The following is a 1,153,433-nucleotide window of genomic DNA, read 5'->3' as shown; positions in this document are numbered from 1 at the left end:
TCAGTGAATAGAGCTGAAAACAACTCACATGGGGACTTCACTCAAATTCTAATCCCTACAGGAGCAGGTAACCAGGTCCAGTCTTTGTGGCTCAGGAAGCAGTGATCTACACAAAGGGCACCAGATGCCTCAGCAGAGCCTTTTGAGTCTCCAGATCTTTTGAGGATTTTATTTTCAAAATGCTGTTGTGAGAGAAACATTTCAGTAACAGAGACACAGGTGACTAATTCACCACTGTGCTGTACAGAGACATCTCAGTCTTCTGGGTTCCACAGGCTGAAACCCCTCTTGAATAGCTGCACTTATAACCTTTCAAATCAAACACTGTGGCATCCCCTAAAACCCTTAAGACATGTTCCCCCACTGTCCCTCCCCACCTCCCAAAACCAAAACCAACCAAAAAAGCCAACTCAAAACCCCAAAGGACAAAAAAACACCAAATCCAAACTCTACAAAACAGAGAGAAAGAGAGGGAGAATTAATGTTTCACATGAGGAACTCCTGGCTGGCACCAGACCATCAAAACTGTTCTGGGGACAACAGTGGGGGACACATTCAGTGTGAGTCAGGAATGCCATGCTGTGAGAAAGGCATACAACAAATTAGGATGCATAAACAAGGCTATTGTATTTAAGGCTTGTCAAAGGCTGTTCCTCCTTTGCTCAGCATAGCGGAGGCTTGGCTGATCCAACTCTGGGCACTGTGCTCAAAGTACAGAGAGTGTGCAAGAAGGGTAACAGGATGATCAGAGTGATTCTTACATTCCTGGTGTGGAAATCCACAGCAATTGTGAGTAGTATTCTCCACTCTGGAAACAACAAGCACTGTCTTAAATTTCCATAAAAAAGATGAAAATAGAGGATGGAGAACTTTGTACCAATAAAGCAAATTGTTTTGGAAAGTCAAGGGAATTCCATCCATGTAGAATTTTAAGAGCAAGGTAGCTATGGTAGAAATTATATATACAGCTTTAGTTTCCTCAGGCAGAAGAGGAAATCTATATAATTCCCATTTTGCATAAGTTTTACTCAACAAACTTCCAGGTGAAAGGGAACAAGTAATGATTTGTGACGTCTACTTCACATGTTCAGCTGAGTCTGGAAAGGGAAGTGGCTGGGACTTTACTGGAGTGAGGTTTCAGTTTTCAGCTAAACACAGTCCAACATAGGGGTTTTTTGAGCATGTTCTCAAGCAGCTTCTATGTTCCTGTGAATAAGTATCCATGAAAGCTCCTAGGTTCAGGTGCTCTCAGAGGTGAGTTGAAAGCAGGCAGGAATTTTGGAGGTATGAACTTTGGATGCTGTTATTTAGCAGAATTTCAGTTTCCCTCCATCCTTTAGAGGAAAGGCTTTATTGGAAAAATTATGGGAAGGAAGGAAGAGCCAGGGAACCACAGGCTGCTCAGCCTGTCCTCAGTCTCTGGGGTACCAATAATTTTGGAAGTCACTTCCAGCCAGCCACATTGAAACATGAAGGTGGATTTCCTAAGGGCAGATTATGCCTGAGTAACCTGATTTGTCATAGTGGATGTTTACCTTGCCTTTAGCAAGACTTTTGTCAGAATCTCCAATATTGTTCTTAAACTGCTGAGTCATAGGTTGGATGGTGAGTTGCAAATTGTCTGGGCTGTTGGGCTAAAGCTGGGATGATCAGCCGGGCAGAGTCCAACCAGCAGCAGGGTAGCATCTGTGCCTCTTGAGGTTCATAATCTCCATCCTTGGAGAGGTTTAAAAGTGCAACAGGACACAGACCAGAGCCACCTGCTGTCACCAGACCTCCTTCAAGCAGCAGGTTGGGCCTCTCGTGGTCCCTTCCAACCCATGGGGCCCTGTGCAAAACCCTGGGCTGGAGTTTCCTCAGGCAGTGTGCCAAACACAGAGAGTTGTTTTGTAGATCAGGATGAGTAAAGAGCGGTTATAGCAATGTAATCCTTCTATTTGAATGAAAACTTAATTTAAATGAATTTAAATGGCCAGGCTATTGGGGTTTGAGATGTTTTCCAGTGTCTAGATTGTGGTCTTGCAGTGTCAGTGAGGAGGGAATCTGCAGTAAATCCTGGTGGTACATCAATCTCACTGGCAGCTCACCCTCCTATCTGCTCCCTAGCTGGGACCTGTGAGAAGAGAGAAAAGATCTCTGACAGTAGTGTTTTCCTTTGATGTTTGATCAGGTCTGCTTGAATTTCTTAGCCTTTTCTCTCCTGGGAGCATGTTGGTGTGCATCCTGTTTTGCAGGAGGCAGTATAAGCCTGCTGAATGTGAGCCTCTCCCTGCTTTCCTTCCCTTATGGAACCAGGAATGTGTGAGTCTATAATTTATTTAATACTATTACATATGTTTCACAAAAAAGTCTGGCAGACTTGTCACAGCTAAACTACTTTTCTTCAGGATTCAGCAGAGATAAAGTGTATCTTGTGCTTGAAAGAAGTTTAAATTTGAATCACAAATTCCTTTGTGCCTGATTTATCAGCAGAGTGTAGTATGGTACAGGTATCTGAGAGTGAATCCCTTGCCAATCCAAGTTCTACAGTATTACTGGCCTATTGAAATTATCTATAGAGTACCCTTTAGGCATTTCAAGTCTACTGCTAAAAATTCAATGGACAGTTCCATATGATGCCATAGTGTTAAGATGAGCTGGTGCTTTATTTGAAGTTCATGCCTATCAGCCAGAAGGCTCTGAATGTAAAAAGGATTTTAAAATAATCTTTTTTTCAAAAGTTTTTGAAGGTTTACAGCTAAGTCCTTTGTATCTGGACATGGCTATGATGCTGCAAACTAACACCTTCATATACACACTGTAGAGCCCAATATCCCAGCTGGGATATCCAAACCTTAAGGAGTCAACACATGCAGGACTTACAAACTGATTAGGACTAATCTAACAGATTCAGGTGAGATCTCAGCTCCTGGCATGTCTTAATTCAAAACTCAAACCAAAGGGAAAAATAACCATCCTTCAAGATACTAGAGCTTGGTTCATTTTTAAAAATTTTCAGCATAAATTCCTAGCCAATGATAGCTTTTGTGAGTTTGCCACCTGTCTGTTATTCCTTCTTAAACATTTTTAAAATTCCAGTAACAGTGACAGACATGTCATGGCCTCAGAGACGTTGTGTTTATGTCCATGGCCCAAGTATGTTATAATTCCAAGCTATTATTTCTGATTGTGTTCATACAGGTTGTGCTCCCTGGGCCAAGAAATGCAAGAGCAGCAATTCTGTGAGAAATGACATTTGAAAAACACCCCCAGCAAGTCCCGCATGCTATTCTCTAAGACTCAGCCTGTTTTAATATATTTCATGCACACACACACAAACAAAAATTTTAGTTGTTTCTCTGTGTTCAGTGAAACCTCAAATACAAGATTTAGTCATTACTGTTCCTGGTTTTAGAAGAGAGCTGCTGTTGGGATTAGATACCAATAAATATAATAATTAAACACTATAAAAAATTCTGCAAAACTCTGGGTAATGTCTCTATTGTCAGACCTCCCCTTCCAATGTCTCTCTTTTCTACTTAAATTGAAATTTTTACAAGAAAGGAACTTTCTCAAAATACATTTTTGCAAAACCCTTGCCAGCTTGGTCCTTTGGGCATGAAAATAATAATGAAAAAACTCCAGTAATAATATTTTTTCAGACTATTATATGGGAAAAACCACAAATCCCTTATATGTGTAGGATTAATGTTCTGTTAGGGTGGTAGACTCACAGCTCTATCTTGTGTGTACCCAACTCTCTTGACTAATATGTTTGTTCTACTGAACATAAACAGACTTCTGTAAAATGAGCAAAACAGAAATCTTAATTTAAACATCAGTGGGAAAAAAAAGTTCATATTCCACACATTGCTCTCCAATCTTATTTCAACTCAAGTCCTTAGGAAAACAAAATAAATCTAGGTAGTCCAGATTAGTTTGCTTCATGCTATTACAAAATAAAAAAAAAATGTAGAAAATAAGAAAATGAGGAGTAAATAATTTAATTAGTATTATTCCTTAGAAATCAAAGGGTTTTAATAAACATTTTAAAAGTCCTTGGTAATTACCTATAAAAGAGGTATAGCCTTTTGCATAATTATGGATTTAATTGTAGCAATGTCAAAAGTTTGACCCAATTATCTTGTGGGTTTTTGTTGTTGTTGTTGTTTTTTAGAAATAAATTGCTCTTAGTCAGCAAATTCTTTGGATGAGAACTCTCTTGGAGGACAGTGTTTGCACAGCCTAGCAATAGGCAGTACAAATAATCATAATTTAGCCTCATTTATGCAGTTATAAATTAGGGTGGTTGTTGGGTCATCCTGCCCCAGAAACATATTCCTTACCAGCACTGATTTGAAGCATTTTTGGCATTTCATTATTAGTTTTTTTCTGGTTTTCTTGTGAGTCATTTGTCTGGGAAAGAATTCTTGAGGGGATTTGGCAGCAGGCTTGACTGCTGGGCATTAGGAATGACTTCTTTTTCCATCAGGGATATAAAGGAACAGGGCAATATGATTTCATGTCATCTCAGTTTTTTGGAACCAGAGCTTGGAAGTGCAATATGCAGGTGAGCTTCCATAACATTACATACAGAAGTTCTGTAATGAAAAACCTGCGTTCTTTTATTCTCTCGAGTATATTATATATGTTCTCTAACTTTGTGTAAGGTATTAAGAAATCCTTGGCAGTTATGATGAGTTAGATGTAGTACCCATGTGCACCTTCTGCCACTGGCCCTTTTTCTTTGGAATGTCACAAGGTGAACCAACTTAAAGTTGTTTAACTTCATCCCTTTTGCCTCCCATGGAAATCTGTAACATGCTCAGTGTAGTCCTGGATTTGAAGGTCTTTCCTGCAGCCTTCTGGAAAAGTCTGTTAAATGACTCCCTGATTTCAAGGTGCACACAGCAGAAACAAGCAGGACAGAAAGAGCCCAGTACCCAGCAAGAGGCACATTTTTATATCTGGCTCCTTCCTGGCAGCACCCCAAAGTAAAGGATGGAGGATCCTTGCACATCCAAAAGGTGCTGGATGTGCCCATGATGCCACTGAGACAGTGGGGTGCATTATTCTGAGATAACACACTGTGTTATCCCCTGTGATGTGTGCTGTCCCCTTTATGATGCACTCTGTGTGTCCTCTTGTCCTTTCTCAACCTGATTGCCATGCTGGCCAGCACAGGCGGGTGGGACAGCGAGTGCATAGGCAGATAGCAGCAAAGCGTACTTGCTAATTTTTCAGTGTGCCCAGTCTTTCTCTGGTGATGAAAATATGGTGATGAAAATATGGTGATGAATTAAAGGTTTTGATTTGGTTGGGCTTTTATTGTTTGTTTTTTTGTTTTGTTTCCTTTTGCTTGTCTAGCTATGTCTTTTTGAACGGTATAGTCAAAGGCAGGACTGAAAGTGCTTCCCTTTTTCCAAGGTCCAAAGCTCTTGAATTCTGTACATGTTTAAAATCAAAGCTGTACGTAAGAGTGAAAGCAATTCAAATTGTACAAATAATAAAAAAAAATAAAGTTTTATGGAAAAAATTCCTTAAGCTGGAACTGTGAACACTACTGAAATGGTGGAGCTGGGGTGAGAAAAGCTGCTTTATGGTATTTGAGGACCTTGATCCCATACTGAAATCCATCAGATTGCAACTTGAAATCCAGATTCAATTTGGTTGCTTGCATCTATCTTCCATTTTCCATGAGCAGAAGTTTTAAACAGTAAGATATTACTTAATTATCTACACCACAAGTTTCTGTAGTTTCTTGCCTGTTATCAAGCTGAACTCCAGTGCTGATTTTGTGAGCTGCAAAGAAGTCCTAATCTTACAATTCCATCCTGAAAGAAGCTGAAGAGAAGCACACACAGACTGTTGGTGTTCTTCATGTCAATAGTTACATATTTTCTGGTGGGTTAATGGTAGCTTCTGAGTGTCTTAGTACTGGAAGAGAAATTACATTAAAGTTAGGTTGTTCCTTCCCTTCCCTTCCCTTCCCTTCCCTTCCCTTCCCTTCCCTTCCCTTCCCTTCCCTTCCCACATTTGAATTTGTTTAAACTGTGAGCGAAATGCAAATTTTAATGCATATTAGCCCATTCTACCACCTATGCTAATATTTTCAGTTTTCACTATCTCCTGCTTCTTACAAGATTAACCAGAAAAAAGTTGATAGAAATACCAAAGCTAAACAGATAACAGCATTAATCCACTGATTTTTTGTTTGCTCTGCTTCACAATTTTTATTCATCTTAAGAGAGGACAAAAATTCAGAGATACAAATATTTAAGGCACTGAGCTAGCCTGTAATTTGTAGGCTCTTTCAGTTGCTTGCTTTGAAACACACTTCTATGACCTGAGGCTCTTGTAAAATGGAAATAATAGCACTCTGTAGCTCACAGAATGTTGTGAGAATGAATACATAAATATTTTGAGATGTTTCAAATGGATAGGGATTAGATGGGTAATAAAGGTAAACCAGCAGGTGAATCTGTATTTTTTTCTAAGGAGTAAATTAACTCTTTTAAAAGCATTGAGGGCATTATTTCAGAAACCCTCAGTTTTACAGTTTTAAGTTCTTGTAAAGAAATCAGGAGCAAAAATTACATAAAAACACAATTATAAGTTTTTAAACTTGTGGAAAAATAACCTCTTTCCCCTCCCTTTTTATATAAAATATGAAAGAGGGCTTTATTGCAATGTAAAAATAATTATCGAGATTGTTGAGGTGCTTAATACAATTTCAGATTTCTCAAGCAAGTTTTTCTGTAACACCACAAGTAATTTAAAATATATTTAGACTTTTGTCTAGGTACACCCTAGGTTGGGTGAATTTGAAGATTGGAGTACAAAGGTCACTTTATTTGTTCCTTCAAGCACTAAACAGCAAAGTTTGGAAGATCACAGGAGACTAACCAACAGAAGATTGCATAAAACTGAGAGTTCAGTGCAGAAGCATAAAACAAATTCCACAATATACTGAAGAATCACAATTTATTTTAGAGACAATTTCATTTGAAGGAGTCCTGTTAGTTCTTGTGATGGATTCAGTAATGGCCTCAGCATATTTGTCAGGGGAAAAATAATAAGCTTGTTTTCATGGTATCTAGGTGAACAAGGTCAAAATGAAGCATGAAATAAGATAATACCAATCGCAGTGTAAATATGTGAACACTGCAGAGGCCAGCCCAAATACTATGATGACTTTTCCAAAATGGAGCTCTCCTAGAGGAGGTCTAAGTGGTATTTCTCTGCTGTCTTCAGGAGTATATGTTATATACTCCTGAAATATATAACTTCATAATAAAGTTATATACTTTATATATAATATATATAATTATATATAATTTTATAGAATTATAAATATAATAATAAATCCCCAAAATGATCCACAATAAAATGAAGAAGTTGTAGTTCCAAGAATAATCAATATTTATGGTTTCAGCAGTCAAACCTAGCTGTTCTCTCTTGCAAAGGAGAAATGCTGTTTATTTCAAACCTTTTGAATTCTTCACCAAGCAAGGCAGCTGAAAGAGTAGCATGATGTGCCTACTCTTAAAAACAAAGGAAATAAGAAAGGAGATGTTGTTCCCTAAAATTCACAGTTGAGTATTGCTAAGATTCACTGTTGGGTATTGCTAAAATTCACAGTTGAGTCTCTTAGGGTGGCAGCTGAGGGAGAGGAGCAAGGCAGGGCAGTGGTCTCCCCATCCTCCCCAGGATGCTCAGCCCACAGTGAGCTTTAGGTGATTCTCCTGTACTTTGTTCTGTAACCTGACTAATATGAGCTCATAATATATCCTGGTGAAAAGACTGAGTTTTTGGATCATGGCACTTATTTTATCCTCCAAATTATTAAGATGAATAATTACTGTAATTGTCATCTCAGCTATGGCAATTGCAAATGCTGTCCTTTGTATGTTGGAGCTCTTTAAAATGTAAGCAATTTACTTCAAGTACATTCTATTTTGGGTTTATTACCTTGTGCTTTCATGGAGGGCCCTCTTGTCCTTCAAAACAGGAAGGCTTGGTTGGCCCCCTCTGTTTTCCTCATTCTGTTGTATAACTGGCCCCTACCTTTTATTTTTTTAAAAACAATCTTATAAGTCTTTTTTTAAAAGGGAAAATCATGCCCACTTCATTTCTGTTCATCATTCCCCACTCTCACTTTTTAATTTATTTTTTTAGCTTAGTTTCTTAAGGCTTGCACATGAACTCACCTTCTTTGCAGATGCCTCTATACCCTCATATGTCAATTTATAATGATGTTCAGTTCATTGACCAATTTTATCTAAATTTGTCAGGGGACAGACATCTCAAAGACAATTAGTTTCCTATAAATAACTTCTGAAGAAGTGTTAAGAGAAGAGAGCAATGTGACCTTACTTTAGCAGACAGCAGAGAATTAACACCTGACAGGGCCTGAGGGTGCTCCTGGGCAAAGCCTCCTTCAGAGGAGCTCTGATGCCCACTATGAGCTACCAGGGCATCACAGAAAAACCTGTTTTCATCAGGGGTCTAATGGAGAAAAGAGGAGAAATTGAGGAGCTTCCAGCATGTACTGGAAAAATACTTGCATTTTCCCTCTTAATTTCAAAGAGCTTTAGAAATTTTGTGCAGTAAGGGGCTAAACCCACCTATCATCCTGCTCCTCATGGGTTCCTTCAATCTTACAGGAGAAGCCAGCTGTAGGAGCCCCACGGGGCCACCCTCCCTGTGAGGGCAGCAAGAGAGCCCAGAGCAGCTCTGGGGGGCTCTGAGTCTGGCATGGGAGGGATGGAGCTGGGAGGGACTCACAGCCCTGCAGCCACCCTGGCTCTTTGTCCTGCTCTGTCAGTGATGGAAACAGGAACCTGCCCCCAAAACCTGCAGGGGGCTGTTCCAGGGAGCAGGAGTGTCACAGACTTCTTTTGGGAAAAGTCCTTTCCATGGGATTTTCCCTCCTGGGGGGCTGGGAGGCCTCAGGAGCAGGGTGTGGACAATGGTTATCTGCTGCTGTGGAATGCAGCAGGTGCATCTGTGATTGGTCTCATGTGGTTGTTTCTAGTTAATGGCCAGTCACAGTCAGCTGGCTTGGACTCTCTGTCCAAGACAGACGCTTTTGTTATCATTCCTTTCTATTCTTATCTAGCCTTCTGACAAAACCTTTTCTTCTATTCTTTTAGTATAGTTTTAATGTAATATATATCATAAAATAATAAATCAAGCCTTCTGAAACATAGAGTCAACATTCTTGTCTCTTCCCTCATCCAAGAACCCCTGTGAACATTGTCACACAGGAGCACTGAGCTGGGAGATCAGGCTGTGTTGGGGTGTGCTGGGAGGTGTCAAACCCCAGAAATGAGCACCACCTCATTAGCATATATTTATTTTAGATCAAACCAGGTCACATTTAATTTTCATACTCAATATAGTCTACTCTGTTAATCCTGTCATAATGGTATTAATTCAGTTTTGGGTGTTCAGAAAGGCAAATAGTGTTTGAATTGGAAATTTATATTGTTCAGCTGCAGCCAAACTGGAAATAGTAGGGGAGGTCAAAGAGGATGATAATGGTCTCTGGTCTAATGGACTCTGTGTTGCTTTTATGCATCCTTAGGGAATATTTGGCTTTTATTTTCCTTTTCAACTTTAGTCTGTTATTATCATTACTATGAAATTTCAGCTTAGGGAATATGCTTGATCATTCCTAGTACTGCTAAATGCTTCTTTGTGTTAATCTCCTACAAGAGATGACTCCAGTGAAAAATAATTCAAGGACAGGGCCTGTGAAACAGAATAATCCTCACTCATGTGAGCAGTGTCAGGGAAGCACATTTTCCTCAGAGCTGACTATTTAAACATTATTTGCTTTGTATAAAAAGAAATTATTTTGTTTTCTTACTCTTTTTCATACTTAAAACCAGTTCTAACTGCATATCCTGGTTGATAAGTAACTTGATGCTTATTGAGAGAGGCTGATCCCCACCATACCAGCTGATCAGAGTAAAAATTCCATTTTCATATAATTGGGAAAAAAGTTGTCTATTTCCCCTTGAACACACAAACTGCTTTCACCTTTCCAGTCACTAATACTCATAAAGTGATGTTATCAGTTACTAAGCATAACAGGGACCAAGAAAACATATTTTCTTATCTTTCAAGGCCAGAAGGTTTTATCATAGTTAGGAGACAATGTTACATGAACCTAAACTTTCTGCTGTAACAGAAAACAATCTGAACTGTGTTTGGAATGTTTACTATTAGTTATACAAAACAATACAGCTTTAATTCTAATGACATCAGCTGTGAGAAAAACTTCTAGCAATTCAGTGTATTTAAAACTATTCCATCCATTTGTAGATATATTAATAATTGATTTTTATTCAACATTAAACATCTTTTAAAAACACATAATTCTTATGTTCATTCAATTCCTATTAATGCAAAATGTGCCAGTGAGCCCCTCCTCAAATGCCAAAGGATGTTTAGGGTTGGTCTGGCAGCCCCTACACATGGGTAGGGTGGAGCTGTCAGCCACAGCACCAGCTGATCCTTTATGCAGGTGATCTGCTGTTTTCAGGGGCTCTGCTGAAATCCCAAAGCCAAACTTACCAGCCTGTTTTACTAGGCAAGATTGGCCCTTCTAGGAAAAAGAAGTCAGACTGACTTCTCTGGCAATAGAACTGAAACTATTTTCATGGTGATTTTTTTATTTTGACAATTCCAATAAATATCTCACCTTGCTTACAGAGATGCTTCTGGAGCCACATGCCCTTGAAGAACCATTAACTAATCCCATCAAAGCACCCTGTAAATCTTCCCAACAGAAAGTAGCATTCAAAGGAATAAATATAATTATCATGTTAACATCTTCATTGGGGTAAAAAAAATCAAAGGCATTTTCTTTGAAAAATAAGATTAGGATCATAGATGCTATTGAAGCAATACTTTCACAATTAGATAAGTTTGAATGTGGGGGTTCTTTTCTATGACTCAATTTAAGGGATTCTGTCCAATCTCCACAGAATTTAATAGAAACACATACAAAATCCATCACACAGCAAAGTTTTCTGTTTCCATAATTTGACATCATTTAGTGCAGTTTTGTAGAGAGAAAGGCCCTGCTGCTGCAAGGCCAGAGCTGTCCTAAAGCCAGTGCTTTTGTAGTTGAGTCCAGTTGAGGAAATCCTTTATAGCATAGAATTCTGAATTAAGCATTAGATTTTTCAGTTTTAGTACGGAAGTCTGGGAAGGAAAAAAACATTCTGTTATGCCTTTGTTAAAATTCTTTTACAGCTGTTGACTTGGGAAGATTTATTGTTTGGGTCTTAGAAGAGTGACTTTAATCAGGGCTGGAGGGCAGCTCTTCTTCCAGAGGTCTGCCTACCATTTAGGCATTCCTGAATCTGGAAAAGTTTAAGCAAAGAAGAAATCACATGTGTATGCGTTTCAAAGGTGTGTTAACCAAACTGGCTTAGTTAGAGATTATCAGTCAGGAAATCAATTTATTTGGAGGTTTCTTTGTACAATGGGACACTTTGCTGTCAGGAGGTTAGAGAAGAGATCTTCCTGATAGTGCTGGTCATTGGCTTCAAGTATTCCTTTTCTCTGCATAAAAAATCTGGAAAGAGGGTGTATACCTCCATTATGCACTCATCCCTCTCCCTGGCAGGCCTCAAACAATACAAAGGAAACAAAGAGGAAGCAGCTTCTCATTTTGCAGTACTTGACTTCGATTTTTACAAACAGTAAAATATCACATTTAAAGTAAGGAGCATTGAAAAGAATTATATTTATGAAAAGGTGTACTAGCACAATTCTTTCTTTTTATTTTTGTCTTTTGCCGGAAAACACCAGGAAAGTTCTTTCTGGCTGATGATATTGCTCATCAATTGCTATTGAAAGTCTGATCAGGTGGTGAAGATACCCTTCAGCCTGCAAGAAGGATTACAGTGACAATGAGTGCTTTTGGGACACAAAGTAAAATTAACTTCTAGGTTATCCCCGTCAAGGACCATTAAGTCCTGAACTATGAGGGACACGGTGAACAAGTCATATTTTAACCTCCTTTGAGCACAAAAGCAGGCAGGTTCTTTTCCTCCCCCAACAAGTCTGACCTTCGCTGAAATTTATGTGAAAATGAAAAAATAAAAGGAAGCTGTAGCCCTGCCAAACTCTGACGATGTGACTCATTTTAATTACTGGTATTTGGAAATTAAATGGCCTGAGTTTCATTCTGTAGTTTGCTGCAGGAAGAATGATTTAAGCAAGCTCCAGACTTGCAGCACCTTTTATAGCAGGTGTGCAACAAGGCATTCATTTTTCTTTTAAGGGCGTCCTTGTAAACATAATAACAATTAGGAAGCCAGGGCTTCACATCAGAATCTCCTGTGCACTCTGGCATTACCTCCTTGGGCTACTTCATCACTTCTAATTTTCTCAACAAGTTCCTCAAATAAGAGCTTTGATAAAATGACATTGAACAACATCAGATGAGGACAATTTCCCTAAAAGCAAAAACGTGAGAGACACAGACAGCCAGAAAACGTGCACTGCTAAAGGAAGCTTCTTGCTTTCCCCTTATCAGCTTCATTAAGCCAGAATATCCACTGCACCCAAGCATGATTCTTCATTCTGTGCCAGAATTGCTGAGGAAACAAGAGCTGTTTTATGGCAGCAGTGACGGGTTTCCTTCCTATTGCTGTGTTTTTCCACATTGTATTCATTTAACAGAAAAGGGAAAGCATCAGAGGTGTTTCATAGCCATGGTGGCACTATCAGCTGTGACTCACAAAAGTCACAATACACCTGTTGTTCATTTTAAATCTAGCTGTATTTTAGCAGTGACTTTTCATATATTTATATTTTAGTATATGATATCTTTGAAAAGCCCAAATTCATTTCAAAGTACACACGGGTTTGCAGTGATGTCTCTAAGAGAGGTGGTGAACTCTCTTAAAGGGAATTTTTCAGTCCTGTTCAATGTTTTGGATAATATTTTTTTAGAAATTTAAATTCACCCTTTTGAGAATGAGCAAATGATGCACAGTTTTCAGATTTTGGGGGTGAAGGGAAGCCTAAAATGTTAATTGATTTGTTATTGTTAAGTTTACTCAGGATCCTGGCCTAATTTAAAATATTTAAAAATATGTTTTGACTTTAATTTACACTGATCATTTTGAATATGACAGTAATTATTTCTACTATTTTTATTAATGAGGAATATCCACTATTTTTATTGATGAGAAAAATGTACCACTTTAAACTATTAAGTACATCTTGTTGTCAGTTTTTGAAACTGTATTCTATACAACATCCCATAACAGTAGGGAATAAGCAAGGTATTTAAATCTGGGCTTTACAATAAGAGACAATGGAATAATTTCAGAAAGATGCTATTAGAGTGTACTAATCTGTATGCTTTTAAACTTACATTTTGAACACCAGTTAGGAATTATTTATTAAATGAAAGCATATATGAAAAATCAAACACATTTTACTGACAATACATAATTATCCCACCATAAAGAAGAATATTTCATCCTCAGTTCCACACACACTAAAATTCTTTTCTTTAAACGTTCCTCAAGTTAAATTCTAAACAAAATTTTATGAGGACCATACTGGCTCAATTAGAAGCCATGAAATAATAAGCATTCCATATAACTGCAATGGACTGCAGAATCCTGAAGAATCTTCTTTTAAGATAGTTTTTGTCCATATATATTAAAAAATACAGTGCCTGGCTGAGATATTTACTGCCTTCCCTGGTGTTTCTTAATGGTTAGCATAATTTCTATCATTATTTTTTCTTTGGGAGGTCCTCCTCATATTACATGTATTTGAAGGCTGATACTATAGGAATACATTTAAAATGTTAGTGCTCCAGTCCCAATAGTTGTGGTACAGAGAGCTCTGGAAGTGAAGTGTACTGTGCCCTATCTCAGTTGTGGAGCTATCTGGTATGTCTACACCCAAATGAAAAATCCAGAATTATTGATGGTCTAGATCATCAGAGCAAAGAATGTCTGAAAACAAATAACCCAGGAAGGGTATGCAGTGTGTACAGATTAAGGGAAGGTGCAAACAGCTGTGCTCTGGAATGAGCAAAGTACATAGTGATCTTTAAAAGGAGGGGGGGATCAATGTCAAATGATCAGCAAATATATAAAATCCCATTTTTCACTGGTGCATTTCTGTCCACTAATATTAAAAAAATGATGAAAGTGAAGATTATAATAGGAAAAGATGACAAAGAGATGGGTACAGCAGTAGTGTTGCAACTAGTAGTTCTGAATATAAATTATTCTAAAACATTACCTTATTTTCAGTGAAGTAGAAGCTGGTAAATGAAGAACCAAAACTATGTTGCAATAGTTTCTAGAGGAGAAAAGATCTCTACTTCTCTGTAGCATGTTTATTTCCACTGTTATAACTACATCCATGTTTCCATCCTTGCATTTTTGGAGGGCTTTTCCTGGTGTACAATATAAATTTTTGGGAAGGCTAGGAGATAAACATAGAGGAATATACAAACAAAATGAGGAGAGTCTGTTGTATCTTATAGTCTGGTAGATTTATGTTGGATTAATGGCTCCCAGCTCTCAATGAGCTCCTGCTCTGCTCCCCATCACTACCAGGATTGGGGGAAAAATGCAGAGGGCATTATTTCATAATCCCTTGGGATGGAGATTGATTAAATAGCAGCTTAATTTCCTTTTCACAAAGGGCAGCTTAATCACTATTCTGATGACTCTGGCAGCTACAGGCTCCATTGATTTATAATTTACTGTATTCTTTGGCAGAAAGAAGTTGATACTCAATTTTGAGCTGAGTCTATAGATTGGAAAAAGAGTACTAAGTCAGATAATTTTGTTGAGATCAAGATTCATTAGTGTCAGGCCTTGTGATGCACACACCTGTCCTCTAAAGCTGTGACTCTGCTCTGAAATCAAATAACTGCATAATTTACAAAAAAACCCCTATATAAGAATTGAAGGAGATGATTTTTCCTTTGGTGACACACAATTTAAGGTTCCTATTAAAAACCTCTCTACCATCTATCCTAGCACTGGGAATGTCCAAAGGCTGACAAATTTAGTTTTTTCCACATTTTCTGTTGACTTTTTAAAAATACCTAATTCAGTTCTTGTTATGCAAATTGTACTGGGAAGAAAAAGTATGTTGGAGGACCCAGGCTGTGTTATTGACAGAGTGCTTTGGTGAGATACAGCCTGTCAATGCTAGGTGCAAAGTTATATGGCCATTCTGATGACATGCACATGAAAAGAATGATTTTGCACATGAGATAATCACCTTAAATTATGCAAAGTGCAGCTTCCTCCTTCCATATCTGTCATATATTACTGCTAGGTCAGATAAGTTGGCGTTGGATGGTGGTGACATATTTCAGTCCAAAGTGGGCTTTTAAAGATGAATTATGAACCCCTAAAAATAAAATAAGAGTTTATCACAGGACCTTCAACTGCAGAATCACTAGTAAGCATAATTAATACTGAGCTCAAAAATGGACAATCTGCTGCAGTCCTCCACTGGAGAAGGAACATTAGATGAATTAGAATGCCTCAGGTAATGAAGAGAAAGAGATCCATTATTACCATAAACTTTCTGGTTTCGTTATCTGGCCTCCAAACCTGTATCCACTACCACAGAGGTACCTGTGGAAGGAATATGATCATTGCACACCTGGTCGTCTCAGGAATTCTGAAATAAATACAATCTGTGCAAAAGTTACAATATGTACTGAGACACCAGACTTTATTTAATGATAAAAAAGGAAACAAGAAGCAGAAATTGATGAAAGGGTAGCATCAATGATGACATTGGGATAATTCTACCTGTGCTATATTTTTATGGAGGACTGAAATTGGACTGGCCTTGTCACTCAAGCTCCAAGGACCCTGATTAGATGAGCTGAGAGCAGGTAACAGGAGAAGTGCTCTTAAGATCAGGCTGAATCATAGCTCTTTGGAAAAAGCCCTTTTAACAAGGATTTATAAAAGGGGAGCATCTTTTGTTTGGCAACAGTGGAACACAATGTCAAACCCACCCTGGTTATCCTCTGTGGATTCCTGAACAGTGGATTCCACTTATACTTGACCCATCCAAACACAGCTCTGAGTTTTTCCACACAACTTGCATTATTCTTGTGTTCATATTTATAGTTCTATATGTACTGTCACATATATTACTCATAAAAAACAGAGGCAACCTTTTGCTGTATTTATGAAGAAATAGAAGCACAACTCAAGTTTCTTGCAAATTTCACTTAAGTTACCTTTAGATCTTTATTACCATTCACAAATATTAGCACTAATATGCTAACTGAAATATCTGTGTGGAATATGAACTTTTTTTCATTGAAAAATAACATTCAAAGAATATAAAATAATTATTTTTAAACACATCTAGATATTTTTCATCATTTTTTAGCTTCTCTTTAATAACTAAGGATGGGGAGAATGGGGGGTAAATTTTACTATTTGGAAAAAAAGATAAGACAAAAAAAATTTATCTATTAAAAAAAAATAGATCTCCACCAGCTGCTTCTTACATCTTCTGCAATGTCCACATTACATAGAGCATGTGGTGTAGGTGTCCCTCACTTTCAAGAATTTATCTGTTTTAAGTGTACTTCAAAATTTTTTTCTGTAATTATTTATATTTTCCCTGGCCAAAACCACCAAGACACTCTCCTATGTTTCAAAAATAAAGTTATTTAATGTAATATACCTGCAGAAAATTTCCTTAGATCATTAAGCTACAACAACATTGCAACTACAAAATTGCAAAGATGGAAGTATAAGAATAGCCATAAAGAACAAAGAATCTCAAAAAAGTATTTGATTTTTGAAGGACATATTTTGTATTTATGATATAGTGATTGGCAGGAAATACCAGTGTTTATTTGTTTTCCCTGAAATCCCAGATGGTTGTAGTAAAAGATTTTTCTTTAGCACTATGCCTTGCTTTTATCCATTGTGTCTGTAGCAGTGCTACTAATTTTTGAATATAGCCTTCACCTTGACTGGGCTCCATTTAATTCCTGTTTTCTCTGTTCTCACTCTCTTATTGTGCTGTGGAATGAGGAGGGTTGAGTAAGCATGGGGAGAACATCCAGTTTGGCAGGAAGTAGGGAAGGGCTTGAAGTGAATTCTTACAAGAGAAGGGAGATAAGGGCTTTTACCTGGACATTTCAGAGGTTGTGGATCTCTGTCCTTGAGGACAGCTCTTCCTTCAAAGATCCACTTGGGCAAAGCCCCTGAAACCCAAAATTCTGTGCTGAACCTAATTTGAGCAGGAGATTGAACCAGATGTGTTTCAAGGGTTCACCCAAACAGAGTGTCTATGAGTCAGTGACAGCTGTATATGTGCAGCAGCTCTGGTGAGAGTTTGGTAGCACCAGTGGGCCAGAAGAGGCAGGGTTGGCTCTGCAGATGGATCTAATTCAGCAGATGAAGTACTACCCTTGCCACAATTATCAGGAAGGCAATGAGATTACCAGCACTGTTAGGAAGGACACTGTTGTGGCACAGGAAATTGAGTATTCAAGATGCTCTCTATGTATGCAAGCCATTTAATCTATAGAGGCAACAGGATACACAGTTTTCCACTTAATCCCACATATTTTATATCATCTGTAGTCTTGGTGAGAGTCTGTCCTTTTGTCTCTGGGTGTGAGAGGCTCTGGGCTGACAGACCACCCTCTGCATCTCTGACTCACAGTCCTTGCTGCAGATGGGCTTTTGTGTATTCCTTCTCCATGGACACAGCTGTGGACCACTTTTCTATTTTCTACTGCTTTCCCCTCCTTTTCCTCTGTGCGTGCACTACTGCTATTCTTTTATTTGTGGCCGTGCTTTTATTTCTTGACACATTTTTCAAGTTCTAGATACTGTTCCATGTAACGCATTCTCCCTTCCACCAGCTGATGTGTTAGTAAGCAAGAACTTTCCTTTCATACTTCCCCCCTCCAAAATACTTTTGCTATTTTGTATAATTAAAAATTTTTAAAGCTTTATTTTAAGGATTTTGTCTTTTTCTTCAAGTTTTTCGCAGTAATTTTTCAGTCATACTCAAATGTCACAATGCCAGTTGTGCATAATTGTTACAAATGCAAGAAAGCAGTTTAGCCTGTCACCCTCCTGAGAGCACATCCCCAGCTGTGGGAACAGATTGTGCTGGCCATATGTGGCTGCAGCACTTCTCAAATCTTATCATATCTCAGGTGAGAAACTGAAGCCACAGCCTTGAGTAGAAAATTCATAATGAAATGTGACAGAGGAGGAGATGGAGAACCCTGCCATCCTTGTGTGCTATATTACACATTGTCAGTCCTGTCAAGTCAAATCTGATACAAGTGAATCACATTAATCAGAAAATGTGAATTTTTATTTGACAAGCTAAAGGAGCATAACATCTTCAATTAAACTAGCTACCTAAAATTAGCTACTGACACAAGCAAGTATACATGGTCAATTTGCCTGCCTGGCACTGAAAATCAAGCAAGACATGTTAGATAATAGATAGTTCCAGACTGAATGCAAGGCTGTAATTCACTCTATGGGCCACTGACGTCACATGAAACCAAAATTAATTCAGCTGTAGATCCAGTTTGGGGTCATCCTCTGGTGTCTGATTTACAGTACATATTTTAACCTTAAATGATTTATACTCTTAATCTGTATTTCAGTTCTTTGGTTAGAAAAGATGGTAGAAGCTGAAGTCCATCTTTCAGACATATTCATAAATTCTTTGCTGCTCTGAGATCCCAGCTATGAAAAAATGATAAGAGGCTGGACAGGTCTTTTATTTTTGTTGGTTCAGTGCACAGTAGAAACTTATTTTCTACAAGTTTATTGGGATGAAATAAAGGGAGGAAAGAAAGTCAGGGAGAATATACTTCAGAGATGCAAGGGCATAAAAAGCTTGTGGAAGGATTGTTTCTAGGTGCCCTCATTCTGAAGCTGAGGCTGGAAATTGCTTAGAACCTCACCAGATAGGGTAGCAGCCCATTAACAGATTGTCCTGTCTTTGCAGAAGTGTAGGGATGTGATCCCTTTGAAAATGGACAATATGAGAGCAGTTCTTGGCCTCCCTGTGCATCTCAGTATCAGTGTTTAGACAATCAGTAGGCAATTATTGACTTAAAGACACACAAATCTGCTTCTTGAGGCTAAGTTACCTCTTGGCAGAAAGAAATTAAACACACAGTAGAATCTTAGCAAAGATTATCAGATATTTCTGACCTTCTTCACGGGGAATCTGAGCTCAATTCAGAGATTAGATTAATTGCTTTCCTTACCAGTTGCCCTGTGGATCTTCAGAAACTTAAACAAAATATATGACGCTAAAAATCTCTAATATTTCCATGTTTTAGAAAGTTTGCCTTCCTTCCATAAAGATCAGGAGTGTAATAATTATGGAAATAATAAGCAGCAATTACAAACAAAATAATAATCCAGGATTTACAACATTAATTTCCTCTTGGCTTGTGCAGCCATAACTGTGTGATTGACACAGAAATGTCTCTAGCACAGTTAAGTGTCTGCTCTCTCAAATTTCTGGTGGGTTGCTGTTTTTCACTTCTCTTTCCTTCTGAGAGGAAATTCTTTCAAGCTATCTAATACGGACCACTCCTATTTCCATAACAACTAAAACTCCTTCATAACCCTAAATTTCAATTAGTCTGGCATCTCAATCACTTCTAGAGAAATACAGTTCCAATAGGGAAGAATAAGCAGACTAAAGCCATGGATTTTGGGAAGGATGGAACATGATCACATGGTTTGATCTGCTGCACAATGTAAAATATTTTCTACTGCTTGCAGCACCTTCATCAAGCTTTAAATCTCTCACTGTAATGATGTGTTATAGAGTGAAGAGTTTTTTCTCTTGTTAGCTTTTCTAATGTGTCAGCTCTTCCTCTTGTGTCAACCTTGTCTTTAAAAGGGAATTAGATAAATATAAAAACTTGTCCTGTGACATTTACAGAATGGTCCTGCTAATATATTAGGAAAAAATAATGACCACAGGCACCATTTACATAAGGTGGAGAGGGAAAACATTGTTTTCCTTATTGTAACTGGACAAAGCCAAAGGAGAACAGATGATCCAGAGAGAGAATTTCAATACATGATGAGGCAGTACATGGTCATTGGGCAGATCCCCTCTCAAAAGTTTGGCTGCATCTGCCACATGACAGAAATGAAGGCATTTTGGACACAGAACAGGGCAGAAGACATAAGGAAATAACTTCATGAGGCAGAAATAATGCATTAAGCCACCTCTGTCCACTTCAATATAATACTGAAGGGACAGGTGGTGAACAGAGCATTAGAGCAGTTGTTTGACAGTTCCTCTGGGGAATTGATCCATTTTTTTAAATTTATCAATTTATCCATCCTACAGGCTGCAGAGCAGTTTGAAGAGCTGCTTCAGGGCTCAGGCCCATGAATGACTTACAGCAGCCCATCAGGAAACTTTCCAGACTGAGTTCATCGTTCTTACCTCAGGACAGCAGTCTAGGATGGGATGAATGATTGCAAAGGGCACCTCTGTCTCTGCACTGACCCTCTGAATTACTAAATTACTTTGATTATTCTGCCTTTGGTTTGAGATGAATTTCACCTCATGAGGTGTGAGCTCATCCCTGTTGTACTGCTCAGCCTAAATATCAAAGGTTTGCCCTGAATAAAGGAAGGGCATCATGCAGCAGCACTGATACAGGTGATGGGCAGTAATGTAATAGGAAGCCACAATCTGATTGTCAGATCTTTACAAAATGGAGTTCTGAGCTCTTACAACCCTTTGAGAATAAATTGGATCTTTTTCTGTTATGTCATCTTTGCTTTGAGAGCAGAAATTCTTTATAGATAACACTTTCAGCCATAATTCATTCAAACACTGTACTAGCAAAATAGCTAATGAAGGCCTTCAAAACTGTATTTGTGATATAAACCCAGAAAGATGCTTTTAATAACAACATCTTTTATCCTTTTCTTGGCACAGGTATGAAATATCTTTGGATAGCTCCAGAAAATCCCACAACTATGGAAAGAGTTTGGCCCAGCTTAGATCCCACAGTTAAATCACTCAGGGAATTTCAGAGGAGACTAAAATCTCACTAGAAAATTTGCTTTAATCACAGGTAATTCTTCTTTCCTCATGATTTTTTTTGTCTTTTCCCCATTCTTTTCCTTGACTGGGAAAGAACAATAAGTTATATACATAAAAAAGGAATGGCATAATTTTCCATTTCAGTACCTTTATGATTTTTAATCAAATACCTCTAGCATCTTTTGACAGTTTTGCTTAGGGTTTTTGACAAGTTAACTGAAAACAGAAACAGCCTTCAAGTAGCTTTTTGTTCATTCCTTTAGACTCTCACTTTTGTATTTTCTTCTCTCGGTATCTTCCATAAATATAGAAATAGAATCCTAAAATGTCCTGTGCTGGAAGGGAACCACGAAAATCATCAAGTTCAACTTGTGGGCCTGCACAGACACACCAAGAGTCACACCATGAGCCTGAGAGTGTCCAAATGCTTCCTGAGCTCTGGCAGGCTTGAACTTGAATAACACTTCTTATTTCTAGTGTTCCTTTGGCAGATTGCTCTTCTCTTATTCTCTCTGAAGTTACAAGAAATCCTATGTGGAAGTGCAGAAGGAGGTGCCAGAAAGTGAGCACAATTTATTTGAAATATTTGTGAGCAATGACATTTACTTGTGAGCCATGCAGCAGATCACATGAAGAGTTCGAGAGTTTTCTGTTGTATTTCATTCTACCACAAAACATCTTTTCTGGTCAAAACTCTGGGACTTTTTCCAAAATCATGTCATTAGCAAATAAAATGAATTTATATTGTTTTTACATTAATTTTTACAAGTAGTAGAAGTTTTTCATGCCTGTTTTCTGAGTGAAAATGTAACACAAACTTCTGAAAATGGGATAATATGTAAATAGGGTAATGTAAATATGGGGTAACATAAAAATGATGTCTTCCAGTTTTGTTACACCCTGCACAAAGCCATTTGATATTTCATTAAAAGAAAATAGACATGATTATTTGTCAAAATGAAGTTTCTAGTTTTGATTTTCATATTTCTTAGACTGATAGTGCATTAAAAATTTATTAAGAAAATGAAGAGTTGACATGGATCAGAGCCCAATGTTATTTGGGGCTCAGTTTTTTGATTTTTATCACAGATAGAAAGGAGAGGATACTATCTATACAATAAATCATGCTATTTGTTAGCATGGATCATTAAAATACACATATATTCATATTCCAGATTTTTTTGATAAAAGAAAGGAGATAATTCTTTGTCACTTATGTTCTCTGGTTTTAATCACAAAGTTCAAAATATGAATGCTCTCCATGGAAAAAAAAATTAAATTCAAATAACACATTAGGAAATAAATATTAAGTATTTTTACTTATTTTAATATTTTTAATAATTTTTAATAATTTTAATTTAATTTTTAAATATGAAGGGGTTTTTTCTCCCACTTAGGTACTGACTATGTTCTAGACTTTCACAGCTGTGCTGGATATCCCTCACCTAAAGAGGGAAACACCTCTGGAGAGTTCTGAGGAGGCTCCCAGATGAGCAATTATTACAGTTTCCTGACTGTTGTAATTCTGTTCGCATTCTTTTTTTACTCCCACCCAATTAGACAACTTATAATTCAATTCCTTTAATTCAAATGCATGACCACTCGGTCTATCTGAGGATTTTCATTTCTCACACAAACTGAATCCAATGACCTCATGGATTAAATAAAGAAAAAAAGGCTGATAATCCAAAAAAGCAAAACAGCAGCAGCCATCAATATCAAAATAAGCTGTCACACAAACAAAGGAATAAAGAGTAGACACAAAAATGTGTCCAAAGTCACCTTTCATTTGTCAAAGTGGAACACTGCACACTGATGAAAGATTTAAAAGTGAACTTCACTAAATGCATCTCAGCCACTGATAATGCAGAAAAGATACTGGGCTTGTTTGCTGAGTAAACATCACAGGAAAATCACAGAAAACCTTGGTTTGATTTATGCAAACATATTTAAATAGTTCACCTCACTCAGGGATTTTCCACTGTAGGTTTGACAGGAAACAGATTAATTTAATGAACTTTCCATGCATTTACTGTGTGATTATTAAGGGCAAATGAATGTTTCATTTTGTCAGATTATGTACTTCAGGTAATAACATCTCACAACAGCTGTCAGCTACACTTAAAATATAATCTTTAATTCATAGGAGAACAAATAATGGACAAAAAATGTAGGTTGCAAATATAAACTTTTTTTGTAACTTACTACTTGTCTGTTCTGTGTACTGTGACTTCTCTAATGTCTTCACCCTCCAAAAATCCATAAATTCTTTGGTCTAGCCTCAATTTTCTCTTGTTGCCTTTCAGAACAGAGGGCTGCTCAATAACATCCCTCCACAGGATGCCAGCTCTTCCTGCTGCTTGCTCAAACTGTGATTTCACTCACCTTTAAAATTTCTAATAAAAACTTCCATGCTGCTCCCAGGATCTCAGCTACAGCAGAAGAAGCCAAACAAAGCTGATTTTGATCTTCACTACTCTGAGGGAATTGCAAAATGCAGATTTGCTGAAGCTCTACTTCTACTTTCACTTTGGAAAAAGCAGTAGGTCAGTGATCTTTCCTTATGGCAAGGCTAGTATTAAAAATCATAAGAGAGGTTTCTATATGAAAGAATTTTATCAACTTGTAAATTATTAGGAAATTCATAGTTCATACAATTTAATCATTCTTGCAAAAACAAAGAAATAAAATTAAAACATATTCATTCCTCTTACCACAACATGTTAGAAAAGGGTAAATTAATGGAGCTTTATTTCTCCTTACTCAGCCTTCTCATTGTTATATCCTGATCAGTTATTCTTATGAGCTGCTGAGGACCCTGGCCCAGAGCCTGTTGATCTGAGACAAGACTGAATGGGAGAAGAAATCACAAAAATTTAGCGATCTTACTGAGACTGTTCCAGCGTCTGTGAAGAAAATGTGCTGTTATGGCATTACTGCTCTTTGCAGGAAGGTTCTGTGAGTAATTTGGAAAGCTTCAAAGAACAGTTTTTCATAGATATATTTTTAGAAATTTTTAATGCTTGGTAAAAGCCTTCAGATCTACCAATGAGGATGGATAAAGATTTTGTGAGCAGCTTTGGGAAAAAGAGCAGTAGTGATCTGGAGATACAACAAGGATTTCATACAATGTCTCTGTATGTAAAGTATGTAAAATGCTGTTCTGCTAATTTTATCCAGTGCCATAATTCTGTATGAAAATTTACAATAAAGGCTTTTTAAGAACTAGATTTGTATTTCACAGAAAGTCTATTCTGAAATGGAATTTTAGCTGTAGAATCACAGAACCTTTTGATATCTCCATATCTTTGCCAGCCATCCTCCTCAGCATATTGAAGGACACCCACTCAATCCCTTTACTTTAAATAGGATGACACACATTATCACCTCTTTTTTCCACCCTCTGCAGAAGTTTGGTCCAGCAGAGACTCAGTTACAGAGGAAGTTACACAAAGAAATTTAAGAAAAACTTTTTTTAAGCTGAAACTCTGACACTATTTTTTGTTTCACACTGATTACTGAAACACTGTTCAGCATTCATTTTCAAAGACCAATCAGGATATTCTCAATCTTTTTATGATTTTTCAACTTGTTTCTAGTATCTATAAAAAAAAAAAAGAACACAAGTGAAAAACCCTTTCACAAATTACTACACTGTTCCTTACATTTTACTTCCCCCCATCATCACATATATGCCATGTTGAGAATACAAGCACTTTAGTGATATCTATTCTGTTGTGATATGAAGTATAAGGAAAAGATCTTAACTTGTTTGTGAACTGATGCACTTCCACTGAAATAATGAAATTATGTTAGCTTCCTATTGTACAGGTTTTTGTAATGCATACACAGTAGAAAGGAATAATCAGGTGCTATTCCTTTCAAATAAATAACATTGCCTATCCTTAAAATTAAAAGTAATCCCTTTTTTTAACCTACCACAGCAGAGAAAGACCTATTTTTAAGATCTTTAAGAATGAGCAGTACCTGATATACCACAAGGCAATCAGGCTGACACCATAGAGATAGTGCCTCCCTGGAAAAATAGAGTTTGTTGATGTTGTATATGGGGGAAACATGAGTAGGAACAGGTGACTTTTGAAGGCATGTGCTACTTGCAGAAATAGTTCATCAGTGCACACATAACCTATTGAAAGATAAGAGTATGCAACCTCCCACAGAAAAATATCAGACCTATATTTGATTAAAGCCTTGGCAAAACAAAATTATTTTGTTATTTACTCATTGAAAGAAAATCAATTGCTGCAACATAATCCTATTGACAAAACCTGCATGAATGCATGGCCTATCAACAACATAAACACTTACAGCACTAAAATAAATAAGCATCCAGTCATTGAAAAATACAAAATAGTAATTTTGAGTTTACCATTTACAGTCACACTCTTATGCCAAACACCCACCAGGTTAACAAGTATTTATCTCAATTATTTCATGAGAATGAAAAGAATTCTGATTCATCTCTGCTGCCCTTCAAGAGCACTCCAAGCTGTAACCAAAGAACTCTGAGCACTGGTTCCTCCTAAAAGGGATATTTAGTTTGTATCACTAGTCTGTAGGACAGAAAGCATCAGATGAGGCCATTTTTCCTGGATTCATGCTGAAATAACCAGCATTTCCACATTAGAGTTTCTGGGGTGGATGATCCAAACGTGCTTGCAGCACATAAATTTCATAAGTCACATAGGGCTTGGACACTACAAGACAGCTCTGTGAGCTTATGCAGAAAAATACTTTAAAGTAGATAAATTTTTACTATAATCCATACAGAGATGTGATGGGGACAGAGATGTATAAAATATCTGCTAGTCATTTATACTGTACTGAACTGTAACTCCACCTGAATTTTAGCTTGTATTTCTAAGGGAAAGAATAATAATTAGGCAATCACCCTAAATCTGCTCAGCAATCTGTGTAGCTGTTCTCCATCTCAGTAACTTTTAAGTCATGAAAGCACTACATTTCTGTAATATGTGAAGTAACTTCATGCAGTGGGAAGGAACTCTAATAATGGTTCTACTTCAAAAAAGGGCTAATTTACATGTTTCTGTCTTTTTAGACATCCAAAAAATCTGTACTGGTACCTCCTCTGAGACCCAAAGGCAGACCTTGTTTTATTTTTAGGTGGCACTGAGAATACTTTGTGGGAAGTGTGTGTGTGCCAGAAACAGGGAGCATTTAAACATTCCTGGGGCTTTTGCCTTCCTGAACATTTGGGAAATTCCTCACTCTCTGATAATCCTGGAAATGCTTTTGCAGTCTCTGGATGTTATCCAAGAAACTTTTCAGGCAGCCTTGGAAGAAGTCATCCTGAATTTAGTTTTGTAAGACAGACTCAGTATGATACTGAACACATTTCTTAATGTGGTAATTTAGCAATTCCCAACAGTATTAGAGAAGACAAGAGATGACACTAGCTTCGTCCCCAGAAGTATAAGGTTATTGCAGTAGCACTTTGTGAGCATCCTCACAGATCCCTGGGACACATTTGCACTGTACAGAACCTGTACAAATGTTGTGGATGGATTTCAAACCTGTCATCAATATAAAATTTTTTTTGAATCCTTGACCATAATTAAAATATTTATTTTAAAAAGATGAAGATTCATGATAAGATTTCACTGTTCTCTTTTTAAAGACTTTTGAAAGGTGGTAACATTAGGTTTGGTTACAAAGAAAGTAAAAGAGTCAGTAGAAGCCCAGCTTTTTGGATAAATGGTGTGAAAATTAAAAACTCAACCATTAAGTGCTATCACAAAGGCAAAATTCTTACAAACAGTAGATTATAAGCATAGTTATATCAAATCACAGAATTTCTTGTGAGTCCAATACTTCATTTCCTTGCACTACCTCTTCAATGACGAGTTCCTGGATAACTCAAGAAAATACTTCTGTATTTTCCACATCATGAAGGGCTTTTGGAACATCAAATATCTGTTCATCATGCAATAAAGAATAACAGCTAAGAGAAAAAACTGTATTTAAATAGAAATAGAGGTTGGTGTTACATCCACAGAAATTTCTACACCATCAATAAGAAACAGAAAGAGATGAATAGCACAGCTGGGAATGCATGAGAACATAGACAGTGTTGGAAACCAGAAACTTCAAAGAGGTTACAGTGTGGGTAGTGTAAGGGTGACTTTGAGAGTTGGCTTTCTTATTAACTTTTAAAATTAAACCCTGATAAAGTGAATAATGAAAAAGTTTTTAATGACTGAAGTTGAACTGAATTACTTTAAAGTACTGCAATACCAATTTAATCTTTTGTGACTTATTTCATGTAAGAAGCTGTTAGTGTCTGTTGATCAATCATTGGAGGAATAATTTTATTTAGGGCAATAATCCATTTAGAGGAAATACTGACATTAAAATGTGTGCCTCAGACTTTTAAGGCTATTTTGAATTTTGAATACAGCTGCAATGCTTTCCTCTGCAGAGCTGAACGTAAGCATGAAGGCACATTTCTGGGGATAATATCTCTGTTGCCATTACAGTGCAAGAGTTCTATACTGCTAGAGTTTGATGCCTCCTTGATGTTTCATGTAGGCATCTCCTCTAGGCACTGACTCTTCCTTCTTCTCACAGCAGCCAGCTGACTCCAGTACCCTCAACCAACCAATCCACTCTTTTATAACACTCTTCTTATTGGCTACAGGTGTGGGCTGTTAAAATCAGGCCTGCTCCTAATCCTTAATAATTGGCTAAGCTGCAACTCTTTAGGGGGTAGGATTACATTCTATACCACCTTTATTCTATTCCCCTACGTATCTCAGTCTAGCTTCAACCAGAAGAATCTTGTTGGCACAATCCAAAACCACTCTGCAATGTAAACAGTCTGCAGGGATGTTGAGCTGAGCTAAAATACTTACTAGACTGCTGTATTAAGATTCCTTTTCCCCCACATTTCTTCATTCACCTGAATTGTGAGTGAAGCAAGCAGAGTGAAGCAAGCCCTCTGAGATAAATAAATAGCGTATTCCCAACAGCAATAGCTTCTGGGATGGTGGAAGCAACAGCTGAGGTAATATTTTCAGCTCTGCTGCACTTTCCTTCTCTTGATTTTCTACTTAATATTTGCAGAAGCAGATAGACAAGTACTGTCTTGAATATTTGTCAAAAAAGTGTCATGCAAAGACATCACAATACTAGAAGAAAACAGCTAAATCATTGTGAAAGAATGCGCACAGGAAAGCAAAATATATTTCAAATACCACCTTTGAATTTGACATTTATTATGCCTATATACTATTTTGGGTGTTTCTGAGCTATTAGAGGTGGCTTGTTCATTGATATCAGAGAGCAAGCTGTTTCTTAAGAAATGTGATCAATAAATTGAACTGGCAGAGCTGTCTTAGTTAAAAAAAAAGGAGACTAGTGAATGCATAACTGTCACCAAAACAATTTGGGGAGGGAAGAAATAGCATCAACTATTAAATGAAGCAAGATTTTTAACTATAAGCAAGACAAATATAGTAAATATTTATTCATAGCATCCTGGACAAGGCAAATGAATCAAAATTTGCATTTTAGCTGATGAACATGGTATATGAAGAAAGTAGAAAAGTAAGTGCAAGTTGAAAATTGTAATTTAAAAGTTCCAGAAAATAAGTATATCAATTAATATATAGACAAAGGTGAATTTTAAAGTTAACAGTCTAAAAACATGTAGGAAAACATATTCCCTTAAAAACAAGACTGATCTGTAGCTTCAGAGAGGGGCCTTGGAGCTGTCCCCTGAATGGGTTTTCTCTTCTCACTGAAGCTACTGCTTTTGCTTTTCACTTCACCTGCAATCAAACACTGATGAACCCAGTGGGGAGAATGATAAAAGAAAATCCCAGAAAACACTAGAAATCGAGTGGCCATTTTAATCTCAAATCACTGCAAGAAATTGTGAACGCACCAATCAATTAAAAATGAATGTGATTACTTTATTCCTTCAAAAATATCACTGTTTTTCTTACAATGCCACAATTTTCTCTTGCTGGTAATGCAATTTATTTGTAAACATCTTTGTAGGAAAAAATATCTGAGTTGAAGCAGTAAGGAAAAACAAAACATTGTGAGGCTGCACTGCAGTAAAGTTCTTTGTTCTGGATATCAAATTTGCCTCTTAATGCCTCCAAAAAAATGAATGTTCAGTGCAAGGCCTCCTTTGGATGATATAGCAGTTGTCAGCAGAGACCCATTATTGAATGCATGCAGGATAAACCTGTATGAAGCCAGTACCTCTTAAGAGTTCAGGAGATTTGGTACTTCCCTTATGATTTCCCTGCTCTCCTTTACTTTTCCTATTTAAATTTCATTGTTTCCAAGCAAAAATTTAGAATATAAAAATTACACAGTATCATGGTTTCAACATATAAAAGAAAATTCATATTTCAAACTTTCAAAAACCTCATTAAAACCCCACACATGAGTTTGCTGCTGTACCTTTCTTGTGTGCATAAAAGGCTGGGATCCCCCACGACAGGCTGTGCTGAAGAAGGAAAGGGATTCAAAGCTCAGCCTTTGGAAAAAGACAAGATCAGATTCACAACACTGCAGTGCACATGCTCTTCTCAAATGATAAAAAGTATAAATTGGCAATAAGTTTTCACAAGAAAGATGAGGTCAGCTTGCCCTTGTGTGCTGTTGGAAGCTCTCAGTCACACAAAGCTGAGGACTCTCTAATAGGTTGAACTTGTTGGTTGAAAAACTTTCTCCCTCAGTGGATCCAAATTAAGATTTTCCTGACCTTGACAGAAAGAAGCAATTAACTTGGAGTTTTCACTCATCTGCAGCCAACTTAAGGTTGGTCAGGCATGCTGTTAGAGTATCTTTGTGAGGAAAACACAGCAAAAATAGACTAACCTCTGAAGAAAAAAAATACTGAATGCTAGGAAATTGTCTGTGTAATTTCAACATCTACGCCTTCCCAAAATTATTTTTTTGTCTCCATACAATTTCACAGTTAAAGCAAAAAAATTTTACAACTCCATTTAGCCCCAATAATATCAAGTTCTTTTTATGTATAAGAATTTGCACTGTAAACCCTGAAAGAAATTAAGATTTTTTTTTCCTGATTTCTAATTACTTTGAAATGGAGCAAATTTAACTAACCACATCGAAGAAAAAATTTAGAAAACATATTCCTAATCTCCAAAAGATGGTGTATTTACTAATTTAATCAACTAGAAAGTTATAAAATAGTAATAAAAATAATTTCCCTCAGCAGTTTATACACATTTTCATTAGCACAGACCTTAAACCATATGTCACTATCTGAGGAAAAAGTGATCATACTCCTCAGAAATTCTAGAGCACAGGAGAATGAAGGGGTATGCACAGATATAAAAATCTGAAATTACTCTTATGAGCTAAAGGCAGTGTGAGATTAAGTTAGTGCTCAGTCCAAATGCACCCAGCACCAAGCTGCTGAGAGCATTTATTTTAATGTAGTCTTTCCTTAGAGCAGGCTTGAGATTTGAACAATGCTCCCTCCAGAAACTCTACTGAACACTTTATGCACACAGTCTAAGGGAAAATACCCCTAAGCTCCACCCAGTCATGTTATCCCAACATTAAACAGTAGAAATTCTCAACATAACCACTTAAATAAAATATTTCAGTCCAACCTCCTCCTATGTCCCACTGACAGCTCATGGCCAATGCAAACCATGGATGTCATGGTGACCCATGGTATCTTTTGCCTCACTACTGGTGTAAGAGAATTGGCCTACAGATAGGAGAAAGATTTACACTACTAAAATTGTAATGAAGAAAGGGATCTGGTGGGCCTCTCCATTGCCAGCTACCTTTAGGTCTGTCTGAAGCATTATCTTTTATGTGTAGCTATTTTAAAATATAAACTCCCCCTAGATTTGCTTGTAATGCTTAAAAAGAAAGGTTAATGAAAACCAAAAGTTTGTAAAGATCAGTAACTGAATTTTCTGTAATTAACAGAAATTAACTGTAATTAACTTTATCCATTAGTGCATAGTTTGGGATCAGAGTTCTGTTTAGAAGGCCACTATGAATCTCATGAATTTCAGCCTTCAGACCAAGTCCCAGCTGCAAACAAGCTATATTAGTCAGAAACCTTTGACAAAAAAGATATTCATCTCTAATGTCAGTGAAGAGGAAACATCTTGCAGAAGTTGCATTTCCTCCTTTCCCTCCTACCTTCCTTCTGCTAGGGGTAATTTCTGACCCATCCTGACAGACCAGCATGTGCTTTGTGTTAGTATTAAGAGATGATTCTTCAACACTGTTTGAGAATTCTTAATCAAGAACAAAAGTATAAACCCTGTAGCTCCTGTTCGGAGTGTACTCTACAAAGACATACTTCTATATTTTGAAGTCCATACCTGAGTTGTTATCACAAGAAGCTGTAAATAGTTGCTCTTCTATGCTCTTTTCAAATACAATGCAAATCCTTATCCTATTTGGGATTATTTTGATGACCAGGAGATAGATAGTAACACAGCCTGAAATAAATTTTGAAATATTATCTATCTCTGCAGTGTGGCATTATTTAGGTTTAAATACATTTTTACAATTGGAACACCTGTTAGACATAGTGTGGTGGCAGCAGAGCCCTTTCTATTATTATTATTATTATAATTTGTATATTATTACAATACCTTATATTTTATACACCACCCCAACTTTCTTATTGCCAACAACAGCATCTCTGATCTTCCGGCAGCTGTTTTTTTTAAAAGATGCTATCCTTGCAAAACACGAAGAAAGCCAAACAGAGCTGCCAGAAGATGGACTCTGCACAGCAGCTAAAAACTGTGGCATGCTTAGGGAACTGCTCTGACAATAAAAGGGAAAACATATGTGTTAAAAAAAGCCATTGTGTTGAGACATCAAAATTGTTGACTAACACCTATTAAAAGGCAGAGGAATTCTTACCTCTGAGTTTATTTTTAGGCACTTTCATTGGCTACCACTGTCTTTACATATTTCAGAAGCTGGGTGTGAAGTAGCACCAAAGCCCAATAGTGTCTGATCAGATTCTTTTAGATATTCCATGGGAAATGTAATATTTTATCAAATGTATTTATTTAAAGGTAATGCTACATGGGATTTCTGATTTGTCAGAGTGATAAAAAATATATTGCACAGCACAAGAAAAAGGTAAACTACACTTGGTCAAGTGCATGTATAGGAACTCCAATATGGAGTTCAATCACAATATCAACGTGGCTCCCATTGCTGGCCTTTAGGAAATGCTCACCACCATGAAAATCAGGAAATTCCCCAGTCACCAGGAAATTGCAGAGCCACCACAAACCTTTTGTTCCCTTCGAAATTCTGTTGTTATTTTTTCAGGTTTTGTACTCTTTCTTGGGTAAGCCAGGTATTCTCCTGGTCTGGCTAACTCAGGGAGACATTCCCACTCTTCTAATGAGCTCAGGGGAAACTTTTACAATGCCTTTTGATCCATTCAGCTGGTAATTGCTGCTTACCTGAAACAAAGGCCACCCTCTGGTCCCCTTGGGGCTGAGTCAGCTTCTGTAGAACAGCTTTGGTCAGTCAAACCCTGCATTTTTCCCAAGCTTCATGGGAATATTTCCTTGCCCATCTCCTCCGCACTTTTTGCCCTTAGGGGCTTTATTGGGGAGTCTCATTTAATCTTAATTTACAAACTTAGAAAATCATGAGGGAGAGTACACTCAAATACAACTGAAAAATATAAAATGAAAGAAAAGAAAGAAAATAAAATAATAGTATGACCATAAAGATGATGGATTTCTGAGATGCTGTGCAGGAGTAACCAATCCTGGCAGGTAGAACCCCCTTTCCCAGGAATCCTATTCATAACCTGCCCCACCTCCTTGCACTGGGGCTGGTGCAACCATCAAGGATCTGTACACACCTCCCTGAGTAACTGCTCCTCTGTCATGAATAAACACTCCTTTCAAAACAGAGCTCTGCAGCAGGAAGATATTCAGTCCCCTTTCACAGGAGGGAAATTGGAGCCTGAGACAGACTGTTTTATCCAAGGTCAGGCTCAGTATCTGCTGTCTGAGCTGGGAATGAGCAGAGACCTGCACCGCCCTGCACCCGCTCCCTGCCAGCATTCCATCCAATTCTATCATTGTGTTTGCATTGAATATGACCTTAATTTAGACTTGCTATCACCTTAAAATAATCTGCTGCCTGCAAGCCTCCTTGCAAGCCTGTAAGGAGTTAACACTGCCAGGCTAAAGCTTTCAGTAAATACGATTTATTTTAATTACAGCCCACTAAAGCATGACATTTTTTTCTCCAAACAACAAGGACATAAGTCTCAATGCAATAACTTTTTCAAATGATTAATGAGAAAAGTAGGTCAATACCAAGGATTGAATGGTACAGCAACACAAAGTTAATCAAAGTTAATATTTAATTCACCAGGAGAATAATCCTATTTTGTTATGTTCCAGACTATATTTTTAAATATAGTGCTAATATGGAAATAGAATTTCTTTTCAACTCTTCACAATTCTAACATGAGCTCTTTGACTGCTTCCATTGCAGTTAAAGCCCATAATATCCCAGGGTCTTTTTTTCTTATAGCATGGTAAAATATGTTAAATCTAACACTGGAAATTAATAGTGTCATATTTATATTATTAAGCCAACTATATAGATCTTTAAAATCAAGGTAACAGTTACAACACTTTCAGTTTGTACATCCATAATTTTCATTTTCTTTGTCTGAAAAAAACATCAGAAACAAAAAATAACCAAAACCTCTTACACCATGCTTTAGCATAGTGATTAGCTAGAGAACCATTAACATGTGGAAGAAATAATTTAGCATCTAATGGTAAGCAGAAGGATGAAACAGGTGGCAAACAGAAACACATAAAGGGTTCTGTTAAGAGAGCACAAGAGACAAATTAAATTAACATATTATTGTGAGTTTCTTGAATTGCTTCACTGCACTGCCAGCACTTTTGTTAAACAATGCCTTTTTCTTTGTCTCTGAGGAACATTATATTTCTATTGCCCTTGGTATCTCATCAAATTTAGTAATTATGAAATAATTTCAGAAGAGTGTTTCTAGTGAAAAGAACACTTGGCTTGTCACTGTTCTTTACTTTCTGAATAATGTAATCATGTTTTTAAAGGTCATAGATGGAACTTTTAGTAAACAAGCTTTTCTTTTTGCCCTTACTTAGGTGTACCAAGTCATAAACATTTTTGGTTTCCATTTCTGTTTACCTGACAATCAAAGCACAAACAATGAGATAGAAGCAGGGCTGTTCTGCTTACGTTTTTGCACTGCCCATGACTCCTTTAAAACTCAGAAGAATAAAGAAATTTCTATACAGTCCCTAAGTCAAGGAAAGCAAGGAAATTCAACAATAAGCAAATACAGGACACTTTTTTTCGTTACTGAGTTATGAGGGAAAAGGCAAATCACAATATTGCAAACCAAGTTCCAGTCTCTGCTGTCACCATGTTATGGTGATATAACTAAAGACAGTCACAGGAACTGCTGTGCACAATGTCCAAGCAAAGCTCCATTCCTGCTAACAGAGCTCAGGGTAACCCAGGACACCTTTAACAAATGCAATAAACTCCTCTGGACAGCAGCCTGCATTTCTACAGTTCTGTGAATTACCCTATAAATTTTTAACCTATGATACCTATCAGTATGATATGTCAAATACAAAATGCCTCTGCTCTGAGTGATTGCTTTTCATTAAAGAAAATGCATCAGTCTATTGTGTCTGGGCCTTTCCTCTTTTCCAAATCCTAAATTCTAAATCCCTAATCTGGGCCTTTGCTCTTTTCTCTCCTGAATCCCTGGACCTTTGCTCCTTTCTGTTCACAGCACAACCCAGTATGAGTGCATGTGACAGAGTGTGCCTGTGTGGTGTGCTTAAAGCCATTACACTGACAGCTACCTGCCATAAACAGCAGCCTGGAAACAGCATTGATAGTGTGCTGAAATGCTGTCTTGTTGAGGTAATTTAGAGCTGTATCACATTTTCCTTCACCTTACCTGTGTCTGTGCTCTGTGATGCAGTTCTCAAGCACTGCATTTCCATTGCCCAATAACCATCACAAAAGGGAGCATAGAGAAAGGTGAATTTCAAGAAAGCAGAATTGAAAAATTCTCGCAAAAAACTATGTCATAAAAACAAAGCATGTGGTGTAGTGGACATGAGTGAACAAGGATGCTGTGAAAGGCAATCAGAAAAAAATGGTGATTTTATGCACAGCTCATGCAGTATCAACAGAAAAAAAATAGAAGAAATGGCTCTAACATGTAATAAGAATTTACTTGCCTACTCTGTTGCTTAAATCCTGATACTAATCTGATGTATAAATTTGGTTTTAATGTCATTATAAAGCAGATGCACTTTTAAATATCAGATACTATTTTCCAAAGTCAAAAGAGTCCATAGTCCTAGCAATGCAGAATTTGGCATGCTTAGGACTTTAATGATCTAGTCTGAAATAGCATTTGTGAGTATGTGGAGGGCCATGCTGAATATTTTTTTCTAAATAGTGCTAGCCTCATCACTAAGACCACAAGCTGCTCATTGCATTTCACAAAACACATCATCCTCCTGTGAATCTGCTGCAGCTTTCTTTGGGGTATGGACAAGTCCTTCACAAATGGAATTTCAACAGATAACTTACAGACAATAGCTGTGGAAGACTGAGTGCTCAGAAAAGGTGCAAAGTCACCTACAGCTGGGTGTATGCTAGCGCCATGCAGGTTGGTAGTGTTGTTTTTGCACTTATGAGCATAGAATTTGCCCTTTCTTTGCTGATGTTTTGACAAAAGTCTCATAGGGCTGTAGGAAAAGCAAGAGAAAGCCAGCACAGTTTCATCATGTGCTGCTGATAAGAGTGTCTGAACTATTACAGTCTATTTGGGAATGTCCTTGGAGTTTTAACTTAAGCTTCTCTAGGGGAAAGAGAAGTCCTAATAGATCATTCTTCTAATGGCAATGATAACAAATAGAACTGATATCAGACAGCTGTTGTATATCAGGAAAAATTGCCTCATGTTTATTTTAAAATGACACAGTTGAACCACATCTGCACTGCCTTATCACACATTTTCTGGACAAAAGGCTTCAGCTTGTTATTTAGTATGGGGATAATAATGAAAATAAAAACAGTCAGTGGAAAATGGGCAGTAGAAGCTTTGCTGAAATAACCTCTGGTTATTCACAGTTTTTCTGCCCGTGACAACACTTGAAGTGTTTGAGACAGCAGGTGAAACAAACACTGTAGTCCTGCTTCACCAGTGATGCATGATGCAGTCTGTATTTCTGTTTATCCAGTAGTGACAGAAACATATTACTGCCTCTTACCTGAAAAATGGCCCAGATGTTTTTGTTTGCTGATGAAAATTTATTTAAGGAATAAAAACCCCCCAAACTTCCCCATATTGTGATAAGACAAATTGCTTTGAGATAGTTTGTGTTAGGCCTGGCTGGACACAGTCTAGTGTCACACAAGTACAGGGAGGGGGAAAGAAACCAAAATTGATTAGGTCTCTAGTTTATCAGTGCTCTTGGATTTTTTCATAAGCAACATAAAGTCCTGTTTCTATGGTCTGAATTGTAAGCCACAGAGTGGTCCAGTATTGTAATGGTTATGTAAATTATTGCAGAATGCTTCTGCTGCATTCTTCTGCTAGAGCTCCTTTTGCTCTGAGCCTCTTTATGCCATTCCCACCCATTTCTAACTACATGAAGCTAGGACAGAAAGACACAAATAAGGCAGATTTTTTTTATTTCATTTTATTTCAGTGAAAAGCACTGACAGCAGAAGTGCAGCCAAGTAGGCAGGAATAAACCAAGCCAAGTATCCAAATCTCTTTGAGTAATTTGGTTTGAATTTAGGTATTACAGAACTAAATTGTAAGGTTATGATAAAGAGGTGAACTGACAGGGAGAGATTTAATTTAATTTATTAGGAGTCAGAAAGGCACATTCTCCAACATTCCAAGATTGCAAATATTATGCTCAGGGCAGATTTCTTGAATTAATGTAAATAATCAGATTTTTTAAAGTTAAAGAACTGAGTTGAAAGTTAAGTACTGAGAGAACTCTCCAAAGGTTCAGGTCTTTTAGTGAGGCTGTTAAAAGCCACGGCAAAACACAGTATTTGAAATGTAAAACTAGGAACTGACTCGACCCTGGAAAGGTAGGATGCAATTTATATGAACACTGGTCAAGCCTCTGCTCCCTCTCGTTACTGGCTGAGCACTGCAAACACTTCTTAGCTCACCTGTGATCTCTTCATACTGTACAGAATCTGAATTAGAGAATAAAAAAATCACCTTAACTAGAGGATTTAGTAGAAACTAACTCAAAACCATAAAATATATTAGTTATAGAAGAAACTAGTAGCTGTAGGGGGAAAAGGATGGATGGATGGATGGATGGATGGATGGATGGATGGATGGGTGATGAATGGCTCCGAGAGTCAAAATAAAATGAGCTAAAGGGCAAATCAAGGGGTTCACAACCTCTGGAACAACTTTCTGGTGAACTATTTGTCTGAATCACATCGTGGGTCATGAATTTTTTTTCAGTCACTCATGGTATCTTGATGCTTTTTTCCATCTCTCAAAAGAATGCATTTTCTTGGACATTTCTGTTTTTTGGTTGTTGTATTTTTTCCCCCTTATCTAATTAATTTTCAAAACAGTGGGTTTACTTAAGTGATCACAAATTTTTAGCCAAAAGATTTAGAGCATCCTCAGACTGGTAAATTGAACATTAAACTACAAGCTTCAAGCATTTCACTTGTTCATTTTCAAAAATACTGGAAAATTGATTTTATTCCTATTACACACTTGTAGGATATAAATGAAAGTAAAAACTAAAGCTGGCAGAGAAGGCTACATTAAAATATGTGTATCTGATTGTGAATCAAATGAATCTGTGTTGCTCTGTGATGGTCTCTCTAGCTGATTAGAATGTTTTAAGGAAGCAATTGACTTTTTAGCAGTCATAAAATCTTGAAACTTTCAGTTCATTAATCTAGCCATGGTCTTCAGAATGCAGCAGCTGCATTGTTTCAGAATGAGTAAAGCACATCCATATAGGAATATGTATGAATAAATATTTCTGAAGCAAATTTAATATCATCCCTGGTCCAAAAATTGCTATAAATTTATTGGTATATAAATTTATGGAAATAGCTTATTTTCTCTTGACACAAACAAAGAAGAGAAGCTGGTTTGTTCCTTGAAGTGGATTTTCTTCATTACCCTGAGTTAAACACTGAAATCTCAGCACCAGAGTAAAGGGCTAGGAGTGTAAGATCATTTGACTATAAAACTATTTAAATTAGAGCACAACTGAACCATTTTACTGAAAAAATCAACAAAAGTATTCAGTCCAAATCACTCATTGAAGGGTGAATTTAATGGAAATAAAAAATCACAGACTTCTTTCTTATAATTTACATTTTATTTTAAAAAATCACATTACTCTTGCATATAATTAAGTATCAAATAAAGCTTTTGATATTAGCAAACAGCCTTACCTAGTGGGAAACTGCAGACATGTTTGGCTCTGTGAATTTTACTCTACCTGTTTCTACCCATCTTGTTTCCATTCCTTTCTGCGTGGCTCTTGTCCTGCAATGGAGCAGCTGAACAGCTGTAAAGCTGCTAAAGCAAAGAGCAATGTTTTCTCTCTACATAACTCCAATATTTATTATTTTTATACTTTTTTTTCATCAGTTTCCCATAGGACCCTTAAGTTGTAGTGTTTCACTGATCAAAATCAGTGGGCTGAGCAGTTAAATGCCCTGATAGTGGATATGGGATATACAGCAAGGCTTTCATGCAGGTACAACTTTTAAAGTTGGGGAAAATAAAGCCTCTCCATTTTCTTTGACCCAAAATTTATGACTGGATTAAAATACTGAAGCTCTCACTCTTTTTTAGCCGTCAAATCAAGATAACAGCATGCAAATTGTGTGTATTAAGTTGGAGTCTCAAAATGTTGGCCTTTTTCTTCCAGATTGCGCCCTTGAGGATATTAATAATATTCTTAATTTCATCATAATGATAGGTTTCAACATCGAAAAATTATCTTTTTCACTTGATCTTCTTCCTGCTTGTTCTCATTTATCACAAAGAACTGAAACACCACTCTGATGGCTTTAGATGATTATGAAGGAACAAGCCCTCCTACCCAGCTTTTCTAAGCATTTTTACTTGTCCCCAGGAGCAGTGAAAGCTTTCAAGAAATGTGGCACAGATGTGTATTGGTATCTTCAATATTTTGGGAAAAACTACTACAGATATGACTGGATCCTGAAGTTAGGGGCCCTGTAAAGCCTACAGAAGCATTTTCAGAGGAAAAACTCAGGATTAATGAAAGTGAAATGGGAAATTTTGCAGAATTGATTCTGCTCTGGAGTATTTACTGGATGGAAAGGGCTCTGGCACATCACCAGTGATGGATATAAAGGTAAATGTTCCCTGTGTTGGTATAGTAGCCAGAAATGCTGACTATTTTTAAGGGCTTTTACAAAAAACCCTTTTATGTTGGTTTCCACTGTTTCTCTGAAAGTGGCAGTCTGACCCAGAACATTTAATAGCCATCATGATTCAGACCTTTGTGAGTACTGCTCACATTTTTCAGTGCTTCATGGTGAGGAAATTGGCTGACCTCTGTTTCAGCTGATCAGAGAACCAAGTTTCCAGTTTGGCTTTGTATCTTCAGTGAAATCAACACACTGTGTTGAACATGGCCTGCAGTATTTTAAAATTAAGGTGTATGCTAGGCCTGGTGTGGAAGGGAGGATAAACTGGGAAATCCATAATATGTGGGATGAACCTTGACCTCACTGAACCCACGGAAAAATTTATTGCTGGCTTAAACAAACCAGCTGATTTGCTTCAGAATTCTGTTTGTGATTATAAATAATCTCAGGCAAAAAAATTAATATCTTTGTTGCTTGTCCTTGAGGTTTTGATCCTCTTCAGCCAATTGATAATCCCTGTGCCAAACTGTTCAGCCTCTTATTACTAGTCAGAGATCCTAAGCACAATACACACATCTCTGTCTTTAGTTGTCATCATTCCACATAAATGGCAATATAAAAGCAGGCTGGATCAGGAAATCCTGAGCACTCCTTATTTTCTCTGGGGCCAGTTGCACAATTGCTGGGGATAATCATGAGTACTTACACATGAACCCTCACTGAGGAATCTTTTGGTGGTTACAGACAATGGTGAACACCTAATACAGAAAACTGAAGTGCTCAGAGACACAGGGCATTGAGAACAGTGTATTGATACAAAGTGCCCATAAACCAGGCAAGGTGAGGGAATTTAGAATAGGCTCTCTCACTGCATTGCACAGATTACATCATCTGTAATCTGTGCTACTGTCCTTGTAGCACAGATTACAGATGATGTGTCTGTTTCTGTGTCACAAAGCCCACTGAATGACAACGCTTACCCAGAGCAGGGCAATTTACTGTTTGAAATATGTCCTTTAACTTTCCTTAATTGTCAGGCTTTAGCAGTTACCTTAAATTTAATTCTGTTGCATTTAAGGTCCAGTTTTATGATGATATAATTTATTTTGGACATTACCGGTGACATTGCTCTGCCTGTCAATGGAAACATGAAAGAACATCATCATAATGAATATCCATGGACTTACATAAATCACTCCAAAGACTTCTGATATGTACAGAGATTTTCCATTGACCCTGTAATGACTTTATTAAAACTGCTTCTACACAAGCTGTGTCAGCAACAGAGACATGAAATGATGGTGCTTCAGCAACATCACCTCAGCTTTTAAATGTTTTGGGAAAACACTGTTAATTTTCTTTTAGTATCATCCTTCCCAAATTACAGTCTCAGAGAATAGCACAGTTTCCATATAATGGGAACATATTGGATTTCTTTTTTCTGTTACTTCACAACTTCAGGAGTCATAGTGATCACTGGGAACAAGTCAAAGTTATTAAGAGTATCTCTACTCATCACAATGATGATGTGAAGCCACTGCAGGTTTAATTTAACCATTAGAATGAAGGTGACACAGCTCACAGCCTAGAGGACTTGGACAGTGACTGCCATTTCCACTGTGTCATTGCTACTCTTCCTAGACTTAATAAAACTACTCTGGTTTAATTTTGTGGAATGGAAAAAACCTTAGAGGAGTTTCTTTGAGCAGTCCAAGACACTACAATTCTACATAGGCCCTAACACTGGTGTAATTCCAGTGATCAGAGAAGAATGCCAGGAGTCAGGCAGGAGTTCAACATCTACTGTGGCACTGGCTCAAATTCTTTATATCCTTTGGTAAGCAGCACCTTGGGAAAAAATCTCAGCCAGTTTCTTTTACATTAAGGTAATTTTTCTTTTTCTCCTTTACACATTTTTAACTGTAGCCTGACCTGCTTCCAAGTTAAACAATCTTTCCTTACCAGGAAAGTCTGTCAAAGATTCAGGCTGGCCATGACTTAAATTTTTAAAAGACCTGAACTGGCAAAGGTTTTGGAGGTGGAGGGGAAGGAGGCTGATGGGGGAAAAACATCTCCAGCACTAACTCTTGCTAAGTTTAGTAAAGGAAAACACAAAAATTTGCTTCAGGAGAATTAAAAAAGAAGCTACAAAATATCAGATTAAATTTTCCATACTTCCTGTGGAAACTTTTATTGCAAGGGTAGAACATAGTTAATAAAAACTAAAAAGTCGTATTTCAAATCAAAAGCAAATATGACAGTTTTACTCAAACTAACCCTCATGTAATTGGTGAAAGTTTTAAATATTAATATCTACAATCAGCAACAGCTTCAATTCTCAGGGCTACTGCAGTTCTAACACATTAAAGGACAAGGTAATGATGTGATTTACTGTGCTACAGGTGTACAGAGAAAACTTGACTGCAAAAAAGTGGAAGATTTAAACTGAGTATGCTTCTGGATGGAAGAGAGAGATAAAGAAGTGTCAATGATGACATTGTGCTTTTTATTTCCTCTGCATGGTGCATAAAAGTAAGCAAAATAAATGAAAAATTGTGATAGAAGGAATTCACAATCTGCCTCTTCTAGGGAACCCAAATTTTCAGAGACAAAACCTAGAAAGACATGCTTTGATATGCTAGAGGTAGTAAAGAAATAGAAAAATAATCATATTCTGGTGAAATTTCACTAAAAAGAGAGATCTATGTAAAGTATGATTTGCATGAGAATTAAGTGAAAAGTATTTATCAATAATTTCTTTTCCTATGGGACCAACTATCTTGATTCTGTCTATTCTTAAAAGGTCTCTGTTTTCTGCACACACTTCTGTACTTTCAGTTCTTTTTAATTTTCCTTTCTTTATTTCTCATCACTTCAAAATTTCTTCTTCCAGTTTTTTTCTCCATGCTCATTTTCTATGTTACATGTTATGGCTACTATAGGACCATCCCGTGTACTTCTTTTATTACTTAATTAGTATTCAAGGCAGAACAAGCTAAACATTATTAATTTGATTGCCTGTTACATCCTTATTGAACAATTAACTCTAAAATAGCATATGAACCTTGATTTGGCTAAGGTTTTCAGTGACATTTATGCTATTGATTTCAGTGTGACTACTGAAATAACAGTATATAGAGGTATATAGATGTATATACCAGTATACCAGTATATAGAGGTTTCAGAATGTTTCAAGAAGTGGACCTAAAAAATGCACTTTTACCACTCAAGTCTTTAGATATTAGAAGCACCAGAAGATTCAAGCTCACAATCTTTTCTCTTCTTTTTTTTTCTTTTTATCATATAATACTATGTGCATTTTTCTAACATAACACATTACATGAAAATTTTCAGTTATGGGGAGCCTAAATAGATTTTTATAGTAGTGCAATATAATCAACTCTGTCTAGGTCAAGCCAAAAGAAACTACTCAGATACAATATTCTTTAGAATTCTGGTAAGACATTTTTCTGAGTGACATGATATGCCATTTAAAACATCAGCACTATGCAATAGCAAAAAGCGACTTAAGAAATTCACAAAATTATAATGAACAAAACCCACTTACTGAGGAAAAAATTTCCATCTCCAACTCAAGAGATGTGTAGGCATTATGGATGAAAATGGGGATCAGTGGTGATGAGGAGAAGTAATTGAAGGCCAGAAAAGCTCTCCCTTTGGATTGTTGAACCTGTTCTCATGGAACACATGGTAATGCAGCCAAACAAATAATTGAGACAAGAAAGACATCCTACCTCTGCTAATAAACAGCTCTGTTCTTGAAAGAAGATCTGAAAGCTATGTAGGATGCCACAGAAGAGGAGCAGTCTGAAGGGAGTTCCCAGTGCAATATGAAATTATGACCCCAAAGACTAATGATTCTTTAATGTAGGAGGGTAGAATAATGAGTGTGAGTTGGGGAGTTACTGTCTCTCTCTGGCACTGGTGGGAACAGCAAAAGTGGCACTTATGTAACTTCTGTAAAGTTCTGATGTCCACACTTCAAAGGCTTTTAGAAAGTGGCAAAAGTGTTGCAATGGGCACAAAGGATATCTAAGAAACAGGTCTAAAGAAAAAAAGAACCTTCAAAGTTTTAGCTCGAAAGTTGTTTATCAGATACAATATGTTTTACTCATTAACAAGGGGGTGAGTATTGACAGGGATTATTCCTGTGACTTTAAATTAATAGGGAAATGTGTATCAGGAGCCTAGCAGTTGTAAGCAGAGTCTGGAAAGTAGTAACACAGTGCTAATTTTATACAAGAACTGCAAAAACCTGGATGAACCACCGGTGGACTGGTGGGATTTAATGTCTTGGGCTGGGTTTGCAGACTCAGAGGGATGCTGCCCTGCCAAGGCACAGGGCTGAGCATGAGCTGCACGCAGTCAGCACAGCTCTAAGTTTAGCAGTGCCCCCAGGAAGGCAGAAAGGGGAGTTGATGGTCCCTCAGCCTCAAATCTGAGCTGTAGCCAGCCAAGGATGCTGTCTGGCTGCAGCTTGGATAGATTAAGGTGTCAGCACTTCCCCCTGTACTTTGGGCTATCAATGGCTGCAAGTGCACTGAATGTACCAGCAGCACTGCTGGGTCACTCCCTAATCCGCCTGCGTTGGAAAGATCTGGGTTAGAAAAAATCCCTCCTTTAAAGAGGGTAAGCTAACGTGATTATTTTGACAAAACTGAAGATACAGTCTGCCTTGTCTGCCAGCAGAACAGAATGCCAAATGATTTCCCTGCTAGCTACAGAATGGGTAGAAAATTTAGAAACCTGGTGAATGGTGATTGAAGCAAAGAGCACAAGGAAGTGCTGAAGATATTTGAAGATCAGAAGTATTTGTGATACAGATTATAGGTGAACCTTTAAATTAAATATGTATCTTTCAAACTCATGTTTGAAGAATAGTAAAGAAGAAAGAAATGCAGCTTTAATACCATAATAAAAATTTGATCTAATGAGAAATTATATCACTGATTCACCAGAGGACAGTATTTTTAAATACCCAACTTGGATGAAATGTGTCTGAATTAAAACCTATAGAAAGATGTATGGATTTTAAAATCCTGCACATTGATATTCAGATAAAATTCATGCCAAATTATAGGCCTATTTGAATGGAAATTTTATTAGCAGAGTATCCTCTGATACTAGTCACAAATGAAAGTGTATCTGTGGACTCACCAGCCTCAGACAATTAGCTGCAGTAACATACAGAACTTTGAACCTAAAAATTGGGGCAATGGATACATAGTATCCTCCTGCCACTGTAGAGCTAGAATGTGTTTTATTCTTTAAGCCACAACCTTGAACAGTATCTAACTTAAATGAGCTTTTTGCCTCTTTCCCATCTGTTGTTCTGTATCAGCAATGTGTTCTTCAAGGTAAGTAACCGAGAGCTATTTTCTACACTAGTATTTTATAACACAAGCTCCTTATTCAAGTGCCATTACCAAGAGCACAGATCAATTTTGCATGATATTTAAAAGAATAATTTAAAACCAAAGCACGTTACAAGCCCTCTCCCATAACACCTATTATTTTAGGGCTTTACCTTCCTGAGGGAGCAGTTCCACTTGGTGGCTGAGTGGAATACAGGTTTGCAGAAGTATTTCCTGCTCCTTCCCCATTCTCCTGGAAGGGTGGTAAAACCACACCTTTCCACCTGCTCTGGCACCCTTTTTAGCCCTAGCTGAATACAGTTCAGCTCAATTAGCAGAATACCACATGTTTTTTCCTTGATGTGTCAGTTTTTTGTTGACTCACCAGGGATAATTCTGCTGTATCACGAGTGTTCCAACTTCTCAGGTGGGGCAGAACCTCCAGAAGTGTCACTGGGTAAAATAAAACATGGAAAGCACATTTCAAGGTACCTCAATTCTCTGCTATTTTTCTTGTAATAGGTATCACAAAAAATGCTACCGGGTTAGAAAGAAGATTTGGTTTACCAAAGGATCAGGTGTGTGCCAGAGCTGGGGCACGGAAAGCAACAGCAATACTTCTGTGGGAGTCACCTCTCAGCTCCAGTGAGATGCTACATTGGCTCCGGAGGGATTAGGGGACTGCACCCTGAAGCATTGCACACTGACAGATGTTTGGGAGACCCATCAACCCACTTTGGGCCAAAATATAAGTTATTATTTATATCTAAACACTGAAACTCCAATAGCATATCTAAATATGCTTATACAGTTTTGGATTGCTGGGGCCCACAGCTCTTTACAGATCCCAAAGATCAATTAATCTTTTTTTAATGGGAAACAACTGAGTGCCTTCCACTGTAAAAGATTTACAAGTTTGCTTCTTTCCCTAATTTTGCCTACCCCAAAACCTAGTTAACACTAACAGAGTAACCTAGCATTAGGTAAGGTGAATTAACGTGTGGGTACAAGGAAAAAAGGCCAGGCCTGGGGTATGTGAGGCCTCCTCAAGTTTTCTATCTGCCAGTGGAAATATGACAGTGGAGTGCATGGTCCAATAAGAGTAAATTGAAATTCAGAATTGCTATTTCTGCATCCAAACTGCCATGGCCACATTTTACAAAGAACTGATCTGATAACAACAACAACAGCAACAACAGCAACAACAAATTATTATTATTATTATTATTATTATTATTATTATTATTATTATTATTATTACCTTTTGAATGTTCTTGTTTCTTTAAGATGTGTTAAAGGGCTGATTTTGTACCATTACAATTTATACCGGATTAGATATCATCTGCTTTCAAGCATCTGGCAGGAAGGTCTAAACCTGGGATAAACTCCTTTTTATATACTCTGGCTAATTCCATAAAAATATCACCACATGCTCATCCTGCTCCAGAACAAGCACATACTGCTAGGTGAGCTGGTGGTGGGATACAGAAACACTGTCAAATCACAGTCTTTGGGAAGCTGAAAAAGTTCTGGAAATTCTGGTCATCATCTCTCTGGACCTGGGTCCACCTCAACCATCTTTGGCCCAAGCTCCCAGGATGCTCCTCCTCAGGAATCCATTGTCCCTCCAGGAAGGGGACAGTGGTGCCATCAGGAGTGTGTGGTACAGCACATAGGTAAAACTACTTTTCCCTTAATCCCCACTTATTTCAAAAAACACCCCAGGAAAAAATAGGGGAAATGTGAGTGATGATCAGTCTAACTAATGGATATTCACAATGAGAAAAGAATGAAAAGCAGCAATATACTTAAACTCCAAAACCTTGTTTTAATAAAGCATTTATTTTTACAAAAGACATATTGCTTATCATATCCTTATAACAATATTCCACATTAAACTTTGTTTTACTGTAGAAAAAAGTTAACTTCTCTTATGCTAATCACCAAATTGAGTCTGCTTTACATCTGACCTTAAAATCAAATATTATTTTTCAGCACTTACACTAAAAGGAATAGTGTGCATTTATAGGACATCAGGATCAAATTCTACACTGGAAAAAAGCTTTTCTCAAGCTAATGGTGCACTGAAGCACTGATGGCATAAAAACAAATGCTTGTTTGGTCTTGTTCTGAAACTGAAGTCTTGCCCTCTGGCCAAGAACCAAATGTGCTACCAGATGAGTGATAGGGAGACACTGAGCAGCAACATGAGAGAGTGAGGCTGCCAAGACTGCACTGTATCACCTCCATATCCAAGGCTTTGTCTGAGTTAAAAAAACCCTGTAACCACAAACCCACACACACAAAACCAACTCAAAACAAAAATAATCCAAAAAAGCCCCAAACAATACAAACAAGTAATCCTTTGTCTGGAAGCTTGTAATCCTAATCATGAATGTACCACAAGGAGCTTGGTAATGCCTGTGTAACACCAGATCTCCCAACAGAAACCAGGCACTTTCCCTTTATTCTAAAAGGGTTTTCCTGCATTTTCCATCAAACAATTTGATTTCTGTAGGGATTTTGGTTTTGCTTGTGAATAGAATGCTTTGTTGTTAATTTAGCTTGAATGCTACGGACAGACAGAACCCAGATTTTTAAATAGAGACTGTACAAATTGCTAAATACCAACGTGAAAAACACAAATAAATATTTATAGGATAAATAAATTAAAACATTCCTAATGTTTTAGCTTGGAAATAGATGATCTACCCTGAATAAAATAAACTTCCATGAATATCAGAGTACATTAAGAATTAGAATGAGAGAAATGAGTGTTTACATGCACTTGTCAGAGAAGGAAGTACACTTGTAACTACAGCAATGTGATTTCTGGCACTGAATAGTAAACCAAGTTTGGTTACAGTGTGAGGTACACATTTTGTTATAATTATCAAAGACAAAGTCTTTTTGTATAAGTTTGTTTAGAAAATGAAGAGTCAGCAAAATCATTATATAACAGGCATATTGCATCTGCATTTGAGACTTATTTGAAAAAGAAATACCTTGAAAAATTAAACACCTGCAACCAATATTGCTACATACTGAAAAAAATCTATTGTAGACTTGGTATAGAAGTTATATTTACAAATATTTCCTATGTCTATAGCCCTGTGTAAGCAGCATCCTCCCATAATAAGCAGAATATTCCCACAGTTGGAGTCCAAGGTCAAAGCTGCAAAGGCAATGATTCCGGTCTCAGCTGCACCATGCTTTCCCAGAGATATTTTCCAAGTTACAAACTCATAAAAAACACATCTAGATTCCATGGTCAGACTAATAATCTGTACCTCATAGGACAAATGCTACTAAAGACAACTAAAAGCTTAGTGATGCTCTTTTTCTAAAAATTGGCAAGATTTACCTCTGAAGTTAGTGAGCAATCCCTTCCCAAAAAAACTAAAAAGGCTGAAAGAAACCATCTAAAATCGTAATGCTGAGGAAACACTGATGACTGTAACAGGAAACAACCTAGAATGGCAAAGAAATATTCTAGACAAATAAATGTCTGTTTTGTCATTAGCAGTGATACTATCCAAATTAAAAATTTGGTAATATTTAGTATTAGTACATTTGTTTTGCAAATCTAGCATCTATTCTTTCTTAAAGAATGTTTGGTGAAACCACTGACCTGTCAGCAAACTTTAGACATCACTTAATTGGTGCAATGTAGCAGTTCTCTTCTACTGCAAAGCCAATAAAGGGCTTTTTCATGTTTGGGTCTGTGGAAAATGTGTTTCACAGGTAAAACTAAAAGTATGATAATCTAGGTTTTGGAAAGCTTGCATTTGTAGAACAAGGTTTATCTGAGAGAGGTAGACCATCAGTGTTCTATATAACTTTATAAAAAAGTGTCTTCCAAAAAGCACAAGTCATTTGTAAAGAATATCCCCTCTGGGTCCAATTGTGAAGAAAGACTTAGAGGGAAAATACTCTATACCTGTGTAAGCTGATAGGGTAGGACTGACTTAATAGGGAAAAGAAATTGCCAAGATCCTGCTCAAAATTGTTTTGTTTCTACAAAATCCAAAGTACTCAATGGTATTTGCTTAAAAAAACAAAACAAAACAAAACAAAAAACAACCAGCCAACCAAACAAAAAACACCAAAAAACCAAACCAAACAAACAAAAAACCCAAAAAACCAAAACAAAAAACCCCAAAACCCAAAAAAACAACAACAAAGAAAAAGATACTTTTATGGAAAGAAAAAGCAGCTTTCCAAGGGTGATTTAGTCTTCTTTTGGTAGCAGATACTGCTGGAAAAGGTATAGAATTTTGCTTAAAACCGGCTACTTTTTCTAACTCTCTGTCAAGGTTCTTCCTGATCACATGAACCAGAAAATGTTTCTGTTTTAGCCCACATGCAGCAGATAGAAGTAACTTTATTTTCTGTAGTGTTTATTAACTCCACTCTGCTGCACCCACTTTTATTTAGCCCAGCTGAGAAGGTGTTTACTTTTCATTCAAGAATCCGTATTTGACAATCACGATTCCCCTGTCCCTCCTGTGCAAACATCAAGGCCTGGAGGGAAGGAAGGCTTGCTCTGGAGTTCATATGACACTTGGAGGACATGAGTCACAGGAAAGTAAATATCTAAGAGAGATTCATGAAGCTGACCCTGAAGGGATAGTGAAAATGGATGGAACAACATGGCATCAGAACGGTGGGCGAGGTGTTGACAGGCAGAGCAAGGGAATTGTTAATGGGAGTGGTTCCATGGGGGATCCCAGTGGGTGCTGCAGCGGCACCATCCCCAGGGCACCCTGACTGAGCCTGGTTTGCAGCCCTCACAGTGCACCCATTTGGGCAGGGACATGCCCGATTATGCCTCCCGCACGGCAGCACTGTGGAGTTCATTTGGCACACAAGGCATCACTCCTTAGGGCAGGCATTGACAAAAGTCCTCGATGTCATTAGTGGTGTCACCTTTTTCCCCTCCGGTGGGAATTTAATAATCTGGCCCAATTCAGCGCTCTTTCTTCGCCAATTCACCCTTTCTCTCTCCTCCCCAGATCCCTCGTGTGCTTGTGAAGACAGCAGGGCCGGTTGTCATTTCTCGGTGGGGTCCTGCAGGGGCGGGAGCTGCTCTCTACAGTGGCAAAACGAGAGAGCGGCGGGAGCTTCCCTGCCCTGCCCTGCCCTGTTCGAAGCGTCCCGGCATAACCCCAGCCGGGATGGGACTCGGGAAGAGGGGCCGGGAAGGGACATCCCGCGGGCCCGCTCTGGGCGAGGAGGCTGCGATTCGCTGGATGTGGTAAACGCCAATCGCTTGTTTTTAAAATTTTAAAAGTTTAATAGTAATACAATGGCTATAAAAATAATAATACAATTAGAGTAATAAAAATGTGGACAGTTTGGATTAGGACAATATGAGACAATAGAGACAAAGAGTTATGGACGTCCGGGTACCTTTTCTAGGCAGCACAAGCCCGAAAAAGGACACATGTTAACAGAGGATTAACCCTTAAAAATAATAACCTCTGCATATTCACACACTTCATACATGATGCATAAATTCCCTTCAAACACAGGATTTTGTCTGGTCATCGTCAACTTCTTCCTCCGAATCCTAACAGCACCTTCGAGGCAGGAAGAAGTTCGTTTCTTCTGATAAGAGGGCAATAAATTCTCTTTCTCTGAAAGATTTAGGTGTCCTGTGGCTGCTATCTCCCTGCGAGTCCTTTCTTTAAAAAAAGTATCCTGCATAGCATAGTTTCTATTGTAACATTTTTTATAACCTAAAACTATATTTAACACACTACTTAAGAGAATTAATACAGCATCACTTTCTCACACAATACATATAATATTCATTTTAATATTTACGAAAAGCCAATCATAAAATACACGCATTTTTCACACCGGATCGCGCCGCAGGCTGAGGGCAGAGGCGGCTCCCTCTGGGTATAGCAGGGAAGGAGGAACAGGGTTTGGTTATGTTTTCCATCTCCCCTCCTTCCCCCCGCCTCTTTTCCAGCCAGTAAAGAGTGTCTGCCCCTTTCAGCGGCCGGCACAGCGCCTGCGGCTGCACACACACACATCCAGACGCGCACACACACACCCAGACACGCACACACACACAGACACGCACACACACACCCCCAGACAGGCACACACACACCCCCAGACACGCACACACACAGACACGCACACACACACCCCCAGACACGCACACACACAGACACGCACACACACACCCCCAGACACGCACACACGCCCGCCGCTATAAATAAGTTTCGGAGCCGGGCAGAGGCGAGCGGAGCGCATCTGCCGGCGGCATCGGGAGGCCGGGACAGCCCCGCCGAGCCTCCCCCGGCTCAGCCCGGCCCCGGCCGGACCCCGGCCCCGCGGGGCCATGGCGTGCCGCTGCTGCTCGGAGGGCCGGCGGCACAGCAGCATCCTCTACAGCATCCTCCGCAGCCAGGAGGAGCGGGCGGTGCCGGCGGCCGGGCCGGCGCCCCGGGGCTGCCCGTGCGGGTCGCGGCGCAGGGTGGCCCTGCGGAGCCCGCAGGTGGCTTGCAAGGCGGCCTCGGCCGTGCTGGTGAAGACGCTGCGCTTCGTGCAGAACGTGCCCTGCTTCCAGGAGCTGCCGCTGGAGGAGCAGCTGCTGCTGGTGCGCAGCTGCTGGGCGCCCCTGCTGCTGCTGGGGCTGGCGCAGGAGCGGGTGCACCTGGAGACGGTGGAGAGCGCGGAGCCCAGCATGCTGCAGCGCATCCTCACCGCCCGGCAGCACGGCGAGCGCCCGCCGGCACCGGCACCAGCACCGGGCCGGCCGCACCACGGCCCGCACCCGCCCTCGGCCGGAGAGATCCAGGCCATCAAGGGCTTCCTGGCCAAGTGCTGGAGCCTGGACATCAGCACCAAAGAGTACGCTTACCTCAAGGGGACGGTGCTCTTCAACCCGGGTGAGTGGCCGGGCGGGGCAGGGGGGTCTCTCTGCCCGCCTGCATCCCCCGGGAAGCTGGGCAGGGCCGGGGCTTTCCTCGGGGGGGGAAAGGTGCTGGGGAGAGGGACGCGGAGCAAGGTTTCACCTTCTGCTCCTTCCTCAAGACCCCGGCCGCAGGCAGGGAGGGGGTGCGGCGGCAGCCCGGTCTGGGGTTCGGAGGGCTGGCGCTTTCCAGAGATGTTTTCCACGAACAAAGCGGATTCCAGGCGCCTGGCAGTCGGTTAGAGAAGGCTGGGACACAGCAGAGGCTCCTTGCTCGTTTCCCTGGAGCTGCGGGATCTCTCCTGCCCGGCCCGAGGGGAGCGGCGCGCCCCGCAGGGCAGGGAAAGCTCAGGGCTTCCAGCCACAAAGTGCTGTGTGGCATTGGGTATAGCACTTATGATCGTGGAGGTTTATAGGGTTTTTTTGGTGGTATTTTTTTTCCCCTCCCATTTCTCTTTGTGGAGAATCCCATAGATGCAGTTCTGCCAAGTCACTTACTATCGCGTCGGTGACTGACCTGAAAGGCAGTCAGGATAGGGCAGGCTGGATGTGGCACTTCCCAAGCACCGCAGTATCCTGTGAAATGGGACAGGGCTCTGCTGGCCCTCCCGCTGCCAAACTGGGAGTTATTGGTGGTTAGGTTCCTGCAGTGGTACTTTGCATTTATCACCCTGCTTCTGTATCTTTGCTTTCTATACAGATAAGAGAGAAAAGTTACAATAGTTAAGGTGAAGCTTATGTTACACAGGTCAAATCTGGAAGCTGGTCTAATGCAAAAAGACAGAGGCATTGTTCTGGAAGGAAAAATTTCTTCTCTGAAAGGGTGGTCAAGCACTGGAACAGGCTGTCCAGGGAAGTGGTTGAATCACCATCCCTGAAAGTTTTCAAAAATGTGTAGATATGTTGCTCAGGAGCATGGTTTAGTGGTGGACCTGGCAATGCTAGGTTAATGGTTGGACTCAGTGATCTTGGAGGTTTTTCCACCCAAAATGATTCTATGGTCCCATATAGCCTTAATTCTGCACCTTCCATCTTTCAGTATCCTTACTGTGGTTCATTGGAAAATTTCGTGTCTCATGCTGGAGCCAGTACTTGCCTCTGATAAACTGGAGTAGAAACAGCAGTCAAAAGAAGCCTTAAGTGTAAACAGCACATTTTTGTAGAAGTGAAAAATTGAAAAAGTTATTTTTGTTGTCTTCGCCTCTGTAATAGTGTTTTGGAGACCATTCTTCAATCAAAGTTTTTATCAACTAATTTGTTTAGCAGCTAAGTGAATGTTGACAAAAAACATGTTTTACGTTTGTGAAAAAGAGTATTAAATATCCAGAACATCACTATGATAAGAATTTGACCTTCCCAATAAAATTTGGCATGTTGGCTTTGCATACAAGAAGCTCTAGCAATTTAAGTTTCTTCTTTCCTTAAGTGATAATTACAGTCTGTGAGCTGTTAGGAGTTGTTCTGTGAGAATAATGTTGTTTTATAAACAAAAATATATAAACAAAATAATTTATTTTTCTTTTCAGATCTACCTGGACTGCAGTGTACACAGTACATTGAAGGATTGCAGAGGGAAGCACAACAAGCTCTAAATGAACACGTCAGACTCATTCACAGAGGTGATGAAGCCAGATTTGCCAAGCTCAATGTTGTTCTCTCCTTGTTGAGATCTATTAATGCTAATGTGGTTGCTGAATTATTCTTCAGGCCCATCATTGGAGCAGTGAACATGGATGACATGCTTTTGGAAATGCTTTGTGCAAAATTATAGTTAAAATTATAAAGGTGTGTAAAATAATGACAAGAAGTCCAGTGCAAAGGAAGCCCCAGAGCAGGATAGTGTAAAGTATTGTAAATAAACTAACTTATTGTTTTTACATAGATAGTATTTTTGTATTCCATAATAAAATATTCTTCAAGTTCTGGAAGTAATTTTTGTTAAACACAATGGTTTTGGAATAAGGTTATCATCATCAAAACAAGCTCTAAGGTTGTAGAGAATATTCATATCTAAAGCTGACTGGCTATTCTTTTACCATGCCTATAGAATAAAAAACATATTTACTATATTTGTACTTTCAAGGTGAGTAATCTTTGGTTTTTCAAAATAAGCACAGTCTTGCTGCTATTCTTATTACTTCTATTGACTTTAACAGAGTCAAATCTGTGAAGGTTATTAAATATTCACCCAAGGTTTTCTTCCATATGGGGAATATGTGTTAGGAGTATTTTGAGGCTTAATGAACCTTAAAGTAGCTTCATCAACTCTAATATTTGCAGTAGAACCTTCCATTCAACAAAATAAATATTTTCCTTAAAACAACAAGCAAATAAAAACTCCTTCCAAAAATATCCAAACAGCAAATGTTAATTAGGGTCAGGAGAACTAGCAGGGTGGACTCCGCACTTTTATTTCATCTAGATAACTGCTAACTGGGACTTCAGTAGTCAGATTCTGCAGACTATTTATTCCTACTGACAAACCAAATTATTATGCTGAAACTTGGTGTTCCACAGGTACTTCCATCACAGTTTGTCACAATTTGACATGTGACAATGCCTTAATTAAGCATAGAGTTTAACATTTTATTTTATTTTATTTTATTTTATTTTATTTTATTTTATTTTATTTTTCTTGGACTCTATCCTTTCTCCTAAAGTAATTTGTGTTTTCATTGGAAAAATACCCTGTTGTAAAAATAAAATCAGAAAGGGAAAATCAGTGATTTAAGGGGGATTTGTCTCATAGTTTTCCTTTCTTTGCATTCAATTTTCTAGCTTTTCCCCAGGGGAATATTGGTAAAGAAATGGAGATTGAAATGTGATGTTTTCCCAAAGTAAAAGGCATCAGTAACTCCCTGTATTGTTCAGACATATATTACCCACTAGCAACAGTTGGTTTTTAAAACACAATTAATAAAGTTGAAGGAGTTGCTCTCCTTAGCAGGAGGAGTGCAGGGAGAGAGGACAGAGATGGAAGAGCTTTCTTTTGCTGCCACCTTGCGCAAAGGACAATCACAGCTCCTGCTGAGGTAAGGAGCAGGGCCACTCTTGTCTTGTACCTCCCCAGATAGAACTTAGTGGAAGCAGAAATTGTTTGAGAAATAGCCAAACATTCCTAAGTGTACAAGTTCATTCAGAAATACCACTGAGATTTGTATTGCCATGGCACTAAGGATCTCCTCATGGGCTTTGGCACTGTCACTGAGGAAAAATAACTGAGCAAGAAACACAACCCCCATCCCAAAAAACTATGGTGGTCCATAAATGAGCAGTGTTCTGGTTCTCACATAGCTCTGTGTACGCTTGAGGAACTTCCCAAAAATTCAAAAGAAGAATAAAAAGTAAGTAAAGTGATCTTTACTACCAGCCCAGACTTCAGATCGGTTCAGACCATAATAGAGCAGGCTTAGATTTTATATTAGGTTGATCCTTTTATATGTACACACATGTATATGCACACCTATAACAAACATCTACATGTGGATAATATTTATTGTGCATGTGTAAATGTTCTGAGTTTACAATAGCTTTTGAACTGACCTGGTATTTCTGTAACATAAATATGTAAATATGTTTTCCTCTTTGTAGGCAGCATATGAGCTTACAATGGTTATCTTTCAAGGATGTCTGACAAAGAAAGCCCTTTCCACAAAAGCAGAAAGCATGATGCTAAAACATTTAAATAGTGGTTAGTGGCTGTCAGGATCCGTCTTAGTGAACAGATGACTTGATGGTTCGTAGGAGGGATCTCAGGGTGCAAAAACCAACACGGTACAAGGGGGTTTGCAGTGATAATCAAAACAAATGCAGTTTTATTGAAATAACCCCAGCAAAAATGCGATAGAGAGATTAAGGGAAAGAAAAAGAGAAAGAGAGAGGGGGAGAGAGAGGGAGGGTATATAGCTACCAACGCAGAGACGAAGTCCTTTGGTCCGGTCCATCGAGGGTTCGCCTGCTATGCGGGGGAGATCTCAAAGGCACAGTTCATTTGCACCCCAATTAGACTTTTTTTGTTGGGGGAAGGGAGAATAAATTTCGCAACTGAAACAAAGGATAGAAAGGGGGATACACAGAGTCCAAGCTAGGCAGCAGGCAAGAACCATTGTTTTCTAGCTCCAGTGGTCACAACCTGCAAGCAAACATCTCGCTTTGTCAGCTTGTCTCCCCCACACACCTGCCCTGGGCTGGGGGTTTCAGTCCCACTCCTTGGAAGGAGCAGAGGGGCATTTTAGGAGTTTTGTCTCAGTCCTTGATGGAGAGGCTCCTTACATCTCAGTCTGTCTGTCATGGTGGTTGTAAAACAGGTGAGGGTCTTCTGTGGGAGATCACCTGAAACTCAGGAGAAGTCCAGCCAGGCCGAGAGATGGGACAGCTTCCAGAGCTGCTATTGTTGCAAACGGGGCATGGTGCCCCTTTCTTAACATACAGCAAACTGACTTGTGAAAACAATAGCTTAACACTGAGCTTTCAGGTCTCAGGGCCCGTGGCGTGTGACTTTTCTCCTTCAGAGCCAGAGATTCTAGACAGGTCTTCTCTTCAGGTCTTCTCTTCAGTGGTCTCCCAATGACAATTGTGAGGCAGATGAGGGAAAATTCGGACAGACTCTCACAGTGGCAGATGGTGTATCTTGGGTAAGGACTAAAGAGAACTCCAACAGCCTCAGACTGAAACAACTTCATTGCCACATGGAATTCATTAATACTCACACTCGTGTTCAGACTTCTCTGCTAAGTGGCAGAAGAGACTTGTTGGCAGTAACGAGTCCTAACAATGAATTTTAATAGCTGAGCCTTGGTCACAGGCCAGTATTTTCAGCTGAACAGTCACCTTGAGACATCTTGGGTCTATTGTGCCACTAAACACTGTAGTTTTTATGACTCAGGGGTACCTGCCTACATCTCTAGGTTTGATGTCTCAACAAATTCTATATTCTGTTCAATTTTCTGAAGTTGTCATGAAAAATGTGCACTGCAAATCCACCTTGAACTGTACTCTATCATAACTGTACTCTATCAAATATACTATTTCTCTTGGAGCAGCAATTCTGTTAGTCATTCAGCTGTTGTCTATTCTAATGGAAGCACCTGGGAACGGCAAGCAGGAAATCTGAATGGAAAAATAATTTTGTCAAGGTTTTTCAAGAGAACTGGCAAAAAAAGTGTCTTTGTAGGCCAGAGTAAGAGGAATGACAAAGCAAGACATTAAAAAGAGATTTGTAGGAGGAACCAAGCTGAAGACTTGGGAGAACTGTGCAAGAATGAAGAGTTGGTGTGGTTCTGGAATGCAGTGGGGAAGGGTCTGATTTCAGTGTGGGGACAATGTGCTAGGAGCTGAGTAGGAGGAGCTGGAAGGTAACTCACAGAACAAGCCAGAGGAAAAGGTCACTGTGGGAGGATTCATCTGTCAAGTCCAGAAGATTTAAATGGGCAGGCAAGAGCCCACCCCAGAAGCTGACAGTGGAGAGGACAAAGGCGCCCCTCTGACCTGCTGGGACAGGTGGCCTGTTCTGTCCCTTTTCTCTCCCTGTTCTCTCCCTACTCTCTCTCTGCTCTCTCCTGCTCTTCCCCTTCTCTCTCCCTTTTCTCTCCCTGCTCTCTCCCTGTTCTCTCCCTGTTCTCTCCCTTTTCTCTCCCTGTTCTGTGCTCTCTCCCTGCTCTCCCCCTGTTCTCTCCCTGCTCTCCCCCTGTTCTCTCCCTGCTCTCTCCCTGTTCTCTCCACTGCTGCTGCTGCAGAAAGGCCCCTGATGGCAGCTGCGCAGGGATGAAGAGTGAGCTTCTTAGCCTTTGACAGCATGCAATGGTCACAGAATTAAGCAGAACTCCTCAGATTTTGGCCCTGGGTGCTCTACAGCAGGTTTTTCTGCTGGGTAGGTGAAGCACTGAGTTAGATCCCTTTCTGTCCTGTGCAGGGTGGGTGAACTCTGGCTCAGATAGTCTCAGATGGCCATGGCCACTGCTGTGGCACAAGGGGTGATCTTTCTGGACATCCTGGGCAGCAGGAATAGGACAAAGCACTGGAGGCCTCAGCGAGGCAGGGTGGGAAGCAAAGTGGCCATTCAAGGATGCTTCTTGGTGATATGGCCTTTACTACAAGAAGTGGAGCAGGTCAAGACCCTCCCACAGCCTCAGGCAGTGTGTGAGGGCTCTGTTTGTCAGCTGCCTGGGACTCCTGAGGAGATAAAAGCCTCCAGCCCTGCCTGTTGCTGAGCAGTGTGTGCTGGGAGCTCTGAAATGTGCTGTGAACACTGTGCTGGGAGCTCTGCCCTGTGCTGGGAGCTCTGCACTGCCACATGCAGCACAGAATTTCTTGTCATGTTCCTAAATGTACCAGTAAAGACTGCTTTCTGTACGAACCCAGAACATCCCTAGTCAAGACCCCTGCCAGGTCACAACAAATTAAGTAGAACAATAGTGAATTTATCACAATGTGGAAAAGTAGGTTTTGGGGTTTCTAGAATGGGGTTCAGGGGACAAGATGGAGGGATCTGGGCACGTCCTGCCTTTCTCCTTCTTCTTCTTGGCCTCCGTCTTCTGCTGTGATGTTGGCACTTTTAGATTGGTTTAGAGTAGAAGGTCACTGCCTAACATAGGTGATAGGTATTGGAAAGTAATTGTAAACATTGTACACGTAGTTTTTAGTATAAAGACATAACACCACCCTGGGGGCAGGCAGAGTGCCTGGAACTGTCCTGCTGGATGGACCTCAGCAGGACAGGAGAAAGAATTTTATAGATAAGGAACAATAAACAACCTTGAGACCGAGAAATGAAGAGCCCTGACTCCTTCTTCAAGTGCCAGGCTGGGAAAAGAGACTTTCTAACATTTCTCAGGGTCATTCTGACCAGAGAGAGATCCAAACAGCTTTTCAGACCAAATACTGACATGGCTTCTGAGGATATTTTAGCATTTTCTCTGCTTGCTCTCTATCCCTGTCATTTCAGGCACCATTTTTTTTCAGCCCTGCAGGGTGTTAGAGACACTTTGATTAAGAGCAGTGTCCCAAGCAATTTAACCCTGCAGTCCCCGTGTCTCAGGCAGAGGCAGTGCTGTGCAAAGAGCCATTCCCACCCAGCTCAGCAGAGATTCCCATTGCTCCTGGCCAGGCCTGCCCCTCCAGCAGCCCAGACTGGCTTCTAATCACAAAGCACCATGTGCCAGAGCAGCCTTGCCATGTCCTTCTCTCTGAAGAGATCTGAGAAAGGATAATTTAAAAACCAAGTTGCATTTTCAGTTGAGTGAGTGCTTCTTTTAGATAAGGAAAAGCATAGCATTTATTTACAATCTCACTTTTCCAAGTTTAATATGCAACCTTTGTTTTGGTAACCTTTCTAATAGTTTGCTTTAAACTTTGCAGCATTTTTCTGTTGTGGGGAGACTGTGAGCATTGTTAATGCCTAATGAGTAGTAACTCTCCTACCAAAAGTGGGATTCTGCAACTTAAATTTTCTTGGTTTGAACTGGCCTCAAAACTGGCTTGAAATTATGGTAGTCAGTCACTTTCATCTCTTTTCAGATAGAATTTATTCCTCTAGTGGACCTTCTGGGCATTGCAATTTATCAGTTTTTAATTCACTGAAAAAAAGTCCTGAACAGTGCAAGCAAATATTATATAAAAAAAAAAAAAAAAAGAAATTTTGAGATGCAGCTTGAGATTTGAACACATATATTGTATTAGGACTCCTAATATTTATTTTAGATTATGGAAGTGTAGTATTTTCAATCTGAAAGTATATGAGTAAAATTCAATAGCTGAGACAAACAGAGACTGTCAGAGGAACTTTGACAAAAATATTCCTAAATCTACAAGCACTGTGAGGTCACAGAGCTATAACTTATTACCTCTATGCAAATCCACAAATCATTCACATTGTTGATATAGATCACATTGTTGATAGGAAGGGGTAGTCATTTCACTGCTTGTGTCAGTATGAGATTGGTCCAGCTTCATTTACATATTCACAACATGCCTAGATGCAGTAAATAACCACACAAGTGTTCTGCAAACATATGTGATACACAGACCCTTTTTCTTCTGTGTGTAGTTATGTTATTTACTTTTTTTGTATAAGGGAAATTATATTCATTCCAGGTTCAGGAAAAAAGAACCTGTTCTTTAATTGTATAGAAGCACTCACTGTTTAGTCAGATGGGATGAATTTCACCTTCCTGAAACTGAGCTGTCTGAAAATTTAACATCCAGTCTTGTTGGGGCATCTGGGCTGTGACTGGAGAGGATGGAGAGACACAAAGATCTCCAGGTTCCTTTTGATCCCAGCATCCCTACTGTAGGGTGGCATCATGGATTTGTACTTTGCAGAATAAGGCTTGATTCAAGTTATACACTGAACTGTCAATCACTACAGTTTGGTAAAGTGAAATTTTAGAGTCTTTACACTTGGGTAAAGTGAAACTTCTGGGAAAACCATCAGCCATCTTCTCCCAGCTGAGACCATAATGAAGCTTCTCATATATGCACATACCCATACACACACACATAGCAAAATGTAGCAGGAAAATTCATATTCTGTTCTTCTAGTGGGGCTGAGTTAATAGAAATAAAAAAAAAAGTCAGTAAAGCCTCCAAACATAGAGAAAAAGTGTTTAGAAAGAAACTTTTCATACATGTAACTACATTTACCCTAGGAGCAGGCTTGCAGTTCCAAGTTTTAAATACACAACTAATATCTGCCATCTCTAAGTAAGAACTAGCTGAAGTAAATTAATCTGTATTTCAAAGAAAGAGACAATCCAGTTTATTTTGTCTCTTTGAAACTGGAATCAGCAGATAGGGTTGACTGATCAAATGACCAAAAAATCAGTACTGGGACTAAGTGGTTTTATCGTTATTATTAGAGGGGCTTTAATTTTTGATTTTTTTTCCTTTTTCCATACTCTGTTTACCAGATCAGGGAGATATAGGAATAGATGTGACTCTGTCTTCAAATGCTGCAACTTAGCCAGCCGCAGCCATTCAGTATACTGGTTCTTGTTGAGTACACTTTGGTGTCCCCAAGAGCAAAAGCTTGAGGAGCTCTTTAAGATTTTCCACAAAGCCGAGGAGCAGTGCTGCATTTCTAATTCTAGAATAATTAAGTGGAAGTCCTGCTTCTCCATCAGCTGACCCTCAAACAAGGTAAAGAGAACAAATCCTATTGCAGGTGGGATCAGAGCTCATCTGAGCTTGGAACTTCAGCTGTTCCCAAACAAGATCACTTGGCTGAGATAACATTTATGACCTGTAATTTATATGTTATTTCTAGCTGATTTCCAGACACGCTAATCTGTGCAGAAATTGAGGGAGGTAAGAATGATGCTTGAATGGGTTTTGATAAAGAAGTCCCAGAACTCAAGAAGTTACCGCCTTTAAACTGATTTTCAACAGGTCCTTCCTATAATTTCTGAGGTTTTGAGTTGTGAACAGAAAGCTTCCACTGGCATTTGCTGTGGTCAAATTATCACAGCCTAGTTAGCACTTTGAATAAAGGTGAGTACATCATACAGCTGAACTCTAAGACTCTTAATGGCCATCAGCTGGAACTAGTTATGTCTAGAAATCCTGCTCAGAAGATTCCAGCTCAATTAGAAGTGTGCCCTACTCTAACCAGAGGCACACCCAAGCTACAGCCCAGCCCAGCCCTGCTCTGGGGTGAAACCAGAGTGTGATGTCTCCAGTCTTCTCTCTCAGATCTTTTCTTCCTTCTTTCCTTCCCTCCCTCCCTCCCTCCCTCACAGTGCTTTGTTTTTTATGGGAAGCACATCAGATATATGGGCTAAAAGGAAGTTTTGGCTCCTTCCAGTTAGGTTGTTGCTCTGGACTACCCCACTCATTTGCTTTCTCCAGATGCATTGGGGAAGTTGTAGACCACTCCTTTCCTCAGTACGGAGCAATTCATGTTTCTGTTATTCATGTCCTTTCCCTCCTTGTCATTACCTCGCATGTTGGAACAAAAATTTGAAGGCATACCTTGTTTATGGGACAAACATAGAGCCCTTGTAAGAGTAAAGCAATTACTGATATCATGAAGGAGGCACGGGTTATTCAGTTTTGCCTGGCTCCTGAAGAGTCCAGTGTTCTTGGAGTTGCTATGGTCTCAATGTTTCCTTAATGCAAACCATATAAGTAATTCAGCAAATAACCCCTTTTCCCATCAGTTATTTTATCACAGAACAGTAAAGGTGACAAGAAAAATATATGAAGAGAAGCAGTAAAGCTGGAACAGGCTATAAATTACAGTGGATGTATACTCTGTTCTTCTCCATAGTCATATGGCTGGAAGGGATTTCATGGTGTCATCTAATCCATCCTGCTGTCCTGACAGGATGAATTGTACACCATGTCATACATGGCAAGAGCTTGTCTAATCTGTCTTTAAACATTTTAGTGATGGGGACTTTATAACACCTCCATTCAGTCTATTTATGTGACAACACTACCCTTAAAATTCTAAAGTTTTCCAGGCATCTGAGCTGGCCCTTCTATATTGTAGCATAATCTCCCTTTTTCTTAACTAGCTCACCAGCCACATGGACAAACTTTGTGGCAGAAGACTCTGGCATATTTGAAGGCTGTTAAACTTACATTTTGTGGAAAGCTTCTTACCAGGATTCTTTCAGTCACTCATGTTCCCTAGAACTTTCTCTACACACCCATTTCGTCAGTCAAAATCTGCAACTCACAGATTTTCCACTGGAATAGAAAAAAAAAAGCAAATTAAGAATTATACTCCTCTATGATCCATTTACACTATCTTATCATCAATTTTTAAGCATCACAATGAACTCTTCCTAAACATTTTTATATGTACTTCTTTTATATCACTCTAGCACTTTCTGACAGTCAATAATCACAGTTAAAACATATTTTCCAGCTTCAGTTCTAAACATTCTGCACAGATTGCATTTATACTTTTCTAACCTCATGGCTGTCGTATTTGCTGTTACATGCTGTTATATTTGAAATATCTCTTGGACTTTCTTTATTCAAGGTGGTCTTGACACTTGTGAAATTTAAAAATAAGACTGTTCAAAACACTTAGAAATTCCCTAGTGGGACTGTTCTTAAACTGTCAGTGTGGGTGGATGAGCTTGGTGGATGGATAGTTTTCAGTGCCTAATTGCCCTGAATCTATGAAATGCAGTTCATTTTGTACCATCAGCATATGCCATTGTCTCAATGACCATTATTTTGTTTTCTTGACACAAATAGGCAGCACTTTATGGTAGATTTTAATTTGCTTATTTAAATTGTCTTAAACACAAAAAGGAAAAGGAACCAAGTGCATGTGTCACATAGCAGTTCCTCTGGAATTAGTATGCAGAGAATATGAAAGGAAAACAGCTAATTTTGTTTGCAACAAGAACAATGATTTACATCAAAAGTGAAACACTATAATTTCTGCAGACCTTTTACTTCACAAACAACAGAGGCTTTCCTACATCAGGAATTTTGCTGGAGAAGAGGAAAAATGAAATAAAATAAAAAGAAGGCAGAAAGATTAAAGGAGCATATGATGGCTGCTATAGAGCCTGGCAAAATCTGCTACACAGCAGGTCTCCTGTGTCTGCTGTGCCATACTCTGTCAAAAGCAGCTCCCAAGTGTGGTGAAAGAAATGTTAACATTTCTAATCTTGGATGTATTCAGTGGTGCCATCTCAGTTTCATCAAAAACCTGCAATAAAATACATCCAGAACATTTTCCCTCATGAAAGCTTGGTGAAACACAGATGTTGCTGTTCCATATTTTCCCAGAGACCCTCAGCGGCTCCTTTCACAGGAAATCTGGGCTTCCCATAACCCCATCATTGCCTCTAACAGCAGCCTGCCATTTCCATCAACATTTTGCTCTGCAGAATTGCTGTTATCGTGCAACACTGTGCTTCCAGCACATTAAACTGGTTAGAACTGAGGCAGCAGAAACCTATCATTGCTATTGCTGGGGAAGAAAGCAGATGCTGTTCATATGCATACTAAGAAATGAGAAGGAAAAAAAATAAACTGAAGACTGTTTTGAAACTTCCTTAGAGAAATGTGAGAAAAAGCACAGTCCAAAAGGCAAGGAAATTACACTAATCAATATTCACCTTAAGCCTGTAGAAGAATGATTGGGATCCATGCTGACATTATCAAAAGCTTTCTTTCTTGCTCATGTACTTTTCAATAACAGGCTTATTTTCTCTCTCTCTCGAGACTGGAATAGCCAATTAAGGTTTTTAAACATCTGTGGTTTTTTTTTTTTTCAATAATCTGCACAATGAATACAAATCATCTGTAACTTACAGTTCTGCTTCATGAAAGTCAGTATTTTTATCTATTATCTATTTTTATCTATTTTATTCTGTGACATCCTGTGGTTTTCCTTAAAATCTGTTTTTTAAAATCTCTATTGATTATTTTTTTCTTAGCTTTAATAGTTTTCTCCCTAAAATATTTTGCATAAGAATATTAGTATGATTCCTGCTGAATACTTTCCAGTACTATCACAGGCACATGCATTCACATAAATTTTGTGTACCTAAGCAAGTTCTTATTAATGTGCCTATTATTAACTTTGAAGAAAAACCACTTCTAGACACAGAGTTTTGAAAATGATACTTGGTAACTTGAAGAACCTTCTTCCATTTGTAACTCAGCTGCCTGACATTTCATGATCTAACACATTTAAGTGGCAGGGTACACTAGGATGCATTCATGTATTTGAATAGTTTAACAGGGATTTTTACGTCTGCACCCTGAGGCTGCCAGCACCAAGTGAGAATCTCATGGCAATCATGGTGACCAGTGGGCTCTCAGGGTAGACATTTTTTCTGACAAGTTAAATAAATCTGTCCTGTCAAAGGAAAAGGCTGCCTTCAGGAAGCTAAGCAGCAGATCTGCTCAGACTTGTTAAAACTGCTGGTCATTCTCTTGGAGGTATTTGGAATTGGAAATTCCAGATATACAAAGATAAAGTGTATCATGCTGGACCTGACAGCTTAAGGAAGACAGAGCTGCTGCCAAATCCAACTGATAACAAGCTGAAAAATTATTGCCAGCAGGCACGGGGCACACGTGTGGCAGTGCAGGTCAGTGACAGAACCCAGGGCATTCCCAAAGCACAGCCAGCACCCCCAGCCCTGTCCTGCTCCCTGACTGGCTGGGCAGGACTGCAGACCAAATGTGGGAGTCCAGGGATCCATGCACTGGGTAGATCCAGCCAGCAGCAGGGCTGCTCTTACAGCTGGGAGATTTTCTCTGTCTCACTGAGGGCACCTGCACATGGGGCTCCCAGGGATGCAGCCCCACTCCAGCTGCTGGCAGCGCAGATTCACAGTCAAGCAGGCAGGGACACACAGAGCATGAAAAGTCTTGCTGGAAAGCACTTGAAGATGAACTTCAATAAGCAGAGAGGCAGACTATGATGATCAAGACAGGGCCAGACAACTGCACTGACCAGACCTTGCTTATGTGTTAATGGACCCTTTTTCTCCCTTCTTCCCCTTCAAGCTCTCCAAATACCTTCCTTTTACTGATCTTTGACTCCTCCCTTAAGAAATCCTGTGCAATCCTAAAACATTCTTCCCCTGCATGCCCTGATGTGCACCACCCCTAGACAGGAGCCATCCTTTATCCAAAAGATGGCTCAGGCAGTTACCCATCCCCTATTCAGCAACAACCAAACTACCCTAACCCTGTGCTTATGCCTAGGAGCCTATCCACACTATTTGCAGCCACATGCGCCCTTACTCAAAACGACATCAAAAAAATCATTGCCTTCTCTACTTCAAGCCAGCTAGGGTTAATAATAGTCACAATTGGACTAAACCTCCCCGAACTAGCCTTCCTCCACATCTCAACCCAAACAAGCACCAGTTTTCACACCTGTACACTGGCACTAAGCCTTTGCTGGGACAGCTGTGGACAGGGCCCAGGCAGGATTCCCTTCCCTCTTGAGTCTTGAATTGGGATTTTCCCCCTGCCTGATGTTGTTCCTCTGTGCTCCACTGGGTTTATGGCTGCAGGGGTGGGCTGGGAACTGGCTGGACAGACTTGTTTGGGGTGTCTGCTCCATTGTCTCTCTGGGCCCTTCCATGGTTGTGCAGGTGAGCTTTTCTCAGATAACCCAACACGTTCATTTTGTCTTGTAACTACAGGGACCAGAAATTCAGTAAGGCTAAGAAAATCTCTCATCTGTAAGAGAATAAAATAGATCTTAAGCTTCTGCCTTCTGAGATATCCCATGTGTTATTTTTTAGTAATATATGATAGCTAGGGCCATTCTACTACAGATATTATTTGCATGTTACTCTGCTTTATCTCCCTTCTTTCAAAATGCACTTCCACCACTACACAAAATATTTTTTTCTGTATTTCTTTGAAGAAGTTCAGGATGATAACATCTCTTGATTAAATTTTGGTAGATCACAGATATTTTCACCAAAATTACATCAGTTATCATCTTGTCTACATTTGTTAGTTTTGGAGGCGAGTTACTGAGATGTGATGATGGCGTGTCAATGGGTGCATTTTGATTCCTAAGTACTTTATAAAAGTAATGTTCCTGCATGTAACTTCACAGTGCCACCTATACTTCCTCCATTATGCCTTGACCAACACACTTAACCTGCAAACAATCTAAAGCAGAAAAAAGTCAAAGATCCATTGGGTAATTACAAAGTAAGGTCATCAGCTTAGCAAATTCAGGCTAAGATGAGGCTCTCAGTTGCTATTCATATATTCATGCAACTTCACTGACTTTTCTACAGGCTGGAGAAGCAACTTGAGCAGAACTTGGCCCGTGGCATGAGTGACATTTCACACAGCCCTGGTGCCACTTCGCCCACCCCTGTCCCCAGCGTATTTCAGCTCAGCTTCTGAGCACCAAACTCACTCCCCAGCTTCCTCGCACAGTTGTGGTGTGAGAGAGCTCAGTAAAAACCTCCTTCAGGTTTGAAGAGCTTAACAGAGTTTCCTAAGTGGCAAATGTGTTAGAAGTGGATCTGAGAGACACCTACCCTGGACTGCAAAGTAGTGTTAAAACCAATGGGTAAGAAATGCTGTTAAGCACCTGAAAAAATGGCCTTTTCTACTTTGCACCAGATAATTCAATATAAATTTTAGTTCAACATTGTGTCCAGTGGGTGAGCAAGTGCTCCATGGAGTACAGAAGTTGTAAGACATGTTATGTTTACCTGCATAGGATGCTGAAATTGTTCCCAGCTGCAGTGCTTGAACTTTTAACCAAATTCCCCTAGCACAACTGAAGGTATAGTGTGAAAACTAAGGCTTGACTTGAACTGCAAGATAAGGAATAACTTGAAGAGATTATATTATCAAAGTAACTGCCCTAAATTTTCTCAACAGGTATGTATGAAAGGGAGTTTTGGCAGTAGGTTTTGCTAGTACTCAGAAAAAAAACCCCCTTTCTTCTTACACAAACAGCCTCAACTAATTCTCTGCAAAATATAGTCATAGCTGTTTTATATTGACAGCAGTCCTAACCTTGCTCCTTTTGAAAATGAAATGGGAAAAAGCAGACAGAATGTAATGGAATTGCTAGAGCTGGAAGCTAGACATAATATCAAGGCTAGTGCTGGAGAATATACAATAGGATTTTCAACTGATAAGGAACTTGATCTTAACTCTTATCTTCAAAGGAAATACCTCTAACAAGCTGGCATTTTCTAACATGGTGAAAGGCAGGAATTTAAGGAGCAGACCCGAGGGAAGCGTGCTGCCTAGTGAGTTACCAACACCTACACACTGCAGCATTTTGATTTTTTTGAAAGCTTCTCACCCAGATACTATCCAGCCCCATCTGTGCTCAGCTTGAGAGCTCTGCTGCAGCCAGAGCTCAAAGCTGCAGGCCAAATTGGAGATGCATGAACTGATCAAAATTTCCTCTAATCCTACCTCAAGAATAAGTGACTGAAATGAATTCCATCAGCTCTATACATTTGCAGCACTGCCCCTGGCACATTTGAGTTGATTGGCTTATTGCCATAATGGTGTCAGAAATATACTGCACTATAAATGCATGAGCTCTTCACAGCAGTGCATTACAATCAAAATTCCTACACATCTACACCTGCTATTATTTAAATTGCTCACTGCAACTTCATTGAACATGGCACTTTATTACAATGGATCCTCAGCAAGAAAATCAAATAGAAGAGGACAAAGGGATAAAATCACAAGAAAATGAGAGCACATAATCAAAGGAAAAAATATGCAACGCTCTGGGATCTCTACTCTTATCCTCACAATATTAAATCATTCTCTTCTTGTCAGTAGGGGAGAATCTAAATGACTAAGAAAGCTAAATTCAAGTTTGCAATGCTGAAATAGACACTAAGGGGTGAAAGAAATCATGAGTATTTAAAAATCATCATCAAGCCTTCCTGCAAAATCAGCATAACTAGGATTTCATTCCAAGTGACTAAAAGTGTCCAAGAAGAACTCCAAATAAGCTTAATACATTTTTCTTTATTTTTTTTTAATGACTAATTTGGAGCACTATGTAAATCATACAGTGCCTCTAGAGAGGGAGAATATATTCAAAAATCTGATGTATATCAACTGCATTTTTCAGGGCTACACAGTCCAATGTCTCCACGGGGCCCATTCAGCAATGCAGCTGCATGAATCTTCTATTTCTATAGGCAGCACAGGCATGTGGCTCAATTGAGGTTTTTGGTTTTTTTCCTAATATGTGGGCCCTAGTGGTTACCTTTCTTTAGATGCAGCTTCTCAGTCAGAAGAGCTAAACCCTCTGAGAATGTGTGATTCTATCAACATTAAAGCTTCAGGAACTGTGTGCATTTGATAGCAATGTTATTTGAAAGGAAATCTATTCCTTTTTTTATAGTCAAATATCCTTCTTAAAGGCACTGAATGCATTTTTTTCAAATTGCTTGTCTCACTTTGTTTTTAGTTTTACATTTGGCTTTGATGGCCATCAGTATAAAGTAGCAAGATGCAGTTTGGTTGACAGACAGCATTCTTCCTCTCCTCCCCTAAGTGAGCTCCTCTGCAGATTGTGTAAAAAAAATTGTGTTTGATTTACAGTCAAAACAAAGAAAAAAAATGAAATTCTCTGTGGAACAGAATTTGCATATTTTGTACAGCTTTGCCATTGGACTTTTCTTTCACTAATGGCAGGTGAAATATTTGGACACACTGGGAAAGTATTTTTATTTGGATATTCTCTTCTGGTTAATAACTTTTCAGTAAACCAATATATTAACTTAATTTTGCCTCTCCCAGGCATTCTCGACTTGGAAGAGTCTCCTCAAAGTCTCAGAGTAAGAGAAATTCTTTAGTTTAAAATCTGTGGTGATAAGAGGGCACATCAACACTTAGACAATAATAATCACCTTTATATTGACTCTCCAAAGTCCATCTGACTGCACTCTTTCCTATTTAACTGCCCAGTTGTTTTCTAAAAACAAAACAAAAAAAAATTTAGTGAAATCTAAATTCTGTAGAATTCTAACTTCAGTGCACTTCTTACACCAGCTAGCAGAGAACTGCATGATTGTGTAATAATCTGATGTATGCCTCTTCCTTTTCTACCTTCACCCCCCTTGTTCATGAATCCATCCATGTTCTCAGATATATAATGGGAACATATCATTCTGTGATATCTGTCACTGTTACACTGTTGTGGCATTTTTGCTGCTGACTGTTCTTGAAGACTCAAATACCAGAGTCACTTTGTGCCCACGTTATAAATCTCAGGCTGAAAGGACTAAAGCTCAAGATTTTTTGCATTAAGAAAAACAATTTGCCCCTATCTGGATATCAAATGCAAATATGTCAACAGAATATGTCAGACTCCTTCTCAATTACTAAAAATAAATTCTTTCTATGCCACATACAAACGTTTTGTATCTCAGCCCTTTTCAAGTCTTTTCTATAGGCAGTAGTCTCATTATTCACAGCTTAAATTGCAGACATTTATGTCTCAGTAATGTTCAAGTAATCAACTTGAAAACTGAAATACTTCTCAGTTTTACTACAAGCCTCTCTCCAGGAGCTGAAGTTGTGCTGATGTTATTTTGCCAAAAAAGAAAAAAAAAACTAACAGTGACAAGTTGCTCTGTTGTCTTTGTATTCCGTAAAATTTTTGCTTCATTTATTTAGTCCCAATCCTGTCCTCCATTTCTAAAGCACTCATGGGCAGATCAAATACTTGACATCTGAATTGTTTAAACTTTGCCATGAAATGAAGTGATATTAATACTTGAACAAATACAGTCTGTGACTTGGCAATAAAAAGGGGCTATAACTGAGATATATGAATTGCTAAACATAATTTGAATTATGCATACAAACTTTATGGATCAGCCTATCAACAGATCATCTCCTGTTTGTCATTTGATGCATATTAACTTTATGCACTACTGCTTCAGCTCCTATTTCATGTGAATGTTTACTGATGTCTAGGGTATATTATTTCACAACAAAAATAAAAGTTCTTACAAGCTCATATTCTTTTCCCTTCAGCATTGTAACTTGTGTAAAATTAATTTCCTTCAAAATTAAATACAAGAAGATAATGACTATAGTGTTGTAACTTTTGTCATTATGTAGGTATATTGTTTTCTTTTCTTCCGAATTTTTTAATTTAAAAATCAAAAATGGAAAAAAAAATGCAGGTTTTATTCTGAATATTAGTTTTTAAAAATGTGTGGTAATGGGAAAATTGGAACCAACAGAATTGACTTGAGCCAGGGGGGAACACATAGACATAATTATTTCAGTCAGAGCTCCTGCATTTTTAGGCCTGAAGGAGAATTCAATTAGATATGTGGAATTCATATATATATATATAAATACCCTACCCACACAAAGTCCACCTCCAATCCATCCTCGGACTAGTGTAAAATATCTACAATTTTGCTTTGCACCTGAAAATCTCTTATTTCTCTCAATATGGTAATAGATGTGAAGTCCTATTTTCAAAAAATGTCTTTATCTGCATGCTTCTGTGCCTTCACACAGAATAAGAGTCACCATCCTTAGCAGCATCACTTGGATTGGGAGCTTAACTTTGAAAGGGGATTTTCCAGTCACCCCCATTTTCCATGCCTTGGCTCAGACCATGGAAAGGTCTTGAAGAGCAGGAGTGGATTCCCTTCAGATGGAACCGAGCTGGGGGGTGAGCTCAGCTGCTTGTGGACATTCATGTGACTGGGCATGAACTAGCTCTGGAGCCTGGAATCCCTCCTGACACTGCTGGGGAATACCAAACAGAACCAAACCTGCTGCTAGTTGGGTAGATTAATGCTTAACTAAATCTGTTTTGGAAAAGCCAACATGTCATATACTCATTGATCACAGAGACTGTTTCCCTCTTTCGGCTCTGATTTTGAGGATATACCAAGGAAAAGGGGAAATTAAAGTTCCTTTGGTGTTTGGTGTGCTTGTTTCATGGGAAAGGGAGGACAGTCTGTGCCCCTGTGTTGTGTTTGCATGGCCAGATTTGGTAATGGGGGGGCTACAGGAGTGGCTTCTGTGAGAAGCTGCTGGAAGCTTCCTCCACGTCCAGCAGAGCCAATGCCGGCTCCAGGATGGACCCATAGCTGGCCAAGACTGAGCCCACCAGGAATGGTGGGAACACCTCTGTGAGAACTTATTTAAGGAAAAGAAAAAAAAAATTGCAGATACAATTGCACCCAGAGAAGAAGAGTGAGAACATGTGAGAGGAGCAGCTGGGCAGACACCAAGGTCAGTGGAGAAGGAGGGGCAGGAGGAACTCCAGGTGCCAGAGCTGAGATTGTTCTGCAGGCCCAGGTGCAGCCCATGGTGAGGCAGCTGTGCCCCTGCAGCCCATGGAGGGCAGGGGATGCTGAGATCCACCCACAGCCCACGGAGGAGACCCAAGCTGGGGCAGGGGGATGCCTGAGGGGAGGCTGTGAACTTGTGGGAGGCTCGTGGTGGAACAGGCTCCTGGCAGGTTTCCTGGTAGGATTTGTGACCCTGTGGGGGACCCACATGGGAGCAATCTGTCCTTGGAGGACTGACCCTGTGGAAGGGCAACCCACATTGCAGCAGTCTGTGGAGAACTGTTCCTGTGAGATGGAGTCATGCTGTAGAAGGTCATGGAGAGCTGTCTCCTGTGGAAGGGACTCCAAGCTGATCAGGGAAAGTACTCCTCTCCTTGAGCAGCAGCAGCACGAGCAACCTGTTATGAGCTGACCATAACCCCCATTCCCATCTCCCTGCACTGCAGGGGGAGGAGTTAGAGCTGGAAAGAAGGGAGGGGTGCAAGGAAGGTGTTTTTAAGGTCTTATTTTACTTCTCATTATCCTGGTCTGCTTTTGTTAGTAACAAATTCAATTAATATACCTAATTTGGGTCTGGTTTACCCATGATGGCATTTGATGAGTGATTTCTCCTGGTCTTTATCTCAGTCCATGAACCCTTCTTTTTATTTTCTCTCCCCTGTCCAGCTGTAAAAGGGAGTGATTGAGAGGCTTTGGTGGGTGACTAAAATCCATCCAGGGCCAACCTACTACATCCTCTCTCTTTTCCTATTGCCTTCTCAGAACGCAGAACTCTCCTTGCAGTTGATATCTTCTATAATCCCCATAACAGTATGGTCCATCTGGCTTAGTGCTCAGGCTGGGCCAAAGCTCTTGTGAATTTTCTCCTTTATTGTGGGTATGATTGGTTATTTCCTTAGCATGATGGATGGAAGATGATGCTCCCAGCTGTAAGATTACATGTCCACAGGGAAACACAATTACAATGTCTACATAATAAGATGACATCCACATTTGCATGATTTCCATAAGTAATTAGAAGAGAGGACTGTTAGCTGCAGCAAATACATAAATAAGGTATGAAATCTGGAAATCTGAGATAACATGGGGAGAGGAGGGAAGGGAATGCAACTTTCTTTAGCTGAGCACCACCAGTTTTGGGGGTTACAGGGCAGGTGCAGATGTGGACCTGGTCAATGGTCACCTACATGTCACCCAAGTTGGCCAGAGTGAACAGGCCACCGTGGTTTCTTCCCTAGGAAATCCACTGAAGGTCACACAGGCTCCCAGATAAACAGAAAGTGACTTTTCTGTGACACATTGATGCTAAAGATCCTAGGAGAGGTAAAAAAAACAAAAACAACAACAACCCCACATGAAAAGCCTTTTGAAAACTGTTTTGTTTTGATTGTTATGCCCAAAGCCAGCAGCTCCCTGTATTGCAAATACTTCTCCTGTAATATTGGGCACATTCCAGTAAGTGAAAGAAGATGCCATCAGAGATACAAAAGATGTGAAGGGCAAGTTGTTAAATACAATCACTCTCCTTGGAGGAAATTTGTGGTATTTTTCTGTCAGGTTTTAAACCAATACAGGGCTTCTCCTCAAGCAGTGCAATTTGTCACAAGGGAATTAAATTTTTTTACTAGGCAGTATTTTGTGACTGCTGTTTCCTGTACTTCAGTGGAACACTAAATTTCATGGAAGTCTGCATTTCCCTTCCACTTGAAATATTAGGAAACAGGCTGTGTAGTCCTTCAGAAAAATAAATAAACCAAAGAGCTATTATTTTTATTTTTTAGTATTTATTTTTAAATATAGTAATTCCCAATTTTGAAATAAAATTTTATGTTTAAATTGTAAAGAAATAGTGTCTGAATTTTCTGTTGTGAAAAAGTAATCTTCTTGAAATATTCCTTTTTATCCCCATAATATTAATACCAATGGTAAGCACAAAAGGCATGAAAGACATAACAAATCAAACTCCATACCTGAACTGGGAATATTTTAGTTTTAGTTGTGTATCCTCCAATGAACAAACCTGACATGAAATAGTTCTGTCATGTGTACTTCTAATACAGAGAAATACCTCAAATATCATTCATTAAGTGACTGTCCTCTGGAGTATTGTTATAAAAATTATTTCGAAAACAAAGTTTTGAAATTTCAGTCATTTCAAGGTGAGCATATATATTTGTTTTGTCACATTTACTTTTTAAAAATACAAGTATTTAATGCATTTATGTAAATATAACTACATTGAATTTATATAAAGTTATACTTTTGCATAGATTTACATTAATAAGATGCTCTTGCAGTAAATTTTTATTATGAATTTAATTTGGATGGTATAACATTTATATAAATAAACATTTATACAATGTAAAAATTGTAAGTGGCAGGAATGATCAAATAGGTGAGCTTCTTATTTTGGCCTTTGCAGCCCAGAACACATGCTGGTGCACTGTGATGAGCAGGTCTGGCCCCTTGCAGGAGCAGAGCTGCAGCACATCCCCCACTCCTCTTTTAATTGCAGAGGATATGCCAGGTCTTGTTCTCTTCACCCTCTTAAGGTCTGAGAGCTCTGCTTTAGTGGCAGAGTAAATTTGGCTTTGTTTTCCTATTGGAGCACCATTTATATTTCACCTCTGTGAAACAGAGATGCAGGATGATCACTAAACTCTCTAAACAAAACTAGGACAGAACTTACCCCCTGATTTGGGAACCTAAAGCCATGCGCTTTATGCACCTACATCTGAAATTTTGGTTCATGTCTTGCTCTGAATAAAGGAGCTATGTCACACAGCCAGCTGGGTCCCTCAAAAATGTAGAAATGAGCTGACTTTAGACATGTTTGCTGTTTATCTGAAGGGTAGAATAATGTGGCCTTATGACAAAAATTTACTACCTAATTCTGGTAAGGTTCTGTCAAATGACACCTCTCTGCAGATGAGTTGCTGAGGAACAGCAGAATTTTGAATCTTTGTGTTCAAGATTAGAGGAGGAGGTTGAGGGATGCCTTTGAAATCTCTGCCTGAGTTGTCTGAGGATTCCTCTGAGTATTCTTGTAAAGCACCCATTTATTATATATTTTATTTTTATCAAAACCTCTCTGCATATGACATTTGGTGCTCTCATGTCCCAGTTATCTATTTCAGTGCCTTGCCCTCTTGCCAGTTTTCAGACACTCTGAAAGCACCTTTAAAACATTAATTTTCTTGTAAGTTGTCTCTAGCCTACAAAGCACAGCGATCTTTGCTGCTCTTGTAATAAAGAAAATAAAAATGCATTAAGAAGATGGCAGAGGGGAGAATGGATCACTGCTTTTGGGAAGCACAGTTAAACAGACTTCTGTGGCAGATGTGACATGTGAAACTGGTGAAGAACAGGTTTTGTACCCTAGGCAGAGCTTTGAAAACTGCAGGTGAAAGAGTCACTGGAACTGGGCTGAAATATTGGAACAGGGAGCAAGAAGCAGGAGGATTTGCAGTATCAACTTTTGACTGAATTTGGAAGCCCTGTAAGAGTAATTTTGAGGTTAAAAACCAAATAAACAAATATATCCTAAACCATAGCATTTACTAAGGACTGACTAGAAATGCTCATTAAATAATTAAAAAATTAATATGCTAATGAGAATTTCACAGATACCTGGGAACAAAATCAGAAGTAGTACACTGTATTGTTAGAAAAATTGTTTACCCATCATCTCATCTGATCTCTTGTTTATCTTCCTTGATATTTTAAATGGCTTACTACAGCAATAAATAGGATTTCTGTATGCTCAGAGCGATAAAAAGCATCTCTTTGTCTTCCCAATATTAAGAATTTTTTTATGAAATAAAATAATATTCAGGTTGTATTGTTTGTCAAGCATCATTGAAATATTTGACTCCTCACAGGCAAGTCCAGATTTTATGCTCATTACTGCCTTTGATCTATTTTGTAAGGTAGGCAGGACAATTTTTGTTTTGTATTAACTTCCTAGATACTGACTTTTTTTTCCCATAATTTTTTACAGACTTTCTAATAATTTTCTACAGACTCATAATTTTTTACAGACTTTTTAAGGAAGAGTTATTGCTAAGTATTACAAGTTATTTTGTTGTCTTATATTATCATCTTCTTTATAAATTATTCAGGGTACTGCATAATATTATTACTTTACCTCAAAGCCATCCTGCTTACACTAGTAAACTCTTCTTCCCCTGAGATAGTACTGCTCCATATCAAATTTTTAAGTCTAAAATTTTTATTTGGAAAATTTTGAGAACTCAGTAAGCAATCATTTCAGAACAGTGTGAAGTGTCAAAAACTATCAGAAACCTAAAACCAGTTTATCATTTAGAAGGAAAGCAATCAACTCAACCTACAAGGCAATCACCTTGCTGGCTGCTAAATTTACCAGGCACCAGTGAGAAAGCACTGTGGGAAAATCAGTGTCAGAATACAAAGCTATACTGAAACATTCAGTGACACCTGCAGGGAACACTAATAAAAGAGATGATACTGGGGCAGAGACAATCTAAGTTTGAGAAATTGTAATATTTGACATGATTATGGCACTTTACAAAATAATTTATTCCATTCTAATTAATTAATCTTTTGTAAATAAAAAAACATATATATAATTTACTATAATTAGGTGACTTAAAAACTTAATTCAATCAATTTTAGTCATGATCCTGGAGATCAACACTAATAAGTCTAAAAATTTTGGAGCACATTTGAAGAAATGTTATGATAAACAAGGAATGTCAATTAAACCAATCTTGTCCGAACAAGTTAATTCTTTTTCAGTAACACAGAATTATAAAGCAAATTAACATTTCTTCTATCATTTAACTCTTTTTTTCCTGAATATTTTATTATTGGTTAATTATGACGGTCTTATTTTTATAGACTGTAATACATAAAAACTTTTATTACCATTATTACGTACATTTAATGAGTTTCCATTTTTATCAACCATAGACCCTCTAACTTTTCAGTTTTATGGGTCTACTACACTTAATTGAATTACTGCCAAATACCTAATCTTCCAGAGAAAAATGTAAACAGTCTGCATGGTATATCATCACAACAAGGCTTCTCTTTGCCAGTTGACCTGAAATGCAAGCTTCTTTCAGATTCCTTGGTAACTCTTTTCATACAGTAAATAAAAAAAAAAGGGAAGATAGGGAAAGATATCAGCAATATATGCTTATTATAGATAGAAAAAGTTATAAATTATAGCCTACTAAGCTAAGTCCAGAAAGATTTCTGTGTAAGAATATGTAAATTGACAAGAAAGATATGCAACAATAAGAATATGTTATAATAAGGAGAAGTGCTGCCTTGCTGACCCTGTATCTTTTTAATTTCATATTCAGCCATTCCCTTATGCACATCTCCTTAGGGCATTGAAACCTCTTCTTGGCTGACAAGGGTTCACTCTTTCTACTCCAGAGTAGTCCAGCCACAATGGCTTCATGAAGCTGCATTCTTCAATCCCCACGGATTTCAGCTTTCAAAGGTTACCCAGGCATGTGCCAGGGAATAATTGCGAGTTGCTCAGGTGCCACCTAAAAAGTACTTTTTCAAGAGCCTTCTTTCCTGAGTTCTGTCATTACAGAGTCGTGTTACCTGAGGTACCACTGCATCCATGTGAGAAGAAGGGATGTTAAAGATAATTATTTTGTGTTCCTGAATGTTTTTAAAAGTGTTTGTGCTAGTTGCAGTTCCCAGCAGTTCCTACTGGGTGCTGTTCCTAAAGATGGCACCTGGTTCCTGGCAGGTGTAGGTAATTACTGATGAGCAACACAGGCTTGTGTAACCCAGTGTGCACAGTCTGCCTTGTGAAATGCTGTTTGCTCAGTCCTTCATAACTTTTAAGACTCCAGAATAAGGAGGGCAAAATCCTGATGCTGTTGAAGCCAAATATCTGTTTTGCTTTTCCAGGGCCAGCTGTTAGGCTCCCTATTTCCCTGAGGAAATAGGCAGCTACATCCCTGCCTGGAACCAAAGCGCAGATTTTCAGCTGAACTTTGAGATGAAATTTCAGAAAGAACATTCATTCACACCCACACCCACAAACCCTGCAAACACCCCCACAGAATGAGTGCATATTAAGCATGATGGTGAGGGTCATTTATTTATGGACAGTGGAAAATATTTTAAAGAAGACGATTTTCTGCTGTAAAAATGGAATTGTAATAATGACCAGGGAATGGAAGTAAAAAAATGATGATTAGTCAGGAACACATTTGGGTGTGGTGAAAAGACATGCCTCTACCATTTATTTCAAGGTTAAACTACCAAATACTCAAATATGTCTGCAACTGGCTCAACAGCATCATAGATGAATAGGCACTATGCAATCAGAATACATTATATCCCTACAGAGGCAGTCCAGGAGAAATGATGCTGATAAACAAGCCCATATTCAGAGGAGTGCCAGAAAGACTAAAAATAAAGATTTTTGACAGTGCAAAATTGCATTTTGCTAAATATTTTATTCGGAGAATGCAATATTGGATCTGCCAGCATAAAAGATTATATAGAAATTTTGGATTTCAGGTTCTGCTTCTTGTTCTGACAAAGTATCTGGCTAAATTACAACATGAAACAAGTTTTCCAGGATAGAAATCAGGCCTCAAACCAGCTTAAATTGTCCTGGAACACTCAGTGTGATTCTTCTCACTCTTCCCCCACTTTTCCACTCCTTCCCCGGGAGGTTCAAGGGAAGTCTGTGCAGGGCTTTTTCAACTGACTGTAGGCTGGCTTCTGTACATTTGGTTTTCTTTCAATCCAAGCTTCCCTGAATGATACTTTGTGCTGCAAAGGCTCAAAATGGGCAGAATCAACTTCTAAATATTCTTGTTTTCTGTGTCAGATTCCATAATGTTATCTCTAGTCTGATAGAGAATATAAAATAAAATAAAGTCTTTATGGGTAGGGTAATTTTGACTAGTTTCCCTGGAAAGTGCAACAGGAGGAAAGCAACTCCTGTAAATTTTTTACTATTTAAAAATATTCACTATACAGTTCACATGTGAAAATTTTGCATAAACCAAAAGGATATTGCATTAAATTGGTAGAAAAGTGGGCTAAAAGAAAGATATTAGACAGATGAGAATGACCAGAGCAAAATCACCAGAACATCACTGAGTTTATAAACTCATATTGGGACCACATTCTTGTTCTTCAACATCTGACCTCTGGGTCCCACATAACAAATACATTTTCCCTAGACCATTTTGAGTTCAGTTGTGGCTCCAGCTGGTTCAGTTTCAGTTCCAGTACAAACCTCTCAGAACTTTGAAATAGGATTTGCTTTTTGTTCTGGTTTAAGCCAAAAATAAAATGGAAAAAAAGGACGATTATTTGTTCAGCTCCTTTGCTCCATTGTTCACTCATCCACTGTTCTGAAATCAGACTTTTCAATACATGCATATTTTGAAGTGGACTAAGTGGGAGGACACTTCACTGCTAATAACCTTACTTTAAAACTTGAGTCTGTGGATTGTGTATATCCAAAGAACACTTTTGGGTAAGAGTCAGTGTGGCCCAGTACAGATGAGATGACTGGATAAGTAAAAACCTCTTCCAAAGAGCAGCTTTTATCATATCTGAAATTGGCTGCATATTTATCAACTTGAAGATAATGGAAGATCTATTTACAGCTCCTGCTTCTATGTCAGATTTTTATTCCTGCACTACACTGAAGCACATCCACAATTCATCAATGAAAAGTCAAGCTTACACTCGACTTACTTACTGTCAGTTCTCATATTAGAGATTTACCTTTGCATAATACTGAATATTTATAGGGGTACAAGTGATATTATGATCTTGAAAGGGCCAAGGTAAAGCACTGAGCTCTACTCAAATCAAATGCAATAGGACTACAATTCAGCTATTTCTGCCCCCAGTCCGATTTCTGAATAGTTGAATCACTAGGATATCTCCATGTTTTAGCTGTTTTCAGTTGGCAATTCCATCCAGAATGGTTGCTATGTTTCCATTCATAGCATCCAGGGAATATGTGAACAGTAGTGAAAACAGCGGCAGGAAATGCAGAAATGATCCTCAGCAGCATATAGGCAGAAAAAGCAGAATTACTTTTCTAAGCAACCAGAAACGTGCATCAAAAATTTAACCAGTCCATATGCAGCAAGCAATGTGGCACATCATCTTTATTGATTATCACTTCCAGAGGAGATATATGCAGTTCACAATAGAAAACATACCCTGCATTAAATTTCAGTTTGTTCTTAATCCCTAGCAGGGATAAAACAGTTAGGGAAAAGAGCATATATATTCTTTGCAATAAAAATGGTCATTCTGTACCCCTACTGTGTGATCTAATGATAATGTTGAGTCAAACATGAGCAGGGGAACAAAATTGGCCTGGCTAAACAGAGATATTTGGCTGAAACTCATGACTAAAAGGAGAGTTTATGACTTTTTGAAGGAGCAGGTTATGTAAAAGGACTACAAGGATGTTTTAAGAAAATGAGAAAAGCCAAACCTTGACCAGAAATTGTCTGAATACTGCTGTAAAAGACAATAAATCCTGTTCTATTAATACATTAAAAACCAAAGGAGGGCCAAAGGGAGTCCTCACCTTTTATTGGATCCACAGAGCGGGGGTAAACAGTGCCAAAGGCTGAGGAAAAGACTGAGGTGCTTCATGCCTTGGTCTGTAGCAGCAAGACCAGTTTTTCTCTGGGTGCTGAGCACCCTGACCTGCAAGAGAGGGAAGGGGAGCAGAATGAAGCCCCTGTGATCCAAGAGTAAATGTTCAGTGGCCTGGTACAGCCCTTAGATACACAAAGGTCTATGAGGCCAGATGGGAGCCACCCAAGGCTACTGAGGGACCCGGTGGAAGTGCTCAGCAAGCCACTTTCCATGATTTACCAGCAGTCCTGGTAAATCCCAGGGAGATCCCAGCTGACTGGAAGGGACCTTATGTCCATCTACAAGAAGGACTGTGAGGAAGATCCAGGGAACTACAGGCCTGTCAGCCTGACCTCAGTGCCAGTGAAGGACATGGAATAGATCATCCTGAGTGCCATCATGTGGCACAAATGGGACAGCCAGGGGATCAGGCCCAGCCAGCACGGGTTTAGGAATGGCAGGTTCTACTTGACAAACCTGATCTGCTTCTGTGACGAGGTGCCCCACTTAGTAGGTGAGAAAGAGGCTGTGACTGTTTACTGGACTTCAGTAAAGCCTTGAATACCATTTCTCGCAGAATTTTCTTGGAGAAACTCTGCACATGGCTTGGACAACTGCACTGTTTGCAGAAAATGACATATTGGGCAGGAGTGTTGATCTGCTGGAGGGCAAGAAGGCTTTAAAGAGGGATCTGGGGTTGGTGGTCCAAAGCCAATCGCATGAGGCTCAGCAAGACCAAGTGCTGCATTCTGCACTTGAGTCACAACTCCAGGCAGAGCTGCAGGCTTGGGGAAGACTGACCTGGAAAGGCCTGGAGGAAAAGGAGCTGGGGGTGCTGGTCAACAGCAGCTGGACATGATCCAGGTGTGCCCAGGGGGCCAGGGAAGCCAATGGCACCTGGCCTGGATCAGCAATAGTGTGGCAGCAGGACCAGGGCAGGGATTGTCCCCCTGTGCTCGGCACTGTTGAGGCCACACCTCAAATCCTGTGTCCAGTTTTGGGCCTCTCACTGCAGGAAAGGCACTGAGGGGCTGGAGTGAGTGCAGAGAAGGGCAGCAGACCTGGGGAAGGGTCTGGGGTCTGATAAGGAGAAGCTGATGGAGCTGGGGATGTTTAGCCTGGAGAAAAGCAAGCTCAGGGGAGACCTTATCACTCTCTACAACTCCCTGACAGGAAGTTGTGGTGAGGTGGGGGTTGGTCTCTTCTCCCAAGTAAAAATGGCAGGAGCAGAGGAAATGGCCTCAAGTTGTGCCAGGCAAGATTTATTTGAGATATTTGGAAAATTTTCTTCAAGGAAAGGACTGTAAAATGCTGGAACAGGCTGCCCAGGAAGTGGTTGAATCACCATCACAGGAGATATTCAAGAGATCTGTAGATGTGACACTTGGGGACCTCTTCTATTGATGGACTTGGCAATACTGGGATAATGGTTAGACTTGATGGATTTAAATACCTTTTCCAATCAAAATGATCCTATAATTCTATTCTATGACTACCACTGATGATGATGATGAGGAAGGGAAATAGGGTAACATCTTACCCACAGCATAAAGCCATAAAATATTTCTGTATTGGAAGAGCAAGCTTAGCATAACCCTTGTCTCTTAGTAGTAATCAGTAGTCCTACTGATGTCAAACTGAGATACGGCAATAAAATTTGCCTTCTTTTGATTAGAGAACTGAGATTAACATTGCAAGTCTCCTCTGATTATATCTGAGAAGATGGGAAGTTGTATGAGAACTCCAGGGGGAATATGATAGCCTTTAAATGAACACAATTTAAATGGAGGGTATCAGGTCTCTCACTCCTTTGAAGGCAGAAAAAAGAATAGCTTCAAACTGGTACCATGTGAATATCATGCAGCCTATCTGATATTCACTAACCACTTCAGGACTGCTGCCATTCCAAAGGCCAAAGAAAAATGTGAGAGCAAGAAGCAAAGGAAAGTGCAAAACACTGGTGGTGGGCAGCACATCTGTCTCTGCTCATAATAGGGAAAAATCATGAACTGAATAAGAGAAAAATAGAAAGTCACTTTTAAGATTAGTTGTACTGATCCATACAATGAGTAACAGCAAGGATTTGCTTTTAGGCATCAAAGGAAATGAAAGAAAACACATATTTCTTAGCCAACAACTTTTGATGAGGTCTAAATTTCTGCCAATTGCAGACTCCTCACAAGTTTAAAGAATTGGGGCAAATGTAGGAAAATGCTTATTTGGGTTCTCCCAAAAAGGGACAATAAGCCTATTTATGTAATCACTTTCATAAATTCCTTTTATCCTTATGTAATATGAGCCCAGAGTGACAATTTAATAATTTTCTCACATCTTCTGTTGCAGCAGGCTTCTCTCCCAGCTTGCTTGTCTAAATTTTGGGCTGCTTGTTTTTTGGAAACAATCTAGCAAGATAACATATGTTTTTCTGATACATTACAGTTTCTGATATGAAAGTTCCAGGTATAGCCCATTATGTAGCTTAGCATGAATTATGGTTTAGACCTTTATTAGCCTTTTAAACAATTCATTTGTATTTGAGATTTTAGTGTTTTATTAGGATTAGTTCCTGCAAGCACAATCAGGTATTTCTATAAATAGAGATGTAACGGATGCACTGAGTGAGGTGAAATTCCTCTGTGCTTGGTTGTCTTCTCCCTATTGGTAGCAAATACAGCTGACAGAGAACAAATACAACAAACAGTGCACAAGAAATCACTCAAAGGAGCTCAGAAATTTAGAGACTTCCTCAAAAAAATGACCCCCAGACTACTCCTTTTCCTAGCACATAAGGACCAGCTGTTCCCATCTGTGCAGGGGTCTAACTCCTTTCTGAACATATATAAATCCTGGTTCCATGGTAACATCTGGCAGTAAATTCAACAATCAGTGTGCTTTTTTGTTTATTTAATATTCTTCATAGTCATTGCTTTGGCACCTAGCAGGGACATTTAATCTTCTGGTAGGACATCATGGATACACATTGCTCATCTGAAATCTCCTCAGCCCTGAAGATTTGTCTGTATAAATTTGTATTATGGAAAGAAGTATTTTCCTTTCAGCACTGAAACCTCTTGCTCTCAGAGCACATTGAAATCCTGCAGATTTCAATTCCAGAATAAAGTACTCTCCCTTCTTCAGAAAGGCTGCCAGATTTTTGGGCATGCTAGAAAGAGATCACAAGCAGAGAAAAAAAATTGAGAACAAAATTTTTTTTTGTGCATTCCCAACAGGTAGCCAAGTACATATGGCAGATTACTCAGAGACCCTGCTTTATTTATTCATGTCAGAGCTTGAAGGAGAGGACCATGATGAGCAGCCCTGCTGAGGGATGCAGGGATGCCGCCCGCAGATGGCACTGCACCCTCACTAGTTCTCTTCTCAAGCCAGTCGTGACTCACAGTTTGCACTGAAGATATTATTTTTTCTCCTAGGGACATGTTTACTTTGTGCATCCTGAGCCACAAACAGAAAAATGAGCTCTTCTTCAATGCAATATTAGCAATGAAAATCCTGTTAAACCTTTAAAGATCGGGATGGGCCATGTTTCACTTGCCTTTTGCACCAGGCTGCTCATACAATTAAATAAAATTGCTCTTGCTGGTTCAGTGGACTAAAGCCCTTGCCTTCTGTCCAATTTAGTATGGAATTCCTTTGTTTCTAGAAAAAAAGGAGAACCACTAAAAACTTACAGACCTTGCAGTGGCATGAAAACCTGGGTGTCTCTTTAAGAAAAACAAAAATATCTGTCAATTGATAAGCAAACAGGTGAATTGATTAAAGTAATACATTTACACAGACACACACACACACACACACACACACACACACACACACACACATACAAAGAGAAAATAAACAAATGTGTCCTACTTCAGGAAGCAGCTTATGTTTGATCAGGCTTTCACTGAAGATACAAAGCTAGCAAGTAAATTGGACAAGGAAGAGTTTTCCTCTCTGTTCTCTGCAGTGGCACCTCAGTAAACAATGCTGGGTAGAATTTAACACCAGACTGTGGCAAGGGAAGCAGCATGCTGTAGTAATTTGGTGACTGCATGCTCTCCTTTTATCTATCTGCAGAGAGAGCAGTAATGCTTGCAGTTAATGTTTCATAGTGTTTTCCAGACTAAAGTTAGAAAAAGAAATGGTTTGCCTAAGTTGCAGCATCACCAGTTGTTTCTTTGAAGAGCACTGTTTTCTTTGGTTTTTTTAGGCAACACATTTCAGTTTTCACAGGGGACTAATCTTGAGGACATTAAGGTGACCACTGCTTCTGCTTGATTGTTTACACTGATTTCACCAGCCTCTAAAGCCTTTCAAAAACCATGTTCTTACATGCTTAGCAGAACTCTTTAGAGACTGGCTGTAAAAATCTTACAGCGTTCAATTTGTGCTAGGCATGCACTCAACTCTACAGAAGGCTCTGCAGGTATCTGTCTCAAGCAAAGCTTAAAAAATAGACTGAATCCTGCTGCTGCAGGTACAGCTCCTAATGCTGCACAGACTTAACTGCAGAGTCTGCCCTGAATGAACACACATGAGAGGGGGTGGATGCCAGGAAGGGATTTCTACACCACAGCAGATCTCAAGGGGTTAATATGAATAGCAGCTTTTAAGGGCTCCTAACAAGGCAGTGACAAATAACCTATCTGATAGGGAGGAAAGATGATGACTCTTTTTGCTCCCCACATGCCAGTACTAAGTACTGAGGTTGTAGCCACTTCTCCTTGTTGCATATCACAAGGAGTTTGCCATGTCTGGGCAAATCCATTTGTTGTTTCTGCTCCTTCAGGTGCACAGAACAAGGGGAAGCCCAAATGACTTGTCACATTTTTTTCAAGTCCAGTAAATTATAATCTGTTAGCAAATTGGGAGGCATGTGTCTAAAGACAGAAACTCTGATGGGTTATTTGCCCAGATCTTAGCTAGATACACCTATCATTGAAGTCAACGAGCAGAATAAAGCTCAAAGCAGATTGAATCTGACATATTCCTGAGGAGCTGCTGAATAATTCCATCCTTTGCCTTTTCTCACACTCCTGCTATGCTTTTTCTGCTTGCAGCTTGATTCTCTTTTTTCTTTGTGTTTGCTTAATGATGGCTGCCATTTCCCCTCTCCATGAACAAACAAGCTCACCATTTTCTTTAATGCTTCTATTTGAATTATCTCTGTAAATTCACCAGAATGATAGAAGTGTTATTTTGCTATCTACCCCAGCTGTGACTCTTGCTGATTTAAACTCAAATATGCTAAAATGAGTTTTAGATGAGGATTCTTTGTTCTATTGTCTCTACAGAATTCACCACTCCAAATGTGTTCCTTTGAGAAGAAAAAAAAATTAATATCCTGTGCTTGAAGAATTCTTGGAAAAAGCCAGTGACCTAAACACATAAGGAAGAGATACTTATCTGAATAAAGATATGTCTGTTGGACATATGAAGACACCCTATATGCATTCTCCTTTGAAAACCTGTCCTAGTCTTACCCACCCCACCTTGTTTCCCTCTGACTCATTCTAATCTGACTCTTCTGAAGTTTCCTTGACCTTTCCTTACTACTCTTTCTTGACTTTTCCATTTCATGCCTTTATGTAAGGTAAATGAGCAGTTTTCCTTGTACCTCTGGCAGCTTTTTCCTTATAGCCACCCCTGTGGGTTTGAACAGCATTTATCTCTGTGTAAAAAGACTTTTAACTGGACTATTTAAAAACAGAAAAAAAAAAACCAACACAATTTATATGATGTTCCAAATGGAGCTTTTTAAGCAAGAAAGAGAAGGAAAATATTTATCAGGGCTTAAAAGTAAGCAGTTCAGGTAATGAAAGCTGATTGACAATTACTGCTGTCTTTTAAAAGAAACAATTGGACTGAGGTACTTGGAACACCTGTTGCATGAATTAATATTACAAGAGAAAAGCTTGAATTGTTGATTCCCTAACAAAGGTATGTGCTAATTCCCTTTAAAAATGAATAGGTTTTAATACTGAGAAAAATAAAGTTGTCAGAGAACTTGAAAAACTATGGCACACACAGAACATTGTTTGGTAAGTGCTGTATCTAGGGCTGGCTTCAAGCATGCTAAGAAAAGGCAGTGGAGCAGATCAGCAGAGTAAAAGTAGGGAAAAGGAAAATTGCAAAGTGGCTGTGCCCCCCTGACTGCTCTGCGCTGGTCGAGGTCCTGCAAAGACAAGGATTTGTCATTTGACATTTGCTGTGACTGTGAGAAACTTTGTGGATGTAGGGCAATAAATGTGTCTGTGAAGAAGTAAAATTCCTCTTAGAAGTACCAGTTATTCCTACATCTCTTGCTCCACCTCTGGTTGCAGCAGGAGCAGCAAACCTGGTTCTCCAGAATCCACTTGATTCTGACAGTTTCAGGGAGTAAAATGTTTTTCTCTCAGCCCTCCTCTGATGCCACCCCCACAGTTTTGCCTCAGCCTCTGGCTTCTTCTGTCCCTGTGGCAAAACAGACCCACCTTGGCTGTGTTGCTTTGCAGAGGCAAACCACCAGTTCAGCTTGACTATGTATATATATCTCTGCAACTACTGTGAATGCATTACACACGGTATAGAAATAGATTATCAAAACCTCGGAGTCAAAGACATAATGAAAATTATTGACAATTTTGGACATAAATCATTTCAGAGCTTTCTGTGGAATGGGATTTGGTTCCTTCTCATTTCAGCTACCACTGTGATGATGTGACCAAAATAGCTGTCAAGCTCTGAGATGCATTAATGCAGATAGCTATAGTAAACCCTCTGAGGAAGTTAATAATACTTTATTTTCATAGCAGGGAATTAATAATGTGCAGTAAAATAAGACACAAGGCCACTGTTAAACAGAAAATATAAATATATAAAAATGCACACAGAACACTGTTACGCATAAATAAATACATAAATATATCTATAAAATCCTTGATTCAGTTAAAGAATTATCTATTGATGTTAGTGCAGTTGGGCTCCTTTGGAAAAAAATTAAATGTAAACTTGTGTGTGACATGTAAATAAAGATAACCATATCTGCAACATCCACAGCTATCGGTAGAAAACTAAAAAAAAATGATACCTAACTCTCACCCAATTTATAAACAATGATCTTTTGCATTTTTAAACTTCTTGGGGTGAAATTGTCAATTTATAGAAAGAAGCAAAACAGAAAAACAATCATCCATTTACTGCAGTCTGTGGCTCCGTTCCAGAGACCATGGCCCTCTGAGCTGACAGAATTTTGGATAGAATAGTTTTCCCCTCCTTGGCAGAGCAACACTCAGCTAGGGGCAAGATGCTCTACAGCAAGTTTCACAGTTATCAGCAGATAGCAGAGAAACCTAAAACTGGAGTCATGTTTTCTGTTCCAGGCTCCAGGCATATGTTCTGCTGGGTATGTCTTCTTCTGCTTGTTTCTCTCTGGTATCATCACCTCTCCTCTGCCTTCAGAATTTCCCTCCCCCAGTCCTGTCTCCTGAGATGTCTCAGCCTCCTTCTCCAGGCAGGGCTCCCCCGTCTCTCATCCCACAGGATCCTTCCTTGGTCCTGTGCTGGACTTCTCCCCCCTTCCTGCATAAGGCCATTCTGCATTTGACTGTGCCACAGTACCCATCAGGAAGGGAATGTTTCTAGGGCAACAAAGTGCAGGTTTTAGAATCATTCTCACACATATTGAGGGAGAGACAAGAGAATAAATTGTCCATATTCAATTTAATTATCTGCAGTACCTCCAGCATCCCTGGGAACTTGGAGGATGCTGGAGGTACTGCAGGATTTCCCTGCAGGAAAGATGTTCCCAAACACTCATAGCCCTTTGTTGCAAGCTACTTCTCTTCCTGCAGAGATCATGCACTCACTGTCTTCTCAACTGTATAGGTTGAGAGAGAAAGAAGTTATTTCCAGCTGAACAACATATCTAATTCTTATTTTCAAATGCTGATTTTAGTCCAGATGTCACAATATTTTCATGAGAAGACCACTCCTGATATTGCCAAGTATGAAACCACAGCACAGCCACAGCATTTCAAATAAAATATCTACATGCTTTTTAACATTTGCTAAATAATGTGTTCGCCTTGGGTGGAATAAGTAAAATTCAGAGAAAATACTGCAAGCACCTGAAAATTGCCTCCTTAGGAGAAACACTGAACAAGTTTAACAGTAGAAGTTTCCACCTCCCCTATGTCTATTAATTAAATTCTCATATATTGATTAATTTTGCTTACAAATCTTTTCATATTTTCTTTGGTTTTGGAAGATGCATTTCTAAACACAACTCTAAAGCCATTGGTGCTGTCCCATAGAAAGAGGAACGTAGCTTTGTAGGTAAAGAACTACAAAGGAAAACAGGAAATTAAGTTTTTAGAGCTCCCCCAAATATAAACCTAAGGATGTCCTTTAATCTTTCCAATCTTTGCCAAAATGCAAACATTTTTATATATACAGCTTATGTCAGTCTTCCCAAATAAAGACCCCAATTGTTAAAGGAAGAAAAGACAAGTGATTAAAAACTGAGCTTGCTATCCACATTTCGATGTTAGGTACCTCATTCCTTTATGTCCTTTTTCAATTTGTAGATCTAACTTGTAAGCTTTTAAGGGGAGTTACTTTCTGTATTTACTTGTGTTTATTTATTTGGTTTTATTGTCCACAGCTTTTTGCATTCGTAGCAGTAGAGAAATGCTAAGCTTAGACCGATTCCTAATGTGAAATAAACAGCAGACAACTTTTAACTGCAACTGTAAATGTTGAAGTATGCTACTTAAAATCTGTCCCAAAATGTGTATTTTCTCATAAGAATATGTTTATCTCAAAAATACTGTCATAATTTTTATAATTCTGCCTGTAGTCCTCAATATCTCAGGATTTTTACTCCTTCATGTTTCAAAATATCTTTCTTTTCTATCTTAAGTTATGGTATGGGAGTCAACTGTACACCATAGTAAGTGGAAAAATTTTCAAAATTAATATAAATCAAATTACAATCTGACAAGGATTTAAACTATTTGAGGATTTAAACTATTTGACTCCCAGATTTATTTGCCTGTCCTTCTGTATGCCCCACTAGGTAATATCTGAATTGCAACAAAAGCAAAATATTTACATCATCCTTTCAGGCAATTATGCAATGTCCAATATTGTGATAGTATCCTTTGTAGTTGTAATTTTGTATTATCTGCAAATTAGTTTCTTTGCTGTGCCTTTAATAAACCCAGTACCAATAATGACACATACTGTTTCCCTGAGACAAGCTGAGGCTGAGAAATATGCAGAGCATGATTAATTAACCAAGTGAAAGAAACTACCCAGCTGACAAAAGTAATCATTGGCCCAAATGACCTTTGATGTCTCAGTGTTTTTGGCCGGAGGGCTTGGCAACTGCATGAGGGGGAATGCTAAAATAATCTACAACTAATGAATTAACATTCTGAAGCTGGTCTATTTTCACTGCAGAAACCACAGGTCTTAAAAGAAGCCATTTCTGTTGTTACAAAGCCTGGTGGATTCACTATTCTGTAATAAAAGATAGAGGCACTGCTGGTGCATTAGTTTTTAATAATATGTTCTCTGTTTCTGCAATAAAAAAGCAACACCTGGCCTTTTTTGTACTGGTCATGTATTTCTTAGTAAAATTTTTTACAGAGTAATCTTCTGAGCGTGCAGTCCAACTATCATCAGGTGATTGGTCATGCAAATGCTGTGTTGGTCTGACTTGGGTCATTCCCTGGTCTGCACATCCCCCTTTGAGTCCTACTGTTTCAGTGGCTGAGAAAACCCCTGAAGGTATCCATACAGGGTTCGTACAGACTCAGTTGTTGCTGTAGTAGTGCCTTCTCTACTCCCCTCACTCAGAAGTTAACCACATGCAGGACTAAATCCTTTTCCACCCAATATCTCACCTCCTTTGTGCCCATTCTCTGTTAAATCACAGTTGTGAGTATGAAGTGCCCTGAGCTGCTGTGAATCTGCATTGCTCACCACTGCATTTAATAAAAGTCTGGGTTTCTGTTGCTCCTGGGCTCTGCCTTTTAGCCTGAATGGTGTAATGGTGAGACATCCTAATTTGTAAACATTTAAAGACGGGGAAATGGTACCACTGGTGACAAGTGAGAGAAAAGTGCATCTAGCTTAGGTTTGGACTGTGAGAAAGAGGTGGCCACTACAGCACCTTCTTGTATATAAAGATGGTCCAGGAAATAATGAACATAAATGTGTATATAGTGACATTCACTAATTTCAACAGAGTTGAACTAATTTCCTAAGAATGGCTGACTTACAAAGTGCAACTCAGCCTCATCCTTCCCTTCAACAACTTAGAAACCATTTTCTTGTGAAAATACAAGCTAATCCAAGCACCTAAACGAAGCCTTAATGAGGCAAAAGGCAGACTTTGATAGAAAAGGTGACATTTTTACTTAAAAACTGTAGCAGGCATCAGCTTTAATCTTTGCTCAGTGTACTGAGGGAGTAGGTCGCTGTCATTCTTCCATTTGAGAGCCCACTGCCAGAGTTGTACACCCTGTGTTATCTTTGTTTTATCATCCCCTGGGATATGGTCACACAGCCTCCAGGCCAGCAGGCCCTGAAGATATGCAATGCAGGAAATGGTGCCCATTAGCATGCAGCAAAGAGAAACAGCTCTTTCACTTTGCTGAAGAAATCACAATTCTTTAAGGCTGAAAACATGATTATTGTATTATTTGTTAATAAACACAACATATTTATTGTTAATAATATCCTGAGTGGAGCGGGAAGTATAAAAATCAAATGGCATGTGGATGTTTTAATAAACCATCACTTGAGAAATGATGTGTTAGTTTAATACCATTAACTGGCATTTGTGCAAGGAGGGTTTTGAATTAGTAAATTGGAGAAATTAAAAATGCAGTGCATCAGCTACTCCTGTCCAACACATCTCTGATCCTTTTTTTGGATGACATATCTCTCATTTGCTACCAGATATGACATAGTGAGATCCTTGGTATTTAGATAAAGGCAAAGCACTTAAGTTTATATGGAGGTGTTCTTCTCAAAGCTACATTTTCATCAATACTTTTGAAACTTGTGGCACAGCTGACAGATAAGCTAAGTTAAACTAACAGAGCTCTTTTCTCTCTGACCTTAGGACCACAGCCCTTTTATGCTACCCAGTTGACCTTGCTCATTTTTATTTTTCTTTTTTAGAAAATACCCGAAGTTCTTTAAATAATGAGGTCAAAGGAAGGCCATTATTTCACTTACTTTAATTGTGCTTCTGAATGTCTATTATTAATTCCTTCCCTAAACAAACTGACCCACACCAACCTACTGCTCAGAATTTTTTTAATTGTCATAAGGTATGGCAGAACACTTAATGTTTTACTGGTTAAGCAGAGCAATACTTCAGACATTCTTCCTAATACACCTACAAAGCACCTACCTTGTGAAGCAAGTGAAAGAGCAGAAGGATAATTAGGATATAGAGAATTCCACTATGCCAATGTAATCCAGACAGCAATGTCTAATGAATGAGAACACAAAGGCATGCAGCAGCTGTCAGTTGAATGCATGCCACAGTGCAGAGCAGCTCTATAAATGCTTCTGAAAGATTTATAGACTTCTATTTCTATTCTGGTATTCTGAGAGCGTATATTATTTGGAGGATAATGTAGGGGGAGATGGGATAAGGATGGAAGAAAATTAGATCCCAAATTAGATCACAGATTAAGATGAGGAGTAAAACTGCTTGTGAATTATCATGGGCCCATAATAGAGCTACTGTATACTCCACACCCGAGAGAAGCACTTAATACCCTCTGCTTAGTGCCAGGGCAATTTTGGCTAAAAAATAGAAATTAAATGGAATTACAGCTTGCCTTAGCTAAGTACACATCAAGTAATTAATGCACATTTGGGAGTGCTGCTGAGGGCTGTGTTGCAGTTGTGAGGCTGTTGGGCTGCAGCTCTGGAAGCCAGAGCACTGGGGCACACGTCTGTGTGTCTGTCTGCGCACGGGGCTGCATCTGCAGGAGGAGTGAGGCAGCCACTACGACTGCAGCATATGGCTGTGGAAGATATATTTGCTGCTTCTGATTTTTTCTTCTCATTTCTGTCTGACATCCTCTGTCAGGTTTCCATGCTTAGCTTTGTCAATCTTCATTTCCCTCTTCAGGCTCTCTGGGAGGAATTCAGCTCGGGAAATCACTCTCTGAAAGTTGCTAAATCAGAACTCAACTAAAACGCCTTCATCTGTGCATCAACTCTTTTTTTGTGACAATCAGTTAGATAATAGCTTAGGAAGGGTTACCATCACTCTGCACTAGGGCAGGATTTACTCTCAGTGTAAAATCTGTGCCTGTTTTATCTAGTCTACTCTGGAGTATTCCTATTCCTAATGGTAGTCCTGCAATTATCCCTCTTGGTAGAACTTTCCATTGTCTAATTGTCCTTGTTTCTAGCATTTTTATTCCTTATGCATAACCTAAATTAATTTTCATTCTTCAAGTTTCAGCCATTGCTTCTTATTATATTGATCTTATAACTTGAAATACTTTCTCCCCATATTTTATGCTACTTCTCCTGAAGTAGTTAGGCACACTTACCATACCTGCTCTTTTCCATTTTTCTCATAGCTGTACAGGTTGCACTCCTTTCCTATCACTTTTTAGATTATGCTTGCTAAACTATTTATTATTTTCTACTATTTTCTCTAATTTATTCCTGGGTTTTATTTAGTCAGGAAGCCCACCATACACATCCCATTAAATAAAGGAAAAATTATCATGGAACCTCATTCTTTAATAGCCATTTTAAGAGTGTTCTGAAGGTTTATCAAGGTGTTACAAACCTAATTAGTCACTTGTATAAGTACAGAAACACTGTGTTCTGTGTCAGCATAATAAGGTTATGTTAATGAGTCTAATAAGTAGTCTGAAAAATCAAACTTCTTAACAGTAAACATATAATTTCAGAAAAAAAAATTGTTTGGTGTCCTGACAGAATGATTCAAGACCGAATTTAATCTCATGAATACTGCTGAATTTGTAATTATTCTGAATTACACAAATAGTCTTGGAAAGAAACAAAATTTCTCTACTAAAAAGGCTGAAGATGACATCCAAGGGGAAGGGAGCAAGTTCACAGGTAACAAAAGCAGTTGATGCCAGTAGAGAGAACTGCACCCCTGGCAGTGAGGAGGCATTTATGTTGAAATTATCTTTCAAGGCACTTCAATCTGAGAAACAGTAACATGTCAGAGAGGTTCTTATTGAAAAATAAATGCTGTATAAAAGTAAAGCTTTTCTAATCTGATTTTGTATGACCTTATTTTGTCCTTGGGCAGCACTTTCAGAAAGCTGCAATATATTTCAAAACTGGTAAAAAAACTTGTGTTTTAGAACCGCAAGAACCAACAAAGTGTCTGACCATCAGCACTTACAGGGCCCACAGCAAAAATGTTCTGAAGACCAGGGGATTTGTTTGAGCAATTCCCTATAATCCACAAGAATTTGGGAAGACCTGATGAGTAAAGTTGCAGCAACTAGAAGCCTGGTGTTATTGTTGGACACCAACATCAGGACATGCCCTTCACCATAAAGTTTGTAACCTAAACATAAGAGGACATTTGGACAAACTGCTGGTTACAGATAAAAATATGTCTCTGTAGGATAAGAAAGACAGGCAGATGCACGTCTCTTCTCTTGTAATCTTGGTTTGTGCTTCCAGAGGGGAACATGGTTTACTTACAGTGTCCTGGTGCTGGAGTGTGACAGAGCCCAGCCAGAGAGGGAGATGTGACCGGTCACCAGCGAGGGTCCACAAGTGTCACTGTGCCAGTGCAGGAGACAGGGGCTCTGCAGACAAGTTTATGAAAGTGACTTCAGGGATTCTTGTATTCCAAGGGCAAGGATGGTAAGAAGTGTGAATCACAGCTTTACCCCTAAAACTGTTAGTTCCAGTGACAGGCTCCAGGAGGCTTCACTGCATGTCTATGATCAGAAGAGTGACTGTGTTTTATATTTTAAAGAAACAAAGCCAGCAAGACATACTGAAGGTCTGGATAAGTGTTATGGATTTGCATTTTCCTAAAAATAAATTTAAATATTTTCATAAAAATCTTTGCCTTCTTACATGCTTTCGGTACTTTAACTTTTGAGTTTGTTTTTTTATATGTCTGTTTGTTTTAATTATTTTTGAGACCTAATGATCATGGAGACTTCCACATTGTCTATCTTTCACCAGAGTCATGCTCTAAATAACATCTCTTAAGCCCATTACAAAAAGATGCAATTGTATGGTCAGTCCTACAGGTCAAAGAATTTGTATATCCTCATTAGGGAATGAATTGTAACTTTAATCTCAGGACCACATAATAGTCCTTTGGTTACACTGCCCAGAAAGGCCAGTGGGCCTTAGAAAGGGCCCAGCTGGATGTGACAATGTGTGATTTCTTCATTGAACTCTAGATTACAGTATTTAGATATAGACTTCAGTATTTAGATATAACTGTGACTGCACAGCAGTCTAAATACTGTAGATATATAATATCTATGATATAGATATTATATACCTACAATATAATAGAATATTATAGAATTGAATATAACTGTGACTGCTGTGCATGGCGTTGTGCCACACTGACCATTCCCCTGCCCGTGGAGACATTAATTTCATTTGTTCCAGACACACATTCCTGTTTGGCTGCTCACTAGAGCCAACCTGATCTGAAGCATATGCTCTGTGGATGAGGGAAATGGGATGAGAGCATGTGGGTGGGAGACCAGACTGATATTTTCCAAGATTCAGGTCCTTAAAAAAGCAGGGAGAGCATTTCATTTAATTTAGTGGCAGAGTACCATGCTGGCAGCTTGCAGTCATTTTGGAAAACACAGTTGAGAGAAGTGAAAAATCAACAAATATTATTGTCCATTTGAAAGCAGCTGTAATTCAGGCAGAGCTCAGCAAATGGATTGTTGTTATTTAGGATCTAGGGAGAGCTGATTGCAATGCAGGGCTGAGCTATACAGGCTGTTATTCCACAATAGCTGATGTGTTTCTCACCTGACCAGATCCAGATTCACTTTCAAGAACAGATAATTCTGTCTATAGCCACCAGGCTGATGCTTGCTTGCATACGCACTGTTAACAAAATAATGTTTTTCATCAAGCCCTTTGGAAAACCATCTGATTGTCTCAGATATTTAGGTCCCAAAAATGCCCTAAGAGCATGACATTTTGCTGACAGACAGAGTGAGCATTCTCAATTAGTCTGAAAGAAAAAAGCTTAAAGAGATGAGCAAGAATTCCAGTGTTCAGCAAATAGCAAAAGTGAAATTTTAATGAGCTGCTGAAATGGGAGGTATGGCTAGAACAAAATCAATATATCATCACACTGTTTAGAATAAAAATCTCTACATGTGCCTTTATATGTAAGTCTAAGGTGGCAAACCTCATGGAAGACCCTGAAGGAAAAATCCATACTGGAAAGGAACAGAACATTTTGTGTGTTTCACCAATAAATGATGAAAACACTTGGCCTCCCCTAGGTTAAAAAGAACTAATTTGGAAAACTGCTTTATAAACTAATTAAACAAGGAAAATTTTATAAAGTTTCCAATAGATTCAAAATTTAGGTAAATAGTTTTACATGAGAGAACAGGCAGTAATTTCTGGATTAAGTGAAAGGAGGGAAAAAGTTCTGCTGGATAATGTTCTAAAACTTCCTTAGTTGTTACTATTAATTCTTCTGTCATTGTGATCTGGTTACATTTTTAACAGAATTTCATTGTTTCATTTCTGGGCACTGGCCAATGTGTATTTCAAACATAGAATATATATTTCCAAACTGTTGTAATTACTAATGATTTTAAAATTACTTTGCTGTTGCTTGTGTCACAATTTTCCCAACATTCATCCTGTTGGGAAATAAAACCTCAATTTAATTTAGATATTTGGAAATTTAGGATTGTGCTATCTTTTCAGTGCTATAAAGCTACACTAGAATTGGTTTCTTCCAAATTTTTATGCATATATTTACCTTGTAGTCAACTGTTGCAGTTCTGATAATTAACTAAATTTAAATTTAAAATAATCTTTGCTGAAGCCCTTGGGTTGGCAAATGCTTTTCTTACAAATAACAACTGTTTCTATTTAGGTTTTCTTTATTTCTGATAGAAAAGAAATACTAATACACTGGAACAGTGATAATGAAAATTGAACAGATGGAATTGGATACAAATGGCATAAATTTTTAAAATTATATCTTTTTTAACATGGAAAGGATTTAGTTGTTTAAATGAAAACAATGAAGAGAATTTTGTAGAAGATAATAAAATATAACCATATTTAATATGAAATAAAGCACTGTAAATTAACTCAGTTGTCATTGAGAATAACTTTGAAGGCAAGTCCTCCACTGTGCTCTCTTTCAAGAATACTGATAGGGTACAAAAGAAGCAGTCTGTATTCTCGAAAAGTTGGTTGATGTTTCCACAATAAATGTTAATGTGTTCATCAGTTTCAAAATGAAGCATCTCATGTTTTCTTTTTCGTGTTCCACAAACTTGAAAACACCAATAAACAAAATCAGATTTAGAGAGCAAAATCTTTCAGAATGATTAAGTCATGATTGTGCTGTCATTTGTGCCTTTATATCAACATATATAAATCCAAATATCCCAGTGTACATTATTCCTAGCTCACATTACAAAAGAAAAATTGAAAGATCATTTGCAGTTTTTCTTTTTCATACTATGCATTAAGTAGAAGCCTTAATAGTCTATTCCACAGAACATTTAGAAGTCTCAGTTGGATAAAATGCTTTTGTGTTAGGTCCTTACAAACATACTGTTGGAAAAAGTCCAACTCCAAAGGAGCTATCACTCAGAAATGCTTGACGATGGAAAAATAATGATTCACTTTTTGTAGCTGCAGACACAAATCACAGAAAGGTGATGTGACTTGCCCAGGGATATACATGCAACTTCTGGCAGGGCTGGGATTTACGCTTTCATCTTGCTGCTCAGTGCCTTAATAAGAAAACCTTTATTCCTCTTGCAGTCTGAAAATGACCAGCTTGGCTGCAAAACATTCCTGGGTCTGAGGAAATAATATTGTCCAGCCCTTCTGAGTCCAAGTGTTCCATGAAATCTGCCTGCAAGAGTTCCCAGTCTCCAAAGCTAAACTGGGCAGAATTTAAGTTTGAGGGTCAATTAGCAGGATTCACAATGCACATTACTAGAGACTGAGGGGATTTAGTACACCTGTGACAATGTATTTCCAGCTCACATCACATACATTAGCTGTAGGTGCTATCTGAAATCTCTCAATCATTACATTTAAAAAAGTGACCCAGTTAATTTTAAAAGCATTTCTTCATTTATACTCATTGGTAATAGCTCTTCCCCTGTGTTCTTTGCATGCTATCCTTGTCTTCTGTAATTAATAAATTTGTGTCCTCTAGAATATAACTGCTATGTTTAGTTCTTGTTATTGCAGTATTTCTGCTGGTTGCCAGCCATACCATACAATGAGGTTTGATATCCTGTAGGGGTGAGGGGGCTGAATTTCTCAATGGGTGACATGCTAAGAGCAAGGTTTGAAAGGGCAGATTTTTAAAACAGTGAGCAAAATTATCCACATGAGACTGAAGGGCAAAGTAATAAAACTTTAAAACCATTAAGTCTGGAGGCCATGTCAGAACATTGTAGTAGAGGCACAGATGGTGCGCATACTGATGAGCAGGAAAACATAAAAGAGTGAGCAAAACTGTATGGGTAAATGGAGAATTATGTAACTCTTACTGGGGCAACAGATGCATTACTTTTAAACCAAAAACCCACTGTAGACAGCAAAGAGAAAATCAGATGGAAAGCTGTAGTAATTTCTCTTCCAAAAGAAAATCGATGAGTAAAGCTGTGCAAAGAACAAATATCATAAATATAACATAAAGATAGTGAAGTGACAATGTGAGATTTTGAGACATAGAAGGGAGTCATGTGGGACTAGCACATCTGGGAGTCTGCCTCTGAGATTTCAGAATCTGCACTGGTGGTATTGAAATTCAAGGTGTCTGGGGTCCCCTTGTTGTGTTGTCTTGGCTGAATGCTGAATTGCTGCATCATCAATTGCCTCATCGGTTGCATCATCAGTCCATGGCCTCTTCTCATCTCCTGAAGCTCTGAAGCTGGTGAGCTTCTTGTCCTCTGCCTTTGGCTCTGAAAAATGGGTGTTGCTCTGAATGATGACACACAGTAATCACTCTGGAGTGAATTTTCTAAGTCATCCCTTTATTTTCAGTTCAACTAAAGGATTGATGACTTCATTCATAACAGTAACAAAATATTCTGCCCTCCTACTCTCCTAACATTGGCATCTTCTGTACTTAAAGGTGATAGCTTTTGCAACCTACAGAGGTAAAGCTGAGTACAGCAGACAAGCTGTAAATTTTCTGCAATTGCCTTGGAGTAGCTGATCCTGAATCTGGGTTTTCATTCTAAAGGTTATGGATATCTGGAACATTTACCATAATAAATACTCCCATAATTAAATGGCAGTAATAAGTGTACTAAATGGGATTAATGGTATTTTTCCTGAATCCATCCTGCCAGAAGGTTCTTCGTGATCCTTGCAGTTCCAAGATGTAGCATGCTTATCTACTTGAAAGGCTCAGGTCTGGATAGGAAAACACCCCTGGGAACATCAGCAAGACATGTGGGAAGAAGAGCAATGAGGAAGATCAGGCAATCACAGAGTTTGCCTATGCAGCATTGCTCTTGTTTCCAACAGGTGTTCTGAAGAACCTTACAAGCCTCTACTCCTTGGTTAAACACTTAAATGGTTACTTTCTCCAGGGAGCACCATCAGCAGATGCTAATTACAACTCTTGGGTTGCTATTACTTAATCTAGCCTATCAAATGTACCAAATGGAAAAAGAAACTGAGAAAGTATTCCCAGTCCTCCTGTACAAAGGCTGCAGTGTGGATTTCTTCACCACCTTTCTTTGACACATCTCATTCTGGTCACCAGCTGTTTTCAGATCCTCAAAATAATTTCCTAAATTTCCTTAATCTTTAACTTTATTGCTATTCTGTCAAAATGTAATCAGTTATTTTATTCCCCTTTTCATTGTTCAGTGTTGACAATTTAGAAAACATTAAGCATTAGCAATATTATCCCTTCTGTTCTCAAGCTGACACATTACTCCTTGACCCTTGGGTATTTTCAAAGTTTCTCAGCTCTGCATCTGAACTCAGCATGAGGAAGTGCCATGAGCAATGGGAGAAGCAAGGAAAGGTGAAATTAATGCCATTTCACAGTTATCCAAAACAATATTGATAGAAATTGAACCATGTCCTTGTGGGTGCTGCACTTGGTATCTGCAACTGGATTGTTACCTTATAAAGACGACTCCTGTTTTATTATCCCTTAACTATCTGTGGTTGAAAAATAAATTGCCTAGTATATACATGTGATAAAGAGTACTGCTGAAATGATGCAAAAGCCTTAGAGATGTCATTGTAGTCTGGGTTAATGGATATGTTTTCAGCAGAATATTTTTATGTGTGCCTTCAAATTTCAGAGCACTTTAAAAAAGATTAACAATGTTAGAAACATGGGTGAAATATACTTAATGAGCCTATTCTCTGCCAAAATTAAATCTCTGCCCTCAATTCAGTGGCTGTAACTTCTGCATCCATTCAGTATTTTAGGCAGGAGGGATGAGACCCAGAGACACGACTTGACCAGTGGCATTTACTGAACTTTTTTCTACTGTGGAGCCATGTGCTAGTGGTGTGTGTGTGGTCTGACTGCACTTTTGGATCCCTTTGTTGACAAAGTCCAGTCAGCTATAGTCCTCTATCTTCCACACACAGTGGATATACAGCTCACTGGGCCATAGCATCACTGTTCCTCTAGATATTGTGTGGAGGACTTCAGCAAAACCAGTTTTTTTCAGCAAGTTAAAGGAGCCTGCAGTGAGATATGGTAGACAGAAATATGAAGTGGGCTTAAATAGCTGAGATACTTATTAAAATATAAACATAACTGTATAACTTGCTTGATCCTTCTACGTGGTGCTTCTGAATTCACTAAACTTTGTTTACAGTGTGCTTTACATTCATAGACAACACATTTCTATTCATAAGCTCTCAGTTCTAATAGGAAATACAGAAAACTTCCTCTGAAAATGAAAGTAGCAGCAGTATATCTGAAAAACTGCCAGGTGAATCACTCCTCTACCATAGCACTGACAGCAGCATCTCCTCGTGTTTCTCCCTTTGCAACAGGCTCTTCGTCACAGGCCTCCCCTCTTCCATTTATAAATCACTCTGTACAAGCTGTGTCAGATGCTCCTAGCACCCAGCAGAGCTTTTGGGCAGTCCTGCTCTGCCAGGGCTCCCTTGCTCAGCTGCTGCAGTGCCCAGTTTAGGGTGAGAGCCTCCTCCCCAGCAGCTGCTGACCCCCTGTCCCCTTGCTGCTGCAAGGACATGAACTCAGGTACAGGGCAGTGAGCAGGACACTCAGAGATGCTGAGAATGTCTTTCTTCCTGCTTCATGTTTTCCCTACAAACTAATTTCTACTCTTTGGGTAGCATATGGCAATTTGAGTTGGCTCATTTGAGAAATCCTGGTGTCCTGGTTTAGAGCAAATTTGGGACAAAACCTCCAAAGGGGCCCCTCCAGAAAGCAAACCCACAGCCCCTCCCCACAACCGGTTCGGGAGGGATTCCTCAGAGAGAAATGGAAAGAACATGTTTATTTAACAGGCACAGCACCCCCCAGCACACAAAATGAACAATACAGGATGACACCACTCTTTCACCACTCTGAAAAAGATGAAAAATTCAGAAAGTCTCTCTTGGGCGTGGTCACTCTGTTCGCAGTCCCTCCGGCGCTGGGGCAGCTGCTGCCCAGAGTAGGCCCCGCTAGGCCACAGGGTGCAAACTCTCGGTGTTCCCAGGGCCCAGTCCAGAGCAGGCTAGAGTAGGTCCAAAAAAAGGGAAAGGAGAAACAGTCCAGGGAAAACTTTGGACTGCTTAGCGACTAAATAATGAGCAGAAGCAAAAAGCAGAGCAAAGCAGAAGGAAGAGCAAAGTGAAAAGCAAAGCAAAAAGCAAAAGCAGCACCATGTACTGCCCTGTCTCTGTGTCCCACCAGCCGTGGGGGAGCGGCTGATAAGAAATCCAAACAAAACCGTCATTCTTCAGAGCCAGTCTTGAAGGCACAGAACATGATATCCAGCATAAACAGAACGGATGAATGGGAGTACAAGCATCATAACGTCACGCTAGGACACTTGGGTTCACCTCCTGTGTGCGCTGATATGTGGGAGGTTCTTGGTGTGCCCCATCACCACCCCTGGCTCAGCTCTGCTCCTCACAGAGGGACAAGGCTGCCAGGAAAGGTCCAAGTCTGTCCCATGGGACCCTTTGCTACCTGCCCTGACAGGAGACTCATGGATTGCAGGCAGAAATCCAGAATGGACATAGGCAGCTCTGTGGTCCTCACAGACATGAAGCTCTGCTCACAGTGATGAATACTCTGTGAGAGACATATGGATTGGATTTACCCTTCCTTTTAGAATTGCTTCTCATGGTGAAAGGATGATCTATGCAGGCTGGAGATCATAAATACCACACAGAAATAAGAGGAAAGGATTGAGGGCATGGATTCTGGTGGATATTTATGGCAAATGAATGGCATTTTAGAGTGGATTTTGCTGCTTAGTTCATCCAGCTAATAACCTTCTTTCCCTGCTTGAGTATCTTTCCCAACAGCTCCTCCAAACCCATCTGCAGGCTTGACAAACTGCTCTGCTGGCAGTGACATCTCATTCTGGTTTTAATTTTTCCTGGGAGCCCTGTGATTGCTCTTGACTGTACAACATGCCCAGACAGGAAGTCATAAATGAGAAAGGAATAAATGACCTTGGGAAAGATAAAATCTAGGAAGGAGCTGCCTCTGTCATTGCCAAAACAGTTATTCTGGGTCTCCCCTGCAGTTCCCAGGCAGAGGGGGTCTTGCAGCAGTTCATTTGGATTTCTCTGCTGGCTGCAGCTCATTATTCTGGCTGCAGCTCCTCTCTTCTCTGGTACACCTCAGACATAGTCAGGAATCAATCCTATGATGAATGGACTTTGCATGGAAGCTCTGGAAATGTTATGGTATCCCTGTGCACAGGGCTCTCCATAGGAAATGGTCAGTAAATGAAAATTGAGCAGTATTTGCCTCCAGCAGCCCCTAAGAGCCACCTCCTCTTTAGGTGCCCACAGTGCTAGGCCCCAAATATGCAGCTCAGTTTCAGCATTTCCTCAGCTTGTCAGGGGTTCAGTAAATACTTGATATTGAATTCCCTGGCTGAAGAGAAACTGCACCATAAAATGCTTGTCTTCTTTAAGTTGTTTCTAATTACTTAACTATTTCCCACTGACTTTTTTCTCTAACAATAACTGGTAGGTTCCCATCAATTTGTGGTGTTCCACTTTTATTGTGCAGTGATGGTTACTAGGCTTTCATTGATTGGCTAAGTGTTGATCTTTACTTGTTAACAATGGTTTTCTTTGGCATTAATAAAGTTAAATTCAATGTTAATACAGTAAAAGCTGTGCCTGTTGATGTGTCTGTGTGTTTTATCATGAGCATGATTTTTAGCTTACAACAGGTAAGTTTAACACACAGATATTTTATAGAGATTTTACTTTCAATTTTTTAAAAGATTAATTAATGAGACAAATAACTTTAACACATACAGCAAAACAACTAAAAAAAAGGTTTCTCATAGCTAGAGATGATGAAGACATGGAACTGTGTTGCTTTGAGGAAAAAAGGAATAAAATAGAAAGCCTTGGAGTGAAAATTATTCTTGGATCAGATAAAAGACACAAGGAACTATGCCGATTAAAAAATGAATTGTGCTTGCCTTGTGATTATTCCAAATTCTTTATGAGCCAAATAAAAATTACATGTCTAATAATTCTAAATATTCAGCATTAGATCACATTGTCCTCTGCAGAACATAACCAGTGCTTGCAGCTGGTTCATACCATGACTTCCTAAATGCTCAGCCTTCCACATCTTCACACTTGATGAAGTATAGGGAGTACATAGGTTTAATACACTAAATAGTTTAGGCTAAATGAACTAATTATTTTTGCTTCATTAGAGTCAAGACATATTTCTATCTATATATCTATATCTGTGTCTATATCTATCTATATATCTATATCTATCTATATATCTATATCTATATCTATAATCTATGTCTATATCTACCTATATCTATATCAGTAACTATATTTATATCTATATTTATATTTATATCTATATTTATATCTATCTAAGTATCTGTCTATCTATCTAAAGTGGTAACTACTGGAAACAATAGGAGTAATGAAGCCAAGTGTTATGTCTTGGAAAGCACTTTCTACAACTTTTTTAGGTAACACTACTGAATTGCTTACTGAATGTTACAATTACATAAATACTCTGCAGCTGTAGGACTGAGACTTCTCAGTTCTGGTGTTCCTTTGAACAATGTATCTCTTCTTAAAATCTAAGATTTTGAAAAAGCAGAATAAAATATTCAGTAGGAAAAATATTGAAAAATATTGGTTTATGATAACAATATTAATAATTCCAATGCTAAACTAAAACTTTTCATCTCTTCATAAAGAATTCATAGGTGAAAGCAACATTTTTAATTATGCAGTAGTTCTTACCCCTGCCAATGAAAATTCAGTTTCTGCTTTCATGTTTTTACGAGGTACATGCAGTGTATCCAAATATTTGAATACATCTATTCATCCTTTATCTGCATCAATATTATCTTGATATTTATTTACCTTCACTTGGCACTTCATTTCTTTCATTTTAAACTGATAAAAAAGGTTAGCTTCTTCTATGTGTATTGTTATTAAATTCATTAATGCAAGTCATAAAATCTTTAGCTTTTTTGCCAAGAAGTTAATTTTTTTAATTAGTTCAGAAGGAACTATGGAAGAGGAGTTGCTTTTCTTTGAGAGATATCGCAGAAAATTCAAGCTTTACTTGCAAAAAGTTCATCACTGTTGTCTAAAATTTTTCTTTGTCCTTGTTTTTAAATCTCATAATTAGAAAAATTAAACTCTTCCCCCATTTCACAAGCCAGGATATTATTATCTTCTATTTTTTTGTTATTGTGAGAAGCATTTTCTAGCTACCACAAAAACATTAAACATAGCCACAGCAGGATTATTGAACAACTCAGATTTCCCCCTGAGAGGAAGAAAATATCATTTATATCAACATGCTTATTGATTTAGATTAGAATGAAGTTGCAGAGGCAACCAACCCTTGTAATATTTGTCAAGCTGTAGAGTGACCTGGTTTGTACTGATTATTGGAGCTGTGGAGTTTGAAGAAGAGGTGTCTTGGCTGCCCTTCCTTGCAGCTGATGGGAGAGACTCAGAGGACCAGCTCAAATCTCTGTGTGCCCTGCACACCACACTGTGGGATACTTGCAGAAGAAAAACAATAAAGGCCTAACAAATTATCCTGTTTGTTTGTAAATATGGGAAAAAATGAAGTAGACCTAAAGAACAGAACACAACAGAAATTCCCCTGGTTTATATTTCCCAGCCCTGCAGTCTCATGCTGCTGAGGAAAGCCAGCGAGAGCTGCTATTCATAAAAGAGATTGAACAAGCTTTGATACCAGCAGCCAATGTCACATAGCTTTACTGATCTTGTCAGGGAATGTTTCTTTGTCCCTGTGTCAAAGCAAAAATAAGTTAACCAATCTGTGAAGTCCCTCCGAAGGTCAGTGGGCTCTCAGAAGTATTTTTCAAAGAGAAATGAGAGTGGAGCAGAGCATGGTGGTGACTGAGGGGTCAGCTGGAGAGTGGCAGGGCTCCATCAGGGATGAGTGATGCCAGGGCAGGGCAGCACAGCTCAGCCCTGAGTGTCCATGACACCAGACCATGCCTCACAAAATCACAGGGCGCATCCAAGCTGGAAGGGATCAGCAGATCATCTAATCCCAGCACCCTGCTCCAAGTGTGCTCCAGGGCTGACCTCCTGCAGGGTGTGACTGCAGTGAAAACAAATTGCATGCTGAGATCCTAAGGGACACCTCCTCCCTTAGTTTGTTATAAACTATGAGTTTCAAAATGAGTATTCTCCTGCCTGTGGGTTTCTTGGATGTGGGAACAGGTGTGGCCCAATGCTAGGGAGTGGACTGAAATAAAATTGCTATGTTTCAATTGAGTCAGAAGTTATTTCTAATTGACAGCAAGACTAGTTGTACCATCTCCCAGATGACACATTTATGATGATCTCAGATTTTGCATGATGTTGGTGGCTGGATTTCCCAAAGGATGTGAATTACAACCCAGTACATTGATTTATGATCTTTTAGCAGGCAGGGTAGGCAAACCAGCATACCTCTTATAGTAATTTTTCCTTTAAAGGTAATCTTATAACTACCTCTGGACTGAGAGTCTGAGTTTTTGTGAGACAAGCCACATAAATCCATGCTGCGGGTTCAAATATTGCTGGATGAACAGCAATTCAGGCTGCAGGGATTGGTAGGAAAACCTGCCTATGGCATTCCCCAGTCAGGGAGGAGCAAATCTTCAGCAATATGCTGACCAAGTCCACAGCTGAAAGATCCAAGTGCAAAACTGTTGGACTGAACAGAGAAGTTATTGTAGTTTTCCCAGCAGTTCTGACAAAATGATCTATACCAGGATGCTACTTTTCAAAATTTTATTTAGCTTTCTCTATATGCCTGTTGTGTTGGTTCTTCCTGACCTATGGAAAAGTGGGTTGAGATTGTCATCTTAAAAGGCAGCAAAAATATATGTTAAATAGTTTTTGTTTTTTTCTTTTTTCCAGATTTCTGTGGCACATCTTCTGCATTCTCACAGTTTAAATCTGAAAAGTTAAAATCTCTGAACATACTGCTCTTCCAGGTGTATAGATGATGCAGAAATAGCTAAATGTCACTTGAAGCAACATCCAGGAGAGAAGTGAGTTTCATAAACCAAATCACCCCAAACTTCTTGCACAGCATACAGAGTTAATATGCTTAGGTCTGCACTTTCAGTTCTAAACTGAGGTCTTTCATCACCTTCTGATGCAGGGAAATCTTTGGTTTATGCTAGGACCTAGCATTTTGAGATCAGTCCATGCAAATCTTTCCCATACAGAGAGCTACTTTAAGGTCCAGCAAGATATTTTCTTTTATGCTGAAATTAGAATGATGAAGTTTCTGAACAGAAAAAGCTAATACTAACTGGTAAGGTAACTGGAAAAGCAGTGAGAGGTATCCTAACCATGATTCTACCTCTATGTCAGTTCTGTCTTGCTGATTGCTCTCTGCACGCAAGTTTGATCTTGTACCAGAAGAATTTGACCTTGAGACCTGCTTGATTTACTCCTTGCTGAGAATTTTATTCTCCTGCCACACTTGGCAGCATCTAGAACCATTTTTTTCCTGAGCAAGTTCACTTACCCTCCAGGGTATACCAGCTGCTGATTTTTTTTTTTTTATTTAAGGGAAGTGAGAGGAAACAATCCTGACTCTGTTCACCCCAAACACATTTCTTTCAAATAAAATTAATTATATTGTGATTGCTGAGTTTATTTGTGTTTCATGATATCCAAGTGACTTCCCAAAAATATTTTTATTCTATTTAAGTCTAAAGCTACCAAAACAAAAGTTAAGCAATTAAAATTTCATTAAATGATCACATTAGGGTTTATCTGTGTGTACTGAAAAGTGATAATAAACTGATAAACACATGACCAGGAGACCAAATAAGGCTCATTTCTTCAAAACCACTTGCAAAGAAGTGCAGAAGAAAGAGCAGATGAAACAAAGCAAAACCTTCATTAAAGCACTCCCAGTCTGAATACATGCATAAAACCCAATCAACCTGCTTTTTAATTCTATAGATTTTGGTATGATGCCAAGATAATTTCCAGCTCATTTTTTCCAACATTAAAATAAAATTGCTCAGCAAGCTTCTTTAGGGTAATCAGGAACACCTCACATCTGCATTATGAAATGGACAATTTAAAATATTTGTCCTAAAGCCACAATGCAGGACAAATGGCAGCCTGTAAAAAACTCATCAAAACAACAGGACACCTAACTACAAAAAAGAGATCATCTCATCAAACAGGACAGCTGGCCATCTTCCTCTAACATTTGAATTCCAGATGTGCTTCCCATCCTCAGCATCATCCTGTAGAGGCCAGGAATGCCTTCTTTTCTTTAACTTTGGAAATGGGATGGTTTTGTCCCAATTTTAGAGGAGAAATATTTCTTGATATCACCTTTAGGCACTGCTTCAGGACATGGTGAGCTTGTGGCTGTGTGGAGGCAGAGGGTGTGTGATTCTACAATAAAGGCTAAGTGTAAGCTCTCAAAATGAGAACATCTCCTCCAGCTTGGCAGTCACCATCCCAAAGTGAGATGAAATCTCTAACATTCTCCTGGCCAGAGGGACACTCCTTGGCACTATCAGACAATGTCTCATTAAGACATTGGTTCTGTTTCTAGGGTTGCACCAGGATGTGTGGGATTTTGTGCTCATCCAGATTCCTTGTCACTGAAGGACAGATGAAAGATCCACCTTCAAAGGGAGGCTATAGGGTCTTAAAATCCTTTGGCCTCTTTCTACCTAAACACTTAAGTATTTCTTGAGTTTGAGAGGAGCTGTCATTTAATTACTCTGCATCCTGATACAAAATATAACCTCTCAAAGCAGATGGGTACAATTTTCATTACAGACAAAAACAGGGTGTTGTGGTGTCACTCACTCGAGGTCACCAATTATTGTGGCATTGTGAGGGTCCCCAGGATGAGGTGAGAGATGAGAATCTGACTCCAATTTCTCATAGGGCTGATTTATTATTATATTAATTATATGATATGATATGATATGATATGATATGATATGATATGATATGATATTATATACTAAAACTATACTAAGGTAAGAGAAAGAAGACATCAGAAGGCTAGATAAGAATGATAATAAAAACCCATGATTGACCAGAGAGTCCGACACAGCTGGACCTGTGATTGGTCATTAATTAAAAACAATTCACATGGAACCAATCAAAGATGCCCCAGTTGGTAACCTACCTCCAGACCACATTCCAAGCAATCAGACAATTATTGTTACATTTCTTTTCTGAGGCTTCTCGGCTTCTCAGGAGAAAAATCCTGGTGAAGGGATTTTTCAGAAAATATGGTGACAACAGGATTTAAATCCCAGCCCCAATCTTCAACACAAATGAGCTCATGGTCAGTCAATTGTCCTTGAGTGCTGGAGCTGACCGAAGACTATTTTGGGAAATGATCATCACACATCTAACTTCCTCATGGAACAATTTAACTGTTAAAAATGTCCATGTCTTAGTGACCATCAGGATGCAGAATTGGTGGGACAGGCAGTGGCAGGGGAGTGGGACAGGGACCTTCTGCAGTGGCCCCATCTCAGCAGAGGTGCTGGGAATGGTGCCCAGGGCTGGTGAGTCAGGGTCTGACAAGGACCTGGGCTGGCAGGAGCACTGCCCAGGCCAGGACCACAAGAGTCTGACCTGGGGCAGCTCCTGGGCAGGGAGGATGAGGGTTTGTGAGAGGAGGACTCTGGTGATGCTGGTCAGGGCCATCAAGAAACATGAGGGCACTCAGGACCCTGGCAGTAAACTTGGTTCAGACGTTTCATTAAAATCAGCAAGAAACAAAATATCCTTTTGTCTCCAACCAAAGAGTGATGTTGGTTGGACAGGAAATAGTGCAGAAGGAAGACCGAAACTTCTTGCCACAAATGCAAATTAAAATATGTTCAAAGGAAAACACGTACATTAATAAAACATATCCTACTGAGATAATTAAGCATATGGAATTATCTGTACAAGAATGCAACTAACTTTTTCATTTTCATGCAAAATGAAATGAAATAAAGTCTTTTCAGATCAGTATGTAAATCAAAACCTAAATAAAATCATGCAATTTTAGACCATCTGCCTTCAGAGAATGTTTTTGACTGTGATAAGCTATTTAATGATGTTGCCCACACTGACAATGCCTATGAATTAGAGGAGTCATGTGCCTTGCAACAATTTGCTCTTATGTGTCTTTTCCTAAATACCTTTTATTGTTGCTGTTACACCCTGCCACTGGATTTTACCCAAAGCAGGGTGTAATTAAAGCTGGCTGAGAGCTCAGTTCTCAGAGCAGAATGTTGAACTTGGTCAGATGAGTGTTGTTTCATGCTTTGCCAATGATCACTGACTGATATTTAAGCAAAAGGCAATATTTAAAATTATATAATGCACCTGGTCATGTTTTTCAATATGTTCTATGGCTTATAAATTCTTGTTTGAACCCAATGTGATTTACTTTATCCTCTGTCACATGAATTTTGATTATCCAGCTTATTATGTGTAACTGCAAACATTGCTCATAAGATTATCCACTCCTTAAACTCAGCTGTAGCACATGAAGGCTTGAGCTTCTCTACCAGTGGATTGTGAAAAGTCTACCTAAAAATCCTATGTTATATCCACTTTAAATACACACGCTTGTTATTAAATACATAGTATGGCTTACATGATTTGCAAGAGAAACTGAATAAGAGATTTTGAGTTTTCATTTCAGGACACAGAATGGAAGAAGGGGATATTGCTGCCAGCACATGACAGCAGCTGAAGTGAGCCCCAGCCTCAGGGACCCAACTTCCTGGGAAAAAGAGGAATATCAGCTCTACATAGCAGGGTTTCTGAACTTGTAGATACTAAGTAGGATTAAATTCTACAGACTTATCTCAAATCTTCCTAGGATAGTTATGCTTGTGCCTATAGAAATCACATTACTGGGTTTTACTAAAGAATGGGTTCAGTCATCACATTACTATCAAAGGCAAAATAAAACAAGATTAAAGGTCCAGGAAAACCAATCTCTGAAAGGATTCTGGTGCCAACACCATCTCATGAATGCTACAGTCAAGTCCTTCTGTTGATAATTACTTGCTTGGCTGCAGTAGAGGTGAAGAAAATGTCCCCAGTAGTACTATAAATGCTGTGAAATATGCTTGTTTCTTATTTTTCATTGCAAATGAAAGAATATCTGTAGCTTTGTTGAGATTCACAAAAAGCTTTTGAATGAAAATGGATCTTTGTCAAGAAGAGAAAAATTGGTATTTATAGCAAAAGCATTGAAAAAAATGCTAGTCTTTGCCATTCTCATGTGAGAGACTGTAAAACTCGCCTGAGCTTCTTTTTGTGCTCTCTAATCCTTAAGATGACTCTCAGGAGTTATAAATATAGATGGAAAAATGAAACATGAGACTCTAAATGATAACTTATCACATTTCACCTTGCTTTATTCCTACAACTTATGGCTAAAATGGTAAGAGAGGAGAATTAACTCATTAAAGGGGAAGAGATAATGCCTTAAAGAACTTGAAAAATCTCTTTACTTTCATGTAAGATAGAGAGAGCCTGATTTGCATTTATGCAAATCCACTGGAAGGGATGCAATTATACTAGCATAACTTAATGTAAAGATGAATCCAATTTGATATCTTTCTTTAGAGCTTCAGGGCAAAAAGCTGAGTTTCACTAAGACCTTTAAGGTGAAATTTAGGGTTTCTAGTTGATGGGTTTTACCAATGCTTTTGCCTCAGGAAAACATTTAAAATCATCTTTATTTTATTTCTTTTTGAAAGGTAAATCTGGGGATTAACTGAGAGTTACTTTTCAGTTGCGTGCATATTGGTCATGTATATGCTGTAACTCAGCCTGCTGGTCAGCAAAGCCCAGATTTTTTTGCTTACTGGGAAGATATTATGTGACGGTCTTAGTAACAGCCAGTTCTCTAGAGAACTTGAGAGATGGGACAGAATTTAAAGAGCTGTCAGTGCTTGAAACAACTTCTTACAGTCAGCGTACCTGGAGCTGTATTATTTTATGCATTTCAGATCAGACCTGTGAGTCAGGGTCTGACAAACTCCATTTCTCAGGACAGCTGTGTTATCACTGTATGTCAGAAGCAAACATTTCAGTAAGTACATTGGGCATACTCTATTCTACAAATAAGGGTCAGGGAAAGGATACATTCTCTACAAAAGATCTGACCTGAACAGATGGTGATGTGTAACTGTTTGATTCCTTTTAAAGACTTTATATATATATGAATATATAAACAGGTATGTCAATATCTATCAGCAATTAAATATATCAACATTTATTTATATACAAATTTTATATATATACTCATATATCAACAGGAAAAAATATGGTAAGTGAGACTAGAATCAGCTTTTTTGAGTTAGATATTTTATACAAAGCAAAATTCCAATTTTAGTGGCAAAAAAAAAAAGCCATTAAATAATCTCCAGCATAACAGAACATTCAGAAGCCACCTGTGAAGCTCTGAAAACATGATTACAGCAAGAAGCCCTAAAAGCCTATGTCTATTCTTCAGTGTCATCAGCTTTATATTAGCTCAAGTACTAGAAGCAATCTCATTGCCACAATTTGGGATTTCTTTAAGGTGTGTGCTGCTGAAGATACCCTATTTTTACAGCCCATACTCTTGTGTTTATAGCTAGCTCAGCTGTCTCTAGGTGAGGGAAGGCATAGGCAGTTCCATCCTTTTATATCCTTTTATATGCTTGGTTTAATGTATTAACCCTAGGAAAAGAAAACTTAGTGGTTACCCTGTCCCAGTTGCCACAGCACTACAACAGAATCCTTGAAGTTGCTGCAAAACTGAACTGGTGGTTTCTTGTCTTTATTACTAATTCAGCCCCATTTTTTTGGCAGAAAAATTTTAACAGGTAGGCAATCATGTACATGATTTATACATAATGTCAGAGACATAATGATGTGTAATGCCAGAGGCATAATAATGGGTATAAACATAACTAGAAGAGTTGTTGAAATCTGGGAACAAAATGGGGATTAAATTAAGTAACAGCATAAAAATCAACACTAGGAATGTACAAGAGCCCTGATCAATTACTATATTAACTCTCAGCATAATCTCATGCACAAAATTTCAGATTTAATTATGTTACACTAGTTTAAAACTTTTTTAATTTTTATATGTCCTCTTGAATTCATTTACCACTCAAATGTAGCAAACATGCTTATGAAATTTTCATAGAATTTCCTGTACTGCCTTGTACAAGTAAACACTGTGTTTAATTGTTTTGACTTGTGAAATAACAAAATGAAATGTGGAAATCATGGTAGGATAATAAGTTCAGTGTCTTACAATGCCATTTTTACTGAGACTGAGGTTTACAAATTCCCTGGTTTTGATTTGTGACAGATAAAACCCAAAAATTTCTTTCCCCAGTGAAATTATTGGTTTTAGGCAATTCTCCTCTGACTACCATGCTGGCTGTCCATATGTAATAGGGGATTAAGGTAACCTAGGAAACCAGCATTAACAGATCTAAAGGTCTACTATTTTTCATATTTTCCCATTTCTTCTCTTATCTCAGAACTGCTGATATGGTCCATAATAAAACTCTTGCTATTCTACCAATATTTATAAAGACGTTATAGTACTCAGGCTACTGGGGCAAAAAGGTCCTTCTGCAGGTGTGCAGAGAAGATATAAAGTGTGTGGGGATTCAGAACACACATGTCTATGGCTGCCTCAGGAATGAATAAGGAATATGTTTTTAGGATAGCTGAAATCATTAACAGTTCCAGCTAAAATAAAATACTGAAAGTAGGGAACAGAGAATGGTTTTATTTTACTTTACTGGAAGAGAAGAGGTATAGGCCGATTAGTTTGCTCATCACACTCTAGTGCATGGGTGACAATACCTTCCTGTTGATGATAAAGACAACATTGTGTGGTGCATGAGATAAAGAGATGACCAGAACATTTGTTAAAATACAGCTTTTCTTTTCTAAATAACTCTGCCAAGTGGCTTTCATCAAAGAAAGAACTTGGAAATTTGAGTGAGGGACTTCTTGCTTTAAGTAAAGGTGGAAGGAAGGGAAATGGACAAATCTAAATGTTCCCTTACTCCTCACAGATGAGTTGTTCAAGAAGGGAATAGATAGCTACAAATTTCCTGACTTGTCCTGTCTTAGTGACAGGATGTGTGCAAAAAAGATGTTGTATGTCCCACAAGGAGACATCTCTGGAGGACACTGCATCTCCATCTGTATGTGCTGGCCAGCTTATCTGTCCTTCTACTTATCATAAACTGTGCCACCAGGAACTGGCAGCTTACAGCTGCATCCCAAGATCACACTGACCAATTTCCTTTGCTTAGGCAGAGTTCAGCATAATTTTCAAACTATCCTAGCACAATGGAGCTGCATGGTCTACTCTAATGTCTCCAGACCCAGAACAGACCCAGAAAAATTAAAGGCCCAAATGGAGATCATGGCTTGGTCTCCTGCTGACTGTGGATTGAAATGTTGCACTTCACAAAGTTTGGATCTTCCCTTAAGCCTGAAACTTGAGAAGGACACCCACCAGCATACTGTTCATATCCCAGAAAAGATCTGAGCTTTCCTTGCATCTCACCAGGAAGCTTCAAAAAACCTGGATTCCCAAGGTTTTCAGTTCACCTTAAGAGAATATACCAATCAAGACGGTGGAAAATAATGAGTTCATGTAGCAGCACAACACAAAACCTCTGCTTTCAAGTTAAAAGTCTGGCCTTAAGCATCTGCCACTCCATACCAACAGAGTTTACCAGTGAGATTTTTTAATATGAATGGGAGATAACACCTGCAGAAAGCTACAACACTCATGGAACATCTTTGCAAGAGGAACAAATAACTGGTACTGGTGTTAATTGTGGGAAAGGAGATTGAAATCCCATTTCTGCTCCTCCAGAAAGCAAATACAGCAGATTCATGCTCAGCTGAGGGTTTCTCTTTTTTGGTAAGCAAGGCAGCTGAACTAAGCAATGAAGTGCTGTTGGTGTGCTTTATTTGACAAGGCAAAAAAAAAAAAAAATCCCAGGGAACATGGGGAACCTTTTAGTACAGTGCCAGAAGAAAAGTGGGGGAATGAGCTTCAGAATAACCTTCTCTGACCTCCATCTCAAAAAAACCCACTTCCCACCCAGTAAGAAGAGACTGTGGGAGGAAAAAAAGGTCTGACTCACAGCAGAAACAAAAAAGTACTGCAAAAAGAACAGCCTGCATATGCCTCAATAAAGAGATCTCATATACCTTTAATTAGCTCATTATAGAAGAGTGTAAAGGGCTAAAGGAAGCCAATATGGAATTATCAAATCAAATGGTATTAAAAAAAGAAAGCAGAGAAGGAAGAAGTTGCTCATGGTACAGGTTTGCTGTTAGTGTGCTGTTCTAAGTAAAAGGGGAAAAGAAGGAAGAAATAGAATAAAAAAGTTTGGACATAATCTGCTGTAATAGAAATGTCCATAGGAGTGAGTGAGGAGATTATACTACTGCCTCCATCATTTTGTGTGTGTGTCTGTATTCCTGAAGAGAGCTTCGATTTGCATATCCATGTTCACTTTCAGCTTTCCAAAAAATCTAATACCCCAGGTTAAAGAAATGTTAAAAATGTAGGTGGCATAGCACAACATATAAAAATGCAGACATCAAGTGCAACGTTATCCTGACACTTAAAGATAAATGACATTAATTTCACACTGTATCTACCTCACCCTCTCTGATCTGCAATTCAGCAGCAAAAGAAATGAGATGAGCATTTCAGGTACGGTAAGTGGTGTTGCTGCAACTCACATCAGTGTAAATTTTACTTTCAGCTCTTTTCTCACAGAAATGACTGCTAGATATTTTGGCACATGTACGCTTTGAGCTTCTTTATGTTCCCTCAAGTTGCCAAAACAGAGCAAAAAGGCAAATAGGCTTTAGAGACCAAACAAGCTCAGCAGCTTTTGCAAAAACGTTCATAGAATAGTGTAAGGAGCACAAAGAACTGTCCTTGAACTTATCTCCCCTCAGTGCTAATGGAGTGGAAGTGTGCTATAGTGACTTTCTCTGTGCCTCTTGATGAGAGCTGTGCTAGAGAGCAGTTGGCATGCCTTGTATCCTTAAATTGTATTTACAGTACTCTCTGCTGTCTTCATTAGCAATCAGAGTGGCTGAAATAATGACTAATACTGTAAAAATTATCTAAAGGGAAGAAGAGAAGATGTAAGTTCTCAGTCAAAGGGGAGGGAAAGCAGGGGGAAAATTACAACTCTCCTGACCTGGCAATACAGCCCTGGTGCAGCACTTCAAGATGGATGAAATGGTGCTCAGCCATTCCTTTATGTACCCTTTACTAGCTAAATTAAAAAGCTGACATCTTTCTTGAAAGAAACATAGAACTTGCTATATTTTGAGTGCACTTTAAAATAAATAAATGCATACTGAAAAGATTAATAATTCAGAAACTGACTTGTATTAAGGACCATCTCTTATGTTTCAGCATGTTTGACCCTGTCCCTCTGATACCTCCCATCTTGGAGAGGGACAATTTCTTGAGAGTTAGCTCTATGTGAGCTAGGTGGTTTCTTATGAATCATCAGCCAGGACAGGTGACCCCAACTGATCAAAAGGATATTCCAGACCACGTGACACCATGATCATTATACAAAGTGGGGAGAAGAAGGAGGAAGGTAGGGAAGTTTGGAGAGATGGAATTTGTCTTCCCCAGTCACCATTACCTGTGATGGAGCCCTGCTCTCCTGGGATGGCTGAACACCTGCCCAGCCATGGGAAGCACTGAATTAATTCTTTGTTTTGCTTTGCTTGGGCACATGGCCTTTGCTTTCCATAGTGTTTAAGAGAAGCTGAGTCATGGTTGAGAGTTTTTGTTATTTTCATATCTAATGACCAGACAGGCCTACCACCCTCCCATTTCCCACACAAAGTCAAAATCACCAATCTCTCTTATATAGAATATTATAAATAATTTCCAAAATTCCTGCAGCTATAGAACCTAATGGAAATATGCATTTATTTTTAGAGGATATGCAAGGACTCAGGTTTGCTGAGGCCAAAGTGTGGGCAGTGAGCCAGCCCCATTTTCAGAGCCCACTGAATGGGGGCACAGCCCCAAACCTGCCTGTCTGAATGGGGTTAACTTGCATCCTCTTCATTTGGTGCCTATACAGAACCTGCTTGAAATTGTCTACACATTTCTTTTGGGAAGAAGCTTGTTTTATCTCAGTGGCTCTGACTCCATATTCTTGGCTTATTCTTTCTTCCTTCTGTCCAAATTCTTACAGATCACAGTGTAGAAGGAGCTGTAGAAAGGTGCCTTGCTCACCCCTCACCTGGCTTAGCCTCTAAGGCAATAGCTCACTTACCTTAAAAAAACCAAACCAAAGCCCAAAAACCAAACCTACGGAGAGAAAAAGAAGTACAACTGCAATTCTCAAAAAAGGAAGAATCCCAGATGCTTTTAGACATTCAGGATAAAAAAAGAATGTAATTTAGTTCATCAGCTTCTAAAAGTCCTCTCTCTAAAACTGAAATGCAAGGAATTTGTAGTGTCTTTTGAAACCATGGCACAGAGTTATCCTATTTAATGACCTGTGGGATTCAGAATAGCAATATGATAAATGTGAGACAAATATCAAGGGCTTGATCCTGCCCCTTGGTACACCAGTAGAGCATTACCTCCAGCTGTTTAAAGTCAGCTTCTGATTGCATATGGCTTCTAAACGTCGTAGGCAAAACACGAAAAACTCCTTTGGCTGTGCATATTAGCACAAAAGGTGATGGTTTTTATTCAGGAATTGCTGCATTATTCTGTTATGTAAGGAATCCAGTGCTGGGTTTTAATTTTCACTGCCATCACAGAGCGATGACACCACAGCTTAAATGTAAGGATAGGCTTTGTAAAGAAAAAAAAACAGCCATCCAAATGAACAGTGCCCACACAACATATTACCCCTAAAAACCACTGGCACTGTTCTGATTTTCTCCCCAACCTTTTTCAGAGATGCTGGTTAGAATTTTTTATCTCAGTGTTTATTTGTGGCACCACAGAGTTTCACAGAGGTACATGTTTTCAGAAAAAACAGTTTTAAAATGACTCATTAAAATAGTTTGGAGGCATAACAGATTTATTCACATGCCTGCATATTTTATTTTTTTCTAACCTTATTGACCCAAAGAACTCAAAACCATCATGCCTTTCCTACATGACCAACATTTCACAATATCTGCTTTAGTGGAAGAAATATAAAAAGAGAGAGGAAAATGAATGATCAAAAGGAGAAGGGAAACAGGACATATTCAGACAAGTAACACTAATAAAATACCTAAAGTAAATAAAGGAGGATGAGATGAACAGTATAGAGAGCAGAACAAATTATGTACTGACACAAGCTAAACAAAGGGTTTTAAAATCTTCTAAGGGACCACAGATGACAAAAAATCAAAAGAGAAAGGAAAGAATTATGTAAACAATATCCCAGAGGAGAAGGAGAAATCCAAGTACAACTTCCTTTATTTGTACTTTATTTATATAAGCATTATTCCCTTATTCTTTTATTTATATAAATACTATTTTTCCATTTACTTGCATGGGAATCAGATAAGACTCTTAATGAAAAGCGGAGAAATGCAAAGCTTTCTTGAAGATGAAGGAATGATAAGAATGTATTCCTAGAGAAAAATAATAAGAATTAATTCACCATTTTGAAGATTAAATGTTCTCCAAACATCATGCAAATTTTTATTGGGAATTGTAAAACTCAAGATATCAGAAAAAAGAATTTATCAGTCTCTTAACAACTAACACAGGTTTTTATTTTTGTTATAGAAAAGAGTCTCTGTAGAAGTGCTGAAATCACAGAATCACAGTTTACAGTTCTGCCTGTTGTAAAAGTTTGGCCTTTTGTCTCTCCTTTCCTCCTGCCATCCCCAATAAAATGAACCTCAAATGAGTCTCACTGTATGGAATTCCCCTGGCACCTTGAGCAGCGGGATATGTGACATTTTCATGCTCCTAAAATGTACTCAGAGGGCACAGAGGAAACGTTTGCCTCTCCACGTCTGTGTAGCAAATCTGGACAGAAGATCAGTGCGTGGCATGGCTGTGGGGCTGAGAGTCCTTTAATGATGCCTCTCCTGCAGGGCAGTGTGGCCTGTGAGCAGGATGAGGGAAAGGCATTTTCTTACTGCCAGGAGCCTGTGCCATTGTGTGGGTGCTCCAGGTCTCAGGAGCCCAAAGAGAATGTTCCAAATGCACCCCAGCATGACCCTCGCACTTACTCATGGATGCATTTGTATCTGTTTATTAATTTATATAATTTATATTTTTATTATTTGTATGCTCTTATATGTATATCAAAATTTTGTCTTCTTCTTCCCATTGCCTCTCCATAATCACAGTTTCCTTTTTTTTTTCCTCTTCTAACTAGTTTCTCTTCTAAAGGTGAGAGGCCACCAAAATAAAGGAAGACATAGAGAACTAACCACACCAGGGAAAATATCAACAATATAGGACGTCCTCCAAGATTCCCTTGTGGGAGGGAAAGCAATGGACATCATCTGAAAAGTTAAATGCACAGAAGGCAGCAGAGCCTGAGTTGCAGAATGAGATAGAGAAAACAAAGATGAATTTGGATCAAGCTCCTTTGCTGAGAGGAATGAATACGAGCTAGGTTTTATGACAACACTATTAAGTGAAATGTTTCTGCTGCAGCAAACAAGCAAAATGTAGTGGGAACACATGTTTTGCTGGTAGGGACAGAGAGGAATCACTGGATTTCTCAGATATATTAGAAATAGCAGCAGGATTTGATGACAATACAAGGGGAAAAGAAAGGAAGGAAGAAGTTAAAAAAAAAAAGAGCACCAACTTTGTGACACTGATGACTACAGGAGATGAGAGAATTGCCAGTGGTGACAAACAAAGCAGAGGATTTTTGTGAAAAATGTGTAAGTTAGCCTCCAGGAAAATTTAAAATACCAGCAAAATTTGGGAAAGATCTGTATTGGATGATTCATCTTGCAGGGTATCTTCTAAATGTTTTGGTAACTAACTTGAAGTCCTCAGTTTCAAAATATTTTGAACACTCTACAGACCTTAGTTTTTGGAACATTCCCTGAGTAGCCAAAAAAAGCTGTAACTTGAGTTGGTTTGGTTTTATCTGGGTGAGTTCCTGGAAGCTGAATAAATTGATAAAAGGAAACCAATATCACATAAGCTTGAACTTGAGCAAGCCTAGTCTGGTACTGAAAGCAATCACTTTAAAATAACTCTCACTGTTTTCAGCACATTTTAATCTAATGCAGAGGTTGGCTAACAGTCACCCCTCCTCAGTGACTCAGTTTGTCTGGGTTTCAAGTTCTCCTTGCTGGCTTCCAGCTGCCATTATTCCTGTATGAACCACTGCCTTGTGACAGGAGAGGAAAGCAGGTATGTGGAATGCCTCAACTTGGCATTTGCTTCTATTCAGGATGCATGCATGAGAGGGAATTTGTGCTGGGTTTGAGTAACTAAATCTCACGTAATGAAAAGTCATTGGATGTGATTGGTGCTTTGGGCTCTGGTTCCTCCCATAGTTTGCAGTTCTGGAGAGGTATGGAAGCAGTGTGAAATATTGCAATCCTTCCTGGAGAAGAGTCCTCTAGAGCAGAAAGTGTGGAAACAGTAATCAGCTCTGTGAAATCGGAAGTTTTAATGACTTCTTCTGCTTCAGTTTTCCATTCAAAAAAAAAAAAGGAATGCTAATTTACCTGCATTTTAGAGATAGTGTGGGAGGTGACCTACTTAAAGTTTACAAATCACACTCCTTTATAATTTTTAAACAGTGTTGTTTAGCTGAAATGAGAGCACTTATGAACAGTCATAACCATGGTCTTGAATTCATAATTGTGAGGCATCTTTTGTTTAATAAATTCACACTGAGAACATTTGTAGCACCTTCAGTGGTTTCAAGGACCTTAGTGAAGTTTCCAGACCAAATATTCGACTTCATCTAAATGAATCTTTTTTTTCTAAATGATGGCTTACAATCTACAGAATAACAAGTCATGGTAGTAGTAGTGACAGCAATAAGAGTAGCAATAAATAACGCCATTATAATGATTAACTCTGGTTTTGGTGACTGAGAATTTTCCCATTTATTTCAATAGATGCTAGATATAAGGCCAACTCATCTAGACATTACCTCCTTGACTGGAACTTCATATAAAACTTTGTGTGGAATGTCAGTGTAGCAGCAGGAATTCACAAAATATACCTTTCAATGTTGAATGACCTCCAAAAATACTAAAAGCCATTGAGTCAATTGAGATATTAGTGTTATGGCATACTGCAGTTTTTCCCAAGCTGTTTCCTGATAACTCAGTGTTCCATAGTTGATAATTACCAATTTCTCTTTTTGTCTCTCAGGAGCTGATTACCTTATCATCTCCTCTTTTTCTAACATCCCCTTTTTCCTGACTGGTGACATCCACATTTTTCTTTCAGATTGTCTAATTGACTAACATAATTAAATTAAATACAGGGCAGGGACTTCCAGTCCAGAACTGCTTTGAAATTGTTAGTTCAGAACTAAAAAATATGTATTACCTTCCTCTGATTTTTTTTTAGAAATAAAGACTGCTGTAGTTCAAAATGAGTTTTCACTTTTCTAAAAATAACCAAAATCTCCCTTACTGAAATCATTATCACTCTAATTGTATAGAACAAGAATATAAAAAAAGACATATTATCTATATTTCAAGCATACTTCTGAGATGTTCTGAAACATTTTCAATAAACCCAGTTGAAGTCTGAGCACTGTTATTTCAGAGAAAAATGGGAGAGCCCTGTTCTGCAAATAGTCACACTTTATATAATGCTGAAAAAAACCCCAGAAAATGGAAATGCCTGAAGGTGGTCGTTCAAGGCATCAATTTTCTGCTGAAACATCAGAAACTCTATAACTGGAGTTTGGGGTTTTTTTTCCTGTACGCTAGTGCAGTTGCAGAAAGAAAATAATTAGAGGATATGTCTAACACAAAAATGCAATCATACCCAATTTAAATCAAAATTCTGATTTAGGTTTACATGTACAAATGTAGGTATCATTTTATTATGCTCTGTTATGATACTCACTGTGACCTGAAACAAATATTTTCAAAACTGTCTTCTCTGGCTAACAGACAGGAAGGAAAGTAGGGAAATATAAAGGAAAAGCATGTTTTTATTTTTTTAACAAGCAACTATTTGCTTGTTTGTTTGTTAATTTTCTACATAGCTTTTTTTTTTTTTTTTTGGTGCTACTATTGTATATCAAATTCTAAGTAAATGATCTGGTTTTCAAGATATGACATTTATATTATCGGTTGTCTTGGTTTCCTGGAAATATTATTTCTCTGCTGCTCCTTGGGGAAGTTAAAGAGCAGCAAAAAGAGAAGGTGCAGTCACATTTTGTCACACCAGAGCTCACCCCTGCAGCTCGGGAAAGTGTCTGGCTTGGAGAAAATCTCTGGGAGCAGCATTGTTCCCAGGGGAGGAATTGCCCAGACCTTGTTTATGCCCTGGGCTTGGTGGCAGCTCATGGCAGCTTGGCAGCATTGCCATCCTGGCAGTTTCTGCTGTCAGCAGATCTCTCAAGACTGAAATACAGCCCTGTGATTACTCTCATTATATCTATTATCCCAGATCCATCCAGCTCAACACAGGAATAGAAAAAAAATTATGTTAATTACTCCCTAGTTATGACTGTTGTGGGGTAACAAATTCTTTCATATAGGAAGTCATATGAGGAAAACTGGTGAAAGTTTGATAATATAAAGTGCTGACTTCCTTAGCAAATAAATTTTGTTTCATTCAGCTTTTTAAAGAGCAAAATTAGCAGGAGCAGACTCTCCCATGTGTGGGATGCCAACTCCATTTGCCTGTTTTTCTGGGGAAATTGAATATCCACTAACCCTGTTTCTGAACTATGTTTTATTTTGGGACAGACTTTAGATGGCAGACCTCATTAATAATTTTTCCAGTGTACCATGAATGACAAATATGGGCTTGATATGATAAAAGGCAATTCAGATACTGGTAAATCCACCTATATCAGCCAGGTAATGGTTCCCTTCTTTAAATTTATTTACATTAATATAAGAAATTGTAATGCAGAGATATGGATGGGTGACAAACATGCTACAGTCTATGTAGTCACAGACAAGCAATTAATCTGTGCTAACTGCCCTGGGCAGACTCCTCTCACACAATGTACTGTGGGGTAGCAAATGTCGTTTTTGCTCAAAGGCAAGCAACTTAACATGAATTTGCATTTTCCAATGAATAATTGTGCAAATGACCTGGCTCTGTAAATTCACTCTCTAGCTTTGTGGTGGGTTGTTCACCACAATTCATATATCAAAGCCTGACTACAAATGAATCTCCACATCTTCATCTCTCTTAGCAGCAAAGTCAATTACACTGGGAAAGTTTGCATGCTACAGTGGGCAAGTTGTACCAGCAGGAAGATCTGGTATAACTGCCTGGGATGCAGCATTATGTTACCAGCCCCTTTCATGTTGCAATCAATGCAAGCTAATGTAAAAATTGTGCATAGATTGGATATAATATATATGCCAATGCACAATAGAAAACTGCCACTCCTCTGCTTAAAATGATGGAGCACTCTGCAGAACAGATCACCTCTTCAAGCAAAACCACTGCCATTTGGCTTTTGAGGGGCCCCATGATTACTAAAATAAAAATGGATCAAAGTTAATTTGCACCCTGCCACCTTGACAGAATTGATTGCTTGTATTTTTCATGTAACAATTTTTTTTTGTCCATTAAATACAGACTAATTTCCTAAAAATGGATGCATACTCTATGACAGTAAATGAACAAACAGCTAATAAGCCAGTCATTTTTTCTCACAGAAAAGCAAAAAATGCAAAATAAATAATTTTCTTTATTGTTTGGAGGGGGAATAATGAACTGGCTCTTTTCAGATTATTTGAAAGGGAAACAAACAGTTTCACTTTACATACTACAAGTACCATCAATTTAGTAGTAGACATAGCCCTGATTTCAGCCCTGGTGTTTTGCCAGTCTAGCACAATGCTCTCAAATGGAGAATGCTAATGTTTTTGGGCACCACAAAAGATGCAAGGAGTTGCAAAATGTAAAAACCCAGTGCTTGTACATTTTCCTAGTGCCTACTATATACCAAGAAGAGTTGAAGTTGCTGCCAATACTTGTTGTAGTGTGTTATTAAGTTTGTGTATTACTCCCCCATTTTATGTATTGTTTCCCCCTATTCAATGTAAGATGGTTCTGCCCTCCCCCAGTTTCCCGCCATAGCCCTACTGTCCGTTGGGTTGCTATGGTAACCCCTGCCCTTGGACTGTGTCACTCAGTTAAGTTATATAATCTCTCCTCCCATTTATGCCCTTATTTGTGGACTTTATCTCCTCCCTGGGCCCAGTCAATCACCCCCCACTCCTCCCAACTTTCCAGAATCTTCTCCTCTCTGGGGGTTGTGGTTGGCTGTGGTCCCGGGGCCCCTCCTTGACTTTGTATTTATTGGTTTCCCCTATATGTCAATTATGTCAAGTTCATCCCCCTATCCTCCGTGATTGGTTCCATGTAAACCCCTCCTTGATACACCCACTCCCTTTATAACCTTGTTACACCCCCATTTCTTGGTCTCTCCCTGGGGAATCTTCCTTCGGTTCCACCTCTGTTCCTGCTCCTTGGTTGCCATCTCGGATGCCTCAATAAACCGAAGTTTACCCCACTGAGAGTCCAGCTCCTTCTTGCACAGCTGCACAGGCGGTGAGTCCGGTCCGCAGTGCGAGCGCAGCCCGTGGCCCTCGGACGCCAGGGGGCTCGCACTGGATTGCAGCAGAGTGTCGGCCTGCCCACTGCTAGCCAGACATTGACCATCTTAGGCCAAATACACCCCCAGCCGCAAGTTGGCGCCCAACGTGGGGCACTGAGTGGACAGCTGGACATCTGGACTCCAGGTCACCGGACCCCACGGACCGGATTTATCAATCCTTTTGGCTGTCAACTACCCCTGGTAGTAGCAGACCCCGTTCTAGGGGAAGCGCTCCCAGGGGATCAGAGGCCACAACTCCAGGCACCTGAGGAAGGCTTCTGCAGCTGTGACCACCTGCCCGGTTTTTGTTCGTCGCGCCTCTGGATCAGGTAAGTCCGGGCCCTGCCCTGGGGACTCTCCGGACTTCCCCCCTGTCTTTTTAATTTTCCCTAGGGGTACATGCCCTGCTTTGGGGACCTACTCCCAACCCTTTTTCCTTGAGGGCTGAAACCCCAGACTTGGGGACAGTCCTCACCCCTTGCGTTTTTTTATTTTCTCTTTCCTGTGGAGCCGGTTTCCCCAGACTTGGGGCCCGGAGCCACCACCCAAATTCCTTCCTTTCCCCTTGTTGAAACCCCAGACTTGGGGACAGCGGGGGGAGGAGGGGTCCGTTGGCGTGACTTCTTGTTTTAGTTTTCCTTTTCCTCGGGTAGGTGGAAGTTTCCATCAAGGGTTTTGCTCCTTCTAAGGTGGTCGTGCTTTGCGATCCCTTAGAAGTTGCTATGGGTGCAAGCTTGAGCAAATCCCAGAAAGGGGTTTTTTATGTTCTTAAAGGTTTGCTGCTTGGGGGAGGGTCTTCTGCCCCCAAGAAAGAGTTAAAGATGTTGGTTAAATGGACTTTCTCGCATTTTCCCGAAGTCACCCCAGAACTTGCGAAAGACCCACAGTTTTGGACTGCCGTTGTAGCCAAATTAGAAAAAGAGGTTAATTCTGGGGAGACTCACCTTTCTACTGTGGCATATTGGGCGAACAAGGTGCTGACTGCGCTGCGCCCACCCGGGAATTTGAGAAAAAGTCCATCCCGTTCTAGTTTGCTCCCCAGTTCTCCCAGTTCATGTGTTCCTACCCCTCGTTCCTCCTCCTCTTCCCTTCGGCAGGAGCCCTCTCGAGGGATCCTAAAGGCCAGCAAGACGCAGGGGGTCCATCCTGCCCCTGCTCCCCCGAGATTGGCTCAGCCTCCCTCTCCGAAGAGCCCTGGCCAAGCTCTTCGGAGTTCTCTTTCCGATCCCCCTGTTCCCATTCCCCCTAAGTCCCCAGTTGCTACCCCCAAAGTTGTAAGGTTTAGTGATGTTTCACAAGATGGCTCCCAAGGAGCTCAAAATGGCGGGGACCACATGGCTTTTCCTGCCTTCACCCCTTCTTCTACCCCTAATCCCTTTCTCCCTAAACCCAACCCCTTCCTTGCCTCTGACCCAACCCCTCCTCCCGTTGCTCCTCCTCCGATTCCCGTAACTCCTCCCGCTGCTCCTCCTCTGATTCCTGTAACTCCTCCCGTTGCTCCTCCTCCGAATTTCGTTGCCCCTCCCGTAGCTCCTCCCTGGTACCCGCCTTGTCCTCCGCCCTCGGCTCCTCCCAAAACTCCTCCCTTTACTCCGCCCACAGTTCCGCCCAAGGTTGACTCCTCCCTTGTTCCTCCTTTCAGTGTAGCTCCGCCCCCGAATACCACCCAGGGGGCGGAGAAGGGTGGTGTGCCGCGCCCATGCCCTCGTCCCACCTCCCTGCCAGACCCCGCCTCAACCTCCTCCTTTTCCGGTTCCCACGCTCCTCCTTCCGGTTCCCACGCTTGGGGTGCTGGGGGGGGGGAGTGGATGACCGGAAGCCGGAGCAGGCGCCTATATTGGAAGCCGCTCCGGTTACATACCACCTAAGCGGAGAAGGGAGCCCTCAGGCTCAGTGGGTGCCACTTGCACAGGCCCGGATCAAGGAACTGTGCAAGGCGCAGAAAGACTACTCCCGGGAGTCCGAGTACTTCCGGGGGTTGCTCCGTAATGCCCTTGCGCAGGGAGATCTGGTGCCAGCTGACCTGAGGGCCCTCTTCTCCAGCCTTACACGACCCATGGAGTTTAGGGTCTGGGTGGGAGAATGGAGGAGGGAGATCTTGGAGGTTCTCCCAATGCTTTGGGGGAATCCTCCAACATCTCACGACGCGGACGGTCAGGTTGTCACGCAAGATCATCTGTTGGGCGAGGGGCAGTGGGCAGAGGGGGCAGCTCAGGCCAGGGCCTTGTTCCCACAGCAGCTTGTAGAGACCGCCAAGGCAGCGGAGCGTGCCTTCTACAAGCTAGCTGTGGTGACCTCCCAATGGGAGGACGACGAGATTCGGCAAGGGCCGCAAGAACCGTACATGGCCTTTATCGAGCGCCTCTACCGTTACGTAGAGTCACTAGCAACCGGGGACTCGGATCGGGAGAACACTCTTCTGAGGATGGCATATAGCAATGCCAACTCAGAGTGTAAAAAAGCTATTCGCAGTCTCCCGAGAAGTCCCCGGCCCACGGTGGAGGCGATGATAGAGGCCGTCGTCGGTAGGGTTTCACTAACATCACGCCAGAAAAGAACATCGATAGCCCTTGCCGAATGCCCTGAGCCTGAGCCGGAGTTTTTCGAAGTAGAAGCTGCCCCCGTCGCCGGACCGTCAACACCAGGGTCCGGCCGAAGAACAGCGGCCACCCACCCTTGCCACCTATGTGGCAAAGTAGGGCATTGGATGCCCCAATGCCCTATGCGACGAGATTATATGGAGTATAGGAGGGAGAGGGAGGAAAAAGAAAAGCATCAAAAAAACTAGAGACAGAGCGCAGCCCCTCCCTGCGCGTTGACAAAAATGTGGCGGGAACGATAACACCTAGCGGGGAGGGAGGAGAGAAGAGAAAGCCGCCACACACGCTACCGGACTTGTCTTACTTACTATCGGATGTGACACGTACCTGTGGAATTCAGCCCCAGCCTGCGCTTAACACCTTGTCCTCTGCTTCCCCATACAGGCTGCAGCTCACTAGGGACTTACATCTCCCTAACAGTAATTTACAGCTGGTGTCTGTCGACCTTCAACATCCCGGTCGCTGGAGGAAGTTGGGACGTTGCAGGTGGACCATCGTCGGAGACACAAAGCACACGCCGCGAGACCTTTACATCGTCCCGGGACTGCTCACTACAGACCGGGACCGTTTCGCGGTAGGGCTGTACTGTGTCCGACCCCCGCTCTTCCTCCCCAAAGGTCAGGTCATCGCCCAGGCCATTCCGGTCCCAGAAAAAGACCATCACAGCGGACCGGCAGGAGATGGAGCACCTCTGACCGTGGCCTGGGCACAAGTAGTGGGGAGGGAGAAGCCCCGCCTGACATGTCAACTCTCGTTGGGCGGGGACCGCAAAATCGTAAGGGGTCTTCTGGACACAGGGGCAGATGTGACGATCATTCTCTCCCGGGAGTGGCCGTCACATTGGGGCTTGCAAAACGCAGCTGGCACGATCTCGGGTGTTGGAGGGCTCCAATTGGCAAAACAATCAAGGAGCGTTGTACAAATTATGGCACCCGACGGGCAATTGGCTTCAGTGCGCCCGTTTGTTCTGGATTACACCGAGCCTCTCTGGGGGAGAGACCTGCTAGCCCAGTGGGGAGCCAAAATTGACCTACCTAAGGCTCCTCAGGTTTTTCGGGCAGTGGCCACTGAGGAGCGCCGGACCTGGAAGCTGGATTGGCTCACAGATGAACCAGTACAGGTCTTACAGTGGCCACTTAATAAACAAAAATTGAAGGCGCTCAACGAGCTCGTTCAGGAGCAGTTACTTAAGGGCAACATCATAGAGACCATGTCTCCCTGGAATTCTCCAGTGTTTGTTATAAAAAAGCCCAATAAAGATAAGTGGCGGCTCCTGACCGACCTCCGCCAAATTAATGAAAAAATTGTGGATATGGGGTCTCTCCAACCAGGGATGCCCTCCCCGGCAATGCTCCCCCGAAATTGGAATCTGGCTGTAGTGGACATCAAAGATTGTTTTTTTCAAATTCCTCTACACCCAGACGATGCCCCGCGGTTTGCATTCACGGTTCCTTCCATCAACCGTGAGTCCCCAGACAAGCGCTACCACTGGCGGGTCCTTCCGCAAGGCATGAAGAACTCTCCAGTGATCTGCCAGTGGTACGTCGCTTCTCTGCTGTCCCCAATTCGTACAGCCCTCGGGGATGCCGTCGTGATCCATCATTATATGGACGACATCCTCGTGTGTGCGCCCAACGATGATCTACTTGCCCATGCGCTTGGCCTGACAACCGATGCGTTGGTTGCTGCAGGGTTCGAGCTCCAAGCAGAAAAAATTAAGAGGATGCCACCTTGGAGGTACCTGGGCCTTGAGATCACTAAGCGGACCATTGTTCCGCAAAAATTGGCTATCCGGACAACAGTCCAGACCCTAGCGGATGTTCACCAACTGTGTGGGTCTTTAAATTGGGTGAGACCCTGGCTAGGCATTCCCACCGAAGACCTAGCCCCCCTTTTCAATTTGTTGAGAGGGGGAGAGGGGCTTAGTTCCCCTAGGGTTCTCACCCCAGAGGCTCAGGTAGCTCTGGAGAAGATCCAAAAAGCTATTTCGGCTAGGCAGGCCCACCGGTACCATCCGGGCCTGCCATTCAAATTCATCGTACTGGGAAAGTTGCCACACCTCCATGGCATCATCCATCAGTGGGATGAAAGTTTAAAGGACCAAGGCTCAGGAGATAAGCTCTTAATCATAGAGTGGGTCTTCCTGAGTCACCATCGGTCCAAAAGAATGACAAGGCCACAAGAGTTGGTAGCCGAACTGATCCTCAAGGCAAGATCGAGGATCAGGGAGCTGGCAGGATGCGATTTCGCATGTATTCACATACCAATTAAATTGGAAGTGGGCCAATTAAAATTGAAGACCTTCAATGAACTGCTGCAAACGAATGAAAGCCTTCAGTTTGCATTAGACAGTTACACCGGGCGCATTGCGGTCGATCGGCCGGCCCACAAATTATTTAATTCGGAGTTCAAATTGTCACTGAAAAAGGTCCAGAGCAGAGAACCACTGGATGCTGTGACAGTTTTTACAGACGCGTCTGGAGCATCCCACAAGTCAGTGATGACTTGGAAAGATCCTCAGACTCAGCGGTGGGAGACCGATGTTACCATTGTGGAGGGTTCTCCGCAAATCGCTGAGTTAGACGCAGTCGTCAGGGCATTCCAGAAATTCCCGGGACCTTTCAATTTGGTCACAGATTCCGCTTACGTTGCCGGTGTGGTGTCCAGAGCTCAATCCGCAGTTCTACAGGAGGTCTCCAACCAAAAATTATTTGATCTACTTACAAGGCTCGTCGACCTAGTCTCCCACCGCGAGCACCCATTTTATGTGATGCATGTGAGATCGCACACCGATCTGCCGGGGTTCATTGCCGAGGGCAACCGGCGTGCCGATTCCTTGGCCGCGGCTGCAGCTGCGATGAGCCCGCTCCCAGATGTGTTCGGCCAGGCTAAGATCAGCCACCAACTCTTTCACCAGAATGCGCCCGGCCTGGTCCGGCAATTCAACCTGACCCAGGACCAGGCTAAGGCGATTGTGGCCACATGCCCACAATGCCAAAAAGATCAAATGCCCGCCATCGCCTCGGGGGCTAATCCCCGAGGTTTGGCGAGCTGTGAGGTGTGGCAGATGGACGTAACACACATCCCTTCCTTTGGTCGATTGTGTTACGTCCATGTCTCAGTGGACACCTTCTCTGGAGCTATTTACGCCTCTGCCCACCCAGGGGAAAAGGCCGCGGATGTCCAGAAACATCTGCTTCAGGCATTCGCGGTCTTGGGCATCCCTAGGGCCATCAAAACCGACAATGGCCCAGCGTACACATCTAAGGAGCTGCGGAGCTTCCTGCAACAATGGGGAATAGTGCATAAAACCGGCATCCCCTATTCCCCGACAGGCCAAGCCATGGTGGAGAGGGCCCACCAGAGCCTTAAAAAGATCTTGGCGCGTCAGCAAGCGGCCGTGAAGGTGGAGACCCCCCACGTCCGGTTGTCAAGAGCACTTTACACTCTCAATTTCTTGAACTGCTCTTTTGACAACCAAAACCCTCCAGTGGTCCGGCATTTCGGCAGCCACCAGCAGCTGCAGCCAAAGGCCAGGCCGCCGGTCCTTATCAAGGATCCGGAGACCTGGCGGACGGAGGGGCCTTTCGACCTGGTGACCTGGGGGAGAGGATATGCTTGCGTATCCACTCCCTCAGGTCCCCGTTGGATTCCATCTAAATGGGTCAGGCCCTTCGTCCCGAAGCAGAGGACCCAGAAAGGGGCTGTGCCACAGGTGCAGGTGGCGTGTTGGCGGCGGCGGAGGAAACTTTCCCTCAGACCATCCTATTCCTCCAGTCTCCTCCCCATTCCAGAGGAGCCTTCACCTCCTTCTTCTCCTCCACCGTTCGACTTTCTGTTAGCTTCCAGACCCTCCTCGCCTGTTTCCTCCCCCACCTCAGGGGATCTAAGCTTTTTATTTAGGGCAGAACCATGTTCGTGAATTCTTTATACTTTTACCATTTCTCTTTTGTTTTAGTACATCTCCCCGATGGCCCCCGCTTGGACATCGCTGGCTCCCAACCTTGGCCTGCTGATGGCAATTTTGACGACCTACAGACTCCTGTTGCCACCTTCGGAGCCGTGGGTCATCCCCCAGCCGAAAGTCAATGTCTGGCGTGCCTTGGCTCAGTCTCTAGGACAGGATCACATCTGCCTCGACACCGGCGCAGCAGAGGACCCGATGTTGTCTTGCCTTGTGGGGATCCCTTTCTCTCCAGGCGAGTTTCCCCCTGCCTTTCAGCCGGCCCTCTCCCCGATTTTGGCCCGGAGCCTCACCATCCTCCCCAGTTTTGATTCTAGCAACGCCTGGAGAGACGGAGTGGGCAGGCTGGCTCCTGCACCCTCTGAGCCCACAGAGCTACACCTTCTCGGTTCAGCCAACTCCTCCATTTGTTTTCAATTTGATGCTAATTTCGCCCCCGTTGAAAAGGGCAGTGAGGTGGTCCAACAGGTCAAGAAACAGTATCAAGCAGACCAGTGGTGCAGGGCTGTGTTAAAGATCAGTGGCCCCACCACCACTGGACGGACCCCTTATGCCCTTCCCAGGGGAATGTTTTTGATTTGTGGCGACCGAGCGTGGGCAGGCATCCCCTCTGGTCTGATCGGAGGACCGTGCACTTTTGGCAAGCTGACGCTGTTTACCCCCAACATCACCCAAATTATTAATTGGAAAAGAACAAACATCACATCTAAATTGGCCAGATCTAAAAGAGATCTTAAAGATCTCACAGAAGATTGTGATGACGAAATTACCCATTGGTCGCACTCAAAATCCGTCGCTTTTACCATCTTGTTGCCGTGGGTATCAGTGGCGAAATCTCTAGGTGAATTGGGCCGCCTAGAGTGTTGGGTGGCTAAACAAGCCAATTTTACCTCAGCTGCTTTATACGACCTCCTCACAGACGAGGAAATTACAAGGAAGGCGACACTCCAGAACAGGGCGGCAATAGATTTTCTATTGCTGCTCCACCACCACAATTGTGAGGAGTTTGAGGGCCTCTGCTGCATGAACCTGTCCTCCCGAGCCGAGGACGCCAGACAATCTGTGAAAAACCTTCAAAGCATGCTGCACAAGATCCAGCAAGAAACATCTGACTGGCTGGGGGACATCTTCAAGGGTTGGGGCCTTAGCGGGTGGGCCAGCTCTGTATTAGAATCCGTTAGCAAAGTCGTTTTGAGTTTGATCGTATTTCTGATTTTAATTGCTGTGATCCGCGGACTGGTCAAAAGACTGATAACGAAGGTGACTTCGCCAAGCGTGAACCATTCCAGCGTCCCAGTAGAGGAGCCTGTCGAGTTGGAGGACCTCTCCTCGGAGGCAAGAGAAGCCGTAGATGAGGAGGGGGCAACCGAGCCGCCCCCTGACCATCTATGGGCGGACGGACTCCAACTGGAAGAAGGCGAAGCTTGGCCGGACCAGCCGCGGGTCCTTGAACTTTAAGTTTTATGTAGATGTCTCTGTTCTTTTCTTTTATTTGGTAAAAAACGGGGAGATGTTGTAGTGTGTTATTAAGTTTGTGTATTACTCCCCCATTTTATGTATTGTTTCCCCCTATTCAATGTAAGATGGTTCTGCCCTCCCCCAGTTTCCCGCCATAGCCCTACTGTCCGTTGGGTTGCTATGGTAACCCCTGCCCTTGGACTGTGTCACTCAGTTAAGTTATATAATCTCTCCTCCCATTTATGCCCTTATTTGTGGACTTTATCTCCTCCCTGGGCCCAGTCAATCACCCCCCACTCCTCCCAACTTTCCAGAATCTTCTCCTCTCTGGGGGTTGTGGTTGGCTGTGGTCCCGGGGCCCCTCCTTGACTTTGTATTTATTGGTTTCCCCTATATGTCAATTATGTCAAGTTCATCCCCCTATCCTCCGTGATTGGTTCCATGTAAACCCCTCCTTGATACACCCACTCCCTTTATAACCTTGTTACACCCCCATTTCTTGGTCTCTCCCTGGGGAATCTTCCTTCGGTTCCACCTCTGTTCCTGCTCCTTGGTTGCCATCTCGGATGCCTCAATAAACCGAAGTTTACCCCACTGAGAGTCCAGCTCCTTCTTGCACAGCTGCACAGGCGGTGAGTCCGGTCCGCAGTGCGAGCGCAGCCCGTGGCCCTCGGACGCCAGGGGGCTCGCACTGGATTGCAGCAGAGTGTCGGCCTGCCCACTGCTAGCCGGACATTGACCATCTTAGGCCAAATACACCCCCAGCCGCAAATACTAGCTACAAATATTTATTATATAGAGATATGTCAAGGGTAAAGTGAAGTGCCTTGGAGTGCTGCTCTTGGTGTACAGTCTTGAGCATTTACAGCCACGCTGAATAACTCTAGAGAGTTCTCACTTTCCTGCCCCAGGTGGAGCTGATCTCCAAATTGCCACAGATAAACTGAGAAGGGGCTGCTCCTGTGAGGAGCCTGAGATGTTTCGCCCCAAGAAGCCAGGCAAACAGAGCAAAAAGTCAATGGCAGTGGCAAGTACTCAGCACCTTTGGCAATCAGGCCAGAAGACATTCTCTTCATCTTCCCACAGGTGGATTGAATGAGAAAGACACCATGAATAGTTCAAAGCTTTAGAATGAACAAGTGCACTTTGTCACATTTTCAGGTCTGTGCTCTCTCTCACCTTGCATTTTTGACATCTTTTCTAACTAAAACAGTAAGAGAAACAGCCTGCCCTGAAGCTGGTCTCTCTGGTTTAATTAAAAGCTTTATTTCAGCTTTGTGTAAACTGTGTGTGCTAAATGCCAGCAATTTCAGCAAAGAAGAATATTGTTTGCCCTCCCACCAGTCATCTCCAGGTCAACTGCAGAGGTATGGTCCAGTGGAGGGACAAGGACAATTGAAATAACTTTCCAGCTCCAGTCACTTTCATCTGTTTCAACACCACAATTCACTTCTTCCTTTTCCCTTTTTTGTAGAGCTCAAAATCTCTATGCTCTGCACTTCTTTTGACACCCACTCCCCCACCAGCATGATCAGTGAGAGAACTGGAACAGTAAAAGTTGGAGGACCCATGAGTTAAGATAAAGGCAGTTTAATTGGAAAAGCAAAAGCCATGCACATAAGCAAAGAAAAACAAAGAATTAATTCACTGCTTCCTGTGGGCTGGCAGATGTTCAGCCATCTCCAGGAAAACCAGGATCCTTCATGAGTAGTGGTGAGTTGGGAAGACAAACCCCATCACTCCAAACACTCCCACCTTCCTCTTTCTTCTCCCCACATCGTGCACTGATCCATGATGTCCCAGGGTCTGGGATATCCCTGTGGTCAGTTGGGGTCCCCTGTCCCAGCTCTGTCTCCTCCCAGGCACCCCCAGTCTCCTCACCAATGGGGCTGCAGGAAAAGCAGAAAAGGCCTTGGCTCTGTGTAAGCCCTGCTCAGCAATAACAAAAATATCCCTAAATTATCATCACTGTGTTCAGCACAAATCCAAAGCCTAGCCCTGTATTAGTCACTGTGAACAAAATTAATTCTACCCCAGCCAAAACAAGAACATCTGCAGAGGTGAATCTTGCTCTTCTGTATCTCTGAAAGTTTAAAAATAAATTTTCCAAAGGGAAAAAAAAAACCAAACAAACAACAAAAAAACAACCCCATAACAAAACAATCAAACAAAAACCAACAAAAAACACCCACCAAAAAAATCCAACAACCAAACCAAAACCATCCACACACATATATATATATATTTCAATTGTCTTCACATGCTAAATCCTGGTCAATCCTAACAGAATCTAACTGGCATGTGACAATACTCCACATGGGCTGTATGTCTTAAGAATATCTGCAATGTTTGCAATGATCACATCACAAATGACATTGACAATTCCCCATTTGAGCCCATCACCCTCAATCCTGTGCTCCACTGCAGCTCCATTTTTTCCTGAGCCAATGCCAAGTTCTCATTCTGCCATTCCTGAAGCTGGATGCCAAGTATCATGGACTATCTTTCTGCTCAGATTTGATATTTTCTCACTCATAAGCATCCAATATTCATAGCTTTGAGTGGTAAGCTCACTATGCAATCATAATTATTTTTGTCCCAAATCTGTTTACTTTAGTTTTAAAAGTCAAAATTTGACCTCAATAGCACGGATTAGTTTGCATAGCATTTATCTTCGGATTAATCTTTTGATATGCAAAAAAATTATTTAAAATATTCTTTTACAATACACAGTAGATTTTATGACAGGTACAAGTGGATTAAATATGGGCATTTTCGGACAGACTAAAAATCAATGATATGTTAGTTTTGCAAGACTTTCTGTTTTGTAATCCAGTCAAAAATTCATTTAGACATGGTCCTGAGCAGAGAGGTTGGACCAGATGGCATCCAAATGTTCCTTTCACCATCAACCATCCTGTGAGTCTGTTGTGTGCCTTGCCCCTAACAACACTGGGGACACAAGAAACTTCAACATATAAATTCAAGAGCTAAAGGCTGCTTCTGGACTTAGCTGGATCAAACAGGCATGGATGCAGGATACCAAGATTCAAGACCCTGGTTTGAATGACAGAATTAATTCGGAATATCAAACTGTAGGTTTCCTCCCTTACCACTAAGTTACTAACTGCTATGGAAATGTCTGCTGGTGAGTGGTTGGGTGGAGGGGAATTACAGGAGATCAAACGCCAAATTAGAAATATTTTTCAACGTTTTTAAACCAGCTAGGTTGTTTTTCACATATCAGCATTTTCTGTTTAAAGATTTACGCAATATTTTCTAATTGCTAGATAGTTGGGGCGTAGGGTACAATCACATTAGGAGATTGTTACAAAGTTAAAAATTAAATGTGCGCAATTACAGTTCAAAACTAAGACAAACAGGACATTTCCTACCATCACATGGTATTTATTTAAGACACCAAACAGGGTAATTTTGGAAGATATTTGAAAATATGTTCTTTCTAGTAACAAGTTCTATGGTAATCAAGAACAAACAAAAATATTCTCTGACAAAAAACATATTTTTAGGCAACTGCAAAATCACTAAAGACGGGGTAGACATGCATTACAAAATTAAACAATTAGTAGTAATTGTTACAATGATTTTGGAGTATCTTTTTCTGATTTCAGATTTCTCTTGTGATTTTTTGCTGGAAAAAACCCAACCCAACAAACATCAAATAAAGAATGAAGAATCTCAACCACTTGCTGCCAAAACAGGAGAGCCACAAAGGTGACATAATGAGCTGCATCTTAGCAGAGTCTTTTTCAATGCAACTGCTGTGGCTGAAAGCTCTAAGTGCCACAGATCAGCAATCCTATTCCATTTAGCCCTGCTGGCAATAGCTGGAAAATAGCCATGGTGAATACCTCAAACAAGAACACTTACAGTGCCTTTGATGAGATGGTTCATCCCAGTCTTACATACACTGAATCATAATTTATTTCAGCTGGTTATTTCAGGAGAAGTCCTGCTGGCCACTGAGGCAGAGCTGGTACATCCAGGGGGATATGGTTGTGTCTGTATGTGCAGCTCCTTGCAGAGCACAGGGGCTGTAATCAAAGATTTTGCTTTCACTAAAAACCAAGTTATTAATAGCTGCAGGTGCAAATGAAAAGCAGATGTCGTTTTTTAGGTAACAGAGTAAAGAGCAAGGCAATGTTAAAATATATTTTTGACTGAGATTGTACCTCACCTCAACAAATTTTGTCCCAGATGTGTAGGTGTCTTCCAGAGAAGTCAGGAAACCAAGACCTGACATTACAGTTTGTCCTGTCTCCCAGTCACCAGCCTGTCCTCAGCACTGTTTCTGCTGCAGCCCCATTCTGCTGCCATCAGGTCCCCATTTTGCCACTCCAGCTGTGAGAATCTGTTCCAGTTCCACATCCAGGACAGTTTTATTTTTTTCAGTTTCATCATCTCCAGGTGAGCACATCCCTATTTCCTTTCCCACACATCTTTTGTCTGTCCACAGCAGTTTTCATCAGGGGACTGGAAAGCATTTCTCACAGCACAGAGTTCTGCGAAAGTGCAACTGTGAGAGCCCTTCACGTCCCGCTGGCTTTTTCTCCTAAATGCTGATAACAGTGATCTGTTGTCCCAGAGCACTGCACATATTTTGTGAGATGGATTGATGGTGAGGAAAATACTTAAGTCCTCTCTCATCTGCATTGCTGGCATAATCAGATGCAAGTTCATTCTCTCCTCCCTGACACTTGGACCCACTATTCCTAAGTTTTCTGGAGGAAAGGTTTAGTAAACCTTAGGAAATCTGCTCCCCCTCAGCCAAACCCATAGAAGGACGAGGGAAGGAGGGTGGCAAGATCAGTGGACTTGATGCACTGTTCCCAGGGAAGTCCAACTGGGAACACTGATTCTGATGTAATCAGTGACAAATGAAGACTGCTAATAACAATTACAATTGCATTCAATGCTATTTTGCTCAGGTGTAGTAGTTTTCATCTTCCTAAAACAATCACAAATTACTCTATTTAAATAAGTGGTTAAAAAGGACCAGGGCGCACCATGAAGGTGTGTACAGCATGTGCTGTGTTGAAAGTGCTGCCTGAAATCACAGAAAGATTCAGTTCAAGACAAATAATACTGAAAAATAGTTCTGACAGCATCAGATACTCCTCAAAGTGTTTGAGGAGATATAAATTACTTTGGACACTGAAATAAACATTGTTCTTTTTCTCTTTGCAATATAATTTGTTACTCTCAGCACATAATCAATCTAAAGGCTTGTTTGAATTCATGGAGATGTGCCTTTGCTCTGCATCAGAAAAGATTTCTCATTTCAAAACATTCCTCATTACTCCTCCCTGCTGGGAGGAAAAAGTGGATAGAAAAGCTGTCTCACTGCCTTCTTTCTGTCTCTCTAGCCAATTATTTCACATAAACCTGAAGACAAATGATCTGTCTCTTTGTCTCCTCTCCTGTCCTCCATTTGCTTTCACTCTGGAGCATATTTGGTACCTGAATGACACAAAAATCCCCAGGATGATAAAGAAAACACACAGGGCTATGAGGCTGCCTCAGACAAAATCCCGAGTCTACTCTCATCATTGGTGCAGAGTCCTTTGCACCATATGTGCAACAAAAGAAAATTAGCTTTGGGAGTGGAAATGCCACAGTTGTGTCAAAAAGGTGCTGTAGTGGGGAGAGGAAGCCATGCTCACTGGGACAGGGATTTTTATCTCATGGTTATGCTCCTCCTCTGATACCAGCTACTGTCTCTGCTTGAGTTCCAAAAAGGCTGCCCCTGCAGGGAATTTCCAGCATAATCTTTGTTGGTATGCAAATGTCCTAAATTGTCACAATCCTGATTATGGCAAAAAAATTTCATATATTTTCATTTGTATATTTATATATTTATATTTCTATATATTTATACATATTTATATATATTTATATATTTTACTATATATATAAAATATGTCTAAATTTGCACACATGTCTGTGTACACTTTTATGTACATACATACGTATTTGCTCACACATTCGCACATGAGCATCTTCATGCATTCTCACGTCCTCCCTGTCAGGTATGGTGGTACAAGTAAACCAACTTTATGACCACTGAGACAATTTAACCATAGATAACATGAACAGAGGCTTAACCTGATAAAGTGGAACAGGGAAAAAAGGTAAATTTGCCAATGTGAGAACATCTTACTGCACTTAGTATATTAGGTAGGCATTTTGTTCCACCATCTCTTCGGTAATGCAGCTAAGTCTCCCATCGATTTGTACTTGGAAATGTCAGAGTTCATTTAAATAATGATATAGAAGGGAGAGAAAACTTTACAGAGAAGGGATTTAAAAGCATTTACAAGATAGAATGAAGGAGAGAATGTCAGTCAACAGGATGTTCTACAGGGAACTGTAATTCCTGTTCAAATGACACCTCCCATAACTGTGAAAAGAGACTTTACAGAGGGAAAGCGCTTCTGCCATGCAGAAAATCAGCTTTTAAAATTGAATCTAAGAAGTTAAATGTCTTGGTCTGGGAGAGTTCTTTGGTAATGTTTGAGGTTTTCCTGACCTTTACTTGCCTAAGGGAAACTGTATCTGGAATAAGTGTCAACTGTGTATATGTGCATCACCATATATTATGAAATAAAAACTTTTTTTTATCCTTTCAGTTGTGCTTGTAGATTAAACATTTATGAAAATTATACTACTTGATCTGAGGTGTGATTTGTGTCTTGTTTCATGAAAGAGACTGCAGCTCAACTCATGCTCCATAAAGCTGCCAGATTTGTTAATAGAATCTGCAAATATAAGACCCTGGTATGTGCCAGCAAATATTTTTTAGTAGCACGGGAATTTGAATGATAAATCCAAAAGAAATCCTCCTGTCCTGCAAATTCAGTAGACTTTACAAACAACCTCATGAAATGTGAAGGCTTTTACTCCCAGGAGAATTTGTGGAATCCCCAGGGCTTTTCCCATGCCAGATGTTATCAGCAATATACTGGAAAAAGTTGTAGGATAGAGAACAAATTTGCATAGATGGGAATAGACTGGTAAACTGAATACTCTTGGACAATTCTGATGAGATATTGTCAAAAACTTCGTGGAGAACACAGGATGGATTTAGAACAAAAATACAATTAAAAAAAAATCAGTGCAGGAAAATTTTGCAATAGATTCCTTTAGTACTGTTGAATTTTTTTTGTCTATAGACAAAAATTCGATGTAAGAAGTGAAAGTTTTACATTAGACAAGAAGTATCAGTGAGAAGAATGTTATGTAGAAAAGAAAAAAGAATGTCAGATTTTATCTTTGATTTGAGGAATTAACCTTTGCATCTAATGACTATTGAAATCTAAAGGAAGATTTTTATCCCATTATTTTTAGGCATTCTGAAGACTGTGTTAAAGTTTTAATATTTTATTCTTATATTTACATATCATATAATTTAATTTCTATGAATTCAGGATAAAAATCTTAATGAAAAACAGAGAAATGGAAAGCTTTCTCAAGATGAAGGAATGACAAGAATATAGTCCTAGAGAAAAATAATAAGAATTAATTCACCATTTTGAAGATTAAATGTTCTCCAAACATCATGCAAATTTTTATTGGGAATTGTAAAACTCAAGATATCAGAAAAAATAATTTATCAGTCTCTTAAAAACGTACACAGGTTTTTATTTTTGTTATAGCAAAGAGTCTCTGTAGAAGTGCTGAAATCACAGAATCACAGTTTACAGTTCTGCCTGTTGTAAAAGTTTGGCCTTTTGTCTCTCCTTTCCTCCTGCCATCCCCAATAAAATGAACCTCAAATGAGTCTCACTGTATGGAATTCCCCTGGCACCTTGAGCAGCAGGATATGTGACATTTTCATGCTCCTAAAATGTACTCAGAGGGCACAGAGGAAACGTTTGCCTCTCCACGTCTGTGTAGCAAATCTGGACAGAAGATCAGTGCGTGGCATGGCTGTGGGGCTGAGAGTCCTTTAATGATGCCTCTCCTGCAGGGCAGTGTGGCCTGTGAGCAGGATGAGGGAAAGGCATTTTCTTCCTGCCAGGAGCCTGTGCCATTGTGTGGGTGCTCCAAAGAGAATGTTCCAAATGCACCCCAGCATGACCCTCGCACTTACTCATGGATGCATTTTGTGTTTATATTTATTTTTAATTAATTTATTTATATATATTATTATATTTATACATTCTATATAAATATATTAAATATATTTATTATTTATATTCTATATAAATATATTTAATATATTTATTATTTATATATTAAAATATAAATTATTTCATTATATAAAATAAATATATTTTATTATATAAAATATAATAATAATAATTATAATAATGAATTTTTAAAAAATTATTATATGTACATAGAATATATTATAAATAATATAATATCATTATATAATAAATACATCAAATATATTTATTATATAATAATAAATTAGATAATAAAAATTATATATTATATTGATTTATGATATATAAATATAATATATAGTATTATATTTGTTATATATATATAATTTTATATGTGTATAATATTTATTTGTATATGCACTTATATGTATATCAAACTTTTGTATTCTTCTTCCCACTGAATTCTTGCCCCACTTGAACTCTGTTCCTAACTCTGTTGAGGTAGGACTTGAAGTCTGTTCCTTCTCCTATCTCCCGCTACTGCCTCATAAATCCTTAATCCTTAATTCTTTCCAAACTCTCCAGACCAGCACCTGCTCCCCACTAGAAGCTGCCCAAATGGCCTGAGTTTGGTGACACTCTCACAGTACCAGATCACCCCTCACACCCCATCCTCATCCTCCCCTCCTCCCAAAATCCCCTGCACATTCTGTGCCACTGTCACCATCTGGGGAGCCCCTCTGTACCTGCTGGCCTGCATCAGACCTCTGTGCCACAGAAATCCTGGTGGATGGGTGGTTTTGGGTGTTTTATAACACACAAACACACACACGGACACCCAGGTACAGCCTGGGGAGCACAGGATGTGTGCTCTGCTCTCACTGATACTGAGAGGCTGCAGATATTTCTGTTTTAGTCTGGTCAGTGCCACAGCTTTAGATATTCTCTTTATGCCTTTGAAAACTTTTGGTCATGAAGGATATTATTCTGCATTTTCAGACTTTGGTGCCAGAGTCCAATGCAACAAGATGGAGAGGAGGGATGGCAGGAGAGGAGGGGCAGTGTGGAGCATTAGACGCAGCCAGTCACTGTCCAATGTGTGACAGTCCCCTGGACAAGAAATAAGAAGTTACAGCTCTGTAAGCACCTCCAAACCTTGCAGTGAGTGTGTGCCCGTTTCCTGATGTACTGGCACCACTGCTTTGGACAAAGCTTGAAAAACCCATGTGACTCACTCACAGGAAATCCTTTTTCCATAATACAAAAGAATTACCATATAAATTCTACTGTAAGGATGCAGCTTGTATCCTCAAGTAATGGCATCCTTTAACTTTGGAATTGTCCTGAATAACTGAAAGTGTGTTAAACATTTTCTAGTAATAATTTTCAAAATAAAAGTAAAAAGGTCTTAAAGGAATAGTTTGGACTGTCAGGCACATGAGGTGATTATTGGCATGCCCAGTGCAGGGCCAGGAACTGGACCTGATGATCCTGAGGGGTCCCTTCAAACCTGGCATATTTTATGATTTGATGATTTTATGATTCTATGAAACTTGCATGGTGATACATTTTGGATCAAAACACTCAGCCAAAAATGGCTATTTTGTTCTCTCTCATAAATCTTCGTACACCGGTTCTTTCAATTCTTCAATTTTTGAAATGAAAGGAAAACAAATGAAATAAATTTATGCAGAAATATATAAGAAAATAAGAAAATAAAAACCAGATAATAATGAGATGGAAAAGTTTGAACTAAACAGTCTGTAAGCATTATTTTTAGTTTGTGTGATTTCTCTTAGGAAACACACATAAAATCTTTCTACTTAAAGGGAAAGTCAATACAAAAAGTAAAATTTTTGATATGTTTGAAGTGTTGCTTTTCAACAAAGTGTTGATTGATGGAAAAATTATAAACAGTTCTTATTCTACTGAAGTCTCTACTGTTTATTTTGAATCACCACATGAATTTTACAGATTAGCTGTAAATTGTCTAAAATAAGCATTTCATCAGTTTAGAATCTGACACTTTGTATTTGTGACAAAGAGAGGAGTTTTACAATTATTTGCTTTATTTACCAACTACATAAGTTTTTATCTTCTTCGGTACATTTATACAAAAGTAGGTTAATCTTCTAATTAATGTCTTTGAACTTTTTTACTTTTATAATGGTTCTTATTACTTTTCATGGAACAGTCACAACTTATGTAACATTATATTTAGTTTGGATAACCAGAGCAATGCTGCAAGTCTGTGGTCACACTCCATCATTACCTATTGAAGTGAAGGGAGACGACCCATCTTATTTGATCAGCATCGAGCTCCGGTTTATTGATTCAACAGTCACTTTTTATAACAGTGTTAATTAAGCTCATACATATTGCAAAATCCGAGCTCATCATAGGTCAGAGATTACACGCTAACCCCTCCTTTTGTTTTCAATACCAAGATTTGTGTTCTCAAAACTTACTTTTACTTTCCCAAAACAGCCAAAGATAGAATGTTCACCTGTTATGAGAAAACTGCCTGAGAACCCTGGTATGAAAGGTTCTCAAGGCCTTCATGTTTGTCACTTTTGCTTTCCCACACCTTATCCAAGGATAAGATATTTACTGTTATTAAAAACAACCTGAGAACTTCTGCTGTTTACATAAACGTGCCTGAGAATCTTGTTGTTTACAGAAACAGGCTTTGAGAATTTGCTCCTCACAGCTGCCTTTTACTTTTCCATCAGCTGTATTTTTTTCATGGCCTTTTTCCTTCAAGCCATGTCTGAGCAAAAATCTCCAACAATTACCCTTTCTCCCTGCTGAAAAATGACTTTTCTCTTCTTACTTAGTTTTATGTCTTTAGCTTTTCTTACTTCCTAACAGCACTTTATCTTTCATATCATGACAACTTATGTTCTTACTAGCATCTTATAATGTACTTTTTCAGAAGTTTTTGAAAATCTGATGAATCACAGATTCAAACTTCTCTCTGAATGTGTAAGGTCCAGGAAACTAAAAGGGAATTTATAGTTTTTTTTGAGGTTGGGATTGGCGGCACTTGAGATGGTAGTTTATGTTTGGACTCAAGTGTTTATTATTTCTTACCAGTGAAACAGTCTCACCACTATAAGTTTGGTAGTTTTTCATTTGTAGTGTACAAAATGGCTAACAATCTCTTGTGACAAAGGTCTTTTAAGACTAAACTATCCAATTAAGAAAGGTCACTTAAATTATTTTCTCTTTTAACCCTATTAACTGATTTCTCGAAGCCTGCAATGGGGACTTTTCTGTCCAATTACAAAACATCACCCAAACTCATGAAGAAGAAGGAAGAGGAAGGTAAAGAAGAACAACTTGCCTCTGCCTTAAAACCTCCATCTTGCTTCATATTTTTTTCTATATTCTAAAACCCCAAACTCTAAATTTTCTACCTTGTGATATTACACACTTTTGACTAACTACATATCTGTAACCCAGTTCTTTAAATTAAGTTTTGAAGTCTTCTCCACAGCTTCAGGTCAAATGCACTGTTCTCTTGTGGGTCTGTGCTTTTAAGCACAGAAAGTTTAAAATTCTCAGCATCCAGGGTTCCAAAAGGAATTAGCAGATAAAAATAACTTTGAGTTACACCAGTAAATCATAAACTGACTAGTTTGCTTACTTAAAGAGATAATTTGCCTTCTGCAGGAAAGACAAGGACTCTGACACATGACATGGAGTCTGAGGATTTTATTTGATGGGAATTGATGCCCCAAATTGCTTATCTCTTTGAAAAAATAAAAAAAGAAAAACATCTCACCTAAATATCTAAGTTGTTTCTCTGCTTTTAAAGTAGCAGACCTTGGTCTGTGTGCCTGAAGAATGGTGGTGGGAAGGGGAGCATGGACCCTAAAGAATGGAGATGAAGCACAGTTCTCCTGCTGTCTAAGGCTTATGTCCACAGATACTCATGACTGAAAGGCTTTGACAGGGGATTTGTAGAACCAGAATGGAAATATAATTACAGCTGTGGGCAGGCTGCACCTGACTGCCATGAGATAAACTGCTGATATTTAGATTATGGCAGTGCTTGGGGGGATCCAGTTGGAGGCTAAGTTGAATTTCACTGTGTGCCTGCACATAGAAAAGAGGTGTCTTGAGGAATGTTTCAGCCACCTTAGATTTGGAACCAAACCCATCATTGCTTCTTCTCTAGCACAGAAGTGGGAGCTATTTTCTATGCTGGGTTCAGGTGGGAGCTGAGTGTCACCAGAAACCTGAGTGACAAATTGAGCTGATTAGGAAACAGTTACCTTCTTTCTTCATCCCCTTCTCTCACATGTCAGAAAAACTATGGCTAAAACCCCAAACATTTAACAAATCCATGAGGAATTATCATGTAGTTTACCACGAGAGGATAACAGTGTCATCTGACAGTTGTAGTTCATGGATGTGAAAGCCTAGGTGACCCTAAAGGAAGCAAATATTAAGCTATCTTTCCCAAATCTACTGCAGTTTCCTTACTGCCATGGCTTCTGATACATTGCTGCCCCCAAGGTCCCACAACCAGTGTGTGAAGGAGAGGGAAACCCAGCACAGAACATTTTGTTCTGGGAATACATTTTTCCTTCTTCTATTTATCCTTCAGGGCAATTTAAAATTTCTTTTAAGCCTTGAAAATTATATTCATATCCCTTCCACTGTTTCTTTTATTTTCAATGTTAATTCAGTAATGAGATCCTTTAATACTCCAATTCTCCTCCTAGATTTTTCCCCTGGCTTCCCTACTGTTTATCAATGCAAACTACTAAATAAGAAAAATACAGAGATGGCTCCCAAAATAACATCTGCAGTGGAGAACCTGTAATAGCTGCAGATTACATAGGAATACACAAAGTAGCTGTAAAATTTGCACGTTTGGATGCAGCTAAGATTTATGGAGCAGCTTTTATAGCAGCTGCAGAGCCCTTTGCTGCTGCTGCAGGCTCACCCTTGTCCAGTGCTAAAACTGCAGTGAGTATTCACCTGGACACTGTGACTGCATTTCAGGAGGTGCAATGGTACCTTTGGCTACAGTGGAGACAAAACCAACAGAGATGATAAATCACTGCAAGCAGCAAACGTGTCTGGAAGTTAAGAATACAGAATGAAGCTGTTCTCACCTGCAAATTTCCATTACAAGGATGAGAGCTTTTCTAAAACATAATATTCTTGAAGGATAAAAAAGACAGTGGTTCCCATGGCGATGAGAGAAAGGATATTGGAATGAAAATGTGGAGGTCTCTTGAAATAACTAGCAAACAAATCTGTAAAGTTGATAATATGGTGAGTAAACACAGAACTATGGTAATGAAAAGAAAACTATTGTATCAAAAGAAAGGCACAAGATATGGGCTGTTCTGAGGGTCAGGAAACACACTGTTTTGTGGTGGTTAGATATATATGACTTTTGCTTGTGGGAAAGCTATATTAAATTTTGAATAAAAACTATGAACCTATTTTTTGTTGCTAGAGACAGTTGTATATTTACCCCAAACTGTTTTGGATTTAAAGAAAAAAACCCCCTTAGTTTTCCATGAAAGTGGTTTACATTACCTTATTAAAGGACTCTTTCAACTTTTCAGAAATTGCCAAAATTATATTGCCTTTTTGTAGGTTGTCAAATATATTTAATCTGAATTTATATATTCAGGATTTCAAGAAATCATAGTGATGGTATAAAGTTTAAGATCAATCTTGTATTCTTGAATGTACTAACATTTTCAATGTAGCACATCCAGACTAAGTATCTTTGAGCAGATATGCTGTTAAAAGAATATTTCTATAACATAATTTCCCCTTTCTCCCAAGAAGTTAGTGCATATTAAAGAATTTATGTGCATGGACTTTTAAAATAATTCTGCAGCATGGTAAATCCCCAGCTAATTTTCAAATTTTCAGACATGTTCAATCATCAAATTTGATGTCCAATCACCAGATTACTTGATCAAATGCCAAATTTTAGGCACAGTGAAAGAATGAAAAATAATTCTATGATTTTGCCAAAGAAATAAGACAAATGAAATATAAGTACAAAACTATTTGGCAGAAGAAATATATGTCCTATAAAAGAAAATGTGAAAATGCTTCCAGTGTGGGAGAGAATGTGACCTGAAAAAGAAAACAAGGAGATTGAAGATAAGAGCAACTTGAGATCATATATCTGTATCACTACCTGGTCAAAGATTTCATGGATTTATCTTGACAACATAAGAAAGTTTTGGTAGAAACACAGATCCCATCTTTAGGTCTCCAACAGCCTGAGAAGAGCACTGCAGGGGGTTGGGTTAGCATGGGTGCTATATTATGCTTTTTAATTGAAGCTGGATCAAAATGTACCCTTTAAGAAATGTTAGCAACTTCCTTACTCGCCTCATGATTCCACTTTGAAAAATCCACTCAAGATTTTTTGTCTCAGAGTCTCTCAGCTGCTGATGGATTTAACCAGGCAGCCTTATTCACATCTTCCTGCTTGTGTGTTCTCCAGCTTTCAGGATCTCATGCAATTCCAGAGAGAGAGCATTTAGAACTAATCTACCAAATGACCTCACACAGGAAATAATCCATTTTATTCAATTTCCTTTGCCATGGATTTAGCTTGCAGACTTGATATACAAAATCCTCATTTTGGTGTACTAAACAAGATCAAAGATGGCTCTGACTATTCCAAATTCCTTTGAAAAGCTAATCTGAGTCATTATGCTTTAGACAACTTCTCTCCTAGGAGGCTCTTCTTTAATGAAGCATTATTCACCATAGCACAGGATCTGCTCAACTAAAATAAGCCCAAGCATCTTAGAATTTTACAGCTGCTGTAATTAAGCAAACACTGTCAGACCAAACTTTTCTAAAACCATGGATCCTAAATTTTCTTTTTGCTATATATATGTATTAAATTTAGTGGATCAGTCAAGAACATTTTCAGAAACATTTTAAAGTGAGTTACAATTATCTGTTGCCAATATGCAAAAAAAATTTAATAGGGAAGCTAACCAAATTCTGTGTTCATTATGATTAAAAGCACTTTTGAGTTCATTGCTTTGTTCAAGCAGAAAGCAAGAAATGGTCTAATGAAATGATAGGGCTTGATCCAGTGGAACAGAATTAAATTGAATTGAAAATGAAAGTGAATTGAAACCTTTAAGGTCTTTGTCTTTCAGCAGGTAATGCTGCAGTTAGAGGTAGCATTAATGGCATTGGATTTCTTCTGAAAATATCTCTTGCCTGAAGAATATCTCTTCAGTACTCCAAACATGGTAGCTGTAGGTATTGAAACATTCAAAGTATTGTCATGAAAATATTCATAAGACTACTGCTTGAAAAGACAAGAATCCATCTTTGTAAGAGAGTCTGATTCCATTATCTGATTTCCTTTAAGAAAACATGTGGGTAAGTTTTCATGTTTATTTATAGCTGCTGCTTTCATTATATCTTGCTTTCTTATGTGCCATTTCATGCATTATGCAGGAGAGATAATGAAACAAGACCAAATGAAAATTAGGCTACAGAACATGCCTGGATTTCACCAACTTAAATCCCCTGAAGTATTTGAAAAAGTGCATATTTAGTGCTGCTGGTGGGACAGGCAGAGGGGTACCCAGGAGCAGGCTGTGCTTCCTGTCTGCTGAGGAGGAGGAGGAGGAGGGCATCAGTGCCCATCCTCAGGGGAATGCACTGAAGGGGCAGCATCCAGGAGATTCACACATAGCCAGTGCCATGCCTGGAATATAATCATTTTTACATCCACAAGGGAACAAAACAGTGACTTTCACTCTCATTATCCAGACAGCCTTAAAATGGTACTGCATCTAGTCAGCTGGACAGAATTTCCAGTTGCAGGTAGTTGGTGTCTCCTTTAGCATGCCTCTGATAAAGTGCAATTGATAGGATGCCTGTGTAGATTAACAGCAGAGTATATGACTGACCAATTCTTACAATTTCTTTTAGAAGTCTAAGGACACCCTTTAAATTTTAACATTGCTTTAAAAGATAATTTTTTTCTCTTTTTGTTTTCTAACTTCTAGGAATTAAAAAAAAAAATTATCCCCCTGAATTCACATGACTCTATCCATCCTTTTTAATCCATCCAGACTTCAAGATAATTTTATTCTTTTAACATTTAGTTTCATCACTCTTCTGTACATTTTCTGTAGGCTGAGAAAGCACCATAAGGCATTTTATTACAGGTATTAATATGACATCTGATTAATGCAGCCACCATTATAATTAAAAAGCTCTTGTTCCAAGAAGATAATTGCATTTCCTCTTTTTTTGATTCAATTATATTAGTATATTACCCTTACATTTCAAATTTCCATTTTTAAGTTGTTACATTATTGTAACAAATTTTGATTGCTTTGCAGTTTTTAATGTTTTTAAAGATTATTATTGGTCCCAAAAATTAGACAATCAAGAGAAAACACATATCTCTATATAGGAAAAGCTGCTGTTACCAGTACTACTACCAGATTTTTTCTCTAACCCTGGACTTCAGCCAAAAATCCACAAGTAGAAATGAAATGCTGAATAGATTTTAAAAATGAATCACTTTCTGCTACGCGGCAACTAATACTGAACTTTCTGAGAGAACCTGTCTGAGGATATGGCAACCTTCACTGTAGCTTCTGTGAACAGAGCAGATCTAAATAATCATTTGGGTCAATTTCTGTTAAATATAAGAACAAAACCATTAGCATTTTAACATGAGCAGAGTGAAAAAGTTACTGAGAATGATTATCTTCTAAGCATGGCTACCACTCTCAGGCAAGAATGGTGCTTCAAAAGGCATCTGCAAACACGTTATTTTGGGAAAATCTGAAATATAAATAACCTGTCATGCAATCACAGAATAATTTAGGTGGAAAATAACTCTAAGATCATTGAATTCAACCCCAGTACTGCTAAGTCTACCATAAAACATGTTCCCAAACGCCACAACTACATGTCTTTTAAATACCTCTGGGGATGGTGGTTCAACTAGTTCCCTGGGCAGTCTGTTCCAACGCCATACAACCCTTTCCCTGAAGAAAATTTTCCTGACATTCACAATCTAAACCTCCCCTGGTGCAACTTGAAGCCATTTCCTCTGCTTTTGTCACTTGTTATGTGGAAGAAGAGTCAGACCCCCACCTCGCCCCAACCTCCTTTTAGGCAGTTGGAGAGAGCAATGAGATCCCCACTGAGCCTCCTTTTCTCCAGGCCAAACACCCCCAGCTCCCTCAGCTGCTCCTCATCAGACCTGTGCTCCAGACCCTTCCCCAGCTCTGCTGCCCTGCTCTGCACTCACTCCAGCCCCTCAGTGCCTTTCCTGCAGTGAGAGGCCCAAAACTGGACACAGGATTTGAGGTGTGGCCTCAACAGTGCCGAGCACAGGGGGACAATCCCTGCCCTGGTCCTGCTGCCACACTATTGCTGATCCAGGCCAGGTGCTTTGGCCTTCCTGGCCCCCTGGGCACACCTGGATCATGTCCAGCTGCTGCTGACCAGCACCCCCAGCTCCTTTTCCTCCAGGCACCTTTCCAGCCACTCTGTCCCAAGCCTGCAGTTCTGCCTGGGGTTGTTTGTAATCCAAGGACACTTTCCCTTCTTGAACCTCATACAATGGGCTTTGGACCATCCACACAGCCTGGTCAGATCTCTCTTTAGAGCATTCCTACCCTCCAGCAGATCAACACTCGTAATCACCTTGGTGTGGTCTACAAAGATCCTCAGGGTACTTCTGCTCCCCCCCTCCAGATTATCAGTAAAGAGGTGGAACAGGACTGGAGCCCTGGGGAGCACCACTGATGCCTGGCCCCAGCTGGATGTAACTCCATCCCCCACCACTCTCTGGGCCTGGTCCCACAGCCAGTTTTTACCCAGGAAACAGAGCACCCATCCAATCCAACAGCCAATTTCCTACAAGAGAATGGTGTGGGAAATAGTGTCAAAGGCTTTACTGAAGTCCAGGTAGACAACATCCAGGAAATTTCCTTCCTCCAGTGAACAGGCAACCTCGTCATAGGAGATTAGGTGGGTCAAGTAGGACCTACCCTCCATAAATCCATACTGGCTTGGCCTGCTCCCCAGATTGTCCTACCCATTATGGCATTCAGGATGATCTGTTCCATGTCCTTCCCTGGCACACAGGCATTCTCCTTCTAGACCTTCTTGTAGATTGGCATCACATTTGCTGAACTCTGATCAACTGGAACCTTCCTGGTTATCCGTGACTACTGGTAAATGACAGAAAGTGGATCAGTGAGTTCTTCCAGCTCCCTCAGTATCCTCTAAAGCCAAAGGAGATCTAAAAGACTGTCCCTTGGAGGACTCTCAAGCAGTCTCCAAAACAAGCCAAAGACTGCCCTACAGTAGTCCGGGGTGGCAGTTGTGCTGACCATTCTTACTTCTCTGAGAATTGAGAATTTCTGATCACGAGATGGCTGCCAAACATCATGTCACCCACCAATCCCTCTCTTATCCCAAACAGCAAGCCCAGAAGAGCACCTTCCTTAGGTGGGTCTCTCACCAGCTGTATCAGGGAGTTATCTTCCAGAGACTCCTGGAAACTTCTACATACTTTCCTTTCTGCTGTGAAAATTTCTGAAGTGTATTTCCAGATGTCTTACCAGGTGTCTATCTGGTAAGCTGAAATCTTCCATGAGAACAAGGACTAGTGAGACTTCTCACAGCTGGTTACTGTGAAGAAGAATATGAAGAATATTTCATCTTCCTCTTCCTCCTGGGTGGGAGCTCTGTAACAGTTGTGTGAGTCATACTACCACATCTTGTGATGACAGCTATATGATCATTTTCATTTTCAGTTGCACAATAGTTTCCAATTTCTCCTGTTTGTTGTCCCTGTGCATTAATATGGGGAGATTTCAACTGGGCTGTGAATCCCAGCATCCTTTTGAATGCTTAATTGCCCTAATTCCTGTGTGAGCTGTCTCAAGCACTTCCACAATTCCTAACCCATCAATAACCCTCGTATCTTTACTGTTTCTTAGATCTCCAGCCCCATGGAGACAGCAGACCAAAGGACATCACCAGCAACCATCCCTCAAACACTGGTGTGGTGAACCCAGGGCTTGAGTGAGTTTGGTTTTATCCCTTTTCCCCTTAAAATCCATTTAAAGTTCTTTAACTGACCCCTAATAACTCCTGTGTAAAGATCCTTTTCTCTCTTTGAGACAGGTATAACCGGTCAAACATGCAACCTGCATTTAAATCTCACTCACTCGTGAGAAACTTCTGACTGTGGCAAAGCTTTGAAAGCTAGAGACCTCCTGAGAGTTAGTCTGGGCAGAATCAATGATATCTAGATTTACTTAAATTAGCACAATAGCTAGATGATTGATGAAATTGAGGTTATAAGCATCACACACAAGTTAGTTATTTTTTCCTTTTACAACTTGAAGGTTTTTCATTTTCCTTCCTGTCCACACAATCATTTTTGTTAAAATTCTTCCACAGGAAGAATTTGTGTTTCTGGAAAAACACAAGACTTACATGTTGGAGACATTATCATCCCTGCATGTGCACAGAAAAAAGATCAGCACACAAACAAAAATACAAGTATCAATGCACTGCCCCAGAAATTAAGTGTCAGTCTGACTCTGAACATTTATAAATCAAAGAAGTATGAGATTATTATCCACTTGGCTCCTTCTCCTTCAGGGTACCCAGAAGCATGCCAATTAGTGCCAGCTGTGCTGTCAGCTATTCATTAAGTCTATCAGGAAAGTGCTCTGAGATTCAGGGGTTTCATTAAATCCTCTAAAATCATCAGAGCAGGTGCTTTACTCGTAGTGGGAAATTCGAATGCTTCCTTTCAAGACAACTCATGTTTCAGTATGGTCAATAATAATGTTTTTGAGGGCTATAAATTGCAGAATGTATTGCTTTCTTTGCTCTTGCCTAATGAAGTAAAGCAGCAGGCACTTACTGGCAGTCATGGCCTGATGGTGACTCCTCTCTGAATCTCACCATGCACATCCTGCACTTGGGCGTGTGCTGCAGTCTGGTCAGGCATAAGTTCAGAACAAATAAGCAAGAAAAGTGAGAGTAAAAAAAATTCCGCTGTCAAGGATTTTCCTATACTGCAAGAAAAAGCAGTTGGGATTTGCCCCCCTTCCTCCTGCCCAGAGGAGTGCCCTCAGCACCAGCCAGCTGATTCTATAGAGCCTCCTCTCCTGAGGTAGCATTTGTCACTGCAAAACCTCAACTATTTTCTGTTCTGGGATCCACCTGGATAGATTCTCTCTTAGCAATAGAAATGACTATGGTTTATTTTCCTCTTTTGTTTAAGACATTAAGGATAGAAATTTAATGCTCAATCCCTTTTCTTGACTGACACAGTATGGATGTTATTATTATCCACGTAAAAGTTTCTTGCATGTCCCAACAACTGCCTTTTTCTCCAGAAAGAAAGAAACTCTTCACATTTTGTTTTATGAAACAGGAATATTTGCAATGGCACCTGTTATTTCATATATTCCTTTCAGTATATTTGCTTTGTATGTATTTCTATCGTATATCCTTTTTCTTGTAAGCACATTAAAAAGGCTTGCCCATTGAAGTCCATCACAAATAATTAAGTTATAAATTTTTTAAGCATTTCTCTTAATTACCTTCTTTAGACAGAATGTCAGAAAATACTACTGAAAATACTACTGGTGCTAGGAAAGCAACAGTAACTGTTATAATCTAAGCATCTCCATCTAAGCTCATCTTTATTTTTCTTATTTTCTTCTTCATATTTGCAGAACCTTAGAGTCAAGACCAGAGACACAGAAAATAGAGTTTGCCTCTGAAAATAATATATGCAGGGGTGATCCTTTTTCTTCCTTTTTCCCCTTTTCTCCTTATTGAAGGCATTTCAATTTGCTTTCATTCATTCAATACCCAGAAGTGTGCATTAAACAAAGTAGTTCCCATATTGTGATTTTGAATGATCACTTTTTTCAAACCTTTCCAAATGTGACAGGCATATTCATTATTATTAACTTTAATTTCAGTCTCCCCACTTGTACATTGCCATGATCTTACATAGTTTTAACTGAAATTTGTGTATACACATATATTGATATCCATTACATGAAATCCAAAACGACCTCATAGTGGTGATGCTTTTTTTTCCCCTGAAATTTTTAAATGTAGATATCTACCAAATTATAGTTTCAAAAGTAATGGTGTAGCTCTTCAGGATTCACAGTGAAATTCCCACTGACACCTACAAGAGTAGAGTCATTTTTTTGAGAGCAACACTTCAAAAGCATTGTGAAGACTCCATGCTGTACAATTGTTTGCAGGAGGAACCCAGGGCTTTTATCTTCCCAATCTGTAATTTGTTAATTGTTAGACTGTGTTAACTCTGATTTTTTTTTCTCTTTTTTGATGTTTAGGACAGATTTTTCTGTCACTTTTCCTCAGCACTAGAAAAATAGACAACTTCAGAAAAATTTTTTTCTATGCAGGCAAGTGTAATTGATTTCTCTTTTTGGCTAGAAGTTACTAAAGCTTTGAGTTTGCCACATGGCAAATGCTTGCAAGGGTTTGGAATGGGACTGTGTCAGTCTTTATCTAAGGATTTGTCTTAGATAAGGATTCTAAGGATTCTGTCTTTATCTAAGGATTCTGTCCATTGCTTGACAATATTTATTCAGCTGTATCTATGTGCTCAGGTGACATCATCTATCCACAAAAGAATTTGTAATTATTAGACAAAACCTCTGTTCCTACTGAGAAATGTAAAACAGAAACTAGCTCTGAGACTGGCAATGTTTTGTTATAACCCTGAACTTTTCCTCTGTAGAACAGTGAGTTTCAGCTGATCAATTTTATCTGTGAAATACTTACTTATGCCATAAAGAACCATAGGGGAGGATGGACACTTTTTAAACAACACATGGATACTGCTGCCAAAATGTCTTTTACTTAAATAGGATTGGAGTCCACATTTAATGATGAAAGTGCTTATATGTGATGAAAAGCCTTCTATAGTTGCACTGCTTTTCTGATTAACACTTCCCACAAAACGAACCAAAAGTAATGAATTTTATTTAACAGCTCCAAAATTATGACAGAAAATAAGATTTACAGTGCTTTAAATCTTTCTTTTTCTTCTAAAAGAATTAAATGCTTTGCCTAAAATACTAAAAAATTAATTTCTTAAGTTCAGTCGATGGGAGGCATGAGAAATGAGGTTTCCAGTCCTTTAGGATCTAAAGCCATGGGTAAAGTGTCTCATCCTGAGGGTCCCTGCCACAAAGGGCAAAGGGCTGAGAAGAGCTGTCCAAGGCAGCTGAAAAGAGAAGAGTAGGTGCCTCATTCTGGCTGTGGTTCTTTCTCTTGAGCCTGATTTGAGATTATGAGCTCATGAGGATCCTCTCTTACACAGAAACACCTGTAGCTTTCCAAGGAGAGAGATAAGCAGGGATGGGCAGAGGAATGAGGATTTTAGAAACCCACACTACCATGGTCCACTTTACTCAGGCAGGGACCCTCTCTGCCTATGCCTGACTTGTATAAAAATATGTATAAGAATAACTGAAGTCTCAGACCCTCCATAGCCTACGAGAGGTTATGTGCTGATTTCAATGGAAATGGGTTTTCAGTTAGATCTAGGGAACTTTTTTCACAAATACATTTATTAGATTGGAATGTAGCTTACCATGGGGAGTGTCAAATGCAATAATAGAAATTCACTTTGAAAGCTTTTTTCCATTCAGCTTCTGCCATCCTATGAATATTTTGTTTTCCATTTCAATCAGAGACTAAGAAATTACATGTGTTAGGTGCCCTATTTGGACAAACTCTGCCTTATTAAATATCATGTATTTCACCAAATGAAGAAACATTTGGTTTAAATGGTTTAAATGATGCAAAATTTTCTTTAACTGTGAAAATAATGAGAAAATAGGCAGTGTATACATTTAAATATATAGCCACAGTTGCATGGTAGACCCAACTGATAGGAGAATGTAGTAAAATCACATTTATATTCTCAGTCTTATAGGAAATCATTGTCACATTTCTAAATAAATGCAATAAATTAAGCATTTCAATTTATATTTTTTTAAAATCAAATTTTTCTGTAGAAGAAGTAATAATTTTTTTTTTAACTAGCACTACTTCTGAAAACTTCATTTATGAAGGCCATTAGTCTGACCTCATTTACCAGCACAGAATTCACTTCAAACTGATTATAGTAGCAACTTATCTGTCATGCTCTTTTGAAATAGAAAGAACAAGAAAAAATGAATCAATGTGGTAATTATATTAAAATATCTACATTTTTCATAATTGGTTTTATATGTTAACAAGAGAGAACAATGTAACCGATGAAGTAATTACTTGCTTCTATCTGATCCCTATTTTTGTAAGAAACAAAGTTAAACCCTGAACTAATCATTTTAAAATTCTTCTTTTACTTACTTTTTATATTCTGGAGCCCCAAATTCATGTTTTCAATGGAATAATTAAGCTAAATGCTCCTTTCTTCTGCATGTATTCATGTAATGAGTGTTGAGGAGAGGAAACAACAAACAGGTCAATGAACAGACTACTGTAGAAATTGAAACCTTTTTACCCTTTCCTGCTTGGATGAGCTGTTCTAGGCTGAAAGGAAATAAAATTCAATGCCTTTACTAACACAGCTTTGGCTGGGGTCTAAAGGAAACACTCTTGCTGCTCCCTTTAGCTGTGGCTAAAGGCAGTACTGAATTTTATTGCCTTCATGGCTGCACATACATGCTAATATCAGAGCCAGGTGGGCCCTGTTTGGCTTCTGAAATGTATGGAAATTGTTTATGTCTCAGGGACACAGAAGGGCTCTCTGAATTCAACTACAAGTCAGTGTTCTGGGAAGTCTGGTGGCTTGGATTCCATTTCCATGCTTAATAACATAGACTGCCTCAAAATTATTTCTTTGTTCAATAATGTAAGGAATTAAGACACCACAGCCAATTATTCAGGTCATTCAGTTTGGAACTGTTACTGAAAACTAACTTAGATTCAGCCCTAAGTCAAAATTCAACTCTGTGAGTACCTACATACATGTATAGATACATATATTTTATACAAATAGATCTTTACATATACACACGTGGGATCATACCCACTCATGTACCACAGAGACTGCTATTACCCCAGAATGACAACAAAATTCAACTTACTGACAACTGCCTTTGCCCAGCCAGGACCAACAATGAATTCAAAGCAATCATTAGTCCCTGCTCCCCTAAAATGAATTCCTGACTCTGAACCAGCGGTCATAACCTTGTGACTTACACGTGTCTCCCTTAAACATTCCTATTGTCACTCATCCTCAGTTTGGTATTTGAATTTAGGATATTTCCTGTGTAGGCATTTGTGGCTGCAATCTACACTGGAGCAAATTACTGCTACAGCAGAGGACCTCAATATTCCCTTGGCTGATGGCAATGCATTGTTACAAACCTTTACTTTTGTCCTGTGGTATTTGAGAAAAAACCTTGGCGTTTCAGGCTCTGCTGAGTCCTAACTCCAAATCTAGCACCAACATCAACATGAAACTTCCAGAGGTGCAGTATGTCCTACCTGCTGTCAGAAAGGTGCCACAACATTTTGCACTTTCAGAGGCCTTGTGTGAGTCCTCCTTCCTTGAGCTTCCCAACAGATGATTTAGGCCTCTTGCCTTTAACTCAGCCAAACCCATAATGCAACTTTAAACATAATTAGTCTACAAAACGCCATGGGTAAATAGCATATCCCTGAAAATCAGATTTTGAATTATTTATTTCTGCCAATGCCTCTGATCCCAGTATTGACTGCTCAAGAGGATACAGAATTTAATGCATCTGATCAGCTGCTGCTTTCAGCTTGAGAACTGATCCATGCTGTACCAAAATCATGGCCTAGTTACACCAATACATGTTAGAGCCATAAATCATAATCTCAATTCCTGCTGACACCCAGGATCTTGAGTCTATATATTTGGAAGGCTACAGACACAAACCTAAGTCTCAAACTGTAATTTACCTCTGAACACCAAGTAACTCTCTGCTCTTCTGAACTCTAACAGCCTTCCTTTTCCTGTTCAGGACTACTCCTCAAGTTAAAACTACACCACTGCAGCTCAGCCCAATCTTACAAGTCTTGTATCTTGCTTCTCTCAAAAAGCAAAAAGTCTGCCCTTAGCCCAGAGATTATCATATTCCTTGTTACTAAATGCAAAACTTTTTCTGACCATAGCAATAATTGTAGCTACTTATTCTTTCCTGCCCTGACCCTGAATTGAAGCTGAGCCACATCTTCTTCATCCAGAATTTACCAAAATACATTAAGATTTTCTGTAAATTTTCATCATCTTAACCACAAGGATATAAGATGATTTAAGCAGTAAAACTATTTATTTAGACATTAAATTTAAACTTTAATATATTTTACTGACAAGTGAACCCATCCTGGTCCAAACTGAAGCATGATACTTATTTCTCTCCACCAGAGCATTCTCACCAGCCTTGTGTGACTCAATTTATCCATTATTCTTCTTTTGTCAAACATTAAATTTACTGCAATATTTTAATTAGTCCTGTGAACTAAATCCTTCTAAAATGTAACCTAGGCTAGTCCTCACTCTGAAACAATTGCACATGTTAGATCAGTAATTGTCTTTCTCATCTGTGAGCACTCTTTCCTCCTGCTTTGGCAAGCAGATGAGCATGGGGTAAGAACAAACAAGGTGTTATATTTGGGACTGGCAAGGTTTGAGTTAGAACTAGAATTTGCTGTACCATTTAAGACAGCAGGGGTTGGGAGGAATGAACTTTAATATATGAAGGCCCTAACCTTCAAGTTAACCAGCATTAGAGGCTATCTTAACAAGTGATGGCTCAGAAGATGAACAGGTATAAACATATAATCATGTATGAATTGGAAAATGTGTAGATACTTGGTCTTGATTATGATTATGTGTCAAAAAGAAAAATTAGAGAATTAGAGTTTTCTTTTTTCCCTTTTTTTTTCTTTTTTTTTCTTTTTTTTTTTTTTTTTTTTTTTTTTTGTGGATGTATTATGGTTAGATTACTGTTCTTATAGCTATTTATATAAATTTCCAGAAGTGGAAAACCAATGGGGAAAACTTTATCTAACTAGAAATACCTGTGGCTTTCTAAAGAATAAGAATAATTCTTCTATATATAAAATAACAGAGTCAAACATTTCTTTGCCCTCTGCAGGAACCAAGGAGGAGCTGGGTGTTTGATGGAAAGAATGGTTCAGTCATTATTTGTGAGACTGTAATTTGACAATCCAAACATTACTTTTGATTCATTAAATAAAGCTTACTACTATTTCTATTAAATATACTTGGTTCCTGCCTTTATGAATGCTGCCTGGGTGTCTTCTGAAACTGAAAATCTGAAAGCACAAGATTTCTGATCCAATGACCTGCTTGATTCTATAATGCCAGTATGACTGCCTCCAGGCCATCTGTGGCCTGTGACCAACATGAAATCCAGGAACTGATAGAGAACTGGAGATATTGATGTTAACAGCAGGATTTTATCCAGCAGAATTTGTATTAGAATTTGTGATTAAGACTGGAGCTCATGACTGCTGCCCTTATGAGGGTGAAAGCTGGTTTTCTCCCTGAAGCCCATCAGAGCAAGGGGGAAAGATATTATATATTATATTATAAGCACATAAAAGTTACATCCTAACTCTGTGGATCTGTCATGATATAGATACATTTTGTTCTTTAAATTCTATTACTTCTAGTCTTAACCCTAATGAAATTACAGTGCCACCACTCATCAATTCCTAACAGTCTTAAAACATTCACTTGTGAAAAACTCCTACCCCAGCCTCACAGGAGTGAGTAATAAATCTCCCAGTGCCTTCTTGCTCTCCAGTCCTCTAACTCTAGTCTTAATCTCTTCCTGACAGTATACAGCCAAATCTGTCACTGGCTCAAGAATTAGCATTAAGCTGCACGTTAGTGCTGTGGCTGACTCCTCTGAAAACGCCCAGCTGGGACACTTTGTCAGACCAGGAGATGTCAGGAGATCTCTACTACCACTGCTACAGCAGCAGCAAAATTTAGAACAGTGAAGACAGCTGTATATCTTGGTACTGCTAAGATCAATAAAGGTTGTTGCTGACATGGGCAAATATCTTACAGGGAATTCAGGAGGAGAATGAATTAGAGCAGTGTTCATTATGGCTGTGATTAGGTGTGGAACAATCCCATGCTTCTGCCTGAAAATGCTGCATGCCTAAAGGTGATGAGCAGTCCTGGAAGAGGGAAGGTGAATCGTGGGGTGTTTGAGGACTTCCAGATCATCCCTGGGAGAGGAGGAAAGGCTGGTTTGATCCTGCAAGATTCAGGGGAGGGATTATTACCCCAGAGTTAGATCTGGATAGCAGAGGTTGAAGGACTATCTCCTGGATTAATTCTACCACATTCAGCCTACAATTTAATCTGAGACTAAATGAGTGAGGGGTGAGTGCTTTGTTGTGATAAGGCTATTTTTAGGCCTGTAGTAGAGTTTGGGACAGCTGAAGTATGAGAATTAATGTCAAGTATTAATTCTGCCTGGCACACAGAGTGGGACTTTTAGATACATTTTGTTCTGGTCCTGGTTAGATGGAGCCAATAAACTCCTATGTTAAATATAGGTTTGGCATTAGGCTTTAGGAAGAAGAATTATTGTATTTTATTGTACTAAGTAGGAGTGAATGCCAACAGAGGGCTGCTGATTGACTTTGTTAAAGGTTGTGTTACATTTGAGTCAGACTTAGTGCCGGTCTTTGGGAAAACTGGTTGAATTTACCAGGAGTTAGCTTAATTGCTTGACTATATGAGAATAAACAAGCGTGAGGTAAAAACCATGCTTTTTCTTTAGATTCAGATACAGTCACTGTAAAGAAGGTATGGCTGGAAAACAACAAATCAAGTGAGCTATTTAGTTGTGATTATCACTTGAGTTAATCAAGGACATTACAGTACCTTGTTTTTATCCCAATGACAGAATGTGGTTTAGAATTAGAATCAAGTCCTACCACTGTGTTTTGCTGAGAGATCCTACAAAGCCTGCAGAGATAAGATGAAGGTCAATGCCAGCAGTGGCATTTGGCATTTGATTGATATCAGGACTGGGGAAGGTCGCTGCACTTGCATTTAATGGTTTTGTTAGGGCAGGCACCTGAAAGAGCAGAGCCAGGTTTATCGATTGAATTTCCGAGATTAGCAGGGCTAGGATGATATCTTAAATAGGTCATACTAAGTGCAGGGACTAACAAGAATTGCTGCTCTTCTGAGTTAAGTTTTTGATTAGAATTTGCTGTGTCAAGAACTAAAGAGCTGAGGCCAGCAGGCTGGAGAGGAGTCGAACTGAGAAGGTAGGCTTGTTGTTTGTTTTGGATGTAATTATCTCTGGGCTGTGACATACCTGATAGGATAACTATGTAGATTAAAACAAAAAAACAAGGGGGATAGCATAGTCCAAGTGATGAAGAATTCTCATAATACCCATGCCTTGAAACTCATTGCATAACCTTGCCTTTATTACAATTTATAAAGCTCAGACTACCATGAGCCCCTTTCATTTTGAAGCTGGAAATGTTGCATAGCTCAAATAAATGTACCAAGAACAGATTTATCCTGCTCAGGTACAGCAGTGGATTTTAGCTAATAAGCATTCTGAAATTTAGAGCACTGGACAGCTCTGGCTGGGCACAGACTCATTCTGCACCTGAGGCACATCAGGACTTATTATTTCAGATATAGATGAGATTGCCCCCAAACACATCACTGTTTTAAAGCAGATCTCAGGAAAAAACAAAACAACACAAATCAAGCATCCCCCTCAAAAAATTAAAGAAGTCCAACCAAAACACACAAATCTGATTATACAAAAGTTGAGAACATAATTACAAGAAAATTTGGAATTGATAATCCTTGTGTTTCTTTTCCAACAGAATATTCTGTGATATGTAAATAAAGTTAAGAATATGCTCCTTTGCAACCATGGTGTGACTATTTTAAATGAAATATGTGGAGTTCAGATTTTTCTACAAATATAGATTTTCCTTTCCTATTTTTTTAATAAAAAACAACTAGAAGAAGTTATAATTATAATTCCACTACTGTAATATTAATAAAATACTAATAAAATATAACTATCTACCTTTGTTTCAAATGGAACTTTCAGTTGAAAAAATAAAACAAGTTTTTCTAAAATCCCAGAAATTTTAATTTTTATTATGACATAAATATTCTATATGTAGCCATATAGCAGCTGAAAGGATCTAAATTAATGTTTAAACTCATATAAAAACTTTGTAAAATGGTTTTGAACACTTGCTTTAAAGAGGGATAGACTGAATTAAAATGAATTTACTAAATTTACTAATTTTCTCCATGAAATAAAATCAATTACTCTCTGTTCAGAAGTCATGTGATGCAATTTTGGGTTTTGAGAAGGATGTACCACCTTTTACATACACAGACTACGTGAAGCCCTATTGCAAAACCAGGAAAATTCAGCTGGCTGACCATGAAGATTTCTTTGCCTTTGGTTCTGTGATGAATGAGAATGTACACTTGTACTAAAGCAGCACAGAAACCTCCATTCCTACCCATGGAAACACTAGGTAAACAAGGTTAAACATTCCAGGTGGGGCAGAAGGATTTAGTGCAGTGCCCCAGCCAGCAGTGGTTACACTGAATTTACCTTTTCATTTTCTCACTGGCACCCGCAGTGCTTCAAAGAGGTTGGTAGAGCAATGAAGGTCAGGAAATGCCCTGAGGTGACAATACTGCACAAGCCACTGCTGCCCAAAACTCTGCTTCTTCTTTGGTCCCATCTGAGCATCAGGGAGCAGCTGATCTGAGCATTTCTGAGCAGTCAGATAATGAAACAGCGCTGACAATTATGTTTAATTAATGGAGTCTGGGCTCATTCTAGACAAGGACAATGCTGGAAAGGAAGAAAAGCTCATGGTTAAGGGTGACCAGCATTGACCTGAGCTCAGAAACCTGATCAATCATCCCTTTGTGTCAATGGAGTGATATCATATGTGTGATCCTAATAAGTTAAAAAGAGGAAAGAAATAGCACTTGAGAACAGAAGCTAGCACCGAGAGAAAGATTTTTAAGGGAATTTTCTCATCCACCACAAAAATTTTAAATGAAGACTGAGAATGGGAATTTTCATACCAAACTATGGTTACCTAAATAGTCAGCATATACTACACATTTTGTTCCCTTTTCAAATTGAGAGAAGCATTTTCACAATGGGAATAATTCCTCCTGTTTTAGCTCTTGAATAATCTCTGGATGGATTACCCTCTGGAGACACCCTAGCCTCCCATGTTTGTTTAAAGTAATAACAGAGCAGGGAAGAAAGTATGTGTTTTTATCTGGAATTACCTGTTTGTCTGTTGAAATTGAACCATAATATTTCAGTTGCAAGCACTTCAATATTAGAATGGTAGCAAGTTTAAAGAGGTCATAAACCTGTCTCTGACATTTGGATAGTTTTAAAATTAAAAAAAAAAACCTGAGCAACAGGAAATATTTTTTTGATCTTTAACTTAGAGACCCAGCTAGATCTTCTGCAGCCTACTTTATTCCTCTCTCACATTATTAGTGCATTCATCATCTTACAAGTGCATGCAAGTACTTTTGAAAATACCATATCAGGGTTCATGAGGTCTGCTGTCTGTAAAATCATTCTGTCTGACATTTTTATAAAACCTTCATCAGAAGTGCTCCCATGAGCCTTTACCCATTTAGATGAGGTCAGTATGTTCCTGTTCCTGTCAGGTAAACCTACTCATCTTTCTGAATATGAAATGATTTTCTAAAAAATGTCAAATATAAAACAATCTTAACTGCTGTAATGTAGCCTACGGTAAGGATGGCTGTTCTACAACCAACTTTGTGTAGTCTTGTCCACTTAAGTGAAAAGTAACATGCATATTCTGCTTTGATCTTGATCTTTCAAAAATATCAGGCCAACAGACATTAAGCAATTCCTTGTCAAACTAATTTTATAAACAGACACTTGCATTTCATTACATATATTTTAGCATAGACTGATTCACATCAAGTTTTTCCAGGGTTCATGTTCTCAGGCATTTACATTTCATAACAACTTTGTTTTGTAAGCAGAGTGAAGGAAAAAGAGGGATTATTTTTCTCTTCCTCCCTCAGCTTTAGCACTGTGAACAGCCCTGGTGGGCAAACCAGATTGAGCACTCCTTGTCCATGGTACACATATTTCAAGCATGGGAGGAAAAGGAGGTTTCAGACCAAGTCTTGTCTGGTTCCATGGCCTGAGCTCCTACTCAGTGAATACCTGGAGAGCTCACTGAAGTTCAGTTCCATCCAAAGGAAGTTCAGATCAAGCATGCTGAGCCAAATCCGTAGTGTGCGCCAAAGCATGGTAAGGAGGGGGCATTGGAGAAACATTTTGACATAGTATTCCTGATCCAAGTAAAGCAGTAATCAATGCTCAGTGAGAATAAGCCTCAGGAAAATATTAATGAAAATAAAATAAATGTTGTTTTCACCTGCTTTGAGCCTTGAAGACACAAGAGTCAATTTACCTCTCACCATCACCAGCTGGCAATGGAGAAGAAGTAAAGACATTCCTTTCTTGTTTGCTTGCAGAAATTGAATTATCTTAAAGTCTGCTTGCTGGCACTATAACAGGAAATTTTGAGACTTGTGCTAACACTGATAATTGCAGACATGATACCAAAACATATCCAGGTGTGGAAATAAAGTCCTTATTAAGTGAACAGCTGTGGAAATAATCCCTTTCTTATTGAACAAATTGCTGATTCAGAGAGTCAGGTTACCCTCTTCTTTCATTAGCAGCAGAAGTGTTATGGGCATCAAGGCACTCTGGGACAAAATTGCCAGGCACCCAAGCAAAAGTTTTTCCTTCGTGAACTGTTGAAAAGCTAATGCTACTTACTCTATCTGTTGTCACAAACCTTTGTTGAAATCACCAAACTGGAAGCAACTAAAGAAATGTATAATATAAGAAGCAGATTGTCCTTTGAGTTTGATATATAATTATGGCCTGAAAAAAATTAAAATATGAGAAGATGAATTAAAAATGACTTAAACAGAATAAATATGGACTATGGAAAATGTCAATGTGAAAAGGCCTTTTACTGATTTAAAATTTAATTGAATTTAAAAATGTTCTGCTTCAGTCAAACGCTGAGGATTCTCTGTTGTGTATTCACAATTTCCTGGATGTCCCAGAACTGATTGATGACAAGTGAGTTATCATTCTGTCACAAGAGACAGTTATATATGAAAAGAAAAAAGAAATGTTTTCTGAGCATGAAAACTGCAAGTGTATTTAGCAAGAGACTTGTTTTTAATATAGTGTCGTTGCACTTTCTTAATAGGTAAGACATCTGTGATCTATCACTTGGGCCTAAACACTCAAATAGATTTTGAAATGCTGGTATTCAGCAGTTTAGCCCAAAATTACACTGGGGATATGAGTTTAAATGCTCTTATTTAGGTCACAGTAACATATTATGTTTTAATCAATACACAGAAGCAATTGTTTACTGTGTGTGATAGTTAATGTTGTTTAATTCTGAGAATTAATGACTTGGATAAAATGAAGAGTAAAAGCCATATTCTAATTTGTGAGAAGGGCAAGTTTCAGTTTCATAGAATTGCAAACTGTTAAAAGAATGAAAGACAAGAAAATATCACTGCAATCACTACAAGTACATAATTTCAGCTTGGAGGGCATTTTTTAAGTACTGCAATAGGGAAAAAATAAAAGAAAATTTGTGGTAGTGAAAGCACAAACCAGATTTTTAATGAGGTGTAGAAAAGTCTCATAAAAACCACTGGAAGGTTGTTTAAAATACCCAGTTTTAGTTCATAAAATTTACAGCTCTCAAGGGCATTAATTTTTAAGGATTTCACATGACTTACAAGTCATGTAGCCAGTCATAGTCCATCATGAAATGTGAAGCATTAGCATATTTACCAGTTAATATTGGAGACAGAATCATGGAGTTTAAAATGAACACACTGTGTTTTGTGTTTGTTTTTTTTTTCTCCCCTTCTGTGGTAAGACATACTGAACAGACCATAACCTCAGATAAAATAGCAAATAGCATTACTGTTTTTCAACTACTGAATCAAACTTGCTACTTCTTCCATTTAAACTTCCATTTTCTCTTCCACAACCTACTGCATTCACTTTTGATTTGCTATGAGCTTGGTTAGCTATCAAAATAAATCAAATGTGATAATGTACTGGTACTGGATTGCCATTGTAAATATAAGTTAGAAGTGCTATTTTTAGTTTTAAAAGCGTAAGTCAATAAAATCAAACTTTATATGCTACAGTGTCCAGAAAAACAGGTTTTTGTTTCTAACACAAAAGAAAAATGTAAGGTGCCACTGTATTTAGGGATCTTCTAATAGACACTAGACCTGTGTTTTTCAGGAACTAAGAGATGCGAATATTTGTGTTATTTTAGATTTAAACTTTAGAAGAATAAAATCTTGAGGAACTTAATCAAACACTGAAATTAAGAGGATCTTGATTTACTTTCTCCTCAACAGAAACATTAATCTTTCTTTAAAAGTGCTTCATTAGAATATTTCAAGTCAGGTTCCTGCTAAGAAAAAGCTGATCAGTGTCATGGTACCAGGGTATGCTCTCAGTGTCATGTGTTTCATTGGATGCTGTGGGTGTCCTTTGAAATGGGAATGGTCATAAATAACAAATTCCACTGGCCCAAGCCATGACTGCCAGCCTTGCTGAGATGCACATAAGGCTTTCTTCAGGATCCACAGCTTTTGCACAATACCCAAAGGCTAGGAAAAAAGGGCTTCTGAAATTCATTTTGTTCCTAGAAACTAAAGCAGATAGCTTTCCAACTTCCCATATATGCCCCAAAGACTTAGGTATGCAAAATCTAGAAATGAGAACATATTTAATTGTTTCAAAGTGTTAAATGTAAACTCTGTGTGCTTACATGCAAAAGTTGTATAATTATTCCCATCAGTTTTGTCTTCAGGAGGAAGGATAAAGTTGTGGAAATGAGTAAGCATTCACAAGCTTACACATTTTCATGATAACCAGATGATTCATGTTTTTAGAGAATATCTGTACTTACAGTGAATGCAAGTCTAAGTTGAGGAGGGCTGCGGGAAAGAGGAGAGGAAGGGAGGGGAAAATTGCACTGCTGCTGCCACTCTTCCCAGCACCTGCCCACATCAGGGAGTGGCAGAAACAGGTCTCTGCCTCCCCAAAACCCTTAGGCAGATGTGCACTGCCTTGGCATGCAGGGAGAGGCCTTCTTCAAGGGCCACAAGGCAATCTATGCAGGCTTCTGAGCTTTTGAACTTGGATCCTTCCACTCTAATTGGTATGGATGAAGGCAATGGGTTAAACACAACCTTACTGTAACTTCTCTAAAGTGAAAGCAAATATTTACCAAAGGATTTTAAATTAAAAAGATTTATCCTTTATTTGTGTCTAAATTCCTCTAAAACTTTAGGAAAGAATTTTCCCCCCATGTATTTAAGAGAAGATAGTCCTGGAGACAAAAATCCAGAGGAGGCAAACTGAAGAGGAAAAAAGAGATTGGTGTGGAGCTGGGTTTTCCATTCTTTGCAATATGTATTTGTGGATCAGCTTATTTTTAGCCACTTTTTCTGTTGCTAATGTAAATATTCCTGTTACTCTCGGTAAACCCAAAAATGTTACCTTTGTCTCAGCTTCATAATTATCATTGGGTGTTCTTGAGGGATAATTCTCTCTCTGAGTTCCCCATACCATCTAAATGGAAGGCTGTTGTCATTGAAGCTGAATTATGTTTTATTAAAAAAGTTATTTATATCTAATCAAATTATATTGATGATAAAATGCATGTCATGTATATTAACCAGCCATATATACAGCCTGATATGCAGAGATATTAAGGAAAGTAGTGATATGTGCCCACACTTGGGTGTGTTCCCAAAAAGCCCTGTCACATTCCATCACTCATTCATGGCACACAGCCCGAGTTCAGTGAGCTCCAGCTGCCGACAGGCCCAATGTTGTGCAGCCAATATCAGGGAGTTTCTAGGAAAGGCTGTGACAGTCTTCTGCATCAGGTGCCATCTCTACAAGGGCATCTGGAGCTTTTACAGAGTGCCAGGAAAATCCATTTAATAAGCATGTGCTGGAAAATATCTCAAGTGACACAATATGCTGGTAAGTTTCTTAAGGAGCCACTAGTATGGATTATTCCAGAACATGGCCCCAAAGAATGTTTGAAGAATATAGAAATTAGGTAAACATGGTAGGTATCCTGTCTGCCAGAAAATGCACAGCTTCTCCAAAATATGACCATGAAAGGAATAATAAAAATCAACTTCCCCCTACACACACTAGAGAGTGCTCTGTTTTAGAGACCATGATACTCCATTTCAACTAACGCAACAGCAATGCCTCCTGAAAAACATAAGCAGACACCATTAAAGTTTAGTCCATGATATTATGTACATGTTTCACCTGAATTTCTGTAGCCATGATCTTTTCTGAAAAATCCTTTCCTTAGGATTTTTTCTCCTGAGAAGCTGAGAGGCCTCAGGAACAAAATATAAACAATGGTTATCTGCTGCTCTGGAATGCAACAGGTGGATCTGTGATTGGTCTCATGTGGTTGTTTCTAATTAATGGCCAATCACAGTCAGCTGGCTCAGAATCTCTGTCCAAGACACAAGCTTTTGTTATCATTGCTTCTTTTTCTATTCCTAGCTAGCTAGCTGATGAAATCCTTTCTTCTATTCTTTTAGTATAGTTTTAATATAATATATATCGTAAAATACTAAATCAAGCCTTCTGAAACATGGAGTCAGATCCTCATCTCTTCCCTCATCCTCGGACTCCTGTGAACATTGTCACAAATCTCATTTTCTGTTACCTGCCTGTTGTGTTGGACCCTGAAAGCCTGCATAAGCAATAATATGGTTAAGAGTGAGACCCACTGTGTTTTACATTTAGCATAATTTTTATTGCTGTATATATGGAACAACAGTTGCATCTAATTCTTGACAGAGAAAGAGCTACTCTGTTAAAACTGTCAGCAATTTCTGTGCAGCTCTTTTAAAGAGCAATCAAGCAAATTAAAAGTAGAAGTTTTCAACGCTTGGGGGTGCATACAGCTTCATGCTGAAGATGATTTTCCATTCCAAGTCCTTTGAATGCTTCTATCATGGCTGCTCAGAGCTCTCATTCTATTCTCCCAAACTGGGACTGTAGTGTTTTAATCTAGGTGGTGACATGGTTTGTGGTAACAGTCTGCCATGATACTCATTGCTTTTCTGGATTTAGGCTCTCATCAAAGTGGAACCCCATCCTGCTCTAGGGAATCCATGTCACCTTCCTAGCAAAGCTCATGTCTGGAGTATGACAGTGACTAAAAGGGAATTTTGGTGAATTCCTACTCTGTTGCCTCGCTCTGGATGCAAACCTAAGTGACAACTGCAAAGCAGGGTTTAGTTTGTTGCTGCTTTTTAAAGGAACAAATGCACATAAATAGTTAATATCTAGTACTCCATGTCATTTAGGGTAATAATTTTGAGAGATATGCTGTGTGAGTAATATTTAAAGTCACTCTGGTTTTAGTTCCACTTTTCTACATTGCTCAACTGAAGTTTGGATTTTTCATTGTTGTTGAAAACAGATATAAACATTGATAGAAAATGATTAAGCTATTTGTCTAGGGTAACTTCACATTTCAGAATTTTAGAAGGTTCATGATTTTAATAAATATAATGACTTCATAAAACTGTATAATTATACATTTAAAATTCTATTACTATTTAAGTTTCAAATTTTGAAAGCAATTAAATTTTCTTAATTTGATAAAAGTAATTAAAGTATCTTTAAAATTAATCTTCTAAACTATAAGAACATGAAGTTTGCTGTTGAAACAAGTGGGACTACTGAAAATCTTAGCTCACATGTGTGTTATAATTGGTAATTGCTGGAAAATTAGTTTGAGACAATCTACTAAAGATGTTGCAGAAACATCGTGTACTGCTCATTCATGTGATCACAAGAATGAACACAGAAGGAACTTATGATATTGTATTGCTTGTGGAGGTGATAATTTAGGTTATGCTCTAAGGTAGCTGGAGAATCACTCTGTTACCAAAATGGATTTTTTCTTACCAGCAAGATGATGATATTGGAAGATACTGATTAGGGAGAGAGAAACAAGGGACAGATCAGTGTTATATGAAAAATCATCCATCTGAAAAATGAATGAACACAATTCTCAACAATAATATCCTATGAATTACCTTCAAAGTACTTTGTTGTGAAATTTCTCTCTGTCCTAGATGGCAGACTCTGATGTCAAGCCTGCCCCCAGAAGGTACATGACATTCCTTATTGCTGAGCAAGAACCATCAGACAGAGGAGGAAATCTGGATACTGAGCCTGAATGTGGACTATGCATATTAGAAAAAAAAGTATGATAATAAAAATATATCTATATTATTATCTTGTATATAATAGTAAATACAATATTTTAGAAAATTAAATATATGTATGCATATTTTTTATTTAGTTTTGCTGATAATTTAATCTAACAAGAAATTATGTACCCATACATAACCTTACCGAGAACTGCCTTTATAAGAGATTTTTATAACATTAGAACTATTACAAAATTACTGTTTCATGCCTATACTGCTTTAGTTTAGTGCCGAATTTGCTCATATCAAGGTTTATTCTTTTATTCTCTTGGGAATTATTTTTTTCATATGAACTTTTCATATGCTTGCTTGTGCTGTTTTTGGCTTGGACAGAGCCACTTTTGGCTTTGGTAGAGCTAATTTTCTCCACAGTAGCTGGTAAGGGACTGTGTTCTGGTTTCATGCTGGACACAGCGCTGATTACACAGGGATGTTTTGGTTATTTCTGAGCTGTGTTTGCACAGTGTCAGGGCCTCCCCTGTTTCTCACCCACCCCACCAGTGAGGAGGTTGGGGTGCACAAGAAGTTGTGTGGTCACAGCAGGGACAGCTGACCCCAGCTGACCACAGGGACATCCCAGACCCTCTGGAATGTGTGGCTCAGCACAGAGAGGGAGAGGGAGGATGTTCAGTGATGGTGTTTGTCACTGCATGGTGGAGCCCAGCTTTCCTGGGATGGCTGAACACCTGCCTGCCCATGGGAAGCACTGAATTAATTCCTTCCTTTTCTCAGCTTTGCTTGTGTGCACAGCTTTTGTTTACTCATTAAATTGTCTTTATCTCAACCCACGAGATTTTCTTACTTTTACTCATTTGTTTCTCTTCTCCTTTTGAACAGGAGCAAGTAAATAAGTGACTACAGGGGGCTTAGTTGCCTGCTGGGGTAAACCATGAGAGTGCCACAACAAATCGTATATTTGAGAGGTATGTCATGTATTCTGCGCCCAATAGATGCCAGAGAGCTCCAGCTGAAAGATGCTCTGCTTGGTGCAGAAAACTTTGCTGACAACACTGTGCCTTTTTCAAACTAGGTATCTGTCAGACCTGAGCTTGCTTGATAGCACAGAGCCTTGTCAGATTGTGTTTAGAAGATTGTATACAAAAGATATGCAAAGCCTAACATGAGAAAATTGAGCCTAAATACAGGCTCTAGTAAATTTTCAGATCTCAGTGGGATTAGTGCAGTAGTTGCCATCAGCATTAGTACAGCACAACCAAGAAAACAAGAAGATAAGAATAGGAAAAATAAAGGTTTTTCTGAAGATGTTAAATCAGAAGGAAGAATTTTTGCCCTGTTTTCACAGTCTGTAGCACTGTCTTCTTTAGTGCACCTGCCATCTGTATCACGGTAGACTTCAACAAATTCAAATTGCTGTGTTTTCTCCATATATCTCAACCCAATAACAATGAAAATCCATTAAAATATGCATCTGACTCATAAAACATTGCAAATTTTATGAAGTCACTTCACCTACTTTAGTACATCAGATATTTTGTTTGTTTGCATAACTACTCCTGTCATATATTTATAAATTACTTGTTCCTGTTGGGCATACCTTTTCTTCTTTAATCTTTCAGGAAATTCAGAAAGGGAAAGAACCAACAACATTAAAATAAACCCATTTAATTCCATCCAAAGAAAAGGGCTAGCAAGAGATTCTGAGACTTAAAGGTAGAAAAAGAGAGAATTGGAAAAAGTTTTTATTAATAGATTTGAATTGTCCTTTAAGGTAGGTAGTCTCAATACAGTTTTCTTTTCATGCCTAAGCAACTATAGAATTTTTCTCAATTTAAGAGCCAGTAAATTAATGAAGAAGTATGTTTTCCAGGTTTTTATAAAAACCTTCAAACTTCACAACAACAAATAAATTAAATTGAAGAAAGCACAATAAAGTAGTATAAGGAAAAGAAAGGACTCTGGGGACTTTCTAACCTTTAATCAAAGCTGTAAGAAATCCCTTCTTCTTGAGACATATTCTCAGATATGCTAAAAATAGCCAAAAATCCTACCTAAGGGATTTTCTGGATACTCACCTCCCACTGAAATCTTTCCATGGTTAAACATCTCTTCTCAGGTATTAGTCTCATGTTCTGTCCCATCCATGCATATGTTTTATGGATTTACAATGAAGTCATGAGGGACTTCTGAAAACTCTGCAATAATCTGGTGTCAAATCCTTGAAGAAATTGTATCCAGCTTTTTTTTTCTCAATCTCCAAGTAGAAATAAACTGTAGAAAAAATCCCCAGTGGTATTTTTATCTTGTCTTAGAAAAATAAAATTTGCTGTTACTACTTTACTTAATTGCTTTGGAAAAGTGTATGAAACAATATGTGACTGAAGAAAAGAGCATTGCAAAAAAATATCCATCTACAAAACAAAAGGAAGGCTGCATCCACTGAAAAAACCCCAGTACGTTCTGAAACCCAATGCCTTTGGCTGCCTCATGTTTGTTGGGAAAATCTAATAGTTAATTTGTTGGAGAGGTTGAAACTGCAAACTTTAGGCAATGTTTGAAAGGAATTATGAGAGGAGGTATATGAATTTGGACATCTTCTTCATAAACAAGCTGCTTACCCACAGGCTACAGTCATTTTTCCTTTGGACTACTGAATATTTAATTACTGTACATGAAGTAGAACGGCTTCAATGGAAGGAATCTACCCAGCCTCAAAAATCCTTACCTGTTAATGCTTAAATCAGTCCCATTGCCCTTGGCAGGAATAGAGGAGGAAAAAGCAAAGCCATCACAAGCCTTGCACCAGTCTGAGTTTGAGAAGGAGTTTTCGTACACACTGAGCTCAGGGGCTGAATTTCTGCTGGGGACAGACAATCTATATTGACCTGAGGGAAGTGTCTAACTCTAGAGAAAGGCACATTTTATTATATATGTTTGTTCTCACAGTTCTGTATCCTCTGGCATAAATGCTCATTAGTCTGTGTGCTATTTTCTGTGGTTTTCCTTCTAAAACACAAGGTTTTATTCCTGTATAGCGCAAAGAACATAAACTCTTAGGAAGGGCTGTGAATGTTGCCAGGTAACTGTGCACTGTAAACCTGGGCATTGAACTGTCAGTCTGTATTTTGAGATTAACTTCTCCTGAGCTGTGCCAAATTCCTCCATAAGGACTCAGCATACACCTGTGTTTTGGCAGGTGCCAGTGACGCTGACACCGAAATACCCAGCGATGGGCAGAGCATGCTGACAAAATGAGACTTTTGTTTTTCCTTCTCCATCCAGCTTGAGGTACCAAAATCAGTCCTTTCCAACCTCCTTCTTCATTCTTTGTTCTCCAGGTCAAATCCTACCCCTGTGTATATTTTTGGAACCCCTCTCATTTCCCCATTCCCTTGGTGACAGCTGTGTGGTCACATTACCTTCATTTAGAGTCAGTTGTGGCACCTAGGCAACCCGAGGGCATCAGTAAATTGGATCATTGCCTCAGATTGCACTCGGTGTTATTTTGTTTATTTCTGGGGAGAAACCTTCAATTGAACACAGCTGTATCTGCCTATAACAGCAGGGGAAACAAAATTTTTAACCACATTTAACAGATAATACTCTGAATAAGTAACAGAAATTATCCTGTTTCATAAGTAAAAATGAAAAATTTTTAATTTAGGTAGTACTGCAGTCCTGTTCTCTGCCCCAGCACCTTTTCAAGAATGTGATTTAAGCTGACAGAAGATGAAAAGATTTAAAATAATGCCTGACATGTCATCCATAATCCTTACTGTTATGCCATCTTCTTGCCCTCTTTTTATTTAGCTCAATACAGTGGCAGGTGGCAAGGACATGTCAGCTGCCTTTATCTCAGATTTCTGGATTCTCTTAGACCACTGGGATAATTTGCATTTAATTGGGGCATTCCATAACTAGAAAGGTACTTCTGTGTGGAAAGACAGTACACACAGGCACAAAGAACCAAGAAAGGAATTCCTAAGAGTGGGATGGGGTTAAACTATGTAGAAGCTGAGATAAATGAAAGATGATTCCCCTGAGTGAAGCAAACCAAAATAATATTGAATCATCCGTGCACAGATTTTACTAGGGAAATATTGAAGGCTCGAAATTCAGTTAAAAGTACCTGAATTGGTATTTATTTGGCTGTGATTATTTGGTTGATATTAAACGTGGATAACCAGCGCTTTCTAGAGAACATCAATCTCCTTTCAACATAATGCTGACTTACATAAGCACTGAACCTCTGTAAACTGTCATTATTTTCTTGGCAAATATACACAATACAACTTAGAAGAGAAACAGGAAAGCTTTCCAGAAAATGATGAGATGATCTCCTTGCAGATCACAGCGCTTCAATGTCATGGGTGTTCCTGTGTCCTAGGGTGACATTATGATGCTTGTATCCCCATTTGTGTGTTCTGTTTATGCTGGATATTATGTTCTGTGCCTTCAAGACTGGCTCTGAAGAGTGAAAGCTTTGTTTTGGTTTCTTATCAGCCGCTCCCCCATGGCTGGTGGGACACAGAGACAGGGCAGTACATGGTGCTGCTTTTGCTTTTCGCTTTTGCATTTTGCTTTGCTCTCTTGCTCTTGCTTTTGCTTTCCTTCTGCTTGCTCTCGCTTTTGCTCATTAGCTAGTTTAGCTAAACATTCCAAATTTCTTCCTGGAGTGTTTCTCCTTTCCCTTTTTTTGGACCTACTTGAACCTGCTCTGGACTGGGCCCTGGGAACACCGAGAGTTTGCACCCTGTGGCCTAGCGGGGCCTACTCTGGGCAGCAGCTGCCCCAGCGCCGGAGGGACTGCGAACAGAGTGACCACCCCCAAGAGAGACTTTCTGAATTTGTCATCTTTGTCAGAGTGGTGACAGAGTGGTGTCATCTGGTATTGTTCATTCTGTGTGCTGGGGGGTGCTGTGCCTTTTAAATAAACAGGTTCTCTGCACTTCTCTCCGAGGAATCCTGTCTGAACTGGTTGGGGGAGGGGCTGTGTGGGTTTGCTTTCTGAAGGGGCCCCTTTTGGAGATTCTCTCCCAAATTTGCCCTAGTCCAGGCAACCTGGCAAAGCTCTGGTGGCAGGGAAGCTGTGATCCCAGAGACCCCATGCTGGACCAGGGCTGCTGGCAGAGCTGTGGCCCCACAGGGGACCCACACTGGAGCAATTAATGAGAAACTGCAGCCTGTGAGAAGGGCTCACTCTGGAGAGGCTTTGGGAGAACGGTCTCCCATGGAAAGGTCTCCATCCTGGAGCAGAGGAAAAGTATGTGGAGAAAGAAATGGCCCCCTGGGCTACTCAGAGAGAGGGGGTACAGAAGTTGGGAGTGAAGCTGAGCCTGTGAAGAACAGAGATGTGTTTATAGATTTTGTTTCCCCTCGGCTCCTCATTCTAGGCCTACTCTCTACTACTCTCATCATGTTCCAATGATGACACGACATTGTATGAGAAAGCACATTCCAAGGCCACCACACTCCCACTGTACAAAAAGGACTATGCTATGGAATAGCCTTAGTCATCACATCAGAAGCCTTCTTTCTAGGCTTCTTCTGGGTTTTTTCCACTCAAGCCTGGCCCCTACACCAGAGCTAGGAGAACAATGACTGCCCGTCAGAATTAAACCCTATAGAAGTCCACTCTTGAACACTGCCATCCTACTAGTGCCAGGGGTTGCTGTCACATTGTTTACATTTCTCATTATTCTACTCTGATTTGATAATTAATAAATTAAACTGATTTCCCCAAATTTAATCTCTTTTGTTCATGACAGTAACTGAGGATTGATCTCTCCCTGTCCTTATTTCAACAAAGAAGCATTCCATTGAATTTTCTCTCCTTCTTGTGTTCAGGAGGGGGAGAGAAAGTTCAGCTTGGGGGTACCCAGCAGTCAGCCAAGATCAGTTCACCAAATGAGAATAGAGAGAAAATCTGAGATTCTACAGGAATAATTTCACAATAAACAACAAACAAACAAACAAACAAAATAAAATCACCATAGGAGTATGGATTGAGATATGTGAAATAAGAGAATCATTCAGCAAACCAGAAAATTCATTTATTATCAAAACAAAATATCTTTAGTGGTCTGTCTTGAAATCTTATCTTGAAAGCTGCTAGTATTAGGAATAGCTGCACAAGATAGCACCTCAATAGTTGCACTACATAGAAATGCCTCATGGGAAAAGAAAACAAAACAATAGCTTCACTTTTTTTTTTTAACTTAATTTTTAGTGCATTGATTCAGATTAGGAACTGAAGGATATTCAAACTTCTTTTTGAGGCCTAAATCACATCTTAAAAAAGCTTGTTCAATAGAATAAAAAAACCCAACAAAACAACAAAACCCCCCAAAAAGCTAAACACTGGCATTTCAAATGCAAAGTGAAAGATTTACTGACATCTATCAGCTTTTTCCCTCTCTTTTTTTCCCCTCATATTGCACTACTAATAATGTATTTTTGTTTCAACTTGTGAATTAGCTGAGTCTCATTTCCAGGTGGCACACAATAAATCTCATGCTTTGCTTTCTAATAGATTTTTTGTGGGTTTTTTTGTGTTTTTGGGTTCTTTTTGTTTTGTTGCTGTTATTAGCTTTGTTTTGTTTTGTTTTTTCTTTTAGTTGGCTGTTCTCTCAAACCCTTGAAAGGCATGTTTCAAGCATTACTTGTGTTGTTATTTTGTGCTTTCAGTTTATCCATAACCTGTCACGGTTTGATACTTCACATCAGAAGTTGCTGCAGCCTTTGAGAAGCAGATGTGCTGATTCATGTTCCAGCTCTGTTTTCTCCAGAAAAACACTCAAGATTACAGTTAAATTAGGTCAGTAGTTGGATTGAAAATGCAGAAGAAATTACTCAAAGCACCTTTCTTATTTCTGGGATAGAAATGAGGAGAAAATAAAAATCAGGGTTCAAAATACCTTTTATTGAAAGTCTGATGTTCAAGTAGTAACTGATATTTTTTCTTTCTCCACTGGTGAATTAAAGCAAACAAATGAACAAACATACAAACTGAAACAACAAAACAAAACCACCAAAAAACCAAACAAAACCCCAACCAACCAACCAACCAACCGTCCAAAAAAAAAAAGAAAGTTAGAATTTTTTTTTCTAGAATGTAAAGTAAAACTATCCCAAAATACTTCTTTTAGAGTATTTGTGCTTTAAGGTATACTCCAAAATATGTGAAACTCATGATAAGATAATGAGAATTAACAACTTTCTGTCCTGGTTTGCAGGAAATGTGCAGGAGGAGCTGGGGCACACAGTGACTCATCTACATGAGTTAATTAAACATTGCCTGTGGTGCTCTATTATCTCACTCTCATGCTGTTAAAAGGGTCTCTGGCACGATTTTACTCTGGGCCACCAAGGGCTCTCCTAGTCAGTGCCCAAGCAAGTCTGGATGATTGCTCCTAATAGACAATTTGGATAAGACACCTCCTTTGGATGCCAGAAGAGTTTTAATTGTATTGATGCAAAAGCTGGCCCCAGGGCTAAAGAATGGGGCAGCCTCCATTTCTTTTGCTACTTTCAAGGTGACCAAAGTGAGGAACCCTTGTGAAAATACATTTGGAAAATCTGTAGGGAAAAGCAGTAGGGTCACTACATAAAGAATAAATAAAGAATAAGCAAAAAACTAACTAAGAAATATAATAAATGAGATACATATTCTTAAAGTGAACTTAGAAGTCTATGGTCAGATAATATCAACAACACCAAAAGTCAAGCTGACTTACAACTTGCAAATTAACTTATACCATAAAAATTGTCATATAAATAATCAATATGAATAAAGGTGTCCCATCTCTACCATGACTCCTGCTATATGGCAAGGATAGAGCACAAATTAAAGGCAGTTTTGGCATGCACCCAAATGTAAATTAAAGCTTTGTCTTTTTTCTGGTATGATTGATGAAAAAGGTTAGTCAACTATCCCCCAAAATAATGGGAGACACAGTAGGGAGGCAGAATTACGAAATCTAAGACTGAAGTAAAACTCAGTTTGGAGATATTTCAATTTGGAGATATCCATTCCAGAGGTCTAAAAAATTTGCACATTTAATCTAAGTCAAATACCAAGAACTTTTAATACATTTATAAGGCTGATAACTGTACCTCTTGACAACAACTGGAATAGTAGAATCTACATTTAATAAATGGAAAAAGAGTAACAGCTGAATTCAGTCCCTTATCTGACTTAAACAGTAGGCAGGGCTTTGGATTATTTAAAGAAACTTCTGAAAGGTATGGAAGCAAATAAAAATGATGATGGGTAGTGTGTGTCTATCATCTGTGCATTGAGCAATACCATCCAGGTAAAGTCTCTTAGAAAATGAAATATAACTAATTGTAAGAACTTAGAAAATAAAATATGAAAATCAAATATATGAAAAAGAAAATGAAAATATATTAAAATGAAAATAAAATATAATTAATTGTAGAGAACTTAGAAAATAAAATATTAAAATAAAATATATTAAAAAGAAAATGAAAATATATGAAAATGAAAATGAAAATAAAATATAACTAATTGTAGAGAACCAGACCAAAGCATGTTTTTTTCTAAAATTCTGACTGTTATGACAGGAAAAATGCTATTGGAGCAGAGGGTCTTGTGGAGGTGAGGCAGTGCTGGTCTCAGCTTTCTGCTTCACCTTCAGTCTCATGCTCAGCTCCTGCCACCCCCAAATCACCTCCTGCAAAAGGGCTAGCTGGGCACACGTGAGCCAAATGCATGAAAAGGCTAATTTTCATAAGAGGTTTGCACCTGGTGAACTAAATAAGGGAGTGGATTGGGCCCTCTCCTGCTCTTTTCCTCTCTTCTCCTTCCCCTCTCCTTTCCTCTCTTTCACTTTGTCTCTCAATTCCAGCTCTGGACCATCCACATGGCAGGACCAATGTGGGATATAAAGGCATAAAGGCTGCTGACATTCTTTGTCTTCTGAGGAAAACATGCATATCTTGTTTTACCCTTTACTCCATACTGAACACTGTTGTGGGAGCTGGGGGATTATGGAGGTGTGGTGTGACATGTGAGCCAGAACAGGTGAATACTGAAGGGTACCATACAAAATTAAGGGCTTGTTTGCCTCCACTTTTGGAGAAATCTGTTATACAAATTTAAGGGCTTGTTAACCAGTGTCCTTCCAGTCTAAACAGTGGGCTGGTTGCCAAAATTATGGTGACTGTACAATAAAGTCTAAGAGTCCCCTGACAATGAGGTCTGGCGTCTTTCTTCAGCCTAATGAGAATTTACCAAACACCACCATTGGGTCGTGACACTTATCAATCCAGATTTCAGTAAAACACACATGGGACATTATTAGACAATACAGAAAAATTGATAAAATAATAGAAAAAGAGGATGATGATATTGAAAGCAAATCTTTTAGTCAGGAGAGGCTGGTAATGAAGCCCTTAGATGAGTATTGAGTCTTTGCATCCTGACCTTGCTTAAATTTGCAAAAGTTCTGATTCACAGCTCTGGGATGCACTGTCAATGAATAAGTCTAAGGATACCACACACAAACAACAGAAGGCTTAAAGAATTAACTAAAGCCTGGAAGCTGATGAGGGATTGTAACAATTGCATCCAAAAAAACAACCACTTAAAATAATGACCAAGCCCAAAACCTTATATATAGAACATTATGTATAGAGCAAGTAGTTCACCATTAGGCAATTCTAAGTCATTGTTAAAAACATTCATAAGAAAAAAAATAATCAAGAAAACTCCATATGAAATAGACATATCAGTGACATTTTACAAAGTCTTGGTGGAAGATTTCTTGTAGATCTTCAACAGAATTCCACACCAGAACCACCACAGAGGAACCTTTTAGATGCTTAAAGATCCATTCTGCATTAGGTGAAGTGTCTAAGAAAGGTGAAAACCCAAGCAAGGAAGGTGATTTTCTTCATTTATAGCTATCCCTTTTCCTACTGAGATTTGGATCAGTGATCGTCCCAGTCTGAGGCAGTTGGATTCTGCTTAAAAGAGGTAGAGAGAGAGAGACCCCCTCTCAGAGCTCAGCAGCAGGCTGTAGGATTTTGAGCATCACTTTTGTGCTGAGTGTTTCAAGCAGCAGAAACCTGATCCCAGTTTCTTCTGAGGCGCTGCAACACTGCAATGAATTTAGGCTCTTCTCTCAGATTTCCCCTTCATTATTTACTTGAGGCTTGGACCTGAAGCTAGGGGCAAGGTGGGTGAGGTTTTGTAGACCAGGAGAGACATTCCTGCTTGCCACACATCTGGGAAATCAGGTGCTTTGGAGGGGGAAGGAGAAGTTAGATTCCCTGAGGTCTCTACATTTCAGAACAAACATCTGCCTCAAATATGACCTAAACCTCTGTCAGATACACTTGTGAAGTGTGTCTGAATTTGCAGTGTGAGCCCCCCTGGCAGGGAGGGATGGTCATGGACAGAAAGCAGTTCCTGTTCCCCATAACAAACATCTAACTGGCATATTAGGGACAAGATTAGGAGTTTTAAATGGAATTGATTCAGAAATACTGGTGAATAAACTGGCCACTGCAGCAGGCAGCCTAACAAAATTGAAGCAGCCTTTATAGTAATCTCTATTGGCATTAGGAACTAGCCAGTGACAGATTTCAAAAGTACTGCCAAAGTAAGGAAGTATGAAAAGGCCGGGGACCAAGACCACAAGTTAATAGTAGAAGCACTTAGTATAGTTCAAGATAAAGTGTCTTTAGCTTTCAGTTGTATACAAGCACAGTTATGGATACAAGCAACAGCAGCTCTGATCATATGGGAAAGGGGTGAAGGTAATTTTCCAGCTGAAATTCAAGAAATTGTGTGGGATAATGCAATTGATATTGAAAGGAAGTTTCAATCCTGGCGGACTATGGTGAATTTCACCTATGATCCTGTTTCTAATGTGGCAATTGCCTTTGTGTTTACCATACATAATGCCACTGTTTATGTTATCTGTTATGAACAAAATTCGGGTAATATTTTTTGTGAGAAAAAGTTACAAAAAAAAGCAGCCAGACCACGGGTAGCTGCTGAAGTTCTTCGTGTTTTGTTATTGTAATCACGAGTCGTTGTAGCTAATCGCTCCTTTTGTATCAGCAGAGCCTCGCCCGAGGCTAAGTTGTACCTTTCCCAGAAGGGTGGGAACCTTCCCGAACAGTAGAAGAGACCTGAGAAGGTGAGGGGGGCTATGCAAAGTGACTCCAAGACCACAATGCAGCATGGGTCCCCCCGCTGTACGGAGAAAACCCCAAAACAACGAGCCACCTAAGAATTGAGAGACTGGAGTGATGTCTGGACGTGAGGAGCCGAATGCTGAGCCTGCAGAGACGCAGAACACCTTCGGAGCCTCTCGCCCTGACCACGAGAGACGACCCCGGCGGTAGACCGGGCCGACTGAGTGGGTGGGGCACCATCTAACGGGATCAGCAGGCCCTAAAGGCTCCCACGAGGACGTGATTCCCAGCTCTGCCCCTTGTGGACAGAGCTGCGCATATCTTCCTCCTCTGAGTCGCTTTGGGAGAGACGACGGGAACTGCAGACCTGTCGAGCCACCCAATCCTGAGCTGATCACTTTTAATAAAGGCATTGAAAAAGGAGAAGAAGTCTCCTAGCCCTTTTGTTTATTTCATTATCCATCCCATCGTTTCCCTAGGATTAAACCATGAAAAAACAATACTCTATCCTTCAGAACATAGAGTGTGGGCACGAAAGATGAATGGAAAGTGGCAGACAGTAAACTTGGAATCCTGCATTACTAGAGAACAGATGGGATTCATTTGTGAAAGCAGTACTATTAATGTGCAGGATGTGTGTGTTTGGACACTGAACAGAGTATTTGTCACTTTGAAATTCATCCAGTCACTGACCAGAAAACTGTGCTTGTATATACTGGAAAAGGGTGTATGCTTGAGAACTGCTTGTGCTGCTGCACAAATTGATAGCAATGATGTTATTCTGTCTAGTAGAAACCATTCTAATCTCTGTATTTGTAATTTTGTTAGGATTATTTATTACATTGTTAATTTGGAACTGTAGAATGCTACAACGAATAGCTGTACTGACCTCTTTGTCAAACGTACATGGTGAAGCGTTAAAAGACACTTATTGTCGTGGGGGTTTTCCTTAAGTAAAAGAATTTACTTATTTCCTAGGAAAGGGGGGAATGAGACAGAGTAAAGATCCATTCTGAATTAGGTGAAGTGTCTAAGAAAGGTGAAAAGTCTGTGAGGACAAAGCTGAAGGAAAAGCTCGAATGCGAGACAGCAAGGAGACAGCAAGGAGACAGAGAAAGAAAAACAGAAAGACCACAAGGTCGATTTGCCCCTGACTTAGAAATTCCTTTGATAAAGAAGAACTGGTGCTAAATGTCACGCAGAATGAATATGTATGAACTTATTGTGAAACTGTATGCATATGCATTTGGAAGGGGGATAAAAGAAGACCCGAGGTCTTCAGAGGTATGCATGCCTTTTTGGGAGACTTGCGTCCGGCGCGAGTCGTAATAAAAGCATACCAGGCTTTACAACTTTTACAAAGTTGTGAGGTTTCTTCTTTTCTCCGCAAAACAAGGGGGAAGACAATTATGGGAAGACCAGACTATCTTGTCATGTTTATCATAATTTAAAAAAGGCCAAGATGAATGAATGATACATAATACCTAATATATTGTCAGTAAATGCAAAGAATGAGAGAATTAATTAATTATGCATAGAAACAAAATTGGCACAGAAAAAATAAATTCAGGGTAAATATATAGTGACTTGAGAATGGTAGAAATTGATGGCCTGGAACAATAAATACAAGAGAGTAATAATAAAAAACGACTTGGATTTTAGTTTAAGAAATGTACCACATTGGATACTTAAGGCACTTATAGTAAGGACTGGACTTGACAGCCAGTAGCATTTCTCCTAACACAATATTTGTACAACTGTACTTTATTTCTCCTCTCTGACACCTTCAAATTATTTTAAAACAACACGATTCTCAAGGGAGGAAAGTTTTCCCAGAAATAATTTCACAATTGAGTAATAGGTGGGGAAATTAATTCACCATAACCACTTATTCACAACCACCAATTATTCATTCATAGTTCTGGAGAGGGGGTGAAAGTCTCTCCCTCATATGATTAAGTGACCTACAAGTAGTAGTTAGAAGGAAAATCAACTTGTTTCCTGTTGTTTCTGCATGCGTTTTTTTAAATCAAGACTAATATAGGGATGAACAGTGACAAAAATTCCTGACCTGTGAGAGTAATCTCTTCAGGAACAAAGCTGTCTCTTTCCACACTGAAATAAAAATCTTTGTAACTCTGTCCTGTGTTCTCCAGATTCTGCTGATGTACAGAACATATTGGACATCAAATCTTAAAAATTGTCTGCTCAAAGTTAAGCTGGCTTTAAACCACAATAGTTTCTGTAAAATGGTCCATACAGATTTGAACCCTTGTTTTCAGACCTTGTTTTTCAGTCCCACATTACAAGCTCTGAAGGGAACTGTCAGCAGCTGGCATTTTATTTTATTGAGAAAACAGAAATCTAGGATAGAATATTCTTTTGGTTTTTTATATCTGATGTTTTTTGTCACTTTTGAATCAAATCCTTGATGGTATTTAGTGTTTGTTTAAAATGATCTCACTTCTCCCATTTTAATTAAAAGTTATAAAATCTGTTATTTACCCAGGAGATTAGATCAGAGCCATTTCATCCTATTTACAACAAAGAGAGTCTGTAATAAGTCCTTGAAACCCCTTCTAATCTCTAATATAAATATTTATTTAATCAGTTTAAAAATTATAATTATTTACCAGAGAGACTGAGACAACTTCTACAAAGTTATTATGGATGAAAACATAGTTTTTGAGGATTTTTAAAAAACTTAATAGCTTGAAACAGTTTCTTTAGAAGATGCTCGAATCTTTTTTGGCATATGATTTGTTTAGGTTGTTACCTTTTGTGACAGTGTTCACAGGGGTCCAAGGGAAGAGACGAGGATCTGACTCCATATTTCAGAAGGCTTGATTTATTATTTTATGATATATATTATATTAAAACTATACTAAAAGAATAGAAAAAAGGATTTCATCAGAAGGCTTGCTAAGAATAGAAAAATAAGGAATGATAACAAAGGCTTGTGTCTTGGACTCTCCGTCTGAGTCAGCTGACTCTGATTGCCATTAATTAGAAACAACCAACATGAGCCAATCACAGATCCACCTGTTGCATTCCAGAGCAGCAGATAATCATTGTTTACATTTTGTTCCTGAGGCCTGTCAGCTTCTCAGGAGAAAAAATCCTAAGGAAAGGATTTTTCAGAAAATATCATGGCTACGACCTTTTGTATTTCACTTACATATAACCTAAGGAGATTTTTTTCCCCAATCATCTATTGATTACATAAATTGCTAATTAACTATTTACTTGGAAGAATATTTTCTGTCATTTAAATCATTAGAATAAATGCTGCACTAATATCCTGGTTTCAGCCTTAAAATCATTGCATCTTATGTTACTATGATTACAAACTCCTACCACTTGGGTTTGCATAACAAGGTTTTGTTAGCACAGGAGCCATAGGGATAACTTTTGGGAACTACAGGGCTAACTTCTCTGAGAAGCTGCCAGAAGCTTCTCTCATGTCTGACAGAGCCAAAGGCAGCTGCCTACAAGAGACACCTGCCACCGTCCAAGGCTGAGCCCACCAGGGATGGTGGCAGTGCCACCGGGATAGCAAAGCAGGAAAAAATCCAAAATGTGCAACAAACAGCCAGAGAAGAGAAGAAAAGAGTGAGAATATTTGAGCAACAGACCTGCAGACACCCAGGGCCAGTGAAGCAGAAGTGGAAAGAGGTGCTCCAGGTGTCAGAGCAGACAATGAAGACCATGGTGAGGCAGCTGTGCCCCTGCTGCCCATGGAGCTCCACGGTGGAGCAGGTATCCACCTGAAGTCCATGGAGGATCCTGTTCCACAGCAGGTGGATGTTCAAAGGAGGCTGTAATACCACAGGAATCCTGTGCTAGAGCAAGCTCCTGGCAGGATCTGTGGATCCATGGGGAACCCATGCTGGAGCAGTCCATTCCTGAAGGGCTGCACCCCACAGGAGGAATCCATGCTGAAGCTTGTGAAGGGCTGTAGCCTAAGGGAAGGATTGATGTTGAAGAAGTTCATGGAGGACTATCCTCTAGAAGGCAACCCAGACTGGAACAGAATGAATGTGAAGAGTCCTCCCCTTGAGAAGGAAGGAGCAGCAGAGACAATGTGTGACAAAATTACTACAGCCCCCATTCCCTGTGGCCTTGCATGGGAGGAGGAGGAATGATGAGTGATCTCTCCTTGTCCTTATCTCAACACATGAGCCTTTTGTTATATTTTCCCTCCCCTATCCAGATGAGGAGTGCAGTGACAGTGGCTGGGGTGGGCATCTGTTGTCCAATCAAGGTCAGACCACCACATAACAAGATCCCCTTTTGTTTCATTCAAACAAATTTATACCTTTTAGCTTTACAACCAATTCTTCATAACAAAAATGTCCTCTTAGACATATTAAAAAGCAGGATATCAAAATCAAAAACCAAAGACAGAAATGTAGTGTGCTGATAGCACACAAAATTCTGTGGCCAAACAGAACTTTTAATAATTAGTTACAGTTAAGGGAGTTTTGGAAGTTAACTTGGAGGAAGCCATCTCTTGCAGTGGGGAGTGTAAAGGTGGCTGAGCTGGTACTGCCTGGAGGTTCAAATGTTGTGGTTCAGCCTTAGGCATTTGTGCCTATGAATCTCATTCATTTGGTGCCAGAAATCAGGACCGAGAAAGAGCTGGAGGAGGCAACAAGGAATTTATCTATTATGTGGGATGAGAAGTCAACCAGCATAGGAGCAATAGTCCTTTTTCTTGCATTTCTTTCATAGTATATTCTTCCTTTAATGCTTTTTTGTATTCTTTCCGTTCTCTCCAGTAGATGTGGGGCTACCATCAGGTGCAAGATGATGCTCACAGGAGAACAAAAATCTTGTGCTTGTTGTTGGCAGTGTATCCAGTGCTGCTGACAGAAAAGCCACAGTATATTCCCACATCAAATATTTAGGCTGTGTTGCTTCTGACAGCTGTCTCCACCACAGCCAGTACTAAATCTGAAGACAGTCAACGCCTAATTCCTCAAGACAGAAATGAGAGTGCTATATGAAGTAATCATAAGGGGCCCAGGCTTTGTCCTAGCTTTACCTTGCTCAGTGCTTATTTCCCTGCAGTATAAGCAGAGAAAACATGCTGACCTGGGTAAGGTTCATCAGCATTCGGAGAAGAAGAGCTATTTGATTTTGTGGTTTGCATATTGATTTAAAAGAATGAACCCATTCTGCATGCAACTGGAAAGTAAAACACTTTAAAGATCTCTGACTAATTTTCTGGAGCCTATTTTTCAATCTCTAGACAATGCATTTGGACGTCACTTCTACATTACTGTTTTATCTCCTCTGTTCACATTATTCTCAATACTGCAGTTCCTCTTCTGCAGAAAAATATGTTTCCTGTTCATTTTACTTTTGACATTTGTTTTCACCGAGCTTTGAAACTAACCTGTGTACAGTCTATGAGTCCATTTGAAGTGAGGATGTATTTCCCAGACCTTTTGGGGCAATTTTGAAAACTTAAGCTACAATTACAGATCTATCCTGTATCATAATGTCTCTTTTTCTCAGCATCACCTTTTATAGTATATGACTGTCAGGGTGTCTTTTATGTTTCTTGTTTAACAGAAGACCTTTTTTTAAGATTCTCCAGTTGAAATAAACCAGCTTTTTACTTGCAAACAAGAGTTTTATTTGCACTTCAATGGATTCTGTAAATACCTGAGCATTTAATGTTCAGTTATGTATGTATTTCTTCAAATGACATTCTGATCTCCCTGATCCAGTAGTTAACATGTAGGCTCCCAGTGTGGGAACAGTTGCATTTCACAGGTCTGTTCATAAACCCATGTTTTAATTACAGATGCAACACTAAATTCCTAACAACACAAATTTAGTACTTAAATGATACTTTTTTCCCATTAAATACAAAATGCAATTATCTTTGCAAAATAAAATAAATATTAAGAAAACCTGCTCCCAAATAAAAACAACATAGGTTGGATGTCCTGGTTTGGGACAAATTTGGAAGGGTATGATGGGGATATCAGGGTACAACATCATAAAATCACCCCAGGACCTTGGGAAAAATAAAAAGTGAAAATAAGTACTTGTAAATAGAGGGAAAAGTGAATTTAATCACTCAATGCAAATGATTATAAGTGGAACATGTCAGAAGAATCCAAGAAAGATGTCCAGAGGTATTCTAAATGTTTTGATCAATATTAATGCTTGTTGGTGCTTTTATTCTTTCTGTTTATTTGTCTCTTTATTTTTATTTATTTAATTTTTCAAACCAAGACTCCATCACTCTTCAAGCAACATCTTGTGTACTTACTTTTTTCCTGTGATTGTCCCTCTTCAAGCTTGCAACCCTATGTGGCTTCCCAGCCTGCTCACACATACATGATTTTGGGAGAGAATACCAGCAATTAATAAAGTTTTTGCTCTTGTACTTGTTTCAGTCATGTGTCTAAGAATTGCAAGGAATGCAGAGTAATGCAGTAAAGAATAGAGAATGATGTTCTTCAATTTTTTTATTAATGTCTGTTAAATAGCAATATTTAAAAAATGTAACTAAATATACATAAATATTTTTTAATTTACAGTGGATACCATATTTCTGTGCACGTCACATGCTGGTTGTTGAGTAATCATAACTCTTATGATGTCTAATCAAATGCTAAATGCATTTCCTGCCACCATACCAGGCCAATGAATCATGTTAATACTGGTGAAACCATGATCATTTATTCAAATGATCTTGCTAATATTTTGTATAGCAAAGATAAAAATCTCATGAGAAGTAGATGAAGCAGACAAAGTTCAAAAGGGTGACTGCCTGTAGAAACAATATTTTTTAATATAGTTCACCTTGACTTCAGATTGCAGGTGCAAAAATACAGTAATATTAAAAATGTATTTAAATATGAGTTGCTCCAGGTGAACCAATTCATTTGTCACATCTTAAAAGTCTTGTGATACTCATGAGCTGCAGAGACACAGGCCTGGCACTGGTCTGCACTTCTGGAGCCAGGAGACCACCAGCCCTTCTGAAAATTTAAGCTCTAGCTATGACATAAAATAGAACTTTGTAAGAGCTGCTGTGCACTGGTGCCTGTCTCTTATTGCAAGGCCCCAAATTCTTGTGTTACAGAGGTTCAAATTTGGAGCAATTCCCCGGCATCTGAGGAGAATCACGGCTTTAAAAAATAATAAAAGATGCAGTGTTTCTTGCATCTTTCAGGACTTCTGAAGGTGAGGGTCTTGATAGGAAGGCAAAAAAAGAAGCTGATTGCAATTCATTCATGTGGTGTAACATGAGTATAAACACATTGCTTTGGATAATGATTTATGCCGCTGCACTTTAGAAGAGAGCCACAAAGCTTACAGTCTGTTCAGAAACCCAAGGATGGAATTTGTCCTGACCCAGGCATGACGTCATATTCAACAAACTTCAAAAAAGAAAAGCATTCTTCCAGGTTTTCAGTAATGCCCTTTTTGACATTTTCCTATTAGCTTTCATTGCTACAATGACAACATTGCTGTGATTTGAGCTCCTTCTGCTCCACTACAGTTTCTGTATCAGTCGTGGCCTTCCATGATGCTCATACAAACACACCACACACACACATGGAGTGCTAAAAATTATTCCCTACCATGTTACTCTGCTCCCCACCATGTTGTTCTATTCCCCTGCCACTCTGTGGTTCCGGTGGAGCTAAACTGTCACAAAACTTGAGCAGTGCTGTAACAAATCAAACAAGTTTGCGCCACCCACACACAAAGTCTTTGCCCCAGAGAGTTGTGAGACTGCATTTCTTGCTTTACAATGATCAGAACCATAACCCTTAGAGTTTTTAAGAAAAAAAGAGTACACAGGGAAAAAAACCCCAAAACATATCCTAAACAAAATATCCTTAAGAAATAAAACAGCAGAACAAGAGGAAACAACAAGAAAGAAAATATTAGAGGTCAGATTTTGAGCTGGTGTAAGCTGGAGCAGCTCCATTGCCTCCAGGGGACCTGTGCCAGCTTATCCAATACATATGTTCTGGCCCAGTATGCCCTTCTAGTCGAATCACTGAACTGGTACCTTCAAAGCTTTCCCTATGATGCTGTTAAATTTGTATTGCTACCAGCAAAAATTTATTAAAAAAAAATAATTTTGCATACGCAAATTATTCACATTGCTTTATTTTTTCTTTGTCAGTTCACAAAAGAAAGTATTTCAAGTTGTCATAACCTTGCATTTAGTCAGTGAAAGAGTAATCTTGAAAGGAGGACATTGTTTTACAAATTGGACACATACCCTGTTTACTTTCCTCTAAAATTTGCACACTATAAAGCAAGTGGGGTTTTTTTGTTTTGTTTTAAAACTTTCTTCGTATATTATCATACAAAAATATTCATATGCAAGTAATAAAGATTTTTTTTTAAACATCCAACTTTTTTAAACCTAAATCAAAGTCACACCAAAAGGTTTTTTTTTTGTTTGGTTTTGTGTTATTTTGTTGGGTTTTTTTTCATCTAGACAAAGTACACCTTGTGCTTTAACAAACTTATGGCATCATGTGCTCTTTACAAGGATTCCATTGAAAAAGGTCATGTGTTGTTATTCAGTAAATAATGTAAAACTTGCCTACTTTTGTGGGTTTTACTTCTCTTAATCATCTTTTCCCCGCTCTATGTGTTATTTGTGTTTGTATATATGTGTGGAAAAGTTAAGGCAAGTGCAATCAAAGTTACAAAAATCAATGTTTCTATTGCTAACATGTGCAGCATTCATATTTAGTGAGTGATGTCTTTTCTCTTGTAAGAATAAAATTGATGAAAATATAAAATGCTTAATATGTTATAGCTATTACAATAAGGTCTTAATTTTTTTTATACCAGGCTTGGTGAATTTTCCAAAAGTTAGGATAACATAAACCGTGTTCATTTTAAAGCAACATACATTGAAACTAGGTAACATTTTGATCATGACTCTCTTGCTTCTCAGCAATAAGTATAGTGTTACTACAAAAATGCAGATCCTTTTAGCTATGACCCATCTAATTTTTTTTTAAAAAAAGTAAATCTCTTTAGGTAAAGTTTTTAATATACAGTAGGCATAAATATAGGTTGATGTATTTCTACTTAACTTTAGTGCTTATACTTTTAACTTTAATCATTTTGAACAAAGTGTATAAAGGAAGAGACATATTTTCCAATTTATAGTCATACCTGTAGCCTTAAAGAAAACCTTGAAAAAAATGCATATGTTAATTTATGGTTTGTATGGCAGTAGTTATGGACATTTAGAAAAGGCAATGATGCTAAAACTTCAATTAAATTGTAGAATAAACAGAAATTCATGTTTACAAATACAGGGCCTGATTCTGCTCTTTATTTTTGCACTATTTATACCAACCTACAGTTAATTCTGGTGACTCCAGCAGAAGTATTTTTTTTATTTTAATCAACTACAAACAGAATTAAGATAAAAGGTGCCAAAGCCTAGCATGGCACTTCCTTGCTCCATTCCATCAGTGCAAAATTAAAGATGGTAAGTACACATTTATCTCTTCAATGTATGTGCATGTATTCAACAGGAGATGCAAAGCAATTCCACTCTGCTGCCTCCTCAGATTATGGGCGTCCAGCTGAGAGCTTTATTAATAAAATGCTTTATCAAGATGCTTATCCAGGTGATAACTTTGAACAGTGGGCTCCCAAGAAGGGAATATCACTGCTTGAGTTGAGTTGTGCATTCTGCTTGTGGACAGTCAGCTCCTTCTGAGATGAGTAAAGGAACTAAATAAAGAAACTAAATCCTCTAGAAAAATTGTTTTATTTGTATTACTTTTGCAGCTTTTTTTAGGAAAGAGCAGGTGATGAAATTTTTCTTCTAGTATTTTAAATACACATATGTTCTTTCCATTAAAGATCTTTTTGGTCATTTTGTTTACTTGTCATCTGAAGAAGGTGCAGAACGCACAATATGCCAATAAAAAGATTTACTTATGAAATGGTGCATATGCTTAATTTTATATATTATCAAAGGTTTCATGACACTGGTAACTGCACGGACTTTAATAATGTGCTTTTCTTGAAAATTCAGAGGTGGCTCAAAACTGCCATGAGTGACAGCAGGGGATATTTAGCTGCATTGTTGGGAGATAATCCCTTTTACTCCAAAAGCTAAGTTTAGTTTTCTTTTAGTATACTCCACTCATTGCTTGTTGCTGCTTCACCAGTGCCCAGGACTGGGCAGCTGCCTTCTTTAACTTTATTGGCATGCTGAACATGTATCATTAACAAATCTTCAAACCTTTATAATGAAGCTGTCACAAATTATTTATGAGTTTTCTGAATAACGTAAAAATATCTTAGGCCATACTTTTACAGGACATGTAAAATAAATTACAGCAAATTACCTAGACCAGAAGAACCATAAGAGTTACAGAAAGAAGGGGAAGATAGCTGTGTTCTAGTAAAGTATTTGAAATAACCAATGATAATTTTGTAAGTTCCTATGGATTCAACTTGACTTTGAAATATTTTATTTATTTATTTTTCAAGACTTTGGAGAGCCTTAGAAAACCAACAGATAGCAATCAGAAGGCTGGAAAAACCTCAGCTTTTCAAAGGAAGCTCATTTCTCAGTGAGCAGAGGGAATCAGACTCACTGTGCCTGAGACTCCAAGTATAATAGCACCTGAAAGTACAATTTTCCCTTAAAATACCTATTTTTTGGATTGGCTATGAAGTAGAGAACTGACTGAAGTGGGAGCTAAGGAAATCCAACAGCTCTTTGAACAGTTGCCATGTGCACATTTGTGCTGAAAGTCTCCTGACTTTCAGACTCGTTTATGACTATTTTACTCCAGTTCTCTGGACTTCCACTCCATTCTTTCTAATAAACTCATGTAGTGCAATGGTATCTCAGTCCTGATGTGTCCTTATGAAAACAAATCAGAACAAAACAAAGCAGGTCCAAACAAACAAAAACACAATTCAAGGAGCTACAAGGAATGAAAATTTGAAAATTCATTATCTCAGTCTCTGTCCAACTTCTTATGCTCTAGATTCCTGTCTGAGGGGATCTTGAAAGTTGCATATCCGGTAAGGTGCCCAGGATGACTAAAAGGGAATTTTTCTTCAACATTCCCTAAAGAACATTTTGACAAGTGTCATTTCAAGCAGAGAGCATCTTTGCTGATGCTTCTCACTCTTCAAACAACTAAAAACATTTTTAAAAATGTAGGAATAGTATTTTCTGTGTGGTATTGAAAGCTATTCACAAGCTCTTTTGTTTAGAAGACTGAAGAGGTAATTGGAGAAAATAAGAGATGAACTGTACTGACACCATTATTTACAACAGGAAATTTGGCAGATATTCAGGTAGGTCCTTTTAACTAGGAAAAAAAAAAATCCTACATCTAACAAGGTTATATAAATGGCTTCAGATAGCAAACAGTTGGTGAAGGAAGCATCTTCTAAATTTGGGTTTCCAGCCAAAGATATCTGTAATTTCCTGTGGCAGCAGGACTAGATGAATGCTAATTGTGTTAACCTACCTGGTCATGACATGACCAACAAAAATCTCCCCTGTACCTCTCCCAGCCCATGTCACACCAGCAATACATCTCTGTCACAGCAACCCTAGCAATGCCTTGGTTACAAGTTTGTCATCTCCTTGCCGCACATGGGAAATACCTTGCTATGAAAAAACCCAGATTTTCGGGATTTCCTTGCCTTTTTTGGAGTGCTACTTATTTTATTTTGTTGTACAGTTCTATGATTAAATAACCATTTAACCAACAAGTTAAAATACCTATGTACAGGAATAAAATTGCATAAAGTGCTTTCTGTGATGTAAGTAAGATTTGAGAGTGATTATTGCAACAATTTTGTCCCAGATATCTGCACAGTTTGCAGATTCATGTGTTTTGCTGAGGTAGGCATAGGTTAGTGGTGTCAAAGAAGGAGCCTGGTGTCATTGAAATATTTTGCTAAGATAGATGGAGAGACAGTTGTGTCACTGTTCTCCTCACTGCTTTGTATTTACATAATTGTTCCACATGAAGTTGCCTAGATGTTAAGATGAAAAATGTACAGTGTTCTAATGTGATGCTGAAAGTAAACATATAATACTCATTGTTTAAATTTTCTGCTGAAACATTCCTAAGAACTCAATTAGGGCTGCAGTGAGCTGTTCGCCACAGAATATTAACTATGGCAAAAAACTTGTATGTCTGTAAATTCATTGCCACTTGTGTTTTAAATTTACAATGAATAATGGGATTTTCTAAACAAATATCTCTATGATTTACCTGTCATGCAAAGAATGTAGAGAAAATTCAGAAAACCCTCTTACTTAACTTCCTACAAAACATCAGGAGAAAACAACCTTCCTTTGAAAAAGAATCCTATAAACCCAGGTTAAAAAAGATTAAGTAATTGCATTGCTAATTTGCTTTTCTTTCTTTATGCTTGTTTTTCAAGTGTGTGTGTGCAGACTGCAACTTAAAGGAATATCTTGAGCCCATAACTGACATTTTAAAGATTTTTTATCTCAGAGAAGATCAGAATAGTATCAGGATGTTGCTTCACATGAGCATTCTATGTGGATGTGAAAAATGGTATACTGAGAACAAAAAATACAGCCTTTTTTCAGCTCAAAGTTTTACTCCTGCAAGTCACAGGAAAGAAGACATCTACTCATCCTAAACACCACTGCAAAAGTTTTTGGGTGGACCCCAGCCTGAGGCCTTACAGAAAGCTTTGAGTGCTTGTACTTCAGTCTGCAAGGTAAACAGATATGAGAGGAGGGGATGGGACCGGATAGGATGGGAGGGACAGGATGGGGTGGAAATTCCTGCAAGAGTGCTCAGGTGTGGTGTTACCTGACTGAGATGGCAATTTCCTGTAGCTGCCATTTAGTGCATTGCACACTAACCAAGCAAGCTGACCTCTTCCTATGCTCGGTGCTGGTGTTTGCTTTGAACATGGAGCAAATGGGAAATATTGCCAGCTGTTCCTGCTCTTCCAGCTGCTTTGCCCCAGGGTATCTGTCCCTCAACATCTGATAATTCTCATGTTTATTTTCACTAACATCGGTAGCTATTTTCTGCCCACCTTCCCTGGGTGCTGCCTACAGCAGGTAGGACAGTGGTGATGCCAGAGGCTCCTTCTGCACCCACCTGACGCAGGAGCAGCTAAACACGAGTCCAGAGGAGTCTGTGCTGTCCTCCTCCATGCACAGGAACACTCTTTCCTCTCTGTGGAGCTTCTCAGTCATAGACATACAGTGCAGCTTCCTGCTCTGGCTTGCACTTTGTCACAAAATGAGTTTGAGTATGGGCTCAGTAGATATTAATCGATCCTGGATGACTTTGTATTTTTGAGGAGGGCAGAGGGAGAGCTAGTATTTGATTAACAGAGAAAGAGAAGGTTAAAAAACAGATCAAATTTATTTTTTCATAATTTGTCTCTTCCTTTTGGCATGTTCTGATGGTTAAGAGAATTCTTTATAAAAGATATCAATAACTCCCTCAAATTCTTAGCTCTCACATTTTTCTTCAAATTATTTTCCTTAGACTAGTGATCAAGAAAAATGTTTGTACTCTCTATAACCTCAATACTAGATAAACTATTTAACATTTAGATCCTAGATAATCATGAAACTCTTAATCCCCCCCCAATAACAATACTTGAATTGACTGTTGAATGATTCTGAAATTATGTTATTTAAGGTATTAGCTATTTAATGTTAAGAATGCTGATAAGCTTTTGGGATGAGTCTGGTTGTAATTACAGGTTGAATATGTCCCTTGAAAAAGCCTCAATAAAAATATACTCATTTTTCAATAACCTGAACAGCTTCAGAATTGACGTGTTTCCCACATAAGATATCAGACCTGCCTTTGTAATTTCTTCTCTAACTACTTCATGACCCTATGGACTCTAAACATACACCAGAGCTTATTAGTCCAGAGCAAAAGTCAAACTTGGTTATAATCAGAATTTTAAAAAAATTAAAAAAAAAAAAAACAAACATAAGAAAACTTTTAATAGATGAAACATTTTTATCATTTTTGCTCCCTAGGGCAACAACTCTGAGTTTTGGAACATCAAGTCAAGGCTCTTTGGTGAAGTGTGATGCTGCCAACGTATTGGAGGATAGGGACAGAGTCAACGGAAAATGGACCAGCAGAATTACATCACAAACAACAGCTCAATGTCCAAGCTAAATTCAGTGAATCTGAAATTAAAGACACAATGGTGTTCTTCAACCTCCACTCAGAGGGCTATTTAGGAGGTGAAGAGATGTGCCTATGAAAAAAAAAAAAAAAAAAAAAGCCAGGGAACTTTCAACCCTCATAATACAAGGAAACATTCTTATGAAGTTGCTTACATTTTTTCTGTTGCCAGCCACTTTAACCTATTTCTCAGCTGGGTTAGAAAATGTGTCCCAATAACAACAAACCAGGTAGGGGGTAGGAGTGAAGGAATTTAGTTATTTTAGTTAATAAACTAAGTCTGTTACAGAGATTTTTTTTTAGTGCTGACAGATTTTTGCCTTCCTCTTTATAACAACAATGGAAGGACTGTGCTGGACTATCAACAAGTACAAAATCGTTCGGAAGTTTATTAGACATACAGGGACATATTTGTGTTGCTGATCTGTCTGGATGGCCTCCAAAAAAGCCAGTTGCTTGATGTAGGTCAGCCAGAGTACAGAGCTTTGCATGACAAAAGAAACCACAACGCAGTCAAAAAGCAAGTGGGTATTTTACCCTTTATTCTCCATTGACCATTGTTCTATTTTTGAGCTTACTTTACTACTGTGGTTTTCTTCCTTCTTTGGATTTTAGTTAAATTCTCCTTAGGCTTACTAGCTTGACATTTTCTTCTTTTTTTTTTTTTTCTTTTTTTTTGGGGGGGGGGGGTAAAAATGAAGGAATCCTTTTTACTAGGTCACTTTTCCCAAATCTCACTGCTCTATCTATAATTTAAATGAGTCATTAATGCACAATATCCAAATAAAGCCTTGTGAATTTGGATCAGGCGGGTATAACAAGGTTTCTGACTGTTATGGAACTGATTATCACCCATTATGTAAAATACACATGGTTTTCACAGCTGTGCAGAAATAGAAAAATCTTAGTTTGCGTCTTAGCCTAACAATGCTAAATTCTGAAACAGATCATATAGAAAGCGTTTGATGTTGGCTGCCAGGTGAGAACTGGGTCCCCACTAAAATCCAGAAGGCATTTTGCTCTTCCTTTCCTTGCAGCCAAGATTGCAGCTTGTCACAGACTGCAAATATGAATTCCTTTTGCTCTTTTTTTTTCCAATTTTCTTCTCCCACACAAATCAATCCTGCACTCATTCAGTTTTATTAGATTTACTCTCAAATCATCGTGCTGTAACTGAGAACAGAATCAGACCCAGCAATGCATTTTGTCTTCAAAATAATTAGCTGCATTCTATACAGTCTCCCATTTCTTTCCAGCTATGTATCCTCTCTGAAGAACCTATATACTGAATTTACACAAGCTGTGTAACAAGAGTCCTTTTATAACATGGACTACCATGATTGGAGAGAGCCTTATAAAGACAGAGCACCACACTTGAATAATTCACGTGCATAGAATCCACATACAGACCCAAAGTTATTGACCAGGCAGAGTAAGTTTTTCTGATCATCACACTGTGCCTTTTTTAAAATAAAGTGCTATTTGCTTATGGCTAAACCTTATATGTGGCTATTGCATGCACATTTCAGGCTGCATTGTCAAAAACCAAAACACCTTCACCAAAAATGATGGAGCCTAAGCACTAGGGCAATGACAATTTTTGTTGGTTTTGGTTTGTTTGCTTGTTTGTTTGTTTCCATTTTATTTTGCATTCCAACAGAATTTTTGTCAAACATAGAGCACGTGAACACACAACACTTTCCTTCACTGTTCCCCACACAGAGCTGTTCACAGAAGAGGGAATACTAAGGAGGAATGTTTCTAAAGCCACAGACAACTTCTCCACTTATTTCAGGTTTTGTGGTTTCTCTTTTTTTGTTTGCTTGTTTTTCTTATATTTAATATTATGACAAAACATTATAAGAAAAGCTTCCTTTAAGTAGTGTGAATATCAAATAGTATTTGTCAATCCCTGAATCATGCTATTCAAAGTGCTTAAATCTACACTAAAAATAGAAGAACAGAAAATTACTTCCCATGTGGCTAAGGAAAGACCTACCCATTGTCAAATAATTACATCCTACATTAATTCCACATCCCAGTCTTTACACCAGGGCATGTAAAGGGGAAAAGAATAATGCATTGCTTTCAGAGGATCCTGGGGTATTTGGGACTGTTGTGATTTAAGCCCAGATGGAAATTAAGCACCCCACTGCCACTCACTCAACCCCTCCCCTTCTCCTCCCCTCAGCCCAGTGAAAACCAGGACAGGCATCCAAATGAATGAAGGAAAATGCCATCAGTGCCTGACAGGTGTCTGTAAGAGCAAATAAATAATAGCTTTCTTAAAGCAAACGTGCAAAGTTCTCTTAAAATTGTATGTGACCTGGCAGCCTAATTTCCATTTTGTGGATGTTTGGCACATGTCCAGAGACACTATAATAAAGAACAGGTTGTAGAAAAGGACTTGAGCTTAATCTCAGAGAAATAAACATTTTAAGCAAATAAAAGTGTACACCTCAAAGGTCTGTTAGCTTCTTATGCAGATGCTGAGATTTCTTGACTTTCACAACAGAAGCACAGTCATTTGCTCCCACACTGTCAGTTCTGGATTGCTCCCACAAATATCCCCCAAACTGCAGCTTCTCCACTCACTTCTCATTAAGACCAAAATATTATAAGCTCTACTTTTCTTGTTGTGACAATCATGATGAGCAAACCCCACAACATCCATTATATTGGCCGATATCATTCAGCTGCCACAAAAGCACCTAAAGCTAATTAATTACATAAATAGACTCTGAGGCCTGTGTGCCAGGACACCAGTTACACTTCTGCCAGGGTAAATCAAACCCAAGGCTCTATGACAGTGTGCTGCAACCAGTAACTCTACTCCAGCTCCTCTGCTTCTGCCAGCAGAGAGCTTGGCCTGAATTTGTTGTAGAGCTGCACCACTCCTCTCTCCTTCTAAAACCAGAAAGGACTTCCTGATTTAAAACATAAGTATGAGCAAGGTGCTTATTTAATTTGTCTCAAAGATGTCTGGATGTAAACACAGTGGTGGGCTTTTATTCTTCCCTGTCAGCCATGGTACATGCATTATTTGCAACTCCTCAAAGATGGAATCATACATAAAAATAAAACTAATTTATTTATTCATTAAAGTGAATATTTTTTTTAATACTTCCAGGTCTGATTTAAATATTAATTTTGTATAAATAAAGTTTATTCTGAAAACAGTTATATTTCTGGTAATCACGTCATTTTTTCTGCCTGAGTTCTTACTGAAATCATGTTGAAATTAATAAAGTTTTATTTATCGTTACAAGCTAAAACCAAATGAAAGAAGATTTCTTAATCTTGAATATATAATTTTAAAGCAAATACAGTTTCTGGAACATTAAAATACAAGGGACTCTGAAATCCACAGGAAAATAATGTTTTGCTCTTACTTTTTTTTTTTTTAAAATAACACTTTCTATAATACAAAGTGACAAACCATCTACAATACTGTCTTTTTTATTCCCCTTTGGTTTGGAAGTCATCACTGTACATATCAGCAGGACTCTGCACTTCAGTGTCTATTGCCTTACTTGTCTTACTCGCCTGACATTTGCAAATGTTATTTGCAAGATTTTGAAAGTTGAGAAAGGAAAAAAAATAAAAGAGTGCTTAAAAAACAAAATCCACAACCACATTAATACTTTTCCAGGACGTGTTAAAAATAGGGTTGCTTTTATATTTATAAAAGGGATACAACCAACTCATTCTTAAAATAAGAATTAAGAAAGAAACCAAACCCAAGAAAGCAAAAAACCGGCTATAGTTTCTACACACTCTAGTGACTACTGTGAAGCAACTGATACAGATTGGGTATTTTCTCTTGTTTGACAGGTATCTACTAAGTTACATGTTAGATGGTCAGACTGTAGTGTTACCCCAAATGGGGGTCTTTGTAAGGGCAGGGAAGGAGCAGTGCACATTATGGGAGTAGAAATGAAACTGGAGCTCTCAGTGAGCAGTGGGGTCCTTCTAAGAACAAAAACTCTCCAAAAGAGGTGAGCTGCAGCAGGCATGGCTAGGCAGGCCAACAAAATGGATGGTGCTTCTGATATCAACATAGCTTTGTCCAAGCATTCCCAAGAGAGGTTATAAACAAACAAACAAAAAAGTCTAAAACTATACTAATGAAGCAAAAAAGTTTCCTATCTATACAGCAGTCTCTTCATTTAAAAAAAATGTAAATATACAAATTCCAATGACATATAAAACAAAGTCAAAAATGTGAATGGGAAGAGACATGGGTAAAACAGGAAGACTGATGCTACAAAGAAATTGCAAAAACATATGTACAAGACCCTGTTTTTCCTCGTTTGTTATCGATTGTAATGCATGTTTAACAGCAGCAGTCGAGGATGTAGTTCCAGGCACCAGACTGCAGACTCTGCTCCTACTCAAGGGGGTTGGCAGCCCCTTGCATGTCGGTCACCAAATGACACTGGATATACTGGTCTCCCGTGGCAGGAGGGGCAGTATGGCACTGTTTGTGTGAGCCTCTTCGGGGTTCTGCTCCCTGTTAGTTTTTGTCTGTGGCCGCTGCCCGTTTATAAGTGTCATGGGGATGTTGCAGTAGGTGTGCTGGTTACCTATTGAGGTAAGAGGCAGGGTGCCAGCAGGAGGTACATCGTACTCATAGCTCCGGTAATAGTGTTTCTGGCGCATCTGTGAATGATATGTGTTATGAAAGGTGGAGCGCAGGTCTGGATGGGCAGTGGCAAGAGCGGTGGAGGTGGCAGCAGCCATGGAAATTGCGGAGACTGTCTGCAGTTCCCCAAAGGGCCCCTGCTCACTGACATCTAAAACCTGCTCGTTTGTCATGGGTTCAATCCTCTTAAAAGGCATTTCGTACTGTAAACGTTTCCAGAACTTGGAATTCAACTTGTTGCATTTTGGTCCGTGCCATTTAATGACAGTGAGGAGCTTGATGGTATGTTTTAGGGCCTCAACCTCCTGGTAGTTCATAACTCCTCGTAGTTCACTGCATTCAATCAGTATCACTTTGATTTCTCCCGTGACTAACATATTTCGAAGCCTTGTTTCCAGTTCAAAGATGCTCCAACCTCTTCTTACCACGTAACTTGGAGTCATGACGATGATCAGTCGCTTGCTTTGGTCTACACATCTTGCCACGTCTTCAATGTAGGCTACAAAACAAAACAATTGCTCAAAAAGCAATCTAAGAAAACAGTCTGCTCTCATAAACTGGTGAGAAAGAACAGAGGCAAATCCCTGCTCCCAGATGATCTCACTGAAATATGCAAAAACATCATTTATAAATGTGCCGGGCTGGCCTGGCAGAGCATGATCTTGAGCAACCTGCTGTATGTGGACCTGCTTGAGCAAGGAGGTTGGAAAAGATGACATCTACAGGCCCCTTCCAACCTCAGCCATTCTGTGATCCTGCAAAACATCTACTCTCACATGTGCTATGGATTGTGAGTGTTTCTTCATGAGCTGTGGCTTTGTATCATCTACATTGATATTGGAACAAATAAGCCCATCATGATTTTTACCTTTTAAAAGGCAAGGTCACGCAGCTAGACAACAGAGCAGCAGCCATGTGCTTCAGGACCTCAGTCTCAAATGCAAATGATACTCTAAGTTGTTTTGGTAGGCTAAGATTCTGTTTTTCCTACATGCCCCTTCCGCACGCATTCATAAAAATTGTTATTTCCTCCAAATTAGTGTTTAGTGTGCTGTAGATTTAAAAAATATCCATTAGATTGCTTGATGTTCTATGTTGTTTGTCTATACCAAGCATCCTTTCTTTTATCTTTCATTAAAGGTATTGAACTTAGTCACTGTCTATATGGTTACACTGAAGTCGCGAACAATATTACAACAACTAACAAAATATTACTGCACTTATGTTGGAATATGTGAGAGGAACATGAAAAAGATCTACTTGTACCAGCTGGAATCAATTCTAGTATTCAGTCTCTGAGAATGATCAAGTACATCCACTATAGAATTGGCTACAGTGGACACTGACAGAATTTACTCCTTTTTTTCTGGTGTATTTCTCAACCATTATCTTAGTCCGAACACAGTTTTTTCCTTCCTGTGTGAATTTCTGTAATATTTAGAATCATGGATATATTTCCAAACAAAATCTAAGGAACTGAAAACACAGAACTTGGTATTCATTCCTAGATGTGCAAGTTCTCAAAAAATCTGAAAAATGTTAGTTTCTTTCATTTCCTTTACTTATGCATCCCCTTTCTGCACTGTTTTACCTTCAATTAAAACAATAACAATTACTAAATAATGATCCTCTTATCTGGGAAATGCACATTAAGGTTTGGTGGCTTATCCTCACAGTTCTCGAAAACAGATCACATTCTGAAGGAGTAGATTTAGAAGCAAGACTAAAACAATCCCTGCAATCACTCATTTTCTCATTCAATATCACATGAAAATAAAGATATTACTTACTTCCTGTGGGAATCAAATCTCTGTCTGGTATGAACAACTTGTATCCATAATGCTTTTCCAGCATATCTGGTAGAATCTCAAGAGCAAATCTTTCTTCTTCTCCAGTTTCTTGATTCCACTGGTCAGGATCCACTTTGGTATAAGATAGATATGCATCATAATCTTTGTTGTCTAAGGAAAGAGGGAAATTAAGTTAGTTTATTCCTTATTTTAGCAGTTTTCCCAGATATTTCCCCAGGTATTATTTCTGGGAGAATTTTCTGGGAAGAGGAAATAGTTTAGATAAAATGGCAAGCTTTCACCCAGTCTCCAGATATGCATCCATTCAGCTTTTCTGTTTCCCCTGGTAGGGATAATCCTGAGTTACACAGACACAAAGAAGAAAGGCTCCATATCCATAGACAGAAGTCAGCTTATATAAGGATCTGAATGAAGGAAATCCAGTCAACAGCAGGGTCACAGCTCATGAGCACAAAAGTCAAAAGTCACTGAGAATTTTCATTCTTCTCTAGCATAAAAGGAGGATGAAGAACATGGAAATAACTGGGCTAATATAAATGTCTCTGCTGCATAGTAAAAGTATTTCAGTCTTGCCAGAATTTTACTATAAATTTAGGACCTGAGGCTGAAATGCTCTAAGTGTACATATAGCATTTCTTGTAAAACTCTTTAATTCTCCAGGTCTGAAATTATTGCCAAGCTTAAATCTTTCCAGCATCTGCTCCTGATAATGTAATTTAAATTTCTTGAATTCTATGCATTTAAATTTGCAAATTTAATGTTGTATTAATGTAAATTTCATCACTTAACAGTGTGCTACTTCAATGTGAGAAATAACCATGCCTGTGTTTTAAATGTGCTTGGTGTGCCTACTTGAAAGACTGAATCAAAAGAGCTGCCATTAATTTTCATTAGGAGGTCAATAATGCCAAGTGTTCTGGAACTAATTCAGTGGAATAAGAGGTCACGTTTTGACTTTTGTTGTGAAGAAAGCAGAGGAAAATCAATGACAAGAGTAATGAAATGTTAACATCCTTCTAACTCTCTTGACAACATTATGAACAGACTATCCAGAATATCAATTGCTTATAAAACAGATCTGATTGAATATTCTAAATACTGTGTGTCATAAGTAATGTTATATTCAGTCAGTGCTGACTTCATTTATTTATTGAGCAGCTTCTTTCTTCATTTTACACCTTTTTGTAGTCTGGTAGCATTATTTTGAAAAATCTGCCAGCTGTAGGGTGGATGGAAAGAGTGTAAATGAAATTAATGGAGCGGTGCTAATCTTGAGCAGTCCTCTCTCCCTTCTGAGGAACCATGTTCACTATGCTAATTAACATTTGCAGATGACAGAGCAAATGTGGTTGCACTGTTACTACTTTTAAACTTTCTAAACCCATGAAATGGCCATTCTGAGCTCATTCTGTGCCCTGCACATCTTTCGTGCAGTATTATCTATTGCATTGTTATAGCCACAGGGAAAAAAAAACAACAAACAAAACAAGCGAAAGAAAAAACAAACCCAACCAAAACAACAGCAAAAAAAAATAGAAACTAAGAAAAAGAGAAGCACTGCCTTTCATGGGTCACACTTTCCAGGATTTTTTGGAGTATTTATAAAAACATGTCCTGTAACAACAGAAAAGCATCTCCTGTCTTTGATAATGCCTTAAAATAAGATGGATTTGATCAAGTATGATGTAGAAGGACATACACTGCAGGTTTTTGTTTCTGCAGTTGGACAGTGATAACCCAGCAAAAGAGTTACCACACAGTGAGGTCAACAAATATATGGGGAAATTATTACAACTGAAAAAATGCTGGTGCTGCAGAGACATATTCTATTGTCATCCATTAATGGTCATGACCATGGTACATGCTTGAGACAAGTGCTGCTCTGTTCAGTCTTTGAGTAAAGATGAGAATACATCATTTTTCAAAGAGATAAATAGGAAATAATGTAGAATTCAAACTGTTTTAAAGGCTGAGTAATGCCTGCTAAGATACAAACACACATTCTTACTTGGAGGGGATTATTTGTGCTGTGACATTGTTTTACTGCATATGCAAATATCGCACTTATGCATTTAGTCAAAGTACACATTTTTTCATATCATGGAGGCTCCAGCATCTCAGCATCTCCCCTAACTACAGCTGCATCATCCTGCATTGCAGGAAAAATATCTTTCCCTCCTAGTTTTACTAGTATTTGTAGGGCAAAGAATGGTTGGGGTCTAGGGTATATCTGCAGAGATGTTTTTGGGCATCAGGCACGGGGCAGCTCTGGATTAATTCATCAGAATGAGGTCAAATGCAGCTTGTGCTCAAGGTGTGATGCGTTCAGTCCACAAATGTTTCAGTCAGCCCCAAACCACGAGTACTGCAAGACTCCTGGCAAAACAGACTGAGTTACAAACTGTCTTATCAACTCAACCATTCAATGGAGCTGAAAAGGAGAAGATTTTAAGTGAGCAATGGTCATGGAGCCACACTCAGCCACAGGTTTCTATAGACCTTAGGGGTAAACACTGAGGGTCAAACCTCATCTCTATTAATAACACATGGAAAGATTACTTCACTTAGTGGCTCAGGTTTCTAGGCAAAGCACCCATTGCATCATTGGAGCATGCATTCTTTAATCCTGCCCATTCCTTTTGGTACTCATCTAAATGCAGAGTATGCTGTCATGCTCCCTGTAACTTTCTACAATGTTAATCCAACAGAAGTGATATAAATTTTTAGGGGACGACGCTGTAAATGTTTCTTGTTATTCCGAGGATGTGCTCAGCAGCAGTCACTTAAACGCTCCGGTGTAAGCATAAAATGAAACCCAGACTCTATATGCATCTACTTTTTCACATGCAAATGGGATCTTTGGGTAAGTAAATTGCTATCAGACATCTAAGAACTCATCTGTATGCATGCTCTCTTAACAGCTACACATGAAGAAATGATAAGCTGGTGCCTACAGAAAGAAAGATAAAACTCCCTCTTCTACAGGGACCATCAAGCACATTTAACATCAAATTTGCATTATAGATGTATGTGTTTTCTAATGATTTCCATGTTACACTGCAAGAAGTCAGCAGTTTGGGCCTTTGAGGGTTTATTAAACTTAAACATTGAAGATATTCCTGCTAATATGGGACAGAAAAATCATAATGAAAAATTAAAAAAAACCCCAAAACTTTCTAGAGTATTTTTTTTCTTATCAGCCATATTCAAGCCAGTGACAAATTCTGACTTTTAGCTGGCATGATAGATTTTAGCACATGACAGATTAAGAGATCAAAACAAGGAGAAATCCCACAATGTTGTCTTTTATAATGAACCTTATTTCAATTAAGCTCTAAGACCTAGAGGATGGAGTCAGTTTATGTGTCTGTGCATCCTGAACTCCTCAGATTATTTTGCAGTGCCTTCAGACCTATTCAGTGCAATGGAGGCAGCTGACCATGCACAGGATTTCAAGGGGAAACAGGAGATTGGATCCTTCCACATGCTGCAGGGAGCTGGAGTCAAACTGATACGGGAAACTTTTGTCTTCAAAACACATGATCTGTTCAGGAAAGGTTACAAAGAACCTGTCAAAATTTCTCAGAGACTGTAGTTGCTTAAAAATTATGGCATTTCTTAATCTGTATTTGCTTCACTATTTTAGGGGCTACATTTAATATATACATTGGGATAGTGGTTATCCTTAATATAATGAAAAAATGTCATTTAATGCTGAGTTGAATAAACCACTCAAATCCTAGGTCTTTCAAAAATACTTCTACTTTTCTTCACACTATTTACTGTTGCTGATGTAACATTTTCTATTATTTTTAAATGTCAAGCCCTTTTAATGTTAATAAAAATTAAGAACTACCCACACAATTTTTCCATAGCATAGTATATTTTAAATGTAGCATTCCTCATGATAGTTCACATTCTTGTGCAAGTGAGTGATGTTGAATTGTATGGGAATATCCTTTTTTTCTACTTTGCATCTGAACTTTTTAACCTATAACAATCTCTTAGTTTGAAATTCAAAGATGATCTTGGTAATATTTTATTTTTATATATATATATATATATATATATATATATAATAAATTGCACAATTCTGTGAAATAGGAAGAGAGAAAAAATAAGGAATTTTCCTTAGAATTAGGACATTTCATGTACAGAATCTAGAAAAATCTCATATTCAGTAGAGACATAAATTCAGTTTTTATTGTTTGAATTGCATTTTCGATGTAAATAAATAGCATAAACAAGAAGAGTTAAAGGAAACAGCTTTCCAGCAATAAAATTGTAATTAAATAAGAGAAAAATCCCTTTTTGCGACCAGTAATGTTTAGAAAGAAGAGAGCTGCATTTTTCTAAGGTGATTTTAATAGAATTTTAAATTGATATTCATAGAGCAGGACTTCTTATCGTCACAATTTGCCAATAGCCAATAAGAATATATAAACGAGTGGTGAGACTGCTATTGCAAACTTATTTTGTGCATCCCCAGGGAAGATTCAGTAATTGCAAAGTCACTAACTTCAGCAGTAATTTCAGTCTAGCTATACCTGCATAGCATAATCATTAACACAAGTGCTTTGGTGGTGCTTAAACCAATGGTAAAAGTTATATTTGAAAGTTAATAACTTTGTCACACAGAAACCTGAAGAATCTTAAAGCACTGCCAATACTTGCTGCTTAAGAGTTTCACTGGGATGAAACCCAGGACACCACCAAGAAGTATCTCTTATCTGCTCTTGTCCTGGACAATTAATAAGACGTTATCTGGGCATTCCCATAGGTTCACCCATGAACCCTGCTAGTCTTTTGCAGCTAAATAATAGCAAGGACAAAATCATGATTACATAAGGACACCCAGGTGCAACAGGAACTACAAGGAAGAGCCAGTTTCATCAGTCTCCTAATTTGAGCATTGATTTGCTTTCCCTCAGCACGAAGCAGAAATTCATCTCTCATGAAAGGGCAAACAGCCCAGCCAAGAAACATTACAGATGTCACGTACCAAACCCAAACAAGATTTCCGGAACTGGGAGAGCTCAGCAGTGGCACGTTTTGATCTTATTGGGAGCACTTTGCTTTATTTCTTTATTTCAGAAATATGGTGGAAAACAAACAAACAAACAAGCAAGCAGCCACTTTTCCAGAACTGAAACTCCCCAGGCCTGGGCCCAGTGGCCTCCCCTGTAACAGAGCTGCACAGAGGCTGTGGCTTCCTTCAGTTCAACAAGGTTTCCATGGCACAGAGAGCTGAGCAGAAGACTGAGGACACCACAATGAGCCCTTGACCAATACTTTAGAAACATCTGGTGGAACTTAAAAGCACCAAGGGTCATTGTGAAGGTCATAATTTCAGCTCTCAAACAAAACTCTCGCTTTTTAGCTATCAGTGGCCTACAGTCTTTTTTATTCCTTGAGCCTAAAGTTTGACTTCTTCTGTTTAAAACACGTTTAGTCAGGTTTGCCTTCAATTACTTCTTGTTTTTGCCAGCTTCTTAGTGTAAAATATCTTCTTTTCTCTTTTTTTTCAAGATTGTGTTCACCTTTGCTTAGCAAATCCTTGATAAAAAACTTTCACCATTTTAAAAGGTTAAAAATCTACCCAGATAATGGAGCAGCAGATATCAGCGAACTGTTTCTATTAGCTGCACCGTATGGTCTTGCCTCTGAAACTAGAATCTAAAACACAAACACATGTAGAAGTTTTTTGAGTATGTTTGCCTATCTGACCATGTCCAATGGTTTTTAGCTTGTCACCCATAGATTTCTGGATTTATCCATAATGTAAATTAAAACTGTCATACAGTCATTCACGTATGTGCTGGAACCTCTCAGATCTTGAAATGGCAAACAAAAAAAGTCAAAACCAGCTGTTTTGATCACTTTGAGCCTCCTATCCACTCTGAGGCAGGATCATAACTGCGCTACTGAGAGAAATTATTCTCCTCTCCACCCTCACTGTGGCTGATGTGGCTGTCATGCCTGGGGACTGCTCCTTGCGCAATTTGATGAGCAGGAAAAGTAAAAGGAGAAAGTTGTCCAGGTAAAATAATGGGAAAATTTCCCTGACTTTAGGGTGTCTAGAAATCAGCTTATATTTAGATAAAAAGCAAATTTCTGTGTAGTAGTAATATCTCTTCTGATACAATTAGCATTTGAAGTCATAGAGCGCAAGCTAGAAAGAAGTCAGGGCATGTGTTGATCACTGGTACTTGTAAATGGCTATTTACATTTTCACTCTGTCAGTTAAAGTACAATACTTCTTTCCATAAAGTAATTTAAAAACTGGGAACAACAGCAAGAGAAGGTCCTTAAAGTAAAAATACATGAAAAGCCACTGCTAAAAATCTACACAGAGAATGAACGTGGTATAAAATATGTTTTGTTGGAGCACAATGTGCAACAAAACAAAAGAAATCATCACATCTAAGAGTGGCTTTCAGTAATATCATTTTAGTCCCTGGAGTGTGCTTTATAGACAATGCTTTTTAAAACAAGCTTTTAAGTTTAAAGCTGCAAAGCTATAAAGGTTACCTGACATTTGACAAAGATTAGCCCTTAGAAGTTCCCAGTGAAGTATCTATTTGTGAAAATGTTGTTGTTTTCAGAACAGTCAGGACATTGCTTTGTTTGCAGGGCATTTCAAACTATCATCTTTACTGTGTATGCAGAAAGATCTTAAAGTGGATTTTTCCTCCTAAACAGATTTGGGAGTTTCTGGCCACCAAACCAGTAGTGGTGAGTTATGGCTCAGAGATGCAAGGTCACACCAAACACCTGCAGGTAAAAAAGCTACTGCTTTGTCAAGGGTCAGAGTGTTTCTCTTTTCCCTGTGCTCCAGTGACTGGGGAGCTGTCAGACACCCACAGTGAGGTCCCTGAGTGGACAGGGGCGCCTTGTGCTCCTCTGCACTGAGGGACACATTGTGGTGTCCAGCACCCCATCCCCTGGTGTGGAGACAGCTCCCATGCAATTGGGGAGCGCAGGCATGGAGTGAGAGGAGAAGCAGCAATATTACTGTATTCCAAATTAGTAGGAAAGGCAGGGAATCAACCGTAAAAACATTAAAGGAGGCTTCAATTCCCATTCTCAGGACTGAGCAGGAGCGTCTGAAGGAGAGAGAAAAACAGGAGAGCCTTGTCCTTAAGCTGAGAAAAAACACTGGGAAATTCAACAGTGTAAGTTAGAGAAATGAGGAATTGACAGCTGCAGCCACTTCTTTAATCTGCAGTATCCCTACAGAAAGTAATAAATTGAGTTGCATTAGCTGTAAGGGTTAAATACTTTGTTTTCAAATACTTCTCACAATTTACCCATGTCTCCCACAAAAATGCGTATTTTAGTTAGCCTCAGAAAAACTGATGTGTCTAAGGCTTGGAAAGGAAATAGGAATTGTGATGAGATTTGACATCCTGAAGGGCTTGTTCTCTGATCAGGGAAGAAATGAAGCATTGAATTTTAAAAGAGATTTTCAACTGAAAATTTTAATTGGACCTCACCTTTAAAGCATTTCAAATCCTCTCTGGATACAATACAGTGCATACAAAAAAAAAAAAGACTGTGATATTTTGATGTTTGCTTATCTCCATGCTGTCCTGAAGTATGACAGAACATGGTGTAAATTATGAATAGAACGTGGGCGCTCTGCTGCTGCACTGCAGGAGATGTGGTTAGAATAGGATTTTAGAGTTCAGCATTTTGTGTCTGTTAGTAACCAACTAAGCCCAAGGAAGGGATCTCGGTCTATGTCTGCAATTTATTTCTGCACAAGCCATGTCTTGGGCTTCTGTGGAACATTTTCTCTCCATCTTCCTTCTTTTGCACGAGTTTAAGTGAAAGAGACAAAGTGAAATGTGCAGCTACAGTCACTTCATTAGCACAATGGGTTTTATCCATGTTGCCAGCATATTGAACATGATAGAAGCTACAGGTTTTCATTAGGAATTTTTAAGGAGTATTTTTCTTTCTTTATTGCTGTGGTTAAGCACCCAAGCGATCAGTGTTTACCCTGATCTTCTAAGGAAAATCCATGCTTGACCTTCTTTAACAGTGACCTTTGCTCAGAAGGATAAACTGAATGGATATTGGCTTTCCTCCTTTTGAATCATAGAATCTTTTAGAGGTAACTTTTTTTGATGTTTCAAATCTGTTATTCAAGTATTGCTGTTCCCAAGTGACCAATGTTTGGGATGGGACAAGACAAAGAGGCAAGAATATAACACCTGGCAGTGTAATTCCTCAAATTGATTTGAATTATTTGAGAAAATGATAAATGACAACTATAAAAGCAAGAACTACTGATACTAAGAGAGGAAAAAAATAAATTACATCTATCTAAAGAATTTTTAAGTGTCTATTTCTGCATATTCTAATATGACTATTATTAAATTCACATAATTTATGGAAGTAAGCATGCACATTTAAACTGGCAGCTGCTTTGTGGATAGGAGAGGATCTCAGCTTCCGTAAAAAAAGGTATCTGTCAAAATCCTCCATGACTCACAGTCCCTCTGGGCCTCAGTTTCTTCCTCAGTAAAATAAATAGAATAACCTGGCTTTTTTCCTCACTGAGCAGCTACATTAATGCATCTTTTTGTAAATCCCGTAGAAGGTTACAAAATGTTCTGATGTTCTTTGACTTGTTGTTCTGAGCATTTTCTATTTTGAATCCTTGTGCATTTTTAGATGGGAGGCAGAAATGGGTCATTCCCTAGTGATTTTATTATGGAAGTCTTATATAAGGACCTGTAATTCTGCAACTGCTCTTTTCCTTATCAGTGACAGATTTAGCTATCACTTGTTTATCAGTACATATTTATTTTAATATATCACAGATATCACAGTGGGTTCTGTCTACAGGCTATTATCTTGACCTGTAAAAAAACCTTTTATTAGTATTTCTGTAGGGAAAAAAGGTCCTGTCACCAAAGACATAGTGGTAGCCCAAAACATCAGGAAATCTGACCCAAGAAACCAAATCTAATTAATCAGAGCCTTCAGCTCAACCCAGTTTGCTGTTCAACAAGAATTTTGATTAGTAAGGCTAGAGGCAAAGATTACCTTTTCCTTCAGTCCTTAAAAAGGTAAAGATGGAAATTTGTGTATATGTTTGACAGAGCTGATGCCTATAATGTGGATTACTTTTGTTTAGGCTAGACGTCCTTGAACCACAGAACAACTTTAATGACCATTTGCAGCCTGCTCAGTGATTAAGTAAATGAACTCAAGCAAATGAACTATTGGGTACATTCCCAAACACTCAGTACAGTTTATTGAAACTGATCAGTTTAAACAAGTAGTAAATTGAGATATACTTCAACCTCTACCTATTTGTTCAATACAATTAGGGAAAACACCCCCTTGCTCGCAGAGAAGTAAAGCTGGCTTTCAGTGCTGGCAGGAAGTGAAAATCTTTCATGCACAGATGTTGGCAATTTACATTCAGTGTTGGGAATAAAAATACAAAAGACATGGATGTGATCTGGAGCTCCAGAGAGCAGCACATACATCAGCTCAGCAGTGACTGTGCTTATGTGCTCCATGAGGAATGTATATTCAAGTCAGCACCTAAAATTGCAGTTGTTAATACATCTTGAACTGAAATGAAATTTGGGCTTTGGTGGAAAGAAATAAAAGACAGATATTCTTAGAAAGTAGGTAATGTGCTAAGAATCTGCCTTACCTCCATCTAGTTCTTCAGCTCCAAAATGATTTCTGTAGAAGAGCATAATCTCTATCTTGTAACACTTGTAGATAGTCACTAAACAAACAAGCAGCAGCAGAATAGCACCAAGCCCACCAGCAAGCTCAACTGTGTACATCAGCTCTGCAAAGAATTACAAAATGCAGTAACAACCACATTCCAAACCACAGAAAGATTAGCAGCAGACCTTGCATTTCTGTTAAACATTAAAATAAAATAATGAATGATGGGTTATTTTATGTATTTATTTCATTTTAAAGCCCTTGAATGAATACCTGATTGATGGGTTTTTTATTCTTCAATCAGATGTTTTTTCCCTCTGATACACCATATGAATTGCTCATTTAAAAACTAAATTTTGCTGGAGATGTGTGTATGTGTGTTTGTCTATGAGTATGTGCATATATGTGGTATATTTTGTAATTCTCTTCCTTTTTTCTTTTTGTTGATGGATCACAGTTTGCTTTACCTAGATAAATGTTGTCATTTGACTTAGAGTGAAAGCAAAGGCGAATGTTTCCTTCTTGAGGACTATATACAAACAGAATGTGGGCAAACTGGACAAGATTAAGAATTTCATTATTTTTTGCAAAATAAAAATAAAAATAAAAATAATTTTAAAAACCCCACAAAACACTTGAGAGATGTGAAGACACGTTATCCAAGGAACCCTACAACCTCCCATCTCAGTTATATTTATGTTAATATTTTTAACAGTTTCCTAGAGGTCTGCATTTTATTCTCACTTTTCCCCAGTGGGCTTAGCTGATGTGCATACACAGCAAACAGTCCTGATTAGTCTGTTGTGACGTTCCCATTCAGACCCTTGGTGTCTCTGCTGCATCTGCTGACAGGATGGACTGGGGCCACCACCATGGAGCTCCATTCCTGAGGGCAGGGACTGGTCAGTTGTGGCCACCACAGGTGTCCAGCACCAGCACTGGAGCCACTTTTCAAATCAAAGGAAATATACCACCATGGAATCTTTCCTTTTTGCCTCCCCCAGTTTGTATGAAGATCACAGAGCTTCGTAACTTTTCATTTGCTCATTGACTGAAAACTGGTAGTGTCAAAAAAGGAGGGTAGTAAGAGAGTTGTTAACAATTTTGTAATTGGAAATCACTAGACGGCAAGTCTGAAGATCTTCCATGCTTCCATGCTTCAAGCTCCATGAAGAGCTTCCAAATCACTCAGTTTTGAGGACTGATGAAATACCAAATCTTGGACATCTGAGGTACAGAGTTTGTTTCGTAAAACATCTGTGCTGGAACAAGTGTTATTTTCACAGTGTCTTCTTCAGGGGGGCAGCTTCTGTCTGAGTGAAGTAGTGTGGACTTGGAGTAACCTTTTCTGTGTCTAGTTGTGTAGATTTGATAATCCAGCACAATACAATTCAATTAGAGAAATAAAAGTTTGGAGGAAAAATTGAAAATTGCATTTATTTGACAGCATCTACTGAGAATCACACACCTTTTTTATATTATTATGAGGCAACTGTAAGAAGATTTCATTGCTCTCTAGAAGACACTAAAAGTGTAATAAAATAAAATAAAAAGGCATTTATATTCCATGTCATTCGTTCCAAAACTGTGCTGGAAACTCTTTTGTGTTAGATATTTTTAAGACTGGCATGGTTATTTCAAACTCCCAATACTTTTCTGGTCCAGAGAGGGAAATGTTATTAAAAATATTTGATAAAATATGGTTTGCAGAGACAAGTAATGCACTATTTTAGAATATAAATGGAAATGGAAATTACTCTGCACTGGCTTACTATACCCTGTTTATCATTTTGTAATACAGGTGATGCAGCTGTTCAATGGTAACTAGAAGAAAGGCTTTAATATTTCAGGTTGCTAGGCACAAAGTACTCTATTTATGTGCCTGCTGTTATGACTCACTAAAGGCAAAGAAAAACTTTGGAACTGGAAAACAGAAGTTTTTTCTCAACTAATGATTTTTATATTAAATGGAAAGAAATAACTGCAGATATTCATCTGTTTTCTGTCATTGTGCATGAAATCAGGCTAATACACTGCATCACTTTTGCCATCAGAGTCCCCCTTAGTTATATGTTTCCCCATAAAGTAAGATTATGCCTTTATGTTTGCTTCAGTAAAATCTATCTGAAAGCACATGAAAGTGTCCTTAATTAGGCCATCAAAGCAAACAACAAAATTCTCTAGTCAGCCTGAAACATATAAGCAATTACCTTTTCATGTGTTGCTGCTGAGCCATCGTGATGGTACACAGACAAAGTGGCTCTTTCTTAAACAGATTTGTTTGCAAAGGAAGTTTCATGGCCTATTGATCTAGCAGAGCCAGCTTGTGCTTTCCTCTGTGCTGGACAGCATCTACCAGCACATGTTCACTCTGTGTTTTGGGTGCAGTTTGTCAGGGTTCAGAGGCAGTGAGGGGCAGTGATCAGCCCAGCAGATTGCTGCATCCTTACACCCAGCCCACGAGGCGCCTGAGCTCGCCCCAAAGTGCTGGAAGTTGGAAGAGCTGGAACTGGGAAGTGCTGGAAGTGGGACAGCCACATCCATGCAGCACCATGGAGGGCAGGAGGACTGGCCTGAGCCCAGCACTACACCAGGTTGATTGTTTTCTCTTTGTTTTTCTTCAGGATGCTGAATTGTGCCGTAAAAGGTCGCTGGCTGGCTCTGAGATGCCTCAGGGGTTTTAGGAACAGTGTTACTCTGTGTTGAGCTGAACTGAAGGTGGAAGAAGCAGAAGGCTCAGTCCTGCCTCTGCTGAGGGCCCCTCAAGTGACTGAAGCCATTTCACATTTCTGTGCCTTGGTTTTCCCAATTGAACTGGGGAAGGTGCTCTGGCTCCTCCCAGGCAGAGCTTACTCCTGAAAAATGCTCTGTGGGTGCCAAGGGTGTTGGTGATGTGTCTATCAGCAGTTTCAACAACGATGTAGTGACTTTTAAAGACAAGGTAAAGAGTAACAGCAAGGTTGCAGCTCATGGCTACCTTCACAGTAGCATTTTTTTCTGCTGCTTTATTCTGCCTTTTACAGCGTGATTTGAGCACAGTTGCTGCAGCAGGCATTACACTCCTTTTGAAGTGTGATCTGTTTTTTCTGCTGAAATTCAAGTTTTCTGTACAGGCTACATACTAAAAAGATTCCATTTCTTCACAATTCCACATCAGAAGCAAGATATGAGAAGTGCAAACCTTTTAAAATCTAGTTAGCCCCAGTGTTGCGTTGCTCAAATTACAGACCTGTCTCTCCTTAAGGAGCTGAGACTGAATGTAGAAAATAGTAAAGGAAAATTACTCGGCTAACCCTTAGGGTGACAGGCATTCTGTTAAACACAACAAACGAGCAAGTGCCAGAGAGTTACATCCAGAAGCACAGCAATCATTTAGTTACAGGCAATTAACAAGAGTCTTCCAGTAGCTCAGGAGTAGTTCTACTCCAAGGAAAACACATTGATTGCTGCAGCAGGAGTAGATTGGTTTCTGAATAAATAGGTTCAATTTAAAACAAGATTTGTTACAAGCATTTTGACCAATGGCTACAATTTTTTTTCCTTATCAGGAGGCTTTGGCCAAGCAACTCAGTGAGAGACAGCTAATTAAAACAAAGCACGTGTCCTCCCGAAATATCAAGCATATATGGCTTGTAATAAATGCACTCATTTTATACCTTTTCCTTCATAATTATTGGACACAGTTGTTGGTTATATATTTGATCTTCACCTAGATCTAATATTTTATTAACTTCCTTTCATTGTGCCATACAGGTAATTCACTTATCATAACTGAAGTTGTAAGAAGAAAGTAAATAAAAGTGTTCTGTCAAAGATTCATATCTTTTGACTTATATGACATGCTTCAGGGGCTTTACATTTAATCATCTGTAAAAATTTAAAATTAATTTTTTTTCACTAATTAGCCCTCATACAGCTGAACTGCTAAGAAAAAGAATTATATTTCAAACTTTTTTTTTGTGATTTATAACACTTTGAGCACATGTGATTTATAGCTGTGTATTCAGTTTCTGAGCCTTTTTCAAAATCCAATTACAGTCTATCTAAGGTTTCAATTTTGCAATCACTTACGCAGATTGCTCAACTTCATGGACTATAAGTAATCCCTCTGAAGTCAACAGGACTATTCACAGAGCTTCAGGTTAGTACATAAATAAATCTTTGCCACTTTGTGGCCTAAACTGATTTCCATTCTCTGCTTGTCTTGGATAATTTAACTCACAAAGAGATAGGGCTTGATTAGAGGCAGTTCTCAATTTGTTTGGGTATACTTTCACAGACTTCAATTATTAAAGGAACCACAAAGATAATAAATATAATTTGGAAGGGGAGCAGGTACTGCAGTGTTGTAACATGCAGGTTTGGTTACAAACAGGTGTCTTTCTTCCAAAGGAAGAAGAAAGCTGCCTAACACAGGAACACTTGTCTGAGTCTCATTTCAGAGATCAGCCGTAAACAGTAGGCAGACTTTAAGCTAGCAGCAAAGAAACCCATACTCACAGTTTTAAAATTAAGAAGCATGTATTTTTTTCTTCTTTTTTATTTTTTTGGGGTTTTTTTTGTTTGTTTTTTTTTTTTTTTGTTTTTTGTTTGCTTGCTTTCTTTTTCCCCTGCTTAGTACAGTATTTGTTATGGCATAGCTGTAAAACAAATAATCTTCCCAAAGTATGTGGAACCACAGCTTTATACAGCATACACATATCCAATACATGTATGTATAAAATATATTCTCTACTTTTAAGGACTTTTGTTTGCTTGTTTTAAAATGCAAAAAAAAAAAAAAAAATCTGGTTGTGCTAAAGGTACCTAGATGGGTATGTGTGAATATCCTATATGGATATCTTACATGGATACTGCTATGAATAATTACTTATTGATTCTGTAGGACAATAGTACTTCTGATTGCAGTAGAAGCAGATTTGAGCTACTTATTACCTTGATTATGAAATAATTTCTTAGCACAAAGTATATGCTTTCTGCCAGCATGGGCCACCCATGCCTGTGGATGTCTGCAGAGCTGACTGAAGCTGGCTGAATTTAGTTACACTTTTCAATATGGTTTTCAGTGCAGTAATTTCATTTTATTCATTAGAACTATTGGGACCTCATTTTCTTTATTTTTTATAACAATAAATAATATATATTCCTAATTCCCTTATGAAAAAGAACTAGTCATGTTTGGGATTATATATACATAAACATGTATGTGTGCAAATGCAACACAGGGATCTTGTTAATCTATTCATTAGTAGGGCAGAAAACATATCTGAGCCTTGGTGCTGATGGATTTCCAGTGTTATTAGAAGAGAGATTGTAAATCATTATAATAGAAATATATTCTTACTGATGGCATTTTTACTTCTGCTGAGAAGTTCCCAGTAGCAGAGCAATTACACTGATTATCCCAACAGTATGTTAGCTCAAAAGAGGATAAGGTTGGGAAAATATGAATGCTGCAATGTTACTGAAGCTTACTACATTTAAATATATAAAAATGCACTTTAAAGGCACTTTATGGTACAGATTGAAGGGGAAAAGTGTCATAGTGTGGAGCTGCAGTAATCTTTGGTTATCTTCCCCAAATTAATGAATTGTGTATGACCTGAAATTTTCCTCATTAGGAGAACTTCTTGTCCTTTATGATGATCGCATCCCCATTCATCTGTTTAGCCTAAAAATAAGTTTTGCACCTTTAAGACTAGTTCCAAGAGCAAAAGAAGGGAGATGAGAAGTGCTGAGTTTGTTATCAGAAACTGCATCCTTCTCCTGGGCTGTGTTGTCTCCCACATGGACAGACAGCAGGACAGAGCTCTCCTTTGCTTTTAGTTAATTTTTAGCTAGCTAAGGTAGAGATCTTCCCTACACTGTGGTTTTTCTTTTTCTTAGAATTGTTCAAACCTTCTCTAGACTAAAAGCCCAGAAGAGCACCAGGAGCTCACACCTCTGGCCACCAGAGCCTGGCCTGGGCCGTGGCATTTCCAGCACTGGAAGGACTGACAAGAGACTGGGAGAGCCAAGCTACAGCCCACTGAGGGACTTGGTGAGTTTGTCATCTCTTCTGGGTGACAAGAAGTTTTATTGTTTGATATTGTTCATTGTTTTATGGTTTAATTTTCATTTTTTGTTCTAGTGAATATTTTGCCTGTTAAATAAACATTTTTTTCCACTTGTCTCCAAAGAAATCTTTTCCCGAATCAGTTGGAGGAGGGGCTGATTAAATTTGCTTTCTAAAAGAACCCCTTTGAAAATTTTCTCCCAAATTTACCCTAAACCAAGACACTTCTATTTGTTAATTGTACTACAGAAATCAGACAAGCCCACACTATTACTCCACTTAGAATTTCTGAAAGAAATGAATGTAAGAGGCACCGAGGAGTGCTAAAAATGTGGGGAAAAAATTGCGTACTGAGTTCCAAGGATGTAAGATCATAAAACATACCGTTTGCATTTTTTTTCTGAGGATAACAGTAAAGAATAATTTAGCAAGGAATGGATTATGTGAGAAAATTTGCGACATTTTATTTGAAAATATTTTCATCCTTGCCATTCAAGGTTAGACTTGCACTTAGACATTACATAAAAGGAAGTACTGTGACAAAAGTAGTACAAAAGTTGTTTTAAAAAGTAATCTGTTAAACAAACCAACTTGTTTTACACATTGTCAGCATGAAGAATTGTGAGATGAAAGTTACACGTAGGCATATGCTGAGTAATCTTAGAAACTGTTTTACTGGAGTTCTCTTAGTCCAATTTTCTAAAGGATGAGAAAAACCTGACTGATTAAAAGAGTGGTCTTATGAAGAGTTTCTTTCAGGCAGAGGTCTTTAGTATTCTATTCCTTGACTGATTTTAGATGACGTTGACTGTGAAAGGACAGTCACATTTAGTTAGGTTTGGGACAAGAAGGGAGCTGATATTTGACCTTTGGGCCTGTGTCCTGAACCTCTTGGGAGAATGAACATTTGCACTGCTGAGCACAGTGACAACGTGAAGGCTTCTTCAGTGGCCATAGGTGAATGAAAAATCAATTTCCATCCAATCCAATTTCAATTCCAGTTCTAAAACCTGATGAAGGTCTTGGAAAAGCCTTTCCTGCAGTGCAAAATAAAAACTGAATACTTTATGCAGTGGAAGATTGATTCATGTAAGGTTGGAACTGACCAAGTGGGTTGGAGTTCTTCCAGTTAAGCTTCCACTGAGACTCAGAGATTCACTGCAGTGAACAAATACTCAGGTCCAGCTAGCAGAAGGTGAAATATAACTCGTTGTTCTCATATTTCATATGATGAGTTTCCTTTCAGAAATTTCAGAAGCATTGTGAAGCTTTTTGGTGAAAGGAGATATAACACCTGGGGTTTCTTCGCAGAGGTTAGAAAAGAACTAGTTTCTTTTCTCTTTTAAGTCTTAATTGTCACTCATCACTACCACTGTGTGAAATTGTGTCTAACTGACTGAAAATGCATATAACACATTCAAGTCTGTAAGTAATAAACCAGATATTCTCTATTATGTGAATGAATGCAATTTAAGGTGCTTGTCAGCCATTCTGTTATCATTAATAACCATATGAAGATAATTTGGAATTAATTTCTATTCAAAATTTTCTATTACATTGTACAGGAAATATTAATATAGTGTTTATGAATTAAGAAATGACGAGTTTAAAAAAAGGTAGTATTCCTCAAGATGCATTCCATCCAGGAAATATTACCTTGCATATTTTTGAAACATATATTTTCATGGGCAATTTAAACATATTTTTTCTCTAAACAATATATTTCAGTGAAAATATTTATTTTTCTTGACAGGAAAAAACCCCAAACTTGTTTTTACTACCCCTCATTAACTTACAGTCAACAAGATTCATATATGCCCACTGAGAACACCTATGACAGAGAAAAACAAACTGAAACCATAAAAGAGGTAAGGGTAGGAAATTAGATGATAATGCTGTGTTGATGACAATGAGAAGAAAGGGAACTAGATACTTTTAAAAATGCATGAAAGCATGTTACCTTAGTTCTGGTGTCTGTCCCAGGAAAAATGCCAGTAATATTATTAAGCCTTTAAAATAATATCCATACTACTTAAAGAATAATGCCAAGATGGAATTTGAGATTATTTCTGATGTAGAGTTCTACTTGAAGACATATAGAGAGGACTTTCAAAAAAATAATCACATAATTAGATAATAAACTGTATTTACAACACAGCCTATGATAAAATAAGATTATGAAGACTTTGATCCTGCATGAAAGTCATACTTGTCAATACATAACATTGCAGAAAAGTATTCTTTTACCTTATGCATTGAATTTTTATCTACGACATTGATAGACTATAAGTTTGTCTTCTTTAATTAAAAAACTTATGAAAAAATGGACTTGTAATCTGTGATCCACCTGTTATATCATCTGCAATCTGGTCCGTCATTAATAAATTTCTGCTTAGCTGCTGTCAGTACCACTTTCAAAATTGATTTCTAGAAGGTTCGTCTACCTAGCTGAAGATTAATTGCTGTAATTGCTCTGGATGATCAATGCCACCTATCACCAGCAAGCAACAAAATTAACCTTAGATTATAACAAGTAGGTTGTTTTTTTCCCCACATAAAAGAGAAAAACCCTTGATTATTGTAAGAGTGACAGGGATTTGGTCAGAAGGTGCAGGAAGGGATGAAAGTTATATCTTTTGGGTTCTGATTGATTTTTCCTATTTTTTACAAATTTTGTTGGAATGAATTAGAGAAAGGAAACAGCATTGTCATTGTCATACTTAAAATACTCTACTGCCTTTAGTTTTGAGTTAAATGCTCCCTATGCACAGCACCTGAGGAAATTTAGGACTCTAAAAATGGTTAGCTGGCAGCAGAAAAAACATAGATCATAGGGTTTCTCCACTGATGTCAAAAAGTAGAAGTTGAGGAGAAAATGAGAGCAGGGTTACCTGAGATACAGAGCACTGGGGCTTGCACCAGAGGGAGGTACCAGGCCCCCAGCTTTTCCCAGTGCTGAATGCTGAAATTGGGTTCACTTTTCCTGCACAGGTGGTGGTGGAATCCAGGGGCACTGAGCTCTGCTCCCCTCCTGAAATGAGCTCAAGGACAGGAGAGGCTCTGGCTTCCCATTCCAGTGCCACATCAGGGGAAGAGCAGCAGCCCCTTGTCCCTGGGGAATGTGCCAGGCTCTGGTTTGGCCAGGACCAGCCTCTGGTGGAGCCTGCTCAGGGATTCTGTGAGGTGAGAGTGTGTCCCTGTGGGGCTGACCAGGGGCAATGTGAAGGAAGAGGTATCCAGGCTTTTTGTGGTGATTTAGACTGTCGGCTTCTTATGCTTTCAGGGCCTAAGTGTAGGTGTGTCTAAAATCTCCACCTGGACTTTTAAGTGTACAGAGGCTCTACTGACCAGGGTGAAGCAGCAGTTGCAAGGGTGTTAGAAATGCTTAAACTTTGTACCTGAATACCCGCTGCAGCATTTAGCCCTAAAAACCTATTTTCTCAGGAGCTCTCTTTGTTCAGTAGCAGAGTTTTCTGCTTTGCTATCCCTTCTGATCCTGGTGATAATGTTCCACACAGGAATTTGAATTAGGATTATAATTTCTTTCTCAGGTATGCAATGAACATTCCAGATTCATCATTTTTGTACTCTTATACTGCTGGAAAAAAGGATCACTAGCTAGAAAACCAGCCAAAACTACTACATCTGCAAATACTTTGTTGTTCAGGAAGCAAATTTACCTAATTGTTAGGTCCCAATTGGTCTAAGTCAGCCAAAAAATCAGAAATTAATAAACAGCTAACTCATTCCTAGCAGAGGCTAAATATGGATCTAAACAAGGAAACCTAAACTGAAAGGTTGTCATGGTGATATACAGGAGACTAAGAAAGCAGTGCAAAACTCCTCTTCCTAGGAGACCTGAGAGACTAGCTCAAATTTTTATCTGCCATGCTTAATTTATCATTTCACTGAAACACTTGTCAACATGCAAAATGTGCAGAGGGCTTGTATCTGGCACCTTTTGTCTTTTGAGGGCAAAAGAGATTTTGCTTCCTGATCTATTTTCAGATTCAGCCTTACTTAAAGAGGAAAAAAATATTTTTGGGAGTTTTTCTGCTATTTTTGTCCTTTTACTATTTATAAGGGCAATTAAATATTGAGATTACTTCCTCTTAAGCATGTTATCATGAGGCCACATACTTTAGTATGTCTGACTTACTGAGTTCTCTAAGAAAGGGAGCAAGGAAAGTAGATTCTTGCAAAATTCATGTGTGCACAAAGTTAAATTAGAGACCTGGTTGTCACAGAACAGAGAAGACTTACATGTTTTCAGTCCTGGAGCTACTATTTGTATGGAAGAGTAAATAAGGACTAAGCATCAGCATGTGACTTTATAGGTGTCAGCTAAATAAGTATTGGTTTTAAAGTAATTTGAGCTTTAATTTTTTTTCAGTATTCCATCAAGTAATCTGATTATTTCAAGTAAACTGTTGGATTTCAGTTTTTTTGGGTTAAGTTCTTGCTCTGGGTTCAAATGTCTCTGAACCAGAGTATATGACTACTAGCTGGTATATTGTTGAGGTTCAACTACTTAAGAAGTTAATTCCTCATCTCAGAAAATTCAAGAAAATATGACAAATGCCAGGCTAAGCTGAACATCTGGAATTCACATCTGCATCTTTTTAAGAAGCAACTACAACAGTTTAGAAAAATGACTACAAATGAAGTTCTATTCAAGCAATTGGAGGTAACTAACAATACTTTTAAATAAATTGGTCACAGTCTCTTGATTTATGGTTTCTTTCTAAGCTTAGACAGACTTTGCATGCTACAAATTAAATTTAGGGAAGATATGACTGCTTTGATATAAATTGAGATGCCACAAGTACTTCAGCACCACAGTAAGATTCTGGTTTGCTCACTTTTACAAACCATCTAAAAAAAGCACAGGAATGTCAGCAAAATGCAGACACTGCTCCTGCTTATTCCCTGCTTTCTGAAGTCAACAGGAAGATTCATGAGAGTAAGGAGTGTCAGTCCCAGGGATGTGGAGCCCCCTCTGGGAGGTAAAGTGGACAAAATGGGTCTGGGAGCTTTGATTTGCAGGAGATTTTCCATCTCCCTGTAATTATCTCGGTGGGAGATCCCATTAGGCAGGCTGGGATCATGGGATGTGAGTGGTGAGGGGAAACAGGGGGGTTCTTAGAAGCTTCTCTCATGATGTTTCACTTCAGAAATGTTGATGTAAAACAAAAGTGTTGGAAGGAAAATGTCCATGTCAGGCTATGTGGGAACCCCCCTGGCTTGGGGTTGAGGTGGCATTTCTCAGAGATGTGGAAGGGTTATTTTTGTTTTTCCTAAAAGCTGATTTCTTTTTCTTACAGAAAAGTATTACAGTTGTATCACCTGTGGTTTCCTACTATTCTTTCTCTCATGAGCCTTCATAAATTTTAAAGTGAATGAATTATTAAATGAATCTTTTATAGACATCTAGTTAAAAGGGGTTACTGTGTTTTTTTCCAATTACAGCCATAATTAACAACATCCTTCCTCTTTTATTTTGCAAGTTGGACAAATTCCTTCGGGAAAAATAACCATTGACTATTAATTCTTAGGGAGCTAAAATTCCTGCTTGCAACAGAGGGAATCTCTACAAAGTGACCACCGCTACACTTTACCCTTTATGGAGAAAAGCTGCATATTTACCCCTTTTGTGTAGAAGAATACTGGCATGGCGGCGTCCATTCCCATTCTCGACGTAGCAGGAATAATTTCCCAGGTCTGCCTCTTCAACTGAGTCAAGAATCAACGAGATGGAAACCTCCTGTTCCCCGAGATGTTCCTTGAGAACCCTGAGGAAAAAACAACCATTGCTGCTGTTCTGCTTGTACCACAGTGAAGCTTTAGATAATCATGACATAACAATGCTACTTATAACTCACAACTCTCTGGCTTCAAATTTGGTTATGGTTTGATGCAATCTTAATTTAATTATATCATGCCCTTTTCTTCCTCACTTCTAATGAGGAGGTTTGGCTTTGTAAATGTTAATGAGAGCTGCAGTTCATTGTCTTTTTAAAGAAGAATGATATGCACATGGATAATATATCATTGCACACTTTGATGGAGACTCTGATCCATGAAGTCTTGGAATGGTAGAAGGGAGAAAACTGAAAACAGTTATTCTGGGCTTTTAGACTCACACCAGGAGTCTGGGCCAAACACAATATTTGTCCTTTTTCTGAGGCTTTTCAACATGCCACTCAGGAACAATGTGTTCATGCCATGGTTGGAGAGATAATTTCTGGAATACATGACAAAATTTTATAATGTTTTATCAAACAGTAGGAAGAACTGGTACACCAGGTGCTGCTAGCTCATAGAGATTATAAATAAAAAGCTTTCTATGTAAGACTCCACCTGTCTTCCCATTACTTTCTTTCCCTCTTAACAAGACCATCAGTGGTTTCATGAACTCAGGAAAGGAAATGACAAATGATTGCAGATCTGACAAATGAAATGGAAATGAGCTTTTCTGCTCCTCCCTCCACAAAACAAGAAAGTTGTAACAGGTTTATTGTCACATTTTTGTCAGTCATCAGCTAGCCAAGTCACTGGATGAAGGACTTGGGAAAGTTTTAAACACAAAATATAGCTGAATTTATTGTCACAAGCCATTTAATGTATTGATCTTGACTTTTGAAGAATAAACTTGAAGTACTCTGGGATAAAATACACTTCCTTTTTGCCTATGTCTGGGGATCATGACCTTGAAGGTCACTGAGGTCTACTTGATTTTGCTAATTGTGATTATATTGTACATAATTTCTTTTTCTTGTGTTCTATTCCTCTATGTCTCATTTTCATTACAATTATTATTAATATATATTTACTATTATAATTAATATTATTGCTGCAATTATAATATCTTATTTTGTCTTGATTATTAAACTGTTTTTATCTCAACCCACAAGTTCTATTCTGGTACTTCTCCCCACCTGAGGGGGTTAACAGGGGAGTGAGTCAGTGGCTGCGAGGAACTTGCTGGCTGAGGTTAAACCATGACACGCACACTGAGATTTGCCTGAATTTCCGAGTTTTAATTTCTGTGATACATAGAAACAGTGATATTCACACATACAGAGTTATAAATGAATAAGGAATCTCTTCAGATCCAAGCAGATATTTCATATTGGATAGGATTTAGTATGCTATGTCAAGCATGTAATTCTCAATACGAATGCACATTTGTCCTTAATTTCTAAATGAGGCAGCACTTTTAGGAGCAGTAGAAGTATATGGCATGAATTGCCAGATCCTCTCCAAAACAAGTATTTCAGCAGATATAAGCAGCCCACATAACAGGATGTTTGGCTCTCACAAGCCAGATAACATCCCAGGAAACTCAGGTTTTTTTAAAGAAGAAATCAAAACATTCCAAAAGGGAAGTCAAATTTCACCATTTATTTAAGGTTTAATGTTTGAAAATACTTTTTAAGCTGATTTTCTGAAGATATTAATTTTTCTTTATTTCATCTTACTACATCTTACAACCTCGTGATTGTTTTTGTAGATTGCCACATTTGGAAAAAGTCATGAGGTAAATTCCAGCTGGCCAACATTACAGCTCTTTTAGGGGTAGCTATTCTGCTTTTGCAAGTCTCTAACATCAGATTTGGTTGAGGAGGGCATTTTTCTATTCTCTATTGGTGGAGTCAAAAAGCAAAAGTACGATGTTGCAAAAAAAAAAAAAAAAAAAAAGATCAGACTCAATATTCTCTTTGGTTAGTCTGTGATAAAAAGTATAACATTAACTATAAAAAAATATAGAGAAAAAAAGAAAAAAACCTTTTTATTTTACCTAATGTCACTTTCCCACACTCGATTATCATCCAAATCTTCAATAAACTTTTCCCCTTTCATCCAGTAGATTAAAGGACTGACATCTCCACTGTATCCAAAGAAAGCTCTGCAGGTTAGATTAGCAGAACCACCTGTTGCAAAAAATGTAAGAAAATATGTTTATATCAAAACTTAAAATCAGTTGCTTTTTAAAAAACATAATATTCAGAGGGCTCCTCAATTTCCAGCTGCTGTTGAAAGCTTCCAAGACTATCTGCTTCTCTTGACACAATACATTTTCTGAAAATAAATACAATAAAAATGAAATTAAGTTATATGTAAAAACAGGATTAATGTTTTTCAATACATTTTCTGTTTGGTAAGGATATCAGAGATTATGTCTTTTCAAAAGGAGCTAACTTAACAAATTCTTTTTTTCCTCTGAAAAAGATAAAAGTTAGGTAAAATAGACGTGCAATTACATCTTCGTTAGTTCAGCCTTGCAATGGTTTCTGCAAAGAGGCTGGTATATTCCTGTAGAGCTTCATTCCCTTCCCAAGGGATTTCTGGTAGAAGGATGTGTGCTCATTGCTATACTTTAGCAGGAAAGTTTGAAAAAGCTCCTGTGTACTAATTCTGAACATTATAAGCCATTAGAATGGGAAGAACCATTAGCAGAGCATGCAGCAGGAAGCAGAAATTTCATATATATGCATAGCATTACTTATTTAAACATTATAATGAGGATTTAAAAAACTAATATGTCTTCAATTTGTTTATTTTCATACAGAACCTTACACTGTGTTTGTACCACTTGGCTTTGGGCTTTACCTTGAGCACATGCAGGGGTTGAAATGGCAACTTGCACTTTTTGTGTGTGACAACACTGGATAAAGCAAGAGGACAGATACAGCTGAAGATCTCCCATTGGTTGCTGCAAAGAGATTTGTGTCAACATGCACCAACTCTTCCAAACTGCCCCATGTATTCCTTTAGGGGATAATTGCACAGTAACTTAAGGAAGTGTTGGGATTTAAGAAGAGGTCTCTTCCCCTCATGAAGAGAATATTTCCATGGAGTTTATATTACTGCTAAGACCAAATTAACATTTTATTGACACTTTCAGTTTTTAATTTTTGGACTTTAAAGCCGACAGACCACAGCTCCTGGACAAAAAATAAGAAAAAAGCATTTTTACCACTACTGCATCTGTACCAAGATGCCTTAAGCCCATCTAGGTTCAATTAATTTCCTCAAAAATACACTGTTCTGGGTCAGGACCTGGTCTTTCTCAAACATACAACATTAATATTTGAATTTCATATTTACTTTTTAGCATGAAAACAAATGCAGGATTCTGTGTAACAAGACAAGTAATTATTAAATAAATGTCTTATAAATGACTAATAAATAAACATTTCTAAGACAATAAATGTCTTATAAATGACTGGCTTGAACTCTCACATCCATGGCACGAAAGGTACAGAATCAAATGTTTTTGTTCCAAATGTGCAGCATCAAGGCAAATACCATTTGTGGTACTCTCACAATGTGTTTTGGAGCTTTAGGATCTCATTTTCTTTTAGTCATTTCAGGAAGGTTTGGTTGCTACCATACCTTTTGCAAGCAATGCTTGCTAAAGAGGCAGGAGTATTCCAGTACTTGAAAGTAGGATGGAGAGAAGCATCTCCTTTATAATCAAAAAGTATGAAATGGAATCTCTGAATAATGAGAAATTTTAATAATCTCACTTATTCTAGAACAAAGGTGCCAAATATAAGATGAGTCTCTTGAGGGAAGGCAAAACCTCTCTTTCTAAAGACAAGCATAGCTCCTGTTTTCAAACCCCAGGGAGCCATGGTCAGGACACCTCCTTGGAAACTCAATTTCTCAATCTCTTCATGGCTCAAGAAGTGCAATTTGGAACCACTGGGAGAAAGATTTTTGGGATCTTGAAGCCATTTGAAGGGAATGAGATGAGCATGGGGACATATTGTGGGTCACGTACGTTAAAATCTGTAGTGGAACACGATGAATTTCTTGGTTCCTTGCCATGCAAACCTGGTTTCTTATAACAATTGCATGCAGATATACACCAAGTGGAAGGTGGGGTCGTTTGGTTTTGGAGTTTGCTTTTGTTTTGGTTTCGCATCATAATTATGATGCTTGAACTTGTGAAAATGAAAATATAAAACCTTAAAGGATTATGAAAGTCTTGGCCACAGTGGAATCCGTGCAGTCTTGAAATGGGAGAAGGTACCTGCACATGTAAAGCCAAAGAAGGTTTCTGTGATAATTGGACAACCCCTATGGCATTATCCACCAGACTCAGAGTGCTACCTAATGCATCACTGCCACTTCTTGGGCTTTTTCCAGGGCTTTCCTATCAAGCCAAGGCTTGGTTGAAACTTTATAGCTTTTAAGAGCTGGCAAGATCACAGTTAGAGAGGCTTTAACTTCTGGCCAATTTATCCACGATTCACAGAGATTACACACCACAGGTGCTGAACCATCAAAGCTCTCCAGGCTCCTGCAGCTAACAGGTACCCCTGAGAGATGATTTTTGCTCTGGCTGGGCTTCTGAGCCTTTTATAGATGAATGTTATGAGCATAGATTTGTTTTTTAAAAATAAACATCTTCTGATAAGGACAAAACTTAACAAAACCAGAGAGTTTTTAAGATTAAGGTTGTTTTCTTTATTAAATTCTTAAAGACGCTTTCCCCCTAAATAAAACATGAAAACATATCTTTAAGTGTAGAATCTGAAGTGTCCATTCAATGTGAAATAGTTGCAAGTGAGAAATAAATTAGGAAGAATGTAATGCCACTTAGCAGCACTGTGTTCATTGCAGGTACTCAGGGAAGGCCATTAGCATGCTGGGGCTTCAGCTATAAATTACCTGTTCTGTCTATCTCGACCAATCTTCACAATAAGCCAGTGGGAAGTTCATTAGCTGGCCATCAAGGAAGATTCAGTGACCAGCTAATGACCGACTGTGACCATTAATAAGGGGCTCTGTTATCCAGAACTCACAGCTCTGGGCAGAGGGCAGGGAGCTCCCTTGGAGAAGCAAAGAGGTTTCCAGCTGCAGGCCCATGTAAATAAAACCTGACTGCAGGGCCATGCTAGGAATGGACAGAGTATTTTGGGACCACATCTTGATCTCTACTCCAGAGCTTCCATCATGAGAGTGATTGAGTGCTGTAGGAGGGGCTGGGGCTGTAGGAGGGACTCTGTTTTTCCCTCAAAGTTCAGCTTTGAAGTGAGCAGACACAATCTCTATTGTGGCACCAAGCAGCTGCTCTGCATGGACATCCTGCTTTTAAAAGTCTGCAGATTTGTAGAAACATGAAACATATAATAAATACAAGAGCTGCTGCGCTTCATCTTTAAGCTAAGGTATAAAAAAACCTGTCAATCAATTAATAGAAATCACTCACAGTTAACCTTAGGCAACTGTTTCTCTCCATGTCTTTTCTGTACTGAGTAAAACTAGAGGACAGATCTGAAAGCCATACAAGTTTCATGAAAGGATATATAATGCTTTCTATGCCATGACTTTAAATTTTTCTGTAAATGCTGGATTACTACAATTTCCTAGCCTGTTTTTGAAGGATTTTAATTTCACGTTTGAAATTTACTAAACGTTTTCAATTAAATTACTAGGGAAATTCATCTATTTCTGTCCCCTTTGCTGTAAGATGTAAATTCAAGTTATATCCTGAGTTAAATGCTTTGTTTTGGTTTGTTTGTGGTGGTTTTTTTGCTTCATATTTTTTTAATGGACCCTGGAAAAATCCAAAGGCATCAGAATAGAATTATTAAGTGAAACTTACAGTGTTGCTAATTTTATTGGCATCCCCTCAAAACAACAAACAGAAAAGCAAAGCAACTTAAAGAAAGCATAAAGAGAAAAATAACACTTTTGACTTCTCAGTATAATTATAAATTTTTAAATCTGTGAAATAATGCACCAAAGACATGCAAGAGAACACATAAGAAGTAAATTCAACTGTGTTTTTCTCTACACAGAAAAACAGGACCTTTTTTTCTGATCAATATGCTCTTACAGTATTGAGTTTATTTTTGTAAAAATTTGAATGTATAGCACTACATGCTCCTTCTGCTCCCTATGATAAAATCACAGTCAGCTCAAGCCAACTGGGTTCAAATTTAATTAGCAAAAAGCTCTTTGCCATCCAAACTCAGACCCGTTTTTGTTGCACAGTATGCTTCCAAGTAGAGCAGAATGTAAGAAGAGGCCACAAAAAGGTGTTTTTCCTTGAAACCAGCAAATATCTCGAGCAGAACAATACAGATTTTGTGTTCATGTTCACAAATTTGCTCTTGGCAAAGTACTGCTGGACAGCCTGTGCCCAGCAGAGGGCACTGTCTCACTTCCAAACATTATTAAAAAAAAAATAAAAAAGGAAATTCCTAGTGAATAACTTCTCATTAAAAACATCAGCCTGCTGAGAACGGGCTAGCTGTAATTAGAAATTATTGAATGTTTTGTGATTGCTGAAATGCCATCTTGTGTGGTCAGCTGAGATTCCACTCACACTGCTGCTCACACAAGTTACCATAGAGCAGGACAGCACCTTCCTCTCCTTTGATTTGACAGATTCCACAGTGAAGGGCAACCATTGTTTCGTTGGCAGCAACTGTAATAATAAAAAATGCTCTGCAACCTCCTTTTAGAAGATCTCTCAAAAACAAATTATAGAAGTGTTTGAGAGCCATGTTCAACATCTAGTAATATTGAGGGCCAAAAGACTGAAAATGTTAAGTGCACTGAAATGTGGGACTTTCTTTTACTGTACAATGTAAAGCATTTGTACAACTTATATACAGGAAATGTCTAGGCAATACCTACACACTTACAAGTATGCCATTTATTTGTAATGTTAACTTCTCAAAATGAAATTGTAAAAGGTCAAGAGAGATGCAATCAAAATCTTGCACACAGGAATTAAATACTATTATTTCCATTCACATTTGAGGAAAAAAATACTGCCAAATTATCAGTCTTCCAAGAATAGGGCTGTGAAAGCTGGTAACTTCCCAGGTGTGACAGATCAGCAGTGACAGAAACAAGTCAATGACCCACTTGTTTTGCCAATGTCATCTGACAAGGCCAGCAGGCAGGTAAGTAGAAGCTGCTCTCATTTTCAGAGAAGTCTTGGGTCCTAAAACAATTCAACAGTATTTGAAAGCCTCCATGCAAATGTGATTAAGAAACAAAAAAAAAAAAAAAAGAGGTACCATAGGTACCATATAGTTTTCAGCTGTGTGACTTGATCAAATCATCATCTACCCTTGATCTGTAAGGATCCTCTTAGAAGAGGGTGAACTGCCGAGATTCTTTTGGGTTCCTTCCTTGCATACACAAAGCACCCTCCATTGCTGTGTGCTCTCCAGTTTCCATTCTTGCATCTTGATATCTTGTGCTCCCTTAACATAATGCAGATGTCCTGCTGCATGTTTCCCATAGTGAGTTAGGAAAAATTTAACAACCAACCAAAACAAAACCAAGCAAAACCAAATATTATTTTCTGAAACATAACTGTAACCTGGGAATTGCTATATTCTAATCTCAGCACGGAGCAGTAGTTTTTTTGGCAAGTCATCAGGTCTTGCCTTCATACAGTTATGAAGATAAAAATTGCAAATGCTGTCTATTTTGAATTCAGTGTATGTAAGTTTGAGAGGGTTGGACATAATCATTCACTAAGTGTTATCATGCAAGCATCATACAAAGTGCTGAGTGTGATTACACAGCTATATTTCTTCATTAATAGGCCTGTCCATATTTTGCTGTGCTGCAGAGTGTAATTTTGATTACATTGGAATCTAAATAACATTTTGAATATGTCCTTCAGGCCACAATAGTGTAAACTTAGAGTACACACTACATTCCTCTACAATAAAAAAAAAAAATCGGGACAAATCAGGAGAAGGTGCTCAACAAGACCAGAGATTGCAGTTTTTGAAATTCTAGAGTTTGTAAATATCACTGCTTAGGGAAGAGGTTAAACAAATCCCTTCTTTCCATTTCTGGAGGGTTTTTTTTATTGGAAAGAAAAAACCCAAAAACCTAATTCTTATTCATTAGATTTTTCTGTGTTGTTTTTTTTTCACCAAGCAGATAGTCCTGGTTCACCATAGAGCTGAAGTCATTCCCCTGTTCACAGTTGCCCATTACCACATGAAAAGCCCTTTGCCTTCCAGGGCGTCCATCTGCTGAATTCCAACTCAGCAGCAGGACCCCTGAAGGAAAGGTCTGCATGTTCCTCTCTGTGTGTTCCTGCTGATCAGGAACACACCCTGAGATAGTTCAGCACTTTTATAAGGTGCTGAACTCAAACGCATACGATGAGATCTAAGATTAACCTACGCGTACAAAAAATTTTTAGTGGGTTTCTTCATAGCTTGTGAAGGAGAAGAAACCCAAATCCTTTCTGTTTTGAATGGGTCAGAAAGATTCAGAAAGAGTCAATGAAGACAGCAACCACCAGAGCAGACTGCAGAAGCTGCAGTGATGTATGGGACTTGGGGCTCAGGATGTCCAGAACATCTCTCAGGTGCATAGATTGTCAAACTTGCCCTCGTTTCACAAGAGGTAACAAAACTCCTGAACCAATAATCTTGATTTTCCTAACAGCAGGCCTCTCCTCTTGATAGATGGTAATGTCAGGCTGATAAATTAGCTGTTCAGCAAGTATTTTTCACTCCTTCCTCTTCAGAAGTAGAGGCTGCAGTGGAAGACAACTATCACAAGCATAATGCAAGAATTGCTAAAGAAAAGGAAAGCCACTGCAATTGTTTAACAAGCTTGACTTAAATTTTACTCTAGACATTTTTATTTTACTTTTTTCAAAATGCATTTATAAACACTTTTTTACTGTGCCCTCTCTGTGAGATCTAAAGATAATTTGTTTTTTAAAAGCTAAGCTGTTTTTAGATAAAAGTCACAAGAAAATATCCTAGGTAACAAAATATCTCTAATTGAAAAAAAAAGAAAAGAGGAAGTGGTAGCTCTAAATGTCAAACTTCACATGTTTGTTGCCACTTACAGACTTGTGTCTTGGGAGCTTTAAATCTGTTCATGCCATGCACAGCTTAATATGCTTCAGTGTTTTGTTTCTGGATTCTCTTTAAACCCCGCTGCCTTTGATTATGGTGTCGTGGTATTTTCATTTGAATGATGTTACATGGTAAAACAAACAACATTTGTGCTGACAGCCCAAAGTTCCCACTGCACAAAGGAGTCCAAAAGGGCTCCCATAAGGGACCTTGTGGTTCCTTCCTGTGCCTGGAGAGTCCCCAAGTCCCACACCTGGGGCTGCCGCTGCCCCTCAGCAGTGACTGACCTCCAGAAAGGCCTTGTGTCTTTGGCTTTGTGGAGTACTGCTCTGAGTGATGTTTTTATGCAAGACAGGTTTCTTGCTTAAGGCCTTCATGTTTTGGAGAGTAAAAAAAAAAAATAAAAATCAATGTGTGTCCCTCTGGTAAAGAATATTTACTGGCAAGAAATGCAATAGGACCTATAAGCTCCTGCAGTTCTGTTAGTGACTCTGGGCTTCAAGAAACTACAAAGTTAGAATAAGTTCTCTCACTGCATATTTCTCCATCCCAAACAGAATCCAGAGGTAAAGCAGAAGCAGGCTCAAAGAGGGACTTGAGTGGCTCTCTTGCTCAGAACACAGCTGTTGCTGGACTTGTTTTCTGAGGAACTACTTGAATAACACATAACAGCACAGCTCCCTTTCTGCTTTATTTTGCTTGTGAAAACTGTTGATACAATTGCCTTTCTTTTTTTTTTTTTAACCTGAACAGTGTTGTTCCAGCCACAAAAGCATTCAAATGTCTTGCTGTGGAGGTTTTTTTATAAATCCTGTTTTCCTCTTCTCTCTGAACAGATTATAGTGGGTTTGCTTAGGCCTCTGGTGGGTGCTAGTCCATGTCAAAAACTCTGCTCATAAATCATCACAAGCAGTACCTTCTCCCAGCCTCCCTCTCAGGTGCACTGCACAATATGTTCTGTACAAAGAATAGCAGATGATGCTCTAGATTCTAGATAGTGATGAATGACATACTTCTTTTCCCAAACTTTGCAAGCAACCTAATGTCAGATCACACTTAAATGTAAATATCAACAATCTTAAGGATCAGCTTTATCAATTCAGGCTAAATACAAATTCAACTTCTTGTGGCTCTTTCATCTCCTACCTGTTCATCCTGTTGATGTCTTTGGACACAGAATTTAATAAGAAGCATTAGAAAATATGTTTTACTGGAATGTCTTATAATAGCTGCTCTTTAGCTACTTTGAAGAGAGGGACTGCAGTGTTTATATCATCATTAGGCAATTTGAGTGCATACATCAAATTCTCAACTTTGGAGTCATGCATATATACTAAATAATAAATTGTGTGTTTATTTTCCATTGGTCAGCCTGACTATTCTTTTCCTCTCTTTGCTCTTTCTTCATAAGCAATTTTACCACTGAGTAGGACTGAGCAGGCTGCAGGGAATTATTTGGGCAAGGAGGTATCTGAAAAAAATGCTGTAGACATGGGCTGCATATTGAAGATATAAAAAAGAAAATAAAATTAGAGTCTTTGAAAGTAGCATGCACAGCGTCACATACACCTGGGCTCTTATAAAGGGACTCCTGGGACTCCAAGCAACAAGTAAACACTCTGTCTTTCTCTGGTGATCTTTCTCTTCAGCATACACTGTGAACATCACCAGTTCTAAGATTTTAATGAATTAATCTGTTCTTTCAGATCAACTCACGACAGAAAATGTCATTTGGAAAAGACCTAGACTAGTTTGGCAAATATTTAATGGGGAAAACTACTGCTCCCATGAAGCAATGTGGCACAGCAGGATAAATATAATTGAAATAAACCACATCTATTATGTAAATCAAAATACTTCAATTTGGTTCTAAAATATGTGACAGCACTACTCTGTTCAAATTTTCACCAGGAAAGCCATTAAGAACCTCTGAAAGTTGGAGCCCTGATGAAATGAACCTACTGATTACTAATAAAACAGATAAATAAAATCAGCACCAACTTTCAGTTTACTGCAGTAAAGCCTCTTATGGTAGAAAGGGATTTTATGTTTATTCATACTGGATTTTCCTACTTGAAGAAAAGAATGAAAAGGGTGTAGTTTAAAAGTGCTTCTGCTTTAAATCAAGAAGGTGTAAAGCAATGGACAGAGAAAATACTAATTCTTAGCATAACTTTAGAAACAATTTGTCATTTAATTAAATATCATATGGACTAGTATCATCTCAAAAATGTTAAAATCCTAGCACATCAAATGTTTCTATTGCATAAAATGGAAATGCATGCTGTTCCTAGGAGCACTAGGCTTTCTGCTTTTACACTGGAGTCATTACATTATGTAGTCTTTCTATTTCTCTTACACATGTTAAGAAATTAACCTTTAGTTAATAAGTGCTTTGCCAAGAAAACACTGAAACAAAATCTATTAGAACAAAACCCTCTGGTTCACAAAGATGCAAATGGAGAAACTCATTTACTTACCAGTGACAAATGTGTCATACTCTTGGACCATACACATGCTGGAATAATCCAATGCTATTGATTGAATCCCTTTCCACATGAAAAGCACCCAGGCAGTTTTTGATTATACCTCAAGAAATTGCAGATTGATAGAAAATGCTTGGTGAAGGCAGCGGCACAAATACCACAAATGGAATAAAAAAATCCAGCTAGCACTGCATATGTGCTACCTGAAGTTTAAAGAACACCTAAAGAAGTTTATAAATAGGAGCAAGGGTGAATTCTTGATGCTGTACTCTGCTTTCCTCTGGGGAGCAGAGGACCTGAGTTACAAGAATTCCCACAGGGGAAAATACGTGTCTGGCCAAAGGGAAGATTCCTGCCACATATTCCTGAGCCATAGAGCTCCACCCTCCAGGTCCTCACTCTGTATGGAAGTTCCTTTTCTATGGCAGAGCCTGCCCACTGCTCCCAACCCTTGATCTCACTTTGGTTTTGATGTGAGTGAATACCAGAGAACTTCATTCCCCTCTGCAAAGAATAGCTATTCTTCTACCTCTCAGGACAGAGGGGGAGAGTTTCTTGTACTCCTAAATAACACCTGATCGAGGGCTGGCTTCACATCAGCTTTTCCTCTTTAACAGAAAGAGACCTGGCCAGACTGGTGGCTCTGTAAGAGGAAGCAGAGCCTCGTGTCCCCATCTGTGTTTGAACTAGGTGCAGTTCTGGGCATCATAAAATGTGATTCTCTCAAAACAACTTCCTTCTTCTCAAGAACAATTAGTCATTAAATTATTTTGGTTCATTGAATATTTTTGTCAAGAGGAGATGCTCTTCAATGCTGGAAAGTCTGAATAGCAGCAAGGCTGAAATTTATCTTCTTGCAGCAGCCATGTGGGCCCTGTTTCTCTAGTCCATCTTCATTCTCCTTTAGTTGTAATTTCCACGGTTGCACAGCACAGGGTCCTGCCAGCAAAACTTCTGTGAGGTTTAGAAGCCAAATGCTTGAGGTCAGCAAGCAGGATATTAACCCTCTTTATTTGCATAATTGTGAATTTCCAGAACTATCTACACAACCCACCCTCCTCGTGCTGGATGTCCACAAATGTTGTAATTTCTCCTTGTTGTGTTTTTTTTTGTTTTGGTTGGGTTTTTTTCTCCTCTTTTTCCTTTTTTTTTTTTTTTTTTTTTTTTTGGTTTGGGGTTTTTGTGTGTTTTTATTTTTGTTTTGTGTTTGGTTTTGTTGTTGATGTTTGGGTGATTTTTTTGTTTTGGTTTTTGTTTGTTCTTGTTTTGTTTTTATATTTTCTAAGTGTTCTGAGAGTCTTCGGAGTTATGGCATTTCTAAAAAGTGGAGGAAAATGAAGGAAAAATTCACCTTGTTCCATTCAAGCTCTGGGAATACAGAACACTGTCTCTACAATGCTGTTTGTGCTTTTAACAGTTTCTGGAGGTCTCAAAGCAAGGGCTGAAAGCAGGGTTTGAGTGACAATGGAAATATCAGGTACGACAGCTGCTGGTTACAGGAACAGAGACAAATATTCATGATGCAATATTTATGGCACAAAATGTCCAAGGAGAGAGGTGGCAGGCTGGTGTCTGTGCAGCACAGGTCTCTGCAGAGCTGGGTGTGCCACCACTCACCCAGTCCCTGTCCCCCAGAGCTGAGGCTGACACTCACCCCAAGCTGTGTGGTGGCTTTTTGATGGCGACTCCTGTCCACAGGGGACCAGAGTAACTTTGCAAAACCCATTTGCACTTCTGGCTCAGAGCTAGAAATTTAGTCCAAGTCTGGGGAAGAAGAAGAGGGTGTGTTAACCCTTGCACTACGTAGCCCGTCACTAGCTGAAAAGAATACCACTGCAGCTACAGGCTTTGATTTTTATTGATGCAATTACTTGCAAGTGCTGTTGCAAACTATTGGATGGTAAAACATTGATGGATTTTTAGAAAGTGTTTAGTACAGTGTTTGCTTTCAGTCTTTTGCCATCTAAATGACACCCATCCCTTTAAAAATGTCATAAATGGAGACATGAAAATTATTTATAAAACCGTCCAAAATGGATGGCATTAAGCATTAAGTACTACATGATCACATATCCAGCAAGTTTCCTGCATATGTATAGTGTGCACTCTCAAAAATCCATACTTAAAGGAAGTCATATGAATCATCTGAGGTGAGAATAATGAGGTAAAAAAACCTCTTTAAAACACTGTAATGGTAATTTAGGATCACTGATCTACAAAGACAAGAAGTGGGAAAGAAAACAGTCATCCATACTGAATTAGAGCAAAGATTTACTACCCCAGCATCCTGTACCTGTACCATTGAATAGCATGAGAGGCAAATATCTAGGTATGAGTGTCACAGTCCCTGAAAGCAACCCAAGTTTTATGATGAAAATTTTGACAGACTTTAACTACAGCAATGCAAATAATAAAAAAAGCAAGGTCATATATCTGTCCTTTGTAAACAGTTTGTCTGTTCTAACAGGATGTGCATATAAAATAGGACCAGAAATAAGTTTCATTAGCACTGGGATGCAAAAAGAAAAAGAAAAAAAATAGGTCTTCTGATGGAAGTTCAACAATGTGCTTTTTAAAGAAAGCATGCATTTATAAGAGAATTTAAAAGATTTAAATTTATTGGTATAAGAAGCAGCTAAGTGATTTTATCCAATTGAGTGCTTTGCATCCAACTTGTTATCATTTATTTTCTCCATGTTTCAGTATAATCAAAGATAGCTAAAACTCAAGTTTGGAGAGAACAGTTAAGGATTTTTTTTTCTAAATGCATTAGATTTTGGATAGCAAGTATGCTAAACTATACATAAATTGTTGTTCTAAAACATTTTGTAGTGTGAGATGCTAAAGTTCAACTGATAAATAATGAACTCATTTAAGAATCATGAAAAAAACAGAGGAGAATAATAAAAGGCAGGGGGAAAAGAGGCAAAATTGTTCCTGTACTAGGTCATCATTTAAAGATGAAGTGAGGATTTTTTTTCAATACTGAGATGTCAGGCAGCAGTTCCTTGGTGTCAGAGGCAGGTAATAGGATGACGAAGGGTGTTTGGTCCTGTATGTTTTCTATTTCATTTCAGCCAGTCTCTGAAACGAATACCTGTCCTGATGAGTGTGAGGAAAAATCTAATTCAATAGGAACAGCAATAACTTTTCAATGTCCTGCTCGTTTTTCCCCTCTTATACTGCAATAAGGAATTCTTCTAAAAGCTATTTCCATCTTGAATGTTTAGGTTAGTACTGTGTGGAAGGAGTAGCTGAGAAGCAGAAAATGATTGCTTTTAGGTTAGGACTGACCTCTTCAGGACATGGAAAGCTGGATGGTGGGAATAAGGAACCTCAGAGATGGGCTACTGGTGCCTACCCTGTGACAATGCAATAGCCTAAAACCAGGTTCTGAAAAAGGCCGAGCTGAAAGAGGAAGATTTTGCTGTTTCTCCTCAAAACAAAAGCCCCCAACACTCCTGTGATCCTGTTCCCACAGCCAGCCTGTCTCATCCCATCCCTCCTCCCCATCCTAAAAGTGTCCAGCAACCTCCACCATCTCCCTGCCTGGAGACAACTCCAGGCCTTGATCTCCAGCACCCAGGACAGGCAAGAGGCAGCCTGAACCCCGCCAACATGGAAATTCACCTTACACCTCTGGCTTCACACATAAAGTGAGGGAGTCTGGAACCTGCCAGACCTCTAACATAAGAGATCATTAAATATTATGAAATTACTTTGAGGTGTGATCATAAAAGACAACAAAGTCAACAAAATAAGACACCTTAGAAGACGTGTGGGAGAAGTGGCTGAGAACAACCACTTTCCTTCATCCTTGAGAAAGATTCTTGTGCTGCAACTTTAGGAATGACATTACTAATAAGAACTAGCTAAGAGCAGCAGTTTGCCATTCTGAATAAAATGAATCATTCCTAATATGATTAGCACATGTTACATATTAGAATGAATATGAAATTTAAGTTTGAAAAGAGCATTTGTCGAAAAGGCAGAAGAAAAAGGTTGACATGACATTTTCTTCATAAATGAAGACTTACAAGGAAAAAACCCCTCTGCTTTCTATGTTCATTGTAGAGGTATTTCTATTAAGAAGCTATTAGTTACTCAAATGTCACTTTTATGAATAAAAACTTGTCTTGGTGCCATAGGAGATGTTGCAGATGAGCTCTTGTTTATGTAAAGAACTGAAAACTCATAGATTTTCACTAAGAAAGGAAAAAATGCAGAGCTACTAGCTCACCCTTTCACTAAGTGAGAACATGAAAAGCTCCAATAGATTATTTAAAATTACAAAGGCAAATTGTTAAATAAGTTAGACAGGAATAAATTAATCTTTGATATGATTTTTTACAGTTTTATTTATCAACTGCTCACAAATGAATAATTCATAGAGTGGACGCACTGGGTTCAACAGAATTAATTTTCTGTGGCTTAGACAGTGGTATGAAAAGCAGAGATTTCCAGGAGACAAGATTTCTGATAAAAAAGATTTGCCATTTTATTTTATTGATTTCCCCCCTCCCCTGTCTGCTAGTTTATTTAATTTGAATAGATCAGCACCTTAGAGCTGTTAGACCAGGATAGTCACAAAGGCAGGGCTGGCCTGTTAAACAAGACTGTGGGATCTCTCCCAGGACTTTCAGAATTTGTATTCAAGTGATGCAGGAAGAAGTTTGGCAACCCACTTGGACCTTGACCACCTATTTTCTTGGAGTTTTAAAATTCTTTTAAGGAAAGTAAATTACCTGGGGCTAGGGATCTCAAGGTTTTCCTGCTAGCAAGCTCCATATCAATTATCTTGGAAAATCTTATTTGTTTTTCTGCCTGGAAATACAGTCCTTGAAAGTCCATCTTGAGCTTCTCAAAGCTGTAGCTTCTAGATTGCCTTCCTGTTGATCACCTCAAGACCCAGGATGAACCAAGACCACAGTGGTCATGTTGGACAGGAAGGCATCTTCCAAAGTGACATTTGTAGCCCACAGAAAATTCTGACTTCCAGCTCTATTGGTCAGGTAGGAAACATCCCTCACAACTATCAGTATTCACGACCAGGGCTTTGTAACCTTGGTGATCTTTACTGACTTGCCATGGATCTAAGATGTTTGATTTATCAAAATGCTGTGAAGCCCATTTGTTCTCTCTGAGACTATCTTTTCCCAAAAATTACTGACCTTGACATTTAGGTGTAGTTTCATCTCTACTTTGTGTGTTCTGTAGGACTTTGGGATACTTTCTGTCACTTGCTGTTCCAATTTACCTGCCACCAGGGCTCAGAGAAATTTGTCCTCTAATCCTCTGTTTAGTTTAATTCAACTACAAGGGCAGCAAGGCGATGAGATTCCACAACAGAGACCCTCAGGATCATGATAGGCCTGAGTATGTCCCACAGTAAAACAATACTCAGAAAATAATAGCTAAAATCCTGAAGTGAATACACCTGTAAAATGCTGTATTGGATCATCTGCACTGCTTCTGTACCAGAGTTTATTTATTTATTCTGGACCCCATTGGTGTTATAAGAGTAGCATGCATTGCTTGCTGTAGGTCTATGAGCGCTGTTTCTTCTGTGCAAATTGGATTTAAATTGCAATGGAACCTCCTTCTGGTGGAGGCCAGTAAATGTCACTGTGATAACAAGCACTGCTAGTTACATTTGTGATTGCTCATTTTTTCCTTCACTATTTCTTCATCTGTTCCTCAAAGAGGTCATTTGTTTTTGGCAGGCTTCTTGAAGAAGTGTGAAGAAAGGAGAATATTTATTAATGCATTTACATAAAGGGTGTCAAGTTAAATTCAGTGTCATCTGTAGGGCAATATTACTTTCAACTTATTAGGAAAAGAATAAATAAAATCAGAGTGTCTAGGCACTGGAAAGGGTTCTAAACAAATTGGTAGTGAAACCTTAGCAAAGCACCCTTGTTATCACTCTTGTCTAGGCTACACTTCTGCAAAGAGGAAACTGCTTAACACTCTGTAAGCTCTGAGATGACTCATATGCTTCAAATTAAGCATTTACATAACTGTTTATAGGCTGGGGGCATTGCATCATAACCTCCATGGGGGAAGAGAATAATCTCTAACATATTCATTACACACCAAAAATTTAATTTTTTCTAGAAGTCTTCCTGCTTCTAGTAGGAATATCTTTGCAGTTTGAGTAATAGGATCCCAGGTGTCTTTTTACTTTTTTTTCTTTTCACTACTGAGTTGCAGTAAACATAGTGCTTTTGGGATTTTTGGGATACTTTTGTACCAGAAAGACAGAGGTAAAGTGAAAAAAAATATGCAAAGTAGTAAAGATGAAAATCAGGGAAAACATTTTGCAAGGGAAGGAAATATATGTGGAATAAAAATGGATGTTGGTCATTGCTCCATCTTATATCGATATTGCATGTCATTAACCTACAATTTAGATGAAAAATATCACATAGAAATAGGTAGATTCTCCTACATGGATGTTCATGTGCTGTTTAATGCCTCAGGTATTATTTGAATACATCTTTTAAAATACAACCTGTAAGCATAATTCATCTTTTGGTTGGTATTGTAATAGTGATAAATTTGGACCCTAACACTATGACCTGATGGGGTTTTATTGGTTAGAGACAATATTTGCTAGAAGATGATGATGTGAAGGACTAGAAACATTCATCTCAAAGTTAGGACAAGCACTTGTCCTGTTCACCTCTAATTAAAATCATTCTGACTTCCATGCTATAAAGCTGGTGTGTCTCCCATATTTTATTAATTCATAGAATCATAGGGCATTTTGTATTGGAAGAGCCCTCCCAAAACCATGAAGTCCAACCTCACTACAATGGTGAAGCAGGGTCCTATTTTTTTTCCTGTTTTTCCTATTTCTGCAGTCCACTGGGAAAATTTGGGTTCCCAAATTACATAAAAACATATATTTTTATGTTTACAAATATATTCATTTCACATCTTATATGGATAGCATTTTGTATCTCTAGAGTGCCTTTATATAGATCACCTAAATTGTTCTGCAGTGTTGTTAAAAAGTACAACAAATTTTCTGATACAAATGGCTGGGTTTGTATTTTCTGTTCAGTTGAGCACAGATAATACATTTCTATGGTGGCTAATATTGTGAGAAGCCAACTGCAGAAGAACTCTCTGGGCTGCCAGCAGAACTCCCATCCTGGTCTGGAATTTCACCCACTGTCCTCCCAGCACCACAGCATTTTGCACAGTAATGCTCCATCTGTTTATGGCTGGCAAAATAACCCTCATCATTAGCACTGCCCAGCTCAGCAGCTGTAATAGTGTAATGAAATATAAAACCATTTAAAGCTCCTATTGCTGTGAGATAAATGCAGGAGTTCAATCCACATAACTTGTTCTATGCAAAGGTGCATCACTTTGGAGTCTTTTGCAGTGGGTGAACAGCAGAGAAATGGAATCTGGGTGTTTTTGTGGACTAAGAACAAGGGGTTTAGTCAATCACTCCTCCATGGGTCTCTGAATAATTTTCACTGCTCACAACAATTACTGATGTGCTTCTTGTATTTCTGGCTCATGTTACCAAGTAGAGTCCTGTCCAGTGCTGCCTGTCTTCCCCACCAAATGCCATTGTGATGACCCCAGACAAAAGAAGAGCATGCTGAAGTGGGAAAAGAAATATGACATTAGCTCCTTTGGGAGCCAAGATGGATGATTAAGTCTTGGCCTAATTGCGAAGAGAGAGAAACAAAATCAACTCATACCTTGCAAGAGAGGATTTTATTCCTGGTGTTAGGGGATGAACATTTCCTGCTAATTTGAAACTCATACCTTGCAAGAGAGGATTTTATTCCTGGTGTTAGGGGATGAACATTTCCTGCTAATTTGAAAGAAAGTCATAGAAACACGGTGGCTGCAGCAAAGGCTTTTCAGATCACCGAGTCCACATCCTTCATGAAGGATATACTTTTCATACTTCTAATATACTCAGTGTATTTTACTGGAGCCTAGCCAAAAGACCAGCAAGAAAGTTGTATAATTTGGAAAGAAGCCAAGACTAATGCTTTTTGATTAAATGCTATATAATTAGTTTTAATTCACTTTAACATTCTCAAGAATTTATCCCCTTTATTGGTAGATTGAAATATACTCCCTTTGGGAGAGTTTTAGTAGGAATATTTGCCCTCATGAAGTAAATATGTATTCCCATTCTCTTTCCAGCTGCCTGATAAAATAGCTGGGGCAATGGTTCCTTTGCCAGCTTTGCCAGTAATCTCTGTGGCTTGCTTGGATACAATCTATATCTCTTTGTGGATGTATGAATAATAACTCAATTTAAATAATAATTCTCTCTTCCTCTTCTGATTTCATGGAAAACATAAGGTTTCTACACACTAAAGATACGGTAAGAAAAGCCTTTGCTTTTTTATGCATAAAATGGAGGACTAACCAGAGACTATAACATCGTGGGAATTGACCCATTTAGTAATGCTTCATAACTAATTCTTATCCTCCTAAGAAAGCCATGTTAAGTCAATTAAAACGTTCATGCATATAAATTGCTTGCAGCTATTCAAGGATGATAAAAATATAGTGAAATTTGTAATCCTGTTGGTAAAGAGGGAAACAAACAGAAGAAACAAACAGAAGAAACTGGAGTCAGTAAAAGGCAGAAATACCCACTATAGACTCTTTTGCAGAGACACAGCATAAACAGGGTTCATTTGCTCCCATTTAGAATTGTGATAGTCCCAGTTACTTATGAGATGGCAAGGAACAGAATTCCCAGTAAAATATTATATAGACCATGACTGTGCCTGCTTCCTCAGATGTGCACAAAGCTTTTACACAATGCACTTTCCCTTGACAAAGATTTTTTTTTTCAGTGAATGTCTAGTTACAGAAAGGAAGAAAGATGCAAAATTATTTGTGAATTAAGATGAATTTTGGCTAAAGAAGGGTAGAAAATATCAAGAGAGGTGTTTCTTATATTTTCAAAAAAAGTTTTTCAATATTTCTTACTTTAATTTGGGAAATGATCTACCCTGACAAAGGAAGGATTTTTCAAAGGGGATTGAAAAACTGGAAAGGAAGTGCCACTTGTTATTTTGTGCTGAAAGACATAGTTGGCTTCTCCAAAATGAGACACTGTATGACATCATTGTTACATTTAATATTCCTGAAAAGGTTATCTAATTTCAACCCTAAAAAGTGCACTCATTTCTTAGCCAAGTATTGATCCTTGTCAGACTCAAATCACAAAGGCTGAACTGTGCAAATTATTGTGACAACAGACTTCTTTAATGTTTGAAGTTCCCGTGTCTAAATTGTCCTTTCCTACCCTCATGCAAATGGCATTTTTTTACAGCAGGGAGGAAGGGAGGGGTGTTGCATCTCCAGGTGAGATGAGTTCTGAGCTCTGTCAAGAGGTGAGATGTGTAAACACTATTTAACACTTTCTGTTCCTTCAAGCCCCTTAGACTCGGATTAAGCAATCTCCTGTGAGCTCAAATTTCCTTTGAGCTATGCCATCTGAGTGACAGTGACAGTTTGCATGTTTGTATGGTCACTGTCACCTTGTGTCAATGAAAAGCAGTGTGGACATTGAATTACACAGAGCCTAAAATAATGGAGGAGCCTGAATGGATTTTACTTGACTTCCCACTATTCCAAAAACAACAGAGTGAACCCAAGTACTTGGAAAGACCACATGTCAAGAAATTTTCTGTATGTCCTTCCTGATGTTTTTTTCACAAAACATCTCCCCAGATGAAACAATTTTTACAGTAAACAGGAGCTTACTGTAAAAAATTTAACAGAGCAAAATAAGTTTATCTGCTACCATCTATAACACAAAATACTCCATAAAAATTTTTTTGGTGATGTATCAAAACTAAAACGGAATATGAATCCTTTGGCCTGGAACAAAATATGCCATACCAGAACATTTTCTATCCAGGTTACTGAGCTTTCAACATCTTAAGTTAAGGTCATTTTGACATTTGTTTTAGTACTTCTATTCTATACAAAGCCTGGAGAATTACTTATAAGTGTCATAAGAATATACAAAATGTGTTAAAATCTCCTGATCCATGGAGACAATGCTTTGTTTGGAGTTTGACTTGAATTCCAAATTAAAAATTATTTTCTGCCATATTCCATCTACCTCTGGCATTCAGATGTAATCTTCTCAAATAGGAGACTAACTCTCGTAAATAACCAATGCCTGCTCTACCCCCACTAGATGAGCTGGATTGAATTATAGTTTATGTAAAGGTTTGTTTAGGTGGTTTTGGTTTTATTGGTGTTTTGTGTTTTGTTTGGCTGCTTTGTTTGTTTGTGGCTTTTTTTTTGTTGGGTTTTTGTTTGTTTGGTTGGCTTTTTTGTGTGGGTTTTTTTTTCCTTTTTGGTCTTTTTTTTTTTTTTTTTTTTTTTTTTTTTTTTTTTTTTTTTTATGTGAGGAGTGCTTTGGATTCATATTACAGAAGCTGGGTTGAAGAAATGTCCCAGGCACTTGGAGGGCCATGCTGGGAATTCTACCCTGTAATTCATCAGAAAAGTCTTAACCAGAAAGCAAATTTACAAAGAAGCTGTCAGTGTAACCATACAAGTAACCAAGGACATATCAGAACTTTCACATATTCTCACATTAAACAGAGGTAATTTACTGAAACAAATGGGCAGCTGATGTTTCCCCATTCCAAGGTGCTGTGAGGATAACCCCAGGGTCTGGTAAAACTCTCAAACAGCCACAATTAACCACGGATGTAGGATAACACTCTTTCACATTGGCCAAGTCTAAATGCTCTGGAGATGAACTCTGGTTTTATATCTGATTGTGGTTTTGATTCAGCACTATGGTGAAGAACATGGATTACCTTTAAACATTCCTCTCCTCTCTCTGCTGCACTCACACAAAATAAATTAAGTAAAAATCACAGGTTACAATAGAAAGTGAATAATTACGAGCTAAATTGAACTAGTATCAAACTGCCTAGGGGGAAAAGATAATATCCATCCACATCTCAGTGATGGTGTAATAAACAATATAACAACATCACAGAATTACTGAAAATCCATAGCACAGTTTTAGCCTTTCTTTTAATGGTCCTTATTACAGGCATTAAACTCATTCATCAAAAGATTTGACATAAATTATTGAAATAGATTAAAGATGTACACAGGTGTATGTGTTTGCTTAAATTTAAGCTGCTCTTACTGCCTTATTAAGATTATTTAGGTTGAACAAAGTTTTGATTTGGATTTTTTTTTTGTTGGACAGCTATCTCACAGTTTTGAATTGTCCCAGTAGGGATTCTCTGTAATTGACTTCATCAGACTTTTCAAATTCAATCATTTTTAACTTCTGGGGAAAAAAAATTCATTTGTATCTAAAATTTTTCCAAGAGCGGTCTCAGTGTCACTCATTACCATTACCATTGCTTAATTAAGAATAAATGAACTGTATACACAAAACAAAAAAAAGTTAATCAAACAGAATAGTATACTTGAGAAAAAAATTACAGATTATTTCCAGCTCAGTGACAAAAAAAAAAAAAAATGAAGCCCCTATTTTTAAATCCAACTCAAAAGTTTTTATTCATGAGCATTTTCATAATTTTTCTTTATAGTTTGAATTCCTGTAGTGGGAACATATTTGTAAAAAAAAAAAAAAAATTAATCATAATTTACCATGTTTGACATACCATATATCTGAATATTGAAAAGTAGCACAATTTTTCCAAAAAGAATGAATGATAAGTATTTGGTAAAATTAATTTTTATGATGATAAGATTAATTAAAAGAATTTCAGGTAATAAAAATATATGGAATTAAATATGTAATCTAAAGTAGACCACACTGTTCTTTCATTAACCATATTTAAGTTGTGCAAGTCAAGAAAATAGTGAGAAATACAGTTTCATATTTTAAGCATGGGCTTACTTAATACAGAATTTCATAATAAAAGGGGACTGTCCTTGCCAATCACCAAGTCACTCCAAACCTGTAAGCTAATCTTTTTTCTTGATTGCAGAGTAATTATCAGCAAAATAATGAATTACATAATACAGTAAGTCTTCTTTAAAAATATTAGGTTTACAGGGTGTACGCAAATGGAATTTGTACATGCAAAGAGAAAGACAATCTGCTTACATGCAGTTTACTCTGAAATATAAATTTGTACAGTTTTGGCTTTCAGTGACTACTGGATAAATCTTCAGATTATAAGTATGTCTGCATTTAATGTGCCCTTTATTAAAGTGTGAAACATTTCAAATGACTGAGAAAAATGTTATAAAAAGCCTATTTAAACCTCCTGTATCTTCCCATCCCACCCTGAAAGACAAGAGTCTATTCAAATACTATTCACATATGACAAAATTTCTGAAAACAGGCACCATTAGTCTTGAGACCTACTGTCATTAATAAAACTCAAAGCAGAATGTGATATCTATCCTACAAATAGGGGATTTGAGGGAAATAGATCTAAAAAAATCAGTTCCTTGAAAGTTATTACTTTTGTTGTTGTCCTTTAAAAAAAGAATTCTTTATAATCACAATCTGGATCTTCTTTTGCTTTTCTATTATTATGACAGGAAGTTTGAAATAGATTGACATAATATGATAAATAGTTACCACAATCTCTCTGGGTGTAAACACTTGCAGAAATGTTCCTGTACATGCCACAGTTTCATCTGAACACCAGGTACATTTTAAGCAGGCACAACTCACGGGTCCCTTCTCTTTGGGCTCTGCATCTCTTGGCTCCCTCCCTGCTGTTTCTGAGCAACTTGTAATGGAGTGTTCCATGGAAGAAAGACTTCAGGCAGAAGCCCAGAGAAAGAGGAAAGAAAAATGTGGCTGCTATCTCTCAGCAGGCTCTGGAGTGTGAAATGACAGTGACTAACTGCTGTGGCCACATCGCTCATGGGGAGAAACAAAAATGAAATCTCCTGGTACGGAAAAGGGTTTTATTCAAAGTAAATTCTATATGGTCACAGCTTCAACAGTCTTCATTAAAACCATGCTACTGAAACCTCTAAACACAGAGTAAAAACCCATGGATTTAGAGCGCACTAACTCTTTTTCAAAGCAGTCTGCACAATCACTGTCAACTAAAGAGAGACTCCACAGTAATCTGAAATCAATTTACATTACAAGAGTCATTGGACATCAGTGTCTCATCATTTGTCACTATATGAAACAATCTAATATTCTGCCTTAGCAGGTGCTCCACTGCAATTATTGAACATAAAGTGCAAATCCTTTCCTATTTCTGAACTTCCTTTGAAGTACGAATTCAGAAAAATAGTGATCTCAGCTATTCCAGGATCCAATCCCTTTGATTTAAAATGTTGTAAACACACAGCTCATAAAAAATGAAAAATAAAAATAAAAAAAAAAGGCTCCACAGAATTTAGATGAGGGGGAGAGTAAAAGGGGCAATTACATTAAAGAAATCAAAAGAAAATTGCCTTATGTCTTCAAAGATTTGGCTGTTTAGACACTTTTTAAAATGAGGAAATCAGAAATAGAAGAAATTGATGAAAATACCACTTGTTTTCTGCACCCACACATGGAGAAAAACACTTTGACTGATGAAAATTGTGTGTGAAAGAAGGAAAGCAACTCTGAACATATCCAGATCTTGTTCTTCCTCATGCATGAATGTGCCTAAATCTTGTTATTTTCTTCAATAGCATTTGTGATATCTGCCCTTTCTGGACATCCCTAACCTCTCAAGAGCCACATCTCATGTAATTTCTACATCAGCCTTCTCTCTAGCAGTCCTGTAAAGTTTTCTCACCCATTGCCATAAAACTTGATTACTAAGATCTGCTTCTTTTAAAGCAGTTTTGACTATCAAAATCCTTCATGTCTCTACCTTCAAGGCTATCCAAAATAATTTTATTCTCTCATTTTTCAATCTTTTTTCATTTGTTTGTTTAGTTATCTAAACATTTTGCCACTCCTGAATAAGTCCAAATAAAAAAGTCCAATACAACATTTTAAAAGTGAACCTTTTGCTGGAAAAATAAATGGAAGTTTTGTTTAAAAAAGGAAACAAAACTTAAAAAAATTCACTCAGAAACTATGGTGAAAAGTTTTGGTAGATCTGATTTACCCTCAGGTTTTAGTTCTTGAAAGCTTTTGTGATTTTGATGTTTTTTAATTCCAATTGAATAATATGGGGGAAAAGTCATTGTAGGACATGAAAACTGCCTCTCAATAGTTATAGCTCCTTGTATAGATATTTGATTCTAAGTGAGTATGTACATTGCCACTAGACAGAAAGTGCTTTTAGGACTTTCCTTTCATCTTAATCCTTTCTATTGACTAATTTAGGAGGGGTTTCATTGGCAGCACAGAAATTATTGATGTATTGCCATGGTTTCAATAGATTCAGGATAAAAGCATAAATATCTAGTTCATAGCTTTAACTTCCTCCCTCCTACCTCATGCTGCCAATCTAAGGATTTGGAGTGTCAAGTAACTTGTAGTTCTGGATAAAAAATTTCTTAGTGTAATTGTGATAAGTAAAGTTTAAAAAGGTTCAAGTTTTCAGCGAAGGAAATTCTGAACCAGAGATTTGAAGAAAAAAAATAGAAGCATAATTCCAGCAATAATTTAATTGCCTACTCCTAATCTTCATCAGCATACGGATGAATGGGTACAATTTTCACCTATTCATTTACCTGTGCAGAAGAAGTATTTCGGGACATTTGTACTAGCTTTGAAATTTGGGAAGTGTTGGGAAGGATGAAAGTTTGACAAGAGAGTCTCAAAGACAGGTATGTTAGCAGAAAGATTTTTGAATGCAAAATCTGAAGAAGCAATAGAGATGGAAGCAAGTTTTGATATAGAAGAAAAGAGTTGCTGAGCCAGTCTTATAGGCTAACCAAGGAGGCAAAGGGTGTGTTAGTTAGAAAGGGTTTTAATGGCTTAGAGCAAAGGATAAACCCACCTCAAACAAGAAGATGTTTCTACCAAGCAGAAAGATAGCACAGGCAAACAAGCCTGCCGATGTTGCAAGTAGAAAAAAGTCTCAGAATTTCCCATTGCAAGAAAACAGAAAAGCAATTTCTAGCTTAAACTGTAATGTACTAACCTTTAGAGATTGGAGAATACGAACAGGGATATGGCAATTCTAGTTGTTATGATAGGCTATAGATAAAAGTTAAGGTATAGATTTGTTCTGCTGTATGAAGACGCTCAGCAAAGAGAAGTATATAATGCATTTGTAAACTAAACTCAGGGTCTCCAGGCCTGCCTGCAGCTGGAGTTGACAGCTGTCACAGGCTCTGTCACCCATGTCCCTGGACTGCTGTAATGACTTGGATGGAATAAACTGCATTTTGGAGAGCCCCTGGAGTCCCACATTTTGGCTCTTACAGGATGTTTGCAACAGCTCTTCCATAACACAATCCTTTCTGCAAAGGTGCACACAAGGAGATGTGTGGCAGGCAGAACTAACACAGGAACAGACAGAAGGTGGGATATTTGGGGCAGCACTCAGAGCCAGCCAAGACAAACCATTCATCTCCATCCTGGGTTATCAGTAGACTGTTGCTCAGCTATTGGTACCATAGGAGAAACCAGACACCAGATCCTTGCTAACTAGGGAAGGATTTGTAGTCATTAGGTCACCACGTGGTTGTTTGCAGAACTCATTTACCATCTAAGCCTTTGACAGAGAAGAGATCATAACCCATGAGTTAAGATAACATGACCATGTTGAAAACAACCCAAGGAAAAGTGGCATAGCCTGATTAGCCCTGATGAATGGAAGTGCCTTTGTCTCAGACTGTGCTCTGTGCTTATTGTACCTTCCACTGTTTAGGTCACACATACTTGGAAAACTAAGACATGGATTTTACCTGAGCTCCTCGTCCTCCAAACCCACAGTGACATTCCCTGCACCGTTTTCACATGCTCACTGTTCAAAATAGAACAGTATTTTGAAGGTTGTCTCATGAACTTAAAAACTGGTATGTTAGGAAAACTTCAGCATAAGCCCCCAGCTGGATGGTGTTTATCTCTGTCACACCAAATATGTGATATCTCAGTATCCACTTTCATGCCAGCAACTCTTCACCCACCACTGCCCTCTTAAATGAGAATTAGTATTTGAACTACTTAACTGCATTGGTACATGTGCAGAAATAGATGACATTTTCACTTTTTCCTTCAAAGGATACCTGCATTGGCTCACTATGGAGTTGATCTCACACAAGTTTATCAAACATAAGATGAAATGTGAATCACAGACCAGAAGTTTTAAAACTGCACTGCTTTAGTTATCCTGAAGTATTGATTTTCCTTCATATCAAAACTCATTCAAGGAATATTAATATTGCCAACTTTTTTTGAACATAAACTTGCAGTTTGAATAAGATGCAAATAGCTTCTACCCTTAGAAATGAAGAAAACTAGGCTACCCACATATTTTGCAGCACAAAGTTGAAACTAAACATGCCATTTTCCACCAAAATATTGTTTCCCATTACTGAAGAGAAGTGTTGGGCCTGAGGGCCTCATGCATTACAAATCTCATGTGCTTTAAATTGCTAGTAAATCACTTGCAGTTTTGCCTCTAGTAGTTTCTGCCGAGCTCAGCATTTATTGCTTACAGCTGAATACAGCCACCTAAATCATCCATCACAATTTTATAACCTACTGTCACTTTCCATTTCATACACCAAAGAACTGGCACATCTTCAGAATGGCAATGGGTGAGCACACTCTAGGCACACTGAATAGTTCTGTGTGTGCAGCTTGATGCAGTGTTTTTAGCAGCACAGGGGGAAGCACCCATGAGTTTCAGCCTTTGACCTCACTTGAGGGGACAGAGATCCAGAGCAGAGCCTTGCCCACAGGATGGAGTTCAGAGCTCTTGCTGCCATCATGTTGCTCACAGTGACATTTACATTTCTGCTCTTCATTGACTCCACACAAGAAATGAGGTGCAATTTCACTCAGGGGTGCCAGACACACCAATGACCATGGAGCAAACGTGCCTGGAGCTGGTTTGAATGACAGACCATGATTTTGCCATGTTTAAACTTCTGATTTCCTAGGCAGAACGCACATATGAGCCAAAGTCTCTCCCTAGATGCAAAGTATGTACAGCTGGAAATAGCAATATGTCTGGTTTTGGCATTTAAGTCCCTAAGGAGGTAATACCAAAATGACTACATTTAGAAAGGGGTTAAAATTCAGCCTGTGAGCAGGCTGACTCCTCTTTATTCCTCTGGGGGTACTGAACAGATCATGGTCACAGAGGAGTTGAGAGTTTCAGTGGTCTGGGGTTCTGGAGGCTGATGGAGTGGTAAATAGCAAAAATTCAAAAGTTTCAGTGAAGCCAGTGTTGAACCAGGTCCAAATTTGATGGCACTATGTAGTACTTGTAATTCAGCCTCACCACTTGTTGTTGAAGGTTCTCTTGCCATATACATATTTTCTTGGTACTCAGCCATATTGACTCTAAACCATCTAGTTTATGCGTTTATTTCAAAAGGATCTAATCCAAATTCCTAAAATGGATCCTTTTCCCTTCTCAAATTTCACATTGTCCTTGCATAACAGCAGCTGAGTTCAAAACTCTGAAGTTACACCTTATTACTCCAACTCTGGGTTTTATGATGAACAACTCAATCTGTAGAATTTTTCCTGAAAAAGTTCTACAAGCTTCATTTTACTGTCTCATCTGTTACCCTGTTAATAGCTGTAATTTCATTTCAACTGTGTTGAATTGCCTTTTTTTCCTTGAATGGCAAACTAAATGCATAACATAAAGGACATTTCCACACGTCTGCTATAAAGTAGCATTTTAGATTATTACAAGCACATTACCTCAACAGCAGAGTTATGTCCTGTTGGCATAGGGTTGGTAAAAAAAAATCCAACAGGAACTATAGATATTGAATCCAAATGGATATTACAGACAAACCAAAGGCTCCATCCATTTACCCAACAGTTGTAAAGTCACTTAGATGCATTCTTAAAGAGAACAATGAACTCATTTCCCTGTAATGTGATTGATCTGCACTTTAGATGCTGTGGGAATGGATGCTTAGGGAAAGGGATGAATAATTTTACTGCAGAAACACAAGAAGTTAAATTTATAATTATAATCAATAATAATGATCACCATTAATCATTAGTCAGTCAACAATTATTTAGCAACTAATCACATCCACATAAATATTAATTATTCATTAAATGATCAGTTTTAATCAACTAATAGTTTATAACCTATTATTATTAATTACCTAAAGGCAATAAACCTCACAAAGAGATGCTTTTCATTTTTTTCAGAACTTCTTTCATATTTATTTTCTTCCTCATACTTTTAAAGAAGGAACCCCTGCTCCCAATGATGTGTCCTTGGAGCCTCTCATTTGGGCCAGCTCCAGCCTGTCACAAATTAGACTCTTATCCTTAGTTTGTCTTGGCTAATTAACTTGTTCCAATGGAAGAAGATGCATCTAAAAGAAGCAAAAATTAAAGGTAAAAAAAAAAAAGGCCAATCACTGAAGTTGTACTTCAGTATTTGAGTACAGCTTTTGCCTATTCCAAAGAACTGAGTGTCACTTCAGGAAATTTCAAGCCTTCAATCAAAGCCTTTCAGAAACCTTCTTTTTTCAATGTTCTGATGTACACTTTTAGCTTTCTTAGTTTTGAGTACCAAAGAATGGGATGTGTCACCCAGAAATTAGGAGCCTCTTTTCACCGTGCTGAGGGTCTATCCAGGCAGAGGCAGCCTGATGCATAACAGATCCCACAGATTAATTTGTGGAGAAGCCAAGAATAGAGCTGCTGTTCTAAGTATATCTACAGCTTTGAAGATATATGTCAGAGTGCAGAGAGTATATCAGGAAATGCTATCTTATTTTCTCTGGGCATAATACACAAATCTTAAATTTGAGTGAGTCACGCTGAACTTTCAGGCTGTAAAGTGCATTCATAAGTCCAGGAGTCTTCATCATAAAGGCTTTACTGAGGAAAAATAATACAGAATTTTTGTTAAGGGAAAATAATAGCAATATTCATTTCCATTTTTTAGTTTAAGATGCTCTTTTTCACTAAATTAATATGAAACAGGATACAAACAAAAGGAGAGTGGATGAAATAAAACTGGGAACTCTGATTTTAGAAGCCAATATGTATTACCCAAGATTAGACTGTGTTCATAAACACACGCCATACACATTTAATTATGACTAATTATAAAACTATGACCTTGAGTTTCAAAAATCAACACAGAAATTCAGAAAGCTATATGATGATTCATTGATTTAGGGAAAAAAACCCCAATAGAACAAAAAAACCAAACCAAAACCACAAAACCAAACACACAAGAACTAAATGTGCTCAGAACAAATTCACATTTTCATTTGGTTTTCTACCAATAAAATGAAGTTTTAAATGAATGTGCCTGTATGTGTGATAGGTAATTAGTGAGGGAGGGAGGTCTCTAAATGAGGGAGGTCTCTGAATGTCCAATTAACTGACTTCCAGTTGTAGTTTGGGTCTTCTCTTTTTATTCAAACAATGGAAATGTTACAGCCATGCTGGATATGCTTCCAGCTATGTTTATTCATCTGCTGTTGAGACCATAGTAGCTTTTCTGGCTACACCTTCATTCAAATAGTGGGAAAAAATAGAAGGAATAAACATGCCTGGTCCACAGCTGGTATAAATCAGTGCAGCTTCTCTGTCTTCAGTGGAATGACACCAATTTATAGCAGCTGAGGATCTGGCTCTTGAAGCCAAGTTATGAGCCAGATGAGCACAATGGGATGCAAAAAGAAGGCATAATGTGGCCATAAATTTGCTCAAAGGCTCTTCACATTTCAATGATAGTCTCTTTGTAGAATTCAATTAGCATTGCTGTTTCTACTCATAAAATATATGCTCTTCCTGAATAATTTTTTCTTCTTTTACACTGTCCAGAGGCCAAATCTTACAGCTGCTGCTGAGGCTAAATTCTATTGATTTCACAACATGCCTTCAGTATGTAAGCTGGACTATTTCACAGAATTTCTGAGTTAAATAATATGAACTTGGATCGCAATCCGGATATATTCTTTAGAATGCAGAATGTAACATTTTTCAGATGTCTCAGTTCCTCAAAGGTTCAACCTCTTCTGTCATTTCATTTTTGCAATTTATTAATTATGTTTTATGTCATGTTAGGTTTTTTGATATTGAAAAAGGGTATTTGTGTGTGTGAAGCATATGCTATAAATCAACAAATAATAAAGAGTCAGAACCAAGTATTTTATTTACTCTATGGTAATAGCGAAAAAATAAAAAGAGAAAATTACAGGAATAGCTTTTTCAATCTTTGTTGTAAAGCAAGGGAGAAAATAATTTAAGAGAAAATAATTTAAAAGAACTTTTGCGATGGTATGCCATTTGCCTTCACAGGTTTATTAGAATTTTTAGTATGTGAAAAGTTCAAAACTAAGAAAAACAGATGCAAACCCCAGCAATAGATCACCATTGTATTCATGAATTTTCCTGCCAATTTAATCCTAATAGCTAGTTTGAGCCTTTTTACTGAGTCAACAGCTTAGGAGGAGCAGCAGTTGTGACAATCCCTTCTCTGTTCTTCCTGGGCTGAAAAGTCATGGCAAGCACAAAGGTCAGATCATTATTTTCCTTACACTCTGCTGCCACTAGCTGCTTTATTTAGGTGCTAAATCACAACTCCTTGTTCTTTCTACCAGAGTAATATCTGCATCCCAGGAGGGGCTGACTTTCTCTAGCCTCTTCTATGTACCATCCAAAAAGTTTTTAAAAAAAATATTGCAGCAAAAGGAGAAAACCAGAACTCCTTGTGCCACTCTAATATTCCATGAAGTATCTATGTTTGGCATTTTTGCAATTTAAATATCAAATTTAATCTTTCACTTTGCCTGTACAACTTCCTCTTTCAGTTATATATATTTTTTTACACAGATGTTAATGCAACATGTGCTCCATCTCTTCCCTTTCCTTTCAGATTCCTCCTTGACATCCCTCCTTAAAGAACATCCACAAACTCTAACCAGATGGATTAATGGTATTACAAAGTACAGGAGCTTAAAAGTAGTAGACTAGCATAGTCATCTGGATATGAACCTTTTTAAGAGCATCAGAAAATAAAGTTTATTGTCATTTTTGTGTCTAACATATCTGTTCAGTCATTGCCCATCTACTTTGTCTTAAGTTTTTGGGCAAGACCTATGCATTTTACATTCTATAGCATGTGGAGCTGGATGTAAGTGCTACCCAAAAATGGATCATCAAAATAAATGACAAATAGTGGTCAGAGTCCTCAGCAGCTCTTGAGCTGGGAACACAAAAAACTTCAGAACATTTCAAAGGAAACTGCAAGATCTGGAGGATGTGATTGCACTGCTACAACATAGGCCTCTGAATTGCTGGAGAGAATAAATCATGAGGTGAAACATTTAGGAAAAGTAAATCCTTTAAAATAAAAATCTGTACTATGTTGATAAATACTTGTTCAACACAGAAGGCTTCATAAAGCTAATTTTATAATCAAAATTAAAAACTATGAAAACTATCTTTGAAAAAACCCAACTATTTAACCATAATAGAATTAAAAGTATTCCAACAGGAAATATAATGAAAAAATTAATAGTGCAAAAATTCTTTATTAAAGTCATAGTGAGTTTTGAGATGATCTGTACAAGATTTTCTGTTTTATTTTAAATGAGCACCAAAACTTTCTCAGAAAAATTTTAATCAATGAATATAAATTTCCCTTTAAAACACTTCCTCTGATTTAAAATAATAAATCTGTCGTTTGCTTTTTTGGTTTGCAATTTTTCATTATGACTGATTTTATTTTTTCTCTTCCAGTCTTATAATTGTGCAAAACCAGAAAAAATACTTACAAATTTTGCATGTTAATTTAGGCTAAACCAGTATTCAAAGTGAACTGCTTGTTTTGTCTGCTGCTGTTGACTTTGGATGTGGCCAGGCAGCTCAAAATGAATTGCAGGAAATTTTGGATGATTTTATGTGGTCAGATAAACTTCCATTTGATTCCTTTTCCATACATCAGAAATGGGATTTTTTTTTCTCTTCTCTTACAATATCTGTAGCATACATGAACAAATGTCTATTTTAGCAAACAAAATTGGTTACATATACATGATCTTACTCTGGTCTTCATTCTTTGTTTTCTGAGGCCATTAATGTCTGTAAAAAATTAGCATAATGAATCTGTTTCATTTTGGCAGGACTCTGTTCCTCAGTAAGCAGTCTGTCTATAAGAAACCAAGGTTCAAGAAAATTCCTTCCTCTCAACCCTTCTGTGCAGATAGATTGCTAACCTAAGGATTTTTCCTCTTCAACAAACACAAGGACAATACTTTTAAAAAACTTCCAAAACTCTGAAAATAAAGGTGAAAATTTAGTTTCCAGTTATTTTTATTTTATTTTCAATGATAACTGTTAGGCTTAGAAAACCCAAACAAAAAATGCTTTAGTTCAGTTTCACAATTTAAAAAAAGCTTTAATCCTGTTCCAGTTTCCAAGGGAATTTGTTCTAATGTACTGCCTAAATGCCTAAGAGAAATCATAGGAGAAACAAAATATCTTCTCTTCATCAGGCAGAAAAAGTAAATTATCTTCTTTCCTCTCATCACAACATGAACTTCCTCAACTTCAACGTTTGCCAAAGACTGTCCTCTAATCCCATTTGATTTTTTTAATCCAATTTTCCTAGGTAATAGTTTGAAGACATTAAAAGCAGAAAAATTATTCACCTAAAACATCAAAGTCAGATTTTTCTTCTATATGTCACTGGAGGCTAATGAAGTCTGCAAATAACATGCAGTTAAAAAACTTCCAAATGACCATAGTAAATCATTGGGATTCAATACTAATATGTTCTTATCGCAGTTTTCTGTGGGTTTGGATTTTGATCATATGGCAATTTAAAAACAAGAATTTATATTACTTTAACAATTAACTTCCCATAGCAAAGTTATAAATTATTATGAATTAAGATTTTAAGTGAAGCTGTCAGTTTTAATGCTCAATTATTAATATTTTATTAAGAGGGAATTTCAATATGTAGTTGTGGCTGTGTAGTTACATAGTTGTGTTCATGACTTGTTCCTTTTCTGTCATTTGAGTGATATTATTCCATGATTTTTCACAATCATTAAATGCCTAATATAACTAATTTCTTCTTATTTGTCAAGGGAAGTTGCTTTGAGCCAGAAGTGCCTTGCTTATGAGGGATACAACATTTTGTATTTTGTGAGATGTGAATGCTGTAGGTTATGTGAATTCTTAATTGAGATGCTCTGCTAAATGGCATCTGAAATTCCTATGGCTATGGTAGCATGGTATTAACATATATAAAGGGATAGCTAAAGAGTATTGGCAAATATTTTGTCTTTAGAGAGTTTCAAACTTTCAAACAAGAATGAAGGAGGAATGAAACACTGAATTTATCCAGTGTATTTCAGATCATTAGAATATTTTAAGTATTATTTTCATGTAAATATAGATACTGATTAAGCAATAGTTGGCAAAATTAAAGTTCAAAGACCTTACCAGATTAAAAACTGCTTAAGAGAATTTTATTAATTTTTTACTTGGTAATCTTATATTTTCATAGTTTTTGTACCCAATTTTCATAAAACAATGTTAATGTCGCAAGCCAGCTGCTAAGAATACGTACAAGTGTTTTCTTCATCAGAGCTCTTCATACACTGCTACAATCACACAACCTTGTACTTTCTGTGCTTCTTTTGTGCCTTTTTCTTTTCTGTTTTTACTCTCAGATCTGTGATGTACCCTGAGAACTGCAGTTGGAAAGAGAGAGCTCAGTGGCAAAGCTCCCTGTGTGTGCTTCTTGTTCTATATTACAAAATAAGCTTTCCTGGCAAATGGCAATATCTCTATAAGGTACTTGCCTATTGCCCAGTGCAATTATTCCAGGGCACTAACACAATACAAAGAAATGCATAAATAAATAAACAAACAAGAAATCTGACACTGCAAGTCTGTTCAGATGTTTTAATATGCCTCATTTTTTGAAATCTTGTAGGAAATTTGGATTAATAATCTGTTACTAAAGTTTTGGTTTAGAAATTCAGAGAAATATTCTTGTCCACTGAATTATGTATAAATATGATTTATTATTCTTGGGTTTGAGTCTTGTTGCTTGTGTCATCCTGTCTTTGCTCTTCAGACAGCTTGCAAGGATGGGAACACTTCTTCTGCATGTGTCAGTATGATTATTGCCCGTCACAAGTGCCACAAAAATGATGTCATCTTGGTGCATTGGACTCACCAAATCTTTAGGAATTCGGTGTTGAAAATCTGCCTCATAACAGCTGGATTCTATCCCCAGGCCACTGATTTAAAACTGGTGTCAGACAAATTCTGCTTCTTCATAGTTTTTCTTTTTGTGACACTTATCTGCATGAAACACTAGGGACTTTTCCATACAAGCTATTTCATAACTTTGTCTACTTTAAGTATGAATGATGTTCTAGCACTAGCTTTCAGCTATAAAAGTAGCCTAATTAACAGACATATGAATTTTTTCTCTTAATAACTGAAATTTTAAGAGGCAATTTAAGGTAAAAGGATATTCTCTGATGATTAGGAACAGCTTGATATTTTCTTGGTTTCTTTCATTTTCCTACCTAAATTATTCTATTATTCTGTTATGCTGCTGAAATTTTTAATTTCAGGGAATTGAAAATTTGGAACCATACTATTCTTGATATGGGACTGATGGGTGAGTTTTTGTCTATAAAAAGCCAAGAAGTTTTTAAGGAGGTATAGGGTAGTAATACAGACATTTATTTGATAAATGTTTATGATTCTAATGCATAAAGCTGTTAATGGATTCTCAAGTGATGTGAGCTGTCTGATCTTTATAGCAGAGACCATTTGGTGAAGATAGGACATGACTGAGCAATCCCCAATAGTAAGGGCAGAAAAAAATTATGTTAATAAGGTATAAAATGCTGGTGTTCCATGAATAATGCCTAAGAGTCTCTATATTTTATCATGGTTTGTTTGTTTGTTTATTTAATTGATAGTTTTGATAATTTAATAAGAGATATTGTTTCTCACTACTAACCTTATCAGTGCTTGATCAGGGCACTGTGAACACCCTCACATGGGGCCCTGTATTCTGAAGAATTCTGCATTCTGGCTTACTGAAAAGAGCAAAAAATCTACTTTGGAGCCTGAGTGGTGGGCTAGTGTAGAAGGATGATATTGAACTCTTCTTGCCTAAGCAGAAAGCTTCTGCCTGGCTTTTCCTGGGGAAAAGCTGGTTACCACAGCTGGGGAACTGTGGTAACCAGCTTGATGTAGCTAAAGTTAATGCTGCTGCAAGAAAGAAACTCATCCATATCCCAGAACAAATTAATCCAAATTTTTGTGGAGCTCTGTTGAAGGTAAAAATCTGTAATTCTTATCACAGCTGTCTCTGTGGCCTGTCCTGGGAGGTGCTGTTGGCAGCACGCTGGTTTATTTTCCATGTGGCTGGGAAACATATCTTGTCTGCTTCTCAAATGTCTCATCATGAAAAGTTTCATTTCAGTTCATCTTTTAAAGCTATTATCATAACACACAAACAACTTGAGGTAGTCATTAAAGGTGCAGTTTTGCACCTTTTCTGCTAGTAGGAAAGAACAGGTTGGTATTTTACCTCAACAATTTCAAAACTGCTAGTTCTCATTTGGAAGATGTCTTTACTTCACTCTATAAAATCTCTGATAATTGAGGCTTTAAATGCAACACTCACTGTGGATGATTGATAAGTGGAATGAGTATGCAGAACAGAAGGATTATGGAGAAAAATACTGAAACATATAAGGGGTCTGAAGGGATTGACATACAAGAATAGATTAAAATTTTAATATGTGTAGCGTAGCTAAACAAAAACTGAGAAGGGATTGATAGTCATGCAGGGAGTAAACACAATAACTTGAGGCAACTGAAGGAAATTAATCAGAAGAAAAATTAGTCTGAAAAAAATTAGGAAAAGTAGAATCGATTAATTTCCCAGAACAAAAGGGGAATTCCCAGCACTTCAAGCCTTAAATCCAATATAGAGGAAAAACATAAGAGGGTGTTCTCTTGGGAGAATTCCCTCATTGCAAAGAAATATTATTTTCTGACCTACTAGGTCCTTTTTATCACCAATTTTTCTGTATATGTAATTAACAGCAACAACACTGCAGCAAATCCTTAGGATACTGTCTTACATTCACATGAGCAAAGGTGGTAACTATTAACCATGTCATACTACAGGAAAATTTTCCTTATCCTGTGTTGTGTTTTCTAAAAAAAAAATGTGTTAGACTGTAAGCTAGGCTAGAAGCTTCATGAATATTGAGATTAAGTTATCTTTTTTCCTTATTGTCCCTCGTTTGCCACCTGTACATTGTAGTATATATTGCTCAAGAACTTCTCCAGAAACAGGCTTTGAGAATATATTGTCCCTTGAAAAATGTAATTAATTACTATTGTTTCAGCTAACAGATTTCAATTTCAGGTCATTTATTTTCTAGAGTCACTGATGAGTTGACTGGGAAAATGAAACACTTGAGTTTAATTACCAGTCAAAATTACAACTTTCTAAGCAGGTACTTCATCTCATACCCGTTTTCTAATTGTTTCTTCTTATGATATAATATGTATTTATATCTGCTGCCTTTCACATTGTTAACATCTTACTACCACTTTCAAGCCAAAAAGAATATAAGATGATTGTAAGATGACTTAAGTGTGGCTTTAGAGTGCACTAAACAGCACAGTTTAATCTCTCACAGGTGCTTACTTATTTTCCCATGACCATTGCAGAAATGAAAAAATGAAATTGCCTAAAAATAACACACTGACATTAAATTTTTTAGATATTTTCAAGCATAAGTTTATAAAATATAATGCAAGTGAGACAATGGATATAAACTACATTATTAATGTCAGTGATACACGACCCTGACCGCTGAAAGTAGAACTTGAAGCCAGATTCCCAGTGGAGAGACCATGCCCTCAAGGACCAGAGCTCTGCTCCAGTGTGAGCATCTTCAAGGTAGGGCCATTGTAAAAAACCACATATCAACACTGTCAACGTCAAAAAAACTAAAACTATTGAGAAGTAATATTTTAATCACCACCAGCTTTATAAAAACAGATTCTGTTCCTGAAAAAGAATAGCTTTCTTCTTCTTCACTGGCTTGTCCAGTTATTTACATATATTTTATTCTTTACATTACTTATTCTGCATAATTAAATAGAGTTGCATCTGTTTAATTAACTGAACTAATAATTCTTTATATTTGACCTCCATCTTCTATGTTTCTGCTCTCATATTCTCTGGTTTGATTTTTGAAGCATTATTCTTTCTCCTAGGAGATGACAGAGATGAATTCAGTGTAGATGAAAAGGTGAAAATCAAATTTAGGAATTGACTACATCACAAGTCCAGCTCAAAATGCAATATTTGGTATATTCCATGTAGGAAAATGTTTATTTCTATGATCTGTACCTTGTAAATCATCATTAATTCTCATATGTATCTAAATATATGTCAGGAGTCTTTACCAGCAATTTTATTTTTGTAGTTATGAATTACAATTACTGGAGCTAAGCAAGCTGTTAATGGGGTTGAGGAGCCATAAAGCCAATAACTGCATATCTTTGAAGATGATCAATATTTTATTTTTTGGAATGGAAACAAGTTATTCTTATTAATTGCAGATGTGAATCAATAAGACAAATGCTATGATTTGAAACCATGTTGTATTTCCATTTGTGTTGTGTTGCCTAGTAAGAGTGACAGAGAGATGTAAGACCAGACAAGTATCAGGTGAATTCTTAGGATGTTGACAAGCCATTTGATTATGTACAGTTCTAACAAATGCATGCATAATTTAGAACCAAAGTTCTTCAGTACTGTTGCTGTTCATCTAACTATAAACAACACTCATTTCAAGTTATTGTAATAAGAAAAATCTGATGCTCAGTTGTTTGCTTATGTGTCACTGACCACACATCACTTTACTCTTGTCTCCAACCTGAAAATTTTCTGTGCTTTGATTCAGTTAGAATTCTCTCTCTCACCCACAAAAAAAAATCACTAACACAAATCCACCAAAGGTGAAAATGTCTATCCACATACTGTCCACATACTTTCTTATTTTCTACTTCTGGTTAATATATGTGGCCACAAAACCACACATAAACAAAAATTGTCTCAGTTATCTCTTGGGTTTTACTTTTATTGGTTTTGGACCAGTAGGAAAAAACTCCACAAAATGACAACCCAAAAAAAGGGCGAAAAAAACAATTGCTGAAATCAACTTTAGAGGTGAGCCAAGGGAAAAGTAACAAACACATAAACACACACACACATACACACACACACACACATACTCTCTTATATCCTCTGTCTCTGTGTTTCTGGGGTTCTTATTCCTTTTATTTTGATGGAGATTATCAGGGGATTCTTTCAGTTTTGTTTGTTTTGGCTTTGGGTAGGTTTATTTTTTTTTGGGGGGGGGGGTGTGCGTCTCATACACAAGATATTTTTTTAAGTTTCCCACATATAAAATTTAGGTTCTTGTACCTATTTATTTGACTTTCTAGATTTGAGACTAGGTACAGGTGTTTCAAGTGAACAAATGTTCAGAATAGGAAATTTCTCATGATGAATCAGGGATGTTCTGGGTAGTTTTGTTCTCATCTCTTCCTGCCTCCCCAGTCTTCCTTTTGGTCTTTATTACTTTATGCTTTCAAGTTTCTGAAGTTTTATTTTTTCTGACTGCTAATATTTTTGAAGGCAAAAGTAAATTTTTCATTAGCATTTATATAATTTTATTTTTAGAAGACGGAAGAGATAACGTTATCCTAGTACTCAAGTAGGTTAATAAAATCTTAAAAATACAGGGATTCAAATTAAGGTGACAAGAAGAAGCACATTACATGTGAATGTATTGAATTAAACAGAATCCTCTGAAACATAAGGTCACAGCATATAATATATGTTATAAAATATTTTGCACAAGGAATGGATTATGTGTCTATCCTTCAAGATCTTTATAGATTTCAGATGCAATGGTGAGGACTTCAGGAGTGAAAGCACTGGAGAGAAGACTGCTTAAGATTTTGATCAGGAGTAATTAATGAAAAGAAGAAAAGAAATGGTTTAGGTAATCAGATTTAATTCTCTCACATTGTCAGCAAATAGAGACAATACCCATAAGGTAGCACCCTTTCCTTAGGATGTGCAACACCTTCAGGTTAAGAGTAACAGTTTCACTAAAAACAGAGACTCAAGAATTCACAGTAACTTTTAACTAAGAGATGGAAATGAAAGAACTGGGTATGTGTTTTCCATGTGTTTCTAGGCAAACCAAAAAACTGGTTTGTCTCAATAGATCATTACTGACCCTTGCAAAGTGGCATATTCCTCCTTCAGAAGGCAAGATTTCTATACAACATTTAGAAAGCAAAATTTCCAAAGCAGCTTCTCCCCTTTTCCCACTTCCATTTCGCCTACAGTGAATTAGTACTAACCTTTAGAATAGGTTAAAAAATTTAAAAAAAAAACCCCCAAACAGTTCTGGTCATTGTGCACACAGAATGCTGGGAAATTTGTCATCCAATTTTGTATTAAGATGCACCAATGTCAACCGTTAGGCAAGCTAGAATTAGACAGTTCACATTAAACAAAGTGTGAGGATTTTGATCTGCCTCAGGCATTTTCCAGTGTTTGCTTAAAACTCTGTGTTATTTTTCTTAGTCATAAAACAGGCCATATAGGAATTCAGCCATATATATATATTAAAAAAAATATAAAATATGTGTTTTCTCATTTTCCCAACATAATAAGGGAAAACAGGGTAGCACCAATTTTATCATTATTATTTTTGCTGTGTTAGCTAGGCAGGATGATGGCTACATTTCTGTTGGCAATGCATCAGCACTGGGACAGCATATTCCCTACCCTTCAACATCAAAAGTCACTAAGCAGGAATCAGATCCAGCAGCTTCCTATATTGCCAGAATTTCAAATCTGAGGTAAGAGATTCTTTGGCAAAGCTTAGGTCTAAAAAGCTTTCCTCTGCCTCCTATTTAAGGAAGGAAAACTTACCTGCTCCAATGTATTTCTGACCTAACTCATTTCCTGTGTGGGTCACAGAGAAATGAATCATCTTTATCACAACCTACTTCATTTGAATGTGCTGTTGGTGTGAAAATATGCCATTTTCATTAATTATAAATGAGGTGCATGAGTGTGCTGGTTTTGACTTGGGTAGAGTTAACTTTCTTCCCAGTGGCTGGTGTGGTGCTGTGGTTTGGATTTGTGCTGAACACAGGGTTGATCATACAGAGATGTTTTCGTTACTGCTGAGCAGGGCTTACACAGAGCCAAGGCCTTTTCTGCTTTTCTTGAGGCCACACTGGTGAGGAGACTGGTGTGGTTGGGAAGAGATAGAGCTGGGACAGGGGACCCCAACTGACCACAGGGATATCCCAGACCCTGGGACATCATGGATCAGAGTATAAAGTGGGGGGGAGAAGGAGCAAGAGGAGGATGTTGGAAGTGATGGGGTTTGTCCTCCCAAGTCACCATTACCTGTGATGGGGCCCTGCTCTCCTGGGATGGCTGAACACCTGCTCAGCCATGGGGAGCACTGAATTAATTCCTTGTTTTGCTTTTCCACATGCAGCTTTTGCTTTCCATATTAAACTGCCTTTATCTCAACCCATGATTTTTCCAGCTTTTACGCTTCTGATTCTCTCCCCAGTTCTCTGGTGGGGAGTGAGCCAGCAGCTGCCTAGGGCTTAGCTGCTGGCTGAGGTTAAACCATGGCAGTGAGTCAGCAGCTTTTCTGTCTTCCTCCAGCTCAGATCCTACCCTGCAGAGGCAGCTATTGAGCCATCAAAGGCTGGAAGATGCTACCAGACCTGTAATGCCCCATAACTTTGATAAGCAGCTCACCCAGACGCCTCATTCAAGCAATAAATATTTCAGAAGGGCAGCAGACAGATCAGTGAGTAAGTGAATTAATTCATGCCTTCTTATTTATGAAATGCTTGCTCCCAGGTTCTGTTAAGATTTTACGCATTGGAGAAATGGAAATTTACTTTCATTAAATGACCATCAGCTTCTCTCTACTGCAGAACTGGCACTGCAAGCAGCACACAGGGGAGGGCACGACCTCCTTTTGAAGATCAAAAGCCCTGACAAAATTGTCACACCATTTCTGTGAGCAAGATATGCCTATCATTTAAGAACAAAATAAAAGTAATTTATTCCATTTATGGCTCGTTTTCCTTGAACTTTAATTAACTTATAGAGGGTCAGAAATCCTGTTTATGCTTCAATCAAATCTGCTTTTCCCCTTTGAGATATTTGGTCTCTTTCAACTTGTTCCCTGATAAAAATATGGTTGTGTTGAGGCCACCCTGATATGAAATTCTTTCTTTCTTCTTTCTCTGTCCATCTGAGACTTCTCTTACTTGAAATATATGTTTAATATATATTTTTTTCCTGCAAAATATTTATCTATCATTTCATTGTTGGTTTTGATCTCTTATAGAAACTGAACATATTTTCATTTTTCAATATATTTACTGGTGAGGCCTAATAAAAGATCCTTAATAGAAACCAAAATAATGCATTTTACACCATTCTGTTACATTAATTGAGGAGAGCAGGCTGACTAAAGAAGCCTTCCCCTGCCCCCAAAGCAACAGGTGTGCCTGCACCATGCAATCCAGGAATTTTGTGTCACTTCCCAACAGGAGGCATCAGTGTGACACAGCTGTGTAAGGCTGGCAGCTCGTGTCCTAAATGTGTCATAGGCATGTTAGCAGCATGCATTTGAGGTCTTCAACCCTGAATGCAGTTAGTAATGCTGACACCAGTTCTTGGGCTGGTCCAGGTCAGTTCATGCAGATCTTGTAACACGTGCTCTAACCCGTGCACTTGTGCTCTGAGAAATGCCCTTCCTCCCAGCCCAGGCCATTGCCTGAGTGAGAAGTGATGATAATACACATGACAAGTTTGAACTTTTGATTGGTTGTGGTAGGCTGACCCTGGCTGGGCTCCAGGTGCCCACCAAGGCATCTCTGTCACTCCCACCTCAGCTGGACAGGAGAGAGAAAATATAACTAAAGGCTCATGGGTTGACATAAAGGTGGGGAGATCACTCACCAGTTACCATCATGGGCAAAAAAAAATTGGCTTGGAGAAATTAACTCATCAACAATAAAATCAGAGTAGAGTAAGTAGAAATAAAGCCAAACTATATAATACATTCCCTCCCTCTTCCCAGGCTCAACTTCATTCCAGATTTCTCTGCCTCCTCCTCACAGCAGTGCAGGGGGACTGCAAAAGGGGACTATGGTCAGTTCCTCACATGTTTCTGCCACTCTGTCTCCCTCAGGGAAGGATTCCTCACTCCTCATTCTGCTCTCTAGCATTGTTCAGTACATGTTTTGCCTGTTGCCTCTCCCAGTTACTATCCTTATATCAAACTCCTCGTGCCCCATGTTGGGCACCAAACGGAGACTGTGGTGGGTTAACCTTGGATGAACATCAGGTGCCCACCAAGCTCTTATTTTCCCCATCAGCCAGACAGTAGGGGAAGAAAATAAGATGGTAAAAGCTTGTGTGTCAAGGCAGCTAATAAAAGCAAAAGCAAAGACATATGTAGTAGCAATGGAAGCCAGAAGATTTGTTCTTTACTCCCAATCAGATGGTGGTGTCCAGCCTTTTAACATTTTACACAGCATTATGTTTAAGTAGAAAGAGATGCATTATTTCTGTAAGCAAAAGTCTCAAATTAGAATTTGCTCAACAAGACATCTGGTCCTACAAGGCAGAGGATATTAAGTCCATGACACATCTTTTGTAGCAAATCTTCAAAATAGAATAACTCTGAACAAAGATCCTGGAGCTGAAAAAGCCAAAATTCTGAAAAAATTAGGATTTGGGGTTTGTCACATTCTCCAAGTGGGTATTTCAACTTTGCTTTTGGCAAGGGAATTGACAAATTTCATAACAGCTGTTAGTTTTCAGTCCTTTTTAGTAAGCCAGTAACACTGAGAAATGCTAGTTCATTTTAGCCATCAGTCCTTCATCAGTCAAAACTTTTTATACTTTGTCTGTAACTTGTATTCTTCTTAGATTCCTTTCAATTCCCAGCATGGGCAACAAACCCACATCTTATATCTGAATTTTGTGGTTGAGAATTTCTTTTTCTGAACTCATTCAGGAACTCTCACAATGATACAGTGAAGATTTATGATATTTCCTCCATCATGCTCAAGGTGTTTTTTTCATATCACATGGGGTATAAACCAATATAGTAATTTAAGAAGAAAATAGCATCTCAGATTAAAATCTGTCAGCAGGAAGAAGAAGAAAGCACTGCATGTTTTTAAAGTTTGGGCAGGACAGGGATCTTTGCTTCAGTGATATATCAAGTCCTCAGCTGGACCTATATTTTAAGAGAGAATAAATAAAAGGATTTTTAGCCAGCTGAAATTATCTGATTTAATTTGAAAAGCAAAGCCTTGAATTTATAGCTACTATGACCAAAAGAGAAGAAAATTGACTGTTTTTTGGAATAAGTTCTTATTCCTTTTAGCAATACATTGTGTATATTTAGGCATATGATAGTCAAATCAGACAGGCACTATTCTGGGTTACACTGAATCTGGGGACAATAAATATTCTATAGCAAGAGTTGAGCTTTTGGGCTTCCGCTTCCCTTTACCTATCTTCGTAAATCTCCATTAGTAACAGCAACAATCTCATCACACATTTTGCATAAAATAAATAAATAAGTTATGCAGATGCCAAATGTATAATGTATAGGTACTCCAAAATCTTGCACGCCAGCTGAATTTTTAGTGCAAACTCTCTATACTTGTAAAATAAATCTTTGGATAAAAGCTCTGCTTCCCTTTCACTGTAATACTGCAAAGAAAAATAGGCAAGACATTGTAAAATGCCAAAAAAAAAAGAAGTGTCACCCAAGAGCATATTAAAGGCAGCAAATAAATTGTTGTGAATTCACAGCAATATTTCATTTCAAACAACTTTCCATTCTTGAGTGCTAGAAGTGACCCATTGTTGAAAAGCAATGTGATTTGTGACAGTGGTGGTGTGAGAGTTCAATGCAGGAATCTGTAAACACACTTTGGTTCTATTTCAGCAATTGCAGAAGCAGGCATAAAAGACCAATCTAAATCTAAGGATTGAGGTTTTAATATTTTTTAAATGTTTCTTAAATCTGTATTTAAGTGGGTCACACCCCCCCCTTACCCTCATATCGAACTCCTTATAAATGACACAACACTTCAGGAGAGAATGATATTGACAACTAAAGCTTCCTAAAAGTAAACATGCTGCATTTTATTCAGGGCTACAAGCATGTCTCACCTTGTCAGCTTTCAGACTGTTGAGCTGAGAAAAATAGGTGCAACTTTCCATTAAAGGTCTGCTTTAAGCCTGGTAGCTAAGAACATAAAAATGATACCTTTAAGAAGATTCCTAAATTCTAGCTGTGAACCACTTAGAGCATTGATTTTCCAAAGTGGTGGGCACTCTGCAGCTCAGGACAAGTGGTGTCTGTGTTCACCTTTAGGTGTCCTTATTTTTGGGTGCTTTGGGTATTCAGGCTACATGAATAAGTGCTTAAATAGATTTTATTAAAACTGCTCTACAGGGATTTGTGAGCTAAACACTGGCTTTACCCAGATTTCAAGGTGTCAGATGGTGTGGTCTGCTAAAAAGCCCTGTTAAAAATTTTCAGATGTGAATTCTGGGAATGTAATCAAGATGAAAACAGGCAATAGAAGCATAATGGAGAATGACTGCAATTTGTTTCTCTGGTTTACTTTATGTTCTTGAGCCTTGACTTGATATTCACATCAGACCAAGCTGTTTATATGCACTTATTCTGAGTTGAAATAGCTCTGTACTGTGCTTGGTTGGTTACACAATGTTGTACAAATGTATTTAAAGGCATTTTATTAAAGAGCTTCCCGTGACAGCCAACTCCAGGCACTGGGCAGTACTGGGTGGGATGGTTATTCATGACAACAAGAAATGACTGGCTGAAGGAAGCTTGGGAGTGGTCTGTGAATGATGGAAAAGAGCAGCAGAAAAAGGATGCCTGATTTTACTGGGGGATGAGAATGTGATAGGAAGCTAAGTCAAGAGAAGAAGAAATAAAAGAAATAATAGGGAAAAGGAGAAGTAAAATATGTGCAGATGAAAAGAAACTAGAAATAGAGATATCGGTGCAATTGCACAGGGTTTTGTCATCAAAAATTAATAGTTTTACCATGACAGAAAGGAGACAAACAGCCAATAATGGGATTGAGAACAAGTGATGTGATCAGAGCAAGAGATAGGAGAGGAAGTTTTCTTTGGTAAGGACACTCAAATTAAAATGGAACAGAGTAGTATACAGTGGGGGTACATAATTTCAAGAAATCAAATCAAGATATGCTTAACTCATAAACATACTTGGATTTCAGCAATGTAGTACTCTGAAACCAGTGACTCCCAGAAACATTAAATGGGAAAACAATTGCATATTCTATCTGAGTATATTTTTGTTTTAAAAACAAAGTAAAGACATACCACAAGTGTGTCTGTACCTCACTAGAAGACACATTCACAGTGTAAAATTAAATTTCTTTCAAGAATCCTGAATCAAGGACATACTTCAGGTCATCATACTGAACTCTAGCCCTCTAAGTTAAATCCATTACCTTAATGGATTTAACTTAGACCCTTGATCACATGCAATATTGTCCATGGTGCAATGATATTCTTCAGCCATAGAAGGAGAACAGGTAATTGGCAGCCTGCTCACAGCACCACTGCCCACAACAGGCTGCTTTGGCTGCTCTGAGTTTCTCTGCCATGAGGTCAGGGGGACCGGGCCACCAGCCACAAGTCCTGATATTCAGCAAGGATGGTCACAAGGAAGCTACACTCTTTTGGGTGGGCTGGTACCTCATTTTTCTATCTGTTAATTGCAACTGAACTAGGGAAGGTGTGCAAGAGCTGCAGCTCTTATCTGCAGGAGGTGCTGCTGCTGCTGCTCTGTGCTCCTGTTTGTCAACTGAGTGAGTTCCAGGGAACTGCTACTGGTCTTTGCACCCCAGATAAGATACCTGCAGGCTTGTATTGATACCACAGAGAGATTTTCCAAAAAGGAAAAAGGCATCAGAGAGGTTAATTAGGCAAAGAATTCTAAACACTGAAGCAAGTGCCATAATGAAAGCCAATCTATTGAGGCAAGTGGGATGGACTTTGACACAGTGACCACATCAGGCAGATAAAATTAACTTGCATGGCTTGAAAAATTGCAAAATTCTTTTTTAACTAACACAAGTCTTAGGTCAATAGAAACTTTCACAGGCATAGATAAAAAGTTGTTCTTATTGTTGATAAAACTGTCTTTCCTGTGCTCTGAGAAAAGGTTCCACAGGTGAAAGGAGGATTGTCATTGACTCACGAGCATGAGTCACTTGGAAAAAGACTTGGCTGTTAGAGCTGGTGTACAGCTCTTTCTCTTTAGGTGTCTATATAAGACATCTCAGTGAAATTTTAACATGTAACGTAGCTGTATTTCTGAATTCAGACTCTTTTCCATCACAGAAAGATTGCAGTTCTCCTATGATAAATGTTACTATTCAAGTACTCAAAAAGAAATCCAGTGAATTGTGTAAGTATGTTATTATTTATTTTGTTAAAACACACCCTCTAACTTTTGAGAGCAAAATTGAGAGCAAAAACAACCGAATTCCATCCTCTTTTCAAAACAAATTAAAGGAGTCATTTTAGTGGAAAAGTAAAGAGTGGGAAAAAAGCCTATCTTAAATACCTGAGGGAACTGGCCATAAAATCAGCTACAGCAAAAGAATCAAACCAAAGTCTCAGAAGAATCTGGCCTTCACATCTCTAAGTCAATTCAGGACATCACAGAACTTGCAGTGACAAAGCACTCATAGGACATGACAGCTTCATATCTGAAACCCAGTCAGGTTTCAAGGTTAAAGTCATATTTATGTTTTCAGAGGTTTTCTTCCCAATTTTTAAGGTTATATCTATGAATATTATAATATCAAATCTGAAAATTTCTAATAGGTTAAAAGGCAATCTATCATCATCTTTGAAATGTGATGTTAACAGCTTTATAGTTAAATTAGGCCATGAAAAATGGCTAAAGGTTGTCTATGAAAAAGCTGTTTTTTATGACAGAGATAATTGAACCCATAGAGGGGAAAGTATAAGCTGAAAATGATTTAGAAAATTCATCATGAAAGTGTGTCATTATATTAATTTAGAGAGAAAATAACTTTTTTTTATTATTTACCTATCTCTAATGAATTCATCTTTCTCTGAACAGACAGGCTAAGTGAATGTCAAAATGTTAATGATGAGCAAGTTGAAAGTTAGACTTTAACCTCAGCATGATGCTGAGCAGTTAAAAGAATATTTCTGATGTCCTTGTAATGCAACATGAGATGGATCTTTATGAGCCTTTTTTTCTCTTTCATTAAAGGATAAAAAGAAAGATGTTGGGGAAAAAATGAATTCAATCAATTTGTTGGCATTTTTTTTCTCTTCTCATATCAGTGTATTATGCAAAGAAAGTGTCCTAAGAGAAGTGAAAATTTCACTTCAGCCTGCATATAAAATGATTTACATTATTCTCAAAAGCTCATTTTTTATCACCTCAAGATAATGAAGGTGACAGAATGAAATATGAAGAAGGAAATATCAAGTCCGGTTACTGATTTTTAGCTCTGCATATTAGCTGGAGTGCACACTGACTCTAAACTTTCCCATTTTATCTGTGTTTGTTGAGTAATTTATAGTCAGTACCATTAATTGCCAAAGTAATGAAACCAATGAGAGCAGCACTGTAGTGAACAATAATGAGGGAGAATATCCAAAGTACTGGGTGATAACTAAGCTGTGTCAGACCCCACAACATGTAACTTCTTTTTAAAATGAGTGTTCAAATATAGTTTAATTGTTCATTTAGACATTTTTCATAATGAAGCTTTATAGTATTTTCATATAGAAGCTTTTATTTTCATTTAATTGGTGTCCGAATTAAAAAAAAAACAACACTTAGCATCTCTATTTAGTGTTAGGACCCCCCATAATTTTGTGAATTCTCATAAGGAAAAGGTATTTTCTTTTAGTGAGTTTTAAGTATGGAAAATATTAAGAGAGAATGAAATTTTGTTGAACCTACTTAATATTTTAGTGGTGTTCACCATTCCTTAAATAAATATTTTGTTATTATTTCTATTTTAGTGAAGTATAGATTCAGTGAGGGAAGAAGTTCTTGTAAAAAAGGAGTTGAAAGATTTCTCTGGACAGATTTTGTAAAAAAGGGTCATGTATGGGGATGTTTAAGTTTGAACTTGTGTGTCTTGAAAATCTCCTAAGTGTTGCAACAAATTATGGGGAACTAATGGCATTTAAAAGTAGAAAACTGGGGCTGTTTCTGCTCCCATTTACAAGGGTTTCATATAGGTATATGCTGTTTTCTTCTGTTAAGTCCATTTTAATTTACATAAGTGTATTGGAATGGAAAAAAAGGGGTCCATTTGGGTTATTTATTTGCCCATTATGTGCATATTTCTACACATTTCATTATAACCAAATCACAGCTGAAGAGCTGTTATAATGGTCTTGGTCAAAGTTCAGGGCTGTTGCTCTGCACCCTTCTTCCCAGTTTGCTAAATAGAACAGAACAAAAAATATCTGTTCAAAAAAGGACAGGAAAATACAATATGTTGTTCTGCCTATGCTTCTCTGTCAGTAGCTGAATGCAGTGTAAAGGAATAACTGTGGTGATTCTGTAGCAAGTTAGTGTTCCCTCATGGAGAGAAAATCAATATTTCGATCAAACCAGCTATTAGAACAGCAGAGAACAAGCTCCCAAGATACAAGGAGGAAATTTTTTACAATGAGGGTGGTGAAACACAGGGGCAGATTGCCCAGGGAGGTGAAAGATGGTCCAGCCCTGGCAGCACTAAAAGCCAGGATGTGCAGACCTCTGGGCAGCCTGACCGAGCTGGGGATGTCTTTGCTCACTGCAGGGGGGTTTGACTACATGACCTTTAAAGGTCCCTTCAAACCCAAAGTATTCTGTGACTCTATGAGTCCATGAAAAGAAATTGGTCTGAAAAAATGACTACACTTTTCATTGCATTGTTTTGGTATGGATGGCATTACAGAAGGACAAAAATAAAAGTACACATCTTCCATGCACAGTGGATTTAAACCCAGTGCTTGTCACTGAGGTACCTAATCAAAAATAAATTTTTAATCAATTTAAGCAGAAAGTATACAGAAAAACACATGGAAATCTCAAAATCTCCTGTATATGAGAGTATAAAATGTGTGTACTTGCTTACAGGAAATAAGAAATAGGTTAATAAAAGATTCATTAACTTTTTTTCATAGATGATATTTTGCAAAAAATGGAGGGTCAAATGAGCAAAATATATTATAATGAGTATAATTTGGAAACACCTGTGACTTATTTCCATAACAAAGGACTATGTATTAAAGATAAATGAGATGTTTATGCTACCTGTAAAGGAGAGCTAGCTGCAGATACTGAATCAATAGCTCACTGCTTTATGAAGCTGAATTTTAAGTTAATACATTTATTCACATACCTATTCTCAGATCTCTACATAAACACAAGAGAACACAGTTCAATATGCTTGTCATTATCAGATAAAACCAAAAATATTACTATCAAAAACATACTACATGTGAAGTACCAGTAACAAAAAGGGACCCATCCCCCATGTATTTAAATCCATGAGAAATGGTATAAACCAAGAGAAAAGAAAATCGAGGAGTTTACAATAATTCTCTTGAATATGTTGTCCTTTTAAACCTTATTAGAAAAATGTTCTTCAATCATTCAAACTAGTTTTCTCCAGGGAACAAAATTATTAAATTCTCTGCATGGATATTGTCACAGTTCCACCAATGAAGAAGAAAAGGAAAGGTTGTCTTTTATGTTTGATATTAGGCATACTTTGTCAGTGCTGTTAAATTACATTTCTGTGGATTAGATTCCTGTTAACTGATTGATCTTTGCCAGTCATTACCTCAGAACATTATTGATGTCATGATAAGCACTAGTGAAACAGAATGTTTTTCATCAATATATTGTCTTGTGATGCTCAGATGTATCTTTTCCTTGGTAATGCCTCTCTCTGTCTCAATAAGCAAGCCTTAGATGAAGAACAGCTAAACCAACATGAACATGCTCAAATAATTGGAATGTATCCCTTATATCTATGCCTTCTTTCATAAAGATCAATAGGGAAGTTGAATCTTCATCTGTCCTCGAGAGAGGGATGAGGGTGCACAACCTCTCCTCCCTGGGTACAATTTTGCTGCTAACAGGGAATGAATGTGCTTCAGTCTGCAAGTGATTTTTCCAAAGATGCTTTTAGGTAGGTAAAATACACGTTTTGGAGTGTGAAGAAACCATACAGGTCATTATGACTCAGAAGGTCTGTACAACAAGCCTTTATGTGTATTTTGGGTATCTGAAAGGGAACAATGAACCAGATGTACATTGACATTCTATATGAGATTTAGTCTTGTTAGCATAACTACTAGGAGTGATCCCATATCTAAATAATTTTTTTTTTAAGATTTTCTCAAACCATTCAGCCATGAAACGTTTTTTTAGTTTTCTTTACATCTGAGTGTAATTGCCAGAGGCTGCACCAAATATCCCAGAAGAATGTATTGATGGAAAAATGGCTATAAATGCTTAGCATGAAATGTGCCATTGTGGGTAAGCTTCTAGTGAGCCCCCAAAATGGCAGTGCAGAATAAGGGTCCTCTAATGGCACATTTCACCTTTCAGAGAAAAAGGAACACTGATCATCTAATTTTTTTTTTTTCTGAGTCATGAAAAAGGCAGTAGGTATGACTAGTTTGTCCTGGTGTCTAATTAACAATGAGATTAATTTTGTATTGGAGTCTACTGTGTTGTCTGCACCTGCATTGACAACAATAGCGAGAAGCCTGGCTCATGTCTAGACATGCACAGGTAGATATCTTAATTTATAGATTCAATATCAGTAACAAAATTGCAATACCTGAGGAAATATAAGGAGAGATTTTACAATTTATGAGGAGATACTGAGCAAAATTATCAAGCTGTGTAAGTGTTTAGAAAATCAGATATTAGGTGCAGCATCAGAACTTGAGCAGAATATTAATTTCTGAACCTCTTATATACCAGGTATCTTGTCACAAAAATCAGAGAAATGCAACACTTGTACATCCTCCATTTTATCTGCTTTTATCTAAACAAACTCCATGTGTATTTTATGTTGTTTGATTTTCCCAGGAAGACAAACTAGGTTCATGACCAGGTTAGTCTGAAGAAACTTATGGAAAAAATCACAGTGTGCAGCATTTTGAGAAGCCTCTTGAGAAGCACTGCATGTTTATTACAACCTAAGCATTGACAGGGAAAAATAATAGCAAAAGCTAACTCATGTTTTGTCTAATAATTGCATGTATCCAGTGCACTTTCAAATTAAATCTGCTTTTCAGAGGAAGTGTTTGGACATTTTCCTTATGAAGGTACCTAGAAACTCCCAGATTTTAAAGAGAGGTAGTTGCAAGATGTGTTTTTCAAAAGCAAGGTAGCATTAAAAAAGCAAAGTGTTTCTTTTTGTTTACTCCATCCTCCCCTAGATTCTTCAGTATGCAAAAAAAATGCAGAGATGTTGATGATGATGTCCAGTGCAAGTACCAGTTTTTCTCAAACAACTTATTATTTTAACTTTTTGTATCACATTTAGGATTTGAAATCCTAATAATTACAATTCTTCACAGTGCCCTGCTTTTTTGTCTTCTTTGATTAAGATTTTATTGTTACATTATAGATAGAGGAAACATTTTGGAGCATTCATTTGAGATTTTTCTTTATTTATCTCCTGCTGCTCAAAAGGCAGCTTTACTATTCCCCTGCATCACAAATGAGAATGTTTTTCCTGGATTTAGTACAGTCTTTCTATTTATTTGAGATTCTTCTTCCCTGATCTTACTAAATCTTAGTGTTCCATTTTATTGGTTGCATTTCACATTTCAGACCCATGGTTCTGTTGTTTCAATCGAAGATCAGTCACAAAGGTTTCTATACAAACAAATAAAAAAAAATGCAAATCCTGCTAATTGGGATAAATTAACAGGAATTGGAGTGAAGTACTGTAGATCTAGGCCAAAGTGGCTTTTGTTTTCCATTTGAAATTTAAAAAAAACAGTTGTCCTTTTCAGTTCTCTATGACTATATCAGCAAAGACTTTCACTTTAACTGTTACACACAAAATTTTTAGGATAAGAATATTTAAGTTAAAATATATTTTAAATAAGGGGTTATTGCAACAGTTATTCTGTTATTATGTTCATGTGGTTCATGCTTAGAAACAGTTGAGAGCCCTAAGCATAACCTTGTGCCTGCTTAAATGAAATTATCTTTCTTGAATCACTAGCTAAACCACTTCGTGACTTAAGTGACACTTTGCTCTTTTTCACATTCATGTCTTACATTTCTGCTGCATGATCAGCACTTGACCTTAGTTCATTTGCTGCCTGACTGCAGAGGAGTGTTAAATCAAATAAAGGATCTGGGTGTTACTTGCTGATGAAAGTATCAGTGCACAACAATTTGTACTTGGCTCTTTTCAGCATTTGACCGCTCCACAATGGCAGGAGGTGGTGCCTGTTACTCAGTGCAGAGAGCACTGCATATGCATCAAGTGCCATTCCAGTTCCACAGGGTGCTTTGTGGGATGGGTTTGGGAGACTTGTGGCCTTGCAACTGCAGAAAGGATGATCATAAATGCTAGTGAATCCTTCCCTATCTATCTGACAGGTTCAATTCAAAATCCGCAATTTCCTCCTAGTCAAGAGTTGGAATTTGAAGCTGATTCTTCTGTTTATATTGCAGTAATACTTGCTCCCTTATAAAAATATTGCTGATGCTTACATTCTCTTTTAGTGAGGCTTCAAAACTCACCATCAGTTAACTCTCCATGGAGCAGGTTCTGCACAATTAACTAGAAAGGTTTTTTTGGCTGGTTGGTTGGTTGATTTGTTGGTTGGTTGTGGAAGGGGCTAGCAGCGGGCCTGCTGGCTAAAGGAGCGAGAAGTAAAAAAAAGAAGAAGCTGATAAGGAGCTTTCTCCAAGGCCGTAACCAAGGAGATCGAGAGAAGGAAGATAAGAGCATTCTGCAGCTGGATGAAGCGTTTTTAGAAAGTTAGGTGGAGTCAGAGTAACTTTTCACCAATGGCATGGTATTGAATTATTGTGGCCAATAGCTAAGGTAGAGGAAGGGTAAACAACTGGAAAGTGTATAAAAGATCAGCCATTTTAATTAATAAACTGTTGCCAAGTGTTACCAACTGAGACTGCTTGTGGTCTCTGCTTTGTGTCGTGACCGCCTCGACTGCGACAGTTGGTTGGTTGGTTGGTTTGTTGGTTTGTTGTTTGGTTGGTTGGTTAGTTGGTTGGTTAGTTTGTTGGTTGGTTATGTTTTTGGGGTTTTTTGTGAGACACATGAATTTAAATATGCTGGAAAAGAAATCAGTCAGTTCTGGAACTTTAGTCAAAACACAAGCACTAAGAAAATAGTTTGACTGTCTTCACAGTAATGGGTTACTCAGTTGGAACAGAGTTCAGGATGCCAAATATATAAATACAAATAAATATAAAAATACATATGTATATGCACTCTTGCGAATTTTGGCACTTCTGATAAGTTCCAGGCTGACAGGAAACTGCAATAATAGTCTTTCAGTGGTAACTGGCACTCTCCACACACATTTTAAAAACTTCTGTTTTAAAGGTTACCATGATTGACTGGGGCTGAGACTGCTCATACCGGGTCAGTTCAAAGCTCTCTCTAGCCCAGTGCCCAGGCTTCATGGTGGACAAATAGAGGGCCACAGATGTTAAAACTGGAGGAGAAACCATGCATGTTCTGCAATTAAGAAAATATTGCAGTGTATGTTAGGGCATGTAGATTCTTTCTTGACCATGGTCTCAAAGCTTGTGAAAGTCTCCTCTTCCCCTAGCATTTAAATCTGCTTGTTCTCAGTTATTTTCTTAGAGTGAATAAATACAATCAGGACTGTATTGAGAAACCATGAATCTACAGCCCAATAAGAAGTTCTTCCTGTGCATTTCATCAAGCTGTTCAGAGTTGCCGCGCAGTTTTACAGGCTATTTTCTCTATTTACCATGTACAGACAGAGTTTACAGAGAAGGCTTGAATTGCACTCTTTCCAAAGAGAACCCCACGTGTGCTCCAGATCTGCTCCCTGTGGGCAGTTTTGAGCCACACATGGAGGTGGAATGCAGCCACAGGGATGGGCCTGAATCTATTCTGAATAAAACCCCAAAATGTAAAAAGATGCAAAATTCAGGCCTTGACACAAACCAGCTCAGTCTATTTGACTGCTGATATTGCACCAAATTATTTGTTAAGGTAGAGATACTCACTGCCTCCAAGCTTCTGATTTCAGTTTATAAACTCCAGTATGAAAGTGATTTTCGGCTTCTTAAATCTCAGAATTCCCCACACTGGAAGGAAAACATTAGGATTGTGTATGTTGCATCTATCTTTCAACTGTCAGTATTATTAAACCATTCAGGGGCACAAATACAGCTTTTCATTTTAGATCAAAAGCCAAAGCAGATAAGTGGGACTCTTGACAGCAAGTTATATGCTAATAGGAAACCAAAAGATGTTTATGAGTTGAAGTCTTTCCCAATCCTCTTTCTGATTATTGAATTCACTCTCCATTATTCAGCTTTGATTTGAGCATAAAACACTGTATAATTGTATGGAGGCTGGTAAATTTGTACTTGAACAGAACATTAACTGCAGATATAGCATCTCTTATGGAAACCAGTTAAAGGTGAAATGGATACATAGGAGACACAAGGGCACTTCATAAAAGCAGGAAAGCCATCAATTTAAAAGGCTACACAAGAACACATGAGTGTTGAAAGAAAAAAAGGAATTAGCATTTCTTCTGGGATGGGCAATATTCTTCTTGGGAAAGGATGGAAATAAAAGTATAACAGACTTCAGATCTTTAGAAAACATACAAAAACATTGGCAAGAATGGTAGATTACAGGAGGTAATTATTCTTTGCTTTTTAAAATTTGCTAATTCTTACAAGGAAAATGGAAGGTATGGATAGTTATGGATACATTTGTTGCCAGCTTGCCTAGTGGCATGCTGTATATTCTCTTTCATAAAATTAATTAAGACTTCTATAAACCTAAAGTATTTTAATTCAGGAAAAGGCACATGGTATTCTTCTGAAACAAATCCACGCAGATACTGGAGGAACTGCAATGGTGAACAATTATAAACATTATTTTAAAATAGACTGTCAGTATCCTGTGGGTACTCTTAGATAGCATGAAGAGGTTTGCATTCCCACTGTTTTGGCTGGTGTTATTTCACAGGGCAATAAAGCAAGAGGAATTGCAAGAGAAACTTCGCACGCCAGGAGGTAAAGGTCACCAAGCAGTGAGAGTTATACAATAGCTTTTGAATCAAAAATAGGAGAGAAAAACAGGCTGTTGCAGTCCTCAGACTCAAATTCCTCCAGTAACAGATAAAAAGAGAATGTTAGTAAACTTGAAAAAATGAACAGCAGTTTTCTTGGCATCATTGAAATTGACTGAAATGGTATCAAAGCAAAGCTTTCTGCCTTTTTTTTTTTTTTTTTTTTTGTGCTTTGGAGAAGCAACTCATCCTCCTGTTAAAAATTTGAAATTAATATTAATTGTGTAATGTAACCAGTGATAAAATAGTTTATATCTTGAACATGTGAAAGCTTAGAAATATTTTTCAGGCATTTTTTTTTCTCAGAAGAACTCATTATTTTTTCTCTACCCTTCTTTTTCTTTATGCTTTAGGCTAGGTCTTATACTGTATTTGGAAAAAAAAGAGCATGTTATAAAGTTCTTCAAAGGCAAAAGTTGGAGTCAGTTGTCATAAATGTGACCATCACTTCAGAGACATTAATCTACAATCACATCTGGTCTCAGTTATGAGCTCATAATGAAAAAAATATTGGCCTCCTTTATTTGTATGAATGAAGTTTGCAACAATCATAACTGTTGTTTTATATAATTTGATAAAGTATAATTTTTGATAAATGGAAATAAATGCAAATTAAAATATCTGTATTTCTGTACTAGGTAAGAAAGAACATTTTACTCAGAAGTTAATGACCTGCTGGTCTGAGAAAGAGAGAGATGTCTGCACTGATCCTGTCCCAACTACATTAGCATTTAGAGAGAACTAAGAGCCACTGGTGATCCAGGAAAGAAACTTCTCCAAGGTAAGCTGTCATTATTTTCAATAACAAGAAGAGATTTTTTGAAGTTAAATAAAAATGGCATAAACATGCAAGTTAGCATTCTGTCCAAAACATCTTATGAACATAATCTGAAGATGCATAGCTGGCAGGAGATATAAGTTCCTGAAATTCAGAGTAAGAATGTGTCAATTTGGTACAATATCTAGAGAGATCTTCATCCAGCTTTAAAGGGATTTGATTTTGAAATAATCCAAATTTTTCTTTTCTGATGCTTCTGTCTTTATAACTTTGGCTGCTCATTTTTTTGGTTTTGTAAATTAATTTGTTTTCAAAATGGCATAGCATTTATTTAGAATGATTTAAAGATACATGGATCACACACACTTCAGGGATATACTTCCAAGATATTCTTACAGCACATCAAATTTCAGCAGATAATCCACATCATGCTTCTGCACAGATGAGTTTGAGAGACACCACTGTGATGTATAAATGGGTCCGACATGAACTGGCAACTGTTCTCAGCTGAGAAATTTCTCTTTTCTAAAGGAAGTTACACTTAATGAGTACACTTAAATCTTGATAGGTCTCAATGACTATATGATATAAGAACACAAAAAGAAACTTAGATGAATGAATATCATAAAGACTATAAATTTCAAACATGTTGGTTATTCTCCAGTTAAGTGAGAGGACAAGGATGTCATGATTCTGAAATTACATATTGCTAGAGAAGATGTAACAGCTACTTTTCAGCTATGTAAAATTATGAATCTACAATACTGATATAAGTGTTTTCTTCTGCAAAGATTTTGTGGGGGTTTTTTATGAATCGTGGTGTTAAAGATGACATAGTAAAACTTATAGTTCTGGGGAAAATTATTAGAGATAAAAGTTATCTCACTTTTTTATATTTTATATGAGCTAAATATGGGCAAAGTACAGTTTTGGCATTCAGAAGCTATAAATTAGGCTGTATTGCAGATCTGTCTCTGATGATCTAGTGCATGGAATGTGAGTGGGTTTTTCACAATTGCTTTCAGAAAAATGACTAAGTATTAAATCACTTTTAGTTAGGAAAACCTGTGCATTGTCTCCCTAGATATTTGTAGGCTTTTGATCTTTGATACAAAGGGAAGTGCGGAATGTATATGGGATGAGGCAGATCCATTATCAGAAACACTGATCCTTAAAAGCACTAAATCGTTTGAGTGCCTACACATTTGCACACTCAACTTGCTATCACTTTTCCTAAAGTGCATCTTGTCAAGACTTTCTATAAGCAGCCCTACCATTCCCTCAAGGTACCTTTGTAACCCCTAAGTGTAGACAAAGAACACATAAATAGATGATTTTGAACATCCAGGTCATAATTTATATGAACACTGAAGCATGGTGTGAATAGGGATGATAGCTCTAAATGTGCCAATCTAATTCTATGAAATCACATGTCCTTTTCTTTCTTTTTTCTCAAGAACTGCCAGTCTTTCACTGGGAGAGACAACAGAAAATAATAGGTAACTTCTAGTCCCAATGAACAGGGATGAACACAGACAAAATTTCATGTAATAATTTTTTTTTTAAAAGTAGTAATACTAAATTAGTAGTGGCTTCCAATTGTATCCTGTTACTTTCAGTCTCAGCAAAACTGCTACTGGGAGAAGTAACCACAAAAGAATGAGAAAAAATGAGGATGAGGAGGTAAAATTGTACCAGTCCTAGAGCAAAAACTTACACTATATGTGAGGATCAACAGCTCAATCAACAGAAATAAGCACTGTTATTTGCTACAGGTTTCCCAACAGCATCAGACTCTAAAGCAGATGAATTTGGAACAATGACAGTAGCAAATGGCCTGCAAAAATGCTAGTGACAGGAGGCCTTTAAGGGTGGTGTCATGAGGTTGGCTGATGCTACATCAAAATAAACCATATCCAACAGTAATTCTATCTGAGCACTCCCACCTCAGAAAGCAAATCAAATCCAGGGCTGCATCACAAGCAGCACAGGCAGCATGTCAAAGGAAGGGATTCTGTCCCTCTGCTCTGCTCTTGTGAGACCCCACCTGGAGTAGTGCGTACAGTTTTGGTGTCCTCAATGTGAGAAAGACATGGAACTGCTGGGGTAAATCCAGAGAAGGCCATAACATTGATAAGAGGATGCAATCACCTCCTTTATGAAGCTGGTGGAGAAATTTAGGGCTGCTCAGCCTGGAGAAGAGAAGGTTGTAGGGAGATCATTGCACTGGGATTAAATCACAATGGAACTGTACTCTAACCCATAGAACAGGGAGAACAAGCCCAACAAAACAGGAACAAATGTTAAGTTGTCAATGTTGATGCATGTGTTGTATGGGAAAAACAAGGATTTATTTGTGAAAGCAATACCATCAGGGCCTGAGACATTAGTCTTTGACACTGAAAAAATGCTATTTTGAAATACATCCTGAAAAAACTCCTGAAACTGTACTTGTATATGTTGGAAATAGATGTGTCTGTATGAGAACTATTTGTGGCACTCTCCTTACAGACAACACCACTGTAGAGATGAGCAATCATTCAAATATCTGTAATTTTACCAGAATTGTGGGAAGTGACTTTAGTTATTCAGCTCATGTCACAACCTACCAACTGTTGTAATCTAACTGCACATCGTATAAAGATTTACTGCCTACCCTCCACTGAAATGAACCTTACATTTGTGAAGAAACTACTGCAACATGATAGCTTGTGCCAGAGCAGCTATCCAGCTCCGCTAGAACATACTTGAAACAATGGACAGAAATGTTCACCGTGACACAGAGAAGGCATGCTATATCCTGGAAAGACTGAAGAATGAAATCAGTGCTGTTGGGGCACCTTATTCATATGGTTACCAACAGTAACAGAAACTCTAAATCAGTTGCTGCACCCGATAATCACTTGCTTAATTTCCATTGTATTATAATTGTTATTGAATACCATTTTGTATGTTGAAATATGGAGAAAAGCTAGGGGGTGACACTGTTCCGAAGATTACCTTGCATATGCAATACTACTTATTCCCATTTATACTCACATTTAACAAAACCTTGATAATTATGTAATCAAACAAAAAATAAAAATCCCTCAAATTACAATTCAATAGGACTTTAATCTGTTTAAAGGCACAGAGGAAATCACACTGCCACTCTGTGGAGCACGACGGACTGGGGAGTTTTTGCAGGTATGCCTTTATGCAATTAAATGTATAGAGCTCTGTGTCCATGTGTAAGTATATATTGATTTAAATACCCTCTAGCTAGTACAGTATGAACGTTGCTGCTCAGATCTATAATTAAGTCACTGTTGCAATTGTAGTAAACTCTATCAAAACACTTTGTAAATGTTGAATTAGTCAATGATTGAGTGCTGTTAAACCGTTTTGCACCTTTACCCTTTTGCCACCCTGGTTTCCATGTAAGTAATTCTAAATTGCTTCTAACTTGATTTTCCTTTGCATGTTTCACTATATAGTAAGTAATAGAGTGAACCTTGCTGTTGACTCTGTTAAAGTCACAAATTTATGGTAAAATCTGCTTTGACCAGTACCTTTGACAATGATTCTTTAAGTGGCCTAGAACACTCCTTCATGACAAGAGAGGAGAGATCATTGATGGAGCCCAGCATTAGTCGCACTTGTGATTCCTTAATGAGAAACGTGAGAAGAGCCAGGGAATTTAAATTCTTTTCATAAAAAAGGAAGAGCTAGGACTGGATCTTACTTTAACTTCTTCAAATTCTACATTTGCACAGTCTACCTCAAAGCTAACTGGCCCTTGGTCAATGGAATTAAATTGGCACTTGTGAGATGCAATACATCTGGCATGTTTTGGACACTAATTGTGTTTATTCAAAAGGACATCCAGGTCAATAGATCAGAAGAAAATACCTATGTTGAAGATTAGTTAATTTTTAAGACGACTTTCACTCCTTTCTTTGGATTGTGTAGAACTTGACTTCACTGTATGGCAGAGAATTCTGGGCACTGGTGTGTAGCCACAGATGTGTCTGGTAATGAAAACAAATAACTGCTCTCAAATAAAGCTGAGGCTTCCTGCTAGAGGTGGCAATGAAGTGCTACTTCAAATATCACAATTCCTCCTATAGAAGGCCTGAAGATCCCCTATACCTTTCAGTGCCTCGCTTCTTGTAACAGACCCTATTTTAGGAGGAAGAACAAGATTTTTAAGATGGTTCTTAATTTTTTTTTTTTTTTGTTTGGTTTGGTTTTGTTTTGATTTATGGCACCTTATTTTCAATGTGGTATCATGAATACTCAGAGGTTAATGAGTTGAGCGTCCCAAATTGTCTTCTGATAAAATTCTACAAGCATGGGTTTTGTTACTTAACACACTTCTACAAATTATATTTTTTAGTTTTAAGAGCTGAGCTGAAGAAGAACTATAAAAATCCGTCAGCCACCTGTGTATTTCCTGCTATTATGAAAAATTCTATTTTTTATTGTTTTAATTTTAATATATAATAAAGATTAGGAAATCATATTCCCACAGAAATGAGTGTACTCTAAAATCGGCACATTTAGGATTTGCTGTAGATTCTAAAGAAGACAGAGCTGACTCATTTGGTTTTAAAATGGACACATTGAATATAGCACATATAGAGAAGAATTAGTAGCAAAATGTTTTTCACAACTGTTTCTCTCTGCTGGAAATCCCACAATCATACTTAAAATCTAAGATAATGAGAAAGCCTCTAAGCTGAAAAAACACTCCCTTTAATAATTTAAATTCCAGTTTAAGGTATAATTTTCTAAACAGAACAGAAATTTCTACATTTTTAAAACCAGAAATTTTCTAAAATATCTTTTTCCCAAATTAAAATTGAAATTTTTTTCACTTGCTAAGATATTATTTTGCTGCAGTTCCTTATAACTCACTGCTACCTGCACTGGTGTCTAAGGGCAAAGAGTCTCTTAGTCCACTTGGGACAACAGCATTGACCCCAAAGGTACAACAGCTCACTAAAAAAGCTGGAGGGATAGGATGTGGAGTGTCCACTGAGGTGGGACTAAAAAGGGCACAGCATTCCAGCAAAAGTCAGAGAAGAGATCACAGGGATGGACACAGCAGCAGGATCTAATCTGAGACAGGTGTAGTAAGAAATATGGCCACCTCCCTCAAGAGCTCTGCTGAGCTGGGAGGAATTTCATTCAGATGCAAGCACCTGGTACTCCAGTATTGAAGTTGTGGCGAGATTCCTCTTCTGCTTATTTCGCCATGGGGCACTATGGACAAATACAGATGGTATTTTTAGGACTATTTGTAGTACAGGACTTTTCATGTGCTTCTCATAGTTCCTGACAGACATCTGAAAACTGTGTATCTGGTTCAAAACAATTCTGGGTTATTTCTGGTATTATTAGCAAACATCTGCTTTAGGATGAGACAGTTTTCCAGGTAGGTGAAAATGGTAAACCCCAGACATGCTTTCCTTCATTAATGGACTCAAAGGATATAGCTTTCAATGCTTGATGGCATAATTTTTTTTAAAAAATCAAATTTTTTGTCACCAAAGGGCCAGGGTCTATAAAAGTCAGATTTGACATTGTATTTGCAGAGTTTGCATTATTAAACTTAATTATTCCATTATTTTAAACTTAGGCACAACTATATTTTCTCATTGTTTTGGTTGGGAGAGAGTTGACTTTCTTTTTAGCAACCCATAAGTTGCTGTGGTTTTCAATGGTGCTGAAATCAGAGTTGATAACACAGTCTTGTTTCAGTTGTTTAGATGCTGAGCTGAGCTCACAGTGTCAGGACCTCCTCTGTCTCTTGCCCCATTCCCCTGGGAGCAGGCCTGTACTGCAGAGGAAATGTGAGGAGACACAGCTGAGACATAAATGACCCAAATGACCACAGGGATATCCCAGACCATTTGGAGCTCATGCCCAGCAATAAAATCTGGAGAGCCAAGAAGGAAGAGGAGCACTCAGAGTTAAGATATTTATCTCTCTGAGCCACCACTGTGTTGATGGAGCCCAGGTTTCCTGCAGATGACTGAACCCCTGCCTGCCCACTGGAAGTGGTGAATGAATTCCTTGTTTTGTTTGCTCGTGTGTGTGGCTTTTGTTTTACCTGTCAAACTGCCTTTATCTCAGTCCATGAGATCTCTCACTTCTGTCCTTCCACCCCACTGCAGAAGAAGTGACTGAGGTGCTGTGTGCTGCTTGTCTGCCCACAGGACTTTAACCACAACACTGCTGACCATCTCAGGACCACCTTTACAGAGACAAAAATTTTAAATCCAAACATTCCTTATGGAGTGCAATTTATGCTATGAAGGTATGCAAGATTTTGATGGGTAGATTTCTGCAGACACTTGTTTGTGAAACATTTTAACATGAGTTCATGTAATTTCAAATAATTACGTAATAATATCAGAATCTGAGGGTATTATTGTTGAATTGCACAATAAATGTTTAATAGGATTGGATCTTTATGCAATTATGTTTTTTGCATTTAGAAAATAAATTAAGGAAATATTAAGTAAACATAAAATTTAAAATAGTTTCTTAAATTAAGAATAAAATATACAATCTGAATACCTGCCTATATTCTATGTGTATGACTTGGGCTATGTGCTGGTTTTTGCATAACATGCTTTAGATAGAGCAGCATTATCATGCAAATATAAAATAGAGAGGCAAGTTAATAACATTTGTGCAGAACAGTTTTTTACAAGAAAGTATATGAGCTATTTCAAAAGCATGTTGTCAGTTTGCTAGTTATGCCTTCAGGAAATAGTCCCATAAAATGAGTGCAAGCTGCCCTCTAAATTACAAAGCAATTTTCTTATTTTAGTGGAAGGTAAGCATTTGGAATACCATCTTTTTTATCACAAATAGGGAACACCACATTTGCTCAATGGAAAATTTTAATCAGTTAAGTGACATTTGTGGATTCAATTTAACCTTTTTTAGGAGTCTGTTTTAAATACGTAGCTACAGAATATGCTGCAGTTTAGGTGATGAAAATGACCTGTCTGTAGAATTACCATTATTGCACGTGTAAAGTTATGTACTGGAAGAGAATTTTTGTACACTGCAATATCAATTGGATTTATTTTAGTCAGTTAAAAGAGGACATACCAGAGCATTAAAAAAATGGCTCTCATAAAGGATAAATATTGTCCTCTGACCCAACTCATCTTCCACCAAGTTTGGGTTATTTTACCTGAGTGGGGGGTGAATCAGGGTTTTATGTATCCATTCCTTCAGTTAGTGTACATTTGAATATTTACTTCTTTAAGAAGTCTCTAAGATCTATTTGGTCTACTGTACTTATATAACACAGATCAATTATTGTGAATAATTTTTCAGTTGCAGTTAACCTAATATATTTACCAAGGAAAACTTCATGAGTATGCTAAAATCACTTTGAGCATGCTATAAATCCCACCAGGTATGTCAGAGCCCTATTCACGATGGAGCCCTCTTTATTTTATGCATGTTTTATATTTAAGTAGGTCTTTTGTGTCCTAGCAAAAAAGCTCATTATAAATGTGCAATTCTATTTATATATATATGATCAAGGCAGAAATGTGGCATTCCTATCTGGAGAAGATGAGTCACTGCTCTGGAAGTCATGTTCAGGTCCATTGTAAATTGACCAGAAAAAGTGTCACTAGCCAGCTCTTGTGGCGCTGAAGTGCAGAGCGTAGAAAAGGTTACCCTGCAAAAAGCAGGTTCCAGTGGCTTCACTGAGTAGAACTCAGGATGCTTCCATGGATTGAGGAATCCTGGGTAATCAGGCTTAAAAATTCTCCAAGGGCTTTCTCGTCAGTGAGCAGAGGTCACTCATGACCCTGCACATCGACGTGCCAGGGTGGAATGGAGGTGGGAAAATAATGAACACTGCACAATGATTTCTGTCACAATCATAATAAATTTAGGGACTATATGTCTTACAAATTCAAATGTTATTTTTCTTACTGGTGCTAAAATAGAACAAAGTTGCAGAGCAGTATTCCTGAGAGCCAGATTCTGTTACACACATTGGACATGAAGTGCCAATGGCTTCAAAAGAGGTTAATTGCAAAGGAAAATAATGTTTACTATGAGAAAGTACAACAGAATATAAGCCTCAGAAGTTTCATAGGATTTTATCCAGAGGGAACCATTATAATCATCCAAATCTGATTTCCTGCAAAACAGCTCCAAAAACTTCAACTACTAATTTCTTCACTTTGCCCACCATGCTGGTGTTTGAGCACGTCTTTTAAAATGACAGCTAACCTTAATTTACAGAGTTTAAATGCTGTAAGATGCACTACAAACTCCAGCATGTTTTGCACTGTTTAATTAAATTTTATTGCTGAAAAGTCTGCCTCATTTTGACTTTGAATTTATTAAGCTTCTGATTCAAGCCACTGGGTCTCATTCTCCATTCATCTGCAAGATTAAAGACCTTTCTACCAGCAGAATACTTTCCTCATGTGGGCAGCTGCAGACTACAAACAATTCACCTTCTAACCTTCTTTTTGTTTAGTTAAATAGATTAACTTTTTTTTAGTCTTTTACAGTTGAGACAGGTTTTTCAAACTTATATCATTCTTTTTTTTATAAATCATTTCCAAACTGCTGACGTTCTTTTTATACTCTTTAAATGAAAACTGTACAAAGAACTTCAGTAAGTTCTTGCTATCATGGATAGCACTAACCACCTCCTTGTTAGTCTCACTTTTATTAAAGGTGAGACACAAAGTCCATGCTTGGCTTCAGAGCCACAAAATCACTTTGTAACCTCAGGTTCAGATGGGTGTGCCCTGTGACCTCCAGCTGCTCTATGGGATCTGGTAAAGGCCCTTTTGAAATCTTTTACTTTAACTAGAGATTCCTTTAAGCTGTACTTCTAAATAACTTTCAAATAGAACCAGGTTAAGGAATTTTTGTACATATGGAAAAAGTCAAAAAGCCACCTTCTATTATGCATGTATTATTCTGGGAATAGAACAATTCATTGGCTGAATAGACAATAATTCAGTCCTAGATAGAATTAATATTTTTATTGATGATAAAATTTTAATTAATTATCAGAAAAAGATAAAGTGACTATAAGTTATTGCTTAATTGTTTAATAAACAATTTCCTCTTGGGTAAGTCAGGGGGTTTAACTATCAGCCATTAAATGTATAAACAACTCTATGCTTACTAAGCTGACATTGAAGGATATGATGAATAGCTCTGACAAAAAGAGTTTTTAAATTAAAAATGCCAGTCCAAGAAATCAGTTTGAAGTATTAAATGTCTTCTCTGTATCTAAAACCTTTTTGTTTGCAGTCAAACTGAAAGGAAAGTGTTACTTTTCCTCCAAGTAAGTAGGCAAGCTAAAAAGAGATATTTTCAGATTTTCACTTATAATATTTTTACCACCCATGTTTTGGTACCCAAGAAGCAGAAAGATACTAGTTATGGGGGTTACTCCTGTCAGGGCTTTTTTAGAGCATAATTACCGTCTTCAGAGCATATTGATGTATTCTGCTACATGACAACTGCTTGAACATGAATTAAAGTTTGTGGCTGAACTGGTTTTGTTCCAAATCAATTTTGAACATGATTTTACAATTCGTAGTCTAGTGGTAAAGAAACATTTTTCTTGGCATCTGCTGTAATGATTGTCCATTTTATTGAGGGCTAGACTGATCCTCTCAGCACAATAAAGGTTTCCTTCTTGTGAATGAGGATTCTGGGGAACATATTTTCCTTTGTACCATACTTCTTCCTACCTTCTTCTCACTTTGCTGCTCTATGTGTTTTGCGCAATGGACAAAGGACAGTAGTTAGTTCCTTACACAGGTTTGTAGTCTACATATTCTGCTTCTGTGGGACTTTAAACTTGTCAAGACCTTGGACAGAGAACCATCTACCTTTCTTCAGATTCCTTATGAACAGACAGCCACACAAAAGAGCTGCTGGGAACGACCATTATCACTTTCCTATTTCTGCTTTCTCTCTTATATTAGACATCCAAGGAGAGTGCACAGACTTGTCCTGATCCATCCTTCACATGTTCAGATTGCTCCTTAGAAAGAGGTGGCTATTCAGCAGCTGGTGTTTCTTCAATATAACTGCTGCCTTTTTGATATTCTGAAACAGCCTCTAATTTTCACACAGGTAAGAGAAGCTGCTGCACATCTATGGACTAGTGACATTTGGTAGGTGAACTGTATGTTTTATATTATTTTTCTAAAGAAATTACTAGAAATTGCTTCAGTGACACAAAACTGGGTGTATTTTCCTTACTTTCCTCATGATGTTTGGCAATTATTTATAAAAAATGATTAGCTGCTTTCTCATTAGTAAAGCACTGTGAAACTGAAATCCTCACTTGCTGGAAAGCATGCCTTAAGTTCTTGTTTCTTTGACTTTTTCTCATTGCTGTTCTGCTTGTGCATGCTGAGGAAGTTCTGTGAGAGCCAGATTATGACAGATTGGCAAATTCTGGTTCACTTTTACGTAGGAAACTATGCAAAGCCATGAACTCCTTACAGAATTGCAAATAGCTTCTTAGTACACGACTCACATGTTTTTTAGAGCAGAGTCAAATCTGGATGAATTCCCAGGGGCTGTGCAGCCCTCCAGCTCCTCTGTTCTCTTACACTGGGTTTAAAGTTTTGCATGGTGCTAACATATAACCATTTTCATAGACAAAGGTAAATTTGAAGCCCTGTAGAGTTTTAAGGTGATCCATGTGGGATCCTTTTTGGAAGTATTGATTGTAGTCAATGATGTAAATCACACTTATAAGCATTGCTGTAGTTAGGTATCTTGATCATGGGTCTAGTCATAGAAAACAAAACATTTCTAGGAAACCTACAAAGTCACACAATGAATTCCAAGTACAAATATTTGCTGCTATTTGTATGGATTTCTTATCCAAACATCACAGGATGTTCATCTCTTTCGTTTTCCCAGAGAGGTATTCTAGACGGAATGCGAGTTCTGCCCTGCTCCATGCTGAGATATAAATAATTCCTGTCAGACTCAGAATAGTTTTGTAAGCCTTCTGAGCACCTGTATTACATGGAAGGTTGGCTTCACCTGCTGTCCATCATTATGGTCCCTGGAATACATTTTAGGATGTTGCTAGACCTTGTTTCATGTCTTGAACTGAAAGTATGCTATTTTGCTGGAAGTGCATTTGTTCACATTTTATTTTTCAAGCTAATATTTTTAGGCTAAATTTCTAATCTTCCCATAGATACTGTATCTCATTATAAATTTTATTATTTCTTTGTAGCAATATTACCACATATTAATTCTCTCTCCAGTTTTATGTATCATCAGTAAAAGCCATTCATGTGAGAATAATTCCAGCTTCCACAGCAAAAATTAAGATATTAATCAAGATGGATAATAAAGTCATGTCCTGTGGAAAGCCACTAGATACATGCAGTCAACAAAATGCTATTTATTATCATTATTAACTTAGGATAAATTAAGCTATAATAAAGGTTAATTATATAAATAAATCAGCTTGGACTTCTGAATAACATAAAGCAATTTGTTAATATTTCCTGCACAGACTCTTGCCCTCCATAAAACAACCAGCAGGCATTGTTAGGAAAGAAAAAGGCAAAAATATTTGTAAGAGTACTACAATTAGCTATTTATAGTTACTATGGAAACAAAGCAGAATCAAATAAGCATCAGAGCTTGTGTGATTATACATGTGTTCATTTGATAGGCTATTGAATGATACATTTGCTCTTAATAGCATTTTCTTTCAAATAATAATAAAATTTGGTATTATGGATTTTACATTCAGGTGTACCCTGTTGATGACATTAAGTAAAGACATAGGAAAACTTAAATTTTACTTAATTTTATTTAAATTTAACCTATAAGCACAAACAATATGCAATGTAGGAAGTTTTGTTTGTCTAAAAGAACAATTTTCAAAGTAGGCTGTAGAACAGAAAATGTTGCTACTTATTGTCAGATGTTCTTTGCTGCAAAAAATAACCAAACTTTGTGCTTTAACTTTTAGTTATGGTACAGGTGAAAATATGGGCTTATGTGTAGGATTACACACCCAGTCCTTTCAAATAGCTAAAGATGAAGCAACAAGCAGATCAAAGGGAAGAGGTACTTAATGACATTTATGAAACTTTAAATAAAATGTACCAAGCTATTTATTATGTAAGAAAGCACTTGTGGTGTTTTACACAGCCTTTAGATGCAAGTAATTAAAAATGTATGAATTAATTTGGAAATAATCTCAATTTAAATTTATTCAAATGCAAAAAATGCATTATGATCAGCTTACTGCATTTCATGTCCAGGCAGGTACAGGACACCTGTCCCTGACATTCAGCACAGGTTCAGATTTACCCCATGGGTTTGCTGTTTCGACTGTTGCTGCTGCTCGTGGGCACCCAGGAACTTCGCTGTCTCACACACAGGATATCTATCAGCCTGCTTTCCTGAGACTCATTCTGTGATCATCAGTGGCTTCTGATTTTATCTTTTCTCCCTTTCTTGCAGTGAGATGGATTTCATCTTCACACTGCTGACAGAACCACAAGGCTGCTGCCGCCCCACTGCTCCAATGCTCCTTCCACAGAAGCTCACAGGAGTAAAACACTCCAATGGAAAGACCAAGCTAGGGGTGAAACCTGATGGCTCCACATACAGAGGACACAAATTGTAATTATAATGGTAGCTTTATGGAAAGAAGAAACAAAATGTCTTGGTTACTAGAGTCTCACTTGCTTTCATAACCAGAAAGATTCTGACTAAAACCTGTGCTGTGTTTCAATTAATCATGAGTTAAAAGATCCATTTCAGACATGGAAAGACAATTACAATGATGGCAGCACATAATTTTTCTAATGACAAAGAAGTCACAGGTACTAGGACTGCCATCAAAGTTTTAAAAATATTCTGACAGCATATACATACAGCATATACATTACTGTGGTATGGGATAATCAGCTTTTACTGGTAGCACTTTGGAGAGCACCCTGTTTCCCTTGCTTCCCTTCATGCTGATAAAAACATCAAAACTCAGATTGCTTTTCCTTCATGCAGCTCTTGACTCTAGTTCTTCTACTGGGATTGTTGTAAGTTCCATATTTAAGTCAGCTTTTCTGCTAAGGAGGAAATTACTTTATGGATGACATCCTGGTTCAATTTACATCAATAGCAATATTTCTGTGGAGACAGAATTTCATAACACAAGCTCAAATTCTTTTTAAAATTATTACTGTAGGAAATTCAGCTTTCAGAGGCAGAATTTGTCTTGTTTCCTGATGCTTTTAATAACATAATAGTGAACAATTTTTCTCACTTTCCTAAAAGTAAAGTGTCCTCTTTATGCAGAAGAAAGAAAAGGACAATGAAAGTAAAAAAAAAATTCCTATGGTGATACAAACAAAAGGGAAAAAATAATTTAAAGAATAAATTAAACATAATTGTGTACTACAATGCTATACACTAATCCACCTGATATTTTTTCAATGCTATTTCAGAAGAATGCTATTCTTTAAGGCTATTTTAAAATAATGTTTTAATTCATTACATATTTCTCTGTGTCCTGCTTTCTATATTTGAAAATATTGGCTTTATTTTCAGTACAATGAGAACTGCTGAATTTTCTCACTTTAGATGTATCAAAAAGTCCTTGTGATGTACTTAGATAGGTTTCCAAAGAATAACAGCTTCTTGAATCTGTAATTTTAACTTGGACTTGAAACAAATATGTTATTATGCTGCTAATTGTTGTCATCAGTCAAATCCATTCTTGAAAAATATGTCTATCATTTTGGTGATTAACTTGCTTTGGGAGGGTTGTTAATATCTTAATAAATAAGTCAATATCAGATTTTTTTTCTGAGCTGAGACACTTATATAAAGGTCTTTGAAGTCTTGAAATTTAATAAAGATAGATGCATTTTTAGCATCTCTTTCAGGTCTTTTTCACATTTGATTTTCATTTTGCTGCCATCTTTCACTATTTCTGACAATATCATGCTGGGTGAAATACAGTGAGTCAGTAAGAGAGAATGTGTTGCAGACTTCTGTTTATAACCTAACATCTGACTGATTCATATTAGAACATCTTGTCAGCCACACAAGAGAGTACAATGTGTTTGTTAGCTGGATTCTTCATTTAGGATGTTTCTGGGTTTGTTGATACAAATTCTGTATCATCAGAGAAAGAGGAATGTTTCCTCTTCCTATTACAATTAAAGGATGCCTTCTGCTGCCAACAAATGCACTTGTGTTGGCTTCTAAAGACACAGTCCTCATGAAAGAATTGCAATAAATACATTTTAGTTGGGTTAAACAACAGATGGCTGACATCTTCTACAGTTTCATTTCTCCAGTGGCATTTTGCCACCCTCTGAAAAGCTTGAATTGTAGCACTTGTGTTATTGTTGGTTTTGGAATAGGAACCAATCTGGAAAGCAGTAATGACATCTCCAAGAAGGGTAAATGTTCTGCTCATAAAGTCTGAGACAGTGAAAAAGAATAGGTAATCTGAAGAGTTCACCTTTAGTTATGTAGCTCATCTGGTGAGAGATTGTAGCAAACAAAAACTATGCTGGCAATAAATTTCTATAAATGGCAGTATGCCTCTTTCCTCCTTATTGAAAAATGTGAGAATTTGTTGTAAACTTCCAGTTCTTATTTTTATGCCAAGACCTTTGACTTTGGACATAATTGACATTGTAAAAGCTTCTGTTTTCTTCTCTAAGCAATTTGGGAATTGGAAGCTGTAATGGAAAGTTGAATATGGCTGGTAACATTGGAAGGTTTCTAGATGAAACAGAAACATTTGGTCTGAACTCAGAAACACCTTAGGCATGGATTCCCCAGTGAAAACATTCGGAGCAGCCAGTAGAAGTAAAAATCTAAAAGTTTCTCTTTGCAAACAAACGTTACCATGACTGACCTTCCTGTGAAAGGAAGAGGGTCATGCTGCACAGCTCCTTTCATCTCCTGCTTGGGGTCAAACAGAGCTGTCCTCAGCAAGCAAAGCTCTCTGTCACCCTCACACATGAGCAGCAGAGACACACTGGGACAGGCACTGTCCTTCCTTTACCTCCTCTGTGCTCTGCACCACACCCAAAACACCTTCTACACTTCTGTAAGATTTAATCTGTCATGATTAATTCAAATGGATCCTTGGGAGCCTTATACAGACCATATTATTTGCAACAGGAGGATAAGTTGCTTTAAAGCACAGTTAGGCAAATATCAAAATAGTTTTTGCAAAGATGAAAAACTGCCCGTAGATATGTCAGTTTAGATAAAGATGATTTTTTTTAAAAGAAGAAGTGTGTGAAGAGAGAGAGAGAGAGAAAGAATTTAGGGTACAGGCATAAAGATACCCACTTTCTCATCCAAAATGTTCAACCAGCATAGTCCTGATATTCAAAAATGTTTAAGGGTTTTGTTCACCTTCCAAAAACAAATTTCAAAAGAAAAAAACCTAACAAAACTGAAAGTCCCAACACTTTCATATTACCCTTTCCCTTTCCCTTTCCCTTTCCCTTACCACATTTCTTGAGCAGCATTCCTTATCAAAGTACATCATATCATCTGAGCTAAAGAACAAGCTGAAAAAGAGCTACATACTTATCATACCCTGTATAAGTTTTCTTCGGGGGAAAGAACACAAGATCAAAGCACTCTTCAGTATCCAACACATCCATATTGATTCAATGTAAAGATGTGCTGTGCTAGGAACTATGTTATATGAATTTTCAACTTGGTCAGCAAAGGAAGAAGTATCTTGGAGTCTAAAACTTCCAGTGCTCATTTTTTCCACTGCTCTCAGATATAGTGCCATTTTTAAATGAAAACCATTTGGCTTTAAGGACATGGGATAAAGGAGAGCAATACAGTGCACTAATCTCTGAGACAGAAAGCATTTTGAAAAAGCTTTCAGGAATAGCAGTCAGTCATATTGATTTGGAAGGCAAAGAAAGGAACTTATGGATCAGAGAAAAGGCTACAGAAGGTGTGCATGGCTCTTAATGACCAGAGCAGAATGTTGGCTGCCCTGTGTATTTTTTTTTAATATTGTTTTTCAGGGGGAATTCAAGGCAGATCCTAATGTTTAGTTAAAATAGAGATACTCTTTCAGCATTTGGGTTTGGGCTATTTTGTGTAAAGTTGACTTGCCTCTCTTTTTGACAGAAATTAAGAGAATGAAAACAGCACTGGTTGTAGAATTCCCCTAGAGGGCATCCTGAGTGACAGTGGGCAGAGCGGGAACTTGGAGAGATATAAGGAGATCACGAGGAAATTCCCGTTTCATACCAGATGATCTGTACCAGTGTGAATTGGAGAAATGAAATGGAATGGGACACAGCCTCTCTCTTTCCATGGCATACAGAGCACAGGCCACTTTGGGAGGTCCTGCCTGGAGCCCCAGAGCACCCCTTTTCCTCTTTTCCTCAGCAGTTGGATACTACTCCAGATGCACTCACTGATGTCCAGTGAAGGAAAGGATCCTTTCCACAGACATGCTGGCTCCACCCCTGCCAACACAGCCCAGGGTGCTGGGGCTGCCTTCGCCACAGGCCCCACTGCTGGCTCGTTTTAAACTGGGTTCTCTGGACCTCTTCTGCAGAGCTTTCCCCAGCAGTTCTCCCCCACCTTGGGTTGCTTCATTGTCCTAGGATGACGTTATGATGCTTGTATCCCCAGTCATCTGTTCTGTTTATGCTGGATATTATGTTCTGTGCCTTCAAGACTGGCTCTGAAAAGCGAAGTTTTGTTATCAGCTGCTCACTCCCCCACAGTCAGCGGGACACAGACGGGGCAGTACATAGTGCTGCTTTTGGCTTTTTGCTCTTGCTCCTGCTTTGCTTTTTGCTTTTGCTTGTTAGTTAGTGTAGCTAGGCATTACAAATTTTCCCTGGACTGTTTCTCCTTTTCCTTTTTTTGGAACCACTCGAGCCTGCTCAGGACTGGGAGCTGGGAACACCGAGAGTTTGCACCCTGTGGCCTAGCGGGGCCTACTCTGGGCAGCAGCTGCCCCAGCGCCGGAGGGACTGAGAACAGAGTGACCACCCCCAGAGAGACTTTCTGAATTTGTCATCTTTTTCAGAGCGGTGAAAGAGTGGTGTCATCCAAAATTATTCATTTTGTGTGCTGGGGGGTGTTTTGCCTGTTAAATAAACAGGTTCTTTCCACTTCTCTCCAAGGAATCCTTCCCGAACCAGTTGTGGGGAGGGGCTGTGTGGGTTTGCTTTCTGGAGGGGCGCCTTTGGAGTTTTTCTCCCAAATTTGCCCTAAACCAGGACATTTATGCCATTCCAAAACAAGAGGATTCACCCCTTGCCCACGCAGAGCATCTTTCAGTGCAACACCTTCAGCTTTTCCTTCTCATCTTGAGAAGGGCCCACGGGTTACATGAAGAGAGGATATGAGACAAAGCAGCAAGAAATGTTACACCAGCCCCTTTCTGAAGATAGAACTGATTTTATTTTTTAAACACTGATAAATTAAAGAGATCAATATGTTAGGCATACAGCCTCATCAATACACAGAGCAGAGAGGGGATTTAGCAAACAGATGAAGGGCTGGCTGCTGGTACTTCTCACCTTATATCTTTCTACATGGCTGTGGAAATGGTTTTTCCTGAAAAACAACCTGCGGCACAGAGGTGAACTTGTCTCCACAGCCACAGATCCAAACTTTTTATCCCTGGAGTCAGTGAGCAGTAAACAAGGGTTTGAATTCACTGCATTGCTACCTGGGCATGAAACTGGGAGTCGGTGAGAGAATGAGAATGAAAAAAGTAATTTCTTTCCTTCCTGTTTAAGCTCAGAACTATTTCTGTCTCTCATAAAAAGACACTGGATAGAAATTCATAACGCAAATGCTCTCTCTTGGTAGAATAAATGAGTCATAAAGATGCAGCCATTCTATAGCCACTTTTTCATATTAGGACAATATTCTTGTAAATGTTTGTTCTTAAGTATGAGAAGCAATGAAAAACTTTTTTAATTAAGTGGCTGGGTTATTAATTAAAAATACACAAACTAATAATATAACCAAGAAACAATACTTGTCTATAATGCAAAGAAATATTTTGATTTAGGACTTAAAAATGAACTAAATCTAGTGTACAGAATTTATTAAAAAAGATTAATAATGACATGGAATTGCTATTTTAACTGCTTTGCTAATCATAGGGGCATTATTCAAAGTTCTTTAAGATGAACAACTTCATTTGCATGTGTGCTGTTCCTAATTAGTTTGATGCTTTGTGCTAATAGAATGGTCTCACAGTGAGAATGTATCTTTAGAGTATTTGTAGCAAGTAATTTATTAAAGCAGAATCTTCTACATTTGGTTATGGTGGAAGAGTTGGTGACCTTGTTCAACACTGAATGCTATTACTGCCTTTTCATGACTATGATAAAGGAGGGAAATGCATTGTCCTCAGAGATGGATGCAAAGAGGTGACAAGAGCCATTTATGTAGTTAGGAGAAAATAACCAGTAGCACTTTGTGAAAATGACATTTAGCAAAAAATATTTAAAACAATGACAGCTACAGGCTGTTAAAATTCATACCAATAACACCCTTGTTTTCCCTAGCAACTAAGAAAAAATGAAAAATACAGTAAGTTGGATTACACAAAAAGTCCTTTTAAGGCTTTGGTTCCAGGGATGAATAATCAGGAGGGTGAAGCAGAGCTGGTAAATTCAAGGCCAGGTTGGATGGGGCTCTGGGCTACATGGTGCAGCTGAAATCATCCCTGCCAGGGGGGTTTAAACTGGATGATCTTCACGGCCTCATTCTAACCCAAACCATTCTATGATTCTACTCTATGAGGACACTCCTCCAGAGGAGTATTTGAAAATACTAAGAAGATAAACAAAAACACCATGGTGCCATTAAAGAGTTTTCAATCTACTTTCAGTTTAACAGAAAGCATGTTAACATTGAATTAAATATATATGCCTATTATTACTTTGAATAAGGATTTTATTGTTATTGCATTGAATATTTTAATAAACTTCATGCAGTAAAAACTGAAAAGAACATTATAAAAAACTCATTCATTTTAATTAGTCCTGTTATAAATTATATAAATGACACTGCTCAGCTGCCTAGCAGTAAGTAAAATGCCATTTCTGAATTCAGATGTAAATAACTGTGAGTGACAAGAATAGGTTGATAAAGGAGTGTATAATTACTGCCATTAGCATTATACCTGAAAAACAATTGAGGAATGAGTTATACCTATTAAAATAGAAAGCTCTTTTGAAGTGAAACCCCAAAATATTTTTCTACATGCTCATATCTATCCAGTTTATTATATGTTTAATGAATGCACAACACAATTCAGTATAGAAAACAAAGCAATAAGAAAGAAAGAAAAATATAATCATTTTTCTGATGATTACATGCAATGAACTCTAACTTATGGTGATACAGATTTTAATTATGTTGTGTTTGATGAAAGATGAGAATTAGAGGCAACAGCTATTATTTAAGTTTTGCTTTTTTGTTGATGTGTTTCATTTGGTAATTGTTGGAGTTTGTGAGCAAAAAAGGACTAAAATTCTGTAAATATGAAATAATTTCTTAATTTTGCAATGGAAAACTGCTTAGATTTAAAAATGCATGTGCTTAAAAAGTAAAAATATTTTAAAACATTTTAAACTAGTATAATTTGGATTGATTTGCAGTTTCTTCAAATCTTATTTAAATAAATGTAAGCAGAATTTATTAAAATAGTATAATTGTTATACAGCTATCTTGTTTTTTTGTTAATTTGATCCAAAAGTAGTGGTTTTCAGTTTTCAGCAAATTGAAGGATGTTGTCAGCAAATTGAAGGATGTTAGCAAATTGAAGGATGTTAAACATACTAATTTATATATTAAGAGCTCCAAACTTTTACTGCTGTTTACATAAAGACATGGGACTGCCTGTGTCACTGTTATACAATTGTTACTAATTAAAATGTCATCACATGTGTTGGTGATATATTGACAAAGTTATAAAGTATTAAATAATTATTTCCTTCATGTACCGCCCAGGAAACAAACACCAGTAATTGTGTCAACCAGTTTTAGTTTGGTTGTTTTATTGTGTTTTTTTTCAATTGTAACATAAGTTAATTTTCATTGGTCACATCACTGACATGTTTATTTATTCTAGATAATGGAATGAATTAACCATATTTGCTCAGAAGTGTAAAATAAATAGATATACAATGGTATCAGGTTCTGCCTATAGTGGCCTCCCCTGGTCATTTCTGTAGAGTGTCCATGGAAGAAGACACATGTGTTCTACTGATTTTCCTCTCCTTTTCCTCTCCTAAGAAGTCAAAATAGCATGAAGCCATTGTCCTTTCCAAAGTACTCCAAGCCCTTCTGCATTAGGGAGGTTCTAATTGCTTCTCACCATGCCAGAAATACCATCATGACTCACAGGTTCTTTATACTGCTACACTTCTGCCCCTAAATTCTGCCAATTTTCACCATCACATCAGGTCATGAAAATACACTGAGGTATTTGTCTGGCTGTGCAGCAAGGATAGATTCAGCTGGGTTGTACATGGAGCTCTGTGTGCCAATAATGCCCTTCACTCATCTCTGAGCCCATTATATCCTGAACCAGCTTTGTTAGTGTGCATCCACTCTCACTTATGGGCCATAAAGCCGTGCCCAGTCACCACATTAAACCTGATCTATAACTGTTCCCGAATACCTAGGGTGTTCTGTCTGAAAAAATTTTAGAAACGGAGTAATTCAGTCATTTTCAAATTGCTCTATGCTGATTTACTTGTCCTTAAAACCTGACATCAAATCACCATTGCTGATAAAAGTGGAGAGGAAGAAAATCTGTGCATAGCAGTTCCAAATGGAAGCACTTCAAGTAAAAAGATATGAATGCTGCTGGGAGCACTTGCAGCAGTGACTGATCTGGCTGTAGATTGATCTCTTTTGTTCAAGCCAAGCCTGCTGTCAGCAATAGCTTGTCTCTCTTTCAGCTGATTTTAAAAGCATCACCCAGAAAATTAGCAAAATGAAAAGGGATGCTTCTCCTTTCTGAATCCCACACCATGCATGTGCAGAACTTTGTATGGTCTGGCAAAAGAAAGCAAAGCAATGAACTCGCAGGTAAAATTTAAGAATGCACAATGACTTCCAGCTGGGGAGTACTGTTAAAATTTAAAGTGTTTGTAGAGATAAAACATGGTTACCTATGGCCCCTGGAAATGGGGGAGGGAACAGCTCAGGAAGAGCTACTGTTGCTGTTGGTGAAATGAATGATTACCAAGTAAAAATAAATGCAGGAAAGGCCGTCTAATATTCACTTTTGAGGACAGAGTGGCAATGACAGTGTCCCTGTGCATCATTAAGCTCCCAATCCGAATACTGATGGCAGTGGCAGAATTTTGTTATCTTGCTTTTTGACACATAAAAGCCAAGTTTGATGGAAGATTTTGTCTGAAAATTATTTATCTTAGCTGTTCCATCAGATTCCTTCATTTTGGTAGAATTCAAAGCTTTTTGGAGTGGGCATGAATAACAAGTAAACAAGGAATTTAGTTGATAATGATCATTTGCCTTTTTCTCTCTTAGGTAACAAATGGTACAAACAGCAACACCAAGATATATATTGCTGCAGTATGCCATCAAATTTCATTTTGGATTCAAATGAAAGGCAAAGGAAAACCAGAATATATTCTACTTGTAAACTTTCTGTAAAAAACAGATGAGATGCCATCCTAAGAACTATAATTTCCATGTTCTTTCTTTTCTACAGAGATGGAAAGGGATCATTAGGAATATATATAGCCCAGCAAGCAAGGGACTGTTGGATATCTCTGCAAATAATGCATAATAAATCAGTGAACAAAAGCCATGAAGATTCCACTGTTCAAAATTTTGTTTTTAAAGCCCCATGATGGGTGGTCTAGCTTAAAAAGAAAAAAAAAATCCCCCCCAAAAAAAGGTTTCTTCCCAGCAGCAGAGCCCTCTCATTATTTCAAATCTCAGGTTTAAGGCTTGAAGAAGCAGCAGTAGGGTTATTATCCTCTGTAAGATTCAGTCTCCTGTGACAATTTTTTGACACACTCTAACAGGATAACAAGGCATGGAAGGCTGACACAGGAGGATGATAATGCACTTGAGATTGCCTTTTGAGTAATTATATGATCCCAATTAAATTAGTTTAGAATGTCTTAAAAGGCAGGTTAAAATTCAGTATTCATTGTCCATCTTTCTCTATGAGCTGAAGTCCTGCTCAGTACACTGCATAATTGCCATGAAAGCAATGATCAGAGCCTCATTGCCAGGATTCATTACTGAGCTTCCTTCCAGTGCTCACAGCTAAGGTTGCTCCCTGTTTTTCTTGCATTTGAATGCATGAGGTTCTGGTAATAAATGTCATTTAGGATATATGTAGAGGTACAGTCACCCCAGAGACAACTTCAATTCTAATTAAGCATTTGAAGTATTTCTAGAAAAGAAAAGGTTACTTATGCTTGTTCTTTTAATGACATATGGATCTGGACTCTCTGCAGTCAAACACACCTTCTGATCATACCAGAATATTGGTGTACTTTGGGAAAAGCTATCCTTTGGTTAAAAATGAACTGCTTCACCAATTTTGTCTCAGAAGAGTTTTTGCACTAGTATTCCAAAAGTACTTTTTCAAGGAAGAATTATGCAGGCATTTTTGATTATTTTTCTGCATGAAGTACATGGGTTATTTGTCCTAAAGGATGGCAACTGACAGCAAAGAGACTGTTTAATTTAAAGAAAAGCATTAACATATAGCTGGTCTCCCTTTTTATTGAGACAGTAAATAACTTGTGTTTGAATATATGCATAACTGCAATTTAATTATTTTGATCACTGAGAAATAACTAACTCAGGCAGGTTAGCAAGAAATGTAGGCCATAATCAGTCAGCTAATTTGTCTTTGTAATTAACTGTACCCTCCTATGGTTCTCTCTCCTTGGTTCTATAACCCCAAAGTACCCTGTAGTTAGCATCAGTAATATAGTTTCTCATTCAAGTAGAAGCAATTGGCCCATTGGTCCAGCAGTGCATTTTCAGCCCAGATATCAGAGGATGAGAGGGCACTCAGCTATTCAATAGAAAATTAGATGCAACTGCCTCTAGGCAGGGTCAAATTGGTCAAGACCCACAATTATTACTTAAATTAAATTATATCTTTATATGGTTTGAATAAAAGAATATCAAGGCTCCATCAGCCTGCCTGTACACATGAGGGTGAACAAGCCTTTAGAAACCCCTCAAACCATGCCCTAGATTATGAGACAACTTCTCTTCATGGGCGTTGGGTGTTTCTGCTCAGTTCATCGAATCAAAACTGCCAGAGAGGGAAATGTAAAAAGATCAGTGACAAAAGAAAAAAGCATGATTATATAGTAATATTTGAGTACTTATTTAAATTTTGCATTAAATAATAAATTCATGAGATTTGATTTTGATTCTTTCTTTAATGCAAATCGCTGCAAAATTATTTGGTTGATGAAGGAAGCCATTGATAAACTGTATGTGCCTTTTGGCCTGAGATGGTCAATGCCTTCTTCTGGAAAGAAGGGTGCAAACTTTTTCTTTGAATAACACAGTACAACTGACTATTTAAATATACTAAGTTCTCACAAAATTGACTTCAGCAGTTTCTTTTCTGCTTCTATATACGTGTATAAAGATAATCCTACATTACAAACATGATATGGCAATGCGAGATACTGTTCAAGCAATTGCTATCTACAGTGGTTCACACTTCTTAAAAAGATTTCATAATCCCAAATATCCCTTTAGAGCAAACAAAATAATCACAAAAGCATATGACCAAAAGCTATTCAGAGTATAAGTATTTGGGTTGCACAAGTAGAAACTTACTCAGACTCAGACTCAGTGAAAGGAAAAGGCTCCAGAGGCTCAATGACTTGCTATAATCCTTGATAATGAATTGCTACCATTAATTTAATAAGTCAGTTGTGAGTTGAAATCCAGAGGAGAAGCCAAGAGCATCTTGACATCTTCAAAAACGTTAAGAGTTAGAAAGGCAAATTTGGTCAGCTTGTTTCCATAAATAAATTTTCAATTCTATTAAAAACAAATTAAATCCATCATTTTAGGAGCACATCCAGTGTGTGCAGCTGGAATTTTGTGAAGGAAAAAACATGGTGTAAAATTTGAGTTGATATAAGATTGGCCTTACACCAAGAGAAAATTATAGATTTTTCTACCAATCACAAAGTAACACAGAGTTTGCCAGACTTAAAGTGCTTAGCAATATTCTTGGCAAAGGCTGATATATAATCATCTGTCAATTACACTACTGCTGTGTGTTGGAAAAAGAAATAATTTTGACTCCATTAAAACTTGATCTCCTTAAACCAGGCCTTGATATCTTTTTTTCTAGAGGAATGCATTTTTCTATGCAGCTTAAGGCAGAGATTTCAAGCTTTTCAGATTATTCCCATCATACATTACCTGGAGTAAAAACTAAAGGGGAATAATTTGCAATTTAAGTTAAAAAAAAAAAAGGACAGCTGCTAGAAGCATAATGTGAATTTTCTTTCAACAGAAAAATGCATGTTTTAGTCCCAGCCTGTCTCAAATACGGAAATCCAAGATCATCCAAAGCTTAAGGGAAAAGAGATGTTTTACTTCACAGGCAGCAGAAGGTTTTCTATTGCAACAATAAAACACATTTGTGATAGAAACAGAGTTTTGGTCCTTCTAGAATTAAAAAATATTTCCATAATATTATTTATGTCTCTTGTTAGCTGTGGAAAGCTTTTTGTTTTTTCTGATTTTTTGTCCATACATGTGAGCATCCTGCTGTACTCATCTCTAATATACTAAACTTTTTTTCTACTTTAAGCTTGAGCTCCATGTAGTTGAATAGTTTTTGATTCAGTCACGATGGTTCCTTTTTAAAATTCTGATCCAATTTTCTACATTGCAAAATATTAATATGTCCTCAATAAGGCGTCATTAAGGAATTCAGATCTCTCCCCAGTTTCCCTTTTTTCAAAATTTAGTATTTCCTCTAATAGTCTAACATTCCAGTCCTTGGAGTTTTAAATTTTTTCTTTAGGCTTCTTCTCTCTGTTGTGATGTTTTTTCTCCTCTTTTCCTTGAGAACCATGGGGCCTCATGAGTCAGAATCAACTAATTCATTTCAGTGATCAGAGTCAAACTGAAAAGGTGTATTTGTCCCTCCCTTTTGCAAGGAAAAGAAAAAAAACAACAAAAACAACTTCAAGCAGTGTCTGACACTTTGTGCTTTGCTGCATTCTTCATCTAGTGGCTGCCTGAGTACATCAAGTTCCCACTTACTACAAATCATGGATTTCTTTAATCAATAGGAAATCTCATCTTCATCTGGAAGATTCCTCCCTTTATGTGGTTCTCCATTTTACCATAAACATCTTTCTTCTATTGTAATAAAATGAGATTTCACTGTTACTTCTGGTGGGGTTTTTTCGACACACAAAAACTCCCAGTAGCTAACTAGAATATAAAAATATTTAAAGTAAATTTTAAATGGAAATCTGAGTCTTTGTTTTAGAAATGAAAAGAAAAAAAAAAGTTGAAAAGTTCTTGCTCTCTCAGTACACTGAAATAGTTTGCTTAACAGTCTATTTAATGTTAATCTCACAGACTATTAGTGGTCTTACATAAATATGACTTTAAATCCTAGAATTTTATTTGTTTGAACACTGTTCTATATGGTACAGACTTCCACAGATTATTTACATGTTATATAAAGTAGGACCTCTTGTTTTGAGTCTGTTGCATTTTCCTTTTAAATTATGTCTTCTCCATCTGGTATTGAAAAGGGCTATAGGTATTAATCTGTATGATTCATGATCTCATATATCGCATGATGTAAAGTTTTGCTTTTCTTCCCACAGTATATAGGATTAGTCTACATAGTCTTAAAATAAAAGCTTCTGCTGTTCCTGTCTCAAAATACAGTTTTGCAGTACTTTACTGGATTTTTTGAATTCAATATATTTGTGATATTAGCTAAAATAGACTTCTATGTCTAAATCCCATTGCAAACCGCTGAGACCAGCTATTATCAAAACTTCCACCTCACCTGTTCCTCTCCTTGCAAGATATCATCTAGCATCTTTTGCCATAGATTATAAACTTAATTGCACCAATAATATGCTATTTTAAACCGCCTTCTTACTATTAGCCTAAGTCTTTTGAAAGGAATGAAAATTTAAGACATTTGGGAAAACTGGGAAGAAGGATTTTTCCCTTCCTTTTCCCTAAGCTTTCTTTCTGTCCTTCTAGAAGGCAGTGGCTCTTTGAAATCTCAGCTGCATCTCAGGTCTCGCTGTGCTGTGCCACACAGGAGTGTTGGCCCCTGAGGATCTGCAGGACACTGATGTATCCAAACACAAACATGCAGGTGCTGTTTCCATGGTGTGGCATAATGTTTATGGTTGTACTGGATCTCAGATGGCTTTTCCAACATAATGTTTCTGTCTCTGCACACAAAGGATGCACCACTGAGGCTGGTGCCTGTTAAGGAAGCAGCTGAGGGAGCTGGAGGTGTTTAGCCTGGGGAAAAGGAGGCGATAGGAGATGTCATTGCTCTCTAAAGTTGCCTGAAAGGACTTGAAGGAGCTGAGGCATTGGTCTCTTCACCAAGGGCCAGCTGATAGGCTGAAGGGAAATGGCCTCAAGCCACACCAAGGGAGGCTATACTGGATATTGGGGAAAATCTCTTCACTGAAGTGGTAGTCACACATCACAAGAGGCTGCCCAGGGAGGTGGTGGAGTCAGCATCCCAGGAAGTGTTCAAAAAAGCATGCGGATGTGGCACCTGGGAACCTGGTTTAGTGGTGAACTTGGAAATGCTGGGTTAATGGTTGGACCTGATGATCTTAGAGGTCTTTGCCAACCTAAGTGCTTCTGGGATTCAATGAAATTTTTTTCTTCTTCTAGGTGGGTCATTAGGCTTTTGGTGAACCTCACCTAGTTTCAGGAAGTTATCTGATTCTACTCTTCACAATTTGCTGTAATTTATACTAGCTGTGTGTAGCTGCATTTGTCTCTTTTTGTTCCCTGAAAAAGTTAAACTTAAGGATTCAAGTCCCTGATTTGCAAGTAATGAAGTTGAGAATATACTGGGGAGCTAATATGTATTTGCTGTCCTCCATGCTTTTGTTACAGTCTGTCTTTAGATAAGAACAAAGAACCAAAGATCTTTGTTTTGGTGTGGTTCGCTGCTGACATCCTTTTATTTTTCACCTTGAAGTGTTCTTCAAATGTGCTTGTTAGCTATGCCCAAGAACAAGTTAACTGTATGATAAAGGATGAGAAATACACAACATTTGACTACAACAAATGGAAAAGAAACAACAGATTGAGAGACCCATTCTTTCACACACCTGAGCACAAACATACACAAACTGCAGTGAAAATCTTGGTTTCCCCTTGCAAGTGAATTCCCCATGAACTCTGCAGGATGGCTTCCTGGATGAATGTCTGCATATGTTTTACCTATGCACTTTGTTGGAATATAATAAAAAAACCCCTCATTATGTGAATTTGAGTAACTCAAAAGATCTGTTTATTATTTAATATTGTCATCACTAATTTTATACCATATTTTCTCATGCTATATGAGAAAGCTATTTGTACAAAGCCATCTTTTTAAAATTCATTTCATTTCATTTTCCTTTCTGAAAAAGGCCATCTGCATGAACAGGCTGAGAAAATGAAAGGAAAAACTTCACATCTTTAATTTTATAAATCAGAATTATTCATATGATTAAGCTTTGTAGAGTTTAAATAACAAACTGACTTGACATGCCCCTAACTTTCATAACCATTGTCTCAGGAAAGAAACTTAGATACAGACTGCCTGACTGCATATGGAATTAAGCACAGAAAGCCTTGCCAGAGGTGGGTAGAGGGGGTAGGAGATGGCCTTGCATTCTTTCTCACTGCACAGGGTCTTATTTTTCCAAGGTGGGTGGTTGCCAGGAAACAGTAAATACAACTGAAGAAATGGATTTATTTGACGTGAATCCTTTAAGCAAGGCGAGGGAACAGAACAAAATGCAAAGACTGAGCTGAGGATCAGTTTGAGAAATCCACATTTGTTCAGGTGATTGCTGAGAAAGCTACACACAATATTTTATTTTTGTATCCCTTCCTGCCCTGTTTCCATCTCCTGCAAGAAAGAAAGATTGTGATGGTGTTCACAGGGGGTCTCAGGTTGAGGGAAGAGACTAGAATTTGATTCCATGTTTCAGAAGGCTTGATTTATTTTTTTATGATATATATTACATTAAAACGATACTAAAATAATAGAAGAAAGGATTTCCTGAGAAGGCTAGGTAAGAATAGAAAAAGAAGGAATGATCACAAAGGCTTGTGGCTCGGACTCTCTGGTTGAGCCAGCTGGGTTGTGATTTGCCATTAATTAGAAACAACCAACACGGGCCAATCACAGATCCACCTGTTGCATTCCACAGCAGTGGATAATCAATGCTTACATTTTGTTCCTGAGGCCTCTCAGCTTCTCAGGAGGAAAAATCCTAAGGAAAGGATTTTTCATAAAAGATGTTTGCGACAGAAGATGAGTATAGTGCTGGCAGCACCATGACCTTTGAAGGCAGCTTTTCTGGGGTGATGCCTGCCACCCAAGAAACCCCTGTTGCTCTCACATGGTGTCAGGGAGTCTGGAGGAGAGAACCTGCTTGACTGTGCCAGTCAGGTACCAGGGTGCTCCCCACAGCCCCAGCTCCGCTCCCATCTCTCTGACTCCTTTCCTTCCCCTCCTGTTCTTGCCTTCTCCCTTTTCCTCCTCCTCCTGCTTACAGCCATGGAATTAATGTCAATTTTCTTCTAGCTCTGCTTACACAACATTCTGTGAAGTATTCATTTCCCATGCATGTATTTCATCCAGACTGAAATTTGCTGGATGCAAAGCACATATCCTTCTTGGTATTTGGTTTTTTTTTCTTTTTGCTTTGTTTCTGTCTGGTACAATCAGGCGCTATTCTTGTTTGTTTCCATGCATCATCACAGCAATAAATATAAATAATAACAGTATGTGCAAATTATCCATGATTAACTGTTTCTGGGGTAAGATTATCACTTCTCTGGGATTCACCCCTCCCATAAGAAGTCTATAATCTTATAGACATATTAAATCATTGAAATGATTCAGAAATGTTAAAGCAGGAAGATTTCAACAAGGGAAGTTGAAATCTGCAGCTCCCTAATAACTGCTCTGACATTATGTGAAGATATTTTTCAAAATACATTTTAATTGATAAATTTTGTTATAAAACTTGAGGCTATCCTACCCCAGTAATTATGTGTACTATTAATTTGGAAGTGTGCTGGAGAAAAGAATTAGTGCAATTACCTTCACTGTAAAAACAGGTATCTGTGGACACATAATTTAAGACACCATTCAAAAATATCACACTTTCTTTTTTATCTATTTGTTTTTGAAGATAGTAATTGGTGATAAATTCTTGTGTCATGGCTCATATTTCTGTTTTATGTTTGTTGTAAATTTACAGACGCATAATATTATAGGAAAGATGTTCTGAGCTGGGTAAAAAGATATGTCTACCTAAGCAGCTAAAGTTATTTGAACTCTGTTGTTCCCATAGTTATCATATTTTATTCAAAGGTTCTCTAAAGCTTAGACAGAAATTTTGATCTAAGTAGGGGTAATATCATTTATCTATTCAAAAACTGCCTATAATTTATAAAGATTTGAGGAAAGTAGGATATTCTTGACCTTGAATTATTTAAACTCAGAAATATCAGGCTTAAGGATGAGTAAAAGATAAATTTCTTCCCCAGTCAAAAAGAAAAGCCACATTAGGCCTATAAGAAATCAAGTTTTTCAGAGAGATTGGGAATTCAAAAGTGTAAACATTTGTTGTACTTTGTACACATCTAGCAGTTCTGACATGAGTGCATGCCCTGTTTTACTGCACACATTTTGCACGAGCAAGAAAGATGAAAGCATAAAACCTAGCCAGTACACTTGCACAGCCCAGGCTCCTAGAAAAGCAGGGGAAAAGCCAAACTTCTCATGGAGTCTGGCTAAGAACTGGAGCTGAAAAAGACACCATTTCCTGAAGGGGTACCTGCCCTGCTGCTGCAGGAGTTTGTGCTACGGAACTCTGGCAGATGCTTGCCCTGAGTAAAGTAGATGTCCACCAAAATAAAGAGATGTCATGGAGGTATAACTTACCCCAGTGACTTATCCTGTGTCAGGGCACATACTGTCAGGGGCACAGTGACCAGAAATCAAAATTTCCTGAATTGCAGCCCTGTATTACTACTCTAAAATCCCATTGCCTAAAATGTTTACAACCTTTGCAGTGAGATTTGCCATAGGGAAATGCTATGGAGCAACTTCAAGCCTACCAATTCTGACGGTATCCCTTCCGTGCATTCCTGTTTCAAAGGATCAGCGTGAGTAGCTGCCACTTCTTATCGTGTAAGAACACTCGCTGATCTTACTACTGCCAACTTCTTCACTGCACTGCTCACTGAAAATGTGGTGACAAGCTGGAGCTGTCAGGAAATCATGTCCTCTACGAATACCTGACTTCAGCAAAGCACTAGCTCGCACCAAATCCATACTATATTTGCATCATATAAATATATATGTTCCAATACATACCTAATAAACTATTATTTATACAATACAAACAGCCACGGAAAATCTGCTATTTTCATGATGCATATGAACAGTTGCAGAAAATAAACTTTTATAGCATTTTTTTATTGTTATTTTTTGGGGTTTTCTGCTTTTGTTGTCTTGTTATAAAATATTACTTTGAATTAAAACAACACAGCAAATTGCCTATTTTGTGTATGCACATGTGTGAATACACACAAATCCCTGAAATGAAAACAATAAGAACCTAAAAATAATGCTTGTTTCAGTTCCTTTGATGTTCTCACTTTATTATGGTGTTCATCATGCTTTTCAGAATATCACCCATATTTTAATTATGTTTTTATTTTATTTTCAATCCTTAAACATCAATCTTTAAACTTTCAAAAACAGATCAGTTATTATTTCTGTTTTCTTAATAGGAAAATGAGGCAAACGAAGATGGTGACCAGCCTACTGATGGTCACACAATGTCAGTCATAGTATTTGTCATGACAGAAGTTCACTTTTAGTTTCCAACGCATGGCAAAGTGTTGCTCTTCTCCCTAGCTCTGACTTCAAGGAACTCAGCATTTCTCGGTACTCTCCAGTGAAATAATTTCTTAAAAAATATTTAGGACAAGAATCACACAGAAAATTACGGTCTAAAAAAATTCAGTGGGCATTTTACTGTGTATTCAGAGGTATTGGTGAATTACATTTTTTTTACCTGTTTATAATGTCTTAATTACTTCTAAAAATAATATTTAACCTCTATTTAGATCAGAGAAGGCATTTATTTCCAGGGAAGATAATTCGTTCATATTTGTGTTTCCTTATTTGGAGAGGAGGTTTTATGAAGCCTGCAGGCATCAGGCATCCAGAACAGAATTCATTCCCTGCTTCTGATATTGCTCTTTCCCTAGTGTGTTATGAGAACAAGGCTGTGCATTCTTGCACTCATTTTCCTATCCCTGAAATATGGGAAATACAATGCCAGAGCTGTTCAAAAGAATTCCTCAGTCTGCCTGTGATGGAAAAGCCTGTGTGGATTATTGACTTCAATAATCTGGAAATGTGGGTGTGCAGAAATGAGTCAGATGTGGGATGGTGGAAATGCATTGAAGGGAATATGACAGGAGAGAAGGAGAAAGAACAGGGATTCCTGTTTACTCTGGCATTTGATTCTACCTGCTAATCCCAAACCTACAGATCCCAATAGGATTCTTGATCAGTCCATAACCAAGAAATCTATTATTTGCTGCCATGCCACATCCATTTAGATCCCAGACAATCTGTTCCTATAGTTATTCCCATTTGTAATTAAAATCTTAGCTATATCTATACAAGCAGCCACATGCCATAAAATAAATTATGATGGTAGCTTTATTCCCTAGTGGCATTTTATAAGGCTTAATTTATAAAATAAGAATAACATTTGCAATTGTGTTATGAAAAAGTATGATTTGAAAATACATGTTGAGAAAAATATACTTCTACTTGAGAAGAAATTAAACACAACTACATAAAACTTAATAAAGGAATATTTTACCCACAAATTTCTTTTACAAATTCCTGAATATCTTTGTAATTTGGAAAACATATGTCAAATCAGGAGTCTCTCCAGGTCAGGACTGACAAGAGTGTTGCAGTTCAGTGTGCTTAGTTATCTAGCATAAAGAGGAGAAAACTTCATGTTCATACACCTTTTCTATGGTTAAACTATGACACTTGCTCTTATTTCAAAGATTTTTTTTAATAGAAAAGCCAGTTAGTGTCATCCTCCACTGACTTTTGGCACAAATATCAAATGTTTCTGACAGCACATGTTGACCTTGCATGATACTTTTACTTCTTCTTATCTAGTATATAGCAAATGGCTTTAGCATGGTTCCAAAGCAATTTAAACTACAATCTAATTTTAATTTATCAGGGGGAAACACCTCAACAAAGCCAACAACCAAATAAAATCAACTCTTAACTTTTTTTTTGATGAAATCATCAGTTTCCATCTCAGTTATTTGGAATAGGAACTTAATTTAATTATTTTAAATACTTATGGGAAACTAATATTTTTTTCAGAAAATTGCAGAATAAATTAAAACATCTCTAGACTAAATATAAATATACAGATAAATGTATTTGCTTGTATCTCAAAACATCTGCAAAAGCAGCAGTAAATGTGTATTTTTAGGTTTTCAGAAACAAATGTAGTAAAAAACCAAACCCATTTACAACCAACTTTCCTCTTTATTGTAGGCTTAAAGTGATATGATGGTGTGCAGTGAAAGCAGAGAAAGTATAAGCCAGCAAGAATAGCAGAAAAGATGTATTTGTCTTCTGAGCTCTGCTGAGAACTGATTCTGGACATTGCAGGCTGCCCTCATGCAGTGCCACACCACCAGCCCATGTGGGGCAGGTCCAGTTTGTGGCCTCACTGCCAATGTTTGTGCCTTGCTCATTGACACTGGTATTGGAGAAACTCAAAAAACACTCTGATGTAAAACTGTGTAGTCCTACTGGCTTAATTGATATCAATATGGTGTAAAATAGGGAATGCAATGTCAATTTGCAATTCTATTTGTTTGATAACAGTTGAATTTAAAGGCTTGGCTTGTGCAGTGAATTGATGACAGCCAGCAGCTAATCATCATTTGTATAACTGCTCACTCACTCCTTCCCTACAGAGGGATGGGGGAGACAATGGGAAGGCAAAAAGAAAAAAAGTTGTGAGTTGAGAAAGTTTTATAAGTGAAGAGAAAAACCTAAAATCAGTGTAAACTACAAAAGCAGAAAGCAGTGACAAACAATCCCTGGAATTTAATGTACAGTAAGCAAAAGAGTGAGCAACTCTAAGAGACTGAAAGATCACAACTGCATTAAACACTGCCAGGGCCACAGAAGGAACTTGCCATAAGCCACCACAGCAGCAACTTGAGATCTACAAAGAGAGGGACTTTTAACAGGAAAGCCCTAATTCCAGACCTGGCAGAGGTGGGCATACCCAAGTTAATACATCCAGACAGAAATTCCCACTGTGGTAGACTGCAAGGAAGGAAGCAATGCTCCAGGATCCATGAGGTGGTAATTATCTTCTGCTTGATCTCTGTCTCCCCTCTCTGTCTCTCTTCACTCTTCTGCCACTCCCTGTTTATTTCTATCTCTCTACCTCACATTTACTGTTAAAAAACCCTGTACTTTAACACATGATCTCATTTGCACCTTTATTCAGGCAGTGGCATCTTTCAGTAAATTGGATCATGACAGCAAAAGGTCAGGTGAAGGAGCAAGTAAGTCAACACTGTGACCAACAAGAGAAAGTAGTAGCCCTCCAAGTCAGAGCAAAACTCATATAACAGGTTTAAATTCAGTCTAGAACACTTTGATCAGACCTGCCATTATCTGGAATCCCTAGAGCCAGATAGATCTGTGTCAGGTTGTCACTACCAGCAGCCAAACATCTACACCAGGGCTCACTCAGTCCCTGCTCCAGAGGGACAGGGCCAAGAATAGGAAGAAAAAACGCTAAGAAAAGTTTTGGGTCAAGTAAAGACAATTTTTCAAGTGAAAGAAACAGAAAAATAATTTAAAAATAAGCAACGCAAAGAAGATCCCTCACACCCTCCTACAAGTAAACTGATGCCCAACCAGTTCTGAGCAAAGGCCACCTTGGAAACCAAAATGAAAATGCCTTTCTTTACTTCAGTTTTTGTTGCTTTTTTGTATGATAATAACACAACATCAAATATCCCATTGTCCAGTCTGGATCAGCTGCTCAGGCTGTGCCCCTTCCTACCTTCTTACCCATTCCCAGCCTGCCTGCTTGCTTGGCAGGAAGGAGACAGAATGGGAAAAAGAGAAAGCCTCACTGCTCTGCTAGCACAGTTCAGTGAAAGCCAAAATATTACCAACCAACGCTGTTTTAGACGCAAATCCAAAACATAACATATGGGCTGCTATAAGGAAAGTTAACTCCATCCCATCCAGAGTGAGAACAACTTGCTACAGAAGATACTTGACCACTTTTTTGCAACATTAGACGCAAGATTAGCCATTAGGCAAAGCAACTTATGTCCTTGCTTAGGCTACTTATACCCTTTAATGCGACAGGATTTGTAAGAGGGCCAAACCAAGCCCTGCCTAGTCCCTGGGCAGGTCCCAGGAGTTTCCTGGACAAACCCTGAAGCTTCTGAAGGAGGAGGTCATTTGAAGGAAATTCTTCTCCACATGGGAGGGGTTAGGACGATTACAGTATTGGTTAAGTAGATCTCACATCCTGCTACACAAATGCCTGACTTGATACAGAAGCTGTATTCTGGGCTTCCTGTAATTTGCAGGAATTACACTGGTCCATTTAGATGGGATATGCAGTGCTAACAGCACCTGACTTTTAAATGCCAAAGTTGGCCAATCAAGGATGTCTCAGCAGTCATTGAAGGGTATAATATATTTCCTTAGGGAATTCAGCCAATTACTTTACAGCAGTGTCAGGAAGGGATAAATCATCCACTTTAGGTACTTACTGCTCTTCAGGTATTAATGTACTTGTCTAGGTGCCAAAATTCAGTGTCAGAAAGAAAACCTGAATATCACTAATTGAAGAACTAACTTGAAACAAAGCTCAAAAGTATTACATTTAGCAAATCTGCCTAATATAGTCACAGTTCATAGAATCATAGAATAATAGAATCATCAAGGCTGAAAGGGACCTTTAAGATCTTCCAGTCCCACTGCCACCCCAACACTACCTACTGTACCCTTAAACCACGTCACCCAGCACCAGATACAGACACCTCTTGAGCACTTCCAGGGATGGTGACTCCACTCCTCCCTAGGCAGCTCATTCCAATGCCTGACCACCCTAAAAGGGATTTTTTTTTTCTAATATCTAGTCCAAATCTCCCCTGTGTCTGATTAAAGCCATTTCCTCTGGTGCCCTCACTGCAGGCATGGTAAAAGAGATCTTCCCCCACCTCAATATCTCCTTTCAGGTGGATATAGAGAAATTAGGTACATGACTGATAATGGGTTCATTTGATGTTACTGACTGCAATGTTTCTTCTCCAAAGAGGAAATAAGACCAAAACACAACCAATCAAACAGAACTAAAACCATCATCAACAAAGATATATACAAAACCAGATCACTCTTGGACGTTTTCAACTCTAAAATGAATTTTGGGCAAAATTTTCTGCTACTTGAAAGTGGTTCTCCAACACTAGCAAAATGGAGACAAGTCTTTCATATAAAGTGAATTTACTTCAAACAAGCTGAATTGAGAAACTACACAAAACAAATAGCTATAAAAACCAGGGCAAGGGGAATTATTTTAGGTTTATTACACAAGCCTTAATATTCTTAAAAATTCATTAAACATTTCTAAAAAATAAATAACTAATTTTAGTTAGGTTGAATAAGTAAATAGATGACAAATAAGCACTTTGATGGTTCTTATCAGATACCTTCACTCCTGACTCTCCAGTGCATTTATTGCCATTAATCAGTATGCTCCAGTATTGTCAGAATAATTAACTTACACAGAATATAAGCAAGTCTGGTAAATAAAATCACCCACTCTGACAGTCTTATATGCTATAGTCAGTAATAATTAAAGTCAAGAAGGCAGAAAAAATTACATAATTTTCATCCCTGTAAATAACACATACTCACCCATGCCTGGAGGAGAGTGAGGTTCAACAACACACCTAGGACATACTGTTCTTTCCTAAGGCTTAGGAGATATTTAACTTTCACTACATTAAACCTTTGTTCTGTTTGAAACCATATTCAAGACCATAGAAGTATCACGTGGTTGTAAAAATAATTGAAATTTTTCTAGGGGATCTAGCATGGGGTGGCACTGAACAACAGTAAGGAGTAACTATTAAAAGTTTATAAATACTACTTCAGTGACCACTCCTTTAATGTGGACACCTTTAACATGACTCCAAATCCCTTTCTTAAGTAGGGAAAGTATGGAAATGCTCACAGGAATAAACACTGAGAGGATCCTGGCCCTCACACCAAAGCCATCAGCCTTTACTCCCCTCCTTAGAGGAGAGCACCTCTCTGAAAGCTGTGAGGCAGAAACCCTGCAGAGTCCCTTTCCAGCCTTCCCTGTTCTACTTTAAGTGTTGGTAACCTGAATCAGGTGTGCCAAATGGAAAAACAGCTATGGGCAAGCTTCTTCTGGTTTTCATTACAACAATATTAAAATACTCCTTGATAATTAACCTGGATGGCTTTTCTAGTAATTTTTTGGTGTCGAAGAAAATGAATAATTCATCTCTGCAATTATAGCTAATAAAACTGCATTAAAAAGGAGATAAAATTTTTTACAAATTAGAGCTGAATTTTTTCTAGACGATAGTGACACCACAGAGATGCTTTACTCCTTGCAAACATAAAAATACACCACAGCATAGAACTAAGAGATTTTAGATTTTTTCTTAAGTGAGATATAGTTAATATTTTTATGCTTTTAATTATAGACTCAACACTTTTATTTTAATTTATTTGTTCCCTGTTGGCGGGAAAAGGGAATATTCAGTAACAAATGCATGTAAAAAAAACAGCAAATTATGATTTCATGTGTATGTAATGTTGTCAATACCAGCTCTGGAAAATGGCCCACAGTCTCTAACATAAGATACAATGGGGAAAGTAGAAAAAAATACAATCTTTACTGTTTCTGTAACATTTTACACACTTCTTCCAGAAATGTTACACGGTTTTTGAGAGCCTGCAAAAGTTACAGACAAAATATAAATTCTCAAGTGCCTAGGCTCAAATATAAGCAATACAAGGCAAGAATTCCATTGCAGAGGGTGTTTTGGAGTGTTGGGTTTGTAGTTTGTGTTTTTTTTTTTTTTTTTTGAAAGGTGATATTTTACCTCTCTCTTTTTATTTTCTCTGATTAAATTGTGTAAAAATTGAATGCCTTTTCCATGATGCAGCCCCTTTCCAATTTTCCATAAAGTGGTTAGTATTATATCTAAAATTAACATTCCTCTTCTATGCAAATACACAAATAATGTTTTATAATGAGTGTGAAAGATAACAAAAAACACTTAAACACTTAAAAATTATGTGTGTGAGAAAGTATTCAAGGCTCTTTAGACTCCCAGAGAAGCTGTTCAGAAACCAATAAAATAAAAATCAATCCTCTCCATCCTGAAATTTATGGCCCACTGCTTCTGCTGTCTTTGAAGATACTATCCTCAAGGGCCAACACATTCCCAATGTCAGCTCTCTCATCTGAGAATCAGCTATAGTTTAATTCCTAAAAGAGTCATCTATCCCATGTGAGGTCCAATCTTTCTTGTGCTCTTCACTTTTCACTACCAGGAAAATTTGAATAAAATTTAGAATTTTAATGGCTATTTGATAATTATATTTGACAAAATAGATAAGTTTTGCCAACCAACTCTATTTTCAATAGTGGGCTTCTGAAAGATATTATGGACATTCTTCATTTTTGTCCAGTTTGTAGACAAAAAAAATTAATATGCAAATGAAGACTATATTTAAATTGTTTGGCTCACACCTTAACTCCTGAGATTTAATGGACATGATTGCATCTAAACCCCTAAAAATGAAAGCAATTAGTATTTCAGTGACTATTAATTCCCTTCCAATGAAAGATGCAGCTCAATCAGAGCCAGTCTAGGTGAAATATTAAGTGGATGGCACATGAACAAAATGCCTTTGTTCCAAGTCAGTCAGGATGTAAGCTTCCCAATTAACAAACCGCTACCATTTCAGCTAAGAATAGTAGTGTCTTCTGCATGGAATTTCTGAAAACTTCAGCATATTTCACTATTATTTATATGCTTTTATATATTTTTCTTTTAATTTTTCTTTATATATTTATTTTCATATGAATTTATAAGATAGGGTTTATTGCATATTTTCTGGATTGCATGTATGTCTCCGTGGTTTTTCCCTCTTTTATCAAATACACTAATTGATGTAAAATCTTAGCATTCACCAGCAATTAAGGATATTCACACAGTTCGTGATAAAGCAATATTATCTCCATTTCCGGAAGGGATAGAAGGCCAGGTTGGACAGGTCTTTGAGCAGCATTTCCTGGTGCAATTCAAGATGTCCCTGCCCATTGCAGGAAAGTTGGAATTAGGTGATTGTTAAGATCTCTTCAAACCCAAACCATTCAGTGATTTTATGATTCTACATCTCTGGCATCTCAAGCAGTGGTCATAGATAAGCATACAAAAATGTATTAAAACAACTTACACACATAGAAATATGGAATGTTTCAATTAGTTGAGGAATTTCTGAGAAAGATCAATCCAGTTATCGAAAATGAGACTCCACATCATTCTGACCACTCCAAGTTGATCTGAAGGATGCCAACATATTTTCTCTACAAATTGTTTACTTTTGGAATATGAATAGTAACCCTTTTTTAATTCACAGGAGTCCTAGAAGCCTTCAGTGCAGAGAAAACATTGAGTTTCTTGGGTAAGTAGTAAGACAGCAGTGTAAAGCATTTTTCCTAACCAGGCCAATGTGACAAATGAGCTACTCTTTAGAGTATTTTAACAGCTTCAGTGAACTGCAACAGGAGGTGAAGAGACACCCCATTGTCCAACCTGTATATCCTAGGGATAGGCATCAGCATGATTTATTACAAGAGCTTGAACCCAGCCTACAGCAAAGGAGAAGCAGTTTCAGATCACTAGGGAGGGCTGGGCTGGGCTAACTACTTCACTGGAGTCAATCACTCTTACACAAAGCATCTGCCAGAACTCTGCTACGAGACATTTACAAATCAGGGATCATGACAAGTACAGAATGTTCTGTGCTGCTTCTTCTGGTTTTTTTTTCCCTTGAAGTTAGCAGTAAGATGATTTGTATTCAGTGCTCTTGTTTTTCACCATGTTACAGCCTATTTTGCTTTAAGTTCAGTTCAAAATTTCTCACTATAGCATGGCCAAATTAACTCAAGTTTTTCGCTGATTTTGCTTATGTAAAGGAGCTCTATAAGAGATCACTGGAAACAGGCACACTGCACTTGGTTAACAGTGCACAGACAAAAAGTTTTCCTCTGCCCTCACTGCCCTTTAAAGTTATTTCAGCATATGTCCTGAAGTCAAGCTCTGCCACAGAGCTGAATTTATAGGCTGTGGTTAGAGGAAAATCATGCTATAGGGAAGCCAGTTACTTGGCTTCACACTAAATAGATATCACCATTTTGGCAACCACATTTTCCAAACCCTCTGTGTTCCTCCATGCTTTTGCAAAGTATTTTTTTTATGTCAGCAACTTGTGAATGTGATAAAATATAATTATCCATAATGGGATACAAAGTACAGCACTATTACTTTACAATGATTGTCAAAGTTGCATTTAGAAAAGTGTATGGGCTGCATCTGTGACTGCACTTCCACTGCTGCCCCAGTGAATTTGGCAGTAAATTTTGCTAGCCGTGCTTCAACAGAAAAACAGGAAATTAGGCATCAGAATATAAGAAATTGTAGAATCCCCAAGTGGTTTTGAATGAAAGATGGTGAGCATGCTAGACATTTTCATGCCTAAAGTCTTTATATCATTCATGTATTTTATTGAAGTATTTTATATCATTCATGGATTCCTAAATAGGTGTAAAAAAGTAAACAAGTCTGAGCCAGCCTGAATTACAGAATAGAGCACAGTTCCTTCAGTGTGTATGATAGCAGCTTTACTCATTCTGACTTTGTAGGAAGGGAAAAGGCGACAATTGTCAGTACTTATGCAACACTTTGTCGAACATGAAATGTGCTCCCTGCCAGGAAGTGTCTTTTCAGTTTAACCTCAAAATGTCAAAATATCTCTGTTTCCTAAGTTTCCTTATCAGTTCTTTTCCCAATGAAGCCTGTTCACAGCAAAAGAAAGAGGAGTTTTAGTTTGCTGCAGAATGTGTCTAAGAATAAATATCCTAACACTGATTTCAAAAGCTTAGTTATTGGCTGCTTTGCACTGATTTTATGGTAACATGTTATGTTCAGCAGTGATCTTTGGGACACTAAGTATAAAAGCTTCTGAACTTAAAATACATATAGATGCCAAAAAGTAAGCTTATGGTTGGCATGCACTATATATCTCACCCAAGAGCTGACAAAGAAGAGCCAAAGGATTTGATGGCTTTGTGTTCTAATTGGCAAAAGCACAAAGGGTGCCCTCCAATTTCAGGAGCTGCATCCTTATTCCAGCTAAGACATCACAGTAGCTCCAGACAATTACCTAATCAGCCTTCTCCTACTGCATCCAGCAGATGGGATATTCATCCCAAACTTAGAGAAAAACATAACTGACAGCCAATAATGCTGTTTAACGGTTTTCCTAATGTATGTTTTTGCTTTGTAATGGGAGTAGTTTTCCTTCTCTTCAATCTTTAGTACACTGGTTATATTGCACTTAATCTTCTCTGCTGATAGATTGAGAGAGTGAGAACTACAAGAAATATCCTCTCAGTGTGATCCCAGAAGTCATTCTGCATATGATTTTATTTAGAAATAAATAAAACTTATGGACATTTCAACTGCTGAAACAGCTTTTATGAGTAGTTTTGCTTTATCTATATTAAACAAAGACACAGTATATTATTCCTTGTGAAAATGGAATACATTGAAAGAATTTGCCTCTATTAATCTCTCATATACAAGCTTCAGAATGAATAGAGCAGAAAGAGACATAATTTTAGAGAGGAGATTCGGATTTTTCTCTTGCAAACCTAATGCCAGTAGGGACACAGAAATACCTAACTAGGATATCAATAATCAGTTTTTTACACTGGAGCCAAAAAATTTTGCTTCTCACTAGAAACCAGGCTGCAGACAAAGTAAACTGAAGTCCCTCTGGTGCACAGATTTATACCAGATGGGAATTTCTACCAGTTTTTTAGGCTGGCAATATTAGAGTTCCCTGTATGCCTCTTTTAGGCTTGGATACGGGCCTTAAAAACATTTCCTTAAACTGCTCCTAAACTGATTTTTCTTTTATATAGCACCTTTTAAAGACTTTTGAATGGGTGAAACATTATGTGAATTATTCCCAATAGGACATTTATTTTTGTACTTATATTTAGTAATGCATCATATAGCATTAATAGTACTAGCAGTAGGATCATTATTGCTATCATTATTGATTTGTACCACTATTAATGCATATTTTTAAACATTTGTGTCTTTATATATACATAACTTAGATGTATGTATATACATGCATGTAAAAATATATATATATGTGTGATTTTATATTAAGTGTATATATATGTGTATGTGCACATATAAATATCTCTTTAGAAAAACAACTATATATAACTATGTATTACAGACAGATATTAGGGCTCTCAAAATGGTTAATCTCAGAAAGTGTGTAAAAGCAGATGCATCATTCCTGTGGCAGCCTAAATTATACCCAGTGCATGGTGAGAGAGTCGATATTACATGCATCTGTGATGTGACAAATCACAGCTTTCTGGGACTCTCAGAGGAAAAATACCATCCTTTTTTTCTGTTTTATCTATTCATGGTATTTAGGTGTAACGACATGGAATTTCTGAAAAAAGTCAACACTGGAAGATCACCTGCTGACTTTTACAGAAGAAAGTTATTTATAACAATAAGATGCTTCATTTTCTTCCATTTTCATTTCTAAATGACTAATGCCATAAAAAAGTAGTAAATTTCAATATGATCATAAAACTAACACACAATGTAAACCCTCTTGAAGAAAATACATATTATTGATAAAATTTGCCATGAGAGACTTTCAATTTGATATAAGTGAGCAGTTTTATATCGTACTTATATGTGATTTATGAAAAAGTTTTTTACAGAAATAAGAAGATGCTAGAAATTGAAAATGAATGTATGATAACAAACACTGGTTTGAGTAAATGTTCTGCCTCTATCATTTGCACATATGTGTTTATCTGAGAATTTAATTTAAAAATATTTTGTAACTAATAATTGAAATATTACAAAACCAGATAACTCCATGGTAAAAAACAAATGAATGAAAATATTATATGAATCCTTATTTAAAATGTTTCTTGAAGAATAAGAATATATTAGACACTCTGTCCAGTTTCCTCATAAGTTGACTTTCATGTCCAAGAAGATGGAAGCTATACCACAGTGAGAAAAAAATCCAATAGAATGAGAAAGGGATACATCTGCAAACATAATGTCCTCACGTTCAGTTCCAAAGGGGATCTCTTTTCCCACCACTTCATAAACTCTATTAAGACCAGAGAACTGCCATGTAACACTGGCAGTAAATAGGTTAATCAGTCTCATGACCTGTTCACAGTGTGACAAGACTTGTTTGGCTCAAACCAGACAATCAATGACATCAGCTCTGTTTCCATGGTTGGGGGGGGCACATCCTTGTGCGCATCCTTAAGGGAATAAAGAAAAATCTCTGATCTTTGGGGACGCAAAGAAAGCTTGGTTGCTACTCTGGTTATTCCACCTGTTGTTAAACATAAAACACTGCTAAATTCAATATCTGTCCTAAGGCTTCCTCAGTTTTCCAGTGGTTTCTTTTCCTCCTAACAAGCAAGATCTCCTTTGTGGGAAACTGCTGCTGAAGGAGCTTCACTTGCTGTCTTATAAAAGAGGACATCTGGGTAAAGAGCTAATCCTGGACTCCATCAAGTCTCTGGGGGACTGAGGACCTGTCAGTAGTGAGCAAGGAGGAAAATATGTTATCAGTGTCTGATAGCAGTCATATGCTGAGCAGAAAATGTTTGATGTACTGTCAGAACACTGTTACGGGCTGCGGGGCTGCAATCTGCAGTATCACCTCAGGATTGCGTGACAAAGGGGAAATGGAAAGAGGATTGCCAGGACTTCAAAGGAAGTTACTTTTGGCTTGGGCAAATATCTTGGTCTTGCATAATTGATAAGCTATTTTCTTCCAGTCTGACAAACTTTAAGTAATGGCTTTTAGTTTTAAAGGAGTATTTTTGTTCTCTGAAGAAGCACAGAGTTTACAAAATACAAATTGTGCGACATGTAGTTCTCTACTTCTGTTCAGAGATAGTTATTTTCATTTCAGAAGAGTACGAGACAGAAGTCAATAAATAAAATTTTCCTTCACATACAATAATAGTCACTTCTGGAGAGATTAGGTGCCTGAGGTCCAAACTACTTAGAGATATTCCTTATTTTACCCCAGGAAGAAGCCTAACATTCCCATTGTACAGCTGAGCACTTTGTCTGGGGATGCTGAGGTGGAGATTTTATGTGCTTCAGACTTACATTCCTCAAGGCTATGATTTCAGATTTAAGAATAATCACGAGCACTAATAAATACATTCTGAATCCTTGAGAATCAGGAGTGTCTCAGAGGATACTCCATGACAAAGGTGAAAAGGGTTAGTCCTCTGGGAAGCAAGAGTAGGGAAATTAGAGGATTGTATGACTTAGAGGAGATACAACTTTTCTTGTCTAATCCTAAGACTGACTCTTTTCCTCCAGGAGATGTTATAGCATTGTCATATACCTTTAATACTTTTTCTTGTGGAGCAGCAATGCAAGGAGGCCTTGATTCCTGGATGATGGTTCCAACAGGAATGCAAACAGGGATACTGTGATTATTATGAGACTGACTTATCTTTCAAAAAGGATAAAAGTTTGGAGGTGTTTTGTTTAATCTTTTTGACATGATTCAGAAATACATGGTTGTTTTTTTGAAAAAAAAAAAAAATCATTACTGACCAGTAAATATTAGCCTGCTCCAAGTGCTTCAAGGAAAGATGACCCTGAAATGTTAGTTATATCAGAGATCATCTGCCTTATATCTATTTTGTATCTTTTCTTTGAATAAGTGGCTTGATGACTAAAGAGGAAGACATTTTCTAAAATCCAACTTCTCTAAAATTCCAATTATCATTTAACTACAGCAAGTAGGGATATTTTTTTCGTATAAACATTTCCCATTGTTTTTCAGTTGCACAGCATTAATTTTTGCAGATATTGCCATTATTCTAACCCACACATTTTATTAACCTGTATTTCATTTTGTGAATTTTCTCAAGTGCCTAATTCTCTTACTGCTTATTTCACTTGCTTCAGATCTTGTTGATTATCTGAATTAGTATGTTTATATTCCTCTTCCTGATCAGAGCTGCTGGTTGCTATGCAACTGTTATTCAACCATCGATATTCAACTATTACTGCCCAAAAAAAGTAAGGATTTAGGCAACAGATAAAACTGGTCATTGTATTTATCTGGAAGTGGAGGTTTCTTCACTGTGGGAAAGGTGTCAAGAACCATGAGTGGAGTGTGAGTGTGAGGGTATCCTGAAGCTCAGGAGAGCTCATTCCCTGGTGCCCTTCAGAACACTTATAGATCCCAGCCTTTGCTCCTTGGAGGGCCAAGCACCTCCCAGGCACAGGGAAAGCATCACCAACACTGTTAGGACTTCCTAAACTATAATTTCTTTCATAGATTTTGTCTTTTAGCAGCTTGTAACATGTAGCTGATTGAGAACTGATAGTGAAAAGCCAGAATTACTGATCTGATTGCAAACCTTTTTAAACAACTGAGAGCAAAATATAGATGATTTAATAGATTTTACAAATATTTTCTAAACACTCAGTTATCTGTGCACAGCCATTAGAGAATCTATTATGCAACAATTACTTGAAAGAAAACCAGCATAATCTATAAAAGAAAGATTTCAGATAACAAGAAAAATACCAGTTAAAGTATTTAGTGGGTTTTAACATGAGTTCATGCCTTTTATATTTTTTTCTAAATATTCATTAAAATCTGCTGGCAAGCTTTAGAAAATCTTAAATAAATGTAAAAAGAAAAAACCCAATTCCTCTACACAACTCACACCTCCCAAGATTTTGTATACTCACTTAGATTTCTGTGCACCCTGTAAAAGCAGGGTCTTCTGTCGATCATTTTAAATTCTGAACTTTTCAAAACAGAATGGAATATTTCCTTACTGCTGGCTTGCAAAATTCATTCATTCATTCATTCATTGCTTCATTCATTCATTCATTCATTCATTCATTCATTCATTCATTCATTCTCTATATATGTACTAATAATAAATTCACATAGCCATGAAAATGATAATAAAATCATAAAAATCTAAAATATTTTCCAATTATCAAAATAATTTATTGCTAAGGATATGTATTTTAAAAAGGTTGAGTGCAGGTGATTTTGATATATTCTGCCTGAGGGTCTGAAAGTGTTTTTGGGACATCATTGCTGCCTCACAAGACAGCAACAGAGAAAGTAAATTATTTTCCTAATTTTATCACAGAGTAAACACTTTGAAAAAGATATCATCTATTACATGACAGAACTATTGCATTACTTTTTGATTAAAGATTTCTCCACCACAATTTTTAAATTTTTTTGTTTTCCCTTCACCTGAGAGGGTGTCATTTTGGCCACTCCTTGTACTCTAGGTTTGCATGCAGAAATAGCATGAATAGAGCTTCATGGTTCTGTTTGATTCAATCTCCTAAGTCATGTCTCTTTTAAAGACATCTTACTGTCTACGAATAAAAATAGACATATTGTGGGATTTTTTTAAAAGCAGCAATAGGACCCCCTTTCACATAAGGTTTTTCATAATGAAACATTTCTGGGTTGACATGAGCTTTCCTTGTTGCTGTCTTTGCAGCAATGTTATAAACAGCTATCCTCTTTAATATATGAAAAATAGTCTATAAAATGGAATTATAATTTTGCATTTTCTAGCTTTTAGCTGTAAGTACAGGGGAAAGAAATCATAACGTCTGGGCTCTGACAAATTATGATAATTGACATTATTATAATGCCTAAGAATTTCAGGAATGTAACAGACCATTATCCTTGCAAACTACAACACTCAAAGTTGACCTTTATCTTGATGTTCCTAAATCTATAATATACATTTAAGATGAAAGGCAACAGGAAGAACATTATAGGCAGATGCAAAAACGCAAGAGAAAATGAGATGATGGCATTAAAAACAGCAGTATTCTCATAGTAGTTATCTATTTTCAAAATTTCATCACATTATCACAGCAAAGGATTTTGGATTTTGAAGGAGAATGTTAGCATAGCTTTGTAGAAATTCTTTCTAGCAGCAAGTACACCACAAAAGAAAGCTGAAAATTCTTTCTTGATAACTTGCACCTTATAAGTGAAGCATTTGTCTGACAGAAGAAGAAAAGACCGGAAATAGGCCAAATGGATTAGTCTATAAGTCTAGATGGGGCCAGCTATCCATAGATGAGCATGGGGTATAAGACTTTCAAAAGAAATCAAAGGAAATAAGTAATGATATGGATTTAAAGGGCAGCACTACAGGATCAGATTCCAAATGAGAAAACAGAGAATCTTGTGCCTGGTGGATCCCATCCTACTCCAGAGTCTAAAAATGATGATTCCATCTCAGATTAGTCTCACCATTTCCCAGATTTTAAATGTCTTAAATTTGCAGGCAGATGGAGACTTGCTTTGCTCTTAGGCTTCACCAGGCAGATGAAATTCTACTCTGGATTGAAAGGGAAGATATTTGAGTTTCTCACTTACACTGGCACATGTGGCTGCGTTTCTGCTGACATGAGCTCGCACCCAAGTAACCAATGCTGAAATCCATTTAAAGAGGGGGGGAAGTGGTATTATGCTTCTTCTGAAAAGACTTTCAAGACCCACCATAAAGGTTTTGACTATCTAATGTCCAGCTTATATTGTGCTTGGTATTTGACTTTGCTTGCAAAATAGTTGGCTGGTACTATCAGCACTCCATCAAAAGCATGCATATTACTTCCCCCCTCCAATGGCAGGTAATAAAAAATGCTATTCTCACCTCTTGTCAGAGGGGAAGGGTTTGATTTGACTTGGAGATAGAAAGATGGACCACTGCAGTTGAATCATTTCCACTTCTTAGCAGGTAGCAAGGAGCTTCCTTGACTCCCTATGGACTTATTAGTTTGGTATAAAGACAGGAGGAACTATCTGCCAAAAGGTAATTAGAGGTTTTATAGGGGTGTGACCTACTTGACAGCTGAGAAAGAATTTAGCTTTTCTTTTCGCAACACTAATTAATACACTTTGCAAATGTTTCTCTTGCTCATTCTTTTTCACTGATTTCCTCAAGCTACTTAGTTTGACAAACTAGAAAATGTCATTTGGTGTTCTCTGAGGTCCCTCTAAAGGGAATGGAAGAACATTTGGGCAACTTGAGAATATTACCAAGAGCAAGACCACCCTTGTGTTGGAAGCAGAGCAGAAGCTGCCTTGAGTCCTAAGCATTGTGCTCCAAGAGCAGGTGCTGCCATGAAGCCACCCACAAGGGAACACCAGGCTGGATGAAGATGTAGAGGTTTATGGAGAGAGGATGAGAAGAATAAGTGCAGAGCTGTAAAGGACGCAACCACATTAACCAGCAAAGTTGACCTACAAGTAATTAGACTGCTTAGGATGTTTACTCAATTCTGTTCTTGAGAAAAAAAAAAACAATCCAAGGAAACTCTATGAAGCAACACAAATTCAGATTTAAAGATATGTGCACACAGGAACACACAGAGACAGCAAGTGAGGGTGCAGAGTTCATAAAGGTACAGAGTTTTCACAATATTTGTTGGCTGACTGCGTAATACATCGTTGTGTGTGAGAATAAAGACGCCTGGTCAGCAGCACAAAGTTTATGTGTATTGTTTTTCAAATATTGATAATATAATTTAATTTAATTACCAAGTACATATTTGGTAGAAATATCAATAGAATTGAATTACAACAGAAAACATGAAGCAAAGTTTAAAGAAATGTATAATTTATGATCATCATGCCACTGAAATCCTTATTTACATTGGCATTTATCATTTTACTTGAATGATTTCTAATAGAAAGCAAAGGATATATATGCAATACTAAGCATTCATGTTACTGCTAATACTTAAAAGGCCTCACCAACCAAAATGTTTAACTAACTTCCAATTTTGATTGCTTTTAATGGAAACTCTATTAGATGCTATTGAATACAAAAGTATAATCCATTATGCTCACATTATGTAGTAACATAGTACTCACACTATGGTACTCTGAATAATTCAGAGAACATAAAAAATGTCCATGATTTTTGCATCTAGTTCCACTTGTATCTTAAAACTGTGGAATTGTTGTTGTACTCAAGAAGGTCATGGATGCTAAAAAATGCTTTCTTGTTTTTTTTCTTTATTGAAACTTTTAGTCAGAAAGCTTTTACAGAATTGATGATTTTACAGATTTACTTATGAAAATTTCACTTCTGAAAGGAAAATTCCATGCTTTGTTACTTTATTGTTCTTTGGACACCATACCAGGGATCCCTGAATTTTTTTTTAAAGTGGCAAATTTGAATATTTAAGAGCCTGATGGAGTTTATTACTACCTTGCTCTGCAAATGAAGGTTCTGTAAACATGAGCTTGGGTTGTGCATGTTACATAGTGGGAACAGATTCTTCTTATGTTTGGAGTGATTAAGCAAATTGAATGCCATCTTGTTTCAATACTAATAGGAAAAATGTACAAAAGGTATAAATTGAAGTTGAATGCAAAGCTGCATAAATCAAATTAACTCAAAGGTGCAATTTATGTGAACAGCTTGGTTTTGATACTAAAAATGAGAGTTTGTCAACCACTCCAATGGACTCCTTCTAAGATAGCTGGATCAATTCAAGCTTTAGTCTCTATTCCGACACACTGCACTTTAATTTCCTTTTTTAGCATTTAAAGATGACATTAGTAAAAGAAGCATTGCTGGATTCTTACACACATTTTCCGCCCTTTTCCACCCTGTGCTCCTTACCTTCTTTCACAGTATGAGGCTGGTGTGAGACCTTTTAAGAGAAGTTAATTTATCTTGAGTTAGTCTTTTTTGCTATAAAGGGATGGTAAACCTTGCTCTAAGGCTTTTTTTTGGGCAGCTACAGTCCACTGTACAGGGCCAAAATTCAGTCCTAGGTTTCCCTTCCCTTTGGCACCTTGCTCAGCTGCTCCTTCAGGAGGCCACCTGAAGGAGGAGGCATCTCTGTGAGTTCTGTGCAGGAGTGATAAACTCAGGTTATACTTCATTCTGCATCACCAAGGGGCTTTTCCAGAGTGGATAGGTATCCTGGAAAGGAGTAGTTCTTCAGATTATTAACATAAATAGATCTGAAATTTAAGGGCAAATTACCTAAATAAGGAGTGAAGAGAAACAGGTATTTTCAGAGACAGATGGAGAGTGAGAAATTATTCAAAACACTCTGCGCTGCCTCTGGGAAGTTTTTGACTCACGAAGGAGAGGAGGCACCTTAACAGCTGCACAAAGGAGGAATGAAGAGATACCCAAAATCTTTCTGAGCTTTGAAGAAACAGCCCACAGCACATCCATTGGTAAGAGGGATGAGGGAAAGGTCATGTGCAAAGTAGTGTGTGAAAGAGTTTTGAGTTTTTCTTGCAATAATACAATGAGTTACTGACCAAGGGTAAACAGTGCTTTGCCATCCTCCCTGAGGGCCACACACTAATCTGGGACATTATTCTGTACATCATGAGAAGAAGGCAGACAGACAGCCAGGGCTCCTCTGCTGTGCTAATGTTTCCAGCTTTCTTTCTGAACTGTGAATAAAGAGACAATCCTCCTTGCAGTGACAGCATGTCCCATAAAACTCATTACAAAAAGCTTATGTGCTTGAGCATTAACCATGAATAATCATTTAAATGCTAAACAAAAATGGAGTTTGACCTCAAATTTGGGAAAAAAAAAAAGCTTTGAAGTGCATTATTTATGAGATGTCAAGAAACTGCACATTCTCAGTGATAAAACTATGTTATTATCTAGTCAATGTAAGTGAAGAATAAATACTTCCATTGATTACTGAAATTTATAAACCAAAATCCCATGAAAAGAAAATTTCAGACCCTAATTGACATAATGAAATATGAAAGCTAAAGTGTGTTATCAGAGTAGCAAGCAGAGATTTTTCTTTTCTCATCCTGTGTTTTGTTGCACCACTTGGACACACATCAGTGCCAGGGGGATCATGGAGCAGCTCCTCTTGAGTGCCATCCCATGGTCCATGCAGGATCAGGTGATATGCAAATGGAGCACGTGGGGATGTGTTTTAATGGTGGATTTGGCACTGCAGGGGTAATGGTTGGACTCAGTGATTTTAAAGGTTTTTTTTCTGTTCTAAAGGATTTCATGATTCTAAGGAATCTGGCCTGTGGTTGAGAAAAGAACAACAAAATGAGGAACTGTGTTTTGTTTCAAACTTGTTCTCTTTATGTCTCTTCAAGCTTCATGATTTGCTTCCAGAGTACAAGCCATGCTTATTCTTCCTCTTTGAGAGTTAACATCTAATTTGACACTATAACAAATGTACTCTCATAAAATCTATTTCAGTTTTGCTGGCCTTCTTGCCAGCCTTTAATACTACAGTTTATCAACTCTTTCCAATCCCCTTGCATGAAACAGAGAAAGGGTGATACCAACCCTTTTTGTCCTTTTAAGAGAAAAAAAGTCTTAAGCATTCCCAGGTGTTCAGGCAGACCTATTCATTGATCAAATGTTTTTTGAAATGCAGAGGCAGCACAGGACCAAGATTCAAGCAGATATTGATCTTGTTCCATTGCTCCCCAGCTCCAATAACCCTGGACCAGAATAAACACAGGGATGATTTTAACAGACACTTCCATTTACATCTTCTGCCTCTCAAATTCAGCAGTAGGGTATTCATATGAGGCCAGAATGTGTACATTGAAATCCACAGCACTGTGTGAAGAACAGTGGATTTGTGCCTATAAATTGTTTTAGGCTTTGCTGCTTAAAGAGATTGTCATCTGCTGAGTGACTCCTCTGGTCTGCAGCTCTGCTGCTGTGGGGGAACACATCAATTGTCCTGGGATATTTGTTTGGGAACATGGTAAAAGGTTTGCTTTTATCAGTGAAGATAAAGTCACCAATACTAGAAAGGGTGCAGCTACAGTGTGAACACATATACATATGTGTTTCAAAGATTACCCTGTCCTAAAATACTTAAATGGAATTAATAGAACACAAAATCTGCTCAGGTTTTCACATGTCTGCCTGCACTTGAACTACATTTATAATTAGCACATTTTCTGCTAGTTTCATTTATAAAATTAATATATTAATACTGAAATAACAGTATAACCTCTTACTCAACAAGAGAACATCTGAACTTTGAAAATCCTGTTCCTATTAGCCAAGAGACAGTACTTCAGTCTCAAAAACAGGGGAAAATAAGGCTGTGTATGGAGGCCATTGGCCACAAAAGTGTGTTTACATAAAAGTGTTTTGCATATGTCTATACCTTAGACAACTGAAACCTATTCTTTCTATTACTGCTATTCAGGTAATATAACTGTGCCTATCTCATGGTTGTGTGGTTAAGCAAATAATAATTAATCAAAGAAATATAATCTTTCAAAAAGTGTAAAGAAACCACTTTCAATTTTTCTGCAAAATAGACTTAAATATTGTTATCTAAGATTTCAAATTTACTGACTCAAGCAGGAAAGATTCATTAATAATGCATTCTAACTTCATAGATTTTATACTAATTTTTCAGTTATCTCCATACATCAAGAGCATGGGATGAGCTTACAAGAAAAGAAGACCCCACAGGAAAATAAACCTTACAAACTTAGCAAATGTATCTGAGAGCTACACTTTGAATTCATGCTTGTGATATGTGTTATTACATCTGCTTAGGCAGCAGTTAAAGTCTAATTAATTTAATTAAAAAACTAATTTAATTACAATTATACGAAGTAGAAAATTTAACCTCTTTGGCAAGGGTGGGTTTCTGTCAGCTTTAGGTAATTTCTGTTTTTAATGGGTTTGTTGTTTTATATTTGATCTGTTCTATTATTTCTGTTGAAAAATTAACTCGCTGACCCATTAATTTGACATATTCTTTTCTTTCCTTTGACTTTTCGTTGGACTGGTATTGCTAGCAAATATGTAAGCATTGTGTGCACATAAGAACTTTCTCTGCTGTTGTAAAAGATTCTTAGCACACAGAAATAGGAAACAAGCAGTTATCCAGAAGAAACTTTATTTTCCTTTTATTCACTTAAACAATGTATTTCATGACATCCTCTATTTCAAGTAAAACTTGTTATATTAGTATCCTTTTTTTTTTCCTTTTTTAACCAGGTTTAAAATCAAATGGATTTTGAGAAGTACAATGTACTTGATATTTGTTAAATGATGGGTGTTTTGTTGTTGTTTACATTTTAAAAATCATATTTTATTGAATGTAATGGAACATGAAATCACTCTCATATAAAGTAATGGCGTGTAGTCACAATGCATTGGATATTTATTTCATTGATCTTCAAACCTTGGTCTGGGTGTATAGTGAATTTCCAAAAATGTAACTACAATGGGAAAATGTGGAGCATAGTTGTTCATAATTTAAAGTCAATAATTGAATAGCTCCTTTAGAAGGTCTATGGTATTTTCTTCTACCCACAATCTTGTTTCTTACTTATAAATACAATAATTTTACCTCTGTGAAAGTTCACAAGAACAACTTGGTAGCACCTGTAAAATATCAGCCAGTACTGCAACTGTAAGTGAATTTTAAGTGAATTGTGAGTGAATTGTGAGTGAACTGTAGGGTAACACACACACAGGAGCCATGCTTGTACTGCTGTGCAAAGACAAGCTATTACAGCACAGGAAAGAGACACACAAGAAAGTTATACAAATGGGAACACAGAGAACCTGTTTTGAAATAGGTTCTTTTTTTCAACTGTTCAGAATAACAACTGCAAAAGCATGACATCCTCTAAACCTAGTTCATGTCAGTAAGCAGCAATATAAAAATGTAATTTAAATACTTACCTCTTTTAAATAAATGTATTAGGCAAAATTTAAAAAAAACTCAGGTGTCTTGTAGCCTAAAAAGTGTTGAAAATTAATTGCCTTGGTGTATCTCAATATACAGATAAACAAAAAAAGGCAATAAAAGGACAGTTAACTACACTCATAAATGGGACTCTTCATAATACAGCTCAGTAATGGTTTCAAGGATGTGAAAGAACTTCTGAAAAGAATCCCATCTGAGTTTATTTTAAAGCCACTGGAAATTAGTCTTGAAAAAGGAAATGAACAATTACAATTATCTTCTTTTTTATTTGAGGGTAGTGGTGTTGGGGATGTATTTTAGGTCTTCATAACACAGCACAAAAGAAAAAGAGCCCAAATATTCAGTGAGAAACCTGAAACCTGACTGTTCCCTTACAGAAATATATTTTCAAGTGTGTACTTATATATTTTTTAAATTCAGGAATTAATATGTTCTAAAATATACAGCTCAGCTTTTGTCAACCTGCTAGCACTTTTGATTTAGCTTTTGATTTTCTTTGAGTAATACCAGACAGGGAAAGTTCACGACAGTCACTGCCAACAGGTGGATGAAGATGTTCCTACCCATGGTTGATGCTGGCTCTCTTCTCATCCCATTTGACATTTAACAACACCACAGTGGTACCACTAGGCATTCCTGTTCCCTGCTCAGCCCAGGACTACACAGGCCAGTAATTGCAGTGGCTTTTCCGTGACCAATATATGGATTACTGAGGATACAGTCCCTGGGAGCACCTTTGTGAATCTTTCACAAGGTAAGGCTGAGCACTCTGCCTCTGGACTGGGCGAGAGGAGGAGATTTGACTTTGCCTTCTGGCCCTGAAAAATGTATGGTTTTTAGACAGATTCCACAAGAGAGATGTCTTTAAAGCAGCTTTTCTTGAGATGGAATTCAGGACCCTGGGGGAAAATAAAAATAGCCAAAGTATAACCTAGAAATGTAAGACCTGATTTTTAGAATTTTGGTGAGTTTGCTGTAAATCACAAAGTTCTACCTGTCTGACAGAGCTGTCCAGTGCCAAGGGCAAAAGCCTCCAAACCTGGGCTTTAGGGCTGACTGGACAGTACAGGATAGAGCCTGGCATGAGCAAAAAACCCAAAACCTCAGCAGTCACTAGACCATTGTAAAGTCCTTTTTCAGTTTTTATGGGCAGTCTGAGGTACACACATACACTAAGTAAGGCACAAGCACGTGTCTTTATTTTAGTTGTGCTCAGGGTAGTGGTAGAATTTTACCAATGAGAAGTTTCACGACTTGCATGCCCACCCAAACACCCACTCACCAACACCAACATTTCAGCATCATTTATTATCACCTTCCTGCACAAAGGACTAAGGCAGGTCAGAAAATGACTGTGTGACCAAGACCATGGCTCTCTCATCCTTAATGTCCTTAAGAGCAGAAGATTCTCCAGAGGTAAAATTCTGTCACAACCTATGACAGCACTGGGATTTTCTCCTTCCCTTCTCTTTGTTCAAGTTATTGCACTCCAGCAAACCATCCAAGGGCCCAGAATCTCACCCTTTGTGCTGCCGATGAGCAACTTTATTGCAGCAATAGGGAAAGAACAAACCTAGCTTTTGTGATCCCAGCTCCTGGTAGGGTGGGAAAGACAGGATTTTTACTCTAGACATAGGGGAAGTGAAGAGGCACAGGAAAAGGGAAGCCTGCAGGTAGAGTAGGATATACAAGATGGTTGGGTCACAAAATTGCTTCAGCCATGAGCAAATCTGGTATCTTTCAGCTAATGCAAATTTAAAATTGCTGTGCTATCACCCTAATGATAGATTGCTTGTCACTAGTTTAACAGCTTTCTGAGACAAACTATAAAACAAATACTGAAAGAACATCTTCAGAAACAGCCATATAGGCAGAGTAAGCAATAGGAGTGGAAATAGGATAAGAAAATAAATCTCTTCAGGATGATGAAAAAACACAGTGAACAGCATCATGAAAGCATCCACCCCTCACTGCTACTGAGCAGCTCATATACACAGCAAAGTTCATGGAAGGAAATAGCAACTCATCTGACACAGATATTACGAGATGAAAAGGAGGTGGGGCAAAAAATGTAAGTACCTTTGAAGGAAAAATGGACCACAGTGCTGTTGATTCTAATAATTTACAATATGAAATTGTTGAATACTTTGTAAGCATAGCTCCTCTATTAAAACTGAAATACAGTATTACAGTGTTAACTACTGAGTTATGATTTGTGGATTCTTTTAGAGTGACAGGCAGTTCCTGTAGCTTTTATTCATGAACGGCCATGTTGGAGCTCTCTTCCCAGGTCACTGTAAGAGATAACACTACATACAGACGGTCTGGCCTTTACAAAGCAGGTGGATATATTGGCTATTAAAAGAGAAACTTTGGCATGAGGTTCTGTGAGAGTTCCAGCAGGCAGACTCTCCTGGGTGGAGATGGAATGCTTTAACAAAATGCCTCCGTTACCCCCAGGGGCACAGATGGAGATGTCACCATCCTGTGTGTGGTGACTGAAATGAGGTGATGTGACCGTGTTCGCAGGGGTCTGAGGATGAGGGAAGAGACGAGAATGTTGACTCCATGTTTCAGAAGGCTTGATGTATTATTTTATGATATATATTATATTAAAACTATACTAAAAGAATAGAAGAAAGGATTTCATCAGAAGGCTAGCTAAGAATAGAAAAGGAATGAATAACAAGGGCTTGTGACCGAGACAGTCCGGACAGCTGGGCTGTGATTGGCCATTAATTAGAAACAACCACATGAGACCAATCACAGATCCACCTGTTGCACCAGGGCGTAAAGAAAATTCTTGTGCACATATCACATGGAATTGGTGCTTTAAATCAAATTCTTTTATCTGGATTGTGAAGAGAATTTTTTTTTCAAAAACATGGAAGACCTTAAGGTTTCACTTAACATTAAAACCTAGAGTCTCATATAAAAGAGTTACCTTTGCTGCTCAAATAGGTGCAAAGTAATTTATATCCCCACGATTCAGGACATAGGAATTAGAAAATCCCTAAAGTGTTCTTATATAAGGGAAGGAATTTTGTCAATGCATTGGAGAAGCCCTATTTCAAATGCTGGGGACAAAAGTGAACAGTAAGTTATTTTCCATAGGGAGGCAGGATGCCCACAGCATCTCTAATGTCCTTCCTTGCTGCATGACCAACAGAGCTTCACGTACCAAGTTTTCCCAGCACCAGCATGGTAAGTGAGCTTTTTATCTTCCTTGGACTCAGATTTTTATTCTGCCTAAAGGAGAACACATCTTTCACATACTGTGACTCAATAGAAAATTGCTGTCCTCTCTGCATTTCTTTTTTTGTCCTGAGATCATATTTTAAGTACCCATTGCTCATGCTATGAAAATAATGAAACATCATGGAAAATATAGATTATGGACAAATTATAGGATATCTGTTCTACCTATAGACCTGAACAAGAAACCACAAAGGGTATGTGTTAAAAATTAAAATAATTTATGAATATTTAATTAAAGCTTACTTTCTAACAGCTTTTTTAAAATAACTTTTTACTGTTGGAGAACATTCCACAATAAGTAGCCACACTGAAATAACCAAGGATTCCCACTGTGCTTTTGCACTATGCTGCTCTGATATTAGCCCTTTATCCCTGTAAAGGTGCTTTCCTGACAACTCAGTGATTAATGGAAAAGAGGTGAGTTGTTAAATATTCAGCTTTCATGTCTTGTATTCCCTTGACAGAGATCTGTAAGAGTCACACATACATAAAAATCCTTTGAAATGTTGCACTCATTAAAAGATTTCCTAAAACTTTTCAGAAATTAAAAATGAAAAAAAAAAAAACTCCAGTGGTTTTATATACAGTGAAAATGTCAGAAAAGCTGAGAACCCATTATTATATACTCCATTATGTCTGAAGCAGGAAGAGTGTTACCAGTAAATATAATATTCTCAGCACTAACTCCCACAGCTTTTAATGGAAAAATATTTCTCATTTTTCAAACCTTGCAGGCATAAGAGGAAATGACTACTTAACCAGGATTATCTTGTTTCCTCCCCTTTAAAGATATGTACTTTGATTTTGAAAATATGGCTTTATCACGGTTGTACTTTTCTATTTTAGACACTTAGACATAAGCAGCGTTCGTGTTTCTCATTCTGACATGACTTTGACATTGTGCCTGTGCTGCAACCAAACCTCAAGCTGTGGGGCACTTTTTCATCAGCATTTTTCAAAATAAGTTGTTACAGGGACACTGAAGAAACTCCTCCTGACCAATGACACCCCTAACCTGAAAGAGATAGCTCTGTGCAAGGAATTGATCAGTTTTTGGTAATTCTGCAATGGCTCTTTCTGCTCTTTTCTGACAAGGGATAGCCCTGAGTGTGTACAATGGAAGAAGGGAAGGGAAGGGAAGGGAAGGGAAGGGAAGGGAAGGGAAGGGAAGGGAAGGGAAGGGAAGGGAAGGGAAGGGAAGGTCACTTGACTACAAAAGACCACCAGGATCACTGAGGAAGTGCCCACAGCTCCTGGCCCAATCTGGGAGGTGACAGTAATTCCTTTTCTGCAACTAACCTAAGCCTTTGCCTCTCTGTGAGGACTACAAAATGAATATTGGTGGCCTACAGTTAGACCCTATGTAAAAGCCTTGCCTTGTTGGATGAGCTAATGAGTTGGATTCACACAAATTACTTCTGGGGGAAAAAATTACACATTTCTCAGCCGTTCTGACCAACTGAGCCAAAACTTTAATGAGGAATTAGCTCCTGGAAGTTCCAGGACTCAGGTTATCAAAGCTTTGTCAACATTGCAAATTGCCTGACAAAATCTCTCTTTATCAAAGAACTGTTAGTGGATATCAGTGGGTAAATGAATATATGTAAAGGGGCAGGGGTGGACACTGAAATGTCAGGAACAGACACTCTATTTGATGATAATTTCTAAACTACTTCTGGCCCCTAAAGACATTCCTGTTCTAGTTGGATTTGATGATTGCACAGATTTTACTAGCAAGCACAGAAAAAAATGTGAGCAATAGAGAGAATTTGGCACAGACTATCACAGACCAATACAGAAACAAATGCAATGGTCCATGAGAGTACAGAGAAACAAGAAGGCAAGCACACCCTTGTCAAAGGTAGTGCACAGCTCTCCCTCAGGCAGGATCTACATCATCCTCTATAGCTGATTTTAGTCATGAGCAGTCATTCTCACAAATCTTATGTGACAGTAATAAGTTTTAAACTGAAAAACAATAGTTAAGATAAATGGATATTGAAATGCCAAAGCTTCAAAGGCCAAGTGAAGAGTGCCCCATCAATGATTCTCAAAAGACAGAGCACTTGCTGACCACCTTTTTTCTTCATTTTATCTATTTTTTCTTTGTTTTTCTCCTATTTTCTTATACGTGCATCCTATTTTATGATACCTACTAATTGAAACCTGCTTTTATGTATAAGTATTCAACAGAAACACAACTAGATAATTATATACCCATCATGGTCTAATATAATTCAAACATTAATATATTTCCTGCAACAGAATTTATTTGTATTTCTTTTAGTTTTTATCTAAGAAACAGATGAAATCAATATTAGCTTTGCAGGCTGACCTTAACCTAAGAAGAATGTTATTAAGGAATCTCTCACAAAATATGTGTTGTAATCCGGGCTTCATGAACATGACAGATTCTTTCTGCCCTTTCATTAGAGTCATAACTCAACCACACAATGTACATCCTCCTTCTTTTCTGCATTTAGCTGCTGCTTGTATCATGTTCCAGTACCCCAAAGAGAGAGTCTGTGTATTTCCCTTTCCTCTGCCACAGCACAGGCACCATGTGCTGTCCTAATGATGTTCTCTGTAAAGGACTGAAGTGGTTATGCTTCACCCCAAGATTTCCTCCTCCTTTCCTGCTCTCTGCCAGTATTTACTTGTTTTAACTCAACCCCTGTAGAGATTTTGTGAGCTTCCTGCATTCCAACTGCCTGATGCCTGAACTTCTGGTTTTGAACAGGCTGGATTTTTCATTTTGCTGGAGGCTCTCAGTTTATGCCCGTTACACCTACACCTAATCTACTTCTTATTTACTGCACTAATTGCCACATGATTTTTTCAGCTTTCTCAGAGCCAGTTGTCTGACTAGAGGTCTTTCAAGGACACTTCAAATTCCTCTGAAGTTATTTCTACAGTTTAGGTTGTTCACTGAAACTTGGCCAGAACACTAGATCTGACATATTGGACTATTTCTAAATATCACAGTTATCATTAAAATGAGGTGGGCTAAACTCCATAGTATGCATTTTACTATCAGTCATATCAGACTAATTGCTTATCATCTAATCCCTTCCAGAAGTAAGGTAGTGTTTTCTATGTTGCTAAAACATAAGGAGGCTTCAGCCTGCAAATAATGGGATCATTTGGGATCAGTGTAAAGCAGAGTACTAATAAATAGTGCTTTGAAATCTGTAATCCCTGCACAGAGATTACAGGTTCTACTGCACATTTGCATGTGGAAGATTTTCTCTGTTTTGTTTCCCATTAAAATTGGCAGTGTGGCAGATAGTGGATGCACCCAAACCCATGGTCTGATTCTTTGAAAATTTGCTGAAACATCAAATGGAAGCTATGCTAAGCAGTATGTAATTGGATCTTAGTGCAAGGACTCATGCTGAGATTACTCCGTAACCTGAAAGAGTTTTCAGTATCCAGAGATGCCAATCAAATGAAAACAACAAAGGCTCACTGGTAGCTTCCATCTTTGTAGAGTTCCTGTGGGAGGCCTGGCAGGTGTAAAATGTCCTCTAATAAGAAAGGCATTGAATAGATTGTATAGAACTTTTTATTTAGCCAGTTTAATTTTTAGTGGCATTTTCAGTGTATGGAATAAGTTTACTCATTGCCTTTCTTTCTCTTCTTGTCTGGGAAGAGTGTGGTAAGGGAATGAGGAAGAAGGCAATGTCCTTTACAGGGTTTAGACCAATATAGGGTTCATGGTGTGCACTGAAGAAGGAAGACCTGAGGAGCAATAACTGTAATCTAAAGCTCTTTCAAAGGAAACAGCAAAACAATTATTGCTCTTGTGGTAGCAGCTCCCATGACCAGATATGACTAGTTGGTGTGGCTCTACAGAGCCTGTACATAGTGGAATAGAAGGATTTCCTCAAGAAATTTGCAGTCTCTGGGGTGAGCTAACATATAGAAATTCATGGGGAGACTGTGAATCAATCAATAATTTCAGTTACATTTCATCCCGTCCGGCCATCATCAATAAATGTATTTAATTAATAAGTGGTCTGAAAGAGGATGATACTTGTCTTAGCTATATCTGCCATGTATGAAATGCACAAGTGAGTGTTAGAGGACTCTTGATGTTCAGAGGTACATTCTTGATGTTCAGGGTTCTTGAATTTCTGATGAGTTAAGGTAAGGATGTGGGAGAATGAAGATGTTTCTGAGATAATGACTTTCTTTTGTTCAATGACTGTCACTTTTATGGAAGATACTGGGGAAGGAGAAGTCTCTTCTACTCTCAGAGTATTTGGGTGAAACTTCAGCAGGAGAAGAAGTCCCTTTCATTACCAGAACTACCACTTGTGAAGACTCTGATGTTCCAGACTATGCCCTTTCACAGAAATCTTTCTTGCTTTACTGATACTAGAAGTGTCTGTCCCACCTCTGCTAGCAGTACAACCAGAGGCTAATTGGAAACTGAATTCTTTAAAATGCTTCTCAGATAGAAAAGTGGAGAACAGTCCATTGCTGGCAGGTATTGTAGCTCTGCAAAAGGCACAGTGTTTGAATTCCAGGTAATTCTTTCCATTAGTTATATTAGAATAACTCTCAAGAATAGTAGCAGTAAAAGAAGGCAGAACCCACACTAGAAAATCATAATTATTCAGGATAAGAGACAAATATTTATCATATGAATGGTAGACACTGTCTAAATAGAGAAAGCTAGCTAAGTTTAAAAGTAAGAAACAGAACTGGAATCTACAAAACCACAAAAAAGGGCTATGCCCTTTATGGGAAGGAAATAAGTGGTAGCAGTATTGGGGGTAAGTCTCTATCTCCAGCAGGCAAGGAAAATTACTAAAAGGGAAAGTGTACAGCCCTCTGGTCAGTGAAGCCTGGGAAGGAGAGAAGGTACATTTCACATGCAGTTAGCATAAAATATTGAGAGTGCTTTTTAAGTCTTTAAAGAATCAATTATATTGTTTTTCTAATTCACAATTGTTTTACTTGCCCTCAGGCTTGTGAAACATTTATATCCATACAGAGATCACAATCTTGAATCTCATCTTATGTACTAGAAAGGGTTTGAATTGCAGATAATTGAAGATGATTGACTTTAGAGAACCAGAAGAGGTTTGAGATGTGAGAGACTCTTACAATGCCCTCTAATACCACGCTTCTGAAATAAGTTTATCATTACCTAAATATGCCAAACTTCTACCTCATGATATTTTTAACTTATGACTCCAAGCAGTTTGTTTTGAAAAGTGAAATTTTAAGAAAAACATGTCTAATTTAAACATACTTAGTAGTATCTTCTACTTAAATCAAAATTAATGTATAGGTTTTGACAGTCACCTTTTCCCAGGATTAGTCATTAAAGGAAAAAATCCTAACATTTAAACAACATAAGTTATTTAATTTAGCTACACATCAGAGATGCTCTCTCAAGCCACCTATTTCTGTTATCATCAATGTTTTTAAGGAGGCAGCACAGATCTTTACAAGTCTTGACCTTTATTTATTATTGACTGATTCCTTTTATTTTTTCCTTCTCCAGTCTTAGAGCAAAATAAATATTTTTTAGATCAATGTTTTAAGTAGACAGAACTGAGTAGCACAGGTGCATGAGGAAGGATGAAGCCTATTGAAAAAAACCTGTCTTTTTATGGTCTTTCCCTTGTTAAGTTTAAAGACAAAATTTAACAACTGTTTAAAAATGTTTTTTCTTATCTATTAAAAAACACTCAAGTGGTAAAATCCAACTTTTCCTTGTCTTTTAAAACACATTTATGGCTTACTACCATAAGGAAAATGATGCAGGACATGGGTTTTAATCTCTGCATGAGAAAATGTTTGGATTTTTAGTTTAGTGTTATTCTATAAAGCCTGTAAAATCTACAGCTACACTAATCTGGTCCCATTTATGCCTATAATATACATAAGTTATATGTGAATGCCAATCAAATATTTTCCCTTTAAAAAAAGCTACTTTTAAAGGTAGACTGCTGGCTTTAAAATAATTTATCCTTTTATATACTTCATTAAAAAAATTATGTATAGAATTTACTAGGGAATAAAACTGATGATACATATCATTGGATTTTCATTCTATAGACTCTCTAGTTCCACTTTTTTTTCTAGTTGAGATTATAAAAAAGCTTTACTTTTTTTTTTTCTTTTACTTTTATAAAAAAATAGCTTTACTTTTGCTCAGATTTTAATACTTTTGTCTTTTAACCTATTTGCATGTATTACTGTGCCGCAAAAGATGAACCGCAGGAACAGCTGGTAATAATTTTTAGTTTATTGTCTGTGCTGGGTTTCCTAATTAATTTTCAAATAATCCCCGAATTTTAATTCAAATATAATATAATGTTGTATCTTCATAAGCAAGGCAAATTTATCTATACATTTGTCTATATGTTAGATAATGTATTTGGGGGTAGGTAAATTTCTGATCATAAATAAAGAAACTAATCATTAATAACTGCAAAGAAGCTGTTATATATTGAATAGACAAACATGATATTAGATTGTTTAGTAAGGATTGTATATTGTTCTTTAAATCATAAATGTGGTACCACTGTTCAAAGAATTGCAAAGCATTTGTGCCACAGCAAGTGATAACAAGTACGGTGAGCCTTTTGGAAAGCAAAGAAAACCCCACAGCCTTAAGCTCCAGCAATGATTTACCTTCCATGACTCAGGAAATGCTGCTGGGGTCAAGAACTGAGACTCAGCTCATCCACAAGTCAGTCCCACTTGAGACCCAAATTAAGTGGCTTTGAAGCAACCAGAAATACCTGCACCAGCTTCCCTCTTCAGACATCTCAAACTACTGAAATCCTTATTTTCCCGTCTGTGGGCTGCTTGTAAATTCCTACTGGCAGTTCAACACTTTGGGTCTCCTCTTCCATTAGGTTAATTCAGAATGAATCATGCTGAATTCAGGACACAGATCCTCATGAATTACATTTCATGCCTTGGGATATTATGACAGCTCAGAGGAGTTGGTCCACACCCACACTTGTTAACAGATTGCCACAAAGCAAAACCAGAGATTGGGGCAGGGGTACTGCAGAGGGGTGGGCGATGGATCAGGCAGTGACACCATCTTGCCATAATAAAGATAACACTTCTAAATGACAAGCAAAGTTCAGCAGAGGGGATCCTCAAACTCAGAGAGATACTGACTTGGTAGAGTCTTCTCTTTTGGTTTGCTTCAGGCTGGAACTCTATTTTCTGATTACAGGAAGATGGAGTTGAGAAAAAGGATGTGTGCAAAGACTCACTGAACACAGTGAGAGTGGGGCTTTTGGTAGTTTGGCATGAGCAGTGAGGACACACCAGCTCAATTTTCCTGAAGAAAAATGCAGCTTTGACTGAAAGGGAAAGAACTTCAAAATATTACTAATTAAAAATGACTAATTTGGAACCATTTTCACTGATAATTGCCTGCAACATAAAGTCAGACAAAAGTAAAAATAAGATATCACTCAATCCTAGCATTAACCAGAACAATGTATTGTATGCATTGTACTTTTTCAATATATTGTACAGATAAGGTTGAGTCAACAACCTTACTGTTGCAGTTGAATTCAAATCAATGCATTTTTCATAACAAAGCAATGTTTCAAATGCAGAAACAATATTTTTGTGCCACTAAGAGGAAAAACTAAAAAAATGCCTGAAAGTCTTCTGACATGATAGCATTAAGAGACTGAAAATGTACCAAATAAAATATCACCTTCCTAAATTAAAATTATCTTTCAATTTTTCCGAGCTGTGGAAGTATGAAAATTATTTGTTATGTTGTTCTCAGTGTCATTAATCTATCATGTGCACTTCTGCAGAAAAACAAGAACCATCATCCAATGTGCTTGTTACTCATATTGATGAGTAAAAAGGAGATGGAGCAAGAACAATGGCTAAACAAAGTTAACTTAACATTTAATTAAAAAGTTGTTATGAGTAATACCTTTTTTCCTTTTATCACAATTAAATGTCTGCTTTGCTCTCAAGCCCCTTTAACTGGATACAAGATAGTCAATTAAGTAGCGGTGTGATTGAATATATCTTTAAATAATATCAAAATAATGATGTCTGCATCATGGTCATGGCAAATCATTAACACATTATCTTAATAAATGGAGCTACACTTCAACAAATTTAGCAGTCAAAAATGTAAACATATTAGAAAACCTGGGCTATAAATTTCTGTGATATACCACACCTTTTCAATTTCCTCTTCTAAAATTCTTCTTGCTAAATAGCTCAATGTAAAATGTTTCTGAAAGCCATATTTTAATATATCTTTGGAATTTGGTGTTCATTCACCTGTTATGTAGAGGTATCATGACAGAAGACATTCACACTCCAAGTTCAGGTATGTCATCTCAGATGTCTGAAAAAAATACTCTAAAATCCTGTACAGGGAATGGAACAAGTTGAAGGTTTGCCAAAGTCCAGGCAAAGCCACCTTGATGGGAAGATGCAGGTAGCTGTAAAGCAGTTCCGCTCTGGTGTGATATGATTTATGTCATGCAGGTGCCTCCTGATCTAAATTGACATTTTTTGGGAAGTTACTGTGACCAAGTCTAGATTTAGAGTGATGTTTTATAATCAGTTTGAGCCAAAACATCTTCTTCCACCTTTTCTCCCTGGCTGCAGTTCTCACTCTGACCATGTATTGGCATGAGGGTTTGCCACACTCATGTCACCATCAGTACAGAAAGTTATCCAGCTTAAATTGGTTTCCTTTCCTTTAAATTGCTTTTCAGCCTTGCAAGGAAGAGTGCTGAAGCTGGATGAAATAAGAGGAGTGTTAGGGGAGGCAGGTGTCAGAGCAGCACAGATTCGCACCTCTTTAAAGCAGTCATGAAACATCACACCATTAATGGCTGGCATGGCTGCCAGGTGAAACTCTGTGTCCTCTCAAGAGGCTCTACTGACTAATTCAGGAGCCTATTTGAGCCAGAGGTCTCAACTGAAATAAGTGAACACTCTTCATAGTGTAGAAATAGCAGGAACGCAAAGGTGTGACAGCAGCAGAAGTTCGGTGTCTTAATGGGTTTTGAGCATCTTACTCTAAAAGGACGTCTATGTAGGGGGGTTTTGGGTAATTTTTTCTTTCAGTGTAACTGTGTCAGAATAATTTTAAACAGAAAACAACTAGACCAATGGGTTTGCATGTCCAGAAATTGCAGGAAACAGTAGCAAAATTTTTGTCCTCCCCAGGCCTCTTTCTGCTGTAAAAGTAGGAGCCTGAACAGTCACCTTCCCCTTGAGCTGCTGGCTCAGTCAGCCCTCGAAACCACACTCCATTTTCTACCTCCCTTTTCCTCCTTTCCTCAAGGACAGACTGATATAAGGGACTCCCCAAATAAAACCACTCTGAGAAAAGATGTGAGTATTTGTAAAACTAAAATGCAGGCAGTGAATTGTAATGGGTATCAGCTCAGAAAAGTCTTTAAATACACTGAGTTATGCCTTGTCTGTGTCCCTCCAGTAACTACTACAATAACATTTTAGTACTCATTTTAGTTTTTGATATAAAATAAGTTGAGCTATTATTGTTGGTAACACATTTGCATGTGTGTCCACTATAGTAAGTATTCTGAATGTTCTAAAAAATTTCTTAACATAATTTATTCCCCAACAGCAGTTCCAAAATATTTTGTCTTGGATTCTGCCTTTTAAGTGTAACTTCTGTTTGTTTGTTTTTGCTAAGAAGAATAATCTTACTGATTTGAGTATCTCATAATAGAAAATATTTGCATTTATAAGTTATTTTAAGTGCCTGACCTTTCCAAAGCATTGGGAGACTGTAAATGGCACTTTGGAAAATGTTGCTATGATAAGATATCAGCTGTGTTAACTGCCACTTGACAAAGGTTAAAAAAATGAAATATTGGTTGCTGTATTTTTAAGTTGTCTTCCTTTATATGAGTATTGAGTATCTTTATCAAAAGTTGAAAAGGTCTTCCAAATAGAAATCCTCTAATTTTCATTTAAGTGGGATGAATTCTCTGTTTATTATAAATTTATGGGAGATTAAAACCACACACAAGAAACACACAAAAATTCTCTACTATAAACCCATAGGTATCTGTGTATCAATCCCTAAACATATAAACCAGCACCAAGAAGCTAGTCCTCCTTTGATTTTTAATGAGGAGAAATGTACTATGCATGCTCTTAGATATCTCATGAAAATCTGACCGTGAATGAATGATTAAAAATTACAAGCATTTATTACTTCAAATTAATTGCTTTGAAAGCTGTGAAAGAAACTCAATTTATAACCCTACAGTCTCACATCTCCAATCTATTCATTACATTATTGTACAGAGAAGTAATTCTGCAATGGTTGTTATAAATTTTTCTAAATATGCCTAATGTGGTTAACTGAAGTATGTGCTTCATTTATTTCTGTAGTGAACACGAATAGTTGCTTGATAGGGTTTTTTTTTATGATAAATATAAAATTTGTCTACTATTTATTTTCCAATATTTTCAATTGTTGTAAACTTGCTGTTGGAATGACACCAGCATACTGGTAATTTAACACATAACTAGGTGAAGGACACTTGAAGCAGCTGAAATTATTGATTCAATAGAAGGTGACATTTGCCACAGAGCTCCAGGTAAAAGCTCAGACCTCACAAACACAAAAAAAATCCTGTAAATTTAAATTTGGGGTCTACTGAACTGAATACCTTCTCTCTCCTCTGACTTCCTAGCTCCATGGTTCTCAAGAGTTACCTCTGAGCAGCGAAACAAGTGTTTAACATCAGGGATTTTTTGCATTTGGTCTTTTCTTTGCGTATATTTTCAGATTGACATGAAACCTAAGTATTCAATAAACTTCTTGTTTCAGGTGATATTTTACTGTCTTGTGTGGAAAAGAACAAAAGTACCTAAGTAGTCCATTGTCCCAATTTTACCTCAGACAAAAGAATAAAAAATTAAAAGAGGAAAGATTGTGGAAAATACTGCTGAATTACCTTTTGTTTATAACTCTTTAAAACATTCTCAGACAGGTACAGGACACCAGCTCTGGTTGGCATGTGAACGTTGAACATGCTGTCAGTCTTATTTGTCAATATGAAATTTATACTAATAACCATGTTTATCCTAATAATTCTCAAGCCTATCCCAAAACAAAGGGCTGCATTGATCTATAGTTCATCATGCATTCATCACTAAAAAAATACTATATGAAGTTTTATAATACATGCCGTACATAAACTGTTGGAATTATTTTCATTTTTTAATATCAATTAAGCTGTGTGGCATCACGTTTAATTTCTATGAGTATTTTTTTTCATTTTCAAGTTCCTCAGATATTAAATATGTAAAGTTACATAGGTAACAAATTGAATATTTATCAAAAATATGTGTTAATTATATCTTGAGATGATATAGCCTGTGTATTCATGCATAATATCTTATGAAAACAGACAAGAATAGCACTTCAGACTGCACAATCTGGAGTCTCTGTGTTACTCATATGTTAACAAATGTAAAAAAAGATCCTGTTCAGCTGATTGCTTCAAAATATTCACACTACTATGTTCTAAAGTATAAGAGTTTATCAAAAGCATTTAAACCTTAAACCCTTCAGACCCTCAGTGTTCCTTCAAACAACCTTGTATTTTCCAATGACCTGACAAGCTCTCAAATCCCTGATAATTTTTGCTATTAAGAATGCATGCAGATTTAGATGGATTTTTCAGAATGAAACCTATGTGCAGCACCAAATCTAAATACAAATCCACAGTATGTCTGAGACAAAACCAGTGTTCAATGCAGCTTCATTCTGCTTCTTTGAACTGCATGAGCACATGCTGACTTAACCTATAGGGCTGGAAAGCATTTATCCTAGAGCTGGGAAACAGAATAATTTCTGTAAAAACTGTAAATTCCTGGGTAAAAACTGTGCTAATGTTTGTCATTTCTCCAATACATTATTCTTGAAATGAGCTTTATGTATGATTAACTTTGCTGCACACAAGAGAACTGTATCCCTATGGCAAGATATTCTGGAGGAGTTAGTCAATTTAAATACAGTTATAAATTATGGTGCACAGTATTCAACTTTTGAATTTGACATTTGCTGTTTAATATTTTAATGCTTGTGCATAGCACCATTGTATGATGATTTGGTTTTTTGGTTTTTTTTTTTAACACAAATAAGCACTTGTTTGTTTTTCAGCATCATATATGATGAAGTCCCTACATATAATTCAGAAACATTAAGTACAGCTTGAAGCAAAAAATCTGGTACAAATTATTACAGAACAATATGATTCCTAATTTTTTAAATGTATAAAATTAAATTTTTTCTAGGGCTACAATGTCACATGAAATAATGTACTATATGTGCCTAAATTGCATTTATTGCTGTGTGTACTTAATATGATCTTGGTTACAATAATTTCAATCCTGCAGTCTGCCACAGTGCATTCCTAAAAAGGTTTTGCTGTATCTGAGTCTATTTCACTCCAAGAATAAGGAGCATATAAGTTTTGATTGTTTAAGTCATAAATGATCCAGTATTATCCAACTGATATGCAAAGCCTTCTCTCATATTATCAAAATAAATCGGGTTGTATTGCACAAGCAATATGAAATAGAATATTCTCATATATCTAGTCTGTACATAAAGAATCAAGTTGACGTAGTTGCAGAGATACTAAACAGACATTTTTGATTTCATTAAATCCTGTTTAGATGTTTAGCACAGATAAGTATGCTATACAGCATCTAGAGCAGACATTTCTCAATGGATTATAACCCAGCACAAATAAAAAAGTTTTATTCTTCCACCATTACATCAGATACATGTGTCCCAGAAAAAGCATTGATAAAGTGCTATAAAACTTGAACAAATGCATTCTCAAATTATGTCTATACGTAAATAAATAAATATAATATATAGGGAGAGATTAGGTATACATGTATATGTATTTAATCTCAGACACACACAAATGCATAAAGAGAGAAAAAGAAGGCTTTAAAATATATATGCTATTTTTAATATCTTAACCATGACCTTTTAGGATTTGATTAAATTAGGAAAAAAAGTGGAAGGAAAATCAGTTGACACATTGCCACTGAGCTGTAACCACAAACTTTTCCTGCAGTTGAATGTTTCTGACTCACTCACTGTCCCTTCAGTAAACTCTATTGGGCCCTTTATGGACAGCCTCAGCTACAGAATGGTCGGATTAATGCAATCTGAAGGTTAAAAATTTTAAGATGGAAGTGTAGGCTACCTTGAAAACAATTTTTTTTTCTCCAAAAAGTTAGATTTAGTGATTAAAACTTCTGTTATCACCCTCTTTACTAGATTTTTTATTTTTCCTAAGTTAAGACCCTTGTTCAGAGCCCACTTTCATGTTTTGCTTCTGCCTTTGTAACTTCAAAGCTGAAAATGCCAAGAATAAAATTAAAAGTTATTTTCCCTGTTTAAAGTAGAACATGTAAAAGAATCTGTGTGCAATTTTGGTCAGGTTGCATCTGGTTTGTCTGAAAAAAACTGTACATACATACTCAAGTATGTATTTTGATGTTCTGAACTTCCTAATAGCACTGCTTCAGAGAAATAAAGAGAACTTTTTTTAATAATTTCTTCCCTTCCAACCAAATGATCCTGTTTGAGCACATTTATAAAAAAGCAAACAATAAGACACGTATTAAATTTGCTTAAACTTAGTAAAAACCCCTCACTGGTGTTATTATTGCTGCTTTTGACACTTCACAGGCTCTCCATTTTCAATGTGTCTCTCCCATAATGGTCCTCAGAGCCTACAACAACAGGGCTTGAGCTGCTTGGCATATCCAACTATTATCATTGACAAAGAGACAGCAAAATCAACAGCAAAATGCAAACTTCTGCTCCAATTAGATAAATATTTCCCTGTGTAAGATTTTTCTGAATGGTTGGTTTATATTTTAATTTATATCCTGGTAGGGAAAATTGTCAAAAAAACTTTTAGTTTTGTTTCTTTGTTTGTTTTTGTTTGTTTACTTGAGGTTTTGTTGTGGTTTTATTTGGTTTTTTCCATATGCTGATAGCATATATATTCTTCATCCATTTACACTAGATTTAAAACATTTCACTTTTTATTAACCAGTTTGCACTTAAGTCATGAACTATGTGAGTTTTTCAGCAAAGCTTTTTCCTAATGTTTCACTAGGTGAGTATTGTCCAAGAACTGATATAAAATGAAACCAAAATATTTCAGAATAGTGAGGCTATAAAATTCTACACACATCCCTGTAAGGTAAGTGTGTGTAAGACCTCCCAGAACATTCTTTGACACACACACATACCCTCTTTCATTTCCAACTCCAGCTGGAGGACTGTGAGTGAGAAGGACAGAAATGAGGCAGGAGAGCAGGGATTGCCCCAGCTCCTCAGCATATGGTTATCTGCTAAAGAAATCCTGGACTGCCCCAAGCTCCTAGTTCCTTGCTCTGTCTTCACTTTGGGAATGGGAATACCACCCATTCCACTTCTCCAGCATCCACCAACACTTTTATTTTCCAAGTAAGGGACAAACACACCATCCCAAATACATTCTGGAGGATTAACATTTTCTGGCAGTGTCTAGACCAGTCACAAGATGTGGCCACCTCAAGTCTCAGCTGAGTAGGATTCTCCTGGCTTCGACAGCCATCTGAGTGAACCTTGGCATTATTCCAACATTAAAATATTCTGCACCTCTGCAAGGTATGAACTGACCCCCAGAAATGAACATTGGCTTTCCTCAGGGAAACATAGACCTTTTAAAGGTTATCCAGCAGGACTAAGGCATTAAATCTAAGAGCAGAAAAACACAGTTTTATGTTAGGGAACCATCAGTTTTTTTCACTTGTTCCAGTTCTTACAGGTTTTTTACAGGCTTTTAAACAACAAATTAATATATTCTTGTAGCTTCTTGATATAAGGCTAAGTACTGTAACATCACATTAATTTATGGTCAGGCTTTCCCATCCGTGTCTGAAGTGATGTTTTCAAGTTAACTCTTTTATATTTACCAACATCTATTTAGTTTTCTGAAAAGTGTCTTTTTAAAACCCAGTTCTTTTCAAATTATTTGATTTTTTTAGAACCATGAAAATCAAAACTGAGATTAATTCTAAAACTCATGGACAGAAAGCCTCTAGCTGGCCATTAATAATTACGCTCTTCTTGAAATAGTCTCACCATAAAGTATATTTAGCAGGACAACATCAAAACCCAGAAAGGTTCTGCCTTTTGGTTTTGTTTTTTCTTTTTTTTTTTCATCAAAAAATATCTCAGTCAGCCACATTAGTTAAAAAACAAATGTACAGTCACTTTGCTCTCTGTTCCCTAGTCTTGTGTTCAAACAACCTAAAATAATTTAGGACTGGCATCCAGGAAAGATTTTCTGAATCAGTGTATCAGAAACAATACCTTCAGAACAATAGAAAGCTCTAGAAGGAAACATGCTACACGTCTCTTTTTCTATACAATAGTTTCTAAAAAAACAGTATATCAGCATATCAGAAATTTATCTGGATAGCCTGAATCATTCAAAGTAATAGTTTACTAAATCAAAGAAAATATGAGTTATTTTCTGGCCACTATTAGCCATAAGCTGGTAATCACCATAAAATGCTCTGCCAATGACTGTCAAAATTAATTTGCAAGCCTTCTGCTTTTTCTGATGTTGTGTTGCAGAATGTACTGAGCTTCACTTGCAATATTTTTTTCTGTGAGATTTATATATATTTTTTCCTACGAGATTTGTTTCCACCAGATTGGTTTCCATTTTCTCCTGTAGCCAACATGCCAGAAAATCTATCAATAGGTTACTGTTCTGACACCAAAGCATAATTCCAGTGGAACCTACTGTTTGTTTCTTACAAGTTGTCCTCATTGCCAATCCACAAGAGAGAGAAATTACTATATCCTGCAAAGTCTAGTAACACATGCACTCAGTTTTGAGCCTTCATTACCTCTTCAGCAGTAGGACATGAAAATGACCAATCATACCCACCATCCACTAGGCTAGAAAAAGTGAAACAAAATGCTTTCTTCATGCATCAATTTCTCTTCATTCACCTATGCATAAATATTCATACATTCAGAATTATCAGATGCAATTATGATAACACTACGGTTTGCTGGATGATTTGCCCAGCACAACCTTTGTAATTACAGAATATCTTTGCTGCCAACAAAGTACAGAAGTCTTCTGAGAAGAACTTAAATCACAAAATCCCAATGAATCCTAGAGTAAGTAAGTAAAAATAAACAGAGAAGGGAAAGTTTAGGAAGAAAAGTTCAGATACTCTGGTCACTGTTTGACTTTCAGCAAGATAAAACCTAGTACCAGTAACCAAAAGCTTAGCATTCAGTATTAATTATTAAGATTTTTTTGTCAACAACAATCTTGTCAATGATATAGCATACATCTCTGCATGGAATCAACATGTGTCTAATGTCTTTTAATGAAATTATTGATGTCAACATGCCATCACATTACCATTAACATATCAAATTCCTTCATACAATTTGAACAGAGGTTATGTTTGCTACTTACCTAACTGTGTCTCCTGAATTGTTAGCTTACTCTCCAAGGGATGTAAAAGCTTTGGTGGTTTATCTGTTAGTGGCGCTAGAAAAGAAAGAAATTCACATATGTAGTGTTCTGATTATTATTGGGTAGACTAAGACTTGGTTTTATACCTATTATTTCAAGAAGGCTTTGGTTTTCTTTTGTTTTAATAATGTTCATGCCTTCAGTAGATGTAAATGCTTTTGCTTAGGCAGTAAATATAGCACCAAAATTAAAGGTCCTTGTATTAAGAAAGCAATTTCTTTGAACCCCCACAAAAACAAACAAAGAAAAAAAAAAAAACACCAAAAAAGCAACCAAGCAATAAAACAAAACCAACAAAAAACCCCAAACCAACCAACCAACAAAACCCCAAACCAAAAATGCACTGACATTGCACTTTTCTCTTTCGGTAAATATTATCCAGAATTTCAGTTTGCTGTGATATTTAATTGCTTTTCTATAAGGTATAGTCATTAAAAGATAAATAACATAAGTTACTGTAAAATAATTTAGAATATTTGATGACAATTTTATTTGAAAGGTATTCCCAACACTGAAACTTCATAAAGTGGAGTACTAGATAAGTTTTCAAAATCCAAGGAAAGGATACAGTGAAATAATGTCAAGATTCCTAATAAAATGGCTTCTCTTTTACCTTTTAGTCTACCTTGAGATAATATTAGTAGACTTTATGCAACAATGGAATAGAATGAGTTTTGTAGTGGTAAAAAACCTTCTGAAGGTTGTTGAAATGTGTTCAAACCATGCATGTATATAAATCCTCCTATTCTACTAAATATAACATCTCCTTACTTGATTCATAGAAGTGACATTGATTATTACTACTTTTGTTGTTGCTAGCAAGTGTACTTTTTACTGTGTCTGAGAGATGAGTGCATGCCATGTGAAACAAAAAGAATAATTTTTCCCCTTTAATTCTGGTAGTAAACATTCATGGGAAGTTTCCAACTTTTCTAGTCACCTGCAACATTTTGATATTCTGCTTTTCAACATCAATTCATACTTCAGTTTTTAACACAGATTATGGGCTGTCGCAGATTTAAAATACATTTGACATTTTGATATAGCTCTAGAATATTTGTTCCCTTCAACTTGTCAAAATCAATGCTCCTTTTCTTACTGACACACACACATACCCATATGTGTATGGGCTTAATCTACTAAACACACTTGTCTCCTGTCAGTGGAATAGCAGGAGAAGTTTCTTTGCATTCTCTTCATTACGTTTCCTCTGGTCTTTTAGTAAATTATCAACGTTCTTTAAAAGGTACAGCATTAATTTCAACTTTGCAACAATTAGAGAATGGACCATTATCAACTTGTGTTTCTGCTTTACAGACATTATCCTTTATGTGATAAAAGTATAAACCCACTCAGTGGGTATCAGAGGTGTTAACCCATAAGACCTAGCAATGAATCAAAATTCAGGGGAGTGGTAAAACACGTGTGCTTGGTCCAAAAATCTTCTCTCAGTTCATTCTTCTTACAGCTCCTAGTCTCCATGGGAAATCATTCTGCACTAGAGGATTTGGAGAGAGCTGAAAGATTTTTGGCATCATCTCTGGCTTGCTACTTTTCTTTACACCAATGCTAATTCTTTTTATCTGTTTTTCTCTCTCTATTTTCTTTTCCTTAAAGGCTAACGTGGGTGGAAGGGAAAAGGATTCAAAATATATTTTCTTCTTAAACTGTAAAATTAGTCATTCCCATTTCTTAACTTCTCTGTAAAGGCTCATAATTCGTCAGCACATTGCCATTTTTTAAACATCCACTATGAATTTAAATTTAATTTTGCATTTCTGTCATTCTCAACTCAATTATTATTCATCAGATAATGTCTTCTGAGTCACTGTTTTTCTAAATCTGTTTTGAAACCGTGAGTAAAGTTCCCTCATTGTAAGTAAAGATATAGTAACTGGTGGAGTTAATATGAATGCAATGAATAAGTAGATTAAAAAGCAGCATTTTTTCAGTTTAAGCAAAGACCAACATTACTTTTATGATCCTGTATCTCAGGTCTCTAAGAAGCTTTCTAATTTTAAATGAAAAGGCCCAGGATGTGGAGGTAAGTTATCCTTCAACAGAAGTATGAAGTTGTTATAAAATTAATGTCCAGTTTAATTTATGAGATTCAATACATAATTAAACAAATAAAATGCTACTGAAAACAATAAGTTAGACACATAACTGATGCATCAGAATCACAGGAGCATGTAGGTGGAAGGATCCTTTGGAAGCTGAGTGACCCAACCTCCTGCTGGAAGCAAGTCCAATACAGGAGGTTGTCAGGACCTCATCCAGACACGTTTTGAAGATCTCTGTGGGTGCAGATTTCACCACCTTGGGTGTTCCAGCTGCCAACAATCCAGTGGCCCTGCACTGAACTTGGTTCACTACATCTGCCTTTTTTGAACAGCAAAAAGCTGAAAACTTCTCAGTGTCCCAGGTGTGGCCCCAGGATGGGGAAGGATCACCCTCCTGGACTGAAATCTTGCCAAGAGCTGTGCAGTTGGGATTCACCAACTCATGCTCAATTTATTGTCCACCTAGGCTGACAGGACCATTCCTGCAAAGCTTTCTCCTACTCAGTCAGTCCCAGTTTCTGCTCTGCTGCACGGGATTATTCCATTTCTAGACCAAGATGCTGCTTTTGCCTTTAATGGACTCTCAAGGCTTCTTGAAGGAGCATCTCTGCTCTCTATTATTTCACCCATTCCTCCCATTTTACTGAGTGCACTCTGTCCCATCCCCCAGGAGTACAAACCTCCCTAATCAATAGTAAAACAAAGATTCAACAGAAGTTTACTGCATCATATGCTTATTTTAAAGGAATAGTTGCCAATGTTTGTAACCATAAGACTTTATATTTAGTAAGAAATGTAACTAAAAATTCTAAATTGGGGAAAGTATCCCAGCATTGTATTCCTTTAGATGTCTACCAATCTCACACTTTTGTATGTCTGTTCTATAAGCAATCACATTTTCCAGGGCCAACTCCTTCACCTGTCTAGAAAAGTAAAAATATCTTTGGGTACTCTTCATTCTGGAGCTTTAGGCTGTAGGGAATTACTGTGAATAGGAGTTATATAAGCAAGGAAAAGAATTTAAATAACTATAAGTGCTTAAATATCTGAAACTTTTTCTGAGTCAAACAGGGCTTTTTAGTGTCTGTTATTTGATCCATTTCTTAGCCTGAAAATGTATGTAAGTTTGTTCTGGCATATTAATTCCAGTGGTCTGAGGAGGAGGTGAGAATTTCTCTAGCTGCCTCTACACCTCTCAAGTGTACACTCTCCATTATGGAGAGTCAACATTAATGGACAACACAGAGTTATTGCAATCTTAGTTTAGTTTAGAATCTCTGGAGTAGACCTATGTATCTCCTATAAACTTTTTCATATCCTTAAAATCATACAGAATGACTTAACTAAGCCATATGAGAGTCTGATGAAAATCAATATTAGTTTCAGACAGATATATTGAGCCACAGTTATCTACTAAATTGAACAGCAAAAGCATAATTTAATACTTTCTTACTAAAATTTCACTAAATAGCAAGAACCCAAGAAAATTTATAAAACTCACAACTATGTCTGGTCTCTTAAATAAGTTAAATAACTTTTATTCTCTTTTTTTTAAATAGACACACAAAGGCAATAATTTTCATGTCCTACAAAAATATCCACGATTTGAAAGTACTTCCTGTTCTGTACTGTATGCAGAGAACAAAAATCCTTTGAATACGTTTAAAAATATAAAGAGAAGATCCTCTTCCCACCAGGTAGTGCTTATCAACATGGCTGTCACACAGGAGGAACAGAGCGCTCGGGTTCCTATTCTTGCATGAGGGAATTCTCAAGTCTCTTGGCAAGAATCTTAGTTCCTGGATATTATTATCTACTCATGCATGAATTCACTTCTCCCTTCCTCCCTCTTGGTTTTTTCTTTCTCTTTCCTTCTCACTTCTTTTTTTTCCTTTGTTTTTCACCACCCTCGCACCACCCCTCCCCCCTCCACTGTCCACCCCCACCACTTTAGAATCAAGGAGTCATTTTAATCAAAATTGGTATATTCCTCTTTAAAAACAATGGGGATTGATAGGTCAGTGCCTTTTAAAGGAAAGCTGTTTGATCATAAATCAAGTTTACAGCTCATCTTATGTTTGACTTCTGAACCATCATTGATGAATGGTTTGAAAACAAATATGTGTCAAACTTGAAGTAAACTAAAGCTAAAAAATAAAAAAGGTGAAGTAACCAGTTCTGAAGATTTATTAAAAATTAATATACAACTTCAGAAATACCAGTCAGCTGCAGACATATTGATCCTGCTCAGAGAAAAAGTGGCTAAATTCACATTCCGTGTCTATCAGATTGGATGTACATTTAAAATATATTGAACAATTTTTCTGGCGGTAATGAAAGTGAGAGCCACCACAATCAGTCACCCTGCTGGAAACCAGCCAGAAGATAATATTTTTACATCAGCCACTGACTTCCATGCTCCTCTTCCTACGCTGCTGCTTTAGCTTTAGATGAATGTGGTCACATGATAGGTGCATACACTTGCTCTGTGCAAAACACCATCATTTGGAGAGACCAGCCAACTGTTAGATTTTAACACATGCAATGAAGAAATCTTAATTCAACCTGTATATCAAAACAGCACTAATCTGGACATCAAAATGCAGCTGCCTCAAAATGAACAAATCTAATAATAGAAAAAAAATATAATTCCAAAGATCTAGGTTTATGTGTGTTTTATGAAGTGCTCTCAGATTCTCCCTTGAAAATAACTACAAAAGGTTTTAATTTCTTAGAGGAAGACAGGGTTTTGTGGAAATGTCTGAAAATCAGAAAGCCAGTTTATTGTCTGGACATTTCTTTCATTCCAGGCAAAAATTCACAGGATTAGTTGCCTAACTTGTCCAGTCTGACTTATATATATTTTAGAACGTCTCTGGTTCAAAAGTTTTATTGAAGTAAAAACTACATTTTGAGGATGAAAATCCTTCTGATGTTTCTGGGATTTTAGATAATGCAATGAGATTAAACATCTTATGTTTATGAACTTAGACCATTTTAGAAAAAATGACTGACATGTCCCTGGAAGATATTGTAACTATAGCACAGGATTAAATAGGGGGAAGAATTCATTGCTATGCAAAGGGAAAATATTCCTACACTTTGAAATCAAAGGACATCAGAGACATGGAGTCCTTTTCATGAAGTCTGCGCTGTTTCTTTGAATTCAACCCACAGTTCAAAAAGACTCCATCTCTTGGTTTGTGTTTAGAAACTTAAGAGAATTCCTCACTTCCATGTACTTTCTTGCTAATTTTCTGAGCTTGTGTTTCTTTTTCTCCTATATTTGTTGTGCCAATTTTGTCATAGACTGATAATTGTGAAGACAAGGTACTTCTGTCAGGGCGGGGATATCTGAGGAGGATATAGAGGAGGTCTGACTGTAAAGCTGAACAAGTTGCCCATAGAATCCATGGCTTCCCCAACCCTGGAAATGTTCAAGAACAGGCTGGATGGGGCCCTGAGCAGCCTGGTCTAGTGGAAGGTGGCCCTGTCCATGGCAGAAGGACTGAAACCAGAAAACGTCTGAAGTCTCTTCCAGCCCAAACCATTCTACAATTCTGCAGCAGAGGCAGCACTGCTGCCTGCTCCACACGCTCCCAGAGCTGTCCTAAGCATGCACTCACCCTTCCAACTATCTCATCTGAACATTTATTCAAGCATTGTCAAGCATGATTATCTTATGCCAACATCAGTGGAGAAGGTTTGAATCTAGAGTAAAACAATGGACTTGGGTTTAGATTGCTATGTTAAAGTGTCATGAGAGGGCTCTGAAAATAATGCACTGTCATTGGAAAGCCCTTGGTTATGAAAAGTTGATATTGATGGCCATATTCAGGAATTATAAATAATTATAATAACAGATGGAAAAACTATAGCATTCCAGCTGATAATTGCAGTGCCTTGAAAAACTCTGATGTATACTTTTATGTTTGGTTTCTTTGTTTAAATAGAAATGTCTGAAAAAGAAAATGCAGTAATGCCATAGCAGTAGTCTACAGTTGATTGCAATAAAATTATGTCCAGCCTGAAGCTACAGTCTTGAAACATTAATCTACACAGTCACTGTCCAGATGAGTGTTAATACTGAGAACTCTGAGATTCCTGAGAGTAAATGTGAGCTGAGAAAAAAAAAAATAATGCAATGCAACGATGCTGGTATTTCTTTTCTTATTTCTCCATACATAGCTATAGTGCTATGTATTTGGACCTACCAATAGAGACATCAATACCTTTTAAAAACTAAATATATGGCAAGGTCTTTCATAAGAAGGGAATACTTTATACCTGCTCGAGACTTAACAGCCTTAAATGTCTCCTCTCAGTTACATTCAGATTGGTTTCATTCACAAGGGCATAATTTAAAGTCACATATGCCATGAATTGCACAGCAGCCCTGTAAGAATATTCTGCCTCGCTGTGTGCATGCTGAATCAAGCAGTTCAAACTGGGGGCAGATACTTATAAGGACACTCAAGTTATGTGTGCAAAGCCATAGGCATATAACTGTAAATGAGCTGTCTAATGTGACTTCGTTTCCACTACGACTGACTCAAGATCAGCTTTTATCATCTGAAATGTTCCCATAAATCTTGCATTGCAAGACAAAAATGTCTCTCCTTTCAGTTTATGTCTTTCTCATTGTCTTCTCCTTACCACACATTAAAAACCCACAAAAACAACAAAACATTTCCCCACCCCTACTGCTTTGGGCATATAAATGAAAATGGTTTTTATTGTTTCCACCTAATCATTTCTTCTGATGTTTTTTGCAAACTGGCCATAATCTTTAATTTTTTCAATAAGCATTTTTTTCAAAAATAAAAACCTTTATAGTCCTTTGAATAGAATATCAGCCCTTCCTAAAAGAAAGTGCAGAAACAGCTAAACTTGTTTTCAATAAAAAGGTTGCAAAGTTTTCATGATGCATATGGAGAAGAGGCATTACTAAAATGAAATATAAAAGGTGGGAAGAATATTTGCAAGAAGCCTTTTAAAAGGTTTTAAGCCTGTGAGTCCCCTGAGATTAAAAACTAAATACTGGAAAAGAGTAAATGAAGCCAGATGTTGGAGTTTTCATTATCTGCTCATCTCTAATTGAATCTGATGTGACACTTGTGCTATCCCTATGACTTCAGAGGAGATGTTAGTTTTCTTGAACACACAGTGACATTTCCCGGAGATCATCTCCATGGAAAAAATACAAATAATCAAAAGGTTGCCATGGCAGATGTTAATGCAGTCTTGAAATACAAAAGAACAAAAGAATATATGTAGTTAAACAACTGAGTGAAATATCAGCCTAATATCTTGAGATGCTCTTCTTGGTCTCTTTCTGTGTGGCAGATTTGGGATTGATATATTGATTTCATGAAGAAAAAGGGAAGGAATAAAGCAAAACTTTAATTTTAAGAGAGTTTTTTAAATTACAGTGACAGGATTCCCCATCTCCAACAAAAAAACCCCAAACAAAAAAGAGATCCATAGTACAGAAAGCCAAATATAAATATTAAAGTATCTAAAAATATCCAAAATATTTTTTTCTCCTTTGCCTGTAGTTTCTCTACACCACACCACTGTTTTTTGTACAAAACTGATTCCTAAAGCAAGATAATGGAAATGAGATTTCCTATGTAGGGTTATTAAAAGGATGTCATGCTACAGCCTGGTCTACCTCCATGGTCTGTTAAATTTTTCCCTGCACTTGGGTATTAGAGGTATCCGATCATCTGGGGAAAAAAAAGAATCTTGTTTTTACAAAAAGTCAGATTATATATTTTCAGTGCATTTTTTTAAAATAAAATCTCTTGTTAGAAAAATAATTGAATGATATATCAAGGAGCATTTCCACCAGCAACTCCTCTGATGTTTCAGCTTGATGAAGCACCTCACCAGCATGTCATTCAGCAGTGATGCAGTGACAGCCTGTAAGGGAATCTGCTCCTGCACCCACATGTTAGCTCAGGCCTTTGTTTTGAAGGGTCTTTAGGGAAGTGGTGTGTTTATAACTCTTGTATAAGGGTTGTGAAACAAATAGAAACACACAGTAGCCCCCAATGAGGCTACCTGAAAAGATGTCATATTCACCAAGCAAAACATATTTAAATAAATAATAATGATTTAGGCAAACTTATTAGAAAAACCAGACTAAAAATTATCATCAAGCAAGCATTCTGCATCACACTATTAAAATTTCTCTGCATATCATGCTAGATTCTAGCATGATTCATTCCAGGATGAATGAAGGATTCATCCTCCTCATATCATTAACCTGTTTTCCTTCCTTTTATCTCTAGGTTAAAACACAGAAAATATGGGGATGGAAGTACCATAAGGTTATAGCTCCTGTGACTAGAAAAAAACACATATTTTTAACAATTATTCCATAATTCTTTCCAGATGACCCCAAGAATGTCTCATTTATATAGTCCAATTATCAGTGATGCTTACATTATCTTGTTCAGCCCTACCTCCACACTTGTCATTGAATATAAGTATTTACTATTATTTCTTGTCCTCAATATTTTCCACAATCATTAAAACTTCCCCCTGAAATTTAGCAATAATTTCCTTTTTTTTTTTTTTGCGTATTATTTGTGTACCCTGTCTCAGATTTAGAGTTCAAACCCAAAAATGGAGTGTGTTTTAGAATCATTTGAATCATAAAGAAACCTGGAGAAGATCTTAAAGATCATCAAGTCCAGCTGCCAACCCAGCACTGTGCAATCCAACAAACCATGCCCCCAGGTGCCACATCTACAGGACTTTTAACTACCTCCTGTTCCAATGCCTGTTCTGTGGACCCTCTCCAGCCCCTCAGTGCCTTTCCCGCAGTGAGAGGCCCAAAACTGGACACAGGATTTGAGGTGTGGCCTCACCAGTGCCGAGCACAGGGGACAATCCCTGCCCTGGTCCTGCTGCCACACTATTGCTGATCCAGGCCAGGTGCCATTGGCCTCACTGGCCCCCTGGGCACACCTGGATCACGTCCAGCTGCTGCTGACCAACATCCCCAGGGTTTTTTCCACCAGGAAGATTTTTCAACCACAATTTAAAGTACCCCATTGAAGGTAGCATCAGTAGAAGAAGGATTTTAGGAAATGAATGGTAATATTGGGAAACTTGTTCTTGCCTTGATTTTATTATTTCTTCTTTTTTTTGGAGTTAGGGCAGATAGTTCTTGGATATACACTAGCTCATGACCTTTGAAGACAAATTCTAGATACTCTATTTTTTTTTAATAATTAAATCTGATATAAATCTGCTGATAATGTTGACATTTCAAAGTAAGATTTCTCAGCCTCTGAGGAGGCCTTTTAAAGAGAAGAGGACCCTATGCATCCTGACCATTTCAAATCTTCCAGTGAGCTGACATTTAAATGTCTTACAATTAAAGATTTTACATATTTCATAGAGTTTTGTCTTTCAGAATTTGTATTCAACCTTTTAATTCTGTTGCTCTATTTAAAAATCATCTGATTTAAAAGGTGACCTGCTCTCATTCTCTGTTCAAATTCTGTCTTAGACCTGTAAGATTAGAACAATTACTTTGTTCTCCAAGTAATTGCAGTGATTTAGTCCTCTGATTCTGTCTTTGGTCTGCTAGGAATTTGGACATGCTGTCATTTCTTGTGACCTAAAAACTGAAAAAAAAATCCACTTTCATGAACAATAAGAAGATTTTTATTTTCTTTTTGTACTTCTTATTTGGTGCACATGTTTTTTTCTATCCTCTCAGGCAGCTTTTTTTAATCTACTCCATTGAGACAAGGGTTTTGCTTCTAAGTTGGGAGATTTTGGACTGTAAGAAAGCAAATATCACTCCTAATCTTCAAGAAAGGCTAGAAGGAGCATCTTGGCAACATAGGCTGGCCAGCCTTTCCTTGATCCTTAAGAAGATGATGGAATAAACAGTCCTGAAAACCATTACCAAGATTATTAAGAACAAGATGATGATTGAAAACAGTCAGCATGGATTTACAAAAGTAAAATTGTGCTTAACCCACCTGGAAGCCTTTGATGATGAGATGATGGGCTCAGGGGGCCTGCAGACAGCAGCTGATACTGTTTATCTTGGCTTAAGGAAGGCTTGAAGGGCTTCTGTCTCACTGGCAAGCTCAATGGATTTTGTATGTGGAGAGGGAGATGGGTTGACAACTGAGTGAATTGATGGACTCAGAGGGCTGCAATGAGCAGCACAAAGATTATGGGGCAGCCTGTACCACTGGGATCAGTGCTGGTGCAGCACTTCTTTAGTCATCTGGGTAATGGAGCACAAAACTAGGAAGAGTGGTCGATGACCAACAGGGCTGCTGCCACTCAGGGGGCCCTTGACAGGCTGGAGAAATGGTCTGGCTGACAGGAACCCCATGAAGATAACAAGGTGAATTGCCAAGTCCTGTCCCAGCGGAACAATATTCCCAAACTTCAATACAGGCCTGGAGCCGAGCAGCTGAAAATCAGATGGTCATGGAAGGGCCTTGGATCCATGGAACACAGGTTAGCTGTGGGCCAGCACTGAGCTCTTGCAGCAGTGAGCACCAGCAGCACCCTGGGCTGCATCAAGCAGAGCATGGCCTGCCGGCTGAAGGGGATCCTTCCCCTTTTCTCAGCTGTGAGGAGTGTTGGGCCTGGCTCTGGACTCTCCCACACGAGAGAGATATCAACATTCAGGGATCAGGGCAGTGAAGGGCCACAGTGATGACAGGGATTGGAGCATTTCAGACAAGGAGAGACCAGGAGAACTGAGACTGCTCAGCCTGAAGAAGAGATTCCTCAAAGGGATCTTGTCCATGTCTAAAAAACCATGATGGCTGAAGTCAAGATAACAGAATCATGCTCTTCTCAGGGTAAGGGACAGGAGAAGAGGCAATGACACAGGAAAAAAAAAACCCAAGGGAAATTCCACTTAAACATGAGAAAAATATTGTTCACTTCATAGATAGTGACCCACAGGAACAGGTTGCCCAGAGATACTTCATTGTCTCCATTATTGGAGATTTAAAACCAACTGGACATAACCCTCAGCAGCCTGCCCTCTCTGTCCCTATTCTGAGCAGATGATTGGAACAAAATATCTCTAGCAGGTCTCCACTTGTCGTATAATTTTCAGCAAATATTAGCACTGTACAATCAGGTTTGGAAAGCCTGGAGAATTCCCCGGGTATCCTGAGTACTCAGTGTCTGTGCAGCAGGTGGGATGGGGGATGTGCCATGCAAATTCCACTGTAGAGCTCCAAATTTGATCATACAGATGTTGTGCCTGGTTTTATACTGTGTGTACAGATCCTTCCATTGTAGCAGCAGACACCCTGGCACAGAGGACTTCAGGTTTGCATCATCTCTGTACAAATCTTGTCTGAAGTCTCAGCTGTGCAGTTTTTGTTTCCATACATTTTCTGGTTCTCAACATGGTAGGAAATCAAGGTCTACCACAGGACATGAAAACCAAAAAGTTACACAGTCCATGTAAGGAGAGGGAGAAGAACATGCCTGAGAACAATAATATCTGACACATATTGTCCATTTAATGTGCCAAGCTTTAAATAAAGCTCTGTCTACAAGCCCAGTGTGGCAGATGTTATATTAGCACATATCATACAGTTACTTGGCAACAAACAGAGATTAGACATCATAAACATTTGGTCTGCAGAAATGTTACCAGAGCTGGTGATTATACAACCATATTTAATGCTTGGTGCATAAAAATATCCACCCTAGTTGTGTATATACTAACTGTGTGTAAAGCAAACTTCAAACTTTTTCAGCAAAGGGCCTAGTGAAATATCTTAGAATTTTCTAATCTCTTTCAGAGTTTGTCTACAAGGCACTATTCAGGGTCATACAGAGGATCCCTATTAGAAAGGACATGTCTGTGCTAAAATACTCTATTTCAGAAGTTCAGTAACGTGTGCTGGTGAGCAAGGGAAAGGTTCATTGCTAACAAATCCATGCTGCTTCTAGTGTTTGAGCTCCATGCCACTGCACATGCTACAGCATGTCACCAGGGATTCAGGAGCCTTCATCCAGTTTCCAAAAATGGTGTAGATACTTAGGAGCCCAACTGTCATGTCAGTCCTCAAAAACTTGTTATGGATCTCCTTTGTTTAATTCTTGTGCTTTTGTAAATCCTACTTGGTGCCATAATCCTTGTGTAAGTCAAGGAGCAGGAATATAAATTCCCATAAAAAAAGTGACTTGCATGTAAAGTTGTTTTTTTTTTTTTTGGAAAATGCAATTTTCTATAAAGTTAAACTCTTTACAAATGGATAAGAAACCTGGGATGCAGAGTCTGTGTACAAAGTAGCACCACAACACATTTTGCATACAAATACTCTTGGCTTCTGTTTATATGGCTGACTTTTCTCTGAATTCTCAAAGTACATTATATGCCATGCTAGTGAAAAGAGAAAATTAGCTGTCACTTCAAATGCAAGATAACAAAACCCCCAAACCTGTATGGAACCTTAAAATGTATATCTGTAGCTCTCCTACAAGAAATGAAGTTGTTTTTACAAGTAACTAGAGAAAGAAAAAGATCAAATCAGAAGTACATCAATTTTTGCAGATGACAAATAAAAATTACAGGGAGAATAGGAAAACTTTGTATCCATGAGGAAATACTCATTCTTATATTGATTGAGGGATTGTTCCGCAGAAATATTTCATCCTTGTGTTCCGTTTTGATAGCAAAGAACAAATTTTCTTTCCACAAACAGCTGAGTGTAGTAGCTATTATGTTACATGGCTCTGGGTCTTTTAAGGAGAGAAAAGGCAAGTAAAAGTTATTTCCCAGCAGTGAGAGCCATATCTTTTCTATGTAGTGCACTGACTGAGAATAGTCTGTCCAAAAGTTTGATACCTCCATTTAACATTTTTAAATTCTTAGTAACAAAAAAAGTCCCATTAAAGTTTAGGCAACAAAGATTAGTACACAAGATCTCCACAGACAGGACAGCAAGAAGGAGGAAGAGGTAGAAAAAATCATCTATTTCCACCACCCCTTCAACACAGCAGGACACCTTCCACTAGACCTAGCTGCTCAGAGCTGCATCCAACTCAACTTGGAGCACTTCTGGGAACAGGGCATCCACAACTCCTCTGGGCAACCTGCTCCAGTGTCCTACCACTCCCACAGCAAACATAACGAGCTCTGTATTTTAATTACTAAAATATGCAGATGGATTTTCATGATTAGATGGAACTTCAAAATCACTGGATATCATATTACCATTGTACCCCACAGATATCTGGCATTTAGGAAAACTAGACAGGCTTATCTTATGTGTAAAGAGTCAAAAGACTTGTCAAAGTCTTGTCAGCCATAATGAAAGTTCTAACATTTTCTTTCTGACTGAGTTACATCTCTGCTACATATAATTACAATATTTATTGTTTTCTTCTATGCAACTTCTTCCAGAGAGGATCCAGAAATTATTGCCTCTATCAGAGTTTTAATTTATCTGTAACATTTGTTAGTGGCTCACTTGGAATATGTCTCTGGTATTGTATCATACACAGTACAGGTAAGATGTCATAGGTTTTACTATTGCAAATGGGTTTCACCAGGACTTCAAAAGGACTACCATAAGTCCTTTTCATGCCTGATTCATAATATATAATCCTGGGCAGAAACACTGAAAGTAGCAAATCAGCGCAGAAAAATAAAAAATGACACTATTTTTCAAAAAACCAAAAAAAGGTAACTACTATCCCCCCCCCCTTTTTTTTTTAAGCTTTTTGAGAAACGCCATGTTTATGGTGTTCTCTGCTTTCTTCCCTTCTGTTCAGTTTTCCTTTTCATCTAATAAATTCAGGTGAATCTCACTGCAGTTGTTCAGAGGTGACTACTGGGGAACATGCAGTAAAAGGTATAATGGGGAATGGTACCTCAGCTAGGATGGTGGCAAGCTTAGTAGGCTCTAGGGCACTGATTTAAATTAGTTATTGAGTGGAATAATCACAGATTGCTAATCTAGAGCCCACCACAATGGAGGTTTAAAAGATTGAAAAAACATTCCAAAAAAAGGAAACTCGAGGGTACCTTCTGTGTTAAGACTATGCATCATGTGTATTCAGAGCTAAAAATTAAGAGAAAGGAAAGAAAATCACTCCCAAATTCACTTTGCATTAGAAAGAGTGGAGGAAAACATGAAAGCATCACACATTTCTAGTGAAATTATGTACTTGATGTATAAGTGCAACTTGCAGCACTTAGAGCTTTTCCCTCTATTGTTGCTTCACTACTTATTCTGATAGAAGTGAATTTATCAAGTGTTGGTGGGGTCCCAAACCAATTCCATATGTATATCTTTACCCTTCATGCATATTGAAAAAAATATTTATCAATATGCTACAGATTAGGTATTTTTCATCCAGATTAGTGATAAATTTGAATTTAAGTATATTTTACTTGTGACAGCAACAGAAATATAAATAATGAAAATCATAAAAACTATGCTGAGCCAGGTACATTTTTTCTGGGATTTCTTTCTGAGAGTAGAATTCACTTTATAGTATCAGGTAGATTCAAACTATCAGAAATCAACAAGAAAGAAACTGAAGGAATTTTTGGGGTGGAAGAACTCTGGAGCCATGACATAGTCAAATTCCAGGGGAAGACCTCATACTAGGAAGCAAATGGGGAAAGCAAAAGGAGTCAGTGAATGTGTGTTCCTTGATATATTCACATCTTTTTTGCTCCTGCTTTCTTATTTTTTAAAGGGAAAGGCAGGAAAGGAAAAGATTTACCCTTGGTACATATTTCAAATTAAACTAAACCATATTCACCAGAGAACAAAAAAAGCAATGCAAGGAAAAGCAAAAAAATAAATAGTATATAGAAAATCATGATAGAAAATTGTCAAGTGTAATATTGGACAGATTTCAAAAAACATATTTCATGAACAAATACTGTAAATATATTAAAAACAGGCTGCATGAAATAAATATTTTTGAAAAGAGTCACTGAAAAATTGTAAATTTTTCAATACCAGGAGCCCTATTCAAATATTAATCAGAATACCTCATTAACATGTGGATATTTCAAAGAGTTTCTAAGTGTGCAGTTATTGTGTCAATATCAGAATCACAGCTAGGCGAGGCTGCAAAGAACTGCAACCTGGAGGTCATCTAGCCTAAAATTCCTGCTCAAAACAGGGCAAAATTGCCAGCTCTGTTCTAGGAACCTTCAAGAAAAATGTTTGTTATATTAATAAATTTTAATCTTCCTTTTCATCTTGCTTCTTTTCTTTGATAAAGATGTTTTGAATGAAGAAAGGAAGCTCTTAAGTTCCAATCCACTTCTGCTTTGCCCATGAGAAAACAGCCTCATGCTGGAGTTCTGACATAGGAACTCACGAGAGTGTGAAACTCTTCCAGACTCTTCTGAAACAGGTTTTTCACTGCTAAACTTTTTGCAAAGAAAATAAGGGCCAATTTCTCTGCCAAGTGTTGTCATTTTTTGAAAAAAAACCAGACTTACTAAAAGCTGCCTGCAAGTGATAGCCAAGTTATTAATAGATGAGCATTGGCAGCAGACCTAGGAACATTTAAAATATGTTTTTAATCTCAATAATTATTTCATACTATAGATTTTATTAATCAGCCTTAGAAAATGTTACTTTGATGTCATGAAAAATCAGATATTCTGAAATAATTTCTAGTGCATGCTAGAATTCTTATTATTGTAAATGCACCTTAAGATGCACTTAGTAAAATGATTTTTACCTCCTTAATAAGCATTGTACTCTTGTACTCTTCTGTATAAACTGTTTTCTGTATAGTCTGCAGATATGGTTTAGCTTCTGCATCTCCCATCCTTCCCAGATATTTAAGTAAGTTAAATGTGCATTTCTTGTTGTGTTTTGAACATATGCAAATGAAAAAAGACACGAATTGAATACAGAAAACATAGATGGATGGCTATATAGTTATTTCAAAATAAGTAAGAAATTTTTGATGGTCAGATGGGGTTAATAATGACAATGCCACATTTCTGTAACTCTGGGATGGCTAAAAGTTGGAACAATAAGTAGAGATATAAACATTTTCCTCTAAAGTAAGTAGCACTTGCTTGTTAATATAATAGACTCTCTATTATCTTCTGTCTATAAGCAGAAAAAAATGCTAGTTTTGAAAATTATAATGAGCAAAACCCACACTGTCCTTCTTCTGTTGACAATTATTTCGTTCTAAATAATTAAACTAATTATGTCAATAAAGTAATATCTCAAATTATTCATTTTTCTTAAAGATTTTCCTGCTGCTCAGCACTCTTGTCCATATTTTACATTCAACGTCTCAGCAGAAATAATTTCCACAGATTTTTAAATTGTATGAGTATTCAGGACCCACAGCTCTTTAGAGATGTGGATGGCTTGCACTAAAGTCATGAGCAGTGCTAACAACTTCCCCAAAGGTTTAGAGAGAGCAAGTTCTGCCCCTGAGCCAGTTGGTCCAGTCTGAGACCAGACTCACAATGTGCCATCTGGTGCAAAACCAACAGCCTGTTCTTCTGTTTTATCTGTAGTTAACAGGTCCACTGAGCAAACTAATTCATCATCATGGAGCTCCTCTAAAATTGGTTGTTTCTCTAGAAATAGAAGCTGGTTTTTTAAAATTTTATTTGGTAGGCACCACTGGCTTAGATAGTTTGAAAAAAAAATCCTTGCATAATAAATGAAAAATAAATACATAATTCTATATTAGAATGAAGAAAAACCATTAAGAGATCCCTGTTTCTCCAAACTGTGAACAATACAGGATATAAAATTTAAAGAAAAAAGAAAAAGCTCGCAGTGTGGAAAGTGAGAACATAGGAAACACTATAGGTTTTATCCACAAATTTCTGTATCTTTTCATTCAAGTAATTAACACGATTAAGCACAGTTTTCCCATCTGATTTAATTAGCTGTAATCATACCAAACTATTGTAAGTGGGCCTTCAAGATATATGACACATCTTTTCAAATACGTGTACAGTTATTGTGAAAATGAATGTAATAGTAGCGCTCACTAGCCCAAGGCAATTACAATTACAAGAACTGCTTGTTTAGTAAAAGGTCACAATCTGATGTCTTGCATTTGCCTGAAATAGCCTTGTCACTCCACAAATTCTAACAGTGAAAGCATATTTTCAACAATCATGATTTATTAATTTAACTTTAGAACTGATTCCATGTTCTTCTGAATATTTTAATAACAAAAATTTAAAATATATATTCTTGACAGAAATGATGGATTAAACCTTTAAACTGCTTTTTTTTTTTTTTATTCAAACCATTTATACATTTACCTATAGGCATACTGCTGAATAAAATACACCAGTTTTATGAAACACCAACGCTCTGACCATGGTAATTCCTTAATGCTGTGTGAATCACTGAGAACTTTTTTAATGACCCTTTCCAAATTACATTAATCCTCAAGTTTCTTCCCACTGTCTCCTGATTAATTCACTTGCATTTTGCTGGAGGCAGCATGCATAAAGTCTTTGCCTTCAGCTGGATGGCTGGGGAGGATGCTTTTGGAAAAGTTCACATCACATCAATCAAGGACGAGTGCTCTTCCTCTGTCTGGCCATTCTGTGTCACTGACCTGGCTCCTGAAGCCACAACTCTTTTCCAGAAACTCTTTTTCTTTCCCTTTTTCTTACTTATTTTCTTACCTGCGCTGCAACACTCTAGAGCTTCAGAGAATGCAATGTAATTAGTCACTTTAATTTTTGCTGCTAGCAGTTCATCAAGCAGTATTTGGGAGAGGGAGAGGAATAATATAGAAATGAAGAGAAATCTTAGGATAAATTTTTAGGAAAATTAATACTTTTTGAACATCCTATGTCTTAAGAAGAGGAAATGGAATGACAATGAAGCCAACTCTTTGAAAAGCATGTGGAAAATGAAAATGCAAAATGTTCTTGGTTCACATAATGAATCAACCAGAAAAAACCTACCAAACCTATGAAATATGCAAAATCTACTTGTGGGGGAGAAAAGAAGGAAAAAAGAAGAAAGTATTATGAAATTAATAATGCATCCATACTAAAGAATGGCTTTTTGTGACAGATTTTTCCAACTCCGTAGTAACCATCAAATTTCTTAGGAGATGGTTATATTTCTTGGTTTTTTTCCTTTCAATTTATTAATAAAAAGCAAAATAATACATAAAATGTAAAACTGCTGGCAAAAAATGCTGTGATGCAGGTTTTTATCGAAAAAATGTGTTTCTCTCTTGTTGACTACATGTAGAAGTGAAATATAATAAAAAAGTGCTGTCTTTAGACTAGGTATTCTGTACCAAAGCACTGTAGGGATATTCACAATGACAAACTATCCTTGCAAATAAGCAGAACTAAAGAAAGTTAATACAACTAGACAATTTACAAATCAGATTAGAAAATCCACAATTTACTGGATTATAATTCTATTGCCTTGAATAACCTTTCAGACAGTGAACTGTGTCATTGTTTCATCTGTGTCATCTCCTACTTCATCTCTCTTTCCAGGCATATAATGAATATATTGAACATCACGCGCTTTCATATGAAATCCTGTATCCTTTATTTTTATGAAAACACAAGATTTATTTTCCTTTTAAAAAACAATTCCTTACAAACTGAAACACCTCTCTAGCTTGAAACCTAAATTTATTTAGCATTCAATGCATAAAATTGTTTATCTCATGAACCAGACAAACAGCAAAATATATTAAACCACACAATTTAAAGTTTCCCAGCTATTGACCAAATATGTCCCCTAGGAATTTTCATACAAAGGTATAGGGCTTTTCAGAAGCAAAATCAAACTGTTTTTTTTTTTTTTTTTACATTTATGTTTTTTGACACAGGACCTATTTGCCATTAAACTAATATAAGTATCTAGTTTTCTTTTTTCTTTATGATTGAAGTATTTATTGATTCACAGGCAGACACATTGAAACTAATAATAGCCTTCTACCTCCCTCTATACTTTCCTCCAAATAAAATTACAATCAGGAAAGTTATTCAATCTTCTTATAAAAATTGTCAATGTCATCTGAATGCATTATTACTCCCACAAAAAGAAAAACCAAACCAAACAACTTTTTTTCACAACATATATTCTTCTGCATAAGAATCTATGATCTCTCTTTTACCTAAAAAAAAGTACTCAATTCATGCATGACTTATAAAACCTTAGTTGTATTTTGAAAGTATTTATCTGGTTCAGACACCTGGGACAAACAGTGATTGGTGTCAATGTGCTTCTCATTCTTAAATATGTGTAGCAAATATTATAGGGCTGTGTAAGCAAGAGCAAGTTTGTGAGCAATACAGGAACAGGAGTTACATCAAGTAACTTATTTGTTCAAATTCTTGATGTGATATTCAAAGATCTAGTCTCATCTGGAATTGCTGCAAGGGAAACTAGTCAAAACTTTATTTATTTTAATTAAAATCAGTTGCAGTCTATCTATATTTGCAACCTTTCCTTAGTCATGTATACTTTACTAATCTAAACATTCACAAGAATGTACATAAAGCTTGCATGTTTATTTACTCTTTCAAGTTAGGCAGGAATTGAAGACGTGATTTCTCTAACTTCATGAAGCAATTAATCTAAGCACAAAGAAATACTCTCCAAACAAATTTTGGTACAACAAATATTATCAGATAAACCTCTCCTTCTAAGTAGAGAGGTTACAATCTTGAATATGGGGTTTGCTTTCTTCTGTTGCTCAGAGAAGCAAGACAGAACTGCCACTTTTGACCTTTGTCTTTTCTCCTTGGAGGGGGAAGGGGGCAAGGCAGCACCCTCCTGTCTAATAATGTTATCTTTTTCACTGAAATGCAAAAGCTTATCTGAGTGCTGCTTGTCGGTATTAAAACTTCAAACTTAATTTCATAGGTATTGTGGATAGAAATGTCAAATGCAAATGTAAAAGTAAGTCAGAGCAAGTAAAGAACAGAACAACAAACAAAGGAGATCAAAATCCTAATGCGCTTCCTGTTTGACATAAAATCTCATTCCATATTAACATTGATATTCATACTATGGCAGTGATAGAAAATGTCACCAACACATCCACAAAAAATATTCTTGGGGCACTCAGCTGTAGATACTTTCATCTGCTTAGTAATAACTAAATGGTTACATAAGAGAAAGGACTTGGGAATTGTTAACATCAGCAACTATCCCTACTTGGTGCGCAGCCAAAGGGGTTTAAAAAATTATAGAAAATTAAAAACTAGAAAAATATATTTTAAAACCAAAATATATTAGGTAGACTTCAGGAGATCTGTTGCTTGGATGTAAGCCCTGCTTTTTCTTTAAAGAGACCCTATCTGAGGTTAGAGGTCAGACCAAACCAAACCAATAATTTTTGTATCTGTTCTGGTAGCACTCTTTCACTGGAGTAATGGGGAAGCACAGACCAGAAATCACAGTAAAGAGGTGTGCAGGCACACAGACACAGCAGCTTTTTAATCAGACATTTTAAGGAAGGGTTATCACAAATAGGTCCCTGCCTGGTTCTGAAAGATGGTCAAATATGAATTCTAATGCATGGATTTCTACCACTGGCCACAGATCTTCAAAACCAGTCAATATAGAGAGGAAGTCTCTGTCAGAAGGCTTAACAGGAGTCTATAAAGATTATTCTACTGCACACTATATATGATCATGTGTATATTTAGACGTGTATATATGTATATTCAAAAACACATTTGCAAAGGCAGTTTGTGAATGTGCTTCTCATTCATAAATGCAGCTAACTCAACTAATCAATTTTCTGAAGAACTGAGGAACAGAGAGATTTGGGAGCACTGCAACCACTCTGGATTAAGTCCCAAACAAGGGTTATGCTAACCTCCCAGGCTTGTGAAAGACACAAAGCAAATTTTTAAAATGTAAATTTTTTTTCCAAAGAAGATTACAGAATTAAGGTTGAGATACACATGCTTCAACACTTTTCTTTACAAATTTTCCTCTCTGAGTCACCAGCCCATGAAATAAATATGCTCCTTAAGAGTAAGAGTTCTTTTAGAAGAAAAGAAAGAACTTTCTCTCTCTTGTAATACTCAAATAATATATGAAATTAATCAGAAGTAAGCAAAGCAACAAATGGAGTCACGCCTCTACCAGCCTGAAATCATAAATGCTGAAAGTATTATGTGTTCTGATTCATCACAGTGAATTTCCCAGGAATCTGAAAAAGGTCATTCAAATATTAAACAACCCACTATTTCACCCAGCTAAAAGCACACTGTAGCTCTGTGCTGTAATCCTAAAATGGCATCTCAGCTGCCAAGTGCCCCTGATGTGAGCAGTTGCAGCCTAACTACTGGTAAGCTGGTGACAGAGTTTTCTTCTCTACTGCCTGAACTACAGCTAACAGTTATGAGAATGTCAGTGGTAAAAAGTCCTGACAGGAATACCTTAGACATTTAAATGTGGGGAGTTATTTGCAATTACGAGCTACTAACTCTTAGGCTGAGGTGCACCTGGATCCCCAAGGCCAGGAGAGCAAAGCCTCTAAAGCAGCAATCTCTTACAGGGTTTACTCCCCACAACCCGCCCCCAGTCACCCTGCATAAAGAGGAATTAAACATGCTCTGGGCTAAGGGAGCTTGTTCCAAATTTGGTAGGATTACCAAAACTGACAATAGATGTCTGGGGCAGGAGCTGTACCCTGGTGTCCAGCCTGAGTCCCACTGCCCTTTCTGGCCAGGGGCTGCACATGGGGGTGTGAAAGCATCAGCTCCTTTCCAGCTTCTGTCTTAGATATAAGATTAATTTCTTATCACATTCACACCGTATCAAACTTTTAGAAGGTTACAGAGAGGAGATTGAGTATTTTTAACTTGATGAGATGTTCTTCAGATCATTGTGTCCTCATCAAAAAGCCAGGAAAAATTATACTGTCATTGGCTCATCAACAGATTGGGATAAAAACAATAGCAAATATCTTGATTTTAACTTTGCTACTTTCAAATTTGCTGCCATATACTATATAGAGATCACATTCATTTAATCAGCTAATTAGTTGCAAACAACCTCTGATCTTTGCTAAAGATTAAAAATATGTTTGTTAATGAAATCTGTCTTGAATACAGCCTTTTGGAGAGATTCAGAATATCTAAAAGAAGAGCATTATGTTTTTATTAAGTTTACCGTGGAGACCGAATTTACGCACTTGTAGCACTACTATGACCTATATTAAAGACAAACTGATAATCATTGCCATGGTAACCAAAGAGATCCAGAGATCTTATAAGAGTTTTCATGTAAGAATTTAAAAAATAACAACTCTACTTTCCTTTTTATTCCAAAAAGTCAATAAGCTCTAAGCAAACAATTATTTTACATGCCTACATATATTTATAAATATAGAAAAAAACATGAAAGTGTCTTGCAAAATTAATTATATTCATGTGTAATACTAAAAAGCAGGTAGCTAGGTAAATTCTTGTTCGCAAGAAATCTACATTTTGCAATAAAATTAGAAAATTTATTCTCTCAGTCCAATACAAAGGTATTTATAATTAACCCAAAGCCTTCACCCACCACTGGTCTCACTTTTTTGATAACACATACATTATACATGACTTAAATGGTTGTACTTTTTGCCAACAATTATATCAGCTGGTTGCTTTTGTGGGGTTTTTTTTTTGGTTTTTTGTTTGTTTGGTTGGTTTGGGTTTTTTTGTTTTTTTGGTTTTTTTTTAAATCACAAATAATCTAGGCACTCAGTACCAAACCGAACTGGGTGAAGATGTATGTCTTCGCTGCAACCACTTGGTTTCCAATACTTAATGTGACGCCAGTTGTGAAGAAGAAAACTTCAATAATTTGATGTAAAGTTGGTTAGCTCTATAAATCATGAAATTCATTATTTAACATTTCCTCTTGAAGCAACTTCAGACTGTCAGCTATGATAAATAAAGGAATAGACTGGTTGCAGCCTCTATTTAACTTCAGACAATATGTAAGCCATAAATATATTTTCAAAAATTCTTTTCTCTTCTGTACGCTGTTCAAATATATATTCTGGAATCCAAAAAGGTAATCTTTTTATAAAATCAGCAAAGAAACACATATTATTTATGAATCTGAGTATTTTTGCTAAAACCAACACTGTATTTGTTATCTATCATACTTACAGTTGTAATAATACACCTCCTGAAAAGTATCTGGAATGTATTGTATGCATTATATTTATATCCCATATAAAATTATCTATACTTACAAGTAAATGTGAAATATTCAGTTTCAATATTTTAAGCATCAAAGCATAATAATTTATGTTAAAGCCCAAATGGATACATTCAATAAAAATTTCAGTGTCATGCAGTTGTTATAGGTTATCTTGTCAAATAACCATTAAATACTTTGTTATTTTGTTTAGGTAAGCAAGTTGAATTGAAGAACTGGTGGAAGTTCTCTTGAATGCCCACCTAATGTTACAAATACTTGAATAGAATTAGAAAAGAATTCTTTATATTTTCAGGTTTTGCCCATTGCTCTTCTTGTTCCCATATAGTGAAAAGTTAGGGGAAAATCGTTCATCGAGTATTTCCTCAGCTACGATGGAAAAGTGGTGGTTTAGAATAGCATCCAATAAACATTCAACATCCAACTAATATTTTAGATTTCTATTGAATCAGAATGATATCTGAAGTCTGTGAAAAGCATCATAGTGGTGACTTCTATATACACGATGACTTATGGAATGCAGATGAGTACATATGCTTTACTTTCTTTTTATTCCATGGTCAACGGTATTAAAAGTGTTGATAAAGGGAAAAAATCATTTAACAACTCTGTTCCTGTACTTCAAGTTCTTCATGCAGGTTAAAAATAAGAGCTGTTGCATTGATGTGGGCTTGATGATATTTTAGATAATCATGCTGTAGAATGATATGGTGAAAAGCGCAATGAAATGCTGAAGTATTAAGAAATTATGAGTCATTAAAAGAATAATAGGCTGAAGTCACATTATCATATGTGGCAATTATATCTAGAGGTTTCCTGCATTCTGCTTATGAAAAACTATTGCTGCATAACATCAGGAGTCTAATATAAATAGGCTCCTTAAGTATTCATTACTCTCATATAGGGAAGTAGAAATGAGAGGCTTTTAAAAACATGACCATCCATCATTTTCTGTTAGAAACCCAAAGAGATTTCTCTCCATAGTAGTCAGTGATGATTAACCAGTTTGTGGCCTCATGGACCCCCAGTAAAAAGTCTTCCAGCCACCAAATCATGATTGCCAAAGAAACCCTGGTCCACCTCAGAGTACAATTTTCCAGGGCCCGTTTTCACTTTTGACAAGACTTAAAGAACATTTTTTTTCTTCTAAATTTGTCCCATCCATTTGTCTTGTATGCATCTGGCAGTGCAAGAAGGGTCAGTGCTTGGCATGGACACTCAATCATGATGTCAGTGCTTAGCGCTTACTTTTAGGTGTAGGAACACCTGAACCAGCTGCTCAAATCAGCTATAGTCTGAACAGAACTGTCAGTGCAAAGCCCAAAGTTAGTAAGGTGCCTTCTTCTCAACACCTCTGCTTACAGAAATGAAACCTGGCCCCTTAGAGTCCTTCTTTCTCATTCAAATTTTGTGTCCACGGTCCATACAGGCAAACTAACAAAGGTACACATGAAAGATGAAGGTTAACAAAAACACTTCCCTTCAGTCTGGGGAAGTGTTACAAATACACAAACAAAAGATAACTTATTTTCAGAAATTGATGGACTCCAGTAAAAGTACTAAACATTCATTTTAAGAATGAGAGGATTTATCAGAGCATATATTCTGAAGTAGAGATATACTTGTGCTGGAAAGCAAAATATCCCTGAGTGGCTCAACACACTCTCAATGTGTTCATGTACTATGGCTCTTTGGAAGTACTATACTAATTACCTAATGATTCTGAAGTATTTTAAAGTGCTATAAAAGAGCCAAGTACTAGCAAAGTTGTATTATTATGTTATGGGACAATTAAAACACAGATCTATGCATGTTTTCCTCTGTATAAAATTGCTTAGTGGGTTTATTTTCTGATTTGCAATAGAAGAATGACAGAAAGTTGAAGTTCCTCCTAAAACCAGTGAAACCAGTTCTGTTCACAAACCTAATGATCCTTTTCCCAGGATATTCGTTTAATCAATTTGTTGTAACAGACACATTTGAAGGAGAGTGATATTCTTCTCTACTATGTGCTCTATAGGGCTGAAATTACTACTACATTTGAAATTTTATTTGAATATAGTGCTTATAATAAGTACAAAGATACATAGTTAGACCTATTTTCAGAGTAATACATTCAGTAAATCATATCATGTCTAAAATGTGATTACAAAGGAGATAAAAGAGGGCATCCTGATTCTAATTTCAGTCTTGCTAGAAGCAAGTTTCACACATGCTACAATCATCATAAAAACATGAGTTATTAATTATTTTTTGCTATAATTCTCAATGAAATCAATGTCAATTCACTGGCATCTTTCCTATTAGCATAATATCTCAGCTGTTACACTCCTGAAAGTGTGAAACCATCTTTGACCACATGATTTGTGTTATCTGATCTAAGACAAATGTACTGAAGTATTTGAAAAACCAATGTTTTGCATTTATTGGGATTCTACTGTCAGAGTTGTCTAACCCAGGTAAGGGCACAGGGCTGAATTGACTGGACAGAGTGTACAAAGATGTGTCTGTATGCAAGCTTTTGTCCAACCCAAACCAAACAGGATGTTTTTTGACTGTCATCAGATGCACCAAACACTTGTAGTCTATAAAGTTCCTGTCATTGTGGGACTGTCATTGTGTAGAGGTCAAGCTACAAAAATCTCCCAAATTCCCCCACCAAACCAAAACGTACTTTTACTATATTGATTTTAAATTTTAACCCTATTTTGAAACTAGTTCTACTCATGAGCATTGCCCTCAGAGTTCAACTGAACAGCATCAGTATTAGAAGGCTTAATCCTATTTTAAACTATCATAAAGGTTATCAATCCACATATACTGCTATGACAAATTAATATTTTGTTTCTTACTGCTTACAGTGACAGGGGCTTGTGTCATGAACCATGTATTGTTCTGGCTAAAAGCCTATAAATTGTCAGTTTATGTCTCATAGAGGCAACTGCCTCCCGTACCAAATTCTCAACAAATCAGACAAAGTATTTTTAAATTGCAGTATTTGTCTTTTGGAAATTTTGTAAAAAACAACTCAGTAATTTCTAAATTGTATTTCTAGCTGTCTGGTGCTTTTGCTGCTCCACTTGGATTGGAGCTATTGATTCTAAATGTGAAATTATAGAGTCTGGAGACACAGGATAGCTACTTGTGACGTTCATCACAAGGCAGGTATTTCAGCAGTACCAGTGTCCCCTTGGCTGTTCATCAGTGGCAGCTGTTCTTTCGTAAATGTAACTCTGCAAGATCATTAAAAAAAGTAACAGAAGAAAATCTATATAGCAATTTCACTGATGGAAGCAATGATGTCTGCCTGAGAGACAGATATAATGGCAATATTACTTTTATCTGCCATTTGTGTTTGATAGCTTTTTTTTTTAAATCCAGGAACTTGTTGAATGCTGGTGTTTGTTTTGTTTACACCCCTTAGCAAATGCAGTTAATTCCAATATTTGAGTAATTGAAGACAAGTGATAATAATTTAAAAAATTGCATTGACTTTACAGTGGACAAATTTACCAACAAAAGTCTCTCTAATATTGTTCTGGCCAAGATTATGTTGTTAATTTTACTATTTTACTCACCATGAATCAATGAAGACAAGGGAAATTCAAAGTCAGAAACATAAGAGACTTCTCCCATCACCACAAAACCTAAGACTGAATCAGCTGCATGACTAAAGTGAGTGGTGGAAACATTAAAGACGAACAATAAGCAAGCAGAAAACACGGTGAGATTGCAGAAAATGTTTTTGTTTTTGAAGGACTCCTAAAACTGAATTCTCTCTCTGAGATTCATGTAAAGAACATTAATTCATGTCATAATTTTAAAAATTCAAATAAACCTTACAAATGTAGGCTGGATTTAGGAATCCAATTTTACTTTATGCATGACCCTATCATACTTGGACTTTGTTACAATCTGTTTGCAGACCTACAGCATATCTACAGTGCAGGAGAGGAACCAGGGAAGATGCAAGTCATGACTTGTTCAGCAACTATGACACATTTTTTAGAATTTTGCCCATGATGATCCCACTGAATTTTGTACCATCTCACTATTTTTAAAACATTTTTTCCTCATCTCTATGCCAGTGAGTAAAAGAATGAGCCTGCCTAGAACAACTTTTATGATAGCTGCAGAAAAATCTCTCAAGTACGATGGTACATTGGAAATTCAGCAAGAAGTAATCACTGTGTGTGCATGTCTATATATTTATGGATGTTATATTGCCCCATGGACTTACTTTTCATTTTGCAAACTGAACCTAACTCTAATTTTAATTTCTGAATTCACTGCAGTATAACAAATTATTACAGAAACTTGGTAATGGAATTTTATAAATGCTATTAGTTCTCACCAGACTTTTTTGCATCTGTAGCTTGTTCCTACAATCCTCTCCTGCTGAAGTCTTGCTGAGGAATTCAGGGGAAAAGAGTGACTAATTTCAAAAGTGGAAGTGATAAACTCAGGACATCATGCTCATACAGCTCTCTTCTCCTGCTGCAGCTAAACAATAAAATTTTATGCTAGTAATTGATGGTGGTAGTATGGCAAAAGTTTACCACATAATGAGCTATTTTCATAGTAAATTTTTTAATTGTAGTTTATCTATATTAAAACTATGTTGTAAAGCTCCCCAGCTCGTTTACCATAAAACAACCTTCAGCAAGGGTTGCAGGATATAATCTCTGGATAATCTTTTCTGGAGAATGCATAAAACCCCCCATCCATTTCAAGTTATATTACCACTTCATTTATAAAATCCCACAGCCATGATGAACCGTAATCCATTTTACTGTGAAGTGCTGCTATTAAACACAGCCAGCATTGCCTGCCTTCTCTGCCTCATCCCTGATGTCACCTACACCATCAGGATACTTGAGTGCAGCTCACAGCTCATCACAGCTCTCCAATCAGGAGCTGCAAGATCTGAGTGTGACCAGAATGGAAATATGTGGAGAAAAATCCTTTGTAGTTAATAGTGTTTTCTTGGCTACAGCTAACGAACTTGTTACCAAGAAGGGTCATATTGCACACATAACAGGTGTATTTTGGTGGGTATCATTTTCTGGGGTGTTTCAAAATAACTTTATTGCAAATTTAAAGAACCTACTGCAGTACAGAGAGGAGCAGAGGAGGTTGAAAAGAAGTGTGGAGAGAGAAAACCAAAAACTGAAAGATCTCCTCCTCAGTCTGTAGAACCTGCTAAACCCTATTGCAGTACAGCTGAGGACATAGAAGGAAAAATGTCAGGTGAGGACAGACAGAGGAGTTCTCCTACACAGTAAAGAAGATGTACTTAATTTCTAATCAGTGTAATATTTACTTAGCCAGTATTAACCCATTTAGAGAAATAATGTTTATGAAGTCCTGGGAAAGCAGGGAGCGTATGAAAATGTAAAAGAAAGGTTTGTTTTCAAACAAAATTATTTCACAGAGCAAAATTCACCTCTTGGTGACAGATTATGGCACTCATCTGCTGGAACAGCACCTCAGGACAGTTTGTTTAACTGTGAAAAATTAAACTTTAGTCGGAATTTTCTGTTCCAATGGACTGACTGAAATCACAAGAACTCATGTTTTCTGTTTCTGCAGATGATGGAAGTTGACGGAAATCTCCATCTGTATATTTCCAAAATAATCTATCTTAAATTAGGCTTATTTTCAGAATGTAGGCATACACTATGAGACTGACAGCACCAGATGGGTGATCCTCCACTATTTATTAGCTCCTAAAAGGAGGCAAAATTTAAAGCTATGTTAACCCATATTATTCACTGGCACCTAGAGGTGCAGTGGCACTTTGATTACATTCTGTGTTGTAGTTTCCAACTAGAAAAAGCAGAGAGTGAGTGCCAAAGCCAGCAGTGTGGTGTGTCCTGCAGGGTCCTTCATTAAGGTATTGGTAGAAATATGTTGAGATAATGAGTAGGCAACCCTCACAGCAGTATCAAGGACTACCCACATTCTAGCTTCTGTGCTAATCATCCATGCAGAAAACTGAATCCAAATAAAGTGCTGCACCTTCTCTTTGTAATGGCAATAAGCTATTAATTAATTTTTAGATGAGAAATGCATTGTACTAGTACAAACTATCTGATAAAATTGAAATAATCAAACAGAGTATCACGATTTATATAAACTCCAGTGAAATGAAAAAGCAAACAAAAAGCACTATTTTCCTCTCAGGAATCAACACAAAATACAGTTTTATATGATTTGTTAGTTTGTTTTTCGGGTTTTTTTAAAGGACATGAGATGCCCTGAATTCTGCATTTTGCAAGTACTTCAGTTAAAAAAAAAAACCAAACAACAACAACAAAAATCACCTCTGCTCTTAACAAAAATTACTTTTTGTAATTTGCAAAGTATCTTAGCATAGTCCATGACATTATGGACAACAGGAATGACTCTCCACTTAGATACCAATTCATTCTGTGTATGTTTGAGGCTCTGATTCCATAAATAAACAAACATGTAATACAATCAGTGTATCCTAAGATACAGCATATGAGGTTGACAGCTGCATCACCTCCTCTTTTAATGGCAACAGGGACTAAATACACAATTATGATGAGTGCATAAACTAATGTCCCAGAATAACTAAATTTATTTTTATCAGAAAATTTCCTAATTTTCCTTTCTGATGATATCACTGCTGCCAGAATTTAAACACATCTCCATTCCTTCACATACCTTAGATCTTTTCCCCATTAAATCTAAGCCATGTCTTTTCTGAATTTTCGAGTATAATTCTACTAGGAAGTGCTTTATGGCTTTCCCTTTTAGTTCCTGAGCAGTTCCATCCATGAAATGAAGGAGATGGAGAAGCTGTAAATGAAATGAAATTAAATGAAGGTGATGGGGATGCTGTGCAGTCCAATATTCATATTAGTCATGAAGAAAGTGGGAGTATGAAAATATTCCAGGCACTGTGACTGGAACATCTGATGTGGGCTGGAGCATAACAGGATCCCAAACCCTGTCAGGGTAATTACTGGACATCAGTTGGAGCAGTCACTCTACATCTGAGAGACAGGGAGACTAATTTTAGTTTAAAGTGAAGGAAGTTTTGTCCCTCCATCCTGGGGAAATTGATATTGACAAAGTTTTTAATGTGTACTGTAACTCTTCTTTGATAACTGTAAAATATAGACTTTTAGGAATACCTAAATAACATTTAATAGCTTAAAACCAATTGAGAGACCATTGGTCTTTGCTTTTTTTGCTATTTTATTGATTTTTTTTAAACAATCAATATTTATACATAAATAAGGAGCTAAACAAAGATTCTACCTGGCAGAATTTTTTCTCACACAAGTTTCTTTTAAATGCTTGGTTTAAAAAGGCCTGAAACTACAGATACGTGATTTTAAAACAAATTCTATCTTAATATATTTGTTTTTCTTTAAATATAACGTAAAACTACTGAGTATATTTGCAATCCATGTGAAGTGGAAACAAATATTATCTCTCCCTTCAGAAGCCATCATGCATTGAATGGGTTTTTATGAACGATATAGTCATTAGTCAATTATTTTAAAATTACTCAAATGTATGTTCAAAATTCCCTAATTTCTTTGTTTTGGAGACCTATTTCTAGCTGTCTGAACTGATGGATTTGTATCTTCTGTCTAAATGTAGAGTTATATTTATTATTCAATAAACATGAATTTTCAGGTGAATGTGAAGAAAATTGCCATGTGGAAGAGTAGTGTACTTCTGTAGCTCTGCAATGTAAAAGTGATGAGCATCAGTTGTTTTAGTCTGTTTATAACCAGTTTCCATTGTAGTACTGCACCATTCTCACCTGTTGCCTACATAAAATATTCATTGAAACGCACACATCAGGGCATGCATCTCAGGAGTGACAGAAGTGTGAAAATTGAAACAAAAGATTCATGTTGATGTTTTAGAAAAGAGCAAATCCTTCCAGGAGACTTAATCAATATGAATAATGATATGGAAGTCATAACAGATGAGAGTAATTGATTGAAGGATACAGCAGGATAAAAGAATATTTCTCTTTCAGTATGAGCTGCAGGTATGGAATACATTCAGCTGCAGCAAATAATAACATTGATTTACATTTGTTTGGATGAACTAATGGAAATTCCCATCGAGGCACTGACATTACCATCTCCTCTTTGACAATACAGCTTTATGAGTTTTGAGAAGGCCTGGAAAAAGGCCAATAAAAATGATTGCATATTCAGAGCCAGAGATAAATTGTAAAATCTTTGTAGTTATATAATTAAATGGGAAAGTTTCCTTTGTTAGACTAATGGATGAAAAACTCATCATGTGTGTTTTAATCTCTAAATTCTAACAAATAAAACTGGCAAACTCCTCTTTTCCTGCAGTATTCACAGCAAATCAATCCCTATAGGAATTGGGAAAAACACTTGCCAGTCAGGTTCTCTGACACAAGGAAATTAAGATATTAAATACAAGATTAGTTAAGCAAAAAAAAAAAACCAACAAAAACCAAAAAACCCCACAATAAGACCAACACCCAAAACAAAACAAAACAAAACAAAACAAACAAAAAAACCAAAACTCCAAAATCGCAATGTTTTGAAGATGATTATGGTTAAAAATTGAGCAAAAATTATTCATTGTTTGGTACAACTTGTTTAGGACACATCATCTTTTCACAAAAATGCTGTAGTTCACTTAACAGTACACAGAAAAGTTGAACACAAAGACTGGCATGCCAATGGGACAAGAAAGATGAAGAATGAAGCTGACATATTACATATCATCAGTTATGACATCCTTTCAACTTTTTAATTTGTGTTTGAACAAATGTCTTGATGCAGCCTAGTTAGAAAAACGAAATTAGAAAGAACAGAAACCACTTAATTCTCAATGAAAATTCTGACCCAATCGATTAAGCCAAATCATGACCTTCTGCTTTAATCATGGAGCCCTTTTGTGGACCTGACCAAAGCAAATGTAATGTAACAGACAAAAAGAGAAAACTGCAAAAAGTAAAGTTAAAATAAAAAATAAAATCTATGTACAAAATAAATTATTTTTGCCTTTACTAAAACAATATTTTAATCCTAATATAGGTTTACTGACAAAAGCTCAACTAATTCATTGGACCCACCAAACAAGTGTTTGCTTCATTTTAGTCAGGATGGAAGTGCTTGGAAGCTGTTACGTGCATTTGCACAAAATTTTCTTAAATTAGTCCAAGAAGATAGATTGCTCTGCACTTCAGAAGAGATTATACTGTTATAAATTCACACACACAAACTCAACTGCCCCTATTACACTGTCACAATTTTACGATGATTAAGAGGTCAGAGAGCTCATCTGCATATATTTCTGATTTGTTTTTTACAACCAAACATTCCTCTGTGGTATTGTCCTACACTGCAACACACCAAAACAGCATGGAAATAACTAGCAGCAAGAAAGCATTGACATTTGGACGAATCTATATTTCCAGAATGTTTCTCTCAATGTTTACCAGATTTGAGCATTCACCAGACATTACTGGGTTTTGTCCTGTCCTGTATACAATATATGGATATTCTGCCACGATTTCATAACCTGGGAAGGTATATTTTGCACAGAAAACATGTTGATGTCTTTCAGCTTACAAACACTACTATCAGAACTCAGTACTACTAAGTATTCCTATATTTTATTACACACCTTGTTCCTATAAGATAACCAGGATAAAAACTCTGAGTTACCACAAAAGGTGGAGATTGTATTAACATATTTATGACAGCCTGCAAGAAAATTAAAAAGGGATGGCATTTTTTTCCTGTATGAAAAAACCACAAGCCAACCTAAAGAGATAAAGAATAATGGAGACACAGTCACATGAAACTAGAACAAAATTAAAACCATGAAACCACTTTTTTTACCCTCTCAGGTTTAAAGATAATTGCAAAAACAATATCCAGGATCAACCCAAATAGATCTCAAATTGCATAATAAGTTTTCTAAAAAATAACAGGAAAATCAAGAGTAAGAACAAAATCAAGAATATTTTCTTCGTACTTAGAGCCAGATTCAAGTAGGCAGTAGTTTAACAGCATCAAATGGCACTCCTATGAAATTTGATACCAAATACGTTTTGATAGTGGATATATAATGCTTTCTAAAGAAAGAAGCAATATGAAAATTCTGATTTAAATAATTAGTTTTTCACCAGGATAAAACCATTATTTTTATATATATGTATATTATATACAATATATATATATACAATTTTATATATATATAACATGTAACACTGTATTTGAATGCAACATGTTTATTCCATTTTCTTAATCAAGAACTCACACTGGACCTATAGAAATAATTATGCAATATTTTAGATTTCTCTTATGGAAATTTTTTTTTCCACACATATGTGGATGATATATTAGAAATGTGATTTATGATATCATTAGACTGGCATTGGAATTAGAAAGATATGGATATCATCACATACATATAATTTATAGAGCTTATACATCATATTCTCTGATATTCTCATGAACACAATTATATGACAAAAAAATACCTCTGAAGAATAATATGTGGTGCTCACATCCCCATACAGAGTGTCTAGCAAGACCAAATTTCTGCCTTAGCAGAGTAGAAAGACCAGTGTGTGCTACAGGACTCTGCTAATCCTTGTGGAGGAGCCAATTTTGCATGTTTTAGAACTTTTAATAATTTTTACTTTGCAGCTGTGGAGCTTGGGGAGCTGCATTGTCAAAGAAAACTGATAACAAAATAGAAATTAAAAACAGAAATTTAAAAAAACCACAAGTGATACATTTTAAGCAGAATTACTAGAGCACTGATAAATCCATATTGTCTAAATAACTCTCCTTTAAGAAAAGTTTTGGTTACTTGTTTGTTGGTTTGGGCTTTTTCCTTCCTTTAATTTGATAGCTATTGATAAACAGTCTCAAGGTGTTTGTATAATTAGATTGATTTCTCCAGTTTAATACCTGGATTTTGGAGTCATGTCTTGGAGTTATCTTAATGTATAACTTTTTAAACCTATCTCATTTATTGCAGCTGGAGCAATGCAGATTAGACAGGCCCTGGATATAAGAATTCTTCTGAGAATTCTCTCGGCACTATTTTTCATGGGCAGAACCCTAAGCCACTACATTTAAGCATTGTTTTAGTACTCTGAATTTCTGAAGTATCTTGTCTTAGTAGAGGCAAGTCTAAAGTGGCATGAAAATAGGATTGTCATTCAGTAACAGCTGGAACATGTCTGTTTCTCTTCCTCAGGTCTGCGATCACAGGACACAAAATTTAAACGTGCTGATCCCTAACTAATCAGAACAAAATAAATAGAAACAGATTATTTTTTCCAATTTCATGATTTAGTCTCTGAAAATAAAATTGTTTGTACATAATGCAAAAGTCATGGAAAACAAAACCAAAGTATTTGTCTGACATAAATGTAAAGGAAAGTGATAAATGAAAGACAAGATTTAACACAGGAAAGACAGGAAGAACAGCATATGTCTTATATGGACTTAATTTCTTCACTTCAAATGTTGCGTTTATCAAATATCTGCTGTGCACAAATACTTAAATTAATATTTTTCAATTTAACTGCAGGATGACTGTCTCTAAATAATAATTTATTTGGAAACATATTAAAATGGAATTAGGTTTTAATGGGGTTTATACAAAATGCTCCAAACAAAGATTTCTGGCTAATTAAAGATAATAGAAATGTAACTGAAGGATTTTTGCACTATGTAACAGTGAAATTTTTCCAATTCATAAATATCAGAATTTTTTTACAGGAACTGAAATTTCTCACGTTCTAGTTTAATTTATCTCATGATAATTATACATTGTTCTTGGTAAATAACAACCATGAAATTCTCCTATAAAGCAGTAACATTGATATGTCCTCAGTGGAATCCCACAATACTTTGAGACACTTTGATTTTATGGATTTTTCTGATTAGTTAAATCCCTGTAGATAACTATGGCAACAATGAATATGTTTATCTAGCTAACAGGTTCAAAGTTAGAAAACTGTCTTCAGAAGAGAAAATTTTAAACCTTAAACCACTAGATTGATGTTTTATAGGAATAAACTCATTAGGAAAATGTTTACATTGAAATGAGAACAACATATGAATGTGCATTCAAAAGATAAAAATACCCAGAAAAGCAATTGTATAGGGTGTTAAAAAATAATTGTAAAGTCTCTAATGTTGTTTTTATAGGAAGTAAAGCTGAAACACAAAACAGAAGAAAATACACAATGTTATATTTGCAGTTCACAGCTTTCAGAAATAAACTTTAAAAGACTGCCAGTGTTTCTGCTCCTCAGTCCCCCAGTTTCCTTTTAGCAAACACAGTGGAATGAATGGCTCGTCTATCCTTCACATTTCTTATCGATTCATTAGCATTGAACCTGAATGGTTGTGACACAGCAGCAGTTAAAGACTAATTTACAAGGACACAAACAGCATTTTATGTAGTAGAAAGACACTAATAGAATAGATGCTGGTTTGCTCAAGTCATTTCCTTATTACTGTACTTACATACAACATGACCATACTATACAAAATTTACATAATTGCTACAATGGGTTCCTAAGTTAAGAAATTATTTTCCCAGGTCTCTTGTCTGTACAGTCTAAATTTCATTATATTTTTTGGCTTTCCTTGGGCAAGTTCCTCTTCTAGTAAATACAACAACAACAACAACAACAAAAATAAATTTAAAAAAATAAACAAAAAAAACCCCAAGACATAAATCCCACCAAACTAACTACACAAGACATACAAGATATACAAAATTAATTTCCACACTGTGAACTTAACCATACAGGTATTAAAGATACAAGAGATAGAGCCAAAGAAGGAAAGTATCACCACTTTTTATTACAGGACACTCCTGATCTACAGGATCTGATACACTGTCCAGGCAGACCATCACAACATCCCACTGACACAGACAAAAGAAGACACTGAACATTTTCTTATCCCTGTGCATATTCAGAGGAAACTGGGAAAGGAATGAGAAAAAGGGACAAATTTCATATAGATATGCTGCAGGGTGTTGAAAGAGGGAAGGGCGATGGGGGAAGAGCTGTGGTAGCACTGGCTCATTATTTCCTTCCTGAAGTGTTCTTCTGCCACACAAAGTTCATTTTAAATGGAGAAAGGTTATCAAAGGCCTATTTAGGATAAGCAGCAATCACTGTTTTCACACAACGCAATTATCCCTGTTAATACTTTGTAAAAATTACTTGCTGCTCTTTCATTTCTTAAAGGAAAAAAAAAAACAAACAAAAACCACAAAGGCCCTTTTTTTTTTTTGGTGATTTTTAAGAATATTTCCATTTTGAGCAGGTTCATAACCAGGAGATTAATTCTACTCAGAGGGATATACAGAGTTCTGTTCACATTTTTTTCCTGGTAATTAAAAGCAACAACCAAACAACACAGAATTATTCCACTAAAAGAATGATCTACAAAGATACCAATCCTCTCCTAAGCATAAAAAATCTACAACCCTAATTAGAAAAATAAATCTCAACATTCTGTATACATTCACACAATACAGTTGACTGAAAAAATTCAGGCCTTGTCCAGCCATCCAAAGATCTGTGAAATTTCTCTTTGTTTAGCAGAGATTTGTATACATAGATGGAATGGAATGGAATGGAATGGAATGGAATAATTTTTTCTAGATAATTGAAAATGTGAGAATAGCAAGTGGTGAACTGAGAGGAAATTTCCTATCAGCCCCAAGTGATAAAAAGCAAAAGCAGCTCTTTATGGTGCTGCATGCCCAGGAAAGGCTCCCAGGCTGCACTCTCCAAGCACAGAGCAGTGAGAAGGCTGCATTTGTTTATGTTCCCTGCCATTACAGAGGATCAAAAGAAGGGCATGAGACATCTGTGAAAGCATATGGGGTTGGCAGGAGGGCAGCAGCACACCAACATGTATGTTTGCAAGGCTGGGAGAAGGGAAATAAACCCATTTGGGGGCACTCACAGAGCACCCAGAGCTGAGGACAGGTGGGACTGGGCTGGCAGAGGTGAAGAGTGAGGTACCCACGGGGGCTCAAAACCACTGTGAGATGCTGTGAAAGAGATGTTCAGGAGGGATTAGGGGTGAACGGAGAGAACAAGCAACCTAAAAAATGGAAAAGGAGGAGGCAGAGATAATTTAAAAATGAGAGTTCTGCTCTGTGGGCAGGTTTAGTGCTGCCTATTTGCACAACCCACAGCTATGGATGGTTAAACAGAGTGACAGCACAGGGCAGTCACCAGTGTTTCTCCATGTGGATCTCTGTGCTGAGCTATCACTACAGCACTTTGAGCCCATCAGAATCAGAAAAGGGATTAATAGCTCATATTTAAAACAGAATCAGATAAGTTATCCTGTGGCCAGGGAACTTAACAAATCAATATTCCCTTATCTCACACATGAAGTATGACATAAGTGCTTCGTAGGTAAAGTGCAGAAACTTTAATTCATGCACCCAAGGTGATACAGTATGTCTTTGGTAATACTGGAAACCAAGATATGTCACATGTCTAGGCTCATGTCCTAACAAACCTTCAGAACAACTGCACCACAAATTCAGTTAAGTGCTCACTTATGTACTTGAGGTTTTCCCTCCATGATGTAGATATATACACTGTAATTTATTAAAGTCATAATTCCATGGAAAGTATGCATAAATGAAAATCTTAAATGGAAATTTGTCAAGAAAATTTTGATGTAAGAAAAACAAAAATAAAAGAATATTATGCACTCTTATGCTTGCACTTATGCTGACCTTATTGTTTTTATGCCAGAAAAAAATCAGTAACTAGGAATTTTCTGACAACATATTTTATAATGAAGCCCTTGTTGGAAAACACTTTTCCTATCAAATGCCTGGTAATGAGTTCTGCAGCCAGAAACAAGCACAAATTTGGCACCAACCAAAGATATCAGACATGTTGTTTGGATGCCCAGTAGATTTTGTCAGCAGATGAGCTGGAAAAAAAAAATTATACACAAAAAATCAAAAAAGACAGCATTACAAAATAACTAAACAATTCTCATGGTCTCCAGAATTCATTACCATGTCCTTCTGTCCCAGAGAGGGGTAGAAAGGACCTGTACCTTCCTCCAGCTGCAGGGCTGGATGCCAGCAGTGCCCTGTACCTGCACAGCTCAGGGAGTGCTGGGAAAGAAAGGTGGAATGGGGATACAGAGTGACATCAGCAGGCAGAATACCATGACAGAAGGAAAAGGATCTTGCTGTCACATTGAATCAGGATTAAACTGCGGCATATGGTAGCTGCACCAGAGATGTTATACCCTTTTGGCATGGACCCTGGATACAGAAGTGGAAAGGGAGAGTCTGTTTAGTCATTAGTCCCTGCTCTGTATAAGGGTAAGACAACTGGGTTGGAAAATAATAACTAGAATAAGTAATAATATTGAAATACATTTTTGATCACTTGTAAGGAAAGCCTAAAGAACTTTTTTTTTTAAAAAAAAAAGTCTATTTCTTTTTTGTTTCACCTCAGAAATATTTTACTATTGGATTCTCCCAGATATTCCACCTCATTAGAGCTTGCAAAGAGAAAGGCAAATAAAAAGTAATCTTTTGCTCTGTTTTCCCCAGGGGAGCGTCCATACCAACACAGCTCTTGCAGGCAGAGCATCACTCCACCTGAGACTCTTGAAATGAGGCAGAGCTGGGTGGCTGAAACCAGCTTTCCAGAAGTGCTGGCAGAGTGGATCTCAGGCTAAGGCAGGAAAGAGCAAGTGAGATGAGAAGCGAACTCAGCCAAAATTTCACTGGAAATCCTGGTTCCTCCATCTGTCTTCTGCTTAGCTGCAGCTCTGCTTTCATGTTCACTTAAGTAGTTATGGACATTCCTTTAAGAAGTAACTCCAGTCATTTTAATGGCACTAACTTTCTAGCAAGCTTATTTCCTATGGCCTGTGTGCTGCTCTGTTTCAGCAAGTGTTTAATACAGCATAGACAAGATTCACATTTACAAAGTCATTTATTAAAAAAAAAAGTGAGAAAAAACATCTTAGTAATGTAAAATGTCTGAGGATAAAAGACATAAAGAAATGTAGATAATGAGAATATAATTAGTACTATGTGACATGTGGTGAGATTTCTTCTTTTGATCATTAGCATTCCTACAGCTTTGTCTGCCCAGGAATAATGAGGATAATGGGGTGCTTTTCTCTAACTGCAATCATAAGGTATGGAAATTAAAGAAATCTCTACAGAGTCTGAAATCTGAAACTATAAATAATAATGAAGGTTCTCTTGTACCCTGGAATTAACTAATGACGCATTTTCTGAGAGGAAAAAAAAGCAGTTCCCAGCACCATGTCAAGTGTCTCGCTGATGGTGAGTAACTCTCCAGCTCCTACTCTTATTCTGATCATGCAATGAGCAAAAGCACTTTGATGCACAAGGGCCTAAGATGTTATGTAGCAGCACTATGCAGTTCCTATTTTCTGCCCCACAATCATTTTTTTTCCATGCAGATTTTGTGCAGGTCATTAGCACTAAGTTTCACAGAAAGACAGACACAAAAGAGCGGGATAGACACTCCAGGTAGTACTGAACATGCCATAAATGAGAGAAAAGGGTTCTACTGAGCCCTCTCCTTTATTCCCTGAGTTGGGATGACTCAAGGAATTGTTTCGAGATTAGGGTGAAATCAAGGAAAAACCACCTGTGTCTCAGGGGCAGGGAATGGAGGGATGATATAGGGCCTTGGGTTGGAGGCCTTGACAAGAAAAATCTTTCTGATGTACAGTGTAATTTTTCTATTTCTTTTATAGGAATTATAACAGCTGATGGTTTTTTTCCAGATATGTTATATACCATTTATTTTATAACATTCTTTTCATTCCTGAAGTGCTTTATTCACTATAGAAGACTTTGCAATGGCATTTTTTGTTCTCGCAGTAAGAAATAAGGCAAACATATTATGACATTCAAGATATATAAAATTTTATACTCACTGGACATGAAAAGTGACTTCATTTGTGTATTAACAATTTTTTCTATGAACAGCAGCAGAAAAGTTAACATTTTCTCACCAAGATACTTATGCAACCGATTTTTAAAAATTCTATCTTAGCAAATAAACTGGAGGTTACCTGTGTATTTTGAAAGATAAAAGAAAAGGAAATTTTAAAGTGCATGTATGTGAAAACAATTATAAACTCCTCTTTTTAGACAACAGTAAAAGAAAATAAGTGGATTCTAAATCAGTGACATAAATAAGTTTTCTATTTTTAACTTAACAAGGAGGTAGAATAAAAATATTCTCTTAATTCAATAGTAAGGTGGTGTTTTTATAAAAGGTTTTTTTTGTGAATAGCTTTAGCTGGATGGAGAAAGTTTAAGGATGGAAAGGAGGCATATCACTGAATGTACTTTTTGCTTTCTGAAATCTAGAAAATGCTTTTAAAGTCAAATGAACATCATACTTGGTCATCTAAGAATATTTTAAAATCTGAATATTGTCACAATTCACATCTATTTCACAAGACTCAGCTCACTTTTACCCCACTATGCTGTCATATGAAAACCTTATAAGCAGCAATTGGAAGCAACTTTTCAATTAGTAAAATTAGGTTAAATAGATAACTCCCCAAGATTATTTGAGGAAACAATCCCTTGTTTTCATAACTATTTTACAGCTTTGAGTTTGGGCAATGGCAGAAGGGATTCCCACATTACCCTCAAGGTTCTTGTTGCCAGATCAGCTCTAAGTATAAGAATATGCCTATGCTTAGGAAAAAATCTCCAGTGTAACAGAAGAGAATATGAGAAAACGGCATAAATGGCATCAGAAAACCATGTGCTCTCTGGGAACCCTGTGCAAACCACTGACCTCGTTACCTGCATTGCTAATTCATCTCTGCAAAGGTTCTTCAAACTAATTGGTGTGAGGGCATCTTGATTGCAAATATACTTGTCAGCAACCTGGATTTCAACAGAGGTTCTGTTAAAACAGTTCTCAAATAGAGAGCATGTAATTTGTCCATTTTTAATAACTTTCATTGAAACAGATCATATCAACAGTGAAGAGAGTGCAAAGAGCAAGTGAAATAATGAGGTAATCTAGGAAAGCCCTGTAAGAATCACAAGACAAAAAACCCCCTCTAAAATAGCTCTAATGAATGACTATGTCCTCAAAAGATGAGTTATATTTTAGAGCAATGCATGATTTCAATCAACAGCTGCAATGTAAAACATGAAATAAAAGCAAATATTTATGTGTAACTGATACATAACTATGTCTATACATAATTAAGTAAATACCTATGAGCTCAATTCTGACATGCAGAGTCACACTGATAATTTTATTCTTCTGACTTTACTCTCATCATAAATCAACTTATATTATTGGAATCTGACATATTAAGCATGTACCTCAAAAAAATTAATCAAAGGCATTCCATTTAAGATGTCACCGCTTTAGTTTATGTTTCTATACTTACATCCTTAAAAGAGCTAAACAGATCTCAATATTAAGATTTTTGAAAAGTGCAATAAATAATGGCATTTCAGTACAGAAAATAAATAAGAGAATAACAGAATTGCTTTAACTGGACATGCTTTATGTGAAAATTGCAGAAGGTGTAGATGAAATTGAATTTTCTTTACAACTTTATTTTTACTTAGCACTTATTATTGTTTATTCCTTGCCCTGTCTTCCTTTTTCAACTTCTGGAGTATTCAGATACTAATAATTTATTTCACAAGTCTGGACACTTTGGTAACATTTAGGCTGATTTCCTAAATTTATGGGCAAAAAACACCACCAGCATATTCTGGAAATACTTAATCTAAAAAGTATTTTTATATTGCCGTTGAAAATTCACAAATTAGTATGAATTATTGGAAAGTATTGTTCGATACTGAATAATAGGGAATGGAAAGCAGAGTTGGCCAAGCATTTATAACAGTGCTAATGGAAGGAAAGTTTTCCACTTAATTTCTGGCTTGATAAGGAATGGAAATAAAGATAGTGATTTTGAATATATTATAGATGAATCAAATTTAACAGATAGTAAAAGAATTTGAAGTTTTGTCTTAGTTTGACCTTTCTCTTGTCTGTCTTCATGGTATTATCTTTGTGAGTAAAATAATTCAGTGAAGTTCAGGAAGATTACTTTTGTAAAACAAGGATTTAACAATGTAATTTTTCTGAATCATAACTCAGTCAAAAAAGATATATAACACAGAGAAACAGAAGGAAGACAGAATGAAAGAACAAATTAATCTTTTTTTTGTGAAGGCCATGTAAAACATTATAATAAATACAAAAAGTAAGGATTTGCTGCACTAATAATTCCTATTACTAGTCTGATAAGCATTTAGGAAGGTCAGGATTTTCTATATACCATCCAAATTACCCTCTACTTATACAAAACATGAAAATATTATTTGGCATGCTCTTTTGCCAACATTTTTAACCATTTTTATTAATTTAGAATACAATATTTTGTCTATGGGATCTTCACGGAGACTTCACTTTTAAAGTCGAGTGCAGAAATGACCAAAAAAGAGATACTGCACTATGGACATGAAATTATTACTAAAATTTTAATAGCAAGAAAAACTTCACTTCAAACCTTACATCCAGATATTTTTGAATAAATGGATAAATCCCTTAACTAAAAGCAATTAGCAACGACTGAACAGAAAAAAAATCTTTTCTCAAGCAAGCCGAGCAGCTCTGCCAGAAGTTCTTGCTGTATGTTTTGAAAAGTGTGCTGGCCTCATTTAAATTTATAAAATAAGCTCAAAAATGATATAAAAGATCATTGCAAGTAATTCAGTTCAACAGTTCACTCCGTGTAGGATTCTAAAAAATACTTTAATTAGTTCATTTTATTATGTTTCTGGGTTTTATTTGATTTTTTTAAAAAATTATTCATATTGTTGATAATTTTAGCATGACAAAGCATGCCCCAAGTATTTTTTGCCTTCTCTCAGTGAAGGGACCAGAAGTGTGTTTCAGAAAGTGGAGGAATTAGTTGAAGTTGGTGGCTTCAGTGATTGAGCACTCTGAAAACATCTTTGGAGAACTGAGTAAGGCCATTAAAATTTGCCTTCTAAATTAAGTGCAGAAATACAAAGATTTTTTAGCTGGGCTGAGAACAGTTTACCTTTGCTTGAACATATAAATGGAAATTCCTGAAGGTTCATGGCTTTGTCTTTAGATGCCTAAATGTGTTAAGAATTAAATTCTGTCAGACTATTTCAGGAAATCTGTCAGAAAACTTGTGGTAGACCATGGCATTGTGCCCAAACCCCTGACACAGCTTTGTTACCTCTGTCTAGCAGACCAAAATTCTTCATGAAGTTATGGGATTTGTATGTTTTACCGAAACTGTTGAAGAAGGTAACAGTCATCTAGACACGTGGGTCTTCACAGTCATATAAATATAGTTGTCTGTGAGCAAATATAGAAAATTCTTCATATTCAGACTCTTGATTGACTATATGAATCAGTGCTAAAAATAGTTAATCACTTTCTACTCTTGTGCAACTGACAGACCAAATGTGACAAAGATTCGCCGTCATAATGTGTTCAACATGCTTTAAAGTTCCCCCTGAAATGTATGATTCAGCTGCTTTGATATGCACATTTTGCTGAAGCAGCACAATTATTTATCTTCAGAAAAGTGTACAATTGAAAGAGCAAAGTCTGCTTTTGATCACCGCTTTGAAATCTTCATTAGCACAATTTTATTCAGAGCTGCAGCTGCTTCTCTTTGCTGGTGGAAACTAATCAATCAAACTGCAAACTTACTTCTGAAAGAGTACAAAGCAGCAGCCAAGTATCAGTGTATTTTTGGTGTGGCTTTAAAGCACACTAATAAGGAACAGAATATGTAATTCTCTTTATACTAAATACACTATTCACAGCAATGACAGTTAATTAGCAAGTAAAATGCAAAAGTAAATATTTGGCAAGATTACAACTTTTAAGCAAAGGAGTGTAAATGAACTACTGGGGCAAGTAACAGATGTTTCCATAACGTGTACCTATCAGGAGGGCTTTTAAAATGAGACCAGCAACAAATTCTTTCAATTACATTTTTATTTTCATTCCAGTTAGAAAGGATTAGTTAGTAGCTCATCCTCTGTGATAACCTGCAATTTATTAACTGGAAGCTTCTCTAAAGTTGTTTGTTTTTTTTTTTTTTTTTTTTTATCTCTTGACTGCCTCAGGCTACAGGCATAATTGAGACTGCCAAGCACCAGAATTGATTGAAAGGAAGTTTTGAAGAACTTTGTCTGGTTTTCCATCAGCAAATGCACTAGCATGGCCAAAAAATTCAATGTGAATTTTGGCTGGACAATGTTGTCTTTCATCACTTTTAAGGAAGATGATAACCCTTTGTACAATTTTTATGAGAATTTATGAATATGTAGCAAGCAGAAAATTCTATCTTGCTTAGTCCTTTGCATGAAAATGTTATATAATCTCAATTAGTTCAATGGAACAGAGCAGATGTCGACCCTGGGTATATATATATTGGTTAAAATAAATATGGGACAAGTACAGATGCTTCTCCCTGGCCATGTGGTACACAGTGAAATGACACTCTAGAGAGAATAAGGCTGGAAGTAAGGACACATCTGGGGATGTGTCAGTAAAGACATACTTCACATTCCCAGAAAAGGAAATTATAAGTTATTAATGGCAGGAAGTACATAATTTTGAATAATTAAGAGGGGCAGAATTAGCTTGATCAGCCAGGATTGCCTTAACTCTTCTGCAGCACTCAACTGACACTATTTTGCCAATAGAAAGGCAAACATGGCCACAAAGGTGACTTGTTTGATGTAGATCCCAAGCTGCACCAAGCTGTGCACAGACCAAGCTCACATGGGCCTGCCATGTGTCCCTCAATCACCCAGGGCCCTTCAGGAGAAAAGGAATCCCAGTGGGATCCACCCTGGCTCCAGGATGTCCTGCTCGGGATGCTGCCACATTACAGCTGCCCATTCCATTTGGGGTCTCAGCCCTGTGACTCCATGCAGACACATTTGAAGCAGTGAGAAAAAGCAATAGGAAGGACATTTTGCAATGCTAACAAAGTATCAAACACAGTAGATAATCAGGGCAAAACCACTGCTGCATGGAAACTCAAAATAAGGTATATCGTTCCTTGTTTATTAGATGCATTCCGAATAGGTACAAGAGGACTGAGGACAGCAGAGATATGACTTAGTCTTTTCTTCTAGAGAATCTTTAAAGATGTAAAAGAAGCTGGTATATAAATTGATAATTTTTAGTGGGGGGACTGAAGAGTTGCAATGTTTTTAGCAAAATCCTTAACATCCTGCAATCATTGATTTAGACGACAGTGTCATTGCCCAGTGAAATAATGCAAAATGACAGTAAATTATATTTTAGTTGTTCAGGACAAAACCCTGTGTATCCTTGATTCTATTCTCTGAAAAAAAACCTGTAAACTGATGAAATTTTCCTTATGGTAATCTATTTTATAGTACCAAGCCCACAAACTGGTGAGGTTTTTGTGGAATTCTTTTCTCAGACTCAACAAAAAAGCCATAAGAAATCACCTGAACTTAAAAAATCTGCTTGGCACATATCAGGAAGTTACAAGCCACTGAAAAATGTCTTTCAAAAAGAAAACAATCAACACAAAATTCAACAATACTTTTTGAGAAGAACATATGCAAGTGAATAATCCTTGTTCTGATATGTAGTTTGGCAAGCCTCTAGGAAAAGTAAATGGTATGTGAAAGAAGAAAAATTTTTAGGTTCTCAGAGAGTGATAGTTATAAATATAAGAAGTATATGAACAGAGGTAAAGTCCTCCCTTTTATTTCCCTCTACAAGATTGTTTTCAAACAGTTATTTAGTTCTGCCACAGACAATCTAATAAAAGAAGATATATTTTTCTTCAGACACTATTAAAGTTGCCTGTATAATTTTTTAAAAGCAATTTGCAACAGACATTTTATTGCTCCAGAATTTTCATAGATGTCAGCTACTATAAAATAATGGGCACATTACTCACAAACACAGGCTGCAGAAAAACAGTTTTTCCAGAAATCCTGATCTCATTCTGCCATTCAGAAAAAAATCCCATTTTTCTAATATGTAGAAATCTTCAAAGTTAGCACAACATGTACACCTGTGATCAGAAGATGCGTTAATTTAAATTAACAGCAAGAGGTCCAGCAGACTTTGACCCTTTCACTGATATTCCTTTGAGGGTAACATAAGTAATGAATGGGTGGTGATTTAATTAAAAAAAGGAACTCTTCCTGGTTATGCATGAGTACGTTCACAGACCAATAAAGATTAACACTTAACATTTGCTTGTTTTAACAATGCTCCATGGGCCAGTAGAACTGCATGAGGAGAGCATTTTCTCCTGTAAAAGCTTACAGTATTACAGTGGTAGATCCAGAATGACTCTGAAAATGGCTGGTGTGTAGAGAAGATTTTTAGGTGAAAAATAATCACAGGCATTAAAAATCACTCTAAGAATTTCAAGTCAGAAAACCTAAACCAAAACAAAACCAGTCAGGTTTTTAGTGTCATCCTTCCCCTAATGCCTCTCACCACCAAAGTTACAGCACACAAAACTGAGTTAACAGGGTAAGAGTTTTTAACGTTTTCTATTTATTTCTGATTTCATATGTACCCTAGCATATGTGTACATATATGTACCCTACATATGGTACATACCCTACATATGGTACATATATGTACCATAGCAAGTCTGGATAAAGAAATTAAACCTCCTTTTTTTCCATATATATTCAGTATACAGATGACTCAGAGAGAAATTAGGTTTCCCCTAGTGCTGAAAATTAGTAAACAGAAATATATTATCATGGTTTAGTTTTTTAAATATATATATGAACAGGTAATGATGTTCTCAAGATATGCAAACAAGAAAGAAAGAAAAAGGAAGGAAGGAAGGAAGGAAGGAAGGAAGGAAGGAAGGAAGGAAGGAAGGAAGGAAGGAAGGAAGGAAGGAAGGAAGGAAGGAAGGAAGGAAGGAAGGCATTATCCAGTTGAAATAAAAATGTTATTAACCTCATAAACCACAACATTGACACAGAACTCTAAAACTGCAGCAAAAAGCCCTAAAGTTAATGCAGCACTTGTGCCATTCTTCTTCAGAGATGTAAAAGTTAAGGAAATAACTATTGTAACCAGCTGATTTTCTCCTGGAGCTCATACCATCTTAGCATCCTATCATCCTAGCATGCTAGTACAACAGTTAGATGTGATTAAGTCCTTGTAGAGATTCTTATCTGCCTTTCATAAATATTGCAGCATTTGGCCACTAGATTTTTGTTCAATTGACATCACAAAAAAATAGTCCCTGGACTCCTCAAGTATAATAAAACAAGATTGAAAAAAGCCTTTAAGGATCATCTGGTCCAAACTCTCTTGGTTAAACCACAGATATTCATTGATGAAATGGGAGGGGGGACAGGAAGGGAACTGGATAAAGAATAAAGCAAGTTTTGATGGAGACTTTAGAACTTTAAAGACAGATTTCATCAGAGTTCTCACTTCCTCGTAAGAAGAAACTCTACAGCAAGAGCAGAATAAAGTTTTGATGATGAGTCAGGAAATGCTGGAAAACATTTTGCTGAAACAGAACCAATAGTTGTGACAGGCAAGCTGACAAGCCCACTTACACAAACAGCCTCCCTCTATCTTATGTGTTGAGGCAATGAGAGGAATTATACCTTCCAAGGAAACTAGTAGTTTACTAAATGTTACAACATTAAGTTACAACATTAAAACAGAAGTTTCACTTCTCCAACTTTGACTTATTTACAAATAGAAATATATAAAAATTGGTGCAAAGTTGCTTATAAAAGGTTTAGATGTGGACAAGAGAACAAATACTAAGATTTTCTATTTTATTTTCTGTCTGGTTTGGGGATGTAAAATAGCTGCTATAATTTTAATTTACTCTAAAATATTTATTTCAAAGAAATATGTCACTTATTTGATCAAGTCCAAACAAATTGCTGAAAGCATAAATTATTCATTACCCATCTGAAATCAATTTTAAAAAGCCCAAACTCCTCCCCATAAAATAACTAACAGGGTTGACTGATGTTTATCTCCAGAGGATATCCTTCTGTGAATTAATTTAAGAACTATTCCTGTGGTGAAGGAAGATGGTTTGTTCATGTATGTACAGATTTTACATACCCAACAAGGTAAATTTCTCTTTTAGCTTGCTCTTTTCCCTGGGAATATTCAAGCTGATGGGAAAAAAAGTGCTGTGGAAAAAGAAATCCCTGCATGAAAATGAATGTTTCACTGACTGCAATATTTAACAACTGAAGGCTGAAGGCACAATACTTAATGCTCCAACCAAAGTAACCCTTTCTATAGGTGGTTTGAATCTTGTATTCCTTTAAATAAGTATCTCTTTACTAAAAAAAAAAAAAAGTCCAGTTCAACCCAGAGTTCAGAAAGGTGGTCAGACAAACAAGCTGGCATGTCGTGGATGAGATCCCATAGAGTTTTATTGACTTAGTATCTTACAAAATGTTATACTTTTGGCTTCCTCTCAGCTTCTAAGGAGGCTGTAGGAAATAATTGACCTCAAAAAAAACTTGTTATAAGTCAATCAAGCTGTGACTGCATTGACATTTTTGGAAAGAATGGGAGATGTTTTCTCTGACTATGGTGATGGCCTATGATGGTTATGACTCCATCTGCCCATTGAAATCTTAAGGATAAGTCAAAGGGTTTCCTTCTTGATTCTGCAGTAGTAAAAGCTACTCAGGTACCAACAGCCCAGGCCTGGTCAAGACTTCACTCCTCTTCATACAAAAGTCTTGAGCAGACCAGATATTTTGCACTATGAGCCTTGATTACCCCAGCTCAGGTACAAAAACCCCCATCTAGAAGAGCAGCCATAATTAGCACAAAATGCAAAAGGCCATCTGCCAAGCAGCCATGGAACACAGTGCCCCTCCTTGGGCAGGCTTTGGCCCAGATGAACTGAGGGATCAGCTCAATCCCTCTGCTCTGATCTCTGAAGCCACCTGCAGCAGTTGCCTTCCCCTGGCAGGCATCGTCTCTCCCCTGGAAATTTTCTGCTGCATTCTCCCCTAGAATCCATCTGTGACCCCCAGAGAGCCCCCTGAGTGCAGGGGGCAACCTCTGCATTTCAGAGAGAGTGGAGAAAGACATTTCTGATCCTAAGGCACAAGGACACTGATTAGCACAACTTCCAGAACTGAAAAGTTGTTTTTTCCAAAATGCAACAGTCCTTTCAAGAACCATATATAGAATAAAACCCAGTCTCATCTTCCCTGATATAAGTGATCAATCCATGAACTATTAAAGCTAATTATATAGGCTAGAGCTATTTCTAATTTAAATCCAGACTGCAGAATTTTGCATAATATAATCTGACCTTTTGCACAACACAGGGCAGATTTCTGCCTTGATTCTGATTGTGTTTCCTCACACTTAAAATAAAATTATCTTCTCCCTATATTATAAAAGCAAAACCTCATTTAAATGGTATTAAAAACAAACAAACCAACAAACAAACAAACAGACAAATTTGTTTTTTACTGTTTCAAGTAAAAAATTGTTACATTTGCAGAAATTCAACGCTCTGATAGAGCTTCGGTTCACTTTATTCCCCACAACACTTCTCTTACTTAAAATATTCTCTGCCAATTAAGAGAAGTATTAAAAAATGATTACTTTGTAATATCAATTTTGTATATGCTAGGCTTCTAATCCAAATCCATTCTGAACCGGTGGTTCAGAAATTATGTGGAAACAATACTAAATTAGTGGCAACAGAAGTTTACTTCTTTATCAGACAGAGAACATAATTTTTAATTATATATGCCTGTACAAATGTAATGATGTAGCCATTTATAATGAGGTACTACCAGCAAATTCGAAAACATTTTAATTAAAAAGCATAATGGTGAGAATTATGTCTGTCTTAACTAAAACATTTAGGTTATAAACAAAATGTTGTAGTAAATGTCTAGACCAAATACATTAAGCTCCCAAAAACACTTACATCCACCCATTCCTCTCCAGCTCCCCTATTTTTAGACTCAGAAGTGCTTTGCTTTATTAGATTAACACTAGAAGCTTTAGATTTTTTCAATGAACAACTTAAAGTCATTAGAGAAGACAGAGGTGCAATAGCAGTGGCAGTTTTCATCCTTCTGTGCCTTTCTGCTCTGTATTTCCCTGTCCTGGTCCAAGGCAATCCCTCCAGTGAGGGGATGCTCTGCTCCCCATGGCTGAGGCTCAGCTCCTTCCTCTGCCCAGCCTGCAGCAAGGACCTCAGCAAAGCCACCAGAAACTCTCTAGATCTTCTATACAAAAGGGAAAATACACACCCATGCACTGTCACTTACCTGATAAATGAAAACTCTGAGCTTATATTTCACACTGGTCTTTTTGCCTGATTTTTAAAAAATGTATGGTATTGCCAATTGAAAAAATGCTTCATCTTCTCTATTTCTCTGTAGATAAAACTTTCCGGATTTTCATTGTGAGGACTTTAATCTATGGAAAATTTTGTTCAAGAAAAGAAGCCATATAACCTTAGTATCTTTATTTATATTGATACTGTGTTCTTGTTGTACAAACACATTAACTATAAACACAAATGAGCCATGTTTTACTGATTTACTGAAGATGTTTTTTCTTATATCTCTGCTTCTATTTTGAAGAGTTTCATGAATCATTAAATCATCCAACAGTGCATATACAATAGAATGTCAAGTAAAAAGAAATAATTTAAAAGACATTTAGTTTTATTAATAACAGCAACAACAATGGAAAACTCACTATAAATGTTGACTTCTCATTAAAAATTGATTTTATCTCTATGCTGTTTTATATTTCCCCTGTGCATTGCAGAGTCACATACCCATATTGACAGAGGATGCTGTTCTGATTGTTGGCCCATTTACAATCCATGATATACTAAATGTACTCAAATCATCAGTAATAAGGATGCAGTTTTTACACAAATTCAGAAATATAGTTCAAACCTTATAATATTCTTATTTAATTCCTTAGGTAATTAAGCCACACAGTATGATTCAATTTAAGTACTAGCAAATGGGATGCAATAAAGACTGCAAATGCAAACTGTTTAGATTAATGTAATACCAAGGGTGTTGGTTAAGCAATTCTTTTTTGCAATCAATTGTCACTTGTTTCATTTGAGATAAGTAAAACATCTAATAACTTTACATACAAAATACAAAATTTTGGGAGAAAAGAAAAATGGACAAAGACATATAGCAAAATACAGAGATAAAACTTGTATGGTGGTGGTTATTTCTTTTATTAAAAATTCTGGCAACACATATCATTTAAAATATTGATACTGATATATGAATATCAGATGCCAATATTTTGGTTCCTTAATAAAATATACATTTTAAATATGAAAAGGAAAAAGAATTAAATTAGCTATAATATGATCAGAGGGATACACTTCTAAAAAAGTGATATTTCTAAGTAGGCAACTGTGTGATTACTACAATATAGAAGTATTGGAGGGTCCTTGCAAAATTTTCTGTAGGATATGTTAAAAACTCCTTGTGATTTTGTAATTAATTTTTTAGGTAATTACTATAAGTCATTCTTTTGTATAAAAAACAAGAGTTTGGCAAGCATACCTTGATGTAAAAACATGAGAGGTGAGTCCTAGTAGGAATTTAGGCAGAGGCCTAAGTGAAATTTAGGCTTGGGGGAAAATTTGCAGTGTAAGAGATAAGACCAGAGAGAGATTCAGCAAAGACTAAAGCCATTTTATATGTAAGGAAGTGCTTGCAATTAATGCAGCCTTGAAGAAATGTGTGTTAAATAGAAGCACACTCATCTAAATTAGCTTAGGAAAAATGTTTTGTATGCAGGAGATGACTTGTGAGAAAGTATGTTGTACTTCCAGACTGATGCTGTGACTGGAATTTAGAAAAGGGAGTAAATGATGCTATGAGAGATTACTTAAGTGCCTTTTCAAGTGTTCCTCAAGAAAGTACCTTCACCAAAAAAAAAAAAAAAGAAAGAAAGAAGTAAAATGAAGTGTTATATATAATAATTACATTTGTCAGGCAATTGGTGTTGGAGTGGGTTCATTTATAATAGATTAATTTAAATGGTAAATGGAGGTGTTTGTGTAAATCGTGGCCCAGTTGAAACTTTTTTTAACAGAAAACTCTGCATTGATGTAGACGGGAATATCTGAGACATAACCAAATACTCCATAACCATTTTCAGTCTGCATCAGATTGTCTAAATATTGGTACATTAATCACATCAAACAAAATCTTAGAGACTATAGATATTTTTATAGAATCGTAGCATCACAGAATGCTTTGGGTTGGAAGGAGCCTTAAAGATCATCTCCCTCCAACCCTGCTGCTGTGGACAGGGACAGCTCTCACTGCACCACGCTACTCAGAGCCCATCCAGCTTGGTCTTGAGCACTTCTAGGGATATAACATTCACAACTTCTCTGGGCAAACAGTGCCAGTGTCTCCTTCACAGTAAAGACTTTATTCCTAATATGTCATCTAAACCCACTCTGTTTCACCTTGAAGACATTCCCCTTGTCCTGTCACTCCCAGCCCTTGCAAAAGTCTTTCTCCATTTTTTGTAGACTCCTTTCAGATACTGGAATGCCACAAGTAGGTCATCCCTAAGCCTTCTCTTTTCCAAGCTGAAGAATCTAAATTTTACCAGCTTTTCCTCATGGGAGAGGTGCTCCATACTTTTAATTATCTTGGTGGCTCTCCTCCTACATGTATTTACATGCATTTTTCCTGTTGCATTTACCTTATCATTAAAATAATCAAAGTATAGTTTATATTTGAATGCAGCTGGACAAAAATAACAGGAGCAGTAATTACAATTAGCCCTATTCTGATCCCAGAGATCTGCAAGTGACCATTTACAGCTTTTACAGCTGGTGTGTATTAACATGTGCAATGTAATGTGAGAACTGATGTTTATGGGTTGGTAGACTCATACTTTACATCACAGCTCCTCAAGGTTTATTTTAAGCCTTTTCTCATCAGTGTAGCATTTAAACTAAGTAAGCGGCATTTAGAAGTCATTTTGTTGGTTTCCTTTGGACTAAAATGCTTTGGAAATTTTTAGCATAATTCTTTGTGGTGTCTCAGACTTGTAAGTTACTGCTTGATCAAACACAGCTCAATCACCTTAGCATAAAAACACTAATGGCAATCTATTTTGTAGTGGAGCAGATCAGGGTCTCTTCTATTTCACACCTTTAAAAACCATAAAGAATTATGAAAACCTTTATGGTACTGTAGTCTAAATACAGAAAACTACTGTGAAATTTGTATTTACATGACACATTTAGTTCAGTGCCTGCTTAGTGAATTTTCTATTTTATATTCAGAAAACAAGTAAATAACTTTATTATAGTTTTGCATAACTTCACATTTCATCAAAATAAACTTAAATAAATAAATTTTATAACTATAAATCCTAAAATAAATAGCACTAAATAACTTTTATTCACTGTGTTTATTGTGTAATAATCATTGCATTGATATTTCTGTTTAAAAACAAAAATCAAATTTATAAGCTAATTTGAGAAAAAAGAGCAGAGAATAATATACACAAATTGTTACAGAATGAAAGAAGAGAATAAAGAGAAACAGAACCACTTGCTTATAAATAGCAGCTATTTAAATGTGAGATGATTGATAGCTGAAAAATGTAGAAGAATTATCCCTCATTAACACCTTAAACATAGTTTTAGGGAAAATTTCCCCTGAACCTGCTCCTTTAATCATAATATACTTGAACTGCAGAACATGTTAATTAATGTCCACAGTCCACTGCAAACATAACATTTTTGTAAATTAAGAAAAAATGGGAAAAGCTTTAATGTCATTTTGAAAATTTTTCATTACACCTGTATTCATTAAAGCTTTTTGTGCATACTGGATTATATAGAGCAAAATAATAAGTAACATTGATCTAAAAGCCAGCATATAATACTTGAAACTACTTTCCCTTATTTCCAGAGAGACTACTTTACTGTAGTGTCTAAATCTTCCCTCCATCTCATCTAGGTTAATCTAGCAGTTATTTTGAAGCTGATAGTGTATTCTGCTCTGGGTTTACAGGTCTTGAATAGTCCATTGTGTTGAACAGGAAGAAAAAAGAGAGATTTATCAAGTGTGATATTTTGAGATGGAGCTGATTGCTTGTTCAATAAGCACTGCACTAAAGGCATGACTATTGTAACTCGCACATAGCATCAGCTCCCAAAACCAAATAGTTTTCTGAATACATAAATTAAACTGCTGGACTGATGCAGACAAGTTTAAGGCAAGATATATATGAGGAAAAGGGGAAAAACCTCTAACTTTTAAGAGAAAACATCTCCTGTACATCAGTGTAAAATATTCTGCTGACAAGCAGGATTTCTCCCATCTCCAGCTCGGTTTCCCAGCAGCCCTCTTTGGCTCTCACCACACTCCTATTCAAGTGGTTGTGACTGTCCACAGCTCCTATCAGACCTGTATCAGACTGTCAGTGATTTCAGAATTTTAAATTATTCTGCTTTAAATGAATTGCAATACTTTTGCTGAACAGTGAGTGGATGGGTCCCATGCACTCTGGTGTTCCATTGAAAATATGAGCAGGAATACACACATTAAACAAGAAAAAGGTATTTGAAAACATTATTTTAAAACAGTGAAATATTTCCAAAAGCTATGGAAAGATGGTAGTTGACACAATGTTCTGTCTTCCAACATGTCTTTAGACTTCAAGTTTTAAAATGTAATTATTTGCACTGGCCTAATCAGTCCATATTCTTGTTTTCACTAGCTCTGGCTATTATTAGCACTAAATATCACCAAAATATTATTGTTTCAGAAAGCTTATTTAAAATAAATAAAATCAAGATAATTTATCATTTAGGGAATAGTGTGGACTAGATTTTTTGTTATATTGACTATATATAATAAATAATTTATGCCAAAATGCAAATATGTCTTGATCTTGTCTCATAACAAGCTGTATCATTGCAGAAGTGACTGCTTACAACTAGTTTCAAGTTGAATCTATTCAGCAAATTACATCTCAAGAATCACAATATTTAGAAGCACACAACAAAAACTTTTCTTGCTGCAACTTCTGAAGATTGTTGCAGCCATCTACAACTTTAACCTGGATTCTTGACAAATGCTGTGCATCAGTTCATAGGAAAGTCACAAAAGCCATGATAATTGTCTTTTAAAAATAAGGAGTTTTTAAAATTAATAAATGTTTATACTTAATGTTAACTTCAGCTATTTAACTGTAATTGTACCCATAAGGTATGAAAAACTATAAACTTAGCTTTGCAAAAATGGAATCAAAATTCAAATGTACCTTTTAAGATTCTTCTTTATGACTATTGAAGCTACCCTTCAAACTTTATGAACCTGGATAAGTTTTTTTTCACAGTTTCCTGACTGAGTTAAATAAAGCACTCAGCCAAGAGCAGATGTGTAATTCTGCAATGGAAGAGGGGGCAGGGGAAATGAGAAGTAACATTATTTAGTTTGTTTTCTCGTTCATAGTCTGAAGAATAAAGTCTTTCATTGACTGCAGTACTCATGACTCTTTCTGAATTTTCAAGGCTCATTATTTAACAAATGATTTAATAAGTAGTTCAGACATTAGGCTGTACAATGCATGCAAAACTCAAGGATGGAAGAAACTAAATATTTTATAAGCTAGAGAAATTTCTAAGTAACATCAGTTGCATTGTGATTTCATAAAAATTTGCTTTTTTGTGTACATTTAGAAATAGGTATCCTGAAAAACAGCCATCCTCATTAAAAAGTAAAAAAAATCTGCACATATTGCAAATTATATTCTTGATACAGCAGCTTACCAAAACATTGCACAGAAATCATTCTAGAGAAAAAAAAAATAAAGCATTCTTGGCTTAAGTATGCCTTAAGAACATTAAAAGTGTATCTTTAAAGACTCCATTCAGGGTTACAATAGTTCATGCACCAGCAAATGTTTTCCCTTTGACAGGATGCTTATACTCCAAATACGACTGCTAGAGAGAGTGAAAGAATACACAGTGCTTTAGTGCTCAATACTGAAACCCAAATGAAATTTATATGGGATCATGCCCTGTTTAGGAGATGTATTTTTTAAAGAGGACTTGGAAATAACTAAAAGAATCTTGAAAGACAACAACATTCTCTGTGTGCCACCACTGAATAATGAATTATTCAGTAGCAGGATACTCTAAAAGACCACAATATAAATAGGCTGGATGAAGCCTGAGCTGGCAGGGTGCTGTAGGGCTGCCCTGTGTGGTGTGGGTGTGTGCATGTGGGAGACAATGTGGGAGATCCCAGCAAAGGCTCACACCAAAAGCATAATGTGTCAAATTATATGAGGCTTTCCAGGAAGAATTCACCTTTCCATTTTGGTGCTTCTGGTGAAAGCCAGAAAGAGACATGATTAAAAAAAGTATTGGAAAGACAAAGTTGATTTAAGATTGGTTTTCCTGAGGTGAGGGAAAGAAAGCTCCCAACAACCACAAATGAAGCATAGAAGACTTTAAATCTCACATTATATTGCTCTACCTGGGTCTGCCAAAGGAAAAATCCTTGCTGTTCCCCATACAGTTCATTGCTGGACTTTGAGGAACACTCATGGTTGCCCTCTCCCAGGTGCCACATCCTGCATCTGGGACAGGGCAACTCTGAATGTACACACAAACGAGAGGCTGGAGAGCAATGCTGTGGGAAGGGACCTGGAGGTTCTGGTTGATGGAAAGTTGGGTGTGAGCCAGCAGGGCCCTGGCAGCCAGGAGGGACATCCCTGTCCTGGGGCATCAGGGACAGCATGGCCAGCTGGGCAAGGGACGGGATTGTCCTGCTCTGCTCTGGGGGAGGCCTCACCTTGAGTGCTGGGGACAATTTTGGGTGCCACAGTACAGAAAAGATACTGATGTCTTTTCTCTTTGACCAGTGACAGGACCCAAGGGAATGGTCTGAAGCTGTGTCAGGGGAGGTTTAGTCTGGATGTTGGAAAAGGGTTCTTCACCCAGAGGGTGGCTGGGCACTGGAACAGGCTCTCCAGGGAAGTGGTCACAACACCAAGCCTGACAGAGCTCAAGAAACATTTCAACAATACTCTTGGGTATGGTGTCATTCATGGGGTTATGTTGTGCAGGGCCAGGAGCTGGACATGGTCCTTCTGGGTCCCTTCTAGATGAGGATTTCTATGTTTCTATGAGATTTTGAGGATTATGGGGGTTTTCTTAATTTTTAAGAACTGTTTGTATCAATAAATTTACTGGAAAATCAAAAGAGAGAGTCCTGTTTTGTTAGCTAAGATGCCTCATTAAAGAAGACAAAATATCAGCTGATTGCCTTATTTTGCCAAATATATATATATATATATATATTAGCATTTAAGAAGGAATGAAACATACCTATTCCAGAACAGCAAATCCCTTGTGTTTATATAGGAAGCTGAAGTTCCTGATTTGAATTTCGAACACATCTTTTAGTCATTTTCTTTCAGTAAATCTTGTCCTGCCCTTAGGGTCCTCTAGCACAGTAACTTTCCAGGGACTGAACATTTTCAGTCTTCCCCAAGTGTAATTTTCTAATCCTCTCCATGTATGCTGGATATGTTCCAAGTTTCCAGTTTATCTTGAAACATAGACTCCTAGAATTTCTCTGTTCTGTTTTCTTCTCCATCTACTTTTAAAAGGACTCAAAGGAAACAGACAGTAATACTTTAATTATCTGCCCATATTCTTGTGCTCCTTGGAAAGTTTTTCTGGTTCCCATTAACCTTTCCTCTCTCTGTGTGGAGATTAAGCACTCAATCCCTTTCTCTAACACATATTTCTTCTTTCTTCCACTCTGACAAAAGAAAATGTAGCAACTTTACTATTTTTTTTAAATAATTGCTAAGAGCTAAATCAGTAAAAATGGCCATGGAAAAGACTGTAAAATAGCTCAGTTTAAACAAATTTGTACATACCATTTTTATCTGTTGGAGTTGTAAAGCCTATAATCAAATATTATGGCAGAATGGTAAAATGTTGATATTATATACTGTTTATGAGGGAAAATTGTAATACAAAATGCATTTTGCCATCATCTTTTGTTAACAGCTACCACGCTGATTCACTGGTCTTTTTGTCTAAATTTCATATCAGCAAAAAAACATTTCAGTAATCATATGTTCTCTGGGGTGATTTCCAGAATAAATGTGCTCTGTTGAATTAAGAATCTGTTGGAAGATCGGTGGACTGGAGTAAAGGAATAGGGAATAAAGCAAGCTTGACTAAATGTGTTTGCTTGTCAGATTCTCATGTCCTTTCTAGAAACTTGACTGGAAAATAAGATAAGTGCACACTTTAATCGCAACATATCTGTACAGTGAAGATAGCCGCATATTTTCTACACTTAAATGGGCCTCCTATAAATTATTCAAATATGTTCTTTCCACTCAAACTTTTCCAAAATAAATCTTTGTAGAAACTGAGTACTACAGACTAGATTGCAATACAGCCAGACCGAGTCAGGCGGAATTTCTGGGTCCATCAACTATATCAAATTGCTAATTCTCATCCTTCTAATTTTGATAATCAATTACATAAGGATATTTTTAGGTGGTTTTTAATAATAATAATAATAATAATAATAATAATAATAAATAGTAGTAGTAGTAGTAGTAGTAGTAGTAGTAGTAGTAGTAGTAGTAGTAGTAGATATTTAAATGAAATTAGAAGGCAGTGGAGACAAGCTAATAGCTTGGTGCTCACCATGTCCCTGACAGATCCATAGATCCCTGAGACCAAGGCAGACCAAGGCAGTGAACCCAGGTACGGAGCATCCACACCATTTCAAGACCACTGTGTGCATACAGGTCTACACTGCATCATGTGTGCATCAGCTGTCGTTATGTTTGCCAGTCATGTCCATCAGAATCTCTCCTTTCCTATGATTCTGCTAGAATCTCTGAACTTCTTTCCCTTTCCCACTTTTCATCATTACTTCTGATTCATATTTACTGCATATTTTTTGTCCTCAATATGTGTTTCAGTTATCCCCCTATCTGCCACCAGAACCTTAATAAAACTAGATTTTACCACTAATTTTTCTGTAGCTTCAAAGACCTCACTCTAGAAAAAAATCTTCCTGATTTTCTTCCCTGCTTCATGGCTAAGGTGGATTTTCCCAAGTCTCAGCTTTGTCTGTCCTTTCTCTTAATCTTAGTTTTTTCTCTTAGAAGAATTTGATTCCTTTACATTCAATTCACACACTTTCCTAGCAATGCATTTAATTTTTTCAAGTTTAAATCCATTCTCTTATACCTTTTAGCACCTGTCAAATCCAATTCTGTTCATAAGGTGCTATCATTTTTTGTAGCAATAACATTTTTTTCCCCTATAAACAGGATCACTCTGTTTTGTAGATGAAATGAAAGAACACATAACATTACCCTTTTATTGCTTTCTTCCACTCTACTTCTCATTGAGACACAGAATTATCTGTTTATGTCACGCTTGCCTCAATCACCGTTTGTATTTTATTAAAAAATAAATTATATTAAATAATAAATAATATTAAGCCTCTTAATGATGATATTGGGGGAGAAAAGTTTATAGCTGTTTAAGGAACAAAAAATGTTTATACATGAAGCATATATGCATTTAATTCCAACAGCTTACATAGAATGCACTGAGCAAGCAGAACTATAAAGGTTAAAAGTTATATCAGCTACTTTTCCTTAAATTTCACAATCTGTGATTGAAATAACTCTGAATTGACAGAGTATAACTCTAATAAACCCAGTGGCACACAATCATGATGAGTGTTAGTATTGTAGTGTTGTGGTTACTGTAAGCACGATCAGATCCTTTAGGATGAGCAGTTTGAGTTTCCCGAGTTCACCTCAGCCTGCAAAGGACTGCAAGATCTCTTGGTCAGCCCTGCAAGCCCACAGGTGTCCTGCTGGTGTGCAGAGGCTGCCAGGAGAAGGTGCTCTCCTCCCTGGTACCAGGTGATGCTCACAGCCTGGCTCTGCAAGGGTGGCCTCACCAGCTTCCCTCCCTCTCTCTGGGACCTGCAGCTTCATGTCCTGCCCCAGCTTCTCCTGACAGATGGCTCACTGCTCCCAGTGAGACAGCGAGATACCTCTTACAGTGATCCATCTCCCAGTCCTTGGCGGCATTCTTCATCTGGGGGTTGCAGCTCCAGGAGTGATCTCCATAGATGATGAGTTCTGAGGCTGTTTTAGCCACGATGGTGTCATGCTATTAATGTGTAACCCAATGAATTGGTATCTATGTTCATTCAGGAATTCAACAAACAATGGCTGGACTCCATCTTGCCACGAGCAATTGTAAGTTTGTGCTGGGTTGACAATTTGTTTCCAGACCCTCCTCACCTCAGCACCTGCCATTCCTCCAGATATGGTCAGATGCCTTTCCTGACATGAAAAAAGATTTAATTTTTCTACTGCAGCTTATCATGCCAAATCTAAATTACACACCACATTTCTCTTTTAGTTTTCACTCTCCTCAATTGCATTTTACTCTAAGAGCATAACAAATATCCAACTGTGTCGGAAAATATTGCTTCTAGCTCTGAAATCTGGTTTCATCTAGCTGAGAAACATCAATAGGAAATGTTATTAAAAGACTTGACACTTTCTGCAAACCATTCTCCCACAGAGTTGATCATTCTTTGTCCCCTTTCATTTAGTACAAACATGGTCAAGTCACCTCCATTCTGTTTAAAAAAAGACATTCAATGTTCCTCTCCAGCAACATTTTCTTTTTGTCCTTTCTCTTCAATTACTATGGGCACAGATATTACAATAGTTATCCCTAGCTGAGTTTCCATATATTTTCCAGAAACCACTAAAACAAAGTCCTTAGTATACTCTGCAGATTACATGAAAAGAAATGCCCCATTTTATTCATTTATTTTTTTTATTTAATAGCTTCCTTAAGCCAATTTTTTTTCCCCGTCTTTGTCTTCTGCTATTTGATCCTTTCTCATATTTCTTTTTACCTCACCTGAATCACTATTTCAGTCCATTATAAACATAAAAATATGATCTCAAATCCTGTCATAATTTTCTCCATGGTTACCAGAGTTCCCTTGACTTTGTGCATTTTCCTTTTAAATTATTTATTTCATGAAGCCTCTTCTCAGAAAACAAATTTACTTTCTATTACTTTCTTTACTTTCTATATACATGGCAACACATCCCAGAACTGTATTTTTGCCCAAAAATTTGCCACATGTAACTTTCAGATTTTATAACTGTAGTAGAAAATCTCATCTCTCCTAATATTTATTGCAGAAAAAAAAAAAACAAACCCAAATAAACCCAGTGTTGGCATTGATCTGTTTCAGATGACTATTTTAGAAATAATGGCTTCCTCATTACGTCTTATTTCAGCTATGAAAGAGTTTGGGTGGTTACCCATTAGAGTCACGTATCCCCATTCAGGATATCAAAGCTAAGATCTCCATTTGACTTTAGATTAATATTGTACTGGATTCTCAACTGTAAATTTCATTTCAGTTGCCTAAACCACGTTTTTTCACACTATTCTTTTTTGCTGCCTTGCTCTTGTCATCAATGTCTATCCATCTCCATCCATCCAGACTTTTTTCTTGGATGTCAACTTCAAATCATATTTCGTACTCTAGTCTTCATATCTAGGTTATCTATATCTTGACAAGTTTTATTTTTACAACTGAGACAATGAATGTCTATCATTTTAACCTTTATTAGCTCAGTCCTTTCTTTGCTCCATCTCAAATGAAAAGCTATTCAAGATGCACAGGACTAATTCATAATTCACTCCTATTACTTTGATGATACAAATTCCCTCTTTATTTCTCTGTTGGATTCCCCTCTTTATCATATCATAAATGAAAGTACAGAAAAAAAAAGGCTTCGCAGTATGTCAACAGTATTTCCATTTATCCTTCAATATCAAAGTTTCACCTTGCAATTGCCACTCACAAAGTGCTCACAAAGTAATTCCCTCTCCATGTCCTCACAGGCAGTTCCCTATTTATATTTAACAATGAATTATTGTTTCCTTGTGATTGTTTATGTATTAATCATAATACCATTATGAGTTCTTTTTCACACTTGCAAACTATTTAGGGAAGGAAGAGCTTTTCTTCATTGTACAAACCCCTCTCAAGTGGGGTCTGGACAAGACCTTTTTCTATTGTGCAAATAGAATTATAAAATGAAAACTATATATTTTTATGCACAATTTTAGGTGCATGCTTTGTATAACAGGAAAGTTTCATACCATAATGTCATGACAAAACACGGGGAGAGATTATTTCTCTTCATCAATGGATGTCCTGTGACCCACAATTAAATTAATTAGTTCAGTAAATTCATATCTCTGAATCCTTGTTATTAAATTCTCAATTGCTCTCTAAAAATTACTTTAATTGAAGTAACACTAGCAAAGTACAGTCCATTGGTATTCTGTGACCTGTACTGTCATATTATGACAATTACTTTGATATAAATATTAGATATTAATATAGCCATGAAAAGTACAACTATTTTCTGCCATGAATGCAGCATTTTTACTTTCTAGGGTTCTTCTCATTCAAATGGATTGAAATAATTCCAATATTCTGACAATAAAGTGAAATGTAAGTTCTTTTTTGGTTTTTTTTGCTAATAGTTGTGATCTAGTTTCAAACATTAATGCAAATGGTAAAATGAGGAAAAAACACATAATTACTTGATTGATTTAATGAAATCAAAGGAAACAGTCCAGAAGCAAGAAAACTACTTCAGAGTGATGAAAGTTGTTATCATCTAGGGGTTTTTAATGTCATCAGAGGGTACCATAAAGGTGGATTCTTATCAATGGACTGAAATAATGGAAAATTTGAGTGTTGCACAAGAAGTTCATCTGAACATATTTAGGATCAGGAATTAATCTACCACTCTACCATGGTATGATGCAGTACATGAGATTTCCATGTAAAGCCGCAGAAAGGGCAAGTGAATGGACACTTAGCTCACCTCTGACCTGTTGTAGTGTGTTTTTAAGTTTCTTGTTTTGTTCCCCCATTTTATGTATTATTCCCCCCCTGTTCTTTGTAAGATGGTTCTTCCTCCTCCAGTTTTCCCGCCACAGAGTCTTTGGCAGTTATGTTACCACGGTTACCCCTGCCCCCGTTATTTGTCAATCTCCTAAGTTCCATAACTGCTCCTCCCTTATCCCACCATATAAGTAAAGTTTTCCTCCTCCCTGAGCCCAGTCAATCACCCCCCACTCCTCCTTGCTTTCTAGAACATTCTTCTCTCTGGGGGTGGTGGTTGGCTGGCGTTCCGGGGCCCCTCCTTTGTTCTATGGTTATTGGATAAGTTCTTGTGTCAGTTTTCTTATGTACCTCCCCACATGTTCCCCTATTGGTTAGCTGGGCTTCCCCTCCCGTCTCCACCCCTTCCCTGTAAAACTTTGTCTCCCCCCGTGTTCGGGGCCATTTTGCTGTGGGTTTTTCCACCTGTTGGTTTGCCCTGTGCTGCATGTGGGCTCTTCAATAAACCGACGTTTTACCCCCAGCGAGTGGTCGCCTCCTCTCTCGTCTCGTCCAGCGCGAACCCAAGTCCACAACCAGCCCAGCCCCAGGCCAGGACGCCAAGGGGGGCTTGCCTCAGATGCGCAGGGGCGTCAGCCGCTTCACCCCTTCAGCTAGCCGGACTTAGGGCCGTGTACGCCCTCACGCAGTTTGGTGCCCAACGTGGGGCCGACGAAGTGGACTTTTGACCACGGACTAGACCCTGCGGAGTTGGGATTTACTTACCCTCTGGACGCCAGACTACCCCGGGTAGTAGCAGGCTTCGTTTTAGAAGCAGCGCTCCCCGGCGGAAGGGAGTCGGGACTCCTCGCACCCTCAGAGGACGACTCCCCGAGACGAGTGACCTTCGCCTGGTTTTTTCTTTGTCGCCGCAGCAGGATTGGTGAGTTCGGGCCCCGTCCTGGGGACTCTCCGGCTTCCCCTCTGCCTTTTTAACTATCCCTAGGGGTATATGCCCTGCGTTGGGGACCTACCCCCCGCCTTCTCTCCTTGAGGTTTTTCCTCGCCCCCGCGCCGTTTTTGTTTTCTCTTCCCTTTGGGTGCCGGATTTCCCCAGACGTGGTGCCGGACCCATCACCCAATCTCTTTTTCCCTCCGGCTGTTTACCCAGACTTTGGGGCAGTGGGGGGGGGGCAGGGGCCGGCGGCGGGCGGCTCATTGTTTAAGTTCTTGTTGTTTCCCGGGCGTGCGGTTGCCTCATCAGAGGATTTTCCCCCTTTCTAGCGGTATCAGTTTCTGCTCTAGAAAGGCGCCATGGGTGCCAGCTTGGGAAAATCCCAGAAGGAGGTTTATTATGTTGTGAAGGGTTTGTTGCTTGGGGGTGGTCAAAAAGCCCGCGAGCAGGAGTTAAAATGTTTAGTTAAGTGGGTATTTTCTAGGTTTCCCGAGGTCTCCCCGGAACGCGTAAAAGAGCCGCGGTTTTGGGCAGCCGTTGTGGCAAAATTAGAAGAGGCCATAAATTCCGGGGAGACAAAACTGGCTACCGTGGCGTATTGCGCGCGCAGAGTGCATGCGACGCTTGGCGCGCCTGTAGAGCCTAAGAAATGTCCCGCGGTTTCTGGTTTGTCCCCTCGTTCTCCTCGTTCAGTTGCCCTTGTCCCCCAAACCTTTCCCTCGTCCTGTAGGCAAGAGCCCTCGAGGGGGATTTTGAGGGCCGACCAGAGGCAGGGGGTCCATCCTGCCCCTGCTCCCCCTCGACCGGCTCGGCCTCCCCCTTCGAGGAGCCCTGGCCAGGCTCCTTCTCTTCCCTTACCCTCTACCCCGGTCCCCAAGTCCCCGATTTCAAACCCCAAAGTTGTTCAGTTTTGCGGAGACCCTCAAAAGGGGTCCCTTGGTGCCCGAGATGGCGGCGGCCACGCGGCCGCTCCCGCCAGGGCTCTTTCTTCTCCTCCTAACCCTTTCCTCCCTGATGCCAACCCCTTCCTTCCCTTGGACCCAACCTCTTTTTCGGTCGTCCCTCCCCCATCTCTTCCCTCTGCTCCTTCCATTTCTCCGCCCTCCGATCCTCCGTCGGCTCCTCCCCAGGTTCCTCCCCCAGTTCAGCCCCCTGTTTACTCCTTCCCTGCTCCACCTTCATACTCTGCTCCGCCTCCGAACTTCACCCAGGGGGTGGAGAGGGGCGGTGTGCCGCGCCCACTCCCTCGCCCTGCCCCATTGCCAGACCCCGCCTCAACCTCCTCCAACTCCGGTTCCCACGCTCCCCCTTCCGGTTCTCACGCCTTGTGTTCGGGGTGGGGGGGGATGGATGACTGGAAGCCGGGGCAGGCGCCTTTATTGGAAGCTGCTCCGGTTACGTACCACCTCAGCGGGGAGGGGAGCTCTCAGGCCCAGTGGGTGCCTTTAGCACAGGCCCGGATTAAGGAACTGTGCAAGGCGCAGAAGGACTACTCCCGCGGGTCTGAATACTTCCGGGGTATGCTCCGGAATGCCCTTGCACAGGGAGATCTGGTGCCGGCGGACCTGAGGGCCCTTTTCTCTAGTTTAACAAGACCCATGGAGTTTAGGGTCTGGGTGGGGGAATGGAGGAGGGAGATAGTGGAGATTCTCCCGATTCTTTGGGGGAATCCTTCAGTGTCTCATGACGCGGACGGTTTGACAATTTCCCAAGAACATCTTTTAGGCGAGGGACAGTGGGCAGAGGGGATAGCTCAAGCAAAGGCCTTGTTCCCGCCTCAGCTTGTAGAGACCGCTAAGGCAGCAGAGCGGGCCTTTTATAAGCTAGAGGTGGTGACCTCCCAATGGGAGGACGATGAAGTCCGGCAGGGGCCGCAAAAGCCTTACATGGTTTTTATCGAGCGCCTCTACAGATACGTGGAGGCGCAGGCGACCGGGGACGACGACAGGGAGAAGATGCTCTGGAGAATGGCGTATAGCAACGCCAACCTAGAGTGTCGGAAGGCCATCAGGAGGCTCCCTCGAAGTCCCCGGCCCACGGTGGAAGCCATGATAGAGGCCGTGGTAGGCCAGGTATCCTTACCATCGTGGCCTAAAAGAGCCTCAGTAGCTTTTGCGGAGGACCCCGAACCAGACTTCTTTGATATAGAAGCTGCCCCCGTTGCCGGGCCCCCAACACCCGGGTCCAGCAGAAGATCAACAGCCACCCACCCCTGCCACCTCTGTGGCAAGACAGGGCATTGGATGCCTCAATGCCAGATGCGATTAGATTATTTGGAGTATAGAAGGAAGCGGGAAAAGGAGGAGAGTAAGGGCACAAAAAACTAGGCCTGGAGCGCAGCCCCTCCCTGCGCGAAGACAAAAATGCGGCAGGCCACTTAACAACAAGCGGGGAGGGAGGAGACGAGAGAGAGCTGCCGTACACACTGCCAGATTTGTCTTACTTAGTACCAGACTTGACACACATACCTGTGGTATTCAGCCTACCCCTGCACTTAACACCATGTCCTCTGTTTCTCCCTACAGGCTGCAGCTAACTAGAGACTTTTATCTCCCTAGTAGTAACATCCAGCTGGTGTCTGTCGACCTGCAACACCCGAGTCGCTGGAGGAAACTTAGACGTTGCAGGTGGACAGTCGTCGGGGACACAAAGCACACACCGCAAGACATTCACATCATCCCTGGTCTGGTAACTACCGACCGGGACCGTTTCGCGGTAGGGCTGTACTGTGTCCGACCCCCACTCTTCCTCCCTAAGGGACAGATCATTGCCCAGGCTATTCCGGTTCCAGATAAAGATCATTGGAAGAACTCCGTAGAGAGGACATCGCCTCTGACAGTAGCCTGGGCACAGCTGGTGGGGAGGGAGAAGCCCCGCCTGACTTGTCAGCTCTCGTTGGGAGGGGACAAAAAGATCGTGAGGGGTCTTTTGGACACAGGTGCGGATGTGACGATCATTCCCTCTCGGGAGTGGCCGTCACACTGGGACTTGCAAAGCGCTGCAGGCACAATCTCAGGTGTTGGGGGCCTTCAATTGGCCAATCAATCTAAGAGCATTGTGCAAATTAAGGGGCCCGACAGGCAATTGGCCTCTATACGCCCGTTCGTTTTAGATTACACCGAGCCTCTCTGGGGAAGAGACCTACTAGCCCAGTGGGGAGCCAGAATTGACCTCCCAAAGGCTCCCCAGGTTTTCGGGCAGTGGCCATTGAGGAGCGCCAGACCTGGAAGCTGAATTGGCTGTCAGATAAACCAGTACAGGTCTTGCAGTGGCCACTCAACAAGCAAAAATTAAAAGCGCTCAATGAGCTCGTTCAGGAGCAGTTACTGAAAGGCCACCTGGTGGAGACAATGTCACCTTGGAACTCCCCAGTGTTTGTCATTAAGAAGCCTAATAAGGACAAGTGGGGGCTTCCGACCGACCTCCGCAAAATTAACGAACAAATAATGGACATGGGTCCTCTTCAGCCAGGGAATGCCCTCCCCAGCAATGCTCCCCCAAAACTGGAATTTGGCAGTTATAGATATAAAAGATTGTTTTTTCCAGATTCCCCTGCACCCAGACGATGCCCCGCGCTTTGCATTCACAGTTCCGTCCATCAACTGTGAGTCCCCAGCCAAGCGCTATCATTGGCGAATGCTTCCGCAAGGCCTAAAGAACAGCCCTGTGATCTGCCAATGGTATGTCGCTTCGCTGCTGTCACCCATACATACAGCCCTCGGGGATGCCGTCATCATCCACCATTACATGGACGACATCCTCGTGTGTGCACCCGACCACAGTCTGCTTGCCCATGCGCTTGACCTGACAACCAATGCGTTGGTTGCTGCAGGGTTCGAGCTCCAGCAGGACAAAATTCAGCGGATGCCACCTTGGAAATACCTGGGCCTCGAAATCACAAAGCGGACCATTGTTCCGCAGAAATTGGCTATTAGGACCAAAGTCCAGACCCTAGCGGATGTCCATCAGCTGTGTGGGTCTTTAAATTGGGTGAGACCCTGGCTAGGCATTTCAACTGAGGACCTAGCCCCCCTTTTCAATTTGTTGAAAGGGGGAGAGGGGCTGAGTTCCCCTAGGGCTCTCACCCCAGAGGCAGGGGTGGCCTTGGAGAAGATACAGAAAGTTATTTCGGCCAGGCAGGCCCACCGTTACCATCCGAGCCTGCCCTTCAAATTTATTATACTGGGAAAATTGCCACATCTCCATGGCATGATACACCAGTGGGACACCAGTGTAAAGGACCAGGGGCTGGGTGACCCCCTCTTAATTATAGAGTGGGTGTTCCTCAGCCACCATCGGTCCAAAAGAATGACACGGCCACAGGAGTTGGTAGCCGAACTGATCCTCAAAGCAAGATCGAGGATCAGGGAGCTGGCGGGGTGTGATTTCGCATGAATACATATCCCAATTAAATTAGAATCAGGACAACTCAAATTAAAGACTTTTGAAGAACTGCTGCAAACTAATGAATGTCTTCAGTTTGCACTCGACAGCTACACCGGGCGCATCGCAGTAGATCAGCCGGCCCACAAATTATTCAATTCGGAGTTTAAATTATCGCTGAAAAAGGTTCAGAGCAGGAAGCCGCTGGATGCCTTGACAGTTTTCACCGACGCGTCTGGAGCATCCCACAAGTCAGTGACGACTTGGAAGGATCCTCAGACTCAGCAGTGGGAGACTGATGTTGTTGCTGTGGAGGGCTCTCCACAAGTTGCTGAGTTGGACGCAGTCGTCAGGGCATTCCAGAGGTTCCCTGGGCCTTTTAATTTGGTTACAGATTCTGCATATGTCGCAGGTGTAGTGTCTCAAGCTGAGTCTGCGGTTCTTCAAGAGGTCACCAACAAAAGATTATTTGAGTTGCTTAACAGGCTCGTCGAGCTAGTCTCCCACCGCGAGCACCCTTTTTATGTTATGCATGTGAGATCACATACTGATCTGCCCGGGTTTATTGCAGAAGGCAACCGGCGTGCCGACTCTCTGGCCACGGCTGCTGTTACGCAGGCTCCTCTCCCAGATGTGTTCGGCCAGGCTAAGATCAGTCACCAACTTTTCCATCAGAATGCGCCTGGCCTGGTCCGGCAATTCAATCTGACGCAGGATCAGGCCAAGGCGATAGTGGCCACATGTCCCCAATGCCAACGTGATCAGATGCCTACTGTGGCCTCGGGGGCCAATCCCCGAGGTTTGGCGAGCTGCGAGGTGTGGCAGATGGACGTGACGCATATCCCATCTTTTGGTCGATTGTGTTACGTCCATGTCTCAGTTGATACCTTCTCTGGGGCTATTTATGCTTCTGCCCACACAGGTGAAAAGGCAGCAGATGTCCAGAAGCACCTGCTTCAGGCATTCGCTGTCTTGGGCATCCCTAGGGCCCTAAAAACAGATAACGGCCCTGCGTGTACCTCCAAGGAGCTGCGGAGCTTCCTGCAGCAATGGGGAATAGTCCATAAGACCGGCATCCCCTATTCCCCAACAGGCCAAGCCATGGTAGAGAGGGCCCACCAGGGCCTTAAGAAGATCTTATCCTGGCAACAACCGGCGATGAAGGTGGAGACCCCCCACGTCCGGCTGTCAAGAGCATTGTACACACTTAACTTTCTAAATTGCTCTTTTGACAGCCAAAATCCTCCAGTGGTCCGGCACTTCGGCAGTCACCAGCAGCTGCAGCCTAAAGCCAGGCCACCGGTTCTTGTAAAAGATCCGGAGACCTGGCGGACGGAGGGCCCCTTTGACCTGGTAACCTGGGGGAGGGGATGTGCCTGCGTGTCCACTCCCTCAGGCCCCAGGTGGATTCCATCTAAGCGGGTCAGGCCCTTCGTCCCGAAACAGAGGACCAAGAAGGAGGCAGTACCACAAGTCCGGCAAGCTTGTTGGCGTCGGCGGAGGAAACCACACCATCAATCTTTGTCTTTCTCTCCGGATCTTCCCCCAGTTACAGAAGAGCCCTCTCCTCCAGCTTCTCCTCCACCCCTTGACCTCCTATGTCACGTTTCCTCCCATTCACCCCCTGCTCCAGCTCTTACCCCCCGTATGTTTTACTTAAACTGGTTGTTTGGAGAAGAACGATTTTTGTGAATTCGTCATACTTTTACTATCTTATCTCATTTCAGTTACATCTCCCCCATGGCCCCCGTTTCAACATCGCTGACTTCCAACCCTAGCCTGCTAATGGCGATCATGACGACCTGCGGACTCCTTTTGCCACCTTCGGAGCCGTGGGTCATCCCCCAGCTAAAAGTCAACGTCTGGCGTGCCTTGGCTCAATGGTTAGGACAGGACAGTATATGCCTAGACACCGGCGCAGCAGAGGACCCGATGTCGTCTGGCCTTGTGGGGATCCCTTTCTCTCCAGGCGAGTTTCCCCCTGCCTTCCAAAGTGCCTTTAATGCTATCCTAGCCCAGAGCCTCACTATCCTCCCCAGTTTTGATTCCTCCAACGCCTGGAGAGACGGAGTGAGCAGGCTGGATCCTGCACCCTCCGAGCCCACAGAGTTACATCTCCTTGGCTCGACCAATGCATCAATTTGCTTTCAGTTTGATTATACAATCACCCCCGTCGAGAGGGGTAGTGAGGTAGTGCTACAGTCCAAGTTAGAATACCAAGCTAAGCAGTGGTGTAAGGCTGTCCTAAAGATCCTCGGCCCCACCACTACCAGACGGACCCCTTACTCCCTTCCCCGAGGCGTGTTTTTAATTTGTGGCGACCGAGCGTGGGCAGGCATCCCCTCTGGCCTGGTCAGAGGGCCGTGCACTTTTGGCCGGCTGACACTGTTTACCCCCAACGTCACTCAAATTATCAATTGGAAGAAGACAAACATCACATCCAAATTGGCTAGACCTAAAAGAGATCTCAAGGATCTCACTGAGGATTGTGAGGATGAAATTACTCATTGGTCACACTCAAAATCTGTCGCCTTTACCATCTTGTTGCCTTGGGTATCGGTGGCGAAGGCTCTAGGTGAATTGGGCCGCCTAGAGTGTTGGGTGGCTAAACAAGCAAATTTTACTTCAGCCGCACTCTACGACCTCCTCACAGACGAGGAAATAACAAGGAAGGCGACACTCCAAAACAGAGCAGCAATAGATTTTCTATTGCTGCTCCATCATCATCACTGTGAGGAGTTTGAGGGCCTCTGCTGCCTGAACCTGTCCTCTCGAGCCGAGGACGCCAGACATTCCATCAAGAGGCTGCAAGACCTTGTCCATCAGGTCAAGCAAGAGACCTCTGACTGGCTGGGGGACATTTTTAAGGGTTGGGGCCTCAGTGGGTGGGCCGGTTCCATAATAGAATCTGTTTGCAAGGTTGTTCTGAGCTTAATAATACTTTTAGTTTTCATTATTTTGATCCGCGGTTTGGTCCGGAGACTAATGGCCAGAGAAACCTCAGCATCTGTCAACCATGCCGCAGTCCCGTCGGACAAGCCCATCGAGCTGGAAGACCTCTCCTCGGAGGCCGAAGAAGCTACAGATGAGGAAGGGGCGACCGCACCGTCCTTCGACCACCCAGGGGCGGGCGGATTCCAGATCGAAGAAAGCGAGGCCTGGCCGGACCAGCCGCGAGATCCTGAATTTTAAGTTTCTGTGGACTTCCCGTTCATTTAATTTTATTTGTTAAGAAACGGGGAGATGTTGTAGTGTGTTTTTAAGTTTCTTGTTTTGTTCCCCCATTTTATGTATTATTCCCCCCCTGTTCTTTGTAAGATGGTTCTTCCTCCTCCAGTTTTCCCGCCACAGAGTCTTTGGCAGTTATGTTACCACGGTTACCCCTGCCCCCGTTATTTGTCAATCTCCCAAGTTACGTAACTGCTCCTCCCTTATCCCACCATATAAGTAAAGTTTTCCTCCTCCCTGAGCCCAGTCAATCACCCCCCACTCCTCCTTGCTTTCTAGAACATTCTTCTCTCTGGGGGTGGTGGTTGGCTGGCGTTCCAGGGCCCCTCCTTTGTTCTATGGTTATTGGATAAGTTCTTGTGTCAGTTTTCTTATGTACCTCCCCACATGTTCCCCTATTGGTTAGCTGGGCTTCCCCTCCCGTCTCCACCCCTTCCCTGTAAAACTTTGTCTCCCCCCATGTTCGGGGCCATTTTGCTGTGGGTTTTTCCACCTGTTGGTTTGCCCTGTGCTGCATGTGGGCTCTTCAATAAACCGACGTTTTACCCCCAGCGAGTGGTCGCCTCCTCTCTCGTCTCGTCCAGCGCGAACCCAAGTCCGCAATCCAGCCCAGCCCGAGGCCAGGACGCCAAGGGGGGCTTGCCTCAGATGCGCAGGGGCGTCGGCCGCTTCACCCCTTCAGCTAGCCGGACTTAGGGCCGTGTACGCCCTCGCGCACTGACCAAATTCACAACTGCACCTAGCGTCAAGGCACCCAATGCAGCCTCTGAGAAAACATCCACAAGATTATCAGCCTAGACATAAATAAAGCAGAGGAATCATTCACAAAGAGCTGACATCACACAGCTGGTGCTGGAAGCACATATACAGGAGGCACATCCATGTTTCACAGCAACAGAGCAGGAAAAGAAATTTTAACTAAGAACCCCAGGTATCATTCTTGAAGGACATTTTCATGAATCTTTCTATTTTCTAAATTCTACTCAGCTGCTACAAGCTAAGCAAGAGTCCACCTGTGCAAATCAGATCAATTTCTAAACTGAGGTAATGTGGGGCATATAATTAGTGAATCAATTGATATTTTGCCCAACAATTTTTTGAGTAGTTTGCATAGCATACGAAATCATCTTCTGGGGTAGAGCACAGAGGCAGGAGGTGTGTGAAACCTAACCTGCAAGTCTGAGTTTTCAGGAAAAATGAATACAAAACCAACTACTGATTACAGAGGTTTCTTTGCAAGTTCCAGGCTGAAACATCTTAGTGTAGTAAAACAATGAGGGCATTCCTTAAAACTACACTTACTATCATTCTAAGGTTGAAATGAAAAAAAATATTGCTTCCTTTAAAATGTTTTTTGCTGTACATATAAATTAACTTTTATCTCCATGACAGCTTGTTTTCACAGCTGGTCTTTTAAGTTTTAATCCTCAATTTGGCTCCTGAACAGAATCCACACTTCAGGTTTTTTATTTAATATTCAATCCCCTTCCTAACGCTTGTCAGAAACCAACTTTTGAACAGGAAAACATAAAGAAGTGCACTTTAATTGTTCATTAAAAGACTTCTGTGCAATTTTTAAGTGTTAGGAGATCAGTAAAAAACTCTGACAGTCATACCTTCTTCCATAATTTCTGGATTTGCGCAGAAAAATATTTTCACAAACTTTTCTACCTCAGTTTTCAGAAACATTTGTCAAGGCTAATACACTATATTTAAGAACACATATAAACAAAAAAGTGTTCTTTTCAAGTATTTAATTTATATAAAGTGTGTCTATGTCTTTCAAGATGAATTAACATGGGTAGAATAATGAGACAATAAAATATGCTCAACAACAGTCATAGCCAAAGTTCACAAAACAAAGAATGATTAATCCCTAGTAATTACCATTTGTAAAAACCTGTTGAGGCATTGTAAGACAAAGGACTTGAAAATTTATTATTTCAAAATAAAAATTAAACTAATTCTTAAAAATATATTATGGCTTTTGTTAGTGGCAAACCCAGAATCAAGAGAAATAACAACATGTGAACCTCACCAAATCTTGCTTTTACTTATATAGAATATACCAATACATATATAGACACAAGCTACAGCATTCTTATACTAATAAGCTCTTATAATAATCAATTTTGATAGGATACATGAGCATCAGCTCTGTCTTGTTTCAAATTGTTATTTCTTCCTTTACATCATCAGTTGTCAAACTAGAGCAATAATAAAAATGTATCATGTTACTTTATATGAAATACGTTAAGTGTATAAATTGACAACTTCTTTCAGATCATGAAGAGAGATCCAGAAGAATCAAGTATTGCCCTTACTTATTTTAATGCTTTGTTTTAATGAACTCAAAACCAGCTGCTTTAATTTTAATGATTCAATGCTTATTCACATTTTGTTTGAGCCACAAACTGGGACTTCAACAACAATCGCCCATTCTTTTAGCTTCAACATCTGAACAACTTAAAAAATTATATCACATAGAGGGAAAAATTTGATTTTTAAGAATATTTTCTTTCATAATTATTTTTCTGGTTTTTTTAGGTTGTTGAATTTTGCTTGCTTCCTTCATTTTGGGTGGGTTTTTCAGTTGTTTGGGTTCTTTGCTTTGGTTTGTTGGGGTTTTTTTTAAGTGTAGCTGCTCTAGTTTCCGGTCATCCACCCCCCCCCCCCCCCCCCCAGGAACACAAAGCGTGGGAACTGGAAGAGGGAGTGTGGGAACCGAAACAGGAGGAGGTTGAGGCGGGGTCTGGCAAAGAGGCGGGACGAGGGCGTGGGCGCAGCACACCACCCCACTCCGCCCCCTGGGTGGAGTTTGGAGGCGGAGCAGCATACAAGGGAGGAGCAGGGGAGGAGTCAATAGGTGGCTGAACTGTAGATGGGGCAAAGGGAGGAGTCTTGGGAGGAGTTGAGGGCGGAGGAACGTTTGGGAAAGTGGGAGGAACCAAGGGAGGGGCAACGGAAACCGGAGGGGGGGCAACAGGAGGTGGGGTTGGGTCGGGGGGAAGGAAGGGGTTGGCACTGGGCCGGAGAGGGATGGGGGAAGAAGGAGGAGCCTTGGCGGGAACGACCACGCAGTCGCCGCCGTCATGGGCTCCTTGGGAGCCATTTGGCAAACCTTCCATAAACCGTACGAACTTCGGGACACTAACCGGGGACTTGGGGACTGGGTCAGAGACTGAGGGAAGAGAAGGAGCCTGGCCAGGGCTCCTCGAAGGGGGAGGCCGAGCGGGTTGAGGGGGAGCAGGGGCAGGATGGACCCCCTGCATCTTGTCGGCCCTCAAAATCCCCCTCGAGGGCTCCTGCCTTTGGGAAGAGGGTAAGGGTTGAGGGGTAAGGGCAACCAAACCGGGAGAACGGGGAGACAAACATGAACTAGAAAGGCTTTTCCTCAGCTCCCCTGACGGGCGGAGTGTGGCATGCACTCTGCCCGCCCAATATGCCACGGTAACCAACTTAGTTTCCCCGGATTTAATGGCTTCATTTAATTTGGCTACAACGGCTACCCAAAACCGTGGCTTTTTTGCAAGTTCCGGGGAAGCTTCGGGGAACTTAGAAAAAACCCATTTAACTAAAAGTTTCAGCTCCTGCTTGGGGGCCTGATAGCCATCCTGAAGCAGAGAGCCTTTAACAACATAATAAACTCCCTTCTGGGATTTTCCCAAGCCCGCACCCATGGCACCTTCTAGGTCAGGAACTGCTGGCTATAGAAGGGGGAAAATCCACTGATGGAAAAACCACCTGCCCGGAAATAAAGAAACTAAAACACTGAGCCGCCCACCGCCAGCCCCTGCTCCCCCCACTGTCCCCAAGTCTGGGGGTTCAGATAGAAGGAAAAAAAGATGTTGGGCGGTGAGTCCGGGCCCCAAGTCTGGGGAAGCTGGCACTCACAGGGAACTGAAAACAAAAAATGCAAGGGAGCAAGGACTGTCCAGCCCTCAAGGGAAAAGGGTAGGGAGTAGGTCCCCAGAGCAGGGCATGTACTCCTAGGGAAAATTTAAAAAGGCAGGGGGGAAGCCCGGAGAGTCCCCAGTTCCAGGGCCCGGACTTGCCAATCTGACGGTGGCGGAAATGAAAAGCCGGGTCGGCGGTTCTCGTCTCCGGAGTCCTCCTCTTCGGGTGCTGGGAGCTGTGACTCCGATCCCCAGGGAGCGCTGCCCCTAAAACGGAGCCTGCTACCACCCGGGGTAGTCTGGCGTCCAAAGGATAATTATAATCCAACTCCGCGGGGTCTGGTCGGTGGTCAAATGTCCACTTCGCGCCCCACGCTGGGCGCAAAATTGCGCGGGGGCGTATGCAGCCCCAAGTCCGGCTAGCTAGAGGGGAAACGGCCAACGCCTCCACTGCATCTGAGATCAGCCCCCCTTGGTGTCGTGGCCTCGGGCTGGGCTGAATCGCGTACTGGATTATATGCGCTGGACGAGACGAGGAAAGGGAGTGACCACTTGCTGGGGGTTAACGTCAGTTTATTGAAGGATGGCAGGTACCAACGGAGGGAGGGCACTGCCCAGCAAAATGGCCTCGAGCAAGGGGAGAGGTGAGGTTTTAAAGGCAAGGGGCGGAGAAAGGAGGGAAACCCTGCTAGCGAATAGGAAAACATATAGGGAGATGTACAACATAACTGACATGCAAACATATCCAATAAACACAAGGTTAGAGAGGAGCCCCGGGACCCCAGCCAATTACATCCCCCAAAGAGAAGAAGGTTCTCGAAAGCTGGGAGGAGTGGGGGGGGTGATTGACTGAGCCCAGGGAGGAGGAAAAGCTTACTTATATGGTAAAATAAGGGAGGGGAAGTTACATAACTTGAACGATTGACAACTGAAGGGGGCAGGGGTAACCATAGTAACATAACTGTCAGGAGAGCTGTGGCGGGAAAACTGGGGAGGGAAGAACCAATTTACACAAAATGGGGGTAGCAGATACATAAAATGGGGGAGGAATTAAATGAACTTAATGAACACACTACAACATGTAGCTATTGAATAAACATAAATCTACAGCTTTGTTCTTTGCTCCTCCAAATGAAGTGTAAGACCTGAAACTCATTAATCATGAAGGGGCTGTGCTTTACCTGGTGACATTGATCATGCCAGCCCCTAATCGATCAAAAGCACTGTCGGGGCATTTAACTCAGTTTGAGGTCTACGAAGAAAACCATACATTATTCAGAGATGTCTGGAACTCAAGGGCCAGGAAGACAGATTGCATAAAGAACTGCAAAACTAAAGGAGTTATAGGTTCTGACATGGATGCAATACCTTCAAAGATGAAAAGTGTGGAATAACAGTAATGGAAACTTTATTTACTAAAACTACTGTGGTACAAGTTTCTTATCTCAGCAAGATATCAAATAATAATGATCTTCAGATACAGTTGACGTGTGTGAATTTAAACTCATGACCTGAACATGACAGATCATATATCCCCCTATGACTTCTTGAAGATAGCAATTTGGCATTTGGAATTACTTTTTTGAAATAGATAAAAGCATAGTGATCTTTGCATGGCATAAACATGGATCAGACAATATATACTAAAACCTTTATGAAATTACATTTATTTTCAGCAACTCTTGATAAAAAGATTAAGATATTGATAAATGGCCATCATGTCATGGAGCTATTAGATATCTGGCTTTGTAAGCTATGAAGAAGATCCAAGTTGACAAGCATACATAAATGCAACAGCTAAATTCCAATTCCAATTCTACCACTGAGGTATGCAGAAATATATTAGAAAATTAAAGAAAATAATTTTTTAAAAAAAGTAATACAATGCAGACATTTTGAAGGAGATACATTTTGATTGACCATCATTCCAGACTAATAATATAGACTTCTGGTAGTTTTAAAATAGATTCATTGAAGATTGCTGGCTCCTCCCTGGTTTTATCTCTGTTTTTTATCTTTTCGTAAACCCACAGAATTGTTAAGTTTGGAAAATGCTACTAAGACTATTGAGTCCAGCTGTTAACCCAACAAACTGTTTTCACCATTGAACCTATGTGCCACACCTACAAATCTTTTAAATGTCTCCAGGGATGGTAATTCCACCAGTTTCTTGGGAACCTGTCCCAGTGTTTGATGCTTCCTTTCCCATGAAGAATTTTTTTCCTGATATTCAATATAAACTTCCCTTGGTGTAACTTGAGACCTTTTCTTCTTGTCCTATTACCTTGAGCTTGGGAGAGAGACCGACCCCTGCCTTGCTACAATCATCTTTCAGGTGCTTGTAGAGAGTGATAAGGTCTCCCCTGAACCCTCTTTTCTCCATACTAAACAAGCCCAGCTCCCTCAGGTGACCTTCCTAGCATCTGTGCTTCAAACTCTTCCCCAGCTCTGGACCCTCTCCAGCCCCTCAGAGCCTTTCCTGCAGTGAGAGGCCTAAAACTGGACACAGGATTTGAGGTGTGGCCTCACCAGTGCCGAGCACAGGGGGACAATCCCTGCCCTGGTCCTGCTGCCACACTATTGCTGATCCAGGCCAGGTGCCATTGGCCTCCCTGGCCCCTGGGCACACCTGGATCATGTCCAGCTGCTGTTGACCAAGGTCTTTTTCCTTTGGGCAGCTTTTCAGCCTCTCTACCTCCAAACCTGGAGCATTGTCTGAGATTGTTGAGATCCAAGCACAGGATCCAGCATTTGACCTTGTTGAAACTCATGCAATTTTGCTTCAATCCATCCATCCAGCCTATTCAGATCCCTCTGCAGAGCCTTCCCACATTCCTGCCCAGTTTGTGGTCATCTGCAAACTGACTGTGGGTGCCCTGGATCTCCTCATCCAGATCATCAAAAATGAATCAACAGGATTGGCCCCAGTGCTGAGTCCTGGGGAACACCCCGGTGTTCATCTCCAGCTGGATGTAACTCCATGTCCCCCCAGTTTCTGGGCTCAGTCATCCAGTCAGTTTATCTAGGAAAATGGGCACCTGTGCAAGCTATGAGCAGACAATTTCTCCAGCAGATGCTGTTGGAAATGATGTCAAATGCTTTTCTAAAGCCAGGGAAGCAATATCCACAGCCTCTTCTTTACCTACTAAGTGGGTCATGTCATAGAAAGAGATCCGGTGAGTCAAGTGGGACTTGCATTAAACACCTCAGCCTTTTCCTACTACTTTGTCACTATGTTTCTCTCCACACATGAAGGATGAAGAGTCTCCTTAGCTCTCCTTTAGCTGTTAATGTATTTATAGAAATATTTTTACTACCTTTTACGACAATAGCCAAATTAACTTCTAGTTGGCCTCAGCCTTTCTGATTTTAGGCCTCCATAACCTCTTGACATTCTTGTAATACTCCTGAGTGGCCTCCCACCTCTTCCAATGGTGGTAAACTTTGCATCCTGATTTCTAGCTGGTTTCCAGACAATTCTTTCTGTTCAGCCAAGCCAGTCTTCCCTGTCAGCTCACCTTTCAGCACATAGACACTCCTGTCCCTTGAAATCTTCCATCTTGATGAATGTCCAGCCTTCCTGGACTCCTCTCTCCTTCAGTACTACCTCCAAAGGGACTTTGTCAAATAGTCTTTTACACAGACTCCAAAAGTCAAAATAGCAGTTCTGCTGACCCCCCTCCTTTTTTTCACCAATCATTTGTCTGATTATATTGAATTGTTTTACTTCAGCATGAACAACCATTCTGTACTGCCAGTTATTATGTTCCTACATCCAATTTATTTAATTGACTAAAATGGGCAGAAATTGGCTTTTTCAGCCTCCAGAGAGCATTCAACTTCCAAATGACTTAGTCTGGCTTCTGAGTGAAAAATTGATGTTGCCAGCTGACCAGTCATCTCTGATCAGGTAGCTCACATCTAAACAAACAACCAGAGAAGAGTTCTTCAGGAATATTTACACAAACAACAAATAACAATTCTCTTTATGATTACTGTCACATTATTGTGTTTTACAAACCACTAATGTAAGCTGGCATACAGAGAGGGGAAGACGTGTTCCTTTATTCATTACTACAGAAAGCCTAAATGAAATGCATGACCAAGTCATTGTTTGCATGGGACTGAAGAATATGAGATGCATTTCTCCATTTCTTTTAATGGGCACCTTATAATGCCTTTGTTTAAAAGATTTATTCCCTCTTTGTTCAAAAAAATCAAATTCTTCTTAAAAAAGACATTATATGATATTTTATTATTTAAAGAGTTCTAGTTCAGAGAACATGAATGGCACTAAATTCATCAGTGCCTCCCTATCATCTTTAAGCAGAAGGATTATAGCAAAGAAATATCTTTTTCTGCCCCTTATCTTCAGTCTCAGAGGGAGAAGACTATGGCAGACCTAATTATATTCACAATGAACTCAGAGGAAAGTGGTTCTGAGGTAAAATTTTCATTAAAACAATTACTCATGTCTCCATACGTTAATTCATAAACAGATGCTGAACTGTAGGATGAAGAGTTTCTCCTACGTATCAACTATATTAAGTGGTAATGAGCTTTTCAAATAGTTGTCAGGAGAAGTCATGTACCCGGAGCTTTGATAAATTCCAGTGACAGAAAGGAATAGACCCATTCAGACAGTGAGCCTTCCAACTATATCCAAAGTATGACATTTTCCTCCATGCTGTATCTGAATTGCCCATTAACCAAGATAAGTGGAAACAATCTGACACCAAATGTCATCAGCAAGATACATAAAGGTCATTAACTTATTAATGCTACACTCAGCACTTGTGCAACATTGGATGGCATCACTTTCTTTAAGTGACACAAGAAGGGCAATGACACAGAACAATAAAACATCATTTGAGAAGACTTGCAGGTAAGTATTCAGTAGTAGAAAATAGAATGACTACAACTGTCTTATGTTCAGAAGTCAAAATTTAGGGCATCATTTTTAACATTAATCTAAAGGTAAAACATTTTTAGCAGCTTCTTCATGGTTATCTTGGACAGTATGCAGTAATATCTAATACTGCATGGCAACTTTTATATTTTTTATTACCTTTGAAGCTCAGCTCTAAAAGTTATTTCTCATTGACATGACTAGGACACTGCAAACCTTAACATCTCTCTTCAAATCAAGTAATCCCTTCAGCCTAGTTGATATTGCAAAATGTGCTCCAGGCATTTTCTTTTTAGCACCATAAATGAGATAGCATTCAGCTCTCTTGCATACTTATGCTGCATATGAAAGTAAGGAACATTTATAACTATTGCTGAAATAGAGTGATGCTAAAAATCTAAATTTAACCTTCAGAAATGTGAAAAAATGATGCATCTATTTCTATATTTTCACTCAGATTAAAAATGCTTACAAAATACAGAGGATCTGCAAATGTCTGAGTTCACAAAGAATTAAAGTGTTCTGATGTCCTTAGCTGTACATCTATGACAAAAATCATAAATGAGATTAGGTTACCAAGGAGGCAGAAAAATAATTTGCCCCTACTTTTGGTTACTGTCAAATGCATATTAGATTACTGGAAAATATGCCATTTCTTTTAAAATAAAGTAATGATTCCTAAGTTTTTTTCCACAACCATTAATGCTCACATACTCAAATGTAATAGATATCTAATATTAAACTCAGTCCAAGCAACTGTCTCAGTAAATACAGATTGAATTGAAAGTCAGGCATCTCAATATCATTAGGGATTTGACTCATGGTAAACAATGAAAAAGCAAAGTAAATGAGGTTTCTGATGTCAGTGTTATTTCAAAGGAATAGGAAAAAAAAACAACACAAGATTGTGAATTTTGACATATTAGTTTTTTTTCAGTAAAATCAGTATTCTTACTTTAGAGACTCTATTGTGAACACCTAATGAGAAGCTCAAGCCAAGACGTGGTTTCAGGGAGTGAATTATATCTTTGGGAGTAAAACAGAGGCAAATTTCAGAACAGACCTGCAGTTTCAAGCTATACAGTAAATTTTCTTTATATTTATCTGTGTTGGAGGCTTCAGTCTCATTGAAAATGACAGATTAATTTTCCCCACCAGCCTCCCCTACATTTACCCCTGTAAATCAGCCACTGACATGTATGTCCTCTCTGCTATTTTGATTTTATTTTATCTTACATTAAAAATATAATCTGTACATCTATAGATGTACATAGGTTTTCTAGATTACTGCAGTATTGCTAAGGTAGTGCCCTTTAAATATCAGTTTCATCAGCAGAGCCTTAAAAGACTTTGAAGTGGCTGGTGAGATAGAGAGGTGACAAAACACACAATTTGCATTTTCCACAAAAATGCTGTAACTGTGACACAGCTATAGTATACTTCTATCACTGAATGTAGGGGAAAAATTCCATGCCTTCCTGTACTGGAGATCTGAGACATCAGCTATTCTACTTTCTGCTCTCTCATTCTCTTTGAAATACTTAGGAAAGCAGTGAATCTGAAAATTATTAAACTACATACCATAAATAACTGATAAGCTATATTGCAATTTTTATTTAGCAGGAGCTTGTAATAAGAGGAGCCAATTGTGTTAATAAATACACACACATATATGCAGAGAGGAGGAGGGAAAGGGAGGAAGAGGGGAAGAGTAATTTCATTTTCTACTGAAATACAGCATTCTCTGGTATAAAATGAAGCAATTAACAACAGTTCACAGAACTGCATAAAACCGGAAGTGATTATTACAGCCAATTAAAAGTGCAGAGGATAATTACATTTGGCAGACTGCAAACCCTTGCTGGAATCTGTCCAGAACACAGGTCCAGACCAGCAGCTCAGTTAGTCTGGAAGCTGGTTCCAAAGAGCAAGTGCCCAGGGTGAGTGTGCTGAGCATTGGCTTTCACACAAGCAGCTGCTTACTCATGAGCTGGCCAACGAAGCTGTCACAAGAATGGTGCAGCAAAAAGAGACTGTCAGCATCTACCAGGCCATAATTAAACCTCATCTCTGTACTTTTTTTCCAGGCATGTACTTCCTTTCTGTGTATCAGCTGAATAAATAATTGTCACAATTAAAGGTGCTTCAGTGAATAGACATTTCAACTGATTGGTAATTTCAATGAAGCTTCAAAAAGCCACCACTGACATAACTTTATCTTTTTCCATCTGGCATCACCAAAATTCCAGAAGCTATTATATAGACAGTCAAGTTAACTCAACATTTTCTGAATGAGCCTGTCAGACACCTATTTTTTTATGACATTGACATCCTATTTGTCCTACATATGGCTACTAATGCTGGTAAAGAATTCACCAAGTAAAAAAGGAATATAAAACTTTAAGGTATAACCTAAACTCAGAACTCTTGTGCTTTTTCTACCTCCTTTTGTATTTGCTTGCAATCACCTCAGCATCCTCTCAGTAAATAAATGAAATGGATGGGGCAAGAAGCATGGGACACAGCAATATTCAACAGAGGCATTCACTCTTATCCACATCTATTCATGTTACCATGTTTGGTTCGCTGATATATTCTCAAAGATACAGAATCTGGAGGAGCCTGGCAGGCATCTCTGGGGATTGCCTGGCCCAAGTTCTGCTTAGAGCAGGGTACATGACAGCACGTTGCTCAAGCTGAGTTTTGAACATCTCCAAGGATGGAGACTCCACAACATCTCTGGGCAACCTGTTCTTGTGTGCGACGACCCTCATAGTGAACACTTTATTTTTATTTTTTTTTTTTAATTATTAAGTGGAATTTGCTGTGTTTCCATTTATGTCTCTTGCCTCTCATCTGCCTCTGGGCACCACTGAGAAGAACCTGCCTCTGCTGTTTTTACTGCTCAATCACATATTTATGGGCATGTATAAGTCCCCCCTGAGCTCTCTCTTCTCCAGCCTGAGCAGTCCCAACTCCCTCAGCCTCTCCTCATTTGTCAGATGCTGAAGATCCTTAATTTGGATCCTTAATTTAAGGATCCTGATTTAATAGTTAGGATCCCTAATTTGAATCCTTCATTTAATTCCCTTCCCTGGGCTTACTCTACTAAGAAATGTCTCACTTTAATTCATAAGCCCATTTTTTTAGCTAATTTTCTGAGATTTATTTTCTAAGAAAAGAAGTACAGCTGTGCTGTCACATCCATTTGAGAAGTAGCTACAATTTAATTTTATGGTCCAAAAACAGCAGCAACATACCTAAAATACAGATCCTGAAATTTATTATCATCATCAATAAAAACACCACATTTACAAAGGAGTTTTCTAAATAAATGAACATATTTTGTACATAACTAAGTTCTTTAATTCAGTTTCTATTTTTGTTATCCATAATTACTCATTTTACTGTGAATCTCCCATAATTTTATAGCTTAATTTCAGTTTGCTTCTCAATGGAAGCACTTCTTTTGATACTGCTGATTTCTATGTGCTATTATATACGTAATAAGTTATTCAAACCTATCTAATTAATTTTTTGCAAGTAAAAAAACTTTACAAATCAAAAGGCTTAAAGAGTATTGAGTCTCAGGATATATTAAACTGTTTATGTGTTTTTCTCCAGCTTGTTGCTGAGGTAAAAGAATATTTGTAATGAATGATGAATGGGTTTGTCCCTGGAAAAAATATGGATAATATCATACCTTAGGGTTTATTACTCTATTTAATGCTTATGTATTTACTAGTTAATGCATAAAATCATGAAAATACTTCTATCATTTTCTCATGTAAGTCCAGAGTTTGTTTGCATTTAAGCCCAGAAGTTTCAGCATTTCCAGAAAAAAACAAATAGATTTGAAGATGAATGATAAAGGGATGAAAATGCTTCTTATAAAGTAATAGTACTGATGTATTCTAAAGTATCTAAGAAAAATATTATATACATGCCTCTTTCATCATGTTTATCCAAAAAATATTGTTGGGATTAATTACCATAAAACCATTAAGTACTGTAAATGCATTTAGGAAATTAGGTGGTTAATTGAATTAGCTATGCGAAGTTTTCTTTCTGGTTCAGGGTGGATCCAGCAGAGAATATTTTGGAAGACACAGCAGGTGAAAGGGTGCTGCCCTATCTGAACCCCATTGACCACAATGGGAATGTATTTATGTGAAGATGTAGAGTCACAGAAGTAGAGCAATGTCCTTCTGAGTGTTATCATCAGTTTGAAAAAAGATGAAGAAAGTTCCACTGAAGGATTTCAAGCAGTCATCAGCCTCAGGTGCTGCACACTGGACTCTCTGTGTGTGGGAGTTAAATGAGAAAGAGGAAAAAGAAATTAAGAGTAGGGAAAATGAACACACAATGGAAAAATTGACGAACCATTTGAAAACCATCAGTAGAAAAATTGCTGCTAAACATTTCTATAATGTTTATGGAAAATTTATTCTCTTCGGTAAAAAATATTTCACTTGGCAAATTCAAGAACAACTACTGATGACTTAATATAATGTTTCAAAAGGGCATGCAAACAGTTTAGAAATAAGCAGGAGAGCTAAGTGTTTTATGACTCTCTGGGACCTATTGCTGCTTTTTCCCAAGCCATCACACCAATTACAAACCCTTTCTGGAGACGGCATGCTCTCTCTATAACAGGAATAGATATATTGGCCTCTATAAAAAAAATAACTAATTTTCTGTAGATGGTGTCATCAAAAAAGAGTCACAACTCCCATCTCCAAATGATAATACAGCCATGTTGGATGGATCAACAATGGATCCATATAAATTTGTTGCTACATACACTGAATATCTCCAAAATTCACATACAGTTCCATTTGGCACTACTAATTTGATCCTATTTTCAGTCACTGGAAAATTTCAGCTTTCCTGTAGAGCTTAAAAAGGACATAAACAGTAATCATAATGATAAATAAACTCTTAGGAAAAATATTTAAATTATATTTAAGATAGCACAAGATATTATAATGGAAATACTTTGTAATTCATTTGACTTCTAGTTAAAATAGTATCACAATTTCATTTGAATAATCAATGAGAATTTTATCATAGGAGTTTAAGAATATTAAATATATTTTACACTGAAGAGAACAATAGAATCCCTCACATCTCATTTTATTGTATTTTATGTTGGGGAATGACTTTCAACCCCAAACTACCTCTGCACTTTTGTAAAATTATATGAGAAAGAGGGCCATTTTGACATCATTCAAATCCCAAACAGACCTTATATTCTGATAACTTACTCTTTGCTGAGTTATTTACAGCTCAGCCAGAAGATGCTCCTCCTACCAATTAAACAGTAAAATCACTGGAAAAACATCTTTTCTATTCCTTTTAATGTGGAACTAGATCCTCAAGAAATCCTATTAATCTCACATCAGGACCTATACAAACAGAGAGGAGAGTTTGGAAATCTGGGCTGCTTATGTTGGAGTGCAAGGAGCTGAAGGCTGCTGCATGTTAATGGGCACAGTGAATTTCAAAAGATGGAATCCTGTGTGGGGAACCAGTGAGGAGTTACTGGGATTCTGCTGCTGGTGTGTTATTGCTTTACAAGTTATGAGCACTTAAGCTAAATATTTTGTGTCAGGGAGACCAGCTGAGGATATCCACTTTGGCTTGAAAGAGAGACAATGGAGGCACCAAAGGAGACACCTCAAAATCTTTTTTTCCTGGCAATGTTTTATGCTTCATTGGGTGAAAAGAAAATATGTATATGGGTTAACTAATCTCATTACATAAGAGTTCAATTGAATTCAGCGATTGATTAACTGTTGTTAAAAACCTTCAAAACAGTCTTTTCCTTATCAGGATGAGACTCTCAAACACTCCTCCTGGTATCCAAACTCAGTCTTTGCAATTTTATTGAACTCACTAAAAGACTTCCACTGTTTAGTGTTTCAGGTGGTAGATTTACAGAGGACAGCAGATGGAAGTATGAAGTAGGAGTTCAGTGGTTAACCACAGAAACCAAAGACAAATTGACAAACTTAAATTTCTTGTGCTCCAGATGACTATTGTCCTACCATTGTCTCTAGATGACTATTAAGAAAAAAAAGTTCACACTCTGTCAACTATCTTTAGTTTACTAAATTCTTTTCTTTCATTCTACTGAAAAATCAAAGTTTTTACAAATCAACCAGTTGTTGCAAAAGAGGATGAACTAGATTTAAACAAAAGATAGAACAAAGCGGTAAACTCTAAACATTTTTAAGACTGATAATGGTAAATGTAAAGATCTTTAAGACTGATAATGGTAAATGTAAAGGTTCACAAGGAAGATACTTTGAAACTTTCATCTATAGTTGATTTTCTGCTCCCATCAAGTCTTCAAAACTGCTCCTCTATCACCTTCTTTATGGATCAAATATTACATCCCATGCAAATAAGCAGAGCACAGGAAAGTGGTGAAGATAGAGATGAATTTGAGCACCATTCTTAACACCACCTTTGATTTTTAGACCTTCCGAGCTTCTGAGAACTCTGCATGTTTTGGTACTATTTACAATTTTGTAGCCAGAAAACACTGAGAGATGTGGTGCAACAGTAAAAAAATATGATCAATTCAACCTGATGAGAAAATATGAATTCTCTCATTGCAGCCATATTAATTCAGCAGCAAAACTAATAAAAGAAATTTATAAGCAGTGTCAAAAAGTAAAATATGTCAGATTTTTAATCCTTGAAACTCTTTCTATTGCCTCAAAAATTTATTTAGAACAGATTTAATGTTTCCATTATAGAAATTCTCCAATATTAGCTGCATCAAGAAGCATATTTTACAGGCATCAGTGTTTAATTTTCAGACATAAGCCTAACTCTATTCACTGAGTGTTTAATGAGGTTAAAATACATATTACCAGAAGGGAGTATTTCTTATTAGCATTCTCCTCATCCTAATTGTGCTGTACAACAGACACAGGAAATTGCTGATCAGTTTCAAATCCTGGCCTAACACATTCTTTCTGAGTAGTCATTTTATATGACAAGATCTTTGTAATTATGTGATCAGGTTTTAATTCTTGTGTACTGTGGCACCTCTACATGAGAAGTGCATGTCCTTCATCTCTCCAGGGTGACACTACAATTATTTTACACTGGTATAGATTCAAGTATGACACCAAGGGTAGAGTGGAAGAATCTGATCAAATAGAAAAACTTGTTCTAGTTTTACCAGATGCTGGGACTCTTTTATCTTGCTTAATGACAACTATGCACTGGTCATTTTTATTAAATTAAAAAAAAAAAAAGGTGCTTTAATTTTCTTCATTTGATGACAAATAATGTGAAATCCTTACATGCGAGCAATTGAAAGCTTATTTGGTGGATTTGGATATTTAGGTATCTGTAATTTGCTATGAGTAACTAGGTATTGAATTTGCTATCCTACTAATTTCTGGATTGGGAGTGACAAGGAAAAAGGGTTAGATGAGAAAGTGATGATTTTTTTAAAAGATTATGGGTCTTAAATCTGGCATATCTGATAGGGAATATTGTCACTTGCAAGAGACTTCAACACACAGTAAAAAAGGAAAGGACAATCTAAAGAGATATATTGTTCAAAAAGCAAGAAAAGGAAAGTACAATTGTGTCCTCTTTTCAAAGGAAGATGAAGGTACACATAAGGTAAGTGTCAGAATGAAAAACAGTGTTGAAAAGCTGAGAGCACCTGAGCACATCAGCCACGGGTCTGCTCTTTGTGTCGTCTGTAACTGTTCAGCTGCCTTCAGTTCTGAGACTGGTGGTCTCTGCTGACCCAGAATGGATATAACCTCACCAACACAGTCTGCTCTAATGAAGTAAGCAAGAAACAGACACATCTGTGCGAATCAGCCAGTCCCTGATAGTGGCAGGAGCCCAGATGGGCAGCTCAGATCAATCACTGGTGGCTTTCTGGCCCAATGGATATAAACAGGTGAGACAAAGCTATGTACTGACCACCACCACATACATTATGTGTGTTTGTCTGTGCTTTTGCGAAATTTATTTCTTGTGAGGGACTTCAAGATAACTTCACACTTTGGGAGTACATCTAGGTGAGTGCCTTACACAATTAGTATTTTAAATTGATCACTGTTTTATCTGTATGCTTAAACTTCTGGAGCTGCAAAATAAAAAAAACACTCTAAGTAAAGCTGGGAATAAATAGTGACAGGTTGAAGAACTCCAAAGCAGCCAAAGTCTGACTTTACATCCTTCTTGAGCAACTTAAAATCCCAGGGTGCAGAATTTTTGAGACCTATTGGTAACTCTGAGAATTATGAAGTATTTTTAGTGGTTTGAGTTACTAATGCATTACATTACATTACATTACATTACATTACATTACATTACATTACATTAAGTCATCAGTAGTTGTTCTTGAATTTGCCAAGTGAAATATTTTTTACTGAAGAGAATAATTTTTCCATAAACATTATAGAAATGTTTAGCGGCAATTTTTCTACTGATGGTTTTCAAATGGTTCATCAATTTTTGCATTGTGTGTTCATTTTCCCTACTCTTAATTTCTTCTTCCTCTTTCTCATTTAACTCCCACACACAGAGAGTCCAGTGTGCAGCACCTGAGGCTGATGATTGCTCCAAATCCTTTGGTGGAACTTTCTTTCTTTATATTTTTTCATACTGATGATAATACTCAGAAGGACACAAAATGAACACTGGACATTGTTGCTCTACTTCTATGATTCTACATCTTCACATAAATATATTCCCACGGTGGTCAAATGGGTTCAGATAGGCAGCACCCTTTCATCTATTATTTTCATTGGTTTGAGTTGCCAATGCATTACCTTTGCATTACCATTGAGTTGGAAAATTTGAAATAATATACTTTTATATTTGAGAACCAGAATATTCAACAGCAAAACAACTGCGTCTATTTTTTAACTGTCTCTGTAAAACTTTAAAAGCAGCTTTGTTCTTGGTATTCAGCAATGTAACTTAGAATAGAATCAGTCACTAACTACTACCAGAAAAAAGTTTCAAACCAAGAAAAAAATACCATTTTTCACACAGTGCTTGATTGCAAGAGTTGAATTCCTTCCTGCAAGATCTTGTAGAGGCTTTAAAGGACATAGAACTGTAAAAAATTGTGAAATGGAGTTTGGAAAAAGACTATTATTGCAGACAGCAGTGGAAAAATTCCCTGAACTCCAAGTAAGAGAAGACTGAAAGTTATTCTTGGGAAATGTCATGGTCATGACATTCAGTTCTTTCATTTCTCCTTATGTAACTACTATAGACCAAATGGTGATGGACCCTTTCAGGGTAGAATTAGTACCTTTAACAAGAGCTTCTGAAAAGTTCTGTAATTAAATCCCAGAATCCTCTAACTAAAAACCATTTCCCAAGACTAAAAATAAGAGGAAAGCTTATTTCCATGAGCTACAGTACATCATAAAAGGGCTTTTAAATATTAAATGATATATGCAACCAATAATAAACATATTTTGTATGAATGTGTGTCCTATTTAAATTTTTCAGTATTTGCCTTCTGTGCAGAATTCAGTAGCTATTTCATTTGTCTTAGAGAAAACATAAATACATACAGTAACTCTTATTACTTCAATGAAAAATTCATGTCTTAGACTACAAATCTATGTTTTGTTCACTAGGTTTGCAATCTATTGGGAAATCAGTTGCAATTCTGCTTTTTGAAATTATTTGGGTGTTCAGGGAGTGAGAGAGAACATGAAGGAAAGCTAATTATTCATCTTGTTTTACATACATTTAATCCAAAACTACTTGTATATGCTATTTGTTTATAGCTCTAAGAGCAGTACCCCTGGTCAATAGTATCAGTTATAAGATGAAATCACACCATATTTAGTTACTACTGCAACACAAGACTTCTATTTCCTTTTTCTTTTTGCATTTCAATTCAAAGTATTCAGAATTCCTCAAATACTCTTAACTGTTCTAAAAGCATAGAAAGCAGGATATCTGTCTGCTAAGAAAGTGATAAATGTGCTTATAAAAGGTTAAAAAATAAATTATATTCATTGAAACACTCTTAAGTTTGAGTGATGAATATGCCAGGAAAACTTTACAAAGATAAAATCTTCAAGAAGTTTGGGGCATTACTAAATTAGTATCTCAGTAATAATTGTATATTTGGGTATGTAAAAGAATATATTGGGTCTGTAAGTCATGTCACACCTACTCTTCTGGAAATACTAATTTAATAAAGATATTCAGTATTAAGATATATCCATTTTTATCCTATAAATTCATTATTTAAAAGCAAGAGCTGGGCTAATTTTGTTGGATTTCTTCTTTCACTATTTAATGCACTCCTACCATTTCAAAAGCAGAGCACATATCCATGTTTTCTCTACAATAAATCTAAATGCACCCTTTGGTTCTGATTTAACTAAGAGACAAGACTGTATGACAACAGGAAAAATGAGGAATGCCAGAAAAGATTAATATAGAAAGCACATAATAAATAGAAATATCATGCCCCATTAAAAGTTACTCAAGAACTAAAATTAAGATACAGCCCAAAGTGATGTCAGCTACTGGCAGCAGACTCTGTGATAACAGGGACTTCCAGGCAGCTGGATCACTGGATCATGGATGTGTTTCCCTAGAGAGGATCAAATATGCTCTAAGTCCCTGATAGATGCAAACATAAGGCGGTTCCAGTGCCAACTAAAACAGTCTCACCTCAATACAAGCCTTTAAATACTCTTTTGCATGAATAATATCTTTTTCTTAGGGAAGTTTATTGGAGAGTGGAGTTTTTGATGGACAGAAATGCCTCATGAAGGAAGCTGGAAATAGTTGCATGGATATCAAAATGAAAAAGCAATTTATGAGAATTTTTTCTACCTTCTTACAGCTAAACCTGATCTAAAATCACAATTAGGCCTAGGGCTCATTATGGTTTGGACCATAAATCTGACACATACTGGGCAGTAATGTCAGTGCTTATAAGAAGACAATTAATTGTGTCAGTGAGGTTTGACTTGCCAAACCACAGCCCTACTGCCCAAAATTGGCTTTTGTTCCATAAACTCTGATACTAACACCAATGCACATTCATCTGAGAGGCAGCATCTTTCAATTCTTTTCAGAGAGGAAACACTCTACTGCCCTCATCTCTCACTATGAAGAAAGAACCATAATTTCTCATGTCCTGTGAAACAGTAATACAGAAGAAGCTGCTGTCAGAGGAACCTGTAATGCCATCCTGTATTTGTCAGTGTACATTTCTCTTCTTTGAGAATACAGCTAAGATTGCACACAAATTCATGTTCCTTTTTAATTTCTTGGTCCCTGTCATTATTACTTAATCTATATGGAAGAATCTATATCAAAGATATCTCAAAGAAAGAAATTAGAAATGAGACTGCTTGGAAAATATGCTGAATAGTTTTCCAATAAAAGTATTAGCTCAAATTCAAATAGATTTATTTTTTTAAATAACAAATCAACATAAAAAACCCAAGCAACCAAACAAAAAATCCCTGAACAAAAAAGCCAACAAAGTTTCTTGGAATTTCTGTCATAATAATTATTTTTAGAAAAAATTTCAGCAATAGATAATATCTATATATCAGCTGCAGCCTATCAGACTAAAAAAGCTTTTGCCAATCCGAGACCTGTTTTAAATTCCAAATGGAGAGGAAATATCTCTCCTACCTCCTAGCAGTTGCTTCTGTTTCATATTTCCACAGTTAATGACATTTATTACAATGTTTGCATGGGGACCAGAAATAGAAATATTTTTCCTTTAAAGAACAGAAGTGTTGAAGAAAATGTATTTACTCCAATTTCATATTTTATTTCTCTGTATTCTATTTTTTTCTATCTTGAAAAATTTTTGACAAAGAATGAGAAGCTTGCAAATGGCTAAAAAGCTGTTTTGAAAGGAATCTCATTCTAAGGCCATTGTTCTGCATAGTCTCTTTCCAAAGTAATTTTTTTGGTTAATCAGCTCATGTCATGTTTTAAAAAGCTTATTTATTTAACTAGGTATTAAGAAGCAAAGTAAAAAAGATCAGTCTCTTTTTAAAGGCAATAGAGTGCTACTCTAGTTTGATTATATTCTGGTCCTTCAGGTAAACACAGTTCTAATCTGATAAATGCAAATTTATTTCAGTGAAAACATAAGAGAACAGAGCGAAACAATTTTACTTTCGTAATTCTTATTTTTCCGGAAGCTCACTCTAAACAAGGCAGCAGCGCTGTAGTGAAAGGAATTACTGGAAAGAACTGGATGTTTATAGTTTATTTGCTGAAGATGAGAATTGTTGACAATTAAAAATTGTAAAAAGTGCCTGATGTACCATAACTAGCACCAGAGATGACCAGGAAAGACATAGTCTTCATTTCTAATCACAATCAGGGGGAAAATTGGGTTCATAGGAATTATGTTTCAGGTTCGAACAATCTATTATTATTCTTACTTCTTCCTATCATGCATAAACCTGCGTATGCACACATGGTTCTATGAATGTCATGCCTATTTTTCACTCCATAAGGCATCTAACTCCTTGATAAGCAAGAGTCAGAGAGGAAGAGTTCACCTGGGGAAAAGCCAGGGTTTCAAGACAGCTGAGTCCTGCTCCATGAATACTTTTTGGTTATGAAGCAGCACTAATGGCAGATAGAGACATCTTCTAACACTCAGTCTTGACCTCCTGGGGAAGCAGAATGACAGTCCCATTTGACCCAACTTTTCACTGCCATGTGAGGGGAAGGGAATGCAATTCTTAAAATGGTCTGAGGGTCAGTGAGGGGCTAATGAAAGTTTTCCACGAAAGATGATAATTCAGGAAGGAACTTTAGCCTGCTTTATTATCCAGACAATACCTATTGGGTAAATAAAGTTGCATCTACCTACTGTGTAGCTCTACGTTTTGCAGGTATGCTCTTCTATATGTTCAATTATGAAACTCAGAGCAGTATTAATTCAAAACATTTTATTTTTAAATAGCTAGTTTAAAAAAAAGTCTTTCTATAAATCATTCAGGGTGACTGATGCATTCCTCTGATGTCCAAAGGCTGTTTGGCACATAATAAAATTATGAACCAAGCTGGAATTACAGAATCTGAAGGGAATATGTGAAGACTTTTCTGTCTCTCAGAATGTGATCAGAAGAGTTTGTGACCGGGAAGGCAAGCATACTAAGTGTTGCATGCCTCTATTTGTAATAAAGAAACTGGAAAATGTGTTTGAGAACATTTTCTGCATTTTACTGAGTATGAAGCTAAAGATTGGTCCCAGCAGTGCCACATCCAACCTGTCTTTTTCTGCTTACTAGAAAAATCTAGATTAGCTGGAAATGAGCAGCTCTTACCTGCCAACACCACTCCAAGAGTTTTGACAGTCACAGGCAACCAAGTATTGCGCAGTTTTCACTGCCAGTTTGATATTTGTCTGGTTTAGAAGCACTGGAAGCTTTAGACAGAAAAACAATTACCAAGTGGGTGCTGCTGCAAAGCATTTTGCACAGCTCCCCTTCAAGGAGCAGGGTTGTGGGCCACCTGAGACCCTGCAGGGAGGGAGACTGGCAGCAGCAAGGGAAAATTTCAGCTGACCATCATGGAAAATTCCAGTGTCTGCCTTGGCTCCCAGAGCAAAGTTCAGTGTTTAATTCTGCAGCAGGTTTGATGAGATAGGAGCTTTAGAAGTGCAATGCTGCCATGAACTTAAAAGCAATGGCTTGAAATTTGGTCAGGATACTGACAGCAGAGTGCGTGTCCTTTCCTTTCACATTTTGGGACAGGCAGAACAGGCAACACTGATTTCTGCTGTTAGCTGGTGGGGTTCTGTTTCTTTGTTTTGAAGTAATACTGCCTTTGTGAGTGCAAATACTGATTTTTACCCTATCATTTGCTATTTGAAAAAAATTATCTATGATTGAAGCAAAAAGTACTTGGTTTCATGACAACTGTCTCCAATTCAATTTTAAATGTCCAAAATACTATTTGAAATTAGAAAAATATTCAGAGAATAGTAAGTGAAATCTGGGATCCTGATAGAGCAATGATGAACTTCAAATGCAAAGAGCAAAGAATCACCTTCTATTTGGGACATTGTCAAGAGTTAGAGCACACACTAATACTGATACCTGCTGCTGGACTGTGTGGTTGCAAAATATGGTTGGGCTGAAGGAATCTTGTAGTGACATAAGAGAATATCACAGCTCTTTTCATAGAATCATACTATCACAGAATTGCTTAGGTTGAAAAAGATGTTTAAGTTGGACTTGATGCTTAAGTTCATAAAGCCCAACAGCTAAAAATGCTGTTAAACAAATATTAAATCTGACACAGGGCACAAGCTGAGCAGAGTACATCACAGTCCTTGAACATAAAAGTTTGCAGTTTAGCCTAACTCTGCCTGATCCCCAGGCAGATCACCATCTAGGAGTAATTTGGGTATCTCCCGAAGTAGGGATCAATACATTTAAATTAAATTCTAATTCAGGTAATCCAATTTTCTTCTTTTCTATGTGAAAAACAAACAAACAAACCAACCAAATTTGAATCTAGGCAACACTTCAGTAAAGACCTTGATTTGCCATTCAAGAGTTATTTTTTTCCATTTCTAAATCAGCCACAGGCAAACTATTGAAAGATGTGTAGAAACCAGACAGAGACCATTTAATTTCAAATGAAGTTTTTTATCCTGAGTAGCAAAGAATCATGATGTCATGAACCAAATTCTTTATCTACAAACCAGAGCAGAGAGGTTTCTTCATCCTCCCTGCACTCTAATGTATTTTTGGGACTCTGCCCAATAGTGAGGCTGGTAGAGCAACCTCCAAAACCATCCAAGTGTCATCTTCTCTGAGATGACCCAAGATGGTGCCAGTTATTGGTGACTGTAATGGCATTTTGTGTGATGTAGACATGGTCAGACACGAATCACAATGAGATATGCCTGTTAATTTATTAACAGGAATTTTGTGTGGTTTTGTCCCTCTTCTCATGAATCTAGTACAGATGACTGAGAGATTAAGAGAGATTTTGAGTTCCAAGACTTTGAATTCATCGGCAGTGAAACTATTATTACTTTTTTTAAAATATCTCCAAACCTGGAACTGTCTAAACACACCCAGAAAGCTCCTGCCTATGACTGCTCTTGTAATGCAGTATTGCAGTAGCTGTTTAGAATGTGGTTTTATTTATTTTGTTGGTAAGCCTGTTTTTCAAGAATGACTGCCAGACAGGGGTGACATTTCAGACTCCAGCAGTGTCACAAAAATCATCATTTGATGGAACTACTATGCAAGTAACAAAATTATGTCATTCAGAAAAAAAGACTTTGTGAACATTGTGGTCTTTCAGGCAGCACATCCTAATAGTTAATTCCCACAAGTACTACTTAGAGTTTTTGAGCCTCATTTGCTGCAATATCTGCCTTCTCTAACATTTCCTCCTCCCACATTTCTTTACTTCCACACAGTCTAAGTTCTTAATTATATTTTTTCATTTACTTATGCATTCATATTTCATTGAACATCATGATTTTGCTCTGAAAAAAAAAGAGATTCTAAATAATTGTATTCAATTTTTCCTGCATTAGGCACAGATACATTTTCCAGAAAGAAATCTGGGGAATAGCAAGCAATTTTTATAGGCTTGATTTCTAATGTAACCATTCACTTCTTTACAGATGACATATGAAAAAAAGATTAGAAGAATTCTAAATGCTTGTCTAGTTGTCAAGCTGCCTCAGACTCACAATTTCAATATTTACAGCCTGCTCTCTAACCTGTTTAACAGTGCTTGGTAAAGTTCCAAGCATGTGGATCAAGTCTCAAAGGACAATCAAGGTTATTTAAAAGCAATTTGGTATGTGGATGCAAAAGTCCCACCTTAAATTTAGCAGACAAAACTAAAGGTATTTCTGATTTTTCCTAGCTAAGGTGTTCTGCTTTTACTCAGTGCAGCAGGAAGAGGAGGATTTACAGGCTGTGACAGATTATTTGTATAATAAAGACATATTAAACATTAATTTAGTTTTTTACAAACCTATTCCAATATTCTTCATGCATTTATATTTCAATATTGTTTACCATTTGTGCATAAGATGCAAAGATATCTCTCAAATGTCTGTATAGGTAGCTAACATAACCTTAGGGAGGGAGAAAAAACAGGTTTATATATTTGACAGTGTTGTTTACTTTGCTATAATGCCATTTCTAGAATAAAAGCAACAAAGCAAGTAAAGGAACATCATGCAGTGGATTATGTAGTAATAGCTTCAAAGGCAATTTGGAGCCTCTCACTTTCTATATTCCCTAGAATGAGCACAACAGTTTTAAAGGTTTTCAAACAGGAAAGGCTGCATGCTGCAGTTGAAGTATTTCATGATGACAGGTAAAGGCAAAGCTGACAGGTAAAGGCAAAGCTCTTCAACATATTTCATCTAAATTCTAAAATGATTTTGAGAGCTACCCTTTGGAGAAGGAGAGGGAAATCATGATTTTTTTAAACAAGTAAAGGATGTCTATATTTGTTTTTGCCCGATGTTTTCACTGTATCATTCTATACAAACTTGGGCAGCAAACTTTCATGAAAGCATCATTTCAGTGAGATTCAGGTACAGTACATTCATCACCAGCTAATTTAAACAAAAATGTATAATGCAAAAGTTTAACTAAAAATCTATCACCTTTGAACTTCTCAGCAGTTAGCATCTAAATACTTATAACTTAAACTGAACAAATCTTGTATAACAGGTGTACAGCCCACTGGTACATAAATGATAAATTAAAAACCTTACATAACCTCATTTTTTAACAGAAATTAGAAACAAAATTCAGTGTGATAGCTATTACAATCCTAATGAAAATAAAAATATACAATTTTTAAAAATCCATTTCATAGTTTAAATAATGACAAATATTCTCTATCATAGCTGTTGCTGTATTTTATTCTTCACAATTATTCATATCTTTAATTACTTTTCACAGTGGTTTGTCTTGTTTTTCTCTCCCTCTGCTATTTCTTTTTATAAATCAGTTGTACAGAGTAAAAAGAAATCTAAGCATATTCATTCCACTTCTATTGTTTTCTTTAATGTAATGTCAACAACTATTCCAGTTCTGAAGAGCTCCATTGTACCATGGAGTGTTGAAGCCAACAGTGGGTTTTAAAAGCTGTGATTATAGCAGCCATTCATGATGACAGATACAACTGTATTCATTTAAATATATTCAGAACTTCTGACTACCTCACCAGCCTTTAGTGTCAATACTATCTTGTGAAAATCCCACAGCAGGGAAAATCATAGTTGCCTTTACATTGGGCTTCCTGTAGAAAAAAATAAATCACTGTCTTTTCTACATGTACTTTTCCTATCTCTACTGGTGGAAGCCTCTTACTCCTTCTATATTTACATATTCATTTTCTCCTGTACACCACAAATGTGTTGCAGTCTTCCCAGGCTCCCATTGCACAGTAGAAAGAAATATATGTTTGTCTTAAATAAATATTCTATCCACAGCTATTCTGCTGCCTTGGTTTTAATTCACAGCTACTCTTCTCCTGCACCCAGCAAAACCATCATGTTATTTAGGAAAAAGAGTTGGTGTATTAATTACTATAGGAATTAATAGTATGCCTCTTATTTCATAGAAGAACTTCCTAAAAACACAGCAGGATTTAAAATCATCTTTCTTTTGTTAAAAGTGTATTTTCCTTCCAGGGCAGAAAGTTCCATATATTTCTAAAACGATGTGTTACTCAAAATTTGGTAAAGGTCACATGCAGCTAAGCAGTACTAAAAGTTGTTTTTCTTTTTCTCCTCACAAAACAAACAAAAAACCACAAAAGCAGCCTGTGTATTCCTCTCCTCTCTTCTTGAGATTTCTTTCTGTCGGTAGTCAGCAAACTCCATTCAAATTTAATGAATGGGTGTGTGCATGTGTTTAATTAAAATACTTGAATATTTATAATTAAAAGTAGAAGAGGTAAAACTGATTTTAATATAATATGACTATTGTTTTTATTAGAGGTAAAATAGGTAAAAAAAAATCACCAAATGTCTCTTAGCTGTAGAGGAGTACACTTTTCACCCTCTTTCAAATTTTTAACATAACAGCCCACCAATCCAGTACAAGCGATTTTTTTCTTTTCTCAAAATCCCTTACAGATTAGAGGTTTAGCACTTGGTTAGCTTCTCTTTTAATGTCTGAAATGGCAGAAAAAAAATTTTTCTGTCCTAACTTGCTGACAATGCTAAAAGGCCTCTAAAAGAATAAATACCCTTTTTCTACGCGTGTTGAAGGTACAATCCACATCCTGAAAATGTAACAGTAGTTCAGTTAATTTAACTAGATGTTATCAATTGCCATAAAGAAACAATAATTAAGACCACTTCCAATTCAGTTTTTGAATCAGAATTGCATTTCTTACTCTACTAATTTTATTTCCTCTTCCACAATATACATGAGCAGGAGTTATAAGGACCCTCCACACATGTAGTTATTCATTCTGCAACAATTAACTTATTAAAAAAACCTCCTTTCAGCCCACAAAATCCTTTTAAAATTATAGAAGTAAATTTTTCATTTTTCTGTTGACTCTGTATAGTATTTTTAATCAAGTTAATGCAAGTTTTCTGCCCTTTGGTACTCTGAAGCACTCAGTTTAATAAGGAAACCAGATCAGCTCATGTTTTCTTAGAAGAGTGACTTTGCCATACATTCAGAAGGGGAAGGAAAACTTTCAAGTCGTGAAAGTCTTTTAATTTGGCCTGTAATGCCCAAACCTCCCATAATTTATCTTGATTGGATTAGTTTTCTTTTTTAATACAGTAGCATTTTTAAGGACTGCTGTTTTCAAAGGACAGATTATAAAAAACCAATACTGACTGTTATCACGTGTCTTATGGAACCATTAAGTAAAAATAGAACCCTGAACTTGTATTTATAATATTTTATTCCAATTTATTTATACTATAGTCTAAAGTAAGACACCTTCAGTGCTTTATGCTCTCTGCCCAGCCCCTAGCAGGCAGTTCTACCTGTATGTCTTTCGAGTAGAGTTTGTAAATCCTTGTTCTCTCAGCTTTATGTGCATATCAAAACTACTCTGACAGATCACAAAGATGTTTTTGAACCAAATAGACAAGAAGACATCTAGAGCAGAACAGTACATACATTAGCTTTTGAAAATACGAGATGTAATCTGCCAACTACCATTTATAATATATTAGTACAAGACATTACAGAATGTGTGCAAAAGCATTTTGAAATGTCCTTGACTTTTCAAAAGCCAGACTAGATCTTTCAAGCATTTTTCTTCAGTCTTTGGAGCTTCTCTTAGTAAGAGAAATAGCTGCAAAGGGCTATTTCCTATATAAGTGTTCAGCTTTTTATTTGTGGATGAGAATAGGAAAAACAATAAATGCTTTTCCTCATGTGATCACAAAATCTCTAATAAATGTCACATTATCCACATTTTGCAAGTGTCTTCTCTTCCTAAATTTCTATTCCTGCCCTTCCATTCATCCTAATAAACTGTCACTGCTCATATGTAAGTAAAAATCTAGACAGGGCTAGCTGTATGAAAATGACAAACAGCTCACCTAGCCTTAATTTTTCGTTTTTCCTGATGGTGTCAGAGTAGCTCCTCAGAAAACTGAATTTACTCATAAAAATCTAGATATTAAATTAAAAGAATAAAAAAGCATATGCAATCCACACAAAGGAGTGAACCTATTTCTATTTAAATGAGCTTATCACAATGCATTTTTTGCCCTTTGCTTCTTTATTCATGAGTGACTTCTTGAATTCTGAACGCTAGCTCAAAAACTCCGAAAAACCAATGGAATTGTTTTGAAGGAACAAAACACCTGAAAATTCAATACAGGATGTCATCAAGGCTCTGCTGCTGCATGGAGGGGTGGCTGCTGGGCTGGAGGCTGTGGCCAGGTGGGAAGGTGCTTGATTTGGTCCCACAGGAGCAGTGGCCCTTGCTCCCTCCATCTCAGGGGATTATTTTTGTGCTGCCTTTCTTCCCAAGATTTGGCTCTTTTGCTGTCGCTACCCACAATTTGCCCAGGGCAGGATGGGCAGATGGGAGGTTTTCTGGAGGGCAGGAGCAATCAGAGCAGTGTTTGTGGGGAGGCAGAGTGGCCCCTCAAAGGTTCCTCCTGATGCTGCACCTCAGATGTGACACCAAGACCCAAAAGGTGTCGCTGGGGCAGGCTGGGCAAAGAGGCTTTGAGAGAGAATGGCTTGGGCCACTGAAATCACAAACTGAGAGGCAATTACCAAAGATATGGGCATTTTCATTTCAGCGAAGATGCAAGGAGTCAGAGGGTCTGACCAGTTCATGTTAGAACAGGTCCAGCACAGGATGCCATAAGGCAGCTGCTGCTGGGGCTCTAGTGCCAGGCTCAAAGCTCTGGAGGAACCAGATACTCATGGCGAGTTGCATTTCTCACTTGGATGTGCAAGGAAGACACAAGGTTTCCTGGCAGGGCTATACCACAAGAAAACAAAAATCACCTCTCTCCTCCCTTCTTTACTCAGCTGGGCATTAGAGACTATTGACAGGAACATTAAAAATGGCCTGTTAGAAGATGCGGGTAAGTACTGAACAGAAATAGGAGCTTAAAATAAATTTTCCATCTCTCCATTGAAGTGTCATAACCCACCTACTTTATAATAAAACATTTATTCTGTTTACTGCAGCTCTCAAGCCAAAACCATTGTTTTCAAAGAGGACTCATTTTTCTTTATATTTAGTTTGCATTGAATTGAGAATAGTGAAGTATAAAAGGAAAGCTTCCAGTTGTCTTGTAGTCACAATCATCACTTTCAAATAAAACACAAAATGAAAAAGGGAAACTTGTTGTAACACAAGTAACACACTGCAGCACAGTTTATTCTAACTGCCAAAATTAATCAAAACAGAAATATTTTTAATAAAAACCCTATATTTATTTTTCACACTGCAGCTAGCTTAAAGAAATGCATGCTGTGATTCCATCCTAAGAAAACTTAAATACCATGAAAAATAATAACAGTAATGTTTCTTTAGGCATATCAAGGTAAAAGCAATAGATTTCATTAGACCAACTAGTACATTAAGCCCCTGAGATTTAAAGACAGCCTTGTACATCCAAAAGCTTGTGCTTTTTTTTTCCTCAGCTGTACATCTTGTTTAAAAAACAAATAATGTTTCTACTACAGATTTGTACTTGTCTGCTTTGAAAAGCTGACATGAAATTTTACACTTATTTTGTAACAAGAAAATATAATATAGAGGCAGCTTGCCATTTCCAAAGGTTATAACCATAACAACCATGAAACCTTGGAGTAGTATTCATGTGATTTAGATGCCTATGTTATAAATTTACATTTAAGTTTGTCAACTAAAGCCTTGGATAGTCAAGAGATGGAAGTGGAATTCTATAAAACTCAGCTCATCTGATGTTCCACGCATTGGCATAAAGAGGATATCAGTCACATCACAGAATTGCCAGGAGGAGCAGCAGCTCATATGCCAGTGGGTATAAATATTAAACTTAGGTGAGAGGAGTCTTACCTCTAGGGGAAAAGAGCACACAACAAGTCATGTATGCACCATAAATAAACCTTCCACAACTTGAGTAAAATTATGCTGTGGGACTAGTAGCTCCACAAAGGGCTTGTTAAGGGCTGGAAATGTTCGTTGTCGTATCAAGTGTCTGGAGAAATATAATCCTCTTGTTGAACATGGGAAGAATGCAGTGAGGTGAAACAGAATGATTTAGAAAGGGGGAAAACTCATGGGCATCTTTCTACTCTAGTTCTTCCATCTTCACTTTGTTTAAAGAATGTGGAGGAAATTCACTGATTTATATCACTCCTCAGTCATATTTCTATAAAGTTATATCTAATATTTTTAAATTAATCCTGTTCTAGGTGTGAATATAATACTCCAAAGCAAAAGGAAAAACTGCATTATAGAAATGGAAAAATGAAATTGCTGCATTCAATTTCTTTTTCACACTCAAACAATTATTATGTGTTATCACATTCACACAGAGAAAAAAAAAAGCTGGTGAAATTGTTTTCCTACATTAAGCTCTCACATAGATAAGTAAAGCATCAGAAGTTAAATTCTTACACAATTTTGATGTAGTAATTTCTATTCCCTTTAACATATATTTAAGTTTTAAACTTTTCAGATAAAGTACCCTAGAGTTATTTCTCTTGACTGCTTAATTTTAGTTCTATTTCTACAGTAAGTCAGTAGGCGTTTTACCCAAATTTATTCCAGTAAGGATTGAAACAAACTGTTTACGAAAGTGAGTACACTAGGAAGAACTATAGTTTCAGACATTCAGAATTAAAATTTGTAGTACATTACATTTATAGTAATGTAGAAATAGATGGGTAGGTTTTTCCTTTTTATTACAGTAAAAAAAAAAAAAATCTCTTGTTCATCCAGTTTTGGAGGATCACTATGCAGCTACCATGCATTTTGTCTGTTCCTAAAGCATGAAGAAAGAATACTTAAATTACCTTTATAAAATTTTTTCATTCATTAATTGAAAAAATTGGCAGAATACCCAATAAAACATCAAGGTGATTTGCAGAGCTGGATTTTTTTTTAAATTTATTTCAATTTTAAAAATTAAAATAAATTCTGATCTTTCATAACCAGAAAGTCAAAAGACAAAATATTGACTCTTTAAGTCAATGGGCAAATGGACACCAACCTCGGAGAAACTAAGATTTCAGTCTTGATTCACATTTGTAATAATAGAATTCTGTCACATTCACATTTTTTGAAAAATCCCTTCACCCAGGATTTTTCTCCTGGGAAGCTGAGAAGTCTCAGAGAAAAATGAAAACAATTCTTATCTCATTTTCTTCTCCTCTGTTTTGCTCATGGAGATTGTTTATCCAACAGGTGATTGTTTCATTGGTTTCTGGTGTGAGTGTTTTCACTCGTTGGCCAATCAGTGCCAAGCTGTGTCAGGACTCTGGAGAGAGCCACGAATTTTTATCATTATCGTTTTAGCCTTCTGTAAGTATCCTTTCTGTATTCTTTAGTATAGTTTAGTATAGCATTCTTTAATATAATATAGTATCATAAAATAATAAATTAGCCTTCTGAGAAAATAGCGTCAGATTCATCATTCCTTCCTTCCTGCCACAGGAGTCCTTGTAAATACAATAGAATTCCAAGCAAAACTTGTTTCTTAAATTTGGTATGCACTGTTTTTCTAGTGTTTATATGCTATGATGTTTTGGATAATTTATTAATACTTTGAGACAACAGCATGAAAAAAACCCTTTTCTTCCCTTGGGGGGGTTGGTGAATGGGAGATTACAATATTTCAGAGGATGTCAATACTCTTTAAGACAAGTTACTCTTCATATAGTGGAACATATATTAGATACCTTCCAGATGATTTTGAGGCTACTATTCTATTAACACACATGTCTCCATGGGATATTGCTGCAGTCAAAATGAGGTGTCTTTCCTTTTCTTTTGTAAACAAAAATTTTCTACTTCTAAAAACCATTGCAATGGTTTCAGGTACATGTATTGTCTGGAATTTCTCTTTGAACTTATGTATTACAAACATAACTTTGCTTAGCAGCTCTGAGTTTAGAACTTGCCTAAGCCATTTGAAAGACACTGAAAGCATTGGAAAAATTGTCTCCACTTTAAACCTAAATATTCCGTCAGTCTAATTGTGTATAGAATGTTTTTAAGAATGTGTACAGATTGTTTTTAGGATGGGGACAACACAAGGTCCTTATGCTATTGTACGGGTACATTTTATACTCTGGTTTATCAAAGTACCATCCTGGAAGACTCTACTGTACATATAAATTATCTAAAGCAGTATAAGAAAAGCTTTGGAAATGACAAATGCTCAGTTAGGACAGTATAGGTGGATTTAACGTACTCTAGGGGAATGTAAAAGTAAAATGAAGTCTTCAGATTCCATAGCAATAATGTGAAATATTAACATTCAGTGTAATCTACTTTTTCAAAGGTTGTTTAACAAGCATCTTGGGTGCCTTAACAACAGATTTATTTAATTTTGTGAGATATTATTGAACTACAAGTTTATAAGTGTTTTATATTTTTAGTAGTCACTAGCACTTTTTGTTATAAACTTTTGTCTGCAAATTCTTTCTCTCTGTAGAATTCATCTTAACAATTTCACTACACTAAACTGAAACAATGATCCTGGTAACAACATACATTCACATTGTTTTTATTTCAGTATTCTCCTATGACTCATGAAGAAAGGAAAATTGACTCACACAAACAAACTTCTATTTTGGAAATGTCATTTCCTTATTTTTTCCCCTCACCTGATGTAGAAAACCAGCTTTTTTTGACTTATTATTTTATATTAGTCTTTAGCCTTACATACAAAGCCAAAATTGAAGAAAAAAATATTCAGGAAAAAGTAGTATAAATTTAAAAATATATCAGGTTTATAATAACACTTAGAAATAAAGAAAATTGTTGTAAATTTAACAACAGTATGCACGGCAATGCACTGCACCTCTTGCATAATATCTAATTTGCTAATTTAAGTGGAATTCTTCATTGAGATGATGGACTAAGATTTCTTCTATTTCTTACCAATTACTGAAACATCCCCCTCACTTTTACTGTCACTGTATTGTCCACAGGGAGTACAGTGCTCCAGCAGAAATCATGACAGCATCATCAACTACTATTGGCCACATCCTGGAGGACTTTTGGTATATAACAGAAAGATTTATTTAGAGTTATTCATCCTGTGCATGAAATTGGACATTGTCCAGAATGATGAGCACACAAACATATCACCCAAAGGGAACAAACTATTCATCAGGTCTTTATTCATCTGACCACCCTGCTTTGCCTACTTCTTTGAATTACTTTCTAGAGGATCTTCTCTCTACCCTAACCATGATAGGAATAAATTCTAATAATTAAATCTGGTCTTTGTGAGCAGCATATGACAAAGGGAGGAATGTCAAAAGGTCACCAGAAGCAAGTTGAAAATCTGGAATTGTTTCTCACTTTAACTTTTGCATCTCTTTGCCAAAGTGCTGAAGCTGCTTTTCTAATTCATAATTGCAGTTTATAACATGAAGTACATGACATCATCTTCACTTCCTTTGAAGTAAAATACATAAAGCTTTGCTCATTGCTGTTTTCATAAGCCTTATTTTGAATGACCCTCTAAACCCATTTACAATAAATATGTAAAATAAACATTTATAGAGAACATTTTATCCAACATCAACATAATGTTTTGATTATTATTACTCAAATACACACAGAAAATTAATTTAGATCCTTGTTTTCAGGTGCATTAAAATGATTGCACATAAAATGATTGCAAATCACTCATTTCTAATTTACAAAAAAAAAAAAATCATCCTATTGTTCAGCCATAACTGTGTTAAACCTACATTATTTTATGCATTTAAAATGCCAGGTTAGTATTTTGAACATGCTGCTTTCATAATGAGTCTATTGTTTGCTTTATATTTTATTAGTCTTTGCACAGAATAATGGTAAATAGAACTTCTATCTGAGTATGTTCTGGAATTGAATAAAATTAATGATGAGCCAAAGGAATGAACATCAGCTCTGATAATTATTGGGATCAGCTGAATCAAGTAGTCACTGGGTGCATTCAATATGGTTCATACCAGTCATTAACTTCACAAACCAAGCAGAGTCTGTGCTAAAGCTCTAAATGCTTGGAAAACAACTCTCTTTGTTCTTTAATACTTTTCTCACCTAGCACCTGCTAAAAATAAAGAGGAATATACTTATGGCAGCACCTCTCTGCATTCTGATGTATTGAATGTGAAAGAGCAGCACACCTGGAAGGAATTGAAGCCAACTTTTTTGGGGGGAAAAATGGTGAACATTTTGTCTTACACAGTTAAAATATAGATCACTTAAAGCAGGCTATAACCTTCAAAGCATGTGTGCATGTGTGTCGTCTTTCAGGATTTTTTTTTGTTTTGTTTTTTATTCACAATATATGGTGGCTAGCTGTATGTAAAAGATTCACATGTTTTGAGCTGTGAGGCTAGGTATATAATTTAATTATAATTATTTCTTCCTACTATTTATTTCTACAGTGATCTTTTCATCTCTAAAAATACATACATACATGTAGTAATTTAAGATTTCCCATTATGCTAATGAGGACTAAATCTGTCAGAAAGCAAAAGAGACAAAGCTTATTCGATATGACCCAAACTTTTAACAGCACTAAGAGTTGACTACAGTATTAGTGAATGAGAAAGAATGCGTTCCTTTTTTATTGCCTAAAAAAACCTAAAGATGAAAACAGTCATGGGTTGAAGACAGAAAAGAGTAAACAGGCACTTTCAAGATTATTGCAGAAATTTGATAAACCAAGCAGACTGAATTTAAATAATAAAAAAAATTACTCTGACAATTTATTATTCCTATAGCTTGATTGTAAACATGCTGGAATCTGTAAATCTAAAACTGTGCTCATTCCAGCAGGAATTGTTTCCAAGGGAACTTTGAGGGTCTAATCACTGAATAAAGAAAACAAAGGGTATCTCTGAGGAAAGGCTTCAGGATTAAGGATCTACTGATTAGCTCTGGTTCCATCTGCAAGGCATAAGGTTTTCTTACTTCTGACAGAATGGAAAAAAGTATTCTAATATTTAAAACTAAAACAGAATAAGTAAAGTCTCAACTGCAAGGCTGATAGGGTCTGTTTGTTTTATGATGTTCATGATGGAGAACTATATGCTATTGCAGTGGGAATGGGTACAGTCTCTCTGACACAGGCTGAACATCATTTGACCTGAAGGAAATCCTTCAAAAGCAGAGTTTGCAAATGACTTAGTACTATAGGTAAAAAAAAAACCCCAATAGTTGTTAAACCTAAAATTTAAATAAAATAAATCACCAAAAGTATTTTTGACCCATGTTATGCACTATGACTAAATTAACACTGTACTTTTCTAATAGGATTCTTTCTCAATACTGAAAACATTCTTAATTAATTATGTCAGAGACAGCAGGAATGCCTTAATTAAAATTCCACATATAAAAGAAAACCTGCTAATCTGAACTATAAAAGCCTACAAATGACTTTGTACATTGCAGGACATTGTAGAATGTGGAATTGCATAACCAAAACCCAAAAAAGCTACCAATTATGCTTTTTATGTGAATATTTTGATTAGTTACAAGTTAAGATAATCAGTATATAGTTTTTGTTTTGAAAAACAGGGAATTTATAGTTCCTATCTCAGAACAATAAAGAAATTTATTCAAATCACTCATATGTTTTCAGCATGAGACACAGATCTTCAAAATATTTAAAAACGTTTTCATTAAGACCAAAGAAAAAAAAAACCAAAAAACCCCCAAAACAACAACAACAATAAGTAACCCATGAAATAGTTGTTACCCATGAAATACTCTAAAGGTGTATTATAAAGGTGTACCCAAGGTGACATTGAGTGCTTATAATTTAAGCTAAGAAGCAGCAATTTCTTTTCTCATTTTTTTAAACAGAAAGGAAATTATCTTTCTCCATGGCTTAGGGGTTTTCAACTGCTATACTTAGATGAGATGGATACTGCCTATTAAGTGAGTTTTATCTTTTTCTAAATGTGTGGATTCCCTTCTTATTTTTCAACTTCAATGATAAATCAGAATACGAGCCATTCCATGTTTCACTATGAGGCACACAGACATTTAAGGTCTAAAGCAGGGAGGTTATAACATTAATATACAACACCAGTATTGAAAAGAACATGTTTATAATTGCATCCATAGTTAATGGTCTGTAAGAGCAGCAGGTTTCCCTAAAGGAGACAGCAATTCTGACAAAACACATTGTGTGGGAGAAAGGAAGGGAATCCTTAAGTGGTGACTGTCCACAGTTGCCCAGAGAGAAGAGGTGGTGAGGAACAGGTGTAAAAAAATGAGTACTATGACCAAATCTATCTGCTTTTTCTGTTTATTCACATAATATTATAAAGATTATATGGGGTTTACTGATTAGGAGGTTGTCCTTAAATCTGCCGGGGTTTGCAGAGGTGGAAATTGAATGGTTCCCTCCCTATGAATTCATTCATTTTAGCACATCAAAATCAGCCAAGTCTCTTTCTGTCTTTGTCTAGTTAAACATTAAATACTGAACTCCTGCCTACACTACAAGTAATGAATTACATTTTTTAAAACTATTCCTACAAATAGTAACATGAATCAGATTGAAATGCTTTTTTTCTTTTTCTTTTCTGTCAGTCTGAGCTTGTTGAAATACAGCTGTGCAGTGGAGCACCAACCAAAAGGACAGCAGGCATCACTTAAAAATACAGTAAATATGTACTTTTGAAATCCAGGTACCAAGTATTGCAAAAGATAATTGACATTATTCTGGTATAAATCACACACTTGAAGAATAATGTCAATTATCTTTTGCAATACTTTCTCTGCTTTCTTTATATCAGAGTCAATCAAACAGAATATATGGGTGTTTATTGTGAGGTTAATCACTTGACAGTAATTGCCTATCTGTACTGACGAAACAAATCAATGTTGTACAACAACAAAGAGATCCTGGTTATTGAGTTTAAATAAATATGATTGATTACTTGAATCTCCCAAAACAACATAAACAGTATGATTTCCAGACACATCTAACAGTGGAAAATTGCATTCCTTAATTGACCATAATTTCTGTTAATGTCGAGGGAAAATGGGTTACAGTGAATGAGAAAACAAACTTTTTACCATTAAAGAAAACTGTTGCAATTCAACCTAATGCTTAACATAGGTGTGTTACAAGTTACTGCTGTGCCTCATATTTATATATTAGATACAAAAAAAGGATTAAGAACAATGCACATAATTATTCTGGAAGACTTTTCTTGGTTTACCTGATATTTTGAATGTGCTTGAACTTATACACACAATCCTCTTTGTCAACAAATTCACACAATTTTGAACTTATACACACAATCCTCTTTGTCAACCATATGGATCTATTTCACCTCTAATTTGCCAGAAAAATCCTCCTTCTGCCTTCTTTTAGGAAATATATCGTGAAACTACAGAGCATTACACATATCATGATGCACCCTGCCTAACATTGTAATCCTATAATTGTAAAAGCCCATAGTTACTTTACATGTATGTTCAGCTATATGTTTTACATAATTGTAAAATGGAGTTAAAGGTCTGGTGAGGAATTGAAAATTCAATGGACCATTCTTCACATTCTTCTGCTGCTGTGGATGCTACTATTACAGCATATATTTTGCTTTAATTCATAATGGATTTTAAATATTGATGTGGTAGTTTTAAAAGCAGGTTATATTAAATGCATCTTATGCAATTGCTGTTTGCTGAATTATAGAGTTTATTCATGTTACATAATTACTATGTGGAACTTAATACTTCAAAATGTTTTCGAAGCCAAGACTAAATGGATTAAAAAAAATAATCATAAGAATGAAAAATAGATTAATTGGTAACTACAGTGCATGATGACTGAGATCAGGAAATTCTTGAACTATAAACTAGAGAAAGTGGGGAGAGAATAACAGAGGAAAAATGCTCCTGTCCCTCATCATGCACTGCTCAACACTTGAAATGGTCTCACTGGGACAGAGCTACTGCTCTTGGATTGTGGCTACAGCTGTTCTCATGTCCAAAGACAATTAGAGGTTGTACCATGCAGTTATAGCTACAGCTTTTTTTATGTCCCAAGTAATTTAATAGCATGACAGAATATGATAGACTTTTTTTTTTCTGTAAGAGGACATGCTTTCTGAATTTACCCGTTCCTTGACCACACGTTGCACTCAAAAAAAAAACAAACATAAAAAAAAAAAAAGCTGACCACAAGCTTTTCAAACAGAGCTAAACTTACGCTTGCCAAGGTATTACAGATACCACTCTGAAGTATCCAGAACGGTTTTAATGTATCAACCATTCATACCTAGGCACACAGCAAAGATGTGTGCAAATGGTATGACTCAAAACCACGCAACTTGAACCACAATATTCAGTGGGCATTTTTTCAAAATAGAAGAGATAGAAAGAACCTGTAATTACCTGTAACTGTCAACTCCGTAGTTCTTCTGACAACAAAGAATCCATATTTTAGCTCACAAGTGTAATTTCCAATGTCATCCTCTCTAACTTCCCGAATGACAAGAGTGTCCTTTTTAAACACAATACTTGATCTCCATGTCTTTGACTTGCATTCCTGTTTAAACAGAATATAAAACTTCAGGGATTTTGTTCTTACACTTAAAATGAATCACAGTGGACAATGCTGTCCAAAGTAAAGGTGGCTAGGTATAAACGTATATAAACTAAATATGTAAAAATCCAGCCCATTTAGATGTTGGTTAAAACTAATTTTATCACCAGACTTGATATTTATACCTCTGGCTAGAAAAGGGAGTTGATTCCTTTGGTGGTTTTTTTTTTGACATTGGTTTGCTGACTCTCATATTTAATTGACTTATTTAGCATTACACTTATGTCTGCAATCTATGACTTTTATATTACGAGTAGCTCAAGCTGCAGGGAATAATTTTTTTTTTTATTCCTTTTTTAAAAAACATAATTACAAAATGTAGAGAAACAGAAGATGAGAACGAGGAGAAATAAGGATGCTATATATCTCTCTCTAAAAAATCTTAGAATCAAAGCTCTCTGTACCTAGAAAAGATGCATTCTTAATATAAAAAAGTATTTTATTAAAGACACAAAATACAAGATGAGAATAAGAAAATAGTTTGCTACACTTCTTCTATCTTAGATATGCTATCAGTCAATTTGGACATTATCTTTCCAGGCCACAAATTTTAATTTTTAGGTAGCACAGTCTTGTATACCATAATTAATTCTACTGCACTGCCCACAGGCAACACTACTTGCAAGAACTTGGCCCTTAAGTAATGATCTAGAAATCATAACACAATATTGAAGTAAACGTATTGATAAAAACAATGAAACTATATTTGCAAATGTAACTTTAAGTATACATGTAAAACCAAAAATTTTGGTAGTGTTTGCTGAATTTTGTGCTGCAAAATTAAGCTGTTTATTCAGGTAAAGCAGACATAGATTTCCCATGCAGTTTAGTAAAGGAAGCATTTTAATTTCTCAATTAGTTAATTCTTTTCTACCATTGGTTCTGTTGTCTTTTCTTGACAAGATTAAAAACAACCCAAGCTTCATAACACATTTAGATCAAGAGAATCATAAGAACATTGCATAATATATATTTGAAGGTACAAATCTCTTGCATTCCTTACCTTATACCACAGAATTTCAGGCTCCCTAAATGGAAATAAAAAATCCTCAATTTCAGGACATGAGATTTCCTTGCTTTTGCTAAGTTCAGCTTTTTCAAAATATTTCATCTTTGAATTGTAGCAGAGTCCGGTGTCGTTTTCACCCACCGTCAGCGAAATGGACACTTTCATACAGTAAGTTGAGTTTCTGTAATGCAATGAAAATAGAAAGAAAAGTCTAATAAATTGGAAATTGAGCAACACACCAAGAACCACATATTCATCAGCACTGAGTATACCTTAAACCTGAAGTGGCAACATTTTACAGATGGTGATTAAAACTAATCTTGTGATTAATTATAGAATGAAGGATGTTTCTATCTAAGGCACTGCCAGTTTGACCATAGCCTACAATGCCCATAATCTACTCCCAGGACAAAATGTTCTGCATTACCTACAGGCTTCATGAGCCTGTGTTCTCTCCTGAAACTTGTTGCTACATCTGCTTCTGGATGTTGATAAGCAAGGCAGGTAGAGTTTAGGGAACATTGTCTGTCTTCCCACATTCCACTGTGTGATTCAATCAGGCAAAAAGACAAAACTGCTTGAATTTTGGTTTTTTTTTTTCATTTGAGTTTCCAGGTGGGGAGCAAATGAGTGAATAAAGTTGAGTACTCCCCAGGAGCACACTGTGATAGTGTAAGATTTCTCCCCTACTGTTCTGTAAATGCATTTTACCCCTGGCCTGCTGACAGAGGATCCTGCAGAGAGCACTGAGGAAAGATTCACCTCCTTATCACCATTCTCATCCTCTATGACCTAATTTCCTATTTATAATGGACTTGTGTGTATGAAACATGGCAGAATCTCAAAGATCAAATTCTTGATATCTGTTTCCTTTTTCTGTTCAGTAAGAGGGAATAGAAATACTTTGGGATAAAGAATAAGAAAACTTAATTTACAAAACACTAGAGTCCAGTTTTCTACAGAAAATGCAACCCTGTAAGTAACTATCAAATTAGAGAATAGTGTTAGAAACATAAATTTTTGAACAGAATGACCCTAAGCTGTTGATCTAATTCATGGACTTGTAAGGCAATCAAACACAAAATTATTTCCTTATAATGAAGAAGTAAGTATAATTTGTTACCATGTTTGAGAAACTGGCTGTATAAAGCAAATAAGGGTGATGCAACTCAAAGGTAGGATCCACCGAATATGGATCACTCTTGCTGCATTTAAGCTGGTAAAGAGCCAATTCCCATTCTTACCTGTACATGCAATTGAAAATCACTCACCTTTTGAGGAATATTTTTTATTGGTGTAAATTATGTAATTTCTCCATTAAGGTGTTACTTGGAATATTTTATTTATTTGGGTTTTTATCATGTGTCTTGAAAATATCATAAAAAGTCACTTAAATTTGTTTTTCCAAATTGGTAAAATGCTTTTTTTTTTTTTTTTTTGTTCTTGGAAGACTCATGCCCTGGGAACAGGTTCTGAAAAACTCATCAAACTCTGAGGTTTAAGTGTAAACTAACTAGATGGGAGTGTCCTCTTATCAGATGACAGGGAGCAGTATATAGGGAGCTGTTTGCCTATACAATTTTCCCATTTAAATATTCTCTTTAATTCCTTCCTGTATGTTTAAGCATCATGTTTAGTTCATGTTACTGAATCTCATCATTTAAATATTCATAGGAAGACATGGCAGGGGGAAAAAAAAGGGAGGACAATTTACTGTTTTCCCAGTCTCTGAAAAAGCAAGGTTAGTATAATTTTTGCATAGGCATCCTTCAGTATCAGAGTGAATTTTGCAAAAATTATGATTAAATGTTTTGATCCACTAAAGAACTCTGTTCTGCAACAGTGACAGTGTCAATTGCTAGAGACAGAATTTTGTCTGAGGCACATCCAAGTTTCCATCGCAACAGCAGATCCTTTAGCAGATGCAGCTAAGGCTTCCTGCTCCATAAGAGAAGCATTCTGGAAAAATTTCAGAATGTTTAAATTCATTGTTTGAAGTGGATACTTCTAAACTGTCAGATACAAGGTACTCAAAAATTTTGGGTGGATTTTTGTCAGCTGAGCTCCCCAACCGAATTTTCTTTCAAAAGCTCAAAACATTATCAAAAAAATCATAGAATTCCAGATACCCACTGGTGACTTCCTTATTTCAATTCTAAATACCAACTGCACAGTCAGTCTGACTCATCTCACGCTCTTTGTCACAAACCAAGGCTGTTGGGATGAAACAAAACTCAAAGAGGCAGGTACAGGTAGTAGAGTAACACAAACAGTATGAGGTAAGACAACCAAGACAATGGGCTCACAGTACAGAAAGAGAAAAAGAAAATTAAAAAGTCCCCAGGGAGGAATAATGAAGAAGAGGAAGAGGAAGAGGAAGACGAGGAAGAAGAAGAAGAAGAAGAAGAAGAAGAAGAAGAAGAAGAAGAAGAAGAAGGGGCTGAGTTTGCTGGTTACAGCTTCAGCATGATGGATACAGTAGAAGTCAAACCTCTCAGGCACAGAAAATGTGGCAGCAGAGCCCTCTGGCGCATGCACATATGGCAGAGGGTAAAACATGCTCATGTGTTAGAAGTAAAAGAGTTTTCTCTATGTCTCTCACTTGAGGGACCAGATAAGTAGCAAATAAAACAAAAGAAAAACCCTACAGCAAGAGTTTAAGGAAGTTTAAAAATTGGTGTAGGCCAGTTGGCCCAGCAGGTCACTGCTCCCCCAGTGGCTTCTGGAGCATTCCTTCAGGACAGCCGTTCAAAAACTTCATATGCAGGATTCCCTTTAAATGGATTTGGGGTTTTTTATGTTATTTGGGGATTCTTTTTCCCAAAAATTATTTCCTTAAACTGTGCTTTAACTCACTTATCACATGATACTTTTTGGGAGTTTCTTTTGTTTGTTTGCCTTTATTTTTTCCTGAATATGGTGATAAGAAGAGGTGACAAAATATTGAATTAATTTATCCCTAATCTGACCAGTCCCAAATGTCCACAAATATAAATTTAGCAAGAACCTTTTTGCATATATAAGGTTTTAATTTTCATCTGTTATTCAATAGATTTTCAAGTGTGAAAATAATGAGATCTTAAAATACAAAATACAATAAGAGAAAGAAAAAAGCTGTTTGGTGGTTTTTATTTAAGACACCAAACCCATTTAAATCAAATTTACCTTAAAACAAAGTTAAATGAACAGGTAACTTGTTAGAGAGAAAAGGAGGAGACACAAGGGGTAAAGCTGACAAGAGAACACACACAGACTAAGAGTCTCTTCCCTAAGCTTGGGCTTTTACAATATTCCCATCTACATTTAAAGGACTTGCTTTGAGAATTAAGGACTTAAAGCATGGTTTCTTTATAAATACATCTCTAAAATGGGCCAGATGGGTTTGCACTTACAAAACTGCATTTTTTTTCCTCAGAAAAAGACCTCTGATAATTGTCAGTCTCCAGCCTCACCAGAGAGAGCTCAGTGATGGATTCACACAGCTCAGTACTGTCCAGGCAGCATCCCTCATCATCCCTATTCATGACAGAAGGGAAAGTGGGACTCTTCCTGTTCCTTGTCCACTCCAGTGCTTTGCCATTATGCTATTTACAGAGTAAACAAACTGGAGAGCAAACAGGAAGCCAGAAAATCTCTCTTATGTTTCTCTTCCTCATACAAAGTTGAAAAGTAACTTTATTTCTAATTCCTTCAGAACTGGACATTTAAAAGAAAAGTCTGAGCAAAATATTTTATTTGCAGTTTTATTTAAAATTCTAATAAGAGAACTTAGCCAGTGATGTCCATACCCACTTTCTATAAATGGTTCACCACATTTCTGGGGAAAACTTTTGTTGACATCATTAATTAGTTTTTTTCTTGATTTTTCAGACACAATTTTGTCCTTTTTCAGTCCAAGTAACTTGTGCTACAGTTATTTGGATGCCTGAAAGCTGGAGAGCAAAGAATTCATTCAAGACAGAAACAAAACCACGTTATTGATAATCTACTCGTGCTCCTGGCCCGTGGCTCCAAAGGCTCTTTGTGAGCTTTTAAACTTTCACACAAAAATTTTTAAAGCCTCTACATAGCAGCAGGGTTTTCTGAGGACACCCCTGAGGCCTTGGGCACGTGGTGAGGGAGGAAGGCCAGGGCACCTTGGGGCAGCCAGGATTGCTCTCCTGCTCTCAGGTCCCCTTGGTGGCAGGATCCGATGGCCCCAGCAGGTCACTGCCGCCCCAGGGGCCTCTGGAGCATTCAGGCAGGACAGCAGCTCACAAACTTTATAAGCAGGATTCCCTTTTATTGGATTTGGGTTTTGTTTGCTATTTGGGTTTGAATTTTTCCCCTCTAGGCTCTGGAATGACTGACTCCCACTCTCACTGGTTCTGATATCTGGGATCACAGATTGACTTTTGCACAAAGCTTCCAGAGCCAGCAGAGCTGCAAGTGCTGGGGCAGTGCTTCAGGCTTGGGGAAAAGAGAAGAAAAGTGGAGGGAGATGGACAGAAGCCAGCTGGAATTTTCCTCAGTGCCTTAGAAATTATCTCCTGCTTCCATACCCTGGGGGGCCAACCCAGTTTGGAAACTGCTTTTGACCTCAATTGAATTACATAAGCACTGATTTCTTCCCTCAAGGGTCACCTAATTATGTGCATGATACTCTGAAATAACCCAGTGCACACGAGCCTCCAGGACTATTTGAATATCAATACTCTACAAGATACTTGCTCCAATGGGTTTGAATTAGACACACCAGGAAATATTGTTTAGTTTTAATGCCTGCTTCTATCCTTGGAAGCCAAACCTTCACATTTTGTCTTTTACTGACACAAGTGGTACACATTGCCATCCTGAGCTTCCCCTTCACTCCAAACCTGTCAAAAGAGAATGTCAAAATGCAAAGTCTAAATGCATTAGAATAATGCTTTCCTTGTGTAAGAGGAAGCTAGTGACTGATGTGAAAGGCCTTTTATTGATGTTCTGAACCATAAAAACTAAATTAAATTAGCCTTTACAAAGGGAATTCAATTTTCTCATCCTTATAATACCTTAAGCCTTCATTTTTTTTGAGTAAACTAGAGAAAAAGGTGTAAATGTTTATGTTACTGATTTTTCTGTATGATCTCTGTCTTTTTTAAAGTCAAAGTGAAACATGTCTTTATAAGAATGGGAATCAATCTGATATTGATTTCTACATTTTAATAAGACTTCACTTTATTAGTAAAAAATACTCAAAAACATTATCACAATAACCTTAATTATGAATTTGTACTGGCAATTACATGGAAGGCAAAATTGCATAAAATTAACTCATTTCCCTAATTTTCCATCAAACATTGTCTTTCACATTAAAGCTTCCTTTCAAATACATTTTAAAAAAAATCCATAATCTTACTTTACAGGTATACAAAAATATTCCTGTAATGTAACTCTGTCTTCATTCCTACAGCATATGAATTTAAATATAAATAAAATTTATTTGAAGTTAAAGATTTCTTACAAAGAAAATGTGTCTATATGTGTATACATACGTGTCTATAAATCAGTCATATGGGTATGTTTGGGATTCCACTGATTGTAAAAATAATACTAGAGGTATGTGATTCAAGAAAGACACTATAAAATTTTGAAAGCATATTTATAGTATACCTATATGTTATTTAGTATGAGAAAATTTTGATTTTAAAAATAACTTTCTATTAAAATATTTGGTATCAAAAATTCAGAGAATAGCAGTTATGGATTGCAGGTAGAAATGTTAGAGATAGTTACAAAGAATAGTAGTAAATCAAAAAAGCATTGTACTGCACAGGGCATATAGGGTGAGTAAAATATGGATTGCCACTAGTCTGAATTTAATTGCACATTTGATATTTTAGTGCTAGTTACAAATTTAGTGCTAAATTAGCTCCTCATTTCAGTAAGGCTTCCCAGGATCATTAGTGAAGGAATTTTGGGCCAGTGAGTCATAAAGCGCTACAATGGAGATGTGTCAGAATGATACTAAACGTTTTCAGTGCAGCAGATCAATGTATATTCCCAGAGGAGACAGAAGTATGAAGAGCTGTGCAAAAGTGTACCCTTACAGATGAAAATCCCTTTAGCTTTCAACAAACTGCACTGGGGAGATAATACCAGAGCATGAAATGCCTCTAGGTATGCTCTGTCCTCAATACAGGAGGCGATGGCACTTGCTTTTTCTTGGGAAGCAAGGATCCTGAAGAAGAGTAATTTTTGTACCCTTACTTAGCACCATATGCCAGAATAGCAGAAATGCTTCTTTTGAAAATTGCAAGGTAACAGAGTTATGCTAGTCTTCCCATTTCTTTTATTTATAATCATAGAATCAAAAATATTTGAGTTCAGAAGGGAACTCTGGATGCCATCTTGTCCAACCCCCTGATCAAGGAGAGCCACTTAGATCTGCTTGCCCAGGAGTGTGTTCAGACAGCTGTTAAATATTGCCAAGGATGGAGACTCCACAACCTTCCTGGGCAACCTGCTCCAGGGTTCAGTTACTCTCATGGTAAAAAGTGTTTCCTGATGCTCAAATGGAATATTCTGTGTTCCAGTTTGTGCCCATTGTCTCTGGTCCTGTAACCAGGCAACACTGAAAAGAGCCTGGCTGTATTCTGTTGGTACCCATCCTTCAGAAACATATCTGTCAGTGAGATTCTCTGTGCCTTCTCCAGGGTAGAGAGTCCCAGCTCTCCCAGCCTGTGCTCACAGCAGAGATGCTCCAGTTCCTTTATCATCTTCATGCTTCTTCACTGGAAGAAGCTCTTTCCATGTTTGTCTTGCCCCAGTGAATCTGGAACTGGGCATTGAACTCCAGTGGCCTCACCAGTGCTGAGTGAAGAGGAAGGGTCACCTCCCTTGGTGCGCTCACAATATTAATACAGCACAGCTCATCATCCACCTTTTTTGTTGCAAGGGTACATGGCTTCCTCATGTTCAGCTTGCTTTTCACCAGAACCCCCAAGTCCTTTTCTTCAAAGTTGTATATATTTTTGTTCATGAAACATCTGTTTTCTCAGGGGGTTTTTCACCCACAGGGGATGGAGGGGAATCGTTAAACAAAAAAAAACCAAAACAAAAAAAAAAAAAAAACAAAACAAAAAAAAAACCAAAAAAAACCCAAAAAAAACCACAACCAAAACTTTGCCCAAGTAAAAAGGACAAAAAATAATAGGGCTGAAAAAATGCAGACTTTTTGGAGCCTGCTCCAGCAGCTGTGCTTCTGTGCTCAGGAGCAATTGAGTATTACTACATCCTGATGACTCAGAAGGTCAACAAATACTGGAATGTCTTTATCACAAAATCATCCCTTTTGCAAATGCCTTCTTTTATAGCACTAAAACTGAAAACATTGAAAATGCAGTGCTGCAAAAGGCTTCTCCCTTGTTCCCTCTCTTTGCTTGATGAACTCACACAGTTCTCAGATAAAGACAGATCCTGTCATTCAGTCTCAAATGCTGTTAGTTTTCTGTTCTGCTGTCAAGCACATGCATAAAGAATATCCCATGAAGGTATCTGTCTTGTTTCCAAATGATTAGATATTTATCTGTTGCTAACTCTGCATGAGTCTGTTATTTTCTGAATAGAAAAATTACTCATTAATAGTAGATATGGACCGAGATATTGAACAATTACAACATTTATTATAGATATTAGAAGAATGACATTTGCACATGAATAAGATTCCCTTGAAAATCTCTCCATAACTCTTTCCTATATCTACCCAGTAAAAATGGGAATACATAAAAAAATAATGACATTTAGTAGGTTCAAGGCTGTTTCCTAACATACTGATGATGCTTTTCCAGACTCCTGAAAATTCTCTAATGGGATTTAATGACAAATCTGAATTAAAAAACCTAAATAATTCCTAGAATTATTACTCCTATATTTGTTAAAATAAACAAAACAAAACAAAGAAACAAAAAACCCCAAACCCCTCCCCTCAAAAAACTGAAACAACCCCCTCCCAAAAAAACCCAAACCCCTACAGTTTTAATTATACTTGTTTTACACCTACTTTCCTAAGAAACAATTCAGATACCAGTCAGTCTTCCTTAGCAGTCACAGAATTAAAAGGAAGACAGTAATATGACATCTCAGTAAGAACATTGCTGTGTGCAGATTGAGCCAGAACTCAAAAGAAGGCAGCAACTTTCTGCAGAAAAGTCAGTCTTTGGAAAAGTTGCTACTGCTCTCACTAAAGCAGAAATTTAGAAATGTGCAAGAATTCGTATGAAATTTATATTTGTATGACTGAAGACCTCAGAGCAAGTCCTGAATTTCCAAAGGCAGCAGGATTTGAAGGAACAAATCAATAAACAAAAGGATATACACAATTTGGATTTGTCCTTCATTTGAGCACCACAAAGAATACAGGAAACTTAGCTTTTAACCATTTTTGACTGTGTTCATATGAACAGCTTTACCTCAAAACAGTTTCCAAAATTGTCTCAATGTGATCAGTAACGACATAATAAATATTTTTATTTCACTCTAATTTTAAGCTCTAAAATGTGCTCCTGATACCCTTCAGGCAGTATCTGAAGATGAGGGTTATGGAAGATCAAGCAATATAAACCAGTATTTGCACTATGTTCATACCAACATCATCCCTGAACACAAACATGGGCAAGCAATGACTTCACCCACTCGAGCGACCAACTCTGCCCAGCTCTGAAAGTGTTCTCAGTTCAGCCTCCAGAGCTTCTATCCAGTTTGCATTTATGCCTTTAAATGTGCTAAACACCATCATTATGTCAACGTAGTGAAGGGAAATTGTAGAAAAATAATCATCTTTACAGAGAAGATAAAAGAACTCGGTGAGCCATTTCAGGTTAACATTATTTGAGGATCTTTGGAAATATTTCATTGAGGAGCCTGGGACAGCCAGAAGAATGCACTCTGTTGTAAGGCTTTCAAAGCATGAGTTGAGACTCCATGCTAAAGAATTATTAATTCCTTTCTTATACAGAATCCCCAAATAAATTATTTTCTTTTCCTCAGCATAAAACCAACACCTATGGAATTTCACTCCTAATGTCACATTTCCATCTCCAGTGACTGAGCCTAAGTACAGCACAACACATTTGAGAATCCAGCAGAGACAGAAGTCAGTATATATTCAGCAAGTATATGAAATTATACTATTATTTGTTATTGTCTACCACCAAAGTAAACAACTCTGATGTGACAAATGAAAAGGTTGTGGCTGCCCAAACAAAGAGTGTGAGGATAAGGCACAGGCAGGTGCCAGACACTATTGCTATATATTTTCATTTCTTGATTTAGCTTTCAAGCTTGCTGCTACGTGTCATCCTCAGAAGCATGAATCACCCAGAACATCCAGACATGAAAATCCAAAGTCATATGAACTGCAGCAAAATGAATGTATGACAACTTTCTACACAGGAGCCTTGAATAATTTCACCTAAATCCAGTGTGCTTGTGTAAGCTATTTTCATTTCACAAAAATGAGGTTTGCTTTACACATTTTAATTCATACCTCAAACATGAGAGGTAAGCTGAACAAGTTTCAATACATTTCAGATAATTGAAAGTCACTTCTTTTTCAGTTGGACTATGATGTAACATTAACATGCCAGAGTCTTTATTCAGCACCTTTCACTACAGGTGCAGGGACAGTAGGAGACACCTCTCTCTCAGATATATTTTTCTTGTTGGTGGTCTCACAGAAAAGTCCACTCCATTTGTCAGAAATGCAGAATCTCCACTTGCGCTTGTCTGCCTGCTTCATCCTATAGCAGGACACAGCTTCCACCTGGGCTGGTGCTGGTTCCTTAATCATCTGCTGTTCTTTATCACCTAGCTTCACCCACAAATTCCCCACTATCTAAATATAGGAATAGCTATATAAAACAGTTCAGTTCCATTTATAAATACACATTGGCTCAAAACCCTGCTACCAGTTTTACAATACGTAGAGAATGAATGAATATATAAACTATTTATGAGTAGAAAAAACCTATATTGTCATTTATGTACCACATTTTCTGGTTTCTATTTTTGCTCCTGCAATCTATTTCAGTCACATTTTTTTCCTCCATATCGGGAAAGAACAAAGAGAATCTGTGAATTCCTGTATTGATTAAACACTTTGTCACATTTTTCGTGATGTGGATGAATTAATTTGCAAGCATTTAATATTCAGAGCAGTTTGAATTAAATAGCTATTTTCTTGACATTTGTTCAGAAACATGACTTCTGCTTATGCTCTTGATGTCTTTGTTAGAGTCAGGTGAAGCTAAAACCAGAGGGATGAGGAGAGAGGCTGAAGGTTCATCCAGCAGCTGGGCTAAGCACAGGTACCCACAGGTGGGCACACTCACACAGACACACACTCGTACACAGAGGGGCTCACAGGGCTGCTCACACACACACCTATGTCACACACACACCTATGTCATAGACATCTCTTATGAAAAATCCTTTCCTTAGGATTTTTCCTCCTGAGAAGCTGACAGGCCTCAGGAACAAAATGTAAACAATGATTATCTGCTGCTGTGGAATGCAACAGGTGGATCTGTGATTGGTCTCATGTGGTTGTTTCTAATTAATGGCCAATCACTGTCAGCTGGCTCAGACAGAGTCCAAGACACAAGTTTTTGTTATCATTCCTTCTTTTTCTATTCTTAGCAAGTCTTCCGATGAAATCCTTTCTTCTATTCTTTTAGTACAGTTTTAATGTACTATATATCATAAAATAATAAATCAAGCCTTCTGAAACATGGAGTCAGATCCTCATCTCTTCCCTCACCCTCAGACCCCTGTGAACACGGTCACACACCTACACAGATGCCCTGTGCCTGCTGAAATAATGAGCTGCAGAGCTGTCCCAGCCCAGTGCCTCCCCTCCAGCTATCAAGTAGAAGCCAGCCGTGGAATGCACACATACACAAACAGTGTGAGTGCTTCAGCCACTGCCTTTAGCCTCTCACCCCAGGAGCTGCCCCAGGAGCTCTGCTTGCCCCAGATGCTGGCACTGGCACAGCAGGTTTGCAGTTCCCATCAGCTGCTGGTCCTCAGACAGCTTACCCTGCTCCGCAGCCAGGCCAGCTCAGAGCTCACCAGCATGAACCAAGCCCTGCTTAGTGGAGGCAACACACCCACAGGGAGAAATGAACTGAACTGCCATTTAATGAGAAGATGGGAGAAATTATATAGCTCAAAGTAGAGTACCTATCATCAGTGTATTTACACTGAACAGCATTTTATCTCCTTTCCCTAGTATCCTCTTGCCTTTTATATTCTACTCCATTTCTTTCCTGCACATTGGTCTCTCTGTACCTCTGGTCCTTCCCCTAAATAAGATTCATGCATCCTCAGAATCACTTCAAAAGATCATTTAGCAGTATTTTTTTATATAAACAAAAAATGCTTTTCCTCCCTGCATCCCATAGGAAGCCCCACATACTCTTCAGTCTGAAGGCCTTTCCAGGAGGGAACATCTCCAAGTGATTGGGTGGTTTTCTGCTTACAGGTCATGGGGATTTGTTGCCCATCTCTGCTTCTCCAACCCCTCACTGAGCCTCTGTGTTTTCCACAATCATCTTTAGGCACTAGAGTGTGATTAACTTGGCACTACATGTGTGATAGCAGACAAGGTGTCAGTATATTCATTTTAAAACAAAGACCATCAGCCAGTTCTCAAAGACCGTACAGGGTAACATTCTTGACAAGCTACTGATTCTTCTCAGTATCCCTTGTTTTCCTATCTGGGTCTTTCCTTGCCTCTATTTATAAATGCTCTCCTCTGCTCATTTAGTCACTCTCTTGGTAAAATACCGTCAGGTTTCTCTCTAAGATTATTTTTTAATAAATTGTTCACCGTCCTTTCTTTCCTACTTAATCCAAAGACTCCAAAATCACAACATGTTGTGGCAAAAGTAGTCAGTGTGTGAGTGTAATCATAACTACTTTTGAATGCTTCATATTCTGGTAATACTGTTTTCTAAGGATTTTCTGAAACTTTCTATAATCCAAAGCAAATGCACACAAAATATCTTATCAGTTTCTGAATCTTCCTAAAAATTTGAAATACAACTTCTATTTTCTTAAATTTCAGGTTTACAGCAGTATTTCTTCTACAAGATTTTCTCTGAAGTTTAAATTTCCTTTTACCTACCATTTTTACCCTCGTTTTAATATATTTCACCCACAATTTTGTCTACACCATGTAAGCATTATATTTACAGCAGTATATACATAATTTTAAACATATAGATAATGTCCCAACATAAATTCCTTAAATCCTAGATATTCTCAAAACTGTTTTTGTGTGTTTTCAAGAAAAAAAAATCCAGAAATATTTATCTCCTAAGCTAACCCATTTTGGAGCTACTACAAACAAAAGAAATATTAAAAACTATCAAAAATGCCAGATAAAATTTCAGGATAGAGTAATTACAAGTGTCACCAAAAAACCTGTACTGTGAGGAGGGACTGAAAGCACACAAAAATCAGAAAAGTCTTTTTCTTTCTGAGCCACTTAGGAGTTGTTTGTTTTTTAACAGTATTTGTTATAGGAAATCTTTCATTGTAATTATGCATCAGCAACTGCTACTCCAAAATACTGATGCTTTCTATATAATTTTTTTCCCTTTCCTCTTTTATTTTGAGGATAAAAATAACTCATAAATATTTCAATTTCCAGTGTCTGAAAGATGAAGAGCAACATTGAAATGTTGAGGTCTTTAAGAGCACAAACCATAGTAAACCAAAGAAAATACCCAAGTAAAGTGGTTTTTTTTAAACTGTACAAGATACTCAAGTGACACAAATGTTTGAGAGACATGACTTTGAAACCCTCATATTATATTCTGCTTCCTTCCTCTACAGATTGAAATATATGAGATAATCCTGATACTATAAAGAACAACAGCAGAAGCTCTAAAGACTTCAATCTACAGAGGCAGATTTTTCTATGTTACAATTTCCTGCTCATTGGTGTTAGTGACAACATTGTCATTGTTACTATAAAATGTGTTGACAACAGAATATTTGGCCCTTAAGAATTTATTTGCACCATCTTTAATGGTTCACATTAAGTTACCAAGTTTTTTGTTATTTTATTAAATCATTTTATAAATAGATAATTTTTGAACATGTCATAAAATACCAATGATTCTAGTACAGTGAAGTGCATACATATATGTATCTTGAAATGTAAATTGCCTCAGAAATGAAAGCTATGCTATCAAAAGTGGAATAATAAATAGAAGTTTTATGTTTTATATATGTTTGAATCAGAAAATGAATTAGCTCATTTCTCCTAAAGTCAAAATATCTGAAACATGGGAGTTTTATGTAGAAGGCCAGGACTCAAAAATATGTTCAAATATATTGCAACAAAAAGGTAAGCAGCAATTTTGATGTATGATAGCCCTGATAAGCATCAGGGTTACTCCAGGATCCCTTTACCATGGAAAAAACTCAGTCTATTAGTTTTTAAAATAAAATAGTTATAAAACCAGTTGCCTTCACACAGTATAAACACTCATAGGAAAACAATATCAGAATAGCTTTCCTGGATTCATATGTGTTTTTTTTTTAGTTTTTCAGCTATTTCACAATGCATACTAATGATATTACTCTTTCACAGTAAACATAGGAACTGCAAAAGACCATAACAAACCAAAATCAAACTTGCACTGAAAAGTACTACCAGCACATGAATCTTTTCTGGGACAGCAAGATAAAGGTTCAGTAGAAATAAAATTTTTGGTTCCTTATTCCTGCTCAGACCTAAACCAAACCAGTAGGATGACTTAATTGCACAAATTGTGGGGTTTGTGTGCATTCTTCCTTCAGAGCATCAGCATACACAATTATCCAAACAAGATGTGCACTTGAAGGAAAAGCAATATCCAGTGGTTATACTGGTTTAGAAATAATTGGGGCTGTGTCACTATCTACAAGATAGTCCCAGAAAGCTCTTGAATTTTGGGGGAATGTCCCTCCTTTAAAAGTTTCTTGTAAGCTATCATTTCCAGAGAAGCAAGATTAGACACATAAGAGCAAATCTGATTTGGGAAGATTTTACTTATTTGAGCAGATTTTCTCAATTTTTGTGCAAGCTAATACAGCTTCATGTCAGGAATTATGAATCTCCCTGCAGAGAGCAGAATTGAATTTTTTGGTTTTGGTGGGGAAAAGCTGTGCAACAGAGTTCTGTTCCTGTATCAGCTCAGTGACAGCTCATCATTACTTTGTGACTGAAGGCTGTGCTGAACACTTGGCAGAACTGGGCTTATTCTGTTGACAAAGCAGAATTTTGGCACAATCTGCAGTAATGCCCAACCAGAGGAGGGATAGGCTGCCTGTTCCAGCACACAGATTCCTCCAAGACACTTCCCTGGTGTAGCTCCCTGCACAGCTAGACTCAAGTCTCAAGTAAAAATATTAGTGGTGGTTTCAGCCAGCAAGATGTTTTTTGATATTCAAAAGCAGAGGGAAGTCCCTACAACAGCATGCAGCATATGCACATTTATGTATAGATACTTAGTGCTTTAAAACTAGGAGAATTTTTACAAATTTCTTATAAAGAAATTGATTATTTCTTTGCCTTGATTATGTCATTAAAACAAAAAGTAGCAAGTCCTTGACTTTAATGATTACTACATGTCTTTCACTCTACCTTTCTGTGTACTTGCATTACAAGTAAGTTATTAGCTATATGATTATACTTTACTTTTCATTTTGAATTTAACTCATTTACAAGCCCAGTATAGACTAGTGTTTCCCAACACTTGACATTTCAGACTATGAAACATGGCTTCAATACTTTCAAACATTGTTCTCAATTACAAAATCTCATTGGATGGGTTGAAATTCAGAGATGTTGCTATGAGGCATGCCATGGAGAGCCCCTACATGCAGCATGGTGTAATCTGACACAGGAAAGAAAAAGGTAAAAAAGAAAAAAAAGGAAAAAGAGAAAAAAGGAAGGTACTTCAGGGCAGAGAGAAAGTCACATCATTTTCCTCAATGTCCCCAAGGGTACTGAGGCCCTCAAGTTAAAATACAGGCATGAAGAGATCCTGTATGTCAAGTGTAGCTCAGAACAGAAGAGTTGTTATATAATCCTTATATCCTCTCTCCTCACAAAAAAAATCCCTGAATAAGATTGTTTTTGTGGAGAAAGTGTCAGATCTGACTGCAGCACCACTAAAATATCATTCTTTTATCACTTGCCCTCATTTCAGTTTTAATAAGCTCTCCCTGCTCTCTTATCTTTTTATGTTCACTCCAGAGCAATTAAACAGAAATGCAAATGTCATACTCATTTTTATAACAGTGTCTCTTATAAAACTGCAATGAAGACAGCAAATTATATATCTGCTGAATGATCTATCTTCTCTTTGTCAACAAAATCTAGCCAATATGAAGAAAATGCCTCTATATGTACCATATGTGTGTTTGCATGTTTTATGAACATGGGAAGATTATTGGTTACAATTCTAGTACAACTTCTAAGGAAACATTAGACCTCGGAAGCTCAAATCAGTTAAATCAGGCAGGGAGAGAGTTTATGAATATTCAGTTTGGATTTCAAAACAGCTGCTCTATTTGACCATTACAAAAATTACCAACTTTTTTATTCACTAAATAGAAACATCCAGTAAGGTGATATTGTATTCACAAAAATATCTGATAACCACCTTAATCCAGATGTATTTCATAGAGCCATCTTCCCTCTTTAGAGAGAAATCTCAGCAAAGAGGAAAATAAAAAAGGAAGAAAATTCAGATTTATTTTTCCCTGTTTGTCTCTGAAACCAATCCAGCAATCCAATGGAGACACAGAGAGTATAGCACACAAAATAATTCAGTAAGCATCCATCTTGAACAATGAACAATATGCTGTCAGAATGGCAGCATCTTGATCATTACCACCAGTAGAAAAAAATCCCCCCCAAATTAAGTGGGGTACACTTTGCGACTAGAGGTTTTCTGACACAGAATGCCATTCATCTTCTGCTCAGGTATTTGCCTGTGACCTCAGACAAAGGCAGCCAAGTGTTTCACACTCTGCAATACATTTACCTCATCATCTGTGAAGTGTAGAAGTGTTATTTTGCAGAGGAGGAACTGAAACAGAAAGACTACTTTCCCACTCCTCACAAATAGCAATATGACAAAATATCACAAAAATAATTTCAATCCAGGCCTAAACATTTCCCCTCCAAAATCAACCTTATTTCTAAATTAACACATCACAGGATGAAAAAGCCAGAAAGAATATATGAAAGAAAAAGCTATCATCTTCCTACTTTATTTGCAGTGTCCTTGTGACTGTACCATTTTTTCCTCCACTTGTTCCACCTTTATACAAACTATTCACAGCCATGTGTAAAAACAGGCTGGTAACATCAGGAAAATAGAAGGAGAGAAATCAAGGTGCAGACAGACTAAATAGCAGGGCCTGTGGCAAACAGCAGATAGTTTAGGAGAAAGGCAGGTTGATTAGGAGAAGGGCAGGTAGATTAGAAGAACCAGACAAAATAAAGGGCTCTGTTGGGTTTGTGTGGTGAGGTGTCAGCAGCAGAGGGCTGCAGAGGTGTCCTGTGTGAGAAGACACCAGGGCTGAGCCACATCAGACAGACCCTGCTCCAGCCACCTCCCGTAGATCTGCCTCAGGACACAGCTGAGCTCAGCTGCCAAGCAGGCCACGTTCCTAGGAAAGCTTCTTTAAGAATGAATTTCAGAAAAAACCACACTGAAACTGCTGTTAGATAGGTCTTAGAGCAAACTGGAAGAAACAGCCTTGCAGACTGTAAACATGGTGAAAAAGGGAGGGGTGACTAGTGGGTTAGCTGATGTAAAGTTTTCTGGGTCTCCTAGGAGGCTGGGGGAGAACAGGGCCAGGGAGACGAGTAGGGAAAGTATTAGTATGAATCCTAGAATGTCTTTAATAGTATAGTATGGGTGGAAAGGGATTTTGTCACAGTCTGAGGGGATGCCTAGTGGGTTATTTGAGGCTGTTCCGTGGAGAAAGGTGAGATGGACGAGTGTGAGGCCTACGATGACGAATGGGAGGAGGAAATGAAGGGCAAAGAATCGAGTTAGTGTGGGGTTATCGACAGAGAACCCACCTCAGGCTCATTCAACTAGTGTTTGTCCAATGTAGGGGATAGCTGAGAATAGGTTTGTGATTACAGTAGCCCCTCAGAATGACATTTGACCTCTTGGTATCCATAGATGTATTTGATAGAGCCATCTTCCCTGGAGCAGAGAATCCCCTGCAGATGGCCATGGTGGCACAGGCGGTCTCCCTGCTGTCACAGAGGATCGTGTTGGAGCACATATCCACCTGCAGCCCATGAAGGGCCCCATGCTGGAGCACAATCCATGAAGGAATCTGCAGCCTGGGGAGATCCTGTGCAGAGGCAGGCTTTCTGTCACGAGCAGCATTTCATGGGCTGTTGGGAAGGATGAAAGTTTGACAAGAAAGTCTCACAGATATGTATACTTAGCAGAAAGATTTTTAAATGTAGAGTCTGATGAAGGAATAGAGATGGAAGCAAGTTTTGATATAGAAGAAAAGAATTGCTGAGCCAGTCTTACTGGACAACCAAGGGTGTGTTAGTTATAAGGGGATTTTATGACTTAGAGTAAATGATAAACCCACCTTAAAAAAGAAGATGTTTTTACCAAGCAGAAAGATAGCACAGGCAAACAAATCAGCAAAGTTGCAAGTAGAAAAAAGGTCTCAGAATTTTCCACTGCAAGAAAACTGTAAAACAACTTCTAGCTTAAACTGTAATGTACTAACTTTTAGAGATTGGAGAATAGTAACATGAATATGGTAATTACAGTAGTTATGATAGGCTATAGATAATAGTTAAGGTTTAGATTGGTTCCACTGTATTAAGATGCTAAGCAAAAAAAAGTATGTAATGCATTGTAAACTAAACTAAGGGTCTCCAGGCCTGCCTGCAGCTGGAGCTGACAGCTGTAGGCACAGGCTCTGTCACCCACGACCCTGGACTGCTGTAACCTCTTGGATGTGATAAACTGCATTTTGGAGAGCCCCTGGAGTCCCACATCTCTCATTTAGGCTTTTACAATGGGGGACCCAAGCTAAAGCAATCTGTTCCTGTGTACCCTGAGGAAAACACCCACGGGGAGTAAATCCTTAAGAACCACAGCCCACAGAAGAAGCCACACTGGGTATCCTCATGAAAGACTGCATCGCATGGAAGGGCCCCACACTGGAGCAGGGTAAAGGTGTAAGGAAGGAGTGGCAAAGATGAACTGCTATGGACTGACAGCAACCCTCATTTCCCATTCCCCTGTGCCATATTGGATTGGTTCAGATGAGAGAGGGGACTTGAGAAAGAGGAATGAAGTTGATGCTGGAGAAAAAGAGGAAACTGGGGGAAGCTGTTCTTAGTTTTGCCTTTTTTTCTCACAATCCTACATTTAATTTTCCCCCAGTCAACTCTGATTTTCCCATGAAGGTAACTGGTAAATGATTTTCCTGTTTTTATCTTGACACACAAGCTTTTTCATCCTTTTTTCCCCCCATCCCATTGAAAGAGGGGAGTGTGAGAGCAGTTGGGTGGGCATATGGCAGCCAGCCAAGTTTAACACAACACAAGGGCAAATCATTAACTTCCTAATGGCACTGAAAGTAATTTTGAATCCCAAAGCTATGATAAAATATTTGAGTTTAATTTTCACTGTCGTTTAATTCTCTCATGATATTTTATTAGTTATACCATCCTCCTCAGCAATTCCCTCATATATTAAAAAATGACTTTGTTTTACATAGGCTATTTTATATTGTCAGCTTGAAAAATTAGACATGAGTTGCATGATTTTCTGCAGGGTTACAGAATGAACACAAAGATGACATGGTAGGCAAGAGCAATACTTGTTTGAGCATCACTTTTGCAGACTAGACAAGAACATCACTTTGATGTACAATATCAAGTTTTTTTCAATAATAAAAGCAGAAAAAGACCATAAAATGTAGCATGACTGAAAATCTGTCTTTAGGAAGACCAGAATAAAAATGCATTGCAAAAGAAATGGTCTGAACAAACTTGGGGGGTTGTATAGGAAGGATTGTAAAAGGACTATATCTACAGCTGGGTGAAGCCAGAGATCTTTTCTAAATTTGAACTAATTTATCTTGTCTATTAATTTTTAAAGATTTGTTTCCTGCTTTCTCTTTATCTAGCTATTACTGATATTTTACCTTTGTCTTCCTGTTTTTTTAAAAAACTAGACTGCAGCAATAGCAAAACCACATTGAATATTATCTTAATCTGTCATATAAAGCGATGAACAAACAAATAAATGCAGACTCACACAAGTTTTCAATTCTCAGATGCTTTCCAAAACATTAGTAGTACTGGCTCAAAGGTGATGTGTCTTGAGATAGAGGAGTAGGTGCAGGTACAGTACAGAGTCAGCAGTCCAGTATGCAACAATATATAGTTAGAGAATGTATTTTTTTATAGCATACTTGGTGCTTTTCAAAATCACTTTCAGCCATCGCTGCTGTCAGTATAGTATTAATAATGATAACAGCAAGAACAACAATAAACAACTAAAAGTGACAAAAATAATTTTAATTGATGGATCATTCAAAATAAATCACTCCCAAAGACATGGAGCAATCCTGCTTAGCCATACTTTGATGTTGTTATTCAAACACATTGCATCTCTCTGTGAAACTTCTATCTCATTTAATCTTATATTCTAATTAGCACACAGGAGTAACAGGAAAGGAGGCCAAGCAGCATTAGAGCACAGCAGAGCCAGCACAGTTACTGCTCCAGGTCCCAAGAGGGAGCGGTGTTACACTGCATGCAAACAATCTGGCCTGCTCCCCAGGGAAGAACACTGAGTGGGACATAGCATTCTGTATTTCTGAAAGGTTGAACCAGGATTTTGGATGCTTTCATTTCCTAGCCAGCTGAAGCAACTTGGATGCAGCTGCTATTTACTAAGCAGGCTGGCCTCTGTGATCACTTTAATGGGTCAGAGATACTCAACATTAAAGGCATAAATTTAACAGAGCATACATTTTACAAAATCTGTCTCTCTCTCTAAACACCAGTTTTAAACCCAATCTTACAAACTCCTTTATACTGGAAATTAAGAGAAATCCCTTGTGTTTTTCCCATAGCTCAAGTCTTAGAATTGTAATGTATTATTTGTATTCTAGTAGTATCAAATTCACCAGTCAAAATGAATGCCTCCCTATTTTAGGTGTTGTGTATAAACACTTGAGAAGAAAACACATGACTGAAGGTCTTATACAAAAGAAGAATAGACCTTTCATAAAGAGAAGGAAGAGTGCTCAGGACAAAAAGTTACATGGTTTGTTTTATTTCTTGTTTCAGAATATTTTTTTATTCTAAAATTGAAAAAAATAAGTAAGATGAGTGTGCTTAGACTGCAACTGGTGACTGGTAGATCACCAATATAAAGAAAAACCTGGACTTTTAAGGAAGTTTTTGAAAGCATTTGTACCTTAAGGAGAAGCAGAATGTAGGCAGAGAGGGTAGAAAGCCTGACAGGAGGAGAGACCTAGAGGAAGGCCAGCTCTGAGATGATCTCTGAAGTGCCACAGAAAAGTTCCTGATTTAAAGAAGTTACAATGAACAAGATTTTTTACACTTAACTCTATAAGTTAGTAGCGCTGCTGGGGTTCTTTTTTTGTTTCTTTTCTGTCTGAGGAGGAAGAAAAGGTGGATTAAATTCTTTAAAAAATCAATCAGCTTCATGCCATGTCGCTTCAAAAGGGCTTAATTAGACTCCAGGTGTCCTCTGCTCACCCCACAAGAGCTGATACTGGAAACAGGAGTATAAAATCTCCTGAGTGATCTCTGTGCAGCACTGGGAATGCCATGGCTTTGGTGAGCTGGAGATGCTCCACAAGCAGGGTTATCCAGCACTGCCCCATGGAAACAAAACCCAGCACTGCTCTCTGACTGCTTTTCTGAGGCCTTCAATACCCCAAAGAGAAAAAGAAAATGTTGTTACAATTGATACAGGGTTAGGGAATTGCATTCTCCAGGAAACTTTTGCAGGTAGTCAGAAGTTGGTGCATAATATCCTAATTTCCAACAGCATTTTTGTCTGAAGTGCTGAGGATAGAAAAAGAAACCCCTTAAAATAATATAAGTGTACAAATTAAATCCATAAAGAGCTGCTGCTCTATGGCACTTACATCTTTTAAGAAATTAGGAATGGGATAAGCTTTCAATGTGAAGTGGACACTGTGCTTCAGAAGCAATCAGTAAAATTTTTTTGGGTCTTTAAGTTGCAATTAAGTCAGCATCTCATGAGATATAGGTTAAAGAGAGATTTGCACTTCCAGGTAGAATATTTATAAAATGGGAAAGATAATACAGAGAAGATGTGGCAAAGACACCCAAAACCAGCCCACTTCGCCGGAATGCATTTTTAAATACCTTCCTTATCACACTTATCACACTGGAGAAAATGCTGTGATACTACAATTTCTTGTTTTCAGAGAAATGAAAAAAAATAGCCTTGAGAGCAGAGAGAAAAAAAAAATCTCACTTTAAGAATTATTGCTTTTGTCAGCAAATGTTATTCAAATTTCTTTTCAAGAAAAAATATGCTTCTTCAGATATAGTACAGTATAATGTGTAATTTTGATGGTCATATATTTATTACTGGAATTCTGTTCAGAATACTGATACTAAAACTGAGTAGAACTTTAAGTTACTTAAAAGAGTCAAAGCTAACAGAGTAAAAACCCATATGTCAACATAAAACCCACCCAAAATAGTAACAGTTCTGTACACAGAAACAAAATCACACAGGATGTACTATAATAAACAATCTCTGGTGACTGCAAGCAGACACTCTTTCAAAGAAAATCAAGGATTGAAAACAAAACTATTTTCCATGTAAAAAAAATCTGCAATTACTTTGAGGAAAATTAAAAATTTACATTAGTAAAAAAAAATCAGCCAAACAAAAAACATCCCCGACCAACTGTCCAGGAGTCCACCCACGTACACCCTATTTACCTGTGGAAAGACCAATTTTTCCATGATTTGCCACAGAAGGTATCCTCTCAAGGGAAAGTGGATAATTTCAGTGACCTGGGATTACAGGAACATCAGGAACATGAATCTCAGCTATGGAACTAATCAGATATGAATGAAGATTATGGAGCAAAAATTCAAAGTTGTGACCAAGTAGACAAGGTTCAGGAAGCACAATGGCCTCAGCCATCCAGTCACCAAGGGTGCTCCCAGGGCTAAGCCTTGGGTCTGGTCCCGTTTAATACCTATAATATCTGGATGTGGGAATTCAATGTGCATTATTTCACTGTATTCATTCCTTGGATTTGGAAAGCTTAGGCTTTTTCTCCTACTCCACTTTACAAAGTTTCAGTGTTCGTAATATCTCTTCAAATAAAATTTTCATCAAAATTTTATTGATTTTATTTATTTTATCACTCCATTTACAGTAATGTAGTTATGTTATTTATGCTTCATGATTAGTTTTCACATGATCAAATACTAGATCTGTACATTACTGCATTAAATTTCCTGCTCTTCAACTTAATAAACAGCAGTTTATACCTGTAGATGCAAGGTTGTCTTCTCATCCTGGCTTTAAAAGTCAGCACATTTTCATGTGATAATGTGCAATTATTAATTGGTCAGAGAATAGTAAGGATAAATTCCATAGCTAGGGGACTATTGAAAATCATTAAAGAGATAAGACTGACATTGTCAGAAGAGCAATATTAAAAACTCACTCTGAAACCTTTCAAAATTTAATTTGATATTTTACATAAAGAAGGAAACTGACATTTTATAAGCATAAAAATTGCATTAATGTCCATAGATAATTTATATAAAATATAATAAATTCAGTAAAATGAGTAAGAATCTGAGAGGTGAGGGCCTTGAATAAGTTTAACCAGGATGAGTTAAAAGTAAGGTTTTTTTGTCCCTTCCTGAGTATTTCCATGAGTGTGCATTTTTCACTGTTACAACTACAGCAGCTGAGCCATGAATACAATTTTGCACCATGAAATCCATATTCCACTCCCAAAAAGCAACTAAATCAAAAGATTGCCTATAAAGCAAAATCCTCAGTCTTTTAAAGTCTATGTTGGGGATTTCATACCCTCTTTGGCAGCTTTTTGAGTGTTGCTATTATTAGATGGAAACATTTCAGAAGGAATGATACATTAGGAAATCTCAAAGATAATTGAAACAAATTCTTTTCCTAACTACTAATGTTCCTCATTGGCTTGTGAATTCCTTCCAGGAGAAATTTGCTACATGGATGATGGTGCATGTACTTCACTACAACAGTCTGAATTTTACATTTTGTTTGGATATCTGTGTCCTCCTCAGATGAGGGATTCACCTATCTAATCCGCAGGCATATACGTGCAGTGTAGCTCTTAAAGATGTCTTGCATGGAGAGGACATGTGTTTGTATGAATAAAACTTTGGAAATATATTGTATTTTAAATTTAAATGTAGGCTGCCTAGAAAATAAGCAACAAAATCTGCATCATTTTGGTCCACTACTTAATTATTTTTATCTTTTTTTTTTTTACTTTTTCATAAATAATAAGCATTACAAGATCCTGAGGACTACATGCTGGTTCTTTCTATTGAAACAGAAGAAAGTAATAGGCTCAAATAAACCCTGAAAGATATCCTGCAAAGCAACAGAATGTCATCTGCCTTAGAAAAGCTTGTGCTGACTGAGCTGCTGTCTACCTTTGCAGACGTCATCAATATATATATCAAATTTACTACATACATCAAGTAATGTGCTCGTGTATTGTGCTCCATGAAAACTGTTTCTTCTGTTATTATTCTTCTCTGAGCATACACTTGTGGCTGTAACTCCTATTGATTTTCTCAGAAAGGGATAGCAACCAGGCTGTATAAAGAAGTGCTCTATTATTACTGGTGGGAAATGAACTGTTTCCTGCTCCATCTTTTATATAACCATCCACTGAAACATCCATCCCCAGGTACCCCTGCACATACTTCTCAGGACAGTCATATTCTGGATAATTTTTTAGCTCCTTACAGTAATTTTAGTCACACAGGAGCAAGAAAGAATCAAAGGTGAAAGGCTCTAAGTGTCCATAGGAAACCTGAATTCCCAGCTGAGCTGGTTTTCTATATTGTGTGTCCCTTTGGAGCTGCTGTGTCTTTTGGCTCTACATTAGATGTCTTATATAAGAAACCAACTCAGACCAAAATAAGTCTTTTTTCTGACCATTTTATAAATAAATATTCTTATGTAATCAGACTACCTAAAGCATTGTCTGCACTGCCAGACACAGGACAGACATTCTTGAAATTTGTGTTGTGTTCTTGTCCAATTTATGATATGTATTAACTGATTCTATATTTAGTACATTTTGCGGTATTTTTACATTACTAAAGTCATCTTTAAGATTCCCACTGAGCTTTCTACTTACCCATTACATTGAAGATAGTTTTAAAATCACAGTGGGTTTTTTGACATGAGACCAAATGCCAAATGTTTAACTTTTTTTAAGTTAATATAAAGCCTCTTTGGTAACCCCTATCAGGAGTATACTTTTAATTTTGTTAATATCATCTGGCTATGGCTACCCTAGTATAGTAAATATAGGAGAACAGAATATGGCATCGAATAATTGAGCACATACACTAACAGATGTATGCTATTTATTTGATTTTCAAAACGAGAAATTTTCATTAATTATTAAAACATTAATAATTAAGAGGAATTTTATCTCTCTGCTGCTGTATAGGTAAGCAGATCATTGATAGTAAACAATGATAAAATTGTTTTTCACACACAGAGGCAATTGTACTCTATAAAGCTGCTTCTATACTGAAATAAAGATCAGAGTTCTCTCATATGATTGTATTTAGGAAATGTATTGAGTGAGAATAATTGACTGATAAACTCAGAAGCTCTTTTTGATTATATGAAAAATTTTCTGTAGGTTAACAAGTGACTCACAGAATTATCCCTTCCATGGGGTTCCTGGTCATAAAAGAAAAACATATATATTAAAAAATAACCAAGTAGGGTACTAAAGGTGCTCTGTCCAGACAGCCACTGCTGTACTGATTGGCACTTTAGGTGTGCATTGCATGTGGATAAAAAACAATGAGTGTGTTCATTGCAATGAGAAATTCACAATAAAAGATAGATAGGAGATAAAAATCTTGATGTGGCACCTAAGGAATGGTATACAAATAATAGAAAATGGGATTCCAGGTTTGCATCTCAGCTGTTTGGAGGTTTGACTTCACTGAGCACTAAAAATTTCAGCAGGAGAAAAAAATAGCAATTTTGCTTGCTATTAGCCATTGTAGTTGAATAAGGTGTCCTGCAGGACAAGCTCAGATTTAAACCTCTATTTAGGGTTTACCAAGTAAGTTAAAGGTCTTTTTTTTTTTTTTTTTTTTTTTTTTTTTTTTTTTTTTTTTTTTGTGACAGAGAAGAATACTGGAGTAATTAGTATTAATAGTCAATATTTTTCAAATGGCTGATCATGAAATACCCCAGAATAGCACAGTTCTTCACTATGATGAGTAAAATAACAACCAAAATCTAAAAGCGCGATCCTATAAAAGGACTGCTGAGATAAGCTTGAAGATAGATAGATAGATAGATAAAAAAATCATAATTTAAATTAATTATGATGAAAAAAGTTTCCTTAAAATATTAAGTCAAATCCTGTCAAAACCTTACTACTGCTTGTGCCAGGCGAGACAGTAGCTAGGCCCTGTGTGGCTTCCACCATTACTGGAAAAAAAAGACTGTTAAGGAATATTTCCCAAAACTGAACCTTCATTTTCCAAAACCTCATAAAACTGCTTTTAATCTTCATTTTTTCTAAGTTTCCCTCAAGATCAATAAATTCTTAAGGCTGTTGTATGATGAATTAAAGATGAAATTTCTGCTATCTGATCCAAAATCATAAAAATGCATGCCATTTGCAAGTAGATATACATCAAAATGGTTGTGAAAAAAATCTGAAAACTTCAAAAAGCCACTTTATACAATTGATCTAAATGCCTCTGTTGACCATACAGGCAATGTCATTGCAAAACTATGGAGACATCATTATTTGCATGTCTTTTAGAGCCATTTTCATGTAGTGCTATGACTGGAAAACAATTAAAATTCAGTTCTTTAGAGACCCAATGGCAATGCTGTCACAATACAATTTTAGACAATTTAATTTAGATGCTGCAGCAGCTGCTTTTCAATGAGATTTTGATGTTTACCCAATTTTGCTGCTGGGTTAATTTAGTCATATTGAGGTCAAGTGGCTTGTCTGCAATCATCCAGATGTAGGCTCACTGAGAATTACAGCTCAGGACTATCACATCTATAAACCTCTGTTTCCCCCAATAGGGCAAAAATAGAAACAGAAATAAACTAATCAATGAAACTCTCTCAGTAGGAAATTATGTCAGCAGCCACAGCAGCAGATTCCTTGGGTTACTTGTGTTAATGAAGAATAACTATTAAGTAAAATGGAAGAAAATACATAACATGAAAATGCAAATATTCTTATAATATGAAGAGCAAAATATTTTAGAATTGATCTCATCTTAACAAACTGACTTATTTTAAAAATATTAACAAGTTAAAATTGAATAATAACTCAAACAGTAAAGTTTAAATAAAACTTCTTGCTTTTGCTGCAGGACAAAATAATTTCTTACTGAACTCATTACATCAACTGACTGCTTCTGTGTCTGAAAGCCATATCCAGAATTGTAGGCAATGTGGAAAAAACACTTGCCCAAAGAATAGCCTGAGTTGTCAAACCATTTCAGCTCAGCTGAAACTTTTCTGGGGAAAGGTGTCATGGAAAGTGGCCCTAAAATAAAATCTGCAATCTCAACTGCAGCAATAAATAATTTAATAATTGCAACTGTCCAGGAGCACACATAAATAATTAAATTTAGTGTATTTTTACTTTGAATATCACATTCCTCTCTCAAAACCATATTTCAAACTGTTAGGCAATCCTAGTTTGGAACATATGTATCCAAGATTAAACTGCAAGTTACAGTAGGAATTACTAGAGCATAACTCTGCCTTTAGACTCCTTTGTAAATACTGTCTCAAAGGTGATGTAGGGAATTAAAATTTACACCATACAGGACTAGGTAAAAAACAATAGAGTTTTTGTATGTGACTAAAAGAAAAAAAAAATACCACTAGTTTAGGTTTGGCTCATGTTGTTGTGAGGGGAACATATTTTAGAAGTTGTTCTCTCTTCTCCATTTTAAAGATGGTCTCTCTCCACAGCTGGTATTTCAGCTGATCCAGCAAATTCCTTCTCTGGAGTTATTTTGAACCAGAGACACAATCCTCTGATTTCCAAATATAGTTTTAAAATTGACATCTCATCTTCATATTTAATTGTTAAACGGAAATTTGATAAATGCCATCTTGTAGTTGTGTTAAAAATCTCCATTTAATACAACACATTTTTTACCATTTAGATTTTGGCAAAGAAAAATGATGGCAAGAGGACAGATAAATGACAGCTAGAAAATAAAGCAATTCATTCTGATAATATTAAAGTCAAAGAGGGAATATAAGGCTAAAAATTTATTAATCTGACACAAAGCTTCATTAGTGAAATAAATGTTTCTCTTTTTTTTTTATCATTTAGAATGTTTTATCAGTTGAAATATTCATAACCAAAATTTTTAACATCTACTGGCAAGTATGAATAATAAAGAGAAACAGATAAGAAACCATTATATTTTCCTGCTTTTTTCTACTTTTTTTAGAAGATACTTTAAGAGTTATTACAATGATTTTTTAGGGTGGAAATGTAACTGGCAACTGACAAAACCAAGTTCAACTACTTCCTAATTGTCAAAAAACCACCATGTGTCTCGAAACTTGTTATTGAACTATGCTTTGAACTAATTCACCTTCTCAACATTTTCTAGAATTTTAGCAATTATAAACATCTGAATGAGTAAACTCTAAAATGCTTCTATCACAGAAAGAGATGCCATAATATCATAGAAGTTTGAAATATCACATAGAGCAAGAATATCACAACTGTATATTATGTGGAGGAAAAACTTTCAAAAACTTTTACTTTTCTCCATTTACACATCCTTTGGTTAGTATTAGTTTTAGTAATTTAGAGATGATTTTTCTTGAACCACTGAAATAGAAGTTGTCTGAAATAATCCTAAATTTTTTAGCGTTTCTTTGAACACAAAATTTCTCTTTTTCATGTTTTCTACTTTTAAAACACCAGCCAAAAATCTTTATGGCAAGGTACTGAATGTTTCTATTGGGAAACACAGACCAAAAATTAGAGAAGGAAGCAGACCAGAGACGTTACAGACTTCAGATCAGAGACTGATGATGCACAAGCAGATTTGTTAGTGTGATAATTATTTCACCAGGACTTTGTGATTGTATGTTAATCAAGCTTTCAAACATTGTATGGCCCTTTTGTTTTTCCAAAGCCTTCTGTGATTCTCCAGTGATTTTAGTTACTGAACGAAGAGAGCTTGAAACTTAGTTGTTAATAAACATCGGGAAAAAATTTCAAGTATTTGCACAAGAAGGCCTTATTGATTGATGGCGTGCTATTTATTGCATTCTTTGGCACAGAGTTCAGATTTCATGACAGAGAGAAAGGAATAGAAAGAACTGAGCCCCTCTCAGTGAATCAGTCTCTAAAGAAAATATTAGGAAACTCAGACTAAAATAACAGTGAGTTGATAGAAGACCAATTATAAGCTTTTGGTTATTTTGTTTAACAAATGGGCAATCTGCAGGAATACCTTATTATTCATATCAGGTCTCTTACCTAGCTCAACGAGAATAAGCCCTGCATCTGGGAAGGAGCAAAGCTGGGTACAAAATTGTGCTGGGAGACACCCAGCAGCTTTGGGGCAAAGGGCCAGAGGGTCCTGGGGAACATCGATTTGAACATGAACCAGCAATGTGCCCTTGCAGAAAAACAGGCCAATGACATCCTTGAGTGCCTGAGATGGAGCAGTGCCAGCAGATGCAGGTGGTGCCACACCTGGAGCAGTGTCCAGCTCTGCCTTCCCCGGGTCAGGAGAGACAGGGACACTCTGGAAGGGCCACTGGATTGAGGGGACTGGAGCACCTCTTCATTAAGGAAAGGCAAAGAGAGCTGGCGCTTTCTAGCCAGAAGAAAAGTGCCAGGGGGATCTCACTGATGTATACAAATACCTGATGGCGGGGTGTGAACAAGAAGGCGCCTGGATTTTTTTCAGTGATGCCTTGACACAGGAAAAGAAACAGAGAAACTTCTCTCTGAATGTCAAGAAGCACCTTTATCTATTTCATTTTTATGTCCTATGCTCTTGAGATCAAGGCTGCCATTATGAGACAAGTGTTTGGGGAAACACAGCAGATGCCACAAGGATTAGTTATAGTGGATTAAAATCTTCTTCTTGCAAACAGTTCCATGTCAGCAGTTTATAAATGTAACTGCAAGAAAAATGAAGGCTAACATTAACTGTTTGTTCTAAGAATATCACATGCACTAATTTCCATGATACATGCATTATATATTTTTAGGGGCACTCTGGGATCAAGGAAGAAATTCAGCTTTTCTAGATGAGTCAGGATAAGATGCTATTTTATTTAGTTTTTGCCCTTCTAACTCACAGGGCTGATGCCTCAAGACTTGGATGGGTGCCCCTTCTTTTGTCATCAAAATTAAGTCATTTATTCCTGTGTCAGATTAATCCAGTTTCAACAAGGAGATGCAATTGATCACAATTTTAAAAAATGTAATAGGAAATGGTGTGGAAAGCTTATCATTCTGACCTTGCAAGGGAATCATTAAAATAATGTTTAAAAGGATCTACAAGTACTGTGTTATATAGTGCATACCGTGATTTTTTAAAATTGTATTATTTATATTTGAATTTAAATTTTCAACTACCATTTTTGAGCTTTTATAATGATAAATATGTTAACAGTAGGAAACAATTCCTCAAGGAGGGTAGTTGCCTTTATTAATGTATCATGATAGCCCAATCTTATCCTGACTTTTATGTGCACATATATGAACACAGAAGCACTGTATGTATATATTAAAACACCTCAGATTTTTAGTTTGCCGATTCCAAGAACATTTGCATTTGCTGTATCTATATTAGCAGGATGAATAGATAATATTCATGGTGCTTGCGTTTGCTAAGCAATAAATTTTTCTGGCAGTTCAATAAATACTAGACCAAAGCAAATAAACTAAATCATATGCAATCAATGCATGAAAACCTTGAATGTTGTCTGAACATTTCACTGTCATGGATGCTAGTGATACTCTGACAAAAATAAAAAACTTATGGACAGCATGATCTTCTAAACTCCCCCTATTCGTACAGTCCTTTTCTTATTTTCCAAGATTTAAATGTGTGGTGGCAGTTACACAATTCTGCAATGTAATCTGCAATGTTCTTCACAATCCAATCTTACCTACATACAAAAATAAGATTTATTAATTGGTTTCACATTATTTTTATTTCTCATACATACTCTCTCTTGCAGAAAAAAGAAATAAAGTTCATTTTCTGATAAAATCACAATTAATCAACATTATTCATCTTATTTACAGTCTTTGTTGCATTTCACAAAAAAATTCACAGGCCACCTTAGCTGCCTATCAACTTCAGTGAAGCATCTTGTCAAAATCACCCATGCAGTCTTGTCTTTTCATATATAATATTAATTAGGTAACCATCAAACTAACATAGAAGACTAGACAAGTGATTATAAATTCAAAATCTGATAAACATTTACAATAATCTGCCTTAGAATTCCTGTAGTTGTTCAAAGCACATAAAGACGTATATCCTTTGACCTGGAATTCTTTGGAACCTTTTTTTTTTTGCTGTTCATAATTTCTTTTTCTTTTTTTTTATCTTGTATGACTGGACATTTACATTTTATCATGCACACATCATGTCCTCTTTCACTACAATATTAAAAAAATTGAATGAAAGAAAAGTGAAAAATTAATATGTATGAATGAATAGCAAGGCTATGGGTCAGATACAAACACTTATTTAGCACAATGCAAACCCCAACTATTTCACAATGATTTTCTTCAAGCCTACCAAGGCCTCTTGTTAAGATTCCTGGATAACTATTTTAGGCTCCTTCTAAGGGAAGGATCTATTTCTAAATAACAATATTATGGGGCATCCTGAGGAACAAAAGCTGTGGTTCCATTTTCAATTCTTTTTTTCCTTACATCTAAAGGAGTCATGCTATAATCCTGTAGTCTAACCACCTATCTGAAGTACACTATGAACTGCGCGATTTTAGTACTGGAATGTTTGAGGTATAGCATGTATTTTACAAAGACGATTTTATTCAGATTAAATGTTCCTGCAAATGAAGAATTCACCAAACCAAAGGCTCTGACTACACTAGCCAGAAGTCAATAATTTTTTCTAGCCTGAGTGCATGTTGCTTTACTTGCTGGCCACAAAACCTCATTCTGCCTTTCACAGAGCCATCCTACTTGATGTTCCTGTCCTCTGTCACATATTTAGGATAATAGATGCAGAAATAAAACATGAGTTCAAGTCTGAGCATTATTTAAAATGACTACATAGACCTTTTCTCAGTCATTTAATTTCTGGGCAGAGTTCCTCATCCTGTGCATATGAAGCATTCTCTGTTCTAGAAATTTTAATGCATATACGATGGGATTAAATGGTCACATTTTGCAATAGGCTTACATTATGAAAATTAAAATCAGTGTTTACACTAATCTAATTTATCATCTGCCAAATGTCTCACGTGTACAAATCTGCCAGGAGTAGTTGTATATTTTCTCCAGAAAAAGGAGGTCTGTAATAGCCAGAGAAGGGATTGAAATGTCTAAACAAATGTACAGTGCTAACACAGTAGGGCTGTCTCTGGCTGTTGTCTATCAAGATTCTCAACCTTATCTCATATCATCCTGGATGCCATTTAGCTCATTAATTACCTCTGCTGGACATGGCATAACTGATGCAGTGGTGCACATATTTCAACTAACTCCTAATATTTCCTCATTTAAAAAAATGCATATATAATAATAATCAAGTAGCTACATATTTATAGACCCGGCTACACACTTAAACTTTTCAAGCTGAAACAAAATTTTCAGGTACTGGCAAAATGCTTGTCTGCCAGTGTTTTGTGTTTATAACAGTAGCAACTACAATAGTGTTTGCACATCAAAGAAAGCAGAAAAACATGGATCACAGTATGGTTTGGTTAAATAGCTGGTTTTATACTACACTTCTTTACACTTAATATATTGCATTCTTAATTTTATTTGGATTCAAGACAGCATTGCATTGATCAGACTGTTTTTCATAATATTTTACTACATTTAGCCAGATATGTTTGTTTTGCTTCCTTTACTGAAATTAAAAATATTTTGAAAGCATAATTAAGTTAGTTAAAATATGGTTTTAGGTTTCCTAATGCTCAAAATTCTTACAATTAGATAAACCAATGATCTCTAACTGTGTCAATCCGCTTAAACTTTCTTCACTGAGGGTACTAAATAATAGAAGAACTAATGGGCTATGAACTGGAAGAGAATACCTTTAATTGCCTCTATTTCACTGTGTTAAGAATATATTTTTTATAGAAAATATATGCTTATATTTTCTAGAGAAAGAAAATATATTTCTTATATCTTCTATTTCTATTCTTATATTTTCTAGAGAAAGTTCTAAACACGTATCTCCCCCTCTTCCTCCTTTCTTATGCATACCACAGAGAACTGGAAACATATTGCATTACTTTTGGAAATGTTGGGCATTTCTCCAGGTGAAGCCTTTTATCCCTATCAATCAGCTCACCTGTCAGATTGACGGAAGATAACCATGCCTGTCCATGCTGCTTGCTCTCTAAGCTGTAAAAGTTTAAATAGGGAACACATCATTTTCATTGTCTGTGTAGAGAAATACATCTCTTCAAGACTATAAGAACAAAATTCCATGGTGATCATAATATCATGGATTATCTAAAATTGGAGAGGACAAATAATGATTGAGTCCAACTCTGTGTTTCTCACAGGGCTACCCAAAACTAAATTTTGTAGGGATACAGTGCTAAACACAGAAATTTTAAGTAAATATAAATAATGTGAATCATGATATCCTTGTTAATTTGTCATCTTTGGAGGTTTGACTCATTTTAAACAAGACGGAGAAATTTTTTGCATAATTTCCAGTTCTGTTTCTTTTCTAAATCCACTAATTCATATGAAGTTAATGACCTCGTTAGGATCATAAAGATTTTTGATATGATCTGCATGTCAACCTCTAACTTTTAACTGAAGTGGTAATTTGCCAATTAATGAAGCTGAAATAACTGAAATAAATGCATCTTTTATGCACTTAAAAAGAGTATAAAAAAAAACCTGCAAAAATTCTGTGTATTACATGATAAGCAAATCAGCCACATTTCATTGTGATTTTTATTTATATTGTGACACCAAATTTACTCTAAACATATAAAAATTACTTCCTTCCCAATTTTTATTTAATGATTATTTAGTGCCTTGAACTAAATATTTTATCCTTTTTTTTTTTATTTTTGATGACAGAAAATCAAACTCATCATACAATTCTCAGTGACTATTTGTACACTTTCAAGAAATATCATATCCACTGTATGATTAAGATTTATACAAAGATATATAATTTATGCATTATAACTTGCAGAATCTGCAAATTTGATATACAGTGCTTCAGGAAACATAACTTTGACTCTCACATGTCTTCCAAATAGAACTATTGAAGAATCAGAAGGAGCTAGATACTGATTCATGTAAAATGTTCAAAACTCTATTAATCATGTAGCTCTTCACTCAAAAACATTACTTCCCCTTTAGCACTCTTCACTGTTGAGAGTCTATAATAGTTATTCTGTCACTCAAATTAAATTTCTTTGCTGCATTTTCTAAACACCAAAGAGCAAAACACGATGGTCAAAGTACTGCATGTCAATGAGATTCTCAGTGGCAGCAAAGGACTGAAACACAAGCAGATTGCTCATTTAAAGCCACATTTAAATGAGACTTTGAGAGGAGGGACTTGGATTTGCTGCAGTTTCCCAGAGTTAAGGTTTTAATGCAGTATCTGCTGTTCTGTGTCATACACAAACATTACACTGCAGTCTGCTACAGAGCCCCATCCATATATTTATTCCCCCTCCCATCACTGTAGAGGGAAGACACACACTGCTGGGTACCCTCCACATCCCACATAACACACCCACTGTCCTGTGTAAATGACTTTATGCCAAGTCTTTTCTATGAGATACAGTAGGAACCCACTGTCCAGCCCAGCTTATCTTATCTGCCAGCCAGCCATGCCTGTTCTGCCCTGCTGGGACTGAGGGACTCTGATTTTCAGTGCTTGAAGAACACATTCCAAAAATCCGGACCATAACATATCTTCCTCATAAGTAATTGCATTTTATCTCTTTCACTGACACAACATAGCTGTCATTAAACCTGGCAAAATTCATGTCTTCAGACCATATCATGTCCACAGAAATGGCATTTCCTGATTAATCTTGTTGATCATATTATTTTGACTATAAACACATTAATCCAAACTCTTCTATTTTAGCTGATTTGATTTCATTTGGCCTTTCCTGATTTTCCACATGTGCTAAACACCCACACAATTTGAAGGTGTGGCTGTATTTTTCTCATAAAGAATAGGAAAGCACAGCTTAAAAGCAGCACTCTAACAAATTGTACATTATTGCATACACTTCAAGTTTATTGCCCTAATTAACAACTGGGTATTTTCTCTCTGGTGAGCAATATGAGAGGTTAACAGAGTCCTTGTTTTCATTCATTCCCTATTGAACACTTCCTGCAAGAAACACGTTTAATGCTAGTACCTTAGACTGATTTTAGAATGATTCCCTAAATAGAGTTCCCAAAAAAAACCCCCAAAAAACAAAAAAAAAACCACCCCAAAAACTAAAACGACAAAACAACCTGCTATGATAAGGAAAACTATTTGTAGTGGGAAAGCCGAACATGCTTTTTTTAAATAGTTGAAAATATTTCCAGCCAGACAACTTTTCTAGTATAACTCCTCTTGAATAATGAATGGGCTTGAGTTTGAGAGAGGGCTCCTGAGGTCCATAAAGAGTCTGCATGCTGTTTTGGCTTCAGCACTTGAGAGCCAAATGGAAAAATTAACAATTTCAATAAGCACAAATGGAGCATTTACTGTCAGTGTCCCATAACAGTCCAGTAGATCTCACATTGTTTGAGGCCATTCTTCTTCTCAGTTTGAGTGATGAACGGATCAATACAACATTGCTGCTGCAGAAAAAGGAACTGTCACTTACCAAGAATAAAAGCAGTGCTACTGTGAAGGAAACCTTTTGGGGAGAGGGTATTTTGGCCTGTAGCAGCAAGTGTTCTGCAGCAGGGAGATTGGACACACACTCAGTGTTCCCTCCAGCATCACCTCTGCCTGCCTGGGGGCACTTGGCCCTCTCATTCCTTACCTGGGACAATAAGAATGGTACAGCCTAAAAAAGTGAAATCTGAGTGTGTCCCTACTAAGTCTCACTACCGTCTTAGAGGTGTTTTTAACAGGGACAAGGACTCAATATAATTTTGCATAGCAGTAAAGCCATACAATTTATTAATAACTTTTCTACCTATAGTGTTACAGAGCCTAGGGTAAAATTCATAGGAGAGAAGAATGGGAGATAATATATTAATTTTAGCAAGGTATGCACACCTCATTGAAATTAAAATCATATAACTTTGCTGCCATGTAATCTGTATATTTTAAATACCTGAACAAAAATGTGAAGTAAAAAACTTAGATGTAAGGGAATGCAGTAATTAAAGGTTCCTTAATCCTGCCACCCTGTGTGCCTATATTACAATGTTATCTTTAAATAGCATGAGAACTTATTTTTCCCCAGTCTTTCCTCCCTTCAGCCACTTTCTTTTCAGATTTGGTACTCTGGATGTGAAAGCCCGAGCAAATGTTCTCTGATCTCATCTTTCTTCCTATCTGACTGCTCAGTATGCAGGTCCTGGTTTGACTTGCTGCATATCCTGAGCTGAATACAAAGGATTTCATTTCCTTATAAACTCGTATATAGTTTTATCACTTCACTATCAAGGTTTTTCATTAAACTTTCACCTTTCAAACTGGAATATTTGGCTGCAATCTCACAAGGAAAATATTTTCCATTTTTCTGCCCAACCTGAAAACTTAGGCCAAACAATTCTTAAAGAGATAATTTTATGCACTACAAAATTAACTGAAATTTTTGATCCTTGGATTAACTCCTCTCAAATAAGCCTTGACTGAATGAAAATGACTATTAAATTACATGTACTTGGAATGACTGCATGAGCAGCTGAAAAAGCTTACTCCATGGGTATATAATGTAGACTCAATTCCTGAGTTCCAGCTGCTTTACTGTGTACTCAGTGAGTGCTGTGAGGACTCTCACATTCATGTTTAGACTCTAAATGGTTATGAAGGACATTTCCAGCAGCCCTTGAATTTTACCTCAAATGAAAACACATTAGTGTGATAGAAGGAAAGAAAGTGTTTGTAGTTTTTAAGAGCTCTGAAGCTTTTAATACAAATGGGTAACTGCAAATCCAGGTCCCACTGGATTTATCAGCCATTTTCCAGGGCTAAGAAGTCAGAATCTCAGTCAAAAACTCAGACGCTTTGAGAGGGAAGAGTTTTATATTGCAAAGTACTTGTATTTTCTGCACTTTGGTAGCAGCGTAAGTCCTTTCCTGCTGGGGAAAGAACTGATTCTAAAGCAAATGAGATTCAGGTGCCTTGAAGCCAGAACAGTGGCTCAGTTAAAGCCTTTTTTTTTTTTTTTCCCAGTATTAGTTTAAGTGCTTATTCTCCAGATACTCTTTTCCAGCTCAGCTGAGAATAGTGACAAATCCAATGCCTGTCAGTCCTGGAATATTGCCTATCCAGGGGTCCTGAAGCAAATTCAACAAAGATGCTGGTTTAGAAACCTCATCTTTTGGTTTTTACACCTTGTTATTAGCATTATGCAGAACCATACTGCAGGACAGTGTATCACTCATATGCCTTGTCTGTATTCTGGTAGAAACATCTGGGGGTTTCTGAGGCTGAGAATCTTCTCTGTTCTGCTGCTGAAGAGATACAAGGCCTGAGGGTCTATATGCACCTTATCCTTCCTTCCTCAGCATTGAGAGAAAAGGGATTCTGGAAGCATACTTTCATTAGAAGATGAGATCAAGGCTTTTATTTTTCATTTGCCTCAATATAAAATGTTATGCTGAAATAAATGTAGTTTTTATTAAGCCTTGTCTTTTTCCAAGGATCCCCAAACAGAGAAATAGTACAAGAAAACTATAGCCATAAGCAAGGATGTTACTAGCAAAGTTAATTTTAGTATGTAACACTGATAATGAGCACACAAATTTGAATGCATTTTGATTAAACTTTTCCTGTAAAGTACCATATTAATAGCCATGCTTTAAACAGCACTAATGATAACATGAACAAAAACTATTTCAGTAGATATGATGTCACACATAGAGAAATTGCCTGTGAGTGTCATTACTGATTATCAACCACCACAAGGGTGTATTTGACTATGTGCTCTTTATTTTATAACATACCACATCTGGGGGTTACTGACTGCTATTTGAAACACTAAGAATTACATTCATGGTATCTAGATTGAGAATAGCTCTGAACCTGAACCTGAAAGTCATTAATCCTATTATATCCTGTATCTACAGAAACATGTATGTCTGGGGCCTCCAGCACAAGAGAGATGTGAGAGGTTAGAGAGGGTAGGAGAGGGTCCAGAAAAAGGCCATGAAGGTGATCTGTGGCACCTCTGCTATGGACAGGCTGAGAGAGCTTTGTTAGTTCAGCCTGGAAATGAGAAGACTCTGAGGAGACTTTCCAGTCTCCTTGAAGGGAGCTTCAAAAAAGATGGGAGAGGGAGTTTTCCCATGGGTAGAGAGCGATATGACAAGGAGGAATGGTTTTAAGCTAAAAGAGGGGAAGTTTAATTTATGTGTTAGAAAGAAATTCTTTATCCAGGGGGTAGTGAGGCACTGGCACAGGTTGCCCAAAGAAGCTGTGGATGCCCCATCCCTGGAAGTGTTCAAGACCAGGCTGGAGGGTGCTCTGAACAACCTGCTCTTGTGGAAGGTGTCCCTGCCCATGGCAAAGGGCTGGAAATAGATAATCTTTAAGGTTCCTTCCAACCCCCGTGATTTTATTATTATATATATTATATTATTATATATATTATTATATCTTCAAATATTGCACATATTTTCATATTCAAATCTATATGCATGCTGAGCATAGTTGAGCAACTATGGATATATGTGTGTATTTACATGCACAAACTAACTCTTGCAATGAATGAACAAAGGAGCCCTTCTCACTGTCTAATCTTATATATTATCTTCAAATATTGCACATATTTTCATATTCAAATCTATATGTATGCTGAGCATAGTTGAGCAACTATGGATATATGTGTGTATTTACATGCACAAACTAACTCTTGCAATGAATGAACAAAGGAGCCCTTCTCACTGTCTAATCTTATATATTATCTTCAAATATTGCACATATTTTCATATTCAAATCTATATGTATGCTGAGCATAGTTGAGCAACTATGGATATATGTGTGTATTTACATGCACAAACTAACTCTTGCAATGAATGAACAAAGGAGCCCTTCTCACTGTCTAATCTTGATTAATTTTCTAAATGAAGACCAAATTTAGTACTCAAATGCTAAATGCTGTATCATAATGCTTGCTACATTAAAAGGCTGAATGAAGATTACAGAGATATCCTTGACCTTTAATCTTCTCAGCTTTTGCAATTAAATACCACAAGATTTGTTTGGTCACTCTCATCACCTTTGAAATTAGCACCACCAAGCTACACTACTTTGACAGATGGTAACACTAAACATGCACCAAATATGCAAATTTCATTACTTTCTCTCTATAGTGGGAATATCTGAACAATACTTTTTCAGTGTTACACATAAGTTCTTTCTGTTAAGTCTGCCTGTAGGCTTTAAAAGATAACATTAAAAAACTCAAGCAAATTTTTTTTTCCATACTACCATCAATTCAGGATATATTTACTAAAATATGTTACTCTTTAGTCATTCTATAGACACCATTGGAACTGAAGAAACAATTCATTATGAAATAGAATCTTTGCAAGCATGGGTTGTTATTTACCTCTTCCTTATGTGTGAACTCTGATTTTATTATAATAGAACAAGGAAGTGAAATATTTTAATCCAAATTATTTAGGTGTTACAGGATGTCATTTTATTACTTCTTGCACATCAAATCTGGAGTCATTTTGAGATCTCACATGACTTCTCCAAGCACTCTACTCTCTTCACATTGAACTATTGAATCATGTGCATCAGCAATCCTTTGAAAAACCTGCTATTTTGACATTGCCAGACTCAGCAAGTAACTTGCTTCTTTCATGCCCTACACTTCCAAGGCAATATTTCTTTACCCTCAGTATCAGTATTTTTTTCCTCCAGTTCCCTCCATACGCTCTCTTACTTGTGCTTTTGACTAGGAGACAGAATTCATATAAAATTATTTACTAGACAGGCAAAAATAAAAAGAATCTCTTAGATATATTGGAAAACTTCAATGAAATTAATTAATTAATTAATTAAATTCTGTTAAATTGCTGTGTACTTATTTTTCACTGCTAATCTTTCCATTGTTTTTTCCTTTATTGATTTTTTTATGACTATAAGTTTCCAAATGTCCACCTGATTTGCATCTGAATTTTCCTGAACACTTTTCCTCACACGTATAAAATAAAAAACCCTCCAAACAATTTTTAAAATATTTTTCTCACCATGACATCCTCTTACATTTACTCAATTTTCCATAGCATACACAAACAAGTCCTAGACAAATAATTAATCTTTAGATTGAAGACTTGTGATTAAGATGTTTCTTCTTTCTTTCTATGTCAGATAAAGATGACATCCCAGCTTTTTTTTAATTTTTTCTTTTTAATAGAGGACAAGATTGAAGAGAAGGGAAAGAGGAATGGAAGCCTTTACCTTTCCACTCTTCTTTATGCTGGGAACTACACAACCTTTTCTTCATTATTGGGAATACTGGCTGCCTGTCTCTGCTTTGTGAAGGAAGAGGAGAGACAAGGAAGGGTCAGAAAAAAGACCATGGAAGAACTTCTCCCTGCTGCTAGGACTGCTTTCACTCAGTACTGGCCTGGGGGGAATAGTTTAATTGCTGTGGGAAGCAGATGTTAATGGAACTGTTCCAAAGACATCCTGAAAACACAGCACCTCCTTCCCAGCTTTATGTACTCTTACCATGGTGGTAGCAGAAAGGAGTCAGTAGGCAAATTCCCTGCAGTGTCTCTGCTGTATTAGTAACCTTTCTGGGTCATGGCACACGCCCCCTTTTCAGACTGAACCCTTCTGGAAAAGTCATGAAAACATCATCTCTCTTCACCAGAGATCATCTGGTATTTGATACTTCTGGGAGTTCTGGGACTAAAGACTCACAACTGCTGCTTTTCTTTCCACTTTCTAAAGTGTTATTTGTAACAACTTTTGGTCAGAAATCTTGGAAATATCAAACTAATTACTAAAAGACTTAATTGTTGTACTGATGGCTTTTAAGTCAGTTTTATAAATTTTGTGAGTATCAATCACTATTTTACATTTGTACTTCAGAAAAAAAAAGATCATAAATTAATTCAATTCCATTACTTTCTTGTATTATAAACTCATCCAGCAAGCTTAATATTTTAAAATGCCAGCTTCATGTCCCAGCACTCAAGTACTACATTGACTTTTAAATCAGCCACTGCATTTCAATGTATGTGATGGAAACACACAAAGATAATTTATTTTAGAATGCAGTTTAAGACATTTCAGTTCTGTCATCCACTTGCATTCATACACCTGTGTGCTCCATCTAAACTCCTACTGTAGCTGTCAGTCTGCGTGATGGAGCCTAGAAAATGGTTTAGCTTAAAAGCCACAAAAAGCTCATTTTATTTACCTTAGAGTGGGTGAGTAGTGGCATGTGGCTTACCCAAATGTATCCCACATTCAGCCTCCTCCAGATCTAGTGTCAATATGTCATTCCCTTGGAAGTGTCCTGGAAATGCTCCTAGAGCCTCCAAAACAGCATCAGACACCTATCCCCGTGTAATGGAATCAAATCTTAGCTATATTTTAGCATCGCTTAAATTGCATCGCTTCTGTCCTGAGAACAAGGAGAATTAAAAAAGGAAACAACTGACATGCAACTTTTTAGAACCTAGATACTTAAACTGAATTTGATGTCCACAGATAGCTTATATACAAAGAGGTAAGCACTTGCAGGGCAGATTAAAAATACAATATTTGATATTAAGAGCAAACTCAAATGACCAAGTAGGTGGCCCATATTACTACTAGCAATACAACTTGGTTGTTTTTAATTCTATGAGAGGAAACAAAAATATCTATAAAAATTTGAAAAAATTAAAAGCCACTGTTTTGAAAATGAGTGAAAATAATTTTAGTTCTTTGCCTTTATCTTCCATTTTTTGTAGCATTGTGAAGAAAACAATTGATACTTTGCTTAAATATCTATTATATGGAATTAACTTTATTTGTGTTTTCTCTTTCTCCTGCATTTGCTTAAGAGGCAGCTGTAAAGCCACTTCTTCCATTCTGTGGCATTTTTTTTTTATTTTTTCTAAGATGAATGCAGTTAGAAGCAAAGTGTAAAACAGAAAAAATACTACTTACTCTTTAAAAAAATAGAAACTATGTTTTTTTACTACAAAAAATGCATAGTAATACAACCCAAATACCTGTTAGGACTTTCTTCTCTTAAATTACCCATGCAAAACCAAACATCACAGTCATATTTTATTATTTTGTTGAAATGAGATCTGAAGTGTTACTTTTTTTGGTCAGAATTATTAATTTAGTTGTGAGCAGAAGAACCTTGACAATCAAAGGGCAAATCTAGTTTGCTGAAAGTGTTCTTAAGGAGAAACTAACAAACCTCTAATAAAACAGTGGAAGAATTAGTCAAATTTCTATTTGTTACACTGCTGTATTTAAGCAAGTATCTCAACAACAAAAGAATTAGCAGTAAAAGGACCTGGATTTAACATAAAAGGCTTTTTAAAAAATCTTTTTTCAAGTACTATTTACAGCACTCCTATAAGTTGAGAAATGTTAAAATGCAATATTAACAATGCCTTCTGCTCAGTTCAAATACATGAATTTCTTCTTCTTCTTTTCCAATATCAAAATTCTTCCCCTATTCTGTGAAAGTATAGGCATTGCTTTTTTGCCCTCATAAAAATTAATATGAATCTTTATAGAAAACCTTGAAGTCCTACATAAAAGAATTATCTGGACTAACCTGTTCAGTTCTAGCCCATCAAGGCTTCTCACATATTCATGATTCCACCCACTGACCCTAAGGGTCATACTGCTCCTTTCTCTACTCATCATCATGCTTGCTTTTCATTGAGTTCTCATTCAGCCAAGCAAATAGCAAACGCACAATGGAATTTAGCTTTTTGCATAAGTTAAACCAACTCCACAATGAGAAGATGTACCCTGCACTCACCTGCTCCTGTCCTCAATATTAGGTATTTGTTTTGCCCTAACACACATGGAAGGTGTTTATCTTGCACAATGAAGATGCTAATGTCAGACAGCTGACCTCCTGCAGTGTCAGGACAGGGGAGTGGAGAATAAGTATATTTCAATCTCCTGACTTTCAACAAGCATTAACTTCAAGAAAACCCCACATTTATTTCTAGGAGCAACTGCTTTTGCCATCTGTACAGAGCACTTAATGTAAGCTCCAGCTACCCAACCTGTATAAATTCCTAATGTTAGCCCGAAAGCTTTTTCAACTCACCATGCCTCTCTAAGTGACAGTCAAAAATTACATGGATATTTGACTAGCCTACCAAACTTGCATTTGAAAAGGAGATGGAGCAAACATAAGAAAATAAGAGCCAGATAGCTTGTGATGGTTACCATCCTCACAAAAAGAAAAGACCTTAGGAAAAAAACTCACAAAACTCACAAGCTTACAAATGGAGTGTAAAAATAACAAAGACACAGCTAATTGCCCCCCAATGCTCTCTATAAACCAAATGGCCACAAAGGCAGGGACTAAGGAAAGTCCATCTCGTGTGTTGAACAAGGTTCTCCTGAACTTGCACACCACTTCAAGAGGCTGCCAGAGTTGTTGTTTCCTTAGAGCCATAGGATTGCTAACATTGGCAAAGACCTCTAAGATGCTGGAGTCCAACTGTTGACACAGCACTTCCACAGTCAGCACTGTGCAGCCGTGTCCTGTCTCTTGTTATCCAGGACAGTGAGTGGTGTTAGTGTCGTAAAGGAATTAAAATAACAGGCTCTTCTGAAACTTCCTTCTTTCTGAGTATTGCTAGCTCATTTGGTTGTATTCCTTTGAAAAAGCTTATTTTTCTTACCCATTGTCAGATTCCTTTGTCAGTAATACACATCAACCTAACCAAAGATCTCATGCAGATCTAGGGAACAACATGATTATGAAGACAAACTGATTTAAGCCTTACTTTCAGATTTTTCAGATACTTCCTCCATTTTTTTTGGGGGGGGGGGTGTTTGTTTTGTTGTTGTGTTTTGGGGTGGTTTTTTTTTGTTTTTTTTAAATTGAGATTTGATATGCAGTTTTTATATGAATGTTTACTCTTTTATTAAGGTAATAATTTTTAAAAACTCTTTAAAGAAATAAAAATTTTTATAGGCATATATAGCCAGGATAAAAAGGCCCACATTGGGCAAGACAAATTTCAAAAATGGTTGGTACCCAGAAGTAGCAATTCCCGTTTGTAAATGTGTTTTACATTATTCAAGATGATGAAGAAATGATGCTTCCACCAGGTTTATGAAAAATTTATTCTATTTCTTTTCTTGCTCACCATTTCCTTCAGAACAGCAAAGATTTCCTTACACATTGTGCGTTCACAAGATTTCTGACAATTAATTAAACAATTGTGAATACATGAAATATGTAAAAATATATGTTCTTCTGAATGGAATTGGTAATTTAGCATGTTCCTACTGTGGATGGTTAGCCTTCATGGAAAAGAAAGCAAGAAAGAGAGAAAATGAGAAAGCAAGAGAAAAAGAGAGAGAGGGAGGAAGGGAGGGAGGGAGGAAGGGAGGGAGGAAGGGAGGAAGGAAGGGAGGGAGGAAGGAAGGGAGAGAGGAAGGGAGAACGGAAGGAAGGACGGAAGGAAGGAAGAAAGAAAGAAAGAAAGAAAGAAAGAAAGAAAGAAAGAAAGAAAGAAAGAAAGAAAGAAAGAAAGAAAGAAAGAAGAAAGAAAGAAAGAAAGAAAGAAAGAAAGAAAGAAAGAAAGAAAGAAAGAAAGAAAGAAAGAAAGAAAGAAAGAAAGAAAGAAAGAAAGAAAGAAAGAAAGAAAGAAAGAAAAAGAAAGAAAGAAAGAAAGAAAGAAAGAAAGAAAGAAAGAAAGAAAGAAAGAAAGAAAGAAAGAAAAAGAAAGAAAGAAAGAAAGAAAGAAAGAAAGAAAGAAAGAAAGAAAGAAAGAAAGAAAGAAAGAAAGAAAGAAAGAAAAAGAAAGAGAGAGAGAAAGACTAAGGGAGTTTTCACTAAAAATAATTACACATGTTATTTTAAAATTCCCATTTATTATTTCAGATTTATTTAAAGAATAACTATGTGTTGACAACAGTGCATCATTCATAGAGCTGTGATTATTTTAGCTAACTATACAGAAATTAACAGTTAAATAGTAATATTAATTAGGCCAAAATAATTGACATGATTTGACAAAATTAGATCTTTAAAATTACAGAAAAACAATACTTTATATTTTAAAATGATGCATCCTATCTAAAAAGATAAATTTATGCTATCTAAACCTAAAATTGACTTTCAGATGATGAAGATAGAGAACTACTTCTCATAAATTCAACTATCTCACATTTCTCAGGGAAAAAAAAAAGGTATTCTATATTGTGATAGTGATGCTTTTTAAACATAATTTGTAAGCAGTTTTAACTGAAATTTTTTTTGAGAATATTAATAGTCTGTTATTTAAAATATCTCTATGGCATTATATTTTATTTGTCAAATAAATATATATAGCAGGGAAGTTATGTGATTCAATAATGTAATATCTGTATGTGTGGATGCATGTACTTATCTATGAGTAAATATAAAAACAGAAAATACAACTGCTATGAATTTGAATAGTGATATTTTAAACATGGCTAAACAGCAAAAATAAAAGCTGACCTTAGAAATTAGTTAGAAATACTGCTACATTTGAAGCCTTTACCTTCAGACATGCAAGACTATAGGAAGGGGAATGAAGCTAAATGCAAGAGTAGACAATAATCTGATTTCCTTCCTTCCTTCCTTCCTTCCTTCCTTCCTTCCTTCCTTCCTTCCTTCCTTCCTTCCATCCATCCATCCAAAAATTCACACTATTTCAGACTTCACCTCTTTGTCTAAATTCCTGTACTGTGTGTTACTAATGGAAACAGTTAAGCATAGTGAAGCAGGTACTCAGGTTTTTTTACCAACTGGGGATGAAAATAGATTTGAACAATCTCCATAGATGCTGTTATTCCCTGTCTGAACCTTGCTGTCATCTGAATTTGAATCTTCAAAGCTGAATGTCACTAAATCAATTATAGACAGTATTTTTATGGCTAATAAGCACCTAATTAATTTAAGTATGTTAAAGATGGAGAAGGTTTTTCATCTATAATATAATCTGTAATGCTTTATTTAAACTTCTATTGTTATCTCTCTTTGTCTGTATGCCCAGGGAAGGAAAAGAATACTTGAAGGAAGTATTCTCTTGATAGGAACAGTATTTCAGCTATTTTTGAAACTTTAAAGGCAGATTTTTTGACAGAAGCTACTTATTATTTACTACTATACCAGGTGTATGTAACATATACATAATTTCTGGGAGCTGCACTTGAATATTTACTTTAACTTTTAGTGCAGCTTATCTAGCTATATTCACTGTCCATACATGATAAATGACAAGCAACCTTGTGATGTGACATCCCTCTGTTCATGACGAGGGGGTGTCTAGAATTGACCCCATCTTCTCTATCACCATCACCAATCCCTTCCCATTCCTCAGGTGTGGCTCTGGGATATGGTTCTGACCAGCAGGAAATGCAGCCTGCACCCCAGTGGAGCAGAGTGGTCAAAAGTGACAGTACTGGTGTGGGAAGCAGCTGCAGGGAACAAAACAGCAGCTGAACCGAGCCAAGAGGAGCAGAGCCCAGAGCAACAGAGTGGCAGCACAGTGAGACATGAACAATTTAGCTGTCAGAGGTTTGTTCATTCCATTGTCTTGGGCTTAGAGGCAGGGAAAGCCATCTGTGGGAAGCTCGTACCATCTTGTCTTTGTCTAGGAAAATGCACATGATGCTGGGCACAGGAACAGCTGCCATCTTACCTTTGTGCAGGGAAAGCCACAGGGTGCACCCTAAGGGGAGCGCCAGCATCTTGTCTTTGTCCTGGTGGACATGCAGAACTGGGTCAAGGTGATGAACACCCTTTGAGGGTAAACACTGTCTTCGGTTGCAAGATGTGGCTGGAGGTCTGTATTCTATTGCCATCTGATAGAGGTGGGGCAGTTATCTTCTGTTAATTGGGCCACCTTTTAAAAGCAGGTGGGGCAGTTTTCTTTATCTCTTCCACAACCAATCCTCCCTCTAGGAAATATCCTCTGTTAATGGGCCATTGACTTTCACTGCATGGCTGATAAAATGGCATCATCCCATTTCGAGATGCTTCACCCAGGGGGAGGAGCCAGGCATTCCTGCCTGGATATAATCTGAGATTTGAACACCACAGGCAGCCTTTTCCACTGGATTCCCAGAGGAAGATCAGGCCCATCTACATCACCACTGGACCTTCAGAGGAAAACTACACCCTTGTACAGGATCACTGCCTCAGCAGAACCACACCTGACACTCCAGGAGAACTGCAACCACCATTTCAATGGGACTGCTACCAATATCCTGACCCCAAGGGTGTCAAGTTGTATTCTGACTCTGTCAGTGTTGTTTTGTATTACTTTATTTTTATTTTTATCTTATTTTTTTCTTTTTTTTTTCTATTAAGAACTGTCATTCCTACTCCCGTATCTTTGCCTGAGAGCCCCTTAATTTCAAAATTATAATAATTCAGAGAGGGTTTACATTTTTCATTCCAAGAGAGGCTCCTGCCTTTCTTAGCAGACATTGTCTTTTCAAACCAAGACAAGCACCTCTTTATTTGTTATTAATATTGCTGCTATTACTGAGCATTTCTTATTCCACTGCTGTTTGCTTTCAGTAAACTGTTATCTCAACCAATGGTCTCTGCCTTTGCCCCTCTCTTGCCAAAGGAGGTGGTGGGAAGAGGAGTGGTTTGTTTTTAGGTCTAATTTCTGACTGGCAGAAAACCACCATTGTAGTTAAAAGCAGATTACATGGTCCTACATACCTCTGGATTAAATAAAAATTAATGTAAAAAAAGCCATGAATACAGGTTGAGATGATAAACATAAAAGTATGTCTGAGTAGCTAAATTAAGCATTTATCTATACTTGCTGGAAACTGCAACATCAGATAATTAAGGTTTTCTTTATATAAACAGAAGAAATTAATTATGGTATTTTAAATAAAATTACGGAATAATTGACAAAACTGTTTTCATTTTCATGGCTACTGTTACACATTTATCAGAAAATATTAATCCAAATATAACCAAAAATTCTCCCAAATGAGCTTAAGTTGTAGGTTTTTGTGGTTTTCTTTTAAAGAAAACTGTCATAATCAGAAAAACCATGTTGAATATGCTACTGGACAAACAATGTGATATGAAATGTTTCACAGGATATATAAAGAGTTCATAGAACAATGGTTTTATAAACACATTATTTAGTAAAAATCTCCTTCAGCACACACAAGCCAGGCATCAATCTGTGCTCCCCCTCCCTCCATCCAAGACAAAAAACCAAAACCAAACAACCAAAAAAACCCCATTAGAAAAAAAAAGGCAGACAGTAAACCTTTCCAATTGCTGATAAAACAATTTCCACATTTTCCTTGCATCACTGTGCTAGCTGCATTTTGCATTCCTTTTCTAGCCACTCAGTTGCTCTACATTTTGCTTTTTGACTCTTTCTATCATGTATTAGTAGCAAGACCACGTTTATAGTTACCCAGATAGAGAGGAATACTGTAAAGGGCTGGAAAAATATCTCTGTGTAAACCGTATCAAAGATGCAAAAAGAAGCTGAAACCTGTTGCAGAAAGCAGAAGCAGAATCCAGTTTCTGGTGATAAAACTTGATGAATCAGGAGGTTAAATTTTTTGGAAGACATCTGGCACCCAGCCTCTATTATCAGGTTTAGCCAGATGTAATTCTAAAGGATGTATGCAAAAATGCTGGAATTTCACCTTCTGTTTTTTCTTGATTTCTACTTTACATCAAATAGCAAATTTTTTTTTACAGAAGAAAAGTCAATTCAGTTAAATCACTTAATGAAATCTACGTAAAATTAAATCTGAATGTAAAAAAAAGGATTCTTTTTTACTCTGGGATAGTGATTCCAAGAGTAAAACCAGAATCAGAGAAAGGAACAGATGACTTATTCATCCAGTCCCAACCACCTTATAAATTTTAGATTTTGTTATAAATGACTAAATTTATACAAAAGCAAGTTTAATATGTTCAAGACATTCAATAGCAATTTCCAGTCAGGCATAAAAACCTTCAGGCAAGGGAATGCCGGGAGAAGAAGAAACAAGAACACAGTCAGAAAAATTTTCTTTGGCATTAAAGTCTCACTATTAAGAGCCTTGTTTCATGTTTGGTCAATTGAAATGCAGTATATTAAAATATAGTACCTTATAACACATGCATAGAGCCCGCTGTCTTGTACCACTGTTGGTCTGAACCAAATGGAGTCTTCTTCCTTGCTCATTCTGGTTCCATCAAAAGCTATAGGTTCCTCAAAATCTCCAGGTCCAGAGCTTTTGTACCACATCAAACTAAGTCCAGCACTTTGGGCTAGGGAGTAATTAGCTCTAATATATCCATAAAAGAGTGCACATTTTATACGAACAGGTTCTCCCACTAGAACTTGATATTTCTTGTAATCCACAGACCAGTCAGTGCATCCATCAGCTACAAGAGAAGAGAAAATGACAAGAGATTGTCAAAGGCTTTGGAAAGCACTATACACAAAGCAGTCTTTATTGTGGGAAAGTATTGTATTTGGAAAAAAAAGTCCTTTGAGGGACTAGCAGTATGCTTTTTGTCCCTGAAAAATTAACTCCATTTTCATGATGCTTATGTCTTGTACTTGTCTACAGTGGACAGAGCTGTTAGGATATATATTCCTAAATGTTGATAATCTCTGAGCAGTAACTGAAAAATTGCTCTTTTATATTTTGTGGAACTCCAGCATGACCAGTTATAAAATGCTGAAGTGAAATTATCGCAACACAGAGGGCATGTGGTTCACAGTGTGTCACCATCTAAATTGCATCACTCAAATATCTTCAGTGTTACCATGTAAGTGAAAGCCTCAGAAGATATTAGGACAATGAGTTGTGATCTGAACCAAATTGTATGAAAGTTTGGGATAGATTTGAAGGAAGAGAAAAAACTGTCTTTACAATAAGACCAGATGCACAAAAAGTTACTTTTAGGAAAATTACTATCAGTAATATAAATGGATTATTCAAAAACATGTTAAACAGATCTTAGTTGGAATTCCTGACTTTCCAGAACTAAATTACAAATTAGGGTTATTAATATTTTCTTTTTTTTTTCCAGTTGAATAACATCATCCCTTACCAATACTGTCCCACAATAATTGCTTATCAGAAAGCAAAACTAAATTTATTTGACATGCCAAACCCCAGTAACATAACTAAACCCCAAGGCCAAAAAAAAACCAAACTCACACCCTTGTCCCCTGTATTTTTAGTTAAGAATACCAAAACAACAACAGGAAAAGAGCTATTTTCTACAATTCCTTCCTTAACAAAACTTTGTATTTTTTAAAGAAATTTCAACCATGAAAATTCACCATTAGGTTCATACACTAAAAAACTCAGAGTCCAGTCTCAGCTAGTTAACCAGGCCCCAATCCAGTCAGTAGAAAGCAATCAGTGCATCCAAAGGACAATTTATTTCTTCTCAATACTATGCATCATATAAATATTTTGGTTTTGAATTTGACTTTGAAAGAGCTGAGATAGCTAGATAGCCATCTTAGAAAATCAACTTTTGAAAAGCTCTATTTTCATCCTGGATTGTTCTGACTTTAACAGAGAATTCTAGCTACCGTGCAAGGTAAAGAACTTAAAACTTAGACAATATTCTGATCTGCTACTTGAGAGAAAAATATACTATTTAGTGATTTTTTGAGTTCTGTATTTAGGTAATGCCACAGTACTTATTATATATTGCAAAATAAGAAAGACTCAGACATTTTCACACATCCCTGTGTAAGAAATACCCTAAGTTGATCCACCATAGAAAGTTGGGGCAAAAGTGAGTGAATTGAGTGAAAAATTAGAGTGAATTTGCATTGTGAACAGAATTCACACAAACAGATATTTCATATATCTTTGGACCGTCTCCTCCTGCATTAACTTTTATGACCAGAAAGGGAAAATAATATGTCCCTGTTCTAACTTTCCTACACAACAGTTCCTAAAGATTACTAAGTGTTGTTACAAGGCCCTAATAAGACTTGTACTCATGCATAAATTGAAGGGAATGGAAACAAAGCTACACTATTACCTTCCCCTTAGGACCAAAGAAACTAACTTTCATGTAGTCCAGGATTCAATTACATCTTTCATCATTTCATTTTTACCTCTCTGAAAGAGCATTCTCTCTCACCTGATTTTATTTCTCTCTGCTTCTAAATCCCAATGCCAAAAATGAATTAACAGCCAGCTCTAAGCAGTGTTAATTTCATTATATAAGTTACCAGGTAATAACTTCTTCATTATACTTTATCATCCGATTGTAATCTTGCTTTTCACTGCTTAATTTAGCTAGTACAGGATGGTTTACATTATTAGTTTGTAAGTTATGTCTTCTCTTTCAGGATATTCAGTTCTAATTGCTCCCAGTTCCTTTAACTTGCAGAATCCATGAGAATGTATTGCTGAATAACACCATCTCGAGTTCTATGTATTGGAGTAAGGATTAAATATGCAGGGTGGATGACACTGGCTTTGTTTCAGCATATTTTTCATAAGGGACCTGGGGGTCCTGGTTGATGAGCCAGCAGGGCCCTGGCAGCCAGGAGGGACATCCCTGTCCTGGGGCATCAGGGACAGCATGGCCAGCTGGGCAAGGGAGGGGATTGTCCTGATCTGCTTTGCACTGGAGGGGCCTCACCTCAAGTACTGGGGGCAGTTTTGGGTGCCACAATACAGGAAAGATATTAAGCTTTTAGAGAATATCCAAAGGAGGGCCATGAGGATGGTGACAGGACTGGAGGGGAGACTGTATGAGGTCACTTGTCTGGCTTAGCCTGGAGAAGAGAACAAGGGGAGACATCATTGGGATCTTCAACATCCTCATGAAGGGAAACAGAAGAGCAGGTCCCAATTTTTTAACTCTCATGACCCATGACAGGACTTGAGGCATGAAGTTGTGTCAGTGGAGTTTAAGTTGGATATCAGAAACTGCTTTTCGGCCAGTGGCTGGGCACTGGAACAGGCTCCCCAGAAAAGTGGTCACAGTACCAAGCATGACAGAGTTCAAGAAGTGTTTGGACAGTGCTCTCAGGCACTTGGTGTGATTCTTGGGGTGTCCTGTGCAGGGCCAGGAGTTGGACTCCATGATCTGGTAGGTGCCTTCTAACTCAGCATATTCTATGATTCGAGAAAACTCTTCTAGGGATCATCTGAATTATCTATATATTCACAGAACTATTTGTTCATTTTTTGGCACAAACCACATCAAAATGTCCCACCAGATATTTGAAGAGAATGTCTACTTGTCCTGGATTCAGCTGGGAAGAGTTAATTTCTTTTCAGCAACTGTTACAAGTGCTGTGTTTTGGATTCAGAACTAATGAGCCCACACCTGGAGTGCTGTGTCCAGCTCTGGGCTCCTGAATGCAAATGATATGTACAGACTGCAGCATCCAGCAAAGGCCGACAAAGCTGATTAAGGGACTGCAGCATCCCTGCTGTGAGCACAGGCTGAGAGCTGAGACTGTTCTGCTTGGAGAAGGCTTAGGGGGGATCTTAGTAATGAGTACAAAAACCTAAAGGGTAGGTGCAAAGAGCCAGGCTCTTTCCACTGGTGCCCAGTAATAGGACAAGAGGCAATGGGCACATATTGAAACACAGCAGGCTCTTTCTGAACACCAGGAAATATTTTTTTCTGTAAGGTTTACTGAAAATTCAGACAGGAGGTTGTGAACCCTCCATTCTTGGAGATATTTAGAAGCCAGAGAGACGTGGTGCTGAAAAACCATTTCTGGTTGGATGGTATGACCTACAGAGGTGTCTTCAACCTCAATCATTCTGTAATTCTGTGCTTGATTACAGTTACACTCAGTGATAACCTTAAAGAAACATATGTCCTCTTCTCAAAGTGGTCTTTGAATGAAGTGAACATGAGAGTGTTTCTCTTCCTGCTTTCAGAAATATTATACCACTTAAACTGCCAACACTGACATTCAAGTCACTTAGAACTGTGTTAACCTTATTACAGCTGGAAGGCTTAATGCCTTAAGAATCTTCCAGGAAAATCCTCACACTCAGCCAATGTGCTAATCTATGTGAAGGTGCTAATTCAGTTTTGTCAGATATAATAGAAAATCTTCATTCCCATCATAAGGCACACTGTGATATTTTCTGATAGCTGATATTTCAGGAGATAACTGTCGATCTCTGCATAAAATGCTCCCTGTTCCACACTAACTGAGAAACATAAACAGAAGCTTAAAACCCCATAATGAAAAGGAAAACAGACTGTCATGTCCTTGAAAATAATACTGTGAACATTCAGATGATGATGATAGCATGCTTGCACCATAGCCAGCCCTTTCTGCATGTGGTGTGTAGAGCACACCTGATTACTTCAGTCTAGAAAAACTTGGATGTATCAAAAACTAATTAAAAACCCAATTTCTAGATTCCTTGGGGAACATAAAGATACACTTTAAAAGACCCAAACATATATTCAGAGAATTCTTTTGATTTTTATATTGACATTGCTACCTTAAAAATGTTACATATATATGTTAAATGTGTGCCGCTGGCTTTGTAAATATGGTCAGAAAACAACAAAAGTTTAATGTTCAGTCAGATTTTTTAATGCTAAATAGATTGAATATTTCTAGTCAGTTTCATATTGTAACTGTGTCCATTTCTATCTGGATTGGAGTTTTTTTTGTTTGTGGAAAAGTAGGGCATTGACCATATAAATTGTCTAATGTGTGTTCTCTTATGGCTATTACTGACACAAAATCAACACCTTCAATTACGATGATTCAAAACAACCATGGGGAAAAAAAAAACTCCATACTTTTCAATGTTTTTATTAATACCGTCACATCATCAAGCAGTCACTCATGTTTTATAAATTGAAATATACTTGAATAATTCAACAGCTTTGAAATTTGAGAACTGTCTTCAAAAGAATGGTTGTAGTCTCTAATCTCTGTTTTAATATGCTGTCTGTTATTGCTACACATAATAGCACAATACAGAGTCCAAGATAAATATAATCCACTCAGTTATTTCCATGAGTAATTTCAGGGTATGAAATAAACCACACTGCATCACTCCCCTAATAATGAGATCGTTCTGCTCAATACACAAGTGTCGTGCAGGCTGTATCTGCTGGATAGCAACCAACACACAGAATATCTAACATTACTAAAAAGGCCTTCCCCTTAATTTTTGGTATAATATGTATCATTTTCAAGGTAAAATTCAGTGCTGAAAAAGACAAAAATATAAAGTCAATAACTCCTGGGTCTGCTGCTGCAGTCTGATCTCATTTAAAAGCTCCAATTAAATATATAGGTTTCAGGGCTAGTAAAGGTCTTCACTTTTTCAATACATTGGTTAAAATCTGATTTCCAGATAGAAAATAGGTCTGACAGTTAAAATCAGTTCTCCTAAAACATTTTTAAAAGAAATAGCAAATTATCCTAATTGTTTTTCACGTGATGATATTTAATGAAATAAAAATTAGCAACAGATGTACTTTTTCCTGCTCACCTGTGTTTGTAATTCTGCTCTGAATTTTAAATACAAAGGATTATGCAATATCATCGTCTCTTCTATTTATTTGTCAGCTACTTTGGGTTTTTTTAATAAGGCATTTGCAAGCCTGACAAAGAAGTGATATCATAAATCACAAAAAATTCTGAAAAGAGGGCATGTAAAGGAAAAAGCATCAGATCTTGCTCCTAAAGCTGAAAAATTGTCAAGGAGGGCACTAAGGGATGCAGAAATAAGATGGCATCTTATTTATAAGTATGTAGGGAGAGTAAATATAATGGGTAGAGAAATCAAAGGATGCTGTATACGTGCTGTAGGATTTTTGGGTAGGGTGGCAAATAGCAAGGTCAAGAAAGCAGGCTTTCCTTAATTGGCTGCTCATAAAACAGCATTTTAAAAGTTCATTAAGTGATGCATAAGACCCGGGATTACTTTCTTTAAAACAATTTCCACAACAATATTTTACCATCAAAATCACAGTCTGTTCTGGATTACTTATCACTTTATCATTCTTGTAACTTCTGATTTTTGCTTAGACTAGCAAGCATTAAAATAGAAAAATAAAAATTAAGATTTTATAGTTTATAGCACACTCATTACAGTGCCTGAGCCAATTAACTCTACCCAGCATAACACATGGTATTCTGGTGTGGGTTCTCATTATGAAGACATGCAAAGATTGTCTATTTTTGGTGTGCGTATGCTTTTATTTGATACAAAAATAAGCTCTGACAGGAATGAAGAAGCAGAGCTTAGAAACAACACATTATGGAGATGAGAGAGAACATGGTCAGTTCTATTCTTAGACTCCTTCGATTTTATTTTTTCAAAGCACTACCAGTATGAAATTGGGAAAATGAAAAAAAAATATATTAATATTAATGTTATCAAATGACCACATCAGGTATTTTATATCAATTAAATTTCTTTTTGCACTGACTGCTGTTACAGCTTTACATATTGCTGTACTGCACTTCTGGTGGATACAGCATTTTCATTTTGAAAAGGCATTTTTCATTCTCTTGAAAACTCATGTAAAATTATGGTTTAGGATAAAAACACATATTTGTTCTCAGTCTAAAACTGTGTAGTGGCTGTCAGGAAAGGATGCCAGTATAGGAAAAGATGTTGAATGACATTTCAGGGAAACAGAAAAATTACTTTGGATATCATCATCTATTAAAGAAGTTAGTTCCTAAAAATTGTACTTTTCACAACCCCAGACAAGTTGTGAAAGGGGTAGTTGTGGTGGTTGAGGAATTCTGGCAAATGCATTAGCTCATAGGAAGAAGAATAATGAAAAAAGAAATCTATGTCTTACCATAAATTAATTAAAAATACTGCTTTTCAGCTCCAGAATACTGCACTAACAAGAAACAGGGTATATATGTCTAGGTACTGGGCTACTTAGAGACATAATAAGCATGAAAATAGCTTTATGTCAATCTGGTGGGAAGTTTTTTTTTATGTCATTCTCTCTTTTACCTAATCCAAGCCAAATCAAATAGAATTTTTGTCTGAATTATTACTATTCCTTTAATTACCACAAGTATTTTGTAGAAAATGTTAAATCACAAAAGCTATTTTAAGAGGAAAAAAACCAAACTGTTCAAGACAGACCAATGCAGGCGCACATGCTGCACTTCCTAAGTTTCTACTCTAAACCAAGAGTTTTTCCCAGTTGCTTATTCAGTCCCTTTTGCACATTTCCAACCCTCCTATTCTGTTTTGCCATGTATTATAAATTAGGAGGCTCTGTAAACACACACTTTAAAGGTGTCCTGGCTGGACTGGACTGACCAGGTTCTGCTGGATTGACCCCAGGCCAGCAGCAAGAACTCACACAGCTTCTCAATTACCAAGCCACACGCGCAACAAACAAAACAGGAGAGAATAGGAAAAGCAAAAGAAAAGTAATTGGTCAAGATAAGAGCAGAAGAGGAAAGACCCACAAGTGATGTATAAGCACTTCCTCATTATCTCCCACAAGCAGACCAGTGCCCAGCTGGTGTCTGAACAATGGTTCCCTCAAAAGCCAAAACCGCACAAATTTATTTCTGATCATGATGTTATTTGGCATGGAACCTCCCTTTGGCCAATTTGGGTGAGTTGTCCCAGCAGTGTCCCCTCTCAGTCCCTTGTCCCTCACCCTTGGGGAGTAGAATGGGAAAAAGAGAATTCTTGTGATGCAAGCACTGCTCAGCAATAGTCAGAACACTGGTGTGTTACCAACACCTCTTTAGTCACAAATCCAAAACATAGCACCATAAAGGCTGCTGTGAATAAACAAAACTCCATCTTGCCCAGACCTGGTGCACAGATTCTTAATCTGTTTGTTTCTATCTGCTACCTTTTTTCAATTATTCATTTCCAGCTCAGGGACTGTCTGTACATTTACAGCTACAGCATAGGGATGGAGGCATAATTTAATCAACGGCCACAAAACACAAGTTTGTTTATTAGATTAATTTCCAAAGCCTGATATTAAACTGCATTAATTTCTGTGCCCATCTGAAATGAATTAGTTCTTCTTTGTTATATCTACTATAAAACTTTATTTGAGGGTGGTTCTACATTCTCTGTTTCTTTCACAGAATGACAGAATAGTCTGAGATGGAAGGGGCCCAAAAGGATAATCGAGTTCAGCTCTTAAGTAAATGGCCCATATTGAGATCAAACCCACAATTTTGGTGTTGTTAGCAGCAAATCCTTATGTGGCTATACCAGATTATCTGCAGTCCTTTCTGAACTTTAAGAGTTCAAGTTTCTTTCCTCCCTGCTCCCCAAACATACTGTCCTGCTAGACTGATTTATTTTGAAAGACAACTTCCATCCAGTCTCACTATCACACCATTTCTACATAATGCATAACTTTTTTATGTAATCTTATATATATTACACATATATGTTTAGATATAGAATCTCAACATAAGGATGTGAACTCAAGTCTGGTACATGCTGGTCTTAAAACTCCTTCTGGAATGACTAAACGAAGTCACTGAAACAAAACAGTAGCTCAGCCTGAAGAGAACTGGGGAGAGGTTGAACTAATTTCTAAAAATTGAACAAGCACATGTAAGGGTAGGGTTTTTTCCCTTTGGGAAGGCGATTTCCCAGAAAAAAGAATCTCTGGGCCATACTGGGGTATCATGTTGCATAGCAGATGGCAAATTATTTCATCTCTTCCATAATCTCTCAATTATTGAAACTGCCTCTGAAAATACATTCTGTTCACCAGCAGCTTCATTTTGGAGATTATGAGGAAGATCAAGGATTTTTTCATGTTGGAATTTCAGTAGCACTCGAGTAACAGCTGCACTGCATACCACTAAACTATTTCCATGAAGAACTCAATCACTTAAATCATAACATTGCTGTATATCAGATGAAGTGTGAAAACTAAATATGTGAGAACTGTCCACTTGCAGTAAATATAAGAAAATACAGCAGATTAGTTCATAACACAAGAGGATTAAAATTAATCAAATGACAACATGTGCATAGGAGAGTACAATTTCCTTGTTGCTGGGACTTATCTAGTGGAAATTTCTTAAACTGCATTATCATGACTATGTGCAGAAATGCAAAGGATTGCAATGAAATCTTCAGAAAGAGCTAAAACCCAAAGAAACACTTGTTACTTTAAAGTTTCAAAGATTAAAAGTCCTAACCATATAATCATTAAGTATAAACAGGCCATGATGTTACAAGGAATATACATATTTTTAAAAATTAAATGTTTCTGTTTATTATTCTGTTCTACTTTACTTTAACTCCTAAAATATTGGGAGAAACTTAATATATGGAAACTGGGATCTAGGATTTTAAATATCAATATTCTTTGTGAAAGAATATGTTAACTGCATACAACTCACAGTGGTTTTGATGGCTGTTTCTTGCCTACAGTTATCCTGCTAGACTGAAACTGCAGATATGGATTTATTTAAAGACATATATGTGTCAGACAGCTATTTGTGTTTAGAACTGCAATTAAATAGAAGCTAGAATGCAGTATAGCATTAGAGAGCACAAAGAAGCTCTAGGAAGTTTTTATTTTTCTTTACTCAATATGACAAAGTAATTGTTTTTTCCCAAAGCTGGGAAGAATTTTTTTAATAATCTGTAGCATATATCACTGTTTCAATTTTATTTACTCTGTGTGTGCATGCGAAAATAATTGACCTAGTAATTGCAGTGTTCTTGATATGGATGATAAGGCTATCATGTCAATATTTATATCAATATGTTAATACAAATGTATGGTGCCATTAGGAACCTGCTAAGCAAGGCTTTAGTAATCATTAGCAGTTTTGAGACAGTCCAGAAACATTTAAACACCTGAAGAGAGAATAGTGTCCTCTTCCCACAGATGTTTTGGGGCAGGTTGGTGGAGCAGAGCTGGACGGAAAGGCTGAGTCAGGGAGGAGGGAAGGAGGCCCAGGGCAGAGAGGTCTGGCAGGGCAGTGGCTCTGTGCCCTGGCTATGGCTGTCAGGGCACCCTGGTGGCTTGGGAATGACCAAAAAAATCTCTGGGAGACCAGAGGGATTCTGCTCAGCACAGGTCAGCACTGCGCTGCCACCAGACTGCGGCAAATAATGATTAAAGATGGAGGAAAATCCCCACAAACTGCTCGCTCCACGAGGCTGTATCTTCAGCAGGTGGCAATTTAAAAAATTACTGCCCTTGTAACAGCCTATTCTGTTCTGTCATTACCTATATTAACCAGTTTCAAAAAATCTGGTAATGCAGTATCTATTACACTGGTAATAGGTACTGGTACTCTGGTTTGTGTACATGTGGACAAGCATCCAACTTCTGGGAAGGACACATTTTCCTTCTCTTTTGCATTTCTTTTTAGTCCCAAGAGCCTTTAACATTTTCTGTGTGAATGACTGAAAGGAAAAAAGAATTTTTGACATTACCCTGAACCTCACTACCAGCCCACAACACGGCACCAACTACCATGATGATTAGGAAATATGTATTAACCAAATATAAGAAATGTAGTCATTGTCAGTTTGTAGATCCTCTTTTATGCAAAAACAAACAAACCATTATTTAATGGCTACCAAAGACTCTGGGACTACTAACTGATTCGGGAACAAGAAAAAAATTATTCTCATTTCCCAAAACCACAAGAAAATTTTCTATTAATGTATACCAGTGGGTTAATTTATCATCAAATGCCTAAAGAAAGGACATATTTTCTTATGAAACAGAAACTAATTTTTAATTGAAGATGCTTTTATGATGTATTCTCCTTTACTGCAGATGTTACTAAGTACAAGCATGATAGTTTAAGCCAAAAGGAACTTCATGAAAGACTTAGCAAAAAACAACAATATTAACTGAACTTTAAAGAGAAAATATTAACTATAGTAAATCTGCACTCCAGGATTACAAAAAGTCATTATAAATCTATTTGTACACTTCTTCTCTGTTTTAGAAGAACGCATATTATTACAGCATCTGGCATTTTCCTTCCTTTTCTTTGGGTCCATATTAAGCCAAGAAGCTAAAGCTTAAGAAATTTATTAAATTTTGTAAATCTTTGCTCCTGTCTTTGACATTTTCTCTGTTCCCACACTCACATGCCACATGTTTGCCACACTTGAGACAGCTTACCAAAGAGAAAGAGGTCACCAGAGTAATACAGTAGTTCACTACCTTAATCTCATTAGGCAAAGGAAATTTAAATCACTAATATTTGAGTTTGAGCAGAAAACTTTACACTTTTCACCAAAGTTTACTTTAATGCTTAGTATGAATGTTTTGGTTGAAGCAAATCTAAAGAAAGAGAAAGGACTTAATTGAGTTAGGAATCCAAATCCCACAAGACTCAGATAAAAGCTTCCTCAGTTACCTTTGTGGATCAGGTAAGCACACTGATGTGCTTAGCTGCATTGAATTCCAAAGACAAAAATCAAAACATTAGAGCACTTCCTTTTCTCTACTTATGCTATATTCTAGAATTCAAAATTAAAACTCATTAGATAAAGCAAACAAAATACATTATTATACCGAAATACATTTTTGCATCCTGATTCTATGAATACCATAGAAATACTTTTTGACTGAAATTTTGAAAACATTTTAAATGAGAAAAATATGTCGTCTTCAACTGAAAGACAATTTTTTTGATATATTATAAAGCAAACTTCTCATTCTGGTTAAACAAACAGAGGCAAGATTGATTGTGGAATTGCTTTTTCCTACAGTTACATTGGGACTCATGATCAGGTTGGATGGCTCAAATTTGCCCTAGCTAGAGCTGTCCCAATGGGAAATGGAGTACCCAAAAGCTGGGCACATGGGATAGATGGGAAGATGAGATACCAGGAGCTGTCCCAGTGGGAAAATGAGAGACAGCAAGGGTTGTCCCAAAGGGAAGACAATGGCAGAAAGAAATTCATAAACTCAACTCCCCAGCAGGATAACAGGAGCTACTGGCAGAGTTGTCCATGGCTCCTGGCTCACCAATCCAAGAAACCCACTGACCCTAGGGAAGAGGAAGACTGAGCAAGCAGACTAATTTGCATAAAATACAAGGGAATTTTTTTAAAGAATAGAAGATAGAATATTAAATACTTAGAGAGCCACACAACTGGTTTGTTAATATATGTAAATAATGAAAAGCATTGATAGTCCTGATGCTGGCTTTGTGGATTTGCCATCCAGCACTCCAGCACCCCTTTCTGTGCAGAACTGAAAATAAATCAAATACTTCCACTCTGTGAGGGGTTATACTTCTACTCTCTGGGGGACTGGGTTTCATGTACACCATGGGAAAGAAAAAATTTTGGGATAACAGCTTTGCCATGGACACATCAATAAAGTATGATGGTTTTCCAACCATGCTAGCCTGTGCTTAGTCCATATTGGGTGCAAGAAAGGTGCAAACAAGAAAACTGAGATTTCAAATTTAATTGCTGCATGGTTGCTGTGGCCAAGATGGTCACCATTCACCACTTCACCCACAGGAGCCTCTCTGGGAACAAGAGACAAATCACAGAGGTCACCTCTCTGAGTCAGCTCCCTGAGTCCTGCACCAAAAAGCTGTCATCCAGCTGTATTGGGAATCTCCTGGACCTGTTTCCACCAGTTTTCTGGTGTTCTCAATTAACACCCACAAGCTTAATTCCCCCATAAAGACAAGGGGGGTTGATTTGGAGGCATCTCTTGGTTCCATAAACAAGAATTTTTTTGGTGCCACTGTCTTGGCTGGGTGTCCAAGCACAGCTTCCCCTGATGACAGTCACATCATTTGTTTGTCCCTCAGTCCTTACACAGAGGCTTGGACATTGCAGCCCCTCCATTACATCCGACGCTCACAACAGTGCCCTGCACACTCACACACTGCAGCAGTGCCCTGCACAATCCCAGTGGTGCCCTACACACTCATACACGGCAGCAGTCCTTGCACACTCACCGCAGCAATCATTGCACACTCACATGCTATAGCAGTGCCCTGCACTCATGCACTGCAGCAGTGCCATGCACACTCTCACACTGCAGCAGTCCTTGCATGCTCACATGCTGTAGCAGTGCCTTGCACACTCACACACTGCAGCCCTTGCACACTCACACACTGCAGCCCTTGCACACTCACACACTTCAGTGGCGCCTTGCACACTCACACGCTGCAGCCCTTGCACACTCACACACTGCAGCAGTGCCTTGCACACTCACACACTTCAGTGATGCCTTGCACACTCACACCCTGCAGCAGTGCCCTGCACACTCACACTCTGCAGCAGTGCCTTGCACATTCACACTGCAGCAGTCCTTGCACACTTGCACACTCACATGCTGCAGCAGATTTCACCCACTCATGCTGTAGCAGTGCCCTGCACTCACGCCCTGCAGCACTGCACCAGACAATCACAAGGGAGCCTTGCACACTCCTCTGCTGCCACTGTGCCCTTCACACCACGCTGCAGCAGTGCACTGGTGCTCAGAGCAGTGAGCTGTGCACACTCACACTCAGTGGGGCTGTGCCTCCTTGCACACTCACAGGGCTGCCCTGCTTGCACACCACCCTCGTGCTCACAATCCTGCTCTGCACCTTTCTGAAGGAGCCTGGCCTGCAAACCCATACTGCACCTTTCCAGCCTCTGAAGAAATGAACATTTGTACAAAGGAATTCAATGAAATTAGAAATGGCTGTAAGAGCACCTTATAACCTAAATATTCCTCTGAGACTCACTTTTATTGAGTGATGCTTCACTCTGTTTGATCTCTGTACAGTCTTTTTGCTACCTCTAATGCACGGAGGTAAAGAAAACTCTTGTATATTTTTCAAGATAAGGTCACAGAGCTGAAATAGATTTTGATCTGTGAATATTTAAAACTTCTTCAGGGATTTTTCAATTTTAGAAGTGATTCACCTTCTATGTATCTTCACTGTCCTCCTCTACACATATAGGCACCCTTAAATATACAATTCAATTATTAATGATGATGATATTATTTTCTTGCATGGTATAAGAAATGCCAATGAGAATAAAATCTAAGCTCAATCTGGAGCAGTGCAATTTGAGGGTCACTGGTGTCACAGCCTTCTGCTAATACTGTAGGAAGGCAACACATGGAATGTGTACAAATATAGGATCAGATCTATGTCAGAAGAAAGGAGATGTGACTGAAGTAGACAAATAGAAATAGATACTTTCATCTGTACAAACAAACATGAATTTCTGGGTTTATGTACAGATGGAGCAGACTAAAAAGACCAGAGACTTTTTCTATTAGGAAAAAAAAAAAAGAAACTACTTCTACCTTTCCTCTTCTGAACTAAAAGAAATAAAATTAGGGGTAATGAAGTAGAAAAAAAAGGGTATATGGGTATATCAAAAAAATGAGAAAGAACCAAGACTGGACCATCCTGAAAGGTGGAGAAAACACATGAAAAACAACATATTTGATAAATTTTCATATACTTTTCACTAACAGGAGTGCTTATATCGCTCCTTGTTTAGTCTTGTTTTGTTATTTTCCTCCTCAGAATTCAAGTTTTTTCATGTGAATACAATAGCAAACAAGTGAATTCCTGTAATAGTTCATATTATCCCCCCATACATTCCTTCTGGGGTAAATAATACATATCAATTTAGAATATTTTCCATCATAAAGTTCATGCATGAACACGTTTGACTGTTTTGGGATGTGTTAAACTTAAGGTCTGTCCCTTTTTGGAGAGGACTGCAATTCCTGGTAGACAGATAGAAGAAGATACAGAAAAGCCTAAAACTGCAACACTGAGTTCTGAATTTCTAAGCAATTGAAGCAGTGGGGAAGAATTTTAGCCCAAATACAAGTTTCCTTGTGATAAACAAATTATTTATTTTGCTTGGACTTCCTACAGCCTTTATGCCTCTGGATAAAAGTTCTTGGGTCATTCCAGTGTCTTCAATCTGTGTTTAGACACCAGGTTAACTGCCTGAAATAGAGATATAGCAGGAGAACAACAGCCTACCAGGACTCTCTAAGAAACCAGGAGAGAAAAACAAAACAACATACACAGGTATACACATATACTTTTTTTTCTTTTTTTGTTTGGCTCTTTTAGGGGGTTTTGTCTGGTTTAAATTTTTTTTTGTTTTGGTCTTCCTTGGTTTTTTTTTCCTGTCTTAAGTAAGAAAAATATATATATACCTAAAGTATACGTATACACAGCTTACATATATTTACAAGGTAGGATAAATTTGGCTCACTTTACCTGGCCTGCACTGACTGGGCATGAAACAGCCCAATATTAGCAGAGTAGTGCACAAGCTGTTAAGTTTTGTACTTCAGGTTGGGAGCAGCTCTGTGCTAATGAGACTGCACAGCTTCCAGCCTGGAAAGCTGCACAGCTCACAGCTGTCAGTGTGGGCATCCACAAGTAACACAGAACTTCTACTTCCCCTTTCCAGACGAGCCCAGCCTCTCAAAGCAGTCAGAGCAGTTACAGCAACCCCTCATTCATTCTCTCACACACCTTCCCCGGGGTTTCCTGCGTGCTGCCATTCATTGTCCCATTTTACAGCAATAAATTAGTGCCACTCCAGCAGCCAGGGCTGGCTGCTCACATGGTATTTCTCAGCATATTAGCCAGACAGCAGGAGAAGCCACACGTGTCTCTCATTTGACACTTGAGTCTCATTTCACACTTGGGTTTGCCAACAGAGTAAGAAATAGTATTTATCAAGCTTCTTCTCAACAGGGTCTTCTTGATTTCAAGGGAAAATGTCTTTGAGAGTACAATTGTCTCCAGCTGAGAAATGCTTTCTGCAATGCCATGTTGAGAGTGTAAGTAAACTTAGTTCTCACACTGGTCATCAGCAGCTTAATTAGAACTGTCCTCTAACAAGGTTTGATCTTTAATGACAAAAATAATGTACCAAATGAAAAGGTTTAATTCTTTTGGTAGCTTAACCATAGCAAACAACCAACATGAATAAAAAGATCGTAGCTTTACAGAAAAGGCTGATTAATACAAATGACCCTGACATGTAGAATTTTGAAATAAATCTCTTTTTCTTTCAGCTAACCTTTGAAATTGAGGCCAACACTTTTCTAGAGGATTTTTTTATTTAGAATAAAATCATATCATGATACACAGACCTACTAGCAGCAAGACAGAAAAAAGAAAATTTAAGGTAAGATTTTATGCCTACTTAAATGGCAATTGCAAATCTGTTCTTTAATGTGCCACTAACCCAGAGGGGCAGGTAAGGAAATAAAATCAAAACAAAAATACAGCCACTGTATAGCATGTGTGAAATTTGATGTGATTAAACCTTACTGTATGGCACATTCTGTATTATTTCACACATAATAAAGGAAATAAACAGGATAAGGTAAGTAAATATTAATCCCAAAATTCTCACAGCCTTCATCCTCAGGAAGCTGTTTATCTGTTTTCTCAGAAGAGATTTTTAAAATGATGATTAAAAGAAGAAATAAAGAAATTGAGAGACTATTTTTAGTTATAGGAATTGAGTGATCAAAATTAAAATCAAGGTCTCCTATTTAACTTGGCCTGCTTTAGATGATTATTTATGAACTCCAGGTGATATGACATTTTCATTATTATAAAAATATTATTAGTAACTCCATAGTTAAGGATACACTGAGATTTTTTCTGAAAGTGATTAAAATTCTTCCATTTCACACTTCACTAGTTTAATCTTTGGTTTAGAGTTAACACAGTATCTTCGTAGCAGAACTGATTTTCTTTTTTTCAAAAATATCTCACAGAGAAAAAAAAACGCAAACATTAAATCAATTCCTTCTGGATTTTTCTTTTATCTTCTAAATGCTTCCTATGTTCCTTCTCAAAATCATGAAAATCACACAGTTCAAACTTACATTATACAGCTTTGTATCCACATTTTAGACAGGTTACATGTCAAAACATTTTATTCTATTCATGCATTATATCCCCATCACAAAAGTTGAATTAGAAACCTAAACCTTCTTTTCTCTTTTCTAAAATTCAGCATCTCACCCTATCTCTATCATTACCTTTTATCCAGTTTTTTTGAAGAAGAGATAACTAGAGAAACCAGCAAAATTATCTGTTCAATTCACTGAAATCAGGGTGCCTTCAAAATTGGGTCAGTCTTAATAAAAAATGCTTTTTAGAATGGAAGCTGGAAAATAGAACAAATGGATAACATTAAACTCAAAAATATATTCACTTTTTCCTGTCAAATAATTATATTTTATATTCATACTACTACACAACAACATAGAACTTAATGCAAAATCTCAGTACTTGAAATATAACATATACTAGTCTTCAGTTTTTTTTATCTTTTGTTTATGATAAAAAGGTCTAACATTGCTATTCATGGGAAGTCCAGATTTTAAAATGAACACTCCTCAGCAAAATTATATTACCAGCTTCTGGACTTGCCTTACATAGGAAAAATCCCTGTTTTCTTTTTGTTGGAAAGCTCCTCTCCTATACAGAAGTTCCCTGAGCTGTTGCTCAGTCAGCAGTCCCTCAAGTGCCTGCACATGCACTGCTGTGATGGGTTCACCCCAGCCAGATGCCAGGTGCCCACAGAGCTGCTCTACAACTCCCTACTCAGCTGGACAGGGAAAAGAAAATAAATACAACAAAAGGCTCATGAGCTGAGGTAAGGACAGGGAGAGATCCCTCAACAAATACTGCCACAGGCAAAACAGACTCAGTGTGGGAAAAATAATTTATTACCAATCAAAATCAGAGTAGGATTATGAGATGCAAAACAAATTTTAAAAATACCGTGAGCTTAATTTTACTCCCAATTCCCTACCTCCATCCCCACAGTGGCACATGGAGATGGGCAGTGGGAATTGTTGTGGTCAGTTCATCACATGTTGATCTCATCTCCTGCTGCTTCCTCCTCAGGGAAAGGAATCCTGCCCCTGCTCCAGCGTGGGGTCCCTCCCACAGGAGACAACCCTCCCCAAACTTCTTCAATGTGAACCCCATGGAATAAAGCTCTTCATGAACAAGAAACCTGTTGGTCGCTGAAGAAATATCTTTTTCCTTCCCTCTCATCACTTTCCTGTCTGTATAGGAGTGTGTTTTCTCATTAGTGGGAAAAAGGCCATTCAAATTTTGTGTCTAGTCCATTACAGAGATGCCAGGTATACATCTCTTCTTGGTTATCTTAATATTTCCCTGTTCTAATGTTGCTGGAGGGGGCCAGAACAACAGATGAACTGCACCCCAGCTAACTGACAAAGGTATTAAAAGACGTATTTATCTAAAAAAGAGCAGAATTCATTCCACTGCAGCCAAGTACAGTAAAACTCTCTGAAAGGATCAAATTAGTAAGTGCCCAAAACACTCATAAGAGAGTGGGTGTTTCACTCTGGCAAAAAGACTTTAGAAATACAGTATATTTTTGCTGTTCTCTGATTTCCAAGCATTTTGGAAATTTTCAGCCTCAATAGAAAATGAAATAATTTATAAGGTTTTTAATTCATCTTTGATTTGGCTGCTTTCTATTCAAAGTATTCTGTCTGGGTTTTTTGTTTGGTTTGTTTTTTTTTTGTTCCTTTGGTTGTTTTTTTCTTTTTTCGTTTTTGTTTATTTGGCTTTGATTTTGTTTTTGTTGTCGGTTGTGGTTTTTTGCTTTCGTTTTGTTTCATTTTTTTTATTTTGCCACATGTATCCAACATCACACAACGGTGTTAATAAATAGTCTGCTATGGAAAACTTTCAGTATAATACAAAATTCTTCCTATTATGATACAAATAAACCTTTTAACAAGAAAAGAGAAAAAGAAGTTTTCAGAACGAACTCATAGTGTTTTGTGACAGATATTTTGTTTCCAGTGTGAAATATCCTGCAGATCTATTGTGAAAAGCATGTTTTAAAGACCATTAGAATATCAGATTACATCAAGGCACTCAATGATGTAGAATTATTAACTTCTTTGTGAATCAAGCCCTATTGAAAAGGTGGCTACATAATGTAATAGTAAAAGAATTAACCACTGTGAATAAAAGACATTGAAATTAAATTCTAAAATGTTAAAATCAAAAAAGTTACATAGTAAATATAAGGTAATGAAAAACCATCCAAAAGTAAATAAGGAACTGAAGATTTCATGAGTTAGTATTTTGATCTATCTGCATATAAATGCATTCTATCTTTTATTAGAAAAATCATAAGAACTATTTCACTGAAATAAACATGTAGAGATTCTGGAGGTTAATGAAAATAACCTTTCATGGAGAAATATGTGATATATACTTGAATATTAAAGAAAATCAATTATGCACAAACAAAATGAAATTCATCGAGTTTTATCACAATAACACTACTCCTAAACACTATTGTACATTGCACCTATACAGACTTTGAAAGAATTTAAAAATGCCCATTTTTCTCTTCCATTATAAAGTAATCTAATATTTTTAATGGCAAAGCAAGCCCAGGTCTTCTGAGTTAATGTTTCTTGTTGTCTATCAGATCTATCAAAGGAGGAAATAGAGATTCTTATAGCAATTCTTATGTTAAGACTACTTTGGTTTTTTTTTTTCCTGAAAATCCTACTGGAAATTGCTGCAGAGTCTCCATCGTTGATTGTTTAGAAACTCTCTTGTATTTCACAGCCCATATTTAATTTATACCTTATGTTTATCTGTGGTCAGTTTATATCTACTCTTTTTTGTTCAAGTGTACTTAATTTATCATCTCCTATTTGTGACTAGCAATTTGGGAAAGCCCTACAGCCACCTTATGGTCATCTGAAAGGAAGAGGAGAGAAAAACCAGTTTGACTCATCAATGTGTATCTTGATCACTGCAGTACAAGGAACACTCCTCTTTGAACATGTGAAACATTCATAGTAGTACTAAGAAGTTTCTTTGTAGCATCAAATTATACTAACAAAAAATGTTTTATTTTTTGAAGATACATTAAAAATATTGGAACCAGTGGACTTAAAAGGCAGAATTAAAAAACAGCAGCACTGGAAAACATTGCTTCAGCTTCTGATGCTATAAGTTGCCACCAGATGGGTCTAGCATTGTCAAAAAAATGCAAATTTATTACTTTCAATAAAAGTTTCAAGAAAACTTTATCAACACCTTTATCAATATTTCATATGATCACATCAGACTATAGTCAGTTATTTCCTTCAGGTTTTCTCCAGTTTGATTAAAACAAGTATATGCTGCCTGGCAAAATTTGAGATCACTCCAAGGGAACCATTACATTCTATTTTCATTACCCATTTCCTCATTATAATTTATTATTGACATTTTACATCTGTTGCTAAAGTACACACACAGAAGTAGTGAATCTCAATACAACAATATCAAAGATTGGAGACATGCTCTTGTAAGAGAAAAAAATATATATAAACATTCTATTTTCTTCATTTTACCACAAGGTGATTATTAAGAATTATTTAATTCATATATTTTAAAACATATGGAAAATTGAGAGTTTAGGTGCTGATTACTCTGAATGTGTACTTTAGGTATCTGATTTGAGTGCCCAACAGAAACTTGGTTTCCTGACTACTTCATAGAGAAAGGTTAGCAAGGAGGCAAGCTGGAATGTGAAAATTAAACAGTTAAAATTAGGTGATGACTAAATTTGCCATGTTTGCAGATGGAGACCTTGAGCACTGAATCCTGGGAGGAGAGACCTGCCCACAGGGTTGCAACAGCAGCACCTGCACTTCCTGTCCTCTGCATCTCTGCTGATGGGACAGGTCATCTCAATGGACAAGGACAAATAACAGCACAAGAGATGAACTGAAACCAAGATTGTTTCCAGTTTATCCAATGATATGAGATCGTGAACAGCGGTGGGGCCTGTGACATGGGTGGGAAAACAGAAAGGAATGTTTTGCTACGTAGCCACAGGTAAGACCCCCTACAATTTCTAAGACAGAGGGTCACCACTTGTACAGCAGAGCACACACCCATGCTTGCTAAAGGACTTTTTGCTGTAAGGACACAGTAATCTCCAGTTTGCCAGTGAAAGAAAATCATATCTCCATACCTTGGTTTTGTAGTCTGTACATAGTCACAAACAATATCCTTCATCCTGCCTTTCCCCACACCCCTGACAAGAGTGAGACTAGGGAGGAAGAGATAATACCAAAGTGGCATTGCTTCTGAACACCACTGGTTAAGCATATTTCCCCTCCTTTCAGCAAAACAGAAAAGGAGTTTTCCCACCTCCTTTTCCCACTTCCAGTGAGTGTGAGTTGCTGAAAATCAGCTCTCAACAGCTCTAAAGCTGGGGCCAAGCAAGCTAGCCTATGTGAAGAAATCAGACAACTGAACAAACCCATGGGCTGAAATCAACCCCCGGTGCTTCACAGATATTCTGCTCAAAACCAGTTCAAAATATACACACAGATACATTACAGCAGATCAGTTTCACCCAGTGAGAAACAAATTAACATCTGTCTAGAAAATGATGCTGTGTTGTACACTTTGTCTTCCTCTGCAAGTCCCCCTCCAGTTTTCATTCAATTTTAATTCCTCCTCAATTCTGTTTTTCTGAAGAGTGAACAACTCGGGGATTGCAACTCTGAACTGCATGTTTTCTAGCTAGTGAAAAATGTATGTGTTCTTGTAGGCAATCTTGCCAAGACAAATAAAATTTAAAAACATAGTGATTTTTATTATTAAGCCTGCTTTTTCAGATATGGGAATTTCAGAGTCCCTGAATTCAGTAATAATATCTGCTGTAAGAGATTAGGCAGGCAAGTACTAATTAAACTGCTGGGCAATAGCCACGTTATCATTGCTAAACAAGAAATAACTGAACAGATGGGTCTCAAACAAAGGAAGGAGATGCTGCTTTAAATAATTCTATGGTTCTTCAGTTCACCAGACCTTTTGATAGAGTCTGAAGCTTACAAAGATAATGGCTTTTGTCTTTTGGTTTTGGAAGAAAATAAGAAAAGATTTGAACTTCAAAGAAAAAAGAACAAAAAAACAAACCACAAAGCATACTCTAAGTGGCATAAAAACTGCAACACAACATACATGTGTTTTCTATTAATTTCGTAAGTTTCTGCAAGATAATCCCAATACCTTGCCCCTTTCCCTTGCAGGAAGAGTTTATCTTTCACCCACCTGTAGATCAATGTAATATTAAGAGAGACTGATGATGTTAGCTGCTAATTTTGATTAACAGTAATGGTAGTATTAAAACTTAACAGTAGTAGTAGTAGAAGTAGTAGTAATAGTAATGGTATTAATAATAATTTTTTTTAGAAAGAAAACTATAGGATAGCAAAAGCAAAAAAATGAGTTTGACAGACATAGAAACTACCTCACTGTCTCTCAATAACCATTTTCCAGGGGTTATTTGGTCAAACGGATTCAGAATCTAAATTCTGATTAAAGTGAGTGAAGTGTCATAGACAGTTTCCTGATAGCCATTGTGAAAATCAGAAATAGAATTTCACCACTATGATCAAGTCTTTTAAAGGCCATTACAATTTCCAGCTGGATATTCCCTTTGATAACTAGACCTGTTCAGCACTTTTTTCATCCTTTTTATAGATGTGATGCAGTGCTTGTATTGTTGAAAAGGAGTATTTCAAACGTATGTTAACTCTCTTCTCAAAGAGTAAAGTTGTTACATATATTTTTAAAGAGAAGTCACTCAGCATCATTAGTTTATAATTAATTAGTTTGCAATCAAAGGAATAACTGGAAATAAATAAAATCTTTATGAGCATTGATGTTTACTGTTTTGCACAGAAGACATAGCCATGTCCATACATATTTTGGTATAAAATTAATTTTTCCAGTTGGTCTCCTGATGGCATGCAGTTCAGAAGAAATCAGATTTACTGTTGACTAAGAAAACAAAATTTTTAGTAGCATTTACAAAGCAACAGCACTCCAACATATGTGATTATTGCAATAATAATTAACAATATTAATAATTAAATATTAAAAACTGCATTATATTAAATATATGGCAGAATAAACATCAAAAAAGAGTGATAATAACAAACCATATTTTCTCTCCTTTGACAGAGAGTTTGAATTTTACAGGTATGGTATTTTAAGTGAGCTGATGAAAAAACTCAAAACCTCATAACTTTTCCTTATTACCTACTCTTAGCACACAATTACATTTTGTTTTCTGAGTATTCAGAAGTCCCTTAAGTGAGCATTCCTCACTCTTCAGTTTCAACACCTGTTTTGCTTAAAGATAAGTGACCACTTATAGCTTGGGGTACTTACTTGGCTATTAAACAAAAAATAACAGTGCAGGTAAACAAGCTTTTATCTGTATTGTGTTTCATTTTTAAACAGGAATGATTAGCTCAATTTTCATAATTTCAGATGACAAGTTGTCAAAAATATGCTTTTCCCCTTCCTGATGTGTCTTCAAAAAGCACTACCTCTCTCTTGCTAAATTATTCAAAATCTCTTACCAGAATATTTAGTGCTCTTAAAAAAAAAACAAAAACAAAAACAAAAACAAAAAACCAGAAAATCTGCAGTTGTGCATTGTGCAAGACAAAGCTGTGCATAATGTACATGTATTGGAATTCATTGAAAGTGCCACTTCTCTCACACATCAGATGAAGTACTCCAGATTTGTATGTCAGGATTCCCAAAGAGCAGTAAGAGAATATCTATAGAGATAAGGTCAATTAATGTTTTAAAGCCCCAAGCACTGATTTATAAATCCAGTAAAAAACAAATCAGTGAAACATCTTTTTCTTGAAATAATTCAGATCATGCTTTTTTTGCCCCTACATACTAAAAAGACATTTTAGATATTGGATGAGGCACTGTGCCATTAATGTATTCGTGTAGGGAAAAAAAACCCCAGTCTACTCCCACTACCTCCCTGTCTGACCATCCAGGTGCCACTCTCAGCAATTCTGTCACCACCTGGCGTGGCACCAAGGACCCTTCCCAGTGACACAGGCCACACTCCCAGCCAGACAAAGTTTCCTTGCTAGCTCAACCCCAGATTTCCCAGATCAGAGTCTCAGACACCTCAATCCTTAAAACAATTTAATCATGTGCAGGAATAAAATGACAGCTCAAGATGGGTGCCTCTGAGGAGGGACCTTGACCAGAGGAAATTCCAAGGTTCTAAACCCTCACAGTCTAAATGCTGGAAAGTCTGGGGCTCGGTGGCTCCTGACATGTCTCTGGGTGTCCCTCACCTGGCCACATGTCCTGGGCCATTTATTTGTTAAACAAAGGGTCATCACCCCTTCATAGCCCCCCTTTCCTCATGCTCCTGACCCTCAAAGCTCAGCCTGCTGCTCTCTCTGCAGCTGCACTCTGAGCTACCTGCCCTGAATATATTCATTGGCACCACTTTCACTGTACTGTGCTGGTAGTTAAAGTTCAGGAGACATAAAAAATACTTGGTTTTCACTTTTATTTTCCTTTCCAAATTTCTTTCCATTCACTTGAAAGTGTGGTTTTTCTTACTAAGTTCTATTCTTAGTTATAAACATTTTTATTAATGTTTATAGTCTAGCTTTGCCACATTGGTGGCTTGCCAAGGGGTCCTCCAGGGAGAACTGAACCTGACAAGGAAAAATCATAGAATCAATAAAGATTGGAAAAACCTGCATTATCATGGAGCCCAAACCTTGACCAATCAACTAGACTCTGTAAACCTTGTAAATTAGGCCACAGCAGTTAAGTGCCACATCCAGTCATTTCTAGAACACCTCCAATGGCAGTGACTCCACTACTTTCCTGAACGGTCCATCCCAATGCTCAACTACCCTTTCTGTGAAGGAATTTTTCCTCATGTCCAGCCTGAACCTCCCCTGGTGCAACTTGAGGCCATTTTGTCTTGTCCTGTCTCTAGTTACTGGGAAGAAAAGGCTGATTCCTGTCTTTGCTATAATCTCCTTTCAGGCAGAGGGCAATGAGGCCTACCCTGAGCCTTTCTCCAGGTTAAGCACCCCCAGCTCCCTCAGCTGCTCCTCATGGGACTGACTCTCCCGGCCCTTCCCCAGCTCTGCTGCCCTTCTTTGCACTCACTCCAGCCCCTCAATGCCTTTCCTACAGTGAGAGGCCCAAAACTGGACACAGGATTTGAGGTGTGGCCTCAACAGTGCCGAGCACAGGGGGACAATCCCTGCCCTGGTCCTGCTGCCACACTATTGCTGATCCAGGCCAGGTGCCATTGGCCTCTCTGGCCTCTGGGCACGTTTGTATTCATGGCATATTACAACCTCGATTCTAAAATACATACACACAAGTTTATATTAAAGAATTTGATGATGAAAATTAATAAGTCCTCCCTCATGCTGAGGGTTTTTCAGATGTCAAATGTCAGCAAAACTGAGACCAAATTGTCTCTTTTTAACTTCTATCTATTTGCTGCTTTTTTTTTTTTTTTTTTTCCCTTCAACCATTTCAAGCAGGTAAGAAGCTGTGAGGCAGATTTTTGTATGGCAAAGCACACGAAGGCAGGGACAGGTTTTTGAATTGTATTTGCAGTTTTAATTTGCTAGGCAGAAGCTAATCTTCCTCTGTTGTATCCTTGGCTTACAGAAACCCACAGTGGGATTAGTGTGCCTTCCCAAGTGCCAATGAGAAGTCCCATTTTCTGAAGCTTTTGTCAGAGAAGGTAGAAATGAGCCAGCATCTTGCAGCACAGAGGCTCTCAAAATCTTTCAATGCCTTAGACATCAGTAATTATTTAGGCAGGAAGCATACAGAGGAATTAATCCCTACCTGAGAACCATTTGTTGTTGCGGCAATAAAACCCCTTATATCAGCATGAGTCGTCCATACTTTCATAATAGAGCTCTTTTTCCTCCCTCTAAGCTTCATGTAATTACATATTCAGAAAAATTCAGTGCAGCAGACTTCAGATTTACCTATCACATGTCTTACAGACCTCATTAGGGGAAAAAAGGAATTGTGTAAGAAAACCAATTCATGTTATGCTTTCAAACACATTAAATTTGCAGGTGAAAGTTAGAATTTTAAATCATTTTTCTCTGGCATATAATTCATTGTGTCTATATAAGCATAAGTGTAAGTATATGTATGACTGAGTGTTATGGATGCTTCTAATCTGGTAACAACAAACATTAAAGATAGCAGATTTTTCTATTTTCCTCATTTCAAGATGGCCTCCTTTCCCCCTTGTTCAAAAATGAACAAGAAAAACACTTGCCAGAAAAACAAACACATCCATGCATAGACAAAAATAAAAAAGCCAAACCAGAAATTGTTTAAAAAAGCAAACCTTGGTCTGAGACTCAAGAAAAACAAGCAAAAACAAACCACAAAAGAAAATAAAATAAAACAAAACCAACAAAAATTAGTTTCAACCAAAGAAAAAACCCTTATGAAAATAACCAATCAACCACCCAACAACCCCCTCCAAAAAAAAAAAAAAAACCAAAAAAAAAAAAAAAAAAAGAAACAAAAAAACCATGAAAAACAGCTCAAGATCATGAAATGGAAAACACCAAGTCATACATAACCTTTTACTTTCTTGGTACTGTTTCACACACATATGTTGAGTTAATTACTTTTTCATCCTCTTATTATATTTACACCATGACCCATTTTCTACTATTCATTTTAACCTAAGTCATGAAAAATCCACAGGATTCTCGTGAAGTATAAGAAAAGATGGCTGGAAGAAAAAAGTTCATTGAGTTTGAAGCAATGATTGATCCAACTTGTCCGGGCTGTTTTTGTCAGATATATTACAGAGGTATCAGTAGCAACACTACAGTTAATGCTGCATTGAAATGAGCACTTAAAGCAGGATTAAAATTCTCCCATTTCATCCTTCAGTGATTAAAATTAGACTCCAAATGATGTAGCAACTCTTCTAAAGATAAGTACATACCAGGCAAATTACAGATGAACATTTGAAAATAATGCCTTATTAAACATTCTCCCCAAGAGCCTTAGCATGCTGGCATCACCTTAATATCAGAAATGGAGAGATATTTCAGAAATTTACCCTACCCTTAGATACTTTCAAATTCAAAATGCTTTTTAGATAAGCATTTAAACATTGCTATTACCCTCATTTCTCTTTTTTCTTGTAAGTCAAACAAGATCATGTGCTGAACCTTTCAGCAGTGCCTGGGCCATGAAATCACTTCTGTGCTTTCTTTGCCCTAGTGCCTGCTCAGCTCCAGAGGTCTGACTATTATTTTTACTATAATCTTTCTTCAGATTGACTATAAAAATAAAAAAGTCATGCTAAACCTGAAAACTTCTTCTTTTTATTTTTTACTGGAAAACAGAAAATTCGTGCAATTCTTTAACTCAGAAGAAAAAAATAAATTCATAATAAATTGCTTTCAATTAAAAGTAATAATAGTTTTATATTTATATTTTATATTGCCTTCCTCAGGTACCTCTTCCCCTCTCAGGTGAGGGATGTTCTGAGATGGTTACATGTGAGCACAAAAGGTCTGTGATAGCCCAAGGGGAGCTGCAGGCAGCCAAAAGAAACCAGAGCAATTGCAGTTCACCTCAGCCACCAGGTCATATATTTCCCAGGAAACAGATAAAACAATATCTTGAAAATCAGTTCTGACACGTTTAAAGAAACAAATGAATGCAGTATTTCATAATAATGTTTAAATCTTTTAACTTGTTACAGTGTTTTTCACATGAAGGTATTGTGTTCAAGTAAAGAAGGAAGAAACACTGGATAAAAAAAAAAGCCAAGTTCTTATATTAACAACATTTACACAAATTAGAGGCATTGAATAGATCTTTGTGAATAACTTCCGCAAATCTGTGAAGTGCTGGTAAAATAGCTACAAATAACACAAGGTATTTTCTAAAATATTTTTGTGTCCTATGGCAGAAGCGCTTTTTCCCTCAGAAGGACCTTATTAGTTTTATCAACTTACTGTGAAGCACATTTTTATGTGATTATAGTTTTAATTTATGGACACCAAGATCATTCAAAAGACACAAACGTGGTATTGGATTTTTACTGTCATTTATGTTGAAGCCCTATGGTGTTTGCCAAAAATATTTTAAAAATATATATCTAAGTAATATATTCTTGCAGAATGTTATCTAGTTGAGCTACCAACAGCTCCTTGAATATAAAACCTACATTCAGTTATGCTGTACAAACTGTTATTTTAAACACCTTAGTTTCTTTTAACAACTTACCATGACTATATTATTTGTTGAAACCTCAACTAGTTTTTCTCTGCGTGTTGTGCAAGATTGCATAATAAAATCTTCACAATGGCACCTTACTGTCTAAAATATGAATTTTTATCATAGAAAGCAGTATTTTTTTTCCCCAATATTCATTGCCTTGCATGCAAGCGTTAAAGTCAATAAAAACTCTATGACTTTTCCATTTTTCTTTTGTCATAAAATAAAAATTATTTAGTTTAGACTGTCTTGTGAAAGTTACAAGTAGAATGCAAAAAAAAACCAACCTAAATATTTGCAAGACCAGTGTATGCAGCAGGTTAAAGAGAAAAATGGTGGGAAAAATGGCAGAAAAGAGACATTGTAGGTTCTGAATATTGGTTCTGAATCTCTAAGATCTCCAGTTATTTAAAGGTCATTTCTTGTCTGACGGCTCTGCTGGGCAAGCCCACCAAAAGGACTGAAAATCTAATTGGTGAATACCTGATTGTTATCAGAGGCAGCTTTTCGTTTGCATGGGAAGTGACAAATTCAGTTTTGGACTTCTCACAGTGGTATCATTCATGGCTTTCCCCCAAAAAAATTGTTCTGAAGCAAAATAACATAAACTGAGAGAGCGTTAATTTTATTCACTTTATTTTATTTGCGTTTGATTTGCGACCTGCAGAGGTACTTGGATCATCTCTTTCTCTGAGATAAAGTTCTCTGAGTAGAACTTAATTGGAAGTTTTGCCATGCCATTCTTTCAAAGGGTTTTTGAACCTTTTCATCTTGTTTTAGATCTGCTGAAGCTTTGCATTACTCCCAGGCACCTACAAAGTCTAGTGGTAAGCAACCTAACATCAAGGCAAATAAGGACGTACTTTACTCAAAGAGTACTCTAAGGTGTATTTCCTCAGTGTATTTCCTCTAGCTCTTCCACAACAGGGAAGCCAGACAGTTCTCTGATGAGTCATTCATGAAACTTTCCAGTTATCCCAGTCTTGCTCCCAACTCATTCAAGTGCCACTGAATTTGAGTATAGCGAAAAAACTCCACTCTGAAATATGATCAGGAATTAGACACACATGATTACTAAAGCTCTTAGACACCAAAAAAAAAGTAAAAATAAAAAAAGGTTTTGGTTTATTTTGCTGTTTTCAGGAAATCCTGAAGCCAAAAATCAAATGACACAGCTGGAAATCATAATGCTCCATAGAGATGGCAGGCTTTTTTTTTTCATTTCATTTAGAGAGAAGTAATTGTGGAGGCTGCTCTGCTTTCTAAAAATAGATAACTGCAAAACAAATTAATTTTACATTTGCATTTTATAGGCTCTTCACTTTCCCTCAAAATATATGAATTCAAGAAAAGGAACACACTATTAGTCACTTTTTAAAGACACCAAATACACAATTTATATTGTCTAAAAGCCTCTACTTTATTTTACAGTTTCAAGTTTCTTCTTTGAAATGTTTTACATGAAATACATGATAGAATTGTCACCTTATTTTGGAGTTTGTGATATAAACAAGGTCACTGTATAATTCAGACCACAAAAACCTTTTCTGGTGGCGAAAAAATTGAGTCTTAGTACCACGCTATAAGGATAATTGGGCCACTGGGAAAAGATATTTCAGGTAAGTAGCTACAGCAGATATTTCTTTGCCACCCTGTAGAGATATTTTTCTCTGACTCCATCAGTTTACTTGCATTTTCTCTAAGAGAGTAACTAAAATTATGGATAAAGCTTCTCTCTAACCTATTTTATACTAATATCAATACACCATTCAATCTTCAGCAAAATGCTCTTGCTGGAAAATGAAATTCACTGTAACAGGCTCCTAGCAAGGAGTTTTGCAGGCCTGCTTCTTGTTTTCTGGACCTGTTCTCAGCACTGATCACTTGAATTTTGTTTTCGCCATTCTGGACAGGAAAACTGCTATAGCATGACTTGAAGTGCATTGCAGTTATCCTAAACAGAAGCACAGAGGTCACAACCAGATTAAGTCCAGACCAATTGTTCCTCATTATTACTTTCAGTACTAATGTGTTCCAATTGTTCCTCATTATTGCTTTCAATACTAATGTGTTCCACTTAAGGCAGAACAATTGATTATTGGTCAGGTCTTTTGGTAAAGTTGAAAACCATGGAAGAAATAATTCAAGCTAAGACAGGTGATGGAATCCTTATAGGGATGATTTATCCATGGATAATGGTATATGGTATTTCAGTCACTCTATGATGGAATGACTGGAACAGCTGATGAGGAAAGACTGACTGATATCATCTACCCAGACCTCTTCAATGCCTTTGACATGGTCCCACATGACATCCACATCTCTAAACTGGAGAGAAGTGGATTTGAAGGATGGACTATTTGGTGCATAAGGAATTGTTTGGATAGGTGAAGAGAGCTGTGATCAATCTTTGTCCAGGTAGAGGCCAGAGACCAGGGCTTTCCCTGAGGGCTCTTCTTGGAATGGATGTTCTTTAATATCTTTGTCAACGACACAGAGAATGAGATTGAGTGCCCCCTCAGTAGGTTTCTGGATGATGTAAAGCTAGGCAGTGCACCTGGCACACCAGAAGGACAGGATGCCATCCAGAGGCCCCTGAACAAGCTCAATAAGTGGGCCCAGGTTGTCTTCATGAGGTTCAACAAGGCCAAGTGCTGCTCCTGAGTCGGGGCAATCCCAGACATGAGTACAGACTGGGAGAACAAGTCACTGAGAGCACCTTGTGCAGGTGGACTTGGGGTTCAGGTGGACAAGGAGCGGGACATGAGCCAACAGTGAACAACCAGAGCCAAGAAAGACAATTGTGTCCTGGGCTGCATCCAAAACCACTTGGGCAGCAGATCCTGGGAGGGGATTTGTCCCTCTACTCTGCTCTAATGAGACCCAACCTGGAGCACTGTGTCCAGCTCTGGGGTCCTCATCTTAGGAAGGGCATGGTCCTTTTGGAGCAATGCAGAGGTAGACCACAAAGGTGATCAGAGGGCTGGAGAACCTCTCCTAGGAAGACAGGTGAGGGAGTTGGGGTTGTTCAGCCTGGAGAAGAGAAGGCTCCAGGCAGATCTCATAAAAACTTTGCAGTTGGGGCCTAAAAAAGAGAGACTTTTTACATGGGCATGTGTTGATAGGACAAGTAGGAATGGATTTAAACTGAAAGAGAAAAGATTTGAGTTAGATGTTAGGAGGAAACTCTTTCTTTACACAGGAGGTGGTGAGGAACTGGAAGAGGTTGCCCAGAGAAGTTAATGCATCATCCCTGAAAGTGTTCAAGGCAGGTTGGGTGGAGCCCTGAGCAATCTGGTGAACTGGAAGATGACACTGCCCACAGCAGAGGGTTGGAACTAGATGGTGTTTGAAGGCTCCTTTGGTGCCAAACCATTTTATGATTCATTCTGTCATTCAGTGACTCTTGTGACTAGGATTAAAGTTTACAGTGATGGGTGACTCTGATACTGTGATGCATAGTTAAACCAGCAATGCTAGCTTAGGCTGAGGCCATGTGGTCAAGCTTTAAATTTCCTTTAGATCTGCCTTTTGATCTGACTTTAGCCTTTGCTTACTTGCTTAACTTGTCAGATGTAAATAAGTTCTTGAAGATTGAAAAGTACAAGTTTTAAGATTTTAGTAAAGAAGGAGATGGAAATGAGGATAAGAGAACAGGATGGATTGATTACTTTTTTTTTTTTCCCAAAGCACTGCCATACCTCTTTATTGAAAGCCCATATTTGGGCAGAGTTAAAAATATTTCTGTTCTCCTTTAAGAAGTTATGCCACAATCTGTACCAATACAAGCACATATTACACATGAAGCATTTCTGATGCTAATTGTTTCCATTAGATTTTTCAATTATAATGTTGGTATAACATTATGAGGTACAATCTGGAATAAAAAGAATGACTGCAAGAGTGAATAGTAAGTTACATTAAAATGTACTTCCAGCTGGCAATGTTTTGCTTTAAGTGACTCCTTGAAAATACAATGCAAATTAAAGACCAGCTTGTGTAACAGAACTTGATACCAGTTCATTGATATTATTTAATGCAAAAAAAAAAAATCCTGTCTATGAGAGCAAGCATTTATTTTTAGGCAAACATTATCGTGCATCCTCACAGCCACAAAAAATAGACAGGAAAACAAAATGTCATAAAGATTTAATTTACATTCCATTGTCTGCACATATATGGGAAAACCACAGTTTGCTCTATATAGGACAGTCCTTTTTATACGTGTTTACAGGTTTTTAACATCTTTCCAGATGTTGTTCACTTCACAAAAATGACACAAAAATGACATCTTTAAACATTAGGACTGAACTATCAGGCAGTGAAGGTCTAGCTGGCTTGCTAAAACCATGATGCATGAATCCCATGGATAGGCTGCAAATATCTGCACAAGGAACATTTGTTCTGCACTTTTGAGCTTCTCATCTGCATTATAATCATTAATATATCTTCCCCTCTCTCAATTGTTTTAATAACACCAACCTCTGCATGTGTTCAGAAGCATGCTATTACCAAACTATCTGGCTTTTTCTCCTACAAATGCTGATTTTTTCCCCCCAACCAGTTTACATTATTGTGAGATCTAGGACAGGCACTACTCAGTCCTAAGCCTGAAAAAAACAGATCTTTGGATACTGCTGAGTCAGAAAGGGTTTCTTTATGCAACAGGAAGGCAGTAAATGACAGTTTCATAATAGAATTCACTACAGGAGGTAAACACAAAGTAGAGGAATTATTTCATGCTAGGTATACTAGTTTGCTAATTTTGATTATATAATGTTATTGGCACATAAAGAAAGAAACTCAAAGGTAAAAAAAAATCTTTTTAAGATTATCAGAAGATATATTTGTAATTAACTACATTCTCATAAGGGAAATTCACCATTAGTGTCTTGCTGTGAGACAACAATAAATTAAATCAGGAAGCTCAAGGTTTGAACAGAGAACAAAAAAATCACATTTTATGTTAGATGGTAAGTACAATGAATAGCAGAGATACTTTTGATCTGATTACCTTCAGAAGGATGTCACTGGTGTCACTCAGTATAGTCCAACTATTACAAACTTACATTGCAGCCCTTAGCAAATCCTGCCCTTCACCAGTTCTTCATATTGAAAATTGTTCTCTCATAGCTTTCTTTCAATTTGTTCCATGGAATTTTCAAGGTATTTAGGGCTGGGATAGAGCTTTAATGGACATGCACCCACAGTGCTGACCACTGCCAGACTCTGGCCTGTAGCAGAAACCATTGTGATTCTATGATTATGACTTATCACACTCCTTTCATCCATGAAGAGTCTTACAAAACAACTTCAAATTGGTATTGCTTTTGATACATATTTTTTTATTATGACAAATATGAGAAGACACTTTTAACTTGGTAACAGTCTCTTGAGATTTAAAAAAGAGCTAAAAACCTCAAAAGGCACAATTAAATGCTGCTTTATGATAAGAACGCAGGTGGAGAATTATTATAGAACACTCTTTTTATATCTCTGTCAAACCTGAGAATTTTTAATAATTATTTAGGGAATAGAGATGAGAACTATTACTAAACCAAGGATGAAATGCCTATTAACTGATATTTCTGTGAAAAGAAAGACTAGGCTAAAAAATAGTGCTGAGAATTGTTGTGTAACATGCAAAATTTTTAAAAAATCAATTTTATTTTCACACTCCTTAGTTCCAGTAATGTAAGAAATCAGTCTACATCTCTCAATAGGATTGGAAAATTTTATCAAGGACTGATTTGCAACTAAAAAATAATATTGTTTAAGGGCCTCCTTAGTGCTCTCTTATTACCCACAAAGATGATCTATTTCTCAAGTCAAGCCGTACATAATTTGTGCTCTGTCAGAAAACAGACTCATGTACTCACACTATACCACATAAGTAACCAAGATTAATTATAATAACAATCCTGGAAACACCCCCACTTATTAGTATTTCAGTTTCTCCCTAGATTTGCCTTAAAGGAAGTGAAAAAACCCACAATAGTTCTTGGTTTTACTGTGATTTTATTCTGATTTTGCTGTTACTTTCCCATTATCAAGAGCATCAGTACTGTAAAAAATTCTGCTTATCACATAACATACTTCTCTAATCTCTGACCTCTTTGTGCTCTGAGCCCAGAACAGTCCCATAACCCTCAGCAGTAATTCTGAATTTACTTTCACTACGTATGACTGGGATGAACCTTCCTGGCAGCCTCTGACAGACTGCTCAGTCGCAATTTTTACTTGAACAATTAATCTTTCTTTAAAAAGGTATTTGTTTAGCTTATGTACTCAATAAGTTGCTGGAGTTTGGTTTATTTGTTTGTTTGTTTTCTTTTTCCCTCCCCTCCAAAAGAGAGAAAGTCTGGAATATGTTAGCTGTAAAGTCTGTCAACCTTATTGACAGATATGTAACACTATGAATTTACCTTCACTGTCATATGTCATATTGACCAGACTTGTTAACTTTTTCTTGGCTCTCCTTATAGCTTGTTTTTTTTCAATAATGTCCTGCTTTCCTATTTTGGACTTTCAACTCCGTGAGTATGACCATCTCTCCATGTACACATTCATGCCACTGTCCCCTTCAACCGTGCATGTACTAACACAATATAAATACCAAAATGTAACAGCAATATTTAAACAGCTTTTAACACCTTTGTCTCCCAATTTTTTTTCTATTTGTCTATCCAAATTCAGTAAAGCTGATGGTTTATAAACTATTTCGGTTATCAGCTTTATCACTAGCAGTTGTTCACAAGTACAATCAAAAGAACTGATTAAATAAATATAATTTCATAATTTCATATTAGCAACCTTTTAGGAAATTAATTTTAATTTCCTGAAAAGGGGAACTTTCCCTGTTTCTCCCTATATTTTTTCAAGAATTTTTTCCATTTCCAGATAGTGCAAAAAACTTACTAAATCTTTCTTCTATAGCTTGAAAGAGACACCGACTTGGACTGAAATTTGACTGGGTATTTTAGGGCAAATTTGGAATTTTCTCATCATTGCGTTTGTAACTGGGTTGCTGATGCAAATCTGAGTATGCAAATCTAATTTGAAAGGCAAAACATTTGTCAGTCCAAAGTTCATTTTATCAGCACATAAATTAAGGTCAAAAGGAAACTGCCGTTCCTCCTCAAGTCTCAGACTGCCAGAAAACATAATGTTAATAGTGCTTCTCCAGCTGACTACAAACCATTACAAATCCCATATTTTTACCAGGATGCTAACCCTGCAAAACATAAAGTCACACAGGCCAGGAACTGTAGTACAGTTCTGAAGTACTACAATTACCAAGATTCCCAATTCTCCTTGTTACCAGAGGCTAAGCAGCAATTTTACAATAATTTTCCTATGTAACTTCTTAGAGACCCATTAGACTCAATGCTCATTTATCTTTCTATGTAAGAATAATATGTACTGGGGTGAAAAAAAATGGCAAGTTCGGGATTTTGATATGTGGCCCAACCAGAACTTGTTACCTACTTGCAAAGGATCCTTCTCAAGCCAACAGTCTGGTTGGGTTTATTCATTTCTCATACTTTCCTTTTTCTTCTTGATCAACTGTACTTTCTTAGCCAGCATACATTACAATTTATCTGTTGCTCTTATTTTTGCCTGTATACAATTCCTCCCTTTCCTAAGCTGCCTTCACAAGACAACAATAATTTTCTAATGCCACATACTATACTACCTCTTATCTCAGAATCTTGGCTACAAGTTTCAAAAATTAATACCCTGCAGAAAAAGAGACTGGAGATTGATGCAAAACATATTTGTAGCAATAGAGAAATACCTGTAGAGTCCACTTAAGGCCCATCTATCACTCCATCATAATTTTATTAAAAATTCAGAAAGATAAAATGATTGCCTGACATCCTCTTACATAAATCTTCATCTCCTGATAACATATTTTAGTTACCAAGATTTTTCACATGGTCTAAACCTCAATAATTGAATTTTTCCACACTATATCCATAAACTAAATACCTAATCACTCTTTAAAAATCAAAATGAGTAAATTAAATACTTGATGATAAAAACATGGCTTTATTTTCTACAATCATGTGAAATCATTAGATATATGCCTAGAAATGATCCAGATAATCTCTTAGGTAGATTAGTCTGAGTAAGAGGGTACTTTTTATCATTAGTGTAAATGTGCTACAGGAGAGCACCTCCACCATGTTTGGATTTCTTGTATAAATTTCTTGCAGGCATACTTAAAAAAAAAGAAGTCCTTATTCTCAAACCTAGACTGCATATAGGAGGACAACTTTTTATCTAAAAAAAAAAAAATTAATACAGAGATCTAAAAAAATCTGATAAACAGCTGTTGAGATGACAGTTGTAGCAACCAGGAGGTTTCTTCATTGCAAACAGCAGAGGACTGAATGTAATGTTCTCTAAAGAAAAACCAGGAAAATTAAATGCTTTGAGTAGAAGAGTGGGAAAATATCTACTGCAGCTTTAGGGGGCTCATTTTTTTCCCTTTTCTCTTGAGAGAGAAAAAAATAGAAAGGTCTAGGAAACAATGTACCATTCTGCATGCATAGAGGTATTCAATGGGATGCTCATAAAAGAACTGATAAAGAACAACTTGTCCTACGCAGCAAAATAAAAGAGCATAAATAGGCTCACACGATGAATCACAGCATTTGTGCAGGCCAATCTACACAGAATTAAAAGGAGCTATTATAATATTCCATCTTGAATCTAGGGGGGAAAAAAGGAAGTGACCTAGGTCAGTCTCTAACTAGGTAGATTCAATAGTTTTGTCCATGAAAAAAATGGAAAAAAATTAAAGACGTTAAAATTACTACTTGATAAATATTTTCTGGTTTATATTTTTTAAGATTATGAACAAAGAAGCATGCTTGCTTCCCTCCATCTCTGTAAGCCTGGATTCTTGCAACTTTGACCTAGTCTTTTTAATACACTCACAGAAAATCTTTCAGCCTGTGTGTTTCTGCATAGCTTTAACCTTAGACTACCCTGTCCTGTCCAGAAAAAAGCATGAATGCTTTGAAGAAAATATGTAACTTGTATTTATGTTTATTTAACTATGTCATTGCTTTTCCTCATGTATACTGGTCTGAGACAAAATTATATTCTTTCCTGTTGGGGAAAAAAATACAGCCTTTTTTTTTTTTCTTTACAGTAAAATACATAAGTTCTGGTAGGCTGTGTGGCTGTCATGAGAAGATACATGAGGATGGCAGGCAGATCATAAATTTGACTCAGAAATGAGCTAGGATTTCTTAATTTCAAGCACCTGTTTATAGCTCAAGCATACCAGCACTATTTTGGGGTCCATCTTCCTTTTTCTTGTAATAGAGCTCTTCTAATTCAAGCTCTTCAATGCTCAGAAGTCTCCACATGATGGCACCATAAATACCTTAAACTGTTTTTCTTGACTCTGAAACAAGGTGGAAAAATTTTTATCTGCACTGAGGACCATGTCTGCACTGTGCCAGTGCAATGAGATGTTGACATCATTGCCACACTACACGTGTACTCCACAACACTTTATCAGCTAATTGTTAGTTCCTATTAATAATAATATTAAACAGTTTCTAGTATCTCTCTGTAGCCAAGAAACTGAATATTATCTTGTTCAAATAATTTTGTTCTTCGAGCAAAATATTTGACAAGTAAAAATATTTCCTCTTCAAAGACAAATAATTCTGTTGTTAATATGAAGATTTTTTTAATAGCTGTTACTAGCTCCAAGATTTTTGATCAAATGTACCAGGAGGAATAGCTTACATGTAATTTGAATTATGCAATAATATGGTTTTATCTTTTTCGAGAAAGAAAAGTTGTTAAAAATTTAGTTTCATCCAAAGCACCAAAGCCAGCTGTAAGCTGAATAATAACTTTGTACCTTTTACAAGCAATAAAGAAGAGCTACTTACCCTTCTATCTGACAGTTAGGAAGACTCATTAGTATTTGCTTGTTAAGTTGCTTCTGATAGCAAATTTTGCCTTCCTGAAACTATTTTAGAAGTTCCATGAATCAGACCTTATCCAAAAAAGATTTTTTTTTTCATGCAAAGTCTGAGAATTTCAATTTTGGAAAAACAAGAGGAAAGATTTTGAAAATGAAGTATGGAATATTCATATACTTACAACAGGCTCCAGGCAACTTCAGGGAACTTTCATCAATGTTATGGAAGAGGATAACTTTCACTGAATTTTCTTAGTCACTTTCCCTTCCTTCATTTTCACAAATAGATCCCACCTTCCACACTTATAGAAGTTAAGGGTGATTAAGTAAACCAATTTTAAGATGGAACCAGAAAAATGCCATCAATGGCTTGGAGAATTTATATTATACTACTCTAACAATGCTGACAGCATCAGCAATATAAAGCATAGAACTTACTTTAATGAAATTAGAAAGTGGTTTGAAAGAAATCCAGCAGTCTGTTTTAATCCAATGACAGAGCAATGGGTCTTCTGATGCTCAGTCATTTTAGGATGTAGAATGAACAGTTGGTCTTCTCTTTTCCTTCTGTGTTATTTATTACTGTCATACAGTCCTTCAAGAATATCTACTTGTGTGAACTCCAACATCAAACTACCTTGCCCTCTCTCCCAAGGCTGAGGGCATAATTTTCCTGTTGACTTTAAATCTCAAATCTTAGAGCCCTTTCAATTGTTGAGTTATGCAGGTATTGTACACACACCTTACAGAACAAAGTACATTATCATTTTTATCTGTACTGAGGACTATGTCAAAATTAAGAGAAAAGTTCTGTGTATTCAGCTGGTTTCTGAAAAGTAACATGCAGTTGTTTTCATCAGAGGAGCTGTTCGAGAATGCTCTGGTCCTGATATAAAGCACTATTCTACCTCTCAGTTATGGCATAATTTTGAGAGCCTTTAAACACAGCCTACAAACAAGATCCACTGGAATTTCCACCGTGAAAATATTTATAAAGATTTCTAACAGCCACATCTAAACCAAGATCTGACATTTACTGCTTCATAGATCTGAAATGAGCTCCCAGGCCCAAACCACAAAGAGCAGTAACTCTGTCTCTTTGCTAATAATCTGTATGTCTTTCCCTACTGAGAGCCATGTGTGAAAGCAGCAAAAATGTTCAAACTGCTCCAAGAAACTATTCAATTCTTTTACTTGCCTCTGGTGTGTCTGCAGGGCAGCAATCTCTTTAAATGCCTGTGATGATTTGGAATATAAGAGTAACAGCCAAAATGGGGAAATAGGATATTTATTAACTTGTTTAATATATTTTCATTATTGTCAATTGGAACCCATTCTAAGTGTAGTCCTCTACCTCAATATACAATGTTTTATCACAATATGTCAGCACAGAAAGCACAGTAAAAAGAAATTACTGTCAGTTAAAACCAGTGCAGCTTATTATAAGCTCAGAGGCAATTTGGAACAAGTTTAAAATAGATGCTTTCAAATACAGTTGGTCTTGAGTGACTTATTTTATTTTTGCTAATGGAACAAGGTTAAAATGACATGATGATAAGGAGTTTCAACTTTTTAATTATGAATCTCCTTTCATTTTAAGCCTTCATTCTAATATAATTTCTCTTCCCTGACAGAGGCTCTGGCACAACTGGTGAAAGCAGCCTCCACCTGCTGGAACCCATCAGCTGCACAGTCTCTGCCTGTGCCTGGGCATGGGAAACCTGCTGCCACAGGGATATGAGAGTGTGGCTCTCTCCTGGAGATACAGCCTTGTTCCAGTCATGCCAGGGCTTCTCTAGGGACACCATCATCATCTTCCTTCTCCTCTTCCTCATCCTTTTCCTCTTTCTCCTCCTTACTGGACCTGAAACTAAGAACTAATGTGCTCCTTTAGGTTGAAACCTCATACATTCCTCCTTGCTGGAGGGTATATATAAAATTATCACGCATTAAAAATAGAAAGAGTTAAAGCAGTGTTACTTTTATGTACATTGTGGGAATCTACAGAATTAGAGGGTTTTGGGAAAGCTGCAAAAGGCAGGCTTTAGAAACAGTAAAAGTGTGATTAGAGCTATGTAGCAGCTATGAGATTGGTCAGCAGAAAAGTTATTTAAAAAGTAGAAAAGCAAGGACAAATAGAACAATGGTCTGTGTATTACCACTTGTCTAGAATAACTCCCTAAGCTACAGGAAAGTTTATCTAGCAAGATATTAGGAAGCTTGAAGCTTAAAAATGGAGCTCTGTACATTGTGTTTTAAAGCTTGCAAGTATTGTATTTGAAATAAGCAAGCATTGTTTTAACTAAAGCTACGTGCACTTATAGTGGTTGGAGACAACGGCTGTCAATGTGTTTTTGCTTTGTGTGATTGGTCAAAAAACTTATAAAGTAAGTTATAGCATTAGGTTCTTTGTCTGCTGCCTGGGACGTGAGCTAGTGGCATCTTCCCACTGTCATAACCATGTAATGAGACTGATGCTGGAAAATAAAACAGCTCAAGGCATGTTCCACAGCAGCCCCGTCCCGTTTGTGATTTGAACATAGCTCCCAGTCAGTGATAAACAACACAAGCACCAAACCTTATATTTAATGACAGAACACCCCTGATTTGGTATTTCAGTGAATTAGCATATTTCCAAATAATTTTTATTCATATTCTTGAATGTTTATGATTTATAGACTTCCTCATTTACTAACAATTATCACTGAAATACTTCCCTTGCTAAGTGGCAAACGGCATATTTAAGTTGAAAAATTATAAATTCCCACATATTTCTGAGTTTCCCTTCAAGAAGCTGAAGGAGAAAGGGACATCAAAGGTGTCTTTGCATTCCACATTTTTCTTCTTACATTTTGGGTCCCCTGGTACCCTTGCAGGGACAGAACAGATTCTTAAGTCATCCTTAGGAAAGTCCCCAAGTGTGGGAATGTAGAAATGCCTGTAAGAGGTAGTGGGACTCAAGTGCTTTACTTTGCAGTTGCTGGGGTAACACAAGGGAACTTCATTCTAACACAGGACATGAAGCAGCTGAGTGATGGCATGTGGAAATCCTCAGCTTTGTCTCTTCCTGCCCCACGGGCTCTGTGCTGATTGTGACAGGCCAAACCACGGAGCAGTTTGTCAAGTCAGTCTGTCAAGGTGTCTCCTAGGATGCTGTTCTAAACTTACTTAAATGGGAACAATTGTGACCCAGAAATAGCAAAACTGACTGCTGTCCTCCCACCCAAGACAACTGTGATCTTGCAAAGTACTACTGATATATTAGCTGTTAGAATATATGTTTCAGTAGTGAATTCCTTGAAGTAATATCTGCTGTCTCACGTGTCACTCTTCTGTTACAAATGCATTCAGCATGGCTTCTCTAGAAATCAATCCATATCTGAGAAAGCCAGAGGAACTAAACACAATACAACCTTCATGACTGGAATCCCTATCTCCTTTCTCTACAATATGATGAAATAAGTCAGTTATTAGTGCTTGTCAAAGGATAATTCCACACCTTTTTTATCTGCTCCAGAGAAAATGTATTCTTTTCTGTGAATGAAGGGAAAACCAGAAGCACTGGGTATATGATGTTATTGCTATGGTTCATGGGAGCTGCAGCTCAGAAAACAGCCACAGAGCTGTGAACAGCTGTTCCCAGGTGAGCAAACATCCCTTGATTTACAATGAGCTATGGGAGATAGACAGGATTCTACTCAGAATAAAACTGAAATAGTTGTATAAGATGGCATGAAGATCAGCATCAATACATATGTTACATTTGCTTATGTATATATAAACATTATTTTTCCACAATCAGCAAAATTCGCATTTGATATTGTGAAACTCTGGGGATCTGTATTGATAATTTGAGTTTCTTTTTAAGCTCATGATGTCCTTTAAAAAAAAAAGCGTAGCTCTGAATCTACTTTTTCAAATATCACTATAAATTAATAATATAAAATATCAGCTCTACTTTAGAATACTTTAGAATAATTTCATAATTTGTTAAGACTTTTTATTCATCTATGCATTTCTAAATATCATAGAATCATAGAAACACATAATACTTTCTGTTAGAAGGGAACTTTAGAAGTAATCTCAGGTCCAACCCATCTGCAATGAACAGGGACATCCCCAAAGACATCAGGTTGCTAAGAGCCCAGTCCAACCTGACCTTGGAGCATTTACTACTTTTTTGGACAATTTCTTCCAGAGTTTTACCAGCCTCATAGCAAAAACTCCTCCTCTTCCTTATATCTAGTTAAACCTAACCTATTTGGGTTTATAACTTTTATCCCTTCTCCTTTAGCACTACCCCTGCTAAAAAGTTGCTCCCCTTTTAAGCCTCCTTTAAATACTAAAAGCTGCAATGTGGTTTCTCTGCAGCCTTATCCAGGCTGAACAATCCCACAGCAGAGATGCTCCATCCCTCTGATCATCTTTGTGTCCTCCTCTGGATTCACTCCAACAGCTCCAGGTCCTTCCTGTGCAGGGACCCCAGGGTTGGATGCAGCCCTGCAGGTGGGGTCTGAGCAGAGCAGAGCAGAGCAGAGCAGAGCAGAGGGGCAGAATCCACTCCCTCCCCTGCTGCCCATGCTGCTTTGGATCCAGCCCAGGACATGTTTGTTTTTCTGGGCTGCAAGGACACAATGCTGGCTCATTGTGTCCTTGACACAATGCAGCCTCTCACCCACCAACACCCCCAAAGCCTTCTCAGAAGAGATGCCCTCCCTCTGCTCACCCCCAACCAGGATGGAAACCAGGGCTTGCCCAGACCCAGGCTCAGGTCTTGTTGAACCTCATGAAGTTCCCATGGGCCACTCCTGGAGCTTGTCCAGGTCCCTGTGGATGGCATTGTTTCCCTCAGACATGTCACCCACACCACTCAGCTCAGTGTCAGCTGCAGACTGACTGAGGGTGCACTCAATCCCACTGTCTACAGCATTGCTGAAAATATTAAACACTACTGATCCCAATAGCAGTGCCAGGAGGTCATAACAATTTGATGATTTAATTATGATGCTTATGAGATGTCAGTGACTTCAGTGTGAAAAACCCAGCATGTCATATCAAATCGTTTCTGGTTCGTAAAAAATGAACTCCATTTGTCATGGAGTTTAAATTCATATAAATTCATTTAACTCCAATCAATATATTTACAGCTTTTAGGAAAATTTACTATTTTAAAATTTTTATCCCATGAAACACTAATCTTAATCTTGACAGGGGCAGAAATATCCCTACCAATAGCAGTAATAGCAGTTCCACTGATGTCAACAGTCATTTTTCATTATTAGCTGCATATATAATTTCAGTTATTTAAATTTAGATGTTCTTGACCTAGTTTCCTTTTATTTTTAACCTAAATAGCTCAAATATCTAGGAAAAGACTAAAATGTTTCTGTAGAGATTGACAGCTTTGAGCACATGATGATATGAATGCTGCATACATGTATTTACTTAAATGTTACCACCCTGGTTCAATATAAAAAGCTGAATCAAATGAGGAAGGTAAGAGAAAGGCAAAGCCTATTTCTTAAAAAAAAAAGTCAAGGATGACATTGCTGTGCTGTTTCATGAGGGACATGAAGTAAACCTCAGCCTGACACCTGCTCAAGGCTGAGTTGCAAGCAGTCCATTGAAAGGCAAAGTCAGCCTAATCAAGGAAAATGGGGTAAATTGGTGTAAAAGGAATTGTCAAAAGCACACAAGGAAGTATCTCAGTTTAGGCATGAGATGCAAGTATTCTGTATTTTTTGGTTTTAATTTTCTCTATGTTATATAACTTGGGATGGATGAATGAACTATATGTGGGAAAATCTTATGGTTGGTTCTCTGATGAAGAAGTTGTTTAATCACACATTTATTTTTTGAAGGCTCGTGGGCCTTTGATTTGGCCTCAGGCTAATGGATTTTAGAACCAGCAAGATTTCAGCCTAATGATGCATTTTAAAGTGGCTAGGTGGTATGGCTTCTACTCAGAATGAGGAGCAGAAAACAAGATTTGTCATTAGAAGGTGCACTCAAGAGTAATTAAAACAAATTTGAAGTACAGTCCTCCCTGGTACTATAACATCTGTTTTGAATTACCACATATTTGGAGTAACAGTTGGTCTTTGCTCTTTATGGCTTCATAATGAACTGAACCTTAAGAACTAATTCCTAAACATCACTAGTTTGGATTCCTAAGCATGCTCAATTATATGCTTTCTCATGCCCAGAAAGGATTACTGTCTTTGTATCATGGATAAAATATAAATATGGAGGGGACTGCTGCTTTTTTGCCAAGACAGAATGTTTCAAAAGAGAGCATCATACATAATTTTTACTGCATTCTACAGCTGCAACTGCAAAGCATCAATAAGCACTTAAATCTTAACCACCCTGTGTTTTGTTAATATGAGATGGGAATAAGCTGTCAGTTAATCACACAAGTTAGAGTGGAGTATGTTCTGGTAAAGCCTAATATTATTAAATAATGCAAGTTCTTGGGTCTAAATTGTTGCATATTTTAAATCTAGTTTATGCAGCATTTGATTTGTGTCTTTTGTATCTTTTGTCTCACTTGAATGGATTTTCTTAAACTATGGAAACCTGCTGAATTCATGGTTCTTTGTAGAAAGCCTTTTGTTTTTAGAATATACTGGGCATCCATCCATATAAATTGAGTACAATGTTTCATACAACTTTTTTGAATACTAATGAATTGCAAAGGTGACCTCTGGAAATACAAGAATATGGTGCTTCTGCTAAGGAACCATAGTTCAGCTTTCAGAACACAAAATATTTAAAGAACATTAAAGAAAATAAAGAGAAGATGAGGTTATAATTTTAAACTGATTTAGTTAGAACTTTATTTTAAATTCATTGAACTTCACGGCAAACTCCCACTGGCATCAGTTTTATTGGATTAGATATTAAGTGACAGCTCTACACTGCAGTTAGACTGCCAAAGCCAATGTGGTTTCCTACATTGCTTTTAATCTTTATTCCATTATTTCTGACCACTTCATTTTTGTATTCATTGACTACCAATAATAGTTTCCCAGCTTTTTAATTGCTGTGGTCCCAGGGGTTTAGTTTTAAATATTATTACTCTGCATCAGTTACCAGCTCATCTGTTCCTCTTTGTTACATTCAGGTGAAAGTTCTGGAGGAAAAGTCTTATGGGAACTGGGGTTGTTTAATCTGGAGAGAAATAAACTCAAGGGAGGCCTTAGCACTGTACAAGTGCCTGAAAGGAGGTGGTAGCAAGGAAGGCATTGGTCTCTTCCGCCAGGTAACAAGTGACAGGATGAAAGGGAATGGCCTCAAGCTGCACCAGAGGAGGTTAAATTTAATTATTAATTAAATTATTCTTTGAAAGGCTGATTGAGCATTCGAACATGATGTCTTGGGAAGTGGTGGAGTCACCACCCCTGGAGTTACCTGAAGGATGTGTAGAGTGGACATGGTTTAGTGGTGAACTTGGCAGTGCTACATTAATGGCTGGACTCAATGATCTTAAAGGTATTTTTTAATCTAAACAATTCCACAATTCTATGTTATCATCACACATTTTAAGGTACTTCAGACAAATATTTGTTTCTTGCATTGCTTTGATTTTTTAATTCAGATTTGAAATTTATTGGATGCAATTTGAAATTGTTTGGATGCAATTTCACAATGATAAATTTAACTAAAGATTTCTTGGTTTTGCTCTTCTTCCTCTCAAATGAAGAATTATATCCAGAGTGGAAAAGATTTTTACTCTCACAGACTGCCTTGGTGAGACTTGTTATAGTCTTATAAAATAGAAAAAAAGACAAAAAAGAGAACTGCAGACCAGTGTGAATCGCTTTGGAGCCCTGCAAAAGATCCTCCTGGAAACTATGCTAAGACACATGGAAAAGAGAGAGGGAATCTGTGACAGCTCTGATGGCTTCACTGAGGGCAAATTGTGCCTCTCAAATCTGGTTGTTTTCTCTGTTGGGTTCACAGTATTGGTGGATAGGGGAGACCCACTGGTGTCATCTACCTGGACTTGTGCAAAGCCTTTCCTCTGTGCAACACAAAATCCTTCTCTCCAAACTCCAGAGACATGGGTTTGGTGGGTGGAGTTCTCAGTGGATAAGAAGTTATCTGGATGGTCATACTCAAAGATTTCAGTCAGTGGCTTGATGTCTAGAGAATAGCAAAAATAAAGCAAAGAGTGAAATGCCCCAGTGATTCATACTGGAATCAGTATTATTGTCAGAAAACAAACAGTGGGATTGAGTGCACACTCAGGTGTGGCATTCATATTTTCTGGCAAAATCCCTTTGCCCAGGATTTTTCTCCTGCGAAAATGAGAAGCCTCAGAGAAAAATGAAAACAATAATTATTTGATTTGCTTCTCCCATGTTTGGCTTCTTTGGAATGAGTTTGGAGATTGTTTATCCAAAAGGTGATTGTTTCATTGGTTTTCTGTGAATTGTTTTGACTTATTGGCCAATCAGGGTCAAGCTGTATTGGGGCTCTACAAAGAGTCATGAGTTTTAGTATAGTTTAGTAAACCATTCTTTAATATGCTATCATAAAATAATAAATTGGCCTTCTGAGAACATGGAGTCAGATTCATCATTCCTTCCTGCCATGGGGGCACCCTGGAAACACAATACTCAGGAAGGCTGCAGATGATGCCAAACTGAATACTGTGGGTAATACTCTAGAGGAAAAACATGCCAGAGGAACCTTGATGGGCTAGAAAGATGGGGCCATGATCACTGGGACACTGGTCATTATCATAAAAGCCTAAAATTTTTAAAAGTCTTGGAACGTTAAGTCTCCTTGGACAGTAAATCCTGAGATATTTTTGTATTAGCTTTCTTGGTTGCCACCTTTACCACTAAAGACTAATACAAAATGTTTCTTTCCCCCACCATCATAGAAAGTACTTCTATAACAAAAGTATAAACCAAACTCTTTCTGCTGTCAGCTAATCAGTGCTTCAAAATGTTGTCTGCATAAGATATCTGCACTCCAAGGAAATCAAAATCCTAACATTTTGTGATGAAAATTAAAAAACAGTTGTCCAAGAACTACAAAGTTTGCAGCATGCACTATTTTTACATGCATGCTTCAATTAGCTGCCAAATGCATTGATTGAAGTTCTGAGAGGTTTTTTTTGCTGTTTGTTTCTAGTATATTCTACAAAAATATCCCTACTGGCAAGACTTCAAGTGAGCAGATCTATAGAGTCATGAGTAAATACCCTGTATTATAGAAACTGAAAATTCTGTGTTACAGTAGGGAAAGACGTCTGGATGTGTGTGCTATGACGTTAGAGATTTGCAGAGGAGTTATGTAGGACTGCACTGAACTTAACATATTTGTTGGAAGACACAAAATTGGTACATGGCTTTCAGGGGAATTTTAAAAATGGGCAATAAATATGAATAGCAACTTTCTACTGATGTAGACAGCCAGAAATTACTTAATGGAGTGTCATGTGGTTTTCTGTTCTAACTCAGCAGAAAAAAAATCTCTGAACTCAGGATGCACATCAGAAGCACTCAGTTTCCTCAGCAATGAAAGACATCACTTTCCAATCTCTATCTCATCTTCCACTACAATGTGACAAAGATGGAGTTTACTTGTTTATATGTTTTTATCCACCATATATTTATTTTTATGAAAACTTCAATGGCAGAAAAAACCTCATTTTTTTCCCTCTCATTTATTTTGTACTCTTACATCACTGTATTGTTTTATAGTTTATTCTAGTCTAAGCTTCTGCAGACACAGTTATTTCCTCTATGTTTTCTTATTGTGGATTTTTTTTCCTAATTATAACTTACTTGAGTCCAAATTTCTTTGTTTTATTTTCAAAGCATTAAAGCATGCTAACACAGAGTTAAAACAAACAGAGTCAACCCCCATCCCCCCATCCTACATAATGCCATGATGCCCAGGACATTTGCAGAATTATTTTAAAAAATTCAGTTTCTATGTATTCTGCTAAATTCTGTGGGTAGGTTTTAAAAGGAAAAGCTTCTCTGATGCATGCCATTTTAATTCAGCAATGGTTTACAGCTATAAGTCTATCCGCCACTTGCTTGGATCTCCCTTGCCTCTCCGAAGTTTCAGAAAGAATACCACATCATATACATCCTCAGCTAACTGCAAGTCCAGAGCTTTTGCCAGGACAAGTCTTCAAAAATCTCAAGGAAAAAAAAATCCTCATATTTTTAAAAGTACTGGTAGAAATCACACAAATTGAAATAGATTTTCACAAAAAAATATGGCAGTTAGCAGGTTAAAGAGCAATGGTTTAAAAGATTTGCTCACATCATCCTGTGTTAGTAATATCTTGTTCCAAAACTGTTGCATAACTGAAGTTAAATGCTTTTATTTTCTGGCACCAAAACACAGTATTAACAAAATGTTTTTTGAAATCTCAACCTGAAATCAGTGTTAGAAAAGTGCGAGGGGAAAAAATTCAAATATACATTTTAAAATTACTGTGCCACAACATTTTTTTCACCCCAATATTTTTATACCTAAACACCCTGTAATTCTGGAGATAAAAACACTTTGAACAACCTTCTCTGAAGAGCTGAGTTTCAAACTTGACATGATTGCTCAGTCTTTCCTGGGGTCACTAACATCAGCATAAGAGTTCCTCAGATAGTCTTAGTAACACTTTTGTCCTTTTCTGGGGCAAAATTTTATATTGTGTTCTGTGTGTCAGGAATGCTCGTACTAGTGGTGTTCAGTTTGGAAAGAAAAAAATCTCTTAAAATTAAAAATTAAAACACATGATTGATCAATCACTGAGTTTGGAGTAAAGGGATATTAGGGAATATTATGATGAAAACAGATTTAAAAAGTTTTAGAAATGTCTTTTGTGAAAAAATTATTGATTGCTTTTTGACTTCTTGTCTCTCAACCACAGTGTTTTTAATGTCCCGAAACATTTAGCTTTTTATTAGAGAAGTCATAGTGAGATCAAATTTGGCTTTTAAATCAATGGATTGTTTTTAAATCCTAATTTGATATAACTTTCAGAAAAAAGGAGAATGCAAATGTTATACTTTTTAGTGTTTTGAACATGGAAAAAAATGGCATATGTCTTATTTTAAAAAGGATCATTAAACATATCCATAAAGCAAAATAACCAATCTCTAAACCCCTGTTGTTACACAAATAGGAACAACAATGAAAGTAGCAGCAAACCTCTTTCTGCTTTAATTGTTTCACTTAAAGGTACAGGCAAATAAGAAAATTAATTACACATCATAAGTGGGTGTGAAAAACTTCTCAAAAAATTCCTTTCAGGATAGTCCTTCAAAAGAAACTGAGGAGATGAGTACAAAGCTTCAGTGATATTAAGATGGATATTTAATATATCTGTGTCTGACTTGTATTTTAAACTGTAGAATAAATGAGGAACTTAAGCATTGTAGCAAAATTTATGGCCCAAGATGTACAAGCTTTTAAATACTCCTGAGGCATGTGCATAATGACATACAGGATTTTCCCTTACAGAGCAGAACACCTGAATTCAGTAGAGTGATAGCTAGCATTTTGAGGAAAGCACAAACTTCTCTTAAAAATAAACCAGATAATTCTTTCTGATATGACAGACAAGTGACCAATATTTATAGCCAAAAAAATTATGTCTCAAAATAACACTACAGGAAAACATACCCAGAGCATTACTGCTCCAAAAACTTCATCTGACTACTTTTATGTTTAAGAATTTACAGAAGACTGTTATTTTAAACGCTCTTGCTAAGTTTTAGTAAACACCAAAAACATTTTTCTTCTGCATTATCAATTGAACTATCTTCTACATTTTCTCCAGGATGAGTATAGACTGATCACACACTCAAAATCAAATTCTAAGGAAGTGATAGTGGAAATAAACCCCATTTATTTTAGAAAGAAGATTTAAAGAAAGATAGTTTCATTTTTCTCAAATCATAATGGATTGATCAAAGAAATCCTAAAAAGAGTTTCATTATTAAGGAGTTTATAAGTAGGAGTGAGTTTATAAATAGGAGTGAATCTTTGCTGACAGAAAGAAAGGGTTTTGGTAAAAGCTTCACTGAACTGGTTTTTTTAGCAGCTTTCTGCAGGTTTTACTGTAAAAATATGTGTTCAAAATGTAAGTATTACTTTACATTTTATTTTCACACCAAACCCCCACCAAAACAGATATCTCACTGTTTTTTCCTGAAATAAGTAGCTCAGAGACCTCAGTGAGTGCTGCAAACATACAGCCTGATGGAGCCAGCCAGCTCTGGAGTCACACAGTCCTTCAGGGAGCTGCTGCTTTGAGCTGGCTGGGGCTGCAGCTGGGTGTGCCTGGGGACCCTCAGCCCCTGCAATGCTGGGAGCAGAGGCAGCTCAGAGATTTGCTTCCTGAGCTGAACTCAGCGTTTCCTATGGAAATGTCTTGTGTTAGGTTTGGGCCGTGCACTTCCCTGCCCAAGATCAAGTGGATTGGGCTGGAACCAGACTTATGGATGCTACACAAACCTGGATGGAGGTTTGTGTGCCAGAAGACCTGGTGGTATTAGTGACTTCTCTGTAGGGGGAATCTTTTCTTTCTCCTGGTATTCTGATTACTTCTTTATCAAGTAAATCCAGATACTCAACATTTCACATGTGATCATGCCTTCTGCTTTAACTCCAGGAACTGACACAGTCACTACTGGGTTGGTACCACCCATAGCAGTTCAAGATCTTCTCTAGGTATGACTGTGCTGTCATTGTACTGCAAGGGTTCCATATTGCTAGAGTTTCACACCTCGTTTATGTTTCTTGTAGGCAGCTCCTCTAGGTACTGACTCATCCTTGCAGTAGCCAACTGACTCCAGTTCCCACCAATCCACTCTTTTATAACACTCTTCTGATTGGCTTCTTATTGATGTTAACAGGTGTGGCCTGTTAACATCAGGCCTGCTCCTAATCTTTATTAATTGGTTCAGCCGCAACTCTTTAGGGGATAAGATTACATTCTGTACCACCTTCATTTACCCATACTGTAACCCCCTACATGACTGCAGAGCCCCCATTAAATCACACAATGTGCCTCATGCCACACAGTTTATGTATTAATTTCTTCCCTTGCCACGTTGTGCAAAGGTGACAGCATATTATGACACCTGAAAGAGAATCCAAACTGTAAACATGAATTTCACAGGACTGTACAAATAGGCAGATTGAGTGCTCTGATATATGTGTACCTCTGCTTTTGAAATCAGAGAAGATAACATTTTCAATGGGCAGTTGGGCAAATCTTATGTTCTGAATACCAGAAGTATACCTTGAATGAGATTCTTTGAGCTAGGAAAAGGAATAAAACCTGCAGGCGAGGAAACAGTTGAATAAGTCCAACTGAAAACTCAGAATGTCCAGTTTGCTGGAAAAAAAAATTTAAAAAGAAGTGGCTTAAGACTAGTGCTTTGATACAATCTCACTATCTTACTATGATTTTAGTATGAATAAGTGACTCAGTATTAAATTCAGAAAAAAAAGGCAGTCATGATAAATGACGAAAAAATGTGTACTTAAAAAAAGGTCTTTGTTTTCATGGATTCTTTTAATGGAAATTTTCCATATTTGCAATGCCATATTATGAAGTAGATGAGATTCATTTGTCCTGATAAATTAATTTGCTTGCAGTGAGAAGTATGTAAGCTTTCCTTACATCTACAAATTCTGTGGCAGAGAAAAGACTAAATGTAAAATGAGAGCCTGTATTGTATCACATCTCTAGGAGCAATTTCAAACAAATGAAAGTACAAGACTACATTGCTCTAGTTCTAATTTTAAAGCTAGAACTACACTTTTAATACAGCTGAAGTCACAGAAATTACAAAATTCATCCTTTTAATATATTCTAAGGAAAGAAGAGTAGCAAATGTGTTAATGTTAAATTAAGAACATTATTAACCTTTTAAAAGAGAGAAAAGCTATCTGTGAAGGTTAACATCGGTGTATAAAAAATTGTAGCCTCTCTTTTACTTTTTAATAAATTTGAGTAATAGGTTAATTGCTTATGATTGGTTTTTTTGCAGCTCTCTAATTTCTGAGCCTCCTTCTCAAATGTGTGCTACTAGTACTGATGCCTTGTAAAGGCTGACCTAGAACAGAGACTAGATGGTGATAAAAAAGAAAGTAGGGATTTATTAGAAGGCCTCAACAGATCCACCTTGGGCAGCACAAGAACCCAACCAGGGCTACACCCAAGATGAACCAAAATGGTCACAAAATGGACAAGTGTTTGCAGGGTCTCTCGTAACCAGTTGTCCATTGGGTCTCCTATAACCAGAACTTTTGTAAGTTTTGGTCCATTGGCATATTGGAGTTAATTGTCCAATTATAGCTTTAGGTTATGAAGTCCCATACTGCTTGTTTTTCTCTCTTCATTCCACCATTGTTTTTGCTCCTGGGCCTGAGATATGGATCGATTGTCCCCAGCTGGAGAAGGAATTGTTTTGTCTTCCTACTCTATAAAAAGAGCTTACTATCCCCTAATATGGAGCTAGACTTACACATTAAAGCAGAGCAGAATCTGAAAAATATAAAAACTAAAACCTGAGGCATCAGTACCACTGACAATAAAAACTAAAATTCTTGTTTTAGTAACAAAGTTAGAGACTTTCTATGTTCATAATTTCCAAAATAGTATTAGAAGTCTATGACATGAAAAAAATTCAGAAAACTATAGCATAATTTTTCACTTCTAGACATTGCTGCCTAGATGAAATCTGTTTGCTTACCAGCCACCCATTAGTCACAACTTTATTACTTTTCAAGGGTTCAGGACCTTCCTCCCCAGGATACCAGAAAGATGATATACAAACCATGCTACTGACATGCCCCCCCAAAAAAATAAAATCACTTCACTGAGAAACAGAAGATTCAGACAAGTTGTTCATTTTATCATTACCAGCATAACAGAAAATTAAATTGCCTTGATTTTCAATTTTCTTGCAATTTTCCTTTAAAAGGCACATGCATTGATTAGCAAAAGAAAAAAGAAAGAGGAAAAACATAAAGACTGGAGAACTTTATTGCCTCAGTGATTTTTAAGAAAACTGAACAGAAGAACCCTACAGACAAAACTCCTACCTGAACACACATGTAAATTCATCCCATATCTTAGTTACTGATGTCCAAGTCTTTAATTTAACAACAAATTCTCTTACCTATAGAAAGTAGTATGCTTATAATATAAAAAGTATTCTTTTAGACACACATTTTTACATGCTAAAAGTCTTTAGAAACTGACAGAAATATTTTCCAGTAATGCTTGAAACATGGGGACTCAATCTAGGTTTTAGACATAACATAAAAATACAGTAGGAGTTAAGTGTTCCAAAGCCAAGCAAAAAAACATAATCCAAACCTTAAACTATTATGTTTAATAACAGAAACTTTATGGAAATAGAATCTATAATAGAATCTAACTAGAGTCCATGTCAGCAGATTAAAATACTTTAAATGCAAATTGAATTTACAATAAATCTGTCTGATAATAAAATTATAATTAAAAATGCAACCTTAGCAATAGTTGAAAATAATCTGTGTGTACATTATTCACTTCCCAAGCACACTTAATTGACTAAAAGTAGAGGGCTTTTTAAATTAAATGTGTGTGTATATTTATGTTTTTGTGTGGACACATAAAATTCTCTTAATTGAAATATGCCAGTAAAGAGTATATGAAAATTTGTAATTAAACCAGTCTAATATTAGAAATATAATTATGAAATGCATCCTTAGAAGTAATGTTATATAGTATTTTATTAAAGTAATATTATCATTAAATAAGAATCACTAACTACATGATAGAGAGAGTAGCTATAGTGCAAGGTTGTCATATATTTTTTAATTATTCTTATAGGGAAGAAAAAAAATTACATATAGCTCTTTAGGACAGAAACAAAACAAAGTTATTAAATTGCCTATGCTATATTCTTCCCCATTCATGTATCAGATCTTGCTTCTTTCAATATTCTAGCCAATGCTCTAAGATTAAGACCCCTATGCAATTACAAGCAGTGTCAACTGGCAGTGATCTGAGTGAAGAACATAATCCTGGTTCTCTCCTATTAGAGCTAAAAATCTACTTTTTTTTCATTTTCTTTTCTTCAATCAGATGCTCTGTGTCATCTCAAGAAAACAATTTGATCACACAGGAATGGAAATCACTATGAAACATAAGGCATGGCAAATGAAACAGACAAGTTCCTCTTTTATGAATATTTTATAACAGCTTGACTATCCAAGCAATGTCTTTCACTATTTTCTCAACTTTTCATATTTCTCACTTTTCCTTTTTCACCTCATTTATGTTTTCTTCTCTTCATGTCTTTATTGCTAAAACAAGACCACTCAGAAAAAAAAAAAAAAAAACCAACAAAACCAAACCAAAAAAAAACCACACAAAAAAATTCCCACCAAAACCTCAAATCCAGAATCAAAACAGTATCTTTGTAAGAATTGCTCTTTAAACCCAGTTCTATATTCTGCTTAGTAGTACTGGGTGCTTTTTGGTGAGTTGTTTCATAAGACAATGTTTTATATAGCAAACACAGATAAGAGAACTTGCACAATTTATAATTCTCTGAAATGAAGCCTCTGTAAGCCAGATGTAAATTATTTAGATATTGACCAAATAAGTGCATTTTGTAGAGATACCTGAAACAAAAGCTTGCAGGGGTGATGAAGTCAGTCCCAAATGAATTCCTAACATTAGGACAGACACTCTATCCTGCTGCTTTTGAATGGGTTGAAGATGCTGACAAAAAGTTTAATTCTATTGAATTCTCAATAGGTTTCTAATATTGAATGCCAATAATTTCCCCATTCTAGTTTTACCTGCTGTCTTTGAAAAGGTTTTTAAGACAGAGGATGGTTGGACACTGGAACAGGCTCCCCAGGGAAGTGGTCACAGCACTAAGCCTGACAGAGCTCAAGAAATGTGGTCAGGGACATGGTGTGGCCTTTTGAGGTGTCCTGAACAGGGCCAGGAGTTGGACTTGATGACCCTGATGGGTCCATTCTGATTCTCTTTATTCTATATTCACTATGACTTTATGATAGAGAGGCTTTGCTTGCTTAATTCAATATCATTTAAGGGAATCTCCAGTAATACAGACTTTCAAAAGAGAGAAAAAAAATTTCTTCCCCTCCTGCCATCATATCTGAGGAAATGCTAGGATCTAGGAATATAAATTTAACGTTAAATTTTAAATCCTGTGCATTTGCTCTTTGTCACTGTCAAAATATACCAAGATAATGTTTATCTACAGGGCAGATATAAATGTAGGTTAAGCACAATGTGTTTCAGAAGTAAACCTGAAGTTCATAAAAAGAATAATAAATTTAGAAGTATATTTAAAAATCCTAAGACAAATTGATGAAACAATTTAAGATTTACATAATCCTTAAGTACCAACATAGTTAAAAATTTTCAGTGTTCTTCTAAATAATATTTTCAATTGGGTCTGCTTATTATGTGAAATAAGCACTATTACTAATGAGTTGGTTGATCATAAAATTAGGTCTAAGTTCACAAAAACTTTACCATCTTAGGAGCCTTTTTGGTTTTTCTTTAATTATATAATCATCTCTAGGTATGAAGTTGTAGCGGGCACTAATTCCCTAGGATGTCACAGATATCAGTTTTCCAGAATGAGACTTTAAAACAAAGCAGCACCTAAATCTATAAGACTAGAATAGAACAGAAATTATACTCTTAGATCTACATACTTTTTCATCCAAAATCCAGTATTCAGAAACTTGCTTCTAAACACAGCTACAGTAGAGGCTAAAAGCAACATTTCAAAAAACCTAATTTATCATGCATCATACAGTATTTTTTATTAAAGTATGTTCAGAAGTCCTGTAGGCTCCTTTCAAAATTATTAGGTTAAATTTCCCCTGTTACAGGTGTCTCATTAAACCAGTACAGACACTTTCTTCTATATGTCATTCACCAAATATTGGAACAAGATGTTCAAGAAATCTTTATAATCAATAATGCTTCACTTCCACTGAGTCTTGCAAAAGCTGGGGCTTCAGTGAGTAACCACTGACAAAACCCAGTTAAAAACTCTGCCTTTCTGACAGCTCTGAAGAAACTTCTGATGTAAAGGAGTAGTCAGTCACCATTAGAATCATTATTACAAATCTTAGGTTACTAATTTAAAGATATGCATTATTACTATTATTATTATTATTATTATTATTATTATTATTATACTACAACCCTGCCAAATATTTACTCTGCATCAGAATCTTGAGAAGGTTAACATGCCACTTACAGTTATCACTTAATGGATCTCTGCTTTGTAGGACTTGTGACTACTGAGGTCTTAAAATATTCAGGGAAACACCTTAGTTTCCCTGCCAATAGCCAGGACATAATGTATATAAGTAGAGCTTTTCCTTCCATAAGTATAAGTGGTTAATAATAATTATAAGGAAAACAAACCAACCAACCAAACAAACAAATAAACCAACAAAATCTTAGTACACAGCCTGTAGTGCAATATTAGGCTCTGTGAATTAAAATAGTTTGGTTGATGCTTCCTACCTTAAAACTAATTGTTTAAAATTATATCTTCAACGCAGATTGATTTGTGGATACCTGAGGTTTGTGATAAATATCTAATGAGAATAAATACACCAAGATAAATCCTGCTGAGATCATTGTATTTACTCCAGTTTCTGTCAAGATCTGAAACCTAAATGCAGATACACTTCACATATTTCATGCCACAAGTGTTAAAATATAATGACTTCAATTGATGTTGTTTAATTAATGAAAACTATTTTTGGTGAAGCTATAAGAAAACCCTTAAAAAAAATTTATCAATGTTTATATTTTACAAATAATCATCATGCACTGTCTGTAGTTTTCCATAGAACCTCATATTTTTAATTGACTAAAACAACAGTAAACATCTTTTTTAGTATTGCACATGAAAAGAAATTAAATTTTTTGTTTTATTTGGAATTAGTTGATTTACCATTATTGTAAAATATTAGCATATTATTTATTATGTAGATGTCAATGAGCTGAGCTAAACAATTAAAAAAATATCCTCCACCAATTGTAACATAAGGCAATTATAACTGAAATTTAAAACCTACTTGCATTATGGAGCTTTTTGTTTTAATTTTTTTATTTGTTTGATTGCTGGTTTTCTTTTTTTCCTGTTTCTTTCTTAATTAAAGTTTTACCAAAGAAAACACTCCTCACATGTAGAATGAAAGGACTGTATCTTCTTAGCACCTCACGGCACTTCAAAGGGGCTACACACTCACGACCTTTATTACAAAAGCTATACTAACACAAATGATCCACATAAACAAATAGCTGAATAAATATTTGTACTAATTCTGCTGAAAAATCTGGAGTAAAGCTCTATCCTGGCAGGAAGCTTGCCATGAAGCTTAATATAACTCATAGTTTCATCTGTTTTCATAGTTTTAGGAATTTCAGATAATAAAAAAAATACAGAAAGGTTTTTTTTAAGTGTCATAAACAGTGCCATTATTTCATAACTCTAAAAGTGAAAAAAGAACCATTTCTTTAATTTGATAACTAGCTTTGAAATGCAAATTTCTGAGTCCTATTTTCCTGAGAAGCAGGGTTTTAAGGACAAACATGAACAGAACTTGTAGAAAAGAGCCATAAAGTGACCAATATCCATTTTTAGGTATCACATCAAAACTGGTGTACCTCCTATGGAATTCAGCTTAAAGATCTGAGAGATTACCTTTATACAGTTTTAGGAACAAAGCTCTCCTTTATCCTTTCAGTTGTCTTTGAGAAAATCCCTACCTTGTTAGCTCTAGCCAGGTACACAAAACCCAAGATCAACACTACTCTCAAAGATTATTCAATTACACCCTTGAAAAAAACATGAAAAATAAACCTTTGTCATGACACAGTTCTCTTCAGAATGAGCAAAAGAAATAAATAGAATATGGGAAGAAATGAAATATATGCTCTTCCATGCAGGGCGAGGCCTACAGGTATTTTTGACATGAAAGTGCAAATGGGAGGTAGGCAAAACAAAAAAAAGGAGCTTCCTACTGTACATCGTCACATGCATGTGATTATTGCACATGCACATTTGGCCAATAAAAAGGGTTTGCACTTTGAATTTGAATTCTGGCTGTTCAAATGTCCCTCAAACCTTTCTGACAGATTTCCATTGCTCAGGGTATTGGCCAGGGCTCTATTATTTTTTTCCCTGTGGCTTTTATTATCTAACTTAAATTTATTAAGCCGATAGCAGGATTCCTGGCACCCCCACCTGGACTGACCCACAAAGAGTAAAAGTGAGCTCAGGGAGCTGCCAGTCGTAATGAAGGGTTATGAAAGGAGATGATCATGGCAAATTTCTGTAGATGCAGAGAGTAGATTAACTTTTTTTACATAATAAAATTTTACACTTATTTATAAAAAGTTGAACACAGTTCTGGGTGTTTTTGTTGATTTACTCTTCCGTCAATTCATTGATATGAATTAAAAAAATAGTTTGATGTCATACAAAAACTTACTAATTACTCTCTTATTGAAGTTCTAAATTCTCAATGGGGTGCTATTCATCCCCCCATTAATACAGGAGTAGGATGTAATATACATTTTAACTACTCAGACCAGTTAGACTGTGAAAGCCAGATCCAAAAATCATACTAAAGCTGTAAAGCAGAGATGTAAATGAAAAATGACTGTACATCCTGTACAAAGTAATCTGGAAATTGTTAAAAACAGGTTCTCATCTAACTGAATTCACTGTAAATTTCCTAATTGATTTCAGTTTGAGTGGGTTTTAGAACCAGGTATTTAATGGCTGGTCATGCTTTCAGTTTGGGAATATAAACAATAAAGGAAATATTCAATTTTATTTTAAATTATGCAATGATTTCTATTGAAAATTGGCAGCTGCCAGCATTCCAGAAAATGAGACTGCTAATTTATATGCCAAAATAGAAGCCTTTAGCTTCTGAGAGACTTGATAAAACTATCTCTAAATGACTATTTGCAAAATCAAGTGCATATTTATAATTGTGTAAGATTATATTATTTCTTCCAGCTTGAATCTTGGAATATGAAGTTTTCTGCATAAAAACTGATCCACTGGATTTACTCTTCCCCCTTAATAGATACTATACTGCTAAAAATGTTTTAAGATCCAGCCTGAAGTTACCCAGATCTTATTTGCCTGTCAAAATAATCAAGGAACACTTTATTATAACAAACAAGAATGTCATTTAATTGGGAAATATTCAACTTAGAGATCATACTAAGGAATAATACTAAAAATATTAGTTTACTGTCCAACTGTAATACCCAAGAATGCACCAAAGGAAATTAGAATGCATTTACCATATAAGATACAATAAAATTTATCTGGATTTTTCAAGGCTGAGCTTTCATTTGCTAACAAATACAAATAAAAGAACCTGAGTTACTCTGGCACTCACAAAAAGTGACAGAAAAAATGTATTGTACCACATTAAAATTGCTAAATTTAAACCTTTTATTTGCTATTATGCTTCCAGTGATTCATGTTTGCATCATAAACTGAAATTAACGGGATAAATATACAAAACCCAATTTAGTTTTCATACATGTAATAATTTCACATCAAATTATGACACTACTCATGAATGGTAAAATTCTAATCAACTTAAGTTAGCTTTTATAAATCAAATATGTTTAAGTTTTCAAAAAATAACACTGAAAGATTTTCTCTCACAGTTTGAGATGAGGGAGTATTTTGCTTGTTTTCTCTAGTCATATTTTTAAGTGACATCTGATTTAAATGGTAGTTACAGGAACCTTAAGACAAACTCTTCAATAAGCTGGAACTGACTAATTTTCATCTGCACTTAAGTTACAATACCTTTTTATTGCTTTTCTTTTCATGGCTTTATTATGGTCCTTGAAAGTTCCTAAGTTCTTAGTTTCACCAAACTTCTTTCACCTCAGATCATTCCATACTTATAAGAATGGAATTAATATTAAATATGAGAAGGTAGGCTTATAGTAAAGCCAAAGTTCCTATGAAATTATTTCGATGAAGTCAGAGATAATACCTTTACAGCCATTTTTCTGGGAAAACTATTTTTTGTCACCAAGCTTGACTACAGCAGTAGTTTTCATAAGTGTGAGAAAACACAGATGGTATAGTAGAGTGACTTGATATAAATAAGCTACCTTGTCTCTATGTATTGATTTTGACAAGCTTCCCCTATTTCAGTTCTTCTGAGAGAGTCAAAAATAAGTGGTGATCCTATGATTTCACTTGTTTGCATAACTAAAGATACAGCCAAGTCTGATAATCATGACTGGGAGTTGATACATTGATATCCTTTCTTGCAATAATTATTGACACAGAAAACAAGAAAAGCCCTGCACGTTGTCACCTCTCTCTTTCCAAATGGATCTCTCATTGGCTCATCAATTGTACTCCAGTTTGTAAGATCACAGCTTTTATTGTACAGCAGCATAATTTCACTAGCAAACATGTAACACCTTCGATAAATATATACACAAACATATTCAAGCAGACAAAACACAGCTTCAGAAGAGACTGCAAGAAAATGCAAAAAGAATGCTGCATGTGTATACAAGTGAGTTTCACCCTTCTACTAAGGATTTATGGAACCTTTCTTCTTCAGGCTTGATGGCATAAATGAGCTTGATAATAATTTGTTGAACATCTTAGTGAACACAAAGCTTTGAAAGAAATGGATTGACAGTACTGAACTTGCTGGTTTGATATTTTGATGAATTTATACAATGGTTTAAGTAAGAATATTACAAGACCTCATTAAATTAATAATTACGGACTGAGGAAGATTTACTTCTCATAAATGCTTCAGAATTCATACTAGAAATTTGGAATTCACAGTTCTTGTCACTGCAGCAAATATAATGGCAATTCCAAAAGTCACTCAGTGCATGACACAGCATCACAGAACATCCTGAGTTGGAAGGGACCCACACAGATCATCAACTCCAACTTCTGGTTTTGCACAAGACAACCCCGTGAGTCACCCCATGTGCCTGGGAGCATCCAAAAACTTCTTGAGCTCTCTCAGCTTGGTGCTGTGACCACATCCCTGGGGAGCCCATTTCAGTGCCCAGCCATCCCTCTGTGAAAAACTTTTTCCTAGTAAATAAAAACTTCATTCTATTCGGTTTCAGAGAAATTTTAGCTTTGCTTGTTTGTTTGTTTTGACTGATCATTTTCCCTAAAATTTAATAAAATACAGTTTTACAAGTTTTATATATTTTTAAAAAATTTTATTTGGAATACTTACTCTACTTCTAACACACAACACAATATTTCTTCTTCCGTTTTCTTTATCTATAACTTCACAGGATTTTTCACCTTCTTATTGGCTGTTTGCAGTACCAAATTTTTTCTTAAAAATCTTCCTCTTTTCAGTCTCCATAACCCTTGGAACCCACTGAAAGATATCTTACAAATATAGTCTTGAGTGTCTGACTTATTCATCTCACATGTTTTCTCAGTCTTATCTAGCAGCGTCTTTTTTCATGTTCTTACTTACCACATTCCTACATTTTATGCTTTCAAAGCTTTTAACCCAAGATTTCAAAAGAAAAAACTTTTAATTTGTCAGCTTATGAAAATCACTAAAATTTATAATTTCTCCAAGAATTTAGTGCTCTTTTAATTGAGCTGACCTAATTATGACAAAAAGCTAATGAGAAAATACTTCTTTTTTTGAAGTGTCTTTAAGGCATTTCAGCATGAAGCTGGTATTTAACTAAGGTATTACTGATGAATTCAGGTATTTAAGCCCACCCTAACCATTCAGGAAGTTTTAGGAGCTTAACACCTAGGCTCAAGATAGTTAATTCTCACAGAATTAATCCTTTTATGAAAGCCCTTTAGCTAACATTGTTTTAGTTTAGGGTTTTAAGGAACGTCTTTTGATTTAAATTAAATGAGTTCTTGAGTATTTAAAGTAGTTTATCTGTTATTTTTCTGCTTCTGGGAATTCCAAATTGAGTCTCTTTAAATAACAGTTACTATAAGTTACAGAAAAGATTTGATATATAGGTCAGGTTACTTACATCTCAAGTTCTATCAGCATCAAATAGAAGGAAAATAAATTCACCCTGCCCCTTCCTACTATTAACTTTATCTTTACCCACAAAGACACAGTCTGTTAATGAGCAGTGCCCTCTACACCTGTGGAACCATAGAAAAACATTTCAGCAACACCATATGGGGACAACATGCAAATAAAGAATCTTTAACAATGCTAACAGGAACTGGGTGATTCATAAGCTGAAAGAAAATTCTTCTGAGCATCCCTGAGCTGCGCTAGATCTATAAAGTTGTTTAACTGACAAATAATAATAACATTTTATTTCTTTCCCAAAGAAACAAGATGTGATAGACACTATACAAGGAGAAGATCTGATACTGCTTATGTAGGACATTCTTAATTAGGTCCTGCACTGTGTATCTGCTTAGTTTAACATGGTGAAACTCAATTAAGCTGCTTTAACTCAGACAAGCCCTTGAACCAGTTGATGTCCTTAAAACAGTATACAATTTGCTCTAAAAGTTAAACGAGTTGTAAAGCAGTGATTCAACTTCTAAAATGTGTCTATTGACATTTGACATTGTTCTTCTGAATGAGAGTGACAAATATAGAATTATAATTTACCCACTCAGTTTAATGACTAAGCTAGTTTTACTTTTTTTCTTCCCTGTTGGTTTCTAATGGCCCTGCATAGCCAATTTGCTGATGTGAAAGACAGCTGGAACCTCTCATGTTTTATGAATGGTAAAGCAAAACTCTGACCTCAGTTTAAACTGCAGGATTATTGACAGCAACAAGAAAAGTGGGAACATAATTTAAAGAAAAATGTTCTGAATTTGAAAGAGAATGGTTAATTTGGCTTTTTATCTATTTCTGTCACACGGTTTTGCAGTTTTCCATGCAAAAAGAGTAATACCACAATTTATTTTGAACCAAGCTTCCCTTCTCCAAGAGAACACCCAGATAAAAAGTTAAACTGTTGGAAGGGAACACAAGCTACTTTGAACAAAAAATGTGTGTTTGCTTCTGTAGCTAGTCATTAAACACGATACCAGTTGTTCTAGGTTAGTACAACAAACTGCATTGCAAAACAAGTCAGAACACAGCAGGACTTTCTCTTGGTTTTTCTGCAGGAAAAACAGTTTAAAAACTTCATAATATCAACTGCTAATTCAAACAGCTTTGAGCTGAAAGTCAATGATATGCAGCAAAAATGCAAACCCAAAAATACCGAATTAGGAAACACTTTTGGATAAGAGTCACTTGTGAGCAGGAAATGCTGTCTTAGGAGCTAAAAAATAGTACAGCTTGTATTGAAAATTATTAGCTTCTTCTGAGGACCTAATAAAATTTGAGACCACAGGACTGAAAGATACAATTCAAAATACCCATGCACAAAATGATTGAAAATAATTTCTTCAGCCTTCTCTTTTTTGTTTTCCCTTTGATAACTCAGATTTTCTGGTTTACGTTTTTCTTTCAAATTTTATCACTTATAGACCTCAGGTGTGTTACACACCTGTTAATACCTGAAGACTATGAAGCTTACACTCATTAAATAATAATTTCTGCTGTCTCTCTCTGTCTTCCTCTCCTGCTGTCTTCTGAGCCTACTGAGAACCTTCGACCCAACTGTGGAGAGAGAGCAGTGGGAAGGCAAGTGAAGGGACGCGCACAGTTCTTCCAGTCCCCTTAAGAAATTCCTGTGGCTGCCACAGCTCACATCAGCTGCATTCACAGCTGAAGAAGTGCAGCAGCCAAGTCTCTCACAGGACTGTTTCTCTGGAGCTGCAGCACTGAGGACCTGTCACATCCAACCTGGCACATTTACCAGGCTCATGAAGCGATAAGGCATCCCTGCAAACATCACACTCAGCACAGCTCTGTAGGAAACAATAGCAAGGCTTCTTAACCATTCATTGTCACAATTCAAGTTCAAACTAGAAAGTTTCACTAATTTTCTGAGCTAAAGGCTAAATATATCAGACAGAGAGTGGCTGGGCTCTGGAACAGGCTCCCCAGGGGACTGATCATGACCAAGCTTGACAGACAGCAAGAAATTCTCTGATAACACTTTCAGCACATGGTGTTATTTTTGGAGCCATCTTGAGCAGGGCCAGGAGGTGGATTCAGTGATCCTTGAGGGTCCCTTTCAACCCCAGGATATTCTATGATTCTATGGGCTGAGGATTTGCAGTATGAACAAGTAAAGCATGTTTTAATTAAGACTTACAGTGGTGACAGTTTTAAGTCACAAAACTTAGACAGGTTCTTGAGCTTTAAATAAATTTTTCATCTCATTTTGAGTTAGAACACGACACTGAGTGTACCTAATGTCTTACAAAATCTACCCACCTACAGCAAGTTCCAAATTTATAGGACTTCTTCAATTGTGAAAAAAATTCTTACTGAATATGCTGTATAGCTGCATACTATGTGCTCTGAGGGAAATTAATGAGTTTAGAAGGATATTTTTCCAGAAACAGAAATAGAAGGAAAGATGAAAGATTGCATTAGAAGAGTCCAATAAAAATAAATCTTTTATTTGTATAATCTCTTTACTTTGTAGAAGGATCATGGGAGAGAAAAAAATATCCTCAGGACTTTACAGCATTCAGAATTCTTCATTAGTTTGCTTTAGTAATTAGTGACATCACAATGTTGACAAATTCCTTATACATAAAAATCCCATGTCTTCTTAATGCAGTAAGAAATTACAGACAGAGCTATATTTTTATCATACTAATATCATATTAATAACATACTAATATCATACTAATAACCTACTATGTTCCTTGAAAAATAGGAGTGGAGAATGAGTATTATGCTATTTTAAAACCTATAAGAAATTAATGGAACTCTTATAGGTTGTACAGACTTGTGACTTTTACCCGGCATTTTAACCACCAACTTTACATGACAAAAGTGTCAAGTAAGATGTTTGTGTTTCATATAGTTGGAGTCAGTATGTAACTTGTGTGACTACATTAATTCCAATAGTAAAATGACTAACCTGAGGAGAAAGACCCAAAATCACACTCAATGTGAGCCCTCAGTTCTTTTATCATAACATGCTTCCTCTCCTGAGCTTTAGATTTTATTTTTAATAGCTACAAGAAGTAAAGCTCTGAAAACAGTCTCATTTTGAAGTCTTATCTCATATTCTGGGATGGTTAAAACATCTTCAGGGAGGTTAAAGGGGGTTTAGGAGTCCTTTTTACAGATAAGAACCAAGACACAATGTAGCCTTCACTTTAGCTGCCATAAGGATGAAGAAATTGAGATTTTTGAGGTTTTTTGATCCCTTGGCAACACTTTGAAGAACACTGGATGATTAGACTGCTTCAAAGAGCTGCAAAAGGCTAATAAAGATAGATAAAGTTTAGTTTATGCACACACGTACATGCATACTTATATGTATACACATACACACACACATATACACATACAGAAGGAGATTGTAGGCAAAATACGGGAAAAAAGACAAATAAGTCTACTAAGGGCTAAATATACATATTTAGATCTATAAAATCAGCGTTTGCATCTCTACCTCTGGTTAGAAAGGTTTAGAGCAAGTAGGCAGCATACGTTCTGTTTTATTAATTACCTGACTTTGCCTTTTTATCTTCTGTTTGCTCACATCACTTTGTTAGATCCATCTACAAAATGTCAAGGCATTGAATCTCAGATCACGGAACCACAACAACATGAAATTCCTCCCAGCTGGAATAAAACATTTGAACTGCTTTACAGATGGTCAGTCAGGCCCCTATTAAAAGTTCTTGTGCTGGGGAGGAGGGAAATGATCTGACGAGAGCGAGAACCTCCAAGGGACATGAACAAAGATTTCAGAGAACAAGAAGTCAGCACTCTGTTTAACACGTTGTTCTACTGTTGACAAATAAAAAGGTAAGCATCCACTGGACCTTGAAAAAAGGTCCATTATCTCCAGGATACTGGAGATATTTCTTTTTGTCCAGTATCTCCAGGCCTCCAAATGTCATTTTAGACCAAAACTGACAGGAGTAGGGCAGCTCTCTTCCTCCTCTGGACAACTCTCTTGTTCATTATTTGTAACTGCACAAACTAATTTCCCCCTTTACTCACACTTCCAAATGGCTTTTACATGTGAATTACATGTTTCCCCGTATTTATTCTTTCCTTTGTCATGGGAAAAATTATGGGATTGAATATATTCATAATGGAATAGCCTGACAATGGAACATCTAAATATGCATAGATGATAAACAGAACTTCTGTCTGATGAAATATAAGTGTAAATTTATTAAATGTCTGCCTCTGCAACAAAATGAGTTTAAAAGTGAAGCTCATTTTACTGAAAATTCCTTCAAAAGGGCAAAGAAAATAATGGAACTTGGCGAATGTTCAGCATATATTGGACTTCTGTTATTAAAACAATTACATATATTGTAATGTAAATCACAAACTCAAATCTCAAATCATAAACCTCTTTTAAATAAAATAACATGTACGGAAGCAATTTAAAGCAGAGGTTTGTTTATCTCTTGAAATCTTCAATATTTTAACTGTGTTTTTCTTGAGCAAATACTGTGAACCACCTGTCTTGAACTTTTTCTCTTTTTCAGTATGTCATGCTACAACAAGGCTACTTTAGTAATCATTTTTACAATACAATAGAGTCTTCAGATTGTGTTTAAGATCAATAAAATTCTACATCCTTATAAAAAATTAAATAATCTTGCTTCTATAAAATTTGAGCATTTTTGCAGGCCTTCCCATACATTTAAGTTCTTGATGGTCACAAAGGGACAATCTAGTAACCTCAAAGCAAAAAATATTGTTATTTACTTAGTTTAAGAAGGACCTGCTTAATGAAAGCCAAGAAGAGATTCAGACTGCTCTAAAGGGAAAAATTAGGAGAGCATTGAAAAGAGAATGTGTGGGTTTTTTGCTTTATCACACCAGAGCCAATTCTCAGTGTGAAGCCCTAAAAGCAGTGGTTGTTGAACAACTGACTAGCTGTGGTAGTTCAGACCAACTCCAGGGAAGCAGAAGCAATTACTTGTCTGACATAGGAGTTTTTATCTGAATTACTATTTAAATCTAGACATAATACTTAAAAGAAATAACAGTAAGAACAATCACAATGTTTTACCAGTTTTATGAGGCACAATTTGCAATGCATCTCACTTTAGTCATTCTAACAGAGAAGAACTTTTCCTCCCCTGCCCATAAAATAATAGATACTTAATTTCTAGCATTTTCCTCTAGCAACACTTACTCAGAAATGCTTAAGAAGATGCACATTTCTAGATCACCACTCTGTGTGGTGTCACCTTCAAGATCTACCATAGTTTGGAAGGTCCCACCAGACCTTTCCAATTGCAGATTAAGCACAGCTATAGCAAAGAAAGGTAATAAATTTCCAGTCAGTCTTCAGTTGTCTAAAAACTGTCAAATGCATGAGTAGAAGGAGCAATTTTCCCAAGGGGAGTTTGAACTTCTGTTGCTGCTCATAACCTTCTTTATCATGTCACATTAACTCCTCTGTGAGGGAACCGAATGAATGCTCTGCCTGTGGCATTACAGGCCCCATTTTGTTGTCAATGGTCAAGGTCCTTAGTACAGTCAAAATACACAAAAATACACTGTAGGATTAAAAAGAAGTTGAATTAATAAGTGAAGAGGCACTGCAGATGTTATGTGTGTGCATCATAATATACATCATTTTAGAAATAGTGTTCTGTTTAAAAGAGTACAGTCCGGTTTTACTGCTTTCCCAGATGACAAAATTTCCTGCACACATTTTTTATGTACAAAAGAGAAAATTATTGCATGGTAAATTCTCAAAAAACAGCCTACAAATCGAATTCTAGGGATGTAAGATTTGTCATCACAAATATCTACGTGATGTTTATATGTAATTATTGCTTGTTAACATCTTATAAATATTTAGTGATTTGATTTGCATGCTTCCATAGACATCCTGAGATGACCTGACTGTAAATCTGGAGGGAAGCTATAACATTTGTTTTCCCAAAATATAGATGAGTTTTCTTCTCTTCCATCTTTTCAACTTTTTGACAGCAAAGAATGCTTAAAAATGTGGTTCTATTATTATCCACCAGCTCTATTAGTCTATCTCTTTGGAAAGTACTTTCACTCAGACTTGGTATAAATCAGGAAAAATTATTCTCTTCTATCAGAATAAAAAAAATTTTCCCCCTTCAGTGAAAATTTGCATTAAAATTATTTAAAAAGCAACTGCATTGCCATCACTCAATTTCTTTTGTTTCTATTTTGAAGATATTTGGAGGCAAGCATTATTTTATTAGCATCTATCTATGCAGTTATTACATTTTAAATGATAATTTCTTGATCACATACCTATATATTTGTATGCATGGAATGGAGAAGTAATGATTAAAGAAAACAGACAAATTAGGATGGAGAAATAGCATTCTAGGAGCAAAAGTCTGTGTGTCTTCTAATGTGCCAACTTTGCTATAAATCTACATGGCAGCTGGACTGTAAATGGTGTATGGTCACACCATTGACAAATTAAACCTGCCAACAGCTACAAAGAGAGGAAAATGGAGGGAACTTCACTGCAGAACAAAAAGGCAGACTTTCTTCTTTGATTTCAATTTGCATAAAAATATAGCATGTTTTTTAAAACAATCACATACAAATAAAGTAGGTCAGAGAAAACGGTCCTCAGACAGGAGCCCTCAACACAACAGCCTAGTGAATGGAACACTGAATCAGCCCACGGACAAAGAGGTTACCACCAATCTCTCTTTCTTTTCCTCCAATCCACTGAAGCAGAATAATACCTCATTGCCTGTACAGTCTTTCCTGTACATTCTAGGCCAGGAAAAACATATACTACCTGACAGAGCCTGAGATTCCCTGGTGCCAGCTTTCAATTTAATTATCCAGACAGAAAGGATTCTGAAAAGACTGATGTGTCAGTAGCTATAAAGATCATTAAATCCAATTCCTGTGGACAAAATCTTGAGTCATTTTCAAGAGGCTAAATTGGAATGGCTCCTGGCTTTTATAAACTAGTTTTGAATCAATACCAAGGCTAACTCTGCTTATTGCATACAGAATATGCTTTCATAAAATCTGGGTTGAGGAAATTTGGGCCCATGTGAGGAACAGGCTCCAGGGCTGTAGACTGCACGCTGACAAGCTGTTCACCAGGTTTGCTCTATTTGCATCCCACACTTAGATGAGCTCATTTGGTAGCAGAGCTCCCAGGTGTACATTACTTTGATTTCTGGACCCTGTGACTAACTCACATGCATCTACTAAAATAAATTAGTCTGATACCATTTCCTCACTTTAACATTTCCAAAACTAATGCAAATTCATTATTGATTAGGTCACAGTCATGAAGGAATTTTGAATCCTGATTCTAGTCTCATTCTGGGGTTTCTCCAGTACATGGCCCTTAAGACTATTAGAGTCACTCCTGATTTATACATAGACATATAAGAAGATTACTGATGCTGTGTTAAGAGCATATGGGAGCATTGGCCAGAAAAAAACTATTTTCATGCACTAAATTTAATTGAAAGCATCCAAGAACCTATTGGCTTTTAAGCATTGATTCATTTATATGCATCCAGAAGTCTGAGAATATATAGGTTTTTATTTAAGTGAAAAACTGAGTACCTCACAGCATCACAGAATTCAGTAGACCGTGTCTTTATTTCAAAGCTTTGAAATGCTTTAACTAAACACATCAATAGGGAAAGACAGTGTAAGGAAGAGTATGGGCATGTTTTCTGAAACGTGAGAAAGAAGGCAGTCAGTTAAATTTTAAAGTTTTTACATCTTGTCATGCTCAGTTGCTGAAATTTCTTTTCAAACATGTTTTTAAAAAATGACCTTGAATATATTTGAATGCATAGCTTCCCATATTCCCATCACAATTATCCTACCCAAGATTTCAGTTCTCAGCTTGAAGAAGATTTAAATGAAGTTGTGGTCTAATTTGAATGAGAATCTCCAGAATTCCTGAGAAGATCCAGAGCTGAGTCTGGTAGGTATTCTTAGTCTATGGTATCTTCATACTCCATATGGGAAATTCTAATATGGGTTATTCTAGTAGAATAAGACAAATTTTTGAACTCTAATGTGCCCATAAAAGTAAGTAAAACAAATACTGATAATGATCATGGCAATATTTCTGTGATGTGTTTTTGTCCCAAACCTTTGCTCTAGTATTCATGAATGAAAGCATAAGAATATTTTTCTATTTTATAAAGACTATAAGAGGTTATAGAGAAAGCATCTGAGCTACAGGATTTGGAAGTTTGCAGCCACATTCTGTTTTCACTTTGGACTAAGCCCCAAGTTCATCAACCTCTCAGCCGAACTGTGGTTTTGATAGAAAGGAAATGCAAATGTGTGCCTTGGATAGAAATCTCAGCACGTACATGCAGTTCCAGTTAAAGATGTTAAATAAAAAATCATAAGCGTCTGGAGATACTGAAAAAGGAAGCTGGTATCATGTAAACCAAGTTCAAAGTATATTCTTTGGTATGGATGAAGAGCAACTTGAAGCAAGTGGAATTTCTCCAGAATTAAAAATGTGTGAGAGTACAGTTAGTCTTCCTTTGTTCTCTGTAGTGATTTGCCAAAATAAAAGCTATTAAATAACTTTCACTTTAAATGCAGACAGCTGAGTTTACAAAGTGTGCCATTCTGTAAAGCACCATCACACATTAATGAAAATTAAGTGAAGAAAGAACTTCGTATATCTGGTCAGATCTCACTTCAATAATTTATTTATTTCCTAAATTTAATAACTTTTAGGAAGTTTCTTGAGTAGATAGATACACTCAGTATTGGTTTCTTGAGGTCCGGATTGCAGGCACTTCAGACAGTATTTCATGTTCAGACTCAGGCGCTTATTATTTCTTGTCAGTGAAACAGTCTCAGAACCATGAGTTTGGCAGCCTTTCATTATCAAGGCACAAAACGGCTAACTATCTCTTGTTACAAAGCCTTTTAAGACTAAAATATCCAATTAAGAAATTATACTGAGATTATTTTCCCTTTTAACCTAATAACTGATCCCTCAAAGCCCGCAATGGGGACTTTTCTGTCCAATTACAAAACATCACCCACACCCATAAAGAAGAAGGAAGAAGAAGGAAAAGAAGAATAACCGGCCTCCACCCTAAAACTCCCATCTTGCTTCATATTTATTTCTACATTCTAAAGACCCAAACTCTAAGTGTTCCACCCTGTGATATTACACACTTCTAAATAACTACGCACCCATAATCCCAGTCCTATCAATCAATTTTGGAAGCCAGTTCCATGGCCCCAGGTCAAATGCAGTGTTCTCTTGTGGGTCTGTGCCCTTAAGCACAGAAAGTTTAAAATTCTCAGCATCCAGGATTCCAACAACTCAGTATTGAAAAATACAGGCCTTATTCACTGTTTGAATTTGGCACTAGCTTGTAGGTGTTGACTCTTTTTATAGCTTTCTCTCTTACATTTTTTTCTATATTACTTTTCTCCATAAATGGCTATTGGTGAAAAAAGGTCTTCATTCATTTCTATAAAAACAAAAAGAAAAAACTGGATGAGAAGTGCTCTTTCTTAATGACATTTTCACCAGGTTTGCTGACCTCTTAGGTGGGTTTGTTTCTACAACAGATTTTCTATTAATTTTAGTTCACAAATACTGTGTCCCTTTTATCTTTCAATTAAATAAAAATGTGCTGTGGGAAACAAGAAGTAAAAAAGAATTTTTCAGTGGTCCAGAAAATAATCTACATTAATATAGGCATATTCACAAAATTTTCTCTCCTAGCTGTGTATTTGGTGATTCTGTTTCACTGTAAAGGTGTCAATATGCCAGAACAATTCCACACCCTGTTCCAGAAGACAAACTCTTGCATTTCCTGTGTGTCCCTCCATTCTTGCATGTACTTCCTCCAGATGCTCCTGGTCCTCACCTCTCCCCATCAGAAGCTCATATCAATGAGTCCTCTTTGGATTTCTTTCAGACTGGTGGAAATAGGGTGATACACCTTGGCTTCGCTATGGAAAGGAAGATCCTAATACGCAGAATTTGAATATTACCATCTGCCTATCATCCTTCTATCTCATTTTTTTCTCAACTGATAAGTCTTTATGAAACTAAAATATGATACCAGGCTATTTTAAAAGTGACGGTTAAAGTCTATTTTGTGATATGGACTCTTGTACTGGCCCCTCAGAGGCCTTCTCTCATCCAGGTTTCAAGAATTTGTAACTTGCTTTACACTCATGATTGTAAAATAAAAGTTCATTTCCTACTTCATCTCGTTGAAAATTATCTTTTAGGTCTAGAGAATTTGCATTTCATTAAATTGGAATCTTAGAATAAAAGTTTCAATAAATTGTCTTTCCTAAACCAAGATAAATGGGAAGATTAAGTAAATAGGAAGCTTCTAAAAATAAAAGGCAAAACTGAGGATATTTCCATTGCTGTAAAGTTTGGGAATGATTCTGTTATAAAGAGGAAAAGACTAGTGCAATCTCTTGAAAAAACATAATTAAAAAGAGGTAAGGCTTCTGTCTCTGAAACATGGAAGAACTTGTGATATTCCTTTTGTTATTTAGGTATTAATGATCCAATTTCTGAAACAAAATTCTGAATTGATGTAATGACTGCTGCAGAATGAGTATTCATTCTGTATTATGTTCTCTTTCTTTCTACTGAAACAATTCTATATAGTGCCAAATTAAGACTTTTGAGCTACCTTACATAACCTGACTAGAATATTAGAGTTTCTCATGCAAGATAAAGCACGTAAATGTCTTTTGCTTTTTATCCACTAAATCTTTCTGCTTAAGTATAGATCTACTTGAATTTCAACACACATCTCTTTTCCAAACATGGTGAAGATAAATCATGTTTATTTTTATGCCTTTTATGTTTTGGGTAAAAGTATCTATTTATTCCATGATTTCCCCCTTACCCCCCACACAGGTAGAATTTGGTGTGAGGCTCCAAATCCTGAGATGAGGCCAGTCTGAAGAACTCTCCCTTTTTTGAGATTAATTGGAACAACTAAGAATAGCACTTTTTCATTTCTTTTCTCCTGGAAAGTGTTTTTTGTTATCTGTGTCTATAACAAAAAGTATTTTCACACTGATCCATTTGATAAACCAAAGCAAAATGGAAGCTATTTAACAACTATATATATATTTATAAACTAGTTTGCACTGATAGGCTGTATCATTATAGCTGTGAAAACAGTACATTCATATTTTCTGTCTTGTAAATGACATCTCAGGTTTGAAGCTCACCATGTTATTTTAAAATGTACTAAGCTTTTGCTATTATTTCATATGAGTTACTTATCTGCTGTGCCAATCTTATATAACATTGCTGTTTAATGAACAGAAAGAAATGCTCAAAAGCACTGGGAAAACCAGCTTGCTAAACAAATGTGATTTAATTACAGTATCAGTAGCTATTTGTGATATGCTAAAAAGAAACTGTTCTGGAAGAATCTCCATTTTAAGTCATTTTGAGATTACTGCACATTCTCCAATGAAAGTCTCATATTAACTATAATACAAATAAATGCAAGTTTTAACCAACTCATAAGTTACCAACAGCAAGGTTTTAATTTTTGTTTTAATTTTTTTTTCTTAATGTATTAATTTCTTGCTCTTTTTCATAAATAAAAATTATAACATTTTAGAGGCATAAGTCCTTCTAAAATTTTGGTTTTCTTAAAATATGAGTGCCTTCTTCATTGTAGTACAAATATTTCAGCATCTCAAGGACTAATTTTGCTGTCTAATAAATGTACTGCCACACACTCCCAAATCAAGGGAATTCATCTAATTTACTCTGCCATTCAAGTTTCTCGTGAGGTCTGATGCATTTTACACAGATGGCAAATTACTCAATGATTCTGATTATGACAAACTCTTGCATCTAAAAAAGTAATTTTCTGCCTACAAATTTTCTGCTAATAACAAAAGTATTCATTTGAATAAGTTCAGTGAATGAGGAATGATCTTTTTCTTTTGCAGCATGAACGGTGCATCTGCATTAACAGGAAGTTCCTTCATGACTTTTGGCTTTTATATTGACTGTGTTCTTTTGATCCACCCCCTCCAAGCAGCTGAGGGAGTGGGTCATGAACTCCCCTGTACTGTTAGAACTTGCTATGTATTTTACAAACTATTTTCAGCAATACTTGTTTCTGTTACTAGTCCTTTATGTGATTTTTTTTTTTTCAATTAAGCCTTGCTGAAGATACTTGCCTTAATCTTTTTCTGTCTCCACAAAGCCATCTGAGAGCCGAAGAAAAAAATAGCTCATTCTGAGAAATACCTAGTTCTGGGTTTTTGCTTGCATTCTGCTTTCCTCTTACTGATCTTCTTTCCATTAAACCTATTCATCCTTCTTGTTTCTCTATAGGGGACATTTTGTTACCATCTCCCCTTAAAAGTCCTTTATCAGATAGAAGGGGTCAAGTCACAAGGACAAATGGACCAACACACAACTCTAATTTGAGACCAGAGCTTTGCTGACCCTCGTTATTTTTCAGACATAAATGTTTTGCTTTCCTTCACTCTTTCATTCTCTTCTATCTGCCCCTTAGTGTCCAGAGGAGGATGTTCTCTTATCTGTCTCATTAATCATCTCTGACTGCTAGAAGCCTTATCCACAGCAATGTTTCTGTAGGATGCTACAAGCTGAGTTCACCTCACCGTCGAAGAGGACTGGGCCTTTGACACTGTGATCTGCAGGCACAGCCTGGGTGCACTGTTCAGCCTTTTCAGTGGTTTTTATGGGGATTCTTCATCATACAGGGGCTTGTCAACCTACATTACTTAAGTGTGACAAGATGAAAGGACACCAGCCTTGAGTATGACGGACAGGAACTTTCATGCTCTTGTGGGATGACACTGACTGATAAAACTGATATAATGAAAATTATCAAGTGTTGTCAAAGTAATTTAAAGACAATTTAAATTTAAAGGTGTGCTGCACCTTCTAGTGTCCTTGCATATTTTTCATTTTACAACTAGGTAAATAAGATGCAAAAAGAATGCTCACAGTTAAAGGTCAGGAACTGTTTACACCAATCTCTTGCACAGGCACTGGAGAAAAGCAGCAGTGCTTACCCAGTCCACTAATCAGACTTTCTGGTGGGACTGGCAGGAATGGAGCTACAACAGAGATAACTTTTAGACACAGTATTGTGATTTTTCATGTCATGAGGAAAATTGCAAATTTATTATTAGTCCCAAGAGGCAGAGGAAGTTTAAGGATCACCTGGCTTTGGTAATCATGAGTCAATGCATCTCCTGGACATTATGAAAACTAATAATTTTCTTATTTGTGCAAATAATTTCTAATGGAAAACACCAATTGCTGCACCCAGCATTCTATTAGAATGTGCTGAATACAAGGTAGTTTTGTACACACCTCAATGTAATAGGATTGTATTGACAATATTCTTAAAAATATACACCAGCAAAGTTTAGAGGGGTTTTTATTTTGTAAGTATAGATTCCATCAAGTATCTTTAGATTGATAAATTAGTAATTTTTTAATGTAGTTCATAATAATCCTTCAGGATACATAAGGCAGATGAAAATAAATAACAAATGGCTATCTGTGGCAGCATTTACAGTGACTGAAAGATTGAATTTTTGATGTGTCTTGAAAAAGACATAATTTTCTTTTGCATACAAAAAAAATCTTCCATTAAAATTTTCCTTTCACTTTTCCTCAGGACCCTCATATAGTCTATGAAAAGTTTCAAAAATTGCTGTATTTAGAAAAAAAAAAGGCAGAAAAAAAGAGTACTGGTTATCAGTCACTTAATGATAACACAAGTCATAATCTTTGTGTAAACAATCATCCAAAACTGACCTAAATATCTTCTTCTCTCAGGTCCTGAAACCTCAAATTAATATGACAAGTGGCCCACACTGAAAGCAAGCAAGACAACCAGACACAACAACAAAAACATGAGACTCTGTGTTGGCAAAGGGAAGGAAGAGAAGGGACTGTAACTCACTGGGATATTAGGACTGTTTATTTCTAAAATATATCATGTCAGAGCAGCCAGACAACCACATTTATCCCTTTGAAAGAAGAAAATACATAGGGCATAAAAAAAAAAATCTGACTCATTATGGACTGATCAAAATGTCATTTAGAGTTGCAACGCAAATAAAAAATATGGCCTAAAAGTGAGAAGAGCTCCTCATGGACCATATTAAATGCAAAAATAATGCTAAACGGTGATAGAGAATCTGAAAATCTCCTTTCCCACCAAGGATATGACAAAAGAAATATATACTCCCTAAACCCCATAACTCATCATTCAAAGAATTTCTGAAGTCTTTGTGTTTTTGCAAAGTAGATGTGTTGTCAGTTCCTTAAATATATTACAGAACTAGGCATCATTTTGGAAATATGCAGTCATTTCAAAATGTAGTGACCTATGGCATATTGAATCATGAACATTTTGGCCTTTGGTCTATTAAATAATGCATCCTCTGTGTAATGCTTTTGGACAGTGTCTCCAAAAACTCTGTATACAAGGGCATATGTTTAACACTAGAAAACAGAGACTTTTAAAATTTAGACTTAATATTATGGAATTTACCAATTAAGAAAAGAATAGGGGTAAGTATCATGTAACAGAAAAATAGCAAAGATTTTATTGCCTGTAATATTGATATATTACATTATAAGCCTTTCACCTAATGTGTGTTGAGCATAATAAGTGACAACAATATAGGATTCAGACTTCACTTTTGAACTCTTGCAATATGTGCCTGAGCTACAGAGTCCAAAAGTCTTTAGTTTTAGTAGGTCAAAGCTTTGTGTCCTGTTAATACTTTGACAAAGCACCTGTTCAGATTGTTATCTGAACCATCCTTATAGAGGATAAATTCCTGTATAATATTAGCAGCCATTCCAAAATGCCCCAGTCTCCCACAAAATGCCCCAGGATCTGACAGAACATTTATATAATCCATCATCAAAACCCGATGACTGAGATATTGCCCAGAAAAATATTGTTTTGGTGGGACACATCTCTGGTAATGCCTTAGCACAGCCTTGTGAGCATCATCACTCCCACACAGCCATGCTCCTAGCGACTGTGGCTCTCAGGAGTTCTTATAAGAAAAAAAATTACTCTCACAATCACTCTCAGCCTGGCCCCAGGCTTTATCCACTTCAGTTTCCTTGGTTTCTCATGTGAAGTTGTTCTATGGGAAAATCAATAGGAAGTCCAAAGATATGATGCAGTAGGATCAACAAATTTGGCCCTCTTTACCGGAAAAAACTGTGTGCCGTATTTCCTCTGTATAGCTGTGCAAATGGAACTGCAATCTGGTCTAACACTTGCAGGGGACTCATAAATGACTCAACAGAAATACATTTTTGTGCATTGTTTTTTCCTGCGGTAAACTGATTTTGCTCCTTTAAAGAGGTCAATGTAAAGTGTTTGCATTGCTGGATCTTAATATTTCCCATGTGCTTCTCCTAAGAGGATGAAGGAAGTAAAAAAGTGTCACCTGTGTTGCAGACTTCAGTAAGATGTTATTTCAGTTTTGTTTTTTTTTTTTTTTTAAACAGGAGAGAGTTTTATTTCCCAGGAAATGGAGGCAGAAGTAAAATTCAATGATGTTAGGTTTAATGCATGAGTCATCTAAGCAAATTAACTATTTCTCCTGTATATAAAACATTACTCACTTCAAGCCATAAATATATAATTAAAAATATACCAGTCTACAAATAGAAATGCAAGCACATACTTAAAGTTTTCTCAGATAGCTACAATGTCTTACCCTCAGCACTTCAACAAGTCAGTCCAGTAATTTAAAAGTCTAGTTTTTCATCTGAGTATTATAATTACTGTAAGGAAATCTATTCAGGGTGTTGCATGGCCAGTAGCTAACCATTAGTGTGAACAGCCCTAGTCATTTGTCAGAAAGCAAACCCCAGAGCACACCTGTGTTTCAGTACAAAAATGCAATCCTGCAGCAACAAAGCTAAGCCTCTATTATATTCAATGAGTTTTGAAACCACAAAAAGGGGCTAGAATACTTGAGCCTTTGCCTTTTCAAGAACCATGCAACCAAACTGCATCAGTGCCTATCTGTCAACTACGGAGTTTTAAAATTAAAATTCCCCTGGGGTAGAGTGCCCTGCAGCCATGGGGCATGACATTGTCCAGGCAAAGAGAGCCAAACTCAGGACCAGATAACCCAGGTGTGAGCAGAGTGGCACTGTGCATGGAGGCAGTTATGTTTCTTCATCCCAAAGTCTCTGCACTGCTCCCTGTTTTCAAGCAGTGAACGTGAAGGGTGGGATAGGAGTCAGCACCTTTCTCTGCTGTCCCATCTCTCCCTTGGCCAGCAGAGGTGCCAGACAGGTGACAGGGCACACTGCACCGTACTAAAAGGTTAATGATTCCTCCTCATGTACCCTGAGCAGCTCAGGGTGATGTTATCATCTTCCAAAAGCAGTAACTCCCAGAGGCTCCACAAGGCAAGCTGAGATCTGCATGACCCTGACTGGATCCATCCTGAAACAGTCTGGCACCGCAACAGCCTAGAAAGTGACCTCCAGAAACTGACACTAGCACTTCACTTCAGAGAAAGTAACAGATTTGTGCAATTCATAAAGAAAAAATGAGGTGAGAAATTCCCACAAAAGAGGGTTTCATTCCAAAAAGCACTAGTAACCCATGTTCTCTCAAAGCCAATCCACACCAGGAAAATTATGTCTGACTCTTGTTAAAGAAACTAGATTTCTGAACAGCTTGATTGCTATTATGAACCTTGCAGTGGGAGTTTGGCTTTTAGCATATGTGAAAGTATGGTGTGCTCTGCTTCATGTATATAAACAATTTCCCCATAGTAACATAGTAAACATTGTAAAGAATAGATATAGCCATGAAGCCCAAGCACCTCCTTTCAGTGCCTAGCACTTTCAAATGATTCTCCTTGTTGATTGAGTTTTGAAACAAACATACAAACAAATAAAAAATCTTTCCATAAATCTTAAAAAAAAAAATCTTTCAATGTTACTAAATTTATTGTGATTTTAGAAAAGGAGGATATATTTGGGATGAAAAAGTGGAAGACAAGAAAACATGAGGCAGATTTCTAATGTTGTTGTGACTTAAGCAACAGACCAACTGCAGAGAAGAGGAATAAACAGCCCATGCTGTAGGATCCAGCACATTTAGAGGGTCTGGGTATGTAAGTGGTACAGAAGGCCTTTTATGCTGGTAAAGAGGCAAACCCATGTGCATGGTATGCTGCTGGCTCTGCAACACGAACAGAGAGTACTGTACAGGGTCCTGAAGGAGGCTGCACTTCTTTTCTAAAAGTATTTAGAACCTCAAAATTTTTAGAGAAACGTAGGACACCCTGATATAGACAGTGTTCATTAAAAAAAAACCCACAAAACAAAACAAAAAAAAACAACCAACAGAAGAAACAAAACCAAACCCTAAATGAGATTCTTTTAAGCACTTATTGTGCCACCCTACATATTTCAGTAGTAATGGAACACTGTCTTAAAGGTCAAGAGTCCTGTTCGGCTTTACTGCACTGCCCTCACAAAAGGGCAAGGAGAGTGATCTCAGTGGCACTGTCAAAGGGGGCAGGAGCAGATCACAGTTTAAGGCTCTGAGGACAAGAATGCACCTCCAAGACTGCACATAATTTTGAAGTGAGGTAGGAAGATCTTTCTTTAATAATCTGATAGGCATCTATTCAACTTGTGAATGTATATTCAATCTATTCTGATTACAAGATGTTTTGTGATAAAATCCCAAACCAGGAAACTTCTGTGAATTTCATAATTGCAACAACAAAAAAAAAGAAAAATAAAAGGAAAAGGTTTTTTCATCTCAGAGCAAAAAATTGCTCTAAGATAATGGAAACCTTTATACTCTTGACACAGAGGCCTTCTGGGCCTTGCCAGCTGCCTACAAAGCCCTCTTCAAAAAGGCTGCTTACAAAGGATTGGGACTTAAACATTGTGAAAACAAGATACCATTACTCTTTGACTTGTAAAATCAATCATTCACTGTTAAATATTGTGGCCTCTCTATTACCTTTCCCTCTTCCATGACTTTTATTTACCACACAAGCTTCTTTTCTTTTTCTTTTATTTTCTTTTTTTTTTTTTTCCTTCTTCCATAGGCTCAAACAGCTGTAAAGGATTTAAACATGTCACCTAATCCACCCTGTTGGGACAGTGTCAATGAACCCAACCCTGTGGGCCACATTTTCTTCTTTTAACTGCTTCTTTTACAATTTGTTTTATCCTCCTCTAGATTGACCAGGAAATTTTACCGCTTTCCAAAACTTAATAAAGCTTTTCAATCACTTGTCTGCATATTGCAAAAAAAAAAAAAAAATAAAGTAAAACCCAAAACAAAACACAAAAATTTAGGTTGTCAGAAATTCAGCATCCAAAGATTCACATGACTTGTATTTTATCAAACCAATCAAAACAAAAAACCTCTGAAATAGGAATTAATGCATTTCATGCATCTTCCACACACCTTTCCTGTAACACAGATATTCATTAATGTGGACCTATCTGGTTTCTAAGGAAATATTCTACAGACCTTGCATGAATAGACTTTGAATGTGTTATGCTGCCCCAGTATCTTCAAGCAGTAGAATAACCAATGATTTATGGACTGAGAGAGTCTGAAGGGCTTCCACAGAAAACAGAAAGGAATAAATAATGGCAGAAAATGTTGACAGTGATGTATCAGTCAAGGCATTTTTCTTCTCCGTAGACAAGGAACAACCCTTTTTTTGTAAATAGGAATTTCATCATGTCTCTGGTCAGCCTGGTGATATCACCCTAGCCTTGATGAGAATTCCAGAACAAGCCTGAAGAATATGTATCAGACACTAAATCAAGGCCCTTTTGTGAGTACATTGTAAGGCAATAAAGTATAATTAGAGCAGAATTTCTGATTTTCTTTTCATATTTCTAGTTCTTTGAAACAGAATAATTTAGATTTGTTGGTTTTTTTTGGTTTTTTTTTTTTTTGGTTTTTTTAATCTATCTGTACAATATTTGAATGTTTCCAGCAACTGTAAATAAGACAAAAATGAATATCTTTTCTATATTTTGTGGAAGATCCAACTTTTCAAAATTTTATATAAGTACAGAAAAATTCAGAAAACTCACTTTAAACTTTACTCAGACATTTTTCCTTTCTAAAAAAAAACCCACTTGTGTGAACTCATGTCCACATGCTTAAAATCTTGATGAATGCATAAGCTTTATGATGGATTAAGGCTGTGATTAATTAGAGCTGCAGGTTTAGCTAATCATCTCAAAATTTAATTTTCTTCAAAATCCCTCAAACTTTAATATTAATATTGGAAAGAAAAGTAGAAGCGGCGTCTTTTCATTCATTTCCCAGTCAGCGAGAATGAGGGCCTTTTATCAGCACTTTTCAGGCAGGGAAAATTGATGAAATGGAGAAAGTTTGGAGCAATTAGAAAAGTAAGTCAGTCAGATTTTTTTTTTTTAGACAAGTCCACAGAGATTATGTTAGCCCAAGATGCAAAGAGGCAGATAAATTGGGTTGTCTATGGCCACTAGGGTTCTCGGGGCAATGCCTTGTTCTTCACTCATGTGAGCAGCAAAATTCCCTCTAATCTGCCTGTGGTCAGCCTTAGCCTCAATGGTCAGGTGGACAGGGTTCTTGAAACAGGATTTGGAACAGTTCAGCTCCTCAGAATAAAAGAAAAAGTAATTTCTCTAGAAATTACATTCATTCGACATCTACAAGAGTCTGGAAGCAATGCGGAGCTTCCTTATGTGTTTTTTACATCACACATAGGTCTGTATTCTATACTAGGTTAGACATGCATTAAAATGATAGCATGAATTCTGATAGGCCAGTGATCATTACAGCAGTAGAACATCATGCAAAGTTACATTTCTTTTTTAAAAGAAGGCAAAAAGTTGCATAAAACATTAAATTAGATTTTGCATTGGATTTAATGAAAGTTTTCATTGTATAGAATTAAAAGGTACTAATTTGTTCTAATTATGAAGACTATTTGTACAAATCAAAAATTGTGTGAGCTTTCCAGCTAACATGAAAAATAAAGGAAAGCAGAGTTAGTGACAATCTAACATAGTAACATTAGGATTAGTAGGATAAACTAGAACTGACTATTTTTTCAATCTAATAAGGTAGTTGTGAGATCAAAGTAGTTCTAGAGAGATATATTTTTGACCTAAAATTTTAATTCATTTTGATCAGTTCAGAAGAAAATCTTTGTTTTTTTGATATGCAGAAAATGACAAGAGAATGTACTGGCACTAAAGAAAAAAACTAAACCCATTCAGTTTCTGCTGCATTCTTTACTTTCTGAACCCAACGTGACTATAATTTAGGTGTCAAGCAAAATTTTGTCAGAAACATTTTCCTTGTCCTTGTTTTTACACAACATTGGCATGTTTTTACAGTTCAGCTGGAAAGAAACAAGGGATTTGAACTAAGGGACTCAGGTTTGAAATGACAGTAACAGAAGGAAAAGCCTAAGCAGAATTTTTCTGCACCGTAGTTATCTGTAAGTATATTGCAGAAATATATATTTTATGGACAAAGGGCAAGTTCAGAATGACCAGTAATTACATCCTGGGTCCTTGAATGAGAGGAAAAACATGACCTAAATACTTACTTTGACCCTATAGCAAAGGCAAGGGTTTTTATTCTCCCCTCTCCTCCCCATCCCAGAGCTGTGTAGCAGAAAGCACACAGGGCTTGGCAGTAGCTCAATACAACATATTGTTTCTCATCCCACCTCCAAGCTGGATTTGAAGGAAGGTTTTCTGTTTTAGACATACATAGGGTAGCTGTGAGGAAAGATTCATCTTAAATCTGTAAAATCAGAGAAAGTCTGCCTTATGTCCTATAGCTTGTTTTACCCATTTCAATATCAATAGTATAAGTTTTAATACCTAAAAGGTTTGCATTCTATATCAATTCTTACCATTTTTTCTAAATCCCTGATAGGACACAGTGACCACGAATTGCACATTTTGTGATGAAGATGCTTTAGAAAGTATTTCTTTTTTCAATTGCTATGATCACAGAATCACAGAATTATTCTGGCTGGAAGGAAGCTCTGGAGGTGAAGGTCAACCAGTCCAACCCCCCTGCAAAGGCAGGGTCAGCTGGAGCAGGTGACACAGGAGCATCCAGGTGGGTTTTGAATATCTACAGACAAGGAGGCTCCATAACCTCCCTGGGCAGCTGTTCCAGTGCTCTGCCATCCTCAATGGAAAGAAGTTTTTCCTCATCTTGAGGTGGAACTTCTTTTGGTTTAGTTCATGGCCATTACTCCTTCACCTCCTGCTGTTAATATGGGAAATTTATTCTTTATCCTTCTATTTTGTCTTTCTTTCTAATGAAAAATAGTACCTTCCCAAAGTTTATTTAATATCTTCTTTTCCTCCTGATAATTTTATTCTGATTCTCTGATTCTTCTACACATATCTAAAGATCTAATAACTGCAAAACATTTGAAGTGTGGATTATGAGGACTATTGATTTATTGGTTATTAACTCCACAACCCCAGATGATCTTTATGTCACTCATGTAGTCTATCTTGGGAATGACTGTAACATTAATTAATTTATTTTAGCCTCATGGTGGTTCTTTCCCTGTCATCTAGCTAGACCCTATTTTACAGGGGAATTTTCTGTGTTTGCTTCACAGATTGTACATTTTCAAAAAATTATTACCATGTAACAGAAACATTTTAAGTATATTTTTACTAGGAGGAAGCTGAAATGACAGGAAGAAAAGAGTAGATTTGCACTGAAACATCATATCTGAAAGACACCATAGATATTTGGAGCTACATAGAAGTTGAGGATATAGAGATAAGTATTGGAGATGGAAATGAAAGTTTTAAGTGAAATATTTGAAATCTATTTTTTTTGTTTGATTGTTGCTATTTTTATAACTTGAAAAGAGAAATCTTTAAATTCTAATATAAAATTGTGCAATGTTCCTGTACACTTTTCATCTGTCAGAAGTGATGTTTTCCCTCAGCATTGCCAATGATTTCATAATTCCAAGTCCTTTCATTGGAGGATCTGTGCATTAAAGATATATTTTGGAGGGTGTGGATACAACTGTGACTCAGACAAGACCTGAGGAGGAGGTATAAAGGAAACTGCTGCTCCCAGAGATGTTCTGAGCTGTCACCCTTCTTAGACAAGTCTGTAGGCCATGATTCTTCCATTTTTTTGCCAGATTTAAATTATGATGTGCAAATTTGGATTCATCTCTTTGAAATATGTATATAGTTGGTTAAAGTCAAACATTCTCTGTGTGAACACTCTAAAGTGGACCTCTTAGGGCACATGCCTGAGATGCACAGCTCAACTTGCAATCTAGACCTTTGAATGCATCAGAAATAGTGAACCAAAGCAGAGACAAAACTTTGCTTCTAGTTCTTTCAATCAGCCTCTTCAGTGGCTTAATACACAGGCTTTTGCACATATTTTAACTTTCTGCAATTTACTTTCCTTATCTGCAACACAGAGGTAGCAGCAGATGTATCACAGTCTGAATGCAAAACAAATTCTTCTGAAAAACTTTTTGAGATTCTAAGGTAGAAGGCATATTGTAAATGCTAAACATAATTATACGTACTAATACATCTTTTTGTCACTATGAAATTACCTTAATAGAGCAGAATTTTCTTAATTGCAATATCCCCCTGTGGAATCAGGAATGTGCCATTTGACCAGTTGTCCTAATTATCTGAGATCCTGAGAAATACATCACACTGGGAGATTTTTTAAATTACTGCAGAAACAGGCTTAGGTGATGGAACAAATCTCTCCCTATGTACATACTTGATAACACTATTAAAAAAATCACATCCAAAAATGACATTAGAAACAGTAATGCATTATGGAACCCTAAATATGTTATTCAATTATCTTCTTGACAGGGTGAGAAAAAGCTGAAGTAAGAGGCCAGCAAAGCAGGGTATTTGTGTAGAAAGTTGTTCCTGTTAACCTCAATGAATTAAATTTTGCCAGGCCAACTGTTCTGCCATTTAATCAGACCAACCACCACTTTCATCTATCGCTTTTAATTAAAATACCCACTGCACTGTTACTTCATTTTGCCACTTCACTTTCACTTATTTCTCCAAAGTGTTTTGCCTGGCCTAGGAGTTTTCTCATTTAGATATCTTTAAAGCATTGGCCATTGCAAACCCCTGATACATTATGGATAAGCAGCTGTAACACAAATAAAAACAATTCTGGAGTATCTTAATCTCTTCTAAATAGTTCCTTTTATGAGAGTATTGCATCACCTTAATTATTTTATACCAAAGGACCCAGATATTACTCTAAATAAAAATAATATAATTTTGTATTATTACCAACTTCTGCTATACTGGTAGCAGTCCCCATGGCTCTCTCATCTCTCTCTCCCCAATTACTCCCTTCATTACTACTACTACTACTACTACTACTACTACTACTACTACTACTACTATTAATAATAATAATAATAATAATATCATCATTACTACTACTAATAATAATAACCATTATATCATAATTTCTACTACTACTACTATTTTAAAGCAGTAAAGTAATTTTAAAGCAAGGAAACTCATTTGTGTGTCATATCCTAAATTAGACAATTTCCTAAATTCCACTTGGCGTGACCTAACCCTTTCATAGCAGGTTGAATAAATGATCCTCTACTAGTTGTAGACAGCAGTATAATCCAGAAGTGAAGGCCTGGATTCGACTGCTATAAGTATTTCAAAAATTATAGTTAGACATTTCACTAAGAATGAGTAAGCATCTGTGTTAACAATAAAAGCAAGTTAAAAACCACACAAGTTACAGACAGTATCACAAACTCCTTCCCATCCTGCTTTACATATGAAAGGATGGGTATCAAAGAAAGCAGGCAAGGGGTCATCTAGGAATGAGTCTTCATACTGCTGCTCGGTGATGGGGCTTCTCCTTCCAAACACAGGACACGGTGTTATTTATTCTTATTTCCCTTTTAAGAGTCACGATGCAGTCTTGGTCACAAATTTGCATAATGTGTTATGGTATCTGCTCTCACAGATTAAAAAAGGAATACCATTATGATAACTATAAAAAAAAAGAAAAAAAGAAAACAAGCAAACAAAAAAGTGGCAATCACATATGTCCATGAGCTCCACAATCTAATTCTTTAAGCTCCCAGTTTACAGAGGACCAACCCAGAGGCCTGAGGTCAACATAAAGCACAATAAAATATTCAAGAGTCACACTTGTCCCTGTGATGAGAAGAAAAATACCCTGGCAGCTTCCTAAGCCAGCAGTTTCCTGAAAAGGGAAAACCTTTCCCCAGGCAGTTTGATTTCTGCTGTGTCAGGGGAAGCTCAAAATGAACATTAGGAAAAGGTTTTCCGCTGGAACAGACTCCCCAGGGAAGTGGTCATGTCCCCAAGCCTCTTGCAGTTCAAGGAATGTCTAAACCATGCACTTTGTCATATGGTTTAGTTTTAAGTGGTCCTGCAATGACTACTTGATGATCTTCATGGGTTCCTTTTACCTTGAGATATTTTAAGATTCTATAAAATCATGTGATTTCAGTCACACCTCAGTGTGAAATTACACCCCTTTTCCTGGCTTTAAAAATGCATTACTTTTGAGCCCATAGGTATAAAATGAGCTTTATTTGTTTTGGCAGTTTTTTTGAGAACAAGAATGTCTAATGCCTGCAAAGAAAATTTTAAGTTCCGTTCCATCAGATATTTGCTGTTTCTTACCAGCCACACAAACCAGGCAAGCCCCGTATCAGCATATCTCTGGCAACTGGAAATATGGGTTTTAATGCTAGTTAGTTAGAAAAAAAGACAAATAACTTCTGATGTGCATAGAAAGTTTATCATTATCACTTCAATCTAAAAATATACAAAAATAATGAACATAAGCAAGCCTAAAGAAATCACCTGTTGTCTGTAGAATACAAGAACAAGAATCCCTGAAGCTACGTACAAGCCACTTGTGCATATCTAGCTGAAGACCTTTTCATCCTCTGCATATCATTTATTACATTCTTTTTCTTCTGGTAATTTTGAATTTTAGCTCAATTCCTCTCTGTTTGCCTAAAGCTTACATTAAGGATTAAGTAGATCTTCCAAACTGTTGCACAAAATAATTGCTTTTCATTAGGAAGTATCTTGTGAATTAGCTAGTTATATTCCTTCAATTCCAAACATTAGCTAAAATATGCAACTAGTTAGTTAATTCTAATCTACTATTTCACACAGTTAATGAATTATTCATAGGTTCATGCAGCTGCTGGAGTACTGCAAAAGCTTAAATTTAGCACTCAGATGGCACACGTGGCAACTTGGCAATTATTATTTTTTGGAATGTGGCTTTAATTTAAATTCATATGTGATTGATGTGATATGACATGCTGAGAGTACAACAGATAGTTTAATCAACAAATGGTCCTTATGAATAATGTCGATGGCAAAAGTTCTATTCAATTTCATGTCTCTTTCCTTATCCTTAAAATGGATTTCAGTTCTTGTTTAGCTCTTGATATTCAATGTGTATTCTTGCATTAGAAATACTGAAGAGGGATGGACAGAAATGCAAATAGGAAATAGCTTATGATAATATTAAATATTTTCTGTGAGTTTCATTTCCATTTCTACCTATTTATCTTCACTGCCTTGGACTTGGTCCAACATTTTCTACCAATACTAGTAAAGTTTTAGATCAGAACAATGATCTACTAATATATATAAAAGAATACAGAACAGTGTTGCCCTAATTGGCATGAATATTTTTTATTTATAAGAAGAAATTCTAATGACAATAAATAAAGTTTCTTAATTCATAATGATTGAAATATTATGAAGACGAAGAGCAATAATTGTCATGGCACTTGAGAGAACTTTCCTTTAAAGATTCTATGGCAACAAGAAACAAATTTGTAGTAAGCTAGATACTTCCATGGGAGCATGGAAGTGTCAAATATCTTTCACAATAAATTTTATAAACTTTTGTTTTGTAACAACTGAAATTCAAGTAGCTATTTTTTGGAAAAGTAAGGGAGGAAAAAAAATGCATCATTATGGGTATTAGCTTGGTCTACAAAAGGGAGATGTATGACCTCACACATGCAGGTTGCTGGAGATGCAAAATGTTGCCTCCAGCATAAATGTTATGCTGCCATTCATAACTCAGTAAATAACTGCCAATCCTCAAAAACATGGCTCCAAAAATGAAGATGAATTCAGGAAGAAATATCACAGAAAGTGATTTCCAAGCACTATTACCATGATTTTGCTCACTGCTCCTGTGTAAAGACATTGGGGCTCACTTTGCTCCTTGGATCACGCCCTGACCAGTGCCCATTCCTCCTTAACCCTTCCCCAGTGGGAAGGCAGCTTCCCACAAGCACACACCTGTGCATCCTCTCAAACACTGCTGCAGGCAGCATCTTGCAGCCCTGCTGGCTGATGGTGCTGGATGCGCTTCCAATATCTTTATTTCTGTTATCTGCACTCTTACCCCCCTCCCATTGTGCACTTGTAGGGGGATAGAATATAAGACAATAAAGGTAGCATAGAAAGTAATCTTACCCCTAAGAAGCTGCAGCTGGGCTAATTATTAATAAAGATTAGGAGCAGGCCTGACTTTAACAGGCCACGATTGTAGCCAGTGAGAAGAAGAGTGCTATATAAGAGTGGGGTGGCTGGGTGAGGGGGACCTGGAGTCTGTCGGCTGCTATTAGAAGGAAGAGTCGATGCTTAGAGGAGCTGCCTACGAGAAACATCAAGGAGGTATGAAACTCTTGCAATAAGGAAACAACAATGTGGAACCCTTGCAATACAATGACAACGAGCACTAAGGCATGTGACCTGCATCTTTCTCCAAGGATGAGATCTAGGATTGAAATATGTCTTTGTGTTGTTGCTTTATGTTCCAAGTGTCCTGTTAAAAGCCATCTTATGTTTCCAGCATTAATGGAGAATAACACAGACCGCTTTCTGAGTTACAATGGATAAAAGGAAGTAATGGGATTTAAGGACATTACAGTGAAGATAAAACCATTGCTGAGGGTAGATAAAGGCTGACAGCCTTTTAGGTATTATTTCTTTCAGTAAATGTCTAGGAAAATATTTTTAGTCAGCCATCTCATTGTTTTGCTCCTCCATAAAATTTAACAGTTCAAGGAAGATTCTATTCAAATCATTGATGTTGACTAGGAAAAATATTCGGTGATTTTCCATATAACTAAATTTAATAAATATAGAACCTAACCTTCAACAACCCAATTTTTCTTTGCTCGTTCCAGGTCATCTAGTATTCGTTCCTTTGGAGCAAGCACTTAAAGCATGGATGCTCTTCTTATATGCCTTAGAAAAAAGTTCCTATTTGAGACATTGAAAAAATACATGCTGTTTAAATTGACTTGTTGAGAATTCACATATGACTAGAATAAATAAATGTTCCACATGGGGAGTACCTCTGAGACTCAGAAATTCCCCAAGTGCACGAGCAGATGGCACAAGGGCTGCATGCTCTGCTGAAAAACATTAAAGTGTAATTGTTATGTTCAAAATATTTATTTCAATAAAAAAAAAATCCCCACCTTTTTATACAGTATCATTAATTTATTTATCTGTGTGATAGAAATTAAAAGAAAAAAAAAACAGAGAAAAGTATTTTAGAGGAAAATCTCAAAAATAATACTGTTATAATTTTTATGCAGAAACTTCTTGGATTTTGTACTCTTTTCTGTGGGGTTATTCTTCCCTCTCCATTGCTTCTATAGGTCTTAGAGTCTGCAGCATCATAGCAGGAGGGGAACACTGTAGCATGGCATCAGCAATTCATGCCCTTCTCTCAGGTGCATCATGTTGATGTCAAAAGCTTCTTGCTCCTCATTTCAGGTCAAATGTATGTTTCTAACAGTTTCTCCTCCTCATTTGGTTGCGGGGTTATATTTCTTGTTTTTGTTTTGGGTGTTTGTTTATTTGTTTTATTTTTGTTTTGGGTTTGTTGTTGTTTTGGGTTTGTTTTGTTTTATTTTTGGGATTTTTGTTTTTTGTTTGGGTTTTATTTTGTTGGATTTTTGTGGTGGTTTATTTGTCCCTAATATATCTTAATTTCCCATATGTGAAACAAACATCTTTCCCATCTCGCATACTTGCTCTCTGTTTTCCTGTTACTTCTCAAAAAACTGGTTTTACACAGGTATGAAGGCAATATTTCTCTATCAATAAATAAGTGACCACTCATGAGTTTTTTATAGCCCTCAAGGTCCTCATATCACCAGGTGCCCCCTCTGTCACCATCCCATCCATGTATGCCCCCTACACTGCACGATCTTCCCCCACATTCCCAGGGGGCTCTGCTTCACTCCCAGTCTTTTATTCCATTACATTCTGCATCATTATCATAAACACCTCATTCTACACCAAAAAAATTACTTAGTAGTACTGTCTATACAAAAATTGTACTACTTGGTTGCAAAACACTCAGCAAAAGTAAAACAAATTAGGAAATAGCCATTAGAAAATAGGTCATTAGAATATTGCTTTTACAGCTGAACATTGTGAAGCATAGCTCTGAGCAAGCCAAGAGAAATCCAATCAAAGCCTAAAAAGTCCTGAGGATTTGCAGAGCTACTGTGAAGCCTGAAATCTGTCACTAGCAAGGTCAATAATGTATTTATTGAGTTACAGGGCTTAACGCTTAGATTGTCTCATAAACATGCAGAATAGCAAGACTTGCCTAGAACATATGATGGATTTTTGCAGAATAATATAAATACATATTAATTAATTTGACAATGCAATGGAAAAATACACAACAAAGTTGCTGGAGGTTTACAATTTATGTTAAGCTACTGAAGGAAGAGAGATAACTGAATGGCTCATCTAAAATATAAACTGAATAACGATAAATTGATATTTTTTCCACAGAAGATGATTTTGATTAAGGGCCAGGCTTTGCACAAGTTACATATGCACAGTTGCCATTGATGCCAATTGTAGTTCGGTGGTGTCTATCTGGGTAAAGGATCTGTTTATGAACAGGGATGGAAATTGTATTATTATTTGCTTTCAAGAAATAATAGGACTCTGGAACCTCATATTTTTCATATATATATAAGAAAAGAAATTTCTTGATAGGGCTAAAAATCAATTGGAACGGATTCTATGACTTCTGTGGAGTAGTGCCTACTTGTCTATCTGATAAACAAGCTTCTTGATTCAGTAGAATTATATCCTATATAAGAAGTATTTAACATAAAAGAAAGAAAAAAAAAAGTGTCTTACAATCTATAAACATTTCCCAAAGTTCAAGATAAAATATTCTACAGAAAAAGCAGAATACTTTAGGAGAACTCTTTTTTGCAACTCTTTTTGTGAATGACATTCTTTTTATAAATGCAAGTTCTATTATTTAAATTGATGGAGGTTGCACTCCCATCAATTTAAAGAATTTCAGACTGGAAACAATATCACTTTGCCACCCTCATTATGAAAAATTGCCAACACATATGTGAGATTCCTATGGAAAAACTATTAATCAGAAACTCAGATGACCAAAAGGACAAGAGCACAAAACTCAAAAGATCTTTCAATTAAATCCACATGAACTTTTTATGACTTGCATTTCTGGAGTCTAAATAATACCACATGTATATGCCTTTCTTTCAAGATCTACTTCCTTTCTCCTTAATATGTTCCAAAACTCTGGACTTTTCAAATTCCACCTGAAAAGTGGAAAACAAATTATTATTCATCCACTCATGCAATTTCATAGGAATAGACACAGTCTAATGTGCAGCCTATGTCTTTATTTTCTTGTAAGTTAACCCCAAATGTCAGCAGCACAAGAATACCTATTTGTAGATATTATTGCAGCACATTGTAGTAAAATCAGTTTAGTAAAAAACAATCAAATACTCATTTTTTAGATATAGAAAATATTTACAACTTCATGCATCACCACCTAAATGATTTGAATCTAAGCATTTTAGAGAACACTATCACGATTTTCCTGATTATACAAGGTTTAGGCAAAACAGCAATTTATTTCAGTCAGTGACCATGAAGTTGCCCACAGATGAACTATATAGTCAGTGGGCTGCTTCTGAAATTCTCCTTAATATTAATTTGTCCTCTTACTCTCCTGAGATAGCTAAAAGTAAGAAGTTTTAAGAGTTTTAAAGCACAATTTGTGCTTTATTACCTTTCTAAGATATACTTACACTGCTTTTACATGCACTTTTGGCACAGAAGCATGGGGCCCCACATTTCCTGTAAATATTCCAATAATATTGAGAAGGTAAATGTGGAAAGGTAGAGTGTGAGGTTCAGGTGAACACGTTGTCCTTATCCCTCTCCTGTGTAATATTTTTGTGCTCATCATTAAAAAAATAGATATATATTTTTAATTTATTTTTAAGGTGGTTATGAGAATGAGAAAGACCTCTCTGTATTCTCAGTGTAGAAAAGTGCAGGATTGTCACATGAAAACAGGCAGGCTGCTGCCCTCTCCCTTCAGTTCCATAAGACTATGACAGAAGTGAATGCAGAACTGTTTTCTGCTCTTTGCCTGGCTCTTTGTTGCAATCTCAAGTTATTTTTACCTCCTGTCTTTCTGAGTGGAAATTTGTTTTAACGGTGGTGTCAAATTGGTAGAAATGAAGCAGGACTTTGGGGCTGATACCAGTGAAGACAGAAGGAGCAACAGGATTTCAATAGCAGCAGTGAGTTATTGCAGCAGCTCAGTTTGTGCAGCCAAGTTCTTAGTCAGCAACATGCCCGGGTTGACATGAAATTTGATGGAAATTAAAAAAAAAAAAAACCCTGTGAGTAGTGGTCAAGCTGACTGACACAGCTCATTCCAGGACTATTGGCTTTATGTCCCACAAGAAAAGGAAAAGAAAAAAGAAAAGGAATAAAGAAAACAAAATAGTTTAAAGGAGTGTGACAGTGAAAGGGGGATAAAAAGAACAGTCAAAACATGTTTTCCTTTTTCCATGTTGTCACGAAAATCTTGACCTGCAGCAGCACTAGGGCTCACAGACAGTTCATAACCAAGGACAGGTCACTCCACTGACACCCAGCAATGCTTTAGCTTGTCTCTGCTTCCTCTGTGTTTTCAGACGTGCTTTCACTCAGGAATAACCTAAATAATTTCAAGCCTGTCAACAGACAATCCCTAAAACAAAAGTTCCAATTTCAGCGAGTCCCTCAGCAGAAGTTTGTATCAGCCAGAGCTGGTACAGTTTTTCAAGGCATTATGACCATTAAATAAGAGAATCTAAATTGGGGATTTGGTGGTTACATTTTTCTGTCGGTTTCAGCCATCTAGATTTAAGGATTATATATCCTATTTTGAAGAAAATAAAAAAATCTGTGGTGATACCCACAGGAATAAAATAATAATTATGAGAAGAGGAAAAGAAAAAAGAAAAGAAGAAGAAAAAATAATAAAAAAGAGTAGACATTAGACTCCAACTAAGTTTCTGGGTTTACTATCACCCACGTTTAAAGCAAATGAATGTGTATATAACCTCAGAATTGGGAGCTGCACAGCTCTCTACTGGCACAGCATTTTGAAAGCAATTAATTTGTTCTAGGTTTTACTACTCTGTGCCAAAAAAATGGCATTGCTCTTCCATGACCTACTTCTGACTTCCCATTAGGCTGATGGGAATGTTTGCTGAACTCTGTCAAGAACTTAAAAATATATAATGATTAGGAAAACTTATAATTTTTGACTGAAAATGGAAATAGATTTTAAAAAAGAGAAGGGATATTTACTACTCAGAATAAAGTCAGTGGGCTGCTTTTAAAATTTTCCCTAATACTAATTTGTCCTCTTACTGTCCTGAGATAGCTAAAAGTAAAACTCAGATTTCTTGTTAAGTTTTGCTTGGTTTTATAGCCTGCCATACCTTCCTGTAGGTTTTCAAGCAAATAATTTCAAAGCTAAAGTGAGATCTTGTATATAATTCTAATTCTTTAAAGCATTGATGGTAATAAATTCACAATAGAAAAGACTTCGATGTTATAAAACAAGCTGCTATTGCTGTAATCTGAAACACACACACACACAAAAGATTACCATATGTATTTCTAAAGCTGAAAATCTAAAGCTCCAAAATTGCATTGTAGTCCCTTGTTTAGAAAATTGAACAGATACATATCAAGATGAGTGTTCTTTAGAAAAATTTTTTTTTTCTCTGATCCTAATATGATAAGGCTATGCAAAAGAGCAAACAGGTATTATTAAATATTCATGGTAGATGATTATGGGGGGGCATTGTGCTATTAAGGGTTAAGAACAGAAAATTTGTGTCAGGAAATCTTATGCTCTGGAGAGAGCTGTGTCATTCTATTAAACAGTAGAGAATAATCAGGCTAACATCCCACTTGGTAGTAAGCCACTTATAGATGTCAGAAAATATATTTATCTTGTTAGGGAGATTGCCTCGAACAACAGTGATCCTGAGATACAGAGCACAAAATCCCTGGACTCAGCTGCTTTTAGAAATCCTGGAATCATCTACACACCAGCACATCCCAGTGAAGAGTGAGTAAAGACATATTGGACACACTTCTTGTGTATTTAGCAGTATAGCTTTATTAAAAAGATACTGAAGGAGAAACAACAACTGCTGGTTTTGGGGATGGAAACTAAAATGCTCTAAGCTGCAGACACAGAAATATGTGGTGCCGTTCTGTCCTTCTCCCATTTGCATCCAGAAAATAGTCTCCATGTCTATCCTGTGATGATTTGTATCAATAGGCATAGAAGCACATACTTTTTATGTATGTGCAAAGGTTGTATGGACCAATCTCAATCAAAATGTAAAACCTCAAAAAATGGCACTGAAAATTCAAGTCTGGGTGTAGTTTAATATTCTTAGGGGTTTTTTCTGTGCTTAAAAGCATCTCTTACGAAAAAAATAAATCTAAAACCAGCCCAATACTGAGTTCTGTTCCATACATTAAAAAGTCAGAAAGGAGTGGCAATGAGGAAATAAATATTTAACCAAAACAGAAGGTTCTCACTCTGAGAAAAAACCAGAGGAAATAGTGAAAAAATGTTTCCAAACCATTGCTTTGTAAGAGTTTAAAAAAGTCGAGTTCTTTACAAAGGTTCATACACAAAAAGTGATAAATATGCAATTCTGAAATTTTTTGTAAATTTCCCATATAAGATTGACAAAATTCCTTTCATAGTGGAGAAAGAGCATCAGAAAACTACACTGAATTACTTTTTAAATTTTTTTTCAGATTTGAACAGCTAACCACTGCAATGATACCAGTATTAATACACAGGCTGACTTTCTCCCTTGGAGAGACAAGACTGAGGACTAAGATGTATCTAAACCACCATAATAATGCATAAACCTAATCCAGGTCTTTAAGGTATTTAGGCACAATGATCTTGGATGACCTTACAATGCAAAAAAAGCTTATCAATGTTTAACAGGCCTTAGTACAATATTTAATATGGGATTAGAGACAAACAGGAACACACATCACAAGATCCTTGGGGTTTCTGGACACCAGAAGTTAAATTTGTTTGCAATTGGTGCATATGGAACAAAACAGAATCATAAATCATGTTTATTCTGCTTCTGTTTGCTTCTGTTCACTTTAACCAAAAAGCTAATTTTATCTAGAAGTTATTTTATCCTCCACTAATTTTTCACACTTTTCCCCAGAAGGATTTTCAGGCAAGAGTGGACAGTGGTGGAACAGCTGATCACTTATTTTTTTAAACAAAAAAAAAAAAAGTAACTTTAAGATTAATCACTCTTCAGGCTCAGTTTCAAAGTAGCATTTATTGAAGGCTCTCTTTAACAGGGGTATTTCAGCATAGCTGGATAGCAGAATGCAATATATTTTACCTTTTACCACTAAAAATATATTTTCAAAGGATATAGGACTCTTTAAAATAATAATAAAGCTGAATAAAACTATTTTCTCTGCAATTAAGTAAAAAAAGAAGGTTGTAAAACAGTTTTCAGTTTATTTAAAGCATTTTCTAAATGTTCTATGGTAGGCTGTACCTCTCTTAACTGTGCCAAAACTAGGTTTTATTTTTGCATTTGAAATGCAAAGTTTTGTGTTTCTTTCATTAACTACAACCAGTCTATGTAGATTTTTCTAAATGCTTGGTATTTGACACTCACAAAAGGACACAGTCCCAAAGTAAAAAGAGTTAAATATGTAAAAAGGTTGAAATTACAGCAGAATTATTTCAAATTAAATTATATCTTTAGGGCAATATGATAATAAATTAAATGTCTGACCACATAAGAGGGGACTGAAGTTCCAGGAAATTTGCTGAATTCTCCTAATATGCATCTCTTTTCTCTTCAGGCTTTATACACTTCCCACTTTTGGCAGGAGGCAAAAGTGCTGCCATTGCTGTAAAGGACATTTCCACAGTGTTTTAAGTTTGACCCTAATGTTATACATCACTTGAATTAATCCACCTAACTTTTTAGCCTAGTTTTGAAAACTTTATCAACCTGTGATCTTTGGGTATAATTAGCTGAAACTGCAAGCTTTGGATCAATACTTTAAATTGACATGCCTTTGAGATTTGTTAAATCATTGCCTTAAAATACCATAAAAACCGTGAAGTTCTTGGTGAATAATTTATCCAAAGTGACTTCACTAAGTCACTCTATAACAATTTCTATTGATCTTGATAGCATTGCATGAGGCATGACTTGGCTGATCTGAAGGATACCTCAGAAGCAGGAATGTTTCCTCTTCCCATTCTTCCCTATTTGAGAAAGAGATGATCCTTGCCAGAATCTGCGCTAGACTTAATTTTGATAGCAGTCAAGTATTCAATTTTTCATACTTTAAAACAGAAAGTCAGTGTTAATGGAAAAGCTAAATGTTGATTTGACTACTTCAATATATATGAGTGAAGGAATGTAGGGAGTATATTATAAGGGCTTATCCTTTTTTCTCTTCAAGAAGGATTACCATTATCAAACTGCAATCTACAGAAGAAAACAGATATTACACATAAAACCATAAAAGAAGACAGAATTAAAATGAATGCTATCATTATTATGTGGACTTTTCCCCTAAGAACTTGAATAAGTTTCCTTTCTATAACTCAATATAATCCTTCAGATAAATACAGGACTAGAGTGAAGAAGTCCAAGAGAATGTATTTTAGACATTTGAGATTGAGGGTAAAGGGAAGGAGTCAGCCAGAATACTTATTAATGTCTCATAGGTATAATGTTGTCTCATGAACTTCTGCAATTTTTCTTTTTCCAAACCTACAATCCAATTAGAATTGCAAACATAGAATCCTTTCTTAAATTTGAAAAAATTAGCTCTTTGGGGTAAAGTTTGTTTGTCACCTGCCTATCAATGAGGAAAAAAATATTGGTCATAATGCCTGTCAATGTGATTCAAGTCTGGCACAAAAACTTGGGAATGCAGGAATACCTTTAGTTCTAACTTTCTAAAAGGAAAAATCAAGAATGAGCACAGTGCCTGGAAGGGCATCCTCTCACATCCACTGTCATTCATGAGAATCATTACTTTTGAACTAGTTCTTGACCTGCTGGAAAGGAATGGTGAGGGCTCAGACAAGCTGCATGACTTCCTCAGCATTGATATTGCTGGTGGCATGCACAGCTCTTGGCTTTCTTCATTACTGCACTTGCCTGCTGTGATAGAGATAGAAGGAATAATTAGGAACAACTGCTTTGGTTTTCACACTCTTCAAATTTGCAGGATACCTTGTCAAAATATGGAAACATACAAACACAGAAATATAGTATATGCATGCACAAGCACACACATGCAAACAAACACAAAAAATCCACCCATAATATGAAATAACGCCAAAACAAATTCAATTACTGCTGAACAGAATGTAGGTTACATTTTCAACATTCCTGTATTTTTTCCACATCAGAAAAAAAAGATATTTTGCTGCACTCCTTCTGAATGCCTCAGAACACCCATTGATCCAGAAATCACAGCCTGATAAACTTTGCTGTACACAGTGTCATGGAAGCAGCTCATTATTTTTCCTATATGAAGCCAGTACACTGCCCTATTTATGTACATCCTTTAGAACTGTGACAGATCTTTCAGCTGACATTGCTGACTGGTATTCCTGAGGTTTCACCCAAAAACAATCTTATCAAACTACTTGGAAACACAATTGTTGTGCAAGCCCTGCAGGGTTTTCTGATTGCACAGACTATCATAAAGACCAGTTTTTCAGGCACAAGGGAAGGAAAGGAAATTAACTAGAGATTAGAGGAAAAGTGCAATTTTGAATATTTTGTCTTTTGAAAATTTCTTTTAAACTTCGCATAAAAAATGCTGAGTGACTGCCACTTAGTTTACGGGAAAAGGCAAGACATGCAGGAACAATGTCCATGAAAATAGAGCTACATTACTACAGTAGACTGTGCTGTAATTAACTGGTATTTCATTTAATTACAAATTTTTAAAAACTGCAGTTACTCTGAGAAAAGATAGTAGTGAAATTTACGAGCTTGAGCTTTTTCCTCTCTCCTCTTTCCTTTTATTCATTTTCTTTTTAGATCAGGAAGATAACGGCCTACAAGTATTTTTAAGAACTTAAATATACAAAAATTAATATAGCAATGATACTGCAGTGTCTGTACTTCTCTGTCTGCACATTTCCCATGTGCACAGCCACTGGAACGCTCCAAGGGAGGTCTCGTAGATATATTTATGAAACAGAAACAGTTATCAAATGGAAGGAGGATGATAATATGTCTGGAAGACTAATATGTGGCATAATAAGGCTACAAAACCAATGAGAGAAGATGGCTTGTAATATTTCCTTCTGGTAAGGAGTGGGAAGGACAGGGGTCAGAGAAAGAAGGAAGAACATAAAGTGAAAACTCCTCTGTAAACTAAAGAACTAGACTGATACAAAAATAAATGGATGCAAGTAGCCAGAAACACAGAAGTGTGATTTTATAGGACAGATGGACAACAAAACTAAGGTGGGCTTTTGCCAATTGCTGAAGGTCTGATATCCCAGAGTTAAAAAGAATTAGACTTGATTATCCTGAATGTCCTCTTGTTCTAAGAAGTACAATTATCAGAGTATATCTTTTAGATGCCAACAGAATCATAAATATTATCTGGTTAATGGTTGAACTCAATGACCTTTGAGGTCTTTTCCAGTCTTAATAATTCTGGTTCTATTATTTTATGATCTATATGCTGATTCAAGTATGTTTGCAGATCTATACTTATCAAGTATATGTGAAGCATTACAGTGGCAATTTCCTAATATGTTTTGCTACCTTTCATGGTTGGATCCTATCTGGCCATAAGTAATGGATACAAGAAAATAGCAACACATTGTGCACTTGGATAATACATGCCTATGAAATAACAATTTCTGGGGAAAAAAAAGGTTAATGTGGAAATCAGAGGAGCTGGGCTTACTTGTAGCTTGGTACTAAAATATTTTCTGATGTAGTTTTAGCAGTATTTACAGACAAACAAACACTTCCTTTTATGTTTGCCATCCCTTTCCTTTTTATCACCTTATGGTCTAACACATTGTCACTCCTGATGGAGAAATCTTTGCTAATGTTCGATTTCCAAGGACACAACATGAACAAGAGTAATAAAAGTCATTCAAGAAGACAGCAGCTGAATTTTAGTCTAGTGCAAAAGCTCTAGCAGGAAGCATAATGAAGTTTAATTACTGAAATATCATTGAACTTCTTGAAGAACTAAACAAAGTAAATACAAAAGTCTTCTGAACTAAAAAATAGAGTGACCACAAAGGTTTGAAAAGGAAGACTCACATAAATTATAATAACTTATCTCTTTATCATTGGACAATGATGTACCTTTTACATGACCATCTACTGAAAACTTCAGTTCTGAAAACTGAAATTAGGTTAATCAAAACAAAGTCCAACACAAAGAGATGAACAATATTATTCAAGGTTTTCATAGCTTAAGATCAATCTCATGATAGTTTAAACAATGTTAGGCTTTGTTTTATAAACATTACTTTTTTCATCAATAAAGAAGAACTTTCTTAAAAATAGAAGAAGTGAAAACGACAACTCAAAAAACTAATGGAAACATTTTGATCTGGTAGTCAAGATGGCAGAAAAGCTGTTGAATGTCTGAAATGTCTGAATATAACTTTTTTCATCAGCAATGAATGTCAGTTCTACAACATCACACAGATTCTCCCTTGGGTAATTGTAATAGTGCCAATACTGTTCAGCATTATATTTAATGATCCAGATGATGGAATACAGCACACCCTCAGTGACTTTGCAGATGAAACAATACTTGAAAGAGTGGCTGATGCACCAGATTTGTGTCCTATTATTCAGGAAGACCTCAAGTGTCACAGACATGTTTTATGAAAAATCCTTTCCTTAGGATTTTTCCTCCTGAGAAGCTGAGAGGCCTCAGGAACAAAATGTAAACATTGATTAGCTGCTGCTGTGGAATGCAAGAGGTGCATCTGTGATTGGTCTATGTTGGTTTCTAATTAATGGCCAATCATAGTCGAGCTGCCTCAGACTCTCGGTCAGACACAAGCTTTTGTTATCATTCCATTTCTTTTCTTTGCTTGCCAACCTTCTGATGAAATCCTTTCTTCTATTCTTTTTAGTACAGTTTAAATATAATATATATCATAAAATAATAAATCAAGCCTTCTGAAACATGGAGTCAGATCCTCATCTCTTCCCTCATCCTGGGACCCCTGTGAACACCACCACAACTGGTGACCCTGAGTGAAGAAAAATTTGCTCACTCAAGAGGCTGGAGAAATGGGCCAAAAGTTTTAGAGATCAAGAACAGTAAAGGCCATGTCCTGACCATGGAGAGGAATAATCCAAGTACCAGTGTATGCCCATCTGGAAAGCATTTGCAGGGAATGTCCTGGGTGTCCTAGTGGACACAAAGTCTGGACATAAGTTTGCAGTTTGCCTTTGCAGCCAAGAAGGCTAAAGGAGCCCTGGGCTGCGTTATGCAAAAGTGTTGATAGCAGATGGATGGAAGTGATTCTTTTTCTCTACTCTGGCAAGTCAAATCTGAAGTGCTGGGCCCATTACTGGGCTTCCCAGTATGAGAGAGATGTGAGCGTACTGGAGTGAGTCCAACAAAGGGGCTCAAGGACTGGAGCATCTGGCATAAGAGGCTGAAAGAGCTGTGACTTGTCGGTCTGGAAAAGAGAAGGCTCAGAGGGATCATACTCCCTGATGAGGGACTAAAGGAGACAAACATTTCTCAGGCATAGGACACCAAATGAGACTTAAACATAAGTAAAATCCTCTTTGAGAGGAGGAAGGTCACACCCAGAAAGGTTGTCCAGAGAAGCTGTGGAGTCTCTATACTCAGAGATATTAAAAACCCAGCTGGACACACTCCTGGCTACCCTGCTCTTGCTGACCCTGCTCTGAGCAGAGGCTTGGACCAGGTGATCTCCAGAGGTGCCTTCCTGCCCCAACCAGTGTGTGAGTTGGTCATTCCGTGTTTCCACGAAGAAGTTATACGACTCAAACTTTTTTTCCAGAGATCTAATTGCATCTCTAGATTGCAATCTTTTCTTCCATGCCTCCCTCTCATTAAACTTGACAGCATGACAGATGTTTTTATACTGCTGATAACAAATTTCTACCTGCCTAATGCACACTGCATTGTGCAAGTCCAGAAAGCCAATTCCGGTAAACAGAGGCAGCTCCACAGCCACTAAATGCTTTATGTCTTCAGTCATAAAAATGAATTCTGATGACTTATTGCCTAGAGGGACACAAAGTAAAACTTTTCAACCATCTTTATGCCTGGCAGTGTGTGTGCACATAGAAGAGGGAGTGCTCTAGTTGGCTGTTAGGGAGATTTATATGAACATAACTTGAATGTTTCTCAACAGATTTAGTTGCCAGTGTAATTTGAGTGCCCAATGAGTTACTGTCCCTCTAATGAGTCACAAGACAAACAAAGGCTTTGAAAAAGATCCATTGTTTCAGACATTTTTTTGAATACCTAAAAAATGTTTTTTTAAAAAATACCATTGATCCATAGATTCAGAGTTAGGGATTATATATATGTGCGCACGTGTGTGTGTGTGTGTGTGTGTATGTGTGTGTGTATGTATGTGTGTAAAATATATCAAAGTCATGGTAAAATCCTAGAAATGTAACTGGGAATTTCAGTACTACAGCAGTTTGAAGACTAGAAAGAGACTTTTAATGTAATACCATGCTCTGCTTTAGTGGGTTTTTTGCTTTGTTTTGTTTTGTTTTTTATCTGAATAGTGTATACTCAAGAAGCACTTTGCTAAAGATTCAGGATTAGGTTGTTTTGTGTCCATGTGACTTTGTCACATTGTCTTGAGGCTGTTATTTCCAGAGGAACAGAACTCAGCTTGATCTGACTAGAGACTTCGTGCTGGCTTGGACAAGGGCAAGGTAAGTTTCTCATGTGGACATAGTCCAAGTCTCAGATCAATGTAAATTATGTTGTGCATGCACCTGCTAAAATAAAATCACCTTGTCCAACACTTGGAAACAGCTGTTGCAAGGGAACAAGTGAGGTTTGGATGCCTGTCTTCTGCAACAAGCTCTAAAAATTGAGAAAGGAAAAGGACAACCTCAACTGTGTATGAGGCAAACATAGAGACAAGTTGTGAGAAATCCAGGTTAGTCAGGACAAGATGATTCCAACTATTAGGAAGCTGTTCATAAGTTTACCTGATAGAAGAACTGCTCACAGCTTGTCAGAACTTCAGAGCTCTGTAACAGAATTGAAATGAATATGTAGCAGCTTTCATTACACAGAAGCAAAAAAAAATTGACATCGACCACCTGCTGAGAGAACATCAGCACTAATGCAATGAACTTCAATTTGCAGAAGACAAAAAGTGCTTTGTCACAGCGATGCACAGATACTCCTGTACACTAGACTTCTGAAAGTGTCATGAAGAGCTGGAGTCCTTAGAAAGAGCACCAAAGGAAAATCATGTTTTGTGATAGTTTTATAGAACTAGCCACTCTGGCAGCTAGGGGCTGTGTGCCTCCTATATGCCTAAATATGCCAATATGAATATCCATATATATATAAATTCTATATATTTTATGCATCCCCATATGAGTGTGTATTCACATTTGTTCATATGCCTATGCCCATATACAGGTGCATATACAAACACACATTTGTATATCTTCACACAAACTTGTGTATTTGCAGTATATATTCATCCAAGATGGCAAACTGGAAAGCACAATGATTGATGATGAAGAATCATAAGAGAAGGGCTCACAGTTCCTAGAAAATCCTTGAAAAAGAACTAAAATAGGTACAAAAAATATAGTAACCCTCAAACGAGATGAGAACAATTATGTGAAGCTTTTCAAAGACTCCAAGCACATTAAGAGTTCCAGTAACAAATACAAAAAGAGTAAAATAGCATCAATGTTTGAAAATTTGGCATGCTCTGATAAAAGAAGGATCAGGAGGACAAGTGCATTCTGCATAGCTTCCCAGAGCTATCATGCAAGTGCAAAATTAACAAATCTACAAATTAGTCTGTGGATGATATTGAGAGAAATGAATCCAGGGCATAAAAGGTCAATAAAGCTCTTTAAAAGCCAGTAATTTCTTACACTAATGGCAATCAGAGAGAGAAAGTGTTTCAGTATTTATCTACACAAGCCTATGAGCTGAATTTTTTGAGAAATTTAGATGATGATGAGAAATAAATTTATGTCACAGGGGCACCGACTTCAAAACAAACAAGGATTTGACCTGCTAATGCTGAAAATGTTTCACTGTGGATGAAACTGAAGAATGATATTTGCTAGAAAGTCAGAAATTTTAGAAAATAACAAATTATAGTTTGAGTCTTTCACAGCACGCTGTCACGAAAATCATTCCTGCACTTAGTACTGTAGACTTTGATGCAATAGTTGCTAAAAGTCATCACCATTCTGGTGAGCACTTCCAGAAAAGGACTGAAGAAACATGACAAAATGTAATTTTTATTTTCTTATCCACCAGTGTTTTTCTTCCTTATCTGATGTGTGTTTCTTACTCAAGCTGTGCTGCTTATTCTGCTTTATACAGATGAAAACATCACATCAGGGACCTCCTTTTCTTTTCAGAAATATCATGTACACACACGTTTTGTCCTTAAACACATGCAAAAGAGGTTTAAATAATATTTTTATATTCTGTGCTTACTGCTGGTTGAAAAGGCTTGACTAAGTCTGATAGTTGGGATACCTTTTTTGGTGGAAGACAGTGAGAATGTATTTGAGTTGAATATGCTTTTTTCTGTGCACTCGGTATAAGAAACCAAAGTTCCTGGGATTTATATCTTCAGCAGAATCTCAAAAAACTCTGAAAACCAGCAAATAGAAATAAAGCTAGGATGTTATATAAAAATATACAATTAAAAATATACAATTAAGATAATAATTAATATAGTGAGTATACAGGGCTTTATAGCCAAAAAAATCACAGAATTACATGAGCACTGATATGTCAACTGACAGCATGATCAAGACACACCTTATTTACTGGAGACTAGTACTGCCCTTCTCAGGGATATCTAAGTCTCTATAGCAATGATATCTCTAATTGGCACTGATTCCATTACCCTATTATCTAATATTTGGGATACTTTTCAAAATTTTAAATCAGTCATGTGGCAATTAGTGGAAAATCTATGTACAAATATGGTTGATCATCTCTGTGAGTCCACACTGCATTAAAAAAGGGGTCAGTAGTTTCAGAAGTTCAGTGTAGAAATGGACTGCTCCAAATGTCCTTAAATGTCTTCTAAATTATTTTCTACTTTCATAATTATAAAAAAATTAAAATTGAATCTACAACAGGCATAAAGATATTTTTTGGAGTTAATGAATAGTAAATTTTGAAATATATATATATATATATATATATATATATATATATAAACAATAAATATCTGAATTGTTGTATGGAATAGGAACAAAATAACTTCTTCAGGTACATGTTATCTGAATTTTTTCAATTCAAACTGAAGGTATTCCGGTTGGGAAGTTATGAGTTACATTTATTTCTAGAGTAAGAGAAACTGAACTGATAGACTGAATCCATTTAAAAAAAAAAAGAAACAATTCTTAAAAATATAACTCATATAACCCTAAGTTTCTCATTCTGTTTTTAATGTAGACAATGTATAGACATTTAAGGCTAAGACTGCATTCTGCCTCTTATTCATTGGCCATACTGGAAATTTTATGAAATTCGATGGTATCCATGTGAGCCACCCATTCCTCCTGCAAAATTTTCAGTTTGTCTGTTTGATGTGTTGCTCTACATTGTGTTGGGGGAAAAAAATTAAAAAATCCTCCCTTTATTCCTGCAATTGAGAGAAATTCCATGGAAAATAGCATATCCTCTTCATATGGCTTAAATTCCAAACTAGAGTATGTTTGAAAAATGTGTGCTAGCCAATCTACAAGTCCTCCTCTAGTCAGACAAAATTAAAAGCATTTCCTGAAGGAGTATCTTGATATATGGCTTCTAGACAGTTACATGAAATGACCTAATGGTTTTAGCTCTTGAAAAATGAAAACTATACAAAAATTTTAAAAATTAACAGATAACTCAAGAACACGTCAAACACTCTGCATCCTATTCAAAATAAAGCCCCTAAAACATGCATACTATCAACACATATTTGATTTTCCTGGTGAATCAATGTCTCTTTTTGTGAAGCAGTTTAACTGAGGGACAGTTGAGGATTTTAATTGAGAAAACGGCTAGATTAGTATTATCACTGGTCTCAGATCTTTAATCAGATAACCACTTAGTGTGATTTGTGGTTTTAGTCCATCACACTTCTGTGAGTTAGAAAGATATTATTGTTCCCATTTTCAGTTGTCAAGAAGGTGCCAAATGATTTACTGAACTAAGAATGGAGATTTACTAAGGATGGTGCAGGAAATCTAACTGTCCCAATTTTTATTTGGCTGTTGAAAATATTTTGTAGAAAAAGAACAGTAATTATTTTCCCTTATCAGGCCAGCACTTTTAAATTAAAGAAAAGGTGACAGCAATCTGCAATTCCAGTCTGCTGGAGTTGTCTTGTCCATTCCACAGAGACAAGAAAAATATTTATAAAAACAATTATAATTGCTTATGTCATAAAAAAAAAAAAGCTTTTTTGAAAAATTAAAGAAATTATAACCTTCCCTTCCAGGGAAAAAAAAAAAAAAAGCATGAATACTTGCACAATTTGACTCCAAGTAATGAAATCCAGTATTGTATATACTGAATTTCATACCAGCACATATATTTACAAAGGATAAGGTATAAAATGACCTACAAATACAGTCAATTGGCTTTTTTGACATGCATTACTACGTGTTTTCAGATGGAATTGTGTACTATTGACAGGAAATTCTGTACTCATTGTGGATCATCTGTTGTTTTCCAGGATGTGCTGTGCTGGAGCAGACCTGTGATTAGCTCAGCACTCTGTCTCTAACATGGGCCAGGGCCACATACATCAGAGAAAGATGCAACGTACTCGTGTGGAAAATGATGGAGCAACCTGCCTCCCTAAAATGTGGCTTTGTGCCCTTGTCAGCTAAAGATTACCTTGTGGCCTGAAGAGAAATGGAAATTACCTAAAAGATGAAGGATTGAAGCTTCTTGTTTCAAGCTGTAAAGTCAGATAAACACAAAAAGAAATACACTCTCCAAATGGGTTGTTGCAAATATGTCTGCTACAGCACTCTTCAAAACATACTATCTGCAACAGCACCAGAAAGAAAATACTGGATTAGATGGGCTGCAGATTGGTCATATCTGCTTTCTATTTCCTTTACAATAAGTAGAATTTATTACTATCCTTCAGCTATTTTACTATACAAATTTATACCTATAAGGCTAGCCAATTGTAAGGATAATTATTTTGTAAACAACTGTGTTCTAGGAATGGGTACAAGTTGCATCATACTCTGTGGTACAAATGTGTCAATGTCAGAGTTAAAACATTAAATATTTTCACTTGTCCCAACCTCAAATGAACATTTTTTTCTATTAAATGAGCAGAGTGTTGGCAAAAATGTCAAGAGATGAAGAAGAATAACATGATGGTACTTGGTAGTACAATGCATAAACCAATACTGAACACATTGAAATTGTGCACACTAAAGAAAGCAATCCTGATTTTTTTTTTTTTCCATGGAAATAGTGAAAAGGGATTAACACTGGTAGTCAGAAAACACCAGTTTTACCTTACTACTTAGTCAAAGATTTGCAATTAATAATGAAGAGTTCTATGAAAGTATTATCTAAAGAGGAAAGAGCAAAAAGGGCAAAGAGTGAAAAACAAAACCAAAACATATAAAAATGATAAGGAAAGGAAGAGAGTATAAAATACTTATGATCCACATATCCCAAAAGGATAATAAGATTTGAAAAGAAATGAAAGGCAGAAAGAATTCTCAAAGATATACAAACACTTCTGAATGAGATCTGACCTTTAAACCTCAGGCATGCAACAGAAGTCTCTGAAATGGTGGGTGCTGAGAAAAAGATGAATAAGGAATAAGTGCTTAGTTCTTGTCAAAAAACAAAAATGGAATCAAAGGACTGAAATCATCAGACTAGAGTTTCAAAACAGGAATTTGGCATGCTATCTCTTTCCTCAAAGTTGAACTCTGTGCATGCTGGTAAATGATTGCCTCAGCTTGCATAGGCTCAAAACATTTCTCCTAATTAGTGGGAGAAAAAAACTTTAAGGAATGAGTCAAGACAGTAATAGCTGACTAACAGAGCATATGAGTACACCTAAAAAATATAATAATATGGTTGTCCCTTGCTGCTTCTCTGTCTGCTACAGACTGGGATCAAAACTGAGGTACTGAAATAGATGTAACTGTTTTTTCACTTGGTATTGCCAATTTCATACAACCAAATAGCAAATTCAAACTATTACAATGTTTTCCCAATCTCACCATAATTGCTTCCTGTATCTTGCCATCTACTATTATACCATCATCCTCGCTTTATTTGCTTCTTATTAAGGGACTAGTTTTAATTTCATCCTTATCCATGTCTCATTTTCAAATGCTCCTATACATTTAAAAACACATATGTTGTGTTTATGTATAGATATATCTCACATCTTAAATACATATATTGTATATATCATATATATATATACAATATATATATATGTATATATATATATATTGTATATATCATATATATATAGTTATATATATATGATACCTACACACAAAATTTTACATACAGCTTTAATATAGTTATTCTTAGTACTTTTCTGCTTGGCTCATGGGATATTAGGAACTCCTAGATAATTTCACGATAGTGGGTGGTGTGGTTCTAGAATTAATTTCTGAATTTTAATGAGGAATTTGCATCCTTTTAATACTTTCTACTGAATTCCAAGCTCAAGAAACTAACTGAGAAAAACAAAAAAACTTTAGTCATAAGAAAGTTTTGGATTCAGCTGCAAAATTTGACACTGATTTGAGGCAAAGCATTTTCCCTCCTGGCAAAATATTACTGCTCCAAAATAACAACCATGAATGTCTTCCAGCTTCCTGCAACAGATTTTGTCCTAAATTCTGACAAGACATGAGACAGAGCTGATTTATGACTTTCCTTTTTTATTATATAGTCATGTCTGTGATTGATATTCTAGGCCAATATTTTAAAATATAAACACTTATTTTTAAGTCTCTAAGTGTTTTAATAGAATCAGTAAGTAGAATGAAAGGTAATATATTTATTCTGTTGTCTGGCCTTCAAGACCAAGAAAAAAATTATTGTGAACTTTCCCCTTTTGGGTAGGACACCCCAGTTTTTTCCATTGTTCTCTTGGAATAAGAGCCCATTTTTTAAATAGAAAAAACCACATAGTTATAATCAGATTATACAAATATCTCATTTTCCTTCTTATTTCTCTGGTTTATGTTTTTAAATGACTGTGGAACTTATCGAAGTTCCAAACACATTGCTCTGGAGGTAGTGTTTGAAGGTACAATTTCAGTGTGCTCTTATCCTATTTATGGTAATCCAAGACATACTGTTCCTTACTGCCTTAACACTTTGAAGAAGCAACAATACCTATTTAAAAAGCCACCAATGCAAACTTTTCATTATAGGCAGTGAAATGATGATCTTTAGAGAACCTCTAGAGGACCCCACATATGCAGGATAATGCTGCTTGTTTCATTTACATAAAAATAGAAAGATATGTGTTTTAGTCACTGTTAAATTATAATGATGTCTGGCAATCTGATTTCACCTAAAGTTTTATGGAAACAAACCCTTTGGCATTCTCAAGACACCATTCTCAAACATACTTCGAAGCACAACTTCGATTAGGTGAGCAAAACACACACTCATCCCTAAGTGGCAAATTATACATTAAAAGAATGTTTTCAACTAAGAGTTCAATTTTGATCCAAACACAAATATGGAAAACTATGATAAACAAAATGAACAAAAGGTGAGGAGATAACTTGAATTCCATTTTGTTCTTACTGGAATGTAACAGGACATAAGTAACATAACCATATTTTTCCACACCAATAATTCAATTATGTAATATGTTTGTTATATGGATAGTCTGAGCTCAGCTCTATCCCACCACCTTTATCAGGAACACCCAACTCTAGGAACAAACCCAGGCAGATCATAAAAACCCAGCCCAGCAGGGTCTACACTTCAGTGTAAAAAAATCCTTCCTTATTCTCCTCTTTCCATCTCTCCCACTTCCATCCTCAGAGAATACCCATTAATTCCAATCAAACCCATTAAATTCTTGTCCTTAATTCAGCAGCAGAGCAGGAGTGGACCAGTGGTGGCCATGTCCCTCCAAACGTTCCTCCAGTCCCAGCCCAGCCCCAGAACGACACTCTGCATCCCCAGACCTCTGTCACCTGTGTGTGGGTGAGCACACCCAGAAGAAGGGCATGTGGGACGTTTCTCACATGTTCTGCTTGCCACTCCTTGCCTTGATTTTGCCCTTGAATGTACTGATTCCTTGCAACCCTTTTCTGTGGCACAGCAGAAATGTTTTGGTTTGATTGGTTTGGTTTTCTTTCCAATCTTATCGAAACTGGGCAAAATTATAAAAAGTTATTTTTCCCTGTTCTCACTGAATATATGCAAGAAGATACGAAGGGTCCACAGCAGGAGTGTTTTTCCCTGTAGATATATACATGAAACATTGCCAAAAGTAAACAAAACAAAAGTACAAAACAAATAGCAAGGAAAGAAGATACCCAGAACCATCCTAAAGAATTTTGTTTTTTCAACATGGTTATATTTATGGAATGGCTCCTTTATTACTGTTTTGTTTTGATTACTTTCAAAAATAAAATTGAGAAGTCCATCTGCTTAGTTACCTGGATTGTCTCTTCCTGGTTTCGATTCAGCTAAAGATCATTTTCCAAGGAAATTTGTATTACCTTTTATCCTCAGTAAAGACTGAATGATGTTTTTTTCCTCAGCCCTGACAACACAACATGACATCTAAGTGCTTGCTGCGGGAAAATAAATGACCATTGTTTCTCTGCCAGGTGTCCTGTAGCTTCCCAGTTCTATTTACCAGTTCCAGCTTTGCAGTGAGGCTGCTCAAGCTGCACGTCATAAATGGGTTTGTAGAAACTCCTTCCAAATCAATTGAGCTCTTTTTCCCTAAGAAATATCAGTCACAGACTGGTGGACACGGTCTCACAAAAGACATCCTAGACTAGATGTTATGGTCAGCTACCATGGGTTTTGAATTGGTTTATGCTGGATAGGGGAAAGTGATTAAAGAAACACAGTAGAGACGAAATAAAACCCAATGTTTATTTTCTAGCTCTAAAGGTTTCTTTTTAAATGGTTGTTTATTGCTTTGCCAACTTGGAGGCTTTACATTTCAATGGAATACAGGAGAAAAGGTAAGCATTTCAGCAGTGCTATGTTTGATAATACCAGATCTCATATTCCCTAACATGATTTTACAAGTTTTTCTCCAGTTAAAAACCAGAATTATCCTTAGAATTAAATAGCTTATATTTGAAGCTGTTAATAAAGCAGCTGTTTTATCCTGCAGTAACATATATCAACAGCATTTCCAATACTATAGCATTGCAGTCTCACAAGGTAACTCCAAGAAAACAACCAATAATACCCTAAAACATAGTGAATGATTAAGGTCAAAAAATCATGTATAGAAATGCAATGTAAGGGATTTAATGATGGTAAAGTGAGAAGGTAAACGATTAAGAAAATGTAATCCCTTCCTCTTCCACTACTACTACAAATTGTAGCATATAAACCTTAATATTTACTGTTATAGTCTATACCACCCATGATTTACATAAATAAATATGTGAAGTTATATAAATAAGGTCATCATATAACAAACATTATTGTATAACAAATTTTACCTTACATTTAACTCTGCTCATCTTTAACTTTTCTGGGAAGCTGGGGACATCAGCATTCCCAGGACAATACAAGCTTTCCCTCCAGAAGCCTTGATCAGCACAAAATCAGCTGCCACAATGGCCATTGGCTGTTGTTTGACAGATTGAATTTTTTGTTCAATCACTTGCACAGCACAGAGTGGCAAAAGATTTTATGATTGCAAGTCCTATTTCCAGGACTGACACAAAACCAAAATGTGTTTTTCATCATCACAAAGCTAACAGTAGGAGAAAAAGCACTATTAAGCAGAGAAATGTACTGATTAAATGTGAAGGTTAGATTAGAGCCATCTGTGTTCTGTCAGTACAGCAGTTTCCAGCACACGAATTTCTTATATTTAATACCTGTAAGGATTTGCTGTTAAGTGTCTAATAAAAGTCACTGATTAGCATGTCATGAAGGAAAAGATTTGACACCATTTCTTTGATTTCTCACTTCTAACATCATTTCAGCATTTAGATTTCAATGTTCCTTTCTAAAACTTAACTTATGGCTCAGAATGAAAGTCATGGTGAATGCATTTGTATCTACTGTCTGTATGAAAGTAATTGTTGGTCTGTCATTCTATAATTCAGCCCTTTAAACCTCAATAGTCACTAAACTACTCTACTACTACTACTACTACTACTACTACTACTACTACTACTACTATTATTATTACTATTATTATGACTATTATTATTATTATTATTATTATTATATTGGAAGGTGAAAGGATATGTGCACATAGATTGGTACCTTAGCACAAACAAAGAAGAAACTGTAGCTGCGGAGCTTATTAAAAAACTCTCAAAAATGTACAAAAGAAGAGACAATCACTTAAGTATGCACTTATAGTAAATGATTTCTAGGAAATTAGTATAAGCAACTCATGTCAAAGATTCATAATCCTTGTTTTTGTAGTTTAATCTGCAAGTTTTTTTCATTTGAAACAGGCACTCAAAGATCAGGTTGGGATTTCCACATTGGAAAGTGCTCACTATTTTTTGCATTCTGGTCTATGCGGTATTGCTTAATTTAAAACCCACCTTCAAAAAAACACAAATCTGCAAATAAAAAACATAAACTCCTGTTTCCTCATCACACTCAAAAAAAGTCAGCAATCTATGGTTTTTCCTTCAGATGATGCACCCCGATCTCTGCCCTCCCTGCTGGGGACAGGCACTGCTGCTGCTGGGATCCAGGAGACAAAGTGGAACTTTGTCACTCTCCATTCACAGGGCAGATCATGTACAGGACTGGGGCAGTTAATGACAAGCTCATCATAATGAGATGATAACTAATTAGAAAAGTGGATTACTTGACCTTCTGGAAGACCCTTTTAAGAATAGTCTTAAAAAGGTCTTGTGGAAGCAGAAGCAAGTTCTAGGCCACTAACAGGCTGCTTTATTATAAGAAATGTTGCATTTATACATTAATAAATCATTAGAATTCTATGAACTATCTTAAGAGAAAGATAAGCAACTTTTTTACAAATATTCAAAAAAAATTAATTAAAATATCCCCAAAATAACAGTCATATCTGAAAGTAACTTTTCTTCCCAGTACTGATATTTTCATCTTAACTGAGCTAAGCATTGCCACATCTATTTATGTTGATTAGCTATATTAAAGCAAACACAAATAATCCAACCTTTGAAGGAGCAATTGGTGAAATTCTAATGATGCTAAAATATATTAACATTTATGCATTTCATTCTTTATTTTAAAGCAGAAAAATTCTCTAGTCATTTAGAAATATTGCAGCATGGCAAATTATCATTCCTGCAGATAACATTTTTCCAGCATCTTATATTTTAAAGAACATATTACTAGACCACATTGTATTTCAGAGTTATTTATTAAAATAATTTAATTTATTCTTGGGTTTAAAAACTTTGATTTGGGAAATGTTATTTCTTTTCATGAACAAGTTCTTCATTCTGCTTTAGTGACTTGTGACTAAAACCAGTTATAGACAAATCTGATAGAATTAACATCACTGTATTTTGATGTAAAATAGGCAGGCATTTATATTCCACAGATCTACTACTGTAAAAGGAAGTCATAACTTTTTTTCCTATTAAGTTTTCTTTTGTGGCTTTTTGCAAGAAAGTCTTTGTATGTTCTGAAAGTTGAAAAAGACTCTTTTGCTTCATATTTTTATCATTCCATCAGAGACAGGAAATGAATTGACCTCAGGCAATCCTAAATCTTCTTTCTAGAATTTTTGAGATACATACTGCTGTTACAATTCCATTCAGTGAACCAAACCCAGTTCCACACAAACAGAGGCTATGTTTAGAAGAAAATATTTCATTTTCCAACATTAATTGTAAGGATCTTTAAGACCATGGACAAATGGTCAACAATAGATATTCTGCCTACTGTCAAAATATACAAATACAATTTGAAGAAAAGAAGGACAGCAACTAGGAATCTAACAAAAATTCTACACATTGCATAGTAAGTCTCTCATGATACTGGAGATAGCACCTAAGCTCTGCATGAAACACAAACCAAAGAAAATATCCATGGCAAGCACCCCTAATGCATTACCCATTTTGCATGAGAGCTTTTGGGGCTGAGTACAGTGCCAGAAATTTCTTCCCTCATCTTCACCACTTTATTGCTAATATGGTCAAATTGCAAAGGCAAAAGTCTCACAGTCCTCTGAGGGTCTTCAACTTGCAGATGGGGTAAGAAAGCAAGGAAGCAAGAGAGAATATAAGATTCCCTTTTTGCTGTCTTGATTTTCAGATTTTGGAGTTATAACACATTAATGTTTTCCTTATTGGTGCGTGTTTTTCTTTAGGACTCCCTAGAGTCTTACTAGGTATTCCCAAGACACGGCATCTCTGTCTGATGCAATCCTGCAGGAGTCATAACATGGATTCAAATTGTCATATTTGTACTTAAGATTCTGGCATTGTTTAATATCATAATCACCCAAAAATGGATTATATTTTATTTCAGGATCTCATGTTTAAAATTTTTTCATCAATACCCAGCAAAAATTCTTGTCTTTTAACAAACACACTGTCAACAACTTAAAAGTCCAATTTTTTGAAGGGTTACTGCTATCGCACTGGTATTCATGTGAGAGCTCAGTGGTTTTAGAAGTGAAAGAAGAGAAAGAAAAAAGACTGACCAGCAAAATAAATAAAAAGAATTTCTTCTTTCATCTACCAAATTTCCTACCTTTCAATGCTTATTTGCATATTCTTTCCCTCTCTCCTTGTATGCACTATGCCACTTGAATTGCACACTTTCTGATTTCTGGATTGCTCCCTCACTTTCTGTAAGGAAATGTGTAATCATGCTCCAGGTTAACCATGTCCATGCTGAAGTCAGCACATAATAGCTCAAAGAGTGGAGAATCTGAGATAATATGCCATGACTAAATCAGGATTATCTTGATGATGCTTCCAATTCTTTGATAAAAACTCTCCTGTGCTTGGCCAAGTAATTGTTTTGTTGCATATTTCCATGTCTGTCTGATGCTTTATTTTAGAACGTAATGCACTATAAAAATTTGTGAGATTTTGAAGACTGTGTTTATTGCATCTTTCTCTAGGTAGTAGGGAAATCATAACTAAATCCTAACATAAGGTATGCAGCCTGGCCTCTCCTTTTTTTTTTTTTTTTTATTATTATTGTTAGTAGTTGTCAAAAATACAGCAGAGTAAAATATGAAATCATGATTCCTTTCTACTTTGCACACCAGGAACTGCAATGCTTAACAATTCTACCACAGAATTTCACGTACACTGAATTTCACATCAATATATATCATCAGGATCAAGTTTAACAATATAGGCAATGCCTCCCCCTGAGCACAGGAAGGAACAGATCTGCAAATAAAGCAATATTCATTATTCTCCAGTCACTCTAGACTCAGGAAATCTCCTTCTAAACTTTAGTCTTGCCTTCATATGAGCAACACTTTCCTCTGATGTCACCCCCTGCTACATTATGCCTGATTTCTAAAATAATGTCCTTCTGCATAGATTTTTTCCCCAGAGGGAATAAAACCAACTCCTTATAAGAACTATAATCTAACATCTTTCCTAATCGAGATAAGAACAACTTTTTCCTTACTTATGCACTAGATTTTTCAAATATATACAGGTCTTGTTGACGTTCTTCTATAAAAATTGTTACCATGTGGGATCCAGCACTTTTTTATTTGAAGTATAATAACCCTGAAAGTGCATCCTGTGTTTTAGTAGACAAAATGTCATTTATTTACTTTGGAGAATAAACCATACTAGCCTATCCTTCTGACAAGCAGATAGAAATTCAGTAGATTTAACAATACATTGATTGAAGTGTCCTTCTTATGAAAAAGTTGTGATGTAATATATCACAAAAACACACCAAATTTTTATATACCCAAATGTCTCAGGGAAAGCTCAGTTTCTATCACAGTTTTGCATTGGGTACATTTTTTTGTAGGAAGTGGATGCTGAAAAAATCCAGTGATGAAAATGATCAATAAATGACATTAATTCCTCCTAAACCTCCCTCTCCTGTCATTCAAAGATGGGAGAACAGATGCACTTTTCTTTAGAGATAATGCACAGACAGTAAAAAAAAAAAAAAAACAAACCTATTTTTTCAAATATTATTTATATTCATAAAACTCTCAAGGAAAGGAATTCTTATTATTTTACATCACATATAAATGTGATAAACTGAAATGGGAAATTTCAACCACATTTAAGTCTAAAAATTTCCCCCTGAAGATAATTAAGCAATGATTCAGGTCATCCAAAGGAGCTGTGGAATATTCATTCTTGGTGGTTTTCCAAGGGCCGACACAACAAAGCCCTGAGGACCTGACTTGAATTCAGTATTGTAGGGAGCTCCTGGCTGAGCAAAGGTTGTGTGAGCAACTTCTGTGGTCTCTTCTCTCCTGAGTGACCCCAAGGCTTGTCAGTGCTGCAAAATGCTCAGATCAGGATTCAGATCAGGATTTGGAAATCATTCCATAGTTCAGCATGGCATCGGGGGTGAGCTGCTGTGTTTGGATTGTACAAAAGAAAGCTTTCCTCCACCTGTAAAGTGAGGATGATTTTAAAGATGTGTATTTTCTGGGACCAGATAGTTATTTGCACATGACTTGCTAACTCATAAAATTGATACTCATGTTTTTAAAGATTTCACAAAAAACCCACACGCTTCAAAATAAAAGGCAAATAGAAATGCATTAAGTACTCATTTAGTGTGCTGATCTTTGTAATGATTTAAAATAAGTTGGAAAGATTCCTGAGATCTGAAAGTCATATTTTTGCATAGACTTAGATGACTACAACATAGTTAGATACTGGGCTGTTTTCCAAAGTGCCTAGTTACTAAGCTTTAATGAGAATTATTTGCTCACCCTATTTCACTTCATCTGAAAAACCCAGCTATCCACTTACCTTAATTTTAGTGAATGCATATGCATTTCAAATTAGCCTTAAATTGACTACTCTTTGAATTGAAGGCTTAAATTTTTATTACTCAGTCTAAAATCTATTTCAGAATATGTATATTTTTAATCACCTGCTGTAAAATGTAGCCTTTCTTCTGCCTAGCATTCACTGTTTAATATGAGTCATCAAAAATACTACTTTTCAAAGAAAATAGTAATTATCTTGACCTTTTAAATTAGGTTTACCTGAAACACAAGTGACCAAAGATCATGATTAACCTGCATTTTATTGTCCTAAAATAAGCAAAATATGGTCCTATAAGCCAGCCACGGTAAATCTTGTTATATTTAATATCTTGTTATAAATATCTGTGTCTTGTTAACACAGACACAAGGCTGAATCTGATGGAGGGGGTTCAGCTGCTCACACACAGATTAGGCATGTTTGATGCTGTTTCAGTTTGCTGAGCTGTTTGGCAGGCATGGATCTTAGAAAGAGTATTTCACCTTCTGGGCAGGCAACTGGAGACCAGAAAAAGCACTGTGGAGTGTCTAATAGAATGCTAAATATTTACATTACAGAATTGCTTCCTAGTAGCCCTTATGCAAGATTAACTCACTAAATAGTAGAATGTTAGCTGACAGACTTCGTCTGTGTATTCACAACTCTTTTTTTTGTAAAAAAACTCTAACTTTTTATACCACCAGGTACATTCACTACAAAACAAATAATATATCATAATAAAATATTTCTCTTTGGTTTGTATCATAACTTACATATTGAATATGTATAATATTTAATATTATTAATAATTATTAAAAATATTAACTATTAATAATATTATCAATAATTAATGATTATTACTATTATTAACAATAATTATTAAATAATATTATTTATTAATAATTAATATCATATTCATATTAAATATGCACTTAGGACATTCTAGAAAGAAGTTATACAGTGACTTTTCAACTGATGCTAGATATTCTATACACTATTCTCCCTTGTAGGCATCTTTTGTTACTCTGGTGAGTTTGTAAGGGATTGATTAGATATGGTCCCTTAAGGATAACATTATTTCTAAAATTCCTGTTGTTACACAGAATTACATTGCAGTCCACAATTGCTCCAAGGAGCTGTTATATTCAATTCTGTCAGTCATACCAGCAGATTTTGTTCTTCGGCCAACATTTTGTCCACAAAATCTTTACCACCAATTGCAACCCCCATGGGTGCATCCAGGGGATAGCACATGAAACCCCAGCTTTCATGAGGTGGAAGGGACAGCAAAGTTCTCTTTCCTGAATAATTCCTTCCAGGCTTCAGGGGCGTGTAGTATATGAACAGCACCTAATTGGCACCTCCCATATGAGTTTGATGTCACATAATTATGTGGGTCCAGCCCACAGAACAGAATATTACCTGAAATGTTGCCTCCTTGTAAAGCACACAGAGGCACTGAGTGAGTGAGGTTCATCTCCCCTGCAAGAAACCATCCAGGGCTGAGCTTTATAAGAGGTGGAGAGAAACAGTCAGTGACTCTGCTCTCCTTTGTTTCTTTATCTCCCTACCTTCAATATTGACACGACTGGACTACTAAACATATTACTCGTTTCACATTCATTCAACTGATGACAAACAATGACTGTTAAAAAAAATTCCAGCCAGTTTCATGCAGGGTCCACACTCCTCACACACTCATTATTGAGGCGTGTATGTTTGTTTGATATTCATGGTTACAAGCAATGATGGATCCATGTCAGAATGGGTTATGCCAATTATGTCTGCTAAAGTTTTTACTTGAGCTTTTTCAACTAAGTTATCTTCCCAAATCAATTAATCTTGATGCTCTTATTTATAATAAATATATCATGTCTTAATTTATTGTTCCACATGCTACAGTTCTCTACAAAACCTAGCAAAACAATTATTGGCAATAACAGACATTTTTCAAAGTCCCTTTTGTGTGTCTTGTTCCAGGAAGCACCACCAATTAATAAAGTTGTTAAGGGAAAGTAAATTTCTTCTGTCCCCAATGAAGTATACACGTGACTGAAATTATACAGGCTTAATAAATGTAATGTAACTATGTCCATCCAAATAAGAAATTATATAACCCCAACAACTGAACAAGATACTGCTTAAGCAAATGTTTAATGATTTCTATCAGGATTTGGAAATGTTTTAGCTATTTAAAAAAATATATAAATTATTTCAATTATGTAATTTACCTGATTTTGGTGGTGGTGTTTCTAAGTGATAGTGGTTTCTTTCCTACCAAATTAACATGCTCTTTTTTTCTAAATGATGATTTTCACATTAGAATCTGTAAATAGGAACAATATTGATTTTTCTTTTCAGTGATGTCTTTTTGCATTGTATTTTAATTGCTATCACTTTCCTTTAAATAATATATTTATTATTGCATATAATAAAATTAACATAAAATAACATAACATAAAATATTGCATATAAACTGTAATAATTTTAAATGGAATCTGAATGCAAATCTATTTTATCATTTGCTTAGATGTCAGAACCTTAATTTATGGCAACATTGAGGTCTGACCTTTAGTTCTTTGAGCTGGAAAAATTGTATTTCACTGAAAAGTTTTGTAAGTTCCTAAATATTTCTAAAAAGAAAGTGGACTTGAAGAATATAAACTCCTTAATGTTAGTGTTCACTGCTGAAAAGGATAAGGTCATTTTTTTCCAGTGATCTACTTATCTGATAAAATACTAATAATTATTTGCTCAAATGTGACATATCCATTTGAATCTGAATATTCTTTTTAAGCTTTAGAGAAAATCATAAAATAAAATGAGGAAAAATGTGTTAATAAACATTTTTAATCACAAAATCATTACATTAGCATAAGGTGAAATGAAATTTCTGTGTTTAATAGAGAAGTAATCATTTCACAACTCAACCTACCTAATACATTAGATATTTTGTAGGCATTGGATAAGGTTAGGTATGACACTGCACCTTTGAATACACATGAAAATATTTAGGAACAAATCTGTGATTTTAGAAAGAGACTGTAAGTGAATCTATAGTTTATTAAAATAAATAATTCATAAATTGACATGTTCTCCCAATTTTTATAATTTCTCATTCCCACAAGTTACAGAGACACACCATATACTCTACGCCATTTTCTGGGAAAGTAAGGAAAAGGTGCTTTCAGAAATTAATTTTCTAGCTCACCTTTGGCACAAAGCCAAGTTATTCTACAGAAAGCAAATGCATTAGTGTGCAGTTTCAGAGAAAACCATCAAACTCAGGTTTACCCTAAGCCTCTGACAGATACTGGAAGAACTTTACAGAGGTGATTATATGGGTATCTTACTACCATATTCTGAACAATAGCAAATCCTTCTTTCTACAGAAACTGCAATGGGCAGAGAATATTTTTTAATTTCTTTGCTTTACTTGCTTACTCAATTGCTCAAATAAACCAAATAGCAAGAAAATTACTTTATGTCGAGGCAAAATATAACTTGGAATCTGTATTTTCAAATTTTTGAATCAGGAGAAGAACAGAAAATTTTGGAACTGATTACAATATGAAATTATAAGGAGACATTTCAAATCAAGACAACACTTCCAGTATATTCATCATTTTAAAGATTAATTTGGACCAATATAAAGTTTTGTTGTAGAGTAGATAAGGATGACTGGTAATATGCATGATCCAGAATGAGTCACAGAAGCAGTGGACTCTGCACATACATGCAAATGCCATGAACTGAAACAAATGCCCCAATTTTTACAAATTCCCTCTCCAAATTCCTCTTCAAAGAGGAATAGGTTTGATTGTAGCGTGCAAAGAGTACTGAAAGTACAGCTCTAAACATGTAATTTCAATTGCCACCATTGATATGGGAGCTGGGCGCTTCCACATCAATGGTGGCAATTGAAATTACATGTTTAGAGCTGCACTTTCAGTACTCTTTGCACGCTACAATCAATACTGCCACAATACTATTGAAGGAAGTTGGGGATTTTTTTCCCCCTAAATGTGCAGATTGTTTATGCACCAGAGAGTCTGCCAGGTGTACTGGTGGCAATATGAAATGAAAGAAGCCAGAAAAACCATTTTAACAGGAGAGGGAGTCCTGAAGTTGCCTGGCTGGAAACAAAGCTGCATCTGCGCACCTGATTTCAAGCGCCTCTGCTGCACAAAGCTTTGTAGAATCTGTGAGTACTTATGTTGTACTCTATCTTACTGCTTCTCCTGGAAAAATACACATTGTTCAAGCTAATTTACAAGGAGTTCTGGCCTTTCCACATAGGATAACAAATTAGACATGCTCTACACATATGATCACTACAGATTGGTGCTTTTCCAGCTGGGTAGTTGCTATAGCAGAGTACCAATTAATCAATTAACTTTAATTAACTTGGAGAGAAAAGAAAAGACAACAGAATAATGAAAACACACTTCAGCAAAATCAAACAGAAGATCGTGAGGGCTTAGCAGAGGATTTTTAGGTTCTTTGTGTGTGCCTGCCTAGAGTACATGGGAGGCTGAGGGGGGCTGTGAACCCAAACCAGGCAGATTTCCCCACAGAACACACCAGCCACAGAATATTAAGATTTGAGATAGAGGTGAAAGTTGGAGTGAAGGAGCTCTTTGCAATGCATACATTTTCTGCCACAGTGGTGGAAAATGGGAAAGAAGATGGAGACGAATAAAAGAGACAGGTGATGAAGGCTAGTGGGACGGAGCGAGATACAAGGGTGGGGAATGAGAGCAGATGCTCAAAAGAGTATCTGAAAACTCCTTTGGCTAGGACTGCTCCTATTGCTTTTTCTCTTACATCATGGGCAATAAATTTTGTTACTCTGTGAAAACCAAGAGGATTTATCCCATTGAAGCCTTTCCGTAAAGCTTATGGGAAAATGAACATCCAGGATTCTCTTCCTGATATCAGAATTTCTATGCATTCCTGCTCATAAGCCTTGTATTTCATACAAGCTGCAGGAACAGTAATTTGTTTAGATACTCTAAAGAAGAAAAAAATCTTCAATAAAATCTCTATAGAAGGAATTTCTTAGACGAAGGCAGACTTTTGCATTCTGTAAGGTCTGGATCGCACATCTAAGAAACATTATTTCTCGGTTTCATGTAAACTCATTAAGATTTGATGAAGTTGTACTATTTTTCTCTTTCACAGACAGCAAAAGTACATGATCAAGTAATTAAAGGTTACATTATAATTCATCTATTACAGAAAAGCATTTCTCAAGAAATGCTTTACTTTTTACTTCTCTTTGCCACTATATTATCTTAACCTTTTTTCCACTCATCCTAAACCAACTCACTGTGCTCTCCATCCCTGTACTACCTCTTCATAACTTGATCTGGAGCTGCTTCTGTCACAGAAAAACATCTTGCTGTTTCTCAACTGGGATAAGAGAGTTGCAGTGGGCAAATCAACAACAACAACAACAACAACAAAATAGAAAAGAGAAAGCCTGCAAATATACTAGAGGAGAAATGTGAAGTCTTTTAGCACTGGATCAAAGACTATGACACTTGAAATATGGAGAGCCATTTGTTCATTCATAAATATCAATTCTAAGACTAAGGATAGCAACTTAAATTCAACTGTTTAAAAGCATGGTGTCGATATTGTTTATTTTCTTCTTCTCTAAATAACTTTGTGGAGAATTTTTTATACATGCTCACAGACACACACAAAGTGTGTGTAAAAGCCACTATTGCAAACCGGTACTTTAATTTTTAGATTCCTGAGATAAAAGATCCTTGGTCTATTCTTCCACAACTTCTCTTAGTTCACTTACAGCAGGAGTACTGGTGTTTTTTCTTGTATAAAATGATAGTGTTCTATGTAACAGCTGGGAGGTTTTTTCATATTTACTAAGAATAGGGATGAAGGAGTGTCAGTGTCCCTGATTTTAGTCACGAAGATGAGGGAGAATTTTGTGAACTGTGTTCATAAAAATCCGTATCCTTCTAAGAGACCTCACTCTAGTTTGTGTTGTGACAAGCAAAAAGCAGTGTTCACTAAAATAGTTGTACATTACTCACAAGAAAGAAAGTGAGGGAAAGTGCACTGTAGGGCAGAACTCAAGTAGAGATCTACAGCGTAAAGCTGACAGATAGAGTGGAACTGAGAGAAGACGTATTTTGACAAATGAGAATTTTTCCACATTAAGATGGTCTTGGATAAAGATTTCTCTGCAGTCCTGTTGCCAAAATTGGCAAATATGCAATGAAATTTTGTGACAGTTCATATATGTTAATGACAAGCAAACACAATTTTGTGCTGAAGAAATGTCAGTACCTACATTTGGCCCACTCTCCAAAAAAGAGATTGAGTAGCTATTTTAAAATACAGCGTGCACTGGCAGTGATCTGATCCTTTCAAATATTTTACTTTCCAAAATGTATACAGTCCTAAAGCATTTATATTTGGTGAAGATGTTTTTTAAATAGTATAGAAATAGTAGATATTGAAGCATAACAAAAATGACCAGATTTTATTCAACACAGTCTTGTCTTAACAAGGTGTTTTTAAGACCTTGTATAATGATGTAACCATAATAGCAATCAAATGAAAATATTTTTACTACACTTCAACTCAGTTGAATTTGTAATAAATTCAACTGAATGAATGAATGAAATTGAGGTGATCCCCTGATTCCTTCTGTACAATCTTTTTCTGAAAATAAAAGTTTATAGCAAGGCAAGATAAAATTTCTGTTTATTTTGTCTAATATTTCTTTAGTAGTACTCTGTGGAGAACACCCCTACTTTCTTAAATTTCAACACTCATCTGACACACTGATGAGTAAGTCCTGTACATAATTCATGACCATATTAGGACAAAATTCTAAAATTCAGGCTTCTTCCTGACTGCATTTGGCTTATTCAAGCCTAATGTTAATACTCCTCCAGTGGTGTACTAAAGCTGCTTCTGGGTTTTTGTCTTCTAAACACACATATACGCATATTTATATTTTTTCAGTGCTCACTAAATAATGAAAAATAGCAATCTAAGGCAAAACCCTTATATCTATAGGAGCCAGAAGCAAAATAGACACATGTAGTTCCCTAATGTATGTTTGTTCCAAACGCATGAAAACATCTTGAATTCTCTCTCAAGAAAGCCCATGAATCAGTGTGGTTGCACCTCTGGATAATAACATCTATAATACATGTTATTATCAGTTTAAACAAAATTGCCTTTTCCTTGTATTTCCTTGTATCTTTTCCACATTTCTCCATAAGTTTTTCTAGCCAGAAAACATAACTAATTCATGCTATCCCTTAGCAGAGGCTGTTAAATTATTACTGCTTTTATGTGTTAAATTTACCACATTCTGACAGCCTGGATTCCCAAAAAAACATGAAGAAGCTGCCATCAGCTGGAAGCTTGTGAACCTTTGAACCTCTTCTTGCTCTCAGTATTGTTTCCAGAGGACACAGAGGAAGGAACAGTGTTTTCTCTGACCCCATCTTCTCAGAGATCTCTTGCCTAAACTGAGGTACCAATGGTGCCCAGGGAAAGAGAGAATAGTGAAGCAGTTTGGCCATGAAGGTATTTCACAGTGTGCAGGAAACAGCATAAGTAATTGAACAATACTAATAGTGGGGAAAGATGTCCATCTATATATCAAGTCTTACAGAATAAATCTGTGGCTTGCCTTAATATTTCATATTCTGGTTTTTAGAAGTTTAATTTCAATGACTTCTTGCTCTAAAAGTGGGCAAGACATGATTGAGCAATTTCAATTGTGTCAACAGCATTTTACAGAGCATTTTATAATAATAATTAAAATTACAGAGTTTTATAAGGCTTTAAGGCTTTTTAAAAACTTTAAAAAGTTTTAAAAGGTCTGCAAAGTTTTTTGCATAACAATATGCTGCAAAAATGATTAAACAGGAATGTTATGAAGCTAGTATTACTATTTCTTCATATGGCAAGAGTTAATATTTTTTGAAGGTGCTGCAGAGCACCTGATTACATGATCAAAATTAATGGTTGTGATACTGTCCCTTATAACCAAGCAAACTACTGAACTGAGTCCTCAGATGCACCTGAGAAAATGTAATTTTGTACTGTGATATATGGAATGAGAGTAAGTGGGAAATAACAAAATGCTCATCATCCAGGAAAAGGATAAAAATAGCTCCCAGTTCCTTGCTAGCATGATGGCAAGAAGCAGGCACTGCTTTTTTCCTTTGGAGGTTAAAAGTGACCTTGTCAAATATATATGGATGGGAACAATTTCAGACATGGGAAACACCTGTAGAGCTGAATGAAGGATCAGCTATGCTGCAGAAGAGCAGCTAGAAGGGGGTTAATAAAGAGCAGAGAAGGGAATTAATGTATCAGGAATAAGAATTAGCCACTTCTGTTTCTAGGAGATTCTTGAACATTATTATTTTCATGTTTTGGTATGATTTGGAACAGTTCAACTCAAGTTTTCTGAAAATGTGATTCTCCTTTTTAACTTGCCATCTTTTTGTAATCTCCTAATGGTTCAAATTTGTAGAATGTCACTGTCAAACAACTAATGGAGGATAACTTCAGGGAATGACATATATATAGTGCATTTATAGACACTGATCATATTGATATTAAAATTTCTATTTTTTTTCCTTAAAAATATATTTTCCAAATATTTGCAAACACTTTTGAATCCTTTTATGACCTTGTCAAAGAAACACTTTGGTGGAGTCATTTCTCTGAAACCACCACTGCAGTCCTGCAGGGGAACCAATCAAGGTATTTCAGACTCGGCAGGTAAAGCAAAAATATAACACACCAAATATACAGAGGAGGGAATGCATTCTACTCAAATGTGAGTTGACTCTATGTGTCTTCTGCTGTCTCCTGGCAGGTTGTTTTTTCCCCTAACAAATGTGTTGGGAGCATTCCATGAGAAGTCAAAGGCTGACTTTGATGGGATAAAACCTTGGGGTTTTTTTAGCTTCCTAGGGCATAATACACCAGGAACAACATTCTCAGAACATGTGAACACTGCTTTAGCATGATTCACTGTGACAAACTTGCTTAAACACAGTATTTCTCTAATATTACCATAAGAAAAATCTTAACATACAGAATTTAATCCAAACTTTTCTGAAAAATGCAATTTTTCAAACTTTTTTCATAAACTCTATCAAGTTTCACAGAAACTTATGCAGACAAAAAATATTTCATTATCTTAGTTATTTTATAATGTTCTGAACACAGAGATTGCTCATAAAAATTTGACTGATTATTTTCTCTTGTTTGCTTTTCTTTTGTCTCTCAGATTTATAGTGCCCAAAACAAAAAGGCTGGGAAAGTTGTCTGTCCCAAAAGAGTATGAGATCAGCTATGGCAAAGTGCAAACTGAAAAAGAAAAAACAAATAGCAATTTATAATTATATGGTACTTGACTTCAAAAATATTTCATATAAATAATTATCCTTTTACTTCTCTTTATTCAAGCATGCAGTAACTATGCTGCCAAGTTAAATGTGATGTGGAGGAAAATTAGTTTTTCATTCTGAAAAAGAAAGGGCCTAATTTTCATAAATTTAGGACTTAAAAATTGTGATTTGAATTGAGTAAGTTAAATAAAAAATGGCTGTTTGAATGACTACTATCTCTTATCCAATTAAAAATTTACTTGAAAAATTTCTACATATCTTTCATCCAATGATCTCTTCCTTGCCCTGTTAATTTGTAACACTTTTTTCCCCACGATATTAAACTTCTATGAGATGGTAATGGATTTCAGATTATAGAGGAGGACAAATGGCATAACTCTACCCATAATGTTGATAAAAGAATACATGGTTCAAAGAGGAAGAAGGCAACTTTCCATCACAAATTCCTAGACTTCACTCCAACTCCTCCATGGTATGCATCTATGTTACACTTAAATGCTGTATTTAATCTCACATAAATGGAAAACAGAAATATGAAGCAATAGAAAAGTATAAGTTGCTAATTTCAACAGTTCTTGTCATTTTCTCTCATCTTTTTTCTTTTTCTGCAGATGCACTTTACATATGACATAAATGCAATTAGTCTTAGCAAGAGGTACTTTCTGAGAGGTATTTCAAATGTACCAGAGGCACTTATGAAAGAATTCATTTGATTTCATTGGAAAGGGGCAATAGATATTTGTGGTCTTACTATGCGTGAGAATTCTGCTCTAAACAGAGGTTTCTAGCTTATTTTCAGCCCATGAACTCCCACTGATGGAATATGTTTTATTAAAATTCTTACTGGGAGTCTAATATGTTCACCGTCCTCAAAAATCACCTTTTTGCAGTGGAGGTATTTTTCAAAATGCAAGCAAGACCCAAGACATCACTTTAGAACTCCAAAACACCAGGTCTCTTGTCAGCTTCTTTTCTCTTAGGTTGCACCACTTTTGACTCTCAGCTTGTTCCTTAGACAGCATGCTTTTTGAGAATATTTTGGCATAAAATACAGCTCACAAGGAAATAATGTATATTAAAAATAGCAGGGATTTCACATACATGAAAGGCTTGCACTCACTTGTGTTTAGGTGTAATTAATTTTAGTCTTCACTCCGAGATATAGAAGCTTTTATGAAATGCAGAATAAAGAAATCACAGCATATGAACTTACCAGCCACCTTTCACTGCATGTACCCTCACTATGTTTCATACTTTGCTTTTTCCTATAGACACTAACTGGGTTTTTTCCTTTTATATTTTCCTTAATACATCCTTTCAACCCACCATGGGAAAACTGAAGAATGCTGTGTTAGTACCTCAAAGTCATTAGATCAGAGTCTGTGACAGCAAAACAGTGAATTCCTAAATCTAGGGTACCTCACAGAAAAATACAAATCGTCCTGAAAAGCAAATTAATGTCATGCTACTTGTGTTTCCTGTTGAGTGCAGAAAGGAAATAATGATAAATTTATTCAGTAAATAGAACAGTTGGCCTTAAAGGGGATTTCAGCATGTGAGGATCATAAAATAATCTTTTCCATTTGACATTTTGTGTTCTTTGTGAGTCCAAAAGGATTTGTTTGTCTTCTCTTTAATTTTTTCCTTTGCTCTAATATATCTTTGGATGAATTTTTTTTCTTTTCTGATGGGCAATAGTTATTGATTTTGTGATTACTACTGGCCACAAGAATTGGTGGATGGTCACAAAGTAAGTCCCAGGATTGTGTGTAGGTCTGGACGTACCACTGAAGTTTAACTTTGTCTTTCTGAAACTTTTTCAGAATTACTTATACGGAAAGACTACTGCAGATGCCTATCCTTTTCAAAGAATATTGAGAAATAAAAACGTATTTAAAATCTTATCAGGATATTTACAAAACAAGAAAAAAAAAAGGAAGATTGAATTGCAAGATAGTGTATAAAGGCAAAAAAATAAACTCCATTGGTAACAAAAAAATGCTGGGCTACATTTAATATTAATCAAGATTCAATGAAATATTTTGACTTGTCCAACATATTTTAAAACACATTCGATTAAAACAAAACTTTTATGTCCCTGATATATTTAAAAACATTGATTTTTTTTCAAATGTAATCCTGAATTCTATATGTTGTCACTGAGTTTTTCTAACATAGCAACACAATGTTTTTAGATATAAGGTTCTTGGAAAGACATTTTTATTACAAAAGCTTGTGGTTCTGGAGGTCATGGTAGAGTGAAGTAGTCCCAGCATCCTCTTGTCTTTTCTTCCCAGTGGGGGAAAAAAAAAAGACTAAAACTGTAAATTTCAATATGATGGTCACAGATAGCATTTAGCCAGGCCCTGCTGACAGCTTTTAGGGAGCATGGCACTGCTGAAAAGGCTCAGCTAACCTAACAGAGTATGGCTTCAGGCAGTTGGTGCTCTCAGCAGACACTGAAATGGAGTAAAACAGATTCTCTAAACCCAGATTTAACCTTCCTTTCTCTTTCAATCACTTTGATCCATATGAGCTCTTGATCCCTCCTGCCCTGTGCCTTGCAGAGTGCACCTGGTGCCACAGCCCCCAAAGAACAAGGTAGACACAGCGGTGAACCACCAGCAACAACACCTGGGAAACAAATCTGTCACCTGGGCACCTTCTGACACTTCCTGAGCATTCCCCTCTTCCTCAGCATGCCAGCATGCTCTGTTCCTCTCTGAATCATTGACTGAACTGTCCTAGTACCTATCCTTACTAGCCAAGATTTATCAATTTTAAAATAAAGAAATTAAATTATTATTAATACAAATCACTTACTTTCCTCTAATTTAAACAGGTTAAACAGTTTATTCTGTTTATGCCTATTTCCCCTGTTTTAACTTGGTCACTCAGCCATGCTGACAAGGCATTTCTGATTATGCATCCCACATTGCCTCTGAATACTTCCTTCTTTGCCCTTTCTTGCTCTGCAAGTTTGCCCAGCATCTTAGGAAATGTTGCACCTGACCTTTTCAAAAGGGCAAGGGTATATCTTTGTTTATACTACAGATAATCACAGACTTCAGACTGAATGTCCACCTCTGTTTCAACATTGCTAGACATAAATATCCTACAAGTTTTATCAACACTGTTCTTCCAGCAGGCAATCAAACTGTGTCAGGGTGTTGAGGTGAAGTCAGACTTTGTTTCTCCAACCACAGAACGTGCTTAGCACAAATTACATTCTTCCACAACATATGAATCTCTTCAACTTTGTCAAATAAATTTTACCCTGCAGTTCTTCCTGTCAGTTCTGGTATTTTTGCAGGTTCAACTGTTTGCATTGCATGTGCAAAACTTCTGCATTTGCAGTTTTAAGGCGTTTGAATTTTCAGGGTGTGTTCCAAAACACAAAGTTTAGTGAGGAACAGCCCTTCAGTCGAACAACTGAAAATTGTCGAAAATTGTCGAACAACAGTCGAAAATGTTCACAGATCAGGTGAGCTTTCTTTTTTGTCCTTCAGATGCCAAGAGTGACAATGCATAATTTGAAAACTGTTATTATTCAACTGGAGTTGAAATATATATATATGTGTGTGTGTGTGTACATGTGCATGTATGCATGCATGTGAATAGATAAGCATCTCATTTGAGAAAAAAACACATTTATCCTCATAGAAGTATACAGCTAATTATCTACTAACAATAATGAGGAGGAAGTCAGTTCAGAAACCCATGACCTGTAAGGTTAGGTCAAATATACAACATTAAAATTGACCTAAATGTACATCTAATCTTGATATTTAAGATTTAAATAGGTCACTATCTTCTCTACTTTTTTTCATTTTCTCACTTGATAAATAATATGAAATGCAAAAACCCAAGGTCATTGCAAATTCTACTCAATTAAATTAACCCTCATACTTGGGCTTGCTTATTATATATTTCTTAAACATGCTACTTCACCAAAGGGACAAGACCTTGTGTTCATATACAATGATATGACCTTTAAGCCTCAAGAAACTTTCTTATCTATTGAAAAATATGATACCTAAAAAAAAAGAAGTCAACTATATGTGGTACCAAAGAAGTTGCTCTATTTGTTTAAAAAAAAAAAAGACTTGAAAAAATGGATTAGTCTTCATTTGCATGAATAAATGAAGTTACAGTCCAATTACCATGTTAATCTAATTACTACTGGACAGATTTCTGAGTACATCTGCAGACTTTTTTTATCAGAACTAAAAGAGAAAAACAGGGAAAAATGTGATGATATTTGTATTGTCTAAATCCCTTTGGCAGCTGCAGTCTAATTTGTTTTGTAAGACAGAGCAACCACAAAACTGCTTCAAATGGTTTTGCCTAATGATTGTCTCACAGGACCCATTACATTGTCCTCACCTATTAAAGCACACAAGATATTAGCTGCAATGCCTTTATTTGAGCCTAGTACTCTATGACCTCTCAGGAATCCTTTGTTTTCCTGTTTAGGAAAATTTCTGGCTCCATATGCCATCAAGTTTTGATATAATTTTGGCCTATTTGACATAATCTCTCTTATAAACTTTCATTTCATTTCTCTTTGTGAAAATGGAAATAGGGCAAAAGAGAAAACTAATTCTTCTGTGTCATACTGAACAATATAATTTTAAGTGCTTAACCTTTCCTAATATGCTTAAAGCATCAAAAAATAAATAGCTGCTGTCCTTGTTTTAACCGTTCTTTAATGAGATAGAGTGCTGTACACAAACCCATACTTTATATGAGATGACATCACATTAAATGACTCTCCAGAATAATGTATATATATTTTAAAAATATTTATTTTTTCCTAAAGTGAAGAATTTGCCAAAAATTTCAACACATAGAAGATTCAGAGCACATATTTAAACCCAGATTGTACTAAACCTTTTGGATAAAATCCATTTGCAGTCTCCAAAACTGATTTCTAACGTGATAACTCAAAAACTTGGATGTCACATTTCTTTGTGTGTCTTGGCTTTGGCCCACCATAATTTGCAATCTTGCCTTTTGAAACCCCAATCACCCACCAGAGCTGAATTAGAGCCCCTAGCTCAGAACAAAGAGGGGCAGGCATGGGCATCAGCCTCCTGTAGTGCAGAGGGCAGAGCACAGGGGTCCCACAGTGTGGGTTACTGCAATGCACCAAGGAGGTTTGAGATGATAGCAGGGGCACAGGGGTCTGCAGAAAAGCAGTACTAAATTCCCAATGAGGTTAAGAATAGAGATATAATCTCTATTCCGTTTTTTAAATAGAAAACTTAGGTGCCTAAACGGAGACAACCCAACACAGGGTATTTCACCACTCACAAGTTCTATACTGAAGACACTCAAAGAGCAAAAGGCACTAAGATGTACCTCTGTAATCTGTATTCAGTATTTCCTATTGACTGAAAACAGCATACAACTTATTATGACTTTCTCCCTGAAATGAGACTACTCAGACCTCGTACAAGAAGGATTCTAGTCAGCCTAGCCAGTTCATAGATACAGAGACCAGTTTCCCAGAGCTTTTAAAACAGTCTGACCAAAAACATACTAAATGTCTTCTTCTGAAGGCAGGAAGGGTTTCTTGAACTTGTAGAGCAAATACAGATCTGTTGTTGTCCCAAAGTTTTGAACTCTTCCATGAGCTGTGGACCACTTTGGACTACAAATCTCCATGTCCTTTCCACAGAAATCAGGGCAAAGAGGGAACGCTGCACGTTATCCAGTCTTGCCTGCGTGGGGGCAGGATGCAACTCAAACATTATTTCCAGAGATAGAAGATGGCAATTGTTCCAATATACAGAGTCAAAATATAAGCTGAGGGAGTTGGATTTTCAAGAAATGTTATAAAAATTATTTGGCTACAATGGCCAAAATTTCATTATTCTAAACTGACAGGTGAAACTTCAGAATTTCATTTTAGCTTAATAGTTCTCTTATAAAGTATATATAATATAATTCTAAAGCAAATGTACTTCAGAGGCTAAAAGCTAGAAATTGATTTGTATGCTATCAGATTCTGTTAAAAAGGAAAGTATTAACAAATTTCTCACTTTTATCTAACTGGCATTTTAGCCCTGAAATGTGAGATTACAGTTCTCTTAAGAAGTCTAAGTATGATCTAATACCCAGTGAGGAACTTGGCAAATACAGAAAGAAAAACTGGGACCAGTCATAAAATCAATATAAAAACAGATTTTACCATTACAGTTCCTACAAACCCTTCCAGGCAATGATAAACTCAGTAATTAGACATCTGACCTTTTCCATTGTTCACACTACTGAGTGTTAAACTTTCCACATTACATATAACTGTTATTTTTTTTTAATGATTAAGTGACATTACATATTACTGTTATTTTTAATGATTAAGTGATCTAGATGTTCAGCATATTAACATTCTGCCTAAGAATCAGTGTTCCTTCTTTCACACACCCTATTCTCAGTAGTTTATCAATTTGCATATGACAATATTCCATTTTTACATGAAATAGCCCATATTTTTGGCTCAAATTTGCAATCATTGAGAATAAATTTCTTGTGTGCATTGTTTCATTGCTGCAAGGTGTTGATTCAGAGAAGAATAATGAATTGAAGATTAGCAGAAAATATTATAAAAATAGAAATTATTCATTCCACTCTAAACCCCACACATTATGACTAGTTTAACGGTGTAGCATATAAAGTTTCCTTCCCCAGTAATTTCTTTTCAGCTGAAAAAGTTTTCCGAACAAACAGGTAATAATTGTCATGAATAATAATTAATACTATTCAGAAGGTAGAAACTGCAGTAACAAATGTTGTGTATGTCACCACATTAGTATGAAGGACCATTTACAGCCAGGAAATGCAAGAGTCCTTCCAGCTGGGCTGGAAACGTGACTTACAATCTGCACAATGAGGAAACTTTTTCAGCAATAGAAGACAGAAGGGGAATATATATTGCAAATTAAATGGGAAATTAAAAATAAACAAGCTGTGAAGAGTCTTTCAATCTATTTTGTCCTTAAACCTCAAGTCCTTATCCCCTTCTATTTTCCCCAGTTTGTGTCGCTGCAGCACTGAGGACAGGCTGTGCCTTGTGAAGGGAACAGAGAGTGTATGATGTTCAAGTTCGTCTGGTTTCTTCTATTGTCTGCATTGCTACCATGTTTAAGGTTTTCTGTATGTACAATTATTTATGTTGCCTCTGTATACTGACATATTTATTAAAGGGAGCAGGAGGCTTAATATGATTGATCCACACACAAAAGTGAATAAAGTTTACCTACATACAGTTTGACCTGAAAAGTTCATTATTTTTGAAACCTAATATTGCTGGAAACACTGAACTCTTTTATCTTGACCACATCTACAATTTTGAATTTTTAATCAACATACTTTCTGAAATGGAAAATGTAAATGAACAAAGTTGTATTTTGTAATTTGATTATACTTCTTTGAGTTTCTGTATGAGTTCACCCACACATACAGATATCCACCTTCATATGCCTCATTTTCATGGACACCCATTAAGATCAATCAGAATTATCTTTAAAAATGGATTAGTTAAACTATATTAAACTCCTGCCTGGACACTCTCATTCAGAATTAAGGAGGGCTTGCATTTGGTTTAATTTAATTTATTCAGGATGTGAATCCACTAATCTACTTTAATTAATGATGCTCTGAATTCACGACTTTAGTCAATTTGGGTTAACTTTCACAATTGCATTAATGTAGACAAGTCCTAATGCAATTCCAAACATACAGCAGTATTACCCTAACCAATCTATATGTTGTGACTCTACATCCAAAGTCAAGATAAATTTAATGACTTCCTGGATGAATTTCATGGGTTTGTGCCGCTAGAAGGGCCAAGATGCAATCAAAATTCACAGAAGACACACAAATATCCCAAACCTGTTCCAACAACTGGATGGAGGTAAACGCTTCTAGATGGAAGATAGGTGACAGACACTTTAAGTGTGCGGGTCACTAAGTATCCCACAACACTTTTCACAGGATTAAAAGTGTTATTCCCAAGACATCCTGAGTAAATACCTCCTGTCTTTCTAGCTCCACTTGCAATTTAAGTTGGCAGCAGAATTCTCTGCTTGGCAGTGAGAGAAAGGGAATTCTGCTCAGCGCTCCTGAGCAGCTGCCACTTTGCACTTCAGTGGTGGACCAACAGGTATAACCTGCAATGGTTAGCAATCTCAGATTCTTCAGAAACAAAAAATATATAATTTTTTATGCTCAGCATGTTTTTGCTGGCATTTGCTATTTTCCCTGAACTGAAGGGCGCCACATATTGGCATTTCAGTAATGGCAGACTTGACAGAGACTCTGCTTTATAATATACCAAACACTTGCATGAAAAGAAGCCTTAAGGAAGTCACATTAAGGAAACCACAATTAGAATGATACTAACTAACTGGAAATTTAGATAACATTTTAGTTAACATTTTAATTCTGTAAGTATCAATGTCTAAATGTGTTAAATACTTACTTTAAGAAACTTGAAATGTTTAATAAATTATTTTAAATTCCACAAGCCTAAAAGTAACCAAGGTCTTCTACTGAAAATGAACTATTTTCTTTCATGCTTGCATTTTTCTGTCTGTCACTGTAACAACAGATTTTTATGTTTTCTTAGGACAAAGCTTAGCCATTACTACACCTCTTACAAATAAATAGTAGGTGCAATTGTTTCTAAGTCAAAAGATATTTTTATTCTTTCAGCTAATAATTTCCATTGATAACAGAAATATGATGCTATCTAGCTAAGTATAATGGTTAAATGACTGGACAAAATTGTTAAAAAATTACCTTTTTCTACTGAAAATGTGATTTAAAAAGTAAATTACTGCACACATCCTCAGACACTCAGGATGATACCCTTCCCTTCCCCCCACCTCATATACACATACACAGTTTTGGCTTTGTTTTCTAAAAGAGCGTTTTCAAAAGAGTAGGAAATCTGCTTTCTCATTTGAAATATAGTGCAACAATTGTAGTGTACTGTCTTAGAGTGCAGTGTTAAGTTTGTAAATTTATAAGTTTCTAAGTTGAGAGACAACTTAATACACAACAAATTTCATATATATATTTTTAGATTAAAAAAAGTAAAAAGCACACTTTAAAATTATATTTGATGAAAAGCAGATTTTGAATTCATACTTGCAAAAGACTCTTGCATGTTGCCTATGAAATCACCTTTCTGGTGATTTTTCTCTTTTCTTTCTTCCTAAGTATTTACTTACTGCCACTAGAGTAGCTTTTCTGATTTTCATCCAAGAAGCAGTCAGGAAGTTTCTGAATTGCAGCTAAAAGTATGAATAACATTAAGTACAGCTCTTTTTTTTTTTTTTTTTTCTCCATAATAGATGATGACATGGACATCACAGTATGGTGGCATTTAGAAAATCAGTTGGGTAGCAGGAAAATGGAAACCCTAAAAGCATAATAAATGCACCTCCTTCCTTTGAAATTGCTGCTCAGGATGTCTTTCCTCCCTACATGCAGTGATGGTGAATCCATTACACGTGCACTGAGAGTGGATGTAACGCTCCAACTTGTACAGCACATTCTGGTCCAGAGTTCTGAATACAATGTACAAAAATATGTAATCTGTATTCTCTTTTTAAATACAGAACTACTGCTGCATGGAGACATTTTACATTTCTCCCATGGTCACTGAATGGCTTATTCTCCATCACAGCAGGGCTCAGGGGTGGTGACAGAATGGGGCTCATTAGTCCATACACCAAGAATGTTCATTTTCACATGTAAGTTGTTATCATCTACCTGTCACAAAAAGTTGCTACCAGGAAAACTCTTCCAATTTGAAAAACTCAGGATGTAAACATTATTCAGTTGGAAACTTGTGGAAAATGCTCTATCAGCAGAAGCTCAGAAAGATTATTTAGAATTGCACTTGAGCAGGTCAGGTCTGCTAAGGACCTGAAAATCCTGTGCAGAACAACTAAATAGGTCCCTTATGAGAGATCAGGAGGAATCCATGAACATAGTGCAGGGATAACTGAGGATTTGTAATTGGGCCACTTGAAGGATTATGAATTTACAAAAGTATTGTTTCAGGTGTAGGGTCTAAATGCAGGACTCGCTGAAAAAGCCAAGAGACATAACAAGAGCTGATACTTTGAGTATAAATTCCTGAGGTGGATGATATTGATCCTGTATTTCAAAAAATAACTGGGGGATTTTTTCATATTCTTGTCACTCTACTACTTATTTACCTCTTCCTGTAGCACTTGAAAGATTTACAAGGAGGTTCTGCTAAACACTTCTGCTTTTGTCAGTCTGAAGTTTCCATGCTCTGAGGCATCTCCAGGCATTGTGTGGTGATTGATTAGTCTTTTTTGGAGAAGGACCGTGAACAGCTGGAACAGTTAACAAAGTGAAAAATCCTTAAAGTGCAAACTAAATAGGGAAATATGTTTCTATAGCAATCATATATTTGTAGTGACTCTTTGAATAGGACATTGAGTTTGTATTACAAACTCAGACATATCTATATGCAATAAGGACAATCAACCCATTCAAAGTATCAAAAAACATAGATGACTCTGCTGATAAAAGTTAGAGCCACTCAAGGTGGTTTTAAAATTGTTAAAATTACCAAGACGCAGCTGAAGCAAGCTTTTGAGCAATTATCTGGGATACCTCAACACTATTGTTAAAGTGTCAAATCTAACAACATTCCATTCATGATTCTAAAAAAGCCTATTACTGAAGCCATCCAAAATTGACCACAAGGGTTTTTCGGGGGAAATACAATTTCATGCAACTCTGTTAAGAACACTTTTTATTAGAGCAGCAGGCAGGAGGAACTGGTTGCTTAGCAATAGTAACTTGGAAGGAAAAGTGCCTGGTCCTGTAAACATATGTAGGGGTTCATTTGTATTTCTGCAGGTGCCTCCATCCATCCATCCATCCATCCATCCATCTATCTATCTACACACACACATATATACCCTGATTAATTGTGTATGATTCGCATTTTTAAAGAGAAGAAGGAAAAAAAGAAAAAGAAATAAACAATCTTAGTTCAGACATGATTTAAAGTAGTTTTCTGAAAAGTAATTTAGGATGTTCATCTACAGCAATGTCATAGACTATGACAGGAAACCCAGTAGGTTTACAAAAACAGAAAAGTAAAAGCTGAACTGAAATACAAGGGTGATGGGTTTTACCAGCCACAACAACCTCAGGGAAGACACTTACTTATCTGTCACAAAGAGTTCTATCAATATTGAATGCTACAAAGTTATAGATAACACAGATGGCTCTCCCAAACAGTGATTGTACAAATCCAAGTTTTTAGTGATGGGCTGGAAAAAATGAGGTTGTTTTAATTTTTTCCGTCAGGCTGTTTATTGCTATGTACTAGGAAAAGTTAAAGATGAACCCTTCCTTAGTATCTTCCCTAAATTTTAGTATTTCAGAACAGAAATTATATCTAAGGTTAGCATCCTCAATTAAATTACTTTGTTTCTCATTTTACAAAATGGGTTTGCCTAGTCAGCATTCATATTCAAATTTGTATTTGCTTATTTCTTTCAGACAGTCACTCATTAGGAGTCGATACAGAAGGCTAGACATAATGATGCTGCCTAATCTCACAGATTTTATTACAAACTATTAAATGTTTACCAGCTTGCTGTAGTTGTATCTGCAGATAACAGACTTTACAGCTTTGTTATTTAAATCCAGAGCTGATTTTCAGGCATAATTTTGAGAATCAAGTCTGCAAAGAAGTTCCAAGTACTTCTGCTAAAACTAACCTGCAATGAATACTTTTTCTTCCAGATCCATGAGTACATGACATTAAAGCAGATACTGAAAACCCTTTAAAACAAAGAAGCAAGCTACTATCTTATTGCCACATGACTCACTGATGAGGCTCAGAAATTTGAGATTCAACTAAATAATCAAATCCATTCTTCCAGTTTGTCCTAACATTGTTGTGTCCAGTTCTTCTACAGAAATGGCTTTTGGTTGAAACTGGAAGACCAAGACTTAGAGAAGTGTCTAGTAATAGAGTAATTTTTTCTGCCATGTCCCATGGGTTTTGTCTTGACATGAGTGTACATAATTAGAAAGCAATTAGAAACATATGTGGAAAGCAGCAGTAGAGACTCTACCATGCCTAGAAAAAGGAAGGCTTTGGGGTGGTCTAACTACAGCCTTCCAGTACCTGAAGGGAGCTTGCAGGAAAGATGGAGCAAGAGAATTTACCTGCACATAGTGGCAGGACAAGGCAGAAGGGCTTCAAACTGAACGAGATTGGGTTTAGATTAGATATATGAAGGTGTGCACTGAAATATAGAAACTGTGGATGCCCCATCGCTGGAAGTGTTCAAGGCCAGGCTGGATTGAGGTCTGAGCAACCTGCTCTAGTGGAAGGTGCCCCATGGCAGAGGGTTTAGAACTACGTGACCTCCAATGTCTGCTTCCAACCCAGACCATTCTATGGTTCTGCGTCTCTTGGAAAGTTGTTGATTGTTCCTGCTGCAAAAATTTCTTTCTTACGTTGAGCTAGTCTGCCCCAGTGCAACTTGTACCTGCTGCCTTTACCTTGTTCATGTGACTACTTGTGAAGAGATAGTGTTCTTTTCCAGCATAAGAGACCAGAATATAAACAGTTCTATAAGTGAGGCCTTATGAGTGACTAAAATCAGGACAGACTTTCCCAGAGGTATATAATATTTACAGTTTGGTCATCCATAAGAGACTGATTCAAGGAGAGATATTTCCTGAATTGCCATCTCTAACCGATGTGCTTTTGGGTTGTATCATTACTAGCTATGAACTGCCCCAGTTCTTTTCAGTATCACCAAAGCTCCCTTTGGCATATTTGTCATTCTTCCTGTAATGTCATTAATCAACATTCTAATGAATGAACATGAAAAATTATTCTTGAAAAATTTCATTACTAATCCTTCTTTAGAGAACTCTTAACATAAACATTTTGCATTCTCTTGGTTAGCCAGTGCTTTATCTTTCTTACAGCTCTTCACTTTATTTCTGTGAGGTACACTTTAAGTCACTCTATTGTAGCAATTGAGTAAATTCTTGATTTAAATCTAAGTAAGTCAGAAAACACTTTTTTTTTTTGTTTTATAAGTTTGAATTTGAGTTTTTATTTGCTATAAAAGCATGTTTAATAATTAATAATAATAATAATATACTAAATAATAATTATTACTAAATAATAATTATAACATTTTAAATAAAAAGCCTTTCATATAATCTTGTATATTTTATCACTATTTGTTTCCTTGTGCTAATTTGATGTTCTTGAGAATATATTGAAACACTTTTGAAATTTGGTCATCAAAGTTAATGCCAGTCAATTTTTTCCTCAGTTATAGAGGCTGAGGTGAAGAGTTGCAGAAGGGCTTGAAGAAGCAGAAAAAAATTTTTGCATATTATTGCCTCAATACCTTATACTCAAATACTGGACAAAGTAAATTGAATATTAAGTAATAATGCATAATTACACATCGAGAGAGATGATAATGAAGAGTAAAGTACAACAAACTGTAATCCAATCACAAAGGCAAAGCATGCAAATGAAACAATCAGGTTAAAGATGCTGAATTGGCAGCGTTTAATAAAGATTTATAAAGAAAGAATATAATTTAGCATAGCAGAAAAAAAAAATCTATTAGCAAATATAATCTCCCTGATGCAATTCCTTTTTGGTACATGTTAATTCTTCTATTAACAAATGTCCAATGATTTTGCATTGAATATTCAAGGGAACTGAGTCAATATTAGGGAATCATGTAATTCCCTGCCAGAAAGAAAAAGATTCATTACAGCTACTGAGAATTAATTTGAACAGATGAAATAAAATATTGCCAAGTATTAAGTGATACAGGATCCAAGTGCTTGAGACCTATGGAGTTTTCATGGTAACTACTGCTCTTGAATCTAGAACATATGATGTCTGATCTGGAAGCAGTCTGCCCCATTGTTCCCATCTTAATTTAGATTTTTTGGTTTCATTCAAATATTATGTTACAAAGTACAATAATTTGTACAAAGATTCACGTATGCAATAAAACAAGAAATCACAATATTTTATATTTATCCTAATGAAGAACCACCTTAGTCAGCAGTCGTGTGAGGGGCAGTACCATGCCCTGTTTCTGGTCTGAAAAGCTTCAAAAGAGCCTTACCAACTGCAAAATTACTGCCTACTTCCTAAAATGAATGCAACTAAAGCACTTTGTTGAATAGATATTGAATAGATGGAATAGATATACTTATTGATTGTCTTTGTGCACACATAAGATGAGCATAAGTTTACCTTTAAATTAACTTTGCTTTTTTATTTAATGAAATACAAATGTAGGAGTTCAATATACATCCGTTGACTATTGACACTGCAGAAAATCTAGCAGAAAATCTTTCCTCTTTAGTGGGATTCTGTGACTAGATTTTGACTCATCACAATTAAAACATACTAAGCATCAGCACAAAGAGTATAATACAGGTAAATTTGATTTTTAATTAGCAAAAATTACCAGAAAACATTTCGATTTTTTTGATGATGTCTGAATTATTCATACACACTGCAGTACACTTCTCACCATGAATGATTCCTACACAAAATAATCAGTAATTACATTCTGAAAGCATTCCCTATACAGCTTCTTTGATTCTCTGCTAATAAGTAATATACACAGTCTACTCCTTTAAAAATGCTTTGCAATCTGAGTTGGGGAAGGGGCCTGCTCTGTAAAGTGTTGGCATTTGAGGTCTGAGCCAGTAACCACAACTGATTTCCTAATGTCATCTGTGTCACAGTTACAGAGGGAAGACGATTTTAGCTAGAACCCCAGCATTTGGATCCAGAACACAAAGTGGTTTATAGCCAGCACAGATCTGCAAGCATTTAATCTTCCTGAGGGACCAGAAATTATATTAGCTGTTCACATAGTAAAACATTGCCAGACTGCAATTACTGCTGAGGGCTCAACACAGGACCTGAGCCCCTTGAAACCCAAGGGCACCATTGGGCACCAATTGTGCTTTGGGACTCCCCAGATGGGCCTTTCCCTCCCTGGTGTTTTCAGCATGTTTTCATTCCTCTCATTTCCTACCCACACTTAAACAAGAGACCTCACTTCACCACTTAATGACTAGGGAAAGGGCTGTGTGAGGAGCAGAGAACAAAATTATTATGCCCCTCTGCAAATTTAATAATTAAAAAATTTCCCTCTACAACCTTGTTCAGAGCAGCACTTAAGTTTCTCTGAAATCTGTGGCTTTATTCACACTTTAAAGTTAAGTGCTTTGTTAGACAAGTGTATTCATTCAGACAATAAATGTACTTTTCCTATTCCCATCCAGGAGTTCAAGAACATTCTTTTTGCAATAACTAGGAAAAAATTTTTAGAAAGCCTTTTTACTATAACAACAAAAAAGTTATTTTGACTGAAATAGGATAGAAAATTTCTTCCTCCAGTGGAAAGGCTAAGCATTTCATTAGGAAATTGAAAACCAAAACCCAGATACTTTTGCTTCTGTTGCTTTTAGATGCCTGTTTTCTGTACATCAGAAAAAATAAAATGTGTTTAAAGACATTTTTTTAATAATCAGCCAAAATTTACATTTCCTGGGAAGGAGGTGACAAAATGATCCAATAAAGAACCTGCATCAATCAATTAAAAATTCTAGATAGTGTTTTGTTTTGTGAGAAGGATTTTTCATTCAGCGAGTTTCCTTATAAAAACAGTCTTAGCTCCTGTAAGAGCTGCTGCGTTGCTGCCATGGTGCATGTGTTTGATATTCTGCACGTGCTTCCTGCTTTTCTTTCTTGGTGGGAAACAGAAAAATTCTGTTCTGTGACAGCTCAACTATTTACAGTCACCCTGGTGTCACACACACACAGAGGAACAGTGTCCAGGTACCATCAGGAACAACTTTTGTTTCCAGCTACTGAGTTGCAAAAACCAGAGTAGTAATGTGCAATCACAGAGATAGAGGATGAGTGAACAGTAAGATATTGTGATATTGAAGTCATTTTTCACACCTGTAGTAAAGTGAATTCATTGCATTCATTCATCAATGTCGAACATTAACTGTCAAACTGAGTTTATGGACTCACAGGACTTTTAAAAATACTTGTCATCAGAACATGTGCACTATTACAAATTTCATTAAAAGCATATTCAATGCATGCCAAACTGTGTTTTTCGTCACCAAAACTTAATGATCCATTGCATATTTATTTTTGCAGCCAGCTAATGAAATGCAAAGAAAAGTGACACAGCAATGCCTAGTTGCTGACAAGTGCATATTTTTTTCAGGATGAATAAAGTTCTTACAAAGCTGACGACTGTCAGACTTAGCCAGTGATCAGAATTTTAAAAAATTCATTTCTCCTTACTGGTGGGGAGTTTTAGTCACATTCATACATATGTGTTTTAATAACCTGAGATCTCTATTTCATCTTAGATGTAATTAAATCATAGTAAGCTGGGGATCTTTAAGGTGCCCTTCACAGAAATATGTACTATTTCTTCAAATAGAGAGGGATCTCCTAACTGGTACATTTTTTGCCCTGTGTACCCTGTTCAGTGTGCTGTGATAGTACCAATTCTGTACTGTAGTGCAGTGTACAGTGTATTACATAACTTTATATACTGTCCTAGTGCAAGACAAAAAATAAGAACAAAAGAGAAATATTTTCCTGAGTTAGAAACCATAAAATCATTAATAAGTGTCAGTACATTTCACTCTCACAGGTATGATAGCATTCTTCTATAATTGGATCTGGGCTAAAAACTCCATGGAGGAACCTCTCCATCAGTGAAACTCTTTTGACCTGATATTCAATCAGTGCTGTGGGAACAAGCCTTGGCAGTGTGCAGTCTTTGGGCTCAGTTGTGAAAAAAGTAACACAGATGCAATTTTCTGTATGTTTTTGTAGGCAACCCTAGTCTAGCTGTAGGGCAGATTTCAAGTCACTCAACTTCAAGGCAAATCAAAGCAGAGAGGAATAATTTCCTGCCTCTATGACAGGGACACAAACTCTGAGCAGAGTACAGTCGCATTCTGCTTGGAAACTGTAACAGCTGCAGCAAACATATGGAGCTGCCATGGAAGAAAAGCTGTTTGGTTTGTGGAGTGAGACCCTAATCAAAGTGATTGATGCTGGGTATGATGCAGAAATGCAGCAGATATCCCTTTTGAAAGAAGGTACTTGAGAGAAAAATACAAAATGCTCTGATAAATGAAACAGGCTGAAACACCTGTAATACCTCTAGGATAGATGTTAAAATCACTTAGACTTATATTGGCAATGAGTCATTTCCCTTAATACAAAATATAGAAGATAGAGTAAAAATGGATCAGTGGTTCAATATTAACCCTGACATATCTGATTTTTTACACTGTGTGTTTTAATAGGATAAAAAAGAAGGGTATAGCCAATGAATCTCTTGTCAAATCTTCTTCTATTAAACTTGCTTGCAATGAACATTAACACCAAAGAGCAAGTATTTTTAAGTCATTGGATCTTTGCCATTGTTATTGAGGGAACTGTCTTTTTAAGTAATTAGCACAGGATATTCTGAAGGCAGACATAATTTCCTGCTAATGAATCAACAATATACAAGTATGAGAAGTCATGCTATTTTCACCTTTGCTACAAAACAGTGGTATGGGCAATAGTTGTTGAAGTTTCTGAAATTCTTTTGAGTCTAAGAGAAAAGCTGAGAAAAGTTACTTTGAACTCACTATTTTCATGAAGAGCTGGTACATACTTGTTCCAAACATGTAAACTGAAAACAGTCATTTTGGGGATGAAAATGGCACAGGCTTGTTTTTAAAAAGAGTTTTGATTGCCTTTCATGCTCCTTTTCTTTCCTGACATCTTTTATTTATTCTCATATGCAAGGAAAATGGTAAATCATTCTTATTAGATGCTCATTTGAGTGGGTAGCATGATACTTAAAAGAATATTTGGGAAATATTCTTTTTCTATATTCAAGCAACATGTTTTTTTTAGTTTCCAATATTATTTAGAATACTTCTGAGCTGTAAGTGGTGGACCTTAATCTAAAAATAAAAAAATTATGTTTGTTCAAGTAAATGATTAAATAAAATCTCAAGGGCAACAGAAGCATTCTGCATGTTTGAAATTGATGGATGGGTCTGGATCCAAGCTAACAATGTTCTGTACATCCTCAGACTCTAGAAAATGACATCTAGACAATATACCCATTGCTGTGCTAGCAATAACATGTGAAGAAAAAAATACACATAAAAACTTTGGGGTAACTAAAATGAGGGAAATACCTTAGAAAGGACAACTAACTTATAAATATTTCAATTCACACGAGATTTTTCCCAGTTACTATGTCAGAGTTTTCAGCTGTCTGCAGACAGTTTCTATACGGATGAACATGTTTTCTGTTAGAATAGTCCAGGTGGTAAAGTGACTGGCAATAAAAACTTGTGCTTCCATATACAGTAGATCTCTTTTATATATTTATGACATTTGGCAAATGTCCTGCTCTTAAAATCATGAGTGCATTTACCTCCCACTGAAGTAATTGAAAGCCAACAATTCTCTGGATCAATACAGCCAGGATCAGTAACTACAGGACTATAAAATTATTTCAGTCAAGTCCTTTCTTGTACAAGCAGGCTTTGCGATAGATGAAATGAATTTTCTTTCAGAAATATATTAATTGCATAGCAATCTGTTTGATATCAAGACTTCTTTGCCATGAAAAGCAGCAAAGGCTTTTTGGACAATCACCAAAGGCTCAAATTTTTCCTTGCAATAACTTTACTGTATACTCCCAGCAATTACATATAATTTAACACATATTACATTGTGAAAGTCAATAACTTGCCTATCATCCTAACCTTTAAAATCTCATGAAAAATATCCATGACAGTGGAAATAATCCTGTATTTGTCCAACCATGTATTTAGGGACAAAATTACAAAAAGGTTTATGTTGTTATTTTCCCCCACTCCATTGCTCTAGAGAGAATGATTCATTTAGTTTGGGTAAATGCAGTAGCTGGTGCCCTCTCTGCTCACACACTGTCCTCACCTGAGCAGAGAGCAGGGACACCAGCTTACATCCAGCTCCTCCCTTCACATTCTGACAGCAAATTCAGTGTCCACACAACAGCTGGAACTGACCCATGTACCCTAGTACATTGTAGTATTTCAATTAAAATTGTATATATACAAAGAAAAGCCCTATTACACTAAAGGGTAGTTCTGCAAAGATTTCTTTTATCCTTCATGTGATTTATCACTTTCAAAAACTGTGAAGACTGTCTTAGAGATGAATGCTGTGTTAAAAGTTTGTCTTCCATACATTTATTCTAGATACTCTTTAGACATATTAGAAGTCTTGAAATACTTCACTCTATATCAAGATAGAAGCAAATTCTGAGGAATAGTCATGAGCAGGCTGGAAACTCATGGGTAAGAGTCAGAGACCAAGGCAACAAAGGGAAACCAGTGTTTGGAGTTTGCTGCACGCTGCTCAGTCAAGGGGGGTCTGTTGCCAAAGCCTTTTTGGGTCTTGTCCTGCTGGGGGACATCAAACACCTCAACATCTGCTGGACAAGTAGCCCAGCAAGCTGTAGGCATTCCAGAAGACTCTTGGGATGCATGGAGAATAACTTCCTAAGCCAGGTAATGGGCCTACCAGAGGGGATGCAATACTTAATGTAATTTAGTAATTTAGTAATATGAGGGAAACTCATAATTCAAAACTTTCTTTGTGCACTATGTTTTCCAGTTCTTGCTACTCTCGAGGCAACAAAGAATGAAGCAAACATCACAAGAACATCAGAAAGAAAAGAAAAAAACCAAAATAAAACCAAACAAAAAAAATAAAAAACAAAAAACAAAAAAAAAAAAAAAAAAAAAAAAAAAAAACAAAAAAAAAAACAAAAAAAAAAAAAACCCAACTATATTGTATGAATGGGTACAATACCTACCAGGATCAAAAACTGGGATCAGAAACACAATGCCCTCTGCAAATCACTAGAGTCTTTAACAAACTCAGTTATAAAACACTAACTTTGGAATAAATAGAGAGTATAAAAGAAGTTGCATGGGTCACAAGAGTTACAATGTGAAGAATGAAAATACTTGGTTTGATTTCACTCCAAAATATCCATTTCCTCTGCCAACATATAGTATACAGATGTTTTTCCAATGTTTTACAAAATCTCCATGCCCAAGTTCAAATTGGTCTTAAAAAAGACAGCCAACCAGTACTTATTAGATTCAATACTAATTAGATTCGATATGACACTCACAGATTGATATATCTTGATTGTCCTTAAGAATATGAATTAACTTTACAGTGAAAACATAACCATAGAGAAATATACCTTTTTTAAAGGGAGATGCATTTTCAAATTACATATCTCACAAAATACTTCACTATATTCTGACTGTATTTAGACATGACCACTAAAATGATAATATGTCTACCACCAGATAACTAAGGTGGTGATGGACATAACTCTGAAATGAAAGTTTCATCTTTGCTTATTCAAAAAAGAGATAAAAAAAAATTTGTTTAATCAAAATTCCACTTAAAAACACAACTTTGAAACTATGCAGTTCAGGTTTCAGAGAACTAAGAGCAGCATGTGCAATAACTAAGTATGTACTGGAAGGAGTACTGGTATTAGCAGGATGCATAGTAGGTGACTGGAATTCTTCCCATAAAAGATAAATACTCACAGTTGATAAACTAACCAAGTCTTGTTTAATCTTTCTTTCCAAAGGAAAAGCAAAGATTAGGAAAACCTTTCTTTCTTTTCTGGCTTTCTCATAGAGGCAACAGTTGCTACTAAAATCCATTTCTCAGTTTTGTTGTCTTTCCACTATCTGAACATTGAATCTTTCTACTCTTACAAGTCCCCTAACTCAAGGTGCAATTGCTGCTGTATAATTATGTTGAAGAAAGTTGTTTCCTTCATCTTCTACAGGATGCAGATTTTAAAAAATTTATTTTGCTTCATTTTAGCAAATAAAACTACTGTATTACTGATTTAGTGAAAGGTCTCAATAAATCAAGAGAATTCTTCAAGAAGAAAGAAGAATAATCTAACTTTCAGACATTGAATTTTATATTTAAAAGTCCTTATTCCTCTCAGGGTAATATGTCTGTAATAAGACAAATGAACTTTTAGGGAGCTGCATCAAATTCATTGACAGGTAGAAATTACAGTTCTGGCCCTATCTAAAGCCTAATCCTTTGCTAAGTCAGTTCCTTCTCTTCCTCCTCTTATCTTTCAGTTTCTTATTCAGGCTCCTGTAGCTTGCATTCGATTGATTTCCTACATACAAGGTCTTCCAGTTTTCAATACAGCTTTTTATCCCCAAATTTCTTTAGGCTTGCCATCTTGACTTGTCCTCATTGCCCTCTAAATGTTATTCATCATATTCCTTAGTAAAGTTCCCAACTTCAGTTGGACTTTTAGTTTCTTCAATTTTTATCAATCCTCATCTCTCAAATATCATTTACTCTCCCAAATCTGCACTGTGCCAAAACATTGCAACATTGCAATAAGATCTTGTCAACTCCTCCTCTTTCCATCTTGAGTGGTCTTGGGATTATTCTCCTCTAAAGTTACATGAAGTTTAAAGACAGACAAGCCTGGACTCAGAGAACTTTAGAATACTGGTCTCCTTTCTTAAGTACTGCCATATGACAAATATAATTCTCAGACATTAATCAGTATCTCAAAGCTCGAGAATATTCTGATGCTAAAGTTTCACTGAGTATATTTAAAATTTGCCAATAATGACTGTTTGAGCAACAGGTGAATACAGCTGGCATTTGATTCTCCTTTATTCTTTGACTGGAGAGATGTAAATTCCAAGGAAAGCCTAAACCTGAAGTGAGTCTTTTCCTCTCTATTTCTATTAGAACAGCTTCCTATTCCATCACTTTCTCCTAAATCTTTATATTTTCCTCTTAAGTGGAGTTTTTATTTTGAGTGATTAAATATCAGATACATAATTGTATTTTTGAATTAACATTTGTTTGCCTCCCATGACTCATTTGTGTTCTAGAAAATTAGAAATCTGAAGAACTATACCAAGTATTGAAATGCATTATTTCTCTCGAAGGAAAGAATGTAATATTATTATAGTTTTTATTGATATGATATATTATCATATCATGATCATAGTTTTATGTATCTACTTTATGTATGATTATTATGTACATTTAAAAAGATGCTCGTGTTCACTATTTAAAAAACAATAATAAAAAAATGTAATTATTCCTTGGCTAATTTCCTTTTGTAGAAAACAAATGTATTGGTGACTTTTCAATGGAGTTAGTACCAGAAAAATGGAATGTGAAACTCATAACCAGCACAATGAATGAAGATATTTATATTAATTTCAGCAGGAAAAGAGCTGGACCTAAGTTTGATAAACAAGTAAATACAAGATATAATCAGATAGAGAATTCTCAAAGAACATTAAATCAAATGTCGACTTGTTTCCATCTACTTTATTTACTTCATTTCACTTATCCTCTCTTGAAACAGAAAGCAAAATCAGTACAAAATTTTCTAATCCTGATCAAGAAACTCATGTGAAAATAAACATATGAAAATAGCCACACTTTGATTTGGAACAAGTTTTCTGCACACATAACTGAGAAGACAATAATTTTTTCTGGGAATTACAGCTGCATTTATTTCTCCTTCAAGATTTTGCACAAAAGAGTCTTTACATTTATAACGATTTTTGACAATGCAGTATCTGTATTTTAACACCACACAGATCATTAGCATTCATTTTTAGCCACAAACACAAGTCATACTGCTGAATATATCAAACCCTGTAAATCCTACTAATTAGTAACATTGGCAGTTGTGTGATATTTTATTGTCATTCATCAGACAGCTTTATTTTGGTTTTAAAATGATAAAACTAAATGGCTTTTATCCTCTGTCATTCTTCATTTACAATCTGATGTGGGGACAAACCCACACAGAAAAACCCACACATAATATGGTCATATTAACTGAAAGCAAATGCAACTGAAACAATCTCTGCTGATAAAATTATGTTTTTGCAATTTCTGACAACACAAAATACAAACTGGCAATCCAGTAATTCAAGACAATGCACATCCTAGGAAAGAAAAGTGAATTTATCTGATAACATTATAAATCTTATATTTCTTTTGAAGTAACATTTACAGAAGTTCTTATTATCTTTACATAAACTCAAACATCACAGCCTGACTTCATTGTAACTGTAATAAAATCAGATATTTCTTTCTGTATCCATTAGAAAAGTTTGCAGCTGTTTCATTTACTTGGCTTTGTTAGTAATTTATCATCTTACCTTTAGAAATAGATAAAGAGTAAAATAAAACAACAGACAGAACAAGAGGACACAGTCTCAAGTTGTGCCAAGGGAGACACAGGCTAGAATTAAGGAGGAAGTTTTTCACAGAAAGAGTGGTCAAATACTGGAATCATCCACCCAGGGAGGTGGTGGAGTCACCATCCCTCGATGTGTTTAAAAAAAGACTGGACGTGGCACTTGGTGCCATGATCTAGTTGAGGTGTTAGAACATGGGTTGGACTCGATGATCTTAAAGGTCTCTTCCAACCTAGAAATTCTGTGATTCTGATTCTGTGATTCTGTAAAATACAAAGTATTCTAGATCTAGTCAAGTACCTCAATGTTTGTGCTAAAAGAAAAACTAAAAAGACAAAAAAGTCAGTCCCTCAGTTTGAACATGAAGTTGGGAATATAAATCTATGCAAACATAAGAAAGCAGCATTTACAGATGCTTCAGCAGGTGCTTCTCTCAAGTACTCAAACAACTCTCCAGTCACAAACATCTTTCACTTGGAGAAGAATCAACTTGTTTAACAAGAGAAGATTCTACCTCAGAATAGTAAAATACCTTTAACCAGATGTATTAGGCAGCAATATCGAGCAGTGTGTCCAGCACTGCACCAGAAGCCTGGTTCAGGAGCCTGGGCAGATGCACAAATTGCCAGGTGGAAGGTGGCTGAGCAGGTGCCCAAATTGCCTCTCTCACACCACTCAGAGAGCTGCAAGTCTCTGCAGGCTGTGCCACACAGCATCATTGGGGTCCCTCAGCTACCCCAGCACACCCCAAATGCCAACAGGGACCACCTGGAAATCCCAACCCTAACCAATACAGGCATTGGCCTGAAGCAAGAGATTCATTTCACTGCTCAGTGTGACCACTTCAGAAGGAGAGCAATTGCTCTGTAAATATTCAATTTAGCAGGTGCCCGTTTATGATAATGGAATTCTGAACACAGGGCAGAGCTGTGGTTATTCCTGTGGATACCTGAAGACAGATAACTCATTCCAGAATGGCATCCCTGCCTCAGACATTCAGTGTCACAGAGCCCCCAAAATAAATACTAGTGCCAGCCAATTGATCATAAATGTAGTAAAGACTATTGAAATGTCTTTTCAAAGAGGCGTCAAAAAGTGAAATTGTACCAATTGTAATCTCCATTAAAATCAAGTATGAGTATGAAAATCTAAGTGAAATTGTAAGAAAGTAAAAAGAGCCAAGAACAAATGATTTCCTGAGTATGGGAAAAAACCTGCTGAAAATTACCAATTATTATTACCAATTATTTACCAATGTAATAGCTGAGTTCTGAAGGAGCTGGGAAAATGTATTCTTTTGAGGGGCAAGAAATGTTATTTTCCTCTATTTATCTTCAGAAGTCCTAAAAAATATAAGCATTTAGAGTTTGAAAGGTCAAAAGTAGACTCCCCAGGGCCTTTATTTTCCTCATGAAGAAGGCAAAAATTTGATTTACCATTTTAAGTCTAAAAGAAAACTTAATTTTGAAATATCACATCAGAAGTTCATAAGAGAAGCTTGATTTCAGAAAAGTCATCTTGCTGCAATGTATCACTATCATTTCACAAAAAATGCTTTCAAAATTTAAAAAAAAAGCTTTATTCTAAGAAGTAGAAGCACATAAACCATGCATAAAATCCAAATGGTGGATAAATGTCATTGTGACACAAAATGTAGATATTTTGGTGAGAACAATCAGCACTTAAAACAGGCACATCCATATTGAGCTTGAACTTGCAAGAGCTATTCCTCTGTAGTGTGAAGAAAAGAAAAACATTTCTGCTAGAAATAAAATATTTGTATTTACACGGTAGTTAAAATACCATGGCAGAAGGAGACTTATATTGTTTAAAAATGTGTTCTTACACATTGCCAAAAAAAAAAAAAATCAGTCCTAGTTTAATAGTTCTCTGTGTTTTTTTTAACAGTTCAGCAACTACCAAAGTGATATTTGAGGTTTCATTTCATAAAAACTGTTTACTCTCAGGTGGCTGTTTTATTTTATAGAACGTAAGAAATTAACGGAATAATGCCTTGTGAACGTCTGCTTCACTGGGACTTGTCATAGGAAAGACTGAATGTCTAATCTTGCATAGTGACATTATACTGGCTTGTTTTCAAAGATGAAAATCTTGAATTCTATTTAAAGTGAGATGATGTTCCATGGCAATATATAACAACCAGTCTACTGGACAGGTGGAAGAAAACAAAGGCATTCATCACAAAGAGACCTGACTGCTTAAAGAGAAAAAGGAAAGCAGCACAGCTACATGGATTTATGTCTGTCAGGCCAGAAGCAGCAGCATTTTTGCTCATGTCACAGACTTTGAATTTGAGTTATTCCTATAATCAAATGATGAAGTGGAATCACGATCCAAGGCTTTCTAAGCTTAACGTACTTCACTGTTCCTAACTACCAGCATTTTTTTCAGTCTGTCTCTTTATTTATGATAGAGGAAAGGAGAGAGAAAGAAAGACATTATTCTTTCAAAAACTAATCCTTGTCTTTCTACTAGAAATCACTTCAGTTGACTGAAATTACAAATGTTAAAAAAGGGCAGGCCAAGCCTATATTCTGCTGCAATTCTACAGAGAAAAAACCTAGTGAAGAGGAGCAGAGGCACTGTCATGATAGGCCATAGCATGAATTCAGAATTGATTTTCTTTACTTGCTGGACAAGAGCACATTTTTATACAAAGCTCTGTTCATGTCCCAAAGCTATTTAGGGTCTGTAGGAGGAAATGTTGACAGTCTCTTTCTTAAGCCTTCTTGTAGCTAATACTGCAGCCTCTGCCAACTTGGCATTGCAAGGCTTCTATTGGACTCTGTGTGGGATTTGTAAAGCCCAACAAATCGAGAAAAATACTTTCCTCAGAGAAACCTCAGGATTTTCTCTTAGGAGATTAGTATTATGAAATGAATGTTGCTTTAATGATTAGAATTTTCGAGCATTTAGATGGGACAAAAACCTATGGACCTACCGTATTTAAAAATCTATACTTTAAAACATATATTTTTGTTTGAAAGTACAATTTTATATCTCATAATATCTCTGAAATGAAAATATGTGAAGATTTGCAGTGACTCTCCAGAGGAAAAAACAGGTATCATTTCAAGATGCTAAACTATGTATTGTTTTAATTAAGTTTACAATTAATATTATAATACAATTTATAGAGTTTTAACTCTTTCCTCTTGTCACTAACACTAATCAAATGGACCCTTCCAACAAAGAGTAGATGCAGTTTACATCCTGCCACTAACAGGCAGTGTGCTGCAGACATCACTGAGCTTCAGAATGGTTAAGAATTTTGCATTTTGAATAGACATAAGGTTCATGAACAAGCAGAAAGTGGGAAGAAATTACTGATATTTTTGCTGCAGACTTTTTTTAAATATTTCTGGGCTTTCATTTCATGAAAGAGCTGTTCATACTGTATTTGGCACATGCTGTATTCTGAAGGTATAAAAGAACACAGAAATGGCTTCTGTCAGATCAGAATCACATCAGGCCCAGTTTCCTTCCCCAAGTGGCCAGCAGGAGATGACTAAATAAGAAAAACAACACCCCAGAATGGTGTGTGCAGCACTGTCCCTGTTCCCAGCTCTGCTATTCTACAAGGAAACTTTTGGTTCAGGTTCCATGAGATAAAAAGAAATTGCTATATAAGTATATTAAGCCACTTAAGTATTCATTGCCACAAAGCAATTACTGTCCTCTTTAACTAACTCTAAGATGGAATTGAACATCAATAGGTCACAAGAACAACATTGTTTATTGTAAAGTGGAAGGAAAACAGTCTTGGAAAAAGACAGCTGTGTTTAGACTTTGTGAGCTGCAGCAGATTCATGTGCACAGGTTTTTTATTTACCTGGAAGAAATCAGGGGGAGAAGCCACGGCACCAAAGGGAGGAGAACTGGTGATGGTGGGTGTAAAAAATGTGAAGTCTGTGCCTTTCCAGGCACTGCATTTTCATTGAGGTGAACTTTTAATGTAGCACAGTACTACTGCTAATATTGTTTAGAACAAACTAAAATCAAATCACTGAGAACCGTGGCACATAGTTAGAACTAAAGCTAATCCTATACAGTATTTTCAGATACAAAATTGTCATTTTAAAGTACTGGTCTATTGTCATTCACAGAGCAAAGCCATTTTCTGAAATTTTTACAACTTCACAGTATGTTTTCAGTCACACTATATTAAAAGATTTCTCAGATCAAAAATTCCTGTGCTGTTGATTCTCCTGTTAGTGTTAACAATGGAGCTTTTTTCCTCATTTTTGTTAAAATTGCTGCTGGTATAAAAATGAGATCAAACTTTAGGCACATTAGGCACTGTATTTTGGATAGAAAATCAGCTGCTGCTTTTTCTTACCCTTGTCTCTTTCTTCAGAGTGAAAATCATTAGAGGCAAGAATTCACCTTGACATGTACCTCTATTTTCTTCACAACAGAGTTGTTTAAAAATTTAAAATGGCAATGATTGGTGAATTGCAACAGCAAGTGAAATCGATAATGAAAACAGCTTTATCAGCTCTCTCACTGCTCCTGTCCATGTATCTTCTGCAAACTTGTTACTCTTTCTTTCAGGTTCTAGAAGGATATTTCACTTTGGGGGCAGGAGGGGACACAGCTTTTCATCCTGAACTAGGGGCCTGAATCAGAAAGTGTTTCCATTTTCATTGTGGAAGTGATTCTGGTTTTCCATTGTCCACAGAGAGACTGAAATTACATTAGACTCATGGTTCCATTACCAGGAGTTGGGCAGTGGGAATATGTAACACTTTGAAACCGGCCTAAACAACCCTGAGGATGACAAAGAAACTCATTAAAGTTCCATACATCTTAGAGCCCATTACAGTTTCTGGGCACCCAGCAGTCTTGTTCAATTGTGCATATGCATGTTTACAGAAGATGAGAGCCATAAAAAATGGGAAGGAGAGATTTAGTGTCTGCAGTAGTTTAAAATGGAAGGTATGACTCAGGGCCAGAAGTTTACTTATATATGTAAGAAGATTTGACTACAGATATATAGAAATCTATGTGATATTTATGTTCAAGCATACCCCAAAAAAATTATTCAATGAAATTGTAATTTCAGTCTTTTCAATCCAAGCTTTTATGTTGAATCTGCTCTCCAAAGACTGTAAGTACATTATTGAATGTTTGCTTCATCACCTTGTCTAATAACTAAAGCTAATTTAAGAATTCATAAGTTCCAAAGACATTGTAGAGTGTCAATAATGCATCAGAGATTTGCCTTAATAATATCTAACTAATGCAATAATTGCATTTACTCCTTTGCTGCTTGTGTGGACAGGAACAGATTTAATTATAAAAGCAAAAGTATGCAGATTTTAGCAAATTGCTAGTTTCGTTCATCAAAGAATACAAAAAATACAATGTAAGCCAACCCCTCTTGACATCACAAATTCCTGGTTTCTAAATGCTATAAAAAATAAATACAGTATTTAGTATACATCCATATGTAGCACCAAAATTGATGTGGACAGCAAAAGTGTACTTTATCTCTGTTATTCATTTTTCCAGGTTTTACTTTAGACTGTTTTCTTCTACCTTCACAGACTGAACACAAAAATCACAACTGGAGATTTGGTTGTAGTTTCATGCAAAAGAAGCCAACTATTCCTTCCAAGAATGTCCAAAGACACAAATCAAAGTACAATGAATGGGGAAAATAAGGACATTGACTTAACAAGGTAACATTTATTGCTGCTTTAGCACTACTGTAAAATGAGATGTGCTCACTGAGTTATTTAATTTAGCTTTGGTATCCATAATGGAAGGGGAATATTCTATTCAATTAAAGCACACAGCATTGGTTAAACAGCACTTGGCTATTTTCATCTCTTTGAATGCTGTTATCAGAAGCTCAAAGCCACCACACAAAAGTAAGCATCATCTATGTCTAGAATATGCTATGTATCTGTGGTGTCTGAAGAGTTGCAAATTTGAAAAGAAAAACTTTAGAACCATTTTGAAAAAAAATGTTGAATTTTATTCGTAATTGGAATCAACTAGCTAAAGGTGAGAGTAAAGGAAGACAGTATATTAGAAGAGTATTTCTTCTTTCACAGGTTAAGAAAAGCTGTAAATTTACAACAATTACTGAAACCATTTACCTATTTTCAAACCTACATACAAAAAAAAAAACCAAAAAAAAAACCCATTAAACAAAAAACAAAAAAAACCCAAACCTGGTATGTTCATCTTGCCCTGAAAAGATCACTAAATTTTCTGGAATAGTTTCTTCTATTCAGGCACGTGCCCCAATTCCTAGAGCACATTCCCAAGACGTGCCAGCCTCCCCAGAGTGCCCCCATGCTGGCAGTTAAGCCGTGGGGCCTGAAATTGTGCACATGCTCTTATAATTGGAGAGTAATGTGATGTTCCCTCTTGTATTTCATTGCCAATAAGGCTCCAACACACAATATTCTTTTAAATGAAAGGTATACTTAAGCTGAACAAAATCACACAAATCTCTGCTTTAGTAAGACAAAAGCAAATGAAATTCCAAACATTTAGCGAAATGAGTCATCATTATCTGCATCAAAAAACATATCAAAGACTGAGGAAAATGTTTACACTTTAATTTTGCTATTTCTACATACTAGGATATGATAATTTAAGCAATTTTAGCTTGTGTGAGTTTATTTGGGTAAAGGGACAACACCACAACTTCCTATTTAATAACACTCTGCTGAACAGACAGAACCTGTTGGTAGCACTGGGAGAGACAAGTTTTTCCTTTTTCACAGGAAATAGTAGGGTCCTGATCTCCTCCATGCCCAGGAAACTTGATATGGCATGTAATTAAATGTCATTTACAAAGACAGAGAACTGAGATCAGTTATTTTTGTCTGAACATGAACATTTCAATTGCTTACACATCAGAACATCATTTGGGGCAACTGATCCAGAGAAAAGAAATTATTGAATATAATCACTTTAATGATGACACAAAGTTGTGCAACTCACAGAGAGAGGAGACTTTCTAATGAAAAAAACCCAGAAGCTGGAAGCTACAGAGGCCTCAGTGACTTACAAGCCTTGACATAGGATGTTTAGGACCTGTGCAATGAAGTTATGCTCAGACAAGCCTCTAAAACTAAAATTCTAGACAGACAAATTTGCCTTTTTATTTTGACGCACCCTGTAGTGCAGCTGTGTTGATTTCCACACCCCATGCTCTGAGCTGGAAGATCTCCCTCTCAGCCCAAGAAGTTGACATTGAAACCAAAACACTGAAAGTTCTGAATGCTTATCTAGTCCCCACAGACCTTGGAAAGCCCTGACATGCATGTTCTCTTGGCATTTTAGCCTTTTACAGTGGATTCCTTGCTCTATCCTTCCTCTCTCATCCTCAGCTGTGGCAAAAAAGTACAATCAGGTATTTTTATTACCCATTTTCCCCTTCAGAGCTATGACAATCAGTTCACATATTCAAATAAAGGAGAAAAGGTAGCATGAAACTACTTCTGCACAATTAATTTAAAAATTCCAGATTTTTTTTTCATAAAATAGTATAGGTTTTGTAAAAGAAACCGATTGCATTCATATTGCTTTCTATAGCTTTGGAGTACAATAGATTAAGACTGCAATATTAAGCACCTGTTTTGTTCACTTCTCTTTTTCAGATGAACATACTAATACTATATACAAATAAGATGCAATAAATATACAAAGCCACTATAAAGTTAATGCACACTGTAAAACATACATAAATAACATTTTCCATGAAAGTTACACATTCCAGTTTCTAGTAATACAAATCTGCAACACCAATTTCTTCCAGAATATAAATACATCATTCATATACACACATACGTGCTTTAATAATATTGGCTTCCTTTTATTTAGCCAATTTTCCTGGCAGAAGACTTCTATATGTGAGTCATAGTTAATGGTTAAAAAATACTAAATATTACTCCATGTAATAGTCAGATTATAGCTAGGGTGAAATTAACATATATTAATGTCAGAATAAAATGTAACAAATTAGCAACTGGAAATTTTATTTTTGTACAATGCTGAATCACTATTTTTGCTGGTTATTATCTGTATTCCAGACAAGATATTCTACCCCTACATTAGATTGCACTTCAAAAGAGGGAGAAAACATATATGAAGAACAATGCAAAGATTTGAAAGATGTTATACAGATACAATTATGAAAATGTTTTCTGATTTTTTGTTGAAAAATTCTATTAAAAATCTAACATGACATGCAGAAAATTTCTATGAAATAAATGAAAAAAAGTATAGTGCCATCTCAAGGTTAGCTACCCAAGTATTTAATTTTTATTTCTAGAGAAAAAACTAAAAAGTTATTTTATCTGGCCTGAAAATGAATTAATTATAATCTTTACAATCAGATATTATTTTACTGCTTTTTGAAGTGTCATTACTCTCTGACATTTCTTTTGCACAAGTACTTAACTTCCTTGTGAAAGACAGTTATCTTACATATCTTTTGGATTAATACCTTCTTTATTCTCCTGCTGTTTCCTTCTTTTCATTTTGTCCAAGACCTATCTAGACATGCAACTTTTGAGTAGCCTGATTTTATTTTTTTTTATTTGTTACTTTATGAAAAGAGTAGTATCTCTGTATTTGTAGAATATAACTTAAAAGCTCCAATCATGGCATGTAATACTTTCTGACAAAAAGAATTCTGAAGAGTTAAGTCTACATTAAGCATTCATGACCACACACTATATTTTCATTACTCATTTCGATACCCACAAAAGCTGACTTAGAAGCAGGAAATGTGCAGAAGGACAATTTTTTTATGCTTATCTTTCAAGTACACACCTAAAACTATCTTGGATAGTTTGAAAAGTCAATTGCTAGAAAGGCTACTCCTGCCTTTAAACTCAATCACCTTATGGCTAACAGCAATTGATATGCAACCTAGTGATCCTGTTGCATTCCAGTCAGTAGAATTATTATTAGTGACTTGAAGTGGAAATGGATCGAATCTGGATGGATCTCAAAATGGATCGAATAAATATACTGTAGAAACAGTTTTTACATGCACTACTGAAACTCAAGGAACATTTTAGCCTCATACAATCACTAATGGAGAAGTTTACAGAATGGTACAATCCAGTGATTTGCACTCCAACATTTGTGGAGAAGTAAAAAGCCAAACAGTTATTTTTTTATGCAGGTGCAAAACCCCAAAATCCTCCATCATCTCCCCCTTTTCTGAGAGTTGTACTCTGTTTTATAAGTAAAAAAAAACCCAATATTTCTTTGAAGATTTAAATCAAGACATTCACTATTCAGTTTTTATATGTGTAGGAAAAACTAGGAGTTTGCTGCTCTATTTCTTTCCATTTGCAGATGCATAAAGCAGTTGCTTTAGAAAATGAACCCTGTTAAATTTATAGCAAGTGTGTTCTCATTTAGTCTAATCTCTGCTGGCTCAGCGTAACATGCAGCCTTTACAGAGAGCCTACCAGAAAAGGAACCTAACAAGTTTTTTAACAGCTGAGGAAGAAAAGTAAAATCCTTGCTTTAAATGTGAGTATATTTTATAGAAATATATTGGTGTAATATTTGCATAATAAAAGCATCATAAAATAAATAAAGGTATAATGCACTTTTCATTCAGTAGCTGAGCACCTGAACACAGAATTGCTTCTTCCATAGCAGATTGATGACCATGTTTACCTTTCTATATTAAAAAGGAAGTAATTAATTTTGAGAAAATCATTAAATACCCAGATAGTGTACTGTCAATTGCCTCTTGATCTCAGATAAAATACCTGCAAGCTTACATCAGCTATAATCCCTGGAAGTACCTTTCATAGCTCTACACTGCAGTGCTGGAAAATTATCTCAATGCATTGATTACACTGAATCAATTCAAGATGCCAGACTGAACTGCAAAACAAAATCTTCTTCCAACCTCGGAACATGAAGAATGTTCACATCTAAATGGTTTTAATCCCAGTGCACTGAACCCCCACCTGGAGTGGTGCATTCAGGTCTTGGATTATCAACACAAAAGGGACAGGGCCCTGTTGGAGTGAGCCCAGAGGAGGCACAAAGAGGATCAGAGGGATTGAGCACCTCTGCTATGAGGAAAGACTGAGAGAATTGAGGAATTTGGGTATTGCACCTTCCAGTGCCTAAAGGGAGATACAAAACAGCCACCGATGCTTTTCACAGGGGCATGAAGTGACAGGACAAAGGGAAATGGCTTCAAATTGAAAGAGGGTAGGTATAGATCAAATACTAGGAAGAAATTCTCTTTCAGGGTGCTGAGGTACTGGCACAGGTTGCCCAGAGAAGCCCTATCCCTGTCACTGTTCAAAGCCAGGCTGGACAGAACTTCAAGCTGCCCAGTCTAGTGGAAGCAGTCCCTGCCAGAGTTGAAACTAGATAGACTTTAACTAGATAATCTTAATTCTTAATGCAGTGACTGCTGAAAAACTTTGTATTTTAGCTATTTTTTTTGCGCACTTGAATGTTCACCTTGCCCGAATACATGTTTAAATAAGCTCATGAGGCAGCTTGAAAACAATGTCACTGGTTGGATTAAAAGCAGGTATTAGTAAAAAGATCATTGTTGCATGAAGATAAAAAGCTCAGCAAATGTTAAGCATGGAATTGGCTTGAACTTGAAAGTTTTCTGACTGCTGCCCATGTGTTTCAGACCATACAATTCTGAACTCACATTACTACAAATCCCCTTCTGCTATAGAAATTGCTGTGAGCATCTTGGACTCAAGCCCTAGCTAAAATCATATTTCTTTCTTTATGCCCCAAGCACCAGTTTTGAAATCTTCCTCTTATTTTCTTCATTAAAAAAACTCAACTCTAAGATCTGTTGGAGAAATCAGACCTTATAAGGTGCAAATCTCTTATCACTAAAAAAATGACAATCGCAGGAAAATGTGGTGCTCAGTATGACAAAAGTGTCTGTACATAAATTTCAACATTGATGATCCTTTTACAGTTCTGATTTTCTTATAGGAATCAGAAAATATAGGTAAGTTATTAATGTACTTTACATTAAAATTGTTGAAAAATCATATTCTAGATTCTGTGCATGATTGTAGAGGAAAAGTCTGAATCTCTTTATCTGAAGAAGTCGTAGCTTTAAAAAAAATATGAAAAGAAAGAACAAATAAATTAACTACTTTAGCTTGAAGAGAAAATGCCTTTTATTTTTTCCTGTCAGAGAACATAGACTATGAAACAAACCTTTTCATTTTTTCTCATATGTAATATTGAGGGTAAGGAGGGTAACTGTGAAGTTCTAGGTCTATGAGTAGGTTAAGCAAAAAATCTATAGCAACAAGAGCAAAATCCACCTTTCTGCACTATAGGATTTTGACCTTGTAAATAAAATTTCTCAGGCATGAATTCCTGTTACTTTGCACATTTCTGTATTGAAACTGCACCATAAAAATACAAACAGTTTTTGTAAACCTATGGAAGGGATGCTTGACTGGCAATGGGAACACTTTGTGTCACTTCTCCATTTCTTTCAATAGAAAGCAAAGGAAGGCAGGAAGTTTCTGTAAGGAAATTCAATAACTGTAAACTAAAAAATTAAAATAATTCTCTAATTTTGGAGACTATCCATACTAACCAATGCATGGACACTTCAATCAGTTCATGTTTTCTCCTTTAGTTTTCTATTTTTGAAATCTGTAACAATCATACAATGTTTGATTAAAAATACAGTATTTAATAGATTTATTATCACTATATCTTTGTTCTTACATAATTGCAATTATTTAAGCCTAGTAAAAATGCAAGATAAATAGTAGCCTACTATTCTTAGTAGTGGCATAAAAATTAAATTAAATTTTCAATGAAGTATTATAAATCTAGGAGAAAATACATGCAGTTGCAGCAAACGGAACTTGAGTATGCCTTTAAGAGAAGTTTGATATCAATTTCAGGGTTTTTTGTCCTCATATACTTCTCCTTCAAAGGGTTAGTTAAAAGTATCATAGCAAAAATGCACTAGAGGTTCAGGGTGACATCAAGAGATGACAGAAAAGAAAATCCTTGTCATTTGCCAATTCTCTGGTCCGGACCTAGAAAAATATTGTCTTATTGGTGTTGTAGGATTTTCTATTGGGTTCAACAGCCAGGCAATTACAGGGAAAGAAAGGGCAGAACATCAAGGTTGAAGGAAGAAAGAGAGACCCCACAGGCACATGCACACCCACATTTCCCCCAAGCTCCCAGGCAAAGCAGACATGAAGAAAAGAAAATGTTGAGTAATTGTAATTTCTTTCCCTAATTTGCTTGTCCATTGATGGTAAAAACTCCAGCATGTTTTGTTAACTTCTCCTTAAAACACCTTCCCCTTTTCCCCAATAAAAAAAATTGACAAATCAGAATTCTCATTTACTTAATTCAAACTTAAGAGATTGAGTTTTAAATGGTATCTCAACTTGTTTTTTTAAGAGAAGCACTACAGGTGTGCACTTTTAGGTTGAGGTAAGTTCTACTATTAAACAGATACATTTGGATATAAGTGATGCAGAAAGACTATCTCACTCTTGCTATAGGTAGGAGGGTTTAATTTTGGCAATGCTTTTGGATTACATAATGAATAACTTCTGGAATAAAAATGTCTCAAAGAAGAACTTCATCTATGTATGATGTTTTACACCACATTCTAGCTCCTCAGACTTGTGAATAAAGAAAAATTGAATAGTGATATGGATTGCCATAGTGATAACAATAGCAGCAGTATAACAATCTTATGTGGTTCTTATCTTCCAAATAGGAATTAGGAAGAGGAAAGGGAAGAAGGAAAGGTAAGAAGAACAGAAGAAACAAAGTTCAACATATGGAAAATATATTTTTACCTCAGTAATTTGTCTCTCAAAATAGTTTGACCTTTATTCAATGTTTTTAAAAAGGTCTGCATACCAATATATTGTGACTGCTTTTCTCTTGTTCAATAGAACCATCTGCATTGTTTTAGGCAGCTTTTTGCTATGTCTTTTTAGTGTTAGGTTACTGAAATAGCTGAAACAGAAAAATCAAAAAACACTAGATATTTCTGTGATAGCAAACAAAAAACACAAAGCCTTTTTTTTTTTTTCTTTCAGGAGAGATGCTAATCTCATCTTATTTACCTAAATTAGATGAAATAAGCCCTTTGAATCTGAAAAACTGAGTCACAAACCTGAGTTTCCATAGTGATCATAACTACAGTTCAAATAATGAGACTGGTGATATTATTAAAATGTTTAACAATTGAGAAAAAACAATCTTATTATTTTGATCAATACACTTTGGAAAGTAAGACATTTCAGAAATATTTTCCAGCATAAGTAACCATACATTTTGAACTAGGGATCTTTCAGATCTATAATACTTGCTCTGTGAAAACCCTCAGTGGCACATATATCTCCAATCACTAATAACCACTAGTATATTTCATTTACATACAGCAGCTAGACCTTAGTAGATGAGAATTCTGTAGAATATGTATGCTCAAGAAAAAAACAAAAACAGAAAAAAGCAAAAAAATTACCCTGACCTGGGAATGTAAATTCTCATTATTTATCCCAGTTTTATAGTATATATTTCTTCTCACTGATAGCATTACACTGAGAGAGGTTTTATAAAAGAAAAAATGGAAATAGAACCTGAATACAATGAGGCCTTTAGAAGGACAACAAGATGTGAAAAACCCTCAGGGTTGGAAAGGAACATCTTGTTGCTACTAAATTTTGATACCACTGACGTGTGAGACAAAGCTTGAATCTAACTCATATGGCAGGATAATTCTTTTAATTTGATTGCAAAATTCAGTGCTGGAAATCAAATTTCTGAAGAGTGAGCAGTTCTGGGTTGCCTAAAGTGGTCTCATTATTAATATTTTAATTCCAGATCTACTTGCTTATGATAACTTTAGCTTGGAGGGAATTATGTAGCTTCCAGAAACTAAGTGTACTATTTAAATCTGCAGCAATTCTAGTAGAAGCTTTCATTATTTAAATTCTATTCTGTATTGTCTTTTAGAAGTTGTAATTTAAACTGAAATCTCTGGTTGGTTTTGTTGTTGTTTTAGGGTTTTTGTTTGTTTGTTTTTTAAAAAAGCTGGTATTTTCATGATGCTAGCAGAACACAATTGTGTCTTTTCACTTACATCATCTGGTTTTCTCACCTGGAGGCTTGCAGATAGCCTTACCAAGTGAAACACCTAAGCCTTATACAGTTCTGCTTTGTGGCATCTTCTTTCCTTAAGGGCTGGAGTAAAAAAAAAAACCAAACAAAAACTAGCAGCTAAAACCTGAACCAGATGATTTATGAATCCAGGATGTTATGGCTGTTAATGGCCTTCAACAGGACTTTTTTTCAGCTTTGGCATTGCTGCAGGGGTCACAAATGATTTACTTGTATCATAACTCATCTTGGAAAGGCACGTTCTGAGTTTGGCTGCAAGAAAGAGAGAAATGCATAGACACTGTACTCCTTGGAATATGTTGGAATATAGTTTCTACAAAGAAGGATTGGGAAACCTGCCATCAGTTTGAGCAATATGGATACTAGACCTAGCAAAATCAGAGAGTAGTCCAACAAACTGAGACCGAAATTAGCAATAAAACAAAGAAATAATACGAAACATTCAATCAGTTTCTAGGAAGTTTGCTCTCAAGCAAGCATCATGACAACATGATCCCTGAAAGAGAGGCATTAAATACATCACAAAATGCCACAGAATATTCTGAGTTGGAAGGGACCCACAAGGATCATCAAATCCAGCTCTTAAGTGAATGGCCTGTGCAGGGACTAAACCCACAAATCCAGAATTATTTAGCACCATGCTCTGAGCAGCTGAGCTGATCTTGGGGACAAGGAAGCCTTTATGTCACCAGAAGCAACAAAGATGGACAAAAGAACTTTGAAATAATGCATTTCCTTCTAAGAAGAAGGAAATGCATTATTTTAAAGTTCTAAGCTAAGAAGAAAGGACATTTTCTAGCTACCACAAAATACGAAAAAGAATGGGAAGAGCCATAAAGTCAAATTGGAAATGTAGAATTTGGCTGGACCTGTTTTAAAAGGGGTTATGGCTTTAAACTAAAAGAGGGCAGATACAGACAAGATATGAGGATGAAATCCTTTACAGTAAAGTGTGTGAAACAATGGAACAGATTGTTCAGATAACCCAGAGAGGAAGATGGTAGGTGCCCCATCTCTGGAAACATTCAAGGCCAGGCTGGAGGGGCTCTGAGCAACCAGATCCAGTTGAAGATGTCCCTGCTCATTGCAGGGAGGTTGGACTAGATGCCTTTTAAAGGAACCTTCCAATCCAAAATATTCTGGGTTTTTCTATGAACACAGTATTAATTGCATAGCAATTTTTAAAAAATCCTGTTGGTTATCAAAAATGAGACACAAGAAGTATGAAGTTTTCCTAAAGCTGAAGAGCAGATAAGTTAGGATCTCAGACTTGCACCTATAACCAAATTTCCCAGCTGCTTCCTACATTGACCTCCTCCTTTCAGCACTGTGTATGAGAAAAAGAAAAAATTTAATAAACAAACCGGTGTCTGTTTACTTGATTAAAGAAAAAGCCTTATATTTTACACCCTTACTTTTAGCACATAAATACATTTATAGCAACATTGGCTATTACAGCTCTTTCTCACAAAGATATTTAATGTCAAAAGAAAAGTATTACAGAATTATCCCAAAACATTTATCTTTCTTTTTTTTTTTTTAGGTCTTGGTTAAGTCTGACAGACTATGAAATATTGCAGATGGAAGGCTGTTAATGTTCTTAACACTTTACTCTAAAGAAAAGAAGGATGTTCTCATTTGAAAAGTTGGAAAGTCTGTGAAGGTTATCTGAAATAATCAAATGAGAAGAAAGAGAAGCAGGCAATTAATGATATCTTCCATGTCGACTGAGAAAGCTTCACTAAAGGGAGAAAGCTATCTTTCCCTTTATCATTTTGTGGAAAGATAATTTTAATACATAAAACTACAATTAATTTTCTCTGGTTGATGTAGTACTAAACAAAAACAAAATAATAATTTTTTTACTAGGTAAACACCTATTTCTTCCATGGAACTATACACCATCCCAAAAATACTCAAACTGAAGCTCTGGAGCTATAATAATGGATTAAATTTTAAAAAATACAATATATTAAAAAAATCTTGGAAACCTAACCAGACCAAAATGGCTTAGAGGAAAATAAAAATCCAGTATATTTCAGGAAATAAAATTAATCATCATTGGAAGATTTTATCAGGATAAGCCTAGCTTTTAGTTCAAGTCTTTCAGTGTAAATTAGGGATGTATAAATAAAATAGAGAAAACTTAATAATGTGAATCTGTTGAACATTATTCTCTTAGCTATGAAGCAGAAAGTCAGAGAGTTCAATGCACAAACTCTAATAAGCAATATCAATATGACCCTGTTGATATCCTTCCCTCCACTTCTCAGAACAAACTTTTACATTTCAAAACCTGAAAATCTACCAAATTATTTACTGAGATATTATGGTGGTTCCAACTCTCTCTACAATGCACAAGAACTGCCTGCTAACACAGCTGAAATCCACGGGCAGACTCTCCCCTGCAGGTAACAAAGGCTGGTTTTATGGTAACATTTTATGGTAACTAATTATATGGTAAAAAGAAAGCCATGCTCTGATTGCTACATGATGAGAACACTCTCAGGTGTCTTTCTAAAGTCACACCTTAACAGGTATTATTCTGAGATATTTAACTTATCTTCTGAAACTTTGCACTTAGTAATTAATATCATTACTATTACCAGAGGAACTTCAAAGTGGCTTCTTGTTCTGATGCTCCTTCTACATTTGAACTTGTTCAGAAATACTATGATCCCAGATCAGGAAGAAAATAGAACATGACCCAGGAACATGAATTTTTAATCCTAAGAGAACACAGTCTGGTGCTATTACAGTTTGCAGTATCCAACAGAATTGTATTTTAAATCAAAGCTGTAGGAAATGTTTGTAACCACTAATTATGATTGTCCTATAGAGGAAGTCAGAATTACTCATCTGCTTGAAATGAGAAAGGTGGGTCAGCTTGCTGAAGAAGGGAACTCCAGTATCAGGTTTACAAACAGCAGAAAAACAGGAACTTGACATTCGTTTTCAGTGGTATATCTCTTTATCTGGGAGGACGGAGGTGTGGGATCTGATTCCTGGCCCAAATTACTTAATTTGTACAAATACATTGCTGCCTATGGAAGAAAGAGGTAAAACTGACAATTCCAAACACTTTGATTGTCTACTGGGAAAATGAATGTCTTTCATGTTCTTTTCCACACCCAATGAAACTTCCCTTCTTCTCCAATACAGGAAAGCTGCACAGAGGAAGTGCAGAACCTTTTTGCACAGGTGTGGGATAAAAGCCCTCTCAAAAATTCAGACTCATAAATGAGAGCTCAAGCCATACAAAGGAGTTATCTAGATAAAAGAAATGATATAGAAAAGATATAGAAATGATATAGGAAAAAAAAGAAAATTATAAAAAGAAAAAGAAATGATATAGAAAGAAATGATCTAGAAAAAAGAATGATAAAATAAATGTGGCATTTCTGTCTTACTGGATATTTCTAATAAACACACTCATTTGGGACTGTTCTCAGTTGGCTTTTTGGTGGTTTATAATGCTACTCCAACATTCACAGAACTCCCAGAATTCACAGAATCACAAGACCTTAAAGACCATCGAGTCCAACTCATTCCCTAACACCTCAACTAAACCATGCTCAGCTAAAACTTGCTCAACCATTCCTGTGTGATGTATGACAGAGTTAATTAAAAGAGAACTCTGAATTGTGCTCAAGTGATCAGACTCTGTATGTGCTATCACTAGCCTTCACAAGTACAGAATACATTATCTTCAGTGGACATAGTCCTGATTATTCCTGCACTGAATGGCATTAGAATGGCATTACAGCAGCCCAGACAGCAGTCACAGGGACACCGCATCCCAGTGGGATGGTGTGTCACCATTCTGTTGTTATTCAGCTACATGAAAAAAAAAAAAAAAGATGGAAACCCCAAGAGCTGAGTATCTTCCTTATCCCTGATATTTATCACTGTATTCATGTAGACCTAAGCTGAATGTTCTTGCTGAATAGACTGGACCTCCCAATAACAGGCTAAAGGATGATCATGTACTCTCTGAAGGTACTGACTCTTTCTCCAGCAAAAATTAAACAATTTTTGTATGATTTTGTCCCTGCATCCTGCTGCACTACAGATGGAAATACAATGAATATTGAAAACATCCTGGTCATTTGCATTCTTTGCTTGCTTAGGACGTCTGGAAAATTTATAAGGTCTTTCCATGCACTTAGGCTTAAAAGTATGAATTTATGTGAAGAAATTATTTTCTTTTCCAGTCTTAATGTTTTTTTAAGATATTTAGGGGTTTTGAAGTTAATTCCCAAGTTTACAGTGTGCTGTTAAGAGAGTGCTTGGAATAGCACAGGCTTTGTCTTCCAGACTGTAAATCTTAACAGGGCAGAGCACTCCATGTTTCACAGACAACGTAAAAGATACATCACAGCCATTAACCTTCCCCTCAGCTGCTGATAAAGTAAAATAGGCCCATTCTTTACAGTAACAGTAATGTATCTGTTCAGATAAATATTCCTCTTGCTGCAATAAAGTGCAGCATTTTACAGCTGCACACCATCTTTGCAAACTATAACGCGGCAATTAAAACTGAGTATGAACAGAATACTAAGTGAAGATTTGAAGGCAAAAGGGGATGAAAGACCTTTCCCTAAAACCTTCCTCAGCAAAATCTGAAGTTCAACATATAAATCAATGTTTTCTTTTGTGAATTTTTAAGTCTACAGCAAAGATATAATATTAAATTAATTTCTGCTAATTACTTCTTGACAGTTATTAATTTGATATAGTTAGGCATATGTTTATATGCCTGGCATTTTTTAATTGCACAGCTAGTAACATCAGGAGGCTGCAGCTAAAGGACTCATGTAACTTAAAATTTAAGAAGCTATTTTATAAATATATAAACAGAATTATACTTAAAATATCAATGATTTAATAAAATTTATTATGATTTCATAATAAGACATTCAGAAGCTCTAGCCTTGTCTCATTTACTATGTAGCCTTGTGCAAATCACTTACAGTCATTTTCTCTCCTTTTCTCACATCCACAAGACAGAGTTTTGTATTTCCCAACCAAGAAGAATATTTAGGATTAGATGAGCACTGACTGGGAGGATTGGTTCATCACATTTATGTGAAAGAGTTTCTTACTGGTCTAAAACAGTGAGCTCCACTTACCCAGTGCCTTGTACATTTATGTGGACATTTATCCTTGACTGATTCCAGATAAGGACTTGTGTTGCTATTACACTTGAGGAGATAGTCAGGATTTGCACTTTACAGTAATATTAATACTTCTGAAAAATAAATCCATTGATGGATCTTATCATATAATCTTATAACCACATCAATTTTTTTACTGGGCGGGGCAGGAAAACAATACTTGCACAGTTTTCTTCATGCTTATAACTCAGAAAGAATTTTTTTTATTTACTTCTGTGAGAGAAAACAATAGCTTCAGAAACATAGCAGCATAGGAACACATGCCATCTTATCAGGTTTTGAAACTACTGGAAAATAAATGTCCAAATACTGTTTTCAGATATCACTCTTAGCATCATTTTAATCTCATGTATCAAAATCCACTTCAACTGGCCACATTTTTCAAAACAGTAATTTATCATAAATGTCACGATCAACAAAGTAAGAAGACAAAGTAATTTTTTCTATGACTCTCTAGCTGCTTATCCCACAGGACCACAGACTTCATCCCACCCAGAAACTCCTAGGAACACAATTTTTGCCTAAATAATTGCACCAAGAGAAATTTATAGAATTAGAACCTAACAGTCCAACCATTTTTTCAAGTGTATAGACATGAGATGATATATTAAATAGAAGGCACAACAAAAAGTAAATTAATGCAGTGAGTTTGACATATTCTTGGGTTCAAAGATCAAAAAATAACTTAAGTTTCAGCATATACCCATGTGTTTCAGAAAAGTTGTGAATTTTAAAGCCATGCTGAGCTAAGTGCAAAACATTTCTCATCCCTTTTGTGCTCTGAAATTTGTAATGCCCAAAATAAAAGAACAAAAAAACATAAAGTGAAATGAGCTATACATAGGTCACTGGCAAGGTTTTAATTTTAAAAAAGAAAAAATATGAAAAGATCTATTTTTGTCAGTGGAAAGTAATTCAATAGCAATGGTGTTATGCTTCTTCCCACACTACCAGATGAAGCGTGAGAAAGCAAAATAAAAATCTTTACCTGCTCAATCCCCTCAATTTTTAAATATTACAATAATCTGAACTGGAATTAAAATTATCAATATAAATTTCAGCATTATTAAATGATTCAATCTACAAATATTGGGGTAAAATAAGATGAAGTTTCCCAAAATGACACTGATTTTTAGGCTTACAGCTGCTGAACACTTAAATAGTGAAATACACTTTAGTCAAATTCCACCTTGCAGACAAATACTTTCTAATAAGAAGTAAGACATAGGCAAGTATCATGTGTCTGAAGGAAGATTAAATCCTCATGAGCACAGGTAAATGGACATGCAATATGAGGTACATACTTATTAATCATGCATGAGATAGATATGAACATGGTGTTCACATGAATGGCACCCATGAGATTTTTGTGTATGATGAACAAATATGCAGGAGTAGCTCAGGCAGCCTGTACAGTTTTAAATTGCCCCTAAATCCTGGTATGCTGATTCACAGAGGTGAATGTGGCAGAGCACTGGGGCTGAACACAAACCAACACAGGGGTCATGTTTATTTTTACTGTTATTTTACCTTTGTTGCAGTTATGAAGTGCTGCACATAAAGCTGAATTCTAGGAGGGGATGTAGATTTTACTAATGTCCATAAAGGTACTCTCAAGCCTTGGTGTAGAAGTAAACTTAAGTTTACTAAAGTCTACTAAACTGTCGAACTTGAAATACTCAAAGTGTTTGAAGCACTTATTTACTGCTTTACTCATGATTTTACCTGATATTTTTCCATTGCTGAGCTTTTAGGTTCCATGAATACTTTTCTGCTTTAACCATATGTAAATGCATATCTTAAAAAACAACAAAACAATCTAACAAAACAAAACAAAAAAAAAAACCCTCAAAAAAAACCCTTCAAACAAAACCCAAATAAAAATAAATCAAACCTCCAAAACCCAAATCCAAGTCAACGAACTGCATATCAACCACAAAAAATGACCACATATTTTATTTTTAAAATACATATCCATGGTCCTGACTGCCAGAATTTTCACTGTGCACCTCTCCTACTCATTTTCCTGCATCATGTGTGAGGGCTCTGGGAACAGCTTCTCTTTTTTCCCTCTTTATTGTCTAGCTCTGAGTTCGGTTTGTTACTAATCTTGCAATTTCAGAAACAAGACAAAATACTGAGTAAAACCTGCAGATTTAACAGTAAATGCTAGTGGAACAACTAGGAGCAAATGTCAGCTTCTGTGGATCAGCTGTCACCTTTTCCTTAAACCTTCAACTAATACTATTAAACTACTACACTAAGAGTTTTCTGTTGATCATCTCCCAGCCCTGCTGTGGAGGCTGGAATGTTTAGCTGTTAGCTTTTATGAATTTTAATAATGCCAAGTATTGTAATATCTGTAATTATAAATTTTATGCTTGATTTATACTAATTTCAGCTGTGAGTGACACTTTGCTTGCAGACACTTACTGATGGTGGCTGCCCTATTGTTTGAAGTTTATCTACCCCTACAGCTCTGACCCAAAGGTAAAATTTCACTTATTCCCTGGCACAAGCACTTGCACACCAGCTCACTGAGTCAGATTAGAGACCTGACATGGTATCAAACAAATCTTCTATTCCGTTCCATTTCTTATTTAGTTTCCAATTTAGTTTTTCTAATAAGGTCTCATCAGATTAATTAAAGTTAAAATGATTCCCATTAATAATACAAAATTCAGCTATAAATTCCATGCTGTTTTTCCTTCCTAATTTGCAAAATGTTGTATGTGGTAATCCCAGACAAAACTGCACCCCAAAGATTTGGAGAGGATCACTATTAATGTTCCTATGAAAGCAGACAAAGACAATGAAAAAGTTGCACAAGCTGGTAAAGTACTTTGGGATATATTGTATTATATAATTACTGTGGAAACCCTGAACATTTGATTGGTAAAAAAGCCCCCAAACTTTTACAAGGTGAAAACTGTGGCAAGCACGGAAGGGAAGAGAAGAAAACAATAGTATGCACTGAAATGGGAAACAAAAGAGTAATTTCTGTGGTTTGTACAGCGGTTTTGATGAATGCTGCCAGCACCTGGAAAGCCTTTCTTGCTTCGAAAAAAAGAGGATCAATACAGAAACATCATCCAGAAGGTTTTCAGGGACACTGCTCTTTAGATGCTGCTACAGACTTGTGCAAGGAAAGTCTGATTAAAGGCAACTGTATCTCAGTTTAAATATTATATACAGATACATACTTGACTGTTTTACAACATCTGTATTAAAAGTTAGATCTAACTTAGTTCCTCAATTCCACTAATGTCTCATTTTTGGCTTGCAAAAGGCAGGGTCTTGATGTAAAATTACTTAATAAAAATTCTACTTTGAGGTGGCCTCGAGAATTTCACACTTAGAAAGACAGATATTTGTATGAACAAAGAATTTTTGCTCTGGAATTTCACATTCCATACTCTTACATGGGAAATTCAACTGTCTACCAAGCTACTTGAACAATCTTCCAGCTTCTTTGAACTCTTTATTTTAAAAATTTCTCATAGCATATTCCATGTTAATTTATTGAAAGTCATTTTGTTGAGGACCAAGCAGAGAATCCAACCAAATATTGTTTTAATGCTCAGAAAAACAGGAAATTACAAGTTATTTTACACCTATGTTAATTCCATATCAAACTTTTCAGAAATAAACATTTAAAAGATTTCAATGGATCTGTAATAATATTCTAATTTATTATGTAAATGTAAGGTTTTAGCATTCATTGTGTTAGTCACACTTTATCTCTCAAAGCACAAAGAGAACTGAGGTAAGTATTTAGAAAAGAATCTGATTCTTTCTGAGTCTTTACTTCCATGAAAAAAAATTTGCCTCCAAGTGATCCTTTTACTGACAGTGATTAATTGTACATGCTATTAGAAGGAAATTTGGGGAAAACAGTTAGAAAGAATCCTCATTTATAAAGATTTACATAACTTTGTATCCTTAGTCACGATGTGTGGAAAAATACTGAATTGTAAAGAATGGCTTTTAATATGAATTAAATGTTTAGTCATAGTTTGTAGGCAGTACTCACAATCTTTCAGCACCTTGGATGCTTAGTAATCTTCCTCATTTAACAAGATATTTTCATATATTTCAAAACAAAATAATAAAGTGAATTAAAAAAAAATTAAAAAAAATAAACATAAGCTCTTCAATTTTCTTTTATTCCTCTTGCCTTTACCTGTAAATATCCTAAATGTTCTGGAAGCATTTCTATCACTGTACAACAGACATGCTGAATGGAGGCAGGACAAATGGCCAGTGACTGAGCTACCTAGTAAAGGATCTGCTCTCTGCACATCTGCTGAAGAAAGCAAAGTTTTTAATTTAACAAAGTCCAGATTAGATTTGCAGAAAAGGGAAATGAAAAAAATGGCAGAGAGATCATCTGCTCCCATGGAGATGGGAAGAAGCTTCGTACTTGTACTGCTTTGTCAGAGTTTATGGAGTTCACATGAATAAGGACTCTATTCTATGTTCAGTTGTGAAAGTAGTATCATTAGCAGCATGTTGAATTATTTTAAAGAACACTTTCAATATCAAACACAGAAATTTTCTTATTGTTAGGTATGTTTTCTTATGTTTTATAGGCATTTAAGTGGTTTTTTACTTATCTTGAAAAACAATTATTCTGATTCTGATTGTAAAAGCCACTACAGAGATAATGAATTTCAGCAAATACTAAACATCAAAGTACACAAAATGCCATTAGCTAGGAATGTCACCTCACTCTGTGATATTTCTATCATTGGTTATCTCTGAATTACCATTTTTCATTCTAAATAATCCTAATATTTATTTCCTATGACCAAAATCTGATTTTAGTTACAGTGTTCAATAGTAATGGCTATTTGCTTCAGTTTTTGCTGATTGCTCCCCTTTTGCTTCTCTAGTTGTTGAAAAACGGGTTTGTTTGCTGTTAAAAAATCTGCTACCATAATTGTTAGTTTACTTATTGCAGAAGATAGGGAATGACATAACTCTTCCAAGTAATGACTTTTTCAAGGAAAAAAATCTTCAGCCAAGATTGACTGCTCATGTAGTGTTTGCTAAGAATGAAAGAAAAATATTAAGATATCAGTGGCCTATACCAGGATACAAAGCTAAGGGTAAGGGAACCATCATGATGCACAAGACATAAGAGTGGGCTGTAAATTATTTGTGATGCAGAGCCCTTGCCATTCAAAAGAAGTATAACAATTTTTTCTTCAAATAGAAACTTGAATTCTGAAAAAATAATATAGTCTAACCAACATTTTTTCATGAGGCGTGAAAAATAAGCATTCCAAAAGTATTCAACATATGTGGGGAATGGTAGAAATGTTGTAACAAAAGAAAAGTATCTGTGATGGTATTCAAATCTAATTTATAAATCAAAACTGAAGTACCTGCAGGGAAGGCTCCATTTAATGTCTAATATTGAAGCACTGTAATTTACATAATGCTAGGAGAAATCTAGACCTGAGGTCATACAGTCAAGAAATGTAAATGAAGAATATACCTGAAGGAGTAACTGGTCGAGCTGAGGTGTTACCCCCCAAGGGTCTGAAGTTTTGCCACTGCAAAGCAAAAGTCCTGTTGAAATTTTTTCCAAAGAAAACCATGCAATTCTCTCAGTACTGGCAATAATTTACATATTTTTATTAAATTATTAGAATTATTTCACTTCAATTACTTAGAATCATAAAATGGTATGTGGCTAAGAATAACACAGAGATTGAAAACTTAAAATGCAAAACTTCGAATTTTATCACCACAGAAAACAGAAACTAGTTAAAGGAGCAATATCATACCTGATTTGTGAATAATGGGAACATTTGCATTATATTTATTGTTCTTGTGTGCCTTTATCACTTTTATTGTTATGCTGCAGTGTAGCCCTTTGAAGGTCTGCCAAACCACTGCGGCTTACTCAAATGCAGGGCTGAATTTTAATTAAGCTTAGCAAAATACTCATTGAATTTGCTGAGCCTGATTAGGCCAGTCATCCTGATAGACGTGCAGAGGGCATCTTGCTTACTTATTTTAACAACTGACAGAGGCAATTAATAGATTCTTGTAAAATAGTTAAATGTGAAAAAACCAGAATGTCATCGCCTCTTTTCATTGTCAGTCTTGTTGTTTCATGTATTCAACATGGTTAGAAAAGATTTCTTGGTATTGTAATAATGAAGTACAGAAGAGTAATTCAGTATTCATATTCATCAAGATTAAATCACCAAGATATGAATTTTGTTCCACTAAAGTATTCCCCCATAAAATCACAGCCCAGTGAAGAGAAGTTTCCGTGGTCTCTGCAGGGTAACATTAAATAGGTATGCAAGTGGATGCCTTCTTACAGATGACTTTTTGCTTTTTCATAGAAAAGATACTGGGACCTCTCTCCTGTTTATGACGTTAGAATATCCTCTCTCTCTATATATGCATAAATATACATATATCCTATATCTTCAATCTTTCCTGTGAAGCGTGACTATGAATTGCAAACCCAAATATTCTTTATCTCCTTTCTCTGTGAGAGCGGCAGTTTCATTTTTTAGAATTTTAATAGTCAGGTGGATTTTGCCTTAGTAGCATGGTCCTTAGTACACTCCTGTGCATTCCTTATGCTTAGGAGTGCTGGTTTTGCTGTTTTCTCTTACCTATTAACACAAGTTCAGGGGAAAAAAAAAAAGCTTGTAATGTATAATGAAGAAATGTATAATACCTGTCACGTCAACCTACCTCTAATCCCTAGAGAAAAGGAATAGTACTAACAAAAAAGGCAAACAAGGTGAATAAAGCCCTTGATATTCTTTGGATGTAACTTGAATTTTTTGTCATGAAAGGATATGTAAAGTTCAACAAAATTAATAGAATCTGCATTCACTTCAAGTTGTTTAGTATCAAGCTAGTAAGTAAACAAAATTTTAACTACAAAGATAAAAATTCCTTGTACAGTGACTGAACTTCAATGATCAAAAAATCCCAGTGTAAACAAGAGTGACTTGCAGCAGAAGCAAGAATAGTGAATAAATTACCACAAACCACAACATTTAAAGACTGAATTGCAAAGAGCAAAGAGTTGTCTTCCCTCTAAATGAAAAGGTGTGGAAAACAGAAGTGGGGAAGATGTACTGTGTGAAAATGGAATATGTATAGTTAAAAGAAGGGTAACAAATCTGTAATTTAGCATCCTTCAGTACAACTAATGCATAAAAGCAAAGGGTAGGAAAGATGGTGTAATATTTGATTTCACTGCAAAACAGCAGTTTTTGTAGGTTTTGGTGACCTAATTCTAGGCTGAGGATAGCAAAAATACAGAATTCCTGGGACAAAAATTGTCTCAGGGGACATCATCTACAGGCAAAAGACAAGGAAACAGACTAATTCAACACAGAGCTTTATAAAATATTGTTGATTACACCCTTCCCTCAGTCTCTTGTAATTACTCTTCTTTGTTATTAATCAAGTTAAGAAGACAACCCCTATGTTATCCTTACTATTTCCTTATTAATTGGGGATATTTGTCTAAGAAAAGGATTTACTCTTAATAAGCATATCAGAATTGGATAAAAACAACATCAAAAACAAACAAATAAAAAATTAAAAAAAAAAAAAAGAACCAAATAACACAAAGCCCTTTTACTGCTTACTTAATCTAACTACAAAGAAAAATCATGTGCATTATACAGAAAATTTCAGAAATATTAGCTATCAAACATTTTGCTGGGAGTAGAAGTATTTAAACTTCTTTTCTGGAGTGTTACTGACACACAAAAGGGGCAAAGAACACTTGGAAGCACTGTCATCACTGTGGTCACTGCTGCTATCCACAGCATTTTCACATGTCACTTGTACAAAGGTCAGTCATATCCCCCAGGTGGTGTCTTATTTAGGATGAAGTGTTTATTTTTCAAACAACTGATGAAGTGTAGAAAATAATTAGGCTATTCCAAAATCTGACTTTATGATGCTGTTTAGAGGAATTTACCTTGGACTGCTGTACCTTTGTTATGCAAATTCTTTCCTGAGTAACTGCCTAGCTTCACCCATTTCAATCCATATTTATAAAGCAAATCCCACTATTAGTGTGGTTTTCTTAATCAAGAAATATAAGGGTCATTGAGCTTAAGGCAACTCATTATTCTAATTTTTCATCCTATATCTTTTTGCCACAGAGATAGTATGTATATTTATATTTTAAAAAACTTACAGACTTAGGATCAATATTACATTAGATTGTCCAGTAGACAGATCAAGGTCACAAAAGAAGTAAAAAAGAGAATAAATAATATTCAAATATATAATAATTGTTTAACTTTATGGATTTTTTTTTCCAAAATTATCTGAAAATTGCTAGCATATAGGGTCTATGTCTAGAAGAAAATGATGGGCATGAAAGCATTAATAAAACTATTTATAATAAAGTTAAAGAGGGCTTTAATTTGATACAATTATAGCTACCTCTATCAACAGTAAGGATTTATCATTTGTTTTTCTACAATTACAAATAAACATTTTTGAAGAGATTTTGTAGGTTCTATTTCAACATCAAAATAGTTGCCTTTAAATTTTTTTTTTAGTCCTAAAAGAGCACTGTTAATGGCAATTTTTTTGAAACCTAGGCAGCTATCAAGGTATTTGTTCTCAGCAGGCCCCTGCCCATCACTACCATTATGATTTTGGCAGCTTTCCAAGAGAGATACCTTCCATCTGTTGCTGTTTTACAGAAATGGTACCTTGAGGTCCACTTGACCTATGAGCCCTCAGGCTCTCCAGCAATTTAATAAATTTTTCTCAGTCAATTAGTTTGACAGAAATTGCTGCATGGAAACATTTCAGGTTCTACACTTTTTTCCATGCAGTTCTCTAATCTTGTTACTTTCACAACTTCACTTTCAAGCTAAGACTTTTAGGCTCTCCCTTGTGGCAAGATTAGGGGAAAGCCTCATGAAAAGAAGGAGCTGAAATGATCCCTGAAACCTAGGGAAAAAAAATTAAATTTGAAGTGTTGTAAAGGCTGTGGCTCTCATGATCCAGGTCTGTGATCTCCAGTGAGTGAACGTGGTAATGCTGAGGGTGAGAGACTGAGGCTTAGAGCCCTCATTCACAGACCAGGGTTTGAAGATCACCTTTGACAAGGGGAATAAATGTTGTAGTTTCAAACCCCAAGCAATTTTTGGGACCACTCGAGGGTCACAAAGCTAGAGAAACCAACACAAAAAATTCTGCTACCGCAAGCATAAATAATTCACAAGCGTGATGTCATGGTCTACTTTCCAGCAGATAACAAGGCATAAAAATTAATTTTTATTCAAAATATTTTATTCAGAGTATTAATAATTAAAATAGTAATTATTATTTAATTCAATAACAATAAAGAGATTTAACGTGGGAAACCACAGAAAAGATGTTTTTATTACTCTGATAATTTATTTAATAAGGTTTTTGCATGGATGATAGATTTTCTGGTCATCATTTATTTTGCATTTATAACAGAGAAGCTATTGATAAAGATATACTGCAGAATTCTTCCTATTTTCAGCAGAATCACTATGCCACAGGTCCAACAAACAAACTCTAAACAGCTGACACTTCGACTTGGGACATCCCTATGTTAGATCTGTGATTTGTTGGCAAAGACAAATTGTTTGATTGAGGCATTTTTCAAAGACTATGTCTTGAGTTGTCTGGTTATCTAATGTTTTAAGTGGTATATCTAACATATAATGCATATGTTAAAAGTTCCAATTACCCAGAGACAAATACTAGGGAGAAAAAGCAGACAGTAGGAGTGAAGGTTGGTTATTTAATTCTTGTCTTTGCTCAACTCTGGAGCTTGGACAAACACATTGGATGGGGAAATGAATAAAAAGGGAAGGGAAAAAATGGCAGAGTGGAAATAAGATAGCCATTTCATCTCATAATTCAGAAATTCTCTACATTTCCACCACTAGAGACAAGTTCTGAAAATATCATGTGCAGTTTTTACCACGTCCAGTTTGTGTCTTGAGAGTATCTGTTGTAACCCCCTTCCAATTGTATTAATAAGAAGCAGTCACTGACATCCTGATATATCTTGATATCACCAAACTTATTGGCAAACAAACTAAGAGAATTTGCATTGTTTCAGAATAGCAAGAAACCTTAAGGAGGGAAAAGCTCACCTACACATGCACACACAGATGGAGACAGTGATCTTCTGCAGTTAGAAACTGTATTAACAGAACATTTGCTTTCACAAGTAATTAAAGCACATCTTCATGGACAGTACAATATCTACTGTTTGTCCAAAAAGGGAAGACTTAAATCTATGAAATGAACATTTCCTTCAAGTCACTTATCTTATAAAGTCATGTGGAAAGAATAAAAGATATTCACAAATATTTAAAAGTGTTTTTTAACTAATGAAAATAGTTTTTTACTTATGAAATAATATGCAAAAATCAAGCTGAAGTACATACAACAAGCACAAGTCCAGCTGAAGCAAAAATTAGAGTAGAGAGATTTTTGGGTCATCTATTTTTATACATGTACTTGCATGGGTGTGCATGTCTTTGTGCACAGAGAAAGAAAAAGAAATTTTCTGGTTACATTGCAGCAGAAGCTTGTTCTGAGGAGGCATGTGGGAAATCATCACTTAAATCGCAACAGCCATGTAAGAACTGCTCTGGATCTACAAATTATGTCCACAGGTCTGACATAAATAGAAGCTAGTCTACTTTCTCTGGATTATTAGGGTTTTCTTGAAAACACCAAGGAAGTACACTGACATTTAGAAAGTTTACACGACAAAGTAATAAAACTTATAGCTTCATTTTCAAGAAACACAGGAGTTTTTGTTATATCAAGTCCTTTTACTTTAGCTCTTAAAATCAAATATCTTGTTGATCTGGCAAATACATGAGTACTACAGAAACAAGCTGAGGAATCTAACTTCATTTAATGAGAATGGCTGGTTTTGGACTTTATAAACCAAATAACGTGCTTCTGAAATTATATTTAAGTCCACTACAAGATGTTATATGAATTCCTTGTCATCTTCATACCCAAGACCCTTTTCTAAAAGCATTATGACTGACCAATAGATCCCTACAATGGAAGGAGGTGTAGAGGAGATGGGCAAGGAGATATTCCACAAAGCTCAGAGAAAAATGCAGGGTTTGGCTGACCAAAGCTGTTCTACAGAAGCTGATTCAGCCCCAAAGGGGACCAGAGGGTGGCCTTTGTTTCAGGTAAGCAGCAATCAACAGTTGGGTGGATCAACAGGCATTGCAAAAGTTCATTAGAAGAAGGGGGATATCTCCCTGAGTTGGCCAATTTAGCACAGGTGAGACTGAGTATCTAAGGAAGAGAAGCTGTGGATTAGTCCAGCAAAGAGTATAAAACTCACAAAATTAACAAAGGAATTTTGAAGAGCTCCAGAGGCTTGAGTTGACTTAACCTACCCATAGGCCTTCCTGACGAGGGGGGATGCTCAGCATGGTGATGGTGAGAGTACAGACTTGTGACTGGACTGTAGATATTGCTGTGTTTCTCTAAGGTAACAGATTTGTATTGTGTTATATGGTATATTTTGTACTGTCCTGCTAGATCAGAAATCCCATGGAACATCAACTGCCTTCATACAAGTGAATTAGATATCCCTCCACATGTGGAATATCTGAAAGAACCTGGTTGGAGAGTACAGAACTCTTACAAACACGCAAAAAGAAGGTAATTCCTAAATGAGAAAGACAATTATTTACAAAACATGCACCCCCAATTTTTCATGCAGAACAGTTACAGCACATCCAGGTTTTTTTAGTAAAATGTCATGGACAAGACAAACTCATTCCTTGAAGGACAATATAAAGAAGAGCAAGCATTTCTATTCTGAATGACAGAAACTGATGTTAGTTAATGGGTAATGCTCACATATTATACAGCAAAGGTTTGTTCATGTTGTCTTTGCAGAGATAAAAGTGGAGGGCATGAAACAATTCTACCATGTTGGAAAATCTGTAGTAAACACTGATGGTTGTTATTAGCTTGAGAAACAAGGAAACAAAACTTAGTGTACTGTTTAAGTGCCTATATAGAAACAGGGTTTTTTTTTCTTTTCTCTGACCTCTAGTCATTGCTGCCTGGTTATAGCAGAGTGGAAAACCAGGTCTTTGAGATCTTTCAAAATGAGGGTTCCATTCTATTTCAACTGAAATCAGATTAGAATATTATACTTGACATTAATATGAACAGCATCAATTCCTCAGAGAAGGAGTTTGATGTGTAATCAGAATAGTTGTGTATCACTATAGACTTCCTCATTTCTATTCAAGTTTCACTTCTAGTTATAATAGTTTAAATTAAACATAAACAAATCACAAAGAAATTGTGGTTGTGAATAAATTATAAGAATAATGCCGATTGAATCAAAAAGACATGGCTCCTTTTTTATCTATCCTGTGTCCTCTTTATCTCCTTGGAATAAATGTTATGCTATATAAAATATTACTAAATATGTTTTTTAATGACTTCATAAAGAATAATTTTCAGGTAAATATTCATGCTTACACTTAGCAAATTAGAAAAAAATCTTGCAAAAGTGGCAGTGTCCTATAATTCAAAATCTTACACAACATAGCAGAAAGGAAAACTAAATCTCCGAATAGCCTATCATTTTTCTAACACAAACTAATTACTGATTTTTTTAAACAAGAAAATTAGTAAGATGTTAATAACTTGAATTTTCACTGTATGTATATTTCATCTGATCTTTTCTGATTACTGCTCCTCAGCCTTTTATTATTGTCAAGAATCCTGAAAGTATCAATTATGGTGGATTTTTCTAACAATTTAAGCACTACATTATTTGAAATACTACTGCTATTTCCTATTTTAGCTACTGAGAAATACTGCAAGTATGATTCTGGGGTAATTGATAGTAAATGTTGACATTTTAATGGCAGCTACAAAAACATGTGATATTAAGGCCAGAATGGATGGCCTACTACCCCTGAAGCCCAAGTATAAATTATATTTCTAAGATTTATGAGTAAATTTAATAGCTTTCCTCTTTACTGTGCTTGACAAGTAAGCAGAAAGTGAAAATAGAAAAAAAAAGCAAAATTCACACCAATGCTTTCAAAAAATCTAAAGCTAGAATATTCTCATGTCCTTTTAAGAATACAAAGAGAGTTGAGTGTAGTGTAGGTTAGAAGAATGATTTCAAATTATTTATGACAGATAATTGGGCAAAATTTTCCTTGAATTTGTTTTTTCTAAAAATAAGACATAATGAATATATTCCATTAACTGTTTAGTACCTGGTCTGAAAACCTTTTGATTGCTCCTTCTTTAAATACAAAACATTCTTAGAAAATCTCTCAGGAAAACTGCTTAAAAATGAAGAAGTGATGCACAGTGTCATACTTGCCTGCACACTCAGTTTCTGTCCCAATGCTTGTATAAATGCACACTCAGCACATGACTGCGAATGCACAGAGATTTTGGCTTTTTCTGCCTGTGGCATTCACATTCTCTGAAAAAATTCCCTCACCCACGGTTTTCTCCTGGGAAGCTGAAAGGCAGCGACAGAGGCCACAGAGAAAAGGAAAACAATTCTTATCTCATTTGCTTCTCCTGTGTTGTGCTTGTCTGGAATATGTTTGGAGATTGTTTACCCAAAGGTGATTGCTTGATTGGACTCTGTGAGTTGTTTTGACTCTTTGGCCAAGCTGTGTCAGGAGTCTGGAAAGAGTCATGAGTTCTGATTATTATCTTTTTAGCATTCTGTAAGTACCTTTTCTGTATTATTTAGTATAGTATTCTTTAATATAATATAGTATTAGAAAAGTAATAAATTAGCCTTGTGATAAGATGGAGCCAGATGCATCACTCTCTCCCCTCGTCGGTGGACCTGCATTTTACAATACTGCCTCCACTATTTTTTTCTGTGCCTGAAGCTTCTGATTTGATAATGAAAGTAAAGAAAATTCACAGCATACCCTTCTTTACTTTTCAAAACAGTCATGGTACATACATGGTGCACATACCAACTCAAAGGCAAATAAAAATTAAATCCATTGTCTTCACCACGTAGTCCCTAGTAGAGAGATGAACTAACTGGAAGTGAAGCAACATTTGGTCTCCAAACACAATAATTTCATTAGGTCTCCTGTCATTTCAAAATTTGTGACCATTTTTTTCTCTGACAAGCAACAAGAACATGACAAGAAAAACAAGAAAAAAAAGAGCACACCAGTGTAATCTTCCCAAAGTACAGAAAACTAAGCAACGTGGGTAAGAAGACAAAGACATTTTTAACAGGGACAAAATACTGCCTCAGTTCTGATCAGTCTTTCACAGAGACATAACACAAGCCTTATCTGAAGTCCATGTCACGGACTCACAGAGAAAATGAGGCAAATCCATGGATGTTTTAGCCCTGTCTCATGCCCAGAGCAGCATCCAGGCTGTGTCCAGGGTTTTAAATATCTCCAGGGATGGGGACTTCACACTGCCTCTCTGGGAAACCAGTCCCAATGTTTATCCTCACAGCATAAATCACCTCTTGTGCTCCCAAGGAATCTCAGGAGTTTTGTTTTGTGCCCACTGGCACCTGCCCTGCCAGAGGGCACCACTGAGAAGAGTTTGGTTTCCTCTGGATTCTTTCCCATTAAATATTTCCTGAGCTGCCTTTCAGCCATCCCTGGTCTGCACTGGTGGCTGGGGCTGTTCCACCCCATGGGCAGGACTTGGCGCTTCCTTTTTCTGAATATCATACCACTCTTCACAAAACTCTGGGCACAGATCTCCAGCTGGATTTCAGTCCACCTCACTGTCCCCTTGTTTAAGCCAAAGTTCATCAGCCTGTCTGTGATGATGCTGAGAGGCAGCCTCAAAAGTCTTGCTAAAGTCAAGACAAATATTACTCACTCCTCTACCCTCATCCACCAAACCTGTCATCCCATTGCTGAAAGCTGTCAGACTATGTAAATGGAAGGAAGAATTTATTTCAGGTCTTTGGTTTCTAGGTGAAAGGAAATGAATGGATGAAGTAAGGACAAGAAAAAGAAGATTTAAACCAATTGCATATTTTGCGAACAGAATTTTGTATTGTTAGATTACTGATTACTATTTTGCACTCAAGGCAGTGAAGAAATTGGCATTCTCTTAGCTCCATTCCTTCTTCCTCTTTTTCTCCCCTAAATAAATAACCAGAACATTGAAGTGCTCAATACATATAATTCCCCAAATCAGTACTGTTTCTGACACGCTCTGCTCAATTTCATGTGCTATGAAAAGTGATAGAAAAAATGTCTCCCTATAAATTAATGTGATTTATTTATGTTTTCAGTGGCATTTCATGTCTTAAGTCGCATAGGTAACTGTTTTGCCTTATTTCAATAAATTCAAACCATTTTCCTGGAAAAACAGTAGCACTCTCTGTACTTTTTTAAAAAGAAGAAATAGTGAAATATCACTTTCAAACATCTTTGAAACAGTAAAAGAAAATATAAAACTTCAATATTCAGAGGAAAAAAAAAACCACCAAAAATCCCCCTAGAATTTCCAGAATCAGGCTTGAAATATCTATTATTCTTTTTTTTTAGTGCACATACAGTTCAAATATTCACAGTATATTCCACTGATTTTTAACTTCCTGTGCTTTCTACAGTGTAGGTAACCAAGAGAAAAAATCCCCATCTATCTGTATTGTAAAGATATAGATATAGATATAGATATAGATATAGATATATAGATATAGATATATAAGGTAGCTATTTTTCTTACTGGAATTAGAAATTATTAAAAATGGAAAAACTTAAAACATAAAATACTTTAAAAAGATTTTTTACCTGAGCAGCATCCAAGACTCAATCTTGTTTATTTATTTAAAACATAAAATGTTTAATTCCTGTGTCTAAAATCAGTAAAGAAATATGAATAAAAATCTCTTGGAGTAAAATCCTTTCACTACTAACTTGCTTCAAGTTTTTCATGGTTATCAATGGACTCAGAACATATAAGTGAAGTATTAGCAGTTCCCTCTGTTGCAGATGTATCTGCTTAACTGTGCCTTTAGTTGTGCCTGCATAAAGAAGAAATTAATTTTTTCTCGATTGAACTCAAACTATGAGCAAAGATTCACTTATTAGAAACTAACCAACTATTCTAAAAAAAACCCCAGAGTACTGCTAAACTAACTGAGACCTGAATATTCTTACTCCTTTGCCCATGCACGTTTTATTGACATGGTAATACATAATTTTTTCCCCTAGAGACCTGCTGCATTCAATCTTATAATGGGTGGTACTTGCTTAATGACAAATCACTCGATATCCTCTTTCCTCTGCATTGTTAGATGCTTCAAATAATTTTCTGCAATCAAATTGCAATATCTCCTCAGATTTTTTGACTCCACATACCTATTGATAAATTAATTTCTGCACCGTTATGAGACAGGAGTTCATTACTATCCCATTCTACAGAAGAGAAATAGAACCACAGAAAGAAAATTAGAAGTGTCTTCTAATTTCAGGTGTCTAAATTTACAACAAGCACTCAATTTTTTCAGTGATATGCTCCCATTGGTTAATAACCAGACTTCAAATCTGAAGTTCAAAATTTGAAAAAAAAAAATCATTGATTATTACACAGAAAAATGGTGGTTCTGAAGTTCTGAGAAGCTTTTCACATAGAAACTCTGCCAGAGAGACAGAATCTAGCTCTGCAGAGCAATATTTGATTTAACCACCTCTGTTGTAATTTTTTTCTTGAGACTACTTTTTCAGCACCAATATAAACCCCAAAACTTGTAACTATTTCCTTTTCTTTCTTCTTTTTTTTTTTCCTAGATGAAGAAGGACCTCCTATTTTAGGAATTGTTTACTGACATGCTCTTACTCCAACAATCACTAAAGTCAGGTACTATATAAATGCCTCCTCCTAATATATTTATTCTTGCTCCTGTATGCAGGAGCTCAAATTAGACCAAACTGACCACTCAGATCTGTACAGATTTAGTGCTTTTATTAAATATTTATAGTAAGTATGCAAATGCAGCAGCACCAAAGCTGTGAACTTCCTAATGACTTCTTGTATTTCTACAATATTAACTAAACCAACATTTAATCTGGTTTTTTAGTGCATGTTATACATTGAATTTCTATTATTTTAATAGCAAATAGTTGGACAAAATATATCAAATCAATCCTGACTAAAGATACAAATTATTATTGACAGATATATGAAACAGAGAAACTGACAAGACTAGCAATTTACTTCTCCAAACTACGTAATGAGACATTGTTTGAAAAATATGTCTATTTTCTAACATCAGAGGAATGCTTAAATGTGGACTTGCCTTCAAATAGAAATAGATTTTTTCTACCTATTGTGACTTTTCACTGAAGTGTCCACTCCTTGCCTCAGACTCAGGCCTTTTGCTTTACATGCTTCATCCAAACACCACCATCCAAGCAGTTCATGATGAACTGTTTCATAGTTTCTCCCCTTTCCTTTTACAGTCATTGCCCTGGTTTAGTCCCAGATTCCTTGACCCATGTTCACTGGACAGATGCCCCATTTCTGCACCTGATTTCCCAAAACCAGCTCCAACAGCTGTGCTGCTGCTCACATCCCCCCTTCCATGCCCATCCACTAACACCAGTCTCAGTCCTTTCAGTCCCATTGTCTGCTTGGGTCTCCCCCTCAGACCCACCCTCCTGTTTGCCATCTCCACTCTTTTTCCTCCTTTTGCTCAAGTTTCTCTCTCAGCCTCCCAGTGGGATTTGAAGGATGCCTCCCATATCTACCTGCTCCAATTCGCTTCCCATGAAAAGGGTCAAGGTTACTCCCTGAGCTTTTCACTCCCTTAAACATTGTGCACTCCCTCACACCACTCCTCCCCTCCTTGGGGCCTCTCTCCTGGTACCCACAGACTCCCAGTCACATTTCAGAGGGATGTATTAGTGGATGCAAGAGACAGGAAAGAAGTCAGGACTCTCATATAACCTTACTCTCCTGTGGGAAAGGAGATCCATGGTAACCCTACAGAGCCTGGTTGTGTTTTCTTTGGATAACAGGGAGACAATGCAGCAAAAATACAGAATTGTTGAAATCAGGCCTGGGAAAGTAGAGCAAGAGACCAAGATGACTGCAATTTATAATATTTCATTATTGATAGTGTTGATATCTAATGCACCAGATTGTCATTAGCATTACGTACACACAGGGTGAGCATATGAACACATTGGCTGCATGATGCTTCTCTTTACTTAGGGTAGGAGGCTCTTATTTACAGCACAGAAGAGTCTGTTTCCTCCTTTCACTTGCTTTGGTTCAGGTGCTTGAATCTAGACTTAGTCTGACCCAAGGAAAGTCTCTTCCCTCCCCACAAGGTCACACTCCAGCCATCCAGGGCTCCCACTGCAACAGCACCTCTGTCACGGCTTCATCAGCTGGGCTGTGACATCCTGGGAAAGGCAAGAGAGACGCCCTGAACAAAAGCCCTGCCAAGGCTCAAGTGCCTGTAACATGTGCCAGACCTTTCCAACCAACAGCTGCTGGAATGGTTACTTTTAAGAGGGGTAAATCTGCATCTTTTTCCCGTTATTTGTCTTGAAATCTGTTCACAAGTTGGGTCTCAAATGAGTGGAATCTGCCTTGAGGTGAATCAGCAGTTAGGCATTAATCCCTGTGCCAGAGAGTGAGAAGGAAGAAGGTGAGGAGAGAACGTTCTGCTTAATTAAAGAGCAAATTGAATTTTCCTCAGATATTTACTCTGTACGTTACCCCTGCACCCCTGTCAAACCTGTGCACCCATCTGAACAGTCCTGGCTGCATGCTGGATCAATAACTGCTGATCCGAAGGGTCTCAAGAGGTTTGCTTCACATCAGCTTTACACAGAGACAAAATGTTAAGCTTTATTTCTTTGTTTTCACCTAAATCTCTCAATTTCATAATCAGGGGGATGCACAGACTGGAAAGAAAGGGTTTTGCTTCTTTATTTATATATTTGGAGTACTCAGCAGAGTAAGAGAAATTCCATGGTTTTACTTCCTTGGCTAAAGTAAAAATTATGAAACATAAAGCATATTCACTTCAAGTCTAGAAGACTGTTCATCCTCACAGCATTAACATTAATCACCAAAACTGACCTAAATCCCATAACCACCCTGCCATAGGCATTTTGATTTGCCTAAATGCTCATGAAAAAGTTAGAACTTTCCAGATATTTCCATTATTGTCAGTAAATTCCAAGTTGCCATAGAAAAGAAATTAGGTTTCTCTCTACTCCTACCATTATTTTGATAGTCTGTATTTTTTTAATTTAATATTTGCAGGTTGAAAAATTTCAAGTAGACATGTCCTATGACTCACTAATTGTTAACAATTCAAAAAGCAGTAATTAATATTCTGCAAATGCCGCTGACAATTCCTATTATATAGCACTATATTCTCCTTGGAACACATTTCAGATTATGAAGTGGAAGAAAAATATGTACTCCTTATTCTCACATTGTTTTGAGCTTAGGAGGAATGAAAAGGTGGCTACATATTTATACCATTGTGATGCCATAATTTATAAATCTCTGTCTGGAATGTAAATGATCAAATTTCTAATTTCAGACTTTCTATATTCTTGTTTATCTTGTCAGAATAAGAAAGGCACTTTGGGACCTTCATATAATTTGATATTGTTGGCCTATTTTCTCAGCTAACAGGTCTTTAATGTTATTTCCACTATCAGTAGAATCTGTTGAGATTAGTCAAAAAGAAAAAGGAATTGTGGCTTTAAAATGAAATTCAAAACACACTAACATGTAATAAAAACAGATATCCTGACAATCAAATAACACTTTTAAAAAATATGTGTTTTCAGTATTTGTTTTTTGTGCATCAAATATCAAATTATCACTATGAATCGAGATTTTTTTCTAAAAAATACTGTCTTTGTAGGCTATTAGTGCATACAGTGAGCAAAAAGCAGGTACTCCACTGTGTGTGTGTGTGTTTGAGCTTAATGATGATGATGTCTTGTGGACTTTGTGAATATTTCTTCTGCATTACACTAAGTTTTACTCCGCTGCTTGTCTGGCTCAGGCTTTTATTGTTCTGTTAAGATTGATAAAGCAAAAAAAGTTCTCTTTCAGTATTTGAGCATAATTTCAGGGAAGCTGGTACAATTTAGGATGAGAGAACAAAGCTGCAAAATCTTCAATTATGAAAAGTGCTGCACATTATTTCATTCAATACTTCAGAATAATTACAAGCAAAATGTACATAATATATATTTAGCTATAAATACTAAAAAAAAAATTGTCACTAAAGTGAAAATTAGTATAAGTTTAAAAACTCATCGGTCACTTTTTAATCTTGTTAATGGTTACAAACATTAAAATCACCAGTGAGGTCAGCAAAGTAGGCCCAACTTATATTAGTCACTGCTTTGCCTATGAGAAGAACCATTTTCTTACATAAAATCTCAGAAATCCCATGGAAATTTGCCATAATTATAAATGAGTCTTACCGTTACTTTCATAATTATTAAAAGGAAAATTGTACATAATATTGCCTAAAGTTCAGGAAAAATGCCAATGTTTTGTGGAATTTTCTGGTACTTTGTTTAAATCCAGTGACACCTTTGGCTGGTTCTCAAAATATTTTCATAAAGTTCTTATATTTCCATTAAATCCTAAAGCAACACAAAAAGATACAAAAAAACCCCAAATAATTTTTAAGTCATATAATTTTTTGGCTGTAATTATATTTCACTGAAACACTAACCAAAAAGATTCATGCAAGATAAAATATCTAGCCAGCATTTACATACCCTGAAATACTGGTGCTCTTTTTTTATTCTGTTTCTACTGGCAAATGATTTAACACATCTACATTTAAATTAGGAGGGTAAAAAGTCAGAAGTGTATGAGTGTGTTCTGCGTATCTCATCACAGTAGTTTACATGTAAATGCAGTGGTGATGAACAAAATTTCTCCTCCAGAAGGTACTGGTTTCACTGGTTTCACCTCATAGTACAGATACCAGCACTGTTCTATCCTTCTCACATTAATTTTTTTCTTAAGATGTTGTCTCAGAGTAGCATAGGCACTCGAAAAAACATTGCAATTGGCTTCTGAGGTATTTCATTGCATTTCTGATACATTTCCTTAAAGGTCAGAGGTTGAAAATGCCATGGACACACATCAACTTGTACTGAGGACTGGTATTCCCAGCGAGGTTAAGTATCCTTAAGCTTGACTGTAGATATTTGGTGTTTGGAGCTTTTTGCCTGAATTTTATTAAGTGTAAGTTTTACTTTGTGATGCTTGGTTGCATAGTTTATAAAAAACTACAGAAGAGTTAGACAAAATGCAAAGAACAGCAACTAAAAAGGATAAAGAGGATAAAAAAGATTAAATGTGCAAGGAAAACTGAGAGATAAAGAAAAAGAGTAGTCTCTACAAAACCTGAAAACTCCAGGGAATGGATCATATCTTCAAGGTAAGAATAGAAATGAAATTGCTCTTTTTCTGAAACAGTGAAATGAAGAACAATCAGCATGGAAGAAAAAGTGTGGATTGGGATAAATTAAAAAATCATAAATGAGAGGGCATCATGAGATGCATGATGAGAAGCATCATACAGAAATATTTGCAAGCAACATGGATGTAGCTGCTTAACTGATGATGTTGGTGGTCCTGCAGTGGCCAGGACAAATCACATTATCTATTATGCTCCAGATAATCCTCTGTAGATGCAACAACCTTGAAACTATGACAGTTCCCACTATGAACAACAGCATCTCTAGGGAACAGGAGTCTACAGCTGTGTCACAAATACTTGCCTGTTACTTGAATCAGTTCAAACAGAAAATATGAAATCTCAAAATGTAATGACAGTTCATAACCTTTCTCAGAAAATCAACTGAAAGCACTTTAACATAATTGAACAAAATTCAGCACCTTTTGGAGACTAGAAAAAGACTAATTTCCATTTCATAGTTTAATAATTCTGGAAGAATAAGTCTTCTAATGGATGCTTTCAAAACTGAACACTTAAATATACTCCTGAACCCCTCTCTTATTTCGTCACTAGATGTTTATCACACTAATGTTTCAACAAATCTGATACACAAAATGTGCCGTTCTGGACTGTGTGTTCACTTATCATTATATCAGTATTTCTATTATGAGGGTTACAGGGAAGAAAGAAAAACCCCAAACAACTCAAATTTTGCACGCCTGTCTTTTCTGGAATTAAACTTCCTCAAAGTGATACATCAAAAGCAGTTCGGTTCTAAAAAACCATGTGATCCTGAAAATCCCTGACAGTGTAGATTTATCTGCTTATATTTTCACTTCAACTTCATACTGACTTTTACCTGTGGAAAAGATATTGAGCTTTTCAGGCATTTAAATAATATGGTAAGCAGAAAAGAACCACAATACTACTTTCGACAAGAAATAAAGTTTTAAATTAAATCATGCCTCTCATGCATGCAATCTTATTCTATCCACTTCACCTGCATAATCTTTCACAACATCTGAAAGGAGTACTAATGACTAAGACATAAAAAATCAGTTTTAAGGAAAAATCTTATGAATGTTAAGAAATATTCTCAGTTTAACTTAGAGCTAGTTGATAGTTACCTGTCAAGATGCAGAAATAACTTCCTTCAGCCTCACCACACAGCTAGGCTGTGCAGGCAGGACACTGGAGAATAAAGTGTGAAGAAGTATCCTGAGAGTTCTGCCCTGCTTCCTTCAGCTCCTTCCACATCCACATCAGCACCACAATCTCTACTCATGAATACAAGATATTTATTATTTAAAGCAGCTGCCCAGTTGCAGCTCACTCTGTTGAAAAATGAACTAGAGCCTTTGTAAAGTAATTTTAATTCTGCATGAGATAGTCTGCATATGTTTAAATACGCTTAAATTTATGTATGTTTACTTCATATCTTGAGCATTTAAAATAATTTTAATCAGATTTTACCTGTGAAGGTGATCCGTCTGATTTGTCTGAATCTTGGTCTTAGTAAGACCAAGCAGCAATGTGTGTTAACATTTACTCTCCTCACAAGAGAATAAGGGCTAAAATAGTGAATCCTATAATTAGCCTCATAGGTGATGAATTATACAGCAAATGTGGAGGACTGGATCTGCAGAAGTGTCATGACACACAGTTTAAACCAGTATCAATAGAAATATATTTATAGAAAGAAAAGAGCACAATTAAAAGGAAAAGATCAAGTGTGCTTTTTCTTTTATGCCTCAAAAATCTTGCTATTCAGAAAGGAGATTTTCTTCCCAGATTTTTGAATGAATTGCTAATTATTACTTGTTCAAGTTGCAATTACTATATTCACCAGCTATATTGAGGAAAAGAGAAAATCTGTTTGCTTGAGATTAAACTAATATAACTTTCTATCATTTTATACTTAGAATTTATTTTGAAAATAACACAAAACATAAGAAATCTTCTCCCTGTGTCAACTGTTTAGGCTTAAGAATTCCTCTGATAATATAAACTTCCAGGTGGGTATTTTAAGACATGGCATAAAAACAGCTCAGTGTAGATGTTCTCACCATATTTTCTGTTGAAAGAATAAGAATGTCCCTGAAGTGAGTAACATCTCAAAAAAGCCCTAACATTTTACTGGCTAGGGGAAAACCACTCAATTGTATGAAAGCTATGAGGGTTTGAAATACATTAATATCCCAACCACAGTAGAGGAGGGGGAAAAAAAGGAAGAGTGAACCATCTCCCAAGCCCATCTTTCAACCACCACAGTGAAGGATTATGAATATTGTGACTCACTCTCAATCAACTCCTCAGTCTTTTTCACTCTTAGGTTACAAAATTCCATATTGGACCCAAGAAATGATCCTAGCATATGCAGAAATACATTTATGTAAAGCAAGTTGTTTGGTAAAATGGAAGTTTGTAATTCCTGTCTGAATTCCTTTCTTAATTCTTAATTTCACTCCTTGGCTTCCATTCTCATATAACACCATCAGAACCACTCAGTGAGGTTTAAATAAATGCTAAATCAATTGATGGTTTTTCTCTTAAAAATTTTACAGTTTAATGATTTATATATAACGTCTGATTTGTATATGCTTTCCTATACAACAATGGAGGGTTGTATGAGTTTTTACTTAATCTACAAAGAGAACAGGATGTGAGAAATGAAGATTAGGAATAATTTATATATGACTTCTGATTTGTATACGCTTTCTTATACAACTATGGAGGGTTGCATGAATTTTTACCCAATCTACAAAGAGAACAGGTTGTGAGAAATGAAGATTAATAAAACAACTGATTAAAAAATGAACAACCTATCAGTGATTCTGTCCATCTACTTCACAGACTGAAATGCAGATCAATGGGTAGTCCATGGCTCCCGACAACTTTCAGTACAAGATTTCCAATTATTCATGTCTAAACATCTGAATGAAAGGAGAGGTTGAGCTTGGTAGTTTGTTATAACTATACAGGTATTACGTATCACTCCCTTCTGAATTTTCTTTTTGTGTAGGAATCATAAAGAAGCTCTAAAGTCCTTGTGAGTAAATAGATGAAATGTCAAAATTCCTAAATTGAGATTTGCAAGGCCCATTGAAGTAAACCTTTAAAATTTTTAAAGGATTTGCAAGCAAAATTGGACTCAAAGATAGGAACATTCTATTTATTTTGTAAGAAGCATAGCATGTTACTAATAAATCTGGCAAGAAAATTATGCCAATTGACCTTTTGTTTACGATAAATTTAAACATAAAATATGTTGTTGCATATTCTTTGCTGGCATTTTGATCCATTTATTAAATATCAATATTTTAATCTGTGAGGCATTTTTTATGCAGCAGAGTGCACATATTGCATCAAGGACAGATATTCTAATTCTGTTAACACCAACACTGCAGCTCATTTAGCTGTGCAAAAAACGTCCTTTCATATGTTGCTCCTTCCTTATAATTTACCCAGTAGCCCACCATCAGCAACAAAAAACAGAAATTCATTTTTCAATTAAACACTAGGTAACAAAATATTGCTTGGGATTTATCCTAAGGTTTGAATACCTTGCAAATCTAGTCTTTGATCTTATTCTTCAGAATAAGTCCATAATTACAGGAATTTGTGTACTCTGTCTACCATAATTCCAGTATTTCAAGTATTTGAGCTTTCTGAATTTACATGGAATTTCCAACCACTGCGAAATTATTTTCTGTGATTATAACCACAGTATTTGAATACTTTACCCAAAACGATGCAAAGCTAAAGAAAAAACTTTTAAAAAGAGTATATTTGATCATAATTTCATTATGGAAACTCACCCCCTGAGAAGTAAAAAATGTATAATTTTCCATTTTCGTGCTTTTTTAAAACCAGGCTTTGAATTATGTTGGTTCAATTCCCAGACATACGTTAAAAGGTCTTTTAACCTATATAGTGTTGTAAAAAAATACACTACTCTATGTCCCAGAGAAGACATATTCTAAAAGAGTAAGTTTTGAGGGAATCTTTATTAGCTACTCTTAGTTGTGTCATCAATCCATTCTTTGGCTTTGGGCATGTAAAACCTGTCTAATTACCCACACATAAACTAGACTGCAAGCAATCAGGAGTTTTGTCGGTTTCTTCATTTTTTTTTTTTTGTTTTGTTTTGTTTTGGTTTGGTGCTTTGGTTTGGTTTGATTTTTGTTTTGTTTTGGTTTGGTTTTTTCTTGTATATTTTGGGGGGGGGGGGTGTTTGGGTTTGGTTTGTTTTGTTTTTTGGGGGGTTTTTTTCTGCTATTTTAGACATGAGAGATCAATTTCTGTATCTCTTTTCTACAGCTCTTTAATTTTAAAGTGCACATAACACTCTAACACAATAACAGCTCTAATTCTACCTTCAGTGAAGTCTTTCTGGACCCTTCAAAAATGGATTATCTGGGGTTTTGTTCTTCTTTTTAATTAAAGACAGAGAAAGAAACTTACAGTCTGTGTTTTCAGCACAGAAGATTTATCACAAAGTTACTGGTATTTAATATTTTCATTTTTCAAGCTAGACCAATATGGAAACAAAGGAGCCACAGGCACTCATAAGTGATCCAGGAATATGTCTCTGGCCCCTCTGGACTGAAGGGATCTGCAGCCCCCTACATGGTAATCACAGTAAAACCTGAAGAGAAAACAGATACAGGGCAAAATCAGCGTGAGGGGGAGAGCCCAATGCTAGAACTTCTGGATTTGGCTTTGCTTTCTCAATCTTTTATCCTTGGAAAACAGCAACAAAAAACCAGAGAATTAAAAAGCATCAGAGTGATTCAAAATTAATTTTCTATCTTCACCATAAGAGTTCATATTCTGTTTTCAGTCTAGGGCTACAAATAGCTGCAGTCACTCTATGTTCTACTATTGATGTCAATGGGGGGGTGTCATTATATTAATGCATTTGAATGTTCCTTACTAGCACCAAGACACCTGCACATTACAAAGAAATCACTCATAAAATATGGCTCTTCAATATATCAGCAGAGGCTGCCAGAACCAAGTTCTGACAGAATACTTGACATATAAGAGTCTAAACATTGCTGATTCTTCTTTGTTTCACCAGGGCAATGAAGATCTGTGTAAAAGTAGCAGATAAATTATAGGCAAATCCTTAGAGGAAAGAAGAACATGCCCACTTGACAGTTCCACAGGGAATTACTTTCCTTAACTCAGTATTTTCCAAACTGGCTTGATGTTTTTTGTTGGGTTGAGTTGTTTTGTTTGTTTTTTCTGGTTTTTTTTCTTTTTTTCAAAATGCGATAAGGTTCAAATATTAGGGATTTAATCTGAATCTGGGATTCTCAAGTAACTATCAATTGGTTTTTCACTTTAATGTGCATGTAATATCAAAGTGCTCTTATACTTAACTTGAATTCCTAATTTCTTATTAAAGGTTGTTTGTGTTGGTTGGAACAGCACTAGAACTGCTCATTGGGCCGTGCATTTCTTTGTTGTTGTTGTTTTGCTTTGGTTTTTTGGGTTTTTCTGTTTTTTGTTTATTTTTTTCTTTTTTGTTTGATTAGTTGGCTATGTGGACTTTTTAAGGGCTTTGGATTTTTTTTAATGACTCATACTCCAGCTCCCTTCTTAAAGTTAAATTTCCAGAAATTCACCATTCATTAAAAACTTTACAACTATACAATATTGATTAAACATAATTTGAAGTTTAAACACACTATGCAATGACTAGAGGTAACAAAACTTAGTGCTTTTAAATGTCATTTTGACATTCACTGCATATATTTTGAGCAATGTGTATACTTACAAAGGAAAAGAAAAATAAGTTCTTATTAAAGGTTTTTAAATGAGAAGGCTTAAATGTAAGTTTCTTTATGTAAACCTTTTTTAAAATACACTTCTATTTACCTAATGAAGAATGAATACACTAATAACCTAAGAAAAACACAACATATGTTTTTCTTTTAACTTCTCTCTCTTCCATTTAATTTCAACTTTGTTGGGTCAAGGTTGATTTAGTTTTATTGTTTTTTGCCTATGTAATATATGGGAGCACCCAAGTGTGTTTATGTTTGTTTCTCCAGAATGGTTCTGAAGTGCCCAGCTGTACATTTACTTTCTGTTTGACCTCATGCCTAGCTTGTTAATTCACTTTCCTTCAAGGGATTTCTTCTGCTTTTGCTTCTAGTTTATCCTAAAGTAATTGAAAAGTAAACTACATCAAGGATATGAAGTCTGAAAAATCATTCTGCCTCAGAAATAATAAAACATTCATGTGCAATCAATAATCTGCATACACAGAGAGCAAAATTTACGGCCAGAAGTATTCTTTCCCATCTGCCCATTCCTGTATAAACAGTTCACTTTAAAGAGATCTTAGAAAGACCAATCCAGAAAAGGCAGAGGGATAAACATATTAATGAAATATATGTGATTCTCACAATAACTCTCTCTGAAAAACATGATACTGAAATTATGTTGCAATATTTAACAACTGAAATTTAATGCACATACAAATTAAGCAAGGGATTCTGAAATAGATAATTTAAAAAAAAAACAGGCAGGACAAGGAATAGGCTTCAACACACAAGTTAGAGAGAATTTCTCAGTTTTCAAAAAAGATTTTGAAGAAGAGTTAGCACCATCTCTGAATCTGGAAAAATATATCAGAAAAAAGTAATGTATGAACTGTAGATATTCCTTTAAAGTTTTATATGTAAACTTGCTGATAAAAATAAATCACCACTTCTACAACAAAGTTCATGGGATGTGTGTCTTGAGCTTTGACGTCTTTGCAAACTTGTTAGGATTCAAAACTTAGGAAAAGCCTTCTGCAATTGAAACATGTAAAGTTTTCAGCTGGATTCCACAAGAGCATTGCTCATGGCTACAACCTGTGATGTGGCAAGCAATATGAACAAATACTCTTGCATCTCAAAAAGCATTCTAAAGCTCCCCAGCATTAAACTGCTTTGCAAAAGTTTTCAAGCTTCAGCAAATTCTGTGTATTGCTGGTAGAATGTGGCAAGTGTGCTTCTGGGTTAAAGATCTCTTCACACAGAGAATGGACAAAGCTTTGGGAAAGGACACCAACCTTCTGGAAACCAACCACGCCTATCCCATTAGGGAAAAGGTGACAGGTACTGTACAAAATCTCTATGTAGCTAATAATGTGGTGATATTAATACCAAGAAAAAAACAAACAAAACAAAACCCCAGTGAAAGGTAATGGGGTTAAACATTATAGGGGTGTCAGGAAAAATACACTGGGAGGTTGCAGTAACACATAACAAGTATGGATTATTGGGATAACATTACGTCATAATTCTTTGTTTCACTAAAAGAATGGTTTCTTTTTTAAATGTGTTACAAAATTCATGAGACAGGAGGAGATATTTCCAGATATCACTTGGAAAACCAGGAAATTTCATTATTATGCAGAAATGGAAAGGTCCACCTACCTGAAGTCTAATATTGCTTTCCTTCCAATACTAACGCTGTCTGGTTCTATTGCTAAATAGATGTCATGTTTAAGTATATATGAATTACTTGGCACTATTGCTAGAAAGCAGAGCAGTCAGCCTCCTCCCAGGCTGGAGACAAATATTTCTTTGGAACTACAGAATTTGAGAGCTAGGCTTCAGACACTTGCAACACAAAGGAAACAATAAAATCTCTTTGCTTTGACTGTTATTGCCTGTAATACCAGTTATGATGGAACACTAAAGAAAATAAGTAGGGGGTAGCAATAAAGAATGCCCCAGACACTGTGCTTGCAACCCTTTCATCAATTTAAAAGACACACAACAAAATAAAAGATAGATTTTTACTTAAAGGCACTATGTTATTGTCTTAAAATGCTGTAGGAAAAAAAAAGTTAAAAATCTATGGAATTCACTTGAATAGGGAGAAATAAAATGGTGAGATAACATTTCATACTGGCCTCAGAAAAAGTAGTGTTTTGAAGAAAAGTACTTGTTTAGTGCAAGCAGAATTCAAACTACATTAATGCCATGTTCCTGGCATGCAGCTGTTGAGGTTATACAAGACTGTTCCTTCACAGCAACCTCTCCTGACTGACATAGGGCAACTGAAGATTAGTGTCCTTTTTCACTTCTGGTCTTAATCATTTATTATAAAGCTACCATTCGGTTAATAGACAATCTGAAAACTCCATTGTACATACAATTCCCAAAGATTAGTAGAGTTTTTAGCCTTCAAATCAAAGTTTTCTATTTTTTAAATACTGTTACATACAAGTTGAGGTTTCAAAAAAAACTAACAGTACTTAAGCTGAAACCTTCAATGAAAGTCAGCCATCAGCATTCCATGACTCAGAAACATCCCCCAGATAGAGTTTTGAATGGATCTGATTAGTTAAAAATGCATGCTATAGCAGTATTTAATTTCCAACATCAGAAACTGCTTCCTAGAGAGTAACTCGTATAAGAATGCTAAAATGACAGTCTTTTTCCCAGATAGATTCCTCTCTCCTAATGAACACTGCAGGACTTCAAACGGGTAATGTGCAATAAACAAATATGTTTAATAGATAGGGCATGGAGAAAAGGCAGAGTCTGAGCCTACAGTTCGAACTGAGCAAAGATTTACTCCCTGCCAGGCAATAAATGCATTGCAGGATCTAATGAAATTGATAACAAAACACCTAAACTTGAGGCTTCCCACATAAACCAACATGAGGCTTCTGGTTTATTTTTTGGGGTTTTTTTTAGGACTGCTATGTTAACTCATAACTTACATACAGTCTTAAAGTAATTTCTTGTAAACTCAGGTAAATATTACATTTAATGACCAGGTTGGTGAAGACTCTTGGCTATTAATGAACTTGAGGGGCTGTTGTTGTCATTATACTGCAAGAGTTCTAGTGTCATTATATTGCAAGGGCTTCATATTACTAGAGTTTTCTACCTCCTTGATGTTTCTTGTAGGCAGCTCCTCTAGGCACTGACTTTTCCTTGTCCTCACAGCAGCCAGCTGACTCCAGTTCCCTCAACCAACCCATCCACTCTTTTATAACACTCTTCTTATTGGCTACAGCTGTGGCCTGTTAACATCAGGCCTGCTCCTAATCCTTAATAATTGGCTCAGCTGCAACTCTTTAGGGGGTAAGATTACATTCTATACTACCTTATTTACTTTTCTATCCCTCTACAGACTGCGACCCTCAGAATAAAGATGAAGAAAACCTACACTAAATATTCACAAACTGTGAATATTGAAAAGACAAGTCTGCTTCTCCACTTGACTCTGAAACATTGCCTCTCTGAGAGACTGTTTTGTTTTCACAGTACAATATTATTTTCCTATGAATTCCTCACTGTGATTGTACTAATCTCTGTTGAAACTTCCAGAACAGGGAAAAGAGAATAAGGAAGAGAAGTTTATTTTTTGGAAAATCTTGCTTTAGGCAGAATTGAGACTATTTTGCTGAAATGGCAAGAATCAAGCTAGAACCTGAAACATTCCAATTTCTAAAGGTAGGTGCTTACCAGCAGCTACCAGTTACTAAAGTTGGAAATAATATCCTCTTTACCACTATGTCAAGAGATATGCCTCATCTGATGAGCAGCTGAGATGTTATGATATCTGCAGCCAAATAACCTATTGAATTAGTCTAAAGTATCTGCTTATTAAACATCTTGTCATCTTTTAATTTTTAGGATTCTCTCAAAATTATTTGGTGAAGAATTGAAACCTGATGCCCAGTCATGTTTCTGGTTTAATTGTGCAGGTAAAAATCAACAAATAACAGGCATCTCTAGAGGATGTAGAACATTGAACAGCAGAGAATATGGGTGATAATTCTGGATGTCCTGGAAACATCTTAACTTTGACTGAATGCCAAACAAATTTATACACATTGCTATGCAGAAAATGTGATATTGCCAAATATTCTTCCACTTTTTGACTTAGCCAGCAGTGCTTATTTCTGACCAAACATACTATGGTGTATTCTCACACCTCACATCTCATTTGTTTCTTCAAACTGAAAATCAAATATCTCACACCAAAACCTCTGAGTGCTCCTCTGGCTTGAAAAAATTCAGCACCACATCCTATCCTCCATCTCCCATGAGGAACTAGAAGTTCAGGCCCCAGAAAGACATATTAAAGGGCAAAAGTACATCCATGCAAATGAAATGCAAAATGAAAGGACCAAAGTTGTGCAATTTGCCATCTTCTGCTGATTTTCCTCACAGATGCAATTATGAATGTCTGTCTTCTTTTTCCCTGGCTAAACTTTTCTAGGGACTAAACATTTCTAATTTTCTTTTCCGAAAATGTGAATAAAAAAGCTATATAAAATCAGTCTTCTTAATTTATATAATTTGTAATAGATTATAGTGTCTGTATTCTCCCCCACTTTAATTTTTAAAAGGCAAAATATGTATTCCAGACCAGATAAATGCTTCCTTTAATAGATTTTCTCAATCATTTTAGAGTACATAAGCTCGTTTTACCCTAATCAATGCACACAATTGCACCCTTCAAATGCCTCGAGGAGAAAAAAGTCTGACCTCGTGTTGCAAATCCATGATGAAAGTGAATGATTATCATCACACTCTGAACCGAGTGATTGCTGATTGCAGCCATGTTTTGAGGACAGGATGTTCCCTGACCTCACAGAAGGAAGATTCTCAGCTGTCAGAAATCAGGAGTCCCAACAGCCAGGCACAGGATCAGTAGGGAGCTGAGAGCTGGGCTTGATCCTGATACCAAGGCTGAGCAGGTGGAGTGCCCACTGCAGGAACAATCCCACCCCAGCACATCCCAGCCAGCCCCTCCAGCCCCTGGGGGCCCAAGGACTCCCCAGGACAGGGATTATAAACTCTGCTTTCAATATCCCTTAATGGACCCTTAATTAGCACTCTTTCATGTGCTAATCATCTTGCCCCCAATCTAGCAATGATCTCTAATGAACTGCTACCTGTACCTTTGTTCTGTGATAAAAGATTTCTAATGATCTTCGAGAAATCAAAGAATATAGCATTTTGGAATTGAGAATCCAAACATAACATTTATAAAAGCATAAATTTTAAATTTGTTAGGTTAGGAATGCAGTATGAAATGAACAAAAACCCAAAGAACATTCAGACATCCAATTCAATTATTATGAGGTTGTGAAATTTTAAGAGTAGGTTTTCAGTTTTATAAAGGTGCACTTTCTATGATGTGGGAGTTACAGAGAAAATATTTATACTGAGGGAAACTATTACATGAGTTAAAAAATATTTCTCTTTCAATGCATTAATGGAGAAACTCCATGCTTTATTCTGAGACAAAAATTTAGAAAGCAATTTGATTATTCTTTTCTCAATAAATGTAGTTTCATGATGTACCAGTCAGCATTTAGAAGCAATCTTAAGAATTTTTAATACAAAAATAATTTTGAATTATTTAAAATATGACAGGGATTTTTAGCTATCATTTATAGTAATGAAAAACATTGCTCTCCTTCTTTAAGACTAATGTTGATGATTTTGATTACTAAGACTTTCTAAGCTAGGTTTAACATGAGTGATACAATATAACAACACACATTTTAAAAACTAACATGTCTGGATCAATGAATTAATTTTACTTCTCTAAATCTTTATTAAGTAAGTAATGCAGTATATAACTTTATGACATACTAAAACATGTGCAAAGGAAAGATTCAATTTCTGTTCCAGCCTCCAAAGACAGATAAATCAATGAATAAAAGAAGGTAAAGATGAGGTTAAAAATGAAATACCAGTGCAAAGTCTGCCTTGAATAGCAATATATTTACTAAAGGGCTCTTCTGTCTTTTGATGGGACAGCTTCAAGGACAGGTGCATTTATTAAAATCAAACAAGAGTCTCAGTTTTAACTTGGTATTTCACAGCATCTAATCAGAGCTGACTGACAGAACGTGTCTCATGTTGGAATTCTGAGAGTGCACAGGATATTCATAAGAAGGTGCTACCAAAGCAATTAGAGAGTCACAGAATGTCTGAGGTCAGAAGCTGCCTCAGGAGATCAAGCAGGGACACACAGAGCTGATTGCCCAGGACCATGTTCAGACAGCTTTTAAATATCTGAGTTATACAGATGACAAAATTCAACAAACTAAGAGGGTGCAAGTTAAAAAATGCATTTCAAAAGTATTTTTTTCATCAATATTTTTTATTTCAAAAGGAAATAGTAATAAAGTGTGGGCATTTGGTTTCTTAGGGTTTGCATGGCTTTGACTTCTTTGATGACTGGAAAAACCAAAAGTATGAAAGGATTTGAGCAGATGTGCAGGATAGTTTAGCTCATAGTGTCATCAAAGTTGAAATCCTATGGTGGCACTGATGCAATGAACTAAATAGAAGGTTTTTTTCTCACTGATTTTGAGCAGAAACTGTGCCCCGAGAATCTGAGAAAATTCATCCCAGAAATCACAAAATTCTCTCTTAGAAAATGTTTATTTTATTAAAATAAATTCTCTGGTGAAAATTCCTAATGTAAAGAACAAACCAAGAAAACTGAAGCCAAGTCCTCCAGCATAGTCTATGAAATAGTTTAATGGAGTAACCCCCAACAGCTGCTATTTCCTCATCTGCCACAAATTATCAAAACACAAATGTATATAAATATAAGATGATTAAGATAATTTAAATAGAAAGTACCAAATAGAAGCATAAATAATGGTAGAGAGGGCTTTGGGCAAAACAAATTTAATATTGTATACTTTATCAGAGCTTCAATTGTCTTCTCTCATGGACAGTGAAATATGGCAGATACGACATCTTCTAATTACTTCTTGGGCTTAGATAGGTTATTTTATTATGCAAAGGGTTATATTGTTAAGGTGTGTTTCATACAGATTTACGGATCATTAGCTAATTATATCTAATATGAAACATGGTGATTAAATTCTCATTAATGACATTTAATTGGATGTTATTAAAAAGTGATAATTTTATTCTACTTAATTTTAATGCAGAAATGAAGTGCACTATAGCTTAATTACAGCTATGCAAATAATTTAAATAAACTAAGTTAGAAGTATTCTAATAATAGCATTTTTCTCCTTTTAAAGGTACATTCATTTACTTTGGTCTTGGTCTGAAATTCAATAATTTGCATTATGCTTCCTTAATTAATGAATACTTCAAGAAATCACAGAGCAAGTACTACTGAAAGCATTAGAGATGAAGCATTCTGGTTTAATGCATTGCTTTAAACATTTCCATATGGTAGGGAACAGAACAGATACATCAGTTCTATAGTCTGTGACTTGGAAAATATTTTTTCAAGCAATATTCATCTCTAAAATGAACAAGTATATCATAGTAATAAATACAGAAAACAATGTAGATAGCTCTTAAGAATTCTACATCATCATAGCCATTGATTATTCCAGAAAACTTGTCAATGGGCTCTAAAAATTTGTATTTATTTGTTTAGGATTTGATTCTGTACTCTTCTAGCGAGCAGTGACGTGCTCCTCTACTTATCTTCCTAATTTCCAATTTAAAACTCTCCCTTAATCTGAATGTGCATATCAACTTTACCAAAATAAAACAAGCCAATCTCTTAAATTTAAATTTTGACAGGAAAATACACTTTAAGCTTTAAGGATGCAATGTTTCCCTTTACAGCAAGGGATTTTTCCCAATCTAAGAATACAAATATTTCAGTGCTCATAATTAAATAAAATATTTGATCTTGCAATTTTTTTCCCATGCCTCTAAATTACCAGTGGAGATTTTCAGACAATTAAATAGCCAAGGCTTGGTAAGACTGCTCATCCCAAACCAGAATGCTCAGGCTGGGGTCTAACAGAGGGGGGAAGTTTTCTGCCTGAACCAGTAAAGGAAAATCTTTTCAGAGTTCAGGACCAGTGGGCTGTGGTTTTTCTTTCATAATACAACTCAAACACCTCATTATTTTCTACAGAACAACTGCAAGCCATGAGGAGAGTAGTACTGCAAACTTATCAACAAATCAAGTGTGAAGAGTTCCTCCAGTTAAAGAAGTTGGTGATCATGACACCTGAAACTGGAGAATAAACTTTATACTGTTGCAACAGTATTATGTTGAAAAATTTTAGAAAGCAGAACCATATGCAATTTCTGGAAACTTAATTGGCAAAGCAGTTGTAGTTTGGTTAATTTTGCAACTCTGTTGAGAGGTCTCTACTATGAAAGCAAAAACATTTTCAAACACAAAAAGAATCCCACTTGTTAGGTAGAAATGTGAATGTTGGGTACACAGTGCTCTTTGCAGCTAATTCACAGAAGGAAAAAAATGCATATTAATAATGTGGCAAAAAAGAAGAAAATAAAGGCACCTTTACTTTCTTCAATTTTTACCGATTTCTTTCCCCATATAATTTGAATCAAAGGTGGCTTGGCGAGATCCTCATTCATTTCAAAAATCAACTACAAAAATCTGTGCTACAGACAGATCCTCCTTCCTTACTATGACCTAGCAAGAAAAACAAAGACACAAATGGTGCCTTGTCTTACACATTCCACCCAGTGAGACACCCCTGTGCAGGGCTGGGAAAGCTTAAATTGCAGGCACTGCAAGGATGCAGTGGGAAAAGAACTGTGCCAAATTCATGGGGCTTGATAGGGCTGAGCTACATGATCTGTACTTTAAATATTGCAGAAATATGGAGATAACTCATTGGAGAAAAATAAAAGCTACCTACACAAGGATTTTTTATTTCCTGGACTGAATTATCTCTACTTTGTGACTACTGGCAGAAAAGGGAGGAGGAAAAAAAGGTCACCAATAAATGGATGTGTTCTCATTCCTTTTTTTCCCACAGGAACAAAAAAAATTCCGTAAGAGATTTTTGCATGCAAATCTTGGCAGCACAGTTTAGGAGTATGATTACGGAGTGCACCTAGACTCCAAATTATAAGAATATGCAATATATTTTTTAAATGCTCTGTTCATCTTGCTATGATATTTACTTTTATAGTTACTACTTCAGAGAAATGTATTTTAAATACTTAAGACTAAATTAATGTTTTTATCACGCTATTGTAACTTTTTTGTGCAGTATTGGTGTTAATTTAGCAAGTTAAAAGACAACTTCATTACTTTATCATAATATGAAAACTAAATTTGTCAAAGTGTAATATTTTCTAAAGTTAGTTATGCACTCATGAAATATACTAATGAAGGTCATCTAACGAGAGCCTAGGAGTGTTTTCAAAGTTTTGGAAACTTCACCTTACATGCCATAATATTTTTATCCTCACATTAACAGAGGGATCATGCACCCCTCCAATAAATATATGCACCTTTATATGATTTTTGAACACATTACAGATACTTTTTTCTTGAGTAATTTCACCACAACTATTTCTTTCATTAGATAATATCTGGAATAACAAGACCAAGACCATTGCAGACATTTAGGCATTTCATGATGCAGCTCAGCCCTTGCTGGGTTTTTGAGGGTGTGCAAGTCAGACATGCAGACCTTATAGCACAGCATTCCAAAAGCTGCACTGTATTCAGAGATACGCAGTGCCAAGGGCAGGCTCTGACACATGGCACTTCTCTCTCATTTCTAGTTTTTCATTTTAAGTAAAGAAAAATCTAATATCTTGTTGTAATGGCATCATAAGCTTCAGCCAGGTATTACCTGAGTGTGGAGGTCTAAACCAAACAGAAACTTTTTAAAGAAAGTTGGAGTAGTTGACAGAAATGAAAAGAAACGCTGATAGAAAGCAAGAGATACTGCCCATAGCTACATGTAAGTAGTAAAAGTTTATCTGAGATGTAAATAGATTTTTGCAATGAAATTAACTCTCTTGAAACCCTATTGTCACAATTAAGCAACAAATAAAACACAAAATATGGTGCAAAACATCTCAGGTGGGAAGATTTTGGTTTGAATGGGGTGTACTGGAGTCTACTGATATTCACTGGTTCCTAGAAGTTCACAACTGCTCACCAAGATTTGGCCAAAGGAAGATCTGTCATGATGCATGTATTTTCTACTTCCCACAGTCTTAAAATTAGGAATATAAATGAAATATTTTGCAAATATTTAGTGTACTAATTTTGTACTGATATTCTTCAAATGGTTTCTTAAGCAAAGATTGAAGGGCAAAAATTCACTAATAATCATAAAGCACAGTAAGTGAGGGTAGGATAGAAGAGAGAATAATGAAAAGAGAAAATTGGTAAGAATCAAATTTTACTAATGATCAGCTCATTTTTTTTTTTTTTTATTTCTGTATGAGTCCATTTGATTAGCTGACCAAGACAAATCCCTAAAAAAACAAATCCACCTATCTCTACTGACACCAGTTACACTTTACAGAAATCATAATCAGAACCTCATAAATCTTATAGCAATTTCAAGTTGGTGCTTTTATTAGTCTAAATTGAAAAAAAATAAAGATTATTCACATTTTTAATGTCCTATATATGAGAAAAAAAAGACTGAGTATGTAAGAACTGGTCAGTTTTCAACACTCTAAACTGTCCTGATGGAAATATATGCCCTGTATCTGCTGTGAAAACACAGATATGCAAACACACAAACCAGGGCTTTTACCTAACTGACTGACCACTAATCATAAATCAACTTGACCACTAATCATAAATCAACTTACCTAAAAGGTTTTACAGGTCAGTAGAATAAAGAGTTATCAACTCAAGGTAAATGGCTTTGTTTAATAGAAACAAATACTGAAGATTCAGATGAAGTTGAGCTGTTTTCAGTAAAAATCCCAAATCAAGGTAATTTATTAGGAAATATTGTAATTTGCTTATTCAGCAGTCACTGATGGAACCATTGGGGCAAAATGAAGAAGCAATATATATGATACAAATATTATATAAAAGACTGCTTTGAAACGGTACATTATATAGAAAACAGATATTGGGCATTATGATTACATGAGTATATTTTTTGTTTTCATATTAAAAATCTGTATAATTCATTTTATCCTGTTTTTCTGCTAAAGTGTTCATTTTATTTTTCAAACTATAGTCAGGAACGTATATATGGTAAGTAATTTTTACATGGTTTCTCATGCATTTTTTTCATTTACTTAATTAAATTTCAAATGTAGAGGAATTTAAAAGAAACATAACTGAAGTTTAGGAGATACAGAGAGTAAATTGAAGAACTATACTTCATTTCTGGAGGATTTTTCTAAAATTGTTTCAGACTTTTACCAAGTATCCATGGTTAATTTCCCTTGTATACATTTGTCATTAAAACACAAAATTTTAGAAGATATGTCTATTCTTTAAAGGAATCATTCCTCAGAGACAGAATTGCTGGAACTTGTAGCACAATCCTTGGCATGATTCCTTAGAGTTCTGATGGTTTAGCGTGTTACATGATTTGATGTGTGTGGAAAGAGCCCAGGTGTTCCTTAGGTACTGGTTTGTTTGGGTTTGATTCAGAATTAATTGTGACTTATGAAAATTATGAACAGGAGAATGATATCTTCTTTTAAGCTAAATATTTTCAAAAAGCTCCACCAAACATAAAAGATTTCTCATTCAATTAATGGGAATTCCTGTATATTTGTTCATGTATCAGTCATTCTTCTATTTTCACGCACATAATTTCATTCTGATTAGGTAAAACCTTGGCTATATGGAAAAAATGTAATGATGCTCATTTTTCAGGAAACTTCTTTTGAATTTATGCAGTTCTCAGAAATAAATTGTGTTTGTCTTGAGTTTTATCATCTTTTTGCAGGTTAATGCTGGTCTGTGTTACTGACAGAACTTCCACATCTTACTAATAGGATGAAATTTTATTCTTTGCAATAGCCTTTTCAAAGACCAAAAATGGGAGATGTTCAGAGAGTTAAAAAAAGTTATTGTTTGAAAAATTAATAAATCATACATCAGCAAGGTTACATGCACCGATAGTCCTTGTCCCTGATAGCAGAAATTAATTAATTCATCTAATTTATTGATCAATTTAGATGTAAAAACACTTAAGAGCTAAAATTAGTCTTTCAGTCATCCTGAGTTATGAAATATAATTTATTACATAACTTCCATAAGAGGGAAATTAAAAAAGAAACACCTATCAGTCACCTAAAAGGTGCTACATGCTGCTAAATTTGTTTCTAAAAGCTGTACCAGTCTGGAATTTATAGTGGTTTTATTTCATGTCAATTTGTAACAGAAAGAAATGTGTAAGATTAATTATTTTCTATACCTTCTAAAATGTATGGATAACAGGGATCTGAAGTTTTTTTTTCATGTTTTCCAGTTAGGACAGGAGGTTAAACTCATAGGATTATAAAAGGAAAATCCCTGAGTTATCTAAAATTTTAAATCATACAGTGACAAAAGTGGTTTATTTCAGCTATTTCCTCTTATACTCAGAAATTCTCAAGAGAAACAACGAAACCATCTGTTCCAAGACGCCCTGACACCTTAATAGAACAGAGGTTGTAGTTTAAGAGAATTCAAGTCACAGCAATTTCATGTACAAATAAGTCAAATAAATTGCTATATCATGGTTCATTACCATATATAAGATACTTTCAAAAGATGTCTTTTATCCTGAACTCTGATTCAGCTCCAAAGTCTATTTCACCAACAAAAAGACTGCTTAAAGTACCATAAGTGATCTTGACATATACGAAGATGTGATATACTTACCACACACAGAGAGCTTTGTATATTAGATTAACACAAAAATAGATCCACTAGCAGAAACCCAAGTCTGAATTGAAATTTGTCACTTTTTGTCTTTGTGTGCTAAAATAGCAAAAGGATTAATGTTATTTTCTTCTCTCACAGGTATCCTCTAAAAAATACACAAATACTTATTAAGCAGGATTTTACTGGGTGTCAGTAGATGACTCTAGCACCAGTAAGGACTCAGTCCTTTAAAACACAGCTCATCTTTCATATGTAGAAAGAAAGCAACTTTTAAAGCATGTGATATTTCAGTGAGGTTAGTAAAGAAATGCAGATCTGTAGATGCATTCTTCTTCATTTGATGCAAAAGATTGCTAAGATTTCTTCTGTACTAAGACTACTCAACTGGAAGAAAATGGTTGGAATTCTAGCACAGTATAGAAAAAAAATAATCTCTCTCCATATGTTCCCTTAATTACTTAATTATTCTTTTCAAGGTCTATGAACAGAAATGAAATTGAAATTTTGCAGGTTTGAAAATGTCATGATAATGTATGCCGTAAACAGAAAGTGAAAGACTGGTGGGATGGTACTTGGTAAAAATGAAGAATATCCAAGTCAGGAATATGTCTGCTATACCCAGGAAATTGAGGATAAAAGTATGAATGCATAAAAGCACAACTTTGCTTTGGGTCTTCAAAGAACCAATCAGCAAGATCTGTCTACATATTCAAGCTCTGACAACGTTATTACATGAAAAAATGCAAAATTATGATGAGACTAACAGAAAACTAACAAAGCCCCAAATACATCAATACATACATGTATGTATATATAAATATATATATATATAAGTACTGTATACTTACAAGTATGCATACATATTTTCCTTTAAGACAACTGGAAGAAGGAGAATGCTCCTCCCTTTATAGAATAACATAAACCAAATATAATTTTGCATGCATAGTGAGGAATTTTTTTTGAAAATCAAAATTTATAGCAAGTTTAATTGTATATGAAAGATAGATTTCCTTGATTTATAATCACCTGAATTTGGAGATTATGAAAGTGGGAAAAGCATGGGCGAGTAATCATTTAAATAATGTACCTTTTACTTGACTGAACATAAAGTAGAGCCCTGAATCTTAAGTTTTTCCATCTGCCCCTCTTTTCTTCAGCGACCATATGAAATGACCAACTGGATTTATATAATACTTAAAATAAGAAAGAAAATAATTTTATTTTCTTTTTCTTAATAACTATGCCCTGACACACAATTTCGGTCCAAGCAAGATAAGTAATCTCTTTGATTCACTCCTTAGCGCTCCACACAGAGAGAGGCCTGTAGCGCTTGCAGGTTATTAAAGGATTTCCTCTGGTCCAGGAGAGTTGCAGTTAAATGACAGAAAGTAAATGCCAGAGGTAGTTTCCAAAGGCACCCCTAAAAGAATTAGAGGACTTTGTACTTCTACTTATATAATAGATTTACTTAACAGCCTTGGGCATGTACGATTGGAAAAATTCAGCTTTCTTTGAGGCATTTTCTTGCACAGAATTGCTTCCACAGAAGCTAGGAAGAAACTGTGGGATGCGTTTTTTTTGAAAGGAAGCCCACAAGGTAAAAAGGTAAATTCAATAGAAAAAGTGGGCAGGAAAGTTGAAGGAGCTTTATCTTCTGAAGGCAGGTCTTGCTCAGAGCACAGCCGGAGGAGTGCCAGCCTGGCTCTGCACAGCCAGGCCCCAGCTGTGCCAGCTGTGGGCTCCAGGCTGCCTCCATTTGTACCAGCTGTGGATTAACAGTGCCAGAACCCTGGACTTAAGGTCTTTCAAACTTCAGTTTGTGTGTATCCTACTACATACCAATAGCATAAACACTCAGGTCAGCAAAACACTGCTGGGCCTGTGGGGAAAAGAGAAACTCAGAGCAGGATGTCAGAGGCTGAGTTTCAGGTTTGTATAAAGCAAGATGAAGGTGGATTTCCATCTGAAACCTTGCCATTGTAGGTGAAACTTATAATCCCTTATCTTTTTAATGGACTATGTTTTTATTTTCTTTTAGACTGTGCTTTTCTTTCTTTAGCCTTCAGCTTCCAATTGCTGTTAAGTATTTGTTCAAAATGTGTGCATTCCTATATGAATTATCAGGAAAAGCAAAACTTGCCTACAGAAGTTGGTCAATAAAACATTCTAAATCAGTTACTGAAGCTAAATAATAATAAGAGATATCAGGCACAGCTGCACTCCACCATAAAACCTATTTTGTCTGGTAAAATTTTTTTGATAGCCTTGAAGTCAGAGCAAACCACTACAACTGTGTCCTTTTATACTATATATGAAGATTAACACAGCCCATTAAAAAGGGAATTCTGCAGTAAAAGATGGAGCAAAAAAAAAAGAGCTCAATCTTACCATATTTTATAAACAATAAATAGTAGACTAATAAATGTGATTTAGAGTTAAAATACTTCATATTAAATAATATGTGCCTTTCAGAATGCAATTACTCAAGTCCCTGATTACTTTTGCACTTTTGTTGACATAATTTATACACTCAAACAGTAACTTTAAAAATTCTTGACTATGGAGCAGCACCATGAGTATTAAACAGAGCTACACCCCACTTTAAAGAAAATACAGTCAAGGGAATCATGAAGACAAGCAAAGGAATTCTTTCATGACGGCAGACAACCACAGCAGCCTACAGGTCAGGATTAGGACAGCTGATGTCCATGGAGAAACTGGGCTGACACATTGAGAACAGAGCAGAAAGTGATAAACCTTATGCAGCTTACACAAAAATCTAATGGGAAAGAAAAATTATTTGGTCAAGAAACCTGATCTTTTCTTTATTCATTTTTTCATGTTTCACTTACCAATGGGATCCTCTTTCGTAGGACATTACCTGAGATATTTACATAAATGTAAAACCACAAACACATATATAACACATATGAATTTACACAAAACTTAATGTATGTCATGTATTGTATATAACACATATAGATTTTTATTTCATTATTGCTTTATTCCCCCATGATAGCTTCTGAATTCCAAAGCTGCTTATGACAAGGTGCAAATATTTACTTGAAAAAAGAAGATAAAATTTTACAATTTTAAAGTTTTCCAGGGAAGTTCTGGATGCTCCATCCCCTGAAGTGTTCAAGGCCAGGTTGGATGGGGCTTTGAGAGACCTGGCCTAGGGAAGGTTACCATGCCCATGGCAGGGGGTGGAACCAGGATGATCTTTAAGGTCCCTTCAAATGCAAAATATTCTATGATTCTATATACAGTGTAATAGGTATCTAGCCATTCCCTGAATGTAATTAATTGTATTACCAGATTAAATGACAATTCCTTCTTCAGAATACAATACCTTTAGTTACATGGATTCTTGTGTTTTACCATGCTTTTGGGGACCTACTTACGTAAAGAAGGATTTACAATTAAATTGCAAACTAATAGTCCAGAAAATTTGTTATTATAAAAAATAAACTCCTAAACATTAGAAGGTAAATCTAATAGCCAAACTCTTTCTCATAAATTTGTATCTATTTTTCTTCAGAACAGATATAAAATGCATTAGTAATTTCTGTATTGGACAATGGACATTGAGTATGCTGAAAACACAGGCCAAAACACAGGCCTTCTTCAGTATTTCTATGAAGAAGAATTTTTTCACAGTAAAGTGATTATTTGAGGAAAGATGGGACCATAATAGTGAAATGAGATAACAGAAATGCAAGATTTACTGAAAAAATGAAATAACAACACATAAAAAGCCTGATAGTCTGATTTTCATAGATTCAGAAAGAATATGTGCCTGTGCTAAATATGATTGAAATGGAAAAGGTATGGAGAAATGAAAGTGTATCACATCTTTTTAAAAGGCCATTTATCTTATTTAAAAACAAAATTTATTTTATTTTATTTTATTTTATTTTATTTTATTTTATTTTATTTTATTTTATTTTATCTTTCCAGTGAGGAAAACTTCCGAAAAATTTTTTTTCGTTTTTTTAGGGTTTTTTTGGGTTTTTTTTAAACTGTTATGGAATAACATTATGACATGAATTTGACATACAAGCACACCAAAGTTCTGAACTTATCTGCCCTTTTTATCTTGAACATTAATTGGAATGACTAACTTATATAAATAATTGTTAGTAAAGATCTGAAAGCAAATTTCATCTTCACAAATGTTCAAGGAGATAATTTTTGTTGTCCTACACTATTTGGAATAAAACATGCTTATCATAAGTAACAAAGCTGCTTTGAAGCATCCTCTGCAGAGGCAGCGCACCAAACATTTTGCTGAACTGTGGCTGCCATTGCAGGACACTGCCACAGAACATCCTCACTAACATTCCTGGAAAGGCTTCTGTTGACTGTCCATGAAAAACAAATTAATAGAAGCAAAATGACAAGTGGCAACTAAAGTGTACTGATCACTGAAAAGTGAGATTTTGTTTGTGTGCTTCCCTGGCTGATAACAGACAGACAACTTATAACATCTATCAATATTTTGGAGGAATATAAAATTAATTCTAAGCATGTTCTTAAGCTATTTGTTTTTTCCTAACATTGTGAATTCATGTACCACAATGTCAGAGATATCATCTAACCTGCACAAAACAGCAAAGGTGGCTGCAATGAAAGATTCTCTTGCCATGATTCAGTACAGGGTAAGAAATTATTGGTGTTTGATAGGCCTGCTCCCTAAAATAGAGTTCACTCCAGATATTCTTTTGCCACTGTACCTCAGCCCATAACTGCCCAAACAGAAATCACTTCAGATGAGATATCGGCAGCAGTGATGGATCCCCAGAGCTCTGATTCTTGTATCACAAATCAAGCCATCAGTTCTTCTGTACAGGTGTAGCTGACTACAGGAATCATTTCCCCACATCAAGGGACTACTGTACATCCCATTCTCTTCGTAATGCAGTCCTCTCAATACCTTTGTTCCCCAACATAAACCTGAAATAGAATCTTTTCCTGCAGATAATTTCTACTAGCATAGTTGCACATAAGATTATTTCTTTTTATATATATATATATACCTTAGCACAATGAAGTTCATACACTTGAGAGCACTACAATATCATTTCCCCAATATATATTATCCCATGAGAAAACTGTAAAATCAAAACAAATTTGTAGAATCCATTAACAATTTAAGCATTTTATTAGTTCCCATGAAAGCCTTTCCTTTCATGTCGGTTTGAATATCACACATTTTTCTCTCTCATTATTTCCTCTAATTCAAAATCTATTTAGAATGATATTTAATAACTGTAGGGAAATACTAGTAATATTGTCCTCTGCTATGCTTCTAGGGGTTTTATAAGCAACTGTAGATGCTTGGATACAGGTACAAGAATGGTTCCATTATGTAGCTTTGTAGTCCAAAATACACAAAAAACAAGTTAATTTTTTGTTGTATTCTTGACATTAAATGTCAAAATAAATTTTAAAAAGCAGCTGAATCTGCCTTATAGTTTTCCATTGCTACATTGTAAGGTGAACCCTGGGATTTCATTAAAAAAATTAAAATTACGTGTTAAATACAGGAATTTTAAGAAACTGAAGTAATCTAAATCATGAAAATTAAACCAATATTCAGGACCACCAGAAAACACAACCTTGTCATAGAGGATCTTGCATGAACAATAATGACCTTCTTCTTTATGTTGGCGGGCTTTGCTACACAGCAGAATGCAGCACTGTGGTATTCCAGTTTTGGAAATTTCATATTTCATTTTCCAGATCAAGGCCATTCATTTGGCCTGTTGGTGATGTACTAGGGTAGGAGTTCTGCACTCAGTGAATCTCAGCAGTTATTCAGCCTTGTCCTACATCTCTGGAATTTTCTTTTTGGTTTTTTCCCTTCTACAAAATGAGTGAGAGTTTAATTTCAGGAAAGGATAATAGCCAGAGAAATAAAAAATGTCTGTCATTAGAGAAGAGATAAAGCCAAAAGGCCTATTGGCAAGGAAGAAAGGAAAGCCTGAATAAAAAGAAATAAAAGTGCAGGACCTAAGGACATTTTCTGATCACTCAAGAAAAATGGGAAGAGAAGCTTCTAGATTTTCACTTTTAAGTGAATTAAAATGTTATGGAGAAAAAAAGGAAAAGGTATGCCTTACCTCAAATTCTTTGCAGAATACATAGAATTTAACATTTCAATTAACAAAAAAAGCCTAAGCACCACATGAAATTTTGAATTATCTGTTTAGAGCACTAGCAATTGTTCTGCAAAAAGGCTTTCAAAAGCAAACAAAAAAGAGTTTGTAAAAAACATAGAATCTCTTGACACCAAGAGAATACAAGGATGAACAGAGCATTTTTTGTTCATTAGCTTGTTTTTTGTTTAGGACATCTGTGTCTGGTATAATAAGCTGCACTGAAGAGACTCCTTACTGTAGGAGAAATTTTAGAGATATTAATGAAATCCCAGGCTTGTGTGTTATGTATATACTTACACAAGGTACTAATCTGCTAGCAGCCCACCCACATACATCACACACAAGCTTGTCAGCAAGATGGTGATTAATTGAGTGCTTCTTATTAGCATTGGGCTGCTAACTTCTTCTGACTCATGTTGGCAGGTGCGCCTCTGTTGCTGGAGGCAACGGTGATAAAGACAGGGAGATCTGGAAGAAATCATTGAAACAGCCAGGTTTGGGAATTAAATAAGAGATTTGAAATCTGTTATTATGATTTCAGTCATGAGGAAAAGAAATCCAACCAAGTGAGTTTGAACTTTGGCACCGTTCACAGCTCTTATCGGTATGAGAAAGCAACCCCCTCAGAGTGTGGTATTTTCACACACAGGCATTGTGAAGCTTTATTGTTGTGTTTGATAGCACAGTGATTGTGAGACTCCATGTGGCTCTGCCCCAGAGGCAGCTCTCAAAAGCCCTACTGTCTCAGCTCTGAGTCACTCAGACTGCCTCTGGCACTCAAAAATCAGCAGTGCTGATGATGCCACGACTCTCTGCCATCCAGATGAGATCAGTCCTCCAGACTGATGCAAAATGGAAAGAATGAAAAGTGTTTTCACTAGAATCCTCCTTATGTCTCACTGCACACACTATGCTCCTAGGCAGGAAAAGCCAGAAAATGTCCTGGACAAGCAAATGAAAAAGAGGAGTACTTTTAACATAAAGAATTAAATCACAGTAAGCAACATATCATCTACAAAATGTAACATAATGTATCAGCTATTCATGCTATTCTACTCTTATAATTACATAGGAAGGGGACTTCTGATGCACAGAGAGAGAGAATATTTCTGAATAATTCAAGAAAGACTTTTTAAATGCCAAGTAGACACACAGTTGCCCTAGCTGGGCACTGGAACCACTCATTTTATTACCAAGAACAAAATGGCTTGAGCAACAGCTGGAATTAACATGGGGTGTTAATCCTACAAATAGTAACAGATACCACCAGTCTGGTGGTTTTTCCTGAGAGATGCAGCAGGCTGCTGGCACATCAGACAGAGACAATCACACTTCTCTCCCATGCTCAAGCTGTGCTTCATAAGACATATTGCCACTTCACAATAAAAAATAAACTGAGGTTATATTCAGTGCTGTGTACCAAAGATATCACTTATTGTTTTTCTCCGTTTAAATTTTAGGGTTTATGTGGGAACATACAGTGACAAAGGCATATATTTTCTTAGATATCTGAGGAAGTGCCATGGCATCTTTAGGAATGTTAATCCAATCAATAAACTCAAAATGTCAGAGAACTAAAGGAAAATTGTGAATCTTTAGTATAACAGTGCCCATACAGAAAAAAATAGACTTTTAAGTACATGATAAAAGGTGATTGTGATTGAAAGATTACCATTTAACATACATTGCTGGTAAGCTGTTATAATCTCATATTAAAAGGGCTTTTTTTACTGCTCAGAACAACTGCAGGATTCAATGTGCCAAATATATCCAACAGAAAGTTTACACACGCATACAAAGATCATAGAGGTATATTTTAACTGTATGCCCATGTAATTGTAACCCATGAAAAACCTGAATGTACTTCAATTTTTAAATTAATTCATATTTCCTATCATAAAGGAATTATAAGATTGAATTATTTTTCTTTGTCCTTGCCCAAAGACAAGGAAATAACCAGGAACACTGAATGGATAGACTTCTATTTACAACCATCAAATAAAAACCACACACAGTTGCCTGCAGGCATGAAAGACACCTTTGGGATTAGCACTTTGTGAAATTCTTTTGGCTTAATAGACCCATGACTGTTTATATATGATATAGATAAGGTCCTATTCCTCAGACACTTAAGTTATCTACTCAGAGAAAAGGTACACAATTTGTGATTACATATCCATTGGCACAATCACCAAGCAAATGATCATAAATAAGAGTAGGAGAGAAGCAAGGCTGTGTTTCGGGCTTGCAGATGTTACCCAAATTTAGGGCTTGATTTGAGCCAGTTGCAGTTTTTTTTTTTTTTCCCTCAAAATATCTATTTGTTTTTACAGAAATTGATTGCACGCCCTATATTTAGCCCTGAAAATTTTTGCCAATGTTCTTTGCAAAACTATAGCAAAGCTAAAACACCAAAAATACCAAAAGCTCGAACCATTTATCAGACCCTGAATTCCTGAAGTCAAATGCTTTGAAAAGAAGAGGAAAGGAAAAAAAGAAGACAGACCTTTAATCTGTCTGAGATAGGGAGAAAGAAGGGAGTGACAGGGAAGAGGATAAATTCTTAGCCCAAGTCTAACAATGCATTTAGTCTCTTGCATTTGGAAATACAGAGGGATGTCGGGATTAAGATGAAAAAAGGAGAGACAGATCAAATGAATCCAGATAAAAAATCCAATAGAATAAATAGCAAAAGGCAGATTTATTTTAAGCCGAATATTTCTAATCAAAACTTTAATTTCCACAGGTTGATAAGATAATCACAGAGCTTTAAAAAAGTACTGAGACTATCAGGGTAGTATTTATGATGTATCTTAAATATAAGTATACTTTTTAAAAAGATTAAAAGACTGAATTGAGACATAAGAAATGTTCTTTGACAATTAGAAATATTCGCACTGAAAATTCACAAATAGAATAAGTGTTTTGTCAGATCAGCTGAAACTCTTCTATGCTTCTCAGGCAGAGTAGACAAAACAATGTCATATTCATTTTATCTTTAAAAAACCAACATAATGTTAAAAATATTCAATGGGAAGATATACATAAATGTAGTTTTGTAATACCATGCAGTACTTTCTTCAGCTTTAAGAACTGAAATCTGTCAGTGTACTTTTGTGCTGTGTTTATCAACAGTTCAAAAATCCCAAAACAAAAAAGGTCCATTAATATCACAAAACATATGTAAAAGTAGTTAGAAGACAGTTTTAAAATTATTTTTATTCAAACTGGAAAATATTTTCAGGAGGAACAAACTCCTTGTGGTGGGTTGACCTTGGCTGCCTGAAACCCACACAGCAATCTTTGTTATAAAAAAGAACCCACCACAATCATTCTTCCAAAGGTTAAACAATCACTCTATAAAAATGTTTGCCTGACAGCTAATCCTGTTTTCTAGCTCCCACTTCCAGCCATCTTGGAACTCCCAGTATTCATGATTTTTCCTCCTACATCATGGATATTTGCATTAATGTCAGTGGGTATTAGAAAGAATGATGACTTTAAGCATTCATTTGCATAATTTCATTTTCTATTCGCTGCAATAATAGTAGTTGAATTTTTTTTTTTTGTAGTAATGCGGATGCCATGCCTATTTCCAAAAAAACTTTCTTCTAATCTACACTGGTTTACTACTGAAATTAGGTGCCACCACACAATTTATTAAACATTTGTATTGTAGACATGCAGACAAGCTTAGCAAATAATTGCCTGATTATTCATTAAAAAATGACTCCATAGAGGCTGTGTAGATCATCCCAAAACTCACCATCACCAGGAAGATTTAACTGATTAAATTCTGGAATAATATCCTGTAATAAATAAATAAACTGCAGCACTCAAAAATCCATCCCTGACTGTTCAGCTTCTGCCTAACAAATCTCTAACTACATATAGAATTATCAGTTGGTCAGTTTTGAAATACTAAAATGCAGGACACCTTTTTCTCTGAGAATGTAATGAACACCAAGAATCCCTTCTCACAACAATCATATCCACTATAATGGAAAAAGTAATCTTTTGCCACAAAAAACCCTTTGTGTTTATGTTGTTTAAAGCACAACAAAACAATAAGATAGAAAACTAAAAATAAAATTTGTTTAAGAAAAAAAGTTATTGAAAATGAAGGAGTAAGGATAACTATACCACTTGTGTTATAGGATTTTTTTTAATATCATATGAAAGTGCTGACAGATTTCTGACATGAATTTTGGAGACTTTCTAGTCTTGAAATTTCTCCCAGCATTTCAACATACCTTTTAAACTTTGCCATTTAAAAAAAAGTGAAGAATGATTAAATACCAGCAGAATAGTAGGTCTTGTTTGTTGGCTTGTTTTGTGGGGTTTTTTTTAATACATAATTATCAGTTCTTCAGAATTATTTAAATGTCAGTGTCATACTTGTTTCAGCTAACTCTTTCACCATCATGCAGTAAGTGAAGGAGGAATCAGTTTGCAAAATAAATGAGGATAAAACTGCCCTCTAACAGCTGTTTTGGTGATTCACTGATTAAAGGTTTTTAAAAACAGAGTAAACCAGAATTTCATGCCAGATTGCTCAGGTTAATTAGTCTCTCTGAAGAGTCTAGCAGTATAACCTGAGTGACAGCATTTAGAAAGAGAAAACTGTCTCTTTACCACGGTAAATCATCAGGACACAAAAATATATAAACATTATGCATGAATTAAGACTGACAGGAAGTGACACTAATTTCACAAAAGCACAGATCAGTTCTGCATGTCCATGCAAGAACCAGCCCAGCAGACAAACCCTAATGTACTTCAGAGACAAACACTCACTGAGATCAGCTCTTGGGGGTAGGGGAAGGAACAGAGCAACAACTAAAAAATTCTCACATTCAGGATGTGACTAGAAGAGAATTTTTACAACGGTGAGGTTGTGGATCTGCTTTCCTGGAAGGTTTCCAAAGATGAGAATGCCTCCACTGAGCAGGAAATCTACTGCAATAAGATGGAAACAGAGCTTCATCCAACAGCCTCCAGGAACACTTCTTTTACTCCAATTTTCTGTGAAGATTTTTGGTTGACTGAACATCTGCATCTCTGAGGACTTTTTTTTCCCCCCTTGGAATTCATGGAAATAAGCAGGGTTAACTAAAGATTTTGCTAACCAAGCAACTTGACTGTGTCTCAGGAGGATCTATTCGTACTTAGGAACACCATGTGTAATTACAGAATTCAGATTTAATACTGCTTGTGTGCCAGAAGTTTTTAATAGCCAATGAACTTAAATGTCTAAAATTTGAGTTTCATAATTTTAACATTAAATGTCCACTGTTCAAGTGTCTTAGCTGTGCATTGCCAGTCAATAGTTTTGTAAGAAATCCATTAGCTGCTGAAAGGATGAAATCTAGACTTGAGAGACCAGAATAAACAGGTTTTTTTTGTTGTCTTAGACATGCTGATGATTTAGGCTTTCTGTTAATGGCAAAAGCATCAGAACTCCCACACCAAGCACTGCCAAGGCATGACAAATGATAAAATTAGATGTTCTGAATACTGACATACCCCATGTCCCAGAGATCACAGAGCAGTACTGTTACCCCTCAGGAACATCTTTTTAAAAGTCATGGTGTGCTTATTGCAAGAGCTCAAGGCTTTGAGTCTCAACTTTGAGTTGAATACCTGTTTTTACAGATGAATCTTATTATAATGGTTTGTGGGGTTTTTTTGGGTTTGTTTTTTTTTTTGTTGGTTGGTTTTGGGGGTTTTTGTTTGTTTGGTTGTTGTTGTTGGGGTTTGTTTGGTTTGGTTTTTTGTTTGTTTGTTTGTTTGTCTGTGGCTTTTATTTTCCATAAGCAGTCACCTGGACATAGAGAAACTTTCTCCTTCATGGTACATGAGATGCAATGCCAAACTGTTAAGATGTGCAAGGAAAAAGGACTTGGACAGGACAGCTGTCAGAGTTTCCATAAAATGAAAAATAATAGCAAATTAAAATATTACTGGCTTAGCAGAAAATATTGAAACCAGACTACATTAATAGTAGTAATAGGCAAGACATTAAGCAATAAAAAATTGTAAATAAATTTATGGTACTCCTGGTTTAGATTTATTAGGACTCTGTATGTCATTATGAAAAGTACATACAGAATACAAAATATATTATCTTTAATGAAGATAAATGCTGTTGGGCTAAAATATAATTTTATGGGAAGACAATCTAATTGACATGTACAGGCATTTCAGATTTTCAGTAGAACTCTAAGTAGTATAATTTCTTTTGTTTCACAACTAACAAGGAACAAAGAAGCCAATATTTATTGTATAAACTGTTCATTTGGATCATTGTCTCTTGTCATTTCTGCAAAGAAACCTATAAAATTCCATACATAATTATTCCTCAAGGAAAATTAAGTCAAAACCCCCTAAATTTAGACATCCCTCTCTTTTTTTGAAAGGAATTCTAGTGTTAAAGACAAATGGAGGTGTTGAATAAAAAGATGTTTGCCTAATTTTCTTTAGGAATGAAGGACTTACTAATGAACTTATTACAGAAGGGAGAACTTATAACAGATAAGGTGACAATTATTTGAATACAGGATAGTTTCAACAAATCTATCTAGATTTTCTTTTCTTTATCCTTGTATTTTGTTTCTCGTCTGATAAAAATTAATTTCCATGACAGAATCAATTTTTATAAGCCAAGCTATCTTTCATAGGTGACAAAAGCCTCACTCAAACTCACATACACACAGTTTCAGTATGAAAGCCTTATGCTTAAAAATCCCTAAACAGTGATGTTTTCAGTTTGCCTGAGTAAGTGCAGAAATTTCATCACACACAAATGAAACCTGACCAGAAGATGTGTCAAGCCTTGATGCATTTGTCAGAGAGAGTGCATGATTTGGCTTCATAACTGAGACCTTATAGTGATCCGTTAAAAAATCAAAGGAAAAGTTAAAAAAAATGGAATCTGATCACATTTTCTCTTTGCTCTCTGCTTTTCTTCCAATGGAAGTTAACATTTGATAGAGAGCTATCACCTTTTGGTGATAAATGAACACAGAAATGCTGTCTCTAGTTAGGTGAGATGCCTCAAAATGGACTTTTACTATTTTTCCTTCTATAATTTTTACTGCTGCTGACAGTGTTCTATCTCTCATCAGGTATTTTTTGTAAAATGCCTTTTCACCACCTCAGTGATGATAAAAAAATGGTAATTAAAAAAAAAAACTAACGTAAACAAGCTAAGAGTATGTTGGAGGAAGAAAGCTGTAGTTCCATTTAGGGTTTCCTCCTTAACTTTGGAGAGGAAATCCAGTAAAAGAGGGAGGCATGAGCTAGCCACCAGGTTGGTTGGCACTACTCAAATAACAGGTGAAGCTGTGGGATTTTAACAGGTTAAGCAAGAAAAAATAAGAGAAATTTGGGGCATAGGAAAAGTACCTAGGCTGTCTTAAGGATATTTATTTTGAAGAATGAGAAGAATGGATGCTAGAAACAGATGTGAATATGGTTTGGGTTTATCACACTAGGTTTATTTTAAAATATGCATACTTGGTGTAATCAAATACAACCTACCAAACAGACACAGCAAAGGTTTAATTGCATTAAAATGTGAATGGACTTTAAGAGTGTGAACTGAAGCACAGATCCACAGGGAAAATAAGTGATTATGAGCAGTCTGATGACATCTCAATAACTAGTCCTCCTGCTTGTCACAATTGATTCCTCCCATGGTGTTTAGCATGAGTTATACTGAAAAATACTCATTAAGTTAGCAACAATGCTGAAAAGTTGATATGAACCTTTTGAAGAGGTTCCCATAATTATTTTTAATTTACTCTCAAGAGATATACTGCTATCACACTTACAAAATCTGTCTTGTATTTAATGGGCTTCAGTATATTTCAGAGGAAAAGAAAAAAAATGTCTATGATTTGTTCAGGTTTTCAGGATAAATACTTCTCTGTAAACTGCCATTGCATTGATAAACTCTATGCAGTTATTGCTTGGAACTAGGTTATCCAAAAATCAGACTAATACACTTTGCTTTCAGTTCAGGTGTTCCTGGGAAGAAAGCTTTAGAGAGGATGCTTGTGGGTTTTTTTGGTTTTTTAATGCTTTAATGTATGAAAAACAAATAACAGTGTGTAACGCCCCATTGCCATGGGAGGAGGAGAGGGGATTGGAGGGTTAGAAGGGATCTCTGCTCCACTACTGATTGTATTACAGTAATCAGTTCTGTGGCATGATCCAGCAAACATACTCAGAGAGTTTGCCAGTTCTCTGATGACAATGATATGGAAAATAACTTTGTCAGAAAGCAGTGAGAGTTAGAGGCTAAACATTTCAGTGTACTGAAGACTTCTCTCTTCCTCAACCCTTTAACTCAAAATAAAGAGAAGGGATTGTGGCATGAATATGCCTTATGTTTTTTGGGGGAATTCAATTACCTATTATTTCTGAGAGTACCTAGACAGCCAATCTACAGCATCAAGTCTGAAAATAAACACTATTCAGGAAGGAAAAATGGGTCCTAAGTAAGAGGAGTTAATAATATTTGTATCTAGATAAACTACAGGCTGTGGATCCCAACTTCCCTCCCAACTTTGTAGTCCAAGAAAGATCCCTTTCCCAAAGAACCTACACTCCAATCTGTGTTTTTTATAGCAATATTTTATATTTCCCTGCATTAGCTTTCATTGCAAGCTGATAATAGTTCTGTTCAAAGACTAAGGTTTTCACTAAGGTAGGACTTGTTCTGTCATTTATATAGATACCTCTGGAAGTTCCATCTTCCCAGCTGCAATTTGATGCATGGGTAATGGTATCAATATTCACAAGAGAAAATCACTGATACAAAAACCAGCACTCTACACATGCACACATTATTTTGCAAAACATAATGAGATACTAGACAAGAAAGTGAATACCAGAAAAAAAATAGGCAAAAAAAAAAAAGCTAAAGATGCAGATTTCCATTTGACTGGAGTTCTACAGAAAGTCTAAATAAGAAATGACGGTTATGTAACTGCTTAGCAAAAGCAATTTTTTGGCCCATTGGCTCTGTATATTTTATTTTAGAGTTCACAACTAAAGAACATAAATTTTTCCTCTTTTTCAGGCTGCCTTAATTTAATTTTATTTTGTCTTGGTTTTTATGTCTAAGTAAAATGGGTAGGTAATTATTAGTAATGGAAGAAATAATTACATGTTCACAATTACTTCAGTGAATAAACTGTAATCATTGAGCTTTCTATGAGAACACATTGGACATTAAATTCTTCAAGTGTAAGTTATACCATGTACTCTTAAACTCATGATTATATTTCTTTTGGAACAAGTAAAGGGAAGTGTTGATTGTATTTACAGTCTATCTCTTTTATTATTACAGTGTATTTCCTATATTTACAATGAAGGAAAGCTCACTGTTCAGACATTTAGTGATATAAATTGCAAATGTTTATTGCAGTCAATAAGGACAGTGAATTTATACCTACTAAAGATGCATTCTACCTTTTTTAAAGGGTGACTTGTAAGGTGTAAAGGAATGAAGGTAAGCTAGTTGTAAATTTGGTTTAATGTTTTAAAAATAAACTAGGATCCTCTCTGAGAAAAGAGTAGTGAAAATTAACAGAAAACCCAAATACAACTAGTGATGCACTTCATCAGCTGAACCATAATACAGTAAAACCCAGGTACCCTTTTGGGAACAGAGTTTTTTAGTAAATAGTTTCCTTTAAAACAGGTGGATGCAAAGGAACATATTTTTAATCAGTTACTTTTGTTTCCTATGCTCTCCTTACTTCAAAAGTACTATGTAGATGAGCTAATATCTTAGATACTGTCTGCAAGCCTGTTCTTTTTCTGTTCTGAAAAAGGAAGAGAAACAATCAACTTGAATGCATTCATTTCACAAAGACATCCTCTACTACCACGTAGGGAATGGTACTTTTTGAGTAAATTTTCGTAAAGCTTGGGCTCTGATAAATTTCTTTAGAAAAGAGAAAATATTATGAATACAAAAAGTGGATATTTTAACACTTTGGTCTAATAAAAATAACCTTATTGAAATGTTTAAATTGTGGTAACCTTATTTAAATGCTTAAATTATGGCAAACATGTCAGCAGCAAACATGGCTGCATTAAGAAGAAGGTTTTAACACTAGGTTGTAATGGCATTACAACAGTACATTGTATGCATTATTATTTAAATAAAGCAGGTTTTCTTTGATCCTTACCATAGAAAAGCCTTAAAATCCAAATACTCTGATCATGTTCATATTTAACCCAGCCATTAAACCTTGCAAGCTCTTCCTCCTTCTCTGACCTTTTCTTAACTTTCAAACAGAAAAAAATAAAAATAAAAAAATTGCAGGAAGCAGAAATTTTGACCTCCAGAAATAATTTGCTTCACATATAGAAAGCTTTTGTGTCACACAAGAGGGTGGAAAGGGGAGAATGCATAACCTAGCCTGGGGGTTTTCTCTGAAGTATATTCCTTCATTGTATGTGCATAGGGTGCACTTGGCAAGTTTTTGGTAGCTGGGGAGCCACAAGGCTGGATTCTGTGAGATGCCAGAAGCTTCCCCCATGTCCGACAGAGCCATTCCACACAGCCCCAGGACTGATCCATCACTGGCCAAGGCTGAGCTCATGGGCTACACTGAGAGTGCCCATGGGAGAACATGTTTAAAAACGGGAAACAATGATACACAAATGTAGCTGGGAAAGAGGTGTTAAGATACCTGAGAGAAGTGGTCCTGCAGACACCAGTGAAGAAGGAGGGGCAGGAGATGCTACAGGCACCCAGGAGCAGAGATTCCCTGCAGTCCATGGTGAGGAAAGATGTTCTCCTGAAGCCCACAGAAGTACTCAGAGGAGGAGTTATCCACATGCAGCCTAGGGAGGACCCCACGACAGGGCAGGCAGATGTGCCCTGCAGGAAGCTGTGGCCCTGTGGAGAGCCCACACTGGAGCAGTTCTCCTGGGATACCTGTGGCCCTGTAGAGAGGAGCCCACACTGGAATAGGTTTGCTGACACGGCTTGTGATGCCATGGGGGATCCAGGCTAAAGCAGCCTCTTCCAGAAGGAATTCACCCTGTGGAAAATTTTCCTGTTGGGGCAGTTTGGGAAGGATTGCGTCCCATGGGAAGGAAACTATACTGGAGTGGGCAGTTTGAGGAGGAGAGTGACAATGTGTGATGAACTGACTACAACCCCCATTCCCTGTGCACCTGCACTGCCTGGGCAGAAAAGGCGGAGGAATCAAGAGTGAAGTTGAGTCTGGTAAGAAGGGAATGAGGGAGGAAGGTGCTTTTTAGACTGGTTTTTATTATCCTATTCTTTTACTAATTATCAATGAATTCCATTAATTTTTTTACATTGAATCTGTTTTACCCATGACAGTTACTGATAAGAGATCTCTTTCAGTCCTTTATCCTGATTCACGAGCTTTTCACCATATTTTCTCACCCTATCCACTTGAGAAGTGGTAAAGCAGCTTGGTGGCATCCAGTCAAGGTTAATCCACCACAATATCATATTAATTTTTTGATTGTTCCTGTTCTATTTTATCCATTGTTATGAGATGCTTTTCACATTAAACACACATTCCTTTACCACCACTTTTCACCATGCAAGCTATCATCTCTGAGAAAGCATTCAAAAGTCTGATTCTGTGTCTGGTGCCCTGAGTTTGAATTTTTATTTTTTTTTCTTGAAACAAAGAGGAGTTTTCCACAAACCTCAAAGTGAACACTTTAAATACAGGACACACACCTCACCCTGGAAAATAAATTCCTCAAGCCCCACAGCTGAAAGATGGGGAGGGAGCCAATTACTCTGGAGTATAAATACTAAACACTAGTCAAGAAGAAATGAAAAATGGACATAAAACTAGTCATGTTTACAATGAATTACCAATTATTCTATTTCAGCTCATGCTGCACTGGGCCTTAGTTAATAAGTAGTGCCACCAAGATGAATTCACTAAACACTTAGAAAGACTATTAATAAGACTGAATTTTCTTGGCAGTAGAAAAAAGCTTGGCTTACATTCCTCTGCTTTTCCAGAACCAAATGGAATGGAAAGTAATGCTTTTCTCACCACCAATCTCTCAATGTATTTTATAAGCCATTTGCACATATTGAGAAAGATAGGAAAAGCAAAAGAATCACCCCTTCCTTCCCTAGGTAATATTTATGATGAAATCCTAGGATGCCTTCTTAGCTTCAGAATTGCAGTGACTGAGAAATGTTCACAGCATTTCTGCATAAAATATTGAGAATAAAAAATGTAGAGAAGTCATGTTGCCTCTCTGATCAGCAGTGAAGGAATGGTGGATAGAAAAGTCATAATAATATTCCTTCAATCCATCAAATTATATAAAAGTCAAACCCACAGCAGGAATTGATGATTTTGATTTTTAAAAATCTCAACAAAATTATGCAGATCAAACTCTAAAACACAAAATGCAAAATTTCCACATTATGGATGAATTGATTACCATTCTGCACTAGTGAAACACCCTTAAGTGGAATTGTATCTCACTGCCAGGTCATTGAGCTGAAACATGGATTTTTATTTGTTTGTTTAACATGCATTGTATAATTTGGCATTACTTTTAGATGTGAGACAGGATACCCAGAAAGGTCATCTGCTTTATCCTGACTGCTGCACTGTGGGTCAAATGGGGATGCTTCTGGAGTAAAAAGGCACAGTTCTCATCTTGAGAGTAAAGGTGTGGGCTCAGAAAAAATCTCTGAGTGCAAATGCACAGCTCAGAACAAGACAATCAAGGGATCATCAACAAAGCTCTGCAGCTGACAGTGGAGGCCAGAAGTCCCTGAAGTTTCAAAAGTATATCAAGAATGCAAAATTTTCTTAGAGATACAAAGAAGACTACAAAATTTTTGCAAACCAAGGAGCCACTGAAAACTACTGGAATGAGGACCTATCCTGACAGAACGCCTAGCAGAATGGGAAGACCGATTTTAGAACATTTTGTATTAATCTGCCAGATCCAGAATATCTAGGATTTGTTGCTGGACAAAATTGCCTTCAGAAATTGAATTCCACCACAGATGTACCTCTGGCCATTAGCTCCTTTAACACTGCTATTGGATGGGGCTCTTCCCTGTCACTGGTGATTCATTATTCCATCCACAGTAATATTAGTAGGACAAGAACTTTCTTAACGAACTGGAAAATTTGGTAACAGTTAACAGGTGCTCACGCTGGTAAAAGAAGCCTGTCCAGAAAATGGCTGTGAGAAATTAAGTGGAAGAATCTGTACTTCTAAAAAAAGAAATTTTCCCCGTATTATTCTCAATTTTTATATCCTTAGTTAAACAAAATTAAAAGTTTTTGTTTTGGTTTTTTTTTTCCATGAAAAACAACACCAGTTTATGCCTTTATACTATACACAAGAAGATCACTATTTTGTAATGAAGGAGTTGCAGAGAGCTTTGATGTCAAGCTGCAGACAATAAGGAAAATGTGTCAAAATTACAGGATGCCACGTCAAAGTATAATCAGTTTGAAAGCTGGGAACTCACAGAAGGAAAGTAGAAAATTGATTGAGAAGGAAAGTTAGGGAAAGCAATAACCTCTATGAATACTGCCATTGGTAAAGGCTCTCATTATTTGCTTCATCGCAGTACTTACGTAGCCCTTTTTACTAAACATCTCTGTAATTTTATTAAATGAACTCCTATTCTATATCCAAATGAAAATAACCTGAAACACTACTCAATTATAGACCTTCTGCATATGTAAGTATTGAATGCTGACTTTTTCCTAATCTAAAGCCAAAAGCAGTTCTGTCCACAGGAGTTCTACCATATCAAAATTGTATGGAGAACAAGTCAAAGGTTCTCATGAGGCAGATACACTTTTATTTCATTACATTTGTTTGTCCACAGCAGTCATTAGAAAGCCAGACACACTGTCATGCAACAGGGAGGAACAGCAAGTTGGTACCTCATTGTACTACCACACAAATCTACCACATTGGCCTTCTCTGCAATAAAGGAAATAGATTTTAGAATAGATTTCTTCCAATGGGTTTAAAATTTCTCACAAAATAATATTCTGCATCAAATTTTTCATACAAATATTTCACACTATAAAAGTGGTCACATCCATGAAGCACCAATATGCTGCAATATGTATCAGCTGAAGCCAAACATGGGCAAGATCTTGAACCTTTGCAAGCCTAACACCTTCTTAGATACCAATGCTGTAGCTGATACATATTAGCAAACAATGTGATCTGTACTGGAAGATCATGAAATTAACAACATGATCAGAGAAACAGTTTACAGGAATAATCACCACTGGTTGTATTCTTCAACATGGCATCCAACCTGAAAAGCCTAAGGCTGAAGATTCCTTGCAGTTTATTATATGGGCATAATAGTTCACATGCAAGCCTTACATGGAGTGATCTATGGCTGTGTTAACAGGATTTGACTGTTTCCACTTTTGTTGGGACTCCTGTTTTCCTAGTCTGTATTTTCCATGTATTCATCTGCACCTAATGTGACCTGCAAGTAGAATAATGAAAAAAGGCTCTAACAAAAGACTCACTTCATCCTGAGAGTATCCACCTCTGGATAGAATTCTCTCTCCCCCAGACTTCAAACAGGAAGATGGAAGGACTAGAACAAACCAAAATCAGGAAAGATCAATACAGAATCACAGAATCATAGATCACTAAGTTGGAAAAGACCTCCAAGATCATCGAGTACAGCCATTAACTCAGCACATTGGAATTCACCACTAAACCATGTGTCCAAGCCCATAATCACATTTTGAACACTTCCTGGGATGGCCACGACCCTGAGTATCACCACTCAGAAACACCTGTTTACATGGACAGAACAAGTCAGTCATGAGACATCCTGATTAAGGTATGGTTTCAAATAAATGTACACAATTTCAAATACACACTTTAGACATGATGCCTCTGTAGCTGGAATATTTCTTTTACATTTTTATTTTAATTTCAGGCTATTCTGGGATGTCTGCAAAAGAACCTTCCTGAGCAAACTCTCAGTTCACTAAACTTAACCTGAAAAAGAAAAAATAATAAAAAAAACCTGCTTCTCTGCCTTACTGATAAGCCTTAGGGTTCATTCCTATCATCCGTATCTGAAGGGGATGGGTGCATCAGTGCACTGGGTAGAAGATTCCTGGCACCTCTTAAAGGCTACTTTTAGAGTCCCTGTTTGCTGGGAAGTGAGCTCTCATCTGTACATGACAGTAAACAAATGCCACTTCTGAGTCATCAATAACCCAGCAATGTAGGGAGTTCAACTTTTCTGTGAAAGGTATAATATATGATTATGATATTTAGGTAGATCAACAATACTTGAAATATTTTTTTAGGCAACCTGAAAGGGAAAGAAAAAAGTTTTTGAGCATTATGCCATGCTTTTCACTGACACAGGCAAACTTATTGAGAAGTAAATATTCATGGCTAACTCCCACATATTCCTCATGCCAAGACAGTGAGAAAAAAATATGCGTACAGGTCTTAGGTTGCAAGATGCGGCTGGGGGTGTGTATTCTCTTGCCGACTGTTAGAGGTGGGCAGTTTTCTGCTGTTAATTGAGCCACCTATTAAAACCAGGTGGGGCAGTGATCTTTAACTCTTCCACAACCAATTCCCCCTCCAGGAGATATCTGCTGTAAATGGGCCATTGAGTGCCACAGCATGACTGATAAAATTACCTCATCCCATTGTGAGATGTTCCACCCAGGGGGAGGAGCCAAGCATTCCTACCTGGATATAATCGGAGATTTGGAAAACCACAGGCAGCCTTTTCCACTGGATTTCCAGGGGAAGATCAGACCCCTCTATGCCACCACTGGACCTTCAGAGGAAGACTACACCCCTGTACGGGATCACTGCTCCAACAGAACCCCACCTGGCACTGCAGGAGGACTGCAGCCACCATTTAATGGGAGTGCTACCAACACCCTGGCCAACAGGGTGTCAGGTTGTATTCTGACTCTGCCAGTGTTGTTTTGTATTACTGCATTTTTACTTCTATTTTTCCTAATAAAGAGCTGTTATTCCCACTCCCATATCTTTGCCTGAGAGCCCTTTAATTTCTAAATGATAATAATTCAGAGGGTGGGGATTTACATTTTCCATTTCAAGAGAGGCTCCTGCCTTCCGTAGCAAAAACCTGTCTTGCCAAGCCAAGAGAGTACATTACTGCCACAGAAGGATTGTTTGAGAATTGAGTAATGGATGATTGAAGAAGAAAATATAAGAGATCAAAAAAACTGCTGAGAATTAAGATAACACTTCAAGCACTATTATCTCATTACCTTTTCAATAGATGTACAACGTTCTTGCACCTTTCCTAGTACAAAATGAATAAAAATTCTCTTAAATACTTAGATCACACAAACAAGCAACTTAAGCAGTGTGCATTATTGAAAATCTAAATAGTTTGCTTTATTTTCTTTCTTCAGCCACACAGATATTTGATCTCAGCAAGTTGTACATTTGCATCATGCCCAGCATAAAAAAAAATACAATAGATACCATTTACATGTGTCTTCTCAGCATTTACTTGCGATAAAAAGCTGCACAAGCCACACTTAAAACTGTTATTGACATTAAATGAATAGTCTGTTGGAGATCAAAATAATTAAATTGCACTTTGTAACTCAAGCTGACAAGATATTTATTCAGTATTGTGAATAAACACAAAGAGTTCCCTTTGGTAAACAGAAGTGTTGTTATTTTTCTTCCTCCAACATTTTCACACATCTCATTTACCATCTACACAATCTTCCTGATATGGCAAAATGTTCTGAAGTACAAGACACATTTCCTCTTACAAATCATTTTGGCACAAGGAACCTTACTTCAGGCTTCAAAGCTGCATTGTGTCTTAATAAAAGAAGACAAATATGTTGTATTTACTCCTCAATATAACAAAGTAAGAAGCTGCTTAGCAGGGGATACCTGTATGTATGGAAAGAGATACCACCTGATGGTGAAATTCCATGACATATCCAATTCTTTTGTTAAATGCTGTGCTTTTCTCAATGTTGGTAAAGACACTAGAGTAAACATTTTGACAGGCATCACTAAATACAGCCCTCAGAAGTATTACAAAATCTTGGAGGCTCTTTAAAGTCTAGAAATCTTCTAAGAGGCCTCTATTATATTTTGGATCCTTAGCTAAATGCTTTTTGGAACAGTGACTGCCAGCTGCCAATATCCAGATGGTGAAAACCAAGAAAACTAAGAAAAAAATAACAATTCAAGTACTTAGGTTTTAAAAATACCAAAAAATGTACAATCAAACAAAATAAAAACGCCCAAGCAAATCTAAAGGAAAAGAAATCTCTACTTGTTTAATGAATACACTCCACAGGACTTCACTTAGCTGGTAATCCTGAACCTTGAATTACCATTGAGTAGTCATGTTAGACATACTGATTTTGTACAAGTCTGTGTCAGTATTAGTTTAAATTACAGTGCATATTGACATCAAAGCAGGATGCAGAAAACAACTTACAAAGGAAAAGAAATTACACAAATCCTGGATATTTTAACTGTTGGCAAATCCATCAGTGCCTGATATTTTTTCCTTTTTTTCCTTATTGATCTTTAATGACTCTTTCTTTCATGGGTTTGATGGTGTTATTTTCAATGACTGAAATCAATAAAAATGGTAATTCTTTCACAAATATCTATAAAGATGCATAAAGATAGAAAATTTATTTTCACTGAGATATTTTCACCAGTAAAATTACTGCTTATATTTACCATATTTGACTTTGAAGGCTCTGAACAAGCACCCATTGAAATATATTATATAGATGTTCAACAGACTTGACTTTAGCCTTTGGGAAATTGTCAACTTTTACTCAGAAAAATGAGTGCATGGTTGAAATTACATTAGAGGCTGTTGCACTTCTCAGCATACAGGTTCACACCACCATTATTTGTTGCCCAAATGCAATCAGGAGAGAGTGGCCCTGTGATTCCAGTGGCCACTGTGGAGCAGGCAGCAGGTGACAATGCACAGCTCCTTGGAATACACCTTAACTCTGTGAAGTAAACAAGGAAGTAGAGGGGTAGCCCTATCCTAATTTAGGGGACAAATTGTAGAAATAGTCCTTGAAACCAGAAGGAATGTCAACAACATAGGCACAGATACAAAATTATATAAAAGTATCTTGACAGAATTCTTTCCAAAATCAGGATCTTCATTATTTAAAAAAATTGAGTTCATCTATATAATCCAGTTCCATAGGTAGCTCAACAAAGTCCAGGAGCACCTTTTAATTGACTCCAGAGTATAGTGAAAGAAATATTTACAATAGATGGATTTTAATATTTGTCTTAAATATTCAAGGCATGTAAATATCAGGAAGTTCTTTAATCATCGTGCAAGGTATTCAATTTGAAAAAATCTAAATTAGACAACTGGAAAGTCTTAATGATTAGGCTTGAACAAGACATTAAACTGAAATATTTCAGTGAAAATACGTCTGTTAAATGATTAAATTCTATTTCTTGTAAAATATTCTATTATAACAATATTCTACTATGTGTTAAAATATAAAAGTACCATGAATATGATATTAGATATTTCATTATCTACATTATATGCTCTTATATAAAATTCATTTAGAATTTTTTTCCCCCTAATAATTTCTTCAGCAGTTATTTCATTGGACAACGGAATTTATAGCAGCCTCCTTAATGATCAATGTAAAAGAAATCCCTAAATTCCTGGCTTCATGGGAATTTCTGCTGAGACCACATTCACTCTAGGGACTGCCAGACAGTCTGGCAACTCTGTTCTCTTATGAACAATTTCTTGTGATCACTCTATCATGACTGATCTGTAAAACATGTATGCTTATAGGGTACAAGGAGATGAAAAAAAAATAACAGAAAACTAAAAATTGTAATTAAAATAAATTCATAAACATTAAATAATCTTCTGAAAAACAAAAATAAGATCACAATCAGAGAGTAGTCAAAAACTGAACAGCAATCATCAACTAATTACAAGGAATGATAGGGATTTTGGGATTATACTTCTTAATATCTAATAAAGTCATCTTAGTTTTTCTCAGTAGTCTTCACAGACTTTCCTCCCAAATTCTTTTGTTGGCTAAATATAATTAAGATTTTTTTTTCCTCCAACTTTCATACAAATGATATCTTTGCTTTCGTCAATCTCTTAACTTTTGTAAAATGTTCTCAGAGGTGGAAAAATGTCATCACAGAGATGAAATGTGATTTGACTAATTTGATATAATTGGCATCATAGATCTTACATAACAACAACTAGCAATTACCACTTATCCTTAAAAATGCATTGTTTTATTGGCTTGCAACAGGTAGCATCCTAAAAGGGTTGAGTATTCAGTCATCTGTAAATGATACTGCTGCAGCAAAATGCACCAAAAATTATTCAGGTACTTGTTTCAGCACATAAATCTTGCATTTCCTTGCTGATATTTTCTTGTTGAGTTGGTTTTTATTTTCTTCTCCTATATATAAATATTGCGACTATAATTTACAGTAAGGCTAAGTATGACAGTCCTCAGAAAGAAAATGTCACCAGTCACCAAATGTTACCACTCTGGCATGTCTACCTTCTTATATTGACTTATTTAGATTCAGGTGCCAGAACTTCAGGTCAAAGGGGAGACCTTGAGGCTTCTCAACTTCAGTGTGTTATTTAAGGGCTGACCACAGGCCATGCACTGCTGTCCCCTTTCTCAAGAAAGGAGGAAAAGGGAGGTAGGGAGGCAGTAACGCACTAAATGTAACCTTGTTTTATGGGGGAAAACTATTCTGAATTTGTGTGGTGTAGTGAGAGAAATAACATATGGGAGTGATCATAAGGGAGTGATCTATCTATATTAATTAATTAATCTACATTAATCAGACAACATTTTTATCATTACATGATTCCACTTAAGACAGAAATTACTTATGCTCAGAGATAAAGGTTAACCAGCAAAAGAAATACTTTTCACTAGTTCTAAAGAAAAGGTTTTTACAGCGATCTATATTAATGTAAGACAGCAACTATTAACAGCTGTGAACAATTCTATTGCTCTTATAAATGTAATTCTTTGCATTTAAGTCATCTGGACCAAGAAGAAGGCTCCTAAAGTTCTACTGTTGTTCATTAAAGCAGGGATTACTAGATTACATGTATTCCTTCATCCACTCAAATGTGTCAGAATCTTAGAGATAACTTTCTGTAGTTTTAATAGAATTTTTATTGAAGTAATTTATCCTCACTGCACCAAGTCTGAAGAGCTCAACTCTGCCTACAAAACAATTATGTAGAAAAACAGAATGTAGCATACTCAGTCTAGTGGTCATAAGTGATTTTTTACCTGCTTTGTTTAGGATCTTAGGACCGCATCAAAAGGAGTTTGCCCCTGCTCCACATTCCCCAGTTCTTCCCTAGTTACTCAACAAAATTACCTGACAACTGAATTACCAAGCGTGCATTCAACATGTAATGTGTTGCTTCCTCACAGGAAATATATTATTGATATCAGAACTGTATTTTATTCCTTGATTCTCAGCCATTTCTTGATAATGTGATATGTTCATTTAATTTCTGCTGAGAATACACAGTGAAATTACAATGCAGGAGCTTTTAATATTAATGTTTCCATCAAGGGCCACATTTACATGGAGTTACACATAATAGAGGTATTCACAAATATTTTGTAGTATTATAATAAAGGAAGGAGAATGTTTTCTAATGGATTCATATTAAGCATAATCTACCAAAGAAAAGAGAAGCAAGATAAATTAGTGGCAAAAATCAAGGCAATGAGAAGGAAAATTAGGTCAAGAAGTAGAAAGGGAGGGAAAAATCTTGGTATTTAAATTAAGTTGAAGAAACAGTATGAAATGAGTGAGAGACATCAACAAGTAAGTTTTTTAAGTCCACAGTGTGTATAAAATCAGATGGTTATTTTAGTAAGGTTTCCAGCAGAGCTTGCCTATTTGATATATGGACCAGAAGAGGAATTGAAGTAGTGTCAAAACAGTTTACTAAAAAGAACACGAAGGAATGGAAATTTGCCAGAATGCTTTTTACTTCAGTATGTTAGAAATTTGAGAATTTTGTTATGATGCAAAACTGCAAAATTTTCCAACAGAATATGTAGCTATTTCACACTATTTTTCCCCCAGATATTTCAGTTGCTTCAATAGTCCAAATACCATAATGCTGCATTTTTATCTAACTGAAAGACCTCATTTTTTGCTGGTTGGATTCTGCTTATTCTTGTGATGACAGGAAAACCACACATTCCCAGTCCCTCCCCAATAATATTATAAAGTCTCAGTTTTCACCAAGAGGAAGAAAAAAAGAAAAAAAAATGTTTAGGAAATTATGTAATTATGTTCTATTTATAGAGATAATAAATTGTTAGGAGCAACACCTACAACAACAGCACACAACACAGAACAGATCAACAAAGCTAGTGAGACATTCAAAGGATCCTTGCCTCATAAAGAATTTAAAGGAAAGTAATTCAAATAATTTTAATTTGGTATAAGTTTCAGTTTAACAGTTTAACAGGACGTGAAAGACCTATCAACACTTGCAATGTTTTGCCTTTATCAGATGTGCTAAGATAACACTATTATGTTCAGTACGTTTTCCTAATCTTTATTTTGGTATTTCATTAGAGGTTAGTGTAAGGATAGCTGAGTTTCTTGGTTTTTTTAAATATAATTAGACACTTGCCTAGATTTAGCAACCTGCCACACCTGCAGAATAAACAAAATTAATTTTCACACCTTTTATCCATCAAAGTTGGCAAACATTATTAGGTATTATGGTTAAACTTTTGATTTTAGCAGAAAACCTCTGCTTTTGGATGAGTTCATCAACAACCTCAAACTTATCCAGATTTATTTGTTTTGCGAACAATCTGTGACTTCAATTCCATCTACTTTTTCGGGACTGGAGACACTGACTCACTTACCAGCTCTGTTGCAAGTAATTAGATCATCCTCCTTATCTTCTTTATTTGAGAACTTCACATATTACAGAGTTCTTCAGGGATATTATCCTGAGCCCTTATAGAATGCTCTGGAAATCCAATCTTTAACACGAAAACCAATCCATTGCCAAGTTATTGAGTGTCCTATTATCAACATAGATTTTTTAAAAATATACAAATTCTATTCATTTGACCCAAATATGTAGACTTGTTTTCACTTAATGATATGTAAATTTTAAAACATCTATTTAAATAGCTTAGGTCTTAGTAAACTACAAGTTAAATGGGTTTTTAAGCACTTCCCTGAGTTAAAACTCTTAATATTTATCTCTGAGAATGATTCTACCCTTCTGGTGCAGGTGAAAGGAGAACCAAAAAATTTAATAATTTTACTGAAATGAGAATATATGCCAGCAACAGTAACAATTTCCATTTCAATCATTTTATGCAGTCTTCCTAAAATGAAAAGATAATCTGAGGGCATGCTTCGTTAAGATTTTGGTGTGGGGTTTTTTTCTATCTACAAGGCTGTTACACAAGTCATAAGCTTGACAATGTTCTCATTTTTTATAATGCAGAACAACCTATATTTTCTTCTATCTTTAAAAATCATGAATATGGCCTTGCTTTCTTTATTCCCAACATGATCACAGCAAAGGTAAAATGAGTAATCAAGAATGATGTGAAGATAATTGCAAAACTGAAAGTAAAACTACAGCTGCTTTGAGGAAACAAAAGACACCATATGCTCATTAATTTATCCTCTATTCTCATGGGAAATTGGTTTTGCTACCTTTTTTGCCATAAGAAAAGACTTCAACTGGAAAAGTTACAAAAAAATCACATCCAAATTGTAGCTTATGCAACTTACATTATAGTCAAAAGAAAAGTTTTACTCAAGTGTTCAACTGAATATTAAAAATATTTATAATGACTTCAGGTAATCAGTAGGAGAGTTTAATTGAAGTGGAAGTTATTTCTGTACAGTAGTTTTAGGATCTTAGCCTCTTGGGTCAATGACTACTGAAGTGTCCTAGATAACAATGATAAAAATTATAACAATGGTAACAACAATAATAATGATTATCATCATCATCGTCATCATCATCATCATCTTTTCAGAGCATAGAATTGTCAGCATAATATCTCACTACTTGTCACTTACACAGACGTAAAACATATGCTCAAGTTAATTCAGAATACAGTGCCAGAAAGTAGGTTTTGCATTCTTGTACTGAAGGGCTCTTTCCCATTTTGTGATAGAGATTGCCAGCCATATTTATTAGGTAGATAGATCTACTAGTGTAGCTGAACTTAAAGAAAATGTGTACACACATTTCTGATTCCCAGTTGGAACTTAGCAATGAATGCAGGAAAGTATTCAGCAGTTAACATTTATTTCCTTTCAGGAAAGATAGTCCAGTAGAAATTAAACATGTGTCCCCTTAAACCAATTCTTTTAAAAAAACAGCCTAATAATGAAGGCTTTGCAAACATTCTAGAGACCTGTGACCTAAAGGAATGGAAAAAGATGTTCAAGGAAAAACCTAATTAGGAAAAACCTAATTTTTAAATTACGCCCTCCACCACTCTTGAAAGCATTGTGGAGTTTTTATGGGCACAGATATCATTCCACTGGAAAGAAATAAAAGAAACATATTCTCAAAGTGTGAATATCTTCAACATCCTTCCTTTTCCAGTTTTTTTCTTTTTAAGTTTTAATCTAGCAAGATCTTTCACAAAGATAAAACAAAAGGGATTTCTAATTCACAGACACCATCAAAGATTGCATACTCATATCACACAGCTAAATTATTAGAATTTCTCTGATAATCATTGGCTCCTTATTTCATTGCTTTGTCTGAAACTATGTAGCATTTCCTGTCTTTTGGGAATAAAAGTCAAACAAAAAAAATCATTAATTCCTACTTAGTTCCTACAGCAACAGGAAAACCACTTGGAAACACTCAGGGTGCAGTAATTCCTGTCATGCCCTTATTTACAACAGTTTTGAAAATCTTCTCTATTTGAATAGCATGCCTATGATTTAAATGTTTTATGTAAATTAGACACAAATTAGCCAATCCCAAGATCTCTCTTATCACACATTTCAGAACGCAACTGATTCTTTTTTTTTTTTTTACTACTCTTGTTAACTCCTTCTTTCCCCTAATTCAAGAATGGGTGATGATAAAAAAGAAAATACAAACCACTGAGGCTACAATTTGGCATAAATGTAGTTTTTCACTGTCCTTGGAGGTCCTTGTGAATAAAACCAGTGAAAAGTGTGAGAACCGAAGTACATAATATTTGCTGGAACTATCTATATCCATAAGAGTTACTAAGATTGAGGAGAGAAGTTTAATTATTTTCTTGTAAAAAATAAATTCTAATTTCCACAGTCCTAAGAGTAAGAACATGTTGTCTGTCTCAAATACCATACATTTCCATAGAACACCACTTATAAAATTTAGAAACTCAGTCTTTTACACAGAATATCAAACACGTCTCCTACTAACGACACTGAATCTTCACTTTGTTTCAATATCAATAAATTGATTGAAATAACTTTGTTACAAGAATTTTGTAACATAGGAAGCTTTCTAAATGTTTGTTTCTAAAATTGCTAAAAAATTTCTAAAATCAGAAATACACATAAATATCAACTGTCACTTAGCATGATCTTAATCACTTGGTAATCAACATATGACTGTCCACTGTTTCATTTATATTCATTTCTGCTGACCTCCACCAACACACAGTCACACAGGGAATACTCCAATGGTTTGAGCAGATGGAATTTTTCTTTAAAATTCCAGTTTGCTTTTAGGCATAAAGTGGGCTAAGTCACACAGAGGTTGCAATATTGATGTCATACAAAATACTCAGAGAGAATGAATGTCATAATATTTTCAATGTATATTATTAATATATTAAATATCTATATTATATTCAAAATTAAGTATAGTTAAAATATCAAAGGGCAACAAATAAGTGTAAACAGGACAGAAGTTGAAAGCATAAGTCATTTTTATATATTTTTCTTTTTTAAAGGTTGCAAATCCAGAAAAAAGTAATAATATTCAGCATCATGAATAGTGAATTACCATGCAAAAGAGATTCAAACGGTTCCCGATGAAGACTTTTGAGATTACCTAATTTCATTCCTTGCATTATTCACTGGCTCTGCAGCTTATCTATAGGTACAGCAGAACTTAGAATTTCAATCATTCTACATTATTTTAGTTTGTGGATTTAAAAAGGAATTATTAATATTAAAATAATATTTAGTCAACATTAGGGATGTCTGAGTAAGAATAAATCACTGTCTCCATATGGAGTCAGCAGTTCTATTACCCTGAAGAAAGCTGCAAGTAAATTTTTTCTAATACAGCCATGAGTAATCTATGGATCTAATGTGTCTTTTCAAAGGACATAATATTTTTTTCTAATTTTAGTGCCTGCACAGTACCTGTTGCTGTAATCTCTAGGTTCTGACAGTAAAATTACTGATTGCAGATTGGTATTCTCTGGAGTGATTCATGCTCACATTAAATTTTTCACTATTTCCTCAAGCTCCCATTAAACGTTGTTGCAAGCCAACTGTGACTTTTTCAGTTTGCCTTCTAAGAAAGTTAACTGGGTTTTACAGAGGCTTCTCTGTAAATATTTATGTATGGAATACCTATACTTCTTTAGATCTTACTGTAAACAACTGACATAAAAAACCCAATAATTTTTGGCAAGAGAAATAGCAGATAGATCCCCATAGGACAGTGCTGGACTAAGGAAAGCATTACATGCTACACCACTGCAGGGTCACACCCACACAAGTGAAGCTGGAAATTGATTTTAACTACACAAATCCTTCAGAAGTAAGACAGAGCATGGATGAATGGTTCACTGCAACTCATAACCATCCTAACTGATGCAGAAGGAAAGCAGTTGTTTTACTTCATTTACTCCATCCTTGTTTATTCTTCTCTTAAACTCCCAGTCTGGTGCCTCCTTTCCCCATTAACCAGTGGTCTGGGCAGCTCCAATCTTCCTCTGAGGCTGGTAAAAGCCAAGGTCAGAATTTGCTTCTGAAATCAGGAACTGCAGCAAGCATTTTCTCTTAAGGTAAAATACGCTTAGTGCTTAAATCCTACAGTGGAGCATGGTAGCATAAAGGTTCCTCAGTCATCAACTTCAAAAAATGCCCAAGGGTGACTTGAGTAACTGTAAGTGTGTTGGCTCTGTAGTCTACTGGAATATTAGCCATCACATACAACAGATACAATAGATGCTGAAAAAAGGAGATTTTGGGGTTAAAAACAAAAAGGGAAAAAAATGAAGGTCCTTCTACTCAGAAGCTTGAAGCATCAAAAATAATAAAATCATCATACTTCAGACAACACTCCAAACACTATTTTTCATATTATTGAAAAGTTATCCTTTCCCTAAATATTTCTAATATTTTTCTCACATGTCACAAGCAACATAAGAAACACAATGGAAAAAGAAAATAATTTGGTACAACAATATGACAGCACATGCAACATGAAAACATGCCTGAAATACACAAGCCTCTGACACAAAGTGCATAAATAACATGCAATAAAAAAAAGGGAATTAATCACATTTGTTTGCACATATAGGCAGTTTTAATCTAACTCATCAATATTCCTTTTAATAATGGCAGCATTATTGCTGGGTAAGTGGTGGCTATGAATAAATCATGTATGAAGGGTTCTTTATTGTAGGAAAATTAATTTCATCTTTGTAATTGGAATGAAGAACAACAAATTCTACTTATGCCTTCTATTTTTAAATGCTTTTGTGTCAATTTCTAGTAGAACTGAAATCTTATCCATTTGTTACAGAGTAGTTTCCTTTCATAGTGAAAGAATATGGTGCAGTTATTTTAGATAATGTGTGTCCTATCCAGCCAGAATCCTCCAGCTCCTTCTTCAACCCTGGGAAGTAAAAAATTCTCTGAATAGAGGTTTCTAAACAGATATGATAAAAAATAAAAAAAAATGGCTAATCTCTTCCCCACTAGGTTTCTAATTATTTCCTTTAATGGGAAAAATATTTAGTTATGGTAGAAATATCCAAGATATTTTGTTTCCTAAATATTTCTGGTTTAATACTTTGCTGTAGAGTTTCAGCCATATATTTGCTGTTTCATTCTTATATTCTGTTTTATACAGTAAGCTTCCCAGGTATTCCACATTTTATCCCTCCATGAATTCTGGAGATGCACAGTTTGACATTTTGAAAAAAAGAAGATGATTGGATTCAGAGTAAAATACAGGGACTGTGTGCATGATTAATATAGAAGCACAGATCCTATAAACTTGCAAACATCAACAAGGAAATCTTTTTATGCTTTGACTGTCATATTCTAGGAGAGGAACATTTGAAACCAAATATGCCTATATATGCAGATGTACAGATACATGGTTTAGCAGAAACTTAGATCTCACAAGCTTCACTGGGAATATGCAAATTTAAAAAAATATAGAATCAATATTCTGTCTCACAAATATCAAAGCTTCAGAACTTGTTATAAATTGTTAGTAAGAGAAAACCATGCCTTGATTTGAATTCATCCTTCTGTAGAATGACTACTGCCTACTACCTCAACCCTGTACATCAAACATAAGAGACTCAGATTTAAAAAAAAGAAAAAAACCAAAGAGATAAAGTATTCCTGACTTCTATGATTCTGTTCAACTACCTTAATCTGAAATCATAAAATATATTAATATGCATCATATTTATGGTGATGCAGGTTTCACAGCAATTAAATACTTGAATTTTTTCTTCTGATTGCCTCTTTCTGATATAAAGAATGCCCAGTGGGGATTGTTTTTGTAACTGAACAGTACAGTGTTAATTTTAAGTGGTTTTCTTTTTTCTTTTTTCTTTAATAATTTTTTAATAGTTATGTTTTCTGAGAAAGTTATTTCTCATATTCCTGTTCAATTACATGTAATTTGATTATCTATTTACCAATTTTTAAACTAGGATACCCAAGATTTGGTAACTATTTTGTCTTAAATTCATAGTTAGTGTATATAAAACCAATTATTGCTTTTTGCAATGGAATTTGCAAGTAGAGACCAGAGGATGCAGAAGTTCATGTAGCTAATATTATTTCTTTCCCTAGTAAGTTACATGGATCTAGACTTGTGCAGATATTTACTTACGTATTTCTCATCTGTTTATGATTTTTTAAATCCAAATATTAATAAACTTGATTAAATGATACTAGTAGTAGAGGGCAATGGATTATTCTTTGATGTCTACTTGCTCTCTATCACAATAGTGCTCTTCTGTAGCACTTCATATTCTCAAAGACCTTTACATCTTTCATCCTTCCTACAACGTTACTTTTAAGACTGTGTTGTGCATTTCTGTTTTAAATTCAAGTTTGAATTTGAACTTTAAATCCACACATAAAAGTAAAAAAGAAATATTTTTCTGAATAATTTCTTTCGAAGACCATAGCTCTTAGGTGAAAAATTGTCTTCCTTTCTGTGTTTCCTATATAACAAAAGTTAACTAAGGGAATCAAAAATATACACAAATTTAGAATAATGTAGCTGGATAATGTCTTGATGATGTGAGTATATCTATGGATGAAAAGGCTAAAAGTGAGTATTAGACTAAATGACAGGACTGTAGACTTTTAGTGAAAATTATTTGCGACAGTGGTCACAAGGGTTTTCAGGTGAAGAGAAGAGACGAGAATGTTGATTCTATCATCAGAAGGCTTGATTTATTATTTTATGATATATATATTACATTATGACTATACTAAAAGGAATAGAAGGAAAAGTTCTCAGAAGGCTAGCTAAGTTAAGAATATAAAAGAATGACAACAAAGGAGCTCTCTCCGACTGTCCCAGAGAGAGCTCGGCCTTTGATTGCCATTAATTGTAAACATCTAAGATGGGCCAATCACAGGTGCACCTGTTGCATTCCACAGCAGCAGATAACCATGGTTTACATTCTTTTTCTGGGGCCTCAGCTTCTCAGAAGGGAAAATCCTAAAGAAAAGATTTTTATGAAAAGATGTCTGTGACAATTTTTCAGGAGAAATACACTTAAATTATCATTAAGTAAATTAATTGGGAAATATGTGCTGATTTAAGAGTATTGTACAACCACAAGAATCACTAAATGGTTTAGTCACAGGCTCTGCAGAGACTACTGTATTGGGTTTGCATGGTAAGGTTTGGTAGCAGGGGACTGCAGTGGAGGCTTCTCTGAGAAGCTGCCAGAAGCTGTCCAAGAGAGAAACTGGCCCAAGATGGACCTGCTGCAGGCCAAGCAAAGCCCATCAGCAGTGCTGGTAGTGCCTCTGGGATAATATGCCAAGGAAAAGGGAAACAGCCAAGCTGCTGAAGAGAGGAGTGCGGGAACGTGGGAGCAGCAGCCCTGCAGACATCAAGGCCAGCAGAAGGAGGGCCAGGAGGTGCTCCAGGCACCAGAGCAGAGACTCCCCTGCAGCCCGTGCTGCAGATCAGGGTGACACAGCTGTGTCCCTGCAGCCCATGGATTCCCACAGCAAAGCAGAGATGGAACTGCAGCCCCTGGATGACCCCACACTGGAGCAGGCAGTTGGGCCTGAAGGAGGCTGTGACTCGTGGGAAGCCCACACTGGAGCAGGCAGTTGGGCCTGAAGGAGGCTGTGACTTGGGGAAAGCCCACACTGGAGCAGGCAGTTGGGCCTGAAGGAGGCTGTGACTCGTGGGAAGCCCACACTGGAGCAGGCAGTTGGGCCTGAAGGAGGCTGTGACTCGTGGGAAGCCCACACTGGAGCAGGCAGTTGGGCCTGAAGGAGGCTGTGACTTGGGGAAAGCCCACACTGGAGCAGGTTCCAGGCAGGACCTGTGTCCCTGTGGAGTGGGGAGCTCACAATGGAGCAGGTTTCCTGGTAGGACTTGTGACCCAAGGGAGACCCACACTGGAGCAGTTTGTGAAGAGCTGCAGCCTGTAGGAAGAAGTCTGTAGGAGAAATGGAGAACTGGCTCCTGTGGGAAAGACCCGCACTTGAGCAGGTGGAGAGTGGGAGCAGTCCTCCCCCTGCAGAGGCAGGAGTGGCACAGACAAATGTGGGATGCACTGACTGCGAGCCCTGAGTCTGTCCTGCCTGTGATGGCAACTGGTGAGTGATCTCAGGGTGTTTATGTTCACTCACAAGCCATTTGCTACATTTTCTCTCCCCCAACTAGCTGAGGTGTGGAGGGACAGAGCAGCTCTGGTGTCTGCCATCCAGCCAGGGTCAACCACCACAGTCCCTTACACAGAATCATAGACTCACAGGATTATAGAACTGTTTGGGTTGGAAGGGACCTTAAAGACCATATAGATACAATGACCCTGCCATGGACAGGGGCACCTTTTATTAGATCAGGTTGCTTAAAGTGCCATCCAGCCCAGCCTCGAATACCTCCAGGGACACAGCATTCACAACTTCTCTGGGAACCTCTTCCAGTGCCTCACAACTCTTGCAGTAAAGAATTTCTTCCTAATATTTAATCTACACCTGTCTTCTTTCATTTCAAGCCATTATCCCTTGTCTTGTGAATAGTTGCCCTTGTAAAAAGTCTCACTCCATCTGTCTTGAGGGCTCCTTTCAGGTACTGGAAGGTGTTCTGAAGTCACCCCAAATGTCATGGACATATTTTCTGAAAAATATTTTTGCTAGGATTTTTCTCCTGAGAAGCTGAGAGGCCTCAGAAATGAAATGTCAAGAATAATTATCTGGTGCTGTGGAATGCAACAGGTGCATCTTTGATTGGTCTCGTGTGGATTGTTTCTACTTGATGACCAATCACAGTCCAGCTGTCTCAGACTTGCTGGTCTGTCACAAGATTTTATTATCACAAGATTTTATTCTTTTTCTTTTCTATCCTTTTGATGAAATCCTTTCTTTTATTCTTTTAGCATAGTTTTAAAATAGCATTTTCTTTTAATATAATATATATTATAAAAAAATAAATCAGCCGTCTGAAACATGGAGTCAGATTCTCGTCTCTTCCCTCATCCTGAGGACCCTGCAAATACCACCACACCCAAACCCTTCTTTTCTCCTGGCTGAACAAACCTAACCATTCTCAGCCTTTCCTCATAGGACAGGTGCTCCATTTTTCTAGTCATCTTGGTATCCCTCCTCTGGACTTTCTCATGAGTAGCGAGAATAATGAAAAGCCAAATATTTGTCCTGTTTTTATTAGTTGCATCAAGATTTTTTAGAAAATAAAAATATCAGAATTGTTACATCTCCCAAGTATTCATTTTTGTGCTATAAAACTACAAAAAAAAGTCCTACTGGAAACACACCCTGAGTTTCAAACATTCTATCTGTACTTAGATTAATTTCTGGCTTCACGTGTAAAATATAGAAATAATTAGAAAAAAGTACATACTCTTCATTCTGATTTGTAGGAGCACATTTTTGAGATGTGCTCCTGCAAATAAGGATGTAAGGCTAGATGCCTTGCTCTAGCCTTGCATCTCCCATCATTTAACCAAAGATGCAAGCTTTCAGACAACAGAAAAGTACAGCAATATTCGTCTGTGACACTACACGTTAAAATTCTGTTTTACTAAAGTATGGCCAGTACTAAGAAGATAATTTTGTTTCTGTGTATTTGGAGACAAAGTTTTACAAATTGATTGATATTATCTACCTGCAATATTTCTACTCCTTATTCCCAGTCCTTTACCATTTATTCCCACCTTTAGCTCATTTTGGACATTTCCCCTCTGTCAGATTTGTCACCCTATGTGACTCTCTGCATGGACATGTAATTGCCAGGGGTGATACCAGAGTTGTCAGGTGGGGCAGAATCTCCTTTGTCACCAGCAGATTTACACCAAAGCCACTCCAGCTTTAGCTGTGGCATCAGGGACAAAAGCATAAGGCAGAAAAAACATTGAATTCTCTCGGGCATTTGTAAAATCCCCCTCAGGGTAGTATGACTGATGGTCATTACAATGTGTTTGCTATGCAACAAAATAATGAATCAATCTACGAGTTATATTTTCTGCATTAAAAAGAGGCATAGTTCAGAGAAAAATTATAAACTACTCTCTTATAAGCAAATCATTGCATAATCCTAAACTCTGAAAAGTTTATACACACAAACAAAAATATAAAATTAAAGTTACACACACACACACACATGCCAGCTCCTTATATAAATACAATGGTAACTTTCCTACCAGATGTATTTGATACTTGGAGACTAGTTAAAATTTTAATACAACATAATACAGAAAATATCAGACTTATCCTCTTTTCCAACTTTTTTTTTTTTAGTACCTCATGCCAGATGGTCAGGCAGAAGCTCACACATTTAGAGGCTAAAATTTCCCACTTGCATGTGGTTGACAGATGTGATGCTGAGTGGAGGAAGGCTCTGCATGGGCAGCTAGAGGCCAAGCTGGATTCCTCACAGCATCTTAAACAGTGCTACACACTCATATTTAGGCACCTGAGTACAGCCCAGAAAAACTATTCCACCACTAACAAAAGAAAATAATTTCTTAACTATATATAAATAAGAAAGGTCTCACCTTTTGGTTCACCAGTTTAAACACTGAAACTTAATTTTCTTCATGGAGCACCATTATTCCTAATATCACAATACCCACGGGAAAAATGGAAATGAACAACACATTCTTCTAACAGATATTTTACCACCACTAATTACAACTAGCTTGAGGTGTTTAAACAGCTTTGAAAAATGACATTTAGATTTCCAGGTATGCCATAATTCACACAAGCAGCCTAGCAAAAGGAAGAGACAATCAGCTCCAAGTCTCCTTATAAGCCAGGCTGGTTCTCAGATACTGATTTCCTCATTCCATTCCAACAATTATTGCAGTAAATTGTCACTCTTAGCTCTGCAGTGCTGGTTCACAGAATCACAGAATCATAAGAGTGGTTGGGTTGGAAGGGACCCATGAGATCACATAGTTCCAAAGCCCTGCTGTGCACAGGGGTACCTCTCACTAGACAAGGCTGCTCGGAGTCACACCCAACCTGGCCTTGAACACTTCCAGGGATGAGAAACCCACAACTTCTCTGGGCAACCTGTGCCAGTGCCTCAGCACACCCACAGTAGAGAATTTATTCCCAACAGCTCATCTAAACCTACTCTGTTTCAGTCTGAAGCCAGTCCCCCTTGTCCTGTCACTACACACTCTCATAAAAAGTCTGTCTCCATGTTTCTTGTAGTCTCCCTTCAGGTACTGGAAGGCCACAATATGTCCCCTTGAAGCCTTCTCCAAGCTGAGTAATTCTAATTCTCTCAGTCTTTCCTCATAGGAGAGGTTCACCATCTCTAAGTATCTTGGCCCTCCTCTAGCAGTGACCGAAGGTGACAGCAAAAATGTCAGAAAATGGAAACTTATCCCTAACAACTTCTCTTTTGGTAAGTGGCTGACAATGAAGTTGTTTGTTTTGTTTAAGGAGAGAATTTCCTCAGGAGAGCATTCTTGTCACTTTTAATATCAGGAGGTATAAAAATAGCATGTGCAGAACTATGAGTCGCTTCTATGCCACACTAGGTAAATTTCAGTTTATCCTTCTCCCTATCTTACTATTTCTCCAGTTACACATACAGGTTCAGAAGTTTGCCTTTTTTTTCATATTGTATCTTTTAAATTATTCATTTCCCTGATAATAAATTCAGATATGCATTTGTATACAGTGTTTACAGCAGTGAGTGAATTATTCCGCTTATGTACTTAAATGGCAACTAATACTAATACTTACAAATGTACACACATATTAATAGAAATACTGAATAATAGGAAAAATCTGCAAGTGATACAGCATCTCTACTACAAGAGAAAGGGTTAAAAACTAGGAAATCAGAAGAAAGTTTTTGGCATACTTTCTGGCAGCCTCTTGTAATGACTATACTCATTCTGAATTGCCTTTACCACACTCATGTAAGGGTTACATTGAGATTCCTGGATTCTCTTTAATCCAGCTGAAATAATGTATGTGCTTGTATTTGTTACCTTCACAGTAGCATTTCTAGAAGAAAACTATTTGTTTCAGGGTGTTCTTAAAAGACTTCCTTATCTGAAAGTTCTGCTGCTAAGAGTATGTCCCAATTTTTATCTTGTTACATCATCATATAATGTTTAAAATTAGGTTGTGAAAGGTCAAGAGAATATCTGACATGTTTAACTAAAGAGTTATTAAAGTGGATGACACGAAACTCATATTTTACCTAGGAGCTTGTCAGTGCACCATTTGTCATTGCTCTCCTGAACTGGCTCCAATCCCATGGGATGCCTCTATCACAAGAAAGAGCTCAAGAGATGATTGCAGCAATGAGACATTAAGAAATAATACAGTGAAAAGCAGAAAAATCTATATAAGACAGAATCTATATAAACAACCTTTTCTATTAAATTATCTAACATTTATATTTGATATGGCTATTGATAGCAGATGAAAACATTTCTAAAACACGCTCTTTAGTGACCTGAGTGTTTTTTGCTGTAAAACTGCAATACAAACACTAAGTCATAAATATTTTTTGAAAAAATAGTTGCTGGGTGAAACCAATATTTATGATAAAATACCTGCCCATAATGTGTTTATTTTTTTCTAGACAGGCCATATGGAGCATATTCATGCCTTTTGTTAAAACCTATGATTGTTCTGACTCACTGTTATTACTGAAAATAATATTTAAATGTATATGCTGTCTACCTAGACAAAAAAAAAAACCCCTAAACCTGGGATTATTTCAAGGCATTTAATATGCATGGCGGATCTTTTTATTTCTCTAGAAAACTCTTGTACAACATACCTTAATGTTAGAATTTTCAATATGTCAACCTACAGCAAGTTTCACCTACATGAATCAAGGTCAAATAGTTAAATATAAAGGAGAAAAAGTTATATATAAAATCAGATGGTAGTTTGTACAGGTAATCCACCGGAATAATTGATTTGCTTCAGCCCACAAAGTTTTGATTCCTTCCTTTTATTTTATTTGTCAGTGAGTTCTATTTGGTTTTTGTTTGTGTGGTTCAGAAGAAGCTCTTATTTGTGCCCTCTCTGAGAGGACAGAGTCCCTGCTCTGTTTGGGCCCCCAGCTCCAGGGCCAACACCTCCGGCTCCTGCCTGGGGCTCTCTGTCATCCCAGTGCCCCCTGCTCTGGCTCTGCCATTTAACTGTGTCAATGAGGGAGCAAAGAAAGGACTCGGGCAGCGTGGAAAATCAAGAGCATGGAAATCAGGCAGCACAGGCCTTTGGCAAAGCCCTCTTTCATCAGCTCAGCACAAGGAGAGGGTTGAAAGAAATACAGTTGTGCGTCCATCTCTGCTAGGGCTTTGTACACTAAAATGTTTCCTTGCTTTGCCTTTGCCAGTTACACTTCCTAGGGGGCGATTAATTCATGTTAATAAATACTGCTTTATGGGAGCACAGGTATTTTCATGTGGGACCAGGAATTACAATGGTACACAAAAAAATTTTACTTAGGAAAATCGTTCCATATCGAGGCTCCTTCAGCATGAAGGAAAAATAAATTACATTACAGTTTAAATTAAACAGCAGCACTTCAAGTATAGACACTTCATTTAACACAAGAAAAGGAAAGGGAGAGGAGTTGGTAAGTGAACTAAGCACTGAGTTTGTTAATAGGACCTACGGGACAGTAAAAAATTTTTACGAGGTCATTTGATTATCAAATTATATTATCTTCATAAATGTGTAATTCTATTAACTGAGACCCACCATAAATAAAAAATGAAACAATAAATCTTTGATTTCTATTTTAAGAAATACATAAAATATCCCTCCTTAGCAAAAAATAGTATTAAGGCTTTAGAAAAGAAACATTTATAACATTTATATGGTAAAAAACTGTTTTTGGCTGTGGTAAATCTGTTGAAGGCACAGATTACTTCAGCTCTACAATTTTACAAGACTATTTAAAATATCCTCAAAATGATTGTTAATCCTTCCAGTCATTGAGTTGCATTCACAGAGGGCTATTTCTCATTGACCTAACCCACCTAATCCTCTTGGCAGGAAAAGTAAGAAATCAAATTTAGTTTTGAGGACCCTAAGCAAAAATTGAAAAAAAAAATATAATTAGGAAAAAAATTATAGCAATATATTAACAAATAATGTCAATATGCATGCATTTGGTACTAAGTTAGGTAGGCTCTTAAATTCCTTCTTGAACCATTCAGAGTTTATTCCTCCTTATGGCACTGGCAACCTTTCAGATGAAAACTTCCACAAAACATGCTGCAAAACATCCACAAGAACCCAAAAGTTTTTGAGTAACAAGTCCATCATTTGGCCCAGGCAATCCTCAAATACCTTTATGAGTACAATAAATGTACAGTTTATTGACCAGTTAAATCACAGGCATAGTAGGCATAAAATTAATCCAACTATCTTTAATAAAATTTCTTCACACAAAAGCTTTCACTTTGTGCAACTTTTGAGTAAGACCACTTCTGCTGATCCTAGGGCTTATAATTTTTGTCATCTTCCATTAAAAAAAAACAACAACAAAAACAAAAACAAACCACTAAAAAAAACCAAACACAAAACCAGAGCATACTTAACCAGCATATTTTATGCTTTCTGGGTTGATTCAAACACTGTCATAATCTGAGTTGTTCTGTTTTACAAAAAACAAACAATTATTACCTAACCAAGACCACAATTGCAGCACATACTAAGGACAGAAAAAAATATCAGTTCTCAACCAAAAGAATTATTTGTAGAAGTGAGTTCTAAACAAAATTCAGTCTGAATTCTTTCACAAAAACTATTGCTTATTTACTTTGTCCTCTTATGGTACCTCAGTTACACTCACAGCTTGTTACTTCAAGAAGCTATAACAAAAATAATTCATTACAACCTTTGTGAGTGAAGCAATGCATGTTTCATGAAAAGGAATACATAAATTAAACAAGCTCAGTTACATTACCTAATTTAACTCAACCCAAAATATCACCACATGTCAGATTTTAAAAGTTTTGAGAGCCTCAGAAGGGGAGCATGGAGGATGTCCCACAGTTTCCAAGAACTACCACAAGCATAAGCACGTGTGGGGAAAGATCCAGGTAAAGAATACTCCATCTATTCTCAGCAGGTGCCTCAAAACACAAGGCTTGGAGGAAAGCACAATCCGGAATTAAACATGAAACATACTAATACAATGTTGTCTAATTGGAGTGAGAGAAAAGTCATTCAGTCTGGTTGAAGAGAATGAGAACTGATGCAAAGGTGACTGCTAGAGAAACCTCAGTAGTTTCTGGGGAATGTTTCAAGTTGTTTTCTGTAACAACTCCTTCTTCTTTGGTGGTACAAGCATGTATGCATGCGATTTGGCTCCAGAAGCCACATCCCAACACACACAGGTACCCTCTGACAGTGCATCCGAATCAGCTGGACTAAAATGTTTACAGAACTGCCCTGAGTAATTACAGAGAAGTTAAACAATTCTCTTTGTCTCTCATTTGGTAAGGGTTTGTGAACCACCAGTGAATTTGGGGGATTTAAAACCAGTAAATTTCAGCTCCTTAGCTAAATTGAATTGGTTAAACTTTATTGATAGACTTATTTCAGTGTATAATAGCATCATACACTGTTCTCTAAAGCTGTGTTTACACCAACAAAAAACACAAAGGAAGGCAGAGTTTACCTTTAAGTAATTAAATTTGCACCACTACAGCAGTGTCTTGGTCCCAGTTACATGCTTTGGAGGTTTTTTAAGTTAAAATAATTAGACTAAAAGCCAATCCTTCATGTGTGCTAAGAATATATTTTGACCCTTTCTATGTTTGAAAAAAAAAGTAACTGCTACTGCTAAAAAAACTGTATTTGAGAAGCTGCTGAGTATATTGCTTTACTTGATTTCATAATTAAAGAAGTTGGTTTGGAGTTGTGGATGTAGCAGGTTGAACCAGACACTGGTTAAAACGTGACAGTAAAGAACTAGAAGTAAGGGAGGTTTTTCAGGTTTCTTAAGTGACAAGTATGAAAACCCTATTGAATTTGTAAGAAAAAAACCCCCAAAAACAACAATCTTCCTGTAAGAAAAATAGGGCAAAACAATAGAAGTGCCTAAATAGACCCATTAACAGCTCTACAATTAATCAAATCCTCACATATTGACAAATGTAGAGATAAATATATTCCAATTTAAAATGCAATGCTTTTGTTTTTCAAATGTGAAAAAGCAGCAGCTTATTAGTTGAAACGCTTACTGACTAAAGTATTCATAAAGAAGCAACATAATGTACTTTAACTTTCTGCTACTATTTATCCAAGACGGCACCAAGATCTGCAGATCTGTCCTCTCAAGAAAATAAATCAAACTGAAAACCCCCTTTTGTTTGCATGTGCTGTGACTTTCCAAATTGTTTTGCTCCTTTTTAAATTGTTAGTGGAGCATTAGAAGATAAAGATCATACTTTCTTTGTCCCTTCATTCATCAGTTCATTCTTTTTCTTTTCCTCAAAGATCAGAAATTTTAAGATAGGAAGTCTTTTTCTTTCCTTAAAATAAAAGAAACCACAAAGGAAAGCAAACAAAACAACCTGAACATCTACTTCTGTTAAGTTTAAACATTCAAATCTGAAACTTCAGAACCAGAAGATGAAAACCCAGTAGTTATAATTCTGAAAAATACATTCTCTTTACGCAAGTACGCAACTGAGAGCAGAAAGTGACTATGTGGAATTTTACAGTTTGTGCCATAAAAGATTAGATAATGCAATATTCCCCCCTTCAGGCTTTAATTTAATAGATTTTACTAAAATAAATCTATTACTACCAAATTTTGTCTGGTCTCATAGTAATTATTGGGATTTCATACAGTTATTTAGAGCAGGTTATTCTTAAATTATTCCATTTAGAAATTTATTATTAAAATAAAAGTATCAGATGAGGGCTTCTAAGTTGGACTGAATCTGTTGCCTCTGCTCCAGTAGATGAAAAAAAATCAGTAAATGTATTTTGATTGTCATGAAAGATGACAGCACTCTAATTAGAATGAAAAGATGGGAAAAAGTGACACCACGAGAATATTTTTTTTCACATTTAAAAAGAGAAACCACTCCATGGTCATTACTGGATTTATTAGTACTTAATGAAATGTCAATTACTGCATCTGACAAACAGTGATTAAGCAAGTTACTTTTACTAAAACTAGGAAAAAAAAGAGAGAAAATATGCTAAAATGCTAACTCGATTTAATAATTGTAGTAGGAGATGATAGAGTCTGCATTGTACTCACTTTTCTAACTTTATCCTAGCTGCACTTATCGATAAGTAAGTCTTTTCAATACTGCTGACAGGTAGATTTCATTAAATGCATGTATAACTAGGGCATAATATAAAATGTTTTCAAAGACCTTGCCAGTAAATGTAAAGTGATGGGACTTTTTTATTCCAGATTTCAGGGAAACAATGAAAAAAGATGAAGATGTCTTCATATCCTTTGATTTTAACAAATGTTTGAATAATTTAATTAGGTCACACAAGCTCTCTGCATGCCATATTGAGTCTGCTGTTACTACACATTAAATTCTGAAACAGAGCTCTTAAAATATAAGTAAACACTCTTTATTTATTAATTGCATGTGGGTTGTCAATTTTATATTGTAGTGGCAAGGTCAGAAAGGACAGAAAAGGCTAATTTACTGCTGCACAGATCTCACGCAATCCAAGCTACTTTGAGACTGCCAAATTGTGAATTCAGTCTCAATGAGAAGTTTAAAAACTGATTCTGATGCCAATCCTGACAAAAAGTCAAAAGTAAGTGTTAAAAATTGCATTATGTTATCAAGATTCAGTTTGTACTAGAATAACTTTTGTTATGAAAAGATGCTGTGATATAGTACTGAAGTATTTCTGGACAAACTTGTTTATCTTCCAGATAAACTGACTGTATTTAAAACTCTGGATTTCAACAAGTATTGGCTGTAACTTTATTTATAAACTAGTACAGGGTATCAGGCTGTATATAGGAATTTTCAGTCCATGAAAATGTATTCATAGAATGAGAGGTACAATCTTAGACAATACTTGACCTTCTTAAAGCAAATCTTGCTGAGCTATTAATTTTCCAACTGAGCTAAAATGCATTGTCTGTTTCCTGGCAGAACAAAGAGCCTTTTACATTAGTGAGGGTTTGGAGTGCAAAACTCCTAAGATATATTCTTTAAAAATCAGGAGAGGTTATGAGGATCATGTAGCAACAGCAAATTGGCTACATATCATTTGAGAGGCTGCTAAAGAGGTGTGGATTTCAATTTTTCTAAGAAATATTTTCTTAGTTTCCCCTACCTTCAAGTTACCTAACATTTTAAAAAACTCTGGTGTTAGTGTTCAAAACCACATAATCACATAAGTGATTATATGCAGGTGCTTTTTATTAAGAGCTCTGGAAATGAGGGGTAGTTTCCACCCTAATCAGACTCCAACCATACATTCAAGATGATTGTGTTTTTATATTCTATCGTTATATAACTTTCATGTTAATTATTAAACTTATATTGTTCTATTATATACATAGATTTCAGATAAACATAGCCCCCCTTAAATTTCCAACATAGTTTCTCATGATTCTTCTTATGATTATATAATAATTATATTTAATTACTAAACAATCATCACATCTAACAATTATATCTTTTATCATACTGCTTACGCGGGTGCAGTGATCTGAGAAAACACAAAGCCTAACATTTTCAAAGACTATCTTTAACATTTTCCAGGGTTCCACTATCACTGGCACTATTCATTGAGCATAAAAAATAAAATATTTTAAGACATGATAAAACAGCAACTTTTTATTTTTATTTCCATTGAATATAGAAAGAAATATCTGAAATATTTCCACTCTCAGAAAAGTGTATACCAAGTAATTTACACAACAACACTATGGATAACATCCATGTCATCAACACTGTAAGTTAAAAGAATCTTTTTTCTTGAGAATCAGCTAAAGAATATCATATTACCCATCTGAAAATCTTCCTTATCATTTTGGAGTGGCCTGGGGTTCTAATGAAAAGAATCATCTTATCTGCCCCCAAAATCCACAACACAAACAGTAGTGCCACAAGTTGCTTGTATTTCACCTTTTCCTCTCTCATGTGAAGTGCTGAGATCCACAAAGACTCCCTGTAACCAGATCTCACCCTATTGTTCTACTTGTTCAAAAGTTGAAAAAAAAAGCCCAAGCCTCGCTTTTTTACAGGAAATTATTTCCTGATTACTGATGCTCATAAATCTTGGAAAACTAGGGTCTAAGAGGTACACAGAGCATAAACATTTTTATTGCAGCACCTCCAGTAGTTCCTTAGGAGTTAGAGGATACTTTGTGAAATATCTCTTATTGCTATAATTGCATTTTCACTGTGCTTTACTGCGACCTGATGAAAATTGATACAGTACATGGAAAAACAAAAATAAAAAAAATTATCCTCCAGTTATTTTCCACAGTTTTATCTCACCAACCTCTTGGAAAGTGCAGGTACACTGTTATGATACAACCAGGAGAACTGAGATTGTGAGCACACTGTGCCCTTGATCAAAGCAATGGAACAGTAGAGGAGGGATTTTGTAAGCTATAAAAAATGCATTCTGCATCTATTTCCAAATTTTATACGGAAAACTGCTATAAATTTTTTAATAAGCAAAGATTACCATTTTTTAATTATAAGAGCTAGAATAGAATTTGGAAATCAGAACAATCCAAATTCCAGGTTTTTTTCTGATATTTAATTTTACCCTAAACCTGAGAGCACCACCATCTACCAAAAATTAATCTCAAAAACATAATAAATCAGTTAAATGAATAAAATAATTAATTATGCATTCATAGCCCAAATAATCTAATTTTGTTTTACAGTAATGATAAATACTCATGTAAATATATTCTAGCGTTTTGTTTCACAGTCTGAAAGACAAGATGGATAACTAGTATACTTTCATTTAGTGACTGTTTTTTAATGACTTTGATACAAGACATACAATTTGTTGTGAGGTTTTTATCTTCAGAAGTCACGTATGTGTGTATTGCTTTTTCTGGCCCACTAAATCTTCTCTACCTTAATAGAAATCCTTCCCTTCCCTTCCCTTCCCTTCCCTTCCCTTCCCTTCCCTTCCCTTCCCTTCCCTGATATTTATCATTAAGAAGATAAACCTGAAACTGCTAGCTTTGTACTGGCAAAATGGCACCTCCAGGTCAGGTACAAAGGCTCATATTAAACTGTATTTACTCTAATATTCCATTTCCTTCCTTTTCTGAAATGCTTTCATTTTCACAGAGACAAAAAGACAAAATTGGCTTAGAAATATGAGCACTCTTTGCTGACAAAACCAAAGACATGTTTCCATTCAAACATATTCAGCCAAGTCCTGAATTGCCCTATTACTATTGAAAAGTTTTATATTTATAGCCAAGAAAATAAGAAATTCTAATTCTAAAAAAGAAAGCATTATTTTGACACAAAATTATTAATATGCTTTTTTAGAGGTACAGTATTACATTATTTGTTTCTAGGGATTCCCTGTGAAAACAATAATGCTGAAAAAACCTAGGAATTGCTTCACTGTCTTTTTCCCCTTAACTTTTTCTTTAAATTTAATCCTTGAGAGAAAGCATTCCTATGAAACAATCCTTCATTTAGACAAATAGAACAGTGACAAGCTCAACTTTATTGATCTCTAAAAGCATAAAAAAACCTGCTCCAGAGATAAAGAGTCTTGATTTGTCCTCAGATTCTTTAAATTCTGCAAAATCTTCTGCTTCTCTCAGGTGACTTCAGCACCTTTCATGCTAACAGGTATATGAAGATTCAGTTGTGAAGACCAAAATCAGAATTAATTATCACAGAAAAAAAAAAATCTGATGCACACATTAGTGGACAGGTTACATAGTACCAGTTGTGTGACTAACTGCATTTCTAGAAGAGGAACTTTGAAATAAGATTAATAATCTTAACACATAACAACCTCAGAAAAAGGAACTAAATGAAGAAAAAATTGGAGCAAAATGTGATTTATTCTTCCTGTAAATTTAAATTAGTCTTTGTCTTAATGAATAACATGCAGAGATGCTACAGTATTCCATTTTCCCATTTCTATTATCTTTGAAAGACTTTGTAAAAAGGAGTAGTTCTATTGTTTAAAAAAAAGTTATTTGTCTTTCCTGTAGCATCTCTTATTTCACTACAACATGAACAGCTAAAGAGCTAAGAATTGTTTTGTTTCTAGAGTTACACAAAGATCTTACATTACTTAAATCTGTCGGAAACAACAAACATCACACTGCAAGACTTCTTTGCTTGAAGATTAAGGAAGTATTTATATTAAAGTATCCTTTACACAATTTTCTTATTTTTTCTAACTACTCTAACAGATACACAGATTACTTTTATCATTAATGTGTGGGCAAAATGACACGGGAATGCAGCTTTTGTAAATGTTTATGAACACCTCAATGCTCATTTCAAAAACGTTTTAAAGTAAAAAGTAGCTTACTGAATTTGGTGTAAATTGTCAAATTAAATGAAAAATATTAATATTCCATTTCACTATTCTATGTCTTGTATCATTTGTTTCTCTGAATCTCAGACAAACCCCTGAAATGCCCTATGGAATGCTGAAATTACTGAACACCATTGGATTGCACATCATTCTAATTCATTAAAAACTCTATGGATTCTGGTGATTCTTATTTTTTTCACTGAATCACTGTATCACAGTAATTTCCATTGACTTGTCTCTAGCACTTATTAAAATACATAATATAACAATTTAGTTTCTGATTAGCATTGCCATGTCAGACCTTTGTCTGAGGGTCTGACTCACAAGTAATCAGGAGATAATGACTCTTTGAGAGTAAGAAAGACCTTGTTAAATTGGTTCAAATGAGAAGAATCAATCTACACAAGACTGGTCATTTAAAACAAGCTTGATTTATTTTTCTTTTCAATTCTCTGAAGCTCCAAGGAGAGCAGAAATCAGAAGGATAAGTCTAGTTTCCATTACAGGATAATAAACACGAAAAATCTCCATGTGTTGAATGAAACAAAAACATTGGAAATCAAAAATTGCCAGAAATAAGAGCTTAAACTATTGAAACTTACTTGAGTACATTTAGAAACATAAGTAATCTGTGTAGCTGAAAAAATGTTCCATTATTTTAAGGGAATGTATCTATGTGAAAGGGTGTGCTAATACTGACTCAGTCCAGAAGATGGAATCAAATGCCATAGCTTGTAGAATCAGACATCACATAAAGTAAAACTCAATTTCCATAATGTCAGCATAGTCAAGGGAAAAAATCTAGAGAAATCATAATTCTGTGATTTTTTGTATACTTATTTTGACATCAGTGAGAAAAAAATGTTTATCATATCCTCTTCAGCATTTATTTTAGAACTTAGGTGTTTTTCCAAGAAGACTGAAAGGATATTTCCTTTGAATTGAATTTTTCAGTGTCTACAAATTTTTCAGTGTCTACAAAATTAAACAGGAAGAACAGGGTTAATCTATTGATTAACAGTTAAACCAAGAAACATCCTGCTTTCTATGGGCTAGTAGCTAATGAATGCCTAATTATCTGTAAAATATCATCCCCACAGGACTGATCCAGATGAACATTGCTCTTCGGATGAAGCTAAATTGGCTAAAGAGAATTTTGAAGAATTAAATAAGATTCACAATAAATTAATGGAAACTAGAGTGGTGACGTTCTGCATTCAACAACTGAATAGGTTTCTATAGAGGATGTGACAGAATGCGTCAAAATTGAATAAATTGCATTTTTTTTTTTTTTTTTTACTTCTGACTAAAATAATGTGTCAAGTGGTTCTCTGATGAATCCCTGTGGCTTCAAGTATTTGTATATTTTATTTACATCAGTGCTCAGATGTTGATTTTTGTCTTTGGTTTAACTTCCACCAAATTCTTTGAGAAAGATACAAAATGTCTGTGAATGTTCAAGTATATGCTCCATTCTTGCACGTAAAACATGCATCATCCTATTGAAAATAACCTTTTTGCTTTCATTCAAATATATGGGTAAATATACAACCACAGACAGCTATATTCTTCTGGAAACTTCAAGGTAAATATCTACATTAGTATGGTTAAATAAAAACCAAAACATTTTTTTTTCCCAGAATTTGATTCCCTTTGAGATGCTATTAAGACTTGTGCTGGGAACATAAACACACACTTCCCTTTCTAAAGGACAGGACTAAACTGAAGGCATCCTTGTTCTTCATGAAGAAGTGAGAAAAGACTGGGCAGTTACTCCCAGAATACACCAAAATATACATGATCAGCCAACATAATACTAAAGATGAAAATGGGACAGAAATGTGGATGGACTGTAAACCTAAGCATCAAATTTTCAAAAAAGAAAATATTCTTTTTCTAGGTGTTTTGTTTCCTATTTCATATGTGGAATATAAAACCTGACATTTTTAAATAGATGTACAGAGAGACTCCCTGTGCTGATTCAACTACCTGATTATTACCCACTGCTGATAACCCAGGCTGGCAGTGATGAGATTGAAAAGAGGAGCATCAGGGCAATTAAAACCGGCTTTAGGACACTGAGTCAAGCAGTTGATAGGCCAGGAGCACAGGTAGTATTCTACTCACTCACTTTGGTGGCAGAGAAAAATGATGAAAGGAAAAGGAGAGCCCCCATTATCAACAAGTGGCTAAAGAGTTGGTGCCATGGGCAGAATTTTGGGTTCTTTGATCACAGGGCAACTTTTCTGGCACCTGGCCTGCTGGAACTGGATGGGCTCCATCTCTCTGCTAAGAGCAGAAAGGTTTTAGCTCATGAACTGGCAGAACTCATTTAGAAGGTTTTAAAACTAGGGAAGGTCATGTTTGACCAACCTGGTCTCCTTTTATGACCAAGTTACCCACCTGGTGGATGTGAGACCCACCTATGGATGTTGTCTACCTGTACTTCAGCAAGGCCTTTGGCACTGTCTCCCACAGCACACTCCTGGAAAAGCTGCAGCCCATGGCTGGGACAGGAGCACTCTGTGCTGGGCTCAGAACTGGCTGGATGACCAGGCCAGAGAGTGGTGGTGAGCAGTGCTGCATGCAGCTGGGGCCAGTCACCAGGGGTGTCCCTCAGGGCTCTGTGCTGGGGCCTGATATGTTCAATATTTTTATTGATGACATGGATGAGGGTATTGAGTCTTTCATTAGTAAATTTGCAGATGACACTAAGCTGGGAGTGTGTGTTGATCTGTTGGAAGGTAGGAGGGTTCTGCAGAAAGACCTGGAACAGTTGGATGCATAGACAGAGTCCAGTAAGATGAAGTTTAATAAGTCCAAGTGCTGAGTCCTGGATTTTGGCCACAATAACCCCTGCAGTGTCACAGGCTGAGGATGGTGTGGCTGGACAGTGCCCAGGAGGAAAGGGACCTGGGGGTGCTGGTGACAGCCAGCTGAACATGAGCCAGCAGTGTGCCCTGGTGGCCAAGAAGGCCAATGGCTCCTGGCCTGTGCCAGGAACAGTGTGGCCAGCAGGAGCAGGGAGGTCATTCTGCCCCTGTACTCAGCACTGGTGAGGGCACACCCTGAGTGCTGTGTCCAGTTCTGGCCCCCTCAGTTTGGGAAGGACATTGGGACACTTGAGCGAGTCCAGAGGGGGCAACGAGGCTGGAGAGGGGCTGGGAACACAAACCCTGTGAGGAATGACTGAGGGAGCTGGGCGTGTCTAGGCTGAAGAAAAGGAGACTCAGGGGTGACCTTATCACTCTCTACAGCTCCCTGAAAGGTGACTGTAGCCAGGTGGGGTTGGTCTCTTTCTCCAGGCAGCAACTGATGGAATCAGAGGACATAGTCTTAAGATGCACCAAGGGAAATGTGGGTTGGATATTAGGAGAAGTTTTTTATGGAAAGAGTGATAAAGTACTGGAATTGTCTGCCCAGGCAGGTGGTGGAGTCACCATCCCTGGATGTGTTTAAAAAAGACCAGATGTGGCACTCAGTGCCATGGTTTAGTTGAGGTGTTAGGGCATGGGTTGGACTCAATGATCTTGAAGGTCTCTTCCTACCTTGTGATTCTGTGATTCTGTGATGTAGCTTTTAAAGACAGTTTTGTAGGTCTGCTTACTTCAAAGATAGATTAATTCAGTAATCAAAGAAATTAAAATATTGACTTAATTCTCAACCTTTTGAAGATGTTTGAATATGAAGGTAATTATATGAATTTCATAAATTTAAATTCAACTTCTGAGTATTTGAAAAACTGATAGGGAAAATAAGATACTTTCAGCAATTTATATCTTCACTCTGCATAGTTCATTTAAGCAAGTAGGAATGGATGCATTATTAGAGTTATATATTATTATACAATTAGAGTCAAGAAAAATATTTTAAAATAATAAAGTAAGCAAACTCTGATAACTGTAGCTGGACAAAGGTACATAAATATATTTAATGGTCAGTTTCTGCCTGCAGAAAATAAATGTGAAGCAATGTGCAATGCAGTCAGGAGCTCAGAGGAGAAGAACAAAACTATTCTTTTCCTTGGAACACTGAGATTAAATACTACATCATATTACTCAGCAGAATGTTACCTTCATTAGACCACTCTGGGTTCTTAAGGGCAATGAGAAAAATGTTAGATGCTTTAGAAAATTCTAGTAGGGATACAGTTCCTGAAAAGACGAAAAACAAGCTTGAATAAAGACCATTCTTTCCTGCTCTGCACATACATCAAGGAAGAAATGTGTCTCCTTCACAGACTACCAGACAGTTTTATCAGCTGACTGGATATTGGAGGAAAGGAAGGGAGGGAAGTGCTTCAAACCATTCATGGAAGTCCATGGTACTGGCATCAGTGAGGCTTAGATGTCCTAGGGGACGTTGAGAAGCCTCTAAGGCTAAAGATCCATGGAGGTGTTCTCTCATGTTCCCTTGCAAAGAGGGCTCCTCTTCTACAGCTTCTCTTCTGTTTTGTGGAACTGAATGTCAGTGTATGAACTAGTCCTATGCTCTTGATGCTACAAATAAAGAGCTTGCACAAAACCACCATTGCTGAGACCTCAGTCATATTTCTCTGCAACTTTCTCTGTCTAAATAAAGACAAAATTTCGAAACGTGTGCAAACATTTTCACATAAATGGTAGCCACATGTATTAAAAAATAGTTAACCACACTCAGACCTAAAAACAGGGTCATTGCCTTTATGCCAAGTAATTTTTAACTCTGTTCTCAAAATATAAATTGTTTAGGTAAATAGGAAGACTTTACTTATGTTATGCTGGCTTACTACAACTTCATGAAAGAAAATCTACTTGAACACTATCTGCTTAACTTTTTTAAATTAGAAATTATGAAATTCATCTCCAGAATAAAAATAGTCCACATCCCCAAATCCTGAAAATAACCCACAGAGAAGTAAGATAATTCTGAATTATGTTAAAAATGGAGTTGAACAAGATTTTTTCCTCAATGCATTAATTAACTCAATACTATAACATCTGTTGGGTTTAGGATAGTTTTTACCATTTCAGTTAAAATCCATGTTTCCAACTTTCTTTTTCTGCTCTGTTGAATGCAAAATCTGAATTGACTGCCACATCTATTTTTAAAAATTACTACAAGTCAACTTTTTAGCTGGTGACAGCATCGCTACCATATGAGCTCCCATGGCAGAAAAGGTTCAAAAATAGTTGAGACATGTTCTATCTGAGATAATTAAATCAAGAAGTACCTGAGTCCAAAATGCTATGTGACAAGTAACTTTTAATATCTAAATTTTGTCTCAGAGTATTTTGTGAAACCTGAAATCAGCTAAAAGGTCTTTGCTTAACTTCATTCCTGAGTAATATAACACTACACTGTCACGGCTTTGAATTATGGTACATTTATAAAAGTCAAACATCAGAAAAGAAAATTAGTCCTCCCTGTAATCATAACATAAATTTAAAAGTGGAGCCAAGTTTTATGGGATTGAAAATGATGTGGCTATTAATTTAACACAATGATTTTGTAGAAATGCCAAATATACCATGCAGTCTGCCTGACTGCTGCCCTGCCAGTCCTCTCCATCATCTATCACAGGGTATCCCATTGTGTTATTTTTGATCTACTAACCTATTTCAGACTAGATTGCACAAGCATACACTCCACAGAACAGAAATAAATGTGATGTCGTATAATAGAATCTCTCCTAGAACCAAAATATTTCAGGAAATGTTATATTACTTTACAAAACGTTCTCAGTCAGCATATCAGGGATGTGCAGTAGAGCACAGTAAAAGAAATTAAAAGGTGTAGAGCCATGCATAGAGAAACAAACAATTAGAAAAATCCTCTTTGATGGTCAAACTGAGAATTCTGGAAGTCAAATTCTGACTTCTGACATTTGATATTTATTTTTTTAAAAGCAATCCATAGTGTCACTGATTTTCTGCTGTTGTTGTTTTGAAGACACTGAAGGAAAGCTGGCTGCCACCAAAAGATTAGAAATTGTCTTTAAAACATTAAGTAAACACATGAAAAGTGTACATGAAAAGCTGAACTACCAGCAAAACTCATTTAACATCACTGCTCTATTGTTTGTTGCTTTCTAATACGTACTCATAAATGTCAAAACACAACAGAGCTCCTACAGGAGAGAGACGAAAATTGAAGGGCTCAGCTGCTCCTGAAGAAGGCACTTTCTCACCACTAATGCAATGCAACATCTCCCTTCATTCCTTGTTCAGTCTGTCAAAAACTTGAATCAGTGAGCTTTTCCTGGCCAGAGAAGTGAAGCTACACAGACAGGAAGAGAAGGTAGGGAGAAACAGGAAACTTTGAGCTAGTAACATTAGGCCAGCAGCAAATTGCTACCTCCTTGCCCAGAGCAAGAACGACACTGTGACTCAGACAGGTGTCTGAATTTTGATGGCTTTAGGGCATCTCATGAAGTAAAGTAGTTTAACTGCTGCACTTTCTATGCTTAATAAAGGCAATGCAATGCTAGAATCAGTTATTGGGAGAAGTTATAAAAAAGCTTAGGTTATTTTAAAATATATAGGGGGCCATATCAATATAAGAATCTGAAGGTAATTCTACCACAAGTCAGCTGAGGGGGCCTCAGCCTCCTGGGCAAAAAGATTCTATGATCTTTCATTCTTGGGGAAAAAAAAGACTGGCCCATTGGTAACCAAAGCCAAGCACCCACAGGTGACAATAACAGGGTTATTTATCACATGAAAAGATGTGGGGCTGTTCACATAACTCTTTTCAGCTGCTGCTTAGTGTGCAAACAGCACCACTCTGTAACACTGAGGGAAGGGGAAACCTTTTGTTCTATGAAAACCAACAAAACCTCTGAGTTTGACACTGGTGTCATTGGTGGGCTGAAGAAGAACACCTCTCCTGCTCCACTCTCCCTAAGGAAAGTTCCCCTTTTTGCCCATCCTTGGAAGCACTCTCCTTGGTCTGTTCTGCCTATTCTGGATGGTAGGGCAGAGTGTACCTTCAGTGAGTTTGCTGCTGACACAAATCTGTGTTTCCCACCAGGTGTCTCCAGCTACACCAGGAGCTAATGTTTACTCATGTCCATTTGTGTTCTCTGTATCTTCTGGCTATTCCCAACCTGTAAATGCTGAATGGGATTGCAACACCTGCACAGGGTCCCTTCCAGCTGCAAGCATTCCATGATTCTGTCAGCTCCTTGCTTCCCTTTTCTTCTTCCCTCTGCTTCAAGCTGGGAATGTGCTTGAAAATGTCAAGCAAACAAACATTTGCTATCTGCTCTGGGAGGCCTCACAGCTTCAGGACCTTGTCACCTGCGCCAGCACATCTCCCTTGGGAGCCAAGGCAGAAACAGCACCCCGGGCACCTTAGTAATTCCCCTCTGTGATCCATGGCACACACTGCAATGGTCTGGAATTCCAGTTTCCAGCAAGGAAAAGATGTTCCTGACCTCTAAGGCAAAGCTCTGAAAGGGCCAAAACCCAAGGGGAGAAAGATCTTACAATGACATTTCACAACCAGTCTTCGTAACTTAATCAAGCATTGTTTTAACATGTGAATTGTGAAAAATGATGAGGGCCTTTGGCTGGAGCTGCCATGGGTACAGATAGACACTAGGAAAGAAACAGAGAAGACAAAGGAAGGAAGAAGAGGGGCAAAAAAAAGACACAAAGAGCACTAAGCTGAGAAGGTGACACTCTGAAAACCAAAGCAGAACTTACTGAAAAGGAATGGGACAGAAAGAAAGAATTCTGAAACTTTTATTTACTATCACAATACAATTTCCTTCCTTGATCACAAATCTCCTCCTGATAAGAACAGCCATCCAGCATGGTTTTCAGAAAGTCCTTAGCTCTGAATGGATGTTGCAGGCTGCAGACACAATGAAACACGGAAAGGTATTTTTGTACCTTTATACCTTTTTATACCTTATTCTCCTCAGCAGGGGACATGATGAGGAACCTGGAAGAAAAGGGCAGCTTGCATTGGCCCTTCAATGGGATACAGGGGGGGAAAAAAGGTCTCATAATCTCTGCAGCTGTTCCTACAGTCAGGTGAAGCCTGATCCCAGATCCCCAAGGGTCACTTTAATGGGTGCCTTAATGCAATGCTCACTTGGTATGGAGGGGCAGCATGGCAATTTTATTCACTGGCTCTTCTCAGAGGTGCCAAGCAATAGACAAGAGGCAGAAACTGATGCACAGGGAGCTCTCCCTGAACACGAAGAAGAACTTCTTCACTGTGCACTGACTCTGCAGAGAGGTTGTGGAGTCTCTCTCACTGGAGATACTCAAGAGCCAACTGAATGCAATTCTGTGCCCTGTGCCCTGGGATGGCCCTGCTAGAGCAGGGAGGTCGACCAGATAGCCAGATGTGGTCCCTTCCAACCTTATCCATTCTGTGATCCCTAAGGACTATAATTGAGTGATTTGCCATTTTGTTTCTTCTGCTGGTTTCAAAGATCAAAGTGATGTACAATTCACCAGAAATCCACTGAGTTTCTGTAAGATGAAATATTTTACATCTGTTCTAAACATATTCTGAGGATTTTTGAGGAGTTTTATTGTCAAGGGCAGTGATCTTGAAATGCATCTAGAGGAAGTACTTTCTAATCACAGAGACTGTCAATGCCAGAAGCTAAATAACAGCTTAAAAGTGAAGATGGAAACTTGCCAAAAAATTGGATTGTTGGGTGGAAAGAAGGGAGGGTATCCAGAAAGAAGAAAATAATGCACTCAAAAAGGTAAAGAATACCAGACTGCATTTAGTTAAAAGCTATAAAATTATCTTGGTAGACTAAAGACTGAGAATTTTATATTTTTATTTATATTTTTATAAATATACCATTCTCACGGAAGCTAACATTTTTCCTATAAAATATTTCATGTGGGAATATATTTGCCATGCTCAACTATATTAAATTCAGTATTTAGGTTATATCTTTTACTTGCTCAGGGTAAATATGTTTCCCAGTTCTTCCAATATTTGAAATAAACTGTTGGCTTTAAAAAAGGAGGATTTGACTGTTATATGCAACTGACTGTAAGATTCCAAATGATCATGTTTTGAGATCTCTTCAGACTGATGCTGCACTTTCATTTCTCCAGTTGCAGCTAGTTCATTGTGTAGATCTTTCACATACATGAATCAGATTCCTGCCGCTCTGTAGAACTTGCAATTCATTGCAAGGGTAATTTAAAGTTCCTCATCCAGATTTTGTTTAAAACAAATTAGCTCTCCCTTCATCTCAGAGTGCTTCACCTCTTTATAATCCCATGTTAGCTGCAGGCAGACAAGACTAAGAGAAATTCAGTAACTGAACACTGGTGAAATCCAGTTTAAAGTCTCGGTGTTAAACATGAACCACAATGCTTTAGAATTATATTTGTATTTTATTTTAATTATTCATTCAGATACAGCTATCTAATGGTGTTGGGAACTGAAGAAAATAGAATATTACATAAAACAAAATGAATTCTGAACTTGTTTTTTTTTTCATTTTGTTTGGGTTTTTTTGGTTATTAAATTGCCTCCTCTCCTACCTCTGGCCAGGGCTCTATCTCCTTCTTTAAGACTCGGAGTTCAGCTGCATACGAATCCATTTAATTACCTGTGATTAGCTTCTGACATGACACACTAAATCCATTTGGATGCCAACATCAGAAGGGAAAGAAAACAAACAAAGAAAACCCTACATAATCTGACCACTGTTTGAAGGGTTCATCCTTGAGCATGATAGATACCCGGCAGAGTCCTGAGGAGAGTATTAGATACTGTAATATCCAGTTCAGAAGATTTTAAAAAGGCTCTTTCAGCTTTAAAATAAAAAAAAAAGTTTAAACTACAGACTACAATGGTATTGAAAAGTCAATTGTAGTCAAGGAGATTCATCTGCAAATGTTTTAGTGCTTACCATGAAAACATTATCCATTGATGCAAGCTGAAACAGACAACATCACTAACTATGCTGGAATTTCTTGAATGCTTAAAATTGTGTGAGTTAGAATTGTTGTGCCTATATCCCAATTAAAAGGAGTAATATGAATTAAAACCATACAAAAAGTTGTTTTGATTTTGTGGTTATTTTAGATAGGGTTTTTGGTTTTGTTTTTTTTTTTTTTTTTCCTAAGGAGCAAAGTATAACAAGTATTATTGCCCTCTTTCAGAAAGTCACAAGCTGCCTAATGAAAATTTGTGTCATTCATTGTTTCAGTGGTGTATTCCAGTGGACTCAATACACATAATTTGAACAGTTTTCTGATAGTAGAAGTTTTATTGACAGGGTTAGCTATGCTTCATAGAATTCTTCCCAATTAGACAGTTTGTTTCAAAGGTCTTACTCTAACCACTGATATATTAGAGAAATCAGAGTTGCAATTTATTTTAAAAACCCTTCATTTCATATAACAAATTTTGGAGTTATTGCAATGAATTTAAATAACTTTATATGTAAACAAAATAAAAAATGGATGGGTCTATCACATTTCCATTTACATCTGGAACTTAATCTCCACTAGCCTTTAACAGAAGCAGTAAATTGCCTTAAGGAAAAAGAAAAAAAAAACTAGATTAAAGAAAAGCATACACATGGAAATAAGTTATGCAGAAAGTTGAATTAATTGAATATTAAATTATCTCTTTTTATTTCACAGTAAAGCCTTTTCTAAGATTTTTGAAGGATTTTTTTATTTAGATGAATTATTTTTCATAATTTTGCCGCAGATAACCAAGCCTGTTATCAATTTTGTCTTTTTTTCTCCATTCTCAGATTTTCTTAGGATATTGGGTCTACCAGGTTTGGTTTTTTAATTATTATTAATTAAATGCATTAGGTCATTCTGAACTATAAGAATATTTTGAGACCCCTAGCAGAAGGCAAGAGTCAGTCAATTTCCCAGAGAATTTGTGCAAGTTCTGTCCCTGGAGGTTACAAAAGACTCACATGGATAAAGTCCTGAGCAATCCAGCCTGATGTCAGAGCTGACCCTACTTTAAACCTGACACATCCAAAGATCTCTTCCAACTTGAATTATGCTACAAAAAGAAAGCTGAAAAAAATCAAAACTGTTACCTGGCTCAGCCATCTTCAGTTCAATACTAAATCTTTGTGTCAACAAAACCACATAAATATGAAAAACATCTTCAGTTGTGGTCAAAAAACACTTCAATATTATTCTACTAACAACTGTAGTAATGGTAATCCACACCAGTTATTGGAATGGTAGATTCCAGGCAATGGAATTTGCCTCCATACTTGTTTATGGAGGCAAATAAATAAAGTTGCATATTTACAGGCAACTTTAATTATTCATATTTCGATTATGTCATTATGCTACTGCAAGTCAAATAGAGACTTATTCAGCAGGTATTCTCATTTCACACAAAATTTAAGAAAATATACAGCATTGTACTACTTAAAAAATCAAAAGCAATCCACAAACATAACATAACTCAGCAAAAGAGGTCTTCAAGAAGGGGGGGAAAGGCAAGAAATAAATGTAAGCAAAAATTACTCTCGTATGTGACTGGTCATTCAGAATTGCTTAAAGCACTGAAATACTGTGAAGAAAGCATAACATAGCACATTATTCTTCTCTCTAGAGCGTGATGGACCTTGATGCTTGACCTTTTCCCTAAGCAAGAGATGAGTTTTAAGGCCTTTATTAATATTAAATTTGGCATAGAAATTAAGATCAGAGCAATGGGAGAGAAAATAAAGAGATATTTTACTGGGCATATTAATTGAATCAACCTAATAAAATATAAATTAAATTAAATTATTTTAATAGCTGCAGGTAGAAAAAATAAAGGAACTAGGAAGTTCTCAGAGTATAACAAAGCATCTTCCATGCAAGTAAATAATTAGAGAATCAGATTTAAAATTACATAGAATAATAGAATCATTAAAGTTGGAAAAGACCCCTAAGAACATTGAGTCCAGTCTTGGACCAAACATTATCATGTCAACTAAACATTTGCATTAAGTGCCAGGTCCAGTTACTTCCAGTCACTTGAAAACCTCCAGAGATGGTGACTCCACCACTTCCCTGGGCATCTTTTCATTGAAGAAATTGCTCCTTATGTCCAGCCTGAACCTTGGGGCAGCTTGACCCCCACATGTCAACCCCTCCTTTCAGAGGGTTGCAGAGAGCAAAAAGGTCCCCCCAGAGCCTCCTTTTCTCCAGGCCAAACACCCCCAGCTCCCTCAGCTGCTCCTCATCAGACCTGTGCTCCAGACCCTTCCCCAGCTCTGCTGCCCTGCTCTGCACTCACTCCAGCCCCTCAGTGCCTTTCCTGCAGTGAGAGGCCCAAAACTGGACACAGGATTTGAGGTGTGGCCTCACCAGTGCCGAGCACAGGGGACAATCCCTGCCCTGGTCCTGCTGCCACACTATTGCTGATCCAGGCCAGGTGCCAGGGTATCCTGCTTCATCCATTAATAGTCCCATCTTGCTAAAAAATCACAGAAAGTAGTACACAAAAAAATGAAATTGTGCATATTTGTAAATTTATCAGCATTTCTGCTGAATAATTGTTTCAAAAAATGTTTATTACTGAACTAGAATACCTTGTTACTGACTTATTAAATTTCCTAGAAAAATATGAAGTTTAAAATATTGTTTTTTCTCTCAAATAACAAAAATATAAATTGCATTTAAAATGTATGGGCAAAAGTAAACATATGATACAAAAAAGTCTTTTTTTTCTTTCAGAGTGTGTGAAGTGCCTGGCACAATCATCAGAAGGAAAGCAATGAACTGACTGGCCTCCATGCTGGCCCGACCCTTGTGAACCCATGAGCTATGCATTAGACACTTCTAGAAAAGGCAGCTTGACTCCTTCTCGTACCTGGCTCAGATTGTTTGATTAGAAAGAGCTCAGAGGTTAACACTATTGTTCCATGTTTTCCCTCCTTTGCTGTGCTGCTCCCCAGCAATCATGTGTGAGAGTTTAACAGCCTCCCCGTGGGCTCCATGGTCTGCAGGAAGGAGCTGAGCTTTACCTCAGACCACAGATATTCTATGTACATGTACAGGGATTTTCCATTCTTCTTCCCTGTCTCTCTGTTTTGGCCTCAGAGTTCACTCTGGGTTATACCACCAATGGCATTCAGCAGAAATTTTGGAATTTAAGACAAATCTACTTTGTACTATTTTTTTACAATAGTATTAACAACAGCTTTACTGCTGGCTGCTCTCTTTCGGTCTGACCAAGCCGTGTATGTTGCTGTTATTTTCAAGAGAGTAAACAATGCTCCTTTTTGTCAGGGATGAAAAAGAGTCATTTGTGGAAGTGAGCTAATCCGTTACATGATTTTTCAGATCACTTCAGCACAATTGTCTGCTTTGCATCTGTACAACCAACAGTTTGCTGAAATGAGTTATGCCTTCAGAGCAAGGAGATGAACACAACTGTCTTGTAATTTACCATTGCTGCAGTCGGATAATTCTCCTCATAATAGCAAAAAAAAAAAGCTTTGAAAAAAAAAGAATTAAAAATACAAGTCTTACAAGACCTTGTGTATTCTGCTTTTGAACTAAAGACCATAACAGCTGAAACAAGTCTGAGCAAGAATGTCTGAAGAATTCAGAATTGCAATTTAGAGGACAACCTCTTCTTTTCATGTTAAGTTGGTTCCCATATATCTGTGTATATAGCATCTACAACACTTTCTCCCTCCAACCTTCAGGAAGAGCAAGTCAGGAAGTATTTTAATAGGACAGATTTCATCAATTTTAATGTCCTTTAAGTATGACAACAAATTATATTCTAATGGGCAGAATTTATTTTCATTTTTATATTTTAACAATTTTCACTACTGAGTACATTTAAATAAAAAAAGATAAATATATCAGATGGTCATTACTTGTCCTTGAGGGTTTTTTGCCTTTTTATTTTCCACAGTCATTATTCTACATAAAATTGACAAGAAAATATTCAAATAAATAAATCTTCTACAACAGTGATTTCTGATCAAAGGTCACTAGCTCTTTTAAATCTTTTGGGCTGTTTACCAACAGATGCCAATCAGTAAAACAATCCCTAATGGCTCCCCAGGGAACACAGGGACTGGAAGAAAGAGTCATCTTTCCTAAGCAGCTACTAAAACTCAGTGACCGAACTATGTAAGAATATCTATTACTGTCCTTTTGGCTTCCAATTTTGTTTTGTCTCCTTTCCTACCATTAGTCATTTCTTAATATGTATTGCACACTCTAAAACATTGACCCTTTGCCAAAACACAGACAGTCCTTTCACATACTGTGGTATTATTCACAATCTCCCAGGACTCTGAAAAGTACCGGGATGGATCCTAGAAACAACAAAAGGTCAAATAACTATTTTTAAAATGCCAGCCATCCTGTTCATAAATGCTCACAGAACAAGTAACAGTTACTGCTTTCACAGTGTTTCCAAAATAAGTAATGTGTCACCAAGGATTTATGCTTGAGATGCAATCATTCCTTACTGCCCAAATCCTCCAGTGGACAAGATCTATCTATCTTTCCTTTCTTTCTTTCCTTTCTTTCTTTCTTTCTTTCTTTCTTTCTTTCTTTCTTTCTTTCTTTCTTTCTTTCTTTCTTTCTTTCTTTCTTTCTTTCTTTCTTTCTTTCTTTCTTTCCTTCCTTCCTTCCTTCCTTCCTTCCTTCCTTCCTCCTTTCCTTTCCTTTCCTTTCCTTTCCTTTCCTTTCCTTTCCTTTCCTTTCCTTTCCTTTCCTTTCCTTTCCTTTCCTTTCCTTTCCTTTCCTTTCCTTTCCTTTCCCTTCCTTTCCCTTCCTTTCCTTTCCTTTCCTTTCCTTTCCTTTCCTTTCCTTTCCTTTCCTTTCCTTTCCTTTCCTTTCCTTTCCTTTCCTTTCCTTTCCTTTCCTTTCCTTTCCTTTCCTTTCCTTTCCTTTCCTTTCCTTTCCTTTCCTTTCCTTTCCTTCCTCCCTTTCCTCTCTTTCTTTCTCTCTTTCTTTCTCTCTTTCTCTCTTTCTTTCTTTCTCTCTTTCTTTCTCTCTTTCTTCTTTTTCTTTACAGTATAGTCTCTCTGCCACCCCTTGGTATACAATCCTCATACTTGCTGTTCATCTGACATATGGAATAGCATCCTTCACTTATAAAAGCAGAGTAGAGACCATTGAGCCAAACCATCCCCTTGCCCAAGCACAGGTAACTAGCAAAACTTGGTGTTCTTTCTAGCAACACTATTATTCAGCATTTTTTCAAATGAAAACTGGACATTGAAAATTACTTCATAGTAATGCAACACATACAACATTCTGTAGCTAAATAAATATGCAGTATTGTAAAAGATCATTCTTTTGAAAAAATCTAATGTTTCCCATACACGGTTGGCATAAACAAGCAAACAGAAAAGAACCAAAACCTCTGTCTCAAAATCATACTCCAAAGGAACCCTCTAACTTCCTGAATATGCAGAAATTTACTAAATAAGTTGATTCTTCACTCCTGCTTTCTTCCAGGATCTCTTGATACACAAACAAGAGACGGGATACACAAACAGCAAGTCATGCCTTTTAACCTACCAATAACCAAATGAAGATTTACCTCTATAAACGAAGAAAGAAGTTGAGGATCAAACAAAAATTGGTGTAAATGGCTTTGTCAGAATTGCTGCAGGATGGGAATATGGATACTTTTGATGTCTAAATAAGGTGCTAAAGGACATTAATTGCTCTTCTGACATCCCAGTGCCATGTAGTAATAGCAAGATGCAAAAATTTTCTGAGGGTTATATTAATTACGGAAGGCCTCTCAATTCCCTCCAGAATTAGAAAGATAGCAGAAGTTCAGGACAAAGAGTGCAAGTGTTGAAGAAGGAGGCAGAGCACTTACACAGTCTCTGCATTTCTAGATCATCTAGGCTTTCCTCCCAGCAGGCACAAGAAATCATTCATCTCAGCTGACCCCATTACTGTATTGCTTTTGAAGGTTTTATCATTAAAAAAAATGTGCAAGTAGGAAAGCAAGAAACTCCCTCCTCCACTGACATACAACTGGATCTTGCAGAGTAATTAGAAAAAATCCAAGAAACTGGATACACTCAGTTAATTAATTCTTCAACTATGAAGATGAAGTTGTAGCATTAAAAATTAAACAGTGATTTCTACTACACATTTAAATGGGGAGGAATAAACATCTTTAAATAAAACAGAAAGAAAAGAAAACTAAAACATATTTTATTCTTAGGATGAAAACCTGAAGAATATTAGTGTTAATAAAAACAATGCGGAATTAATTAATAGATCATAATATAAGAAAGTTGCTGAAGAATAAAACAAGGATTTCTGTTTATCTCTATTTTAACTGTAAAGATTCACCCTCATCTTTTTGTCTCTTCTACCTCAAAAAGAAAAATATTTCACAGTTTTCCCCATTGAGCCCCACAGCTACAACCATAAACTAGGTTGCATATTTATATGCCAATTCAAAATGAGTTTTTTGAAACAATCCTCATAAGAAGCAAGGTTCACTTCTTAATCAGGTCATGATGCAAAAATAATTCCATTCCCCAGTGCAATTAGAAAGGTACACACATATTTGCTTAGGACTGATATTCACTATACTTTTTCTTCCTGTCACCAAACAGAGAGATAGAAAAAACATTTTCATAGTAATAACAGTAGCCTTGATTGTTCCAGTTTAAAAGTCATTGCTCGTGGAAGTTAATCTTGTACATCAAATAGAAACTAAATATTATTTCAGTTTCTACATAACCACACAACAAGCCACAAGTCTCATCAATTAATAATGGGAAATTAACATTCTGTAACAGAGTGAAAACAACAGCTAGGAGCCATTAATATCAATTGACATAAACTCCACTGGTTTACGAGAAGCATATCCTTTATTTATATACATATTGCTTTGCTCCAAGCTCACAGTACCTGGAATATAGCAAATATGAGTGTTCTGCTCATAAATTGTATAAGAAAAAAGAACAACAGGTATATTAATTTATTTTTGAACCTTCGTACCAGATCCAATACGACATCCATCAACTAATTACCTTTTGACAAGAAGCCAAAAGGAAAATACTTAGGCAACCAAAACACAAGCAGAATTAAAAACAGAATGGAATTACTGAAACGGAGATACTAAGAAAAATAGGACTATTTATGTAGTACTACTCAATTAGGACACCAAATCTCACCTGGAAGGGTTACAAAAAATAAATTAAAAGTACAGATGTTCAAATACTGGGTACCAGATCTCTGCTAAGGCTTAGCACTTAATTATGTGCAATTTCTCAAAGTGTTTTTATAAACTGGATTATATATCTATGTTCTATAAAAGAGTGACAGTTCCATTATTAAGTAGAGATGAGTAAAGTCAATTCAAAAACTCTTCCTAGATGCAAAATGTTCTCATACTGTCTTGACTGACTTCTATTCCTCACTCTTTTTTTAACCACATTGTTGAGTTCTCATTGACATTCCTCATTAGGTGCAAAACCTTGGCTTTGTTGCTGTGGTATTGCACAGATATTTTCCTTTTCCAGTTAAAAAAAAAGTCAGAAAACAGCAACTGTCTTTTTATTCAGAGATATTTTTTTAAGCAACTGCTATAATTATCTAAAATATACTTATTATTTCATGAGCAATAAATCCTAAAAAATCATGGATGGCAATAACTTGGAAAAATATAACCTTATATTTCTTAAAGCATAACAACTTGAAATTTTATTATGTATTTCCAGTCTGTTCCTCACAGTTACACTATTTTTAGGAAAAAAAAATCTGGAATAATTTTTCCCTCATTAAAATTAATATTTTGCTCATACAAAAAAAAATTTCAAAAATAGCATCTCAGTGTCGAAGTCTTCACTACCTTATTTTCATAATATTGATCTTTCATCCAAGTACGACAAGAACCACCCATATTGAGTAATAATAGCTAAGGCAAAAAATACTAGACTTTAAAAAGAGAAGCAATCTACTGCTACACAACAAAATACATATCTAGACTTTAATCTCATCATAATGATGCGAAGGTTCATATGCATATCCCAAAAACCCATCACTGGAAATATTTTCCTTCCTGTTAAATCATTCTATCGTAGAATAAATTTGATCTAGAAAAGAAATTTTCTATTCACAACAGCAGAACTGAACACAGAATATTAATTAACCCATAATGCAGAATAATCTGCGGAAAAGCAGAAAACTAGAGGCAGTAATAGCAACTCTCACTTCTTTGATACAAGGCAGCCAGATTGTTATTAAGCCATCAAAGCGTGAAAAAAGAGACTACAATAATACTGTCTGAATAAACTGATCAGCTCATAATTGTTTTATGTAACAAGATCTCTTTTCATACTTTTTTCCACATTTTCCCTTTTACCACATTTGTAGGTTTTGGGTTTTTTTCTAAAAGAAAAAAATCCCAAACCTTTCTTTCTTTTGTCTACTCAGCATCCTTGGAAAAAACCACCAGATGGCAATGCAGTGTTCGAGTATTTCATTTAACATATAGGGATAAAAGTCTATATGCATCAGCATGAGGCTCTCTCTCCTAACCTACTTCCTCTTTGATGAATATTAAATAATTCATAAGCCAAAATTCTGTTCAGCAGAAGTAAGTGATTAAATACCATTCAACCTGTAAAGAAGAGACTTTTAGAAATCTAAGTTCTATGAATGTAAAACCACATGACAAAAAAAAAAAAAAAAAAAAAGAAAAAAAAAGAAAAGCAACAATTTGGTTCAAACTATGAAACTGGATAATTTCAGGAAAAGTCACTGAAAGGAAAACATTTAGAAATGCATTACCATAAATACTATCAAGGACAGAACTAATTTGCACAGAAAGTAAATCTACACACTTAGGCACAGCACAAATTTATTTGTAGTTTGGTTTCATGCTAAGAAACAGGCATTTTCTTCTACATTTTTTAAGTTTAATTCAATTCCTGTAAAACTCAAATCCTGTCAAACTATGTGCTGAATGAATCAAAATATGCAGACTTTAAGTATTTATTCTTCCTTTGCATCCAACAGATCACTGTGATCAGACAGGAACTGTTTCATGAAGGAAGATGCTTTAAGATATGTAAAGCAGCTGAGAAGTAGTGCAAGAATCAGCTTCCCATTTAGCAAATCTTTTCTGAGATCTATTACTTGACAAAAGAAAGCTCCTCTTTGCAGTTTCTGTTGCAGGCTCTGAAGCCTCTACAGTTCAGGGAGACTTCACTGAACACCTGAAACACCCAATTAATAACCATGGTGTCCATGTGAAGTTATTGGTTGGAGCAGGGAAGCTTACAGCAAAGAATCCTTTCTTTCTTTCTTGAGAAGGCATTACAGTCTGTAGGTGTTGTATGGTCAACTCTACTTGACAGGAAAAGTTAAGGTGTGCTTACAAGTCTTTTGCATACATGGGTTAGGAAGAAGTTTCTTGTATCATCTATATTAAGTAATGGAATTTTTACTACAACTGCTCACCCATCCATTCTCATGTAACAGGCACAGTCATCATATGCTCTTAATGTAAAAGAAATCCAACACATATTAAAAAGTAACTTGAAACTGTTCAGAACTTATTTAAATTAGTAACTCCAAAAAAAAGTCTCTTCTGTCAGATAGAGACAATCATACAAGATAAATTGTTAAACGGGTAAGTTGAAATCTGTGACCAAACTAATTTAAATTATGCCTTTTGTATAATGTAATAAATATCTGATTAACACTGTTCCCCTTATTCCCTATAATATTATATTTATTTGATTCATAGCACACTGTGGTAGAAAGATTCAAAGACTACTTTGAAGTAATTTAAAAGTTTTGTATAAGGACTGCTCTCATGACCAGAGATTAAATCCAATGCAGCACAACCTAAGATTTCTTCTGTTGTAAAGTCTTTTTAACCCTCTTCTCAAACAAACAAAACAAAGAATACTATACTGGTTATAATTGTTTCCACATATAGCTAATTGCTTGGTATAACTTCAGTCCTGAAAGCCAATAGATGGCCAGAATTTCTATGGATTTTTAGAAAGTGACTTTCTGAAATTCTTAAAAAATCAGAGAAGTTGTTGGAAATGTATCTCCACCAGATTGACAAACTCATTATTTTATTAATCATTATCTTTATAGCAGAACTGATAAATAAACATAGAAAACAGGTCAAGTACTCTGACCATATTGACGTATTTTCAAGGAGAGATCTCTTTTTTATATTAAATACTGAAAATATAAAATAAACATAAACTAAACCATATTATATATTTAATAAATATGTTAAATATCTAATATATATGAAAATATATACATTAAATAAATAAATAAATAAATAAAGAACACAAGTTCTGTGTTTTTAGGTTTGGTCATCAGAAACAGGTTCAACAAAAGTGAATTAGAAGGAATAAATCCCAAATAAAACAATTATTTAGCATAGCGATTTCAACTTTTTAACTTTATTGCATTCCTGTAGTTTATGACAGAGAAGGAGGTAAATTAAAGCAGTACATCTCAAAAAGGTGGATACTGCAACTCCATATTTATAACAACTCATAAGTACAAAATATTACTTTTTAATTTTTTTCTTTGCTTTCATTGTGACATTTCAAGAACAAAATGCACTCACAAGTGGAACTGACTGAAGAGATTTAAACCATGCCCTCACCACACTCTGCCTCTGGCTAACATTTTCACATAAAACTCAAGTTCTACTTTCTAAGTCAATATTTTTTCCTACTCACAATTATGAATTGCACTAATATTAGGAAACCATGTATATTTTCACAGTACACGTAAGTCAATCTTATTTTGTTAAAACTCCTGTTAAATAAAGTTTTCTTTCTTTGAAACACTTCAGCATTGCAAAAATAACGCTCCTGAGCACCCAAGGTATGTAAAAACTAAACCAATCCAAACCAAATCAAACAAACAACAACAAAAGCAAACCAAGAACCATCACACACTACTACATTCCACCTAGCACGGAAGAAGTTCTTCAAATCTTAAATCACAAAGCAGCACGGCCAAAGGTAGAAGGATCTGAGATTTCAGTAAATCAGAGATTTTTTTGCTTTGCACACAGAGTATGACAAACTGCCCCCTTGGTGATACGTCTAATTGAAGCTTTACACAGGAGAAGTATGCAAAAATCTCAAGACCCCATGTTACAGTAAGATATGATACAAAGATTTCCATTATAGTTTTTCCTTTTTCTTACAGCATCAGCATGAGAACAAATTCTATATATTTGAAAAACTTTGCATGTTTTTTCATTTGCTGGACAGCAATTATACTACTTTCCCAAAAATACATTTCATTGTACATTTACCATTTTTTCCTTGCATTGGTTAATCAGATGAAGAGGATATAGGCAAAAAGTTATGGAATAAAATGCAAAGATAACCCAATTTATCATTGTCACTTTCAAGTAACAAGTGATAGCTGGACTTCTTTTAGTTCCTTAAGAATGGATGTCTTTGTAAAATTTACTTTAAGATCAATAATGTTTTTACTATATTTGAATTAAGGGGCCTTGACTTCAAGCTTAAAAGTATAAAATCCTAATCAAACAGGACAATCTTAGCCAGACATATTCAAAGGATATCTACATTATCTATCAAGGCTACAGCAGCTTATAAACACTTCAACTTATTGCTAGATCCTTTGCTCTGCACACAGTCTGTGTATTTCATTTTTCTTGAGTTTAAATAACCCCAAATATACTTTATTCTCAAGTTTTCATTAAAGAATACCTTACTTTGTAGTAGTACTCCATGTTTGCCTTTCCTACATCAATATTTCCAGCTACCGAAATATTGGAGTCATAATCTATTTCATTCTGCTGTTACAAATATAATCCATTGAAAAGGCAAGGTATAATTTAAGATGTTGCCAAAAATGTATAAAGAGCTGTGTTCTCCCCAAGCACCAGTTTACAACTACTACCAACCAGAAGATAAAAATAAATCAGAGACAGACTTCTGGAAAAGCACAACAAAAGCTACCCAAAACACTCCAATGCCAAAAGGAAACTTACAACTAACAACAAACCCAATTAAGACTTTCATTAATCCACCAACAAGGAATTAGGGCTTTCATTAATGATTTAATTTTCTTTAGTGCAGTATAGCAAGATAGGTTGTAGAAGTAGAATTCCATATTTTCATTACTCAGTGAAAAGCCAAAGAGAGTAAAATTAGAATTTCTGGGTGACAGAAAAAATTTGATCCAAAAGTACCCAACTGCCCGAATACTGACTTTTTTCTTTGCTGAATTAGACTCTTCAACCACGTATTAGGTATCCCTTTCAAAACAACATTTTGCAGTTCACTTTTCATGGTTATTAAATTTAATGTGTTTGGTCTATTTGTTGTTGTTAAATCCAAACTCTATGATCTTAGTTTTCCAAATTATATAGTTAAACAGATAAATCCAGTAACCCAACAACACTGACTGCAACGTAGTCTTTTAAGTAAGTTAAAAAGTTCTGGGAAAACCTTTCCTTCAGCAGGTGAAAGGTTATATTCATTTCACATTACACATCTGATTTTTTTCATTAAGTCCACATAAAACAACAGTGAAACAATATATAGAAGCTGCCAACTCTTCTTGCTGCAGTATTTGAGATCCTCTTAACTGTATTCCAAACCACCACAACAACATCCTGGTGTATGCTTGCAAGCATTAAGCACTTCTTTCCAAGCCACACTGTAACCACACAGATAAAGATTTACTTACCTGATCCCCTTTTGGTTACAACCTTCAGGCTCTGAGTCAGAGTAGCATACAAGAGAATCAAGTTGGGAATAGGAGCTTTCATCTTCTGTCTTTCCGAGGCTGCTTCCTGGAGTACCAAAAAAATAGAAAGAAACATTGGTTGTACACTGGTGCTGAAATAACGTTGAAGTAAATAATCATAATAGTGGCGTTGTGGAAAAGCTAAATACAGGTTTTTTGAGCAATTTAAAGCACTAAAAATGTTTTATTCTTTCTTTTAAAAAGTATGCAAACCAAAATCATTATAAAGCAAACACATGCACACACTACATTTAACCTTGGAACTTGAGCTGCAACTTTGTCTACATATTGAAAATCCATGAGGTCCCTGCTAAAACTTTATAACAGACCTCCTGAAACATCTATTTATTTCTTTTTATCATACAACCTTTTCCACCCACCAACATGAAGAAGAAAATAATGTCTTTCTTCATTAGTTTTGCTCTCATTTATTAATATCACAAATTGAGCAGAAGATTCACAATAAAATGAACATTTGATTTTTAAAAAAATATGATCATCTTCTTGAGAACAGAGAAAGGGGGGAAATAAGACAACATCAAAGCATAGACATTTGCAACTTCCTTTTAGGTGAGCAAGTTTCCATGCACGTTCAAACTAACATATTCACTGCACTAAATCAGAAGTGAATGTTAATTAGAATGGAGATAAGCAGAGCACAGACTGTGCTTTAGCCTTCACCTCCAACATGTGAATAAAAGATTTGCATTTTTATTTATTTACTCTGGGTATTAAGTGGTGTGAACTGCTGGTGAAAGCAGGGACTAAACATTTTGTCAATTCCTTATATAAGTAAGAGGAACTAATGTCATCTACTCATGATGATTATCAGCTTTCTTCAGGATAAGTTCATAGGGCTAATATCTTGTATTTCAGTGTGTTGAAAGAGGAAAGGAGGACAAATCTGCCTATTCAAGCTCGACAGCAGCCTATCTATGCTATCTATATTCATTAGAGTAGCTTACGCAAAAAAAATCTTGTCTAATGGGGACGAGAAAGGCCTGCGATCAATGGTTCTTTAATATTATAACTAAGACCCAGACTAAACCAATGTGGTTTTGATATTCACCTCCATTAATCATAGCACTGGACAGCAACTGAAAAAAATTCTCAGAAGGGGCCACATAGTACAAGTTTTGATTTCTAAAGAGACTGTGAATCTTTTGCACTTCCATTGATAATCAGGTTACTGAGTACCCAAGACATTTTTTGAAAACAGTATCTTAAAATATCTTCATCTTAGAAGAGAACAGGTTAGAAATATGAAATATCAGGGGTATAAAAAAGGACATTATGGGAAGAATTGCTTAAAAAATTATGACTTCATATATAATTCATATTAAAGCTTTACATGTCATGACATTTCAAAACTAAGCAGAAATCTACTACATTCATTACTATGTATTAAATAAAGATGAGGAAGTGAGATAATATATTTTGACAAGTTTGTATATCTTATTTTTTACAACAATACTTGTACTCAGACAAATACACAAATGTTTGTTCTTTCATGGTCTTTAACGAGCTTCAGCATTCTAGAATCAGTGAAAGACCCACCTACATTCACACGCTACTTCACAAAATTTAGGCAAATTAGAAATTAAATATGAAATATGGGATTGCTAGGAGGTAAATTATGTGTAATACTAACATTTTTAGTTAACTTTAAAATTTAACAAAGTAGCATGACCACTGGCAGTTATAAATAATATAGATCTTCAGAAATTTAGAAGCTAGCAATAAAGGTTAATTTTCCAGGAGCACAGTGAGTAGATACCAAAATGTGCTATGCCACATTTTACTGCAGACCTTAGTCAAGCTTTCTGAAATAAAAATCTCATTTCTCAGTCACTGCACTAACTGATGCCACAGGAAATCCTGAAGCTGATATCTTCAGCCTCCAGGGAACTAGCAAGAGTCAGCTCCTTGCTCTGTGTGAGCCTAATAAATATTGCCCAAAGAACCACAGGATCTTACTACGCAATTACAAATCCAGTAAATAGGTTCTGACTGTGAAAGCATATCCAAAGACATCCTTTTTGACCACACATCAAAAGATAATATTGCTGATCACTGTGAATAAATGCAAATATATACATATATTTGCATATGTATGTGTATGCATGCATTTATTTGTATTTACAGATATTTGTGTAGGGAAGCCATGGAGCGGCTATAAAGATTGATTCTATCAAAGCAAGCCTCAGTAAATACAATAATATCAACAAGAAACTGTTCAGTAAGTGAAAATCTTTTCTTGGTCCTTATATCACTAATTTAGGTTGTCAAGCCAATAAGGGGAATATTATTATAATAATATAGCAGGAATTGCATTTTAAACATATCACCACGGAAGACATTCTCATGTGCATTTATTCTCAGAGATTCAGGTCTAACTTAAAGGCATAAGCTGAACTGGCTGCTGCCTACATGACTTGTGATAAATCCCTAGAAAGTAAAGTCTGTCTTTGGAAATACCAGAAAGAACTTACTGCCAAAGGGAAAAAAGAAGGGAGGGATGACTCCCAACAGCAGCCACTGCCTCCTTACAGCAATATAAGCAACACATCAGATCTTGCATAGGCTCTCCCCGGAGCCTTCCAACCCTTCTCTTCTGTTTACACTCCCTTTCGTGAAGGAGGAGAACTATTTCTGGTCCTCTCTACATTTTAAAAACCAAATGCTCAACCAAAGAAAATGCAAAAAAGTAAAGATCAGTTTGCTGGAGCTGGCGCCTCACAGCTCTGGAAGTTGTCTGGGTGGTTGGGAAATGTGCCTCAGGTTATTCAGATGAGTGATTCAAAACAGATATTTAACATCTCTTGTCCCTTGTTCCGGGTGAATGCCTCAGAAATTGACTATTCTAGAAAATGTCACCCTTGTGAAATTGGTTGTGAAAACAAAATCAGCAAGTCAGAAGAAAATATAAAAGGAACATCCCAAGGGGAATCTCACAACAAGTCAACAAAGTCAACAGGAAATGCCTTTACTGCTGCAATGAGTATGCCTGAGGCCTAGACACTGTAACATATTCAGGTAGCTTTTAAAATAGAAAACAAAATAAAACGCATAATTCTGAGAAGTCAAATTCTTAACACTAAGTGGAGTGTGATATCTCATGCATTGGAAATAGCCTTCTTTCAGCAATGAATTTTTTAAGGAAGATACTATTTTACTAGTTGTTTAGCTGGAATTTATTTCTTTCTTTAAAATAACATTAAGAAATTCTGATGTTAACAAGCAGAACAAGTCTGCTGTTTCTTTAAGCAATAGTTAGATAGACAGTTTACATATACATCTACAAAAGTCATTTTTATGGTTGCCCTTTTTTCTGATTTTCAGTTACTTCCACTAAAAAGCCAAGACAATGTATGGTAGTTATAAACGTAATTGCTGTTTTTTAAGCTGAATCTATTTTAACATATTTTACACACCCTTTGGGTATAAGACTGCTATACTCCAAGGGTGAATAGTAGACTAAGAAAGTCTTTTAGAACCAGGGATTTTTGGCTGCCTTTTCTTTGTACAATACCAAGGATGAAATGTTTTTTCATCTTTAAGCAGTATTTACAACTTCAGATTTTCAGTAGGGGGTTGTTTGTTTGTGTGAACCAAAGCACTGAAAAAATGTTAAATATTTCTGCAGAAATATATTGCTCAAAAATTTTAGCTGGGTATATGAATAACTTTTTTTAAAAAATTCTTTTCTGTTGAAGGTGTCACTGCTTGACACAAAAATGCCATAGCATAGCATTTGCATCAGAAAGTATCTAATTTTCCAGTTGAGACAGAAATAGAAATATAGCTGTATATCAAGACTAACATTCTTTGGGGAAATGCCAAGAATGCTTTTTCTCTTCAATTGTCATAAATACTCACTGTGAGGAAAATGCATACACATAGACACATGCTTCCCAAAACAGCTCAGCAGACATTAAATTAACTATAGTAAGGCAGTTCCTGATAAGGCAGGAAAGTAGAAAAAATTTATTTCCTTATTGTACTTACTATGGGCCTTTCCCACCACTTGAATAAAACTTAACTGAAGTAAGAAATTTTCCATGGGCTCAGTCCCTTAAAATAACTTTAAGGGGATGATTCTCAGTTAGCCTATAACTGCTAGCTGATGTTTGTTGACTACTTAGTTGAAAATAAGTTTTCTTCCCATACTGCTATTGTAACTTTGAAGAATGGTTTTTTATACATGTTAAAAACTGATGCATTATCTTTCTCCATGATATGCCCTTCAAAGAAAAAGAAAAAAGTAAAAGAATATTGCAACATCCTCTGATATCTTCAAGATATTTCATGACTGTTCTGCAGTAATGACAAAAATGCCTGTTCAGTAATATTCTCTTTCTATGTGGTAGTTCTTTACAAACACCTGAACAGAATGATATTAGATCTCACAAGGTGGAAAGGACAGTTTGGTATGTCTGGAACACAATTCAAGCATCTTGGGGGAAAAGAAAAAAAAAAATTTTAAATTCCTAAAGTGCAAGGAAAAACTTAAATGAGAATCAATGTGATTTCATAAACGTGTCAATTCATTGTCATGAATTGATCTAGAACAGTAAGACAACCCCAGCAATTCTTAAAATGGTAGCTAAAAGAAAATATACCTGTTTCAAATACAAAACTCCATAAAATTAGTCCTTTCCAGAGTCCCAATGAACTAAAGGATTTAGCAATCAAATTATGAAGAACTCATGAAAAACCAGCCAAAAGCAAGAGGAAGCCAATAACTACTGTATCCAAATCATCCCTGTTTGTCTATGCTAAGCAGCATTCCTAAGTTCAAGCATGTTGTGGTAGATGACAAAAAAAAACCAAAAAAAGGAAAGAAGAAGTTTAAGCAAGGAGAAAGGGTTGAAGGAATGGTGACAGTATTTTAAACTGACACAAGTAAAAGCCAATATGCCACCTGTCCTGCAGGGCACATTGTGAACAGGAACTCAATGGAGCCTTTGGAGAGGTTTCCAACCAACAGCGTTGTGACTTTCCCTATTAAACCTGGTACTCTTTATGGCCTTTTTTTAAAGATACTTTTTATTGACTCCATCCATCATACAAGGTATAGTAAACCAGGCAATTTATCTGGAGAAATTTAGGATTATTCCATGTATCTGTATATGAAAATATAATCTACTTTTCCCAAAAGTTTTCATTAAGAAACATGTATCACTTAAGCATATAAAAGAATTTAAAATGATTATGCAATGAAAAAGAATCCTGATATGGGCTGAATATTTATTTTCTTAGTCTTATGTAAAAAAGTAATGTCAACAATAGTGTTTGAACAGAACATAGACTAGCAAACATTCATATTTTGTATACTTTTTAGATTGTTTAACGTGTTTCTAAATATTTCATTCATTAAGTGTTTTTTTCTGTACTATGTAATGAATAAGATTTATGGATTGTGCTTTTTCCATTATGAGACAAATAAATTGTAGCAGATTGCAGATATCTGAAATTTAACATGTCATTTGCTTGAGGAACCTCTTTTGAAGAAACAGTTGGACATCTTGTCCTTCTGAACCACAGACTGAAATAGTCACATAGCTGAAAACTATGCAACACATATTTTGGAGAACTGCAGGGGTAAGAAGAGGAAGTATGGATTTAGGAAAGACATACAAAAGAGAGATGATGGTCTCTTTCCAATGGTCTCATAGGACCTTGTGGGATCCAGGTCAGCAGGGCACCCTTGACAGCCCCAGATAATTCACCAAGGTGGCTCAGTCAGTCAGAAGTACTGATGCCAACAGAGCAAGAAAGAAAATCCTTGGAGAGTGAGGCAGTGACTTATTTACTATTAGGGTAAGGGAAAAAAGGATGGAGAGAAGTCTCTGTTCATTTCTAGAAGCCTTAACTTGAGATAAAAAATACATCAGTCTAAGTTTAAAACAATCTTGGATTGTTATTAGAAGTGAGTAATAGTTCACAACTCATGATCATAAAGAAATAAGAATTTGAAACTAAGGAAAGGTTTTTTTCAACAAAAAATATAACCAAACTGGACTAACATACTTGATGTTTCCAACATATCTAGTAGGATATATAAGAAATGTGTTCTCATGATGCAAATTAGGTCAATGGATCAATGAAAAGTCTGAAACCATAATTTCTTTTTCTGGACAGCAAAGAAAAAACATTACAACAACCTGGCAGCAACCTGTCAGGCAATAATCAAAAAGTTTAGCTCAACAGCAATGTTTAAGCAAAGATACTTGGAAGATGATTGCTGTGTTACATAACTTCTAAAGGGAGATGTAGAAGATAATAAACAAAAGAGTTATCCCTTTTTATAGTCTTAAAAACATAAAGTCAGATAAAGATGAAAAATTCAAAGATATCCATGTGATTTTGAAATGCTGCCCTTCCAAATAAAGAAAAAGGCCTTCCTTTCAAATCTGTGTGCATTGGTGACCATCACTCAACTTATGGCATCATTTTGGGATGCAAGATATCTAACACCACTTATCTGCTCTTGTGTTCGTTCCTTGACCACTCTGTATCTTCACCTTTTGAGAGTTAGTGGCCTTGTTCTTGCATAGAAATGAAATTCCACTTCTGCCTAAACTGACAAGGTTTTAATACTGCAAGTAAAATTTTGTTGGATAAATATGTTTGTGTTTTCAGGCACCTAAATGAGCTCCTGAAATATTTACAGTAGCAGTAGAATAAGAGAAACATAAAATCACACAATGGTTGAAACTTGCTGACATGTCCATGTCACCGATGAAGATGTCAAACAATGCTGGTTCCAGTAGAAACACCCCAAGGAATGACACCTGTCACTGATCCCCACTTGGACATCAAGCCACTGACCACAGCTCTTTCAGTGAGACCATGCAGACAATTCTTTATCCACTGACTGACCCACCCATCAAATTAATGTCTCTCCACTTTATAGACGAGGACATCATGTGGGACAGTGTCAAATGCTTTGCACAGCTCCAGGTAGAGGACATCAACTGCTCTTCCCCCATCCAACACCTCTGTAAACCTGCCACAGAAGACTCTCAAATTTGTTCGGCAGGATTTGCCCTTAGTGAAGCCATGTTGGCTGTCAGCAATCACCTCCTTATATTCCATGTGCCTTAGCACAGACTCCAGGTGGATCTGCTCCATGATCTTGCCAGGCATCAGGGTAAGAATGACCACCCTATAGTTTCTGAGGCCTTCTCTATTTCCCTTTTTAAAAATTGAGGCTATATTACCTCTTCTCTAATCTAAGTTTATTCACTTTATGGGTTTGTGGAATTCAAACTCCTTTTTATGGCAAGTTTTCAAAGACTAGCCATTTGCAGCAAAACCACGGCAGAACTATCTAGTTTCCTATATAAGTACTTTCCTTGCATTTTCTAATTTATGAATAGTAGCAGTTATATAACAACATAATATGTTTGAAAAAAAAAATTTCAAGATGTAACTTAAATTAACTCTAATTTCAAGCTTATGTTACCATGAAAGCATTTTTGAAAATGTTCAGTCTTCCTAAAATTTTCTGAATAATTACTTGATAAAATAAGCAAGTTCTTTTCCAGACAGTAACAGCAGTTTTTAAGTATTTTGCTTATCAATAAACATTAAAAGAATTATTTATTTCCAAAAAATCCCTGAATAGTATTGATGCCTAAAGAGGTTGTCTAGAACAGAGGCTAGACAGTGTTAAAGGATTAAAGTAGGTATTTATTTAAAAGGTTTTCAAAGGATACACCTTAGGCAGTACAAGAGCCTGGCCATGGTTCCACCCAAGATGGACTCCATGTCACAAGCTTTCATACTTTTGTAAGTTTTGTTCCATTTACATGTTGGGGTTAATTGTCCAATTACAGCTTCAGGTTATGATGTCTCATCCTTCCAGATTGCTCTCTTCAGTTCTCCATTGTTTACAGTTTTTTGGGCTCAAAGCTACAATGGTTTCCTTGGTTTTCAGGCTGGAAAAGGATTGTTTTGTCTGACTAAACTGTGAAGAGAACTTACTAAACTTTATATGAAGCTCCGGGTTGCACACTAATGTAGTACAGAATCTAGAAAATATGAAAGCTACAACTTAAGGCATCAGTATCTACCAGTATCCATCTGAGTTACTAATGAGAAAGATATTATCCCTCAAGATGAAGGACAGAAGGATGTGGAGGATGAAGCTCCACTGTGGATATTCTGACAGAATGTTTATATACAAAATAATAACCCCCCACCCTTACCATCACTCAGGTTATCAGTTTACATCACACCAACATCAATGGTTTTCCACAGCTGATACTTGAAACACAATTTTGCTAACACAAGGTAATCTGAGAGCCTGACACATGACCTGTTTCTAATTTAATGCTTGCCCTATCCTGCCATTTGAGATGTTAGGGAAGTTGTGTAATTTTACATCACACTTCATACTATGTGAGCTCCCTGTGCACTTTAGAGCTGTGAAAAGGGAGAAACAAGTGTTTCATTTATCCCCTCTCTCTCACAGACTAACTGACAAGCCCTTTACACTTCTTCAAACCCGATTTTGACAACCTGCTGTCAGGTCCTGGGATCAGCAGTGGGCCTGGGTGTCCCTGCCCGGCCTACCCTGAATCCTCCCCGGCTGGGCCAGGGACAAGCTCATTCAGGGACGTCAGTCCTGCCTCGGTGACACTGCAGGACTGCTGGGCTCCAGCCCCACCTCTGGCCCCACCTGGATGCTGCCAGCATTCAGGCAGCCCATCTCAGCATGGATTCCTCACACACGTGCTACCCCCAGCCCTCTCTCATGTCATCTTCTGCTCCAGGCCAGAGCCCCTGGCCATGGCTCACCATGCCATGCCAGAGGCTGTTGACAGACCCCATAACCACCCCACAATGTTCAAAGAGTGTGAAACTGCACCCCATGGGTGAGGGCATGGACTACCCCAGTGTCACTCTGGGAGCTGGACAGTCCACCTTCACCACACCCTGACAGCTTGCTCCTCAAAAGGGTCTGAAATCCAGAACAACTATTGACCAATGTCTGTCTCAAACCTGCTCATTTCAAAGGGGAGAAAATTTCTCACATTTTAATGCTGTAAAAAACCTGAGAAAAGTTGCCTTGAAAATGCATAGATTGAAAACAGTTTTGTGTTTACAGAAATAATGATAAAACACTTTAGAAGTTCACTATTTTATCAATCATCTATGATATAATTCTTTTAAGATGTCAGCAGACTATAAGCAAGATCACATATAAAAAAACCATTTGAATAGTAGTAATTCAGTATGTGAGTGAGATTGCACAGGAAAGTTACTGCCTGACAAAGACAAGAGTCCAGATGATGAATTTGCCATTTGAATGTGAATAAGGACCTGAAGAGATATATGCATACAAAGGATAAGGCAGCTTTACCAATTTGATGCATCTTGTGTACCATAATTTAAAGCAGAGCAATTTCTCCAAATATTCTCACCATTTAATTGGTTTGTACATAATTCAAGCATTGATGATATGCAGCTATACCAGTGGTCGGTATTGCAGAGCAGCTCTTTCTGCTCTGTTCTGCATCCCATCAATGTAAGTCAGCTTTCCTGCAGTACTGGCAATCACATCACAATTTCATAAGTCCTGATCTATTACTATGTAGAAGAGTAGAAGTGTAAAAAAGAAGAAAGGATTGCAAATGGGACTAAAACTTCTCCTGTTAAAATTGTAGTGCATTTAGCCACAATGAACGAGGTAACTTTGAAACTGCCCAGACCCATCATTCCATCTGGGATGGCATTCCTTAGCCCTGCTTCATTTTTAGTGTTGATCTTGCTGCTTTGTTTAGCTGGTTTTTGATAAACACATCTCAATGCCTTTAATTTCTAGACAAACTCTGCTTGCTATTTCACTGCCCTAGCACCAACCAACCACCTAATAATCCCAACACAGGAGAAGCTTTCACTGCTTCAGTGGAAAGTAGCAGATCTATGACTATTGCTTACCTTCAGCTTCAATCTCAGCCTGTACTGAGATCCAAGGTCACAAAGCAGTGTGGCTGGCCTAAATAACTACTGCATTTAACTTCCTCACAGACATTTACAGTTTTAAGCTGCTGAACAGTACTGTTTATTAATAGCTGCATTTTATGGTTTGACACTAAGAGGAAGCTCTTAGATGGTTTCAGAAGAGGCAGAGCTTCCAGTTTACCAATTATGTATTACTAATAAGAACTCATTAAATACATAATATCTGACCTTAATGCCACAACATCCTGATAATTAACAATAGCTGTTCCAAAATTAAAATTTCAGACTATATCAGTGGAACATATAAATCAAGTTAAGATTTACATATATTCAGGTCATAAGCTAAGTATCACAAGTATCAGGTCACAAACTAAGTTGCAATATATTTAGTATGCTGCTAGCAATTTCCACAGCTGAGAGATATTATAAGACATTCTTCAAAATCTTGATTTGAGAATAATGATTAAAAATAAAAAACCTTCTCAAAAATAACTTCTCTGGAAAACAGTAATATTTTCTCCCACCATGACAAATATTTATGTAGCCTTTCAAAACTAGAATTTCACATACACATGGACTGAGAATCACTCTGGTCTTACCTGTGGTAGATCAGGCTTGGGATTCCAAGCCACTAATTCAAAACCTTCTGTCTTAAAATGGATGAAATGCACATCAGAAATAACAGGAGAAAATACCATAACCCTGGGACTCTTTCTTTTCTATGGAAGTGTTAAAACTATTAAGCCAGAACTTGTCTCCTTTTGCTTCTTTTTCCAGGCCCCTGGATTTAGCATGCACAGCTGCACAGCACCTTGTTTTATCCAGAAATTATAGAGATTGCTGTCATCAAAATAATTGGATGAGGCATTTGGGACATGTGAGTTCAACTCCTTCAAATCAAGAAGACTTACAAAATAATGCTTCCATTTCCTGGGCATGTGCTGTACTTCCATAATACATACACACACATTGTGTGCTTTCAGAGGAACAGTTTGTGATGAGCAAAATGTTAACTTGTAAAATAAATGCAGCAAATGTTTATGGGTAGCTCATTCAAAACTATTCTGTTAATTTCTGCCCTGTTGTACTGGGTAGAATGATTCCCATCATACTCTAAACATAAAAGTGGAGCATTCCATAAAATTTTATCAGCTCCTATTGTGAAAGCCCCCAGGAAGCTTTAAAAGCTCACCAGAAATGCATCTAGTTTCTGCAGAATTCAAAACTTAGCATAAGTGTATTTGCCCATGAATCTATGCTATTGACTGACTACTATTATGCCAATAAATCATAAATACAAAATCTATCTTAGAATAACACTCCTGAGGTTTTACTTCTTTGAGAAATGATGTCTAAAATAAATTCTCGGTACATTCTAAAGATACATGCAACAACAGTTGATGCTTATATTATTTACGCAGGGTTTTGGATTCTAGTACATACTCCTCACAGGCACTCTGAAAAAGAACCCTCTCCAATAGCAGCCAGCCCAGCCTCTGTAAATGAGCTGGGAACACAGTATTTTTTTTGATTACTCCTGACCCACAAGAAGTGACAGTCACCTCTCTGTTCCTGCCTCCCAGTTGCTTGGGGCTCTTGTGCTCACACATCGATTGAGGGATTAGAAGGGGATGCAGATGCAAGGTAAATTTATTTCACAGGCAGTGAATTTCATAGCACACACACAAATCTTATTCACTCTTCATTGATTATAACACCAGGAGATTAATAAGAGCTATAAGAGGTATTAAGTAAACCTGAAGTAAAAGTTTATGGGGGTTGCATAACTTTCTCTTTTTTTTTAAATTTTATTTTTACATTTACTTAAAGGAGATTATTCTCATGAAGAATTGTGAACTAGAGCTTCCAAAATCAATTCTATAATGAAAGTCTCCCATTGTTTCGCCAGGATAACCAAAGGCCAATACTCTGGAAGGCCAGATACCAAATGGACTTCTATACTTTCTGCTGTTAGCTTAGCATTATTTAATAATGGTTTACATGATGGGAAAAATATTTTGATTGTTACATTTCCAGATTAAACAAGGTGGGATGAAATGCATAACTCTTTGAAGTCAGTGACAGCATTGAAAATTATGCTGACAGACTATAGAAATCATATGAAAAAAAATCCAAAAAGCTCTAGAGAAACAAATGTAAATTGACAAATTAAGAAGATCTAATCAACCAAATGCAGGGAGGGTGAATAACAGCTGGCCAGGTATTGGTTCTGTAGGAAAGGATCTATCAATTATAGTAGATTAGAAGCTGAATACCAGGCAGCCTACATTTCCTAAAATAAAGTTGACATCCTGAGATGTGCACAGAGCAGAGTAATTGTAGAACCTTTATCTTTAGGATCTAGAAATCTTTTAAAAAGTACATTTAACATTTATACACAATGACTGAGTACAGCTGGAATAGTTTCATTCCATACTTTTGATTGCATGAAACCTCCTCTAAGAGCTGGATGTATATGAAGTCCACACATTCTGGAAAACACTTCAAAATAAGAAAACAAACAAGGAACATAAGAGTTGTTTAAGAGAGAGAGCAAGAGTGTAAAGCATGGACAGTTCACCAGTACTGGCAGCAGCCTCTGCCCAGAATGTGTCATTTTGAAACAAATGATGGTACTATGAGGATTCATTCAGCAGCCAGTGCAGTCATAACAGGTAGAAATACTGATTTTGTTTCACCTGTTCAAAATTATTTGGAGACAATAACATTCCTAGAACAAATACTGCCAGTGCTGATGTTTGCCCACTATTCTGGGATGAGAAATTCTGATGTGGATCTAAAAGACACGTGTGCTTCATTTGCTATGGCATTATGGCTCATGATGGTGTGTAGAGATTAAAAAAAGAAGGGAAGGGAAGGGAAGGGAAGGGAAGGGAAGGGAAGGGAAGGGAAGGGAAGGGTTTAGAGGAGATGAAAACACACTCATTACATCAGTGTCATTGGTTTATGATAAAATGTGATTTAAGAGAGTAAAAAAAAATCAGAATTAAATCGGTATTGTGTCAGGCAGAGACAATCATGCTTGAAATGCCTCCATAGTAACTTCCATCCTTAGTCTCACTGGAGACAATATAAGAAGAATGTAAAAAATCAGAGTGAGGTGCCTCAGATATCTGCATTAGATCCCATTTAAACTGAAGATACAGGTATAACATCCTTGCTCCAGCCATTGATCATTATTCATTGCCTTACACATCCTGCTCCCAGTTGTGCAGACTTTACTGCTTTGTGAAGCCTAATAGCTGCAATCATTGCATACAATGGGGCCCCAGCTAAAGGAGTCAGGACATTCTTTACTGAGGTTTGTCCATTTAGGACAGAAGCCTATTTCTGTTTAATGTGCATGCATTGTCAGTAATTATGTGCAAATGAACAGTTAATGAAAACAAGTGTAGTCAGAAAATCCTGGGGTTTTAACAATTGAGGATCTTAGCACAGCTCTAATGGAACAAGTATTAGCTGTTCATGGAGAAGCTTTTATTATATACAAGCCATTGGATACTGACAGAGTTTTGACTATTATCTTGTCTCAATCAACTAACTTGAAGCGCTTCATTGTAAGAGTGCTGAGGCACCTCAGCCCAGAGAAGCTGTCTGTGCCCACCCCTGGAACTGCTGCAGGCCAGGTTGGACAGGGCTTGGAGCATCCTGGGCCAGTCTAAAATGTCCTTGCCCAAGGTAGGGCTGGATTAACTTTAAGGTCCTTTCCAACGCAAACCATTCAATGGCTCTATGAACTTCAATTTGTAATATAAATGTATTTTTAAAATGTGCTCTGGTCCCATATCAATTAATTTCCAGCTTTTAAGTTAGAAGCCATGATAAGCATTTAGCATTCTCTGATATACTCTGGGTTTTGTATTTGCTGTCAGATAGTCACTGAAACTTTTTTTAATGAAATCTTATAAGCATATGCAGTATTTCAAGATATTTCAGTCTACAATATCTAAAAACTAATTTGCTACAAGGATAGGGGATTTTTTTAGGTATGTATAATTGGACAGGCAAGGTAATTCCCTTAGTTTAACTATGTGTACAAGTTTTAGTCTTTCTTGCAAACTTAAAGAACAGAATATCCAAAAAACTTTGCTGAAACATATAGAAACTTAAGTAGAGGACAATTTCCAGAGAAATGGAGATGCTGTTTACCCTGAAAAAAACCCCCAAAGTAATGTTATTTTTAAGCAAATATTAGGTCTATGCATGTTCGGTGTGACCAGGGCAGAATAAATCCCTTTCAACACTACTGATTTGAGGGCTTGTCAATGCAAACTACTTTGTCCAGAGAGTGCAGAGGTAGATGAGGAGATTACCAAGAGAGAGGAAAGCTTATTCTTAGCACTGCTACTAAATCTTATGCCCACACAGATTCATGAAAGCAATTTAATTAGATATGAATTATCAAGAGTTCTCAATTGTTTACTTATTGCAGGTCAGGCAATTAGTAAAATGGCTCCTTCCTGCACAAAAACACCTTGCCTTTTTTTTTTTTTTTTTTAAACAGGATTATGTAGGCCCCCAGATGGGTAATAATTAGCATTGACTCTATGATTCTAGGAGGCTGATCAATTACTTGGTTATACTATACTTATTTACAAACTCATTGCCCTTACTGACAGTCACAATACAGGTGGACCCAAGTGGTCCTTCAACCTCAACACCATCTCTATTGGTGAATTAAGAAACCACCCTTTGGTAAACAAATCTCCACAACACATTCCACATGTTCACAACCACAGGTGCAGCAAATGAAGATAAGAATTATTTATTATTTTTTTCTCTGATCTTCTCAGAGTCTTCCCCAGGACAATGCCTGGGAAAGTTGTGCCTGCTGCTCTCTGTGGCCAGAGAGCTGCTGCCACAGGATTCATTTTACTTTTTTTTATAATTTGTTTATTATATAGCTAATACAGGGTGAAGCTATGGTTTCAATGATGAACAGAGAACCCCAGCTTGCATTATGACAGAAATCCTCATTGCCTCCTTCTTAGTTTTATGACACAAAGCCTAGAGGAACATATATGACAGTAAGGGCTAAGGAACATCAAAATAATATTTAAATTTCTTACTGCACTGCATTTATTTTTTTTCTTTAAAACCATTAAACAAATCACAGAATAATGAGGTTGGAAGAGACCTCTAAGATCATTGAGTCCAACCTATGCCCTAACACCTCCATTAGACTATTGCACCCAGTGCCATGTCCAGTCTTTTTTTTAAACACATCCAGAGATGGTGATTCTACCACTTCCCTGGGAAGAACATTCCAGTACATTATTATTCTTTTGGTGAAAATTTTTTTCCTAATATCCAACCTATACCTTCCCTAACGTAGCTTGAGACTGTGTCCTCTGGTTCTGTCTGTTGCTGCCTGGTGGAAGAGACTGCCCCAATCCCACTGTCTGTGTTCAACTAAGGTGTTGAACAGCTGTAGACCCCCACCTGTCTACAACCTCCCTTCAGGAAGTTGTAGAGAGCAATAAGGTCACCTCTAAGCCTCCTCTTCTCCAGGCTGAACAATTGTGTGAAGCAGTGTCTTGTGCTCTGACAGGCTCACTGGGGGCACCATGAGGGCTGCAGGTCCCCATGGGCTGGGGCTGTTGCAGGGCTCCCCATGTCCCACACCCCAGCCAGGAGCAGCTGTGGCACCAGGGCAGTCCCAGGCACTGGGCAGCTCCTGTGGGGCCACTCTCAGGGTCAGGTAGAGGAGCCTGAACCCCTGGCTCAATTCCTCCACAAACCTGCCCACATGGCACTGCACAGGCCTGTGAACAGAGCACCTGCACACGTGTTAATGAAGGCTCTTTAGAACAGCACCAAAGTATCATGGAAGTTTACAATCCACTACACTCTTCTACAGGATTAATCTTTTCAAACCACATAAAAACAGGAACTTTTCATTACTTCTGATAAAAATCCAATATAAAAGGTAGATGAGTGTATGCACTGAGGAAAATATATTTCCAAATTTCAGTTTGATCTACTGAATCAATAGGGTCTTTATTTCTAACACTATTCTTACTCTGTCCTCCATCATGCTTCATAAGCTGAGACAAGACTTGTACCGAGGGTATTCTGAAGGACTATCCTGACAGAAATATCAGTATATTCTCATGCACTGGAGATCTGAAACACCACTCAGATGGTGCTAGGAGCTAGGGGAATTAAAGTATTTACCACATTTGAGAAAAAAATATACTTTCTCCACTCTATGTCTGGAAGTACAGCGAATTGTTCCAAGGACAGCAGTTCCCAAAGTAGAGTTAAAAAAATCCACTTGTTTGAAGAAAAAGACAAAGACATCCCCTCCTCATAAAAAAAAGCAAACTATAAGACTTGAAAAGGCTGAGAGAAAGAACTCTAACAGCACAGGGACAAATACAGCAGAATCAGAGGAGGAGCAGATGGAGGCTTGAGGCACTGCTGCAGACATTGCACAGTCAAACAGGAGTCTTAAAACCTTGTCTTGCTCCATCACACCCTGCTTGTGGTTCCCTTAATCTTTTATATGCATTTTGTACTAGTTAAGAAATTCTAAATGTTGTATTTTATTTGCTGGTGCATCTCCCAAGACAGGACAACTGGGATCAAGGTGGTGGTGTGGTAACTTAGAAGCTTTGCAGAGAGTTCTAAAGAGAAGGTGAAAGGCAGGAAAGCCAGGTTATAATACCTCACTGTAAATGAAGTGGCTAATCAGCACTGCATGAAACAGAAGGTATGGTAGAAGTCAATGCAAGATGCCATTCAGACTCATCAAATTTTAAACACAGGGACTTAAAATAATGAAACTCTACAGCAGTTTGACAGGTGTCCACCAAAAGAAATTTAACTTCAATTGTCACAGGTAGATGAAAAGATTGATTTGGTAAAGTAAAACGAGTCAGATCCATCATGAAGATTATAGTGTAGGTAAATCCTTATGCTTACTTAATTAAATATTTGTCTTTCAAACACATTGAAGGCACATAAATCTTCCCTAGATTTTAACTCCTAATGTTTTCCTGGTTTGATTCTACAGTTGAAAAACATCTAATGAGTTTTTCATCTACTTCCACTTTTGCCTCTACCTGACTTTGGGCCAGCACTGAGCATACATTTATCTCCCTGAACTGTGTGGGCGTGCTACTCGCTTTTGCTGTAAACGAGGAATCTTCAATGAAGCATGAGATGATGTGGGAGAGAAAGAAGAGATGAAAGCAGAGCTACAGACATCATCACTTAGGTCTCTAGGACTCACTGAACCTTTGCTTTAACTTGCTTACGAAGTTCACGATGCCATCCTTTTATCTTGCTGACTAACCTGACTTACTGCAATGTCTGAGTGTAGCTTTGCATCAGCAAAGCAAATTAGGGGACTGGGCAATGCATTTGGTAATTCTGGGTTAATATTCTGGGATATCAGGCAGCAATGAACTGTCTGTATAGTTCACAAACAATTAGTTCTCTTCAGATAAAACCATCACCTCAAAAGGGAATTACATTTTTAGCTTGCCGAGAGGTCCTGACTCCATACATACAAAAAGAGCTCTCCTCAAATATCCCGTGTTTGTGAAACAGTTTCTGAATTTAAAAGATTGCATCTGAACCAACAGAGCAAAGACCTTGAATTTAAGGGTATGCTTAATAAGACTTTTACTAAACAAACTAAATCCTAGTTTGATTAGTCTACAGTATTTTCATCTTGTAAGTAGATGAGGGAAAATATTTTTCAATAAACATGGCCTAAAGATATTTTGTAGTAGTATGAACCTGACCAAATCAGAATGCTGTCAAAATCATGGTTTTTTTCCATTTAAAAAGTAAAAATAAAGAGATAGAAACACCTTCTCTGACCTGCTGGTCACACTTTTTCTTGATACAGCCCCGGACAGATGGGTTCCTGGGCTGCAAGCACACAGTCACAGCTCATGTTGAGATTCTCAGCAAGCAACAACGCCAAGTCCTTCTCCTCAGGGAAGCTTTCAATCCATTCTCTGCCCAGCCTGTGCTTGGGATGTATCTGTGCTGCTCTGACCCAGGGGCCTTGCTGAGCTTCAGTAGGTTTGCACAGACCCACCCCTCGAGCCTGTCGAGGTTTCTCTGGATGGCATCCCTGTCCTTCAGCACACTGACCACACAACACAGTTTGGTGTCATGGGCTGACAAACCTGCTGAGGGTGCCCTCAATCCCACTGTCTGTGTTTAACTGAGGTGTTGAACAGTTTGGTTATTCCCAGTTCCCACCCCTGAGGATGCCACTTGTCACTGGGTTACACCTGGACATCAAGCTGCCAACCACAACCCTTTGAGTGTGGCCATCCAGTTAAGTCCTTATTCACCAACTGGTCCATCTATCAAATCCATGTCTCTCAATATAAACATGTATGTAGAGAGGGAACAGAGATTGTGACATGTACCTAAAGCTGTTGCTGTTATAAGAAGCTTTGGCACATGTCAATATTTTCAATGAAAATAAGCTACAAAAACTTTACTGTAATAATTTAGTAATCCTTTACCAACATATTTCCTACTGAATTTTTAAAAAATATATTGTCAAAATTAAATATGCAAGATTTTTTTTTGGTTGTGTTTTCCTTAGCTAGAATGTTTCATGCATCTTTTCCTCCAAACTGTACATTAAATGGCAGCTTTGCAATGATGTCCACATATTATCTTCTCTGGTTCATCATCCACACCAATTTGCTAATAATTTTGTCTCCCCACTGTGGAAAATATCAGTATTACAGCCAAGAAAGTCCTTCCTCTGACTGTTGCTAGTTTAGAACTATTTGGTTTACAGTTTTCTCAACAGGGCTAATTCTCCATTAGTTGAGAACATATGTAATTCCCAATGGGAGTTTTTTAGATAACAGGAATTACATCCTTCAAGTTGTAGTCCCTGTTCATCCCAAGTAGTTGAAAGTTTGGACTGAAGAAGAGCAGATTGTAGGTCTCATTTAAATTCATTAATGTTGTTTTGAAATAATTTAGCTGGTTTATGTATTACAGCATCTGCTAGTGTAGCTTAAAATAAAATGGGAAGGGACCATTCTGCTTTCAATAGAACAGCCTTTATGGGCTTGAATTTGGTAGAGACATCATGCTATCTTTGATGACTGTTCCCTGGATGACTATCTCCCTAACAACAGATGATGCTTGTGTGATATTGTCTGAAACAAAAGGGCTTCAGTTTGTAATCCTGCTTTCAGCACAGTTTGAGTACCAAAACAGGCAAGACAAGGAGCCAGATCACTGAAAAGAGTTATCCTCTCACCACCACTCCAAAACCAAATCTGAGGACCTTAGTCAGAAGAACTCTCATAAAAGACCAGTTTTAGGATTAATAGTTCTCTCTTGTTTTCCTTTACCCGTTTTTACAAGGCAAATTGTTTCCAAGAAGATGAGAATTCCTGTTTTGTTCCTACAGGTTGAAGTGCTGACCAAAGTCTCTGAAGATAATCATCTGCATAAACTCCACCAGAATAAACTCTCACTTTGGATGAGAGCACAGATATAAAAACTCAAGAACTTCTTCATAATTAATTTTCTTGTCATGATGACCTTTTGGAATTAATTGTTCTCAAAAGTATTTGTTTTCCAGGTTTGCTACCCTTCACTAAAATCAAGAATCTGATAAAGAAACAAACCTTTAAACATATCAACAGTACAAATTAATGTTTTTATGGACATCTAACTATTTCCTTCACTCATTACAGCTCATATAGGTCCAAAGATGTAATCTCAAGCCACTAGCTCATAGGTCTGTTGCTGAGTACTGTTCTAGATAAATATAACATAATGTTTGTTATTCAACAAATAAAAAACCACATCATTTGTTGATTTGTATAAGAACAGACTCTATCCAGTACGTGAAGGGCAGACTTGGAAAGAGAGTGGAAATACTCTTTGATAGATAAACAAAAAAGGGTAAATTAAAACCAAAAAGAATGAAAAATAGAAAAAAAACCAAAACCCCACTAACAAAAAACCCTGAACAAAAATATTTGCCAGTGTCACGCCTATTAAAAGGTTGAAAAATAGAATCAAAGCTTATTTGAATATATTCTGAAATTACAGGGCTTTCTGAAAGCCCTTGTGAGGGTCTGAAAGGAGTTCATGAAATTTAATAATTAACCTTCACAAGGGATGTGACACCATGCCTTCAGATTTTTATAGTTTAGGCAAAAAAATCAAAAGAAGGTACTGATCTCTCTGAAAACCTGTCTAGAGATTCCATTTTCATAGAAAAACACATTTGTCAAACAGCATCACTTATTTTCAAGCAAAGAATAATGAGTCACTTAGGAATCTGAACCAGAAAAGATCACAGTAATAAAAAATTTTCAAGCTCTCACAAGCTTCAGTGTTTGGGCATATGACTTCTAGGAAGGTAAACTTGGAAAATCCTGAATAATTCTGCTAAAATGCTGTTTTGAACAATCTCTGACCTTTCAAACAAATCAATTAGTTACAAAAGTGTGAATGTTTTGCTTACAATTGCATCTATATTTTTAGGAAATGCTAGAGTAAACATAATTTTGGTGTTTAATACCAGCCTAATAAATTCTGAGTGATACAGCAGAGTGGACAAGAGAATAAATTCACCAAAATTGTAATTTAGCACTAATGTGTTTTAGATTCTAGAAGTTAGGAAGTGTGTGTGGAAAGAAGAGATATCAAATTGCAAAAGGGCCCAAGAGGAGGGATATGCTGAGCCTTGCAGGGAATACCCATTACAGTGCATCATTCCTTGCAGCCTGTGCTATGGAATCAGCAAAAATGCACTCTGATCTTATCTTTAATATGTGGCATAATTCTTCTCTGCTACAAATGGAAGAGAATTTTTAGATTAATGTTTGATTGACAAATTTTGACCTAAATTTAGGATTTTTGCATTTAGAATAATAACAATAAAAAGGCAAGTTTATTTTCTTTTTATTGTCTTAACTTACTAACTTCTTAACATCTTAATCTTTTATTCCCTATATCTGCTTGCTAAGATGCAAATGAATAAATGCTGAATTGTTTCATGTTTAGGATGGCAGAAAGATTTAGTTTTACTTACTGGTAAAATTGTTCATATACACTCATCACTTATTCATTTTAGCATTGAGTGTTTCCCTTTTTTCCCATGCTTTAGGATTTATTGAACATCTCTTCAATTAAAAACTACAAATTACACATATTCTGAGTTTTTCTAGAAAGAAAATACTTCCTATGCATGTGTAAAATAAAAAAAAGTACAAGAGTTAAGTGCTAGTCTCTTTAATTTGCTGATACTCAGCAGTAAAAGCCACAGTAAAAAATAAAAACTGGAGTGAACAGAAAAACTCTGTAGTCAGAATTTGTTTGATCTTTTCCTTCACCACTACAAAGGGTGAAACAATGGGCTGGCAAAGTATAAATCTGTCAGCTCACAGCAACTGGGAATCAGGGGAATTAAGAATGACCTCCAAAGCATGCCTTATTCCTAGACAGTCCCTGCTAAATTGAAATAATGTTATATGCCATTTGGGTTTTAACAACCCAAATCACATTTTGCATTTCTTCTCCGACATAGCAATAAAAAGAATATGAAAATTACTGGGCTGAGCTTTCAGGAAATCAGCAGTGACCCACTTTATAAAAGAATGCTGCCACATTGTCTTGAAATGATTGTTAGGCTTAGAACTTCGAGTAACTGTGGTGATTTTTCTAAGGAAGTGCTCGTTTAAATTGCTAAGCCCACTGCATAGTCACAAATCATTAAAGGGTTTTTTTCAGTTTAATGACATTATTTATCTTCACACTACGAACTCTCCTTGGCAGCAGATTTCAAATGTTTAAAAGATGCACATCTTCTCATAAAAGTAAAGAATAATCTTCTAACACAGAAAATGTCTGACTTTCATACTAGCAGCTGCATACTCTTTCAAGGGCTATTGCAGAAGGTTGAGACTGGAGAAATCTAATCTAATAACAGAACTAATAACAGAAACAAAGGAGATCAGTTGGAATCATGACATTCCACAGACTTTTTCAAAATGCTTCTTTTCACAGGATTATAAAATAAAATAAAATAAATGCAATGCAGAAACAAAGCACTAGTCTTTTTAAAGTATAATCTCTATGGCAGCACCAACAATAGCTGTTCATTTCAAAGAACAAATAGTTTGTAGGCAATCTGATTTTGTTAATTATTCTTTTTTTCTTTCTCAAAGAAGATCATTATGTCTTTACATCCCTGCAGCAGATTAAAAGTCGCAAAACACCATGCCCTTAGTATACTGAGGTTGGTGTGGCACAGCAGGTGAGATGTTTCACCAATGACACCTCTGGATAGTACATTCTTCTAGGTAAGGCACCAATAGAAATATATTCCTCTACAGAATGCCATAGAGCAAATTTCTTGAGTGTTTTCCTTTTTCCTTCATTTACATGGGAATTCAGTGAGAAATATTTGCTTTCTCCTCTCCCTGTGTATTGTCCCAAGGAGACAAGAAAATTAAAATGATGTTGACATAGTTAGACCTCCCTGCCTGCTTTTAAAAAACTGAAACTTTTTTGTTGAGTATTTTGGAAGGCCAGTAGAATATGAGATTTTCCAGTAACTTTGTTGGTTCCTAACCTAGAGGAATAAAACATACACATTTCCAGTGGATCTTTGCAAATGAAGAGCTGCTTCCCAGTTCCTGGGCTAGCAGCTGTCTTCTTCATTTCTGGCTATGTTACTTAGAACTTGTTTCTATGAAATACAATTGTTCCTGTACTCCCCAAATATTTCCATTCCCAGACTGACTTCCCTGGTAATATATGTACCATAGGTTAGTGTAAAATATTCATGCTGCTCCATGAAACACTGATGAAATAGAAATGGACCAAAAGAGTAAAATCCCTTCAGAAGGGATACACTTTTCATAGAGGTAGAAGGCTTATAAATTGTATTTAACTGTCTGGTATTTAGTTGAGAAAAGCTTCATCAGGAACAGAATCCAGAATTTAAGCTATTTCAGCCCTTTGCCCAGTGCCACGTGTCTCTGTCCAACATGTCAGACATTCACAAGTTAACATCCTGTCCATACAGAAGCCCAGTTTGGAAAATGTAACATTTTCTTTCAGTTACTTCTCATCAAATACGCTGATATTCTGAGATCTCTAATGAGATGCTATTTTTTCTTAGTAGAAACATGGAAAATTACATTATTTTCAAAGTTACATTACTTTCTTTTCTATCCATGCCTTCTGAAAGCACCGAGAAGGACTATTTAGTAGCCCTACCTATCTTCTTTTAAAAAATACAAATAGAGAAAGAATAATAGGGTAAAGGTAAATAATCTTTCTCAATTATTCCTTCAGGCCTATGGCATTTACTGAAGTTTTAAAGGCAAAGAGAACTCAATCTCACAACCATTACAAAAACAAGACTACTATTTAGGTGAAGTTTGTGGCTGGCTTTTATTTTAAAAGAAATATGCTAAGACTGCTTAAGAAATTCTGCTGGCCACAGTGCTCTGCAAATTATGTTTTACAAGCTGTCTAATGCAGATGAGACAGAAAAGTTGTGTCAAATTATTTTTAATGCATATAAAGGATTCATATTGAACAAATAAATTAATGCAGGTGAATGAGACCTGAAGTGTGTAAACAATGTCACTGAACTATCTCCATACAGTATTTCATCCCATGTTATAGTCAATTTTCTGACTATTATAATGAACTCTTCATGAAGTAAATAAGCAGCTAGAAGGTTTTCATTTATTTGTCAATTTATTTTCAAAAAAAGTGTTTGGAGCAATAAAACATGTCTAAATTACAGAGGAAAGTACATTGCAACTATAGTAATTCAGATGGGCTTTATCACACCAAGAATGCTAAGTTAGTTTTGTGGGTAGAACTGCAAAAGAGAAGAGAAGATGGGCAGTGTAACACGTGACATGGAGGAGGGCAATTTTTTCACCATTGCCCTTATTTGTAAACTGGCAATTTCACCTTGGGAAGGTTGTTGCAAATGTGCACCACTGTAAAAGAAGTAACACCAAGTTGTTCTTTTGTTTTCCTTGTATGGGAAATGGAGTAGGGGAACAAAATCTTATCACCTTAGAACAAGATCTTATCACCTGTCTTTACACATATGGCAGGAATTATACAGCCTGCTAAACAGACACATGGGCTAAACAGCTGGAAAAATGCTGCAGCCAGCTGATATTAAAAATCCACAGTAGCAAGTTTGCATCTAATGAGGTGACACGTACAAGCTTAGCTAGCATTTGGGTCACAGTGTTACTGGTATAAATTTGCCCTATTTTGCTCACTTGCACGGAGCTCTGGAAACTCCTGTGGCAGAGTGTGAGCAGAGGTACATGCTCATTTTACTGTGAAAAAATACACATTTGATTCAAATGGCCATGCAAATACCACAAATCTTTTATAGGCTGACTTTACAGAATATAAATAGATAGTATACTTAATTATTCTGCTTCTACAACATTTTGACTGATGTACTTCAGTGTTGCCCTTTTGGACCTGATTAAACCAGGAATGATGTTCCGATACCCCAACATAATTCCCATGCATGATAACATATCTTTACAAGGTAAGGGCACAAAGGTTTTATCCATCAGCAGTAGATCTCTGTCTAATACTGAGATCCCATATGCTACTTGCAACTCCTGCCAAAAATCCCACTGTACCGTGGAGAGAAATTCGGCATGGAGAATTGGAGCTCCCGAAGGACAATGCTTATTACAGTAATACTCTGAGGGGAAGTGCTTTGTAGAGCTGGGTATTTGCAGGAAAACACTCATTAACTCAGTTTGTTCAAATCACAACGAAGACACCCCCACTCCCAGCATCACTCCCTTTTTGCTTCACACACACATGCACTCACTCATTCACAAGTGTAACTGTTTTCCAAAGACTCCTTGACTTAATATTTTCTAAGAATCATTTAATTACATTCAGTGGAAGATAAGGATATGGTTATGTAGTTAAGTAATTCAAAGAAAGGGAACTAAAAAAGGAAATTGCATTCCTTCTTCAACTGGCAGCTTTGTTTAAATGTAAGGCTGCAAGTGAAGCACATCCAAAAGCCAGATTATGCAATTAGCTAATAGCCACTATTGACATGTAAAATCAATTTATGACAGCTATCATAGCAAAGCCAAGCCAGATAATGCACTAGATTGTGCACCATTCACTTTGAAAGTTTTATCATTATTAGTATCATAGGGAAGACAAATTCTGTGTACAGCCTGTTTGTATATGTGCAGTGGGTACCCAGCAGCCACGACACAATATAACCCAGAATGCAGCCAGCCTACTATTGTCCTTGAGAGACTAGAAAATTCAGCTTTGGCACTGCTGTTTTGCAAATAGTTGCCTCCAGTTTTGAGAGCAGAATTCTTTGGTAAGGTCTACTCTGGGACAGAGCACTGTTGCAGAACAGTCTGGGGCTAAGTGCCAAATATGACCTCAGTTCTTGCCCCAACAACGAAAGTCATTGTTAAGACTGTTATTGAAAATGTTCACATCTTCTTTCTTCCTTCTCCTGCCATCAGCAAGAAATCTAGAATCAGACATTTCTTTCTTGAGAAAAAATGCTGTAAAGTGAGGTAAACAGCAAAGCTCAACAGCATTGAAAAGACAGTTATAATATTAAAAGCTAGATAGACTTGTTTTTTCATAAAAAATGTGTGGCAGTTAATAATTGGTTCTCTACTTCTTAAGCCACAGACTTGCCAGCTTTCAGAATGTATATTCACAGCAGGGAGCACTCAGCTAGAAGGCTTTATCAGATGAAGCTAAGGCAAACCTTTAGCTGGAGGGCAGAATACGATTGTCAAGATCCATGCAACCTTAAAGCATGTGAGTAATTGTGTTGTATCTGGGAGTTTTAGCTTCAACAGGACTGTTTGTGCAAGTAAAGATTATACGAGTGGATAAGCATCGGTAAGTCAGCCCCAGTATGTGCATTCTTTGAAGTGTACACATTTCTAGAACAGAACTGGGACCATGTCTCTTGCATACAGAAGCTGACTATAGGTTTTTATTTTGCAGCACTGAGAGTGTGCTATAGACAAAAGGAAATTATCACAAAATTGTAATAAAGTATCATGTTATCAAAAACTGTATCACTGAGAATTATTTTCAAGCATGTTATAAATATTCTCTAAGACTTCAGTGATACAAAAGTTATTGATACAAATTTAATATCTCCAGAATTCCACCTATTTCAGTGAGAATGCAGAGTATATAAACCAGCACAAAACATGTTCTTCTGCATCCTGTAGGCATGAAATGATAGTATCAAGGAGACAGGAATAAAGTTTTTGAAAGGAAACAGGAGAAAGAAATAGATATAGATCTGCTTTGTATGTTAGAATCTTTACATGACTGATAAGATTGAACAAGCACTGAATAAATCATTTCATTTTCTGTGTACATTGATTTTACTCAGCTTTCAGATTAATGTAGATAACACAACGAACAATTTCAATGAAAATTAAACTAAAGAGACAATATCTCCCTAGTGTGAAATAAATTAATGCCTTCACTGGGAAAAGCTATATAGCATTCAACAGAAAGTAAATCACTCACCTTGAAACAGCAATACAAGGTGAGTATACAGAAAGGTGAAAAATAAGAATCAATTTAGACAGACAGAAGAATAAGAACTAAAAGGTATCATGTGCTGTGGTAGAACTCTCATATTTTCCAGTGTTTTCCCAAAATTCTCATTTTCTCTGTTGTGTTGAGAAATAAAGTTTGCCTTTGCTACTTTTTAAGATTCATGATGAACAATTTGCATCTTTCCTCCGAGGTAAATATTTTTCATGAAGCAATTCTACAAAGGCAAAGGAAGAAAAATATTTTTCTATTCATGACAGCTGTTGCTTCCTGTGACCAGGAACATCACAAAGAACAAAAGTACTTACCCCAATTCTCCCTGACAGGCACAAAAAGCAAATAAAAAATATCTCCTGCATGAATTCTGACAAACACTGGAGAAAATCTATCTCCAGACAACTACAAGAGTTTAAAATTCATATTCTATGCTTCATGTCTGTATGATCCATCATTTCCCAAGACCTCCTCCACTCTCATATCCCCTCAGAAAACATGCCTCCACAGCACCTCCTGCAACAGCTTGGAGCAGCTGAGAAACAAAACCACCCACAGTGTTGTGATGTCCCTTAATCTTGCAGGTGAGCGTGTGTGATGGGGGGACTTTAGTTCAAACTTAGCACTCTCTAAATTTGCCAGAGATGATCTATGGCTGCCTGAGAAATCCAGTAAAGCCTAATTACTTTTTCTGTGTCCTAAGGATACACCTTCAGCAGCAGCACTTGCAGCTCTCTGGCCTCCCAACAGTTCCCTGCCAGCTCTCACCAGAGCTCCTGTGAGTGCTCCCTGCAAAGCTCTGGGGCAGGGAGGCAGGTTAGTGACTCCACACACAACACTTGGCCCTCTTACCTCAGCAGCAAGGCTCTCCAAATCTGTGTCAATGGAACTTGCAAAACCAATGCTAGCTCTTATTCAAAAAATCATTTGGAAACAGGTGACAGAATTAGTTTTTCATGATGAATATAGGTACTAGAGATAAGTGAAGATTGAACATTTGGCTATATTCTTGAGCAGTGTAAGATTTTAGTTATTCATGGTAAAAAAAAAAAAAAACCAAAAACCCTAATCTTGTTTAAAAAGACTCAGGGACATAGAACTTACATTCCTATTTCTCCGTTTTAGGCGAAATGAAGAAGAAATGTTGACTTTGTTAACACAGAAACATCCTAACCTTGAATAATCAGGTCAGTGGACTTTTTGTCAAAAAGGCAGTAGTAGATAGCAGTACAGAGTTGCTGACTTCTCTAATAGAGATTTACTGGAGTGGCAACATGAGATTTACCAGTATTTATGACAGCACTTTAATGAAACAATTCACAACTCCACATTTCCATTACTTGCAAGGATCAGTGCTTTATTATTTATAGAATAGTTTCCTTCTCCTCTAACCTTTTCTGACATCCATAGTTCCTGCTTAGTCTGTGTCATCTGTGCTCCTTAATCTTCTTTACTTTTGACCATCTTCCCAAAACCACTTGCTGCAGGTCTTATTTCCTTCTCCATCCACCATACTGTTCATATCTCTTCCCTTCCCTCTGGCACTACACAATTACAGGATTTCTGTGTGACCATAAATGTCTTTGCCTATACCTTCAAGCATTGCAAAACCTCCTGGGGGGAAGATCTGCAAGGAATTCCTGTTCAGTTCCTGCAGTCAGAAGCCATGTGAGGTCAGAATAAAAATGCTCTATAAACATGAGCAGATTTGCAGCATATGCAGACTGATTAAACCTAATCTGCATTTTCACATAGGATATGCTATATATAAGAAAAAGCACACACTGAACCACAGATTCATCTTGCAAAGCATGGAGATACTATAAAATTTAAAAACATAGGCAATTCTTAGCTCTTTTCTTTTAACTGACTGTTGCACAGCCTTACTGAAGGTGATGTTCATTGCCAAGATAATCTAAGGAATTTTATAACTATTTGTATCCAGGCTCTCAGATATGACTCTCTAGGAGAAACTGGAGATAAAAGTTTCACTAACTAAGCAACCATATTCAGCAGCAACATGCAAAGTATCAGCAATTCCTTAATGTTTTACATTGTGCACCATTTCCAAACATAGTCTTGTAATATATAGTAAACCTACAGAGCTTCCTCTCCTTTAATATGAGAATGAGCAGCATCAGAGAGATCAAAGCAATACAAAGTATTATGATTTTACTCAGTGTCTGGAAGCAAAACCAATTTTTGTAGAGGTAGAGGTGCATGAGCTCTAAGCATTTTCTTTAGCATCTTTTATGCCACAGCTCAAAATATAGAATCATAGGATCTGAAAGCATTGACCTGCAGTGGTTGATGGAAACAGAAATAATTGAATTCACATATGTATAAAACACATTTCTTATGGACATAAAATCTGTTTTCTATATAAGAAGCCATCCACATACAGATTGGTAACACTTTAAGGATGAGTTTATTGAAAAGAAAATGAGTTTTCTTTCCTTACAGCTTAAGAGCTATTATCACATTTTCATACACACCGTTTGACTTCCATTTAGACTTTACAAATCCTGTCCCTTTGAGTATGATGTCTACTCTCTCCAGACTGTTTTCTCCTTCCAGAGCCTCTAAATATTTTAAGTGTCAGAGGTCCAACTGAAGCTAAATCAGTGAACTCTGAAATTACATTTTGACTGTTTTGCCTTTTCTTTTCAGTTCCACATACTTGGTTGGGAGTGTAAGAGCTAGATGGGAGAGGAGAAGAAGAAGGAAGAAAGTGTAAAGCAGATGATTTAAAAGCAATGCCTTCTGTCCAGGTCATTCAGGAATCATGAATTTTCTCAGTCACCAGTTCATAATTCACCAATGGTTTTCTAGACAGCTTTATTCCCTGAAGGAGAGCATATTGTCTCCTTATTTTACTGCTATTTCAATGCTTTCTTTTTTCTTTTTTTTTTTTTTTTTTTGTTTAACTAAGCCTGCAGGTTATTACAGTCTGCCCTGCTCCTCATTGACAACCAAAGGGCATAGGGCCAACCATAAGGCTTCAAGTCAGGCCTTTTGCACTGTTCACTAACTTACACTGATATTAACACACAACCAGATAGATTTGCAGCTCAATTCTTACAGATTAGGCTTGTTTAAAACAATTTCTCCTTGTGCATTTTCCTGCTGTACAGTGTCACTCTCATTTCAGTGATTTAGAATAATAGAGCTTTATCTTAAACCGTGGCAGCTCAGCACACACTGCAGGAGGATGACAAGGATCAGCAGACAGTGACAGCAGCGGTGCAGCCTTTGTTCATCACTAAATCATTCCTGTGACTGAATACAAAATGGTTATGAGAGGGGGAGCTTACACAGAGATATGCTAAAGACAAGCAGGGAGAAGGCTTGTTATTATCTGTCAGATTTTTTTTCATCCAGCAAATATTCATAAAGGTGAAGAAATGCATTCTTTCCTTACCCTACCTCTGAAAGGCCTGAGTCATTGCACTTCCTAAACCTTTACCTTCTCTCCCATTGATTTCCACCTGCCTGATATCTTCTTTGTTTCTGATATTCAGAAAGAAGAGCAGGAGCCCAGAAAGTCTCTAAACATATTATTCAACATAATAGAGCAAGAGCAGAGCACACAATTCCCACTGAAACACTAATTTTTGAAGTACCTTCTCATAATTTAAGACACACACCCCAGTAGGAATATAAAAAATTAAGTTCCACACGTTCTCCAAGCAATTTATGCAGGGAAACCTGGTAAGCTCACAATGGAGCCTGGTAAATGCTGCAGTGCTGTCAGCTTCTGGACCTGCCCACTCTGAGAAAGGTGAAGTCAGACCTGCACAGTGTCATGGACATTTCAGGTCTTGTAAGATGCAGTGGGAAGGTCAAATTCAGAAGTGATTTATCAACCAGCATTACTGAGCTGGTCATTTAATCTAGATCAGCTGGTACAGCGACTGCTGTAACAACCTGCCTGCTTACAGCTCATTGTACCTCTACTGCATGTTTAATTCTACACAAAAAGATGCAAATAGCAGCACAGCCAAGGACTGGCTGTTGGTTTGCTCCTTCCACTCTGCTCCAGCACCAGAGAGGAGAGTTTGCTTCACTGAGAGCAACTTTGCTTCCTCCCTTTGGAGAAATCTGCTTGGAAGGTACAATGAGCAGGTGGCCTGCACTGAAGATTTAGACAGTACTGAAGGGCTTTAGGATCTGAAGTAAAACCTTGTGTGCACTGCTGCTTCCCTTTCCCTGGGACACTTTTGAGGGAAACAGAGCACTGCTTGCAGCTGGGAGCAAGTCCACAGCAAATGTTCAGAGGCAATGGAAGGACTGCAGGATCCTTATGGATTTCACCAGCGTTTGATGAAACTAGAAACTCTCAGCAGGTTTTCAGGCTGACACCCAGCCTGAAGGAATGGATTTTCCTTGCAATGACAAAGCTGGCATGGGACAGGCTTGTTTACAAACTTGCTATTATTATACACAACAAAAGGAGAAGGACATCCTTCAATGAACTTGCTCAACCAAAATTTTAAAGCTAAAGTGAATGGAATGTGTTCATTGATGGGGTACCATCCACCCCACTGCTATTTAGGTAGCAACAGTGCTGAAGAAATAGAAGAAATAGAAGAAATAGAAACATACACTATTTTTCTTCCCAGAGATTGAAAAAAACAATCAGTTATTTAATTATGGAAGTGGCATTATGACTCATAGTAGAGAAAAAAAAAAACAATCATTGTTTTTTGTTAATGACAGTAAAATTTTCACTGTGTCCTGATTATAAACAGGTAAAAAAACTAAACTCTTCTGTTCTTCTAATTAAATTGCAGCTATTTCAGCTAATAGTTTTGAATAAAAAGAGAGGCTGCACTCCTTTATATAATTCTAAATCTCAGTTCTGTAACAGCACATCTAACTTTTTAGTTGGCTTCGGAAAAGGCAAAGGAAGACAAATTAACTCATATTTAACTCTCAATGATGTAAAATGTTTCCCAGGAAAGTGTGACATCTGTGGAATATGGTAAAAAGCACTGTGGTGCTTTCACACTATTTTATACATTATTATTTAATACCATTATGTTAATTAATTGCAGGTTCATTAATCATTCTTGCAGCTGGAGTGTTGAACTTAAATTATGCCGAAAGTGAAAATGAAGTAATTAAAGTAAACAGTTGCAGTGCTTTTGTGAAGTCAACAAGTTTAAAAAGGTGCTATGCATATATACAGTGAATTGGGTATTTTGTTAATTCAGTGACGTGTTCCACTCTGTGAACTGTGGTTTACAGTTCTGTGAACTGTTTTACTGTTACATCCAATGGGCAACTACAGCCCACTGCTAAATCCCTTCAGTACCCCTGTGAGACATCATGATGTTTATTAACCAATGATGCTGTGCAGGAGCAGTATTCTTTTATTTCTTTTATGTATTCAATTTCTGCTTTTTTTTTTCTTTTTCTTTTTTTTTTTTTTTTTTTAATCCCCAATATATCTCCTGTTCCCCTAGTTCTCTTCCTGGGTAACCATATCACCTGGATCTTGCCAGCTCTTCTATGAAAAATGCACTGTGTTTTCCTTATTAAGAGATATCAAATGTTTGAAAACACTTGCTCAGAGATAATGATAATTACTTGAGTAATGTTATCAGTATATGACACACGTAGAGAAAGTCTTCACAGAGGCAGAACAGATTAATTCATATTTCTTGGAGACACTTCCAGAAGTGCTACATTGTTATTCCCTATTGTTATAGGGAAAAGAAAAGAAAAAAAAAAGTAACCTTGTCCAACCTTGAATTTTGAAATGCAAACCAGGCTTAATCCTGACAGGTACTGAGCTCATCTGTCTCTTGACCGGAGCTACTGTTAATATTGAATTCTCAGAACCTCCCAGAAGCTTAAGGACTGGAAAATTTTTTTGCTGAGAAGTAAAGCATTCTCCAAATAGCATCGTGCCAGTCAGTCCAAAACCATTATTATGCTGTTTTTACAAAACAGCACATTCATCAGTGATGTTTTATGATTGTATACGAATGTCAAAATCTTTTAATAATGATTATGTATCTGATTTCATAAACATGGAATTGCCAGGGTGCCATCAGCTGAAACCAAAGAATGAGGGAATTATTCACAGCCAGTCAGTTGCAGCAGTAGACATGTTTGGTTTTCTTATAAAACAATTTGAGCTACATGTAGCTATTAATGGGCTTTTTATTCCTGTGCAATAATTTCTTGTCTAAACTTTCTACCAATAGGAGATCTATGAACTTTAGGCTTATTTTTTTTCTCTTGTCTACAGCTATATGTTCTTATAAATCTCCATTTATTGCTTCAAACATTTCTTTAATGTTTTGTTTACATAAAAAAAACAAAATTCCAATGAACCAAAAAAAAAAAAAAAATCCATAAAGCAAACTAATCACTGTAGCTTTCATTTGAATCCAACTCCAATGGTTAGAAATGCTGCAATTCATCTTGCTGTTGAAATGTGTGCTGTCCACAACAGTTCACTCCCTTTCTCTCCCCATGTAGGCTTATTTGTTATATTAATTATTCTTCTATATACACCTCTTTTACCACCTCCTTGCCCTGTGACATACCTATCGCTTTCCCTCCCAACTTCTCCTTCTCCATCCATTACATTTTTGAACAGTCTATGACAAAACTGCTCCAGAGACAATTTCATTCATACCCATTGCTGTGTGAGAAGAATTGCAATATATAATTAATAGCTTATAGTGACAATGGAAATTCAGTTTTGTTTTTTATAATCTGCTGAAGACATATGCATGGGTAAGAAGCTTAAATTACACTCAAATCCTGGAACATACAAATCCTTTGAAAGAATAACTCTAAGACTCACTTTCTTTTTCTTAGTTGTGATCCCACTGGGGACAAGCCTGAAACCCAGAAATGAGCCCTCCATATCCATATGAGTTAAGATGTGAATATAACCAAGCCTAACCTGTATTTCAGTTGCTGACTATTCTTGTTTACCCATTCTCAAGTACAAAGTTTTCCTGCTGAAAGATACATGTCACTGAAGGACACGAAAGAATGCAAGCCACTGTTCTCAAGGTGAAAGGAAAAAAGGGAAGTTTATTTTCTGACTCTAACATTTATAGTTTTCCAAAGGTGACAGCGGATTGGAGGGTGACAGTGACACCTCTCCAATGACACTGGACAAACCAACAGTCTATCAACTCTCTCCTCTTCTATAAAAAAATGCAAAACAATGAGTTATTTACAAAAAGTGTGTGAGAAAGTTCACTACAAGAATGTCAACAGCAGAAAGCTTAGAAAATCTTAAAAAACCAAGGTAACAGATACATCTTTCCTTGCCTTTCTTATAAAGGGTAAATGATAACTCTAATATTCATTCTTCTGCCATTTCACCAGCCACTCTGCATTTCTTTTCATGTGCAATGCATCAAAGTTTTTATTCAGAACTATGAATGAAATATATCTCCATTAAGTTATCCTAGGTATGTAACATCCTTGATATAATACCTGGCACACAAGCCTTTTGGGCAGAATTGTATCAGTGCTTTTTAAAGTCCACATTCATTCTGCCTATGGTCTCCTGTGCCTTTGGTAACTTTTCATATGCACATGGAATCATTTGGGTTAGAACTGACCTCTAAGATCATGGAGGCCAATTGGTAACACAGCACTGCCAAATCCACCACTAACACATCCCTAAGGCCTCATTAACACATCTTTTAAATACCTCCAGGGATGGTGATGCAACCACTTCCCAGGGAAGCCTCTTTTCAATGTTTGGTAACACTTTCTCTGAAGAGGCTTTTCCCAATACCCACTCCTGACCTCTCCTGGCTCAATAGGCTCCTGGCCTTTCCTCCTGTCCTACTGCTTGTTGGGAGATGAGATCTCCCTGCACCTCTCTACAGCTTCCCTTTGTGCAGTTGAAGGGAGTGATAAGGAGTGGTAATGAACCTCCTTTTGTCCAGGTTAAACAACCCCAGCCCCCTCAGCCCTTGTGCTCCAGACCCCTCACATCCACACACACACACAAAAGCTTTGTTAAACAGGAGTCTCTCCCTTAATTTTGCACCTCTTCACCTCAATTATATCCTGCCTTTGGGAGAGGGGCGGAACACTGTGGTCCATGGATGCTTATTCCTTCCACTCTACTGCACTTAAGGGTAACCCTGCAAATGTTTCATTCCAGTGAAATTCTGTATACATGGGTGACTCCCAAAGCAGTTGCTGCAAATTTTTCACATTCTGAATGTGCCTCATCTATCTTTGTCAATCATTAGACATTTCTTGATCACCATTTTTCTTCCATGAACCTGATTGCTGTAATTATTTCCCCATACTTTTCTCGAGTCAGGTATTATCTCTTTTTAGTGTACACCATTCATCACAAAAATGTTCAAATACCACAGCAAAGAACTTTCTATTTTTATTCCAATAAGTAGTTGTTATGTTTACATAAGAATCCCAGAGCAACTAATCTGTAAAACAAACCATAAGTCTGCAAACAGGCAAGAATTCTTTTCACAGTGAACAAAACATCCAGAGAAAACTATGAATCTGCTGTTCATTCTCCTTTTCCTCAAAGACTCAGGTTTTATTGCAAAAATCAGTTATTTTAACATAAGATCACTGCATAGTCATGACCATTACTCATGATTCCTATACAGTAATATTTTAGAGTCGTCTGCCTAAGACAGTTGCTTTTCTCCTCCTTTCCATGCTGCATCCAGATGTGCAATATTTGTTCCATGTGCTTAATTTTAAACCCTGAATTAAGATCCACATGAGCACAATTTAGTTCACAAGTATAACAGCTTGGTAAAATATCATCCTTCATAAATTTCTGAGAAAATTTGAAAACTGAAAACCTGAATTCAAATTCTCTAGTAGTTTTACAATGCATGATATCAGAAATTCACCAGAATTCTGAAGATCATTTTTTCTGGCTTGTTTTTTGTGACAATGCAATTTAACTCAATCTGTTGTTCTTAGCTGATATGTACCTTAAGGAACAGAGGAAAGAAATTAACTTCGTCAAGAGAAAAAACACTAAATGACTGAAACCAGGAGACAATTTAACAAGGCTGAATGTAATTAACAGGGTGACTAGGAACATCTTTGAAAACTGCCTGGAGATGTCTACTAGCTTGTGTCAAGTAACCTTTTCTTCATTATGCTGTATTAACTCTAAATACTATTTCTGTTGGGAATTCCACTGATTTATTGCAGTAACATAAACTGTAGAATTTGAATAGCTCAAAATTATTATAGATGAACATGGTTTTTTAAACATACTTGCTTAAATGTATGTTGAACACTGACTATCTTGAATTGCAGTTTCAAATAATACTTTCCCTTCCATCTCTTGCATGACAGTCATGGGAATTGAAGTAATGGTCGATTTTTTTTTGGATGTGCAAAAGTTAAGTTTGATACTCTATTTACATACACTTTACTGTGACTGACTCTGCAAGGTGAATTACTTGACATCTACAACAAAAGGGGTCCAAACTCCCTACATGTGCCTACCTCCTGTGAAGTCACTCTTTGCTGGTGTGGCAGGTTAACCTTGGCTAACTCACAGGGGTCCACCAAGCTAAAAGATCACACCACACCCAACAAAACCAAGGGAGAAAATTCAGCAGTAAGCTTGTGAGTTAATACAGGGACTGGGCTATTACTTATCAAGTACCACCATGGGCAAAACTCAGCTGGGAGAAATTAATAGAAAGAATTGCTGATTGATAAGGCAGTAGGTTACTCCCTTATTAATCAGTAATTCATTGATAATGATGTAATTCATTGATAATGATGTAATTCATTGATAATAAGAATCAAGGTAAAAACACCTCCTTTTTTTCTAGGGCTCAGCTTCACTCCCAATGTCTTTATCTCCTTCCCCAAGAAGCAGTGCAGGGGCAAAGGGAACGGGGGCTGAGGTCAGTCCATTGTATATTGTCTCTCCTGCTCCTTCTTTCTCACTCTTCCCTGCTCCAGCATGAGGTTCCACTAATGGAAGGCAGATCTTCTGGCACGGCCCCAAGGTGGGTCCATCCCACAGGCTGCAGTTCTTCAGAAACTGCTCTAAGAGAGCTCATACTCCTTCAGGAAGAGGCTGCTCCAGTGGGGACCCCTGCCAGGTCACAAGCCCTGCCAGCAAACCTGCTCCAGCATGAGCTCCTTTCTGCCCAGGTATACAGGTACTAACAGGAGCCTCACTGTATTTTAAGTACTTCATCTGTTAACATTTACTGCTCTGAAACATCAAGAGAGGTCTGCTTTCAATTACTCTTACTTATTCTTGAGCTGAATAACACATTAAAGAATTGTTGAAAATGTTTCTATCCAGGGAGGATGTCTGTTTTACAGAAGTCTATGAGGCATATATTATAAAGATTCTATATACCAAATACCATAAGTACACTTTTTGATAATTAAGTTACAGCTATAAGATGTGTAGAATATATACTAAACATTTATTAAAATCTTGAAAGAAGAGGTGTAGAAGGTACACCCAATGATTCAAGTAATTACTTGGAAATCACTCATTAAGTTACGTCACAAATCTATGTTGCTTTAATAAGGAAAGCTTTCCTTCCTTGAATTTCTTAGAACCTGTATCTGTACCTTTTCCTTTATTTTATCTTCTTTTCTTTAACGTTTTCAGAGAGAAGAGAAATTTTTTTATCAAAGATGCTCTTCTCGCTGAAGTGCTTTAGAATGATGCTTTATTGTCATGAGATATATTCATTTAATTTGAGGGAAAACTGTTCAGGAAGATTTCAGAATATGTAATATGGATCCCCATCCTGAATGGGAACATAGTAACTAAGGACACACAAAGAACATATAATTCCTATGGGTAATCCTATATTTCCTCTGGTTATTCTGCTCTTTCAGGAGCAGCTGTCACGATGCTCATGTTCTGAGCTGGGAAAATATAATGTGTTGTGGCCATCCCTTGAGAGGTTTTTATATTGAGTAGACCTAAGAAAACATTTTTACAATGATTCCTATTTTCCCTATCTGCTGTAGGATGTCTTCTACAGATGGACTTGATATTTATAATGTCCTTCCCTACTTAAGTCTTCCTTTCTTTGTAGGCTTTCTTTCCCATAGAAGGTGGGACCAGGTGAACTTTTGAGGACTTTCTGGCCTGGGCTGATCTATGGTTTTGAGGGTCTAAGTCTCTAAGAAGAAGAGCAATAACCTGAACAAGAAGTTGAACTGACAGTGCCACTACCTGGAGATCAGATGCAGTATTTGATAGAGCCTAGTACAGAAATGCCTTTGAGGAGAAGGTGAAAGGAAGCTCTTTGAAGTCCATCAGCTGATCTTTAGGACCCTCCATGGGGTTGCATTTGCAGAAGTGTTAGATCTAAAGTTAGCAGTATGAAAACAAACTGGTCAAGATACTGGATCAGGAGGTATTTGACCACAGAGAAGAAAGGTGGGCTAAAAAGACAGAATTTCAATGGGGCATAACAAAAGAAGTGTACAGCAGGAAGACACTGATTCAGCAATACCATTCCTAGAGAATGCATGTTTTAAAGGCCAATGCTCAGTTAATCTGATTTTCTGAATTGGCCATCCTACAGATGTAGGAGGCTTACTTGTATCCAAATACCTTTGGTAATTTTTCCTCTCAGCAGATAATCCGAGCACTGTGTGTAGAAACTGGAAGATGGGGAGAGGTAGCAAGACAGCTTATGACTTCTGCTGTTTGGGTGCCTGCCTGCCCACTCCTTTCACAAGCATTTCCCTGTGGCAAGCAGCTCCCTGAAAACTGGTAAAAGGCTTTGAACTGTTTTACAAAATGCAGTTGGCAGAGGAAAAGTGCTTTCCATCAAGAAAGCTGGAGCACCGTGTTTTCCCAGCTGCTCTGAGGCACCATATGTTTGCAGCACGGCTACTAATGCTAGTTTTATTTCTTTAGGAGATGTTACAGATGTAAGCCTCTGTAGTGATAATTGCAAGAGGATAAGCAAACTGTTGGTATGTGGCAGTATTTCACTGGGGTTAATGTCAGGGTCAGCCCTGTCACAGCAGCTGACAGCACAGTGCCTTGAGGAATATGGAGATCATGACCATCAGTAGGACCAGTTTCATTTGACACTGTAAGACCTTGGGAGCAAGACTTTCAGATCTCTCTGGCTTGGTCAGCACAGTAACTGAGATTCAGCTGACCAGGATACTAGAAGGATGTTTTTCCAATGTCAGTTTAAAAGTTGCCATTGTGATTTTTGTTGTCAACAATTAGAATTTAGCACAGTGAAATCACATGGCGTATAACCAACCATATTTTCCTCACCTATGTTTCCAAACCTTTACTGGGATGGCTATTTGTCAAGCAGTCAAATCACACCTCCTCAGGGTGTGAAGGTACACTTTTCTGTCCCAACCAGCAGGCCAGAAAATAAACAGTAATTCACAACACCAGATGGGGAATAAGGTGCTGAGCAAAGCCAGGTAGGGATCTGGTTCAGAGCTCTCCCTGGGTGCTGGCAGGATGACAATCACCAAGAAGAAAAAAGTGACTAGCCAAGCATGTGGAGGGTCAGGGTGAATTGCAGTTGCTTAGGATTTGAAAAGGGAAAACAGCCAGAAGAATAAAAGACAAATACAATAATGTGTTGCAAGAAGAGTTGACAAAAATCTCTTTAAAATTTGCCATAAAACCAGACACATGAATCCTCTCTACTGGCAGGCTTTGAGACATTCTTCTATAGTGTAACATGAAGAGACCAGATGTCATATTATGATTAGAGATTTGCAGTCAATGGAAGGGCTAAAAATAAATAAATAGGACACAGAGAGAGTATGGGGAGAGTTACCTACAGGAAGGGAAATTGGCCAACATCTTAAAGCTGCAAGGCTCTGTTTTCCAGAATGATATGGTCAGGGGAGTCCACATCCATTTCTTACTTCTATAGATCCTCAGTAAATTATGTCAATTATTCAAAACTGCTTTAGACTATTGCTCATCTTTCATTGACTTGGTTGCAGTTACAATCAGGAATTGGGGTTTGGTGACTCCAATTGGGTTTTGGTGATCCCAGAGCACTGATGTTCTGTTCTGCTTCCTACGCCACTCAAACACAGTTCTGGCCTTTAATCTGTTTCTATGTCAGATCTCCAGTAAGCATCCAGGGAGAAGGGCTGGGCTTGCTGCTGCAGTCAGAGTACTTCTGGAGGAGGAGAAAGTAAAATAGGAAAGACGAAGTCAACTTTGAGGAGCCAGCACAGCAGCACTTATGCAGGAACAGGCTCACATTGCTCAGTGGATAAACTCCACCTCCTTCATGATGCAAATTAAACACCTGATTTTCAAGGTGGAAAGCAGTTAGGAAACTCTTCACCACCACCCACACTAGTGCCTGGTAGTGCTACCTCACTAGGGCAGTCCCTGCAGAATACAGCTGTTGCACAAACATACGCTGTCACCTCAGAGTGACCAGAGCTATGAATGATGATAACAAGAAAACACGAGCCAATATAGTAGTGCTATCATAAAATAATAGTATTTTGTGTAATAGAAGTCAGACTTGAGTGAGGAATGTGGAATTTCAGGTCATGCTGGACTAAATTTCTAAAAATCAATGATCTTCTCATAAAAGGCCAACAGTAAGCAAAGTGAATGAGAGATGTTTTTCTCCATTTATCAGGAGGGTTTCCTTGGTATGAAGAACTGAACTGAAAACAGAAAACAAACAAGCAAACAAACCAATCTCCACACCTTTTTCCTTTAACCTAAGTAGTGATGTGGCTATGTGGCTGGTAGGATCACTCCTTCATCAGATGATGGGACCAACATCAGTATTTGCGGCCTACAATTGACACAGATATTCCATGGATTGAGGAAAACTTAAAAGCTTACTAGAATGGAATTCCAAATTCTTTGACAAAAACAATAACAGTTTCAAGATGTAAATGCCTGCATTTTCCAGCTGCACTGGGTCCCAGCTGAGGCAGGGAGCAGGACTGGGTGCTCTCTCCTGTTGTCATTATAGTGCAAGAGTTCTATTGTCATTACATTGCAAGGGTTCCGTATTGCTAGAGTTTCACACCCCCTTGATGTTTCTTGTAGGCAGCTCCTCTAGGCACTGACCCTTCCTTATCCTCACAGCAGCCAACTGACTCAGGTTCCCTCAACCAACCCATCCACTCTTTTATAAAACTCTTCTGATTTGCTACAGGTGAGGCCTGTTAACATCAGGCCTGCTCCTGATCCTTAATAATTGGCTCAGTGGCAACTCTTTAGGGGGTAAGATTACATTCTATACTACCTTTATTTACTCATATGGTATCCCCCTACACTCTCCCACATGGAGTCTGCCCAAGGGCTTGGCCCCTCAGGGCTGGAAGCTCAAGCACATGTGTGGCTTTGATGGCATCCTTGAGGCATCCCTGCATCTGCCCTTTGACAGAATAATTAAATCCCAGGATGGTTTGGGTTGGAATGGACCTTAAAGATCATCCATCCCCCTGACATGGGCAGGGGCACCTTCCACTTGACCAGGTTGCTCCAAGCCCCATCCATCCTGCCTGGGACACTTCCAGGGATGGGGCAGCCACAGCTTCTCTGGGCAACCTGTGCCAGTGCCTCCCCAGCCTCACAGGGAAGAATTTGGAATTAAGTGGAATGGAAAAGAAAGTTTCTGGATTGCTCTGGACGGATTATATTGGTGCCATAGTATCTAACCTAGTCAGCAATCCAGTTGAGCAAGGTAGGTACTGTGCTTTGTGACAAGGATTCATCAGGAGAATGTGCCAAGCACTCAATGAATAGATTGTAAATATGTCTGGAAGTACTAAACTAGTGTGCCAAAATTGGAAAATACTGTGGCTGAGTAAATATAGTAAATGAACTTCATCTTTCAGATATGGATTAAGAAAAAAAACTCAAAAAAGAAAACCAACTCTTCAAAATGTGTATTGAACAATTGAACTTACTAAACACAAGGAAATAAAAAATTAATGTTATCCAAGCACAATGTCTGTCTATGCATACAGTACATTTCAGATAAATGGCAAATGGTCAGCCCACACAAGTAAGAGATCCAGTGATAGATTTATGAGCTGAGACACAATAGAATAAAATGTTGAAAAATTGAGCAGTGGATTTGCTGGCTGAAAGTAGAGGAGAGGAAACAAATCTGCAGAGACACATGGCCCAGCTTTTCAGCTCTATTAATCATTTATGGTCATTCCATGAGACACATGACTGCTTGGCTACATGCATATGATCATAAAGTTCCTGACTGCAACAGTCACACCTTAGTTTGTGTCATTCAATGTTTGATTGTCTGACTCAATGGCTGTGAAGACTTAAAGCTAGTCATTTAGAAATGTGGATTTTCCTCAATCTTCTAATCAGATGTTTATTTGCTCGTCCTTTCAGACTGGCTAAACTAAATATTTTGAAACTGTTCCTCTTTATTACATATATTAACTGACCAGGAAAAACAAACAAACAACTAATCAAACATAAATCCATGTATTTACAATGAATTACGATTGAGAGGTATCCATGCTTACCAGAAAGACTTAATTACAGTGCTGAAGCAATTAGACCCTTCATCTTTACTTCTGCTTAAAAAGCTAAAATTCAGTGTGAAAATCATGGGCTTCCATTGCATCTGCACAAGAACAAAGCACTGAAAAACCAAACACCAATATTTACCTATCACATACATTAAAAAACTCCAAAAGGAATACCAAACATGCTGAGCACAGCCATCAATAAATATAACCTCTTGCCAGGATGAAAATCTTACTATGTTGCCTCTTCATATGCAAATTATCTTTACGTCAGCTTGGGGGAAAGTAGAGTAAGAGTAGGAGCTATTTTAACATAAAAGTATAATTAATTTGAACTTGAACAACATCCTCCAGGCAATGAGGGGTGTGGAGTAAGTTTCAGTGAAACACTTAGGAGTTCAGCTGTTTCTATGCCAGCATTTTAAACATTCTGAAAGTAACAAGGTTTAAGCACTTGCAAGCAGAAAGTGGTAGGGAAATACCTTCTCCAAATTAAGTCTTTCAGAAAACTAACAGCTGCAAATTGTTCATGAAGAAATTGAGACTAAATTGTTCCAGAGACCTCTGCAAGCTGTACTTTGAGCTCAAAAGAAATGAGATATACCTTGCCTATTTAAAAAGTTATAATATCCTTAAAAACTACAGTTACTGTTCTTGCAAACAGAGTCTTTGAAGGCCTATTTCCAAAAATGAGTCTCCTAAGTATAAAGAAATGAAAGGATGTAAAAAAAAATACCTTTTCCTCCCTAGCTCCTCTTTAATTTACGTTCATAGCTCAAGGATTAGGGATATCATTTTCTTTTCCAGCCCAATTTCAGGCGACTATTGCTATAGGAGGGATTGTGAAGGAGCTTCTCCCTGTGCTTTTCTCACCTCTTAGATTCTCTGCTGGAATAAAATTGATTGAACATAGAAGAAAGTACACAATAAACCTTTAAACCTTAAGCAGTTGAAATAAGGCTGCATGTATGTTTTAGAATTTTCTTCTCTTTTAAACTAAATGCTTTGTGTGATGCTGATTTTGTACTGCAGTTTTTGAAGTGCCCTTCAGCAGCACTGTGGCTACATGGATATATCCACAGTCGGTAGGGGGAAGGTTATCAAAATACTCCTTCAATTTATTATAGCAAATGAACTTAATATATTTAATTTTTTTAGTAAATGAACTTAAAACACTACACAGGGATTCTTTGGTAATGTTCAAGAAGTTCAACATGAGCCAGCAATGTGGCCTTGCAGCCCAGGCCAGACTGGATGGGGCTCAGAGCAAACTGGTCCAGTGGAAGTGTTTGAAAGTGAGGGGGAGTGGAACCAGATGATCTTTAAAGGTCCCTTCCAACCCAAACTACTCTATTATTCTATGACTTCAGAACTTTGCATTTCAACAGTTTTAATTAGCACACTCAAATATATTTGGAGACAACCATAGCCCATTTTGGTTTCAAAACCAGAGGCTTAATGAAAACAGTTCACATTGCATTCTACAAACACAGAGATCCAAATTATGTAGAACTACAAGGTGAAAAACGAAATTAAGAATAAGACCTGCAGAAAATATAATTTGCTTTACAAATATAGGAAGGATAGCTTTCAGGTAACAGTGACATGCTAGTGACAACAATGAGTAATAGCGTGAACCTAGTAGAGATCTTGAGAAGTGAATTGTCAGTGAAGAGCGGCAGTGCTATAAAAGCCCAGGGCAGCAGCTTTCAGTGAGCAGGTTCACTGTGCTGACTCTCAGCTGTTAGAACTCCACAGGTACCTTACAGAAATTTGATGAATTGTTACAGAAGGGTATTTTAGGCCATGTATTATTCTTTACATTGTGTCCCTGCTGCCCAGATGTAAAGGAACATGCAGATAAGCCATGTAATATGCAATATGTAACTGGGTAGATCTTCTGATAATATGTAAAAACACAGGAAATATAAAAAATCAGCTAGTAGATCAATCCCAACGAAAAAGCAAAGTACTATAACTTGATTATTTTAAAGCAAAGAAAAGATAAGTAATGCTCAAAGCTTTACTCAGAAAAATTTGAATTATTTTACATGATCTGGTATGAATATGCTTTTATTGGTGAAGTTTTGGCATTTAGGTAAGATGAGTTTCAACTTTACAATCAGGTTTTTAAAAAAAGGTAATAAAAATACAACAGAAAAAGGAAATAAAGAAAGAATAAATAAAGAAAATTTTAAAAATACAGATCTAGTTGACATTATCTTCCAGAATGAGAAAATTAACTAATATAAAAAAGTGTTCTTTATGATGCAAAGCCTCAGTTTTCAAAAGCTGGAGAGTGCTCTCTCCTGTCCCTGAGACAAGGTGAAAAGAAATCATAAAATCTTTACTGGGCAAACTGTTTTGTTACTTCATGCTGACACTGCTCCATTGAAGCTTTCTTTTTTTCAGTGTAGGGTGACCATGTACTGACGTTGCTTCGTGCTGCTGCAGTCTGTGCAGCTTTTCAGCTTCTATTTGAAGTATCATCTGATGTCTCTTTTCCTCTTCTCACTTATGTCATTTTACTACTATTCTCCTCAAAGAGACACTTGTCTCTTGATCACTCCTTTAGGCACATGTCAGAAAAGTGAAGAAGAGAAGGCCTGTGAGAAGTGACATGCTGGATATTTGCTTAAATCCCTGCTACTGAAGAGCATGCTCTCTGAATCAATTTTGTTATCCAAATGCTTTGCTCCACAGCTAAGTCAGAGACATGGAAATGCACCTGTATTTGTGCATGCATGTTTGCATATAACCAGTTCAGGCTGGCAGATGACACTGACCCACTTTGAGGATAAAAATCCAGTTAAAAGCAGATATAACCATTTGACTGGTAAAGTGTTAAAGCAGGAAGCTGCAGAAATTCTTTTAGGTGCTAATCTGGAACACAGGCTAAGGGGCAATGTTTGCAGCAATACTTAGAATTAGGTCAAAAAAAGGGTCATTTGGCAAATAGAAGTATCACTATGAGTTAATTACTGGAACAACAAATACACAGGAAGAAGAATGAACTTATCCTAATAAAAAGCAAAGCACTAATAACTCTGACTTTGAGCAGATAGACACACTAATGCTTGCCATGCCCCATCAGCGCTCATCAGCTCTGACCTGCTAATGTCTTAACACTCTCAACACTGAACCTCTGTCGAGGAGATACTGCCAGAGAGTCAAGCTGAGTCACATTATGTTCCAGTCTTCTGGAAGGGAGCACACAGGAAGGAAGCGGAGATAAAGTGACCTAAATTAAAAGCTGAATTTGTGTTTTCTGAAGTGAAACCTCTGTGTGCTAATTTCTACATTTAACTTCAAAACCAACTGACTAAAGAATACTCAGATATTAGAAGGATTAATTAAAAAAAAGAATACTAAGTGCTCTTTCTTATCAAGTATCCCATCTGGAATAGTTTGTCACTTCTTGCACAATATCTCAATTTATATAAACCAGAATAATTCACTCTTTCATGCAGGAATATTGAAAATTCTGAATTTAAAGTAAGTTATATTTTTAAGTTTTAAATAATATTTAGCTCCTGACATAAGTAGCTGCAGAAAGGGAAATCTTAGCTAGCTCTCATGTAGATTTGTTATACATGGATAACTTGAAGCATGAACAAAATATGGATTAGTGCACTTTAAGCAGTAGTCTGGATTCTGATTTTCAGATTTGGCCTTTTTGTTGTTTTGTTTTTCTAGTTAAAAAACTCTAGTAACTCAGAACTCCCCAAACTCTGTGTCTCCTCTGGTCTGCTGCCAACTACTCAAGAGAGCTTCTCAGTGACTTGGCTGCACTGCTGATCAGCTCCTCAGTGAGCCTGGAAATCTTAGTGATGACACAGAACTTTGCTGATTCCAAATGAAAGGTTGCTTTCTTTGCTATCTGTTTGACTGATGTGAAGCAAAATACCTCAGACACAGACCAAGTTGTTTTTTTTTCTTTCCAGCTGGTGGCATGATATGTCAGATGTTTGACACATCACATCTTCATTTCATAACAATTTCTCTATTTTCTCCAGGTTCAAACATATGTACCCTTGAATACCTGTTCAGATCAAACAGATTCAAGCAGGCGCTCATTTGAGGTGTCAGGGGTAATAGCAGAAGTCAAGGTTAAGTTTCTGTCAAATCTAACATAAGACAACTATTCAACATTGTTGGCACTTGTGGTGCTGTGCAGGTAGATTGTAAAATAGTGAGTGTTAAATGAATGCACAGTGAATGCAAGGAAAGCAGACTTGACTATAACCAGCTTCTCTGTATCACTGGGGCAGTTTTAAGAAGTGTGAAATGCTTCACATACTACTTCATTCCCAAGGAATCTACAATTTCAAACCTTTGAAACATCTACAGAAAGAATGAGGTAAGTCCAGCTTTCGTTTTACTGTGACAAACAGAAGTATTCAATAATAACCCAGCTATTCCTCATGACAAACTCAAAGACCAATGTTCTGAAGGCAATGAATTGAAATCTCTTTTAAGAGCAAACACAGACAGTGCTCTGATGCTTGATCTTGGTTAATTCCCATTTATGAAACTCCTAGGTAAAAGAAATATTTTTATCATGTATTAAAAAATTGAGGGGTAAACGAAACACCATCATATTTTTGGAATCTAAACATTTCATAAGCATTGAAAATTGGAATCTAAACATTTTATAGGAATGTATTTTTACTTGGGAAGTGTGATACTAACTGTTAGAATTCTATATTCCTATTACTTGTCACCTGCTTAGCCTTATGTACTATCTCATGTTTTTCTACTTATGGATTTGAAGGTTGAGAATGCCAGCAAAAGGAGCATTTATGGGAACAGAAAGCAAAGGGTCCTGTGGTGCAAAACTTTATATGGATTCTTATTTCTTATTGGGTCATTTTGAATTCAACATTTATTCCTACCTGAGTAAACCATCTGTGTGAATATCCAGTGACTGGACAGCATCACACACAGCACAGAAGTCAAGTCAATTTTTTTTCCCAAAATAAATAAATGTGCTATCTGTATTTTTACCCATCTTTGTTGTATTTCAAAACTCGTAACAGACGAGTGATAATCAACATGTCAACTTGCCCGATTTAAGTTTTCTTCCTTACCCTCAAAAAATAACGATTAACAAATAAAGATAACTTGACACCAACTTACCCTTTCTTAAGGGGAAATAATTTCAGCTGTGATTGCACCACTAATCCAGACCCTAAATCATATCAGGTTCTGTAGGCCAAGGTCAGCACCCCAGCCTCTATCCAGAATGTAATCATCCATCAGAGAAAGCTCCACAGTATTCTATGAAGCAGACCTTAGAAACTGGCCAGTTGTATTCCTGACTTTTTCTATTTCCCAGACAGTGCCAAGATGGTATCTAATCACTTTGTACAGAAAAGAGAGAAAGGCACTACAAGTATATTGAACTGAATTCTTACAGCATGAAAGCAACTATTTTCCTTCAGTACCTCACTGACCATATAGTGGGTATTTTCTGCTAGTAAAACAACTGCTAGGAGTGAAAACAGACTACATTTACTCAATTCATTAATCCTTCACTTCTCTTAAACCTTCATATGAAGGGAAGAAAATAGGTCTTAAAATGGAAATTTAGTTAAGTAAGACTAATTGTATAAGAGAAGGAATAAATCTCACTTTGAAGCACATTGTCTCTGGAAAATTAGCCTGAACAAAAGTGTGCATTTGCCCTTGAAATAAAACTATAAGACTGCAAATCATAGTAATGAGAAGACATTTTCCAAATATGAATTTTAAAAAAAAGTGCTCTTCAATAGAGAAATTATGTCAATGCCTAGAGGAGTAAAAGAGAAGTGTCTGTATAATAAATCTCATTCTCACTCCAGCACTATTAGTATTGGAGTTGTAATTCAGTTAAGCCACAAGAACACCAAAAGGGAATGAAATGGCAAATCTGCAAAAAGATTTGTCATGGATGGATAAGCCCAACAGCCACATTTTGTCTGTGAATGCTACCAGCTACCCGAAGAGCTAGACTGGGAGTTACACAAGAGCCATGCTGGAAACTTGATCATGGTTTGTACTGACATTTCATCCACCTTGGGACCTCTTTCTGGGCTCCTCCTAGAGCACTCCACCTCATCCCAGTGTGCACCAGTGCAGGAAAGCTGCATGTTTCTTGTTTCTTACAGCACCAGTAAATACATGACAAGTAAAACAACTGAGATGAACAGACAAGAGAAAACAAAATGTAATGGGCAGTATTTCAAAGCTGTATGTGTGTAAATGTGCATTCATTTCTGAGAACACATGCATCAGCACTAAAGTTTTGTGTCTTTGATTTGACCAGTCCCAAGCATCTTCTGTTTATTATACCCATACAGTCTTTTACAGCTTGTCTAGTTAAATAAAAATACAACTGTCTACCAAGTGTTCAGGTCTGTGAAAAAGGCCTGAATTTTTGATAGTTTTGAGAAGTGTTTGTCAGCTCTTAAATGTCAGATCATTTTGATTACTTTGAGGTAAACACAATGTTTTCCTAAGAAAATGTGATTTTTTTTTTTCCTAAGAAAAGGTGAATCTAGGTTGTTCAAGTCCTATCCAGGCAAAAAAAACCACTGAGCTTTTGTAATCCACTCATTCTTCAGTGATACTAAAAAACAACCAATACATGACTATAGTGTTACAAGGACCTGCATTTTCTTAAATTCCCTGCAATAACTGTTGAGAGAGAATGCCATATTTTTCAAGAAGTACAATGATTCTCCATATTTTGGAAAAGGAACCATAACCAACTGACACAACTGAGGAAATGGAAGTCAATAGAGTATAATTTTATGATATAATAATTGTTTAGGGCAAGCATGGTTTGTCTAAAGCCTCCTATCCAACATAGAACAACCACTTGAGGGCACATCTTTATTGTAAGGTCGTTTTAAAAGGTATCAGCTTTAAAAAGCAACTTAAAGAGATTTTGGTGCTGAAAATATCCAAAGGAAAGAGTGCCACCTACTGAACCTTTCTGTCCCTATTCCTCTAAGCCCCAAGAACCTTACGCATCCTTTAGGCACTGGAAAGTACAATCTTTTCTTTGCTAAGCTTATTCATCCAGTAAGATAATATCAACAGAAAAAGAAAAAAGTTTTTTTTTATCCTAATGAAACTTCTATAGTACTCAAATTTAAATATTGGACATGAATATGGTTTTCAATGGTTTCTCTTGGTTTTCAATCAGTTTCTCTTTCATGACTTCTTTTTTTTTAAAAAACACTACTTCAGGACGTAGATACATTATGTGCTAAACACAAGTACTCTTAGTTATTTGAAGCAAAAACAAAAAAGCCTTTCAAAACCATAGCACTTCTAGAATAACTTCAAAGACTACCTTACAAAAAAATCCCATTTAGAATCTGTATTTGTTTTCCAGGTTTCCAAAATTAGGCCAGGACCATTTTTAAATAGCAGCTTGGAATATTCTTCACTTTAAATTCTTAAAAGAACCCTCATAGTTTCAATAGAAATTATTACATTATGGCTCCTTAGCAGTAGAGACAACAGCAAGATCATCAGATGCCACTACATAAATAGTGCCACTATTTTTTTTTGCCACTACATCAATAGTGCTTATCAAAGGCAACTGAAAGTACAAAATGCATTATATGCTTGTAAAATGTTAGATAATGCCCCCAACCTAGAGATTACTGATCATTCCTCAGGATCATACAGTTATAAAAAAATATCCAGGGCTGTTACTGGGTTGATTGAATACACCTTGACCTACAAACTGGGGGAGTATTTTTATATTTCAGACTGTTAGCCCTCAGGTAGATGTGCTGAAATGTTAAGTCCTCCATTAATTACAACCATTTATTTATTATCTAACATAAACCACATAGCTACAAAATTGCTTGAAACTGGTTCACATTTAACTGTATTAAAACATTTTCACAGGAAAGGCATGATTAATCCCAACAAATTTGTAAAGCAGGATCTTTGTTTCCACCCCCTGTGTTCCACCTCTGATATATCCATATTTAAAGGAAGAAGATGCTTCCTTACTGTCTAATCTGAACTGAAACATTATGAAGCTTTTCTTAGCATGTTTTGTTTCCACTAGTGCTCAAACAGCTTGGATGAAATTAAATAATTTAAAGAACTGTTTTCAGTCAAAACAAATTAAATAGCTTTCTTGTTACTCAGTTTTTCTCTAGTTTGCAGCCTTGACATTATTGAGAAGACCACAGAGTAGGCTTCATAGCTAAGGAATAACGAAGACTAGTTCTACTTTTTTGTTTCACCTTGTACTTATATTTCTCATGATTTCATAGCTCCTTTACTTAAGTATAGGCTGCATGAGGCAATGTCTATACAGAAAAAAAGATACCATCATTTTCTATGGAAGTTACATCTCTTGAATAGATGGTAAGACAATTTTCATTTTTGTCATTAGGAAAATGTTCTCTTCCAAATGTTAAATAGTGTCAAGGAAAGAGTAGGCAGTGTTGCCAAAGAAAGTTGTAAGAATGAATAAGTATGGAAGACCAGAGAGAACAATGCTCCACTTAATTTCTAAATTCAGTAATGGTCTAGCAGCATTTCTACTGGGACATTAATTGGAGAAGAGCTTTGTATGTAGTATTTAAATCTAAGTTTGGAGTTGAATCCCATCCCCATTGCCTTTTTTTTTGCTGGCTTCTAACAGGTCTTATATTGATGGGGGTGGTGTAAGGAGGGGAAGGGAAGGGCTCTGACATCGCAACTATCCGTGACCATGAAGGTCACAAGATTTTTTGAAACTTTTCAAAAAGTTAGCCCATTAATAAATATTTCCTGTCATTACAATATAAGTTGTTTAACCTCAAAACACTCATATCTCGTAAATATAAATTTAAATGCAGGTGCCTCTAAAATTTGACATTGTAATACTGTAGGTGATTTGTAGATAAAGGAATGTGTTTCCATTAATTTCTAGATCCAGCACATACCTCTACACAACTACACCAACATATCACCAATAACCATGCCAACTCTGACAAAAGACCATAAAGGTAACATAAAGTAGAAACAAAACCCTACAAGACACTCTATAAACATCTCTGGGACCAGCTCATAAGAACATTGCTCTTATCAAACCCTACATCTAAGGGGGACTAAGCAAGGTACACATTGCATTGTTGGCAAATGCTTTGTTCAGGAGGTTGGAGCTGGTATCTAGAATGTTGGGCTGGTATGACCTGGAAGGTGTTAAGAGCTGGAAAGGCTTTTAGCACTGTGTATTTGGAGAGAAGGTAGATGGTGCCATACCAAAAGGCAGAACCAAATAGGATAAAAAGGCCCAGTCAACAAAGAAATTCAGTCACTGCAAACCAAGTTTTATAGAGTTTCCTACCTGGCCACCTCTGGCCTAGCAGTGTCTGCACACCTGATTTAACTGAACAGGTTCCTCATGAATGCAAGAAGATACTTCCTGAATCTTAAGCCTTGCAGGCAGGATAAGGTAAGAGGATATTACTCTTAGTCTGCTCTTGGATTTAGGACCACAACTAAGATAAGATTTTAAAGCTGAAATATGGAAGCTGCAGTTAAAAACTGGCAAGAACCAGGCTTTGACCCCATCTCTGCATAAGCTGGAGAACAGACTGAATTTACATCCCTGTCCTGCTAGATGATTGGTTTAATCACCAAACTGTGGTGTTTCTTGACAATTTTCCCCTACAATATTCTCATACTGTTTAAAATATACTATATACAACACACTGGGAAGGATGGATAATACTTTTAACCACGGTACATATCTACAAGTCCAGAATTTCAGGTTTTGTTACAAGGAATATGTCAGTATTTTATCCAGTGGAGATTAAATTCAAGAGGTACTACTAAGGAATTATTACTCAGAATACCCGGAATGCAGGAAACCATTCAGGATATGAGTGATCAAGTTCAGCCACTGGCTCCACAGTACCTGCTCCTTTATCTATGCAGAAGGAACATGAAATGTTAGTTCTGTATGAATGCCTGAAGCACAGCATGAAGAAACTCAGCATATATATCTCCTGAATGCTGGTGTCTGGGTGAGTCATGTTCTCCTTAAGGGGCATGCAACAGGAGCAAGATGAAACACAGGAGGTTCTCCCAAACCCTTTCACTCTGAGGGTGACTAAGCTCTGGCACAGCCTGCCCAGGGAGGCTGTGGCATCTTCAGCCTTGGAGGTACTAAACAGGCATCTGGAAATGGCTCCAACTCACCCTGCTGGAGCAAAGATCCAGCAGTTGACATCCACCAGTCTCTTCCAAACAGCATTCTGTGCTTCTGTGATTTCTTACCATCAAATTTGCTTTCTCTGCAGCTGAGGTGAAGTGTCTGTATTGTGAATTTTGACACCAGGTTTCCATGGCAGGAACGTAAGCTTCAAGATCATTTGTTTTTTCCAAAGTATTGCGCTATTTTCAATTTCTCACAACTAGGTTAATGTTTTGAAAAATCTTAGAAATATGCAATGCTGCAATAAGAGGTTTAATATGGTAGTTTTATACATATGAGTTTAGTGTATTTATTCCAAAATGAATGACAAAGAAATCAGATATATTTATTAGAACTCAGTCTCCACAACTGAAGTACAGATGAGAAAATTTATTTTAAAAAATCCATGGAAAATGGATTTTACCTTCAAAGATCCTTTCTGAGACATAACACAAAACCAAGGGCTATTAAACATATTGCAGTGGTCAGAGAGATGATGTCCCTATTACATTTATCTATTCTCTGCTCTGCTGTGCTCAGTCCAGAAGAGATTTGTGTTTGATGACAACAGCCAGTGCTAATGATGTCATACTAGAGTATTGCATTTCTGTATTAAACAGCACCTTAAAATTACAATGGGGATTTAAGATGAGTTTTCTAGCAAGATTACTGTAAGGAATAAAGGCACCATTGCTTTGGTCATTCCCCAGGCAGTGAAAGGGCATGGCACCCCCAGGGCCATGGAAGGCTGCTGCAGACCTGACTGTGATCCTTCCTCCAGTCAGCTTTTCAGCCTTAGAAATCCTTTCACATATCAGTTAACTTGTTAACTGGCAGAAGCTGGAATTCCCAAGGATTGAATGTAATTGCCTGCTGTTGTTTTCTGCTCCCCTCTCATTACAAGATACAAAAATTATGTCTGAAACTCAAGGATACATGACATGAGTGCAAGAGAGTGACAATGTTTCAATTGGTACTTCACCTAACTTATGTTTTCGTTCGTGCTTGCTTTTCATTCTTTCTTTCATTGCCTCCTTTTATTTATTTCTTAATTCCCTTGTATCTTGACACCTTGATTACTTAAGAGATATGCAAAATTAAAGCCTTGAGCACTAAGTGATGCATGAAAAACAAATTAAAATACACTTGCCTTCTGTGTGGTGTGCAATAACTGCTCTGCTCTTAGGGCTCTTAGTTCTTTAGTTCTCACACTACTTCATGAGTGTATCTGCAATATTAAGCTCAGATCCAAGCAGAAAGAAAATAACTGTGAATAGTTTATCCCCTATCACAAGCAGCCAATCTCAGAGCCCACTCTGAAGCGCTCCAGGCAACACAGCAGTGTGTAAGACCAGAATGCCTCCAGTTTGGTGGGAATAAGTACAGAAATCTGAGACCTTTCTACAAGTAAAGAAGACAGTGACACTTCATTCTTTCTGGTTAAACATTATAAAAAGTACTTTTCATGCTCATATTTTGTATTTGGTTCCTTTCCTAGCAAATACTACAAACATTCACACGTCCTTCCAAGTGAACAGTGACACAGACAAGTTGTTTGGCTACTCTGCAAAAAGGGACCTTTCACACCTCTGTCTGTTGTTGCATCCATCCATGACTGTCTGACCTGTTTGATGAGCACGGAAGAATAAAGGACTAGGATTCTTTTTTTTTTTTTTTTTTGAAATGCTATTAGCATACCAGCATTTACTTGTCTTGATTCTGACTGCAGTCAGAACTATATAATTATATGTTATTACAGCTCTAATGACTTCTATAAATTCTCTAACAGATGTGGAAATCTATATTTCTCCCTGTCTTCCTTAGTTTAATGTGATGGCATTTTTTGTACTAAAGCTGAATTTAATCCAGGATAGTAAGAATAATGAGTAAACATTTAGAAGTTTATGTGTGACACCACAAAAAATTTTTGATTGAATAGAAAAAAAAGAAAAAAAATATTATATCTTTATTCAAACAATAACTTTTCAACCCATGTGTTTGCTTCTTAGCATTCAGAAGAGCACAGCCTATTTTTTAGAACATGTTCATTCTGTACTTCTTGCTTTAGCTTCAAGATGAAGTACAAAGTACCAGAAGTTTATTACATTTCTCATTTGCTGACTAGACCCGCAGAAGCAGAATGCATTAGTAATCTGCTGATATTCCCACACCCATCAGCAGGTCTGAAAGGCTTTGATAAACTTTTACAATAGACTTCCCAAAGATGTAATAAACATGACCTTTAGAAATCCAACTATACCCAGATACGCAACATCCATTACAGGCACTTGATAAATTACAGTCGATTTGTAACAGGTACTTAGAGAAAGATAATAACATATGTGTGAGGGAAAACAGTACACTTTGTTTGTAAACACAGAGAAAGCACAGAAATCACCTCTCAGGGGTGATGTTCAGGTAGTGTTATTTGTGTTCATACAGAGAGACATGGGGGATGATGGAGTATAAAAGCAGTAATCAGGTAATATATTATTGTCATGAGAGAAGAAGGTGTGGAGGGGGTGTTGTTGTTTGTTTGTTTTTGCTGTTGTTGGTGGTTTTCCCCAGAATTACCTCTTAAAACAAATGCTGAGAGTTTGGTACCTTCGTAAAGAACATGTCTATGTAGCACAGCCTGTATTTCTGAAGGTCTTGACAGGAATTTATTTAAATATGCAATAGAGCATTCATTTCTGGAATTATAGGCACTGAAAAATCCTTCTGGGAGAAAAAGAAAACAGTGGTCCATAATGCTCCTCTTGCTATGTGAAAATAAAAGCATCTGGTAGTATAATGAGTGTGTTGTTGACTCAGTGCAGTCGATCATCTCTGTTTTCACAAGCTCATGTACTCCAGTCAATGGAAATCACTGCAGGAAGTACCTGGGGATGCAATGACAATTTTTCCACTCAAAATGTGTATTTTATTCAATAAAAGGTAAATGTTATGAGAAAATACTGGAACCCTGGCTAGCAAGTTCCTCTAAAACTCAGGTTCTAAAACACTCTGCAAGTGGGAATAACTGATATCATCACTACTATTGCTACTATCAGAGAAGTTGAGCTTTGAATGTTTTAAAGATAAGTCAGCTAATGAATGGAAAAGTAAAATAATGAAGGCTATAAGTCAGATGAGTCACCTTTAAACCAAACCTTGGAACTCTGCATGGAAAGGTGTAGCCATGGGAATAGAGGAACATCTCTATCAGCCGAAATGCAGTTTACCTTTTTTTCTAATTTTTTGTAACTAGGTATCAGCTGCTTGTATGCACGACTGAAAAGATATCTCTAGTCCAAAAAGTTATTTAAATATTGTGATATGATTATAATTTTCTTATTATGGGCTCAGGTCAAAGCCTCTTGGATTTAAACTAGAAATAAGATTTTTTTGAATTGCCAGCTATGCAGATACATTCCTGATTATGCAAGTCAGTCTGTTCCTCTCCTCCTCATCTCTTTATGATCATCAAAATATAGATACATTTTTCCTTCCCTTACTTACTATCTTTTGCAGTAACAGTACCTTATCCTGAAGTTAATTTGCAGGGCTTAGAATGGAACCACGTGGCTTAGCCTGAATTGTACTGAACCTTTAGTGCCAGCAGAAGTGGTAAGTAGCCAAAATTATCTCAGAAAACTCATCAGAGGTGACACACATAAACACAAAGGTCAGGCCTGTTGCAGAAGATTCACTTTTTTGCAGTGTATAAGGAAGCAGAATCTGATTTAGCAAGAGCTTGGACCAGATGACCTCCAGAACTCTCTTCCAACCTCGACTATTTTGTATTTCTTGGAACAAAGGATGCAAAGGGCAAAAACTTTAAACCAAAAGTGAGTACATTTAGATTGCAAGGATGATTTGGTGGATTTTTTTGGTTTTTTTTTTTTTTTTTCACAATAAGAGTAGTGAGACATTGACAGTTTTCCCAGAGAAATTGTGGATGCTCTATGACTTTGTCCTGGGGTGACGTTATGATGCTTGTATCCCCATTCATCCGTTCTGTGCCTTTAAGACTGGCTCTGAAAGTGGAAGTTTTGTTTGGGTTTCCCTTATCAGGACACAGAGACAAGGCAGTACATAGGGCTGTTTTCACTTCTAGCTCGCAGCTCGCTGCTTTTGCTTGCTTGCTTTTCTGCTCTTGCTTCTGCTCTCGCTTTTGCTTCTGCTTATTAGCTAGTTTAGCTAAACAGTCCAAATTCCTTCCCGGACTGTTTCTCCTCTCCTGTTCCTGTGACCATCTCGAACCTGCTCCGGACTGGGACCCGGGAACACCGAAGGTTTGGCTGCAGCAGCTGGCCCAGCGCCGGAGGGACTGAGAACAGAGCAACCACCCCGAAAGAGACTTTCTGATTTTGTCATCTTTCTCAGAGCGGTGTCAGCTGGTATTGTTCATTTTGTGTGCGGGGGGTGCTGTGCCAGTCAAATAAACAGGTTCTTTCCACTTCTCTCCGAGGAATTTTTTCCCGAACCGGTTGGGGGGAGGGGCCGTGTGGGTTTTGCTTTCTGGAGGGGCCCTCCTTTGCAGATTCTTTAACAAATTTGCCCTAAACCAGGACAGACTTGAAGTGAGGCTGGGTGGGCTTTGAGCAACCTGGTCAGGTTAAAGATGTCCCTGCCTATGACATTGCCCTAGAAAACCCCAGAAGTTCTCTTACAACACACACCACTCTATAACTCTGTGCTAAAATGGAGTTTGTAAGGATTTTACCTGTCTCCCAAATGTTGTCTCTGCAAACACTAAGCATATATATTGATTTTTACATAATTTTAGTTTTACCATCTATCTACACCCACATTTACTCTCACATATATGCCAGTGTTGATTCAGAATGCAAAGAAAGCTAAGCATAAACTTTTCTGGATCCTAGCCATGACTCTTCTAGATGGAAATAAGCCTTTCTGATAAAAGCTCTTTGATCAATAGAGGGGAAAAAAAATGTTCTCCTTGCCAGGTCTCAAAGTGGAGTTTTTACCGACAGTTGTAATAAATATTTTTATAAGTTCAAGCCCTAATGGCTGTGAGGATGACAGTGCCGAACTCTGGGGACCCTGTCCTTGGAGAGTTGCTGTTCCCTACAGGAGTGTGTGGTCCACTGGCTCTTCCACACCCACAAAGAGTCAGGTCTGATATTTATATGAAGCCTCAGACCTTAAAGCAAACAATAGAAATTGTACTGAAATCCTGATGTCCCCACATTAAAAAATCATATTTGCCCTGTGTAAAACATCAAGTAGGGCATTTCAATATGTTGAAACCAAAATGAGCCATAGAGAACGGCAGACAGGAAAATTTTAACATATGCTGAAATAGAAGTTTTATCTGGAAGAAGATAGTTCAATATTTGCAATTGTCATGTTCTGGCATGGAAAAGTACATATTTTTCATAAGGGAAATAATTAGAAAGCCCAAAATAAACAGCAAGCTGATTAAAAAAGTGGTGAGAGATGGAAACAAACATCAAAAATCAACCCCTACATGCACAAGGTGTAAGCAAATAATAAAATTTACATTATCTCCTAGAAAAACCAATCTACAAATGTTTGCATTTGGGAGAGGTTAATTCCCACCTTACCTAAGCATCTCTCAGCATGGGGAAAAACATCTCAGGGTTCTGTGTTATTTCAAGTTTTATGTGATCTGTGTAACTACAGCACTTTGAGAATCCACTTTTCTTTCTGAAATTTCTAAAACCTGGAAGAAAGCCTTATCTTGCTACTGTGGGGAACAAATCTCTGCTATTAATTGTACTTTTTCTATAAATATAATATCAGTCAGTATCAAGGAGTGCCAGCTTCATTTTCTGACATTTTCTAGGCAGATGTGGGAAACCCTCTTTGACCCCAGAGCCGATTCAAAAATGTACATCATGGTAAAAGAACAGCAAAGGATATCTAAATTCTGATAAACTACATGCCATAAATTCCAGCTGAAGTACCACTCTAGGAGCTAGGTCACTTACAGAAGACACATCTCCCTCTTTCCAAACCTTTGCATCATCAGTTTCATTATGCTTTGGCTGGGTATGTAAGATCCCTCTACATTAAAATGAACTCTGGCCTGTAATATTTCACAGAATCATTTAGGTTGGAAAAGACTTAAAATCTATCAAACCTAATTGATAACTCAGCACTGCCAAATCCATCACTAAATCATGTCCCTGAGTGTCACATCCAGATACCTCTTGAACACACTCTTGAAGTGTCTCAGCCACTTCCCTGGACACCTGTTCCAATGCTAGACAACCCTTTCCGAGAAGTATTTCCTATAACCCAATCTAAAATTCACTGGTGCAGTTTGAGGCCATTTCCTCTTGTCCTGTCCCTTGTTATGTGGGAGGAGACAAGTCCTACTTCACTACAACCACTTTTCAGGTAGTTGTACAGAGTGATAAGGTCCCCCCTGAGCCTCCTTTTCTCCTGGCTAAACCCCTCCAAGTCCTTCAGCTGCTCCTCATCAGTCCTGTGCTCCAGACCCTACCCCTGCTCTGCTGCCCTGCTCTGGACCCACTCTGGAACCTTCATGTCCTCCTTGTAGAGAAGGGCCCAAAACTGAACACAGGATTTGATGTGCAGCCTCAAGAGTGCTGAGTACAAGGAGATGGTCCCTGCCCTGGTGCTGCTGGCCAGACTGTTTCAGGCCAGGATGCCACTGCCCTTCTTGGCCCCTGGGCAGCCTTCCAGCTCACAATCAGTCAGCTCCTGACCAGCCTCTCCAGGTTATTTTCCACTGGGCAGTTTTTCAGCCACTCTTCCCCAAACCTGGAATATTTCATGGGTTTGTCATCCAAGTGCAGTTCAAGTGTTGAACCTCATGCAATTGGCCTTGGCCAATCAATCCAGCCCGTGCAGATCCCTCTTCAGAGCCTTCCTGCCCTCCACAGATCCACATTCCTGCCCAATGTGGGGTTACCTGCAAACTGACTGAGGGTGGTCCCAATCCCCTTGTCCAGATCATTGATAAAGATGTTAATCAGGAGTGGCCCCAGTGCCGAGCCCTGGGGAACCGACCCCAGCTGGATGTAATTCCATTCCCCACCTGTCTCTGGGATCGGCCATCCAACTCTTTAATTACGCAACAATGAACACAACCAAGCCATGAACAACCAGATTCTCCAGGACAATGCTGTGGGACCCACTTTTAAATGCTTTACTGAAGTTTAGTTAGGCTAGACTAGACAGGCTAGGCTAGACATCCACAGCCTTTCCCTCATTCTCCAAGCATCACCATATCATAGAAGGAGACCTGTTAGTCATGAAGGACCAGCCTTTCATAAACTTTCATAAATTTCACACTGATGCTTTGAAAACTTAAGCATTAATATCCAAGTGTGGGAATAATAAAGAGGTTTATCTAAACATCAATAAACATCAAGGAAAATAGTATGAGGTTGCTTACTTCAAAATTGTCTGTATGGTACCCTATAGAAGTTACATGATTGCATGCCTTTTAAAGCTGAAGCCCCTCATTGTGCATGAAACCCTGCACATATTTTAAATCAGTTGCTAAATATTGATCAAATTTTACATTAACTTGTAGATAAGGTAGGATAAATATGCATATTCCTGGACAACAAAAATTACTAAGCAAAATTACTTAACAATAAATTTGGAACCAATGAAGCATAATGATTCGTTAATATTTTAGTGCATGTTACTAGAATTTCTCTGTTGCAGCATAGATATCTTGACCTGTTCTCCTTTTTTTTTTTTATAAATTTTCATTAAAAAACTGTAAACACATGCTGTAAAATAAAATAATGAGAAAATTTTGAAGACCCCCTCCATCTTCTTGTTTGAAATTTTAAATTAGCATATTTGAGTGCTTGAGCATCTCAAATGTTTGATTTTTTAAAAATATATTTTCCTATTTTCCAAAATACCAATAATAAAACATTAGTAAAAACATACATGAAAACATCCTCTTTCTTTAAATATTATTATTTGCATTGTTAGTGTACATGCACCATCATGACAGGCTCTCTACAATGTGTCCTCATCCTCAGATACCTCTCAGTCTGAGCATTACCAACTTAGGCGCACACAAAAGAAACCAAACTTGCACTGAATTTCAATTAATCCGTTTTGTGAACCTAGCCTACAATAAAAACAAACAAACAAACAAACTCTCTGCCATATTGTTGCACTAATTCTTGTAACCCAGTTAAATGACTAGGAGGAAGGAACAGCTATCTTTTTTGTTTCTTTTCTTTATATTTTTTCTTTTACCACTGATGAAAGGTAAACAGAAACTCACTGAATACAAAAACTGAATATTATATTCTTTCTGCATGAAAAAAAAGGGAATCTCTCACTCACTAAGTGTCATTAATTACCAAATATTATCAGCCACACCAATAACTGATAAAGCAGTCAGGCTGGAGGCACTGTCAGAGAGTTCTGCCATTGAGCCTCTTTTCCTTGACCCTATAACCACTTATCCACATGAATAACCTCAGCTACATGAGAGAACCTTATAAACTTGGCAGCATCATTAAAAACTCACAGAACTGGCTCCAAGCCAACACATGAAAGCCAAGCTGATATTCATATGTTAATAGTAACGATCCTTACAGTTCTTCAACGTCGTCAATGAAAAGATGAACATATTTACCTAATCTATAAATAGATGCATCTGACAGACACTCTCTTTTGTTTTAATTAAAGCTGTCTTTTCCTACATCATCTGTCATGCTACAAGCGAGCTCTGGGGATTCCTGGGGATGCTCCTGCCTGGGTGGGAGGAGGAGTGAGCCTGGTCTCCTTCCAGCTCAGATCACAGCACTGCTTTGCCCTTAGCCCTTCCTCTCTCACACTGTCAAGTGGAGTGAAGGAGGCACACACAGCACGGTCCCCACTTCTTCACCTCCTGTTTGCTGTTTGGCTTTCCATTACCTTGTTTCCCTGCCTCGCTATCTCTGGAAAGAGACAGATCTACATTGAAAAAGCAATAGCAAATGTAGATACTTATATATGTGTATTTGTATATACACACACACACACACATATATATATATATATATATATATATAGACATACATATATATATATATATACACACACATATATATACACACATATATATATACACATATATATATACACATACATACATATATATATATATACACATCTGTCAGACTTAAGTGTATGGCAAACTATTGTAGCACAGAGATCATAAAACCACCAAGAACAACTAATTGCAGGTGTCATTCAAGATTTTTAATAACAGGATAATGGGGGCTATTTCAAGGCATAGAGGAAAAAAAAATCATAGCAGATTAAATCAGGAAAATTGTACCTTTTTGAGGTCTGGAAACAAAATTTAAAATAGACTTGGTAGTTTTGTAGAACTTAAGTGTCCACTAGTTTTCATATCTATCATAAGGGAGATGTATTGCATTTCCCATAAGCTATACAAATAAAAAAACCTTGTAAAATAATATATTTAAAAAATTTTTGATAATAAATGCAACTTGAGTAAGAAATACTTGAGAATGTCTTCTACAAGCTCTTTCCAATCTGAATACTGAAAAAAAATAATACTCTCCAGGATCAGATATTGCAAATCACTTGCTCTGTTTTGTGATAGTAACACAGAACCACCAAAAATATCCCCACCCCTGATAAATCAAAATCAAAGGAGCTACAGTGGTTCTGTCAAATGGCTCACCCTAAGGCAACAAAGTAAATAAAACAAGCTTAATCCAGCACACTAATTTACAGAGAAACATGCTAGGATGATTTATTTATATCTCCAGCAAAAATGTTCTTCATCTGCCTAACTCAAACCAGCAAGAACAACTGAAGGCTTGAGTGAAGGCATTTAAGGACTTGAGCATGTGCTTTGTTGCATGAGTGCCAGAGCACTTGGCAACCTGTTGAATCATTTCACATGCAAGAACAACAACAAAATCCCTTGTTCTACTCAACAGTTACAATCAACCTCAGTTACAGCTAAAAATCAAAAAGAGTTGACTAGGCATTATGAACCCAGACAGGCTGGCGAAGTTCAGACTGCTACAGTGTTATCTTGTGTTCCAGGATTGCAAACTGATTCATCACCTCTTTCTAGATTGCTCATTGTGAAGCACAATGAATATTAATCAACCTTCGTCTGGAGTATTGATCAAGTGCAGAGTTCTCTGAATGGCTATTAAATAGTTAAGCACAGATGATATATTTTTCATTTGTGAACAAGACTAAAAAACCTATTCATTAGAACTATTTTGAATATTTTGTGTAATACTCAAATATGTTTTCACTCTTATTTTACAAGACTTTCATGAGGTTAAATTTTGTTCCTTACTTTTGTACAAATTATGGGGTTTTTTAAAATATTTCTTTTTGTTTACCATGAATTTGCATTCTTTAAGTAATTAAAATAGTTGTCATGGTTAAAATTCCTCTTTGGAAATACATCATACCAGGGTGTCAAGATTCTGACAGTACTAAGCAATATATCAAGACAATATAAAAAAGGTGAAGAGTTTATGATACAGGTAAATTTACTTATTTTTTTGGGTAACGAAAACACAGTTTAGCTAATGCAAAATCTTCTTTAGAAACTAGATAAAAAGAAATACATGAAGAACCAATCTTGCAGACTTTTTAGCTCCTGGAGCTATTCCATGGGGGTGCAAATGTCACTTCCAATAAGAGGCCATGGAGCGTTAAACCTCACAGAAGCTCCTGCCAGCTCCCTCACCAGGCTGGGTGCCCCTTTCCTGCTGCACTGCAAGCCAATCGAATGGAGCAGCACCCTCCTCCTGGATGGTTTTTATATTTTGGAAGAGTTTTATTGTAGTTGCTTGGGAACTTGTTTAGTGAGAGTAGAGGATGGCTGGAAAGCAATGGGAAACGGGCTGGAGAAATGAAGGGTAACTGAGCAGACCACTTAGTGGGAGCCCTGCACACTGGGAAGGAGGTGCCAGGAGCTGCTCTGTCCTCAGGGCTCAATAGCTGTTATTAAGGCAATGATAGAGCAAGCCTTGTTTGTCTATGCAGCTGGTGAAGTCTCCTCAAGTCGCCATCCTCCAGCTCCTAATCAAACATCTCCTCCCTTCAGTAAAGGAATGACCACAAACTAACCTCATTAGGACAAATTACAGTTCAGAGCTAAGCAGTGAACAGAATTTATGTCAATAAATTCCTAGCATTAAATTATAGTCCTCTATCTGGACTCTACTTTGCAATTACTGCAATTAAAATAACAGGGACAAGTGCCACTTGAAAAAGTAATGTAATACACATTTACAGAAGAAAATGTAAAATTTAATATCTGCATTGTATTTTTACTATTAAGACACCATTTGCTAATAAGACAGCATTGACTCTCAACTAGTTCTTAAATTCTACAGACCAATTTAGAACTCCAAATTTAGATTTGGGTATGAAATGTATAATGCAATAAATGCAAATTCATTATAATAATGATGTACACATCTCCAAAATTTCTTAGGTCTAATAAATGGTGCTACTTTAAAAACAGTCAGAAACAAAAAAAAAAGCAGATACAATTTTGCCAGCAACATATTATTGCAAATATCATAGTTCACCTGTACAGAAATTACAGCTGCCAAAATCTGTTGTCTTTGTAGTGCCATAACTCCAATGTTGCAGGTCAAATCCAACAAACAGCTGTTCAATATCTGAGGATTTTACTAAATAATGCAATACTACACAAACAATGGGATATGTACTGAACCAGCCTCAGAGGAAAGCAGAACATGGGAAAACAATTACTTTTAATCTTGTTATGGATTAAAGGGCTGAATTATATAATGCATTTCTTACAAAACCTGACAAAATAGTGCTATGAAATGTGTAAATCTCCTCTTCCTATTTTCAGGTTTTTTTTTTCCTTTCTTTTCTTCTTGAGCCAAAATGTCATTTCAGCTCTTTTAAGACTATTTGCAAAACTGGGTCAAATTCCTAAACCAAATTCTGCTTAAGAAAATTGGGTTGTCAGATTTACAGATCATCTGAAGAAGCAGAAACCTCCTTTAACCTGGAAGGGCTGGATGGGGAGGCTGGAACATGCATGCCCACAGCTGATGTTCCTGTTTTAACAGGAGCAATGGCAGCTCTAGGAAAAAAAAAAAAAATTGGGCTGAGCACTTAAAAAAGATTAGCCCACATGGCAGTATCTTGTTGAAATTTACTTATTTACTCATTTTCATTTTTTATTAGGAAGGCAATTTCTTCCAGAAAGGTAAAGGTGCTTCTTATTCAACTCAATTCACTTTATTTTACTGGTCTGCATGTGATACCCTTCATGCATTTACCAGTACCCACATAAAATACTTTTTCTTCATCTATTCTGGTTTCATATCATTGGGCTTTTCCCCCTCTTTTTAACAGCAACAACTAAAAATAACCCAAAAAACCAAAAAACCAAACCAAACCCCTTCCATATTATCTGCTAATTAAATTCCTGGTGAAGAGCGTGAAACAATAATTAGATCACGTGCCATGAAAGCCCTGATTTCTGCACTGTGCAGTTGAGTGCACTTCAGAATAGGTTTTATCTTGTCCCTGGAACCAGTTCCAGGCTGGTTGGAAGTTCAGCCTGGGGCTTTTACCCACACATGCTGATGGGGATCAGAACTCTGCTGCTGCAGAGGAAGGAGGGAGCTGCCCACAGTGCTCTGCTCTACAGGCCCAACCTGCTTCACATCATACAAAAGCTGCCCTGGAAACTGAACTGACACGTGGGAAGTGGGAACAACCAAGGGATTTCCTTCAAGACTGTGCTGCTGCTTCAAACCAAAGTGCTAAGGCAGACAGAGCCCACTGCAATTCATGTAATTGAGAACATTCTCCAACACTCAGCTTAATTACCATTCAGCCCAGAGCAACATTCACTCTGACCCAGATGTACTGGGTTTAATGGCATGGTTTTGGTAGTGGGGGGGACACAGGGGTGGCTTCTCTGACAAGCTGCCAGGGGCAAAGCCAGCCGGCTACAAGGCAGACAGACCCACTGCTGGCCAAGGCCAAGGCAACCAGTGACAGCAGCAGCACCTCTGGGATAACATATTTAAGAAAAGGAAAAAAATTATGCTGCGTAACAACAGCCAAAGAGAGGAATGAGAATATGTGACAGCAATATCCCTGCAGGCACCAAGGTCAGTGAAGAAGAAGGGGCAGGAGGTGCTCCAGGTGCTGGAGCAGTGATTCCCTGCAGCCTGTGGGGAAGAACACGGTGAGGCAGCTGTGTCCCTGCAGCCCATGGAGGTCCCTGATGGAGCCAAGATCCACCTGCAGCCCACTGAGGGACCCCACACCAGAACAGGGGGATGCCCCAGGGAGATTGTGACCCTCAGGGAAGCCCATGCTGGAGCAGGCCCCTGGCAGGACCCAGCCCACACTGGAGCAGCCGCTTCCTGAAGGAATGCGCCCCTTGGAACAGACCAGCACTGGAGTGGTTTGTGAAGAACTCAGCCCATGGGAAGGACTCACATTGCAGAAGTTTATTAAGGATTGCCTCTTGTGGGAGGGACCCCACACTGGAATAGGGTCAGAGTTTGAGGAGGAAGGACCAACAGAGACCGTGGCTCCCACTCTCTGTCCCCTCCTGCCACTGGCAAAAGGAGGCAGAGAAATCAGGAATGAAGTTGAGCCCAGGAAGAAGAGGGGGTGAGGGGAAGGTGTTTTCTAGGATTTGGTTTTATTGCTCAACATCCTACTCTGATCCACCTAGTAATAAATCCAATTAATTTCCACAAGTTGAGTCTGTTTTGCCCATGACAGTAATGTGTGAGTGATCTCTCCCTGTCCTTATCTCTCAAGCCATGTGCCTTTCATTTTATTTTCCCTGTCCAGCTCAGGAGGGCAGTGAGAGAGCAGCTTTAGCATCAAGCCAGGGCCAACCCAGCACAAAACTAAATAGGTTTGGGGTTTTTTGTCAGGTTTTTTTAGTTGTTCTTCAGATATTTTTCAGTTGTTCTTCTGTTCTTTGTTTTTATGAATTTTGGAGAAATTATTTGAGAGAAAAGTGCATGAATTCTCTTTGGAATCTTATGTAGAAAGAACATCATACTTCATCAAAAATTTAACATTTCACTTTTTTTTGTATACAAGAGTGGTTTAAACTTTACTTCATGGAGCAATATAAATCCTCTCTTTTTAGAAACTGGAAAAGAAATATTGTAAAATTACTGCTTGGGGAAACATACTAATTTCCTGTGTTCTACTTGTAGTTTGTTTCCTCTAGTGATACAGAAATGTGTACTCTGTTTACCTTGAAAATATTCAAAATTATGTGTAAATGTTTTGAATACATCAACCTCACATTTATTAACTTCACTAAATGCATGAGACTAATTTTTGTAATGCAAAGTAAAATCAAACCAAAATAAAATTTAACAAGCATCTGTTTCTTTCCTTCTTTTTCCACATTTTTCTTCAGGTGGTGTCTGGAGAGACTCATTTGATGTGGGTGTATTACTACTGGCAAGTGCCAAGCAGTTTTACCTGAAGTGATGGGGAGAAGACACAAGCCTGAACAATCAGTGGCCTTGCTCTTCTGGAAATACTCTTTCACCCCTGGCTAGTTCCTCCAGACTTCTGCAACTGCCTTAAAGCAATCCTTCCTCCTCTGCTGCTACCTGGGGCAATCATTACATCTTGTGCCAGGGTGAATACACCTTTGCCTAGCTGATTAAATATACCTCAGATTAGTAGGAAAAGCAATTTTCACTACATGCCCAGTGGTGAGGCAGAAGAGCCTGTGAAGCTGCGCCCCACCTAGATGTGCCTCATTTGGCTCTCCTTTGTCTGATGTAGCTAATAACATATTGTTTCTGCACTGCTTTTTCCTATCTGTCCTTTCCCATCTTACACAGTAATGAAGAAAAATTATACCATTTTTATGCAACATGGGACTTGTTCCTATATTATAGCTTTAGTAATTTCTTCTTTTAAACTTCTTAATTTACTTTAATAAAGGATTTTATGTCCGTACTCTCACCATTGCACCATATATATACTAGGACACCCTTAATGCCCTTGATTTCTCTTGCTCTCTTTCTGTGGCATATCATAATTTCTAGGGCTTTTTTTATTCTAATTAATTATAGGATGTTGGGAGTTATTAGCTTGGAACTTTTGGTGTGTAAGTGGTGTGGGGTTGGTGCTCTGAAGTCCTTTTTAAACTCACTGTATATTACATGTTTGCAGTCAGTTAGACTCCCTGGCTGCACCAGTAAAAAAGAAAATAAAGCCAGGAAGAAAGCTCAGATGCTGGATCTGCAGCCATTCCCCTGCTCCCCTGCTAGTGCTCTCCCTGGCACAGCTATATGTTGAGCGGGGGACTGAAGTGGTCCATGGATCTGCTGTATTCACCACTGCAGGCATGGCTGCTGATCCAGATGGTTTCTGGCATCTTAATCCTACAATTTAAAATTATCTGGTGCCCCCTCCTAGCCTCACTCCTGTGCTTAAAGGCCATTCTGAAATGCTAAGTGCCTAACATAACTGGATTTTTTAACACTGGTTATGCAAATGAGATGATACAATCATGGCTGGGGGTTCATAATGCAGTTTTATTCTTGTGTCTGACAGATGTCACCATCATTGATGATCCCATTTCACTCTGGCTATACTGTAATTTTACGTCCTCAGTAAAGCTTAATTGCATGTAAGTTGAAGTGTTTTTTCACAAAAATTTGGTATATGATGAGGCCATAAGGCTGAGGAGCCACAAACAAAGTATTTAGGACATTAAACACAGGGTTTGCTCTACCATTGCTCTAAACATGCAATTGCTCTACAAAGGCTCATTTACATTACTCCCAAATAAACTTAGCCAAATCCTGGGGGTTTATTACTTGAAATTATGCTGATATTACACTTTACCATCACTTGACTTTCCTAGAATCCCTTTCTTTTGGAGACTAGTACTCCTCCTATGCCAAGTGGATTTTTCTTCCCTTTCTTGACTTTTTAATAATGAAGTATCTGAGTACTGCATCTCTAAACATATGCCATGTGAAGTTCCTGTAGGTCTGAAGTAAAAAAAGGAATACATTTTTTTCTTAGCTGAATTTGTGACTTGCATTAAAACGCCAGATTCTCTGGCATGGGTTTGGAGCTAAGAGGAGGGGATTTTTAAATAGTATCTGATAACAATAGGAACCAATGAGAAATATAGTGTCTTGTTATGGAAAATAAGATCCATTCAATGAGGTCTGAGCTTCACACATACCACTACTTCTGGCGATCCAGTGAATGTACTCAGATTCCATGAGCAAGAATGACCTGTTCAATCTTACCCACCTTTAGGCTAGAGGCTACCATGATATCCTACACAATATATGCTATGAAATAGCACTGAAATATGCCATCCTTCTGGTATTAGGATGAATTTTTAAGCCAATTTATGAACAATTAATTGCATTCCTCACATTGCCAGAAGAAAGCCCACCCTTAAGGACACTCACCAGAGCAGAGAGGGCAATACTTTTTGCTACTGTTCAGATTCTAGGTAGGTTCTCAGCACTAAGTGGTAAAGCATCACAAGCTGGGGCAGCCACAGACTGAGAGCAAAGCACGGCTGACAGAAAACGTGCCTGCATGAGTACAGTACCTTAAGTGACAAATCAGAATGACATAGTACTGAAAAGCTGCAAATTTAGCATGTGCCTTTGAAGACAGGTGTGTGGCAGAGCTACTGCAAACGGCACCAGCACCAGCCAGACCTCATCTAGCACAATGTAGAGGCTTCTGGTCAGTGTTTTCCAAAAGAACTCAGACCACAAGTGCAAAGGCAGCTGTTAAAGCACGTAAGGGGAACAGAAGTCTAATTGGAGTAGAATATTTTAGCTTTCTTATTGTGATAAATATCAGAGAAGTTATGATTTCCTTCTGTGTACCATCAGAGAACAGACATGAGGCAGAGGAAAAGTCATGTCAATTAAAGGGCATTGAATCTGAGCTGTCCAGCAACGATTTTGGCCTTGAAAGCAGAAAACAGATTAGAAGGACAAACCTAAAAGGAAGCTGTTTTAACGGAGAGTAGGCACTGCATAACAATAAGCCCCTGTCCTCTATTCCTCTAAGAATGGGTGTATATAATAAAAACTGGAGTATATTCCGAGAAACAAATGATAAACAGTTGGAAATTAAAGTTTATGGCTCACTGTAAAATAAACCTTTAAAAATAAATACAAAGATAAGCTGTTGCAGGAATTATCTGCTGAACAATTTTACTGTATTTGGGTAAAACTTAATGTGGCACCAGGAACATGTAGCTATAAATTCATATGGTGGTTAGTATTATGTTCCAACTGTGTCCCGTCTTACATGGAAATAACTAGACAGAAATAAAAAAATTAAATATATCTCAGATGTGATTTATGTTAATTCATGCTAGAAATAGAAAACTGTATTTTTTAAAAAAGGATCTAACAGGAAACCTTTAAAAAGAGGCTCTGAATAGCTGCCTTCTTACTCAGCTTTACTGTGCAAACACCCATCATTCAGAAGACATCTTTCTACAAATTTCTTCTGGCAACTCCTGTCTAGTCTGGGGAGGGCTACTGGAGGACAATTTACAGGTCAATGCATTTTTCAGAAGCAGACATCATGATCTATGAGCAATACACACTATTCAATTAATTATTTCTGACTGATAAAGGTAATAACGATGATATAATCAATTTAGATTGTCATAAGGTGTTTCATTTGGTACCATGTGACCTTCTGATTATTAAGGAAGTAAAATGACACAAACTACATTAAAAATTAAAAACCCTTCAAATTAAATCTTGCTTATTAATATGAGGTCAGAAGTCTGACTCAGAGCCCAAATATTTTAAATACGCTCAATACTGTGCAGTATAAAATTATGTTTAACTCCTCATTAGTGATAGCTTAGTTTTCTACTTTCTGAACTGAGATTTCACTGATGGGGGTGTAATTTATGATACAGAATTCTGAAAGGCTCATAGGGATTTTTGTAGAAATTTATTCTTCTGTAGCTAAAATCAAGTCACAGAACCATCATGATTTTGAGCAAGTCAGTTGTTTTGATAGGCCAAATGAAAACTGGGCTGTGTTCTTCTTAAGTGAAATCTGCAGGTGGCCTGGCATTGCTGAAGCTTTGTGCTCTTCCTACAGACAGACAATTTGTGAGAACAGGCTACTACGAAATTAGGCCTGAGGTGGCTTTTTATAGCCTTCCTCAATCATTTGAGCAGACTAAAAAGACAATGAACTCCATTCTCTGTTCCTTCAAATCACTTCTCCACTCTGATGCCAATGAAAAATTGAGAAGGAAGGAAGCTGATGGCTTCTGTCAAGAGTGCTGCCAATATGGTTTTGTTATTAGCCCGTGCTCCCCAGCTGCCCCGATCCAATTTCTCTCCCTTGTAAGCCCTATGGCATGGGTTCTGAGCATGCACAACCCACAGAGAAATGGAAACTGGGTGATTATGGGCAATCCTTTAATAGAAAGAAGTCACAGTAATTCTTTCACCAACATTAAGATCCCTATTCCCATCCAAATCCAAACTACAATGTCTGCTTCCTCCCACATGCAGACACTATTTCCAATTCAGACAGGGCAAGGTAAAAGAATTTCTTCCACAATTTAATCACAAAAGCTTTCTAAGGGTATAGGCAGATGCACATTTTGTCTCTACAAAGACTTTTTATGGAGCTGTGTATGGAGTGGAAAGTAAAAAATCTGCTCTGGAAGAAGTCCAGCTCGGCCTCTAAAAGCACTAACACCTTTAATTGAAATCTGCTGAACAAACATGATCTGCTGAGTGCTGCATGCAGTGCATTTCTCCTACAAATGGAAAGTATGGCTGTGTCAAATGGGATTATTTCACCAAACCTTTGTTTCACCAGCCCTTTTCTGGCAGGGCAGTTTGTGGAAAGGAGTGTACAAGACCAAGAAGCTTTGTAGCTTACTTCTGAAGAGTATCTGTGTTACAGAGTGATGCCCCACATGGGACCTGCATTGGAGACCCATTTGCCTTCTCAGTCCTGACTCAGAGAGCAGCAGGCACACACCAACCAACCTGATGGAGAGAAACAGGCAGGGGGAATGGTACTCAGCTCTGCACAGACCTGTCTCCACAGCATGTCAGTGATGACAGCCATGTTCTGGGCTTTTCAAAGGGCAGTAATAAAAAAGATGCATAGTTATCTCATAAAATCAGATATATAGCCAGACTGAGCTTCAGGACGTAAGGCCGAGAGTGAGCTGATTTATCTCAGGGGAAAAAAAATCTGTTTATAAAAATGCTTTTCTTATTCAGTAAGATTACCCCTCTCCATTTCACTATTCCCTTTCATGTGTGCGTGAGTCTTAAAATGTGATAATCAGAAAGTACCATCTGCATAACAAAATCCCCAGGAACAACTGCAGAGCCTGTGAAAACCAGCTCACATTTCAGAGCATACAGCACATATTAATGCTTTACTGAAGGGAACTCATCCATCTTCTCAGACAGGAGTCTGTCATTTGCGCCCTCATCACACCACAAAACACCACATCTTACCATATCTTCACATCTCACAGTCTCTAATGTGTCTGTTCCCTCAGTGTGCCAGGGAGGTGAGAAATGCTATCACCCCGTTCTGCTCCTGGGAATCCACGTCAGGCAACACGTCTGCACTGCCAAGCAGCTCAGCCCTTGAGTAAACTCCTCACAGGGAGCATCCACACTGCAGGGTGTGAGTTCACTGGAGCCAACAGGTGAGGGAAGGCAGCTCACTCCACAGATTGCCTCTAACACCAAGGTAACAAGTAGGTTTGGTCTGTACTGAACATTCAGTCCTCTGATTCCATCCTATCCCTAAGTTTATCACTGCACGTAGCCTAGGACACACAACAGCTACCAGTTTTGTGTCTGAAAAAACTACAAGGCAGGGGAGGCTGCACTTCACACAAACAAAACTAAAAATAACTCCATAAACCTACATTAAAAAACCAACTCTAAGAGTAATAACTAAGACAAGGAGTCCATCACAGGTGGCTGAGAAGGAACCCAAAGCCAAATGACAAATACTGTAGTCCCGGGCAATCTGTTTGAGAGAGTATGGGCATCAGGCAGTGTGGCTATCAACTGCTCTCCACCACTTGCAGAAAATTATCTGTATTGCAGCCAAAACCAGAACAAGCTGGTCTCCCTTCCTGCCCCCTTGCCAGCTGGCCCCAGACTACAGCAATGGGGGGACAGCCTCCCAGTCCAGCTCTCCTTCACTTGGGAGCTGATGTTAAACCAAGCCGTGACACTGGCCAAGGAGGCAGCAGAATCTCTCCTTAGGGATGATGGATGCAAAAGAAAAGATGTGATCAAACCAAAGTCATGGCAGAGGACACTGACCAACACCAAGCATTTCTCTGTCTTCACTATTCATAGCTTTTCTTTAGCGCCCATCCTAGGAGCAGCCTTCCCCATGCCTGTGAGCTGCTGTACGGGACGTGTGGTACCACAGGGCTGCACAAATGGGGAGGCAGCGCTCTGCTGACCATTGCTGTGCCCTTCCAAGCCCCCTGCCTGCTGCACTGCTGCACACCCTGTGCCTGCTCACCTGGGGCACCCCACATGCTTTAATACCCATCCTAGGAGCTGCCTTCCCCATGCCTGTGAGCTGCTCCTACCACAGGACATGTGGTACCACAGGGCTGCACAAATGGGGAGGCAGCGCTCTGCTGACCATTGCTGTGCCCTTCCAAGCCCCCTGCCTGCTGCACACCCTGTGCCTGCTCACCTGGGGCACCCCACACCCTCCCTGCCAGCTCACAACCTGCCTCTGGAACGAGGCAGAACTTCATCAAAACCTGTCACACAATCTAATTGCAGAGCTCAGTTATCTTAACTGGCAGGTATGCAGCTAATTGTTCACCTGTGGTATGAAATCTCAGGAACAACGTGCTACATAAATAGAGAATTTTTGTACAGTGTAAGCAATGTGTGCAGCAGGGTGTCACAATCACTGTCAGTGACTGGTGACAGCCAGAACGTCTCATCTGATAAATAAATTCCGCATTGCTGAAGGTAACTCATGGATTTATTTGTGTATCACAGCATATAAAATAAAGGACCATTTAAGGATATTTTCTCCTCTATGTCTTTGTTTTCAAATGCAATTCAGTTTTCCCTAATAAAAGAGGTATGCAGAGCCATTCACCATGGGAACTGATAAATTAGTTCCTGTTTCATGTGTGTATTCACCATGTTCCATGTATTCACCAAGTGTATGTTACACACACCATGTAACATAAAAAGTGAGCTAGAATTCCTAGCATCAACAAAACACAACCACCTGCTAAAATCAGTTATTCCATATGTAAAACTCCCATAACTCTTGTTATAAAACCTTTGAGTTCCATAAGCTAAATTTTATGGAAACCCCCAGGAGAATAGTATATCAAAATATACTGTTTTGATACTGAGATCAGTGATGGTTCTCTGCTTATTTTCTGACCATCTACAGGAAAGTGAGTGTTGATTGACAGCGTATTTTGTTTAATTTTACTCTTTGAAAAGGACTGAGCAAAAATTGTGCTCCATCATAATGAAGCTATTTTTAAAATAAGCTTTAAATAGTAAGAGGGTCCGTCTGTCCTCTAAGATAAGCAGAAAGACAATTTGTACTTTAAAACAAATTATGGACTTAAATAAATGGGTATCTAAATTTAATTTAAAAAATTTATTTTTCTTTCTGGTGTGTCCTTTCTCTTTTTTCTGGGGGGAAGTTATATGAGTTATTTTTTTTCTTTTGAATTAGAGCCTTAGTAGATTATCCTCAAAACAAACTATAAAGTTTATGGGTGCAAAAAATTGCTGTTATATGAACACAGTCTTACTGTATTATATTTTTACTGTATTTTTCTTCTATCCTACAATATATAGTATAAATATATAGTATAAATTTCCAGTAAAAGAATAATAAAGAAAAAAACTTTTTTTTAAGCTAAGAATATTGTGCCAATCTTGGTAGAAAAAAATACAAGATAATTCTATAGTAAACTGTCTCTAGTTGAACATTCATTCATCAAAACAAAGCATAAGGTTGAAAGCTTATTTAAGAGCATTCTGAGAGGTCAATAAAAATGACAGTAAAAGTGAGGACTGTAGAACCACAGTCCCTGCCAAATAAGCAATAAAGTCTCTTATTTACATATTTCAGGTGGCACTGATACAGCCTGGTACACTTTGGGCTACATTATACATTTACATTCCTGCATTCAGGTTTCATTATTAGATAAACTAGAGCCTGGCTTATATTTATACACATACATATTGCTTTCAAGCAATGGTTTTCATACTCTGTCTCAGTGTGGGATTAAACATACCAAATATATGTTGAAATCTTGACACCAACAGTAATCTAAAGCCATCTACACAGCAAGCAGCTGCTGCCAAACTATGAGACGCAGTGCCCACAGCTTCCCCTATTACGAAACACAGACTCCCTCTGAGTTATGGATTCAGGACTAGCACAGAGACAAGATACTGCCATTCACATGACAAAGTACTGCCATTCAGGTGGCTGGTGGCTCCTTGACTCCTTGACTTCCAGAAACATTGAGCCAGCTCCTGTGGCAATGCAGGAGGGAGCTTGGATAGAAGAACGTGTGTAGGTCTGAACCAGACGTGCAGGTGGGACTGCGCAGCGGGTCTTGGTGGAGGAGGCAAACCTCCAATAGAGTGCTCTTGAATTCCCTAAGAACAAATTAAAGGAGCATTTCCTATGTAGTTGGACCAGGCAGGAAAGTACAAGAAAGGTAAAACTCTAGTGGTCAAACAGTCCTCAACAAATAAAATGATAAAAAGAATGGAAAAAATAACATATGCAAATTGACATAATAGTTGTGTTTTCAATATTAACACCTATGATTTCATAACAAAAGTTATGCATGTACATGCATACCTCTACTTATATTTATATATATGCTTGTATATATACACTAGTATTATCTGAAACCCATCTAAATGAACACAAAGCTAAAAGATTAATTTCAACACGAGGCATTCGAGATGGCTGGCAAGCTTTATTTTACACATTTCCTGTATTTTTATATATTTAAAGAAACATCAAAGGTCTTTAACAAGAAAATTATATTCTCATAGCCATAAAGTATACTCTTGTGATTGCATTAGAGTGGCTGTGCAGTATAAATTCTTTGCTTGTTGACAATGGTTTTTGCTATGTTAATTAAATAAGTCTGTGATGTTTATTCATTAAAATTAATGCAATAATATCTATGTTGAAGGTTCACATTGGACTCAATCTGGCAAGCCGAATGAAACAGCTTCACTGGAGTTACTCTAACATTATTCTTGACGAAACAGAGCTCTGACAGGAGATTCTGTGTGAAATCGGTTTACCCTTGCTTCACTTAATATTATTCCAAACCAGCGAGCACGAGCATCTTCAGAGTAGACAAAAATGTCTTCTGTTAAACAGGGCTATGGAAACCACAAGTCTCCAGGCACAAGTTGCGGCGGGCCGGGGCATTCCTGCCGGGATGGGGAAATGCCGCCGGCGCCACCGCGGAGCGCTGCGCTCCGGCCCCGCTCCGGAGCCGGGAATCGGCTGGAATCAGCCCAAAGGATGGCACCGAGCACGGCTCGTCCATTCCAGTAACAAGACCTGAAAGAAACAGCAGAGGTTTCATGTACGAAACCCGAGATGCCCTCACCGCGGGGATTTGCTCCCGGAGGAGCAGGAGCGGCCCCGCTCCGGCGGTCCCGTTATTCCGTATGTAAAACGCTCTGCGGTACCTGCGGGCATGCAGCAGGTGATGGCTCCGCGCCGCCAGCCGAGCTGCGGGCAGCAACAGAACCTCGCTGCTAGGACTGAAAATTCCCAAATCTAATTCACTCCACACTGAGACCAAGCAGCCCTTCCCACAGCACCCCGGGCACTGGATTAAGACTTGATGAGTAAGAGCCAACACAGACCCGAAGTTCAGCATCAGAAAGCCCCATCAACATCAACATTTTTGTTCTGTTAACCAGGTGGGTTACACCTGAACCTTGGCAGAAAGGAAAGCCACGAGCTGCATTTGATTCGTGACCATCCATATTTTATATATAATTAATTCAGGCAACAGGGGAAAAATTAGAAGATGAATAGTGAAGTAATCTCAAATTAAAAAAGATTGATTAATATTTAGGAAACAGGCAGCTGACCCAGCCACCCCCAGTAGTATGACTCACAATACTATTTTCATATTTGTATTATTTAGCATGTAAAGACCTTAGCTGAGAGTCCTGTTCTGCTAAGAACTTGCATTAAGTACTCTGAAAATATCTTTCCTGATTAATTTTCTACTGGGAAAAAAATGTTTTCATTAAATTTTTGTGTCTAAAATGGCATCTTTTGATTCAATCCTCCCAAAATCGAAGTGCTATATAAATAAAAAATATTAAAAAATCCACCCTCCAACCAAAATGGAAATTACTTATTTTCTGGAGGCCGGAAGAATGGAAATACTTTCTATGATTTCCAAGGGCTGGCAAAAAATTTAATTTCCACTGAGGCAGGAAGAAGAAATTGGCATCACCTTTTCCTCTAGCCCTACTTCATAGATAATAAAATAGAAATATTAAGCAAAGAGTTTATATTATAAATAGATGAAACACTTAAAAAGACATGAAGGCAGAATGTGTTTATGTCTTTCAGTCTTCAGAGACAAGAAATTGAAGTATGGACAAATTTAGCAAAATTTTACAGAGAAGCAATATTTGGAACTAGTGAAAGGGCCTGATTTCAGACACCGAAGAAATAAAAGACATACACTGCATTAGCTAATATGGAAGTCTTGAGCATTAAGTGATACTACAAATGGACAAAATCCAGAGAAAACAGTAATTAAGGAAGGTCCCTTGTAACTGAACAGTCAGGTGTAGTGTCTGTCCATTGAGCCATGTGACTGTCCTTTGACAGAATTTACATTATTATATATAAGAAATATATTATACATCATTATACATATAAAGTAGTGAAGAATCAATACGAAGGAGGATAAGTTAAACTAACTAAAGGCTGAAACCTACTTGTATTTTGATTAACCTGACAATTTTTCAAAAAGAACTAGCTCAGGATGTACACTAACACTGCATATATTTTTAGGGATTGATTTTAAAGATCTGAGTTTTCCATCACAGCAACTGAAAGTACCAGAGACCAGGGATGGTGTAACAACCTTTAAAGAAATGAGACATTCCTTTCAGTGACTGACCAAAATATGGGGGTTGCATATCCCTTAATGATGGAAATTACTAAGACCGTTTATACTGTCAATAATATAGCTTTAATATAAGCTTTATTGGATTCTGTTAAAGTTTACAGGATTTTCTTTTTTAATCAATGTTAACCTACTAAACATAAGCAGTATGAGGGGTTTTTCCCACAGAATATAACAAAAATTAGGAAAATAGACGATAAAGCTGGAGATTGATCCAATACCTGCAGAGTGCAGTAGGCCTCGTTCCATTTCCATCACTGTGTTTTGGACCAGGACTTTAGTAATGAGGACTTAAACAGCAAAATTAGGCTGTTCAGTCAACATTAATAAATCTTTATTAAGCAGTAGTACAATTGCTGGGTTTGTAAAATGAACAGAGTGAAGAACTGTGGTCTCCAGAACACACAGTCCATCTCACACAGGACATCTCCAAGGGAAGCCAATATGAAATCCTTTGGAAGAAGCATCCTTTAACACTTCAGAAATGACAGACAAATACATTCACTGGCTACACCACTGGGGCACACAAGGTGAGAGCCCACTGCTACATAGCCTGATAATCTTCTTACCTAGGTATCTATTGCAATGCAACATTTCAAAATTCTGTCTTTATCTAGCTGTTCTATTCTACTAGAGCTTTCTCTTCACTGTATCCTTGTGCATATGAGACAAAGGATTTGAATGAACTATGTAAAGGAGTGTTTTCCTTAACTCATTTTGCATTTTCCACAATTAAATTTTACTGGTCATCAGGAAAACAATATATAAGACAAGCCAAAGTATCTTTCCATAGTCTTCAATATTCCCTGCATCATCTGTTCTTCCATATTGCATCTTCTTTTTTCTTAATAAATGAAACCTTCACCTCTTTCTTCGCATGGGAATCTTTTCATATGGAAGACTTCTTTGTTTTTTGGGTTTTTTTGGCTGTGATTCTCTGGTTTTTTCTTCCTTCTTAATAGGTTTCTGGATAAGAAGTTACCAAAGGCAGATGGATTATTCATACTGAGTATGACAGTGAAGAGTTTCTAAGTGTTACATAAGAAATACTACACAAAGTCTTACATTTCTTTTATAATACATATGAAACTTTCTTCTGCTATGAACTGAGAAAATACCCTGGTTGAGCTTCTTCACAACAATGGGCAGGATTTTTGATGGTATCCTGATCTGTTAGGAGAGATCTACAGGAAACATTTAGATTGTATCTTTCAAAGTTTTACCATGTAGATTTCTAAAATTACACTTGATACCATATAGCCCTTCGATCGTCCTTTCAAAGTATGTTTCTGCTTTGACATTCCAAAATACATTTGTGTTGTCTTCAAATATGCCGCATTTACAGATCATTAAAAAATAAATACTAAATCAACCCTAAAAAACAGCTACTGCCTCATGGCTTGTTTGAATGATGTTTGTTTTCCTTTATAAGGAATAACTACAGCATCTTCTGTTCATGGCTTGCTCTCAGTCTTCCTTTGGGTGTATGAGTGAGCGCACAGGTAAAGGCATGTGCATGCACAGGCACACATAGGTACCTGCATCTGCGCATGTGTACATGTACATAAGTCTCATCTAGTGACCAGCTACAGAAATGATCTCTTAAAGTGTACATTAAGATATTAGAGAACCTCCAAAGTAGGGCTACAAGGATGGGGAAAGGTCAGGAGGGGAATACTTATGAGGAGCAGCTGAGGGCACTGGGTCTGTTCAGCCAGGAGCAGACTGAGGGGAGACCTCACTGCAGTGACAAATTCCCCCTGAGGAGAAGTGGAGGTGACAATGATGATCTCTTCACTCTCATGACCAGTGACAGGACTCGGGAAATGGCCTAGAGCTGTGTAAAAGGAAGTTTAGGTTGGATATCAGGAAAATATTTCTCACCCAGAAGGTTGTCAGTCACTGGAACGCGCTCCTCAGGGAAGTGGTCACAGCACCAAGCCTGACTGAGACCAAAAAGCATTTGGACAATGTTCTCAGATACATGGCGTGACTCTTGGGGTGTCCTGCGCAGGGCCAGTGAGTTGGACTGAATGATCCTGATGGGTCTCTTTCAATTCAGCATATTCTATTGATTCTATGATAAATAAATATACATGTATGTGCAGAGAGACAGTGCCAATCAGCCAGCCTGATTTAACGTTGGTGCAAGCACACCACTTTCAGCTATGGGATCCCCCAAAGAAATGTCTAAGAGGAAATTCACAGGCCTTGTCTGTTCTGTAAGAGATGTTGAATTAAAAAAACTGTGCATACTGAACACACATCTTATTGACAGATAGGTACACAAGCATATGTATCTCCATCACAGCCACAACTTGCTGAAAAGGAAATTCCATGCATCTCCAGTTATATTACTCTAAAATAAGGAAAAGAGTTTGGGTGGTGGGGGGAGGGGAGGGAGGTGGAAGGGGGAGAGAGAATAAAGTTTTAATGTGGGAAGAGACAGAAAGCATTAAAGGAAAATCGAAGATGCAGAATGCCAAGGTGCTGTATGGTAACAGCTGTGCTCTGCTGCCATCCTGAAAGTCTGTGCACTGAGCAGCAACCTGACAGACACAGGGCTAAAATTGCTGCCAGGGATCAGTGCCACACAAAAGCATCCTGGCCAAACACATTCCTGTGCAGACATTGTGGCTCTATCCCAAGGTTTCCATCATACCAACAGATCTTGGTGTAGGAATTATCCCTGAGGCATATGATCGGAGCTCAGAGTCAAATCCAGCAAAGGTGCACTGCCAAATGGATGTAGGCAGGGCACAGACATACTCTCAGGTTCCTTGCACCATTCAGGCTCAGCAATTCTCAGTCAGATGCAAATGGTCTGGGAACTCAGGTCAGAGCTGGTTAAGCCCACTGGGAACTCAGAGTGGTTAAGCCCACCCCTAACCAGCAGCCGAAGCCTTTCCCTGCACATGACAATGGATGCACAACACTATGACTTCATTTTCCCTGAAACAGTCTAAACTTTTGGTTGGGATTGAAAAGAAATTGCTACTGACACTCCAAGCACAGCAGCTGCACTACCTTGGTGTCAGTCTTGTAAGAGCATTGTGAAATCCTAGTTGGAAATTCAAAGGTTTGTACTTTGTCAGAACAAAGTCTGATTTCTGCAAATTATCAGCCGTTTCTAAAATTTTAGGCCTTTTCAATCTTTTCATCTAACAGAAAACATTATTTCTCTCATATTCCTGACATTAATTTTTTATTTTATGGTGAAAGACCTCAAGTTACCTCAACTGAGAGATCACCGTCTCATTGCGTGACTGGAAACAGGCATGAAAACATGAAACAAAAAAGTTGATGGCCCTTGCACTGAAGATTTTAGGGATTTTCCAAAAAAAAGCAGTGGGAGTTGGGAACTGCAATAACTTTAAGCAGCTGGGTATCCCTAGTAAAGAAAAGACAAGAGGAATACAGAAATATATTCAATCTCAGAAGACAGAAGATACCTCACCACTGTCTGTACATTTACAAGCTTTTCTGCCCCCCTTTTATTAACCCATTCTGCAGTCTCCATCTTCTTCCTCTTTCACAATGCTCTATTCACCATGGTCAGCTGTAAAGGACCAGAGAACAGAAAACTTTGTGACACCACTACCCCTTGTCTGCCTGCTGATTGTATAGATTTGTATAGATGGTATTGGTCTTCTCAGCACATGAATTAGCTTTCTGTAGTTCTTTTCATAAGCTACACTAAGCATTTCCTAAATTATTCCCAGAAGTAAAAAATAAAATGGAAACAATATCTACTGCAGTGGCAAAAATCTAAATGTTTTCATGTTCTTCCTTTCTTTTCCTTGATTCCCAATTGAAAAGTCTTTGTGAGTAATGCTGCAGTTGATGCTACAACTGTTTAAGGATTATCCTTATGCCTGTGTGCTGCTCCTACAAACATGAAACTTTAAAGCACATACAGCAGTAAGACTGAGAGATGCCCTTGGTTCGTTTGTTCAGACCCAGTTATTGAGGCATAAATAGTGTTCTGTGTAACACCATGAACTGACCTAGGAGTGCCTATAGCACACAGGTACACTGAGACCTAGAAAAACTGAGTGCTCAATGTTAAAACAGAGAGCCAGCACTACCTGATTTCCTTGCCCAGGTCTTACAGAGCTGTGGCAAATGACACAGTACTTTCCCCTTCTGCAGGATGGAGTTCCATATGTGACTACCTCAGGGGAATATGCAAAGCTTTAATATTAACATTCAAAACCCACAAATTTTCATCTTCATCATTTTCTCCTTCCTCCTCCCCCCCCAAAAGAGTTTTCACCTAAATGCAAATTAATTTTAAGCTGTCACAAAAAGAATTAATTGCTGCATTTAATCTGTTTTTGTTTTAGGAGTATGAAAACTACATGAAAGTGCATTAAAATTGATATGTTAAATGTTCCCTCCTGAGTCACTAAGTCACTGTGGTCCATCACTGCATATTTAATTACATTTTAAAATAGAAGCATATACTTGAATTGATAAAGCATAATGGCTGCTTTGGTGCTGCTGAAGATATTCATACAAGGCTTAAAGAAACACATGGATTACTGACCTGATGGGCCATGTCAGTAACCTAAACAGCCATCATGGTCTCTGCTGTGAATTCTTATTTCATAGACCCCGACACAACGGATGGAAACAGGATAGAGTTTTATAACAGAAATGCTGACACAACCTTACCTATAGCTGTGCAAATGGTGCTTCTATAATTAAATTTACAACTTCAGCACCACTAGTTGCTACTTTTTAATCACATTAATCAGAGCTTCATGTTTCAATTGCCATATATTATCATGCAGTGTGAACTATAAAAATAAAAAGATTCCCAGCCGCTAAATATCACAGCTGTTATGAAACACAGAAGTATATTCAAACACTTCTCTGTAAGTGCAAATACACTGAAGGAAAGCCTCAGTTGATTATCCATTTTTTTTTTGTTTTTTTCCTAATACATGAGTTCAACATAATGGCCACAGAAAGTACTCTGAATACATTACAAGAATATCACTGAATAGTAAAAAAAGTTTCATTAAGATCTGCCCTGTTTCAAATTTTCCTCTCAGCACTAAAACAAGTCTGCTGTTTTCTATGACAATGACAGCCAGAAGCCTGCTCTTTCAGAGGAAGGCACTGAGATTATTCTTCATTCACTGCTGTTTTCTTTAAAAGCCAGTTCTCCAGCAATAGCGAGGAGTGGGTGGCCAAAATCTCACTGCTTTCAGTGGTCTGAGATTTGGAGCCTGGGAATGTTTTATGTAAATATTTCTCTTCACATTTTCTCTTCATTTGTCCGAGTGATTTACAGCTTTACTTCAGCAAGGAAAGTTTCCTCTCAAAAAAGCTACATTTGGTGCAAACTGAAGAGATGTTGCATTGGAGCTGAAACCCTCTATTTTTACCAAGTGGGCATGGCTAACTACAACAATAAAATTAATCTATAAATAAAACTCGGTTGCTTACCATTCTCTATTGTCCTGAATTTGCAAATCCTTGCATGCTGCATGCCACTTTACATGTACCATGTGATGCATTCCCACACTGTCAGTGCCTACTCCTCTACAGCAGCAGTTTTGTAACACCTTCAGGAGACAACTGTGCTCTCCTTTGAGATGGGTGGTACAGGTGTGTGGCCTGTGTGTGTCAGAAGGGGTCCTGTAAGTAATCAGTGGAAAGAGCATGCCTGTAATTTTGTGTGGGGGAGAGAATGCAATGGACATTTCTGAAAATTATAAGAGCTGTAGCAATGCATAGGAGTTGCCATAGTGTTATTCTGACCCCTGAAGGATGGAAACAGAGTTAACTTCATATCCTTTTTTTCCCAATTTACTCAGTATACTCTATGAATGTCAAACTCTAAACTGCATTAGCAGGATATTTTAGTGCTTGCCCAGACCTATCCTCCAGAAATATGAATATAGTCATGAACTAATGGTGAATCTACTTTAAAATACTGATGTTTTCAGGGAAGCAGGAAAAAATGATTTTTCAGGCTGCTGTAGGGTAAAATTACTGTGAGTTTGATAGTGCATAAAATCTAGTAGGTATGGGAAGATCATGTTTATCAAGAGATGTAAAACCCACTCTGCCCTCACCTCTTCTTAACTGAAAAGTATTTCAGTGACATTTTGCTGGAATGGATTCAGAGAGAAGTGGGGAAGGACACAGGTCAGTGACGATAAGATCACTCATTTCAGCTGAGTTAAGATTTCATCAGGCTTACATTTTTCAGAAAATGCATGTGTTAGAGGCATGGGCCCTCAGCAGTGCCTTTGTGAGCTTATCTGTCTTCAAGGAGTGCTCTTCCCCCTCCTCTCCCTGAACAGATAGGAAAAGTGATTGAGGATTCTAAAAGGGGCATTAAGGCATATCCTGATACTGCTATCTTTGAGGACAATTTGCTAAAAAAGCCTGAGTTAAACCAATGGGACTCCTGTTACCCCTTTGCTCTTCCACTCACTTCTATGGTATTTGAAATGCAATAAGAGACCACCTTTTGGGCTCCTGAAAATGTAACAGGTGCATGAAGCTGTTGGATCTGACAATACTCTTTCCCCCGTCAGTCAGGCTGTATTGTAACACCGTGCAGCAGCGCCCTGCCAAAGCTGAGAGCAGTGGCTGCTCGCACCGAGAGAGGCTCAGCTCTCAGCTCTCAGCTCTCAGCTCTCAGCCCACAGCGCCCCACACACCCGGGCAAAGCGGCTCCGGCTCTGCCCGGAGCACAGGGGTCAGCAGAACGCCGAGCTCGGAGCCAGCCGATGGCCAGGGGCAGGAGGAGGAGGAGGATCAATTTTAATTTCGGTATTGTTCCTCCTCCTCCGCTCAGCTATTGCCATGCACCCGAGCCCAGGTTGCGGTGTGACCTTGCGAAGGAGCCGGGGCCGCTCAATGGGAGCATTGTGCAGCCCGGCCGGGGCTCCTCGGGAGCCTCTCCCGGGTGTGGCTGAGCCAGCCCTCGGCAGCCTCCCCCTCCTCCTCCTCCTCCTCCTCCTCCTCCTCGTCCTCCGTGAACTCCCTGTCCCGGGGAAACTCCGCCAGCAGCACGCTGATGCAAAGGCAGCCTGCAAGAGGCAAACCCCGCGTCGGGAGCTGAGCAAGGATCTCCCCTCCTCTGCCCAGGTCTCCATCCCTCGCTGCCGGGAGCGCTACAAAGTTAAGCCAAGTGATCGATACGCTATAGGAGAATATTATTCCACTATCGGCGACTGATGCCACTGATGTAATCAAGTTACATAATCGCCGTCTTTGCACAAATACATCCATCTTCCTACAGACAGATCTGCATATCTTCTTGCATCCATTATGCATGAACTCACCAGCAGTACATGAGGGTACATATTTTCGCACACACTGTGTAACTTTAGCATTGCAGTGCATTGCACTGCACAACGTCATCACTATCGATTCCCTCAACCTTCCCCCATTCCCTCTTATCAGAACTGATTTTGCAGAGAGAGATTACCAATGTGCATTGCTCGGATCCCTTTAAATCTTTAAAGGCTGAAGTGCTTCCCTCACTCGCTTCTGTTCTTAAGAAGATGATCTTTCCTTTTTCTCTCGTCTCGTTTCACACCACAAGTAACAGGAATGAATTCCCACACAGTCCCTCAGCCAGATGCATGTATGTATGAAATACCGAAGATAGCATCTCTGTTTGCACATCTTCCAACTCCCATACACGTGGTCCGAGGTTTCAGTAGGTAAGTTATTGGGTAAAAAAGATATTTTGTAAGAGCAGCTGGATGAGATATTTTCAGGCTAGTGACATTTATGGTCTTTCTCCAGAATGAAGCTGAGGGGATTCTGTCCTTAGCACCTCTCAGTTTATAATTTCCTTGCAGGATTTACAGGAACAGTTGTAATCCCAAATTACCAATGGCATTTAACCCCTTTAGCACCAGTGCACTGTACCACGATCAATAAGGATCACCACCTTAAAGTTTAACAACTTGAAAAGCAGATTTTCTCTACCTCCATTGCAGCTATGAAATGCAGCAGAACGCTGCACAGAGTTGGAAAGATCTATTTAACCAGAGGATGGGATCCGACCTCATATTAATTAGATTCCATCACAGAGAGCTTCTTTGCTGTCACATAACCTTTCTAGTCAAATATATTACAACCAAGGAAATAAAAAATAAAACTAGGTAAAATTAAAGACTCCTTGCTCTGACAGTACTCTCCCAAATCCAGACGGTGCATAAATACAGAGGGGGGAGATTTTTTTTTTTTCAATTTATCGCAAAAAGCACTCACCAGAAGACCCACTGCAGTTATTCCACTCAACTGCCAATAGCGGCTGGAGCCCCTCGCATCAGGGTAATGCAGCAATCCCGAAAGTGCCCATTTCAGTCACCCTCCACCAAGTTTAGCAATGCCGGGCTTTTGCCTGGATAAAATGACCTTACCCACAGGAGTCTCCCGAAATATTCCTCCGGTGCGATCAGTCAGCGAGGCGAGTGCCGGTCACCACACTGCGCACTCGGCCGGAGGAGCCCCGTGTTTACTCCTGGGGCTCAGCTGGCCGCGAGTGCCGCGGACGCGGCGCCCATCCATCCACCGCTGCCAGCTCCGCCGGGGGCGCAGGTAATTCCATACAGACTTCGGCGCCCCCCACCCCCCCCGAGTCGCCCCTTCCTTCCTAGTTCAGAAAGTGCCCGCGTCGCCGGCGGGAGGTACCATCCAGGTGCGGCGAGGGGGGGCGGGGGGAAGGGGGCGGCCGGCCTGGGGCCCCCGCGCCGCCCGCGGGCAGCTCCGCGCCCAGCGCGCCCGATCCCGGCTGCCCGCACAAGTATCCGGCGAGCGACGATCCGGAGGGGGGGTTCCTTTCCTGGCGCTGGGCGAATGTGGGGAAAACGCTCCGGGGGGGGCCGGGGGAGGGTGCCTGACGGGTCCTAGCACCCGCACCGCAGCGCCAAAAAAAAAAAAAAAGGAACGAAAAAAAAAAGGAGGGGGGGAGGTTTGGGGGGAAATTCTCCAAATGGAAAAGAAGAAAGGAAAAAAAAATCAAAAAAATCAGTTGTCCGCTTGCCCCGAACGATACTAATCCCCGGTGAAAATGACAAGTGATCAGCAAAGAAGAAGAGGAGGTCTTGATTGATAACCACAATCCACCCAAAATATCCTCGGGAGTAGAGGAAGAGAGGGAGGGAGAGAGGCGAGAGAAACTGCACTGCATAAACGATCCCTGTGTTCCTACGAGACGGGCTCGCTCGCTCTCTCGCTCGCTCGCTCGGCGGAACGCGCCCTCCGCCGGGCCGGCAGGAAGGGGCCGGCACTGCCCCCCGATGGACAGCGCCGCACTCGCTCGCCGCGCTGCTGCGGGGGGAGCCGCCGGGGAGGGCCCTGCCGAAGGGATCCTGGAGAAACTCCTGGCGAGCGGGGCCTCCCTCCTGCTCTGCTCTGCTCTGCTCTTCTCGGCTCTCCCTCCGCCCCGGCGCCGCCCGCCTCCCCGCGCCGCCTCGGTCCGCAGCGCCGGGGCCGCTCCGCTCGGTTCGGCTCCGCTCCGCTCCGCTCCGCCGGGGCAGCGGCGGGGGCACGGCCGGACGCGCAACACGCGCGGGGGTCAGCCGGCTTCTCTTCACCTCCTGTGCTCCGTTTTATTTTTCTCTCCCCCTCTTCCCCTCCGGTTTCCCAAGCGAAGTGTTTTAGGAGAGATGATACATTATCTATTCTTGGATTTTTATAAGGCAAACTGTGGGCCTCGCTGTTGCCATGGGATCTTCTTTGTGCGAACTCTCTGAACTGTGTGGGAACAGTTTTATTTCCTTCTCTTCAGATTTTTGTCTTTATTTTTTTTCCCCCCTTCTCTTCTGCAACTCTTCTGAAGATATGTATCAAAATGTAACTGCATTATTGCCAATTAAGATTAACAGCAGCTGCAAGGTGCATCTAATTAGGAATGTTAATTACTTCATGAAATAAATAGTCATTTGCGGATGTTTATTATACTAAACAAATGTTCTATAAAACATAACTCAATTTCTGACACTCCCCTCAATCCATTTGTTCCCATTCCTGCGCAAAGGTGCACGGGAGTAGGCACCCTTCTTCCATTGCATTTACCTTCCAGGTGCACACACACAGGGAAGAGATGGAGTTGCCTGTGCATAGGTACAGGGTTGGATGGGAGGCATTTTGAACTCTTACAACCCATTGTATGGGGTGGGAGTGTGGAGGAGCAGGAAATAGCTGAGCAATGTGAAGTAAATGTGTACAGTTACATATCTGTTTATTTCATTGTAAATAACACTCTCCAAAACCGGGACAAAGAGACTAGGCAGTGTTGACTTACCTCTTCATCCATCCTGGCTCCTTGTAGGGTCACAGAGAGGAATCCAAACTGCTGCAGTTATTAAACCCCCAATATCTTACAAGAGAAGGGAGAAAAGATAAAGCAGCCCATGGAAGAATATGATTATGTAATAGAATATGATAAAGGATTATCAATAGCAGATAACATGCCATGTAGAGTCAGTGGGTTGCAGGAGGGGTGGGAGCTGTTGCAGAATTTGTGGAACTTGCTCACACCCCACCCCACCTCGCCTTATAACAGAATGGCGTTCTTCGTGTCAGATTAAAAAATAGATGAAACTAGAAATGAGTGCAGCGACCAGTAGTCAAAATCCAATGTTAAAACAAAAAAATTAATGTGACTGGTTAAACCAGGCATTCAGATACTACTATGATGAGTGATCCATATGCGTGGGCAGGTAAAAGACACATGAGAAACTTTATGGGATTCTCTTTGTGGATCAGTATAGGGCATTTTATGTTAGCTAAGTGACTCATACCATATACTTTAGAGAGCAGGTTTGGGTGCTTGATTTAGAAGCCCGGGCATCCTAGCTGTTTGACAGAGTGAGAGGGAAAGACAGAGGGGTTCCCAACTCTGGTTCTCACCATTATCCTTTGGGAGAGCTGCTTTCTCACCATGGGGATGTGACAACAGACTCCCAGCACAGGCACCTCCATCACGGGAATTCCAAGAGTCTTCCTTGTACCTTGACAGAGCGACAGATGCTTGAGGCTGCTCATAGTCTGCAAAGGGCAGAGAGTAGGAAGGAGATGCTTGGGCTAGCCCTAACCCAATTTGCCTTCAGTTCCTGATGCTTTACAGATTTCTCTTCCACTGATAACTAAGCCATTTAATGTCTCCGTCCTTTTGTTCCTTCTCTGTATAATGTGAATTAACTCTGTTCTTACTCATAAGGGTGCAGTGAAGATAAAAAGGCATTAATGTTTGTTAGGTGTTCTTACACAGTGGTCATGGGAGCTGTATAAGTTCCCAGAGAGGCTGATTAAGTGTCTGGCAGAAGAAACGGAAAATGAAAAAGGGTGGAAGCCAAAAGCTGTGAACAAAATACAATGGAATTGCTAAAATGGCTGAAACCAGACTAATAACACAGAAAACTGTAGACCATTCACATGTGCAGAATACAAACCACCTGTGTTCTTGAGTTAAATTTATCCCAGGGTTAAATAAACTAGATTCTGTTCATTTCTCAGTTACTGAATTGCTATGAAGAGCAATGTAGGTGTATGGATACAAGCATAAGAGATTTTATTTTTTTTTCTCAGCCAAATACTTAATCTCTAATTGGCTTCATCCTCCCCTTAATAAGTATGGTTTTTAGGATATAGAAGGGGATCTCCTTTGTCCTCATCATGACTTGTGTTTTCAAGAAATTTCACCAAAGAGAAGAGCGTAATCTTGTCTGTTTTAATTCCATGGCATTCAGTGCATGCTGAAATGTTTAATACGAATGGGTAGTGAGTGTATCTTGTACCTGAACCATGTGTGTGATCTTGATGCCTTGTGTCCCTTGAAAGAAGGAAGAGGCACAAACCACATCCTCATATATACCTCAGAGTGTGTCCTTGAAAGGATCATCACATTTAGTGTGTGTTAAGTGAAACAGTGCAGTCAAAGTAAGCTTCCTTTTCTAAAAGTAATACAAATCTAAAATGAAAGGGCTGACAGGGTGTTGAAAGCGAAGGGAGAACGACCCATCTTGTTGTTGTTTGATCAGCATCGACTCCGATTTATTGACCAAATCAGCCACTTTATATAACAGTGTTAATTAACTTCATGCATATTGCAAAATCCAAGCTCACGATAGGTTAACAGAGAAAACTCTAACCCCTCCTTTTGTTTTACAATACCTATGATTTGTTTATTGAAAACAGGACAGCGTTCTCACTGTGATATGAAAAGTTCCCAAAACCTCCTTATCTGTTCCCTGAGTAGCTATCTTTTCCCAGAGAGCCCAAGGACAGAGTGTTTTGCCTGTTATGGGAAGACTGTCTGAGAATCTTATTGTTTATAGAAAAGGTGTCTGAGAACCTAGTTATTTACAAAATCAAGCCTGGGAACTGAACCAGGCTCTCCACAACAGGGTGTGTGGGTCTGAAGAACGTTGACTTCATGCAGAATGCTCTTGGTTGGTAAATCCAATTTGCTTGAATGGGTACTGCACAAGAGCTGATATCCACAACCCCCTTAGCTGCCAGGGGTTCTACAAAACTTCATGGCCTCATGCTTACCCTGCCAGCAAATCTGTCCTGAGGGTCCAGAGACTGGCAGGTCTTGATTTCTTGTTACCTGCCTGTGGATTTTAGGTAGTAAATATTGTTTCCATTTGAGTATTTATTTTCCACTTCTTAGCAAATGCAGGGAGAAACAGGGTAACACAAAACACCAGCACTTGCACATTCTCTTGCTGAGTGTGCATATACAATAGAACTATGACATTATATGAATCTGACAGCATGGAAAACAAGCATAGATTTTTAGATTTAAAAAGTAATGAAATCACAGTTTCCAAAATATGCCTTCACTCCCCCAATAAAAACACCAAACAGAACCCCTGCTCATGTAAAAATCTGCTTCCAAGCCCTTTGATCATGTAAACTGCATTTTCAATCTAATCACTAAACAGTTTCAGCAAAGAAAAAAGATCAGCATTTTGTCTAGCTTTTTTCTTTTCCCCTTTTCAAAACACAATTGCATTGATCTTATTAGAAACAGGTTCCCTTTTGTCCACTTTTGGCAGACTAAGTGGCCTTGAATGCTTCAGAGAGAACAAAGGAAAACATGAAATCTGCTATGTGATTAACTTCCTAGTTCTTGGGTTCTTGTGTATATTTTATATTTTTAAATTTTGTATATTTTATGTTATATACAATTGCATTTTATTTGTTGAGTGTTTTATATATTGTACCTTACATATTACCATACATATCCTTTTCATAAGTATAGGCAAGAGTGTTCAAGAAAGAAGATATTTTAGAAAGAATAATCCCTAATTCTGTGTCATGTGAAAATTTCAAAAGCAATTTCCTTTACAGAGGAGCCTGATTCTAACGAGTACATATCTAGTCAGGGAATAATACTCATCTAATAATGAGGAGATTTAATCACAAAAATTCTTGCTTATAGTTTTAATTGCAATTATATTTTTCTTTTCCTGAGCCACTGTTGGGTTTGCATGGTCAGATTTTGGTAGCAGGGGAAAGAGCTGCAGGGGTGAGAAGCTGCTGGAAGCTTCCTCCATGTCCATCAGAGCCAGTGCCAGCTCCAGGATGGACCCACAGCTGGCCAAGGCTGAGCCCATCGGGAATGGTGGGAACATCTCTATCTCATATCTATATGTATACATATATAAAAATAAATATAATATTTAAAAAAAAAATACATAATAGCTTTGTTGTCCTTCAGCTTATTGCTTTAACCTAATATAGCAAAGGATAATGTCAAGGTAATTAAATGTTCATCTCTTTCCCATTTTTAATTTTTCAGAATAAATGGTTACTTGTTATTCCCCTAGTCTCTCATTAGAGTATCTCAAATGAAGATAATACCCATCCATAAGCTGCTTAGAACATATACCTCATCTATTTAATTAAACAGTACTCTATCACAGGATGAGAAAAGTAAAATGATAGGGTGCATTCATGCATTTAAAAAAATCTGTATGTTTCAGTTAAGAGTTGCTTTATTTTTTTTCCCCCTAAGGAACTAACAGAAGGCAGCAATAAGGGATTATTTTTCTTTGCGGATCTGTTTAGTTTTAAAGTATTCAGTATTATAAATATCATCCAATTCCTATAAAGTCTATGGAAAGACTCCTATTGCTTTAGTAGGTGTTACAGCAGTCTTGCACTACTGTTGTCTAACCAAAAATCATAAATTGGAGATTTTAAATAAAAGCATTATTCAGAAAAAGTTGCACAAGAACAAGTGACCCAAATTATCAGAGTATTGCTTTAGGCAGTGATGTGTCCCAGCAGTGGCCAGGGCTGGATGGCTGCTGGTGAAAAAGGCAGGGCTGGTGACAACCAAAAGCAATTCTCATGTAATGCCCCTCCCAGCTTCTGACAGCTGCCAGTACAGGGATTTTCACTTTTCATCATGAGAAAATGCTAGTCACAAATGTGAAAAGTGTTAGTACTTAAGAGACAAATTGATCTGAAAAAAACCCCAGACAACCCAACACTCAAACCCTAAAGGAAAAAGCAAGACCACAAGCAAAACTTTGTTGAGTCATACAGCTGCTTTGTGAAAAAAAAAAAAATCTATTAATTTTTATTTATTTTTTTCATTCTAAAATTGCCAGAAGGTGGGAAAAGAGCAGCTGTGACGGTGTTCACAGGGGTTTTCGGATTGGGGAAGAGAGGAGGATCTGACTCCATGATTCAAAAAGCTTGATTTATTATTTTATGATATATATTACATTAAAACTATACTAAAAGAATAGAAGAAAGGATTTCATCAGAAGGCTGGCTAAGAATAGAAAAAGAAAGAATGATAAGAAAAGCTTGTGTCTCAGACAGAGAGTCCAAGCCAGCTGACTGTGATTGGCCATTAATTACAAACAATTCTATAAGACCAATCACAGATGCACCTGTTGCACTCCACAGCAGCAGATAATCATTGTTTACATTTTGTTCCTGAGACTTCTCAGCTTCTCAGGAGGAAAAATCCTAAGGAAAGGATTTTTCATAAAAGATGTCTGTGACAAGCAGCTCCCATGGGCTGCTGCCCCCTCCCTGCTGTGCTGCTCCCCCTGCCCAGCTCCTCCTTCCCAGCCCACTCCAGCCACTGAACCCTTCTGTTGCTGAAAGCTTTTCTCAGCAGGACAGGGATATTTCCATGGCCTCCTGGCTACCTGTGGGATGGCCATGGCTGGCAGTGGCAGGGCCAGGCATCAGGGACCTTCCCCAGCATCCCTGTCCTGTCCATCCATGTGGATACTGTACACAATTTAATAAATATCATTTATCCTAAATCAATTTAATAAATACAATTTGTGTGCGCTCCTGGACGTCTGTCAACACCTGCCCATTCTTGCCCTGATATGTGGTATCAGTCCTGTTTGCATAAATGGGGTGCATGGGGTCATCATGTCATTAATGGGTGCATAATACAATTTTTTTTTCCTTTGACTGCAAAGTCATTTGTTGAAGCATTCACTCCCTCACCACTGAAATTACTTCTGCAGCCTTGGTGCACGTTGGCCAGCCAAAATGTGGAGTCATGCAGGCCAGGGGAGCAGTGGGACTGCCAGGAGCAATAATGTGCTCACTCAGATACAGCTCCATATGAGCAAGCTCCCAAACAACCATGGGTACTTTCATCGTGATGTACATTAAGTACTAAACTTTCATATATCAAAGAGCATGACTGACAAAAACAAAATGAAGTCCAGAAATTGCCTGTGTAGATGTAAACCACTTTGACAGGAACAGACTAAAATTTAACTGGTTTAATGTTCCTGAGTAAAAATATCATTTAGAAAGTTATGAAGCAGAATAAGAGATTGCTGAAATCAAAGATGTGTGAATTATCTACCTCACAGAGCTCGTGAATCAATTACATATAACTCTATACATGTCAAAATTAATTAACCTAAGAAATGTTTATTATTCAGTGTTGTTGATTTTCTGCCTCCCCACTACACACGCACACGTGTGCATAGCAAGGAACTTGATTTTGTGCTTACCAATGCATCAATTTAGCAGCTGCAAAGGTTCGTCCCAGTTATTAATTTAAGTGATTAGAGTGATCTGCAGTCAATGTTTTGCAGATTCATTTTGCTGTTTGGATGCCATGGGGAGATCAAGGCCTCTACACACAGACCTGGGCTGCACATGGGGAATGACTTACTGAAGGCAGGCAGGAGAAAGGGGGAGGGAAAAATCAACATCTTTATTACGTCTATGACAGGTCTTGATTGCAAAACCTGGCTGAGAAGAATGTATCAATACAGGTGTACTGCGGATCCCCTAACTAAGGTGGGGAAAATGACTGTAAAGGAGATTAGAAAGATTTTGCAGGCAAGCAAAAAAAAATTAAAGATGATAGTGATACAAAACTTTACCTTGGGTATTATGGTGGAACATGGTGATTAAAGTTTAGGACATAATAAACACTTACTCTTTGGAACAACTAAGCAGAGAACTCACGAGAAGAGAAGCAGCTCTTTACCTTTTAACATTGCACAAGACCCAATTCAAGAGCCAATTATTTAAGTACCACTCTACAATAATCATTGTAAAATATACAGATTCCTGAATCAAATCAAAATAATCTCACCTTCTCTTAATGAAATATTGTTTTACTGTAAAGAGAGGCAATACATAAATATAATGGAAGTTGCTTAAAATTAACTTTAAAAAATACACTCCAAACAGCAAAATATTTATTGGTGCAAAGGATGCTGTTCAAAGACATCATGTTACAGGCTTGGTGAAAGAGCCCATCAGATCCTTATAAAAGGGCTAGCTTGATCCTGAAAAACAGTAAAGGGTCTTTTGGAGACTAAAATAAACCCCTTCTTTCCAAAATGAAAATCACAGCCAAATAATTGGAAGTTATATATAGTAAATTAAATGTAAAGCTATAGCAACTCAACCCTGACAAAAATGTTGAGAATCAACCCACAAATAGCATATAACATAGAGAAAAAATATTTTGAAACTCATTAGAAGATGGAGTTTGCCATCATTGATAATAGCAGATGATTCAGTAGAATGAGAATTAGCAGAAAAAAACCTCCAGTCAATAGAGAAGTAGCAAGTCAAAAAATAGTCAATTTATAGATATTGTTCTAGTACATACGAGATTTTTTAGCATCTAAGGGTGTTAAAATGATTATTGCTACCACAGTTTAAAGTATTTTTGGTTTCACAAAAATCTTGTAGTGCTCACAAAAGAAACTATCAATATCACTATCAAAATTTCTTCAAAAATGTCAGATTAATATTAAACTATTTCCAATAATCAATCAAAACATCAAGAATGATTTGGACTAGAAATGAAAACAAAATTGAAAAGAAGCATTATACCACAGTATAAATCCATAGTGAACTTTGTTCTGTAATATGGCACAGGACTGGGTCACCCTGTCTCAAAAACAAAGTCTTGATTGGTCATTAGTATTAAGCAAAGTAACAAGAAAGGGAGTAGTCAAATGGAACATGTTTGCTCAGAGAGGTGGAGGATGACTGAATAGAGCAGGCCTATTTCTTTTGCAAAAGATGATACAAGGAGAAATATGTGAGATCTGTAAATTTACAGTATAAGGACCACTGTTTTCAGTACACAAGAAAGAGGAGGCAGCCAGTGAAATTATGCTATGACATTTTCAAAACAGATGCATAACAAATAAGTAAATTGTATAATTCATTCATTGCCTCAGGACATGTTGAAGGCCAAAGTATAAATCAGTTTTGAAAGATTAAGTACATTCTTGTTGGAGAGGCCTCTCTTTTGTATTAAACAATAATCTGACTACAAGTTTCCAGTCAGAAAATGCCAAACTGTGTGCAGCCAAGGCAGAAGGGCACACCAGAGAAAGACAGTCTGCTTCACTTGTTTCTTTCACCCTTTGCCTAGGTTTCTTTTGCCAGTCATTTTTAGAGATGTCACATTGGGCTAACTGGGTCTTTGTGCTGAATCTCCATGGATATGTTTTTTGGGTTTTTTTTTGTTTTTTGTTTTCTCTTTTATGGTATATGGAACTGGAAAGTGTGCATTATTGAAAGAGTTAGTGCATGTTATGCACAGTTAACACAACACAGAATCTGGAAACAAATGACAAGGAATGTCATTTGCCTGGGTTAATGTACAGAAATGTCATTTTCCATAGATGTTTACTTCTACATAAAAAGGGAGTAAAATCTGCTACCAGGTAAGAATTCCTAAATTCATTCAATGCTCATGTTACAGGTATAAGTAAGCAGACATTATGATGCAATAGGAAGGAAGATGAGAGATCCTGATAAAGCAGGAAATTCAGGCTCAATTTTTCTTCTGCCTGTGAAGCACTGTTAATAAAGATATTAAGCCACATTAATTATACCACTCCTTTCAAAATGGTACAAACCCTCTCACTTTTACATATTTTGAGGTTTGTTTTTTTTTTTAAATCAATTTATTCATAGCCTACAACCTGTAACTTTACTGATAGAACTTCTAGTATTTGAGGAAGGTTAAAAAAACAGTTCAGAAACCTTCCTAACCTCTCCTAAGATCTGAAGTGACTAAAAATGTGTTTGGGTGATGGCAGCATGGCAGGACCTTTGTATTATTGGCAGCAAAGGGGTTAAAGGAAATGGGCTTTATTATGGCTGTGTGGGGGTTCTGTTTCTCTCTGAATCTTTCTTCCAGTCCATACAAGAAGAGAGCCTTGGTAGGAGAATATTGTACCCTCCTGAAATGCTGTGTAGTTACAGGAAAACTTTACAGCACAAACAGATTTGAGGTCTCACACAGTCCAGTAAGAGTGGCAGCCTTTCCTGATGTGGATCTGTAAACAATTCTAACTTTTGTTATCCATAGTGTAAAATTCATATTTCCCACGTCCAACATTTTCATCTTCTGGCTTTATTTTTTGTATTAAATATTCTCTTGAAATAAACAGCAAAAATAAATGCTACAATGTTAGCATGATTGTTACAGGAGGTCTGTGACAGCACAGAAAGCAAGCTGCAGACAATGAAAAATGAAGGATTGGCAATTACTAAGATTTAAAAGAACAATCCAGTATTACTTTTTTCAAGAGACCTTGAAAAAATGTAACTTCCATTTCAATGTGTAGTTTTGCCTTGCTTGATCTTAAAATGCTATTTTTTTCCTAAGACCAGGATTCTTTCTTCTAATGGGACAACAAGTTGTTCCTTATGAGACCAACAGTGACAGCATAGCATTTTGTGAAAGAAGAGAGACAACTGTCAAAGCAAAGGAGAAAGTTTTGTTTTCAGCCATGAAGAGAGAGGAATCCGAATAAGGACAAAGAATGAAGGCAGAGGATAGTGGCGAGGTCTGAAATGAAGGCAATGTGATCTGAATGTTGATGAAGAGGCATTGACAAGATGAAAGATCTCTCTCTGTCGCGCTCTCGCTCTCTCATTTCCAGTGTGTAAAATCTGCCCTGTTGACATGCTCCTGCACCCTTTTTATATCACAAAACTGGAACAAACAGGATTCACAATCAGTGGTGGTGACACAGCCCTGTGAAATATAGTTGCCAAGGGAAGGGCTCAACACTCTCCCCCACTTTTTGTGAGCCTTCAGTCCATGTAACTGGACTATATCAAGGTTTGAGGATGCTTCTCTGTGTAATTTAGGCTGATTACAAATATAGGAGGTCCTTGAGTACTCACAATTCACACCCACTCTCCAGGGCATACAGTATAGTTAAATATTCAGGTATTTTACTTATATGTAATTTAAGTGTATTCATAATGTAACATAGTTCTGTGTTGGATATCTGTACTCACAGGAAATCCTGGTTTTTAAAACAAAACAACGAAAAAAAAGCAGACATATTATGTTTGAAAATAGAAGCTTGCCAAACTTTAAAAATCAAAAAACCCTCACTTTTAATAGTAGACTGTCTTGGTTTGAAAAGACAGGTGTCTTCTAAAGAAGGCAGGAAAATGTAAAACCCCTCCCTCTGAATTATTATAATTTTGATATTTTGAATTAAAGGGCTCTCAGGCAAAGATATAGGAGTAGGAATAACAGTTCTTTATTAGGAAAAATAAAAATAAAGATGCAGTGATATAAAACACTGACAGAGTCAGAATATGACCTGATACCCTGTTGGTCAGGGAGTTGGTAGCAGTCCCATTAAATGGTGGCTGCAGCCCTCCTGCAGTGCCAGGTGTGGCTCTGTTGGAGCAGTGATCCTGTAGAAGGGTGGAGTTTTTCTCTGAAGGTCCAGTGGTGGTGTAGATGGGCCTGGTCTTCCTCTGGGAATCCAGTGGAGAAGAAAGCTGCTTCTCTGGGAATCCAGCAGGAAAAGGCTGGCTGTGCTGTTCCAAACCTCAGATTATATCCAGGTAGGAATGCTTGGCTCCTCCCCCTGGGTGGAGCATCTCACAATGGGATGATGAAATTTTATGTGACAGTGACAGTCAATGGTCCATTAACAGAAAATATTTCCCAGAGGGAGGATTGATTGAGGAAGAGATGAAGAAAACCTCCCCACCTGGTTTTAATGGGTGGCTCAATTAGCAGAAGAAAATTGCCTCACTTCTAACAAATGGGAATAGAATTCACACCCCCATCCACATCTTGCATTAGCAACCTAAGACGGAGATACAGGAGGTCAGCTTAAATTCTTGCTTCCACACATGCATTGGGGAAAATGTCACTCTCCAGCCATCAAGCCATTGGTTTCGATGGCAGTTCCTTTCAAAGAATCAGCTGCTGCTGAGGCTCAGAACAGTGTGTACTCTCCCAGAAAATACTTTTTTGCAGTGTAGAACAGCCTATAGTGGCAGATATCAGTATATGTATAACATGGACCTAAATGTGTTGTCATACTGTGAAGTATGCAATATGCAATACACAGACAACAAAATTGTGCCTTGAGATTAAAAAAAAAAATCTAAATTTTATGTTGTATCTGAGGTAGACCTGGCTTTATTGTCCTTCTGTATAATGACTTTTTAAAACCAGTGCATAAGAAGCTTTGTAGTTTTTCCCTCTTTATAGTACAGCTGGAGGGAAATTATGATTTCTCTGGGATCAGTGTAGAAAATCAAGGAAGCCAAGGTCCTTTCTCAAATCCTTCACTCTTTAGTAAAAGGCTTGTTCACTATTGTAGCTAATTTGACTAAGAGGAGTAAAATTAAATTATACATTTATCTGAATTATATATAGGAGTCATGAGGTTTAGTTAGTTAATACTTCTGTAGCTCTTCATAAAGGTAAAGCGCATTTTATTCTTGTTGAATATTTAACAGCAAGTAGTATGCAGAACAGTTTTATTAGAATTTTTAAAGGCACTCCTGGAAGGCTTCCTTGAAATTCAGTAGGTCTTGAATCCACTGTGATTTATTGAGATGCTTGAATCAAAGCAGGTTTGTTACCCTTATGTATATCTGTGTGTATACTGTTATTTCACCACTAAAAAGAAAAGGTTGTTTAAATTTGCCCATGTGCAGTTACAGAAAATAAATATGACTGCTGAGGATGCAAAATTGCTAGGACATCTCAAACAAAATTGTTAGCTGGTAGGCAGTTGCCAGGAACATCAGACTTGTGGGTACTATAAAATGGCTGTAAATTTGCTTCCTGCTTTGCCATGTTAGAGCCTCAGAAATCCAGGTTTGCTGCTGACCGTGTGGTAACATGGATTTGTGGAACTGCATTGAATCTGGACCTCTCATCTTCTGAGGAATAAAATTCAAAATTAAATATTCCACTGAGAAGCACAAATTTGCTCTAGAAGAAATGATAACTGCCCAACCTCACCTTCATCTGTTTCCATGCAAAGATCAGCATGCCTTGGTACTGTCACTGCTATCACATCTTAATCTGATCACACCCAGGCTGAGCAAAAGGCAAACATTGCAAAAGAGGCTGATAATGTTAATTCAACACTAACCTGTTAGGATAATTAGGAAATTACAATCTTTGTTGCCAACCATGTTATGAAGATAGGGGAAGTGCAGAGAAAAAGCAAGCAAAATCTAAGTTAGATCAAGTTTATTTGAAAATTCACATTTTCAGTTCTGAACAGAATACCTGACAGGTAGAAGGACAAATTCAAATATTAGTGTTCAAAAGCAGAATGTCTTTGAATTATTTGCTGTTATGTTTCCTACCTCAATGTAGGAATTAAAATTCCAAACCAGGCTGAAAACACTTACTAGCAATACCCCATTAAAAAAAAAAAAAGGTGCATAAATCACATATGAAAAAATGTACAACTCTTTTATAACTGCATGTATTATTAGGGTTTGGTGTTACAAGCTGTTAATAAGCAATGTATTTTCTCAGGAGACAGGGGTTTGGAATTCATGGGTCAATGAATACTCTGTAAATTTGCAATAATTTTACTATCTCTGGTCACTAGTTTTGCACTATATCGCACACATGTTCATGCTTTGTAGTAGGGGCATCTTCCTGCTGATACAGACAGATAAAACAGTGGCAGATTTAAACTTAATTGAAGGATTACAGATTGAGAGGTTTTTTTAGGTAATTTGTTTCCTCTCTCCTGTTTCATTTCCCTGCATTTCTTCCCCACAATGGCCTCTCTCTTACATATTTATTTTGTGTGGATTGACATTAAATTTAAAATATCCCACTGAAATAAATGACCAGTATGTAACTGTCAGATTATTCTAGATCTGTGGCTTATGTCTGACTGCATATTTATGAATTTTTTAAATGGAAATACTTATAGTAAAATTCCCAGATAAAGATTGGAAAAAAAAGCCGAAAACCTCCTGAAAACCAAACACCTAACCAAGCCAAACTTTAACTTCTATACAAATCAAAATCTGATTTAGTGATATCATCAATTATGGAAACAGTTTCAGGTGTTTCAACAAGGGCACATATACATACATATATATATATATATATATATATATATACAAAAGACAGTCGCTTAAGAGAAAAAATAAAACATTCTTAAGCTAGTCTTTGGTTTTAAATAGAGGCCTGACTGCCTGTCATTAATGACTGTGAAAACATTGATCTCTGTCAAAGGGTCACAAATTGAATACTTATATTGGGTTTCAAAGATTTGTCAGAATCAATACCAAGACAACTTTGCAACGTATTGTAACAAATTAAAACAAATTTTCTGCCACTGCAATTTGTGATGCTAACTCTGGTAATTAGGGCAGAACTAATCTTCCATAACTTTAGGCTCTCATCATCATCATCAGAGTATCATCATCATCCTGAGCTCCAGAGTCCCTTTATAGGCATGGGGGAGAAACAGAAACTGCATTAGAATGATTCAGCTCATTCTAGTGTAGACATCTTAAGTGATTCTCACCTTTGAAGGATCTGTTCCATTCTCTCAACTAGACAGGAAAGTGGATTAAAAGCTTGGAAATAGAAGGTATATGACAGATGCCTAAGTCTGCATGAGGTTATTCCTGTCATTAATATGTAAAGAGGATATAAAATAATAAGCAGAAGTGAGTTTCTAAATTTAGAAAGTACAACATTGCACAAAAAAAGTGATTTTTCAATGGTTACAATAGTGTTTGCAAGTAAAATTTTGAGTAAAATTTCTGCAGATTAATAAAAAAAAATTACCCTATCTTTGTTGCCATGAATGAAATACAAGGATTCCAAGGGGTTTCTAGAAAATCCTGCTCACTTGCAGCAATAGCTATTTACATACCTAGGAACACAGAAAAAGAAAACCATGTTTTTTGTTGGGTTTTTGTGATGCTTCATAATAGAGTACTTATACAAATACTCAATGACTCTTTCAGAATAGGAACTCAGTGCTAATATCCTGAAATCTCTAAACACCTGAAGAGCAATTATGGAATTCTGACTAATAGCCATCAGCTCTAAAAATAAACCTAAAGGCACTTCTTTGTAACCCACAAATAGATCCCTTCTTGTACATGCTGCTTGCATCTGACTTGGTGATCAAAGCCTTATAGAAGGAACCTATTTATTTCTTTAAAAATGAGAATAAAGTGAAGGCTATGATAAAGTTTCTAAGGAAAGTCACTGTTGAAATGTGCTCCAGCATCCATTGTGCTGTGTCAGTGATCATCAGTAAAACTCAGGTAAACGATGTCACTTTTCTTTTTCAGTGAATACTGCATCTCCAAATGGAGGGAAACAAGTGAAGTCCCTCTCTTTTCAAGAACAAGCTTTTTGATATTGTTTCACTGGTTTCTGCTAGCTGCCTGTGGCCAAGGATGATAAAGCACATAATGGATGGTTGACATCAGAAAGTAGGTATTAAATATTACATATTTCTGGTTTTGCATGGGATTATTCCTTGGAGACTTCAATTCATTTCCTCTAAATTTACAACTTGTTATTTTAACTTTTATGAGTGATTTTAAGCCAGAGAGGATAGAAAATAGACCCAGAACTGGAGAAAAACTTATGCATCTCCTATGCTTGCTTCCCAGGACATAATCCAAAAAAAAACTCCAAAAAGTATTACTTTTCCCCAGGGTTATGCCACTTTAACTAGTTTTTTTTTTTAATCATTCATAACCAGATTAAATTTCTTTCTCTCTTCTAACTGGAAAGGTGCTGCAGTTTTCAATTGCTCAAGAGAACAAATTTGGAAAGTTTCAAAAATATGGAATATTTATCAAGTCACTTTTCCCTCTTTTCCAGACTGGACTTTGGCTTGCACTCATAACATTTATTTAGCCTCAAAGATTAACACTGCTTGATGTTATCAGGCAATAAGGGTGTGACAGGTTTATACAAATCTACCCATATAAACAAGGAATGATACAGGAGATTTTACTTCCATAAGATGGCATCTAAAGGCATATATGGCGACTATTTAATTGTGAAAAAAGCAGCAATCTTTGAAGCAGTTTTATTGCTTGAGGTTATTGATTTTGACACTTTTACCCGTAATTTTTCCCTGCTGCCATACTTTTGGATGTTTTTACAGGTAAATATAAGAGAAAATAGCTCCATTTTTAGGGGGAATGTCACCTTTGTCCATTAAAGCCAAAAGGAGAAAAATCCCCAAACTTAATTAAAAATCTTTCCCCAAATTTCTCTCCTTGCCAAAAGGACAGCATGGCATAGCATGAATAAATTCTTAACTAAGCTATAGTTTGCCAATAAAATTCCAATTTAATGGACACTGAAGCAAAAAAACATCAGAGCTAAGGTTGTAGCTCATTTGTTTTGTCAAGCAGTGCTTGAAAGTGCTTAAGATATCTTTGAATTGTAATCAATGTCCTTTTCTCTTACAAATACACTTCTTTTTTTCATGTGGTTACAACTATTTGATCATTAATTGATTTTTTCAAAGGTTGGTTAATTATAATTTGACTGTAAATGGAGCAAGTTTAGCCTAAAACAGAGAGAGGCTCTTCAGTTTTACTTGAGACAGCAGAGAAACAATGACTTTTTGGAAAAGATATGTGCTCATTATCAGGAGAAGGTGTTTAGAAAGACAGAAAGAAATTAAGGAAATTCCCAGTTCACATTTGAAATTTTTATAAATTAGAACTTCCTCCTTACAGCTGGGACTCTGAACAAACAAATACACACACACACACACACATACATACATACAAACATTCTTTCTCCATATTAATCCAATCTGATTTTTCACCAATTAGTGGTAGAAAGGACACTTTTAGGAGGACCTGCACTTTTTTTTTTTGGTGGGAGAAGCTGATAGAAAATTAGAGGTGAAACAGGACAATGAGACAGGGTTATGGTAAGGGTACAGGTCATCTGCTTGCAATGTCTATCAATTATTTCTTAGAGCACCTGGTCATAAAGAAAGTTAACAGGAATCATGCTGAAAAAAGTAAAAGGTCTATTTCAGAAAATGGTTTGTAAGGTCTTCTTCCAACTTGTTGAGTGAAGAAAGGACACGACAACAGAGACAAAGTTACCACAGTTTTGCAATTTGGTCTTCCCCATTAATTGTATTTAGAGTAGATATATTTGTGTCCATTCCCTTCTCAGGCTGCTGAACCTTCAAATTGCTATGATATCTAAATTTCCAGCTGACTTTGGGAGTCCTGAGAATGCTGAAATTTTCATATCCTTAAGGACATATCATATGATTTGGCCTCTCCTGCTTTGGTATTTTTTCATAATTACTGTGTGCTGTTCAGAAACTCCCATGTTTGGCTCTCTGTATTTAAAATGGAGCTGAAATTTGTTCAGAGACCTCTTATGTTTCACTCAATTTGCTTACAACTCCCTTGGCAGCTTCTGAATAGGAGGAGGGCTGGGGGATGACACCGGTATCCGGTATCCCTATATGTACACCCAAAATAATGAAAGAATTTGATGTCACCAATGTAGAACCAAGTATTCCCCATGTCAGGTAAGCTCTGAGTAGGCAATCTCTGCTTACAAGAAAAGGATTCAGCCAAATCCTTATCACTCTTCAGCCAGCACAGGGTAACTTCAGATATTCTTGGCCCAGTTAAGCAGTCATGCCTGCCCTAGATCTGGGGGAAGGCTGAAGCCAGAATGGGTCTTCTCATTCTTGAGATATTTAAAATAAACTACATTTTGAAAAGAGGAGTTGTAACATTTGTTAAAAGGCTGTATTTGAACTGCTGAGCAGCAAAGGCCTTTTAATACTTTTTTCCTCATTTTTCCCTTGGAATTGTTAGCTAAGAACACACAACAAAGAGGAGATATAAAAAATCGTTCAACTTTTCTGTGAAGCAGCAGGGTTGCCAAAAATTCATGCTCAATCCACCCCCAAATAATCCTCAGCAGAGCAGTCTTATTATCACTGATCCCTGAGGACAGCAGAGCTGAGAGTAAGGCAGCTACACAGAAACTCCCCCTCCCTCAAGGTGTCTTTGGAAATTTCTCATCACAGGAACCAGGTCTGTGTGACCAGAGGATGAAGACAAAATGCATGGCTTCATTTGGCTCCATGCTATGGATCTTCCTGGCCCCAGGATTTGTTCCTCAGCCATTCCAATTAACATAGCATTAAAATATGGCAGGATTGTGTTCTATGGACTCATCAACACATTCCTCTGGTGCATTGGGAGACAAGGGATGCTTGAACGTTCAACCACCCGAGGCATGTATTAATGTGGCTGACACCCCCTGCAATGTCTCAATACGTTGAAATAAGACTCCTACTGAATACAACTTTGCAATTTACATGCATTTTTTCAAATGTACCACGAAAGTATTTATCTTTTCATTCCACCAAGTAATTTTCAGGTTTGTGATGGGAGAAGTTTTCTCTATAAATCTACAATTAGATTGTAATAGTTTCCTAATTCATTTGCTCTTCCTTTCTGTCATAATTTTATTGCCTAACTCCATGAATTTAGCAAAGCAAACTAGAACACTTCAGGATTTTCATTTTTTTTTCCCCATGATGACTTTGCCTCACTGCTGCACTCAAAAACCTTTCAAAGGCAGGTTGAGATGCTTTCAAGCTTGTTTATTGTTAGAAAGCCAAATGGAAAGCTGCTCACTGTTCCCCATTCAGTTTTTTTTTAATTCAAGCAGCTCCACAGTTGCATTTGCAAATACAACCAACCATAAAAGTGACTGTCCACCCCTGGATGTCTATTAAGCCCACCAGCAGTGGAGGATGCAAAAACTTGGAACCAAAAGTTACCGGCTGCAACCTGCACTCACCTACAGATCATTAGGTGGCAGTCTTCCCTCTGGCTTAGCACTGAAACCAGAAGAGCAGAAAATGAAGTTTGGTTTTGGAGCAGCCATTGTTTTAAAGCTGATAAGATACAGAAACTGAGATTATTGGGATGCGTATTCATTAAAAATGTGCAAAAATTTTTGAAAAAATAATGTTGTTGGGCACACTAACTTCACCACATTCAATTATAAATGTTCTTTATGTTTAGACTTATTATTCTGGCTTCAGCTCTTGTGGATGCTACAAGTCATCATGTAACAGACAAACACAAAACATAGGGAGTGTAAAAAATCATGGCTGTACCTTAAAGCTTAAGTAGCAATTGTTATGTATGCCTACTGTGACATTCATGTTCAATTTCTCTGGTTATAAACAAGAGAAATGAGAGAATTTTGACCCACAAAAAACCATAAAAACAAAACAAAATAAAACAAAAAAAAAGGAGTTTCTTTCTAAAGGCCCAAAGATATTAGAAAACCAAAAAGTTGGATAAATTTCAGAAGTTAGTTTAATACACTTGTGCATGTATTTTTCTCTATACACACATGTACATACAGAGCAATCAATTACTGTGGGTCAAAATTTTCTTTCAGTATGGCATATTTTAAAGCCTAAGTAATGCAAGAGCCTAAATTCTCCTAGTCCTTAGGAGGTAAAATGTATTGTACATTTTGTACAATGTTTAAGCATTTTACCTGTGGTCAGAGTGTTTGTAGCAAGGCCAGGAATGGAGGCGGATCCAGGTCTTCACATCTCTTCTTTCCTTATCTGTGATTCCTTATGACAAGAAAGCCTGCAGAGTCCACTCTAAGATGTTATTTAGGTAGAATTTTATATCACTTGAACTTTAAACCTATGTTTGACACCGTAGGTATCGACTGAGCAGTTTTATTCAAGACTGAGAAGGAGAGCTCACTTGCTGTCTTTTGCTATAAATGCTGAAATTTACAGCTGTCTGAAGTGTAAAATTCAGTGGAAGCTGAGAAGTTTGTGGGTTTTTTTGGTTTTTTTTTTTTTGACTAGGTCTTGGACCTTTACCTGTGAATGCAAAAGGCAGGGGTTCTTGAGTCTTCTGGTAAATTCTAGTGCTGTGTTTCTGTGTGAAGAAAGATTTTCAATAATTTGTCTTCCATAATCACCTCTTATCCTGCTTTGCAGCACAGTCTGTTTGCATCTGGAAGACTGCATGGCCCACAGCATCACACTTTAGTGTTCCTTTGGGTTCATTTTGGCCTTTTTAACTTTGTGGGGATGTCAATTACACTGGAGGGTTCGTGGACTGAGCATTGTCACCTGATAGAAACAAAGTACCTGTAAGATCTCTTTTCAGCACAGATGGAAAGCTGCAAGTTCAGCTTCCGGGGAAAATGGGATAGGACAGCAAAAATGAATTGGGCCCTGTAATTTGAGTGAATAAAAAGCTGAAAGACATCCCAAGTCCAGTGACATTTTTGCACTTGGCTTCCCTCATGCTGCATTGTTACTTGTGATACAAATGCACAAAGAACCATAAAACCTGTGATAGAATTAATGACTTGATTTGCTTTTAAATGTTTTTATTCCACCATGAGTCTGTGCACGAAGTCAAAAAGCTGTGGCAATGTTTGCACGTTTGAGGAAAATGCAGAACTTAAAGATTTATGGCTTTCATTGCACACTGAAAACGTTTAGCCATGTCTCTCTACATTTCAAAACAATGAAGGTGAGAACCTACCCTTTTGCCATTAGCAGGTGCTCATTTTGCAAACAGCTGCTTCAGTTAAAGTCTTTAACACCATCCATATGCCTATCACCTTCAGCTGCGATGGGAGAAGGATCACAGGAGCAGTTTATAACCTCATTTACATGAAGCCAGGCAGCTAAGCTTTTTATACCAAATAGCTATTTTGATTCTTTTGCTTGATTTTGTCTGAACTACTTACAAAAATTTTTATGCCACCAAAGGTATTGAAGAACAACATCCTATAGTCCATGGTGTCCACAAATCCAAGCAATAGCTTTACTCAGCTCTGTATCTTCAATAAAATATCTGTTTGCTGAATTATTTATCTTTTGTTATTATTCATCCGACTGAAAATAGGGAAAGTAACAACTTATCCTGACTGAAAAATTGCAATTTTTACTTCAGGGTAAAGTATTAAGTAAATGTTAAGAAATGTGAATACATTGCTTTAATCTATATGAAATTGTCAAAGACCTTTGCTTGGGTTTTAATTCATTACTCTGTTATATTGCCTAATGATTTTAATTTGTTTTTAATGGAGAAATTTTAATAATTTTTAAAGTACTGTAAATAAACCTTTATGTAACAATGAAAGTTTGGTATGCTGGACTGTCTACCCATTATCTCAGGGCTCTTCTATGATAACACATCTTCCCCCAGTTTTATAAAAGTATTTAAGATAAAGAAAACATCAAAGCAATCCTATACAGACTTAGCTGTTCTTTTAAAGGTTTTCTTACTTTGGGTTTTGGTTTGATTTTTGTGGTTTTTTGGAGTTTTTTTGGCATATGTATTTGTTGTTTTGTTGGGTTTTTTTAATCAAATATTGAATCCTTGAAGTTCCAGGACACCCAATATCCAAGGGCAAACCTAGTTCTAATGCTTCTTGAAATGAAATTATATGGGCTTAATGTTAAAGGGCTGAAGTAAAGTCTGAAAATAGGCCAAAAAATGCATAGAATGGAATACTAGATGCCTTTATTTTTTTGTTTCATGTTAGACATTGAGCTGTTTTCCAAAATGACATAACACTGAATTTATGCATGTCAGTTGTGCTTCCTGCCAGCGATGTAAAACAGTAACCAAAAAATGTCTTTTTTCTGACTGGTCAAATTAATTAGAATTAGCCCAATTAAAATGTCTGTTTGTCACTGCATGTACATACACACCTTGAACAATGCACTGTTGGGAATTATACATGATTACAAATCTTGGCTGTGGTGCTCTTAAATTCAGTACTACGAGACCCTGGTTATTTGTGTACACCAGTGGTTTTAGTGGTTTCCTCTAAAAAAAAATCTGAGTTTATTTTTTGCTAATAGCAGAAGAAAACAATATTGAGGGAAAAATGTTTGTGGTTGGGGAAATACCACTGAATTTGTTCATATGTGGTTAATATTTCACTATTTTTTTTCTTAAGAACATAATAAAATATATTTTTGTATTTCTGCACTATCTTTTTCTTAAAGATATTTGAAGTTATATTCTAAATGAAATTAGGCTGCAATCTGACTGGAGATATTAAATCCCTGAAGTTTAATCCATGGATATAAAGGCTTTTCCTCACTCACATTAGGAAGAAATTTTTTTAAAAAATCATGGAAAGTTTTCAGAAATAGTCACAAAGAGATGTTCTTTACTAAAATTATTATTACATAAGCACTAAAGATTTAAAAAATTGTCTTTTTAGGGTTATATGTATATATGTTTGTATATATACACAAGCTTATCCCCTCCTTTTGTAAGCAAGGAAAGTAAAAGAAAAAAGGGGGGGAAAAATCAGAAGTATTATTGCTTGCCTGTCATGTCATATTTTCTCCCAGCTAAAGTAGTAGGAACCTTCCTGTATTTGCTGTACGTTTTTAAATACAATAAATCACATTCTCAAGCTTTTAGGAAGAAAAATAAAACATTTAGTGAGTATAAGATAAATAGTTTTTAGCAGAAAGGTAGATAAACTTTGCCCTCACTAACCTGGATTTTTAATTGGTATGTTTAACTATATTTAGTAGAAGTGTATCGCACAAAGTATCCTGACAAGCAATAGATCATTTAGTCATTCTAGTGCTTTTATCAACTTGAAAACAATGCTGCTCTAGTTATGAAAAAAATTGCATCTCTGGTTCTTTATTCATCAGATTGTTTCTTCAAGAATGGTTGGAACCCCTATTCTCTCAAAATTTCCATAAAACATTTATATTGATAATGTTCAAAATAGCCTCTCAAATATATGCGCTGAAAGGAAGCTACAAAAGGCAAGATTTGGCTGTCTTCACGTGACTGAATATTTACTCGAAAAACCATTTTTGTAAATTTGGTTTATATATATATATATATATATATAATTTTATATAATTATATATATATGTATATGTGTATATATATGTCTATATATATATATAATTTTTGAAATTATATAATGGCCAACATTATTTCAGGGAATAGAGGTTTTAGAAACTCAAAGTGCAGAAGAAGGTATGCAACTTTAGGTGCAAAATATCACAGTGTTCACAAGTGGTATTTTTCATCTTTCTTATTTAACTTGAAAGAGAGTAAACATAAAATAATTCCATAGAAATATAGAAAGAAAGTTTTGATTACTTAATCAAAGGCAATTGTTATATGTTTTCATTTTTCAGAAATGCAATATTTTCTGTGGCCTGATATTCCACCCCCTTGCCCCATAAACAACATTCAGCTTCCAGCTTGAAGTTAATGAAATTCCTGTGCTTTTTGTTTGTATCAAGGCATAAATGAACAAGAGAAAACAGAAATATAGTTATTTCCTTATATACATATATGTTTAGCATAAAAATATGATACTTCTGTTTTTCTGAAAGATTTCTTGGAGCAATTTTCAGATCTGTCATTATATAATATTTCTCATTTAGTCAAGTTAGCCCTCCATATTTCCCATTCCTTCCATGTTTAAAGAATAATATGCCAGAATGTTTCATTACACAGCATCGTTTCTTAAAGCAATCATGGTAAATTATGGACCTCTTCAATCTTCCACCAAAGGAAAAAAAATTAGAAAGGAAAGATTACAGTTCCTGCCAGGGATCTGACTAAGTCTCCAGCTGTTAGGACAGATGGAAAATTCTGTAAGTCTTTACATGGTAGCCCAAAGAATTGTAAATTTGTAGTCAACTTTTCATATTTCCTTATTCAGCTATCCTTGAATGAAAAAAATGAGAAAGGCAAAAAGAGGGAGATTTGGTATTGTTTTCCTCATACCATTGTGACAGATGGAGGAGAATACTAAAAACTGCATATAAATCCTTTACTTTAGGACGTCTACTGTTAGTTTCTAAATTAAATTTTTTCTAAGAAAGCTCATTTTGGTCTATACATAGAGCTAGAAGAAATTAGCTTTAATTGAGCCATACAAATATTTACCTGATGAGGGTATGTTCCATTGGAAAAAATTTCTGGTCTTGTGCATCAGCAATGTGTTTCTAGAAACTATTTCTACTGGAAAACAAAAAATAACAGAAACATAACAGGAGATAAAACAAAAAAAATGGAACAGATTCTACATTCCAGCTCACTATGAAATATTGGTCTGCAAGTCACATTGTATAAACATCCAACTATGCTCAAAATCTAATATCAGCTTTTGTTTATAATTCTCATTCCATGTTCTTTATTCTAAAAAGACTCTTGATTTAGTAAAGCAGAAAATAAAAGAAAGAGGATGCATATTGTTGTCAGATAAAATGCAGAAAATCTTGCAGTTAGTGGATTGTGACATGCTAGTAAGGATTCTGTTCTGCTGCTTTCTGTGTGTTTTTATTGGAACAGTGTGATTTAGGTTGGGGGTTGTGGAAAAAAGAGAAAAAATGTCATGACTACAATTTTTTTAACAGACCAAGTACTTAAAATATTATTTCTGCTTCGTACATAAACATATTTTTGATGGGTGAGCTTATTAATGCTCTTTTCTGGTCCTTGCATTCTCAAGTATTTTACTGAATATCCAAAATAACTTGAACAAACGTTGGACAAAGAAGGTTTGCTTTTAGACCATATTTTTAGTCTAACTGGTAGATTTTTATGGTATGAAATTGTGTCAGGAGAGGTTTAGGTTGGGCATCAGGAAAAGGTTCTTCATCCTGAGGGTGGCTGGGCCCTGGAACAGGCTCCCCAGGGCAGTGATCACAGCACCAAGCCTGAGTTCAGGACGTGTTTGGACCAGGGTGTGACCCTTGGGGTGTCTGTGCAGGGCCAGGAGCTGGACTTGGATCCTCGCGGGGTCAATTCCAGCTTAGCATGTTCTGTGATTTTTTTTAATTTTAGTCCGCCTGTTCATATACCGAGCACTTAAATTTTATTTCTGAATACAGAAATTCACAGAAATTCCTAGATGCTTCTTTATTGGACAATTTACTGGACATGCAGTTTCCTTGTCTCTTTAAATGCAATCTTAGGTCATTAGTTTAGACTTTGGTATCCAGTTTCATTGGCCATTCTGCCCACTCTGATAAAGGAAACAACCACCCCTAAGTGATTTTCCTTAAAAAATCTCAATGTTGCCCCCATGTTCTTAAGAACTTTTAACCAAGGCTCATTTCTACCTTTTTTTTTTTTTTTTTGTTGCGTTTCACTTCTTTGTTTCATTGGAAATTGTTGCCAGATCAACTCTAAACCCAAGAATTAGTAATACCATTAAGTAATACCATTATAATCCAAGAAATAGTAACACCCTTAAAGTGTTCAAGGCCAGGTTGGATGGGAATCAGAGTAGCCTGGTCTAGTGACAGTTCTTCCTGCTCATGGCAGGGAGGTTGGAGCTAGATGATCTTTAAAGTTTCTTCCAACCCAAACCATTCTATGACTCTGCCATTGTATAATAGCTGCAAAATTTGTCAGCCTAGTCTGGAACTCCAGATTTATTGCAAAAGCATTATTGTGGGTATGCAGTATCTCTGCTGCTTTGTGGTAGTGCAGACTCTTTCTGTAAATTACTTTGCCTTCATGATTTTTCTCCTCCCTTTTATAATATGTGCTGTATCTACCCTCCTCATCTTTCCCCATTTTTCACCACAACAGAATTTCTTCATGTAAGGGAGCAAGAAGTGCTCTGCTACAGAAATCCATTAACTAACTTGAACGTCTTTCATTGTGAATTATCCAATCATAATTTTCCTCAGGTCAAATATATAAACTTCAAATTCTTTAACTCTTTAAAAAAACAATACAGTTTAAAAACTTTGGTTAAAATAATGAGCAAATCTAAGTACAAAATTGGCTCCTGGAGGTTACATTCTCCTGCACCTGCTCAAGCAGGGCCACTTAGAGCTGGTTACCCAGGACAGTGCTGAGAGAATTTTGAATATTTCCAATGATAGAGACTCCACAACCTCTGCTGAGCAGCCTGTTCCAGGGCCCAGTCACCCTCACAGGGTGACAGGATGATTTCTACATGTCTAGAATGCTGAAGATTTGAATGTAATCAATTAAAAATGTATAGAGAATATAATCAATTTAGACACATAGAATGGAATCATAACTACAAAACAACAACAACATCGTCATCATCATCATCATCAGCAGCAGCAGCAACAACAACAACAACAACAACAACAATAATAATAATAACAATAATAACAATAATAATGCCAATCCAATACATACTTTAAGAAATTAAACTTTATTCAAGATCAGTCATCGCTGGGATCTCATTGAGTGTTTATGTCATAAATAGCACTGTGCAAAAGTAACCATATTTGCCCTTATAAATGGAATAATTTAAGAAAAAAATAGAGTGAAAGGAAAAAATAATAAAGTTAGTGCAACATCTTTGTATATGTGTTCGGGAAATCTACCTCACTGTCAGGTTTAGCAGGCTGCAATTCAAATCATAACATATTGAAATAAATTTATTTGCAAATATCAAGCTTGAACATGTCACTAAAAAATCCTTCAGCCTATCTGCAGGAAGCTGAAAACCTCTAGCCCTTAAGTATTCTTATTGCACCTCAGTTTGGTACCTCTTAAAAGTTTATACACCTTCATTGTTTGTGTGAATAAGTCACACAAAATATTTTTTTGAGGCTATAAAATGGAAACAGAGGAAATATTTTAAAATTAAAATCTTATATTTCTTTTCATAATCACACAATTTACAAATGTTTTTCATATACCTTCTCTATTATTACAAAATATTAAGAAATTTGTTTCTTGAAACATCAAAATCTACTCTATTAAATGACAGCAGGATTTCTGTATTTAATTAATTATTGTAGACAAGAAAACGAGGTTCCATGGAAATGCACTGCAGTCTCATCTTCAGCAGCACAACTGAAGTCCCAGCAAGGCTCAGAATCAGGAAGATGCTGGAATGTGCCTGTTTTATTCTCTCCTTTTACTTTGTTTCTTGCTGACCAGTGAATACAATGAGTTGTAAAAAATAGAAGAAGGAAGGCTTCTTGTTAAATTTAGAGTTTTTATGGCATCTTCCCAATCCATTTGTCTTTTAAATGGGAGAAAGAAAGGTACACCAGTGTCATACTAGAATTGCTGCAGAATTATCTTTTTTCACTCTCTTGTTGTCTCAACACCTTCTTAAGGTTAACATTTTGCCTGTAGCATGTGCACATTTTCAGGAAACACTGTAAATGTGAGAATGGGAAAAAAATAGTTCTCTTTAGTTCTAATAACATCCCCAGTACATGAGTGAATGGGTAGCTTGCATAATTTTGTTTTACTTGATTTTTAGTAGACATTGTTCTTGAAAAAATTTTCAGGGTATCTCAAAAGTGAAAGAAAAGGAAAAAAATCACATCTTTATTAGCCATTTCTTACTCTCAAGACTTCACTAGGAATGGGAAATCTATTTCCAACCTTACTTTTATATAGAACCTTTTATCTTTGGAGAAAACAAGTCCTTGAGAGTGAAGGACAATGCAAAACTTTAAACACTTCTTTAAAGTATCCTTCTTCATGTTATTTGAAGGTGATTGAAATTTTTCTGAAGGGAGGAAGAGACTGAAGTGTTGTCAATTTTTTTAACCAATTGGAAATAATAATAATGTGGTTTTCTACCTAAATGTCCCCATAAACTCCCTTGTCATGTTTGCATGTAGGTCTACATAAGCCAATTTTTTCTTTATTACAGATGAGGAGAAAATTAATAATTGTTCTACTTAAATATGTTTAATGGAATTAATCGCTCTAGTGCTTGATATAGTTTTGGAGGGATCTATTGTGTACGCTATTTAGCATGGTACGGCGTTAATATTTGCAAAAAAAACCCAAAAAAAGTCCAATGTATCAAGACCATATCTATTGCATTTCCCTTGGAAGTACAGTATTGAGAAATTGTGAAAGTGTCAAGGACAGGGAAACAATATTAAAAAAAAAAAAAAAAAAGACACAAAAAGCCCTGGGAGCACAAATGAAGAGGAAATCAAGAATCAAATTTTCTCTTGTTAATGCTCAATATTCCAAACAATCTGAAATACCTGTTTTGATGGTATAAGCAAAACCATCTGAAGTGCTAAGTCAGAGAGGGACTTAATTCCTGTAGACAGAAAAAGCTATTCTAATTTTAAAAGAGTGAGAATTGACTAAATGACAAATAATTATAATGCTAAAAAAGCCTTGCACACAGGTTTAGTAGACCTGAAAAAAAGAGCTTTCTGTCCAAAGGAGTGTTTTGGGGTTTCTTTTACAATTGTCTCAGCTAAATTTATAAAAACATTACTAACATTTCAGTGTTTAGTTTAATGAGTTCCCTTGACACTAGGTACAGTTAATCAGGGTGAGGATACTTAAGTATTTTTTAGATTGAAACCTAATATGCAAGCAAGGGGCCAGCATAAAAAATAGTTTCAAATGAATTTCAAAGAGCCATATTAAATTTTCTGCAGTTCCATTGCAGAGACTAATACAAAGAAGTAAGAAGTTAAAATAAAAAATACAAGTTTTTGAATCCTTTAGTGAAATTACTTTCCCCCTCAGGTTTGAGATCATTAAAGCTACTAGAATTATTATTTTTTTTTTTTTTAAGAGTTCAGATTTGGGCAATACTGCTCCACTGCCCAGGAGGTCTTTGTTATGACAGTGTGGAATTCTACTGCGGGTAAAGGATGCAGAACTGCACTGGGAAGAAATTTTATGTGGCTCTCCGTGGCTCTATTCTGCATCTCTAGTACACACTGGTATACAATAAGGCAGAATATTACTTGACTAAGAAAGCACATTTACTGGGAGTAGATTAGAAAGCGACGTTAAACCAAGAAGAAGAGAGCTGTGTAGAGAAATAGTCACATAAGAGATTACAAAGCACTAACTGCACAATTTTTGAAAAGCAGTCTTATGCTTGAAAATGTGTTGCTGAATTTTCATAATGGTTGGAAAAGATGTTAAATGCTTTTTTAAATCCATGACATAATAGCTGTAACAGGATGCTATTTCTAATACCAATATGTCTGTTTGAATCCATTATTGCCACCGTGTATCAGTGCTCCAAAAGCTACACAACAAAATTGCAAATAGTTTGACTGAAGCAAATAATTTAAAGTATTAAATCATGATCTAATTGAAATGTTATGTCCTTTCAAACAATGTCAAGATATGATCATAGAGTCAAGACTGCTGTGTCTCTGCTGAACAGGTACTCAGCAATGGTAAGCAAAGGTGTTACACCCTCCCTAGACAGATGTGTGTAGGCATTTGCCATTGGCTAACTCCCACATAAAAGGCAGATTAAAAACCCCATTTCTTCCCTTTTGTGCACTCAGCCCTTTAGAGCTTAATTTGAGCTTGTTTAATAAGGACCACCTCCACATTCAGGGGTTCTAATCCTCTCATAGGGAAGTCTGCCTTTAATTCACAGTTTCTCTCACCCACCTTTGTGTGGCTTAAGCAGCAAAGGATGCTTGTGGAAAGATGCAGACATCCAAAGTGGATTACTTGAGACAGAGGACCTGAATTAATAATTCATATAATTTTGTGTCTTACTGATATTGAATCTTCAGACTTCTAATGAAGTCTAAGTTGTTATCCAGAAACAAATACAACAACAAAACCCCAAGAGATTTCTTCTTCTATGTTTAAAAACCCACAAACCCACAAAAACCCCCTTTAATTCAATTTCATGTTCTATGGGGCCAAAAGTCTTGGTTAAACAATTTTTAATGTAATTTATATGCAAATAAGGAAATCATCTGTGTCTCAATTTCCTAAGCTAAGAAAAAATATTAGCTATATTCCGTCTAAATGTCATTAACCTAATCACCTTTGCAATACTGAAATATGGTTTTTGTGTTTAGCTTTCAAACAGCCACACTGACTTTTTTCCCCCAGAGGATTTCCCTTAATAGGTTTGTATTTACTGTTTTTTGAAGGACTTTCACTTGGTGGAAGTATGAGACACAAGCCTGTGTTTTAATCCTCACTAATATATTTTACAGCCTTATTTACTTGTGTTTTGGAGAAGGTCTGGATCAGAAATGTTCTCTTTCCACAAGAGGTGAACCCCGAATCACAAAGTGCAATTACACTTGTAGTTACCCTTGCAGTTACTCTTTTCTTGTACCACCAGCTTTGCTTAAAGGCTTTCACAAATGGCAGTCCTAACTGCACCCACCCTTCCTTGCTTCTGTGCTTTGGCCTCTTGTTATCCCAACAGTTCCAGAGAAATTGTAAATGAACTCTTTCAGGTTCATTCTTTCTATAGCAAATAAAAGTGGATCATTCTGTACTGATCACACATGTACCTCCTGATCCCTTCATTACTGTGTTTGTCCTTACATTTCTGGACAAGAATTTAAGAGAAATAGCTACCCTGAACATTTTTTTGGATGGCATTAAAAAATAGAAGAAAAATAAATCCCTGCCTTTCAAGAGGATGTTCCAGGTTCTGAACCTGGCAACTGCATTTGAGTCAACCTGAATTATGGTGATTGAATGCAGCAGAGCATTCACTGGCAGATGAGAGACACTGCAACATGATATTAGAAACAATCACTGAAGGCTTTGGGTGAATAAGTCAATGAAACTGGCCCAATTTTATTTTAAGAACACCTCCTTTCTGATCCTCTGAAAGGCATCATCTTGTCTCTAGTTCCTTGTAGAAAGCAGACATTTTCATGCTAAGATTTGCAGTTACCTGCTAATGTTTTCAAAACATTATTTTTGCAACTTTTTACACCCCCAGATTTTAAGGCAGAAAAAGGTTTAATTGGGATATAAGAAATAATGCTCCTGGTTTTAATTAAACGGAAAACAGAATGTTGAATCCCTTACAATATCTATTTTCAGGAAGGTAGTTTCTGAACAGAATTTGGCTTTGTTCCTGTTTGTTGAAATGCTGAGCTCATAAACCATGAAACAATTAGTTGGACTACAAATTAAGTAAGATTCTCTTTGTGTTATTGCAGATAATTTGTGAATGCCAGCCCAACAGGAATGGCAGTGGCTGGAAGCACACCTGTTGCAGACTGTGATAAAATATCTTTCAGCCTTTTGCCTTGCACAGTTAAGATTTAAGAAGCTGATTTGGCCAAGGCTGTTTAAAGCAATGACATCTTTTTTGCAGGTAAAACAGTACTTCATTCCACATTAGCAACAGACTGTTTCACTGATTGTGAGGAGGAGAATACCAATGAGTTTTAAAAATACATTAGAAATGTTTTACTAGACCTTAAAATGAAACATTAAACTCAAGAGTTGCAGTCTGCTCCCTTTCCAGCATTCATTGGGTTAGATGTTAAGAGGCTGCTATTGGATGTAAAATGCTAATTTATGTGAATAAAGACAATATACACAGGGTCTTTGTACAATACCATCCCTAACAAACATTAATAATTTGTGCAGCATTTGGCAGGAACAGGAGCCTCTTCTGTCCATAAAGTGTCAATATTAATGTGTTTTCTTACTTAGATAATAAAATCCAGCAATAGATACAACTGTTGGGTGGTCTGATACTTACAGTGACATGCTAAAATGTTTACTTAAAAATCCAAAATCATTCCCTCTAATCCCCAGCCCCCTTTGTATTTTATCTCAAACCACATTACTCACTGTGTGATTCACTGTAAAAGGTGCAATGTTTAAATTTATTATTATGCACCTCTTCGCAAAATAAATTTCTGCAATATTTGACAGAGAAAAAGACAAAGAAGACACAGAATATTAATTTCTGAGTTACTTCAAGCAATTTGTACCTAGGATCCATGAGGCTGGATAGAAAAGGGTAGAAACCCTTTTTTCATGGTAGCTTTGGGAGTCATGCTATCTGTAAATTAAAAGCTCAGGTATGAATTTGATTTGTACCAAAAGAGCCATATTGAGGATGGTCAGTGTACTGGATCTCAGAAATAAATATCAGACCTAATCTAGCTCATAAATGTGAATGGAAAGCTTCCACTTTATTTTAGGAGGAGATCTATCAGGCCCATGCTGCTAATTTCATTTTTGCCTCAAGCAATATTGGCCTGAAAGTTTCCCCTGGGCACTGCAGAACTCCATTGTGTAACTGCAGGAGCTCTGAGACTTGGATGCACATATTTTTATCCATTTTGACACAGATAAATTTATGATTAGTCTCATACAGAAAACAGATTATCTGTAGGCCTTAGAATTCTGAATTCTTTGCTATTCAGGGTTATATCCCTTGGCAGGGAAATTTACTCCCCTTGTCTTTGGCATTTGTCACCTCTTGGTCATGGTTTTACCTCCATTTTTATCTCTGTTCTAGTGATTTTTAACCTCTCTTCATCTATGTGTCTGACTTTGTCTCAGTCCAGATGTCATTTTTTGTGACTCGGTAATGAAAGCTCAGCTGCCAGCTTTTATTACAAGAAAATGCTCTCTGATATGTATTCTAGTATCCTGCAGCAAAGCAGACTTTTATTTCAGAATCACAGTAAGATGCACCTATTTTTTAATCCATCTCTCTAAGTCAAGGAAGTATCCTATACTCCTTTCTGACAAAAAAGGGCAGAACTACATGTACACCTTTAAGCAATGGCTGCTGCTTTAAGAAAGTCTAAGCTATCATTCAGTGAGGGCAAATTATGCAAAGTCTTAGTTTTTGAGCATGTATTAATTAAATATGAGCTCAGACGAAGAGGAAAAAATATCTCAAATTACTTGATTTAAAAACCTTAATATTAAACCAATAGGAAAAAATCCAAAGAAGCCTAAAAAGAGAAAAAAAGAGGAAAGGAGACCCCCTCCACAGGTGCTACATCAAGGGAACTACCTCTTCAAAAATTATGTGATTAAGTCTCCTCTCAATCTAATCCGCACTCTTCTCAATCAGTGTATAATTATTTTTTCACCTCATTTAACCTGCTGTGAACTGGGGAAAAATCAGGTCCATCTGTCAGCACAAAAAGGTTTTGATTGAAGACTAAAATATTTATTCAAAATGAAAAAAAGAAAAATAAAAAAATTGCAGAACAAAGTTCCTATATGTCTCACATCACTAGCTGTTCTGCCATTAATATAGAATGTCAAGATTTTTTTTTCTGTGACAGAGAGGTGATCAAATGAAGCTTAACAGCCAGGTAAATAGACATACTTTCTGCTTTTTCTGCTTTTGTAAGAAGAACAAGTGGAAGAATCTTCCTGAACTGAGCTCTGAAGGGGCTGCAGAGGGAAAACTTAATTTAGCAAACCCAAAATGAATTGAGAATGAACTAGACTGGGACATGTCATCATCTGTAAAGGCTGAATCATATTTCCAGGCTCGTGCAGAAGCAGAAACTGATATATCTAGAAATTTTGCTGAAAGCTTGAATGCATCAGGATGGCTGCCAAAAGTCACTTCCTCCCTTGTGGTACCAAAGTGTTGCACGTCACGCCGATGCCTGTCGGTGCCACAGATTCACGTTTCTGTTCTCCAGATGTAAAGGATCTGTAAACTCAGCCTAGCTTGCATTACCACTCTTCTGTAACAGCTTCTGCACCACAGATTTGTGATAGCATAGTTTAGCAAATGTAGTCCTTTTGCAAGCAAAAGAAACAGTTTGGGGCAATATAGGGCACCTTCTGAGTGATAAATTTGCGAAGCTGAGTTTCTCTGGTCTGCCGCCATGGAGCTTTAATTAAGTCAATTTGCTACTTAAAGAGAGGAAGGGTCCTTGTCCCCTGCACTCAAGAGTAACTCTGACTGAGCAGTACAAAGATCTTATAATCTATACTTTTCCTACTCCAGTCTTAATGTCTAATGCCCCTGCTTAAAGAGCAAAAAAATTCCCATTTTCCATATTCATTTTTGCACTTGATGATTTGCTTTCTCATTTTAGCAAAGCACAGAGAGCTCTCCTGATGAAAATCAGCCTAAATAAGACTGAATAAGTATAGTTGCCTGACAAACTGATGAAGTTAGTTTAGTTTTTGTCAAAACTAAACTCAAAAATCTATTCTGGCTGTCTGACTCAACAAATGACAGAAGTACATACTCAGATTTCTAAAATATCCATTGCAGTAGGCAGTGGTTACTACACGCCAACAAAAAGCATTGGTGTGTTCAGCTAGGATACAGAAGGCTAGATTCTTTTTCCATTTTTCCTTAATTATTCATTTGTGGTTTTTTCTAATGAACAGGAGTAACCTTAAAAGACTGTGTAAAAGGCTATGGCCCCACAGAGCTCTCCACAGCTACTCTGTTTTGTACGGATTTAAAGCGTTTATTGAAAAGATGTTTTTTCTGTTGTCAGCATGCCTAGTATACTGTAATTAAACTGGGAATTCAAGAGGAAGAGAATACCTTATGCCCCATAGTTTCAAAAATCTAATTCCAGTAAAATTTTTCAGCTGAGCCTTTTTGGCTCACTGAAGCCAGACTTACTAATAGATTCCAAGGAAGAATTCCTGGTTTTAATAGCAGAAAACTGGAAACGAGTCAGCTGATACATGTTGTCCTGTGTTAATGTGACAACAAAAAATCGATCCCTGGCAGTCAGAAATGTTAGATTCTTGTAAAAGGGATGAGGTTGTGCACTGCTTCTTCTTTCTGTCTTTTTATTACTCTGTATTCATGCCATTGATCACTTTTGATGGTGCTCACAGTTACGTTTACAGGAGGTGGCAGAGCAGCAACTCCACTGCAGGCTCTGTGTAAAAGAATGCAGTTCAAGTCAGATATTGTTCCTTTTGTTCCCATCAGCTGTGGTAGTGGCTGAGACTAGGAAACCCTCCTCACTATGGACACTGCTTGAAGGATCATACATAATGAGTTTCAAAGCTGAAGTAGTCTTCAGCTGTTTTTTACTTCTGACTGGAATTCTAAGATTTAATCTACTGCCTTTTGGGTGCACTGGTCTACATGTGCTAACATTGACTGAACAACCTTTTGTCATGTATTGGTTCATCTAGAAATCTCAGAACAGTGCAGCAGCAGAGAGAAAAGGGTCCTTTTAGCAGATTTTATTTGAGGCATACACAGCCTCCTAAGAGTGAACTTGGCAGCTTGCATCTAATGGAAAATAATTGCATTCAACTATTACACTTAGAGCAACTGAAGTCTTTGAAAATTTCTACTTCACATTGAATCAGAGTTGATTACAACCATAAAAAATTTGATCTGTAGATATCCTGTGTTCATTCTTAAAGCAAACATCTAAGCCCTACATCATGTTGGGTTACAAAGTAGAGATTTATAAGAGGAAGGAATCATTCACCTTTTTAAAGCTCAAAGTTTTTAAAAAGAGTATTATTTACATTTAATGGTAAATGCAGTTTTAAAAAAAATGCAATGTAGGCATACAAACCAGGAAAAAAATGTGCTAATAAAAATACCTAAACAACCTTACTGGGGTAAACTTGTACATGTGCACACACACGCTACTGAACAAAGGATAAATTATCAGTTCTGGTAAATGTTCAAAACACTTTTTTTTTTCTACTAACAAACTGTTGCAAAAAAAAAAAAAAAATCCTTCCAGGATAGATTGTCACAACTTGAAGTAGTTCTCAGTAAGCCCAAGTCAGGTTCTTCCAGTCTATGAAGCTGTGCAGGTTGAACTGAAAACCTAGCCCTTGTATGGATGACCCTTTAAAGTTTATAAAGGTAAACCTGGTGCTCTAATGCTCATAAATTCAAAGGACTATTGCATGACAGAATAGTTATCCCATAGCTTAATGCTGCACTGTCAACCCTTCCTCACCTCTTGAATCTGATTATGTTATTGCTGATGTTTTTTGTTATTGCTGATGTTTTTTTCGTGGCTTTCAGCTGCTCTCTGCATCACAGCAGCTTGCAGTGATTCTGTTGCCTTAGTTTCTCAAATATCTTCCTGTTATATTAGTAACTGCAGGGGGAAAGAGGTCTCAATAAGAGCCAGCACAGCATTGGTTATCATTAGAATTGCATTGGAATATCATTAGCATTGTAGTCTGTGACTTTCAGGTTGTATTTAAAAAGTGCTTAAAAGCCACAGTTTTCTTTTGTAGATCTGGTTTTCCCTGCAGTCCAACAGCTCTCAGTTTCTAAGGTCTTACCCATGCAAATATGGAGACAAAACCAGTGCAGACCCAGTGCTTTTCCCTTATATGTCTATGCAGCACATTCTCTATTGCTTAAAAAAATAAAATCTAAAAGAATATAATTTAATCCTCTGCAGAATTACAAGTGGAAGCTTTAAAAATGCTCTAGTGTATCTTATCCAGTGAAAAAATCCTTTGTATTTCTATCACACAACAGATCTCTTCAAATATTCTCCTTAAATGCTTCTAGAGCATTTTTTTCACTGGTAGCACTGTGATGCTGCTACCATCTCAAAGTGAAATGGAATATATTTCTTAACATTCTAGGTCAGTGAGAATATTTTTGTTTTCTACAGTTGCAGCACCAGCCCAGTAGGTTGGTGGCTGACAAAAGAAGCTGTCGTTGTATGCTTTTCTCCCTAGAGCAAAATTTATTCATTTTTCTTGGCTGCTTTAAATTATCCACAGACAATACTGTGAGGATTAACATATTATCAATAGACAATACCACAAGGATTAACATGACTTTTCTTCCAAAAGTACATTAATCTCTGACCTAAATCCTTCCTGAAGTTCACAAGTAGTGCGCACAATATGTGTGCCCAGATTGAGGGTATATAGGAAATGTAACTGATGTCAGACAGAAGCCAAAATATGTGATATTAGGCAAGGCCAGCAACCAAAAATTGCTATTCTTGTACAGCTATTTGTTTTTCTCAGATTCCTGTATCTTTTATTGAAGTTTTCTAGTTCTGGGAGTAAGTACATGTGCACTACTAACTCTGTTGCCTGACACGGGTTCCTAAAACACTTCCTACATACAGTGGACAGAGCAAACCATGCCTCCAGCTACAAAAGGCAGAACATAAAGATCAGCTAAGGAGTATCTTCACCTTTAAGCAGCATGAGGTTGTCGCAGACATCTTTTATGAAAAATCCTTTCCTTAGGATTTTTCCTCCTGAGAAGCTGAGAGGCCTCAAGAACAAAATATAAACATTGATAATCTGCTGCTGTGGAATGCAACAGGTGCATCTGGGATTGGTCTCATGTGGTTGTTTCTAATTAATGGCCAATCACAGTCAGCTGGCTCAAGCAGAGAGTCCGAGACACAAGCCTTTGTTATCATTCTTTGCTATTCTATTCTTAGCTAGCCTTCTGATGAAATCCTTTCTTCTATTCTTTTAGTATAGTTTTAATGTAATATATATCGTAAAATAATAAATCAAGCCTTCTGAAACATGGTGTCCAATCCTCATCTCTTCCCTCAACCTGACGCCCCTGTGAACACCATCACATGAAGTTATCTTCTGAGGTCACCTCCTTCCACTCACCCCATAAAATCTTTTAGAAATCATAGTCCTGACTGTAACACGCGGGTGAAAGTAGGAAGTGCAAATGTTTGCCTGTGGTACAAGAGTCCTTCCCCCACCACGCCCAAAACTGAAGGAAAGGAAAGGAAACTGAAGGGAAGGACCATGACTCCTAGGTTTTCTAATGAAAAACTGTGCAGATCAGAGAGACCCCACAAGGACCACGGGAGGAGTGACAGGTGGAGGACTTGTAGTAGCCTCATCAGTGAAAATCTAATGGTAAAAATTACAGAACACTGAACCAGCTGTCTTTAAAACTATCAAGGAAGGACAGGACTGCTGAATCTGGTTTATAACCTAAAAATATTAATTAGAGAAAAAAATCTCTTTGCACTATCATGTAAACTAAAGTAGACTCCTGCCTATGGGATCCAGGATGCAAGAGCATTTTGGCATTGCGTAAAACCTTTTGTGGCAGGTTTTAAAGATTGTTTGGGGGAAGGAGCTAAGCAGGTACAAGAGGCACAAATGCGAGAAAATAAAAGGAAAAGGAGATTAAAAAGAGCTAGTGATGCCCAACAGGATACTGCAGCATAGTTTATCCTATCCTCTCACTAAATCTCATTTCTAATTGCTTTAACTGTGTGTGCACTCTGTGTTAGTGATCTACACCACTAACAACAACAGATGAACAGCAAGGCAGCTCGGCTGAGGGGTCTGAGGTTATGCCAAGTGCCAGTCTACAAGAGAAGCACAAGGTTGAAGGGACTGTGAGGCCCAGGCCAGCTGCTGCAGATGTGCAGCTCCAGGGGCAGCAACTGGTTGTGGTGCAGGTGAGAGACCACAGAGTCCTCTGTGTGAGTGTGCACTTGATTTAGAGTGAAGCAGAAAGCTTCAAAGACTTCATTTTCTCTCAGAGTAACAGTTAAAGGCAGTCATTTGCTATCAGATCCAGCATCCAAATTTACTCTTAGATGCTACATGTCCATCAAAACTGCTAGAAGGGACATTTTCTCTCAGCTACTCTTTTGGGAATCTTATATGAACAATCAGATGGGGGTGGGAAATACCTGCTATGTCCTGAAATCCCCTGGGTCTGGGTACCTCTAGCAGTAACAAGCCTGTACAACTGCTTCAAAGGGTGGTATTGGGGAAAACTGAACCTCCAGGCTTCCAGCTGATCCAATGCCATCAATGTAATTATTCTACTTGAGGCAGTGATTCAGCAATGTACTTAAATACACTGCAAAAATTAAGCAAAGGTTAAGCTGGGATGTGCATCGAATCACAAAGGAAATATTAATCTTATAATGGTTTATGCATATATTTGTACTTGGGGTGGACATTCAGTAAACCTTCATCTGGTGTGTTATCTGTCCTTAAATCCTTTAGGGTGTTAAATCTGGGATATTTTTCCCAGTGTAGTGATCTCTTTTCATCATAAAAAATAGTGTATTGCACCTGAGTGATTGTTAGGCACTACAGTTAAAACATCTGAGACTGTTCTAAACTGCCAGGTCTATTTTCCTGTCTTGCTGTACTTTAGAATCTTGCTGATATTTTTTAACACTCACTTTCATTTTATATTTTAAAAGGGATTTTTTCCAGTCCTTACAACTAAAAAAATACTACAATATAAGTAAAGATAAGGCTTGGTAGAGCACCTGCGGCTTTCAAATACTAGCCTGATAAGATTACTTACTTTCAGAGCATTTTTGAGTTTTGAATCTAAATGTACAACTCAGAGATTCCAGTGCAGTCATTAAGACTGTGTGTTCTCAAAGATGTGACGCTTAATACTTTGCCAAGGGAAATATTCCTTTTCTCCAAGGACCTTTCTGTGAAAGGAGTCTTGGTTTTGAGATATGATATGTTAATATACAAAGATATTAAAATCCAATGTTGATGTGGTTGTTATTCAGTTTTTGGGGGAAAAATTGGTATCTGAAACTAGAAGTAAGATCTCTGCCATTTTTCAATGACCAGATCTAAAGTGTAGGTATTGCCCCTCTCCAAAACATAACATACTACCGGTGTATTGTGTCCTTTCCTGGGTGACACAGGTTAACCACGATGTTCTCACTCAACTCCTCTCCACCTGCACACACATTATTTATATATATATGCATATATGTGTATATACACACACACCCCCCAAAAAAACCCTAAAATTGGACTATGTTTAAATAAAGACAAATAATACCTCTGCTAGTTCTTCTGCAAAATGCTCACATTCCATTTCTATATTTCATTTAGAGTCTGCTCCGATTGAAATAGGATGCTCTTTAACTTTGCACAAAGCTAACAAATAGACACAGCTTGAAGTACATATCAATATAAAGAACATCTCATACACTGATTACAAGATAAAATATCATCATTAAGAGGTAGGAGACCTGCATAGGAGTCGACTGATTAAAGCAAAAAGACAAAACAGTTCTAAGACATAATTGCTTTCAATTAATTTCCCAAAATGAGCAGAAGTCAGAAAGGTGGACATTTAATGGAAACAATTCAGTAGCCTGGAGGATAGCCTTAATTAAATGTTTTTTATTCAATATTTTGTACTAGGGGGCAGGAGGAAAAAGATATTGCTTCTTACTCAACATCAAATAATTTCCAGGCATCTAATCTGTAGTAACAGAATTGTTCAATTTGAGATCATGATATGGCCTTGGCCTTTTGCAATTACCTCGTTTTTTCAGACACAGTGAATACTTTCCATTCACATTAATACAGAAAATAAAAATAAACAGAAAAATAAAACTTGCCAGAGTATTTAATAACATAATCTCTTCATTAAACAATAAAAGCCATTCATGTCCATTTGGTCAGCTGAGAAACAGTTCACTGGTGCAATTGCTCTGCACAGCACTCAGGACACTCACCCAGGACTGTCCTTAGCTGATGTGCTAGAGCCTGACAAACACATTACTATCAAATCCATCTGCAGCAAGGCAGCTCCTAAGAGAATTATTGTAACAGTTTATGTTGTCACCTTCCACTGTCACTTTTAAAGCTGCTCAGGGCAGAGTGGAAACACCCAGGCTCCTTTAGGTTAAAAGCAGTGTGATTTCAAGGGCAGAGAAAAATTTATTTATTCTCCCAGAAAAAATTATTTATTCTCCTGTCCTTTCTTATTTAATGCAGTGAAACTGTTTACAGACAAGAAGCAGGATGGAGACATATAGGCATCCTAATGCAGAAATAACACTTAACAAAAACTAAGGTGATAAGTTTATCTTTTCCTCTGAAATTGTAGAGTAACATATGCAGAATGCAATAACAATTTCCAGAGTGAAACTTTCACACAGAATGGCTTATCTGCTGAACATAAATAAAAAAGCACTGCCTGGGTGTTTTTAAAATGCTGCTCATTTTCAACTTGAGTGTGAATAGAGAAAGAAGTAGCACAAACTTTTTTTTTTTTTGCTTAATTTTTTTCACAGAAAAAAAATTAAGAAGGAATTTCACAGAAAAAGAAGGTGAGAAGGAATTTGCTTTCTTTAAATACAGGCTGTGCAGCTATCTTGTTATCAGAGGGTGAAACCAGGGGGTTTGTTACTTACCAACCCACTTTTCTGTTAGATATCTCTTGCCCTTTGCTTACAGTAGTAATATCTGGCATTTAAAGATTGGTATCTTTAAATTATTTCATAGTTATTCATCTGTGACACTAATATTCTTTGTTATGTAGTACTGATGATGTGTAGCAATGAAGACTGAAGAAACAATTTTGTCTGACAGAAACTGCCACAACAGCTAATGGCTTAGTTAAAATTAGAGCTTAAAGGAAGTTGGAAGACAAAACCAGGTATATTTCCAGATTGTATTTAGGTCAAGACATATACTTCTTTACTGTAAAATTTTCAATTAAATTTGGAGATCTAGTTTCTGCAAATACAACTACAGATGAACACTCCTCAACACTTCAGAGATTTTTGTTCCAGTTCCTCATTTTGCCTGTGATGTTTTCCACATTTAAAAATCTAATTCCATTTCCAGGTTAATTATTTTAATTGTGTTCTTTTAAACTTTAAAAAAGTTGAAGTTTTACAATATTCTATTCTTGCAAATAGAGCTATACTCAGCAGTATATATCCATCCTCTAATATCATTGTATATCTTGTTCTATTTAATTTAATTTCTTTGTTTCTTCTGTACAAGAAGCTCCAATGGCTCTTTCATAACTTATTATCTGATTGAGATATTTGACTGACCCTATTCTATAACTTTTACCATCATATTGATGATTCTTAGACTTCCTGTAAGTCAAAATATTTGTCATCTTTATCATCTGAATTCTGAAAATGTTGGGTGTTTCTAACACCATCCTTTGTGTCATTCAAGCCTGTAATTGACTTTGTTTTTACCTGAACTTTGCCTTTGAAATGCATGTCTCTGTGATCTTTAAGTATTTTTGATCCATTTCCCCTAAGACCTCCAACATATGAAATTTCTTCTTTATGTAATAACTTTTGCTCTATTAGAACTGTTTTAAGTAAGTGTTTCTGGGATCACACAATCTCCTATCCTTAACTTGTCTTTAGGAAGTTTTTTTTTTTTTATAAGATGTTGAAACAGCCTCCATGAGGCACCTGTTGAACATCCATTTCTCTCCTCTCTCAGCACACATTACTCGAACTAGAGTTCCCATGGCAGCTTTAGCAGATGTTTCTGGCTTCACTCAGTATACAGTGGAGACTGAATTTTGCCTGAATTACAGGCAAGCAGGAACTTCTTGAACACTCTTTCCTAGCACACTGAGTGCCCATTATAGCCCAAAAAGCAACCCAAAGCTGCAATTCTCCCCAGGGCTGGTATGTGCCACATCAGCCTTTGTCAAGTGCCAGGAGACACACCTTGTCACTCACCTTATCTTGCTACAATCCTGACTAACGATTTGCCTCTAAAGGCATCTGAAAAGACAAGAATGTGTTTTTCCATTGATGACTGCTAGGACCCATGAGATTAAGGAAGGAGAGGAGTTGTATCATTGCTTTTGTTTTTTCCTATTCAGTTGTGACCTTTAGTTCTGCCTCTCTTCTTTCAGATAAACTCTGTGGATAATATAAAAAAACAAAAACCAAAAAACAAATCCCCAAACCAAGCAGCAAAAGCTGTGCACTTGTCCTTAGAGGATATAGTTAGTGCTGTAGAAGCCTCTTTCAAGGAAGGAGGAGAAGAACTGCAGATGTGTATGCACCCAGTTATTATTTTATTAACATATCACGTCCCGCTCTGCTCTGCACTGGTGTGGCTCACCTCGAGTCTTGTGTGCACTTTTGGTTACCACAATACCAAAAAGACATTCAGCTCTCAGAGACCATCCAAAGGAGGCCATGAGGATGGTGAAGGGTCTGGAGGGGAAGCTGTGTGAGGAGGGGCTGAGAGCGCTTGGTCTGTTCAGCCTGGAGGAGACTGAGGGGAGACCTCACTGCAGTTACAATTCCTTGTGAGGGGAACAGGAGGGGCAGGCACTGAGCTCTGCTCTGCGGTGACAGGGACAGGACCCGAGGGAATGGCCTGAAGCTGTGTCAGGGGAGGTTTAGGTTGCGTATCAGGAAAAGGTTCTTCCCCAAAGGGGGGTTGGGCACTGAACAGGCTCCGCAGGGCAGTGGTCACAGCACCAAGCCTGACTGGGTTCAGGAAGCATTTGAAGAATGCTCTTGGGCACATGGTATGGTTCTTGAGGTGCCCTGTGCAGGGCCAAGAGTTGGACTCAATGATCCTGATGATTCCCCTCTAATTCAGCATGTTCTGTCATTCTGTGGTCACTGCACTGGTAGCATTGTTTTACTATTTCATAAAATAATTGCAACAAATTTCTGCGTCTTTGAATCAACTGAAAAAGAAGTCTTGGCACCTGTAATAACTGGTTTTAACTGGTTTCCTTGCTAGCAGAAGGCATTAGGCAGGTTCATATCAGAGGAACTGTCTGACAGGAGAGTCCTGTCCAGCATCTTCATACTTATTTGACACAGGTCCTTTCTGCTCTTTTTGTCTTTTTAGTGAGACAGAGATGTAGAGCAGAAATACTGATCCTTGAGGCAAATCTAAGCTCAAAGATCTGCTGAAACATTTTTAGAAAAACTTGGGCATAGCAAAGCTGGTGGTAGGCCTGGTTCAGTCAGGTTCATGCCAGCCAAAAGGATAGTGAACTAGTCCCTCCACCATGTGCAGGTTCCTCTACCAAGAGAATTTAAAGCAGAGGCCAAGCACAATGTTAGACAGATAGTGTGCATGACTGGACAATCATGATACAGCTGCTTTGAGGAGAAAAGTAATACTATATTTTTTATCCTGAAAGATGCAATCTGTATTTCATTTAACCAGATAATAAAGTGATTTGTACCTAAAAACATGAGCTTCAATATTTTGTTGTTATGGCAAAGAGTCTCCAAATCTTTAGTGTGTTTCACTCCTTACAGTCTTAAGGAGTTCTTAAAGATTCAGGTGTGTCTTTAATCCCAGAGAATTTTTTGAAATTGAAGGTGATCTTTGAGTTGAAGGCAATCTCTGCCCCATAATTCAAAATGGGCTTTCAGTGGTCTCTTCTGTTCTCCAACCTTTCTGTACTTGCCCACTTTAATTGTCATATTTTTTTAATGTAATGCACCAAGTGCATTCTGACACTTACTTGATGAAACACAGAACTCCTAAATTATATTTTACTCTATTTCATAGCTATTTGCATGGCAATTGGCATTGTATAATGCATGAAAACACAGTTCACTGAGCTGAAGTCTAGTATGGTTCTGACATATATTTTATTATTAAAATGATTTTAAAATGCCCTCTGTGTATTTATCTAACAGCTTTTTCACAGTGACAATCTGAGCTTCAGCACTGCAGTGGAAGCTGTGGCCTTGTGGAATCCTGCAGGATTTTTTTCTCCTTGACCTCATCTTTCCTCATGGTTGCACTTAATACAGCACGACAAAGGAATTCCAAATTTCAACACAGCATAACACATATTGTTGCTGTCCTCACAGGCCTTTTTTTCCTCTTGAGATCTGAATAAAGAAGAGCCATATAATGGCTGACTTCAAGAAAGATTTCTTAGCTTCTGAATGCTGAATGTGGTGCATGAATAACTGATTTTTTTTTCTGTATTGGGATTTGAAAGATGGAGTGTGCTGACATGGGTATAATGTTAAGCTTCTGCAACAATTTTTATATTTTGAAAGTATATCCAGTATACTGGGCATATATATATGTATATATCAAGTCTAAGAAGGGTAATTTATTTTCCCAGGCTTCTGACTTATCACGAAAATGAACACAATTGCTATATTTTCAGGAGAGATATGCCAGTAAGGAAAAGGAATTGAGAATTTTCTGTGTGTTAAAGGAAATGGCCTCTCAGCCTTTTCCTTATACCTCAGCTTCCATTCCATACAAAACACTAAAGAAGATCCTATTTGAATATCAGATGGTGAGAGGAAAAAGTTTTTCTCACCTTTCCCTGTTGCTACTAGTTCTGCTGGGGGGAAGCTGTACAACCCTTAGACATCTGCCTTTCTGAGTAGGAAGCTCTCTTAAACTGAGGAGCTGCCTTACTGCCCCTCTTTTGGAAAATACTGCGACAGTTTTACTATGGGACTGGCCAATGTTGAGATTCCAGACTCAGGGAAGAATTCTATGAAAGCAGCATGTATAAGATTTCCAGTGGTTTTATTTAAATATTTATTTGTATTGCCTGTTCTCCTCAAAGCCTATGCCCAGTTATTCAGCAGCAGGAATTGAACTGAAAGTTTGTAATCTGGTAAAAGCTGTTGGATTTTTAACAATCTGATGAATCAGGCCCTTATACACTGAATCTCAGTGTGTTTGCCTAGATCAGTAAGCAGTTCCTCTGGCTCCATTCCTAGATGTGAACTTTATTTTTCTGATCCCTTTATGACAATGGGACTCCAGGGCTGACTCCTCAGGCTTTTGTGGAGCATGCTGCCTTGCTGTACTCAGCTCACTGTAGTTAATGTTGCTTATGTAGATTCCATGCATGAGGATTTTCTGATTTATGGTTTAGGAACAGGCTCACAACCTAAAAAGAATCTTCAATCATAATCACTTTCCCAGCATTAACTCTGCTGAGAGCTAGAAGATCTGAATCATTGGATGGAGTTGTACCCTTAAATAAAGGGATTCTGCTCTTTTCTGAGATGAATGATAACACATGGTAATACATGTCCACAGTGCATGGTGTTCAACTGTAAGGCAATGCCCCACACGCTGCTCCATGGCTCTAATATATAAATAATTTGTGTGAGTAATTTGTTCAGTCCAAAATACCTGCAATAATGTGAGCATAATGTCACAGCTTAGCAGAGTTGAAACAAAAGGAGGGAATGCAGTTGTGTGCTGAGATACCAGATACAATTAGAGGACCTCATATAGCAAAAAGAAACAAAGCTGGTGCACATTTTTCCCTGTGCCTATGGAGTTCACTGGCCCCTAATGGTGCATGCTCTTGTCTGGATCATGGCCAGGAATTGTCCAGCAGAAATGTCACAGACATCTTTTCATTAAAATTCTTTCTTTAGGATTTTTCTCCCTTCTGTGGCCTCAGCAACAAAATATAAACAATGGTTATCTGCTGCTGTGGAATGCAACCGGTACATCCATGATTGGTCTCCTCGTGGATGTTTGGATTTACTGACCACTCACGGCCGAGCTGGGTCTCACTCTCTGCTGAGACACAGACCTTTGTTATTCATTCTTTTCTATTCTTAGCTTAGCTAGCCTTCTGAGAACTTTTCCTTCTATTTCTTTTTAGTATAGTTATAATGTAATATATATATATATCATAAAATAATAAATCAAGCCTTCTGAACATGAGGTCAACATTCTCGCCTCTCTCTTCATCCTGAAAACCCTTGTGACCACTATCACAGAAATCTAGTTTGCTTCAGCCACAATTGTGCCTTGTGTATGTGCTAGAAATTAGGCTGTAAGGATGATCAGCCCACAGCATTCAGCTTGGTTTTGTTTCCAATGTAATCACTGAGCCTGCAGCCTGTCTCAGTGCTGCACCATCTTCTCCTGGCAGGTGGCTCCTCAGGCATTGCCTGGATGTGAGAGTCACTGCTCAGCCTGGGATCCTGGGCTCCACTGCCCCTGACAGCACCCTGTGGCCACTGCAGGCCTGCAGGAAGAGAGGAGTTCCCTTATGCAGGGCAGAGTGTGAAGAGAGGAGGCAAGGTGCTAGACTTTGTCCCTGCTGTGGGAGCAGACACAGACAGGGTTTGTCCCTGGGACCAACAACAGAAAAACACATCCAAGCCCAGAGGTGAAGGCACTGTCGCAGTTAATCACTGTAAACTTGTGCAGACTCCTTCACTGCCCAAAGCTTCCTTTCTTACTCTGCCAGGCCCTTGGGTCTCTGACCTGTCACGCACATTTCTTTCCTTTTTTGCCCTTTCGCATTTTCTAGTGTCATTTCCTTTCCCTGTAGAGAAATCAGGGAACAGCATCTCCTAGATTAAGCTGACTCATTACTTCAGAGTCTTTCTACTGAACAATGTTGCATTATTCATTTATTGCTATTCACACCTGTGACACACAAAATCTGAAAATCCTCAGAGATCTTCTGAGTTGCAGCATTATCTCTAACATCAGTAAGTCTCTGTAAGTCGCTAAAAGGTGTGTTTTCAAAAACCTTAAAATTTCAAAAATTATTAAAATTATTTCTCCACAGGTTGTGCTGTGTGCTTAGTCTAACTATAAATGCCACAAGGTTCTATATAAATCTTGGCAGGATGAGCCACTCTGATTTTCTCTAATAAAATGAAAAGTTAAATACTGAAACATTGCACTTTTAAATAAATCCCTGTGCCTGTGTTTCAATTTCCTTCACATTTGTTGGAATAATTGTTTTGTTTACTTAAAACAATGTGAGCATGGTTCAGTGTCCCTCCCCACCTCTGGCACTCAGACACCACTGGCATATGACTCCTCCCAGGGGCTCAGGGACATCCTTGAGAGCAGCCTTTCCTTGGCATCACCACACCATTCCTTCTGGGTGAATTGCCATCAGTGCTGAACTGTGAGTGGATACTTTCAGAAGGGCTTATTTGCAAAATTGTGGAACATTTTGAGCTTTCAAATTTCTCCATCATTTCATTTCACCAAAACCAGCTTAAGGATAGTTTCTGACTGTACAACTGCTGAGCAGGAATTTTTAGAGGATCGACACTTTGTGTTTTCTGATCGCAAAGTGTGCTGCTGTTGAAGTGCACACTGTCTCCAGACAAGGATTTGTCTTCATTGCTTTGGGAATTTTTTCATGTGAATAATATTTTTGGCTTAGTTGAGCACAATCTTTGTTTCCCGAGTCCCAGGATGGCTGTCATTCTGTGCTAACATAACCCTCTGATGTATCTCTCTGAAGATAAAAATTATAGTCGTGCGATATGAGAAAATCTAAAGATATGGCAAAGGTTTTTTAGAATGTTTATTGATGACAACCAAACAATATTTTCTGTAGTGGTGTAGTTTTCTTTCTTTGTTGGATCATATAACAAAATTTTCCCCAGAGATAATAATCCATAAAACGTTCTTTTTTTTACTGATTAAAAAGAAGAGCAGCAGTTACATGAAATCTTGAAATCAGTTAGTATAGGCTATTTATTAAATTATATTCTTAGTTCTAGAGTTTGCTTTTTCTTAATATCTGTCAGGAAAAAGAGAAAAGATTTTAAGGTGAGTCATTCTAAGCATCCTTTTTTTTCCTGGATTGTTTTACACTGCCATGATGAATTTTGATGTGCAGTTAATAAACTAGAAATTGTGTTTGACCAGATCTATGTCCAGCCAAAACAGTTCCCAGTGGGTAATGCATTTGCCTGAAAAAGACAAGAAGTACATCTATTTATTTAGAAGTGCATCTATTTATTCACATTAACTAGAAAATTGCTAGGTATTCAGTTACCTGTGTAGAGAGAACATGGAAGTAGTAACTCTGTCCCAATGAAAAATTGCAATTTTGAGAAGTAAACTCTGGGTGGTATGGTTACTACTGGTAAATTAATTGACCGATATTTAGATTGTGCAATCAGCAAATTCTTGTTAATATTTTTTATGTGTCTGAGAGGCCAGGCAAAGTGAGGCAGCGACAGACTGAGAAATTAATGAATGAATATTTTTAAAGTTTTCTCTGACTGGAAATTAAATGCTAAGTAAGTGAATGGAAATGTATGATGAAGAGAATTAAGAAGTGAAATTTATAAACAATTTGGCTGTGTTTACCCTTGTCATTCTAAATACATTTCTCAGCATAGTTGTAACAGTACTAGAGGTGTAGAGAAAATGTTCAAATAAAGAAAAAATCCCGACACACCTGCAGAAATTTAGGGAAGAGATGCAAGTGTCTAAGAAATTGAAAGGCTTTTATGTCTGAATGTTTCATGAGAAGCAATTAAATTATTTTGGTTTAAATTTGGAGTTTTTATATATATAGAAATATATTACTGAGCTTGTTATCTATTTTTTAGAGGGGGAAAATAAAAGAAAGCTCTTAAAACCATTTGAGAAAGAAGGTAGAAACTTTCAAAAATGAAGGAATTTTGGAGTATAAACAGAATATCTAAATTTTAGACTTCTAATTCCTGTATGCTGGGCTATATTCTTAGCTGCCATATTTCAGTGAGACAATACTCTTGGCTTATAAAGGTCCTAGAATCCAAATTATTGAAAGATAAAGGTGCAAATAATTTCAAATAAAAGCCTGTTTTGGCTGTGTGGTATCCCAAGGGCACTGCTGAAGCTCCTGATTCCAAACAGAACATGTTGCAGCATCTGTTGAGCATCAGCTGCTTCAGCATCCATTTGATCCAGGCACCGTGAACTTCTCCAGCTCAGAGGCAGGAACTCAGAGCTTTGCTTTGGTGTGAATTTCTTCATCTTCCATCAGCAAAGTTATGGATGGTAGTCTTGCACAGGTAATGCAACCAACTCTCATTAACATTTCAGCCATACCCAAGGCCAGAGCATTTTTACAGCCATTTCTTCACCAACTGGAGGAAGCATGGCATCTCCATTTCTCCTTTTCTTTAATTTTATGGCCTATTTATTACCTGTTTTCTGTAAGTACATTTTTTTGAGGTAGGCTAATCGCCATAACAGTGTTATAACAGAATACAAATATGAGTTTTATGTGTTTTTGAGTTTTATGTGTCAACAGTGTCTTCATTCTATTTTCTGTATTATTAATCAACTATTATTGTTTACATAGAAGAACGGATTGCATAGCTCTAAAATTCTGTCTGATCCTTCCACATAGTCTTCATATACTTTCATGCTGTGTCTTCAAACATATTGTACTGTTGTTATTTATTCTTTTTACTTGTATTTTCCTGATTGAAAAAATTTATTATATTTTTTTCTTTAGATTTTCTAATCTGAACAATGTTGGGTAGGTGGAAATGCTTGACTTCTGTTCAGTGACTGGGTAGGTAGGTACCAAACTGGGTTTTGAAGCAGACAGTACAGATGGAAGAGCTATCATGTAGGGATATATTGACAAGCTGAAAGATCTGCAAACCATTCTATGCATGATGTTCAACAAAGAGAAATGGAAACCTGGGCTGAAATAATCCCAAGCAGCAATAACAGCTGGGGGATGGATGTCTGGCATGTAGATATTTTGGAAGAGACCTAGAGGGCTGTGAGGAACAAGTGGAACCCTTGAAGAAAACTCTGGTTTTGCTGCATGGATCAGTAAGAATATATTCAGCAGGTGATAAGGTGTGTTTATTTAGGCCAGACATGAAATAGAGTGCTCAGTTTTGGTCCACCCTCCATTCAAAAGAAAAAAAAACAAAACAGAGTCCCCAAGATGAGTGAAGCACACAAAGTTTGAAAAAGTTGTGACCATCCAGCCTAGGGAAGAGGAAACTCAGGAGGGGGATGTAATCACAGCCTTTCAATACCTCAAAAGTAGCAACAGAGAAGGAGAAGCTACTTCCTGCACAAGGAAACAAGGGACAAGATGCTGTGGGCACAGGGGCAAATTCTGTCTTGGTACATGAAATAAATCTTCGTGATGGGAACAATTAAACATTTGAAGAAATTACACAGAGAACTGGTGTGGTCTCCTTCACCAGAAATACTTGTTCTTGTCTTGTCAGGGTCACAGATAATCTGATCTAAGTCCCTGCTTTCACCAAACAACCAGACCAGGTGTTTTTCAGGTATCCCCACTGTCCTGTTCTGTGATTCCAGAGCTCAAAGTAAAGCTGTGGCAGAGAAAAGGTTTAAAGAATCCTTTTAGGGCTTTTATCTATCAGGGGAGGTGTCAGATAATCAGGATTAATGAATTTTTTAAACGCTCAGAAACTTTTCCAGTCTGAATCATTCGGGTCTTTCTTGAGGCACCAATCCTGGAAAAGCGAAAGTTGCTGTGTTTATTGGCAGCACAGTTTAAATGTAATTTTCTCTTGTCACACTGAGATAAAATAATTGCTTGCACATTCCCTGGTTGCAAAAGGTTTAGTAACATTCTTGCCTGGCTAATTGTTTGATTCTATGCTAATTCTTTGGCAATGACAACAGGACCATATCCCCAATCTGTACAGTGTGTAAAGCAATTTTCATCCAACAAATATATCAAGGGTATTTCATTAGTCAGATTATGATTTTCTGTCTTTATCACAATCATTGATTCAGAGTAGTTATATCCAGTTCTTCTGGATGTGGCTGGTTCCTTGCTCAATTTAATCAACTCTGTGTAAGTATAAACCTAGCATTTTTAAAATTGTGTCATTTAAATGCAGTTTTCAGAGGGGGATGTTGTTTTGGAAGAAATAAGAATAGTAATTTAAAAATTATTTTTAAAAAGCAAAATCTATATTCTATTTTGCAAGGTTTCTTCTCCTATCAACTTGTATTTCACATTGTAAATATTTTGGGAAATAACCTTGATTTTTCAAGTCAAGATTTTCTTTTTAGGGTTTTTTCCCCCTTTTACCATGTATTCTAATTTTCACCTTTTACTACAAATGAAAAAAAAATGGAAAAAAAATTAACCAAAAAAAAGGCTAAAACCCCATAAACATTGTAAGGGTGAAAATTAGTCTTTTTTCCCCTCATTTAAATATTTAAGGAAACACTTTTCAAAAAGTGCAATAAAAAAGCAAGGAACAAGAATGGTTCTGTCTGGCTTAATATTTCTGTCAACAATCTTGATGGTGGCTTAAAGGACACACGTCAGATTTGCAGATGACATCCAACAGGAGCAAGCAGTAGAAAGAGTGGATAAATTCAAGGGCAGGATTTCTGTTCAGAGAAAGCTTCAGGTCAGAGGGATGAGAATACAAAGGCCTTATGCAATTCAACCAGGAATGCCAAGTCCTGCCCCAGGGGTGAAGGACCTGCAGGCTTGGAGCTGCTCTGTGGGAAAGGCTCTGGGTTTCCAGCTGGCACCAGTGGGACACTGGGCATGACATGGCAGCTCCCTGGGCTGCTTTAGCAGCACCACCACCCTCAGACTGAGGGAAGGGACCAACCTATTGGAATTTAATACCAATATAACCAGAGGGAATGTGCCTGGGCTCGTCTGGGCCTTGCTGCTTGACCAAAGGCAGCAGCTGTGGTGGTTTCACCTCAGAGACACCTTTGGCTGGCTGGGTGCTGCAGCTGGCACCTGGAACAAGTCCAGGCAAGCAGGAGCTCAGGTTTACCTCTGGTGGAGAGGCTTTAGGTGAAGTGAAGGAAAAATAGTTGGGTTCTGCGGGAGGGTTTTGATCCAGAGCTTCATTCCTGGCCCACAGGCCTCTGAATGCAGCAACAGCTCCAACAGAACCACAAACCGTGTGGTTGCCATAACTTTTAACCCCGAGGAGAGGGGGAGGGCAGGGGTAGGGATCCCACCAACCAGGTAAGGGGGGAGAGTCTCAGGGGACAAATGACATGTGGATGGCCCAATGTCCCCAGGGCTGGGAGGCATCTTTTGAACTCTGCCAATCACAGGACGCCCTTGCTGGAATGCCAGGGCTGACAGACAGCCCTCAGCAGGGGGCAAGGAGAGGGGAAAGGAGAGGGCATTGGCACACCTGGGGAAAGAACCAGGATGACTGAAATTGCATCACGCCGCAACACCATCCCATCCCTCCACCTGGAGTGCTGCATCCAGTTGGCTCTGCCAGTAAAAAGCAGACTTTGATCAACCAAGACAAGTCCAGGAGGACCCTCAGGATGGTCAGGATGGGAGCAGTGGCTGTGCGAGAAGCTGCCAGGGAAGCTGGGCTTGTTGCAGGGTCCCAGCAGCCACCTGCCTTTATCCAGGCCAAGGACATCAGCATTTCTCATCAGGAACAGTGGGCAGGAAACACTGGAGGTCTGTGGAGGGATAGAATGTAAGAAAATAAAGATAGTGCAGAAGGTAGTCTCACACCTGAGGAGTTGCAACTGTGCTTATCAGGAAAGATTAGAAACAAGCCTGCCCTTAATAGGCCACAGCTATGTCGAATAAGACAAGTGCTAAGTGCTATAAAAGAGTGAGTTAGCTGGCTGGGGAGAGTTGGAGTTTGTTGGCTGTGCTGTGAGGGAGAAGGAGTCAGTGTTGTGAGAAGCTGCACATGAGAAATCACCAAGAAGGTATGGAACCTTTGCAATAAGATAACAACAGATGTCCAGGTTGGTCCAAGTAGTTAAGAAGTAAACCATGATCCAGGGAATTTGGGCAGTCACCATTCTTGTAGGTCTTTCAAGAAAAAGTCCAGGAGGTCTGGTCTGATCTCATGCCTAACAATGCTGTGAACACAGGCCTGGACTAGAAAGCTCTTGAAGCCTCTTCCCATCTGATTTATTACATAACTTTAAGATGTGCCATATAAAGGGACCACATTAAAAGTGAAAAATGGAAGAGAAGATATTTAAAACGTACTTATATGCACATATGTCCCCACCCCATAAAGGAAATAGAAATTAATTTTGGCTTTAATCTCTAAAAAACTTCAACAAAGTTTTATATTCTAATAAAAAATGGAATAAAATTTTGCTTTTTTTTTAATTAACACAATGCTGAAGAAAAAAATTGTTTTGTTCAGTTCTAGTTTCTGACTGCTTACTAAAACCTCTGAACATCTTATTGGATTCTTGTTTTGCAGTTAGATTAATACACGCTGAGCTGATCATGAACAATCTGAGACAGGATCAGACTCTTACAATTTGGTGCCTCTGCATCTTCTGGCTGTTTACCAGCTTCTTATTTTACTAAAAATATAAGTGCCTTCATTGAGAATTTGTGCTGCAACATATGCATTTGCACAAAATAAAATTTTGAATTTCTTTTTTTTTGAAAGCAGTTGAATTCATAAATCTCAGTGAACCAAACATTCTTAGTGAAGTGGAACAAGCCTCAGCTTTCCAATGTAAGTATACTGAATCTTTGAATGAAGATAAGTGTTTTTTCTTTTAATCTTTTTTGTTTGCTTGTTTGTTTGCACAATAGCATTCAGCTGCCCAGTAGAAATTTAAAATTATTTGATAGATTTCATAGACTTTGTCACAGTTGGAAAACAAAAAAATATCAAATTGAACAAAGCGTGCAGAAAATGCTCAAATTTTTGAGATGATAAACCTTGAGCTCATTCATACCGGGCATGCATCAGGTATTGGAAAGTTAGACAGATGGCACTGAAATGATATCTTGATGATTACTTCTTGCAAGTCTTTTAGAAATTTTAAGTTTGCTGAGGTTTTTTGGGAGGATTGGTGTGGTGGGCTTTTTTTACAGAGTATGATTTTTATGGAAACCTCCCTGCCTGAGTCATTTGCAAGTAAATATCTAATTTTCACACCAGAATTGTGGTGCTCCTAAGACAATTGCCTGCAGATGTGATAGTGCTTCCAGTTTGTGCAGGGATTTCACACAGATTTCTACAGACATTTGAGCTCCTTCTTCTCTTTTGTATGAAAATGCCTTCCAAACATATCTCCTATATCATTAGTAAACAAGAATCTTCTAAAATCACTACCTACAGTCAAAAGCCAGAGAAAACAGAACAGTGAATTTCCCAGTGGAATTACTTAGATGTATTATTTCATATTGTTGCAATTTGTCATACAAAGTCTTGGCATAAAACTTCACAAGATGATGTGAACTGACACTAGATTTCATTTAATAAGGGCCAATTTAGACTTATTGAAACTGTCCAGAGGCTTCTTGTAAATACATGCATCCTCTTGTAAGTATTATGATTTACACTTTCACTCTGAAAAAATCTATAATGAAAAATTTTGAAAGAAAATATCTATTTTTTTCTGTGAGGACAGAATTTAAATTAATTTTCCAGCTCTGGCATTTGATTTAGGGAGGAATTGATCTTAATGCATAAAATAGAATATTGAAGTTTTTTAACACCACATGTCTCATGTTGTGTCTGTGGGTAAACATGTATCTTTGCCAAAATCTGATGGATTGTTTTTACCTTCACAAAAGTCAGTATCTCCTATGAAAAATTCTCAAAAACCTTTTAAGGGAAAGTAGTGTAAATTTAGCTTATGCATCCGACACCATGTTTTGAAGAAGAAATAAAGAGGTATAAATGAATATTTATGCCATTAAGAAAGTATTTTTTAAATCTTCAATTTTTCATAGAATCATTTGGATTGGAAAACACCTTTGAGATCGAGTCCAACCTTTGGACTTGTCAACCAGACCATGGCACCAAGTGACACATCCCGTAGTTTCTTGAGCACCTCCAGGGGTGGTGACTCCACCACCTCCCCGGGAAGCCCATTCCAGTGTTTAACAACCCTTTCCTTAACAAGCCCTTCCAAGAAGCAATTCCTCCTGATGTCCAGCCTGAACCACCCCTAGCACAGCTTGAGGCAGTTCTAGAGATCAATAAGGTCCCTCTGGAGCCTCCTTTTCTCCAGGCCAAACACCCCCAGCTCCCTCAGCTGCTCCTCATCAGACCTGTGCTCCAGACCCTTCCCCAGCTCTGCTGCCCTGCTCTGCACTCACTTCAGCCCCTCAGTGCCTTTCCTGCAGTGAGAGGCCCAAAACTGGACACAGGATTTGAGGTGTGGCCTCACCAGTGCCGAGCACAGGGGACAATCCCTGCCCTGGTCCTGCTGCCACACTATTGCTGATCCAGGCCAGGTGCCATTGGCCTTCCTGGCCCCCTGGGCACACCTGGATCATGTCCAGCTGTCACCTAGCATCCCAGCTCCTTTTCCTCTTTGTAGTTTTCCAGCCCCTCTTCTCCCAGCCTGTAGCACTGTAGGTGTTTATTGTGGCCAAAGTGTAGGACTCAGCACCTGGTCTTCTTGAACACCACAGAGGTCTCATTTCCTCTGTTCAGCCTGTCCAGGTTCCTCTGCAGAGCCTTCCGACCCTCCAGCAAATCAACACTCCCACCAAGCTGTGTGTCATCTGTGAATTTACTGAGGGTTTACTCAATCCTCTTATCCAGATCATCAATAAAATTACTGAGCAGCCCTGGACCCAATACTGAGCACCACTGAGGACTGGCCACTGACTGGATGCAACACAAATTCCCACCACTCCCTGGATCTGGTCATCCAGAGAGCTCTCATCCCAGTGAAGGGTCCACCTATCCAAGCTGTGGGCTGACAGCCTTTTCAGGACAATGCTGTGGGAGACAGCACCAAAGGCTTTGATGAGACCTGGCTAGACAAAACTCATAGTCTTTCATCCACCAGGAAGGTCATCTGGTCATAAAAGGAGATCAGGCTGTTCAGGCAGGACCTACCTTTCCTGAATCCATGTGACTGGGCTTGATGACTTGGTGGTCCTGTATGTGCTGTGTGATCACACTCAAGATGATCTGATCCGTAACCTTGCTGGACACTGAGGTCAGGCTGACTGGCATCTGTGTTCTTCAGATCTTCCTTCTGGCAGGTTTTGCAAGGTCTTTTTGTAAGTTTTCCTGTGGCCAGTAGAAATTTTTTGAATGCTTTCTGATAGACAAAGGGAAAAACTCTTCGTTTTACGAAGTCTAAATTAAATCAAAGAATCAAAGCAGTTTATTATTTCTGAACAACGTGTAAATAATTGTCATTGGACAAACAATACATCCAGGAGTCATGTCTGATACAGTAGATAATCTGCAATATTACACATTTTCAAAAGAAATAACAAATACTGACAATAATGATAATAATAAAACAAACATCCTAAACATTCTTCTGTAACTAGTCCCCAAATATTGATACACACATGCACACATGCAATATGCTCACACCCCTCACCAAGACAGGGGTGTAACCAGTAACGCCCATCCACCCAGGCATGGGGGCTGCCCTGCCTGCATTCTCCTCCTGTGGTGAGGTGGAAGCCCCAGGAACCTGACACTGATGGGAAAGGCTCAAAGAGGTTGTTGGCACACACCAGAAATGGGTCCCACCTGCAGGAGCAGCTGCTCACCAGGTCAGGACACTCCCAGCATGGGACAGGGACATCCCTCTGGGCTGGACAGGGGCTGTGATGCCCCAGGGCAACTTCTATCACTGCCAAACCAGGTTTCATTTCTGTCCTTTTCACTGCAGTCTTTCCCTCTGGTTATGAATTTTTATGCTTCTTTTATACTATTTCCAGTGACTGCATCTTTGTGTCAAATCCTCTTTATAATTCCCCCATTACTATTTAATCCAGCTGACAATCATTTTCTTCTTGAGCATGATCAGCTTTGGGTGAATATTCTAAGAAACAGGTTTCTGTATTCAACACATATACAAACACACACATCCCCAGTACTCACACTCTCAAGTTCTCACCAGAACAGATAATTTGCCAAAAGTGAGTTGTACAGGCAACCCTGCATTGATCACCACAGGAACAGGGTGTGACTTCTCACACTGTGCTGAGGTTACCAGCATGGACACTCGTGGCCATAAGTAAAGTAGCTAAAATTGTGAATTAGCTAAAATATTTCTTTTGAAACCAAAGTTTTCATCTCTATTTTTTACTGCTGGCTGTTTCTCTTCTTTTCACTAAGTCACCCCAAATTTCAGCAAAAGATTCAAGAATATATATATATATATATATATATATATATTTAATTTCAAGAAAATTCAGGGGGGAAAATTTTGTGACTGGCTCTCAAGTCAATTTTAGCATGGAGCCAGAACAAGAGTTTGCAGGAAGACCAGCAATACCTGGTTGCAACCTGGTCAGTATGTGTTCCACAGGAAGGGGACAGGGGGCAGCTGAGACTCCTGAAGGGGCTGCAGAGACTCTCTGGAGTCTGAATGCCTCAGCTGTTAGTGAAGCCTGTATTGGTTTGTGCTCACCCCTAGCAGTTCTGGGCCAGGTTATTTAAATAACCACTGTGGGTAGTTGATATATACCTGACTTGCTGCTCTTTTCCTGCATTCAGAACAGACAAATCTAGGGCAATTTCATTGCAGAAAGGAGGTCAAATGCAGCAGCTGGATGGAGTAATTTATACTGCCTGGTGGGCTCTTTAGGTAGCTGGTAGGAAAACCACATGAATCTGTTCATCTGTCCATAACATTTTGTTTCAGATCCTAGTGGTAACTGGCATCACATAAAAATCAGTTCTTAAAATTCTTGTGGTTATCTACATATCAAGAACTGAGCGGTGAGGCAGCTACAACACTTGACTGGAAGGCATAGATTTTTTAAAAATCTTCTTCTGTAGGACTTCAAAGTACATTGTAATGACTCACCAATTTCTTTCTATCACAGATCAAACAACATTTAAAACCCCTTTCTGTGTGCAGTGCTGAAGTGAGAGGCTTTCCATCACTTTCCCCAGGAGAACATTCTACTGTCTTAAAGTTCTTATTGTTAAGAAGATTATTTTCTTCATGTTTAGCTTAAATTTGACACTGTATTTTACCTTTAAATCCTAGTTCTATTTGCTCCATCTAATTTATTCCAAAATGTGATAGTCCTCTTCCCTCTTTGGATTTTTAGTGATGCCAGAGGTAAAACTTGAGTACTAACACATTTACCCATAGTCTTTCGTAATTCAACTAGAGTCATGACCAATTGTGAACCAGTGCTTGCCTTATTCCAGTTTAAGAGGTATCATGGTGTTTTATATGTGTTTTATATGTGTTTTATCTGTTTTATATCTATTTTTCTCAAGATCATCTTTGTTTCTTCCTAGGAAATTCCCTGTTCATAGTAATGGGTAACTATCCATCTCTAAACCAAGAGCTAGAGCCTCCTGGGTCTGAATAACAGAATGGTTTGGGTTGGAAAGGACCTTAAAAATCATTTAGTTCTAACCTCCCTGACATGGGCATGGACACGTTCCACTAGACCAGGTTGCTCAAAGCCCCACCTGGCCTTCAACATTTCCAAGGATAGGGAACTGACAACTTCTCTGGCTAATGTGTGCCAGGGCCTCACCTTCCCCACAGAAAAAAATATCTTCCTTATATCCACCATCTTATACCATTTTAGCTACTCTTTTTTAGTCTAATCCCATTAATCTTTGTACTGTTACTACAGGCCTTGGTAAAAACCTTCTCTCCACCTTTCTTGTGTATTGAAATATATCTTTATATATTGAAAGGCCACAATAAGGTCTCCCCAAAGCCTTTTCCATGCTGAACAACCACAGCTCTCTCTGCCTGTCTCCAAACGAGAGATTCCCATCAAAAATCAATTTCCAAAATCAATTTTGTGGCCCTCCTCTGGCCTCCACCTTACAGATTAGTGATATTATTTTACTGGGAGCCCCTGTATTGGAGTCAGTACTCTGGATGCTGGTTTTGAGAGGAGAGGAGGTAAATTATTTCTCTTGACTCTGGTCACACTTCTTTTTATGCAGTCTGGGATGGGCTGCCAGCACTTACTGCTAGTTCATATCCAGTTTTCCACCCACCAGAATCCCCCAAGTCCTTCTCTGCAGGGCTGCTCTAAACCCATTTTTCCCCAGTCTGTGTTGGTATCAGGGACTGCCCTGGCCCAGAAGCAGGACCTTGAGTTTGGCCTTCATGGGCCCACACCTCAAGCTTGTCAAGGTTTGATCTGAAGGTTAGAGTCTTTCACATGTTTTGACACTTTCACTCTCTCATATATTCCAGGGGAGAAGGGAGTTTGACTGAGATACAGGAAAAAGGTGGTTTGAGTCTTACTCTGCATATTAATTGCCATGCTGGAGTATGGAGACTGGGGTTGAAGTGGGGGAAGCACATTGAAGAGGTAGGGCATAAACAGTGGTGTGCATTTTATAGAGCTTGATTGTACATCTAAATCTGCTTTTAAAATTACAGAGACTAAAGAACAAAGGAATATGTTAATTAGATAACATGCTGATTGAAGTGAAAGATATGCAGCTACTTTGTTTTTCTTTTGGTAAATAACTATTCTCTGGAATCTTTTTTTTCATTCATTTTCATCACAGTAACCAGATTCAAAACATATTTAATTTCCTGAGGCCTAAATCTCATCATATTTTGATGTTTATAAAAGTATCACTAAAATTTGACAAAATATCAGAGCCACAATTCTTCACAAGAGTAAAGGACAAATGATTCCACAGTAAAAACATCACAAGAATATAAAATCAAACTTAGTGCCCCAAAGAGCAAAACACTGATGTACAAATAAGATTTGTCTGGTTGCTTCCAAATCTGAAGCCACAGGGGACTGGTTGAAATACCAGCTGATGTTTGCTGCACCTGCTAATTGCCATACATACTGTTGAATCTGTGCTGTTTCATCTGCAGTAGCAGGCTTTATTCTCAGCAGGGATCAGGGTGCTCCTGGTTTTTTAGTGAACATGGCTGGATCCTGCAACAGGCTGTGTCCCCCATCAAGCTTTGTTTAGCATTTAAGTGCCATTTGTTACAGTATTTCTGAAATTTCTATAAACACACAAACTGCTCTGGACATGCTGCTTTAATTTCTCCACTTGTCTGAAGCTGGGAAATGGGGACAGCGGAGGCAGAATCCAGGGTCTGGGGCTGGGAGCTGAGTCACAGTGACCTTGCAAGGGTGTCTCAGCCCTGGTGAGACACATCTGGAGATCTGTATTCAGTGCTGGGCTCCCAGTACAAGAGATAGATGTATTGGAGTGAGGTAATATTGGATATTATTGGATATTGGGGTCTTGTTTGTTTTTCTTTTTTTTTAATTACAAAATCCCTTGAGTAGAATACAAACAAAAAATGGTTAAAAACTTATTAAAAGGCCTTAAAGTGGAAGCAAACATTTGATCACTCAGCTGTGTTCAAGAAAAGAACATTCATATGAATAAAACTTATACACCTTATGCTTATTGTAATTTCTAAACATATTTTATCATCCATTCATGTTGATTTTCATTGTGGTTAACATCCACAAAAAACATGATGAATGCTATTTATTTTTCTGTGTAAAAGAAGGAGCACAGTGTCAGCCCCATTCAATTTATTTTATGCAAAGAAACAAACTTTATTATCACACTAGCATAGAAATATCAAATATTTAAATTGGTGGGCTATGGCCTAGTCCATAATACCCTCTTGTAAAACAATACTGTGTTGCACATGCTGCTCTTACATTGCTTCTCTCATATTCCCGTTAATTTAATCAAAATGTAAGAGCTACTTTGTTGGAATTATCAAAGAAAGCAAATAAGCTAAAGAAAGTTATGATACAGGTAGTTGTGTGATAATACAGGTTAATCCACTTGCCTTGGCCTTACCTTGGAAATAGCTGGGGAAAAGAATAGAATTTACATACATTTTGCAGAAGAGAAATTAATAGCTGATGTGACGTTCAATATGTGTAGTGCAATTAGAATTTTCCAGGAGATTCAGACAAAAGTGGTTCAAGAGATAGTTTTTTGTTTGGCCCATGTACATATTTCCCACAGTAGAGTAGCTATCTTTTTTCTTTTTTTCTTCCTTCTGTGCATTGAATGTGTCACATGTAATAATCTCTCCATCGCAAGCTTGTAACTTCTGTCACGATGACTTGGCTTACAGGGAACATGTTTCTATCTGTTCTTTTGACCAGAAGTTGCTAGAAATTTATCTTTTTAACCCAGATGCGCTTTGATTTCAGCAGTAGGTGGCTTCAAATTAATCAAGGATAAAATTTTCCCAGAATGGGTCTGTAGAGATGGTTCCCCAAACACCTTTCAGTGTTCCACAGTTACTGTTGAGGGCTAAGTATGGAAAAGGAATGTACAGGTGCACATGGATTCCCAAGAACTGGAATGGAGGTCACACAACTTTTGGTAACAAAGGAAAGGTGGTGTCAGAGTAGGGTCATGGAATACCCTGTTCTCAGTGACTGAGATCTGAAAGGCAGTTAAACAGGGTTGGGAATTTAGTAGACCCAAGCACAAAGATACCATAAAAATTAAAGAGCATAGCTTTAACATTTTCACCCCTCCTTCATGAGTGTGTACCTACTTCTGCCCTTACTAAGAGAGAAATAATTTTTGTGCCGTAGGAAGTCACTTAAGATGTCCTAGGATGCCAGTTCAGCAGTCTCGTGTGCTCCCAGTAAAGGAATTATGGCCTTCCTCCCTGTCTCCCTGTCTGTCTCATTTTCTTTGTGCTCATTCTCAAAAGGAATTGTATTGCTGCATTGAATATGAAACAGCAAGGTAAAAAGGATGATTCCCCCACATGTAAGATAAAGGACTGTATGACCTAGAATATGCTTCCTATTTTTCTTGCCGGAGGCAAAAATATATAAAGACACCTTCCACTGTTTCTCCTTTAAAAAGACACCAAAATTCTTGACTTTCCCTGTTGAATATATTTATTTAACACATTTTACTGTGTTTTTTTCCAAGATGTTACATAGATATGAATATTCATGCAAACATGACATGTTTGTCTCTAGTCATTAACACAGGTGAATCACCCTTTTATGAACTCAACCTCCTCTTTAATGGTTTTCTTTTGCTGTTTTCCAATTTGATTTCATATAGTGGAAAGACCAAAGAGTAACAGAAATTAAAACAAGTAATGTAATGCTGCACATTTCCCCTACTCTGTAGAAATACTCTACTATCTTGAAGGTTTAGAGAAAATATGAAATTATGCATGAAAAAAATCTCTTGTGTAAGCTATTCATATTCACTGTGCTCTGTGAATGCACCTCCGATGCTGCAAGCTCCAATGTTATACACAGAAGGATTCAACTTCCTGCTGACAATATGGAGCTCATCACATCTTTTTAAATGAGTCTGGAAAAATTCCCCAGTTACACATATGTCTGCTTTTCTAACGCATGCACCAGAGGGTTAGGCTGGCTCCATGTATTCCTTGAGAATTGACTTCTCTCCCTCTCTTTCCCTCTTCCCGCTGAAACATCTGCATTTGATTTCTGTTTGTCAGCTGGCAAAAGGAAGCTAAAATACCTCTGTGACACTTATTCACAGATGCACAGTTTATATGATCCATCTGCAAAAAGTACTGTGTGGTATCTGCTTTCCACCATGGGCCAAAGGATCAGATTTACAAAATTATGTGGGTATTGAATTCACACTGTGATCAACGATTTCTGGGGTTACAAATAACTGCCCCAGATATCTTGAGTTTATACTTGATTACTACTTAGACTTCTACTGACACTGCTGTGTAAATATTGCAGGATTTGTATTTCTTCATGTCAAAGAAGAAAACAGAGCAAGGGATGCAGAAAGGGTGGAAGAACATATCTGATAAGAAGTGACACTCATGACAACTACCATGTGTTGATGGTCTCAGAGTGTAAGTAGTTGTGAAGTAAATCCATGATTTTCAAAACAAGGCTCAGGTTCTATATTTGTCTTGAGTAGTGTTAAGGTGAGCAAAGTTTCCATAGGGACTGAATTTTCTTGACAAGAAGCTTTGTTACACTTTCTATGACCTTGTGCTCACAGGGTAGAGTGAATGCAAAACTTTTTTGTGATGCTCACTACATCCCCAGTGAGGACAAAATTCTACCAAAAATGACAATGAACAGGATCTTTCCCTCATAGAATTTTAATTACATACAATTCCTATTTCAAATCCTAAACTGGGCTCAACAATTTTGGGTGATACATAAGTGTGAATAATAATTCAAAATAGGGTAAAATGAGTGTATGTAGGAATGTAGAGTTCTCTATCTTGCAAAGTTTGACTGGATTGAGATGGGGAAATTGAGAGTGAAAGGATGCATATATGAATGTCAGAGCAAAGAATTTAGAACAATGCATGGAAGGGAAATGTCCTTGGTGTTGGTGATGGTGAAGCAGCAGCCACCCAGTGACAAGGCTGCAAGCTGATCATTGCCAGGTTCTGTTCTGACTGGTATGTTGGTATAAATCTGAAATAAAAGCGATAATATGTTGTCCTAAAGGATGTTATCTCTGAAATAAATATTAAGCTGTCTTCTAACTTAGGTGCAGGTTCATTATTTCACCGAAACAGATTGTACTGATGTCGATTCTCAGTGGACAGAGAAATTATCACAGTTTTACTCCTTGGCTCATGCTGTGGGAAAGGCTTGCAAGCGGCAACAATAAACAAAACACTGAACAATAAACACAGAACTGAATATTGACTCAGTCATCCCATTTTCTAACTGGGTGTTTCCAAGGCTTTAAAATTACCTAGCTAAAGGAAACACTACCAAAAGTGTCTATATGCCGTTTAAACTGTATTAAGTTGGACTAGATACTTGACCTCCAGTTGCTACATATCCTTGATTTTATGTTAGCTGATTTTATGTTTAGTTGACAATCTGGGTGTATGAAACATTTGGTCCAAGCCTGGTGTTTTAGTTTTTTGACTGCTAGTTTCTTTTCTTGAATGATGAGCACAGTTGGTATTTTTGTTGCATCAAAAATGTAAAAGGGAAAGGAATGCTTCAAGCAAGCCTATCTGCTGTGAAATAAAGTTCTAAATTGCTTTTCTAAGTATAACTTATTTACCATGATTCATAAATATATACATTCATTAATATATCCTGTCAGAATTTTGATTTGTGCACATTTACTTTCAGAATCAGATATATTGTGCTGATTTATGTATGCTGCATATAAATCTTATTTAAAAATCTTAAATTTTAGAGTTCTGATTTAGTATGTGAGTATATAAATCTTTCTGTTAAACTTCCAGTTTAGTTTCCTGATTTATATACACAAAATTTCATGGATCATAATGTTGAAATTCTAATTTAATACTCTAGTTACAGTAAGAAGTACAATAAAATATGCAACAGTTAAGGTGGTAGGATGAAAGTAATCAATGATTTTTGCAAATTGCACCTCTGGCCCAACTTAAGCTGGTGTAAATCAAAATAACTTCTTCACTTCAGGAACTTTCTCTGACTCATTATATTTATGAATCTTGCTCTTTAGTCATAATATGCAAATATAATTAGAAGCATTACACTTGGAATGGTTTAATGAAAGGGGAAGTTATATCATACAAATAACTTTTCTTTTTGATCTCAACTCTCTGCAGTCTTCATTTGCTTGTCATCAAGAACAATATACCTAGCAGAGATATGCTGTTACAGATGTTCTCATGAATGTTTTGGTGCATTAGCATATACTTCATTTCAGATAAATCAGGTGGTTTGATATTCATCAACTCTTAAAAATAAAATCATAATACAGCTCAAGATCACAATTCATTGTAATGTTCCATTTTCCCATGAGTTCAACTGCTATATTGTTGTCTTTCCTACATAATATAATGCAGTATAATATAATAAACTATCACATTTTGTTTTAAATAGGCAATACGAGGTAGTCAAAACACGAAACATGAAATCATCTTTCTAGGTAAAGAGAGTTATTAAAAGAGTTTAAGTTGAAATGCTGGTAAGATTTATTCCCAAAAAGCAGCTACCTCTTTTTACAAACCCATTTCCCAGCCTGAGAACCCAAATAGCTGAGTGTGTGAAGAGCAGCTGTGAGGTCCCCAGGCTAGAAGGACCCTCCTTTCTCTAGCAATAATCTGTTCAGAGACTGATGCAGAAGCAAAATATCTTCCATTTCCAAACAACCATGTGTTATGCAAAATTATGATTAGGTTGATGTGGCAAGGCTTTGGAGTTTGGTGGTGGGTGGGAGCAGGGGAAGAGTGTGAGGAGCTCTCCCCCTGAGGAGGAAGAAGAGACAGGGACAATGTGTGGTGAGCTCACCAAAGAAATAGGGAATAAAGTTAAGCCTGGGGAAGAGGGAGGGAGAGAGGGATGGGAGGAAGGTGTTTTTAAGATTTGGGTTTATTTCTCATTATCCTACTCTGATTTCATTTGATATAAATTAAATTAGTTTTCCCAAGCTGGGTTTGTTTTGCCTATGATGGTATGTGCTGAGTGATCTCTCCCTGTTCTTATGTTGACCCCCAAACGTGTTGTTTTGTTTTCTCCTCCCCATCCAGCTGAGACAGAGAGTGACAGAGTGGCTTTGGTGGGCACCTGGCTGCACCTGGCCAGGGTCAACCTAGCAAAAAATGGTCAAGAAAACTTAGTTATATTCCTGACCCATAAAGGATCATAAAACTCAACTTAGTCCCACTCTCTTTTTGTGTGATAAGACTATTTCCTCTGTATTCTGCTGAATAAAATCACAGAACTGGGGGGAAGATATGTTTCAACAAATTAACACTTCAGAGGTGTACATAGATTAAATTTTCCTGTGTCAGTTAATTTCAATTAAAAAAAAAAAAAGAGCAAAACTGTCAAAACAACATATTCTTTAAGTCCAATATTCCATTTTAATGTATTTTCTACTTAGGATCTTCTTCCTGATTCCATGGAAACTTCCTGTATACCAATACATTCCTATCTTTTCAGTAGGAATCTGAATTGCTTTGTCTATTTCTAACCCCTGGAACAGATCATCTGGCAGGGATATCCATAAACATTATGTTTCTTGCTGCATGAATAAACTCTTCCAATGTGGGAGTTGAAGGCTTCCTACAATGACCAAGTGTGAAAGTTCCTCTCCTTCATGAGTGGAAGTGCAAGTGACAGAAAATCTTTACAGCCCTTCCCCAGTGAGGGTGTAGGTCTGTAAGCATCAGGAAATCTTGTCTATTAGATTAAAACTGAGGTCCTGGAAAAATATTTTTAAATCCAAAAAGAAATTAGCTGCCCAAATGTGTATGTCTTGTGCAGTTTTAACCAGCAAGGATAACTGTAAGTGGCTATGATACCACTGGGTTTTTCAATGTTAAATCTTTGCTGTAAACAGTCCATGAGTGATGTGAAGGATGGTCATTATCAAGGGTGCACTTATGAGGAAAAATACAGCCAGCAGAGAGTATTGATACCTTGTGCAAACTTCCTGACATTTTTCCACAAACCAGTGTTTAAGTCATCCTTTGAATAGTAGATTTGAATGTCTTCTGCATTAAAGTCAGAACTTCATGCGAAAGTCATAAATCATACAATAATAGTGCTTTGCTGTGGTTAACAACACCTCAGAACACCTCCATTGCATGAAGTCTTTTCAGACAGTACTATGCACAATTTTAGGACCAATAATTTTGCCATTTAACAAAAGCCTTATTTAAGTGGAGAAAAGTCCCCAAAGCTCACAAAGTAACCCAGATTATAGTAAATACGTGGGTTTAAAACACTTTCTTTGTAAGCATGATCTGATGATGCAAGTAATGACGTGGACACAAAGCAGAATTTCTGAGAAATATGATATAGATGTATAAGATTCCAGTAGAAAGTGTAATAAGTCTGCCCTGCCAATATCTAATGGATTTAGTAATGCATATGCAAATGTAATCTGAGATTTAAGACCAGATTCCAAGTCTTCCTTTGAGGGATAGTTTTAGAAAGCCAGCACACTGCCTTTGGTGTTAGAGCTCATTTTCAGCACTTATCACTGATTCAGAGCTCCAGGCTTCAGGAAAGCCAAGTGTCAAAGCCTCAGAAACCTGGTCATGCAGAAACCCTGATCCTCTGGATCTGTAAATATCTGCAGGTGCTTGAGCCAGGAAGCTCCTTTCCTATTGTCCATCCAGAGACAATACTGGATAGTGTGATTCCAGGAATTGGTTGGTTCTGGAAGGAGAAAAAACACACAAAATTTGGCCATTGACAAGGAAAAACAAGAGAGCTTCCAGAAAACCACAAACTGAAGGATATGAGATTGATGTAAGAATGTGCAATGAGGAGAGGAGAGGAGAGGAGAGGAGAGGAGAGGAGAGGAGAGGAGCATATGCTCACTTTATTATTAACTTGCATTACTTTCATTCCTAGTAATTAAAACTTACAAATTTTATCAAGAACAGGAATTTGTGAATAAGGTTTAAACAAAAACAGTATTTTTGCAAAATTTGGAAATGTTTTTTATTGAATTGTTTTGTCAAATTCTGAAGAATTCTTTTAATAAAGCTGTCAGTCCAAAAGCAGCCCAACAGTTTTTAGGTAACTCTAAGCAAGTAAATATGTGTGATGATTTGATGGGGGGAGGTGGGAAGGTCATGTGTAAAATCAGTATCTGAAATAATGAATAAAGTAATTCTTATAATTTTTTTTGGTTTCACTTACATATCTCCTACACAAGGTAATTCAAGATAGTTAATTCCAGTTAACATACTGAGTAAATAACGGGTGGTTTAGTTAAACTGCATAAAATCCCTGTGTGAAAGCTATAATGAAAATTAACTATGGTTTAATTCAATGAGTTCAAATTGCTTCCAAAGTAAATCAAGCCAAATCAAATTAAGGCCATTACAGTTTTCTGTGAGACAGTCCAATCAGGGGTTCAGCACAAATTACTCATATGACTTAAATAATGATTCAGAATGATGCTTCTGAGCGTCTTTCCCCATTCAGTCCAGCCCTTAGACTCAGTCAGTGACACCACCTGCAGAGCACTCCCATGGGGCTGCCCAAGAAGGCAACAGCCTGCACTGGCAGAAATGTCCTCTGCTTGCCAGGTCCCCAGCACAGGAGGGGATGCCACAGGAGACAATGTTCTTCTGGCAGCTGAGTAAAGTTCACTCAGAATATTGACAGATTATTTACATGAGTGCATGCCAAACTCACCTACAGTTAGTTCCCCTTTCAAAGCTGGGCATTGCCTGAAAAAAAGGCTTAAAAATTAATCTAAGATGATAGAAATGTATTTATAATAGCAGAGTTATTTAGAATCAGAGTGTTGCATTAGGAGAGCTTTTTACTGAATACAAAACAGAATATCAGTAATATCCCACTAAATACAAAAAAGAATATTTAATTTTTCACTACATACAAAAAAGAATATTTCTTCCCTCCTCTAAAAAATAAACATTTCATTAGTTATCTTTTATTAATTTCATGCAGGTTTATCCCTGGTAAATGTTACCAAAAAGAAAAAAATACAGTCACTGGTTGCAATCAGCACAACTTCATGTGAGGGGAGACCTGCTTGTTGAATGTGATTTTCTTCTCCAACATGGTAACCCACCTAGCTGATCTAGGAAAGCCAGTAGATATGATTTTTTTTGGACTTCAGCAGAGCTTTTGGTACTGTCTCTCACAGGATCCTTCTGGAACAAATGTCCTGCACACAGCTGGATAACTTTGCTATGTGATGGGTGAGCAACTGACTCATGGATCAGGCACAGAGAGTGGCAGTCAATGACATCAGGCTGGTGTCAAGTCACTTGTGGGGCTCTGCAGAGCTCCATCCTTGGCCCATTTCTGTTCAATAGTTTCATTAATGACCTGGACACACGACTTGAAAAAATATTAAATTTGCCAACAACACTAAATTGGGAGAAGCTGTCCTTGAGGGCAGAGAGGCCCTGCAGAGAGACCTTGACAAACAGGAGAGATGGGCAATCAGTAACCATGTAAAGTTTAACAGGGGCAAGTGCTGAATTTTGTACCTTGGATGGGGCAGCCCTGGATATGTGTGAGGATGGGGAATGAGAGGCTGGAAAGTGGAAAGGTACCAAGGGATTCTGGTCGATGGCAAGCTAAACATGAGTCAGCAATGCCCTGGCAGCCAGGAGGGCCAACCATGTCCTCCTCATGAGGAGCATCTGAGGTCACTTGGCTTGTTCAGCCTGAGGAAGAGGAGACTGAGGCGAGACCTCATTGTGGTCTTCAACATCCTCATGAGGAGAAGCAGAAGGGTGGATACTGATCTCATCACTCTCGTGGCCAGTGACAGGACTTGAGCCAATGGCCTCCAGGGCAGATTTAGGTTAGATATCAGGAAAAGTTTCTCACCCAAATGAGGATCAGGCACTGGAGCAGGCTCCCCAGTGCAGTGGTCACAGCACCAAGTCTGAGTTCAAGAACTGTTTGGACAGTGCTCTTGGGCACATGGTGGGACTCTCGGGATGTCCTGTGCAGGGCCAGGAGTGGGACTCAATGATCCCTTCCCACTCAGCATATTCTGAGTCTATGATTCTTTTGCCTGAGATATTTCATCTGTCAAAGACACATACCAGATATACACTTTGACCTTGAGGATTTTCCAGTCTGATTTTAATCTAGCTGAACAATTTACTTTTGCAAGGGGGAAAAAGGGTCTGTTCCAACAATCTGCTGAATTTGAACAGAATTTCAGTGAAACTTGTACTGCTGTTTATTCACACACTTTACTAGTCATAGAAATCATGTACAATTTTATTCCAAAAAGCTAGCATCTACTGAGCCTAAGTAAACAGAAGGATGTCAGATAAATGGAATTCTAAGACAAATTTAGAGCAGAATAAAATGTGTCATTATACTACATTTATGACAGCCAATCATTTCTGCTTTTGCCTAAACTGGTCACAAGTAACAGTCACCAACATTGCAGATGGTTAGAAACTACTTATTTGATATCAACACCTATCTATGGTGAAATAACTCAAGCTTATAATACATAATATAATTATATAGAAATCAAAATTTGTGTTTAAGAACTGTATCAAGGAATCATTGAGACATATGGGCAGATCTGGCACTTGGCTAATTTTGTTTGGAGCTTCTGAAAGAAATTCTGTGGACTGCCTTGGCCAGTATATTAAAGTTCTTAAATTTTTACTCGTAAAAACATTTTGTTATGTTACATTCAAAATCTTTCTTGGCTTAAATATGGCTGCTACTTCTTGCCCTATTCAGAAGGGCTCATGGGCAGTGGTTTCTTTCTTTTGTCTTTACAAGTGTTTTTATCATTTCCATGTTGTAATTCCTCTTCTCCAGACTGAACTACCACAGTTTCTTTCTTTACAGATTTTTTTTTGTTAGATCCTGCACTAATTAGACCACACTGAATGATTAGGATGCCCAGATTTGCAACTATTTTCAGTTTACATGACCTTTTTCCAGCAGCATATCCTAAACAAGAGTAATGTAGAAAGGCACAGCAATATTAGAATTCAGATATGTATATTTCAACTGTAATTCATTTTTTATAGAGCATTGTGGGTTTTTTGCTTACTGGACATTCTTCAACCTGCTAGTTTTTTGATTTTACTCTAATCCATATCTTGACTTGATGTCACTGTGATGGAGTCTCATCAAGCTGACACAAGACAACTATTCCTTGTGTGATGCTCTTTGGCACAATTTGATATGTTCCTCTTCTTTGACCACTGAATCAGGGGAAAGCAAACCAGCATGTCAAATAGCATTGAGTAAACTATTACAATACATGGATGCATTCTTTATTTTATGCTTCCTATAATGAATGGTTTGTACACATGACAGCCAGTACAATCCACATTTGAAAGAAGTCTGTCAATCATTAAAGAGAGACAAATCAGAAACTAAGATCTGAATAATGTGTTTGCAAAACAGCTTGTGCCAATCTTGTTTTGATTTTGAGCTTTCTATTCCCTAGCAACTGTAAGTCACAACATTATACCAAAGAACAAAACAAGAAGTTCTGTATATTCAATGCGTGCAGGCTTACATGACTGTATCAAAGCCATGCTTTCAAATGCATTTTGAAAATTTCCCAATATCTTCTTTTTTTCCAAAGGCAACTGCAGAAATAAAAAATTATTATCCAGTTTTCACGTTTGAGCATACAAGAGATGCTAATGATTATGCAATTCTTCAGGAAATATGGGTTTATTTATAACTAAAGGATATTTTTCAGTAATATGCTTCCAAAAGTCTTTATCATGTTGTCATATATTCTATTTCCTTTAAATGTATTATATACTATATAAATAAAAATTGCAGTTACGCATTCCAGGATAATCCTTTTTATTGCTACTATTATTATCATCATCATCATCATTAATTATGTTGATTACATTTACAGATCGACCTCTCTCTTAAATAAGTTCTCAGTTAGAGGCCATATGATGGCCACATTCTGACATCTCTGAGCTTTTCCCTCTTTACACTGATTCGTTTTGCTTGATTTTCTCTGTATTTCTTTGAGCTGTGCACTCTTTCCAACATACCTACATCACATTTAGTGCTGCAATTAAAGATGGATTATACTACAAAAAGAACTATGAAGGAACCCCGAATGATAGAAAGCAGTTTCCCAAAACATTTAAGCAGTCTAAGTCTCCAGTTTTGCAGTTAGATCCTGAGAAGTTTTTATGAAATAGGAACAAGAAATTAAAGAGTCACAGATGGATACAGCAAACTCTTTTTTTCCATCTCATTTTGTGCACTTTTTTGGCCAAACTATATTCTAGGTTGTTATTTATGTTGATGGATTCATTTATTGATATGCTGTTTAGCAGTTTCTCTGCTTTTTTGCCCAAGTGTGAGCCAAAACTACATCAGAGGAACAATTGCAACTGTTCCATTTTTTGTAGTGATCATAAGACAGAAATAACAATAATAATAATAATAATAAACTCTAGTATCTTTTGATAGTGATGATGGTGGAAACTGGTTACAGATTAGTGTCTTGATTCAGAGGAAACACCAAATATTCAACAAATTTTAGATTATTTAAGTCCCTTGGCATAATTTATGTTGTTTTCTTACACACTGTAATTTTGTTTCCCTTACCATAAATTCTTCTCCTGTAATAAGATCTGCAATGTTTTACTTGGGACATTTAATCATTATGAAAGTTCCTGCAGAAAGAGGAGTAGATAATTGAAAATGGGATAGTATAAAATTAATGATACAAGCACAAGAGATACAAAACTTTGCTTTTAGTCAACTAAATATCCAGTACCTTGAAACTGCAGCTCTTGGATGATATTCTCAAAAGCACCTAATGATCCTCATAAAAATCAATGATAGTTTTACAGTACAGACAGCATGACAATCTTCCATAGATTATACACCTTTAAAGGAAGTTATTTAGATTTTATATATCTTTTCTAAAGCATAAATATACTGATGGTTTTGTATGTAAATAAACAGTACGAGTAGTCTAAAAGATTCAATGTTTCCCTGTGTCAAGCAAGAGAATTATCTTACAAGTACTATAATAAAAAGGCAATTAAAGTACAAGTCCAAACACCTGGTAACAAAATATTGAACAATTCCAGAAAATCTCATTGCATATGTCTCATTAATTTTTGGGAAATCATTATGAAAGAAGCATCTATGACTATGCATATTTTCTAAGTCAGACATAGTTTTGCTTACTAACTGAAATTTTATTACAAAAATCTTTATTTTTGTGGTTGATGAAAGATGGATAAGCTGTGGCTCACAAGTTCAACTTGGAAAAATACCAGAAACATATGTTTTTATTAAGAATTTTTTCTTAATGATAAAGTCTTGAAGGACATTCAGATATATCAAGACAATATAGTAGCTAGTTCTGCACCAGAAAATTTTGAAAATGTGCCTTTTTTATAATTAAAAATAGCAAACAAGCAACATCAAAACAATCAAAAAACACCAAAAAACCCCCACAAATATAAACTTCAAGCAAAACCTAACAACTCTAAATTACTTTCTATGTATGGCAAGACAAATGCACTGGATTGTTCAAAACCTATAACAATAATCATAAATTCACTTTAATAACACAAAATAACTCCTCCAATTCCTATAAAAAACACCCATAAATATCACCAAATTCCCATTACTCAACGAAAATACATTAAAAATCACAATAACAGTGGATGAGGGAAAAAATGTGACAAATCCTTTCTAAGACCAATTTCAGAAAGATGTATGTGTATCTAAGTAATTATACAGCTAGCAGCATTAAAAAATACAAAAAAGAAAAAAAGAAAAGTTCCCATTAGAAGTATAAGAACAGTCTAAAACTTAGAGAATCTTTAAATCCTTACTTTTTCATTAGTTTATTGGGTGATGCTAGGCAAGTTCTTTAGGATTAAGAGACTACCTAGGTAACCCAGTCAGTATTTCATTTAAACTACTTTAGGAGGGTAATAACCAGACTTTGAGGGAACAATTAACTGATTAAAAAACTTAGGCCAGATGGAAAACCTTCAAAAAGCTGGCTTAAATGAGTTTGCATTCAGGATTAATCAACAGTTGAGTTCCAGAGTCGATGTTCACAATTTATCATTCTAACCTGAAAATTAAAGATTTTATTTAGAGATCCTTAATATTACAATCTTAATGTTCTAGGCAAAACCATCTTGTCTGATTTCAAGGTTTATAGGCAGATGTGACTTTTGACATAAGTGTGAATGGCTACTTAGGTTTATGTAATAAAATCTGAACATTTAATTTAAAACCACAAACAACTAAACCCCCAACCCCAAAACATGTCTTCTCTCCCTGTTTCTTAAGCCAAAATTATGAATTTTAATCTTTTAGTCTACATTTGATAGCACCCATTTTTTAAATTCAGGTACTTCCTAAGCAAATTCACACACAAAACCTAGTATAAGTTGCTGATATATTTGTATGTAATTGTTTAATATGAGTAGGTTTACTGTGTGTTCCAGTTTTTCATCACCTAATAAGCTTTTATTTTCTGACATTTTGTGCAACCAACTTCTCACATTCCTGGGTTAATGGAAAAATTCAACAGCAGAATTGTCACCTGTGCATTGTCCTTTCCAATAATGCATATTCATGTGCACTAGATTAAAGTATACTCTTGCAATGAATGATAATCCTTTGCAGTGATTATGTAGCATAAAGACAGAATGACTCATCAGATAGAAGTATAACAACAAACTCACCAGACTCATCTATTTACTGTTTTGATTCCCAAGCTCTCAAAAATCAAGATCCACCAAGAAGTATATATAGAGCTATGTTAGTGTGTAAATCCTTGAAATTGTCTCCATGCTCCAACCTCCAAAACCTGCCTTTCAAAAAACATGTCCCCACTCTCCAGAGAGTCAGTATCCTGAAGCAGACATTGGTGAAACTAGAAAATTCCTGATGAAAACTGAGAGAAAAAAATCACTTCAGATTACCACTTTAAATACAATACAATGCTTTTGGGGTTTTTTTCACTCGGGGCAAAAAGACCCCCAGAAAATCAAACCAAAAACCAAACAAAAAAACTACACCAAGGGAAAAAAAAAAAACCCCTAAAAACTTAGTTTATTGTTTCTTATCCCCACAAAAGAAGGAAAAAAGAGATGGATTTTCTCTCCCTGTGCTCTTTAATTTTTAGGTAGTGTCAAGTTCTTCCCTTCTAACCCTTGTTTATAGCTCACTCCTTTGATAGTCATGATGAAACATCATTCCAATGCTGCTATGCTCCTTCATTCAGGAATAAAAAGCTGGAAAAGGTATACACAAGAGACTACACTTGTAGAATACCATTGAATTAATTAGAATATGCCTGACCAATCATTCTAAAGAAAAAATTCCAAATTATGAGCAACTTAAACCCATTTAACTACATTAATTTGCTGCTCTTGAGGCCCATTTCATTACAACATTAAATTTCCAAATTTTTCCCATAGATTAAACCAATCTGCGGATATAAAATATATATATAAAAATATAACAGCAGTACAACTTGCAGGGAGCTGACTTAAAAGTATCTCAGGTAGAGAAATATACACACCAAAGTCAAGAGATATCTAAAAAAACAAAAAGTATTCTTAAAGCTGCTGCAAAACATTTGGTAGAAATTTATTCCCTGCTAATGCAATCTCTGCAGGGTTAGAAACTGTAACATTTTCATCCTTTTTGTTGCTTTGTCCACAGGGTTAATTTATATGTTACTTAGCTGGTGAGGAATAAAGAGGAATAATACAAAAAATTGTTTCAGAATATTGAGAGCAAGGTTCAAATCTTATTCTATCTCTCTCAAAACTTAGTTACAGTTTGCAATCAAAATTTTCAGTATTGATAAACTTGACACAGTTACCTTGGGGCAGTGAAGTGCATGTTAGAATATCAACTCTCTTACTGTGCTGCATGCGTAACCAGGCAAACCCCCAATTCTGTCTGTCAATCATAAAAGGAATAAGAAAAATAAACTCTGTAGTGCCCAGGAATAAAATAATCTTCCTAGAGGTTACTTTTCATAATCCCTATCAATTATTAGAATTTTTAAAGTGTAAATCCTGTCTTAAGAAAAAGAAAATTAATACATGTGAAATAACAGTGAATGTTCTTATTATCCATGTGTCTAATCCTTCACTGAATCTTGCTAAGCTCTTGGCCTCAATTATATCTCAAGACAATGAGTTTTTAATGTATCAATTTCCATTTACACTAATTTTTTTTCATTGTATAATGACAAAGGTCAAAAGAACTAGATTCATATTTACCTGCAATTTTTGAATCTCTATAGCTTTATAGGCATCTCTACATTAACAATTTAAAATGAGGCAATACTAGGGTTTTGAAGATAATCCTGCCCTTATGCCCCTTTTCTGCATTTGGTTTGCAGACTGTTTTTGCAGAGCAGCTTTTCTCTTTTGCACATATTCCCTTGTGAGGAAGCCTAGCAGGAATCTCACCACAAGACCCAAATATTCTCTCCTGTTCCAAGGGGGCATCAAGCTGTGAATTGGGTCATGGTCACACAGCCAATGGGTACCATGACGCAGACTCTGTTCACATGCCAGCAACAAGGCTCTTGAGCTGCTCTGACCACCTGAAGTGGTGCCTGCGTGTCATAAAAGGGGCAAGTACTGCACTCAGCATCTTCTAGCCTTCTGCTCATAAGCCTGGAACTGCTCTTCCATCTCAGAGACCTTGGTCATCACTTGAACTGAGAGAATTTTGCCCACTCAGATAAGTCATGGGTTGCAAAATTCGCCTGAAGAGCAGCTCTCCCCCACTCTCAATTCGGAGATGAATGTAGGCTCTGAAACTTGGAAGGGAGGAGGCCAAAAAACAGCTCACGGCAGGGCGCCTGAGCTGTTCCCTCACCACCAAACATTTCTGCATAAACTGGGACAGTTCTTCAATAAACTCACTAGAAAGGAAGAACTGGCACATACTGTTTTACTTTTCAAACTGGACTATAACAGAACAGGCAATCCAGTGTACTGCATTTCTTGCTGCAGTCAAATGATGAACACTCCACTCTGACACTTTCTGCGGACATTGAGAAAACAAAAAGGACAGTTGGTTGGGCAGCAGCCACCACACAATGGAATTTTGAAATATAGTTTAGCAGCAGCAACATCATGAATATAAATTATATTTTATTCTTATATGGATATAAAGGTAAAGGCCTTTATATGGATATAAAGGTAAAGGTAGGAACACACAAATGCAATCTGCTAATTATCTACATAACATAAGATAGATGAAACGAAACTGTGATTCCTAAGCAGATATGTGGAAGTGTGTGTAGTCAAAGAAACAAAGGTTTACTGAGTAAGTTTTCATCAGAGAACTTGAAACCATATGTATATAGGCACATTTCACCCAAGTATCCAGATTTATCTAATGTAAACTCCATGAACCACGTACAACAGAAATATATGGAGCAACAGAACCGTCTGTTTTACCTAATGATCTGCTCCTGTTTAATCAGGAGGAAAAGATTTTAGTGAACAGCTAATTCAAACATAACCGGCATCAGCACCTCTCTGTGGTCAAAATATCAGTCTTCCCATTTTCTGGAGATCCTCTGTGCCTTTATTCATGGCTCAAAATCCTAAAACATTTTCATTTCATCTACCTCTTTTCCATAAATAGAATGAGAACCAAGCAATCAATTTCAGATACAGATGTCTCATAATGGAAAAACTTGTACTACTATTAATATTAGTTTATATTTTCTTCCACATCTGTCTTATTTTATTATGACAGTACTGTCATATTTTGTTCTAGATATGCAGAGTAATTTTAAACAAACTTCTAGATCCATGCTGAAGACTCTTATGTTTCTCCAGTTTATGTTAACTGACAGTTTTCAGTAAAGTATTCTTTCCAATATGAATCATCTGGCATGTCTATGCTAGTTTTACTTGCCATGATGATATTCATGCAATTTGTGTGGGCCACTCAATTATGCTGATTATGACTTGGAGCAGTGGTTTTTACACAGTGCCCAGTATGGGGCAGTGGTTTGGATTTTTTCTGAAAACAGTGTTGATAACAGGTGTATTTCTGTTCTTGCTGGGCACTACTTGCACAGAAGCAAGGCCTCTTCTGCTCCTTGTGCCACACCACCATTGAGGAGGCTGCAGGTACACAAAAAGCTGGGAGAGGACACACGTCCAGTGACCCCAAGGGACAAAGGGGATATCCCAAATCATGTGCCACGATGCTCAGTATGAGGAGGGACGAAGGAGGAAGAGCAAACATTCAGAGTGTGGTGCTCTTCTTCCCAAATCACCATTACCAGGTGGGGCCCTGTTCTCCCGGCAATGGCTGAACACCTCCCTTCCCTTGGGAAGAGGTGAGTGCACTCCTTGTTTTGCTTTGCTCGTGTGCTCAGTTTTTGTTTTCCCCATTAAATTGCCTTTGCACAACCCACAGGTTTCCTCCCTTTCACTGCTCTGGTTCTCTCCCCCAGCCTGTGGGTGTGGAGCTTGGCAGCAGGTGTTTAACCACAGAGGTTACCCATCCAGTCTGACTTTTCCTTTTGTTTCATTGACTGTGTCACTGATCACTTGCTTTTGCACATTACTCACAAATGGCAAGCAGCTTTACTGCTATGGAATCAAAAGGTATGTTTCATTTTTCACAGGTAGAATGGTTCTTCTTCTTTATTTTCTGTCTGCTGCAATTGTGTCTTATACCTCTACATTGTACTGTATTGCATTTTATTTTCTTTAATCTATTATTTTGCAGTACATCAAAGTCAAAGAAAAAAAAAAAAGAATTGTCATCTTTTCTGAGCACACTTGAGTGATTTGTCAAATACTGCTGGTTCAAAACCTTATTTTACTTCCATCAGAGACTACATTTTACCCCACTATTTTTTTTTTCCTTTTTTTTTTCTCTGTGTATGGCTTCAGTTGAATTCCCACCTTTTCACAGAAGCTGGACTAACCTGACCTCTTAAAGCCTTTGTCAAGCCTTACAGATGCCATTGGTGACATCCAGAAGTCGCAATTATATTTTGTAAGTGTAAAGAATAACCTTTCTTTTAGACATAGTCTGTAGTCATGCACCAATCTGGATTCATACTTTTTCATGTTTAAAGAAAATGTCAGATTAACACAGTTTAAAGCATTTATACTAGCGTGACTAAGGAGATATCTAAGTATTTAATATATGTACTTAACCCTTATGTGTTGTTGAAAGTGATATGTTTTAAATTACAGCAATTTTGTGCTGGCAGTGAGGTACTCTCTTACAGGACATTACATAAATTGTAGATGTCTTCCCAAAGCATGATCATCAATCAAAACTAGCAATGATAATGTTGCCAGCGAAATTAGAAACAAGCTGTCATGAAGCAAATACAAAAATCATTATGGAAGAAACTCAAATTTATGTTTATCTCTGAAAATTATTTTTCTCCAGCAAAGGAAGATAATACTTTTTTGTATTTTCTGTCACATTTAGGGACATTTCCTAATAAAAATTTAATATTAAAAAATTAGTGAAATTGTTACTGCATTTACTACATAGATCTATTATTAACCAATGGAAACCTGGTTAAAAAAAAGGCAAGAAGAAAAGGAATGACTATGGGGTATCACTTGTCATCAAACTCTTCAGATAATTCTAAAAAGAATATAGAAACATTATTTGCAATTTAAAAAAAGAAAGAAAATGAAAAGACATTGATTCATTCTCTTCTCCCACCAACTGTAAAAAGAGTTTTGATTAAAAAGATCAAATTTTCAAAATTCAGTGAAAGAAAGAATGCAAACTGATCCTCTGCTATTAATAAAACAATAATTTTGGAGGCTCAAACTACTGTCCATCAAATTGGCATTGAGAAATGATTAAGCATTAAATATGAGAGGTGTAAATTTTTTTCTTGCTTCAAAATGTCTTTTGTCTTACAACTTTACTGCTACGTATACTATAGAATGTCATTTCAACTAAAAAAAGGGGAAAGAAAAAGGAAAAGTTAAAAGAAAAAAATAGAAGGCTAATTATTATACTTGTTACACCTATCACTTGAAAAACAGTTTATGGGGCTTGACATTTTTCATGGCCTTAAATAATTAACTGCAGACTAAAAGGCTGAGCAAATATGATTAGTCAATTAATAAATGTTATTGATTTAAAAACAAAACATTACACAGTGCTAGAACCATCTATTTTACATGACATAATTGTATACATTCTAAGTAAACATTGCTCCCAAAAATTCCTTTCTCCCTTAAAAATTAAAATAAATTGCAATGATAATTTCTTAATGAAGCATGTACAAATATTCAGTTTCTTTTTGGATTACTAGCTAGCTAGCATACTCCATGCCTAATGGGTTGTTCAATCATAATAAAATCAATTTCACCTTTCCAATGTGATATGCAAAATTATGACTTCTTTTTAAATTTGCAACCTTCTCTGTAGTGCTTTATTTAAATAAAAATCTATTAAGAACCTGAAACATTTTGCAAACTTGTACCTATACAAACTTGTACCTAATTAAAATAAGTAATAAAGTAAGCATGTAAAATAAGTTCAGTGAACTCAGTTTTGGAAGCCCTGTTAGCATCAGCTTTAAAAAAGATGAAAACAAAAAAAGAAAAAAAAAGCAAAACCTAAAAGAAAACAATTTAAAGAAAAAAGTAAGCTAAGACAAATTACCCTGTTACCATTGCTGCAGTTTGTATCTCAGTTTCAGAGATGTAACTTTTGAACTCATGTCAGTTTTACATATTGAGGAAGATTAAATATCTTCTCACTTCTTCCCAAAGTAAAAAGTGTAGTAGTTACACTACACTGCCAGTGAAAGATGAGAGGAATGATAGTATCTGACTTTCATTATAATGCTGCCTTTGTGATAACAGCTCTTTACCAAACATTCATGCAGTAACCTTATATCTAGAAATCTGAAATTGAATGGCTATGGAGTGATGTTGCACACTGACAACTACTATAGCATGATTCAGCTAACCACCATCAATTTCCTCCTGGCCCATAAAGCAAAATTCATCCAGACTTTATGTTGTGGCATCTGCAAGCAGCAGCCCAAGATAATACAAAACCAATGAAAAAAAATCCCAAAACACTCTCTACAGAACCAATAAATAAATACACAAAAAATAACCAATGAATAAATAGAATTACTTAAAAAGGTGAAATCAAAGAAATCACCCTCCAATCAGATTCTTAAAGATATTCTTTCCACCTAAATCTTCTTATTAATAGTGCCATTATATTCTGATGTCTGGAGTTACAATTGCATCATTGATGCAAATTTCCCATTTTCTAAGTAATAGCTTTTCAAGTAATATTGTCTGGTTCTTGCCTTTTTGACACATCAACTGCATAAGTTTAGACTCAGACTAAGGGGTGTGGCATATTGTTTCATTTACTTGCCCTGTACAGATGATTTAGACTCGTATACATAATAAACCACTAATATTTAGTTGAATTCTTGATCTACTTCTTCTCAACAATTTGTACCCTTCTTGAAGTGCCTAGTCTTATATTCCAGAGCACAGGCAGTGTTCACCTTGTTTTGTAGAGGGACGACTACAGAAGGGCTGTGCTCTTGAGAGAATGTCTGAGCACTTTGGCGTTGAAGATTTTTCACTTCCATACTCCTCCTAGGGTATTTCTTCCCCTAACAAGTTCTTTTTCATCTCACCTCATTTGCAGCCAATGGAAGTGATTTCTTTGTGTTTATCTGTAGAACACGGTGAGCACTAATATTTCTTGTAAGTGCACCAATTGCCAACACCATCATTATGAGGTGCAAAAATAACTGTTTCATTTCTATTTGATAGTTTTCTTTTTGTTCTGTTAAACATGTTTTAAAAACCAGTATTATGTATTTGTTCCTACAGTGCAGTTATGTAATGCATGTAACCTAATGCTTTAAACACCTCTTTCAAATCAAAGCACAGTAACTTTGGAAAATATGTACTTTCATGGACTGTTGATGACATTTTTAGCATTTCTTTATGAAATTGTGATTCCTATTTTGCTCCCTAAGTTCTGAGATAGATGGTCAGTGAGGTTTGTAATGGTTTAGGTTCCACTCTTTCCAACCCTAAATAGGGTTATTAGCATAATTTTTTTTCTCCAAAGGGCATGAAAAAGTAAGATAGGAGAGTAAGACCTTCACCAGAATTGTGAAACCGAAGGAACTACTGAAAGGTGATTTAATGACACAGACAGTAAAAGGAATCTATAAAGCACAGATACTGTGATTGTTCTATTCTAAAAGGTAGGGGTTGTGGAGTTTGGCACCTGGAAAAATGGATTTTTTTAATACCTGGAGAGATAATCACTGAAAGACTGAATAATACGTAATGGCTAATAGATACAACCCATGAGAAAAAGTGCAGTGGTTCTGTGAAGTGTAACAGTATCTGAAAGTTAAAACCTCCCATGCAGTCATCCAGAAGCTCCTGATAAACCATCTAAACAATATTTTTGGTATGTATAAATTCTATAGTAAAAAATCTGCTTCCACAGCAACTGGTGACTGCAGAGTATTTCCACAACTTTAAAGGGAGTAAAAAGGGAAAATATTTTGAATTTATGGTGGAATTGAATAAATTGACAGTGTCCTGTCAGATTTATACAAGGTTCTGGTGAGGTCAAAAATTTATACTACTCATGGTGGAATCTGTTCATGGGCAGTAAATAGAATGGACCTATCCAAAATCTTTCACCCAGTGAATCTGGTCTGGTGAGAAAATACATTGCAACATTGGTGCTTTGGGGTGTCTTAATACTGAAGAGGCCAAATTGTTGCCCAGTAACCCACAAAAGATGAATTCAGGTGTTGCAGCAGAGATGATAGCAAAAGTAGCAGGAAATTCCATGTTTATCCCACCCGATATCTCCTCCCTCTGAACTTAATAAAATATTTTTCTTGTTCATTAGACATATGTTGTTATCACAATTATTTTCTCAGAATAGGGTGTTGCTTGACTTCCTAGTATCTCTTTACCTGTCACAACCATAGCCATCATCATCATCATCATCGTCATCATCATATTTCCCTGCACTTAATCTCTTTAGAATAGTTCAGAATCTTCTCATTCTTTCTTCTGTTTCCCAGATGCATTCTCTGGGACTAAAACCTCTCCTCAGACTTTGCCCAAAAGCTTCTCAGCTTGCCAAGCGACACAATAAAAGGTAGACAATTAAGAACTGAAAATATACCCAGTGACAAATGCTGCAGGCCACAGAGTCCAAGCTAACACTGAGCATATGAGGGCCACAGATCAACTGGCAGAAACCTCAACAATTTAGACAAAATGTTTGACAACAGTAGAAAAAGGAAAAATTAAGAAGAAAGATGAACAGTGAAACAGAACCTTGTGATAAGTTTAAGTGAAAAAGCAGGTGAAAAAAGAAACTGAACTTTCAGCTAGGTCAAGGAGAGGGATATACTCAGAATATCATCAAAGTCAAAGCAAGTCTAAAAATCATTGAACAACATTTAACAAAATATCACCAGCAGAAAAATGCAAAGATTCAAGCAGAGCTGCACTCCCCATGAAGCCATGATATCAAACAGGGCATGAGGACAACAAAGGAAAGACATCAATAGTGTGGAGCACTTGTTAGATCAGATGCACAACTCACCCACTGCAAGGTTAGCACAGAGCTAAGGGAAATACCAGATAAAAAGTGAGTGTATTAGCTCTGCTAATCTCAGAACAACACTGTAAACTTTGTGTAAGGGTAAAAGTATAAAAAATGGAATCAACTGGATGTGGAACAATGAGGAAAAGAAGAGAAGAGGAGGGAAGAGAGACAAATAAGGAAAAATTTAGGGGAAAGGAGAAAGGAAAAGGGAAAAGGGAAAAGGGAAAAGGGAAAAGGGAGGGAGGGAGGGAGAATTTCTGTAATGCAAAAAATAACAACACTATGCTTAATTTGGTGATTTTAGAATTGTTTTCCATGAGAACAATGCAAATATTTAGAATAACATTGGTATTTATCCCAGGAGCTAGGCAAATTCTTCCTAAACATGATCATGCTTCTTGCTTAAAGATCTCATTTATTTCTTGCCCCCTCTTTTCACCAGGCTGAGTTTTCTGGCTGACTTAGGAAAAAAGGACATAACCAGATGATGACATGAGAGGAACTAATGTTGTGTTTCCAGTGATATGTCTCAGTAAATCTTATTCTTCTAAAAATCTGTGCAATGATTGTTAAAAAAACCAAAATTTAAGTTCAGATGTGAAGACAATGAGAGAAAGAAACAATATGACAATGAAGAATGAAAAAGGTTTGCTGGAGAAACAGAAAAGGGCAAGAAATAAGAAAATAAATAGAAACAGAAGTGGGAAAATAAGGACAATTTTGGAGAGCTCTGCATGGTCTATACCAGTATCTTTAACAAGATATGAGACATTTCTACAAATAACCCATAGGGCTATGTTTTCTGTGTTTGCAGTAGGAACACTTTGGGCACAGAAGATCTCATGTGCAATATCAGATTTTCAATAGCCAGTCCAGGAATCTTGCTGAACATTTGCATCAGCCAGCAGCAGCGTTTCCATGAAGGCAGCAGGCAGAGTCCATCTGGACTTCTAAATGGGATCATTTCATGTTTAAGGACTATGATTTGAATTCAGGCCATTTCTGGCAAATGAAAAATACACGGTAGTTCATGGCATCAGTAAGATGATTTGCCCTGAATTCCTGTATCATGCCATTGACAATGGGAAGAGTAAAGACAAATCTTCTAATAAATACCTTCTTTAAATGTTGTCTTTCTAATGAAATAATCTATACACTGGACTCCACAAATTTTATATAAGCACACTTCTTCTCAGCCATTAATGTAATGCTAATCACATTTTTTATCTGTCACCATCTAGACTATTGCAAATAAGAAACAATACAAGGAAATGAGACTATATGTGAAGGGGAGAGAAATAAATTTTGTTAAAGCTCTTCAAGCTAATAATAAACAGTGTAGCAAAAAAACTAAATGGAAGGAAAATGGAAGAACAAAAGAGAGGGTGACATGAAAAAATAGAACAATAGAGAAAGCAGTAAGAGGTGAAAATGATACCCTGAAGCATGATTAAATATAAGACAGGATGTCAATAATTCATAAAAAGAAATGGCTACTTAGAAATGCAAAGCTTACCTCAGCTTGGTTTGGAGATATTGTCAGTATACAGGTGTGAAAGGGGTCTGTGATCTGGCAGTAATCAATCAGTGTTTTGTATTTAAAAAAAAAAAAGAACTTGAATGATTTATACTGAATTTTTCATTCTGCCTCTAAGAATTGAACATAGTACGTGGAAACAGCTGGGCCAATGGTCTCATGACTAATAAGGAAGGTGCAGACCTGAATGATGTCAATCTGATTCATAAGACTACCTGTCTATAGCCAGGAGCATGGATGGTTGTGACAGTAATTGAAGATAAGAAGATGGAAATAAATGTCTACCCTGGACTGAGCAAAATCTGAAGGCTGTCAAAAGAGATGTTGGCAGCGTGCCCTATCTGTGTGGGGATATATTACCAGTTATGGATCTAGACTCTCTAAACTCTCAAATTAGGGCCAATATTTTCGTTTAAACTTTCCCTTCTCATCAGGTAAGGCATTATGCTGTTCAGAGAGAAACAAAATGGAATATTGTTTTCAGAAAGGTAATGGTGTAATCACTTGTCATTCTCTAAGAGAGCACTGGCAGGCTGGATGCAGAGTAAATCACAAAATGTTACCAACAGTCTAAAAAAGATATTCTCATTTAGCTTGTATTCTGAAAATAGCTTGCTACTGAGACAGCTGCTTTTATGTATTTGTCCTGGGAAAAAAAAAAAAAAAAAAAAAAAAAACAAAAAACCCCAACAAAAAACCAAAAACCAAAGATAACCAAAACAGCTTTCAAGGGTTACCAGAGCACATAAATCCCAGTCAGCAGAATGTGAAAAGAGGTATCCTGACAATGACTCGAGTTGCAATAGAGGACATGAAGACACTAGCACTTCATGATGAAGGTCTCAGACTTCAGGAGCCTCCTCTTGTTACAGTTCCAGGAATGGCTGAGACATCAGTCGGCCAAGAGAAGTGAAACCAAGGAAAGCGATGCTGTCCCCTCTCCTGGTTTCCCCTGGAACTCTCCCGGGGTGTTTTCTGGACTCAGTGCAATCACTTTGACCTCACTCTTTACAATAAATGTTTCCATTCTTATGGTTATAAATATCTCTCACACACCTAATGTAGCTGTAAAGAAGAAAAGCATGAACATTATCAATACATGTATTTAGCATTTGCTGTTGTGCTTCACCTAATTAAAGAGGTGTTTTAAAATAATTGATTTAACTCATTATTTATGTTGTAGTTTTTGACAAAAATTAATTGTTCTGAGGGAGCAACTCAGAGTCCTAGAGAAAGTATTATGGTGACACAGTAAGTACATTTAATATTTTATTGCACATATTCCTGAGAAAATGTTTCTTTCAGATTTCTCTTTGATTTCTCTCTGGTTTTGGTGTTATATTAACAATTCCACAATGTATCTCTGAGCAGCAGTTTTGTGGGTGTCTTCATTTTTCTTGTCAATTCTTCTGCTTATCACATGTGAAACAAATGAAGAGCACCATGAAATTTGATAGCATGATATTTGTGCAGTGCTCATCTTAGAATAGTCTTTACTGCTCCTTGTTAGTGCCCCCATTCTGCATCAAGCTAAGTAGACTATTAAAACTTTCCATTTTCCCAATATTAAGCTATGTGACAAAAGTCCTCAAAATGAACCCTTTGAAAAAAATGCATTCCACCAGCTTTTATAACTTTGCTGCTTGAGACTCATACTGACAGTCTCCTATCCCTCCAAGCTGCACTCTAAATTCATAAGCAGTTAGATTTTGCTTTCGATCCCTGAGCAGATTTCAAGTTAAATATTGCTCTCAAACCATCTAATCACAACAACCACTTGGTCTATTTCCTTCCATGCTGAGGCAGATTTTTAAATTTCATTTGGTATTTAAGTTTATCATGGGACAAATCTCTTCCATTGGTGCTCAAGCAGTGTAAATGTTGGCCTGCTAGATCATTTTAGCACCTATTGAGCCATACTTGTTTTCTGAGAGATAAAAAGTTAAATAAATAAATAAAACAGGTGAACAGAATGCTTCAGATGATTTATAAACATGTGAGTTATAGTTTCTGGGTTGTTTTAGGTTGGTTGGTTTGCTTGTGGGTTGTTTTTATGTTCTCAAAAACTGTCTCAAAGTCTTTTCCTGAAATCAGGTTTGCCAGTCACTTTCAGACGAGTCATGTTGATGCGCATGTTAGGAAAAATTCTAACTGGCATTTTGAAAGAGACTGCTTTTTTCTCAACAGGAAAGTCGATTTGGAATTAACTCTTTCTAAGTCAATATTTATCCTCCAAACCATTAGAAAGAAAGGCTTCTTTTTACAAGGTGCAAGATCATCTACAGACTATATTGGCTTTTTTAACATATTATCAGAAAGAAGGATATTGTCAGAAATCTATTTAATAGATAAATCATGGATTTGGTGATGGTTTGCATAAATCGCAATTAAAATTTTAAGAGACTCAAAGTGTTATTTATTAAATTCAAAGCAAAAGGTATTCTGATTAAGCTGAGATGGGACATGAGTATCCATGAGTGTCCAACATTAATCATTCTGCTTATAGAGAAGAAAAAAAAATTTCTTTCAGACAATTTATGACTTACCAGAGAAACTATGGGTATAGGGAAATATTTATTAGTGTTATTCATCATATTTTGAATTAATTTCTTGCTTTTCCTGAACTGTAACACCTTCTTGTGAATAGTATGTACTAGAAATGTACATAAAAAAAACTCCACTTAATCTCATTATAAAAAACCCTGTGGTTTCTCTCATATTGCTGACCTAAGGTCTAATGGCTTAACCTGATCTACAATTTTATTGTGTATACGGCCTTAGTTAAAAAAATTATTATTTATCTTCTATTACTACTCATATCTCTGCAAATGCGTCCTCCTGCATTTTCTCCTTTCACTTCCTGTCTTGTTCTCCAAAAATGCAGTTAGACACTTTGAGTTTACAATTCAAATGCATCTATAATAATCTGAAGACTTTACTAAGAATCATCATACACAGCTATAATCAATGTGTAACAATTACTCTATGTTAAGTCCTTTATAACCAGCTCTCAGGGCAGGACCAGTAGCTGTAACTCATGGATTCTTACTTTATCTTTATCATAAAAATGTCTATAATATCTATATCTATATCTATATCTATATCTATATCTATATCTATATCTAATCTATATCTATATCTATATCTATATCTATATCTATCATCTATATCATAATCTATATCTATATCTATAAAAAAATCTCAATCTTATCTATAAAGGACTTTTATTTTTTTCTCCTTTAAATCTTTGTGAATTACTTATTTTCCCATCTACAACAATGGAAAACTTTTCTCACAGCTAAACTTTTGTGTGTGACTAATTCTTTTGTGTTTGCACTTAGCCATGTGCATGTGTTCAACATGATTTAAAATCTTCAGTTCTCCTAAAAGCAGGAAATAAAAATTTCCTTGTTTCTGCAACATGTATAGTGTTTTGCCTTTTTTTCCATACAGATTCTAATCCGTAACTGGGGATTATAGAAATATAAAAGCTTAATAAGCATCAGTCTATCCAATGTCAGAATTAATTTAATTCATAATAAAATCCTGCAGCAGGACAATTGCTATCTAGAGGAACTAAAGCCTGGGAAAATCAAACTGCCTTATCACTTGACTGGTTTTTTGTCAGTCAAATTTGTCCTCAGAACACTATAGTTCATTGAGAGCTCAGACTAACTCTTAAATTTCTAATATTCTGCCATTTTTTAAAATGGGGTCAAGAATACTGCTCAGTTCTTATGGGCCTTAAATAGTCATTGTATGCTAACTTCAGGCACTAACATGAAATGGTTCGGAAACCAAGATATCAGAGAAGCTCCGTTTTGTTGATGATCCCTTGAGTCATCAAAATGCTTTAGAACACCACTTTTCTGAGATAATAAATCCACTGGAGAATTATCTAAACCCACCCAATTCTCATTAGGATTTTTTATTAATTTTATGTCTGCTGCATTGATAATAACAGCATATTAAATTTTTAAAAAAATATTCAACGCATCCTATGGGACCATGTATTAAACATAATATCTGAGGCTTATCCTTTTGACTGTCAAGTTTAATATCAATAAATAATATTTAAGCTCAATTACCCGTTGATAGCATATTGCAGCACGTTATAGATTTCCAACATTGACTACTAGGATTGCAGGTCCCCAGCAGCAAATAACATCAGAATGAAAAAGGTTTTGTGTCTGTTCTCTGGTTTGTACACTTCTAGGAATTGACAGGAAACTTTTTGTCCCATAGATTTACCTCCCTTGGTACAGGACATGCAGAATCCCTACTGAAGGCACTGGAACTCCTCTAATCAGTACATACAAGATCACTCCCATGTTATCACTTCAAATTACTGAAAAACTTGGGAAATACAGAACTAAACTTATTCTAGTAGTCCTGGGAATTTGTCTCTTCCTGTGTTTCTGATTGCCTATTAGACAACGGCAGTCTTAATTTCCATTTAATTTTTATTCATGTAATTTTAAAATGCCATTACTTTTAATCTAAGATGTTTGCTGGCAACTAAATTCTAATTGCTTGAAAAACAGGTTCCAGGGCAATTATTAAAGAAATCTTTGATTGCCTGAGGTAGATAGATATAATTTCCTAGACTGTACAAATTAATTATCATTGATCTGCTTGACATTCTGTGCCTATCTCTATATATGTGCATGTATATGCAAGATATATATATATATATGTGAGATATATATTTATATATACACACACACGTATATATATAACTTTAAATCTTGCTTAATAGCTGGATGTTGTTAGAATAGTTTCTGATCACGATGATTCATGGTACACATTGATAAGTTTTCTTGGTAAAAACTGACACTGATTAATAGATATGCTAAGTTCTTGCTATTATAAATGTGTCATACAAGCAGCAAATGCCTTTTGAAAGTAAAATAAAGTTGGGAATTCAAGGTCCTGAAACAGAAGCAGACTGGATAACTTAGTAGTTCTTCCTACTTCTCTACAATTTCACTTTGAAAATGCCTTTAACTTTTGATGTCATTTCTGATAATGTGTTGGCATAAAGACCACTATCACCAAACCATTTTTCTGTGCTGTATGTGAATTGTCTTCAGAGGTGAGAGGTGAGGTACAGCATATGTACCTCATTTATTTTTCTAGACAAATATTAACTACTTAATGCTATTGTACATACTGACTTCTCATGTTTATCTGCTGAATGGGTAGCATAAATTAAAGGCTACATTGCTCAAGCATGAATTTCATGTAATGTAATGCTTTTTTAATAAAAGTCTCAGTGTCTGCCATATTGCATTATTGCTCATTCCTAGCACTTCATAAGCCCCCTTTTTGTTTGTATTGTCATCCTTAGAATTTTTTTATTCCAGCAGGAAATATTTTAACTACCTGAAATATCTCAAATATTCTCCAAGCTAAAACACTTTGGAGTGTAGCCAGAGGTAAAAGGGAACAGCTTTGATATTCAAGCATATTTTATGTTAATTTCTTGTGTCTTTGGCCATCAAATAAACAGAATTTTTGAGAATTTAAACTTTTGATGCCAAAGTTCTACCCATAGCCTTGCATGGATTTGGTCTGAATGAGTTTGGTAGGGTCACAAAAGGAAACCAAGCAGGTCAGGAATTCTTTCCACTCCTAGACTGGTGACCCAAACACAAAAATGCTTTCTCTTAGTTCAGTTGAACTCGGTTTTTTATAAACTCTGTTTTGAATTTGCCAATTATGGCTACTTGCAATGGTGAATTTGAGGGGCCTATCCATTGATCAAACCTGTGATTAAACACTTTTCTACAAAACCCTCTGACAATCATCAAAACACTACAAGCTTTTAGATGCTTCCAGTCTATTGTAGAATCAATGCAAATGGTTTCCAGTCCATTGCAAGAGTGACATTTTGTAACTTGCCTCATTTAATGCTCACTTGGAGGCAGAAAAAGTGTTTCCCATCAGTTTTTGTCAAATTCCTTGTGCCAGCTGTCTTTTACAAGGTTTCTAATCTGTCTCCATTCTGTATATCCCCTTTCAAGATCTGAAAAGGTCTTCTGAACAATTTCTGATATTACCTGGGTTACACACACAGAGATCCCAGATAAGCTTTGTAGTTTCTGTTTTCTCAGTGACAGTCTGAACATTAAACAAATGCATTTTACTGTTTCAACTGCTTAGTTTCCTAGCTCATTGGTTGCTTTCTATATTAAAAAAGAAAAGCCTTAAGAGATTTTCAGAGTCAGATACACTATTTTTTTTTCTAAGTTTGGTTTCATGCAAGCTTTTAATTTGGGTTCTGTATACAGATTATGATGGGCAGTCTTACTTGATATATGCCATAATCAAATTTCAGTCTGACTATAACCCAATGGCTGTAGTTTGTTGGTTTGTTGTTTTTTTTCTTTTTCAGATTTATCAGACAAGTTCTTCTGTTTATATGTCCTGTCTTTATTTGCTCTCATATGATGTTGTGGAGGTCTTTGTCTTGCTCTAATGGTTTTTCTTTCTTTGGCTGTCACAAATTCCATTTTGGGAAAAATGTCAGGCTTTACTCAAGCTTTTCATGCCATTGTAATCTTTCTTGTCTTGAGTCAGGCTGTTTGAGTGATTTATGTCAAAACTTTTACTAGGTGTTTTATTGCAAAGTATTAATTTATTTTTCAATGAGAAATAATGCAAAGATGACCTGTAACTTTATTTATATAATTTATATTTATTCTCTATTATCAATGTAACCGTGGAAAATTCAATTTTGGAAAAAAACCAAAAAACCAAACAGATTTTGTTTCCTATTTATTCTGGGTTCATGTCCAAGTGTTTTGTCTTTTTTGTGGGGGGGTGAACAAAACAATCTAAAGGTATGTGAAAGAAATTTCTAACTGAGATAAATTGACCTATTTCCATGTATACAGGCTATATAAATGAAAATGTAGAGTTTGCAGTAGTCCAAAGAGGGGCCCCAATTTTTTTTTAAATGACAATTGAAATTTTCATTGATAATGAATTATACACAATGAAATGCTATTTAACAAGTTGATTGCTTCTATTTAGTTGCCAGTCATAAGGATAGTGTTAACTTGAACTAGCAGGACTATTTCATCAACACAAGCTCTATGATTTTTCTCTGTATTTTTTATTTCTTTTCTCTTTCATTTCCTCTTTCATTTTCTACTGGCATAGTATTTTGTAGTAAGTGAAGCATGAACACTCATTTTCACTTACAAAGCAGACCATTTACCTTGGAATATAAAGACATTTAGTACATTTGCCACTGTGTTTTTCATGTAGCAGACATAAAATACAGTGTGATTACAAAGAAAAGATGTGGGCTACATACTTAACACTTAATGTCTTAAATATTTTTTATGGAAATATATATTCTGTTCTGCCTTCTCTCCTCTTTATGACTATAGCATTGCAGAATAGCTACAAATTGTTGTCTTTAACCCTTTGAGAATATTTTTAAATGATGGAATTTCTAACAGCAGATTATCAACATATATTCTAGCTTTGAATCAATACTGGAAGAAAAGAAGCGTAATAAGGCTTCTATTTTTGCTTTGTATAGTCAAGTATATTGTTTCTTAGATAGTAATTTGGCATAGCTATGAACAGGAGGTTCTTGTGCAGTTTGTGATACTGGAAGTATTTATTTTTATCATTGTAAGTATCCTTATATGCATTTTCTATTTATTTTCCACAGTGAAGAGGGTCTGCCCACAATACATATAGATAATTTTATAAAGATCAATTCCAGTGAAGGGCAGTCAGGATCACTATTATCTATATTATTATAATAAGCTTTTTCTCCCAAGGCCTTGCCTGAGAACTCTGTACCAAAAGGCCTTTAGCAAGGTTTCAACATGATCTTCACTAGCATTCACACAGGGTGACAAATGGGTGCAAAACTGGCTAAACTCTCAGACTGAAAGCTTATTTTCATCATTGGTTCAATGTCCAAATGGCAGCCATTCATGGATATGCATTGCAGCAAATACTGTTTGTTAGCAACCTAGGCGATAGAATGGTGTGCACCCTCACCCAGCTCACAGATCATATCAAAATGGGGGAAGTAGTTCGTTGCTACCTGAAGTGACATCAACAAAATAAATAAAAAAATAAAATTAAAAAAAAAAAAGGCATAAAAAAATACAAGCAAAGGAGAATGCAAAGCTCAATAGGATAAATATCCTCATTCACCAGTACAAGCCAAGGCACACTGACTAAGAATTAGTTTTGCCAAAAAAAGACCAGGTAAACATTCACCTACGCCAAAGAGGGCCAATTTCATTGTTGGTTTAACCCCACCCAGCAACTAGATACCACTCAGTCACTCCCCGTCCTGAGTGGAAATAAAAGTAAATACTCATGGCTTGAATTAAGAGCAGTTTAATAGTTGAAATGAACTAAAATATAATAATTATAATTATCATTTTATGTTAAGTTATAATTGTAATGGAAAAGATAAAGAGAAAGGAATAAAACTCATATAAAACCCATGAAAAACGTGGTGAACAATGCAATTGCTCACCACTGACTGATGCTCAGCCAATTCCCTAGCAGCCATCAACCCCTCCCGGCCAACTTCCCCTTGTTGATTGATTTGGCATCATGTTCTGTGGTGTGGAATATTTCTTTGGCCAGTTTGGGTCAGCTGCCCTGCTCCTGCTCCTTCCCCCCAGCTGCTCATGCAGTTTCTCACTGGCTGAGCATGAGGCGTGGAAAAGTTCTTGGCTTAGAGAGAACTGCTAAACCCCCAGTGAATTATCAATGGTTCTCACATGTCCCAGCAAGGCAATCCCATAGACCTGCCCGGCACAAATCTCTGCAAGCTCATTTATTCTGCTCCTCAGTGCCTCCTCATAAGGTGTTTATGGGCAGGAACACAGAACAGCCATTCTCAGTTTCGCATTATGCAGTCATGGGTTTCCATGGGGTTATAAGAACAGAGTAAGGATCAAACACAATCTTTGGCTTTCACCTATACCCTTGTAAGAAACCTATAAGTTTAAAGAGCATGCAACTAAAAGGTATTTGAAATCTTTCTGAATTCAAAATGTGTTCAAAAAATGTGATTCTTGGATTTCTCTCTGTATCTTGACTATGTAAAGCTTTGTACAGAGTCTGCATGGGCAGGATGCCCAAACAAAAGGTTTCAAAGACTTTGTTGAATTTCTGCCCATCAAGTGACCTTACACACCACTGTTTTACAGTTCTGTGCTGTAAATGGTGTCTTTATTTCATGGGACTATTTTCTATGCTTTTTACTTGATGTTTCAAAGCACTTTGAATATGAGTAAGTGGTAAATACACTTAAGCCTGTGTAAGTAGCCACTTTGATTATATAAACTCCCATCTTAAGAGATTTCTAAGTATCTCCATAAATAGAAAACAATTTGCTTCTAAGAAAAAACACTTTGTGTTAGTCCCTGGAATGCTATAGTTGAATGTTACTTGTTATCTTAATTGTCTGCTTGCATATCTAGTTCTCACTTCTCAATAATTCAAAATGAGATGAATTATATGAGCCAGAACTAATAAACTTTAGAGATAGCTCCTTGTTCCCAGAAAGAAGTAGACATTTGTTCACCAGAAGTTCTAAGCAATTTGACAGAGAAAATACTACTTGCAAAAAAAAAATATTCTACTGTAAGAACTGATAGTTTTGACTGCAGAACATTTTTATCCATAATGGCAGAGAGGTTTTATAAGAAGCACTTTGTGGTGTTTGTTGTAGTTTAACCCCAACCAGCAGCCAAGTCCCAGGCAGCTGCTCACTCACTCCCCTCCAGCAGGATCAGGGAGAGAAGCAGAAGCGTAAAAGCTGGAAATCTTGTGGGTTGAGATAAAGACAGTTTAATAGAGAAAGGAACACCCGTGCTCACTAGCAAAGCAAAACAAGGAATTCATTCACTGCTTCCCAAGGGCAGGCAGGGATTTGGCCATCCTGGGAGAGCAGGGTCCCATCACCCCAGTTACCTGGGAAGACAAACCCCATCACTCCAAGCATTATCCCCTTCCTCCTTCTTCTCACCACTTTAAATATTGAGCATGATGTCACACAGTCTGGAATATCCCTGTGGTCAGTTGGGGTCACCTGTTCCAGCTGTGTCCCCTCCCAGTCTCCCAGGCACCCCAATTCTCCTCACCAGTGTGGCTGTAGGAAAAGCAGAAAAGGCCTTGGCTCTGTGTAAGCCCTGCTCAGCAATAACAAAAACATCTCTGTATTATCAGCCCTGTGTTCAACACAAATCCAAATCACAGCCCCACACCAGCCACTGGGAAGAGAATTAACTCTACCCCAGCCAAAAGTAGCACAGAGCTGAATCTTTAACCTCATGAGAAACTTGGCAAAATTCTTGTCTAGACATGAATACTGTTTAGAAAACCCTGCAAGCCTATTTCCAGAAAATTAAATGCTTTTCCTTTTTTAAGTGTAGACTTGTCCACAAAATATCAACTAGAACCCAAGGAAATTTTAAATTGTGCATAAAACAGAAATTCTATGACATATCACGCTTCCAAGTTCAAGAAAAATAGTGAAAATGTACTCACTCTTATTATCCCCATGCAGAATATAGTGCTATTAAAAATCTGCCATATTTACTTCTTGACTTTTTAGAACATCCCAAAGAAAACTAAATTTACCAGAACAAGACATTTGGCCTATTTTTCACCTTCACTATTCAAAACGGTCATCACAACTTTCCAAAATTTAGTACTATTACAATACATCTGGGAAAAAAAATTTAGAAAAGGAAATTAAATTAGGAAAGTATTTTTGTAACTACAAGTTTCTAGTTCTCTTAGAGCAGCTGTATGTCCTGGCTAAAAAAATACCTAAGAAAGAGCAATATTTTCCTTCTCTATGTAAGGATCCTATTATGGTTTTAGAAAAGAAAAATTCATTGGATAGCTGTATTGTTTTTTTCAATAACGTGCCTTCTTAGAAGACATTGCTGGCATGAAATATGCATGGTTGTCTTCCTTCATATAAACTGTCATAGAAATCAAATAGTTGATAAACTGCAGGTAAGTGATGGTATTAGTTTGCTAGTTGTTTTGAGGATTATTTTACATGCTATACCTGTTGCCACAGAAGTGCCTGTATTATACCTTTTTGTTTCACTTGCAGATTTGTCCAGTTCAGTACAGGTTGGGAAGATTTTAGATGTTAGTGATCTGAGTAGAGTTTCATCCTGATGTCCTTAAACTACTCACTGCTGAGGTTACAGTTCCCCAAAGCAGTTTCATTTGCTGATATCATCATCTTCACAGTATCTCAAGAACTGTATACTATGTTTAATTTACTTATTATTTTAGTACCAGAAAGATTCCCATTACCATTGGAAAAGCTTTCATTTTCTTGTCCTCTAACTTTCACTCCCACAAGTATGCATATTTGCTGAAAGTAAACTTTATATGTAAACTTTCCTGTAACAATGTGTATCCCTAGACCGTGATGGAGTTAGGGTTTGGATTTAGCACTTTTATCATCTTCTGAATCATTCCCATCTGCAGTGCAAAGTCCCTCACCATCTGTACCGTGCCTGATAACTTATGCAGGCAATACAAATACTCTTCTCTTATTTCCATCAAGGGCATTTTTTTAAACATGAGCCATTTCTCTTGAAGGCCCTAATTCAGCAAAATACAGAACCTATACATAACAATCAACCATTTTTCATCAAACTGAGTGACTTATGACAAATTATCTCAGTTTCTTTTGGGAAATGTTTCTCTCTAGGAATGAGACTAGCTAGATCTTGCATCCTCAGACACTGCAGTGGTGGCCCACCACACACAGCCCTCATGAGCTCGGGCACTACTCTGGCTGCTTTCACTCAGAAATTCCCATGGTCTTGTGCACACAGGAAGAGACCCTGTATTATCCAGAAAAATAGTCAGAAATTAAGTTTAATGGGAAGAAATGACAGACTGAAATGTCAGGAGAAGTCCTTTTTTAATATTTAATGGAAGAAATGGCAGATCTGGCACAGGGCACAGCCATTCAAGCACTGTAACCAGCTGCTGCTTACACAGCTAACCTCTTTCATCCCCTTATCTTTCTATTTCCCTTGTTCCTTCTCCAGCCACTCTAAATCCCAAAGGTATCTGCAAGTCTTCCTCAGGCCTCATGGTAATGGGCATCCATCCTGGCCATGGGGCTGATCACTTTCTGCAGCTGAGACGGGTTACACTCAAACCTCTGCCTGTTTTGTTTGTATGGCAATTCTTTATCACATAACAGAATTCTTTATCCCATAACAGTGCTATCCATGATAATTTAGGTTAAATCAAAGCCTTTGAGAAGATAAAAATTTTATCTTCTGAAGCACAGATGAGAATAAAGTCTTGCAATCATAAAAGGCACCAGAACAGAGAAGGAAGAAATGAGATAAGGTGTGCACGGATTATTCCGGTTGGTGATCTGCACAGATCATGTCTGTGCTGCTCATGGAGAGAAAGCCTTCCAAGGTAGCCAGCAACAAAGTTACTACCTTCTTCTTGTCCAAACATCAGTTTTATTCTTACACTGTGCCTTGGGTTTGTGTGGCAGGTTTTTGGTAGCAGGAGGGGGACTACAGGGGTGGCTTCTGTAAGCAGCTGCCAAAATCTTCCTCTGTGTTGGACAAAGCCAATGACAAATCCAGGATGGACCAGCCTGCTGCTGCCAATGCTGGACCAGTCAGAAATGGTGGTAACACCTCTGCAATAATATATTTAAGAAGGTGAAAAAATTATTGTGCAGAAGTAATTGTATCCAGAGAAGAGTGGAGTGAGAATATACGAGAGAATCAACTCTGCAGGCACCAAGATCAGTCACCAAGGAGGGCCCAGGCCCAGGAGAGAGATTCGCCTGCAGGCCGTGGAGCAGGATAGGGTGAAGCAGCTGTCCCTGCAGCCCATGGAGTTCCACAGGGAAGCAGACATCCATAGGCAGCCCATGGAGGAGATCCATGCAGGAGCACATGAGTGCCTGCAGGAAGGCTATGAATCCATGGGAAACTCATGCTGGAGCAGGCTCCTGAGAGGGATCCATAGACCTGTGGAGAGAGAAGACCATGCTGGAGCAGGTTTCCTGGTAGGACTTGTGACCCTGTGGAAGGGACCCAGGCTGGAGCTGCTCATGAAGAACTGTAGACCATGGGAAGGATTAATGCTGGAAAAGTTCCAGGAGAACCCTGGGAGGGACCTCATGCTGGGAAAGAGGAAGAACCCCTCTCCTTGGGCAGCGTCAGGAACAACCTGTGATGAACCAACCATGATCCCCATTCCCATCTCCCTGTGCTGCTGGGGGACGAGATAGAGCTGGGAAAGAGGGAGAGGTGGGAGGAAATTGTTGTAAGATTTGTTTTAATTCTCATTATCTTGCTCCGATTTTGGTTGGTAACAAACTCATTTTGTATCTCTAAGTGAGGCCTGTTCTGCCTGTGACAGTAACTGTTAAGTGATCTCTCCGTGTCCTTATCTCAACCTATGATTCTTTCAATATATTTTCTTATCCATGTCCAGCTGAGGAGGGGAGTGACAGAGCAGCTTTATATGTAGTAATTTATTATATAACAAATATAGAATTGACAAAATGAGTACATGTGCTAAAGATCAGGATATTGCTGATGGTGAACTGAAGATAAATATCTCACTGCTGGGCTGAATCACATATGTATATACTGGAAAGATGTAGTTAAAAAAAAACCTTGCCAACTTAAATTGTCATAATTAAAAGACACTCTAATAACATGGCTGTAAAGAAAATTTCCCATGCTAAGAAGATAATAAGCCTTATTTTCAAGACCAATTAATCTAATTTCAGTGTTCAGATATTTCTATGCATTTGTCAGAAAGGTTGAATATTTTTCTCTAAGTAGGTGTAATTTTCACAAAGAAATCACCTTCAAATATTCTCTCAAATAGTCAGAATAAGTTGATTTTCTTAAATCTGACATCTCAAGCTTTATATTCTTAGCTTTTCAACCTCTATTTTCAAAATTTTCTGATTGTTTTATAAAATTTTTCCTATGTACTAAAAACATTTGACATATAGTTGTACAGATCTGCCATTACAAAAGCTAAAAACCCCTAGACTATGCAACATATCTACATAGGTTTAGATAATACAATACTTTATTAGTTTAGCTATGTTTAAATTGGAATTAATTAATATTAATTCTAAATATTTTCAATAATTATAATATTAAGTCTTTAAAAAATTGCAATAAATTTTGGAAAAATACTGCCTCATTTGGGACAGAACCTCTTTCTTAATCTTAATGGAGAAGAGATGTTTAACATTTTCCTAAGGAGATTTCCATCATGTAATGTAATTCATTATGTCATCCGTAATGGATGTATACTCATATTTTCATTCAACTACAAGTGAGGGATTTTTGCTTTACTTCTTTCAATTTTATGATCTACAATTTGCTAGTTCTCTAACAGGACCAAATCTCCATTTGATTTTATTCCCTCTGAAAATGCATTTTGGTTTTTCTTAACTCCATTAAGCATTGGTTTTCTTTCACTTTTGTTTTCCCCCCCCTCCTCTGCCTCAGGAATTTTTACATTATGTCTATTGATTTTTATTTTTTGCATTTGCTGAACAATGCTTGAGTATGTCAGCGCTTGCTTGTTTCTTTAAATTTCATTTATTTATGGAAAAGTTACTTTAAACTCTATTAAAACTGTTTAAAGTTCAGAAAATATATATTCAATGAGTGTAATGAACTTCAGATCCAAGTCAGTATGAGTAAACCATAGCTAGTATAAAAACTTCACTGCTGTGGAAAATTCCCTTTTCTCTTCTTTCATACTTTTGCCAGTGCAAATTCTTATTTCTTTGATCAGATTTCAGGTCAGCTTGGCATTTTTTTTTAAGTCTGTTTATTCTGAAATTATGACCATTTTTATCTTTTCACCTCCATGCATAAGTTTTTTTGTTATTTAGTTTTCAGGTTTTTTGTTTGTTTATCTCTTGGTTGGTTCGTTTTCTTTTCAATTTCAATCTCTCACTTTGCTAGGCAAAAGTTTCTCACCAAAATTTCCACTTCTTCCTTTATTCAGCCTACTGAAATACTGTTGATTTAAGCACAGATAGGAAACTACAGCTCTCAAGGAGTTAAGATTAAAATATAGTTTAGACCCATTCGAAAATACATATGTTGATATGCTGTACTGTGTTTACCAGTGGATTAAAAAAACAAGTGCAGTAAATACATGGGAATTTGCATATCTAGTTGGACTCCTGCAAACTCTAGGGTCCTATTGATCCCTTGCTATATTTGGCTAATATGACTGGAATTACCAACATAAGAAGGATGTGGCATTACTCCAGCAAGTCCAGAGAAGGGCCATGAAGACATTCTGGGGGCTGGAGCACCTCTCCTGTAAATTTGGGACACTTGGGCTTGCTCAGCCTGGAAAAGAGAAGGCTCCAGGGAGATTTCTTAGCAGCCTTACAGTAACAAGGGATCTTCCAAAAAGGCTGGAGAGGGACTGTCACTACTACTTGCAAGAGCATGTAGTGACAGGACAAGGGGGAATGGCTCTGAACTGGGAGGGGACAGGTTAATGTTAAATGTTAGAAAGGAAATCTTAATTTATAAGGGTGGTGAGACGCTGGCACAGGTTGCCCAGAGAAGCGGCTGATGCCCCATGCCTGGAAGTGTTCAAGGCCAGGTTACAGGGGCTTGAGCAACCTGGTTTAGTGAAAGGTGGCCTTGCCCATAGCAGGGAGGTTGGAATAAATGATCTTTAAGGCTCCAGTAAGCCCAAACCATTCTATGAGTCTGTGATTATTCAACAGCACCATTTGGATTCTGAAATTGCTTTTCTGCAAGTCTTTGTGTGAGTGTATGAAGTGCTGTCATTTCTCAGATCAAGATGTGTTGTTTGTTCATAAATTACACTTACTCTTACAAACATAACATTTTAAATAGTCAGACACCATCTTGGCAGGGTTTAGAAATACTGCTTGAAGAAATACTGAATGTCTGATGTCTTTCAAACACTACTTAGCATCTCATGAGTTTTAATTGTCTAAAAAAGACAATATCAATCTCTGACAGTTTCAAGAATTCATGTAGAAAGTGCCAAGATCTTTTCAATGGCATTTTTTCCTAAACAAAGTTTGATTTAATTTCAATTGTTTTTCCAGAATACTTTGTTCATTCAGAAATTACTGTTTTCAGCTGTTTCTTGAATTCTAACATTGTCAGAACTAACTTTCCTGTGCCATTAAATAATAAAAAAAATTAAAAAGGCATATGGAATAGGCTTTTTCCCATGAGTGCTCAGATATACCTGGGATTTATTTTGAACTAGATAGCTTCTTTTTACCTCACTCATACACAGTGCATAAGTTTCTTCTTTACCAGAAGTACTTTGTGAAGAAGCATTTGATCGTTAATCTGTGTACAGCCAGAAAAAAGGAAAGCTCATTCCTGCATTAGCAACCTCATTTCCAAAGAGGATTACTCTCATATGCAAAGATCAATGAAAGTGTTATTAAATCTCCCAGCCCTCTTGCCTTCCTGTGCAAAGCTGATATTACCAATTATTTTAAATATGTCTGACTCTAATTATAGTGAAATATTTTTGGCATGAAGTGGACGGATGTTGAATATTTTATATCAGCCTGATCTCAGAAGGAGTTCTAAACTATTTAATACCTTAGAAGATGTCATTGGGCTAAAAGGGATCACTTTAATAACAATCCATCTCACTATCATTTTTGTCAACTGTATGTACATTCAATTTTTCTTCCTAACAAATGATTTACCCTCTTTCTGTCTGATAAAACAATGGATCAGTTGACCCTGGGTTACTAAATTTCCATACTTATTTCAATTCTGGAGCTTTTGAATGGTTTAATTTATCTGTTACCTCAGAAGGTGCCTTAAACTATTTTCCTCTACTATGTAAAAAAAGTGCTTGTGTCAAATGTGCTTGAGCAAAAACATCAAAATACTTATGGCAGCAGAGCTTTTGGCCAAATATTTAAATAATTGTATAATCTGTGGCATACTTGGAATAAACTAATGCTATAAAAACAATTCTAAAGTCAGGGAAATCTAATAAAAAATGACACTTGGATGCAATAAACTAAGAACAGTAGCTTTAATGAAATGTATCCAAAATATACAGTTGTGCATAAAGAAATAATTTTGAATTTATACTTTGCAAATAGTCACATCTCAAATGTTGGAGGATAGCAGGAAACAAACAAGCAAGCAAATGACATCCAACCATCTCATTCAGATAAATGAAAAAAAAAGCCAAAATAAAACAAATCCTGCGAATCTTGACAATTATACTTTCATCGTATTTCTCTGATTCTATTCTACTGTATTGCCTTCCTATTTATTTGACCTGGCATGTCCTCCCTGGCAAAATACATTGCAATGCCTGTAGAAATGGTAACAATTTCCCACAGGACATTTAACATTTTCACCATTTCAGGACTGCATTTTAAATTTACATTTCCCTGGGGTTGTAAGTATTGAGACAATTGCCCAGATGCAGAACTGCAGACAATGTCTGTGGTGTGCAGCTTGAGACGAGGTGTCCTCAATCAAGATTTAGCATAGCTCTGGTTTATTAGAGGAAATGGGACCAGCTTTGCAACTGAAAATAGGTTCAGTGGAAAGCCAGTGGCACCCTTCTTGATTTACAGCACATATCTTGCAGAAGACTCTGTGGCATGGTGCCCACTCCAATCACCTTTTGTTAGCTGGGAATTTATGTTAGGAGAAACTCTGCTGGAGAAAAAACAAGTTAATGGATCATCTGAGAATCACAAAATAAATAGAACAAAACTGAACTGTGCTCTATTCTAAATTTTATTCTTAAGTCTGCACATTTAGAATACAATTCAATTATTAATTTTTTTGAGTAATTTGGGCTGGAAATTTTCATCATTGTCTGCAACATAGTGATTGTTGAAGAAGGAAGAAAATTAAGTACTACTAAAATAAAAGTCTGATCATGCTTATAGTCATCTAGTTCTTTTTTTTTAATTTTTTTTTTTCAAGAAAATGAGAAAATATGCTATTATTCCAAATGTAGCAGGTTTGGTATCCTGGGCTGTATCAGTAATTGTATTGTCAGCAGGACCTGGGAAGTGATTCACCCCTCTGTACTCAGTACTGCTGAGGCAACACCTGGAGCCCTGTGTCCAGTTCTGGGTCCCTGAATTCTGGAGGGATATTGAAGGGCTGGAGTGAGTCCAGAGAAGGATGATGAGGCTGATGAAGATTCTTGAACACAACTCCTTTGAGGAGTGACTGTAGAGGCTGGGTTTGTTTAGCTTGGGAAAAAAGAGGCTCCAGGGAGACATTATCACTCTCTGCAGCTCCCTAAGAGGAGGCTCCAGCCAGGTGGGGGTTGGTTTGTATTCCCAGACAAGCCGAAACAGAACATAACCTCCAACTGGACCAGAGGAGGTTTAGGTTGGATGTTAGAAAAATTTCTTTCACAGAAAGGGTGGTTTAGACACTGGATTGGGCTGCCAGGGAGGTGATGGAGTCACCATCCCTGGAGGTGTTTAAGGAAAGGTTGGATGGAGCACTCAGAGCCATGGTCTAGTTAACAGGTTGGTATCTGATCATGGGCTGGACTTGATGCTCTCTAAAGTGTTTTCCAAGGATTCCATGATTCTGGGTGAAGTTAATTAATAACTTAATTTGTGTTTTCAGGAAGGAACCTTTCAATTCCATTGACCTATGCTAACCAACAGCTCTTCTTACACCAATAAAATGTTTCAAAGGAGAGTTGCGGACCGAGACAAAATAACTTGCCCTAGTAAGAACACGAGTCTTAAAATGTGTCTTTCAAGAGATGGATTCTCATAATTTCTTTTTTCTTTTTTTTTTCATAAAGAAGAGGTCAGTTGCTCCATTCTTGAGATGAAAAACCATGACCTTCTCAGGAAGAAGAGGAAAGGTAAGATCCTTGCCTGATAAGAGCAACATATACTTCCAAGGGATAGGGAGATGAAAGCAGTAAAGCATCCAGAGGATTGTGTTCTCTTGGATCTGAATATTTGTGTCCCAATTAATTCACAGAGTAATTTGGTTTAGAACCACTCATAAGCTACAATTTATTTCCTTTTTCTACGACATGTTGCTAAAGGTATTATTATAAAATGATACTAAAAATAAAGGAGTATCATAGTATTTAACTATACACTTATAACAGTATGTGGATTGTAGCCATTCTACTTTATGGTGTCAGGGTTTTACCATAGATGGACAATCCTCTGCAGGTTTCTTTTAGTGCTGTACTTAGGCTGTAGTCAATCTTTGAGTAGAGCACATCTTGCAAAAGAATGTTGCCTACATGATATTAAACATGAAAAATAAGGAGTTGTTGCAGGTTATTCAGCTTTGTAGGTTTTTCTAAACTTGACTGACATTCCCAGTTCATCTCTGGTAAAAGCCCACACACAATATAAGCTGTTTTGTGGATTAGCTGAAATATTAGTGGTTTAGAGCAGTTAATTAATGATTATTAAATTGAATGAATAGTAAAGTATGGTTTTCCTGTGATAGCCTAAATTAGGGAGTAATTTGAGATTGAAAGCTCCTAAGCAGGAGTCTTGAATAATTCTATTCACTCAAAATATGCATGGGGCATTTAGAAAATGTTTCAGTGTTTATCACAACACTGTTATAAATTTTTAAGCTTCATTAGAGCCAAGGTCATTGAAGTTACCACATAGCAAAGCTGTTGCCAAACTTATTCTATAAAATAACATGAAGGGAGTTTTTATTCTTTCTAGAGGATTATGTAAAAGGAAATTTTTGGTGCCAATGGTCATCAAAAGAATTGCATTTTTTTGTGCAGAAGATCAGTTCATACTCTGAAAAAGCCTCTTGTTGCATTTAACATGATAATCTACATTAACAATGGATGCACAGCACTTACAGACAGATGAATGAAAGTAGTATGGCTTAAAAGCTATTTATTTAGCTGCACAATGTTCCCTGTTGCCCTGGCCACCCAAATCAAAGCTCTCACTGAAAGCCAGATACTCTTTGACTTAGTTAATGGTCATATACAGGACAGGCTTCAAGAGAAGTTTAAAAAAACCTCCAAAATTATCAAAACCACCAAATCCCAAACCTTCCCCAAAAGACAGAGATACCTAAAATACCACATCAAAAGGCTCATTTTAGCAATTATCATCAAAGGGTATTAAAATCCTCATGAGAAAAAGGGTGAGGGAGAATATTTTTCATCATTGAGGGAAAATAAAATTTTAGGATGCGATTTAGCTACTTTGCAGTACATTTGGTCTGTGTCATGGATTTTGGCCGGGTCTTTTTAATTCTCCATGCTTCAGGTCCTGCCAGATATGTGTCACACTCATGAGACAGGAAGACTCATTATTTCAAAAATAATATATATATGTGTAGCTTCTGTCCTGCGTTGCTTAGACTTCTTCAGAGCAGTCTCAATTATTTATGGAGTTTACACTTTGTCTAGAAGCAGAGCTATTGTTTATGTAGCCTGCAGAGTATTTATCTTAGTATTTCTCTTAGTATTTCTCTCATGAATGGATACCTCAGACTGTTTAGCATTCCATGCTCTGCTGCGTCCTACCTCATTAGTCCTGGAGGAGTGTTGGCAGAATGAATAGGAAAGACTCCAGGAATTCCCACTGTTGCACAGCCACTTCTGCACATCATGCAGGATGTGTCCAAATATCTGCAGTGCAGCTTCATGGATTTGGATAACCCTTTCTTTTCTTTTTTCCTAGCTAGAGAATTGAAATGAAGTCAATATTTTATTTTGGTTGCCTTTTGGTTTTGTGCTTATTTGTTTCTCTCTTAAGTAGCTAAATGGAAAAATGTAACTCAATACCAGTGGAATTCTGTCTGCCATTTAGCGAGTAGTACAGAGACCTTCTGCTCCACAGCAGAATTTTCTGCATACTAGACTGTCCCACTCACAGATTACCTCAAAAGCATTTCTCCTCTGCTTCTTGTAGGAAAGGATCACACTAGTGTTTTCACATGATTTGTAAAAGGAGACCTTAAATATTCTTCTATAAATCTAATATTCAAAATATAGAATTTAATCTTTTACACTTTCATGGAAGTCTCTCAAACATGTCTGAGAGTCTTAGCCATTCAAATTTTTTATTATTAGTTAATGCACTGATTTTGGCTGAAAATGCATGGGAGATGAACATTTCAGTTCAGCATAGAAACCAAGATGAGATTCATAAATCTGTTCAGGTTTCTATCTCTAGAGCTCAGACTCTGCAGAGAGGTCAGCTGCTGTCAGCTGCAATTATGCAGCCAGGAACATGCATCAGCCAGTTCAGGACAGAGAAATCAACAACTTGGGAATGAGCCAGTCTATGTTGTTTAGGAAAAAAGTTGAAAAAGAATACGGGTATGTGTGACAGTGGTCACAAGGGTTGCAGGATGAAGAGAGAGGCGAGAATGTTGACCTCATGTTCAGAAGGCTTGATTTATTATTTTATGATATATATTACCTTATAACTATACTAAAAGAAATAGAAAGGAAAAGTTCTCAGAAGGCTAGCTAAGCTAAGAATAGAAAAGAATGAATAACAAAGATGTGTCTCAGCAGAAAGCGAGACCCAGCTCTGCCGTGAGTGGTCAGTAAATCCAAACACCCACAGGAGACCAATCACAGACCCACCTGTTGCATTCCACAGCAGCAGATAACCATTGTTTACACTTTGTTGTTGAAACTTCTCAGCTTCAGCAGGAAAAAATCCTAAGAAAGGATTTTAATGAAAACATGTCTGTGACAGGTATGTACTTGAAGGGACTTCTAGCAGGCTGTAAGTGCATACTTGAAGAGTGTTTGCACGCTGTACTTATTGACTTCTTCTGAAAAACTGAGAAAATATTTCGAAATGTCTCTTTGGTCATTTTTGGAAAAAAATGAACCTAGATAACAGGAAGAATTAAAAAGCAACAGTGTTTTGGGTTTTTTTTTGTATACATATTTAATGTGAAGGAGACTCTCCAGCAAGTTATTCTTTCAGAAGCAGTTCAACCACATTATAGGAAAGGAGAAAATAAAGAGAACCTGGTGCTACAATCTAGACAGGGAATCAGCCCACACTGTATGTGCACACAGGCATGGACAACAAGGATCTGATCCTGCCTGGAGGGAGGTTTTGGAGTGCATGTGGAAATAAGGTGGGAGAATCTAAGGCATCTAGAGTGGTACTGGAAGGCACAGCTTAGGTTTAGCAGATCTCAAATCAAGGTGTCTGCATGTGCTTCCTTGCATGTGTGGGCTTCATGTGCCTGGTGGCCTTTTTCACACATCCTAATTCAGCTACCCCCAGAGCAGAGTACAATTCATTCAGTGTCTGAGTCATACCAGTCAGGGTCACATTAAGTTCTTGGACTCCCAAGGGTCTTTCAGAAAACATTAAATTCTTCTGGGCAGCTAATTTGCAATCTGAGAGTCTTCATGAGGTCTAGATCCTTTAGAGTTCAATGGAGATATTTTTGATGCAGTAAACAGATAATTTTATTGTAGACCAGACCCAGCTATCTCCTTTAGTGTGAGCTGAAATGTGCTGCAGACTATAAAACCACCGTCTATCTCTTCACGACTTTATCAAGAGCTCAGAGCTGTGGAGGCACCTATGACTCCAACATGAGGTCTCAGAGTTTTTACCAACTTCATATATTTCTGAAATGGTGACAGAGTTAATAAGTAATAATGACAATAAAAAAAAAAGAAAAAAGAAAAAAGAAAAAAGAAAAAAGAAAAAAGAAAAAAGAAAAAAGAAAAAAGAAAAAAGCCAAGACCAAAGGTCAAAGAACACATTCCCAGACATTTGCTGCTTACAAAAATTAGCACCATGGGACTTGATGTGGCAACTGCTTCTCAATTTGTATTTCCAAGAAAGGATATCTCTGCTTGTCAGAAGACTAACAAAATATTCAGTCTCATAGACATGACAGTGTCAAAGCTGTAACTCACTTTTAAGACTTGTACGTGTCTTCCATATACCATTTATATTTCCAGGAAAATCTATCACCCTTCATCCTTTGGAGCATGTGACATTTAGTTCAGCATTTTTTGGCAGATAAGTTCTATGAAAAAAAAAACAAAATACATTTCAATCACATAGCCTGGTAAGGAATACATACTTAGCAACTGCATTACATGCCATAGAACTGTAAGTTTTTAGTAGAAGAAATGAGTCTGTGGCTTTATAAAACGTTTTTTTTCTTTAACAAAATAAAATAAAAAAAGCAATAAAAATTTAAAACCTAGTGGTGCTGATGAAAAAATCATGGGGTTGGTTTTGTCTATTTCATTCATAAGTAGATAAATTTAGTTGAAAATAATTAGATTGCAGAGCAGAGTCCTTCATACAATAATATAATCAGTATAACAACTTGCTCAATTTTGGATTCTACTGCTACCACCAAAATATTATTGTGATGTGTCAATGGCCATTCAGATTTAAGAAGAATGCCCTAATTAGCTTGTGATTATGTAAACATGTTTTTTTAAAATAGCAAATAAGTTATCATGTGATGAGTTAAAGGCAGTTTAACTTTCCTCACTTCTAATAATTTTATTAAGTATTCACAGCTTGCATATTATGGATTCAGACTACTTATAGCTTTGATATACAATTCAGCATGAGGTGGTTAGAGTACTATCTTTGAATTTATCAGATGAATTGCTTGAATTTAATTTGGGCAGAAAGACACCTATTGAGAGAAACTATTTTCAGTTAGGCAATGAGCTGTTTACAGTAATGTTTGGAATAAATACATTTTATCAGCATTTACAAAGGCACCCTACTAGGTAGCAAGCAGAATAGTACATTTCATGGTGCAATGTAATTTCTTTGCCCTAAAAATAGCATATTTTTCCTCTTTCAAATTCAAGAATCTTGTAGGGACAGTGTTACATTTGTTTTGCCTCCAAGCACAGTTGCAAATACTTTAAAGGGATGACATTTTGCAAACAAAATGTATTTCTTTACCTTACAGAAACAAATGTATAAAGCAGTTCTCTTTTAAAAATGTGTATTTGGTAATGTATATTTTGGGACATATAGATTTTTTGTAGGTGTTCAGAAAGAAAGGGGAAAAGTATGGTATTGTAAGGCACTACAAAATGTAGATCTTCATGAATAGCTTCTGAAGGCACTTGAACTTCATGGCATTGCAAAAGACATGCTTGTTTTTCTCTTAGAAGATAAAAGCTTTGACACAGATGCAGCCTTGGAAACATGAACGGCAAGGAATGTCAGAAGACTGAATGCTTGAGACAGGAGGTTCAAATAGTGCAGTATTTAAATTGTGATATTTAAATATATCTTGGTATGAAAGAGTCAGAAGAAGCTAACCAAGTGTCACAAAGACTGAGGAGATAAAGACAGGCCAGCATCAGCTGCTGTATGAACTGCTGGAGACTCAGACTTTGTCACTTTTTTTTTAACAGTAATCCAAATACTTTTGTATGCAAGTACATGAAACAGTGTGGTCAAACATTTTGTCCTGCACTGTGGACCCCAGCAAAAATAATGCAATCGAAATAAATAAACATAATTAAAATAATATCTTGAAAAAATTAAGGAATATAGAAATGAAGACTTTGAATTCAATGTTTTTTCCAACTCTTGAAAGCGCAGTCTAATAAAATTGCTGAAGATTTTTAAGTAATAAAGTACCAACACAAACAATGCTAAAATCCTGTAAAACTCATGTTTCATATTTCTAATTTTGAAAATGCCGAATAACTTGGTAAGATAAGACACTGTAGATGTCATATTCAGAGGCCTGCAATTCTTTAAACTTCCTATATATTTTTTCATATATACATAAGTAGGAACTAGGACACAGAGCTCAATCTCAGTTCAGCAGTCTTTCAGATCTGAGTATGTGAGTGCTTCATCTTAAAGCTATGTTATGTTTTATTTTAGGTTAATTTTGTTGAAATTAAAATATTATTTCACATTGTCTCCAAATTTTGTATGCATAATGCATATTATTGCCTGTGATCTTCTCAGGGAATGTAACAAAGTCACAGAAAAAGTCTAGAAAAAGAAGTAGATTACTGCTTTTATTACTTTTGTGAGAATCTTTGATTGCTGTTTGTTCTTTGTCTATGTTTCAGTTACTGTACTGAATTTATTGAATTACAAGCAAGACTAGGATGCTTCCCAGATGAATGATTCAATGCCATATTTACATGAAAAATGTATTAAAAAATAAAATTTTCATGTAAATGAAGCTATCACAATGGCAGTATACAAATGGATATTTGAAAATATGTATAATGTTGTTACAAGGATCTTTGGGGTCTTTCTCTGAACCCTCTGCAGCCTGTCCACATCTCCTTTGTATAGTGTGGACCAAAACTGTGCACTGCATTCCAGATGTGGCATGACAAGCACTACGTTAAGGAATTTATGAGACACAGCATCCTGTGTGGGCTGGGACTACGGTGTGGGAGCAGTTTATATCTTTCTATTCTGGCTTTGTTTTCATCCTTGTGGGTGTTTGTCTTTTCTAACATGTCTGTTCTTTGCTTTCTGTAAGCTTTTTTTCTCCTTTGTTTTGCTTGTATTGAATCAACACTCAATTTTTACTTTTTTTTTACTTATTTATTTACGTATTATTTACTTATTTACTTACATATTATTTATATGCCTTGGAAGTTAATAATTAGCAAAAAGCTAACCTGAGAAAATACCATCATGTATTCAGTATATGTATATGAATAAAGAGGTTAAAAGCAGGGGTAAAAAAATGAAATGCAAGAACATGTTAAAAAACAGTAGGCTTGTAAAGCTGAAGAAAGTAGAACAAGCAGCCAGAAGGATCAAATTCTAGTGAAATAAAATTCTGGTATTCTTATACACTCCTGTATAAGAATTTTATTCTAAAATTTTATTTCTTCTTGAAAAAAAATTTTTATAAATGACACCAAAAAGCTGTCATGCCCGAACAAATTTGAGAAAGAACATTTGAAAATACAAAGGCTTATTTAAGCAAAAGAAACTGGATACAAATATTGTAACCGTAACTTAACTCTAAAATGTATTTTATTAAAACAGGGAAAATGAGACTTTTGAAACATTATGTCCTAGGAAAATATTTAACCCCTATAATAATGTATTCAATGAAATTCCAATACCAAAACCAAGAAGTCTTCCAAGATTCTGTATGGCCATAGATTGATATAAAGGATTTTTGAGTAAAAAGAAGCCATAGGACAAAACTAAAATGAATTAATCTCTTTGCTGTACAAAAGTTTAGGAACATCACACATTAAAGTTTACTGTAGCAAAAGTCACTGCTCAGAAACCATCTCATATGAAATGTTAATAAAAAGAGTTTTCAAATAAATTAATAAAATTAATACCAGCAAACTTCCAGAACCAGATGGTATTCACATAGAGTTCTAAGGAAAATGAAATATGAAAGTGCTGAGTTATTAACTATAGAGTGTAATTTATCACTTAAAATGTCCTTTTTACTGGAGGAGTAGAAAATGGCAAATGTGATACAAATTTTTTAAAAGGACTTTGGAGAACTATAAAATGGAAAGTCTATATCTGCACTCAGCAAACTGTTGAACTTGCAATAGAGAATAAATGACTAAATATGATGTAGCAGAAAATCAACACAGATTCTGTAGTTGTGCGGCACAAATATAGTGCAAATTTAGATAATCAAGGTGATAAAGTAGATAGAGATAACTGTTGATATATCTACTTGGTTTTCAAAAATAATTTTGAAAAAGCACCTCTGTAAAAGAGGGTGTTGTGGTAGAAGAGATAAAGTCTTCCTGTAGTCATTAATATGTGGTTAAAGAAGAAAAATAAGCTGTTGGAAAAGATGGTTGCTTTACTATTATTGAGAGATCCTTGGGAATTGATGCTATTCAACCTATCCCTGAGTGATCTGGGAAAAAGTATCATGGTTGCCCAGTTAATTGACACAGTGTTTTTCAAGGAAGCAGGAACAATAATTTAGTATGAAAGTTTATTAAAGATATTATAATAATGATTGAGTGAGGGATGAAATGCCTGAAGTAATTAAAACAAAATAATGTGAAATCAGAGGTTCTATACTAGCTACTGGCATTGGGAAAGATTTGAACAGTTGTGCTGAGATTTGCAAAATAACAGATAGATGCTCAAAAATGAATAGGAAATGAAAGAATAAAAGCCACCATGATATGTCTCACTGTATAAATCCATTCATCACATTCCTTGTGCAGTTCTTCTTCAGGCATTTATTATTCTTCTATATCAGGAAGGATATAGTACAGCTAGACACAGTACGGGAAAGAGAATCAAGTGTGAAATGGGTTTTGACTGAGAAGAGACAAAACAGATAAGAGCTCTTTAGTTTACAAAATAAAGGACTATCACAGGATAGAGCTACATATAAAATCATGAAAACCAGGGAAAATGTAGTCAGGCTTTCTTATGCTGTAGTACAAGAAGGACAATAACATTTCCATCTTCTTTTTCTAAACAGTTGCTTCAGCTCTTTGTAGTTTTAAATGAACTTTCTGACCAGTTTAGTATGGCAGCTTTTGTGTTGAGATATGAGGATCTGACAAGATGAAGGTACTGTTTGATTTCAGAGTGCTTTATAGTTTCTGAAAGATTTCCTGGTGTTAATTCCATATCTTTCTAAGCTTTCCCAGTCCAGTATGCCTGACCTGAAGAACCATGTCTTTTGGTGCAGTGATCTGACTATACTGTGCACATACACTCCATCTTCCCTTAAGGCAATCAATAGACTACCCTCAGTGCAGTGGGATTATTTTTAAACCACAAAGGCCACTAATTCCAGATAAGGCTTCTTTTTAAATTTGGAGCTTATTAAGCAACATGAAGGGGAAAAAGCTAGCAGAACTTTAAATGCAAACCTCATCTGAACTTTCTATCCTGACAACAAACTGATTGAATTATTAACCAAAAGTGATGTTAGATAATCAGAATTAGCTTATTTGCTTAGTTTTTACACATACAGGTTAAGAAGATACAAACCTATTAAGATAAGAAGAACTAAATTTTTCCAGTTTGCAAAAGGGATGTGTGGGTGCTGTTTGACAGCTGGCTCAAAAGAGGAGATCATTCTGCTGTATTCAGCATTGGTGTGGCCTCACCTTGAGTGCTTTTTGTGTGCAATTCTGGGCCCCACCACTTAAAAAGGATGTAAAGGTCCTCCCCAGCCAGGGAGGGAAGGAATTAAGCTGCTGAAGACGTAGCTAAGGACTTTGGGGTTGCCTAGTTTGGGGAAAAAGAGGCTGAGAGGGAACCTCATTGCTCTCTACAGCTTTCTGAGGAGGGGAAGTGGAGAGTGAGATGCTGATTTATTCCCCCTGGGCTCCAGAGATGGAATATTTGGGAACAGTTCACAGCTGCATCATCAGAGGATGTTTAGACTGGACATTAGGAAGGATTTCTTTACCAAGAAGAGAGTGGTCAAATAGTGACAGGCTTCCTGGTGAAGGTGTTTGATGCCCCAGGGTTCTCAGTGATTAAGAGACATTTGGACATTGCCTTCATCAACATGCATCAACTTTTGGTCTGCCCTGATGCACTTGGATAGTTAGAATAGATGTTCCTGTTAGGCCCCTTCCAGCTGAGTTATTCTATTCTATTCTATTCTATTCTATTCTATTCTATTCTATTCTATTCTATTCTATTCCATTCCGTTCCATTCCATTCCATTTCACTCCATTCCACATGCAAGTGTGTCTATAAAATTCCTAATTAACACCAACATAAAAAAGCTTTCTACATTTTGGACATGCTTTGAAATCATACTGTTTGACTGTGTCATTCAAGGCACTGCAAATGGGAGAAAGCATAGAGGATTTTATGAAGGAAATGTTGATTTTGCTAGAGGAATACAATGGAATTTCTGATGCTCTTTGTTCACCATCTTTATTTTAGGCCTGAAAAAACCTTTCTATTTCTTCCATTGGAAGTAAATGCATAATGTTAGAAGAATTTCTAGGATTCTAACTCCTACAAGCACATTAATAATTTTTTACCTGCCTAAACATATCTACTGTTTAAGCTAAAGATCTCCTGGGTGAATACCAGCATGTTGGCATCCTACCATTGAAATACTTTCTCCTACTGAGTAATAAATTATTCATTTGGATATGTCAGCATATGAGCCACTTTGCAGTCCCATCTCAAATTAAATTGAAAGCTTTTATGCAATAACTATTGATGCTAACGTGGTAGGTTCTCAGCACTCTGTGAAGCTTTACATTCTCAGCCATATAACTAACTTTCTTGGGAAAAAAAAAAAAAAAGCTTTTGCTCCTAAATATGGAATTAGAAGGAAAAAAGTAAGATGATAGGTTCAAAATTGAGTGTTTTGTTTATTTGTACTGTATAGCTCATGGTATGTTTTTGATACAACATTCTTGGCAGTAAAAATAGCTGAAGCATGCACAAGTACATTCTAGAACCAGCAGTTAGGTAAAATAGCCAATATAGGACAAAAATACCCCACATCTAAAAAAGGCACAAGTGTCATTGAAAAGATGAAAACCTAAAAACTTCCACATATATATTTTCTAGGAGAAAGGTAATTTTTAATGCCCAAAGGATGGGGAAAACCTGATATATGACAACAATATGAGAAGAGGAAAAAAGTCCACCTCAACTCTACAAATTTGGTATTAGCTTCCAATTCAAACTTGTGAGCAGGATGGAAGTAATCTAATGAGAATTACCCCCTTTAGAATTAACTGTTCACAGCTTATATAAATGTAGTCAATAGTGAATGCCTAAGAAGAGTTTAAAAAAAAAAAGAAGAGTTTAAAAAAAAGAAAAAAAAATCAAGAGAAACCTCACCATGTATTGAGAATAGGAGGATTCCTTCTTTGTCAGAAGGCAACAAAAAAAAACATCTGAGGAACAGAGTAATTTGAGTAATTTATGAAATCAATGGAGACCACTTAAGGAATAGTCCAAGGTAACAACACAGTAGAAATATCACACCTTCAGACAATCTCTTTTAAAGCATATGCACTGTTCTCCCTGACTTTGCCAAGCTACATCTTAAAATGTATTTAATGCCTTGCTCCTACCATTTTAATTAAAAGACTATTCCAGTACTTGAATGATTAAAATCCCATTTTTCTAATGCCAAAATACTTCTATACCTTTTGGTTGAAAGGAGGTAAAATACAGCATAATCTCCCTTCTAGGCTTGTTTGGTGAGGCTTAGCTGAGGTGTTGCCAATGCAAAATGTAATTACAATTCTCTGCCTTTTTTGAGAACAGGTGTGTTTTAATCAACACCAGAAGTGTAGCCATACAATTTAAATAAACAATCAAAAATTTTAAAATGTATTGTTAGATAAGATTAGTAGTAATGTATAAAATTAGTAGTATTTATGTGAAGCAAGGCAGTATGAAAACATTGTGGGCAGCGTGTATTATTCTCAGGAAGAAAGAAAATGCATGTGTGAGTGCAGCAAAAGGCAGACAGTGTTTTACCAATCAGACAGAAACCCATGTTTATGTCAGCCATTAAGGAAAGGGCCTGTTGCACTTCAGTAAGAGCAGAGTTGTGGAAAAAAGGTGTACACAATCAAAATTAGCTTCAAAGATCATTTCCACAGATTGGGGGAAAATGACCTGGTTGTATCATCTGCTAATATCTCATATTCTGTCTGGCCTTTCTAGCTTTTTTTTCCCTCTGATTGCCTAAAATAAATTGAGATTTCTTCTGAATATTTTTCCTGGGTAAACTAACCATTTAAAATTATACACTGGGGAGTAAATGGACCTCATACTCAGTTCCACAGAGAACTCAGCTAGTGGGTGGGACAAAATGTAATGGCTAAAGAAAATTATATTCATAATCTCACAGGAACCTTTAGGAGATTAGGCACTTGCTTTTCTCTCACACTGTGTATATACTGGTTAACACTTGTGGAATTATCCTTGACTTGCCTGAGGAAGACAGAAAATAGACCTTTCATCTTGTCAAAATTTGTTCTCTTAAGCATTAGAACTAATTTAAGACTATACTTTATTTTCTCATTTCAAAATAAACTCAGAGTCAGGTTTGTTTTTTTTTAATTATTATTTGTTTGGTTTTGTTGTGTTTAATTTTTTTAAATCCAGTTAGAACTTAGATGAATGCTTTAGGAGAATGGGAAAAATATGGCAAGAAACTGCAAAATATGTGGTAGTGAAAAGTACTAGTTTTTAGTGCTAGTCAAGAATTTGTTGACCTCTTTCCACTTAGCATCTCAGTATCCTCTTTTCTCTCCTGAACTGACTATGCAATATGTTTCTGCTAAATTATGCTAATCTCGTCTATAAGATAAGCAACATCACAGAAAAATAAAAACATATTTTGAAAGTCTCATCTCACTTGCAAATATGCCCTTTGTGTTGGCAAGTGGACATATAATTGAGAATCAATTTGTTATGAATTTGAGAGCCACTTTGCAGCTTAATAGATTTGTAATTTAATATGCCACAGGGAATAAGATTGGGTCTCTGCCTATCACCTAAAATGTCCTGAATATTTTTATAGACTTGGATATAAACAATAGAAATTTTTGTATAGATTTCAACTTAGAAAAAATCTCAAACTTTACTTGACTTTTTGGATGTCCAGGAATATTAATAATAAACAGGAGATTTGTATAATTGTAAATATTTAATTTTTAAAAGCATAAATTTAATTAATATAAGGGCATAAATTGAAAAAAATGTGTAATACCTACAGCAGCAAGTAGTCTAGATCATCCAGTAGACAGAAAATTTATCAGTATTTTACCAGGGTATCTCTCTTAATTTCCTCTGTAAGTTGGAAGAAAATTGAGAACTTTGTTAGAATAAGTAATTATTATTCAAGAAAAAGACCAAAGAGTGATCTTTGGTGTCTTTTTTACCTTTTACCACTTGCTATAATTATTTCTAAATGTAACTATTGGCACAAAGATCTCAAATACACATGCATGAATATGATTTGCAACCCTTATATTTTCAGTCTAGTCACAGCATGTCCAAATGGAACCATTCATGAAATTTTTGCTTTGATTGATGGTTATCTTGAGCAGGTCAAATTTATTTAAATAAAATCAAACTATATTATAGTATCTACCTATTAAGTCCTGAAAGTATTATAATGTGGACATACAGTACAAAAAATATTAAAATATTATAAAGAAATGAAAGTTGACTGTATCTTTAATGAAAAGAAAACAGAACTCATCTGGAGATCAAATACTGGAAGAATCTTATCTTCATTATCCACACACTCACTCTGTTCACTGCACTTCTAGACCTGTTCACATTTTAATCATTTGCTGTAATTTTTTTGTTACTTAAGGTCCTCGCTCACCAAAGTAATCCCTAAACCTGACACAAACACCAAATAAAAGCATAGGAACATCTGCACTTTTATCTCCAACTGGCATCCTGCATTAAATCTCACAAGGCAGTTCTTACTAAATCATGGAAACACCCCATTATTTTATTATCAAAAGATCCAACTTTTTAACAACTGGCAGAATAAATACAAGTGTTTTAATCTTCTCATTCCTCTTAGAACTGTAGAAACAAAACAAGTCTCACAGAATAACCAGGTCTCTGCCTATCTCATTTGCCAGTGCAGAATTATTAAATCATGCTAACAATGGCCCCAGCTTACTTCTCTGCATTGCAGCCAAGGGCAGGATTTGCAAAGGTTACACACAGAGTCATAGGGTGGTGGGAGCATTAAAATTGTCTTTCTCATCATAGTGAATAATGTAGAAGGATGTAATTAGACTCTAATTTGCAAAGCAAAAACAAAGGCAACATGATCACCAACAGAACTTGATTTTTCTCAGATCACAAAAATCACTAAGAATTCAATAGTGAAATTTCTTCGGTAATTTTTTTCTAAAAAGCAAAAATCAGAGAACTTCAATGAACTGTGATCAAGGGCAGTATTCCATAACTGATGTTCTAAGCCTTTACAGTTTCATCGTCTGTAAGTTGTATTAGAACTCCCTCTCATTTCACAAAGGAGCAGCAAGTAACAACTGCAACTGATACAAAGCAACATAAAACACAAGAATGGAGATGAAACTGCATTCGGCTTTACCTGCAGAACATGTGAATATCAAACCAAGGCAAAACAAAAGCCCAGATGCTTCTGGCAAGAATTTCTGACCCCTTTTTTGAACCCTGTAATTTCTTTCTGAGCTCATTTCCAACTACTTATAAGTTGCAAATATGCATATCAATAAAATTTTTTGCAGAAATGGTATAATATTAGCTGGAAATAATTCAGACACACTAAGATAGGATAAGGAAGTATCTGATGAACATTATACCCTTTTTGCTTATCTGCAAGGTTCTGTGATTTCTAACAAGGTGACAAACATCTGAAGCCAGAGGAGATGTAAAACACTTCAAAGTTCAGGCATAAAAATAATTGAATATCTTGTAGTTGAACTTTTTCAGAGGTGTCACAGGCTTCTTTTACTCAAATCCCCACACTCAGAAAGCCTTGTTTCCCTGTGGGGAAAATAGGAAACGACAACTATATTTCCCCAGTTTTGTCTGGATCATGTTTCAGTGTTTGCATTCTGGCTTTTGCACTAGGCCAGACAGAGGAATAAACAACAGTTTTGCTAACATCAGTCACATTCCTCTCTGCTATTCTGAATTATCTGTCTCAGACCACTACCTGATGTAGGTTAGGCATTCAAACAGTGTCTGAGCCTTCACTGGTGTCCTGGGTTGACTACTTTTATCCCCAATCGTCTCGTTCTGTTATGCTGAATAATAAGTTTTTCACCTTTAAGACTTATTCCAGAGAGTGAAGGGGGGAGAGAAGTGCACAGTTTGTTTTCAGACACTGCTCTCGCTCCCCCACATTCCTGCTCCTGGACTGTGTTGTCTGTGGATGGACAGACAACAGGACAGAGCTCTCCTTTGCTTTTAGTTAGTGTTAGCTAGCTGAGACAAAGAAGTTCCCTGGACTGTTTCTTCCCTTTTCTTTGGACCTGTTTAAACCTGCTCTGGACTGAACACCCAGGGGAGCACTGGCAGCTGCACCTGAGGCCCACCGGGCCAGGCCTGGCCTGCGACATTTGCAGCACTGAGGGACTGACCAGAGACTGAGTGAGCTGAACTGCAACCTGGGGACGGAGTTTTCTCTGTTTGTCATCTCTTTTGGAGCGGCAAGGGGTTTTATTGTGTAATATTGTTTAGGTTTTATTGTTTGTTTAGGTTTTATTGTTTAATAAACAGTTTTTTCCACTTTTCTCCAAGGAGGTATTTTCTCCTGGACAGGTTGCGGGGAGGGGTCTATTGAATTTGCTTTCCTAGAGGAGCCCTTTGGGGATTCTCTCCCAAATTTGCTCTAAACCAGGACAACTGGGCTATTGCCTGCTCTTCCCTTTCTTTTTTTACTGCCTGTGAGTGGCTTCTCTCTCACTTCAGTCTGGGATGCAGCTGGCAAAGTTGCAGAAGGGGATGATGTTTGCCACCTCTCACCTCTCTAGCCAGGTACATGTAGAGGACTGAATTCTCACCATCAGACTGAGCAATCAATGTAATATTACTGTGCATTTACGTAGTGCTTACTGCCAGGAGACAGAATCTCAATAGAATCTCTAAAGTACATGTATAATGAATAAGAAATCAAGATGCTAGTTGTCAGGGAATTCTGATGTATTAAGAAATCATATTCATGAATATTGGTCTTTTTTGTCAGATGACTTTTATTTTATATTTCTTAAAACTATTTATTTTTCAATTTTCACTTGCTTGTTTTTATTTCTCCTTAAAACTTAACACTAAATATAACTCGATACTTATTAAAATGTGTTATTTACATCACTTGAGTTGTAGACTATTGGGAGATTGAAGACAATTATAAAATTATTCTCATTTTTTCTGTGTCTCAGAACATACACCATTCTCCTTTGATCCTCTTCCCCTGAAGGCCTTTACTTTCAGATTGAAAAAAGGGGAAAACAGAGAAAGGCAATCAAAACCTCAAAAGTGATTAGAAAACACAATAGTTATTATTCTCTTGTCGCCCTTTGTAAACATACAGCATTGTGCAGTAAAAGACAAAGCATGCAGGTTGGGTTGGTTTCACATTACTGACAAGAATACTGCTGAAGAACAGGCACCTCTTTTTAATACAGATTTAACTGATAAATATTTTTTAACTTAGATTTAATTCTACTATTTTTTCTACTGCACTCCTTTCCTTACAATGAAATGCTAAAAAAACCCAAAAAACCACCACACAAAAAAACTCTCCAAAATGCATTTTAAAAAATCCCTCCTCACAATAATAATTTAGAAAAATCCAAGAAACCATGCACAAAAATCCTTGAAGCCACAAACCCTATGCCTAGATATAATTCTAATCTCATAGTCAGGCAGGACCACATTTTTACTTGTCTCCACATATCCTCCACAGATCATTTATATATACACATTATTTACCTGCTACCCAAAACTCTTTCCTATCATTTTTTTTTCCTAAGCCCTTCCCAAATCCATGTACCAAGTCAATAGCAGTACAAAAAATAATGATGTGAAATAAGACTCAAACTGTAAATTTAAAAGCAAAGGCAGAAGTTATAGTTGGTAAAATCAAATGAAGATTATGTTTCATTTTTTCAGTCAGAAAAGATCTAGAACCTTGCAGATATATTTTATTGTGTACTTAATTAGTTATGAAAATGCAAAGACATTGAGTTCTACTGAATGAGACAAATACGGGAATAAAAAGTATATAGAATAAATGAAATAATTCCCTTATGAGAAATAATCCCTTGATCACGTTCATAATTCCCAAGAATCCCTATGTACCAGGAGAACCCTGATTTAGTGTAGTCTACAAAATCGGGGATATGTAATATGCAGTGAATTAGTCAGAGGTATATTATCATTTTTGAGTGCTGTGTTACTTTGTGCCACTTAACAATGTGTGCACCAGGAGAGGATCCCTACCCTGTGCAGGTTCTGGTCATTCAAGTAAAAGACAATTTGCAAATTGTGTACATTTTTAAAGTTTGTGGTTAAATGAACAATACGTTTCCTAAAGAAAGTTTTCCAACAGAAATATCAATGTAAAGAAAACTATATTTTTAATGAGAGAATGTTAATTTCAGAAAAAAATAAAACCAAAAGGCATTCCCATATAAAACAGTAAAGTACATATTTCATGTCAGGGTGTGGGCAAGACTATTTTGAATGGACTTGAACTAAACGTTTCAACCAAAGACTCAATAAATCTAAAACAGATACAGTTACATGGAGGTATGTAGCTGGATTATTTCATTCTAATAGAGCATAAATTCATGTTGGACATTTATCAGCAGGTATAATCACAGTTGCCATCAAAAGAACAAAATAATTAGAGTACTGCAGATAAGCCAAGGCAGATTTTCTGGGCCTTCATTATTCAAAATGCACAGATAAGTTGTTTTTTTCTGAGCATTGAGAAAACATAGCCTGATCCAGGAATGAAAATAGAAGAATGAAGTAGAGAAGGAAGACAAGGAAGTATTTGGATGGAGTAGTTTTTTCTATTACCTGAGTTTATATAATATCTGAAGAAGAGCCAAAAACTATGCAAAATTTAGACGTATATATGAATATGCATGGATATGCTTCTCTGTGTAACAAAATATTTGTTTATGCATATACAAATATATACTCACACATATATGTTCATCTACATGTGTATAAAACAAAAACAAAGCTCAAAACAAACCAAAACGAAAAGAAAACAAACAAAAACCAAAAGAAAACAAAAAACTCAAAACCAAAAATAAAAAGAGACAATGGTGCAGAAGAAATTCATATCCTACTTGAAGAAAATAGTTTTTCCTGAGAGTGAACAGGTAATTTGGGTGTGTAACCAGAAACAACAAAAATCCAAACAGGATACTAAAATATCCTGGATGAGCTGTAGGAATCAAATGGAACTGAGCTGTGGGAATCAAGCTGTGGGGGCTAAAGTATGTATCTGGGTTATCCAGGTCAGGTGCCTTATCCTCATCTGACTGCACCATGAAGGATGTGTTTACAATCAAATACTGATGTATTTCCTCTTTTGCAGCCACCACTGAATTTGCAAAGATGGCAAAACTGACAGGCACTGTCTTTTAAGGAAATTCCAATTACTAGCAGGTACAACAAATGCATAATTATGAAAAAAACCTAGAAGAGTAAATTACATGTGTGTCAGGATAAATCATTAATTTTCCAGCTATTTTTTCTGCTTTGACACAGCTTATTTTTTAAAAATCGTGACATATGAAAGCGTGAAGAAAAGCCATACAGGATTTTTTTTTAATTTAAAAAGATAGTCCATAGATAGAAAAATGACAAGCTGTGTAATAAAATGCTATTCTAACAAAATATCAGACTGATTAAAAATACCAGGGGAACAGAACATTGTTTCATAAGGCCCTCTTTTCCATGTGGATCGTTAGTGTGGGAGAAAATCCTTGTAATTCTTTGCACTGCTCCCACACATACGCCTACACATATCATCACTTGACTTTCAAACTAACAATAGAAGTGTTAGTAGAGCTATCACCATCTGCAGAATGAACTGTGCATTTTTAAGGCTGCAACAGTCTCAGACATTAACAGTAGTAGTCATATAGATGGTAAGTAATACCTCCTTTCCACAAAAACCATGTGGGGGTCAGTTGATGTATTTCCCCATAAAATCACGAAATAAGGGCCTTTTACGTGAAAAAATTAGTAACTTGGAAAATCTCTTTCTATTTCTTGGGTTTACTGTGAGATAAAGGGCATTCTTCTAATAATGGTGGGAGCAATGCGATACTCCACTGTAGTCACACATGTAAATTATTTTTGTCAGTGTTTTAATGACCTTGGAGAAAACCTCACAAGGATCAACTAGAAATTATTGCAGATAATATTTATGGGGAGTAGAAGTTCAAATCAATAAAGAATTCCTCTATTTATCTTCCCCCCCCCCCCCCCCCCTTTTCTTTCTACCTAAGAATTCTGACCAAAATTATAATGCTACACCCAAAAATAAATTCTGTGGTCATCATTCTTTCACTTAGTGTCCATATCCTTTGATGACTTAGAAGGAAAACTTAGGACTGCACATTTGAGTTTTCTAATGGTACAATTATTGCAGGAGCTTTATGGTGCAGATTGCAAGACTACTGGTGTGGTAACATAGGCTACTTTTTTTCCTTGCTATAGTGAAACCATCAAGAAATCCTCAGAGGAAACAAATATTGTCAAAATATTGGAGTCATGCAGGAAAGGATTGCTCAGAAGTTTGCAAAGATGATTACACAGGGAAAAAAGATCAAGAAACAGAGGACAAAGCTAAAAATCAGGTGACAGAATAACAGAACTGAAACATAAACTCAGTTACCAAATGCTAAATCAGTCCAAAAGAGCATCAAGACTGAAAGGCAGCAGGATAACTGACAGCAGACAGGATGGGCAATCTCAGACCTAAATCTGATTCTTCCTCAGCCAACTCTTGCTTGTGTCACTCAAGGTGCATCCTTTAAAAACACCTGCACAGTTTCTTTCCAGCAACCTGAGATTTCAGTCTATTTAAGATATTTCTGGAAGAAAAAGAAATGCAAGACAGCCTTAGAAAACAGTGTAATGGCTAAAATATTAGCCCATTATCCTCAATGTCAATTAACAGTAAATCTGAGGAATAGCTGAAAGGTTTCACATACACATCTTTCAGCTTCAAGTTTAATATTCAGGGACTTCATGGTTTGCTCCTCAGAGTTTTGCATTTCTTTAATATGGAATGTTAAGGCTCTTTTATGTTGGGGAATGTGTTCTACTAGGGACATTTCTATATAAGCATTATCTTAGTTGCTTCCATATAGAAGCAGTGCAAATATTTGAGATTGCTCTGTCTGGATCCAAACTGGACTTGGTTTGAAAATTTTGCAGCAGGAAAAAGCAGGGCATGAGTATTTGGCAGAACACACTAATGTAGGCATATGATTTCTGGGTTACAAAAATATGTATCTAACACTGAAACTTTACCACAAAGCATTCCCATGTACTTCATTTGCAGACTAACACTGCAGGATGATGAATGTGGCTGTCAGGATTACTTGAATTTAACTGAAAGTATAAAAAGATTGAAATCCACCGATTTCTAATCACGCACCCCGAAACATCCTTGAGGATCTGTGTGTAGCTATAATTTATCAAATATGAAGTTCTTTTATCCTAACTGAAAAGCAAAAGCAAAACTTTTTTTTTTTTGAAAGTACGAAGGTGAAAAAAAATGTGGCTTTCGGGATCTTCAAAAGTAGGAGATATGGCACAAGGTATTTTCAAGACAATCAGTTTGAACTTGCTGTCCACTTCCTGAAATATCTAAATTTAAGTATCTCCTCTCCTCTCCTCTCCTCTCCTCTCCTCTCCTCTCCTCTCCTCTCCTCTCCTCTCCTCTCCTCTCCTCTTTCTTAACAGTTTTTCTATATTATATATAATCAAGGAATGAAAACACTTCACTGTGTCCTTAAGCATATTTACTGAGAACAAAAAAATCTGTAATATATGTGAAGAGCTTAGCAACAACACTGTTTTGAGAGATGTGTGTATGGAAACTTACACTGCCTAGAGAGGTCTTTCTTACAGCTGGCATTACTTTGAAAAATTGTGTTTCATTTAGCTGCTTCAATGTGGTGTACTTGATAAAGTAGACATACAAATGCCATCAAGGTTATCTTGAGTTCACCAATCTGCAGTTCCTCTTTCAGTTGACCTCCCTCTTCACTGCAACACAATCTTTCCTCTAGACCTGTTTTTGTTTAGGTTTCTGAAAGAAGTCAGCCAAATAATCACTAAACATTCTAATCACGCAGAATCTATTTATAAAAGCATACAACAATTCAAAGATATTTAAAAAATAAGAATGAATAATAGAACTTAACTAAATCATCAATTTAAAAAATAAAATTTAACATCATATTTTAAAAAGTATCTTAGAAGTTTATATATTTTAGTCATTATAGTAGTAGTGCTAATAATATTACCTTGTTCACTTTAGTATATACAACAAATAATTAACAAATCTATTAATAGAATTTTTAGTCCAAAGAGAAAGGGGAGATGTAGAAAACAGAAAGATAGAAACTATGTGTTGAGTGAACATTACAGCAATGCAATACATACATAAATTCATACATTTATATATGGGGGGTAGGTTTTATAAAATTAAAATGTGAAACTTTTATTCTTAAAGCTCAATAGCTGTAATAGCCACATATTGTTTACTACTCATCTCCATTGACACCAACTTTTTTTATGCAAAACGAATAATTTTATTTATTTTCCAATATAGGGCTATTATTTACCAAATAAAGCCATTTTGAAAATTACTACCTATCAGTTTCTTAATATCTGTATATGACTGAAAGTTAGGAAGGAGAGCAATAAATGCTATGCTGAGCAAGCAAAAGGGAAAACATATTCTGAGAAGCTATAAGGAAAATTTGACTGAAGAGAGATGCTGAAATGCTAGTTTTGGGCATATTCCGATTATGTACCTTACCCTATGTTATTATTTCACATCTCCAGCAGTAACTGTCACAGTAATATTTTCATTAGTAAGTATGACTGATTTTCTCCACTGAGTGTCTGGAAGCAACATTTAATCCAGAGACTTCAAGAGTCAATGAGGGCTCAAGCTGTGCAGAACGCAGCCTGCCAGTGTCCTTACAAAGACAGGCACCCTGACTACAAGTCATCTGTGAGGTCCCAGTGGAAAGTTGATTTCTGAGACCCATAGCTGTCACAGTCAGAAGAGTGAGGTCTATCTGCTACAGTGATGTTTAACAGAATTTTCCATTGGTAGCCTTTTAGAACAGGGCTCAACAATTTTACTGACATTCTGTTCTCAGTCTCCACTGCAACACTCACATTTGTTTTGACCATGACATAACTGACTTTTGCCAGCTGGATGTTGTGTGATAAGCCACCACCTTCTGCCCCCTGCATAAGCTGATAGAAAAGAAATAAGAGCTAAGCAAATGCAGTCATTATTGTGGATAGGAGGATGGTTTTGTCATTAGTAACCTTATTAAACTTAGATTCAATACCCAAACCATGTGCAAATCTCTTAACTCTAAGTAAGCCAAAAGGTTGTCAAGGAGTGCTACAGGAGATTCAGGTGGGATATCAGGGACAATTTCTTCACTAAAAGAGGAGTTAAGCAGGGGAACAGACTGCCCAGAGAAGTGGTTGGGTCACCATTCCTGAAAGTGTTCAAAAAATGTTTGAATATGGCACTTGGGAACATGATTTAGTGGTGAAGATGTCAGTGATACTGCATTGATGGCTGGATTTGATGTTCCTAGATGGGTTTTCAGACCTTAATGGTTCTATGATTATACTGACTCTTTCCCAGAGAGAGATCATTGGGAGGAAAGGGACTAGGAGCATCCTGATGAAAGGGAGTTTCACAGATGAAAGTGCTTCTCATCACTGTAAAATGCTTAAAACAGAGACAAATCAACTCAGACCTGCTGGATGGGGCAAGAGCTGGATGCACCCAGCTGAGAGAGCCTCAGCTCCTTCACTCCTTGCATCGGTTTCTGTTCAAATGAGCTCAGTGTTGAAAAAAGGCTATAAAAAAATTCCACTGGGTTAGAATCACAGAATGGTTTGGATTGGAAGGGACCTTCCAGATCATCTAATTTCAGCTGCCCTGACGTGGACAGAGGAATTCTCCATTAGTCCAGCTTGCTCAGAGCCCCATCCAACCTGGCCTCAAACACTTCCAGGAATGGGGCGTTCACAGCTTCTCTGGGAAAACTGTTCCAGAGCCTCACCAACCTCACAGTAAGAAAATCTTCCTAACATCAAGTCTATTCCTATTCTCAGAGCTATATCAGCTAGAGCTGTGTGAAAAAGTAACCTACTGCCTTATGCATTTATTTTAGAAGTATAATTGGATGGAAGTACAGACAAGTGATATAAGTTTGAAACAGAAGCTTATGGCTTTGTAAAACCAAGAGCAAATACTTGGTATAAACTTGCAGTCGTATTTTTATCTCAAGGAAAACATAATTAGAAAGAAAGATACAGTATAACTTGTTTTAATAAACTATATTTCACATATGCTTTATAATTTGAAATGTTACACCATATTTGAGTGACTCAAGTGGGATCAACTTTCATAATTATCTAAATCAGCTTGACATGTCTAGGGATCTGAATTTACATAACTAACTGAGGGAGTTTAGGTTTTATTTTTTTCTTTCATATCCGTGATCAGTACAAAGGGCAATAGGCTATTTTCAAAGTGCTTGGTAGATCTGCAACAGCTTGCTGAAAAAAGAGAAAAACATGTAGTTTAAACAAGATACAAGTGGTATTTAGATTTAAAATATTGACTGTATACCCATGTCTTAAGAATTTAGATTAAAGAAAATATTCAGACAGGTTTATGAAAACAGTTAACTCCAGCAGAAATATAAATAGTTAAGAAGTAGTTTATAGAGAAGATTTATGTTAATAATCTGTTGATTAGGAAGGAGACACATGATTTTTTTGTTAAACAGAGAATTTTACAATGCAAATTTAATATTTCTGTTTAGAAAATAAACTCCCATTTGCACAGGATGGTGAAGGAAAAGTCAATATAGTCAACGAAGTATAACCAAAGTAGTTTGTATTGCATCTGAATATCTTCCAGTGGTGAATAAGAAAAGGTGTTAACTTCAGTCAGGCACCAAAATATTGCCTTAAAAGCCTGGTCATCTGGGTGAGGTATGTCATCAGGGAAAAGAAATGTATTATATCCTCCTCTATCTGAAACCATATTACAATAAGAATATGTAATACAGAAATTTCAAAAATTCAGTAGACTTATGCATAAATATGAGGTATTCAAGAGCAAAAACTGGCATGCATTCTGTTTAATAAAAGTAGAAATAAAAATGTATATTTCTTCTAATATATATGTATATTACTTATTATTTTCTGGTGTAGAACAGAAATGCTTGCAATTTAGTACTTACTGAAAAGACAGATATCTCAAGGTGATGTCTTTTCAATTTAAGTATTAACAGAAGCCCTTTCTACCATGTACTAGCCCTAAAATTAATTGAAAATCCCAACATATTTTGTCTTTTAACACTTACCTTTAGTTTTAAGTAGAATATTAAAATAATCTCACACACACACAAGATGCATAACAGTTTCAGGTAAATATTACATTTCCTTCTAATATTGGTCATGAGATTAAATTATTTGCAGGACAACATAGTACATATTCTTCTGGCCCGTGCACATGGAAACCTAAGTTTATGATTTTCATAAGGCAAATGTGAAATGAAGCAAAACAGACTTAAAGCACCTTTGTATGAACAATGGATTCTCTCAATGCACAAAACAAGTGAAAAACAAATAAGATTCTGACAAAACCAGCTATAAATTACTGTCAAAATTTTCACATCTTCATGGCTAAATAAGGCTGATCAGGAATGGCATTTTCAGAATATGGTCAAAGGTAATACTTTGAATGTTCTAAAATACATATTAACACATGTACATGAGAATACTTTTCCTTCATTTTTTTAAGTTACACATGCATTGCTACTAAAAATGGAACTCATGTATTGACTATATAAGGTGTCAAAGCAAGATGTTCCCCAGATATGTGCCAATATAGTAATTCTCCATTTCTTTTGTGTCCTTAATTTGAAAATAATGAGGTTTGCAGAGAATTAAAGAGGAGAGCCGCATGACATATGAAACTTAAATTGATTAGATATAGAAAGGAATCCGTCTGTGTAACTTTTAAAGTGAAGCCAGCAGATTATTTTGATATCTACTTTTAAAAACCTGTTGAAACCATATTTTAAGAAAAACCTTGGATATTCAAAGCTGTTGATAAATACAGGCAAGAAAACCCTCTATAATAACTTTATGAAATTATTAAATTTTTTTTTCTTTTCCTCATGTACACATCAAATGCAGAGTTAACATAAATTACTTCTATGATCTCCTCTACTATTCCAGGATTACACATAATTTATATGAACAGAATTCTTTTTTTTTCTGGACAAAAGTTTTCAAGTCTTAAAACAGTTCTTCAGGAAATTGTATTCCAGCCTGATCTCAACTTCATATTGAAGATTTTTTGAAAATAGATTTAAATAAATCTTTATTTGAAAATAAAGATTTATTTGTTCCACATCAGCATCAAAAAATCGGTGACTTTTTCTTTGACTACAACCTTTCCAAGATCCTTTCAATTTATTATTAAGAATAACAAAGATATACTAGGTAAATATACATCAATTTTCATTAAAATGCTTACACTTGTATCAAAGCAATAGATGCACTTGTATAATAAACAATCTCTAGTACTTGCTCTGAAATTCTGGGAAAAAACCTAACTATTAAATATCTCCTCTGTTGAAGCTACATCTGTGAAGAACACATATTAACTAGCAGTTTATCTATAAATGTTTACATTTTTAGTCCTAAATTACTTGATTTAAAAGTATCAGACCAAACTGTGTGTTAGATCATTATCACTTGCCAAAACAGAATTTTGAATGCTGAAATTTAGATTGAAAGTTTATTGCAGCCAAAGTAAAGAAATTATCTAAATGGAAGTCAGCATAATCCATTTGAATGAAAATATGTATGGGAATTAACCACCTAGACTATAAAGATAATTACTACCATGTATTAAAACATAAAAAGAAATACATATCTTTTACAGTAAATAAAAGATCCTTGACTATGACAGATGTGAAACATGGATCATGTAGTAAGTGTTTTCATCTTCAAATACTTTTAGTTTTTTTAACAGTGAATGACACACTGATAAATGTTTTAAATAATTTGCTGTGTGTTGAGTGTAATACCTTATTGCATAATAATACATTCTAGATACATGTAGCAAATAAAATTTTGTTTTAAATTGCTTCTGCAGGGCTTAATGTTGTAAATGCCACTGAAAACTGAAGTATCATCCTAACTGCCACCATCACTAGAATAGTGATGAGGAAACTTTGTGGATGTTCAGGTGTTCCACTGAGGAAGGGTTTGTCTGATTAGAGAGTTGCTTCATCTTTGACTTTCACCCTCACTTGTGGAAAGTTGGATTTAGGTGTCATCACTGTGGGGGTGGGTACAGGGGGCTGCAGTCTTTATGCCTCTGATACTGTCAGTGAAAGAGGTACTCACCTTATCCAAAAGGCTTTTGGTTCAGTGGCTTTTCAGGTATCTACCTGTATATAGATGAATATTTTCCTCTAGGATCTATTGAAAACCATGATTAGTTCTTCACTGGGAGTAAGGAGAGGATAGATATGCAGGACATTTCCACCCAGAAACCTAAACTCAGGGTGCAGAAACTTAGTTAAACTGATTGAGAAGGAAATTATTGTAGTCTGCTCAATCCTGGCTGTGCAAAGTTTATTAACCTCCCTCCTGAATAAAACCGACCAACCAACCATAAAAACAAAAAACCAAAACCAACAACCCCCAAAAACCAACACAACAAAAACAAACCAACAAATAAAAACAACAAAAAATCCCCACCCACCAAATGTGCAATGACCCTTTATGTCAATAAAATGCACCTGGTCCCAGCATCAGAGAAGAAAATCTAAAAATAAATTAATTGTCCTTCATTACCTTGTTCCAAGTCATAGTGTGACCATGACTTTGTTGGATTCTCATCACCAAACTACACTTTGGGAAAGAGCCACTTTAAACAAATCTATTGTTATCTAAACCAGAATGTTGAACAATTTCAACAAAATAATAGCTAAATGGCTTGCTCCCAGTTTGAAAAGTGCACTATCACAGTCACAGTTTTATTCCCCCAATGATGGAGAGAAGGTTTAAAGAGAAGAGCTTTAATATCTGTAAGGATCTGGAGATAAAAATCATTATTGAAGTAATTCAATATCACTGGATACAACATGTCATAACTATCTAGGAGCTTTATTTGCAGATTAAGTGACAACTACTGAATAAATTTCATCTGGAAAGGGTGATTGTTTTATTAGCCAAACCATTTGTTTTCAGTGATTGCAGAATTGCTCAGACATAAATAGATGAACCTTTTATGTAATTGAAGGAATAGAGATCTGGTGTTTTCATAGGACATTCATTAAAAATATTCCCTTGGATTTATTTTTCTAATGTAATTTCATTTTATTTATTTTTTTTTCCCACCATAGAGATAATTTTCTTGTCACTCTTCACAACTTCACATACTGAGCTACAGGAAGAATTGCTGTCAACAGCATTTTCTTTTAATGTGGCATATTTAAAGAGGCTGGTATTTTAGTTCTTGTCTGAGTGAATATGAATCTCAGTTGCTTAGAGAATACACAATCTTGTATGTAAATTGTGCATTTATTAGAAGACAGCTATAAATCTGTGTATACTGGATCCTAATTTTTTAATGCTGTTATTTTAACCATGCTCAAATCAAATAAATAAGACAATTCATAGCTAGCTTCAACAAAGTAATACTCTAACAGCTGATTATTTCTCTCACAAGCTACTTAAGAATACACAAGAAAAAAAAAGGGAATTTATTTTTTAATGGCCTGATGTTAAAACACATTTTGATTTATGTGGTTCTTCATAGCTTTATATGGCCCCTTATACTGCCAGGAGTAGCAAGCCACAGCAAATGTCCCCAAGTTTTAGTGATTGGACACTGGGCAGAAAAATGCAAAGCTCATTATGCATAATAGGTAATCAGGCTTCCAGAAGCAATTATTGTCTTCTAAAAAATAATTTAATATAATTAAGTATGCTACTGGAAGCCTCACAGAATTTGGAAATGGTCTTTTATCTTATCCTGCTCTTATTCCTGTAATCCTGATGATTTTTTCCTCTCCCATAATTCTTTCCCATAGAAAACAAAATGTGACTGATTCAACTACAGGAGTCATTTGGAAGGTAGGTGTTTAGAAGTAAGTAAGTTTGGCAAATTGCTTTGTTTCTATAAATGTGAAATATTGGAAGCAAGTCATGAATATTCTTCAACTTTTCAATTAGGTTTACAAAGATGATGTTCATGATCTATGCTATCTTTCACAAAAAACTGGCCACCTCACAGAAAAGGTATGTTTAAAGTAGTGAAAATTTAAAAATACCCAGGTAGAACTGCCTTTAGGAATGTAAATATGCATATTTATATTAGAAAATTATTTGTTATAAACAACTCAATCTTTCTAAGTAATTAATTTTTTGCAAAATCTCTCTGCCATCATTAATAAGTCACGTGACAATAGCTTAACACTGATTTATTTTGCTCCATGTGATAAGAACTGTCCTCAAATTTTGTCTAAATCAAAAGTCACTAAGTTAAACAATTTATACTATGAAATATTATATAATAATAATAATATAATGATTATATGAAGCAGAGGAAAAGACAGGAAAATTTTGTTCCTATGTTGGGTCTTGGAGACTTGCTTAAGTCTCCAAGGTCTTAAGGAAATAAGCCATAAAATTTTGCTTTTCTAAAGCTAAATATTCCTGAAAATGAAACCAATTTTTTTTCAGATATCTTTTGTAAACATTTGAAAATTGCAATATTCAAACTCACTATCTGTACTGAAAATTAATTCTGGCACATGGAAATACCTGATTTTGTGAGATCCAGTGACAAACCAGGACAAGAAATCTGTCATAATGAACCTTGCTTTTTAAAATTACCTGCAGATTTGCATTTTGAAGAGAGCATGTGTGCCAGAAGGATTGCAGGCTGCGTGGTGTGAGCAGATGTTGGACAGCTGCAATGGCAGGTACCCATGACAGCCTGTGCACCTCTTACTCACATTTCGATACAGGCAATCAATTTTACCTTTTCTCTAAATTTACTGTCTAAATCTAAAATGTACCCTTTGCTGTTTAATTGCAATAATAAGGGAAAGGAACACTTTTGAAGACTCAGAGATACCATGAGACTCTGTAAAAGCAGGAATAACCTTAAAGGCAATGTTCAAATGACTATATCTCTCTCAATGCAATTTTCTCTGCTAGGGCTACCTGAACACAGACATTAAAAGAGTCTTTTGGGAGGTGCTCTTCTTGAGTTAATGTCTAAATATAACACATTTGAATTACAGTTTTTTGTTTTCTCCCCTGCCAAGCAGAGTTCAAGAGCATTGGCTACCTCTTACAAGACCTGCAAGCACTAAATCATTTTCAAACTGAACAAGTATGATATGTAATGTCTCTGAATTGCTGTTCTGCTCAACAATATATTTAAAAATTTAAGCTGCATACACACAATCAAACTTAAGCAATCAATGGGCTTAGTAAGTGTTGTAACAAAGATATGTGGTTTCTCTGAAATTCCTTTTTAGTTCTCTAGCAAACACCAATTTTGGAACAGCAATAAAGCACAGCACATTCATTATTCAGCCTGCAGTCCAACACACAGGTGAAAAGAGACACTAACTCTTCAATGAGCCTAGAGTTGTTTACATGCACCTGCATTCTTCACATAACTGACAGAGCTGGAAACACTCAAATTGCACAGTGCTAATCATGCATTTTGTGCAAGAAAAAGAATTGAGAGTATATAAGATTAATTTTAATGTTGTTTTTACAATACAAACCATGCCAAAATAATATGAAAAGAAACAAAAAAACCTCAAACCCACCACCAACAAATAAAAACACACAAAACAATGCAACTGTAAAACAATAATAAAGTGGGCAAGTGTATTCCCTTGAGATTTATTTTTGATGAATGAAATACATTCTAACTCACACCAACCTGTAAAATATACTTGTGAAAAAATATTTTTTTAGATAGCATTGTGGAAATTACATTGAATAAAACATATTTTCTTTTCTTCTTGCAGGTAGGATACAAAGAAAGAATGCAATTATGTCTCCAATAGCCAATTTTTGAACAGCAAAAATCCTGTAGAATGTTCTGATTTTCCTCCTGTTTCCGTTTCTCCTACAGATCCTCTTCCATTTCATCCCATCCTTAAGCCAACTTATAAATTAGCAGTTATAAAGTAAGCAATTTTTGTTTAATTCAATTTAATGAAACTGAATTAAATCTAAATAAGGCAGCAGAAATGCAGGGTATATGCAAAGCACTTTTCATGTCTGTATGTACGATGCCTGTCTGTAAGATAGCCAGAAGTTACTGGGGCATTTGGCACTGTGAGATTTAACACAATGCATTCCCTCTCAGTTTGTGGTCACAAAGCAGTAGGAAGGCATTCCTAAGTACCCCTCAAAGTCTCAGTCTGGAAATATTTTGAATATTATGATGTGCCCCATTTGTATAATTTCATTTATACTCCTTTAAGTGTATGTATTGATACAAGTCATAATTTATACTATTTTAAGAGCATAGCTCAAGGCATCCTGAAGATTAGTTTTGAAACAGAAATTGATGGAAGAATAACTTTTTATGAGAAAGTGGTATAATTCCAGCTGGCATAGGTACTAAAGCTCTTCTTTGCATTATGTAATTTTCTGTTTGTTTTCCATCATCTTTTGGGTTATAGGATGGTAAAAAAACCCCTCCCAAAAAACTAGTATTAAAAGAAATTTCTAAAGCAAAGAACAAATGCTTTGACTATAAAACTCTATGCATTTGAAAGAACATTTCTAGAAAAGTGGTGGAGAGCAGTTCATTATTATTCCTTACTTTGACAAATCAGATCTGGTTGTTCAATTGTAATTTTCAGGAGCCCCATTTCCTTCTCTACTGGTTCTGATTCTTGTCATTGTGGAAGTCATAGTCTTCTTAAAATTCCCCTGGGGTATTTCAATGAGTTGTCCTTGTGACTGTCCACTTGTTGCTGAAATGCAATTCTATGCAGGAGGGAAACAGCAAGAGGGAACAAACTCCTCCTTCAGATCATTTACTCACATAACCTGGAAGGCAAAACACACAGACCCACATGGTAACTATTTCCTGCTTCTCTTATCTCACCACTTGCTACTGATTTAGAAGCTGTAAAGATACTTTTTATATTACTTTTTATACTTTTTATTACTTTTTTGTTTCTCATTTTTTAGTGAAGTGAAGAACAGTTTCTACTTTGGCATTATTCCACCTATATATCCCAAAGTTACTTTATTATGTGGTTTTCTTGTTTGTTTGTTTATTTACCCAGCAGTGCACATAACTTTATATTTTTATTTAGGTAACATGGAACATAGAAGTGATCTTTTTTTTCTTGTCTTTGTTTTTTTTTCTTGGTTTTGGTTTGTTGGGGTTTTTTAGGGGAGGTGAGGATTTTTTTTTTGAAAAGTAGAACACAAAACTCCAGGGAAAAGCATTTGAAATAAAGCAAAGTTAATTGGAATTAAGCAGAAGAACTTTGCTGGAAGAGACCAGAAATGTCTAGATAGGTGATGAAATAACAGGAAGTGTCCCATAAGTTCATTTAACCTGTTTAGGAAACTATAATTGTGGACAGGTTTGTCTAAATGTTGTTTAAATGTTCATGTGCTGCTTAGAATTGAACAATCAGAATTAAAAGTAGAAGAGATCATAAATCTAATCATAATATGGAATGTGATGGAATTTAATGGATTTAAAATACATTAGTAAAATGTAACAATGGAGGAAAAGATTGGAAATTGTAAAAGTTTTCTATCAGGGAGAAAGAAATTGCAGCTACAGAAAAACATTGACTTTTTTTCAATTTTTTCTTGCTAAAGTGCTCCAAATTTATGTGGTAAGCTTTTGAGAGATGGAGAAGCTACTGCTTAGAGAGAAGAGTGGGAAATTAGTGAGTTTTTCTTGTAATTTGAGTCAAAAAAACAAAAAGTATAACAAAAGTAAATTTATTTTTTAAGAAAATATTGTTTTCAGCAAAAATCCGTTTTCTGGATGTCTAAAAAACCTTGATGCAATCTGTATCCCCATAATTCAAATTCTGGTGGTTAAAGGTTTTGTTTGTTGCCACATAGCTCTTTGTCCTTGGCTAAGTTTTGGTGATAACATTATATTTGCAGTGTGAGATGTGCAGGCTGAAGCCTGGCATAATAGAAAAACACAAAAACATACAGTTGCTGAGAAGGTATTTAATCCTTGCAGATTTGAAGGGAAAAATACAGACATAAAATATATTGTGGGAAAAATAGGCAGAATTCAAAGTTGGCAGTTCAGCATCACCAAGTCTCTGCACTCAAGGGGAATTCTTTCCCACCCAGCTGACTTCCTGCCTGTCAGAGGCTCCATGGCAATCTCACTGGCAGTGGGACACAATATTAATCCTTAGCTTTGTGTCTTGTTAGCTCTGTGTATTTTTATGCGCTCTTACTTAGGTATTCTCTGCTTGGGAAGCTTCTCTCTGCACGCTTGAACGAAAGGGACCTGGTGGGTGAATGCTGCAGTGCATCTACTGTGCTCTTCTAAATATTTTACAAGGCCTAGAATACTTAACTGGCAAGAAATGACATCTTCCATAAATAATTTTTGACTGATACAGCTGTCTGAAGATTTTCATGCCAAGTGGAATGGGAAACTACCAATTACAATCGTTTCATGTGTTCAGTTTTGGACTAGGATGTGCAGATGTAAAAGTAATTGAATAAATTTTTTACAGCCAGGTCATGTCTGAAGTATTATTAAACAAAATAAAATTAGAATTATCTCAGTTAATTTCAACCAGTCAGCTGTAAATGCCAATGCATGCATTCTAACTCTTAAATTTGAGTGGAAAAGTATTGATGGGATCACTAAAGAAGCACACATGCCTGTGTGCATTCTTGGATACACAGACAAGGTAGCCTTAACCTTTGTTCTCATAGCAGACAATTTCATACAGTCTGCATCAGAAGTAGTTTCTGCCTTAATGCAACTGTACGTCATAATTCTATTTTCATTAATAAAAGGAAAGTCCTTATTAATTAATATATGTGCCTCATTTGCATGTCTGACATAAGTCGTCCCTCCAGTCTTTCTCTCTGAGTCTAGGAGAATGGTGATATTGTCATGATCATTATTTTCAATATTGTTTCTACAGCTTTTGAATCCTCCCAACCCTCTAGCTTGCTAACCTCAAACCTCCCAACCATCCTCTCACTTTTCATACCTACTCCTGGAGACTTCTTCAGGAAGTTAAATTGAGAAAAAGAAACCACGGATGATATTTATTAGAAAAATGTTATCAGTTTAAAATTTTGCACAGTACCTTTTGTCTTTATTGACATCATCATTTTCCTTGATAATCCATCTCTTTGGCTCCTGCTCCATTGGTTCACACACACTCTTCAGAAGTCCTGAATTCTATGAAGACAGTAATTCTACAGGCTGAATTTTTTTATTTGGAGTAAACAATAATAGCCATGTGAACAATTCCCAACTGTCCACACAGAATTACTGAGACTGGAAAAGACCTCCAAGATCATTAAGTTAAACTTTTGATTGAATACCACCATACTCACTAAATCATATAATGAAGTGTCATGTCTACTCATTTTTTTAACACTTCCAGTGATGGTGGCTCCACCACCACCATGGGCAGCCTGTTCCAAAACTTAACTGCTCTTTCAGGGTAGAATGTTTTCCATTTATCCAACCTCCACTGGCTTACCATGAGGCCATTTCTCCTTGTTCTATCTCTGGAAGGAGAAGCCAATCTCTCCACAGCCTCTTTTCAGGCAGTTGTAGAGGGCAATAAGGTCTCCCCCGAGTCTCCTTTTCTCCACGATGAACACCCCCAGCTCCCTCAGCTGCTCCTCATCAGTCCAAACCCTTCCTCAGCTCTGCTGCCCTGCTCTGGACATGTTCCAGCCCCTCAGTGCCTTTCCTGCAGTGGAGAGCCCAGAACTGGACACAGTACTCTTAACTTATATCTTCCATTTTCCTCCGAACCTTAGATATAGGTTTACTCAAACTTGATTTCTGTTATTTTATTGTTGAGTATTATCTACCATAATTCTATTTCTAATGTTAGTTTATGTGGTCTACTAAATGTATTTATTACAATTGGTGTTCTGGTGAACACTGGCAGCCTGAATCACTTGATCTTACCTCCTCAGTCCAAAGTGAATTTTGCATGAAACGCTGTTCGCAGAGAGATCTCCACTCATTATTCTGCTCATGTTTGACCCTTATGAATGATATGTAATTATAGTTGCCACAAAAAAAGAGTGAAATATGTACATATACCTACATATATATATATATGTATTTATGTATATACATACATAAGGACACATATATAGGTATATATATGTATGTATGGACGTGTGTTTAAGTAGCCAACAAAAATCCACATGATTACACAGCCAGTGCAATTCCCTGTTCATACCTGCTCTTATTTTATTCCTTTCCGTTCTTCCAACATATGTTGCTGTGCCCTTTGAAGCAGAAAAAATATTTTCTTTTTATTGTTACAAAACCAAATCTGGAAGAGTCTTCAATTTTGTGTCAATCTCTGGATGCTATAAAGACAATAATAAGTAAATCGAGATGCCACTTGAGGGTGGGAAGTTCATCATTTGCATATGTAAATTTTGGAAAGGGAAGTCTTTCGCCATATGAGTAGTTAAATCAATTTGCAAGAAGGGAAGGTATCAAACAGCTGGTGTAGAAGTAGCTATCATAATTTTCCCAGGAAAAAAAAAACCCAACAAACTGTTTTATAATATGTGTTGTGGTTTTGCAGGTGATTTGGCAATGAAGAAAATGTAATTTTCTCCAATGAACTGTGCTTTATGTGTTTGTCTGTTGTTACATCTGTTGAAAGATAATCTCATTTTTATTTACTCTAACCATTTCTGTTGCAGTGATTGTTAAGTATATTTATTAGCAAGCAATACCATTTTTCCTTTACTTTAGAAAAGCAATAAAATATCAGCAATATCATATCAGAGTTAAATCTTTTGAGTTACTGTTGCAATATCAACCTTAAATGTCTGCTACAGAGATGAAACCATCACAGTGCAATTGTCTCTAGCACTATGCTTATTTATTTCTAAAGGTCTGAAAGACAAAGGAAATGTAGCCATCCTTTGTGTTTAGAGTCTGTTATTCAGCTTTACTCTGCTGTATTTTTTTGGACAGCTGTAGGCTCTGGTTTTCTCCTAAAACTTTTTTTTTTAATGTGAAGGATGGCTGATTTTAAGGAGCAGAATAACAAATGATAGCAATCTAAACTGATCCAATGGTCTAATCCTCATATGGAAATTTCATTTGTGGATCAAAAACAATATTAAATAAATTACATATATTAGAATTGGCAAGAGAATGAAAACTCTGTTTCCTTTCACCATTCTAAGGAAGTGAGAAGCTTTTGTGGTTTGAAGCTTTTTTATATTTTGTTTTGTTTTGATCCCTGCTCTCCCCACAAAATAAACTAAACCAACACAAACTAACTTTGCTAAATTTCATAAAATGGAATATATTTGAAGTGTACACCTCCAGATTAATAAAAGCAAACAACCAAACCCCCAGTGTTTTCACTCAGTTCTTTCATGAGAAGTGACATAGGGGGTTTGATGTGGCCCTCAGACACTTTCTCTCTTAAACCTTTTTGAGGATCATGTTTTCAAACTTCAATATTTTATCAGCATATTTTGATGAAAAGACAATTCTTCAAGCATTCTTCCATTTGTGCTAGTAATCTGCTACTGCTTCTCTTCTATTGAGAAGAAAACCTCATTCTCTGAGTGATGAAAAACCTGAGAAAGACTTTTCCATGTTTCACTCTTGATTTTGAAAAACACAAAGAGGATTTTGACTGGATTAAGTACAGCCTCAAAAAAAGGGCCCAGATTACTGCAAGGTGTCAAGTGGGCCAAACGCTTACAATTATCTTTCTGTCAAACACTTCAAAGTCAGTTCTGTGTGAATAGCATTTGATTGCTGAAAAATAGACCTCTAGTTCTTGTAAGTAATAACAAAATAGATATTTTGGAAAACGTAATTTCTTAAGGATAACAAACTGTTTCAAGTGTCATTCTACAAAAGAAGTAAACACTATTATTTTTGCAACTTGAGAAGGTTAGGTTTAGCACTAGAAGACACATTATAGGATTAGCCAGGCTTTGTATGAAACTGTGTGAGTGATAAAAGGTTTGCACAAAAGGATGGATGCATTTGTGCTCAGCAGTATAAAGGACTCAGAAATAGTATTTTTTAAAATAAAGACATGCCAGTTTTTGACAGTGGCTAGTGACTTCAGGTATATTTTCATAACAAAAGAGAGAACAGAATATTCATGGAGCAATCAGAATAAAAATCAAGAAACTAGAAATTACAAAAAAGAGAAAGGCAAACAAAAAACCCAGACCAACTCAATCCAACAAAACCCTTTCCCTTCTCCAAAATAAGAAAAAAAACAAAAAAAGAAATGCTTATACATATAATCAGCATGGAATTTCAGGAATTTGGCCAGTACATGAACATCTTTGAATAATGAATAAGGAAGCAAAAATAATTTCTTCCAGCAATAGCAATACCACTATTCTTGTTGGCTTGTTTTTTCTGGTTTGGATTTTTCTTGGGAAATAATGTTGCTTCATTATATGAAAGGGGGTTAGTCCACTGGAGTGATCCTGGGGAGTTATTTCAAAGTACTCTATCATTCAAATATACAAATTTCTGATAAAGAGAAAAAAAAAGTTATGAGTATTTCCCATTGTGTTGCTGGGAGATGGTCATAGCTAAAACTTACATGTATTCATATGAAAGACACAATTCTTCCCTTGAAGTTAGACTGGTCCATTAAGAAGTTGCATGTCTGCTTTACTTCTGATCTGGCAATGAGGAAAATTAGTGCCAACCAATAAAACTGTCTGGGGAACAAAATGTTCATGCTAATGACATGACATTCATGTTATCAAAGTTACGGTGTTTTACTGCTGCTGTTTCTAGTCTTCTTTTGATAGATAGGAGTAGTGGAGTTGCTTTATGTGGGCTGTTGGAAAACATCTGATTTACTTGCATCCCAAGGAAATCCAAATAGTGCATTCTGAGTCTACTCTGTGATGTGTACTAAAATGAGTGTAAAATCCAGGTGATTTGCTTTAAATAGTACATTTGATACAAGACAAAGTACTAATATAGATAAACTTTTCTCATTTAGAGCATTTCCAGCTCCTATTAAAAACATCTAGTTTTCAGAAATGTTGTCTAAATTGATAGAAATAGCTTTTAAAAACATCACCCATAAAAAAGCAATTTGTTGTAGCCATAATTACATGGCAGATGCAACAAATATGCCCTTCTCAGTCTTCTTCCTGGGTACAATCAACTGTAAGGGAACAAAATTTGTAATTATCCCTAACTATATCATGAAATAACACATCTAATGGTCTCACTGTCATCTTCAGCCATTTTGGAATTCATGCTCTAATGAAACAAAGATCAACTACAGAAATAAAATTTTAAAGTTTTTCTTACCTTTTACTCAGGTAACTCTAAAGGGCAAAATATCAGAGAAAGTGTTCATTGGTCTTTCATGCTACTCCCACTGCAAACTTTTGCTTTCTTTATCTTTTTCTTTCTGCAAATGCAAGAATATTTTTCATAATTTTTGTGGGAATTTCCAATATATATATTTTTATGAATGAGATAGGAAATGTGGGAGGTTTTTATCTCTTAAGAAAAGAAAGAGACTGATAAGAATCAGGTTATGACCTTATTATTTACTTCATAGCAGGCAGAAATCAAAGCTTGCAAAATTCTCCATCAGTGGGCTAACTGAAGTTTCTCAGTGTAAAGTTCACATGTGAAAATTTCAGAGAGGAAAATGTGTTATAGAAAAGAAGAATAAATAAACCTGTTTAGCTCAGACTGCCAATGTGTAGCATAAAGAGGCTAATTCTGTGTGAACACTCTTTCTTGACACCTAGCTATACCATGCTGGATCAATAGCTTGTAAAATGTTGCTTGAGTGCAATTAAAATGTGCTGAATTACTGCAGATAGGATTCTGATCCAAGTGACCGAGAGTTAAATTTCTGCATAGGCTCTGGGACAGAGAACAACATGCTATTGACTTCTTAGGCCACTACAGAGTGTAAGAAAACTTGCCCAGAGAGGACATGCAGAGTAACAGTCTTCTTCATCATCCCTAGAATACAAGATTAGGGCCAGACTCAGCAGTAAAAAGATTAGTTAGTGGTCTTAAATCCTGAAAGAAATGTCTACTCACAGGTTTATGTCAAATTCTAGCTGGATAATTTCAGTTCCAAGGTACCTTCTGTTCAACAGGGACACTAATGAAAACATTAACTTTTTTTTTCCATTGATTCAGTAGTTTGATATGAGACTTTTGAATCAAAAATGAACTTCCTCATTCTTCTGCTGTGTTGCTGCTGTCACTGACAGTCCTTGGATTTATTTCTGTGGACTAATAAGGATGAAGCATAACAGGAGATAAATAATTGAAATAATAGTATTTTTAAATAAATGCTAGTACTCTGCAAGACAAGAAATGTGCTTTTCACATGAATAATGCAATACCATTTGTGTGTACTGTTATGGATGCAGTATAATTATCAGGTAGACCTTGTGAGAAATATGTTCCACATCATTCTCGGTGACTACTGGGGGAAAAATTCTTCAGAAAAGAAAACCACACTGCCATCTTGAGCATTCATTCCCTGTTATTTTGCATTCTCCTTTTTGTTTCGGGCAAAGTTGTGGGGAGTTTATTGATATTTGAAAACAGAAATGTCTCTTTTTAAGATTGTGTTGTCTTTTCAAAAGAGAAGCTGCTGACAAAAACCATGTCTGCTTGACACAGCTAATAGGAGTGTTTCCTTTACATGAAGAGGATTTCTGGTCAAACCTGGACAGGAATTCCAGAGAGCAATATCTTAAAATTGTAAAATCACTCCTTTATGGGAGCTGAATTCAAGTTCTTGTTCTTTCTAATTCACAGGATTGATTAATTGTCACTAATTGTGGTGTCTTCTTCTTCCTGTCCTTGTCTGACTTTACATTGTCCCAGTTCGTGGACTTTGAGGTGAACCTGGTGCAGGTGTATCCGTAGACAGCAGTAGATATTCCAGCATCTTTCTTGACTTCATAATTCAAAACCCTTGAGCATGGATACTCTGGCAGCCTGTTTCTCTGAGCTCTCTTCATAACAGAAGCATTTCAACCATTCATGCTGTTTGGAGACAAGCCATCACGTACTGGTACAAACAGTCCTCATAAAACCTCTGAAAGGTGTAGACATTTAAAAGTAGAGGCTTTCCCTCATCCTAACTCTACTGCTAATCCAGATAGATTTTTCTCCATGTCCCAAATGCAGATTTTTTTCTGGCTGTGGCTATAATCCCAACCTAGTTTTTCTGCCATCTAATTAAAAATAGAAGGGTAACATTTTGTGTTGGTACTTATTACATTTCTTATCATTAATACATGTTAGAGGAGAATATAAAACAATCATTGGTATGAGTCATTGTTCCACCAAAATTTGAAGTTATAAACTGTCATGCGCATATATGAGAATATAGAATATAGCAAACTTATTATTCAGGTATTCTGAGGAACCTTTTCACTCACATTCAGTGAAAGACATTTTACTTTTAATATGCTACAGACTGTATATACTCAATAATTCCTGTTTATTCAGAATTTTGTTGAAAGGAACGGGGAGGAGGTGTACGCAGAACAAGCACTAGATGCGTTTGAAAGACATTAATATAGCAACAAACTGAACATGTCTTCAAGTTTTCTATGCAGAATGATTGAAGATCCATTAAACAAGTAATCAACCTCCTACCCTTCAAATACCAGGAAGGAATACACTGAATGAATCACATTACTCTTTTGCACAACAAGGTATTAAAACTTCTTAGAATGTGTTTTCAAATGCTTTATTTTAAAAATTAGATTTCAGTACCAAAAAAAAGCCATAAATTATACTGCTTAGAAACTAAATTTGGGTCTACATTTTCAAATAATAGGTTTTTGCAATATTTGCCAAGACTTTCTAAGGTTGTATGTTAGGTCATGGAAGAGAAAAATGCTAATTAAAATGTTGAACTGAAGGTCAATGATGTATTTATAGGAAGGTGTCACTAAATATGTAAAATAAGATGGATGTAAATAGCCTTAAATTTGGCCTGTTAGAAGGACAAATGTACCGGACAGAAGGAACTGTAAACTGAGAAACAGTGACAGAGAAGGGATTTCCAGCCTGGAAGCTGTGAGCCCAGGCCTAGGCCTGAGAGCTGGAAACTTGAAAAGTACAGCTGGCCTCTCTGAAGTACAGCTGGGTAACCTAGAAACCAGAGATTCCCTCAGATACCACTGAAAGTGCAAAATCAAGGAATTGTAATGACAACTTGCTTTCTGAAAAGGTGGAAATAATCTGGAAATATAAAATGGGCCTGAAAGAATAAAAAACATCATGACAGGTGTAAAGTAAAAATTAGCAGCATATATTGACTGTTCAAAGCGATGATGTCCTATGCCATGTTGTATATCAACGATTTGAAAAGAACTAAATTTTTATCCAAAGTTGAGCCTCTGGCTCTGGGAACTTCCTATCTGCACACACATGAGGATATGTGTGATAAAGTGGATTCACAAATTATAAGTTTGTAGTAACCTGTGATATACCTTCTGGGTTTTACTGTCGTAGAAATGTCCACACCTCCTTGATTTTGTTGTTGTTCATTACTAAATAATATTGATTGAGACTATATAATTGATTGCCATATTAATTTGTAATAGCTTGATATAGATCAATATAATCACAGAAGTACTTGTTAGTGATGGTTTTGTCCTGGCCTGCTTGCTAAAGTGCAGGACAGACACATACATGCTATTTTACAATTTTCCTGTGGTTGGTATTAAAAGAATTGGAGGGACGAGAGATCACAAACATGGAATACAGGTGTTATGATGTTTTACTACAAACCTAAAATTTGAAAATGATGCGTTAAGTTTTTAGCTTTTTACTTTTCAGATCCTGTACTGCATTAGTGTATAGCTCTGAACTCCATAGAGTGTTAGTAAGGTCTCTTCACAGTTTGTTCAGACTAAACAACCCTTCTAAGCCTGAGAACCAAGGACATTCTTGGCCTCAGGCCCTGAAAAGTATAAACAAAAGTGAATGGGGGGTAGAGCAAACTGTGAGAATGTGACTGCATTACCTGAAGCTGTAGTTGGACAATTAACCCCTGATATGCAAAGAGACCAAACTTGTATCTGTCTGGAAAAATTCGTGACTGTCCCCCACTTTGGGTGTAGCCCTTGTGAGGCTTTTGCACTGCCCAGGTGAATCTATGGAAGGCCTTTAATAAATGTCTACTTTATTCTCTGTCTAGCCTCTGTTCTAGGTACCCATTCCAAGGCATCAATTAAACCAAATTGAAAGTCTTTGAACTACTCAATAAACTAGAGAAATTTTAGGGAAACAGGTGAGGTGCACGTTGGCTACAGTAACAATAATGGAAGCATTTTATTTTCTTTTTATGCCTATTAAGAAAAAAGGATTACGTTTTCACAGTACAGAGAGGATTGTAATGCTCCATAGTATCCCAAATTAAATTTGAATATGGAAAAAAGGAGACATTTTCTTGACATGAAAACATGGAACAAAGCTAGAAAAAAATCCTCCTATTGTTTAGAAATTTAAATTATTATTTTTTATGTGCAAGAAGAATGTGTACACAAGTCATTCTTGGTCAAGGAATTATCATGAAGGGTGGTGGCTGACCTACCACTCCTGGAAATCACTGGTGTGTTTCCACTTGTAGAATGGATTTTAGAGGTCACTATGTGACAACATGAACTCCTGTGGAAATTACTTGTGAAATATCAGCCTTCTGGAAATAACATTTTAAAAATTCTATTATTCATACTAGTCAGCTATAACACCATTACATTACTTGGTGGCGTTTTGATTTATCAGAAGTCACTTCTTGATAGGACCAACACAAAATGAAAACAGACTTTTCTTCTTTCCAGTTTTTTTACGTAAATGGATGAATCATCAATCTTGAAATAACTAAAGGCATAAGTAAGTGTCCTGCTTTCTGGCTTCAGCCAGATATATGTGGTAGCCCTAGGCTAAAAAATGGAACTTTCACACATTGGCTCAAAAATAACCACTTTAAGTGAACAATCCTACCATGAGTATTTCAATTGATTCTTAATCAAATTTTAAAATTACTTTCATATTAAAATTTGTAAAGATTATGCAGTATTAATAAAAGTTTTTCTCAGTTGTTCTGACTTTGCAAGTAGAATTTATAAGGACAAATGAGAATAACTCCAGCAGTGACAGTAACACACCAGGAAATACAATAATATCTTGTGTGATTATAAAATATTTATTGTGACAGAAAAAGAGAGAAAGTGACAGAGAGGGAGCATGACATTTGTTTTCAAAATATGCAAATGTTTTTAAAAATGTCATTTTGAAATAGAAAGAGGAAATAAACCACAACTAACCTATTATGTGATCCATATTAAGAGAAAAATAGTTTCAAATTTACTGAGCAATTGTTTTATGACAGAACCAAAACTGTTCTAAATGACCATTAAATTCGAAACCTTTCAGCTTGAATTCCTTAGTAATCAAAGTTTGTGTTTGCTATTTTGTCCCTCTGCTCTTGATTTTTAATTGAAGTTCTTTATCCCATAAGAGTGATCACTAGGAAAGAACGTTACAGCTTTCACAAGTGAGGTCAGCAGAGATTGTAATTGACTCAGTCACTCAGAAGGAAATGCAGAGATGTGCTATGTATTTTCATAAAGCATAAAAGAGATTAAAATGCTGGGAAAGTAATAAAGCATAATAAATTGGCATAAAATTGGAATGGCTTTTCTTTATTTTTAGTAAAAGAATGTGTTTTATTCCTTTTTGGTTTTTTGTTGTGTTTTTCTTTTTTCCAAAGCAAATAAATTAAGTGGTATTAAATGATTCTACCAATCATTTAAAAAATCTATACAAGTAACCTGAGGCAGGGAATAAGAAGAAACCTTTCAACCTTAACTGAAGGAAAATGGCAGAAGTCAAGAAAAAGGTGATTTTTAATTTGTCAAATATTAAACATTCAAATGCAAATTCTGCATTTCATCTTTCTTCTCTTACTTTCTCTTTTTTCTTCTTATCTGAAGAAGAAATCTGTCTTCTGCTTCTAATAGTTTGTCTTCCTCTGACAATACATGGCAGGACTAAAGTCAACATAAACTGTCAGAGATGTGGAATGTTAAAATGCTGAAAGCAAGCAAACAAAACCAGAAATGTCTTTCAATAAGGTGTGTCATATGTCCTTTTTAAGAGTGTAAGGCTTTCACTTCTGGAAAAAACCACTTGAAACTGATGCCAAGAGTAACTCTCATTCTTACTGAGGTCAACATTCAGAATTAAAACCAGTAGCAAAATAAAGTTTCCATTCAGATTTAACTGGAAATTAATTTTGCTGTTACCAGAACTTCTTCTGTGACTTTGAGCAAAAGTGAAAGGAGAATCAACCTAGACCCAGTTGGGATTTTTTTCCTGTTTGATTAATTTTAAGCCTTTTTGATTTCATACATATATATTTTTTTTTTTTTTTTTTTTTTTTGGGATATGTGTGAAGAATCTGAAGTCTGAAAGTGTTTTCTTTTGCGGCTTTTATTTTCAAGAAAAAATATTTACCAATTGTTTTAAATAAACAATTTTTTTTTCAAAATACATTTTAGAAATTTTTTTTTAATGGGAAATTTCCTTGATTTTCAAGATTTTCATTGAAAGTAGTAATTGTTATATCTGTTATTAAATGTGATAGAGTCAGATACTATGGTAGTTACTACCACAGAGATTCCTGTAGAGACATGAAACAACCAAAAAATATTTACATATTTATATACATAAGCATAAAGCTTTCTGCATTAAAAACAATAACAGTGACCATTTCAGAGGAACTGATGAAAGTAAAATTCTATTATTTCATTATTTGTTAATTCTGTAACTATAACTCTATTAGTGTCTCCATATATATGAAGGACAATATAGTCTGTTATTTTGTGTGGGACAGGTGTCTTCACAGGAGGCCCAAGCTCATCACAGAGTGATGGAAAATCTTTAGTATACAGAAATTTTCAAAGGAATCTTCAGATTTCCCTTTTCCACCTCAAATAAACATAATTACTTGATTTTATGTGCAAGGCATTCTTATCTGTCTTGTTATTTGAATATATAACCACAATTTCAGTGAATATATAGCTTTTCCTTTTTTTGCCATTTAAAAGCTTCTAGACAGACCCACAGGATTTTGTGATGATTTAGTGAAGATTTACTGCTCTTCAGTGGTAACAAAAGAGAGGTTTGGAAAACATTTCCACAATTTCATGTACATGGTACCTTATGGCACCAGAAGCATCAGCTATACAAGAACTTTCAGGAGAGAATTTTTGGCTCTTGACTCCACATGTCTACATCTTCCAGCCCCTGAAGGCATGCACAAACTGTGCTCCAGAGCTTATCACAACATCAAGTACTGGCACATGTTGGTGTTGTAGACATCTTTTTATGAAAAATCCTTTCCTTAGGCTTTTCCTCCTGAGAAGCTGGGAGGCCTCAGGAACAAAATGTAAACAATGGTTATCTGCTGCTGTGGAATGCAACAGGTGCATCTGTGATTGGTCTCATGTGGTTGTTTCTAATTAATGGCCAATCACAGTGAGCTGGCTCGGACAGGGAGCCGAGACACAAACCTTTGTTATTCTTCTTTCCTTTCTAATCTTAGCTTAGCTACCCTTCTGATGAAACCTTTTCTTCTATTCTTTTAGTATAGTTTTAATGTAATACATATCATAAAATAATAAATCAAGCCTTTTGAAATATGGAGTCAGATCCTCATCTCTTCCTTCATCCTAAGACCCCTGTGAACACCATCACACATTGCAGCTCTACTGCAGTCTGAAATAGGAATGCAATCAGAGCAGGTAGAAAAACAGGTTTTCTCTATCCAAGGTGTAAAGCCATGGGGGTATAGTCTACATGAAAACAACTGTAGAAATGTGTCATAAGATAACAGTACCTGACTATTTCTAAGGGGGCAATCAACAATAACAGCTAATTGTTTAACATAAGCGCTGCAAACCCAAAATAACCTGCTGTGCTCTCCTCTGTTTTATCTCAAATAGGAGACCACAGAAGGTAATTATTCTAAAATAATGGGTTTGTTTGAACACTACTGGCTCTACTGACATCTTAAAACATGTGAAGCTTAAATTAAACTCTAACACCAATTAACACATATTCTTGTCATTATAACCAGGGAAAAAAGGGAGCTAATACTGCTGCAGCTCTTATGTCAAATGATGTGCCTGACTAATAAGGTATAAAGGCTCCAAGGGAGTAAATGAATGTTGTATGGGTAGTCTAAGTCTCAAGTTGGACAAAACTGAATTCAGAGATTTCACTCAGTGATTTTACTCAGTTCTAAAGGACCACTACATGCTAATTCAACACTTCTTTTTTCCTTAAACCTATGGGTTTAATATTATTTCATATTAGCACATCATCTGAAATAGTTGTCTGTGCTACTTTTTTTTCATGGAGTCTATGATTAGCAGGAAATTCTGATTAGTTTCCCCCCTTGTGGAGATTTCCCATTGTTCCCACTGATGGAGACTCAATCTTTGTCAATGCCTTTTCTTTAAACAGAATTCTGTTAATAACACTGTCTCCTCCCATTGCTTCAAAAAACTTGCTGTCCTCTGTCATGCACTGGAATTTCTACTTAGTTTCTCAACTTTTCTTGCAGTTTTTTACAGACCGTTTTGTTCACATCTCATATAAGCATGAAAAGGCCAACTTAACAGCTTACTGTGTCACCCAGTCCTTAGTATAACAAAAAGCTGAATAAAAGATGTGCAAAAATGTGTAGGATTGAACCTCTACAGAATGACTCCAGATCCATTGTCTGGCAGGTATGTTGGACCCTACATCATACTCTTTTTCCTGAAAACTTTTGTTTGAGGAAAACTTCATTCCTTTCAAAGGTTTTTGAATGTATATATTAAAAAAAAATAAAAAGCCAAAGTATCACTTTTGCCTGGAAAATGTAAATTACATAAACTGTATGTTTTGGAGAAAGACAAGAAATTACAGCAATATGTTTGCATTGTTAGCAGGAAATTTCTGACAAGGAAAGAGAGCAAGAGGAAGCAGTAAAGCTAGGATGATGAATAATAAAGCAAAAGCAAGTGGATAAGTACCTGGAAGCACTGAGACATTTGGGATATGTCAGCTGATGGATGGTTTTAAGAACTACTTCAGTTTGCAAAGTGCTGAAGGACAGAAAGTCAAGTAAGTGGCTGTGACTAATTCATCCTAGCCCCCTCCTTACTGAGTTGCTCACAGAAACATGGAACTGATTTTTAGGCTAAGAATTTATGACGCATCCTATACCTTCAAAAAACCTTCAAGTCCCTTGGCTATGTAACAAACTATTGAAACCTTTGGCTTTACCATAGGAGGAAAAGGAAGGGACAAAAAAGAAAGCAAAGCTAGACACTCAAAGTTTTTGCCTTAATATTAGTATTAAGTGGTTTTTTGTCAGTACTAGTTTAGTCTTTTTGAAATGCAGGTTTTAACAGAGATGTAGCACACTGCAGGTAGAAGAAGCCACCTGGCTTTTACCTTACCCTTTTCTGTCCTTAACACTGATGACAGACACAATGACTTCTTAAATTAGACTTGTACATTACAAATTACTTCTACTCAGTTTGTCTCTTTTAGAAAAATATTTGAGGCAATTTTAGAGTAAGAAAAGTAGGATCTGAGGGCACCAATCTCCAAATTCAAGCTAATGCTGCATCTCACTTGAAGAAAATGTCCTGTGAACATACATATTCACAGGAGAGCTGAGTTTGAAAGGCGTCCCTGGAGGTCATGGTGTGCAACCACCCAGCCCAAGCAAGGCTACCTAACAGCAGGTCACAGTCATGTCCAGATACCTTTGATACCCCAAAATCTTTGGGTATCTACAACTTTCACAGTCTTCTTGGGCAATCTGTGCCAGGGCTTGGTCACTCTCACAATCAAAAAGAGTTTCCTGATGTTCAGGTGGAGCCTCCTGTGTTTATTTCAATTTATTTATTTTGCTTATATTCAGGTTTGTTTTCTTTTTTTTTTTTTTTGTTTCAGTCTATTTCCTCTCATTCTGTCACAGGGCAACACTGAACTTGGCTCCATTCTCCACAAATAGTGGTTGGTTCAGTCACCAGATCTCAGTAACATTTGTATTTAGTATTTCTGTTCTACTGGTTGGATAATATTGCCTTATTAGGAATTCAGCCGGCATGTCTAAGTCATGGGAAAAAATAAGCAAAAGACGTCAAATTGAGTCAAATTAAAAGCTTTCAAGACCTTAAATGTAAAAATAAGTTACAGTATTATTTTAATGCTATCATTTTAGTTTCTTAAATGTAAAAATATTTAATCACTTAAATTAGAAAAAAATGTTGCCTTTTCCATGATTCATCAAATCATTAACTGCAAATTAATAAATAGTATACTAAATATTATACTAATATTTTATATTAAACTTCCATCCTTCTAAAACTTGAAATTTATTATGCTATTCAATTTATTAATATTGGTTTTAGTATTCTAGGAAAATTACATTGAAATAGCTCTATGAGTGTGAATGTTAGAAAATTGTAACTGTTTTTGTACAAATACTTGTGCATTGTCTACAGCTTTTTCTTGAATTAATTCTATACTTTATGGCACAGATATAAAGTGGAAATGGATGCTGCTAGCTTAAATCACATTCCTGCCAAGAAATTAATGGGGGAAGCTACAATTAACATATATCAAATTATGAAATTGTGCTATATTGGAAAATAAATACTTTTGTGGGAAAAGCTGTTGAAAGGCAAAAATGTTATACTTAAAACGGATTAATAAAATTTCTATTGACTCAATTGAGGCAGCATGGTGGAAAATGTATATCTACGTCAACACAGGAAGAGTAAAATTAAACCTTTGTATAAGAGAAAAAATCTGGTTAAATGAGTCAAGGGAAGATATTAAAAAATATATCATCTCTTAAGCTACAGGATCCTCCTTTGTGGAGCATTTAAATAAAAGGTTGGTAAGTATGTCCTATTTCTAATACCTTTGAATACTTTTTACCATATCATGCTATTATTTTATGAGATCTTTTCATAGAAACTTATTTTAGTTCTGCTGATACATGCATTGTCTGTTATAGGCATTGCATAAGAAAATATGTTAAATCTCATGTTAATTGCATACATACAGAAATAAAAGTACTAATGCTAACATGACGAAGAAAGAAAATATTCCCAGACTTTATCACACCTTAAAAAAATCAGCAACCAATATACATAAAAAGCATGGAAACACATTAAACCAAGTTCTAAATAAATGATGAATGCTGTGTTGCAATTAACTCAGAATATGGGAAACACCTTTATAAAAAGAATGCATTAAAAAAAATAATATATGTATGGCATCTGGTAGCACAAAGGACTCAAGAAATATATAGAACAGGCTGTTCAGATATTGTGGCAGTGTGGGCAAGTAGAATTTCTTATTCATAGCTTGTGAAACTGTCAGCTTTTAGCAAATTTAATTGCCTAATATCACAGACTATAGCTTTAGAAATCTCATGATCTTATCTGTGTGCTCCATAAAATTGCTTCCTCATGCTGGAGCATTCAGAAATGTCCACAAGAGGCTTTCCCACTGCCTTAGCTGAGCTGGAAGATTTACTTGACAGAATTCTTATTTCATTTATGCTTTTAGCTTTGACACACAGTCCTTCAAAATGGGTCCCATATGTCAGTGTCCTTGAAAAACCTCACAAGGTTGAGAAAATAGGAAGATGGGGAAAAGGGACACTGGAGAAGAAAGTAAATCTGGCAAATAGAGCCTTCTAATTAATTTTTTGCCTTGCTCATCATGCTCTTCTACCAATTGTCACTAGTATTGCCATAATAAAAAGCAGCAGTTCTCTATTCTTCAACATTTTAGTGGGTTCTTTGCCAAGTTGTGGGATGCTGCTGACACTCAGCTTAGACTGACATGCCTTCACAGTTCAGGTCATGAATAACAGCTTGTACTTGTTTTTGACCAAGGTGAGATGAGCCACAGCCTACAACTAATTTCAGGGTGTAGAAGGACAGATGAAGTCAGGTGTGAGAGGTAGAACTGGCTCAGGCAAGGCAGTACACTTCTTTCTGTTACCTTATTGTAGCCTTGGAAAGAACAATCACTGTCTTCTGAAAACCAGATTCATTAGACATTTACAGGTTTGTGAGACAAAGGTTTAGCCTCAGTAAACCCACTTTAAAACCATCAATATATTATATGCAGGAGGAGGCCAGCAATTTTTTTATTTTAAATGGCTTTACAGGCTGCACTCTACTGGGTTTCAGTATCTTGTCAGTCAGTAGTGTCCATTTGTTCTTTCCAAGGCTAGCTAAAATGTCTTTTGGATTGACAGTGGTTTCAAAGATAAGGTGTTAATGTTTGAGGTCAATATCCTACAAAATTTTATCAAAATCTGAGATCATGAGATGTTTAATTACTTGCAGTATTGGTGATAATGCTTTATCCTATTGTCCTTGCTATTCTCAAAAGTAGATATTATCATCAGTTGCTGAAATAAAATTAATAATTGGACATATAAGAGTCAGCTGCAGATTCTCAGTGTTAGGAGCTGCTAGATCTGGCAGCCTAGCTGAGGTGAGGTTGCTGATGATCCATAATCCCACATGTGACTGGGGCTACCCTTTATGCCCTGGTGTGTGCAGGGATCAGACTTTCATCACATTACCTAACACCTAGGTACCAGTTTTCTGATCAACATAAATGCACATACTGGGCTGCGGCAAGGTGAATTTGGCCTTCTAGAGCAGAGAAGGTCAGAGTCCGGCTAGCTAAGGTTAAGGCCGACACCTCGCTGCATGGTCTGCTAGCACCCTCGGCGTCGTAAGGCCTCGGGCTCTGCTGGTTGCGGACGGGATCGCTGCTAAACGACGAGAAGGAAGGAGCTGGACACTCGCTGGGGGCCAAACAGGTTTATTGGAAAACCCACGATGCCAACCAGGGAGGGATGCCCTGATGTGCCAGCGAATGACCCAACACAAAATGTGCATCAGGGTTATAAAGGGAAGGGGGTAGATCCAGGAGGGGTTTACAAAAGACCAATAGGGGGAGAAGAGGGGATGAGCTTAACACAAATGACATAGTGGAGAGCACAATAGGTACCAGGTATGGGAGGGGTCCCGGGACCACAGCCAACCACAACCCCCAAAGAGGAGAAGCTTCTGGAATACTAGGTGGAGTGGGGGGGTGATTGACTGGCCCAGGGAGGAGAAAAAGCATACATATAAGGGAAAAAGGGGAGGAGGAATTATATAACCTAACAGATTGACAATATAACTGGCAGGGCTGTGGCGGGAAAACTGAGGAGGGCAGAACCATTTTACACAAAATGGGGGGGAGCAGATACATAAAATGGGGGAGGAATTAAATGAACTTAATGAACACACTACAACACTGAGCAGAATCACTGCATGAAGCTGTGCAAGAAAGGACCTCTGAACTCTCCCAAAATAAATTTGCAGGGATTGTTACTGTGACTTCTATGAAGTGACAGATCTATCTGACACCATCCACATAGACTCTGCGAAGTCCATCCCACTTGGTTTTTTTCACACTTTTTCTGTCTTCAAGTCATTCCATGGCACAGCTCTCCATGAGCCTATGCCCACAAAGCCTCTTCATCTCTCTCTCACATTTCTTCATCTCTCACTGCCTTCTTGCACATAGAGGGGTTTCTCTCCATCATATTCATGAAAACCACCCCACCATGGTGTCTGGGACATTCAGTTCTGTAAAAATTTCCTTGTATCTTGAGTAGAGCTATTTACAGAGATCTTTATAGAAAAAGATCTGCAAATTTCTCTGATCATCTTTACACTCAAACAAAGTGCCTATTCCTCTTCCACAGACTGCAGGTTGACCTAGGTAAGAACTGGGAGAGCTAAGCCTAGTGCTCAAATGGGAATAAAATTATTATCTGGTTTTTATATTCTACAAAACACTTCCCCTTTGTTCTTCCTGCTACTATTATTTTCTGGATTTTAGTTATAAGCCTCACTGGCTCCAGGCCAGCATCTCAGTGATATTATTTCATTATTCTCATTGTCCATAGGTGAGTATAGAAAAGATGTAAGGTAATTCTGCAATGAGGGGATAAAAAACCCCACATGCATTTCTCTCAGGTGTCCTATGGAGCTCCAAAACCAGTGAGGGCTCTTTCCTGATCCACTATTATTTGCGTTTTTTCAATTCCAGTATAATGGTTTTCAGACATTGTATATCATCCCTTTCAGTCAGAACTTCCAGCTCTTGACCAATCTTCCATTGAGACAGTCTGGAAATTAACTCCTATATGTTTACAGGACACAGTGGGGCTTCAACATCCTGAGCCACACAGGGGAGGAAGAACAGATATATATTTATATATACAGACATGCTGATGGACTCAGACATCACAGGTAACATACAGAAGGTCCCTCATTGAGCCTATATGTGAGAACTTTGGTGAGTATTGCCCGCTGGTGATAGCTGTCCCATATCAAGGACTTCAAGGACAGCTCCCATATCAATGAAGAAGTATGGATGCTTTGTTCTTGAGGCACTAGACACTTACAGTAGATAGACAGATAGCTCTGATAAGAATAATTATGGTTAAAAGACTGATATCCAGGAAAGATTTTAACAGCTGTCTTATTTATGAAATTATTAATATTTCTTTCTTTTTTATTATTATTACGTATAGACTTGTTTTATGTGGAAGAGTTCTCACCTAAGCCAGTTCTGATTGACAAAGCCTTGTTTAAAAATGCCAAAAGCTAACTTTTGCAGTCTTTAAAGCTAGATGTAATTGTTGCTTAAATAACTGTGATTTATCATGGAAATAAGGGAATCAATTTTTTCCCACCTATGTCACAAAAGAATCTTGCAATATTTAGACGACATGAAGCTGGAGGAGGTGGTTCAGAAACTCTGTGAATGTCTTTGCATCAATATCTGCTGGTGTTTGGAGAAAGCAGACATTATTGGTATTTTTTAGCCCTCAAAGGAAGATCTGCAAGTGAAAGATATGACTAATAAAGGTCTCCCTCAGTCTAGAATTTCTGTTAATCTGATTAAAAGTATGCTAATATATGTTTTAGACTGACAGGCGTCTGTGGGTAAGAATTAGTGCAAAACTCTTCAGCCATAAAACAAGATGAGAACCAACATGTGCAAGATAACTCATTTTCAATGTTTGTCAGTCACAGACTTGCAGCCTGGATTAGCCTTGGCTCATGTCTTGTGCTGTGTTGTGGCTGTGCATAGAAAGAGAACAGGAAGAGAATAAAAAAAAAAGGTTAATAGAAAACTAGACTTCATTAATCTATTGAATATCAAGAAATTTGTTTCATATAACAAATGTCAAAAAAATTTAGGGGGGCAGAGTGGCTTTGAACAACCTCACAAAACAGCGAGAAAATATGCAGTGAAGAAAAATATTTTTAAAATTGTGTATATTTATACTATTTTCAAGAATAAACTTCTCCTGCTTAAGCATTGAGAGTGCCAGATGCGTGAGAGAGAGAACATGCTCCCTACCCACAAAACCAACTCAAATGAGGAGACCAGCTGAAGTGGATAATGTATACAAAACCAGCAAAACGAAGGTAATTTTAGCCATTAAAAGGATAAGTGAACAGTAGAGATATTTTGAGTGGTACTGAAATGGGATTGTATACATGCAATCAATGAGCAGCAAGTCAATGTCAGCCTGTAGCAGAGTAGGGTGGCTTTGTTTTTATTAACTGCAACATACCTATTTGCCAATTTCATTTTCACCTTCCAAAAAGCTCTTTACTGAAGGATATCAGAACTAAACATAATACTGTGCATACAAAATAGGGGAGACTGTGTGTTTATTTGGGGTTTTCCATTATTGCTTGTTTTTAGGTGGGGTTTTTTCCTAGAAGGGCTATACTGAAGCAAATAATATCCGAAAAGAGCAGAAAAGATGAGAATTTCAGTTTCAAGCATTTTGCAAACAAGTACGGATTAAGACATGTACCGACTTGTCACTGTCGTATTCAATTCAATGAGTTGGGAGGAAACAATGTGAGTATGAAAAATATTTTTAAAAAAATAAATTAAAACTCTGTGGAGTTAGGTATATATTTCATAGAATTACACACTCATACCAGCAAAGCAAGGCTAGGAATTTTAAAATTTGTATTACTGAAGATGAAATTGTGTGTAACCATACTTAAAAAGAAATTGGGAATTTCAAGGGGTCCATAAAGACCAATTCCATGAGTGAGATCCCTTGCCATGTCATGAGTATGACTCATTGGGCAGTATCTTGTTCCCTAAATACACACATCAATAGATATTTTGAAAGCTACAAAATGCCTGGGACATGTGCATGTAGCTGCTGTTTGGGACACAGAACACCCACAAAATACTATTTTCTAGATAGTATAATATTTCTAGACCATACATGAAGGTCATAGGACACCTAAAATGGCACCTGATGCTTTTTGTTAGGAAACTGAATCTAATTACAAGTGTCTAACAGAAACTGATAGCACAACATAGAGAAAGGCAGCTACCCTTGCTGTATGATGAAATGAATTTGTTGTCACTCTAGGCAGACACGAGTGACACCATAGCTAGAATGAGGGGAAAGGGGGAAAAAAGGACAGTGCTTTTCCTCTCTTACAGTAAAATGTCTTAGTTCTAGGGTAAAAATCCTAGTTTTGATTTAAAACAAAAGAAAAAAAAAAAAAAAATTGCTGCCTCTAGGAAGACATAAGTTATGCCAAGCATTGAAAAACATTCATAAACTGAATTAGAGTAGATGTGTTACAATTTTCAGATTGCAGTTACATGAAAGTTGTTAAGTGCAAAGCTTAACTGAAGAGGAAGATTGTGATAAAATTTCTTGGAAGTAGCAGTTATCAAAAACTCGGCTTTTGAAAACTGGAAGCTTGGGGGAGGTTGCACACAGAGGCAGTGAGAGCATTTCAGTGCAGATTTGCCTGTGGGTCTGGAATCACTGGCACATTTTCCCACGGCTCTTCACAGTGTAACCACCAAAGTGGTGAGGGTAGCTGAACGGTGACACCTGTCCCCAGAAATCCCAGAGCCCACCCTGAATAATTACAGCAATTCTATAACTGTGAGTACGCAGAAATGAATCATAAAGAAGGATCTGTATGAGATTTCTGCAGAGAAATTCAGCAATCAGATACTACATTTGCAAGTGCTGTACTGAAGACACAGCCCACAGTGATAGAGATTTACTTACTCAGACATAGGAACGAGGTCCAAAGGGTATCAGATCTCTTTCTTAGGTCAAAGAATCAGAGATACAGTAATGTTTCCTGTCTGTGTATTGTCTTCATGCTCATCTGTTACTGACAGAGATAGAACAGGCAGAAGAGATCCTGGCAGGTCACACTTTCAAGATCATCGATGGAGCTTCTCATTTAGATTTGGGTTATCCAACCATGACAACTGAGTGCTGACAGCACTCAGATAGAAGAAAGTAGTATGTATAGTTCTATAGAAATTCTGCAAGTCAGTTCTCAAGCCTACAAGCTTGTTTCTCAAATACTGAACAATAACAAAATTTTGCATTACAAATAATCACAGATTTACTGTGACACTATAACTGCCATTGAGAGACCCACACACACGATATTTAGAACTCAATATGTGTATTGGACTTGGTACTTCTAAAATTTGCTAGATACTCTTTATCTGAGATACAAAAACTAACAGTAAGGAGAGTTAAAAGGAGTGCAAAATTGCTTTCCAGCTGGTTGGCCTCCAGCATGTACTGGTGTATGGGTTCTTTTATTCCCAGATTTGGGACTCTGCACTTCCCCATGTTGAATGGCATGAGGTTCCCAACAGCCCAGCTCATTTCTCCAGTCTGTCAAGGTCCCTCTGATGGCAGCACAACCCTCTGACATATCAGCTACTCCTCCCCGTTTAGGTCTGCAGCAAACACACTGCAGGTGCACTCTGGCCCTCTCCCAGATCATTCAGGAAGATGTTGAACCAGATTGAACTATGGTCTATATTGATAATTTATGGCCTCCAACTGGACTTAGTGCCACTGAACATCACCCTCTAGGCCCTACCATTAATTTCCAATCCACCTCAGTGTCTTTTTGGCCAGTCCATACGTCAACAGGCTTTCTATGAGGATCTTCTTGGAGACAGTGCCAAATTTCTTACTGAACTCAACATAAATAAATCCACTGCTCTCCTGATTTTCACCAAGGCATTTCATTGTTGACGTTTCTCAGGTTGGTCAGTCATGACTTCCCCTGAGGATGCTAAGTTCACTACTCCTGATGACCTTCTTCTGCTTCATGTGCCACAAAATGATTTTTATCCTGAGCAGATGCCCATTCTTAAATAATTTCTGGAGTCATAAAAACTAAACCCTGCTTCTGGCATCAACTCTACAAAAAAATTTTGGCATACAGTATCAGCTTTGCCCCTTAAGCCTCAGGATTGAGAACACCACCTAGACCTCTAGAGCTCTGCAGTCACTATGGATGCTCTCCAGATTTTTCCATTGTTGCCCACAAGGGAGAACTTCTGGGGATAATATTCAGAGTGAGGCACTTCAGCAGTCCCTCTGCAACATCTTGGATCCAGGCACCCATAAGCAGCAAACTTCAGACAGCAGGTCAGGCTGGCAGACAGGTTCCTCTGTGCCTTGCAGCAGGGAGTCACCCACTATAATCCCTCACCTTTTACTGCTGGTGGAGTACCATGGGATAGGGGAATTTGATCCAGATGTCTCACTGGAATCCACATCTGGCTTCTCCTCAGCTTTGAGGTCAGTAGACCTATTCTGTAGTTACAAACCACTTACTTTTGTTACTTTTCTTATTTATTTTACTTTATTTTATTATTTTTCCTAAGTTGCAGAGATATAATTTAATTGTTATCTGAGTAGTGTAACTTCTCACTATATCTTATTATTGTACCCTGGCATTCACTGTTTGACAGAGAAAATAATATGAGTGTTCCTTTCATTGGTTTGTGCTCTTGGCTACTGGTGTGACTGGTGATGAGACCATTAGTCATGTAGAGCTCTTGGTGAAACCACCCAGAGCTACTAGTCAGGAAAAAAGGCCTTGTTTTCCGTGCTTGCAGAAGAGTTCTATTCCCAGAGATCAACAAAACTACTTTCTATATCTTGGAGAATGAGTTATAAGTAGTTTTAGACAAGACTATTTAAACTGGGGTTTTGGGAAATGTTTCAGCAATGATAAAATACTTGGAAATTCTTCAACACGACTGGAATGTCCAAGGTTTGACGAAAGCTCCTGTTTGAGTCAATGACCTGTGGGTATATGGCAAAACACAGTGTGCAAGCAGTGGTTAGTACCAACAGTGTCTGGCAGTTCAGTGGATTTACTTATTTGTGGTTTGTACTTATTGATTACCAAACAAATTGGCCAGAAATGTTATAGTTTATTGCTAAGCTGAAGGATAAGTTAGGGATTGCTGCTGGAAAATGTCTTCAGTTTAAGATTCAATTGAAAGGAAAACAACATTGCCTTCAGTTTCCCCTTGAATACCAACTTTTCCTCTTTCAGAAGGGTTTTATCATTAGTTACTGTTATATGAGAATTTTCTCTTTGTCAGTCCTACATCATTCATTAAATTGGTTTCTTGCCTTGCAAGGTTTTTGATCATCAGAGACATAAATCAAACTGTCCCTCCATTCTTTTTGCATTTATTTCCCCTGCATGCAATATTTTCTCACATCTTTTACTTTTTCTAATTCTCAGAAGTTTTATGGTAGTTTTCAACTTGCACATTCAGATCTTTGCTTCTGCTCTGATAAACCTTTTTCTTCTATTCTTAGAACAGTCTCCTGTCTCATGAAGAAATACTTTCACAAATAATTTTTCTTCACACGCATGAATAGTTATGCAGTATGTTCTCTCCTTTTGATGTGTCCTTTGTATTTTAGATTAAGGTGCTAAAGATTCAGTCAATGTATCATGGAAATGTATGACATGTTTAATACATCAATCCTAAAAATAGCCATCTCACTACTTTCTAAACTCCAGAATATTATATTTAATAAATCAATTTAAGTGGTTAATTTTCCATATTTGCAATAGGTGTGGAATGTGATATAAAAATATAGATCTGCTACTTTACATAAGTTTATAAAGGCTGAAGGAGGTTTCTGCCTTTCATAGTAATAGAGTATGTATCACACTGACAAAAGGTAAAAACTAGGTATATATGCATACAGAAATAGGAATATTTGGGGGGGTTTTGGGTTTTTTTGTGGTGTATTTTTTTTTGTGTGTGTATTCCAACCTTCATTTGAAATTAGGAAAAAAAGTGAAAACAAAACATAGTTAAGATTAATTTAACAAAATTTTTATTTGTTTATTTTTACTATTCAGCCTTTTCATGGAACTGCTTTTTCTATATGACAAGGGTGCTGGTTTTGGCTGGGGTAGACTTAATTTTCTTCTCACTGTCAGGCATGGGGGTGTGTTTTGGATTTGTGGTAGTACACGTAATACACAGGGTTGATGATTTGAGATAGTTTTGTTGCTTCTGAGCAGGGCTTACACCAAGCCAAGACCTTTCCTGCTCTTTTTACTGCCACACTGGTGGGAAACTGGGAGGAGACACAGCTGGCACAGGTGATCCCCAATGACCAAAGGGACATTCCAGACCATCATGCTCAGTGTATAAAGCGGGGGAAAGAAGGAGGAAAGGGGAGGACTTTTGGAGTGGGTGGTGTTTTGTCTTTCCAAGTCACTGTTGCACAGTTGGATCCTGGCTTTCCTGGAAATGGCTGAACACCTGTCAGCCCATGCGAAGCACTGACTGAATTTCTTGTTTTGGTTTGCTTGTGTGTGTAGCTATTTCTTTTCCTACTGAGCTGTCTTTATCTCAACCCACAAGTTTTCCAGCTTTTACTCTTTTAGTTCTTGATCCTGCTGATGGGGGAGTGAGCAAGTGGCTGCATGGTATTTTGCGGCTGGATGGGGTTAAACTATGACAGAAAACAAGAAATAGGAGAAATTATATTAAAATCCTTGTTAAACCAAAATCTGTTGAAAAGCATAGATTTGTATTCCTGTACCTGAATCAAAAACTGTAGCTTTGCATCAATGGAAGTATCTGAAGCAAGAGTAACTTACATTGTATAGTTGTGTTAGTCCTGAACATGGACTGGAACGGAGATGAAGTCCAGCTAGAACACTGCTTTTCCTATGATAAATAAAACTACATTAAATATCACCCAAGGAAAACCCTGTGGAAGGAATTGGTGTGAAAGATTTCCATTATTAGAAGGTATCTATTAGAATAATGATTTTTGCAGCAAAGTCTATCCCCACTACCTTGCAATTGAATGATACATTCCATCAGATTTAACACAAAAAGATCCCAAATGAAAACCATATTTACTGTACATTGTTTTTGCTGTCTGTCAAAAATATATCGTAAGTTACTTTAAAATAAGACATTCAAATTCCAAAACATTTCTAATATTTTAAATTGGATATGCATGTTTTCGAAAGCTCATTGAAATATCCATTTTTGGAAGGACAATCTTACTCCTTTTTATAAATCACACAAGACAATGCTTCTGATCAAACTTTTATTTATGAAAATTTTTTCTCGTGATATCCTAGTATTTAATTTTCTCTCTTAAGTCAGATTTGGTGGTGGTATAGAAACACTTCTTATGTAAAACAGTTGTCTCAGAGGCCTGTCTAGTCTACCATTGCTCATTTTGCCTTGACATTTGTGCAGCAATATCTGCTTGGAGTTAATAGAGTTAGGTAAGTCTGGGCAGTGTTCCAAAAAGAACCATTTTGCTTTACGATGAAGCAACCCCCACTCAAAACAATTCCAGAAATATCCATCCCTGGCTGAATGACATATTTATGATTCCTCAGTGTTATTTCATTTTTCTGAGTTCCGCCAGTATTTGTAGTACCAGTTGCAAGTTACTTATTTCAGTCAACAGCATCAAGTCATTTTTAAGTCTGTTCTCAGACTTCATGAAATAAATCAATACAAGCAAAGGATTGTATTTTCCAGAACGTGCTTCTTTACTGGATGCTGAAATATACCTCTTCCAAACCAATAAATACTTACCCAAAAAAACTATATTTTGCTTCTGTGTACTTTTGAAAATTTGGCATTCCCAGTTTAATAAAGGATTGTGTAAGCTCTTTCCCTTTGGCCATGATACATGAAACATGCCTCAGCCACTAAAGAATAAAAAGTCTGTCAGAGACTTATACTCTCTCATGACAGAGTGAAAAGACATGTTTATAGAACTTAGTCCCAGACCACAACAAAAGGAAAATAAAGGAAAATATAGTGTTTCTGTGATAGTGCTCCCATGCAGAGATTTTGCCATTTACTCTTCACCCAGGATGGTATTTGGATATAGAACACTGCAACTCAAGCAGCAGCTATACAGAAATCATGCTTTCAGCTAGACATGGGTAAAAAATTGTTAAAAAACAATGACAAGGGAAGCACAAAATTGTTCTGAAGCATGAACAAAGCCGAGGGAGCATTTTTAATCTCATCAGCTCCAATACTGATTCTTTTGGGGTGGCCCATGTCAAGCCACTGAATTTCACCAGCAGCATTACTTGAGGCATAAAAGATAGTAGTCATGCTTAACTAGCTGTATCATAAGATTCATGAAGATTCACTGGTCTGTACTTGTAGCATTTGAAGCTAGGAATTTTAAATAAACACTTTCTTATTAAATACTGACAGACTAGTTTTATTATAATTCTAATAAGCTAGCTACCAGAAACATTTGTGCATTCACTTTTCTACAGAAGGTTCTGTTTCAAACTGATAAGCAGGCTTCTAAGTTCTGTAGCTGGAACACACTGTGTTAATATTGTGCTCTGTACTCCAAGCAGCATCTGGGTACAACTTCTAAAATATATGCAAACTAGACCTTGTTTAAACTTCTGGTTGTAAACTCTTGTTCTTTAACTAGGTAGTGTAGTAGCCCTGGATGTTTTGTGGCACCTGTCCAACACTTTTCTCTGCCTTTTGTGCACTGTCCTTATTGGGAATTTTATTAAAAACCTCAAATTTCCAGGAGTTTAAAAATCAGGTGCATATCTTCATTTTCAATTGAATTATTTGTGTGTTCTTAGAAGCTATAAAGTCACAGGCTCCATTTAATGTATCATGACTAGTAGATTTGTTCTCTTTAGGTAGCTTACATTGATATGCTAAAAAGATGGTCATTACTGTTTACAGTAATAGCCTACATTTAGGAGGAAAAATAAATGTACATAATGGGTATTCCATTCAGTTTTAAGGACTAGCCAAAGTGATTATTAGCTTCATTTGTTAGCATTTTACAGTTGATGCATACATTACATATCTACTACACTCACACTGAGAAAATAACTGAATTTCTACAACAACACAAATTAGGACTTTTTACACTAAAATTTTATACAGTACACAGTATGCTCACAGCAAGAACTCACTTCTGCTAAGTGGGTGTAAGGTGAGTACTTGGTGCTTACTTTTAAGTGGATGTGTCTTAAAATAGATAAGAATATATAATAGGTAGCTCTAGATATATCTTATGAACATCACATTTGATTGGGTGCTTTGGGGTGTTAGCTCAGTATGAACTTGATTTTAAAATAATAATAATAAAGGCAGTTAATCACATTTATTCAGCTGCTTTGAGAATCCTTGACAGGTCAGAGTCAGCAGAAACCAGTTCTTTAAAAGCTAGTAGGAACAACAATCATTAGAAATATCCTCTTTGAGAGCATCCTCTTCACCCATAGGGGGAAGGATATCATTTAGTCTTGCATTTAGAGTTTCTAAAAAATTGGAATGGGATGAAGAAAATAAAGAATTTTTTTTCTAATAATGAAGAATAGAAATTAAACATGAAATCAACATAGTGACTGTTTTTACAGAAAATATTTATTTCTGTGTGTATCTATCCTCTTTCCACGACTCACTGCTGAGTAAACATTTTCCTTCAGGTTTGGCTGGTAAACACCCTCTGGAGAACTCTTCCAAAAGGACAATCAACAGCTGTGATGGCTCACACAGAGCTGGAAATACAGTACCTGAAACAGAGCGTGATGGGACCCAGAGCACAGGCTGACTTCTCAGATGGTCCTTGGCCCGGTGCCATCTTACTGGAGTTGCCTGAAAGCTCTGACTCCAACTTGCAGGAGTTTGCCATCATGAACGTGTTCTCTCACCTCGTGGTGAATGACATATTTATGATTGAGCCTCTGAGGCTGCTGCTTCATGTCTTGCCTGGCCCCCATCTCCCCTTGTCATGTGGGGCAGCCAACCTCCACTGCTTCCTGACATGATGCATTTAACCAAGATGTCACTGAAAAAAGTCCCGTAGTGCTCATCTGGCCAGAAAATGAAATGTCCCAGTACAAAAAGACTACGTGGGTTGAGACGGGGTAAATAGAGGTTTAACAGGTCTTGGATTAAAAAACCAGCAGTTTTCAGTTCCAGACAAGGTGCTAAATGTCATCCTAAACATCAGGGCCAGTAGTCCCAGTCTCAGAGCCAAAACTTGTGCAAATGTACTGAGTAAGATTCACTACGTTGTCCATCATTCTTGTCTGTAGTCTCTACTTCAGGTATGATTATAAAGATATTCAGTTCTAGTAAAGAAAAATTTCTCTGCAATACAAAAATATCAGCAAAATGAAAAAGAAAGCAAGATAAAATTCATATATTCATTGTGTTTTGGAAATATAAAATAAGCAAATTAAGTATTTATCCCCAAAATATAAATATTATGAAATACTATTGACAACATATATAAGTGGTATTTCAGAATTTTACGCTGTGTGTTGCTTCAATTATTGATGTGCTCATTAAGTAGCGGTTAATGCAGGAACTAAGGTGACAGGAGACCTAGTCTGATATTCAAAGAGGTAACTAAAAATTGTTCTTAAGAATACCTTACGTTTTCTGTTTTTTCTACCTGATATTCGGGATGCTGCTCTTCCGAGGTTAATCTTATGTGATTTTTTTAACAGCTCTAATTGTCTCATTAACTGCTTCAATGAAAGTACAAAGTTTCTCACAATATTCACTATTAATTTTCCTATTAATATAAAAAACATTATTTGGAAATTCTTACACAGGATTCCTGGAACTATCATGAAAATATTTTTTCAATTGGTCTTTTTAATTTTGGAATGGCTAAAAATTCCTTTATGTCCTTGATGACACTAAGCTTATCTGCCATTAGTTTGAGTAAATAGTCCTAAATGCTTATATAAGCATTACATATATATAAATACAGTGAGGTTTTAGTGTAGCTCTTTCATTTTTAAACAAAACATAATCATTGCCATTCACACATTTTAATTTTCTATATCCATGAATGATAATGGGGATAAAGCATCTTTTTTTCCATTGCAGTCTTGTTACACTGGGCTACAGATAAACTGAAGAATATCAAAAGAAGTCAAGTAAGATGCCTGAAGTCACAGAATATAGCTCCATTCATTTTTGTGGATCCTGTATAAAGGAATCAAGGAATTGTTACCTTGATTGTACCTTTTCAACTGGATTGTTGGTCTCTTTGTTTCTTTATTTTAATATATGGGTTGTGATTTATTGTTTTTGAATCTGAAAAAAATACTCTGGTAATTAAGACAATACAACAACCTCTCAAATTCATCAGAGTTTTATTCTAAATCTGTTTACTTCTGTGCCAAATTCTCTTATATTAATTTTGCATGCATATCAGAAATATGATAATGTAATTTGAAATTTTGCCTCATCTCAAATTAAAACGTAAGCACCTCTTTATTTATAATTCTCCATTAACTTGAAGTTTAAAAAATCTTTACTAAATATTGTATCAGCAAACTGATTTTTATTTTTAAAACGCTACAAAAATTAATCCAAATATCAGTGTTGCAGTAATACGCTTTTTCACATATATCTATTTGGATTCCATAGCTGCAATTTGTTTTCCAGTCAAAGACCTCAGAGCAGTATGAGCATGACTGCTGAAGAGTGGTGTCTGTAGAGCTTGGTTCACACTCAATAAATACATTTTCATCATGTCTGACAGTAAATTGACAGAATGCTATAAATTACTTCCAGAGAAAAAAGAATTCAATGTGGAAGAGGCATCACCAAAAAAAGAGTTGATAAGCTGTTCAAGGCAAAGTATTGTAACAAAATGCTTGGAGGAGTGTCTCAAGGACGCTGTGATGAATACTGCAGACACTCCTCATGGAGCACCCTGCTCTCCAAAACCTGGTGCCAGTCAGCTGTGTGTCCTTGATCTAAAATGTATTACAAAGGAGGGAAAATCCTGTGTAGGTTTCTCTCTCTGTCTTTAACCCCAGTTCAACTATCTAACATATCATTTATAGCCTTAGATACTTCACCAAAAATAACTGTTGACATGATCATTGACATCGTAGTGTTCATCAATGACTTTACTTAGCAATTTCTTGTCATAAGAATATTTGAAGAAACTTCCAAAGGCTCTTCCTGACCCCATCATAACCAATACAAAAGGATACCTTCTTTCAGCATCATACTGATATATTTGGGCACCTTTCTTCAGCATTTATATATCCTGACAGTCTCAGTTTATACATGCATCAGAAAAAAAAAAGCTTTGAAGGAACCATTGGATTTCATTGACTAATACTTTTAATTCTACTGAGCTAGAAAAACCAATGAAAGAAAGAAATTTTGGTAGAACAGATTCCTCTGGACACTATTCACATAATCTAGTAATGGGATATTATCTGTTCTATTTCCCGAAATCACAATTCATATTGGAAACTCAACATTTGTTAAAATTTGTTAACAAGAACCTAATAATATTATTAATATATTAATATCAGCATATTAATAATAACATGTTAATATTATTGACATAAGTGAATTACATATATAATATAACATTACTTATTTTCTTTGTTTTTGAAGAATAACTGTGGCAGGAACCTTAAATACATAAAAGCAATAGGGTTTCAAATGGAAAAAAAGGCAATTCTGAAAGAAGCAACATACAATACAGACAAAGCATTCCTTGTCCAGGGACTGCAGAACACAGTTGGTTGTGAATCAAGCTTAATCAGGTGCTTGATTAGTCACAGAGATATTCATGGAATAAACAAAGGTAATTTTTGTCATTGCATAGTTTAATATGTGATCTATTTAAGGTCATGAATTAAGCCAGCTGGAAACTGTGAAGACCAAATTTAAAATAGAATTGGACTGATATATGAGGGATGAAAATCAGTTTATTACCATTGGTAGAAAATGAATGTAAAAAGATGACACCATAGGAGCAATTACTCCTCTTGGAAAGTTAGACCAATAATATAACAGGCAAACTTTAAGGATGACCAATTTGAATTTAAAAAAGAAAGTAAAGTGAGATTTTTTAAAACCAATGAAAAGTGAGGTAATTTTTTTCCTTGACTTGATTAGTTCATGAGTGTTTACGAAATTTTAATTAAGTTCTATATCCACATACTGAAATATATTTTAAACTAATCCATTAAAAACAGCAATAAAAGAAAACCAACAAAAAAATCAAACCAATCAAAAACTCAAAAAAGACAAAATTTTGAAATTGAAAATTGGAATTGAAATTATATGAACTTTCATTATGAATCACAAAAGCTGCTGGAAGCTTCTCTCTAAAATTTCTTTACTTACCAATGTTTTCTATAAAATGTTTAATTCTTACAGAAGTCTCATCATCTGTGCAGGGTAGCACCAGATTTTGGCAGCACTGGTTCTGAGTTGTGCTGCCATTGATGACATTACAATAATGCTCATACACAGAAAAGGATAATTAACTTTATTTTTAAACACACCTAAGAAGAAATGTATATCTACATATTTTTCTTTGTGGGAATTTGCTAGCAATACTAAAATTTAATTTCAGCTAATACTGTGTTATATAATGTACATACAAATTACTATAAGAAATCAAGAAAAACGCTGAAATAAGCAAAGCTTATTTTTTTCCTTTTTTTGGAAAGGAAGAATAAAGTATATGCAGGCATAATTTGGACAGGGGAAAAGAGAGAAGTATTTTTTTCTTCAGCATACAGGGCAATAGTCTTTCAGACAACAAATGCCAGTTTAAGGGACAATCACTGTGGATGGCTGTGGACATATACTTTCCATCATCTAAAATTTTCGTGGGAGGACCCAAAATAGCCAAAACCTGTTAAGATTTGACATTCAGCTTGACATCACTGAGTGGGATTTTGAGCCTGAAGGAAAACTGTAAGGGCCGTGTTAGCCCCAAAGGTTCTGCTGGATAAGTTGGAAAAGGGCAAACTTGGCACTAGGAATTTATAAAGATTAATTAGGAAAAAAGAGGGGAAAACAACTTTGGGAGCAAAAGAGAAAAACACCTGGAATAGTGGATTAGAACTCCTGTCTGAGCACCACCAAAATGTAGGAGCACTCCTAAATCTTTGAGTTAGGAATTGAACAATCCTCTTCAGACATGAAGGCTTACCTACCTTACTGTAAGAAGACTGAATTAATGTAATTTAAATTAAATACCTAGTGAAGGTTCAAGTAAATCTAGAAGGAAAGGAAAATTTCAGATACGATTTTAAAACTTCCTTAAAATTTTAGTTATCCGCTAATAATTTACTAATAATTAAAATTAGTTGATCCAGACTGATTTGAGTGTGACTGCACAAAAAAGACATTTTTAGGTAACTGCCATTAAACACTTCTCATTTTCTCAAAACTTTCTCAAGAATAATCCAATAGTAACAAAGTATTTCTTCCCATAAGTGTTATGACTGAGCAATGTTAATACAAGAATTTCTGTGGCAGTTCAGCGGAGCAGAGACCTGCTGCAGCCAGAAGTATGCTTTGTCTTGCATTGGGCAATTTATGGCATAAGTAAGAAGAGTTTAGTAACTTTTGAGTTTAGGTTGGTTTTTTTGTTTATTTCTTTAGGTTTTTTTGTTTTGGTTTGTTTGTTTGTTGTTTTTTTAGCTATAAGGAGAAAGAAGTGCTAGTATTATCTTCAGGTGCTCTTCATGATGGGAGTCCTACAGAACAAAGGTGTAGGAGGTCAGTGTCTACCAAATTTCAGTGCAAGTAACAACACACAGCCTATCTTGAATTCCAGCTGATGGGAACTGTTGTGCTGTGAGCTGCTGAACCACATCTCCCTTCTAAGAGTGGCTGCATTTCAGGAATGAAAGAAGAGATTTTGTTATTGTACTTCATTTACGTAGGAAATACCATTTTTGGGGACTGTAACTCTAAAGAACTACGCAAAAATATATTTGCTACAGAGTTTGAAGTGTGTTTTTAATGGGTGCAACACTTTCTGATGACGGCTCAGGCACAAATTTTTATTTCTGGGTGAAACAGAGCAAAGAGTTAACTGTCTGCCCACAAAATGTTGTATAAACCGGGAAATATTTCCTTGTAAAACCAAAAAACATCCAAAACATAGAGATATAAATGCCAGAAGAATATAGAAATAAACTTATGAGAAGCATCTCCAACACTTAGTGTCTTCTGCAGCTTCACATGAGTAGGTAATTTCCATATGCCAGATTTAGCGTTTGTATGTAGTTTTTTTTTCTCCTTCCTGTAAAGACCCTAAAAAATATGTATTTTGGACAACAAGGAAAACTATGGGTGGATGCACACAAATCTTAAGCAGTGAAATTCTAAGAAAGATAATCCAAATGTTTTTAGAATTCTTTTTTACCCATTCAAAATACCAGATTTAGGTGTTAATAATCACAGATGCATCCTCCAGAATTTAAAATGTGTTTAATTTGTTGGGATTTTTTAAACAAGTAGACCCTGTTCAAACCAAAATCCTGCTATGTATAGCTGTCTAGTACAACTTCGTGTTCAATGTGTTCTCTAGCACCCTCTTTCCTTAAAAATGCAGCTGGAAATGCCCCCACATCCTTTTCAGACCTCCTTATTGGGCTCATTAAGGTTGCAGAACAAATCTGCCCCTACTGACTGAACCACAAAGCACTTCAGCTGCCTTTTCTCACACCTAGATTCTCCAGACAGAAAAGAGCTTGGAATTATTCACTCCTCAGGAATTCAGCTCTGTGGGATACCCAGACCCCAGAGAGAACCCCTGTTGATCGCCTCATTTACGGTGTAACACGGAAAACCCCTGAAAATTGTCTTTAACACAGGTTTGGTTGCAAAAAGGCCACTTACCTGAAAGCAGTATAAAATGCTGAAGGATTTAACATAGGTCTGAGGACTGGGAAAATTGAGAGTTCTTTTTGTTTGGTTAGGGCTTTTTTTTGTGTATTTTTTTGGGTTTTTTTTTTCCCCACTGAGATACAAATAATGTTTAATAAAATCACGGGAAGTTCTTTTATGCCAGGAAAAAAAAAAAAAACCAAAGGTTCTGTCTTACAATCTCTGCATTATGTAGCTTTTGATTGCTATATGTCTCAGACTGCCATCTGTAAAATGGGGATAATAAAGCCTAATTATATTCCACCTACAGTTTTTGAGGTTGTCACCTTTCATAATATATATCAGAGAAGTGCTGAATATAACATTTTCTCAAGACACTTCTTCTAAAAAAAAAAAATAAAAAAAGAAGACATTTTTATTATCAGATTTTATTTTACCTTAAATTTAAGGAGGAATCTCCTTTCTGGATTGCAGAATCTATTATATTTACTTCTAATTCAGCAAATGATTTTGCCCAGTGATATCAGTGATAAAACTTGTACATTCTCTGACAGTGATGACTGACACTACTAATGAACAACAATGATTTCAAGAATACTCTTAATAATGTTTTTTTATTTGAGGTGATTTTTTAAATTTTGATTCACTATTTGGGCTTTTTCTTTCTCATGCAATAATCACTAAGTGTCTTTGGAAGTTTATCCAAATTAGGGACTTTTTCCTATTCTTTATGGTCCTGTAATGACATCTCTGTTCTGTCAAGGTCAGTGTTACTCACAAGCATTCATCTGATTCACTGATAATGATGACAAAGTTTTCAAAATGAAGTAATGTGCTGATTGCTTGAAGTGAATTTACTTTTTGTTACCAAGTTTTTAATAGAATGAGAAAATACTTTTTCAATAAAAATTACTTGCTAATAATTAGCTTAAAAAATCTATTCTGGAATGACACAATCATTTGAACAGAATGGAAATGTGAAGGTTTTAGTTTAATTTTAAAGACCATATTGTTCATAATAGAAATGGCCAGAATGTCTGAAAGTAAGCTCAGAATGATGAAATTTCAAGAACAACAATAAAAGACAGAGAAAAAAAACTCAGCTGAAATTTCTATCTGAAGTTATTTTCATTGGCTTAATTGTAGATCATGGTAAAAATAAGGGTATATGCATGAATAGATACTTATTTATTAAATAGAAAAACAGACAGATCTAAACTTTAGTCATGCTAATGAAACTATCATTACAATTCCAATTGATTTATTATAAAAACAGAAAAAAATTATTCCACTATATAGACATTAAATCCCTGTTACTCACTGATGAGATTTATTAGCACTTTTCACTACATACCTGTGTTTTATATTTTTAGACATTACAGGAGTTAAAGACATTACAGGAGTTGCAGGAGGTAAAAAACAAAGCCAAACAAGTAAGTATTTGCCTAATTTTTTTTCTGGCCAAAGATGTTTCTGCAATTAAATTGCCAGAACTAATAAACCTTCATTTGAATGAAAGTTCTACAAATTAAAAAAAGTGGGATGCAAAAATTGCACTCATTTTATAACATTCTGTAAATATAACATTCTACTTTTGAAGACTAATTATGTGAGGGTCTTCACTGTCCTGTCTTTCTTCCTGAATATGACTATGACACATTAAGATTAACTGTATTTTCATGAGTACACTTGTGGGGCGTACATGTGGATAATGCAGAGCACAAACCACCAAGATTTTATTAGTCCTGTACCCTGACCTGGATAGATTCTAGAATGGCCATTCCAGGACCTCACCACCTTTCTACATCTTTTTGTTGTCAAGATACATGATCCTTTGTGTGAAAGCAAGAAGGATGTTTAAAGCACAGTGTCACTGAAGAATAGAGCAAAGAACACTGGCATTTCCATGAATCTCTGACATTTTAATATTAGCCAGGCACAGGACTCAGGTTTAGCTGATAATTCACCTGTACTATCACAAAGGTATGCAAAGGGAAACAGAAATGCACATTTCTGATTCTTCTTTTTCCCAACACATAGAAATAAATTGGTTTCTGGAGCTACTGGTGATTATCAAGTTCTGTATAAAAACTGAAGATGTGTAAGTCGTCAAAAGCATTTCAATGTCTTAGAAAGCTCCAACATGCAGAACCTAGTAGATAAAACCTGTGTGCAGCTCTGAAGCCGCTCCAAGCCTCAAGTGTGTGTCTTGCTGCTCCGTGGTGTGGGGATGGCTTTGGCACACATCCTGTGACAGAGTTGGGCCACATCTCTGAGTGCTGCTCCCACGTTCAGCTGCATCTCTGCACGTCCAGGAGGAGCCCTGCACACTCCAGCATTTGCAGCGCAGATGGCAGGGCTTGGTACTGAACAGCAGGGCTCAAACCTGAACTTCTCCGCTGTTACCCATCTCCACATTTATAGCCAGACTGGCACTCGGATGCAATATGGATTTACACGGTGTCTATAATTTTATCCTTTTTTTTTTTAACCTACATTCATTTATTTTGATACAGACACCATATTTTCAGAGAAATTTTTGTCACTGCTGTGACGAAATAGCAAATGTATTTCTGCAAATTCAGGGTATTTTCTTTATTGCACAAGGAGTTAAAATAATGTTTTATCCTGTGGATTTTTCTTTTATAATTTCTATTCAATAGAAAATGATTCACAGAACGGTTTTAGAATGGAAAAGTGAAGACAATAGAATGTAAAGGTAGCATGTTCATTGATGCGAGCATTCCTAATTAAAAGTTTGAAATATACACAGTGGAGAGGAATAAAAAGAAAATCCTCTGCATTTTTTTTATAAATTTGATGAAACACACACTTTCTTGTTTAAAAAAAGCAACTCAAAAATGTCAGGATAAAAAGGAAATGACAAACCAAATGTATTTTGGTATAAAATTATTCTAGTGTCCTTGGTAAAATTTTAAATTGAACAAAAAAATTATTCAAGAAATGCATTTAAGCCACTCTAGTTTTGAAAAAATAAACAGTGTAAATTAAGAATATCATTGACTACACAACCCAGTCTTTGAAAGCTGTAGACTGTTCTTCTGATAAAGACATGATCGTTGCTTCCTTTTAGCTTTAAATCATCTTGTTGAGAAACAAAATATGAAAGCTTGCTTTCCTTTCCTGATCCATGAATAAGAAGTAGGTTAGAAATGCTGAGACATGATGTTTGTAGAATTACGTGTTGATAAAACTGGAAATAACCCAACTACCTCAAAAAGAAATTAGTTCATTAATATTTTATTTTAAGTGCTCCAGGATTTTTGAAAACATGTATTTTGCATTTCATTTATATACAGTATTTTTAAATTCTATTGAAATAATCAGCAATCAAATATTAGATTATTTTTCCACAGTGCTAATTAAAATACAGTTTTCTTTCAGAAATAAATTGATACAAATCACTGAAAAAATATTTTTAATAACATTTTTTTACTCACCTTTTTCAGCATTAAATATACATAACCTGAAACAGCAAAACATAAGATAAACTCTTTAATTCCTTACATTTGCAAATAATTACAATTTTTTAGAAAAGTGATTATTAATTTTTAGGCAATAGAGCTAAAACAAAAGATAGTAAGACTCAAATCTCTCACTAAAATCTATGGGGTGGAAACTCTTGCATCCCACATTTTTGTAAATTAGAAATTACATTCATAAAACCCATTCTGTCCTGGGAAATATTTTTCCCCACCTACCTGACTTACCTAATTCTACTCACATTTCAATTCAAACCCAGGATAATAGATTTTTTTTTTCTTTAAGAAAAAAGGCATTTAAAATGCATGCAACTATCTAGCTATTAGCACAGATTCAGAACTCAGCATAAGTAATTATGTTGAGAGCTGGGATAGAGTCAGACTCCTTACATTCTGTTTGAAATCTCCTTTTTTTTCCATACCTGTTATGCTTCCTTAGGAGAGGCTGAGTGTTATCTCAGAAGAGAGGCATGGAGATTTGGTCAGATTTTAGGAATAAGGAGGACAGACACTCATTTCCCCAAGATTAATGAAATATAAAACCTATTTTAAAGTCTAAAAGAGCCATTGAACTGCTTTGTCAAATACAGGCACCAAAATTCCTGATGCTAGGCTATCTCAGAAGAGAGAAAAAACTGATACCCGTGGTATTTTTATACCTAAGATATACATCTGTTTATCTATCTATCTGTCTATCTATCTATCTATCTATCTATCTATCTATCTATCTATCTATTCTGCGTAAAAAGAAAGTAATGTCCCTTCAGAATGAGCAAAGGATGTATTGTGGATTTCATGCACTTAACTTCTTGTAGGTGTAGCAAGGACTAGAAAAACCTGCATTCTGCAAAAATCAGCCAAGATTTTTAATATCAGGCAGTGACAAAGTTTTGACTTCAGAATAAATTGGAATTAACATCAGACACTGATGATTTCTATCAGTTGTTCAGAAGGGGTAAGTCTAAATTTTTTTTGCATGGAGAGAGCAATAAGGAAAAACCAACAAACTCTCACTTTGACATCATGATCTTTACAGCATTATTTAAAGATTAATTGTGTCCTTCCTATTTTCTTCTCAAGTTACTTTTTCCCCTATGAATTTTCATTCTCTATCCCAGCTGCTAGCATTATTACCAGAAACTTCTAAATATCACTAAAGATGCAAAGTTGCAGTTCCTATTTTTAGTTTACATGAGTAGGTTTTCAAGCACTTGTATTGACTTCTGGTGCTAATTGCTAGCTCAGTGTAGAGTGTAAGAAGAACAAATAAAACATAGATATAAACCAAGATCTAAATGAACCCAACCTTCTTTATATTTCTAATAATTAGGAAACATACTTTGATTTTACGCTAATGTGGGATGTTGTCTTCAACTCTCTTTTATGTTTAATTGCATTGGTTGAATCTTCTTTCTGTATTTAAATTCTTTTCCTTAATTTCCACTGTCTTGCATTACAAAAATAGCACTGTAATGATTTCCACACGAATGCACAGAAAATTTAAACGGTTCATTAATTTTAAATGTTCTATAGTTTCTTAAGTCTCAGGTGAAGATACTGCAAATTTTTTCTCAATATCTAAAGATTTCTTATATTTTGAAAGTAACTAAATAATCTTAATTTGTTTTTATATTCTACTGCTCCATTGAATACTAATGCAAAGTTACACCAAGACTTTTTACTTCTTTCTTTCCTTCTCATGTAAAATTCTAATATCTCCAAACAGGTGTTTAGTTCTTTACCAAGAATAGAAGTCATTAGGATTAAAGGTACACATTTGGCACCCTTGCATTAGGATTAAAGGTACACATTTGGCACCTTCCATATCATAAGGACATCCATGGGCTCTACCAAAATAGGATTTTATTGTATATCTTGCAATAGCACATGATAATATCTGCAGTCCATTGAAATAGCAAGTATTCCTTCCTCCACCCTTTAGTACTGTGCAGATGCAAAACCAGGCAATTTCAAAAGAAATTCAGAAAATAAGTACTGGTGAGATGCAGGATGGAGTTAGTGAAGCCTGAATACATTTCATGTATATAGGATTTGGAGGTGATGGTCTCCTAGTCATGATACCAGTATGAGACTATTTCTTTCTAGGGCAAAGCCATCAGGAACTTTCTGATATTTTGATAGAAGAAAAAAAACCCAGAAGGCTCTAAAGATCAATCTCCTCTTAAAATTATATTCCCCTCTCTAGTATTTTGCACTTATGGCTAATGGTTTGACACGATCCTATACAAGTAGAGAAATAACAGGATTCTGTATATTGAGTATAGGATGAGATGCCGGGGAAAACTGGAGTTTAATCTTAAATCTAGCAATGTGAGATTGGAATGCTGGCTAGTTGAATAGACCCTCACTTTCTCAAGTGTTTAAATCAGAGAGGAAATGTCTTTCTAGGAGCTAATCTCACCTCCACTGACAGCAATGAAGGAAGAAGAGAATTCTTGAGCCATTCTTACAGTGGGTATTGAGTATGGCTCTATCATTACACTTTTATGCCATGAAGCCTCTGCATGTATTTTTCCTCATCTTTCTGATTTAGTTGTTTTGAAAGAAGCATCCTGAAAGAAGCTTGGGTGTAAGCAGTGTCAGGACCCAGAACTTCCCTCTGGCTGTCCTGAGCAGCCAAGACCCCTGCCAGGGGGCTCAGAGCCCCTGGCACAGAGCCCAAAATGCCTGTGGGTTTGATTATGACCCATGGGGCAAGTTACCAACCTTAGATGAAGATCAGCAAGCCACAAAAGTTTAAGTAGAATATTAGTGAAGTTATCACAGGTTGGAAAAGTAGATTTTATGGATTCAGGGGGCAAGATGGAGGGATCTGGGCATGTCCAGCCTTTCTCCTTCTTCTTCTTGGCCTCCATCTTCTGCTGTGATGTTGGCACTTTTAGATTGGTTTAGAGTAGAAGGTCACTGTCTAACATAGGTGATAGGTATTGGAAAGTAATTGTAAACATTGTACACGTAGCTTTTAATATAAAGACATAACACCGCCCTGGGGGCAGGCAGAGTGCCTGGAACTGTCCTGCTGTGCTGACCTCGTCAGGGTAGGAGAAAATTTTTTATAGGTAAGATACAATAAACAACCTTGAGACCGAGAAATGGAGAACTCTGACTCCTTCTTCAAGCGCCAGGCTGGGAAAAGAGACTTTCCAACTTTTCTCGTGGTCACTGTGACCAGCTAGAGATCCCGACAAGCAGCAGTTGATGAAGTTGTATCTGTGAGGCTGCACAGTGGGGAAGGGGGATAAGTAGAAGGAATAGGAAATCTATACATGAGTTGACACACTTCCTGAATCCATAGCAAAAAAAGGGGGTTACAGGGATAATTTTGTAACTTTTTAAAAAATTTATTGTTGTTTGGTCTTTTAATTTAAGATAGCATTATGATGTATTCCTTTCTTAATTTCAGCACAAAAGAATTAATGAAAAGCAAAGGATACAAGTAACACTAGAAGTCATGTATGTGATGGTAAACTTAGTGTGATTTGGCCAAAACCTTCTTGATGGACTTAAAAATCAATTTTTTCTGATTTGTATTTCAAATGTTAGGAAAAGGAGGTCTGGGGAAGACTGTGGGAAGGAGAAGGATTATTTCTGCGCTTCATTTATGCAGTTACATGCTTTTATTATATTATTTAAAAGGACAAAAATGTACTCCTTACAGGAAGTATTGTAATTTTCAAAATGTTTCTCATTTCAAATTTATAATTTTTTTTTCTTTCCTCTGAAATATTTCAATTTTCAAGTAGGGTATTTTCTACCAGAGAATTTTCAAATATATATATTCTATCTAGTGTTTTATCTTGGACTTTTAAAAACCACTAGCATTTGTTAACATAAAGAGCTGGTTTGAAGTTAAAAGGACAGAGATTTAAAACATCTGTTCCCAGGAATATATACTACACTTAATTATCAAAGTAATTCATAGAAAATGTAAAATATTTTTACGTGAAAGTGCATACTATTTTATATACCTGCACAGACTTTGAAAATATGTACAAGTTGTCAGAGCTTTCTCTTGGCTCTTACTATACCACATTAAACATTTAAACCATAAATCAGATACTGAATATATACTGAAAATATACTTGAAACTCTAAATGATATTTTGAATTATTCACTTTTCCTTTTTCATCAACAGATATATGCCTTAGGATTGCTTTCTTTTCCTGTCTTTAATTAAAATGAGGGTTGGTTATTTTGGTTTGGGTTGGGTTTTTGTGTGTAGATTTGTTTTGCTCTTTGTTTAGGTTTTGGGGATTAGGGTTTTATTTGGAGATAAAGTCCATCTCTCAATAGAAAATCTATGATACATTCATTTTCTAGAAGTTCATTTTTATGTTGCATATTTGATGCAAAATTCACTCCAGGAAAACTTTCTTTTTTTTTTTTTTTTAAGCTAGGGCTACAAAGACATCAGCAGAAACTGGTAAGAATTTTTCAAGATTTAATTGCTATTTATTTCAGGAAATTAAAATCAAACAATAGTCCATTAATGCTTCAAAGAACGAGATTTTTTAAAAACTTATTTTCTTTGCTAAATACTGCATGTGGTTCACTGGGAAGTAAATAAAGAGCAGCTATTTCTGCTAATGCTAAGCTGAGAGGCAATTTGTTTTTATTTCTCTCAAAAGATAGGCTGTGTGTTCCTGAACATTTTGCTTTGATCCCCTAATTCTCACCTGTTACACTGTGATTACATGGATGAATTGCAAAGAGCCTGTATCAGATAAATTGCCAAGATAGGAGCACAGTGGTTTTCCCAAGAACAAATATTTCAATTAGAAATTCATCAGAAGCTGACTGTGTGCACAAATATTTCTCACAGTTATAAAAGAGTGCAGATGGGCTATTTGAAATACATCTAATTATGCAAAGTGCTGGCCACCCCTCCCTTCCTTCAGACTACATAAACTAACCACAAATGTCAGTTTTAAGTGGTGGCTCAGCCTTTCTCCTGGAAATCTCTCCATTACCAGATAGTTTGTGGTAAATAGCAATCTACCTCTCTGTAAGGGTTTCTGGATCTAAGCTTTTCTCTTTCTTTTGTAATTTCACTGGCAGCATTTCTAGGCATTGATTTGTGCCTTAATCCCATTAATAGCAAAGGGCCCCTGTGTGCCAACTGCAGTAGAGCTGCAAAGATCACCACTGACATCTCCATGGTGTCGTCAGCCAAATCCTGGAGTATCAAAAGTATCTTGTGGCAAACATATCTATTTCTGCAGATTTGTCCAGATTCAACACTTGAAAGGAGAAGGTGAATTTCTGGAGGATGTTGTATGAACAACAAAAGGGACCCTGCAATTTGGGCAACAAAACCAATATCCCACCTTTCGCAAAGAAGCAATTGTACACGAAGTCCTGCCTGAAATTTCTTTTCTCTAAAGAGCAATTTTGTCCTCCTGAAGCACCAAAACCTTTATTTCAGATACATTTCTCCCAGTCAAGCTTTCCTTGAGCTTTATGGATAGTCTATCATTGCTAAGAGCCAGTATGAAATATTCCCTTTTCCCACACCTGCAGGGGAAGTTGTTTATTGTCTTAGGAAAACAATTCACACAGTTTTAGTTATAACTCTGATATTTCTTTTTTGCTGTTGTTCACTTTGTGATCAAATTCTAATTCAACTCATTCAGTTCCCATCCAACATAAAACATGTTCTGAAAACTGTTTATCTTGCCTTCTACTCTTCTAATTATAAAAATGTGTTCATATTAGATGAAAAACTATTAATAAGGTAATTATTCATCATACATTCCCATCTCCCTGGTCATGGCAAAATATTTGTTCTATGGAGATCCTAATATTCTACATGTTTTCTACAAGTCTACATGGGGGTTTTTTGCTACTCCAAGTGAGTGGTGGGGCAAAACCTACCCAGAACTATAAACTTTATCCTTGGTGGAAAATACAACTTATGCCAATTTTTAAATTAAAGGGGATCTGTCAGTCTGTTTATACATGTTTATATTGAAGAGATACACCATTTATTCTGAATAACATTACTCAGATTTTCGATAGAAACGAAAAACTATCTAAATCGTAGAACACAAAAATATATATTTACTGCTGTATGCATTCTCTGCGGTTACAAGTTAGCTATTTATAGGTAAGCTTGCCCTAACAAACCCATACAAAATAAAGGTTTTGTCATTGATGCCTGGGGCTGTGTTGGCAATATAAATGCATGTAATACAGAATAGTGACAGAAACTGGCACAGATGATGATGGTTTTTGGAAGCATTAAAGTATTTGCATATGTATTGCATGACATTCTGCTGCAGTTAGAGTATTCTTTTTCCCTAGAGCAGTTGTTAGGTAGTTTGTGCCCCTGACCCATGAGCTAAAGTCAGAATGAAGATATTTTTCTGCTTGTCTTGTTTCTGTGAGGGTTTCAGCATGTCAAAAAAAAAAGATGTTCCCCCTATTTCAGCAGGAACTCTTGCCATATCCCCACAATTCTCTTGATTTATTCATAGAGCCCTCCAACAGCTTTGTGGTGTCTACTTTTAACCTAGAGCTAAACTTATTTATGTACTTATGAAAAAAAAAAAAAGGGAAAGGATATAGGGAAAATGGAAAAAATTAAGCACTGTCTTGAAAGAGAAACAAGAAGCACTCAGCTGGAGTGTCTCTTGTTCCCTCTTGTATCTGTTGTGTACACACCATCCTTGTCTGTGGTATCAGCAGGGATCACATTCTCTTCCTGCTACCTCAATAGGACACCCCATTTCATGTTACACCATCTCTTCCTACTGCCCCAGCAAGTAACAGTGATATTTCAACTTCAGTGCCTAAAAACATTTATATTCATCAATAAGTGAAGACAATTCAGGTTAATTAAAGTTCTTGATGTCATAACTAATACACACTACTGAGTAGTTTGAATCCTTTCAAAGAAAATAAAAACTTGGTGTTTTCTTTTGACCCATAAAGTTTCTTCATGAAGATGTTATTTCATGTGCACACACTTGGCACATAATTAAATTGATCTAATTTGAGCAAGTGGGGGTAAGACCTACCAGAATCTACTCAGGTTCCCTTTGTAAGCAGTGGAAAGACAGAATGCATGACTATTTTAATCTGAAATAGATATTTAAATTACTCTGTGTGTTTTGTGCTGTAAAAGCACTGTGTGTCTCCATTGACTTTTAAAGGATGGATAACAGAGCTGAGGTATCTGGTTCAAAACTGAGCATCTCTCTGTAGACATTCACAATTAGATTAATTACTTTCCATCTGTCATGTTTCCAAAAGAGAGAAAAGAGGAAGAAGATGGAGCTTCCCTTTCAGCCACAACAAAACCAGTTTTTATATGTCTAACTCACTACCCTTGAGAATGCTTCCACCAATCATAGAATCATGGAAGAGTTTGGGTTGGAAGGGACCTTTAAAGGTCACTCAGTACACCACCACCCCTGCAATGAGCATCGCTGCATCTTCAGCCAGGTCAGATTGGTTGGAGCCCTGTCCAGCCTGACCTTGATGTTTCATGGCACAGGGCATCCACCAGCTCTCTGGACAATCTGTTCCACTGTTTTACCACCCTCATTGTAAAAACTTCTTCCTTACATTTAATCCAAGCCTGCCTTCCTTCAGTTTAAAGCCATTGTCCTTTGTTCTGTCACCAATGCCCTTGGAAGAAGTCCCTCTCCAGCTCACTTGTGGACTCTTTAGGTACAGGAAGAAGCTATAAATTCTCCTTGAAGAGACTCTCCTTTATGTTCCAGGATGAGCAACCTCCCCAACTCTCTTGGCCTTTCCTCATAAGAAAGGTGCCCCATTCTTCTAAACATCTTCTGCACAAGAAGTTCAGCTATTGGCAAGGCTTTGGGCAGAGGAAAAGCAATCAAAGTCCTGATAACTTCAAAAAGAATAGATGACAATCGGTTGATGTCTGTTTTATTCTGAATATGAAGGATTGCCCTAAAAATATATTTCTATATGACATCTAGTTTTTTGTAAAAGCCTGGTGCTCAACTTTTGTTATTTTTCTCAGTTGTCTGTGAATGAATTCAAAATATTTGGAGATGGAAATAAAAAATTTCACTATTCACAAAATATAAACTGATTTTAACAATAAAAATAAATCTGACATTTTAGTTCAAAATTTTATTTCTCCTTCTAGGACAGCTAAATGACTTCACAGGTTGGACTCGATCTCAAAGCTCTTTTCCGACCTAGTTGATTCTGTACTTTCTATTCTTATGCAATTTATATTTTCTTGTATTTTAATTTTTAATTTTTATTCATTTAATTCCTGGCCTTTAATTTTTTTGTTGTTATTGTTTTAATATGCTAATTCTGAAAATATTTTAAAAATTAAATAGCTCCTTTGTCCTATATAAAACCACAGCATTATTCTACATTCTCATATAGACTTAAATCAACTGATATATTCCTCTAGACTTAAAACTGTGTAAATAAATGAAATATAGTTCGATGTTGCTTTTCCTACAGTTAGCCCTATGGAATTGTCCCAAAACACTATCTGGAAGTATTGCAGGTCTGTGAAAAAGGAATAATTTGTGTCCAAAATAGCACTAATCATATAATTTCTGTTGGTCTCTGCTGCAGCTTTCATCTTCTTTGACTGTTTAATTCAGTTGGATCAATACTCATAAAGAAAAGCTTATCCAGCTATTTTGACTCTTGAATACACTGATGAGATGACCTTGCAAACATAAAATCCCCAAATTCAGAGACTGACTCCCTAAACTATTTTATACACATGTACTATCAGAGTAAATTAAAAATAAGATTTTATAGAAATCTGTGAAAGCCATAGTAGGATGGATGGGCCAGTCCTGCCTGTCTCCACATAATGACACCCTGAGCTGAACCATGAAGTCTTTCTTTCCACACATCTTGTTCACAAAGTGACTGAGAGGGAATGCTACTCAAGAAGAAAAAGTGCCTCTCTTCTCTTGCTTTTCACCAGCCTATCACAAGGTGTTACTTGCCTATTTCATCTAATTTTCAAAGATCCTCTCTTTATCTCGAGATAAAGAGAGCTGCCTACTTCTGCCACCAATGTCAACAATGTCTATGCTCATAATCCCCTTGCAAGAGTCCAATGTTTGTAGAAAAGAACATTCTAGCATTTCCATGTGGGTTTTTGTCATTATTTTTCCTTCAGGAAGCCTGGAGATGTTCACTCCTGGTCCGGGCTGCAGAGTGCACAGAGCCCTGACCTCAGAGCTGCTCCTTCAGCCCAGTTCAGAGAGCCAAAGTGGCCGTCACAGGTACCGGTGACACCTGAAGGTGTGTGCTAAACCTGGGACCTCTTTGGTGTGGTCTGCACAAAAGACAGCAAAACAGCCTCTGCTGCAGTAGAAATTGTGGATAAAAAAATGTTTTCATCAAGGAGTAAGAAAAAATGAGCATCCCATTTTACACAATAGATCAGAGAATCTTCGTGTGCTATTACTTCAATGACTTTGTCAAATCCCCACTTCTGCAAAGTTTAGCACACCCGATGATTTTCCCTTTATCGTACAAGTGTGAATTTGCATTTAATGTAGCCAAATAGCATGATATGACCTTTATAATGTGAAACTTTTCTTTGAGTAGATTTTAGAAACTCAACTTCCTACTGCCTAATATGCTGGTAGAACTTCACTTTCTGTTATAACATTGATTAAATTTTGAATAACTTTCAGCTACAAAAACATATGGTGCAAGTAAAACATGCACAGATTGAAACATTTCTGAGGCAAAATTGGTTAACTCATTTTTTTGAGCATCAGCAACATTTAAATTTGGATTTAAATTATTAAATCTGATATAATTTTTCAGAATAAAAATTATTTTAGCTTTTTTTTAGTAAGATCATTTACACCTTTTTTTCGACTTCAGTTTTCTTTACAATAGAAATTCAGTTATTTTATATATTTAATAATTCATTTTTAAAGCTACTGGACAGGAGAATTCTCCTATCAAGATCAGATCTGAAAAGCCATCCTAGAGGGAATCATGTGTCTTAGATGTTCTCAAATGTCTTAGGGACATGGGACATGTTCCTTCAGAGACTTATTTTGACCTTTGACCAAGTGTAAAGGCCTGTGACAAAAAATTAATATCAAGGAAACTATAAATTACCTTCATGAAAGATTCTTAGAGGCCAACAGTGAGATGTCTTGAGTCATGTGATTTATATTATTATTTAAATTGATCATATAATGAAAGAGAAGCTTATATTTACCTCTGTATCTGTGTTTGTGTCCACATGCACTTCTACTTGTCCTGAAGTTTTGACACACAACAAAAAATGCAGATAAATGTCTCAATGATATATTGAGGAAACCTTTTTATTTGTTTCTGAAAATATGTATTTTTTTCTCACAACCATAGTCTGTTCTTTATCAAAGTCAGAACTCTTTTCAAACAATATTAAATAGTGACAATTCCAATGCCTGCCCCTGTGAGGTTAGAGAAGATTAGCTCAGTGATCAGACCTTTAATCTTTACCTTAACTTCAAATTCTGCAGCTCAAAGACTTTTTTGTTCCCTTTAGTATTGGAACTAAATGAGAATTTACTGTGTGGAAGATGTAATCACTTTACCCTGTTTCAGTGAAGTGTTTAGATGATGATTTAGAGAACTAATTTAATCAATGTCTGACTGATGTGTCAAAATATTTATTCAAGTGAATACATCTTGTTTAAAAGGTGAATGTTTACAGGCTTGTGAGAGTAGTACATTTAAAGGTTCATTTAAAATATATATTCCCTGATTAAAACTGAAGCTAAAGGATCACCTCCACATATTTTTTTCTACTTTTTACAGGAGCCACTAGGTTTTCACTAAAAGACTCAAGGAAACAAAATACTTCCTGACTGTTAAAAAGATGCAGCAGATATTCAAAGTTTAAGTATCCTTTATTTTCCAAAATAAATTTCGTTGTGGGGATACAAATTACACCCAGTCTAAAACTCAGTATTTAGAGACTTCAGTGCTCCTGTATTCCCTAATTCCCTCAACAAACATTTCTTGTCATAATTTTCCACTACTTAAAAATCATTATTATTATTATTATTATTATTACTGCTATAATAGAGTTTGACATTCTTTTGATCCCTTGAGTGCTAAGTCTTTTATAACTGATATGGTATAAACTGCTATGTTGTACAAACACAAGTTAAACAGCAGAATATAAATACCAGATAAAAATGGTTACAGTCTCATAAAAAGTAATTTCAACAATGCAAAGTGGTCTCCCATATAAACATTATTACTACTCTAAGGCAGTATTACTGCACAATTTCAATAAGAAAATATAGTAAATATGTAATAAGTAATTTGGGAGGGGGGAGGAAATAGGCCAACAGATTACCAAATATATTTGGTTTTATGGGACAAAATAATTACACTGAGTGGTTATGACAATGTTCTGCACCAATACAGAAAATTGGAACATGTGTGTTGAGTATGCAGTTGGCATCTTTGACCCCCTTATGCTGTGAACTTGCAAACCCTCACCCATTGAGCAGAAGGTGCATTTGGGTCCGTGTCACAGCCTGATGGTGACATTCTCTGTCATTCCTGGTGCCCATTCCTCTGCTTGCTTGGGAATGCATGCAGTTGGAGAGATGAGCCATTTGTAGACCCAGTTTTGCCTTTTATTTGGTAGAATTCTTTTTGACAGAAATCCAGGAGATTTTCTTCTTTTTGTCCGCCAGTTGTTCAGCATCTGGCGACAGAGATAGTAGACTTCTTCAGGCCCCAGTCTAGAGAAAATCAGTTTCTTTGATAAGTAAAAAGTGATATAGATCTCTGTGCAGCAGCACTTACCAGGGAATGTTGGATTTGGAGGAGGATGAATAAGAATAGCAGTGGGGACATTTATTTTTCCTCTCTGGAATTGATAAATTGTCATTCTTTCATTCATTTTAGCTAGCTGTTGAATAACTCCTGCCTAATAGTAACTTCTAGCTGCTGAATATCTGCCTAAACAGGTCAGACACATTCTAAATTTGTCACTTATGATACCTAAAAATGATTGAATTTAGGTAAAATTAACTAATTAACTCTTAATTCTTGAAATAAATTTATATTTTTATTGAATTTTCTTTAATTAAGAGCTATAGCTTGTCCATAGGAAAGAAAAAACCCCAAACCAAAACCAAGCCAAACCAAACCAACCTACCCTCTCCCCAAAGCATCCCAAAAAATCTACCAGCCAAGAAAACAAGAAAAAAAAAAAAGATAAGCCCAACAAGAATTTCTGAGCACTCCACAAAATGCACCTTTTCAAAAATTTTAACTGTTTGCTATTGGTAAGCATTTTATCTTATTTTCTGGAGTGTTTGCAATTCCCTGCAAAATTCAGGAGCATGCAAATTTATCCATCAGTTTACTGATTTAATCTGCAGATAATGTATTTTGAAACATGCAGGATAATCTACACCGAGTGCTAAACCAAATACCAGATCCTCAAATGGAAGAATTTATTGCAGGTTCTTGCTGTCAGGAGCTAATTTGCTCCCCTGCTATCGAGTAACCATTTCAGAGTAGTTCTACCCCTCTGTAATCCTCCAGAAATTTTTGTGGTGCCATTGAACCACTGTGACATTGTGACATGAGGCAGGGACACCAACCCTTCCTTTCTGACAGCAGCTGAGTCACCTGAAATTTTATATTCTCCACAAATCTCACTAAAGTGTTTTCAATAGTTGTCAAATACCACGTGGTGTTTTCTTCACAAATGGTTGCTTTGGCCACCAGTAAAACATATAAAATATTTATCACTCCTTATATTTGTGAAAACAACAGAAAAGCTTTAGAAGAAAATCTGTAAGGCATTTTCTTATCCTTTAGTCCTGCCTCTAAAATTTTTGATTTTCCTTTTATATATACATGTTCTTGAAAAAGATAAACTCGTATACTTTGTCTTTACAAGTGAAAGGAAGGATTACTTAAAAGCTTTTCAAGAGAACACGTTGGGAAAATTAAATATCACATAAAGCTTGTTGCAAACTAATATCACTGAGTAAAACAGACTTTGATGAATAGTCTTGAAAAAGCATCACTGATATCTAAGGGAAAGATGTAAAATCCATCTTTTACTCAGTTTTTGTTATTGTTTATATAATACTGTTCCCTCAGAATTGCATAGAAAAAAACAGTAAATTGAATAAATTGAGTACCATGTAAATGAAATAATCCCAGTGCTGCCAGTCAGCTTAGATTTACCTTTATCTAGGGTGACAGAGGTCAAATTCTAGGTTAGCTGAACACCACTTTTAATTAAATGGATATTAAAGAGCTTCCATGAGACTTTATAATTTGACTGTCTGTTGTGTGATTAAGCATTCATTTACACTCAGTCTTCTTTCCAAGATTATATCAGCAGAAAGTAGGAAAATGTAGGAAATTACCCAGCAGTCACTTAAAAAAAAAAGGCTCCCCCCAAAGCAACCAAAACACAGAATGAGCTCAGAATTTTTGAATAATAAATAGGAGGTTCCTTACAACCCTGACACAAAAAGCACTGCAGACGCTGGTGTTACATCAGTCCTTCCTAACTGTCTTGAAAAATATGTGCCATGTTACAAAGAAAACAGCTCACCAGCTGTTTATGTAAAAATTATTTGAAGAAAAACAAGCATGGCCATATGGCACTTGAGCAATGCAGTGGGAGCATGGAGAATATTTTCTGTAGATTGTAGTAGATAATAGTCATGCTAAGTAGGGTGTCAAATATTGATGACACATTGTATTAATAGTTAATCTCTCCTTTTATCTTCTAAGTGCCTACATTTCCAAGCAGCTTGTATGTTGGAAAAAATTAATAACTTATTATGATGAATTTTGTGGAATGACAAAATATTTAATGTACTGGAGAAGTCACAAACATTTTCCAATTAAAGGATATTCAAAAAATATTATGCCCTCATTTGAATGGCATCACACCATTTCTTTTTAACAAAAACACTACCCTTAGAGTTACCACATATTTTTCATTTGTGGTTTGTTTATTTTGGGGTTTTTTAGAACATATATGGTTCTGCATTCATATTTTGACCTTGAAAATTTTTTTTCTGGGGAAAACACATTCCATTTACTTCTGAAAAAGGATCTGAAAATCTAAGTTGTCATTATGAAGGTTCTGCAAAGATTTGTTAACCCTAAATACATGCATCAAAGACATTTACAAGGGTAAATCCTAGGCAAGGCTAGAGCTTCCAGATAAAGGATTAAAATGGAGCAGGAGAAGAGAAGCTTGGCAAGAGCCAGTGCTAAGATGCCAAGCTGGAAAGTGAAGCACTGTGGTGGGGGGGTGGGGTATTTTGGTGAGGTGCCTTTATTCTATTATCATAAACTCCCTCATGTTCCCACCCTCTCTCCTAAGCTATTTCCTCTGTTTTCACAAATTCAAAACCATAACAATGTGAGTTTTTGGGGCTTTTTTTCCCTCCAGTTGGTTAGAGAAACATTACATTCACTTTCCATGCATTGCAAAATGCTTTGGGTTTAGGTTTTTGGTTTTTGGTTTTTTTACTGTCATGAAGTACATTTACAATTGGGATAGAACATTTGTGTACAGATAGAAATAATATATTTCCCACAGTGGTATGTAATCCTATACCATTAGTTGGTCTTAAAGGATGGAATGGTCAAACCTTAGAGAACAGCCTGAAGTTAAATAAACTCAAGTGGGAACGGGATTCCTGAATCAACAGTCTTCCTCTGAGACACAGAATAAGTGAAGATAGACTAATTGGCTGGCAGAATAGGACATTCTGCTTCCTCCATGGAGTAAATCCTATTATGGTTACTATATCCATCTGTTAAATGGTTGTATTTTTGCCTGCTGCAAAAAAAGAATGTTTGGAGTTGTACTTAGAGAATAGCTTCTGTTTTCCTTCAGCAAAGGACTCCAGAGGTAAAAGTCTTTCATTGAGGATGTCAAAAACTTTACTTCTGACTGCGTCAATCCAAACACTGAACTAATTGTTCTGGTCTGTGAATAATACAGAAGACATGTCTGAAAAACCCCACAAGTAATATAGTACCATGGACCATTCTAAATTGATGTATATTTTATAGCTGCTTGCTATTACAGAGACTTAACTTTAATGTTCAAGAGTTTCTTCTGGCCTATGTTTTCTTCTCCAATCCTATATTGAACTGTATATACAATGTGATTGGGAGCATGTGCCTCATATCTGACTTTTGATCATGTCACATACATATAAATGAAAACTGCTTAAGATTCCTAATGACATTTCCTTTTTAAATTGCATAATTTTCCCAAACCAATGCACATTAATTGTGGTAGGTTGTAGTGCAGCAAGAGTACCCTCTAGGACACATCAAACAGGTTTACCTCAAACTTCTATCTATGTATTTAGAGATAGCACCAGGTTCAATCACGTGTACCTTGACACAAGTACCAAAGAGTTCTAGCTTGGCAATGTCTTCCAGCCATTTCTTCCCTACTCCATCATATCCTTACTGGCAATAAACTTGACTCAAATGCTTTTTCAGATTACTACTGACATCTTGAAATCTTTGGGCTCCTGAACTAAAACACCACTAGTAACAAACACATCCATTTGCATACTCCTGGCAGCGAGTCCATGACATGTCCTGAGCTTTCCTCCAGCTCTCTTATCAATCCACATAGAGCTCTCCAGAAAGCTTCAACCACTGACTGCCTCTAGTCCTGTCAGGAGAAGCAAAATACCACATGCTCATTATGCATGCAGCTATGTCTGTTGGTTTTGCTCCATGGGCAGCAGTACAAGTATGTGAATATCAAATGCATCTTCATTTTAGATAAATCCAGAGGCATAATGCTGAGTTTAAGGATTAGTTCTTTAACTCCCCGATCTCCTCTCACTGCACTTGTTAGTTTATTTTCAGAATTTCTGAGACTAGAAGGCATCTTTTGAGATCATCTACTCCAATCTTCTGCTCAAGCAGGGCATGGTCAGCCAGTGCCTACTGACAAGGACATTGTTGGCACAGTAATTTTCATTTAAAAAATACTGATGAAAAAGTATTTCATTTAGCAGCACTAAGCCAAAGCCCTGGAAAAGTTGACTGGAAATTTACACCTATCATAAATACATGACTGTCTCAATATTTTGCATTTTTTTAATGAATAATTCTAAATAAATTGTATATTTGCTTCATCCAAACTGCAACGATGTGTTGATTTCTCTCTATTGTGTTTCTAAAATATTTTAAAAATTAGTCCTTTTTAAATAGAAGGCTGCATTTGGAATATTCTGTTTTGTTAGTTTTCTCAGTTTTATGAAAGTGTACTCATTTCTACTGTTACTGTATCAGTGACTGAAATTTATTCTTGTTAAAATGTGGTTTATGCCAGGGAAAAAGATGGCAGAGGATTCCATCTTTTTGATCATATTATCCTTCCCTCACATTCTGTATTTATCCTCAGGGCTCTTAATGATGTTAAAAGGAAAGAACTGGAGGCTTTGTTATGCTCAAGAAACTGCATTTCCGTTCCCAGCGCTGCTGATTGTGTCAAGCTTTTGTCAACTCTAATTAGAAATGAACTCTCAGATTTCAGTAAACCAGGTAAGGATGTCACCCTTTATAGTGGCTGCCCATCTGGGAGGCAGATATGCCTTGGCTGAGTTGTCAGGCAGTGCCAAACCCTTATGATGTGGCATTAGCAAGGATCCTCTGGCCTGCAGCATGGCTGGAGTCTCCTGAGGTCACCTCTAATATGTCTGTGTGGGTTTCAAGTGTAGGGAAAGAAATAAAGTAAATGTAAAGTTTTACCTCAGAAATATAAATTTCTGGGAACAGTGAAGATGTGCAATATGTTTTGTGCCTCTTTCAACTGCCAGTTTATAACATGATTCTTTCATTAGTTAAATAAATCTCCAAACAATCAGGTTCCTTTATATTCTTTTAGTACTTCTTCAGTACTTTCTCTCTAAACATTTTATATTAAAAATGACAGAACTTGTTCTCTAAACTTGTTATGAATCATTTGGCAGAAAATAAGCATTTTAAAGTCATAATAAATATAGAGAGATATGTGAAAGCTGAAGGATGCCAGATTAACTAATTAAATTCTTCGTAATATGCTTGATTGATAGAAAAAAACTTTTCTTTTTTCTTCCTACTTTTTTTTTTTGTAAATTCCTGAACCATAGTTTTTCAGTTTATTGTATTGCTGTTTCTCCGATTTTGAGCAGTAGAGAGATATGTTTGTATATAACAAAACTTTTGATCAAAGAAAATGCTGAGGAAAAAAAAGATCTCCTCATAAATAGGTTTTCCTCAAAACTACATTAATTTGTTTACTTGCATCTGCTTTTGTTAGCACAAGAGAGAACAAAGTGGAGGTAAAAGGGTGCCGGCTATTTGATGGGCCCTGTCTGTATGGGAATTGCAGTGAAAGGAGATTCCATCTATTTCAGGCACCATCACAGGATCCTAAGAACCAGCACACTGGTTGTGTGTGGCAGACTGCTACATCATGAGCTTTTTGAATTGTAATATCCCAGATAAAGGAATCAAAGTCATGGTGTGCCACAGCTGACTGCCTGATAAATACTCTAGTGCAGGAAAATTCACGTGCCCACATTTGAGTACTCCTCTTCCCAAAGAGACAGGAACCCAAATATCAGCAAAATCACACTAAAAATATGAAAGCAAATTGCAGAGGATGACTCTCCTGAAAAGATTCTCTCCCCCTGCACCTCCAACAATTGGATCTCTAATTATATCAGACTGGAAAAGAATAAACTTTGAGGCATCAAAAGTTCTCAGTTTGATATCTGTGTGGAAAATGAGAAAAAGCAAATGCAATTCACAGCATTCCAGTGCTCATACACTTACTATGTCATGGACTATAACACCTACCTCATTAAACGGGTCTGCTATGTCCATCCCTACCATTCTTTCTGCGAAAAGGCAGCTCAGATTTTCTTAAAGTGAAAAAAAATAATAGAGAGCAAAGAACATCAAGGAGAACAAAGTGCAGACATGAAAAGAAACACTTTGAACTCCTGTAATTTAATGCATTTTAAATCAATATCATCCTTTCACTGTAGACTTTGATAACTAATGGTCAACAATTGCCATTTAGTTAAAATGATCACTATTACTTTTCCTATTGAGCTGCTTGGTAATAGCTTTTCTTTCATAGCCACTTTTTGACAGCTATGTCATCCCCAGCCATTGAAGCCAGAGGAAACAATAGATGAAACAGCAGCACTGTAGAATAAACTCATGTTTAACACTATTCCTGTGAGCTATTCTGCCTAAAAACATTGTACAAAAAGGCTGATAATTTTTTTTAGAGAAGCTGCTCTGCCTTGTGGAAAAGAATCTGTTCTGATTATTTCCCAGCCTCTTGAAGAGCCCAAGAAAAGACAAAGTCTTGGTAACACAGCTGTTACTCATACTAAAGCACTAAAGATTATCAGCAGTGCCTGAGAGTCGTTGACATCAAAGTTTCTCGGTAGATCAAATTACATTCTAGCTTATGTTCAATGTTTATTTTGAGGAAAACCAGAACGAGTGAAGAGTTACTGGGTCAACAGAGACAGACAAAAGTCAAGGAGATTGGAATATTTCCAACAGACAGATTGTGTTTTGTAGTGTTTTGTTAGCAGTCTCATTCAGAAACAGAAACCTTTCCCAGATGTCAAGACTGTCAGGCAGGAAATTGGTCAGAATAGTCAGGTCAAGTTATTTATTTCCTTTCTAAGATGCACTCCAACTAACAGACTTCCTCAGCACATTATGAGAAGCTCCACCTAATGGTGCTTTAACTTTAATGGTCCTCTTACTTACACAGTGCCCCTTACCAAAAAAAAAAAAAAAGAGATTAAGACCCAGAGACAGCAGGCCATTTAGGCAATACTGACCAATAAGGTGTCTCCCTTGAAAACAACGTTCATAAGTAATTCTAATAACTGCAAGAGGTACAGGCAATCCAGCACTTATAAATAGGGTAATATTGGAGTTGAAACTATTAATAGTATTGAAAATGGGGAATGAAATTTCAAATATGATAGTAGAAAAACAGTAGCAATATGTTAAAGCATGATATTCAAAAAAAAAAAAAAAAGTGCACATGAATGTGTTAAGATGCCAGTAAGAAAACTTGTCCTTCCCATAACCACCTAAATTCTCGGAAGGAGTTATATTTAGGAATTCATCTATAGGAAATTATTATGCTACCCTTACCCAATAAATTTATTTGTATATATTCTCTTAAATCTTGGATTTCAAGTTCTATAGGAAATACATTAAGAAAAAATGCAGCAAGTACTTTAAAATAAATGTGTTATATGACAGATGCTTCCTCTTCATTGTATAAACTGGAATGAACACTGTACTTCTCTGAAAAAATAAAATTAAGACCAGACTCCTGAACAGAACATCTGTGTTGCTTTGGCACTTTGCTATATGAATTGAAAAATAATTTCACGCTCCTAGTACAAGCAGATATCATCAATATACAAAGCATGATGAAGTTGTCAGCAGCAACTTTGGCTTTCTTAAAAGTATGCGTGTTAAAAATCCCAGCTCACATTGTACTTTTCCTGTGTTCTGAAAAGATGAATCAGGATGTGGGTCCAGCAGTGGAAAGCAGAACCAAACCCATAGAGGTATTTTTGTATTTTGTTCTGATCCACTCCAGTGTGTTAGATTAGAATATTTTTGTTAATCTCACTCTGCACGTTGAAATTGAGGAATGGAATAAAAAATAATCTGCCAGCAAGCCGTAAGAAAAGTGATAATGTACATTATACACAATAATATATTTAACAGTATTTTTATTTATGATAAACACTCCATATCATACTGATAGAGCAACGAAACATTTCAATTATATCTGGAACACAAATTAGGAGTGGAAGCAGGGATGTCAAGAGCTATCAGTTAAAACCCGAACCATGTGAGGCATTATAGATGATAACAACAGCAGTAATTGTTTCTTTGCAGATTCACTGTTTCTTAATTAGACCTGTTGTAATCAGAAATAGAAAGTTTTGAAAGTTGTCACAGCTCTACTGACTTCCACCTTTAGTGAGCCTTTTCTTCCTTTTCAAATTAATAAAAAGATGGAGGAAGGGGCAAGTGCAGTAGAAACAGAGCCAATACAGTGGGATGGTAAAGAGGAGCTCTAAAAAGAAATTTAAAACTGTATTTATTAATTTAATTATTTAAGATAAAGGCAAATTTAAAGAAATATCACAATTTATGTTCTTAAGCATATACACCAATATCATATGCTGGATGATCACCTTATGGATGTTAGTAGAAATTTAAAAACACAAGTTTTCAAAGCAAAATAAAATGTGCACCACCCCACAATACAATTTGGGCCCAATATAGTGATAAGCAGAAAAGTTTATGATGCATAAACACCCTGCATAGCAACCTGGTCTGGGATTTAATTATGTACTCAAAATAGAAGGTGGTCAGTTTGTGTTGCTGAACACCATAATAAAAACAGGATAGTGAAAAGCACACAGTGGTAGTTTTAAATGATGAGATCTACAGGGAAATATATTAATTTCATTTAGAAATAAATAACTTTGAAGGTCTGAATAGATAACAAATTGCTAAAATTCATATTTGAATTTGCTGCAGGATGTGTTATGGCTAAAAAGGAGCTTTATTCTTCAATAGTAGCTGATGAGGTGCTACGTTTTGGGTTTGTGATGTGTTGACCACACAGGGATGTTTCAGTTTTTGCTGAAAAGTTCTTGTACAGTCAACGGCTTTTCTGATCCTCACTCCACTCATCGGAGATCAGGCTGGGAGGGGACACAGCTGAGACAGCTGATGCTGACCAAAGGGACACCCCAAACCCCATGGCCTCGTGCTCCACAATAAAAGCTGGGGGAAATATTGTCCAGGTTTAGAGCAAAAGTGGGGAAGAATCCCCCAAAGGAGCTCCGGTGGGAAAAACAGATCCAATTGACCCCTCCCCCCAACTGGTCCAAGAGGAAAAAATATCTCCTTGGAGAAAGGTGGAAAAAACCTGTTTATTAAACAATGAAGCCAAAACAATATCAAACAATGAGATCCCTTGCCACTCTAAAAGAGATGACAAACTGAGGCAACCCCGGGTTGAAGCTCAGCTCGCTCAGTCTCTGGTCAGTCCCTCAGTGCTGGAATTGTCGCAGGCCAGGCCTGGCCCGGTGGGCCTCAGGTGCAGCTGCCAGTGCTCCCCTGGGTGTTCAGGCCAGAGCAGTTTCAAGAGGTCCAAAGAAAAAGGAAAAAAAACAGTCCAGAGAACTTCTTTGCCTCAGCTAGCTAACACTAACTAAAAGCAAAGGAGAGCTCTGTCCCGCTGTCTGTCCATCCGCAGACAACACAGTCAGGAGCAGGAATGGGGAGGAGTGAGTGCAGTGTATGAAAACAAACTGCGCGCTTCTTCTCTCCCCCTCTTCACTCTCTGGAACACTCTTAAAGGTACAAAACTTATTGTTCAACATAAACAGAATGAGACGATTGGGGATAAAAGCATCATATAGTCAACCCAGGACAAATATTAAAGGGGAGGTTCAGAGTTACAGTGTTTTGTCTTGCCAAGTTATAAGTGAGGGATCCTGGCTTCCCTGGAGATGGCTGCACACCTGCCTGCCCATGGGAAGCAGGAATGAATCCCTGCTTTGCTTTGCTTGTGCACACAGCGTTTGCTTTACACATTAAACTGTCCATATCTAAAACCACAAGTTTTCTCAAATTTGTGCTTCTAATACTCTCCCCAGTCTCAACATAAGGGAGTGAGTAGTGTGAGGCTGAGCTGCCTACCAAGGTTAAATCCCAGGCAGTTGGAAACAATTAAATGATAGCAAAAAAATTAAACTTTAATTCATCTCATTTTAATATTAGTGTAAAAGTTATAGGAAACCCTTAAATATGTAAGATTTTCCATTAATTTTACATTCTATAGAATATAGGGATTGATTACTTCATAAATATTTATCTAGACTGAAGTAAGTTTTCACAGTAACATTATAGGAAAATAGATGTTTCAAACAAAATTGTTCGCCAAAAGAAAGCAGGTTTGTCAGTTGACTGTTTTCATCCTTTAGTTTGCAAAAGATATTACTTTTGGTGCAATAAACAAAAAAAAATCATCACTGGTACAGTAAAATAAAGTAAGGAGTTTGTGCTTTAGGAAGCAGTATTAAAGCAGGAATTCTGTAGACCCTGAAGAAATTAGCAATGGAAGTGATGTGGTTAGTGAAATTCTCAAGTTGGTCATTGCATTTGTTTTCACCTATCAAGCTACATTTTTTAAAAAAATAAAAATAAAAATGAAGAGTTAATGAAGAAATCATCATTTTTATGTAAGATGAGATGGAAATCAAAGGAAGAATAGAATAATAAATGCCTTGTAAAACCCAAGATATGAAAATCACAGATCAGGAGGTATCTTGCGTTCTTCTAATACTAATTGGATTTTTCAATGGTCTTCCACTATTTTAACTATGATAAACACAGTATTTGAAATTTTCAAAAATCAGTTTTCCCTCACAAACTTCCACAACTTCTGCAATATTAAGTTAACAAGCTTATATGTGACAATTTGAAATTTGGCAAATATTCCAAATTGAAAAACTACAGTCAGAAAAAATAAAGCACTAATACATTTGGACTGTTTTGATCATTTAGTCTTCCCAATTACTGCTTCTCTTTGACATTCAATTTTTTCCTCCACTGTCTCAATTTAATAAAAACCCTTTTTTTCCTCATTGAAAATCAACAACTTGCAGCAGAGAAGCTAATATATGATAGTAAAGATAAGTTTCCTAACAACAGCTCTTAAATAAACATTAATACTGCTTAGCGTGGTATTAGCTTCTTGCAATAATTTTAGGCAAAAAATAATTATCTAATAAATAAACTTCCGGCACTGCACCTGCGGTTTTTTGAGTACTTTGTTTTGTTTTATTTTTGGGGGGGGGGAGGGTTGGGATTGCAGTTGTGTTTCTTTCTTTTCAAGACATCTTAAATCTTGAATTTACTGAACACTTGTTGATTTTTCTGTTTAAGTCTTCCTTCCTTTCCTTCATGGCATTTATTTCCTTATTCTTACCTGCAGTAACTATGCTTCATCATAGTTATATGAAGCAAAGAACTGACAGAAGAATTGGTTGGTGTCTCTGAAAGAACTCAGAGAGCACTGAGAATTTCATTGCTAATCCAGCTTTATTTTGGACACAATTAGAAAATAGCAGGTTTCTTCAAAGACCAGAGGAGCTCTCTGCAGAAGCTGCCAGTGATCTTTTCCAAACATTTTGTGGATCCCTACTGAATAAAGCAATTTCATTTTCTGTGGTCTATCATTGTATCCAAAGAAGAAAAAATGAAGTTGGTGAAGTATTTAGAGAAGAAGTCCTGTGAGGGGTCACTGAGAGAGCTGAGGAAAAAAGGAAAAATTGTTCTCTACAGCTACTTGCAATGAGGTTATTGTGAGATGGATGAAGGCCTCTTCTCCCAAGGAGAAAGAGATAGGATGAGTAAAATGTCCCCACATTACACCAGGGGAAGTTTAGACTGGATATTAGGAAAAAAGTTGTTCACCAAAACAATTAGTAAACACTGGAAGAGGCTGCCCAGGGAAATGTTGGAGTCACCATCCTGGAGGTATTTTAAAAACTTGTAGATGTGGCACTTTAGGGACGTAGTTCAGTGGTGGACTTGATAGTCTTTTATCAATGGTTGGATCTAAAGGTGTTTTCCAACCTAAATGCTTCTAGGATTTTATAATGTCCTATGAACCTTCAAGCTTTGCACAGAAAATTAGTTCCTTCTCTTTTTTGTACGAATATAGCCCATTTTCTGTTCATCCAAACTTGTTTGTGTCATTTCATGTCCATACTAATAAGTGTATATCCCCAAGGTCACCTGTAAGGCAGAACTGAACATAATTTCTCAAAAGTCCATGATGAGTTTAGGTCCACTTCTTCCTATTAATAAAAATACAGTACTTCTAAAAAAGTTAATGGAAGATCTGAGATAGCTAGTAGGAAAAAAACCTATTGAAGTCATTATTATTATTATAATTTCTGAGAGGATTTATACCTTTTATGGGACTGAATATATGTTATTCAAATGAGTATTTTCAATGGTATCTACATGAGCAGAGCACACCTCCTCTATGAATATCATGCTACACTGACAGAGAAATTTGGAGAGGTGTGAAGGTCTCATTGACCTCTCTGCTCTTGTGCCTTTTATTTAGTTTTGATGAAAATTGTTAAAGATTTTTCAGAGAAAATTTTGTTCCAAACTTACAGTACAAGAAGAAGGCATTTGAGATTGATAAAGGAATGAGTACATATAAGAAAGGCTTCTGGGCAATTTTCAGTTTCACTCTGGGCAATTAGACACCCACCTTTAATTAAAAGTCAGTGGAGCTTAGTGACTAAGTACCACTCATGAGTTTCAAAGTATCATTTAATTGATAGAGGAATGAATTAAAAAAAAAAGAAAAAGGGAGGGGGAGACCACATTTGAGTTGAAAGAAGTAGACTTCTGTGAGTCTGAAATGTTTAGACTGAAAACGTGTCATTAAAATATTTCTGTAAGGCAGATGAAGAGAAGAACATGCTAGTGCAGAATAAAATAGAAAAGAAATGGAGCAGTTGAAGTTTCTGGTTGATTAGAAATCTGTCACCGAGCAGCAAACTGTGCTAGGACTTTTATGTGAACAGTAAGGTAATGGAGTTAAGAGCTGGTTCTCCCCTCCCACTTCTCTGCACTGCATGAAAAATAAAATAAATGACCTGGCATTTTGGGTGCTGGGGAGATGCTGCAGCTCCAGGCAATGAGAGGCCCTGCATGGGGGTCAGGGCCACAGAGCGGGGGAGATGCTGATGGATGAGGCTTAAACAGCACATCCTGCGAAGAGCAGTGGCCACTGAGCCATGTGCCAGATGCCTCCTTCCTTTGGGACTGGGTCTGTCTCCCCAGAATTCACCCCCAGTGTAAGCAGACCTTCACCAAAGCATAGAAAAGTCACAGGCGGGTAAGTGGGCATTCTTTTCTAGTGGGTCCTCCCCACACCTGAAAGACAAATGGGAAGACTAAATGTATAGAGACCAATAAATTCGATGCCAACAACTACGCAAACATATGCACATATATAATAAATCTGCTATTCAAATTCATTTGCTGCAGTTCCAAGCAAACGAAGAAATTTAGTGAACAGAAAAGGCTTTGGAAAGGATCTTGGAAATCGTTGATATAGGTCATTCCACTTCCTGGAATATACTTACTGTTGCAAGAAATAATATTGCTGAATTGGCTAGGAATAACCGAAAATAGGACTGGAAGGAAATTCAAGGGATCATCTCATCTTACCTTCTGCTCTAAGGCAAGCTAAATTCTACCTAAACTCTTCCTAACAAATTTGTCAAAGATATTCTTAAAAACCAGTGATAGAGACTCCAGAGCATCCCTTCACATTCTGCTGATTTATATGGTGTTTAACCTTCCTTAATATTAGAAGTACTTTGTAATGGATTGGCATACCTTCAAGGAGAATATTATGTTATGTAAAATAGGAACAAATATATTAATAAATAACTTAGAAATATTTTCCATTCATATTGATTTTCTTTTCCATTTGAATGAATAAAATGTATAAGATTTTACAAGAGGCATGATAAGTGTTAACATTTTTATTATTTAATTAAATAAAGTTAATTTCTTTTACTGGATATATTCTGGTCCATTTATTAAACCCTGTTCAGATCCTAGAATATCAATAAAAGACTTATAGAGATATTTTGGGGTAATTGATTCAGTTTTGACAGCTAATAAACTTGATAAGAAATAAATAACAGCAGAAAAATTTGTCTGTTTAATAGCAGACCTTTATTTTTGTGAAAAATCATTTGCATTTTTTAAAATCAAATATTAAATCATTTCATGTAGAAGCATTTCTTTTGAGCATTCAGAATTGTTTGGAGCTGGACATATGGGTGTTTATACAGGCAATTAATTAAGTGATGTTGCTAAGACTACATACATGAGCAATGGATGATGAAATCCATGAAAAAATGTAATGTTTGTGTTAGAGAATTCAACCCTACATGTATTTATACCAATGAATGCAGGAAAACTACTTATGAAATGTGAAATCCTTTGGTGTTTATCTTCTGAATACTGAAACACACTTTGGACTCTACATTTACTGAAGAGGGAGTTCACTTACACAGCTATTCAAATTTGTCTTTTGATTCTTTTTGAGATATTGACATTTCACAGAGTGATGTGGGTATCAGTGTTAATGCTCTCAGTTTTAGCTTCTCAGGGTATTGATTATTGATAACCTTGGTGGAAAGAAATAGGACAAATAGGATTTGCAGCCTTCTTTGGTTTGGATTTTTGCTTAGATTTGTTAAACAATTTACGATTTGACAAATAAAAATTTCAAATAAACAAAAATTCAGATAATCATTTGCTCAGGTAATGCTAAGGTATTTATAAAATGTCCAAGAAAAACTGGGAAGGTAAGTATGGTGCATTTATTTCATAGTGATTTTCCTAAGGTTTTGTTGATCTCAGTGGAACTTTTGCACAGGAGTTGAAAGGAGAAATGTAGGTGCATAATACTTGTAAAAGATGTCTTAATAGCCAGGTCAAGTTTCACTTCATGTTATCTGAAATGGTCATATTTCTGTTTCAAGATATACTGAAGGAAAGGCAGAAGTCCTGATGTGAACCAGCAGTGGTGATAGGATTTCAGAATGCATATCAGCAATATAATCCATATACTGGTTATATATAATGCATATAGCCAATATAATCAGAAATATTTATCTGGCCATCCATTATGGCTTTGTTTTTGAAGATGCTGACCACTCTTAGTCCAGGTTAAAGCACAGGGAAACCATGGGTGTGTTTTAATATTTTTGAAGTGACTCAGGTTTTATATGATGGAAACTTGAAACTGCGTAACTGAGCTTTTTTTGACACCAGCTTTGCATATTTCAGATTAGGCTCTGTGAGAAATCTCGGGAAGTCTCTGTGATTATTTGGGAACACAAGATTTAATCTCAATTTCCATGCATTGATGTGAATACCAGCAACTTTAAAGTCACAATAATGCTGCAGTAGCCATTAAATTATTACTAGTGTGTATCTGCCTAAAAGTAAGTAATGAGAAAGTATTTTTAAAATCAGAAAAACATACAGAAGTCAAGTGATAAAAATTCAATATTATAAAAAGAAACTCAATGTAATTGAATGCTGATTGACTTGAATAAAATGAAATAATCAGCTTAGATGCCCTCAAGGTAAGAAAAGTAAAAGTGTTTGTAAAAAATCTGAGATGTTTTACGTTAAAATAGATAGGATGAAAATGTATAAGCTATATTATTTTCCTTGAAACCTTAAAAAAAAGTGCTTGTGCATAACAATTAATTTTGTTTTACTAAAAAATTGAAAACAGGAAAGAACCTTTTTTTTGTCCATAGATGGGTGTGTGACTGATCTATTTTATATAGAAGAACAATTACAAGAGTAAGTATAATGTGAAAATAGAAAAAGATTTGCTCTGTCATGTAGAAGACAAATTCTGATTGTTCATATTCCTTTTCAAAATTTTCATATTATATTTTTATTTGTATCCTTTTCATTCCACTTATGTACAAAACCAATTAATTTTGCCTACTATTCTTTTCATTTTTAAGAATACACAGAATAGTGGGCTTCATGGATCAGTTTTCTTAGGCCTCTTGAATTACCATAATTTAGAACATAAAAGAAAGTGTCCTTAAATATAAGTTACATAGGGTTATGGAATATGTAGTCAAATACTGGGTTTGAGTATTGAGTTCAGTGTTGTATGGAGACAAGACATGGCAAAATTTAACTTTGTGAGAAAGCAATTCCAAAGGGCAATTTAAAACAACAGAAGATAATGAATGGCAAGTAACAATGCAAATTAAAATTTCTTAATGAAACATGAGGTAATTTAATTTCTTGGACTTGGAACACCAGCTAATTAAAAATGTATATAGAAAAAATTAATTTGGAACAGAATTGCATATCCTTAAACAAAAAATAAAATAGGAAGGGAGCAAAAGCAAAGAAAAATAATTAGAGGGTTCTGATCCAATCTGATATCTTTTAAATAAGAAAAAAATGTTTTCTAAATGAAACTAAGAGATCCCCAAATACACTGGCAGGGGAAAAAAAGGAGGAAAAAATCCTTGCAGAACAGCAAAAAAAAAAAAGAGTGGATGTCTCTTGAAACAGTGGAGGCAGAACCAGAATAGAAATAACTGTCAGGAGACACTCATATAATAAAGAAATCATTGCATTATATCAGAAGCAAGAAATGTGCAAATAAGAAATAGGAGGAAAATATGGATTTTGAAGAATGTAAAATAAGTAAAAGATTTTCACAGGCATTACATAGCTCTTCTTCATTCATATTTATATTTATAAGGGTGTTGAAAATGTACACACCAACATATTCATGATTCTTTTTAGCTAACACTGAAATCAGACTACAGTTAAATTACGGTATATTCAGTCAAGAACAGTCATTTGCATTTAGTGATTTGGGTTCCTACAGCAGTTCTTCCTATATCATTCATTAAATGCAAGAAAGAGACTCATTTTAGCAACACCTTGCACCCTCGCATTTGATTTCATTTCTGTCTTCAATTATAATTATGATTGCTGTTTGCTAAGGCTGAAATTTTTTTTTTTTGAGTAAAAAAGTTTAGACAAAATTAAAATCCCTTTCTAGCACATTATTTTTTCAAGAATGAGTGCTTGTTCAGTGCTTTGGTCAAATGAAGCAATGAAATTTGTTTCTAAGGTTGGGTGCCCTGGCCAGTCTTATAATTATTGTTGTGATGCACCCCACACTCTGGGTGTATTTGTGTAAATAGAGTGTGTGAAGAACTCACTTGCTGCTTCTGGTCTTGTGAACGGAAAGGTAGGGAATGGAATTGTCACTGGAATGCTGCCAAGGAATATGTCTCAGACCTGAAAGTGTTATACTTCACACAGAGCTGCAGACAAGCAGCAAACAGGCGAGTTAGAGCCTTTTGGAAGGGCCTCCAGAGGTTTTCACTTAGTCTGGAAACTTGGTATGACTGACAGTGAGAATTCTTCTGGCTTTATTAAGCAGAGCAGTGCCTAAGCCCCAAACATCAGTCAGTAAATCTTTTCTTAGAAGAAGTCTTACATAGGATTGCTAGAATTGTGTTGAATATACAACTAGAAAAAGAGTTGACAAAATGGCATATCACAAAAATATACATTAGTCATAGAGAGCTGTGAAGACTCCTAGGGGACCTAATGGTAATCAGATATAAATAGGATGGTAGACAAAATTCTCTAGGGGCAAAAACACAGCAGCATACATAGCAAGAGATGTCATAAAAAAAATTGTAAACATTGGTCTTGTTAAATTACCTGATCAAATAGGGGAAATCATCAAGTCCATACTGCTATCAATGTAAACCAGACACCATCAGTGGTTAGGAAAGAATTCATGTTAGATTGTATAGGAAAAAAAATAAAATTAACAACCACACCTTTCTAATGATGGATGCAATTATAAGAATGCCTTTATATCGCAGTGGATGAGATCAAAAGTTTGATGATAAATGTTAGAAATATAGAAAGTATCAGGGCACTTTAAAAACAATTTGCACAGTTCAAAATACAGGCACAGATTTTTAAAATGGATTAAAAAATCCCTCCTTTTTCATTCTGCAGTTCTGAAACCAAAAGGAAAAAAAACCCACAAAAATAAAAGTTGTGAAAATAAATACAACTTTACATTATTTTTAACTGAATGTGGTATTGAAGCCAGTAGCTCACAAGTAGTTCAGACAGGACATGAACATGGTTGAGAAATATTTAGGTGGAAGAAATAATTAAAAGTCATTAAATTATGATCAGAAGAATAGAATTTATCCAGTTTAGGTCAAGCTTCATATGTAAGAAACTTTTCTCAGTTATGCTCTCCCTCTATTTGAATCATCTTATGCTACTACTTTAAGGATGGGATCTTGTGCAGCAAGATCTGATTTGGAAAGATAATCCCTATAGGAAATTAGGAGGAAATATTATATCTCTTTAGATAACATCCTGAAATGTCATCTACCTTTGTATTTCCTTTTTCTGATTTCAAAAGAGATATCCAGCCTCCTCTGGCTTCTACAGCAACATATAAAACAGAGTTGTCAGCACTGAATTGCCAAATCATCTTTGCCTGTCTACTTTTAGGCACCTTTTGCTAATGGTTTACTCACTGCAGCATCATGCTGCTTTCCAAATATAGAAAGCTAAAAATGTTATTCAATACTATTGAAATAACACTGAAGAGCACTAGTGTCTCTTTCTCCTAGTTCAATGAATGACAGATTTATTTTATAAATAAAAGGGAACACCCCTTGCAGGTATTTTTGCAGGAACTCCTCAAGAAAAAAAAAGAAAATGAGCAATTTGTGTATGACAATAGTTGTTTGTTCATGTGTTTGTTTGTTTGTTTGTTTGGAGACTGTAGAATATATATTTGCCTTTAAATGTTAAATCAGAGGAGACTAAAATCTGGGTTTGGGAATCTGGAGAAAGGTGAAAGGCTATTTTGAGTGGAACCCCTTAAATGAAACATTTGCATTTAGAAGAAAAAGTATCAGCATAAATCCACATTACTGCATACAATGCACCTGCAGTGTTTCCCACTTAACAAGAGGAAACAAAATTTACTTAAGTGAGGAATATCTAGCCCTGCACTATCCCACAGCTATCAAAGTCATTGCTGCAATTTGGTCATGTTTCTGTGGGGTTTGCATTTATACATGAACAAAAATTCACTCTCAATGCCATACTCAGGTGCATTTGATTACAGAAAAAGTAATTTTAAAATATATTTTTGAAACAGATTCTGCATCAATCATGTGATTTACATATTATTGTGTCAGTCACAATGGAAAAATATTAATATCTTGCCTTCTGAAGCAGAAAAGTAGAAACTATGGTGACAGTAGCAATGACTTACAAATAGAACCTCATGTTGATTGCCGTGATTACACTACAGATTAATCTACAAAACTTCATTATTCTTTTGCCTTATGCTGGTTAAGCAGAGTACATTGGTAAGATTATGCTCACACAAGTAGAAAGATAATAATGCCATATAATTATTGCCACACTTTTAATAACTCTTCTTTGTCCCTCATGGATATATGGCAAGAATAGAATATTATTTCCATTCTATTCATTTCAGTATTGTTTCTCATATAAGATTTTGTCTAATCCCACACAGCTATTCTTATGCAATTATGTGATGTAATTGTACTTATTAAACATTCTGCTAGTACAGCCATTAGATAACCAAGAGACAAGCTTCATATCAACTTGCTGTACTTGGAGCCTTCTAAAAACTGGTGATAAACCCAAAATCTTTAAACACATCCTTTTTTAGTATGAGACTAGTTTTAACTGAAAGCAGTCTTCAAAGCAAACACTTTGATGATTTTGCATAAACCCTATTTCGAAAGAGGGTTGATATATCCATGGAAAGATATGAGTCAATATATAAAACTCAAAGCCAAATGAGCACTAAAACTGAATAAATTAATGGAAAATGAATTGGTTTTTAATTAAATCTGTTGGATCTGAAACACTTGGTCTATGTCTGGCTGGGCTCATTGTCTTTCTTTACAGCCTCTATGATGCTTTGGATTTGTGGCTAAACCTGGGTTGGTAACACATCAATGTTTTGATACTTGCAAACAGTACTTACACAGTGTCAAAGCTTTCTCTTTTTCTTACTCTTCTCCCTGCCTATCAAGCATGAGTGGGTAAAAGGAGAAATAACTGAAACTGGCCAAAGGAATGTTTAATATCATATGATGTCACCCTCACAAAGAGTTGGAGGAAGAACATTTTGACTTTCAAGGAGGCCATTGCTTGGAGACTAGCTAGATGCTGGACTGATTTATTTTGTTTCATTTGTTTGGTGTCTGTACCCTTCCTTCTCCCCCTTGCCTTTCACATATTAATCTATCTGTTTCTCAAATAATGAGTTTTCTTATTTTTGTTCTTCTGTTTTCTTCTCTGATCACACTAAGGGTGAGGGAGCAAGCAAATGGCTCTGTAGAAACTCAACTACTGGTTGGCATCCACCCATCACAACACTATTGAATCATATACCATTTGTAACCTACATTATTCTGTGATCTTGATAACTAAGAAATTATATATGAACTAGTCTGAATAAACTCCAGCTACCACAGCTGTGTGGCCCCAGAAATTCAAAACAAATATTTAGTAGAAACAAAGATGAAGGAACAGAGGTTAACCTTAACTGCTGAGAATATTTAGAGCCCCAGGTAAAAAGTATAAAAGTACTGATAAAGCATATCTGATAAATTTAATATAAATCATCAACCTGCAATGACTAGTATGTCATAGCTAAAGAATAATAAGAAAGAAGTATATCTTCTTTATAAAAATTTATTTTTTTTATTTTGGGTAAGCTGCTGAACTGACAGTGTTATATCTGAAATCAGAATTTGGTTTCCTGAAATAAGTGAAATGTTTTTTTAAAAAAATAAAACTGCGTGATTTGAGTTCTAGTGTAATGATGCTATTCATGCACTGGTATAGTCAAGGTTATATTTACCAGGTAATTAAAACATGCAAATTTAATATAGCTCCGCTTTGTCTTTCTCCCTTTGAATCATAAAAAAAATGTTCCAGATTTGAAATATTACTGATTAACTGAAGATGGCATTGCACTATCTTACTTAAAATGTTTGCTTGCCTCTTAACTTGGTTTTGCCTCTCATTTATCACTATTATCTTATTATGTCATCTTTTTTTCTTATATAAATTAATGTGTTTGGCATAAGAATTTTGCTTACATTCATGTGACAACAAGATCCAAATGATCTTGTAACATTTTTCTATAATTTCCTCTGATGCTTCCTCTCTCTATCTCCAAATGCTTGATCCTGTCTTTCATTTACCCTAAATTTTTGAAGTGAAGTCACAAGTCAACTAGATCTGGTTAGCAACCATTTGAAAGTCTCCTTGGGGTAACACCAATGGTGACATCTAACCTGAGCTTCTTACATGAGCACTCAGGGTACACTTTTCCATCACTCTCAAACCAGGACAGCAAAACTGCTCCAGGTTTTTGGAAGTGGTTGTTCCCCATGCTGGGCTTTTCTGAAAAGCTGTGAGTTTTTCTTGTTGAACTTAGATGTTACACTTGGAAAGTACCAATGGTACAATTTAACTAATACATTGCATGGAGGAAATAATAAATAGCCACATATTCAGCTGACCTGTATTTTGGAAAAAGCAGAATACTCTGATGTTACAATAAAATATCCGTCTGCTTCTTCTCAGGGGAATATATTAATCTCTCTCCATGGAATTTCACAGAAGTATAAAACTTACTGTGACCAATCTCCGAGGCAATATTGTAAATCGGAGAGAAAGAAATTACCATTTCTGAGAAATAATTTGAAGTTACTAATGCAATTCTTCTCAAGGTATGTAAGGGCAGTGTGTGTGTGTGAGAAATTCATGAATGCCATTATCTCAGTGGATTCTATGCAATCCTCATAGTCTATAGATAAGCACATCTACCATAGACATAACTGATTAATTAATGATTCATAGTGTGTTTGCCCTTGGAATCTTCCTACAGATACCATAAAGTAGGAGCAAAGCACTGTTAGCCATGTCCATGCTGCCTCCCTCAGCATCTCATGGACAGTAGACCAGGCACAGCCAAACTGGCCTCCTGAGTGAGTCTCTCTGAGCAGGCTGGGGGCGCAGACCCTTTGTGGGTCACACAGATCAGGAGGGCAAGAACCTACATAAGGGGGGACAGTCCTGAGTCACTGATATTCCCTTCTGCCCTCAGTGCCAAAAATGAGACAAGGTCTGTTGCTCCTGCAGACAGTAACCACACAAAACTCTCAAGAGTTGTCCATCCCCAACCATCCTCTGCTCTGAAGCTCTCTGACTCTTAACCTTCTTCCTATCATATATCAAAGCAAAACCAAGGGAGATACCTGGAGCAAAAATCCTCAACTTTTTCTTTCTTTGTGGCCTGTTATATTTTCTTCTATTCTGTCTACATGTCTCCTATTTCCTTCTGCCTCTGTCATCTGTGTGTTTAAGTACATACAAATTCAATAGTGTGTTACAAAGGCAAGCACTGGCTTAAACAATTGTAAATCTTTACCATAGGAGTGTGTCTCAGTGCTCTTGATTTCATCATGCTCAGACAGTATATTGTTATAAGCAGACCATCTTCTCACAGTGGAAATGCCACAGGGGTAGGCAGCCACCTATTATCAATTCTATCTTCCATCTCAGTCGACATGCCTGTGTGATTGAACATCTGTTTTAAAAATCAGTGTGGTGCCTAACACTTCCCAAGTGAAGTCTGACTCACTGATAAGGTCACTTGCACCTCAGCAACTTCCAGACATTGGATACGAGTGCCTCCTCAGAGCCCCACATCAGTGGGGGTATGTTGAGAATAAACAGCCAAAGCTGAAAGGGATGGCAACACAAAGAAAAACAGCAGTGATGTTCCTGACAAAGATATTAATCATGAGAATCAATGTCAGGAAATAGCTGGAAGAAGTCAAAAGAGATCAGGCATAAAGGAACAGTTTGAGAGATTTATCTTCTCCTTTAGAAAAAAGAACAGAGAATTAAAAAACAGATAAGGCATTTTATGATCACTAAACTTTCCATCAAAGCTAAATTAAAAAAATCTATATGTACCCAAAAGGAATACTCAAGTTTTACTTAAAATTTCAAAAATGTATATAATTTTTTTCTGGAGTCCTCTCTGAAATGGCCATTTTTACCTATTGTATTTTGTAGTTTAACCCCAGGTGGGCAGCTCAGCCCCACAGAAGAGCTGCTCAATGCTTGATCTTCAGTGGGATGAGGAGAGAAAATATTAAAGTGAGAAAATTCATGAGTGGCGTTAAAGACAGATTAATAGGTAAAGCAAAAGCTGTGCACACAAGCAAAGAAAAATCAGCAATTCATTCACCACTTCCCAAAGGCAGGCAGTTCAACAATATCCAGGAAAGCTGGGCTCCATGCTGCAAAACAGTGGCTTGGCAAGACAAACACCATCATTCCAAAAGTGTCTCCCTCTGTCTTCTCCATCACCCGGTTTTAATCACTGAGCATGATGCCGAATGGTCTGGGACATCCTGCAGGGCAGCTGGGTCAGCTCTCCTGGCTCTGCACCCTCCCAGCTTCCTGGGCACTCCCAGGTCACTTGTGGGTGGTGTGAAAAGTGAAAAAGGCCTTGGCTCTGTATGAGCACTGCTGAGGAGAACATAAAACATCCATGTTATCAAATTATAAACACAGAATCACAGGGATAAAAGGGACCTGACAGCCTCTGCCAACCCAGGAACACAGCTGTCCTGAGGACAAGCCATCTTCCCACTAAAGACTGAGGGTAAGAAAGCATTAAGCGCTTCTGCCTTCTCCTCATCTGCAGGTACTGAATTCCCTCCTGCATTCAACAGGAGCAAAGGTTGGTCTTACCCTTCCATTTGCCATTAATATTTTTGTAAAAACATTTTTTATTATCCTTCACAGAAGTTGCCAAATTAAGTTCAAACTGAGCTTTGGCCTCCCAAGTTTTTTTCCTTTATGCCCTAGAAACATTAAATATTTCCTGAGAGACCTGACCCTTCAGAACCTTGTTGCCCATCCAGGCTGGATGTTTGCTTTGTTGATTCATCTTTTGGCACTCAGGGACAGTCTGTTCCTGTGCCCTCAGGATCTCTGTTTTGAAGCACACCCACCTTTCCTGGACTGCTTTGTTTCAAGGGCTGCTTCCCAAGGAACTCTCTGAATAAGTCTCCTGAATAGGCCAAAGTCTGCTCTCTGGAAGTCTAATCTAAGAGTCTTATTGATGTTCCTCTTAATTTCACAAAACGCAGCACCAAAGCAGCTACCACAAAAAAAAATTATATTTATCACCACTAAAAACACATACATAATATTTTTTGTGGTATTCTGATTTTTCCCACAGAGCTTTTCATGCAAATTCTACAGCCTGAGGAGCATCTGCAAATCTCAAAGATGGCAATGATGGGACACTTTGAAAAAGAAATGTAGTATTTTTATTTAATTTTTTTCCTTATTTGAAAATTATTCAACATACCTGATGGACAAACTGTAAATAAGTTCTTGCTTAACACAGTGGAGTAAGAAAAACTAGAAAAAAACCCCAGAAGCATAAACATTTCCCTCAAAATTAAACATGCATACTTCACACCTGATCACTCAAATCCTCAACACCCTTCAGTCACAGAATTCTTCAGCAGCTGAGCATGCAGAGTACCTAAAGGATTCCTCCCTATATCAATTTTGTGCTCATCTCCAAAATTTCTTTTAAAAAAATATTTGTGCTTAAGAAAATGTGCAAATTTTTTGTGCAGATACAAAATTATAAATTGAATATTTTCAGCTACAATTTTGAAAATACTCCTCTTGCATCTGAGCAGGCTGACAGTACAGTGTTTCATGTATTTGCACATCTTTGCAAATCTTTACTTGTTATTTTTCATTATCCACTCATAAAAAAGAAATGCATAAATGGTTAGATGAAAGGAGAATACCTCAAACAAGAGATTCATGTCATTATTACAAATTATTCTCAGCATTATAAAGGAAATAATTATGAGAAAAAGAAGAAAAAGCAAATAACACACCTAATAAACTGCACTCTATTTCTGGTTCATTTATGTACAGAAAAAAAAAAAGTAAAACATACATTAGATATCACATATTTGTTTATTTTGTAAAGATAGAATAAGATTAATATTTTGAAAGTATTTTAACTTACAGAGATGAAAACTTTAAGTGCTTTCACTGTTTTTCTTACATAAAAATTATGCATATTTTGATCTTCAAATAAAGTAGTGATAGAAAAAGACATTTAATGCAGACAATTATTGAATTACAGTGAATTTAGAAAGTAAACAGTCATGCTTTATTTTCCACAAATCTCACAGCAACAAAGACTGGCAAACAGTAGGTCCAAGTTAGAATCATAGAAAGCAGTCCTTAGCACTTGTGTTCAGCTTGCTTTTTCCATTTGACCATTTCAGCTCTTAAAAAAAATTTAATTAAATTTATAATCTGCTGTAAGAATGTTAATTGTTATTATCTCATGAGGACTGAATGACTTTGGATAGAGAAGCATCTATCTGCAGGGTGAGTAAACAGCAGCTAATAAGTAATCATTATCATGTTTGGATTTCATTTAAAGTTTTTTTGTTTGTTTTCTTTCTGTCTCTACAGGGTGGAGAAGGAACACCTGCCTAGGAAAAGCATTCAGAGCAAATTTCTCTCAACTACTTCTCTAACAATTCTCTACTTCATTCTGATAACATTGTTATGAGGCATTGTTACGCTAAGATGTTTCAGAGCTGTAAACTGGGAGGGGAACACATCTCAGAATTTTGCTTTACTTCTCTGAGTCTTCATTCTCTTAACAGAAAATGTCTTCATTATGTATAATGATGACATATTTTAAATTTAGGGTGCATCTGTTCTGAGTCTGTCTGGGATGGACTTGATTTTCCCCACAGCAGCCCTCAGAGTGCTCAGAGTGCTGTGCTTTGCTGTGGTGGCTGGAAAGGTGTTGATAACACAGCAGAGCTGAGGTTGCTGCTGGGCAGGGCTCACACAGCACCAAGAATGACTCCCCAAAATTCCCCCTCATCAGTAACCTGACGGTGGGAAAGATCCTTTCCTAGGAGTGGACACAGCCAGGGAAACTGGCCCTATCTGACCAAAGAGGTGTTCCACACCATGTGATGTCTGCTCAGATACAAATGCTGAGAAAAGAGGAGGAGAGGGGTGCAAATCTGCTGCAATGATATTTGCCTTCTGCAGCAACCTCTACACAGCTGAAGTTCTGCTCCTCAGGATGTGCTGGGCATCACCTGCTGATGGGAGGTAGAGAATTTTCCTTTCCTTCCATGCATGACCTTTTCTTTTTGTTTTTAAAACTGTCTTTATCTTCACCTATGAGAGCTGCGTTCTTTTCTTATTTTCTCCCCCCCCCCCCCCCCCCCAGTTTCCTGCTGAATAATAGAACATCTTGGTGATATCCACCACCTGATATCTGGCCAACATCAGCCCATCACTCCATCAAACTCCTTTACTGCTCTGACAACTTCTCACCTCCCATGTTTATAAAAATTCAGGATTCAATTTTAAAGGATGTGCTGTATCACAAGAAGAGATTATTTTATAATTATATTATTTTTTTTTATATTACTGAATTTGACTTTGTATGATCATGGTCCTGCTCTGGTTAATTTCCCATTGATTAACATTGTCTACAAAGTATCCAACTTATTTTTTATTTTGGTCATCTATCTCCCTTCAGGAAATATCCTAAATGTGGATATTTTATTGCTAATTTATTAATGTAACCTGTCTCAGATCAGTTTTCAACATTTATGTGTGATATTAATGATGGCTTGCTTTGCTCTTTTTATTAGTAAGCAAAAATAAAATCTCAAAACAACAAAACAAACACCAAACCAAGAAAGAAAAACCCAACAAAAATGTGTCTAAGTCCAGTTTTACCATACATCCCTATTCCCAACTCACTCTTAGTCACGTCTGGAAAGTTGTTTAAGATGCTGTACAGACATCACCTCATTAACTAAGGATAAACAACTTCAAGCTTCAACAAACAAATGAGGAACTGAGTCAAGAGGTGGCAGTGCTACCTGGGAATGTCCTTCTCCTAAACATGAAGTCTGTGATTTTCCATACTAAACGTACACGTGATCTTTTCTTTACAACTATAAAATTCCTACCTTATATTTTTTATAGATTTGTAAATGTCTTAGAATACTTGCTCCATAATGAACACGCACATAATTCTCTCTAATAGTGGTTCCTTGTTTGATGTTGATAGGAGTCAATATTAGACCTGATCATTGTTTGCAATGATTTTGTTGCAAACACATCTGAAAGCAAATTGAGAAGGCTGTGCTCCCTCTAGTAATCTCTTACCTTTTATGTGAAATGTGTAGTGGATGAGTAAGGAATCAACTGACTACATGTGGAGAATATGGAAACTACAAACTACAAGGAGATATGCAAAGCAGTTCCACACCATTAACAATCTGAGATTATCAGGTATGTAAAAATGAAGATACTCTGGTCTGTCATAAGCACAGGCACACATGGACATTTATGACAAAGGTATATGGAATAGAATAGCGAGATTATCAGGATATTCTACACAACTGAAAGACTCACCAAGTGACAGATTATGCTTAAAGTGCAATAGCTTAAAAATATGGAAGACAAGACTCTATTTGTACAATTTCTTAATGAACTGCTAGTCTAATTATGTATGGAATAGGATGAGCTAACACACTTTTATCACACTTAGCAATTTCAGCATTCAAATGTTAACTGCATCTAAAACTGCATTTGGATTGTCCTTTAAAATCCATTTTCTACGGTATTGATTTTACAACTAATAATTTTTTTTCTCTTTTGTTACCAGCTCACCATAATTAGAGGCAATAGAAATAAAAATGAAAATTAAATGTAAATGTTGAAGTAGTGTTTTGCTGCCAACACTCATGCTAAGAACCCGATTTACTAGCTTTTACCTTGATAAATAATTATTTGTGCATGATCAAACAATATCTTAATATGTTGCAAGGGGTAGCAAATATTCTCAATTAGTTTCTTGAGCATTTTCTTTCAATGTCTGAAAAATATAAATAAATCTCAGGCCTAATTTCCAAGGTGGGAAAATAAACAGCCTGGCAACAGATTCTCCTATCTGAACAGAGGTTTTATATATATATATATATATGTGTATATATATATATCTCAGAAAGTACAGAAAGATACCATGCTTGTACACTGTCCTCAGCATTGAAGTGTCCCATAGTCCATTGGTCTGCAAAAGTGCTTCAATGACTTGTTTGCACTCCCTGTGGTCTGGGTCACAGCAAAGCAACATTACTGAACAATTATTAAAATTTAACTAACACCATTGTTTGATGTTGACTATTATAGAGTTAATTTTCTTTGCGGTACTTTGTATGGGGCTATGGTTTGGGTTTGTGACAAAAACAGTGTTGGGAATCCAGGGATGTTTTAGTTATTGCTGAGCAGTGCTCATACAGACTAAAATATGGAGAGGAAAAACAAAAAATAAATGCGTATGCACATTTTCAGCGTGAAGTTTTAGGTTCTTACACAGAAAAATGTCACCAAAGAGCAATATAAAATATTACTTGGTTCTAACTTTGTAATTTTTTTGTTCTTTCAGAATGCACACCCGTCTCTTGCTGTATTTAGGATGCAAAATGAGGAAAGGAATACATACAAGGAAGAATGCTAACAATAATACCCTATGTTAAATTCTAACCCTTTGCAACATTATTACATATGCTTTGGCTGTTTGAAATATGTGAGCATGAAAGCAGGAAGGAAAGAACAAGGTTTATTATTGGTATGTACAGGGCTAATAGAATGCTGCCAAATGTCTAACAATTTTAAGGACATGAACGTGTTACATGCCAGTGTTTTAGAGATCCATCAGAAAATGCTCTGTGATAGACAGAAACTGAATGTGTTTATCTGTTTTGTGTTAAAGGTGTTGACCTAGAGAAAGGCATTTTTATTGCCTTTCTTTCTTGTGGATGGGGAGTCTGTAGCATGCTTACAGCATCAGTAGACAAGTTCTCTATTGAATTTATTTTTTGATTATTACTGGAGCAAACAGAAGCCTTTTTTTCTGTTCTTTGTAGCAGAAAATTAAACAATGTCACATTTTTGAATGAATATGAACAGACATTTTCCCAATGGCTTTAGAATGTAATCGTTTAGGCAAAAAAAATTGCTAACAGTTTTCATAAAATTTACTAAAACAAAATTGCACTGAAATCTTGGAACTGGATTCTACATATCAACAAAAATGCGAAAAGCAAAAAAAAAAGTTAATTAAAAAATAAGTTTATGCTTTTCTACCATTCACTGTAATGACAGAAAATAGTGAGTTATTTAGACACCTTTTATGTTTTGTTGATATATGGCTATCAGACTTTTTCTTGCAGTTTCTGCACCAAGCCATTATAGCTTGGCTAATTTCTTGCAGTTGTCAGAGAAACATTGATGAAAGAACTATTAGTCCCATTTGGAGGCTGGATCTCCCATTATATAGAGATAATGATTTTTTTAAAATACAAAATTGAGGAAATATTTCTATTATATTTTCTGTTCAATTTTCTGAGTCAAATACTAAAATCATCCTATCCACTTCACAGACTTGCACTTTCTCACTTAGCCTAATTTTTAATGGTTAAGGTCTTCTTAATGGACTCATGGTTACTGGTATTAAAGCACCAGTACAACTTTCCATCCCCCAGTTTATAGTTTTGACCTATAATGAACAATTGGACTGACCAGGAAAGTAATAGTTTAAATGGAATTGGACATTCCAGGCAAAGAATCAGACAAGAAAAAGACGCAGGATCAAACTGGTGAACATTTAGAAGGACAAGCCTGAGCGCTGGAGAACAAAAAGAAATGTATTGAAAACAAATCTGATCAGAAGTGGCAGACTGTGACTTTGTTGTGGAAAGTAGGAAGTTTGGAAGAAGAAACTGAAAGACAGAAGCAATCTTGTAGGATGGCAGAAGAATCCAACAAACTGATCAACCAAACAAAACCCCAGAAATATCATAAAAAGATTCATAACAAAATTGTGGTCAGGAGGTCATAAAATCAAGATCTATTTAATCCTTTGTTAAACCTGACCCAAGTGGAAGAGACTCTAGAAGACAGATTCTGACATCCTGAAAAGTACCATGCTAATTCTGTACATATCCATCAGACTTCACTGTTTGATATTGTCTTCTGTATTTTTACTTTCTAATATACTGTTTATCATACAAAATTTAACCTTCGTTTTAGTTCTTACAGAATCAACTGCTGTTATCCAAATACACCAAAGCATTTCTATTGCTCTTTCTTATTTGTGAAACACCTGTGTGTCTTCTAGAATTTAAATTTATGAGGACACCTCTTACACATAGTTTTGCACAAGCCAGTTCCTTTAAGTTCCTTTACCACTGATAATGGAATTATAGGATGATTTGGGTTTGATGGGATCTTAAAGAACACAGATCATCTAATTCAAGCCCCTCTGCCATGCGCAGAGACATCTTCCACTAAGTCAGTTTGCTCAAAATCCCATCCAATCTAGCCTCGGAAACTTCCAGGGATCTCCATGCATTACTTTGTAAATTCTCTTTAAAAGAAGTGGAAATTTTTTCTCTGTCTCTCCTGAGTAGATGTGTATATAAAGGAAAGCATGTCAAGATATTTTGTGTCGTCCTTCTGGTATGTAGACTTGATCTCTTCTGTATGGAGAGTTGCTTATATTTTTTGTGTTTCTTCAGCTAAAATTTCAAGACACCAATATATGTAGAGAATCTAGTACTAGAAGAATGGTTATAAATATATTTTAGACATTTTCTTACTTCTTTGTTTTGGAGACAATATCTCACTCACTTGGATTTTTTTTATCTCAAAATAGATTCTTCAAACAATTTGCATAGAAGAAAAGAAATAGTATTTTACCTTTGATATGTAAACTGGGAGAGAACATTGGCAAAAAATTTTCTGCAAAATAATTTGACCACTTTATACTGCATAAAGAAATTTGGAGGCAAAGGAATCCCCACAGAGAAAGACAAAAGGGTTTGATATTTACAAGAGAAGTTCAACAAAACATAGAGAGTGTTTGGAGGGACCAACGTTCTTAATATGCTTGTTTGGATAAGAACAAAAGGAAAAGATGGAAAGAGAGGGAGGGAAAGAGAGAGGGAGGGAGAGAGAAAGCGACAGCTCTTGAAAACTGAAGCTTATTTCATTCAATAAAGGCAAAAGAGCACCAGGGTCATAATGCAGTGTCCAAACAGGATTACACAGTGCGTCCAGCAGAGGGAGATTGATTTAACCTACAGAATTACTTAGTAAACATCTCCCTTGAAAAAAAAGTTTGTGTGTTTGCATGTGTTAGGATGCCCTTGAATTCAGTCAGCTGTGAAAGCTTTTCAAGATCCATCCAGCTGTGAATGCCAAAAAGGCAAATTTTGATTCCAGTATATAATTTTGACTCTCCTTTGGAGTTGTACTCATCCTCAATCTGGAATAACACCATCTAGTATAACGTGAGGCTTTTTGCTGCAATCCATATCAAATTATATTATAGTAAGAGAAAAAAAAACCGATGATGAATATTAATATCTTTTTGTGGGTAAAAATATGTAACATTCACCTTATAATAATTAAAACCAGTTAATTATTTTATTTCCAACAGATAACCTTCCTCTTTCTGAGAAAAAGATTGTTTTAACTAGAATAATGAAATATTTTCTGTATTCACAGAAAAATGTGAAAATCCAAGAGGCTCTACAGAAATTGAGGCTACACGCCAAACTCCTGCTTCTTGAACTGGGTGATAAATTGATCTGAAAAGAACCCAAACCACTCCCTTTTTCTTTCTTATAATTTCCTTGCTGTACTGTCATTACACAAGTATTAATGGGAATGGAGAACAATATTAAAACAATTTCTATACACAGAAATACATTTAAATAAATGTGTTTAAATAAATATATTAAAACATTAAGAGCTAAAGAAGAAATTTAAATGTTTTGGTTAGATGGATTTTTTATGAGAAATGTGGAATTGAAAACAATATTTTTTGTTGAGATGAATGTGTAAAGACTTGAAGAACTCATTACTTAAAGGCAAATAAATGTATCTTTTATCCTGTAACTCATTTCAGATTAACTATTTTCAGCTACTTGTTCTGCAGTATTTTCTTTATATGAAGCCTTAATAAGCTGGAAAAATGTGGTTTCATGTGAGTGACTCATAGGGCTTTCTTTGAAATAGAAGGTAAAAAGCTCTGAGTTGTGTAACAGCATCAAGGATACCTTTCCTTGCTTTAGAGAATAATTTATTCAAGATGCATAGTAACAATTTAGCAGAATATAAGCAACTTGGCTTCTTGATAGGACTATGTAAAAATCCTCTGCTCAGGACAACAACCACTCTTCTTCCTCTAGAAAAGTTCCCCATGTGAGCCACTTGTGCTCTCCAGAGTAAAGGCATCCTTTATGCCAATTGGAGCATTTTTGTCTTTCACTCCCCCAGCCATTTCCTTCACACCATTCTCTAGCTAGATTTTCCAACCATAGCCTCCTATGAAAAAGTAAACTTTTTTTTTATAAGAGAATTCTAGAATTTTTTTCTTCATTTTTTTAGTCTATGTACATAGCAAGTTTAAAAACACAATGACCCATTAATATCACAATTAAACAGTTTAAGGCAGCATTTCAGCTTCAAGTTTTTTTATGACCTACTGCTCTAAAAAGTTGAAGAGTAAGCATGAAAAGAGATTGAAGGTTAAAGAATGACAATGCTTAACAGTCTGCTGTGAAAAATGCCTTAATCCTTGAGGCAGCATTTGTCTGTGCTGTGCAGGCCAGAGTGAGGACCTCTGTACCCTTTTAGCTCTGTGGTAAAATTACACAAAGAAGATGAGGGCATCATTTAGAGAGACTTGGGTTGGGACAAAGAAAGGATCATGGCATGTGGGGCTGCACAGGGTCCAGTGGTGCATTGATGTTACTGATTAAACTGGCAAATAATGAGCTCAAAATGTTTTGAGCAGCTGCTGGTGTCAGAGATCAGATTCATCCTCAGCAGGAAAGAACGAAGGTAACAGAGTTAAAAGTGCTCTGGAACAGAGCAGAGTCCCAAAAGATTACACCCCAAATGTTCTTGAACTGTAATCTAGTTCGTGCTGATTTGTTTTGGTTTTGGTTAGACTTCGTTTCAAAAACATGTTAATTATTCATAGGCACTCACAGTTTGTATAAATACTGTTGAGATAATGCTGTTTTTATTAGACTACTTGCTTCGATTTAATCTCTGTTATTTGTCCTGTGGTTTTGGCCATGAAAATTATAATTAAACACAAATTCAAGAGCAGATTTGTAGTATATGAAAAGACATCTCTGACCTCAAGTTGTTTTTTGGGGAACCAATCTGTTAAATAGAATGGGGGCATTTGCCCAAGGGTCATCAACACAATTAATGTGACAGACTACTGAGCTGTCATGGAGATAAACATGGTAAAGATAAAATGCCATTCTGAAAAATGTTTCTGCTATTCTTTGGTCCATTTACAATCTTTCTGTTGGTTTATTATGCATGTGCATGTGGGTCACTTATGCAAAAAGAAGCATCACTTACATGTCTCTGTTGGCCTGCCAGTACCTTTTGAATTGATCAGTCATGTGTTGCAATCTCTTCTCCAGAGCTGTAATTGGAATTAATTTGTAAGCTGAGTGGAAGAAAAAGCAGAAATTAGGTGTGAACTTTCTGAGAAAACACTCAAAGCTTTCACATGTGCTGCTGAAACCTGAGTTGTCCCTGTTTCATGCGGATTTTTCAGTAACACAGTAGAAGGAAGGAGTTGAGACATTATGATGGTGGAACTCAGATTTCTAATTTTTGGTGGTTTGAGATAGATTTAAGAAAAGAAATGAGGAAAAATGGAGACATCCAAAGTTAGCGGTTATTTAGGCACTTATTTTCTATAGTAAGCATCTTGAAATGATGTAATTCTATCAAAAATTATTTCTGTTTTTAAAGGCCTAAAATATTTTTTCAGTGTCCTAGAATTGTAAGTTGATATCCAGTTGTTAATTGATTAAAGGAAAAACACCACAATTAATATTTATTGGAGCTATAATTATTCTTCAACTTTTCTTGGGATTTGCAATCTCTTTCACTATTGCATTTAACAACTTTCTGTTATTGAATAATTTTCTATTATTCTCCAAAAAAGTCTGTAGAAACTTTAAGTATTAAACTTTAAATAATTCATTGTTGTGAAATATTTGATGAATGCTGACATAGTGCATAAAATTGCTGGTTATTGTTTTAGCTTTATTTTTACATTATAATAATTTTGAAAATCAGTTTCTAGTAGCAATGCAATTGTGAATGCAGTTTTGATTTTCATGGTTATTATTCTGTAGCTAAATGTCACATTTTCTTCCTGAATATTTCTGGCACAAAAAATAACTCCTTATTGTCAGAGCATTGCCTCTCTGCCAACATGCATTAGAAGGAAAAGTTTTCTACTTTATTCAAGTTCTTGTTAAACTTGTTACAAGAGAGAAATATTTTGCTGCATTTGGGGTAGTAAAATGTGATATTATGTGCATGTTGGTAAAAGGAATTAATATGATGTATGTACATTAACTGTTTTAAGAGACTGACACTTGAGTTGTGACAAAAGCATTCTTTTGCTGTTTTAACTGCATCACAGAGGGTCTTGACATACAAAAAGAACCAGCAAGAATATTTGTTTTGGTGATAGGCTTTTTTCAAGATTTGATCTTCAGTAAAAATACTAGCTTTAAACTGAGACAACCTCCTGGAGTGTAAAAAATGTTTTTAGTTTCTACAATTTGTGTAGAAACAGCAGGAAAGGGACTGAAAACTCATTGGCGTAGTTTGCACTGAGAAATAAGTAGTCACCAGAAAAAAAATACTGATCCAGATCAGGACTGAACGGTATTCCTGGTATGTGGTATTTTATGCATTTTCAGACTGAAAACACCCAGAACAGAAGGGGACAGAAAGGATGGAACAAAATAGAATGAGACTGAACGTGATGACATCTTAAAAGAGGGACCAAAAGTAAATTGCTGAGGTAACCACCACAATTATTGCATGATGTTCTATGGCTTGTACTGTTCAGAACATCTTTTTTAATGTATTGCCTTCTCTGATTGCAAAAAACATGGATGTTCAGCATCTACAAGTCCATATATAACCACTGTTATCAGTACTTTTACCTTGATTTTTATGAACAAAGAGGAAACTAAAAGGTGTCTATGCTATTACCAGCCTCAAACCAGTCACTGATAGGTAATAGCATTTCTTTTCTACCCTGTGCCCATTTCAGAACTTCTTGTAGTAAGAAATTACTTTTAATAATAACACATTTTAATACTAATTCAAATGAGTTAATTAGTTGTAAATATTTATTAATTCAAGTTTGAAATTTAGAAAAATGCTTTATTTTCCTCAAATCACAATATGTATATCAAAGAGAAAACAATTTTCAGTGGTTTTTTTTCAGTCTAGCAATTGATCAAATTTTGAAAACTTTCATGGAAGCTGTCAGTTGAGATAATTTCTGTTAATGCTGCCTTCTAAAGAACTTTTTCTTTAAAATATTACTTAGTGAAATTTTTAATATATAATGGTTATGTCATCTGGACTTTATTTTCTGAGTCAAGCTTGATTGTACAGACATCATTCCTGAACTTAGAAACCTAGGTGGTTTAAGAACTACTATTTGTGAGAAGAGGGCATAAAACTGCATTATCAGGGAGTACATGGAGGAAAGTAAGAAAACACAGAGAATCTTTCATTTATTTATTTCCTCATTTATTGCTATTCTTTTGCAGTTCTGTATCAAACCATGCAAAGAGGAAAAAAGCCTTAAAGTGAATATTTCACTTGCATTTTCCTCATTTTTCTTCAATCATCAATTTACTTTCTTAGCTTAATCAAGTTTTTTATGGCTCAATTTGAGTCAGCAATTAATTACAGGAGGAGAATTGGAGAAGAAGAATTCAAACTCATGGCTTGATGAGTTAATAAGAGTGGTTAATAATATTTTAAAAATACAATATAATGATAATATAAAATATAAAGATAATATTTCTAACAGTAATGATGAGAAAAACAAAAACAAAACAAAAAAAAACCTGATGAAACAACAAAATAACAATAGCAATAATACAAATTGTAATGAAAAGATGATGATGGTGAATAAGCCACACCAAGAGAAGCAGCTGCTCACCACTTGCTGAGCAATCCCCAGCCCATCTCTGACCACCACAGACAATCCTGCCAGTGTGTTTGGTGACCCTGAAGTTCTGTGGTGTGCATTGTCCCTTTGGCCAGCCCAGGTCCCCTGTCCTGGCTGTGCTGTGTCCTGCCTTCCTGTGCATGGGCAGAGATGGGAAACTGAGAAGTCCTTGGTTAAGGGTGAGCATCGCTCAGCTACAGCTAAAGTTTCAATGGGTTATTTACATTATTCTTGTATTAAGTTCAAAACACAGCACTGCATCAGCTACTAAAAAAACAACTAAGAAAAAGATATTTAGGACTCCTTTTATTTTAAGGACTATTGACTAATTCTCTGGGGTTTTAATAATCCTCAGGTGGTTGTAGATAAATGGATTTTAGCTTAATGAAATGTAGATAGGAACAAAGGCATTTTTGGTGTTTGACCCATTGTTGATGGAAGTTAAAGGCATAGCACATTTTGTTACACGACATGTGTCTACTAGGGTATAGTATGTTAAATAATAAAAAACCAGTTTACAGTCTGTCAGTCACTTCCCTGAGAGGTGCACCAGTCTTCACAAAATGCTGATTTCTACCAATGTGACAGTATTATATGTACAGTATCTGTGCTACAGCTCCCTAAGTTCTTATCTGTCAGAAATATCATAAAGGTAAGGCAAATTATTAATATTTTTGTTGGTTTCCTACTATATATATATGTGTGTGTTTGGAAAGCAAATAGTCAAAAAGAGGTATATGTATAATTTCTTGTCAGTAACTATGAAACTATACACTCTAAAATTAAATAACAAGACTGCCAAGATGAAAAATATGGTAGACAGAATTTATATAAGTAGAAACTATCTTTATACATAGATGCTGGTTAAAAACAGCTTATAGTTTTTAGTAAGATAGATATAGAATTGTATGCATGGTGGGATTACAGTTATTAATTCACCACACATGTACAAAACTTTGTGGGGAATAAGGGACTGTGAGCTGGACTTGTAGCAAAGATCTCAACTGAGCAAATGGTTTGTAGTCTGATTTTTATGAATTCTCTAGAGTGAAAAATTGCAATACAAAAATTTCAAGTCTCCCTTCTGATTTGCATTAAAATTTCTTCCAAAGGGAAAAAAAATAATTCCTCAAGCTGTTCATCACAGACTCAAGCTTATTTAAAAGGCCTCACTCAAATCTGTAGTTGGAGGCTTTAACCTCACTCACCTTCACTGGTGTGGCATTTGTAAGAAAGGCAATATCTGGTGCTGCTCTTGTAGTTCATAGGACTTTGCTTTATCTGCTGCAGCTCAGATTGGAGTGACATGAGGAATCAGGACACAATAAAGAGCATAGGAGTTCTTCAGGAAATGCAGCCAAGTCAAATTCATAAAGGTCATGTTCATTTATTATTTAGCTTATCACTAGGAGGCTCATATGAGAAAAGCTTCTTAGAATTTGTAAACACTACTCTACCTTTATTAGTCTGCTCCTAAGGGAGCAATGCAGTGGAACTGATGTGGAAGAAATATGTACATAACTAGAAATACAGGTGTTAATAATATTCTGCACTGATATGGGGGTGGATGGAGCTGTTAAAAACACATTACTGACTTCACTGGCCATGAATAAATGTCTACAAGATTATTCCATGGAAACACTAAAATAAATCATTGGGGCATAAGAACAGGAATTATTTCCTGGGGGAAGAGGTAGTTAAGTCTGCAGAAAGCTTATTAAAAATGCGGATGCTTTAATAAAATAGAGAGAGAGAGAGAGAGAAATAGGGAGAAAATGCTGGTGTAGCTTTAAAGACTAGAAGTATTAAAAAGGATTTGTTAAAAAAACCCAAAAAACTATGTGTCTTGGACAAATTATAGATGTCCATTACATTGACAAAAATATGGAATAATCACAAAGAGAGAAAAATATTGCATTATAATAGAGAAAAAGGACAGATTAGTAATTCTTTTAGTCATTCATCCTGTAGAAACCAAATCAATCTCAAAAAGGAAAGTACATATATATATATGACTAAATATTTCACTATATTTGACTGGGATACACAGATCTCAAAGAATGAGAAGGTTGAAAAAGCAAGGATGGGACACAAATTATCAGTACAGTGATACTCATATGGATTTTCTGAAGTTAGTTTTGAAACAGTCACAAAGCCTGTGCTGCTGTTAAAAAGCTTCTCAGGGTGCATCTGCTATTCTCAGGTAAGTCTACATGTCTATAATAATTCAGAGAGTTTTCAGGACTGTGATATTTAAATGCTAGAATTGTGAAAATATATTTTTTTGGAAACACTCCAAGATTTAGTGAACAACAGCAATAATTTATTGTAAATCACAAAATATTAGGTTTCCTAGCCTTATCAAAATGATTTGCTGTGGCATCCCTCCACAGAATTATGTGTTGACCAAGTCTGCACCATTCAATGGACTTTTGTATTCTTGACACTATCAAGTTATTGTTTGATGTAAGTAAATCTGTGTGATATGACCCAGCCTTCCATAAGGACTGCAAGGAAACCACAGGACATCACCAGTGTCCTTTCCCTTTGCACCAATTGAAGAAGGAATTTGCAACGGGAATTTGCATTGCTCTGAGAGAAATCTGCCAGGGTTGCTTGAGCAAGCAGCTCTAGTATTGCACAGGGAGACGCCTCAAAGGGAGCATTCCAATTGAAAGTTTGCTGGATTCCAACAAATCAGAAAGATAAGCCACAGGAAATCCCATTGGAGAAGTTTTAGTGTTTGCAAATTGATTTTTAGACAGATAAATACCTTGACAAACTAAGAGAAGAAATCTGTATAAGTCTTATAAAATATTAAATATCTAATCTGGTGTTTTGTTGTTTGCTTGGTTTTTTCTTTTTTTTGGAGGGGAGTGGGTGTAGCCTTTTAAAAATTATTTTATTTTTCTTCTTTTAGTTATTTTATTCACCAATTTAAACTTTCAAAAATGGCCTTCCTTGTCTAAAAGAAGTTCCTATAAAGACCCGTAACCCCTGAAGCCTTAATTCTGTGAAAGGCTGTGGCAGAATATCAACAAATAATATTTTTTCTTTTTCACTTGCAATGTGATTTTTTATTTTCTAATGATTGCACATGGTTTCTGTCCTCAGGAAACATTATTTCCAAGTTTGAAGATAATAGGATGTGAAGCCTTGAATATGGGAGAACATTTTTGCTTTTGGGAATATCTCCACTACTGTTTAGAACTGATTGTCCTAAATTCATCCTGCTCTCTAAACTTTTTAAAAAGAAAAATCTGTGGTTTATGTACCTTGAAAAATTTGTTATATAACATAGCAAGTAAATTAATAATTTTTCATGTTGTCTCAGTGGGATCATTGATTAAGAAATGAAGATTTTTTTCTCTACACATGGAGTAAATAGCTCTGGGAAGTTTGTATAATATTAAACTGTGCATATTTGGACACAGGTATTCAAGGCTTTTTGCAAAAAACATGTGTCCAATAGGACATAATTAATTGCTGAAATCTGAACGTCCAAAGTCAGCCAGTTCATGATCCTTTTCTCTCTTCCAGCATCATTTTCCACTATGTTCTTCATCTAGCTGTTTGACTTATCTCCCCATCAATGAAAAAGAAGGGAGTTAATTGTAAACATAAGTGGGAAGATACATCTCTAAGTGCTAATCAGATCAAAGGAATTACTGTTCCATCATCAGCTGATTGAGCTCTCAGTTCTGACTAGTAGTGTCAGTGGTGCTATTCAGAGTATTTTAGAATAACATCCTGCAATAATATCTCTTAGACAAGTATTAGTCATATCCAGGCATTATTACTGAATTTTGCTTTCTCCTGACACATCATTAAAAATGAATCAACTTCTTTTGGAGGCTGCTGTGTCTGTTCTTTTGTTGAGCAAAATAGATTATCAGCTGTTTAAATAAACATCCATATCAGATTCTGAGGAAGTTGCTTTTGGAAAATACACGTAGGCAAGATAAGAGCATCAAAATGTGAAAAATCAAAAGTAAAAGTACAACTTGCACACACTGAAATTATCAAGCTTTTGCTATATGTTTCTCTTGCATGATTATCTGTTTCAATAGATACATTTCCAAACCACTGGTGATCAAACCTACCATGTGTGGGGCTTAGGATCTTGAGCTGACTTGTTTCTAACAAATTAGAATAGATATTCAGAAGATCAAAACTCATCTTTGTATTTGAAAATCAAAACTTGATCTCTTGTACTTGGCACTGGAGAGGCCACACCTCAAATCCTGAGTTCAGTTTTGGGTCTCCCACCACAAGAAAGGCATTGAGGGGCTGGAGGATGTCCAGAAGAGGACAATGGAGCTGGAGAAGAGTCTAGAGAGGAGCACTAAGAGGAACAGCTGATGGAGATGGGATTATTTAACCAAGAGAAAAGGAGGATGAGAAGAGACCTTATCATTCTCTACAATCACCTGAAAGGAGGATGTGGCCAGGTGGGGGTTGGTCTCTTCTCCCAGGTAACGAGTGACAGGGGAGGTTTAGATTGGGTCTCAGGAAACACTTCTTCACTGAAAGGATGGTCTGTGAATAGGCTGTCCAGGGAAGTGGCAGATTCACCATTACTGGAAGCATTCAAAAGATGTGTGGATGTGAAACTTGGGGATTTGGTTTAGTAGTGAACATGGCAGTGCTGGATTAACAGTTGTACTACATTGTCTTAAAAGTTTTTTCCAACTTCAATGGTTCTATGATTCTTCGAATAAGTAGAGCCTCAACAAGCAGGTAAAGTCTTCATTCACTAAAATTATTTAGTGAACATTGAAATACAATGTTCAGATATTTGCCTCTTTGTTTTTTTTTTTCCCCCACTGTTTTAAGTAACATAAAAGATACCTCAGTCTTTCCAACAACCTATTTCAATATTTCAGCTCTCATTTCTTCATGTCAGTCAGGGAGAAAGGCAGGCAGGGTGAATTTTGTTTTCTGCTGTTCATGCTGAACTATTCTTCATTATTATTTATATATTGCATTTGTTTCTATGAACACATTCTCTATATCAGTGTTCAATATCAAATTTATAACTGAAAATTGCACGATCATTCAGACCCAGATAGATCTGAATTCTCTTTGGCACTCATTAACATGCTAGTTATTATGACAATTACACACATATGAAAGAACAGAAGGCCAGAAGGCATTTTTTCCTTATTCACAGAGGTATTTTTGTTGCTACTCATGGAGCATAATTAATTAAAAGATAAATAAAATAATTTTTAGAAAATTATGTAATGTAGAGAATAAAGTATTTTTATTTTGTTCATTTGTACTGAACTCCTGTGTAGTTTCGAATAGCCTTGGAACAGTCTCTGAAAATCTCTTTGAAACTCAAAACCTGTATGGAACTTTATGTGGTACATTTCAAATCTAAAATTCTACCTTTCTTGCATGACTAGAAATCTCTAGATCAAAGGTGACAGCAACTGGTATCTTCATTTTATATTTGTGCCATAGAGAAACAGAAAAAACTATCTGATTCTAGAATTGTAAGAAAACTCAATGAAACCACAGGCTGAAATAGAGAAGGCTACATGAAAATGCATCACTCTTTTATCTCAGAAAGCTTCATGTCATAATTGTCATTAATTTGTTTAAATATGAAGGTCAGACAAAAAATATTAAAGTTTTACATAAAGAACTGCTCACTCCTCAGAACTGCAATTTGTAGAAACCCTTTGTCAAAGCAAAATCAATTTTCACAGGAACAAAGGTACTTCTCAATGAAGGTCAAACTTCAACTTTCTGCTTATAATTGTTTTGGCACTAGAGCTGTTTAAAAACATAAATAGAAAGCAAAATCAAACAAGTTGCAATTGCAGGATGTCTTCTTTTATAACTGAAAAATCACTGTAGGCAAGAAATATAGAAGTCGAGTTCATTCTTAGTAAACTTTAATTCCAATATAAAATATTGGGTTTTAACTCTGGGCCTATCACTAGGGTCTCCAAATGTGCCTTGAAAAAACATGAAACATTCTATATTTAAGTGAGTTAGCAACTCTTGTTGGATTTTTATTTTTTGGAACAAGCTAAATAATTTTTCTAAAAGGCAGTGGTCTTCCAACAACTTATGGATGTAGGTAATATAACTGCAGTTTTAGTCAAAAATGACTCAACTTCTCCTATGTTAGTTCCAAGTATGAAGTATCTTTTTTGTACATATGCTTTTACTTTTTTCAGCATGGATGGAAATCTGTATGAAATGCTAAAGAGTCATTAAACAGAAAACCAGTGTGTTATGGATGAGGATGCACTGGGAGATGAACAGATGGAGAACAGCCCTGGAAGAATAACTTGGAAGCGCTCATGGATGAGAGGCTGAATATGAGATGGGCCCTTGAATCCTGGTCATGTTCAAAGATCTGGAGAAAGCTGTCCTTGACTTTGACAGCAGGACTAGAGAGACTTTTTATGGTCTCTCCCAACACAAACCATTACATGATTCCATGAAATCATGCTTCTCAAGACTTTTTTCCAAGTTCTTTGAATTTTCTGTCTGGGTTTGTGTCGGTTGATTTTGGGCATCTGTTGATTTGAGCTAAAACATTTGCAATCAGATAGTGATTGCTCAGCATGCTCCTATGAACATTCTCTAGAATCCTCTAGCAAATCATCTTCATCTAAACCTGGATGTTTTGCATTTCTTGTTTTTGAAAGACATGGTAATAATTACACAGATTTTATACAATTTACTTATCCTATTAGGCCTATATACAAACAATTCCTGAACCTGCATTTAATGTTATTTAAAAGCATCATGTCTGAATAGACTGGCTCATATCAGTAGATCAGTAAATTTTGACAGAACAACTCTGAATATGGGAAAATAGTATAAAAAAGGTGGCCGAGTTCTTCACTGAAAAGATTCAAGATAAATCTGTGGGTATTATGAAACTGTTCCACTTGTCTAAATCTTTGAGATTTTAAATATTAATAGGACCTTTAGTTAAGTAAATGTGGATATAAAATATCAAACTAAAATGCAAATGGTGTAGATCTTTCAAGTATTTATAATATATGCTAACTAGACATCAGAGGAGCAAAGAGCAGTCTGGGTTTCAAAGTTATATGTAAGCAAAACAGAATAACCAGAAAATCATGTAATGTGACACAGGACTTGAACATTAAATATAAGCATTACATGCTTCTCCAAAAAAGGGGCCATTTTAGAAAGATAAAGAATATATGTATTCTTTATCATATATTTTATTCCATATATTATATTCTATAATATATGTAACAAAAATACCAGTGTAGAAAAACAGTATCAAATATTTTCTGTTCTTTTCATTACAGCGCATCTCTCTACTGTCTCTTGAATAACAGGAGTAAAATATATAATGAAAAATTCCCAAATTCTTTACATTCAGATTATTTTATGGTAGTATCCACAAAAATGTGCAAAAATTCCACTTCTTCAAGTGTCATGAGGAATTCTTGCTGATGCAGGCAGAACTTTTATAGCAGCTATGTATCAGTCATTCTGTCCTGAGCTCTCCTGCTGTCATCCACAAACAATATATGTGAAGATTTTCATGAGAAAGTAAATGACAACAACAAACTTTCCTCTGAGCTTTTATGAAGTCACTGGTGCTGTTTCTTTTTATGGCACATCCTGAGAAGAGTGAGAAAGAAAGAAAGAAGATGCAATTTCTGCTTTCTGCAAGGCCATCCACTGTTGTTTCAGTTCCACAGGTCATTGCAAGGAGGGAATGTGCCCATGACCCCATCTCATTTTTTTATCTGAAACACCAAATGGAAACATTTCAGCCATTTGAGGTCTGACTCCAGCAGAGGTCTGATTGCCTGAACTGATTTTAAATGGACATGAGGGCACTGATCCCTCCGCAGGATGAGGTCAATGTAACCATCTGCTCTGGGACCAACCCTTCCTCTTCAGCAGTGGAATATAAAGAAGGTCCATCCATGTTTGGGACACCATTCCCCACATTTTCCCAGTGTTGAAGAAGATTTACTCTTTCTTTTCTTTTTTTTTTTTAACTCAGCAGAAGTCCACGGTTTGAAATGTAGCTCAGTTTTGCTGCTAAACCTGAAGATTTCTCACATACTCTTTTTTACACCCTCTGTGGAATGATATTCCTGTAGATATACAAACATTCACATTATTTTTTTGTAGTGCTTTTGCATGTTTATGTACACAAAATAACATTTCATTCAAAATCATTGCTGCAGGGATAGGAACCTAGTGCAGTGCCCAGTGTTCTAAGGATCCTCTACAAGGATATTCAAATGTCTTTAATGGCTTTTGTTTGGTTGGGGTTTTTGTTTGTTTGTTTGTTTGTTTTTTCTTGTTGTTGTTGTTGTTGTTGTTGAGTGGGAGGGGAGAGGATGAATCATTCAATGGGATCTGAAAATCCACATTTAAAGAATAGGTGACAAGTTCAATTTCATCCTCTTTCATTTCCTCGGGGTTTTTTTTAAATATTTATAATTTTTGATCCTGCCTTTTCTCTTGGTTGTACCATATATTGACCATAGGAGAAATTTGATCTATCTATTGTGATAGGCTTAAGGTGTACTAAAGGTCCTCTGGATCTGAGGCACAGAAAAGCCATTTCAGGAATGTTAATTAACACTTTCAATTAGGGTCATAGATCAAAGTTTAGTGTGATTCCTGGCAAAAGATCATCTCAGTTCTCTTTTTTTGGGGGGGTATATAACGTAGAAGTGGAGTAAAATCTGATGTGATATAAGGCAATTAAATGTGTATAGTGTTGAATAGGGACATAACTTGTATTTTGGATTGCCCAGTGTAGATCAAATGTAACCAGCCAAACAATATCTGATAACTAATTATTTAGCCTTTCAGTCACATTTTCTTTCTTTCTTTTCTTTTCAGTCTTCCAGCAGAAGTGATTGAAAGAACAAAAATAAGGCAAGTATCTGTGTTTCACTCTAAAACAAAATAAATTTGGAAAAATCTACTTGTTAATTTGAAATTTTCTATCTCTTTTCTGAAGATTTTACTTTTCACTAACTCCTAATTTAAAAATTTGGTAGCAGATATCAGAAATTTGGAGTACAAACATGGAAGAAACCCTCAAAAATACAGTATAAATATTTTGGACAAAGGAAGAATATATTCTGAGAAAAAGCTTACAGTAATTATTTTTGAATCTTTCTAACTCTTCTATACCACATGAAAAATATTGCATAACACCCTTAGAGTGTTTGTTTTTGGTTTTGGGTTTTTTTGTTTACGTGTGCTTTTGGGGGGTTTTGGGGTTTTCTGCTGGTTTTGGATTTTCACAGTTTTGGGGTTTAGGTTTTGGGGGTTTTTATCATTTTGTATTTTTTGTTTGTTTGTTTGTTTGTTTTGTTCTGTTTTGGGAGGTAAGACACAACATAGAAGAAAAGTAGCATTTGTGAGGTGAACATTGTTGTTACATGTGATAGCCCAGCAAAGTGTCCAATTGTAAAGAAATTGGATCTTCCTATTTAATCAATTAATCAAAATATTTTTGTTTTGACTTGTTATTACTCGGTTCTCAGATACAATTCTCTGTTTTATTGAAACTCATACTTCAATTTCTCTTTAAATTGCTACCATTGTCTCCCAAAAATTAACTGATTTTTCTATTAATGTGAAACCTGTGAAATAAAATTTGCCTTATTTATTAAGGATTTAATTTTAATTATTCCATATAAATTTCTTCTTGTTCGAAGTAATCAACAAGTATCATAAAGGCAGTCTTCCCAGGTTTCAGATATCACTTAACTACTAACTCCCACTACACTGCTTAACGGCATAGCTTTTCTTGACAATGAGAGAAAAGGCACCACCGAAACACAATTTCAGAGACTTGCTCTTGAGCATGATGATAAAAAGACGATAGTTCATCACTGCTCTCCTTTTTTGCATTTATTAATTTATCTAGAAAGCAGTGTACTATCTGGTCATGGGCTTGTAATCAGCTGTTAGACACACACACACATAAAAGTAGTGTCATTTCAAATGGAAACATGGCCCCTTATTCATATCTTTCATTTTAGGCAGGATAATATGAGAAAAAATGGTTAAGAAATACATTAGATAATAAAGAAATAAATGCCATGCAATGATTTTTTAATGCCTTTGAAGTTATCTTACTTCCTATAAACTACAGAGTATGCTAAAAATGTGATTACTACTCTTCATAAAAGGTAGTGTCCCTTGGGTATTCTTCGAGAGTCGTGAAAAATGTCTGACAAACTAAATTCCTACCGGTCTCTAATTTATGAGGAAATGCATAACAGGAACACCATGAAACATCCTATGTTTTCCAAAGGGCTATTTCTCATTTAGAGAATAAACAATTTTTAATTACTGTGTGGTGCACACGGGACATCAAGGGGACCAGACACTGTCAAGATGGGTCTACAAAAGGCAAATCCTGCTTGACAAGCCTGATCTCCTTCTATGCCAAAGTGACCCTCTTAATGGATGAGGAAAGGCTGTGGATGATGTTTATGTGGACTTTGGTAAAGCCTTTACCATCATTTCCTACAGAATTCTCCTGCAAAAACTGACTGTTCACAGCTTGAAGAGGTGCACTGTTTGCTGGGTAAAAAACTGTCTGCATGGCTGGGCCTAGAGAGTGGTGGGGAATGAAGTCAAATCCAGTTGGCTGGCCACAGGCAATGTTTATTTATGTCTTTATTTTGCTGCTTAGATCAATTTATTTCCTGGAAGCAGTGGAATATAGATCTTCGAGACTGCTGGCATTATATACGAGGGTTTCCTTTTATGGTTCAGCTTACCATATGTTTCTCTCTTCTGGGTTTTAAGGTTCATTCCTTGTCTTTTTTTCCACTGTTTAAAATACATGATACAAATAGAAAATACATTGGTAAATACATGAAAATCTGAAAACAGTGTATTACAATAAGAAGAGAAAGAAAACTTTAATTATAGCTATTATATTACTTCTAAAAATCAGCAGACCTTGTGAAAAGCCAGTGCACATCTATGCATGTCTCAATCAAACACTTTTCACCAACTCCCTTGCTTGCTAATTTTCTGTACACACTCTGTTGCCCTGTGTCTGCTGGGGGGTGCAGTTTGTTGTCTTTTAACTTCCATCTTGAACTGGGATCCCAGGGGATGGGAGCAGATGGCTAACAATGCAGAGCAATCAAAATTTATTAGCCTGGAGGATGTGTAATTCAAAAGGAAGTATCCTGTCACAGTGAACTAGGAGATGAAAATCCCAACAGGCCTTACTCCCAGATGCACTTACATGTAAGGGTTGGGATTCTTTCAGGGATATGAAGTCACTAGGAAATTTTATCTGAAAATGGGTTTGTGGAGAAAACTTTAGGAAAGATAAATTTACAAAGTCCTCTTTGACATGCATTTAACATAGGTAAGTGCACTTGGCGCTACCTGTGTGACTTCAAGTTTTCTGAAAATCCTGATAAAACCCTGATAGGATTTCATGCCAACTTTCTGTTAGCTACTCCTTTTCCTCTGAGTTTGCACAGCAGCTCCTTATCCATCCATGGAGGCTTTCTGACACTTTTGCCTGATTTCCTCCTTGTTGGTATGCATTGCTCCTGAGCTTGAAGGAGATGATTGCAATTCAACCAGCCCTCTGTCTTTCAGTCCTCTATCCCATGGGACTCTACCAAGCTGGTCCTTGGAGAGCCCAGAGCCTGCTCCCTGAATTCCAGGGCAATGAGTTTATTGTGGGCTCTCCTCACTGTCCTGAGGAACTCCAGCTCCACCATCTCACAGTCACTGCAGCCACGGCTCCCTTGGAGCAGTACATTCCACCCAGCTCTTCCCTGCTGCTGAGCATGAGGTCCAGTATTATATCTCTTGCTGGCTCATCAATCACTTGTAAGAAAGTTGTTGACACATTCAAGGAACCCTCCCAACTGCTTCTGCCAGACATGGACATGTGCCCCAGCCCAGCCAGCATGGGTTTGTGAAAGGCAGGTCCTGCTTGACCAATTTGACATCCTTCATCAACAGGGTGACAGTAACAAAGGATAGGGCAAAACAAAATAGCTCAAGCTGTGCCAGGAGATGTTTAGATTGAATCTTAACAAAAATTTCTTCTCTGAAAGGATGATCAGGTATTGGAACAGGCTTCCCAGGGAAATGGTGGAATCATCATCCTTGGAAATGTTCAAAAAAACTGCAGTGCTTAGAGACATAGTTTAGTGGTGAACCTGTGAGTTTTAGGTTAATGGTCAGACTTGGTGATCTTAGAGGTATTTTAAACTTTAATGGTTCTGTGTTCTAAGTTGTGAAAGCTGGTAGCAACTGTTTCTTGATAGTAGGTGTTGTTCTTGTCCTATATTCCATGCTTTCTTTTTCTGATGTTAAGTGTTTTAGCATGGTTACAGTGAAAATAAAGGGGGGGAAAAGTATTCCAAAGATAAAGCCCCAGAACATCAGTTACAGTTTAAGGGTACCATGGCAGTAATATCACATTTCTAATAACTGGAAACAAAAAAGAGGATCTTTTCAGCTAGGTGTTCCACCAAACATGAAAATCATATCAACATGAACATCAGAGAGCACCACTGACATACATGACTGACACACAAAAAATTAAACAGATAATGACAGTAAACTAAAAATCTCTGCAATAATATCTAAAGCATATTTGGACAGGACAAAGTGATGAGACTTCAAAGTAGCTCACTGAACTTTCACAGATCTCATTGACACATGGGGAGAGTCTCAGAGGATACTGCATGACCCAACAGGTGAAGTGGAACCCAATCCACCTCATGAAGGAATAAGTTCATTTCCACTAAATATGGACAATGCCTTTTGACTGACAAAGTTACATAATGTAATGCTAGTTACTGGTATCAAGGCAACAGGGATGTCTTATTGAGATTCTTTTTCAGTTGTCTAAGGAAACACTGCACACTGCTTACAGAGTGCATCCTTGGAACAGTGCAACAAGACAACAGCAATCTCCTCATAATGCCTTTCTCAATTGTTTTGACTGAACTTATGTGGAAATGTTTGTGTAACTGTTAAACAAAGATTGTTAAACTATTCTGACTTTACTGGGACAAGCACTGAAGTGTGTTTTACCCAAACACAATTTCATCATTCTCCATGTTTCAGAGGAATTCTTAATTGTAAAAGTAAGTGGTGAAAGGTTTTACAGTCACAACCTTGTTGTCAGAAGAAGGGTCATTCAGAAAACCAGGGAGTCTGCATAGGTAACCTAACTCCAAGCCAAATTCCTAGCATATTGTAACATTATCTTTTCAAGTGAATTTTCTATTGGGGTGGTTTTTCTTCAAATTAAAACAGCCCAACTGAATCTAGGTTTATTAAAATGAGTTTCCAATAAAACTACAGGAAGAAAGCACCAGAGATAGCACAACGTTGGTAGATCTGGCTTACATTTGCTTAGATTACCCTGACTGTAAGCAGATTTCAAACACTGAAAGTTGCTGAAATGTTAGACAACCTGGTGAAATGAGCAGAGCTGCTGTTCAGCTCATATTTTCTTGATATCTTCCAATTGGTGGTGTCATGTGTTCCTCACCAGAATTAATTCTATTTATTTATAACTGAGTGCCCTGGGTGACTGGCAAAGATAGGATGCTAAATAAAACAGTGTGTTGTCTTTCAGAACCTGGTAAAAGTATTGAAGGAGGCCCTTTTTGGGTGCATGATATGACACTTCAGTCTAATCCAAGTTAAATGTTATTATGCTATTTCACTGAAAGTGTTTCTTTCTTCTTGACCCCATTGTGTTGCATTGCATTACCTTAACTTCATCCATATTAGAATGCAAAACTCTAAATACTGGCATAAGTCTAAACCTGCAGAAATTTCTGAATAAATCACAGAGAAAATTGTCATTTCTCATTGAATCATGATAAAAGATGAAGGAGAAATGTAAGCCGTGATTGGAATATGCCTAGCAATTACTGTTCAGTGAGATATAAAATAATTTATTGAGAAGCAATATTTTACACTTTAGAGCTCTCAGATTCTTGTATATGAGTACAGTAACACATTAGACATATTTAATATTTTTGATGAGGAGCAGTTTCCTTCTTTGTTTACTCTTAATTTGTAGAGGCATTCCATAATGATTGTGAACAAATTAATGTCCATTAATTTTACTTAATAACTGCAAAAGCTTTATTGAAGGTGGGGAAAAGAGTTTAGTTCCATAGTTCATAAACCTGCCTGCACATCATTGGTCTTTCATGCTCATTTCTGAGCTGATTATCAAAATAATAGGTAGGGGACAATATATTACAGAAAAGACTGTAACAGTTGCAAAGCCACATTATTACTGTTGTTAATAACAGATAATGAAATATTAATGTGTAAATATTTAATCTTAATTGTTTAAAATATAAATTTATTGTTATCTAAATTATATTTATGTTATATACACTGTATTTATATTAAATATTTTTATTAATTTTGCATTTAAGAAATATTTTCATGTAGCAGGAAATCTTTGTGCTAGGTGCTATATACATATAAACCTTAAAGATGTCTCTCTTAATGGAAATCTGAAAGTATTAAGCAATCTTTTAGTTCATTGACAAATTAGGAAAAATTAGGTCCCTAAATTACAGAAAATCAACTTTTAGAGATATAGCAGGAATGACTGAAAGGAGAAAATCTTAAACAAGAGAGAACAAGGAAAAAAGCAAGTTAGGACACTAGTTAATAAATGGAGACTCATTCAGAATACTAAGTTTAATGAGAGAGAATGGGAGAGGAATCCTTAATATAGATTTAGAGCCAGATTCTGCAGGCTTTGTACCTGAAAAAGTAAGAAATAGAAAAGGCATGAAGTAGCCAAGAAAAAAGAGGGCGTGTACCTGATTGCTAGAGGTAGCACAAAAGGGCAATAATCAGCCAGGGAGTTTTTGGGTCACATTGCCAAGCCAAAGGTTATCCTAAGAATGGGAGCCAAACAGGAAGTATGGGAGTGACACTTCTGACTAATTTCTTAACAATATAATGAGAAATAAATCAATCTTCTAAGATATTCTGAAAAGAAATTATGTCTCACCAGCACATAATTCTGGAAATATGAAGACAAGAACAGAAGATTGAACCCATCCTTTGTAAAGTCATTGCAAGAAATTAATGAAAGTAAAGGAGAAGGTAGTTAGAATGAAGGTTCCATCCTGATAATAGCTGGCTCTGAAGCCCTTGATGTTTTTTAAACAGTGTTCAGTTGTGTCAGGCAGAGAAAGCTAGCCATGAAATTTCCTGTACAAAAATGTGAAGTGCAGCACCCAATGCAAAAAAATGAAGGATACATTAAAAAAAAAAACCAACTTGTTACAGAAAGGGATAGAACCAGAAAGTCTTCAGATTGATCTTCAAGATTTGGACCTAAGAGAATAATTGTGGATAAGAGAATGAAAAAATTAAAGCCTGAAAATGATCAAGAAATTGAGGTGGAACATTTAACAATAAAATTTGACAAGCAAAGGGATAGCATATTGAAGTGTGTTAAGGATGGGCCATACTTAGATTGTCTTGCCAGGGTGAAGAGTCTAAAATTTGTTGGAAGGATTAAATAGAGAGATTTTTCAGGACCTGTCCTGCAGTACACAAACAGAAAAACATGTGCTTTACAGGTTAAGATTAAATAACAAGAGTGAAGAGAAAATACAGTGTTTGGAAAGAACATGCAAGAATTATGCTGCACTACAACACTTTGTAGGCAGCAGTACTTGCAGATTACAGTTTCACCACCAGCTCTGAAGATCCTTTATATAACTCACTGAAAGTCATCGAAGTTGGGTATTATCTGATCTTCCATCCCAACGAAAAAATAAAACAGATTTTTTTTCTGCTTCTAGTTCATAAAGATACCTGGGTGTTCTCACCTAAGCCTGAACACTTACTAACACATAAAAATCTATGTTTTGTGTGCTTCCTCCACCCATAACTGAGTAAGACCATGACTTCAACCAATGGACATCAAAAATATAGCATCAAATCTCACTCTGGGTGCACAGGTGGTTATAACTTTCACCTCCAGCATCAACTCGTACAATTTCCTGGGGTTTTTTTACATATTTTCTTAAGCGTTATATTTATACTTTTCTATTGCTTTTCTATTTCTATATTTGTACTATTCTATACAGCAATAGAAAAGTATAAATATAACACTTAAGAACACTTATGGCTATATATCTGCTTTCCATTGCAACCAAATTGTTCTAGAATAAACCCTACCTATATATATATATATATATATATATATATATATATATATATACACACACACTGATCATTCAGTGTCATTTCCCTCTAATCCTCCCCAAGGTATCTTTTAACAAGTACGTGAGTTACCCTTTCCTTTAGGTGTAATTTGAAAGAGGAATGCCTCAAAGAGATAACCAAAGAGGTGATTATCCTGCTCTGTTCAGTGTTTTGCAGCCTCACCTTTAGTATTGTGCAGTTCTGGGACCCACCATTTAAGACAGATATGAAAGTCCTTGATTACATCATACCTGCCACAGCAGCTGTGGCAGAGGTTGACAGTTTAGCAGAAACTCAGCTGGAAATTTGCTAAAACAATTGAGTCATCCTGTGATACCCAGGATAACTTTTTTGTTAGAAAAATGGTGTCAAAATAACACAGAGAGGAATATATGCAATGAACTCTATTTGCAGAAGTCAATATTTTAATTCCCTGTGCAGTCAAGGGAGCGGAAAAAAAGTTATAGGACATGATTCATCTTATTCTTAAGTAGATATCTAAATAGGTCAGATGAATCATACTCTAAAGGGCCTTTTCTCTCTGATAGCTATAAAGAGAACCCAAAGTGACTAATTCAGATGTAGACGACTAAACTATAGATGTCTAAAGTTAGCTGCAGTGAATCCCACACAGAGGGGCTTGTACCTTCCCAGTGCATGAAAAAGGCTGGGGAGTAAGTTCACTTTCAAAGCTGGCATAGTTGTGATTTACTGCCACAGACAAATTTGATTTGTCCTAAACTGACATTTCTCTAACAGAAAGCTGAAAGAACTCTTTGAGTAGCAAAACCAGTAAATCTACTTTGGAGTTTGCAAATACATAATGTTAATAAATCTCAAAATATAACTGGAGATTCCCAGGAAGCATCTTAGTTTACAAAAAATTAAGCTGTGATAACACTATTGCTTGCAGTGAGGTAGTACCTAAATCTGAAATTAATAAGGTGAAATAGATGGTGACTAAAATGTCACATGGATGGAGCAAAGTGACCCAGTAACTTACAAAGTGACTCTCATGTATGGGAATGTTCAGTTTATATAGGACAAAACTGAGAAGTAATATAGTGAAGATTTACAAGCTTGTCCTGGACCATTCATTCGTCAATTCTCACAATACTTGGACTGAAGGCACCTGCTGAAACTGGCAGAAATTCAGGTTCAGACATGGAAAAGATGGCATTTCTTTTCACAGCATGTAATAAATCTCTGTTATTTGGTGCTGGAGGCTGCTGCAAAGGCAAACATCACTAGTTGCAAAAGGGATTAGATAAACTCATTGAAAGGCAGAGCGATAATTAGACAGTAAAGGAACTAGGCAGTGATCTACTATTTGAAACCCTTAAAATTACTCTAGATGCTGGGGAATGCAATGAGAAATGGAGTGCAAACACAATCAGAAGAAAGGATGCTTTTCCCACCCTTCTTCTCTTGTTATTGCCAGAAGCATTGAGAATACAGGGCTCTGCTGATCCAGCTTGGTGGGGCTCTTCTTAACTTACAGATATAAAACCTTACTCATATAAACTTCTCTGATCATGTCACTCCTTTTAAGCAGGTAATTAGAAAGGATGAACAAAATTTCCTCCAAGTCCAAGAAAGAAGCATAACTTAATATATAGACCAATCAATTTCTGAGTAGCTCTAAGATGGGCAGCAGGAGAAGCTTGAGGCGACTGAGCCTCAGGACACAAAGCTCCAGAACATATTAATTTAGTTCTGCTTCTGATTAGATTTCCAGGGAGACTCTCAGCACCTCAAAGAATCATGTTAATCATTTTAGTAACAATCTTGGGTAAAGCATTCCACAATTTTCTGTGGTGCAAGTGCTGGGTATTAAATTTTGTGATGCCCTCTGGAATGGAGAATGTGAGGAATCTGAACTTGCAAAGACTAGGCCATCAAGCCTACAGGACTCTTCTGTGTGTTTGGAAAAGGCTTGTGCTCCACAGCTGGCAAATGAGACCTTACACCCTCTTTGAAACTCTTCTCCATTAAACCACACAGCTCTTAGTGCCCGCTCATCAACACAACCCTTTCCAGTAAACAGCTTTGCAGCCTGAGTTGTATATTACATGAGTTTTCTATTTAAGGCAGGGGTTGGCTGGGATCCTCACGCTTATATAGAGGCTGAGACAGCTCCTTCCTGTGTTAGAATGGCACAATTAGTGCCCAGCATAGCACTGACATCACCCATCACATATATTCTTCTGAGAAACTCAGTGCCCTTCCAGAGAATTCTTCTAAATAAGCTTTAGTAATTTGCAAAGTTATCTGAGGGAATGAATTGTGAACACTGTGACCCTGAATTTACATGTGCCCCTCCAAAGCATCACAGAAATGACAGCTGCAGTCAGACATAAAGAAAAACATATTTTTATTTATTAAAGAGTGGTTTTGAGGTCTTGGCTTTTTCATCTGTGTGTAAAAATGTTGCTCTATTAGAGATCAAGAACATTTTTCATCCTTTTTTCATGTTAAATTCTGAAATATAATCAGTGAAACTAAAAGGCTAATTAATTTTATGGTGGAATAGGAATAGGTTCTGAGAAAAGTTTTAGATATATGCCCTTTGAAGGTAACATTTTGAAAACAGAGCTACCTGCTACTCTGATAAACGATGATTAAGATTTCCTGCTGTGAGCATGCATTCTTTGCTAGACTGAGTAAAAAGGGATGTTGTACCATGCTATTATGCATACCCAGTAACCCTTAAGACATAAGCATCAGTCTGCAATCATTGCAGATCTTTGTTTTTTCACTAAAAGTTACATCTTTTGTAGTGACTGCTGTTGATGCAAAAACCCTATGAAACTAGGCACTTTATCATATATGTGTTGTAGATTAAGTAATTAGATTTTTTTTAAATAAAAAAGATAAGAGAGGAAGTGGTAACAGTGGAAAAAGAAAAATACAAGAAGTGTTCACAAATAAGTGGTGAATTCAAGTGGGAAAATCTGGTTTACTTCTATGTTCTTTGCCCTTCTACTTGTCTGCTGCCTCTGCATTAGCATTCAGAGAGCAGTATTGCCATTCCTGGTGATTCACTAAGGTATTATGAATATGCAAAATATCAGGAGCTTTTTATGTCTATAGTTTGTCTTTCTTAGATGTTCAAAAGAATAATTGAAGCCAATCGGTTCCTGAAAACTTGCATATAGGTGAATTCCATTATGGAAGAAAAAAAGTGATTTAATAATTCTCACAATGCACAAAAATGGTGATTTCTATCTGTTTTCTAGAGAAAATAACACTGGTTTATTTTTCCCCACCACAAGATTAATAATTTGCAGGTTAGTATGTTATATTATTTTTGTTTCTCAGTTTATTATTAGGTAATGTGATAAAGGCCTGTGTATTCAGTGAAGTATTTGATAAATTATCATTTCTCTCTCTTCTTTTTAATAACTTCTGACCTTCTGAACAAAACACAATAGGAATTTTACAAGCCATTCTCAGCAAGTTCTATTTTATTTATGCACTTAAATAAACCCATCAAAATCAGATGACAATTACAGTATCTGATCTGGGATAACTCTTCTTACCCTTTTCTTTTAATAAATAATGATTTTTCTTCTAAAAATAACTAAATAGCAAGCAATTATCAGTGTTTGAAGGGTGATACTTTTGATTTCTGAGGGGTTTCTAAGTTTTCATTTTCTAGTTGGTGTAAAGGCTACACAAAGCTCATCCTCTGTAATATTCCTGGAAACTAACAGCAGCTCAGAACTTAAATGTGCATGCAAGGGAGAACAGCCACTCATTCACTGAAGCAGGAATGATTTACAGTGGGCAAGGTATGGAGTATTGCCTAAAGAACTAAATAAGGACACTACATTTCTTTCTCTGCATCTCTTTTCTGACTCTTTGAAGCCTCAGATCTTCATAGTTGACCTTGTACTTATTTTCAGGTAAGGTTTTCCTAAGTGTCATGCACTGACTTTCAGCTGTGAGGGAAACATCAGCCTCTCTGGTTTTGCTTTCACCTGGCTGTGAATGCTAGATGCTTGTGAGGATGTGAAATTCTGGCCTTTTACCTGTGGCCAGGAGCACTGCTGGGCTGCAGAAGAGCTTGAATCAGGGGTGGAACGAGACAGGAAACAACCTGAAAGAGTGACCCACAAGCCTGACCTTTAAGACTGTAGCAAAACCCTAAATCTAAAATGCCCTGGGAAAATATTAAATTTGACTGTTCACTCTGGTTGCCTAAGACAGAAATAATCACCCACCTCATCTGGCTGTAGAAGAGCAATATGTGCAACTCTCCAGTCAAAGTGCATGTTGAGCTGCTGGCCTGGGACCCTTCACCAGAATAAAGTCTGAAGTTCACTTTCAGCACTATGCATCAACCTGGAGTCTGAAACGTCTGGGACTTTCTTTTAAGCCCTTTGAGTTCTGGGTAATGAGGCCAGATCTCACACAGGGCTCTGCAAACTGCTGCAGCTCTGTGTGAAGTAATTGAGACAGTTTTGTATTTTCATATAAGAAATCTACCTGACTGCATCAAAACCTTCAAGAGACTTGTTAATCTATGATAAAGATGAATGAATGAACAAATGTAGGGGGGAAGAGAGAGAGAAGTAGGAAGGGGGGAAAGGAAATGGAAAAAAGAAAGAAAGGAAGAAAGAAAAAAGAAGGGAGAAGAAAGAAAGGAAGGGAGGAAGGGAGGGAGGAAGGAAAGAGAAAGAAAGAAAAAGAGAGAAAGAGAGAAAGAGAGAAAGAGAGAAAGAGAGAAAGAAAGAGAGAGACAGAGAGAGAGAGAGAAAGAAAGAAAGAAAGAAAGAAAAAGAAAGAAAGAAAGAAAGAAAGAAAGAAAGAAAAAAAGAAAGAAAGAAAGAAAGAAAGAAAGAAAGAAAGAAAGAAAGAAAGAAAGAAAGAAAGAAAGAAAGAAAGATATCTTCTTAACCTTTTTTTCTTTAATAACTTTTCAAAATAGGCAGAAAGTGGAGGAGTTTATAATAGCAGTTATAAAAGGAAGACAGACAGAGGAGAGTGTTGCATCCCCCTGAATACAGATGAATCCAAAAATATCTTGATACCCACTAGTTTAGATGCACAAGAAATAATGTCATTTCAGGTTCTCTGAGGTACTTCAGCAGGAGGAAAGCATAATTTATATAATTTATAGGTGTGTGAAGTATTCTTAATAAGCATTTAATACAGTAAGTATTTACAAAAGCACCCTACACAACAAACCAGGCATAATCGGATCCTACTATCCAGTATATCCATGACTTTTTACAAATTTCTACTAATATTTTCATTTCTTTTCATTTTAAGCAGACTCTTTAAAACAGAACTTTTAATCTGACAAATACATATGGAAACTAAAATTCTGAGAGTGGTGCTATAATGCTTAGAAAGGAATACTCTGATACCACATTTTAAAGAATCTCAGTTTCTACCCAGCTTACTTGTGGAGATATGGACATGAGGAGAAGTCATAAAGATCAAATACTGAAATATAATCATAGAAAGATAGACTTTTACAATGGCTTGGGTTGGAAGGGATCTTAAATATCATCTACTTCCAACTGTGGGCAGGGTCACTTTTTGCTAGACTAGCTTGCTCAAAGCTCCATTGAAATTAGCAGGTATAGGCCATCCACAGTCTCTCTGAGCAACCTGTTTCAATGCCTCACCACCCTCACAGTAGAGAAGTTCTTCCTAACATCTAATCTAAACCCACTCTCTAACAGTTTGAACCCATTCCCCCTTGTCCTGCCACTCTTGTAGAGAGTTTTGCCCCATTTCTCTTGTAGGCTCCCTTCAGACGCTGGAAGGCCACAATCAGGTCATCCACGAGGCTTTTCTTCTCCAGTCCTCTCAGCCTTTTCTCCAAGAAGATGTGCTCCATCCCTCTGATCATCTTGCTGGCCTCCTCTGGACTGGCTCCAACAGGTCCATGTCCTTCCTGTGTTGGAGGCCCCAGAGCTGGAGGCAGCACTGCAGGTGCAATCCCAACAGAGCAGAGGGGGAGAATCCCCTTCCTCACCCTGCTGCCCTCAGTTCTTTGGGTGCAGCCAAAGACGTTGTTGGTTTTTTGGGCTGCAGATGCCCATTCCCAGCTCATGTGTAGCCACCAGCACCCCCAAGCCTTTCTGGGCAGGGCTATGCTTGATCTGTTCATCCTGAATTTACATTGAGGATTTCCCTGACCCAGGTGCAGCCCCTTACACTTTATCTTGCTAAACAACATGAGATTCCCACAGGCCAGCTCTCAAGCTTGTCCAGCCCCTCAAGATTGCATTCTATCATCCAGGTGGGTCAACAACACCCTCAGTTTGATGTAATTTGCAAACTTGCTGAGGGTGCACTCAATACCTCCATCTGTGTCATTAATGAGGATAGCAAATGGCACTGGTCCCACTACAGACCCCTGAGGGACACCACTTGTCACTGATGTCCATTGGGATGCTGAGCTGTTGACCATGATCCACTTTCCTATTCATCTATCAGTCCACTCATTGAACCCATCCAGCTTAGAGAGAAGGATGTTGTATTTCCTCTCATGTCTAAGGCTTTAAAGAAGCCCAGATAAATGACATCTCTGGCCCTTCCCTTGCCCATTTTCAAGGACAGTGTCACTATAGAAGTTATACAGAGGCCCTTCTGTTTCCTTTATCTCTCCCCTCTCCTCAGGAAACTGAGTCTAAAGAGAGGTTTTACTTATTACTGGTGGAATTCCTGTTCATATGAAATTATAGAAAATAGTTGCGTAAAATTATGTTTTAAAAAGCAAACAAACACCACAAACAATCCCAGCCAGAACCCTCCAAGGAAATTCACTTCCGTCAAGAGAAGACTGATTGATTGACTGACTGGCATGCTACTATACTGAGTACTGAACTAGTCCCATAAGAAATCACATGTGCTTTCTATTCCCCCACTGAAATATGCTAATCTCACCAGAAAAAAAAAAGAAAACTATTTCTGGTGGTTAGAATTTCCCTCCCTTTCTCCCTGACATGCAAGCCCTGATGTTGATTGCATCAAGATTGGGCATCAACACTCTGATTGGATATCCAGACATTAAGTGCTGGGATAGCCCAATCCCATCTGGCGTCCAGGGAATATTAAAGATGAGCTTGTGGTCTCCCAGACTGTGGGAAGTATTAGGTGCCTCAAAAAGGTGAAAGGAAAAAAAAGAAGTCACTGAAGTTACCTAATAGGAAGCCTTCAACTCCTAATCCTATCTTTATACAAATTTCTGCCTCCTCTGTAGCATAGACCCCCACAATAGCATTGCTAAGCAGTTGTATTGGAGACCAGAATAAGAAGCAGCAAGCAACAGTGACATCCACATCCACCTGCTTAGTAAGACCTAGCAGGTGGTAAATCTGAAACTCCTCCAAAATGAATTTATATAGAAATTCTACTATAAAAAATAGCATCTGCCTATGGTGCAATTTGTCCCAGAAAAGTCTATCCTTGTCTCTCTAGACTGAAAAGGAGCCTAGAGCTACTAACCTCTTAATTAAGATGCTTTGGTTAGGGCACTTAGAGTTAGGGGTGCAGAACAAAGTCTGTAGCCAAAAGTGCAGGAAGAATTTAGATGTCATTTGCATTTAGCATTGTTTTTGAATAATAATGTCAGATTTAGTCAACTGAAGTCTACTTAAGTGCTGTTTAAGGCAAGCTGCAAGCCTGCAGCATTATTAGGGAAAATTGACATTTTTTAATTTTATTTTTTATGTGCTTCCATTGTTCTCTGGCATAGAGAACTCACAATAGTTTCTCTGCACGTCTAATGTAAAGGCTGAATTGTGATTCCTTTTACTATTTCTTTTGTATTTTCTAAATTTATTTCCCAAGTACAAAATTTTTCATAATGTTTTTGGCAAAAAGAAAGTGTGCATGTAATGACTTTTACTGGACTACATTAAAATTGTAACCTAATTTTTAAAATTGAAAGAAATTCTCTTTGTCTGACAAATAGCAAAAGGCAAAACAGAAGAAAAGCAGAAAACAGAGAAAGCAGGCAGCTAACTGACAGCCAGTTTTCTGCTGATTTTTCTCCAAAAAAAGTGAAGTTCCTATACCAGGAACTTGTCTGTGTAAGCTAACAGTAGATTTCTTCCCCCTCCAAAAGAGGAAAACCCCAAAATACTAAGGCAGCTACATTTAATGGGACACTAAAATACAACAACAAGAATTGATGCCTTTTATTGATACAAAAATTGTATCTCTAGATATATTTCCAGTATTATGTATGATTACAAAAAACCATGCTGGGTGTGTGCTCCAGCTTTCAAGGAGTTTGGAAATTAATGCTGGCATGGCTGGTGGTAGCCAGGAAAGTGGTTTGATGGCTGGGGTTTGAGAAACACAGAGAAAGGACCCCGGTAAGGCACTCTGTGAATTACTTGCTATAAATACCCAAGGAACAGCAAGACTCCCGCGCTGCTGTCTGGCTCCCAGAACAGGTATTTTTGAGGATCTCTGTTCCTAGCAACATCATCTTCACTGGTCTCATCCAAATCAATCTGTTTTCTCATTTGGTACTTATCTGTATACTTACCCTGCAAATATAAGATTCTAATTCAAATACAGGAAGCTAAGTAATCTTAGGAATAGTTAAAGAGGAACAAAAAGCTTATGTTGGTCAAACCCAGTCCTTATGGAAAACTCAGAGGAACAGCTATGCAGAAAATGTGACAGGTGTCAGTTCAAAAGACTACTATTAGCTAGTATTACTATCCTGTCACCAATTTATGGTGACACTAAGAAGAGAAAAAAGAGGATCATCACTCTAGGAGCTAAAAATGACATATGAGTATTTTTGGTGGAAAAATGCAACATGCTCTGTACTTAATGGTAGTTCCACCAGCAGCCAACTTCTTTCTGATTATAGTAATATAATTAACATCTTACCAATCAAAAGTGTACAAGAAAGAGGCTTCATATGCTTCTAAGAAGTCTGTGTTTTATTGTGATTAAGTATATATGGGTAGCATTCTTGTCTTTTAATGTTTTGGTTGTAAAAATATCTTTTTGTTCTGTTACAGGTGATGAAATACTTAAATCACATTTTGTGGCTTTGGTTAGTTTGGGCAGTTTTCAATCTGCTTTATTCTTTTCTTGAAATGTTTTTAATGTGTCTTATAATATCTGCTCTTAGTGCTGAAGTAATATATTTTAGCTCTATTTTTCTTAAAAGCAGATGTAAAAGAAATTATGTTGATTGATGCTCCTGATATTTCCTAAATCTATACAGTCTTCACAGTGTTCAGTCCTGTGAGTAATGTAAACTGCTTCTTACATTGCATATGTCAGTGAAATGATCTAGCCCTGTGAAACTTTGCCTACATTTTTTTTAATTTGAAGAATGTAAATGCATTACCATTTTCACATTTATAAGCAAATGATGCATAAATTGTGCTTTTCCATAAATACTAAGATTGCAAATTGACAAAAAAATGCAATATGAGAATCCTTTTCCTGTGACTATATTCCTGAAATACTGCAGCATCAAAGATAATATGTTTAAACAAGATAACTTGCTTTTATAGAAGAATGAATTTGTTCAGCATTTGTAGAGTAGTGCTCCGGGAGACAATCTGTGCTATCATAATTCAGTGACTAAATTCCTTGATTTTCCCTACTTAGGTGGCAAAAAGCTCATGTAGACACATCATATAGAAAGCAATAAAACAATGCCATATTGACAATAAAATTCTTGCTGTGAGTAAGGATCTGTAGAGTTTGCTCTAAAGAAGACACTGTCAGCATATAGGAGCATCATGTCTTTATTAATTTTTATTTATTTTATGAGGGTTTCTGTTTTTTTTTTTCCTTGACTGGGAATATCCCTTGTCCCTGTCAGTCTTTGTCATTTGTTGTGAGCCCTGCTGTTGTCAGAGAACCTGGTGCTTAAATGATTAGAAAGATTAGTTAAATTTGGCCATCAGACTGCAAAATGCTCTTTGGAGTGGGGATCAATGTCTTATTTGAGATTTCACATTTAAAGCAGACTGAGAAAGCATTACATGTTTGACCTCTGCAGTTACTGATGCCCCCTCTCGCAGTAAGCGAGGGGCATTGCTGTGATCTGGAGCCATTCCCACCAAGCTGTGGAGGTTCTGCATGGAGGAGCCAAGCAGAGCTGTCTGAAGGCAGAGCTCGGTAATCGACTGTAAAGTTATTTTACAAGAGACAGTGTAATTATTAAAACACAGACAGATCGTGCTTTGATATACTAAGCATACTGTCTGCACCTTCTCTGAGGCACTAGACAAGTAAATGAGAAATAAAAATAGATGCCTTGAGGGGGAAGAAAAGAAGATTCAAACTCTGCAGCCTTTATTCACGGCCTGATTGTTCCCCCCAGCCTCCCTGCCCCATTTGTGCCTCAGACTCCACAGAAAGACAGTTCCACAGCCAGAAGAGAAATGCATTTATTACAGCAGCACAGCCACACAAACTTTTGCATTTCAAGAAAGTAACACTGTAGGTTTCTATTATCCACCTTTTGTTCTGAAGTGCTTTATTTAGCCTACACATATATGGATTACTTCAGTTGATTTAAGTTTTCTAAGTTTTCTAATTTATGTAAGGTTCGTGCCATTCCTGGTTTCTTGGAAGGTGTTTTTTTCTTCATGCAGTGACTTAACACTGGTACCCAATAGGAATAGAAACAAACATTTCTGTTTTGCTTCAAGCTGCTGTTTCTTCTCCATGCTAGTTATATTGCTGGAAAGAGGAGCTGATGCTAGTAAATATCCTCTTAAACATCATTAATAAGGGCTGTGGTCAATCCTTGTCCCTTGCATTTTGTGTTATGTAGCTTCAGTATTTTAATACTTTTTTCTTTCTATTATTTAATAGTAGTGCAGACTTTCCTTCACTTTTCAGTCTCTGCAAGACTGCTTGTGTCTATGTGGATCTCAATTAATTTTAAACTCATGTTCAAAGGAATTATGTATGAAAAAATTCAAAAGTGCAGATATATTGCTACAGCTGGAATAAAATATAATTGAGTTTAAATAGAACTGTGAAGGACCTGGCCTTACCAAGACTCTTCAAAGAGAAAAGCATTCTTCCCTCCAACCAAGGAAATAAGAATTGGTCCCATAGTAATTTCTAAGACATTCTAAACAAGGTTATCATATTCCAAATTTATAATAAAGCTCAATTAACATTAACCTCTTGGTTATTTGCATATATCCACAAGAAGGTTAATACTTTTTCTATTTCAGATTGTTTTCAGACATTTTTATCCTATTTGTTTCCATTTGATGGTTTTTTTCCCCATCCACTTGCAACCCCAAATAGAGTACTTTTTTTGCCTTGTTAGTAATGTCCTTCCTAATATAGGCAGTAATTCTTATATCCAACACAGGAATGAATTTCTGAATGTACTGTTCATATGCACAAAAGCTGGCAGCTGTGCTTATCTTCACATCAACATCTCTTGCACAGAAATTGGTGTGCTAATTCAGGCTTTTATCTATCACACACACTTTTTCCTTGTTTCACACCACAACAGGTTTCTCAAAGACTGTCCCACCACTGCGGGGATCACCTCCTGTTTCTGTCTCAGCTTGTGTCATGTCCAAACCTTTGAAGTCTTTACATTTTTTCCTGCCATGGCAGCCCATACACTTCTCCTGCTCTCCTAGATCCTTTCTGCCTGTGTGCTGTGAGCTTTCATCCTGATTCTGGGAGTCTGAAGAGCAATACATGTACTCCAGCATAAGATCTGATAAAATTCTGTGGGTTTGTCCATCTTTTAATTATTACCTGTTCCTGATCAGGAGGTTTCCCTTGTTCTGTCAGATGAAGCTCTCAAAAGATCTGCTTGTATTTTACTTCTTGTCATTTGGTGTGATCTGGAAGATTACAGCACTTTCTCCACCATTTACAAAATTACTGTTTTAAACACTACTGGTCCTTTTGCTCCTGTTCATTGTCTAAATCGTGTCTGAAAAAAGTTAAATAGTTTTTCTGTAAAAGAAGAAATAAATCCATAATCTTTCCTCTGACTGCAGCAGTCTCTTCTTTGAGATCCTACTCTTTCTCCAACTTATTCATTCAGGAGTTTGTAAGCTTGCAGAGTCTCAGTCCATAAATATCAGTCACCAGCACCAAGGTCACCAGTAACCTCTTTAACCAGCATTCCTTACTTTTGCTCAGTAGCTACATAGGTATTACAGTAGGTTTTGCAATAAATTGAGGAATAACTCAATTTCTGTCATCAGGAGTTGTAATCCAACAGACCAACCTGTACAAAATCTCTGCAGATTCAAGAAGATTTTCACGTTTGAAAGATGGGTAAACACAAATGTTGGTTTTTATTTATACAGCAATTAATATTTCTTGTATTTTACTATAGTGAAGATCAGACAAAAAGAAGGAACAAATCAAATAAAGCAGTCAGGTAATCATGCTAATTTGAAGTCGGTAAAAGCAGGAACAATATGTAGGTTAAACAATACTTTTATTATATAGTGGCATAAGGACAAGTCTTTCTGCTTCTGGGATTCATTTTGATGAGGCTCAGCTCATGACCCCAAGTCTGGAAGAACAGAGCAAGAAAAGAGAACAAATTATCCTCATGTATCTGGACAGACACCATCAGGTTGACTAACAATTCAATTGAAGTCTGTTTATATCTGCTAGAAAAGTTAACAGCTGGATAATTAAAGTCTCTGCCTGACCCGGAGGGAGTTGAGTACACTTAAAATGTTACTGCCCACAGAAATTATTCCAGTGAGTATGCTCCAGTTTTACTAAGAGATACCTTTATAAATGTCAATTTACCTCCTCTAAGTGCACATATCCAACTTGATACTAAAACTGTCCCTCTAGCAGTATGGACTTAAGTATTCAAAGCATTTAAACCTTTGTGAACATTTAAACCATGGCATGCTGATCAGTACATGCCATACTGCTCCTTCTGAAGAACCCAGAATCTCTGTTTTCCTATTAGCAGCAGAACAGATATATCATGTATATGAAATCCATTTCTTTCCGTCAGGTGGACACAAATTATTGGTAATGTGTTACTATGGATGTGCAACATTTCCTTGCTTACAATTAGTGTCTATTTTAGTGAGCTGCTATATATATAGGCTTAAATAGTAGTAGCAGTGGCAATAGGAGTAGCAGTGGTTATAAAAAAAAATAAATAATTAGCATCAACAATAATAATAGAGGTCTCATTATTAACCTTTTATTTCACCAATAAGTTGGAGAAAAAAAGTATTTTGCAATTCTTGACAAAGTATTTTGTAGCCGTATTTCACAGGTTATCTTCTGTTTTATAGTGTGAGTGTAAACCTTTGTGGAAAGGACTGACTGTTTTTCAATGTGTGTATTATGTCCAAACTCTCTTCCTCTTGTCCAAATGTGAGATATCTCTACCCTAGAGTGTTTCACAAACACCTACTCTATAACATAATGTTACAAGAGACTTGATGAACAGTGTCCTTCACACATTACTTTATACATATGACATATAGTGGGTAAAAAGATAAAATGCTGATTTTCATGTTTTACAGTAAAAGCTTGGTTTCTTATGTTTCCATTTTACTTCATTTTGCATGGTGATATTTTTTTAGTGATTTGGGGGGTTGCTAATTCTAAATGTCCTGGAAGGCTGATAACTGGAAATATAAATAATTGAGGACAACTTTTTTTGTTTGTTTCAAAGTAACTGAAAAGAACTTCTCAATGAATCAAAAAAACTCTGAATATTAATTAAAGTAATTAAAGACCATATACCATTAGAATATTACTTACAAAACAATTAGAATATTACTTATTATTACTTACAAAACATTAGAATATTACTTACAAAACAATACAAAATGTAATACTAGCTCTAAAATGAGAAGTTGAAGAACAGAATTAAAATGCTTATATAGGTGCTCTCAGATTTTCTGTTAAAATTGATAATTCTTGATGAGAAAATTACTGATAGAATTTATTAGATTTATGCAATATATGTTTATCTAATAACTTCCAAGGTTGGCCAAATGATTATAGTTGTCACAATGTGTTAAAAAATAATCTAATATTAAATTGGTCAAATGCACTTTACTTTAAAAATGGGAATTTATTCTCTATTTATTTATATTCTAAAACCAGAATAAAGTAAACATTATTTATTATTGGAAGGAATATCAACTTGTAGTTGTCTTTCAAAATAGAATTTTTGATTGTGTAAATTAGGACCCAATTTAGCTTGCATAAACTCTTTCTTTAGAGCAATAAAATCAGAGAATGAAGGACTGGACAAAAGGAAAAAATATATTCGACTCTGTAGAGTTTATAAGACTGATAATTTGGGGGAAAACGTTTTTTATGTTCATAAACAGAGCTTCTTTATTATGGTTAGCTCCAATGGTGAAAAAGTTGTTCCTTTTTATTTTATCTTCAATGAGAATGTGGCAGCAGTTGAAGCATTCAAAAGAAAGATGGAAAGAAAAGAATATATTATTGGGAATTCCTGAATCCTTCTTGACAAGGTGTTAGGAGAAAAGGCATCAAGATAAGGAATATCTAAATCACAGCAATGAGGTAGAAAAATGTTTAATGCCCATTTAACAATACAGAGGGTTTTTTATTACTTTGGCAAATGGTTTTTATTTTTGCTAGTCTTACTTAATGAACACCGCAGCAAACTTCATAACAAATACAAAGAAAGCAATATATATATTTCTATTTATATAGTTAAATTGATTCTTGAGATTTACTATAGAAGAATAAAAATTATTTTCCCCAAATTTGTTAATTTGGAAATTAAGAACATCTTGGGTCAGTCTTACTTAGGATCATCAAAATTTTGGAGAAGTACTGTTCTGATTACCATGACTTCTTTCCAGCATAAGACTGTGGGAGGAGTCTAAGTCTAACTTTACAAAGAAATTTAAAGATTTTGAGACATACCTACTCACATTATTTGCAATTTTAAAAGCTGACTCTAAACATCATTCTGCCTATATCAGAAAGCATATTAATACTTAGAAGACTGTATTTTTCAATGATACTTTATATTTTAAAGGTTGTAGTTAGCGTTTTATTCCTGCTGTTCAGCCTGTGCAAGGTGATTTTCATAGATCTGACTTGGTTGAAATGTTATTCATGTTCCATAAGGCACTACAAAGTTGTAAGAGTTGCTTCCTTTATAATTTAATATTCTCTTCTGATCTCTGTGTCATTTGCTCAGAGTTAATTAGAAAAAGATTGGAATGGGGAATTCATAGAAGTTTTTATTAAAATTATGTTAAAGGGTTAGAAATTCAGTGGAGACCTCCTAAAGTGTACAGTATTAATGTACAGTAAATATATTTTTCTATCAGGTTTTCATACTAAAATTCTTCAATTCTTCATTGATTATCTATATGTTCAACTGGTAAAGAGAAAAATTCTTTTGGTGTATTATTTAGATGTGATCTGTAGGGGCCCTCTAATATGTTCTAAAGACTCTTTAAGCCTTAATATAACATGTAATTTCAAGAAAATTTTGTGGAAGGCTTTTTCTTCTCACAGCAGCCAAAAACATGAAAGAAAAGAAAAACTTTAATTGTGCAGGACAAGTCTTGGGCAGAGTGTTACTAATCTGAGTGTCACTCATTTTCTGAGTGAGCCCTTTCAGTTAATGTCCTGTCCCATAAAGATAAATAGCCATTTATAGTGGCAGAATTTGATTATTTTGTCAGCCAGTAAAGAATTTCTAGAAGTTTGATTTGATTAATTTAAATGCATATTACTTATGAATCTTTGGTTAATTCTATATTCATAAGATGTCTGTCAGATTTAAAACTCTAATAAAACCTTCTCACATTGCTCTCAGTTACAAAGGACTGAAATTTCCAAGATGATCCATTTCTCAGGTTGGATATTGTGGGTAACACTGACCTTTCCCCTTCTTCTTGCCTTATGTTCTTGTTCTATAGTCATCTTTCTATTACAGTAGGTTTATTTTTAAAATTCTTATAATTGTGCATAATATGGAATTTTTTTTTTATTTCTAGGTCACTAATTCTGTATAAATATTTTCAGTCTAAGAAATAAATTTTGAAATCACTGTAATAAAAAGAGAAGGACAGGTAAAAATTACAATATCATCCAGAAGACAAAGCAGGGTTAAAGGATCCAGTCTGCACTTTGGAATTTCTGTACTGCATAGATAATCCAGTGATATCCTCCTGCTCTTCTTCCAGGTTTTGAGTAAAATGGAAGCTCTTATAATAACTGCTAATTAGAAGTGGGAGAAAACTACACTGCTTGTATATGGTATCCTTCCCTTCACCTTTTTTTTCCCAATAAGTATTTAGAGATATAACTGAAATGCACAGGTTTGTCAGAATATCACTGAAAAACTGCATGTGCAATGTCTGGTGCTGCAGTGCAAAGGCTATTTAATTAATTCTGGGCTGATTGCAAAGCTCAGTGTTCATTCCAGACTTTTATTCAGGAAAACACTCCTTGGTGAATCTGAATAATAATATGCTTTCCCCCTTCTGAGTATGATCTCTTCCTTCCTTCCTTCCTTCCTTCCTTCCTTCCTTCCTTCCTTCCTTCCTTCCTTCCTTCCTTCCTTCCTTCCTCCCTCCCTCCCTTCCCCTTCTTTTACTTTCCCACACTTTCTCTCTAGTTCTGGTCTCTCAGTTCCATTCAGTTTCTGTTACAGGTCTTATTGTAGAAAACCACTGCATAAATGCTTAGAATTCATGGTTGACAGGAATATATTATAAAGGATTTATATAACATAATTCCACACATGAAATCATATTCAGACTTGCATGAGATACAGTCTTGGAAATAACACCTATGTTTAAAATTCTGGAAAATTTATGCTTGCCATAAACTCACCAAAATTTAATGACATTAACCTGAAATGTTCTGTATTCAGTTATTTGAAATTTATCCATCAAAACCTGAGCATTTTTCTGAGAAAAAGCTTGAAAGATTGCAACATTTTTGAAAAATTATCGCTGCTTACCTGAGAATTCTACCTTTCCTTGTGGCAATGGCTTTGAGTTTCACTGCATGTCTGGAAGCAGTCTGAGCCTGAAAGAAGGGCTGCCAGGCTACAAGTGAGTCTTGAGACATGGGACTACTCACAGTATGTGTTTGTACTAATGCTAATTTGGGAACACCTTCCATCATCCAGCAGATTATGTCTTTTGCTGTCCTTGTTTTTTTTTCCCGATTTTCTCACTTCCTAAAATTGCCTTATGCATGTTTAAAAAAACTGGAGAGGTCTGTTAAAATTTGCCAATGAAATTCGCTGAAAATGGGATCTGTTTCACATCGCGGAATTCGGCCAAGACTTTGCTTTCCAAATATGAATCTGGCTTTCAAGATGCCATGAAGGAAGACAACATTCACAAAGACAAACAGGAGAGCTCCTGTGCTGACAGTGAGGAGTGTGTCTGTGGAATGGAGAAGAGCTGTGTGGCCTGGAGGGGAAGAAGAAAACAAGCTGATGCTCAGAGAGTGAGGAGCAGAGGAGAAGTGACATGAGGGTGTCCTGTGGTGAGGAGGGAGACAAGAAAACTGGAGCAGAAGTGAGTAAGTATGGGGGAGAATCAGAACAAAAAAGCTGGGATGACTGGGCAGAACAAAAAGGTAAAATTAGATGAACACACCCTGAAAAATCTGTAAAAATATTGTTGTGAAGACAAATTGATTAATGCTTTATAAGTACCAGCTGTTTTGGTAATGAAATCCATTAAAAATCAAGATTCCAATAATCATGTTTCAGTGCAGAGTTAAGATAACGTGTGGTAAATAAACTCCAGAGCCACATATTGAGTGATAAGAGAAAAGAGAAATATTGAAAAATTGTCTGAGGTATAAGCATGTGTCCTGAGTGAGGGAGGTGTCTTGTGGAAGAACTAAAGATTGTGTCAAAAAAATTAAAGATTATATCCTAACGTATGCTCACAAAGGCTAGCAAATAAAATTTGCATGGGCAATCTTAATTCTGACATTTTCTAAATCTGAGTGTTTGATTTTGAAACCTTAATGTTCTCACTGGCATTAAAATTAGAAAACAGTTAAGCTGGGTTAAACATAGAATCAATGAAATCTTAGCTGCAAGTGCTTCTGCTTCCCAGATGGTTTAAAGCTATTGGCATACCTAGCTCAAACAAACAAATAAAAAAAGATATTGCTTTATTCCTTAGATGTAAAACACTGATGCTTTAAAAATAAGCACAGCATGAGAAGTTCTACAGAAGATCTAATTAGTCTCTGAAGTTTTAAATCTGTCTTACAGTGCCTCATATTTCTGTGCAGAAATTCAAGAAATAATAGCATTGCACTCAGTTTGCTTCACTGCCTTCAGAAATCTTTATTTCATGCTGCAGATTTAAACTGTCATTAATTTGATTCACATCATGTAACTACACTTCAGAAAGAATAACACAAACTTGATCTGACATTCTTATTTTCTTTTCCAGCAACTTCCTTTATTTCCTAGCTTTTATAATCCTCTGGGCTCCTGTTCTACAGGATATTCTGATTATATCAGTCCTTTGACTCTTTCAGCTTTCAACATGACTTCCTTAAGACACTTAAATAGCAGGTCTATAGGGGAAATTAGCTAACTTTCCCTGTCTTTCTTAGGTTCTGATTTTACTCTCTGTTTCCATTCTTTCTTAAAGAAAACAACCCCTTAAGAACAGCAATGAAAAATGGAGTTTCAGAGACAATTTATAATGACCTCCCTATGTAATTTAATGTTGTAACTAAATAGAGAACAGATTTTTTTACTGCTAAAGCACAAAAGTAAAAAAAAGAGAAAATGCTCTTTGAATAATGTGATTTTGATGCCTTGAAATGTTGAACTAAGGAAAGCAACTAGTGGATTTGGAGATGAAGAACTTTTAAAAGTTTTTCTTGAATCTCACAAAATTCCCCAGCTAATACCTAAAAGAGTCCTTAAAGCAACTTGTAAACAACATATTTCTGAAACATATTTTCTTGTCTATCTTTTATAGTAGAACGTTTTTTCACTGTGCATAATGTGCATTATTTAACGTAGTATGAGTATTTCACCATATTTTACAACACAACACAAAAAAATTACTATCTCTCAATAAGTAACATAACTCTTTATAATTTCAGTTTTTACATTCCAAAATGCCTTTTATCTTAGTTAAGTGAATTATGTATTTTAAAATACAACTCTTCAGTGCAACTGTTCATTTGTATCACCTCCAAGAAATCTCCCTCTCTAACTCCACCAGTCTACTTGGTTATAATACTCAGTGCACAAAAAGAGACGTGACTGAGAGAGATAGAAAATTTATATTACAAGAAATCTTTCTCATAATGAACTAGTTATTAAATTTCCATGGCCTATGAAACATTTTGAGCCAAATGTTTACAAGAGAAACAAAGACAGGCACCCTTTCTGAGGTCCTATGCTCCCTGGTAGAGCAAAGAATGGTGAAAGGAAATAAACTGCATCTTCAAAGATGTACATGTTACTGAGAAAAAGGTGAGCTTGATTATTCCATTCAAAAGTGTCCAAGAAGATGAGTGCAAAACTATCAGCAAGTGACACCCAAAAGAACATATCATGGTGATAAAAAGGAAGCTATTTGTTGACAGAACTACTATAAAAAGGGTGTCACTGAGTGCTGCCAAGGATATAAAAAAGTGTCAGTGACATTTTAACTTACCTAAAAGGTAACTAAATTCACAGCTAGTACTTACTGCATTTATAAGAAATACACAGTCAAATACCTCTGAGAGATGTTTTGAAGGACAAGGGATAGAATTTTATGTTTCATAATGGAACTGGATGCCTTTCAGGCTTAAATCCTCTCCCTGACAGAGGGTCATTGCTCTGTTTCCAAAGCTAGCAAGTTTAGTGAGGCAAAAGCTTTGAGATTTATGAGCTTTAACTTATAAGAGAGATTTGAGTATGGAAATCAAGTTATTCTACAGTTAGAACTGCAGTGTAGCTCTTTAGCAGAGTTAGGACTACACGCAAACCCAGTGTATCAAGTCATTAGTTCCCTAGGGAGCCCAGGAATATGCCAAAGATTCTGTGCACAGATGTGAAAATGGACTGGCTTGAAACAGCTGATAGATGTGAAACAAGGTCATTGACAGTGCTCCAAGGCACGTACAAAACGAAGTATTTGACTGATTATTTCAAGGAGCTCTCCATCTGGGAATTTTGAAGAGTCTAGAGAATATCCCAAGACTTTCCATAGGTGAGTTTGTGAATGCCTTTTTAAATGCATTGCTTAGCACCCTGGGTAATGAATATGGCAATTCCCTCTGACACTCTCCTAGTAATTTCCTCCTGTAAAATTGATGAAACTGTATAGAAATAAGACTCAGGTAGTGATCCAATAAAACCTGGTAGATTGTGGCTGGATGACAAGTGACCACCCAAGCTACTCTTATGGGTAAGGACAGTGGAAGGTCACTCTCCAGTTACAACCACAAGAAAAGCAAACCTCTCTCAGGAAAATTAAATGAATTTATTACCAATTAGATCAGGGTAGGATAATGAGAAATAAAACCAAATTGAAGAAATGTCTTCTCTCCACCTCTCCCTTCTTCTGAGCTTGGTTTCACTCATGATTTCCCTACTGACTCCTTCACACCAGTACAGAGGGATGAGGAATGGGAGATGTGATCAATTCTTCATATAATTCTGCTCCTGCCCCTTAGGAGAGGACTCCCCAAATTTTCCATGTTCCACTGTAGGGTTCCTCCCGCAGGAGACAGTCCTCCACAAGCTTCTCCAGCATGAATCTTTCCCCTGGGCAGCAGCTCCTCATTAACATCTCCAGTGTGGATCCCACCCATGTGGCGCAGCCTTTCAGGAACAGCCTGAAAGGCCTCCTGGGATCACAAGCCCTGCCAGCAAACCCACTCCAGTGTGGGCTCCTCTTTCTGTTAATCCATAGAGCACAGCTCTCCCACAGGGCCACAGACTCTTTTGTGCATCCACCTGCTCTGGCACTGGGTCCTCCCCAGGCTGCAGGTGGATACACTCTCCTCCAGCAGGGATCTCAATGGGATGCAGGGAGCCAGCCATCCTCACCATGGTCTGCACCAAGGGCTGCAGAGGAATCTCAGCTCCTGCTCCTGGAGCACCTCCTGCCCCTCCTGCTTCACTGGCCTTGGTCTCTGCAGAGCTGTTGCTCTCACACTTTCTCACTCATCTCTTTGCTGGCTCCATTGTTGCTGTGCAGAAATGTTTTACCTTTCTTAAACGCATCATGTTTGGCTGATTGGTCCAGTCCTGGCCAGCAGTGGTTCCATCTTGTAGCCAGCTGGCATTGCCTGGGCTGGATATAGGGGAAACTTTCAGCAGCTTCTTACAGAGGTCACCCTTGTAGCCCTGTCTCCTCCTTAGACTTTTCCACACAAACCCATTCCTGAAGAGGCAGTAAAGGCCACATCTTTTCCAGATAGTTAAGGAACACTTAAGAAGTATTTTGTATTTAGTTCAGATAATTAGTAGAAATAAATATTGCATGTACTGGAGGACCATGGGCCAACTGGACTATAAGAACTTAGAAGAGCAGCTTGGGGAGTGTCATACAAACCAGATGAAGATGCAGACTCCTATTGTGATCTGGGCACTAATTAACCATCCTGTTAAAGAAAATTTATTTGATCTCAAGATTATTATTTTTTTTTTTCTAATTTTAACAACTGCTATTTGGGAATGTCTGTCCAATATAAGTGTGAAACAGGATAGTAAAAAATATGGTGCTATCACAGCTTACTCAATTATTTGAATTATGCAAGTCCTTGAAGAGTCATTCTTTTCACTGTCTTATTGGAGTGTCTTCCAATCACAGGTAATGAGCATTCCCTTGGGGCTTGTTGTTCTAGGGCTTTATTATCCCAGCAGCTTACTATATGTTGTTTAGAGAGGGGTGGTTAATTCCAAGTGATCAAGAGAATATTTTAAGCACTAAGTTATTGCTCTTCTGAGGTGTGTTGCTCTTCCTTTCATTCTTCAGTTTCATGACAGAGTTGATGAAATTGTACCCTCCATATTTCTTGATTAAGCAATTTATATCCTGCAAAAAGTAATCACATATTGTCTCAATAAGTGCTGGAAACCCTCTCTACTCCATTATAAGTAAATGCCCTAACCACCAGAGAGCAGAAATCTTCCTTCCCCTCATCCCACACTTGCCCCAAATATACAATTTTTTCCCTTTCTTTGTCTTATTGTGTTAGTTACATATGAAAATTAAATGGCTCCCACTGGAGGGTCTGAGAAAAACACAAAGCGAGGCTTTAAACCCAGTGGGATCTCGCTAGTAGAGATAGATATATGAGTTAGAATCTTGTCTATAGACCTGATAGGAGATTAATGAACCTACGTATTTCGTTCAAAAATTTAATACTGCAGTTAGAAAGCAAAGTGAGAGGCAGAGTTTCCTATTTCTCTGTCTGAAAAGGCAAAATGCTGTTGTGTTCAGGTCTCAAAAACTTTGCAAAAAGTTTTCAAAGTTCTTTGAAATCTTCTTTGTAAAAATTATAGCAAAACTCAACAAAATTAAAAATTGTGTTTAGCCAGTTCTTTCATATTACCTAGAGGCTATCATAAAAATACTTTATGACACTGAATGGTAAACATGAAGTGAGAGAAATTAAAGATCACTGAATCACAGAATCACAGAATCAATAGAATGTAAGAGACCTTCAAGATCATCGAGTCCAACTCATGTCTGAACACTTCAACTAAACGATGGCACCAAGTGCCACATCCAATCTTTTTTTTTAAACACATCCAGGGATGGTGACTCCACCACCTCCCCGGCCAGACAATTCCAGTACTTGGTTGCTCTTTCTGTAAAAAACTTTTCCGTAATATCCAACCTATATTTCCTTTGGTGCAATTTAAGGCTACACCCCCAGCTCCCTCAGTCATTCCTCACAGGGTTTGTGTTCCCAGCCCCTCTCCAGCCTCGTTGCCCCCTCTGGACTCACTCAAGTGTCCCAATGTCCTTCCCAAACTGAGGGGCCAGAACTGGACACAGCACTCAGGGTGTGCCCTCACCAGTGCTGAGTACAGGGGCAGAATGACCTCCCTGCTCCTGCTGGCCACACTGTTCCTGGCACAGGCCAGGAGCCATTGGCCTTCTTGGCCCCCAGGGCACACTGCTGGCTCATGTTCAGCTGGCTGTCACCAGCACCCCCAGGTCCCTTTCCTCCTGGGCACTGTCCAGCCACACCATCCCCAGCCTGTAACACTGCAGGGGTTATTGTGGCCAAAATCCAGGACTCAGCGCTTGGACTTATTAAACTTCATCTTGTAAAACTCTGCCCATCCATCCAACCATTCCAGGTCTCCCTGCAGAGCTCTCCTACCCACCAACATATGGACACACACTCCCAGCTTTGCTCCTGCAAATTTACTGATGAAAGACTCAATACCTTCATCCATTGAAAAAATATTGAACATATCAGGCCCCAGCACAGAGCCCTGAGGGACACCCCTGGTGACTGGCCCCAGCTGCATGCAGCACTGCTCACCACCACTCTCTGGCCTGGTCATCCAGCCAGTTCTGAGCCCAGCACAGAGTGCTCCTGTCCCAGCCATGGGCTGCAGCTTTTCCAGGAGTGTGCTGTGGGAGACAGTGCCAAAGGCCTTGCTGAAGTACAGGTACACAACATCCACAGCCCTTCAAGGAAAGTGATAAGCAAACAGATGACTTCTGTCAGCTGGACATCCTAAAAGGGTGAACTTACATCCTTTCCTCTGAAACTCTAGGTTCAAAATGTCACCATTGTTATTTGTCTCCTCTTGTTGAAGCAAAATTGATATCAGGCTCTTATTTGAAGCCAAGTCACTGAATAGCCCTCCCTTGGCCAGGGGTTCAGGAGATGTTAACTGGGTTAATTCGGTGGCAGATATGTTGCCCATTAACCTACGCTGTGGTTTTGTATACACAGAAAAGCAGTGTGCAGAAATTCACATGATTTTTTTTACTAAACTTAAGTCCTCGTGACTTACAATGCCAAGGGCAGAACAGTAATAGATACCAATACTTAAAATGGAATCTTTATCTCCCATTAAAGGAATTCATACAGGGGAAGTAGAGCATGAATGTCAGTATATCAGGGAGACATGGGTAAATTCAAACAGATATTATTTTAGTCATGACAATCAGGCATATTTAATAAATAAATGGGGTCAGGACACATCGGCAGTGGGAACAGAGAAAGTGAAGAATGGAGGGGAAAATCAATAAAGAAACATCAAGAACTCTGGGATTTTTTATGACTAATATAATTTTATTTTAGTTCCTGCAGGGTATAATATGAATTCAGCATAATTGCAGAGAAACCCAGTTCTGCTGGGCTATGAAGTGCACTTGGGAGAAAACAGAAGGTCATGGCTCTTAAATGGAAAACTTGCCAGGCCAGCAACATGAATGCTGTAAACTGTGTCCAGCTTAACCATACTCAGCTAGTAACTGTTTACATTGTTAAATCCACACTTCCATCTGTTGGAAACAACAACAAAAACATAAACAATAAGGCAAACAAAACCCTCAGATCTGTTCATAACAACACAATTATATAGGCTAGAGTTTTCTTTCAGAAGTAATAAGTGACTCAATTTGCAATGTACCCAGTGTTCAGGTGGTGAATATAGAACAAGTTCCACAGAACTGGCACACTATAATTTTTCTGAAAGAAAATTAGCAAATTTTTCTGGTTTTTCTTCTGTATGAGTTTATTCCCACTGTTCTTTGCTTTTCCAGACGTCTGTATACTTACATTGCCATGAGAATTTAGGACTGTTGTTAAGGTGTTCTATGAGAGGAAATGAAATGACCATTTCCAGCATTTTCTGGAACATATAAAAAAGCCAGTCTCATCTGACTATTGTGGAATCTTAGAGAATTCAGACACATAATATACTCAAATGAGATCTATTTCATAAACCAGTTCAACCAGACAAACCGATTAAAGCTCAGCCAGCAACTGACCCTCGGGGTCTCTCGCTCTTGGGGTCTGTGACCCCAAGATAAGTTGGAAAATCTCTTTTCCCAGCCCTGTGGTAGAAGAAGGAGTCAGAGCTCTTAATTTCTTGGTCTCAAGGTTGTTTATTGCTTCTTATCTATAAAATTTTTTTTCCTGTCCATCCAAGGTCCGCTCAGCAAGACAGTCAGAGGCACTCTGCCTTCCCCAGGGCGGTGTTATGTCTTTATACTAAAAACTACGTGTACAATGTTTACAATTACTTCTCAATTCCTATCACCTGTGTTAGACAGTGAGCTTCTACTGTAAACCAATCTAAAAGTGCCAACATCATAGCAGAAGATGGAGGCCAAGAACAAGAAAGAGAAAGGCTGGACATGCCCAGATTCCTCCATATTGCCCCCTGAACCCCCATTCTTAAAAACCTCAAAAATCTATTTTTCACCCCGTGATAAATTCACTATCATTTTACTTAAACTTTCCTGGCTTGTAATTCTTCATACAAGGTTGGTTATTATTTTTTCCAAGGGCTAAATCAAAGGCACAGGGGTACTGGGTTCTGTGCCAAGGTCTCTGAGCCCCCTGGGCAGGGGCTTGAGCCCTCCAGGGCAGCCAGAGGAATTTCCTGGGTTTGCACAACTGACTGTGAATTCGTGATGTCAAATGGAACTGATACTGCCCAAATGACTTAACAATTCCCAGGGTTTCAGAAAGTGTAACCCAGAATGCACAACCACCCACCCAGTCGGGTAAGGGCTCTCCAGGAGGTGCCTTAGGCAGCACCCCAGCCCATGGGGAGAGACACCAGCTTCAGACCCACTGCTCTGAGGAGGCAGACCCAGGTGCCCCCCTGCTCCAGCTGGGTTCCAGCAGTACCACATATGACCATTGCTCGCACAGGGTCGTGTCACTGTCATAGTGTCACTGCCTGGGCCCTGGTCTCGTGCCCCACAGCACACACCCTGTAAGTGTGATGGACATTGGCCTGCCCCAGGTGGGTCACAGGTCTCTCTCTGCAGTGTTTGGCACGCTGACACAGTTACACTGCTTCTGATTACAGACCTGCCATGACTGAGCAAGATCTCAAGGTGCTGTGATTTATGCTTTGTGTTCTGAAATGTACAGGGCAAATGGAGACACTTTGCTCCAAAACATGTTTGTGCTGCAACACCAGCTCTTATGCAAGACCTTCAGAGCAAAAAGACAGTGATCTTTGTATGTAACCTCCAGATCAGGGCTGCATCTACTGAGAAAGGTTTCAACTAAAATTCCTTCATTGCATTAGTCTTTCAAATTCACAGTATTTTTTTTATGAGACTATTTTTTATTACTATATTAATCACTGGAAAAAAATCAGGTTAACTTCCACTGTGAAAACATTTTTCCATAAGAGTTGGGAATATGTGAACAGTGGAAAACCAGTTTAGCTTCATTGCTAAATAAATAACACATGAGCTATTGCACTATCTGCATTCTTGATTTTTCACTGATATAATTTAAAAGACACCACTAAAAAATTGCTATTTTGATGACACCCCCACAAACATTCAGATGATGAACACAACTTTTTCCAAGAGCAAAGTAAAGGGTTAGGGTCCAAAGTGACTGGGAGAAGTGGCAGCACATTTTATATATGCTGTTGATTTGTTTATTGTGTGAAATGTAAACAACATAATCATGATGGAGTCTGAGAACTCCTGCAAATGGAATTTTTTAAGTCTAATAAAAAATGGACCACCAGGAGAAAAAGTTATTGAAGAGTCTGTAGAGTACTGTTCTGGATATATGCCATGAATATGCGTATGCTGCTGGCTATTCTCTGTCATTCCTAAGCTCTGATTCATCAAAAAGATATTTTACAGCAACAAACAAGCAGAGCTGTGGCTAATGAGCCACATGTGTGAGTTGACACAGGCAGGTGGAACGGCCAAAAACTGGAGGCTGGAACATAAAGAGTAAATTTATTCCATTACCAAGATACCTGAGGGATCCCTGAAGCAACACCTGGGCAGAGGAATAAAACAGTGGCCCTGTTAAACTCTGTCCATGCCAGAGGGTCACTGGCCTGCTGTTCACATGGGCTTCTCAAGAGTTTTTCCCAGCTGCAGTGTCAGTCAAGTGACTTTCCAGACTTCCACTTTTTAACCCTTTCTTCCCAATAAAGCAGTTTAAAGAAAGGCCAACCCCAACTACTAATTGTTGGGAAAAAAAATATCTGCATCTTTAAAATATTGGTGGTCCTTGGAGTTTATTTCTTCACATAATACTTGTTTATGCACAGTCTAGATAAAAGCAAAGATAGTATTTCTCTCATCATGACAGGCACAGAATATTTCTGAGACTTTAAATAAATTATCAAAATATTTTCTCTCTATTTCTCTTCTGAAAAAGTTATTCCAAAACTACCAATATATGATAAAACAAAATAAATTCAATTTTACATATATATATATACATACATATATAAATTATATGTATATCTGGGAGAAAATAGTTTTTTTAGAATGCAAAGGCAAATAGAAAGCTGTTTTGGAAATGAATACAACAGACACATATTTTGAGCAAAGACAAGTTTTCTTTAGGAGCCTGAACATTTTAAATGAAGTTAATATAATCAAATGATGATTTCAAAATGCTCTGAATACTGTGGTCTTCATTATCAATGTATTTTTTTTTTGATGCCTGGTTCCACTCATATCAAAACCTTCCTGTTTACACTTTTCTCAGTACACTGACCCAAATCTGGAAAAACACATTCTGAGAAAGCTGAGAGAGGTGGTGTGGTTTGGTTTGGTTTGGTTTGGTTTGGTTTGGTTTGGTTTGGATGTGTTTGGATGTGTTTGGGGTTTTTTTTTTAACCAGAACCACTTGAGCACAATCTTGAACTGACAAGGAAAAATGGTTTCAGCAGCCAGAGGAAGAGGGATTGTTTATCAAACAAATGGGGCACAAAGGAGCCCTGTGATCTATCAGGCACATTCCCATCACACATAGGACCATGCCTCCACCACAGACCAGGTGAGCCCCATCCTTAGAGATTCGACCATTCCTTCCACAAATATTTTTAGTTGAGTTTGGGTTGAAAAAATGCGTCCCTGTACTTTGATAAACTGCAGTTGACTTGTTGACCAGAAATCTCTAAATGTGCATTTTTATAGGAAGCAGATAGTTCCTGTACATGTGTGGATAAAAATGGTAATTATTGAGTAAAGTCTATAAGTTGCATTTATCTTCTTAAGCAGTCTTCTGTGTAGTTCTGCTTTCTCTCAGTGGCTGAGTGGCAAAGACGACTTTTGATCAAATTAATGTCTTCCTAACACAGGTTATGCCGTGATTAAGTAAGGTTTGTAAGTCCCTTTAAAAGATTTGGAAAATATGGAAAAACTTCTAAAGAAATGCATCAAGAGACTGTCCTGGTTATTCTGGATTCATGAAATATCACAGTCAAAGTAATAGTCATTGCTATATAGTCTTTAAATAAATTGCATGGCAGAATGATACCCTGATAACCTTGAGTTTATATATAATTTTGAGTAATTACAGCATACTGCTTATGGTTTGGGGTTTTTTTCCTATTTCTTTTTCCTCACAGCTCTTCCTTCTTCTCCAGCCTAGATCTTTCAGTGGGTGTGGGTATCTCTGCTCTTACAGAATCTAAGGAATACTATTTATGTCTTCCCAGCACAGAATTCCTTGAATAGTGCTAGCTGGGGTGCAATGTGAGTAAATTACAACATCCTTTGAGAGCTTGATGAATTTACTGAAAGATGAAGAATGCATGGGTTTAAAAATATGATTTTTTCCTTCATCCATTAGTAGATTCTGTATGTTTCCACGAGACAGCTGAGATAGACAAAATAATAGAACTTATGAAATTTGTTTATTACAATTCATTTTTCAGCAATCAAATGCTATTTTCATAGTTTCATAAAAATTCAGTCAACAAGCTTTTTTTTTTTTATTCCTATTATGCTCCTGAACGTAATGCAGCTTTAGGAAGGTATGCTATTAATGGCAAACTCAATATTTTTTTTTAAACTCAAATAGTTGCTGAAAATTTCTTTAAAACACTTATTTTCGTGCGATAAAATTATTATTTTTTCTCAAAAATGGCATAACTACTTTTCCAATACCTGCAAGACAGTTTTCTTTCAAGGAGAGCAGAAACTCAATGCATTTTAAAATAAAAGGTAACAGCAGTGTAAGATTAAAAGCCACTGAAAAGTGATTCTTGGAATGAGAACCTGTATGCAACCTTAACTACAGATGTTGTTACTGACCCTGCATAAGAAATCACATAGAATTGATTAATTGAGAAAAAAGCGAACAAACCAACTCTTTCCTTATAAATGAAATCAGATTGAAAAATATGCATCTGCATTTTTCTTTAATTTTGTTCATATTTTGCTGTAGAAAAGTTGTTGAGGTAGAGAAAGTAACAGCACTGGCAATTTTTCATTGATCATGATCATACGTAACTTGCAAAACTCAAAATCTCTGAATACATGCACGTGCATACTGTGTATAAATGTATAAAAGAAGGGATTTTTCCAGACACTTTTTCAATATCAGCAAACAATACTAAATGCTTAGGACAATATCTTTGTGTAGGCGTCAATAAGGAAGAACATTATAAGGCTCTCTAATCTCTACAGTCCTCTCTCTCTTCCAAGACTGATGTGGTCACTGCTAAAGAGCTGAACTTGGCAGGCACAAGACAAAATAATGCATTAAATTTTTTTTTTCTAGCAGTGGCAGCTGGATTTTGTGCTGACTTTCTGGCTGATTCTGCTTTCAATTATTATGACAGATACAAATAGTTATTGGCTGCTGAGAGTTTATACCATTTGAAGAACACTTTTCACATCTCACTCTATGTATTCTGCTATAATGTTCAAATAAGAGATTTGCTGTAGATAATCTCAATATCCTTTAGATATTCTATAATATCTAAAGAATATTGATATTCTGTCATAATAATTGAAAGAGCTGGTTTCCATTACCTACTGCTGTTTTCTGCAAGAGTATTCATGCTGGTTCCACTCAGTTATTTTTTATAGTAATATTTATTGTTTCCTCTAAATTTCTTTGGAATTAAAACATCTGGTTACTAATATAATTGTATTTGTATTAATATGTAGGTTGTGGTTTTTGGTTCGTAGTTTGGAATGGGTTCATTTTTTCTGTTTGTGTATAACCATAGTTTCAAAATTATTTGATAATAAATGCAAATTAAAATTACTTCTAGTTCTAAATGTCCTTCAAAAATATGTGTATCTTTCTTTTTGTGGGTCAAAAGAGTTTTAATAGACAACTGGAAAAAAAATTCCAGTACTAATAAAGGATGTAGTTTGCTCCCACATACTTTTGTTAGGCAGTTTCCACTACTAGCAGTGTTGTCAGTCAGATCCTACTATTAGTATTATAGAATCAGAGAATAGTTTGGGTTGGAAGAGACTTATAAGGGTCATATAGTCAAACCCCCTCTGGTAGTGGCTGCACAAACAATATCAGGGCCATCTGATGCAACAAAAGACAATCAACAAGGCGTCTCTCTATATTATATTCAGCTTTGTACTAATTACTACAAAATTTATAATTCCAAAGTGTCATTATATATGCCTCTGTCCAGGAGCTGAAAATCACAATTTCTGAATCCAAAGTATACCTAATAGGCTGAGTTAAAATTGATAGCTGCAACCAAAGTTATTAAAGTCAAAATAGGCTGCTAGGTTATCAATGATTAATTACAGAAGAGATCCAAGTCTGAAGGGCTGCATCATTTCAAGAACAAAGGATATCTATAAGGAAATCTTACCATCACTGACACATTGATACAGCATGAGAAAAGTTATGACAACTATGAAATTCCTTATCAGGAGCTGCCAGAAGCTGTCATTTTCCCATCCTCTCTTTCATGCCTCTGGAGCTGCCATAGCTCAGGCTTTGCACCATTCTGCCTTCTTCCCCTGAGTTGGCCCCAGGTGGAAGCCAAAACCCCACCCCGCCACTCATTCTCTCTGGCTGACTCAGAAGGTTTGGGGCAGGAAACAGAAAGATCAGTAAAAAAAAAGTCCAGGGATCAAGATGTGAAATATTACATGATATTACAAATTACCTGACTTTTTGAAAATAATATTTATTGAAAAATCCTGAAACACCCAAACATTCAAAAGTATGTGAGA

The 1,153,433-nt window shown here is 36.9% G+C and overlaps 2 protein-coding genes across 5 annotated transcripts; one reads left to right on the top strand and one right to left on the bottom strand.

The window, feature by feature from the left end:
* The first annotated feature begins 51,303 nt into the window (after nt 1-51,303).
* NR0B1 (nuclear receptor subfamily 0 group B member 1) lies at nt 51,304-53,799 on the top strand. Its single transcript, XM_054272338.1, has 2 exons — nt 51,304-51,853; nt 53,403-53,799. Exons 1-2 carry the CDS (start codon nt 51,304-51,306, stop codon nt 53,645-53,647), a joined length of 795 nt encoding a protein of 264 aa, XP_054128313.1. The 3' UTR covers nt 53,648-53,799.
* Nucleotides 53,800-195,764: 141,965 nt separating this feature from the next.
* IL1RAPL1 (interleukin 1 receptor accessory protein like 1) lies at nt 195,765-883,384 on the bottom strand. 4 transcript variants are annotated; one of them, XM_054271408.1, is made up of 11 exons: nt 883,190-883,384; nt 797,236-797,341; nt 515,536-515,815; nt 466,482-466,668; nt 465,268-465,421; nt 354,389-354,463; nt 225,054-225,186; nt 222,899-223,044; nt 211,175-211,318; nt 201,475-201,645; nt 195,765-200,183 (listed from the first exon to the last, which is right to left on the bottom strand). In XM_054271408.1, the coding sequence occupies exons 2-11, from the start codon at nt 797,315-797,317 to the stop codon at nt 199,465-199,467; spliced, it is 2,091 nt and encodes a 696-aa protein (XP_054127383.1). In that variant the 5' UTR covers nt 797,318-797,341; nt 883,190-883,384; the 3' UTR covers nt 195,765-199,464. The 4 variants fall into 4 exon arrangements, with proteins under 4 accessions (XP_054127383.1, XP_054127384.1, XP_054127385.1 ...); XM_054271409.1 differs by lacking the exon at nt 883,190-883,384 and adding an exon at nt 883,038-883,183; XM_054271410.1 differs by lacking the exon at nt 883,190-883,384 and adding an exon at nt 745,570-745,640 and having other exon boundaries at nt 797,236-797,315.
* Nucleotides 883,385-1,153,433: the final 270,049 nt, after the last annotated feature.

This window comes from Melozone crissalis, unplaced genomic scaffold, assembly GCF_028551555.1.
Source record: "Melozone crissalis strain CALT ecotype California unplaced genomic scaffold, PUWL_Pcris_2 ptg000013l_1, whole genome shotgun sequence".
In the NCBI taxonomy this organism is placed as follows: domain Eukaryota; kingdom Metazoa; phylum Chordata; class Aves; order Passeriformes; family Passerellidae; genus Melozone; species Melozone crissalis.
This window is presented reverse-complemented; position numbering and strand designations above follow the sequence as displayed.

What these genes read in the sequence shown, in the direction of transcription:
- NR0B1 (XM_054272338.1), top strand. Translation starts at nt 51,304, where the DNA reads ATGGCGTGCCGCTGCTGCTCGGAGGGCCGGCGGCACAGCAGCATCCTC. An exon ending in GACGGTGCTCTTCAACCCGG is followed by an intron (nt 51,854 to 53,402) that starts GTGAGTGGCCGG and finishes TTTTCTTTTCAG; the next exon opens with ATCTACCTGGACTGCAGTGT.
- IL1RAPL1 (XM_054271408.1), bottom strand. Translation starts at nt 797,317, where the DNA reads ATGAAAGCTCCTATTCCCAACTTGATTCTCTTGTATGCTACTCTGACT. An exon ending in AATTCAGGAGACACAGTTAG is followed by an intron (nt 225,187 to 354,388) that starts GTAAGTAGCAAA and finishes TTTTTGCAACAG; the next exon opens with GTGGTTCTGCTAATCTAACC. An exon ending in TATTCTTCTACACAAAAGGG is followed by an intron (nt 211,319 to 222,898) that starts GTAAATATGCAG and finishes AATTCTTTGCAG; the next exon opens with AGCTGATGTACACAGTTGAG.